Below are 1,153,433 nucleotides of genomic sequence, written 5' to 3' on the forward strand. Positions count from 1 at the left end.
GGGATAGGGAAATTATTATTCCACTCTATAAGGCATAATATAAGGCTGCATTTGGACTATTGTGCACAAATCTGGTCGCCAGGATTTTTGGTGATGCGGAAGTGGTGGAGAGGATTCAGAGGCGGGTTACAAAGATTGTTGCAGGTCTGTGAGGATAGAGTGATGATCTGTGGGTATTTAAATTGTTAAAGGGATTTTACAGGATTGATACTGATGATATTTTTAAGACCACTGCAGTATGTGAGAGAACGAGGGGCCATTCCTGGAGATTGCATAAGAGTGTGGTTAACAAGGGTGTTAGGACTAGATTTTTTACTTGGAGGGTTGTAAATGGGTGGAATGCTTTGCCAGAGGTGGTTGTGAATGAATTTATGAAGAGGTATGACAGGTATTGTGTAAATAATGGTTAATGTATCGGTGGCGGGTCTCCCGCGATGAGTCTTTTGACTCCATTGAGACAAATAACAATAATATCTTACAATTAAGGATATTTGCGCCTGCCGCGAAATATCATTGAAAAATACTTAGCATTCATTATTTTAGATACAATTTTTTTAAAAAAATTTCATTACTCAATATATTAATGGTTTCGTTTTGTATTTATTTCCCTAAATAATGAACATGAATTCCATTGTTTTTTATGTGTTCTACATGTTTTTGTAATATGTTGTAAAATTTTGCGATAATTCAATCAGTTTCAATAATTTTCCATTATTATTTGTATAGAGTATCTGGACTTCCTCTTAACAGTCCGATATTATGAGTTTTAAAACATGCATCCAGTGTTCTTGTTCTTTTTTGAGTAATTTTAGATGATGTTGATCAATTGTAGTTTCATTTTTTTAATGCTTTTCCAAATTAATCCATATTTCAAAGTTATTAAAATGTTCTTGGCATTTTTCGTGGCGCTGAAGAACTTGGGACATATGTTTCCAATCGTTATTTCCTTCCGAAATTAAGTTAATAGTTCGATATTATTAGAAATAATTTGCAACAGAAACAAAATAATACATTTTTTGAACTTGAGTAAATTAACCAAGATCTTTTAATGGTTTCTGTTACACAAAATCCTATTATAACGCAATACATGAAAACTTCTATTATGTTCATCGCGTGGAAAAAAAGTCTCTTTTGATTCAGCAGGAGGACCTCGTTTTACTAATATATCAATTATTGAATTGGACAACTTTGGCCATAAAGCTGGATCGTCAAAAACCTCGTAATTTAGTGTTTAGGTATTTGTATTTGAAGTGGAAGCTATTGGATGTTTCTCAAGAGCCTGATTATCATCTAAACAGAAATTCGACTTTTCAGACTCATTGACTCCACAGGAACGTCGCCTTCACTGACTTGTTTCTGATAATTTTAAAAATTTCCTCAATTGATTTCCTTGTTGAACTTGAATAACTTCTTGTTCTACTCAAATTTTTTTGTATTGATAACCAGAAAGGGTTTTCATTTTTTTTTTTCTCTGGTCTGCCATTTTTGTCTGTTTCTGAAATAATAAAAAAATGTTTATTTTTTCATAAAGTATGAGCCCGAAACAATGTAAAAAAATTTACAATTGAATCGACATTTGCCAAGTCTTGCCCCTTTATACAATCATTTTTTATCTGATTTTACTGCATTAAGAAAACAAATACATTAGCAAAGCAAAATTAAAAATTACGTTGTTTAATATTAACGTAAAACTCCATATAGTAGTCAATGGGCACAATTTCAAATATATGCAAGAGTTCGTAAAATAATAATAATAAAAAAAAAGTTAAAAACAACCCACGGCTATAACTACAAAGCAAATGAAATGAGTAATTTATTTAAAAAATCATTACTAAGATAAATCACTTATTTAATTACAGACTTGCCTTCATAAATACGAAGTAACAAAATTCATTCAGCAAACTAATAATATTATTTTATTATTATTATTATTATTATTATTATTATTTTAACGGTGTCTCCATGGAGTCAAAAGACTCATCGCGGGAGACCCGACATTGACACACTAACCATTATTTACACAATACCTGTCATACCTCTCCTTAAATTCATTCACAGTTGAAGCATTCACAACCAGTTCTGGCAAAGCATTCCACCCATTCACAACCCTCCAAGTAAAAAATCTAGTCCTAACACCCCTGTTAACCACACTCTTACACAATCTCCAGGGATGGCCCCTCGTTTTCTCACATCCTGCATTGGTCTTAAGAATATCATCAGTATCAATCCTGTAAAATCCCTTTAACAATTTAAATACCTCTATCATATCTCCTCTCCTACGTCTATCAGCTAGTTTTTGGAGCCCACAGATCATCAATCTATCCTCATAGGGAACATCCCACAGACCTGCAACAATCTTTGTAACCCGCCTCTGAATCCTCTCTACCACTTCCGCATCATCAAGAAATCCTGGCGACCAGATCTGTGCACAATAGTCTAAATGCGGCCTTATTAATGCCTTATAGAGTGGAATAATAACTTCCCTATCCCTGCTTGTTAGTGTGTTCCTCAACAACCATGTAATTTGATGTGATGTTTTGGCAATCTTTGCAACATGCCCTTTAAACTTAAGTTCTCTGTCCACAATAACTCCCAAGTCTCTTGTCTCATCAACTTCCTGCAGTTCAGTTCCGTTAATATAGTAAACAGTATGCGATGTCATCCTCCCGAAGTGCATCACCTTACACTTAGCCACGTTGAACTGACAGCCATTTACCTCAGTCCATACTGTCAGCCTATTTAAGTCATCCTGTAAAATATCCACATCATTTGAATTGATTATCGCTCTTCCCAATTTTGCATCATCAGCAAACAAGTGGATATTTCCATTCAAGGTATTTCCAATATCATCGATGTACAAATTAAACAATAGAAGACCAAGCACTGAGCCCTGAGGTACACCACTAGTCACTTGCCTTTTCCTGGACTCAGCTCCTCCGTAAACCACTCTTTGATATCTGTCCGCCAGCCATCCTTTAATCCAAATCACCATCTTCGTATCCATACCCATTTGCTCTAATTTATGTAACAGAGTTCCATGTGGAATCCTGTCAAAAGCCTTTGCAAAGTCAGGCAGTATCACTGAGTAAGGATTTCCTTTATCCAACTCCACTGTTACTTTATTATAGAACGTAAGCAAATTACTTAGTCAAGACCTACCTTTCACAAAACCATGTTGCCCCTTATAAAGTATCATATTGCTGTCCACCCAGTCCTGAAATCTAATTTTAACTAATTTCTCCAAAATCTTAACCATCACTCCAGATATATTGATTGATCTATAATGTGCAACATCAGTCTTAGAGCCTCCCTTGTGCAATGGACCTATTTTCCCCTCTTTCCACTCTATTGGCACTTTACCAGAACTGAGGCTTAAATTAAACATCCTGGTTAGAGGAGTTGCTAATTCCCTTGCACATTCTCGTAACACATGGGCTGATATGCCATCTAACCCACTGGCAGTGTTAGCATTAAGGTTCTTTAATATATTAAGCACCTCAATTTCATCTATCTCTATACTCTCATCAGTCAACGGCACATCTGACACTGCACTATCACTACGAAGATGGTACACTTTTGCGAAATGATCACTAAGCAACTCAACTATTTGATTTGCTTCAGTAATTTCCTTACCATCAACACTTTTTAAAGTAATCTTTCCACATAGTGAAAGAACTCTTTAGGGTTTCTTTTGGATTCATCAGCTAGCTTCCTCTCATAATTAGCTTTGGCTTTCCTTACCATACAGGTTACTCTCTTTGCCTGTACCTTATATTGCTCATTGGAACGCTCATCACCTTTTTCTTTATATGTCTTCCACAACCTTTTCTTTATCTGCAACTCTTGTTTAATAGTATTAGTCATCCATTTTACTCCTACTTGATTTCTTCTTCTGACTCTGGGAATAGTCTGATACAGCTTTCTTCAAATACTCCTTGAGAATCTCCCACGCACCATCAACATCTTTCCCCCTGAATTTCTCATGCCATAATACAGCTGAAAGCTGACTTCTCAGCTTGCCATATAATCACCAGCCTTGTAATTCCACATATACCCATTCTTAATAGAATATTCAGTACGTCTTTCAATCTCCCAGGTCAAGACCACATGATCGCTTTCCCCAAGTGGAGACATTGTAACTAAATTACTTATTGATATGTTCTCCGATGTTATGACCAGATCTAACACTCTAGAATCTCTTCTCCCTTCCATCACATGCTGTCTCAGGTAATTATCTCTTAACAATTGTATAATATTCGCTATCCCTCTACACTAATACAGGGATAGCGAACTGGCATGTAAGAAAATTTCGAGGATATGTGAACGATTTATAATTGTAGATAATAACATTTTATACACTACAATATAGTTTTAAAAAAATTATTTTTCATTTTTTCAAAAAGTTTCATGTTTATATTATTTATTAATATATAAATTTTTTATATTAAAATATTAAATTACTAAATAAAAATTTCCGATTATTGTTTCTAAAATAAAAATATTCAATTTATAAGAGAATCAAATTTTTTCAATGAAATTGGATCTAAATGTTCGTCAGGGATTATCAAAATAAAAACAATTATTTGGAGCTTATATAATTAGAATAAAATATAATTATCTTTATAAATATGTATATATAAATTTAATATTTTTTAAAATGATATATCCAATTTAATTATTTTTAATTTTTCCTGCCTCCAATATAATTGTAACAAACTCTAAGTTTACCGCCCTGCCTGTTCCTAAGTGTATCATACCCTTTCTTAACCCCTTAACAATACAAAGACGTCTGTGACACGTCTTTTGTTCATTGCACCAAAATTGATTTTGAATTTTGGTTTCACATATATAAATACAACCGAATATAGACGCTAGACGATCTTGTGCCTATTTCCTTTCAGCCGAGAAAAGTTGCCAACGGCATGTATCGGCTATTTCGTTTGCACAAATTCATCATTATTTTGATCCAACAAATCACCCTCGCCCAAAAATTGGCAGAAAAACGACCGTTTTCTGATTTTTAATTGGTACGTTAAGGGGCTAACTGAAATTTTCGCATTTTGCTACCTCCCAAGTCAAGACCACTTAATTACGAGTGTGCTCTGAAAGGTTCTCGGTCTCGACCATAGATGGCAACACACACTATAGGCATGATAATTTTTTCTAAGTTGGTACATCTGTCATAAGCATCCATGTGAAGTTGCAAGCGATTCTATCAAGTAGTTTGTTTATATAGAGCTGTCTGAAGCAAAAGCGTTGTCTGTATCCCTTGAAATGGATAAAATTGAGTATCTTGCAGTTATAAAATTCTTTGTAAAAGATTTAATGCCAAAGAAATTCATAAAAGTTTATGGTCACTCTTCTCCTTCGTTTTCGACAATTAAGAAATGGGCTGCCAAGTTTAAACGTGGCCGTACCAGCCTTGAAGATGATCCACGTGAAGGACATCCAAAAAGTGTAACACCACCAGAAATCATTGATCGAGTGTACATATGGTATTGGATGACCAGCGAGTCAAAGTGCATGAAATTGCTGAGGACATAGGCATTTCAAAAGAACATGCATATATATATTTTGAATGAAGAAATTGCAAATGAAAAAGATTTGTGCAAAATGGGTGGAGCTTTCTCACAGCAGATCGAAAACACAATCGCATGAAAATCTCTGAACAGTGCTTGGAGCGTTTTAACAAGAATAAAACTGATTTTGTGCATCGATTTATTACTATAGATGAGACTTGGATTCACCAGAAACCAAACTGTGGGCAGAAGTTGGTTGTTGCGCCAGTCAGTTCCATCAGCAGGAAAGATCATGGCATTGGTGTTTTGGGACTAAAGGTATTTTGTTTATTATCTTGAAAACAGTAAATCAATAACCAGGGAATATTATTCCGATCTTTTAACCAGACTAGATGAAAAAATTCATGAGAAAAGACCCAGTTTGCAAAAGAAAATCATCTTTCATTAGGACAATGCATCTGCACACAGAAGTGTTTTGGCAATGGGAAAATTAAGGGATCCACCCTATTCCCCAGATTTCGCTCCTTCTGTCTTCTATCTGTTCCCAAAACTAAAACTCTTCCTTGTTGGTCAGCGTTTTTCTTCGAACCAAGAGGTGATTGCAGCTGTAGAGAGGTATTTTGCATATCTTACTGAGCACCACCACAAAGACAAAATAATAGCGCTGGAATAAATGTATCTCTTAAGGGAGATTATGTTGAAAAAAAAAAATTTGAAATTATAAATTCGTTTTTTTCATTGTTAGGCCCGAGAACTTTTCAGACCACCCTCATACTTTTTAATTGATCGAATTCATCATAGTTTTTGAGTTAGTGATTTCCCTCTTAATGTCCCAACCAGCCATGACATCTAAAGATGTCAAACTAAATCTGGATACGATTCTGTCAATTTACTGAATAACATGAATAAGTGCAATTTAGTCTATTTCATCCACCTCGGCTAGTGGGAGGTTAATTTATAGAAAAAGTTTTGTCTGTTTCGTTTTGTTAGTTAATTGACAAAACCCCATGTGCACACACTTCTTTATTGTACTTGATTCTGTAATGATTTGGTTGACTTGTCTTAATTCATTTGACATCTTTCATTTGATTTATTTGTCAACGTTCTCTAATTAACTGCTTATGTTAATCATCAGCTGTGGCTCTGAATCTCCAGTTGATTAGACATTGTCAATAGTACTATAAATTCTCTTGTTCTTCATATCCCATGACAGAGTCCTCACTTTTTTCAATAAGCCAACTGGAATTTTCCCTCCCCAGCCTCACACACGAATTTTACCTCAATTCCAAACTTAGTACTATGTACTGAAATCATTCCTTTTTATAAGAAATGTGGTTATGTTTAAATGCAAATTAATGATGCAATGTCTTTAGAATGAAATTAAGATTTCAACTGATATTTTATCAAATAGAACATTAACAGACTACTGTTGAAATTTTAAGAGCTACATTCTATATATTTTCTCCATTGTACTATACTATTCAACATGCTTCAACAAATTCTTAAAAGACTCGTCATAGTGTAATAACAAACAAGAGAAATACAACTTTGACTGTCCAATACTGTAAAATAATCTTGAGTGGACAGATGAAGAAGCAGATGTCAAGTTTCATGACATTCACTCTTCAAGATGTGTAAAGGTATTACTTCTGAAATGCCACTCATATATATATATATATATATATATTTATATTAAATTATTATTACATCCTTCAGAGTCCAAATGCTAATAATGGTACATTTTCATGAAATAAAACCAAATGTGATCAGAGAGTTTCTTGCCGAATATAGTAAACTATAAAGTATCAGCGAACACTAGCGTTAGCCAATGCAAGTGATCCTAGTACGTAGTACAATCTCGGGCAACTCGTTGCAAAGGTGAGTAAAGTTATTGTCGCTATTCTTAGGTATTTTCCATAATGTAAAAACACATTTCCTAGGAAATATATGCTGTTATTACATTATGGAGGGAGGTCACTACCCAGACCGGTTTCAGCCTTTTTTGAGGCTTCATCAGTGAGTAGCTAGACCTAATACCGAAGTGTATAGCGAAAAGAACTTATATACTCTGCGAACCAGTTTTCCAAGTAGGTGCAACCATTAAGTTACTTAAGTATAAAGAGCTAATAAGCTTCATTTCGGCAATGAAAACATTACTAAAATTAAGGGGATATTAAATCCCACATAGTTTTAATTTTAGTAATGTTTTCATTTTAGTAATGTTTTCATTGCCGAAATGAAGCTTATTAGCTCTTTATACTTAAGTAACTTGATGGTTGCACCTACTTGGAAAACTCGTTCGCAGAGTATATAAGTTCTTTTCGCTATACACTTCGGTATTAGGTCTAGCTACTCACTGATGAAGCCTCAAAAAAGGCTGAAACCGGTCTGGGTAGTGACCTCCCTCCATAATGTAATAACAGCATACATTTCCTAGGAAATGTGTTTTTACATTATGGAAAATATGTAAGAATAGCGACAATAACTTTACTCACCTTTGCAACGAGTTGCCCGAGATTGTACTACGTACTAGGATCACTTGCATTGGCTAACGCTAGTGTTCGCCGATACTTTATAGTTTACTATATTCGGCAAGAAACTCTCTGATTCCTATCTTTGAGTTTCTTATTCGGTTTTAAAACTATGTGGGATTTAATATCCACTTAATTTTAGTAATGTTTTCATTGCCGAAATGAAGCTTATTAGCTCTTTATACTTAAGTAACCAAATGTGATTTTTCTAACAGTAAAAGATTAAAGCATTTTGACTTTCCAAACCAGCATTAAAAATCTGTGCGACTCACCAAGTTTGCATTTATTCTTTCATAAAATCCTATTCAATCTTTCACAAATCCTATTCAAATCATTTTCTGACTTATCTGACCTAGATATAATTTTTCAGACACTAGATCATTTTGATGTGATTTCTGTTATTGAAAGATCATATCAAATAAATGTCCCTATCTTTAATATCACTGTTTGAAAGTGAGAACATAAAAGATTTGCACACCCTCTGCCAGATAGCAGTTTATGCACAATGTAGTTAGATTCAGCAATTTCAATTTATCTTAAAAATTTGGGAAAAGAAGTTTTGACCTACTTTATTTTTTTTTTTTTAAAAAAGGATTTTTGTTTCAATAATAAATTTTTTCTGCTATCTTATGTTAAAAGTATCATCTGTATCACTTTTGCCATTAATCAGAATTCTTACTTCATTTCAAAATGACTTGTACACATTTTCTACACATGAGATGAACAAGTTTCAAATGTTTAAAATAAACATAATAGCAGCAACATATATGGGAAAGGAAAAACAATGAAAGTGATAGCCTGCACATAAGAGTAGATGAATTTAGCAGCAAAGTTCTTGATAAATACATAACTGGATGAAGATAAAACATCAGATGTGTAATAATACTTAAAACTGCTTAACTGCAAACCATACAGAATTTAACTATAAGAAATGTTTCTTAATAATGAAAAGCTTTTGAATTTACCTGAAATTTTCTCTGAGAGCAGGTGGAATTTTAGAAATGTAAAATGTGTAGAAACTTCATCAATATGTAACTTATTGAGGTCTCGTAAGCATTCTATAAAGGACAATATTCGTGTTTCCAAACTGTAATTCATCAAGTGGCTATTTTTTGGCAATTCGTTAAAGCATGCAGATTTTACCTAAATAATATATATTTTGAATCAAAATTCTGAGTTAATATTTCAGAATTACACAGGTTGTATGTAGACATTCCACTAATCGAAGCATACATGTACATTCCTTTTATTCGTACATTTCAGCATTAATTTTATTAAAAGATACAGCATATGCACTGTTGATATTCCTATTTAGTTCATTTTTAAATATTCTAAGAAATATAGCTTAAAAGTCTATGAGAAATAATGTAATCTGTATTCTTTATGCAAAAGCTGGCCGCTATCTGGTAACAAATACATTTTCACTAAATCATTTCAGGAAATTACAACGTACTAGGATATATATTAAAATAAATTTTAATATATTTCTATATTTCGGCAACGTCACGCTGCCGTTTTCAAGAACTTAGGTAGAAGATATGTGCACGCAGGCACAGCAAAAACAATAAATGAGTAAGAAGAATGAAGCTAATATTTCTCCTAAAGTCCTGATGGTGCCCTCTAGCGGGCGATGTTGGTATTCTTGGGCGATTGGCCTGGAGGACTTCTGATGTAGGTTTCCCAAATTTGAGGAAGTCTCATGCAGCCAAATTTGTTGAGGTTAGGCTCGTTTTTTAGGGCTGAAGCTGATTCTATGAAAAGCCTTTCATATCTGTATTTGCTACGGTGTATTATCCTGGCTTTTTTCCACCGTATTCTGTGGCAGGTATCCAGAGCATGGTCAGCAAGACCAGAGTGGCTGTATTGGTGCAACCGGATGTAGTCCTTATGTTCTGAAATTCTGATATTTGCTGTCCTGCCTGTTTGGCCGAAGTAGGACAGCTTACAGCTGCAAGGGACCTGGTACACACCAGGTAGGACTATGGGGGGAGGTTGGTCTTTTGTTGAGCGGATCAGGGTTGCCAATTTTTTATATGGTTTGTAACAAGAAGTTATGTTTTTTTTAGGATTTTTGCGATTTTTTCTGAGGTGCCTCAGATGTAAGGTATGGTGATGGATTTAGAGTGATCCTTGTTGTGAGGGGGAGGGGGGGGTTGTGGTTTACTGGTTTTAATATTTTTTGGATTTTTTTTTTGGGGGGGGGGGGGTAGCCATTGGCTGAGAACGTGTTGACGATGTGGTTTCGTTCTGTGGTTAGGGCATTGTCATTCGAGCAGATAAGTTTAGCCCTGTTGTGTAGTGTCTTAATGACTCCATATTGTTGTGAGGGGGGGGGAATTGCTGGTGAATGTATCTGCCTGTATGGGTGGGTTTTCTATATACTGAGAAAACCAAGGTTTCATCAGGCTGGTGGGTGACTAGTGTGTCTAAGAACAGAATGCAGTTGTTTTTTTCCTCTTCCAGGGTGAATTTGATTCTGGGGTGTTGGTTGTTTAAGTGTGTTAAGAAGGAGAGGAGTGCATCAGAGCCATTTGGCCAAATGGCGAATACATCATCTACATAGCGAAGCCAAATGGTTGGTTTTTGTGGGGCAGAGTTCAAGGCTTGCTCTTCAAGTCTCCATATAAAAGTTGGCCAAGGGTGGGGAGAGTGGAGAACCCATGGCTATTCCCTCTATTTGTTTGTAGAATTTTCTTTGCCAAACAAAATAGCCCGAGTTCATTGTGAACTGAAATAGGGCTGTAATATCGGGAGGAAATTTAGTTTGGATTAGCTCCAAGGATTCTTTGAGAGGGACATTTGTAAATAAGGAGGAGACATCAAAACTGACCATTATGTCAGTGTGTTTGAGTGCAAGGTTTTCTATGCTGGCTTTGAAGTGGGCTGAGTTTATTATGTATGAAGGTGTGTTGCCAGTATAGTGTGAGAGAGCTTTGGCCAAATGTTTAGCTAGTTTATATGTCCAAGCTAAATTTCCTCCCGATATCACAGCCCTATTTCAGTTCACAATGAACTCAGGCTATTTTGTTTGGCAAGGAAAATTCTACAAACAAATAGAGAGGACAGCCATGGGTTCTCCACTCTCCCCACCCTTGGCCAACTTTTATATGGAGACTTTTGAAAAGCAAGCCTTGAACTCATTTATTGTTTTTGCTGTGCCTGCGTGCACATATCTTCTACCTAAGTTCTTGAAAATGGCAGCGTGACGTTGCTGAAATATAGAAATATATTAAAATTTATTTTAATATATATCCTAGTACGTTGTAATTTCCTGAAATAATTTAGTGAAAATACATAACCAACGTCTAAGCCTTTCCACGAGGTAACAAATACATCTTTCAAATAATGAAGTGAGAAAAAAAAAAAAAAAAATTGCTTTTACCACAAAAGAAACAGGCCAGTTGTTTGCCCAACTGTAGGCAGAGCACAACAGTCCAAGAATATCCATATAACTGTTGAATGAACTTTCGAATGTCAATATTTCCACTGTTTGCGCAACAACCATCGTGATGCACATGATAATTTATCTTATTCCAATAACTCTGTTAGATGGTGGTAATTCTGTAAAAATCCAATACGCTAACAAAAGTTTCAATGCATTTATGACAAAATGACCAGTTTTGATCAGACATATTTTGACTGACATGACAACTTTTAATTGAGATCTGAAATATCAAATTTCATTCAAATCCATTTAATAAAACTAGTATTATCAGTTCAAATCATGTCAAAAAAGTAGAATGATAGCTAAACTGAAACACAGGATCACTGTGATATTTAATGCATTTTTCCCCTCCTATGAATGATAGGATTTGAAACAAAATATGTGAAGCAACTCTAAAAAAGGGCTGTTCATGTTGTAACAATTTACAATTCAGCTGTAACAAATTACATCAAATATCAGCTTTGAGTATTTCTGATTATGTTTTTATATAGCATGAAGCTGTTCTGATTCTCGAATTTGTAATGTTTTGTTTGTTTACCTTCCAAGATGTGTAGTATTGCTTCATCTGGGAATGATTTTATTAAAGAAATCATCTCCACTCAGGATCTTGAAAATAGAATTTGCAAATTCCACATAGGCTGGCTATCACCTGACATGAATGCATACATATTCATCTAAAAATCGAGACATAAGAGGAATTCATTATAAAACATTATCAGAATCAATACAATTATTGGAAACCATTAAAAAGAACAATTCAATTGGAAGCATGTGATATTATGTGCACTATCAGCTGCAGGTGAATAGCTTCACCTGAATTAATATTCTAAATAAATTACAATATATTAATTTAGTGAAATTATTTTTAAATATAAACAAATTTAATTACAAATTAAGGAACACATGAATGCAGAGTTTTCTTGAGAAAGTTTTAGGCAGTCGCTTTTGTTCAGGTTTGAGTTGTGAACATGAGCTTTCTTCGTAGTTTTTCCAGATGAAAGTAACTTTTGTGTAACATTGTGGTTTTGTTCCACTGAATCCTGTGTTTAGTAGATAATGTTCGGCTTGCTAAACCGAATTTGTTGGGTTCTTTAAGTGAAATGTATTCCTGATGTTCTTCAAGACAAATTTGTGCAGATCGACCAGTCTGCCCATAATAACAAAAGCTACAAGAGCAGGGGATTCTGTAAACTCTAGGATAAGGAAGAGAAGGATATTTATCTTTAGGCGAGATAAGGAATGCATTAAGTTTGCAAACTGGACAGAAAGTGGCTTGTACATTAATCTGTCAACTAAGTTCTTTGTTTAGAAGAGAATCTGTAGAACAAATTTTATGAGCTCTGTCAACTAAAGATTTGATTACACCATATTTTTGACAAAGGTGATGATGAGAGTCAGAATCAATGTATTTACCAGTATGAGTTAGTTTTCTATATAGTGAGAAGTGTAGACTACCACTTGGTTGATGTAGAATGAGAACATCCAGAAATGGAAGACAATTATCTTCTACTTCCAGGGTAAATTTGATTTTTGAGTTTATTGAATTAATTTTTTCAAGAAATTCATGCAGATCAGACAAGGGGTTCCATACAGCAAAAGCATTCACATATCTGTACCAAACCAATAGTTTAGGTGAAAAAACATCCAGAATATGTTGCTCAAAATGTTCAATAAAGTAATTGGAACATTACTTTATGTAACTATATAGGGGAGAGACCCCATAGCTGTTTCCTCTGTGTTTATACATGTGTTGAGACTTAATACAACTGTTTGTTTATGCAGTTTGTTCTGGTATCTAAAGTATCCTGAATTAATGATAAAGTCAAATAATTTTATAATATCAGGGGGAAAGTATGAAGCAATTCAATTGAATCAGAGGGATATTTGTAAAGAATTAGAATACATCAAAACTTACTAGATCTGTTGGTTGTAAGGATAATCCAGAAATTTTATTCTTAAAATCTACTGAATTTTTTTTTATGAAAGAAGCATAATTTCCAGTAAATCTCCAGTAATGGTTCTAATGTAAACGATCAAAAAAAAAAATATATAATTATGGACGTCGTCCTAACCCGCCTAAAGAAGAAATTATCTAAATTTGTATTCCCTATGTTAAAGGATTTTCAGAAAAAAATAGCAAGATTACTTTGAGAGATTAACATACAAGCTGCTTTCTGTCCCGTTTGCAAACTTAATACATTCCTTATCTCACCTAAAGACAAATATCCTCCTCTTCCTTATCCTGGAGTTTACAGAATCCCCTACTCTTGTGGCTTATGTTATTATGGACAGACTGGTCGATCTGCACAAATTCATCTTGAAGAACATCAGGAATACATTTCACTTAAAGAACCCAACAAATCCGGTTTAGCAAGCCAAGCATCATCTACAAAACACAGGATTCGATGGAACAAAACCACAATGTTACACAAAAGTTACTTTCTTCTGGAAAGACTACAAAGAAAACTGTGAAGCACACATTCACAACCCAAACAAAAGTGACTGCCTAAAACTTCAAGTTTGAGAAGTTATATTGACTATTGACTAATACTCACCATTCACGTGTTCCTTAATTTGTAATTAAATTTTTTTATATTTAAAAATAATTTAACTAAATTAATATATTGTAATTTATTTTGAATATCTATTAATGCAGCAGTCAATAGTGCACATATGTGCTTTCAAGTGAATTGTTTTTTTTAGTGGTTTCCTATAATTGTATTGATAATGGCTGTGAAACTTAGCTGAAAAAGACATTAAAATTAAATTTAAGTGATTCTGTGTAAGACTGCATACAGTAGCTTTAATTTATAAGCAAGTACACAAACATTTACATATAAGCTCTTAGACACTGCTGAGTGTGGCACCTGTAGCTAATGGACTGCAGTGTAGACTAAGCAGTGGTCATTCTGAAGAGTTCAGACCACTGTCTATTATGAACCCCATTCATGAGAAAAAGTCAAAGTGAATCTCCATTCATCATGTCTCAAATGACACAAAACTTATATATACAAATTGTTTCTTAATATGGTCATAACAAGTACAAGAAACTCAATATATAGTGAGCATACAGGGACCAAAAGTAAAATTTACTATAGTGAATTCTCTTTAATATAGCATTCCTGCATAAAAGCTGGAACTTTTTGGAATAGTAGTTTGCAACAAAAAAATAGCAAGAACTGACTGCATAGCAGAAGTCAACATACATTTCACTGTAGTCAATAATGCACTGCTATAGTGTTGAGTATTATTGTTCCTGAGTAAAGTTTTGAAAAAAATTAAGTATAGAAACCCAACATTTAATGAAAATATTTTCAATTAGTGGTATTAAAATTTCAGAGCAATCTGTATAAATAACTAGTGGACAAAATACCCTCAAACTTAGCATGTATCCTAACAAGATCATGGCAAAGAGATCTGGACAATAAAAAAATTAGTTCAAATTTAAATTTTTTTTTGCGGTGGGAGGAGGGGAAATATGACACCATGAGCAATAAGGCAATATAAATGGAGTAAGACCGACACTACAGTCATTTGACTTGTGCGATGGTCTCACTTTGCCTGAAAGTGCCTTGCTTGCGAAGTGTTTTTATAGGAATAGGGAAAATACTGTAGCAGTAGCACTTTGAGTAGACCTAAAGACTTTGCAAAAAGGCTCAATGACGCCAAATGCAGTGCAATGCATGGTTCGTTGATTTGAAGAGACAGGCAGTTTGAGTCCAACCAGGAAGAGGGTGTAAATCTGAAATTCCACATATGATTAAAGATGTTGTAACTGTAATTGTTGAGCAGTCAAATGAAAATGTAGGCTCATGCAGTGCGTTCTGTAGCAAGACAGATTTGCCACACACAACGGTATGGAGACCTTTGCAAAAAGGGTGGCAATTCTACTCAGACTCAGTCACAACCAAGAATTGCAAATGGGAGAGCAAAGCATCTGAGAAAGGTTTGCGTTGACATTTCTAGCAGTTGTGGAGGTGGATGAAGATTAGTCTTGGAACATCCTATGAAGTGATGAAGTTTATTGTTCCACAAACATGAAAATCCATAGGATTTTCATGTTTGTGGAACAGTAAACTGAAAACTGCCACATCTGAGAAGTGTTTCTCTAGGAATAGGGAAAATGCTGTAGCAGTAGCACTTTATGAGTAGACACTAGACTTTGCAAAAAAAAAAAAAAAAAAAAGCCCAATGACACCAAAAGCAGTGCAATGCATGGTTCATTGAGTTGAAGAGACAGGCCATTTGATAGTCCAACCAGGGAAAAGGGTGTAAATCTGAAGTTCCACAAATAATTGAAGATGCTGTAACTGCAGTTGTTGATCAGTCAAATGAAAATGTAGGCTCATGCAGTTCATGTTCTGTAGCAAGATTTGCCACACACAACGTTATGGAGAACTTCGCAAAAAGGGTGGTAATTCTACTCGTAAACTCAGTTACAACCAAGAGTTGCAAATGGGAGAGCAAAGCATCCGAGAAAGGTTTGCGTTGACATTTCTAGCAGTCGTGGAGGTGGATGAAGATTAGTCTTGGAACATCCTATGGAGTGATGAAGTTGACTGTTCCACAAACATGAAAATCCATAGGATTTTCATGTTTGTGGAACAGTAAACTGAAAACTGCCACATCTGAGCTACAGAGAAGTGTTTCTATAGGAATAGGGAAAATGCTGTAGCAGTAGCACTTGAGTAGACACCTAGACTTTGCAAAAAAAAAAAAAGCCCAATGACACCAAATGCAGTGCAATGCATGGTTCATTGAGTTGAAGAGACAGACCGTTTGATAGTCCAACCAGGGAAAAGGGTGTAAATCTGAAATTCCACAAATAATTGAAGATGCTGTAACTGCAGTTGTTGATCAGTCAAATGAAAATGTAGGTTCATGCAGTGCATGTGCTGCAGCAAGACAATTAGATTTGCCATACACAACGGCACAGAGAACATTGCAAAAAGGGTGACAATTCTACTCGTAAACTCAGCCACAACCAAGAGTTGCAAAAGAGAGATGCCAGCATCCGCAAAAGGTTGGTGTTGACATTTCTAGCACTCATGGAGGATGAAAATTAGTCTTGGAACATCCTATGGTGAAGTGATGAAGTTTACTGTTCCACAAATATGAAAATCCTATGGATTTTCATAGGAACATGAAACAGTAAACACTGAAACTGCCACATCTGAGGTACAGAGAATCCCCATGCATTTCAAGAAGTTCCCTTACATTCACTTAAAAGTCACAGTATTGATAGGATTTGAACAGTTTTGTCATCTCACAAATGGAGTGGCCTGAACACAACAGTGTTGATGCAAGATGGAATACCTTCCCACACAGGATGTGAAGTTCAACAACCGCATCACCAGCCCTTAATTACCCCAATTCACCATAAGTATGGTGAATTGCGGTAAAGTTCTTTACCTGAAAGACAAAATCATACATGTGTAAAACCTTCTGACAGATCCATTGCATTCTGCTGGAGACACTGTATGGCATCATCAGCTATTGGACTCACACCAAGGCCAACACATTGATTAATGTCACCTGCAATGATCATCTGGATCTCCTTGCCAGATCTTGTAGCATTTCAGCTCTAAGTGATATGTTTTTTGTATTATTACATTATTTTATGGAAAGAGCAAAATAAATATCAAATAACTTCATATGTCATTGAATCATTTCACATACCTCTAGTTCACGTGTGTTGAGGCTTAAGTGCTGTGAAGAATTCATGTTGGAGGTTTAATGGAATATTATCAGCACTGAGAAAGGATTAAAAATAATTTTAATACTTCCAATATTTCGTCTCCGAAACCTTAGTAGCATGCCTTCCTAATGGTAGCCTTTCTTTCTCTGTATATAGAAAACCTACTCATACAGGCAGATACATTCACAAACTCTCCCACCACCCCTCTCAGCAACATGGCATTATTAAAACTCTTACTAATAGAGCCCACAATCTTTGTTCCAGTGAAACTGCCCTTTCAACTGAACTCAAACACATACACAACACCTTTCTTTCCAATGGCTACAGAATTAAAAAAATAATTAAGTCCTTCTCCATTCCCTGACCATCTCTTCAGAAGGACTTCAGAAATGCCATAACCATACCTTACATCCGTAGTACATCAGAAAAAATAGCCAAATCATTAAAAAAGTACAACCTCCATACAGCTTTCAAGCCCCACCGTAAACTTGCTACCCTTATCCATCCCACCAAAGACCAGCTCCCTCCTCTCTCAGTGCCTGGAGTATATAGAGTACCTTGTGCCTGTAAACTGGCTTACTTCAGACAGACAGGTAGATCAGCAACCATCCGGTTAGAAGCACAAGTCATACATCTGCAATCATGATTATGGTCAATCTGGCCATGCAGACCATGTTTTGGATACAACCCACAGGATCTCAAGGAAAAAAACCACCATGCTCCACCATAGTAAATTCGAAAAAGAAACTATTCATTGAATCTGCATCTGATCTGCACTCAGGAATAAACCAAATTTAAACAAATACAGTTGCATTAAACTTCCCAAAATTTGGGAAACATTAATTATCAGAGATACCTCTTTACATCCTAGGCCACCTGCAAATGCCCATAGAGGGTGTACCACCTAGATAGGACTTAGTTTCACTCACTATTATTTATGTGTGTGTTGTTACAAAAAGTTTTTTTTTTGTAATCCCTGAAGATGTCTCTGTGACAGAGAAGAAATATTGGAAGTATCAAAATTATTTCTAGTCCTTTCTCAGTGCTGATAATATTCCATTAAACCTCCAACATGACCTCCAGTTCACAGTGCCATATTTCTCATATTGGTCATTTTTTGAACTTTTTTTTTTCCCCCAAAAATTTCTTCATGATCTGGTTAGGGTACCCATCAAGTTTGAGAGTATCTTGTCTACTGGTTCTCTCTACAGATTGTTCTAAACAGGGATACTTTAATTTGAAACACCCTGTATATAAACTGTTAACTGTATTTTTCTGCATATTCACAAAAGCTGACATCATTCATTTAGTTAAACTTTATCCAAATCTTTATTGCTTAAATCTATTTAAATAAATTTTACAAATTTTAAACACAACCCCAGCACTTTATTTTTGAAGCCTGAAGATATATATATGTACATATTTAAAAATAACTGCAAACAGCATATTGTTAATCACCTAATTTATATAGCTAGAAGCTATCAGTGTGCTTTCACAATCTTTATATAGGAATAAAAAAATAACCAAAATATCAGATATCTAATAAATTACAAGTGCAAAATTTAAAGACAATACAAAGATTTCGCCATTTGAATCCCACAAAAAGTATACATTAGAATTACTAAGATTATAAAGTAATACTGAAAATAAGCCTAATAACAAAGTTACAATAAATTCTGGTTCCTAAAATTAGAAGGCATATTCCTTTCAATAAAATAATTTACACTTAAATGAAAAATTCTCCCAAACATTATTACTTCTATAACCATTCAAGGTGCAACCCATAATATTACATGGCTTATACCCAAGCAAAATTAGAATACAGAAGGCCTCATTTTAGTTTCTTCTATCTACAAAGATTCAAATTAACAAATATTTCAAAATCAACAACAAAAAATCAAAAACATAAACAACCAAACAATACAAAAGACAAAAGCATAAATGCACTATGTTGGCAGTATTTGCAATTGTCTTCTGTTTTATATTCTACACTGTGGATAGAGATTACAAAATAATTTACTGTTTGGTCCCCTCATGAACCACATTGTAAGGACTACTAAAAAAAAGTGAGTTTTACTACTATTAATATTTAAATAATAAATTAAAAATGTCATTAAATGTAGAGCTGATTCAATGTCTTCCTCAGCTCAAAAAAAATTGAAAATCACTTACTACTGAGGAAAAAATGAAAGTGATTCGACACAGAATCAGATGAGTCATTCTGATGTGTATATAGCATTAGAGTTAACACCTACAATAACTAATACAGATAAGAAAGTGTTCACTTATAGGAATTATTAATGAAAGTGTCAAGAGCATTATATTCAAGGCAATTTTGTAACAGTATCATAGCCAGGAGACAAAAACTGTCTGTAAAAAAGCAATTCAGTAATTATTTTGCAAACATAAGTGCATGAGTATTAAAATTTAGTGAAGCAAGGAGTAAAGCAATGGTAAAAATTAAAAAAAAAAAAAAAAATTATTCTGTGGATTAATGATAGGGATCAAAACAACATTCTGTAACTCAAGCAATAATCATGGACAAGGCAAAGAAAGTCCTTGTTTTCTCATTAAGGCCTGTCCATTTTGCCATTATACAGTATTTTTACTCAATTAATAACATAGTCTTATAATATTTATAAACATTATTTATGTAGAATAATTATAAAATAATCATAATTCTTTATAAAAATACAAAACTATTACATTGTAGAAGCCAGTTTTTATACTAAAGGAACCAATCTCATTTAAATACATTATAATTTCACCCCACTTCATGAACAATTCACTTTACAAGCAGTAGGTTTTGAGACTAACCCTTCATAAAATGAGGCCTTCCTGTACATTAAAGCTACTTTTATGAGGAATATTTTATATTCCTCATAAAAGTAGTTTTTTATATTCCTCATTTATAGCTACTTTTATGAGGTAAACAGAAAAAATACACTGCTTAAGATTTTTAAACATGACTGTAGGTATAAATTTCTGAGAAAACTTACTATATGAAGTAGCTAGTTATACAACAAAACTATATTTTATTTTTCTTAGTTAATTAGACCATATGCAACTGTTTTCACAATACTAAACACTACTATTCAGTTACAGAGGCACCACCATATACTGTTCAATATCACAGCATAACTACACAAAATATGTGCACCTTTATTTAATTAAGAGGAAGTGTGCCACTAAAGAAAATTAGAATGTAAATTCTGGCACATGACTAGAAACATCAAATAAGCAAACTTCTAATACAATGATTTAGCATTAAAAAAAAGAGCAAAGGTCTGCAATATGTATACATTAGTGAAATTTAATAAGACAGCAGCTTAAAATATGGGCAGATTGTTCCAAAGGCCATGAAATCAGATTCCAGTACTTGCTGGTGTATATGGAGGTGGAGCATATAGAGGTGCATGAGGAGGCAATTTTGTAGCTGTATCATAGTCTGGAGGCAAAAGTGCCTGTAAAAAAAAAAGTAGAAATTCAATAATTATTTTGCAAACAACAGAAGTACGAGTACTCAAACTCAGTGCATGTTTATCCATGAAAGAATAACTAAAAATTAACACTTAAGGTTTCTGGAGTATTTTTATGCTGAGCAATAATGGATTATTTATTTATATTTTGTTGATAAAATGGACAAAATGAACTGTTCTTTAATAATAAATTTAGTTTAATCCTTTATCCAAATATATATGTAAACAAACAAAATTTGTGCCTGAAAATATCTTCAGGACTGAGGTAAGGTGGTGCAACTCCGAGCAAAGGTGGACCAAGCTCGCTCTCATCACTCCTTGTCTCAGTATCTCCCATAATGCAAAGCACATCTCCTTGCAGACATGTATACTGCTATGCTTTAGGAGATGTGTCTTGCATTATGGGAGATACTGAGACAAAGGAGTGATGAGAGCGAGCTTGGTCCACCTTTGCTCGGAGTTGAACCACCTTACCTCAGTCCTGAAGATATTTTCAGGTGCAAACTTTGTTTGTTTACACTTGGATAAAGGATTAAACTAAATTTATTATGTTCTTTTAATAAATTGCTGGCCTTGTTGGCTGAGTGGTTGATATAGATGCTTTCTAACAAATAGGTTGCAGCTGGAATCCTTCTGTGGATATGGAAGTTTGTGATTGTCATTAGGTGTGAGATGAATTTCACTGCACCATGGCTGCACTTTTGGGAAGCCTGAAGTGGCTTGAAATAGTTCCATGCTTCATATCTTAAGCAAAGTTTCTGGATTATGTAGAAGATAAATTAATTTTTTAAAAAATTCTTAACCTACTCATGGTAGTAATGTATTATAGGTTTTGAACCTTTCATTGGTGAGAATCACAAAGTACTGCATACTGATTATGAAAATAATAATAATAATAATAAAAAAACTCATTTGTAATAAGCACATTTTTCAAGCCACTTCAGAACTTTAACACAAGAAAATTCATCTAATATTCACAAATGTTCATGACAAAGAGATATGAACCTACAGCCAGGAGATAAGAACGTGGGATAGCTATACATTCAGTCAAGAATGTATAGAATTAGTCATAAAATATCTTCTAGCTCAAGACTAAATTTGTGTTTGATAATTTTGATATCACTTCAATTTTCAGTGATTAACGATCTGAGATAATCCAAACTGTCCACTTGTTCTATTCTTTTATTATTTATTGTAACATTAATATATTTTTTCATGCTGGATTATATCTATTACCATAATTTTTGTCTTATCGAGATTTATCTCCGAGTTATATTTGTTGCTGGTTAGATTTAGATTAGAAATCATAGCTTTTAAGTTCTCTGAATTATAAACTATCAAAGCAATATCATCTGCATATTTTAAGTGGGTAATGTTTCTTCCATTGGCCATTACTCCCAGGATTCTCCAACCATCTTTCTCTCTCTCTCTGAAGAACAGGCTGAACAAGGAGAGAGGGATACATGACTTCCCTCTGGGATGGGATGGGATTTTACTTGTTTCAATATTCCTGAATTTTACTGTGTGTCTTTATAGCATTTTCTGATTATACTGATTAGGTACGGTTTCGATCTTTTTTTTTTATGCAGTGTTTCTATCATACAGTTACTGAATCAAAGGCTTCCTTGTAGGCTATAAAACATGCAAAAAGACTCTTTGCTTTTCTTGAGTCAAATCTGCTAGTCTCTGCAAAACGAAGATTGCATCATTGTTTCTCTTCAATCTCTGAATCCCATTTGTTGTTCTTCCATTACTTCTTCATATACTTTTTTTTTATTCTGTTTTGAATGATTCTAATAAACATCTTGTAAGCATGGCTGAACGATGATATGGGTCGAGAGTTGTTGCATTTTTGTTGATGTCCCTTTTTTTACATACTGGAATGATTTTACTGACTTTCCAGTCATCAGGGATTCTCTTTTTCCAACATTAGGTTGTATAAATAGTTTTCAAATATTGTATAGTTCCTTCTCTCTTCCCCTCCCCAGTTCTTTTGGGAACCATCCGGTCTAGTTGTATTTTTATTCTGTATTGATTTTATTGCCGTGATAATATTTTCTAGAGTTTTTAGTTTGAATTTTGTTTGATCTATTTGTGCAGTGTGATTGAGAATAATTTTATTTTTGAGTAATTGTGAAAAGTGTTTTAATTTTTCTGTTGCCTTGTCACCACTGAGCATAGTAATGGGGTAAAAGGAGTAGTTCTTTGTAATTTGACAATCATTTGACCCATGTGGCCAGATAACGAACACATCATCAATGTATCTAAGCCACACTGTAGGTTTTAGAGTGAAGGAATCAAGAGCACTTTGCTCAAAAGCCTCCACATAGAAGTTAGCAATTGTGGAGGCTGGTGGTGAGCGAATGGCCATACCTTCTTTTTGAAGGTAAAATTTATTTTGCCACACGAAGTAACCGGAACATAGTAGATGGACAAAGAGAGCTGTAATGTCAGGTGGAAATTTGTTCCGCAGGAGAAGAATTGTGTCATCGATTGGGACATTTCTGAAAAGGGCAGAAACGTCGAAACTGACTAATAGATTATCTTTGTCGAGTGCTTAATTGTCGAGTGAAACTTGATTTTGAGTTATTCTGATCACCATAAGCTTCAAGGAAAGAATTAAGCTTTAAAGAAAATTTGAGAATTAATTAAAGGAAATTATGTACTGAATATTTATAATTTAGATATGCTTATTTTAAATATTAAAATAAATAAATCAGTTGTTACTTCAAGCATTATTATATTTTTATCTATAGCTTTATTTGTTAAAAATGGAAAAGCTTTCTTTTCTATTATTCAATCAGTATCTGATAAAATCCATCCTTACTTTTTTTGCCTTCTATGATAAGTGGAACACTTATCATAGAAGGCAAAAAACTCCTTCCACTTATTTCTCTCTAAGCAGTTCAAACAAATTATTCATCTCTCATTCTAGTTAAGCTATTCCACAAGAAAACTGGCAATACCAATTTTCTAATAGCTCTGTTTTTAATATGTTTTGTTACTAATGCTATCTAGATACTCCTTAGTTTCACTGTTACATGGCATAAAAATCAAGTATCTATTAAAAAAAAAAAGTTACTATGTTTACAAATAAAAATGTAATTAACATGAGAACTCAAAATAAAAAAATTTCTTGATCATATGGGAAAAAAAAATTACATTTCGAATGTCAAATTGCTAATATCCAATAAATGTTGCTTATTAGAAATTATCAGTTCTAAATGTTTCATCTAGGGTTGCTTAAGGGTCAAAGCTGTATAACTAAGAGGAGACCTCCACATAGCCTTTAAAGGAATGCGGAGAACCGACCAGGGCTTCTGACCTAATGTCCAATCCTCACCTTCTCGTGGTGCACCCTGTTGGGTATCTACTTGGATACTGAACGGACGAGGATGGGCTGGCAATTTGGGATTTAGCCTACCAAATTGTATTCTTATTGGTTAAACCAAAATATAGAATGATGGTACAACATGACAAAATTCCATGCTGGCTGGGGCGTCACCCGGTTAAACAAGGCCCCCCGTTGTTTTTGCCAGGGAACCAGGGCGAACAGCTAAAAGTCAGCTACTGGAACAAATCTGAAAATAAACCTCAACTCAACATCACCAGAGTTAAAGATCGGTACTATCAACGTAAGAAGCCTGAATGGCAAAGAAATGGAGCTATCTGAGGAATTAGATAAGTACCAGATCGACATAATAGGGGTGACTGAAACAAAAAAGACCAAAACTGGTGAGATCTTTCTGAGCAATAAATACAAAATGTTATATTCAGGCAATGACAATCAAGAAAAAGAAGGAGTAGCCATAGTATTCAACACAAAATACGAGGCTAATCTTCTTGAATGGCAGTAAGTCTCAAGTAGAGTAATGTGGGCAAATATGAGAATGGGGAACTGGACAATGAGACTTATTTGTGCCTATGGTCTCACAGAAGGTTCTACTAAGGTAGAAGTGGATGAATTTTTTGAGGCTTTAGAAAAAGCAACTGACACAATGAAAAAGGAAAAGTTGGTCCTTGTTGGGGATCTAAATAGCAGAGTAGGAAATGATTGTGAGACATACAAAAATATTTTGGGAAAATTTGGTGAAAAGAGCAAAGCTAATAATAATGGCAAATATCTGTTGGATTTCTGCTCAGGACATGGACTGGTTATTACTAACACCATGTTCCAACATAAAAATGTGCACAAATTCACATGGAGAGAAGAGGATAGGAATAAGAAAAGTCTCATTGACTATGTTATTGTTGATAGTGATGTTTTCTCCCTGGTGCAGGACACCAGAGTGTACAGAGGATTTGAAATTGGAAGTGATCACTATTTAGTCTTGAGCAGGATAAAATTGAATTTCATATTGAAAAGAATAACATGTCAGAAAGTTTTAAAGCGAATAAAAGTTGAGCAGCTCTCAGATGTGAACTGTAGACTAAAATACAGAAAGATTATTGAAAAGAAAATGAAAGAGTTTGAGAACAGGAATCAAACCTTGGAGATTCAGTGGCAAACTCTGAAGAAAACATTGATTCTGCCAGAGAGGCATGTGGTGAGGTTGTGTGCAAGGATAAAAAAATCAGAACTCCCTGGTGGACACAGGAAGTTAAAGAGGCAGTGAAGGAAAAGAAGAAAGCATATCAAAAGTTCATGGCAAATAAGTCAGCTTTTACTTATTTGTAAAAGCTTTCTTACAGAGACAAATGTAAGAAAGCTAAACAGTGTGTAAAACTAGCTAAACAAAAGTCATGGGAGGACTTTGGCAAGAATATAGAAAATAAATATCAAGAAGGTGGCAAAATATTCTGGAGGTTGTTGAAGAAGCTTAGGAATGGAGGAAAAAGTGCTGTAAAAGGAGTTAGAGATGATAAAGGTGACATGAAAACAGGAGAAAAAGATATCCTTGAAGTATGGAGTAATTACTTTGAAAAACTGCTAAATGAAACAAGCAGTGATGACAGCACAGTGATAAAAAACACTGACCAGGCATGCAGTCAGGAATACATATCCATACTTGAAGTAGAAAAAGCCATCAAAGGCTTGAAATGTGGAAAGGCAGCAGGAGTAGATGATATTCGACCAGAAATGCTGAAGTATGGTGGTATAAAAGTCTTACAGTGGCTGCACTGCATAGTTCAGAAAGCCTGTCCAGAGGGACGAATTCCCGATGATTGGAGTAGAGCTCTCATAGTACCCATATATAAAAAGGGAAATAAAACTGAATGTGAGAATTACAGAGGTATTTCCCTACTGAGTGTTCCTGGCAAGATCTATGAAAGTATACTTGAGAAACGGTTGAGAAGAATTGTGGAAGAAGAGCTTGGTGAAGAACAAGCTGGATTCAGGCCAAATAGAGGCTGTCAGGATCAGATCTTCACTTTATGACAAATAGTCGAGAAAGCATGGGAATATAACAAAGATCTGTATTTAAGTTTTGTCGATTTGGAAAAGGCATATGAAAAAGTTCCAAGAGAGAAGCTATTCAATACGCTGCAGTTATATGGTGTCCATGGGGCATTATATCAAGCAATACTTAGTCTTTATTTGAGTTGTAAGTCAGCAGTTAGAATTGAAGGAAGTACAGGAAGATGGTTTAATGTTAAATCTGGTGTGAGACAAGGATGTACATTATCCCCTCTGTTATTCATTATCTATATGGATCACATTATGAAGGAAAGTGGTATTAAGCCTGATATCAAAATTGGAGATGTTAATGTCAGCTCTTTGCTTTATGCGGATGATGTTATACTTCTAAATAAATCTGCTACAAGTCTGCAAGATTCTCTGACTAAATTGAATAGCTGTTGTAATAGATATGGTATGAAGGTTAGCAATAAAAAGACAAAGACAATGAAAATAGGCAGAATCATTGAAAATGTCAACTGTGTTGTGAATGGAGAACCTGTGGAACAAGTAAAACATTTCAGCTACTTAGGCACGATTTTTACTGAAGATGGTAAATTAAATATAGAAATAGACAACAGAATCAGCAAAGCTGGTATGGTAGGAAGTCAATTGAATAAATTCATATGGAATAAGAAAGAAATTAGTCGGAACACTAAATTAGCTGTATACAAGACAGTGTTCAAACCAGTTTTAACTTATGGATCTGAAAGCTGGGTCAGAAGTAAAACACTTGACCAAAGACTAGAGACTGCAGATATGAGAGTCCTGAGAAAGATTAGAGGCGTGAACAGATGGCATCAATAGCAATATCATATTAAAAATGAGGATATTAGGAAAGAACTTGACATTGTCAGCATCCAGGAATGCGTTAGCAGAGCTAATCTCAGGTGGTATGGTCACTTAAATAGAACGGGAGAGGAAAGATTAGCAAAACAAGTGTTCTCTGCCAGGTTGGCAGGAAAACGACCCAGAGGGAGACCAAGATATAGGTGGATTGATACGGTACAAAGTGCCTCAGACGATAGAAATATAAGATCTGATAATGTTGGAGTCTTGACAAGTAACAGACTGATTTGGAGGAAAATTGTAGATAGGAAGTTAGTAATGATGTAATTTTTTCATGTAGTACTGTCATATCCTGTACACCCCTTGAGGGTACATGGCAGGAATTTGATGATGATGATGATGAATGTTTCATCTATGATGATCCCCAACAATTATGAACACCTTCACTAGCAATACAACAATTAGAAACATAGTTAATTTTTCACTATATATATAATTTTTTTCTTGATAAAATTGCCGTACTTTCTCAGATATTCTTTATAGCAAAATCAAACTCACCTCTGCATCTGTATCAATAAATGTATCCATGATATGGGCAACTTGTAGGATTTTAAGATATTTATAGCAAGCCCACACAACTCCCATAAAGTATGCCTAAAAGAAACAAGTTTGTTAAATAAGTCATTAAATAAAAGAAAATTAATTGATTTTCTTTTATAAATATAAAAGTCTGCATAAAACATTTGAAGTGAGATAAATATTATGATGGATATGGAATGTGGCATAATTAACAAGCATTTGACATAATTATTCAATATGTAAAATGGGAGAACAATGTGCTTAAAATCTATTCAAACTGATAGCTGCAAGCTCATGAATTAGTTTTTACTTTGGAAAGAAAAGGTTTATACTGAAATTTAAAAATATTCATAAACTTATTGCAAAGATATAAATACCTTATCACTTTACACAACTTTTCCAATCTGTTATAACATTATTTAAATGGTTTGATTTCATTTATGCTACTTGAATGCATTTGAATCAGTTTCACTGACCTAAAAGTACTGTTTTTAATGTGGTTTTCTTCAATTTTCTGTAGTAATATATCAAAAGTTAACTCTGTAAATAAACTTGTTCTGAAGAGGTACTGTAACACTCACACAGTTAATTTTTGTGAACACAGTAAAGTCTTGTGATGAAATGCTTTAGGCATTCTGTACTGGAGTTAGGTAGGCCAAATATTGCCCGACACATTAGTATCTTCATATTATGTTGATGCTAAACAAAAACCCGAACAAAATATCTTCCTATAACAATAACTAAATGATTAATGAAAATAAACAAAAAAAAAAACATTTTAAGACCTACTAGATCAACTCCATTCATATAAAGTGCTAATGCAATTCCAAAGTACTCTGGAACCATTAACAATGTGAATTATAACTGTTGCTGTCTCCAATTCCATCCAGCAAAAACATCTAGGTTTTTTGTAACATCCATAGTACTCATGGGTACTACAAGTTTCCAACCTTTCAATGGGTGGGATTCTCATTAAAGAACATATTACTAAGATGACTGGAGAAGTAACAACACATCGTGCATTTATAAAAATACAATAAATGATAAGGGAATGTAAATTCTCTATAGATGAGAACCTTTATTACAAGAGAGTTTTTCAAAGAATCTGGAGATGTGATGTTATCATATGGCACCATAAATGAAATAATATTACGCAAAGTCAAAGGCTCTGATAAACGCTATAAATGGACACAGCTTATGTAGACTTACAGCACATAAAACCTAACATGAGTCATAGCAGGGACTTTCGGTAAGTTTTTCATGTACAGCAGAGTCAATTTGAAAGATTTGACTTGCTGAAAGTCCAGTATTAAGCTGAATATTATCAGTCCACTGCTTTCATTTAACAGAGGTACTCAACAAGACACCCAATTTAATAAAAAACTAGAGGACTTAGAAAATAGCAAAACACTCATTAAGCATTTTTTTTCACTCCACAGATACTCCTATCAGGACACACTGTTGAACCAATTTTGGAATACAATTATTTCAGCTGCTGGTGATTCCATGAAACTCAGTCTACAATAAAGAGGGGAGGGGAACAATCCTGTAGACACGTACCTACACTATTCACCCATTTTAGACCATAATTGGAATATAAGTGTTTCTTTCTGTTTTTCTAAAAAACAATTTCTACACAGCTGGATTAAAATGAAAGATGGAGTTATAAAGGGATAAGAAAATAAAATACTGAACACAATGATATAGGTCACAACTGACGTCAATTTATTCCTCAAAAGCATGTAAATTCTCCTTTGTAATTCAGCAACTATAATGGCAGTAATGACAATATTTGTTTCAATAAGGAAATACAGTGAGTAAGCATAGTTAAATAAATTATAATATCAGAATAAACTCACGTAAAATATTATATTATTAGTATAATTTTTGCCTAAGTATCAAAGACATCTTCAGCACATGTAAAAAACTAATCGAACAATAACTGACAATTCCAAAAATTAGTTGCTTTTTAATAAGTTAGGAAATTTAATGATCTTTTTTTTTGTTATCTTACATTAGCTACTTAGGTGATGCCTTTTGGAATTGTCAGCTATTGTTCGATTAGCTTTTTACATGTACTGAAGATGCTTTTGATACTGAGGCAAAAATTATACTAATAATATAATATTTTACATGAGTTTATTCCAGTATTAAAATTTATTTAAGTAATGACAATATAACTAATTATTAAAAACAATATTAGTAATATAATGCTTTTTTATTACAGCCAGCCTTCTGCTGCCTGGCTTACTTTTTTTTTACATTTCATGTTTATGAGATATACTGAACTAACAACATTTAAATCACGAGGAACACACTGGTCACATATGACTCAGCAATTGTAGGTTTTAGCATAATGATTTAAAAAATGTTGTTACAAAGAAAAAACAAATCTGCATAATCAAAACTGTTCTTGCTGTCTTCTGATTGCAAGTAATATTTTGTCTTTGTATAGATTGTTTCTTAACCTTTTTTTATACAGTTTCCATCCAAGAAAGGTTTCTGTAAACTGATAGTGCACTTGTATTGTGAATGGGTTAAATTTTTTTTTTTTGTATTTTTCTTAATTTTACACATTTTTGTAATTTTGATTTTATTTTTTACATAGTCCAGAAACTCTCCTCTAGAGACCAAACATGGAACTTTTTCCAAGCCTCCAAATAAACGGAGGTGGTTTCTCAACAAGCAATGAAATTCATCTCCCAACTAAAGACAACTTTGACTGTCTTTAGGTGATTGCACAAACATCCATGTCTACAACAGGATTCAAACCCACAGCCTGTTGGCCAGAGAGTGGATATGCTAACCACTTGGCCGACCAGGCTGGCATTATTATTTTTGTATTTTTGAAATTATGTTTTAAATTTATAATTATACACAGAGTAATTCTTTACAATGCATTTTGCTTATCTATACAAGAAAGATGGTGGATGGAAAGAATGAGTGTTGATTTTAAAAAATAATAGTATGGTGTAAAAAAACTTTCCTATAATATGACTATCTCTGGTGAAATATCTCAAAGTGATTTATGTATTGTATTATATAAATATAAGCGAGTTATTGATTATTCTTACAAATCAAATTAAAAGCCAGAACTACTATTACTATTTTTATGTCAATTCCATCAAAGAAAGACTGGCCGATAGCACATTGGTACTACCAAATGAGGTAATGGCTAGAAACTTTGGAGACCCCTTATAGAGGTCTTATAGACCCCTTATAGAGGTCTTATAGACCCCTTATACAACAATACCTTTCAAGCTATTGCTGACATCAAATAATCATGGTGGTGGTCTCACCATGATTATTTGATGCTTATTCAATAGGAACTTTTGGTATGGTTTCTTTTCCAGGAATGCTTCTTTAACATCTTGTATCCACCATGGTGTTCTTATTTTTCTATTGTTACAGACAACTTCATCACATTAAGAAGCTGAATCAATCAATGTATTCTTCAGAGTTTGCCACTGAGACTACAGGGTTCCTGTTTTCAAACTGTTTCATATTTTCTTCAATAATGTTTGTATAGTTAAGTCTACAGTTTGCCTATAAAAGCTGCTCAACTTGAATTAATTAGGTAATTAACTTTAATTAGTCATTATACTGGGAAATATAAAATATTAAGTCATCTCACACAGCTTCAATTAAATTGTTTTAATTGAAGCTGTGTGAGATAATGTACTGCATGTTCAGTTCAAAGTTGGTTTGGTAAGTTTGAAGCCAAACTATGACTAGATGCTGACCAATAACCAAGCATGTTTTTATAAACACTGAGGAAAAAACAGAGGCATACCTACAGAAAGAGAATAAGGAAGAAACAGAACAACTTGAGCACACTCATCTGGATAGCATTAAACATTTTTATGAGGATTTTGATGCACCTCACCACACGTGAGAACAGTATCTAAGGATGGGTGGACATAGGATTTATATATAGTTGGCATATGCACATGAGAAGTAGTTTCTCAAGCAGACAAGGATAATGTGTTTGTGCCAGGAAAGGCTAGAGACACAAGTCAGCCAAGAGGATAGATCTCATCTGAAGATCTGTATATTATCATATAAGATAAAGGGATGTGAGGTGAGATCTTTCTTGAAAGAAATAAGAAGGGTCCAGCAGCAGTGAAATTGACTTGGCTGTTTAAGGAATTGGTTGCAGAAGACCTGAAATGTTTTGAGTACCATGATTTGTTAAAGAATTAGAATAGAGTGTGCATTTATCAGAAACTATGAGCAGAATATGAAGTCCATAAGAGAGAAGATCAATTATGTAAACAAGAAATAGTTGACATGAAAGCATAGAATCCTCAGTACTATTGATGGAAAAATTTGAAGAAAGGAAGCCACCACCATGATGACATGTAGTGAACAGCCAGCAAGAGGAAGCTGATACCCCAACTGCAAAAGGTAGAAAACAGATCACAAGATGGTAGTTTGCTAAGTAGACCTCTATGCCAGACCTGATCAAATATCTTGGAAATGGTAAGTGCAATCACACTTAATTCTCCAAACCTTTTCATGGGTAGTGTCCAAAGACAATGTTTCCTAGGATATTTGCTATGGATCAAGTGAAATCAATGTTGCTAGCAATTAACTGCTGTGTCTCCAAGTAAAGAAGTTGATTGGTGATGACATGTTTACGTAAGAGAAAAACTCAGGTGAAATGATGTGATTACAGCTGACTATCTTCCTTTTTTTTGGAATGGACTGTATGTGTGTGCTTCTATATTGTTAAGTAGATGCCAGATAAGTATGAAAGACTGCGAAGCCAATATATATGCCTGCAGCACAGTTTTGAGGACAAATGGAGATACACGATCAGAGGAAGATGATAAGATGCTAGTGAGGAAAGAAATTGCATGCTTATGCAGACTCGTTCACAGGACAAAACATGGGCTCAAGTGACTGGAGAATGAAAGAAATAGTGAATAGGAAAAGAATAAAAGTGTGAGAAACTGGGGAAAAGAGACAGTAGTGTATGGGGATTCTATGATAAGAGATATACTTTTATTTTTTCATTAAGTATACCTCTTATCATAGAATCCCCATACACTACTGTCTCCTTTCCCCAGTTTCTGGCACTTTTATTCTTTTCCAGGTGCAAAGATAAAGAATGTTAGTGAAGCTGTAAGTTTTCAGAAGAAAGAAGCAAATGAATTAATTGTTTCAGCAGGCACAAATGATTTGAAAAAGAGAGAAATATACAATGAGAGAAGATATGAAAGAGTTGTAAGAAGAAGCAAAAATGAAGAGTAGGAAAATAAAAATTGTGAGTCTGCTGCCTCGATATGATAGAATGGAATTGAGAAGGACCATGATCACTAATGAGAAGACTGTGTGGGAGGAATGGTGTGTAGTTTATAGATGTGAGGAGTGAATATGATGGACATAAGGATCTGTATATGACTGATGGACAGCATTTAAATGGCTTTGTAGTTAGGTGCTTGGAGAAAGTTTTGTTCAGTGAGAGTTAAGGAATGACAGTGAGTGCAGGAATGATTATGAAGAGCTGGGTGCAGTTCCCCAGGTTTAGAAGTGAATCAGAATGGACAGGTAATGACATTATATAAAGGTAACTCTGGGCCCAAGAGGATGTTGAAATGCATGTACATGAATGCCTGAAGCATCAGAAATAAAGGAGAGAAGTTTTTGGCTTCAATGATAGCTGAAGAACTTCAACCAACAAAATTGTAGATCTGATGGAAATGGTTTTATTTGTGGCTGTCTGGTGTGTTGGATAGAGGCCAGTAGGACAAAATATATTGTTGGTCTCAGATATAGATCTGCAGGTTCAGAAAAAAATGTGGACAACTTGCATTAGCAGATTAGCACAATGAGTGCAGGCTGAGCAATTATTTCAGGAGACTTCAACTACAGGAAAACCCCATTTAACATACTATTATATTTACGGATATTTTGCCTGCTTCTGTTTAGGAGTGCAGCAGGCAAAATAGCCGTAAATATAATAGTTTGTTAAGAGGAGTAACATGGGAGTTTTCCCAGAAATAATACCTATTTAACATGATTAATTAATCCATCAGTTAACGTAAATTTGGGGAAAAAAATTACAGTATAAGCTATATTAGAGGATAAAATCATCAAAATTGATAAAAATCAATTGCTTAAATTTTTATTTAATGTCTAAATATTTGATTCAGCTACTTTTTTTTTACAAAAAAATTAAGTAAAGATGTTTGAATCATGCTCTACTTTTTCATCTTGGCATGCAATTTGCGATAGCTGGTGATCGCTTTATCAAGATTACGGGAGACTTCGAAGTTTCGTTCCATATAAGGATCGCATCAAACAAAATTTCCTTAGCACGCTCAATGGGATTGAAAACTAGGTCGTTTTTTTGCAATTAGCTTCTTAGTCGTAACATTCTCTTTTTGTTCACAATCCGTATCTTCTTCACATGCATGCTGTTTTTCTAGTTGAAGGAGATCATTCTCGCTTAAATGTTCTGAATGGGAATTGAGTAAGTTTCTCACATCTTCATTATCCAGTTAATTAAATCCAAGTTTTTTTTTCCCAATTGTGCTGATTTCTTCAATAATGTTAGATCTTGGATTTTGTGCACGATAAAATAACATAGGCTTGAGTTTAAAGTTGCCTTCCACAGTGATTACTAATAAAAGTGTAAGACGATCTTTAGATACTTTGTATCCTGGTTGAGATGCTTCAGTTTTAGCTAGGAAAGTTTTTGTTGGCATATGCTTCCAAAAGAGACCAGTTTCATCATTGACATTGAATATTTGCCGATTGTCATAATCCCCCTCCTGAATTATCCTTTGCAGTTCTTCAGGAGACTTGGCCACAGAATCTTTATTAGCACTAGCAGATTCCACAGTTATTCTTACATTATGCAGTCCAGCTCGATTTTTAAAACGGTTCAAACCATCCTAAATTCACAGTAAAGCTTTCACATTCCTCTTGAAATTTGGTTTCTTTAAATGAGGTAAAAATATTGAGGGTTTTTTTCCTGAATATTCCCTGTACTAAGAGGTATTCTTTTTTGGTTATAATCCTCAATCCAGAGTGATAGAAGACGCTCCATCTCGATCATTAAATGACTTCTATTTTGGGTGATTTTGCATGCTTAAAGAAGCAGTAACAACTTTTCCTTGTTCTCTGTATTCTTTGCTCTTATTTAATATAGTCCAAACTGTAGACTCACTGTATCCCAGGTCTCGCACAATCATTGTATTACTAGAGCCACTTTCATATCTCTTAATGACTTCCAGCTTTTCTGCTCACTACAGATTGACGACAAAAAATGTCGCGTAATGTAAAAAAATTGCATTAACTGACATCACTCACTTAAAGTGGGAAATAGTATCATTTCACTCAGTCATGCTAACTGATTATCACACACATCGAATTTGCATCAAGCAAGATTTTCCTGTATGGTGATAAAGAGTGGAAGGAAGAAAGTGCACATGGCAAAATGGAAATGGAATTTATACAGTTACTAAGGGATAATTACCTGAAACAGTATGTGATGGAAGTGACCAGAGGTTTGAATGTTGGATCTCATAATAGTATCTCATAAGATCTATCCATAACTAGAGTAGCAATTCTACTTCTGATCAGGGAAGTGACTATGCAGTCTTGTCCCGGAAGGTTGCTCAACATGTGGAAATTTCAGTCAAGAAAAGGGTACAGAACTACAAAGCTAGTGATTATGACAAACTTAGGAGGCAACTTGGAGCAGTGCCGTGGCTTACATGGAATGAATGTCATTACTGCATGGGAAGTAGTCAAGGATTGTTTGAGCAAGGCAGTATCAGATTACAACCAAGGGTCAGGAGGATAAATTGAGTAGGAATTAAGTGAATGACTAGATATAAAGCAGGATCTGCAAAAAAAAAAAGTAAGCATTGTGGAAGGAATATAAACAACAAGGTGATCAACATGCCCATGAGCAGTATAAATACAAGCAAGAAGGGGCAACTAGTATGGTAAGGAAAGCTAAATCAGATCGAGAGAAAACAACTAAGCAGGTCAAAGTAAATCCGAAAGATAGATAAACAGGAGATACTCAGTATATTGAAAAATATCAATGAGAATACAGCAGTGGGCTTGGATGGTATGTCTGCTCATGTGCTAAGAGAATGTGCAAGTGAACTGTCAGTGCTTCTGACAAAATTTAATCTAAGTCTCAGCTCTGGCAACATTCCAAGGGAGTGGAAAGAGGGTAAAATAGTTCCATTATATAAAGTGGCTCCAAGAGAGAAGTAGCAAATTACACACCAATTTATTTCTGGAGTGGTTAAAGTATTGGAAAAGTTGGTTAAAAATAAACTTCAGGAATGGATGGATAGGAATATGCTACTTTATAGGGGGAAGCATGGCTTTGTAAAAGTGAGTCTTGACATTTTATAATAAGGTGACAGCAGGACTGGATTAAGGAAATGGCTACACATCATGATACTGCTGAATTTTGCAAAGGCTGGCAGAATTCCACATGGAAAACTATTACATAAGTTGGAACAAATGGGAACAACAGTGCCATGTGTGGGTAAGTGATTAAGGAGAAAGAAGTAATCTATTGATATGTTCTTAAAGAGTTGAGATTTTATTCAGTGGAAAGAACAGTATGAGGGAGATTATTTCAATGAACAGAGATGAATGGAATGAAGGAATATGCTTAGAACTTCATTCGGTATCATTAAAGTAACTAAAAAAAAAATTAAGTACTGTTAAGTTTTAGCATTTTGTTTTAATAAAAGCATTCTCAAAAACAAAACACTTAAACTTGACAGCAATTTGTAAGGACATTTAATGTTTAATAGACTCTGCTACATTTAAATACACTAGATGTTAATTTCTTTAATTCTAAAAGAATTGAAGTAGTAAATATACTGCAGAAAGTTTGTATTCTGAGCATTTATGTTGTGTGTTTCTGAAGTCCAAAGAGAATTCTCTTTATAAATAAAACTGCATCATTTATGAAGATTCTGGTCTAATTTTTGTTAATGAACTTTGAAATGAAAGTGTATTTTTCCATTCTAAAGGTGCAATTTTTGAGTTATATGTATGCAAGTATGAAAGAGAATGAGATTTGTCATTTATATTGTAAAAAACAAGTTTATCCACAACGTGTGAAACAACAGACATGACGTAGATTTAATGAAAATTAGCAACAGATATTTCAAACGGAAAATAACAGTACATATCCATATGGAATGCACCAGCAAATTTAAATATAATACAAGGTAATATAATAATCAGTTTAGCAACACAAATAAGTACTGCATGCTAAGAGAGTAATGCTAAACAATTATTTATTTTTGAATATTTGCTAAGAATCTATCATTTAGGAATAAAGAGAATCATTCCAATTTAAATCAGGACAGTGTAAAAAAAAAAGAACTGAATTATCTTTGATCATATGGTTACAAATGAAATCTTGATATGTAAATTATCCCATAGGAGGAGGATGATTTTTCTCTCATAAGCTGCTTTATCCATGACCAGCTTTCTATCATAAGACTATCAAAGCTCAAATTACACAAACTGAATAAGCACCTTAATGTAAGGTGTAAGCTGAAACAATAACTGTACAGAAATTATGCATTGATTTTGGGATGAGTCCTAATTTATACAGTCTTCTGAAAATACATAAAGAAGACTGCCATACAACCCCATCTACAAGCCTTATCAACATATAGAGTGGAAATTTCTTTTGCATTTGTTAAGTGGATGTGTTGGACATTTCAATGCACTTATCAAAAATTCTACAATTCCTAAAAAGATACCCCCCCCCCAATTCTAGTTAGCACTGACATCTCTATCTATTTACAAACATCTCACTGGCTGAATCTATCTGCCTGCTATATGAAGACTTTCTTCCCAATGAAGATATTTGAATTTGTCATATTAATAAGCAACATCAGCTGAAAAAAAAAATCTATAAAGAGAATGAGGACATGGGAAGTATCCTCTTCCTTGACAAATTACTATCTAAATCACTCAGAGGATATTTTGTTTTCCAGCACTCATCCTTCCTTTTGAGCCTACCATGTAGATGATATATTTCTACCTGGTCTTATTCTGAAAATGAATGAAATCAATAGTCTACATCTGTGATTTCCATTCACTGTGGAAAGGAGAGCTCTAGGAGTTTAACAGTTACACATCCTGCTTTCCACAGAGACTGGTACTTTGCCTTACCAGAGTATATAAGACATATTTTTTCTTCATCTTCAACTTTTGCAGCAAGAACCTCTCTCAATCAAATTCATAGGAATCAAGTGATTATTTCTACCTCCCCTAAAAAAAAAAAACATTCAGCAGGTTTTGGACTCTTACAATCTACATCCAAGGATATCACAACTAAAGTTCCTATCCTATACATTTCCAGTATCTTGGAAACTACTGGCAGGATCTTCAAGTTTCACCTGATACTTACATATTTTCTCAACAACATGATTTCTAATTTTTCGCCAACCATTATGAATGAACTTTCATTTTTATCTCTAGCCAGTATTTATCATATAACAGTAACAGCATTTTATATTTTGGACAGACTGGTCACTGTACAGTGGAAAAAAGAATTAACGAACAATATCATCAGACAGAACATCATTGAGTCTGAATGCAGAAGCCTTCAAAATGATACTCATTTCTAATTCAGAGAAACAATTTTAAATATGAATGACTGTTTATGGAGAGTTTAGAGGTTTAATTAAACCATTCTAATTTAACAGGAATGATCATCTCTAGATCACCAAAGTATGATAGATTCCCATCTTTAGCAAATTTTAAAAATGAATGATTAATTGTTTCATATTACACTCCTAGTCTACAGTACTTGCCTGTATATGTTAACCAATTCTGTGTTACCTTATATTCAACCTCATTTAATTTGCTTGTCATTCAACAGTGATGATGTATTGTCAATTTTAGTAAAAAACATGTATGTCACAAGTTTTGTTAAAGCTATGGTTTATCCACAAAATCAACAGTTTTAGTGCTCCGAAAATTTAGAAAAATTCAGCTTACTTTTAACATCATGCAAATAACCACAGCAACCATTACAAAAGCACAGAGCCATTCAGGATCCAAACGTAACAGTTCCTTCTGAAAAGGAAGTTCCTTTGCATCCTCAATCATTCTTCGTACATCTGGGACATATGAGAAATATCCTACAGCACTCAATGCTGATATAATAAAATCAAACACTTGCAGACAAAAGAAAGGCATCAGATAGTTAGGACGTCCCTGGAAATGAAGAAAATATATAGTATTGCCATCATTTATACAGTTATATATTATTACAAATGCAGTATTATGAATCTTCAAAAGTGATTTAACAAATCTGAACAAAAATGTGTCAAAAGTATGATAAATTATTTGTTTTTTTTATAAATTCTATACCAATTTCAATATATTAATTATTACAGTTTTATCATGTTAACTACTGAACTGGCCTTGACGTATTTACACATCAATAATTACATGGATGCAAAGTGTCTATTAAATATAACAATATTTGGATAATACTGAAATAATATGGATATGTATATTATTTTTGGGAAAACTCCCATGTTACTCCTCTTTATAAACTATTATAATTACAGCTATTTTGCTTGCTTCAGTTTAGGAGTACCCCTGTTTAAATGTCATTGGCTATTTACTCATGGATTCTTAGGGCATTATGAGTGTAGATGTACTAAAAAGTATATGTAGCCTAAGGAATAGAAAATTGCACATACCTTTTTCTGGGTGTTGTGGCTTTTCCTCAGTCTGCGATGTCGAAAACTGCAGAGTGTGTGTGTGGCGGGGGGGGGGGGTAGGCAGTTTGGTAGAATAAGTTAGAAAAACCCGGGTTTTTTCGTAATATATAGAAACATATACTTTTATATAGGGTGGGGAAAAAGTGAAAGGGTTAATTTTTTTAAAATAGGGAGGGGGAAGGGGAAAGGTGGTTGACGGGGTGTGGACCGTTTCAACTTTCCCAATGTGTTCAGATGACGACCACGAATAGTCGAAACGGTCCACACCCCGTCAACCACCTTTCCCCTTCCCCCTCCCTATTTTAAAAAAATTAACCCTTTCACTTTTTCCCCACCCTATATAAAAGTATATGTTTCTATATATTACGAAAAAACCCGGGTTTTTCTAACTTATTCTACCAAACTGCCTACCCCCTGCCACACACACTCTGCAGTTTTCGACATCGCAGACTGAGGAAAAGCCACAACACCCAGAAAAAGGTATGTGCAATTTTCTATTCCTTAGGCTACATATACTTTTTAGTACATCTACACTCATAATGCCCTAAGAATCCATGAGTAAATAGCCAATGACATTTAAACAGGGGTACTCCTAAACTGAAGCAAGCAAAATAGCTGTAATTATAATAATATGGATATGTAGCTTAAATTTTTGATATATTTTATCTGAATGGACATTTGGATGGTTAAATAAATTTAATATAATAAATATAAACCAATATAGCATCATTTTCCTGTGTGATATATTATGACACTAACACGATATTTCATGATAGGTTTTCAATCAACAACTTTCTTCCAACTTGGTCTACTATTTGTTAGGTCAATGATTTGATCAGCTCATATATCATGATCTTCAGAGCACTATTAGTCTTCTTCCAAGTCTCTTTGCTCATTTTTGCTTCAAACACTTATTTTGTGAACCTTTCATCTCTATTCTTTAAAGTGATATAACAATTTCAGGTTAGCTCAACTTTACACATGCTTAAATATTAATAACATCAAGATCTTTTCTGATATCTTCATTTTTGATATGATTCTGCCAGTGATTGTACACTCTTCAGTTTTTCTCAGAATCCTCATATCTGAGGTCTTCAGACTAATTGTCTTATTTCTGACTCAGTTCTCATGCCCTCAAGTTAAAACTACTTTGTATGTTCTCCTATTCTGCTAACTTGGTCTTCTGAAAGTTTATTATCTTGTTACGTATAAATTTATTCCACTAACTTCCTAACATACCTGGGCTTAGCTTTTCATTTTAATTTACCCTATTCACAAAAAATTGAAGCTAAATAGTAAAAAAAATGTGTAACATGTTTCACATACTTAATACCGAGTATGCGGGTGATGTTTTTTCTGTTTCCTTCTTTTCACTGTTTTAGTCCTTGCCAATTTTGTAACAAATTTGTCATGACAATTAATCAATTGAAGTAAAAACTTGAGCAGATTTATTTAAGAGAATGTTTTCTGCACAGTGCAAAAAAGTGAGCTTAATATTTCCAATATTAAGAGACTTAAAATCTCTCATAATAGTATGTTCCATATGCCAGCCTGATTAGAGTAATTAACACACCTCCTCTGCAACTAACAGGTTCGAATCTTGCTCTGAATGTTTATGAATGTCTTTGGGTGGTAGATGACTTTCACTGCTGAATGTGAGATATCTTACTTACTGGAGGCCTGAAGTGATGAAAAAGTTCCATGTTTGGTCTCTAGAGTAGGATTAACTGTATAAAAAATAAAAATGATTTAGAAAAAAATCCTTAGCTATATGGAGACAGTATATAACCAAGGCTTTTACATTACATTAAAACCATACATCCTTCAATTCTAACTGCAAATATGCAACTATGTATCTCTCTCCGTAAAGTTCCATTAGTGTTCCAAATGATTCTTTCCTTAGTAGCTTATTATATTATATGCTTTCAAGAACAAAATTTCAAAAAGATTCTTATTATATTCCTGCTATTATTTCTGTCCCTTACTTTCTTCCTACATGCAGTGTAGGTGAGTGCCTCCTATGCATGCTCTCCACAATTTTTTTTTTTTTTTTTTTTTTTTAGCTAGGGACCAGTATCTCCTCCATTCAAAGGTACAGTTGTAAAGCAGTTTTTGCAGACCGGCTGCCAGATAGTACACAAGACCAGACCTGTTGGTAACTCTTCAGGAGGTTTCCTGATCACAGGAAAATAATACTGCTGCTTACTTTGCCAGTTTTGCATAGAGGGAGTATGAGTACAGCAGCTTACAGGGAGAACTCTCTGGATGTGTGCTTGGATTGGAGTCTGGGCACTCCCTGTGTGATATCCCCAAGTCCTAAACCTCAATGCATGTCCTTCCTCTTTAATTTACTAACATTTTAATTCAATTCAAAATAATCCTCATCATTCTTCCAACAGCTTGGATCTTTTCTCAATCAGCCCACTCTCCAAATACACCACTGATGTCAGCTCTCCTCCTGGCAAGTCTGAGTGACCATACCTTGTTCATGTATCCTTTTCTACAAATTTTCCTTCTTCCAGTCATTCTCAGCCTAATATCCAGTGGCACTACAACTTGAACTAGGATAACCTTTGGACTTCTATGCCTTGTTTCCATGGTCTGATTATTGTTATCACTCTTCTGATTCTAGCATGTACTCTAATAACAAAAATTATTCTCATTAGGATGAGTGCTTTTATTCTCCATTCCACTCAAAATCCTTAATCCTTACCCAAATCCTAGTTTGTCAACCTGTGACAAACTAGGATAAGTAGAAAAATACTTAAGTAGCCCTGATACCAATAAGTCTCCTGGCCTAGATGGTAGTCCTCCAGTGGTACTAAAAGCTTGTGCTCTTCCAAAAATCACACCCACCCATCTTGTACAGTCTCTTCAAGCTGTCATACTCATCTGGCATCTATCCAACTGTTGAAAGCAAGCTTTAATCCAGCCTGTTCCTAAAAATGGAAGATAAAAAGTCAAACCAAATTAGTGCCCTACTGCACTGATCTCAATACTCTCAAAAATAATGGAAAAGATAATCAACAGCTTCACTACCTGGAGACTTGCCAATTACTTAGTGATGCTCCCAAAACTTAGAAATAGGTATACAGTCTATCCTATTAAGATTAGAACAATGGCATAGGGCTTCACATGATTCAAAAAATAGACGATCAGATTTAAACCTACTGAAGTGTAGCATTTTGGTGCAGTTCCAGTGAACTCTATGCCGATGGCATGCGAAGCAAGGCCCTCAGAATCCAAAAATCTTATATAATCTTGATGTTCTTTTATACTAATAGTAGCAGAGTTCAGTCTATCCAAAGTAGCAAAGATGACAAGAATGGATGATAAACACCAGGCAAGGATAAAGGTGATAATGTGTCTTTGATAGGTGGTAAAAAAAGATGACAACTTCTGGGCTGATTTGAAGGTGATGTGCAAATTATATCTGCAAAGGGTCCTTGCTATTTGTTCAGATGTTCCTTTAAAGTAGGATTTGCTGATCCTTTTAACATCAGATTGCAATCTAGACAGGCCATGGAAAAGTTTGGAGAAACTCAAATTTTGTTCTTGATATTTCAATGCTTTCAAATATTGTATCTGGCATCATGGCCTTATCAAGCTACCATCTTAAAGTAGTCCTTCTTCCCTTGATGTTAGAATATCTAGCTTCCTCTTCATTCATTGTGAATGACTTCCTGTCAACAGATTTTTCAATTAATGCTGGTGTATCCTCCTATACATCCTCAGAGAGAGGAAATCATAAAATGATTTCCTCTCTGATATCCTATTCATAGCTTTCCTGACGACACCACTCTCCACTCCTTTATTGCAGTTTCAAAACCACATAGTGTAATTCATGTTTCAAGATCTTTAACCAATGGTTTAAATACTGATCTTGTCATTCTCAAGTGGAGTGGAGGACAGCAATGTAAATTTTAATGCCAGCAAAATGCAATGTAGGCTCCCTCAATTTTGACAATATTCTTCTTACCAACAGGGATTAGATTCCTCTTCTTGAGCAAGTTCTCACTTCTAATATATCCTAGCATACGCACATCTGGTCCATAGCCTCCCAAAAAAGCTTAGCATTCTTTTTCATCCAAACAGTATTTCTCTCCTGAAACTTGATGAAACCCACATATCCAACCGACCTTAGAATAACATTCCCATATTTGGGGTGGTGCACTTAAGACTTCCTTCAAAATGCATGATTATATTCAGAAGCAAGCAATTTGCCTCATTGATTCCCTGTAGTCACTTTCCCATAGATGTTCTACTGGAACATTATCTCTCTTTATTTCCATGGGCACTGTTCTAGTGAACTGACACCTACTATCCCTCCACTTTCCTGTAATCACATATGAACACAAACAGCTGCTCATCAACATCCATATATACAATTCAACTCCAAACTCATCAAATCAACTTTCTCATCCTCTGCCTTCATTCCTTACACTTTTGCTCTTTGGAACGGTCTTATCAATAATTACATGATTCATGTCTCCAAGAAACGCAAGCAAATTTCTTTTTTCTTCTAACTACAAAACTGTCTTATCATAGGTCTCAGAATCGTTCATATGCTGCTGAACATCCATGCACAGTTCAGTTGCAAACTTATAATACCAACTTCTCATTCGCTTTCATTCCATCTATCTATATCGTTTTAGAACAGCTCCCTGCTTTTATTGAATGACTACAATCGCTAGCTCTTTAACAAACATCTTAACAGATTCCTTCATGACACAATTGTGTCTTGTAAACTCCCATATATGAAGGTGATTAAAAAAAACAAAAAAAAAATCTGGTCTTGTACATCTTGGTCTTCCTCTGGGTCGTTTTCCTGCCAACCTGGCAGAGAACACTGTTTTGCAATCTTTCCTAGCCCATTCTGTTTAAGTGACCATACCACCTGAGATTAGCTCTGCTAATGCATTCCTGGATGCTGATAATGTCAAGTTCTTTCCAAATATCCTCATTTTTAATATAATATTGCCATTGATGCCATCTGTTCATGCCTCTAATCTTTCTCAGGAGTCTCATATATGCAGTCTCAGTCTTTGATCAAGTGTTTTTACTTCTGACCCAGCTCTCAGAACCATAAGTTAAAACTGGTTTGAACACCATCTCGTACACAGCTAATTTAGTGTTCCGACTAATTTCTCTCTTATTCCATATGAATTTATCAAATTGACTTCCCACCATACCAGGTTTGTTGAGTCTGTTGTCCATTTCTACATTTAATTTACCATCTTCACTAAAAATCGTGCCTAAGTAGCTGAAATGTTTTACTTGTTCCACAGGTTCTCTGTTCACAATGCAGTTGACATTTTCAATGATTCTGCCTATTTTCGTTGTCTTTGTCTTTTTATTGCTGACCCTCATACCATCTATTACAACAGTTATTCAATTTAGTCAGGGAATCTTGCAAACTTGTAGCGGATTTATTTAGAAGTATAACATCATCCGCATAAAGCAAAGAGCTGACATTAACATCTCCAATTCTGATATCATGTTTAATACTACTTTCCTTCATAATGTGATCCATATAGATAATGAATAACAGAGGGGATAATGTACATCCTTGTCTCACACCAGATTTAACATTAAACCATCTTCCTGTACTTCAATCAATTCTAACTGCTGACTTGCAACTCAAATAAAGACTAAGTATTGCTTGATATAATGCCCCATTGACACAATATAACTGTAGCATATTGAATAGCTTCTCTCTTGGCACCTTGTCATATGCCTTTTCCAAATCGACAAAACTTAAATACAGATCTTTGTTATATTCCCATGCTTTCTCAACTATTTGTCGTATAGTGAAGATCTGATCCTGACAGCCTCTATTTGGCCTGAATCCAGCTTGTCCTACACCAAGCTTTTCTTCCACAATTCTTCTCAACTGTTTCTCAAGTATACTTGCATAAATCTTGCCAGAAACACTTAGTAGGAAAATACCTATGTAATTCTGACATTCAATTTTATTTCCCTTTTTATATATGGGTACTATGAGAGCTCTACTCCAATCATCAGGAATTAGTCCCTCTGTCCAGGCCTTCTGAACTATGCAGCGCAGCCACTGTAAGACTTTTATACCAACATACTTCAGCATTTCTGGTCGAATATCATCTACTCCTGCTGCCTTTCCACATTTCAGGCCTTTGATGGCTTTTTCTACTTCAAGTATGGATATATATTCTTGACTGTATGCCTGTTGAGTGTTTTTTTTTTTACCACTGTGCTATCTCTGCTTGTTTCATTTAGCTATTTTTCGAAGTAATTACTCCATACTTCAAAGATATTTTTTTCTCTCGTTTTCATGTCACCTTTTTCATCTCTAACTCCTTTTACAGCATCTTTCCTCCATTTCTAAGCTTCTTCAACAACCTCCAGATTGATATTTATTTTCTATGTTCTTATCAAAGTCTTCCCATGACTTTTGTTTAGCTAGTTTTACACAGTGTTTAGCATTTTTACATTTGTTTCTGTATTCTCTAAGAGCACAAGCGGAGTTATTTGCCAGGAACTTTTGATATGCTTTCTTCTTTTCCATCACTGCCTCTTTAACTTCCTGTGTCCACCATGTAGTTCTGATTTTTCTATCCTTCCAGACATCCTCACCACACGCCTCTCTGGCTGAATCAATCAGGGTTTTCTTCAAGGCTTGCCACTGAATCTCCAAGGTTTGGTTCCTGTTCTCAAATTCTTTCACTTTTTCTTCAATAATCTTTGTGTATTTTAGTCTACAGTTAACATCTGAGAGCTGCTCAAACTTTTATTTGCTTTAAAACTTTCTTAGATGTTCTTTTCAATATGAAATTCAATTTTATCCTGCTCAAGACTAAACAGTGATCACTTCCAATTTCAAATCCTCTGTACACTTGTGTCCTGCACCAGGGAGAAAACATCACTATCAACAATAACATAGTCAATGAGACTTTTCTTATTCTTTGGCTCTTCTCTCCATGTGAATTTGTGCACATTTTGATGTTGGAATATGGTATTAGTAATAACCAGTCCATGTCCTGAGCAGTAATCCAACAGGTATTTGCCATTATTATTAGCTTTGCTCTTTTCTCCAAATTTTCCCAAAATATTTTTGTATGTCAGACAATCATTTCCTACTCTGCTATTTAAATCCCCAACAAGGACCAACTTTTCCTTTTTCATTGTGTCAGTTGCTTTTTCTAAAGCATCAAAAAATTCCTCCACTTCTACCTTAGTAGAACCTTCTGTGGGACCATAGGCACAAACAAGTCTCATTGTCCAATTTCCCCATTCTGATGCCCACATCACTCAACTTGAGACTGCCTGCCATTCAAGAAGATTAGCCTCGTATTTTGTGTTGAATACCATGGCTACTCCTTCTTTCCTTGATTGTTATTGCCTGAATATAACATTTTGTATTTATTGCTCAGAAAGATCTCACCAGTTTGTGTCTTTTTTGTTTCAATCACCCGTATTATGTCGATCTGGTACTTATCTAATTCCTCATCTAGCTCCATTTCTTTGCCATTCAGGCTTCTTATGTTGATAGTACCGATCTTTAACTCTGGTGATGTTGAGTTGGGGTGTGCTTTCAGATTTGTTCCAGTAGCTGTCTTTTCGCTGTTTGCCCTGGTTCTCTGGAGAAAACAACAGGGGCCTTGTGTAACCAGGCGACACCCCAGCCGGCATGAAATTTTGTCATGTTGTACTATCATTTTGTATATTGGTTTAAGCCAATAAGAATACAATTTGGTTGGGTAAATCCCAAATTGCCAACCCATCCTCATTCGTTCAGTATCCAGGTAGATACCCAACAGGGTGCACAACAAGAAGGTGAGGATTGGACATTAGGTCAGAAGCCCTGGTCGGTTCTCTGCATTCCTTTAAAGGCTATGTGGAGGTCTTCTCTCAGTTGCCTTTGTATATTACCAGACCTCATGAAGCTAAATTTCAAAACTAAATTATTACGGAAAAATTAATCATTAAAGAAAACTAGGAGAAGTTATTAAAATGGTTAGTGTGTCATAATAAATTTCCCACAGTTTTAATGTTTATCTAATGGAAGTCTAATTAGTGGTATTTATTTTCATTTTATTTTTCTGTTTATCTATCTATATAAAAAATCTCTGCAACAGATCAGACCACTTAGAAAACTCTTAGAATCTCTTAGAATCACTTAGAAAACCACTTAGAATCACTCTAGATAATCTGAAAAATGCATGCATATCCTTGCCAAAGAACAAATTCCCTGGCCTTCATGGTCTCACAACATTTTCCCAGCCTTCTGAAATCAACTCAGACCACTTCAGCTTAAAACACTGCAAGAAGCCTACTCGAATGGGCTCCCAATTCATTACGACCTCACTAGCATGACTGATACCAAAGAAGGGAAACCACACAGACATGCGAAACTGGCATCCGATCTCACTAATCAAACCAACTAAAGCAAAAACCAACTAAACCGACAAGCAAACTGGCTAAAGCCAACACTGCCTGAAGTTATTGACCAACATCAAAATTATTCCAGAAAGATCAATACATGATAACCTCCATCTAATAAGAGATCTCATCCACATCGCAAACTAGCACTCATCACCCTTGATCAGAAAAAGGCTTTCAACAGAGTAAAGCACGAGTGCCTTTATGAAGTCTTGAAGACATTTAGCTATGGTCCTCTCATTAGTGAAACAGTCCAATTGCTTTACAGAGATGCACTCTCATGTTTAAAAATCAACAACGGGCTCACCCACACTTGCCATACTCTCGAGAGATCAAGCAAGGATGTCCTCTCTCTGGACAATTACACACACTAGCCATAGAATCTTTCTTAAAAAGAGTACATGACACTGATCTCCAAACAAACCAGCATAATAGACCCACATCTAAAAATAAGCCTATCAGCACATACTGATGACGTAACTGTAATAATCCGTACTGATGAAGCACACAGATTATATACACAAGCCTCAGGGGCCAAATTAAACTCTGCAAAAACCACTGGCTCGTGGTCAGGCAGATGGAAGGCTAGAACTGATTCTCTGATTGAATGTACATGGTCAAATGAAGGACAAACATACATACAAACATACATACCTTGGCAACACCAAAATATATAATACACTGAACTGGACATAGCTGCACAACCAATTTAAACAGGTGCCAGGAAAATGGAACAGCATCCATTCAATGTCTTCACTTAGAGGAAGAGGTCTAATAATCAATCTGATGGCTGCCAGCATGCTACGGCATACCCTCAAAGTACTGACACCCCCCCCCCCCTGAAGACTTTCTCCGTCACATTCAAAAGGCAATCAAGCGTTTCCTCAGGAACAATACTAACTCGACAACTTACTCTGCAAGCCACTCAAAGGAGGTCAAGGCCTGATATCCCTTGAAAGCAAGATTAGATCCTTCAGGATAATCTTTCTTCTAAAGACACTCAGTCCAATCATACTTATGAAACCACCTTCAATTACATTATGAAATCATCCACCGGAGGACTTACACTTTCCACAATCCTCCAAATGGCCATTTCTGGGCCATCACCTCCTAAACTATCTAATTTTTACAGCGATGATCTACAACAGTGGAAAAATACAGAACTTCATCACACACTGACAGGATCTGAAGTCAGCTGTACTTACAAAAACACTGTTTTTCAACAGATAGATAACAAGTCTCACAACTGGTCAGCCCTTTCTTTTCCATACATGGAACTCGGCAGGAATAAGAATCATAGGGACCTCCTGCCCCACAACCTAAAGTGGAAAACATTCACATGCCTACCACTGAAAAACCCAAAATCTGAAAAGCAATATCAACAGATGCAAGTTGGTATTATAAAAGCCTTTCCAGATATCGCCACACCTCAGAGAATCCGTATTCCTTCTAGAAACAGTGGGGAGCCCACCTTTCATCTTGTATCATCTGAAGCCTCATTTTCAATTCTTCCATCCAACTATACGAAATATACCACTTCATGTCATTGCCTCCAACTTTGCCCTTCGTATATTCATCCTTATCCCTCTCATCTACAAGGCATTTCTAACTGCAATTTGCCTACATCTTCTTTTGCCTGACTCTTTTCTGCTATCCCATCCTATCATTTCAACCTGTCCTCTACCATTCTGCTTAAGTGAAGATATCACATTAGTACATTCTTGAATGTGAACATCCAAGTTACTTATTTTCATCATCATTTTTTATAAGATTCTGTCTGATGCCATTTGTTCACTTCCTAAAATTTTCCCAAACTCTCATATCTGTAGTCTCTGGTCTTCAATCAATTGTTTTATTTCTAATCCAACTCAGAGCCATAAGTTAAAACTGATATGTATCATACTTATCAGTTTTAACTTACCACCATATTAATTATCATCATACACCATATATCATGATGATTAATATAAATTGATTATAAATCGAATCTCTCTTATTCCACATAAATTTGTTCAGCAGGCTGTCCACCAACACAGCACTTTCTTATTCTATCATCTTCAGCAAAAACCCATGACTAAATATTGAAAGTTTATTTTTCACTTGGTTAGACTATAATAAATTTAGTTTAATCCTTTATTGAAGTGTGAGCAAACAAAGTTTGCAGCTGAAAGTATCTTCAGGACTGGGGTAAGGTGGTACAGCGAAACTAGTCTGGATAGTGGCCCTCCCCTTAACGCATAACATTATACATATCTGCAAGGAGATGTGTTTTGCATTATGGGAGATACTGAGATAGGAGTGTTGCGAGTTTGCTCCACCTTTGCAACAAGTTGCCCTGTGTTGTACCACCTTACCCCAGTCAAAGGCGCAAACTTTGTTTGCTCACACTTGGATAAAGGATTAAACTAAATTTATTATTAACATGACTAAATATTTCACTTGTTCTGTGGGTTTGCCACTGAGAATGCAGTTGTTTTCGTGCCTATATTTTTGTTTTTATTATTTTTAATACTGATTTTCATGCTAAATTTGTTTTATTTCCCATTTTACTAATGGGTGCCAAGAGAATTCTAATCATTTGAAATTAGACCTTCTGGATTGTGTGTTTAACCAATGGAGGGAAAAAAACTTTTCTATCTCCATACTTGGGCAGTACTGATATCACCTACTCCTGCTGTCTTTCCAAAGTTCCCATTTTTGATGGCTTGTTCAACCACAAGTATTGTTAACTACTCCTCTTTGCATTCCACTTAAAATTTTTCTACTACTGTTCCATTAGTGCTGATCTCATTTAGCAGTCTTTTAAAGTAATTACTCCAGACAATCAAGACTATCTTTATTCATCTCTGAATTCTTATAATGTACTTTATTATATTTCTAAGCTTTTGCAATAGACTTCAGAACATTTTGCCATTTACATGATATTTACCTTCTATGTTCTTACCAAAGTCTTCCCTAACTTTTGTTCAGCTATTTTTACACATAGCCTTCCTACATTTCTTTCTGTATTCTGAGGGCAGCTGGTGACTTACAATAACAGGCATTTGATATTCTTACTTCTTTTAGACTATCTAACTTTGCAATCCACATTGAAGTTTGGATTTTTCAATACTTGTGAATAACATTGATCTAACCAGTGAGACGTGTAACAATCAACATTTTCTTGATTTTGCCACTGAGACTTCAAGGTTTGTTTCAAGTCAAGGACCTTCATTTTTTTTTTCCTCCAATAATATATGAGTTTACAGTTTGCCTCTGATTTTTAAAGCGTTCATATTTTTCTTTTGACTGCAATATTTATTTTTATCCTTCTCAAAACTGAATGGTGATTACTTCCTATTTCAAATCCCTTGTACACTCTTTTATATACTAAACCAGTATGAAGATATTGCTATCAGCAAAAACATCATCAAATTCCTGCCATGTACCCTCAAGGGGTGCACAGGATATGATAGTACTACATGAAAAATTTATATCATTACTAACTGTCTATCTACAATTTATCTCCAAATCAGTCTGTTACTTGTCAAGACTCCGACATTATCAGATCTTATATTTCTATTGTCTAAGGCACTTTGTACTGTATCAACCACCTATATCTTAGTTTTTCCTCTGGGTGATTTTCCTGCCAACCTGGAAGAGAACACTTGTTTTGCTAATCTTTCCTCGCCCATTCTGTTTAAGTGACCATACCACCTGAGATTAGCTCTACCAATGCATTCCTTGATGCTGACAATGTCAAGTTCTTTCCTAATATCCTTGTTTTTAATATGATATTGCCATTGATGCCATCTGTTCAGGCCTCTAATCTTTCTCAGGACTCTCATATCTGTGGTCTCTAGTCTCTGGTCAAGTGTTTTACTTCTGACCCAGCTCTCAGATCCATAAGTTAAAACTGGTTTGAACACTGTCTTGTATACAGCTAATTTAGTGTTCCGACTAATTTCTCTCTTATTCCATATGAATTTATTCAATTGACTTCCCACCATACCAGCTTTGCTGATTCTGTTGTCTATTTCTATATTTAATTAACCATCTTCACTAAAAATCATGCCTAAGTAGCTGAAATGTTTTACTTGTTCCACAGGTTCTCCATTCACAACACAGTTGACATTTCAATGATTCTACCTATTTTCATTGTCTTTGTCTTTTTATTGCTGACCTTCATACCATATCTATTACAACAGCTATTCAATTTAGTCAGAGAATCTTGCAGACTTGTAGCAGATTTATTTAGAAGTATAACATCTTCCACATAAAGCAAAGAGCTGACATTAACAACTCCAATTCTGATATTATGTTTAATACCACTTTCCTTCATAATGTGATCCATATAGATAATGAATAACAGAGGGGATAATGTACATCCTTGTCTCACACCAGATTTAACATTAAACCAACTTCCTGTACTTCATTCAATTCTAACTGCTGACTTGCAACTCAAATAAAGACTAAGTATTGCTTGATATAATGCCCCATTGACACGATATAACTGTAGCATATTGAATAGCTTCTCTCTTGGCACCTTGTCATATGCCTTTTCCGAATCGACAAAACTTAAATACAGATCTTTGTTATATTCCCATGCTTTCTCAACTATTTGTCGTAAAGTGAAGATCTGATCCTGACAGCTTCTATTAGGCCTGAATCCAGCTTGTTCTTCACCAAGCTTTTCTTCCACAATTCTTCTAAACCGTTTCTTAAGTATACTGGCCATAAATCTTGCCAGGAACACTCAGTAGGGAAATACCTCTGTAATTCTCACATTCAGTTTTATTTGCCTTTTTATATATGGGTAGTATGAGAGCTCTACTCCAGTCATCAGGAATTTGTCCCTCTGTCCAGGCTTTCTGAACTATGCAGTGCAGCCACTGTAAGACTTTTATACCAACATACTTCAGCATTTCTGGTTGAATATCATCTACTCCTGCTGCCTTTCCACATTTCAAGCCTTTGATGGCTTTTTCTACTTCAAGTATAGATATGTATTCCTGATTGCATGCCTGGTCAGTGTTTTTTACCACTGTGCTGTCATCACTGCTTGTTTCATTTAGCAGTTTTTCAAATTAATTACTCCACACTTCAAGGATATCTTTTTCTCCCATTTTCATGTCACCTTTATCATCTCTAACTCCTTTTACAGCACTTTTTCCTCCATTCCTAAGCTTCTTCAACAACCTCCAGAATATTTTGCCACCTTCTTGATATTTATTTTCTATATTCTTGCCAAAGTCCTCCCATGATTTCTGTTTAGCTAGTTTTGCACAGTGTTTAGCATTCTTGTATTTGTCTCTATATTCTCTAAGAGCACAAGCTGACTTATTTGACAGGAACTTTTGATATGCTTTCTTCTTTTCCATCACTGCCTCTTTAACTTCCTGTGTCCACCAGGGAGTTCTGATTTTTTTTTATCCTTGCAGACAACCTCACCACATGCCTCTCTGGCAGAGTTAGTCAATGTTTTCTTCAGAGTTTGCCACTGAATCTCCAAGGTTTGACTCCTGTTCTCAAACTCTTTCATTTTTTCTTCAATAGTCTTTGTGTATTTTAGTCTACAGTTCACATCTGAGAGCTGCTCAACTTTTATTTGCTTTAAAACTTTCTTACAATATGAAATTCAGTTTTATTCTGCTCAAGACTAAATAGTGATCACTTCCAATTTCAAATCTTCTGTACACTCTGGTGTCCTGCACCAGGGAGAAAACATCACTATCAACAATAACATAGTCAATGAGACTTTTGTTATTCCTAGTCTCTTCTCTCCATGTGAATTTGTGCACATTTTTTATGTTGGAACATGGTGTTAGTAATAACCAGTCCATGTCCTGAGCAGAAATCCAACATAAATTTGCCATTATTATTAGCTTTGCTCTTTTCTCCAAATTTTCCCAAATTATTTTTGTATGTCTCACAATCATTTTCTACTCTGCTATTTAGATCCCCAACAAGGACCAACTTTTCCTTTTTTATTGTGTCAGCTGCTTTTTCTAAAGCCTCAAAAAATTCCTCCACTTCTACCTCAGTAGAACCTTCTGTGGGACGATAGGCACAAATAAGTCTCATTGTCCAGTTCCCCATTCTCATTTTTGCCCACATTACTCTACTTAAGCTGACTGCCATTCAAGAAGATTAGCCTCTTATTTTGTGTTGAATACTATGGATACTCCTTTTCCTTGTTTGTCATTGCCTGAATAATAACATTTTGTATTTACTGCTCAGAAAGATCTCACCAGTTTTGGTCTTTTTTGTTTCAGTCACCCCCTATTATGTCGATCTGGTACTTATCTAATTCCTCAGCTAGCTCCATTTCTTTGCCATTCAGGCTTCTTACGTTGATAGTACCGATCTTTAACTCTGGTGATGTTGAGTTGGGGTTTGTTTTCAGATTTGTTCCAGTAGCTGACTTTTCGCTGTTCGCCCTGGTTCCCTGGCGAAAACAACGGGGGCCTTGTTTAACTGGGCGATGCCTCAGCCGGCATGAAATTTTGTCATGTTGTGCCATCATTTTTTATTTTGGTTTAACCAATAAGAATACAATTTGGTCGGCTAAATCCAAAATTGCCAGCCCATCCTCGTTCGTTCAGTATCCAAGTAGATACCCAACAAGGTGCACCACGAGAAGGTGAGGATTGGATACATTAGGTCAGAAGCCCTGGTCGGTTCTCCGCATCCCTTTAAAGGCTATGTGGAGGTCTCCTCTCAGTTATATAGCTTTGACCCTTAAGCACCCCCAGCAAAAACACTGTGTGTAATTTTTTTTTTTTTTTTTTTTTTTTTTTTAATCGACTGGGTTTCTATCCACATGAATTTATGTTCATCTTTGTAGCATGGTATTAGTAATGAATAATCCATGTTCTGAACAGAAATTCAGTAGTTGATCATCATTAGCTTTGCCCCTCCTCCAATTTATTCCAAAACATTTCTATTCATTTCCTACTCTGCTCTTTAGATCTACAACAAGTACCATCTTTATCTTTTTCTTTACCTTCTTTAATATCTTAATTTTTTCTTTTTTGTAGTATGAAGTTTATTTTTATGTTTAGTTTTAACTATAATAGCTCCTCTTTTGCCTCTCTCGATCACTACTGCTCAAATATAATATATTAAGTTATTATTTATGTGTTTTGCACCTGTTTTAGTTTTGTCTCAGTAACAACAACTGTGCCAACACAGTCCTCTAATTCTTCTGCCAGTTCCTCTTCTTTTTCAGTGATGTCCCTATCCTCAATTCTGCTGATGTTAAGTTTGAGTATGTACCAAACTTAACATTAGCCTGTTAAAAATTTAGAAAAAAAATTAACTCAAGTTTTTTCTCCCCACCCTGGATCCCTGATGAGAACAACGGGGACTTTGTTTAACTAGGAAATGCCACATCTGGTATTAGATGTCTTTATGATGCACCATTGTTTTGTTCTTGGGAATAAAATTTGGTCAGCTCTCTGCATTCCTTACAAGCTATGCAGAGGTCTCTTCCAGTTATTTAGGTTTGATCCTTAAGAAATCTCTTCCTTAAATATATAGTCTAAAAGTGGAAAACAGAAGGATGGAAATAGGGGGAAATCACAACAAAAATGAAACTGCAGATTAGTATACAATGTTGACAAAGAAAGAATGACAGGAATCAAACAAAGAACACAAAACAACATGAAAAAGTTGTCATCATCATCATCAAATTCCTGCCATGTACCCTCAAGGGGTGTACAGGAACATGAAAAAGTACAAATGAAAATAATGGGAAACATAAGAAAGGAGTAGAGTATGAGATAAAAATGAAATGCATAATTGGCATTTAAATTTCAAAATGTTACATAAGCTTAAATTAATACTGCTTACCTGACTTCAGTCAACTAAATCACATGCAGTCTGTACCATTAATGTCTAAAAATAACCTGAAAACTTCAGCAGTCAACTTCATAACTGGCCATCTTCAGTTACAAAGAGGAATAAGATATGAGTGATAAACATTGTTCTACATTAGTCAGCTAAGGAGGAACAAAAGTGATTGGCATGCTGATGGGAAATAAATCAGTTTCCTAACTGGACAGAGATTCAGTTAGAGCTGTTCATCAATATGATGAACAACTGACATAATCTGATACCGTTCACTTTGAATTGTAAATTAAAGAAATATAGCACAATATACAGTATTCTTTAAATCAAAGTTTAATTAAAAGTTAAAGTTTATATGAGTAACAGTTCATTTTGTGCTGAAAGATTCTTTATCCATAAGATAAAAAAAACTACTGATTTAGAATTTGATTTTAATGGTATATACAGGACAATGTTTAGTTCATTTTAATGAATGCTAAAATTTCCTAACATAACACTTCAAATTTCAACATAAGATAATTTCGCATTTCCTTAAAATATCAACACTCTTTCTTATGTATCTACCATTATTGTTTACATTTGTACTTAGTGTTCTTTATGTTTCGTTCCAGTTCTGTCATCTATGTAGCATTTCCTTTGTTCATATATTGGTTCGGGCCATACATAAACAGGGTTCTAAGTTCAATGTACAAATTCCTACCGTTTCCACTGTCTACTGATTGTGATATTATTTGCTAAGAAATTCAATTTGCTACTATGGATGTTTTGAGATTTTACTCTTTGTAACGGGACTTAGGTCAGGCCTTTTCTGAAGTTTGTTGTAGTGGTGGGTTTACTATAGTGTAAATCTACTCTATACAGGAGTAGCTCCAATCCATACTAACCTTAGTTAAATTAGTACTACTAAATTATAAATATGTGCTTATACTCAGTATACCATATAAATGACATGTATAAATATACTCAGTATACCATATAAATGACATATACTGTATAAATGACCCTGAAATCTACATGAAGGTTTAAATAAATTATAATATCGAAATAAACATATGTAAAATATTTTATTAGTATAATTTTCACTTAAGTATCAAAAGCATCTTCAGTACATGTAAAAAGCTAATCGAATAATAACTGACAATTCCAAAAGATGCCACCTAAGTAGCTAATGTAAGATAACTAAAAAAAAGTCATTAAATTTCCTAACCTATTAAATTATTATTGTTATTATTATTGTTCCAGGCAACTCCACGGAGTTGACAGACTCATCGAGGGAGGCCCTAACATCATGTCAAGAACAACTATTCGACATTCACACAGTATCTATCATACCTTGCCTTGAACTCATTCACGGTCGTAGCACCCACAACAGACTCTGGAAGCTTATTCCACTCATTCACTACTCTCCAAGTAAAAAACCTAGCTCTAACACCCTTGTCAACCACGCTCTTGCCCAGCTTCCATTCATGGCCCCTAGTCCTCCCACCACCAGTCATATATTTAAATATATATATATATATATATATATATATATATAAATACAATAAAGTTAGGAAAGATTAGCTGATTTAAAAAGTGCTATCTCCCACAAAGGGGATAAACACTGACTGCCAGATCTGTTTAAGTTAGGAGAGTGAAGCAAAGTTTCACATGTTTCTTTATCAAGCCATTCCATGAGGAACCGACTTTTGTGAAGGACTCTTGTCTTGTTCCAATGAACTCTGTGTCTAGTGTTGATAGCATGTTCCACAAGTCCAGACTGTTCAGGCTCAAGGTATTGAATATAAGACTTGTGTTCTTCTAGCCAAATAAAATCAGATCTTCCTGTCTGTGGAAATGTGGAAGCTCATCCTTTGGATGAAATGAGAAAGGTGAAGATTTTTCTGATGGGGTGAAAGGCAATGAAAATATTTAGTGATTTTAAAACTTTCGCTATGCGTTCGCTAATGCCTTGCACATAAGGAATAGGAATACGAGTTATTTCTTCTGTATTTGAAGAGGTAGAGATACCAAAACTGTTCAAAGCTCTTTTGATGAAAGAATTCTTATACCCATTAAATAAAAAAAATGGAAACAATATGTTGTAATTCTTTCTGTAATAGTTCATTTGAAGAACATAGGGAGTAGACCTGATGAGCCAGTGTTTTAATAGTTTCAGCCTTTTGACTGGGGTGGTGATGAGATTCAGCATGGATATAACGACCTGTATAAGTCTTCCTCCAAAAAATTGAGAAATGTAAGTTACCATCTGGTTGAATTAAAAGATCTAAAAAGGCTAACTGCTTATTTACTTCTTTTTAGAGTGAATTAGATCCATGTTGATCAGTTAGTTATTGTTTGATTAGCTTTTAACATGTACTGAAGATGTCTTTGATACCTAGGTGAAAATTATACTAATAAAATAATATTTTATGTGTTTATTCCAGTATTATAATTTATTTAAATATGCCTACTCACAGTATTTCTATATGAAGGTGCACTGTACAGGCAAATGATGATTAAAGTATAAAGATCACAACGGTGCCACAAAGCTGTAGCAAGTCGGTGTTTACTGTATTAGGACCAACGAACCTTCTGTAACTCTGAGTCCAAGAAGATGACACTCTAAGAGGATGTCTAATTCAGCCGTCATTGAGCAATTTGTTTGTAGATAATTATAACTATTTTTCTGATTATTAGTTTAAAAAGAAAATTTGTTGAAATATAATTTTTATTCAAATACAGAACCTTGTGAATTCAACAATTATGGCTGCAAGTTGCAAGTTTTTCGGTATTTTGTACAAATTATATGTTATCATTATTATTATTCGACACCTCCAAGAAGTCAAGGATCTATCTCAGGAGAGCACCCATACAACCCACTATCTATCTACTCAAGTTTAATACTTAATCACCATACAATGCCACCATCCATCATTAACACATAGCATTAAGGGGAGCAGTACTTTTTTTTTACCCATGCATTCTAGCCAATTTGCCTTTATGCAGGATGAAAATCAGAGTTGTCAAAAAGGAAAAATCCCAGCTACCTCCATATAAGATTGGCTGTCTCATTTGCAATTGAAAAAATTGATCAAGATTCCTCTTGTCAAACAAGAAATTGAACTCAGGTCTTTTCTAATTAAAGTGAGCAATATTAAATCATTTTTCCAACTGTGCTACAGAGGTGATTGTAAATATTCAAACATAAGAGGTTAATTGAGTATGTTATATGAAAAATTATCAAGCCTAGGATGTTCTCAAAGGCTTGTATCAGTATAATATTTGCAATATGATAGCAAATTAAACAATTTGAAAACTACTAGTAACTGTGTGCACAAAATGTTTACTTTCAGTATTTCAAATTTACAGTCAATTTTTGAATGTATTATAAAAACGAATTATATGATAAATCATACTTTTCACTTATTTTATTCAGTAATTTCTCCAATGTCTCCATTCCAGTATTATTCTAACTTAATACACTTTAATTAGTTACTTTTAGCCTGTGGAGTGTGAGTGAACTGACAATGATATCAGCAAGTTGCAGAGGCCTAGTTTATTGACTAAAACTACAAATTAAAATTTTGTTTATTATTAATTAATATTGTTTTTAATTAACAAAGAAATAAACTATTAAGTATATGGTTTTAAAATAATGGCAAAATACACTGTTTAATATTAAGTGTATACTGCAGTTTAAACAAGCATGTTCATACAAATATCTAGGTATATAATTAAATTATTTTTTCTTTCTAACACTCTTGTTCTTTTGAAGCTATTTTTTAAGTTATTGAGAAAAAAAAAAGATGAGGTAGATTTAACTCTTTACTGATATAATGATTAATGGTTATAATGAGGAAATATTGAAGGTCCAGTGGTGCTCATTATTAACAAGTTCAACTGTATCAATATGTTTCATCCAGTAATTTTTTTTTAAACAAGAAAATGAAGTTTTTATCAAAGAATCTGAAAACTTAGACTTGAAAAATATTTCTGATAAACTAGGCAAGGTTATCAGGTGTCAGTAATTGATGAAGCAATTCATCTAAATATTTATTAATATATATATATATATATATATATATATATATATATCACTATAGTGCTTAGCAATTACATTGTGTTCACCGATTTTATTAGAAAATTAAATATCAAAAATTCATGTTAAATTTTCTAATGTTATTAACACACATTTAAGATACTTTGCTAGATTTAAACTGGTGGTCCTTCTTTAGCCAAGTTCTAAACTGAACACATAGAAACTCAAGCTCTCAACATAGAGGAGGCAACAAACTGATAATGATTGTGCTATATGACTGTGTCTTCGCCAACTGGCCACATGACTCAGATACCAGATTACTAACTAATCATGCTATCACTCAAGCCCAAATATAGAAGTGAAGCTATTTGTCTAATGATACAGCATTTTTTTAATGTGGCTTTTTTTTTAAGTCAAAAGCCACAATCCCTGTAACAAATAAATGTTGCAACTCCCCTCCACTTCTGATGACATAGTGGATCTAACCAAAATTCTTTCTATTCCTGATATCTAAGGCCAAACTCCATCTTTTTTGGCACATCTATAAACTTTTGCTTTTTATATGCTTGCAAAGTTTTGGACACCTTTTCATCTTCATGCAGCACCAGATGGAAGAAAACAACATTATATAAAAAGTATAACAACTTTTTTTGAGTCAGCAGCTATGAAGCACACTCTTAATTTCAACAAGTATGGATTAATGCAGCCAAACCTGTCTGACCTTGGAGTACTTTCTAAGGAGCTTCAGTTACCGCTTTTCTGTTAATTTTGTTTCATACATGGTTGTAGTGTGCTTTTATTGAGAAATACAGGTTTGAAGTCAGTGAAATATCAACAGATGTGTGAATTTTTTTTTACATAAATGGTGCACAAGCCATAACCATCCTCTCCCTTAGAGCGTTATGTATTTACGATATTTTCTTTCAATGGTTGCAATGTGATCACATAATGGAAATTTCAAAAAAAGATGATCTAATCTAATCAATGTTTTATGTCAAAATTTGATGAAATATAAATTCAGAATAATAATTAACAGTGGCTTACTCGAATAGTCCCATATAGTAGTAGAAGTGTTATGGCAACAGTGCAGAAAGTAATAGCAAGAGCAACATGTACATCCTCTAAAATTGAAAAATAAATATATTAACAGAAATAATTAGATGCCAACAATTTAAAAAAATTGGTTGCAATATGATATAAAACCTTCAGTATAAAATATGTATAACACTTTAGCACTTTCTACCACAATCTAATTAAAAAAAACAATAGGCAAAGCTCATTAAGAAAATAAAAATCTAAACAAAGTTAGTATAAAAGGTGTTCTTATGAAAAAATATAACCAAGCAATAATTCATTATTTCATGTATGTGTTCATTCATCCCATATGTTATAATGGAATAAATAATTTATTCTTACAAGTGGAACTGAAAGAATATCAAATGGACAACTCAAGAAGTTCACAGGGCAGTTTGCTATGGTGAAGCTAGTTCTCACTATAGCAAACTCTCGGTGACCACAGGAATAACATATTATAGAGGTTAGTTTGCTATAGTGAATTTTCTTTATTATAACAATGGATTTTGTGGAGCTTTGGTCATTAGTTTTTTTTTTTTTATATATATATATCAACAGTGTGCTACAGTGATATTCAACAACAGCTATGTCAAAATGAATTATTTTCATTATATAATGAAGAGCCTCAAAACTGTATTAAAGGCTGAAATCTAGGCATTTACAAACATTATTTATCATCATCAATTTCTTGTCCAGTACACTCCTTGAAGTACAGAATGCTATGGCAGTACTACATAATTATGCTGACAGTATTAATGACCTGTCAATAATTTTCCTCCAAATCAGTCATCACTTGCCATTACTCTATGAGAGAGAGAGTGTCCTATCGACCTTAAGTACAGAAATGCATATCTAATTGCATTACTCTTGAATATTTTATACCAAATCATGTTCTGTCCTCATGTGTTTCATTTAGCCATCTTTCACGCTAATTACTCCAGACATCCACGATATCGTTATCTTTAGTTTTTATAAGACCTTTATTGTCTCTGATCTATTTTACTCTACTCTTTTTCTCCATTTCTAAGCTTTTTTTTTAATTGCCTCCAAAAACATTTTGTCACCTTCCTGACATCTATATTCTTGCCAGCTTTCCTTCCTATGACTTATTTAGCTACTTTTACACACTGCTTTACAATTTTCCCCGTATTCTTTCACAACACATACTGATTTACTTGCTAGAACTTTTGATATGTTTTCTTCTTTTCCATGGCTGCTTCTTTAGCTTCTTGTATCCACCATGGAGTTCTGACTTTTCTATCTTGCATACAACTGTACCATATGCCTTTCTAGCCAAATTAATCAATGTTTTCTTCAGAATTTGCCATTGAAACTTCAAGTTTCATTCTTACTTTTGAATTCTTTCATTTTTTTCTTGAATAACATCCGTGTAGCAGAGAATATACAGGGTGTTCGGGATAAATTTGACAGTTTCGTAAGGAAAAAGAAAATCTTCTTTGTATCTATTAAATTTAATGAATTGACAAAAAAACATTACAGGCAGAGTTAATTACAATACTATCAACAAGATTTACTCAAAATAACCACCATTAGCATCGATCACAGCTTCAATTCTGCTTCAGAACCTCGAACAAGCTGATGCTACAGTCTCCCTGGGAAGGGCCGCAAAAACTGTTTTAATTTTATCCATTAACTGGGCTTTTGTATTACTGGAAGTGCGATTGGTGTCTTTTTCAACTGCGCCCCATACAAAATAATCCATGGGGTTAAGGTCTGGGGAGTTTGGAGGCCAAACATTTGGACTGGTGAAGTCGTAGAAATTTTCAGACAACCATTTTTGACTTTTCCCAGAGGTGTGGCAAGGGGCCGAATCCTGCTGCCATACATACGGACTACCATTGGCTACCCTTGTTATCCAGGGCTTGACTACAGTTAGCAACTCCACGAACAAAGCCCGAATTCCAATGCCAGGGTTCTTCAACACCTGTTCCTGCAGATTTGCGAGGAATTCTGCTGTACGAACGCAATCAGATCGTCTGCTAGGGATCTTTCTTCTTGCTACATCCTCGTAGTCACCATTGCAAGTCTCTAGTTCATGCCTGATTGTTTTTACTGTATTCAGGGAGCATTGGGCAGCAGTCGTAATATCCTTATTTTGATGGCGGGCACGAATCATCATGATACAAGTTATTCTCTTCCATGATTCAGGTGGGTTCCAGCTATCCATCCTTTCTGACATCTTGTATATGAATGAAGAAGGGTCCAAACTTTTAAATGAAGAGAAGTGTGTGTTAATACATGTAACTTACGGTAAAATATAATTAATTATAAATATGTCAAATTTATCCCGAACACCCTGTAGTTCTCCTTTAAAAGTTGCACTACTTTAATTCTCTTTAAAACTGTGTCATACACTTTTCTCTTTAATATGATATTCATTTTTATTCTACTTAAAGCTAAGCAATGATCACTTCCAAATTTCTAGTTTATACCCTTGTGATCTGATAATAATATAATCGATAACACTTTTCTGTATTCTTGTGCCATTTTTCTATGTAAATTTGTACACACACATCTTTATGTCGAAAATAGAATTAATCATGACCAGTATGTAGCCTGAACAGAAATCCAGCAGGCACTTACCATTATTATTAGCTTTGCACTTTAAAGTTTTTCCAAAACATTTCTATATGCCTGTAACTCATTACCTATTCTGCTGTTTAAGTATCAAACAAAACTTCTCCATTTTCATTGTCAGCTGCCTTCTCTAATGATTTGAAAATGACCCCATTTTTTTCATAGTGGAACCTTCTATGTAACAAATGTTTCATTGTCCAATTCACTAAATAATTCTACTTGAAATTGTCTGCCAATCGAATAGTTTATCTTCCTGTTGGTGTTGAATGCTATTACTACTTCTTCCTCTACCTTATCACTACTGAATGAATATAACATTCTATATTATTTAGCAGGATAGCATCTGTTTTAGTCTTCTTAATCTCAGTAACACCAATAACATCCATATAATACTTCTCTAGTTCTTCTGAATTTCAACTTCTTTTTCACTGATACTTCTTATTGGTGCCCATCTTTTATTCTACTGACGAGTTTGTTCCAGTAATTGACTTTTCGCTGTTCAGTCTCATACTCTGATGGAACCAGCAGGGGACTTGTTCAAACAGATCACATCCCATCCAAAGTGAAATTTCATCATACTTTAGCATAATGTCTATTTCTAATTTAATTCAATACAGACAATCTGGTTGGTTAAGTACTAAATTGCCAGCCCTACTGTTTGTTCAATATCCAGTGGATGCCTACATGTGAAAGTGAGGTTGAACATTAAGTAAGAAGCCCAGGTCAGTTCTCTACATTCCTTAAAGGAAATGTAAGGTCTTCTACCAGTTTTCCAGCTTTGATTCTTAAGCAACCCATTGTTCAGGACTATCATCATCATCAAATTCCTGACGTACCCTCAAGGGGTGTACAGGATATGATAGTACCACATGAAAAATTTACATCATTACTAACTTCCTATCTACAATTTTCCTACAAATCAGTCTGTTACTTGTCAAGACTCCAACATTATCAGATTTTATATTTTTATAGTCTAAGGCACTTTGTACAGTATCAATCCACCTATATCTTGGTCTTCCTTTGGATCATTTTCCTGCCAACCTGGCAGAGAACACTTGCTTTGCTAATCTTTAATCGCTCATTCTGTTTAAGTGACCATAGCGCCTGAGATTATAATGAATTTAGTTTAATCCTTTATCCAAGTGTGAGCAAACAAAGTTTGCGCCTGAAAATATCTTCAGGACTGGAGGTAAGGTAGTACAACACCGGGCAACTCGTAGCAAAGGTGGACCAAGCTAACATCACTCCTATCTCAGTATTTCCCATAATGCAAAACACATCTCCTTGTGGATATGTATAATGTTATGCATTAAGGGAAGGACACTACCCGGACTAGTTTCGACCTTTAATTGGGTCTCTTCAGTGGGAGCCAAGCCCAGAAGTGGAGATACCAGGCAGAAGCAATGGCGAGGTCTTCTTTAACTATAGGAGTTACCAAAAGGAGTGCCACCTTTTTAGTAAATTACTCTGGATTAAGAGAAAGATGTTGAAAGTTCATTTTTCACTTGGTTAGACTATAATAAATTTAGTTTAATCCTTTATCCAAGTGTGAATAAAAGTGTGAATACACATCTCCTTGCAGATATGTGTAATGTTATGCATTAAGAGAAGGACCACACTTGGATAAAGGATTAAACTAAATTTATTGTAGTATAACCAAATGAAAAATAAACTTTCAACACCTGAGATTAGCTCTGCTAACGCATTCCTGGATGCTGACAATGTCTAGTTCTTTCCTAATATCCTCATTTTTAATATGATATTGCCATTGATGCCATCTGTTCACACCTCTAATCTTTCTCAGGACTCTCATATCTGCAGTCTCTAGTTTGGTCAAGTGTTTTACTTCTGACCCAGTTCTCAGATCCATAAGTCAAAATTGGTTTGAACACTGTCTTGTATATAGCTAATTTACTGTTCTAACTAATTTCTCTCTTATTCCATATGAATTTATTCAATCGACTTCCTACCATACCATACCAGTTTTGTTGATTCTGTTGTCTATTTCCATATTTAATTTACCATCTTCACTAAAAATCGTGCCTAAGTAGCTGAAATGTTTTACTTGTTCCACAGGTTCTCCATTCACAACACAGTTAACATTTTCAACGATTCTACCTATTTTCATTGTCTTTTGATTGCTAACCTCTACCATATCTATTGCAACAGTTATTCAATTTAGTCAGGGAATCTTGCAAACTTGTAGAGGATTTATTTAGAAGTATAACATCATCCGCATAAAGCAAAGAGCTGACATTAACATCTCCAATTTTAATATCATGTTTAATACCACTTTCCTTCATGTGATCCATATAGATAATGAATAACAGAGGGGATAATGTACATCCTTGCCTCACACCAGATTTAACATTAAACCATCTTCCTGTACTTCATTCAATTCTAACTGCTGACTTGCAACTCAAATAAAGACTAAGTATTGCTTGATATAATCCCACATTGACACCATATAACTGTAGCGCATTGAATAGGTTCTCTCTTGGCACCTTGTCATATGCCTTTTCCAGATTGACAAAACTTAAATACAGATCTTTGTTATATTCCCATGCTTTCTCAACTATTTGCCGTAAAGTGAAGATCTGATCCTGACAGCCTCTATTTGGCCTGAATCCAGTTTGTTCTTCACCAAGCTTTTCTTCCACAATTCTTCTCAACCGTTTCTCAAGTATACTTCCATAAATCTTGCCAGAAACACACAGCAGGGAAATACCTCTGTAATTCTCACATGCAGTTTTATTTCCCTTTTTATATATATGGGTACTATGAGAGCTCTACTCCAATCATCAGGAATTCGTCCCTCTGAACTATGCAGTGCAGCCACTGTAAGACTTTTATAGCAACATACTTCAGCATTTCTGGTCGAATATCATCTACTCCTGCCGCCTTTCCACATTTCAGGCCTTTGATGGCTTTTTCTACTTCAAGTATGGGTATATATATTCTTGACTGTTTGCTTATTGAGTGTTTTTTAACCACAGTGCTATCACTGCTTGTTTCATTTAGCAATTTTTCGAAGTAATTACTCCATACTTCAAAAATATCTTTTTCTCTCGTTTTCATGTCACCTTCAGCACTCTTTCCTCCATTTCTAAGCTTCTTCAACAACCTCCAGAATATCTTACCACCTTCTTGATATTTATTTTCTATGTTCTTACCCAAGTCTTCCAATGACTTTTGTTTAGCTAGTTTTACACAGTGTTTAGCATTCTTGTATTTGTCTCTATATTCTCTAAGAGCACAAGCTGACTTATTTGACAGGAACTTTTGATATGCTTTCTTCTTTTCCTTCACTGCCTCTTTAACTTTCTGTGTCCACCATGGAGCTCTGATTTTTCTATCCTTCCAGACAACCTCACCACATGCCACTCTGGCTGAATCAATCAGAGTTTTCTTCAAGACTTGCCACTGAATCTCCAAGGTTTGGTTCCTGTTCTCAAATTCTTTCACTTTTTCTTCAATAATCTTTGTGTATTTTAGTCTACAGTTCACATCTGAGAACTTCTCAACTTTTATTTGCTTTAAAACTTTCTTACATGTTCTTTTCAATATGAAATTCAATTTTATCCTGCTCAAGACTAAATAGTGATCACTTCCAATTTCAAATCCTCTGTACACTCGTGTCCTGCACCAGGGAGAAAACATCACTATCAACAATAACATAGTCAATGAGACTTTTCTTATTCCTTGCCTCTTCTCTCCATGTGAATTTGTGCACATTTTTATGTTGGAACATTGTGTTAGTAATAACCAGTCCATGGCCTAAGTAGAAATCCAACAGGTATTTGCCATTATTATTAGCTTTGCTCTTTTCTCCAAATTTTCCCAAAATATTTTTGTATGTCTGACAATTATTTCCTACTCTGCTATTTAAATCCCCAACAAGGACCAACTTTTCCTTTTTCATTGTGTCAGTTGCCTTCTCTAAAGCAAAAAATTCCTCCACTTCTACCTTAATAGAACCTTCTGTGATTCTACTAAGGTAGAAGTGGCACAAATAAGTCTCATTGTCCAATTCCCCATTGTGATATTTGCCCACATCACTCTACTTGATATTGCCTGCTATTCAAGAAGATTAGCCTCATATTTTGTGTTGAATACTATGGCTACTCCTTCTTTTTCTTGATTGTCATTGCCTGAATATAACATTTTTTATTTAGTGCTCAGAAAGATCTCACCAGTTTGTGTCTTTTTTGTTTCAGTCACCCCTATTATGTTGATCTGGTACTTATCTAATTCCCCATCTAGCTCAATTTCTTTGCCATTCAGGCTTCTTATGTTGATAGTACCGATCTTTAACTCTGGTGATGTTGAGTTGGGGCATGCTTTCAGATTTGTTCCAGTAGCTCACTTTTCGCTGTTCGCCTGGTTCCCTGGCGAAAAAACGGGAGCCTTGTGTAACCGGGTGACATTCCTTAGGCAATATATTTCTAAGCACAGCTAACGGTAAACCTCAACTTTACAGCCTCTACTATTCGCTAATAACTCTGTGCTTTGCTTCAAGGTTCTGTATGTCCTTGAAAGGTTGGCCCTGAAATTGAATCTCAACTCAAATATCGCTAGTCCATTTAGTATTCACTCAGCTGTCTTCCGTAGCTATAATTGTTATTCTACAATTTATTAGCTAACTGCCTCTCAACTAGTAGACTTTATTAGCTGCTTGAGTGACTTGCCGACTCGCTATTATTGCACTGTATTCCCGAATGCTCCGATTCCAACCTAATGCCAATCCTCTCCTTTCTCTCTCTAATCTCTCTCTCTCTCTTAATAATAATAATTTCCAGCGTTCTTCCTTTTTATATGTCCATTCTTCCCGCCTAAATTATTCTCGTGATTTCTTTCTAAAACTCTTTTCAATAAACCTTCTCACGTGGTGTTCCAAAACTCGTGCTCGCTTACTTACATGCGTCTCCATGACAACAAAACAAAACATAATAAAATTGAGCTATTGCATAACGTTAAACTTCTACAAGTAGAAATAAATAGAGAATATTTACATTTCAATTAATGCGCAGTTAAATTATCAAATACAAGTTCTTATAATATTAACATAGTAATAATTAAAATAGCTTAATAATATTTAATACAGTCTTTTCATTATTAATACATATATCTTTGATTAATTAATTAAATATTAGACAAAATTAAGGTAGTTATATGAATATTAAATTGTAAAATATTATTTACATTAAATAATATTTACAAGTCTAGCCTTTGTGATGGAAGATCATGTTGGATTCTGAAGCAAATAATAATTACTCTAATCTCTACATAATCAGAATCCAACAGTACCATCATTTTGTATTTTGGTTTAAGCCAATAAGAATACAATTTGGTTGGCTAAATCCCAAATTGCCAGCCCATCCTCGTTCGTTCAGTATCCAGGTAGATACCCAACAAGGTGCACCACGAGAAGGTGAGGATTGAACATTAGGTCAGAAGCCCTGGTTGGTTCTCTGCATTCCTTTAAAGGCTATGTGGAGGTCTCCTCTCGGTTATACAGCTTTGACCCTTAAGCACTCCTTGTTCAGGACTATTAATATTAATACCTGTGACAAGTTGTTGAGTCACCTAGTTACACAATTTGGCAATTCTTTGGGCTTATGCTAAATGCCCAGCCTGCTTCTATGTCTAAAACATATATAAATTAACTTATGAGATGTTAGTAATGTGCAATATTAAAAAGCAATAGTAAAACCTGTGTTGCTGAGAGTGCTTCATTGTTGATTTGGGATATGTTGTCCACTGTAATCTATTTATGAAATTTACATGCTTTACGAATTAGGACCATAACTTGAAGAGATCTTCCTGTTGTAATGAGTTGGACACCAGATCATCTCTGCACCTTCTTTATTACTAATTTAACCAATGAACCTAATGAATGGCATTTCCTGCCCCCTCTTTACTGCATGAAAGCCTGTGTCGTATGTTATTTAAAAGATATGCATGAATATCTTTTAAATGTCCTTTCACATGAATTTCTCTTGTTCAGTCTACATAAGATTCGCAATTTAACAGACTTCCAAATTTTACGGACAACCTTAATCTCTAATAGTCAGTTAAATCGAGAGTTTACTGTTGCGGAATTATTGAACGAGCACTTTATCAGCGTATATCATATTGATGTAAACGATCTGGTGCAATATATAGAAGAGAGGCAGGTATTAGGAGAATTGGAAGTAAAAGAAACAGAAGTGTATCAGATGTTAGTTGGGTTGGATGTGAATAAGGCCGTGGGAATATATGACATATTACCATTTATCCTTAAGGAATGTACACCACAGTTGGCTATGCCCTTGACCTGGTTATTTAACGAGTTATGCAGTGGATAGGGTTCCTAAGGAGTGGAAAGAAGGCAAAATAATACCACTCCACAAGCATGGTTCTAAGACAGAAGTCTCCAACTATAGGCCAGTCTGTATAACTGTAGTTGTGGTCAAGGTGTTGGAGAGATTGATAAGGAATAGAATACAGAATTGGGTTGAAAGACATAGCATTCTTTATGATGGTAAGCATGGATTTGTAAAAGGTAGGTCCTGTTTTAGTAATTTACTTGCAGTTTATGATAAGGTGACAAGTGCATTAGATAAGGGAGTATCATATACAGTGATATTCTTAGACTTTGCAAAAGTGTTTGATAGACTACCTATGATAAGTTGGTGTACAAGCTGCAGAAGACAGGAATAGATAGTACATTGATTAGATGGATCAGAGATTGGCTCTCTGACAATACCAGCAGGTTGTGTATGATGGAGCAGTCTTAAAAAAGGAGGGTAACCAGTGGCGTGCCCTGGGGTTCTGTTCTTGGGCCCTTGCTATTTAACTTGTTTGTAAACAATATAATCATGTGGACTGACTGGGGATCTTCTGTTATTTCCTGATGATGTTAATTCCCTTCAGGAAGATTTGAATAGACTTTTTACTTGGACAAGAGAGTGAGATTATAGTTTCAATATCAATAAGTGCACGGTGTTGCATTTTTGAGTACAGAAATATAAGGCTGTGTACTATATCAATGGTGCCATACCATACTGCAGGAAGTCTGATCACCTAGTTTTCAATGTGATGTGGAGACAATGGAGAGGGTCCAGAGGCAAGTGACTAAGACAATGTCAAGACTTTGGAATTTAGGGTATGGAGAGAGGTTAAAGAAATGTGGATTGCAGACTTTGATGGATAGGAGGAAGAGAGGTGATATGATGAAGACATTTAATTTAGTGAGAGGATTTTATCAGATTAATCCAGAGGGGATTATAAAAATAATAGAGGACAAGAAGGGAAAACCAGAGGTTATTCCTGGAAGTTACGTAAAAGTGTCGTGAAGAGGGTGTGTGTGTGTGTGTGCGTGCATGTGGAGTAATTTTTTACATGGAGAATTGTCAGTGAATGGAATACACTACCAGAATGTGTTGTTAATGCAAGGAGTATTAAGGATTTTAAGATTCTATATGATAAATATGTTGTCAGTTGAATGAACCTCCCACAATGAGTCTGTTGACTCCATGGAGGGTGTAATAATAATAATAATAAAATTGTGGAAGAGAAACATGAGGAGTAACAAGCTGTCTCAAAAAAGTGGATTATTTGTCCGAATCAGCTTTTCACTTTAAGAGAAATCATAACAGTATAACAGGGAAGTGTACTTAAGTTTAGTAGATTAAGAAAAAGGCATATAGGGTGACAAGAGAAAGCTGTTCAAAATGCTGTTATATGAGGTAAATGGGACAATACTGAAGTTGTAGCCATCAATTAGAAAAAATGAAGTATAGGAATTATAGGTTTGATGTAAAATCAGGTGTAATATAAGGATCTGCACCATTATCTCTACTCTTAATAATCATTTGACATTGCTCACATTATGAAAGAAAACAGCATCAAACCAGATATCAAATTTGGAGATTCAACTAAGATCTTTACTTGATGCAGATAATGTTATACTCCTAAATAAATCCAGCACACACCTTCAAAAATTTTTAACTAAATTGAACTGCTGTAGCTAATTTCTGAATTTGGCATCAAATTCAGCAATAAAAAAAAAGACAACTATGAAAATAGGTAACAATATGGAAATCAACTACACTCTAATTGGAGAACCAACAGAACATTTAAAATGTCTCAGCAAATGAAGCACAATTTTCAGTCAAGAATGGATACTAAATCTGGAAACATTAAAATAAATGATGTTCATCATCACTTATAGTCATCTCGACACAACATCCTACTCTTGGCAGAAACCCAAATAGCAGCTATATCCTCTACTGTCCAGCTTCTAAGCCAAATTGCCCACTTCATGATTTCTTTCACCACAAGGGTGGCACCTATTCCGTTGTGAGATCTGACAGTGCTTCACAGAGAATGGCTAATTTAGAATATCCTGCTTTTGACCTCCTCTGGCTCATGATTTCCTTGTCTCATTCACTAACATGAATTCATTAGATGCATTTACCTGTCTCCAAACTCCAAAAATTACTCTGAGATCATCTTCATCTCCAAGAAGTTCAAATAGTGAGGTCATCTTCCTCAGTGACCTTAATATCCACAACTCCAACTAGTTCCCTTTTACTAAAGACACTGACCAAGCTGGATGCAATATGAAAGTCTTTGCTATAATCAGTGACCTAATGCATCTACCTACCTGATAATCCTCTTCACTCTTCAAATACTCTATCACTTTTTAACCAGTCTGCTTTAGAGAGACACTATACAGTTCACCTGTCCTGTCGGTAACTCAGATCACAATGTTGTGCAATTCTCCCTCTCTCTCAGAAAATATCCTACAGCCATTACAAACTTTGCATCCTTTGGCAATGCCAATGTAGCAGGTGAATGACCTCCATAATTTCTACCCTTCCTTTCCTCTGATCAAACACATGCTGTGAGCAAGTCACAGAAATTATCCTCACCCACATGAAGGTCCTCATTCTCCAGTCTATTCAAAATTCTTATCCACTTTAAGCCCTGGTTCAACATAAAGTTACAGCAGGTTGCTTGCATCAAGAACCCCAGCTTCATACTCAGCCTATGCTAAAGCATGCAATAAATGCAATGCCAGTCACAAACAAATCTAACCTCATAAAGGCCAACAGTAGATAACTTGCTGCCTTTCCAAATAGAAGCAATGCCTTCTAGTCCCAAAAGAAACGTCTTCCACATCTCGCTCATCCAGATGAAACCAATGTTACAGCACCTAAACATGAAGCTAATCTTCTGGTATCACTCTTTTCCTCCAACTCCTGCAGAGATGACCACTCTAAATCACTACTATACCCGAAACTGAGTACCACATGTCTCCTGTGGTTTATTGGTAAACAGACATCAGAAGAATACTAAACAATTTGGATACTAAGAAATCTTCTGGTTCTGATGGCACCTCTTCAAATGTACTGAAACACTGTGCTCCACATCTGTTCCATATCATCTGTACAATCTTCTACACTTAGCTGGAACTACCAATGCATAAATGCAATGATATATCCAGTCTATTCCAAAAACAGATAAAAGTCTAATGTCAAATTACCAACTATTCACCATCACCTCAATTCTTTCCAAAATAATGAAGAAACTCATTGATAATCAAATTCTCCACTATGTAGCAGCTTACAGTTAATCAGTGACTACTAGTATGGATTCTGCCAATCTAGATCTATGGCTGACCTCTCAGCCAACATCCACCACTAAACACATGCCATGGAGTTGTCACTTGACATTTCCAGAACTTTTGATAATGTCTGGCATTGAGACCTGCTCTGTAAATTGCTATTCTTTGGTCTGGCTGTCACCATCCATAACTGGGCACCCAGCTTTCTCTTGTCGCTCGCAGCATGTCATGGTTGATGGCTCTCTCTCTCTCCATTTATGGTATGGAAAGTAAAACCCTGCTTATGTTTTCTTTTTTCACATGTCATTCCTGACATGTTCTACGACATGGATCTCCTCCTCTGTGTAACATATCTATGTAACAAATACCACACAAACAGTAAATTTTTAAGGAGAGATGTGGCAATTCAGATAGACATAAAAATATAGAGACCGTGTAGGAAGTGAAATCTGCATTTATTTTATAATACTTCAGTATCAGTGCTATTGTATCTACCATGTGCCAAATGCATGGTAGAGTTACAATCTATCTATAGGCCAATTTACATGGAGCTTCTTGGAAGACCTATAGGATGCTTTGTTTTATTATTTTTTCCCAGCCATTCTGTGATAGGGCTACACAAAAAAAAAAAAACAGTTTTCCCCTTCTTATCAGTACAATGTTCTGCCATGTAGGGTTCCTTCTGATTATGCTTTTTTGTTGTTGTACTAATGATAGTAGTTGAAAGTAGGATGTCTGTGTTTGCTAATATGAGCCGATTTCTTTTCCAGAAATGAGGGAAATTAGTTGTTTTCGAATTCTACTATAAAGTAGATATAGATTATTCAAGTAATCCATAAATTCTTCCAGTTGTTCTTTACATTTTTGTCAAACAACAATGCTAACATAATTGAGCCAAATCATCAATCTTGAATGGAAGTCCCTCAACAGATTTCATAAATATTATGCCAGTTGCAGGGAAAGTGACCTTCTACCTGTCTAGTGTTCATCACCAAACTGGAGAGGGAGGGGGGGGGGGAGAGAGAGAGAGGGAAAGAGAGAAAACATCCCATCTATGCAGTGTTCAACAATTTGATAACACCAGTTGAGAAGAGATTCTATAAGAAATGCAAGCTTTCATTCAGACATTCTGTGAACAAGTAATACTCTAAGAAGAGTGTTACTTGTTCACAGAATGTTAGAAGATCATCTGATTCTAATGTTTAAATCCTTTGTTTTCTAAATGAAATGTAGATAATTCTTAACATATGGTTTGGTTCTGCTGATATGCAAAGCTAGGAGTAACAGATATTTCAATATGATGTGGGTGAGTCCCTGGCCATCCCCCAAGGGTCCTAAATATCAGCTTTGTGCACTTCAAGAATGCTATGTATTCTTTTCTTGATAGAAGTAGGTATATCAAAGTCAGAAATCAGACCCAGTTGCAGAGACCTTGCATCTGATAATGGGTTTGTTATAAGTGGGCCAAGTCAGGTCAATATCCAATAACTAATGCCGTCAGCATGACCAAGTCAGTCTTCCATTTTTGATAAACACACACATTGCATTCTGTAGCTATCGCGGAGTTGCTTCTCTCAGTTCTGATCACAATAATATCCTTTTTATGGATGTTTGGAAGAACTTTCAACTCTTTCAATTTGACACAAAAAACAGGAGTAATCAGAAATCCACTTGATTGGGCATAAAAGACCAAGTGATAAAAAGAAGAGAACCAAGAACTAGAATTTCTTAGTATAACCTTATTACAAAATTATTATAAAGAGAAAACAACAGGGGGGGGGATGATTCTGCAACATTATATAATTCTGAGTTACAGTGAAGCAAATAAGGATATGACACCAGTGTTGTCTATTAATTACAATGTGTTCTAGCAGATTTGCTGCCTAGCAAGATGAGATATACTAGATTCAAAAAGAATAAACATCTACCACCTCCACATGAGACCAGCTAACTCAACCTTTAGTTGAAAAGTTTTTAAAGTTCTTTGAATCCTCGATAGAATTCAAATGCAGGTCTTACCAACCAAAAGACTAGTCATCTGCATCTACACATACCAGATACTGAAATTAAAAACTTTTATTTTACGTACAGGCATGCAACTGCCAATATCAATCCTCTTCAATTCCCTGCACATACTTCGTTGAGTATGGGTTAGGAACAGGCTTCATTAAATTCGTCAGTTAATTACTGCGCATAGGAAGTTTTGTTTGTCCATACAAGCCTTCTCAGATGATAGCAATCTCATTCCTCACAGCTATGCTTTTAGGCCAGCAATACGAGTTATTTTCCCACTGATTAAACACCTGGGATATCTCATCTTTTGAGAAACCAGTCAGCTCTGCTGTTTACAAAATTATGGCTACAGTAGGATGGGGATAATAAGTACTTTATCGAATTCCAAAAGATTCTTTGTTTTTTCCATTGTGATCAACACTGTTGACGATTACTGACAACGTCATTCTTAAATAAAGTTGCCTGGAGCATGTGACACACATGACCACGGTTCTAATTCAGTAGCAGTATATGTAGTATATAGTGGAGATGAACATCTTCAATTTTGATATAAGGCTTAAGGCCATGTCCCTTCATGTGATCTATGTAGATAATGAATAACAGTGGAGACAACATGCACTCGTCTTACACCAGACTTTACATCGAACTACATTCCTGAATGGCCTTTGATTATACCTCTGAGTGACAGCTTAAATATGTATACACTCTGTGCTGCTATGTATAATATCCATGTAACTATATCAAATCACACAGCTTTTCTCTTCACATTGTCATACCATTCCCAGATCTACAAAATGTAAATGAAGATTTTAGTTATTATTCCCATAATTTCTCATTTGATTGTCTTAAAGTAAAAATCTGATTGAGTCAGAAAAGAAACTCTACCTAAGTTTCTCTTCTGACTTTTCTTAGCCTCTTTTCAAGTAAATGTGCATAAATTATAGAGCATCAGAAGAGAATTTTTCTGTAATTCCCACAAAATGATTGTGATTACTTTTTTTTATAGATGGATGCTATGAGAGCCTCTAATCAACTGGAATTCAATATTTTGACCAGGCTATGTTGATTTATCAGGAATAACTTGTTATAGTGGAACTTTTGCAATAGTGATTTTTTTTTATTTTGTCAATTTGTTATAGTGGCATTTGTTGTAACAAGAATCAATTGATTGTACCTCCACATTTCAGCAAATATAACTGAATGAGGTATAGGAAGATGGTTTTTGATGTAAAAACAGCTGTTAGTGCACATTATCTCCACTGTTATTCATCATCTATAAGGATAACATTATGAAAGAAAGTGTGCCAGATATCAAAACTGGAGATATTTTTGGAATAGTTAAAATAAAGAAATCTCTTAATATTTACTGTTCTAACCTGGCCTCCTACCATTAAAGGAATTACTGTGTTACATTGGAATGTAAAACCCCATGTAAATGTTTTATCCTTAGTTTCAACATCTTTAATTACACTAAATATTTACCTCCACCATATGATATGAAAGAATAAATCTTGCTAGACCCTGCTATCTCTTTTAAAACCTTAGTTGCTAGTCTCACCTCTTTACATCCTGAAAATTCAATTCCTAGAGTTTGCACTCTAGGAAGAATGTCCTATTATCTGAAGGAAAAAAATTAACTAAAAACTGTGTTTCATTATAAGAGAAACCTTTCAGTCATAAGACTGAAAAATTAAATAATCTTGTGATATAGAAATAATTCTACATCACCAGTAAATGCTGTACCTAGGCTGCTGGTATAAAATTATGGTGGCTGTGTTGTGACCAAAATAATCCTGAGCACTACCAGAAATGTAATTAATATTTACTTAAATAATCCCATGCTAGTAGAAGGAATGGGGAACCAGCACTAGCACCAGCAAAATAAATTTAAAAATCGAAGTTAAAAAAAACAAACAAAAAAACTTGAACCAGTCATTTCTGCATTCAGTTTAGGGAAAAGTGGTTCACAGCTTTCAAGGAAAAACTGGCTTCTATAGAGAATGGCTGTGTTGTTCAAATGGACTAAACAGCCAGATAAAATTACATGCTGTGCAAAACCAGATGTCTAGATCTTAGTAATGAATACAGGGTTGGTGCTCTTCCTCACCAATTTTCTGATCTGGAAAAGGTATGAAAAACTATATATGGCACTTGGGAGATTCCTGCATGAGACATTCCTTAGGTGAGTATGGTTATCTTTCCAGAGATGTTCTGGACAGAAAACAGAAAGGAAACTTTGGAATAGATACTGTCACAAGACAACTGCAAATACTGACAATACCAGTTTTTTTATTTTTTTTATTTAGTCAATGAGATGACTACTGTAATCATTTTTATTACGATGCTCCCACCCACAAAAGGTTATCTGCAAATATATGACATTTTGTACCAAGTGTGAGCTAAGGATTTTTTTTCCCTTTTCACATATATATTTTTTGTATTTTTAATTTTTTTTTATGTAGTCTGGAAACCCTACTCTAGAGACAAGCATGGAACTTCTTCAAGTCATTTCAGGCATCCAGTAAGTGGAGTAGTGGTCTCTCACTGAGTGATAAAATTCATCTTCCACCTAAAGACATCAACAAACATCCATGCCCACAGTGGGATTCAAGCCCATAGCCTGTTGGTTGGAGAGTGGGTACACTAACCACTTGGCCAACCAGGGCCAGCCATTTAATTATTACTTAACGCCTCCAGGGAGTCCAAAGACTCATCGAGGGAGGACACCCACTCTAGAACTCTGTCTCCGCCACTCAATCCACCAACTACAACTAACCGCAACTACACCAATGCCATCTACTGTATGCCGCCACCACTAGTATTTCCACAGACAATAGCAAACATCCATGCCCACAGCAGGATTTGAGCCTGCAACCTTCAGGCTGGAAAGCGGGTATGCTAACCACTCAACCAAAACAAGGCCGGCAAAGAGATTTAAGAGAAAGATTATTAAATTGTGCAGCAATTATTTTTATAATAAGATATCTGAGGAACATGTGCACTTGGCAGATCAAAGTTTTACTGAATCTGACTTTTGGTTGGAATGATAATGAGATCTAGCATCAATATCTCCCCCTAAGTAGGTTTCCCACACCTCTAATAAACTGCAAATTTGAGACTATTATCTTAACTGAGAATCTAATAGTCTATTAACACAAAGTGAATTCTAGGTTAGATGAAATTCATCCTACTACACAACACCTAATTTCATCTAGTCAAAGAGCTTATCAAACAACAAGTGAAGTCTGTTCTGCATAGAAGCTAGCTCCTACTAAAAAGACTATATTAAGAGGACTTTCTTATGAGAAGTAAAGCTTTTTTTTTTACCAATTTACATAACTTATAAATAGAAATGACTGTCTAAAGCAATGGTTCCCAACTTTTTTTGCTCCATGCACTATATGTCTGAATATCATTCCCCCCTCCAAGATTGTCTTACTAAAAGGTGCATTCGAATAATATGGACACAATATTGAAAATCTTTTAAATTTTCTATATTAGTACATATACATTCACTGGGATTATTTTTATAGTGAAGTTTTACAAATTTAGTAGCAATAGAAAATGTTGATGGATTTTGAAACTTTGAATAAGAAGTAGTTTTCTTATATTCACAATTAATTGACTAAACTAAAGCATACTTTAATAAACAAAAAGTTCAAAAGAATGCTAGGATAGTGTAATTCATTTTATTCAGGCGAAGATTACAGTCAACGAGAAACCTGCGATTGTTTTTCATTCACCAATTCTTGGATACAAGGAGTGCTCGAAAGGGCACAATGCAGGTCATTTTACCTCCAACCTACTTTGTTGTTTCATTTTCAAAGTTGAAAAGCCTGACTCACAAACATATGTCGATACAAATGGAAGCAATTTTATGAATAGTCTTTCTGCCACTTTTGGGTAGGGATATATACATCAATGGCCAAAATTCTGTGACTGATTTCTTATTGAACACATCTCTTGCTCCCGAATCAGTCTTCAAGCTCCAGAAATTCATCTTAACGATCTATAGGAACTTTTTCCACTGACAACTTGAATGGATTTGGCACTAAATCCAACTCCTCATCACTAAGTTCAGGAAAATATCGACTGAATTCATTTTCCAGTGCTGTCAAATGCTGCAAAATTTCATTGTTCGTAAATTCTGGAAATCTTCACCACCAGTAACATTTTCTATCTTGACTTTTCTCTTCCAATTTTGCAACTTACTCATGAAAGCTTTCAAGGAATTGATGAATAATATGATGTTTGTATGCCTTCTGCAACTGAAGATTCAGCTGCTCAAAAATGTAAACCAAATAGGCAAGGTGCATGATGCATTCCACATCACTCAACCAGGCAGAAAATTCCGTTTTACCCTGAACTTCAAAAAATAATTTGAGTTCATCTCTAAGCTCAAATAGTCACTGAATTACATTTCCTCTTGAAAGACATCGAACATTTGTGTGGAAAAGAAGTAAATGATGGCATGCATCCATTTCAATACCTGCTTGAAAGGTCATAAGTTAAGAGCTCCTCCTTTGATAAAATTCACAATTTGAATTCTTTGATCCAAAACCTTTTCTAACAGAGTTTGAAGTATTTTTGAGGCCGGTGCCTGGCAATGGATCATACAATGAATGTATTTTACTTTTGGAGCTCACTTTTTCACACAGGCTTGAAATAGAGTTTGTCCCCAACACAGCTGGTGCTCCCAATCTGTATAGCACTCATGGATATTATCCTACAAAAGATTTTCTGAATCAAAGAAAGATGAAACTTTTTCCAAAATATCTGAGGCCTTAGTAGTTGCTTCAAGAGAAGAACAAAAGAGAAACTCCTGTTTAAATAAACCTGAGTGAGCATATCTTGAGAATACCAGCAAATGGGAACAGGATACCACATCAGTCGATTCATCAAGTTGAATTGCAAATAGGCCAAATGCTGCAGACTTGATCTCTTGCACAACCCGATCTCTAATGTCATTGGCCATCTCACTAATCCTCCTTTGAATAGTACTGTTTGAAGGTGAAATAGCTGAAATTTTTTACTCAATCCATTTCCCAATATAATTTCCACCATTTTGAAAGTGTAAGATTTGATCAAAGTTTCCCCAATTGCATGCAATTTTTTCTGCTTTGCTATCTCCAGTGCTATGACATAATAAGCTCCAGTAACCTTGTGGTTTATTTCTTGAAATATCTCTGTTGAATCCATCTTCATCTTTTTGAGAGCATTCCCAAAAACTTTTTTGACATTCAAAAAAGCTTTTGACTTTGTCCTTGTGTTGAGGACAAACTTTTGCAAATGCTGCTTCAAATTTGTTGATTTCATAGAATCATTTGACAAAGCTTTGCTACAAATAACACATTGAGGCCTTTCTTCTCCATTGATGATGATACATGTGAACTCACATTGAACATATCAATCATCATATCTTCTTTTTTTTTTTTTAACACTCATGATGGGCAAAAATAATGTACAAGTAAAAAAAAAAAAAAATGCACACTTGCATACTACTATATGCATCTCAGAATAGTGCAAGTGAAAGCGGAGTGATAATCTTAATGTTATCCTTACCATTTCGGCATGTTCCTGTTGCTACACTAACTTCACTCAGTATGCAAATAACAGAGACAGTTGAAGACATAATTGCACTTGACAGGCAGGGATTATGGGCAAAAATAATGTACAAGTAAAAAAATGTGCATGTGCACATACCACTATATACATCTCAGATAGTGCAAGTGAAAGCAGAGTGATGATAATCTTAATGCTACCCTTACCACTTTGGCATGTCAGAGTTGCTATGCCAACTTCGCTGTTATCAGTATGCAACTAACAGAGACAGTTGAAAAGATGTAACTGCGTTGATAGGAGGGGATTATTTGGCTATGCTTTAGTGTGAAGGTCATGTGTGCGAAATGTCAGATTTTCTAAACATGTTGAATATATTTTGGTTTGTAACAAATGTTTGTTAATCTCTTTAAAAAAATGGTGAATATCTGTGTAGTTCATGGGGGTAAAAATCGTATCATTAAAAAATCTAAAAACTCTGAAAATTATATTCAGTTTCATAGATAAATAAATATGCATTTAAATGAAATTTATAGATTACAACCTAAAAAAATTTTTACAGATTTCCTTTCAAGTGTCCTAATATCTTAAATTTATGGATTCAAGCTATAGTTAATCTGTCTAATGACTTCAGTAACTATGGCCATTAATTAAGAAATTTTAAATATAATAATAAACTATTAAGAAAATTTATTTGTAAAGCATACAGTATTTAAAATTTGTGCCTAACACATAATCCATCCCCACTATGATCCAAATTCCCTCCTGAAGTTCTCCCCCAGGTTGGGAACCCTTGGTCTAAAGCTTTCTCAACTCTAGGAAATGGTTTTGTTAAATATACCACACCATTATTATCAATTTTTAAGCTGTGCATATTTATCCTTTAATTAACTTAAACCATTTGAAATCTAATGGTAGATATATCTGAACTCACTGTATCATGCATATTATATATCACTATTGTATGAATTTAACTTGCTATTCCATTCCTACTGGAAAAAATGATGGCCATGAGGACTGGCTGAAATTTTGCTAAAAATAATTTTCTAAGTTGTATGAATTTAAATATTCCTGATTACTGATTACATGCCATGTAATCAGGAATATTTGTTATCTGATGTCATGTATGTACCAGTGATTTCTATAATCTGATAGATTGTACATTCTGATAATGAAAAGGATCCCATATCTACTGGTAATACATGATGCAAAATAACAGTTATAGAATTAGTACATATATATCTCAAATGACTGGAGAACTCTTTCCTTCTACTGTTAATATATATAATAATGTGAAATTTATCAACGTCGATTTTTCTCAAGCATGTCAGTTAAGCACAAAAACCAGAAAACAACTATGTATACTTACGTAGCTGCCATTTTTCTCTGCTAAAAGCATAATTTGCTGCAGGCCCTGCACTTAGATCAGGTAACTGAGGACTGTAGTATTCAGGTGAAATGGGACCACCTGCAGCAGTTTGAGGAGATGAGGTACCAACTCCATTGCCTGTCCAAGTGGCAAACCTGCTAGATATAGCTTCTGGATGAAGAAGTACACTAAATAACAGTGCAAATGCTAATATATGAAGAACCTAGAAAGGGAAAAATGTATATATGTCTTTTTATTTTTTTTGTCTGAAAATATCTGTATTTTCAGACAAATTGTAGCAAGGACTGAACCAGTCTTTGTTACACTTAAAGCAGTCAATTAATTTAATATAATCTCAATTTCCAAGAGAAATAATGAGGAAGAAATCTATAAATTCCTATATATATATATATATATATATATATATGTGTGTGTGTGTGTGTGTGTGTGACTTTAAGGCACAGAAAGTTTCCACATTAAGAAGACTATTTCAGAAATTCATTTTGACATGTTTTATTTGAACCTGAAAATCAATTCTTATAAACATAATCTTATAAATAATGAAGACATAAATGCAGCTTGAGAATTGAAGTGATTTAAAGCCATGTTGTATAGAGTAGGCTATCTGGCTTAGTTTATTTAATCATTATTGCATTCACAGTATCAGTGTAAAAAAAAGTTTTCATCCTTTCACAGATGAGGTGACCATAAAAATATCTGCAATGAATAATACAAAGCAATAAATTTAGTGTGAATTTGAATACTGATTACCTCAAATTTTCCTGTGTTAGTCTAGGAATTTATTCTTAAAAATTGAGTATATTAAAAAAAAAAAATTATCTTATTCATAGGGCCTCTGCAGCTCAGTCAGTTTCAATGATGCCCATTGAATGGAAGACCTAGGTTCTAATCTTGCCTAGGATGTGAAGAACCTTTATCAGGGCTTTTCAACTCACATGGCAGCAGTAGGGTTTTTCATCCCACAAAACAGGCAAATCAGCCAGAAGAACCAATGCAATTTACAGACATAGGATACTAGAGGAACAAAGATTAACCACCCTATTCTGCCTGATCTGGTTTTGAAAGCCTGAAAGTCTGGATAACAATCCAGAGGAAATTAAAATTTGAAAGAATGTCATGAAAAGATATACAGATTGTACAAAAAGGCATGCATCATAAGACATTATTTTGTGGATACCGTATATAAACTGAAAAAAATAAAAACACAAATTGGAATATAAAATCAGTGATTGAGATCGACGAGTTCCGTCTCTGGATGTTTGAGCATCCAGCAAATCAGCAGTCAACCTAGAAAATGCTGCAGGGCCATCTGTCAGCATTAGAATTGTCAACAGAATGTTGTATACCTTAGGTTACCATGGCAGAGCTGCTGTGAACAAGCCATACCCTCCATCCCCCAAATGCCGTTTGGACTGGTGGCTTGCACATCATTCCTGGACTGTAAATGATTGGAAAAGGGTTCTGTGGAGTGACGAATCATGTTTTCAAATGTTTCACTCTGATGATGGTGCTCGGATTTGGAGATTACCCAGGGAACAGTTCCAGCAGAATTGCATCGTTACAACTGTCAAGTTTGGTGGAGGCTCAGTATAGGAGTGTTTCAGTTGGTTGGAGCCTGGTCCATTGGTTGGATGTGGGATGTGACCAAAACCATGACATCTGATAGTTACCTTGGCATCCTGGAAAACCATGTTTTCAATGCTGTGAATGTACTTCGGCAATGACCTTTGCATGTTTCAGCATGATAATGCTGGTTCCCACAAAACAACATTGAAGTGTTGAGCTGGACAGCTCAGAGTCTGGACCTCAACCATCTTTGGGAAGATTAGAGTGGCAAATTCATTTAAGACCACAATGGTTGTCATCAGCATCAGCAATAGGGGAAGTTGCGAGAGGAATTGCAACATATCAGAAATTGGTTTGAAAATATGCCCCGAAGGGTAGCTGCTGTCATTTAGACCAAAAGTGGTCCCACTCAATACTAGAAATGTAAATAAAACGCTTCTTTTTTTTTTTTTTTTTTTTTTATAACCACAACTAGGTGTCCAAATACTTTTGTCCACATAGTGTGTATGCATGTATATAGAAACTTAGAGTTTCGAAAAATTTGAGTTTATGAGAATACAATCTTTGGTATCCAAGGTTTTTTTTTTTTTTTTTTTTAATGTTGGGCCCATACATGAGAGGTTTGTTTATCAACCTATAGTAAGTTAGTAACATATATGGGTAGTGGGTTGGGAAAGGAGAAACTTGTTTATATTTATTAATTATATGAAGAGCCAAAGGCTTCAATTCGGTGACATATAAACTTATTTAAGTTAAGGGATATTACATCCCATATTGTTTCATAGCCGAATAAGAAACTCAAAGAGTTTCATGCTGAATATAGTAAATATATAAAGTTCGGCGAGTCCAAGCGTAAGCAAATACCTGGATAGTGTTACAACTGACCTTTTAGGGAGTGCAACACTGAGGCAACTCATGGTAAGGGTGGAGCAAGCTCCAATCACTATTCTTGATATTTCCCCATAATGTGAAACTCAGCTCCTAGGAGCTGGGTTACTGTTCTACATTATGAGTGAGAGAAGGTCACTACCCAGACTGGTTTCAACCTTTATTGAGGTCTCATCAGTGAGTAGGTAGACCTAGAAATACCAAGTTTGTAGCAAACAGAACTTACATGATGATGAGATGAGCACCGATGAGACCTCAATAAAGGTTGAAACCAGTCTGGGTAGTGACCTTCTCTCACTCATAATGTAGAACAGTAATACAGCACCTAGGAGCTGGGTTTCACATTATGGGAAAATATCAAGAATAATGATCGGAGCTTGCTCCACCCTTACCATGAGTTGCCTCAGTGTTGCACTCCCTAAAGGGTCAGTTTTAACACTATCCAGGTATTTGCTTACACTTGGACTCATTGAACTTTATATATTTACTATATTCGGCATGAAACTCTTTGAGTTTCTTATTCGGCTATGAAACAATATGGGATGTAATATCCCTTAACTTAAAATTGTTTACATTTGATTTAAAAATCTGTATATTGTATTCCTTGAGAAATACATTAGGGGGAAGACTGTTCCACAGTACAGCAGTAGCAAGGATGAAGGAGGAAAAGAAACTTGGTCTTTGAGTTTCAAGGTGTACTGTGAAAGGATGTTGAGCATCAGCTGTATACATGTTCTAATAAGCTTAATACTGAGTGGGAGAATTATTGATGCCATTTCAGATGAACATTTGCCATGGAAATATTTGTAGAATACACAAATTGTAGAGGCCAAACATCTATGTGAAAGTGAGGATAGTGAGTTGGTAAGAGGATGGGTCATTTATCAACCTAATTGCTCTCCTCTGTATTGAGTCAAGCATATTGAAGGAGCTTTTTGAAGACCCACTCCAAATGTGAGAATAGTATTCAATAGCTGGGCAGATTTGTGACTTGTATAAGATTAACAGCTGTTTACAGGTGAAGTAACGTCTTGAGCAAAACAGATATCCTAGTTTTTTGGAACTGAGAATACAATGGTTGTGATGTGTTTATGCCAGGAGAGACCTGATGTCAGGGTAATTCCAAAAAAGAGAAATCTCATCTCATCTGGAAATTTTAGTGTTATCAAAAATAATATTGGGGGAAAATGTTTTTTTTTTTGTCAGAAATAAGACAGAACTGGGTTTTACTAGCATTGAAGTGTTTAGCTTTCTTACATTTGACTCTGTATTCTCTAAGAGCATAAGCTGACTTATTTGCCTTGAACTTTTGTTATGCTTTCTTCTTTTCCTTCACTGCCTCTTTAACTTCCTGTGTCCACCATGGAGTTCTGATTTTTCTATCCTTCCAGACAACCTCACCACATGCCTCTCTGGCTGAATCAATCAGTGTTTTCTTCAGGGCTTGCCACTGAATCTCCAAGATTTGGTTCCTGTTCTCAAACTCTTTCATTTTTTCTTGAATAATGTTTGTATATTTCAGTCTACAGTTCATATCTGAGAGCTGCTCAACTTTTATTCACTTTAAAACTTTCTTAGATGTTCTTCTTTTCAATCTTGCTCAAGACTAAATGGTGATCACTTCCAATTTCAAATCCTCTGAACACTCTAGTGTCCTGCACCAGAGAGAAAACATCACTATCAACAATAACATAGTCAATGAGACTTTTCTTATTCCTTGCCTCTTCTCTCCATGTGAATTTGTGCACATTTTTATGTTGGAATATGGTATTAGTAATAACCAGTCCATGTCCTGAGCAGAAATCCAACAGGTATTTGCCATTATTATTAACTTTGCTCTTTTCTCCAAATTTTCCCAAAATATTTTTGTATGTCTGACAATCATTTCCTACTCTGCTATTTAGATCCCCAACAAGGACCAACTTTTACTTTTTCATTGTGTCAGTTGTTTCTATAAAGCCTCAAAAAATATCCCCACTTCTACCTTACAGAACCCTCTGTGGGACCATAGACACAAATAAGTCTCATTGTCCAGTTCCCCATTCTGATATTTGCCAACATCATTCTACTTGAAATTGCTTGCCATTCAAGAAGATTAGCCTCATGGTTAATGTTGAATACTATGGCTACTTCTTTTCCTTGATTGTTATTGCCTGAATATAACATTTTGTATTTAGTGCTCAGAAAGATTTCACCAGTTTTTGCCTTTTTTGTTTCAGTCAACACTATTATATCGATCTGGTACTTATCCAATTACTCAGCTAGCTCCATTAGTACCGATCTTGAACTCTGATGATATTGAATTGGGGTGTGCTTCAGGGTTTGTTCCGGTAGCTGACTTTTCACTGTTTGCCCTGGTTCCCTGGCAAAAACAATGGGTGGCTTGTTTAACTGGATGACGACCCATCTGGCATGAAATTCTGTCATGTTGTACCATCGTTTAATATTATGGTTTAATAAGAATACAATTTGATCAGCTAAATCCCAAATTGTCAGCCCATCCTCGTTCGTTCAGTATCCAGATAGATACCTAACAGTGTGCACCATGAGAAGGTGGGGACTGGACATTAGGTCAGAAGCCCTGGTTGGTTCTCCGCATTCCTTTAAATGCTATGTGGAGGTCTTCTCTCAGTTATACAGCTTTGAACCTTAAGCACCCCTGCTAAAGGCAATTTGTTTATTAATTATCTCAAAAATGGTAAAACAGTGACTGGGGAATATTATTCCAATCTTTTAACCAAACTAGACGAAAAAAGTCGTGAGAAAAGACCCAGTTTGCAGAAGAAAAAAAAAATCATCTTTCATTAGGACAATACATCTGCCCACAAAGGTGTTTTAAAATGGAAAATTAAGGGATCTGCACTATGAATTGTTGGAACATCCACCCTATTCCCCATATTTGGCTCACTCTGACTTCTATCTCTTCCCAAAGCGTTTTTCTTCGAATCAAGAGGTGATTGCAGCTGTAGAGGGGTATTTTGCAGATCTTACTGAGAACCACTACAGGTACGGGATAATGGTGCTGGTATAAATGTCTTATCTCAAGGGAGATTATGCTGAAAAATAAAAATAATTTTGAAATTATAAATTCATTTTATCATTGTTAGGCCAAAAACTTTTCAGACCACCCTAGTATATGAGATGAGATGGCCTGTAAAGAAGTCAATGAGACTGTACAAATCACATGCTTTTGGAAACAATTTTCTTTTATATGCACAAGTGCAAGCCGAGCTGTATGATTACCATGGCTTGAAAAAGTTCCATGTTTATTCTGTATACAGCAGGGTTTCCAGATTATTTAAGAAATAAATAAAAATACAATATATCACACACACACACCATATATAAATTCTTAGCCCACGTTAACGTACTACAGGTTTACATCCTTTTATGGGAAAGTGTTACCTAAAAAAGCCTCTGACACCTCTGTTGGTTGCAAGATCATGAACCATCAATATAGGTTGGAAGAAAATCAGTATTCTGCACTCTGTGCATTACATAACTACATGATGACAGACAATGGAGTATATAGTTCCTTAGCTGGTGCAGTGAGAGGTTGCTGGATGTAGTGCACACCTGTCATGGAAGGATGCTGTTAGGTTGATGCAGGTAATGTGGTCAACAATTGTATGCTATTTACTACAAGTAGATTTGCAAGAATAATAAACAACCAGGTTTAACTCTTAGACATTTTTAAATAACACTAGATTTATTTCAAGGAAATACATCTAGTTTTATTTCTTGAACTAATTCTCTTCTAAGTAAGGCATGGAGGATGCTTGCCAATTTACCATGTGATGTTCTTTAAGCATGGGCACTGCAAGTAGACTTTTTTCTTTCCTTTTGTTTTCAACATTGATTATATGATCTTTGTTACAAATTTTGAAACTTCTCCCAGTTTGACCATTCCTTCTACAAGAACACAAAATCTTGTATTCTCCAGGATGTTTATAAGTGGAACTTTTCATTTAGAGCAAGGGTGGGGAACCCCCTCGTCCGTGAGTCTATTTCAATTCGCCCTGAGGAAGCTTCCGATTTCTTGCAATTAGAGTTGATTGATTTCCAGTGTGATAAAGATCAAAATATAGTAATCTGCCTATATTGGACTTTTAAAAATCTTTTGTTTCTGAGAAATTCTCTGTTTTAAAAAATAACGCCTTGAAAATAGCTTTTCAGTTTTCTACTACTTACCAATGCAAACAATTTTTTTCAAAATTAAGTCTGGCAAAAAATCGCCTTCGTATAAGACTCAGTGACGAAAATCTCGCCAGTGAACTATGAGTGGCCATCTCATCAAGGGCGACTAATATTTCTAAGCTTTCACAAAAAAAGCAGTTTCAGCCTTCTCACTAAAAAGTTTAAGATTAAAGGTAAGCTTCATTAACTTTGATGAAATATTTATTATGCTATTATTGCTTTAATAAAGTTCTCAGTTAAAATAAAATAAATATAATTTTTTAAATAAATTAAATATAATTATAACAATCAAGCAAAAGCTATATGTCTACACAATTGTAATTAAAAGATACCATATCAGATGAGAATATTGCACATTTACTTATTGAGATATATATTGCACACTACATACACTATATATAAGAGTTAAAATTTGCCAGTCACCCACGGAAGTTTTTAAATGAGCAATTTTCACCCTTGATACTAAAAAGGTTCCCCACCCCTGATTTAGAGGAATGTAGGAAGTTTGTAAGGTGTTAACTGGTTTGAAGGCTGTTCCGATGTGTTTATTTTATTAAATAGCCACCTGCCAAAAATATCATAGCTTTAGAGAAAAATGCTTTAAGAAGTTTATGTAAGAATAATGAAATCATTATATTTAAAGTAGATAAAGAGAATTCAACAGTAGTGAAGGTATAGAAATAATTTGCCAGCCTGGTTGGCTGAGTGGTTAGCATATTTGCTCCCCAACCAACAAAGATGCAGGCTGAATCTCACCATGGGCTTGGATGTTTGTGACTGTCTTTAGGTGGGAGATGAATTTCATTTCCCAGTGCAAGACTACCATGGCTTGAAAAAGTTCCATGTTTGGTCTGTATGCAACAGGGTTTCCAGATTATTTAAGAAATAAATAAAAATATATTGGAAAGTGTTACCTAAAACTTAATGTGGTTTTTTTTTTTTTTAAATATTCATAAAAACCAAGTCTTACTTTGATCTTCTTATTCAGCTCGATCTGAGGCTTAAACAATTATAAAAAAAAAAAAAAAAAAAAAAGGATGGTTAGTCCTTATTCTTTGTCTTTCCTACCAAAAGGACCGTATTTTATCAATTTTATATTTATTTTCAATATCAGAAATATGCATAATTACCATAATTAATTGTTTCTTTCTTTAGTAAACATAAGATGTTAGTTAACAAATGCACATACAGTCATAACAAACAAGTACCCAAAGTACTGATAATAGCTTGTAGAAATGAAGATATAATCTTCATCTTTCCACAAATCAAGGACCTGTCATGATCTAAACATTACATGCAAATTTTATTTTCATTTAGATCATTTGCTTGTAAATTATTTTGCTATTAATAAACTGCTCAACAAAAAAAACTTGAAAACTTACCAAGTGCCAAACTCCCAGAATTATAGTTCCTGTTCGAACATGACAACAAAAGCAGCAACGAAAATTGTCGCTGCTTCCAAAATCAGCTTTCCTAAGCATCTGTTTTGAAATCTAGAAAAAAAATTCTAAAAAATAAAAATAAATAAATAATATAGAAATTGTTGATATTAAAAATTCAACAATATTTCAAAGTCAAATGTATGTAGAAACCAAGAAAGTTTTGTAATTATGAGCAGAGAGAGCATATGAGAATATAACCCTCAGCATCAAGAGTCGCATTAGCTTGAGTAATTAAAAGAACATGTCCCTTGCCAAAAGCATCCATATATTCACTTTTTATTAGTGCATTTGATAAAGGTTTCACTGGCCTGATAGCTGCTGTTTCTAACTGGTGGGTTCTCTTCAGAGACCTTTGTATAGGTGAAGCGGGCCCTAAAAATAAGTTGATTCCGAAAGATCGCCCAACTCAGTGACAGGTTCACCCCATCACCGAGAACTTCTCAGCATTGGCTCTATCCAGTGGCAGGCTCACCCCACCACCAAGCAGAGCCATAATCTCAGCAGTGGCCCCACTCAGAGACAGGCAAAAACTTACTCCCAAGCAGAGCCTCTCAAGGCCAACCCTGCCCCGGTTTCAACCCTCATTGGGGTCACCAGGCAGAAACCTTAAGAGAGCAAAAATTCTCATTCCATACTAAAGCAATCAAACACCAGAGAATTATATTTTTCATAAGTGAACTCTTGGTCAGTGTGTAAAAGTAATTAATAAAGAAAGAGCAGTATGGCTTCATTTTGGCAGCATAAATTATATAGAAACAGTGGATATTAAAGATCCAACATTATAAATAAAATATCACTGTCACCATATCATCGTCAAACATAACATATACTAAGTTATTTTAAATAAGTATCACCAGATAGCTTACCTTAAATTTTGAAATTAAACGAAAATTCATAAATTTCAGAAGAGTGATAGACAAAAAAAAAAAAAAAATAATAATATATATATATATATATATATATTTAAAATTTAACTGACTAGAACCCGAGAAAGTATAACAAAAAACTTTAATAAATCATGACTAGACGACTAGTTTCATTGGTGTTCCGACTTCTTCAGGTGAGTAAGAAATAACATAAGACTTATAAAAATAACAAGGTAAAAAACATGGACTTTCCAGCTTAATAAAAAGAAGCAGAATAGTAACAGTCATATTTGAATAGGTGACTGACCGCGTGCTACTGTTGGTATGATTTGAATGTGTGTGACAGCTAATTTTAGAGCGCCAGCTGTCACACACAATCAACTCATACCAACAGCAGCATACGGTCACCTATTCAAATATGACTTACTATTCTGCTTCTTTTTATTAAGCTGGAAAGTCCATGTTTTTTACCTTGTTATTTTGTTATAAGTCTTATGTTATTTCTTACTCTCCTGAAGAAGTCGGAACACCAATGAAACTAGTCGTGATTTATTAGTTTTTGTTATACTTTCTTGGTTCTAGTCAGTTAAATTTTAATTTTATAAATGTATACATCCCGAGTCAATCCTAATTAAAACAATATATATATATATATATATATGATACATTAAAAAGAATCTCATTTCCATGACAGAAATTTTATAAAGCATTCAATTTGTCAACTCAGCTTCCAAGAAAATTGGCATCCTTTTTCACTCTAGATGTTACTTTTCATCTGTCCAGTACTTTCTTGTAAGCCACCCAACCTTGAAATACTGCTCTTATACAGGCAAACTGGCCATGAGAACACATGCAATTTACAGAAAAAAATTAATATTGTTGATGGCAGTAGATGGCATTGTTGATAGTGGTAGTCGTGTAGCTGGAGAATTTAGTAGGGGAGGCAGTAGTGGAGTGGAGTGGAGTGCTTTCCCACAAAAGTCCTTGGACTCCTTGGAAGTGTAATAATAGTAAGATTTGAGGTCATGCACCTAAAAACCTAACTAAAAATTCTTGATGTTGTTCAGAAAAGGATAGTTCAGCTGAATGACAATCCCACCAATCTCTCAGAGATTCTTCTGCCACTGTCTCCCAGTCAGTTTCCGTATCATATATTCTACTGATATTTAGATCAGAACAGTTAGCAAAATATGCATCATTTCCCCATTTCTGCTGTGGAGATTGAATTGTCCCCTCAGTCAAAAGTTAGAGCTAAAAACAGCCTCATCTACTTATTCCCTATAGGAGAATAAAAAATGTTAGTGGATTTTTTAAATGGAAGCCTGTAGCTCAGTGGAAGGGGCATTTGCACTCCAGCACTAGGCTGCCCGAAGAAAGGAAAACCCAGGTTCGATTCTAGTCACTGACTAGAGGAACTTTTTCTAACCCTTTCTTTGACCAGTTCCTGATTTAGTCTATCTCTGGAATGGGCAAACAGAATTTTTTTCTTCTCACAAACTCAGGTTTTTGTCCTGTAAACTCAAGCAAATTGACTGTAGAACCCACACTATTTCAGACAAATAAATATAGTATTAGAGACCACAAGATGGTGTTTATAATTAATGAGTCTTGGGCCAGCTATCTCTGATTGGCTAGTGGTGCAGAATGAATTGCCTCCTCAATCATCAAAAGTCAGATAAGGATAAAAACAGCCTTGACTATTCCCTATAGGGGAATAAAAGGCATTAGTGGATTTTGTTTTTTGAAGAAATTACATTACTGTTTAATCTTTACCTAAGTGAAGAATTTTCATGACTCATTCTGTCCACATTCTTTCTGCAGAACAACCTTCCATGTGAAATATTCCCCAAAGAATACAATTTTACCAAAAAGAATACCAACAGATTACTTTGCTCTTGACTTCAACCTACACACATAATTTAATTGATACAGGCCTTGAAGTCTTATGCTTGTAACTGATTTATAAGTATTATTTCTAAGAGGCGCTTAATAATTAAGTGCCTCCGTAGCGCAATTGGAAGAATGATGGTACGTTGCACCCTTCGATTAGAAAAGGCCTAAGTTCGATTCTCGTCATAACGGGAGGAATCTTTATATGGACTTTTTCAATCGAAGGTGAGTTAGCCGATTTAATATGGAGGTAGCAGGGTTTTTCATCCCGCATACAGACAAATCGGCCCTTCAGAACACACGCAATTTACAGACAAAAAAATAGTTTTTACAGTTTTTACTGTAAAAAATACTTTTTACAGTAGTACTCTTTGTAAAAAATACTTTTTACAAAAGAGTTGTACAGTGGGTGTCCTCCTGCAAAAAAATGAGTCTTCGGACTACTTGGAGGTGTCATGAATAATAATACTTGATCAAAGACTAGGGACTACAGATATGAGAATTCTCATAAAAATTTAGAGAATGAACAGAGAGCATCACTGGTAGAATCATATTAAATATGAAGAAACTAAAAGAACATGATATTGTTAGCATTCAAGAATGTGTGAACAGAAATAACCTAGAGTGGTATAGTAACAAACAGAATGATAGAAGAAAAGTTAGTAAAACAGGTGTTTATTGCCAAGATGGCAAGAAAAAGAAGGAGAAAGACCAAAATCTAGGGTGGATTGATGCAATTGTGCCTAAGATGGAATAATAGTGTCTGATAATACTGTACTACTGAGAAATAAGACTAATTTGGAAGAAACTGATAACAGGAAAGCAATAACACAAACTCATCATTTAGTATAACATGCATTAATATAGTATACAGAATTTGATGATGGTGATGATTATGGTTTAATAGTACTGTCTACTTCATTGGCATTTTCCTTTTTATCAGAAGACATTTTCAGAGGAGTTCTTATATTAATAATGAAAGTATGATATTCCAAAATCATGGTGTAGGACCCATGAGTATATTTTTTTCTCTCATAACAAATCAAACCATTACCTCTCTCACATCATCCATGTTCTCTCCAATTTTCTCAATTATTGGAACTAATATAATGTTCCAACTTCTGTCTTCCAATGAACTGGAGCCAATATTTTAATCCTCGTTTTTAGTGATCTAAATACTGTTTCCAATGAATTGAAAAAATTTCATTCTTATGAAGATAATTTCATTAGTTGACATCAATTCTAAATAATAATTTATAGTAATTCAACTTTCATTACTACTTGGTCAATGAACTTTCCACAAGAAATCTTATTACATGTGAAACAGTCAAATAATACAGAGTAAACATTAATTCCATTGTTTATGCAATTTTCTGACTAATTATTTCAGATAGTATTTTCTGACTGCTGCTTTAAAATATAGTTGTAATATTATGACTGGCCATATGTGAAAGGGAAACTGGTTTTCATCTACACTCCAGTAACACCTTTCTAATTAGGCTGAAATGACCTACTGCTATATTTTTTTCCAAACCAACTGTTCATAAAAAAATAAAAAAAAAACCTACTTACTGGGAAATGTATAAACAATTACTGTATTAGACTGGTTATAAAGAAATGTTATAGAAAACATGTGCTCTTAATAGCTTTAAAGTTTCCTTACTTTTAACAGTTCACTTCGCTTTCCATTTAATTGCATAATATACACAGTTATTCTAGTTAAGTTGATACCATAAAAAACAAATAATTGTAGTTGTGAGTAATATTACTATTTAAGATGCATGATTAATGGACTAATTTTATGGCTAGAGGAATGAAAATAGGACAATTTAAAAAAAAAAAAAAAGTTAATGAACAACTAATGGTTAATAAAACTGCTTTGTGACAGTGGGCAAGAAGTTCCACAATACAATGGTATGGACATAAACTACAGGCAAAACAGCTAGTGGTGAATTATACAAACAACAAACAGGATGAGTAATGCTGATTGAATTACTATATTTGTTCTCCATGCTCAAGTATTTAAACATAAAAATGAATCAATGATAAAATGTTTTTTTTAGAAATACAAGAGTTACATGTATAAGATAAAAGAGATTTAATTACAGTTATTATATCATGAATTAGATCATTGCCTGTTAACTGACTGAAAGTGGGTATAAAAATTTTTTGGATCTGACTTTGTATGTGAACAAATTAAAAACATTAATATCATTTGATATAAGCTTCAAAGCAAAAAATATAAAAAAATCATGCAATGAGTCCTTGGAGAGGTTACATAATAATGATAAATGTATCCAATATATACTATCTAATAAGGTTACACGGTGATCAGCATTCATATTTATAAATTTAGGGACACAAAACACATGTGTTGAACAGATTATTTTATTAATTACTAATAAAATAAAACTTGACATTTCGACCCCTGTACTGAGGTCATCATCGGAAGAATACAAGTGTATAAGGAACCAAGCTACATGCTCTAGCCCTGTATACCGGTAAACTAAATCTACGTAGTTAATTAATCCTTTTCTCTAGCCTGACCTCTAGTGATAAAAATAAATAAATATATAAATAAAAAAAAATTAAAATTTAAAAAAAAATTACAAAAATAAGTAAATAAATAAATAAATAGAACTACAATAAACTGCTAAAGTCCTCATGTATTAACATTATTCTGGATTTGTACAGTTCTGATTGTTATAATATGATTTCTTTCAGTTGTGTTTGTAACATTCAACAGCATCACCAGGTTGTCTTCTTGTAGTGGAATTTTTCTGTGGCTAGTTTAGGTTGTTATACAGGTTGTAGATGGGTCCTTCACATTCTTGAAATGGTTAGGTCATCATTTTTGTTGAGATTTGGGTTGTGTCTGAGCATTTCAGATGACTCTCTAAATTTTCTCTCAAACCAGGTTTTGGTGTGGTGGTATTTTTCCAATCAATTCTGTGGCATGTTTGGAGTGCATGGTCAGAAAGGCCATTTTTCCAAAATGGAGGTATTTAATGTGTCGTTTGTGTTCTTCTTATCTGATTGGGATAGTTGGCCCTGTTTCCCCTATGTATGGTATGTTACATGTGCATTGTATTTTGTATACCCCTGGGTGGGCTAGGTGTGGAAGAGGATCTTTAGAAGAACTGAGTAGGTGTCTTAACTTATTTGGGGGTTTAAAGGTGGTTTTAATGTTGTATTTGCATAGTGTTCTGTCTATTTTTTCAGAAATGCCTCTAACATAAGGAATGGCAATAGCATTCCTGAAATCTTTTTTGTTCTTACTGGTATCTTTATGGAGGATCTTGTGAATAGTTTTTCTACTGTATCCATTTTTTATAAATGTTTGGTTGATGATCTTGTGTTCCTAGTTTAGAGCTTGTTCATTAGAACAAATAGTTAGAGCTCTGTGTTTAAGGGTGCTTATGACACCTAGTTTTTGTGTTGGGTGGTGGTAAGAATTTTTGTGTATATATTGGCCTGTGTGTGTGTGTAGGTTAGTGGTAAACTGAGAAGTAGAGACAGCCAGAGGGAAGATGTCTGACAAGTGCATCTAGGAAAGGAAGAGACTTGTTTTTTTCCATTTCAACGGTGAATTGGATACTTTTGTGTTGTTTGTTTAGGTGGCTTAGGAATGTATTTAGAGCTTTGTGGCCGTGGGACCAAATGGTGAAAATATCGTCGCCATATCTGAGCCAAATTTTGGGCTTTAGACATGCCGTCTCTAGAGCACGTTGCTCAAAGTCTTCCATATAGAAGTTAGCTATTGGGGGGGGGGGGAGGAGAGTGGTGAGCCCATGCAGTACCTTCTTTTTAAGGGTAAAAATTGTTTTGCCACACGAAATATCCAGAGCAGAGTACGTGGGCAAAGAGGGCCATGATGTCGTGTGGAAATATGTTCTGTAGGAGCAAGATAGTGTCATTGATTAGGACATTGGTGAAAAGGGAAGTTATGTCGAAGCTGACTAATAAATCTTGGTCGTTGAGTGTAATGTTTTTAATTTTATTAATGAAATGTTGTGTATTTTTTTATGTAGGAAGGGGACTGACCTACCAATTCCTTGAGTGTGGCTGCTAATTTTTTGGCTAAGTGATAATTTGGGTTGTCAATTCCTTCAACAATCGGATGTAGTGGTGTGCCTGGTTTGTGTATTTTTGGCAGGCCATAAATTCTGGGAGCACGGGCATAATGAGGTATTAATTTTTTTGTTGTTTCTTCGGGGCATGTGTGGATGGATTTGATTAATTCAGTTGTTTTCTTGTTGTTATGTTTTGTGAGGTTGTAGCTTACCATTCGGTAGTTGTTGTGGTCCGATATCAAATGGTTCATTTTTTCAATGTATGTTGTACGGTCTAAAAGGACAGTGGCATTGCCTTTATCTGCTTTCATGATTATAATCTCTTGGTTATTTTTTAAGGTTTTAAGGGCTACATTTTTGGTTTTGTTTAAGTTGGTGCTTAGTTTTTTGTTTGAATTTAGTATACACGATGTTTCCATTCGTATTTTATCAGCCAAATTGGTAGGGAGGGATCTTAAACCTCTCTCTCGATATGATAAACGATATCAAGTGTGTTCACTGACCTCAGAGCAATGCCATAGTTCAAACCTTTCTTTAGCAGTGAGTTCACCTTTGGTGAGATTGTGGTTTGATTGGTTGATAACCCAAGCTGTGGTGCGATGGTGGTTGGTTGCTCCTAACTTCGTTTGTGGGCGATTGGCTGCTCCTTATGATGTCGGTTTGTGATTGGCTGTTCCTTTCGTTATGGCATCCTGATGGTCTTGTGCTTTTCTGTTGTTGTAGAGCTTGAAATTTCATTACTAATTTTTCTTTGTTTTTCAGTAATAAGTGCTTGGCCGAGTCGTCTGTGATCCTGTCTAAAATCTCCCAAATTTCTGGAATCATGTAGTCAGATTGCTCTAATTTAAGTTGTAGAACTTTGGCATGGGTAGATGCTAGGTTTTTAAGTGCCTCGTTGATTTGTTCTCGTAACAAGGCTTTTTCCAACCTCTAATAAATATGGAGCGCTTTGGCTGATTTAAACTTCCTATTTATGGAAGTATTTATGCCCGGTTGGAAAAAGCCTTGTTATGAGAACAAATCCATGAGGCACGTAAAAACCTAGCATCCACGGAAGCCAAAGTTCTACAACTTAAATTAGAGCTATCCGACTACATGATGAGTGTTGACGGAGATTTGTAGAGTATATACCCTCCCTCAACGAATCTTTAAACTCCTTGGAGGTGTCATGTAGTAATAATAATAATAATAAACTTCAGAGAATTTTAGTAATGAATTCTGAACATGGAAGTGCATTCATCCCCATTGCTGATACATATACATTGCATATAACATGGATCATCATATTCAATAACTTAATGGGCCATTTAGTTCTAATGCTGCCACTACCAGGTTTCTTCACCTGCAATAAGGCATTCAATCTAGTTGTCTTGGGTCATTCATTATCACATCTATCCATCTTGCTTGGGTTAAGCATATTAGTTTTCTTGTCTATTCAATCTATAACTGGTCATCTGCCCTGCAGATGCAACCATCATGACTTCTTATAAATGAACTGCTGGATCTTCGAAATAGGTTATGTAGGTTATGTCTTCGTTTGTTGTATAACAGTTTGAACGTAAGAGGATTCAAAAATCTTCTCCCATACTGTTCTTTCAAATGCAATGTTTTCTATTATTTCTCTTTCTTGATGCCCATGTCTCACATCTAGAGGTATCAGGTGCAAAAAACCTGAATTTTTCTTTGGATTTTATTAATAATCTTCTAGATTTCTAGTCATAAGATTGCAAAGTATCCAAGGCTGGCATTTCTGATTGTGCCCTCTATCTCTTTATGCATATCACTTACACTGTTAATATTAATTCCTAAATATTTAATTATTATTATTAATATAATAATAAATATTTAATTACCCACTTCTTCAAAGATATAATTATTGATGAGCGAGTTGGATCAGTCATAATGGATCCTTGAAATGCACATATTTAGTCTTTTTCAGGTTTACAGTATAGGATCACTTGCTTAATTAAATTGGATATAATCTGTATAGTTTGGATACTCTCATCCAGATGAGAGCATCGAAGAATAACTATGTCATTGGCTAAGCCAGAGGTTGGTAAACTTTTTCTGAGGGCTTGACAGTAAATATTGTAGCCTTCAGCTTGCCATTTTTTTTTGGTCAGAACAAAAAAGAATTCTCTTATACTAAACTGCTAACACTTCATAAATCCATATCTGCTCAACCTTAGATTATTCTCTGATCTGGGATTGTGCACTCCCTCAGAATGCCTGACTATCTAAAAGAAAGGCTATTCACTTAATAGATAACCAATCTCAATGACTCCTTCCAATCACTTTCACATAAGATGCTGTTTCTGCACCATGATTTCCATTCCATGAGTGCTGCTCAATGAACTGGCCACCATTATTCCTCTGCTTTGCTCTAATTTTGTAACAACAAACATGAAGCCAGTGGTCAATATTCATAGGCAATTCAACTCCAAATTTATCAAACCTCATTGTCTTCCTTCATTCCATTTGCCTCTGTTCTCTCAACAGTTTTCTTCCAATTTTCTCAATAAATACAATAAACAGCTCTTCAAGAAATATATTAAAAGATTCCTTTCTTCTCTGTAACAATGTGCTAACAAATGGTATTGTCCAGGGTCAATACATAAAAATGTGTGTGCACACACACACACACACACACAATGATAAACCGTGTATATATATTTTTTCTTTTTTATACAAACTGTCAATTATCTTGATATTTGTGAAATTATCAGCATCCTGTACAGATCAATTAGGTCCAATTTTTTTTATTATAAGACCTCTACCAAGTTTGAAGTCATGGAAGATTTCGCAACCAGCAAGAATGTATCATGTTAAATTCATTCTTGCCATTTTAGATTGCTTGCTTGTTTGATGTTTTATGGCACAAGGATGGCTATGGTCATACCATGCCAGTAAATGATCATAGTAGTATAGTTAAAAAATAGTAAAATATAACAAGCAGATATATATAAAAATGTATATAAATGTATTTCTAGAAAAAAAAAAAAAGAAACATACAAAAACAAGTATTTAAAAAAATGGGGGAAAAAGTGGCTATAAAACAAGCATCTATGAAAATGTATAAAAAATTCCTAAAACATACATGAAAATACAAGGTATTAAATTATTACCAACAAGAAACAACACTGTATAAATAAAAAAATTAAAAAAGTATAAACAATTTATGTACAGCAAAAGATGTTAATTGTCTTTAAATATTTAAAACCCAAAGAAACATCTATTGAGTCTAAATAAACTCTGTACAGGACTCAGACAGACCGTGAATCTGGCTAAAACGATGACTGAGCTCATTCATGAAATGACAACATTCAAATGAATTATGAGTAATAGCGAGTCTAGCATTACAAAACTCGCAAACAGGCATATTATCATCCCTTGACAGGAAGGAGGATGCGAGATGATGACCTATGTGAGTTGAGCAGATATAACTTACTTTGTTCAAACCTTGCACAAACTAGATTGTCATAATTTATTTTCGAGTTTAATATGGTGGAGCTTATTAATAGTCAATTTTAAGATAACTGCCATTGGGATAGAAGTTTTTGTCTGATAATCTGCCAATAATCAGTATACAGTACAGGCAGATGGTCAATGCTCAAGAAACCAGCTAACCTAGCTGCATTACATGCAGCCTCATTTCCCTTGATCTCAACATGGCTTGGAATCCAGAGAAGCATACATAAAAGTGCTTAAGTGTCAAAGCTGAATAACTGGGAGAAAACCTCCACTAATGCCCAACCTCACCTTCACATGGTGCACTCCATTAGTAGGTATCCACTGAGTACTGAACAAATGGGTATGGGCTGCCAACTTAGATGACCAAACTGTACTCTCTATTGCTTAAACCACAAATACATATGATGCTACAACATGAGATTTCATGACAGGTGGTGTGCTGCCAGTGAAACAAGGCCTCCACTGTTTTCATCAAGGAAACAAGGTGAAGGATAAAAAGTCAGCTACTGGGAAAAACTTCAACAGAAGAACTAAGGTTAGGAATCATGAATATCAGGAGTACTAATGGAAAGGAAATTGAATTTTCAGAAGAACTGGAAAAGTAAAACATGGATATAATTGGCATTACTGAGACAAATACAAAAACACGTGAGATCTTAATAAGTATGCAATGTTATATGCAGGCAATAACAATCAAGGAAAGGAAGGAGTAGCAATGCCATTTAACACTGAATATAAACTTCTTGAGTGGAAGACAATTTCAAGTAGAGTTATGTAAACAAACTTCAAAATGGGGAAATGAACAATGAAACTTATTTGTGCTTATGGTCACCACAGAAGATTCTCCTGAGGAAGAAATGGAAGAGTGATTTTTTAGGGTCATAAAAGAAAGCAGCTGACATAAAGAAAACAGAAAAACTAGTCCTTGTTAGAGATCTAAACAGCAGAGTAGGAAATGAATTCCACCAAGCATATTGAAATGTTTTGGGAAAATTGGAGAAAAAGGCAAGGCAACTAATAGTGATCTTAAGTATTTGCTGAATTTCTACTCAGGACATGAACTACTCATTACTAACACCACATTCCAACATAAAGATGTGTCCAGGTTCACATGGAGATAAGACCTGCCTCGTTGACTACATCATTGTTGTTAATTATATCTTCATGCTAGTTCAAGATATAAGAGTGTAAAGTATTTGAAATTGGAAGTGACCATCATTTAGTTCTAAGAATGATAAAAATTTAAATTGAGCTGTTTTTTGTATAGTTGAGTACAGTTTACAGGTAAACTCTAGACTCAACTATACAAACATTACTGAAAACAAGAATCAAACCTTGGAGTCTCTGGTAAAAACTCTGAAGAAAACTGATTGATTCAGCTAGGAAATGTGAGATTCTCAGTAAGGATAGAAAAAAAAAGTGCACCATGGTGGACAAAATATGATAAAGAAGTCCTGGAAAAGAAGATACTAGCAAATAAGTCAGCAGATGCCCTAAAAGAATATAGAGAAAAGTGTAAGAGAGAGCTAAGCTAAAGTGATGGGAAGACTTTAGTAAGAATATAGAAGATAAATATCAGCTATTCATAAGCCTCCAGAAAAATATTCTGGAGACTAATGAAAAAGCTTAGAAATGGGAGGAAAGAGAGAGAGAACTGTAAAAAGGAATCAGAGATGATAAAGATATGAAAACTGAAGGTAAGGATATCCTAAATGTCAGAAGTAATTACTTTGAAAGGTTGAAACGAAACAACCAGTGACAGAATAGTAGTAGAATTTTTTCAAGAGAAATGTAAATAGCAGTATATTATTATTACCACCAGACCTCCATGGAGTCAAAAGACTCATCACAGGAAGCAAATGCTGTTACATGCAAAGCCCATCAAACAATGCCTTAAGCTCATTCATGTATCTGCATTCACCACAACATCAGGCAATGCATTTCACTCATCAACATCATCATCAATAACATCAGCATTTACACATGCAAAGGATCAGCTCTTTTTCCCAGTTGACATCCTGCTTATATAGCTTCCATGGGTGTCTCCTTGTTCTACCAACTTAAATATCTCAATCATATCTCCCTCTCTTCCTCCTATTCACAAGACATTGCAAATTGAATTCCCTCAATCCGTCTTCATATCTTACATCCCAAAGACATGTTACAATTATGGTCGGTCTTTTCTGGGCCCTTTCCAATATATCTTCATCACAGTGAAAACCAAGGGCAAATCTGTGCACAATAACCTATAAAAGGCCTGATCAAAACCTTATCCAATGGAACCAGAACCTCTATTTTTACATGTTAAAGTCCCTCTCCCCACATCACTATCATAATCTGATGTGATGTCTCCACAAATTGTGCAATGTGACCTTTGAACTTCTGATCCTTGTCCACCACTCCAAGGTCTCTTATTATTATTGCGTGACACATCCAAAGAGGGTACCTAGTCTACAACTCTCCACCACTCAAATCACCAACTACAGTGAACCACATCATCTACACCAATGCCATGTACTGCTCACCACTAGAATTTTCACAGACAATCACAAACATCCATGCCCACAGTAGGATTTGAACCCGTAGCCTTTTGGCTGGAAAGTGAATATGCTAACCACTCAGCCAACCAGGCTGACATCCCCTCAACTTCATCCAAAATTTTTCAAAGTGTATACTCTGCATCCAATTGTTGCCTACCAAATTTCAGAGAACATTGAATCGACAGCTCCATACTGTCATGTAGCCCACTCATACAATCTATTCGTGTTCTCCTGTAAGGCAACATTTACTTGATTCCTCATCACTCTCCCAGGTTTTGCATCATTTGCAAACAATTGTATATCACCAGTTATGCCTATCCCAATATCATTGATATAAAAATTAAATAACAATGGTCCCAAACCAGACCCCTGTAGTACAATATCAATACTTAAGGTAGAAAAAGACATCAAAAACTTAAAATGTGGAAAGGCAGCTGCAATAGATGATATTTATAATAATCAAATATAAAGATGTAAAAAGTTTTGCAGTGGGTATACTGCCTGAATCAGAGAGTCTGGTCAGAAGGTCGAATTCCAGATGACTGGAATAAAGCTCTCATAATACTATGAGATATGAAACTACTGGAGTGCTGACAAGCAAATAAACTAATTCAGAAAAAAATTGTTGATAGGGAGATCAATCATAATGTAAACTTAATGATGTAGTGCTGTCATAGCCTGAACACTTCTTGAGGGTACATATCAAGCAAATGATGATGCTGATGATGAAGATTCCATAATTGAAAAAGAGAGGGTGCTGGATTTAAGATAGCACAAGAATTTTGTAGCTATACACTTTTTTTTTTTGTTGCCTATAAAGAACTTTGCCAGTCTGAATATATTATGCACCTTTGGTAGCAATGCAACTGATGTATTTTAGAGCAAGGTCTGTCATATTACATATAACACAACTGTAAAGTTGTTACACTCTAGTGGGATTTGTGCAGAACATCTGTGTAGACAGGCACAAAATCAGAGTATTCAATTCCATGTGCTTCAATGAGCTGCTAGTAGACAATAGAAGAGGTGGTTTCAGAAGACTACTGAAATGGGAAATTTCAGTAGTCTGGTGAAAGCTACATGATGGTATGCATGAATGCCAAGGTGGAAGTCACCTGCAATCTCAAGAGCTTGTATCAACAAACCAGAGGGTTTTATGGCAGCATGTTGACTGCTGTACAGAATCTTCCACCTTGGATGAAAAATAGTTGACCACATGGGATGGTCTGGTAGCGATTTTATTTTCACTGCATTTAACAGACAGCTATTGACATTGAAGTACCAAATGTGATTCATTTAACTCAACATACAAACTAGAAAGAGTTGATGTTTGAAATGCTCCAGTTGCGATTCTGATGGCTTGATGGTGAATAGGATCCAGCCATCACAGAGTACTCTCCCTGGCAGAAGCAATGGGTCCTTAGACTTGGGACCATTAATCAAGTTTTGATCTTAAAAGTGCATGATATAGATAGAGTGAAAGACATCTGTCTGTCTGCACTCCAAGAGGTGGAGAACAGGACACGAGGGATGTTCGTTACTTTATGTAACTTGTCTCTTAACTGATGTGTGAGGGAGGAAACTTAGTTTGTCATGAATACTACTGAATGCTCAGGTAAACATATAGAAGAAAGTTGTTTCTCATGTTAAAGAGAGAGAGAGAGGGCACAACACAGGTAGAGTTGTGTCCGTTTAAATCCTTTATTAAAATAAAAGGGATGGTAACTGCAATATGACATCAAGTCATCTTGAGAGGTATCTGCAGCATGAAGAATCTGCTTCTATGTTGGTGGTAAGTTGGAAGGGGGGCATGGTTGCCCACAAGAGCAGGCTCCTCCATGAGCAGATTCATTCTCATTCCCTCCCCACACATACATCCTTATGATCATAACATTCATCCATTAAGGCTTAAATGTTGCGAGAAAGGAAGACCAAGGTAACGTCTGTCATGAGTTCCACCTGTAGGCAGGTGGAACTCATAACAGATGCTTAATAGAGTGAAACAGCACTGAGAAAGGATTAAAAATATTATTTAATTCTTCCATTATTTTGTTTCAGTCACTGAGACAGAGAATACAATATGAGGCTTGGAACACACACACAGGTAACGCAAAACTAAGCAAAACACATGGACTAGAGTCCTAACTAGGTGGGGCACCCTCTGTGAGTAACTCTGGCAGCTTAGGATGCAAAATGGGATCCCGAAGTATTAGTGCTTCTGATATTTTGGGAATTTAATACAACCATATTTATTTAAATTAGGCTGATTTCTGAGAGAAGCTGCAGATTCCAAAAAATAGTCTTTCTCCTCTAAATTTACTGGGATAGAGAATGATGTTTTTTATTTCCAAGATTCTATGAGCTGTACCTAAAGCATGGTGGTCTTTTTCCAACTGATTCTATAAGCCATATCTAATGCATTGTCCACAAGGCCAATTGACAATAATCATGATTGCAAATGTATTTTTTGTGTTCTTCCATGTGAATGTTGGTTAATCTTCTATCTGTCCACAGCACGTCAACTTGCAAGAACAGGGTACTTTATATATGCCAAGCATAAAGAGGGGAGGGAGGGAGGGAGCTGATCTTTAATATAACACATAAGGACAGCAACCTTTCAGAGATTACTTCTGGAGAATATCAAACAATCTTAGAAAATTTCTGATGCACTACCAAAAATGTTGGCAGTATTCCAAGGACAAGCAGATTCTGGATTTATACAGCATCACTAGCTGTACAAATGAAAAGTAGTGCCTTGAGCACTCAAACACCTAGTTTTTTTAGAGGCTGAAGAGAATATAGCTGAGATGTGTTTGTGCAGTGGAGGCTAGAGTAAAGAAGAGAAACAGACAGGAGTATTTTGGTAGCAGTAAAGTTCACAATGTTATCCTAACTCCACTGAAGAATAACAAGTTCAAGAGTTAAAAAGCAAAAGTGCCCCTGAAAATACCTACAGAAGAGACATAAGCCAGAAGTGGTAATGACAGAATGGATCATCAACCAAATCTTCAGGTATGCTAGCAATGGTGGGAAAATGTGAGAAGAGGCTGCCAACTACCATAACAATATGAATGATGACAAATGAGGAAGCTGGTGACAGTGTAAAAGGTAGTGTAGACTGCAAACTATAAAAAGGTGGTTTGCTTAGCAGCTGTGTGCTACACCAGATCAAATGTCCTGTTAATGTTGAGAGCAACTACAAGTTTCTCCAAATCTTTCTATGCCTTATGTCCATAAATGGGTGGTGATGTCTGAGAGAAAGGCTGTCCATTAAGGGTAGTGAAATTTATATTTCTAGTCACTAACTAGCTAAGTGGGGGGGGGGGAAGGGGGAAGATCTCCAAGGAATAAAGAAGCTGGCTATTCATATTATACATGAGTTTTGTGAGAAAAGAAATAAGAGCAATAGTTTAATGGTTGATATTTTATCTTTTTTTTGGAACAGACTTGTTTCCATACATAGAATAAATATTGTGGACATGTAGGAAACATTAAAAAGAGAATACATGATAGACAATTCTGAAATCAATTTACGGCAAACTGTTGTGTGGGCTAAGTGTGAGCTGCAAGTTGTGGTCTTGAATCACTTATTATTATTATTCGTGACACCTCCAAGGAGTCCAAAGACTCACTGCGGGAGGACACCTATTGTACAACTCCCCATCTCCACCTACTACCAATCATCCACTGCCAACCACCACAACTAGTATTTTTTTGTCTGTAAATTGCGTGTGTGTTCTAAAGGGCTGATTTGTCTGTATGCTGGATGGAAAACACGAGTTTCCAGGAGAAAAAACCCTACTACCTCCGTATGAGATCGGCTAACTCGCCTTCGATTGAAAAAGTCCATATAAAGATTCCTCCTGTAATGACGAGACTCGAATTTAGGCCTTTTCCAATTGAAGGGGCGCAACGTTCCGTCATTCTTCCAATTGTGCTACAGAGAACTGTGATACACTGTTTTTTTTCATTGAATGTCATGGCACACTTGGCTTTTCATGGCTCGTTATTAGTCTAGATTCTCATGGTGGGTATATATGGTGAGTCTAAATCCACAATTAGAAAGATAATGGATTTCTCCATTATCTTTTTTGATGATATCAAAAGGAGATCGTGATTTTTCTTGCTCATCTATACATTTGCAGGAGAAGAATAGGTGCAAAGAAGTTAGCATTACCTTGGGGTGATGTTACCATGGTATATGGTGTCATCTGAATATGAAATGTGGAAGCAAGCAGGAGGAAAGTTTACTGGGTTTGGTCCAATCAAATCTTATATGTTTCTACTATCTCTCTTCTTTTTCATTCAAAACCTGGTCTGTTTATGCTTTCCAGTAATTATTATTATTATTTCGGGCGACTCCAGGAGTCCTTATACTCATCGAGGGAGGCCCTAAACATCATGTCCACACAACTATGCGATTACATTCTCACAGTATCTTTCATACCTTGCCTTGAACTCATTCACCGTCATAGCACCCACAACAGACTCTGGCAGCTTATTCCACTCATTTACCACTCTAAAAGTAAAGAACCCAGCTCTAACACCCTTACTAACCACACTCTTGCCCAGCTTCCATAGGTCTCCCCTAGTTCTCCCACCACCAGTCCTGATCTCAAAAATATTCTTTGAATTAATTCTATAGAATCCCTTTAGCAATTTGAATGTCTCAATCATATCTCCCCTTTTCTGCCTATCAACTATTTTCTGTAACCCATAAATCTTCAACCTGTTCTCATATAGGTCATTCCATAGACCTGCTATCATCTAAGTCACTCGCCTCTGGATCCTCTCCACCTCCTCTCCATCAAGAAGGAATCAAGATGACCAAATTTGGGCACAGAAGTCGAGATGAGGTCTTATCAAGGCTCGGTACAGAGGTACAATAACTTGCTTGTCTCTGCTCGTCAAGGTATTTTTCAACAACCAAGTGAGTTGATGAGCTGATTTAGCTACTTTTGCAATGTGTCCCCTTAACTTCATCTCCCTATCCACCAACAATCCCAAGTCCCTGGCCTCATCAATTTCCTGGAGTACAGTTCCACCAATGTGGTATACTGCTGCTAATCTTTTCACCCCAAAATGCATAACCTTACATTTTGTCACATTAAATTGACATCCATTCTCCTTAGCCCAGAACTCCAATCTATCTAAGTCATCCTGCAAGACTTTGACATCTTCTGCATTCACTATTGCCCTACCCAACTTTGCATCATCAGCGAACAAATGAATTGTTCCACTTAGATCCTTCCCTATATCATTAATGAACAGATTAAACAGCAGTGGTCCAAGAACAGAACCCTGCGGCACACCACTAGTCACAGGCCGTCTTTTGGACTCTACTCCTGAATAAACTACTCTTTGATATCTCTCCATCAACCAACCACCTATCCATCTCACCAACCCTATATCCATTCTCATATGTTGTAGTTTACGGATTAGTATTCCATGTGGTATCCTGTCAAACGCCTTTGCCAGGTCCAGCAGTATCACTGTAAACCCATTTCCCTTATCCAGTTCAGCCGTCACCTTGTTATAAAACTTGAGCAAGTTACTGAAGCATGATCTACCCTTCACAAAGCCATGCTGTCCCCTGTACAGTATCTCATTTTCATCAATCCATTCCTTTATTTTTCCCTTGACTACTTTCTCCAAGACCTTGACAACGACTCCTGATATGGTGATCGGTCGGCAATTTGCAACCGTAGTCTTGGATCCTCCTTTATGCAGTGAAACTATTTTCCCCTCTTTCCACACCTTCGGGACTAAACCAGACCTGAGACTCAGATTAAACAACATGGTCAAGGGCACTGATAATTCCTTAGCCGCTTCACGCAAGACCCGTGCCAGTATACCATCCAATCCCACAGATGTGTTCACATTAAGGTTCTGTAATAGACTAGTCACCTCCACTTCATTCATCACTATTCCCGTATAAACTAATGGTTCCTTCATTTTTTCAATGTCACCACCTGGATGATATGCTTTTTGCAAAGTGTGCGCTCAGTAACTCCACTATATCGACTGATTCAGTGACCTCCTTACCATCGTCATTCCTTAAAATAATTTTGCCGTGTACAGTTTTTTCCTTACTTGCAGCATATTGAAAAAACTGTTTGGGATTCTCTTTTGCTTGCATAGCTAGTTTCCTTTCATAATCCGCTTTTGCTTTTTTTTTTACCACACTCGTTACCTTTCTGGCCTGCACTTTATACCGTTCGTGTGCCTGCAGGTCACCCCTTTCTTTAAATTCCCTCCATAGTTGTTTCTTTTTTTGCAGCTCAAGCTTAATGGTGTTATTCATCCATTTAACCTCTACTTGTTTTACTATTCGGACCCTAGGTATACAATCAGCCATAACCTCCTGTAAATGCTCCTTGACCACTTCCCATGCTCTATCGACGTCCAGCCCTTGCAGTTGTACATGCCATGGCACTGATCCAAGCAATCTCCTAAGCTTGTCATACTTGCCAGCACGGTAATTCCACATATACCCTATCTTAATCGAAAATTCCACACCTTTAGCCACCTCCCAGGTCAAGACCTTATGATCACTCTCACCAATAGGTGGCAACATGGTCATATTCATTACAGTCAAATTCTCAGATGCTATTACCCAGATCAAGCAATCTCACGCCCCTAGTATTTTCAATTACATGCTGTCTCAGATAGTTATCCCTTAATAATTGAATAAAATCCTTTTCCTTCCTCACATGTGTCCTCTCCTCCTTCCAATCAATGTTACCATAGTTGAAATCCCCCATAATAATTACCCTCCTTCCACTCATTTCATCAATTTCCCTATGCATACTATCTCCACCATCTATTCCATCACCTGGTCTATAGCAGTACCCAACTGTATATTTTATTCTGCCAGTCTCAATCTCACACCAAATAGCCTAAAATGAGCTCCTTTCACTATCCTGCGATACAACTTCAATTCTCCTTGGCTGCAGTTCATCAGCTATCATCAATAATACCCCTCCCCCATTTTATTCTCTCTGTCCCTCCTAAACACACTATAACCTACACATTCTATCCCACTAACTATATCATCTTCCGTCAGCCATGTTTCACTAATGCCAATAACCTGTGGCCAGGAAGAGCCAATCAAGGCCAAAAATTCTTCCTTCTTGTTCCTAATACTCCTGGCATTAGTATACATGAAATGCAGTGATCCCTTAGTCCCACCCCTATATTGATGCGTTATTCTAAATGACCCATTCCCATTTTTTGTCCTCGGTGCTAGCTCGGGTACATTATATACATTCTTACACTCGTCTGTCTCACTGATGTCTGCATATCCATTCCCCCCCTCCTTGGTAGTTCTAGTTTCCCTGGTTTTGCACATCCATTTTCACTTCATTCAGCAACACTCTTTCCAGTCTCTGCACACCAAGTCCATTCAAATGCAGGCCATCCATCTTGTATAAGTCCTTTCACCCTTCAAACTCATTCCACACGTCCACAAATTCCACACCACACCGTCTGCATAACCTGCGCATAATGTCATTTGCGATTATGGCCCTCCTTCTAAACTCCTCTATGTCATACCGCGGCAACAGACTAACCAGTCTAACTCTAGTGGGCAGTAATGCAAACTATAATGCAGACCCAGTGCAAAGCTGGGATTTCTGACTTCCACCATTTTGGATATGTTGAATTTTTTCATCATGGACTACTTTGGAGTAATCTCTACCTTGCTACTTGGTTTATTGAATAAATAGCTGAGAGAAATGTCTGGTTCTTGAATAATGGTTGAAAATTTTGTGTGGAAAAGAGTAAAAATAAAGCTCCTCAGTTTGTGTTTGCCTTCCAGCTGGTGTGCCTGCATGATGTGCTTAGTACTACTTCTTGTTCATGAAGATGGGCAAGAAGCCAGTAAATCAAGGTGGAATATTGGCTTATAATCTAAATAAATTTAATTAGTTGATTATTATTTTTCTATGTGTATTTTCTCTCTATAAACATCAATATGATAACGTCTATGCATCCATATCAGATTATCTGGCACTGTGGTTGGTAGATAGCAATGATTTCACACAAACTGCTTAACAGCAAATACTTCATCTATTCCATCCTGACCTGTCAATCAACTTCAGAAGGGAGACCACTTTGAATTCTGAACATTAAAGTCAACAGGAAAATTATTTCCCTGTTGACTTTTATTGTTTAGGTAATTATAGCATAGAAAATTAACCTTCACATATAAAACAGAGTTCAGAGTGATTATCAGCATTAGTAGAGTGGTACAAGCAGAAAATGAAAACAGCAAAGAATGACAAGGAAATTTTTAGCCAGAGCCAATCATAAAAAGAGGATTCTAAATATGTCAGATATGGCAAATGCACATGCATTTCTACTTATAGGTCTCATGAAGGGCACAGATGAAATAGTTGAGGTGGTGGTTAGACATTTATGTTTATATGATCATAATCAGCACATACATATTCTACGAAATTCTGTTTAATCTGTCAACAGAAATTTTTCATCCAGTCTATCGAAATTTTCCACTCTGAGAATACTTTATAAATAGTTAATTAAAAAAAAAATATATAGTATTATTTCTTCACTAGTAATTACAATTCCCCTTATGATCATTTCTCTATTCCCATTTCCAAAGCAGCAACAATGGATTTTACAAGCAGCTATGGTTCCAGTCTTCTGAATTCCAAAATTTCACCCAGTAGAGGAAAATTTATCAGTGATTTTAGGATTCTCCCCTGCTGAAATCAAGTTTCACCATGCAAAAAACATATATAATAAATTTAGTTTAATCCTTTATCCAAGTGTAAGCAAACACAGTTTGCGCCTAAAGTATATTCAGGACTGAGGAAACTTGTGGTAAAGGTGGACCAAGCTCTCATCACTCCTTGTCTTAGTATCTCCCACAATGCAAATCACATTATGGAAGATGGGAGTGATGAGGGCTTGGTCCACCTTTACCACGAGTTGCCTCAGTCCTGAAGATACTTTAGGTGCAAACTTTGTTTACTTACACTTGGATAAAGGATTAAACTAAATTTATTATAGTCTAACCAAGTGGGAGGAAAAAAAATTCCAAACACTTTCTCTAAATCCAGAGTAATTTAATAATAAGGTGAGACACCTTTTAGCAACTCGTATAGGTAAAGATGACTTCTCCATTGCTTCCACCACCTCTGGGTCTGGCTCCCACTGACGAGTTGAAACCGGTCTGGGTAGTGGCCCTTCCCTTAATGCATAGCATTATACATGTCCACAAGGAGATGTGCTTTGCATTATGGGAGGTACTAAGACAAGGAGTGATGAGAACTTGGTCCACCTTTACCACGAGTTGCCTCAGTCCTGAAGATACTTCAGGCGCAAACTTTGTTTGCTTACACTTAGATAAAGGATTAAACTAAATTTATTATAGTCTAACCAAGTGGGGGAAAAAAAAAACTTACGAAAACCATATACTCTGTGACAAAGTACATTTCAATGGACATAAAACTGAACATCTTATCCCATTAAACTGAGATTGTAAGTGCTAGGCAAATGAACGCTCACAGACTTCAAGATTGCTTTCAATGAATGCCCAACGATGAGGAAGGAAGGAGGAAGAGAAATAATATCTCCTCCCCCCCTCTTACTGGGTTTAATATAATTAGTAAGCACTGCATAGTTCTAAATGGCTTTAATTTTTCGTAAAAGAAGAAAAATGTTAAACATTTGTGCATAATATTTCGAGTGGAAACACACTACATTCCAATATCTGATATCTTTGCAATCACGGTCAAAATCATTTGACACAATCAATATGTACCAACAATGATTTAAGTCACTGAAAAATTTATCCATTCTCAGTGATAACCAGAATAACAATATACGCGAAAACCATAAATAATAAACCAAACACCAAGTAAATAAACATGTTTATTTACATTTATTATTTCATGCGCGATGTAAGCTTCTAAATCCAGTCACTTAAAACCAAATTAGAAAGCAAATGGTTCGTCAATAATAAATCGCAAATCAACCATATAAAAGTACATTTTTCCATCTGGCTTAAACTACTACCAATACAATTATATTATAACATATCGGAAACAAAATGCATCATTTCCAAACCATAGAAAAGAAGCACTTACGAAAAAAATCAAACTTCTAATCCTCAAAACGTCTCTAATATGTTAATTATTTGCCTTATTCGTCACAGCAATATTGCGCATGCCTTCAAAGAAGCAAAATTATAGTAGATGGATATAATCTATGCCTCACCGCCACTAGAGTTCCAGACTGAGTACATTCACATGCGCGTCATCGCCAGCAAACAAGCAACGGCATCTCAGCAGCAAAACAATAAATATATGAAGCATACTTGCAAAAAAAAAAAAAAAAAAACATATAACGTGATCTTGATTTGAAAACCACATGACAATAATCACTGTGAATGCCGCAGTGAATGGTGATAAGAGAAGAAGAACCTATGTAACTAATATAAAAGAGACTCTAAAAGGCTTCGATATGGCAATGAAATTTATTATTACAAGACAAGAGCCTGTGTAGCTCAGTGGATGTGGCGTTTGCACACCACGGCGCTTAGCCGCACGAAGGAAGGCTTTGTTTCGAGTTTAGTCGGCGACTAGAGGAAATTTTTCTAAGCCTTTTTTCGACCGGTACACGAGTTAGTCGATCTCTGGCACGGGCAAGCGAGTTTTTCCTCCCGGAAACTCGAGTTTTTCCTCCCGGAAACTCGAGTTTTTCGTCCCGTAAACTCAAGAAAATCGACCGTAGAACCCACATTATTTCAGACATTAAATATATTGTGTTAGGGTTAGGGACCACGAGATGGCGGCACACTTGAGCCGTCTCTCTTCACTGTGTAACGCTTAATTAGTGATAGCCTTGGGCCATCTATCTCTGATTGGTACTAGTGGAGATTGAACATGCCCACTCAGTCTCCAAAGTTAGATAGGGCTAAATGGCCTCGCCTACTCCCGTATACGGGAATAAAAAGGGGTTAGCTGATTTTTTTTAGCTGATGAAACATACCTTAATGTAGTATTCTTAGTTTCAATTTAGTGTACAAATACAAACACCCGTTGAGAACTATTAATTGTTATTTGAAGGACAACAAGATAAAGTTGAGAGTCGCCTGACTTGGCAATGCCTTTAAAAGGCGCAAATATTTTAAAAATCAGTAATGATAGTAAGTACCGACCATGCAGAGATAAAGAAGAAGAAACAAAACGCCTTTCATCAGTTCTTGCAGCTCGACTGCTGCAATAGTTTATTATTATTATTGCATCACACCTCCTGGAAGTCCAAAGACTAATCTACTCTACAAATCTTCGTCTCGCTACTCCACCAACCTTCATCATCTAACACCAACGCCATCTACTGCCGACTACCACCACCACTAGTACTAGTACTTTCACAGACAATCACAACATCCAGGCCCACGGCGGGATTCGAACCCGCAGCCTTTTGGCTGGAATGCGGATACGTTAACCACTCGGCCAACCAGGCCGGCAAGTTTATTAGTAGCAATACCAGGAAATAGTCAAATAGCATAAAAAGGATACAAAAGAATTGACCAAGTACAGAGATTGAAAATCAATATGGAACAAAAAAAAGCAAAAACAGTTCCACTTGTAGCTAGGAGAAAAACAACACAGTTTATGAAACACTTGAAAAAGTTAAGCCTCAATACCAGAAGCGGAAGTATTAGGAACATTTCGCATTTTACAACGATCTGCTCAATTTCAAGACATTTGGATAAGAACTGAATTGTACACATCTTCCAATCAAATATGTGATATTGTTGTTATATGTTCCTTGTGCTGTTTGACTGTGAACGCTATTAATTGGGTATAATAATAATCCATGGTAATTTCAGACTCTTAAGACACAACCCGCCAGGACCGCGTATCATAAAAATAGTTTAGAGGATAAGATTATTATTATTATTATTATTATTATTATTATTATTATTATTATTATTATTATTATTATTATTATTATTATTATTGCACAGACACTTCCATGGATTACTATGACTCATCTTGAGAGACCCAAACTATTAATACAATATCGATCACATCTCTCCTTGAAACCATTAACAGACAAAACACTTGCAACTTACTCAGGCAATCCATTTCATTCGTTCACCACACTCCAAGCGAAAAATCTAGTCTTCACGCGTGGTGCACTCAGGATTTAATCTTGGGGAGGGGAACGAGGGTGGCGAGTTGAGTAGACGATTTGAGAATGGACATTACGCATTGCATACGACCTATAACTGAGCATCTGCAATGATCGCCAAAACATGAAACCCGTGATCTCCTCTGGCCCGGCTCGGGCAAACGAAGTAGCGCTCGGTCCGCCCTAGCATTACGTCGTTCGCTTTGCGTTCACAGCGGCCGTGATTTCCGAGAGCTACAGGGTATTCCCACCTTATGTGACCGCTAATTCATAAGTAGTATAGAAATAGAAGACACATCACAACATAAATAAAAAAAATGACTAATTTTAATTTGAAAAAGATTTCTGGAAATTTTTCTGGTATTTTTTCCTTTTTCTTTTTTGGGGGAAGCATGGGCCCTTTCCCCCTGGGTGCGTCACTGCTTCACGCCCTTCCTAACCACACTCTTATCCAAAATCCAGAGATGACCGCTTTTCTGCTCCCACTAGATAGTTCGTCTTATGTGTAACGATTTATCTGTGAGCAAACGGCATGAGTTCTGATGAACTGTTGTCTGCTTATGCGATGAAAACTTGCGACCTTCGAATGAAACTGGTTAACTCACTTTCAACTAAATATCCCTGATAAAAGTTCTTTGCATCCTATACGAGATTCGAACCCGGAACTTTTCAATCAAATAGCTTTGTCAAAATCAACCAGTAGTATATTCTCTTATGATTGCTAAAGCTTAGAAAATTAGGGAATGAATGAGAAGTACTAAAACTTAACAAATTATCAAACAGAAAAACCAGCATGAGTAATAAAAGGATATGGAAAAATAAGATGGAACTGTTGTTGTATAATAAATTATCACAGTGGCAGCATTTTAGTTTCATATGTTTTTGATGATATAGAACAGAAAACATATCAGCATGGTGTCCGAGCAGTTAGCCGAGTGGCTGTGCGCTTCGCAACCATATGCCTGAAAAAGGAGTGTCCTAGGTTCGATTCTCGTCGCCAACATGAGGCGCTTAAGGATCTTTCTCAGCCATAGCCAAGTTAGCCGGTCTTGGGCGTGGACAGCAGGGTTTTTCTCCCCAGTTTATCTGGAGTTTTTCATCCCACAAACAGGCAAACCAGCCTCTTGAACACACATACAGTCATAGGATATACTGGGATGCATAGGGCTACCCACCTTATCCTCGGGATGGGTACGACTTAGAAGAGCTAAGGATAGCTCCGTAACAGGCCACTAGGCTTAATACGTGATGGGAAGAAGAAGATATCGGCATGGTGTTAGAAATTTCATTAACAAAAAATTTCAATATTCCAGGTGAGAAACCAATTTTAATATGAATAATAAAAGTAACTTTTAAAATTGGGAGGTTAAAAAGTTTCATCACATATACTCCTGAGAATATATCTTTTCAAAATAAAGAAACGTTTTATAATTTACTATATTACTTTAATTACTTTCCTATATAATTTATAATTTATAAATTTAATTAATTTACTATATAACTTTAATGATGACATTGAGAATAAAGAGAGAATACTTCTCATGGGGATCTTAATGATAATACGAATCATAATAATAACATCAGAGATATTTGGAGATATTAAGGCCCATGACCTACTCAAATTAGTAACCATAATTTTAGTATAAGATTGTTAGCCATATGCCTTCATGCATATTCTTGTACTAAAAGTGCTTGTTCATCTATCCAGTTTGCTATGATGAAATCACAGTTTACTAGAGAAAAAAAAAACATTTCCACATTCGTAGGAGATTGGCAACCAAATCTTCTCTGGGAAAGTTTTGAAAAATATTCTTAGTGTCCTAGAAAGCATTCGTACTCGAAACTTTTAAACTAGAAGATTGGCAACCAAACCTTCTCTGGAAAAGTTTTGAAAAACATTCTTAGTCTTCTTCGAAATCGCAGAGGAACTTTGATGGTAAAGTTGCATATAATGAATAGAGTATAATGAATAAGCATGGACTAGAAGAGAAAAACGTAAGTAGTGAATTATTTGTGGAACTTTATGGAATGATTATGGGTTGCACAATCTTCAAACAAAAGAGAATACATAAAGCAACATAGGTGTCATTAGAAAGACAATATCAAACAGAGCATATTGATATCACAAAAAAGTGAATATAAAGTATTAATAAATGTCCAAGATACACTGATTGGAAAAAAAAAGTCAACGGACACTCCATCGGCAAGGGGGCATTGTGCCACGTAACAAGTTACGTGTTTGTAACCAATATAAATTGGAGGACATGATGTTCCCAAATCAGTGCAACTACGTTTGGGTGAAATCGCTGCGAGAAGGGAACTTACAGAGTTTGAATGAGGCATTGTGATAGGTTTGTCAACAATTTGCCTTTGGCAAATTGTTGACAAACTGCCCCAAGGTCAACATTCAGCAGTACCATACTGAGATGTAGTGAGTCAATTGCCAATGGATGACCCACCACACTCACTAAATGTGACCATAGGATGCTAATAAGGATATGTAAAATCGCCATTCATCGTCCGACACATTTCTGCACAAAACCATTCAGAACCTAGGCTCACAACTGGGTTTCCATGGTGGAATGGCAATACGCAAGCCTCACATTATCCAAACCCACATTCACGTCGTCTTCAGTAGTTCTACAGTGGAAGTTTGGAAAGCTGCAGTGTGGGGTGACAAATCATGCTACACGTTCTACCAAGTAGATGGATCGGTGTGGATATGGCGGATGTACAGTTGAATATCTTTTACTAAAATGCGTGTTCCCAACTATGAAAGTCGGAGGTGGCGGGGCGAAGGTACTGTATGTTCCTGTTTTACCTGGTTTGGCCTTGGACCTCTGTTTGTGGTGAAACGAACATTGAACTCCAAGAGGAATCAGAACATTCTGGTCAATGCAATGCTTCCTACTTTGTAGCATTTCTACAAAACTTACGATTGTATCTTTTAGCAAGAAAATTCACCATGGCATATGCTGGTGCTGTAACTGCGCAGTTTTGAACATGAACATCACCGCACTTGACTGGCCTCCACACAGCCCTGATCCCAACCCTACTGAACATCTGTGGGATGGAAGGAACTGAAGCGTCGAGTGTCGTCAAAGGACGTTCACCCACAGCGGTTTAGGACATCTTTACATGCCTGCAGAAAGAATGGTTTAAAATTCCCGATAATAGCTATCGTAAGTATACCCATGCTGGAGTGTTCGCCACACTATGGTATCCTTTGACTTCTTCCCCAGTAGTGTATAATAGGTGTTGGACCCGATTATTATCTAATAATTGTTTTTGTTGCATTAAAATACTCAGAAACAAGAATGATCAATTAATAGACAAAAATTTCGTATCGATAATTCAGTTATAATGGACTTAAGCGTTTTTTTACCTTATTCCTTGTCTACAAACTCACACTAGTGATTCAAATTATTTTGTTCTAAATGAACTTTGGTCAATGAAACTCTTCATATTTACTAACTTAATAAACTAAATTGTAGTGTACATAAAAAATGGAAACTGTTCCTTATAAGCAATTGAGTAAAAGCACATGTATAAAGTGCTCGCGATTTATCTTCTATTGGTCCAAACTCATATATATTAATTCTGGTATGCAGTGAATGGATCATAAAAATTTGGTATAATTATCACAATTACTTTATATTCAGTTTAGTTCATTTTATTGCAAATTCCAAATGGTCATGAATAGGGTTACCATATTCTAAAATGTTAAAATACTGACATCCCATTGCCTGACCAACTCGTTCCGGAAACAAACATCTAACACAAAAATAAATACATATGTTTGAAATCTTTACCTTTGTAAGCTTTTCATTAATTATATGTGATGGGTATGCTTATTAAAACACAAAAAATTATGAGATTTTTACTGTCACCATAAGTCTTATGAAACAAGAGTAGGCCTAGATGAAAAGAATTAGACTTATCACACTACATACATTACTTTGCAGCCTATGCATATTTTTCACTAAACTTAATTTTCTTTAGCAGTTCTTTGTTTCGACACAAATAGTCGAACATATTTTTACATGTAAAATGTCTGTAATTAAATTTAACTATAGCAAGTCCTTTCACAGATTCTGTGGTAAGTCTATATCTTTCTTTGGTCCACTGAGCTTGTATTAATGAAAAGAACCTTTCAACATTGGCATTGTGACCTGAAATTGCAAACAGAAACTGAGCCATCTTTACAATTTCATTGTACTGTTATTCACTCTTGCAGAATTCAATGTAGTCACATTATTTTTTCTGACTTGACACTTCTTTTCCATCATATGAAGCAACAAATCTCTTCAAGTTGGAAAGGTCAAAACTTGATTGGTCATTAATACTAATTAAGAAAACAAACATAACTAACGATGCGTCTTGATTTCCACTTCAAACACAACCATTACCATGGCACTAAGTACGCAGTAACGCCATATACGACAGGCCAGCGACAGCGAGAAAGAGCGAAAAGTTGAAAAAAAAAAAATGAGTTCGGATATCTAAAAGCGCAATTCGATTCGATTATTGATTCAATTGTTCTATAATATGTTACCAACACAGGAGAAACGCCTGGGGAAAAAATCTAAAATGCTCCCACAGAAATGCGGACAAAACGGGGGGGGGGGATTTCGAAAATGTATGCGGACAGATATTTTCATTATCAAAATGCAGACAGGTCCTTCTGCACTTTGGTCTTTCACACTTTGGTCTTTGAAATCGCTTAAACCACTCGTAAACTTGAGTACGGGATACGCATTCATCACCTTATGCTTTTTGAAGCATTTGATGCCTTTCGGTAAAACCTTTACCAAGTTTAACACAAACGTTAATTGCAGCTGTCTATTTGAAACTCATTTTCAGACCGTTTGTCAAAACATACTATCACTCTTGGCACTATATCTCGGCTTCTAATGAAACAAATGTTGTAAACAGTTGATACAACACTAATGAAGGTTGCCGCTTTCGATAGCAAAAAGATACAATAGGTGGCGCTATTAGTTTCTTCTATTTTCTGAAAGATCGGTGTGCAATAATTAAGTCTAGATAATACAAGGAAACTGAGTTTAAATAAAAACAATCTCATAACGATTGTATTCTGAAATTGTTGGTACTGCAGTATTATTATCATAAGGCTTTCTCATAAGTATTATTATCATAAGATATTCTCCTTTTATTTGGATGCTCCATGCAGCCAAAAGGCTTATCGCGGGAGACCGACACTATCCATTAACACAATATCTATTATCAGCGCCGGCGCCTAGTATTTTTCTTTTGTGTGCGATTAATGTTCGGCGCCTTTCCAAAAAAGTTTTATTTGAACAAAGTGTGAATAAAACGAACAGGAAATGAAAAACAAATGAAAACAGCTTTACAGTATAATGTTACCTACGGAATCGTCCTGCTAATACAATTTTTTTTACACGGAACTCAACAATTAATCATAAGTTAATTTATGATACATCAAAAAATAAAGAACTATTTTAGGTATATTTTCGTAAATTTTAACCAAAAATTACAGTGATATAATCGGGTTCAGGATACAATTTTAGAATTTATTTCTTCGTTTCCGGGAAGATTTGAAGGGACCTGAACGGGCATTCATAAGACGACGTACATGCATAATTATATGTACCATTCTATACCATTCGTTGTTCGTTTAAACTCTTATCTCCTATTTTTTTGACATCTTTTTGACGCCATTTCTTCTGCGGCGCTATGTATATTGCACACGGCACCAGCCAGTCCTGCTCCTAGAACTTATTTAATGTTAGGGCGTTTACAACTACCTCTGGCAATCCATTCCACTCATTCACCACTCTCCAAGTAAAGAACCTACTCGGCATGACATTACTAACCACACTCTTAGACAGCTTCCAAGTATGACCCTTTATTTTCCCACTACCCCCTATGTATTGGAAAATATTTTGTGCCAGATCTTATAGTGTCGCTTTAGTAACTTATAAGTTTCTATCATATCCCCTCTCCTCTCAACGCTGCAACCCATACACCCTCAATCTATTCTTATAGGAAACATTTCACTGACCTGTAACCAGCATGGTGTCTCTTCTCTGAAACCTCTTCACCACCTCTGCATCCGCAAAAAACGCAGGAGACCAAATCTATGAACAGTAGTCAAAATGTGGCAGTATCATAGTCTCATAAAAAGAAATAAAAACCTCCCAATCTTTATTCGAAAGTGCTCTTCGGCACCCAGCGATTTTGTCAACTCTTGCAATATGTCCTCTGAATTTTATCTCTCTATCCACCGCCATTCCCAGATCCCTAGCCTCTTCAATATACTGCAATATAGTACTCTCAATATAATACAAAGTAAGCACTCCTTTTATCACCAAGTGGGTTATCTAACATTTTGCACTATTAAATTGACAGACATTGTCCTTTGCCCACACTGGCAGTTTAGTTAAATCATCTTGGAAGATATTCGTATCACCTTTAGCAAAAATTGTCCCCTCCAGTTTTGCATTATCAGTATACAACTGAATATTCCTCCTCAAATCTTCCGCTATATCATTAGTGTGCAAATTAAGGAGTACTTGGTCATAGTACAGAGCCCTCAGGCGAACCATGAGCCACCCTAATTCGACTTGTTTCCACTTCACCTTCCATCATCTATTATCTGTCTATCAGCTGCCCCCAACCCATACCGCTGAATTCATATCAATTCCTATTTTCTCATCTTATGGAATAATTTTCCATGCGGTGTTCAGTCAAATGCCTTTCATCATTCGGCAGTATCATTATGTATCCATTTGCTATATCCAATTCCACGAAGAAATGCAAGATTATGGTTAACAAAGTTCTATAGTGACATTCTTACAACTGGTAAACTTCCCACTATTTTTAAAAAAGCAAAAGTACTTTTAATTTTAAAGAATGGTAAGCCTAATTATAAACCGGAAAGATACCGACTTATTACACTCCTCAGTTGTTGTTATAAACTCTTTGAAAGATTTGTTTATAATAAAATAAGGTCCTCAATTTTTAAAAATGTCCCAATAGAACAAGCTGGCTTCAGAACAAATCGTAGGCGTTGTGACCAGGTTCTCTCTTTGGTAACTCACATAGAAGCTGGTGTTTTCAAAAAAGGTTTAAAAACATCAGCAACATTTATTGATTTGTCAACAGCCTTCGACACCGTTTGGAGACAAGGCCTTCTATATAAATTATATAAAATTATCCCATGTAAAACAATAGTCCATATTATTAACAATATGCTAAGAGATAGAAGATTTATAGTGACTATAGGTAATAAAACTAGCATCGAAAGGAAGTTAAATAATGGACTGCCACAGGGATCTGTTTTATCTCCGTTATTATTCAATCTGTATATATCTGATCTTCCTGTCACTACGTCAAGGAAATTTTGTTATGCCGACGATATAGCAATAACTACACAGCATAAATGCATAAGTTGTACAGAAGAAATTCTAAAAGCTGATTTAACTATTCTGGATGAATATTTTAAAAGACGGAGACTGTTTAAATAGAAGCAAAACGGTAATTTCTTGTATTCCTCTAAATAATAATTTGGCAAATGTGAAACTAAAAATTGAATTGAACAACACTATACTTCCATATAATACATTCCCTAAGTACTTAGGAGTCACACTTGACTGTTCTCTCACTTTCCGGCAACATCTTTCAAACTTGGCATATAAACTAATGACACGTAATAATATCCTACAGAGACTCTGTGGCACTACCTAGGGTTCTAGAGCCTCGACTCTTCTGATAACAGCCCTTGCTTTGGTATTCTCAAGTGCTGAATATTGTGCTCCTGTGTGGCTAAATAGCCCTCACACAAGGATTATCAATTCTCAATTGAACAATACCTTAAGATTAATTACAGACTCTATTAGATCGGCCCCAACATATTGGTTACCTCTTCCTACAGAACTACGTAGATTGAATTCTTTAGTCTGTGAATTCCAAAAAACTGCTGGTAATCCGAACCTACCTATTCATCAGGATCTCTCAACTCTTAACATCAATAGATTTAAATCTCGCTATCCATCACTACGAGAAGCAGAAGAACTAGTGCTAAATAATTTTAATCCTTTATCAAAGTGGGAAGAAACATGGAAGATAAATATTATTATTATTATTATTATTATTATTATTATTATTATTATTATTATTATTATTATTATTATTATTATTATAATTATTATTTCGGGCGACACAAGGGAATCCTTAGACTCATCGAGGGAGGCCCTAAACATCATGTCCACACAACTATGCGATTACATTCTCACAGTATCTATCATACCTTGCCTTGAACTCGCTCACCGTCATAGCACCCACAACAGACTCTGGCAGCTTATTCCACTCATTTACCACTCTAAAAGTAAAGAACCCAGCTCTAACACCCTTACTAACCACACTCTTGCCCAGCTTCCATAGGGCTCCCCTAGTTCTCCCACCACCAGTCCTGATCTCAAAAATATTCTTTGAATTAATTCTATAGAATCCCTTTAGCAATTTGAATGTCTCAATCATATCTCCCCTTTTCTGCCTATCAACTATTTTCTGTAACCCATAAATCTTCAACCTGTTCTCATATAGGTCATTCCATAGACCTGCTATCATCTAAGTCACTCGCCTCTGGATCCTCTCCACCTCCTCTCCATCAAGAAGGAATCAAGATGACCAAATTTGGGCACAGAAGTCGAGATGAGGTTTTATCAAGGCTCGGTACAGAGGTACAATAACTTGCTTGTCTCTGCTCGTCAAGGTATTTTTCAACAACCAAGTGAGTTGATGAGCTGATTTAGCTACTTTTGCAATGTGTCCCCTTAACTTCATCTCCCTATCCACCAACAATCCCAAGTCCCTGGCCTCATCAATTTCCTGGAGTACAGTTCCACCAATGTGGTATACTGCTGCTAATCTTTTCACCCCAAAATGCATAACCTTACATTTTGTCACAATAAATTGACATCCATTCTCCTTAGCCCAGACCTGCAATCTATCCAAGTCATCCTGCAAGATTTTGACATCTTCTGCATTCACTATCGCCCTACCCAACTTTGCATCATCAGCGAACAAATGAACTGTTCCTCTTAGATCCTTCCCTATATCTTTAATGAACAGATTAAACAGCAGTGGCCCAAGAACAGAACCCTGCAGCTCACCACTAGTCACAGGCCGTCTTTTGGACTCTACTCCTGAATAAACTACTCTTTGATATTTTTCCATCAACCAACCACCTATCCATCTCACCAACCCTATATCCATTCCCATATGTTGTAGTTTACGGATTAGAATTCCATGTGGTATCCTGTCAAGCGCCTTTGCCAGGTCCAGCAGTATCACTTTAAACCCATTACCCTTATCCATTTCAGCCGTCTCCTTGTTATAAAACTTGAGGAAGTTACTGAGGCATGATTTACCCTTCACAAAGCCATGCTGTCCCCTTTACAGTATCTCATTTTCATCAATCCATTGCAACCGTAGTCTTGGATACTCCTTTATGCAATTAAACTATTTTCCCCTATTTCCACTAAAATACGAAAGAACATTTGCATAACATCTTTAAAGGTGATCAAATCATCACAGGATCAGATCAACCTCGCAAAACATTGACCGTCCAAAATAGAATTCGGAAAAATCATGGCCTATGTGGAGATACTCTCTATACATGGAACAGACAAACATCTCCAGAATGTGACTCTGGTGCTCGACAGACTATGGAAAAAATTGTCACAGAATGCATCATCCGTGCTTATAAGAATGACTGCAATGACTTTTTACAAGCAGCTCCTGAAGCTGTGACCTGGATTACGAACTTAGATCTGAATTTATAATGATATATATGTTTCTTTTCCTTATTATAACATATTAAGACTTTTACTTTTAACAATTAACTCTTATTTTAATTTTCCAACTTCCTGGATTAGATCTGTGCTTTTCTTTAAAGTTTTAACTTAAAATATTTTAAATTCTTCAATTCTGTTAATACATAATGACATCATGAATATCTTTGTTAACATCATGTTTTTTCCATGAGCTATGTGTGTATGTATGTATAAAATGGGAATATATTACTGAGGAAAACCTCCCATTCACAAAGTCACGCTGCCTTTCTCTCTTTAATGTTGAGTGCATTATTAATGACTTTTGGAGCATTCAGTGAGACAATATAGAACGAAACGTACACATTCGCAACTATTTTATGACGCTAACCTTTATATTCACTTTGCTTTTTGTAATAATGTCAGACTTATCTCAGATATGATGATATTATCTCAAATGTGACGTTCGCGTTCTTGTCCAACGATTAACTTACCTGGGGAATAACTGGAAAAATAAACATAAAATAAAAGAACAGAGAGATATATAGAAGTTCATAAAAATGTATGGGCACTTTTCTCCTTAATTTATGACAATTAAGAAATGGGCTACCGAGTTTAAACTTGGCCGTACCAGCCTTAAAGTTGATAGACGTGAAGGACGTCTAAAAGGTCTAACAACACCAGAAATCATTGATCAAGTGCACGATATGATATTGAATGACCGAGTCAAAAGTGCGTGAAATTGCAAAGACTATAGGCATTTCCAAAGTACGTGTAAGATATATTTTGCACTAAGAATTTCATATGAAATAGCTTTGCACAAGATGGGTGCCGGGCTTGTTCACAGCAGATCAAAAACGCACTCGCACGAAAATATCTGAACAGGGCTTGTAGCGTTTTAACAAGAATAAAACTGATTTTTGGAATCGACGTATTACTATACATGAGACTTGGATTCACAATTACACACCAGAATCCAAACAGCAGTCAAACAGTGGACAGAAGCCGGTTTTTTGCGCCAAAGAAGACAAAGTCGGTTTCATCAGCAGGAAAGATTATGGCATCGGTGTTTTGGGATTAAAGGTATTTTGTCTATTAATTATCTTGAAAAGGGTAAAATAATAACCGGGGAATATTATTCTGATCTTTTAACCAGACTAGACGAAAATATTCGTGAGGAAAGACCCTGTTTGCAGAAAAAAAATATCATCTTCCATCAGGACAATGCGCCTGCACACAGAGTTGTTTTGGGAATGGGAAAATTAAGGGATCTGCACTACAAATTGTTGGAACATCCACCCTATTCCCCATATTTGGCTCCCTCTGACTTCTATCTCTTCCCAAAACTAAAACTCTTCCTTACTGGTGCCTTTTTCTTCGAATCAACAGGTGATTGCAGTTGTATTTTGCAGATCTTACTGAGAACCATCACAGGGACGGAATAATGGTGCTGGAGCATTGCTGGAATAAATATATCAGTCTTATGTTGAGAGATAAATATAATTTTGAAATTTGAAATTTGGTTTTTCATTGTTAAACCGAGAACTTTTCGATTTCAGGGAAGAAGAGAACTAAAAGCAGCACTTTGAAAGATGAAAGATCTTGTTGGGGAAAAATATGAAAATTTTGATAATGTCGAAGAATTATGTAGCATACTTTATGGAGATGAAGATAATCTGTAATGTAATCAGATGGAAATTATGATACCCAAGAAATTAAGGAATGGGAAACCGATGCAGCCATCAATAGAATAAAGAATAGGGACGCTCTGGGAGTGGATGATATTCAAGGGCAGCTGCTGAAGACACGGGAAAGAAAGGAAGGAATAAAACTTTTATCCATATTTTAAAAAGAAGTCCAGAGGAGGATACAATATCTAAAGAATTAGTAGTATCTTTTTTTTTCCTATCCCCAATACTACGGGAATGATTAATTGCAATTAGCACTGAAATATCAGATTGATTAGCCACGTCGCAAAAGTCTTTATATAGAGGGGGAGAGAGAGAGAGAGAGAGAGAGAGAGAGAGAGAGAGAGAGAGAGAAAACGAGAACTAAATGAACCACAATTTGTTTCAGGTAAAACAGGGAACTAGGGAAGCACTAAGGAAGCCATTACAGCACCACGGATACTGGAGGAAAGGACGATCGAGGGCAATAAAGATTTATATTTATGCTTTGTGGATTACGAAAAATTTCGATAATGTTAATCACTCTTTGTTTTCATGTTATGCATATAATAGGAATAGGTGTGAAAATGAAATAGGAATGGAATAGAATTCCATTCTATTCCATTCGATATATTAATGGAAAATAGTTAATTCTATTTAATAGTTAATTATTTCCATATATTAGTGGAAAATAGGAATGTAATGAAATAGCAATAGATGGGAAAGAAGAAAATCAGGACGTCCTCTTAAACGATTCAACGATGACTTCTAAGGCCGGAGCAAGCCATGCTAGGCCTAAATCTTGATACGCATGATGATGATGATTTGATGGGAAAATTATCAGATTGCTGTTCAGAATATATAAAACTCAATAAACCGGGATCAGATTTGAAGGAGAAGATATTGAATTGATTCCCTATAAGGAAGGTTTGAATCAAAGTTGTTGCGATGTCCCACTTCTTTTTAATGTCTATAGTGAATGAATGATGAGAGAGGCCTTAGAAGAACTGAAGGATGAACTCTAGATAAAGGACCATCTGATAAAAAAAAATATATAGAGAGAGAGAGAGAGAGTGAGTGAGTGAGAGAGAGAGAGAGAGAGCCTGCACACCACGGGGGTTGATGGCACGAAGGAAACCTTTGTTTCGAATTTAGTTGTCGACTAGAGGAAATATTTTAAGCTTTTTTTCGACCGGTTCCCGAGTTAGTCGATCTCTGGCACGGGCGAGCGGGTTATTTCTCCCGGAAGCTCGGGTTTTTCGTTCCGTAAACTCAAAAAAATCGATTGTAGAACCCACATTATTTCAAACATAAAATACAGTATTTGCCAGCGTATAAGACGCGCTTTTTTTCTTTAAAAATTGGTCAGAGAAACACGGTGCGTCTTATACGCCAATACCCAATTTTTTATTATTTTCATTTCTGATATTTCCTCTGTTCCGAGTTACGCGATTTCTTTTTTGCTTCAATGCGGTGTGTATGAGAGCATTCCAGTTACATAGAGCAATGTATCTGAAACTTTAGCCATCCGCTTCTTATGATTGGTGCGGTATTAACAAAAGATCGTGCTACTAAATGACAAAGACAAGCCGACAGTTCAGTTGAAATGCTAATCCTCTTATCTGAAACATATTCACTATATATTTCTTCGTTTTAACACGTTTACTCAAACAAAACCATATATTTCACTGGCAACATATGGTTTTGCTTGAGTCATACAGCATTTTCTGTGGGAGGGGACATGCGATTCATTAGTTAGTGCCATTTTTATCCCAGTTGTCTCTAATTACACTGTTTGTTGAGAAACGTATTCCACAGCCTGCAGATGTCTCTGTACCTTATTCAGTGATACAAAAAGCAACGTTTTACGATCTCGAATTTCACAGATATATTGAAATTTATTCTATGCGTTAATGATACACAGCCGAAAATTGCCAGGGACCCCCTGAAAACCTTTTACTTACCCCTGGGGTACGCGTACCACACTTTCAGAAACATTGACGTAGAGTTCAGTGGATACCATTGCGCTGTCATCGACGATCACAGCTGTGTCCTGTTCGTTTAAACTTTCCAGTTGTTCTCACAGTTGTGAACGGTGATAAATTTCTGCCGTTAAATTTTCTCTAAATTTCTTGGCAAATTATGGCTGAAAAACGTTGGCATTGTTACAATATTGCATGCAAGCGTATGCTAAAGAAGAGGGAAACAGGACTGCAGAATGACATATCGGACTACCCCCAACTGAAAAAATGATAAGAACTTGGCAGAATCAGGAAGAGGATCTAAAAAAAGTAACTCACAATAAACATAACCTACGAAGTGGAACTGCAAAATGGCCAGAACTTGAGGCAGAACTGAATACTTGGATTTTAGACCATGAAAAATGAGACTTTCAGTATCTAGAAAAATGATTATTCATCAAGCGAAAGCAATAGCCACTAATAGAGGGATCGCCAACTTTACTGGATCAACAGCATGGTGTTCAAGATTCATGAAGAGAAACCAGCTATGCATGCGGACTAAAATAAAAATATCACAAAAGATGCCAACTAAATATGAAGAAAAAATGATTGTATTTCATCGATTCATCATTAATGCAAGGAAACGAGAAATTTTAAACTAGCACAAACAGGAAACATGGACAAGGTTCTGCTGACTTTTGAGGTACCCTTAAACAAAACTGTAGATTCCAAGGGCACTAAAAGTGTTATTATTAAAATTTCTGGGCACGAAAAATCTCACTAGACGGTTGTTTTATCCTACTGTGCTGAAGGGACAAAATTGCCGCCACTATTGATTTTTAAAAGGAAGACGCCAACCAAAGAAAAACTGCTTAAAGGAGTGTTTGTACATGTTCAGGCAAAAGACTGGATGGATGGAGGAGGAATGAAGTTATAGATAGATTAAATTTGGTCAAGGCGCCCTGGTAGACTGTTGAAGAAGCCTTCCATGCTAGTATGGGATCAGTTTCATTCTCACAGAACAGACGATGTTACAAATAAACTGAAGGAATTGTAAACTTAGTTAGCAATAATTCCAGGAGGTCTAACAAGTCAGCTTTAACCTTTAAATGTCGGTATTAATAAACCATTTAAGGGATTTAAGAAGGAGAAGTGGAATAGCTGGATGCAGTCTTCAGATTTTGAGGTTAGGCCATCAGGAAGAAGGAAGAGGCCTAGCTTTTTGCAAGTGTGTGAGTGGGTCAAAGCTTCATGGGATGCTGTGAAAACTGAGACAGTGGTTAAATCATTTAAGAAGTGTGGAATTAGTAATGCACTGGATGGTACAGAGGACAATTTGTTGTATGAGGACTCAGATTCTGATTTAGAAGAGGTTTCAAGTGTCTCTTCATTTAGCTCTGGAGAAGAATTTCTGGGTTTTGACGATTAAAAGGTGGGTACACTTCTCTAGTTAGACTAGGTATTTGTTGAAAGTAGACCTATTTATTACTTTGTATTTGAAATACTGCAAATTCATTATAATATTCAGTGATAAATTCTTTTCCTAAAGAATGTGTACAAAAAAGGGGATGCGTCCTATACGCTAGTGCATCTTATACGCTGGCATATACGGTATATTGTGTTAAGGTTAGGAACCACGAGATGGCTGCACTTGTTGAGTCATCTCTTTTCACTGCGTGCCGCTTAATTAGTGATAGCCTTGGGCCAGCTATCTCTGATTGGCTGCCAGTGGAGATTGAACTGCCCACTCAATCTCCCAAGTTAGATAGGGCTAAACGCCTCGCCTACTCCCTAAACGGGATTAAAAAGGCTTTAGCTGATTTTTTTTCTGGCCATCTGATAAATAATTTATTATACGCACGTAATATCGTACTCAAGAGCGAAACAGAGTAAGGTTCGCAAAGAATTTGAATAAACTGAATAGTGTTGGAAATGAGAGATATAAAATGATAATAAGAGTTAAGAAGACAAAAGTGAAGGTTTTATGGATAGGCAATGATGGGATGGAATTGCTTTGAATGGATTAAGAATAGAGAATGTAAAAAGTTTTCAATACCTTGGGAGTTGGATAACAGATGACAATAGTTCTAATTATGAAATTAAGAACGGAATTAAAAAAAGCAAAAGCAACATTTTACCAAATGTACCACATATTAGTAAATAGAAATCTGAAGAAAACTTTAAAAGTAAGAATCCTCAAGACAATGATCTGGAGCGTGGGGGACATAGAAATGTGAGTCCTGGACGATCAAGAAGGAGATGACTTATCGATTGAATATATTTAAAATCTGGTTCTTGAGAAGAATGGATCGGATCAGCTGGACTGAAAGAGTAAGAAATGAAGAGGTTCTTAAAAGATTCAAGGTGAAAAGAGACTATGGCTAGTATTCAAAGAAGAAGAATAGCATTTCCAGGAGATATGAGGAGTGTTTCTTCTGGAGAGCTTGCTCAGAATAGTATTGCACGGGAAGTTGGAGGGAAGGAGAGGAATTGGCGACCCTAACTGCAATGGATCGACAACAATTGACAAGAGTCTTACAGAAGCAAGAGATAGAGAAGAATTGAAGAGGACTGTTCCTCAGCTGCAACCCTCTCAAAAGAGGAGGCTGTTGGATTAGATTAGGTAAATAATAATAATAATAATAATAATAATAATAATCAGCTAACGCCTTTTATTCTCTATAGGTAGTAGGCGAGGCCTTTTAACCCTAACTTTTGAAGACTGCAGTGGACAGTTCAATCTCCACTGGTAACCAATCAACGTTGCTTTCTGAAATCATATGGCTTGTATAGTCGATTTTCTTGCGTTTACAGGACGAAATATCATAATTTCCGAGCGAAAAAACCCGCTCGCGTGCCCGAGATTGACTAACTCAGAAACCGGTGGAAGAAAGGTTTAGAAGAAATTACTTTAGTTGGCGACGAGACTTGAACTTAAGTCTATCTTTGGGGATGCCTAGCGAAGAGGATGGACGCGTCACTTTCACAAATGCTTATTGTATGTATGAGGACTCGTTCTTCCTAAATTCGGTGGTGAAGTATTTCACGAGAATTTAAGATTCAGTTGAATACATGCACTGAAGAATATTTTGCTGTTTCTCTTCAATACTTCCAAAATTCTATCAGTATTTCATCTCTACCTGGGCATATATTTCCATCTTTAATATTGTTTACGTGTTCTCACTTTTACTGAACTTTTTTTACTGAACGTAATGCAATTTTATTTTTTTAATGCTTGTTTTCGCGCAATTAAAGTGTGTCAGATTATAAAGTTTATCTTCTAGCTTTTTCTTTTGATGATATGAGTCTATTATTTCATTTGCAAGTTCATTATTATTAGGTCTCTATTTTTTGTGTAAAGCGTTTTTTTTTATTTATAAAATTCTGTGTTTCCAAGATTAAGGCTCTCATTTTGTAATTTATTTTTAATGAAATACGTTTTGGTGTGGAGGTATTTTCCTGTTGATTGTTGTTTTGAATTCAAGTTTTATAATCGATCGCAGAATTTCGTGATCAGAATCCATGTAGATTTTGTGTTTATGGTTTTCACACTTTAAAATGATGTTTTATTGACTAAGCTATAATCAATACAGTTTTTAGTTTGTTACTATCTCCATTTAAAAAATAGTTTTACTAATCACCAATCCTGTTGTCTGTTTTCAAGTACTGTTTCTTCTCTTTCATTTATTTCATCAATCCCACATTTCCTCATTAGCCCTTCTATGTTCTGAGAATACTTGCTTCTGTCATGCTGCGAAATCTACTATTATTATCAATATGCCTGTTGTATTGGTGTCAGCGATTTCTCTTTGTAAATTTGAAACAAATTCTTCATATTAATCTTCCTCATCAGATAATTTTATGCGTAAACTTGTATTACCTAATATGTGTTATATTAATTGCATTACCTTTTTCTTCCTTTTCCTTTAATCTTAGTGAGATTAATCTTGAAGATAATACATTAATTTCTCTTATTGAATTTAGATTTTTTTTATTTTGATTGCTGTTCCTTCTCTATGTATTTAATGATATCATCCTGAGTAAAATATTCCTGAATTTTGTATGTTAGCATATCCCTTTTGTCTGATATGCCTCTAACATACTTACTATATTCCACCTGGTTTTTGTTAATTATTCTTCTAACAGTTTAAAATTTCCAGTTTGAAATAGTAATAATTTAATAATGACTTTTGAGATACTATTGTCTGATCGCTTCTAGTTCTTGTCTCATTTAAAGTATCTCTGGGAAGGTGCATAGACTTCCCCGAACGCAGTAATAATATTTAACGCATCATGTGACTGTTTTCTTCTGCTCATAGTAGTTCATTTAGGAAAATTATTGCAACCGGCTTTCCTCTCCTCTGCTGTAGAATCCATTAATGATTGACCAAAACTTTAAAAGAGAGAGAGTGAGAGAGAGACTTCTACTGCATGAAAAACGAAGGGGGGGGGGAGGGAAAGATCTCTCCTAATCCTCGAGTAGTCTAATAGCATATTGGGAGAAGCAAGAAAGGGGAAGTGAAAAAAGTATAGAGACAGTGACTTTTGCAGGAATTTATCAGAAGTATATTGCATGAAGTAAGATGAAGTTTAGCATATGGTACTTCGTGTTCTCCACTCTCATACTCAGAAGTAATATTCAGCTAGAACGTACTGGAACGGTTGTTAAAGGCGTTATTTAATTTTATCATAATGCCATTAGTTAATTAAATGAATGAATAAAAATAAAGAATACGTAAGCATATTGATAGGTTAAGGAAAAAACACTCCACACCATAGTACGATTTATCGGTGCATGTACAATCTGCACTTCGTCACAAGCGTGGCAACGTACTCGGTGTGTTTTTTACTTTATTTACAAACACCTACACTTTCGAATTTCAACCACCAACTGACAACATGCCCAAACATGCTTGAAATTGACGTCTCGATCGGGTGATGCATGATCTTTTTAACGTAAATGTTTGCATCGCTGGAACAACAGTCCACTGACGGCGGTTACAGTGTGTGCGTGCAGAAAGATTTAATATTCAAGTACGATATTTTTAAATTAATTTTAATTTATAATTAATTATTAAAATTTTTCTTTGAGAAATCCGCAGTATGAAAAGACAGCGATTTTTTGATGACTTTTTAAGCAAATCTAAAAATCCATAGAAGAATTTGATGCTATTTCGATGTTGAATCCTGGTTGAATTAAGAAATGCCAGCCTGGTTGGCCGAGTGATTAGCGTATCCTCTCTCCAGTCAAAATGCTGCTGGTTCGAATCCCGCCGTGGGCATGGATGTTTGTTTGTTTGTGAAAATACTAGTGGTGGTCGGCAGTAGATGGCGCTGGTGTAGATGATGAAGGTAGTTGCGGCTGGTGGAGAGTTGTAGAGTAGGTACCATCCCTCGATGAGTCTTTGGATTCTCTGGAGGTGTTATGAAATAATAATAATAATAGTAATAATAATAATATCATCTGTCAAGTGATATACGAGTTAAATAAGTCCCCACTACACATTGGCAAAACCAAAGTATAATATGGAAATTGTCAGAATAGATTTTTAATATGATTATATTATATATGCATGACATGTAAATAAATGTTCTACAATGCTTTTTTTTTTTTTTTTTTGAATACAGTATTTCGATTATCAACTCTCTCTCTCTATCTATCTATAATAATAATAATTATTATATGATATATATATATATATATATATATATATATATATATATATATATATATATATATATATATATATATATATATATATATATATATATATATATATATATATCATAGAATTATTATTATTTATTAATTTAGATATTTTGGCGACTTTATTTTGGAATATATATTTCCGTGATTTTATTATAAGTGATTAAAGTTGTACACCACCTGATGACTCTAGACATGATTTGACTGACGTCATTAAAAGTCTGTGTGACAACATGGCTATTTTCTTGCTAATGTAAGCAAGTACGTCTGCAAGAAATGTAGCAAAATATTGTAAATAACATTTCAAGACTCAATACTATATATTCAGAAGCATAGTCTGCTTCTTCGTATTTGTACATATTTCAATATGCCGAGTTAATTTGATTTAGTTCATTTTTATTTTTTTTTAAAGAATAATGCGCGAAAGTGTAAATACAGGCGAAATGTTTATTACTCGGGCACTAGAAAAGATTCTCAATGATCGGGAAATCAAACGTTCTCATCATTCTCAATTACGGAGGGCATGTGAAGTTGCACTTGGTGAGTACCAAATTTGTGCATTGCAATTAAAATGGCACTGTAAGGAGTGATTAGATGAAAATTCTTAATAGTGGTTTGAGCTACAGTGAAATCTTATTAAGTAGCTGTTTATGTAATCTTTCTATAATATTGGAATATATTTATTCCAGTAGCACTTCGTTAGTATGAAACCCTTTTCTTAGTTCGGAATTTTTTCTAATAAATACAAATTTGTGCACACTATATATAACTCAGTGTCATGGTTTAAATGTCGGTTTACCTATAATAAAATTAGAATCACTTGCCGGTGCGAGTAGTAGTATCCGCTTAATTTTAGTGTTATAATACACTTTGGCTAAGGAAAAGGAAATTTTTAAGGGAGTGCTGATTTTTATTAGAATTTATTCAGAAAAAAAAAATCATGTCCGTTTATTTTTTATTTTTATGGGAGTAAGGTATAGTGGAGCAAAGTTTTGTAACAAAAATTCGCATGTGGCTTTATACATGTATACGGTAATTGAGTAGTGGCATACAGCTTCGGGATTTTATGCTGATTGCAGAAAATATTAGTTCATATGCCTCATGTATTTCATATATTTGTGGACTGATCTTGTTGCCAATGAAATATCACTTTTAAAAAAAGTTTGCTTCTTGATGGTTCATTTACCTAAATGTAAGAACTACCATTGCCCCCCCCGTTTTTTTTTTTAAATTATATATATCATCCATCATTTTCCTGATATGTACCCTCAAGGGATGTTGAGGATACTATGACAGTTTTATTATTATTAAGAGAGACCTCCAGTTAGTCAGGAACTCATTGAGGGAGGCCACATGTTACATGCACCAGCTGTCATACTTGTTCTTGAATTCATTCATACTGCTTGCCCACACACATCCAGTGGCAGTCCATTCCAATGATCATGCACCACACTGAGAAAAAAATCTAGCCTTCACCCCCTTCTTAGTGACCGTCATTCTCAGTTTCCAAGGATGCCCTCTTTTCCTTTCCCCACCACCACAAAATAAATTCCATCAACTGAAATCTTGTATGACTCTTTCAGAAGTTTGTAAGTCACAATCATATCACCCTTCTTTTTCCTGTTTGCTAGTGTCTTTCTTCTTCTTCTCCTCCTCTTCCATCTAAGACGGGTTGAGTCTTCTCTTGAGCAGGATCTTCCAGTCTTCTCTATTCCTTGCTCTTCGAAAAAGTTCCTTATATTTCTGCATCCCAAGATGCTCTTTATTAATTTCAGCCAGGTAATTCTTGGTCTTCCAGGACTTGCTAGTGTCTGCAGTCTACAAATTCTCAATCTGTCTTCATAATCAGTATTTCACAATCCTGATGTCATTTTTCATACTCTGTTTCACTTTCTTCACTGTATCAGAATTATAACGGAAATCAGGAGGCCAGACCTGCACACAGTAGTCCAAGTGAGGTTCAAAGTTTTACCTGATTAAGTTTACATTATTATTAATCTCTTATCAGCAGTTTTCCTCCAGATTAGTTCTATCACAGCGCTCTGATATTGTTGTATCTGTATGTTATGATATATACAAATATATAATTCTTTACATATATAAATAGCTTTGTTTAGATATAAGCATACACAAGCTCCATGTGTCAAAATATGAAATTTTCATACACAGCAAAAGTTATCATTTAAAGGCAGGTGTATGAAATGAAATCTGTGTTCTCCAGTTACCCCTTCCCCATCATTTGCAAATTCTGTTTATCAGAGGCTTTTGCTGGCCTGGTTGACCAAGTGGTTAGTGTATCTGCTCTTCAGCCAAGAGGTTGCAGGTTTGAATCCTACCAAGAGCATGGATGTTTATGATTGTCCTATTAATCATTTTCCTACTTTTGCAGTTAGATTACCAACTTTCTGTCTGGATGCACACTGTGTGTGATGGTAGACTGTTCCTTATCCTCTCATCATCCACCTAATTCCCAGATTTCCACAAGATTCTGTTCTTTCACCAACCCTCTTCCTTCTGTATATGAATGACCTATTTAAGTTGACCTCCAACCTAATACAGTTTTGCAGATGACAACACATTGCACTCTTCCCTTTCATTTGATAAACCTTACTCTACACAACTCACATCAACCTGCAGAACATCAACCACCACTGCCCTCAGTTTTGATCTCCAAGCCATCCTCCAATGGGGTTCAAATAACCTCGTTAATTTCAATGCTAGTAAAACCCAGTTTTGTGTTATTTCTCACAAAAAAAGAACCATTTTTCTTCCCAGTATTATTTTTGATAACACTCAAATTTCCAGACAAGATGAGATTTCTCTTCTTGGAATTACTCCGACATCATGCCTTTCCTGGCATAAGCACATCATGGCCATTGCACAGTTTCCAAAAAAACTAGGATTTCTGTTTTGCTCAAGACGTTACTTCATCTCTGAACAGCTGTTAATATTATACAAATCACAAATCCACCCAGCTATCAAATACTGCTCTTGCATTTGGAGTGGAGTTCTTAAAAGCTCCCTCAAAAATGCTTGACTCAATACAGAGGAGAGCAGTTAGATTGATAAATGACCCATCTCTTACCAACTCACTCTTCCACTTTCACACAGATGTTTGGTATTTGCAAGTTGTATATTCTATAAATATTTCCACGGCAAATGTTCATCTGAAATAGCATCAGTAATTTCTCCGCTCAGTACTAAGCTCTTTGGAACATGTACAGCTGCTGCTCAACATCCTTTCACCTTGAAACAAACAGAACAAGTTTCTTTTCCTCTTCCTTCATCCATGCTACTACTGTACTGTGGAACAGCATCCTCCCCCCCTCCCCGATATATTTCCAAAGAAATACAATATATAGGCTTTTAAGTCAAATGTAAACAAGTTTCTCCTTTCCCAACCCACTACATATATATACAGTACTAAATAGGTTGATCAACCAACCTCTCATGTATGGACTCAACATTAAAAAAAAAAAAAAAAAAAAAAACTAAGTTTATGATATGTAGTGCTGTAACCTGTCCTGGTGCAGTGTGACCTTTGATGTCTTTGCACCTAAAAATTGAAATCGAAATCAAATCTTGGAGGTTTTCCAAACCAGCCATTTTATTATTATTATTTTGTGACACCTCCAAGGAGTCCAAAGACTCATCGAGGGAGGACACCTACTCTACAACTCTCTGTCTCCATTATCTACATCGCTTCCATCTACTGCTCACCACCACCACAACTTTGTCTGTAAAGCATGTATCCTAAAGGTTGATTTGTCTGTATGCAGGATAAAAAACCTGAGTTTTCAGGAGGGGGAAAACCCCTTCTACCTCCATATGAGATTGGCTAACTCACATTCAATTGAAAAATTCCATATAAAGATTCCTCTTGTCACAACGAGAATTGAACTTGGGGCCTTTTCCAATCAAAGGACACAATCTACAGTCATTCTTCCAATTGCGCTATGGAGGCATTTTTATTTCTTTTATGATTATTATTTATGCAGGTATAATTATTGTTATCCTTCCTACCTATGTTTGCATTATCAGCAAATCCTATATGTCTCCTGTTAAATCTTTCCCAATGTCATTAATGTAAAGATATTGAATGCAGTGGACCAAGTACTGATCCCTGGAGTACACAGACTAAATCTCCACACTCGCATCCACATACCTACACTTTTTTTGATATAACAATCAAAAGCCTTTTCCAATCAAAGGGCGCAATCTACAGTCATTCTTCCAATTGTGCTATGGAGGCATTTTTATTTCTTTTATTATTATTTATACAGGTATAATTATTGTTATCCTACCTACCTATGTTTGCATTGTCAACAAATCGCTATATGTCTCCTGTTAAATCTTTCCCAATGTCATTAATGTAAAGATATTGAATGCCGTGGACCAAGTACTGATCCCTGGAGTACACAGACTAAATCTTCACACTCGCATCCCCATACCTACACTTCTTTTGATATAACATTCAGTCATCCTCTAATCCACACTAATAGTTTATAAGCCAGTATCATATCCTCCAACTTATGCAACAACTTTCCATGCTGAATCATGTCAAAAGGTTTATTAGATTCCAAGAGTATCATGACATATCCATTCCCCTTGTTTAACTTATAAAATATGAGCAGTTTACTCAAACTTGACATTTCCATATAAACCCATGCTGTTCATGCAAAGTATAGATTCTCTGTTAACCCATTTCTCTATGTGATCTTATTAAAGATCATTTGCTGTTTATTAGCAACAGTTTCTTTGGTTGACTTAAAGAAATAAAAACTACAGTATTAAAATTAGTCATTTAGTTGTAGCTGTCTATAATCTTTCTCTATCATACAGAATTTGGTGGTTTTAGCTTCAGTGATTCAAATTTCTTTAGCAGACATAAAAACATCCACTTATCAAGATCATTATCAGAATGTATGTATACATTGGAACACAGGCCACAGTACAGTATAGTAAGCTACAGCATTGCTGCTCTGGTCAAGTGTTGACCCTAGCCTGACTTCTGATGAGGAAGAAGAAAAAGATAAAAAAAAGAAAAAATAATTAAATAATACAAGCAATAATTAAATAAGTAGAGCTACATCATTTGTTACTATCTGGGATTCTTTACAGTCCTATAATTTTTAAGTTCTGTTTACTGTCCACTGACCACTGGTTAAATATTGATCTATATTTCTGTTCTTTATGGTTTATTGTATTTATTGATTTTTGAAGTTATGCAGTCTTGCTTTTCTGTTGTCCTATTCCTAGATGCTACATGTGTTGCAGATGGGCCCACAAGACTTGGAAATGTTAAGCCATCATCCTTGTTGAGATTGGAATGATGGATTAGTATCTTACAATCTTCTTTGAATTTTCTTTTTCATTACAAAACTTAGTTCTATGTAAGGACTGAGTGCCTTTCCATTCAGTAATTATGTGGCAGGTTTGAAGTGCATGATCAGGAAGTCCTGATTATTTTCCATTGAAATAGATTTAATTAAATTAATATAGATTAAATTCATTAATTCTTTTACATAATTAAGAAATTTAATGTGTAATTTGTGTTCTTTTCTTATTGGAATTATACGATCTGTTCCCCCCTATGTAAGGTAAAATTATAGATGCATTGCATTTGGTATATCAGTGGGTTGGCAAATGGAGGAAGGATATCTTTATAGAAGCCAACTAAAACATTTTAGAGGCTTAATGGAGTGAAGACAGCTCTGAGAAAAGATTAATGTTTCCACTATTTTGACTGTCACAGAGACATCTTCAATAAGTACAATATAAAATTATAACTTACATACACAAAAGTAGCACAATACAAAGTGGAACTATAGACCTTAAGTCCAGAGTAGGTAAGGAATCCTCTTTGAGCATCAGTTATAGCAGAGGATCCCTAACAATTAACGTTTTCTATGTTTCCCTAACAATTAACGTTTTCTATGTTTTGGGTAGTTTAATACAACCATATTTATTTAGATTAGATTGGTTTCTAAGGGCAGCTGCAGATTATAAAAAAAAAAAAAAAGCCTTTTATTTCTAAACTTCCTGTGATTGAGCATGTGGTTTTTCTGCATTTGATTCTATGCATATTATCCACTAGATCTGATTGAAGCCCCTACTCCATGTGAGGCACCTATTCATGGTGGAGGAGACCTTTAAGTGATGGTACTGGCCTTTTTTGTCTTCTTTTTCTTTGCTTTTCATCCTGTATTCTTTGTTGTACTACTCATTAGTAATTTTTTATTATCCTGACTTCCAGACCACTATCTCTGGGATCCAATGCCTTGCTGCAGTGTTTGCTGTGTCATGCAACCCATGAATATCCAGAAAGAAGGATCCTGGTAGTCTATCACTACTTTTGCTTCTGCTTCAACCAGATGGGCTGTTCTGGCTGGTCCATCCAGGATTGCTGAGCTTGGTGGGCTTGGGCTTGCCTGCAAGGATTAGTGATGTTACTGTAAGTCTCTTACACCATGGGGGATGGGATCCCCAAGGCTTGCTGTGGTGTATAGCATCAGGAGTAACCCTGGTGTTCCACTTCCAAATTGTTTTATTGCTTACTAGTTAGCAGGCATCCATGTGTGGCCCTGTGGTGGGTGGGGGAGTCCTGGATTTGAACTAAACACTTCCTGACAATGAACACTTCATCCTCTTGTTTATGAAGGGTCTTCAACAAGCCTCAGGAATGTTAAGAAATCATTGAAATATCAGATGAAAACAACAAAATAAAATAAAAGATGGCAACAGGTAATGTTTTTGTGTGATGTTTTTTATACTACACTCAACTATTGAATGGTCACTTGGGAAAATGTCACTCCTTGGCAGGATCCCAAAAATCAGTGCTGTTCAGAGGCTATCCTGGTAGAAACAATATAAACTCCTCTGTACAACATATTGGGGGAATTACCAATCATGATCACCCCACAAAACATTGAACTACTCTTGAGAAGTAATATTGGAATGGGATCTCCTCAGTGTACCAGACAAAGAGATCTGCTCTAAAATAAAAGACCAGGTGATAGCCATGAGGAGAATACTTAGGAATGGTTACCTGGATTCCTACCAGAAACATAATGCTGGCCTGGTTGGCTGAGTGGTTAGCTTATCTACTCTTTAGCCAAAAGGCTGTGGGTTCAAATCATTAGTGCAATTGCAGTTTGTTGTAGTTTGTGGGTAGCTGGTGGAGACGGATGACTGTAGAGTTGGAACCCTCCCTGGAGGTCATCATCATCTTTAAATTCCTGCCATGTACCCTCAAGGGGTGTACAGAATATGATAGTACTACATGAAAAATTTACATCATTACTAACTTCCTATCTACAATTTTTCTCCAAATCAGTCTGTTACTTGTCAAGACTTTAACATTATCAGATCTTATATTTCTATCGTCTAAGGCACTTTGCACCGTATCGATCCACCTATATCTTGGTCTTCCTCTGGGTTGTTTTCCTGCCAACGTGGCAGAGAACACCTGTTTTGCTAATCTTTCCTTGCCCATTCTGTTTAACTCTCTTTAAGACAATTTTTATGACTGGTCATAAACATTGGTATTCCCTTTCCCAAATGACTTCCATGTTTAAAAATATGCGGCTTGGCCACTGACATCATGGAGCACTTATTCACTTTCCACGGAACACAATTTGTGAAACTCTGCCCTAAGGCATGGTGGAATGACAATTGCACAGCAGCTAAAGAAGTTCAGAAAAAAAAAACTTGCAGTGTTTTCTAAAGATATTCCACAACAACAAATGGCATTGCTTTCAGACTTGCCCAGCTAGAGCAAGACACATCTGGCATCAGTCAAAAGGAATCCAATACACATCTTCTGTAATAAGCACAGCCAACAAGTAAACAAGTCTGGGAAAAAATCTGGAAAATGAAGGGCAATTATACTTTCATAAGCTCTGTCCCTGTACACTGGATGCACAGTTGCCACAACAGTTGGCAGCACTCTTGAGGAGACTTGCTAAAGCAGAAAGACTACAAATTTTCTTTTCTTTGAGTGGCACTGAAGAATACAATAGGCATTGATTAAAGAGGACATGAAAGTTGCTTTGCTTAAGTGCTGTCCAACTGCTGCTGTTGGATCAATCGTTGTACTTATGCAATCAACAACAATTTAAATATATTAAGTTCATATCATTCTTTATTGAGAGGTATGTGTCTTTGTCACCTACCTCCCATTTTTGTTTTTACATTTTCTGTAATATCAAATAACTACTGTTGTTTTGGTGGGTCCACTTTAGATTCTGATTGATTACTTGTTCTCACATTCTGGTTTGATATTTCATTTTCACTGTTTTGTTTTACAAATTTATTTCTGTGTTTGTTTGATGTGATTCTACATGTATGCATTTTTTTTCCCCCTGTACCACTCTGAGATATTTGTTTGCATATTTTACATTTTGTATATTTTGAATCCTCAGATAAATTATACAAGTTCTAAATATTATTCCAATATTTTAAGACTTCATGAGTTCAACAAATTTTAAGACTGTATAGTATAAATTCAAAGAAACACACAAGATAACATTCTCAGATTAAGTACTTTGGGCACTGGCAATGAGCTTTGGTATGCTGTTGCACAAGATAAAGAGAAGCTTCTCCCTTGTTGATTGTGTTTTTTTATGATACACATGACTGGTATTTTTATACTTCTGCAGACCAAATGCTGAATCTTTCTACTGATTTGGCCAAAGCCAGATATTTGCAAAACATACTGAATTAGTCTAATACCAAAGCAAAACTAAATAAATATTCAGTACATCCCTACTCTATGCTCGCGTGCGCGCGCGCGCACACACACACACACACACACACACACAACTGATTGAGAAAGGAATTCATCCTTTAAGAAAATGAATAAATGTAGCCTGTTTTAAGTAAGGCTCGAAGGCAGTGCACAGATTTTATTTTTTAAATTCTGACTATTTTTTCAGGTGTACCCAAAGTATAAGGAATGGTGATTGCATTACTATAATCTTTCTGAAGAGACGGTTGAGGAATGGGGGAAGGATTAACTGGTGATTTTATAGGAATTGTAGCCAATTGGTAGAAAGATGTGTTGAACCAATTCAACACATGGTTTTTATAATGCCATACTGTTGAGAGGGGAGATGATGAGGATGCTTGTGAACATATCTGCATATGTGTGTTTTCTGTTTACTGTAAAAGAAAGGTTGTCATTATTAGAATGTCTTACTAATTAAGGTGTCTAGAAAGGTTGGACTATTGTTAGTTTGCTTTTCCGTAACAGATTCTTGAATGTTGACCATTGAGTGGAAGGAGTAAAGAGTAATGTCTAGTCCTTGAAGCAAATAGAGAACACATCCATATGTCTTAACTAGGTAGAAGACTGAATATAGACTGAATCAAGAGCATGCTTCTCAAAATTTTCCATGAAAACATTTTTTTGGTGGGGGATGTGAAGGGGTTTCCCTATCCCTTCTTATAATAGTATCCTCTGTGTAAAAATTCCAATTTCATTATTAACTACACCAAGCTACTAAATTTCTATTATCTCATGAAGAAGCATTATCCACAAGGCTACTTAGCACTTCAGTTTTGTTAAACAGTTACATGACAAAAAAAATTTACAGCTTTAGAGAAAGATGCTTCGAGAAATCATTATACTTAAGGCAGACAGAAAGGAATTCAACAGTCTTTTTAAATAGTGCAGACTATTACACCAAGATTACTTCTTTGTCATCAAGCTCTTTCATTTATTCAGAAATGGGACGTCATCCCATTTGGTCATTACATGTAAGAACTAATGATTTGATCTATAGTACTTTTGAATTTATAGAAGACCTTAAACAACTGAAATCAAGACACCTGATCATTCCAAAATTATATGACATACCCAAAGTTCATAAGACAGAAATCTCTTTATGTCCAATAACTGATGACAGAAGCTCTCTAACATATCGTCTCACTAAACACTTATCTAACCTCCTATCTCACCTCATACTAGACATACAAATTCCTACTTGAAAAACTTGACACGTTTTGTATAGATACTTTCAAACATTCAAATTTCCCCATCAAATATATTAGCTAGTTTAGATGTAGCTTTGTTATTTACCAGTGTTTCTGTTAAAGAATCAGTAGATATACTTGAAAACCTATTTCCTCTGGACATCTCACGTCTCTTCCAACATTGCCTAAAATCAGTAAAAGGAAAATTTTACTACTGAATATATAATCTTGCTATAGGTTCACCTCTATAGCCTCCGATCACCAACTTATATGGAAAAATTTGAAGAATCAGGTATAGTTCAGGCAACATTACAACCACATGTATGGCGGAGAGATATATGGATGACATCTTCATCATCTGGAAACATACAAAAACCTTGAAGATTTTGTACATTTTCTGAATAATCACCATCCAAAAATAAAATTTACATTTGAAATAGAAAAGAATGGAAAATTACCATTCCTAGATATCCTTGTCAACAAAACATTGCTGGAGGATTATCATTAGAAGTCTATAGGAAAGAAACTCACATAGGCATGTACCTATAAGCATGCCTCTGTGAGTTCTATTACCCTCAACAAAATTTAGGTATAATAAAACCTTGAAAAATAGAACTAAAACATACTAAACATACTAGAAAGAGATTTGTTTGCAAAATATAAATAACAAACCAATAATAAACAGCAGTTGTATACATTGGTAGCTCAATAAATAATTATAGCGAGGGCTAATTCAATAAACTAATAATGTTTATCCGATGATTCATCCAGGCATTGCAGGAATACATATGGGTCAATGGAGCAGCATCTTGTACAATTTGTTATACTTACTATTTGTTTAAAATAAAGAGCCAGTAGGCTTCATTTCAGTGATGTAAACATTATTTAAATTAAGGGGATATTAAATCCCACATTGTTTCAAAACCGAATAAGAAACTCAAAGATTGGAATCAAAGAGTTTCATGCCGAATATAGTAACTATAAAAGTATCGGCGACTACTAGCATAAGCTAATGCACATAGTCCAAGTATGTAGTACAAACTAAGGCAACTCGTAGCAAAGGTGGGGGAAGTTCTGATTGCTATTCTTAGTATTTTCCATAATGTAAAACGCATCTCCTAGGAGATGTATGATGTTATACATTATGGTGGGAGGTCACTACCCAGATCGTTTTCGATCTTTATTGAGATCTCATCAGTGAGTAGCTAGACCAAAAATAATACTAAGGGTATAGCGAAAAGAACTTATATACTCTGCTATACGAGTTGTCAAAAAGGTGCACCCATAAATTATTTAAAATAAAGAGCCAATAGGCTTCATTTTGGCGATGTAAACATTATTTAAATTAAGGGGATATTAAATCCCACATTGTTTCAAAACCGAATAAGAAACTCAAAGATCGGAATTCGGCATTAAACTCTTTGATTCCGATCTTTGAGTTTCTTATTCGATTTTGAAACAATGTGGGATTTAATATCTTCTTAACTTACTATTTGTATTTATTTCTATGTTTTCTTTATATTTCACTTTGTTTTCCAAGTAGTTTCTTTTATTCATTGATTATCAAATTACACTTTTTAAATAGCAGTATATACATAATTTTTGATCATCATTGGAATTCTCCAGCCTTTCACCAATTCTATGGTTCGTTAAATAATTCTTTTTTGTTGATGGCTCTTCTGCCTTATCAGTAGATATCTTGCATGTGATGTTTGTTAGAGATGATGAATGGACACAGTCTACTTAGGATTTATTTTTAGTCAGGAATAGATGAATTTTTACCTATTACATCTATTCTTTCTGATGACTGGGATGAAAATGTTCCTATAGTGTGGGGGGAAAAAACCCCAACAGACACTATACTGCAGAAACAAGAAAAACAAGTAGTTTTATTTCATCACTAAATGTAGTACAGAGACATTTACAGCTTATGGCAAGCTACTAGGAATTTCCCTTTGGACTGATGTGCAAATGGACCTGAACATTTGCCATGATATTTTTTTAAAAGTATTCAGTCATAATTTTTATTCAGGAAATAAAATTATAAATAAAAATTAGCAAATGCTACGATGTAATGATTGTGCTTTGGTAGGACCTACAAAATGAGTGACGTCATATTCTCCTCACTATTCAGACTTATGCAACTACATATTGGCTCTTGAGCTATTCAGCAATCATTTGTTTACTTTGTAACTAGATGTCTTTGTGGCTGCTAAAGAATAGTAACTATTATACAGTGTTATTATGTAATAAAATACCCATGCATATGTCAAGAGAAAGGAAAGTTCAAAGTGGTTGGGAGAAGTTAAAAAAAAAATGTTACAAGCTGAATTACACTTTTTAAATAGTAATATATTACAAGAATATAAGAAATTAACAGATATATTTTTAAAGTCACATAATACTTCAATTATGAATGTGTTCAACAAGTCATCATCACTGAATGCAAATGTTGCTGCAGATGCTGTTAGTTCTCACAGTTTGAAGAAACTCAGTTATTTAATTCTTCAAATATATTTGCATCACAAAAGTTTGTCAGCACTATCAGCCTTAATGATACATAAGGATATAGTATATACATCCGACGTTAATCAGGTCATGCCATCAATTTCACAGTGCTCTGGTATTCATGTATAAACCGAAGAGCTGTTAATTTCCAAATCTTTTGCTGGTAACTCCAATGATTTTGTTGCTATTGCATTATTGTCCTCATCCTGAAATGAACATGAAAATAATGAATGAGAACAATTATTTCTTATGCCCAAAACAAGATAATCTAAATTATTTTTCCAAGTTTCATCAGAAATGACCCAGTTTTAATGTAATTTCTGAATTATCAGAAATTTCAAGAAATTTTGAAGGTCTTTCTGAATTTGTAATGATGTTAAAAATTAGAAATTAGAAACATTTCTTGAAACTGGTTTTAAAGATCAAACAGACTACGATAATAATAATAACATAAAAAGATTCCTGGAGAAATTGGTTCCATAACATACAGCAAAATCCACAAGAAACTTATGGTATAAACCTCTGTAAGGTTATAGTGGATGGAATACTTAGTTATTTTAATGAAAGGTATTTAAAATACTGTAATCTTTACAACAAATATTCATATTAGATTCCATGAATTTTGAAATTGTTCAGAATCGTCTCCAAGAAAATCCCCTTCTAACACTAAGCAAGTTCTAAAGAAGAAAGAAAGAAAATATACAAAAGAAATAAAACTCGGTCGAGTGGTTAGCGTATCCGCTCTCCAACAAAAAGGCTGCGGGTTTGATTCCTGCCATGGACATGGATGTTTGTGATTGTGTGTGAAAATACTAGTGGTGGTAGATGGTGTTGGTGTAGTTGCGGTTTGTTGTAGTTGGTGGAGACAGAGAGTCGTAGAGTAGGAGCCCTCCCTCAATGAGTCCTTGGACTCTCTGGAGCTGTCATATAATAATAATAATAATAATAATTTGTCCTGGACAATGCTTCATTGACTTGGTAATATTAATTAAAATATCATGGGATTTTTGCCGACCTGGTTGGCCAAGTGGTTAGCGTATTCGCTCTCCAGCCACAAGGCTGCTAGGTCAAATCCTGCCGTGGTCGTGGATGTTTGTGATTGTCTGTTAAAATACTAGTGGTGGTGATTGGTGGTAGATGGCGTGTGTAAATGTGGAACATAGTTGTAGTTGGTGGATTGAGTGGTGGAGATGGAGAGTTGTGGAGTAGGTGTCCTCCCTCGATGAGTCTTTGGACTCCCTGGAGGAGGTGCTATGTAATAATAATATTATTACATGCAGAGCTATTGGGGGTTTGCAAGAAAATGGAGAAATTTAGTTCATCTCTTATGCAAAGATGTGCTATATGGAAATATTGATACTACCAATGATGATATGCAATTTTCAGTAGCAGTAATAAACACTTACTGCTGCTGAAAATTGCAAATTCTACAAAAATTGCTTGTTGTGCTGGTATCAGGTTTCAACTAAATTTAATTTTCACACATTGGCATACAACATGCATTTTAGTACCTATAAATATATATTAACCTCATCTTCAAACCAGGTGTCTTGTGAGAGGTCTTTCTCAAAACTGAAAGGCATTCCAAACAGTATGAGAAATTTTCTTATGCAGTCACATCATGAACATTCATGTAATTTAATCTCATGAAAAAGGACAGTCACTGAAATCAGTTAATGAGCGTATTCTTAATGAATTAGCATCAAAAAGCATTTTTTTTTCCAAAAATAAATTATATGTATTCATTTAAAAAGAATATATATTTATATTAATACTAGGGGGCTCCGCCCCCTGATGCCTACGGCCCCCCCCCCCGTGTTCCAGACTGGTAGGCCTGTTCTCCTTGAATTCTGATGACTCAAATTTTGAAGACTTGACACTCAGAGTAGCCCCTGAGTTTCAAATAACTTGACAAAAATGATACACAAAAATGTTACAGCCTACATCCGTTTCAAGCCGACGTCACATCCATTTCCAATTTCAGCTTATCATTTTATAATATAGAGTAGATAAGTACTGAGTGGTTAGCATATTCACTGACCACACTATGGGTTCTAATCCTGGTGTGTATGGATTGTGGATGATGTCTTTAGGTGGGAGATGAATTTTGTTGACCAATGTAAATACCATTCTGCTTTATTGAAGTGAAATCTGAAGTGTCTTGAAAAAGTTTCACTTGTAGGCTGTAGAGCAAGGTTTCCAGACTATTCGAATATAAAATTAATAAAAAATGTAAGAAATAATTTTATTATATTATATATAATATAAATAATATTGGGCAGTTATATTTGTTACCAGAGTTGACAAGTGATAGACTAATATGAAGAAAAATTGTTCACAGGACATTAATAATAATGTAAACTCAATCATGTAGTGCTGTTATGTATCCTGTACATCTCTTAAAGTTATGTATCCTGTACATCTCTTAAATGTATTCAGGAAATTGATGTTAAAAATAAATATTTTTATAAATAATAAAATCTCTTAGCCCTCCCACAGTATTATAGGCTTACAACTCTTCATTGGCAATAACATAAAAAATAGGCTATTTAGACTTATGTGCTGGTTGAGAAATAAAGCACAAATAAATACAGCACAAATAAATAAATATTTAATAATTAATTGTAATTATTAAATGTTTAATTCTTAAGTAATTAATAATACATTTAATTAAATAATTAAACATTTAATCAGTCCTATATTTCACTTTATTCACTGAGACACTGTCAAGGAAACAATGTTAAAATGTAAAAACACGCAAAATTATACAAAACAATAAGTGGAAAAGATTAGACTTGAAAACCTGAAGTCGTATGAGGGACAGCTGTTGGATAGCTTTAGCTGTTAGGTGGGAGGCCAAAGAATTAAAGATTCTCAAATCTTGGAGAGTTTAATACAACCATATTTATTAAGATTAAGTTGGTTTTTCAAATTTGTATTTGTTGTGGAGAAGCATAGTAGTTTTCTTCCACTTGATTCTATGCAGACATGGTCAGCTAGACCTGACTGACCATAATTATGGCAGCAGATATATTTTTTATGTTTTTCTTTGCAGATCTCACAGTTTGATCATAATATGATAAGCTTCAAGAACAAGAAACCCTGTAAACACCTGGAACAGAGAGAGGAGGTAAAGGATCTTTGGGAGAGCAGATGAGGACAGCCAGCTTCAGATGAGGTTTTAATGCAGTGCAGACATTGTACTTTTTTAGAGTTCTGGCTATTTTTTTCAAGGTGCTCCAGATATAAGGAACAATGATAACATTACTATAGCCAACATGTTGAGAGGGATGTGAGGAACAATTAATATGTTGATCTTTTTAGACAAGGTCTGATTGAATAAAGGAGAGTTCAGCAGTAAGTTCAGTCTGGGTAGAACAGAGATTAGAGGTTCTATTAACAAGGGTTTTGATCACACCATATTGTTGAGGGGGGATGATGATGGGAAGGTTTGTATATGTGTGGGTTTTCTATAAACAGAAAAAAGAAATGTTGCCATTGGGAAGGCATGATTAAAGTATCTAGGAAAGGCAGGCTATTATTATTACCTGTTGAGATGGAAGAGGAAGGAGTCTATAATGTGTCTGAGTCATGTGGCCAAATAGAGAGTACATCATCAATGTACTTTACCCAGATAGAAGGTTTGAGAATAGCAGTATCAAGAGCATGTTTTTCAAAATGCTCCATCTAATAATTGGCTAGAGGGGGGAGCCCATGGCTGTGCCAAAAAGATCAACAAATTAATTGTTCCTCAGTACTCTAAAAAAGTACAAATTCTGCACGGCATTCAAACCTCATCTGAAGCTGACTGCCCTCATCTGCTCTCCCAAGGATCTTCTTTCTCTCTCTCTCTCTCTCTCTGTTCCAGGTATTTATAGGGTCCCTTTAGATATAGATTGTTTTTTTTAAAATCTGCTGCTGATTCTAAAGAAGTCTTTTGAATTTGTATTTGTTGTGGTGAAGCATAATAGTTTTCTTCCATTTGATTCTATGCAAGATATCCAAGGCATGGTCAGTTAGACCTGACTGACCATACTTATGGCAGCAGATGTATTTTTAAAGCATGGTCAGCCAGACCAAACTGACCGTACTTATGGCAGCAGATGTATTTTTTATGTTCTTCTAGGATGTTTGCAGATCTCCCAGTTTGACTATCATATTATGATAATATCATATTACTATATTATCATATTATGGTCAAACTGGGAGATCTGCAAACATCCACTTAGAAGAACATAAAAAATACATCTACTGCCATAAGTACAGTCAGTCAGGTCTAGCTGACCATGTTTTCATGTCACCTTTATCATCTCTAATTCCTTTTACAGCACTCTTTCCTCCATTCTTAAGCTTCTTCAACAACCTCCAGAATATTTTGCCACCTTCTTGATATTTATTTTCTATATTCTTGCCAAAGTCTTCCCATGACTTTTGTTTAGCTAGTTTTACACAGTGTTTAGCATTCTTGCATTTGTCTCTATATTCTCTAAGAGCACAAGCTGACTTATTTGACAGGAACTTTTGGTATGCTTTCTTCTTTTCCTTCACTGCTTCTTTAACTTCCTGTGTCCACCAGGGAGTTCTGATTTTTTTATCCTTACAGATAACCTCACCACATGCCTCTCTGGCAGAATCAATCAGGGTTTTTCTTCAAGGCTTGCCACTGAATCTCCAAGGTTTGATTCCTGTTCTCAAACTCTTTCATTTTCTTTTCAATAATATTTCTGTATTTTAGTCTACAGTTCACATCTGAGAGCTGCTCAACTTTTATTCGCTTTAAAACTTTCTTACATGTTATTCTTTTCAATATGAAATTCAATTTTATCCTGCTCAAGACTAAATAGTGATCACTTACAGTTTCAAATCCTCTGTACACTCTGGTGTCCTGCACCAGGGAGAAAACATCACTATCAACAATAACATAGTCAATGAGACTTTTCTTATTCCTAGCCTCTTCTCTCCATGTGAATTTGTGCACATTTTTATGTTGGAACATGATGTTAGTAATAACCAGTCCATGTCCTAAGCAGAAATCCAACAGATATTTGCCATTATTATTAGCTTTGCTCTTTTCTCCAAATTTTCCCAAAATATTTTTGTATGTCTCACAATCATTTCCTACTCTGCTATTTAGATCCCCAACCAGGACCAACTTTTCATTTTTCATTGTGTCAGTTGCTTTTACTAAAGCCTCAAAAAATTCCTCCACTTCTACCTTAGTAGAACCTTCTGTGGGACCATAGGCACAAATAAGTCTCATTGTCCAGTTCCCCATTCTCATATTTGCCCACATTACTCTACTTGAGACTGATTGCCATTCAAGAAGATTAGCCTCTTATTTTGTGTTGAATACTATGGCTACTCCTTCTTTTCCTTGATTATCATTGCCTGAATATAACATTTTGTATTTATTGCTCAGAAAGATCTCACCAGTTTTGGTCTTTTTTGTTTCAGTCACCCCTATTATGTTGATCAGGTACTTATCTAATTCCTCAGCTAGCTCCATTTCTTTGCCATTTAGACTTCTTACGTTGATAGTACCGATCTTTAACTCTGGTGATGTTGAGTTGGGGTTTATTTTCAGATTTGTTCCAGTAGCTGACTTTTCGCTGTTCGCCCTGGTTCCCTGGCGAAAACAACGGGGGCCTTGTTTAACCGGGCGATGCCCCAGCCGGCATGAAATTTTGTCATGTTGTACCATCATTCTATATTTTGGTTTAACCAATAAGAATACAATTTGGTCGGCTAAATCCCAAATTGCCAGCCCATCCTCGTCCGTTCAGTATCCAAGTAGATACCCAACAGGGTGCACCACGAGAAGGTGAGGATTGGACATTAGGTCAGAAGCCCTGGTCGGTTCTCCGCATTCCTTTAAAGGCTATGTGGAGGTCTCCTCTCAGTTATACAGCTTTGACCCTTAAGCACCCCGGCATTCAAGATGTAGGATGATATTTAGATTTGGGAAGGATTGTAGTATCCATGATGATAGACAGGAATGGATAGAGGAGAGTGTAGAGGAGCCATGTCCGAGAAGTAGGGTTAGTGGGACCTATTATAGAAACAGAAATTAGCTAGTGTGTATGTTTACAAATGCTAGAAGTATTCAGAACAAGGGGAATGAAATTGTAGCGTTGATAGTTCATTTGCCTAAAAATTGTTGGTATAATATCTCAGATATTATATGGTTGAATGAGGATGACATTCTGACAGGAATAGAGATGGAGGGATATATAGTCTTTTACAAAGACAGACAAAGCAAAAAGAACGAGGAGGAATGTTATTGATGATGGCAGAGGACTCATCTAGGGTGGAAATACCAGGAGCAAATACTGACAGTGGTTTTGAAGCAGTATGGTGTGAAGTGGAGGTGGACAGGATGAAATGTTTAGTGGGGTGTTGCTATAGACCTGGTAATGTGGAAGGCAGTGAGAAGGAAATGTTTAGACAAATTGGTCTGGCTAATAAGGAAAGGGTGATTTCAATTATGGTAATATAGACTGGAATGAGGAGGCAGCATCAGGAACCAAAGAGAATGAATTTCTTCAGTTTTTAAGGGATAACTACCTTAAGCTGTATTTAACAGAGGCCACATGTGGATTGAGGTTCTTGGATTTGATTATTTCATCAGAAGATGTTGTAAATGAAGTGTTCACATCATCCTCCAGTTGGTGAAAGTGACCATGATGGTGAGCACTTGGGTGGTGGCCAGCCATATCAGGACTTTTGAGAAAAAAGAGTTCTTTTTGGAACTACAAGGCTGGTGATTATGGCAAACTCAGGAGGCATCTTGCAGCAATATCATGGAATGAGAAATTGCATGGGAAGGAAATCAGTGCTACTTGGTTTCTACTCGGGAATTATCTGCAGAGCAATGACTGAGTGTATTCCAAAGGTCAGTAGAATAAATAAGGTAGATGTAAAATGGATGACTGAAGAGGTGAAGCATGCAATCTAGAAGAAAAAGGCATTCTGGAGGTGACACAAGACGAATGGAGATAGTCAGTTACACGAGGAGCACAAAGAGCAAGCAAAGAAGGTGGCTCACTTAGTAAGGGCAGCAGAAATGTGGTATGAGCAGCAGTTAGCAGATTATGCTAAAAGAAATTCTGATCATCATCATCAAATTCCTGCCTTGTACCCTCAAGGGGTGTATAGGATATGATAGTACTACATGAAAAAAATTACATCATTACTAACTTCCTATCTACAATTTTCCTCCAAATCAGTCTGTTACTTGTCAACATTATAAGATCTGATAATGTTGACTCCAACATTATCAGATCTTACATTTCTGTCATCAAAGGCACTTTGTACCATATCAATCCACCTATATCTTGGTCTTTCTCTAGGTCGGTTTGCTGCCAACCCGGCAGAGAACACTTGTTTTGCTAATCTTTCTTTGCCCACTCTGTTTAAGTGACCATACCACCTGAGATTAGCTCTGCTAACGCATTCCTGGATGCTGACAATGTCAAGTTCTTTCCTAATATCCTTGTTTTTAATATGATATTGCCATTGATGCCATCTGTTCACGCCTCTAATCTTTCTCAGGACTCTCATATCTGCGGTCTCTAGTCTTTGGTCAAGTGTTTTACTTCTGACCCAGCTCTCAGATCCATAAGTTAAAACTGGTTTGAACACTGTCTTGTATACAGCTAATTTAGTGTTCCGACTAATTTCTCTCTTATTCCATATGAATTTATTCAATTGACTTCCCACCATACCAGCTTTGCTGATTCTGTTGCCTATTTCTATATTTAATTTACCATCTTCAGTAAAAATCGTGCCTAAGTAGCTGAAATGTTTTACTTGTTCCACAGGTTCTCCATTCACAACACAGTTGACATTTTCAATGATTCTGCCTATTTTCATCGTCTTTGTCTTTTTATTGCTGACCTTCATACCATATAGGAAGTTTTTTTGATATGTGGCCAGTAGAAGGATGAATGATTATGGGAGAATGATAAACACTGAGGAAGATATAGTAGAGGTGTTAAATGAGTATTTCATTAAAGTATTCCATTCTTGGGATTGTAACATAATGCAGAACTTGAGAGCAGTGGCAAAAAAAACCTAGGCAATCGCCTAGGGGCGATTTAAAAAAAATTAAAACTTACACTCACTCTACAATGGCTCAGGAACGACTCACTGGTTTAGCAATAATATTTATAGAGCATGAAATTGCATCTTCAATCAATATAGATGAATTAATTCAAAACTTTGCCAAAGCAAAAGCCCGAAAGATTAATATTTCATAATTTTTGTATCTAAGATATAATAATTTTCTTGCTATACAGATATTAGGAATAATCATATATGTATACAAATGTATTGGTTTTGATTAATAAATTTTTTTAATATTCATAATGATATTATTTTTATAAATATCCACAAGTGTAGGTGTACGTGTGCTTGTGTGAGTATGACAAAATATATATATATATATAGAGAGAGAGAGAGACAGTGTGTAGGGGGTGCCTAAATTTTCTTTGCCTAGGGAAATCAGATACTCTTGGACTGGCCCTGAGTAGAGCAGATGTAGTTTTTCAAGAGGACCTAAATAGACTGTCTGAATGGGCAAGTGTGTGTGGGAATGTCAGTTTAATGTTGTAAAGTGTAAGATTTTAAAATTTGGGAAGCAAAGATGGGATGCAGAGTATAGAATTGGTGGAGGAGGTGAAGGATTTGGGAATTGTGGTTGATAGAGACTTGAAATTTTGTAGACATTTTGCTAAAATTGTGAGGACAACACAGCAGATTAAGGGAATGATGCGGCGAACACTGACATGCAGAAGTAAGGATGTTTTGATTCCATTATACATGACTTTGATTAGGCTGCATATGGATTACTGTGCACAGATTTGGTTGCCATGGAGAACAAGAGGCTATTCTTGGAAGCTGTATAAGTTGGGTGCAAGCAAGGGGATTAAGAGTAGATTTTTTTTTGCATTGGCAGTGGTGGGTGATTGGAATGCTTTGCTTGAGAGTGTGGTGAGTGCAGGGACAGTGAATGCATTTAAGTACGACCTCCCACAATGAGTCCCTGACTCCATGGAGGTCTGTTGATAATAATAAAAAATCAATCCATTGTTTGCATTCTACTTTGAATTAACTGTTGTTGCCACTGATGATGGCCTGTAATATTTAGGCTGAAATATATGGCTGTAAATAAATAATATTACTTATTCCTTATGTTTTTTTGTGTTAAGTCAATAGCTTCTGTATTTGACAAGAATATAATTTCTTGTGAAATATAATATTTCATAATAATATAATTTATTCAGGCTGTATTTGAATTTTCTGTCTCTGCATATGTGTTTTTATTGCTTTTTTTTTTTTATATTGCTTTTTTTAATTTTTTTTTTTACCAAATTTGTTACAGCAATTATTCCATTTGCCAGCAAATGTTAGTCAATTGGTAGAGCCTCTGCTACTAATGACTCATGCAGAAAGTTAAGCAAGTTTGAGTTGGAAGGTGATCATTCGTTCGATGCTGTTGGCACACTCTCCCTTGATGAGTCTTTGGTCTCCCTGGAGATGTCACATAATAATAATAATAATAATTTAGTTAAGGGTCCTTGTGTTATTTAGGATTCTTGTCCTGTCAGGTGTCTTCTCCCTCCAGGAGATTGACTACCATGTGTCTCCACCATGTCCTATTCTGCACCTCTCTGTTGCATTCCTCATATGAGAGATAGGTCCAGTCTACTATATTTTTCATCCACTCCAGTCTTTGTCTTCCTCTCTTTCTCTTTCCCTCAACAGTTCCTTCGAGAAGTGTCCTTTGTAGGCAGTTATGTCTCAGAATATGTCCCAAATATCTGACTTTTCTCTTTTTAATTTCTTTCATCAGGCTCCTGTTTATGCCTGCCACCTCTAGTACCTCTTCATTTGTCTTTTTGTCTTTCCATGATATTCTCATAATTCTTCGCAGCATCCACATTTCAAAGGCCTCCAGTTTTTTCACACTTAGATTGGAGAGTGTCCATGTCTCTACTCCATATAATAATGTAGACTATATGTAGCATTTGGAGATTTTTAGTCTTGTTTTCAGATTTAATTCTCTAGATGTTAGTAGATTTTTCATACTGTTGAAAGTTCACCTTGCAATTTCAATTCTTTTTCTAATTTCATCTTCTGTCCTGCCATTCTCTGTGATTAAGTGTCCGAGGTATATGTATTTTTACACCTGTTCTAATTTATTTCCTTTTATATTGATGCATATTTTTGGTATTTTCTTTTCTCTTGAAATTATCATGATTTTTGTCTTTTTAAAGTTGAAACTGAGACCATACTGTCCACTATACTGGAGGGTTTCATCTATAAGAGTTTTGAGGTCATATTTGTTTTCAGCTAGAAGAACCGTGTCATCTGCATATCTTAGGTTATTAATATTTCTGCTCCCTACAGTGATTCCTTTGAGGCTACTAATTTTATTAAATATTTCTTCTGTGTACAGGTTAAAAAGAATCGGAGAAAAGACACTGCCTTGTCTCACACCTTTCTGAACTGGGAATTCTTTTCAGGTCTCTCTATTTATTCTCAAAGATGCAGTCTGTTCCCAGTAAAGATTAGTTAATAGCCTAATGTCTTTTCCATCCATGCCTATTTTTGAAAGGATTTCAATTAATTGTTCATGGTGGACATTCTCGAATGCCTTTTGTAATCTATAAAGCAGAGCTACACATCTTTTTGTTTTTCTAGATATCTTTTTATGATGGTTCTAACGTTGAAAATACCTTCTCTTGTACCTACATTTTCCTTGAAGCCACTTTGTGTATCATTTATTTCTATGTTTATTTTTCTTTTATTTCTTTCAAGAATAATGTATAGGAGAACTTTTGATACTTGACTGATGAGGCTGATTGTCTTGAACTCTTCACATCTTGTAGCTTTTGTTTTCTTGAGAATTGGAACAAAAATTGAGTGATTAATATCTTTAGGTAGAAATCCAGTCTCGTATATTTTATTGCGTAATTTTGTTAGAAATTTCAGTCCTCCTTCATCGAGAGCCCTCAACCATTCTGCCAAGATATTATATATTCCTGCAGCTTTATGTGGTTTTAGTTTACTGACAGCATTTTCAACTTCACAGAGTAAAATGGATGGTCCTTCTAAATCAGTCTGTTCAGGAATATCATTTCTTTGTTGTTCATATAATTTCCTTGTGTATTCAATCCATCTTTCCATGATTTCTTTTTTATCCATTAGAATATGGTCTATTGAGTCTCTAATGACACTTGCATGGTTTGCTGTATTTGTCCTGCTTGTCATTTCTCTGATCTTTTCATGCATTTCTCTGCTTCTGTGTTTTCTATCAAGGTTTTCTATATTTATACATTTATATTTAATCCATTCCTCTTTGGCTTTCCTGCATTCTTTTTTTATTTCTTTATTGATGCTTTTATATTCAGGTTTGTTCTTTAACTTTTTTCTTTGTTCCATCAAAGTCAGTATTTTTTCGTTCATCCAAGGTTTATTCCTTTTCCTTTTTAATTGTGGGAGTGTATTTTTGGCTGCTTCATTGATGCTATTCTTGAATGTTTGCCAGTTCATGTTAATTTCATCAATTGGTGTTCTATTTTCTGTGTGAGTTGTGGTGTCAGACTTGTTAAGGGATGTTGGTTGTTAAGTGAGTCTGAATTATAAGTTTCTCTTATGAATGGTTGGCTTGGTATCTTAAGTTTTATTTTGATTTTTGCAATCACTGGGTTGTGGTTCGATCCTATGTCTGCTCCAGGATATGTTTTTGTTTGTGTTATTGCATTTTGGAATCTTCTGCTTATTATTATATAGTCAATTTGGTTTGTATAGATGTCCCCAGGGCTTTTCCAGGTATATAGTCTTCTGGGAGGATGTTTAAACAGTGTGTTGGCAATTATTAGGTCATTGGTTTCACAGAATTGAATTAACCTTTTACCTCTTTCATTTCTGATTCCAAGCCCTTGGTTTCCCATGGAAAATGAGATTTTTTCTGAGCCCACTTTTGCATCTAGGTCGCCCATCATTATAATAACATCATCTGACTTAGCACTGGAAATTGCAGTTTGGATGTCTTCATAAAATTGTTCCAACTCTTCATCTGGGTGATCTTGGGTTGGCGCATATGCTTGGATAATATACAGGTTGAATGGTTGTGCAGTTATTTTGGCTGTTATGATTTTGTCATTTATGGGCCAATATCCCTGTAGAGATTTTGCAATTCTATTACTTAGGACAAGCGCTACTCCATTAAGGTGCAAGTCACTGCCAGAGTAGATTATAGTGTGATTTTTTCTTCTTATTATGCCTGTATCTGTCCATCTCACTTCACTGATACCTGCAATATCAGCCTTCATCACTTCTAATTCCTGGAGTAGGTTACCTAATTTGCCTGTCTCGTAGAGCGTTCTGACATTCCATGTTACTATTTTCAAGAGATTGCTCCTGGTTTTCAGACAAGGGACATCTGAGAATATCCTCCCTGGAGGGTTTGGGATATTATCTTCATACACTTCCTTAGTAGTTCTTGTCTTACAATTCCCAGTTTCAAGCTCTTCTTCCCTGTAGCTATAAGAGCTGATGGTTACAGGGGTCTCAACCACATCTCTAACTTCATATTGTGACATGGTGTGTTTCATGGTTGACAATGGATAAATACGTGGTGAGGCTCCGATCTCTTCCATGACGGCTGGCCACAAGTCCCTTAGATGTCAGGAGTGTGCCCTCGATGTGCTGCACATCTTGCTGTCATGCCCTTGATGCCATTGATCAGTCAGTGTTGATTCTTCTGCCATCTTGGCCATTCCAGACTTGGTTCACATAAAGGGTGACATTCCCTATTTACAGCCTTCTATATTCTGATACCCTCACTTAGTTTAGTCCGCCAGCTGAGGCGGTTTACCGGGGTGTAGCTGCTGGTGTGCACTACCAACTTCTTGGAGCCATAAGTGAGAGTTGAGTGTATGTGAGGACCAGAGCCCAACATCCTGACCCTGAGATCAGCAGCTGACATCAATACTTAAGTGCTACCTCTCCATACACCCCATACAACCCAGGATTATAACAAAGAAAAAACCAAGTTTAATATCTCTAATTTTGATAATTTAATCTCACTTTCTTTCATAATGCTATCTGTAGATGATGAATGACAGTGGAGTTAACATGCATGTTTGGCTTATGTCTGATTTTAATTGAAACTTCTCTTGTACATCCTTGTTCTGACTGCTGACCCACATATAGGCTGTTTATTGCATTATTTAATGTTCCATTTATACCATATACAGGGTGTTCGGGATAAATTTGACATATTTATAATTAATTATATTTTTCCGTAAGTTACATGTATTAACACACACTTCTCTTCATTTAAAAGTTTGGACCCTTCTTCATTCATATACAAGATGTCAGAAAGGATGGATAGCTGGAACCCACCTGAATCATGGAAGAGAATAACTTGTATCATGATGATTCGTGCCCGCCATCAAAATAAGGATATTACGACTGCTGCCCAATGCTCCCTGAATACAGTAAAAACAATCAGGCATGAACTAGAGACTTGCAATGGTGACTACGAGGATGTAGCAAGAAGAAAGATCCCTAGCAGGCGATCTGATTGCGTTCGTACAGCAGAATTCCTCGCAAATCTGCAGGAACAGGTGTTGAAGAACCCTGGCATTGGAATTCGGGCTTTGTTCGTGGAGTTGCTAACTGTAGTCAAGCCCTGGATAACAAGGGTAGCCAATGGTAGGCCGTATGTATGGCAGCAGGATTCGGCCCCTTGCCACACCTCTGGGAAAAGTCAAAAATGGTTGTCTGAAAATTTCTACGACTTCACCAGTCCAAATGTTTGGCCTCCAAACTCCCCAGACCTTAACCCCATGGATTATTTTGTATGGGGCGCAGTTGAAAAAGACACCAATCGCACTTCCAGTAATACAAAAGCCCAGTTAATGGATAAAATTAAAACAGTTTTTGCGGCCCTTCCCAGGGAGACTGTAGCATCAGCTTGTTCGAGGTTCCGAAGCAGAATTGAAGCTGTGATCGATGCTAATGGTGGTTATTTTGAGTAAATCTTGTTGATAGTATTGTAATTAACTCTGCCTGTAATGTTTTTTTGTCAATTCATTAAATTTAATAGATACAAAGAAGATTTTCTTTTTCCTTACGAAACTGTCAAATTTATCCCGAACACCCTGTATATATATATATATATATACACACACATACACTAGGGGGGGGGGCTCTGCCCCCTCAGTTCCGGGCTGGTAAGCTGGTTATTTTTGGATCAGATGCTCGGAGCTTGCTCCACCTTTGCTGCGAGTCATCTTGTTGTTGCTGCACTACTTCCAAGTTGTCCTCATTTTGCACTACTTGCTAAGACTTGAAAACAGCCATTTTTATTCAATATTAACTTTGTCTTATATAATTAAAAATATCTATAAAAATAGTGCAACATTTAATATTTTTCTATTTAAAAAAAAAAAATATATATATATATATATATTATTTTCCTTAAATTTTTTATATAAAAAATAATTACACTACTCACACCAATATGTGTTAAAAATATATGTTATATGCCAGATAAAAAAACGTGACATGAAAACGTTTCAAATTTCGGCTTATTTTTTTATATATATATAGAGTGGATATATATATATATATATATATCTTTTTTTTTTTTTTTTGAATAGTTTTTCTTTTGGTGCCATTATCATATGTCTTTCCCAGTGTACAAAATTAAATGCAAATCCATGTTAGTCTCATGGTTTCTCAACTTTTATCTTAAAATCGTGCCTTGATATTCCTTGTTCTGAACCCAGACTATTATTTTCTGACTTACATTTCAATGGATTTTTTAGCCCCTTCTCAAGTTTGCTTGCATAAATTTTAGCTATAGTATTTATTAGAAAAACTGATGTAAGGTCCACCTTGTTTTATTTCCCTTTTTATAGAGAGCACTATGAGAGCTCTACTTTGATCAACCGGAATTTCACTTTCTGACTAGCACCTCCTAAACTGTACACTAAAATTTTTATATTTTAATATTTGAACATTTCTGGTTGAATATCATTCACTCCAGTTGCCTTTCCAAATTTGTTTTATGACTACTTTTTCTGCCTCTGTGCTGAAATGGACTCATCAGTCAACTCCTCCTGGATATTTTTTTGTTGATAGTTTCATTGTTGCATATCTTGTTTAATAAAATTTGAAAGTAATATATATATATATATATATATGTGTGTGTGTGTGTGTGTGTTTCACCCCTTCCCGTTTCCCTAACACTGAAAAGCCACAAAACCTGTATCACAACAGTGCTTCATTGCTAGCAGGGATTGTCTAGTTAGAAATTTTGTTACAAAGTATGCTGAAAAGCAATAGGAATATTAAACTTCAGATGATTTGATTTAATTATATCACTGTTTGTTGGCTCTTTGGCTCAAAGAAATATTTTTTGTACAGAGAAAGTTAGTGTACAAATAAAATCTTGAAATACAGCATACACATTTTGAAATTCTTTATAGTGATTTATTTTTCTTGAAGAGGCTAAATTGATTACTTATGTTTCACTTTGCAAAAAAAAAAGTTGTAGGAAACAAAATATATTGCATTACATTTAAAGTCTTCATCTAATCCATGTTTTTTTTTTTTATATCAGATATAATTTGTTTGCTTTAAATGGTAATTCAGATATAAAATTTAACATTTTAAAAATAAATGGGAATAATTTTATTTTTATTTCAGAAGAAATAAAGAATGAAACAAAGGATGTCAGGTAGGCTGTTTTTTTTTTGCATTGTGTAATAGTTGTTCTATTGGCACCATTATACTATAGGTAGATTAACCAACGTATAGTATAAGAGGTTGATGATTAACCAACCTCTCATGTATGGGCTCAAAAAAAAAAAAAATACTAATTTTAATTTGTTTAATTGAAAGATTTATTAAAGGAAAAATGAAATGTTTAAGTAATAGTTGAACTTTAAATATAATATTTAAATCACTTTTTGTTTGTTTCTAGATTTTAAAACCCTGAAAAAAGAACTGTAGATGACTTGTGGTGCATTTAATCCTGTTTATAATTCTTTTGAATTGTGTGCAACTTATTCTGCAATATATTATTAATATTTAATATTTATTATTGCTGATTCATGATAATCTGATATAGCACTCTCCAATTGGAGGTTGGTATTTGCATTTGACCTGTAAAAGAATTTTCATGGCCTACAGTAAATACACATTTTATTCAGAAATTTAGATATTAACATACGAGGGTTATTTGAAAAATTTGGTAAAAAAATAAGTTAAACACATTTTTTTGAAAAAATCACCTTTATTTCTCAACATAGTCTCCATTGAGGTCTACACATTTTCCAGTGAGTTTCCAATTTTTTCATCCCATCTAAAAAGTAGGATTTGTCAAATTGTGCAAAATAGTCATTGACAGCCTTGATGACATCCTCATTCTAAGAAAATGTTTTCCCGCCAAGCCAAATTTTTAAGTTTGGGAACAAGAAGAAGTCACACAGGGTTAAGTCCGGAGAATACTGTGGATGTGGAACCAATTCTAACCTCAATTTGTGCAATTTGCCATTGTGATGGCCGATGTGTGGTATGGTGCGTTGTCTTGTTGAAAGAGCACTTTTTTGTGTGCCAATCTTGGCCATTTTTTTCTTCAGTTCTTCTTTTAAACAGTCCAGCAATGATGCATAAAAGACTCCTGTTATTGTCTTACCCTTTTCCAAATAGTCTATCATGATAATTCCTTGGGAATCCCAAAAACAATGGCCATCACTTTCCCAGTTGGAAAAACCATCTTTGCTTTTTTCGGTGCTCTTTCACCAGGCATTGTCCACTGTTTTGACTGGTGCTTGGACTCAGGTGTGTAGTGGTGGATCCAAGTTTCGTCTACAGTCACGAATCAACGCAAAAAATCCTGCGAATTGCGATTAAACATCGGCAAACACTGCACTGAAATGTATTTCCACATGGGTTTTTGATCGACAGTCAATAATCGTGGCACCTATTGCACACTCAGCTTTTTCATGTGCAATTTTTCGTGCAGGATATTATACACACAGTTGAGATGCCTACAATCTCGGCAATCTCACGCATTTTTACTCGACGGTCTTCTGTAAAGATACCATGGATTTTGTCAATCATTTCCTTCATAGTGACCTCAGTCAGGCGTCCGGAACGTACTTTATCTTTGATGGACTTACGACCATGTTTGAACTCATTTATCCAAAAATAAATAGTCTTTAATGTGGGTTTAGAGTCCCCATGAACTGCATCTAACTCAGATTTGATCTGCGTGGGCATCCACTTCTTCAAATAAAAGTGTTTTATCACTGCACGAAACTCATTTTTCTCATTTTTATGAAAAATGTAAATACAGTCATTTTAAATGTTTTGCAAATGAGAACTATGCATGCACATGGCTAAAATTTTGCCATGGGTCATGAAAAGGATGATACACTGTTATGAATGAATGAATTGTGTTGCTGTCTATTGGAAATTTACCAAATTTTTCAAACAACCCTCATACACATTATGATTGTGTCAGATTTGGTTATATTTCAGAAATATTAGAAGCACTCAGCAATATATTTGTAATCATCAGGCTGGAATTGGTTAGCTGTCATTCATGCATCTACATTTCAAAAAAGTGGTTTGAAGCTTAATAATTAATCAGGTGACAATCAGTAACCAGTTAGTTTGATTCTGTTATTGCATGTTAATGATATTTGTATGGTATATTTTAAAAATGTATTAGGGGAACAACTTGATTAAACTAACTCAGTCCAGCAGCTTTGTTCACATTGCTCTCATTAAATATTACTTTTTATGTTTTTATTAAATTTACATTTAAAAAAATCATTGTGTATATTTATTATTATGTTAAATATTTATCCTTATTGAACCTCTAAGGTTCTTTGCTTCAAGTACATTCTTCCACTTTTTTTTTTTTTTTCTGTCCTTGAGCTCTTCCTGTTCAATCATGGATTCCCATCACAGTCATGTCTTTTGGATGTTATCCTCCCAATGTGATTTCAGTGTGGTTTGATAGGTTACTTTTCATCAGACCTCATCTTAAAGCTTATTTAAATATTCTTTCCTCACATATTATTTCTGTATGTCCAAGCTCTTTCAATTTGCAAACTCCAAATTCTTGAGTTCATGGTAGAGATCTATAGAGTTAATATAGCTCTTGTCTTCTCTATTTACCATTACTGTTTATAGGTTCAAAGACCTCTCTAAGGTTATTGTCAAAGATCTGCAGGTTCTTTATCTTCATACAAAACAGTAGGTTTAATGATTGTCTTGTATATTTGTATTTTAACTTTGAGAATTTTGGAAGATAAAGCTACATCATTTGTTATTCTCTCTTCCTTATGTGTTAGTCTCAATGACCGATTGCAGCCAGTTAACTGCATTTTTAAAGATGATTACCATATTTACTTGAATATAACTTGAATATAACAGTAACTTGCTCACGTATTATAACACAGTGACGGCTGAACTGGATAAGGGTAATGGGTTTACGGTGATTCTACTGGACCTTGCCAAGGCCTTTGACAGGATTCCACATGGAATTCTAATCAGTAAATTGCAGCATATGGGAATGGACATAGGGTTGGTGAGATGGATAGGAGGGTGGTTGACGGAGAGATATCAGAGAGTGGTTTACTCGGGAGTAGAGTCCACAAGACGGCCTGTGACTAGTGGTGTGCCACAAGGATCTGTTCTTGGACCACTGCTGTTTAATTTGTTCATAAATGATATAGGAAATGATCTGAGAGGAACAGTACATTTGTTTGCGGATGATGCGAAGTTGGGTAGGGCAATAGTGAATGCAGATGACGTCAAAATTTTGCAGGATGATTTGGATAGATTGGAGGTCTGGGCTAAGGAGAATGGATGTCAGTTTAATGTGGCAAAATGTAAGGTTATGCATTTTGGGATGAAAAGATTGGCGGCAGTTTACTGCATTGGTGGAACCCTGCTCCAGGAAATTGATGAGGCACGAGATTTAGGAGTGTTGGTGGATAAGGAATTGAAATTTAGGGGACACATTGCAAAAGTGACCAAAATAGCTCATCAAATCACTTGGTTGCTGAAGAATACGTTGACAAGCAGAGACAAGCAGGTTATTGTTCCTCTCTATCGAGCCTTGATAAGACCCCATCTAGACTACTGTGCTCAGATTTGGTCACCTAGGTTTCTTCTTGATGGGGAGGAGGTGGAGAGGATCCAGAGGCAAGTGACCAAGATGATAGCAGGTCTGTGGAATGAACCGTATGAGAACAGGTTGAGGATTTGTGGGTTGCAAAAATTGGTTGATAGGCGGAGGAGGGGAGATATGATTGAGACATTCAAATTACTGAAGGGTTTCTATAAAATTAATTCAGAAGATATTTTTGAGAACAGGGCTGGTTGTGGGAGGACTAGGGGACATCCATGGAAACTGGGCAAAAGTGTGGTTAGTAAAGGTGTTAGAGCTGGGTTCTTTACTTTTAGAGTAGTGAATGAGTGGAATGCGCTCCCTGAGTCTGTAGTGGATGCTGTGACAGTGAATGAGTTTAAGGCGAGGTATGATAGATACTGTATGAATGTCAGATAGTTGTGATGAATATGATTTGGGGCCTCCCTCGATGAGTCTAATGACTCCCTGGAGTTGCCCGTAATAATAGTAATAATAGTAATAATAACTTGCACTTTTCCCCAAAAATTAAAGTTAAAAATTGTGGTGCGAGTTATGTGGGGATTTTCAGAAACTAAAAGTTTTTCAGGAAAAAACTAAATCGATGTTTATAATTAAATCCTTAGTATACATTATTATTATTATTATTGTTCCGGGAAACTCCAAGGAGTCGACAGACTCATCGAGGGAGGCCCTAACATGTCAAGAACAACTATTCAACATTCACACAGTATCTATCATACCTTGCCTTGAACTCATTCACGGTCGTAGCACCCACAACAGACTCTGGAAGCTTATTCCACTCATTTACCACTCTCCAAGTAAAGAACCTAGCTCTAACACCCTTGTCAACCACGCTCTTGCCCAGCTTCCATGCATGGCCCCTAGTCCTCCCATCACCAGTCATATTTTCAAAAATATCTTCTGGATCAATCTTATAAAAACCCTTCAGTAATTTGAATGTCTCAATCATATCACCCCTCCTTCGCCTATCGTCCAATTTCTGCAACCCACAAATCTTCAACCTATTCTCATTCAAAGGTTCATTCCACAGACCTGCTATCATCGTCACTCGTCTCTGGACCCTCTCCACTTCCTCCCCATCACGAAGAAACCCTGGTGCCCATAGCTGGGCACAGAAGTCCAGATGGGGTCTTATCAAGGCTCGATACAGAGGAACAACAACTTGTTCGTCTCTGCATGTTAAAGTATTTTTCAGAAGCCAAGTGATTTGGTGAGCTATTTTAGTTACTTTTGCAATGTGCCCCCTAAACTTCAATTCCCTATCCACCAACACTCCCAAATCCCTGGCCTCATCAATCTCCTGGAGTATGGTTCCACCAATGCGATATACTGCTGCTATTCTTTTCACCCCAAAGTGCATAACCTTACACTTTGCCACATTAAATTGACATCCATTTTTCCTAGCCCAGTCCTCCAAACTATCCAAATCATCCTGTAAAATTTTGACATCCTGTGCACTCACAATTGCTCTACCCAACTTTGCATCATCAGCAAACAAGTGAACACTTCCTCTCAGATCTTTTCCAATATCATTGATGAACAAATTGAAAAGCAGTGGTCCAAGAACAGAGCCCTGTGGCACTCCACTAGTCACAAGATGTCTTTTAGACTCCACTCCTGAATAAACCACTCTTTGATATCTCTCCTTCAACCACCCTCTTATCCATCTCACCAACCCTATATCTATACCCATCTGCTCCAGTTTACTGATTAGGGTTCCATGTGGTATCCTATCAAAGGCCTTGGCAAGGTCCAGTAGTATCACTGTAAACCCATTACCCCTATCCAATTCAGCCGTCACTGTGTTATAAAACGTGAGCAAGTTACTGAGGCATGATCTACCCTTCACAAAACCATGTTGTCCCCCATACAATATCCCATTTTCATCTATCCAATCCTGTATTCTTTTCTTGACTAATTTCTCTAAGACCTTGACAATGATTCCTGATATGCTAATCGGTCGGTAATTTACAACAGCAGTCTTGGAACCACCTTTATGCAGTGGAACTATTTTCCCCTCTTTCCACCCGCTCGGGACTAACCCAGACCCGAGACTCAAATTAAACAAAATGGTCAAGGGTACTGACAATTCTTTAGCTGCTTCTCGTACAACACGAGCTGGTATACCATCCAATCCCACAGATGTATTGACATTGAGGTTATGCAATAGACTACTCACCTCCACTTCATTAACCACAATTCCCGTATAATCTACTGGTTTATTCGTTTCTGCAATGTCACCACCTGGATGATATACTTTTGCAAAGTGCTCACTCAGTAACTCAACTATCTCAACTGATTCAGTTACCTCCCTACCATCGGCATTCTTTAAAATCAATCTGCCATGTACATTTTTCCTTTTACTTGCTACATATCTAAAAAACTGTTTAGGATTCTCTTTAGCCTGCATGGCCAATGTTCTTTCGTAATCCTTTTTTGCTTTTCTTACCACACTCGTCACCCTTCTGGCCTGCGCTTTATACCGTTCATGTGCCTGCCGGTCACCCTTCTCCTTAAATTCCCTCCATAGTTGTTTCTTTTTTTGCAACTCAAGCTTAATGGTGTTATTCATCCATTTAACCTCTACTTGATTTATTATTCGGACTCTAGGTATACAGTCAGCCATTGCTTCATGCAAGCACTTCTTAACTACCTCCCATGCACTATCAACTTCTAGTCCTTGGTTGTACATGCCATGGCACTGAACCAATCAAACTCCTAAGCTTATCATACTTTCCAGCCCGATAATTCCACATGTACCCTGTCTTAATTGAAAATTCTCCACCGTTAGCCACCTCCCAAGTTAAGACCCTATGATCACTCTCACCGATTGGTGGCAATGTGGTCATATTTGTTACAGCCAAATCCTCAGATGTAATTACTAGGTCAAGCACTCTCTGACGCCTAGTATTTTCCATTACATGCTGTCGCAGATAGCTTTTCCCTTAATAACCGCATAAAATCCAGTTCCTTCCTCCCGTGTGTCCTCTCCTCACTCCAATCAATGCGACCATAGTTGAAATCTCCCATAATAATCACCCTCCTTCCACCCATTTCTTCTATTTGCTTGTGCATACTGTCACCACCATCTTTTCCATCACCTGGTCTATAGCAGCACCCAATTGTATATTTAGTTCTGCTAGCCACAATCTCACACCAAATGGCCTCAAATGTGCTCTTTTCTCTATCCTGCAATTCAACTTCTATTCTCCTTGGCTGGAGCTCATCAGCTATCATCAACAATACTCCTCCCCCCATTTTATTCTCTCTGTCATTCCTGAACACACTATACCCATCACATTCAATCCCACTAGTTATATCATCTACAGTCAGCCATGTTTCACTAATACCTATAACCTGTGGTCTGGAAGTGCCAACCATGGCCAAAAACTCTTCCTTCTTGTTCCTAATACTCCTAGTATTAGTGTACATGAATTTAAGACCCCCATTAGCCCCAACCTTGAATTTCATATTGAAAAGAATAACATGTAAGAAAGTTTTAAAGCGAATAAAAGTTGAGCAGCTCTCAGATGTGAACTGTAGACTAAAATACAGAAATATTATTGAAAAGAAAATGAAAGAGTTTGAGAACAGGAATCAAACCTTGGAGATTCAGTGGCAAACTCTGAAGGAAACATTGATTGATTCTGCCAGAGAGGCATGTGGTGAGGTTGTGTGCAAGGATAAAAAAATCAGAACTCCCTGGTGGACACAGGAAGTTAAAGAGGCAGTGAAGGAAAAGAAGAAAGCATATCAAAAGTTCCTGGCAAATAAGTCAGCTTTTACTCTTACAGAATACAGAGACAAATGTAAGAAAGCTAAACAGTGTGTAAAACTTGCTAAACAAAAGTCATGGGAGGACTTTGGCAAGAATATAGAAAATAAATATCAAGAAGGTGGCAAAATATTCTGGAGGTTGTTGAAGAAGCTTAGGAATGGAGGAAAGAGTGCTGTAAAAGGAATTACAGATGATAAAGGTGAAATGAAAACAGGAGAAAAAGATATCCTTGAAGTATGGAGTAATTACTTCGAAAAATTGCTAAATGAAAGCATTACCACTGTGCTATCAAGCAGTGATAGCACAGTGGTAAAAAACACACAACAGGCATACAGTCAGGAATACATATCCATACTTGAAGTAGAAAAAGCCATCAAAGGCTTGAAATGTGGAAAGGCAGCAGGAGTAGATGATATTCGACCAGAAATGCTGAAGTATGGTGGTATAAGAGTCTTACAGTGGCTGCATTGCATAGTTCAGAAAGCCTGGACAGAGGGACAAATTCCCGATGATTGGAGTAGAGCTCTCATAGTACCCATATATAAAAAAGGGAAATAAAACTGAATGTGAGAATTACAGAGGTATTTCCCTACTGAGTGTTCCTGGCAAGATCTATGCAAGTATACTTGAGAAACGGTTGAGAAGAATTGTGGAAGAAAAGCTTGGTGAAGAACAAGCTGGATTCAGGCCAAATAGAGGCTGTCAGGATCAGATCTTCACTTTACGACAAATAGTCGAGAAAGCATGGGAATATAACAAAGATCTGTATTTAAGTTTTGTCGATTTGGAAAAGGCATATGACAAGGTGCCAAGAGAGAAGCTATTCAATACGCTGCAGTTATATGGTGTCAATGGGGCATTATATCAAGCAATACTTAGTCTTTATTTGAGTTGTGAGTCAGCAGTTAGAATTGAAGGAAGTACAGGAAGATGGTTTAATGTTAAATCTGGTGTGAGACAAGGATGTACATTATCCCCTCTGTTATTCATTATTTATATGGATCACATTTTGAAGGAATGTGGTATTAAACCTGATATCAAAATTGGAGATGTTAATGTCAGCTCTTTGCTTTATGCGGATGATGTTATACTTCTAAATAAATCCGCTACAAGTCTGCAAGATTCTCTGACTAAATTGAATAGCTGTTGTAATAGATATGGTATGAAGGTCAGCAATAAAAAGACAAAGACGATGAAAATAGGCAGAATCATTGAAAATGTCAACTGTGTTGTGAATGGAGAACCTGTGGAACAAGTAAAACATTTCAGCTACTTAGGCACAATTTTTACTGAAGATGGTAAACTAAATATAGAAATAGACAACAGAATCAGCAAAGCTGGTATGGTGGGAAGTCAATTGAATAAATTCATATGGAATAAGAAAGAAATTAGTCGGAACACTAAATTAGCTGTATACAAGACAGTGTTCAAACCAATTTTAACTTATGGATCTGAGAGCTGGGTCAGAAGTAAAACACTTGACCAAAGACTAGAGACCGCAGATATGAGAGTCCTGAGAAAGATTAGAGGCGTGAACAGATGGCATCAATGGCAATATCATATTAAAAATGAGGATATTAGGAAAGAACTTGACATTGTCAGCATCCAGGAATGCGTTAGCAGAGCTAATCTCAGATGGTATGGTCACTTAAATAGAATGGGAGAGGAAAGATTAGCAAAACAAGTGTTCTCTGCCAGGTTGGCAGGAAAACGACCCAGAGGAAGACCAAGATATAGGTGGATTGATACGGTACAAAGTGCCTTAGATGATAGAAATATACGATCTGATAATGTTGGAGTCTTGACAAGTAACAGACTGATTTGGAGGAAAATTGTAGATAGGAAGTTAGTAATAATGATGTAATTTTTCATGTAGTACTGTCATATCCTGTACACCCCTTGAGGGTACATGGCAGGAATTTGATGATGATGATGATGATGATTAGCCCCAACCCTACCTTGATGCCTTATATTAACTATCCCACTCAGATTTGTTGTCCTTATTTGCTCTGGCATATTATATTCATTCTTACATTCAACTGCCTCCATAAGGACTGTATCTCTACTCCCCCCCCCTTAACAAATCTAGTTTCCCTGAATTTGCACATCCACTACATTCAGCAACACTTTCTCAAGTCCTCTTACACCGTAACCATTCAAATGCAAGCCATCCATCTTATATAGATCCTTTCGCCCATCAAACTCACTCCACACATCCACAAATTCCACACCACGCGTCATACATAACCCACGCATAAAGTCATTCGCAATTATAGCCCTCCTTTTAAACATTTCACTGTCATACCATGGCAAAAGACTAATCATTCTAACTCTCTCACTCTTTTCTTTTGCTACCTCAAACAATTCATTCAGGTCTTCTATCATTTCCATTTTATCTCCTTTCAAATCATTCGTACCTGCCACAACAATCATTTCTTTCACCCTTTCCTTTTGCTCTCTAATAGACTCAGTTACGTCCTTTATGGTCGCACCAGGTTGGTACGATTTTGTCAAATCCTCTACTAACACACCTCGTACTAACGAGTCTCCATACAGCACTCTATCCTTCATTTTCTTCATGTTCACATTCATACGTCTATTTTTCCTGTCATACCTTTTATTATTGGTTGGTTCATTCAGTCTACTTTTGTTCATGCACTCTAGCTGCTGTTTTGCTCTTTCTATCGCACTATTCAACAACGCGATCTCACTCAATGCATCTATCTCATCTTTTTTGTTCTCTGAGAAACCATTTATACTATCATTCACACTTTCTACATTCACACTCTCACAATTTTCATGTACAACCTTGCCGTTTCTTGTCATATCCCTATTTCCTTCATTCTGAAGGTTGACAAAAATATCACACTCACGATCCGAAATACACTTCAATTCCTCATTCTCCCTACATTTTCTACACACATTCAATCCTTTATTATCATCTAACCACACTCCGACCGCACTCCGCAAAGCGTACATTTCACAGCTAGTACACTGACTCATTTCTTTTATGCTACCGTTCTTTGATAACGATGGCGAACCTTCATTACTGGCCGCCATTTTCCTTCGCACAGGTGCCATACTTATTTCAACGTGTTTTGTCAAATTATACGTTATAACACACCAAAAATAGACGCACTAAAATACGCAAGGCAAACAAAACAAAACTACACAATATTAAGTAATTTGTATCGATAACTGAAAATGATACTTGTCTTATCTGGAGCTTGCACGAACACTACACATTACGAATTCATCTAGCGGCGACTTCCCGACATAGATTATGTTATAAAACACTTTAGTACACTAACCACGCTAATAAAGCTCCAATAATATACCAAAATTACACACTTAAGTCCATTAAATTGAATCCAAAACATCAATAAATCAACAAAAAACACAAATCTCTCAGGATCTCTCATAGCACGTCCGTTCACCAGCTAGCCTCGACAGCTTTTCAATTATAATTTATAATTGTTCACATTATTTATAAAAACGAATGCATTTAAGTTTTAATTATCAGCGGTATTTATGCAATCGGCTACTCACCTTTAACATGCAATAGATTTGAATCTTTAGCAACAATGCTTCTGTAATTAAATTAAATTAAATGCTTTGAAATGTAACATTTCATGTGAAACACAGCAGCCATCTTTATGCAAACCTAACACATTCAAATAACTTGCCTTCCATTGCAAGAAACTTTCCACTTTTAAGTCCTCGGAATGCTTTTCTTGACTTATTGGTGTTTTGTAATGCAAGTTTCTGTTTATGCTAATATTGCCAATATGATACTCTCTTTTCACCACATCCAGCTTAATACTACTCTGGAAGCAGTAGCAGTTCATATATCCTTAGAATTTCTTGTTACAGTGTATCCCATTTATTTATCATTGGGGATAATGAGTTTAATGAGAATGAACTTGATAATCTTAGACTACAAACCTCTTGAGCCCATACCTCTCATGAGGCAACTTAAATGGACATAACACTTTGTGGAGGTAGTGCAAACACAAATGGATGAGGTTGTATCATAGCGTGAGTACTTGACAATCATGAACTCTCCCTTCTTAACAGTAGTCCATACATTCTTTCATATGCCTACCCACTTGTATTTTGCAATAGTAGGATGTTGAAGAGAACATCTACATTCAGAAATTCTTTCCTGCAAAGCCAGGAACATGGGATTTCTTGTTACAGTAATGAGGCACTAACAGCCACAGCTCCATAAACATTGTCTTGATTTCCACTCTGTCCAAAACCTTGGTGTAATCCAGAGTGCCAAGCAGAAAAAAAAAGATCAAGATAATACAAGATATGCCCAACAAGAACATTGGTTGTATCTCATAGATACCCTACTACATGAAATTTGGATGACCCACTGAAGCAGTTTAAACCTTAAATGTTTAAATTGCTTCAGTGGGTCAACTATTAATTGTTACCTTCAAACCTGCTCGTTCCAGAGCATGTTATGTTAGATCTCAGAGTCAAAAACAGTCTTGGATCCAATTTGTGTCATTGATTAATCAGAGAACCAGTGCAAAAATTGTATGGGATAAAATCCAGAAAATGAAAGGTAGATATGAAACACCATTTCTACTTTAATCTATAATGGATGTGTTATTGCTGATTATTGTTGATGTGTTAAAGCAGAACTTTCTCCCACAGGAGAAAGTTCTGCTTTAACTCTGTCAAAGTGTCTGCAGATAACTGCTAGTATCTCACCAACTCCCTCATATCCTCCTGAATTTTTAATACTGAAACAATGAACAAGAAAACAGCAGCTAAGCTTTTCTATCAGACTAGACTAGAGCCTTACAGTCAACCATTTGTTAAGGAGGAACTAAATAGAGCTGTTTTGCATTCTTACTCCCAGTGCAGTGGGTTCTAATGATATCCATTATGAGATGATAAAGCATCTTCCATCATCGTCTGTGGATCTACTGCTTTTCCTATACACAGAATACTTATGGCAAAATTTTCAGATTCTTTTCATAAGCTAGTTGTTAATTCCATCCCAAAAATAGAAGAGGATCCAACACAATCAAATAATTACTGACCTACTGCTCTGACCAGCTGTCTTTGTAAGATTTTGGAGAAAATGGTAAATGCAGACTTCTCTGGTATTTTGAAAGCAGTGATCTTCTCTCCCATACCCAATGTGGTTTTCATAGGCATTGTTCAACACTGGACCATTTTGTCTGTTTAGAAACAGATATAAGAGAGACATTTCTGAAACTGGAACATCTGGTTTCAGTGTTCTTTGACATCACAGAAACTTATGACACAGCCTGGAGATATGGCATATTAAAAGACCTCTATAACTTAGCTCTTAGAGCAGGGCTCCAAAAACCCACTTGCTACTGGAGATTTGGCAGAGACAAGTGGCAACAACTGAATTTTCAGCTTTCTTCGAAATGCATTCAAAATACAAAGGATGATCGGTTAACGAACATAATCCGTTCAAAGATGATGTTCGCTACCCGAATTGTTTGTTAGCTGCTCATCGATTTACCATAGATTTTTATGGGAATTTGATTAATTCGTTCTGGAGACCCAAAAAAATAAATAAAAAATTATAATTTCTTACTAGGTTTATTTATAATAACAATAATACATATATACACAGTCTTGCATTTTTATCAGTCATGTTTTTTTTTCCGTTTGTGGGGCGTTAAAGAATCTGTCCAATGTCAGTTGCTTTTCTCACTTCTTCAGGGTTTTTCGGAAGTGATTAATAGCATTGTCGTTGTAGAGATCCCCAAGCCTATTGACCTCAACCTGGTTTGGGTGCCATTCTAAGATCGTTGTTCTGACATCCTCCCACTTCTTCAAAAGATCTTTAATAGCAGGTGTCGGCATTGGTCCTCTTTCGTCTTCCTCTTTTTCAGAAGAAAACACATCTCGCCGAGTTTCTTGGTGTTCTTCATTCAAGAGTTCTTAGAGTTCTTCTCGTCAGATCATTTTCATGTTCCATTATGAGCTCTTCAATGTCATCTTCATTCACCTCCAATTCCAGATCTCTAGCAGTTGTTACAATTTCATCCATAATTTCAGGGACATCATCTCTCTCTCCCTGAATGCAGGATGGACATAGCTTTCGCCAAGCAGAATTCAACTGTCATTTGAGTGACTTCTGAGCACACCTTTTGAATGAGCCGGATAGCTTCAAGAATATAAAATTTTTCTTTCCATAACATTTTTAATGTCATTGTTGAAGAGAACTGGCATGCTTCAAAACACCGATGAAATAGCGCGCGAGTGTACAATTTCTTGAAACCCGCAATAACCTTCTAATCGATTGGCTGAATCAACGAAGTGGTATTTGGTGGCAGAAACTGAACTGTCAGCCAGGGAAAGTCTTCCAGCAAATTATCTTCAAGGTCTTTTGGGTGTCCTGGTGCATTGTCCAATAGCAACAGTGCTTTCAATGGCAATTCATTCGTTGAAGGTAATCCTTGATGCTTGGGGCACAAACTTTAAACAGCCATTCTTTGAAAAGAACCTGCATGACCCATGCTATTTCATTCGATCTCCATATCACTGGCAGTCTTTCTTTAATTATGGAATTTTTGTTGAATGCTCTACGGTTCTCAGAGTGATAGACAAGAAGCGGTTTAAGCTTCATATCACCACTAGCGTTAGCTCCCAAAAGTAACATCAATCGGTTTTTCATGGGTTTATGCCCAGGAATATTTTTCTCATCTTTCATGATGTAGGTACAGTTCGGCATGCGCTTCCAAAATAAACCAGTTTCATCACAATTGAAAATTTGTTGTGGACAATATCCTTCTTTTTTAATGAATTCTTGAAATTTGAGACAGAACTTCTCAGCTTCTTCTTTATTTGCACTAACAGACTCACCGTGCATTACCACATGTTTAATGCCAGATTTCCTTCTAAACTTTGCAAACCATCCAGTGGTAGCCTCGAATTCTATCTCCTCGTGACGAATGTGGAGTTTGTTTCTTCAGTTGTTCAAAAATTTCTCTAGCCTTCTCTTGAATGATAGTCATACTAGTTACATCTCTTTTCATTTCCCTTTCTTTTATGCCTTTTGCCTAAAAGCAATCTCTCCATTTTTTCATAGATGGCACATCTTTGTTTCTCAGATGTGATTTTCGTTACTCCTTTAGCTGCTTGAGTCTTCTTGATTATATCCTTCTTAGCTAAGATTGTGCCTACTAGACCTGTTCAGGCCATACTGCCTAGCAACATCAGGCATCTTCTGCCCACTCTCTACCTTGGCTATTATCTCTTGCTTGGTTTCTATGGTGAGCACAGTTCTTGACACTCCACTCTTTTTAGGCCCCGTAATATTATCAGTTTTTTTTTTTAAATAAAAAGTTCAGAAAAGCACTTACAGAAATTCAGAGAACAGAAATCAACTAGCGCACAAAAAGGTTATGTATACAACTGTCAAAGTCTCGTTCCAGAAACTGTTCATAGATGGCAGTAAAATACAGTTCTAGAAATCTTACACACAGCGTTGCTTCTTTTTGTGTATGTTCTGTGAGGTATTTGTTATCCGAACATAAAAATCTTTTGCGAAAGTGTTCTTTGTCCGATTTGTTTGCAGTCCGAACTGTTCGTTAACCGATCACCCACTGTATATCGTTTTCTTTTCATAATTTACAGGTTTTTTTTTTTTTTTTTTTAAATATCATCTCATTCACTGTCAAGTTATTTGATTTATTAGAAAAGTTTATTTCTAGTGATTTGGCAGTAAAACGTTTGGATCTGAAACTTTTAATTCGAACACTATAGTCCTTTTGAAGAATCACCAGAACATTTGCAATTTTAGTTGCTGGTTTCTCTAAAAGTCAAGACGTAAACCAGTCATCTTCACTTTCTTCTATCATTTTATCTCCTTTATGGTTTATAACTTTATTTTTGTTTGTATGTGATACTAAGCAAAAACAAAGAGTTATTAAAAGCACAACTGGCCATATCTTCTTCCCCCACCAGTTGTCCTGTTGCCATTGTCATAACATAATTGATAATTTTTAAACATTTTTCTTTCTGTATGAAAGACTTCATAAATCACTGTTGAGTTCCAAGAATTCCTCCCATTTCTTTTTCAGCATTATTAAGCAGTGTTAGTGTTCTTTTTACTCCATGCATGCTCCACTATGTCACATTTCCGGTTTTTATTTCAGTTATGAAGTGAGAAAAATGATCCACCATTACATTTACAGTTATGGTGGTTTACTTGAAAACAGTAAATCTCGTACACTTCAAGCATGCGAGAAAACAAGTAAGTCTTTCATATCGTGAATACATTTAAATTAAATTACAGTTATTAGTCTTGGTTTAGTCCTCCTTATTCATGCAAATATTAATAATAATAATAAAAAAAAATCACGATTTTTTCATACCTGTACAAATTGAGAACATCCATCAAGCTTTTTTGGGCTGCTTTTGAAAAATCCAACTTTAAAGATTAGACTTTTTTTTTCCCAACACTCTGTTTACCATTGAAATCTACTGTGGACTAAACTTCTTCCATTTATCATTTCTAATAAATTAATTTTATAATCAAATCAAAGCATTCATTTACTTCAGTATTAATCTTACATGTATATACAGTAAGCACAACATGTGTAATAGACAGTAACTTATTTAGAAAAAAATAAAAAATTGCTTTTCTCACAGTATAATTTCATTAACAAAATAAACTGGCAATTATAAACACAAATTGAAATTGGCACAATCTGATTACTGTAGTACATCTTATTCTGTGAACACTTTTACCCCTTAAGGGGTAAAAATGTTGGAAAATTAGTATAATTGCTTGCCTTAAGTAGGTGAGCAATTGTAATATAATATTGTCCTAAGCTCATTTTTACATTTCCAAACATGAATTAGCTCAGCGTAATTAAATACTTGAACATTTTCTAATGAAAATGCTTTTTAGTACTATTATTTAAAAAAATGCATTTAACTTGCAAAGACAAATTAAAGACTGGATCATTTCTTTCTTGTTTTTGTGAATTTTATTATTTGTCTTTCTTATTAAGTTATTGTTTATGAATAATTTATATTTTTGAATTTTTATATTTTTATAATTTATATAAATTCATCCTTCATTGTGAACCATAAACAAAAGAAAACACAAACTGAATCAAGAAGTAGTTGTTCCCAAAGGCTCTATTTTAAATGCGACACTCTTTGCTGTTAACTCAATTACTGAACAGCTTCTTCCCACTGTAGGTAATGCAATAGGCAAAGTTGATGACTTCACATTTTACTGTCACTTTTGTGATATGAACGACAACTTTAACAACAATTTGATGTCTTTCTTTTGCTTTCAGTAATCAGTACAGGTTTTTCAGCAGTGAAAAGTATCTGTGTATGCTTCTGCTGAAAATGCACTCTTCATCCAGACCTTGTATTAAGACCTTGTGTTGGATAAAGTATTATTCTAGTAGCAACAGAAGCCAAGTTCTTGGGAGTCATCATATTTGACAGAAAATTTACATTCCTTGTACACATTCATCAACTAAGAGAAAAGTGCAAGAGAGCAATGAATCTGCTTCACACTGTATCCTTTGCTGTGAACAGGATGTTGATTAATTGTCCTTGCTTTGTCTTTATCATGCACTTTTATATTCAAAGCTGGATTTATTAGTCTCAAGTCTGCAGTTTAACACGCCAGAGTGGCTACTGGTGCCTTTTGCACATCACTTCTCAAAATCTTTGTGTTGAAGCAACAGAACTGTCCATCGTTTAGATGAAACATTCATCTTTTAACTATGCCTTTAAAATAGTCTCTTCCATAGCATCCTACATGTATTAGTATATTTTTTCTACATTGGGAGGCTGGATATCATGCATGTTAGACTGCCATCACTTTTGTATGAGTGTTAAAGCAATTATGCAAGTAATTGGTGTGAATGTTGACAACATTACCTATATCAAACATAACAGCATTCTTCCATGGCAGGTTTTCATTCCATCCTGCAACCTGTCACTGTTCCAGCTAAGAAAGTTGCACTCCATTATCCATCTGCATGAGGTTATTTAATGCACACAGAGCAGCTCTGATTTCCTTCCCATATATACTGATTGTTCAGGATCTGAAGCCCTCTATTGGTTTTGCTGCTGTATTTCTTGACTTTATCATATTCAATCACATCTCACTTCATTGCAGTAATTATACAACAGAGTTGCATGCAATTCTTGTGCTTGTGCATGTGAAAGAAAACTGCTATCCAAAGTGTATGATATATACAAACCTATTGAATTCTATACAGGTCATTTCATCTTTGTACAATCTACATCCAGTACTTTTCAAGGTTCTACAACTGTTGTACAAATTTTAAGGCCCAAATTTCTATACAAATTTTGATATTCAGTTGTGCTTGATTTCCAGCCACATTGGAATTGAGGGAAATGAGACTGCAGCTTGTAACTTTTCTACATACTGTTTGTCAGTCCTGTATATAGACTACAGACAGTTTATAAGATCAAATCTAATAGACCAGTGTCACTCATCTTGGCTGGAAGCACTTACGAATAAATTGCATGAGATTCATCTTGAAATTAAGTACTGGTAGTCTAGCCAACATAGAAACAGAAGAGAGGAAGTTATTTTTTGTAGGATCCACATAGATCACAGTCATCTCTCGCATTTGTATTTACTGGAGACTGATACCCTACCTATATGTATATATAGGTAGGGCATCAGTCACCATTCGTCATGTTCTGGTGGAGTGCCAACACTTCACTAGAGAAGAAATGAATTTTTCCTAATCTGTCTGAGCCACATACCCTCAGTCAGATCTTATCAAACTCGGACAAATTGCACGGTGTTTTTAACTTTTTGAAAAATAATTTATACAAACGTTTGATTATATATTTTATTTGTATGTAGATACTAGATTAACTTAATTTTCTTTTTGTACATAATATGATATTTACTAATTTATCTCTTTATTATTGTTTATTATTACTTTGAGTGCTGCTGTAACCTTTGGCTTGGTGAAGTATGACCTTTGCTGTCCTTGCTTCAGTAAACCCCTAATCAACCAACCAATCTTCTGACTGTGTGCCTGTTTTGCAAGATCAAAAAATCTGAGTTTCCTGGAGGAAAAAACCCTCACCACAGTATGAGAGTAGCCAACTCAGCTTCATTTGAAAAGCTCTAATAAAGGTTCTTTGAATCCTAGATGAGATGTAAACTTTTTTCCAATCAGAGGACAACATTGTCAATACTGACTAGACTACAGATGCTTTTGCATCATTCATTATCTCAATATTTGAAGGAAATGGCATTTTAAAATTTCAATAGTAAATTGGCCATTTCCCTCTTGATTGTTGTTTAAACATGCTTTTGTATTTGATTTTATTCTGGTCGACTTGTAATCTTATTTTTTAGCAACAGTTTTGAGATTACTGAATGTTATTCTGTCTCAGCACGTAAGCTATTAAAGGATTTTTATAGGATTGACACTAAATATATAGATATATATATTTTTTTCTCCAGTACATCGTAGGATTGGAGAGAATGAGGGCACTTGTATAAATTGTGCAAGATGGATAGCAAGAGTGTTAGGACTAGACTTTTTGCTTGGAGGGTGGTAGAATGGATTGCCTTTTTTTTTTTTTTTTTTTATGAGTTTGATGGAAGGGAGGATTTATATAAGGTGGATAGCTTGCATCTAAATGGATTAGGTGTCAGGAGTCTTGAGAGAATGTTCAGTGAGTTCTGAAGTACAGGGTCAGGGAAATTAAAATGCTTTGGGAGGATGCAAGTGAGTATGGAAACCTAGAGGTTAGAAAGTAGGAGAGTGATCACATGATGCACAGTGTAGCACCCTGGTTCTTAACTTCAATGGGCTGAGTAACACAAGATGTAAGGGTGGTTGTGGGATGAAGGAGGGTATTGCTGTTTATGTATACTAATGCAAAAAGTATTCAAAATAAGTGCGGGGAATTTGAGGTATTGGTTAGCATGACGTGGCCAAAAGTTATAGGCATTAGTGAGACGTGGTTATCCGAGGATGATATGGCCGTAGGAATAGAATGCAAGAGATATAGTGTCTTCAGAGAGGACAGAAGGAACAGGATGTGGGGGGGGGGGCTCTAATGATAGCAGAGGAATTAAAGCCAAAAAGAGTAGAAGTGCATCAGGGGAATAGGGATTCAGAGGGCAGTTCATTTGGAGCTATCTGGTGTGAGATAGAGGCCAACAGGACTAAATATGTAATTGGCTGTAACTATAATCCACAAGGTATAAGGGAGAATGTACACAACATGCACTTGCAAATTAACACGGTGAGTACAGGTCAAATAGTTATGATGGAAGGAGGTTCAACTATGGGGACAGATTGGGAGGAGGAATGGTCACAGGTAGGGAAGGAAATGGAACTACCTTCCCTACCCATTCTTCCTCCCAGTCTGTCCCAATTACCATTACTTGATGAGACCAAAAGAAATCCTAAAGAGTTCTTTAGCTATGTGGCAAGTAAAAGGAGGAATGACTATGGAAGGATGACTTTTGGTAACAAAACTAAACCAAATAGTTGAATTACTAAGTGAGAATTTCACAGGGGTGTACCATCTAGGTGGTGACATTGCATTGCCAAATGTGATATTGGCTGATAAGAGAATAAAAGTTGAAGAAATGAAGGTGCTTAAAATGCACAACCTTAATTTGAATTCAGCCATGGGATTAAATGGGCATACTGTCCCATGTATTAAAAGAATGTGCAAGGGAATTATTTGCTCCTCCGACCCAGCTGTTTATTTTGTCTCAGTATACTGAGAATTCCAGTGGAGTGGAAAGAAGGCAAAATAGTTCCACTGCATAAAGGAAGTTCCAAGACAGAAGTAACAAATTATAGGCCAATCGGCATCTCAGGAGTGATGTTGGAGAAATTGGTCAGGACTGGGTGAATAAGTATATGATATTCTATAAGGGACAACATGGTTTTGTGAAGAAATGGAGGGCAGCTCTTGCTTTAGTAAAATACTTACTTTTTATAATCAAGTGATAGTGGAGTTAGATAAGTGAAATGGCTACTCAGTGATATTGAGACTTTGCAAAAACATTAGACAATATTATACATAGAACTCTATTGCATAAATTAGAGCAAATGGGGAATAGATATGAATTTGTTGATTTGGATTAGAGGGTGGCTGAAGGACAGATATCAAAAACTGGTTTATGGAGGAGTCCAGGAGAAGACAAGTATTCAGTTGTTTGCTGACGATGATAAACTGGGAAGCACAATGGTAAATGAAGTTGATGCAGAGATCCTGCAGGAAGACTTAAACAGATTAGTAGTATGGACAAAGATAAATGGCTGCTAGTTTAATGTGGCCGAGTGTAAGATGCACTTGAGGAAGAGATCACAGGCTGTGTGTTGATGGAACTGAACTGGGAAACTGAATGAGGCCAGGGACTCGAAGTTTAGATGGTATAGTATGAAGTTAACCAAAACAGCACATCAGATTGCATGGTTGTTGAAGAACACATTGATAAGCAAGGGATGGATAGAGAGGTTATTGTTGACCTTATATGTTGACCTTTAATAAGGTCATATCTGGATTACTGTGCACAGATTTGGACTGTCAGATTCTGTGGGGATGAAGAAGTTATGGAGAGGAACCAGAGACCAGTGATATTGGAAGTTTTTTCATTTGGTTATAACTATGAATTAAAGATGCCAAGAAATGATTTTCTTGGTTTAATCCTTTTTCCAAGCATAAGCAAACAAAGTTTGTGCCTGAAGTATCTTCAGGACTGGGCAACTCATATACAAAAGCTAATGACTTCACATCACTTGCTGTAGTATCCCATAATGCAAAGTATATATCCTTTCAGACATGTATAATACTATACATTATGGGAAGGGTAACTACCCAGACTCATCAATGGGAGCCAGATCCAGAGGTGATACCAACTGACCCTTCCCATAATGCATAGTATTAACATGTCTGAAAGGATATGTGCTTTGCATTATGGGATACTAAGGCAAGTGATGTGAAGTCATTAGGCTTTGTATACGAGTTGCCCAGTCCTGAAGATACTTCAGGCACAAACTTTGTTTGCTTATGCTTGGATAAAGGATTAAACCAAGAATATAATTTCTTGGTATCTTTAATTTACAGAGACAAGTGATAAAAATTGTGGCAGTTCTATGGAATTCTCCCTATGAGAATAGATTGATGGTTTGTAGCTGATACAAAATTTAGCTCATAGGCAAAAAAGAGGAGGCATGATAGAAGCATTTAAGTTATTAAAGGGATTTTATAGGATTGACACTGAAGATTTTTTTCAGTAGATGGCAAGAAGGGAGAGAACAAGGGGGGGAGGTTATCAGTTGTGTAAGAGTGTGTTTAGCAAGAGACTATATTGGACTATATTTTTTGCGTGGAGGGTGGAATGGTTTGCAAGAGGTCGTTCAGTGCTTATCAGTTAATGAATTTAAGGAGAGGTATTATGTGAATAATGGATCTCCCATGATGAATCTTTTGACTCAGCGGAGATACCTGTGTAATAATAATAATAATTTTCATTATTACAGAGCTGAGCCATGTGCCAGAGTGCCATCATATGCCTAATTACAAAATAAAAAGAGACTGCAATTAAAGCAAAGAATTAAAGTAATTTTTAAGCACAAAAAAAATAACAAAATTTAGATAAATATGATTGCATGACAGGTAATTATATTAAAAGAGATGGGGAAAGATGAAGGGAAGAATGTTGTTGCTTGCTATTTATGAGGATGTCACTCCAACAAATCTTGATGGTGGATGGACAATCATTTTGATTTAAGTTTGGGTCATAGAATTGCTTCAGTACTTTCTTTAAAAAATCAATCTGACACTAATGTAAAAGGTATTTTACCAGAGGATACTGTGATCAGTGTTCTCTCCATGCTGAGCAAGGTCAGATTTTTGTTTGGCCTTGCTTTTGTCATTTTATAGCTGTACAACTGTAAAATTCAAGCATACTGGAATTAGCTTACATCACAATCTCCATTGTCCTTTTCTTCTTGCACTAAAACCTAAAATGAGTTCAGGAAATTAAGAACAAAATTGATTTTGAAAGGTCTAAAAGAAGGAAATTGATATAGCCACTTGTCACTCATGCTTTCTGATCTCTTTTCTAAGCTGTTAGCCATAACTTTTGTCCAGTCCTGCATCCAACTTGTTTTTTTGCACTCTGATGGTTTTCTTGTATTATCCATAGAAAAGTTAATCTCCTGGCTACTTACTTTTCCTTAAGTTCTTGTCTTGAGATGATCCTTCATCAAATACCTGTCTGAATCAATATCTGCCCATTCCAGATACACAGCATTCTGTGCTCCCTTTAAATTTTTTTTGTAATTTACCAAAACCTTTTAAACTTGCCCAGAAATTATTTTCTTGTTTAATCCTTATCCAAGTGTAAGTGAACCAAGTTTGTACATTAGGTATCTTCATGACTAGGCTACTTTATGTAGAGGCTAATGACTTGACATCAGTTGTCATGGTATCCCATAATGCAAAACATCCCTCCCTTTTGAATGTGCATAATGCTATGTATTATGGGAAGGGCCACTATCCAGCCCACTTTTGACCTTTATTGAAGACTGGATAGTGGCCCTGGGTTTGGCTCCCACACCATATATACATATATATAAAGGTTGAATAAATGCAGTAGTCATATATTTCCCTTATACAAGTAGGCAAAAGGTGTATCATCTTATTATTAAAATACTCTGGAGGAGATAGTTGTATTTGTTCAACCTTTGTATCTCTTCTAGGTCTTGCTCCTGCTGATGAGACCTCAATAAAAGTCAAAACTGAGCTGGGTAGTGGCCCTTTCCATAATGCATAGCATTATACATGTCTGAAATTCAGTGTGCTCTGCATTATGGGATACTAAAGCAATTGATGTGAAGTCATCATCTTCTATATACATGTAACTTAATTGTGAAGATACTTCACATCCAACCATGTTTACACTTAGATAACGGATTAAACATGGATATAATTTTTAGGCAATTTTTAATTTAAATTTATAACTTGAAAAAGTTTTCTACTACAAAAAAACCTTCTGTGACATTTCTCTGCTATTTTGAAGACTTGCACCCAGTTTACTCATGTTCTATATTATTATTATTATTATTTAAATTCCCTCTTCCCCCTTTTCCCTGGTATCTATGCTATAGTCTGTAAATTAGCTCATGTTCAATCCATTCCTAAGAAGGGCTGCAAATTTTAACCATCAAATTTCTGACTAGTTTCATCTCATTCACTTCTGTGGTAATGGAGATAGATAACTGCTAATGATCAACTTCTATATCTTCTAGATCAATTTCTAATGTAAGTTCTGCAAGTGATCAACAGGGGATCAGCTTTTAACTCGCCTTTAAACAATTTAATGGAAAAGTTAAGGGAATTTCAAGTTGCTTTTGACAGGGAATTAAAATCCATTCACCATCACACTCATTACATCATGTTGAATGGATTTTTAAAGTTTGGATATAAACATCATCAACAATATTAGATGCCATTATTAGTATGATAGCATCCCACAAGGCTCTGTTCTTTCACTTATTCTCTTCCTTCTGAATATCAGTGATCCTTCAGTTAACTGCAAATCTGATATTGCTAATGACAAACAGTACTCCTCTCTCTCTCTCATTTGACAAACCCTGCTCTACACAAACCACCAATAGTTATAGAATATCGATATCTAATATCAGTCAATCCTAAATATCCAAACCATTCTTATGAAAAAGGGAATTCAAAAATTATTTGGAAACTTAGTTAATTTCATTACTAGTAAAACTCAATCCTGTTTTTTTTTTTTTTTCATCCTTCCATTTTCTTGCAGTCTTTCTTTGGACTATCTTCACATCTCTGGGTGCAATGTTATTTCTCTTCTTGGAATAACTGACCTCCCATCTTTCTTGGAATAAATATATTGGATACTGCTGAGCTGGTGATATTCATATTAACTCCTAAGTACCCAAGGAATTAAATTTTTTCTTTCATTCAAGGCATTACTTCCCTTCTGAACAGCTATTAATTCTACACAAGTTGCAAATCCATTCAACCATTGAATACTATTCTTATATTTTAGGTGATGTCCCCTAAGGATTTTCTGAAAATACTTGTCTAGTGAGAGAGAGTAATTAGGTTGATTAATGATGCATCTCTTACCGATTCTCTACTCTTTCAAGTAGTGTTTCTGCTGCTTGCATTTGTCGCAAATTATTTTCATGGTCATTGTTCATTAAAGTTTACGTTAATAATTCCTCCAATATCTTTTTAGTGTCTTAAATGATATGCAGCAGATATTCAGTACTCCTTCAGAGTTAAACTCCAAATTTGTAGACCAAATTGTTTCTTCTCTTCATTTGTTCCATTTTGTGCTGGCTTTTGGAATGATCTCATTCCTTGCATATTTTTGAAGAGTGCAATCTGCTCTTTCATATCCAATGTTAGCAAGTTTTTTTATTTTATTTCACCTCAATCTTCTGCCCATCCATGATACTAATGTACCATATTCTGCAGTTGAAGTATATATGGGATTACTATTAAAAAAAAAAAAAAGAAAGAAAGAAACAATAAAAAGAGCTCCTAATGGCTAAGTGGATAGCATTACTGTTTTTCAACCAACAAGCTGTGAGTTCAGATCCCACTATGACACAGATGTTTATGCAGCTCATTAAGTGGCAGGCAATGATATATATATATATATATATATATATATATATATATATCATCAGCCATTATCGATCCACTGCTGGATGAAGGCCTTTCCAAGATTACTCCAACACTCTGTCCATGGCTCTCCTTTTCCATGTCACTCCTACAAATCGGCGTCGTGGTCGTTTTTTTTCCTCTCGTGGAATCCAGTCCAGTACTTCTTTTGTCCATCACTGATCTTGTCTTCGGGCAATATGCCTAGCCCGTTGCCACTTCAGATGTTTTACTCTTCCTATGATGTCAGAGACTTTGGTTTGATTTCTTATCCATGTATTCCTTTTGTGATACCAAGCATACTTCTTTCCATACTAAATTGTGTTGTTCTTAATTTTTGAATTTCCTTCACATTCAGTGTCCATGTTTCACAGCCATATGTCAGTATAGGAAGAATACACTGATTAAAAACCTTTCTCTTCAGGCATAATGGTAGTTGGTTTTTGAATATTTAATGTAATTTTCCAAATGCTTTCCACCCAAGCATTGCACGCCTTTTAATTTCATCCATGATATTTTGTTCCATTGATATCTGTTGTCCTAAGTATATGTAATGATCTACTTGCTTAATTTCCTCATTATTGAATTTTATTATTTCTGGTTGGACATAACTATTGAACATAACTTGGGTCTTCTTTAGGTTTATCTTTAGGCTTGCTGTTCTGCTAGAAATTTGGAGCTCATGGATACAAGTCTGTAATTCATGTGCAGTTGAAGTAAAGATAACTATGTCATCTGCAAAGCGTAAATGGCTTAAATATCTTCCATTTATCTTCAGACCTTTCCCTTCCTAATCAAGAAGTTTGAATATTTCTTTTAGGCACGCTGTGAATAATTTTGGAGATATTGTGTCACCCTATCTTATACCTTTCTGTATTCCCACAGTAGAGATGTTTCCATTGAAATGAATTGCTGCTCTGGCATTGGTGTATGCTGATTTGATGGTTCTGACGTAGGGCTCCTCCACTTGTTGGTTTCATAATGCTTTAAGTATTGCACAAGTTTTAAGTGAATCAAAGGCTTTCCCATAGTCAATAAAACCAAGACATAGTGGTAATTGATATTCATTACACCATTCAATAATCTGCTATACAACTTGAATATGGTCCATTGTACTAAAGCCCCTTCGAAAGCCTGCCTGTTCTTTTGGTTGTGCTAGGTCCAGAGTCGCACAAAGTCTATTAGCTAAGACTTTTGTAAACACTTTGTAGACCACTGATAGTAGAATGATAGGTCGGTTGTTCGTCAAGTCTTCTATCTCACCTTTTTTATGTATCAGAATTAGGGTAGCCTTCTTTCATGTTGTTAGTACATCATTTTTCTTCAGGCATAAAGTAAATAGTTTTGCTAAGAGTTCGTAGATTATTTTTCCGCTTATTTTTAGAAGTTCAGCTATAACTCCATCCTCACCTGCAGCTTTCCCATTTTGGAAGCTTTGGATGCTCTGCATAACTTCTTCTGGTAGAATCTGTGGTACTTCAGCTGTGTTGTAGTTGTCTTCTTCTTCATTTAATTCATCATTCTGGTATAATATTGAGTAGAATTCTTCAATTCTTTTTTGCTATAGCATATCTATCTCTGGTGATGGTCCCGTCTTGTAGTTTGACTGCGACCATCTGTTTGCTGTTCATCAATTGCTGTTTGGCTTTTTTGAGGCTATGGTTGTTTTCAATTGTTTGTTGTATGAATTTACAATTGAATTTTCTTATTTCTTCTGTGATTCATTTTCTGATTGTTTTGCACAATTCCGCGTATTCAATTTTATTCTGTAGATTAATTGATTGTTTCATTTCTCTTCATTTCTTCATAAGCTGTTTTGTTTCTTCAGAGATTTTGTCTTGTTTCTGTTCTGTGGTACCAGCTATTTCAAGTAAGCATTGTAAAAGGTTTTGGATAATAATGTCATTACTTTCTGATAGATCAGCATTATCATCTATAATAAGTTTAAATCTATTGTTTAGTTCGTGTTGGAATATATCTTTTTTAATGTTGAGTTTGTGTACATCTATGTTTTGCTTTGATCTCCAAAACATTTTTCTTCTTTCGTTTTGGCAGTTTATTTGGATTTTATTGCATACCATATGATGGTCACTCCCAACATTGAAGGTGTTTATAACAGAGCAGTCTTGAAAGATGTTTTTCTTATTGCTGAGGATAAAGTCAATTTCACTAGTTTTTCCATTTGGACTTTTCCATGTCCACTTTCTATGTGTTTTTTTCTTGAAGAAGGAATTCATGATATACAGGATTTCTTTTTCTGCAAATTCTGTTAACCTTGCTCCTCTGTCATCTCTCATGCCATATCCAAAATTTCCCATTGAGCTTTCATCGGAATGTTGAATACCAATTCTAGCATTAAAGTCTCCCATTACAATTCTGAAATGATGTTTTCCTTTATTGTAGAACTGGGATATATATCATGATAGAAGGCTTCAATTTCTTCATCAGTATGACTTGTTGGTGCATAGACTTGGACGATCTTAAGAGTGTATCTTTTTGAGATTTGAACAATAATACTTGCTATTCGATCGGATACACTGTCAAATTCTATTATGTTGTTCTTCAGTTTTTTTGTTGATCAAGAATCCAACTCCACTGATTCTTTCTTTATCTTGACCTCTATAATATAATGTCTCCAATTTTTAATCGAAGAATTTCTTCACCATTACGTCTGACTTCGCATAGTTCAAGAATGTCCCATTTTAGTCGCTTTAGCTCTTCAGTTAGTTCAGTTAACCATGCTTCACTGCTCAGAGTCCTACAGTTTAATGTTCCAAGCTCTAGTTTCCAATGGCAGCATGATCTGGTTACCCGGGGATTCTTAGCACCCTCTGCCTTCATATTTAACTGCCTGCTGCCATAGGTAGTAGCAATCCGGCCTCCGGGGAATGAGGGCCATTTTATTTCTGTCGGATTCATCTTAGAAGGTTAGGCCATTAATTCACCATGCTGGCCAAGTGCAGGTTGGTGAATGGCAATATTTTCACATGGGATCGGCAGTCCCAAAACTACTGGTCCACGGCTCTTTATTCAATATATTCAGAGCTGCCCTGATAGCCAACAGATGGTAGTCAGGGTTTCCCCCATCCGCCACCTAGGGAACGCACTCGGTAGCCCATGGAAGCCCCAATATATATATATATATATATATATATATATATATATTTATTCCCATATATATATATATATATATATACACTTTTTTATTCTATTCAGAAGTGTGTGTGTGTGTGTATATATACATATATATATACATACACACACTTCTGAATAGAATAAAAAAAGGGGGAGTCAGAGTCTGCAATTACTGAATAGGCTATACTACATATATGTTTAGCCACTAAAAATACCTGTGTTAAGGGAGTCTTGATTATAATTTTCTGACATCTATCCTTAAGTGGTGCAGCAGACATTTCATGATTAGTTTTGTATTAAGTTTTTTATCAAGTTGGTTTGTTATCTGCTAGGGCTCTGATTTTGTTTCATACTTTTTTATTTGGGGAAGTAATTATGGAGGAAATATAACATGCATAACATATAGGGGAAACAAAGTTATTTAATATAAAAAATTTTATCTGTTTCATAGGTATTTATTCTTTGAAATCATTGGAACAAAGGTGTGTGCATAACAGAAAATTTAACACAATGCAGTAGCCAGTATAAATACTCAAGTCCCATTAAGTGTACTATAAAAAATAACATACATAAAGCAGACTCATGCATCACTATTTTTCATCAAGGTAATAAACATAGACTATCAGAAATGTTAAACTGTGGCAGTGTAATAACATTTCATACTCTCCTAGTGTAATCTTGAGCAAGACCTATAGTTTTCTTCTAGAGGTCCGTGCTTAAAGGATCACATGTTTTGAAAATCCATACTGCTCAGATTCTTGGTACTTTTTGATATAATCTTTGATTGTCATGTTGAATAGTGGTAGATCTTCCAGACTGGCTAAAATATGGCTACTACAGGAATACCTAATCTGGCTTAATAATAATATTTCTTGGCTGCTTGCCATAATAATTATTATTAATACTATTTTAATATCAGGACTTTGGTAAGTTTTCATATTGAATCATTTGATATTGCATTGTGGAATTTTCTGTTAGATGTGCACATGCTTGTGTTCTAGTTGTTTCATATTGAGATTACCTACGTAACAGGAACAAAAGTTTTATTTTACTAATTACTATACTAAAGAAAGTGCTATACCATTTCATTTCGGTGATGTAAAATTACATAGGAAAAGTGGATATTAAATATCCAACAATACATTTCCTGTCATGTCCTTCCCAATATCATTAAATCTGTTATTAGCATTCATCATTATTATTATTATATGGACACCTCCATGGAGTCTGAAGCCTTATCGCAGGAGACCCAGTCTTTCCATACAATCTATCATACCTCTCCTTGAACCCATTAACAGACAAAGACTCACAACTGACTCTGGCAACCCATTCCGCTCATTCACAACTCTCCAAGCAAAAAATCTAGTCCTCGCACTCCTACTAACCGCACCTTTAATCAACTTCCAGGGATGACCCCTTGTTCTGGTCTCTCTAGCCAAGTGCTGCTACATTTCCCTTGTATCTATCCTATAAAACCCTTTAAGCAACTTAAATGTTTCTATTATCCCCTCTTTTTCTCCTTTATCAAGATATATCAAGTAAACAATCCATGGAATTCTGCACAAAAATATAATCAAAAAAAAAAAAAAAAAGATTACAGTAAGACCATTCCTTCAAGGATTATCCAAAAGAATAGACAAAACTACAAATACAATAAGGCCACATTTAAACCACTAATGAAAATAAAAAAAAGGTATAATGTGCTCTTCTAAAGATTCCCTCCTTTCCCTTGCTCACTCAGCTGTATACCAAGTCCCTTCCATCTGCAATCTACCCTACATAGGTGAAACAGGCCATACTATCTCGAAACAAAAAGAACATTTTAAACGACACATCAAGTACCTTTGTCATGGAAAAGACTATCTTTCTGACCATGCATCTGAAATATAATATCAAATTGAGCACCCAGTCCTTACATTGGACCAAAACCTGGTATGAACATAAGTTCAAGAAAACCTGTGAAATGCTGATCAGTCAACCATTTCTCAACAAAAATGTACGCCTGAAACCTCGAAGGATCTTGATGGCTCACATATGACCTTGGTCTTATATATATATCACTTTATAAATTGTACATGACAAGCATAGTATTAGTATATGCTGAAGATCTCATTCTGTATCATGTATGATATACAATAATTCCTTTAAGAATTATTGTTGATTTTAGTTTTTAAAATTACAGCTTCTTATGAATATTGTTTTTATATCTCATGAAAGTTTAAATTATAAATAAAACTCATTGATTTAGCCATTTTATTTTTAGTCATCAGAATAACACATCATCTGCCTTGCCCTTGCCAAAAGCTAAAGGAGGAAATTTGGAGGCTGAAAAATATTTTTTGCCATTTGAATTGGCTTGTCAGTCCAAGTCACCTCGTATGGTTAATACAGCTCTGGACTGTGTTCAGGTGTGTATGCTTCTATGGTATGAGTATATTTGTTATTACTGAGATCAGTTTAAAATCAACAGTTTTAGTTTTCACTTTTTTGTTAATATGATTTTCATTTTAATACATGCATTTTATTTTTGTAGAAGTTAATAGCTTATGGACACTTGACAGGAAACATTACGGATCCTACAAATCCTTCAAAACAGCTCATCGATAGGATAGTTGAAACTATTTGTGGGTGTTTTCATGGACCTACTACAGATGATGGTGTACAGTTGCAGATCATTAAGGTGGGCAATCAGATTTATAACATTTCTTTAGTATATTTATTATCATTCCCATGCTGAAACATTAATACATTGATGACATGTTTTTTGCATTTTGCATGCTAGTTAACATGAGTGTAGCCCATTGTGAGTTTGTTAAAAACATGAGGCAAAACTTATTTGAAGAATAGATTGCTGAACAATTTATGTGACACAATTTTTTATTTTTATTTTTTGTATAGTTTGCAAAATGTGTGGCACCTATTTGATATATAAATTTGATATTTGCCATCTTTACTAAAACTTATTCTGTCACCTTAAGTTTGGTTTAAATTGAGCCATTTTTAAATATTAAAAAATGAAATAATTTAGCCCTGGCTGGATATAATTTAATGATCTCTTATCAAATTGTTATTCACTTCCAAACACAGTTTGTTTGGTGGTGATTAATTGAATGTATGCCACATTTCAGTTGCTTCTTATAATTCAAATGTTAATATTATAATAGTTATAATAGCTTTTTAATGATCATTTGCATTTTTCATCATTATTATGCACATGGTATGTTCACCGACAGCAACAGCGGATGTCTGCTGAGAAATGCAAACAAAATTTAATGTCTTTATGTGAATCCCATCCATAATGGATAAGCCTCTATTACATCAGCACCAACAACTAGATTATCAGTTAAACCCTACTATACAGGTCAGACATAGAACTTTTGAAAGCCAGTTTAGGCATCTAATAAGCAGGGTGGCAGTCTCACTCGGTGACAAATTGTCTGTCACCTTGAAGACATTCATAACATCCATGTCACAGTGAGATTTCAGTCTCCAACCAAGGTGGGTTCTCACCACCTTGGTTGAAGAGTGATTACACTATCCACTTGGCCAACCAGACCAGAATATGAAAAAAAATTTAAATTCAGAACTGATGTGATTTAATATATGTATATATAATATTTATGATACTGTAAAAATCAGACATATTAAGTAAATTGACCTCATAAGTGATTAATTAAAAATGTAATAATAAGTGATTAATTAAAAAATCTGATATAAAACTTCAGTTTAGTATCAGATTTATTTATTTGCTATTATTAATAATGGCAAAGTAGAAATATTTCCTCTTTAAAACTACTGTGGGTGATAATAGGTAGTGGGATGATGATTCAATAGTAATTTCTCTCTCTTTATGAAGATTGACTTAATTTGAGCTAATTTTCAAGCTCCAGGCTTGAATAGGAGAAGGCTTTTTTTGCACTGCTATTCCAAGTGGAATAAGAGAGAGAATTTAAGATCATAGATTCATTGAACAATTAATTCAATGAATCTATGTCTGCCTAAATGATGCAATCAGTTGGGCAGACTCAAGTGTGAAATTTTGAAGTGGTAGGAGAGTTTTCTTGCTCATTAATACAGAAGTTTAAGGAGTAAAATATGATACTCCTTAGTCCTTATCCTTTGGTAATATTGTAGGAGATCTCAGTGAATGAGGAAAATCATAAGTAGAAATTTCAGCCTATCTATTGTGAGAAACAGAAGGCACAGTTGTGTTAAGAAAATTTTTCATTGTTAATCTCTCTGTAATTAGATTATTGGTGATAATTCATTTTCAGCACTCATAAATGTCCAGTGTCAACTGAGAAGAAAGCTGCAGGAGATGTTGTTTTTAGCTAGTTATGATATGCTTTAATTCTGTGAATTTGCTTTCCACATATATATATTCATATATATATATTTTTCCATATATATATATATATATATATATATATATGGAAAAATGTGGTTGTGAAGGTTGAGAAATTAAAAGTATTCATCAGAATGATGATTATGCTGATAAGAGTTATGTGTATGTTTAGAGTAGGTATGGCTTACAAGATTGAAGATAGTCTAGTCAGAAATGCTGAAAGGTATAGATTCCACTTCCATTGTCATGTATTTGTCTTACTGTATTTTAACATGAGGTCGAGAATAGCTGCTGTGTAAAACGTTTTTGGGAGATGTGGAGACACCCTTTTGGGAAGGGTCTCACTCAATATTTTAATCATGCTAGTGATGCCTCTGTTAAATAGTTCATCAGGTCACATGAATAAAGCACACTTTTTCTGATATGAACTTCATTTAATGATGCCTTTAAAAATTGAAAATATACTTCAATTTTTTTTTAAGATGGCAGTGATGTGCTACAGCTTACAAGACCAGTAGTACATCACTGCCATGTGTGGGTAAGAGGGTAAGAAAAAAAGAATTGTAGTCTGGGGAAGACAGAATGAGGGAATTCTCTTCCTAAGACCAGAGGTGAATGGAACGAAAGTTGGTTTGGAGCTGGATGGTAAATGGATGTTGACTGATGGCTGTTTTTATTGTTACAGTCTAGGGGAAAAAAGAGGAGGAATGACTGTGTTCAGTTCTGTAGAATATTTTTATGAACATGCTTATAGAAGAGATGCGGGAGAAGAAACATCTGTGAGAGAATGGTGGCAGTGAATCAATGAGAGGGATGGGGGGGGGCGGTCAGAAGTAATTGGATTGTCCTCCTCTGTATAATATGAAGCAGTCTCAGAAATGTTTGGATGCACCACTTGAAATGTGCGAGCAGTATTCCATGGTTGGATTGATTTGGGATTTATACATTGTTAGAAGTTATATAGGTTAGTGGTAAAAGTTTCTTGGATTTTGAAGAAGCTAAGGTTGAAGCATTGGTGCCAGAAAAGGCTGGAGATGTAAATCAATCCAAAATAAGAAATGTAATCATGTTTGGAGATTTGGTATTATCAAAAGTATTATCATAAGACCTGTAGCACATCACTGCCATGTGTGGGTAAGAGAGTAAGAAAAAAAAAAAAAAAAAAGAAGGAATCTGATGTTTCTTGAATAGCAACATTAGATTTCAAAACATTGCCTTGCCTACTTTCAAATTAGGCATGGTTATGTTTTGGTCATGTTGAAATTTTGATCCCAAGGTTATCCTCACCTCACTGAAGAATGGAAGGGAAATTAGTTTAGGACATCAGTTATGGAAAATATTGAGCCTTCTGATCATTGGTAGTTATGAATAGGATTGGAAATTAGTGAGAAATGATTATTTATGTACAGGAAGAAGAGAGTGGGTGAGAACACAGAGCCTTGGGATACCCCTGTTTTGGTAGAGAAATTTGAAGAGAGGAAGCTGGCATCCCATTTGCAAAAGGTAGAAAGCAAGCCATAAGATGATAGTTTGTTGAGGAGTAGATATTGAAACTTCTGATCATTGGTAGAAATGTCAAGAACAACCATGTGAATTTCTCAATTTCTCCAAACCTTTCCATTGCTTGTGTAGGTTAAATCATCTGCAGATCAAGAGTGATGGAATCCACATTGCTAGTTGCTAATTAGCTAGTGCATTCAAGGCAGTGGAGTTGGCTGTTAATGACCGTCTTCATAATTTTTGAGAGAATTAAAAGAAGAGCATTCCTATGGTATAGTTGACTGTTGTAAACAATGTTATAACAGAATCACTTGCTATAATTAACTATTGAAAAGTCCTAACCAAAGCCCCATAGACTATACTATGCCAGTGAAAAGTTTGTACTATAGCAGATCTTTTGCTATAACAGACTATTCTTGTGGTCCCTCTCCCTACAAGTTTGCCATAATGAGAGTCAACTGTAATCTGACTTCTATCATTTTTCTGAAATGAGCTGAATGCAGGCTTGCTTTCAGCTGTAGAGTAGAGGGTGAATCAAGTAGGAAAGATTGAAAAGTGATATAGATTGGTGTTAGTTCTGGAGTTGGGAGATGGACTCCATTTCAGTAAGAATTATTTCTGTTATACGGGCTGAGCACATGTTTAGATATGGAGAATAGAAACAATCACTTCATAGAAAGGAGTAGTAGAAGTTCTATTATTCAGTCTGAGCATGTGTTTAGATATGGAGAATGGAAGTCACTTTACGGAAAGGAGTAGTAGAAGTCACGGAAGTCATTCTTCATTTGGTACCATTGTGATGCCAGAATACACGACTGAGAGTATTTGGGTGAAGGTTGTGATCTGAGTTGCCAAAAAAGAGAAGTGTCACTTACAGTATATTTGGAAAAAAAGATTTGTTAAGACAAGGTTTGGGGCTAGGGTGTTTGCAAGATGGTGAGAATTGACTGGTATTCTGACCTCAGTATCTCTTCCTGCTTGATCAGTGAAATTAGAGAAGGAAGATGACCATCTAGTTGGGTATTTTGACTGCAGAAATTCAGCTTTAGAGATATGTATTCATTTGCTGTCTTGATTACTCTCCAGAGTAGATGGGAGATGATTTTAAGTTTTGCATTTTGCATCTCTGATATTATTATACGGGTACCTCCATGCCGTCTGAAGACTTATCACAGGAGACCCAAACTATCCTCACAATCTATCATACTTCTCCTTGAACCCATTAACAGACAAACCACACAACTGACTCTGGCAACCCATTCTGCTCATTCACGACTCTCCAAGCAAAAAAAAAATCTAGTCCTCACATCCCTACTAACCATACCTTTATTCAACTTCCAGGGATGATCCCTTGTTCTGGTCCCTCTAGCCAAATGCTTAAACATTTCCCCTGCATCAGTCCTATAAAACCCTTTAAACAACTTAAATGTTTCCATCATATCTCCTCTTTTTTTCTTATCAACCAACTTCTGCAATCCACACACCTTCAATCTATCGTCATAGGGAATATTCCACAGGTCACTCACCTCTGAATCCTCTCCACTGCTTCCTCATCTCCTAGAAACCCAGGGGACCAGACTTGAGCACAGTAATCCAGATGCGGGCATATCAAGGCCTTATAAAGAGGAATAACAACTTCTATCTCTACATGTTAATGTGTTCTTCAATAGCCAAGTAATCTTATGGGCTACCTTAGCAATATGTCCACTAAATTAACTCTGTCTACTACCACCACCTATAAATCTCTAGCTTCATCCATTTCTTGGAGTACAGTGCCATCAATGCAATACACAACTTGTTATTTATTTTTTCCAAAATGCATAACTTTACATTTCTCCACATTAAACAGACACCGATTAACTTTTGCCCATACTGACAGCCTCAAGTGAGGAAAAGTTGTCTGGAAACTATTAACTGTTTCTGATTTATTTTTGGCTACTGATTTCAAATATCTCTTCCATTTTCTCTATCACATAATTTTCATAACATGGATCTCAATATTATAGTAAAATAGCTTTAAAACGCATTATATTAAGTAAAATAACAGTATTTAAAATTTTGCATAAACATTTTTTGGAATGAAAGTATTGGAAAAAAAATTTTTAATTAAAGATTAATCTTTAGTATATACTTTATATTTCGTTGTGGTGTCTTTTTCTTTTTTCTTCAAAGCTTCTTTTTGAACTTTTTCTGTGAAATTCTTTTCCTGGGTCGTCTCTGTGCAACATCTGGCAATAGTCCATCATCATGTTGACATTCCACCTGCCCTGATACCTTCTTTCCATCTCCTTGATGTCTTGGTGGAATCGCTCTCCTTGCTCTTCACTGACAGTTCCCAGATTCTCACTAGTCTAAATGAGAGTTGAGAAAGTGCACTTTTAAGCTCATGGAGCATCCCAAATCACCACCTCTTTCAAAGCTTTCCATGCTTCTTTTTCAACAGTTGCCATTTTTTCTTCAAACAGTTTATCCTTCATAAGTTTCCTGATGTCCAGACCGATAAAAATATCTTTCAATTTTGCTGTAGATAATCCCAGAAATTTTGCACAGATGTATTTAAAACAATCTCCTTCTTTCGACAAAGCCTTGACAAATTGCTTCATCAATCCCAGCTTTATGTGAAGCGGGAGTAAAATGATTTTTTTCCAAGCAACCAAAGTTTTGTGTAATACATTTTTACTTCCAGGTTCTAATGTGACTTTCTGCCCATTCCTTCTTGATCCAATGTTTCTCTTGATCAGCTGTCCCACTTGCACTTAAAAATGTTAGGTGAATTTTTTCAACCTCTTGAAACCATTACAAACACCACTTAAAACACAGTTAAATGAATGACATCAACACTATTACCCAACACTATGTGAAAACATTAAAAAAAACCGCAAACACATTAAATTAAATCTTCAAACTAACTTAGAAAATATGCCACATTTCAGAAATATGATAACCTTAGTAGTCAACGACCAAAGTTCAACTAAAGAATCACACAAGAAAATGTGTCTGTGACAAAAAGAAAAACATCTGTTATCTCAGTGAATCAGATTCAAAGTAGCCACCTGTACTTTTATCTGCATTCCTCCCTCCCTCTCCTATCTTAAGAATGAGAAGTTTCGTGGAAATTTCTTTATTTACCATAAAAAGGCACTTAAAAAAAAGCACTTATACAACTAATTAGCTGTAAATAAAGAGAATGAAAATAAATACCAATGCACTGAATTTAAATCCAAATGCTACTAATAAAAATGATAAAATTAGAAATTGGGTAAAATTGGTGGGTGATGCTATTACTCTTATAAAAAGTTAGTAAATTACTAAGGCATGACTGACCCTTCACAAAGCCATGTTGACCATCATACAGTATCATAATTTTAACTACCCATTCTTGAATTTTCTTTCTTTTACCACCAATCAGTATCTCTGCTTGAGATACTGATTGCAAAATAATCCTACATGGGGATTATTTTGCCCTTTTCAAATCCAAATGCTACTAATAAAAATGATAAAATTAGAAATTGGGTAAAATTGGTGGGTGATGCTATTACTCTTATAAAAAGTTAGTAAATTACTAAGGCATGACTGACCCTTCACAAAGCCATGTTGACCATCATACAGTATCATAATTTTAACTACCCATTCTTGAATTTTCTTTCTTTTACCACCAATCAGTATCTCTGCTTGAGATACTGATTGCAAAACAATCCTACATGGGGATTATTTTGCCCTTTTTCCACTCCCTTGGAACTCGACCAGTGCTGACACTTAAATTAAAGAGCCTAGTCACAGGAACTGCCAGTTCCCTTGCACATTCTTGCAAAACATTAGCTGATATCCGATCTAATCCCACAGCTGTATTTACATTGAATTTCTGCAATATCCTAAGAACCTCCATTTCATCCATCTGTGTTCCCACATCAGTGTCTGTCACATACATTAAACCAGTAACCATACTAGGATGATATGCCCTTGCAAAGTGGTCACTCAGTAACTGAACTATTTAATCTGCTTCTGTCTCCTCGTGATCATCATCACTCATTAAGGTTAATCTTCCATAGTCATTCTTCCTCTTACTTGCCACATAATGAAAGAACTCTTTGGAATTTTGTTTAGCCTGCTTGGCTAGATTCTTCTCATAATATGAGAAGAAAGAATTCTAATAATATGATTTTGTCTCCCTTGCCATGCTGGTCATCTTTCTTGCCTGAGCCTTGTACACTGTTCATGAGTTTGCTGGTCACCTTTCTCTTTATATAACCTCCACAGCATTTTTTTCTTCTGCAGCTCTTGCTTAATGATATTACTGATCCATCTAATTCTTATCTGATTAACCCTCCTTAACTTAGGTATACAATTTAATATTGCTTCCTCTACATGATCTTAACTATATCCCATGCACTGATATCCTTACCCTGCAGTGTTTTATGCCATGCCACAGATTTAAGCTTCTTTCTAAGCTTGTCATAATCACCTACCTTGTAGTTCCACATATACTCCTCCTTGACAGAATATTCCTCATGTTTTATGGTCACTTTCACCAATTGGAAGCAGTGTGGTCACTTTGGTTATGGATAGCTCTTTTGATCCTGTGACTAGCTCTTTTACCAGTTTCAATACTCTCCCATCCCAATCTCCTCCTTCACATGCTGCCTTAAGTAATTATCTCTTAGTAGGTGTATTAATTCTATTTCCTTCCTGCCATGTGATGTTTCTTCCTTCCAGTCTATATCTCCATAATTTACATCCCCATAATCACTTAACCTGCACTCGTACTAATTTGGCGATGCATGTCTTCCAGATCATTTGTGGAACTCTCTGGCATATGGCAACAACCAACTGTATATTTGTCTTACTGGCCTTAATCTCACACCAGACTGCTTCAAATGAACAGCCACCCTCCTACCTATATCCTATTCTTTTTGGTTGCAATTCATCTGCTATCATCAGCAGTACATTTCCTGCATCCTATCTCCTCTATCTTTCCTGAAAATACTAAATCCTTGACATTCTATTTTTGTAACTACATCAACTGCTGTTAACCAAGTCTCACTAATGCCTATAACATTTGGCGAGGTTGCACTAACCAATGCCCAAAACTCCTCCCTCTTATTCCTGTATCTGGCATTAGTATATAGAAACTGCAGCATCCCCTTAGGCCCCTGCCCATCTTTACTTTCTGAATTGACTACCCTATTTCAAAATTTTTGCTTGAGACTAGATTCCTCACTTGGTCATTCTTGCACTCACGTGCTTCATGGGTGCCTTCACACAAACTTACTTGCTTCCACCCTACTTGCTTAAGTTTCCCTGAATTTGTGCTTCAGCATGCTTGGTGAACAAAGCTCTCTAAACGCCTAACACCAAAACTGTTTAGATGCAGTCCATCAGCATTGCACAAATCCTTCTTTCTGTCAAGGAATGATTTAGGACTTGTGGGTCTGTGGTCTGCACAATCTATATATAGACTCATTGGCTATCAATGCCCTCCTTCTCAGTTTGCCTTTGTCATAGCACAGCAGGAGACTTACTGTCTTCACCTTCTTGCTCTTCAGTTTTGGTTCTTCTAACAACTCCTTTACATCCTCCCTCATAGAATACTTCTTGCCTCTCAAATAATTGGTACCAATCAAGACAATCAAACAGAATTCCTTCCCGTCAGCCACTTCTAATCTCACATCCTTTGGCACTGTAAGAGTGCCAAGTGTGATGACTTTTTCTCTTCCTTTCTGTGATCAAACTAACCTGCCTTGAACAGGTTACAGAAGTTGTTCTCATGCTGGGAAGACTTTCATTTTCCCACTCCAACTGAAATTCTCACCCTACACCATTTCTGACCGATGGTTTAATAGTCTACCAAGGCAGTAAAAAAAAAATATCGACATACTTCCAGCTTCATACTCGGTCTACGCTGAATTGTAAAACAAATGCGAAACAACTGTTAACAAATCCAAATCTGGTCTCCAAAAAAAAACAGTAGCAGAGAATGCATTTCCTATTTAAATTCTAGAATATTTTTTGGAAATTTCATAAATTTTCAAAAAATAAATAATTTTTTTCAAATGTCATCAAAAAACTTCTAACCTGCATTTCCATCTCTCTCATACAGTTGGCACACCACTGTTTACAGTGCCTAAAAGATAAAATTGATGACCTGGCATCATTCCTCTCCCACTCCTTGAAATTTTTAATGACAAGGCAAACCATTCCTGTCATACCCATTAAAATTCCTGTCATACCCTGTCATACCAATTCAACCTGGGGGAAAAAAAAAAAAAACTACTGATTCATTCTCCTCACCTCTCTAAAATAATGAAAATTGTCACCGACCATCAATATGGATTCTGCTATTCTGGCTTCATAACAGTGCCACCATTGAGCATTTGTCATGGAATGGTTTGGAGAAATGTGTACTGTTGCCCTGACATGTACAGAACATTTGATCATATCTAGAATTGAGCCATGCTAAGTAAATGGAAAATTTAGCTTGAAGAGTGGAAATCATCCAGCATGACATGCATGCAATGGGGTAGTCAGTTTTCTCTCTAAACCTTCAGATTCACTAATCATTGCATGCATACATGCATGTCATGATGGATGAGTTCATCTCTTCTAGCTACTTCAGCTAGCATCTGATTCACTGAACATAAGGACTATATTTGTTTCCATCACTACAGCCACTCAGGACTTCACCATGCTTTGGACATTTACCACATGATACACTGGAAGAAGACCACTCTACTCCAGTGAAGCAAATATAAATATGAGATACTAGTCTTTGAATCTGCCTCAGCCTTAAGAAACTTCCTAGACCTCAACAAATTTGGTTGTATGAAACTGTCTCAAATTTGGGAAGCTCTCTTCCTTTGTACTTCATCCCAAGGACACCCATTTTAATCCACTATGGGTTTTATTTAGGACTTCAGACTAACTTTTGGTTGCCATGCTTCATTACCCAGTGTATTGTCTGCATGCACATATCTTATTATATTGTGTTCCCTGATGGCAATTTGAGTTGCTGAAATATTAGAAATATTAATTTATTGTAGTTAATATTAGTGTGCATTGTAATTTTCTTAAAACAAACAAACAAAAAATAGTTATTTCGAATTACTCCAGCAATGTAGGAGTACCTCAGAGCTCAGTTCTATTGCATATCCTCTTTCTTCTTTACCCAATGACCTTCTATCATCGGTAATCCTATCCATAGAAAGTTTTTTTACTTGGTTATAAATTAAATTAAAAATGCCAAGAAATTATATTCTTGTTTAATCCTTTCCCTAAGTGTAAGCAAACAACGTTTGCATGTAAAGTTTCTTCATGACTAGGCTACTTGTATATAGAAGCTAACAATTTCACGTTAATTGCCTTGGTATCACTTAATGCAAAAGACGTATCCTTTCGGATGTGTATAATACTGTGCATTATGGAAAAAGCCATTTATCCAGAATGATCAGAGATTTAGAGTGATCATGTAGATCACTCAGAGTTTTTGGAGAGGTATCCCACACTTAAACATACCTCAAATGTCAAAAACCAGTCTGGCCCTTCCGATAATGAATATTATTATACATGTCCAAAAAGAATGTGTTTGCATTATGGGATACTAGGACAATTAATGTGAAGTCATTAGCCTCTATATACAAGTAGCCTAGTCATTAAGAAACTTGTAAATACATGTAAATGTTGTTTACTTCCACTTGGGTAAAGGATTATACAAGAATGTAATTTCTTGGCTTTTTTAATTTAATCCTATCCATAGTTTCATTGATATGGTAATACACCTCTTGTTCATTCTATAATTCTAACAGTATATGTACATCCAGAGCTGAATGTTACCCAAACTCAGTCTTATGTTGTGTCTTACAAAAAAAAAAAAAATCTAAATTCATCTTCTTTTACCTTCAATAATACACAAATTACCAGATAGAATCAGATCTTCTTGAACTAATATTTACTTCCATCCTTTTCATCAGTAGTTTCATCCTTTTTCTCAAGATTTCTGTACTCTGTACAAATTCCAGATCTGCTTAACCTTGTAATGATTCACATGTTTGGAGCTGTGCAACCAAAACTTTCCAAAATATTCTTGATATTGATTGAGTTTATTTATGATTTGGTTTTGGTCTATTTGGTTTATTTATGATCCCTTTTTCACTTACTTCCATCTCATAGATGGTCTCTGTTTCTGTAAGTACTTCCCAGGATACTGCTCTGCCAAAGTGGCATCCATCATACTTTCCACTGGACCTGTTAACAGCTGGGCAATAGTTGCCCATCATCTTTTTAGTCCAATTGTAATCTCACCGCACCTGCTTCTCTTCCTTTTTTTATTCCATCTGTTTATGTTTTCTGAAACAGCCTTCCTCATGAAGGGTTTTCCATCTAAAACTTCAGGATAAATGGCATCCATCATACTTTCCATTGGACCTGTTAACAGCTGGGCAATAGTTGCCCATCATCTTTTTAGTCCAATTGTAATCTCACTGCACCTGCTTCTCTTCCTTTTTTTATTCCATCTGTTTATGTTTTCTGAAACAGCCTTCCTCATGAAGGATTTTCCATCTAAAACTTCAGGATAAATGTCAGTAGGGGCCTTCTTTTCCAGCTTTGCCTACATCATACACATGACATTAATGTGCCATAGATTCTGTCATTATCTTGTATGCAGGATTGATGTTAAAGCACAAAATTTTTGATTTCATCCAATATTTTGTGCTTTAATATCAATTCTGACATCAACCTCCCCCATAAAGAACTATCATGCTCACCTGGAGTAGGCTTTTACAAACATCCATGCCCATGGTGGGATTCAAATTTACAACCTGTTGTGATTTTGAATATGTTCTGCCACTGTTGAATATTGTGCTTTTGATTCCAATGATATCAAATTCCAGTGATGAGTTTGTTAACGTTAGAACCTGATAAATTTGCTCTATCTCCATTTTTGTTTTGGGAAGAGTTCTAAGTAAAGTTTGATGCTGGGTAGAAATGAAATTGTAACAAAAGATTCTAAAGCAGTTATAAAATAAGAATGGACTCCAGTCACCTGTCAGTGCTAAATTCAGACAACTCTCTATAGCAAACTCATTAGTGCTACAGGAATAGTTTGCTATAGTAAATTAGAATCTTGGTTGTGATTTTTGGTAGTTTCTTATAAGGAACAGCATTTGTTACAATGTGTGCTGTATTGAAAGTTGATTGTGGCTCTGGGAGGGAGGAAGAGAATATACCAAACTCCAAGTTTTTGTCCCTGCTTCCTTTTCTCCTTTTAGGACTAGCCAATTATAGCAAGTTCACATCTTATTTCTTAAAAAAAATAAAAATAAAAAAATAAAAAATCAGCTAACGCCTTTTTATTCCCGTATACGGGAGTAGGCAAGGCCATTTAGCCCTATCTAACTTTTGGAGACTGAGTGGGCAGTTCAATCTCCACTGGTACCAATCAGAGATAGATGGCCCAAGGCTATCACTAGTTAAGCAGTACACAGTGAAGAGAGATGGCTCAAATGTGCCGCCATCTCGTAGTCCCTAACCCTAACACAATATATTTAATGTCTGAAATAATGTGGGTTCTACGGTCGATTTCTTGAGTTTACGGGACTAAAAACCCGAGTTTCCGGGAGGAAAAACCGCTTGCCCGTGCCAGAGATCGACTAACTCGGGAACCGGTCGAAAAAAGGCTTAGAAAAATTTCCTCTAGTCGCCAACTAGAATCGAAACCAAGTCTTCCTTCGTGCGGCCAAGCGCCGTGGTGTGCAAACGCCACATCCACTGAGCTACACAAGCAGATAATCATTTACTGTGTTTGATGCAGGAAACTTATCTTCTTCCTCATCTAGCCTTTCAAGTCTCATGTTAAGTAAATACATAAACTAATATTAGGAGCACAAGTTTCTTTAACTGTTACATTGATGTCTAATTTTGAGATTGATCTGTTATCTTAATTCAACACCACAAGGTTATTGGCTGCAGATTTCAGTTTACCAGCAATCCCAGGTATCATTACCAGTCTATTATTGAAAAGCTGGGATTGCTATATAAGAACCTTATGTTACCTACTTTTTAAAATTAGACATGCTTGGAATTATGATTTTTCTATAAATTTGTGATTTTCACATTTTTATATAGTAAAAAAAAGTTATGTATATATTGTTAATGGCAAGTAGATTAAGTAAAATTGCATATTAAGTATTGAGTACCTCTGTTAACAGTTACATTGCAGACTCAAGATAGCATTAACTGCACCCTTACCAAGATTATGTTTACAGATTGCTAAGTTAATCTGCTGTTCTGGACCATAGGATCTCTGTATATAAATGAAGATGATATTTCATTTAATTTATTTACTCCATACAATTTATTAATACATCAAAATGCATTCTGTCTGCTTGTAGCAGGCATCATATCTGCATCTATGTTCCTTTAATTATTGATATGATCTATAAGAATATTTTCATGATAATTTTCTCTTTCCTTTTATTTTTTTCTATTTTCATTGCTTAATTGAATAGAAGATGTAATTAATAATATGAGGGCTATTTCCAAAGTTCTGCACACTATGTATGCTTGGCCATTGAGTTGATGCAATAGTTTTTCCATCTTCACATCATTTGTAAGCCATACTACGAGTAAAAACGTGCCGTTTTCTATTTTTGGTGTTTTCATTCTACAAAATAAAAGCGGAGGTGTGATTTAGGTCAGATATCATGCACCGACCAGTGTTTGTTGCACAATAGTGAAAGGCTACATGTTTTTTTTTTTTTTTTTACATATCTAATCTAATGGAAAAGTATGGATGGCATGTCTCTCCATCCTGTTCCTCACATGCACCATACAGTCTCCTGATATGAGCCCACCAGACTTTGATCTGTTTTCCTAAGATGGAAGAAGCACTCCATGATGGGAAGCACTTCCTTATTATTACATGACACCTCCAGGGAGTCCAAATATTCATCAAGGGAAGGCACCTACTCTACAACTCTCACCAACTACAACTACACCAATGCCATCTTGTATCATTAACTACCACCCACCACCACTAGCATTTCCACAGACAATCACAAATATCCAACACCACAGCAGGATTTGAACTCGCAGCCTTTTGGCTGGAGAGCAGATTCGCTACCCACTCGGCCAACCAGGCTGGCATTGACAATATTTTTACTGAACTTTTTTTAAGAAAAACCTTATTAACTCAATAAGCAATACAAGCAATAATCAATAAGCTTTTCCAGAGCAGGCTTTCCATGTGGGGAATTTGAAGTTGCAGCCTGTTGACTAGAAACTGGGTATGCCATCTGCTTGGCAAGCCAGGTTTTTGACAAATTATCAAACACATTAACAAAAATCATACAGCACCTAAACATTGGGCTGCGCTGATAACACAGAATGGAGATAATATTTTGTTAATAAGTCTTTGGTTTAACAACAGAAGTATAGTGTGCAGAGCTTTGAAAATGATCCTTGTATCATTATTAATCATATTTGTTTTTCCATTCCATTAATACTAAAAATTCTTACTATTTTAATTGTAGGCATTATTGACGGTAGTGACCTCACAGTCATGTGAGGTACACGAAGGAAGTGTCTTACAAGCTGTTAGAACGTGCTACAATATTTATTTAGCCAGCAGAAATCTTATTAATCAGACGACAGCAAAGGCTACACTCACACAAATGTTAAATGTCATCTTTAGCAGGATGGAAGCTCAAGCTGTAAGTTTCTCTTTATTAATTGATCTGATTTTGAATATATCAAATTTGATGTACCAATTGCAACAAAATAGATGAAATATGAAGTGTACTAGAAATCAAGTCCGTTGTGAATTTTTTGTATAGAATTATGCATCTCCATGTCACTTTGTAACATTTATTTGCAATCCAGGGATAATTTTAATAAAAGCATTCAAATTATTTTGCATTGGGCCCCTTCCTAGAAGTGCAGAAAGTGAAGCTAAGCATGTCCACTCCAGCTGTCATGGAAAACGTCACAATGATACTTCTTGTCCAATGGGTATCCAACCCATTCATATGCTACAAATATTTTCAGTACAAATATCTTCAGTAAGAGGAATGGGTCCTGTTACTGAAGATATTTGTTTTCGAGTTGAGGCACTAACCAGTTTTCATAACAGTATTGAAACACTATTTCTTCAATTCTAAGATGCATAATTTTTTGTATTTTAACACTCGGAAATTCAGTTGTCTTACAGTTGCACCTTATGGTTTCTGTCGAAAGTAAAAAAAAAAGTTAAATTGTCAGTATGGGAGGCTAGGAGAAATCATCAAGCAAGAACGAGAAGCATACACAGGAGTCAGTGCATGTGAGCACTTGTTCATATCTATTAATCCTATTGTCTGAAGTAACTTTGGTGAGTTTCATAGTTTAACTAAAATTTGGATACCCAGTTGTCCTTTAAAATGTCTTTAAAAAGATATATGCATGGAAAACAGATTTGCAAGCAATAAGTTTGATAACAGCGAAGCAAATATTCATCATTGGAGAAGTGACCTCAATTCCATATTCTAAATAAATAAAAATGATTAAATAAATAAAATGATAAATAAAAAGTTAATAACCAAGATTGTGGTATTTTGTACATTTGAAATTTTATCTCATACTTTCCAGGAAAAAAGATTTATATGTAATTACATAGAAGAATTCCCCAAAAATAAGCAATAACATTTATTCTTAATGATTGTTACTTATTTTAATTTATTATTATTTATATTTATTTATTTTGTAGGCTGCAGAATCCAAGCTAAAAGATGAAATCGGAGATAAAGAATGTGGAGATGGAAAGGCATTTCGATCTGATTCTCAGTCAGATGTAAGCATTTGTATTTTGTAATAGTAGTGTTAGTGAGGTATGGTAATATGTATTCCTTCAGGATAACTAAGAACTTTTTTTACATAGTTGTACAGAGTTTACTATTAATATAAATAGTAACATATCACATAACCTTATGGTATAAATATGAAGGCATGTAATGAAATTGGTAATGAAGAAATAGAGAATTCTTCGAGTTATATTTGTTATAATGTCTTGAAGAAGATGGTAAAACCTGTTCTTGTGGGAGACCTAAACAGCAGGAAATGAAATATAACAAATAATATGTTTCAGATAATGTTTGAAAGAAGGGCGGTGAAAAATCATAATGTAATTGCCAGATTTAATGATATATTCAGACTGGACCAGAAAACAGAAGTGTATAGGAGATTTGAAATAGGCTGTTATATGATTCTGAGAGAATAAAAAATGAGTATACTTTGATAAAAAAAAAACACAGTAGACCCCATGCTTTGATCTTTCACTTTATGACCTCTCGCTTTTATGGCCAACTGGCAAATATTTTCTATTATGAATGTACAAAATACTGAACCAAAGAAGCAGGCAATTTGGCTGCATATGCATCTACCCAAGGTTGCTGACTGAGATCATAGTGCAAAACCCAAGAATAAAACATTTTAATTAGCACGAGTGATATATAATAACTGAATCAGCATGGTTTATTTTTTATCTAGTGATTGAGTTTTGTGTTGCAAAATATTGCATTTTTTATTGAGTTTTGAGTCACAAAATATTGCATATATATTTCATTAAAAAAAAAAAAAGTTACTCTGCTTAGATCATTTCATAGGTGCAGAGAAGAAGCCTATAGCTAAAGCATATTATACTTTAACTCACCTTTCATTTATTGTCTGTTTAGTTTAAAATGATGTACAGTGCAGTATATATTTACGTATATAGTAAAGAGGAAAAGTATGTATATAGTAAAGATGAAAAGTGAATTTGAGAATACAAAATCTTTAAAGAAGCAGAAATTCATAACATTTGAAGATTAGTCTGAAATTCTTAGTCTTCAAAAATTCAAAATGAAATCAAGAACTTGGTCTTACTTGACTCTTTCTCTGATAGCACCATCCTAAAGAATATATGAAAAGTTTATACTATAGAGTTCAAACTGTATTTCCAGAAATGTAACCCCTATTCATGACACTGAGTCTATGAGAAATTAGGATTCTTTGAGAAACCAATTAGATCATAAAAGTAGGGGCCTACTGATGAGTTTCTTTCAGATATGATCTGCAAATTCGAATGTTCGAATACTATTGGTAAGAAGGTAAATTTAAAGAATAAATTAAACTATGGAGATCAAATAAAAAAATGTTCTGAGGGATGGGGGTTACATTTACAGACTGACTGCAAAAGGCACACATGGAGAAATTATCTGTAAAGATAGAAAAATAGGAATACTTTGAAATTCCTATAGCCATTTAAAGAAGCGTTCAATATATACATGCAGATTATACATTCAAAATATATAAAGGAAATGTGGAAAATTAGCTAAACAAAGTCATGGTTATACAAGATGACCATAACCAATGAACGAACAGTTATTATTTGTGACTGGCTGTTCATTCATTGATCATTTCAGTGTTGAAGTTTATAGCAATTTATAACACCTTTATTTTGATACTAAATAACAAATTTCTTAGATATGTACATCTGGCATATGTATTAAATAAAGACCACACAGAGGTTACTAACTATAAAAAAACTGATTATCTTAAAACTCTTAAATAGTTTTTTACAATACTACTCTTCATGTGATCTTTATATCGGAAATCATCTTATCTCTATCCTAATCACAGAAAAATTAGATGTGCATTCAACATTTTGCACATATGTTAGTGTCATCCTCAGGTATCTGATTATACGAGGGCGGTCTGAAATATTCTCGGCCTAACAATGAAAAAACGAATTTATAATTTCAAAATTATTTTTATTTTTTAACCTAATCTCCCTTAAGACTAATACATTCATTCCAGCGATGCTCCAGCACCATTATCCTATCCCTGTAGTGATTCTCAGTAAGATCTGCAAAATAGCTCTCTACAGCTGCAATCACCTTTTGATTCAAAGAAAAATGCTGACCAGTGAGGAAGAGTTTTAGTTTTGGGAAGAGATAGAAGTCGCAGGGAGCAAAATCTGGGGAATACGGTGGATGTTCCAACAATTCATAGTGCAGATCCCTTAATTTTCCCATTGCCAAAACACTGTTGTGGGCATAATGAAAGGTGATTTTTTTTCTTCTGCAAACCGGGTCTTTTCTCACAAATTTTTTCATCTAATCTGGTTAAAAGATCAGAATAATATTCCCGGTTATTGTTTTATCCTTTTCAAGATAATTAATAAACAAGATGCCTTTAGCATCCCAAAACACTAATGCCATGACCTTCCCTGCTGATGGAACCAATTTTGTCTTCTTTGGTGCTGAACAAACGGCTTCTGTCCACTGTTTTGACTACTGTTTGGATTCTGGTGTGTAATTGTGAATCCAAGTCTCATCCATAGTAATAAATTGATGCACAAAATCAGTTTTATTCTTGTTGGTTTGTTGGAGGGTGTGGTAGGATATCTATGTGTTCTTCTTCTCAAAACATCCACTACACAACCAGTAATATGTGGCCTTGCATTATCGTTTTGCAATAAGAAGCCATTCTTCAGCAATGGACACTTCCTTTTGATGTGCTGTACCATTGTCCGTAAAACATCCGCATAGTATGAGCCGTTTACAGTATTCCTGGGTTCTATAGCGTGTTGGTAAACAATGCCTTCGTAGTCAAAAAACATTATGGTCATAACTTTACCAGCCGATTCTACAGTTTTTGCTTTCTTGGGGGTAGGCGAAGATGGATGCTTCCATTCACTGCTTTGTTGTTTCATTGTAGGGTCATAGTGATACAACCAAGCTTCATCTGCTGTAATGATGCGTTTTAAGAAGTTGTCGCCTTCTTGTTCCAGTCTTTCTTTCCATTCTGTGCACACATCCACTCAAGGATGCACTCATTGATGGTGTCAAGAGTTTGGGAACCCATCAGGCGCAAACACATTTCAGTCCCAAATGTTCAGCCATGATTGAGTGAACACTTCCCACAGAAATATTCAGGACAACATGCAGCTGGCGTACTGTAATTCTGCGATCTTCCTTGATGATAATCGCTGCTGTGTTGATTATTGTCTCTCTGATGGATGTTGAAGGTCTTCCCTCACGTTCAAGATCTTCCACATTTTGCCTTCCTTAAAAGTTTTATGCCAGCAAAAAACACTTGCCCTCGACATTGCTTCATCGTGGAAAGCTTCGCTTATCATGTTAAAAGTGTCCGATGCCGATTTTTGCAAACGCACACAAGATTTAATCGCATAACGCTGTTCTGAGGACGCTTCCATTTCGATGACTGGTCGCGCTCGTAGGCGAGCCGAAACAGGCTTGCGTTTAGTCACGTGAACTCTGGCACATCACCCCGTATACGCCATCTATCAACCTCTTTTGTTAATACAGACAGCAACATTTCTTTATTCCACAGAAATTAAAATTGTGATGAGTGGTTTCGCGACAGTAAAATTAGTCTTATTACTTATTGAACAGCCCTCGTATCATGCACTGTTATATACTCTTAAACAAGTGGAATGCATGTGAGTCTTGGGTTGTGGAGTTCATGTGTTGCATGCCTAGTGTTCTGTGGAATTGCAGCATTAATTTGACAGTAGTAGTATGCTTGATGATGATGATGCAATACCTTTTGTCGGACAAGGACTAGATTTCTGCAGTGTGTTTACTGGAACACTGTAGAGAGATTATTAATAAATTGGAGGAGGGGGGGGTCCCTCTGATCCAAAGCCCCTTGAATGTTGGGATGCTTTCTTCTTCCTTTTGAAGAATGAAAAAACTCTTTCACAGACATGGTAATTATCAGATCTTATAGTTCTGCAGAACTGTTTGATTATTATGTATACTTAGAATTGCCTGGTTTGCTTTCATTGGAGGACTATGGTAACCTGGCTGTCCTGGTAAGGAAAGAAAAAGAGTGTGAAAGACTTCTCTGAGAGCCAGGAATAGTATATATTCTTCAAACTGTGTTTGGTTATGGTAGTAAGTAATGAGATCTGTGGGGAGAAATAGGCACTGGGTTTGGCATTATTGCTTTTCTCTTTTTCTTCCCCTTGACCTCCACTAATCCAACTATGTACCATAACTAAAACCCAAACACTGAAAATATCCTTTCTTTGAGGATCCTTTTTCCTGGAATACCTACATCATATGTTGTAGCCAGAATTATTTCAGAGTTAGAGTTAAATATTTACACTCAATTACATTTCAATGTCTTAGGCACAGAAATGTTATTGAGTGTAAATATTTAATAAATTACTTATTAAACCCTAAAGGTGCACATTGCCACAAAATTCAGCATGAGGCTATCAGTGATATTCAGGAGGCATGTTTTCACGAAAATATTTTAATACTTAGAGTAGTAGTAAAAGCTAATAGAAACTAAAATTCTGAAGTCAGAATAGTTGGCTTATAGTTTAAGCAGGAAGATATAAAAACTGATAGTGAGCATGCCACATTCAGAAAATTTATAATATATACTTTCTGAAATATAGATTACAAACAACATTGGAAATAATGAATACCTGCCTTACTGTTCATCCCTCTATTGTGTCACTGACTTGCATTGCAAATACCAATAAATTTATTTAATTCGAATTCTAATAATTGAATGTATCTAATCTGAATTGGATTTCTCTCCACTACCAACCAAATATAGGATTGTAAACTTTTAGTTTGTTTATTCCAAAATATCTTAATTTTTCATATGAAAATTTTGGTAGGTGTTTAATGATTCATTTCAGTTTTCTGGATGAAAAACTGTATAGAATCATAATAATTATTATTATGTGACTCCTCCAGGGACTCCAAAGACTCATTGAAGGAGGGCACCTACTCTACAGCTCTCCGTCTCCACCACTCAATCCACCAGCTACAGCGAACCGCACCATCTATACCAATGCCATCTACTGACCACCACCATTAGTATTTTCACGGACAATCACAAACATCCATGCCCACAGCAGGATTCGAACCTGCAGCCTTTTGACTGGAGAGCGGATATGCTAACCACTCGGCCAACCAGGCTGGCATAGTTCTAAAATTTTGACTTGTTCTATATGCCTACTTCTTGGAAGGACAATTAACCTGAAGTCCTAACATTATCAGTAAATTAACCAGCCCAGCCTCAGTAAAAATTTTTAGCTTCAAAGTTCAAGGATTTAATTGGCTCATATTCATACCCTACAATAACATGATTAAATTTCCTTAGATAGTCAAACTTTGAACTTCATCTGCTGCATAAAATTTGTTCCTTATATTTCTATTACTTTGTTGAGCCCATACACGAGAGGTTAGTTGATCAACCTATGGTATTAGTACCGTATATGGTAGTGGGTTGGGAAAGGAGGAACTTATTTACATTTGATTTGAAAGACTGTATATCGTATTCCTTGGGAAATACAACAGGGGTAAGTCTGTTCCACGATACAGCAGTTGCAGGGATGAAGGAAGAGGAAAAGAAACTTGTTCTGTTTGTTTCAAGGTGCACTGCGAAGAGATGAGCAGTAGCTGCACTTGTTCCAACGAGCTTAGTGCTAAGTGGGGGAATTATTAATGTTATTTCAGATGAGCATTTCCCATGGAAATATTTGTAGAATATACATATTGCAGAAACCAAACGTCTGTGCGAAAGTGGGGGTGGTGAGTTGGTAAGAGATGGATCATTAATAAGTCTAACTGCTCTCCTCTGTATTGAGTCAAGCATTTTGAGGGAGCTTTTAGGGGTCCCCACCCCATATGTGAGCGCATTATTCAATAGCTGATTAGATTTTTGATTTGTATAATGTTAACAACTGTTCGTGGGTGAAGTAACATCTTGATCAAAAGAGAAGCCCTAGTTTTTTTGAAGCTGAGGATGCAATGATTGTGATGTGTTTATGCCAGGAGAGTTTACTATCAACTTTGTTATGCCTTGCTTGCTATTTATTCTGCATCTACATTTACCCTGATGATCATCTGTTGACATCCATTCAGTATCATCCTCTCATCCTATTTGTATTTTATGCTTGTTGCTGAGTCTGCAGCTGCATTCACTTCCCTTTAATCATTTATGGATAATATCAGGATTCGAAGCTACTTTCCAGGTATGTACATAGGATGCTGATTTGTCCTTGACCATTTCCTGATGTCTTGAGGAAACAGTACTTCTGACAGTACTTCAGCACTGAGATTCAATAGGACTAAGCTTATTGATTAAACAAGTGTAGCATGTTATATTTTGTACAACATCTTGGCATGCTTTATTAAAAATCTTTTGTTGTTGATAGAAATAGTGGATATTATGAATCTGTCCTTATTTCATAACTAAACATATAGGAACTTACCGAAAAGAAAGTTTCTAAAATAGGCTACAGAGGTTTATGAGAGTACATGTAGTGCAATGCCAACATTGACTAGTGGAACTTTCTTCAAGCCTGTTTTTTTAAAATAATTGTCAAGATAATCAGTCTTTGACATTTGATAAATAGGTCTCTCTCTCTCTCCTTTTTTTTTAAGAAGAAACTAGTTTTGAACTCTGCAAACTTTGGAAAATTGGGCATGCGAGTGTGCACAAACACAATTACATATATATTACTAGTTAGAATTAAGAACATAAGACTGTTGTGTTATAATTTTTTCTGTTCTTTCTTTACTTCAAAACTCTGCTTCATCTTTTTTGTTCTCTGCTTAAAACTTCATGAATGGTCTATTGCCAAATTGTCTATTTCTACTCTATCTTATGTTCTCAAATTGTTTTTCGACTGCACCAGTGCAAGATTATAAGATTTTAAACTCAAAGACAAAGCAGATGTTGTTTGTATTTCCTGCTTATGTTATTCTTTACTGTTAATTAATTGTGACTCGATTATTGATCGCTTAAACTTAATCTTATGCAGATTCGCAATTTTTCGGGATAATGCATTGACAGAATGAGTCCAATGTATTGTTCACAAACCATTTAATCAAATCAAAAAAGGACTATTTATACATTTTGATCCACATTAACATATATATATATATATATTAGGATAACCAAGTAATTTTATAAGCTTGGTTATTTTTACTCCTAATCCCAAGTATGCAAACAATTAAGTTTGCACCTGAAACAAAGTTCAAGTCTAAAGATGGTACAACACCAGGGCAACTCATTATAAAGGTGGGTAAAGCTCTGATCACTATTCTTAGTATTTTCTCATAATGTAAAGCACATCTCACTAAAAGATGTATACTGCAATACATTATGGGTGGGGTCACTACCTAGACCAGTTTCAACCTTTTTTGAGGTCTCCTCAGTGAGTAGCTAGACCCTAAATACCAAGGTTTTAGTAATACAGAGCCTTATCAACATTACCTATAGAAGTTGCAACAAGGTGTTTTTATTTTTAATAAGAATCTCTGGAGGAGATATATATGTAATAAATTTTTTAACTTGGGGATATTGTATATTAGGATAACCAAGTAATTTTATAAGCTTGGTTATTTTTACTCCTAATCCCAAGTTTACAATGAGTTGCCCTGGTGTTGTACCATCTTTAGACTTGAACTTTGTTTCAGGTGCAAACTTAATTGTTTGCATACTTGAATCAAGTATGCAAACATACTTTTTAATCGAGTATGCAAACTTAATTGTTTGCATACTTGATTAAAAAGGGCCATTATCCTCTCATCTTCATTTGAAGATTCTGTTTTTTCCTTCTTGAGGGGAACTGTTCTTTCATAACTAGGAACTTGGGAATGATGTTGTGGTTTCTTCATTTCTTTAAGAACGTAAGTTGGTTTAGAAGTCTAGCTTTCTTACATTTAAGCTATTCAAATTTGCGTACCTTGTTTTTAACCTCCTACTGGAGTATGTTCATGATATGTCTAGTTATACAAAAGTCTTCCTCTAAATATGGCATATAACTTATTTTCATCCAAATCTAAATACACTGTAAGTGGATGTGTCCAAGAGTAACTCCATGATCTTTGTCATGTAATCTTTGGTGTTTAAGATGACTGTTGAGTTTCCTTTGTCTGCCTTTCAGATGATAATTCGTTTATTTTTCTTAAATTGGAGAGCTCTTTTTTTTCTAGAGGTGTGATATTTTTGTTAGGTGGCCTCGAGGATGAGAGGATAATAGCGCTTTTTAATCTCAGATCATTAGCTATCGGTTCAACTAAAGAAGAAAGTGCTTTCTCTATGTTGCATATAATATCCACTTTCGGAATAAAATCTGGAGTAATTGCGAAATTAAAGCCTTTCTTTAGTATGCTGACGATTTATTATGCCCACTAGTTTCGCCAATAGTTAAGTTGGCAAAACTAGTCAGCTAAATGTGTTATTAAATTCTTGGGCCAATATATCCCAGTCTAATTTTATTATTGAATTAAAGTTGGTGGTCGAAAAAATAGAATTATCATAATAACTTTGTCTTAACATTCCATTGAAAGCATTCTGTGATTGTGGTAAAAGGCAAAAAATTAAAGCTTGCTGATTTCTAAAAATTTAGGATGAATTGGTGTACTGTTTTCCTCAGACGAGTGGAATAAAAATAAAACAGTGAAAACAACGATAAAAAGAAATCATCAGGTTTTTTGTGTTAATTTACTATTGACATTCTGGCCATCAGTAGAAAGTGCCTAAAATGAATTGCTGAACTGTTAGTAAAACTTGGAATAGCAGAGTGGATAGTAGTGTGTATTTAAATTGTTAATTTGTGATAAATTGTTCATTGTTAGCATTCATGTAGCACATTATTATTATTATTAATAGAAATCATAATGGAGTCAGGGACTTATTGAGGGAAGCCACACATCATACCTTTTCCTGAATTCGTTCACACTCACCACCCTCATCCCTAAAGGCAATCATTTCCATTCACACACCACTTTGAAAGAAAAAAATCTGGCTCTTGCCTTCATCTTGATGATATTCATTCTCAACTTCCATGAATGCTTCCTTGTTCTTTACCTCATCCTCCAAAAAAAATTGAAAATTCCATCTACAGGTATCCTGTATGATGCTTTCAGAAGTTTGTAAGTCCCAATCATATCATCCCTCTTTTCCTGTTTGTTAGTGTCTGCAGTCCACAAATCATCAATCTGTCTTCATAATATGTATTCCACAATCAGTGTATCATCTTTCACACTCTTCTTTGTCTTCTCTCCATGTATCAGCATTGCCACAGAAACCAGGAGACTAGATCTGCGTATGATAGTCTAAGTGAAGTCATGTTATAATCTTGTAAATAGGCAATATGACTTCCTTATGTGAAAGTTTGTTTCAGCATTGCATTTATCATCTGAGTTAAGTTCAAATCTCTGCTATATGGCCTTTGAACTAACTTCCTGTCTACTAAAATTCCAAGATCCCTAGTCTGATCAGTTTCTTCCAGCATAATCTCACCAATATAATATGGAACTGGATATCTCATTACATTTACCAGCATTAAACCGACAGCTGTTTTCTTCATATGCCTACAATTCTAGTCTATTTAAATCATTCTGTAAGTACTGCATCTTCAGTTGCATTCCTGATTAACCTGCCTATCTTTGTATTATCAGCAAATGGCTGTATGTTATACAGCCATTTGCTGATAATGTCAGATTTTTCCCAGTGTCATTAATGTAAAGATTGAATAACAATAGGTCAAAACTTATGCAATAGTCTTCTTTGCTTTATCCCATCCAAAGCCTCTGCAAAGTATAGATTCTCTGTCAACCCATTTCTCTATTTGAGCTCTTACCAAATTTTCCAAAATCTTCATCACTAGAGAGATACTGGTAGGTTAATAGTTAGACACATTAGTCTTTGTACAACCTTTCTGCAATGGGATTATCATATATTTTTTCCATTTCTGTGGAATCTTTCCTGTTCTGAGATGCAAATTATATTTCTTGGTCAAAGTAACAGTCACTGAACACTTTCACCATCTGAGCTGGTATCCTATCAGCCCCTACTGCTAAATTCTTATTCACTTTGTGCAACAGCTCTATTACTTCCTCCTCATACACCTTAGTTTCAGTGCTGTGTACACCAAGTTGATAGCTTTTAGCAAAATGGGCACTCCTTAGTTGAACAATTTCTTCTGCATCTGTCACCTGCATACCATATGCATTCAGTAAAGTTATTCTTTTATATATATTCTTTCTTCTGCTTGCAGTATAATGATACAATTCTTTTGGGTTGTCTTAAGCTTGCAGTTTGTTTGCTTGTTTTCATACTCAGACATAGCTTTCTGTACAATAGTAGTATCTCTTCTGGCATGCTCCTTATAATTTTTATAACTAATATTATCCTTATGCACACAACATTCCTTCAACATTATCTTTTGTTAAGAGTCTCATGTATAATAAGATTGCACATCTATTTCACTACTATCTTATTTATTCTTTGAACTCTAGGGACACATTCTGATATCATCATCAAATTCCTGATATACCCTCAAGATGTGTAGAGGATATGATAGTACTACATGAAAAATTACATCATTACTAACTTCCTATCTACAATTTTCCTCCAAATCAGTCTGTTACCTATCAAGACTTCAACATTATCAGATCTTATATTTCTATCTTCTAAGGCACTTTTTACTGTATTAATCCACTTATATCTTGGTCTTCCTCTGGGTTTTTTCCCTACCAACCTGGCAGAGATCACTTGTTTTGCTAATCTTTTCTCTCCCATTCTATTTAAGTGACCATACTGCCTGAGATTAGTCTGCTAATGCATTCCTGGATGTTGACAATGTCAAGTTCTTTCCTAATATCCTTGTTTTTAATATTGCCATTGATGCCATCTGTTCATGCCCATAATCTTTCTCAAGGCTCTCATATCTGCTGTCTCTAGTCTATGGTCAATACTGTAACTTGAATATCTTGTATACAGCTAATTTAGTGTTTTGGCTAATTTTTATCTTATTCCATATAAATTTATTGTGCCTAAGTAGCTGAAATGTTTTACTTGTTCTATAGGTTCTCCACTCACAATGCAGTTGATATTTTCAATGTTTCTGCCTATTTTCATTGTCTTTGTCTTTTTAATGCTGACCCTCATACCATATCTATTACAACAGTTATTCACTTTAGTCAGGGAATCTTGCAGACTTGTAGTGGATTTATTTAGAAGTATAACATCATTCACATAAAGCAAAGAGCTGAGATTGACATCTTCAATTTTGATATCAGGTTTAATACCACTTTCCTTCATAATGTGATCCATATAGATAATGAATAAGAGTGGGGAATAATGTACATCCTTGTCTGACACCAGATTTAACATTAAACCACCTTCCTGTACTTCCTTCAATACTAACTGCTGACTTACAACTCAAATAAAGACTCTCAATTATCTGATATTGCACCATTTAAGTATTTTTCAGATGATTCCCATACATTGCCAACATCTTTCTCATCCACCAACCAATACCATTGGACAGAACTAGCATACTCCTTAGTTGGTCATAATTTCCTACTTTGTAGTTCAGCATATAATCTTTTTTGAATGGAACATCCATAAATTTAGTCACTTTCCATTGAAATTGACATTGCCGTCTTCAATAAAAGTGAATTAAATTAGTGGTATCTGAGAAATCTTACAAAAAAAAAAATTATAGTTTTGTAGTAACATTTCTAGTTTCATAATGCTAAACCATAATTCTTCTGATGAAGAAAGAATGTTTTTAAGTTTAAATTCCAAATTCCAACTTGAAGAATATTTTATAGGCATTATTTTAGCTAGTATTAGAATTATGTAAACAAGTAGGATTTTTCTCCCAGTAGAAACTGAGCTTTTTAACAGTACAACTCAAAAACTGAACAGAGAACTCAAACTATTTTTTTCAGATGGTAATATCAATTAGGGTTAGTATCATGAGATGGAAGAATGTCTGTCATGCTGTTGCCTAACAGTTTTGTATTCAAAAATGAACAGCAATCACAAACTCAATTATCAGTAATACCTAAAGGTGGAGACCAGCTACTTGCTTATTATTTCTGAAAAGTTAAAAGAAAGAGGCAGAAAAACTTCTGCCTACTCCTTTAATGGAATAAAAAATCATTAGTAAATTTATGTTCATGTTAAAGGCTTAATGGAGTGAAACAGCTCAGAGAGAGAGGATTAAAAATATTAATTCTTCTAATATTCTGTCTCGGTCACTGAGATGTCAGGAAGTACAATATGAGACTTGTACGTCTAAAAGACTAGAGTTTTTTTGTGTTGCCTTTGTGTTGTTTATTACAAGTCTCATATTGTACTCTCTGACAATGTCTCGGTGACTGAGATGAAATATTGAAAGAATTAAATAATATATTTAATCCTTTCTCACTTTTGGTTTACTCCATTAAGTCTCTAACGTGAGTTTCTTCCAGCGCTTAAGCCTTAAACACATGCATTAGTAAATTTCTTTTTTTATTTCACTTTACACAAAAAAAGTAAAGATTCCATTTGCTATTTTTATTTTTTAAGACTAATGAAAAGTCTAATGGTAGTGATGTGAATAGTAAAATTTTATAATATCAGTAATTTGATCTCTCTTTTAGAGTTGTGTAAGTGAACCTGAACTTATTGTCCGAAGTTCTGTCATGGAAGAAGAAGAACTCTCTAATGGAAGAGTTCAGTGTCAAAATGAAAACGAGTCTCCACAGTTAGTGGCAGCTTCTGTTCTTCAGGATATCGTAAACAAAGTAGTTGAAGGTATGGAATTACATAACTACCTTAAAGGTACTGAGATAATAAAAATAAATAATGCATTTAATACATACAATAAAAAAAAATTCCCGCCCTAAATTACATTTTCTTATTAGTGATGCATTGTTTGTATACCTATATGGCTGTGTCACATTTAGAAGAGCAATTCCTATTCTTTGATTGAAAAAAATGTAGGTTTAATTTCTGTCAAGAATATAAATTTTTCTAATATTTTTCACTTGAAATTTAGCATATCTTTGGAGGATACATCTGGATTTTTTTCCTCATGCAAATCAAATAAACTGGTTGGTGACTACATGTGCTTGACAGACATAATACAATTGGCTCATGGCTTTAACTGTTTAGGAATAAACTCTGAACAATGAAACTAAAACTGTGCACTGGGAAAACCAGTTACAGTAATTAGTAGGTTGTTGTTGAATCCGTTTATTTTTGATCCATCAGCCTAAAAATTACTGTAATTAGTTAACTCATTAAATATTTGTGGAATCAATAAATTTTAATAAATTATTCAGAAACTTTTTTACCGTTCAGTTCTTTTTCAGGACTGGATTAAAAAACAAAAAATCTTGAATTATCCTCTGTCTTCTGTCATTGTGTGCATTATTTATAAACACAACAAATTATTTCTTAATTTATTCAAATTAAGTGGATATTGAATCCAACATTATTTCTTAATTTCTTCAACTGATTATGAAATGTTTTTTGCAGTTTGCTAAATTTTGAATTCTCACTTTGTACCGTAATTTTATTCTGGTTTAAGCCAATAAGAATGTAGTTTGGTCAGATAAGTCCTAAATTTCAGCCCATCCTCATTTGTTCATTGATACCCACTACTGGATACACCACAAGAAGGTGAGTATTGGAATTTAGGTTAGATGCTCTGGTCACTTCTCACATTCTTTGAAAGGCAATGTGGAGGTTTCCTCCAGTTACCATCTAGCTTTGACCCTTAAGTGACCCCCCCCTTACATTTTTAAAGAAACAATAAAAAAGTTATTCTGCTGTGGATTAAATTGTGCTTGGTTACCATACTCTGTGAATCCAGACAGGATTCGCCCATGAATCATGTGACTAGTGAAGTGACGACAAGAGAAAAGAAGAGGGTTAATTATTCATCTCACAGATATCTGGTATCATGAAAAATAATTTTTGTGGAATGCAAAATTATAGTTATAAAATAAAGGATACAGGAATTAATCCTTTACACCAGAAGTTGTGACTTATCATGTGTCATGAATACATTGGAGTTACATGAAGGATTACATTATTACTGACTTCTTATCTACAGTTTTCCTCCAAATTGGTCTTATTTGTCAGAACTTAAATGTAAACTTTTCATGTACTCTTATTGTATTCTGTACACTCATTTAGGATACATGTCAGGAATTTGATAATGATGAATTATCTTCGAAAGGATGAATTCAGGGGAACATCCCTTCCCCTATCCCTGAAAACCTTTTCTCTACAAAATTGCAGAAACTGAGGAGTGAAAAGAAATTCCACATGTGATTTAAGAGAGAAATTTAATGGCTTGCCTTTTTTGTGTTTTCCAAGCTGTGGTCTCTGTAGCCATGAGAAGCTCAGATGTGTTCTTCTTGCTCTTTTATTATTTATTATTATTTTTTTTTTTTCTATTTTTCTATTGTGAATTTATATTTTATTTTCTGAGAGAATTTAAAAGCTACACTAAATGCATGCATCCTCCAATCTAGAAGTACACACTGTTGTACTCATGAATATTCTTACCTTAATTCTCACTTTGTGAACTGCAATTACCAATGGCACTGATTTTTTTAAGACATTAGTCACTCCAGTCCAACCTATGGTTAGATATCTTGGCTCAAATAACAATCTTTTTTGAGTTCTGTATTCTGAATTCATATATATTTGTTTTTATTATTTTCTGAGAGAAAGAACCCTTCTAGCAGGCTATAAATCATATTCCAAACCCCTAAAAATACACTCCAGCATATACTCTGCAGTATTAGCTTAATCCATGCATTTCTAGTTGTATACTTGTCTTGGAGGACACTCAATGGATATGACCATAAGGTTCTATCTGAGATATATCACTTTCCTTGAGTCATTATTCTTCAAATGCAACAGTTTGTGTTACAGTAAATTAATGGCTAATCACTAGTTACATTTTATGATAAGCAAGTGGTAATTTATCTGTCTTCTTCACATATCAACTATAAGTATTTTTAGTTGACCATTCTATTTTGGTTTCACTACTATTCCATTTTATGATTTCACATTGCTACACATCAATCTTTCAAATATTTGAGCAAATGAATAAAAATCATTATTAGTATCATTGAACAAATGAAAATCAAAAATGGTTTTCATTTGTTCAATGATACTGATAATGATAATTTTTTTTTTTTTTTTTTTCATTTAGATTGTTTTTTGATGGTGACAGTTAATCTTGTGATTTGAAGAATAATTCTGTCTCATGAATTTAGCTTGCTTAACTCATTTCCTCACTTGTTTAGATATTAAGGTTCCAAAACATAAATTCTACCAACAAGAATACTTCAAGCTACAATATGCAATAAAATACACAGTTTTATCAGAAGTAGATTTAACCATAGAATTCTCAACTCATAAAGAGTTCAAGTCACATCGTGTTTCTTGATACTTCTATTATTTTTTTTATTTGAAATTCGTGGTGCTTTCTGGTAACATTTGAGTGTTATGATGATGATTTATGGTTTTAATGGTGCAAGGATAGCCAAGGTGATGCTGCACCACATCAAAGGTTATAGTGGTACACAAGGTAAGACGATTGCAAATGTCCATGCCCGTAATAGGATTCGAACCCATGATCTACTGGTTGAAGAGTGGTACCCACTCTTCAACCAGTGCTAACCACTCAGCCAACCAGGCCAGCTGAGTATTATGAAAATCAGCATTTAAGTTCTGTAGAGTTTTGTAAGGGTTTATGAAAACATCATATCGATCAGGTGTATAGGTGTATTTTTATCTTTTTTTTTTATGCTTTACATTAGAATATCAAACTTTGTAGTTTGTTAAATGCATTAATATTAATCCATCCAGGTAGTGAACTACCTGAATGGATTAACTTGTCAATCAGGCACACTTGCATCACTTGGAATCCTTACATTTCTGATTAAAGATGCCTTATAGTAATAATTATTATTTATTAGGTGCATTTTGCAAAATGTATCTAGTACCTATAAGATTCATTCTGGTTTGTCAGTATGCAAATTTGGAATCCTTAAAATTTTTCAAGCTATTCCAATTTTCAGACTATTTTCAGTGCTATAAAGCAGCAGTATATTGAAATTATATATTACAATAGCTTTTTTCATACTCAGCAGAATTTAATTATCAAGGATTTAGGAAACACATAAGAGGATGTTGACACAGGTCTATTTTAATTACAATCTTCTCAGTTTTATTTGAAAAATTTAGCATTAAATTTCAAACTGTTATTAATGCACTTTGCTGGAATTAATGAGATTTCATAGTAAAGAATGTTTGTCAATTATATTTTTTTTTGTAATAAAATTAGACAAAATGAAATGTCTAGCATGCATAAACCAAAGAATGTGGTTTTATAGGATGAATCAATGAATCACCAACCATGCTATGAAGTGGTACCTACATATTACAGAATAATGTTCTAAAATATGACCTTATGATTAGTGATCCTACTTATGTTGGCTGCAACTTGGATAATGTCATTTAATTTTAACAAAAACTTTAAAACAATATTTGACAAAATTGTTTTGTAAAATTAAAAGAAATTAATTGTTTTTGATTGATTGCTTTTTTGCGAATTTTTGTTTAAAGAGTTGCCATTCAATAAACTGTTTTAATGTCTTTTGGTGAACTGTTTTGAGTGAATTTTCATGTAACTCTGCCTCTAGAGAATTTGAACTTGCAACATTTCTAGGCTTGAAAGCAAAGATGTTATTTACTCAACTGACAGGCTGACTTGAAAAGGCTTAGAGATTTCTCCCATCATAAACAAAAATATATTTTATTATTATGTGACTGTATACAGATATATCGCTCCATTATTTTCTACTGTTACTGAAAATATTGTACTCCAGATATAAAAAATTAATTCATGAAGCAGTGATAGATATTATACATAATGTACTGGAGTATGATACCATGGTGGGCATTGTAACGTAGGTACCTGGGTCTGCTTATGCCTGCACTGGGAATTCAAATTCTCTTTCTCTCTCTCTCAAACCATATCCTATGTGAACAGTTATTATTACATACTCTGAAGACTCGGTGTGGTGTGAAGGCCTCTCCTTGTGGGAGGGTTGGGTCTACTTCTCCCATGGTGATCCACTCTATCTTGGGAGAGTGTATACATATTTGTCCTAATGAATGTATGAAGGTGAAAGACGATCACAAACATGCATGCCCTAGGCAGGATTCAAATCCACCGCCTCTTGGCTGGAGAGCAGATATGCTAACCACTTGGCCAATCAGGACAGGCACATATATATATATTTTTATTTATTTGTATTTTATTATAATTTTTTTTATTAGTTTTCCTGTGCTATTTGATGCAGGCATCAACTAAACATCTGTTAGGTATGCTAGTCATATACATTCATATTTTCTTTACCTGTGAAGAATGCATGTCCAGCATTGAATGTTCATTTAAAGTGAATCTGATTTAAGAAAAATTATCATTTTAAGGATACAAACTTGTACTTAAATTTTACATATAACAGTGTTATATGTAAAATTTAAGAAATCAGACATCTCATATTTAAAAAAACTTAACTAGTAGTGTTAAAGATCATGTTGTTGTAGTGACCTGCATCAGTTTTTGGTCCTTATTAGAATCAGAAGACATCTCTGTTGTGAAGATAGTGGAGTTAACTCATCCCAAATCATTTACTAGCATATTAAAAACAAAATCGTGATTCTGTTCAACTGTGGATTGGATTATAGTTAATGTTTTCCTGCTTTGTTGAATTGTGTATTATAGTTTTCAAGCATTGGTATGCTTATTTTCAAGTGTTTTAAAATCCAACCACATGTAGACAAAAAAAGATTCTGCACATTAAAATGACTTGATGACTCTGCTATTTGTATGCTGCATTATTGCAGTATTAAAGTCTGTTAGGTATGCTAGTCATATACATTCATATTTTCTTTACCTGTGAAGAATGCATGTCCAGCATTGAATGTTTATTTAAAGTGAATCTGATTTAAGAAAAATTATCATTTCAAGGATACAAACTTGTACATATTCACTTTTGTCTACTTGTTAGTTTTTTGTTCATTTACAAAATAAATAATCAATAAATTCCTAATGATAGTATTAATTTTCAATTAGATTGCTGCCGTACTTGAGAAAATTACATAATTACTAGCAAACAATATCTGACATTAAATACTCATTTAATTATGATATTTGTTTAAAGCTGGACATACATTAAAATTATTGACTTTTTAAAATGCATATATATTATTTTGCAAAAAAAATAAATAAATAACAATGGTATGAAAAAAATAATAGTACAAATAAAAATAAATGCTGTCTTTGTACTTATTTAACATATTTTTATAAAATAGTTCAACCAGATACAGTAGAAACAAGTTCCTTAAGTGAACCATTATCTGAGCCACCTGCTAGTCCTGGATTAAACAGTAGTTTAAATGAAGAATCTGTGCAACCTCCTTTACCACGTATACCTTCTCAGGAAAGTTTAGAGACTGGTGAGGCATCTGTGGAACCCGTCCATGCACGATTTTCTCATATTCTCCAGAAAGATGCCTTTTTGGTGTTTCGTTCCTTATGTAAACTAAGCATGAAACCACTTCCTGAGGGTCAGCCTGATCCAAAGTTAGTCATAGCACTTTAATAAAATTTCTTATTGATATTTAACTAATTTTAGTAGTTAACTAGCAGTAAAAGTTTAACTTAGTAGTATAAACATCACATCAAAAGAACAAAATAAATTACATTGAATTTATTTTGTTAATTAATTTAATTGAATTATTAAATTGCTAATGTTTTGCTACATACAAACCAGCATTTTCATGATACAGAATGCCTGTCATTACTAGACACTCGTATGCTCATATGATAGTTTTCAATTATGACAAATGCTCATTTATGCAACATTGATTTGCTCATATGGCAGTTTTAGCAGCATGATACTACCATGAATCAACCAGTGCCCAGTTTTTGTGGACTGTTTATGATATTATTGCATGCTGCATCTGTGTTTCAATTTTTCCACTGTGAATTATAAGCTCTTTTTTGAGCTTATAATTTTCGATTTATAACTTATGATTTCCTCATATTCTCCAGAAAGATGCCTTTTTGGTGTTTCGTTCCTTATGTAAACTAAGCGTGAAACCACTTCCTGAGGGTCAGCCTGATCCAAAATTAATCATAACACTTTAAAATTTCTTATTGATATTTAACTAATTTTAGTAGTTAACTAACACTAAAAGTTTAACTTAGTAGTATAAACATCACATCAAAAGAACAAAATAAATTATTTTATTTTGTTCTTTTTATTATTTATTGTTCATCATCATCATCATCAAATTCCTGCCATGTACCCACAAGGGGTGTACAGGATATGATAGTACCACATGAAAAAATTATATCATTACTAACTTCCTATCTACAATTTTCCTCCAAATCAGTCTGTTGCTTGTTAAGACTCCAACATTATCAGATCTTATATTTCTATCATCTAGGGCACTTTGTACCGTATCAATCCACCTATATCTTGGTCTTCCTCTGGGTCGTTTTGCTGCCAACCTGGCAGAGAACGCTTGTTTTGCTAATCTTTCCTCGCCCATTCTGTTTAGGTGACCATACCACCTGAGATTAGCTCTGCTAACGCATTCCAGGATGCTGACAATTTCAAGTTCTTTCCTAATATCCTCGTTTTTAATATGATATTGCCATTGATGCCATCTGTTCATGCCTATAATCTTTCTCAGGACTCTCATATCTGCGGCCTCTAGTCTTTGGTCCCAGCTCTCAGATCCATAAGTTAAAACTGGTTTGAACACTGTCTTGTATACAGCTAATTTAGTGTTCCGACTGATTTCTCTCTTATTCCATATGAATTTATTCATTTGACTTCCCACCATACCAGCTTTGTTGATTCTGTTGTCTATTTCTATATTTAATTTACCATCTTCAGTAAAAATCGTTCCTAAGTAGCTGAAATGTTTTACTTGTTCCACAGGGTCTCCATTCATAACACAGTTGACGTTTTCAATGATTCTGCCTATTTTCATTGTCTTTGTCTTTTTATTGCTGACCTTCATACCATATCTATTACAACAGCTATTCATTTTAGTCAGAGAATCTTGCAGACTTGTAGCAGATTTATTTAGAAGTATAACATCGTCCGCATAAAGCAAAGAGCTGACATTAACATCTCCAATTTTGATATCATGTTTAATACCACTTTCCTTCATAATGTGATCCATATAGATAATGAATAACAGAGGGGATAAAGTACATCCTTGTCTCACACCAGATTTAACATTAAACCATCTTCCTGTACTTCCTTCAATTCTAACTGCTGACTTACGACTCAAATAAAGACTAAGTATTGTTTGATATAATGCCCCATTGACACCATATAACTGCAGCGTATTGAATAGCTTCTCTCTTGGCACCTTGTCATATGCCTTTTCCAAACCGGCAAAACTTAAATACAGATCTTTGTTATATTCCCATGCTTTCTCGACTATTTGTCGTAAAGTGACGATCTGATCCTGACCTCCTCTGTTTGGCCAGAATCCAGCTTGTTCTTCACCAAGCTTTTCTTCCACAATTCGTCTCAACTGTTTCTCAAGTATACTTGCATAGATCTTGCCAGGAACACTCAGTTAGGAAATACCTCTGTAATTCTCACATTCAGTTTTATTTCCCTTTTTGTATATGGATACTATGAGAGCTCTACTCCAATCATCGGGAATTCGTCCCTCTGTCCAGGCTTTCTGAACTATGCAGTGCAGCCACTGTAAGACTTTTATACCACCATGCTTCATCATTTCTGGTCGAATATCATCCACTCCAGCTGCCTTTCCACATTTCAAACCTTTGATGGCTTTTTCTACTTCAAGTATGGATATGTATTCCTGCCTACATGCCGCAGATATGAGAGTCCTGAGAAAGATTAGAGGCATGAACAGATGGCATCAGTGGCAAAATCTTATCAAAAACGAGGATATTTGGAAAGAACTTGACATTGTCAGCTTCCAGGAATGTGTTAGCAGAGCTAATCTCAGGTGGTATGGTCACTTAAACAGAATGGGTGATGAAAGATTAGCAAAACAAGTGTTCTCTGTCAGGTTGGTAGGAAAACAACCCAGAGGAAGACCAAGATGTAGTAGGTGGATTAATACCGTACAAAGTGCCTTAGACAATAGAAATATAAGATCTGATAATGTTGGAGTCTTGACAAGTAACAGACTGATTTGGAGGAAAATTGTAGATAGGAAGTTAGTAATGATGTAAATTTTTCATGTAGTACTATCATATCCTGTACGCCCCTTGTGGGTACATGTCAGGAATTTGATGATGATAAATTTTTTATAGATATAAGATCTTGGCTGATCAAATATATATATTTGATCAGCCAAGATCACATAGGCTGACACTGCATGCGCTCACACACACACACAGAAAGAGAGAGAGAGAAGCCGGTTAATTGATGCATCAAAACATGATAGTAACCACTAACCGTTTGCAACAAATTTTCCCGTATCTTAGCCTTACTAATATGTTCTCTCTCTCTCTCTCTCTCTCTCTCTCTCTCTCTCTCTCTCTCTCTCTGTGTGTGCGCATTTTAGGCTATGTGATCTTGGCTGATCAAATATATATATTCCCAGTTTTTAATTTGTTAACCCTTTTTATATTGTTGATGTCAGTATCCTCTACATCAAATAACGAGTAGTTTTTGATGAATTCCCACAGGATAGTCTTCTGATTTTACTTGGAACTAAATAATAATCCACTGTATTATGCTGATATCAACTGGACTTGGCAATGTTAAAAACATGCACCAGAAATGCAAATTTAATTTAATATTTTTTATAGATATAAAGAAGTTCAAAAATTTGAGCTTATTTTTAACTTAAAAATAAATGAGGGAGGGAGAGAGAGCAACTGTATTCCCCCCCCCCACCACCACCACCCCAATCTTTCTCTTTTCTTCTTTTCAAGCAAGGTATTTGAATGCACATGACTGTACCAAATGATATTTTTCTTTTTTTTGGTTCAGGTGGAACTAAGGATGGATGTTTCTTTGAATCTGTGGAATTGGTCTCCAGATAATGGACATCTCCTTTTTAGTGGTTTAAAAATTTTTGTTATGGGAATCAGTTGAAAATCTTCAAGTATTATGTTCTTACCTATTTTTACATTGTATAGTGTCTGAGAATTTAGAATTATTGTGTTCAGGAGGTGAAAAATAACCTCTCTGCACCACTTAGAGGGTTTATCACACATTTAACCTAACATCATGTCTGACCTGTCATCGTCTCCTTATTCTTATTGTATTCTATTACACAATCAAGTTTCATTATTGGTTAATAAATATACCTATCTCTTTCCTCATGATTTCCATTAAATTTTCATGGTGTGTGTGTATGGTAATCAAACAGACTTCTCATTATGTTTACTATCCGTGGGAAGACAGGGATCATGTTAAATGTTTTCATTATTATTGTGCTAAGTGCTAGAACAAATATTGTTCTCCAGGTAGCGCATAGGCAAGGAAGTAGTTGAACTGGATTTATTCACAACAGTTGTGAGCACATGCAAAATTCAATGTTTTAGAAAAAGTTTTAATGTATGATTTTTTTAATTGGAAATGAATGCTCGAGAAGGCTTTAGCTCATAAAGGATGGCCTTTTTAAAGTACTTGAGATAAATTGAGCTTAGCAGTGAAAAGGTTAAAGAAGATGTTTCTGTCTCAAGCACAATGAGTACTGAATTATTTTATATCCATTTGGCACTGGAATGTATTTGGCTGGTAATCCACAAAAAAATAGACCTATTGTGTTAGGAACAGCTTGTTTTACCAGAAGTGACTCTTTATAGGAATTTACATGACGTCTTTTGTTGCCTCAACATGAGTTGAGTTTGCTGCATGAGATAGGTTAAAAAAAAATATATATCCTAGGTACCTGGATAGGTTAAAAAAAAAACAAAAAAACAAGAGCCTCCGTAGCTCTGTCGGTATAGACCAGGGGTGGGGAACCTTTTTAGTATGAAGGGCGAAAATTGCTAATTTAAAAACTTCCGTGGCAAACTGGTAAATTTTAACTCTTATATATAGTATATGTAGTGTGCAGTATATATCTTACCAGACGTATGACGATCATATTATATGTAATATAGCTATTTTTGGTTTTATATATTTAATTATTTAAATTTAAATAAATTTAATTATAATAAATTTAAATTATTATAACATTTTATTTATATGTACATACAAGTACATCTACATCAGCAAAGGGGCGAATTGAAATAGACTCGTGGGCGAAATTTCGCCCACAGGCGAGGGGTTCCCCACCCCTGGTATAGACGAAGCCTTTCTTTTGGGTGGAAAGACCTGGGTTCGATTCCCTTCAGTGACGTGAGGAACCTTTATCTGGTCTCTTTTGATGAATGATGAGTTATCTGGTCTCATATGGAGGTAGGGGTTTTTTTCACCCGGGAATTCTGGTTTTTCATCCCCCGGAGCAGGAAAATTGGCCCTGTGAACACATGTGTCCTATGTCTGTAGATGCATGTGTTCACAGGGCCAGTTCATTGGTAGGCATAGGGCTAACCACCTTATTCTTGGGACAGGTATGGTTTGGAAGGGCTAAGGACAGCTCTGTAACAGGCCACTAAGCCTAATCCGTAAAAAGGAAGTAGAATAAATAAATAAATAGCATGTCATGAAAAGCATAAGAGTTCACACCCAGGTCAAAGGGCAGAACTAAGCATGCACTTGTATTCTGTTTGCTGAAAGCCTGTATGCCCCCTTGTATATCTGGAAACAATGATAAGCATTTGAGCATAATTAATGAGTATTGTAGATCCACTGATTTCATATCATTTACAATATATAATTATCTAATATTTTGGATATGGCTGTATTAAAAAGAAAAGGATGTTTTTTTTAGTGTTTATAGCACCTCTTCCTTTCCTCACCATCTGTGAAGGGGCATTGTAACTGCACTGTATATCTACTTACTAGCTATAACATTTTATGGTTATTAAAAGTATTTTAATTCCCATTTGTTGTAAACTTCAGTTAATAAATATATTTGGTAATTACTAATTATCTGTGCTATTTATTGGTGTGAAGATAATGGATTGGAAATTTTTCACATATGTATTGGAAACAGTCACTTGTAAATCTAAAGCTTTAACATACTGCTTCATAAGACCTAGTTTGATGTGTAGGGGTGGAAAAATGATTTTTTTCTCTGTTGATTAATAACATTCTGTTCTCCAACATTTAAGGATATTCTAAGAGGCCAATGTTTCTGACTCCAGTGTTGGTTTCTAGCTCGACTATCCCAGAAGCATAGAAAACACTGAAACTTTGTATATCCTCTTTGAATGCCAAGTAAAAAGTTCACCATTTTAAGATCCACATAGATGATCCAGTTATGGTCTGTATATTTTAATAACTTCAGAACCTTTTTAATGTCATCATATGTTTCCTTTAAGTGGACTGAATAGCCAATAGGAATTGAGCCATATACATTCCCACTGTGTAGTAAGACACACTTGAGACTTCTGCTTGAACTGTCGATAAATAAATGCCACTCATTTGGATGATATTGTACAACACTCATTTCAGTTAGTAAACCTGACACATTGTTACAGTAAACAAACCCACACTCGTGTTTAAAATATTGTATAAGATTACTTTCCCTGCTATGATAAAAAGTTATCTTCGTATATTGCTCCAGTAAGTTGTTTTCATTTAATCTTGAAGCTAACAATTCCGATGATTCCTTTGATAGGCTCAAATCTCTTACTAAGTCATTCAATTCTGCTTGAGTAAAACGTTGCAGTCCAGAACTAGAAATTAAATTTTCATTGTCTAAATCAACATCCGGGTCTTGCTCCTCAAGAACATCTGGCATATCCCGATCATGCTTGTTCTCAAGTAAAGGAAGTCCTTTATAAATTGGCACGGCTATTTCATTGGAATGAGAAACTGGCCGAATTGCTGAGTCGAGATTTGGATACACAATTTTTTTCTTATTCTTCTTATTATAACCAGAAGTCTGAACTAAACAAAAATAGCAATCATCTACGCGATTTTTCGGTTCACGCCAAATCATTGGAATGCCAAAAGCTAATTTTTGGCGTTTTCCCTTGCTCCACTGTCGTAAATTTTCTACACATGACTTACACACTTTATTTGGAGCCCATGAATTGTCCTGATCTGCAAGTTTTACATCAAAGTATGCAAAGTACACTTTCTTAATGAAATCAGTGATATTTGTCCTTTGACTGGGAACAGTAAAGCTGCCACAAATGTAGCAGAAGGAATCTACACTATTGACGCATTTTTGAATAGTAGACATGATGTATTTTCTTCACTGCCGACTAACATGCAATTAACAAGACAAAAAAAAACAGAGACTTTATTGAAACGTTATAAGCGCTCATCATACTTTCACGATCGATTAACAATTGACTGATTTCTATTATTCTTTGTCCACTATGACGCATTTAGCATTCGTTTGTTTTAGGCATTTGTCATCGCCTACTTTTCATCACCTAAATGTATTAGGTCGGTTATCGGCCTCTCTCGCATTCAAAGTGCCCATACGTGTGCCGTTGCAGGTTCTTACGCATTTATTCGTTTACTAACAAGTGAGAGCGGTGAGCGCTCCAATTCTGATCTGCGCACCGCTTTGAATAATAGGCTATATCTTCGGGAATTTTTCGAATTTCTTGATAAAAAGTTAGGAACAGATTTTTAAAAGTACATACTTTCAGAAAATAATATTAAAAAATTGATTTTTTTGAGCCTCTAAATAGTACTGTCTCCTTAAAACTATCAAAAACTTACAAATTAGCAAAAAAGAAAATGCCATAGAGGAAAAACCTGACGTGAAAGAGAAAAATGGGTTTGATATTTGAAATCAGTGCACCCAAATTAGTAAAAAACAAGTGTCAGATCATACTTAGCAGAAAAAAAATTTTTTTTTGTTGGCCAGTGTAATGTGATAATCACAGTTAAGATTTCAGGAATAGTTTTTGATCCATAAACTTCTTCCAAATTGATTTGTTATTTTTCAGGATTCAGATTTGTTCATCTTTTATGTTTCGCTCTTACCAAAGCATTTATAACTTTATCAGCTTACATATATCTTGGTCTTCTGGGTATTTTTTTTTCTTCCCATTTTTCTTCACACATGTTTTAATGATCTTTCATCTACCATTCTGTTTAATGGATCTTAGATTTGCTCTGCATACATATTTTTGAATATTAATACTATCAAGTTTCTACCCAGTATCTTCATTTTTAATATAGTTCCACTATTGAAGCTATTTGTTTACTTAATTTTCCTTGAAACTCTTAACAGGTCTCTAGTCTGTCTTTGATCAATTTTTCATTTGTAATTCAGCTCTCTTCTGTGTTTTAATATTGCTTTTAACACTGTTTTGAAAACTACTACCTCAGTCTTATAGCTGATTTTTCTTTCCATATAAGTGTTTCAGCTAGCTTCTGATCATAGCAACCTTAGTTGTTATGGTATATAATTTCATATTTAGTTTGCTGTCTTTGCTAAAACTTGTGCCTAAATAGCTAGAATCTGTAATCTGTTTTAGATTTGTTAATCAGAATGTAATTGATGTTTGTCTATGATGTTTTATTTTTTTATTTGCTAATTGTCATACCAAATTTGTCATAGCAGTTATTTAAAAATGGCTATTTGAAGACCTTGAACAGATTTATTTAAGAAGATAGTCACTTGCATGGAGAAAAGAAGTAAGTTTGATATCATGATCACGTTTTTTAATCATGTTTTCCATATACGAGAGTGTGTTGACAAGTTGTGGTAATCACCATGAAGGAATTGAGGTCTCATGTCTTCTTATATGTCCTAAAAGAGAAAGAACAAATTATTACACTTTGATGAAACATGGAGGTTAAAGGGTTTTAAGATATGTTCTTTCTTGTGGTTATATCAGTTGCTTTAATATAATTTTTGTTCTAGGTGTTTATCAGACCTTCCCCCCCCCCCCAAATCAAGTATAATGCAACCTGGCATTATACTTGATTTAACATTACACCATCTTAATGTAAATGCTTATTTACAACTAATAAACTTTATATTTCTCTGTAAGGTTCCATTTACACCATGCAGAATGAGTTACAAACAGTTCTAATGTTGGTACCTTTATAATTTTTGAGATCCAATCACCACCAACTGTTTTATACCTCTCCACAGCTTTTTCTTTTCCAACCCAGCTTGCTTGATTTTTCTGTTCATTCATTTCATTCCTACTCTATTTACTTGCTTAATTCTTGGTATGTAGTTATACATTGCATGTGTCAGATTACCTTATGAATTCCGTGCACTGTCATCATCTTTTCTGCATTGTTCATCTACCTGACATATTGATGTTGGTAGACTGCAGAGCTTCCCATGATGTTGTGTTATGTCATCCATTCGCATAGCCTTATTGACATCTAACTCAGTCAACACTTGATACATCTCTTGTTCTTTCACTTCCAATTCTCCTAATACTTGTCTCTATTCTACATGTTGTAATGTCATTTACACCAGTATAATATACAGTGAAATGCTCATTCAATAATTCCACTATATCCTTGACAACAGTCACCCACTCTGCTATAATGACTGTTCATCAGTTTCAACCTGCCATAATTAGTGGAAGAATTTCCTGAATTTACCTTGGCCTTGCTAGCCAAACTCCTCTTATACTGCACCTTTTCTTTCTATACCATGCTAATTACCTTCCTAGTCTGCATTTTATACTCATTTTGCATCTGGTCACCACTGACTGTCTTGTACATTCTCCATAAAATGAATTTTTCAACACAACTTGCAGAAACTCTTAACATGAGTTTCTCTCAGCACTTAAGCCTTAATGCACAGTTCATTAAGCAACCATATCTTGTGAAGATATCACCAAATCCAACCTTCTAAAACCTCGAGTTGCTTCCATTACCTGCCGTTTAAAGTAGTTATTTCACAGAAATTCATTAAACTCACTCTCCTTGTTCCCATACACTGTCCTCCTCCTTCCATTGTACATTGTATATTCCTTTAATTAAAGTCTCCCATCATGATCAACTTCTTTTTATGCCCACCCAATTTGCTGGAAGTTGAAAGTTTATTTTTCACTTGGTCAGACTATAATAAATTTAGTTTAATCCTTTATCCAAGTGTGTGCAAACAAAGTTTGTGCCTGAAAGTATCTTCACGACTGGGGTAAAGTGGTACAACACTGGGCAACTCCTTGCAAAGGTGGAGCAAGCTACCAATACTCCTATCTCAGTATCTCCCATAATGCAAAACACATCTCCTTGTGGATATGCATATTGTTATGCATTAAGGGAAGGGCCACTACCCAGACTAGTTTCGACCTATATTGAGGTCTCTTCAGTGGGAGCCAAGCCCAAGTGGAGATACCAGGCAGAGGCATTAGCAAGGTCATCTCCTCCTATAGGAGCTGCCAAACGGTGTGCCACCTTTTTATTAAATTACTCGGGATTTAGAGAAAGATGTTGAAAGTTTATTTTTCACTTGGTCAGACTGTAATAAATTTAGTTTAATCCTTTATCCAAGTGTGTGCAAACAAAGTTTGCGCCTGAAAGTATCTTCAGGACTGGGGTAAAGTGGTACAACACTGGGCAACTCCTTGCAAAGGTGGAGCAAGCTACCAACACTCCTATCTCAGTATCTCCCATAATGCAAAACACATCTCCTTGTGGATATGTATAATGTTATGCATTAAGGGAAGGGCCACTACCCAGACTACTTTCGACCCATTTTGAGGTCTCTTCAGTGGGAGCCAGGCCCAAGTGGAGATACCAGGCAGAAGCATTAGCAAGGTCATCTCCTCCTATAGGAGCTGCCAAACAGAGGAGATGACCTTGCTAATGCTTCTGCCTGGTATCTCCACTTGGGCCTGGCTCCCACTGAAGAGACCTCAATATAGGTCGAAACTAGTCTGGGTAGTGGCCCTTCCCTTAATGCATAACATTATACATATCCACAAGGAGATGTGTTTTGCATTATGGGAGATACTGAGATAGGAGTATTGGTAACTTGCTCCACCTTTGCAAGGAGTTGCCCAGTGTTGTACCACTTTACCCCAGTCCTGAAGATACTTTCAGGCGCAAACTTCGTTTGCACCTGAAACTTTGTTTGCACACACTTGAATAAAGGATTAAACTAAATTTATTATAACGATTTGCTGGAACATTTCACAATCAGTATTCTCTACATTTCCTAGCCTCTGACCACAACCTATCAGATATACTAGTCTGTTAATTTCAGCTTCACACTTCACAGATTCAAAATCTGCACATGTGCTATCATTTTCAACTTACATTCTTTGTGGACACAATTCTTCTACAATCATTAACAGTACCCCTCCCCCTTTTTTTTTCTTTTCATCTTCCAGTTCCAACAATACTTCATCCCCTCAGACAAATCAAGTTTCATTTACACTTTTAATATATATTAAAATCCTAAATAAATATGAAACTTTTTTCTTTTTTTTTTTTTGGCCTGTGTATTTTTTTAAAAGAATGGTGCTATAAGACTTAATTTGGTCAGGAATCTCTGTTCTCATTTGTTTTTAATATTGTATGTTTTTATGCTTTATTCTTAAAGTGCAATATCATACAAACATAAAGTACAAATTATAGTTTCTGCTGGTTAAAGTTATTACCGTATTTGCCAGCATATAAGACGTACTTTTTTTCTATGAAAATTGGTCTGAAAAACAGGGTGTGTCTTATACACCAATACTCAAGTTTTTTATTATTTTCATTTCTGGAAATTTTCTCTGTTCCAAGTTACGCGATTTCTTTATTGCTTCCTTGCGGTGTGTGTGTGCGAGAGCACTCCAGTTACGTAGAGCAGTGTTTCTCAAACTTCAGACATCCGCGTTCATATGATTGGTGCGGTATTAACAAAAGATCGTGCTACTAAATGACAAAGACAAGCCGACAGTTGAAATGAAATGCTAATTCTCTTCAACCGAATTCCTTATAAAATATCTGAAACACATTCACTATATATTTCTTCGTTTTAACACGTTCACTCAAACAAAACCATATGTTGCACCGGCAACATATGGTTTTGCTTCAGTCATACAGCATTTTCTGTGGGAGGGGACATGCGATTCATTAGTTAGTGCCGTTTTAATCCCAGTTGTCTCTAATTGCACTGTTTGTTGAGAAACGTATTTCACAGCCTGCAGATGTCTCTGTACCTTATTCAGTGATACAATAGGAATGTTTTACGATCTCGAACTTCATGGATACATTGAGTTTTATTCTATGCATTAATGATGCATAGCCGAAAATTGCCACAGACCCATTGAAGACCTTTTGTGTATCCCCGGGGGTACACGTACGCTTCGAGAAACACTGATGTAGAGTTCAGTGGATGCACATGCGCAGTCATCGACGAACACAGCTGTGTCCTGTTCGTTTCTTTCCAATTGTTGCTGCAGTTGTGAACGGTGATAAATTTCTGCCGTTAAATTTTCTCTAAATTTCTTGGCAAATTATGGCTGAAAAATGTTGGCATTGTTACAATATTGCATGCAAGCTACTTGTGATTGCGTATGCTAAAGTACATGGAAACAGGGCTGCAGAAAGGCATTTCGGGCCACCCCCAACTGAGAAAATAATAATAACTTGGCAGAATCAGGAAGAGGATCTAAAAAGAGCAACTCAAAATAAACATAACCTATGCAGTGGAACTGCAAAATGGCTAGAACTTGAGGCAGAACTAAATACTTGGATTTTAGACCACAGAAAAGTGGGACTTTCAGTGTCTACAAAAATGATTATTCATCAAGCGAAAGCAATAGCCACTAATAGAGGGATCGCCAACTTTACTGGATCAACAGCATGGTGTTCAAGATTCATGAAGAGAAACCAGCTATGCATGCGGACTAAAACAAAAATATCACAAAAGATGCCAACTGAATATGAAGAAAAAATGATTGTATTTCATCGATTCGTCATTAACGTAAGGAAATGAGCAAAATTTGAACTTGGGCAAATAGGAAACATGGATGAGGTTCCGCAGACTTTTGATGTGCCTTCAAAAAAAACTGTAGATTCCAAGGGCACTAAAGTGTTACTATTAAAACTTCAGGGCACGAAAAAACTCACTAGACGGTTGTTTTATCCTACTGTGCTGATGGGACAAAATTGCCGCCACTATTGATTTTTAAAAGGAAGACGCTACCCGAAGAAAAACTGCTTAAAGGAGTGTTTGTACATGTTCATGCAAAAGTCTGGATGGATGGAGGAGGAATGAAGTTATGGATAGATAAAATTTGGTCAAGGCGCCCTGGTAGACTGTTGAAGAAGCCTTCCATGCTAGTATGGGATCAGTTTCGTTCTCACAGAACAGACGATGTTACAAATAAACTCAAGGAATTGAAAACTCAGTTAGCTGTAATTCCAGGAGGTCTAACTAGTTAGCTTCAACCTTTAGATGTTTGTATTAATTAACCATTTAAGAGATTTATGAAGGAGAAGTGGAACAGCTGGATGCAGTCTTCAGATTTTGAGGTTAGGCCATCAGGAAGAAGGAAGAGGCCTAGCTTTTTGCAAGTGTGTGTGAGTGGGTCAAAGCTTCATGGGATGCTGTGAAAACTGAGACAGTGGTTAAATCATTTAAGAAGTGTGGAATTAGTAATGCACTGGATGGTACAGAGGACAATTTGTTGTATGAGGACTCAGATTCTGATTTAGAAGAGGTTTCAATTCAAGTGTCTCTTCATTTAGCTCTGGAGATGAATTTCTGGGTTTTAACAATTAAAGGTGGGTACTCTTTCTTAGTTAGATTAGGTATTTGTTGAAAGTAGACCTATTTATTAATTTATATTTGAAATACTTTAAATTCATTATAATATTCAGTGATAAAGTTTTTTTCCTAAAAAATGTGTACAAAAATGGGGGTGCGTCCTATATGTCGGTGCGTCTTATACGTCGGCAAATACAGTAATTTGATTCATAGAGTAAGTGCAGCCAAACTGTAATTTTGTCACAATGTTGTCTCCTTAAATAAAAATTTTGAATGGCCAAGGATTAATTTTCTCTTTCAGAGTTCATAATTTAAACAACATATTTTGATAGCTGCAAAATTATCTTGAATACTTATTTAGACAGAAGCCATGGAAATCTCATGTGGTTACTCTTGACATTTCCAGAGCATTTGAGCAAATTAGGCATAGAGGATTGCTTAATGAACTATTATCTTAAGAGTTTGCTTTTCTCACTTTGCAGTAGGATCACCTAGTTTCTCTCTAATCATGCATTTTGTCATGGTATATGGCTTATTATCTTCAGACAAAATTTCCCACAAAGGCCACAGTACTTCAGGGCTCCATAATTTCAATCATGCTCTTCTTCCTATACATATCTTCTGTGCTGACTTTAAATCCTATTCTTAGTTGATGATCATAATATATTCAATTCTCTTTCATTTGATAGCTATTCTATTAAGTATGTTAAGGTCTTAAACGTTAATATCTTTTGCCATTCTCTAATGGGGCGAGAGCAACTTGTCAACTTCATTGCAACAAAAACAGTCTTGTCTTATTTATCACAAGAAAGACCTTACTTCATTTCCCCTCTTTAACTTTTGATGATATCCAGATCTCCAGACAAGATCAGAATTTTCTTCTTGGGCTGAGTTACAGCTGTAATTCATTCCTATAACTCACTTGTTACACCATAGTGACCTGCTGCATGTTTTGCATTGAGGACAGCACAATATACTCTTAACAGTGTGTTTGTGATGAATCCACATTTCATGATTCAGGAAGAGTGAACAAAAATGTAACATCATATTCAGAGGATAATTCAGAAGTTAATGTTCTGTGCCCAGATGTGACACTATAAACTATTACTTTTTTTTGAAGGGGGAATGAGGGGAACGCCAGAATTGTGTGTGTACTGTGGCATATTGTATGGTTTGCTCCTTAAGGAGAATCCAATGCTGTCTTTCAACAAAATGTACCCCCCCACCCTCCATCTATCCATTCTATGATAACCCTTTTGAACAAAAACAAACAAACAAAAAAAATGCAATAGCCTTGCCTGCATGGTCATCAGATCTAACTCTTTTTTTCTCTGGGGGTTACGCAATGACACTGTATGTATTGCCTTTACCACAAAATGTAGATAACTTCAAGTGTCACATATGCAAGATTTTTATTTTATATTTTTAATATTGCTCTCATACTTGAGAGGTTGAAGAACTTCTAAGTGCATCAATGCCATGTGTTAGATGCAGATGAGGATTGAAAAAGAAGTTTATTGACATTTTTCTTGAAGAGTTGCAGGCTTGTTTGGGAATACTTTATGAGAAGTCTGTTTCTGAGGACAGAGGTAGATGGAATAAAAGAGGAGAAGTGGAATTTGTGTTTGCAGTGACATTGAATTAATCTTGTTTTTAACAGACCCAGCAGAAAGTGGAGAAACGATTGTTGCCATTTCATTGGAGCAGTGACTGTGGAAGCACCTGTAGAAGACAATGCTGAAACATTGCACCTGTGAGATAGAGATTGAAGTGAAGAAGGAGAGGAATCGTGTGCGAGTCAAATCAAGAAAACCAAACGTGAACAGTGTTCTAAGGGTGGATGGACTTGTATAGAGTTAGTAGCTGGATGGGTGAAAAAAAAGAGCATTTTTTTTTTATGCTGAGGAACAGTTAATGTGATGTATTTATGTCAGTAAAGGCTGAAGGTAAATGTTAGTCTAAGTAGTAAGGTTTGATCCTGTCTGTTGATTTGTGTATTACTGAGATAAGGGTAGATGAGTTGAGATCCCTTTTATGAGAGAAAAGGTAAGATTGCCTTTTGGTAGCATCACAAATGATCAGATAAGGTGTCAAAGGTGGTCCAAGTTCATAACATTTATTGAAATGTTCATAATAGTACTTCATGGTATAAACAATGCTAAGGGAATGGGGGGGGCAATTATTGAACTTAATAATAATTTGCTGGTGTGACAAGTAGACAAATGGTGTAACACCTTTTGGCTACTTATATATGGAAATATGACTTCTGCATTACTTCAACCTTAGTATCACTTCTGGATCTGGCTTCCACTGATGAGACCTCAATAAAGTTCAAAACCGATCTATGTAGTGGCCCTTCCCATAATGCATATCATTACAGTAGTCCCCCCTTTATCCTCAGGATATGTTCTAAGACCCTCAGCAGATACCTCAAACATCGGATAGTACTGAACCCTATATATATTATTTTTTCCTATACATACCTATGATAAAGTTTAATTTATAAATTAGGCACAGTAAGAGATTAACAACAAATAGCTAATAATAAAATAGAATAATTATAACAATATTCTGTAATAAAAGTTGTGCGAATTGAATCTTAGCAATCTCAGCATAAGATTTTTTTTAATTTTCTTATGAAGTTGAGAAATTTCACCTTTTTACTTAAAGCACTTTACAGCTTCTCTTTGGCATATCCAAATTGTCAGCATCACTACTCTTGCACTTTAGGCCCATTATTAAGTAAAATAAGGGTTACTTGAACACAAGCACTTCAATACCGCGGCAGTATCTCCTGATAACCAAGACAAGACGGCTACTGAAGGACAGGTAGCATACACAGTACAGTGTGGATATGCTGGACAAAGAGATGATTCACATCCCAAGTGGGACGGCGTGAGATTTCATCACGCTACTCAGAACGGCATGTAATTTGAAACTTATGAATTGTTTGTTTCTGGAATCCATTTAATATTTTCGGACCAGAGTTGACCATGGGGTAACTGAAAATGTGGAAACAAAACCACAGATAAAGGAGGGGGGGGACTACTGTATACATGTTTGTAAGGATATGTGCATTGCATTATGGGATACAAAGGCAGTAGATGTGACATCATTAGCATCTGTATATAAGTAGCCCAGTCATGAAGTGGCTTCGCATGCAAACTTTGCTTACACTTGAATAAAGGATGAAACCAAGAATATAATTTCTTGGCATCTTTAATTTATAGTCTAATCAAGTGAAAAAAATGTTCAACATTTTAACCAATAATAATAATTAGTATTATTACACCAGTATCTCCCTGAACAACACATATACTAGATTTCCTGAGTTAATCAATCTGTTTGAATCTAACATAAAATAAATAATGGGATTACCTGTCCATTTGTGTCAAATTCTGTAAACTGATTGAAGTTGCAGCTATGTGATTACCCATCTCCTCTGTTTTGACTAGCTATTATAATGCAACACTTTGAACAATAGGTCCATGGCACTTTTTTCTCATTTCCAGTAGTAGTTTGACTAATCTGCATGAGCATCTTGTAAGTCTTCTGGAACTACTCAAGATCAGACTAAGATGATTTTTTCATCCAGAAAAAAGGAAATAAATGACACCTCTGGATCAAGTTTATTTGAGAAGTAGTTTGATTCCTTTTTTTTTTTTTTTTTTTTGACATACTAGTGTATGTGTGTAAACACTTCTGAAGTAATCTCTTAAAAAAAAGAAGTTTTGATTTAGAATTTGTAAAGGAAAAAAAAAATCAACAATCAGCAGTGGATACCAAGCTGATTTTGTCCAAAAACTTAATACTGATCCCTTCAGGATTAGATGTCTACAGGAACAGTTAAGACGTTATCCTTCCCAGGAGATTCTCAGCATGAATATGTACAGATGAATAAAACAAAAATACCTGAGATCTGTTAAAGCATGAGAGATTTATTTTTGGCATACTTACAGACAGTGGAAAAAGATGGAAGGAAAACATCATGGAAATTTCTGCAGAGAAATTTCCATGATGTTTTCCTTCCATCTTTTTAGGAGTGTTTTTCTAGCAGGAATGCTAGAAAAACACTCCTATATTCCATATATGAGGGTTGTCAATAAAGTAGTGGCAACACTGTAAGGAGACATAGTTGGTAACTCAAATGTTACTCTTGACAGATAGAGGTGCAAGCTGTATGTACTGTAGATGCACACATGGCAACACAACCCATTCTAACAAGTGTCTTTGTGAGAAGTAGTGGTTGAAGTCAATGTCTCAGTGTGCAATGCTCTAAGGTAGGTTCACACGATTAGAACTACGACCTCTGGATCAAGAGATTGGAGACTAGATCAAGAGATTTACTCAGGATCTGGTCCAGGTTGCGCAAGGTAAAACTGCAAGTGACTGTTATCATGTCCTTAGGGAAGCCTGTGGATCAATCAAGATAGGTCAATGCATTTCATGTGGGTCAAGATCACATGGATGATACTAGCCATGCAGGGAAGACCCGCATTTCAGATGAACATGTTGAGCTTGTTCGGGGACTCCTCACACTTGATTGGCAATGGACTTGTATGCCAGTTGGCCCAGGACACTGGATTTAAAAAAGAAAAAAAAAACGTTCAGTACATCCTAAAAGAGAGGCTCAGTATGTGCAAAATTTCAGCTCATTTGGTTCTACATCACTTGACAGATGCAAAATTGGCACAGGTAAATGGTTGCTGGCATCCATCTGGAACGATATGAAAATGAAGGGGAATGCATTCTTGAATTGTACTGTAGCCATTGATGAAACTTGGGCAAGGGCTTATGAAACTGAACAGACAGTCCAACGAATGGCACCATTGAGGATCACCCTGTCTGATAAAACTTCACCAGGAGCCCAGCAAAGTTAGTCATGTTGATAGTTGCTTACAACATCCAATGTGTTATTCTTGAACGTGATGATTTCTGGAGCACCATTTGCATTTGGCTTTAAGGAGAAAGAGACCACATTTTTTCACAAGTTCTCCACCATGTTTGTTGCATGACAATACACAGTGTCATGTTGCAATTGGTGAACAGATGGCAACGGGAAGTATTTGCATCCTGCTTTAAGGAGAAAGAGACCACATTTTTTCACGAGTTCACTGTGTTTGTTGCATGAAAATGCACAATGCCATGTTGCAATTGCCGATAGAGATGTTGGACAGATGTCAATAGGAAGTATTGGAACATCCTCTGTATTCACCAGATATGAGTCCTTGCAATTTTGACTTGTTCCCCCAAAATGAAAGAACTTCTCAGTCTGTAGTTTCATGATGTGCAAGAGGTACTTTGAGGTACTGACTATCACAGGCAGCACTCTGCTGATGGTATCCAGTGGTGCCCACAAATTTGGAAACAGGTGCAGAATGTTACAGGAGATTACATTGGAGGGAGGGTAATTGTATAGACTTCATAAATAAACTATTTTACATTTTGCACATGTTGCCACTACTTTTTTTTTTTTACAATCCTTGTAGTTTGCACTTTCTCTTGTAATGAATCCTTACTCCATTTAGTTAAGTCATCTTCAGTAAAAAAAACAAAAACAACAACAAAAAAGCTTTCATATAATTTCATCTGTGCATTTCTCTTTGCATAACATGGTATAGGTATTTTACAAGTTAGTAAGTATAAAGGCATAGGATTTCTTGTATACAATAATCCTGTATCATGTCATACTTAATTCATCAAATCTCTCAAATCTTAATGCTAAAATTGCTTAGTTACATGATTTACTTGACTTTTATTTTATTAAAAAACTTTTTAAAAGTTTTGTTGATGGTAAATATTAGATGTTTTAATCATTTATTCATTTATATCATTGTAAAGTGTAGTTTATTTTTTTTTCAGATCTCACGAACTTCGTTCCAAAATCTTGTCTCTTCAGTTGTTGTTATCAATCCTACAAAATGCTGGCCCTGTGTTCCGTTCCAATGATATGTTCATTAATGCCATTAAACAGTATTTATGTGTAGCTTTATCAAAAAATGGTGTTTCTTCAGTACCAGAAGTTTTTGAATTATCACTTGCAATATTCTTAGCCCTTCTTCAAAAATTTAAAACTCATTTAAAAATGCAAATTGAGGTATTTTTTAAAATTAATTTAACAAAATTTGTATTTATGATTAATATTTGTAGCATGTTAGACAATAACACCATTTCTCTCTTAAAAATAAAAGGTTAGAGGTTGCAATTTGACTTAATCAGTTTGCTGAAATATGTTATTACTTTATCCATCAGAAGTTCTCGATCTATACATGATTATGTTAATTAATTGTGATAAAGATGAATTGATGAGTTACTAACATTCAGCTGAGTCATTAGCATCTTGTAATCTTAGTCTTCTACGGAAATTAGTGGTTATTAACTGTTGTGATAAATATCTCATGAGATCTCATATCTCATTATATTAGTTTGTCTAGTTAATTTAGTGATAGTCTTAGTTTAATGTGAACTTCCACAGCCAGTGTATTTTACAACCCACTATTCAATTAAAAGGTCAGTTTGTAAAAAAGTTATCCATATCACTGTGATAGAAGAATCATGAGTGAAGCCAAAGGCTGTGGCAAATTAAGGATTTTTTTTTTTTCCTTAGTCAACTGTAGTATTCATCAGTGTTGTTTTGTATTGTGCAGTAGTAACAATAAGCTTATTGTTACTACTGCACATCTTTCATTACAGGAGCATTTTCTGGATTCTCTCCTCTTTTTCCCCTGCTATCTTCCCTTTGTGTAGTCTGAATGACATCTTTCAAGGAGGTGATACAGTGCAGCTTGGAGGTACAATTTATTATTACCTCTAATATTGAGGTACAACATTAAAATGATTTCTGTCATGAGAACAAAAAAAATCCAAAAATTACCTTAGAATATTCCTATAACTGGATATTATGTGTTTTTAGATGATGTATAATTATACTTCTATTAGGTTACAGGGCATCAAGCAATACTTTATGACCACTATATATTGTGCTCTGGTTCTCGCTTGTTATTTTGATCTTTACAATTAATAATTGTCTAGAAACTTGAATGTCCACTTCTAATAGCAATACATCCATCCAATACCCATTTACTAGGAATTAACATGGCTTAGGAGTGATCACACAATTCTTGTTTCAATAGTTGCTTTGATGTGTGACAGTTTGTTGTATAACATATACAAAATGTAGAATGATAAAACAATTTGGATAGTTTTTGTTATGTTTGAGATGATTATAGAGTCCAGTTACAAGCCCATTACTACTCCCATTGAAAAAGCACGTGAATTATATTTTGGATTTAAAGTATGGGATATCTGAGGTTTGTCAAGAAGTTGATCAAGTCAAGAGTGAATCAGTACCATTCGTAAGGATGTCCAACATCTACTTTTTTTTTTTTTTGATTTTGTAAGCTTTTGGAGTGAATCATGTCTCGGGCATGAGAAACTTCTAATAAGGCTTTACAGCTAAAGATGAGTTTGCTAGACTCCAAAGTTTCAGAGTTTTTCATTCCTAATACAGATAAACTATTCAGAGAACATGCAATTAACATGAACTACGCCAGCTTCATAGCCTGAATTCCAGCTATGAAGCTCCTGAATTCTAAATCAGTGCCATTTGCAGTCCATCTAGTCTGAATTGAACAAACAGCTTTTGTTTAACTAATGTAACAGAACAAAATTATAAAGCCAAAGAAAAAATATCCGCTCTCCTCCGTTGAGGCCAGTCTTTCAGCAAGAGCTGCTTGCATCTAAGCCTGTGCACTTTGATCATTAGTCTAAGAGGAAGAAAATGAATAAATGGAAGCAGAAGAAATCAGCTTAGTGATTTACTTTTGTGTTTAGAAGTAAGTTTAAAGTAAGCATTGCTCAGCAGAACCAAATGTAATGATTTTGTTCACAAATTACATTTGTTAGAAACCTATGCAGATATTTTAAGATCTAGATTTAAAGTTTAAAATTTACTGGATAAAAATTACAAGTATACTGTAGACAAGCACTACATTCAGCATCACTGTAACAAACTGCTCAAAAGACCTGGCCCATAGAACCAAATTCTGTAAGCTCACTGTTGCAAAAAGAAAGCCCAAACCCTCATGATAGCAAACTGAATTTCTTCACAGATGTCATAATCCATATCACAGAATTCAGCTGTTGGAAGTAATTGTGGATGTAATGCATAAAATTTATTCATGTTTTCTCTTTTCTTTTATTTTCTGATTTTGATATGAAACTTAGTTAAGGTTAGTAAACAAAGAAAATGGCAAAAACCATACATAAAGCACACTTGAAAAAGTACAAAATGTAAACAATAATAGGAGATATAAGAAGATGACTAGAAGAGTATGAAATTTTAAATATGAATATCCGGAATTGATGTTTAAATTTTGTGTTGTTTTGTTAGCTTAAGTTAACATCACTTATCTAAAACCTTCACAGGGAATCAAATACGTGTGATCTTTTACCATTAAAATCAGAAATAATCTGAAAACTTAGGTACTGAACTTTAGTTTGTTATCTCCAGTTACAAAGAGTGAAGGGACGAAAGGGACTTTTTTTTACTCTCCTGTTTTCTAGACCACCATCACTGAGATATGGCATCCTGCTGCTGTGTTTACTATGCATTGTTTGTTACCCATGGACACCTAGAAAGAGGGATCCTAATAGTCTTGCATTGCTTTGGCAAAACTAGGTCCTAGATGGCTTGCCCAAGATTGGTCAGATAGTGGGCTTGCCCACAAGGGTCACTGGTGTTGTAGTAAGTCTTTTTTTCCATGGTCCAGGGACAGGATCAACAGCTTGCTGCAGGTGCTGGTATTACGTCCAGGTTAACCTTAGCATTCCACTTCCAGGTGTATTTATTGTTCTAGATTATAAATTCTGTATTGAGTATCCAGGGCATGATCAGAAAGGCATAGTTTCCAAATGTCCCAATTCATAATGCTGTTCTTCTTTCACAGGATAGTTTTCCAACTGGTATCATGGCTCTTTGCCCGTGTACTACATTCTGGTTATTTTGTGTAGCAGGAATACTTTTTACCTACAAAAAGAATGTATATGGAAGCTTTTGTATATATGTTACATATTTTTCCTTGGGCAGTCTATCCTTCACTGTTTTTATAAGCTTACACATATACATGTAAACTCTTACCACTATCACAAAACACAAAACTAGGTGTCATTGACACTAAAAAGAAAACAGAGTTATAAATACAGTATTTGCTCCAACAAGCAAGTGCTTAAGCATGAATTAAAAATTATTAACAGTGCTTTCTTAGGAACATCTTCAATTTAATAGCTATGGTAAATCTGACTTTTCAGATCATGCTCTTGGATACTCTACACAAAATATGACCATCGCAAAAATGCTATCAACATGTTTTTTCTCAAGACTGCACTTTAAAATAAAATAGATTAGACTACATCTGTGGTCATTCCATACATTAAAGGGATATCAGAAAAAATAAATAGAACACTATACAAATACAAACTTAATGCCACTTTAAACCTCTTGCAAAATTAAAGAACTTATTCAACTCTATACAGAAAGAATATCAAATCAAGAAGTTTTAAGACGAGTTGGGATGGAAACACTGTTAAAGAATATTATGCAAAGAAAGACTAGATTTGCAGGATATCTGAGAGGTTCTTCGGGACACCTGACAAGAACTATATTACAAGGGAAAGTTGAGGGGAAGAGAAGATGTGGAAGACCAACTAGAGAGTGGTTTAATGACATCGTGGAATGGACTGGTTTAAGAATGATGGAAGCGACAGACAGAGAGAAATGGAGTAGAGCTGCTCATCTGCTGCAACCCTCTTGCTAGAGGATGCTACCAGACAACGACAACGACGATTCAACTCCGACAAGTATCCCCCTAGCCCTCCGCAGAGTGTACCATATTCAGTGCACTATAATTTTTCCTATGTAGGCAAAACTGAAGGCATAATTCCTATCCAGAAAAATGAACACATATGATACATTAAGTTTAATAGCTATGGTAAAGCCTGTGAGATTTTTATCAACAACCCTGATCTCAGAAATAATGCAGGCCTAAAAACCTCATAATCTTATCATGTCAGTATTCTAAATCAATAATCAGTATTCTAAATACTGATTAAGCTACCACTGTTGACTTATCATCAGAGGTTAATATGAATTTGATCTCTGGCAACGTGAAACAAGAACATAGCTTTGATGTAGTGTTTTTTCACTAGAGGTCAGGCCAGTATAATAATGGATGATCAAATCAAAGTATTACTTTGGCATACTGTTTGTCAAACCCATACACAAAATAATAATAATAATAAAACTTAAAAGAATTATGATAAATTACATCAAAAGAATTTATTTCAAGATCCATGTGACCATTCATAGCATAATCTGACCTATTTCTGACAGAACCTCAAATATCATCTTCATCAACAACATCGTTAAATTGCTGATATATACCTTCAAGGGGTGTACAGAATATGATAGTACTACATGAAAAATGTACATCATTACTAACTTCCTATCTACAATTTTCCTCCAAATCAGTCTGTTACTTGTCAAGACACCAACATTATCAGATCTTATATTTCTATCTTCTAAGGCACTTTTTACTGTATCAATCCACCTACATTTTGGTCTTCCTCTGGGTCTTTTTCCTCTCATCTTGGCAAAGAACACTTTGCTAAACTTTCTTCTCCCATTCGGTTTAAGTGGCAATACCACCTGAGATTAGCTCTGCTAACACATTTCTGAATGCTAACATTGTCAAGTTCTTTCCTAATATCATCATTTGTAATATGATACTGACACTGATGTCTTCAGAAATATTCCCTAATGTTTCTGAGGAATCTCATATCTGTGGTCTTCAGTCTTTGATTAAGAATTTTATTTCTAACCTGGCTCTCAGATTCATAAGTTAAAATTGGTTTAAACACTGTTTTCTCTATAGCTGGTTTAGTGTTTTGACTAACTTCTTATTCCATATGAATTTATTCATTTGACTTTTTACCATACCAGCTTTGTTGATTCTGTTGTTTATTTCCATATTTAATTTACCATCTTCATAAAAATTGCGCCTAAATAGCTGAAATGTTTTACTTGTTCTGTAGGTTCTCCATTCACAATGCAGTTGAAATTTTCATTGTGTTTGTCTTTTTGATGCTGATTTTCATACCAAATTTATTACATATAGCTGTTCAATTCTGTTAGGGAACTCCTGCAGACTTGTACTGGATGTACTTAGAAGTATAACATCATCTGCAATAAAGTAAAGAGCTGAGATTAACATGTTAAATTTTAATATCAGGTTTAATACTACTTTCCTTCATATTGTGATCCATATAGATGATGAATAAGAGTGGTGATAATGTTATACTTCTAAGTAAATCTAGTACAAGTCTGCAAGGATGGAAAAAATCAGAACTCCACAGTGCACCCAGGAAGTTAAAGAGGTAGTTGGGGAAAAGAAGAAAGCATATCAAAAGTTCCTGGCAAGTAAGTCAACTTGTTCTCTTAAAGAATGCAAATAAGCATTGTGTAAAACTAGCTAAACAAAAGTCAAGGGAAAACTTTGGTAAGAACAGAAAATAAATATCAGGAAAGTTGTGATAAAATATTCTGGAGGCCATTGAAAGAGCTCAGAAATGAAAGAATCAGAGATGATAAAGGTGACATGAAAACTTAAGATGAAGAGTCTGGAGTAATCACTTTGAAAGCTTGCTAATGAAACAAGCAGTGACAGCATGATGGTAGAAAACACTCAAAAGGAATGCAGTTAGGAATGTATATCTACTTGAAGTAGAAACAACTATCAGAAACCTGGAAATATGGAAAGGAAGCAGGAATAGATGATATATGACCAGAAATGTTCAAATATGGAAGTTGAAAAGTTTTCAGAAGCCATGGTTAGAGGGTTGAATTCCAGATGGTGATTGGAGTAGAGTGCTTATAGTATCCATCTATAAAAAGGGAAGTAAAACTGAATGTGAGAATTGCAGAGGGATTTCCCTATTGAGTGTTCCTGGTAAGATCTATACAAGTATACTTGTATACTTTGAAAAGTTGTGGTAATTATCATGAAGGAATTGAGGTAGAACCATGTAACTTATATGTTATTCTGCATATTCCCCTTGAAATGTTATATACTTGTTACAATGCTGCTGCATCGTTTGCAATACTCATGAGAAAAAAGTCTTTCCCTTGTTGCACAAACTAGCCATCAGCTGAGCTGCAGATATGACTTCATCATCTGTGGTATGTTTTGTTCCTTTCAAGTATTTCTTTAAATTTAGGAATAAGAAATAGTCAGATGGGGCTAGGTCAGATGAATAGGGTGGGTGAGGCAGACACTGAAAGCCCAAATTGTGTATTGTCTGTTGGGTTTCATGAGCAGTGTGAACAGGTGTGTTGTCCTGCATGCCTCTGCTAAGTATTCCGTGGCATTTTTCCTTCACTACCTCCTTTAGTTTTTCCTTCAGAGCTGTTGAATAAACTGCTGCTTTTTAACATTTCACCTTTTTTGAGGTACTTGATAAGGATTACACCATCCCTTCCCTTAATGCTTAGCAGTATACATATCCGCAAAGAGATGTGCTTTGCATTATGGGAGATACTGAGACAAGGAGTGATGAGAACTCTGTCCACCTTTGCTCAGAGTTGCCTAGTGTTGCACTACCTTACCCCAGTTTTGAATATATTTTCAGGCGCAAACTTTGTTTGCTTACACTTGGATAAAGAATTAAACTAAATTTATTATTACACCATTCATATCCCAAAAGACAATGGCAAGAACCTTCCCTACTGACTTTTAGGTTCAGAACGTCTTTGGCCATGGAGAACCTTTGTGTCTCAACTCCATTGACTGTTGTTTGGTCTGTGAGTCATTGTGATGAAGCCATGTTTCATCAACAGTCACAATATGAGCCAAAAAATTTCACCTCATTTCTCAAAATGACCCCAAATCCCTTGAGATACAGCACACGTTATATCTTTTGGTTAGCATTCAAACATTTGGGAGCCCACTTCTTCATGTCCAGATGTTGGTGGATATCCCCAGAGTCTTTGCAATGTTTTTGGCTTGTATTTGTCTATCATCAAGGATCATGGCATGCACTGCATTGATGTTTTCAGGTGTGATCGCTGTGGAAGGTGTTCCTGACCTGAAGGGATCTGTTGTTTCAGGATGTCCAGTTTTAAACTTGGCCATCCATCTGACAACTGCTGGATATGCTGGGGCATAGTCCACTAAAGCCTCACACAAAGTTTGGTGAATCTCAGTTGCAGACTTTTCTTGCAGCACAAAAAACTTGATGATGGCAAGCACCTCTGTCTCTTCAAATTTTTTCAAAACCTCTGACATGTCTTCATATATATCCTAAAAAAAAAAGAAATTATTACAATTTGATGAAACATCGCAGATAAAGGGTTTGAAGGTATGTTCTTTATTGTTGTTATCCAGTTGTTTCCTTTCTTTTAGTGTTACACGGTGATCAGCATTCATTTTAGAAATAATGGACTTTACAACTGTGTTATAAATAACTATTTTAATTTTCCGATGTTTTGACGTTCATATTAGGTCATCATCTGGAGTATACATAAATATACGAAGACAAGCTGAATTACATTTCACACAGTATGCTAAAGAGACAATGATTTGATCAACAGTTATTCTATTGGCATGACTTGTAGTGAAAATATAATATGTGTATAAAAAAATACAAATAAAATAAAAATTAATTAATTAGAAACTACATCATCAAATTCCTGCCATGTACCCTCAAGGGGTGTACAGGATATGATAGTACTACATGAAAAAAATTACATCATTATTAATTTCCTATCTACAATCTTCCTCCAAATCACTGTTACTTGTCAAGACTCCAACATTATCAGATCTTATATTTCTGTCGTCTAAGGCACTTTGTACCGTATCAATCCACCTATATCTTGGTCTTAATCTGGGTCGTTTTGCTGTCAACTTGGCATTTGCTGTCAACTTGGCAGATTAGCAAAACGTTGTTTTGCTAATCTTTCCTCGCCCATTTGTTTAAGTAACCATACCACCTGAGATTAGCTCTGCTAATGCATTCCTGGATGCTGACAATGTCAAGTTCTTTCCTGATATCCTCGTTTTTCATATGATATTGCCATTGATGCCATCTGTTCACGCCTATAATCTTTCTCAGTACTCTCATATCTGTGGTCTGTAGTCTTTAGTCAAGTGTTTTACTTCTGACCCAGCTCTCAGATCCATAAGTTAAAACTGGTTTGAACACTGTCTTGTATACAGCTAATTTAGTGTTCCGACTAATTTCTCTGTTATTCCATATGAATTTTTTCAATTGACTTCCCACCATACCAGCTTTGCTGATTCTGTTGTCTATTTCTATATTTAATTTACCATCTTCAGTAAAAATCGTGCCTAAATAGCTGAAATGTTTTACTTGTTCCACAGGTTCTCCATTCACAACACAGTTGACATTTTCAATGATTCTGCCTATTTTCATTGTCTTTGTCTTTTTATTGCTGACCTTCATACCATATCTATTACAACAGCTATTCAATTTAGTCAGAGAATCTTGCAGACTTGTAGCGGATTTATTTAGAAGTATAACATCATCTGCATAAAGCAAAGAGCTGACATTAACATCTCCAATTTTGATATCATGTTTAATACCACTTTCCTTCATAATGTGATCCATATAGATAATGAATAACAGAGGGGATAATATACATCCTTGTCTCACACCAGATTTAACATTAAACCATCTTCCTGTACTCCCTTCAATTCTAACTGCTGACTTACAACTCAAATAAAGACTAAGTATTGCTTGATATAATCCCACATTGACACTATATACTGCAGCGTATTGAATAGCTTCTCTCTTGGCACCTTGTCATATGCCTTTTCCAAATCGACAAAACTTAAATACAGATCTTTGTTATATTCCCATGCTTTCTCGACTATTTGTCGTAAAGTGAAGATCTGATCCTGACAGCCTCTATTTGGCCTGAATCCAGCTTGTTCTTCACCAAGCTTTTCTTCCCCAATTCTTCTCAACCGTTTCTCAAGTATACCTGCATAGATCTTGCCAGGAATACTCAGTAGGGAAATACCTCTGTAATTCTCACATGCAGTTTTATTTCCCTTTTTATATATGGGTTCTATGAGAGCTCTACTCAAATCATCAGGAATTCGTCCCTCTGTCCAGGCTTTCTGAACTATGCAGTGCAGCCACTGTAAGACTCTTATACCACCATACTTCAGCATTTCTGGTTGAATATCATCTACTCCTATTGCCTTTCCACATTTCAAGCCTTTGATGGCTTTTTCCACTTCAAGAATATGGATATGTATTCCAGACTGCATGCCTGGTCAGTGTTTTTTACCACTGTGCTGTCATCTCTGCTTGTTTCATTTAGCAGTTTTTCAAAGTAATTACTCCATACTTCAAGGATATCTTTTTCTCCCGTTTTCATGTCACCTTTATCAATTCTAACTCCTTTTACAGCACTCTTTCCTCCATTCCTAAGCTTCTTCAACAAACTTCAGAATATTTTGCCACCTTTTTGATATTTATTTTCTATATTCTTGCCAAAGTCCTACCATAACTTTTGTTTAGCTAGTTTTACACAGTGTTTAGCATTCTTGCATTTGTCTCTATATTCTCTAAGAGCACAAGCTGACTTATTTGACAGGAACTTTTGATATGCTTTCTTCTTTTCCTTCACTGCCTCTTTAACTTCCTGTGTCCACCAGGGAATTCTGATTTTTTTATCCTTACAGACAACCTCACCACATGCCTCTTTGGCAGAATCAAACAGTGTTTTCTTCAGAGTTTGCCACTTAATCTCCAAGATTTGATTCCTGTTCTGAAACTCTTTCATTTTTTCTTCAATAATCTTTGTGTATTTTAGTCTACAGTTCACATCTGAGAGCTGCTCAACTTTTATTCGCTTTAAAACTTTCTTACATGTCATTCTTTTCAATATGAAATTCAATTTTATCCTGCTCAAGACTAAACAGTGATCACTTCCAATTTCAAATCCTCTGTACACTCTGGTGTCCTACACCAGGGAGAAAACATCGCTATCAACAATAACATAGTCAGTGAGACTTTTCTTATTCCTAGCCTCTTCTCTCCATGTGAATTTGTGCACATTTTTATGTTGGAACATGGTGTTAGTAATAACCAGTCCATGTCCTGAGCAAAAATCCAACGGATATTTGCCATTATTATTAGCTTTGCTCTTTTCTCCAAATTTTCCCAAAATATTTTGGTATGTCTCACAATCAATTCCTACTCTGCTATTTAGATCCCCAACAAGGACCAACTTTTCATTTTTCATTGTCAGTTGCTGTTTCTAAATCCTCAAAAAATTCCTCCACTTCTACCTTAGTAGAACCTTCTGTGGGACCATAGGCACAAATAAGTCTCATTGTCCATTTTCCTATTCTCATATTTGCCCACATTACTCTACTTGAGACTGACTGCCGTTCAAGAAGATTAGCCTCGTATTTTGTGTTGAATACTATGGCTACTCCTTCTTTTCCTTGATTGTCATTTCCTGAATATAATATTTTGTATTTATTGCTCAGAAAGATCTCACCAGTTTTGGTCTTTTTTGTTTCAGTCACCCCTATTATGTCGATCTGGTACTTATCTAATTCCTCAGCTAGCTCCATTTCTTTGCCATTCAGGCTTCTTACATTGATAGTACCGATCTTTAACTCTGGTGATGTTGAGTTGGGGTTTGTTTTCAGATTTGTTCCAGTAGCTGACTTTTCGCTGTTCGCTCTGGTTCCCTGGCGAAAACAATGGGGGCCTTGTTTAACTGGGCAACGTCCCAGCTGGCATGAAATTTTGTCATGTTGTTCCATCATTTTTTTATTTTGGTTTAACCAATAAGAATGCAATTCGGTCGGCTAAATCCCAAATTGCCAGCCCATCCTCGTTCGTTCAGTATCCATGTAGATACCCAACAGGGTGCACTACGAGAAGTTGAGGATTGGACATTAGGTCAGAAGCCCTGGTCGGTTCTCTGCATTCCTTTAAAGGCTATGTGGAGGTCTCCTCTCAGTTATACAGCTTTGACTCTTAAAGCTATATTCTATTTAAGATAACATCAGAGAAACATTCTTTCATGTGGATAATTTTCTTACAGTAACAATAATGTTCTTATTTGACATGACAATTGTTATGTGATTTAAGATTCTGGATTATCTAGAGTCCTGTTTATAGTTAACTCTTAGGGAGAAAGGTTCCATGGGTAGAATATGTGCCTTCCATATGCTTGAGATTTTTAGACGATCATTATTTTTAATATTAGGGTGGTTGATAAGAATCTCACAGGCTTCCTTAAATTTACGTTCATACCATGTTTTGGTGTGATGTAAATAACTGGTGTTTTTCCAGTCAATTCTGTGTAAAGTGTTCAGGGTATGATCGGAAAGGCCAGCTTCAGCATAGTTATTATATTTAATGTGTCATTTATGTTCCTTTTGTCTGATAGGAATTGTGTGTCCTGTTTCCCCTATATATGGTAGATTACAGGTGCAATAAATACAATATGCCCCAGGGTGGGCCATCGGAGGGAGTGGGTCTTTGGATGAGTTGAGTAAGCTTTTTAATTTTGCAGGTGGCTTTAAGGTTGTATTTCTATAGTATTCTGTTTATTTTATCTGATATCCCTTTAATGTATGGAATGGTTATAGTTTTATTGTAGTCTAGTTTATCTTTGTTTTTTAGTGAGGTCTTGTAGAGAATTTTGTTGATAGTGTTTTGGCTGTAACCATTTTTTAGGAAAGTATTGCTGATAACTTTAAATTTGTCTTTAAGCACTTGTTCATTGGAGCAAATCTTCAAAGCCCTGTTTTTCAGAGTATTAATGACACCTAGTAGTTTTTGTGTTGGGTGGTGGTAGGAGTTTGTGTTTAAATTGGCCATTATGTGTTGGTTTCCAGAAAACAGTGAAGGAAAGACTGCCAGAAGGAAGACGTATGACAAGTGTATCTAGAAATGGAAGTGTGTTGTAGAATGGAAATAAAATGGAAATGTAGAAAAAGAAATGTGTTCTGCTTTTCAATCTCAATTGTGAACTGTATGCGTTTGTGTTGTTTGTTTTGGTGGCTGAGGAAAGTGTCTAATGTCTGGTTGCCATGGGGCCCAGATAGCAAAAACATCATCAATGTATCTAAGCCAGACTTTGGGTTTTAAAGGAGAGGAACCTAGAGCACATTGCTCAAAATATTCCATATAAAAGTTAGCAATGGGGGGGTGGGGGAATAATGGCGAGCCCATGGCTGTGCCTTCTTTTTGTAGGTAGAAAGCGTTTTGCCACACAAAACCAGAACATATTACATGGGCAAAGAGCACCATGATATCTGGAGGGAATTTGTCATGCAAACAATGGATTGGGACATTTGTAAAGAGGGCAGAGACATCAGAACTGACTAATAAATCATCTTTTTCTAATGTAATGTCTTTGATTATGTTTATAAAGTGTTGTGTGTTTCTGATGACACAATCAAGTGCGAGACAAGGGTGTACATTATTGCCACTCGTATTCATCATCTGTGTGGATTGCATTATGAAAGAAAGTAATATTAAACCTGATACATAATTGGAGATGTTAATCTCAGCTCTTTACTTTATGCAGATGATGTTATACTTCTAAGTAAATCATGCCTCTCTGACTGAATCAATCAATGTTTTCTTTAGGGTTTGCTACCAAATTTCCAAGGTTCTGGTTTTCAAACTCTTTCATTTTACATGAATAATCTTTGTGTATTTTTAGTCTACAGTTCAGCTCTGTATAATAAAATACACAAATATTATTGGCCACTATCAAATAAACATATTTAAGACATAGGATGCAATTAAGTATATTAGACTAAAAGTAGAACCGTTCATGTGTCTTGAAAAATAGTAGAAGGAAAGTCCTGTCGTTAGGAATTTTAGTCATGTTGAATGGCCTAGTTGCTTCCTCTGTTGAGAGTTGAAAAGTTATTTAACAAAGTCTATAAACAGTTTAAAGTAGAAACAATGGAAAGGTAAAGAAACAGTGTCAATAGAATCAAACACAGTATTAAACCAATATTGGATAATTATTAGTAAAGGTAGAATAAAATCATGAAATGATCTCTAGTGAATGAAAGATGGTTTTAAATTCTCTATGGATGGTACCTCTCTCTCTCTCTCTCAGATCTCCTCATGTCTGAGGATGCTTCGCCATTTCTTTCTCTCCTGTGCTTCTCTTATTGCTTGTTCTAGTTTAAGTCCAGTGATTCTTGATATTTGGTCAGTCGATCTTTAGGGTGGTTTTCCTCTTTCTTTTCCCACACGGTTTACCTAGATGATTATTTTTTCTAGGCAGTTGCCTTCCCTTCTACATATGTGTCCAAAATATTGCACTATTCTCTTGTCAATTATGTTTATTAGTCTTGTGTGGATATTCATTTCTTCTAGGATACTTTTGGTTGTTCGTTTTTCTGTCCAAGACACTCTTAACAATCTTCTCCAGCACCAGAGCTCGAATGCCTCAATTCTTCTTCTTCTGTCATCTTTTGTCATTGTCCAAGATTCAGAAGCATTGAGAAACGAATAAACTAAGGTTTCTGCAAGCTTGATTTTGCTCTTTTTGGAGATGTGCCTGTCTTTCCAGATCTTAGTTAAATCAGTCATTGCTTTCTTAGCTAGTGCTGTTCTTCTTATCTCTTTTTCACATACATCTTTTTTTGTTATTATCACTCCAAGATAATTGAAATTGTCGACAATTTCAATTCCTTCTACATCTATCTCTTCTGCATTGTTTAAAACCATTATTTTGGTTTTGTCTTGATTTATTCATAAACCATGGCTTAAGCTTTCTCATTCTAATTGATCTAGGATGGATTTTAATTCCTGTTCATTTGTTGCTATTATCACTGTGTCATCTGCATATCATAGGTTAGTGATTGTTCGGCCACCTAATTTAATGCCCCCATTCCACTTTTCTAGAGATCTTTTTATTATAGTTTCACTGTAAAGGTTGAATAGTAATGGTGAGAGTATGCATCCTTGTCTTGAACCTTTTTCAAATTGGAATGCAGGGGACACTGAGTTTTCAATTCTTACTGTTACTTGATTTTGTTGATATAAGTTCTTTATGAGGGTTACTAGATGGTTTGGTATTCCTGATTCTTGCATGATGTCCTATAAAGTATCCCATCTTGTACAGTCAAAGGCCTTAGAATAATCTATAGAGCATAGATAAAGGCTTAAGATGAATTCCCTTGCTTTTTCGATTATTTGTCTAATGTTAGATATATGATCTCTAGTTCCTCGACCTTTTCTGAATCCTGATTGATGACACATATTCCAAGCATATTACTGATCCTAAAGAACAATGAGACTGGAAGAGAATTGGCCATCTTGAGCAAGCATTTAGGAGAATGACTGCTTTCTTGAAATGGCCAGTGTTTGTATATTTCACGGTCTACAGTTCTTGATTGAAAGTTCAACTTTGATTATTTTCAAAACTCGAGCACATTTTTGTTTTCAGTGAATGTTCATTTCTTGTTCTAATTAACATTGTGGCAGGCACTTTCTGTTTGAAATCTCTTGTGTGTTTTATACCAATCTGAAACAACGTAATAAGACTTTGTTTCGTTGTACACCTCCAAATCAAAAAATTAGAGTAATCAAAGAAATTGCGTTGAATGATTTGCAATTTTAATTTATTGTGAGATTAAATAATTATTACCAAATATGAATTAGCATAATCTAAATCTACTTACTTTGTAGATTATATAACCATGTAAACACATAAAAATGTAATATAAATTATAAGAAAACCATTATTTGAAAACATTTGCAAAATTAGAATAATTTTTAACATGGTTCAAAATATTAGAATGATGCAAAAATAAATGCACAAAAATTACAGTCAAAGGGAACCAAACATGATAATTAGTACTTTGTTGCCCCACCCCTCAGCTTTTATGATCGTTCCTAAACAGTTGGTATGTTATTTACTAGCAGTTTATAGTCTTTTTTTTTTTTTTTATCAACAGATGGCTATGTGGTCTGCAAGCTAGAAACAAGTTCACTTTTGTTTCTTGTGGCAACTTCTTCATAAATTCTTCATAATTCCCCACAAATTCTCAATGGATTTAGATCTAGTGAGTTTACTGGCCTTTCTTTGAGCCTTCTAGTAGTGACCACAGCAGGTCACTACTAGATGCCCCAAAACCATGACAGAGGTTGCAAATTTCACCGAACGTTTCATGCATTCTTTATCAAATGCTTCTCGCTTAAGATGCCAAACATGTATCCCTTGATGACCATGAGACACGCAAAACATACTTTAATCACTAAAAAGTATCTTTTTCCAGGTCCTCTTTACCCCACAACAGTCTCTGTTTACACCATCACACCCTGGCTGCCTTTAACTTCGAAGTCATGAGCATCTTTGTCTTCGACACGTGATTTAAAACCTAGTTTGTGAAGTAGTCTCAGTGTCGTAGATCAGACACATTTACACATAGTAATACATTTACACATTGAAAATACCTTACACTTTAGAGGCAGTTTTTTCTTCATGATATTCTTCAATCTCCTCTCATCTCTTGTAGTTATTACCTTTCGACTGCTATTGCAGTGATTATTTTGAAAACTTTGGTTATTAGAATACTGTCTCAATACTCTCTTCACACTTGCTTGAGATCATTTCAGTTCCTTAGCTATAAGAGTTTGGCCTTCTTTGTGTAGAGACAACATATGAAACTTAGCTTCCAATATGTCACTTGTTCGACCCATGTTAAACAGATATTCAACCCATGTTTAGCAACTGAAATCCAATCACAAATGATTCTTCACACACACAAGTCAGTCCCACAGTTACTGAAATATATGCTATTTCTATGCTCTCCTCAAAACCAATTAGAAAAATTTGGAATAGTCTAATAATTTGAACCACATTAAAAATTATTATAATTTTGTGAATGTTTTCAAATAACAGTTTTCTTATAATTTATATTACATTTTTGTGTTTTATATGGTTATATAATCTACAAAGTACGTCGATTTAGATGATTCTAACTCATATTTGGTAATAATTATTTTCAATGCAATAAATTAGAATTGCAAATCATTCAGCACATTTTCTTTCATTATTCTAATTTTTTGATTCAGAGGTGTATATGTGCTCTCCATGTGAATTTATTCAATATTTTTATGTTGGAGCATGGCATTAGATGACTAGTTTTGTGTCCTAAGGAGAAATCTATTATGCACTTTTGTTATTTGTTCTACTGTTTCTTCTAAATTTTCCAAAGCATTTCATTACATCTAGGGTTTATTTATTTTCTCTTTTTGTTTCCATGAAGAACCAGTACAGTACACTTGACAAGAAATTATATTCTTGTTTTTATCCTGATTTTACTCAAGCATGAACATACAAAAGTTTTCATGTAAATATCTTTCTTCGCTCATACTTTTCTTGTCAAGTATAATTTAAAGAGCTTACTGTCAAGAAGCTTGCTTGTTGGTTCTTGTTAAGAACCAATTTAATGCTGCATTTGTCATTTATCCTCTACTAATGCAAAAAGAGTCTCCTGCTGGAGTCCTCCATTGAATCATAGGTACAAATAGGTTTCATTATTTGATTTCCTATTTTGAACTTTGTCTACATCATACTACTTGAATTTAATACTGATCGAAGAAGTTTAGCATTAATATTATAGCCTTTTCCTATTCGTTAAGGCCTGAATAAATTATTTTACACTTTCATATGTGAGGATCTCATCTGTTTTAGTTCAGATTTTTTGTAGCACCAATTTGGTTAACATGGTATTTATGTAATTCTTCTGATAGTTTCACTTTTTTCATTAATGCTATTGTTTGTGGTATCAATTTTCATTTCTCTGGAGGTGGTTCCATTAACTGACTTTCACCCAGTATAGAAGCATCCTTGTTCATTCATTATCTAGATGGACATCTAGTAATGAGATTACAGGAAGATGAGAGTTGGTCATTGAATCAAGCTTTCATTTGTTCTTACAGGTGCCATTATTCTAGTTTTCACCCTTAAAACGACAGTTCGAAGATCACATTTTTCAGGTTATAGAGGTGGTTATCTCATTATTGCATTGTATTATTTCTTATTTTTCCAAATGAGAAATAATGCAGTGCACTGTTCTCTGTATAGTTATGCATTAAAAATGTGAAAATAGCACCTGATTATATACTACAGAAAAAAAAAAATTACAGATCAATAATTAAATTGATCAGATTAATTGAATAAATTAATTTTATTATTTATTATTTAAATAATTAAATTAAATTGATCAGAATAAAAATAATTTAATTATTTTATAACTTTTTTTTTTCACGTTTATGAGATAAGATGCCTCACATAATGAAATAGTTTCTTAATGGATAGTTTTTAATTTCTCATTTCTGAGAAAATCATTAGTTACATTTAATCATCATGAATGAGTACTCAAACACTAATTTTCCCAATGCATGAGTTATTCAGACACACATTTGCACATTTATGATAAAAACTTTTTCACACTGCAAGGTATCAGAATTAAATATCAAACTTTTAAGAATACCATGAGGGTTTTTTTTTTAGTTGGCAGAAACCTGATTTTTTTTGCAAATTTATTGTGATTTTATTTCTTAAATCAGACTGATATATTCTATAATTCTAGTATCATTTTAAAGGGAGATTTTTAAAAAAACTTTACATACACATGTACACACACTCACACACACACACACACACACCAATTTAGAACAAATTAGTTTGTTTCAAATAATTTTTTCACGAAGTTGGATGTTGTGCTTGTTGCAGACAGCTGGCTTCCTTGGCATAAAGGCTTTAGCTATCCTTTTTATCACATGAAAATTAATAGCATTATAAACAGCAGCCTTAAGTTGCATTTCTCATTCCTCTGTAACTGTAATGGAGGTAGTGATATGTTATTGTTTATGCAAGAAACAATTTCTCTTTAGACATGAAAAATTTCTCTATTAAGTATATTATTATTATTTTCTATTAAATATATAGGCCCACAGATAGAAAAATTCCTCCACTCTAAGGAAGAAGTGGATTTTTTTCTAGTTAATTAGAGCTAAGATTAAGAAAATGGAAAAAGTGGTCCTTGTTACCTCATTATAATGTTTAATGGAATAAATACAGCACATATAAATAATAAAACATGTTGAATAAATTCTATATTTCATCTTAGTTCACTGAGACATTGTGAGAGAAACAATATTAAAATTTCAAAAACATACACAAAATAAATCTTTAATCCAGAAATTATAGTTTTTGATAATCATGATGAGCTTTGATGTCACCTCTCTTTTTACCAATATCCCTCTTTCTGACACTTTAAATTTACTAAAGAATGTCCTCTCCCCTCAATATCACTGATTCCTTTTTAATTTTACAATTCATTCTGGCTACTTCACTTGGAAAGACCGTTTATAAACAGATTGAGAGTACAGCCATGGGCTGTCCTTGTCTAGCCGATTATTATATGAAGCATTTTGAAAAAAAAAAAAACATGCTCTTGATTCTGCTATTCTCAAACCTTCTATCTGCTAAGATACATTGGGGTATGTTCTCTATTTAGTCACATGACTCAGACACATTAAACTCCTTCATCTCAACAGACAGCACCCCGGAATCCAGTTCACTATAAAAAAGAAAATAATAATAGCCTGCCTTTTCTAGATACTCTAATCACACATCTTCCTGATGGCCTCATTTCTTTCTCAGTTTCCAGAAAACTACCTACACAGATAGATAGATACACAAATTTTCCCATCATTTCTTCTCTCAACAACATGGTATTTTCAAAAACCTTGTTAATAGAGCCTCTAATCACTGTTCTATCCTTGCTGAACTTACAGCTGTACTCCCCTTTATTTGCCAGACTTTTTTAGTCACATTGCCATAAAGATCAAAAAATTGTTCCTCCCATTTCTTCACATCATCCCTCTCAATATGCTGACTATAGTAATACTGTCATTTTCCCTTACGTCTGGGGCACCTCAGAATAAAACAATAATAAAAATAAAAAAAATAAAATAGCCAGAACTCTGAAAAAAAGTACAATCTCTGCACTGCATTAAAACCTTATCTGAAGCTGGTTGCCCTAATCCACTCTCCAAGGATCCTCTATCTTCTCTCTCTCTCTCTGTTCCAGGTGTTTACATAGTTCCTTGTTCCTGTAACTTATTATGGTCAAACTTTGAGATCTGCTAATATCCGTCAAAAACATAAAAAGTGCATCTTCCACAAGTGGTTAGTCAGATCTAGCAAACCATGCCTTTATACTTTGCACAGAATCAAATGGAAGAAAACTACTATGCTTCACCACAACAAAGACAAATTTGGAAGATTTTTTTTTTTTTTTTTTTTTTTTTAGATTCAGCAGCAGATTTGAAAAACCAACCTAATCTTAATAAATATGGTCATATTAAGCTACTCAAGATTTGGGAAACTTTAATTCTTTAACAAAAGAATTTTGTTAAATTTAACAAAACCTCAGCTGTGTTGGGTAGGGAGGACGACATCCCCATAGAGGGGGAGGGGGTCTCTCATAGGACTTTAGGCTTTAGTTCTAATCTTTTCCACTTATTGTTTTTGTGCAATTTTGTGTTTTTACAATTTTAATATTGTTTCCCTGATGATGCCTGAGCAACTGAGACAAAATATAGGATTAATTAAACATGTTTAATTATTTATGTGCTGTATTTATTCCATTAAACTTATAATGAGCTCAAACCAGCAGGTTAGTGTAAATAGTCGATGGTTCTTGTTGGGGATCTAAACAGCAGATTAGGAAAGAATCCCAGCATCCATATAGAAACATTTTGTGAAAATTTGGAAAAAAAAAAAAAAAAAACAGAAAGGTTAATACCATTATTGCTAAATATCTGGATTTCTGCTCAGGCATACTAACCCATGTTCCAACTTAATGATGTGCACAAGTTCACATGGAGAGAAGACACAAGAAATAAGAAAAGCCTCATGACTATGTCATTGTTGATAGCGATATCATCTTGCTTGTTTAGGGTGTACATCGGATTTGAAATTCGAGGCGACCATCACTTAGTTTTAAGTAAAATTAAAGAGAATATTACATTGAAATGAACAGCATGCAGGAACTTTTAAAAAGGGTTAAGATTTGAGCAGCTTTTACAGGTAAACTGACTCAGCTATACAAATATTATTGAAGAAAAAATGAAACAGTAACAAAACCTTGGAGTCTCAGTGACATACTTTGAAGAAAATATTGATTGATTCAGCTAACCTGGAATGTGGTTAAGTTCTCTGCAAAGATAAAAAATAAGAACACCATGGGGACACAAGAAGTTAAAGAAACAGTCCTAGAAAAGAAGAAAGCATAACAAAAGTTCCGAGCAATAAGTTGGCACATACCCTAAAAGAATATAGAAAAAAATATAAGAGAGCTAAGCTATGTGTAAAAGTAGCTTACAAAAAGTCATGGAAAGACTGGTAAGAATATAGAAGATAAATATGAGAAAGGCAGTAAGATGTTCTAGAGGCTATTGAAGAAGCTTAGAATTGAAGGAGAGAGAACTCTAAAAGAAATCAAAGAAAAAAGGTGATATGAAAACTAAATGTCTGGAGTAATTACTTTGAAAGACTGTTAAATGAAATAGCAGTGACAAGTGTAATAGAAAATTTTCAAGAGAAATGCAAACAGGAGTACCTATAAATACTTGAGATCGAAAAAGCTGTCAAAAACTTGAAATGTGGAACAGCTGCTAGAGTAGATGATATTCGACCAGAAATGCTCAAATATGGAGGTATAAAAGTTTTACAGTAGCTTCACCACATAATTCAGAAGGCATGGTCAGGAGATCAAATTCTAGATGATTGGAGTAAAGCTCTCATAGTACCCACCTGTGAAAAAGGGAATAAAGTTGAATGTGAGAATTGCAGAGGAATTTCTCTGCTAAGTGTTTCAGAGGTAAGATTTATGCAAATATATTTGAAAAGGGATTGAGAAAAATTGTGGAAGAGAAACTGGGAAAAGAATGAGCTGGATTCAGGATCAGATTTTCACTTTACAACAAATAGTTGAGAAATCATGGAATATGACAGGGATTTGTACTTAGGTTTTGTAGATCTGGAAAAGGCATACAACAAGGTGTCCAGGGAAAAGCTTTTCCACATAATTATATTGGGACACTATACCACAGTCTATGTTTAAGTTGTAAGTCAGTAGTTAGAACTGAAGGAAGGAATTATAGGAAGATGATTTGATGTAAAATCAGGTTTAATACATGGATGCACATTATCTCTGTTGTTATTCATCATCTATATGTTATTCGTTGTATTATGAAAGAAAGTGGCATTAAACCTGATTTTAAAATTGGAGATATCAAACTTTATGCAGATGATGTTGCACGCCTAAACACATCCAGTGCTAGTCTTTGGTATTCTCTAACTAAATTGAATAACAGCTGTAAGAAATTTTGTGTGAAAATCTGAAATCAAAAGATAAAGACAATGAAAATAGGTAGAAACATTAATAATATCAACTGCATCTGAGCAGAGAGAACAGAGAATGAGCATTAGGCACAACTTTTAGTGAAGGTGGCAAATTAAATCTGCAAATAGAGAGCAAAATTAACAGAGTATAGTAGGGAGTCAACTGAATAAATTTATTAATAATTCTTATTTAATAATTTATTAAAATAAGAGAGAAATTAGCCAAAACATTAAACTAGCAGTATACAAAACAGTGTTCACACTAGTTTTAAGTTATGGATCCAAGGGTTGGGTTAGAAATAAAACACTTAAAGATTAGAGACCACAGATATGAGAGTTCTGAGAAAAAACAGATGGCATCAGTGGCAGAATCATATTAAAAATGAAGACAACATTAGGAAGGAACGTGACATTGTTTGCATTCAAGAATGTGTGACCAGGGCTAATCTAAAGTGGTATCGTCACTTATACAGAAGAAAGGTTAGCAAAACAGGTATTTGATGCTAAGATGGCAGGAAAAAGACTTGGATTAAAATCAAGGTCTAGGTGGATTTTCAGTGAGAAGCGCCTTAGGAGAATGAAATGTTAGATACAACAATATTGAAGTGCTGACATGTAATAGACTAATTTTGAGGAAAATTGTTGGAGATTAATAATAATGTAAACTTAATCATGTAGTACTGTCATACTTGCCTGAACACTCCTTGAAAGCACATATTAGGAAATTGATGAAAGTAATGATTAAGTGCATGAAATTTACATAAGGCAGGCTATTAGTTGTGAGTTTGAGTGAAGATTAGATTTGTATAAGGGGGATGGCCTATGCTTGAATACATTTGGTATCAGAAGTCTGTAAAAACTAATTGGTATGAGACCTAATGCAGAAATTTAGGGAAACTAAATTATGATGGTAGTTATGGTGAGAATCTGTGTTTAAGAGTGACAATGTTATGTAATTGTTTTATTAATGGGAATGGGCGTTATCTTGGAAATTATTGAGGAGTGAACAATTTTGATTTTCTGTTCATCCAGTTCGGACCCATCAGGCATGTGCAAAGATGTCTGCATAAATAAGACACTAGATAAGAATAGAGATCTGCAAGTTGTCCAGCTAAGTCATGCAGACTACAGATAAGAGAATACAAAAAAAGAGGGGGGAAGGGGGATTGCTTATTATATATGTACTCAAATGCTAGGAATATCAGAGAAACAAAGGGATAGAGTTTTGTTGCCTTGGTCAGTATGTTGGTACCTCAGATTGTAGCTATTAGTGAGAGACCTGGTTATCAGACAGTACAGTGTTTTTAGGAAGGATAGACAGTGTCAGGATAGGAGAGGATGGCCATGCTGTTAATGATATCCAATGACTTGAATCCAGTTAGTATTGAGACCTGTGATTGTAATACTAGTATCAGTTTTTCACGTGGCAGTGCGTTTGAAGCCATCTGATGTGAGGTGGAGTCTAGCGCGATCAAATACATAGTGGGGTGTTGTTATAGACCTGGTGAATTGGTTGCTTGTGATGAAGAAATGCATCACTAAATAAAAACAATGGGTCTAAAAACAGTAATCATAATGGAGGACTTTAATTATCCAAACATTAATTGGGCAGCATTACAATCTCATGAGAAGAATGAAACTGAATTTATTGAGCTGTTGCAAGACAACTTCCTCAAACAGCATGTGACAAAAGAAACTCAAGGTCAAGGAGTGGTGTTAGATTTGATGAAACACTAATCAAATCTAACACCACTCCTTGACCTTGAGTTTCTTTTGTTACATGCTGCTTGAGGAAGTTCTCTTGCAACAGCTCAATAAATTCAGTTTCATTCTTCTCATGAGATTGTAATGCTGCCCAATTAATGTTTGGATAATTAAAGTCCTCCATTATGATTACTGTTTTTAGACCCATTGTTTTTATTTAGTGATGCATTTCTTCATCACAAGCAACCAATTCACCAGATCTATAACAACACCCCACTATGTATTTGATCGTGTTAGACTCCACCTCACATCAGATGGCTTCAAACGCACTGCCACATGAAAAACTGATACTAGTATTACAATTACAGGTCTCAATACTAACTGGATTCAAGTCATTGGATATCATTAACAGCATGGCCATCCTCTCCTATCCTGACACTGTCTATCCTTCCTAAAAACACTGTACTGTCTGATAACCAGGTCTCTCACTAATACCTACAATCTGAGGTACCAACATACTGACCAAGGTGACAAAACTCTATCCCTTTGTTTCTCTGATATTCCTAGCATTTGAGTACATATATAATAAGCAATCCCCCCCCCTTTTTTTTTGTATTCTCTTATCTGTAGTCTGCATGACTTAGTTGGACAACTTGCAGATCTCTATTCTTATCTAGTGTCTTATTTATGCAGACATCTTTGCACATGCCTGATGGGTCCGAACTGGATGAACAGAAAATCAAAATTGTTCACTCCTCAATTAAAGACATAACTATTCTGCATCCTGTTGGTGACAGTGATCATGTGGTACTCACTTGGGAAGTGGCTAAGTTTATGAATATTCTATTCAGAAAAGGTTACATGCTGAATTACAAAGCAGGAAATTATGACCAACTGAGGAGTATGCTGGGTTTAGCACAATGGTATTGGTTGCTGGGTGGGAAGAATATTGATAGTGCATGGGAAGCATTTAAAAAAATGTTAAAATGATGCAATATCAGAATTCGTTGTGAGAGTTCGAAGAATAAATAGGGTATGGATGTGTAATCTTATCAAGTAAAAAAATAAGAAAAGGCTGATGTGGAAGGAACACCATATGCATAAAAGTGATGTTCTCTGTGAAAATTATAAGCAGGCCAGAAGAGTCACAACTGTTGTATGGAAAGCTGAACCTGAGTATGAAAATAAAGTGGCTCTGCAAGCTAAAGACAACCCCAAAGAATTCTATTTTTATGCTGCAAGTTAAAGAAAGAATGAATATGAAAGAATAACTCTACTGAATGCAGATGGTGTGAGGGTGACAGATGCAGAAGAGATTGTTCAAGTAATCAGTGTCCATTTTGCTAAAAGCTATCAACCTGGTGTATATAACATTGAGCTTGCTGCTACCTCTTCACTGGATGAAGAAACTCAGGTGTATGAAGAGGGAGGTACTAGAACTGCTGCACAAACTGGATAAGAATTCAGCAATAGGGACTGATGGGTGCTAAAAGAGTGTTCAGTTGAAACTGACTATTCCTTTGAACCAGGCTATATAATTTGAGTCTCAGAACAGAGAAGACTCCACAGGAGTGGATAGAATGTATCGTAATCCCATTGCACAAGAGTGGTGCAAAGACTGATGTAGCCAACTATCATCCAATCAGTATCTCAGGAGTGGTAGTGAAGATTATGGAAAAGTTGGTTAAGGCTCGCATTCAGAAATGGGTTGACAGAGAATCTCTACTTTGCAATGAGCAGCATAGGTTTACAAAGGGAAGGTCATGTTTTAACAACTTGCTTGCATTCTGTAATAATGTTACCACTGAGTTAGACAAGGGGAATGGATACAGCATAATCTTTTGGATTTTGCTAAAGTTTTTGACAGAATACAGCATGGAAAAACTGTTGCATAAATTGGAGAATATAGGATTTCATTATAAAATATTAGCACGGATAAGAGGATGGATGACTGACAGATATCAAAAAGTGGTATATGGAGGATGTGAGTCTGCAAAATTTAAGGTACCAGTGGTGTATGACAAGATCAGTCCTTGATCCACTTTTATTTAATCTGTACATTAATGACATTGAAAAGGATTTGACTGATGACATGCAGCTGTTTGCTGATGATGCAAAGATAGGTAGGGGTAATCTGGAATGTGACTGATATGCAGTACTTGCAGAACGATTGGAATAGGTGCTGGAATTGTGGGCATGGGAAAATGGATGTGATTTCAGTGTCAGAAAAAACATCATGAAATACATGCAGTAAATGTAACTGCATGTATTTCGGCATAATTCGATATCCAATGTTGCATTATATTGATGGAATTGTGCTAGAAGAAACTGATCAGGCTATGGAATCTTGGAGTTGTAGTAGACAGGAAGTTGAAGTTCAAGGGTCATATAGCAAAACTTGTAAATACAATTCAGTGAATAATTCCATTGCTGAAACAAACCTTAACATGTAAAGATAAGGAAGCCATTTTGCCTCTTTAGATGGCCCTTGAATAAGACCTCACTTGGACTATTGTGTGCATGTCTGGTCTCCTGGAGAGAGTGCAAAGGAGAGTGTTAAAAATGACATCAGGATTGTGGAATACTGATTATGAAGCTAGATTGAGAATTTGTAGGTTGCCGACACTATTAAGCAGGAGAAAGAGGGTTGATATGATTGAGACTTACGAACTTCTGAAAAGGTCATTCAGGATTTCATTTGGAAGAAATTTTCATTTTATGGATGGTGGAAAAAGGATGAGAGAGCATTCTTGGAAGCTGAGAATGAATGCCGTGAAGAAAGAGGTAGGATCTATTTTTTTCTTTCATAGAGTGATGTGCATGGAATGGATTGCCATTGGGTGTTGTATGTGCAAGCAGTGTGAATGAATTTAAGAACAAGTATCACAACTGGTGTGTGTAGTATGTTGTCTCCCTTCAATGAGTCCCTGACTCTCTGGAGGCCTCTCTTAATAATAATAATAATTTACATTGTTCAATGCTTTGATAGAGCTCTCTCCCACCCACACAGACTTCCAAACATGAAATTAGCCATATATCTTTGATCCAAGTCTTGTTTCATTGAAGAATACCCTTATATATATATATATATATATATATATATATATATACTAAAGTATAAAGAGCTAATAAGCTTCATTTCGGCAATGAAAACATTACTTAAATTAAGGGGATATTGAATCCCACATAGTTTTAAAACCGAATAAGAAACTCAAAGATTGGAATCAGAGAGTTTCTTGCCGAATATAGTAAACTATAAAGTATCAGCGGACACTAGCGTTAGCCAATGCAAGTGATCCAGTACATAGTACATTACTGGGCAACTCGTTGCAAAGGTGGAGGAAGAAGTTCAGATCGCTATTCTTAGGTATTTTCCATAATGTAAAAACACATTTCTTAGGAAATGTATGCTGTTATTACATTATGGAGGGAGGTCACTACCCAGACCGGTTTCAGCCTTTTTTGAGGCTTCATCAGTGAGCAGCTAGACCTAATACCAAAGTGTATAGCGAAAAGAACTTATGTACTTTGCGAACGAGTTTTCCAAACAGGTGCAACCATTAAGTTACTAAAGTATAAAGAGCTAATAAGCTTCATTTCGGCAATGAAAACATTACTTAAATTAAGGGGATATTGAATCCCACATAGTTTTAAAACCGAATAAGAAACTCAAAGATTGGAATCAGAGAGTTTCTTGCCGAATATAGTAAACTATAAAGTATCGGCGGACACTAGCGTTAGCCAATGCAAGTGATCCAGTACATAGTACATTACTGGGCAACTCGTTGCAAAGGTGGAGGAAGAAGTTCAGATCGCTATTCTTAGGTATTTTCCATAATGTAAAAACACATTTCTTAGGAAATGTATGCTGTTATTACATTATGGAGGGAGGTCACTACCCAGACCGGTTTCAGCCTTTTTTGAGGCTTCATCAGTGAGCAGCTAGACCTAATACCAAAGTGTATAGCGAAAAGAACTTATGTACTTTGCGAACGAGTTTTCCAAACAGGTGCAACCATTAAGTTACTAAAGTATAAAGAGCTAATAAGCTTCATTTCAGCAATGAAAACATTACTTAAATTAAGGGGATATTGAATCCCACATAGTTTTAAAACCGAATAAGAAACTCAAAGATTGGAATCAGAGAGTTTCTTGCCGAATATAGTAAACTATAAAGTATCGGCGGACACTAGCGTTAGCCAATGCAAGTGATCCAGTACATACATTACTGGGCAACTCGTTGCAAAGGTGGAGGAAGAAGTTCAGATCGCTATTCTTAGGTATTTTCCATAATGTAAAAACACATTTCTTAGGAAATGTATGCTGTTATTACATTATGGAGGGAGGTCACTACCCAGACCGGTTTCAGCCTTTTTTGAGGCTTCATCAATGAGCAGCTAGACCTAATACCAAAGTGTATAGCGAAAAGAACTTATGTACTTTGCGAACAAGTTTTCCAAACAGGTGCAACCATTAAGTTACTAAAGTATAAAGAGCTAATAAGCTTCATTTCGGCAATGAAAACATTACTTAAATTAAGGGGATATTGAATCCCACATAGTTTTAAAACCGAATAAGAAACTCAAAGATTGGAATCAGAGAGTTTCTTGCCGAATATAGTAAACTATAAAGTATCGGCGGACACTAGCGTTAGCCAATGCAAGTGATCCAGTACATAGTACATTACTGGGCAACTCGTTGCAAAGGTGGAGGAAGAAGTTCAGATCGCTATTCTTAGGTATTTTCCATAATGTAAAAACACATTTCTTAGGAAATGTATGCTGTTATTACATTATGGAGGGAGGTCACTACCCAGACCGGTTTCAGCCTTTTTTGAGGCTTCATCAGTGAGCAGCTAGACCTAATACCAAAGTGTATAGCGAAAAGAACTTATGTACTTTGCGAACGAGTTTTCCAAACAGGTGCAACCATTAAGTTACTAAAGTATAAAGAGCTAATAAGCTTCATTTCGGCAATGAAAACATTACTTAAATTAAGGGGATATTGAATCCCACATAGTTTTAAAACCGAATAAGAAACTCAAAGATTGGAATCAGAGAGTTTCTTGCCGAATATAGTAAACTATAAAGTATCGGCGGACACTAGCGTTAGCCAATGCAAGTGATCCAGTACATAGTACATTACTGGGCAACTCGTTGCAAAGGTGGAGGAAGAAGTTCAGATCGCTATTCTTAGGTATTTTCCATAATGTAAAAACACATTTCTTAGGAAATGTATGCTGTTATTACATTATGGAGGGAGGTCACTACCCAGACCGGTTTCAGCCTTTTTTGAGGCTTCATCAGTGAGCAGCTAGACCTAATACCAAAGTGTATAGCGAAAAGAACTTATGTACTTTGCGAACGAGTCGCAAAGCTATACACTTTGGTATTAGGTCTAGCTGCTCACTGATGAAGCCTCAAAAAAGGCTGAAACCGGTCTGGGTAGTGACCTCCCTCCATAATGTAATAACAGCATACATTTCCTAAGAAATGTGTTTTTACATTATGGAAAATACCTAAGAATAGCGATCTGAACTTCTTCCTCCACCTTTGCAACGAGTTGCCCAGTAATGTACTATGTACTGGATCACTTGCATTGGCTAACGCTAGTGTCCGCCGATACTTTATAGTTTACTATATTCGGCAAGAAACTCTCTGATTCCAATCTTTGAGTTTCTTATTCGGTTTTAAAACTATGTGGGATTCAATATCCCCTTAATTTAAGTAATGTTTTCATTGCCGAAATGAAGCTTATTAGCTCTTTATACTTTAGTAACTTAATGGTTGCACCTGTTTGGAAAACTCGTTTGCAAAGTACATAAGTTCTTTTCGCTATACACTTTGGTATTAGGTCTAGCTGCTCACTGATGAAGCCTCAAAAAAGGCTGAAACCGGTCTGGGTAGTGACCTCCCTCCATAATGTAATAACAGCATACATTTCCTAAGAAATGTGTTTTTACATTATGGAAAATACCTAAGAATAGCGATCTGAACTTCTTCCTCCACCTTTGCAACGAGTTGCCCAGTAATGTACTATGTACTGGATCACTTGCATTGGCTAACGCTAGTGTCCGCCGATACTTTATAGTTTACTATATTCGGCAAGAAACTCTCTGATTCCAATCTTTGAGTTTCTTATTCGGTTTTAAAACTATGTGGGATTCAATATCCCCTTAATTTAAGTAATATATATATATATATATATATATATATAATAAATTTGAAGAAATTCAGTGAAGTTCTTATTCTTTAGCTTTGGTAATGGTACATATCCATGCTGATATAATGACCTCACTGAACTTAATGCATGTGATTTTTCCCTCACGAATGCATTTCTCAGTGGATTGATTTCATTTGATGCTAAGCCCTTCGATTTGCAACATTTCAATGTTGGAAAATACTGTTGAACTTCCATCTAGATGCAGTTATGAATGGTTTATAATATTTACAAAACAATATTTCCATCTGTAGAGATGAAATATTTAGTTTTGTAAATATAAATTATAAATCTCTAGAAAAGGTCATTGACATATAGAAGGAAAAGAGCAAACAAAAGAACAGATCAGTGTTGTTTCCTCTGCTTTAGATGCAATGCAAAGTTTTAAGGTGAAACTGGCAACCAACTAAGAAAGACAGAAGGCAGATCATGTATGATTAGAACTTACTGAAGAGGCTTTTGTGCAAATATGATATTGATACAGATTTTTGTATGGCATTTCTCTGAAGGTGATAACATACAGAAAGTGATCTCCTATATTTGACAGTGGCAGAATCCAAATGGACATTCATTTATGGGTAGAAAGGTTTTCATATAGTGTAAAAATTGACTCTTCATGTATTTCTTGGAAAGGACTAAAGTGAGAGAGAGAAGACAGGATAGAACTTTGATGGTAAAGATTATGGACCTACTTCTATATAAGAATTGACTCCATATTCAATCTTTTGGTATTCAGATTGAACAAGTTCTTAATGTTTTGCTAGTAAAAAAAATAAAAGGTAACATTGAATGCTGTGTGTTTGGATTGACAGGAGGTAAATATTTATTTAGATCATCAAATCAGATGGAGGAGGAAATAAAAAGCTAATGAATTGCTTTTTATTTCCTCCTCCATCTGATTTGTAGGAAATACAGAGTTGTAGGAAAACAAAGCCAGAAAAGGATTTAATGAAACCCTAAAGCATTATTCTTGATTCTTATCTGGGATAAACTGGATAAGGATAAGAATATAAAGTGGAATGAGGAATAAATGTTTTCATTACTTTGAGAATTATTTACAGATGCATTTAGTGTGAATGGTTGGATCAGATGATTGGAAACAGTTTGACTATAGCCCACTTGAAATGCAGAATAAAAATAATTAGAGTCATTCTCTCTCATTTTTATAAAATGTCAGTTGCGAGCACTTTGTCTGTTAACGGATTTAAGGAGAGGTATGATAGTTTTTGTGGATAGTTTGGATCTCCAGCATTGAGTCTTGGGACTCCATGGAGGTGCCCATATAATAATAATGACAGGCATCACAAGGTTGAATGTTGCTTCTTGGAAGAAGAAAGCAACACCAACTATGCACAATATGTTTAGAAGGATTATTGTGAGTAAGAAATAGTGTTTACCATGGTTATGATAATATGTTTTTTGCTTACTGGTAAGTGTACAAACAGGTTGTGTAAGATTGTTCATAATACCAGTTGCATTGGCTTCTTTACAGGATAGATTAGTGCAGTTGGTAAATGAGGAGTTATTGGAGTTGTGAACATTAAAATGTCAGAGAATTATGACCTCTCTTAGTAAAGTTGGATGGGAGAAAAAGAAAATCAAAAGGATTTAAATGACTAGTGCCATTATGAGAGGAATGGAGACAGTAAATGAATTTGATAAATTGAGGTAAAGAGCTTTTTAGCTAATGATTAAAGATTGAGGACGGAAAAACCAGAACTCCATGGTTGCCTCAAGAAATTAAAGATATCACATTTAAAACAAAAAAGCTTATTGAATGTTCCTGATAAGTAATTCAGTATGTGCTCTGAGAGAATAGAGCAAAAAAAATTATAAGAAAACAATGCAATGTGTAAAATTAGCTAAACAAAAGTGATGGCTGGACTTTCATAATCATGGAAGATGTATATCAAGAAGGTGGCAAGATATGAAAGGTATTGATAAAGCTTAGGAATGGGGGAAAGAGTAACGGAAAAGGATTCCAGTGATGCAACTGGTATCCATATTTGAGATGTCAAGAAGTTAAAATTTTGCATCTAGACTCATTCCTACTCCTGGATCAAAGAGGAGATCCTTTAACTTTTTTTTTTGTGTTGGTTTTTTTAGCCTGAATGCATAAATGACTAGACAGACTTTCCTCTTAATATAATACATTTAATATTTTACCAGTACATCTAATGTCTGGAACTTCAAAACACTGAAATATGTTTTTCCTTGCAGGTTTTTTTTAAGGAAATTTTTCTTAATATTTTGGAAACACCTAGTAGTTCGTTTGAACATAAGTGGATGGTAATTCAAGCTTTAACCAGAATATGTGCAGGTAATCAAAATTTTTCAATCTCTTATTTTCAAGTTATTTTTTTTTTGTGAAATGAACAATTAAAAACAAATTGGATTAATTATTTAGATTTAAGGATAAACCTGTAAACTTAATAGTAATTTTAGTACATTTTGAATCAAATTATTGCCAATAGTTGGTAAAAAAAAATGATTTCGAATTTTAATTGAACATAGATATTGAATTATTAAGTGTATACATAATAAAGTGAGGTGTTGTTAAAATAATCATTATTTAAGGTATTTAAAAAAAATTATTCTAAAAGTCCATTGAAATGATCATTTTGTATTAGCTTTTAAATAATTTTCAAACTTTTCAGTTAGTTTTCCTGGTTGGCATGACTGAATAATATTCCACTTTCCAACCACACTATGGCGAGGATGTCTTATGTCTTTAGGAGATTGACTTTTTCTTTGTCCTAGTGTGACTGCTATCTTGCATATTGAAAGCCTCAAGTGATTTGCAGATGTCCTTTGTTTGGCATCTAGAGTAGGATTCTTATTGAACTCTTGGACTATGTGCGTTAACAAATGTTACAGGTGTCCTTTGGTTGATAGGATTGACATTTTTGAGTCAGATACCATTATCGAATACTAGATTAGCTATATGGCTACAGTTACTCATGTCACAGTTGTGTAATTCTGAAATTACTTAAATGTTTTATTTTTTATTTTTATAGTTATTCTTAAAGTATAGTACACTATTAGTTTAATCATTTAAGTCCATGTTATTGCGAAGAAGCTATTTTAGCAATTGTGGTTCATTTGTAATCATGGAATATGCATAAAATTTTTTTCAAGAAATTCATTCAGATTTAATATACATATTAGTAATTGTTTAATAAAATATTTGTATGCTGTTCACTACAAGTAGATATACTTCAGTGAGAGGTAACCAGGTTTTAATTTGTATGTGTTTTTTATTTATGCTATCTGTATTTCCTTAACACATTTTGCTATGTGGCTAATAGCATCTTCAGGAGATTGCTTATAACAAAAGTTAAAAACTGACAGAACATTTTCCAACAATCAATTATATCTATAAATCGAAAAGATTGGAATGATAGTTCAGTCATGAGTGTCATTATGGTATGTCATGTGCAGTCTCTACATTGTTGTGTAAACTCTGTATGTGATTGCTGTCATAGAACAGATCTTTAGTGTTACACATTGTAATTAATGACTTCCAAATGGCATGAAGGATCATTCCTTGGGTTTTATTTAGTGTTCCTTTCAAGCGAATCATTTTGGAGGACTCTTTGAACAACCTATTGAAGTAATTTTCTTCATCAGAAATCCATTATATTAAATGCAAAGAGAAGCCTAGATGTTGATTATTCATAGTAGTGCTTCATGGTATAAACAGTATTAGAGGAACAAAATAAATGTACTTATAATATTTCTGCTGTACTCTGAAGATGCTGATTTCAAAACAGCACCTTCAGAGTACAAACACATATTTATTACAGAACACAAAGTACTCAACCAGGTGGCTGCAGATATAATTGAAATTGTGACTGCAAAAAGAACTAGTATCCATTTCAGATGTACTACCCTGTAGGACCCAATAAACCTTTCTTTTAGTGTTGCACGGTGATCAGCATTCATTTTAGAAATTATGGAGTTTACAACCATGTTATAAATAACTATTTTAATTTCCTGATGTTTCATATATACTCCAGATCATCATCTGGAGTATATACAAGTACAAGCTGAGTTACATTACATACAATAAGCTAAAGAAACAATGATTTGACCATGGGTTATTCTACTGGCATGACCTCTAGTGAAAAAAAAAAAATTACAACTTGATTCTTTAGAAACCACATCAAAGCTAAATTCTATTTAACATAACATGAGAAAAACATTCTTTTTTATCTATAGGATAGTCTTCTTTCAATAATAATGATGTCCTATTTTATCATTACAATTGTTATTTTTGATTTAGGATTCTGAATTATCTACAGTCCTGTTTATAGTTAACTCTTGGAGAAAGAGAGATTCCTTGGGTTGAATGTGTGCCTTCCATATGCTTGGGATTTTTAGACCATCATTATTGTTCAGATTAGGGTGGTTGATAAGAATCTCACAGGCGTCCTTCAATTTGTGTTCATACCATGTTTTGGCGTGATGTAAACAACTGGTGCTTTTCCAGTCAATTCTATATAGAGTGTTCAGGGCATGATCAGAAAGGCCAGCTTCACCATAGTTATTATATTTAATTTATCGTTTATGTCACATTAAATATAATAACTATGGTCAATCTTTGGTAAATTAATGAACCCATGCTTAATTAAGATTAAGGCTTCATATCTAATGCTGATTTAAAAAAAAAAAAAACATCTCAGACTTTTGTGCCATATAGTGGTCTTCCATTTAATCCTCTGTGATAGAGTATCCAGTGTATAGTCTGCCATTCTTGACTTTCCATAATGATGAGAATGAAAGAATGTAGTTTTTACATTCTTCGAGGTGGATTTTCGCAAGATCTACCTGATCTCTTAAGCTGTTGATCAGTTCTTTTTCCATATCTTTTGCATCATTTCAGATTTACAGTATTCGGGAAGAGGTGCATAGTATGCTTATGATAACATGTTGCATACCTCTTTCTTATGCTTCCTTTCAGAAGCCAAACTGGTCAACTTCAGTTTTAGTACCTAAGCACATGATTAGTGCTTAACTTTTCAGGATCCAAATTACTAATCTCCATAGTTCTATTTATCATCACGAGATGGCTGAAGCATGCATGGCTTCTGAATAACAGTTAATTTATTTCAGAAGCCATTTTGATTAACTACAGTTTGCTGTCATCAGTAGTCCACAATCGATGTGCATTGTGAACTTTGCTTGCGTTATTTAAGATTTGTGCTTGAATAATTGCTTTTAAACATATTTTTACATGTTACTTTTAAAGTTTTAAACCAAAAACATCATATTAATTGTAAAAGTAAATTGTTTCATGAAAGAAATTTATGATTGTAAAATAAAGATAGTAATTATTGTTGTGACATGTAGAATAATGAATCAGATAGTGATCCTCTACTCAGAAACCCCAATTCAAGGAAACATTTTCGTATTTATTCTGATTTATCATCTAACTCAAACAATTGAAAATATTGCTATTCATTTAGTTACTTTTACTGAAGCAAAATGTTCAAATACTGGATGAAAACAGAGCCAGAATCCTGACAGATGGATTTGAAATATTCAAAACCATAAAAGACTACAAGGTATGCAGTACAAAAATAGGAATTAATGTTTTAATGCCTGGAAGTGAATTTCAGAATAAATCATGTGCGCTTGGAAATGTAATCAAAATATCACTTCCGATCAAAGACTACAAGCAATGAGAATATTTTATAACTTGAGTCAAGTTAAAATATTTTTATACAGGATTTGATTAGAATTACAGCACTAAAAAGATGCCATATCAAAGATGACACCAGGAAGTCAAGATCTCATTCTTTCATATTTTGTATTTGACAAGACAGAGAAGATGTTTATATTTGCAAGAAGTATTTTAAGGACACCTATCAGATAAGCCTGTGACTATGCTAAAAGAAAAAGAAGAGCTGCCAATAGAGAGGACTGGAAGGACATGGTGCTGCACACTCGCATCGAGGAAGCTACATGATGATGATGATCAGATAAGCCATGGACAAACATACAGTTGCAGTTTAAAAGATTAACCACATTGTCTCTGAAGGATTGATGAGGTCACCATGTTCTAGATAATAAAATTGATGATGCACATGTCATAAAACATAAATTTGCTTCCTGCTGATTCCAATCACTATTGTTACGTCGTCGTTTTTTCCTATAATTCACCTCTATTGTTCTCCTTTGTGCCTACTGAGATATAACTTCTAAACTGACCATCTGGGGCCGTTTCCCATTTTGAGCTCTGACAAAATTTGTCAGAGCTCAAAGATAGAAACTCTTATCCAGAGAAACCTTCCCAGAAATCAAGTAATACTTTATCTAGTTTAAGTAGGTAAGTAAATTTCAGAGTTCTCAGTATACAGTCATAGCCTTGACAATCTTAAATTTCCCTTTTTCCCTCTAAGCATAGGTTTGATATTTTCGTGAGTGGTAAAATTCAATCTCTTACTCAGACAAACTCAGGTATACATGGGAAGGCATGTTTATTAATTATCTAAGAACTTTACAATTTGAACAACACATATATTCAAAGCTAATCAAGATCAATTCTAAATTACAAGTAAAGCAAGGCAAGTTATTTATACACACTCATGATTCATCTGAATCACAAACATGGCTCTCGATATCAAACTAGATTACTGCTACTAACGGCCCATACATTAACTTGGGTTTAGACAATTTATGAACATGGACTACCAGTCCGATTCAATCAACATAACACAGGAAACTGTCTCTAAAATCTCACTATCTTCTTTTCTAATCTCTGTCCATTTTACACATTTGTCACTAATAGATAATACATAAAATGAAGATTTGTACGTTACCACCTTGTTAGATGATTTCTCGATCCTTCCGTCTGTTCTTTGTTATGGATTGTTCCTCTGTACAGTGATCTACTGCCACGTGGAGTCACATGCTTGTCCCGAATTAGCCCCTTGGTCGCTGCTTTTAACACAATTTACCTTCATAGGGAATCCTTTGCTGCTTTCTCATCAGTTAGAACCAGATCGATAGCCAAAACTTGAAACACTGCCGTCATCTCATGCTAAACTTCTTTGATTCGCACCACTCAGCAACTGGAAACACGTTGCCACTATTCCGTCTTCAGATGTCTTATTAGATATCAGCCATGCTGACCTGCTTCGGAACTCCGAGCCAGAAACCCACGTGGAGGGAACACCACAGGAACCAAAACCAGAAACGTAAAAGAAGCCAAAAGAGAGTCTCAAGCCACGTGAGTTCGTTTTTAAACTCTTCTATAGCGCTCTCTTCTGTACTCCAAGCTTGTCTATGAAGCTTTCCTATTTGCTGTCACCAAACAATGTCACCCCCTCGCTGAACGAGGATCGCTCTCTTCGGGGAACGCGAATTTCAAGTGCCTTCCACGAATGCCTACTCATCGTTTGTTACATCATCTTTGGTGGTCGAACTGCAACCTTTGAACTTTCGTTCGCACGACCACGATTTTATACATGGCATAGTTTAATATTGATGTTTTTGAAAGTTTAAGATTTCCATCTATTTTAGGCAATACTTTAAACATAGTACAATCTAATATTTATTTCCTTCTTCGATTTCATTTTAATTTAGGATTCAAATTCTTCCTTTATATTTTAATTCCCTTCTTAAGCAAAGTTAACATCTGCATTTTCACATATTATGTCTGTTTTGCCAAGTGTGCTTTTGCTTGATATTGTTGTTCTTGTTAAATCTTGAATGGTGCAGTGCTATTCTTGATATTCTTGATAGAACCATCATTCAAGATCTAACACTATACAAAATCTCCTAGGCGACTATATTTGAATCCAGACCTTAATATTAAAAAAAAGCATGAAATCTGTGTTCATTTGATAGTATAGAGAAATCATTCAAAAGTTCTTTGACATCAGAAAGGTGAGCTCAAGGTGTCTTCCAGAGACTTAAATTTGATTAGAAAGTACACAGGAAAGGAAGGGAAGAAAATTCATTTATGGATTAGATATGGCATTGTAATGTGATATGAGTCACCTGAAAGTTAATAGGTAAGAATAAAGTGAAGTGTCACATCCTCTGCACTTCCAGAAACATTCAAAACTCACAACTGTACTGGCATGTAATGGATGAGTCTTCTTGAGAACTGATTTATTTGTGCATATTTGGGGCATAGCATTACACTGAATATCCAGTATTATTCTAGTATCTTAATTATGAGTAAACTCAGAATTGAGGGGGAAAGGTAAGATCAATAAAGAGAGAATTGGAATTATTGATAGTCTCATATAGTCAAAAATAGCAAATAATTAGAGCAACACTCTGCACTGTAAATTAGAATTGTGCCCTCCTTTTAAGTCATCACTACCTTCAGATTTCTTCCTCTTCAAAACCTGAAAAGAATATTTGGGTGAAAACAGAAATATGTGACAGCAATGTAGACATGATCTGCAGTGACTCTCAACTCATCCTGAAGGGAGAGTGATATACTGTAATCAGAATTACAAGTTAAATATAAATCAGTCTCATATGAATGGTCTCATAAAATGGGTTACACTTGAAATCCTTAGCCAATCCATGGTATATAATGTACTGTATATTTGTAAATAGCCTTTCATGAGTAAGAGCAACATAAAAAAAAAATACCACTTTAGTTTCAGTAGCATACAAAAGAATTTCTAGTCTTTGAAGTTTTTGTACACAGTCATATTCATTTTTAGAAAATGATTTATAGAAATGGTACAGTTGACTATCTCAGTTTTGAATTCAAGTATATTTGTTATTGATATAACTTTGCTCTGTTTTCTGTAGTGTCTAGTTGAAATCCATTTCCTTCTCTTACCATATTATAATTCTTATTTTTGATAGAATTAAATGCATAACATTGTTTATGTTAATTTCTAGATGCTTCCTTGTAAAATAACATATTTTTTTTTTTGTGAACTGTTTTAATAATTTAAATCCTCTGTGGAATGAACTGTCTTTGAAAAGATTTGCTAATGAATGTTACAAATGACGAGGCATACCAGGTCTGCTCATGTGCATATCGATAAAATGTTGATATTTTCATTGAAAGATGCATCAGCATTCTGTTAAGTGATGTGAATTCATATTTCTGCTGATGTATACTTATTTATTTTCTGTTTTACACAACTGAGTCACCCTGATTGGCCAAGCAGATAGTATACCCAATACCCTCTTCGACTTACAATCTGTGAACATCTTTAGAATTTAGCTGGGTTTCTTCATTAAAGTCATGTGATTCTATATTTAAGATTAAAACTTTAGAGCATGTCAAATATTGAGTGCACTTTTCAGAGTTCTTATTCTTCGAGTAGTGAAACATGCAGCATGATAATAGCTAAATAATAAATTTACTTAGTGGGTTTATATATTTATTTAAAAAAAAAAAGTGGCTAAGGAATTGGTAAATATTAGATTGCAGAGGAGTGCCTCTCCCCAATACAAAATATAAAATGTAAATTACTCCAGGCAGAAATATAAATGCTGAATTATTTTACTTAACTACGTTTTTCTACTCACATAAGTGAAAAAAAATTAAACACATGATTGGAGGTTGGCTGGCATCATTGAATAAGGAACAGAGCCTTCTGCTGCACTACTCCCCATTTAAGATAGTTTTTGGCTTAAAATTATAATTTAAACTTGAAAAAAGTATGTAAATTAAGAGCTCCTGCCTAAATTTTCAAATAAAATCTGTTGATCTTATTTCTTAAAATGAGATCAACAGAAAATAAAGTTCACGTTAGAGCTTGAAAAGAATAACCAATTGCCTTTTCTAGACACACTAATAAAGAAACAATAGAATGGACCAACCAGCTCACAACCTATCGAAAACCAACAGACTGGACGTTACCTGCACTTCAAATCATCTCACCATATTGTGCAAAAACTCAGCATAATACATATGTTTAAAAATAGAGCGACCAATATTATCTCAGAAGAAAAAGATCTCCTTGATGAACACGCTCTCATATCTCAAACACTAGTAAACAACGGTTACCCAAAAATTCTAATCAAAAAAAGATTCTTCATAGAAACCTTCCACAGCAACAACCTCCTGTCATGCAACATACATTGTCCATCGTCATCCCTTATGCAGGCTCAGTTTCAACAAAAATAGCCAAACTCCTGAAGTCTTTCAACGTCAGAGTTGCTCTCAAACCTGTCAAAACTATATGCCACATTTTAAGATCTCCTAAGAACATTAATGCCTTCTTCAAATATGCAGGCATATACAACAACCCATGTTCCTGTGGATTAAATTACATAGACCAAACATCAAGAAGCCTGGAAATTCGAAAAAAAAAAAAGAACATATAGGAACAACAACAGAACAGATACTTCAGGATTAGCCCATCACTTCTCGATCTCTAACCACACCATCAATTGGGATAACAGCTCCATGCCTTATATACACCCTCTGCCTAAAAAGAAACCGAACTTTTCAAAAATAGAAGAAACTAGTGACGCCACCTGTTGTATCATTTTGTTGTCGAAAGTGGCAGCCTTCATTAATGTTGTGTCAACTGTTTATGACATTTGTTTCATTAGAAGCCGAGTTATAGTGCCAAGAGTGACAGTGTGTTTTGATGAATGGTCAGAAAATTAGTTTCAAACAGAGAGCTGCGATTGATTTTTGTGTTAAATTTGGTAAAAGTTTTACCCAAATGCATCAAATGCTTCAAAAAGTATAGGTAATGAATGCTTATCCTGTACTCAAGTTTACAAGTGGTTTTAGCAATTTCAAAGTGGGCGTGAGACTCTTGAGTATGACGTAAAGCCGGGCCATCCAAAAACTGGACTGAGCGAAGTTAACATCCAAGAAGTGCGTGATTTCATTAAAGAAAACACAAAATAGTCCGTGAGATTGATTGAAGATGAATTGGGGATTCCAAAATCAACTGTGCACAGCATTTTGACCGTGAGTTTGGGCCTTCGTAAATTGAATTCGCGATTTGTTCCCCACAAGTTGACTGACGACCAAAAAATGTATCGAATTGAACATTGCAAGGACCTCATTAAAACCACTTGTAAGGACTCAAACTTCCTTGAAACAATTGTTACTGGTGACGAAACATGGTGTTTTGACTATGAGCCCGAAACAAAGCCCCAGAGTGCTGAGTGGAGACCACCAGAAGAAGGGCATCCGAAAAAAAATCTCTTGGAGAAGTCAAAAGTAAAGACGATACTGATTTGTTTCTACAATTTCAAGGGCATTATCCACAAAGAATTCATTCCTCCTGGCCAGATGGTCAACGGTGAGTTTTATCTCGAAGTTTTGAAGCGATTGATAGCGATAATTCGCCATGTACGGCATGAATATCGTGATGCAGGCAGCTGGTTACTTTTGCACGATAATGCACCATGTCATCGTTCAAACATTGTAAGAAAGTTTTTGAGCAAAAATCAAGTTTGTGTGTTGGATCACTCGCTGTATTCACCTGATTTAGCACACTGTGACTTCTTTCTCTTCCCCTGACTTTATTTGCCAATGAAAGGAAAGCGATATGACACCATTGAAAACGTCCAGCAGTAACCACAACCCTCAACAGTATCCCAAAAAACCGATATAAAAAAAATCTCATTTAACGAATTAATTGACCATGCCAAATGCTGTATCGAAGCTGAAGGAGAGTATATTGATTGAAATAAATGATTTGAATAATTATAATTGGCCTGTGTTTTAGTTTCTAGCAAAAGTTCGGTTTCTTTTTGGACAGGGGGTGTAGAAGATGATTTTTCAATGTAGACACTTCAAAGAAGCCACGGTTGTACTCCATTCGGGAGAAAATCTAAACAGAAATCAAGGAATGATTGTGAAAGACATCTGGAAAAGCCTAATAAATTCACTCAGCTTACCAGAATTTCATTTCGCTAAAAACTATATAACGCACTCAATAAACAATGAAACCGTGAGATAATTGAGACACTATGCTTATGATGTTACATGTTAGTTTTAATTTATTTGACTGTTACTCCATTCTTTTACTAGCAAGCGTTAGTGTATATCGTTATACTTGTCCTGAAGAAGCCAGACAGAATAGCTGGTGAAACTTGTTGACAATTTGTGTATATCATTTTAAGAAATTTTAATACGAGAGAAAAAATAGTATTATTATAGCTTTGTTTTGGATTTTTATATTCCTTATTTTTTAACATCAAGTTTCTAAAATACATTTCTTAGTTTATTGTTTATCTGCATTGTAGCCAGTTTTCATTTTGATATCTGCAGATTGTAATCTTTTTCTCCCTCTTCTGTTTTTAGATGCCCAAAGTGTAGTCGATATCTATGTCAATTATGACTGTGATCTTGCTGCTGCCAATATTTTTGAGAGGTTGGTGAATGATTTATCAAAAATAGCTCAGGTAAGTTTAATTCTGGCAAGATAATAGTTTGAAATAATTAACAAAAAAAAAACAGCTTTTATATTTTTTATTTTTGCATGTGCTCTGTTTCTATTACTGATACCTGGAATTGTTCTTGAAACATATTGATAATCACTATGCTTGGTAATTTTTGGAAGAGAATTGCCAATGAGACATCTGTTATGCAGCATATAGCAATTTTTCATAATTTCATACATGAGTGATTATCTTGTGCTCTAAAGCATAAGATAATGGGAAATTGATAATGTCATCAATTTCCTGATATGGAGGAAATTTCCTGGCTGTCACAGTAACCTGAACACCCCTAAGGAGTATTCAGGTTACTGTGACAGCACTACATGATTAAGTTGATATTATTATTAATCTGTTATCAACAATTTTCCTCAAAATCAATCTTTTACTTGTGAGCACTCCAATATTGTCATATCTAACATTTTGTGCCTCTAAGGTACTTCTGACCAAATCAATCCACCTAGATCTTGGTCTTCCTCTGGGTCTCTTTCTTACCATTTTGGCATCAAACACCTATTTTGCTAACCTTTCTTGACCCATTCTATTTAAGTGGGCCATTCCACCTTAGATAGCCCTGCTTACACATTCTTGAATGCTAATACTGTCAATTTCCTTTATATCTTATTTTTTAATATGATTCTACCATTGATGCCATCGGTTCACTCCTAATTTTTCTCCCTCATACCTGTGGTCTCTAGTCTTTGATCAAGTGCTTTATTTCTAACTCAACTCTCAGATCGATAACTTAAAACTGGATTAAACACTGTCTTGTATCCTTCTAGTTTGTTTTGGCTAATTTCTCTCTTATTGCATATAAATTTATTCAGCTGGCTACCCACCATACCAGCTTTGCTTATTCTGTTTATTTCCGATTTTAATTCTCATCTTTACTAAAAACTGTGCCTAAATAGCTGAAATATTTTACATGTTCTGTAGGATCTCCATTCAAAATGCTGCTGAAATTTTATATGCTCCTGCCTATTTTCGTAGTTTTGGTCTTTTTATGGCTGATTTTCATGAAAAATTTGTAACAGCTGTTATTCAATTTAGTTAGTGAATCCTGGAGTGCACTAGAAGTGTTTAGGAGTACAACATCATCTGCATAATGAAAAGAGTTTAAGAGCTAAGTTTGACATCTCCAATTCTAATATCAGCCTCGATGCCACTTTCTTTCATAATGTGATCCATATAGATGATGAATAAGAGTGGGAATAATGTGCAATCTTGTCTTATCCCTAATTTTACATCAAACCATCTTCCTATATTTCCTTCAATTCTAATTGCTGACTGACAACTTAAATATAGACTGTGTATTGTTCTGTATAATGGTCCATTCACCCCATATAATTATGTAGTGCTCTGAAAAGCTTTTCTCTGTGCACCTGTCATATACCTTTTTCAGATCTACAAAACTTAAGTACAGATTCTTGTCATATTCCCACAGTTTTTCAACTATTTGTCTTAAAATGGAAATCTGATCTTGTCAACCTCTTTGGCCTGAACTCAGCTTATTCTTCTCTAAGTTTCTCTTCCACAATCTTTCTCAACCTCTTTTCAAGTATGCTTGCATAAATCTTATCTGGAACTTAGTAGAGAAATTCCTCTGTAATTCTCACATTGTTTTATTCCCTTTTTTTATAGATTGGTACTATGAGAACTCTACTCCAATCATTGGGAATTCGACCTTCTGACCAGGCCCTCTGAATTATGCAGTATTGCCACTCCAAAACTTTTATATCTCCATACTTAAGCATTTATGGTTGAATATCATCTATTCCAGCTGCCTTTCCTCATTTCAAGATTTTTACAGCTTTTTTTTTTTTACTGCAATTATTGATATCTGCTCCTCTTTGCATTCCTCTTGAAAATTTTCTAGTATAGTTCTGTCACTGCTTGGTTCATTTAACAGTCTTTCAAAATAATTACTCCAGACATCTAGGATATCCTTATCTTCATTTTTCACATTCTTTCATTTCAATATTTTTATCAAAGTCTTCCCATGACTTTTAGCCAATTTAGCTCTCTTATATTTTCTTCCCAACCTTATGGATGCCAAGGCCCCCTTTGGAAAAATTAAAATATTTCACGCCCCCCCCCCCCCCATCGAAAAAAAATCATAATACAGGCATATATTATTATAATATTTATTATATTTATATTCAAGATTTTGGTTTGTAATCTTTTTTGTGTTGCTTATCAATATCTTTGAAATGAAAGTTATATGAATAAGCATATATTTACTAATATTCATTAATTGCCGAAATATGCAAGAAGCAAAATTTGTTAACCAAGATTTTTTCTATTAAAATATAAAAAAGAACAAAAAATAAATAATAAATAATAAAAATTAAATACGTTTCTTTTAAGATTAAAGAAATCTACTTTGTCTTAAAACATTTTAAATCTGTTTTCATTATTTCACGGTCTCCCCCCTCAACAAAAGTTATGGCTCCCAAGGAGGCCGCAGCCCACAGTTTGGGAAGCGCTGTTTTAGGGCATTTGCCAACTCATTTGCTAGGAACTTTTGACATGCTTTCTTCTTTTCTAGGGCTGCTTCTGTAACTTCCTGTGTCTGCCATGGTGTTCTTATTTTTCTATCCTTGCAGACAACTTTCACATTCCTCCCTAGCTGAATCAATGTCTTCTTCAGAGTTTGCCAATGAGACTCCAAGGTTTTATTCTTGTTTTCAATTTGTTTCATTTTTTTTTTCAATAATATTTGTATTGTCGCGTCTACAATTTACTTGTAAAAGCTGCTCAACTTTAATTCGTTTTTTTAACTTTCTTACGTGCTGTTCTTTTCAGTGTTCTTTTCAGTATCCATTTTTATCCTGCTTAGTACTAAGTAATGGTCACTTCCAATTTCAGATCCTCTCTACAGTCTTGTATCTTGAACGAGCATGAAGATATCACTCTCAACAATGACATAGTCAGTGAGGCTTTTCTTATTTCTTGTATTTTTTCTCCTTGTGAACTTGTGCACATCTTTATGTTGAAATATAGTGTTAGTAATGATTAGTCTATGTCCTGAGCATAAGTGCACTAAATATCATAATTATTAGCTTTGCACCTTTCTCCAAATTTTCCCAAAATGTTCCTATATACTTGGTGGGATTCATTTCCTGCTCTGCTATTCAGATCTCCAACAAAGACCAGTTTTTCTATTTTCTTTGTCAGCTGCCTGTTCTAATGACTCAAATTCCTCCACTTCCTCAGAAGAACCTTCTGGGGGACCATAAATTTCATTGTCCATGTTTCCATTTTGAAGTTTGCTCACATAACTCTACTTGAAACTACCTTCCAATCAAGAAGTTTATCTTCATGTTTAATATTGAGTACTATTGCTACTCCTTTTGATCCTTATTGTCTGAAAATAACATCCTATACTTATTATTTAGTAAGATCTCACCTGTTTTTTTCTTATTTGTCTCAGTAATGGCAATTTTTATGCTTAATTTTTTTATGACTTCAACAAGTTTATGCTGAAGAAAGGCAATGCTGGTGATAAATGAAGTGGAAGAAAAGTTGAGTTTGGAGTAAAATAACTATGATTATGAATTATGGCTGATTTCCTCATGTCCTGTAGATTTAGTAGTGGGAAGAAATGGCTGGAATTACAGGTATTCTTTTGCAAAAGCAGTGTTTCTCTTTGAAGGTGTACTTGGAGTCAAATCAGTGATTTACTTAACTTTTCATGACTAGCCTAATTAAGTAATCACTCTCACTAATTAACTTAATCACTGTCTTATGAACAAACTAAAGATCTTTTGAAATGCCACCACACATGTGAGAATATTGTATGATCAGTTTCGAATTTGTACAGTTATTTCAACTGTTTATTGCAAAGTTATATGTGTTTTTAAATTGAGTAATAAAATGTTTATTACCGAATTAGAACAAATGATATTGTCAGATTTAGAAGAAAAACCAGTACATCTAAAGCTTATGAAAGCATTCCCTAATATTGTTTCTATTAGTATTTAGAGCATGTTAAGCATTAACATGCTCTAAATACTAATAGAAACACTATTAGGGTATTCTTTTCTTTTTAGAGGTAAAAAGAAAATTTCCTCTGAACAGAGGAAATAAAATATTAATTCAGTATTTCCTTTCGGATATTGGCAAAATTTATTTTTATGCTGCGATATTCTGTTATAGGATATGCAGCCAATAGCCTATAACAGAAGAGACTCTTGTTCAGGGAAGTAATTTTAAATTCTAAAGGGATGCACACAATTATTAATCTTACGCCAGCGCTGTGCAGATTCAGTTAGCAGTCGTGACTTGAATCTCACTTAAGCAATAATTTCTAATTCCTTCCCACCAAAAGGTTCTATTTCATAAGTGGTGGTTTGAATTCATAATCAGGCATAAACTCAGGTATAAGGTACAAAACATGTTCATTGAAAAAACACAAAACATTTGCAGTTAAGAAAATTCAATAGAACAAAACTCACTCTAAGTTAAGGTTCATACTTAATCACAACAGTGACTTTGAGTAAGCTAAATCCTTCAATTACGAAAGGATAAGATTAAGTGTAAGCATAACACTACTAGGTTATAATTCCTTTCACAAGTTATTCACAGAACATGCATTGAACACTTTCATTAATACTCTATCGATAACCATTTTAATTCTAAATTTCATTAGTCAAGCCTAGTCATTCTCAATCAAAATACTGCCTATCAACAATTCTTCTTTGTTCCACGTGGTCTTAACTAATTCAATCAAATTCTCACTTAAAAGTTCTCTATTAGTGTCCTTAGTTTACGGTATACACAAATTTCTTATTCTTCTAAGCGATTTTTAACATAGAATAAAATTCTCTACATTACCGAATCCTTTCAGATTTCATGCTGCCATCTTATGTAGATCTGGATTACCTTACTGTATAGTTATTGACTGTCTTTTGCACCTGGCGATGCACTACGCTTTTCTTTGAATCATTTCCGAACTGTGGCATGCTGTCTACCACTCCGCAGGAAATTTTCTCTGTTCTCTTCAATGGGACTTTATTCGAAGGCTCGATTCTGCATAGGCCATCGTAACACGATAAGCTTCGTTTGGAAATTTTCACTATTTTCAGCTGAGATAGCAAATTAAATATGGAAATAGACAACAGAATTAGCAATACTGGTATGGTAGGAAGTGAATAAATTTATATGGAATACGAGAGAAGAGTCAAAACACTAAACTAGCTGTATACAAGACAGTGTTGGAACCAATTTTTACTTAGGTATCTGAGAGCTAGTTTAGAAATAAAACACTTGATTAAATACTGGAGAACACAAATATGAGATTTCTAAGAAAGAATTAGGGCTGTGATGGAAGTGTTATATTATAAATGAGGATATTAGGAAAGAATTTAACATTGTTAGCATTTGCTGGAAAAAGATCCAGAGAAGACCAAAATCTGGTAAAACATACCTTAGAAGATAGAAATGAAATATCTAATAATATTGGGTCTTAAAAGATTAATTTTGAGGAAAATTGTCAATATGAAATTAGTAATGATATAAATTTTTCTTGTAGTTCTATCATAATAATATCCTATAGCATTTCTTTTCTTTCATGCTTACATGGTGATCAGAATACATTATCAAAAATTATGGAGACAACTAATGTGTTAGAGCAAAACTTTAGTTTAATATAAACCAAAATGAACACTCGACGTTTCGACCTTCATATCAAGGTCATCTGGAGCATGCACATATATACAAAGAAACAAGCTGCACTACAATCTACATGGTTTGCTAAAGTTACTGACCAACCGTTACAACAATTATTGGCCTGACCTCTGGTGAAAACAAAAAAAAAAATAGAATCCTACATCATTATAATCTTAATGCCACTTTAAACCACCTATAAAATTAAAAAACATATTCAACTCTTCTAAGGAACCTCTTCTCCCATTGGCACATCCTGGAGTTTGTTGAATCTACTGCACCTGTAACTTACCTCATATTGGTGAAACTGGACTTACAATTTTCGTGAAGCAGACCTCTCAGATCACGCTCTCAACACCCTACACCAAATTGATTGGAAAAGTACCTGCTTTTTACATCATACAAAAATCTGGCATGAAAGAAAATTTAAAGAAGACTGTGAAATTCTGATTAACCACCCTAATCTCAACAATAATGGTGGCATAAAAATTCCGAGAATTTGGATGGCACATATTCAGCCTACTTAGTTCCCACATACTTTAGGACTTGAAGCAATTTTCAGCTTTCATTAGAAACTATTCCATACAAATTGGTTGAAATTTATATGTATAATCATATAGTTTTATATATATATATAAACATTCTGCTCTCCAGCCCAATTTAATTTTGTAACCTAATAGATAATAATAATAGGACTCTAGCTTTGATGTAGTAAAGGATTTTTTTTTTTCCCACTAGAGGTCAGGCGAATAATTGTTGCAACAGTTGGTCAGTAACTTTAGCAAACCATGTGGATTGTAGTACAGCTTGTTTCTTTCTCTATATGTGTATGCTCCAGATGATGACCTTGATATGAAGGTCGAAATGTCGAGAGTTCATTTTGGTTTATATTAAACTGAAGTTTTGCTCCAACACTGTAGTTATCCCCATAATTTTTGAAAATGTATCCTAGATAGCAGATAAATTTTAGTTAAACTTTGCATTGTCATTTAAGTTATGTTTCAGTTATTAAACATAACTTAAATTCATCATCATCAAATTCCTGATATATACCCTCAAGGTGTGTCCAGGATATGATAGTATTACATGAAAAATTTACATCATTACTAACTTTCATCTACAATTTTCTTCCAAAGCAATCTGTTAAATGCCAAGACTCCAATATTATCAGGTCTAAGGTATTTTTTACTGTATCAATCCACCTATGTCATGGTCTTCCTCTAGGTCTTTTTCCTGCCAACCTGGCAGAGAACACTTCTTTTGCTAATCTTTCTTCTCCCATTCTGTGACCATACCATCTGAAATTAGCCCTTCTAATGCATTCCTGAATGCTGACAATGCCAAGTCATCATCATCAAATTCCTGACATGTTTATCATATCCTGTACACCCTCAAAGGGTGTACAGGATATGATAGTACTACATGAAAAATTTATATCATTACTAATTTCCTATCTACAATTTTCCTCCAAATCAGTCTGTTACTTGTCAAGACTCCAACATTATCAGATCTTATATTCTATCGTCTAAGGCACTTTGTACCATATCAATCCACCTATATCTTGGGCTTCCTCTGGGTCGTTTTCCTGCCAACCTGGCAGGAAAACGATTGTTTTGCTAATCTTTCCTCGCCCATTCTGTTTAAGTGACCATACCACCTGAGATTAGCTCTGCTAACACATTCTTAGATGCTGACAATGTCAAGTTCTTTCCTAATATCCTCGTTTTTAACATGATATTGCCATTGATGCCATCTGTTCACACCTCTAATCTTTCTCAAGACTCTCATATCTGCAGTGTCTAGTCTTTGGTCAAGTGTTTTACTTTTGACCCAGCTCTCTCAGATCCATAAGTTAAAACTGGTTTGAACACTGTCTTGTATACAGCTAATTTAGTGTTCTGACTAATTTCTTCTCTTATTCCATATGAATTTATTCAATTGACTGCCTACCATACCAGCTTTGTTGATTCTGTTATCTATTTCCATATTTAATTTACCATCTTCAGTAAAAAATCGTGCCTAAGTAGCTGAAATGTTTTACTTGTTCACATTTTCAACGATTCTACCTAATTTCATTGTCTTTGTCTTTTTATTGCTGACCTTCATACCATATCTATTACAACACTTATTCAAATTAGTCAGGGAATCTTGCAAATTTGTAGCAGATTTATTTAGAAGTGTAACATCATCCACATTAAGCAAAGAGCTGACATTAACATCTCCAATTTTGATATCATGTTTAATACCACTTTCCTTCATAATGTGATCCATATAGATAATGAATAACAGAGGGGATAATGTACATCCTTGTCTCACACCAGATTTAACATTAAACCATCTTCCTATACTTATTTATCATACATGTCCTCTTGGAGATGGGCTTTACATTATGGAAAATACTAAGGAAAGTGATCTGGAGCTTGCTCCACCTTTACTACGAGTTGCCCATAAGGTTGCTTATGCTTGCATCTGCCGAAACTTTTAGTTTCTATATATTCGGCACGAAACTCTTGTAGTTTTAGTTTCTATATTCAACTATGAAATAATGTTGGACTCAATATCCACTTAATTTTTACCATCATGCATTATATTTGCAGTGTTTTTTCTTTGTTTTATTGCATTTTAGCACATACTAGTGATGAATGTATCTCTCAGATATACCGTGACCTACGCTGCAATTTTTATCATCGTGAGGGTTTAATCCGACATTATTTCATAGCTGAATATAGAAACTACAAGAGTTTCGTGCCGAATATATAGACTAAAAGTTTCGGCGGATGCAAGCATAAGCAACCTTATGGGCAACTCGTAGTAAAGGTGGAGTAAGCTCCAGATGACTTTCCTTAGTATTTTCCATAATGTAAAGCTCCTAGAGGACATGTATGACAAATAAGCCTTTAGCTCTCTATTTCAGTAATTCATGAAGGTTTATTTATTTTCAGTTACAATCTAGAAATTATTGAACAAAGAACGAAAAAAAAACAACTAAAACCATACTATACTGACATCGGAGGTTGTGGTATCTCTCAGATACAGTTTACTGTCAAATATCACAAGCCTTTGCATAACATGTGTTAAACCAAACTGAGAGCAAAAAACAGTGCGGAATATCACTCGTAACATATGAATGCACAGCTACTCATGACCTCCAAGCTATACACTGAATTGTATAAGAATATTTATATTAAACATTTTGCATGTATCTGTCAGATCAGCTGCGAGCTCCGCTGAGTTAAAGGCGCGTTAATCAGAACTCTTGCCGCATATATCAAGGGATTGCTGGAATTAATTTCGCCATGTTAATCAAATCCCGCGTTAAGCAAAACCACATTAAACAAAGGATACCTGTATATCTATACACCGGAGGTAAAGGGCACTATGTCCATTTTTTTATGGAATTAAGTTTTAGGTATATTTCAATGTTTTGTGCTCTTTTCAGTTGTGCAAAGCGCTATCTCCTGTGTGTAATAACAAGCAGATTAGCCAGTTGGAAAGGGCACTCTGTGCCATCATGGTATCGAGGTAAACAGCATTAAGTGGACTAATAGCCGTTTACTTCGGATGCATAAAAATTGGACATAGAGCCCTTTACCTCCGGTGTACAGATATGTACAGTACTCTCATAATTAGTTGAAACAAATAAATTTTTTTTTTTTTTTAAATGTTGTTTTTGCAGTAAATTTTAGCAGAACTGCATGTCATCATCATCATATCTTGATATATATCTTCAAGAGTATATAGACTATTATAATATTTTTGAATTGTATTGACTTCCTGTTAACACTAATCTTGCAGATTAACTTGTTCATACACAAAGATGCTGTTGCATATGTGTGTCTGAGAGAGAGAGAGATGGTGGTAAGTGCTGTAGGGGTGGGAGATGTACTGTAGGCATGAGAGAGAGAGAGAGAGAGAGAAAAAGGTGGTAGTGGTGGTTCAGTGTGTGAGAGAGAGGGGGGGGGTACCACCATTCTGGGAATAAACAGAATGTGCGCTTAACTGAAAATAGTCTCTAAATTTAGAGGCCTGCATATCTGCTACTGCTACCACCTTTTCTGAAATCAAAGAAGATGGTAGCAGTAGCAGATATGCAGGCCTTGATGCAGGAATTGATGTAGTGAAAAAAAAAGAGGGCAATGATTCGCTACATGACAAACTTTGCTATATGATGGTGGGTCTGGAACCTAACATACTATATGACCAGGGTGTGACTGTGCTAAAGTCCTGAAAGAAAACAGAATAAATTTGAGAAAACTGTTGATAAGAAGTTGGTAATAATGTAAACCTTTCATATGGTACTATTATATTATACTGTAATAGTACCATATGAAAGGTGTATAATATAATATGGTAATATTATATTATACACATTTGGTGAGTGCATATCAAGAATTTGATGACATTTCAGAATCAACCAAATTGTAAGATGTGCTTAATACGCACCTACCAAAGGTGTACAGTATAATATAATACTACTATATGAAAGGTTTACATTATTACCAACTTCTTATCAACAGTTTTCTCAAATTTATTCTGTTTTCTTTCAGCACTTTAGCACAGTCATACCCTGGTCATATAGTATGTTAGGTTCTAGACCTACCATCATATAGCAAAGTTTGTCATGTAGCGAATCACTGCCCTCTTTTTTTTCCCCTCTCACTTGTAGATGCATATAATGGTTTAATAACATTTTTAAACCAATATTAACATAAATTCATTTGCCTTTGTGTAAATGACAATAAGCTATATCAGATGGGCAAATGAAAAATTTAGAATAATTTCCGCAAATGAAAAAGTTTTTATAAATTGCCTTGGTTACAGGAACATGCCAACCAGTTTGTTAATCAATCCATACCATTAAGTTTTTCCATTTCATCAGTAAGAATGCCACATTTACGGGTAGATGTAATGTTAACTGCAGCACTTTTCACTTCATTAAGAACTTTATTTTTGTTTTTAATAACTGTAACAGCAGTAGTGCAAGATAACTTTAGCTTGTGGCCTGTTTCATTGTTCATTTTGTCATTGTCTCTAAATTTAATAATTTTAATCTTAGTATGTAATGTAATTGGTTTATGTCTTCTGCTTTTCACTAGAAGCACCCTTATTATGAATTTTATATGCCATTAATAACAATACAATAAAGTAGTAGTTATAAAAAGTTTATAATTTACAGAAAAACACCAAAACACAGATTGATGTAGCGAGCAGTGACATCGTAAACAAGCAGTTCATGAAAACTTCACATTGGTTGATTCAAGTAAGCAACTTGTTGCTAAAACGATGAATGCATATATATCATTGATGAATGCATATAAATCATAATTAAAAAGCAGCGTTTGAGTAAATGTAGCATGTTTTGCTGCATTTGCTCAAACTGGCAAATGCATTTGCCCATTCGTAATTGAAAAGCATTTTGTGAGGGGATCATTGTAAAGTGAGGTATTACTGTGTTGCCAGTCTGTTTCACTCTTCTAAGGCTTTTGGCTGCATCTTTTCTCTTATATCTTCATCTGGATCTTTTCTCTCCATTGTAGCAATCAAGGTAACTAAGTTTTCTTGTTCATCAATCTATATCCTTAAATCATTTCATCCTGAAATACTATTGAGGCTTTTCGTGATATTCATTGTCAATACAAACATCACTAGATGTGGCATTCTCTCATTGGTAATTAATTTACTGTCTGAAGTGATATGACTTAAACATTTTCTTCATCCCTTTGTATCTCAAATTAACTTGCGCATTTTTTAATATTTTGTTTCGTAGGGAAGACAAGCATTAGAGCTGGGAGCAACAATCAATCAAGAAAAGTCAATGAGAATTAAGGGCTTAGAATGTTTAGTTTCGGTTTTGAAATGTATGGTGGAATGGAGCAAGGACTTATATGTAAATCCTAATCAGCAAGCCAATTTAGGTATGCAATTTTAACTGTTCATGTAGATGTTTATATTAGAAGTGGTAAATAACCAATAAATCATAATGATGGAAATCATTTTAATTGCACTTAATCTCTTGTTCAAGCCTTTTGATTATTTTTGCACTAGTGATCAAATATTGAAATGATGTCAGCTGTTGTGACATTATAAGGTCACATAGATTACTTTAATATTTTAGATGTATAAACTAATAATTATAAATATTTGTTTGAATTTCTTTATTATTCTAAATTGCATACTTAATATCACTTGCCATAGCAGTGATTCTAAGCAAGTACGCTGAAGTTATCAATTGCTCTGATTATTGTAAAGATTATTAAAGTAATCATGTCTAGTATGACACTGCTTGCAAAATTTGAAGCATGGAATCTAATTAACAAAAGAGATTATTATTATTATTATTTGACACCTCCAGGGAGTACAAAGACCCATCAAGGGAGAGCACCCACTCCACAATTGTCTCAACCACTCAATCCACTAACTGACTGCAACTACACCAATGCCATCTACTACCAACTACCACCACTAGTATTTCCACAGACAAACACAAGCATCCATGCCCACAGCAGGATTCGAACCCTCAGTTTTTTGACTGGAGAGCGTATATGCTAACCACTTGGCCATCCAGGCTGGCTGAAGATTGAAATTTTTTGGGGTGTGTGTGGGGGAGATCAAAAGTAATTATTTGTGTGTGTGTGTGCATTTATCTGTCTATCTATCTATACACACACACACACTTATATATATATATATATATATATATATGCCATTTATGGGCTAAGGTCAAGAGCAGAGTAATCTGTTCTTCTTGAAGTACAGATTACTCTGCTCTTCTTGAAGAGCTGGAAGTTGTTCATGGGGAAAACTGTTCCATAGAACTTGAAGCAGATGGAAATAATAGACTGGAAGTAACGTGGTCTGCAGTTCAACTGTAAATGAATGTTGGGCATTTGCTGCTCATGTCATACTTGAACACAAGCAGCATCCATTATCCCTCTTCCCCATTTCTGCTAAGTGGGGGCATAATGAATGCTAGTACTGCTGAACACTGACCATGAAATATTTATAGAAGAGACGCAAGGCAGAAACTCACTGTCTATGAGTTTCTGCCTTGTCATAGTGAGTGATTGATAACAGTCTCTCTTCAACCGAAGAGAGACTGTTATCAGTCAACTGAACAGCTCTCTTCTGGACTGCACCATGAATTTTTTAGGTTCACCATCCCAAATGTGAGAGCAGTATTTCAAGGTTGGGCAGATTTCAGATTTGTACAGGTTAAGCAACTAGACAGGAAAGAAGTAACATCTTGAATGAAAAGTATGCCAATTTTTTTGGAAGCTGAAGATGCTTTAGAAGTGATATGATTGTCAGGAAAGACAGTTGTAATAGTCAGTCTAAGAAGATATCTAGTTTTTCCTGTTAAGTTCTGCATTATCCAAAGTAAGTAAAGAAGAACTAAGTTTTTTGAGAAAAACAGGCAAAACTGTGTTTTGGAAGCATTAAGTGCATTAAAGCATATTTATATATATATATATATTGATTATAATGGTTCTAAAAGGAACCAGGACAATAGTGAGTGAGATGTTTGTTCTTGGAAATTATTATAAGAGACTTTATGAGATGTTGTGTGTATGTGTGTGCAATGTATTTGCCATCTAAAGTGAGTTTGTGAGTAATAAGCAAGAATACCGAAATAATATGTCAGAAATACTGTGTTCTTTTATCATTTATTGCTTGTATTTGTAATTCCTTCCAAATTTTATCATTTTGTATTCTATCCATTCTTGTATACCTCCTTTAACTGCTCTAAGAAATTTCATTTCATCTGCTTGTATTCTACTGTCATCTTTTTTTTTTTTTCTCTCTGTCCAACTTTCTGACCCATAGGTACTGACATGACTTTATAAAATTTTCATTGTTTCCTTTCTTGTTTTGTCTTTTGTTGTTCGTCTGATAGTACTGCGGACTACTTGAAAATGACGTAACTTATTGTCTATGTCATTATCTATATAAATGTTATGTCACATCCTAAATATGGAAAATGTGTTACTTGTTCTAGAGTTTGGTTTTCATTACTATTTTTGTTTGTATGCCACACAAATATTAATGCCATAGTTTTAGTTTTCTTTAATGAGATTGGCAAATTGTATTCACTAGTTAATTGCTGTAAATGGTGAACAGATCTCTGTAGATCATCTTTTGATTTTTCTATAATTACTTGATCATCTACAAAGATGTTTTGTGTTTACTGTTTTATGTTGATGGATGTTTATTCCTGAGTTTATTTACTACAGATTTCCGCTTTGTTATTAGATCATCTATATATATTAAAAAAGGTAGGAGAAATAAGTAAACATACACAGGAAAATCACAGTAATTAAATTTTTAATAAGTAAATATTTTGTCCTAAGTATCGTAGGACATCATCAGTACAGGACATCTGCTCATCCCTCAATATATCTGTTTCTCCATATGTGCTTGGTGTGTGGTGATATTTCTCTCAATTCATTAATTAACTTCTTTTGGACCTCAACATCTGTCTTATATAACTCTGAGCAGTATCCTCTCTCTTTCTCTCTCTATACTATGATCATCAATATTTGATCACTTTCGTTATTTATGGCTCTCTGCTTTGGACCCTATTTCTTGTTAATATTTCTGATCGTTTTATATATTTCTCTTGTCCTGTATTCACCAAAGTAAAATGTCTAGAGGATATATAGATATCCTCTAGACATTTTGATTTGTCTCCTAGCTGCCTTCTTCACTTCATTGCATTTTGCTCTATACTGTTCTTACATTTCCACAGATTTCTCTCAATCTTTAAAGTACTTTTTTCTTGAATTATCTTTAATGTCTCCTGTGAGATTCACCTCTTCTTTGGCTTTTTTGTCTCTGGGACTGTTTATTTTCTTCTTTGCAGACACTACTTTGTTGTTTATATCCTCCAGTTTTTTTTCCGTAATGAATTTCAGTTCTTCCTCAAGCACTTTCCTATACACTTTCACTGTAATTTCCTCACTCAGTGTCTTCATATCTCTCTCTGATTCCAAAACTGTGCCTTTGCTTGTTACTTGATATTGGCAATCACTAAGTTATGATCTGATTCCATGTCTGCTCCTTGAAATGTTTAATACTGATGAACTGATGTGGCCCATCTTTTGTTTATGAGTATCATGTAGCATGTTTTTAGTTCTTCCATCTGGTGACTTCTGTGTCCACTTCCTGCAATCTTTTTGCTGGAAATGATTGTTACAAATTACCATGTCACACTACAAGGCAAATTCGAACATTCTTTCTTCTCTTTCATTGCTTTCTCTATATCCATATTTATCTGTTGTTCTTTCCCATCATTCATTGTCCTTTTCAATTTTCACATTCAAATCTCCTCAATAATTAGTATATCTTTCTTCGGTACCAACTTCAAGGTTATTTCCAAGTTGTTATAAAATAACTGTATTTCTTCTTCAGCACTTTCTTAAGTAGGTGAATGGACCTGAATTGCCATGATGTTAAATGGTCTTGCTGAAATTCTTGCAATTATTATTTGTCATTTACTGGTTTGTATCCTAATAATGCTTCTTTTACTCTGAAGAAATCCAATTCTTGCTCATGTTTTTTACTATTATCAGACCAGATGATTATTCCACCTCTTAATTCCCCCTGACTTTGTCTAGTCGATCTCCATTTAATCCAAGGATGTCACACTGGTATTTCTCCATCTCCTTACAAAGTAAGTCAATCTTTTCCAGAGCTCCTAAAGTACAGACATTCCATGTTCCTACTGATAGCTTGTCTCGTGCTGGTTTTAAGTTTATTGCACTTCTTTTGGTAGCTAACTTGTTGACCCAACCCCAATCTCTTAGTTGCATATGCAGACCTTGTTTTCCATGTGATGTCTGAGCTGGCATGTTGTACTTTTCCTTTGCATTTACATATTGCACCAGATTTCAATCATGTTTGTTTTTACAATCAACGCATCAACACATCTGACCAAAATTAATGGCTCATTCAGCTACCCCTACCATGTCAGACAGATGCTGTTTTAGCTGCCCACTATAGATCAGATGCTGTTGTTGCCTGTTGGTCCACCGGAGGTATTTCATTCCCTTTCTACCCCTCATATCTAAGAGGCATTCTCCCTATCTGCCACCCAGGGATGTATCTTCTAGGGGTTTCAGGCTGCCCCTAAGGAAGAGCCTAAAATGGTTTAATAACATTTTTAAGCCACCCTACATGTGGGTAACTGACATAATAAATCATCTTTATTTATGCCATGTCATCATCATCATCAAATTCCTGACATGCACCCTCAAGAGGTGTACAGGATATGATAGTACTACATGAAAAATTTATATCATTACTAACTTCCCATCTACAATTTTCCTCCAAATCAGTCTGTTACTTGTAAAGACTCCAAGTAACAGACTGATAATAGAAATATAAGATCTGATAATGTTATCATTATCAGATCTTATATTTCTATCTTCTAAGGCACTTTGTACCGTATCAATCCACCTATATCTTGGTCTTCCTCTGGGTCGTTTTTCTGCCAACCTGGCAGAAAAAACTCGTTTTGCTAATCTTTCCTCACCCATTCTGTTTAAGTGACCATACCACCTGAGATTAGCTCTGCTAATGCATTCCTGGATGCCAACAATGTCAAGTTTTTTCCTAATATCCTTGTTTTTAATATGATATTGGCATTGATACCATCTATTCATGCCTCTAATATTTCTCAGGACTCTCATATCTGCGGTTTCTAGTCTTTGGTCAAGTGTTTTACTTCTGACCCAGCTCTCAGATCCATAAGTTAAAACTAGTTTGAACACTGTCTTGTATACAGCTAATTTAGTGTTGCAACTAATTTCTCTCTTATTCCATATCAGTTTATTCAATTGACATCCTACCATACCAGCTTTGTTGATTCTGTTGTCTATTTCCATATTTAATTTACCATCTTCACTAAAATTCGTGCCTAAATAGCTGAAATGTTTTACTTGTTCCACAGGTTCTCCATTCACAACTTGCCATTTTCAATGATTCTGCCTATTTTCATTGTCTTTGTCTTTTTATTGCTGAACTTCATACCATATCTATTAAAACAGTTATTCAATTTAGTCAGAGAATCTTGCAGACTTGTAGCGGATATATTTAGAAGTATAACATCGTCCGCATAAAGCAAAGAGCTGATTTTAACATCTCCAATTTTGATATCATGTTTAATACCACTTTCCTTCATAATGGGATCCATATAGATAATGAATAACAGAGGGGATAATGTACATCCTTGTCTCACACCAGATTTAACATTAAACCATCTTCCTGTACTTCCTTCAATTCTAACTGCTGACTTACGACTCAAATAAAGACTAAGTATAGCTTGATATAATGTCCCATTGACACCATATAACTGTAGCGTATTGAATACCTTCTCTCTTGGCACCTTGTCATATGCCTTTTCCAAATCTACAAAACTTAAATGCAGATCTGTGTTATATTCCCAAGATTTCTCCACTATTTGTCGTAAAATCAAGATCTGATCCTGAGAGCCTCTATTTGACCTGAATCCAGCTTGTTCTTCACCAGGCTTTTTTCCACAATTCTTCTCAACCATTTCTCAAGTATACTTGCATATATCTTAGCAGGAACACTCAGTAGGAATATACCTCTGTAATTCTCACATTCAGTTTTATTTCCTTTTTTATGTATGGGTACTATGAGAGCTCTACTCCAATCATCGGGAATTCATCCCTCTATCCAGGCATTCTGAACTATGAGTGCAGCCACTGTAAGACTTTTATACCACCATACTTCAGCATTTCTGGTCGAATATCATCTACTCCTGCTGCCTTGCCACATTTCAAGCCACTGATGGCTTTTTCTACTTCAAGTATGGATATGTATTCCTAACTGCATGCCTGGTCAGTGTTTTTTACCACTGTGCTGTCATCACTGCTTGTTTCATTTAGCAGTTTTTCAAAGTAATTACTCCATACTTCAAGGATATCATTTTCTCCCGTTTTCATGTCACCTTTATCATCTCTAACTCCTTTTACAGCACTCTTTCCTCCATTCCTAAGCTTCTTCAACAACCTCCAGAATATTTTGCCACTTTCTTGATATTTATTTTCTATGTTCTTGCCAAAGTCCTCCCATGACTTTTGTTTAGCTAGTTTTACAGACTGTTTAGCTTTCTTACACATGTTTCTGTATTCTCTAAGAGCACAAGCTGACTTATTTGCTAGGAACTTTTGATATGCTTTCTTCTTTTCCTTCACTGCCTCTTTAACTTCCTGTGTCCACCAGGGAGTTCTGAATTTTCTATCCTTGCACACAACCTTACTACATGCCTCTCTGGCTGAATCAATCAGGGTTTTCTTCAAGACTTGCCACTTACTCTCCAAGGTTTGATTCCTGTTCTCAAACTCTTTCAATTTTTCTTCAATAATCTTTGTGTATTTTAGTCTACAGTTCACATCTGAGAGCTGCTCAACTTTTATTCGCTTTAAAACTTTCTTACATGTCATTCTTTTCAATATGAAATTCAATTTTATCCTGCTCAAGACTAAATAGTGATCACTTCCAGGTTCAAATCCTCTGTACACTCTGGTGTCCTGCACCATGGAGAAAACATCACTATGAACAATAACATAGTCAGTGAGACTTTTCTTATTCCTAGCCTCTTCTCTCCATGTGAATTTGTGCACATTTTTATGTTGGAACATGGTGTTAGTAATAACCAGTCCATGTCCTGAGCAGAAATCCAACAGGTATTTGAAATTATTATTAGCTTTGCTCTTTTCTCCAAATTTTCCCAAAACATTTTTGTATGTCTGACAATCACTTCCTACTCTGCTATTTAGATCCCCAACAAGGACCAACTTTTCCCTTTTCATTCTGTCAGTAGCTTTCTCTGGAGCCTCAAAAAATTCCTCCACTTCTACCTTAGTAGAGCCTTCTGTGGAACCATAGGCACAAATAAGTCTCATTGTCCAGTTCCCCTTTCTGATATTTGCCCAAATCACTCTACTTGATACTGGTTGCCATTCAAGAAGATGAGCCTCATATTTTGTGTTGAATACTATGGCTACTCCTTCTTTTCCTTGATTATCATTGCCTGAATATAACATTTTATATTTAGTGCTCAGAAAGATCTCACCAATTTTTGTCTTTTTTGTTTCAGTCACCCCTATTATGTCGATCTGGTACTTACCTAATTCCTCCGGCATTTCTTTGCCATTCAGGCTTCTTATGTTGATAGTACCGATCTTTAACTCTGGTGATGTTGAGTTGGGGTGTGCTTTCAGATTTGTTCCAGTAGCTGACTTTTCGCTGTTCGCCCTGGTTCCCTGGCAATGGGGCCTTGTTTAACCTGGCGACACCCCAGCCGGCATGAAATTTTGTCATGTTGCCATGTATATAAATAAAAATTTTGATTAATTTTTTATTTTTTTTTTTGAAATTTTGCTGCCAATATCTAGGAAAATTTTCACCAATAAGCATGATTTAGGAATGCACAGATGAGGCATCCTTTAGTCACAGAATTGTCATATATTGTCTACACAGTTGGCTTTTTTTTTTCTTGTTAATACTTTCTTTACTTTTTCCTCTCACCCCTCCACTTCTACTTTTACTGTTTTCTGCCATATCATTCAAATTCCAAGATGCCTTCTCCAGATACTATATCTCATGCTTTGCCTTGTGAATTTTAAGAGTTATGCCACCTTATACTCGTCCTGCAGGTTGGAGGTTGAGCAAGAGGCTGTTAACCTCTTCTCATAAATAAAAGATGCACTAAGAAGCATTCAAAGGAAAAGCAGAATGGATTAACTGGAAAAGACAACAGCCAGAAAAAAAGGGAAAAAAATTTTTGAATAATGGAGATATTAAATGTTGCGACATGGAATGTTAGGGGCTTAGCCAGGAAAAAAAAAGAACGCAACAAACAGTTAAAGATAAATATAACAGTATTAACTGAAACTAAGAAAAAATTAAAAGGAACTGTAGAAATGGCAGATTATCTAATGATATAGTGGGAAGAGAACAGAATTAAAGAGCAAGCTTCAAAAATAAAAGACCAGAATTAAGGGTTTAATGAATGAATAGCAACTGTGAGACTGAAATTTGAAAGAAACTACTTAACAGTAATAGGAATATATGCTCTAGAAGAAGGAAAAATAGAAAAAAGTGAAATATTTTACAATGACTTAGAAAAGCTGATGAAAACACTACAATAAAAATGATTTAACTAAAGCATACCACTTTAGTTAAGGTGGCAGGTAGATATGGAGAGCAACATTTAAATCAAAATGGAAGCAAATGGAGAGATTTCTTATCATTTTATGAATTAAAAATCACATTTTTCTGAAAAAAAAAAATATAAATATACTTGGAGTTCTAGAAGAAGACTATGATCATCAATAGACTATATAATCGTTTATATATAGTCTATTGATGATCTTCACAAGTAAGAGACGACAGTTTGTAGAGGCAATGATACATATTCAGATCATTATCTGGTAGTCTCAAAAGTAAAATACAAGCAAAATGGAAATCACAAAAACCATAAGAATCTAAAGAAAAGAAAAATATAGAAACTACAAAACTTACCTACTATAGGCAGGTGCTTAAGAGTCAAAGCTGTATAACTGAGACACATAGCCTTTAAAGGAATGCAGAGAACCGACCAGGGCTTCTGACTTAATGTCCAATCCTCACCTTCTTGTGGTGCACCCTGTTGGGTATCTTCTTGGATACTGAACAAACGAGGATGGGCTGGCAATTTGGGATTTAGCCGACCAAATTGTATTCTCATTGGTTAAACCAAAATAAAAAATGATGGTACGACATGACAAAAATTCATGGCGGCTGGGGCATTGCCAGGTTAAACAAGGCTCCCGTTCTTTTCACCAGGGAACCAGGGCGAACAGCAAAAAGTCAGTTACTAACAAATCTGAAAATGCACCCCAACTCAACATCACCAGAGTTAAAGATCAGTACTGTCAACATAAGAAGCCTGAATGGCAAAGAAATGGAGCCAGCTGAGGAGTTAGATAAGTACCAGATCGACATAATAGGGGTGACTAAAACAAAAAAGACCAAAACTGGTGAGATCTTTCTGAGCAATAAATATAAAATGTTATATTCAGGCAATGACAATTAAGGAAAAGGAGTAGCCATAGTATTCAACACAAAATACGAGGCTAATCTTCTTGAATGGCAGTCAGTCTCAAGTAGAGTAATGTGGGCAAATATGAGAATGGGAAACTGGACAATGAGACTTATTTGTGCCTATGGTCCCACAGAAGGTTCTACTAAGGTAGAAGTGGAGGAATTTTTTGAGGCTTTAGAAAAAACAACTGACACAATGAAAAAGGAAAAGTTGGTCCTTGTTGGGAATCTAAATAGCAGAGTAGGAAATGATTGTGAGACGCACAAAAATATTTTGGGAAAATTTGGAGAAAAGAGCAAAGCTAATAATAATGGCAAATATCTGTTGGATTTCAGCTCAGGACATGGACTGGTTATTACTAACACCATGTTCCAACATAAAAATGTGCACAAATTCACATGGAGAGAAGAGGCAAGGAATAAGAAAAGTCTCATTGACTATGTTATTGTTGATAGTGATGTTTTCTCCCTGGTGTAGGACACCAGAGTGTACAGAGGATTTGAAATTGGAAGTGATCACTATTTAGTCTTGAGCAGGATAAAATTGAATTTCATATTGAAAAGAATAACATTTAAGAAAGTTTTAATGCGAATAAAAGTTGAGCAGCTCTCAGATGTGAACTGTAGATTAAAATACACAAAGATTATTGAAGATAAATTGAAAGAGTTTGAGAACAGGAATCAAACCTTGGAGATTCAGTGGCAAACTCTGAAGAAAGCATTGATTGATTCTGCCAGACAGCCATGTGGTGAGGTTGTCTGCGAGGATAAAAAAAATCAGAACTCCCTGGTGGACACAGGAAGTTAAAGAGGCAGTGAAGGAAAAGAAAGCATATCAAAAGTTCCTGTCAAATAAGTCAGCTTGTGCTCTTAGAGAATACAGAGACAAATGTAAGAAAGCTAAACAGTTTGTAAAACTAGCTAAACAAAAGTCATGGGAGGACTTTGGCAAGAACATAGAAAATAAATATCAAGAAGGTGGCAAAATATTCTGGAGTTTGTTGAAGAAGCTTAGGAATGGAGGAAAGAGTGCTGTAAAAGGAGTCAGAGATGATAAAGGTGACATGAAAACAGGAGAAAAATATATCCTTGAAGTATGGAGTAATTACTTTGAAAAACTGCTAAATGAAACAAGCAGTGATGACAGCACAGTGGTAAAAAACACTGACTAGGCATGCAGTCAGGAATACATAACTATACTTGAAGTAGAAAAAAAGCCATCAAAGGCTTGAAATGTGGCAAGGCCACCATACCACCATACTTCACCATACCACCACAATACCACCATACTTCAGCATTTCTGGTCGATGATATTCGACCAGAAATGCTGAAGTATGGTGGTATAAGAGTCTTACAGTGGCTGCACTGCATAGTTCAGAAAGTCCGGACAGAGGGATGAATTCCTGATGATTGGAGTTTAGCGCTCATCGTACCCATGTATAAAAAGGGAAATAAAACTGAATGTGAGAATTACAGAGGTATTTCCCTACTGAGTCTTCCTGGCAAGATCTATGCAAGCTTACAAGCTACGCTTTCAGAAACAAACACCAAAATCACTAAAATATAGAAATTTAAAAAAATTGCAAAAAATAGTAAGAAAGGACTATCAAGATTCTTGGGATAGATATATCGGCAATATTGAAAATGACATATGAGGGTAGTTCCATAAGTTTCCAGCCTGACTAACTTTTAGAGGTGATGGAAAGAAAACAGCTGTGTCAGTTTTCAACATGATCTCTCTTTACTTCAGCAGACTTTTCATATCTTTGAATTAACGTTTATATGGAATTGAAAAAATAGTCTGTACTTTTGTCTGCAAAATGGCCTAAAACTGCAACTTTTACCTCATTATCATCTGCAAATTTTCTTCCTCGAAGGACTTTCTTCAGTTTCGACAAGAGGTAGTAGTCACTGGGTGCTAGATCTAAGCTGTATGGTGGGTGTTCAATCTCCTGGAAGCCACAGTCCTTCACTGCAGCCTTCACGACAATAGCCATATAGACTGGAGCATTGTCATGAAGCATGGCAGTTTGTGCAGGAGCGAAACATAATATTCTGCACTGAAAAATACCCCATTCATGGCGGTGTTCCTTTCCTTGAAGTCAATCAAGAGAATTCCCTGCAATCCCCAAAGATAGATTGTTGCCATTATCTTCTTGGTGGACTGAATGACCTTAGATTTTCTTGGTGGTGCTTCGCCTGGTTTGCATCACTCCATGAATTTCCTTTTGGAAAGAGGATCATAATAAAGGACCATGGTTTCATCATTGATGACAACGGATTCCAGCACTTCCCTCTGATTCCCTTTGCAAAGCTCTAAAAACTTGTGTGGGAACAAGTCATACGATGCTCCTACTGAACTGAAGAGAGAAGTCGGGGCACCCACCTTGCACTGACCTTCGTGACGTGAAGTTTCTTGTGAATGATGCAAAAGACGGCTGTTATAGAAAGCCTCAACCTTGCTGAGATTTCTTTTAGTTTCAGCAGTCTGTCATTGAGCAGTTCCACCTCAACAAGAGAGACATTATTCTCAGTCATCACTTCCACAGGCCAGCCATCATGAAGATTATCTTCAATGCTCTCTTCCACAGGTGAAACTGTTTAGCCCATTCCTTCATGGTGGAATATGAAAAAGATGCTTCCCCATAAACACCATCCAATGACTGTTTGATAGCACTTGGAGAAAGCCCTTCTTTGGTGGAAAAACTTTTACACAGCATGGTATACTCAATTTTTAACATTACAGTTGCTTAGCGTACTACGCTTTAGTCAAATGAGTGCCTCCAGCTGAATGACTTAGGTACAGAGTTGAAACTGGTACACTAAGCTCCCAATAGATGGTGCTATTTGTTACACATAGCATTTTAAAATTGTTGCAAACTTTGTATGTCAGGCCAGAAACCTTTGGAACCTACCTTGTACACGGCTGCCAAACCTTTGCTTATAAATTAATGAAACATTTGAATAAATCAGAAAAAGATGTAGCAGAAATTTCAGGTATCTCAAAAGAAGAATGGATACATTACAAACAACTAATTTTACAATCCATCGATTGGTAATGAAGAAATAGAAAATAAAAATGTAGGTAATACAGGAATAGACCTGTTGTAGAATTTAATTTACAGACCCACCTAGCATTCATAGATGAAATTGGAAGAAGCTTTATCAACAACAAAAAATAGAAAAGCAGCAGGAACAGATGGAATTACCACAGAGGTAATTAAGTATAATGATATCTCTCAAAATAAGATTCTTCACCTGTTAAGTAGTTGTTGGATTACCTGCAGTATACCCAAGAATGGAAAAAAAGCTAAAATAATATCAGTTTTTAAGAAGGGAAATAGAAGTTTATGTGAAAATTACAGAAATATTAGCTTATTAAATACATCATATAAATTATATAGGAAAATTTTAAATAAAAGACTTGTGACTACTGCTGATAGTTTGTTATTAAAAGAACAGGCTGGATTTAGGAAGGGTAGAAATTGCACTGATGTATTCATGCTAAAACTTAAGCATGAATACATCATCAGTATATTGCACTATTTTCTACTCATAGAAAAAAAAGATGAGAATTTAATTTACAGACCCAACTAGCATTCATAGATTATGAAAAAATCCTTTGACTGAGCTAACAGAAAAAATATTATGGAATATAACAGAAGACCAAGGCTATCCAACACAGTTATTAAATACAGTTAAGAGCCTATGTTACAATATAACCCCAATCATAAATATCAATGAATGCAAAGCAGAAGAAATAGAAACTAATCAGGGAGTCCAACAAGGATGTAGCCTTTCTCCTACCTATTATATAGTAAAACATACACACGTAAACTACAGTAATTAAATTTTTAATAAGTAAATATTTCATCCTAAGTATCTTAGGACATCATCAGTATAGTTATTTCAAACAGTACTAGGAATAACATAAAGTTAGGGCGCATGCTTACAATGGAATCCCACTATGCGTGCAGTAGCGTGTTATAGAATTAAATTAAAATATATCTGATATAAAATAAATTAGATTAAATTAAAATGAAATAACATACATAAATTTATTTTATGCAATTAAGGATGACAAGACTTTAGGTTAGTAAGAATGTCATTATGGTTTAAATTGGGTCTGTGACATAGGGCTTCAGCACTTTCTTTATATAAATGCTCATATTTGTATAAGAATATGTAGAAGTTCGGTGTTTTTTCCATTGGATCCTATGGTTTGGGTTTTCAACTGTGTGTTGTGTGAGGCCAGATTTATGTGGTTTGATAAGACAGATATGGTCTTCATGTTCAGAGATGCATTTACTAATAGATCCTCCTGTCTGTCCGTAGAAAGACATCTTACAGGAACATGAAACTTTGCAAACGCCAGTTAGCATCAAAGGTGAAAGTTTGTCTTTAGGAGAAGGTTTCTGGATTTACACATCCAATGAAAACAAGATGGTTCCATCTCCACTTCTGTCTATCGTAAGCCGATGTTTTCAGGTCTTTACATTCACAATTTATCTGCTCACCATTTATCTCAAAAATATGGCATCATTAAATTATTAGTAGCAACAGCACACAGATTTTGCTCCTCCAAAGTACCTTTAAACCAAGAATTGGAAATCATCAAAAATACAGCCATACTAAATGGATACAATCCAAAAACTACTCAAAAAATCATCAGTCACTTCCCCACACATATCATCCTAGACAAGAACAAGCCTTTAGGATTCCCATATCACATGTCAAAAGCATCTCCGAACATCTGTCAAAAATTATGAAGAAATACAAAAAAATAGAAAAACTTGCTGCTACCTATAAACCAATCAGCCAGATCTATAAGATTTCCACTTGATATCCACTTGAATTTTATAATTTTTGCATCGCCAAACCGAAGCCCTTTGGGTCTTTATTTTAGTAAATAACATTTGCACTGACCGAGAGTTCGCTTACGAAAAATACACCTCTCCGGCATTTCAAGTTCCTTAGTATTGAAAGAGAGTTTTTGCTCTCTTAAGGTTTCTGCCTGATCTATGACAAAAACCAACCAGTTTGAAACAGCTGTCAGGCCAGTGAAATCTTAAAAAATTGACCAAATAAGAAAGCAAATATATGGACGCCTGGGCAGCATCCATGTTTTCTAAGGTGGTCCGCACTAGGGCGACTTGTAAATGCAGGTGGGCATATTCCCATAAGCTCTCTGGTCAACTTATTTTTATGAAATTTTCATAGTTTCTACATTCGCTTTGAAATAATCCTGGATCTAATATGGACGCCTGGGCAACATCCATGTTTAATAAGGTGGTCCGCACTAGGGCGTATTCCCGTAAGCTCTCTGGTCAACTTATTTTTATGAAATTTTCATAGGTTCTACATTTGCTTTGAAATAATCCTGGATCTAATATCCACTTAATTTTTATACATTTTGTATTGCTGAACTGAAGCCTTTTGGCTCTTTATTATAGTAAATAAATTAACATCAAATATTTTTCATTTGTAATACTTAAGTTTGGTTTCTCAGATTTGTTTTTTACTGTTGAATGTAAAAGAAATTCTCACATAATTTTCTTTCATCTGCTATATAAAATTTGCTTAATTTTGCCAGAGTACTAATGTATTGTGTTGAGATTATTATCCATGTCTCCCTTTCTTTCCTTGAGATATTAGCAACTATTGTATGAGAGATTAAAATAAGTAAAATACACAGATCAAATTGAAGCACTTTATATTAACTGAATATTTCATACTGTAGTATTTTTGTGAAATATGTACTAACCTGCATTCTATATAGGTTCAGAACGCCAGAAAGAAATAGATGAAATAGATTCAGGAAAAGGCACAATAACTAGTTATGGCAGTACAAATTCTCTTAGTTCAACATCAAGTTCAGTAGCTGTCCCTCCAGATAATCCAGAACAGTTTGAAGTCTTAAAACAGCAAAAAGAAATTATAGAACAGGGCATTGAATTGTAAGTTTATGTAAACATTATGAAGCATTATAGAACTCGATTTTATTCTTTGAAAGAAAGAAAATCTACAGAGCTATCCAGCATTTTAAATATTTTTCTGCTACTTGATTTCTGGCACTTTCATTTATATTGTAAGGTAATGTGTGTGTGGGGGAGTTTGATAGTTAGTACTTTGTTGATAATACATTCATTTAATTTTTCTGTTTATAATTATTGATTTAATCATTTCTGACTTCAGTGAAGAACTGCAAGGACTAAGTAGTTCTCTAGAGAGTAGAAATGGGAGGAGAAAAATTATCATAATCAGTGGGATATGTGGGTGACAAGTTTTGTTATCAGGTTGTGTGGTTCTAAACTTGCAATGAGAAAGATTGTAATAACATCTGATGAAATTACTGATGATGAGATGACAGGATGGCATAGGAGATCTAAGGAACTTAAAGGTACTTGGCACATAATAAACTAAAATATGAATACATTTCCATAAGGAAAACGTTTATTGAAAAATGTGGAATCAAAATATTTAAGATAGAAACTGTCCATCACCATGGGGTGCTTAAGGGTCCAAGCTGTATAACTGAGAGGAGACCTCCACGTAGCCTTTAAAGGAATACAGAGAACTGATCAGACTTCTGACCTAATGTCCAATCCTCACCTTCTTGTGGTGCACCCTGTTAGGATCTACCTGGATACTAAATGAACAAGGATGGGATGGCAATTTGGGATATTGCCGACCAATTTGTATTCTTATTGGCTTAAACCAAAATAAAAAAAAAAAATATGCTACAACATGACAGAATTTCATGCCAGCTGGGGCATTGCTCAGTTAAACAAGGACCCCGTTGTTTTTGCAAGGGTACCTGGGCAAACAGCGAAAAGTCAGCTACCGGAACAAATCCTAAAACCCACCCCAACTCAACATCACCAAAGTTCAAGATCGGTAATATCAACATAAGAGGGCTGAATGGCAAAGAAATTGAGCTAGCTGAGGAATTGGATAAGTACCAGATTGACATAATAGCGGTGACTGAAACAAAAAAAAAAAAAAGGAAAAAACTTGTGAGATCTTTCTGATATAATACAAAATGTTATATTCAGGCAATGACAGTCAAGGAAAAGGAGTAGCCATAGTATTCAACACTAAATACGAGGCTAATCTTCTTGAATGGCAGGCAGTCTCAAGTAGAGTGATGTGGGCAAATATGAGAATGGGAAACTGGACAATGAGACTTATTTGTGCCTATGGTCCCACAGAAGGTTCTACTAAGGTAGAAGTGGAGGAATTTTTTGAGGCTTTAGAAAAAACAACTGACCCAATGAAAAAGGAAAAGTTGGTCCTTGTTGGGGATATAAATAGCAGAGTAGGAAATGATTGCGAGACGCACAAAAATATTTTGGGAAAATTTGGAGAAAAGAGCAAAGCTAATAATAATGGCATATACCTGCTGGATTTTTTGCACAGGACATGGTCTAGTTATTACTGACACAGGTGAAATTCTTAGATTTCTGCTTTGAATTGAAACTTATATGAATAAGCATATATTTACTAATATTCGTTAAGCACCTAAATACGCATGAAGCACATTTTTATGTTAGTACAATGTTCCAACATAAAAATGTTTAAAAAAATTCTCATGGAGAGAGGAGGCAAGGAATAAGAAAAGTCTCATTGACTATGTTATTAAAATAAAAAACTTTTATTGTTAAAAGACCAGAAGAAAAATGATAAAATATACAAAAAGCCAACAAGTTTCACTAGCCACTGTCTAGCATTTTCAAGGCTGAACTGCTGTGAAAACAAATTCATTAAGTTACATGTAAAACATACACTTTATTAACTGTTAGGCCGTTACATTTGGTCATTCGTGTTTGATGGTGTGCATGTGTTCGAATGCTTCGGTCAGAATCCGGTACATGACCACGTGTTGTGTAGTTTTTTGCATATTGTAGTTCTGTTGAACTGAGAGAGAGAGATGATGAGATATTTCCATATGTCTTTAAGAATAATACCTTGATTTCTATTTAAATTATTGCTCATGTTAGAAGATTAATTGGAGTTAAACAGCACTGAAAAAGGATTTTAATCCTTTTCCTTTTAACTTGTTGCTATAATGTGTGGGAATTTCAGTCAATATTAAATTAAAGAAAAATGGTATTAGTCTTTATATTACTTTCTAAATAATATAAAGATTAATACCATTTTTCTTTAATTTAATATTGACTGAAATGAAAGAAATCACTGATTGAGAGACATTTTGTTCAAAAAATATGGTCTTCACTTTTTTGTTATTATCTAGTTTTGCTTTCTTTTATGCAGGTGTGAATTTTTCAAAATCATGCCTTCTTCATGTAGTCAGTTTTATTTTAAATCTAATCATTCTTTACTTTAATATTTCACCTTGGTTTATTATTTTATGATCATGTTTTGTTTATCCTCGCTATGCAGGATTTGTATGATAATTTCCCCTTGGTTTACTCTTGTATTACAAAAAAAAAAAAGGAGGGGGAGGGAGGAATTCATTTGAAAGTAATCCTTTTTATTTCATGGAATAAAATGTTATTAATAAATAGGATATAATCAGTATGTATGCTTTTGTTAATACCAGTATTACAATGATTGTTTCATGGTACATTTCAACAGAATAATATTTTAAATCTTAATTTCTTTGGCACTGTGACCAGGTAAAATAAAAAAATGTATGAATGTTTATAGCTATAAACATATATCAGAATGAGATTAATTTGAGTTAGGTATATATTGAGAACCAGGATTTTTTCATTCTGTAATATGTTGCCTGTGATATATTGCACTATGTTTGATCTCTCTTGTTGGTCAACCCATTGTATACTCTTTCATATTCCATTTCTTTCACGTTTCATTGCTGCTAAGAGATGATATGTAGCTCAAATCATGTTCATAGTTTCGAATTAGTCATTGATTTCCGTTGCATTAGGTGGGCATCCATAACTACATCTCTGCTGTCTCCTTAACTTTTTTTTATAACTGTAGTATGATATTGTCAGTCATATGAAAAGGCTATGCCCAAATTGGCTAAGCCCCAGAAATAAGGCTTCTCTTTTTTTTGTGTTCTTTTCCTTGGACAAAAAGCAAATACCTCATCATCATCATCAAATTCCTGCCATGTACCCTCGAGGGGGTGTACAGGAAAATGCAGTCATGAAAAAGCTTCCATGACCACTGCGTTATTGTAACCACTGTGTTATTTTAGCAACAGTGAGTCCCACTGTCTCCCTAACTCCATTCCTCTGTCTCTCTCAATATTCTAATCCCCAGTATGTCCATTTTCTACCTGTGCTGCTGATCCTTATAAATTCCAAATCTTTCCATCCTTAGAACAGCACTCTCATTTTTGGTGCTGTGTGCCAAAAACCTGCCATAAAATTCTTAAGGCTGTCAAGAAGAGGGCAGTTCAGCTAATTAATAATCCTTCTCTCACAAACTCAATTTAATCACTATCTTACATGTAATCTTTCCACAGGTACTTTCATGGCCATTGTTTCATTGAACTAGGCATTATTCACCCCCATCCAAAATGCTGCGAAACTTTGGAATACATTGTGCATCATGCAGAAGCGATATCTGAGGGAAAAAGTAGTTCCAAAATTCACCACAGTGAGGTTTGTAAACACCAAATGCATGGAATTTGTGTATCACACAACTTGGTATTTTCCAGGAAGGTTTATAAAAAATGGACAGGATTTTTTTCCTTCATTCTGCTGGTCGTTAATACTGTCCACAGTGATGGCACTAACGTTGGCCCTATGTGTTTTGATTCTAAAACTGGACTGTCTAAATGATTGCAATGCTGTTGCCTCACTCTGCAAATTTCATCACCTGAACAAATGATGACGAGGTCCACTATCTCCATTTGCTCTGTGATGAATGATTAGTCATTTTGAAGAACAGGATCATTGGGAGTTAGACCAAGCAGAGGTCGTAAGCTAGTCAGTTAAGAACAAGTGAATGAAGTTGCTATTGTTGTTGTGGAGCAAGCCATGAACAACAGCATTGGTTCCTGCAGTGCTTGTGCTGTATTATCAAGATACATGGATATGCCTTACACAGCTGTCTGGAAAATTCTGTGAAAGATTCTGTATTTATACCTATTCAAAATAACCTGACACAGGTGTTTTAGAGTGGAGTTGGATGCTGCATGGCCATGGATGATTTTGTGGGGAAATGAGGCTCCCTTTCACCTGAACAGTTTCATTCAGGTGAAAGGGAGCCTCATTTCCCCACAATTGTTGGGTATGCAGAACCTTCATGCAATCCAACAAACTCCTTTACACAAAGTTGCAGTCTGGTGCAGGTTTACAGCTTCATTTATCATTGAACTATTCTTTGAGGACATTTACCAGTCAGGGCCTGTGACCTGCTCAATTACTGCTGAGCGCTATCACAATATGATAAACAATATTATTGTGCCACAGTTACAGTGCATGTGCATGGATTCAATCATTTTCATGATAGGTACTATTGATCCATACTGGAGGTTTGAGACCATTTCACGAAAGCCAGTGATCAGCCATGTGTTTTGACCCCCCCCATGACTCCTGGCTCTGGGGATTGCTCAAAGGTAGGGTTTATTGGGATCATCCTGAAAACTTGCCAGCACTGAAAGACAGCAAACATCAGTCCCAACCAGATGCATTTTGCCCATTAAACACACTTTACAAAGGATGCAGTTTGTTATTATTTTTATTCAAAATTATTTTTATTTTTCAAAATAATCTCCCTTAAGACTAATACATTTATTCCAGCGATGCTCAGCACCATTATCCCGTCCCTGTAGTGGTTCTGGCACATCGAACAATATAGCCCATGAATGCATTAATGGAAGTGAATGAAAATGTGTTATTTATGCTTGTGCCACTTTTCTCCTTCTTACACACTCAGAAAAATTACAACATCTACATTTGGTATCTCATACAGCACCCATTGTGATGAATTTTGGAGTCCCCCCCAGATATTGCTTCTGCATGATGCACAATCCATTCCTGAAAAGTTTCACAGCATTTGGATCACTGGGTGGCTCTCCACAAGGCCTTAAACAGGGATACTTCTAATTTTGATCACCCTGTACATTAGTGAACAGAGAAGTAATATCAAAACTGATGATATCAGAATTGGTCAAGTTAGATTTTTTATTAATCTTTTAAAGTGCAGAGAATTATTAATAAATGAAGGAGAGTTGCCTGTGAGGAAGGGTGAAGTGATTTGGATAATGCTTGTTCAATTTTGTAAGTGGGTAATTTTATAAATTTACGTTATTAATTATTATAAATTAATATAATGAATAATTTACATTATCTGTTATTGTTTATTAAAGGATATTTAATTTTTATTGAAAGAGGTTTTTCTGAAAAATGGAAAAGAAGTTATTTATTTTATTTTATTTTTGTTGTTTTTATTTTGCTAATTGCTCGTTTAAATCATAGAGATATAAATCTGTTTTCATTCCATGAAAGAGGAATAATTAAATAAAAAAACTGTGCATTATTGCTATTCATCTTCCCTATAATAGTTGTTCAAGAATGAATTATGATTGTTACATAAGCAAAGTGGATAAATCCAGCATTATTTCAAAGCCGGATGTAGGAACTATTAAAGTTTCGTTAAGTTGACCAGAGAGCTTGTGGAATATATTCCTTGACATCGCCGAGTTGATTTAGTGTTGACTGCTTAAAAGACATAGGCACTGCCCAAGCTTCCATATATTTGCTGTTTATTAGGCCATTTTGATAAGGTTTCACTGGTCTGACAGCTGTTTTGAACTGGTTGGTTCTCTTAAGAGAGAGCAAAAAAAACTCTCGTTCAGTACTAAAGAACTTGGAATGTCAGAGAAATGTATTTTTCGTAAGCTAACTCTTGGTCAGTGTATAAAAGTAATTAATAAAATGAAGAGTCAAAAGGCTTCGGTTCAGCAATGCAAAATTACACACGCAAAGTGGATATTAGATCCAGTTATTATTTCAAAGCCAAATATATAAACTGTGAAAGTTTCGTAAGTGGTTGACTTACAAAACTTTCATAGTTTCTGCATTTGGCACTTTGTTTATGTAATTTTGCATCACTGAACTGAAGTCTTTTGGCTCCTCATTCTAGTAATTATGGTTGTAATATTTAAATTGTATTTTCAACAGCTGTCCAGTTACATAATGCTCATCAACAAAATAAATATGAGGGTGGTTTGAAAAGTTCTCGGCCTAACAATAAAAAAACCAATTCATAATTTCAAAATTATTTTTATTTTTCAAAATAATCTCCCTTAAGACTAATACATTTATTCCAGCGATGCTCAGCACCATTATCCCGTCCCTGTAGTGGTTCTCAGTAAGATCTGCAAAATACCCCTCTACAGCTGCAATTACCTCTTGATTCGAAGAAAAACGCTGACCAGTGAGGAAGAGTTTTAGTTTTGGAAAGAGATAGAAGTCAGAGGGAGCCAAATCTGGGGAATAGGGTGGATGTTCCAACAATTCATAGTGCAGATCCCTTAATTTTCCCGTTGCCAAAACACCTTTGTATGCAGGTGATTGTCCTGATGAAAGGTGATTTTTTTTTTTTTTTTTTTCTCTTCTGCAAACCGGGTCTTTTCTCACGAATTTTTTCATCTAGTCTGGTTAAAAGATCGGAATAATATTCCTCAGTTATTGTTTTACCCTTTTCAAGATAATTGATAAAAATAATGCCTTTAGCATCCCAAAACACCGATGCCCTGACCTTTCCTACTGATGGAATCCTCTGAACATCCAACTTTTGACTGCTGTTTGGATTCTGGTGTGTAATGGTGAAACCAAGTCTCATCCATAGTAATAAATCGATGCACAAAATCAGTTTTATTCTTATTATTTGTACGGCTATTTTAGCCTGTTTCTGTTTAGGAGTTTCCCCTTATTTTAAATATATTGGCTTTTTACTCAAAAAATTTTTAGAGCATTATAAGTGTATTTTAGAGGTAAATATATGCAGACTAATAGAGGAAGAAATTTTGCACATATCTTGTTAGGATGTCTTCATTCTCCATACTTCTGCTGTTAGGCCGATAAAAGGGGTGGGGGGTTGTTTGAGGCAAGGTGGGAAGATTAAATTAGAAAACCCTGGTTTTTTAAAATAATATATATACATATACTGGGTGATTTAAAAGTAACAGAAAAAGTAAAAATTCAATACTTCGAAAAGTATAGACAGTAGAACGATGTGGTTTTCACAGAAATGCACAGAAAGACATGTTTTTTTTTTTAATAATGAAAAATTTTATTACTAGAAGTTACATTTGCCACCGACAGGTGGCGCTTCAGTTGTGTCAGTAGTTTGTGCAGTGGCGCAGCACAGTTCGCAACGCAGCTAGGATTACAAATGTTCAATGTGATGGCCATCATTCATGAGAATGGACGTCAGACGTGGTATGACACCCTGCACAGCATCGAAGAAGGTTTCACCTGTCACATGATGGCGAATAGCTTCTTTCAACATGGGGCCAATGATATCGGCCAACCTCTGTACATCTGTAACTTCAAGTAGCTGCATAACCAAAAGTCACAAGGTGTAAGGTCTGGAGATCTTGGTGGCTATTCGTGTGCGAAAGAACGACTGAGGACACGGGCATCGCCAAATGTCGATTGCAGCAGGTACTGGACAGGACCTGTGATGTGCGGAGGTGCTCCATCCAGCATGAATGTTACACTATGGAGTGCTTGCCTCTCTTGTAAGGAGGGAATGATGCTGTCTCTTAAAAGCGCTGCATAACGCTCACCTGTGACAGAAACAGTTCGAAATATACCGCTGTGGACTTCCTCAAAGAAAAAGGGGGGCCCTGTAATTAATGACGCAGTGAACCCACACCATGCTGTCACCTGTGGCTGATGCAAAGGGGTTTCCACAATCGCGTGCGGGTTCTCTCTTGCCCAGATGCGGCAGTTGTGCGCATTTACACTGCCATTAAGCGAAAAGTGCACCTCGTCAGTCCACAGGACATTTGACAGCCAGTCTGCATCGTTTTCCATCTGTTGAAAAGCCCAATTTGCAAATTCATGATGTCTCTCGAAATTGGTTGGTTTCAGTTCCTGTACGTGTTGGATTTTGTAAGGATACCTCTTGAGGATGATCCTGAATGATTGCCACACAGTTCCATAAAAAATGCCAGTTCGTCTTGAAATTTCATGCACACTGCATTCCCCATGTGCAGAAGCTGCCGATTGTGTGTCGGTCTCGTGTTCGACCTCGTGCACAACTGCAATAGTTTTTTTGGGTCTCCCATTTCTTGCACGTGCTTCCAAACTGCCAGTGTCCTCAAACCTTTTCATCATAGCTATCAGTGAGGAACAAGACATCGGTCCCTTTCCACTTCTAATACTCCGCATCGAACTATAGGTGCGCAAAGCCACACTTGCACATTCGGAGTTCTGATAATATAGCTTAACTAAAAGTGCTTTATCTCATAACGATAACATGCCTCACCTTGGCAGAACATTTAATTTCTGTAATAAACGTTAAATGTTGAAAGTTTAACTTCAGTATTCACTACATCTGAAATTTATGTACCTCACGGTTTAAATAGTGACAGGTAGCAGTTCCATGATCGCTACAGCACCACCTATCGGTGACAAATGTAACTATCCTGGCAATAAAATTTTTCGTTATTAAAAAATATCCCATGTCTTTCTGTGTACTTCCGTGAAAACCGCATCATGCTACTGTCTATACTTTTCGAATTATTGAATTTTTACTTTTTCTGTGACTTTTGGATCACCACTATATATTATTATATTTAAGGGCGCTACTTTGAGAAAAGGAGGGGATTTATGGGAAACAGGGCCAGGGGAGAGTTAATGGGGTGCGAGACATTTCAATCATGTATCGTCATCTGAACATTTCGGGAAAAAGTGTAGGGCTATGTCATGATGTATCTGCCTTAGAGGGACTTTTGTTTTCGCTTATTGGTCAGAGTCGTGACCTAATTTTTATGTTGAGGAGCTTCCAATACTCGAAAATTAGGTAGGGTCGATGGATGTTGATTGAATTTTCGTGACATTTTATGACTATTGTTTCATTATCTTGTTTGTCTATTATTATGACCTTGTGAATTTGCAGGGTATGTTTCTGTTCAAGGGCGTGAACTGCTATTTCTGTCTTCCCCGTACTCTGTATTTTATTTTTCTCTTTGATGTTGCGTTTTTTTGTGCTTAAATGTTCTGAAATAAGGATGTTACAGTCACAGAAGTGTTCTTGTAGTCTAGCCCATAAAGACCTGATGGTACACAGGTTCTACACTTTTCCCAAAATGTTCTGATGATGTTACACGATCGAAACGGCTCGCACCCCTTTAATGCTCTCCCCCGGCCCTGTTTCTAATAAATCCCTTCCTTTTCCGAAAGTAGTGCCCTTAAATATAATAATATATATATATATTATTTAAAAAAAAAACAAAAACGGTTTTCTAATTTAATCTTCCCACCTTGCCTCAAACAACCTCCCCCCACGTTTCCTTCCCCCTTTATCGGCCTAAGAGTAGAAATATGGAGAACGAAGACATCCAAACAAGGTATGTGCAAAATTTCTTCCTCTATTAGTCTGCATATATTTACCTCTGAAATACACTTATAATGCCCTAAAAAATTCTTGAGTAAAAAGCCAATGCATTTAAAATAAGGGGACACTCCTAGATGGAAACAGGCTAAAATAGCCATATAAATAATAGTTTTTTAAGAGAAGTAACAGGCATTTTTCCAGAAATAATACCTAGTTTTATTCTTGTTAAAATGCTCCAAGCACTGTTCGGAGATTTTCATGCGAGTGCATTTTTGATCTGCCGTGAGCAAGCATGGCACCCATCTTGTGAAAACCTTTTTCATATGCAATTTTTCATGCAAAATATATCCTACACATTGTTTTGAAATGCCTACAGTCTCCGCAATTTCACACACTTTGACTTGCTGGTCATTCAATACCATATTGTGCAATTGATCAATGATTTCTTGTGTTGTTACACTTTTTGAATGTCCTTCACGTGGATCATCTTCTGGGCTGGTATACGGCCACGTTTAAACTTGGCAGCCCATTTCTTAATTGTCGAGAATGAAGGAGAAGAGTGCCCATAAACTTCCATGAACTTTGAATGAATTTCTTTAGGGGTTAAACCTTCTTTTATGAAGAATTTTATAACTACATGAAACTCAATTTTATCCATTGCAAGTGATATAATTGAGTGTTCTGAACACTTTTGCTTCAGACAGCTGTATAAAACAAACTACTTGATAGAATGACTTGCAACTTCACATGGATGCTTATGACAGATGTACCGACTTAGAAAAAAAAAAAAATCTTCCCAATAGTGTTGCCATCTATGGTCAAGGCCGAGAACTTTTCACACCACCCTCCCATGATGCCCAGAATCAATAGTCAGAATAAACAGTTTTAAGATTCTGATTAAAACTTTTCCTTCATTGTATCATTCATTCATTCGCGACTCATAATGAAAACTGCTTTGCTTTGGATGTCTCTTTAGGCTATTTTCTTCAAACGCATAAAGAATATATGTAGTTTTATCACTGAAAATTTTTTAATTGGAATGCTTTATTTTTAGATTTAATCGGAAACCAAAACGAGGAATTGCTTTTCTGCAAGATCATGAATTACTTGGCCCAACACCATGGGATATAGCAGAATTTTTCCATACAGAAGACAGATTGGATAAAGTGAGTAATAGTAATAATCACTTAGTACAGAATCTACTGAACTCTTCTTAAAGCTGTCCTTATAATTACTTCTATTGTTGATTTTAGTTTAACATCAAATTCCTGCCATGTACCCTCACAAAAGGATGTGCAGGAAATTACATGAAAAATATATATCATTACTAACTTCCTGTATATAATTTTCTTCCAAATCAGTCTGTTGCCTGTCAAGACTCCAACATTATCAGATCTTATATTTCTATTGTCTATTGCACTTTTTACTGTATCAATCCACCGATGTCTTGGTCTTCCTCTAGGTCTTTTTCCTGCCAACCTGGCAGAGTACACTTGTTCTATTAATCTTTCTTCTTCCATTCTGTGACCATACCACCTGAGATTAGCTCTGCTAACAAATTCCTGAATGCTGACAATGCCAAGTTCTTTTTTAATATGATATTGCCATTCATGCAATCTGTTCATGCCCCTAATCTTTCTTAGCACTCTCATATCAGTGGTTCCTAGGCTTTGGTCAAGTGTTTTACTTCTGACCCAGCTCTCAGTTCCATAAGTTAAAACTGTATTGAACGCTTTCTTGTATACAGCTAATTTAGTATTTTGACTAATTTCTCTCATATTCAATATAAATTTATTCAGTTGACTTCCTACCATACCAGCTTTGTTCATTCTGTTGTCTATTTCCATATTTAATTTACCATCTTCATTAAAAATCATGCCTAAGTAGCTGAAATGTTTTACTTGTTCATTCTATAGGTTCTCCAGTCACAATGCAGTTGATATTTTCAGTGCTTCTGCCTATTTGCATTGTCTTTGTCTTGTTATTGCTGACCTTCATACTATATTTATTACAACAGTTATTCAGTTTAGTCAGGGAATCTTGCAGACTTGTAGCAGATTTATTTAGAAGTATAACATCACCCCCATAAAGCAAAGAGCTGACATTAACATCTTCAATTTTGATATCGGGGTGCTTAAGGGTCGAAGCTGTATAACTGAGAGGAGACCTCCACATAGCCTTTAAAGGAATGCGGAGAACCGACCAGGGCTTCTGACCTAATGTCCAATCCTCACCTTCTCGTGGTGCACCCTGTTGGGTATCTACTTTGATACTGAACGAACGAGGATGGGCTGGCAATTTGGGATTTAGCCGACCAAATTGTATTCTTATTGGTTAAACCAAAATAAAAAATGATGGTACAACATGACAAAATTTCATGCCGGCTGGGGCATCGCCCGGTTAAACAAGGCCCCCGTTGTTTTCGCCAGGGAACCAGGGCGAACAGCGAAAAGTCAGCTACTGGAACAAATCTGAAAACAAACCCCAACTCAACATCACCAGAGTTAAAGATCGGTACTATCAATGTAAGAAGCCTGAATGGCAAAGAAATGGAGCTAGCTGAGGAATTAGATAAGTACCAGATCGACATAATAGGGGTGACTGAAACAAAAAAGACCAAAACTGGTGAGATCTTTCTGAGCAAGAAATACAAAATGTTATATTCAGGCAATGACAATCAAGGAAAAGAAGGAGTAGCCATAGTATTCAACACAAAATACGAGGCTAATCTTCTTGAATGGCAGTCAGTCTCAAGTAGAGTAATGGGGGCAAATATGAGAATGGGGAACTGGACAATGAGACTTATTTGTGCCTATGGTCCCACAGAAGGTTCTACTAAGGTAGAAGTGGAGGAATTTTTTGAGGCTTTAGAAAAAGCAACTGACACAATGAAAAAGGAAAAGTTGGTCCTTGTTGGGGATCTAAATAGTAGAGTAGGAAATGATTGTGAGACATACAAAAATATTTTGGGAAAATTTGGAGAAAAGAGCAAAGCTAATAATAATGGCAAATATCTGTTGGATTTCTGCTCAGGACATGGACTGGTTATTACTAACACCATGTTCCAACATAAAAATGTGCACAAATTCACATGGAGAGAAGAGGCTAGGAATAAGAAAAGTCTCATTGACTATGTTATTGTTGATAGTGATGTTTTCTCCCTGGTGCAGGACACCAGAGTGTACAGAGGATTTGAAATTGGAAGTGATCACTATTTAGTCTTGAGCAGAATAAAATTGAATTTCATATTGAAAAGAATAACATGTAAGAAAGTTTTAAAGCGAATAAAAGTTGAGCAGCTCTCAGATGTGAACTGTAGACTAAAATACAGAAATATTATTGAAAAGAAAATGAAAGAGTTTGAGAACAGGAATCAAACCTTGGAGATTCAGTGGCAATCTCTGAAGGAAACATTGATTGATTCTGCCAGAGAGGCATGTGGTGAGGTTGTGTGCAAGGATAAAAAAAATCAGAACTCCCTGGTGGACACAGGAAGTTAAAGAGGCAGTGAAGGAAAAGAAGAAAGCATATCAAAAGTTCCTAGCAAATAAGTCAGCTTTTACTCTTACAGAATACAGAGACAAATGTAAGAAAGCTAAACAGTGTGTAAAACTAGCTAAACAAAAGTCATGGGAGGACTTTGGCAAGAATATAGAAAATAAATATCAAGAAGGTGGCAAAATATTCTGGAGGTTGTTGAAGAAGCTTAGGAATGGAGGAAAGAGTGCTATAAAAGGAATTAGAGATGATAAAGGTGAAATGAAAACAGGAAAAAAAGATATCCTTGAAGTATGGAGTAATTACTTTGAAAAACTGCTAAATGAAACAAGCAGTGATGACAGCACAGTGATAAAAAACACTGACCAGGCATGCAGTCAGAAATACATATCCATACTTGAAGTAGAAAAAGCCATCAAAGGCTTGAAATGTGGAAAGGCAGCAGGAGTAGATGATATTCGACCAGAAATGCTGAAGTATGGTGGTATAAGAGTCTTACAGTGGCTGCACTGCATAGTTCAGAAAGCCTGGACAGAGGGACGAATTCCCGATGATTGGAGTAGAGCTGTCATAGTACCCATATATAAAAAGGGAAATAAAACTGAATGTGAGAATTACAGAGGTATTTCCCTACTGAGTGTTCCTGGCAAGATCTATGGAAGTATACTTGAGAAACGGTTGAGAAGAATTGTGGAAAAAAAGCTTGGTGAAGAACAAGCTGGATTCAGGCCAAATAGAGGCTGTCAGGATCAGATCTTCACTTGACGACAAATAGTCGAGAAAGCATGGGAATATAACAAAGATCTGTATTTAAGTTTCGTCGATTTGGAAAAGGCATATGACAAGGTGCCAAGAGAGAAGCTATTCAATACGCTGCAGTTATATGGTGTGAATGGGGCATTATATCAAGCAATACTTAGTCTTTATTTGAGTTGTGAGTCAGCAGTTAGAATTGAAGGAAGTACAGGAAGATGGTTTAATGTTAAATCTGGTGTGAGACAAGGATGTACATTATCCCCTCTGTTATTCATTATCTATATGGATCACATTATGAAGGAATGTGGTATTAAACCTGATATCAAAATTGGAGATGTTAATGTCAGCTCTTTGCTTTATGCGGATGATGTTATACTTCTAAATAAATCCGCTACAAGTCTGCAAGATTCTCTGACTAAATTGAATAGCTGTTGTAATAGATATGGTATGAAGGTCAGCAATAAAAAGACAAAGACAATGAAAATAGGCAGAATCATTGAAAATGTCAACTGTGTTGTGAATGGAGAACCTGTGGAACAAGTAAAACATTTCAGCTACTTAGGCACAATTTTTACTGAAGATGGTAAACTAAATATAGAAATAGACAACAGAATCAGCAAAGCTGGTATCGTGGGAAGTCAATTGAATAAATTCATATGGAATAAGAAAGAAATTAGTCGGAACACTAAATTAGCTGTATACAAGACAGTGTTCAAACCAGTTTTAACTTATGGATCTGAGAGCTGGGTCAGAAGTAAAACACTTGACCAAAGACTAGAGACCGCAGATATGAGAGTCCTGAGAAAGATTAGAGGCGTGAACAGATGGCATCAATGGCAATATCATATTAAAAATGAGGATATTAGGAAAGAACTTGACATTGTCAGCATCCAGGAATGCGTTAGCAGAGCTAATCTCAGATGGTATGGTCACTTAAATAGAATGGGAGAGGAAAAATTAGCAAAACAAGTGTTCTCTGCCAGGTTGGCAGGAAAACGACCCAGAGGAAGACCAAGATATAGGTGGATTGATACGGTACAAAGTGCCTTAGACGATAGAAATATAAGATCTGATAATGTTGGAGTCTTGACAAGTAACAGACTGATTTGGAGGAAAATTGTAGATAGGAAGTTAGTAATGATGTAATTTTTTCATGTAGTACTGTCATATCCTGTACACCCCTTGAGGGTACATGGCAGGAATTTGATGATGATGATGATGATGAATTTTGCTATCAGGTTTAATACCACTTTCCTTCATAATGTGATCCATATAGATAATGAATAACAGAGGGGATAATGTACATCCTTGTCTGACCCCAGATTTAATATTAAGCCATCTTCCTGTACTTCCTTCAATTCTAACTGCTGACTTATGACTCAAATAAAGACTAAGTATTGCTTGATATAATGCCCCATTGACACCATATAACTGCAGCGTATTGAATAGCTTCTCTCTTGGCACCTTGTCATATGCCTTTTCCAAATTGACAAAACTTAAATACAGATCTTTGTTATATTCCCATGCTTTCTCGACTATTTGTCGTAAAGTGAAGATCTGATCCTGACAGCATCTATTTGGCCTGAATCCAGCTTGTTCTTCACCATTCTCTTCCACAATCCTTCTGACCGTTTCTCAATTATACTTGCATAAATCTTGCCAGGAACACTCAGTAGGGAAATACCTCTGTAATTCTCACATTCAGTTTTATTTCCCTTTTTATATATTTGTTACTATGAGAACTCTACTTCAATCATCGGGAATTCGTTCCTCTGTCCAGGCCTGTTGAACTATGCAGTGCAGCCACTGTAAGACTTTCATACCTCCATACTTGAATATTTCTGGTCGAATATTATCTACTGCTCTCTTTCCACATTTCAGGCTTTTGATGGCTTTTTCTACTTCACATATGGATATGTATTCCTGAGTGCATCCCTGTTGAGTGTTTTTTACCAGTGTGCTGTCACTCACTGTTTCATTTAACAACTTTTCGAAGTAATTACTCCACACTTCTAGTTTTCATGTCACCTTTATCATCTCTAATTCCTTTTACAGCACTCTTTCCTCCATTTCTGAGCTTCTTCAACAACCTCCAGAATATCTTGCCACCTTCTTGATATATATTTTCTGTATTCAAGGTTTGGTTCCAAAGTCTTCCCATGACTTTTGTATAGCTAGTTTTACACAGTGTTTAGTTTTCTTACATTCTGTCTCTGTATTCTCTAAAGCACAAGCTGACTTATTTGCCAGTAACTTTTGATTTGCTTTCTTCTTTTCCTTCACTGCCTCCTTAACTTCCTGTGTCCACCATGGAGTTCTGATTTTTCTTTCCTTGCAGACAACCTCACCACATGCCTCTCTGGCTGAATCAATCAGTGTGCCACCGAATCTCCAAAGTTTGGTTCCTGTTCTCAAACTCTTTCATTTTTTATTCAATAATGTTTGCGTGTTTTCGTCTATGGTTCACATCTGAGAGCTGCTCAACTTTTATTTGCATTAAAACTTTCTTAGCTTTTCTTCTTTTCAACATGAAATTCAATTTTATTCTGCTCAAGACTAAATGGTGATCACTTCCAATTTCAAATCCTCTGTACACTCTGGTATCCTTCACCATGGAGAAAACATTACTGTTGACAATAACATGGTCAATGAGACAGTTCGTATTCCTTACCTCTTCTCTCCATGTGAATTTATGCACATTTTTATGTTGGAACATGTGTTAGTAATAACCAGTCCATGTCCTGAGCAGAAATCCAACAGGTATTTGCCAGTATTATTAGCTTTGCTCTTTTTGACAAATTTTTTCAAAATATTTTTGTATGTGTCACAATCATTTCCTACTCTACTATTTAGATCCCCAACAAGGACCAACTTATCCTTGTTCATTGTGTCAGTTCCTTTTTCTAAAGCATCAAAAAATTCCTCCACTTCTACCTTAGTTGAACCTTCTGTGGGACCGTAGGCACAAATAAGTCTCATTGTCCATTTCCCCATTCTGATATTTCCCCACATCACTCTTCTTGTGACTGCCTGCAATTCAAGAAGATTAGCCTTGTATTTAGTTTTGAATACTAAGTCCTGAGTGGCTGTATTGGTGGAACTGGATGTATTTCTCATGTTCAGAAATTCTGATATTAACTGGCCTGCCTGTTTGACCTTAGTAGGATAGTTTCAACTTCAAGGAACCCGATAGACACCGAGTAGGTCTATGAAATGTGGCTCGTCTTTGGTGGAGCAGATGAGGGATGCCAATTTTCATATGTGGTCTGTTGGTGGTTGTAATGTTGCATTTCCTTTGGATTTTTGTCAGTTTTTCAGATATGCCTTGCATATATGGAATGGTGATAGATCTTGAGTAATCTCTGCTCTGAAGGGGAAGAGGATTGCAGCTGTAAGGTTTTAATATTTTTTTGGATTTTTTGGGGTATTGTAGCCATTAGCTAAGAAAGTGTTTAGTGTCTAAATTATCTCTACTCACACATTCTTGAATGCTAACAATGTCAAGTTCCTTTCTAATAGCTTCATTTTTAGTGTGATTCTGCAATTGATGCCATCTTTTCACTTTCCTAATATTTCTCAGAACTCTGATATCTGTGGTCTTTGATATTATTTTATTTCTATCTCAACTCTCAGATCTTCAAGTTAAAATTGCTTTTGAATGTCTTGAAATTTGGTGGGCAAGGTTGAGATGCATAGTATACAATTAATGGAGAAATTTTATGGGAGGTGATGAGAAATCTGAGAGTGATGGTGGACAGAGACTCGAAGTTTAGGAATCACATTGCTAAAATTGTAGGAACAGATTATGACAATAATGAGGAGGACATTGACATGCAGAAGTAAAGAGGTTATGGTTCCCTTTTATAAGGCTTGGATCAGGCCTCATATGGTTTTCAGAGGGATGAGGATGAATTGGAGAAGGTCCACAGATGGTTTACTACGTTATTGTCAAATTTATGGAATGTCAAATAGGATTTGTGGAGGTCTCCTTCTATGTATCTAGCTTTCACTTTGAGGAAGAAGACAACCCTACCCTCTTTGCATTCTTCCTTCTCTTCAAGGATTAGGCATTTGCTTGTTCCATTCCGGCTTCACGGGTATTTCCATCTTATTACTGGTCTCCCCCCCCCTTTGCTCTATATCTATCCACCTCTTTTGGTAGTCGATATCTTTCCATCCTTAATAGATATTTTTTTCATTTCTCTATATTCCTTGTTCTTTTCATTTATGTTATAAATATGTAGTTCTTTCCTGTTGTATTCATTTCTTGTATGGTTCTAATTTTGTGCATACTTTAATTGTTCTTAAATATCTCATCTCTGCAGCTTATGTTTCTGAACCATATAACAGAGTGGGAGTATCCATTATTTTGTAAAATTTTAGTTGTTTCTTGTCTTGTTTTTTTATTGTGTCCTTTTAATTGTCCCCCCGATTTTCTGAATCTTTATCTTTTAGATATATTAATACGCAGCCTAAATAATTAAACTGTCATCAGTTCTATTATTTTATTTTATTTAACTATTTTTGATCTAGCATGATTCTGACCTTTAAATTCCATGAGTTTTGTTTTCTTTGGTGAAATTACTATTGGGATATTTCATTTAATTTGTAAACTGATTTCTGTAGGTAATCTTCATTGTCTTCTAATATAATCTAATCATGCAAGAAGTGAACATAAACCGGTTGTATATTGGCTGAAAAATTTTAATAATAGAAATAAAGTAAAATAACACCAACAAGTTTCGGCAACTTGGTTTGTCTGCATGAGGATGTATAAAAGTGATACAAAACAACTTAAATTGTTTGTGAAGGAATAAACCGAATACAAATATATTTTTTTTACAAATTCAGAAGAATGCGTACATCAAACGCATGGAGCATGTATGATATCAATTGTTATGCAGGAACGTTCTGTAATTATCAGCGAAATTAAACTCTGGTGTACTTAGTGATCTTATGAGGGTCTTCTAAATATCAGCTAGAATTAATCCTTGTTCGTACTCGAGAAATGAAGGGCTAACCCAGAGCTGTCTTCTCTGTTTTTTTTCAGAAATGTTTCACATGGATTCTACCTAAAAAGTGTATGATGATGGTAGTTTCTTCCATTACCATAGTTAGGAAATGTTAAGTCCTTACTAGATAGAACGATTGCACTTACTTGTATTTAAATGCTGATGTAGCATTTCTCCTAGCTATTTCCAACCCTTATAGAAACATACACTGCTTGAAAAGATGTCAGTGAACACTCCATGGGTAAGGTGCATCATTCCATGTAACAAGTTACATGTTTGTAGCTGGCATAAATTGGAGGAATGTGATACTCCCAAGTCAGTGCAACTGTCAGGGTAAAATGGCTGCGAGAAGGGAACTGACAGAGTGTGAAATAGGTGTTGTGATAGGATGCCATGTTGCAGGCTTATCTATTCTGCAAATTATATTCTTGGTTTCATCCTTTATCCAAGTGTAAGCAAACGGTTTGTGCATGAAGTAACTTCATGACAGGATAACTTATATGTAGAGAGGTGTTGTGATAGGATGCCATGTTACAAGCTTATCTATTCTGCAAATTATATTCTTGGTTTCATCCTTTATCCAAGTGTAAGCAAACGGTTTGCGCATGAAGTAACTTCATGACAGGATAACTTATATGTAGAGACTAATGATTTCACATCAATTGCTTTAGTATTCCATAATGCAACACACACACACACACATCTTTACAGACATGTATAATGCTATGCATTATGAGAAGGGCCACTACCCAGACTGGTTTCGCCCTTTAATGAGGTCTCATCGGTGGAAGCCAAACCCAGAAGTCATACTAAGGTTGAAGTAATGCAGAAGTCATATTTACATATACAAGTAGCCAAAAGATGTTTCACTTATTAAAATACTCTATATTAGAGATAGATGTTGAAAGTTTTTCCACTTGGTTACTTCTTCATGCGCTAACTTTGTTTGCTCACACTTGGATGAAACCAAGAATATAATTTCTTGGCATCTTTAATTTATAATATAGCCAAGTGAAAAAACTTTCAATATTTAGCAAATTGTTTACAAATTGGACCATATCAGGTGAACAGTCAGTGATACTATACTGAGATGGAAGTGCAGGGAATCAACTGCAAGTGCTACCCACAGTGGACAACCCACCACACTCATTGAATATGACTGTAGGATGCTACGAAGGTTAATATATAAAAATTGCCATTCATTGACTGATATGTTGAATGTGAAATTCTGGGCATCGACTGGAACACTAATCTCCAAAACAAAAACATTCAGAACGGAGGCTCACAATATGGTAGGACTGCAATATGCAAGCCCCACATTACCCAAACTAACACGTAGCATTGCGAAGAGTATGTACAGTGAGACACAGAAGCTCCAAAAGCTATGTTATGGAGTGACACTACACCCTCTACCAAGCAGATAGACGAGTGTGGCAGATACCTGGTGAACATTTTTTACCAGAGTGTGCAACCACAGCTATGAAATTCAGAGATGGTGGTGTTCTGGTATGGTCCTGTTTTTCCTGGTTTGGCTTTGGACCTCTGTTTGTGGTGCCACGAGCTTTGAACTCTGAGAGGTATTTGAACATTCTGGACAATGCAATTCTTTCTGCTTTGTGGCATTTCTATGGAATTGACCATTGTCTCTTTCAGAAAGACAATGGACCATGTCATAGGACTGCTGCTATAACTGCATTGTTTGTGGACATGAATGTCACCATACTTGAATTTCTTCTACTGAGCCTTCTACTTAATCTCAACCCTATTGCACATCTGTGGGATGAACTGGAGCATCGGGCGAGGTCAAGGGATGTCTGCCCCACAACAGTCCAATACCTCATTACATGCCTACAAGAAGAATGGTCCAAACTTCCTATTGATCACTATCTTATACTTATGGAAAGTAGGCTCCATAGGATCGCTGCAGTCATTGCATTGAAAGGAGATCCTGCATTTTATTAAGGTGGATGTCATGGCTGTTTGTTCCTCACACTATGGTGTCCATTGACTTCTTTCCAAGCAGTGTAAATATAATATATGTAATGTTATATCTATGCGTTTCTAGATCCACTAAGTTCCCCCACCATTGTATGAAGGCAGTCCTTCTCCCAATCCTGTCATATGCTATACTTGTGTGTGTGTGTGTGAGAGAGAGAGAGAGAGAGAGAGAGAGAGGTGCTCACCAATGAAACATACTGGCAATAAGGCTGTTAATAAAATTACTTGTTATATATTTATGTGTCAGGGTTGCTTAAGAGTCAATGATAGATAACTAAAAAGAGACCTCCACATCACCTTTAAGAAATGTTCAGAACTGATTGGACATGAACGTCCAGTCTGCCTTCATCTTCACTGGAACGAACTTCAACTAAACTTCTAGAAGAAGAAAAACAAACTCAACATCAGAAGAATTGAAGCCTGTTTAAAAAGTGAGAAACAAGACTCCTGTTGTTTTCATCAGGGAATCAGGCTGAACAGTGAAAAGTTGGCTACTGGAACAAACTCCAACTAAACATCTAGAAGAAACTCAACATCAGCAGAAATGAAGATATGGACCATCAACATAAAGAATATTCATGAATAAGAAATTGAATTGGAAGAACTGGAAAAGTACCACTTGGACATAATTGGTATTAGTAAGACAAAAACAAGTCTTATTAAGTAACAAATATGGAATTTTATGTTCAGGCAATAACAATCAAGAAAAGGAAGGAGTAGTGATAGCATTTGACACCAAACATGAAGATATACTTCTTAATGGGATGGTAGTTGCATGCAGAGTTATGTTGGCAAATTTCAAAATGGGGAAATGGACAGTGAAACTAATTTGTGTCCATGTCCTACAGAAGGTTCTTCTAAGAAAGAACTGGAGGAATTTTTTGTCATTGGAGAGGCAGTTGAAAAAAATGGATAAAATATTTCCTTGTTGGAAATATAAACATCAGAGTAGGAAATGAATTTCACCAGGCATATAGAAATGTTTTGGGAAAATTTGGAGAGGGGCAAGGCTAATAATAATGGTAAGTACTTGTTGAATTTCTGTTCAGGATACAGACTAGTCATTATTAACACCATTGTTCCAGCATAAAGATATGAACAAGTTCACATGGACTCAAGAAATAAGAAATGCCTCGTTACCTGTGTTATTGTTGATAGTAATATCTTCATGATGGTTCAGGATACAAGAGTATACAGTGCAGTTGAAACTGGAAGTGATCATCACTTTCAATTTCATCTAATATAAAAATGAATATCACATTGAAAAGAACTATATATAAGAAAGTTCTAAAAAGAATTAAAGTTCAGCAGCTTTTACAGGTAAACTGTAGACTCAAGTATACAAATATTATTCAGGAAAAAAAATGAAACAGTTTGCAAGCGAGAACCAAACCTTGGAGTCTCAGTGGAAAACTCTGGAGGATGGGGGGGGGGATAAATAAATAAAAAATAATCCATTTATTCGGTCTGCTAGGGAGGCATTTGGTGAAGTTTTCTGTAAGGATGGAAAAATAAACCATATGAGAAGTTAAAGAAGCAGTCCCGGAAAAGAAGAAAGCATGCCAAAAGCTCCTAGCAAATAAGTCAGCAGATGCTCTAAAAGAATGTAGAGAAAAATGGAAGAGAGCTAAGCTGTATGTAAAAGTAGCTAAACAAAAATCATAGAAAGACTTTCATAAGAATATAGAAAATAAATATCAGGAAGGTGGCACAATTTTTTTAAGCTGTTGAAAATTCATATAAACAGAAGAAATACTTTGTGTAAAAGGAATCATAGATGATCAAGGTGACATGAAATTTGAAGATAAGGATATATGTCTGGAATAATTACTTTGAAAGACTGTTAAATGAAAAAAAAAAAAAAAGCAGTGACAGAACAGTAGTGGAAAATTTTCAAGAGGATTGCAAATGGGAGTACATCTTAGTAATTTAGATGAAAAAAAAAAAACTATCAAAAGCTTGAAGTGTGGAAAGATAGCTGGAGTATATTATTATTATTATTATTTGACACCTCCAGGGAGTCTAAAGACTCATCAAGGGAGGGCACCTGCTCTACAACTCTGTCTCCACCAACTGACTGCAACTACACCAACGCCATCTACCGCTGACCATCACCACTACTATATGATATTTGAAAAGAAATGAAATGTGCAAATATGAATGTATAAAAGTTTTGCCATGGGGCCTGGTCAGAAGGTCGAATTCCAGATGATTGGAGTAGAGCTCTCATAGTTTCGATCTGTAAAAAGAGAATGAAGCAAAATGTAAGAATCATAGAGGAATTTCTCTAAGTGTTCCAGGTAAGATTTATGCAAGCATACTTGAAAAGAGGTTGAGGAAGATTGTGAAAGAGAAACTTGGAGAAGAACAAGCTGTTCAGGCCAAATTCAGATTGTCAAGATTAGATTTTCACTTTACGACAAATAGTTTAGAAATCATGGGAGTATAACGGTGATCTGTACTCAAGTTTTGTGTATGTGAAAAAGTGCTCAGAGAAAAGACTTTAAAATGCTATAATTGTATTGGGTATAATACATAGTCTGTATTTAAGTTGTAAATCATCAGTTAGAATTGAATGAGATACAGTAAGATAGTTTGGTGTAAAATCAGGTGGGAGACAAGAGTGCAGTGCACACTATCTCCATTCTTAATCATCGTTTATATGGATTGTATTATGAAAATGGAATTAATCTTGATATTAGAATTGGATATATCAAGTTTAGCTTTTTGCTTTATGCAGACAATGTACTCCTTAACATATCCAGTGCAAGTCTTCATGATTCTCTAACTAAATTGAAGAAATAGTTGTTAATAGTTGTAAGAAATTGGGCATGAAAATCTACAATAAAAAGACATAACTATGAAAATATGCAAGCAGATAGAAAACTTCAGCTGTATTTTCATGGAGAACCCATAGAAGTAAAATATTTTAGTGATTTAGGCACAGTTTTTAGCGAAGATGGAAGATTAAATATATATACTAAGAGAGAAATTAGTCAAAACACTATATTAGTATTAGATAAGAAAGTATTTAAACTTGTTTTAAATTGTGGATCTGAGGGTTAGGTTAGAAATAAAACTCTTGATCAAAGATTAAAGATAGAGACCTCTCATATTGATGGTTTCAGTGATTCTGAGAAAAATTAATGGCCCAAATGGCAAAATCATGTTTAAAATGAAGATGTTAAGAAGGAACCTGACAATAGCATTCAAGTATGTGAGAGCTGGGCTAATCTAAAGTGATATGGTCACAATAGAATGGGAGAGGAATGGTAAGCAAAGCAGGTGTTGAATGCTCAGAGGAAGATCAAAATATGGATGGATTGATCAGAAGCACATTCTAAGCCACTTTTAACCCTTTGATATACAAGTTAAAAAAAAAAAATATATATATATATATTCCAGCTTTTGTGTGATATAAATACATAGAAAGAAAATTGCGAAGGTTGATTAGAGATTGCAGTATCTCCCTGCAAAAACTCAAAAGGTGACATAAATTTATAACTTTACTATAGTTAAACTTTGAACATTATATATATACAATGGAACCTCAGTTGTCGAACTTAATTCATTCCGAAGGCTGTTCGGAAACCGAATTGTTCGAAAACTGAAACCATTTTTCCATAAGAATAAATGTAAAATGGATTAATCCGTTTCCGAACCCCAGATGATTGTTTATTTAAACCTTTACAACAGTACTTCATGCATGAGATCATATACAAACATAATGAAAGTGCATGAAATCTTACATAAAAAGAATAAATACAATAAATAGATAAAATATAGATGAAAATGGATCGCCTCTTTATTTTTGAGTATTGTACATATCGTTGATTTCGCCATACCGAACTGCATAGCAAGATCCGAGACACGAACGCCATTTTCATGTTTGGATGTGATTTCTTTTTTCATCTCTATCGTGATGGTTCTAACAACTTTTCTTTTCGCTTTGCTGCTATCACTATTCTTCTGCAGTCCCATGGTGGTTTAATTAATAATAATTTATGAAAAAAAAACAACAAAACATAAAGGAAATCAAGAAAACTCGCTTCAAATTCGAGCAGGTGTCTGCACTGAACGAAGGCTGCCGCCTAACTGATGCTTTCCCGCCTCACAGCTCAGCATGCGGAGCACGTGGTTGCCATTTGTCTGTTCGGAAATCGGGGCGTTTTTTGTTCAAAAAATATGTTCAGGAACCGAATTGTTTAAGAACAGAGGCGTTCGACAACCGAGGTTCCACTGTAATGTTTTACTGCCCAAAGAGTTAAAATGGGTGATAGTTTTTTTAATAACATGGTATATATTTCATATCAGAGCTAGCTGGAATATATTGAATATGGTATAATAGGAAAGATAGTGTGGTTACTGTTAGATCCTGAATGGTGGATTTTCTAAGAAGTTGTTAATTCAGAAGAATCTTACATGAAAATTTTAACTAATTTTAGATAATACCTGCACACCAGCAGAAAGTAAGAAAGACCTTGTTTGTTGTATATGAGAATGTGCATTAATATGTGTAATGTATTGGAAATGGTTTGTTGTCAAACGGAAGACTAAATTAGAGATTTATGTCAAATTAGTGATTCCATGAAAAGGAAATATTAGCTGAAATTTGTGTCCTAATAAGCTATCTAAAATAACGTAAGTCGCCAGACAGGTAATGAGTAACAGTTCAAAGGTCGCATCTGAAATGCACGTATCAATCGTAATGCTGGAGGCTACAGCATACGTGGAAAGTGAAGGAAGAGTAAAGGATCATCTTAAGGGCATTAAAAGTAAAGGGTCGTGCGGAAAAAGGATACAGCAAAAAGAGGGCACTAGAATACAGAATATAAGGCAATACACACCATATTGCAAGACTTTTTTTCGGATTTTCATCTCGAGAATTCTTGACCAGTGGTCGGGGAAAGACGAGCCAGGGTTCTATGATGTCAAACAGCAGGCCATTTTCCTGATTATGCTGAAGAAGATCCCACGTGGAGCTGTATGCGAATCATCAGCCTATGCAGAATCGTGCCAGTCGCTGGATGTCCCATTGGAAAGGAGCGGAGATAGCCCTTAGTCGCGGCAGAAACTAGTTCGAGTCCGGCAGCAGTAGAAAGGATGACGTAGCCAAAAGGCCAGGTGCCGAGATAGCCAATCGAAGGATGACCAGAATAACATGTGGTAGTTAATAGACCTTCGGAAAGAACTGAGTAATGTAGAGATCTTTGTTATATGTTACGGAAGTGATAGAAGAGAGAAATTTGTGTTTGATTAAGTAATGTGGGCAATCCTTTAGAGAACTTTGATAAGATTTCGTATTTTGAAACAGCTAATTCTGTTGGACAAGAAATTGTCAGGAACGAATCTCTAATTGAATGTGACTTAAATGATAAGTGTATGTTGTTTAGGATGTCCCTAACTGAGGAAAGCAACAAGTTGTGTAATATGTACTTTATGAATAGCGTGCATGAGAGGATCTTATTTTAGTGTGATGTTGTCATTGCTTTCCATTGTTTTTGTATGATTAACATTTTGATCTGTCTAGTTGAATTTGATTAATTTAGAATTGTTTAACTATCTTAGCATGAGATTTAATTTAGCAAGAGATTTAGAAGTTTTAGTATTTTGATTCAATTTAGTTGTACTTGTCTTTTAGTTCCAATAAACATGTTTTATTGCATGTGCCTGAGTCATGCCTGAATTCGAGATGTCAATTTACCACTTATGTAATTAGAACCTTAGTGTGAGAAATTTTAGATATATGTGTTTAAGTAATAGATCATTGGTTATGACTGCAAAGTACCGATATCTATTTAAGTGTATGTTAGAGTGTATGCCAATGAATCTAGGAATATTTCCCTGAACTTGAATTAATTCCTGTTATAGGATATTGGCTGGCACAGTATAATACAATTTGCCAGTATCTGAAAAGGGAATATCCCTGGGTAGAATCAAGTTAGGCTACACATAAGAAAATATAATAGAGGTTAATGAGGTATATAAGTTCAGAAATTAGAGAGAAACAACGACGTAACATTACGTATTTAAGGATTGTAAAATTTAATGCAGTTTACTATTGCACATAAACATTTTAATTTCAAATGCTTGTTTTACAGTGACATGTTTTAATACTTGTGGAGGAAAAATTAATTTTATATCTGAAATTTAATTTTGTTTCACTTTGAGGTTTTAATTTTTACAGTAAATATAGTTAGATTATTCACAAAACTCCATTGAATTTCTTTCTTTCCTTAAAGACTCAGATTGGAGACTTTTTGGGAGAGAATGATAAGTGAGTAAATTTCTACTTTTGGAATTCCATTATTTATATTCAGTTAATTTAGTCTTTCTGATATGAACTTTTATATGTAAATGCAACTTGTACATACATAATGATCTTTTATATGTAAATATAACTTATAAATACATAATGAAATTTATTTATAGGGGTCATTAAATAAGTTAATGGCATCATAGAGGTAAGACATATTGTCTTTATTGATACTGAAGTAGGATTCTAATCTTTAATGTAATCCCCTATCATCTTCATTGTGCAGTTTCCAAATCTTTCTTTGGATGATATTCTTTAACATCCCTTTGCTTTTGAACCAGTACATTACAGCATTTTCAGTGGCTTCCTTACTGTTTTTTTTTCCATATGCAGTAAGCAGAAATCATTGAACTGAATTTTGCAGCATTGGAAGGATTCATTTAACATTACAGAAACAGAGGGCAAAACAAAACTAACTTGCATTGTCCATGTAATGTTTCTCTTTTAACTTGGGGCATGCTTGCATTGTCAGATGTGTGTGCATGCATGCCATTACCTTCCAGATTTTATGCTGCATTATATAAGAGTTGTAAGTAAAGTAATGGCAAATGTACACAAAATGAAAAATAGTTTTTTATCAGTTTTTTTTTTTATCAAGTCTATAGAATTACATCCCTTCATATTCTGCCATGTTGTGCACCTATTTCCAAACTTGTGGGAGCTGCTGGCACCATCAGCAGAGTGTTGCCTGTTGATATCAGTGATAGTGTCACCTGCTGCTCAAAGAACCTCTTGCATATCACGAAACTGCAGACCTCTGAGGGATTCTTTCATTTTGGGGAACAAGTTGAAATAGCAAGGACACATATCTGGTGAATTCTATTCTAATACTTCCCATTGCCACCTGCCCAACATCTCTATCATCAATTGTGACACATGACATCGTACATTGTTGTGCAACAACAATGTTGTTGTTGTTGTTGTTGTTGTTCAACAAACAAGGTGGAGAATCCTTGAAAAATATAGTCACTTTCTTCTTAAAGTTGGATGCAAATAGTGCTATAGAAATTGTTGATAATGTTGTGTGTTAACAGTTTGCCCCTGGGACACAGCATGATGAATAATGACACCTTGAACATTGTAAGCGACTGTCAGCATGACTTTAACTTTGCTGGGTTCCTGGCAAAGTTTTTTAGGATGGGGTGATCCTGAATGGTGCTATTCATTGGATTGTCTCTTCAGTTCAAACTCATAAGCCTTTGCCCAAGTTTCATCAATGGCTACGTTACGATTCAGGAATCCCTTTAATTTTCATATCATTCCAGATGGAGACCAGCAACACAGTCTGATCTCCATCTGGAATGATATGAACTTGTGCCATTTTTGTATTTGTTGTGATGTGGAACCCAATGAAATGAAATTTTCATTGGGTTCCACATCAGGAACCCAATGAAAATTTGGGGGGCTATGCTCCCCTGGTACCTATGGTGCCAGGGGAGCATAGCCCCCCCCCCCCCCCCAGTAGTATAATAAACTATAACCCCACCACCACCACCACACACACACACACATGCACACCCTTGATGAAATGTTACATACTTCAAGCTGATTTTCCTGAATTTCGTACAGTGGGAAGTTGTTTTTGTTCACTGTCTTTACTGTTATATATCTGAGTGGCTTATTAACTTTTCAGTTAATATCACAGATTTGGATCTGAGATTTTATTATCAAAATAAGTTAACTTAAGAGAGTGAGTAAGAGACAAAGAAAATTCAAAACTAATATTTTTATTTACAAACAAATAACATCAGCGCTGTATTTTGTCGTTTTCCTTCCTTTCTCCCCCCCCCAATTTACTGTGCAGAATACCAGTTCTGTTGGAACATTATTACTTCTAATGTTTAACATTTATCATTTTACATCACTTACTGTGTGTGTGTGTACATATATATATATATATTGGGTTGGCAAATAAGTTCATTCAGTTTTTCAGAGTGGAATGAAACACATTTTATTTAATATATATAATACATACAAGTCAGTTATTAATTGATTCTCTTTATCAATGACCCCTTACCATCTGTCCACCAACTTCATTATGCTGCGTTCATAAAACTCCTGAGGTTTACTGGCGAAAAACTGATCCAGGTGTCTTATGACAGCCTCCTCATTAGCGAAGGTTTTTCCGTTCAGAGAATTCTGCAACGATCGGAATAAGTTGTAATCGGAAGGTACCAGGTCCGGCGAATACGGAGGATGCAGCAAAACATCCCAGCCAAGACATAACAATTTACTCCAGGTTGTTAACAATGTGTGGGGTCTGGCGTTGTCGTGGTGAAAGACAACTCCTTTCCGATTTGCCAATGCAGGATGTTTTGTGATAATTGCATGGGCCAGTTGCATTAACTGTGAGCAGTAGATAGTTGAATCAGTCGTTCTGCCTGATGGTAACACCTTGTAGTGGACAACACCTTTATAATCCCACCACACAGAGAGCATGATCTTCTTTAGGTGCAATCCCGCTTTCGAGATTGTTTGCGGCGATTCGTTCTTGTGCCCCCCATGATATTTTATGTACCACATTATCGTACACAAACCATTTTTCATCTCCCATAATCATCTGCTTCAATAATGGGTAGTTTTCTTGGCGACTTTGCAGCGAATCACAGATGGATATGCGAACAGTCATATTGGCCTCAGTCAACTCATGCAGCACCCAAACAATGAGTTTTGAAACATATCCCAGCTTGTGCAAATGGTTTTCAACGCTCGTATAGGATATATTCAGTACTGCAGCAATTTCCCGCACTGTTTGGGACGGATTTTTGTCGACGATATCCTTCACAACACTCGAATCAACCTCGGTCGAGCGACCTGCACGAGGCATATCACTGATGTCGAAATCTCCAGAATGGAATTTGGCAAACCACTTTTGGCATATGCGTTTTGTTAAGGCACCATTGTTGTGATGGCTTTCTTATGCGTTGTGTGTTCTGGCTGTTGACTGACTCCACTTTTGAACACAAAGAAAATTTATTTTTAACTGTGCCACTCTGCGTTCACATTTGTATGAACAATGTTGTAGAATCAATCAATAGCAAGTACAGTTACATAATCTAATTTAGATCAAAACTCTCCTTAGACACTTATCCTTAAATTATATAGCAGTCATAGTTTTCTAGCTTATATTACTTTCTCATTAAATAGGATTCCCACTTAGATTCAAACTATTAAATGAGCGGTGCAATGAAATTAAATCAGGCAAGCACAAGATTCAAAACAAATGGAAACATTTAATACATTAACACATGAAATTACCTTAATCCAAGAAGTTCTCAACATAAATAATATGATCATGAAATAAACAAGTTCTTATTGAGACAATAATAACTTCACTGTAGAGTATACTGAGCACGGTTAGATTTTTTTATATATAGATTTCTACTCTTCTTATTATTAAAAGCTTCTAAGCACAAATTTCTTTTTAGACAAGGTTATCTATTCAGTGTGCTTCAAATGTTGACTCGGTTTAGCTGTTCAGGATATATAAAGCACACTTCGCTAAATACACACACACCAAGGAATTTCTAAAGTCCTATCAATCATTTACTGTAATTCTTAGTAAATCACTCACTAACTTATATCACGTTCTCTTGGAACAAGCTTCACGAAATCATACGTTCAGAATTGAACTGTTATTACGGCAATACGCTTCCCTTTTAGTATATTCACAAAAACATAGAAAGGATTTCCTTACTGGAACCATTGGTATACTTTGCCTGTTATCACTGGTTCTCGAAAACACTTTCTTGCTTATTAATAGCTTTCTCTCTTAGCTCACATTAGTATGAAAGAACCTTGGTTTTTAGTAGCAGTTTGGTTGACTCGCAAACACATGCCTCCTTGCTCTAAATTGGCTATCCTTCAGGTTTCCTTGGCAATCCTTGTCATGCCTCTTGTCCTTCATTATTACTGGACGAGGAAATAGAATTCTGGATACAAACAAGAGCCCGAGAAAAGGTAAATTAAACAATAGAAAACTCCCTTGTCTCTGCAACTCAGTTTCCTTAGTTCCCGCTTCGTTCTCCTTTTTTATATCAACAGTTCATGTCTCTTTTCTTTTATTTTCGTGCCCAAAATCCAGTTCGTGTTGGCTTTGTTAACACAGCATAACAACTAGCGCCATAATGTACTCTGGTGGATTAAATTCACAGTTTACATAGGATATATACGCTCTACAAAGAATTAGCACAAGATAAATAACTAACAACTATTAGAATATATAATTATTTTATAATTATGGAATATTCAATAGTAAGTAATAATTTGATATTTATATGATGAATTTGGCTCAGGGAATGACAGATTATGTTAAATCCTGAATGAAACACTATTATAATATAATTCCTTTCATTCAGAATTTAACAAAGGCTTACTTTTCCACTGAAAAATTAAAAAAAAAAAAAAAAAATTCATACAGATTCAGGAGGATCCAGACTTCTTATTTTTTTCTGAGGTTTCATATAGTATCTCGTCTGAACAAACCTGATTCCTTATCATGATTTGTGTATTTATCCTCCTCTACTTTCTCATTTAGATCTCTACTGCTCTTATTGTCTTTGACAATTTGTTTCCTATATCTGTAGTGCAGGAATGTTTCTTCAAAGTAGAAATCTCCTTCTCGTTCGCTAGTGTTGCATCTTGGTTTTCTCCTGACTGGGTGTTCTGTTCTATTGATATCTCCTCTACAATTACTTATTCTTTGCCAATTCCTCCTTTTTCCCATGCTTTCTCCAGTGAATCTCTTTGGAAGACCATATGGTCAGGCCTGTTCCTTTTCTCTTTTCTTCTTGTTGCTTTACTTGATCCGCTATGTAGACTAGTTGCTTTGGCAAAGTTAATCTCAACTGTTAGTTGATCTTTAGTGCTAACTTCCAGTTCAAATCTAGATTCTTGTGGTTATAATGTCATGTCTACGCTGAATTGAGCTTCAGTTTGATTAAGTACATCAGAATTTGCATCACTATCATGCACAACTAGTTTACTTGCAGATGATTGTACCTTATTAGGAGGTTCTATTTCATTTGGTATACAGAACCTTCCTGTTAGTCTCTTCCTTCCAGTATATACAGGCTTATTGTTGCCTCTGATACTTCTTTTTCTGTTCATCAGGGATATCTCACCCCTTGAAAAATCACAAGAGAAGTGATACTTTTCCATAAAATTAGTCCCCCAAATGATGTGAGAGCCCGAGTTAGGTGTTGAAGGGATAACAAATAAGTCTTGCCAGACACATAGTCTAAAATTTGGCAGATAAATTTTAGTACGAACTTTCTCATATGATATAGAGTTAGAGTCTGAGAGAGTGTAATTCTTACAGGTCTCCTTAACTGGGAAATACTCTTTACTTATGGTCGAAACATTACAGCCTTTATCTAATAAAATGTTACACTGAAAGCCTTGGATATTTCCTCTAATCTTCATCATTGACTCATTCGATTTAAAGGAGTTTTGAAATTTATTGCATTCTCTCTGAGGAATATGCCCAAAGTTAGAATCCCATCTGTTATTTGAGTAAGTTCCTCTATTATAGGAACAGTTTCTTGCAATATGTCCAATTTTATTGCAATGAAAGCATTTGGGAGGATCTCTCTTTGCCTGAAGTTGAGAGGCGATGGACATCTGTTGATTGATATTCTCTAGTCCTTGCACCACCTTATCTAGATTAGCTAATATGGGTTGATTTTGCCTTTCCACTTCCTGTTTGATCATCTCATTGATCTTATCCACTGTGGGGTTGTGGTTTTCTTGAGACTTTATAGTGATGGTTGCTAGTTGTTTCACTATTTCATCAAGGTGATCCATCACTGGTTGTTGCAATCTCTTTACTTCTTGGTGAACTAGGGATTGCACTTCTTCCATTAACTTATCTTTGTTGGATTGGTCTTCATTCTCTGACAGGTGATTGTAATTTATAGATTTCTCCCCAATAATTTTCTTCTTCCCCTTTTCCCTTTTTTTCTCCTTTCCTTTTTCAACTAGGTTTAGGGAACAATCCCTAAATGTCATAGAAGGGACTTTTCCCTTCTATGACATTTACATGGCCTACATTGGATGAGGGACAAAAGTCTCCTATCATTTGTTCCCTTTCCTTGACAGCTTTAAGACATTCTTCTAACGCATTAATTCTTTTCTCGTAGGCTGTCTCTCTTGGTTCTGGCCTTACACCTTGTCAAAACTGTTGAAATATGGCCCAATCCAAATGAGGTTTGTCTACATTGGATACATTTAAACTATTAGAAAGCGTTAACATGTGATTATAAAAATCGGTAACGCTTTCTTTATCTTCTGTGTGATCTTCTGCAGCTTCCATAGGTTTGGACCAATACTTCTTAGTTTAGAAAATTGCGATATTAAAACCTCTTTAAATTTTGTGTACTCTAATGTTTCTTTAAGTACTGGGAATGGATACAGAAATGTCTTTGCTTTACCAGTTAATTTACTTTGGAGTAATATCAATAACTGGAAGTCAGTCCAATTTGCTATCTCTCTCTGAGTTTTTCAACAAATGAAAAAAAAAGATAATACATAGTCTGATTCCTCCCCTGAAAATTGAGGAAAGACCTGCTGGGAGTTTACAGTTTTTAAGAACTCACTGTCCTCCATTCCCATGCTGGACGCAAGAGCCATATTGGTTTATCAGTTGCAAATCTAATTACTCACAACTTTAAAATAGAAATTAAATGAGATACAATTCCTTGCCTGATTCATTTCACAACCTGCTCACCGTGATTCACTTAACTTTGTTACTAAAGTTTTAAGAATTAATCCTTCTTAAACTAATTTCGGCAAACTTAATTAATTAATACTCTTGAATCAACATCCTATCGACTGCTGCACCATTTTGTTGTGATATCTTTCTTCTGCGTTGTGTGTTCTCGCTGTTGACTGACTCCACTTTTGAACACAAAGAAAATTTATTTTTAACTGCGCCACTCTGCATTCTCATTTGTATGGACAATGTTGTAGAATCAATCATTAGCAAGTACAATGTTACATAATCTAATTTAGATCAAAACTCTCCTTAGACACTTATCCTTAAATTATATAGCAGTCATAGTTCTCTAGCTTATATTACTTTCTCATTAAATAGGATTCCCGCTTAGATTCAAACTATTATATGAGCGGTGCAATGAAATGAAATCAGGCGAGCACAAGATTCAAAACAAATGGAAACATTTAATACATTAATCCAAGAAGTTCTAAACATAAATAATATGATCATGAAATAAACAAGTTCTTATTGAGACAAAAATAACTTCACTGTAGAGTACACTGAGCACGGTTAGATTTTTTTACATATAGATTTCTACTCTTCTTATTATTAAAAGCTTCTAAGAACAAATTTCTTTTTAGACAAGGTTATCTATTCAGCGTGCTTCAAATGTTGACTCTGTTTAGCTGTTCAGGATATATAAAGCACACTTCACTAAATACACACACACACACCAAGGAATTTCTAAAGTCCTATCAATCATTTACTGTAATTCTTAGTAAATCACTCACTAACTTATATCACGTTCTCTTGGAACAAGCTTCACGAAATCATACGTTCAGAATTGAAGTGTTATTACGGCAATACGCTTCCCTTTTAGTATATTCACAAAAACATAGAAAGGATTTCCTTACCGGAACAATTGGTATACTTTGCCTATTATCACTGGTTCTCGAAAACACTTTCTTGCTTATTAATAGCCTTCTCTCTTAGCTCACATTAGTACGAAAGAACCTTGGTTTTTAGTAGCAGTTTGGTTGACTCGCAAACACATGCCTCCTTGCTCTAAATTAGCTGTCCTTCAGGTTTCCTTGGCAATCCTTGTCATGCCTCTTGTCCTTCATTATTACTGGATGAGGAAATAGAATTCCGGATACAAACAAGAGCCCGATAAAAGGTAAATTAAACAACAGGGAATTCGCTTGTCTCTACAACTTGGTTCCCTTAGTTCCCACTTTGTTCTCCTTTTTTATATCAACAGCTCATGTCTCTTCTCTTTCATTATCGCGCCCAAAATCCAGTTCCTGTTGGCTTTGTTAACACAGCATAACAACTAGCTCCAAAATGTACTCTGGAGGATTAAATTCACAGTTTACATAGGATATATACACTCTACAAAGAATTAACACAAGATAAATAACTAACAACTATTAGAATATATAATTATGGAATATTCAATAGTAAGTAATAATTTGATATTTATCTGATGAGTAAATTTGGCTCAGGGAATGACAGATTATGTTAAATCCTGAATGAAACACTATTATAATATAATTCCTTTCATTCAGAATTTAACATCATCTTCATATACGCTGCATATTTTTTTATATTCCGCCGCAGCTCATTTGCCTTTTTTGAAATAAAAAACCAAAATATGCCGGTAATATACGTTATTTCCTTCCATTTCTAAAAATATGTTACACACGCACAACTGAAGTAGGCCGAATGAAAATTCCCTGAAAGGTTATGTGAAATGTCACCTTTCAACTGTGCAGTAACGCAAAAATAGTGACAGGCGAAGCGGTGTAAACATGTACTAACGCATATTTCAAACAAACTTATTTGTTTGAAATATGTGTTATTTGAAATCAATATATACACAAGTGTAAATATTGAGGAGTGGTTAAAGTATCCTATATAGCTGAAATTCTCCTGTTCTTTTATGCTCTTATTTATATATTAATTTATCATATATCAAACATCTTCAGTTTTGTCTTTTTCTAATATATGAATCATCAAACTAGCAAAATAGGAGAAACACCATTTACTGAAAAGAAAAGAACAGATTATATGAATATTCAAAAGGTTATACATAAGTATATATTCAATCATGCATGCCTCTTTATAATTTAACCTAGAGGTTATAACACTAAACATAAATAGGCTCCTACAAAAATATGGCATCTTTGTAAGGAAGATTGACAAACTGTTTTTTTTTTTATTATTATTATAAGTTCATTACTAAAACAGCAAACATCTTCAGTTTTGTCTTTTCCTGCATTATTTTGCAATAGGGGGAGGACAGACAAGTAACAAAAAAAAAAGGAAAGTTCTCCTGCTTGAATTTCTGTCTGATATGCATGACAACTTTCTTATGAATGCAGCTTTCAAAAGAAAGTGAGTTCATCATCATCATCAAATTCCTGCCAAGTACCCTCAAGGGGTGTACAGGATATGATAGTACTACATGAAAAAAAAATTACATCATTACCAACTTCCTATCTACAATTTTCCTCCAAATAAGTCTGTTACTTGTCAAGACTCCAACATTATCAGATCTTATATTTCTATCGTCTAAGGCAGTGCTTCCCAAACTTCTGGATGTCAGGGCCCCCCCTTTGCAAAAATTTAAAATATTTCACGGCCCCCTCGAAAAAAAATTGTAATTGAGAGATATATTATTATAATATTTATTGTATTTATATTCAATATAAAACATACACAGCGAATATTGCAGAAATCAAATGCATATATTACATTTTTTGCCTGTTAAAGTTTGGTTCTGAAGACGATGCGGGCTGTTCTGGTAAAATATGAAATACTGTCCTTTTTTTTTTTTTTTGAGTCTGTTTCTGCTTCTTCTGATTGTTCGTGGGAATTTTTTTTATCAGCCACTTATCCACCTCAGGGTTAAATTTTTTAACGTAGAATAGATCAAATAATATTACCACTTAACGATACTGGCACACCACAGACGGATAACATGAAATTAGTGAATATTACCTGAATAAGGGAATCCCCCGGACCAGGAACATTTTTCTCTTTTGTGACTTTTCTCCCTTTAAGGTAATTAATCCTAACGCGAAACAGACAGCAAAGCCAGGTTATTAAAACGTGCATATGATTGGTGCGGTATTTACAAAAGATCACGCAACCGAAGGATAAAAGCACAGCTGACAATTGAGTTGAAATGCTAACTCTCTTCAACCGAATTCCATATGTGAAACTGCCATAACATTCATTTTATATAGATATATATATATATTACTTAGTTTTAACACTTTTACAAATTTTAACACGTTCGGTTGAATTTTATTGCTGCCTTGGGAAATCGAACTCACACACATCTAATTAATAACAATAGTTTTTAGTTAGATACTGTGTTTGCCCATGCAACATATGGTTTTGTTTCAGTCTATACAGCATAGTTTCTGTATGAGGGGACATGTGATGCATTAATTAGTGTTTTTATCCCAGTGGTCTCTAATTGCACTATTTGTTGAGAAATATATTACACAGACCCCTCATACCTTATTCACTGGCATAATAAAAGTACTTGTTTTTATTGCCTCTGCAGTATAGTGGCTGTTAGGGAGGGCCATGTTGTTTACAACTGCAAGGGAGTTACTATCTCCCCACATGAACTTGTTTAAGCTTTTTTTCATGTGTGAAGTATATGCGAAACTTTTATTGGTAACAGAAAACTAGCTCGGATGACAGTGATAATATAAAATGAGTTTTGATATGTATATAAAGTCAGTATCAACAGTCCCTAATTACGAACGCGTGATGAAAGGGACAGGAAGATTTGGAGCTTCCCTGGAGAGCTTCGAAGTAAATACAATTAACCACTGCTTTGAAATGAAACATATGAATAAGCAATATTTACTAATATTCATTAAGCGCCGAAATACGCAGGAAGCAAAGTTTGTGAACCAATACCAATGTGTGAATTTTTCCATTAAAATATAAAAAATAACAAAAAAGAAATAATAAAAGTTAAATACGTTTCTTTTAAAATAAAAAAAATCTACTTAGTCTTACAACATTTTAAATTTGTTTTCATTATTTCACGGCCCCCTCAACAAAACCTACGGCCCAAAGGGGGCCGCGGTTTGACTTCCCACCATACTAGCTTCGCTGATTCTGTTATCTATTTCTATATTTAATTTACCATCTTCACTAAAAATCGTGCCTAAGTAGCTGAAATGTTTTACATGTTCCACAGGTTCTCCATTCACAACACAGTTGACATTTTCAATGATTCTGCCTATTTTCATTGTCTTTTTATTGCTGACCTTCATACCATATTTATTACAACAGTTATTCAGTTTAGTAAGAGAATCTTGCAGACTTGTAGCGGATTTATTTAGAAGTATAATATCATCCGCATAAAGCAAAGAGCTGATATTAACATCTCCAATTTTGATATCATATTTAATACCACTTTCCTTCATAATGTGATCCATATTGATAATGAACAACAGAGGGGATAATGTACATCCTTGTCTCACACCAGATTTAACATTAAACCATCTTCCTGTACTTCCTTCAATTCTAACTGCTGACTTACAACTCAAATAAAGACTAAGTATTGCTTGATATAATGCCCCATTGACACCATATAATTGTAGCGTATTGAATAGCTTCTCTTTTGGCACCTTGTCATATGCCTTTTCCAAATCGACAAAACTTAAATACAGATCTTTGTTATATTCCCATGCTTTCTCGACTATTTGTCATAAAGTGAAGATCTGATCCTGACAGCTACTGTTTGGCCTAAATCCAGCTTGTTCTTCACCAAGCTTTTCTTCCACAATTCTTCTCAACCGTTTCTCAAGTATACTTGCATAGATCTTGCCAGGAACACTCAGTAGGGAAATACCTCTGTAATTCTCACATTCAGTTTTATTTCCCTTTTTATATATGGGTACTATGAGAGCTCTACTCCAATCATCGGGAATTCGTCCCTCTGTCCAGGCTCTCTGAACTATGCAGTGCAGACACTGTAAGACTTTTATACCACCATACTTCAGCATTTCTGGTTGAATATCATCTACTTCTGCTGCCTTTCCACATTTCAAGCCTTTGATGGTTTTCTGCTTCAATTATGGATATGTATTCCTGACTGCATGCTTGGTGAGTGTTTTTTACCACTGTGCTGTCATCACTGCTTGTTTCATTTAGCAGTTTTTCAAAGTAATTACTCCATACTTCAAGGATATCTTTTTCTCCTGTTTTCATGTCACCTTTATCATCTCTAACTCCTTTTACAGCACTCTTTCCTCCATTCTTAAGCTTCTTCAACAACCTCCAGAATATTTTGCCACCTTCTTGATATTTATTTTCTATATTCTTTCCAAAGTCCTCCCATGACTTTTGTTTAGCTAGTTTTACACAGTGTTTAGTATTCTTGCATTTGTCTCTGTATTCTCTAAGAGCACAAGCTGATTTATTTGCCAGAAACTTTTGATATGTTTTCTTCTTTTCCTTCACAGCCTCTTTAACTTCTTGTGTCCACCATGGAGTTCTAATTTTTCTATCCTTGCAGATAACTTCACCACATGCCTCTCTAGCTGAATCAATCAGGGCTTTTTTCAAGGCTTGCCACTGAATCTCCAAGGTTTGATTCCTGTTCTTAAACTCTTTCATTTTTTCTTCAATAATCTTTGTGTATTTTAGTCTACAGTTCACATCTGAGAGCTGCTCAACTTTTATTCGCTTTAAAACTTTCTGACATGTTATTCTTTTCAATATGAAATTCAATTTTATCCTGCTCAATACTAAATAGTGATCACTTCCAATTTCAAATCCTCTGTACACTTTGGTGTCCTGCACCATGGAGAAAACATCACTATCAACAATAACATAGTCAATGAGACTTTTCTTATTCCTAGCCTTTTCTCTCCATGTGAATTTGTGCACATTTTTATGTTGGAACATGGTGTTAGTAATAACCAGTCCATGTCCTGATTAGAAATCCAACAGATATTTGCCATTATTATTAGCTTTGTTCTTTTCTCCAAATTTTCCCAAAATATTTTGGTATGTCTCACAATCATTTCCTACTCTGCTATTTAGATCCCAACAAGGACCAACTTTTCATTTTTCATTGTGTCAGTTGCTGTTTCTAAAGCCTCAAAAAATTCCTCCACTTCTACCTTAGTAGAACCTTCTGTGGGACCATAGGCACAAATAAGTCTCATTGTCCAGTTCCCTATTCTCATATTTGCCCACATTACTCTACTTGAGACTGACTGCCATTCAAGAAGATTAGCCTCGTATTTTGTGTTGAATACTATGGCTATTACTTCTTTTCCTTGATTGTCATTTCCTGAATATAATATTTTGTATTTATTGCTCAGAAAGATCTCACCAGTTTTTGTCTTTTTTGTTTCAGTCACCCCTATTATGTCGATCTAGTACTTATCTAATTCCTCAGCTAGATCCATTTCTTTGCCATTCAGGCTTCTTACGTTGATAGTACTGATCTTTAACTCTGGTGATGTTGAGTTGGGATGTGTTTTCAGATTTGTTCCAGTAACTGACTTTTCGCTGCTCACCCTCATTCCCTGGCGAAAACAACAGGGGGGGGGCTTGTTTATCTGGGCGACGTCCAAGCCGGCATGAAATTTTGTCATGTTGTACCATAATTTTTATTTTGGTTTAACCACTAAAAATACAATTTGGTCGGCTAAATCCCAAATTGCCAGCCCACCCTCATTCGTTCAGTATCCACATAGATACCCAACAGGGTGCACCACGAGAAGGTGAGGATTGGACATTAGGTCAGAAGCCTTTGTCGGTTCTCCACATTCCTTTAAAGGCAATGTGGAGGTCTCCTCTTAGTTATACAGCTTTGGCTCTTAAGCACCCCAAGAAAGTGAGTTAGCTGGTCTTATATGGAGGTGGCAGGGTATTTCCCTCCTGGAAACTCAGGTTTTCATCCTGTAAAACAGAGAAACCTGCCATCAACAAACATAATGCACTGGCCTCATAGACTGAGTTGCCTCAGCTGTAAATCCAAAACAGCCAACTAATTTATGAACACAGCTGTCAAAACACTATCAGATGAAAGTGTCACGACTTTAATGTATTGTAGAATTGTATTCATTTAATCATTAATGCACATCAGTAATTGAATCCTTGAATCCATCAGCACCTCACTCTAATAATTTCCATCATTTACTAGGTGTTTGATCTTCAAATAGGTCTCCCTTCTTATAGTTCTTCTTCCTCACCCCATTTGTTGGATAAATGTTCTTCTTGAATGTTCCTTGTTGTCTTCTTCTTCAGTCCTCCCCTCATTAAATGTCAAGAGTGTCATTATGTCCCAACCATTTGTCTTTTTTCGTTGAATAGTGCAAGGAGCTTTTCTTTTCTCTCCTGTTCTTTCTAAACCTTTTCAGTTTGTTCTTTTCTGTTCTCTATGTAGCTTATTTTTTTAAATCTGTTTCAGCTCTACATCTCAAAGTCTTCTATTTTGTCTCTGTTAAAGTTAGTCAGTATCCATGTTTCTGAAGCATAATGCAGTATTTCATATCTAGGAGCTCAGTATTCTCTTTCTGAAGAATTTTCATTCTATTTGTAAGGAGTAAAGCTCTTCATATCCATGAATGCTACTTCATCATCATCATCATCAAATTCCTGCCATGTACCTTCAATGGGTGTACAGGATATGACAGTACTACATGAAAAAATTACATCATTATTAATTTCCTATCTACAATTTTCCTCCAAATCAGTCTGTTACTTGTCAAGACTCCAACATTATCAGATCTTATATTTCTATTGTCTAAGGCACTTTGTACCGTATCAATCCACCTATATCTTGGTCTTCCTCTAGGTCGTTTTCCTGCCAACCTGGCAGAGAACACTTGTTTTGCTAATCTTTCCTCGCTCATTCTGTTTACGTGACCATACCACCTGAGATTAGCTCTGCTAATGCATTCTTGGATGCTGACAATGTCAAGTTCTTTCCTAATATCCTCATTTTTAATATGATATTGCCATTGATGCCATCTTTTCACGCCTCTAATCTTTCTCAGGACTCTCATATCTGCGGTCTCTAGTCTTTGGTCAAGTGTTTTACTTCTGACCCAGCTCTCAGAATCATAAGTTAAAACTGGTTTGAACACTGTCTTATTACAGCTAATTTAGTGTTCCGACTAATTTCTCTCTTTATTACATATGAATTTATTCAATTGACTTCCCACCATACCAGCTTTGCTGATTCTGTTGTCTATTTCTATATTTAATTTACCATCTTCAGTAAAAATCGTGCCTAAGTAGCTGAAATGTTTTACTTGTTCCACAGGTTCTCCATTCACAACACAGTTGACATTTTCAATGATTCTGCCTATTTTCATTGTCTTTGTCTTTTTATTGCTGACCTTCATACCATATCTATTACAACAGCAATTGAATTTAGTCAGAGAATCTTGCAGACTTGTAGCGGATTTATTTAGAAGTATGACATCATCCACATAAAGCAAAGAGCTGAGATTAACGCCTCCAATTTTTATATCAGGTTTAATACCACTTTCCTTCATAATGTGATCCATATAGATAATGAATAACAGAGGGGATAATGTACATCCTTGTCTCACACCAGATTTAACTTTAAACCATCGTCCTGTACTTCCTTCAATTCTAACTGCTGACTTTCAACTCAAATAAAGACTAAATATTGCTTGATATAATGCCCCATTGACACCATATAACTGCAGTGTATTGAATAGCTTCTCTCTTGGCACCTTGTCATATGCCCTTTCCAAATCGACAAAACTTAAATACAGATCTTTGTTATATTCCCATGCTTTCTCGACTATTTGTCGTAAAGTGAAGATCTGATCCTGACAGCGTCTATTTGGCCTGAATCCAGCTTGTTCTTCACCAAGCTTTTCTTCCACAATTCTTCTCAACCGTTTCTCAAGTATACTTGCATAGATCTTGCCAGGAACACTCAGTAGGGAAATACCTCTGTAATTCTCACATTCAGTTTTATTTCCCTTTTTATATATGGGTACTATGAGCGCTCTACTCCAATCATCGGGAATTCCTCCCTCTGTCCAGGCTTTCTGAACTATGCAGTGCAGCCACTGTAAGACTTTTATACCACCATACTTCAGCATTTCTGGTCGAATATCATCTACTCCTGCTGCCTTTCCACATTTCAAGCTGCTTTTGAATGCTACTTTATTAATATATATTCTTGATTTAGTTTAGCATATGGCATAATATAGACACATGACATCATAATATATAAATACATAATTGTGCAGACAATAAAAATGAGACAAGTAATGCACATACAAATATCAGGTAAAAAATTTTTTTTAAATAACGAAACCTGTGGTGCGTTCATAATTAGAAGAAACACACGTATAAACCATAGTGAAAATTATTTAATTGTAAATATTTCATCCTAAGTATCTTAGGACATCATCAGTACAGTATTTAAACAAAATTAGGAATAACATACAGTTAGGGCGCATGATCAGAATAGAATCTCATGAAAATGTGCATAACATGTTAAAGTAGTACAAAAAAAAAAAAAAACGTTAATTATTTAATACAATTTTGTATGATAATTTCCCATACTTTAGGAATAGTAAGAACGTCGTTGCGGTTTAGGTTTGGTCTGTGTAGTAGGGCTTCAGAACTTTCTTTGTATAAATGTTCATGTTTAAATAAAGATCTATGTAAAAGTTTAGCCTTTTCCCAATGGATCCTATGGTTTGGATTTTCAATTCCGTGTTGAGAGAGGCCACATATCTGTGGTTTAAGAAGACGAATGTGGTCTTGATGTTCCTAGATGTGCTTCTGAACAAACCTACCTGTCTGTCCAAAGTAAGATAATTTGCATGAGCATGGAATCTCATAAACACCAGGTAACATCAAGGGTGAGAATTTGCCCTTAGGAGAAGGTAATAAGTTGTAAATTTGGTTGATAGGTTTGTAAGTAGTGGCAAAATTGTATTCATAATTTTATAAAGACGTTCTGAGATGCCTTTAACGTAATGTATAGGAATCCTATGCACTTCTTCCTGTCTGGTTTGATGTATGCAGAAGTGACTGATGATTTTTTGAGTTGTTTTGGGATTATATCCATTTAGGATGGCTGTATTTTTGATAACTTCTAATTCCTGGTTTAAAGATTCTTCAGAGGAGCAGAATTTGTGCGCTCTGGAAACTAGTGATTTACAATTAAATAATTTTCACTGTGGTTTATACTTGTGTTTCTTCTAATTCAGGTAAAAAAAGTCATTAAAATTTTAAGTCTAGTTCAACTAGCCATTCAAGAGTTGAAGGATCTACTTCAAAAGTCTCTCAGATCACCAGGGTAGGCTGTTATGGTGCAGTCCTCCACAATATGCCAGATGGTTTGGTTTATGGCCCCACAGTCACATTAGGGTGTAGGTGATCTTCCCCACTTGTGTAAGCTGTCTGAAGTTTCTAGCCATTTTGAATTAACATTGAAATTTTTATTTACTAGTTTTTCAGCCAGTATTAGTGGAAGCCGTTGGGATTTAAGGCAATTTATACTTATATGTGGGAGATCGTCATGTATTGGTAACAGGAGATTGCTGTTTATTTTTTTGTACTCTTTTACTAGAGCATCTTATGTGCACAGGTTCAGTGGTGCAATATTGCTCAAAGTTGGAAGCCAGTAGAGGGGAGTGGATTTGACACAACCTGCTATTGTCCTCGTTGCTGCATTTATTTACATGTCAATTTTCTTGATGTGAGGACTGTTTAGCCATGCTGGTGAACAATATTCTGCTGCAGAGTAGACTAGGCCCAACTTGGAGCATTATAGTGAATTTTTTGTATGATTTATTATGGGTTCTGATCTTTAAAGAAATATTCTCCAGATGTCTTTTGAAAGCTCATGTTCTATCCAAGGTAACTCCCAGATATTTAAGGAATATCTGGAATAGATTAATAGCAAAATAATTTCTCCAATGAAAATATAAATGAGACATTCTCTATTTGAGATTATAATTGTTCTTAGGAAGCAGCTAATTTTAGCTTATAACATTGTACTATCAAATTTCACAAACTTCTAGTGAAAAGGTTTCTTTTATTTTGTTCTTCTTGATATATGAGAGAAACCACCTTTAATTTTTCTTTTTTATTACTTTCTTTGAGGAAGAGAAAAAAAAATGTTTTAAAACATACTATGTTTTCTTTCTATATGAAATCACAAAAACACACACTCACAAATTCCCAAGTTTTTCAGGCAACACAACAAAAAACTTCTTTCTTTGAATATCTGTTATGAGACTAAAACGTTTTCTAGTTCATGGATGCTTCACTAGTCATTATTATTATAACTGAATGCATACTTCCATGGAGTCCTAAGACACATCATGGGAGACCCAAACTGTGAACATTATCTATTATGCTTCTCCTGGATATCATTAACATACAAAACACTCAACTGATTCCGACAAGCCATTTTATTTATTCATTACTTTCCAAACAAAAAAAGAAATCTAGTCTTCATGCCCTTGCTAAGCACACTTTCCACACATCACTCACTTCAGGACATTTTCCACCACTTCCTCATACCCAAGAAATCCAGATGACCCGACCTGAGCACATTAATCCAGATATTGTCGTATCAAAGCTTTACAAAGAGGAATGATAACTCTCTTATCTCTGCTTATTAGTGTTCTTCAATAACCAAGTAATCCTGTGAGTTAATCATAGCTGCTTTAGCATTATGCATTCTAAACTTCAACTCTCCATTTCCTGGAATACAGTTTCCTCAATGTATACAGTTTGTATCCCAAAATGCATAGCTTTACACTTTTTCACATTAAACTGACATCCATTATATTTTTCCCATACTGTCAACCTATTTAAACCATCCTTCAAACTCTCTACATCACCTCGATTAACTGTTACTCCCACCCAACTTTGATCATCAGTAAACAACTGTTCGCTAATGATGTTCTCACATCAGTCCCATCACTTCTGCCATAACAATATCTTTACTTGGATGATATACCCTTGCAGAATGGTCACTCAGCAGCTCAACAATTTTGTCTGTCTCCATTACCTCTCTACCATTTGCACTTATTAAAGTTATTCTTCCATAGTCATTCTTATTCCTACTTGCCACATAATGAAAAAACTTTTTGGGATTTTCTTTTGCCTGATCAGCTAATCTCTTGTAATGCGATTTTACCTTCCTTATATGCTTGGTTGTCTGTCTTGCCTGGTTCTTGCACTGTTCATGAGTTAGCTAGTCACCTGTCCCTTTATATATACCCTCAACATTTTCTTTTTCTGCAGAGCTCATGCTTAATAATACTACTTTTCCATCTAGCTCCTATCCAGTTTACCTTCCCGACCTTGGGTATACAGTGTGGTATTGCTTTCTCCAGATGGTCCTTGATTAACCCCCATGCACTGTAAATATCTTTTCCTTGCAGAACTTTATGCCATAGTACTGCTTCAAGAGGCCTCCTAAGTGAATCATGTCACCTGCTTTATAGTTCCATATATACCATTTCTTGATTTGGTACCTCCCAAATCAATACCACATATTTCTATACCCAGTTGGAGGCAATGTAGCCACCTTAGTTATGGACAGGTCTTCGGATCCTCTAACCAGATCCAACACTCTTATACACAGAGTCCCCTTCATCACATTCTGCTTCAAGTAATTATCTCTCAGTAAGTGTATAAATTCCATTTCCTTTCTGCCATGTGATCTTTTGTCTTTCTAATCTGTTTCCAATGTTGAAGCTCCCCCCCCCCCCCATAATAATTACTCAACTTGCACGCGTTGTACTAATCTGCTGATGCATATCTTCTATATCATCCCTGGCATCCCCCTCCCCAACCTATAGCAGCAGCCCGTTTTATATTTTGTTCTATTGGCCTCAATCTCACACCAGATTGACTCAAAAGAACTGCTATCTTCCTGACTGATTCCTACTGTTGTTGGCTGCTGTTTCACATTCTTTCCCTGTAACTATATCATCTGCTGTTGGTCAAGTCTTTAATGCTTGTACATTTTGCCACAGTTGCACTAACCAATGCCAACCCCCCCTCTCCCCCTTATTTGTGATAATATAGCATTAGCATATGGAAATTGTAGCATTTCATTAGGCTCCCAACCACCTTTACATCCTGAATCAACTACTCCGTTCAGTATTGTTACTTGAGAGACTAGATTCTGCATTTTATGTTCACTCATGCACTCATTTGCTTCATAGGTGCCTCACACACATGCCTCCATCCACCTTAATTTCTTTCGTTTTTCTGACTGTGCTTCCACACTCAGTACACAATGCTCTTTCTAGACACCTAACTTTGAATCCATTTAAGTGCAGTCCATTAACATTGTAGTATGCATCTTTCTGCCCATTAAACTCAGGTCCCACTCATAGTCCCACAAAGTCTATATCATTTCTTCTGCACAACCTGCATGTTGATTCATTAGCTATCATCGCCTTCCTTCTCAAGTTTGCCTCTATCATAGCATGGCAGCAGGCTTTCAAACTTCACTCTCTTGTTCTTTTTGGCTTCCAATAACTCTTTCACATCCTCCCTCATACAGTACTTCTCCCCTCTCAGGTCATTTGTTCTGTCCAAAACAATCAATTCTTTCATCTTCCCTTTCTTCATTCTGAACAGCATCCCTAATATTAATTTTTGCACTAAGGAAACAAGATTCATAGAATCAGTGTAAAAAATTATCTGTTTATGCTCTTTCTTTTGTTTATTCTTACAATTACATGTTTTGCTTCTTCTTGCTTACTTCCATTCTCATTTCAACTAATCTCTTGCTGTTTCTGCAGCCTCTCAATTCTGCACCTTGTCCCATGAAGGACCAAATGCAAGTTTGCTATTTTTTTTTATTCAGGTCATCTATGTTTTCCTAAACTTGTGCCATCACACTTTCATTATTATTACTTATATTTACATTTTCTAGTCTTCTATCAGTATTCTCTACTCTAGTATCACTTAATTGGTTCTTTCTTTACTAATTCTCAAAACATTTATTACACACTCGCTCACTTTCGCTCTCCTTCTGCAAATCTTTCAACTTTCATGATGAATACATCTCGCAAATTCTGCACTGAATAAAATAACTCAAATTTAATTTGCCTGCCATTGTTTTGCCACACATAGGTGCCATACTGATAATATATAATTTAAGTAAATATCACATTTTGCTTATGTCTAAATAACTCAGTCTATCTCACACACTTATTAAACAAATAAACACAATAAATTAACTCAGTATTATTAGGAAAAGTTTGAAAAAAATTACTTATCTTTGTGCAGTGTTACAAATCATTGACATTCGCAAAATACCCTCGTACCCAGAAAAGGACTCAGACCTAGAAAAGGATATAAAGACACATTTCTGGTTTCCATTTAATTCATCATTGAGTTCACCATTTTTGATGAATCATTGAACTGCTTACTTTGAAAACAAAAATTTGAAATTTAAGATTTTCATTTCATGAACTAGAAAATCATTTCATATTTGAAAAAGGGTGTCTCAAACTTTAATTGTGATATCACAATACATGATATTTTGCTTTAAATAATAGTGGTTCAGTTTGATTAATTTCTTCACGTTTGTTCGGTTGATCAAAAAATAATGATGTATATATGGTTCACACTTGTTGTATGTGCAGTCTGTAATTTATTTATTTAATTAATCAATTTTTAGATTATCTTAACCTTATCTTAATCTTATCTTAGATTATCTTAACCCATCCAGTGCATTAAATGTACAATATGTTTACACCCTTTTGTTGGAATGGGTTTCACATAAATCATCTCTCCTTCCAAAATACTGAACATGTTCAGCACCTCCCTCTGTTGGATATTCAAATCATAACATCATCCAAGTTTTTTTTTCTCTCTCTCTCTCTCTCTCTCTGTGGAATGTCCTTCATACAGCCAGTCTCAGTCCAATTTCTTTTTGCCAGTACAGTGATGCAAATTAGGATGGTTACACCTTCTTTTCATAGTCTGATTGCTGTATTATGTAAACAGCTGCTCTGACTGAATAGCAAGAATATTTCTCACTCCAGTCAATGAAAATCTTCATTCCTTATTCTGCCTAAATTCTAGTCACTATTCATGCCTCAATTTTCAAACCTGTATCTTTTCCATTCAAGATACTACTTCTCACTTGTACAACTTCTAGCATCATTTTAACCACTTTATATAAATCTGAGATCCACTCAACCTATTATTTGAGGTGCTGCACCTCAAATTTCCTAAAATTTTTTAATGCTATATACAGAGTCTGATTAGTATGACCGTTCTGTCACAGATCCACTTCAGTTATTTTATTGATATACTGTTCCTGCCTTATCCTTTTTTAAAGGTATATTCAAAGGCATTGTTTGTTGATTTAACCATTATCATTCTTCTACTTCCTCTAAGCCTGTAAAAAAAACAGGCAGCGCTTCTGGTCAAACTGTTAACCATCATTGGTTAACAGTTTGGCTAGCAATTGTAGCCTTAATGGAGCCTGCAACATAGAAATCAAGAGTGAAACCTGTCAGTGGTACTTTATTGAAAATTAGCAATCTCTAGCCAGTGTTTACCATATTCCTAGTAACTGACAACTGCAGGTCATCATTCATCTCTGTACTTCAGGATCTTTATACTTACAGAAGCAACTTGTCCTCTTTCATTCCAAATACCTCTATTTTGAAACATCCTTCCTTAACAGCCATCGGAAGATATTCAAAGGTATTTCAAGGGTGTTTTGTAGAATATCTTTCCTTCTTCTTCTAAATGACATCTCAAAAATTGCATCTGTTCAAAGAACATGAACAAAGTTTTTTTGAAACCCCCTCCTCCACTTTGGTTGGAAAAACCTTGGTTTGAATGCTGCTTAGGACACAGAGAACTTGATGGGGATTTTCTAACTGAAGGTGAATTAGTTGGTCTTATATGGAGGTATGTAATGGTTTTTTTCTTCTAGAAATTTGGGAGTTTTTCATCCTGCAAAAGGGACAAATCATTTGGAGCAATTAACAGTCATAGCATATACTGGCCTCATTAACCATAGTTGTTTCAGGTGTAATTCCATAACAACTAACAACCTCGAGTCCCTTGTCCACACACATAGTACCAATGTGCTATGTTTTATAACCTCTAAAAAAAAAATAAAATAAAAATTTTAAATAATAGGATGAATCTGTAAAGTTACATAAGGATTCATATGATCATCCGACTTGCAATATGGAAAAATACTTAGAGCCAGAGCTGTTTGTTCTAATAATATAGCTCTTGCCACCTTTCTTAAATAACCTATTCTCATCCCTTTAATCCAGGAGTACATCTGAAAATATAGTTAAGTTTTTCATGTCTCTGTGCCATTTAAAACAACACATTCAACTTTTACAGCCTTTGTCCATTCTCCAAAGGAGAGACTTCATCCATGAATACATCCTAGAGCAGATAAAGTTCCATGTACCTACCATTTAGTCTGTTATAGAAAGACTGGGCGATTTGTTAGCATCTATCTTGAAGAATATTAAAACTACATGCACAATAATCATTAATGGCAAGTCAGGATTGGCACCACTCTTGGATACCCAGTCACACAGGAGTAAATGGAAGAAGACTGCTATAGTTCATAGAAGTTGCTATAAATTCAGGAGACATATTTTTAGAATCAACATTGACTGTGAAGCACTCCCCCAATCCTAATAAGTGTTGCTGCATTAATTTCCAAATTTGTGATGGAATAGCTTGGTCCACCTTTGCTACGAGTTGCCAACAGTTGCACCACCTTGCCTTAGTCTTTGAAGATATTTTCAGGCACAAACTTTGTTTGCTCACACTTGGATAAAGGATTAAACTAAATTTATTATACAAATTTGTGAAAGTCACTTTAAGACTAATTCTATCTTAACATCTTTGAATAATCTCCTTTTATTTGTCCCTAGAAGGTATTATGTATTTTTTCGATTACCATTCGAACTGTTTTTACAACTGCATGATTGAGTGCCCTTTGTTCATTAACAAGTTTTTGTGATCCAAAGATGCTGGAAGGTGCTGGTTTGAAACCAGTTAGAAATTTAATAAATCATTTTATTAAGCACAAACTGTAAGTCACAAGTATGGACAGTGACTGTGATAAGATATCGGTTTTTAAGTCTTATTCTGTTTCTGTGTTAGTCTTAATACAGTATGGTGGTGGTGGGACCAGTACTGAATAACAATGATATATGTTATGGAGTAAAGGGGGGGGGAGGTGTCAAAGTTCAGTAGTTTTTTTCTGCTATACTGTACCATTAACCTTCAGTTGCATATAGTATAGCTTAAATGCATATATTATTTTAATTGAATATCATTTTCACACTATTAATTATGAAATCAACTGAATGAACATGAATTAACCTTACCATCTCTGATGTCGGCAGAATTATTTAGTCTAGAACTTTCAGTTGCAGACACGTAATTGTGTTAAGCATCGAGATTGAGGGAAAGCTAAAATTTCAAAAATTAGAATTTAGTTTGTCTTATTTTTTTTTTAAAAAAAAAGACGATTTCCACTAATAAAAATTTAACTTACATCATAATGAAACCATGAGTGAGCTAAGGACAGCTAGGTCAGGAACCCTACTGTTAGAGACTAATCATAGTCCATATAACCTTCAGATTTCCATGATTGGAGTGCCTTACACTTAACAATGAAAATCATCTGCCATTTAATTAGTAGTATCAAGTCATTGATATGAGTTTGTTTTTGAAGAGCCCTTGCTCTTTAAAAAGATGTTTAATACAACATAACGAAAAAACATTGTAGTCTGAAGAGATGATAGATTGATTAAAAGAAAAATTAAATCCAAATTTTTATATCACTAATAATTATGCATGGGCATTAAGAGTTTGTAGAGTGGAAAATATCTTCTCTAAATTGATACCACTAAATTTTACTAAAATCAGAGATTGTGAGATAAATTTTAGATCCCCACCCCTTTCCTTATGGTTGGTTTCATGTGGAATTTCATATTAAATTATTTTGAGCAGTAATTTTATTTTAATAATTTGGCATATTATTTTGAGCAGTAATTTTATTTTAATAATTTGGCATATTTAGAAAAGATTCAGATAATTTTCTTTTGTTTTAGGTTAAATCGAGAAGGAATGTATGCTTATGTAGATCAGATGAATTTTGCAGGTAAAGATTTTGTATCAGCATTAAGACTATTTTTGGAAGGGTTCCGTTTACCAGGAGAAGCACAAAAGATTGATCGATTGATGGAAAAATTTGCTTCCCGTTACTGTGAAACTAATCCAAAGTAAGTATAATACTAAATATCCTGTTTATTGTCATTCAGTACCTAGTTTTCTGCTAACATTGGAGTTTATAACAATATTGATTCATTTTTAGCTATAGCATTATAACAATACTTTTGGTTAAATTTTTTCTTCGTGATTATTTCCTCTCAGTAGCAGTTTATATGATTATGGAATTTTCTCATTAGCTTTGTCATTCTCATGTCTTTCTTATATTTCTTTTATAGTATTTCTTAAATGTTATTTAATAAGAAATACTTCAATTCAGATTTAGTGTCTTATTTAATTTACAGTAACCATTATTGCTTGATTATTATTAGTGTTTATAAAAAGAAATCATAAGTAAATATTTTCCTACCTTTATCATTGTATAAGCTTCTGTGGAAAGAGGACTCACTAGAAATGTTTTTTGCTGGTATTACTTCACAAGAAAGAACCAGATGGGATAGAAAACTATTTTATCAATTAGTTTAATAGTTTCTTGAAAATTCTTGTTTCACATTATCCGGAAAAATATGTGAATAAACTAAAAAAAAACATGTTATAAGAGATAACATAATGAAAATATTTGAACAGGAATAACATTGGAAAATATTTGAACAGGAATAACATTGGAAAATATGCATTTGCTATGACATTGTTTGCTGGTTTGTAATCTGCTGCATGCCACTGGCAACTACATGCATGACTTGTTGAATTAGAGAAGACCAGACTTAATGTAAAATCATCCTTTGTTTTTGTTTGTTTTTTGTTGCACAGTTGGGGATGTCTGATCATTTCATCTGATTCTTTGAATGTTCTTGAAGAAAATCTGTAATCATGTTGAGCATTTTAGTTTAGTGCCATATTACTTGATGTTTGATTTCAATCTCATTGACTGATTACCCCCATAAGAAAATAAGCATTAACAAATCCTCACAAACATTATCTGATCCTCAATTCAACATCCTTTCATGAAATTTCAAATTTCTGATATCACCGACTAAGATTCTAAAATTAGATATCATGGCCAATGTGGAAAAAATCCTTCAGAGAGTTCCTACAAATGTTGCAGATTTTATTCACATCCAACCAGCCTCTGTACTTCTACAAGCAAAATCAACTAGTAATAAAATTACAAAAATGGAACAATTGGTTCTAAAAATCTTAAACAGGATAAGCCCATGGTTGTACTGAAAGCTGAAAAAGGCAGCTCAACAGTCTTGTTGAATTCTGCAGGATACATAGTAAAAATGCAATCACTACTGAATGATACAAACACCTATTTAAAAAGAAAAACAACAAAAAAAAAACTGAATCTAAACCCCACGAGTCATTTTCATAATAAGACTAAGAACACTGGAATAAGTTGATAACATTTATTTTAATTAACATGATGTTTCATCCTAATTGCACAAGAATTCTTCAGGTGTCAGTATACAAACTAATAGACAAAACATTAAGGACTACCAAAGGTGACAACTGTTATGCAGTTATAGAAGAGACTGGTGTTATTTTTAAAATATTTCTAATTGTTTAGAACATTGTGCATGTTGATGCATTCACATGAATGTGTTTGACTAATGAAGGCTAGGATGTACTCAAACAAATTAATACCTTTTTTACTAAATAGCTTAAGGAAATTGCAACGTTTACTAGGATATACATTAAAATAAATTTTAATACAATTCCAATATTTCGGCAACATCACGTTGCCATTTTCACAGGAACTTAAAAACGACACGTGCACGCAAGCACAACAAACAGTAAATGAGGACGAAGCAGGAAGCTATTCTTTCTCCTAAAAGTCCTGATGGTGTCCCATAGTGGGCACCACCTTGGGGACACCATCATATTCTTGGGCAATTGGGCTGAAGGTCTTGTGATGTAAGTTTCCCAAATTTAGGTTGCAGTCTCATGCAACTAAATTTGTTGATGTTCGGATTGTTTCTTAGGGCTGAGGCTGATACCATGAAAAGCCTTTCGTATTTGAATTTACTAAGGTGTATTATCGTGGCTTTCTTCCACCATATTCTATGTTGGGTATCCAGTGCATGATCTGCAAGACCAGAGTGGCTGTATTGGTGAAACTGGATGTAGTTCTGAAATTCTAATATTAGCTGTCCTGCCTGTTTGGTCAAAGTAGGACAGCTTACAGCTGCAAGGGACCTGGTATACACCAGGTTGGTCTGGGGGGGTGGAGGTTGGTCTTTAGTAGAGCGGATAAGGGATGCCAATTTTTTATATGGGCTGTAACAAGAAGTTAAGTCATGTTTTTTAGAATTTTTGTAATTTTTTCCGAGGTGCCTCGGATATAGGGTATAGTAATGGATTTAGAGTAATCCTTGTTGTGAGGGAGGGGGAAGAGGGGGTTGTGGTTTACTGGTTTCAATATTTTTTGGATTTTTTTTTTTTGGGGGGGGGTAGCCATTGGCTGAGGAAGTGTTGAGAATGTGGTTTAGTTCTGTGGTTAGGGCATTGTCATTTGAACAGATAAGTTTAGCCCTGTTGTGTAGTGTCTTAATGACTCCATATTGTTGTGGGGGGTGGTAGGATTGTTGGTGAATGTATCTGCCTGTATGGGTGGGTTTTCTATAGACTGAGAAAACCAAGATTCCATCAGGCTGGTGGGTGACTAGTGTGTCTAAGAAAGGAAGGTAGTTGTTCTTTTCTTCTTCCAGGGTGAATTTGATTCTGGGGTGTTGGTTGTTTATATGTGTTAGGAAGGAGAGGAGTGCATCAGAGCCACGTGGCCAAATAGCAAACACATCATTAACATAGCGAAGCCATATGGTTGGCTTCGCTATGTTGTCTCCACATAAAAGTTGGCCAAAGATGGGGAGAGTGGAGAACCCATGGCTGTCCCCTCTATTTGTTTGTAGAATTTTTCTTGCCAAACAAAATAGCCTGAGTTCATTGTGAACTGAAATAGGGCTCTGATATCGGGAGGAAATTTAGCTTGGATTAGCTCTAAGGATTCTTTGAGTGGGGCATTTGTGAATAAGGAGGAGACATCAAAACTGACCATTAAGCCAGTGTGTTTGAGTGTAAGGTTTTATATGCTGGCTTTGCAGTGGGCTGAATTTTTTAAGTGTGAAGGTGTGTTGCCAGTATAGTGTGTGAGAGCTTTGGCCAAATGTTTAGCTAGTTTATATATGGGGGAATCAATGCCATCCACTATGGGATGTAATGGCACATTTTCCTTATGTATTTTTGGGAGTCCTTCGAGGGGAGGTGGGGTATGGAGTTAAATGGTTTTAATTTGTTTGTGACTTCTACAGGCCAAGAAGTGACCTTCTTAAGGAGCCTGTGGAGTTTTCTGATTTGTGAATTGGTGGGATTGTACTCGATAGGGAGGTAAGTAGCCCGATCTAACAACAGAGCATTCAGCTTACCTGTGTAATGCTTTTGGTTAAGCAATACTGTGGTGTTCCCTTTATCTGCTTTGGTGATTATTATTTTCTTGTTTTTCTTTAATTCTAGTAGAGATTTAATTTCCTTACTGGGCATGTTAGTTTTTGGTGGTTTTGCTTTGGTCAGAACACAAGCCACATCCAGTCTAATATCGTTGACAATGTGGTTTGGAAGGTGTCGTATCCCGCGTTCAGTTCGTATCATAATATCTTTAGCAGGTATTCTTCTGGTTGCAATGACGAAGTTGTGGCCACATGAGAGAGCATCAAGTGCTTTCACACTAACTGACGAAAGGTTGACTACTGTTTCGGTAGGAAGTTGTGGTTTCGAGTTCGAGTTTTTTTTAAATTTTCAAATTTTTTGATGTGTCGATCTCGTACTTTTTTAAATTCTTTCTCCATAGCAGTGCACGAGAAGTCGTATAAAATAGACCAAATTTCATAGCTTAAGGTGCTTGAAATGTCAGCTTCGAGTGCCTGGATAGCTAAGTTAGCATCATTCAGGAAACGGCGAGTCATAGCGATTTGTTCCCTGAGCAAAGCTTGGCTGGTGCGTTTATTAATACGTAGAGCCTTTTTGCGAAGAGAAACGGTGGTTAAATTTGACACAGTTTGGGAGTACCTGATTATCCCAGCAGCGTTAGGAAGGCAGGACATTCAGTTGTCTTGATAGCTTTAACTTCATTTTACCGTAATGGTGGGCCTTGCGTACTGTGGCATCTCCGTGGATTATCGTAATTCTCGTGGAAAGGCTTAGACATTGGTTATGCATTTTTACTAAATAGCTTAAGGAAATTACAATGTATACTAGGATATACATTAAAATAAATTTTAATACACTTCCAATATTTTGGCAAAGTCACGTTGCCATTTTCACAGGAACTTAAACACAAGACACGTGCACGCAAGCACAACAAACAGTAAATGAGGACGAAGCAGGAAGCTATTCTTTCTCCTAAAAGTCCTGATGGTGCCCCCTAGTGGGCGATTGGGCTGAAGGTCTTCTGATGTAGGTTTCCCAAATTTGGGGCAGTCTCATGCAGCCAAATTTGTTGAGGTTCAGATTGTTTCTTAGGTCTGAGGCTGATTCCATGAAAAGCCTTTCGTATCTGAATTTACTAAGGGTGTATTATCGTGGCTTTCTTCCACCGTATTCTATGGCAGGTATCCAGCATATGGTCTGCCAGACCAGAGTGGCTGTATTGGTGAAACCGGATGTAGTCCTTGTGTTCTGAAATTCTGATATTAGCTGTCCTGCCTGTTTGGCTAAAGTAGGCCAAAGCTAAAATTAATACCTTGGTTAATATTTAGATGTATAGAATCTAATGCTATTTCTAAAGACTCCCAGATTTTTCTCTCTGTTGTATCGTAACAAAGGTGTAATAGTTCCGATTTTATTTTAAAATTATTTTAAAAATAACATCAGTCTCTTCAATAACTGCATAACGGATGTTACCTTTGTTAACCTTTACTAGTTTTGTCTACTAGTTTGTATATTTACACCTGAAGAAATCCTGTGCAATTAGGATGAATCATCGTGTTGTCAATGAAAATAGATGTTATCGACTTATTCTGGTGTTCCGCATTATAAACTTATAGTCAAATATTCATGAACTCATACTTCTTTATATATATATATATATATATATATATATATATATATATATATATGTATATAAATGTACTGAACTTATCTGAAGACACCAGAAATGTGTTGAGACCCCCCCCCCCCCCCACACACACAAAGAATCTATGGGGTTCGTAAGGTGCATTAGCAGGGATTGCTATTGAGATTTATTGTTGATGCAAGATATTCTCCAGCTTCATTGCTATCCAAATATCTAGCAAGCCTGCTACCCACCCAATCAGCAAAACAACCTCTTTTATAAAGAAAACAACACATTTCATAGAACTAATGAAAAACATTACAATAGATCCTATTGATCTACTTGCAAGCCTTGACATTGTTAATCAAACATTGCATGAATAGCACTTTCTTCAAATTCCAAGAAGAGTATTTTGAACAGAAGGAAGGATTAGTTTCTTCCCTTTCCCCCTTGTTAGCAAATGAGGTTCATGGAGTGGTATGAAGAAAATTCCAGTCATTACCAGGGAATACAACCTAAAATTTGGCTCAGATGTATCGACAATGCCTAAATCATTTTGCATGGTTCTGTTACCCAATTGAAAGAATTCTTCACATGAATTGGAGAGCAATAGGAAGCCATGAAACACTGGATGTTACTTGCACCTCACATCCCATCACCACCAGGCACAAAAAATAGACATTATTCATTTCCTACATGATAGAGATTATAGAATCTCCATTAACAGATAAAATAAAGCCAGATTTAAATTACTTGAGCACCATCCTGCTAAAGAATGGTTAAAACAGAACATTAGTCAAGAAAATTCAATGTCGACCTTTGTGAAGTCTTGTTTTTCATGTTCAGTCAGAAGACGAAGAAGAATATGAAAAACAAAACTTCAGAGGAACAGTGATTCTCTCTTATGTACAATTAGTCAGGTAAAATATCAAGGATACTTCAACAAAATATAAACATTGCCTTCTACTCCCATGAACAAGATCTCTAATATCCTGAAACCTCTAAAACCTTCCCATCCACCTCTTAAAAAAAAAACAGGTGTCTACAAGATCAGCTGTCGCTATGATTTACACTACATAGGATAGATAGGCATGCAGGTTCAGAGGTATGCCAACCTTAACACATCAATGACATAGAGAATGAAAGGAAATGTAAAATTGGCAGCAACCAATTGAAACCAAACATCAAGTATTATGGCAACTAACAGAAATGTTCCACACAGATTACAGATTTTTTTTGGAGCATTGAAAGAATCAGTTAAAATGATCAGATATTTTCAACAGTGCAACAAAAAACAAGGGATAATTTTACACTAATTCTGGTTTTCACTAATTCAACATGGCATGAGCATAGTTGCCAGTAGTGTGCAGCAGACCATGAACAAACAACATCATCAGGAAAAAATTAAAAAAAAAACATTTCTAGTGTTTTTTTATGAAATATCCAGTATTTCACAAAAGTATTTCAGGTCTTCAGTTTTTATCTGAGATTGTTATAGCACACTTGTTGGAGAACCAAGTCTTAGATAATAGTTATTTATTTTTTTTATTTATTTTATTTTATTTTTTTTTTGGATTTGGGAATAGCAAGCAAGCGTACGTTGAAATTTCTTTACTTAGTTATAAATTAAAGATGCTAAGAAATTATATTCTTGTTTAATCCTTTATCCAAGTGTAAGCAAATAAAGTTTGCATGCGGAGTGTCTTCATGACTTAGTCATGATTAAACATTAAATATAATTTCTTGGCATCTTTCATTTAAGCAAGCATGAGTGCAAAAACTGTAATCAGATAATGGAGAAAAGAAGTGGAGAATATGGAGGTTGATCTGTGGAAGAGGAAATATGGACAAGGTTATTATCAGTGTTATTAGTAGAAACTGATAACTGGTAATAATTGGAGAAAGAACTGATAAAGAAAAGAGTTCTGGGTGTTAGTAGAACAATGAGAATTATTCAGTATTCTGATTATTAGATGAACAACTTGTGTCAGATTATTACTAATAGATATCCTGTTTGGTATTTGGCTCAATGGCCTTTGCACCTTGGATTCATTTTTTAGAGCATATAAACAGCTAGCATCATGAAACACACTTTATTATAGAATGAATCAACAGCCTCTGTCAGTTTCAGTGAAGTTCTTTGTTTGGAAAGACCCATGTTTGGATCTTGTCTAGGACACAAAGAACCAAAGCTTTTCAATTGAAGGGATGCTAGTTTCATAGGGGTGGCAGGTTTTCCTTCCCAGAAACTTAGGTTTCTTAAAGTTATGAAGCTAATATGGACAGATTGTGGGCCCCATATGCCTGTAGGCTCCTGAGATTATTATATAAATAAATCAGATAACTGTTTCCATTACTATATAGATTTGTTGTATATCTTTGAAGTAGTTATTTTTTTTTCTGTATGTCGAAAGCCAATATACATTGGAAGAGACATATACAGTCACATCATCACCCATTCCAACAGTAATACTAATATAAGCAGCCTGTGCTATTTTGTTCCAGTAATATAGCTCTTGCCACACAACTCAGTTACCAGATACAAACACCAAAATCTCTTCTCCCCCCCCCCTTACTGGCCATACCACACCATACATAAAAAATCTCTATCCATTTTAAAACTTCTATTGAAAATCCAGTTGTTAATAATACAGATATCAGTGTTGAGATAATATTTTGCCAGCATTTAGCAAAATATTATGCAAAAGAACTTTTTAATTGATGGGATTTTTAATATATTGTATTCTAAACTGTATCTGAAAATATACAAATTAAGATGGGGAAAAAATAGTCATTTATTAATAAAATTCTCTCATTGGCCATTAGCAGGCTGTGGACCACACTTTGAGAAACACTGCCTTAGAAGACCAAAATATAGTACTGGGTGCAATATTTAATATTCAATATGAAGATCTGATAAACAAGAAATATATGGTAGAAATTGTTAATACAAACTAGTAGTGATGTCAACTTCATTCAGTGTGTGTGTGTGTGTGTGTGTGTGTGTGTGTGTGTGTGTGTGTTTGCAGTACTTTCATAATATTGTAGCAGATTGAGGGTACATAAGGAAATGATAATATTGATGATCATATTGGTATTTCAAGAGTCATTATGTATGCACATTTTTTATGACATCTCCATGTTTCCATTTTATAGATAAAAAGCTGTTAGACTGCTCTCTCTCTTTAATAATCAAGGTGGCCTCGATTTTCAGTAATACTGTATAATAATTATGTATTGTCATTTGCTTGCTCAAAATAAGCGGTAGAAATCATTATGAATATGTGTTATTTTGTATAAACTTAATCATTGAGTACTTTTTTTTTGCTTAGATTATACTTATGGTATCCTATATTTGGAAAGGTCTGGATTTGAATTCCATGTATCATTTGAAGAGCATTTTTAAGAACTTTTGAACTGAAAGTGCATTAGCCAGTCTTACATGGAAGTGGTACAGTTTTTTCCCCTTTCGGATATTAGTATAATTAGCTGCCGTAAAATTATTTGTCCATAACATTTATTTAGCCTAATGTATTAAGAATGATGAGATACTTGATCATTTTCATCGTGTTCCTGAATATATAGGCTACTAAAGATGGTTAGACATTTTTTTTTGGTTTGTATCAACTTTTTTTTTGTCCAAAACTTGCCATAATTTGTTTGTTCTTTAATCTTGTTCTTCCCACAAAATGAACAAAAAGAATATTGTAATATGCTGTATCCAATAGCTGTACCCAAATGCTTTCAGATGTATTTCCCAGAACACCCTCCTGACGACTTTATTTTTCTGTCTTCTAAATATTTCGTACTTATTACTACTACTTTCTTTTTTTTATTCCATATTCAGTTTATGTATTAAGAATGATTGATATTTTCTGTTTTTATATTTTAGTATTAGTTTCTGATTTTCTTGCAGTGGCAGCTTGTACGTAAGCACTGCGACACTGCAAGCACTCCCAAGGAAAAAACGAAAAAATCACATTTTGTGGTTATAAATAATAACAATGCTTACAACATTATATAAATACAATACAACATGTTAAAGGTTACAGCTTATGTTTCGACATTGATTGAATAGTTAATAATTGGAATTGTTCCATTAATGCTTTAGATTATGAAACAAATGCACTGCGATCTAACACAGTGTCAGAATTATCATGTTTGGTCAGTTCCAGCTAGACTCCCCAATATTCATTTGCACTTGTCACTGCCCATGAATCTGACACTGCTCAGCGGGCAGTGTCGCTACAGATAAATTGTATGCTTGCGCGCGTTATTCCTGTGAGATACGAAACTTTTATTATTGGTTGTGTTCATAGTGAGGGTAAAATATTTTTAATAAAGCAATTTTTGTAATATATAAATTTACTTATTAATAAATTGGTTATTGATTAGGAAAAAATGAATTATTTTTTCTTATTTTGTATATGCTGCACCCCCGCTAAAAATTTTTTCTTGGCCACCACTGTTTTTTTGTCAGTTTTATTAAAGCATTTATTCGGTTTGTTTAATGAGTCTTGAAAATTTAAAAGGATGACTTGAAACCATGCATGTGCATATATCATACAAGTGCACTGGAATAAAAAGACACCCAAATAAAACTTTAAGAAATCTCAAAATGAAGATTTTTCCTTTAAAAGTGCTTACCATAGTAATATGCTATTTTGATAAGATGTAAATATGAAAATATTTTTACCTTATTATTTTTGATGTTTTTTAGTTTTGTTTTTCTCTGATATACAGTTTATAATCCTTTTAGCAATGGATTATTTGCCAGTGCAGATACAGCTTATGTCTTAGCTTACTCTATAATCATGCTCACTACAGATCTCCATAGTCCTCAGGTTAGTAAATATTTAATTCTAGAAAAATGTTACTTCTTTCACTGAGTTTTAAGGCTTAACTTTCATAATTAAAACATGAATAAGAATTAACTTTAAAAAAGCATTTTGTCGATATTTTATATGAAATAACATTGAGTAATCACTTACATCATTGATTTGGTGATATATTGCTACCAGAATCATGTGTATTATGTTCTTAAATAAGTATTCAGGAAGATATATATTATTAATTTATTTCTAATTTCTCTCTTTTGCTGAATCCATAATCCATAAAAAAAATTCATAAACTATATTTAAATGACTCTGTAATCATGTAAGTTGATTCTCACTAAAAAACAAAAAAAAGTCAGTTGAAAGAGGGAATTTCCTTTGAATAGCATATATGGGCTCCTGTGACTTTTGTAAAAGTGAATCAGAAGTTTGCTATAACTATTTGTAAAAGTGAGAAGTGACTATTTTCTTTGCTTGAGTTATGAATTTGGATTTTCTAATACAGATTAAAGCGGGGGGGGGGGGTGTATATATGCATCTTTTTCAATTTTGTAATAATATTCTTCTTGGTTCTTAAAGTTTAAGCCTTTAGAAAATGTGATCTATAAGACATTTTGGTTATGTCCTTTGTCAGGTAAAATGTAAAATGACCAAAGAACAATACATTCGTATGAACAGAGGCATCAATGATAGCAAAGATCTACCAGAAGATTACTTATCTCAGGTATATGATGAAATTGCAGGGAATGAAATAAAAATGAAGTCAACATCTAACAAGTTAGGAAAGCAGAGTAAGTTTTATAAAATTAACAAAATTTTTCATTTTTTAGAGTAAATTTGTACTGCTCTATCAATAATATATATATGTATACGAGGGTGGGCTGAAAAGTTCTCGGCCTTGACCATAGATGGCAACACTATCAGCAAGATTTTTTTTTTTTTCCAAGTTGGTACATAAGCATTTATGTGAAACTGCAAGGCATTCTAAATCACTTAAGGAATAGATAAGAATATAAATTAAATTACACTTTAATAAATATTTCTTTTTTTTGATATTTGGGCAACGTCATGTTGCCATCTTCAAAAGGAACTTACAAAAAAGGCATGTGCACGTAGGTACTACAACACAGTAACTGAGAATGAAGCTATTTTCTCCTAAAAGTCCTGATATTCCCTTCTACAGGCTAAGTAGGTGTTCTTGGCTGTTGGGCTGAAGGTCTGCTGATGTAAGCCTCCCAAATTTGGGGTAGTCTCATACAACCAAATTTGTTGAGGTTTGGAGAGTTTCTTAGGGCTTAGCCCTAAGAAAAAACTCTCTAAATTTGGGAGGCTTACATCAGCAGATCTTCAGCCCAACGGCCAAGAACACCAACTTAGCCCACTAGGGGGCACATCAGGACTTTTAGGAGAACAATAGCTTCATCGCTTCATTCTCAGTTACTGTGTTGTAGTGCCTATGTGCATGTGCCTTTTTTGTAAGTTCCTTTTGAAGATGGCAACGTGATGTTGCCGAAATATCGGAAATATTTATTAAAGTGTAATTTAATTTATATTCTTATGTACGTTGTCAATTCCTTAAGTGATTTAGTAATGCATAACCAACGTATAAGCCCATCTACGAGAATTGCAAGTCATTCTATTAAGTAGTTTGTTTTATACAGCTGTCTGAAGCAAAAGTGTTGTCTGTATCCCTTGAAATGGATAAAATTAAGTATTGTGCTGTTATAAAATTCTTTGTAAAAGAAGGTTTAACACCAACAGAAATTCATTCAAAGTTCATAAAAGTTTATGGGCACTCTCTCCTTTGTTTTCGACAATTAAGAAATGGGCTGCCAAGTTTAAACGTGGCCATACCAGCCTTGAAGATGATCCACGTGAAGGACATTCAAAAAGTGTAACAACACAAGAAATCATTGATCAAGTGCACGATATGGTATTAGATGACCAGTGAGTCAAAGTGTGTGAAATTGCTGAGACTATAGGCATTTCAAAAGAACGTGCAGGATATATTTTGCAAGAAGAATTGTAAATATAAAAGCTTTGTGCAACATGGGTGCCACGCTTGCTCACAGCAGATCAAAAACGCACTTGCATGAAAATCCCTGAACAGTGTTTTGAGCATTTTAACAAGAATAAAACTGATTTTGTACATCGATTTATTACTATGGATGAGACTTGGATTCACCTTTACACACCAGAATCCAAACAGCAGTCAAAACAGTGGACAGAAGCCAGTTGTTCGGCAGGAAAGAAGACAAAGTAGGTTCCATCAGTAGGAAAGGTCATGGCATCGGTGTTTTGGAATGCTAAAGGCATTTTGTTTATTAATTATCTTGAAAAGGGTAAAAAAAATTAATAATATTATTCTGATCTTTTAACCAGACTAGACGAAAAAATTCATGAGAAAAGACCCAGTTTGCAGAAGATAAAAATCATCTTTCATCAGGACAATGCACCTGCCTGCAAAGGTGTTTTGGCAATGGGAAAGTTAAGGGGTACGTATTTGATAAGGTAAAAATCCTGTGTGGAGATGTTATTGGAAAATAACAATGTCCAATTAATGTGAATTATATGAATCTTAAATAATTGTTTTGTTTTAAATTTGATGTGCTAAAGCTGTTTATTTTAAAAATAATAATAATAAATAAATAAATAGAACAAACAGTAATAATTATTTTCTCTTTTTTTTTTTTTTTTTTTTTTTTTCATTTTTACAGTTATGTTGTTGAATTTTAGGATTTTAATTAGATTTATCCTATAGATAAGCTCCATATGTTTATAGTACTCATGAAAAAATTATTGGAACATATTGGAACCATTTACAGATTACTTGTCTTTAGTCAGGTTCATTATTCCCTGCAGTAGATTCAATATAGAGTATGTATATTCAATTTTATATATTGAATAAACATATATATATATAGTCATTATATATATGTTGTGCACTATAGAGAAGAAATGCACTTAGTACTTTGTCATTATATATAATGATTTTTGTTAAGTATAGTTTTTGGGAAATTCCCATGCTACTCCTCTTAAACACTATTAATATATTATGTTGGAGGTTTAATGGATTTTTTACAACACTCAGAAAGAATTAAATTAGAATTTAATACTCCTATATTTCGTCCTAGTCACTAGGACATCTACGGGGATTACAAAAACAATTAATGTAACATGCACACAAAAACTTACAATACTAAGCCAAATCTTTCTACGAAAGATCAGCTCCCCAACCACGTGGGTGACACTAAAGTGCTATCTAGGTGGAGCGCCCTCTAAGGGTGGTAGTAGGTGGCCTGGAATGTAAGGTGGGACCTCTGGTGATGAGTGTTTCCCAAATCTTCGGAAGCTTAATGCAACCGTATTTGTTAAGATTTGGTTGGTTTCTGAGAGCTGCTGCTGCTTCAAAGAAAAGTCTCTCTTTCTTGAATTTGCTGTGGTGAAGCATGGTGGTTTTCTTCCATGATACTCTGTGGGTGGTGTTCAAAACATGGTCAGCCAAGCCTGAATGGCCATAGTTGTGTTTAACGATGTACGACTTGTGTTCCTCCAGGCGGATGGATGCTGATCTACCTGTCTGTCCATCCGCCTGGAGGAACATAAGTCGTACATCGTTAAACACAACTATGGCCATTCAGGCTTGGCTGACCATGTTTTGGACACCACCCACAGAATATCATGGAAGAAAACCACCATGCTCCACCACAGCAAATTCAAGAAAGAGAGACTTTTCTTAGAAGCAGCAGCAGTTCTCAGAAACCAACCAAATCTTAACAAATACGGTTGCATTAAGCTTCCGAAGATTTAGGAAACACTCATCACCAGAGGTCCCACCTTACATTCCAGGCCACCTACTACCGCCCTTAGAGGGCGCTCCACCTAGATAGGACTTTAGTGTCACCCACGTGGTTGGGCTTAGTATTGTAAGTTTTTGTGTGCATGTTACATTAATTGTTTTTGTAATCCCCGTAGATGTCCTAGTGACTAGGATGAAATATAGGAGTATTAAATTCTAATTTAATTCATTCTGAGTGTTGTAAAAAATCCATTAAACCTCCAACATAATGTCCTCACAGCACTTAAGCCTCTACACAAGACTATTAATATAATTAATGGCTATTTAGCCTGTTTTTGTTTAGGAGTGTCCCTTATATTTAATACATTGGCTAACATAACTCAAAAAGAGGGTATATATATATTTTAGGGGATTATTGGCAAGTATAGAAAGCAATTTTGGCAGAATAAAAAATGTGGAAAAATTTTTTGCACATACCTTGTTTTTGATTTAAAGATGCCTTCTAAATCCAAGCTCTTGCTGAAAGGTTGTATGTAAACAGGGGGGGGGGGAGAACACGGGAAATAAGTTTGGAAAACTGGGTTACTATTAATAATATATATATATATATATATATATATATATATATATATATATATATATATATATATTATTTTGTTCTGGGGAGAGGGGGGAAAACGAAGGGGAAGGATATCCTTATGTGGAAACTGGGGCAAGGGTTTACGGAGTGTGGACCATTTCGGTCATCGTTTGACCATCATCGCAACTTTGTGGGAATGACTGTAGGGCTATGTCAAGGCTGCAAGTTGCATCTTGCATTGGTATGTGTTTGAGACACGGGAAATAAGTTTGGAAACCCGGGATATTATTTTGTTGTGGGGAGAGGGAGGGAGAGAGGGGAAAACGAAGGGGAAGGATATCCTTATGTGGAAACTGGGGCAAGGGTTTACGGGGTGTGGACTGTTTCGGTCATCGTTTGACCATCATCAGAACTTTGTGGGAATGACTGTAGGGCTATGTCAAGGCTGCAAGTTGCATCTGCCAAATTTGGGCATTTGTTGTCGCTAAATGGCCGGAGCGTGGCTTAATTTGTAAGTTTTGGAACGTCCAACATTCGGAAATTAGGTAGGGGCGGTGGATTTTTGTAGTGGACTTAAAACTTTTTACTTTGTGATTATGTACATTTAAAGTATCAAATGTCAGAATATTAAGAAATCAGAAAGCAGAATAGAAAAATGAAATTGAGGTGACTGTTCCTCTTGTAAATCATATCACAATCTCTTCAAAGTGTTATCTCTAGTAGAAAAATCTCCTCTCAACCATTTACAATCTCATGTTATTTGTCAATGGAACAATCCCAAGTGGGGAGATCTCTAAGAATTTTTACTCCTCCCATGGTCAGGCTACAGTTTGACTAGGAAAGTGAAGAAGTAAAATAGTCATGATCTTGTTATAGAAATTATCTGTGTTGAAATGAAGACCTTTGTTCCTCATTCTTTTCAAAATTCTCGCCCTATATCCAAGCCATTGTTCTCCAAAAAAGTGTTCAAGGAAAGTCCAAGAAAAGAAAATAGATTATCATAATTGGCTTGAAACAAACACTCCAGTCTTCATTTGCAGCCTATGTTGATGCCCCAATACTTGCAGATCCATCATTAACAGGAGCCTAACTTTGATTGAAAGGACTGAATTTAGATAACTATATGCCTATGTCAATGGTAACTAAACAAAAACATGTAATAACAACAGTAATAAGTTTTAATAAGTAAATATTTCATCCTAAGTATCATAGGACATTATCAGTACAGTTAATTCAAACAATACTAGGAATAACATAGTTAGGGCGCATGATTACAATGGAATCCCAATATGTGTACAATAGCGTGTTATAGAATTAAATTAAAATATATCTGGAAGGAACGAGGAAAAAAAAAAAGTAGATTGCATTAAAATAAGATAACATATATAAAAATTATCTTACACAATTGTGTATGACAATTTCCTATACTTTAGGAATAGCAAGAATGTCATTACTGTTTAGATTTGGTCTGTGAAGTAGGGCTTCAGCACTTTCTTTATATAAATGTTCATGTTTATATAAAGATCTATGTAGAAGTTTGTATGGTTTGGGTTTTCCAAACATAGGATCCATTGTGAAAAGACCAAACTTCTACATAGATCTTTATATAAACATGAATGTTTATATAAAGAAAGCACTGAAGACCTACTTCACAGACCAAATCTAAACCATAATGACGTTCTTGCTATTCCTAAAGTATGGGAAATTGTCATACAAAATTGCATAAAATAATTTTCATATATGTTATCTTATTTTAATGTAATCTATTTTTTTTTCTCCCTCCAGATATATTTTAATTTAATTCTATAACACGTTACTGCAAATATTTACTTATTAAAACTTATTACTGTGGTTATTACGTGTGTTTATTTAGTCATGAATTCTCCACAGGTTTCATCGTACAATATGTCAATGATAGTTATGACTTCTTGTCCCTTGCAAAAGCTGTTGTGCTAAAGATAGAGCTGAATTAAAAATGTCAAGAAGTTATATTCTTGTTTAATCCTTCATCCAAGTGTAAGCAAACAAAGGTTGCACGTGAAGTATCTTCTCAACTAAGCCACTTGTATATAGAGGCAAATGACTTCACATGGATTGCCTTAATATCTCATAATGCAAAACACACATTCTTTTGGGTGTGTATAATGTTATGGGAAGAAAACTGAAAGAAAACCACTGACTAGACTGGTTTTGTCCTTTATTAAAGTCTCATCAGTGGGATGTCAGACCCAGAAGAGATAAAGTTGAAGTAATACAGAAGTCATACATTAGTCATATACAAGTAATGAAAATATGTTTAAAAGTAGTGAAAAATCTTGATATTAAAATACTCTGGATTAGAGATTAGAGCTAGAAATATGAATGAATTTCTTTTGGCGTTAAACCTTCTTTTGCAAAGAATTTTATAACTGCATGATACTCAATTTTATCCATTTCAAGAGATACAGACAGCACTTGCTTCAGACAGGTGTATAAAACAAACTACTTGATAGAATGACTTGCAATTTCACATGGATGCTTATGACAGATGTGCCAACTTAGGGGAAAAAAAAATTGCTGATAGTGTTACCATCTATGGTTGAGGCTGAGAACTTTTCAGACCACCCTCTTTTATATATATATATATATATATACTTCACATGCTGACCATGATATGAAAGTTGAAACATCAGGGTTATATTCATATAATATTAAATTGAAGTTTTTACTCCAACATTGCAGTTGTCTCTATTATTTTGTTATAACAAGGCCTGTTGTTGCTATGGTAGCAATCTTCACTCATTCTACTCATATAGCAAAACTTGAAGTGCGAGTTTTTTTTTGTGTGTGTGTGTGTGGGGGGGGGGAATTGTTCTTCTCCCCTTACCTTTGACTCACCATTCAAGATATAGATTTCTCTTCTCAGACTTACTCTTACTCTTAGCCTATCTGAGTTATCATTCCTATAGCATCCTCAGCTTCCAGAAAATTTGGCATCCTCTTTCATTCAAGATCTTTGTTGCTTTTCACCATCTAATTACTCTTGAAATACTGCTTTCACATTTGGAGTGGTGCATCTAAACTTCTTGCTGTTCAGAAAAGAGCAGTTTGTTGATTGGCAAACCCTCTCTCGCTGAATCTCATCAACCACTGTCTGATATAATTTCTGCATTCTATCTCTTCTTCAGAGACTTTAATGTGTGCACTATTTGGAAGAACTAGCATCTATTATGTCCCACATTTCTGCTAAATCTACTGCAACACAAGTAGCAGCTATTAACAGCAATCTTCTTTTACAGTTGAACTGTTGGCTTACTGAATCTCCTACTCTCAGTTATCTTTTATTCCATCTGCCTGAGTTCTGTGGATCAGCCTATCTCATGACTACAACTCTTGAAAAGGAATACCAACTACACAGTGTATTTATTTACTATAGCCCTTTCAGCCTCTTAAAAATCAGTAATCTTCATTTTAATCAGATACTGAAATTATCTAGAACTAAAACTAAGCTAATTAATTTTTCTTCTCCATTAGCTCTGTCAAGTGAGAAGAAAAGGCGGCTTTTGTATAACATGGAAATGGAGACAATGGCACGCACAGCAAAGGCATTAATGGAGAGTGTTAGTCATGTCCAAGCACCTTTTACGTGTGCAAAACACCTAGAACATGTTAGACCGATGTTCAAGGTATGGTCTGTTTCAAAGTTTCATAAATAAAATTTATACTTATAGTAAGGAAACATATTTTATCAATTTCTTTCAATGGTTGCCATTATTCATAATTATTATTTGTGATTATCCTATTTATATTTATGTCAGTTGTATTTATTTATATATTATGTGATAAAGCCATATTTCAATTATTTTTCCACATGCCATTATTTATAATTTGTTTCTGTAATAACTGATTTTTAAATTTAATTGTTGGATTATTATTATTATTATTATGCCTCTTTGTTGTTCTAGGAGTTCTTTTGAAGGTGGGCCTCTTCTTGGTAACAAGAAAACAAGAACCAAACCTGAAGAAATGTATTCCTGACTGCATTCCTGTTGGGAATGCAGTCAGGAATACATATCCATACTTGAAGTAGAAAAAGCCAGTCAAAAATCTGAAATGTGGAAAGTCAGCTGGAGTAGATGAAATTTGAGCAGATGGATGTATAAAAGTTTTACAGTGGCTGTATTGCATAATTCAGAAAGCCTGGTGAGAGGGTTGAATTCCAGATGATTTGACTAGAGCTCTCATTGTACCCATCTCTAAAAAAGGAAATAAAACTGAATGTTAGGATTACAGAGTCATTTCCTTACTCATCATTTCTAGTAAGATTTATTCAAGTATACTTGAGAAACAACTAAGAAAATTGTGGAAGCGAAGTTTGGGGAAGAACAAGCTGAATTCAGGGCAAATAGAGATTGTCAGGATCAGATTTTCACTTTCAGACAAATAGTTGAGAAATCTTGGGAATGTAACAAGGATTTGTATTTAAGTTCTGTTGATCTGCAAAATGCATATGACAAGGTGCCAAGAGCAAAGCTCTTCAAAATGTATGTTAATTATATGGTGTAAATGGGACATTATATCAAGCAATACATAGTTCTCTATTTAAGATGTAAATCAGTAATTGACACTCAGGGGATACCCTAGGTTGAAGGTGGGACCCCCCCCCCTTTTGAGTCATCAGAATTCAAGAAGAACCGGCATACCAGTCCAGAACTGTGGGATTGGGTGAAGGGGGCGGAACTCCCTTTCGAGTCTTCAAAATTCGAGTCATCAGAATTCAAGGAGAACCAGCATACTAGTCTGGAACTCTGGGATTGGGCGCCAGGCGGCGGAACCCCTTTTGAGTCTTCAAAATTCGAGTCATTCATCAGAATTCAAGGAGAACCTGCCTACCAGTCTGGAACTTGGGGGGGGGGAGGGTTTGCCAGGGGGGTGTATCCCCCTACTATAATACAAATTTACCCTCACCAGTAATACAATCGGGCGCTTAAATTTCAGTATAATTATACTGCTTTGTTTTAATTTGTTTTTGCTGCATAAACATGGTCTCCATCCTCTTTCAGAACCAAGACTAGAACAAAAACAGTGAAAACGGTTTTAACAGAAGCAAAGTTCTTGGGACTCATGGAAAAAAAAAAATTAACATTTTTACTCTACATATGTCAGGTATGAGATAAATGATGGAGAGCAACGAACCTGCATCACATTCTAACATCCACTTCTTGAGAATGCATGCTGATATTCATTGTACCATTTATAACAAGCATATTAGATTGATTTGTTTATGAGTCATTGCTGCTTTTGAAAGCAGCAGTACACTTCGATGTTGGATGCAATCCACCCTCAGGTAATCAGAACTGAAATTGGAGTATTTCAAACATCTGTTCCTAGTCTTTATACTGAAGCAAGTGAACCACCTTTGTCACTTTGAAATCAACCTTGTCTTTACAGTATGCTACCAAAATAAAATCCATACCAGCCATTCCATGTGGTCAGTGATTTTTTGTTTATGGTCATCAAATTTATACAACTTATGAGATTGCTATACATTCCTTTTGCTTGTGAATAGAAGCTTTATTACAAGATCTACATATCAGGGCAGTCAATACTACATGGATATTATTAAATAAGCTATCACCATGGAACTGCTGCATTCCAGCATCTTGCAGATTAGTTTAACATATTAACATTCCATTCAAATCCCAGAGCAAATTTTGCCCGTTATACAGCTGGCGCAAAATCTGAGTGTCTTGTGGGATCTAAGCTATCTTCAGACCGCATATATTATGCGGTCTAATAAGGTCTAATAACGAGTTGCTAAAACATTACATTCCTTTAGTAAACTCCTTGCTGTTTGTTGCAAAGTAGAGATTCTCTGTCAACCCATTTTGAATGTGAGCCCTAACCAACTTTTCCAAAATCTTCACCACCACACCTGAGATACTGATTGGTCAATAGTTGGATACATTGGTCTTTGCACCATCCTTGTGCAGTGGGATTACCATGCATTCTTTCCACTCTTGTGGATATGCTATTTTGAGATTGAAATATTTTATTAAATATCTCATCCATTCTTTTACTTGCATCATCGCGTTAATGGCACAAGTATCACTAAATCACCAATTGAGTAATAATTTGCAGCATATGAGTATAGTAACATAATTGAAGTTATATTTCATTTCTCCATTCCTCAAAAAACTACCGTATTTGCCGGTGTATAAGACGCACTTTTTTTTCTTTGAAAATAGGTCTGAAAAACAGGGTGCATCTTATATGCCGATACTCAGTTTTTTATTACTTTCATTTCTGGAAATTTTCTCTGTTCTGAGTTACGCAATTTCTTTCTTGCTTCCTTGCGGTGTGTGTGTGTGAGAGAGCATTCCAATTATGTAGAGTTCAGTGGTTGCACATGCACTGTCATTGACGATCACAGCTGTGTTCCTGTTCGTTTAAACTTTGCAGTTGTTTTGAATGGTGATAAATTTCTGCAGTTAAATTTTCTCTAAATTTCTTGGCAAATTATGGCTGAAAATTGTTGGCATTACTACAATATTGCATACAAGCTACGTGTGATTGCGTATTAGGTATTTGTTGAAAGTAGACCTACTTATTACTTTATATTTCAAATACTGTAAATTCATTATAATATTCAGTGATGAAGTTTTTTTCCTAAAAAATGTGTACAAAAAACGGGGTGCGTCTTATACTCCGGCAAATACGGTAATTAGCTTGTAGTGTTTCATATCTGGTTTTCTTTGCATACTTGAAATAATTTATATTATTATCATTGTTATTATTATTAATCGACACCTCCAGGTAGTCCAAGGACTCATCGAGGGAGGGCATCTACTCTACAACTCTCCACCACTCAACTTCATCTACACCAATGCCATCTACTGTCCACCATCACCACTACTATTTCCACAGACAATCACAAACATCCATGCCCACAGCGGGATTCGAACCTGCAGCCCTTCGGCTGGAGAGCAGACTGCTTTCTTTATATGTTAAAAAAAGTGATTATTTAAAAAAGTTTAAATAATCACATGTAGCAAATTAATTCAATATTTTAAATTTGTGTAATAAAAACAAGCTACATTAATATACAGGCTATATTCTTTTAATGGTAAGATTCTAATTACAGCTAGTCTTTTTATGATGCAAACTTCTAAAACTGTATATAATTATATTGTAATTAAATGAAAAAAATGCTCATTTTTTAAAATTAATTAAAAAAAAAAGTAATGTATTTTATGTATATACACACAGCTGGCATGGACACCATTTTTAGCAGCTTTTAGCGTAGGATTGCAAGACTGTGATGATCCAGAGATTGCTGCTCTTTGTTTAGATGGCATACGATGTGCAATACGTATCACTTGTATTTTTCATATGACAGTAAGTTAAAACTGACTTGCTCACTTTCATCAGTATTAACTATTTTAACATAAATTATAAACATTAGATTATATGTAGATTATAGATAAACATAAATGGTGAATAGAGATTTAAAGTTCAGAGAATATGTTGCAAAAGTTGGCAAAATCGACTGAGCCACAACTTCACCACTCCTTCCGTCCTACATAAAATGGGATGGAAGGGGTAGTGAAGCACAATACATAGCCTCTCCCACTCAAATTCCAGCCTCACCTTTTCATGGTCAATCCTGTTCTAAAAGTACAAACAAGGCACTGGTGACGAGTATGGGTGGTATAATCCTAACAGAGTAAATGCTGTTAGATCTGCCTGTCCAGAGGTCAGGTAGCAGCCCTACCACTCACCTAGCAACAGGCTAGTAATCTGCCTTGTGGAAATTCAATATACTTTCAAGTCTCATTCGAAGAAAAGCCAGATGGATTATCAGGGGAAAAGACTGCAATTCAGGAAAAGGTAAATGAAATTAGAAAATGGAACACATAATGAAGATTGCAACATGGAATGTGAGAAGCATCGCATACAAAAAAGAGGAACTTGATAAACAACTAAACCAAGCTAACATAAAGATATGTATATTAACAGAAGCAAAACAAAAAAAAAAGGTACAAAATAAACAAACAACTATATACAAATCTACAGCAGGGTAAAAAAAGAAGAAAGAGTAAAAGCAGGTATAATGATTATGGTACATAAATCTCTAAAGAACAATATTGTATATTATTACTATTTGAATGAAAGACTAATAGAAATTAGACTCAAGACATTAAGGCCACATAACAATAATAGGTGCATATGCACCAGAAGAGGGAAAAGAAGAAAATAGTAATATATTTTATAAAGAATTACAGCATGCCATAGATAAAACAAACTGACTGTTTACTACTAGCAGGACATTTAAATGCTAGAATAAGAAACAAAAAAAATGAAACAAACATAGGTAAATTTAGCAAAGATACATGTAATCAAAATGGTCACAGACTGTGAGATTTTATCATTTATAATAATATGAGAATAATGAATTCATTGTTTAAACACAAGGCAATAGATAAATATACTATACTTGGTCAGCCAGAGGATGCAAATCAGTAATTGACTGGTACAAAAACACACTATGATTATTGTGCACAAATTTGGATATCAGAAAGAATGGACGAGATTCAGAAATGAGTGACCAAGCTGTGACAGGATCTGTGGAATGCTTTCTTTGAAGATAGATCAAAGTTATGTAGGTTGCAGAGTTTAATTAATAGGCAGAAGAGAGTGGAAATGATAGAAACTTATAAGTTACTAAAGGAATTCTATCAAATTGACACAAAAGTAGTTTTTCAATACACAAGGAGTAGGGCAAGAACAATGGGTCACCCCTAAAGTCATGTAAGAGTGTGGTTAGTAACTCTTCAAGCAAAAGGTTCTTTGCTTAAAGAGTAATGAATGAGTAGAATGGATTGCCAGAGATAGTTCTGGTTTCCCCAGTAATGAATAAGCTTAAGAAGAAGTGTGATAGGTATTGTGTGAATAATGGTTACTATGGATCTCCCACGATGCGTCTTTAGACTCCATGGAGACGCCCGTATAATAACAATAATATTCAACAAATAACACAGTATTTGGCTAATCAGTAGCAAATTGGTACAGTCTCTTCTGTTACGTCTGTCTGCAATGTGTAAATTTGTTCATATGTGTAGAAATATAATAGAATAAATTTACCACAGCAGAAAATTGGGTTAGCTCATATACAAATTTTCACAAGGTAACAATGCTTTTCACTACCAAACGATACAAAAAATGCCACGCAGCTAAACCTAGTGACCCAGAGAGGAATACATGCAAAACATACACACAACGCTTGCATCATTTTCTCTCTTATACCCACGTTCATTGCCCTATTATCATGCTGTTCTCCTGAGTGTGACACATGGCCTCTGTTGCACAGAGAGAAAACAGTGTATCCTGCTGTACAATGTCAAATCATCTTTTAATCATATGAGCTAGCTTGGATGTAATAGATGTATTTAGAACACTGTGATTGAGTGCATCAACCCATTTGTAAAAGCTTGGTAGTGGATGTATGATGGTCTGTTTTCTCTGTTATGTACTGACACTTCTGGTTGCAGTTCCTGGAAGAATGAGTGCTGATGGGTATGCAACTTCCAGGTCATGTCTCTTTCAAACACAACATTGTGCCATGTCCTGCTGTAATTACAGTATAGCATGCACACACACAAAAAGAAATAGTACTGAATAACTAGAACGATATATGTTATGGAGTACTGATTTTTGCACCAATACCATATCATTATTGCCTATGAGTCCAATGCCTGTTGATGTCTGATGCTTGTTTCACTATTCTATTTCTTTCTGTCCATTGCCAGGTGATCAAATCCTACAAACTCTTTCAACACTACTCTTTCACATTATCTATGCACCTTCACCTTGTTCATTGTCTTTTATTTATACCATCCATTATACCAAGCATCAAGGTTTTAATTTTTCTAGTGCTATCTTGGATATGTCTAGTGCAGATATGTCCAAAAAAAACTTTGGTTTCCTTTGAATTATTTTCTGCATTGGATTCTCTTTTGATGACTAAGTGATATAGTTCTTTATTTGTTATCTTTTGTACACCCATCCAATTTGTAGAATCTTTCTATAACATATTCTTTCAAAAGCCAATATTCGTTCCACAGAGTCTTTGACTATTACCTGCATCTCACATCTGCATACTCATAAGAGAGCACTTATGAATATGCAGGTTTCCAGCAGTCTCAGCTTTATGGGAAAGTTGACTGATTTATTTTTCCATATCTTGTCTATTGTCTGTAGGTTTACTTCGATTTTTGCTATCTGTGATCTTATCTCTTTTTTTACAGTCTAAATTGTGTGGCATGTTGCTCCCTAGGTGTGTGAAGTTCCTAACCTCTTCCATCTCTTATCCATTGACCTTCATTTGCTTTTTTATTGTCTTCTCTCTAAATATCATTGTTTTTGTTTTATCAATGTTCATTATCTTTACTTAACTTCGGCACTATTCTTTCTAGTTCCTCTTCATGTTCTTCAGTAATGATTGTCATCTGCAAATCATAAATTGTTTATTTTTGTAACATGAATTGAAAATCCTCATATATTATCTTTTGACATCCATCGTTCTTACTAAAAGTATGATAAAGATGCTTGAGAATACTGGGTCTTCATGTCTCATGCTTCTAATTGTCCAGAACCATCTTCCCATTTCTCAGCAGTTTCTCACAAGTTCATATCAGGTTCCTGTTCATTCCATTAGATTCAAGCACAGTTCATGCCACTTGCTAATCTATACTGTCAAATGCTTTCTGAAAGTCAACAAAACAAGGTATAAATATTTTAATTTTTACATAGAGCTTTCTCCACATTTAATCTTAATATTAATATTTGGTGCACAGTATTGAAAATAAATCTCAATAGTTTAGTTTCCTTATTCTTTTCATTCATAAGTACTTTTCCCACATGACTCGTGAGAGCAATTGTTCTGTAGTTTTTGCAGTTCGTTTTGCTTCCTTTTTTGTGAATGGCATCAGGATTGATCTTGTCCATTCTTTTGGTATTTTGCTTTTGTTCCATGCCATGATACACAATTGGTATAGTTTGTTTGTGATTACCTCACCACCATGTTTCAGCATCTCGAGTGATCTCATCATTCCCAGAGCTTTTATGGTATTTAAGATGTTTTACTTCCTTGACAACATCATCCCTCAGTATATCTGTTTCTCCATCTGTGCTTGGTGTGGTGATATTTCTCTCAATTCATCAATTAACTTCTTTTGGACCTCAACATCTCCCTGTGTCTTATAAAACTCTGAGCAGTATCTTCTCTCCCCCCCCCTCCCCTTTTATTTCTTCTGTGATCATCAATATTTGATCACTTTCATTATTTGTGGCTCTCTGCTTTGGACTGCATTTCTTGTTGATGTTTCTGATCATCTTATATATGTGTTGTTCTGTATTCACCATAGTATTTATATTGATATCCTGGCACTGTTCCTCTAGTGATTTTAATTTGTCTTTCTAACCAATTTATTCACTACATTGCATTTCACTCTATAGTGTTCTTCCATTTCCATGGAGATCTCTCTCCTAATCGTTAATGCTCTTTTTTTCTGGAATTATCTTTAAAATCTTCTGTGAGACTCACCTCTTCTTTGGCTCTTCTGTTTCTGAGATCGTTTTTTTCCACTGCTTTCTTAATTGCCAACACCACTTTGTTGTTTCTATCCTCCAGTTTCATTTCTGTAACTTTCCTTACACTTTTACTTTAATTTCCTCAGTCAGTGTCATCATATGACTCTGAAATGCCTTCCCTTTCACTTGAGTTTCAACTTGATATTGGCAGTCATTAAGCTATGGTCTGATTCTGTGTAATGGAATGAGATCATTATACACACAGTGTTACATAGAATGGTGGGAATGCTAAAGGACGAATACTTATGATTTATTTTATACTTATGAATAATTATGATATATGACAGTATATGATTCTTATTATCATATAGTGCTGGAGAGTTTCAAAAAGGTGTGACCAGTTCAGGAATAAACCATCAACATCTAAAAAAGTGACAATTATTTAACATCAGCTCCTAATGCCATCTAAGGTGCAAACATTTTTCACTTCATTGCATTGTGAAATGGATATGATGAGGGGGCATTGTGTGTGTGTGTGCCTGCACGTGTGCATCAGGTTGCAAGAAAAACAAAACCATGCAATTATAAACTTATTGGTTTGGCCAGCTATCTTGGTAAGATATTGGAGAATATGGTAAATGCCAGACTTCCTTGGTATTCAGAAAGCATTGACCTCTCCAACACACATTGTGACTTTCATAAACATCATTCAACTTTGGACCATTTGATACATTTAAAACATGTATAACAGATGCATTCCTGAAACAGGAACATCTGGTTTCAGTGTTCTTTGACATGGAAAATGCTTATTTCACAGCCTTGGATATATTGCATATTTAAAAGACCTGTATAAGCTAGGTCTCAGAGGGCACTTTCCCATATTTATTAAAATTTGTCTGTCTAGCCAAGTTTTCCAACTCTGAGTGAGAAAGTATGTTATCTTCCATATCATCAAGCAAATCCCATCTCAATCCCACTGGTACGATTTTTCATTCTGTAATACAGGCAAACTATCCATTAGAACACATGCAATTAACAGATATAATACAGTTGTCTCATAGCCTGTGTTGCTTCGGCTATAACCAGATCAAACAATCAGCCACATCATCAAGAAGAGATTCCCCAAGACGGTCTTAAGTGTGTCACTTTTTGCTGTCGAAATTGGGAGTTGTTTTCAGACATCACTCATTCCTCTCACAGCAGACACTGCTCCATATGTTAATGACTTCACGATTTACTACAACTTTACTACTACAACATGAGGGTAATTGTAAAACAACTTTAATGGGCAATCAGTTGCATCTCTTAATAATGGGTTCTGGTTTTCAGCAGAAAAATCTGTTGGTTTATGCTTCTGCTGAAAACACCCTCTTCACCCACATCCTGAGTTAATAATTGGACAGAGTATTATTCCACTAGCAACTGAAACCAAGTTTTTAGGACTCATCTTTGACAGAAAGTTACATTCCTTGCACACATTTACTTATATGTTCAAAGCTGGATTATGGGTTCCAAGTATACGGTTCTGCAAAGCAGAGTAGCACATGATGGTTGTATTCTGTCCATCATCATGGTATATGGATAGCTACTGGTGCTTTTCAAACATTGCTCATTCAAGATCTTCATGTTGAATTAAATGAAACAACTCCATCACTTAGCTATCTCCTAAAAATAGCCTCTTCCAGAGTATCTTATGCAGACTAGTATCTATCTTTTCTCTTCATTGGGAGGCTGAATATCAGACGTCAGACTGCCATCTATTCTTTTAGTATGTGTATGTTAGAGATTATGCAAGCTGTTTGCATAAATATTGACAATATCAAGCCTTGGACTTAAAATTTAAAAGGCTGTTGTACTTTTGATGTCCTTTTTTAATTATTTCTGATCAGAGGCTTCTGAAATCTCAAAGAGAATAGTACAGAGTTTGGGATAGAGAATCACTGAGAGCTCTGACTTTATGAGCTGATAGCTGCATCAGTAGTAACAACCTGTTCCCATAACAGAGTTACAGAAATTGATCACCATTGTCTTGCATAAACATTGTAGGTTTTAAAAATGTTGTTATTTTACAATATAAATAGTTAATAAACATAAATTTCTTGTATGAATACTTTGTATGAAATTTATTGTATAAATTATTTGTTAGCCTAAATATAACTGTGATATCTTCCTTCTTTTACAGTTTCAATAAAAGAAAAAATTGTGTGTGTGCATGTGTATAAACACAGGGTATATATATACAAAATTACAAAAGTACAAAATTCTGCCACCAGGGGACATTTGGTGTTATAAGCGCATATTTGCATAATCTCTGTTTCTACAAATGAGTTGGTGGATATAAGGAAGACCTAAATGGATTCGAGTCATTCTGATAAGACCGGAGTGCTATGGATCTCAGCTTACTGGAACTTGCGTTGCTAGTCAGACTTTCCTATCAATAATGCAGTAATTTTAATGCCATGCTTTGAGAATTCTGGTATTTGAAGAATAGGAGAAAAGATCCAATGACAAAATCTTAGGAAATTGATTTCACGATTTGAAAATAGAAGATCTTTAGCAGTGAGGCCAGGATGAGGGTGCAAATGAATTATTCCTCAACAAGTCGATGAAGTTTCAACTGACATCATGGAACACAGAATGAATAACGCACAAGGGTCCAGCAGTGTTCAGGCAATATCATGACAATGGACGACATGCCATACTCAACTGTGGGCAAAATCCTGTGTCATATGCTGAGGTTTTCCTCCTACAAGATCTCCCATTCTTGAGCTTTGCTTCATGGTGATGCAGATACTCGACTGCAATTTGCCCTGATGTTTTTAGCTTGAATGGAGGTGTATGATGCATGGCCATGGAATATTTTGTGAAGTGATGAGGCACATTTTTAACTGATCAGTAGTGTTAACTTACACAGTTGCCACATTTGGGCTACAAATAACCCTCTTGTTCCATCAGACCCCTTTAACTCACCAAAAGTCACAGTGTGGTATGATTTCATTGCATAATTTATTATCAGTATGTACTTTTTCAAAGAACTTCACCCAACAAGACCAGTAACTTCTACCATCAATGCTGTTAGGTATTGAGAGATACTGTGCAACTTTGTTGTTCCACAACTACAGCAGTGAAGATGGCTTGACGCTATCATATTCATGCAGTGTGGAGCACCACCTCACATTGGATTGTTGTACAGCAAATGTTATGAAAACACTTAACAAAAAAAAACAAGTAATCACTCTGCAGAATGCAGAGCGATTACTCATGTGCTTCCCACAGCATGACCACCTCATTTGCCTGATCTCAACCCCTGTGACTTTTGGTTGTGGGGCCATCTGAAACACATGGTGTATGATGGACATGTTCCTGATTTAGCAACCTTGAGAGACAGAATAACACAGTATGTGAGGCAGATCAATGTGTATCTGTTTCATTCTGCTGTAGAAAATGCCATTCACAGAATGCAGTTCTTAGAACATCTGAAAGGAGGACATATTGAGCTACATCTGTAAGTTATATGAACATGAAAATTGATTTGTTGTAGCCTTTCTTTTAGTGTTGCACAGTTATCAGCATTCATTTTAGAAATTATGGACTTTACAACCATGTTATAAATAACTATTTTAATTTCCCGACGTTTCAACCTTCATATTAAGGTCATCATCTGGAGTATATGCAGATATACAAGGACAAGCTGAGTTACATTTCATACAGTAAGCTAAAGAAACAGTGATTTGATAACCGGTTGTTCTACTGGTATAACCTCCAGTGGGGGGAATACAGATAAAATTAAAAATTAATTAAATATTTAGAAACTACATCAAAGCTAAATTCTATTTAAGATAACATGGAAGAAACATTCTTTCATATAGGTAGTTTTCTTATAGTAACAATGATGTCCTATTTTTAATATGACAATTGTTATATTAGATTTACAATTCTGGATTATCTACATTCTTCTTGTTGAGAGGCTTATATGCTGGTTAAACATGATAACTAATATTTAAGGAATTGACAGCGTATACTAGAAATATAAATTAAATAAACTTTAATATATACTTTCCGATATTTCGGCAAACGTCACGTTGCCATCTTCTTGGGAACTTAATACAAAGACACGTGCACACAAGTACTACATAACAGCAAATGAGAACTGAAGCTAGGATGCTAACGTTTTCCTAAAGTCCTGGTGGTGCCCCCTGGCGAGCTATATTGGTGGTTCTTGGCCTTTGGGCTGAAGTTCTTCTGATAATTGTTTCCCAAATTTGGGGCAGTCTCATGCATCCAAATTTGTTGAGGTTTGGCATGTTCCTAAGGGCTGAGGCTGATTCCATGAATAGTCTTTCATACTTGAACTTGCTACGGTGTATGACTGTGGCTTTCTTCAATCTTATTCTGTGGCGAGTATCCAGAGCGTGGTCTGCAAGCCCAGAGTGGCTGTACTGGTGAAATCGGCGTGTAATCCCTGTGTTCTGAGATTCTGATATTTGCTGTCCTGCCTGTTTGGCCAAAGTAAGACAATTTACAGCTGCAAGGGACCTGGTACACACCAGGTAGGTGTAGGGGAAGTGGTTGGTCTTTAGTGGAGCGGATAAGGGATGCCAATTTTCTATGTGGTCTGTAACATCATGTTACAGACCACATCAATGCCATCATGTTTTCTTAAGATTTTGTTGATTTTTTCCGAGGTGCCTCGGATGTAGGGAATGGTGATGGATTTAGAGTAATCTTTTTTGTGAAGGGGAGGGGGTTGTGGATAACTGGGTTAAGTATTCTCTGGATTTTTTTTTTTTTTTTTTTTTTTTGGGGGGGGGGTAGCCATTGGCTGAGAAAGTGTCATGGATGTGATTTAGTTCAGTGGTTAGGGCTTGATCGTTTGAACAGATTATATTTGCCCTGTTGAATAGTGTCTTAATAACTCCATATTGTTGTGAGGAGGAGTGATGGGATTGTTGGTGAATGTATCTGCCTGTATGGGTGGGTTTTCTATAAACTGAGAAAACCAAGGTTCCATCAGGTTGGCGGGTGACTAGTGTGTCTAGGAAGGGGAGGTTATTGTTTTCCTCTTTTTCCAGGATGAACTTGATTCTAGGGTGTTGGTTGTTTAAGTGTGTTAGGAAGGAGAGGAGTGAATCCGGGCCATGTGGCCAAATAGCAAACACATCATCAACGTACCGAAGCCATATGGTAGGTTTTTGTGGGGCTGAGTTTAAGGCTTTCTCTTCAAAGGTCTCCATAAAGAAGTTGGCCAAAGGTGGGGAAAGTAGTGAACCCATGGCTGTCCCCTCTATCTGTTTGTAGAATTTTTCCTGCCAAACGAAATAGCCTGAGTTTATTGTAAACTGAAATAGGGCTGAGATATCGGGAAGAAATTTAGCTTGGATTAGCTCTAGGGTTTCTTTGAGGGGTACATTCGTGAATAGGGAGGAGACATCAAAACTGACCATTATGTCATTATGTTGCAGTGTAAGGTTTTCTATACTGGCTTTGAAGTGGGCTGAGTTTTTTGTGTGTGATGGTGTGTTGCCAGTATAGTGTGAGAGCGCTTTGGCTAAATGCTTGGCTAGTTTGTAAGTGGGGGAATCAATGCCATCCACTATGGGACGTAATGGCACATTTTCTTTATGTATTTTAGGGAGCCCATATATGCGGGGGGGGGTCTAGAGTTATAGGGTTTTAGTCTGTTGGTAACCTCCACAGGCCAAGAAGTAACCTTCTTAAGGAGCCTATGGAGTTTTCTAATTTGTGAGTTGGTGGGATTGTAATTAATGGGGAGATAAGTGGATCGATCTAATCATGGAATCAGCCTCAGCCCTTAGGAACATGCCAAACCTCAACAAATTTGGATGCATGAAACTGCCCCAAATTTGGGAAACAATTATCAGAAGAACTTCAGCCCAAAGGCCAAGAACCACCAATATAGCCTGCCAGGGGCACCACCAGGACTTTAGGAAAACGTTAGCGTCCTAGCTTCAGTTTTCATTTGCTGTTATGTAGTACTTGTGTGCACGTGTCTTTGTATTAAGTTCCCAAGAAGATGGCAACGTGACGTTTGCTGAAATATCGGAAAGTATATATTAAAGTTTATTTAATTTATATTTCTAGTATACGCTGTCAATTCCTTAAATATTAGTTATCATGTTTAACCAGCGTATAAGCCTCTCAACAAGAATAATGATCATCCACGGAGATTCCTTCGCATGCAAGGCCCGCCATTACGGCAAACTGAAGCTTAAGTTATCCAGACAACTTAACCGTCTGGCATTCCTAAAACGCTGCTGGGATAATCACGTTATCCCAAACTGTGTAAAATTTAAACACTGCTTCATCTCACAGAAAGCTCTCCGTATCTACATCCGGGCAAGCCAGGCTTTACTTCGTGAGCAAATTACCGCTACACACGGTTCCCTAGCCAACATAAACAGAGCTATTTTAGCGCTAGAGAATGAGCTTTCACATACGCTTAATCACGAGCTTTGGTCAGTCCTACATGACATCTCGTGTACAGCAGCTAATAAAGAATTCCATCGAATACAGAGCCGACATATCAACAAGTTTGATAAATTAATAAAGAACTCGGCGTCCAAACCTAAACTACAAACCAACACTGTAGTTAACCTTTCTTCAGTTATCCTGAAGCCTGAAGCACTCAACGTTCTATCACGTGGTCACAACTTCGCCATTGCTCCTAAGAAATTACCGGCCGAGGAATTAATGATCCAAATTGAACGCGGAATTCGCCAACTTACAAGCCACATCGCCAGCGATATTCGATTGGATGTAGCCTGTGTTCTCAAAAAAGCAAAACCTTCAAAATCCAACATATCTATTAGTGAATACAAGTCACTACAAGAATTGAAGAGAAACAAAGAAATAGTGATCACCAAAGTGGATAAGGGGTACGCCACTGTGGTACTCAACCTTAATGACTACACAGGTAAGCTCAAGGCTTTGCTATTAGATCGATCCACTTACCTCCCCATTAATTACAATCCCACCAACTCACAAATTAGAAAACTCCATAGGCTCCTTAAGAAGGTTACTTCTTGGCCTGTGGAGGTTACCAACAGACTAAAATCCTATAACTCTAGAACCCCCTGCATATATGGGCTCCTTAAAATACATAAAGAAAATGTGCCATTACGTCCCATAGTGGATGGCATTGATTTCCCCACTTACAAACTAGCCAAGCATTTAGCCAAAGCGCTCTCACACTATATTGGCAACACACCATTACACATAAAAAACTCAGCCCACTTCAAAGCCAGTATAGAAAACCTTACACTGCAACATAATGACATAATGGTCAGTTTTGATGTCTCCTCCCTATTCACGAATGTACCCCTCAAAGAAACCCTAGAGCTAATCCAAGCTAAATTTCCTCCCGATATCTCAGCCCTATTTCAGTTTACAATAAACTCAGGCTATTTCGTTTGGCAGGAAAAATTCTACAAACAGATAGAGGGGACAGCCATGGGTTCACCACTTTTCCCACCTTTGGCCAACTTCTTTATGGAGACCTTTGTAGAGAAAGCCTTAAACTCAGCCCCACAAAAACCTACCATATGGCTTTGCTACGTTGATGATGTGTTTGCTATTTGGCCACATGGCCCGGATTCACTCCTGTCCTTCCTAACACACTTAAACAACCAACACCCTAGAATCAAGTTCATCCTGGAAAAAGAGGAAAACAATAACCTCCCTTTCCTAGACACACTAGTCACCTGCCAACCTGATGGAACCTTGGTTTTCTCAGTTTATAGAAAACCCACCCATACAGGCAGATACATTCACCAACAATCCCATCACCCCCCCCCCCCCCTCACAACAATATGGAGTTATTAAGACACTATTCAACAGGGCAAAAATAATCTGTTCAAATGATCAAGCCCTAACCACTGAACTAAATCACATCCATGACACTTTCTCAGCCAATGGCAACCCCCCCCCCCAAAAAAAAAAAAAAAAAAAAAAATCCAGAGAATACTTAACCCAGTTATCCACAACCCACCACCCCCCTCCCCTTCACAAAAAAGATTACTCTAAATCCATCACCATTCCCTACATCCGAGGCACCTCGGAAAAAATCAACAAAATCTTAAGAAAACACGACTTAACCACTTGTTACAGACCACATAGAAAATTGGCATCCCTTATCCGTTCCACTAAAGACCAACCACTTCCCCTAGACCTACCTGGTGTGTACCAGGTCCCTTGCAGCTGTAAATTGTCTTACTTTGGCCAAATAGGCAGGACAGCAAATATCAGAATCTTAGAACACAAGGATTACACGCCGATTTCACCAGTACAGCCACTCTGGGCTTGCAGACCACGCTCTGGATACTCGCCACAGAATAAGATGGAAGAAAGCCACAGTCATACACCGCAGCAAGTTCAAGTATGAAAGACTATTCATGGAATCAGCCTCAGCCCTTAGGAACATGCCAAACCTCAACAAATTTGGATGCATGAGACTGCCCCAAATTTGGGAAACAATTATCAGAAGAACTTCAGCCCAAAGGCCAAGAACCACCAATATAGCCCATCAGGGGGCACCAGCAGGACTTTAGGAAAACGTTAGCGTCCTAGCTTCAGTTCTCATTTGCTGTTATGTAGTACTTGTGTGCACGTGTCTTTGTATTAAGTTCCCAAGAGGATTATCTACAGTCCTGTTTATAGTTAGCTCTTAGGGAGAAAGGTTCCATGGGTAGAATATGTACCTTCCATATGCTTGGGAATTTTAAACAATCATTATTGTTCAGATTGATGGTGGATGATAAGAATCTCACAGGCTTCCTTAAATTTGCATTCATACCATGTTTTGGTGTGATGTAAACAACTGGTGCTTTTCCAGGTCAATTCTATGTAAAGTGTTCAGGGCATGATCAGAAAGGCCAGCTTCACCATAGTTATTATATTTAACGTGTCATTTATGTTCCTTTTATCTGATAGGAATTGTGCGTCCTGTTTCCCCCTATATATGGTAGATTACAGATGCAATAAATACGGTATACTCCAGGGTGGGCCAGCGAAGGGAGTGGGTCTTTGGATTAGTTGAGTAAGCTTTTTAATTTTGCAGGAGGTTTAAAGGTGGCTTTGAGGTTGTATTTCTGTAGTATTCTGTTTATTTTATCTGATGTCCCCTTAATGTAAGGAATGATTATAGTTTTATTGTAGTCTGGTTTATCTTTGTTTTTTGTTGAGGTCTTATAGAGAATTTTGTTAATAGTTTGGCTGTAATCATTTTTTAGAAAAGTATTGCTGATAACTTTATATCCTTTTTTAAGTTAATTATGTCCTTTTTAAAATGCAAGTTGTCGAACTGTATGCAGACCACAGACAAGTGTATGCAAAAGAGCATGCAAGTAATTTATTATGCCAGGAGTATCAGAAACAAAGGAGTAGAGTTTGTTGACTTGGTCAATATATTGCAACCTTGTACTGTGGGCATTAGTGAGACCTGGCTGTCAGAAGATGTACTGACTGGTATCGAGTGCAAAGAGTATAGTATTTTTAGGAAGGATAGACAGGAGAGGAGAGGGCATGCTGCTAATGATATAAAATGTCTTGCATCCAGTTAGAGTTGAGACTTATGATTGCAATACTGGTAACAATTTTTCATGTGGCAGTGAGTTTGAATCCTTCTGGTGGATTGGTTGCTAGTAAAGAAAAAAAAAAAACAAATAAATATGATGGGTGTGAAAAGAGTAATCATAAGACTGGACTTTAATTATCCAAACATTGATTAGGTAGCTATGAAATCACATGAGAATAATCAAACTGAATTTATTGAGCTGTTGTAAGAAACTTCCTCAAACAGCATGTGACAGAAGGAACTCAAGATTAAAGAGTGTTAGATTTGATTAGTATCATAGGGGGTTTCAGTTAAAGACAACTATTCTGCCTCTCATTGGTGACAGTGATCATGCAGTACTCACTTGGGAAGTGGCTAAGTTTATGAATGTTCCATCCAGAAAAAGTTATATGCTGAACTACAAAGCAGGAAATTATTACCATCTGAAAGGTATGCTGAGTTTTGTACTATGGGATCAGTTCTTGTAGATAAGCTTATATGTTGGTTAGACATATTTCTAAATTTTTTAGATAATGACATCTAACTATATTTTGGCAATGTTACATTGCCATCTTAAAGGATCACAAAACAATGATATGTGCACAGGCACTCACACTAAGCAAATGAAAATTTGCTTAGTGTGAGTGTGAAAATGGCTGTCAGTTTAATATTAGTAAATGTGAGGTTATGTACTTTGGTGTAACGAGATAACGTTGGTGTATTATATTGGTGGGATTATGCTAGAAGATACTAACCAGGCTGGTTATCTTGTAATTATAATAGACAGGAAGTTTTTCTGGGACTGTATAGCAAAGATAGTGAATACAACTCAGAAGATAATTGCAGTTCTAGAACAAACATTGACATCTAAGAATAAGGAAGTCATTTTCCTTTTTACAACTTTAATATTACCTCATCTGGACTATTGTGTGCAGATCTGGTGTACTGGTTTTCAAGTTGATGTAAATACATTGTAGAGGGTGTAAAGAAGAATGTTAAAGATGATATCAGGACTATGGAATGTAGATTATGAGGTGACATTAAGAATTTGTGGACTGCAGATGCTACCAGACAGGAGAAAGAGGAGTGATATGAAAGATCTACAAACTTTTGAAAGTCATACATGATGCTGGTAAATGGAATTTTTCATTTCAAGAGGCATCCGTGAAAGTTGAGGCATAAGAGCTAGATTTTTCTCTTATATAGAGCAGTAATTGATGGGAATGGCAATTTGGAGGGTGCGAGTGAATGAATTCAAGAGTAATATGACTTTGTGTGATTGATGTGTGGCCTCCTTCAATGAATCCCTGACTCTGGTCTTATAATAATATCATCAAAAAAAGACATGCTGTGGCTTTCATAATGACATGAGTAATAAGGTTTGATAAGATTTTAAAATCTCATCAAACGTTGTTACTCGTGTCATAAATTCTTACAAGACCCTTAGCTCTGTTATTTTGCTTGGAAGGCAAATTTACATTCTTCTTCTTATTGTGCTATCTTCTATCAAAGGTCAGCGACCATCTTGGTGAACAAACTGCGGTCTTGTGCTAATCTGAGCAGTTGTGCACTGCTCTTTCCTGTCCACGTCTTGATGTTGTCAAACCATGATATTCTTTTTCTTCCTCTAGTTCCTTTGCCATCAATTCTTCCTACCAAAATAGTTTGTAGAAGTTGGTATTTGCTGTTTCTCATGATGTGGCCAAGATATGATGTTTTTCGTTTCTTGATTATTTGTACAAGATGTTTAGCTTTGCCAATGGATTTTAAGACCTCTTCATTGGTAATTTTTTCTGTCCATGATATCTTTAGCATTCTTCTGTATAGCCACATCTCAAAGGCTTCGATTTTCTTGATGGTTGTCGCCTTCAATGTCCATGTTTCAACTCCATAGAGCAGAATAGACCGCATGTAACATTTCAGCATTCGGCATCTGACTTCCATGTTTAGGTCTTTATTGCAGAATAGTGTTCTCATTTTCATGAAGGACTGCCGTGCAACTTCAATCCTTGTCTTTATATATATTTCTGGATCCCACTGTTCATTAAGCCAACAACCAAGATATTTATATCTTGACACTTGATCAATATTTTTCCCATTGAGTATCAGTTTCATTGATGAGGCTGGATGTTTGCTGATGATCATGTATTTTGTTTTGTTGATGTTTATATTTATTCCCATTCTTTGGCTTTCTATGTATACTCTGTCAATGAGTTTTTGGAGATCCATAATGTTATCTGCAATTAGCACGGTATCATCTGCATGTCGTAGGTTGTTAACAATCTTTCCATTTATTGTGATTCTCTCTGGACATTCTTCCAATGCTTTTTTAAAGATTACCTCTGCATATATGTTGAACAGGAGTGGTGAGAGCACACGCACTAACACGGTAGCTGACTGATTACAATACAGATTTATTAGTCTTATGTCTTGTTCGTCTAGCCTTATTTGTTGAAGGACTTCTATTAAGTTAGTGTGTCTGACTTTGTCAAATGCTTTTTCAAAATCTATGAAACACATAAAGACAGATTTCTGTTTTTCTATGCATTTTTGTATCAATATTTGGGTACAGAAAAGGGCCTCTCTAGTACCAAAACCATTCTGAAAGCCGAATTGTGTTTCACTTAGAGTTTCTTCACTTTTTCTATAAATGTGATTCTGAATTATTTTCAAAAATATTTTTAATGTTTGGCTCATTAGACTAATAAGTCGGAAGTCACCACAGGAATTTGCTTTGGGTTTCTTTGAGATAGTGATAAATGTAGATTTGAGCCAATCTGATGGAAATTCATCACTTTCATATATTTCATTAAATAGTTTTTCAAGAAGTTTGATGTTATCAGGTTCTATTAATTTTAAAAATTCTGCCTTGCACACCATCTGGTCCACTGGCTTTTCCTGTTTTACTTGTTCGTGTAGCATTCTCTATTTCGCATTTCATGATTGCTGGTCCTTGAATGTTATCTTTTATATTTATAGGCTTCTGTCTAGTATCATTGAAAAGTTCTGTTATATATTTTATCCAAATCTCTGCTTTATTCTCTTCTTCTAGAACTATTTTTCCATTTTCGTCTCTTAGAGACACTATTTGCTTTTTCCTCAGTTTTCCGGAAATTTACATTATGAAGTTTATTAGGGTACATATCATTGTTTCAATTTTTTTTTTTTTTTTTAATGTTCTATTTTCCTGATTGTGTTTTGTAAGGTTTGAACAGGGAGGAGAAATGTGTTTGCTAGGAAATGACTGTTTTGCTCTAAACATAATGCCATCTTTCCAGCAGGAAAAGATGGTGTTATTATTTAGTAGTACTGAAAAGTTTTTTTGCAAAAATAGATATCACAACAGTTAAACCAGTTTATGCCAACTTGCTATGGTGGGTGAGTTTACAATATTTAATGGTATTTTTAAAGTTAAAGATTATTGTATATGCACAAAAATTGCTTCGTTAAGATTAATTTGTTTCATATTGAATTTTTTTTTTTTTTTTTTCAGTATTTAATATTTGAACAATTTTACTATTCTGCAGTTACTGTTAGAATAAAGGTAATTGGCCTAAAAAAAAAAAAGAAGAAGAAGAAACAGAAAAATTGATATTTTTTGCTGGGATAAATGAAAATGCATTCCTAGATGAAATTATTTAAGCTTTTATTGAATATTTTATGTCAGTACTGTCATGGATGAGAGAGGATCTAGAACTTGCAGTACATTTGTGCCATGTGTAAGCTACTTGGAAAGAAGTCAATGAACAAATGGCACGATGCACTTTGCCCAAAGTGCGGTGTGCTATGTGTAACAAGTCACTTGTTTGTGGGCACTATGTCCAGGTGAAATGGCTGGATGGAGTTTCAAACAAGCATAGTGATAGGATGCCATGCTATAGGCTTATCTGTTTGGTAAATTGTTGACAAATTAGGAAACAGTCAGTAATACCATACAGAGATTAAAGTGTAGGGAGTCAACTGCAAGTGCTACCCGCAGTGGAAGATCCAACAAACTCACCGAACATGACCATAGGGTGCTAGGAAGGATAATGTAAAAACGTCTATCCATCGACTGACATGTTGCATGTGGAGTCCTGGGCATCAACTGGAATACGAATCTAGACAAAATCATTCAAAACTGAGGCTCGTAACATAGGTTTCCATGGCAGGACCACAATACGCAAGCCCACATTACCCAAACCAACGTTGTTTGTTGTCTTCAGTAGTGCAAAGGGCATGTACAGCGGGATGTAGAAGCTTGGAAAGTGCTGTGTTATGGAGTGACAAATCACACAACCTTCTGTCGAGAAGATGGACAGGTGTGGCAGATGCCCAATGAACGTTCTCTAACCAGTGTGGAACTTCAACTGTGAAATATGGAGTTGGCAGTGTGATGGTATGGTCCTATTTTTCCTAGTTTGACCTTGGATCTCTGTTTGTCGGTCACAGAATTAATGATATGACAGGTGACGTAGAATCTCAGTTAATCGAAACAGTAAAGAAGAGCAGTTATTATGCGTTACAAATCGATGATATTACGTGTTACAAACTATGCGCAGTTAATAACGTATTGCCAAATGCTGAACTCTGAGAGGTATCTGAACATTTTGGATAATATCATGATTACTACTTTGTGATGTGACATTTCTATGGAATTGACCATTGTCTCTTTCAGCAAGACAATGCAAAGTATCATAAGGCTGCTGCTGTTGAGTGGTTTGTGAACATGAACGTCACCACACTTGACAGGCCTCCACAGATCTCCCTGATCTTCACCATATTGAACATCTGTGTAGTGAACTGGAACATCAGGTGAGATCAAGGGACATCTTCCCTACAACAGTCCAGGACCTCATTACATGCCTACAGGAAGATTGGTCCAAAATTCCCATTGATCACTATCGTACATTTATGGAAAGTATGTGCCCCCCATAGGATTTTGCTGCAGTCATCCCAGCAAAAGGAGGTTGTACATCTTATTAAGATGGGCACCATAGCTATTTGTTCCTCACACTATGGTGTCAGTTGACTTATTTCCAAGCAGTGTAGATATGAGTTAAGGCAGAAAAAACGATTGATATTTTTAATAATGATCTAGAGCAGTGTTTCTCAACCTGTGGTCCGCGGACCGCGATGATGGGATAGTTGGTCTGCAGACAGACTTAAATTAATTAAATAAATATATATTTTTTAATTATCTAAACAAAACAAATTAAAATTGAATAAGTAAAAATTATTGAAATCAAATGGAGGCTTAAAAAAAAACAACAAATAGCGTCAGAATGTTCAAAGGGAAGCAATAAAACTATATTGTTGTTCACTTCACCCCTCTTTCATTATTCGTCATTCTGCCGCGGCAGAATGACGAATAGTAAAAGAGGGGTGAAGTGAACAATAATATAGTTTTGTTGCCTCTGCCTTCCTTTGCTGTTTTGTCAGATTTGAAGTGAACATGTGTTATCCACATTTCAACTAGTTGCTTGTTGTTTATTGATTATTATTGAAGGTTTCCCTCCTTCAACCAAGGCTCAGTATATCTTCAGAAGTGCTAAGTGATACTTGGTGTGTCGTGAGTTAACCCCAGTATTTATATATTTTTCAGAAACGTTTTTTAATAATTGAAAAGTGGTTTAGAACTAGGACTTTGAAAAGAAGAGCAAATGAAACAGGTGAGACTAACCCTAGTTGTGATACACGTGTTGTAACAGTGAGTAAATCTGATACTATTAAAGTAGAAGAAATAAGCAGTTCAAAGAAAAAATACAGTGGGAAATATAATAGTTCGTATTTGGAATTCAGGTTTACTTGGTGTGGAGATGAAAGTGAACAGAAACCTCAACGTGTTTTGTGTTATGAAGTGTTGTCGGACGAGTGCATTAAACCTGCAAAACTCCGATATTTAAAAACTAAACATTGTGATGTGAAAAATAAGCCAATTGAATTTTTTCAGCCACGCTTCAGGATATTAAATCATGGGAAAGATATAGTTTCGGCCATGGGTTCAATTAATAGCAAGCATCCTATCTCTTAAGTTTGCACATAGCGAAAACAGGGAAACCTCATTCTATTGGGGAAAATTTGCTACTTTCATCTTTACGATATTTAAAAACTAAACATCGTGATGTGAAAAATAAGCCAATTGAATTATTTCAGCCATGCTTAAGGATATTTAATCATAGGAAAGATATAGTTTCGGCCATGGGTTCAATTAATAGTAAGCATCCTATTTCTTAAGTTTGCACATAGCAAAAACAGGGAAACCTCATTCTATCGGAGAAAAATTGCTACTTTCAGCTATAAAAGATGTGGTAAAAACTATGTTTTGGCAACAAGTTACTAAAAAATGTTGATTTGATTCCTCTTTCAAATGACAAATGTCGGTCGCAGAATTAATGATATGGCAGGTGATGTAGAATCTCAGTTAATCGAAACAGTTAAGAAGAGCCATTATTATGCATTACAAATCGATGATACTACATGTTACAAATGATGCACAGTTAATAATGTAAGATATGTGCATGATAACAACATTCATGATGATATTCGGTTTTGTAGAACTTTGCCATCCTGAACAACTGGAGAAGAAATATTTCACACTCTCAATATTACATAATACACAAAGGGATCCAATGGGAAAAATGTATAGGCCTTTGTTCAGATGGAGCTCATGCCCTTTCAGGCAGGCATAGTGGGATTGTTTCTATGATCAAGGTAATATATAGCTCCAGATATGAATTGGGTACATTGTTTTATATGTAGGGAAGCGTTAGCCTCCAAAGGAATGCCACCAGAATTTAAAACTGTGCTATACAAAGCTGTAAAGCTAGTTAATTTTATTAAAGCTCGAACGTTAAATAACAGGTTATTTTCAGTACTCTGCGATGAAATAGGCAGTGGATATATACAACTTTTGCTTCATTCTGAAATTCGCTAGCTTTCCAGGTGCAAAGTACTAACAAGGTTATTTCAGAATGATAAATGCACATAAATACAAGAAAGATGTTTAATTAACCAGATATTTTGGCCTGGAAATAGCAGACCATCCTCAGTGGTATTACAAGAACAGTTATAAAAAATACAAGCTAGAATATTAACAATAGATCTTCAATCCTCCATTCTTCACAACAAACCTGAAAAGTTTGGATTGGCTCAGCACGGGATTGAAACTGACCACAACATTCTTTGGTCCGGGACTCGCCTCTTACATAGATCCCGTTATAGGTTTGAACATTTGTTCAAGGAAAGCGTGGAGGCCTTGCTCCATCATCCCAACCCGAATCGTAATGACTGTATATCTATATCAAAAATCTGGGAAAGTCTAATCAAGATTACTCATTAATTTTTTTATTTATTTTTTTATTTTTATTTTAATTTTTTTATCATGTCTCTACTTCAAAATATTCCGTTTCATAATTAGTGATATAACATCACGTGGCTTGTTCTATGTTTTAAACGATCTATTGTTAATATATTTGTATTATATATAGCTTGTATTTTTTATAACTGTTCTTGTAATACCACTGAGGATGGTCTGCTATTTCCAGGCCGAAATATCTGGTTTATTAAATATCTTTCTTGTGTTTACGTGCATTTATCATTCAGTCTTATGTCACTAGTATCCTTAAAACAGCAAGGTTATTTCAATTAAGGCACGAAGTTTTATTATTTGATTCTTATTTTGCATCACTCCTTGTTGACAATGCATGGTTATCAACACTATCCTATCTTTCGGACATTTTTTCGAAATTAAATGAACTAAATATCTCCCCTCAGATAACTGATCTGAGGGGAGATATTTAACTGATCTTGATGCCTACGACAAAATAAAGACATTTAAGAAAAAACTGGTTTTATGGATTAATTATGTAAAAACAGACAATTTGCACCTTTTCCAACATTGGAATCCTTTTTAGTGGAAAATGATATTTTTGTTGATTCTGAATTTCTGGAAAGGGTTTGTGACTACTCAAAACTCTGAAACAGAATTTTTAAACATATTTTCTGAATAACTTTTATAAGAAATTTCTGTGGGTTCGCGATCCATTTCAGGCTTGCAGTCACGAGAACGACCTTTCGTTATCGAAAAAAGAACAGTTGATTGAGCTTTCAAGTGACAGTGGACTTAAAATGCAATTCCATGATCTTGGTTTGGCTCGATTTTGGATCTTGCCTTCAGTGACAAGTGAATTTCCCGAATTATCTGAAGAAACATTGAAAATCGTCATAGTTTTCTACAGCCTATCTTTGTGAGAAAGGATTTTCATCGCTCCTTCAAATAAAAACAAAATACAGAAATCATCTTAGTGTGTGTGCCGATCTTAGACTGAAGTTGATCAGTATTGTGCCAGATATCCAGCAACTCTGCAAGGGCCGAGGAGCTCAACCTTCTCATTAAAAGTAAGTAGTAACATAATTATATCATATTATTTATTTGTTTAATAAAAATTAAAATTTTGTTCAATGATGATACACTTTTAATCATTTACTTCCAATTTAATTAATTATGTTTCCACATGTATTCAAAACATGCTTTTAGATTTGTTATGTTATAAATAGCACAGTTTTTCTGAAATGTTAGTAATTCCTACATAGGTTTTTTAAAAAATTACAAAAAGTCAAAGCAACGCATAGGGAAATAAATTAAAAACGGTATGTTTATTTGTGAAGTAAAACTTTAATTCCAACACTCTAAAATGTTATTTTTCTTGCTTTTCTGTTCGCAAAATTGTCGAAGTTTATTTCATCACTCAGTTGCTGCTTTATAGGCAGTATAGCAAGATTTCTTAAACGGCAAAAAAAGTGCTGCCCAGAGCTGATCGCTCCCCTATTCCCTAGCTCCGCGTCTGTAACTTAGTGGTCGGTAGAATTGTTTTAGGCATTTTACTGGTCCTTGGGCTTAGAAAGATTGAGAAATGCTGATCTGCAGGATATAGTTGTAGGAAACACTCTATGAAGAAATGATGCCAAGAAATTATATTTTTGACATTATTTCTTTAACCAGTTAATCCTTTATCCAAGTGTAAGCAAACAAAGTTTATCCCTGAAGTAATTTCATTACTAGGTAACTCGTATATAGAGGCTGATGACTTCACATCACTTGCCTTAGTATCTCATAATGCAAAGCACATATCCTTACGGACATGTAAGATGCTATGCATTATGGGAAGGGGGTCACTACCCAGACCAGTTTTGACCTTTTTGAGGTCTCATCAAAAAATATCTGTGAAGTGATACCAAGGTCGAAGTAATGGAGAAGTCATATTTCCATGTAAACTGAGTAAACCAAGAATATAATTTCTTGGCATCTTTAATTTATAGTATAACCAAGTGGAAAAATTTCCAACACTTTATGAAGAAGATGACCAAAAAGAGGAAAAGGAGAAGCAGGTTCACTTGGTTTCAACATACTTTGAAAGTTTTTACTTTCAAAATATGTTGGGCAGCTGCTGCTAATTGCATTTTAATAGTCTTTACTATTATTAAATAGTACTTAATAATAGTCAGTTATTGCTATTATTAATTAGTACTTCCAATCAAATTTCCATCATCAGGGACTAAACAATATCTGCATATAGGCACTAACACTGGGTAAATGAACTCATTTACCTAAAGCTGATCACTAATACTTGGGTAAATGCCCATTTACCAGATGTTAGTGCCTGTGTGCACATATTGTGCTGTGATCTCTGATGATAGCAATTTGACTTTTCCAAAATATCAGAAGTATTAATTAAAGTTATTGTAATTAATATTTAGAATGCATTGTAATTTCCTGAAAAATTATAATTATGAATAGCCAACATATAACTCTTTCTACCAAAATAGCAGCCTTAAGTTGAAATGCCATTTCAGTGGAGTAGCACCAAAGGAAGCACTGCAGAAGAAACATGCAGACCATCTGTGAGACAGATTGATCAACACTCATGGAGAAGGAACATTGATCAATCAGACTGCCATCCTGTATTATTATTATTATTACAACATGACACCTCCAGGGAGTCCAAAGACTCATCGAGGGAAGGCACTTGCTCCACAACTCTCATCTCCACCAACTACAACGATCATCATCCACACCAACGCCATCTACCGCCGATCACCAGCTCTAGTATTTTCACAGACAATTACAAACATCATGCCCACGGGGGATTCGAACCCGCAGCCTTTTGGCTGGAGAGTGGATACGCTAACCACTTGGCCAGCCAGGCTGGCTGTAAAAATAGAATCAGGGGGTGCTTGGGAATGAACCGAGGACATCTCAATCTACAGTCGAATGCTCTACCACTGAGCTACTCTTCCACTGATATGACATCAAGAATTTTTAGGGCAGTCTTTCTTGCACCATTGCTCCAAACATAAGAACAATATTCTAAGGCTTGGCAGATTTGAGATTTTTATCAAGTCAGTAGAAATGCTAACAGTTTTAATGAATGGTCATTTAAAGACCGTAGATTAAAAAAACAATATGTTAAAAGTTATTTTCTTCCCAAGTTTATGTGTGTGTGTGGGTGTGTGTGTGTGTAAGAGAGAAAGTGAGTGAACAATTATTTGTAGTTTTATCACTTTTTTTTGTAACATGTTTTTGATTTTATTGCAGTTAGAACGTGATGCCTATGTTCAAGCATTATCACGCTTTACTCTTTTGACTGCCAACTCTCCTATCACTGAAATGAAAGCCAAAAATATTGACACAATAAAAACTCTAATCACTGTTGCTCATACAGATGGGAACTATCTTGGAAAATCATGGTTAGAGGTGAGTAAATTTGAAAAGCTAAAAATCTTTCATCCAGTTGTTCTCTGAGTTTATAGTTTATAAATAAAAGTTGTTGATCAAACAAGTAGTTTATAAATCCAGAACTATGAATAAATATTATTTTTGTGAAGGTCGGTCACTATATTATTTTACATCAGTACGTGTAAAATAAAAAATAATGGAAACGATAAAACATAAAATAATAAAAAAATATCTAACTACTGCAGTACTATATTATATATACTCTATACTATATTAATCACCAAGTTTTTTATATTGCTCTTACCCACAATAGGTTATTAGTAAACTTATAGTACCTTTGTACCATGGGTGGGCTAAGGATCCCCCCACCCCATTTTTTTATCAATTTTATATATATTTTTCTTTTGTAATTTTTAATTTATTTTTACATAGTCTGGAAATCCTGCTCTAGAGACCAAACATGAAACTTTTTCAAATCACTTCAGACCTCCAATAAGCAGGGGAAGCGGTCCTACATGGGGTGATGAAATTCATCTCCCACGTAAAGATAATCACGCAAGCCAACTGATAATGTTCTAAGATAGATAATATAAGAAATGAAATGCTAGTTTGCTGTGTGCACAAATGTTTTTTTTAACCTGATTTTGTAGATGGATTTATGGTGTCTCCATAAATAAATTATAAATAAACAATTAAAAAAATTATATATAAACAAAAAGATAAGTGGTTACCAAACAATGTTTGAATATAAGTTAGTATGTTGAAGGCTTTTCTTTCTGTGGCTTTCAGAAGCATTTCTTATATAAATGAATATATGAAAATTTTTTTTTTTCCATTAATCTGTTTGGGTTCTTTTCTTCCACCCCTCTGCCCAAAGACATCTCAGAGCATCTTAGTTTTTCCCATTTCAAAATAATGCATGGAGTAAGACCTTTGTAATAATTATTGCATTATCAATATTGTGTAACTGGGTGACTCCAAAACTCTAATTGTTCTGGTGTTTTAAAACACTAGCAGAACAAAGTGTTTACTGGCATGCAAGCCAACCGATAATGTTCTAAGACAGACAATATAAGAAATGAAATGGTAGCTGTATAGGAAGTACATTAAATCTTTAATGATCATAGAAAGCACATAATACTTTTAATCAGAATATCATGAAAAATATGGATATAAGCCAGAACTTGATAAATGTTATCAACAATGCATAACAATCACTATCCGTGTGTTGAGGCTTAAGTGCTGTGAAGAATTCATGTTGGAGGTTTAATGGAATATTATCAGCACTGAGAAAGGATTAAAACCAATTTTAATACTTCCAATATTTCGTTTCTATCACAGAGACATCTTCAGGGATTACAAAAACACTTTGTAACAACACACACATACACAAATATAATACAATAGTGAGTGAAACTAAAGTCCTGTCTGGGTGCTGCACCCTCTATGGGCATTTGCAGGTGGCCTAGGATGTAAAGAGGAATCTCTGATAATTAATGTTTCCCAAATTTTAGGAAGTTTAATGCAACCGTATTTGTTTAAATTCGGTTGATTCCTGAGTGCAGATGCAGATTCAAAGAATAGTGTTTCTTTTTTGAATTTACTATGGTGGAGCATGGTGGTTTTTTTTTCCAGGAGATCCTGTGGGTTGTATTAAAACATGGTCTGCAAGGCCAGATTGACCATAATCGTTATTGCTGAAGTATGACTGGATGGTTGCTGATCTGCCTGTCAGTCCGAAGTAAGCCAGTTTACAGGCACAAGGTACTCTATATACTCCAGGCACTGAGTATATAGTTTCACTCCGTATTGTATTATACAGTCGAGTCTCTTTTTATGTGGTAGATACTTTCCACAGAAAACCGCATATAAAAAATCACACAAAAAAGGCCTAACTTATGTTGAAAAATTAGGGATATGTTCCATAATTTTCTAAAACTGCATAAAACCAAAGCAATGATTTAAAATAAACCTAAAATCGCATAAAAAAAAGTTTGAAAATTCAGGAAAATTAGAATGCCTAAGTTTGTTTTAAAGCTTTATTCATTTAATTTTATTGAAGAGTAACACGTTTTTTTTTTTTTTTTAACCTTTTGTCATCAGAATTATCGCTATTAGACAATATTTGGCAACGTTTGCGAACTGGTGCGAAATTACTTTCATCACCAGAAGAGATAGTCAGTGCATCAGATCTGTATGGTAAAGCAATAGTTCTTCACAAACACAATTAGCTTCACCCTAGTTCTGTGCTGATTTTTTCTTCTGACAATGTAATCAGTGATTAAACTTTGCGATGATGATTTCACTAATTTTTTATTCAGCTCGCGATATCCAGACATACAGTTCTTCAGCTCACGTTGGAATTTAAAGGCTCATTCAGAATTTGTGTCATTAACAAGAAAATGATTTTCCAATTTATTGCACAATTCAAGACTTTCTCAAATTATATTTGCAGTGAGGGGGACACAGGTTTTTCTTCCGCTTCATATCGTTTTCTGGATTTTCGACGATATCTAAAGTTAATCGATATCCAATAATATCATCGTCACTTAAGGCATTATCCACAAGCAATTCGTCTACATCATTCTGACTAAATGTATCAAAACTTTCTCCACCAATTTCCTATGCCAAAGTAATGATTTCAGCTGATAATGTAGATGTTTGCATGGTTGCACTGTTTGCAACACATCCAGGCCAAGCTGCTTTCCAGCAGGCATTTAAAGTTTGTGGTCTTATTTCAGCGATAGCAGATGCAACATGATTTAAACAGTCCAAAATAGAAATTTTTTCCAGACGTCAGTTACTGTTAATGATTCATTTTCTAGTTTATCTAATATAAATTGAAAAGTGTGCTTAACGTAATATTTTTTAAAATAACAATTATACCTTAATGTAATGTTTGAATAATGCTTGTTGTATTGGGTAGAAAAAAAAAACACTACCTGCACATTTGGATGTTAAATGCAGATGACTTGCTGCATTGTCAACAATTAATAAAACTTTAAAATTGAGAGTTTTATGCTTCATATATATTTCCACTTCTGGTACAAAGCAATTATTGAACCATTCAGTAAATACAGCAGTTGGTACCCAGGCCTTTGTATTAGCCATCCAATGTACCGACAGCTGTTTTAGATCTTTGCCTGTTAGAGCACGTGGTCTTAGAAATCAATTTACTAGGAGGGGTTTCAACATTCGATCTCCTCATGCATTGCTACAAAGTAACAACATTACTCGATCTTTGCTTGCTTTAAACCCACTTGCTTTTTTCTCAGACTTTGCGGTGTAAGTTTGAGTTGGCATTTTCTTCCAAAACAATCCTGTTTTGTCAGCGTTAAACACTTGATCCAGACAATATCTACCATCTTCAATAATTTTGGCTAACTTCTCTTGAAAATTTTTGTCTGCTGCTGCAACCTCGCCTGTAATCTTCACGTTATGAAGTGCATTCCTTTTTAAAAACCCGGTTAACCATCCTTTGCTAGCCGAAAATTCTTTATCAGCCTGGGAAGCAGAAGTAGACGGCTCCAATTGCTTCATCTGTTCGTAAAACCGAAGAGCTTTTTGTTTAATTAAATAGCCACTTATAGGAATTCTTCTTTGAGTTAATTCTTCAATCCAAATTACGAGCTCTCGTTTCGTTTTGTCTAATAAAGCATCTCTTGAGTACAGTGATAATTTGGCACTTAGTTTTGTGCCAGAAATGACAGATTTTCTTATTTCCACTTCATTCTTTTTAATTGCTCTTATATTTCCACTTCATTCTTTTTAATTGCTCTTATATTTCCACTTCATTCTTTTTAATTGCTCTTATATTGCCACTTCTTTTTTTTAATTGCTCTTATAGTAGATTCGCCTAAATTAAAATGTTTACCAATCGCCGTAGATCCCTCTCCTTTTGCTAAGCGATCTAAAATTGCAATTTTCAGGATTTGTGAAATGTTCCTTCATAGGAAAAGTTTGGGAAATGCTGGATTACCCTGTTATCGGAATGGATTCTCTTTCTGTTGACATGCGCAGAAGTGTCGAAAGGTCTCATATCTGTGGGCGTACTATACATAAGTTTTGAAATTATGTGCCGCATAACTTCAAATCCACATAAAAAGAAACCCGAGTGTATTTGTGTGTATGTTGTTACAAAAAGTTTTTTTTTTAATCCCTGAAGATGTCTCTGTGATGGAGACGAAATAGTGGAAGTATTAAAATTGGTTTTAATCCTTTCTCAGTGTTGATAATATTCCATTAAATCTCCAACATGAATAACAATCACTAATTAGTGCTGGTCTGGTTGGCCAAGTAGATTTGAATCTCATTTCTTATGTGGTTCTTTGTAAATATCTTTAGATGGTAGGTGAATTTCATTGGTGCAAGACCACCATCTTGATTATTTAAAAGTCTGAAGTATCTTAAAAAGTTCTTTGTTGATTCCTGGACTTATGTTTCTAGATTATCTTTCTGTTAGCTTATCCAGGAATGAATGTTATATTTTTTATTTTTTTTGTTTAATCCACGAAAATGTGATTCAAAAATAAAGAAAAATAGTAATGTTAAATTATGTATATCAGATACCTCCAGACAAATGGAACATGATACTGAGAAATTAGGAACAGCTCTGAATGTGTTGCTAGGAAGGCTGTCAGATAATTGAATTATGTAATGATTTTTTTGATTTGATTCATTCGAAGTGAACCATTTCACCATGGATCCTGCAATCTTGGGAAAAATAGAAAGCATCTGTTACTGTCTGTTCTGTTTTGTACAGCTAACATCATACTAAAAGTGCTGTTTTGTTGTAGCTCTTCTGTGAGATAATCCATCTTAACGAATTTTGAAGATTCCCAAATGATATTAAAAATGTTCCTTCATAATTTATTTCATTTTTTTTTCAATGAATTAACCATTTAAGTTGAATTATTAAATTAATTATTTTATTTGATCCATTCAACATGAAATATTTTATCACAAGAACTGTAGTACATGTAGTACAAGAACTGTAGTAGCTCTCAGATGTGAACTGTAGACTAAAATACACTAACATGATTGAAGAAAAAATAAAAGAGTTTGAGAACAGTAACCAAGCCTTGAAGATTTAGTGGCAAGCCCTGAAGAAAACATTGATTGATTCAGTGAGAATGGCATGTGCTGAGGTTGTCTGTAAGGATAGAAAAATCAGAACTCCATGGTGGACACAGGAAGTTAAGCAGGCAATGAAAGAAAAGAAGAAAGCATATCAAAAGCTCCTGGCAAATAAGTCAGCTTGTGCTCTTAGAGAATACAGAGACAAATGTAAGAAAGTTAAACACTGTAAAACTAGCTAAGCAAAAGTCATGGAAGGAACACCATATAACTGTAGCATAAGAACATAGAAAATAAATAAATGTTGGTAAGAACATAGAAAATAAATATCAAGAAGGTGACAAGATATTCTGGAGGTTGTTGAAGCTCAGAAATGTAGGAAAGAGTGCTGTAAAAGGAATTATAGATGATAAAGGTGACATGAAAACAGGAGAAAAAGATATCCTTGAAGTATGGAGTAATTACTTTGAAAAATTGGTAAATGAAATGAGCAGCGATGACATCACAGGGTTAAAAAAACACTGACCAGGCATGCAGTCAGAATACATATCCATACTTGAAGTAGAAAAAGCCATCAAAAGCCTGAAATGTGGAAAGGGCAGGAGTAGATGATATTCGACCAGAAATGCTGAAGTATGGTGGTATAAACGTCTTACAGTGGCTGCACTGCATAGTTCAGAATGCCTGGATAGTGGGACGAATTCCCGATGATTGGAGTAGGGCTCTCATAGTACCCATACATAAAAAGGGAAATAAAACTGAATGTGAGAATTACAGAAGTATTTTTCTACTGAGTGTTCCTGGTAAGGTGTATGCAACTATACTTGAGAAACAGTTAAGAAGGATTATGGAAGAGAAGCTTGGTGAAGAACAAGCTGGATTCAGGTCAAATAGAGGCTGTCAGGATCAGATTTCCAGTTTACTACAAATAGTTGAGAAATCATGGGAATATAACAAAGATCTGTATTTTAGTTTTAGTTCTGGAAAAGTCATATGACAAGGTGCCAAGAGAGAAGCTATTTGAAACGCTACAGTTATGTGGTGTCAATGGGACATTATATCAAGCAATACTTAGTCTTTATTTGAGTTGTAAGTCAGCAGTTAGAATTAAAGGAAGTACAGGAAGATGGTTTAATGTTAAATCTGGTGTGAGACAAGGATGTATATTATCCCTTCTGTTATTGATTACCTATATGGATCACATTATGAAGGAAAGTGGTATTAAACCTGATATCAAAAATTGGAGATGTTAATGTCAGCTCTTTGCTTTATACGGATGAGATGATGTGATGATACTTCTAAATAAATCCGCTATGTCTGCAAAATTCCCTGAATTAAGTGAATAACTGTTGTTATAGATATGGTATTGTTAGATCCTGAATGGAGAGCTTTACAAGTAAATTCTTTATTCAGGATTTAACATGATACCTACTACTAATTAAGGAGATATCTGCACATCAGCTAATAATTATGAAGTATTATTTTATGTTATGTAATAAGGTTTATGTTATGCGATATAGTGAGAGTTATTGTTAGGTTATTTGTAATTCCCAAGTAAGCTGTCTAGTACATTGCGAAATTCTGAGAATAATTATAGGTAGTAATCTGGAATAATCGTGTATAATCTGCACAAGTCGAGCGTAGCGATGGAGGCTATACCTGTGCGGAAAAATGATGTCAGAGCGGCTACCTAGAATAATGTAACCTGACAGGTTAGGGAGAGTGTAGGATTACCCAAGGGGCATGAACAATGGGGTTCGTGGGTGAAAACCACATCGAATAGAGGGCACCCAAATAGGGCGAATAAAAGATGAAGCACGGCGTTTTAGGGGGCTTTTTGAACTTTTGATTTTCGGGTGCCTGATTCGAGTTTTAGGGAGAGTTGGTTGGAGGATTCGTGAGAGAGCAGTGGGTCTTCTATGGTAATGACGGATGGCAGGTTCTTTTCTTCAGAATGCTTGATGATTTTCAAGCAGAGCTGATTGCGATATGACGGCCTATGTGGAATTAGCAGAATGTCCCATTGGAGAAAGTTTCCTGCAGATCGGTAGACAGCACGCAACAGTTGGAAATGATTAGAAGAAAAAGCGTAGTACATCGCCATGCGCAAAGACGGCCGAAGAATATGCAGTAAGGTAATCCAGACCTACATGAGATGGCGGCATGAAATCTGAAAAGATCCGGTAATGTAAGAGTTTTCGTTCTATGTTAAAATTCGTTTAGAAGAACAAGAAATTTGTGTGCACTGTAACTAAGGGACACTAGTAGAGAACTTTTAGTGAGAATTTGACTGAATTAATTAGATCCTTTTGGAACAAAGAAGAGTTATTAATAGGCAGTAATTTGTGAATGGCTAGGCTTGCTTAAATGAAATTTAGAATTAAGGTAGTTATTGATAGAGTATTAATGAAAGTGTTCAATGCGTATTTTGTGAATAACTTATGAAAGGAATTATATAGTAGTAGTATTATGCTTAAACCTAATCTTATCCTTTCATAATTGAAGGATTTAACTTAGTCAAATTCATTGGGATTTAGTATAACCCTTAACTTAGAGTGAATTTTGATCCATTGAGTATTTTGACTTACATAACTGTAAATGTTTTATGTTTTCCAATAAGCATGTTTTGTACCTTATACCTGAGTTTATGCCTGATTACGAATTCAAACCACCACTTATAAAATAGAACTTTTGGCGGGAAGGAATTTAGATATAATTGCTTAAATGAGATTCAGTCTACGACTGCTAACTGAATCTGCACAGCGCTAGCGGGAGATAAAATATTGTGTGTATCCTTTTGAATTATTTCCCGGAAGAAGAGTCGCTTCTGTTATAGGATATTGGCTGGTGCAGCAAAATATAAATTTTGCCAATATCCGAAGAGGAAATAAATCTGAATTAATATCTTAAGGGCACTGTCGTGACGTTGTTCTCTTCATGTTCGAATCCGCCATCTTGTTTAAGTCACTTTCATAAAATAAAACACAACTAATTGTAAATTGATCACCAATCCAAGGGTAGAGAAATTTCTATTATACTGCGCCACTCTAACCCTAGATAAGTCTATATAAAACAGCAGGATCAATTCAAAGTTAGTTAGCAGTCTCCTCATTCATTCTGGCTGAAGTATTTGTTTTCTACTTGGGATTCCCACAAGATTCGAATTTTTGTGAACAGTGCAATAAAAAGGAATTCAGGCAAACACAATAATTAGATTAACAAAATGAAACATTTAATATAAGCTATATAACACATACATAAATTTTACTTTTAATTTTAAACAATAGAAACAAGTTAAACATTAGGTCAATTCAATCACATTAGTTCAATCTTCCAAACCTTCACATACACATTCTCAGTTTCTGAGTCACGAAGTTCCTACACTTAATTAAACACAATAGAACTTCCTATCTAATCAGTTTCCACACATTTCTCAGCCATGCTATAAGCTCAAAAATATCGCAGGCACTAATAGCTGTAAATAACTCTCAAGCAATTCTTATCTTCAATTCTCAATTTCGAAGAATTTCCACAGTTAAAGTTAGGTTAACCACGCTACCGGCCAAGACGTCTATAGACGTTCACTTTATCATGGATGCGAAGTGCTTATTAAAATTGTAATACCATTGTTATAACAATGAAATATATGATGGATACGAAGCGTATGCGGATGCGTATTTGATCCACAACGGCCGGTAAGGTGGTTAAACATAGTGCAATTAACACTCAATTCTTCATGCATTGAAATAATTCAGTATGATAGTCCTTACCAGAATTAGTTCCTAGTACATCAATTATGTTGTGAGTATACTTTTAAAATATATTTATTTCACTTAAGAACACATCTATAAGACTTATCCACAGTTATAACTAAAACACTATTAATCGCGCTTCAGAACTCTAGACATCAACTGTAGGATACTATAATTGTCTTTGTTACCACTCATTAAACAAATAAACACTGTGCAGTTCTCCTTAGGGCAAATTAGAAATAAATCTTAATTCTAGACCAACTGGGTTTATTCAAAATTCTTCACTGAACGTCCAGTCTTTTATATTATCCGATTACGGCATTAATTTCTTTTTATTATTACTGCTGACTTCGTCTTCAGCTAACTATAAGATTCACTTCGTCTTTGCTCGCATATAAATATTATCCCTTTTAACTTCTGCCCTTGAGAACCTTTCATTTACTTCCACTTCTCTAGTTTATACTCTTGCTTCCCTTCACTTCAAAATTCCGTCTCTCTCTCTTGTTACCTCCCATTTTTTTTTTTTTTTTTTTTATTACTCTTCACCCAGCTCACGCTCTGTTCCACTCGCGCTCGTTTACTTCATGCGTTTCCATGACAACAAATAAACGTAAACATTTTCGTTAATGTTACATAAGGCTATACCACTACACTGAGTTAATAAAAACAAAATAAATAGAACATTAGAGCTACTTAATCAACTCTTTCATTTCGTATACAGATAACTATAATAATATTCACGTTACAATATATATATATATCAGTTATAATAAATTATACACATATTATTGTTTAATAAATTAATAGCTGATTAATATATAATATATACAAGTCATGATTAATATATAATAAGCAATGTTAAATGTGAATAAAAAAAATAAAATACGCAACATAGTTTCATTCACAATTTAACAGCACGACAGTAGATTAGAAGCAGAGTTATTATAGAGGTAGAACAAGATATAATATAGAGAAAGCAGCTGGTAGGACTAAAATTGGGTGAGGTTTTAAGTGAGCAAAAATTATAGATTCAAGAAACAGTAAATTAATGTATAACAAGATTAGAATGTGATTTAACATTCTAATCTTGTTATACATCTGTTATATTTTAATTCTAGGGCCCTAATCACATCCTGTCGGATGTGATTAGGGCCCTAGAATTAAAGTTGACACATCCTTAATCACTGTAAGTTGGGTTTTGATATCGAATCAGGCATTTATTGGAATAATTAGAATTTAAGAAAATTACATTGTGTTGAATTGTAAGATGAATACAGATATGTCCTTACCTACAAGCTCAACATTAGATGACTCAGAGTTTTTTAAAACGATTAATCCCCAACAGGTATTCCCTCAGAAATTAAGCATATAAAAATCCTATGTTGTTATATAGCCCGTAAGTGAAACTCAAGATCGAGAACTACGATCTATATGAGTTTCAATGCCGAAAAACTATCAGCGAAGGCAATTCGAAGCAAAGGTGGAGCAAGCTCCCTCACTATTCTTGATATTCTCTCATAATGTAAAACACAGCTCCTAGGAAATGTAATACTGTCATTACATTATGAGGGGAGGTCACTACCCAGACCAGTTTCAACCTTTTTTGAGGTCTCATCAGTGAGTAGATAGACCTGAAAGATATCAAAGCTTAGTGAAAAGAACTTACATACCTTCACTATACGAATGCCATAAAGGTGTGCTTGTATTTTGTAATTAAAATGAAAAGCCAAACGGCTAGTTTTCTGGCAACTTAATAGAAATTAAGCGGATAAAAATCCTATGTTGTTATATAGCCAGTAAGTGAAACTCAAGATCGAGAACTACGATCTATATGAGTTTCAATGCCGAAAAACTATCTGCGAAGGCAATTCGAAGCAAAGGTGGAGCAATCGCCCTCATTATTTTTGATATTCTCTCATAATGTAAAACACAGCTCCTAGGAGATGTAATACTGTCATTACATTATGAGGGGAGGTCACTACCCAGACCGGTTTCAACCTTTTTTGAGGTTTCATCAGTGAGTAGATAGACCTGAAAGATATCAAAGCTTAGTGAAAAGAACTTACATACCTTCACTATACGAATGCCATAAAGGTGTGCTTGTATTTTGTAATTAAAATGAAAAGCCAAACGGCTAGTTTTCTGGCAACTATGAGAGAATATCAAGAATAGTGAGGGAGCCTGCTCCACCTTTGCTTCGAATTGCCTTCGCCGATAGTTTTTCGGCATTGAAACTCATATAAAACACAGCTCCTAGGAGATGTAATAATGTAATGACAGTATTACATCTCCTAGGAGCTGTGTTTTACATTATGAGAGAATATCAAGAATAGTGAGGGAGCCTGCTCCACCTTTGCTTCGAATTGCCTTCGCCGATAGTTTTTCGGCATTGAAACTCATATAGATCGTAGTTCTCGATCTTGAGTTTCACATACTGGCTATATAACAACATAGGATTTTTATCTGCCTAATTTCTATTAAGTTGCCAGAAAACTAGCCGTTTGGCTTTTCATTTTAATTACAAAAGGTATTCCCTCAGTTTTCGGGTGATGAATCTGATGACGTGATTGCATTCTCTGAGTACATTGAGGAATTGAGAAGAATTGGTCGGTGGAGTGAATTCCAACTGCTGATTCTGCTATGCAGCAAGCTAGTTGGAAAGGCTAAGACCTATTTTCACTCCTCACCGGTTCTGAAAGACACGACACCTGCATTTATGTAAAATTTAAAGAAGTCCTTATTTCACAGTTCTCAAGGGTAAAGAACGTGGGACCGAATCTGTGGAAGCTCTAAAGAATGGTACAGAAGGACAAAGAAAGCGTGTCGGATTACCATAACAGGCTGTTGGATCTTGCCAACACACTAAGTGTTTCGGACAACGACAGGCACCATCTAAACTGGGCCGTCTTCCAGCACTTTAGGGCAGGATTGAAACAAGATCTTAAGGAGACAGCATACGGAAAGGATATATCAAATCTTGAGGAATGTTTCCTTGCTGTAAATGAAAAGGAACAGATGCTCGGAGACGTTTGTCCTGCATATAATGCCAGCTATGTTAACGTTAATTAAAGAGGCGAATAATTCCGCTAGCAAGAATAGAACTGAGAAGGAATTTAGCACAAGCAAAGGAAAGACTAATGATCAAAGGGATAGTGAAAGAGAAATGTCAGTCAACGTTGATCAAGTGACTGAAAATGAATTGATCATCCCAAAACAAGTAGGGCTATCAAACATGGAAGAAGTACGTTCTATAATTAAGCAAGAAGTTGAACGACTTCAACAGCCTGTAATGGACCGTCTTGATGCTGTACTGAAACAGCTGGCAGCAGTTACAGATAAGACTTCAAAATTATCTATCCCTCAACCAGAGAAGACTAATGAATTAATTAGACTAGAAATAGAAAAACTTCAACAGCCTATATTGAACCGTCTGGAAGATGTTATGCAGAATTTGGTGGTAGTAACAGCAAAGACCTCTGAAGTATCTCTACCTCAATCCGAGAGACTTAATGAACAAGGAGACAAAAGGGAGCCTCATAGGTGTTTTAATTGTAAGAAGAGTGGGCATTTTGCTCGTAATAACTGTTTTATTAATAGGAGACCCTCCATGAGAAATAATAGAAATGAGTCGAGGTTTGGGCAAACTCCTCATAATTATGAAGGTAGACAAAGAAATCACGAACAACAAAGAAGGTCAAAAATGATAATTAAGGGTAAGATTCAGGGAACACATTGTGACGTATTGTTAGATACTGGTTCCCAGGCCTCTGTCATAACAGAAGATTATTTTCAAGGAATAAAATTCCATGTATGGCGAGGCATTTCTAATCTAAGGAGACCAATCAGATTATCAGGGTTATCGACATCTAAAGTTTGTGCAACAAAAAGTGTTAGAGTAAAATTATACTTACCTGAGTTTAACATGTGTGTTTGGCAGGAGTTGTTGGTCCTCCCTAGGACATCTCACCCACACTTTCAGATAATTTTAGGAACTAACTTTCTAGAGAGGTACAAGTTCTCTTGCAACTTCTCTAGAAATGAGATAATCCTAATGGGAAATGAACGGTTCAGAAGAGGGAACGAACAATTTAAAGTTAGAAATAGAAATGAGAGATCTCCTGAAGAAAGAATGCAGGGAAGAGGAAATGTCATGCCAACTGACAGAGTTAATGAAGTGTCTCCAGATGTCCAGACTGATTCTGAATTAGCTTCAACTTCAGAAGTGAACAGTCAATCTGAGACTTACCAAAAATCAAGCGTAAAATTAGCAAATGACCAAGGTGTTACAGAAGAAAATTTAGGGGAGGATTGTCCGAGAACAATCAGGGTAAACTACATTGAGATAGTTAATAGAACTAGAAATTCCTATAACAGACCGAAACAGAACAAGTACAAAAAACATGAAGTTATTATATAACATCAACGGCAGTTTGATTATGCAAACTTCCTCTGTTTTCTTTTTGTGCTTAGAAAAGCTATAAGTGGTTTGTTCTGTTGGAATTTAGCAATTGCTACAAGGAGTGCACACTTACTAACTGATTGTGCAAGCTTTATGAGTAAAAATAATGGAGAATAAATAGGTCCAAGACGTTAAAAGAAGCATGGAAAATATATCATGAGAATGAGCAAACTCAGTCATGTCATGAGGAAACAATACAGCCTCATGAGCCGAGATGCATACTAAGGCCCAGAAAGAAAGGAAGGTTGGCAGGAAAAAAGACTCAGAGGAAGACCAAGATATAGGTGGATTGATACAGTAAAAAGGGCATTAGAAGATAGAAATATAAGATCTGATAATTTTGGAGTCTTGACAGGTAACAGACTGATTTGGAGGAATATTGTAGATAGGAAGTTAGTAATGATGTAATTTTTCGTGTAGTACTATCATATCCTGTACACCCCTAAAGGGTATATATATCAGGAATTTGATGATAATGATGACTATAGTACATTTGATACCAGTTCTTAATTGTTAGTAATATGAATTTGTTATTATTACGGAGTAGTTGTAAACAATGCTCGGTAGAGTAATGTTACTCTTTTTTCTTCTATGACGTGGTATACATGTGTTCCTAAAAATCACCATTTTATAGAATTTTGTGCAATAAAAAATAATAAGACTTATGGAGAAAATGGGGTGAGGAACAATATACTCAAAACTTGTATCATCTCATAAATAGTACTGTACACTAAATGATAATAATACCAAACTTAGTAAACATATTACTGCAGTTCTGCACATCTTTAATTCCTAGTAAAGAAAGACAGTATTACAGTAAATACCCTATTTCTCTAGGCTTTGTTCTATTTGATTTTGCATGTTGCTCCTGTTATAAGTTTTTTTTTTTTTTTATTGTCACAGCATTGCCCTTGCGATATTACACTTTTTCCCATTTCTTTCAAAACATTTTATTTCAAGCTTTTCCTCAATATTTAAAGCTTTTCTCTTTCATTCGCTACTTGGATTGTTATAACTGTGATGCTTACTCATATTTGTAATGTTATTTTAAACACTTATCCAGAAAGTAAATAAAGCACAGTATACACACTTGTATAATAAAGCACAGTGTACGCACTTGGTCTGCACGGTTAGCCTAGTGACTGTGCACTTCGCAACCATATGCCTGGGTGAGGAGTGTCCTGGGTTCGATTCCCATCGCTGACGTGAAGAGCTTAGGATCTTTCTCAGACATAGCCAAGTTAGCCGGTCTTGGGCGTGGACATCAGGGTTTTTCTCCCTAGTTTATGTGGGATTTTTACTCCCACAAGCAGGAAAACTGGCTCCTTGAATGCATGCATCTACAGACATAGGATACATCCGGGGACATAGGGCTAGCCACCTTATCCTGGGGATGGGTACGGCTTAGAAGGGTTAAGGATAGCCCCATAACAGGCCACTAGGCTTAATACATGAAGGGAAGAAGAAGAAGAAAATCTATACACACTTGTCGGGCAACACATGCTAGTATTGGAGGATAAGAAAGAGAAGTTGAGATGTGTGATTTGTATATTTCTCTGCAAGTCAGTGGCCAAGCACAGCGGCCTGTGAAGAAACATGGCAGGGCAGAGCATAGTTAACTTGTGAAAAATTGGCATGAGCCTACGCACATTATGTTCATTGTATTCCGCTATTTGTCTATAGTGCATGAACAAATTCATGGAGTACAGATATGGTATAGGAGTATATAAAACTACTCTCTAATGATAGCAATATATTAGTATATTACTTAAATATATTGCTTAGTACATTGATATTTTAAAAAAAAATGTATGGAACAGTGAATATATCATCTGTATTCTTGATGGAAGACATAAAATATAAGTAAGATTTTTAGTTAATTATGTGCAATTTTCTGTGAAAGTGACAAATTAAATTTGAAGATGGATAGCAAAGTAAACAAAGCTGGTTAATGGGGGAGCCATTTGAATAAATTTATATGGAATAAAAGAGAAATTATCCAAACGCTAGCAGTATACAAGACAGTATTCAAACTAATTTTAACCTAAGGATTTAAGAATTAAAATAGACTTTAATACTTCCTATATTTCGTCATGATGAAAGATTTCGTCTAGACGAAATATAGGAAGTATTAAAGTCTATTTTAATTCTTTTTGAGTGTTGTAAAAAATCCATTAAGCCTCCAACATGATGTCCTCACAGCACTTAAGCCTCTACACACGTAAGGATTTAAGAGGTGGGTTAGAAACAAAAGTTGAAACGAATTGTGGGGGGGGTGAACAGATGGCATCAGTAGTAGATTCATTTAAAATGAAGTTATTAGAATAGAACTGGACATTGCTACCATTCAAAAATGTGGGAGCACAGTTAATCTAAGGTGTATGGTTGTTTAAATAGAATGTGGGATATGTTTATATTTGATGTAAGGAAAAAAAGACCCAGAGGAAGATCAAGATCTGGGTTGATGCATATTATTCGTGATGCCATAGAACAGTGGTTCTTAACCTTTTAGTAGTCGTGACCCCCTAGTTTGTAGTAACAATAATAATAATAATTAAACTTTTTTTTTTTCAAAAAATAGCTTTTTACTTACTGATTATAATGACAAAAAATCTGAAAAGAGAAATCAACTTTACTTAAATATAAATACAGTAAAAACTTTACTGTATTTATATTTAGGAAATCAAATAATGTTCTATGTTTGCTTATTTTATAAGGGGGCAAATTTTAAGAGATAACAAATCAGTATTACAGCATTGAAAGTTTCGAAAAGTAATTGCACTCAAGTAGTACTTAACAATGTTAAGTTCTATGCATTCGTACTAGAATTGTTTAAAACTTCAGAGAATCACTTCTATCACACGTCCAGTAGGTAGATGTCATGACTTGCAGTGTTGCCAACAAAAAGTTGACTTGTAGCGCCACCACAAAAGAAACTATTGCATTAAGCTGCGTAATTCAGATTACTAATTCAGATTATCTGAATTACGCAGTAATTCAGATAATTATTTTAAGAGATTTCAAAATTTTAAAAACTAGAAATGTTCTATAAATTTTCTGCAATCCCCGGTTAAAAATCCCTGCCATAGAAGACTGTAATGTTACTTTTAACAGTATTGGAAATCTGAAAGGTTGTTAATACATATCAATAATTGGACCAAGATATCAATACATTATTAAAGTATTATAATGATTAATATATAAAGATTATTGTAATGCTTCATTTGTTTTTATGTTATATTAAAATTATAATGCTTTATACTAAAACAGTACATTTCTGAGCAGCTGAATCAGTTCCATAGATTTTTGTTATTCATTGAAGTTGAATAATTGCTTAGTTGCTCGTTGTTATCAAGTCCATTGAAGAGCTTCTAGATATGACGTGGGCAATCTGTTGAACTTTGATAGAGTAGAGCTTTTTTATAGGATTATTGTCAATTTTCTGTAGAGATGCAGCAATTGCCGGACAAGAATAGATATGGACAGGTGTTTGTTTGACTCCTGGCCAGTTCTTGTATATTTCATAGCTTCTAGTACCATCTGGCTGAATTTTCATGCCTTTTAAAATGTTCCATTCTTAGTCTGGTGATGATTTTGATTATTTCTCTATTTTCATTAATTTTTCTGATTTCATTCTTCTCGATAGTTTGTTTTACCAATATTATTTTTGCAACAGAGTTAGCATCAGTCAGTGATAGTGTATGTAATTTTTGAGGTAAGTATCTTGCTTCTTTGACTAGTCTGTCTGCTCTCTCTCTCTCTCATTGCCTTCAATATTTACATGGGCTGGTATCTATTGCAGTGTACAGTTCTTATTTTTCGAATTTAAAGTTGTTACTTGTTTATGAATTTCCTGTATGAGTTTTGTTTTTCCATTTTTTATTGCCTCAAGTGCAGATTTTGAGTCACTGTAGATGGTTATTGGTTATTCCTTCTGTAATGTTTATTACTGGATTAGAGAGATAGAACTTTAGAGCTGCTTGTATGGCTGTTAATTCCCAAGTGAAGTTTGAAGCTATTTTGCCAGCTGTGTTTTGATTTGCGTTTCCTCACCTCCAGGTAGAGTTAGAAAAACCCCTGATTCTCCTTGGTTGAGTGCTTCATCAGATGATCCATCCGTGTAGGCAATGACATAGTTTAGATTATTTAAGTGATGTATAGTGTCAAGTCCTTTTCTTGCTGTGAATTCTTTTTTGAACAAGATTCTAGGAGATTTAAGTTAATCATTGTGTTTTTTGGTAGTATAGTCGAAAAGAATGGCTCTTTGCTTATTTCAGTGGACAGGTGCTCTAAGTCAATCTAATTTTCTAATTTCATGATCATATTGTAAAGTAGATGATCTCTTTAGTCTAGATTTTCCTGTCCAAGCATCAAAAGTCATGAGTGAGATATGATCCTGTTGTTGGCTCCTGATTCTGTTAGTGAATTTTAACTGTGGAGAGTTTTCTTCTGTCTTAGTATGTGAATCCCACACTCTTGTTGAGCTTTTAAATTATTTGTGGATGAGACTGCACCTATAATAATTTTTGCTGCTCTTGATTTACTCTGTCAAGTTTTTCTTTTGAGCTAGTAAAAAGCTGGAGCCCAGATTGATGAGGCATATTCAATAGTGGGTAGTATGAGTGTCATATATGTAGTTTTGAGTGTCTTTTGTTTTGCACCCCACTTTGTTCCACAAAGCCTTTCAATGATATTAAGCTTTTTAAGAGCTTTATTAGATATATTTGTTATATGAGTTGTAAATCTCAGTTTGAGTATCTAGTGTCAGGCCTAAGTATTTTGGAGACTCTGTTTTTCCTATTTTGGTATTATATATTTTGATTTGGGGAGTGTAATTGTGTCTCTTTCTTCTATCAGTGGAGAAGATATTCAAACAACAACAACAAAAAAAAAAGCTCATTGTTAGTACCTACCAAAAATATTTTTTCTTTTTGGTATAACATTATACCAAAATACCATAGAAATTGGCAGTTATAGGTAATGGACAAAAAAATGGAAACAGTGACATGCTTTGATTCATATGGCATTGGACCACTGTGGGCATCTAGTAAGCTGGTATTTTTCAAGGAAGAGACTCTGTTAGTGATTGATTGGAACTCAATGAAAGGAATGTATTCGTCCATTTGCAGCAAAAAGCGTGAATGTGGATTCATTGGACCATATCACATCCTTCCACTGTTGTGTGGTCTGCCTGTGATCTTTACACCATTGGACACAATGATATGCATTGATGGAAGTGATCAAAGGCTTGTGTAATGCAACCTGACTGTGATATCGAACTCTGTGTAATTCCCAGCACAGAGTTTTTTTTGTTCAAATGGGTTTCTCACGACCGGTGTTGAATTTTTCACACAATTGCTCACAAGTAGCCTACCTATTTTTTGTAGTACAGTGCACTAATGCTTGATAGTCCCTCTCTTGCAGTAAGTGCTTTTGTCCACTGTTGCATTTCGCTGATAATGTTTGTCCTGTTGACTAACATGGACAATATCAGCTGTTCTGGTCACAGATACACCTGCCATCCTGGCTTCAACAAACGTGCCCCTTTCAAAGCACTGAGGTCCTCTCTGGATTCCATTCTAACATGCAATAAATGATGACAGGCCACTGTTTGCCTTTATACGTCCCTAGAAATGTCAGGTGGGAGTATATTTGCATATCAACTGCATCTGTGTTTGGCGTCATAGATGCTACATTAACTGCTGATAACACAACCCGATAGCTCAATGTTCTCATTCCCCCAACCCCACCCACCTTCATTACTGTATATAATCCCCAAGACATAGTGTTTATTAATTACGCTACTCATGTCATTGTATAATGGAAGAATAATATCAGCTAGAACATAGCCAATATCCAAAAAAATGCAGCTCCTCCAAGAAACGAATCTTTCTTTTCTTGAATTTGCTGCACTAAGTGATATCATATCACTGAAGCAGGTAATGGTATGGAAATCTGTGACACCTTGAGTATTATTGAAAAGTTTCAGTCCTACTCAAGGACCACTCTTCGTGGAGTTTACCTCTGATCCTGACACAGAAAGCCCCCCCCCCCCCACCAAGATTTATGGATTACTAAAAATGTACATATAAAACACTTATCTTTGAGTCATAATTGATAGTATTAGTCCCCCCCAGCAAATACTTGCTCCAAGAACTCTCTCATTACTGACCACACTGTTTTCCATATTAAAAACTGTGCGCTTTGAATATTGCTTGTTAGGGTATAAATTATCAGATACACTGACATTATAGTCAGTTTTGTTAAAATCTCCCTTATGCAGACTCTTTCCCCTTAGATATTTCTGCTCTGTTAACTGTGATTATTTTGCTTGGCATGAAAAAACAAACAAAAAACTACAAGTTGTGGAGCACTTTGAAAAAAATGGTCCTTGACTGTTCTTCACTCTCACCTTTAACCCTGCAGAGGTTGTGGTTGAATAAATTGCAGCATAGGTCACGTGTATCTGAGAGATAATTTCATTATAAGTGTGTGCTAAAATGCGATAAAACTTAAAAAAAAAAACACTGCAAATATAATACATGATAGTTTGTTTATTTTCATTTACAATCTAGAAATTATTGAACAAAGAAACAAAGAAAAAACTAACTAAATGAATACTATACTGACATCGAGTTCGCAATATCTCTCAGATACAATTTACTATCAAATAACACTTTCATTTTCGCATTCTACTCTATCATTCTCATCTCGGACTCGAGTAACAAAATCGCTGAACCTCTTCAACATCTGATGGATTATCCAATCGATATATTTTTCCAGCCATTTTCAATGGTAAATTAAAAAAAAAAAACTAAACCAATACTATATTGACATCAGAAGTCACGGTATCTCTCAGATACAATTTACTATGAAATATCACACACCTTTACATAACATGCGTTAAACCAAAACTGACCGCATAAACAGCGTGGGATATCATTCATAATGCATGCACAGCTACTCATGACCTCCAAGCTATACACTGGATATGTGTAAGAATATTTATATTAAACAATTTGTTTGTATCTGTCAGAACAAATGATATACTACATTTTAGTAATCAGTAGTTGCAAATTTACCAGTTATCCTAACATCTGATTACCCCAAACATCTTTTTTTTATCCTGAAATGGGGGAGGAATCATATATCATATAAGTTAGTGCATGGTGAGTTATGTAACATCATGTAACATAACTATATAATATCCCAGAAGAGGAAGCTTGCCAGTGCTGTGCCTCAGGGGTCTGTTTTAGGACCATCGCTGTTTAACCTGTATGCTAATTATATTGGGGAAGATTTGGATGGGGGGGGAGGTATTGAATTGTTTGCAGATGATGCAAAGTTGGGGCAAACTATGAGGAGTTGCAAATGTTCTGGCCTTACAAGAAGACTTTGAGTAGATTGAGTAAATGGGTACGAGAGTGGAAATACCAGTTTCAGTATTGTGAAATGCAAAGTTTTAAAATTTGGGAAACAAAAATGGGATATAGAATTTGCACTTGATGGGGATATATTGTTGGAGGTGGAAAAAATAGAGATCTTGACATAATGGCGGATAAGGAGCTAAAATTTAGAGGACAAATTGCCAAAATTGTGAAGACAACACAATGAATTTCGGGAATGATATGGAGAACACTGACTGGTAGAAGTAAGGAGATTCTTATTTCATTATATAAGGCCTTGATTAGGCCACATATGTACTACTGTGCACAGATTTGGTCACCTGATTTTCTAAAGGACGAAGAGATGTTGGAAAGGGTCCAGAGGTGATTGAGTGATTGACTAAGGTAGTTTCTGATCTCTGGAATGTTGAATATGAAGAAGGGTAGAAGATGCAATTTACAATCTAGTGGACTGTAACAAGTGGACAGCCTAGGAGGAAGAGGGGTGGTATGATAGAGGCATATACATGGTCAGGGGTGGTTAGAATCAATGTTGAAGAGATTTTTCATTTTATGAAAAATCTCTTCAGAACAAGAGATAATTCTTAGAAGCTGTATAAGGAGGGTGTGAAAAAGTGAGTGAGAAATCGTTTTTTTTTTTTTTTCATGCAGAGTTGCAAATTATTGGAATGCCTTGCCTGAGAGTATGGTGTCTGCAGAGATTTGAATGTGTTTAAGGCAAGGTATGATGAGCTGTGTATATGACAAAGGAACCTCCTAGATGAGTCTTTGACTCTGTGAGGTCTAAGGGTAGGTTAATGATAATAATAATCATGTAACTCTAGGATGTTAAGGAATTTGATCCCAAGTATGTAATATTCTGTTTGAAATAATGTATTCCATGGGATTCATTAAGTACTATGTCAGTCCTCTGCTGTTTAGATATATATCTTAACTTTATTAAGAAGTTATGAATGTGTCTTTCAAAGTTCAGAAACCTTATTACACTGAATTTAAATCAGTAATTGCTTCTCTCATCCTACTTAAATATTAAAAATAACTAATATCTATTTCATATATGATTCTTCTAGATTTCAGCACTTGTTGTTATAGGTTAATGTGATTAATTGCTATATTGGACTTGTATTCTATCTTCCTTTTGAACTGCTTGTTTGTTCCACAGTGATGTGCACTGTTAGTTCTGGAACAAAATATTTTTTCGCTACTTTTCAATAAAATACTAACGTGTTTCACTCTTGATTAGATATGTAATTTCTCTGTTTTATCATTATGTTGCATTATGGACTATGTTTCCTATTATTGTTAGTTGTTATTTTAAATGATCACTAACAAGCAAATAAATAAAGCACACTAACTAAAATTATATGCTAACTTGCCAGTCTGCATTTTCTATTAAATCCACTGCTTCATTAGAGAGAGAGAGTCACATGTGGTTTTCCATGTTAATAGATTTAATAATGAGTGATTGTATCAGTGGGTAGATGGGTGAGCTCATTGAAATAACAGCTTGATTGTATCAGTGGTGTGGGAAGTGGTTTCATGTTACATGCTAGCCTTTCTGATACTGGTGAAGAGGTCACATAGCATAGTATACAAATCATTTCACAAATGATTGCAGAAGCATGAGAATAACTTTACCATACTTCTTTGTGATAATGGGTCATATAATCATCCAGGAATGAACCAAAAAAATATTCAGCCAAAATTGATGTGAAAAGTCAGCGGATGGTTACAGTAATCATGCAGTTTGACAGATCATAATGTGTCAGACCCTGCCATGAATGATATATAGCAAATGGCTAAATTCTGTTCTTGTCAGCTTGAAATAAGCAGTTGTAGTTTGGTGAATGTAAAAAGCACCACTATTAGACAAATAGCAGTTGTTTCATTCTGAGAAATACGGCCAGAAAGTGGTGAGAGTAGCATGATTCCGTGTTCCTCTTATGCAAGATGCCTGTAGAACAGCCTCAGTTCATCAGTCTTGCACTTCACAAAGTAATAAAATTGAATGTGAAATGATGCTGGATCTAATATCCACTTTTCCTATGTAATTTTCCATCACCGAAATGAAGCCATGGCTCTTTTTTTAATAATTACTTTTATGCACCGACTGAGAGTTCACTTACGAAAAATACATTTCTCTCTAACATTTGATTTCCTAAGTACTGAATGAAAATTTTTGCTCTCTTAAGGTTTCTGCCTGGTTTCTGAAGAGAACCAACTAGTTCGAAACAGCTGTCAGGCCACTGAAACCTTAAAAAAATGTTTTTTTTTTTTAAGGTTTCAGGTCTATTAAATGGCAAATATGTGGGCATTTGTGCAGTGCTCATGTCTTTTAATTAGTGCAAACTAAGGCAACTCCGATTTCGATGATTGTATTCTCATAGCTCTCTGGTCATTTTTATGAAGCTTTCATAGTTTTACAAGCATTTGGGTTTGAAATAATGTTGGATGTAATATTCACTTTGCTTATGTCATTTTCATTACTTTGTGAAGTGTATGGCATAATGAGTTAAGGTTGTACTGCAGGCAATGCTGCACACTGTTAAACAGTAGATGGCTCTTATAAACAAGCTGCTATGTGGATGTGTATTTTTTTTTTTTTTGAAAGAATTCTAAAACTTGATATTTACCAAGATATGCATATTGTTAGTCATTTATATTGCATAAAAAAGTCATTAATTCATGATAAATTGGATTACTAATAAACAAGCCTTTCTTAATAATTTTGAATTTTGTTGAATAATTATGAATAATTTTGTTTTTCATGCTTTTAATCCTTCAAGAAAGTAAAAATTCAGAAACACGAAGAAAATATTATTTAAAACTTATTTTTATATTTCATAGTTATTTATCTGTGTACCCTAGATTCTTCGTTGCATATCACAGTTGGAATTAGCTCAGCTAATTGGCACTGGAGTTAAACCCAGATATTTGAGTAGTGGTCAGACAACTCATTCAGAAGAAAGAGGATTAATGCTTGATCATTCAGAAAGCAAGTTATTAATTTCCATTATTTTATTAAACAGTTTATATTTAAATCTGCTTTGTAAATTCAATGTAACTCGATAACATTTTTGCATAATGTCTTAGTTTATTTGTTACTTGAAAGAATATAAAGTGCGATTTAAATTTTTATTTAAATTATGCAAATCTAACTGTATTCTTTAATGTATTGTTGGATTCTGTAAGTTGCAGGATATCTGCAAATCATGGGAATTGGAGATTCAGATAACACACGTCAATGTGGATAAACAAAACAGGTAGATTATTATTGCACAGCCACCTCCATGTTGTCCTAAGAGTCATCATGGAAGACCCAAACGATGATCATCACAATATCTGTCATACCTCTTCTTGAAACCATTAACAGACAAAGCCTTACACCTGGCTTTGGCAACCCATTCTATTAATTCACAAAAAGCAAAAAATCCAATCCTCACACCCTTGTTAACCATACGCTTACCCAACCTCCAGGGATGACCTCTTGTTCTGTTACCTCTAGCCAAGTGTTGAAACATTTCTCTTGGATCAATCCTATAAAATCCTTTAAGTAACTTAAATGTTTCTATACCTGCCCTTTTTTTTTTGCCCACTTTTGCAATCCACAAACCACTCATCATCTCAGTCACTTATCTCTGAATCCTATCCACCACATCCTCATCTCCAAGAAACCCAGATGACCAGACCTGAGCACAGTAATCCAAATGGCCATGAAGACTACATAAAGAGAAATGCAAACTCCCTTATCTCTGTTAGTATTTTCTTCAATAACCAAGCAGTCTTTTCAGCTATCCTGACCACTTTAGCAATATACCTTCTCAACTTCAACTCCCTATCTACTACTACCCATAAATCCCTGGCTTCAATTTCCTGGAGTACATTTCCCTCAATATGGTATACGGCTTGTAATCTTTTTATTCCAAAATGCATAACTTTACACTTTTCCACATTGAATTGGCATTCATTATGTTTTGTCCATACTGTTAGCCTATTTAAATCATTCTGCAAACTCTCTACATTAATTGATTAACTATTACCCTATCCAATTTTGCATCATTAGCAAACAACTGTGAATGTCTTCCTTCGAATTATTTCTGATATCATTTACGTACAAATGAAACAGCAGTGGTCACAGCATAGAGCATTGTAGCACACCATTAGTCACTTGCTTTCTCCTAGGCTCTACTACTCCATATACTACTGTCTGGTAGTAACTATCATTTTTATCCATATCACCATGTTCATATCCAACCCAATTTGTTGCAGTTTGTGTAACAGTTCCATGTGGTATCCTGTCAAATACCTTTGCGAAATCCAGCAGTATCATAGTGTAGCCATTTCTTTTATCCATCTCAGCTGTCACTCTATTATAAAACATCAGTACAATAGATTACTAAGGCATGGCTAACCCTTCACATAGCCATTCTGCCCCTCATAGAGTATGATATTATTATTCACCCATTCATGAATTCTCTTTTTAAACAACTTTTCCAGTACTTTTATAACCACTCCTGAGATATTAATTGGTCTATAATTTGCCACTACAGAGTTAGATTCTCCTTTATACAAAGGAATTATTTTGCCCTACTTCCACTATTGGGGATTGGCCAAAGCATAGTCAATGGCATTGCCATTCCCCTCTGAAAACATGAGCCAATATCCCATTCAGTTCCACAGCTGTATTTGCATTCAGATTCTGCAGTATACTAAGTACCAATTCTTTATCCTCCATTCTCACATCAGTCCCTGTCACCTCTGTCATAACAGTATCTTCACTTGGATGATATATCCTTGCAAAATGATTACTTATTATCTCAACAATTTGACTGTCCCCATTACCTCTATACCATCTGCACTCATTAAAATTATTCTTTCATGGTCATTCCTCTTCTTACTTGCCACATAACAGAAAAACTCTTTGGGATTTCCTTTTGCTGTTTGGCTAATCTCTGCCCATAATCTGATTTTGCCATCCTTACCATGCTGGTTGCCTTTCTTGTCTAATCCTTCTGCTGTTCATAAGTTAGCTGGTCACCTTTCTCCTTATATACCCTCCACAGCATTTTTTTTTCCAACTTATGCTTAATGATACTACTCATCTAACTCTCCAGATTTAACTCTCCTAACCTTGGGTATATAGTTATTCTCCTAACCTTGGGCATATAGTGTGATATTGCTATCTACAGATACCCCCCCTGAATATCCCCCATGCACTGTGAACATCCGTCCCCTGCAGATCTTTATGCCATGGTACTGCATCAAGCTGCCTCCTAAGTGCACCATAATCACTGTCCTCTTCACGTAACATATACCCCTTCTTAATTGGAGTTTCCACATTTTGCTACCTCCCAAGTCTTGCCACATGATCACTTTCCCCAATTGGAGGCAATAGCCACCTTAGTTATAGAAAGGTCTTCTGATCCTATAACTAGAATCAACATTTTGTACCCCGAGTCCCATCCATCACATTCTGCGTGAAAAAAATTATCTCTCAGTAGGATTATAAATTCCATTTCTTTCTTGCCATGTATGTTTCTGAGGTTAAAGTCCCTTTTAATAATTACTTGACTTGCACTCATTGAACTAATCTGCTGATGTATATCTTCCACGTTATTCCTGCACCCCCCCCCCCCCCCCCCCGGCCTATAGCAGGAACATATTTCGTCCTATTGGCCTCAATCTCATACCCTTATCTTTGCTTGCTAGTGTGTTCCTCACTAACCAGGTAATCCTGTTGTGAGCTACCCTGGCTACTTTAGCAGTACCTCTAAACTTCAACTCTCTGTCTATTACTATCCCCAAATCCCTGGCATCATGAGCTTTCTAGAGTACATTTCCCTCAATGTAGTATATGGCTTATAATATTTTTATCCCAAAATGCATAACTTTATACTTTTCTGCATTAAATTGACATCCATTATATAAAATGTCAGCCTATTTAAATCATCCTGCAAGCTGTCTACATCACCCTCTAAATCATTTCTACCCAACTTTGCATCATTAGCAAACTACTGAATATCTCCCTTCAAATTATTTCCTATATCATTTCTTTACAAATGAAACAGCAGTGGTCCAAGCACAGGGCCTTGCAGCACACCACTAATCATCTGTTTTCTTCTTGATTCTTTTTCTCCACATACAGTGGTGCCTCGCAATTCGACACTAATCCATCACACTAGTTGATTTGCAAAACTGTCAAATTGTGGGACAATATTTCCCATATAAGTCTATGAAGAATAGATTTAATTCATTGTCAGACTGCCATCCCACTCCCCTAATGTGGGAGTGGGAGAGAAATACACCATATTATTTACTTTACTTTATGTATTTTACTATTTTATAACACACTAAATTACAAAATACACTATTGTATACACAATACATACAATCTATTGAGCTTTAGATGTTGGAAGGGAGTCTTCTTTATCCTGCTCTACCTCTTCTCGTCTCCTCTTTGCTTGAACAGGAATGAGGAACGGTTCAAGGGTGGACTGTCTCTCCCTCTTTTTCAAGATGGTTTTGAAGTGATGCATGATGGTGTTGTTGAACAATCTGTCATTCTACTCACATCAGCAGTGTTGGGGTGATGTTACAAACAAACAAGCTGCACCTTCTCCCAATGGAATAAAACTTCTTTAATGGCAGCTGTTGGCATTGGCCCTTTTTCCCTGCCATCCTCTTCTTCAGGTGAAATTCCTCTTTCTCTCTCTCTCCTTTGTTTGCTGTTCACTGAGTGCTCTGAGTTCTCCCACGGTCAATTCGTCATTGTGATCCTCCACAAGCTCTTCTACATCAGCCTCATCAAACTCTTCTATGTTGAGATTCTCTGCCATCAAAATGATCTCTTGCATGGCTGCAGCTTCTTCTGATTCTCCAGCTGCTTGTCTGCACTGTTGTCATCCTGAGAAAAATTAGGAAGAGTTTCTTCCACGATGCATGAAGGGTTCTCTGTGTCACTCCATTCCAGCAGTTTTAAAGGAAATGGTGTGGAGAATGTTGAATTCAGTCTTCCAGAAGTACTTTAGTGTCTTATCAGGAGAGTGAGTCGTCAAAAAGCCGTGAGAACAAAGCCTTGGGGTAAAGTTTTTTTAAAACACGCAATCACTTATTGATCCATGGGTTGGATCAGTGACGTCGTGTTTGGAGGCAAGAACTGGACTTTGATGAAGTCAATTTCAAGAATGTCCTCTAAGTCTTGAGGGTGGGCACTAGCATTGTCAAGGATCAGCAGTGCTTTCAAAGGCAAATTGTTGTCAGTGAGGAACTTCTTCACACTCGGGGTAAACACCTCAAAAATTCAATCTTTGAAAACTTGGTCTACCCATGCTTTTGCATTAGATTTCCACATCACTGGTAGTTTGGACTTAATGATTTTCTTCCCTAAGATCGAGAATTTTCTGAGTGGTAGACCAGAAGTGGCTTTGGTTTAAAGTCTCCGCTTGCATTTGCTGCCAATAACAAAGTAAGCTTGTCTTTCATAGGCTTATGTCCTGGGAACTTCACTTTTTGCATGATGTAAGTTCGATTTGGCAAGCACTTCCAAAATAACCCAGTTTCGTTTCCATTAAAAATTTGCTATAGCAGGTAATCTTCTTTCTTGATTAAATCTTCAAATTTAATCTTCAAATTTTTTCACAAGCTTTTCTGCAGCTTCTTTATCTGCACTAGCAGTTTTTTCCTGTCTGAGAACACTATGGATGCCTGTTCTACTTTGGAATCTGTGAAACCAGCCTCGACTTGCTTTGAATTCCTCAGTTTGATCTGAGGTACATCCTGGAGTTTTCTTCTGCAGTTCTTCAAAAATTAACCTAGCCTTCTCACAAATCATTGCCTGAGTTATTGGATCTCCTTTCATCTGTCTTTCTCTAATCCAGGTGATAAGCAGCTTTTCCATCCCTTTATTGATTGAAGATCTATTCTTATCAGAAATCTTCATTGCACCAGCAAACATCCTAGTACCCATAATCTTCTCTCTCTGTTGCCAAAAATTCTCGTGGAAAGGGTTATACATGCTTATTAAATAGCTTAAGGAAATGACAATCCACAATAGAATATATATTAAAATAAATTTTAATACATAATGAAGATTTATTTTCTTGATCATGAGAATTAATAATAATATTTTTTGTTTATAGATCAAGTGTTGATCACTTTTATTAACTTACCCAACTAGTTTCTCCACACTTTAACTGTTGGCGTCTTCAGGGCACTTACATATAGGCTGAAACAATCTCACAATTATGTGTGACTATAAAACTGACACGAATAACTGTAAAAAACTGACTAGAATAATTAAAAATAAAATAGTATCGAACGTGTGTGAAACACATATCGTGTTTACAAGATTAGCTAGCTGTGCTAAGGAACTTTCTGTAGTTTGTACTAAAGTTCATTTCTTTTGTTTTTAGGGATTTGATTAGGGTTTTCCAAAAAACCTAATTGGAAAACCCTAATCAAATCCCTAAAAACAAAAGAAATGAACTTTAATACAAACTACAGAAAGTTTCTTAGCAACAGCTAGCTAATCTTGTACACGCGATACGTGTTTCATGCACGTTCGATACGATTTTATTTGTAATTATTCTAGTCAGTTTTTTACAGTTATTCGTGTCAGTTTTATAGTTACACATAATTGTGAGATTGTTTCAGCCATTATGTAAGTGCCCTGAAGATGCCAACAGTTAAAGTGTGGCGAAACTAGTTGGCTAAGTTAATAAAATTGATCAACACTTGATCTGTAAACCAAAAATATTATTATTAAATTTTAATACACTTCCAATATTTCGGCAATGTCACGTTGCCATTTTCACAGGAACTTAGAAACAAGACACATGAACAAGCACAATACACAGTAAATGAGGACAAAGCAGGAAGCTATTCTTTCTCCTAAAAGCCCTGATGGTGCCCCCTAGCGAGCAATGTAGGTATTCTTGGCTGTTTGGGCTGAAGGTCTTCTGATGTAGTTTCCCAAATTTGGGGCAGTCTCATGCAACCAAATTTGTTGAGGTTTGGATTGTTTCTTAGGGCTGAGGCTGAGTCCATGAATAGCCTTTCGTATTTGAATTTACTACGGTGTATTATTGTGGCTTCCTTCCACCGTATTCTATGGCGGCTATCCAGAGCATGGTCTGCAAGACAAAAGCGACTATATTGGTGAAACTGGATGTAGTCCTTGTGTTCTGAAATTCTGATATTAGCTGTCCTGCCTGTTTGGACAAAGTAGGACAGCTTACAGCTGCAAGGGACCTAGTGTACACCAGGTAAGTCTCGGGGGGGGGGGTCCTTTAGTGGAGCAGTTAAGGGATGCCAATTTTCTATATGGTTTGTAACAAGAAGTGAAGTCATATTTCTTTAGGATTTTTGTAATTTTTTCCAAGGTGCCTCAGATATAGGGAATGGTGATGGATTTAGAGGAATCCTAGTTGTGAAGGGGGGCGGGGTTGTGGTTTATTGGTTTCAATATTTTTTGGATTTTTTTTGGGGGGGGGATAGCCATTGGCTGAGAAAGTGTTGAGAATGTGGTTTAGTTCTGTGGTTAGGGCATTGTCATTTGAACAGATAAGTTTAGCCCTGTTGTGTAGTGTCTTAATGACTCCATATTGTTGTGTGTGTGTGTGGGGGGGGTATTGTTGGTGAATGTATTGGCCTGTGTGGGTGGGTTTTCTATAAACTGAGAAAACCAAGGTTCCATCAGGCTGGCGGGTGACTAATGTGTCTAAGAAGGGAAGGCAATTGTTTTTTTGTTCTTCCAGGGTGAACTTGATTCTGGAGTGTTGGTTGTTTAAGTGTGTTAGGAAGGAGAGGAGTGCATCAGAGCCATGTGGCTAAATAGCGAACACATCATCAACATAGCGAAGCCATATAGTTGGTTTTTGTGGGGCAGAGTTTAAGGCTTTCTCTTCAAAAGTCTCGATAAAAAAAGTTGGCCAAGGGTGGGGAGAGTGGCAAACCCATGGCTGTCCCCTCTGTTTGTAAAATTTTCCTTGCAAACTAAATAGCCTGAGTTCATTGTAAACTGAAATAGGGCTGTGATATCGGGAAGAAATTTAGCTTGGATTAGCTCTAAGGATTCTTTGAGTAGGACATTTGTGAATAAGGAGGAGACATCAAAACTGACCATTAAGTCAGTGTGTTTGAGGTTTGTTGCCAGTATAGCGTGTGAGAGCTTTGGCCAAATGTTTAGCTAGTTTGTATGTGGGGGAATCAATGCCATCCACTATGGGACGAAATGGCACATTTTCTTTATGTATTTTTGTAATAAACAAAAAAACAATTGCCTTCCCTTCTTAGACACAATAGTCACCTGCCAGCCTGATGGAACCTTGGTTTTCTCAGTTTATAGAAAACCCACCCACACAGGCAGATACATCCACCAACAATCCCCCCCCCCCCCTCAAAACAATATGGAGTCATTAAGACACTACACAACAGGGCTAAACTTATCTGTTCAAATGACAATGCCCTAACCGCAGAACTAAACCACATTCTCAACACCTTCTCAGCCAATGGCTATCCCCCCAAAAAAATCCAAAAAATACGGAAACCAATACCCCCCCCCCCTCCTACCCTTCACAACTAGGATTCCTCTAAATCCATCACCATTCCTATATCCGAGGCACCTTGGAAAAAATTACAAAAATCCTAAGGAAACATGACTTGACTTCTTGTTACAGACCATATAGAAAATTGGCATCCCTTATCCACTTCACTAAAGGCCAACCTCCCCCCCCCCCCCCAGACCTACCTGGTGTATACCAGGTCCCTTGCAGCTGTAAGCTGTCCTACTTTGGCTAAACAGGCAGGACAGCTAATATCAGAATTTCAGAACACAAGGACTACATCCGGTTTCACCAATATAGCTGCTCTAGTCTTGCAGACCATGCTCTGGATACCTGCCATAGAATATGGTGGAAGAAAGCCATGATAATACACTGTAGTAAATTCAAATATGAAAGGCTATTCATGGAATCAGCCTCAGCCCTAAGAAATAATCCAAACCTCAACAAATTTGGTTACACGAGACTGCCCAAAATTTGGGAAACCTACATCAGAAGGCCTTCAGCCCAAATGGCCAAGAATACCTACATTGCCCGCCTATGGGGCACCATCAGGACTTTTAGGAGAAAGAATAGCTTCCTGCTTCGTCCTCATTTACTGTGTATTGTGCTTGCATGCACTTGTCTTGTTTCTAAGTTCCTGTGAAAATGGCAACGTGACGTTGCCGAAATATTGGAAGTGTATTAAAATTTATTTTAATGTATATTCTATTGTACGTTGTAATTTCCTTAAGCTCTTGCCACAGTTGACCTAGGAACACCATACTCTTGAGCTACATCTGCAATTGTTCTACCTTTTTGCACTTTATCTACAATTTCTTTCTTCTTCTCTATGCTCAACCAAGTGTGCTTCTTTCCTGAATTATTCCCGTGTTCACTTCTCTTTGGACCCATTTTTAAATTTCACTAAAAAAATTAATAATTGCTAATGCACAATATTTTTACTTTCTGAAAAATGCAGAATTGAAAATTAGCACAAACAACATGATCACCAATACACCCCAACAAGAAATGACAAATATCAAACGACATTGCACAATTCCATGCACGTGCGTGCGCTGGCCTGCAAAATTCAGCTGTCGAATTGCGAGGCACCACTGTAACTTCCTTTTTGGGTATCTATCCATTATTCACTCTTTTATCAATATCACCAGTTTCATATCCATTCCCATTTGTTATAGTTTATTTAAAAGAGTTCCATGTGGTATCCTTTGAAATGCCCTTGCATAATCCAGCAGTATCATTGTGTAGCAATTCCCTTTATCCAACTCAGCTGTCACTCTGTTATGAAAAGTTAGTGGATTACTTAAGCCATGCTGCCCCCTCATAGAGTATCATATTATTAACCATCAATTCCTGAATTCTCTTTTTTACCAACACTCTTAAGATACTGATTGGTCTATAATTTGCTACTACAGACTTAGATCCTCCTTTGTGCAGAGGAATTATTTTGCTCTCCTTCACCCCCCCCCCACCCTTCCTTTGCAGATTTTTATGCTATAACACTGCTTCAAGTCATCTCTTAAACTTCTTTCTGTACTTCTCATTTCTTAAACATGTTTCTGTACTTCCCAAGTCCAGACCACATAACTGCTCTCCTCAATTGGATTCAATGTTATGGGTAGGTCTTCCAATCGTATAACCAGATCCAACACTCTTGTACCCTGCATCACATGCTGCTTCAAGTAATTATCTCTCAATATGCATATAAATTCCATTTCCTTCCTGTCTGCCATGTGATATTTGCATCTTCCAGTCTGTCTCTGAAGCCCCACATAACTACTCAACCTGCACTCATTATACTAATCTGTTGTGCATGTCTTCCATATCATCCCTGGCTTATAGCAGCAACCAGTTTTATATTTTGTCCTATTAGCGTCAGCCTCACATCAGATTGCCTCAAAAGAACTACCATATGCCGGACTGGCTCTTACTCTTCTTCACTACAATTCATCTGCTATTGTCAGCAGTATCCCCCTCCCCCAAACTTGCCTACTCCATCCTTCCTGAAAATACTAAATCCATCACATTCTATCAATTTTTCAAGTTCTGTTGCAGTGTCACTGCCATTATTTGTAAGATCTGTCATAAATTAATTTGTGGTTAGATGGAAGGATGGAGTAGGGATGTGTAATGAGAGGAGATAACTCTTGGACGTGACATCCATACAGGGAATGATCAGTCCCCATGCCATAGTGCTGCCTTGACTGTGACTCCTGTATACTACTACTTGGACTTCCTCTCCATACACAATCTGGCAGAGTACATGGCAGTGGGATTATGTCAGTGATGAGTCAGCAACCTCTTCACTTGTTACTGATAGATTTGGATCCATGAACTAACTGGCAGCTAGCCTTTGGCACTACCATTAATTGATATACTCTCAAAATGAGGAGGATGTGGATTTCTGTTTGGCATCAAACTGAAGAGTATAACTCACACTTCACAGAGAAGGTTGGGGGGACAAAAACCCAAAACTTTGTTCTGGAGATTAAACATTGCATTTGTCACTTCAGGCTTCCAGTATGCCATGGTGGTATATCACTGGGCAGTAAATATCATCTGCAACTTACAGTTGGTCTAGTTAGCATTTCCTCTGGCTAGGAAGGTCTTTACAGAAATACTTGCTGATTTTGCCAGCATCTCTTTTGTGGAAATAGGCCACACTTCAGGAATGTAAGGAGATTCTGTGTATTGCACTTTGCCTGCCCATCAGAGGTTCCAGTCTGTACTATTATGTATAAATTTGTGTGTGTGTATTAATCATAAGTTTCAGTGATCATATTTCATTATTATTATTATTATTAAGAGCAATCTCCACGGAGTTAGTAAGTCATTTTTAATTAACTATGTTTACTTTAGTTAACTGTGAACAATTAAGCTGGTTTGACTTGTAGAACTTTTATTACTTAAAACTGAATGTTGCTCCAACATGTTTTGCTGTCTTTATGGCTGACAACATCTTCAGGAAGATATTTAACATAAACAAAAAAAAATCGCAAATGTTTCCATTAGCCATTATTTTTATAAATTTAAATTTATTTGATTGGCAGTTTAATCGGGCATATCATTAGTCACATCATGTTATGCAAGCAGTCATATACATAGTTTGCACAACACTGTACAGAATTCACACAGTGAGGTTAATGATATACACATCAGAGTAACATTGAGTTTTAAGCATTAAAAGTTCCGAATCAAACCTGCTTAATTATTCATGGTCAGTGACTCATCGAGGGAGAGGGCATATATCACCCATGCCAGCTTTTATACCTTTTCCTGAATTCATTCTTACACCCTGCACTCATCATCATCATCAAATTCCTGCCATGTACCCTCAAGGGGTGTACAGGATATGACAGTACTACATGAAAAATTTACATCATTACTAACTTCCTATCTACAATTTTCCTCCAAATCAGTCTGTTGCTTGTCAAGACTCCAACATTATCAGATCTTATATTTCTATCGTCTAAGGCACTTTGTACCGTATCAATCCACCTATATCTTGGTCTTCCTCTGGGTCGTTTTGCTGCCAACCTGGCAGAGAACACTTGTTTTGCTAATCTTTCCTCTCCCATTCTATTTAAGTGACCATACCACCTGAGATTAGCTCTGCTAACGCATTCCTGGATGCTGACAATGTCAAGTTTTTTCCTAATATCCTCATTTTTAATATGATATTGCCATTGATGCCATCTGTTCACGCCTCTAATCTTTCTCAGGACTCTCATATCTGCGGTCTCTAGTCTTTGGTCAAGTGTTTTACTTCTGACCCAGCTCTCAGATCCATAAGTTAAAACTGGTTTGAACACTGTCTTGTATACAGCTAATTTAGTGTTCCGACTAATTTCTCTCTTATTCCATATGAATTTATTCAATTGACTTCCCACCATACCAGCTTTTCTGATTCTGTTGTTTATTTCTATATTTAATTTGCCATCTTCAGTAAAAATCGTACCTAAGTAGCTGAAATGTTTTACTTGTTCCACAGGTTCTCCATTCACAACACTTCCAAAGGCAATCCATTCCATTTCTTTCAGGCTTACACGGTGATCAGAATACATTTTGGAAAATTATGGAGACAACTACCGTGTTTGAGTAAAACTTTAGTTTAATATAAACCAAAATCAACACTCGACATTTCGACCTTCATATCAAGGTCATCTTCTGCAGCATATACACTATATACAGAGAAACAAGCTGCACTACAATCTACATGGTTTGCTAAAGTTACTGACCAACTGTTACAAAAATTATTGGCCTAACCTTGGTTGAAAAAAAAAAAAAACCACGCCATACAAAAACCTGATATGAAAGATAATTTAAAGAAGCCTCCGAAATTCTGATTAACCACCCTAATATCAACAATAATAGCAGCATGAAAATTCCAAGAATCTGGATGGCACATATTCAGCCTACTTAATACTTAGTATCTAGCATACTTTAGGACTTTAAGCAACCCTCAGCTAGTATTGGAAACTATTCCATACCAATTGGTTGAAATTTATATCTATAATCATGTTTTTAATAAATATATATATATATATATATATATATAAACATGTTGCTCTCCAGCCCAATGTAATTTTGTAACCAATAGATAATAATAATAATAGGACTCTACGTTGATGTAGTAAAGTTTTTTTTTTTTTTCCACCAGAGGTCAGGCCAATAATTGTTGTAACGGTTGGTCAGTAACTTTAGCAAACCATGTAGATTGTGGTGCAGCTTGTTTCTCGTGTCTCTGTATATATAGTGTGTATGCTCCAGAAGATGACCTTGATATGAAGGTCGAAACGTCTAATGTTGATTTTGATTTATATCAAATTAAAGTTTTACTCAAACATGGCAGTTGTCTCCATAATTTTCCAAAATGTATGCTGATCACCGTCTAAGCCTAAAAGAAAGTATTCTCATCATCCATGAAGATGATACCCACAAGCGTTGCAATCTGTACAGTAAGCTAAAGATACGTATTTCCCTTTTGATCAATCAGCTGGCCTTTTTAAAGAGATACAGAGACAGTAATCTTATTCCTAATCAAGCCGAAAAAGAAATTTATGTCCACTAAAGCACTTTGTATCTATGCTCGCACAGAGAAAGCAATACTTAGAGAACAAATCCAAACAGCCCACAAAAATCTAGCAGTAACTCAAAATCAGGTTTCAAAACTGCAATCTGAACTATTGAGTTATATAAATCCAGATATTCTACATGTGCTTGAAAGAATCACTGACAATTCGGCTAAATATATCCTAGAAAATAATAAAGAAAAACTTGAGACCAAATTTCACATTTTGAAACAACGGTGAAATGTGACTGCCAATCATACAAATCCAACCAATCAGGAGATCTCCTCTCCGAACAACTCCAACAGTGAACAACAAACAAGTGAGACAAGGAGCGACCAACCACTGGCAAGCAAGAGTCATGTGATCAACTTATCTAGCCAAATAACAGCCAACTTGCACTACTTGATAAAGGCCTTAACTTTGCAATAGCACCTGAAACTGTTAATAAATTAGATTTTATATACCACATAGAAAGAAGCATTAGGTCTTTTCCTATTAATATAGCCGATAAAATTCGATTAGAAACCAGCAGTGTTCTGAATAATAAGAAAACCTTGCATAGCAATCTTACAAAAACAGAACTAGTAGCAATCAAGTCATTGAAAGCTAATCATGATATAATCATAACAAAATCGGATAAAGGTAATGCCACTGTCATCCTTGACAGATCAGCATACATCCAACAGATGAATCAACTAGTCTCCGATAACAGCACCTATCAGCTTGTAATCTATAACCCAACTAACAGAATAAAGAAAAAAACTGAGAAATTACTTAAGTCTGTCACTTCTTGGCTGTCAGACACAGTTAAAAAAACTTATACCCTATTATACCTGTTCTACCAGAATATATGGTATTCCTAAACGTGCCGCTTCGGCCAATAGTTGAAGGAATAGATAGTCCTAATGATCACCTAGCCAAGAAATTAGCATCAACACACGAGGAGTTGGTAGGTCATTTCCCCTCCTATATAAAGAAAACACAATACTTTATAAACAAAATTGAAAAACATAACACTTAGCAAAGATGATTTATTAGTTATTTTCGACATTTCTGCCCTTTTCACAAATGTCCCAATCAATGACACAATTCTTCTCCTACAGAACAAATTTGCACCCGACATTACGGCCCTCTTTGTCCACGTACTACATTCCAGTTACTTCATGTGGCAAAATAAATTTTACCTACAAAAAGAAGTTACGGCCATGGGCTCACCACTATCCCCCCCCCCCCCCCCCAATTGCTAACTTTTATATAGAAGCTTTTGAGCAAAGTACTCTTGATTCCTTCACTCTAAAACCTACAGTGTGGCTTAGATACATTGACGATGTTTTTGTTATCTGGCCACATGGGCAACAAACATTAGACACATTCCTTAGCCACCTGAACAAACAACATGAACGCATACAATTTACTATTGAAATTGAAAATCAGAACTCACTCCCATTCCTGGATACACTGGTCACGTCTTCCTTCAGGCAGTCTATCCTTCACGGTCTGCCACAAACCGAGACATACTGGCCAATACATGCATGCTAAATCATACCACCACCCATCACAAAAATATGGAGTTGTTAACACCCTTAAAAACAGAGCTACAACAATTTGTTCTAATCAGCAAGCTCTTAAACAAGAATTAAAAATTATTAGCAACACATTTATAAATAATGGCTATAACAAAAATGCTATTAATAAAGTACTTCATAAAACATCATCAAAAAAGAATTTAGATTACAGTAAAACCATAGCCATCCCATACATAAAGGGTTATCAGAAAAAAGCAACAGAATCCTACACCATTATAATCTCAATGCCACCTTTGAACCATCTACAAAATTAAAAAACATATTCAACTCCTCTAAGGATCCATTCCTCCCATTGGCATATCCTGGAGTTTATTGCATCTACTGCACCTATAACTTACCTTATATTGATGAAACTGGACTTACAATCCCTATAAGGAAAAAAGAACACAAAAGACACATTAATATAACAATTTTGGTGAAGCAGGCCTCTCAGATCACGCTCTCAACACCTCACCAAATTGATTGGGAAAGTATATCGCTCTTTACACCATGCAAAAACCTGGTATTAAAGAAAATTTAAAGAAGCCTGCGAAATTCTGATTAACCACCCTAATATCAACAATAATGGTGGCATGAAAATTCCAAGAATTTGGATGGCACATATTCAGCCTACTTAATACTTAGTATCTAGCATACTTTAGGACTTAAGCAACCTTCAGTTAGTATTGGAAACTAATAGGACTCTAGCGTTGATGTAGTAAAGGTTTTTTTTTTTTTTTTTTTTCACCAGAGGTCAGGCCAATATTTGTTGTAATGGTTGGTCAGTAACTTTAGCAAACCATGTAGATTGTAGTGCAGCTTGTTTCTCTGTATATAGTGTATATACTCCAGAAGATGACCTTGATATGAAGGTCGAAATGTTGAGTGTTGATTTGGTTTATATTAAACTAAAGTTTTTACTCAAACATGGTAGTTGTCTCCATAATTTTCCAAAATGCAATCCATTCCAATTACACAGCACTCTGTGAGAGGAAAATCTAGCTCTCATCCCCCTTTTTGACTGCATTCATTCGCAACTTCCATGGATACTCTCTTGTCCTCTCTCCATCCTCCATGTAATGAAAAATTCCATCTGCTGGGATCCTGTATGATCTTTTCAAAAGTCTGTAGGTCTCTAACATATCACCTCTGTTTCTCCTGTCTGGTAGTGTCTGCAATTTCTCAGTCTACACTCATAATCTACATTCTGCAGTCCTGATATTGTTAACATTCTCCTTTGCATTCTCTACACTATCTGCATCATCTGAGAAACTAGAGTCCATATCTGTGCATAATATTCCAGATGAGTTCATATCAAAGCTTTGTAAAGAGGAAAAATGACTTTATTATCCTTGTGTGTGTGTGTGTGTGTGTGTGTGTGTGTGTGTGTGTGTGTATGTATGTATGTATCAAGGTTTGTTTCAGCATTGCGATTATTCTCTGAGTTTGTATTCACAATTTTTGCTATATGATCCCTGAACTTCAATTTTGTATCTACTATAACACCAAGATCCATAGTGTAGTTAGTTTCTTCTAGTATAATCTCTTTGCATATTCTATTGATTATGCAATGGCATAATCAATAGAATATGCCATTGCATATCTCATTATACCAAAGTGCATAACATTTACATTTATTAACGTTGTACTGACAGACATTTTCACATACCCAAAATTCCAGTCCAATCAAATCATTCTGCAAGTGCTGCAAGTCTGTCACATTCCTGATTACATTACCTGTCTTTATATCATCAGCAAACTGCAGTATCTCACCTGTAAAATCCTTCCCAGTATCTTTGAAGATTGAATAACAATGGACCAAGGACAGATTCCTATGGTACACCACTGGTCAACTTAAATCTTTCAGACTCACATCCCCCCCCCCCCCACACCACTTTTTTGCTATGTCAGTCAGCTATGCTCTTATCCAAACCAATAACTTATAATTTCATCCCAGCTCTTGCATAAGGTGAAGCTTTAGCAAAATCCAAAAGTATCATGGGTATGTAATGCTTTAACAAAATTCAGAAGTGTCATGGTATATCCATTCTCCTTGTCTAACTCAGCCATAACATTATTATAAAATGGGAGCATGTTGTTCAAACATGATCTTCCCTTAGTCTTAGCAAACCCATACTGTTCATTGCAAAATATAGAATCTTTGTCAAACCACTTCTTTATGCGAGCTGTTACCAACTTTTCCAAAATCTTTGCAACCACTCCAGAGATACTGATATGTCACTGTCACTAGTTTGATATATCGGTCTATGGGCCGCTCTTGTGCAATGGGATTATCATACATTCTTTTCACTCCTGTGGAATTTTCCCTGTTCTGAGTTTCAAATTATATCACCTAGTCAAAGGAATAGCCATTTGAGATGAACACTCTTTTCCTTCAGCCACTATTGCTAAATTTTTATTCTGTTTGTGCAATAGATCTAGTACCACCTCCTCCTCATACAGCCTAGTTTCTTCATCGAATGAAGAGGTAGCAGTGAGCTCATCACATCAGATTGATAGCTTTGAGCAAAATGGGCATTCGTTAGTTTTCTTCTGCATCTCTTACCAGTATACCATCTGCATTCATTAGAGTTATTCTTTTATATGCATTCTTTGTTTTACTTGCAGCATAATGATAGAATTCTTTTGGGTTGTCTTCAGGACTGTTTTTAGGGTATTTGCCACCTCTAAATTTAGGAAAATATGCGAAATTAAAGGGTAAAGAACAGTGCTTTTATGCATGAGATACAATTTTGCCAGTTTTCGCTGCCTTTCAAATTTCTGTTCCTAGGTATTGCTTTAGTTACTTAGTGGGTTACAACATTCTTTGTTGTCTTTATCTTGCAGACCAGTTTATTTTCATGTTGAGATAGTAGCTTTCTGTACAGTAGTTGTATCTCTTCTGGCCTGCTCCTTATAATTTTTATAACCAACATCTTCCTTATGCACATAGCATTCCTACCAGGTCATCTTTCTTAAGAATGTCTTACTTCATAAGACTGCATATTCATTTTGTTCCTACTCTATTTATTCTTCCGACTCTAAAGACATTTTCATATTGTCTCATTTAAGCCTTTTTTAAGTGTATCCATGCACTTCTGATATCTTTCCCACATAGCAACAGATACCATGGAACAGAACTGTCTACACTCATTAGTTGGTTGTATTTTTCTGCTTTGTAGTATAGCATGCAACCTTTTCTGAATGGAATATCCATAAACACTTAACTATTTCACAATACAGCATGATCACTGTCATCAACCAGAGGCATTTTATGAACAATAATGAGAAATTAGGGCAGGGCATTCTTAACATTTTGTGATTAGAGTATAAGTCATCATCATCATCAACAAATTCCTGCCATGTATCCTCAAGGGGTGTACAGGATATGATAGTACTACATGAAAAAAATTACATCATTATTAATTTCCTATCTACAATTTTCTTCCAAGTCAGTCTGTTACTGGTCAAGACTCCAACATTATCAGATCTTATATTTCTATCGTCTAAAGCACTTTGTACCACATCAATCCACATATATCTTGGTCTTCCTCTGGGTCGTTTTGCTGCCAACCTGGCAGAGAACACTTGTTTTGCTAATCTTTCCTCGCCCATTCTGTTTAAGTGACCATACCACCTGAGATTAGCTCTGCTAACGCATTCCTGGATGCTGACAATGTCAGGTTCTTTCCTAATATCCTCGTTTTTAATATGATATTGCCATTGATGCCATCTGTTCACGCCTATAATCTTTCTCACGACTCTCATATCTGTGGTCTCTAGTCTTTGGTCAAGTGTTTTACTTCTGACCCAGCTCTCAGATCCATAAGTTAAAACTGGTTTGAACACTGTCTTGTATACAGCTAATTTAGTGTTCCGACTAATTTCTCTCTTATTCCATATGAATTTATTCAATTGACTTCCCACCATGCCAGCTTTGCTGATTCTGTTGTCTATTTCTATATTTAATTTACCATCTTCAGTAAAAATCGTGCCTAAATAGCTGAAATATTTTACTTGTTCCACAGGTTCTCCATTCACAACACAGTTGACATTTTCAATGATTCTGCCTATTTTCATTGTCTTTGTCTTTTTATTGCTGACCTTCATACCATATCTATTACAACAGCTATTCAATTTAGTCAGAGAATCTTGCAGACTTGTAGCGGATTTATTTAGAAGTATAACATCATCCACATAAAGCAAAGAGCTGACATTAACATCTCCAATTTTGATATCATGTTTAATACCACTTTCCCTCATAATGTGATCCATATAGATAATGAATAACAGAGGGGATAATGTACATCCTTGTCTCACACCAGATTTAACATTAAACCATCTTCCTGTACTTCCTTCAATTCTAACTGCTGACTTTCAACTCAAATAAAGACTAAGTATTGCTTGATATAATGCTCCATTGACACCATATAACTGCAGCGTATTGAATAGCTTCTCTCTTGGTACCTTGTCATATGCCTTTTTCAAATCTACAAAACTTAAATACAGATCTTTGTTATATTCCCATGCTTTCTCGACTATTTGTTGTAAAGTGAAGATCTGATCCTGACAGCCTCTATTTGGCCTGAATCCAGCTTGTTCTTCACCAAGCTTTTCTTCCATAATTCTTCTCAACCGTTTCTCAAGTATACTTGCATAGATCTTGCCAGGAACACTCAGTAGGGAAACACCTCTGTAATTATCACATTCAGTTTTATTTCCCTTTTTTATATGGGTACTATGAGAGTTCTACTCCAATCATCAGGAATTCGTCCCTCTGTCCAGGCTTTCTGAACTATGCAGTGCAGCCACTGTAAGACTCTTATACCACCATACTTCAGCATTTCTGGTCGAATATCATCTACTCCTGCTGCCTTTCCACATTTCAAGCCTTTGGTGGCTTTTTCTTCTTCAAGCATGGATATGTATTCCTGACTACATGCCTGGTCAGTGTTTTTTACCACTGTGCTATCAGCACTGCTTGTTTCATTTAGCAGTTTTTCAAAGTAATTACTCCATACTTCAAGGATATATTTTTCTCCTGTTTTCATGTCACCTTTATCATCTCTAATTCCTTTTACGGCACTCTTTCCTCCATTCTTAAGCTTCTTCAACAACCTCCAGAATATTTTGCCACCTTCTTGATATTTATTTTCTATATTCTTGCCAAAGTCCTCTCATGACGTTTCTTTGGCTAGTTTTACACAGTGTTTAGCATTCTTGCATTTGTCTCTATATTCTCTAAGAGCACAAGCTGACTTATTTGACAGGAACTTTTGATATGCTTTCTTCTTTTCCTTCACTGCCTCTTTAACTTCCTGTTTCCACCAGGGAGTTCTGATTTTTTTATCCTTACAGACAACCTCACCACATGCCTCTCTGGAAGAATCAATCAATGTTTTCTTCAGAGTTTGCCACTGAATCTCCAAGGTTTGATTCCTGTTCTCAAACTCTTTCATTTTTTCTTCAGTAATCTTTGTGTATTTTAGTCTACAGTTCACATCTGAGAGCTGCTCAACTTTTATTCACTTTAAAACTTTCTTACATGTTATTCTTTTCAATATGAAATTCAGTTTTATCCTGCTCAAGACTAAATAGTGATCACTTCCAGTTTCAGATCCTCTGTACACTCTGGTGTCCTGCACCAGGGAGAAAACATCACTATCTATAATAACATAGTCAATGAGACTTTTCTTATTCCTAGCCTTTTCTCTCCATGTGAATTTGTGCACATTTTTATGTTGGAACATGGTGTTAGTAATAACCAGTCCATGTCCTGAGCAGAAATCCAACAGATATTTGTCATTAGTTTTAGCTTTGCTCTTTTCTCCAAATTTTCCCAAAATATTTTGGTATGTCTCACAATCATTTCCTACTCTGCTATATAGATCCCCAACAAGGACCAACTTTTCATTTTTCATTGTGTCAGTTGCTTTTTCTAAGGCCTCAAAAAATTCCCCCACTTCTACTAAGGTAGAAGTGGAGGAATTTGGGACCATAGGCACAAATAAGTCTCATTGTCCAGTTCCCCATTCTCATATTTGCCCACATTACTCAATAAAAAAAAATGATGGTAGAGTATAAGTGCATGCTTAATTTAGCTCTGTATACCCCATCCCCAAGCATGTTGACCTTTATGATCTGGTGAACTGCCTCTAGCTTAGAAAAGGATTGATGAGAGTGAGTTTTAGGTATCTTACTGTCTGATAATAAAAAGTTAGCAGCCTTCTTTTCTACATGTTTATTTGGACACTTCATGGAATATGGCATTTTTATTTTTGTGTTACCTAGTGTTCATTTTCTGCCAGATATCTTTCCTGATATTGGAGTTGCTTTATTGGAAATACACCATCTGTTTGCAAACTGTGAAATTCACTGCTGCGAAACTCACAGCAGTGAATTTATAATGCATCCTTTAAGTCACAACCTGAGTTGCATTTCGTATTTATAAGTTCAGACTGAACTCGCAGACTCATTTACATAAACTTGGTAAGGTACATGATGATGTGACTTCTTCCATATGTACACTGATACTAACTTAATTTCTGTCTGTTGTGAGGAAGAAAAATGTCTTAATAACACTACACGAAAATGTCCCTTTAGAGCTTAGTATGTTAGTCAATGACAGATGATATATTTTCCATAAAATAATCCTATGTATCAGTTGTGTATTCATCACTCTTTTTCATTCCTAAGCAAAGTGTGCTGATTATCAATTTAATACTTGCTCATTTTCATTTGCTCACCTCAGTCATTAAACAGTTCAAAGTTGAATTGTTACCAGCAACTGGACATGACTCTGTTTGAAAACTATGAAGGATTTTATGCAAAAAAAAAAAAAAGTGTGGAATACGCAATGAATGAATTTTTTAATGTGGCTCCAGTAGACCTTCTTTGTCGTATTAGAATCCAATGGAATTTCTTATGATAAAACTTGAAATACTCTGAATATACCATTATAGTCATTAAAAATGACTATACACTATAGACATTAATTAAAAATAAAAGGGTATATGTGTGGATATCCAGAGTGTTATAGGTTGCCTCTTTGTAGGTAATTAATGAATGAAATGCATTAGTTCAAACTAGAACAAGAAAAGTGTAGAAAAATTCCTCTGTGAGAACTTGAATAGCTAGTACAAAAAAGAACTCTTCAACTGAATTGGCATTGTCATAATTTTTTATTTTACCATATATGTTATTGGTTGATTATCTTAAATATATATATATTATCTCCCTCCACCAATTATCTAAATATGTTATAACTCTAAAAAATTCTGCTCTTTTAATTAAAAAAAAAATCACATGAGCTTTGTTTCAGCCATTTAGATTTATGTTAAAATATAAGTTTTTTTCTTCATTATTTTGTTGTTAGAAATATCAGGTAACAAATTGTTGTTTTTGCAGTATCAAGAGGTGGACTTCCTCTTGATCACAAGAAAATTGCAATATTGCAAGAATCTATGGGAGAAACAAGTTCTCAGAGTGTTGTTGTGGCTGTTGATAGGTAGGTGTGATTGTTATTATTATTGTTGTTATTACCTGGGCATTTCCATATATTCCAAAGACTCATTGTGAAAGGCCCACACTAACTACACCTATTATACCTCTCCTTAACTTCATTTTACCCAGAACACTCATGACTATCTCTGACAATCCAATCATTCACCACTCTCCATGTGTTCTTGAGTCTGTGCATATCATGCCCTACCCAACTTTCAAGGCTATGTAATCCCTTGTTCTCTTTCATCCACTCCTGTTTTTTTTTTCCTTTAGCATCTACTCTAAAATTTACTCTTTCAATAACTTTTATTAACTTATGTTTATTTCTTATCTCCTTTTTCATTTATCATCTAAACTTTGTAACCCACAAATCTTCAGTCTCTCAACATTCCAATCACCATATTCACCCACATCTGGGTCCTGTCCACCACTACTTCTGCATCCCCAAGAAATGTAGACAACAAAATCTATGCAGAATATTCCAGATTGTATCACTTTTCAAGCTACTTGTAAGCAGATCAGTGGTTAGAAACTCACTGCCTTAATCTTTTTGAAAGGTATAGCAAATTTTAGGCACTTTTTTTTTCCCCATTCTTATTTAATGAATACTTAAAAAAAAATAAACTTTTCTTCAACTTTCTTTGGCTGGTTTCCAAGTTGCTTGACCTTTGGAATGGATAAATAGAGTTTTTTCCTCTTGGAAACTTGGTTTTCAATCATAAAAAAAAAATCTTCTGCAAAACTGAACATCATCACCACATCTTTCTTATCAAACCTCACAAATCTGACCTGACACAACACAGAATTGAAAACACTAACTGCAGATCCAATGGTAAAACACTAAGCTGCTGCATAGATCCATATACAGTCATCCCTCGACTTACATCCGTTTGAAGATGCATCCGTGATCCCTTATGGGATCATGGATGTATCTAAATAACATTTTCGGCTATACTTTCGAACAAGACTTGCGCGTAAAGTAAGAAGGTTTCTATTTAGCAACAATGCATCATGATCAGTGGCAACAGTGCATTCAGCAGCAACCTCCCTCGGCAGTCGGCACATGGCTTCAACAGTTCCTCTGTTGATTTTGTGTTTGAGAAGTAGGTTATTTATTGTTAAATATTTCATGATATTTTGTGCAACGTGGCCTCTTACACGCTCAATCAAAAAACCTAGTGAAGAATTACAGAAAAAGAGGCGAGCAATTGATCTTGAAATGAAGTTGCAAGTTCAACAATAGTGACGAAGCAACAACAAGGTCCTATTGGTGATAGGAAAAGCTACTTGCATCATTCATAGAGGACCTGAACCAAAAACGCATACCTCTTAGCACTATGACCATAACCGCTAAGGTACTAAGTCTCTTCAACATGTTGAAGGAGAAAGCAGGATCCGATTACAACTATGAATTCAACGCTTCTTCCAGTTGGTTCATGAGATTCGAGCAGTGTTTTGCACTGCATAATGTGAAAATGTATGGCGAATCTGCAAGTTCTGATGAGAAGGCTGTCAAGGAGTTTGTGGAGAAATTGGATAAAATTATTATGGAGGAAAATTATTTGCCACAGCAAATATTTCATATGGGTGAGACTTCCTTGTTTCGGAAAAAATGCTTGACCAGACATCCATCCAGAAAGCTAAAATCTATGTTTAATTTCAAAGCTCTTAAAGACCATGTTATGATTCTGTTAGTGGGTAGTGTGGCTGAATATAAACTGAAACCATTTGTGATATGGCACTGTGAGAATCCACGAGCCTTCAAAAACATTAGGAAGCATACTCTACCACTTCATTATCGGAACAATAAGAAGTCATGGATGACTCAAAAATTGTTTGTGGATGCCTTAACTGTTATATGAGTGAAATGGAAAGCTATTGTGTGAAAGAAAATGTAGAATTTAAATTTTATTAATTCTAGATAATGCTCCAGGTCATCCGTCTTATATCGGTGATATTCACCAACTTCAAGGTCATGTTTCTCTCTCCCAATACTACTTCATTGATCCAACCAATGGATCAGGGAGTTCTTGCAGTGTTTAAGGCTCATTATCTATGGAGAACTTTTTCACAAGCTATTTCTGCTGCTGAAGGAAATGACCAGACTCTGATGCAGTTCTGGAAAGCATTCAATATTTATCATGCTATTTAAAAATATTGCTGTGACTTGCGACGAAGCGACCTCTCAATGTATGAGTGACATATGGAAAAAGACATTGAAAAGGTTTATGTATGATTTTGGAAGTTTTGAAAAAAATTGAAGGCCTTTGTAAAAAAATTGAGTGAAAAAATAGTGGGCCCAGCAAACAATCTGAATCTCGAAGTAAATGATGACATAGTTCAACTCATAGAAAGTGCCCCTGAAGAGTTGACCAATGAAGAATTGGTCGAATGAAGGAACAATGTTGCAGAAGAGGAAGAATGAGAAAAGGAAGAGGAAAAAGAGAAACAAGAAGAGGTAGTTGAACATTTCACAGTGATCTTGCAGAAATGTTCTCAAAATGGCTGAAGGCATGGACTCCAATGTTGAACGCTGCATATTAGTAGAAAGGAAAGTACATAATGCATTTGCTTACTATAAACAAATTTATGATGAAAAGAAGAAGAGGAATAAGCAAAGCCCATTGGACATTTTCATCAAAAAACAAAGGTTACACCAGAAGAGCCCCAGCCTGATCCTTCACATATGGAAAGTAATGAAGATGTGATTGTGAAGGACTTATTCTCCTGTTTTTATAGTGGCAGTAATCACATTACAGTTTTATAACACGGTTTAAAAATTAAAATTACAGTATACTTATTATGGTTAAGTCCTTAACCCTCTTGATTTAATGTATCGACATGTCCGAACAAACGTACGTCCTGCCAGATGGAACGGAACTTCGACAATGAATACAGTTGAGGGATGACTGTATAAACATGAACATTTATACAAAGAAGTTGGAAGTTTATTTTTCACTTGGTTAGACTATAATAAATTTAATTTAATCCTTTATCCAAGTGTAAGCAAACAAAGTTTGCACCTGAAAATATCTTCAGGACTGAGGTAAGGTAGTGCAATCCCTAGGCAACTCGTAGCAAAGGTGGACCAAGATCTCATCACTCCTTGTCTCAGTATCTCCCATAATGCAAAGCACATCTCCTTGCGGACATGTATACTGCTGAGCATTAAGGCAAGGGCCACTACCCAGACCGGTTTCGACCTTCATTGAGGTCTCATCAGTGGGAGGCAGACCCAGAGTGGTGATACTAAGGCAGAAGCAATGGAGAGGTGATATTTACCTATACAAGTTGCCAACTGGTGTACCACCTTATTATTAAATTACTCTGGATTTAGAGAAAGATGTTGGAAGTTTATTTTTCACTTGGTTAGACTATAATAAATTCAGTTTAATGCTTTATCCAAGTCTAAGCAAACAAAGTTTGCTTACACTTGGATAAAGCAAACACCAGTTGGCAAACAAAGTTTGCTTACACTTGGAAAAATTTACATCATTAATAACTTCCTATCTACAATTTTCCTCCAAATCAGTCTGTTACTTGTCAAGACTCCAACATTATCAGATCTTATATTTCTATCGTCTAAGGCACTTTGTACCGTATCAATCCACCTATATCTCGGACTTCCTCTGGGTCGTTTTCATGCCAACCTGGCAGAGAACACTTGTTATGCTAATCTTTCCTCGCCCATTCAGCTTAAGTGACCATACCACCCGAGATTAGCTCTGCTAATGCATTCCTGGATGCCGACAGTGTCAAGTTCTTTCCTAATATCCTTGTTTTTAATATGATATTGCCATTGATGCCATCTGTTCACGCCTATAATCTTTCTCAGGACTCATATCTGCAGTCTCTAGTCTTTGGTCAAGTGTTTTACTTCTGACCCAGCTCTCAGATTCATAAGTTAAAACTGGTTAGAACACTGTCTTGCATACAGCTAATTTAGTGTTCCGACTAATTTCTCTCTTATTCCATACAAATTTATTCAGTTGACTTCCTACCATACCAGCTATATTGATTCTGTTGTCTATTTCCATATTTAATTTACCACCTTCAGCAAAAATCGTGCCTAAGTAGCTGAAATGTTTTACTTGTTCCACAGTTCCCCTATCACAACACAGATGACATTTTCAACAATTCCACCTATTTTCGTTGTCGTTGTCTTTTTAATGCTGACCTTCTTACCATATCTATTACAACAGTTATTCAATTTATTCAGGGTATCTTGCAGACGTGTAGCAGATTTATTTAGAAGTATAACGTCATCCACATAAAGCAAATAGCTGACATTAGCATCTCCAATTCTGACATCATGTTTACTACTACTTTCCTTCGTAATGTGATCCATATAGATAATGAATAATAGAGGGGATAATGTACATCCCTATCTCACACCAGATTTAACATTAAACCATCTTCCTGTACTTCGTTCAGTTCTAACTGTGGACTTACAACTCCAATAAAGACTAAGTATTGCTTGATATAATGCCCCATTGACACCATGTAACTGTAGCGTATTGAATAGTTTCTCTCTTCGCACCTTGTCATATGCCTTTTCCAGATCGACAAAACTTAAATACAGATCTTTGTTATATTCCCATGCTTTCTCAACTATTTGTTGTAAAGTGACGATCTGATCCTGACAGCCTCTATTTAGCCTGAATTCAGCTTGTTCTTCACCAAGCTTCTCTTCCATAATCCTTCTTAACTGTTTCTCAAGTATACTTGCATATATCTTAACCAGGAACACTCAGTAGAGAAATACTTCTGTAATTCTTACATTCAGTTTTATTTCTCTTTTTATATATGAGTACTATTAGAGCTCTACTCCAATCATCGAGAATTTGTCCCTCTGTCCGCGCTTTTTGAACTATGCAGTGCAGCCACTGTAAGACTTTTATACCACCATACTGCAGCATTTCTGGTCTAATATCATCTACTCCTGCTGCCTTTCCACATTTCAAGCCTTTGATGGCTTTTTCTACTTCAAGTATGGATATGTATTCCTGACTGTCTGCCAGTTGAGTGTTTTTTACCACTGTGCTATCTCTGCATGTTTCATTTAGGAATTTTTTGAAGTAATTACTCTATATTTCAAGGATATCTTTTTCTCCCCTTTTCATGTCACCTTTATCATCTCTAACTCCTTACAATAGCACTCTTTCCATCATTTCTGAGCTTCTTCAACGACCTCCAAAATATCTTGCCACCCACCTTCTTGATATTTATTTTCTATGTTCTTGCCGAAGTCCTCTCATGACATTTGTTTAGCTAGTTTTAGTGTTTTGCTTTCTTACATTTGTCTCTGTATTCTCTAAGAACAAAAGCTGACTTATTTGTCAGGAACTTTTGATATGCTTTCTTCTTTTCTTTCGCTGCCTCTTTAACTTGGTGTGTCCACCGTAGAGTTCTGATTTTTCTATCCTTGCAGACAACCTCACCACATGTCTCTCTGGCTGAATCAATCAGGATTTTCTTCAAGGCTTGCCACTGAATCTCCAAGGTTTGGTTCTTGTTCTCAAACTCTTTCAATTTTTCTTCAATAATCTTTGTGTATTTTAGTCTACAGTTCACATCTGACAGCTGCTCAACTTTTATTCGCTTTAAAACTTTCTTACATGTTATTCTTTTCAATATGAAATTCAATTTTTTCCTGCTCAAGACTAAATAGTGATCACTTCCGATTCCAAATCCTCTGTATACTATGGTGTCCTACACCAGGGAGAAAACATCACTCTCAACAATAACATAGTCAATGATACTTTTCTTATTCCTTGCCTCTTCTCTCCATGTGAATTTGTGCACATTTTTATTTTGAGACATGGTGTTAGGAATAACCAGTCCATGTCCTGAGCAGAAATCCAACAGGTATTTGCCATTATTATTAGCTTTGCTCTTTTCTCCAAATTTTCACAAAACATTTTTGTATGTCTGACAATCACTTCCTACTCTTCCATTTAGATCGCCAACAAGGACCAACTTTTCCTTTTTCATTGTGTTAGTTGCTTTTTCTAAAGCCTCAAAAAATTCCTCCACTTCTACCTTAGTAGAACCTTCTGTGGGACCATAGGCACAAATAAGTCTCATTGTCCAATTCCTCATTCTGATATTTGCCCACATCACTCTACTTGAGATTGCCTGCCATTCAAGAAGATTAGCCTCGTATTTTGTGTTGAATACTATGGCTGCCCCATCTTTTCCTTGATTGTCATTGCCTGAATATAATATTTTGTATTTATTGCTCCTCAGCTAGCTCCATTTCTTTGCCATTTAGGCTTTTTATGTTGGTGGTACCGATCTTTAACTCTGGTGATGTTGAGTTGGGGTGTGCTTTCAGATTTGTTCCAGTAGCTGACTTTTCGCTGTTCGCCCAAGTTCCGTGGCAAAAATATATATAAGAAAATTAAATGTGCGGCACCCCAGCTGGCATGAAATTTTGTCATGTTTTACTATCATTTTGTATATTGGTTTAAGCCAATAAGAATACAATTTGTTTGGTTATATCCCAAATTGCCAGCCCATCCTCGTTCATTCAGTATCCAGGTAGATACCTAACAGGGTGCACCACAAGAAGGTGAGGATTGGACATTAGGGCAGAAGTCCTGTTCAGTTCTAGGCATTCCCTTTAAGGCCTATGTGGAGGTCTTTGACCCTTAAGCACCCCCTGAAGTCCTACTTTATTGACTAAATCTCAATCGTAATGACTACCCCACTATTCCAAAAGTGTGGGAAATTGTTATTCTCAGTTGTATGGAAATATATATAAGATTTTTCTTATATATATTTTAATTTTAACTAATTTTAATTATTTGCAGCCCAGTAGTTTTAATCCATGAACATGTGACTGCTGACCTAGAGGGATGATTCCAATTTCAACATTCACTCTACTATTTTCTTATTTTGTTCCTTATTGTTGTTCACCATTTGTACTGATGATGTCTCAATATGTAAGACGAAATATTTACATAATAAATTTATTTTTTAATAAATTTATGTAGTTGTATTAAACCTGATATCTAAATTAGAGATGTTAATCTCAGCTCTTTGCTTTATGTGGAAGATGTTATACTTCTGAATAAATCTGCTACAAGTCTGCAAGATTCTCTGACTAAATTGAATAACTGTTGTAATAGATATAGTGTGAAGGTCAGCAATAACAAGACAAAGACAATGAAAATAGGCAGAAGCATTGAAAATATCAACTGCATTGTGAATATAGAACCTATAGAACAAGTGAAACATTTCAGCTACTTTAGCATGTTTTTTAGCGAAGATAGTAAATTAAATATGGAAATAGATAACAGAATCAACAAAGCTGGTATGGTGGGAAGTCAACTGAATAAATTCGTATGGAATAAGAGAGAAATTAATTGGAACACTAAATTTGCTGTATACAAGACAGTGTTGAAACCAGTTTTATCTTATGGATCTGAGAGCTGGGTCAGAAGTAAAACACTTGACGAAAGACTAGAGACTGCAGATATGAAAGTTCTGAGAAAGATTAGAGGTGTGAACAGATGGCATCAACGGTAATATCATATTAAAAACGAGGTTATTAGGAAAGAACTTGACATTGTCAGCATCCAGGAATGTGTTAGCAGAGGTAATCTCAGGTGGTATGGTCACTTAAACAGAATGGGCAAGGAAAGATTAGCAAAATAACTGTTCTCTGCCAGGTTGGCAGGAAAATAACCCAGAGGAAGACCAAGATATAGGTGGATTGATATGGTACAAAGTGCCTTAGATGATAGAAATATAAGATCTGATAATGTTGGAGTCTTGACAAGTAGTAGACTGATTTGGAGGAAAATTGTAGATAGGAAGTTAGTAATGATGTAAATTTTTCATGTAGTATGTCATATCCTGTAGACCCCTTGAGGGTACATGGCAGGAATTTGATGATGATGAAATCTATATATTCAAATCCGAACAGGAACTAATTCCCATTTTTGATCTACTGATGTTTAGATTCTTGTAATGCAGTTCCATCAACTGCATAGTGCAACATTAAAACCCATCTACTTTGCTCAGCTGAGTCAGCTGTAACCACTGTCCTTCCATCAAGCACCCATCTAGAGAACATCAATAATCATCCTTAATACATGAATTCCTAGATGCAGCAAGTCATACTTCTGAAGTGAAGAGAGAATATTTCTGTTTACAGTGGCATGGAAAAAATGTACATCGCAATGTGCTAGTAGCACATTGTGAGGAAGATATAACCACAAACAGACTGCCGACTGAACTGCTGCATCCATCCATCCAAAACAGTACTGGGAGAGAGAGACTTTACCCAGGACTAACCTATGACAGGGTATAGGAAGAAGGAAATAATTCAAAATGAAGAGTCTCTGTTGAGGTTAAGCAGAGCTTTGCAAAGAGAGAAAAGAACACCAAGGTATCTCCACTCCTCCAGAACCTAGACAGAATGCAAGAATATGCAGTATAAGGAAAACTCAAAGTTCTCACCTTTGATTTCCTGTCTCTACCTGCAGAGACTAGAGAAAGCATATTTGACTTTGTCAAATTGATGTTTAGACCTCAAATTTGTTGAATGCTTGATTTGGTTAAGGACTGCCTGCAAGCATTCTCTAGAACAGGGGTTCCCAACCTTTTTGTTTCCTAGAGCACATTCAAAATACCAGTAGGGCAACGGGCATCATCTATTTTTTCAAGTAAATTTTTTGAATTCTTTTGTTAAATGAATACATGCAAAGTTAACATTATAATGAAATGTTTTATTACTTAAAAGTTTACATTATGTAAAAATTTAAATATATATATGTAAGTTAGTGTGATCTTTGGCATTGCATTTCACTGGCCAGTGCTTCATAATTAGGAGAATATGATGATATTCCAGAAAAACTGGAATGAACAACTTCGAATGCGTGTCTACTTTACATTGTATGCATTTAATACTCGTCATGTGTCATTAACGCATGCCATGAATTGTTGAGTGATTATTTCAAACTATACGGCACACAGTTGAACAACGGTGGGCACCCACAAATTGGTTGACGGGCGCCATGGTACCTGCGGGCATAGGGTTGGGAACCCCTGCTCTAGAAGATGCTATAAGTATAAGATCATCAGCAAGTGCTATAGCATTAACAGTAGTTGTGTCAACAGAGTAGCCAATATGGCTCGGAAGAGAGCAAAGAAACTCATCAATGACACAACTGAAAAAAATGGGGGGGGTCTCCTTGGCATGCACCCATAAGTACTAGGATGGACATTGATTTGGAGCCCATGGTGATAGTAAGAGAATTTGCAGAGTAAACCATAGGTGAGGAACGTTTCTGGACATCCTATAATAGATAGCACCCAAAGTATAGTTTGAAGGGAGGCACTGTCAAAGATCTTTTGGAGGTCCAGGGATCCATAAAGAGAGGTCAAAGTTAGCATTGGGATTCAGAAAGCCAAGAATATTCTAAGCTCTCTGCCTAAAATAATGTTGAATGTATGACTGAAGATGTTAACTAGTATGTAATTCAAGAGATGTAAGAAAACAGGAGCAACTATAATCGGACGGTTGGCAGAGGGTATATCAGAAGGCAAGAAGATGTTCCTCTTCAGTAGTGTGCCGAGCCTTTGAGTATGAACAGTACAAGATATTTTGCATGGTGGTGAACACCAAGACCTACAGAGGTGGGAAAGACTTGCTGAGGTACTGGACAGACAAAGTATCTAGGAGATGATGTTCCTGGTTGGACTAAGATATTTTGATAGTTGGATGTTGTGGGAACATTAAAAGTGGCAGAATGTTCATCTTCAGTAGTTCATCATAATTTTGCCCACTAAGTATAAACTTCAGCGTTAACATCACTGAAATGTTTTGGATGGCAGTGAATGTCAAAACTAGTAGTGGCGGTAAATACTCTGACACTCTGAACAGACAGTTTCTCTGAGATAATGTTCCTAATTGAACCAAGATATTTTGATAAGATAACAAGATTTAAAGCTGCGGAAGGATTCACAGGGGATGATGGAATGTTGTGCTTGTCTGCAGGTCATCTGGGTATGGCAATGCATACCCAGACCTGATGGAGTAATAAAGGCCTTACTGCATGTGGGAATTCACTCTAGAATTCAATATTATCTAATGGCTGGTCTTTTCATGAAAGGAGTGTCAGTGGTGTAAGTCACTTTGTTAGCATTGCTGGGATGCGTGACTAAGACACTACCATCCAAGTCAAGAGGAAGATCAATCAAAGGAGTGGAGTTTCATGGTCCGTCCCTAAATGAGAAAGGGTCCTCATTCTGCTTTGCTGAATATATAGTGAAGGAAAAAACCTATTGAGGCTGAACTTGTTTTAAAAAGTTCCCAATTTGGTATGTAAAGGTTTTCCACACTATGTAAAAATAAAAAAAAAAAATTTTTAATATTAAAAATATTCATAACTTACTTGAAGTGATAATATACTATAGCTTTCAAAATTCCATGGATAGGAGTCACACACAAAAAAAAAAAACATGTATGGGGGGAGGGTGATACCCCATACATTTGCCACCTGAGAAGTTGTCATTACTTTTAATTTTTAGAATTTTAATATTTAAAATCTTATTAAAATTTTCTTCTATATAATGAAACCTGTGAAGTATCCATAACTATAGAATAACACATATGACACAGAAAAATAAATATATCATCATCATCATCATCAAATTCCTACCTTTAAGGGGTGTACAGGATATGACAGTAGTGCATGAAAAATTTACATCATTACTAACTTCCTATCTACTATTTTCCTCCAAATCAGTCTGTTACCTGTCAAGACTCCAAAATTATTAGATCTTACATTTCTGTTTCTAAGACACCACTTTTCCATATCAATCCACCTATATCTTGGTCTTCCTCAGAGTCTTTTTCCTGCCACACTGGCAGGAACACTTGTCTTGCTAATCTTTCCTTGCCGATTTTGTTTAAGTGACCATACCACCTAAGATTAGCTCTGCTAATCTAAATTTATGTTTAATACCATTTTCCTTCATAACTTGATCCATGTAGATAATGAATAACAGAGAGGATAATGTACATCCTCGTCTCACACCAGATTTAACATTAAACAATCTTCCTGTGAATTCAATTCTAACTGCTGACTTACAACCCAAATAAAGACTAAGTATTGCATGATATAATGCCCCATTGACAACATATAACTGTAGCGTCTTGAATAACTTCTCTCTTGGAACCTTGTCATATGCATTTTCCAGATCGACAAAACTTAAATACAGATCTTTGTTGTATTCCCATGCTTTCTTGACTATTTGTCGTAAAGTGAAGATCTGACAGCCTCTATTTGGCCTGAATCCAGCTTGTTCTTCACCAAGCTTTTCTTACACAATTCTTCTCAACCGTTTCTCAAGTATACTTGCATAAATCTTACCAGTAGAGTCATACCTCTGCAATTTTCACATTCAGTTTTATTTCCCTTTTTATATATGGTTACTATGAGAGCTCTACTCTAATCATCTGGAATTTGTCCCTTGTCCAGTCCTCTGAATTATGCATTGCAGCCACTGTAAGACTTTTACCTCCATACTTGAACATTTCTGGTTGAATATCATCTGCTCCTGCTGCCTTTCCACATTATAAGCCTTTGATGTTTTTTTCCACTTCAAGTATGGATATGTATTCCTGACTGTCTGCCTGTTGATTGTTTTTTTACCACTTTGCTGTTACTGCTTGTTTCATTTAGCAATTTTTCGAAGTAATTACTCCATACTTCAAGGATATTTTTTTCTCCCATTTTCATGTCACCTTTATCATCTCTAATTCCTTTTACGGCACTCTTTCCTCCATTCCTAAGCTTCTTCAACAACCTCCAGAATATTTTCCCACATTCTTGATATTTATTTTCTATGTTCTTGCCAAAGTCCTCCTATGACTTTTGTTTAGATAGTTTTACACAGTGTTTAGCTTTTTTCATTATCACCGTATTCTCTAAGAGCACAAGCTGACTTATTTGCCAGGAACTTTTGATATGCTTTCTTCTTTTCCTTCACTGCCTCTTTAACTTCCTGTGTCCACCATGGAGTTCTGATTTTTCTATCCTTGCAGACAACCTCACCACATGCCTCTCTGGTTGAATCAATCAGGGTTTTCTTCAAGGCTTGCCGCTGAATCTCCAAGGTTTGGTTCTTGTTCTCAAACTCTTTCATATTTTCTTCAATAATCTTTGTGTATTTCAGTCTACAGTTCACATCTGAGAGCTGTTCAACTTTTATTTGCTTTAAAACTTTCTTACATGTTATTATTTTCAATATAAAATTCAATTTTATGCTGCTGAAAACTAAATAGTGATAACTTCCAACTTCAAATCCTCTGTACACTCTGGTGTCCTGCACCAGGGAGAAAACATCACTATCTACAATAACATAGTCAATGAGACTTTTCTTATACCTTGCATCTTCTCTCCATGTGAATTTGTGCACATTTTTATGTTGGAACATGGTTAGTAATAACCAGTCCATGTCCTATCCAACAGATATTTGTCATTATTATTAGCTTTGCTCTTTTCTCCAAATTTTCACAAAATATTTTTGTATGTCTGACAATCGTTTCCTACTCTGCTATTTAGATCCCCAACAAGGACCAACTTTTCCTTTTTCATTGTGTCAGTTGCTTTTTCTAAAGCATCAAAAAATTCCTCCACTTCTACCTTAGTAGAACATTCTGTTGGACCATAGGCACAAATAAGTCTCATTGTCCAGTTCCCCATTCTGATATTTGCCCACATCAGCATACTTGAGATTGCCTGCCATTCAAGAAGATTAGCCTTGTATTTAGTGTTGAATACTATGGCTACTCCTTCTTTTCCTTGATTGTCATTGCCTGAATATAACATTTTGTATTTATTGCTCAGAAAGATCTCACCAGTTTTCGTCTTTTTTGTTTCAATCATCCCTATTATGTCGATCTTGTACTTATCTAATTCCTCAACTAGCTCCATTTCTTTGTTCAGGCTTTTTATGTTGATAGTACCGATCTTTAACTAATGTTGAGTTGGGGTGTGTTTTCGGATTTGTTCCAGTAGCTGAATTTTCGCTGGTCGCCCTTGTTCCCTGGCGAAAACAATGAGGGCCTTGTTTAACCCAGCGATGCCCCAGCCGGCATGAAATTTTGTCATGCTGTACCATCATTTTGTATCTTGGTTTAAGCCAATAAGAATGCAATTTGGTTGGCTAAATCCCAAATTGCCAGCTCATCCTCGTTCGTTCAGTATTGTTGTGTCCTAATTTATGATTATTATTCTATATAGTGAAATTCTGCTTATCTATATTCAACTTTTATCTATATACGAGATATCACTCCAAAATATAAATATTTAAGCTATTTCTCCCCTTAGTATCCCTAATATTTATATTATACTGTGCCTTTTGGGACATTTAGTTTGAGATATTAAATACAAAAACAAGGAGCAATTACTAAAATATGTCTGAATGTGAAACAATATTCCAGTCGTGACACTTTATTTCGTTACTCATTTAAATATTCTCCCCTCCCGCGTGATTAGGTTCGTACGTTTTCAAGTGGTGCATTGGGCAGCAATTTCAGACAACTGTTTTATCAATGAACAAAGGTTTATTAAACTCATTAGTATGGTACAGTTCAATTTCTAATATAATTCAATTCAATACTAAGAAAACATTTACTTAATAACATTAGCTTATCACAAGTTATTTGGCTATGATCTTATATGGGTATCGCGATCATACTGCCAAAAAAAATTCAACACATACAATCATGTATAATCCCAGATCTAATTAACACATTAGTTAATCCTATATTAGTCTGAATACGCTATATGCTGTAGCACCTGGACATATGTGATCAACTCACTCTATTTAGCTATCTAAAACTTTGTAGATTAAATTATCCTTTCACTGTGTTAACACATAACTTTGACATTTAAAACTTTCTTATAAGTTACAGTACACATGTATATATCTCAGGACACATAATTACTTATATAATATTAATATTTACAAGCATACTTTCATTATAATCAGTCATGTACTAAAGTCCTAGTATAAATTTCCTTAGTCTCTTCAACAGTTCAGTAATAGAATAATGATTACAAATACAGACGATTTTCAGTTAACACGAGATTTTTACAGTACCTTTTTCTCTTGAGTTTTCTATATTGGCCTCTATCTTTTTCCGATTGAACTATCCTGGTATGATATCTCCTATAATCTGTCACTCCTAAGTTCTTTTGGCATTAAACTGTGCTTATGCGATCTTTACTTTTCGTACTTGAATTAAGAACACACTTTAGAATAACTCTATACCATGGTTGTGAAACTAGCTACTGGACACTGACTTCTTTACAGATTTCCCTTTCTCGTAGTTGTCACTGGATGATGAAACACATAGCTAACACCTTCTTTCCTTTAGCTAAATAGCATTCCTCCTTTCTTACCATAGGAAATACGGAATCGAAATCTGGCTACTTTTGTTTCCTTGTTGTGTCAGATGGAGATATAACTCCAACTGCGCCACTCAGGAAAACTGCATGAAAACCTATACGAAGGAGCTCATGAAGAAACTATCTGGGAAAAAGCCCTCGTGGGTGGGGTTTCCAACCCTTTTATACCTTGATCCCTACCGGCACCTTCTTTAATTTCTTTTCTCCACCCCTTACTGGATTCGACTTCACCGACCAATTAGGGTGGCGTTTTTCTGCCAAACATCCTGAGGTCAGGATGTTTGGCAGAAAAATCACATCACGTGTGAGTCGCGTGCTCGCGACTCACACGTGATGATGTCTAAATCCGGGAATTGACCCTGAGCGATAGTCTATTGTTTTTCTTTTGCTAGCCTCTAAATTAATCCCCCTTCCAAATTTTCTAAGAATTTACTTAATATTTTAATCTCTAGCCTCTCACATGCAATTCCTTATGACTAATCTTTTCTGTTTTACTTAGCTAATCTTTTTATATCACAACTGTAATATATTCCTTCTTTTATTATTTAGTTCAACAAACACTTTTTGTTATATATTTTACTTGGATGCAAGAATATTTTTCTTTCTTTAAGTAAGTTATGTATTATCTCTTATACAGGGGTTTTATTTAATTTTCTCTTCATGTTACACCATGATAACTGAAAATTCCACATAGTGAAAGTATCAGGGCGTAACAGTATCCAGGTAGATACCCAACAGGGTGCATCTCGAGAAGGTGAGGATTGGACATTAGGTCAGAAGCCCAGGTCGGTTCTCTGCATTCCTTTAAAGGCTATGTGGAGGTGTCCTCTCAGTTATACAGCTTTGACCCTTAAGCACCTTGATTTCATTAGGACAAGAATCAGTGTTCTGCCAACTTGGGTAAGAAGTGATGACAAGAAATGCAGAGCAGCTGTCAGTTTAGAAACTTTGGCTCGTGTTGTTGTTCAGTGTTATTATTGCACACATGGACTATGTTTCAGAAGACACAGTGCAATAGTGAGGGTTATAGAGAATAGGTTGAAGAACTAAAGTTGGATAACAGCACTATAACTTCACTATAGAACTAACATTAGATTAAGGAAGCCTGACCTTGTAGTAAAGAGAGGAGATGAGTTGTTATTGATGTACTAGTTGTGGATGCTGGGTGACTACTCACTACCTTCCATCAGAAGAAACCTGCCTGCTATGCTGAAAACTGAGAATAGAGATAGCTACTTCAGGAGGAATACCTCATCGTACCAAAATTTTCCTCGGCAACTGTATCCTTTAAAGATATGCTGTGTCAGCAGAGTTATTATGGACTTACTAAGCTTTGTATTCTCTTTGGCTGATTTCAAGATCCAGTGTGCCTTGCAGGGCACACTGGAAGCATGGAGGACTTACCAGAGAATGACTTCTAGAATCCCCAGGTCTTGAGTTGGATAGCACAATAGTATGTAGCACTGTTTTCAGTGCAAAGTTGCAAAAATAAAAAATTCCAGTAAATGGGGCATTGGTCCCAGACTGGATGGTGAAATTCATCCCTCACTTGAAAAGAATAGCAAACATTCGATATCCTTCAAACTTGCAGTTTAATAGCTGGAATATGGGTTCATTAATGATCCATCCTCAGGCCAGCATGGCAAGTTTTAGAAAAGCTATTGGTTATATTGTAATAGAAGGATGGAAAGCAAAATAGTGATTTAAGACTCATTAGTTAAAGCATATTTTATTTATTTTTAACTCTTTTGTTATTATTTGACTTCATTATTTAGACTGGTGTCCAATCCTTTGCTTTCCTCAAAGTTTAAATTCTCTGATGTTGTTAGTTAGAATGTGGTAGCAGCTTTGCTTTGTATAAATGTGAGCAGCATAATGCTAGGTGTTATATGTGTGATCCTTTTGTCAATGCTACGAAGGAAGTTCATAACTGGAGAAACTTTGGTGTTATAGCATGCTCATATTCAAAATATAAAAAGATTTTCTCTCTGAGATTTGGTGGTGGTAGTAGTAGTAACCTAGTAAAAACCAATCCAAGTTTATGGAGGAGGAATAGTTATTCAAAGTAAAAGAAAATATAAGAACTTCATAATTTCTGTTCTTCTGATGTACTTCAGGAGACTCATCAGTTTCAAATCAACAAATTATTTAAGTTATTAGATGAAATAATGTTTTGGAGCAAAGAATTAATAGGTAAAAAATTGAGAGTTGTGCTTTTAGAATTCTTTCAGGTACATAAAAATAATATTCCTTCGAGAACAGCAGATGGTGTAGGATTCCCCTTTTATAAAAAAAAAATTGTTGACTTTTGAAACAATATGTTCAGTCTTCACCTGAATCCTTATCAGTTTGGACATGTCTCTCTCTCACGCATGCATACACACACACACACACACATGCATTGACTGATATTCTAGAATTACCAAAGAAAGATATTCCTTTTGACATTACCAAACTTTGAATTTTCTATTATTGCTGGATGCTTAAAATGTAAAATTATGTATACAAATTGAAGAAATGACCTGTGTCACCTACACTTGGTGACAACCTTCAGCAGCAGCACCTTGAATCCTCAACCTTCTGTATAGTATGAATACAGTAGATTGACTATATTTTTGCTATTTGAAAATCCTCTAGTCGAATTTTAATTTCTACAGAAGATTACCTTTAATTTTGGTTTTGTAACATATATATCGACACTTGTGATGTGCCCGTTATATTATTATTATTTATTATTATTAATGGATATTATTATTGTCAAAATGAAATGTAAACCATTTGGATATTGATGTACTTACTGGATTCTGATAGTTTGTAATAATTTGAGTTTTTTTTATTGTAATTTAAAATTGTTAAGTGTTGAGATATTTGTTGTGTTTTGTAAAGACATTCTCGTTATACTAATGAAGACAACGTGTCAGCAATTATACATAACTTCTTGCTTGCCATGGAATGCACATGCTCGCAGAGGAGTTTGATGGGTGATTGACAGAGAGCATTCGGTATCAGAGTAACAAAAGAAAACAAGTAGAGAGCTAATAGAAATTTGATAATGGCGACGTGAGAATTTTGTTCTTAGGAAGTTTTTAAGTTTTATGTGACAGTCAGGAGAATAGAAGATTCTGAAAAAGAATCATAGAACTGTGAGTCTTCAAACTGGAGGAGTTGAGACTGTCAACAAGTATTTCGTAAATAAAAGAAGATATTACAGTTGACATTCTAATTGAATGTTTGAGGAAACGCTGAATGGAAAGGTCATCTTCTCTCTTAAGGACACTGGATTACTATGGAAAAAGCAATTGGTAAAGTTTTAAACTGTAAAGTGGCTTAACATGAAAGATCAACTGTTTATGAAGTGGTAGAAGAAACTTCTTTCTCTGATACAAAAATTACTAATTTGTGTGACAAATAGAACTATAAGAGGGAAGAATATTTATACATCAGTGAGACGAGGGGGGGGGGAAATAATATTGTATGCTACATAAGGGAAATAAAAAAAAAAGGATCCCATGAAAAAGAAGAAAATTTTTATATTTTTGGAAAGGTCCTAACAAATAAACTGACTCTGATGAACATTTTTGTTACTGTAAAAATAAGGTTTTTAGGCTGGTAGATGTGATTAAGTATATGTCAAACAGTTCAATAATAGAATGAGCCAGAGAATGAATGATTTTAATATTTTTGGATAAGAAAATCTCTGAAGTGTATATTTATTTTAGAAGGTCTTGGATCTGGATAGTTTTGTAGTTATTGATGTAATGTTATCTAAATATATATAAAGTTTTAGTTTCATTAAATTAAAAATTTATATATTTTTTATTTAGTGTTGAGTCAATAATATTCCAGATTCTAAAATAAATGGTTAAAAGCCATTGCATCACTCAGAATTGAACCCTTGTGTAAATAATAAACACTTGGAGTATAAAAATCTCTTTACAGAGATGAAGTAAATAGGAAAAAATAAATAAACAACGGTGCAGCTGACAGTTTTTTTTAAATAACTGGAACAGCTGATTATATACAAGGATAATAAAAACAATCTTATTACAACCTCCAGCAACAACAATTTATGCTAGAAAATGGAATTTGATTACTGGTGTACCAGTTATCAGATTCATGTACCAGCAACATCAATAGCAATCTGTTCTCAGTGTATGCATGTGTATGTGTGGGGAGGGGGGGAAGGTGGGGGCCGTGGATATGTCATTTTTACATTTCATTCAAAAAAATGGTACCATCAAAGCTTTGTGTTGATCTTCATACCCTTTGTTTCACAGAAGACTTTGACAACAAAAGCTGAATTTCATTTCATTAAATTTGCATCTAAGTCTAGTAGGGATGCATCCACTTCATGGAAAAAGTGAGAAACTTCATTTTTTCAGTTTATCTCCTCAAGGTGATGTCCATAAAGGCTTTATGCTCAAGACACTTTGGAAAAGATAGCAAGTTTGCAGTTGGGTTTCTTTTTATACTTTGAAAATCTGTATTCTTTTTTATTTGCAAGTTATCTTCTTTTGTGCATTATTCCAAAGACAAACATTTAAATAAGTGTAAGCAAACACTTGGATAAAGGATTAAACAAGGAATATAATTTATTGGCATGTTTAATTTATAGTCTAACCAAGTGAAAAAAAAACAAAAAAACTTTCACATCTATCTCTGATCCAGAGTATTTTAACAATAAAGTGATACACCTTTTCCCTACTTGTATATGGAAAATATGTGACGTCTACATTACCTCAGCTTTGGTATCTCTTCTGGGTCTGGCTCCCACTGACAATAGCACTTTGTTTCAACTTATTGAAGTTCCAAGGATACCCTAACAGGAGGGATCTTGCTTGGGGAATTGCATATTGTTGCCAGTCAATACCATCAAATGGAGGTACTTTAATATCAGCAATCCAATCTGTGGCATCTGTTACAAATTGGAAACAGTAGACCATGCATTCTACAGCTGTCCTCTTGCCCTGCGTATTTGGAACAGATTATGTAATGTGTTGGGTATTCCATTACTTACAACAGAATAGGTTATTTTTTTTTGTTTTTATTGTTTTATTATTTCAGTCAGACGATTTTTGTATTTAGAAGCATTCTAGGAGATTTCAAATTTTTGGCTAGGTGGTGTAGACCACTACATTATGCAATATTCACCAGGGGGATATAAAATTCTGTCCATTTTACTATGAGACGTTTTTTAAATGGTTCCATCCTCTTAGTTCAATTTTGTGTTATAGTCAGTTGCAGGGATGACTGAAGAGCAATCTCAGGCAGATAACTCAGGTTGTGTGATACCCATACTGACCATCTGGGTATCAGCCATCTTTGTGCTTTAGTTTCAATTAGTCTTTTGGTTGTTCATTTACATGAGACTGGTGGAAAAGGAACACTGATAACCTTTGGCTATATGATGATATAAAAGAGCTGAGGCCTGTCTCATACTATATTTGTCTTTTCTTTATGCTACGTAATTTCTTAATACTGTGTCTTTTCTCCTAATACTATCAGGCTCTCTTACACTCCTATACTAACTAGGCCTATGATGAACACCCCTTTACTTTTTCGCCTCAATAAAGGTCGAAACCAGTCTGGATAGTGGCCCTTCTCACAATACACAGCATTATACATGTCTGAAAAGGATGGGGTGTGCTTTGCATTATATAGAGGTTAATGACTTCATATCAACTAAGGCAGTTGATGTGAAGTCATTAACCTCTATATACCAATAGCCCAGGCATGTGAAGATACTTCACACGCAAACTATGTTTGTTACACTTGAAAAAAGGATGAAATCAAGAATATAATTTTTCATCTTTAATTTATAGTCTAACCAACTGAAAAATCTTCCAACTACTACATTCAACACAATGCCATCTACTTACTGTCCACCAGCATTAATTGTATATTTTGACTGTAAATATGGAGAGCCTGATCCAATCATCTTTTCCTGAGGCAAAGGTTAAAGACGTTAGTGATGCTGTTCAAATGCCAAGAAGAAAGTGAAAGATACAATTATTTTCACAGGTCTTGGCAGGTGATAAGTGTGAGATGCAAGAAAATATGAAAGCATTGCTGGTGGAAGTGAATAAAAAGAATGAGAAAATAAAGATTGAGTTTTCTACCAAGGTATGAAGGAGGTGATTTGAGAAGAAGAAGAAGAGAAACCATGAGTACAATTGTACCAATGCATAATTGTGATGTATTGAATGCATCACAACTAGGATGGAGTTTGTGGATGCATGGAGTAAGTATAATGGATGAAAAGTTTCAGAAATTGAGTAAAATAGTCATCATGAAATGCTTGTGTGTCTGGGAGGGGAATAGACTGTAGAAGATTTTGCATACTGCTGTATAATAATAATAGAAGCATGCAAAATAATGGGAAGGAGTTTTTGTTATTGGTTAGTTTGACTTGGCCAAAGGCTGTGGGCATTAGTGAAACTTTGTTCACAGAATGGGATAGAATGCAGTGAATATAGTATTTTCAGAGAGAATAGAGGAACTAGATGGAAAGAGGGAGGAGTGTCAATGAAAGCAAAAGAATTGAAGCTAAAAAGAGCAGCAAGGTCATTTCAAACAACATTGAGCTTGTCTGGTGTGAGACAGACTAACAGGATAATATATATATATATATATATATATATATATATATATATATATATGCTGGTTTTCATTAATTAAGGAGCAAAAGGGAAAAATCACAGTAACTAAAAAACTGTATAATGAATTTGTATGCATTTCAATGAAAAGCACTGTGATAAGATATATCAGTCACTTGCTGCCTTTGCCCATTGCCTTCATTGTATCTCCAGAATGCTGGTTGCAACAATTGGAATTAGTTCCATAGTCTGTGAACCATGGAACGATTCACATGCAACCCTCTGCCTGACTTTGACCAGTCTCTAGGCTTATGATAGCTTGCCACCTGAATCCATTGATTAAATGATATCTTGCAGCCCTATACAAGAATTTTGCTATCACAAAATGTCTTGGTCTCACTCCAGACACAAAATAGAAAACCACTCCAAAGCACCCACTTTTATGCAGTGGCTTATTTGCAAGTATTGCTGACAATGCCACACATTTGTATATCATCATGAGACTAAGCATCACTTTTTACATAATGTATCTGACTTTCATATGTTTTTTATCCTCAACTTATTGTTATTTTTCTCTTTGTTCCTTAATTTATGGAAACTAGTGTAGATCTTTCATTGCTGTTACAAGCCAGGAGATACAAGGGAGAATGTTGATGGAATTCACCAGCAGCTACCATCTTATGGTATTTCTCTTATCCTTTGTGAGTGGATTGTCAGCTTCCTTGCTGGTTGTTCATTACAAGTCATGGTGGATGGTTTCCTTTCATCAGATTTTTCAATCAATTTTGGAGTATCCCTAGGATTTGTGCTTTGACCTACACTCTTATTCCGATATATAAATGATTTTCTCTCATCCTATTGATAGTTTCACTCATGAAACTACTCTCCATTTTTCTTTTTCATTTTCCAAATCTTCAAGTGATGCAGGTTTAAAGATTTTCCTGTAATCAATGCCTTAAATGCTGACATTGCTATTCTTAAGTGGATGTGAGGATAAGCTGAAGAGTTTTAATGCCATCAAAATAATCTTCTCTCATTTCCTGGAAGAAAGACCATGTCTCACTCTCCCTCCCTTTTTGATAATATTTTACTTACCAGTCAGGATCATCCATTTTCTCTTTTTGGGTTGACTTCATTCTGGCACAAACACATCACATCCATAACATCTTCAGCTTCCAAAAAATCTTGGTATTCTTTTTTTGTTCTGAACAGTATTTATCTCATACTTAATTCCTGAAGCTTTATAAATCTCAAATCCACCTGACCTTAGAATATTGTTCTCACATTTGGAGTGGTACCAAGAGCTTTCCCCCAAATGCTTGTTTGTATTCATAAGTAAGCTGTTCAGTTAATTTGATTACCCTTCGGGTTGCTTTCCCATAAGTTCTGTGTTGCTGTATTCTGTCTTTTCTGTAAGTATTTCCATTGATGCTGCTTTACTGAACTAGCCACTACTATCCCTTTCCTATCCTATCAACTTTCCTTAAATCATGTATGAACATGAGCAACTGCATCAACACCCATGTACAGTTTGGTTCCAACCTTACTGAGCTGACTTCTTATCTTTCTCCTTCATTACCTGTCTCTGCTCTTTTGAATTGTTCTTTATACTATTTTCCCCAATGATCACAACCTTCAGCTTTTCAAGTCACATATCAATGAATTTCTTTCTTTTCTTTGACTGCCCGTACCCTGAAATACTGTGTTACAGATCATGGGACCTTTCATGTGTGGAGTGATATATAAAAAAGAAGAACAATTATGGAGGGATAACTTTAACAACTACTTATAGTAGGGATATGATAGCAGTAGATGGATAGTTGAATTACAGAGTGACTATTTTGCAAAGGTGTACCATCCAGGTGGCAATATTGACTGATGCGAGAATAGAGATAGATGAATTGGAGGTGCTTAGGAAGCAGAACAATAATGCAAATACAGCAGTAGGATATCAGCCTGTGTATTAAGAAAATGTTCAAGGTAGTGGCATTGCCTCTGATTGGACTATTTAACTTAAACCTCAGCTCTGGTGAAGTCCCAAGGGAGTGGAAGAAGGACAAAAATAGTTCTGTTACATAAAGGAGGCTCCAAGACAGAGGTTGTAAATTATAGACCAGTAAGTATCCCAAGCGTGGTGGTAAAGGCATTGGAGAAGTTGGTAAAAGACAAAATTCATCAATGGGTGGATATAGGAATATGATATTGGGGGGGGGGGGGGGCTACAGCAGCATGGTTTTGTGAAGAGTAGTCTTGTCTTAGTAATTTATTCACTTTTTTTGTAATAATATGACAGCTGCATTGGATAATGGAAAGGCTACACAATAATGTTATTGAACTCAGCAAAGGCATTCGACAAAATACTACACGTAAATCTGTTACAAAATGTTAGACTAATAGACAGACTTAAAAGAGTAGTATATGGAAGAATTGAATGCAGAGAAGGCAGGTGACTAATTATGTAATGCAGGGTTCTGTATAAGGGCTGTTGATATTTAATTTGTATATCAAAAATATAGGTAATGATTAATTTGTTTTGCTGATTATATACAACTGAGAAGAGTATTACTCATTGAAGATAATAGAGATCTACGAGGTGACTTAAATAGACTGGCAGTATGCCAAAGAATAACAGGTGCTAGGTTTAATTTGACAGCATTTAAAGTTGTGCACTTTGCGAAAAAGAAATCACAAGTTGTGTACAACATTAATAGAACATTGATGGAAGAAATTGATGAGTCTAGGAATTTGGGATTGTGGACAGGGAGTTGAAGTTTAGCAGGAATATTGCAATGTTGGCCAAAATAGCTCATTAGATTGCCTGGGTGACCCCCCCTTCCCCCCACCTACCTACCTGACCATCTCAATTCCTTGGGGATGAAGTGGTGGTGCATAGGATCCAGATGCAAGTGATGAAGATTGTGGCAAGTACTGGGGATATAATAGAACCATATAAAATTATTAAAGGGTTGACTGTGTTAATAAGATTAACGCAGTTGCTTTTTTCTGTGCATAGCAGGAAGGGAGAGGTCATTCCTGGAAATCATATAAGAATGTGGTTAGCAAAGCGCAACTAGATTTTTTGCTTGGAGGGTGATGAATTAATTGCCAGTGCAATTTGAGTCCAATGAGTTCAAGGAGAAGTATGATAAGTATTGTGTGAATGTGGCTAGTGCAGAGCTCCTACGATCAGTTGAACTCTACGGAGTAATTGATCAGCATTACAAAATTCTTAGAATTATTTATTTATTTTTGTTGTTGTTGTTGCCTTTCTGATTTAGAATTTTATTAATTTGATATATTGGATATTTTTTGTAATGAATTTACATCAATAAATATTTCCATAGTTATCAATGCTTGCTTTATTCTTTAGAATATTCACAGGATCAACTCGATTAGATGGTGATGCTATAGTAGACTTTGTAAAAGCTTTGTGTCAGGTGTCTCTAGAAGAATTGGCAAATGCTACCCATCCCAGAATGTTTAGTCTACAGAAAATTGTAGAAATATCATATTATAATATGGGCCGTATTCGTTTACAGTGGTCACGTATTTGGGAAGTACTTGGAGAACATTTCAATAAGGTTATTTCTATTTGCTATATGTTATGTTTTCAACAGTTATATTAAGTGAAATCTTAGTTTTAATTTAAAATTTTCTTAAATATATATCTCTGACTTACCAATAATCCTATCTGTAGTTTTGCTGATGACTTCACATTCCATTCCTTCTACGCTTTTCACAGTTTAAAAATATCTCATACTTCAATTTCCCACCCATTGTCTTGAACACTAATCTGTTTCATTTTTTGGTGAGTAAGGATAACTTAGTTTGATTCAGTGAATCAGTTTTGCCATCTTTCTCGCAAAAAAGTATCTCATTTCACCATCCTTACCTTCTATAATACACAAATTACTAGACAGGATGAGACCTCTCTCTGGACACATTTACCTCTATTCTTTTTTTATATGAATACATCAACATCAGAAAGCTTCCTCATTATCTAAAAAAACTAGCTATCCATTTCTTCTCAAAATACTGCTTTTCACTTATTCTTAAAATACTGTTTGGATTAGTTCACCAAAAATCATCTCTAAAATTCTTTAGAGATGATTTTTGACATGTATCTTTCACTGACCTACATCCACTATCTCACAGATAGACTATTCATGAAATAGCCTGTCTTTTCTACAGCTACTTTCCTGGCCAGTGCTATTACCAAATTTGCATCCATCATTTCTGTTTTTTCATTGGCTTGCAGCTCCCTGAACAAACACACTGAATTCTGTTTCCTTCTTTCATTATTCCACTTATCTCTGTTCTATGGGATAGCTTTCCTGACATTTATGCAAATATTTTACTTAAAAATGTCCCCCCCCCCCCCCCCCCCCCTCCCCCGATGGACATCATTAATCTCTTCTATTTTACTATCCATACTTTACTTCATATGGAAGCATACTATAGTGAGTACAGCCGTAGGCTCTCTCCTTCTTTAGCCAATTTCTATATGGAGAATTTTGAAAAAAAAACATGTGCTCTTGATACTACTATTCTAAAACCTTCTGTCTGTGTAAGATACATTCATGGTATATTCTCCACCTCAACAGCCAGTACCCCAGAATCCAGTTTGCTATAGAAAAAGAAAACAGTAGTCTGTCTGTCTTTTCTAGCAACTCTAATCACAAGTCTTCCCAATCGCAATCTTTTTTTCTCATTTCACAGAAAACTTATTCACATGAATGGACACATATGCAAACTTTCCCATCATCTCCTCTCCTAATAATATGATATAATTAAAACCATTGTTAACAGAATCTCCAACCTTTGATACAACCAGGCTTCCCTTACAACTGAATTTGCCATGTCTTTCTATCCTGTGGCTACAGTGCTGAAAAGATTGACCAAACAATTGTTCCTCCCAAGACCTCACATCCAGTTCAACATATAGATTATAGTAATGCTATCACTATTCCTTATAATCAGCACACCTCTGAAAAAATAGCCATAATTTAAGAGAAATATGATTCCTGTAGTGTTTTCGAGCCTCATGTGAGTCTGTCCCTCTTTATCCACTCTCCTGAGGATCAATCCCTCCCTTTTTTTCTCCTCCTCCCCTAGTCACCTTGAAGAATTCAAGAAACAAGAAATACATTCAGCAAAACAACTATAGTCAGTCTGGGTCTAGTTGACCATGCCTTGAATACCTAGCACAGAATTAGGTGAAAAAGAAAAAAAGCTACCATGCTTCACCACAGCAAATACAAATTCCAAATATATATTTTATTTATTTAAATCAGCAGCAGATTTAAAAAGCAATGTTGAGAGCCTATTTAAATTAAATACAGTTGCGTTAAACTTCCTAAGATTTGGAAAATGTTAATACTCAAAACTTTCAATCAATGACCAAGGCTTGCTACCAACATCCATAGAAGTAATTACTGGTATGCTACAATTTCAAGAAGAGAGAAATGGGAACCTATCCTTATTACTCATTCTTTTTTCTAAAAGCTATTGTATTCATAAATGATTTCTCATAACTCTGAACTCATAGCATCTACTTATCAAATTTATTATTATTGATCCAAAATTTTCTACCTTTCCCCAAATCTTCAGCCAGGTAAATGCATGAAAATACTGTGACATCTTTAACAATTTCTGATTCATTTTCACCAGAACTTTTTATCAAATAAATGACAAGTTTATTTTCAGTTGAAATATCTGTGGAAGCATTTAGAAGAAGATTCACTCTACTGGAGTCTTTAATTTCCTGAACTACTTCTAATTTAATGACATCAACAATAACTTATACACATTCTTTAGATTTCATATCATTTTGGTACATTTCTTCTACTTGGACTGGACTATATCTGCAGGCATGTTTAGCAGGATTGACAAGTTTTTGAAGTAGGCTATATTATAATGGCCTTAGTATTCAAACATTTTAGAATCCATCTCTTTTCCAAGCAGCTTGAGATATGTTTTCTTACAACCTTTCTGGCCAAGTGTGTGTGTTACAGCATTATTTTTTTTTTGTAAGAATCAGATGCCTCATGAAACCTAAATATCTCTGCTTTGAAAAATCCTCGGAAGCTTTATAGTGATTGAGAATTACTCTCAGTAGTTCAGGATATTTTTACATACATTCCAAAATGCAACTTCCTCTTCATAGTGCAACCACTTGTCTTGGAAAGCATGCTACTTGATTGTGTTTACTTGATAACACTGATAGAACTGTTCTCTCTCTAATGTTTTCAGCATTTTCTGATTCCTTTCATTCACCTTCAGTTTGCACCATTTTACAAAAAGTGTAATTTGTGTTTTCATTTATTACTCATAATGATGGGTTAATTTATATAATTTACCTATAAAAAATAATTTAATAGAAAAGAAAAATAATTGATTGGTGTCCAACACACACACACACATAATGGATTTGCTCAGCTGAAGAACATATTTGAATGATTAAATGACTAGAAGCTGAGAGATAAAAATAGAAACACTATTTTTTTTATTTAATTATCGCATACAACTAGTTTTGTTTTCTTAGAAGACTTCATCGGGCACATTACATGAAAAGAGACATTCAAAAAAAAAACATTGCAAGAGAGTAGCTATAAATTAAATAGCCAATGCATTACTAACATTTGAAGGTGTTCCGTATATCACAGTATTGTTGGGCACATACATGTGGTCATGATCTCATGAATGCCAAAGTTGGATAGGTGCAGTGACAATATCAGAAAGATTATAGCTGAGGTTAGTGCGCAGATGTAATGGATTGAAGATGATTTCCTTAGCTTCTACAGTTCTTCTCTCAAGTTCATCATAGCATCTAAAGATGTTTCCAGTTTGTTCCAGATGACTGGATGAGTATAAATTTACAAGCAGAACTTTGGCTTGTCCATGGGCAATCCTTTATCTTCCTTATTAGCAAATTTATACTTAGAGAGATTTGAAGAAAAGGTTGTCATCTCATTCCTATTAAAGCCTAGGTTATGGAAGATGATATTTACTTAATCTGGAGTTATGGACAAGATTCCTTAAAAGAGTTCCTAAACCATCTCAACAGAAAACACCCGAAAATATTTACTTCAATTTTATTATTTATTTTATTTAGTAATTATTTACTTCAGAATTAGATTAGAATAGAAGTTGATGACTCTCTCCTGTTCCTATATGTCAAACTCAATCGTGTATCTGAAAAATTAAAAATCTCCATTTATAGAAAAGCATTCCTAAACCATCTCAACAGAAAACACTGAAAATATTTACTTCAATTTTATTATTTATTTTATTTAGTAATTATTTACTTCAGAATTAGATTAGAATAGAATTTGATGACTCTCTCCTGTTTCTATATGCCAAACTCAATTGTGTATCGGAAAAATTAAAAATCTCCATTTATAGAAAACCCATTCATACCAATAGATAGATATCTTCATGCATAATTCCATCATTATCCATCTCAAAAACTTGGCATTATCTCTACATTAGGTAAACATGCTTGCTCCCTCCACTGTAAACAAGAGGATATTAACAAAGAACTTTTATGTTAACAGTTTCTTCTTACAACCTTTCAGAAAAATAGTTATTCTAAACAGACAGTTAAAAAGCTGCTATTTAATCCATCTCCTCGTATTGAGATAGGAATGATGTAAAAGGCTATATATATTCACCATATACATTAGCTCCGTTTCTCGTAAGTTAGCTAAAGTTCTCAAGAAATTTAAAATCCTGACTTCTTCACTCCTCTGCCTATGTTCTATTCCTTATTCAATACACCTGAACAAAAACATAACAGCTTAAAATATCCTTATGTTTACCATCTTTGGTGCAATTGCAACATATCCTATTTTGGTCAGACTGAAAAATCCATTAAATTACATCTGGAAGAACATATGAGAGACATCACATATGGCATAACTAGAGCCAGCACTCTGTCTAATCACATCCTTAATTCTGCTGACCCTAATGATAAAAATTCTATCACTTATCCAGTCATCTGGAACAAATCAGAGAACATCTGTAGATGGTATGACAAACTCGAGAGAAGAATTGTGTAATCTAAGGAAATCATCCTCAATCCATTACGTCTGAACATTAACCTCAGCTATAATCTTTTTGATTGTTATTGTGCTGCTATCCAACTTTGGTGCTTACAAGATCATTACCACGTGTACATGCCCAACAATACTGTAACATCTAGGCCTTCAAATGTCAGTTATGTTAGCTATTTAATTTATAACTATTGCAATATTTTTTTGTTTGTCTCTTTTCATGTAATGCACCTGATGAAGTCTCTTAAGAAGATGAAACTAGTTGTGTGCTATAGTTAAATTTTTAAAAAATACAAATTTTTTTTTAAAAATAATGAAGGCCACTAACATGAGATAAACTGGACAACAACTTCAAACCTGCACATATGCCACGATGAGGTAGAATGCCGCATAATCGAGTCTAAAGAGATTGTCATGAACCCTCTTCATATAAACAATAACCTCAGCTATAATTTGCCTGACTCTTTTAGCTCTGCTGTCAGATATTGGCGCACTCGTGAAATCACACGCGCACAGGTTTCTAGCAATAGAACTTTAACACGGACTGTAGCTCCAGTTCAAAATAACTGTAGTTTATAGTCGATTTTATAATTTATGGTTTTATAGTGACTCAATGTTTCTTTACAGTGTTTTTTATTGGCTTTCTATGTTCTATCATGCCTGAAGAAGTTGGCCACCCCGATGAAACATGTTGCGTATTTTAATAAATTTCATTATTTATTCTAATTCTCGGATCTCAGTCAGTATATAAAAAGCATTAATATATATATATATAATTTAATGGTATCTCTGATTTTTGTGAAAAGAAAAGTTATGATTTTCTAGTCATGCAAATAAAATGTTTCTTGAGAATTTTTGATTATTTATTTTAAGATCAACCAGTGAATGTCTGGTAGGTTTAAGTTCAGAATGAATGGTGAAAGAGATATAGTGCTGCCTGTTGTCATTAGTTTGGAATTACTTCACCTCTCAAAACAGTGATTTTTGAGAATATCTTCATGCAGAGTAACTTTTTGTGGGGAAGAGGCAAACAGTCTATGAAGGAATAAAACTCATTTAATAAATTTATGGCAGTCACCCATAATAAAATAACTTGGCAGTGAATAAGTGATCTTTTAAAATGAAAGATGTAAATTATGCAAAGAAAATAAGGTTGTATATTTTGAATGGATTTAGAATGATTTTGAAAATTCATTCGCCACTTGTCTCTGATGACTGACCAGTGATGATTGGATTTCTGTAGCCATGCCATAGAGGGATACCTTTCTTAGGTCTTCTAGTCTAAAATTTTCCACATATTGTGTATGTTATTGCAATTTTTGTATTGTGTCCCACATGTCTTCTCTGACAGATGAAATATTGGAACTATTAAACTTGTGTTTAATTCTTACCATACAGAATCTTATCTGCTCTCCTAAAGACAATAACCCTTTCTGCAAACATCCTAGAGTGAATTCTCTGTTCACATAACCTTTCATATATATATATAGATCAGACTTCACAAAGTTTCAGGAGCAGAAGAACAGAACATATTGGAGACACTCATAACAGAGAAGACAACTCTTTGTTTAGCTTATCACTTTCCCCTACAGACACACATACACATGACACAATTGGAACAATAGCTCTGAGACATACTTGAAAGACAACTTCATTTCTTGTTAGATAAAAGAATCAAGGTCAAGAAGAACCGAAATCTGCTTGCCTTCAACCAACTACTGTAGGACTAGATAACTTCCATTATGAAATTATTAATCACTATTATCCATGGATCAGTCTTTCATCAGAAATTTCTGTGGAAATGAATCTCCAGAATCTGGGGAAAAGAGTTATTATTGCCTTTACAAATCATATTGTTTGTATTATGATGTTTGGTCTAGATGGCAGGATGTGATTTACTTTAGTCAGTTATACTGCAGTTGGAGGAGAAGAATGATGCCAGAAGGCCATCTCTAGATGTTGCTGCAGCAGTCTATCTGGCTAAAAAAGATGTTCAAGCACATATGAGTGAAGTATCACTGCAGTAAACTGAAAGGTATGACTGCATTTTGTACAGGAGGCCTAGTTTTTGCCATTTTGCCCTTTGAAAATCACATTTTGATTTGCAGGGAAAAAAAACTTCCCTGCAGTATAAATGGCAATCATGCTTTTATGTCCTTTTTGTCCCATTCCGAAACCACAACTTATAAACTACTGCTTGTTTTTAGCTTCATTCTCAGTCTTCTTCTTCAGTGTAGGTGGGCTGAAAAATGAGGACTTCTTGCCACATGTAACATCAGCCCCACACATGAGAGGTCCCAAGACGTATGACACAACAGTGCCATGGCTGGGTAAGTGGTTAAATTTTTTGGGGTGTTTTTTTTTTGAAAACCTGAAGGTTGTAGTCATTGAGGAAGACTTCTAGAAGGCAGAGGTGCAGGAAATGAAGGCAGAAGGTTGAGAAGTTGGTTCAGTGAGTTTAGAATTGAACTGTAAATTGTGTTGACTGGAAGCTGCTCATGTTATGAGTACAAGAAAATGGGGAGATTGTAGCAGCCAGAACAGAGAAGTGTCCATGAAAACACCTAGAGACATAATGCAGCAACAGAACATCTATGAGAAAATGAACTGGAGGTAGGTAATGAGCGCAGGGTCATGAAATGAGCCTGCATTCATCACCTACCTCCAGTTCATTTCATAAAATACTTCATCACCTACCTCCAGTCCAGTTCATAAAATGAGCAATTAAACAAATTGCTCATTTCTGTAATACATTCAAGCATTCTGAGGGAAGTTTTAGGTGTAATACCTCAAATATGGGAATGGTATTCTAAGGTTTGAGATTTGAACTTTATAAAGTGTCGGGAGTTGAGCAGGAAAGAAGCACTGTTTGGAATAGTAAAGCATATCAAGCTTTTTGGAAGTTGAATTGAATTTCAACTTTCAAAATTCTCACATAGAATCTATCCTATGTCAGGATAGATTCGATGTGAGAGTTAACCCAAGAAGAGAACTGGTGCTTGTTGGCAAGATTGAATATTGTAAAAATGTGTGTGTGTGTGTATGTGTGTGAGAGAGAGAGAGAGAGGGGGGGGGGGGAGTAGAATTGTCATTCATTTCTAGAAATGAGATAAGACTGCATTTTGGTGGCTTTAAATTCACCAGCTTATCCTCACCTGACTGGAGAATGGCAAGGAGATGAGCAATTAGGAGATTAGTTAAATAAGATCTTAAAGTGTGAGTTACCTGAGCATTGCAAGGTTTTCAAAATGAAAAAAAGAGGAATGGAGGGTACTGTCATCAGCAAAGCTATGAATAGGACTGGATGTTTGGAAGAGAAGATCATTAATGTATAAGAGGAAGAGCATAGGTGATAATACTGAGTCATGGTGTGCATCTGCATTTAAGTGAGAAATCTGATGAAGGGAAGCCATTTACCATAACCTGCAGTGAACGACCAGAGATGAAGGTGTCAATACATTCACAAAGAGGAGGAATACCATAGGATGCTAGTTTGGTTAAAAGGTCACGATACCAGACTCGATCAAATGCCTTGGAAATATCAGGAGTGACCATTTGGGTTTCATTGAAGTTTTCCATGGTTGGTGAAACTAGTAAGGAGTTCTGCTGTGGAATGAGAATTATGAAATCTATATTAATGATAATTAAGTAACTGGTGAGTCTCCAAGTAATGAAGTAGTCGGTTGTTGATGACCTTTTCCATTAGAAAATCTTCGAGAAATGGAGTAGCATTCATAATTAGAAGAGAATACAGAAAATACATTTTGGATTACAACCCAGTGTTCTATAGAATAATTCTAATCAGAATAAAGGCATAACCCATTGAATGTTACACTTATACAGGTGTATACACCAACTACAGATTCAAGTGAAGATGAGGTAGAAGAATTTTACTGGAGGCTGTGACAAGCAGTATTGATAAAACAGATTTTTTCTTGATATTAGGTGATTGGAATGCAAAAGTGGTGAAAAAGAACTAGGTATCACTGGAAAATTTGATTTATGACTGAGGAATGAAGCAGGAGAAAGGATGTTGGAGTTTTGTGTTGAGAACAGTTGCTTTATTGCAAACACTTGCTTCCAACATAAAATAAGATTGATTGTACACAAGGACTTCACCTAATGGAGAATACAGAAATCAGATTGATTATATTGTTGCCAGCAGAAGGTGCAGGAGTGCTATCCAAGCAGCAACTACCTGGTGCAGACTGTGGGAGAGATGATGAATTATTGATAGCTGGTGTTAAATTGAAATCAAGGGCTAAGAAGAAACAAAAAGACAGTATCGGATTTGATTTAAATCCTTAAATGGAACATTTAAAATACAAGTTGGAAAGATATTAAAAAGTTTTGAGAAGACAGGAAGAGAATTAGAACTGTGGGAAGAAACAAAATGTACAGTCAGAAGCAGCAAAGAAGACTAAATAAAGCGACAAGAAAGAAAGATTGTAAATGGTTGTCAGAAGAGGCTATTCAAATAGCAGAGGAAACAAGAAAAATGAAACTTCAGAGAAACAAAGAAAGGGTTAGACAACTGAGTGCAGATTTCCAAAGACAGGCTATGAAAGATGAGGAAAAACATCTAAACAAAAGATGCAAGGAAATTGAAGAAAACAATATTATTGGTAGAACAAGAGATCTGTTTAGAAAAATAAATGATGTTACAGGGAAATTTATCCAGAGATTAGAAATTATAAAAAGTAATTCACATAAATGTCTGATGAAAGAAGAAGCAGTGAAAAAAGATGGAAAGAGCCTGTAGAGGATTTGTACAAAAAAGATAATAATATTGAAGGAGAATTTAAAAGGAGAGAATTTGTTGAGGAACCCATGATAATGGAAAGTGAAGTGAAAGCAGCAGTGGAACAGCTGGCAGAAGGAAAAGCTTCTGGAGCTGATGGTGTATCAATGGAATTATTGAGAGCGGCTGGAGATGAAGTAGTGAATATAGTGATTGAAATTTGTCAGCAGGTTTGGAAGAAAATATACTGGCTTAGAGATTGGAAAACATCAATATTTATCCCAATTTCAAAAAAAAAAAAATAAATAAAATCAAAGAGATTGTGAGAATTACAGAACCATCACTTTAATTTCCCATGCAAGTAAAGTTAAACTGAAAGTGATCCAACAATGGTTGAAGCCATATGTGAATATAAAAATGGAACAGGCACTAGAGATTGAATAGCAAACAAGAGGCGGATTGGGGAAGGAACAAGAGAATTTCAGAAGGAAGTATTCATCTGTTTTATTGATTATAAGAAAGCTTTTGGTTGCGTGGATCACAACAGAATGGGAATACTTGAACATCTACTTCTCTTAATAAGAGAGTTGAATGATAATCAAGAAGCCTCAGTGAAAACAGTCTTTGTAGAAACAGTGTTTGAGTCCAAAAAGGGGTGCAGCAGGATACTGTTACCCTACCTTTTTAATATTTATAGTGAATATATTATGAGAATGGCTGATTTAGACAAAGATCCAGCTGGAATTAAGATTGGTGGCAGAAAATAGCAGAAACTAATTAAGATTTGGAGCGATTGATTCTGTTGGTTAAGATGGAAAGTAACAAAGCAGGGCTTAATTTAAACATCAGCAAAACAAAACAAAAGGGATGGCTTCTGGCAATTTAAATGAATTTATAATAGAGAAAGATAAAATAGAAATCATTCAACGTTATGATTTACTGTTGGGGTCCAGAATCAGAAATGATGGTAAATGTGAAAATGAAATTAAAAGACAGATAGTCATGGCAAAAAAAGCGATGTTAAACTTAACAAAAATTATGAAAGATAGAGGTGTGAGTAAGGTCATGAAAGTTAGAATTGTCAAAGCAGTCATATTTTTAGTAATGATGTATGGATGGACAGCTGGATTATTAAGAAGAAAGAAAGCAAATTGATTCGTTTGAATTATGGGTATGGAGGAGACTATTAGGAATCTCATGGACTGCAAGAACGACCAATAAGAAAGTTTTAGCGATTATCGTCTCTTTGGAGACGATAATCGCTAAAACAGAAGTTTGATGTACTTTGGTCATATTATTAATGATAAATGTCCAATGATAAATCATTGGAAAAGACAGTTATGTTGGGGAAGATGGAATGAGAAGAAGAGGAAGACCACAAAAGAGTTGGATGAATAACATAAAAGAACTTACCAACTTACAGTTATTGAAAGAAAGGACGAGGCCAAATGGGATGGAGAGTCTTTGTTCACAGGATCACCATGAGTCGAAAACGACTGGATGGTACATAACAATAACAGAGATAGCAGATAAATGTGAAAGAGTGGGGAAAGGAAAATAAAAGGCACAAATGCCTCCTTTGTGTTGGAAAGAATAATAGAAAGTGCATGTTATATAGTAGATATTAAGTGGATGCATAATGGTTGTTGAGGTTGATAAACTGAATGTGAGAATTACAGAAGTATTTTTGCACTGAGTGTTCCCGGTAAGATATATGCAAGTATACTTGAGAAACAGTTGGGAAGGATTGTGGAAGAGAAGCTTGGTGAAGAACAAGCTGGATTCAGGCCAAATAGAGGCTGTCAGGATAAGATTTTCACTTTACGAGAATAGTTGAGAAATCATGGGAATGTAACAAAGATCTGTATTTTAGTTTTGTCATATGCCTTTTCCAGATCTAGAAGGTGCCAAGAGAAAAGCTATTCAAAACGCTACAGTTGTATGGTGTCAATGGGACATTATATCAAGCAATACTTAGTCTTTATTTGAGTTATAAGTCAGCGGTTAAAATTGAAGGACGTATAGGAAAATGGTTTAATGTTAAATCTGCTGTTAGACAAGGATGTACATTGTCCCCTCTGTTATTCATTATCTATATGGATCACATTATGAAGCAAAGTGGTATTAAACCTAATATCAAAATTGGAGATATTAAAGTCAGCCCTTTACTTTATGTGGATGATATTATACTTCTAAATAAATCTGCTACAAGTCTGCAAGATTCCCTGGCTAAATTGTATGGCTGTTGTAATAGATATGGTATGAAGGTCAGCATTAAAAAGACAATGAAAATAGACAAAAGCATTGAAAATATTAGCTGTATTGTGAATGGAGAACCTATAGAACAAGTAAAACATTTCAGCCACTTTGGCAAGCTTTTTAGTGAAGATGGTAAATTAAATATGGAAATCGACAACTGAATCAACAAAGCTGGTATGGTAGGAAGTCAATTGAATAAATTTATATGGAATAAGAGAGAAATTAGTCAAAACACTAAATTAGCTGTATACAAGACAGTGTTCAAACCAATTTTAACTTACAGATCTGAGAGCTGGGTCAGAAGTAAAACATTTGACCAAAGACTAGAGACCACAGAGTCCTGAGAAAGATTAGGGGCATGAACAGATGGCATCATTGGCTATATCATATTGAAAACAAGGATATTATGAAAGAACTTGACATTGTCAGCATCCTTACCCAAAGGAAGACCAAGATATAGGTGGATTGATACAGTAAAAAGTGCCTTAAAAGATATAAGTATAAGATCTGATAATGTTGGAGTCTTGACAGGTAACAAACTGATTTATAGGAAAATTGTAGATAGAAAGTTAGTAATGATGTAAATTTTTCATGTAGTACTATAATATCCTGTACACCCCTTCAGGGTGTGTATATCAGGAATTTGATGATGAGGTTGATATTTGAGATTCTGTCAGAAATAGGTCAGATTATGCTTATGCTGTGAATGTTGACGTGGATCTTGAAATAAATTCTTTTGATGGGATTTTTCATAATTCTCTTTAGTTTTATTGTTGTTGTTATTATTTTGTGTATGGGTGGCATATGTGTGGGGGTGGTTTAGCCACTGTGACACTTTAACTGTTTGCTATTTCCTTCATATTAGTATTAGCAATTGGATATAAGAAATCGGAGACATGCACTGGAGAGAAATACACTTTTGGACTTTTCTTCTTGCTTATCGTGGCTTTGACGGTGCACTACCATCAAAGATGAGTGTGGCAACAGGTTATACACCAGCTGATTGTTATGCCTTCTGATAGACGCAGTTCTTTGTATTTCATTGTATGTTCATTTCTTTGGTGGTAGATCTGCAGAAGTGTTTTACTGTTTTATCTTTTCATGGGGTTTTGTGTTTCAATAGTATGTCTAGAATGCACTTGAAGGATATCATTAGCATCCTTCAAGTGTAATACACTTCTGGAATGGAAAAGAGAAGTAGGGGATAAAAACCAGTTCATTCTCTGGAGACCAAACATGGTTCCCAGTATGCAAGGTGGTGGTGGTGTTTCACTGGGTGATGAAGATCATCTACTACTTGCTAGGTCAAATTGGCATTCCCCATAATTAGGAATTGGAGGAATGGAGAGCATAAGCATATTGTCCACACATACTCACTCACCTGCAAACTACTTCATAGAAACATTTGGAGATAAAGCATTAACTTCTACCCCACATAAACTACAGCTTGGCTATGCTATGTTGATGATGGGTTCTTCATTTGGGCACATGGTGATGAAACTCTTAACATATTTTAATAAACAGCAATCCAGAATCCAATTCATCTTGGAAAAAGAAAAAAAAAAGTGTCTTCCCTTTCTAGACATCTTAATTACTCCAACCTGGTGTATCCTTGCATACTCAGCTTACAGACACCCCCCCCCCATCCCAACTGTACCAGATTATTAAAACCCCACACAGCAGGACAAAAGTGATTAGCTCCAATAATAATATCCTCACCAGTGAACTTGAAAGCATTCACAACACCTTCTTAGCCAACAGGTACAATACCCAACTGATCCAAAAAATATTAAAACCTAATCCCACCCTCTCCCTTCCAGACCAGAGACTAATACTGCTAATATTGCAAGCTTTAAGTGTGATCTTCATGAAAACAAATGCTTATAAAATCATGAAACACTTTAATTAGCAACAAAAGAATAAAAGTACACATGAGAGATGTATAGATCCAACAGCCTTAATGTAGTTCTTTATACTAGGGGAAATTAGATAAAATAAAAATAATAAAAAATTATATCGAGGGGAAATGATGACATTGATAACCTGAAATTTAAAAGTGCCATTTAAATATCAAATATCTTGTAATTTTGATTACTCAGGATAGTAACATTAGTACAGAAAAATGAGTTAGAATGTCTCCATAGATCTTTAAAACCATATTATGAGGGTGGTCTGAAAGGGTTTCGGCCTCGACCATAGATAGCAACACTATCAGCAAGATTTTTTTTTTTTATCTAAGTTGGTACATCTGTCATAAGCATCGTGTGAAATTGCAGTCATTCTACTAAGTAGTTTGTTTTATACAGTTGTCTGAAGCAAAAGTGTTGTCTGTGTCCCTTGAAATGGATAAAATTGAGTATCGTGTGGTTATAAAATTCTTTGTAAAAGAAGGTTTAACGCCGAAAGAAATTCATTGGAAGTTCGTAGAAGTTTGTGCGCACTCTTCTTCATTTTTGATAATTAAGAAATGGGCTTCCAAGTTTAAATGTGGTCGTACCAGCCTTGAATTTGATCCACTTGAAGGACTTCCAAAAAAAGTGTAACACCACCAGAAATCATTGATCAAGTGTACGATATGGTATTGGATGACCGGCGAGTCAAATTGCACAAAATTGCTGAGACTATAGGCATTTCAAAAGAACATGTAGGATATATTTTGCATGAAGAATTGCAAATGAAAAAGCTTTGTGCAAGATGGGTATTTTGTTTGCTCACAGCAGATCAAAAATGTACTCACACGAAAATCTGTGAACAGTGCTTGGAGTGTTTTAACAAGAATAAAACTTATTTGTATGTCAATTTATTACTATGGATGAGACTTGAATTCACCATTACACACCAGAATCCAGACAGCAGTCAAAACAGTGGACAGAAGCCGGTTGTTCAGCACCAAAGAAGACAAAGTTGGTTCTATCAGCAGGAAAGGCAATGGCATCGGTGTTTTGGGATGCTGAAGGCATTTTGTTTATTAATTGTATCGAAAAGGGTAAAAACAATAACCGGGGAATGTTATTCTGATCTTTTAACCAGACTAGACGAAAATATTTGTGAGAAAAGAACCGGTTTGCAGAAGAAAAAATATCATCTTTCATCAGGAGAATGCACTTCCACAAAAGTGTTTTGGCAATGGGAAAATTAAGGGATCTGCACCATGAATTGTTGGAATCCACCCTATTCCCCAGATTTGGCTCCCTCTGACTTCTATCTCTTACCAAAACTAAAATTCTTTCTCGCTGGTCAGCGTTTTTCTTCGATTTAACCACTTTTTAACCACATTTCTGAGAACCACTACAGGGATGGGATAATGGTGCTGGAGCATCCTGGAATAAATGTATGAGTCTTAAGGGAGATTATGTTTTGAAAAATAAGAATTTTTAAATTATAATTTTTTTTTTTTTTTTTTTCATTGTTAGGTTGAGAACTTTTCAGACCACCCTCTTATCTTAAGCTTTGCAGATCTTTGAAAATAAAATTCTCAGAAAAGTCTTTGGACCTGTAAGAGATAACAACCCATGAATGGAGAAGAAGACATAATCAAGAACTCTATTGATATCCACTTCTCTTTGATGAAATCGAGCTTGCAGATTGAGTTGACTTCAACATGTGGAAAGTATGAGTGAGGAGACAGTGGCTAAACAAGCACTCAAGATGAGACCTGATGGAAACAACCTAGGGGAAGACAGGACTGGAAGGATAACATTCAAAAAGACAGCTGAAATTCGAATCCTAGACTGGAATGTAAGAGTTCAAGACAGAAAGGAATGGAAGAAGTTTGTACTGGCAGCAAAGAACCTTAGAGGTTCATCGAGCTAAGAAAGAATAAGAAGAGTGTAATGGCACTACCACCATTCCTTTATGGAAGTGGGATATAGACTGTGACAAAGAGAGAATAAAGTAAACTTCAGTCAGCAAAACTGTAATTTCTCAGAAGTAGCTGGAGTGACATAAATTATTAAGAATAGAATAATAAGAAACAACTTAGAAGGTTGCAATTGCCTTGATACCATGATGCATATTGAACCTAGTTGATTGGTACCAGGTATAATAAATGGACCAGAATCTCTTACTAGAAGTTAACATGGAATATCAGCTGGAAGGAAGGAGAAACATCAGCCCACCAACTTGAGATGGAGTGATCAGATGAAGGACTACAAAAGGCTTAAAAGCCTGTAGCTTGAAGTAGAAGAAATCTAGCAGTCTTTATATCTGTATCTATTAAGCATTATTAATACTGTGCACTGAATTTGCTCCATCTGTTCTACTGAATCCCTTTATTATTATTATTATTATTATTATTACGTGACACCTCCAGGGAGTCCAAAGACTTATTGAGGGAGGGCATTTCTGTCTCCACCACTCAATCCACTAACTACAATGAACCACAACTACACCAACGCCGCTACTGCCCACCAGCACCACTAGCATTTTCACAGACCATCACAAACATCCATGCCCACAGTGGGATTCAAACCTACAGCCTTTTGGCTGGAGAGCGGATATGCTAACCACTCTGCCAACCAGGCCTTTTGTTGGATTAATGATAACAAAATAAGTCACTAATGGACATGACCAAGTTTTCATCCAGAGAATCCTTGATAAATATAACAACCAGGCAGCAATCTGACAACTTCGTAGCATGAGATCTTCACAGATTTAATCTTGGTATACCTTCAAACAAATTTGTAAGATGTGTTTTCTGTCATTTGCCAAAAGTAAATTACGTTCTCTATCCTTACTTAATACTTATCTAGTGCCTTTTATTTGCCAGCTATCTTATTTTGGGCAGAGTGACTGTCCTGCTGAGATTAGAATCCAAGAACACAAATATCTGGCCTTGCTTCTCATAATATATGCTGCTCTCAGAGTTTGCTGGAACCAAAGCATGATATTGCACTCAAGTCTATTTACATTTCTAGAAACATGTAACATTATATCAGCATCTTAATCAAGATCACTCACACAGCACATATATGCCCAAGTTCTGGGAAGTGATCATTATGATACTCATCCATCATCAGATGGATGAGTAGTATCATAAAGCATGAGCTGCAGAAAAAGAAATTGTTGTGGAAGATATATAAGGAGAAAGGTACCCAACAAACTCATGAACAAGACAAGGTCAGGCAAGAAAGGTAACCAGCATGGTAAGGAAGGCAAAATTAGATTACAAGAAGAAACTAGTTTTGCAGGCCAAAGGAAATTCCAAAGAGTTCTTTTGTTGCATGTCAAGTTAGAGGAAGAATGACTGTGAAAAAATAATCAGTGCTGATGGCAAAGAAGTAACATACGTTACAAGAGTATGTCATCGAAGTGAGATTAATGCCCTGACATATGTGACAGAGATTGATGTGAGAACAGAGGTGGATGAATTGGAGGTTCTTAGAATATCGCAGAATCTAAATGTAAATACAAATGCGGGATTAGATGGAATATTTGCTCACATTTTGCAAGAATGGTAAGGACATGAAAGGTTATACTGGCTATGCCTCTGACTAGGCTCTTTAAGTCTCATTTCTGGTAGAGTTCCAAGGGATGGGAAAGAGGGGAAAATAATTCCTATTAATAAGGGAGGTACTGTGAGTGCAGTAGCAAATTATAAACCAATCACTATCTCAGGAGTGGTGGTAAAGTACTGAAAAAATTGGTCAAAAAGAGAATTCCAGAATGTGTGTATAAGAATACCATACTTTATGAGAGGCAACATAGCTTTGTGAAGGCTCAGCCATGCCTTAGTAATTTGCTAACTTTTTACAATAGAGTGACAGCTGAGTTGGATAAAGGAAATGGCTACACAATGATTCTGCTTGATTTTGCAAAGGCATTTGACAGAATACCACATGGAACCTCTGTTATGCAAATTAGAACAAATGGGGATAGATATGACATTGGTTATGTCAATTAGAGGGTGGCTGCTGGACAGATATCAAAAAGTAGTATATGGAGGAGCTGATTCCAGGAGAAAGCAGGTGATTATGGTGTGCTGCAAGGTCCTGTGTAGGACCATTACTATTTAATTTGTACATGAATGATATAGGAAATATTCAGAAAAATATTTTGCATCATCAGTTGTTTGCTGATTATGCAAAATTAGGTAGGGTAATAGTTAATCAAAGAGCCTCCATAGCTTAGTCAATATAGACGAAGCCTTCGATTTCCTTCAGTGATGTGAGGAACCTTTATCTGGTCTCTTTCAACTAAAGGTGAGTTGAAAGAGACCAGTCTCATACGGAGGTAGAGGGTTTTTCTTCCAGAAACTCGGGTTTTTTTGTCCCCGAGAACCGGCCAGCAGAACACGCAATTTACAGACAAGAATACTTAGAAGCATAGGGATAACTGCCTTATCCTCATTTTATGATTAGGAAATCCAAGGATATTTGGAAAGCTGTGGGTGCTTAAGTGCCTGTTAGAGCCACTGATGGATGGATGGAATAGTCAATCAAGATGATGTGAAGAGCCTACAGTTTAAAAGATAATGGGTTATTCCTCTTTATAAGGCCTTTATATGTCCATATCTGGATTAGATGTGGACATATCAGATATCCACATCTGAGATCTGGTCTCCTGTGTTTCTTGGGGATGAGGAAGTGGTAGAGAGCAATCAAAACTTAAATGCAGATCGTTTTTATTTTCCAATGATTTCTCAACTGTTTGTTTTAAAATAATCATCTTTTGCAGACAAGAACTTGGCTTGTTTTTCACAGGTTGTTAAGAAAAACTGTTTTTCAACATTCTTCTTAAAAACTTACCAGTTTTTCTCTCAGATATGCTTTCATAAATCTTACCTGGAACACGCAGTACAGAAATTCTCCATAAATCTCACTTTGTTTTATATGTGGTTATGAGACTTCTAGCCTAGTCAACCAAGATTTTACTTTCTAACCCAGATCTTACTGAATTATGCAGTTGTAACTTGGGTTAAACTTATTACACTTCGTTATTTGAGCATTTCTGTTTGAGTATGAACTACTCCGTTTGTCTTTCTGGAAACCCTCAGGTTTCTAATATCTTTTTTCTACTTCAAGTATTGATATGCACTCTTCATTGCATTTCTCTTGAATATTTTCTATCTCTATTTTGTCCCCACTTATCCCAGTTAATAATCTTGCAAAGATTATTAACTTCAGATATCCTTAGATATTTCTAATTAAAATTTCTAATTATAAAATCCAGTAAATCCTTCGCATTAATATTGTTAGCTATGCTCTTTTCTCCAATTTATACCAGATCACATTTATATGTGATATTTATTTCTTACTCTACTGTTTAGTTCACCAACTAGAACTCTTTTCATTGTTGGCAGCCTTTTCTAATGACTCAAGATTCTTTGACTTGTTCCATGCTGTTTCTTTGTGAGATAGGTGCTAATAATTCTGAGTCATTGTATAATATATATTATGTTATTAAATTGTATAAAAAGTCATTATATAAAGGATGTTATAGTGTAATATGGAATAAATCATTTTTAGTAAGCATTATCCACATTAGAATCATACTATTAAATATCTAGTATACTCTTACTGCATCTACGTAAGTATTTGAAGTGGGTTTCAAGTAAGTTATGGTAAAAGATCAAAACAAGAATATAGGTTCTTGTTTAATTTGCTTTCTAACCAAGTGAAAAAGATTTGATACAGTATTTCTCATCTAGGGTATTTAAGTAATATGGTTGTCATTTTGCTACTTGTGTATGGAAAATGTGAGTTGCATTGAATTAGCTGTGTTCTCCACTGGTATATATCTCACTGGTGAGACATTAGTAAATGTTGAAACTGGTCTCAGAATCCATGTCAACAATGAAAAAAGTTCTATTTGGTGAACTAAACAGCAGAGTAAGAAATAAATATCACATATAAATGTGATCTGGGATTTATGAAATACTGAGGCAGTTTAATGTGAAGTCATCTGCTTATAAATACAAGTAGTATAGTGGTTTATGATACTTCATTTGCAAACTTGTTTGCAAATGAAGCTTAGGTAAAAGGTTAAAAAAAAGAATAATTTCTTGTCAAGTATTTGTAACTTTAGATTTATAACTTTTATCACCTACAAACATGAAAATTGAAATGTATCAGTAGTTTAAAAATACTATTCATAAAGCATATTTATTCATGAAGAAATTACAAACTTTTTATATAATTTCATAACAAGTATTGTTTTATCTGGGTGTCTGTGTTGCCCTTTGGAAATGGCATTCGCCTCCATTGCACCACACCACCAAAAGAAAGGCTATTGTAGGATTGATTCTAGTTGTCACCCAGAAGCCATTTTTAGTTGGTTCCTAAGTCAATCTTTAGTGTGTTTGTGCATGCGTGCATACACACAGTAGGATTTCCTACCCTGGAAATGTCATTTTTTACTCGTACAACTCAAAAGTTGATCATAGAACTCACTTTTGAACAATAATATATAATTGTCAGCATTTTAGGACATTGATGACAACAGTTGTCTGATTCCCCTGAAATCATTGGTAGCCTTTGGCTCTGTCAGTGTATAAAGGTGTATTAGAGCAGAGACCAGTTACTCACTGATCTCTCAAAAAGTTAGGGCTTTAAAAAAAAAAGTTCTGCTTACCTGTCCCCTCTTCTGGGACTAAAAGGTGTTAGAGAATTTATTTGCTTATTATTTATTTTCAGTTATGATTTGACTATATTTTTCAGATGTTTTTCACAGCTCTCCTTTTAGTTCTAACTTGTAATTTTTTTTGGATAATAATTCTTCTCTGTTGAATATGTTATTTTCCTCTGTATATTTACTGAATTTGAAACAACTAATTGTTAGCCTGGTTGACTGAGTGGTTATCAACCAACGGGCTGTGGGTTCGAATCCTGTAGTAAGGCACGGATGTCGGTGATTGTCTTTCCATGGAAGATGAACATCATCGCCTAATGTGAGACCACTGCTTTGCTTATTGGAGGTCTGAATTGGCTTGAAAAAGTTCACTGTTTGGATTTATGGACAATGTAAATAATAATTTTAAAAAATATATATAAAATTAATAAGAAATGGAAAAATAAAATCCTTAACCCACACACCACAATAAAGTAGTATGGGTCTACATGGGTAAAATTTATACACGTACAGTTTAAAAAAAAAAAACTGGGATTTTATTATTTATAATTGCATATAAGGATGCCAACCTGTTTTGCAATATGCATTAAAATTAGTTTTTATAATTAGTTATCATAGGTAATTATTCTTTTCTAGTAATTATTTATAATTACTAGAAAAGAATAATAAGAGTATTTGGCAGGAAACAGTTTCTTTATATTTATTGGTTGTTTCATTTTTATAGGTGGGATGTAGTCCTAATGAGGATGTAGCCTTCTTTGCTGTAGATTCTTTACGCCAGTTGTCTATGAAATTCATTGAAAAGGGTGAATTTGCTCATTTTCGATTTCAAAAAGACTTTCTGCGTCCATTTGAACATATTATGAAAAGAAACAGGTATTCTTTTTTTGCTGCATTAGTATTTTTCTTTATATAAGTTTTATTTTATTTTATTTTTTTTCCATTATTAATTTGATTATATACTGATTATCTGTTCTTTTACTTCCTCTACCAGACAACCAAGCCACAGATTATTTAGCTTACATTCACTCCATTAAAACTTCAAGTAATTGTGGTTTATTTTGACTCATATCATTCAAGAGATCCAAGCTTTGAGTACAATTTAGATTAATGTAGTTTTTAATCTAAAAGTACTCTTGGTTGACATTCAGGCCTACAAAGAAAAATTATTAATTCATTTATTTTAATTATATTCCCATCTTCTAGCTTAAATTCATGTACAGTTACATTTTGTTTATTACTTCATTTTTTTTTACTTAAGGAATATAATTTAGTTCATATTAAATATCTAGAAAACATTCATGAAGAATGCAAAGAGGAGTACCTATCAATGGTTTAATGTGGAAAGGTAGATAGAGTAGACCATATTTAACCAGAAATATTCAAATATGGAGGTATAAGTGTTTTGCAGTGGCCACATTTGCATAATTTAGAGGATGGTCAGAAGGTCAAATTCCAAATAATTGGATTAGAGCTCTCATAGTTCTCTCTATAAAAAAGAGGAATAAAGCTGAATGTGAGATTTACAGAGGAATTTCTCTACTAAGTGTTCCAGGTAAGATTTATGCAAACATACTTGAGAAGAACTCCACATACTTGAGAAAACGCATCTCCACTTAAATTCTCCAGGATCTCTAACCAAATGAAATAACAGCTCTAACAAATTTGACATGAAAATCAGTTAAAAAGACCAAAACTATGAAAATAGTCAGAAACATAGAAAATTTGAGCTGCATTCTCAGAGGGAACTTGACATGTTAGCATTCAAAAATGTGCGAACATGGTTGATCTAAGGTGGTATGGTTACTTAAATAGAATATGAGAGAAAAGGTTAGCAAAACAGCTGTTTGATGCCAAGATGGCAGAAAAAAGACCCAGAGGAAGACCAAGATCTAGATGGATTGATTCAGTCAGAAGTGCCCTAGAAGACCAAAATGTTGGATAAAATATCATGTTGGAGGCTTAATAGATTGTATACAGCACTCTGAAAGGATTAAAACAGAATTTAATACTTCCTATATTTTGTTTCAGTCACTGAAACATCTTCAGGGAGTACGAAAAAACTAATGTAACATATATACAAATACCACACAATACTAAGCCCAACCACATGGATGACTCTAAAGTCCTATCTATGCGGAGCGCCATCTAAGGGTGGTTGTAGGTGGCCTGGAATGTAAGGTGGGATCTCTGATGATAAGTGTTTCCCAAATCTTAGGAAGCTTAATGCAACCATATTTATTAAGATTTCGTTGATTTCTGAGGGCTGCTCCTGATTCTAAAAATAGTCTATCTTTTTTGAATTTGCTGTGGTGGAGCATGGTGGGTTTTTTGCATGAGATCCTGTGGGTTGTATCCAAGACATGGTCAGCCAGTCCTGACTGACCATAGTCGTGGTTGCAGATGTATGACTTTTGTTCCTCTAGGCGGATGGTTGCTGATCTGCCTGTTCTATCCAAAGTACGCCAGCTTACAGGAACAGGATACTTTTTAAACTCCAGGCACTGACAGAGAAGGGAGCTGATCTTTTGTAGAACGGATAAGGGTAGCAAGTTTGTGGTGGGGTTTAAATACTGTGTGTAGGTTGTACTTTTTTAAAATCTTGGCTATTTTTTCCGATGTGCCACGGATGTAGGATATGGTGTGTTGGCATTTCTAAACTCTTTCCAAAGAGAAGACTGGGGAATGGGGGAGGAACTGATTATTTTTTTAATACTGTGATCGCTATAGCCATTGGAGAGGAAAGTGTTGTGTATGTGGTCAAGCTCAGTTGTAAGAGCAGTTCCACTGGAACAAAGATTGTGGGCTCTCTTAGTTAGAGTTTTAATAATGCCATATTGTTGAGCGGGGTGGTGGTGGAAGAGTTTGTTGATGTATCTGCCTGTGTGCGTAGGTTTTCTATATACAGTGAAGGAAAGTGTACAGTTAGGAAGGCATGTAACTAAGGAAGGGTAAACAATTGTTCTTTTCCTTTTCAATCGTAAACTGGATTCTTGGATGTAGCTGTTGAGGTGACTGAGGAAGGAATCTAATGTGTCTGGGCCATGAGGTCAAATAGAGAACACATCATATACATATCTTAGCCAGATAGAAGGTTTGAGAGGGGCTGAGTCTATGGCTCGTTTTTCAAAATTTTTTTTTAAGCCTCTACACGCAGGTTGGATAAAATATTATTGGAGTACTGACAAGTAATAGACTGATTTGGAGGGAAATTGTTGATAGGAGATTGGTAGTCATGTAAATTTAATCATGTAGTTATGCCGTAGTAGCCTTGTACACTCATTGAGGGTACATATTAGGAAATTGATGATGATTAATTATCAAATACAATGTGAATTTTTCTGTAATATAATAACACAGATTCAGATTTTAATACAGATAATAATAATAATAATAAAAGTTTATTTCAAGTTATATATTTTTATACTGGTGCACCTCCCAATTATAGTTTTGGTCATTTTTGTTTTCTGATTAGATTATTCAGTGGTGTTCAACCTTTTTTACTATACGAGCTACTTTTCTATAAAAAGTTATTCGGCGATCTACTCTCTTATGTAAATCACATTCCCCCAACCTGATATCTGATTACGCACAAATAAACAACTAAAAAAATACACAAATAAAAACTTTATTTGTGTATCTAAAAATTTATTTATCACTTTTAATTATTTTAATACAACAAAAAAAAAAAATTTTTTTTTCTAACTTTGTTAGAAAAGAAAACCCACAATCTTTGTTTTTGGAATAAAAATATTGAAATAAAATATTTATTTCTCTATTTTGGAAAACCAAAGTTAGAAAAAACAACAGATTGATTACAAACACACAAGTTACAGGAAATGCTGGTTGATTTAAAAAAGAAAAAGAAAAAAAAGTTAATGTGAAATTTGGCATTGTTTGGACCTTGCAATATTTTCATGGTGAAGTTGATATGAAGAAGTGGCCAATCGCAGACAATCATCCAAATGATCATTTGTAATTTGGTTTCTTAATTGATTTTTTATGACGGTCATATTTGAAGAAGCAGATTCTGACAAGTATGTTGATCCGAAACATGACAGAATTTTTCGCACAATATCAGTTAATATTGGGAATTTTTCATGTGCATACTTTCAAATGACTTCATTGTTTATTGATTTTAAATGTAAACTATTCTGGATGTTTATTATCTCAAGTTCTACTTCAGTTTGGTTTATATCAAACAGCCCACTAATTTTATTTGAAATTTCTGTGATGTTCAAGTTTTCTTGAAATGGATTATTGATAAAAGATATAATCATTTCAGTTTTATTAAAATCTTTAAATCTTGAATTTATTTCTTCCTCAACTAATTCTATATCACGAATAAATTCTTTTAAATCATAGCGAAGCATTTCTTGATTTTGTTCAAAAAATTTTAATTAATATGGGAGATGTCTAAATTTGCAGTCATTTATATTTTTCTTTAATAAAAGTAAGTATTGTTGGAAAGTTTTTATTGAACTTAACATGTCAATTAAATTTTATCTCTACCTTTTAACTCTAAATTTAAATTGCTTAATTTTGTACAGAAATTTACTAAAAATGATAAGTGTAACAACCATCTTTTATCACTCAATTGTGGATAAATATCTCCTTTTTCACCAAGAAAAATTTTTATATCATTAATTAATACAAGAAATCTTTCTAAAAATTGACTTCTGCTGAGCCAGTGAACATTACTGTACAACAGAAGTTCCCTATCATCATCTACCTGTAATTTAAATAACCGCCATTGCAGGGCTTTTCCTCAAACAGAATTTACAATTTTAAATGTAATATCCAAAACATCTTTTGTGATGTTTTGGATATTATTATTTGGATGTTTTGTTTAATCTTTTACTACACAGTACTTGTTGGTGAATAATACAGTGGTACGTTAATAAATCTGGATATTTGTCATTGTTTTTACATAATGAAATGAAGCCTGATTTATTACTTATCATTGCAGGAGCACATCAGTAGTAATAGACACAAGTTTAAAAAGCGGAAGTTTGTATTGTTTCACAAATTCATCAAATGTCGAAAAAAAATGTCTTCTCCCCTAGTCCTTCCCAATAATGGTATAATTTTCAAAAGTTCTTCTTTACTTGAATAATCTTGAAATACCATGTGAATAAATACCATTAACTGAGCAATATCAGTGAAGTCATTTGATTCATCAAATTGTAATGAAAACGCAACACACTGGTGAATGTCTGACATTAACCTGGCCTGGAAGCTTTTCTCCCGCAATTGGAACTCTTCCCTTCGGCAATTTGAAACCTTGTCTGCGTTCTAGAAGTAGTCTCTCTCTCTAGTGACGTCTCGAACCGAGAAGCTCCTTTCTGGAAGCAGGAAACTCTTCTCTCAAGCAACATGGATTCAGGCAGTCTCTCTGATGGTGACTCTGGACTGGGCGGCCTCCTCTCTGACAGCAATTCTGGAACCCAGACCCCTTCTGCTTGCTTCAGTCCCTTTTTATTAGGCCTCCCCTGAGACCTTGCATGAAGTTTGGCAACCCCCAAAGAATCAGTATGAGTCTCTCATCTTAAGTTTCAAGTTTGGCACGCTTTTTGTTCTCCTCTGCTTTCTTTTGATTGTAAGTTGCTGGCCATCGGAAAGTTGTTTGAACTCTTTCTGACTGACTTCGGAGATGTTTACACTTAGAGCCTGCAAGCCTTTCTCATGCATACAAATTTCAATAACAATCTTTCTAATGCTGCCATGTACAGCTTCGGTGACAAAAACATTGCCTTTGTTTTTAACACTCTAACATATTCTTATTAAAGCAGTATATTCAGTTAGCGTCAAAAGAGTTATTTACAAAAACATCTAATACAAACTATATCAAGACAAACAAAGTTTATTTTTTTACAATATTCACATCGGACTTAACCAAAGTAAAAAAATTGATGTGACGTGCTTTGGAATATTTAAGCTACAATCGAGTTTTTACACTTTGCTTATAATCGTATTCACTCAGCTCGCTGTTTGACTTCCACTGATCCAAATTAATTCATTTACCCAGACTTACAAGAAAATTACTGATTTGACAATTTTAACAAAAAATAAATAAGCAATAGCAATACACTTAAAGCGAGTTAAAAATAATACAAAATAATGATAAATAAAATATTATGCTTTCAGTTTTAATTAAATTTGTAAGTAAGGAGGAATACACAAGAGATCAACCAAAAATCGCTCCACGATCGACGGGTTGAATGCCCCTGAATTATTTGGTTTTGTTCATGTTGTTTTCCTTTACTATTCTTCAATATATCACTACTTAAGTTGAATAGCATGTTCCTACACTGAGTGGCAATTTTATTAGCAATACCTCATTTTCTTAAATGGGGAGATTTTCCTAATAAAATGGCCACTCTGTATATATGCTTTGCCTTAGATATGTATGGGAGGTGATAAGAAAATTCTGTTTACAAAATGCCTTTTTTATACTTGTTTTTACCTACTGTCAACTTCAAACAATGCAAAGAGTGCTCTTCCCTATCACTTAGGGACTGGATCAAGGCTTACTTGTATGAGGAGTATACCATCTGGGATATCTTTAGCATTGGTGCACATGGTGGATATTCTGATGTGGTCTCATTGGGGTGGAAAATTCTGTAAAGAAATAGTGTAAAGAAAAAAACTAACATCAACAATATTTTTCCCTTTAGAATTATATGATCTATATTTATTATTGGGGTGCTTAAGGGTCAAAGCTGTATAACTGAGAGGAGACCTCCACATAGCCGTTAAAGGAATGCGGAGAACCGACCAGGGCTTCTGACCTAATGTCCAATCCTCACCTTCTCGTGGTGCACCCTGTTGGGTATCTACTTTGATACTGAACGAACGAGGATGGGCTGGCAATTTGGGAGTTAGCCGACCAAATTGTATTCTTATTGGTTAAACCAAAATAAAAAATGATGGTACAACATGACAAAATTTCATGCCGGCTGGGGCGTCGCCCGGTTCAACAAGGCCCCAGTTGTTTTCGCCAGGGAACCAGGACGAACAGCGAAAAGTCAGCTACTGGAACAAATCTGAAAACAAACCCCAACTCAACATCACCAGAGTTAAAGATCGGTACTATCAACATAAGAAGCCTGAATGGCAAAGAAATGGAGCTAGTTGAGGAATTGGATAAGTACCAGATCGACATAATAGGGGTGACTGAAACAAAAAAGACCAAAACTGGTGAGATCTTTCTGAGCAATAAATACAAAATGTTATATTCAGGCAATGACAATCAAGGAAAAGAAGGAGTAGCCATAGTATTCAACACAAAATACGAGGCTAATCTTCTTGAATGGCAGTCAGTCTCAAGTAGAGTAATGTGGGCAAATATGAGAATGGGGAACTGGACAATGAGACTTATTTGTGCCTATGGTCCCACAGAAAGTTCCACTAAGGTCGAAGTGGAGGAATTTTTTGACGCTTTAGAAAAAGCAACTGACACAATGAAAAAGAAAAAGTTGGTCCTTGTTGGGGATCTAAATAGCAGAGTAGGAAATGATTGTGAGACACAAAAATATTTTGGGAAAATTTGGAGAAAAGAGCAAAGCTAATAATAATGGCAAATATCTGTTGGATTTCTGCTCAGGACATGGACTGGTTATTACTAACACCATGTTCCAACATAAAAATGTGCACAAATTCACATGGAGAGAAGAGGCTAGGAATAAGAAAAGTCTCATTGACTATGTTATTGTTGATAGTGATGTTTTCTCCCTGGTGCAGGACACCAGAGTTTACAGAGAATTTGAAATTGGAAGTGATCACTATTTAGTCTTGAGCAGAATAAAATTGAATTTCATATTGAAAAGAATAACATGCAAGAAAGTTTTAAAGCGAATAAAAGTTGAGCAGCTGAGATGTGAATTGTAGACTAAAATACAGAAAGATTATTGAAAAGAAAATGAAAGAGTTTGAGAACAGGAATCAAACCTTGGAGATTCAGTGGCAAACTGAAGAAAACATTGATTGATTCTGCCAGAGAGGCATGTGGTGAGGTTGTGTGCAAGGATAAAAAAATCAGAACTCCCTGGTGGACACAGGAAGTTAAAGAGACAGTGGAGGAAAAGAAGAAAGCATATCAAAAGTTCCTGGCAAATAAGTCGGCTTTTACTCTTACAGAATACAGAGACAAATGTAAGAAAGCTAAACAATGTGTAAAATTAGCTAAACAAAAGTCATGGGAGGACTTTGGAAAGAATATAGAAAATAAATATCAAGAAGGTGGCAAAATATTCTGGAGGTTGTTGAAGAAGCTTAGGAATGGAGGAAAGAGTGCTGTAAAAGGATTTAGAGATGATAAAGGTGACATGAAAACAAGAGAAAAAGATATCCTTGAAGCATGGAGTAATTACTTTGAAAAACTGCTAAATGAAACAAGCAGTGATGACAGCACAGTGATAAAAAACACTGACCAGGCATGCAGTCAGGAATACATATCCATACTTGAAGTAGAAAAAGCCATCAAAGGCTTGAAATATGGAAAGGCAGCAGGAGTAGATGATATTCGACCAGAAATGCTGAAGTATGGTGGTATAAAAGTCTTACAGTGGCTGCACTGCATAGTTCAGAAAGCCTGGACAGAGGGACGAATTCCCGATGATTGGAGTAGAGCTCTCATAGTACCCATATATAAAAAGGGAAATAAAACTGAATGTGAGAATTACAGAGGTATTTCCCTACTGAGTGTTCCTGGCAAGATCTATGCAGTATACTTGAGAAACGGTTGAGAAGAATTGTGGAAGAAAAGCTTGGTGAAGAACAAGCTGGATTCAGGCCAAATAGAAGCTGTCAGGATCAGATCTTCACTTTACAACAAGTAGTTGAGAAAGCATGGTAATATAACAAAGATCTGTATTTAAGTTTTGTCAATTTGGAAAAGGCATATGACAAGGTGCCAAGAGAGAAGCTATTCAATACGCTGCAGTTATATGGTGTCAATGCGACATTATATCAAGCAATACTTAGTCTTTATTTGAGTTGTAAGTCAGCAGTTAGAATTGAAGGAAGTACAGGAAGATGGTTTAATGTTAAAACTGGTGTGAGACAAGGATGTACCTTATCCCCTCTGTTATTCATTATCTATATGGATCACATTATGAAGGAAAGTGGTATTAAACCTGATATCAAAATTGGAGATGTTAATGTCAGCTCTTTGCTTTATGCGGTTGATGTTATACTTCTAAATAAATCCGCTACAAGTCTGCAAGATTCTCTGACTAAATTGAATAGCTGTTGTAATAGACATGGTATGAAGGTCAGCAATAAAAAGACGAAGACAATGAAAATAGGTAGAATCATTGAAAATGTCAACTGTGTTGTGAATAGAGAACCTGTGGAACAAGTGAAACATTTCAGCTACTTAGGCACAATTTTTACTGAAGATGGTAAATTAAATATAGAAATAAACAACAGAATCAGCAAAGCCAGTATGGTGGGAAGTCAATTGAATAAATTCATATGGAATAAGAGCGAAATTAGTCGGAACACTAAATTAGCTGTATACAAGACAGTGTTCAAACCAGTTTTAACTTATGGATCTGAGAGCTGGGTCAGAACTAAAACACCTGACCAAAGACTAGAAACCGCAGATATGAGAGTCCTTAGAAAGATTAGAGGCGTGAACAGATGGCATCAATGGCAATATCATATTAAAAATGAGGATATTAGGAAAGAACTTTACATTGTCAGCATCCAGGAATGCATTAGCACAGCTAATCTCAGGTGGTATGGTCACTTAAATAGAATGGGAGAGGAACGATTAGCAAAACAAGTGTTCTCTGCCAGGTTGGCAGGAAAACGACCCAGAGGAAGACCAAGATATAGGTGGATTGATACGGTACAAAGTGCCTTAGACGATAGAAATATAAGATCTGATAATGTGGGAGTCTTGACAAGTAACAGACTGATTTGGAGGAAAATTGTAGATAGGAAGTTAGTAATGATGTAAATTTTTCATGTAGTACTGTCATATCCTGTACACCCCTTGAGGGTACATGGCAGGAATTTGATGATGATGATATTTATTATTATTATTATTATTATTATTCAAAGAGAGACCTCCAGGGAGTCAGGAACTCATAGAGAAAGACCATACTATTTGCACCAGCTCTCTCATACTTGTTCTTGAATTCATTCACATTACTAGTACACACAACATCCAATAGCAATCCATTCCATTCAATTATGAGAGAAACATCTAGCCCTAACTCCCTTCCAGACAGCATTCATTCTCAACTTCCATGGATACCTCATGTCCTTTTCCCACCCTCCATAAAATGAAAAAAATCCATCTACTGATATTCTGCATAATTCTTTCAGAAGTTTGTAAGTCTCGATCATATCACTCCCTCTTTCTCCTGTTTACTAGTATCTGCAGCCTACAAATTCTCAATCCTTCTTCATAATCTTTGTTCTGCAATCCTGATATCATTTTTTACGCTCTCCTTTGTGCTCTTTCCAATGTATCAGAATCACAATGGAAACTAGGAGACCAAACCTGCATGCAATAGTCCAATTGAGGTCTTATCAAGGTCTTGTAAAGAGGCAAAATGACTTCCTTCTCTTTACATGTCATAGTTAGTTTTAGCATTGCCATTATTCTCTCAGTTGTATTTTCAATTTTTCCTATATGACCCTTGAACTTCAACTTCCTGTCTACTAAAACTCCAAGATCCCTAACCTCATCAGTTTCTTCAAGCATAATCCCACCAATATAATACAACATTGGATATCTACCCACACCATAGTCTTATTGACCATGTTATTGTTGATAGTGATGTTTTCTCCCTTGTGCAGGACACCAAGCGTGTACAGAGTATTTAAAATTGGAAGTGATCACTATTTAGTCTTGAGCAGGATAAAATTGAATTTCATATTGAAAAGAATAACATGTAAGAAAGTTTTAAAGCGAATAAAAGTTGAGTAGCTCTCAGATGTGAACTGTAGACTAAAATACACAAAGATTATTGAAGAAAAAATGAAAGAGTTTGAGAACAGGAACCAAACCTTGGAGATTCAGTGGCAAGCCTTGAAGAAAACCCTGATTGATTCAGCCAGAGAGGCATGTGATGAGGTTGTCTGTAAGGATATAAAAATCTGAACTCTATGTGGACACAGGAAGTTAAAGAGGCAGTGGAGGAAAAGAAGAAAGCATATCAAAAGTTCCTGCCAAATGTCAGCTTTTGCTCTTAGAGAATACAGAGACAAATGTAAGAAAGCAAAACACTGTGTAAAATTAGCTAAACAACAGTCATGGGAGGACTTTGGCAAGTACACAGAAAATAAATATCAAGAAGGTGGTAAGATATTCTGGAGGTTGTTGAAGAAGCTTAGAAATGAAGGAAAGAGTGCTGTCAAAGGAGTTAGAGATGATAAAGGTGACATGAAAACGGGAGAAAAAGATATCCCTGCAGTATGGAAACATTGCTAAATGAAATGAGCAGTGATAGCACAGTGGTAAAAAACACTCAACAGGCATACAGTCAGGAATACATATCCATACTTGAAGTAGAAAAAGCCATCAAAGGCTTGAAATGTGGAAAGGCAGCAGGAGTAGATGATATTCGACCAGAAATGCTTCAGTATGGTGGTATAAAAGTCTTACAGTGGCTACACTGCATAGTTCAGAAAGCTTGGACAGAGGGATGAATTCTCGATGATTGGAGTACAGCTCTAATAGTACCCATATATAAAAAGGGAAATAAAACTGAATGTGAGAATTACAGAGGTATTTCCCTACTGAGCGTTCCTGGCAAGATCTACACTTGTTCCTTGAGAAATGGTTGAGAAGAATTGTAGATGAAAAGCTTGGTGAAGAACAAGCTGGATTCAGACCAAATAGACGCTGTCAGGATCAGATCTTCACTTTACAACAAGTAGTTGAGAAAGCATGGTAATATAACAAAGATCTGTATTTAAGTTTTGTCGATCTAGAAAAGGCACATGACAAGGTGCCAAGAGAGAAGCTATTCAATACTCTACAGTTATATGGTGTCAATGGATCATTATATCAAGCAATACTTAGTCTTTATTTGAGTGTTGTAAGTCAGCAGTTAGAATTGAAGGAAGTTCAGGAAGATGGTTTAATGTTAAATCTGGTGTGAGACAAAGATGTACATTATGCCCTCTGTTATTCATTATCTGTATGGATCACATTATAAAGGAAAGTGGTATTAAACATGATATCAGAATTGGAGATGTTAATATCAACTCTTTGCTTTATGCGGACTATGTTATACTTATAAATAAATCCGCTACAAGTTTGCATGATTCCATGACTAAATTGAATAACTGTTGTAATAGATATGGTATGACAGTGAGCATTAAAAAGACAAAGACAATGAAAATAGGTAGAATTGTTGAAAATGTCAGCTGTGTTGTGAAGGGAACCTGTGGAACAAGTAAAACATTTCAGCTACTTAGGCATGATTTTTAGTGAAGATGGTAAATTAAATATGGAAATAGGCAACAGAATCAACATAGCTGGTATGGTAGGAAGTCAGTTGAATAAATTCATATGGAATAAGAGAGAAATTAGTCGGAACACTAAATTAACTGTATACAAGACAGTGTTCAAACCAGTTTTAACTTATGGATCTGAGAGCTGGGTCAGAAGTAAAACACTTGACTGAAGATTAGCAACTGCAGATATGAGAGTCCTGAGAAAGATTAGAGGTGTGAACAGATGGCATCAATGGCAATATCATATTAAAAACAAGGATATTAGGAAAGAACTTGACATTGTCAGCATTCAGGAATGTGTTAGCAGAGCTAATTTCAGGTGGTGTGGTCACTTAAACAGAATGAGCAAGGAAAGATTAGCAAAACAACTGTTCTCTGCCAGTTGGCAGGAAAACGACCCAGAGGAAAACCAGGATGTAGGTGGATTGATACGGTACAAAGTGCCTTAGATGATAGAAAGATAAGATCTGATAATTTTGGAGTCTTGACAAGTAACAGACTGATTTGGAGTAAAATTGTAGATAGGAAGTTAGTAATGATGTAAATTTTTCATGTAATACTATCATATCCTGTATACCCCTTGAGGGTACATGTCAGGAATTTGATAATGATGATGAACCACGCACCAAAGTGCATGACTTTACATATACAGTATTAACATTGAAATGACAGCTATATTCATATGTCCACTATTTCAGCCCCTTCATTCAGCAAGTACTGGATATCAGCAGCACTCCTTATTGCCCTACTCACCTTTGAATCATCAGCAAATAGTTGTATGTCACATGTCAAATCCTCCTTCCTAATGTCATTAATGAACAGATTGAAAACAATTGACCAAGAATTGATCCTTGTGGGATACCACTGGTTACCTTGAATCTTGCAAATTAATACCATGCATATTCCTCTTTTTGATATCAGTTATTCAGCCATCCTCTTATTCATGTCAATACTTTATTATTCAGTTCCATATTCTCCAATTTATGCAACAGTCTTACATGCTGTATTCTGTCAAAAGCCTTAGCAAAATCCAAAAGTATCCACATGAGTTTCTTCATACGGTGTACAAGATTGACAGTTTTTAGCAAAATGACTGCTCATTAATTGAACAATCACTTCTGCATCAGTCATCACTCACATACCAACTGCATTCAGTAGAGTTATTATTTCAAATTCATTCTCTTTTACTTGTAGCATAATGATAGAATTGTTTTGGGTTGTCTTTAACTTGCAAAACCAGTTTCTTTTCATACTCAGAGTTAGTTTTTCATACAATACTTGTGACTCTTTTTGCTTGCTGCTGATAATTATCATAGCTGACATCATCCTTCTCTCTCTCTCTCTCTCGGATCTCCTCATGTCTGAGGACTCGTGACCTTCCTGATGATGCGTTGCCATTTCTTTCTCTCCTGTGCTTGTTCTAGTTGAAGTTCAGTGATTCTTGATATTTGGTCAAGTCATTCTTGTCAGTCATTCTTGATATTTGGTTTACCATGGATGATTACTTTTTCCAGGTAGTTGCCTTCTTTTCTACATATGTTTCTAAAATATTGCACTATTCTCATGTCAGTTATATTTATCAGTCTTGTGTGGATATTCAGTTCTTCTAGTATACTTTTGTTTTTTCGTTTTTTCTGTCCAAGACACTCTTAACAATCTTCACCAGAGCTCGAATGCCTCAATTCTTCTTCTTCTGTCATCTTTTGTCATTGTCCAAGATTCAGAAGCATTGAGAAACAAATAAACTAAGGTTTCTGCAAGCTTAATTTTGGTCTTTTTGGAGATGTGCCTGTCTTTCCAGATCTTAGTTAAATCAGTCATCGCTTTCTTAGCTAGTGCTGTTCTTCTTATCTCTTTTTTACATCCATCTTTTTTTGTTATTATAACTCCAAGATAATTGAAATTGTCGACAATTTCAATTCCTTCTATATCTATCTCTTCTGCATTGTTTAAAACCATTATTTTGGTTTTGTCTTGATTTATTCGTAAACCATGGCTTAAGCTTTCTCATTCTAATTGATTTAGGATGGATTTTAATTCCTGTTCATTTATTGCTATTATCACCGTGTCATCTGCATATCGTAGGTTAGTGATTGTTCGGCCACCTAATTTAATTCCCCCCATTCCACTTTTCTAGATCTCTTTTCATTATAGTTTCACTGTAAAGGTTGAATAGTAATGGTGAGAGTAGGCATCCTTGTCTTGAACCTTTTTCAAATTGGAATGCAGGGGACACTGTTTTCAATTCTTACTGTTGCTTCATTTTGTTCACATAAGTTCTTTATGAGAGTTACTAGATGGTTTAGTATTCCTGATTCTTGCATGATGTCCCATAAAATATCCCATCTCATACAGTCAAAGGCCTTGGAGTAATCTATAAAGCATAGATAAAGGCTTAAGTTGAATTCCCTTGCTTTTTCGATTATTTGTCTGATGTTATATATGTGCTTTCTAGTTCCTTGACCTTTTCTGAATCCTGCTTGTTCTTCTGGGATCTGATGGTCTATCTTTCCTTAATAATGTGTAGTAAAATCTTGCTGGTATGTGAGATAAGGGCAATTGTGCGGTAGTTTTCACATTTTTTGTGATTGCCTTGTAGATTGGGATAGTGGTGGAACTAGTCCAGTCATTTGGCCATCTTCCATATTTTGTTGCATAATTCATGTATCCAGTTGACTGCATTCTCTCCAAGGTTTTTCAGCATTTCAGCCAGTATTGAATCCTGGGTTTTGTTATTCCTTAATTTTTTGGTTGCTTGTTCTACTTCACTTTTGAGGATCTCCAGTTTCGTTTCCATGTTTTCAATAGCTCTTTTGTCTTCTTGTTGAATAGCTGGGTCCTTGTAAAGCTCGGTGCAATATTCTTTCCATCTTCTGGCTATGTCATTAGTGTCATTTAAAATCTTGCCGTTTTCCTCTGTAATTATATTAAGTTTTGGTTCGAATTTTTTGTTTATAACCTTAACTTTCTTGAATAAATCTGTTGTTTCATTAGAGTTGGAGTGTCTTTCTAAACATCTGTAAAGAATGTTTTGGATATAGCTATTTTTATCTTTTTGACGAGATTTCTTAATAGCTTTATTCAAGTTCAGGTAATTTGGGTTTTGCCAATCTGTTGTTTTAATTTGTTTCCTTTTTTCAATTAGTTCTAGAACTGCTATGGACTGCCATTCTTCTTTTTTATATAGCTAACATCATCCTTATACACACAATATTCCTTCAACATCATCTTATGAATCTCTTGCTTAATTAGATTACACTTCCATTTCACTTCTACTGTGTTTATTCTTTGAACTCTAGGGACACATTCTAATATCACATCCTTTAAGTATTTTTTAAGCACTGCACTGCAATTATCCTTCCCATCTAATAACTGATACCATGGCACAGAATCCAGCATATGACCATCCGATCCCTCAGGTGGTCATAATTTCCTGCTTTGTAGTTCAGCATGTAACGTTTTCTGAATGGAAATTCATAAACTTAATCACTTCCCAAGTGAATACCACATGATCACTGTCACCAACTAGAGGCAGAATAGTTACTTCTTTATCTGAACCCCCCCCCCCCCCGTCACTATAACTATAATCAGATCTGACACTCTTTGACCTCGAGTTATATTAAAATATGATCTGTATTTATATTTAAAAAAAAACTGCCTCTAGAAACAAATAAAATTTCATCATTACTTGTTCACCACAAATAGTAGACTTGGATCAGGAAATCTATTAGTTAAGAAAACCACTTAGCACAATTTTTCCATGTAGTCTGTTGGGAATATACTGATTTCCCAAAGAAATACAATGTAAGGAAAAGTTATGGAAATTATATCAATTTGATAATTCAGCTAGTATAATAGATATAAATAATAGTCATTCTTCTAGTGATACTTGTATAATATGGTATCTTCATTTCACATGAAAACACAAGGAAATAAGTAAATATTTATTCAAAGGCCATATATTTCGCCCTAAAAATTGCAGACCATCATCGGTGGTAAATGATAATTTAATACAAAGTAGAACACAAACAATAGGTTGATTTGAAACCGTGAGCCATGTAATGTCATACATGGCACAATGCAAAGTTCAGATAACTGAGGAGACATTATTAACTGTATTAATAATTAAAACTATTGATTTGTAATTAAAATGGAACTCACCTATATCTTTGATATTGAGAGGCAATTGTTCCAATTCAAGTGGTTCGTTTCATATGATATTGTGGTCTGTATGTATTTCATGTTTTGCAAGGCCTAATTTCTTGGATTTCCTATTGATGATAAAGGACTAGGACTTGTGTTCTTGTATTGATTTTTCCCCCATTAAATGTCCAGTTTGTCCAAAATACTAAAGGCACAAGGAACTTACCAGGAAGAGCAAGAGGGGAATTTTTATCTTTAATAGAAAGGAACTATTATGATAGTTTGTTGATTAGAATAAATGTAGTCACTAGATTGTACTTCATATTAGAATATTAGAATGTATCACCTCTGTAGTTCTTGGTAATTTACAAGAGTAATATTTTGTTCTGGACAAACTTGCAATTGGAAAATAAGTTTGCATCTTCAGGATTGAAATATGTATTCTGTAATTTATAGTGTTCTTACCAAGAATTGCTCCTCAAAATGCTGACCTACAAAGTCAACTAAATAAACAAGTTGTTATATAAGACCACATCCATTAATCAAGCAACTGTTAAAAAAAACCCTTAGAATGTATCATGCTAGGCCTGCTTAGCCTATTATTGCCTGGACATAGCAACACTAATAATTGTTTTTAGAACCTGTTCTTGATTCCTCTAAATTACAGAATTTTTGTCTACCATTCTCTGTCCTCTAATTGACCACTCTGTTTCTTCTATAAAAAAATTCTACAGAATTTATCTCAAAAATAAGAGACAAAAAACTCAAACTTCAGATGCTATGGTCAATTTCAATATTGTATCTATTTTCACAAATATTCCTCATACCAAGACATTCCCTATATCATTGATATACAAATTAATACTAGTGACCCTAGTACAGAACCCTGAGGTACTCCACTAGTCACCTCATTCGCCTAGAGATTGAGGGTCACTCCCATATTCTACTAGCTTCATATTCATTCCTATTTGCTCCAACTTTTGTAATAGTTTTCCACGTAGTATTCTGTCAAATGCCTTTGTGTAGTTCAGCAGTATCATAGTGTAGTTATTCCTTTATCTGATTTTGCTGTTACTTTATTATAAAATGTGAATAGATTACCGAGACAGGACCTACCTTTTACAGAACTATGTCCCCACTGTGGCGTATTGTATCCCTAAGCACCCACTGTTGGATTTTACCTTTAACAACATTTCTAATACTTGAACAACCACTCCTGATATATTAATTGATCTGTAGTTTGCTACTTCTGTCTTGGAGCCACCATTTATGTAACAGAACTATCTTATCCTCTTTCCATTCCCTTGGAACCTGTCAGAGCTGAACTTATATTGAACAGCTTCATCAGAGGCAATGCCATTTCTCTTGCACATTCACATAGTATACAGGCAATTCAGTCCTGCTGCTGTTTTCCTTTGGCCCAACTAGCTAATTTCCTCTTATAAGCTGATTTTGATTTCCTTACTTACCCTGCCACTCTTCTTATCTGTGCTTTGCTCACGAATTTGCTTGTCATCTTTCTCCTTGTACACATTCCATAGCATCCCCCCCCCCTCCTTCCTCAGCATCATACTTATTAATGCTTCATTTATTTAACTCCTACTTGTTTTCTCCTCTTCATTGGATGCACAGCCTGATACTGATTCTTTCAAATGTTCCTTGATCATCTCCTGAACATAACCAGCATCTTTCCTTTGTAGTTATATATAGTTCAAGACAATCACCTCTGTAGTTCCAAATGCTGCATCCCTTGGTAACTGAAAATTCTACACATTTGGCAACCTCCCAGATCAAAAGTGCATGATTCTTCATCTCATTCAGAGGCAATGTTGCTGTCTAGTCATTACTTCCACATCCCTGAGTCTCGCTATCACATGCTTTCTCAAGTAATTGTCTCTTAGTATAAATTTCACTTCTTTTCATCTATGTGACCTTTCCTCCTCCTCCTTCTTCTTCTTTTTTTTTTTTTTTTTGTGCATATCTCTGTAGTTGAAGTTATCATCATCATAATCATCAAATTCCTGACATGTTCCCTCAAGGGATGTACAGGATATGATAGTACTTTATGAAAAATTTACCTCATTACTGACTTCCTATCTACAATTTTCCTCCAAATCAGTCCGTTACTTGTCAAGACTCCAACATCATTACCAGATCTTATAGTTCTATCGTCTAAGGCACTTTGTACTGTATCAATCCATCTATATCCTGGTTTTCCTCTGGGTCGTTTTCCTGCCAACCTGGCAGAGAACACTTGTTTTGCTAATCTTTCCTCACCTATTCTGTTCAAGTCACCATACCACCTGAGATTAGCTCTGCTAATGCATTCCTGGATGCTGACAATGTCAAGTTCTTTCCTAATATCCTCGTTTTTAATATGATATTGCCATTGATGCCATCTGTTCACACCTCTAATCTTTCTCAGGACTCATATCTGCGGTCTCTAGTCTTTGGTCAAGTGTTTTACTTCTGACCCAGCTCTCAGATCCATAAGTTAAAACTCGTTTGAACTGTCTTGAATACAGCTAATTTAGTGTTCCGACTAATTTCTCTCTTATTCCATATGAATTTATTCAATTGACTTCCTACAATACCAGGTTTGTTGATTCTGTTGTCTATTTCCATATTTAATTTACCATCTTCAGTAAAAATCGTGCCTAAGTAGCTGAAATGTTTTACTTGTTCCACGGGTGTCCCTGTTCACAACACAGTCGGCATTTTCAACAATTCTACCTATTTTCATTGTCTTTGTCTTTTTATTGCTGACCTTCATACCATATCTATTACAACAGTTATACAATGTAGTCAGGGAATCTTGCAAACTTGTAGCAGATTTATTTAGAAGTATAACATCGTCTGCATAAACCAAAGAGCTGACATTAATATCTCCAATTCTGATATGTTTAATACCACTTTCCTTCATAATGTGATCCATATAGATAATGAATAACAGAGGGCAAAATGTACATCCTTGTCTCACACCAGATTTAACATTAAACCATCTTCCTGTACTTCCTTCAGTTCTAACTGCTGACTTACAAACTCAAATAAAGACTAAGTATTGCTTGATATAATGCTCCGCTGACACCATACAACTGCAGCATTTTGAATAGCTTTTCTCTTGGCACCTTGTCATATACCTTTTCTAGATCGACAAAACTTAAATACAGATCTTTGTTATATTCCCATGCTTTCTCCACTATTTGTTGTAAAGTGAAGATCTGATCCTGACAGCCTCTATTTGGCCTGAATCCAGCTTGTTCTTCACCAAGCTTTCTTCCACAATTCTTCTCAAGTATGCTTGCATAGATCTTGCCACTCAGTAGGGAAATACCTCTGTAATTCTCACATTCAGTTTTATTTCCCTTTTTATTTATGAGTACTATTAGAGCTCTACTCCAATCATCAGGAAATCATCCCTCTGTCCAGGCCTTCTGAACTATGCAGTGCAGCCACTGTAAGACTTTTATACCACCATACTTCAGCATTTCTGGTCGAATATCATCTATTCCTGCTGCCTTTCCACATTTCAAGCCTTAGATGGCTTTTTCTACTTCAAGTATGGATATGTATTCCTGACTGTATGCCAGTTGAGTGTTTTTTACCACTGTGCTATCACTGCTTGTTTCATTTAGCAATTTTTCAAAATAATTACTCCATACTTCAAGGATATCTTTTTCTCCTATTTTCATGTCATCTTTATCATCTCTAACCTTTTTATAGCACTCTTTCCTCTATTTCTAAGCTTCTTCTACACCCTCCAGAATATCTTACCACTTTCTTGATATTTATTTTCTATGTTCTTGCCAAAGTCCTCCCATAATTTTTGATTAGCTAGTTTTACACAGTATTAAGCTTTCTTACATTTGTCTCTGTATTCTCTTAAGAGCACAAGCTGACTTATTTGACAGGAACTTTTGATATGCCTTCTTCTTTTCCTTTACTGCCTCTTTAACTTCCACCATGGAGTTCTGATTTTTCTATCCTTGCAGACAACCTGACCACATGCCTCTCTGGCTGAATCAATCAGGGTTTTCTTCAAGGCTTGCCACTGAATCTCCAAGGTTTGATTGTTGTTCTCAAGCTCTTTCATTTTTTCTTCAATAATCTTTGTGTATTTTAGTCTACAGTTCACATCTGAGAACTGCTCAAACTTTTATTCGCTTAAAACTTTCTTACATGTCATTCTTTTTCAATATGAAATTCAATTTTATCTTGCTCAAAACTAAATAGTGATCACTTGCAATTTCAAATCCTCTGTTTGAAGTTATTATTATTATTTACTATTATTAAGAGAGACCTCCAGGGAATCAGAGACTCATCGAGGGAGGCCACCTACGACACACACCAGCTATCATACTTATTCTTGAATTCATTCACACAGCTTGCGCTCATAACATGCAATGGCAATCCATTCCAATTATTCACCACTCTCTGAGAGAAAAATCTAGCCCTCACCCACTTAGCAGCCTTCATTCTCAGCTTCCAAGGATGCCCTCTCGTCTTTTCCCCACTCTCCATAAATTAAAAAATTTCATCAGTTGAAATCCTATATGATTCTTTCAGAAGTTTGTAACTCTCAAGCATATCTCCTCTCTTTCTCCTGTTTGCTAGTGTCTACAGTCTACAAATTCTCAATCTGTCTTCAAAATCAGTATTTCACAATCCTGATATCATTTTTAACACTCTTCTTTGTACTCTCTCCAACATATCAGAATTACAATGAAAACCAGGAGACCAGGCCTGTGCACAATGGTCCAAGTGCGGTCTTATCAAAGCCTCGTAAAGAGCAAAATGATATCCTTATCTTTACATGTGAACATTCGTTTCAGCATTACAGTTATCTTGTAAGTTGTATTTGCAATCTTTGCTACATATCCCCTAAATTTCAATTTCCTGTCTACTAACACTCCAAGATCCCTAACCTGATCAGTTTCTTCTAATATAATATGACATTGAATATCTAATCATGCTAAAGTGCACCTTTTACATTTACTGACATCCATTTTCCTATGCCCACAATTTCACCTCTTCAAATCATTCTGCAAGTACTGCATATCAGCAGCATTGCTGATTACTCTACTTATCTTTGCATCATCAATAAATAGTTGTATGTCGCATGTCAAATCTTTCCCAGTGTCATTAATGTACAGATTGAATAATGTACAGTGGTCCAAGGACTGATCCTTGTGATACACCACTGATTACCTTAAATCTTGCAGATTCACATCTCCGTATACCACTTTTTTTTTATGTCTGTCAGTCAGCCATCCTCTTATCCATGCTAATATTCTATAACCCAAACCCATATTCTCCAATTTATGCAACAGTCTACCGTGCTGTATTCTGTCAAAAGCCTTAGCAAATTCCAAAAGTATCATGGTGTATCCATTCCCCTTGTCTAGTTCAATGGAACTAGACAAAGGGAATGTTATAGAATGTGAGCAAGTTCCTAAAACATGACCTTGTTGACTAAAACATGTTGTTCATTGCAAAGGTAGAGATTGACTATCAACCCATTTCTGATTGCGAACCCTAACCAGCTTTTCCAAAATTTTCACCACCACACATGAGATATTGATTGGTCGATAGTTGGATACATTGGTCTATTCACCATCCTTGTGCAATGGAATTACCATTCGTTCCTTCCATTCCTGTGGAATCTTCCCTGTTCTGAGACTCATTAAAAGCCTGATCAAAGGAATGGCCAGTTCAGCTGAACACTCTTTTAGCACACTTGCTGATATCCCATCAGTCCCTATTGCTGAATTCTTATTCAATTTGTGCAATAGCTCTAATACCTCATCCTCATACACTTGCATTTCTTCATCTAGTGAAGAGGTAACAGTGAGTTCAATGTTGCATACACCAGGTTGGTAGCTTTTAACAAAATGGGCACTCATTAACTGAACAACCTCTTCTGCATCTGTAACCCTCATGCCATCTGGATTTAGAAGAGTTATTCTTTCATATTTCATATTGTCAAACACTCTAAATCTAGAGTTGCTGCAAGTGATTATTAGTGTCTCAATAAACTCAGGGATCAAAGCTTTCGATAAAAGCAATATTAACCTACAGAAAAAATACCTTAATCTGTTAAATCGATCTAAGAAAAATATCAATAAATTACTGACCGAAAAATGGGTGGTTAACTTATCTAACTGCCCACTAACAGAAGATGAATTAAATGTTCTAGCAAGAGGCCATAATTTGCCATTCCCACTAAATGTTCCCATATCAGGATTTCATACACAACATTGAAAGAAACATCAGCCACCTTCCCAGTATTGAATTATTTTTGCTATTTCCAAACAAAGTTTGGAAATAGCAAAAATAATTTTCGATGCTAAACCTTCAACTTAAGTCTTAAACATTCCACCTTCAGAATTGAAGGCTCTTACCTCCTTAAAACATAATAAAAACCTAATCATCACCAGAGCCGACAAAGGAAATACCACAGTGGTTCTTGGTACTGTTTCATATGACCGAAAAATGAATCTATTACTCCGAGACTTAAAATACTTATGCAAAACTTGACTATTATACTGCAAAAAGACAGCTGAAGAAACTGAACAAGTTACTCGATGAAACAAAGTTGTTAGATAAAGAAACTTAAAAAAACTCAAGACATCCCATGCACAGACCTCCGGGAATATACGGTTTACCCAAGCTTCACAAGAACAACGTCCCACTTAAACCTGTCGTTGATTTAATTAGCAGCCTGACTTACAAGTTATCAAAATTCTTATCCAACCTTCTCTATCCCCACATAGGCCATTCGACCTCTTCAATAAAAAATTCCACAGAATTTCATACCAAAATAAAAGACTTTCAACTGCTGAAGACTAACATACTAAATTAGCTTCACCATCGTCTCTCTCTTCACCAATATCCCCCATAAAGAAACTGTAGACCTGTCAAATCAAAAATTTCCGTCTGATATTGTTCAACTTTTCAAATTTGTTATCACTTCTGGTTACTTCACATGGAAAGGAAAAATCTACAAGCAAGAGGAGGGAACAGCAATGGGGTTCCCCCTTGTCACCCAACTTGGCAGACCTGTTTATAGAACATCTTGAAGAAAAAAGTTTTGCATTTAAACCCAAACCAAAACTCTGGCTTCGATATATCGATATCTTCGCAGTCTGGAGTCATTCTGAACAAGAGCTACTTCAGTTTTTAGATAAAATCAACCCTCTTCATCCATGCATTAAATTTACATTAGAAAAAGAATCCCCACAGGGCATCCCCTTTCTGGATTTACACATCCAAAGAAAAGAAGATGGTTCCATCTCCACCTCTGTCTATCACAAGCCGACATTTTCAGGTCACTACATTCACCATACTTCTGCTCATTCATCCCTCTCAAAAATTTGGCATCATTAAATCATTGGTAACCAGAGCACACAGATTTTGCTCCTCCGAGGATTCTCTAAAACAAGAATTGGAAATAATCAAAAACACAGTCACTCTAAATGGATACATTCTCAAAACAACTCAAAAAATCATCAGCAATTTCTCCACACATCAACCTAGCAAGCCTATATGATTCCCATACCTTATATCAAAGGCATCTCCGAATGGCTCTCAAAAATTATGAAGAAATACAATCTTACTGCCACCTACAAACCCATCGACCAGATCTACAACTTGCTACCTTCGCCTAAAGACATATTTTCACCTATGCTACTACCTGGTGTATATGAGGTTCCGTGCTCTTGTAAACTCTCTTATTATGGATAGACAGGCAGATCATTTTTTAAATGCATTTCGGAACATCAAGACCATATCCGCCTCATCAAACCGCAAAAATCAAGCCTTGCTCATCACGGAGTAGAAAACCCAAACCACAAGATCCACTGGGAAAAGACAAAACTGCTACACAGACCTTCATATAACTATGAACACTTATATAAAGAAAGTGCTGAAGAGATACGTCAGAGACCAAATCTAAACTGCAATGATGTTCTTGCCATCCCTAAATTATGGGAAATTGTCATACAAAATTGTTAAAAATAATTAAATTAATTTAATTCAATTTAATTTAATTTAATTTAAGTTCAGGCCACAACGCGCCACTGCACACAATTTGGATTCCATTGTACTTACGCGCCCTATCCTTTGTGTCATTCCTAGTATTGTTCTACTGTACTGATGATGTCTTAAGATACCTAGGACGAAATATTTACGCATAGCCAGTTTCTTTTCATACTTAGACTTTGCTTTCTATACAACAGTTGTGACTGTTCTAGCCTGCTGCTTATAACGTTCATAATGGACTTCATCCTTATGCACACAGTATTCCTTCCACATCATCCTTTTCTTATGAATCTCTTGCTTAATAAGATTACACATCCATTTGACTCCTACTGTATTTTTTCTTCGAGCTCTCAGGACACATTCTGATATCGCATCATTCAAGTGTTGTTTAAATGCTTCCCATGCACTGTCGATATTTTTTCCACCCAGCAACTGATTCCGTTTCACTGAATACAGTATACTCCTCAGTTGGTTATAATTTCCTGCTTTGTATTTCAGCATGTAACATTTTCTGAATGGAACATTCATAAACTTAGTCACTTCCCAAGTGAGTACCGCATGATCACTGTCACCAACCGGAAGCAGAATGGTTACATCTTTAACTGGAATGCCCTCTGACACTATAATCAAATCTAACGCTCTTTGGGCTCGAGTTCCTTCTGTCACATGTTGCTTGAGGTAGTTGTCCTGCAACAGCTCAGTAAATGCATTTTCATTCTTCTCATGAGATTCTACTTCTACCCAATCATTTTTTTAGATATGCTTATATGTTGGTAACACGTGACTATTAAATTATTTCAGAAAATTACAATGTATACTAAATATTAATTAAAAGAAAACTTTAATCAGTTCTTCCTATATTTCTGCAATGTTATATTACTGTCTTCATGAGAACATAAAACTGATATGTGCACGCAGGCACTAACAACTCGCAAATGAGGCCGAAGAGAGTAATCAATGTTGTTCCTAGAGCCTAAAGGTGCCCTCTAGCAGGCTAAATTGAGTTATCTTGGCTGTTGGGCTGATGTTCTCATGATGCAAGCTTCCCAAATTTGGGGCAGTCTCATGCACCCAAATTTGTTGCGGTTTGGGAAGTTTTTACGAAAGATTGTTCATGGAATCAGCCTCATCTCTAAAAAATCTTCCCAAACCTCAACAAATTTGAGTGCATGAGACTGCCCCAAATTTGGGAAGCTTGCATCATGAGAACATTAGCCCAACAGAAAATACAACCTAATTTAGCCTGCTTGGGGTCACCTTTAGGACTATAGGAGCAACGTTAGTTACTCTCTTTGGTCTCATTTGCTCATTGTTAGTGCCTGCATGCACACATCATAGTTTTATTCCCATGAAGATGGCAATGTAACATTGCCGAAATATAGGAAGTATTGATTAAAGTTTTCTTTTAATTAATATTTACTATACATTGTAATTTCCTGAAATAATTTAATAGTCATGCTTCCCAATCAATATTTGGATAATTAAAGTCTCCCATTATGATTACTCTTTTCGTGCTCATCTTTTCTATTTAGTGATGCATTTCTTCATCACTAGCAATTGCTCCACCAGGTCTGCAACACACCCCACTATGTAATTGATCGTGTTAGATTCCACCTCACACCAGATGGCTTTAAACTAACTGCCACATGAAATATTGTTAGTAGCAGTACTACAATCAAAGTTCTCAACTCTAACTGGATTCAAGTCATCCGATATCATTAACAGCACCCTGCCTCCTCTTCTGTCCTCTCTATCCTTCCTAAACATACTGTACCCTTGACACTCGATACTAGTTTGTAGGTCTGATTCTCATAGCCAGGTCTCACTAATACCTATAGTCTGAGGTTGCAACATATTGACTAAGGCAACAAACTCTATTATCCCTTTGTTTCTGATACTTCTAGCATTCGTGTACAGACATAATAATCTACCTATTTGTTCTTTTGTATTGTCTTGTCTGCAGGCTTCCTGACACAGTTAGACAAATTGCAGTTCTCCGTTCTTCTCTAATGCCTTATACATGTAGACATCTTTGCACACATATGATGGGTCCAAACCGGATGAATACAAACCCGAAATTGTTCTCTCCTCATCAACATTTCTGTGACAAAGCCCATTCCCATCATTAACACAGTTATATAACATTGTCATTCTTACAGTCACATTCACACCATTCCTCCCTTTATAATTTAATTTCCCTTACTCTCTGTGTTAGGTCTCATACAAGTTCCCCATAGTAAATACTTATTCTTTCTTTTATACTTTGTGTTAATGTGCCAGTGCATGCCATCCACATCCTCCCTTGCAAACCCTCTCAATACCTGTAGTAGAACTTCATGTTGGAGGCTTAATGGATTGTATACAGCACTCAGAAAGAATTAAAACAGAATTTAATACATCCTATATTTCATCTCAGTCACTGAGACATCTTCAAGGATTACAATAAAACTAATGTAACATAAACACAAATACCACACAATACTAAGCCTAACCACGTGGGTGACACTAAAGTCCTATCTAGGTGGAGTGCCCTCTAAGGCAGTTGTAGGTGGCTTGGAATGTAAGGTGGGATCTCTGATGATAAGTGTTTCCCAAATCTTAGGAAGCTTAATGCAGCCATATTTATTAAGATTTGGTTGATTTCTTAGAACTGCTGTGGTGGAGCATGGTGGTTTTTTTCCATGAGATCCTGTGGGTTGTATCCAAGACATGGTCAGCCAGGCCATTTTTTTTTTTAATCATTTTCATACTCACCTCATTGGTTCCTGCACATGTACGCATACATTGTTGTAGTTTGTTTCTTCTCCCCCCCCCCCTTCCAAAAAAAAAAAAAAAAAAAAAAAACTTTAGTGTCTTCTATCAAATGTATGGTATGATGGTGGATAGGGAGAAATTTGCAGAGCTGAATATATCAAGATTTACATTGAGAATAGAATTGAGATTAGTGTTCCCTGCAGGATAAAGGTGAAGGAGAAGCATTTCTTTCTCTTCTCTTGTCCCTTTGGATCTATAGCAGCTAACCTTTCATTTTGTATTGATTATCCCATTCAATTGTGCGATCTGCAAGATTACATTCTGTATTTTTTTTAATCATTCTTATATTTGCTTCTGTGGTTCACACAAACACAGGGCTGAATCAACACCTTCTTGGGCTCCCTGACAGGAAGAGAAATGTGAGGCCCCTTTCACATTTCCTAATGTGATAGATAACATAATTCTAACTTCTTTCCTCATAGCATTTTCATAAAATACTTTGCATCGAGTTATATTAGGGTTATGTAATATTTTAGCTGGCCCATGTTGCACACTGAAAATTTGTTTGGCTTCTCTATTTAAAAAAATAAGAGAATGGGGTCCCCTAAAGAGCGGGGCCGCCGAGTTTACCATTACCTTAAAATGGCCCTGCGCGCGTGCACACACACACACTTGAGGTTTCTCTCCCCCCCCCCCCCCCCCCCAAAAAAAGAGAGAAAAGAAAACTCCAAGTTTTCCTGACTGCATTTGAAGACTACCACTGAACAACTTTCTCCGGATGCCTAACACCGCATTCATTCAAGTACTTCTCATAAGTTCTTTCATCCATCAGAAATTCACTCTATGCGACATCATATTACAAACCATTCCTCCGGCTCGACTTGCATATTTTGCAATCTTGTCCCTTTTACTCAACTTGCTTCTAGCATACTATGTCATCAGGCCCACATTCTTTTCTCTCTGAAATCTGTTTCCAGCATCTCTTTTATATCTTCTCACATACTTGCTCAGATTGTCACATGTCATTTTTCCTATCTTTGCTCTTTGATCACTAGTATCTCTCTGTGTCTCACTATCATTATTAACACATTCATGTTTGGGCAAGAAGAAACTTCTTGAACTGACCTTGACCTGACAGCAAGACAATGAGATTTGTTCTTGTACTTTCTGTTTGTGTATGGATATACTACATATCATGATGGGTTCTTCAGTTTGGCAAGTACACTACATTATTCAATTAGAACACATTTGCATAGGTGGGGAGGAAACTGTTTGTTTCACAATATATTAGAAACCAATAATTAAGGATAATTCTATATTTAATTGGCATATTTAAGTTACTAGAAAGGTGTACATATGAAAACCAATGCAATGATTGCCAGATATATGGGAGAGAAAGAACAGGCATAAATAGAAATACTTTCATTAGATGCAAATGAACCTCCATAGCTCAGTCAGTATAGACGAAGTCCTTTGGTCAGAAAGACCTGGGTTCAGTTTTCCTCCATGACGTGAAGAATTTTTATCTGGTCTCTTTTGACGAAAGGTGAGTTAGCTGACCTCATACAGAGGTAGAGGATTTTTTCGCCAAGAAACTCTGGTTTTTCGTCCCTCAGAACAGGCAAACTGGCCCGTGAACACACACGGAACTGCATTTATAAAATACATACTTAATCCCTTATTTAGGAGGGCTCAACCAGTCCTAAGGGATGATGGAGGAAAAATGGAGAAAACCCCACATGAATAAATAAAAAATTAAGGGAAAATGAATTATTAATTTACTGTTATGTTATTATATGTGTCTAATAAGTTGCTGGGGTGTATAGCAAATTACTTGTGATCTTATCACCTCTAGACATGCATGTTCACATTTATGATGGGCATAATATATATTTAAAAAAAAAAGGAGAGGGCAATAGATCTGTTTGCCCTCTCCTTTTTGGGTTCTAATTTACTACGCTACCAGCATACATTGGCAGCTTAGTAAATTGCTATATAGAGGAGCTTATCCACTGAACTAATAATGTTGATTAAGTAATATGATTTTTATGTGTATTTATTATTTCTGTTTTTCCTCATTTTTTTAAAATTAGTTCATCGGATGAGCAACTACTTTCTAAATATAAACGATGATTTTAGTTCAGAATTACCCACCTGTTTGGGAATTCTGACTTCATCATGATATATTTTTTAGCATCTCTTCTATCATATCAAAACAGAAGGATTCATTTTTATTTAGGAATAGGTGTTTTTTTTTTTTTTTTTTACTCACTACATCTATTCTTTCTGAAGATAAATGAAAATCTCCCTGCATAATGAAAAAACATTTCCCCTCCCATAAACACTATATTGCTTGCATGTAAGCAAAACTAAATTTTAGTGTAGCACCAGATGCAGTATCTAACTAAATAAATTGTAACATTCTCTTTCAAAGTTTCATGCAGAAAGTAAGTGGTAACACCTATTTAAAATGCATTCATTGGGTCCAGAAACCAAACAATTTATGTAATGCAAATAAAGAAGTGTGTGAACCACATTAGTAATGTGGATGGGTTTACAGATATGTGAACTTTATTCTAAAAGTCCCAAAGTGCATTTTTCATGTCAGTTGAAGTCTCCAATGGCAGTGGGTAATGTTGAAAAACAAAAAATCATTTAACACCTAATAGCTTAACATCCACACATCCATATTGAATTAGCCAGAGTACAATGTAAGTTAGGGATGGCCAACCTAGTGCATGCACCAAAAGTGGCACATTGGACCCCAGTGATAATAATAAAAAGATAAGCCTATTTATGCAAAAAGTATTAACCAAAAACAATTTGTAGTAAAAAAGAGCTAAAACTTAGTAATTATTTTTAGCGATTTTACTGTGTTGTGCATATCTTTTGCACATTCTCTTGTTTGATCCTGAGGTGCCGAACATTAGCAAAAGTAGTGTATTGCAGGTTTTTGTCAATCAATTTGCAATTGATAGTTTTTTGTTTGTTTTTTTGTATATTTGGCACATGGAACGATAAAAGGTTGGCCACCCCTGATGCTTTTTTAATATGAACCCCAATTTATTATTTTTTTATTTTTTTATTTTTTTTTGTGTTCATTTGAGAATAAGTCTGATATAGTTTTAATATCTCCAGTATCAAGATAGCATGCATTCAAAGAAAGTCTCAAGAATAGCCAAAGATTGCAGATATAGATTGTCAGAAAAATTCAAGCATCTATGCAATACAGTTCACAAAAATGGAATCTTTCTGAATTCTAATAAATTTATATTACATTTTTCAAACTATAATCTTAATAATATAGAAGCTTCAGTTCTAAACAAGGACTTTAATTATGCCATCATCACTCCAAGACACATTCTGAAATTGTATATCATCACTGGTCATGAGACCAGTATTGAAAAAGCTACTAAATTTCTATCATCTCATGAAGAGGCATTATCCACAAGATTCCTTAGCTTTAGTTTTAATAAACTGTCACATGCCATAAAATAATTTCACAGATTTAGAGAAAGATGCTTTGAAAAGTTTATGTAATAGTGATGAAATAATTTGAGATGTTTTAAATAGTGCTGACTATAACACCAAGATCATCTCCATGTTATCAGACTCTTCCACATATTCAGAAATGGACCATGATCCCACTTGCTTTTCACATATAAAAACTTATGATATGATCTTCAGCAATTTTAATTTATGAAAGACCTAAAAAAACAAATGAAATCCAAACCAATCACTCCAAGATTATATGGCATTCTTAAATTTCATAAGACAGACATCCTACTACATTTAATAGCTGATGGCAGAAGTTCCCGACATATCTTCTTTCTTAACACTTATCAATGATATCAGACATACAAACTTGTACTTGAAAAACACAATGCATTTTGTAGATAAACATTCAAATTTCCCCATCAGATATATTAGCTACTAACTCTTCTTTCCATTTCCACATCTTCTTTATATCGCCTTGGAATCTGGGAGACCAAATCTGCATATAGTAATCCAGGTGTGGTCTTATCAAGACCTTATAAAGAGGCAAAATAACTTCTTATCCTTACATGTCAAGATTCGCATCAACATGGCAATTATCCTCTGAGTTGTATTTCTAACTTTTTGCTGTGTGAAAATTGGTAATTAGTTAGCATATCCGCTTTCCAACCAACAGGCTACATGTTCAAATTCCACCGTGGGTATAAAGAATAAATTATCCTCTCCAATGGCTACAGCGATCACAGTATCAAAAAAAATAAAAAATAAAATAAATAAATAAATAAAAATAATAATAATAAACTCCTCCCCCATTCCCCATCCTTCTCGTCAACAAGAATTTAAAAATGCCATCACCATACCCTACATCCGTGGCACATCCGAAAAAATAGCCAAGATACTAAAACAGTACAACCTGCACACAGCATATAAGCCCCACTGCAAACTTGCTACCCTTATCCGTTCTACAAAAGATCAGCTCCCTCCTCTCTCTCTGCCTGGAGTTTACAAAGTACCCTGTTCCTGTAAGCTGGCGTACTTTGGACAGACAGGCAGATCAGCATCCATCCGTCTAGAGGAACACAAGTCTTACATCTTCAAACACAACTATGGCCATTCAGGCTTGGCTGACCATGTTTTGGACACCACCCACAGAGTATCATGGAAGAAAACCACCATACTCCACCACAGCAAATTCAAGAAAGAGAGACTTTTCTTAGAAGCAGCAGCAGCTCTCAAAAACCAACCAAATCTCAATAAATACGGTTGCATTAAGCTTCCGAAGATTTGGGAAACACTCATCACCAGAGTTCCCACCTTACATTCCAGGCCACCTACTACTGCCCTTAGAGGGCGCTCTACCTAGATAGGACTTTAGTGTCACCCACGTGGTTGGGCTTAGTATTGTTTGTTATTTGTGTATATGTTACATTAATTGTTTTTGTAATCCCTGTAGATGTCCTAGTGACTAGGACGAAATATAGGAAGTATTAAATTCTATTTTAATTCTTTTTGAGTGTTGTAAAAAATCCATTAAGCCTCCAACATGATGTCCTCACAGCACTTAAGCCTCTACACACGTAAAGAATAAATTAAAAATACAAAAAGAAATATAAAATTGATAAAAAAAAAAATAAAAAAAATCCTTAGCCCACCCATTGTGCCAAATGTACTATAGTTTCGCAAATAATCTTTCGTGGGTGGGAGCAAAAAAAAAAAAGTGATGTCTTACCAGTGTAATTATGGATTTCTATTTAATGAATCTGGTAATCTGGTGTGTGTATGGGGGGGGGGGGGTCACCAGAGGTCAGTGGTTGACCAAAGCAGTTATATTGCCGAATACGACGTTAATATAAAGATCAAACCATTGAACTATAATTTAATATAATTAAAGTAATTTTTCTAACACAGTAGTGTGTCAATAATTATGGAGAGACAATTCTCAGTTTCAAGATGGTAATGTACTTGTTTTTAAATAAGAAATTCCATGAATATGAGTATGAAATATATGAACTGGGAACTTGGCCACCCAACTTCCCAGTGCATGTCATATTTCACTTCATTTAAAAATCTCCTAGTGATTACAGTATGAATATGGAGTAGTGTGTGTGTAATGTATGACAACTACAAGTCTCATCGCTGGATGGCTAAGAAATATTATTGCTACAGGATTAGTTTCATATTTCTCCAGATACTTTTCAGACTAGAATCCATGCTATGTCAAATTTTTTTTAAATTCAAAATGTTATTATGCTATCTCTGGGAACTCTGATTAATGCAGAACAATGTTTTCAAATTCTGAAACATGTACTGTATCTATTACACTTTTTTTATATGATCTTTGTCAAGTAGCTTTATTTTATCCTCCTACATGTTTCGCCAATTTTTCTATTGGCATCCTTAGGGAATACAAACTAGTAAGCTAAAATGAAGGTTACAGACTAGGTTATAACTGATGGTTCTAATTCATGCAAAAAATTGGTATTGTGCGTGACAATGTGCGTGCCTCGTTAACGTGATTTATTCGTTATGGTTCATGACGTAATTGTTATGAAAGTTCATTTCTTTGATGTTTAATGATCTGATAAAAGTTTTCCAAATTTCTGGTAAAATTAGACCTTGATTCTTGTTTAGGTTTTCAGTTTTACAGCACTCCTTGCAAAGGTGGGGCAAGCTACCAATACTCCTATCTCAGTATCTGCCCTGGTGTTGTACCACCTTACCCCAGTCCTGAAGATACTTTCAGGCGCAAACTTTGTTTACTCACACTTGGATAAAGGATTAAACTAAATTTATTATATTATCTTGTCCAAGTATCTTGCGAAGATTTTACAACAACACATTCACGTCTCGGATACTTATATTAAAAACTCAAAACATTTTATAGATAAAATAAAAAACATCCCTATTTTTGAAGAGGATATACTAGCAAGCCTGGACATTACATCTCTGTTTCAACATTCCAGTGGTTGAAGTCATCAACATCTTAGACAACTTGTTCCCAAGAAACATCACTACTTTGTTCAATCACTGTTTAACTTCTATTTTATTTGGCAAAAAAACAATCTACAAACAACTCACTGGATTAGCTATGGGTAGCCCCCTCTCACCTTCTTGTGCTGACTTATTCATGGAAGATCTAGAGAAAAAAATCTTAACCCAGATCATTCCAAAACCGAAAATTTGGTACAGATATGTAGATGACATCTTTATCATTTGGGATCATACGAAAGAAGAACTAATGAATTACCTCAACCAAATCAATAGTTTCCACAATACCATCAAATTCACATTAGAAATGGAAAAAGATAAAAAACTGCCATTCCTTGACATTTTAATAAACAAACAAACCAATAATAGTATCAACCTATCTGTATACAGAAAACCTACAAATACTGGATTACCTCCATTTCAACTCAGCTCATCACATAGCTCAGAAACTTAGCATTATCCATAGTGTCTCAAGAAAAGAGCTATACAGTATACGACAGACAAGGATGACCTAGTAACGGAATTAACCACAATATCCAGAGAACTTTCTTTAAATGGTTACCCAAAAAGACTCTACAACAAGATTCTCTTTACTGATATACCACATCGACAACGTGATGACATCCAATACATCAGTACAATTACAATTCCTTTTGTCAGCAACCTTTCCAAAAAATTAGCTAACCTTTTAAAACCACATAAGATCAGAGTGGCATTCAAACCAAACAACACTATTCGGAAATTTTTAAGATCCTCACCCATTCTACAAGTACTCTGGAATATATAATATACCTTGCTCATGTGTATTAGTTACGCATGTCAGACCTCTAGAAGCTTTGAAACAAGAAAGAAAGAACACATAGGATATGTCAGAAATAACAGACAAGACATTTCAGGCTTTTCATGCCACTTTGCCTCTACTAACCATCACATTGAGTGGGATAAGAGCCTTATGCCATACATAGAAGATAACTACCATTCAAGAACCTTTAAAGAAGCAGCTACAGTCGCCTGTAAAACTGAAAACCTAAACAAGAATCAAGGTCTAATTTTACCAGAAATTTGGAAAACTTTTATCAGATCATTAAACATCAAGGAAATGAACTTTCATAACAATTACGTCATGAACCATAACGAATAAATCACGTTAACGAGACACGCACAATACCAATTTTTTGTATGAATTAGAACCATCAGTTATAACCTAGTCTGTAACCTTCATTTTAGCTTACTAGTTTGTATTCCCTGATGATGCCAATAGAAAAATTGGCGAAACATGTAGGAGGATAAAATAAAGCTACTTGACAAAGATTATATAAAAAAAGTGTAATAGTCTTATGAATAATTGTCAAGAAAAAATTCAACATAATGTACTGTATCTGTTTTAGTATCATATGTAAGCTGTTTAAATAGGAAGAACCTATATCATAAACAGTTCTTTCTAAAATTGGAAACTTTCATTATCAAGCATTCCAGTTTTAAAGTACTGAATACTTATTTCAAGTTGGGTCAGGGCAAGAAATGGCTTATATCTTAATCTGGTACTAACAGTCTTGTTCATAATTATCTTTCTTGGCTCATTTTTATACTTCAAGTCTTAAATAAACCGGGAAACATCAAACTAGTATGGTCTGTAATTGCATAACACAAAAGTGTATATATTTTCACAAGTAAGTTATAATTCACATATTAGCCAAATTTAATACAACATGGCAGTGCAATTTGTAAAAATGTACTTTACAGGAATTTTTTTTCTAATTGTATAGATCTCCTACAATAAGGGATATGGTGGTTCGCTGTGTTGCTCAGATGGTGAATTCCCAGGCAGCCAACATCAAGTCAGGTTGGAAGAACATATTCAGTGTTTTTCATTTAGCAGCAGCTGATCAAGATGAAGGAATTGTTGAATTGGCATTTCAAACAACTGGCAAGATTATTAGTAAGTTCAGAATGATGTTTGAATACAGAATTAAAAAATAAAAATAAACAATAATTAACCCTTTTTTTTTATGGTGACCCAAACATTGAGAGGTTGTTCATTTCATATTAAATTGATGCTATGGAATGTCAAATGATAAAAAAAAAAAACTTAATGACTTCAAATTTGGTTAACTATCATGATTGAATTTTATCATCACAAAGGGTAAATTGTTTCGCAGTTTAGTAGCAAAGAACATCAATGAAGGGGTGGGGGATTATGGTTTTCAGACTGAACTCTGATGGTGACAGGTCATTGAATGTGTCTTCATGCATTTAGAGAAAACTTAGGAGAATTGATGAATAGCAGCTATGAAAATCCATGCATTAGAAATTAAATTCTTTATGTCGGGGTGAGGATCTGTGGAGTGGAGTTGGAATCATTTAGAAAAGATCGCTGACCTTCTCCAACTAACTATTATTATTATTATCAGAGGCTTCCAAGGAGTCTCTGATAATAATAGAGAGGCTGTAGATCACCTACACCAGATGTCATACCTTTTCTTAAACTCATTCGCACTGGACGTACTCACTACTTCAATAGGCATATTGTTCCACTCACTCACTGCTGAGAGAAAAATCTACTCCTCACCACTTTCTTAACCGCACACAAAGTTAACTTTCACAGATGCCCTCTTGTACTCTCCCCACCATCCATGTAACAAAAATTTTCATCAGTTAATAATCTATAACACCCTTAAAGAAGTTAATAGACCTCTATCATATCAGCCCCCCCCTTCCTTCTGTTTACCAGTGTCTGCAGTCCACATACTTTCAATCTCACTTCGTAATCTTCACTCCATAATCCCAATGACTTTGTCACTGTTCTTTGCACCCTTTCTACAGCTTCTTTATCCCCTCAGAACCTAGGTAACCAAATCTGCATGCAGTAGTAGTGAAATATCAGTGTTCATTTCAACATTACAATTAGCTTCTGTATTGTATTTGCAGTTTTTGCAATGTAACCTTTGAACTTCAATTTCCTATCCACCATAAATCCAAGATGCCTAGCTTCATCAGTTTCTTCTAATATTATCCCACCAGTATAATATATGTATAATATATCATAGAAAATCTCATCATGCCAAAGTGCATAACTTTACACTTACTAACATTGAATTGATAGCTATTATTGTTTGCCCACTCTTCCAGTTATTAAGATCATTCTGTAAGCACTACATACAGGGTGTTCGGGATAAATTTGACATATTTATAATTAATTATATTTTTCCGTAAGTTACATGTATTAACACACACTTCTCTTCATTTAAAAGTTTGGACCCTTCTTCATTCATATACAAGATGTCAGAAAGGATGGATAGCTGGAACCCACCTGAATCATGGAAGAGAATAACTTGTATCATGATGATTCGTGCCCGCCATCAAAATAAGGATATTACGACTGCTGCCCAATGCTCCCTGAATACAGTAAAAACAATCAGGCATGAACTAGACACTTGCAATGGTGACTACGAGGATGTAGCAAGAAGAAAGATCCCTAGCAGACGATCTGATTGCGTTCGTACAGCAGAATTCCTCGCAAATCTGCAGGAACAGGTGTTGAAGAACCCTGGCATTGGAATTCGGGCTTTGTTCGTGGAGTTGCTAACTGTAGTCAAGCCCTGGATAACAAGGGTAGCCAATGGTAGGCCGTATGTATGGCAGCAGGATTCGGCCCCTTGCCACACCTCTGGGAAAAGTCAAAAATGGTTGTCTGAAAATTTCTACGACTTCACCAGTCCAAATGTTTGGCCTCCAAACTCCCCAGACCTTAACCCCATGGATTATTTTGTATGGGGCGCAGTTGAAAAAGACACCAATCGCACTTCCAGTAATACAAAAGCCCAGTTAATGGATAAAATTAAAACAGTTTTTGCGGCCCTTCCCAGGGAGACTGTAGCATCAGCTTGTTCGAGGTTCCGAAGCAGAATTGAAGCTGTGATCGATGCTAATGGTGGTTATTTTGAGTAAATCTTGTTGATAGTATTGTAATTAACTCTGCCTGTAATGTTTTTTTGTCAATTCATTAAATTTAATAGATACAAAGAAGATTTTCTTTTTCCTTACGAAACTGTCAAATTTATCCCGAACACCCTGTATAAGTAGCATCCCTGATTGACATGCTTATCTTTACATCATCAGTAAATAATTGAACATCTTCTGATGGGTCCTTCCCAATATTATTAATGTATAGATTAAACAACAATGGTCCAAGGACTGATCTCTGTGGGGCACATCACTGGTCACCTTAAATCTGGTTCACACCCACTGTATACCATTTTCCTGATACTTATCTGTCAGCCATCCAGTTTATTCAACAAATATGAGCAAATAAAAGCATGACCTTCCTTTAGTAAATCCATGCTGTTCTTTGCCAAGGATAGCTTCTCTCTCAACCTATTTCTGTATGCAAGTTCTTATCAACTTCTCTAAAATCTTCACCACCACTCCAGAGATACTTGATAGGTTGGTAGTTAGAGACATCAGTTTTTGCATCTCTCCCTGTAGAACAGAACTATCATATATTCTTTCCATTCCTGTGGGATCTTGAACAGACCTATGTTATAGAAATATGTCAGGGGCCAAGCCTTTTTGACTGACCATTCCTTTAGCTCATATGCTGATATTCCATCTGGCCCTATTGACGAACTGAAACAGTTGTTGAACTTCATTTTATGCACCTCCATCTCTTCATACAGTGTAGTCGAATTGTATTTAAACATGTTTTTATTTAAACAATCTCATCCACTTCTGACACAAGAATACATGCCAAGAATTTCTTATGTCAGAATACTTCTAACACAAGAAAAAGATAGTAACATGGTACAGTGGTTCTCATTTTCATGATTGAACCACCATACTATGTTACTACTTTTTTCTTATATTCTAAGTGATGGACTTATTGTTATATAATTATTAATGATTTTTTTTTTCTTTTTTAAATGTTCCTACCCACAAAAGGTTATTAATAAACCTTTAGTACATTTGTACCATGGGTGGGATAGGGATTCCCCATCCCACCCATGAATTGATAAAAATGTACCCATGGTACATTTTTATCAATTTTATACAATTTTTTGTATAAATTAACTATATACAAAATTTTTATACAAAATTTATTAAATAAATTAATAAATTTTGTATAAATATAATAAATTGGAGAACTTTAGAGCAGGGTTTCCATAGTTTGGAAACTTTGCTCTAAAGACCAAACCTGAAACTTTTTCAAGCTACTTCAGGCCTCTAATAAGTGAGGTGGTGGTCTTATACCAGGCGATGATATTCATTTCCCAACTGAAGACATTCACAAAACATCCATGTGTACAGTGGTATTTGAACCTGTGGCCTTTTGGTTGGAGAGTTGGTATGCTAACCACTCTGCCAACCATGCCAGCTTTTTTTTTTTTTTTTTTTCACTTCTTGTTTAGTTCAAATTTTTTGTCCTGTTGAGTTCCTTTGTGTCTCGACTTTTTCTAATTCTTTTACTGATTGTCTGATAATTTGTTTTAATCAGGATATTTCAAACATTAAGTTATCCTCACTTATAATCTGTAAAAAAAAAACAAAAAACTGGTGACCAAAAATTTTCATTATGTTCTGAATTTAAACTTATTGTAACAAGTATGGTTGCAAGATTGGGTAGTATATAATACTTATGAAAATATTCTCTTGTTTTCATTCATATTTTATATTAGCATGAGCAAACAGTGCATGAACCGAACCTTCTTTATGACTTGTTTATGTGCATGTTATTCATAATTAAGATGTATATTGTATTCAGCTGTTCTCAAGTAACATGCAACAATTTATAAGGCAATAAATAACCAGCAGAAGTATAGAGGTGATTAATTTATTCAGAGACACAGCTAGTCTGCCTATAAAGAAATAGTAAAATATTAGCATGGTGATAACAAATATGGAATTGTATTGGATTCCAATGATTTGAATGAAGAGTTACCAACCCCTTTTTACCAGCTGGCTCATTCGTAAAAATGTTTCTTCCTGATTGAAACCCCCCCCCCCCCCCCCCACACACACACTACTACTACCCAAAAGACTCATCTATGATTTTCTTATTTCAATGTGCATCATCCTCTTTAGTTTGGAATACAGATTTGGCCTCCAAATCTTCTGCCATTTCAATGCACTCTTGTAAAATAAATTCAACTTTAATATCATATTGAAAGATTTATAGAATCAAACTTCCTGATTATTAATATTATTAATATTTGACCTTCATGGAGTCAGAGACTCATCGTAGGAGGTACTCACTATTGCATACAGTGCTCATCCAACTGCATCTTAAACTGATTCAATGTGCCCACATCCGCAATGCATTCCATTCACCAACCACCCTCCATGCAAAGAACCTGCTTCTCACTCCTTTGCTCACACCCTCCTTATACAGTTTCCAGCAATGGCCTCTTGTTCTACTTCCCTCTCTCATTCTATGAAAAATCTCTTACATGTCTACCTGATAACAACCCCTGACCAGCTTATATGTCTCAATTATATCCCCCCCCCCTCTTCCTCCTGTTCACAAGGCTCTGCAACTTACATTCTCTCAATCTGTCCTCATACTCCACATTCCAAAGACCACTGACTACCTTTGTGAATCTTCTCTGTACCCTTTCCAACATATCCTCGTCACCATGAAAATGCAGTGACCAAATCTGTGCACATTAATCCGTACGAGGTTTGATCAAGGCCAAGGCCGTATACAATGGAATCATAACCTCTCTATTTCTGCATGTCAGGGTTTTCTGCATCATTGCCATTATTCGATATGATGTCTTCACAACTTGTGCAATGTGGCCCCTGAATTTCAGGTCCTTGTCCATCATCACTCCTAGATCTCTCATATCCTCTACTTCTGTTAAAGTTTCACTCTCATAGCAAACTAGTGAATGGCTTTTCATTCAACTGGAAAGATTGTTGATTAAAAAAAAAGTAGGGCTAAATAACATAGCTCTTTGTTACCCTATTGCTGCTTATATAATCTGATGACAAAAAGATCCATCATCAGTGTTTAATAAAACACTATGGGTACTTAATAGGCTTTTGTTTTTTCAAATCCACTCAAATGATATAATACATTACAGATATATTAAAAATGAATGCCAGGACATTTTTCCAATTATAAGTGGAAAAATGTCCTGGCATTCACAGATTATGCCACAGATCTGCAGTGGCATAATTCATTCTGGTGATCATTTATTCCTTGAGAGGTTTCTTGGTAGCATAGTAGTTTGCTGTTAATTTCACCATTATTTTAGACAGAAATGAAGTGCATAGAATAAGACTTTTGTTTTACAGAGGTTTCTTGCCCTTCTTAGGATACAATTGGATATAGACTGATTACAAAGCTGCAGGATTTTCTCTCTTTTATTTTCTCTCCTGTTCTCCAGGGGGGAACAGGAGAGAAAATAAAAGCCAACACAAAACAGAAACAAATTTACGACTGTATACATGTTCATAGCAATCCTAAAAATAATTGGCTGCTATTTATTTTTTGATTGAAGCTGATAAATTGGAAATGTGTGTGGGTGGATATATCTGTGATTTGAGACTTACTCTACAGTCTTTTCTGGTGGAAAATAAAAATCTGAAATCTCTTCCCTGATATTGAGTTATTTTTAATAGCTTTCAAAATTTCAATTTTATTCATATTTTTTCTCCTACTTTTGACATTCGTTTTACATTTTAATGGGATTAGAAACATTGTTTTTTGCCATTGTTGAAAGTTTTTCCATTTGGTTATACTACAAATTAAAGATGCCAAAAAATTATATTCTTGGTTTAATCCTTTATCCAAGTGTAAGTAAACAAACCTTACACGTGAAGTAACTCACGACTGGGAAACTTGTGTATAGAGGCTAATGACTTCACGCCACTTGCCTTAGTATCCCATAATGCAAGGCACATATCCTTATGGACGTGTATAATGCTGTGCATTATGGGAAGGACCACTACCCAGACCAGTTTCAATCTTTGAGTTCTCATCAGTGGGAGCCAGACCTAGAAGTGATACCAAAGTTGAAGTGATGCAGAAGTCATATTTCTATATACAAGTAGCCAGTAGATGTCATACTTTATTACTAAAATACCATGGATTGGAGATGGATGTTGAAAATTTTTCCATTAGTTATATTATAAATTAAAGATACCAAGAAATTATATTCTTGGTTTCATCCTTTATCCATGTGTAAGCAAACAAAGTTTGCACATGAAGTCACTTCACTAATTTTTTGTCACTTTACTTGTTTGCTTATAATAATAACTCAATTCACAATAATTAATTTGCATATAATATTTTTTTATAAGATATCATTAATGGGGTGGAGTTGTACTAATAAATTATTATTACATGACCTCCATTGGTCTGGCAACATGACTAATTTAGCAGGGCTCTGGAACTGAGGGTACTGGAAAACCAGTGGTATACTTGTATTATTTAATATATATCTGTATTGAGTATGTTTATTTAGAATGCATGCGTTATAATTTCTGTCGGTATCTACTCTATATCTTTGTTCTTTCAGCACAGATCTATGAAAAGTATTTCCCAGCATTAATAGATTCCTTCCAAGACTCTGTAAAGTGCCTATCTGAATTTGCATGCAATGCTAGTTTTCCAGATACCAGTATGGAAGCAATTCGCCTTATTCGGCATTGTGCAAAATATGCTGCAGAACAGCCTCAAGTAAGCATCTGAATTATTATTTTATTATTATTATTATTTATTTATTTATTTTACAGCCACTATGCTATTTATTGTATTTGCTATTATCCAAAATAATTTTGGGTAAAATTATGAACTTAACATTAAAACTTCACTAGAAACATTTATAATTGCCTTTCTTCTAAAACCCTCCTTTGTGGAGAGGAAAAGATTTCTACCTTTGCACATAGCCATAACACACACACACACACACACACACTGCCTTTGGGAATTCAAGAAAATTGATGGTGTTTTTGGTATAATTATTTCTACATTACATTGTTGCATATCCTTGTAGTAATCTTTTAGTTTGTTCTATTCAAATGAGCAGAAGATAGACCTCCTTAAGGTTCATTTATATTCAATAACTATAGGAACTCAATACTAGAACTATAGGAAGTCAATAATGGTAACAAAAAAGTAGCATTTTCCCCCCATAACAACAATAATAATATAATTAAGATTAGAAACATTCGATGGCAGTAGTTGTCTATTATATTATTGTGTGTTGCTTTTAAAAGTCTGTCTATGCTTGTAAGAGATTACAGTAATCTTCTGGAAATGATGGAGACTGACCAGCCAATTTTTAGAAAGTTAGCATTAAAGAATGCTGCCTACTCCATTTGTTGAAGAAAATTGTGTAGAATGTTTATATACTTATATTACAAGTTTTCAAACACACAGAATCATGCAGTGTAGATTTGGCTTTCTAAAAATGCAATAAAACTTGCAAAAAATGCTTGACTTGTTTTCCAGGATTTTATTTTATTTTATTTTACTTTAAAGTATTGTGGTGTGATATTATTTTAGTCGTGGAGAGTTGTGTTAAGAATTAATGCTGAGATAGCCAAAGCCATGATGTAAATGTGCCATCCTGTCATTAATTTTGTGTTCAATGACCAGTAAGTTGTAGGTGCAAAAATCAAGTTATTCAGATAAACTATCTGTATTTATAGTTTTGTAGATCTGAAAAAGTGATATGACAAGGTGCCAAGAGAAAATCAAAATGCTGCAGTTGTATGGTGTCAGTGGGGCATTATATCAAGCAATACTTAGTCTTTATTTGAGTTGTAAGTCAGCAGTTAGAATTGAAGGAAGTACAAGAAGATGGTTTAATGTTAAGTCAGATGTCAGACAAGGATGTACATTATGAAGAAAAGTGTTACTAAACCTGATATCAAAATTGGAGATTTTAATCTCAGCTCTTTACTTTATGCAGATGATGTTATACTTCTAAATAAACCTGGTACAAGTCTGCAAGATTCCCTGACTAAATTGAATAACTGTTGTAATAGATATGATATGAAGGTCAGCAACAACAAGACAATGAAAATGGGCATAAGCATTGCAAATGGAGAACTTATAGAACAAGTAAAACATTTCAGCTACTTAGGCATGATTTTTAGTGAAGATAGTAAATTAAATATGGAAATAGACAACAGAATCAACAAATCTGGTTTTGTAGGAAGTCAATTGAATAAATTCATATGGAATAAGAGAGAAATTAGCCAAAACACTAAATTAGATGTATACAAGACAGTATTCAAGCCAACTTTAACTTATGGATCTGAGATCTGCGTTAGAAAAAAAACACTTGACCAAAGACTAGAGACCACAGGTATGAGAGTCCTGAGAAAGATTAGGGGTGTGAACAGATGGCATCAATGGCAATATCATATTATAATTGAGGATATTAGGAAAGAACCTGACATTGTTAGCATCCAGGAATGTGTTAGTAGAACTAATCTCAGGTGGTATGGTCACTTAAATAGAATGAGAGAGGAAAGATTAGCAAACCAAGTGGATTGATATAGTGAAAAGTACCTTAAAAGACAGAAATGTAAGATCTGATAATGTTGGAGTCTTGACAGTTAACAGATTGATTTGGAGGAAAATTGAAGTTAGTGGTGATGTAAGTTTTTCATGTCATATTATCATATCCTGTACACCCTTGAGGATACATGTTAGGAATTTGATTTTGATGATGATGATGACCTAATTATTCCCAGCACTAAATAACTAATTTTAAATACAGGATGCCAAGAAATTATATTCTGGTTTAATCCTTTATCCGATGTAAGCAAGTTTGTATGTGAGGCATCATCCCAACTATGGTGTTTGCATATGGATGCTAATGAATTCATATTAATTCCCCTAAGATTCCATAATGCAGTTCACTAATACTTTTGGGTGTGTTTTATGGAAAGAATGTGTATAATGCTATGCATTATGGAAGGGCCACTACCCAGACTGGTTTTAACTTCCATTTTTCTCATCAGTGGGAGCCAGATCTATATTGCACACACACCTGAGAGAATGTGTGCCTTACATTATGGAAATTTAAGTCAGTTAATGTGAAGTTATTAACCTCCATATACAAGTAGCCTAGTTGTGATGATACTTCACATGCAAACTTTGCTTACGCTTGGATAAAGGTTTGAACAAGAATATAGGTTTCTTGCTATTTTTATTTGATTTATAACCAAGTGAAAAAACATTCTACAACTGTAGAATGTTTTTTCATAACAACATAACATTAATATAATGTTAGTCCTTATTACTGTTTTGTGAAATAAGTAACTTTAATTTCAGAATAGTTGGTTAATATATGTTATTGTGAAAATCTCTGTCATTTGAAATATGACTTTCTTGTTTCAACAAAAGTTGCACTGATTCAGTTAGCAGCACTGGAGATGTCTTTCTATCATTGAATTAAACTCTCCAAGAAATTATATTCTAATTTAATCCTTTATTGAAGTGTAGCAAACAATATTTGTGCATGAAGTAACTTTACAACTAATGCTTCATGCACATACTTTGTGTGATTACACTTGGATAAAGGATTAAACACGATATAATTTCTTACCAAGTTCAATTTAATTTACAACTAACCGAAAAAAGAAAACTTGCTACAATTGTCTCTTTAACATATCTAAAGGGTGACTTAAATGGTAACTAAAACAAATGAAAAGCTTTCTAAAATTAATTGTGTGTTTATAAGTTAGTTATCTATTTTAACTGGTAATAATTTCCTCCATTACTTTAGATATAATTAAATTGAATCTTTCTATTTCTGCTGGTGTCTATTTGTATGACAAATACCAGTAAAATAGGAGACTATTTAAAAATAAAAAAGGCAAACAAGAACAGGGATCAACTCTGGAACATAAACCTGCAGAACAGTTGGAGAGAGAGAGAGGCCATTAGCATGATGAGACCATTTTTGTTAACCAGCTTGAATAAGCTTCTTGATCACTTTCTGGCAAAAAAGCAAACAAACAAAGGGTGCATTGAATGTTGCATATTGAAATGGTAGGAGGATATTTACCAACATTTTTATTATTATTACACCCTCTCCACGATGAGTCAGCAGACTCATCGTGGAGGTCCATTCAACTGACAACATATCTGTCATGCTGAATCTTAAAATCCTTAAGACTCCCTGCATTAACAATATATTCCAGTAATGCATTCCATTCACTGACAATTCTCCATGTAAAAAATCTACTTCTTGCACTCCTTTTCACCACACTCTTACACAATTTCCAGAGTTGGCCTGTGGTACTTCCTTTCTCTCCTCCTACTTTTTTCATAATCCCCCCTGGATTAATCTGATAAAATCCCATCATTAACTTAAATACACTCAGGTCTCTTTTTATGTGGATTTGAAGTTATGTGGTATAGTATGCCCACAGATACGAGACCTTTTGACACTTCTGCACATGTCAACAGAAGGAGAATCCATTCCGATAATAGGGTAATCCAGCGTTTCCCGAACTTTTCCTACGACAGAACACTTCACAAATCCTGAAATTTTCATGGAACACCTTGGTTATTTTGTAATATATTAATTGATAATTAATTGTTAATTTAGCTGATTCATTATTATTAATTAATAATTGATCATTAATTAAACATAAACATTAAATTAATTTGTGCTGATTTTCATTGACATATCCCATTCTGATCACCAAAAATTTATAATATTGTTATAAGTACTGTACTGATGAGTGAATGCAGACTTTTTCTCCTGTGTGATGATAGCGTTCCTCTCCTTTTGTACATCCTGGAGATTGCGTATAAACTGGATGAATCACTATCTGTTGCTTCACAAACGCCTTCAATAAGAGTTTTCTTAAAACCAAAATTAAACAAAGTCCCTTGTCTCTTATTCATATTAAAATTTAAATCTGTTGGCCTATTACTTTTAAAAAAATCACAGCACTATGGTTTCGAAACAAGCATGTGGATAATGCCTTAACTGATGATGATATTATTGGATATCGATTAACTTTAGAGATCGCTAAAGATCCAGAAAACGATAGTGAAGCGGAAGAAAAACCTCTCCCCCTCACTGCAAATATAATTCGAGGTCTTGAATTGTGCAATAAATTGGAAAATCATGTTCTTGTTAATGACACAAATTCTGAACGAGCCTTTAAATTCCAACGTGAGCTGAAGAACTGTATGTCTGGATATCGCGAGCTGAATAAAAAATTAGTGAAATCATCATCGCAAAGTTTAATCACTGATTACATTGTCAGAAGAAAAAATCAGCACAGAACTAGGGTGAAGCTAATTGTGTTTATGAAGAACTATTGCTTTACCATACAGATTTGATGCACTGACTATCTCTTCTGGTGATGAAAGTGATTTCGCACCAGTTCGCAAACGTTGCCAAATATTGTCTAATAGCGATAATTCTGATGGCAAAAGGTTTAAAAAAAAAACTTGTTACTTTTCATTAAAATTAAGAATAAAGCTTTAAATCAAACTTAGGCATTCTTATTTTCCTGAATTTTCATAAACTTTTTTTTATGCAATTTTAGGTTTATTTTAATTCATTGCTTCGGTTTTATGTGGTTTTAGAAAATTATGGACCGCATCCTTAATTTTTTATATGTGGTTTTCTGTGGAACGTATCTACCGCATAAAAAGAGACCTAGCTGTATCTCTTTCATATCACCTCTTTTCCTCCTATCCACCAAACAATGCAATTCACATTTCTTGAGACTTTCTCCATAGCCAGCATTCCAGAGTCCTGATATTGTCTTAGCCACTCTTCTCTGGATCCCTTTCCAGTGTTTCTACATTCCATTGAAAACCAGGTGACCAAATGTGAGCACACAATAGTACAAGTGTGGTCTGACCAGTACTTTATACAACGACCTCCTTATTCCTACATGTCATAGTATTTTGTCATAGTGGCATTACAAGGGATAAGTTAAATCCATTGTTTCTATTTAGATTTGTCGATGTAGTAAGGTCTCGCAACCCTCTTTGTATAAACGTTTTAAGAGATTTATGAGACGTGCTCAGTGTGGAGCATGTGTCCCTTGGAAGTGGCATGGAATGCCATCCGTTGCATTGTTTTTGCTTACATTGCTGTGGAGATTGGTGACAAAGGGAATCTTACAGTCTTTGAAATGCTCTAATCCTCAACGTGTAGAACTAATGCACAATCCATTTGAAAGAGGAAAAAAAAAAGGACCAATCGAAGAAACTTAGTTAGTTGCCTATTTCCTGTATATATTTTTTAAGAATAGTCAGTTTATCTTGGCAATGATGACAGCCAGTAGTCAGAATATTTGAAAATGTCTAGGGACCTTATCTGCATTAATTATATGGGAGCACCTTGATGCTTATTCATTGGGCTCATTAGGTTGTATGACACTCAGGTTATACTGTTCATTTGGTAATTTTAGAGGATTGGAAAAACTTTTATTGGGATTATATTGATCAAGTGTATATAATAAACAACTAAGTTATACTAACTAGTTTCACCAACTAAGTCTGTTTGCATCTTCAGGGTACATAACTGATGTAAGGCACTAAAAAGTAAAAAACTGTTACAAACTAAAATCAACCGATTCCAATTATATTAAACAAAGAACAGAGCGCGTACAATACATTCATAGAGCGTGGATGATTTCACTTGTTGTTATTTAGGAACGTTCTATAGTTGGCACTATAATTCAGTTCTGGCGAGTTGAAGGATCTGATAAGGGTCTTCCAGATCACGGGTAAGATTAGTCCTTGGTTCCTGTTAAGGTTTTGTGTACAGCAGGCAACTGTTGTGGCCTCCTTAAAAATTCAGGAGCGGAAGTCCTCCTCTATGTAAGGAATTGTGCTTCTATCCCACTCTATGGTATGGTTCGTTCTTGAGAAATGAAAAGCTAAACCCCATTTTTCTTCTCTGTTATTATTGACATCACCTATATTTTCTTTTTGCCTAATTTCAAGGCTCCTTGAAGTTTGGCCGATGTAATTCAAGCCGCACGAGCATGGTATGTTATAAACTCCAGCATATTTGGAGAAAGGATGGCTATCTTTTGGAGATCTTAAGAATTGTCTAATCGTTTCTGTGGGTTTAAAGGCCACTCTTATTTTATGTGGTCTAAGGAGTCTAGCAATCTTATTGGAAACTGTCCCTAAGTACAGAATGATGATGGTAGAAATATAACGTACATCATCTTGTTGTCTTTGTTGGGGTTCAGAGAAAAGTATCTTGTGGACAAGTCTTCGAGGAAATCCATTCATGATAAGGTTTGTGGATATCAGGGATAGTTCTTCCTGGAGGTCTTGTTGATCTGTTGTAAGGAGAGAGGCACGGTTCTTCAACATGTGTACAATACTAAGTTTCTGAGAAATGTGGTGTGAGGAAGTGAAATGTAAATAACGTCTGTATTGGTAGGTTTGCGGTAAACTGAGAGGTTGATACCACCATTCGGAAGCTTCTTAATTAAAGTGTCCAGAAATGATAATTGGTTATCTTCTTCAAGTTCTAGAGTGAATTTGATTGTGTGGTGTAGAGAGTTGATTTTCTTAAGAAAGTCAAACAGGTCCTTTTTTGTGTGGTTCCAAACGATAAAGATATCATCCATGTATCTCCACCATACTGTTGGTTTAGGGTCTGTTTGAGTTAAGATTTTACTTTCAAAATCCTCCATAAAGAGATCAGCACAAGATGGTGAGAGGGGATGGAGCTTTTTGGGTCAAGAAAATTAAACGTTTTTTAATTTTAGAGGATTGTCGGGTATTGTCTAGTTCTGAAAGGTGTAGTGGGTACAATGGTGCAGGCATTTTGGAATGGTGGCTTCCTACTCATCCATTTCCAAAATATAGGCAACCCTGTACCCACTACCTCTTTTAGAAACCCTGCAGCTCTCTAAAATTACCAACTGAACAGTATAACCTGAGTGTCATCTAACTCAACAAATGAATAATAGATGCCACTTAGAGCTATCTGTGGAAAAGACAGAGAAAGCTTGTGAACAGGTGTGTGAGAAAGTTTCATCCATCAATTAAATTACTCTCTTGAACAGCATCAAGATTTTTACAGAGGTTTTTGGTGCACCATCCCAAATGTGAGAATAGTATTGTAAGGCTAGGCTGATTCAGGATTTGTGTATAGTTATCAGCTTGACACTTATGAAGTAACATTTTAAATGAAATGGATGTTGAGATTTTTGGAGACTGAGGAGAATTTAAATATGATAATGTGTTTGATCACATGAAGGAGTATAGGTAAATTAGCCTGAGAAGAGTGCTCCCCATAGTGCATACCACTCATCCCCATGGTTGAGTGGTATGATATTTGTCCTTTTGTTGAAAAAGAATCTGTTTAATTCTTGTTGCTGAGGGATATTTCTTTAGGATAAAAGGACCTTTTCAACCAGAGATGAGTTAGCTGCCAATGTAGAAGTGGCAAGATGTTTCCTTTTGAATAACACTCATTTTTCATCCTGCAGACAGATGATTCACCATGAGTACATACACTAAAATTGGATAAACATCAGGGCATAAGTGGCCTGGCTGCGTGATGTTGTTGGGAGTAGTCTAAGAAATAGACAATCTAGATTTATGGACTTGGAGAGACTGGAGGTTCCTAGATAGAGAGGGTTTAGGACTGTAAAGTCAAATAATTTCACTATATCCTGTGATAAGGCTTGTGAAAACAGTGTCTTCTGGAGGTACATCGGTGAAGAAAGATTCTACTATCAAAACTAACCATTTGACTTTATTTACTCTGGATATTTTCTTTTTTCTTTGTCAAAATAAGTTTTACAGTCAAATTGAAGGAAATGCCATGGGAAGTCCACTCTCTCCTGCTCCTGCCAACTTCTATTTAGAATATTTAGAAGATATCCTGTTTTCATTCATACACCCTCAGCCTTCATTTTAGATTCACTATATACACAATGTTTTTTGTGATCTGGCCCATAAAGAAGAAACATTACCTATCTTTTTATCTAATATAAATAATCTACATTTACGAATCAAATTTACTTTCATCATCATCAAATTCTTGACCATACCATCTGAGATTAGCTCTGCTAATGCATTCCTGAATGCTGACAATGCCAAGTCATCATCATCATCAAATTCCTGACATGTACCCTCAAGGGGTGTACAGGATGTGATAGTACTACATGAAAAATTTACATCATTACTAACTTCCTATCTACAATTTTCCTCCAAATCAGTCTGTTACTTGTCAAGACTCCAATATTATCATTATCAGATCTTATAATTCTATTGTCTAAGGCACATTGTACCGTATCAATCCACCTATATCTTGGTCTTCCTCTGGGGCGTTTTCCTGCTAACCTGTTGCAGAGAACATTTGTTTTGCTAATCTTTCCTCGCCCATTCAGCTTAAGTGACCATACCACCTGAGATTAGCTCTGCCAATGCATTCCTGGATGCCGACAATGTTAAGTTCTTTCCTAATATCCAGGTTTTTAGTATGATATTGCCATTGATACCATCTGTTCATGCCGCTAATCTTTCTCAGGACTCTCATGTCTGCGGTCTCTAGTCTTTGGTCAAGTGTTTTACTTCTGACCCAGCTCTCAGATCCATAAGTTAAAACTGGTTTGAACACTGTCTTTTATACAGCTAATTTAGTGTTCTGACTAATTTCTCTCTTATTCCATATGAATTTATTCAATTGACTTCCTACCTTACCAGCTTTGTTGATTCTGTTGTCTATTTCAGTATTTAATTTACCATCTTCACTAAAAATTGTGCCTAAGTAGCTGAAAAGTTTTACTTGTTCTATAAGTTCTCCATTCGCAATGCTTATGCCCATTTTCATTGTCTTGTTGTTGCTGACCTTCATACCATATCTATAACAACAGTTATTCAATTTAGTCAGGGAATCTTGCAGATATGTACCAGGTTTATTTAGAAGTATAACATCATCTGCATAAAGTAAAGAGCTGAGATTAAAATCTCCAATTTTGATATCATGTTTAATACCACTTTTCTTCATAATGTGATCCATATAGATAATGAATAACAGAGGGGATAATGTACATCCTTGTCTGACACCTGATTTAACATTAAACCATCTTCTTGTATTTCCTTCAATTCTAACTGCTGACTTACAACTCAAATAAAGACTAAGTATTGCTTGATATAATGCCCCATTGACACCATACAACTGCAGCATTTTGAATAGCTTTTCTCTTCGCACCTTGTCATATGCCTTTTCTAGATCGACAAAACTTAAATACAGATCTTTGTTATATTCCCATGCTTTCTCAACTATTTGTTGTAAAGTGAAGATCTGATCCTGACAGCCGCTATTTGGCCTGAATCCAGCTTGTTCTTCACCAAGCTTTCTTCCACAATTCTTCTCAACCGTTTCTCAAGTATGCTTGCATAGATCTTGCCAGGAACACTCAGTTGGGAAATACCTCTGTAATTCTCACATTCAGTTTTATTTCCCTTTTTATTTATGGGTACTATTAGAGCTCTACTCCAATCATCGGGAATTCGTCCCTCTGTCCAGGCTTTCTGAACTATGCAGTGCAGCCACTGTAAGACTCTTATACCACCATACTTCAGCATTTCTGGTCGAATATCACCTACTCCTGCTGCCTTTCCACATTTCAAGCCTTTGGTGGCTTTTTCTTCTTCAAGTATGGATATGTATTCCTGACTGCATGCCTGGTCAGTGTTTTTTACCACTGTGCTATCAGCACTGCTTGTTTCATTTAGCAGTTTTTCAAAGTAATTACTCCATACTTCAAGGATATCTTTTTCTCCCGTTTTCATGTCACCTTTATCATCTCTAATTCCTTTTACGGCACTCTTTCCTCCATTCTTAAGCTTCTTCAACAACCTCGAGAATATCTTGCCTCCTTCTTGATATTTATTTTCTTGTTCTTGCCAAAGTCCTCCCATGACTTTTGTTTAGTTAGTTTTACACATTGTTTAGCTTTCTTACATTTGTCTCTGTATTCGCTAAGAACACAAACTAACTTATTTGCCAGGAACTTTTGATATGCTTTCTTCTTTTCCCTTCACTGCCTCTTTAACTTCTTGTGTCCACCATGGAGTTCTGATTTTTCTATCCTTGCAGACAACCTGACCACATGCCTCTCTGGCTGAATCCATCAGGGTTTTCTTCAAGGCTTGCCACTGAATCTCCAAGGTTTGGTTCCTGTTCTCAAACTTTTTCATTTTTTCTTCAATAATCTTTGTGTATTTTAGTCTACAGTTCACATCTGACAGCTGCTCAACTTTTATTTGCTTTAAAACTTTCTTACATGTTATTCTTTTCAATATGAAATTGAATTTTAACCTGCTGAAGACTATTTTTATGTTGGAACATGGTGTTAGTAATAACCAGTCCATGTCCTGATCAGAAATCCATCAGGTATTTGCCATTATTATTAGCTTTGCTCTTTTCTCGAAATTTTCCAAATATTTTTATATGTCTCACAATCATTTCCTACTCTGCCATGTAGATCCTCAACAAGAACCAACTTTTCCTTTTTCATTGTGTCAGTTGCTTTTTCTAAAGCCTCAAAAAATTCCTTCACTTCTACCTTAACCATCTGTGGGACCATAGGCACAAATAAGTCTCATTGTCCAGTTCCCCATTCTCATATCTGCCCACATTACTCTACTTGAGACTGACTGCCATTCAAGAAGATTAGTCTCGTATTTTGTGTTGAATACTATGGCTACTCCTTTTTTTCCTTGATTGTCATTGCCTGAATATAACATTTTGTATTTATTGTTCAGAAAGATCTCACCGGTTTTTGTCTTTTTTTTGTTTCAAATATACTATGGATATAAAAAAAAGATAACAAATTATCCTTAGATATTCTACTCCTTTGCCCATTGTCAGGTGAACAAATTATAGTCGGGTCTCGTTTTATGCAGTAAATTCGTTCCACAGAAAACTACATGTAAAAAGTCTCACAAAAAAGACCTAACTTACGTTGAAAAATTAGAGATACATTCCATAATTTTCTAGAACCACATAAAACTGAAGCAATGAATTAAAATAAACCTAAAATCACATTAAAAAGTTTATAAAAAATTCAGGAAAATAAGAATGTCTAAGTTTGTTTTAAAGCTTTATTCATTTAATTTTATTGAAAATTAAATGAATAAAAATGAATAAATATTTAAAATGAAAATATTAAATGAATTTATATTTTGTCATCAGAATTATCATCGCTATTAGACAATATTCAGCAACGTTTGCGAACTGGTGCGAAGTCACTTTCATCACCGGAAGAGATAGTCAGCGCATCAGATTTGTATGGTAAAGGCAATGGTTCTTCACAAACAGAATTAGCTTCACCCTCGTTCTTGTTGGAATTTAAAGGCTCGTTCAGAATTTGTGTCATTAACAGGAACATGATTTTCCAATTTATTGCACAGTTCAAGACCTCGAATTATATTTGCAGTGATGGGGAGAGGTTTTTCTTCTGCTTCACTATCGTTTTCTAGATCTTCGAATATATCTTAAGTTAATCGATATCCAGTAATATCATCATCACTTAAGGCATTATCCACAAGCCATTCATGTACATCATTCTGGCTAAATGTATCAAAACCTCCTCCACCAATTTCCTGTACCATAGTAATGATTTCAGCTGATAATATAGATGTTTGCATGGTTTCCCTGTTTACAAAACATCCAGGCCAAGCTGCTTTCCAGCAGGCATTTAAAGTTTGTGGTCTTATTTCAGCCGTATCAGATGCAACATGATTTAAGCAGTCCAAAATATAATTTTTTTTCCAACCGTCAGTTACTGTTAATGATTTATTTTCTAGTTTATCCAATATAAATGGAAAAGTGTGCTTAACGTAATATTTTTTAAAAGTAGCAATTATGTCTTGATCTTATGGCTGAATAATGCTTGTATTGGGTGGAAAAAACACCATGTGCACATTTGAATGCTCTAAATGTGGATGACTTGGTGCATTGTCAACAATTAATGAAACTTTAAAATCGAGAGCTTTTTGCTTTATCTATGTTTCCACTTCTGCTACAAAGCAATTATTGAACCATTCAGTAAATACAGCAGTTGTTATCCAGGCTTTTGTATTAGCTATCCAATGTAGCTGTTTTAGATCTTTGCCTTTTAGAGCACTTGGTCTTAGAGATCGATTTACTAGGAGGGGTTTCAACATTTGATTTTCTGATGCATTGCTACAAAGTAGCAATGTTACTTGATCTTTGCTTGCTTTAAACCCATTTGCTTTTTTCTCTGACTTTGCGATGTAAGTTCGACTAGGCATTTTCTTCCAAAACGATCCTGTTTCCTCACCGTTAAACACTTGATTGGGACAATATCCACCATCTTCAGTGATTTTGGCTAACTTCTGTTGAAAATTTTTGACTGCTGCTTCATTTGCTGCTGCAACCTTGCCTGTAATCTTCACGTTATGAAGTGCATTCCTTTTTAAAAATCCAGTTAACCATCCTTTGCTAGCCAAAAATTCTTTATCAGCCTGGGGAGCAGAAGTAGACGGCTCCAATTGCTTCATCTGTTCATAAAACCAAAGAGCTTTTTGTTTAATTAAATAACCACTTTTAGGAATTCTTCTTTGAGTTAATTCTTCAATCCAAATTACGAGCGCTCGTTCCGTTTTTTTCTAATAAAGCATCTCTTGAGTACGATGATAATTTGGCACTTAATTTTGTGCCAGAAATGACAGATTTTCTTACTGTGACTTCATTCTTTTTAATTGCTCTTATAGTAGATTTGCCTAAATTAAAATGTTTACCAATTGCTGTTGATCCCTCTCCTTGCTAAGCGATCTAAAATTGCAATTTTCATTTCCAAAGAAATTGCTTTTCTTTGGTGTTTTTTTTTTTCTCCATTGGGCCAAATTAAATCTTTATAATAAAAATTAGCACAATTTAGACTTTCGATAATGAAAAGACAAACACTTACTCATATGCAAAATTAAATTTCACGGACACTCACTGCTTACACGTTACGACAGAATGTGCTGAAACACGCTGTTCATTATGTACAACGGTACATAAGTTTTGAAGTTATGCAGTGCATAACTTGAAATCCACATAAATAAGATACGCATAAAAAGAGACCTGAGTGTACTTCTGTTTATCAAAAGCCTACTTTCACTGGATGCTACATTCAACAATAATCTACTCACTATCCCTCACAGAAGACTGGACTTCTGAAAACTTGAATGATGAAAGTACAGTTGTATCATAATATTATTGCCTTAAACTTCTTTAAAAAATGTATTAAGAAATAATTTTCCATATAGTTACTCTAACATATTTTATACTTGACCCTTGAACAATACGGTTAAGGGAGCCGACCCCCCGTGCTGTTGAAAATTTGCGTATTACCTTTGACTCCCCAAACACTTAACTGCTAATAGCTTACTGTTGACTGTAAGGCTTACCGATAACATAAACAGTTTATTAACACACATTTTGTATGTTATATGCATTATATATTGTATTCTTACAATAAAATAAGCTAGAGAAAAGAAAATGCTATTAAGAAAATCATAAGGAATGTAAGTTTACATTGTCTCTATACGAGATCAATTCTGTCTGTCAGTACCTACATCAGTATTGTCTTATGTGATATAAAACACTATACATGTTATACATATTACTAACTCTAGACATCAAAAATGAAAAGATAATGTGAAAAAGAAATTCATATTTATTTACAGGTATAACGATTCATGCTTTGATAATGGAGCAGCAGTACGTTTGCTTTATATGAATTGTTATAAAATTTTTAATTTATGATAATTAATTCATTAAATTTAACTAATTAATTAATAACAGTTAATTTTATGCAGTTATGATTTAATACTGCATCTTTGTTTACATTTTTCTCGACTGCAAATGGTGGCATGTACAGTTTGTAAGTGTTTGTGTGCATAAGTTTTGATAAATTTTAACTTTTTATAATAGATTTGTGTATATTTTATGATAGTAAATGATAAAATAGACTAATATCTACATATATTTTATGCATACATGACACATCTAACTTTTTCTTAATTTTTTTGATATATCTTAGCTACGTGGTTCATCTGCAAATTTTTTTTCCAATTGTCGTAAATCTCAGAAAAATTTTCCAATATATTTATTGAAAAAAATCTGCATATAAGTGGATCCATGTTGTTCAGGGGTCAACTGTATATATAAAATTAACAAGTTAATGCTTTTTTGGAACTCCTAGTTAATATTTTAATTTTATTATTACTATAATATAGTATTTCTCAGTTAAAATCACAAATTGTTAACGTTGGAAGTATTGCACATTTATATGCAAAATATAATTTTGATTTAAAAAAATAATAGAAGGGAGCCTCCACTAAAGAAAATGGAGTGAAAAAAAAAGAAAACAATTTCTGCTTGTAGCCACTTCTTTTCATAGTCCATAAATGTTTTAAAAAAATTCACATAGTAATTTTATTCAATGAATTTTCTAGCCAAATATAAATAACTCATTATTTCTTGTAATATTATTTCTATTCTACCTGGAAAGTCAAACTGATTGCCACAGGGACACAGATCTTCCAAGCATTTCAGTTTTCTCTTGAAGATGTTCCTGGATTATAGGGCATATCTGTTAGCATTGATTCAATAATATGGTCTGCTAGCATCTCCTCTGAACTGTTCATTAATTTCAATCTGATTAGTGAGAGTTTTACAACTCACGAGACCATAAAATATGCTTCAAATGGATAAAAAAAAATTGAGCAATGATGACACTTAATAAAACAGGTTATAAAATGATCAACAATGTAATTTAGAATTTGACAGTAGCAAAGTATACCCATTAGGATTATCCAGGAGACAATCCTGCTGGTGTTATTTTTTTTTTCCCATCATTGTTGTATTAACTTTATGAAATGTCCACATTTAATTCAGAATTTCAGTATGTATAAGTATTGTTTACAGAATGCTGCTTTACTGAAAGTGATATTTCTTATGACTATTCTAGATGTTCAAAGAACACAACATTGAAGATCTGAGTGTTCCCGAAGACGACAGAGTTTGGGTTCGAGGCTGGTTTCCAATTCTTTTTGAGCTTTCATGCATTGTGAATCGATGTAAATTAGATGTAAGAACAAGGTCAGTTAGCTGTGGTCCCTTCTTTTATGTAACAGCACAATAAATACATACACACCAATGTCTTCATAGATAAAATGCAAATATGATATGCAAATCATTGAAAAGCTCATTGATTTATTTCCATTGCTATTATATTATATCCTGAATCACTAGTACAAGGTCAAAATTATGAAGAGCTAATGAAGTTGCAATGAATGCAAATGCTTACAGCATCCTTGATCTTAGTCTAGGATGATTATGATCAAGCCTGATTGTAAGAGGTTTCAGTTACAATAGTTTTTTTTTTTTGTGATGAAAATTATAAAAGTTTTTTTTTTTTTTTTTATCATTTTCAAATAACAGCTAGAATTTCTCTGTATTATGGCACTAACTTCATTGGTTTTAACAAATCTTAATTATAACAGATTTTATGCATTGTTCCCTTCCAGGAAATTTACTTTTATTACTATTGTTACAGGATGCCTTCAAGGGATCCAAGGATTCATCATGGGAAGGCCTTCTACTCTATTATTTAATCTACGCACAACTCACCTCTGCTATTCAATTCTCCATCTACATTACTACCATCATCATCGACACCATTCTAGTGTCCACCAATCTAACCAACAACAGTAGTATTACTTTTACTATGCCTTTTTTTTTACACCTGGAATCTGGTACTTGAAGATATTTTTAGTACTTTTCTCATCTTAAAAGATTGAAACAGGATAATTGAAGCTTCCTGCTACCCATCTATCTACAGAGTCAGAAATGCTAACTTTCAGAGTATACTTTGTCTGGTCTCACCATTTCATAACCTAAAGCTTGCATTAGCAGTGTTTCTGAATCATTTTGTGCTTAATATTGTTCTTGCAGTTTAGTGTGTTTTTCATTGCACTTTACTTATAGTGTAATATACACAACATTAGAACCAGAGCTCTATTGCTGACTCTCCAAAATTATAGTAACTTTAAAGCAATTATTCCTTATCAGAAGCATGTCTTGAAGTGAAAAGTCCATGTCTAGAAATATATCAAGTGGTCAGTTCTAATTAACATGCATTCAAATCTATCATTCAGATACAGCTTGTAGTGTTTCCTTGCTTTTAATATAATGTCAAGAATATTAGAATCAGCACTCTGTTCTTGACTCTGCTATCATAAGTATATCATAAAGTGAAAAAGTTCTTACTAGAAAATTTTAGTGGTCAATATTAGTGGTCATTTAAATGCATCTCCTATAGAATAGTGAAATGTAACTTGCACATTACTTTGAAATTTTTGGTTTGATGCATTCTTTTGCAGAAACTAATTGTTACAATCAGCGGAATTTACTAGTGATTCATCAGATGAAATTTTTGAGAATGATTTTGCAGATTTTACCAGACTTTGACTCTGAAAGTGATTTATCGCACTTTGCTGTATTTTCCATATTTTCCTGGTTAAGTTAACTACTTTGGGTTATGCTGTTTGTGATGATTACTACCAGAGAATGTTAAAAATGTCAGAAAAGCAGATAAAATGCATTTTACAGTACTTTGCTCTGAATACTATTGGAATTTTTTTGTGGATCCCACCCATATAAGGTATATAGACTAAGGGCTAGGTAATCTTGAATCCTTACTGTAGAGACCAATGAACTTTTTTTAAATCCACTGCAGGTTTCCAATAAACAGGATGGTGGTTTCACATTAGGCAGTGAAATCATCTAACTACCTAATGACATTCACACTCATCCATGTCCAGTGCGGCAATGATTGGAAATTATTTGAATGCATAGCTTCACAACTTGATGAGGAAATATGTTATCCAGTTATCATCCACTGATAACATTGATAGTATGTTATCCAACAATGCTAATACTGACAACAGTGATGAAACTGAATTAGCTAAAGTGAACAGGTGAAGGAATGTTCAGCCAAGTTGGCTATGCCTTTCACATGTTTGTATAACTTGAGTCTCAGCTCAGCAATGATACCACAGGAATGGAAGGAATGTGTGATAGTTCCATTGTAGTGGTGCAAAAACTGATGTGTCTAACTACCAACCTGCCAGTATCTCTGGTGTGGTAATGAAGATTTTAGAGAAGTTGATAAAACTCACATACAGAAATGGGTTGACAAACAAGCTATACTCTGCTAGGAGCTGCATGGGTTTATTAAAGGAAGGTTGTGTTTTAGCAGTTTGCTCATATTTCATGACAGTGTTAAGGCCGAGTTGGATAAAGGGATGGAGCACTATGATAATGTTGGATTTTGCTAAGGCATTTGATAGGATACTACACAGAAAGATGTATAAACTGGAGAATATGGAATTGGAATATAAACTCTTGAATCAGCAGATGGTTAGCAGCCAGATATCAAAAAAGTGGCATGTGGTGGGTGTGAATCTGCCAGATTTAAAGTGACCAGTGGTGTACTTCAGGGTTCAGTCCTTGGGCCATTGTTGTTCAATCTATTCATTAATAACATTAGGATGGCTGTAAAGGAGATGTACAATTGTTTGCTGATGATTAGAAGAAAGTGCAGACAATCAGGGATGCTACTGATACCCAGCACTTACAAAATGATTTGAATAGGCTAGAAATTTGGGCAAACGAAAATGGCTGTCAGTTTAATATTAGTAGGTGTAAAGTTATGCACTTTGGCGTGATGAGATTTCCAGCAGAAAATTATATTAGCAGGGTTATGCTACAAGAAATTGATGAGGCTAGGAATCCTGACATAATGGTGGATAGGAATTTGAAGTTCAATGGTCACATAGCAAAAGTTGCAAATACAACTTGGAGGATAATTGGGATGTTGAAGCGAACCTTGACATGTAAGGATAAGGAAGTCATTTTGTCTCTTTATAAGTCCTTGATAAGACCACACCTAGATTATTGTGTGCAGATTTTCTCCCGAGTTCTAAGGGGATAAAGAAACTGTGAAAAGGGTGCAAAGAATTACAAAGATTATATCCACATTATGGGATTTAGATTATGAGGACAGATTGCGGGTATGTGGATTACACACTCTGGTAAACGGGTGATGTGATAGAGGTCTATAAACTTCTGAATGGGTGTTATAGGATATCGTCTGATGAAATTTTTCGTTATATGGAAGGTGGGGAGAAAACATGGGGCATCCACAGAAGTTTGTTCACTGTCAACAAAGAGATAAGAGCTAAGTTTTTTTTCTCTCACAGAGCAGTGAGTGAGTGGAATAGTTTGCCTTTTAGTGGTAGTGAGTGCATCTAGCGTGAGCGAATTTAATGGAAGGTATGATAGCTGGTTTGGGTGATTTATAGCTTTTCTTGATGAGTCCTTGACTCCCTTGAGGTCTCAGATAATAATACCTTTTCATAATCTATAAACAAGAGAGTTTCTAAATTAAAGTCTCTTCTTCTCTTTATAAGTAATTTTAAACAAGAAACTGCATTTCATTAAACAGCAAACTTTTTTAATTAATTTTGATATTCTAATAATATTTTTCCATTATATACTATATATAATGAATTAATGAAAAATTTTCATTATTTATTCTTCTACAGGGTGATCAATATTAAAGTATCCCTGTTTTAGGCCTTGTGGCGCTCCATCCAGATCCAAATGCTGTGAAACGTTGCAGGAATATATGTGCATAATGCAGAAGTGAGGGGAGGGGGTGAAGTAGTTCCAGAATTCACCACCAGGGCATTGTAAACACCAAATAAATGGAATTTGCATGTCACACTACTTGTCAGGTGCCAGGAGGATTTAAAAATATAGACATGGGATTTTTCCCTTCATTCTGGTTGTTAATACTGTCCACAGTGATGGTGTTAACCTTGCTCCAGTGTACTTTGCTCTTGAAGCTGCACTACCTAAACAATTGAAATGTATTGCTGCACTCCTCGAATTTCATCGCCTTAAAAAAATCTCAATGTGCTCTGCCATGAATGATTATTCATTTTGAAGAAACGGAATTTTGTGAATGAAGTTGCTCCTGCTGTTGTGGAGCAGGCCATGAATAACAGCATAGGTTCCTACCGTGCATATGCTATATCAAGACACATGGATGTGCTGTACACAAATGTTTGGAAAATTCTATGGAAGATTCTGCCTATTTAAGATTACCCTGGCACACGAGTTGCATCCACAGGACTTTGAAAGTTGAATGACATTCACTTTAACATTCCTTGCTTGAGTGAAGTTGGATGCTTCGTAGTCATGGATGATTTTGTGGGGAGAAGAGGCTCGCTTTCACCTGAATGCTGCTGTGAATACCCACAATTGCTGAGTATGGGCTACTCAAAACCTGCATGCAATCAAATAAATTCCTTTGCATCCATCCAAAGTTACTGCCTAGTGTGGGTTTACAGCTTTGTTTGTCATTTGGCCATTCTTCTTTGAGGACATTCTCCTGTTGGGTGCTGCAACCTGCTCAGTTACTACTGAGAGCTATCACGATATGATAAACAGTTTTGTTGTCACACAGCTACAGCAATCCTGTACATGGATTTAGTCAATTTCATGCAGGATGTGGGGACGACCAAACATCGGTCAATCTGTACAGGAGGTTCTTCAAGAACATTTCATGGAAGCCAGTTTCAGTGAAATGTTTCCCGCTTCATGGCCGCCTTGTTCACCTGAATCTGACCCCCCCCCCCCTCCCTGTGACTTCTGCTCTGGGGATTTCTCAAAGACAGGGTTTATATTGGGATCATCCCAATAACTTGCCAGTGCTAGAAAACAGCATAACGCTGCATGTGTGCAACATCATTCCCCCAACCAGCTGCTTTCTGCAGTTGTGTGTATCCTTTGTACATACACTGTGCAAAGGATGCAGTTTGTGGCATACTGGGAAGGACAGCATATTGAACAGTACAGTCTGTGAATACATAATGAAAGTGAATAAAAATGTGTTATTTATGCTTGTGTTGCTCTTCTCCTTACACATATGGAAAAATCACAACTACATTCGTTATATTATACAGCACCCCCTGTTGGTGAATTTTGGAACTTCTTTTCAGATATCACTTCTGCATGACCCACAATGTATTCCTACAAAGTTTTGCAGTATTGAAATCACTGGGTGGTGCTCCACAAGGCCTTAAACGGGATACTTTATTCTGCCTATATTCTGCACTATCTATTCAATAAACTAATACCTCTGTAATTATCAGATTTTCTTTTATTACCTTTCTTTTTTTTTCTTAAATATAGGTATTACTGTACCATTCTGTTGGTATTTTTCCACCTGTATATATTTTATTTAAATTTTTTTTTCCCAGCAAATTTATATAATTCAGAATTTATCCCATCTATTCTTGCAGACACCTGTTGGTGCCAGGTTATTTTGCGCCCTAGGCAAAGTTTACAAGTACGCCCCTTATTTCATAAACTAAATTGTTTCTAATTGACATTAAACAAAATAAAATTGTCTTGCAGGTTAAATTAATAGGGCTTTTTTTTTATTTTCTTTTTTAATTAATTTGAAAATTCTCTGTTATAATTCATTTACAAAAAAAGTTAAAAAATACCAAAATTTAATATTTTAAAATGTTAACGTTTTAAAATATTTATCTCAACTGAATTTTAAATGGTGGTAAGTTCAAATCATTTAGGTAAGGAACAAAAAAGAACCAAGAGTTAAATGGTAAAATAGTGTGATCTGTGAAGGATAAGGAAAAAGAATTGATAACTAAATCATAACTCACTATTTAATTTTGATATTTTAGTAAAGTATGAACTTCATAGCTTGAAGTTTTGCACCCCTTCATGGCTTGCGCCCTAGGCGGTTGCCTAGTTTGCCTAAATGGTAGCGCCGGCCCTGCTTGCAGATTTACTATTTTTTATTTTACTTAGGTTGTCTTTGAATTTTTTCATTGTTATTATGTCATCTAAATTATTTTGCAAATTTTTGGTTAATTTTTTGATATTAGTTTTATCTGCCCAAAGATCTCTAAAGTAACCTAAGAATTCATTTAAATCTACTTCACAAGTTATACATGCTCTTTTATATCTGTGACTCTTTCTGTTTTTCTTTTGGCTATTGCTCATCTTTTTTTATATTCAATTTTGTCTTTTTATTTTATACTACTTCACCATCTTTTAAAGGCTAGCTTTTTATTTTCAATTATTGTTTTTCTTTCACTGTTCCACATGTTTAATTTTTTTTATTTTTATGGTATTTTTGTCTCTATATTTTCATGTGCTACAGTAATAATTTCTTTCATATTATTCCATTCTTTCTTGGTATCTTCATTTTCTTGTATTTTTTTCTAAATACAGTGGTACCTCGTAGTTCGAACACTTCTAACTTTGAACGTTCCAGAGCTCAAATGCTTGAGAATGCAAGAAATTTGATTCGCAGTTCTAACGCCATTTCTAAGTTCGAACTATAGTCCAAGAACTCGGAGTCATATAGCATTAGACAGTTTTGGCACACCATTGGGTATGCTTCTCCCTCACTCACTTCCCTGTGTTTGCACAGTGTGTGTCTGTCTCAGTCCGCTGTGCATTGTCCTTTACTTTACACAGCCTAGTTCTTGTGCGATACATTTGTGTAGAGAATTTTTAACTGTTTTTGGCATTTTTTTTATTGCCCATAGCATCCAAGAATGTAGAAAAAACAAAACCTAAAAGAAAAATTGTAGTATCGACAATTGAGATGAAAAAAGAAATTATCATGAAACGCGAAAGCGATACATGTTTGACAGATCTGGTGATGATGTTTAAAATGTCAAAGTCAATGATAAGTAGCCTTCTTAAGAATAAGGAAGCAATAAAAGCAGCAAATGTGGCTGAAGGTGTGACAACATTGACCTCCAGGAGATCATGTTATTGAAGAGATGGAAAAACTCCTTTTAGTGTGGATAAACGAGAAGTGATTACATGGTAACGTTATTACTAAGAGAATTATTTGTGAGAAAGCCAAACATCTGCATAGTGAACTTAAGAACTGCACCTTAGACCAGTACTGAAAATGGGGAGTTTAAAGGAAGTAGAGGCTGGTTCGATAAACTCAAAAAACGAACTGCGATCCATAGTGTTGTCATGCACGGAGAGGCTGCGAGTGCCGATGTAGAAGAAGCGATGCAGAACTGACTCTTAAAGAATTTTGGAAAGAGCATCACAACATTCTTTATTGCTTAAGGATCGTCGATAAGGCATGGAAAGAAGTTTCTATTAAAACAATGATTTCTGTTTGGAAAAAACTCTGGCCAGATTGTATTTCAGTCAGTGAAGTAGTAAGCTGTGAAGAAGAGTCTGTTGTAAATGAAATTGTGTCTTTGGGTAAAGCTATGGGATTAGGGGTGAGTGATGAGGATGTAGAGGAGTTAATAGATGATCATAAAACCGAACTGAGCACAGAAGAACTTCAACATCTTCATGATCAACAACAAAAAGAAGTGGAAAAAGAAATTTTTATGGAAGACAAGGATGCCAAAGGATGCATTTCCAATGCCGACCTTCAAGAATTGTTCTCTGTTTGGGTTAGAAGCTATTGTGGAAAAATGGCACTCTGATAAGACAGTAGTGACCAGGAATATCAACTTATTCGATGACAACGTGATGGGTTATTTTAAAAATATCAAAGAAAATCGTCAGCATCAAACAACATTAGATAGATTCTTCTCTGCAGAAAAAAGAGAACATGAATCAACATTCTCAACTTCAGCTAAGAAGCAGAAAGAAGACGGTTAACAACAGGAGCATTATTTTTGTCTTTGTAATTTTTATATTAAAAAAATATTCTTCACTGTTATTTTTTCTAAGTTATTAACATTAAAAAACCTAAAATGGATAAAATAAAAATAAAAAAATTAAAATTTTTTGGATATGGGAATGGATTATTTTGCTTTCCATTACTACTTATGTAAAATCTTGATTCGGACTTTGAACGATTCATAGTTCGAACAAGTTTCTGGAACAAATTAAATACAAACTATGAGGCACCACTGTAGTTATTAATCCTCTGTTGGTATAAATTTCTTATACTTAAATCATTTAGTAGTGTTTCACTTTGTGATTAGATTTTGTTTTTCTAGTTTATTTAGTTCTTTGTATTTTATGTAACCAGTTTGGTGCCAACCTTATTTTACCTACACTAAATAATGATTTATATCTATTTCTAGTCATTTAAGCATCACTTGCATTAGCTCACGCTAGTAATCGCCAATACTTTTATAGTTTACTATATTCGGCATGAAACTCTCTGATTCCAATCTTTGAGTTTCTTATTCGGTTTTGAAACAATGTGGGATTTAATATCCCCTTAATTTAAATAATGTTTATATCGCCGAAGTGAAGCCTATTGGCTCTTTATTTTTAAGTCTCTTTGTATAAATATTCCAAGAGAATATTACTTTAGTAGAGATCCTTATTCTTCCAAAGATTCAGTGTCTGCTGGTGATAGCATGCTTTTCAAGTCCCAATTACTCTGGCTCATGGAACTTGATGTAGTCTAAATGTACATGATGTCCAGCTGAAAATCTACCTGTTTGGCCAAAGTACGATAAACCACATTTGCATAGAATTAGACATTTATCTTTAGCTGAGCCTGAAAAAGTAGATATCTTGTTGATAGGATGGAAGGACACTTGTAGGCCAACAGATCTAAGTAGTTTGGCTATACACTCTGAGACGCCTTTAGCATAGGGAATGGAGACATGACAGACCACCTCTGTTTCTCTACTTTGATGAGAGGCAGGTGATAATGAAACTCTATAATTATTTATTATCTTGTTGACGTATGATTCAATAAAACCATTAATAAGGAAGGTGGATTTGATGTGATTTTTTTTGTGGGAAGAGCAGTAATTCAGTGGAGTAAAGTCTCTGCTCCACTGAATTGTAGGCCTATTTTCTTTTACAAAATAAAATATTAAATACTTGACTCACAATCTTCGAACAAAAACCATTATTATTAAGAAAAATAAATGTAGATTTTTGACATTGATTTTTGGCTTTGATTTGAATTTGCTCAATTTTTCACAATTTATTTCTTTCAGACATCAAAATTATGTCTCTTTCGTAAAAGATCTTCTTTGCAACCGATATTGTTGGATTCGAGATCCCGATTTTTGTCTTCTTCCTCATATGGATTGGTGTGCATCAAAGTGAATGTCCGAAGCTCTTGAGATTAGCTTGCAATGCAAGAAATTGAGCTGGTCTCACAAGTATCGAGACTCTCATCACTATTAATTAAAAAATGTTTTAAATTATTTTTCCATTCTTGCTTATTATTTAGCCATGTCAATTCACATCATTAATTAGCCGGTCAGTCAGTAAAACCATCTGGGCAGTTTGCCCATTCAAAAGGTACTGGGGAGAACATAGAAAGAGTGTGCTCGGTGTATTTAAGTTTTAATGGTGTGAAAGAGGATGAACATAAAGTCCAGTATGTGTTTTCTTTCTGAATACTGAGAAGTGAAGGCTACCATCTGGTTGACAAAGTAATATATCTAAAAAGGCAATCCGATTGTTCTCTCCTAACTGAAGAGTGAACTGGATATGATGGTGGAGGTTGTTGATATTATTGACAAACTTGTAAGTCTGTATGGGATCTAAGCCAAACCACAAAACATCATCAACATATCTCTACCGTAAGGACAGCTTAGAAGGAATACTATTCAGTATATGTTCTTTATTTCCATGAAGTAGTTCAGCTAGTGTGGGAAAAAGAGGACTAACCGTTACTGTACCCTCAGTTTGTTAGTAAAGTTCATTTTGGCACGTGTGAAGTAGCCAAATGAATGATAAATCCAAATATGCTGACAGCACGAGGTGTGACAATTTAATTCTCGGAATGGCCGCATAGTGTTGCCCGTGTGGTGATTTGGTTGGAGTGACGTGAGTAATCGTGTTTGTATATCTTTTAACTAATGCGTATGTAAACCTTAAGCCAATGGAGCTATTTGCTAGTTTGCTATTGCAAAAATAATAGAGATCTGCATGTAAACTTTGGGGTAAAATATGTGATCGAAATTTGGAGCAGTGTGTTAACATCAAATTTTGTGTGAAAATCAGCAAAACTGCTACTGAAAAATTAGAGCTGTTGAAAGTGGCATATGGTGTGGATGCTCAGAAAAAGTCGAGTGTCTTTGAGTGGCATAAGATATTCAAAGGTGGGTGAGAAGATGTGAACGATGACCCCAGAAGTGGGCAGCCAAAAACAAAAATGTGAATAGAGTGCAAGATTTGGTACAGTCTGACAGATCATTAATGACTGACGAATTGCAAATGAATTGAGAAACAATCAGAGTAATTTTAACTGAAGAATTGGGTATGGGAAGATTTAGAATGAAATCACGACAATGTGCCAAGCCATAATGCACTCATAGTGAGAGAATTTCTGGCCCAAAAATCGATTACCAAATTAAGTCATCTTGCTTATTCACCCAACTTTGCTCCCCTGCGATTTCTGGCTGTTTCCAAAATTAAAGACTATGCTAAAAGGACGAAGATTTTCTGACATCGCTGATATCCAGCATAATGTGATAAAGGAATTCAAGAGTATTCTGGAAAAGGAGTTCTATACCTGTTTCCAAAAATGAGAACACCATCTAAACCAGTGTATAAATGCACAAGGGGACTACTTCGAAGATGACAGTAGCCACTAATGTATAGTTCCGAACGTAGGTTTTTTACAGGTGCATTCCAGGAATTAAATTGTCACACCTTGTATCTGCTGGAAGATCTTGCTTGAGGAAGTTAAGTGTATCATGTAAACAAACATTCGTGAAAAGGGCACAATATCTAGGTTGAAAAGGAGATTATCTGGGCAAAGATAAAGCCCTGATACATTTTCTTTAAAATGAGAACTATTTTTGATAAATGAAGAGGACTTTCCTGTTAACACTTAAAGCAATTTGGAAAGGTGTTTTGCAGTTTTGTAGTATGGAAAACCAAAGCAGTCCATTATGTAGTCTTCACCTCTCAGTATTCAGAAAGAAAACACACACTGGACTTTACATTCAACCTCTTTCACACAATAATTGTCAAAAATCTGGTGCCATTAAGACTTTAGTGCATTGAGCACTCTTTCTTTGCTCCACTCAGTTGCTGCTCTCCCAAGAAACAATCACATCAATTCCACCTTCATTACTAATGATTTTTCTGAATCACATGTTGACAAGACAATAAATAATTATAGAGTTTTGTTGTCATCTGCCTCTCATCTAAGTAGAGATACAGAGGTAGTCTGTCATGTCTTCATTCCCTATGTTAAAGGCATCTCAGAATGTATAACCAAACTACCTAGATCTGTTGTCCTACAAGTGTCCTTCTCTATTAACAAGATATCTACTACTTTTTTGGAATCATATAAAAAATAAACATCTGCCTTTAAATCATCCTGGAGTGTATCAGATTCCTTGCCGGTATGATCGTATTTTTGCCAAACAAGTAGATCTGCAGCTGTGCATCATGTTGAACATTTAGACTTTGTTAAGTTCCATGAGCCAGAGCATGGTGGTGATAGCATGCTCTGCAATCAGGACTTGCAGAGTATGCTATCACCACCAGAGACAGAGTTGCTTGGAAAAAAATGAAGATTCTCCATGAAAAGTAATAATCCCTTGGAATTTTTATAGAAAGAGAGTTGTGAGACCTTTCTGTATCTACTGAATCTAATTAGAAACAATGGACTTACATTTCCTATATGAGGGATAATTTATCTATTTTTTTTCATAATTTTTATTTATTTTTTCCTTTTATTTATTTTATTATTATTTATCATTTATTTAATTTTAATTTTTTTTAAAATCTTGAAGTTATTTTTACTAGAACCTTAATCTAATTACCATGATGCTCTACATTATGTATGTGCAGTTTGTGTGTCTCATTGTTCAATATTATTGTTATTATCCCAAGATCCCATGGAGTCAGACTCATCTAAGAGGTCCCTTTTGTCATACACACAGCTCATCATACTGCACTTTAAACATGTTAAAATTCTCTGCAGATGCCATGTTCTCAGGCAATGCATTCCAATCATTCACAATTCTCCATACAAATAAAACTGCTTCTTATTCCCCTCCTCTCATCTTTCTTATATAGCTTCCAGGGATGACCTCTTGTTCTTCCCCAACTCCCACCATTTTATGAAAAACTTCTTCAACATTAATCCTATAACAACCCCTTACAAACTTGCACGTTTCTATTACATCACATCACACTACTTCCTCCTATCTGATAGATTCTGCAAATTGCATCTTCTCAACCTTTCTTTATGTTCAGCATTCCAGAGATCAGAAACTATTTTGGTCTATTGCCTCTGGATCCTCTCCAACATCTATTCATCCTTTTTGAAAACCAGGTGACCTAATCTGTGCCATATCTGGCCTAATCAGAGCCTTATGTAGTGGAACCAGAATCTCTTTACTTCTATAAGTCCTCACCATCATTCCCAGAATTAATTGTGTTGTCTTCACAATTCTAGTAATATGTCCTCTAAATTTCAGATCCTTATTCACCATCAGCCCAGGATCTCTTATTTCCTCAACCTTCAACAATATATTCCTACCAAGAGTAAATTCTACATCCCATCTTTTCTTTCCAAATTTTATCAGACAGCCAATCTAATATCTCTTGAAAATAACCAAAATGTTAACTTGGAATTTCCTAATAGAGCAAATTCCAGATAAAACAGTTCACAGCAACTCTGTTCCAGTTAAGTTAATATCATTCTTATAATTTCCACTGTTCAGTTAGCAAAAATAGCAGGAAAATATTCGTGCACTTTCAAAAACAACCAATAACATTTCATTCTCAATCGATGAAAAAGAAAATTTGAACATATTTTTCTTATTATTATTTGGTTCTCTCTTGTACTATGAAAAAGAAATCACTGCACATTTGAAAAATACATTTATTGCTAGTTTAGATATGTGGCATTTTTGAAGTAGCTAAACTTTTACAACTATTTTACACTAAAATGTCTGAGCATGATCCCCAAGTGAATTTACATTTGTAATAATTGTTTTGTGAATGGTTGCAAATAAATTATCTAAAATATCTGCAGGCTGAATAGGCAGGTAAATCCCCCCCCCCAAAAAAAACATTGAATGCTCTTATGTAAAACATATGCACTGTTTTTTTAAAAAAAATCAAATCTGCTTTGTTTGATGTATGATACCTTTGATATCTTTGCTGTCTGATACCTATTGGATAGCCAATCTCCAATGCACTATTCAAATATCCAACCTCATCTGCTCTAGTATGACTATCAACTTGTCATGAGGTAATCTATCAAAAGCCTTTGCAAAGTCTAATAATACTAGAGATATATGAAGAGCCAAAGGCTTCAATTCGGTGACATATGACTTGTTTAAGTTAAGGGATATTACATCCCATATCGTTTCTTAGCTGAATAAGAAACTCGAAGAGTTTCATGCCAAATATAGTAGAAACTATATAAAGTTCGGCGATTCCAAGCGTAAGCAAATACCTGGATACTGCAGCAACTGACTCTTAAGGTAGTGCAAGCTGAGGCAACTCATGTCAAAGGTGGAGCAAGTTCTGATCACTATTCTTGATATTTACCAATAATGTGAACTTAGCTCCTAGTAGCTGTATTACTGTTCTACATTATGAGAGAAGGTCACTACCCAGACCGGTTTCAACCTTTATTGAGGTCTCATCAGTGAGTAGGTAGACCTAGTTAATATCAAGTTTGAGCAAAGAAATGGAGGTATTTGCTTACGCTTGGACTCGCCGAACTTTATATAGTTTCTACTATATTCGGCATGAAACTTTTTGAGTTTCTTATTCGGCTAAGAAACAATATGGAATGTAATATCCCTTAACTTAAACAAGTCTAATAATACTATTGTGTAACCATCTCCTGCATCCAATGCTGCTGTCACCTTATTGTAGTAAAGTAGATTACATGATAGAAAGATGACCTCCTTTTAGCAAATCCGTGCTGGCCGTCAGAGATAATACTATTGCTGTCAACCAAATTCTGTATCCTGATTCTTACTAATCTTTCCAACACTTTAACCACAACACCTAACACGCAAATTGATCTATAATTCGACTTGCTTGACTTCCGTCACTTACTTTATGAAGCAGTACAATTTTGCATTCCTTCCACTTTTTTGTAACTAGACCATATGTAAGACTCTAATATGTCAAGGCAGGTGTCAACTCAACTCGGGGTGCTTAAGGGTCAAAGCAGTATAACTGAGAGGAAACCACCACATAGCCTTTAAAGGAATGCGGAGAACCGACCAGGGCTTCTGACCTAATGACCAATCCTCACCTTCTCGTGGTGCACCCTGTTGGGTATCTACTTGGATACTGAACGAACGAGGATGGGCTGGCAATTTGGGATTTAGCCGACCAAATTGTATTCTTATTGGTTAAACCAAATAAAAAACGATGGTACAACATGACAAAATTTCATGCCGGCTGGGGCGTCGCCCGGTTAAACAAGGCCCCCGTTGTTTTCGCCAGGGAACCAGGGCAAACAGCGAAAAGTCAGCTACTGGAACAAATCTGAAAACAAACCCCAACTCAACATCACCAAGGTTAAAGATCGGTACTATCAACATAAGAAGCCTGAATGGCAAAGAAATGGAGCTAGCTGAGGAATTAGATAAGTACCAGATCGACATAATAGGATGTGACTGAAACCAAAAAGACAAAAACTGGTGAGATCTTTCTGAGCAATAAATACAAAATGTTATATTCAGGCAATGACAATCAAGGAAAAGAAGGAGTAGCCATAGTATTCAACACAAAATATGAGGCTAATCTTCTTGAATGGCAGTCAGTCTCTCAAGTAGAGTAATGTGGGCAGATATGAGAATGGGGAACTGGACAATGAGACTTATTTGTGGTCCCACAGAAGGATCTACTAAGGTAGAAGTGAAGGAATTTTTTGAGGCTTTAGAAAAAGCAACTGACACAATGAAAAAGGAAAAGTTGGTTCTTGTTGAGGATCTACATAGCAGCGTAGGAAATGATTGTTAGACGTATAAAAATATTTTGGGAAAAATTCGAGAAAAGAGTAAAGCTAATAATAATGGCAAATATCTGTTGGATTTCTGCTCAGGACATGGACTGGTTATTACTAACACCATGTTCCAACATAAAAATGTGCACAAATTCACATGGAGAGAAGAGGCAAGGAATAAGAAAAGTCTCCTTGACTATGTTATTCTTGATAGTGATGTTTTCTCCCTGGTGCAGGACACCACAGTGTACAGAGGATTTGAAATTGGAAGTGATCACTATTTCGTCTTGAGCAGGATAAAATCGAATTTCATATTGAAAAGAATAACATGTAAGAAAGTTTTAAAGCGAATAAAAGTTGAACAGCTCTCAGATGTGAACTGTAGACTAAAATACACAAAGATTATTGAAGAAAAAATGAAAGAGTTTGAGAACAGGAATCAAACCTTGGAGATTCAGTGGCAAACTCTGAAGAAAATCCTGATTGATTCTGCCAGAGAGGCATGTGGTGAGGTTGTCTGCAAGGATAAAAAAATCAGAACTCCCTGGTGGACACAGGAAGTTAAAGAGGCAGTGAAGGAAAAGAAGAAAGCATATCAAAAATTCCTGTCAAATAAGTCAGCTTGTGCTCTTAGGGAATACAGAGACAAATGCAAGCATGCTAAACACTGTGTAAAACTAGCTAAACAAAAGTCATGGGAGGACTTTGGCAAGAATATAGAAAATAAATATCAAGAAGGATATTTATTATCTTTCCTCCATTCCTAAGCTTCAACAACCTCCAGAATATTTTGGCAAAATATTCTGGAGGTTGTTGAAGAAGCTTAGGAATGGAGGAAAGAGTGCTGTAAAAGGAATTAGAGATGATAAAGGTGAAATGAAAACTGGAGAAAAAGATATCCTTGAAGTATGGAGTAATTACTTTGAAAAACTGCTAAATGAAACAAGCAGTGATGACAGCACAGTGATAAAAAACACTGACCAGGCATGCAGTCAGGAATACATATCCATACTTGAAGTAGAAAAAGCAGTCAAAGGCTTGAAATGTGGAAAGGCAGCAGGAGTAGATGATATTTGACCAGAAATGCTGAAGTATGGTGGTATAAGAGTCTTATGGCTGCACTGCATAGTTCAGAAAGCCTGGACAGAGGGACGAATTCCCGATGATTGGAGTAGAGCTCTCATAGTACCCATATGTGAAAAGGGAAATAAAACTGAATGTGAGAATTACAGAGGTATTTCCCTACTGAGTGTTCCTGGCAGGATCTATGCAAGCATACTTGAGAAACGGTTGAGAAGAATTGTGGAAGAAAAGCTTGGTGAAGAACAAGCTGGATTCAGGCCAAATAGAGGCTGTCAGGATCAGATCTTCCTTTACGACAAATAGTCGAGAAAGCATGGGAATATAACAAAGATCTGTATTTAAGTTTTGTCGATTTGGAAAAGGCATATGACAAGGTGCCAAGAGAGACGCTATTCAATACACTGCAGTTATAAGGTGTCATTGGGGCATTATATCAAGCAATACCTAGGTTAGGTTAGAAGATTGTAAATTAAATATAGAAATAGACAACAGAATCAGCAAATCTGGTATGGTAGGAATACGACTGAATAAATTCATATGGAATAAGAGAGAAATTAGTTGGAACACTAAATTAACTGTATACAAGACAGTGTTCACACCAATTTTAACTTATGGAACTGAGAGCTGGGTGAGAAGTAAAACACTTGACCAAAGACTAGAGACGGGAGATATGAGAGTCCTGAGAAAGATTATAGGCGTGAACAGATGCCATCAATGGCAATATCATATTAAAAACGAGGATATTTGGAAAGAATTTGACATTGTCAACATCCAGGAATGTGTTAGCAGAGCTAATCTCAGGTGGTATGGTCACTTAAACAGAATGGGCAAAGAAAGATTAGCAAAACAAGTGTTCTCTGCCAGGTTGGCAGCAAAACGACCCAGAGGAAGACCAAGATATACGTGGATTGATACGGTACAAAGTGCCTTAGACGATAGAAATATAAGATCTGATAATGTTGGAGTCTTGACAAGTAACAGACTGATTTGGAGGAAAATTATAGATAGGAAGTTAGTAATGATGTAATTTCTTTCATGTAATACTATCATATTCTGTACACCCCTTGAGGGTACATGGCAGGAATTTGATGATGATGATGAGGTGTCAACTCCCTGACACATTTCTTCAAAATACACAGTGATATATCATTGAGTTCCACAGCCTTATTAATACAAAATTTGCTTAATATTCCATATACTTCTTCCTCACTTGCAGTCAGTTTCTCCTCCTCATCCACTGCTCTCAATCTCTCCATGATATCACAAGGATGAAAGACCTATATGAACATGAACTTCTCATTGAATATCTCAACTATATCCTCTGCAGCAGTTGTCCTTATACCGTTTTTTAACTTCATTAGTTAGCTAATGAAATTAAAAAAAAAAAACCTCCTACCAACTCAGTCACCCTCCTTGCCTGTTCTTTGTATTCCTCATGGAATTGATTATTACCACTCCTTTTATATTGCCTCCATAATGCCTTTTTCCTCTCTTGCTTGCTTAATCTCTTCATTCATCCATTTCACCTACTTTATTTAACCTTCTGTCCTTTCGAATACATTTAGACATTGCTTATAATAGATAGTTCTTAAATATCACTCAAGCAGCATTGATCTCCTTTCCACCCAACTCCTCATTCCATGCTACAGCTGCAAGCTGTTTTCCTGTTTTCTGAGCTTCTTATCATCACCAGCCTTATAGTTCCACATATATCCTTTACTCAGAGAAGTCCTCACATGACTTGGCTAGCAACCACCCAGGTAATCACTTCATGGTCACTCACCAACTGGAGAGAGATTTCACACCTCATTTATGATCACATTCTTTGATGGATGATCAAATCCAAACCCTCAATTTTCATATGCTCTCTCTTACATATTGCCTGAGGTAGTTGTCCCTCAAAAACCCAAGAAACTGATTTTCTTTACTTCCAATTGCTACTTGTCATCCTAATCTATATTGTGATAATTAAAATCACCCATAATGCCCATTGGCTTGGCTAATTTGCTTATACATTTCCTGGTCACTACCCTCCACATTACTGGGTCTATAGCCACATCCAACAAGGTATTTTATTCTATTCATTTGATATTCTTTGATATTTACCCTAATATTAAAGTCATCTTTGATATTAGGGTGAAAATTGTATACTAATAAAAATATATACATAAGGTAAATTAATTTTTTGTTATAAAAAATGTTAGATATCGTTGTTTACCTTCTTCCTTTCTGTTCATTCTCTTTATTGAAAAACTAGAAGGAATAAAATTAGAAGAAAGAAATATAAATAGTATTCGTTATTTAGATTGTTTAGGTAGAAGACATACAAAAATTAATAGATCAAATATATAAGATAAATATAAAAGAAAATCTTACAAACTTATTAAATAATAAAATAAGATCAACAGAATCCTATATCAAGAATAGTCAGTACTTTGTAAATAAATCCAAGCCATTAAGATTGCGCCAACAGACATGCTAGCCAGTCTAGATGTTGTATCCCTTTTCACCAATGTACCAGTAGAAGAGGTAATAAATATCATTCAAGACCTCTTTCCTCTAGACATCACACAAATGTTTAGATACTGCCTTCAGTCTAATTTCTTCAAGGTTTCTTCAATTTCTTCACTATATACCAACAATTAGAAGACCTAGCAATGGAAAGCCCACTATCACCATCTTGTGCAGACCTTTTCATGGAAAAACTTGAAAAAGAAATTCTCTCCACAATCTCCCCTAGACCATCTGTATGGTGGAGATATGTAGATGATATTTTCATTATATGGCAAGACAGCTTAGAAAACCTAAAATCGTTTGTGAATAAAATCAGCTCATAACATAACAAGATAAAATTCACTCTGGAAGTGGAAAACAGCAGCCAACTGCATTTTTTAGACATCTCGATAAAGAGACAATCAAAATGGAAGATATCTTCATTATACTTCAAACCATCACAGGATACAAACTGAGCATTATCCATGTGTTGAAAAATAGAGCCCGAAAGTTTATATCAGAAGAGGAGGATACACAGACTGAACTCTCACTGAGTTCAGTCTGTATATCCTCCTGAGCCAACACATTATCACAAAATGGATATCCTCTGAACATCATCAAAAAATATCTATATGGTGACAACCCCAGACAAGAAAAATCAAGCTCCCAGCACATTTCTACTGTAGTGATCCCGTTCATCAGGTCAATTTCTTATCAAATAGCCAGAATACTAAAAGCCTACAACATCAGAGTGGTCTTCAAACCAACCACCAGCATCAGACAGGTTTTAGGATCCCCAACAGATAAGGTACCATTCTACAAATATCCAGGAGTATACTACATTCCTTGCTCCTGTGGTCTTGCCTACATCGGACAGACTTCACGGAGTTTAGAGATCAGACAAAAAGAACATGTTAGTGATGTAAACCACAACAGAAGTATTTCTTCCAGCTTAGCACATCATTTCTGTATGTCTAACCACACAGTAGAGTGGCAAAACAGCTCCATGCCATATTTGGATGACGACTACAGACATCGTTTATTCAAGGAAGCCACAGTAGTGTTAATAACCGGCAGAAACCTCAACAGAAATCAGGGTACTATTCTGAACAGTTCGTGGAAAAACCTGATCCTCTCTCTAAATCCATCTGAGCTACAGCTAGCCAGTAATCACATTACGCGTTTACAACAAACACGCTTGCATGAAAATGAATAAGAATAATAAGTCCTCTCAGTCTCTGTCACGCGAATGTGTAACCTTAGCTACTAGATTGTTTACAACATTTTTATATTCCTTTCAGTTTGCATTTACTAGTTTTTTTATGCTTTTCTGTCAATGCCTTGAAAAAGCTAGACAGTTTGCTAGCAAAACTGGTAGGCAAAGAATGTAAGATGTTTGTATGCATTACAATATGGTCAGTATTAAAACAATAAGTTTGTATGTTTAATAAAAAAATATGGCTTACATTAAATTCCAGAGTGGGGTTAGAGGAACTGTAAAATTGACCCCAAAGATACAAATCAAAGAAACTGAAGTTAAAGAAGTCACATCTCAATTATCTAAAATAACCATAGTCTTAGTTAATCAATCAACCATTGAATGGGTTAATGCTCCTTAAATAGTACTCTATAATGATACATTCACTTAACTGCTTTTGGTTAATTAAACAACCAGCAAATCACATAATGTGACTGAATATTTGATAGTTTATCTAGGATATCTGATTGTGGAGAATGGATAAGAGATTTACACATAGAATAGAAAATATCAAAATCAACCTTTTACTGAAATAAGAGCCAATAGGTTCCACTTCAGCAAAGTAAAATTATTCAAAATTAAGTGGATATTGAATACCACATTATTTCTTAGTAGGAAAATACTAAGAACAGTGATCGGAGCTTACTCCACCTTTACTACGAGTCGCCTAGCATTGCACTGCCAGGTGTTGGCTTACACTTGGACTCGCCAATCTTTATATAGTTTTCTATATTTGGCATGAAACTCTTAGATTAGATTTCCTATATTTGAGTTTCTTATTCAGCTAAGAAATAATGTGGTATTCAATATCCACTTAATTTTCAATCATAATCAACCTTTAACAAATGAAAAACATACTGACATCAAGAGGTAGGAGAAAAAATTGGCCTAAGAATAATTAAATGCTTTTTATATTCTTCCGTGTTTTGCAGAGCAGAAATATGAACATTAAATAAGGACAATATTCAAACGTTTGACACTTTTAAGATGTGCATGTAGAGAAGAGGTTAAAAATCTCATATCCATAAAATAAAAAAAAATAGTTATAGAGATGGCTGATACATAAATAGATGTACTAAAGAACATGTAAAAAGAAAAATTACACCTATAAATCTTAAAACATGAGAAATGAAAATCTCAACAAATTTATGAGAGGGAAGCATAAAGGGAAAATTAATGTGAATTTCATCCATAAAGGGCTACACTCCTATAACACGAAAGCATTGTAGGTGGGCTAATAAGATTGTATATCTCCTAACACCATCACTGCAACAGTTAAAAGGTCAATATCAGATTCAAGAGCAGAGCTCCATGCTTAACACTGAATGTCTTTTAAACATGCAAGTATATACTGTGTTAAAACTACAATAATATATAAGAACTGTGGGATTTGACATTAAAAATTAGAATTTCTCATGCTTCTTAAATGAAAAGTCCATTATTGCAAATGAGTAGGTCATTGTAGCAAGGCTTTGGAACTTTCTTTGAATAAAGTTCATATTTAACAATGCATCAGTCTGGTAATTTAAATGTGTTCCAACAAATCTTGTGGCTCATTCCAGTCCAATTTTGAGCTAGACAAAGTTTGGTCTTATAAGCCAAATATCGTGTTTATGTTCAGAGATCCACTTCTCAGTTGAACAGCCACTTTCACCAAAGTGAGGTAATTTATAAATATGGGACTTGACACACATACATACACCAGGTAGACACAAGGCAAGGACTAGTGTGCTTTTAAGAGAGGAATACATTTTGGTGACTTTTGTTCATAAGTTTGAAAATGGCAGTCAGCTGGAATTTTCTTGAGAATTTTGGCAACATGTCGAAAGGCGTCTTTCTCTTAAGGAATAGAGACTATATTTCACCAAGATTGAACAGGTGAAAAATGGTAAATTTTTTGAGTACCTTTGCAGCCATTTAAGATTTTGTTTAAATTTGAATCTAATCCATGAAAGACTTTAAAACCTATCAAAAGCCTTGTAAATTTATTGCTTTACTACATAGCATTTAGTACTGTGAATGGGATAAGGTTAGATGTTCAGCTTCTCCTGTTCTAGAGATGAAACATAATACTTTATATAGGCCTCCCTTAAACGGTCACACACTAGGCAGAATTCTTCTGCCATTTGCACATTCAGATATCCATACCTACAGTATGATTTGAACCTGTTGCTGTTGGTTGGAGAGCAGTGACCTTATTGTTATCCAGCCTACATGGCTATCAATTGTTTGTTTAGCTGTTAAGATTTGTTAGAAATATTTCCAAAACAGTTGACAGTTCTTGTTAGCAGATTCTGTTATCACATTTTTGGGAAGGATGATGATGATTCATCCTAGAAATGCATATTTATGATAAATGGTTATTGATAGAGAACCATCCATTTTGCATTGGATATGAACATCAAGAAAGAAAAATGTTTGCGTTCTGACTTTTTTTTTTTAAACTAAACTTAATCCTGGAAATTAATGTTTTGAATAAAAAAAATTCTAGATTACAATCAGTATATTTCCAGATTATGAAAATGGTTGAAGTTGGGAAAAATAGAATGAATGAATATTTTTTCTAAATATTCCAAATAGTAGTTGGCAAGAATAGGATATCATGCAGTGCTTATGGAAAGTCATGTGATAAATATTCTAGAGGGTCATCCAAAGGGATATTTATAAAGAGAAAGTGGATGAAAAACTCAGTGATAACAAAAAAATTAAACCTTATTTTTAACTTTTGAGGAAAAATCTGTGGTATTTTCGATGTATGATCTTGAGTGATCTGTGAGATGACAGAATTTACTAGATGGAAATTCCATGAGTTGGGATGCCAACAGAACAAACTCTTCACTGCCAATTTCCCGGTAGTTCCTTGCATATCATGTTGGATATGGCTTTTTCTCCTCAGATTTCTCTATGAATGCCTGAGTATCCTAACCTCAAATCCTATTCTGTTGTTTTCTAACATTCTCTCTCTAAACTCCAATCCTATCCTATTGTATCCAAGCATTTTCTCTCTCTCTAACATCAAATCATATCCTAGCATTCTATCTCTTTAATTTCATCTACTTTTGTTGACAATAGTATTCATCATTCCTCTTCTTAATCCAAGAAACTTAGCACTTAAACGATTCAAGTTTCATCATCATCTATGGGATGAAGATAATCTAGTGAGAATCAATGCTGTGAAGCTGCATATTTGTGTGTGCAAGTTTAAAGCCAAACTGGAAAACATTATGCATTGCAAACATAAGTTTCTATGGGAAGTTTTCAGTATTTGAGATCCCATTATTATGTAAATAAAGAGTTTAATAAAAATAAGCATTTAAAATCCAACAAGTTTTGTAAGTTGTAAGACTTACATCATCAGGGGTACCAGTACATAAGTTTTACAGAACAAAAGCCCGTTAACAATTAATTACACATATTAGATGTTTTTGATAACTTCACAACTATAACATATAATTGATAAACCAGAAGACAAATGGTAAATTCTTTACTTTATGCTTGTTGGAACATTGCTGGAACAAAAAAAACTTCCCACCAACATTATGTATTTGGGTGCACCACCTCAAATGCAAGAACTGTGTTGTAAGGTCAGGTGGTTTGGGATTTATAAAATGTTGTGCAGGTGAGCAGTAGTAGTATTTTGAACAAAAATACTCATTCAAAGATTGAATGTATACACCAAGCAATTTTTTGAGGTTGAGAAAATTATTGATGTGAAGTGTTTATGCCAGAAAATACTAGATTTTTAATAAGCCCAGCATCAATCTGCATAGTTACCCTTCTCATAATGCATAGCAATAAACTTAAACAGCTGAAAGAAAGTGTGCTTCATTATGGGATAGTCAGGCAATTGATATGAAGGCAACAGGCTATATATACAAATAGCCTAGTTGTAAAGATACTTCACATGTAAACTTTGTTTGCTTACACTTGGATAAAAGATTAAACAAGAATATATTTCTTGTGAAGTATAATTTACTTTATAAATGTTGCTTATGCAGTGGCATTTACATATTAAAGATAACTACAAATAGTAGTAATCTTTACTATATATAGTACTCAAGCATGCCAGAAAGAAATAAACTATTTAGACAACTGCATGGATGCAGAAATCTATACAAGGTAAGAAATTATTTTATATTAAAATCCCCTGTCCTGTAAACTTTACAAATACATCTCAAATAAATCACTAGGTTATCATCATGTGGATACTTTATCAAAAGAATCTGTTAATCCATAAGAAATTAAGTTCTTATGAACTCTTAATATTTATGTTTATCCTCTGATTTCATACTAGATGGCCATATAATGAAAATAGAGACTTGATATTAATTTAAATTCATATATCCATTTAATATGTGGTATATAATGTAATATGAACATATGCTTATCTCTTTATCTGAATAGAGCCCTGACTGTGATGTTTGAAATCGTGAAAACATATGGATTGCAGTTTAAATCTCATTGGTGGCAAGACTTGTTTCAGATTGTTTTTCGCATTTTTGACAATATGAAGCTTCCTGAACAACAGACAGAGGTATTATGCTTAAATTTACTTTTGCATTGAACTTTTTCAGTCATATAATATACAGTATATTTTATGTCATTTGAATTAAGATTTATCCCTTCCCTTTCCCATAGAAAATTGATTTGTTGTTTGATCTCTGGAACCACACCTTTCCCCACAACATTGAATACTTTCATGAGGCAATCAATTGCATTACTGTTGCACAGTACTTAGAACCATATCTTTCCAAAATGAATTTTGTTATTATCATTTTAGCAGCCACTGGAGGGCACATCAGAACATTAATTGCAGATGTCTGACATGTATGGTATTAAAGAATAGTTCCATAACTGTCTGCATAACAGAGATAAAGTTGTGATACATTGTGCTTGCCAAGTTTCAAATATAAATATGCTTTCAAAGGGTCTAATTTGCAAACATCTTTAATGTTATGGCAGTGAAACATGTTAAAGGGCATATGCATTTTTGTATTTCTGTTATCTCTTTTATATCAGTAGGAGTATATATAATACAGTACAGAATTGGTAAATTGTAATAAATTTAAAGCAAAAAAATCATGCCTTCCCAGTAAAAACAAAATAAATCAAATTTAGCACCTGGAGTTTGCAGTTTGGTTAACAAAAAAAAAAAATAATTTTTTGCACTTTTCTGCTGTTAGTTTTCAAGTTTCATATTGAATTCCTTTTGCATTCCATATTTATTGATTCATTCTTTCTGTCTGAACTATTTTGTTAATTTGAGTAATTGTACAAATTCCCTCATCCTATGACCTATTTATTGGCAGCACTTCTGCACTATGGAAACTTCCATTTTATATTCTTGTTGAGAGGCTTATACGCTGGTTAGACATGATAACTAATATTTAAGGAATTGACAGCGTATACTGGAAATATAGATTAAATAAACTTTAATATACACTTTCCGATATTTCGGCGAACGTCACGTTGCCATCTTCTTGGGAACTTACTAAAAAGACACGTGCACACAAGTACTAATAACAGCAAATGAGACTGATGACGATGATCCTACATGACGTCTCGTGTACGGCAGCTAAAAAAGAATTTGAACGAGTACGAAGCCGACATATCAACAAGTTTGATAAATTAACAAAGAACTCGGCGTCCAAACTACAAACCAACACTGTTGTTAACCTATCGTCAGCTACCTTAAAGCCAGAAGCACTCCACGCTCTGTCACGTGGTCCCAACTTCGCCATTGCTCCTAGGAAATTACCGGCCGAGGAATTAATGATTCAAATTGAATGCGGGATTCGCCAACTTCCAACCCACATCGCCAACGACATAAGATTGGATGTAGCCTGTGTTCTCAATAAAGCAAAACCTCCAAAATCCAACATATCCATTAGTGAATACAAGGCACTACAAGAATTGAAGAGAAACAAAAAAATAGTGATCACCAAAGCGGATAAGGGGAACGCCACTGTGGTACTCAATCTTAAAGACTACACAGGTAAGCTCAAGGCTTTATTATTAGATCGTTCCACTTACCTCCCCATTGATTACAATCCCACCAACTCACAAATTAGAAAACTCCATATGCTCCTTAAGAAGGTCACTTCTTGGCCTGTGGAGATTACCAACAGACTAAAACCCTATAACTCTAGACCCCCCGCATATATGGGCTCCCAAAAATACACAAAGAAAAAGTGCCATTACGTCCCATAGTGGATGGCATTGATTCCCCCACTTACAAACTAGCCAAGCATTTAGCCAAAGCGCTATCACACTATACTGGCAATACACCATCACACATAAAAAACTCAGCCCACTTCAAAGCCAGTATAGAAAACCTTACACTCCAACATAATGACATAATGGTCAGTTTTGATGTCTCCTCCCTATTCACGAATGTTCCCCTCAAAGAAACCTTAGAGCTAATCCAAGCTAAATTTCCTCCCGATATCTCAGCCCTATTTCAGTTTACAATGAACTCAGGCTATTTCGTTTGGCAGGAAAAATTCTACAAACAGATAGAGGGGACAGCCATGGGTTCACCACTTTCCCCACCCCTGGCCAACTTCTTCATGGAGATGTTTGAAGAGAAAGCCTTAAACTCAGCCCCACAAAAACCTACCATATGGCTGCGCTACGTTGATGATGTTTTCGCTATTTGGCCACATGGCCCGGATTCACTCCTCTCCTTCCTAACACACTTGAACAACCAACACCCTAGAATCAAATTCACCCTGGAAAAAGAGGAAAACAATAACCTCCCCTTCCTAGACATACTAGTCACCCGCCAACCTGATGGAACCTTGGTTTTCTCAGTTTATAGAAAACCCACCCATACAGGCCGATACATTCACCAACAATCCCATCCCCCCCCCCTCACAACAATATGGAGTTATTAAAACATTATTCAACAGGACAAAAATAATCTGTTCTAATGATCAAGCCCTAACCACTGAACTAAATCACATCCGTGACACTTTCTCAGCCAACGGCTACCCCCTCCAAAAAATCCAAAAAATACTTAACCCAGTTATCCACAACCCACCACCCCCTCCCCTTCACAAAAAAGATTACTCTAAATCCATCACTATTCCCTACATCAGAGGCACCTCAGAAAAAATCAATAAAATCTTAAAAAAACATGACTTGACCACTTGTTACAAACCACACAGAAAACTGGCATCCCTTATCCACTCCACCAAAGACCAACCACTTCCCCTAGACCTACCTGGTGTATACCAGGTCCCTTGCAGCTGTAAACTGTCCTACTTTGGCCAAACAGGCAGGACAGCAAATATCGGAATCTCAGAACACAAGGATTACATCCGATTTCACCAGTACAGCCACTCTGGGCTTGCAGACCACGCTCTGGATACTCGCCACAGAATAAGATGGAAGAAAGCCACAGTAATACACCGCAGCAAGTTCAAGTATGAAAGACTATTCATGGAATCAGCCTCGGCCCTTAGGAACATGCCAAACCTCAACAAATTTGGATGCATGAAACTGCCCCAAATTTGGGAAACTTTTATCAGAAGAACTTCAGCCCAAAGGCTAAGAACTACCAATATAGCCCGCCAGGGGGCACCATCAGGACTTTAGGAAAACGCTAGCTTCCTAGCTTCAGTCTCATTTGCTGTTATTAGTACTTGTGTGCACGTGTCTTTTTAGTAAGTTCCCAAGAAGATGGCAACGTGACGTTCGCCGAAATATCGGAAAGTGTATATTAAAGTTTATTTAATCTATATTTCCAGTATACGCTGTCAATTCCTTAAATATTAGTTATCATTTCATTTTATAGTATAGATTTTTTTCATTTACCTGACAATGTAAAATTGATTCTTCCTTTTTTTAAAGTATTACTACAGTTACATAAATTGATACTTTGGATACATACAACTGATCATGCTATTTCTGCATTTTAGTCATAATTTAAACTGTCCTCTTACTGTTACTTAACTAAGAAACAAGAATGTTTATTCTTTTTTTCATTGTATGATGTTTTTTTCAACACACACAATATACAAACAGTTTTAAGTTTTATGGTTTTTGAAGAATCAGTTTATTAATTGAAAGGGAGATGGTAAATCCCGTTTTATTTTATAGCCAGGTACGAAAATTGGGTCGACATCTACAGAGTTTCAATGCCGAAAAAACTATCGGCGGAACCAAGTGTAAATGATTACTTGGGTAGTACAACACCAGGGAAACTCCATGCAAAGGTGGAGCAAGCTCCATCACTAACTTTAATATTCTCTCATAATGTAAAACCCAGCTCCTAAGAGATGTACATATACTGTTTTTCATTATGAGAAGAGGTCACTACCCAGACTGGTTTCAACCTCTTTTTGAGGTCTCATCAGTGAGTAGGTAGACCAGGAATATCAAGGTTTTAAGTGAACCGAAACTTACATACCTCTACTATCGAATTGCTGAAGTGGTGTACTTATATATTGTTAAATATTCTTAATTACTAAGATAATAAGCCGAAAGGCTATTTTACCAGCGAATTTGTTAATTGAAAGGGAGATGGTAAATCCCATTTTATTTTATAATCGGGTACAAAACTTGGGTCGAAATCCATCGACATCCATAGAGTTTCAATGCCGAAAAAACTATCGGTGGAACCAAGTTTAAATGATTACTTGGGTAGTACAACACCAGGGCAACTCCATGCAAAGGTGGAGCAAGCTTCATCACTATCTTTAATATTCTCTCATAATGTAAAACCCAGCTCCTAAGAGATGTATATATACTGTTTTTCATTATGAGAAGAGGTCACTGCCCAGACCGGTTTCAACCTTTTTTGAGGTCTCATCAGTGACTAGGTAGACCTGGAATATCAAGGTTTTAAGTGAACTGAAAATTAGCTCTACTATCGAATTGCCGAAGTGGTGTACTTATATATTGTTAAATATTGTTAATTACTAAGATAATAAGCCAAAAGGCTATTTGCGTTTTCGCCTTATTATCTTAATAATCAGTTTGTTTTATGGATTATGCTAAAAAAAAGTGATCAGGCTGTTGATCTTGGAGTGTTAGTAAATAACAAGTTGAAGTTCAGGGGCCATGTAACAGTTTGCAAATACAACTCAAAAGATAATTGCAATGCTGAAATGAACTTTCACATGTAAAGATAAGCATGTCATTTTGCCTCTTTTCAAAGCCTTGATAAGACCTCATTTGGACTATTGTGCTCAGGTCTGGTCTCCTGGTTTCTGTTATGATTCTGATACAGTGTGGAGAGTGTTAAAAATGATATCAGGATTGTGGAGTACTGATTATTAAGAGATTGAGAATTTGTACACTGCAGACACTAGCAAACAGGAGAAAGACGGATGATATGATTGAGATTTACAAACTTCTGAAAGGGTCATACAGGATTTCAGTTGATGGAATTTTTCAATTTATGGAGGGTGGAGAAAATACAAGAGGGCATCCTTGGAAGCTGAGAATGAATGCCACTAAGAAGGGGGTGAGGGCTAGATTTTTCTCTCATAGAGTGTTGTGTGATTGGAATGGATTTCCATTGGATGTTGTGTGTGCAAGTAGTGTGAATGAATTCAAGAACAATTATGATAGCTGGTGTGTGTAGTATGTGGCTTCCCTCAATGAGTCTCTGACTCCCTGCAGGTCTCCGTATATCTTAATAATAATAACAAAATTTAACTAAATAAAAAAAAATAACAATAATTAATAAGTAATTACCATTTATCTGACCTTCAAAACAACTACAAATTTTCTTTCCAGCAATGTCGAATAAGCGGTAGATGAATTGTATATTTTTGAGAATTAAATTCAAACTAGTTGCTATTGATGTAGTTCTACCTATATACAGTGGAACCTCGGTTGTCGAATGACTCTCATCTCAAACAAATCGGTTCCCAAACATATTTTCCAAACAATAAATGCGCCAGTTTCCGAACAGAATCTCGGTTCCCAAACAGGCAAACTAGCAACCACATGCTCTGCGGGCTGAGATGTAAGGCAGGAGAGCATCAGTTAAGCGGCAGCCTCTGCTCAGTGCAGACATCTGCTCGAATTTGCAGTGCCTTTGCTCGATTTTCTTTGGGTTTTGTTGTTTTTTCATAAATTATTACTAAATAAGCCACCGTGGGGCCGAAGAAGGATAGCATTAGCAGCAAAGCGAAAATAAAAGTTAGAACCATGATAGAAGTGAAAAAAGAAATCATATCAAGCATGAAAATGGTGTTCGTGTCTCACATCTTGCTATGCAGTTCGGTATGGCGAAATCAGTGATCTGTACAATACTCAAAAATAAAGAGGTGATCAAGGGAGCTGATGTTGGAAGAGGAGTGAAATTTCTTACTAAACAAAGATCACAGACAATTGAAGAAGTGGAAAAATTGCCGTTGATTTGGATAAATGAGAAACAGCAAGCTAGTGAAGTGATAGTGTTTCTGAGGCTATAATTTGTGAAAAACCGAGGTGATTACATGATGACCTGTTAAGGGAAAACTCTGGTACAAGTGCTAATACTGATGCGTTCAAAAGCTAGTAGAGGATGGTTCGAGAAATTTAAGAGGTGAAGTGGCATATATAGTGTGGTTAGGCATGGGGAAGATGCGAGTTCGAACCAAGAAGCTGCTGAGAAATATGTGAAAGAATTTAGTGACTATGTGAAGGCTGAGGGTTTTGTTCAACTGTGATGAAACTGGCCTATTTTGGAAAAAATGCCAAAGAGACTTACATCACTTAGGAGGAAAAAGCATCGGCAGGACACAAACCAAGGAAGGACAGGCTGACTCTTTTGCTATATGGAAACACAAGGGGGGGGGGGCTTCAAAATCAAGCCATTGCTTGTGTACCACTCTGAGAATTAGAGGGTGTTTAAGAAAAATAACATGATGAAAAGTAAATTGTCTGTTATGTGGAAGGCTAATAGTAAGGCTTAGGTAACCAGGCAATGTTTCATTGAATGATCCATGAAGTCTTTGCCCCAAGCGTGAGAAAATACTTTCAACAAAAAAATTTGCCAAATAAATGCCTTGGAGTCTATATTTCTTCACTATCTCATCCTCCAGGCTTGGAGGATGAGATAGTGGAGAAATTTGATTTTATTACAGCGAAGTTCCTGCCCCCCCCCCCCCCCCCCCCCCCACACACACAACTTCCCTAATCCAACCCATGGACAGCAGGTCATTTCGAACTTTAAGAAACTCTACACCAAAGCACTGTTTCAAAGGTGTTTTGAAGTGACCTCTGACAGAATTAACTCTCAGAGAATTCTGGAAAAATAACTTCAACATCCTTTACAGTCCGGCCACAATTTCCTATAGGCCGAGTTCATGGTCCTGTAAGTCACTTGCATTGTCATGAACTCAGCCTATAGGAAATTGTGGCCGGACTGTGTAGCAGTAAGAAGTATTGAGGGCTTTGAAGCTTAGTATGTTGCTCTTGTCGATAATATTGTATCTCTGGGCAAAAGCATGGACTTGGAAGTTGACAATGCTAATATGGAGAAGTTTGTGGAGAACTGCAGGAATGAGCTCACCACGGAAGAACTGAGACATCTTCAGAAGGAGCAGCAAAAGATGGAGGTGGAGGAACTGTCTTCAGACACAGAGGAAGGAAGGAAGGGAGGATGTTATTAGTTCTTTGATCAACGAAATGTGTGGGAAATGGGGTGAGGTGCAAAGTTTTGTGGCAAGATATCACCCTGACAAAGCTGTAGCAAACTGCATCATAAACCTTTTAAATCACAGTGCCATGTCTCACTTCAGAAACATTTTAAGACGCAGGCAAAAACAAATCTCATTGGACAGGTTTTTAGTGAGACAAGGGCCCAGTGTGTCTCAATTAGAGTCAAGTGATGCCAAGAGACAGAAAAGAGAAAGAGAAAAACCCCCCAGAAGAACAGTTACCTGGAAGGGGACTCCCCTTCCTCATCCTTCACTTACGCCATCAACTCTCCTCCGTTTAGTTAAAGTGAAGTTAAATTTTCATGTATGTTTTATATATTTATTGTGTTTATTCTTTTTGTGTAAGAGTTTATGCATTTTCCTTTCCTTTAGTGTTACACGGTGACCTAATCACCTAGGTTAGGTGATAATTAGGGCTGTCTATACCTTCGACTATCAGCCAGAGTGTTTACCGGAAACCGACACATACTGGCCAATATATACACATAAACTCCTACCACCACCCAACACAAAAATTAAGTGTCACTAATACTCTGAAAAAAAAGGGCTTTGAAGATTTGCTCTAACAAACAAGCGCTTAAAGATGAATTTAAAGTTATCAGCAATACTTTCCTAAAAAATGGTTACAGCCAAAATACTATCAACAAAATTCTCTACAAGACCTCACTAAAGAACAAAGATAAACTAGATTACAATAAAACTATAACCATTCCATACATTAAAGGGACATCAGATAAAATAAACAGAATACTGCAGAAATACAACCTTAAAGTTACCTTTAAATCTCCTGCAAAACTAAAGAGCTTATTCAACTCATGTAAAGACCCACTCCCTCCGCTGGCCCACCCTAGAGTATACCGTATTCATTGCACTTGTAATCTACCCTATATACGGGAAACAGGACACACAATTCCCATCAGGCAAAAGGAACATAAATGACACATTAAATATAATGTGTCACTATGGTGAAGCTTGGCTTTCTGATCATGCACTGAACAATTTACATAGAATTAACTGGAAAAACACCAGATGTTTACATCACACCGAAACATGATATGAATGCAAATTTAAGAAAGCCTGTGAGATTCTTATCAACCACCCTAATCTTAACAATAATGATGGTCTAAAAATCCCAAGCATATGGAAGGCACATATTCTACCCACTTCAACCTTTCTCCCTAAGAGTTAACTATAAATTGGACCATAAGTAATCCAGAAAGCCAAGCTTCACCTCAGCATACTGTGTGAATTTACCATTTGTCTTAAATCTAATATAACAATTGTCATGTTAAATTAGGACATCATTGTTACTGTAAGAGAACTATCTATATGAAAGAATGTTTCTCTGATGTTATCTTAAATTAGAATATAGCTTTGGTGTAGTTTTTAATTAATTGATTTTTTATTTGGATTTGTAATTTTTATTTATTTTTTCTGATTTATTTATTTAATTTTATTTATTTATTTATTTATTTTTCACTAGAGGTCAGTCATGCTAGTAGAATAGCCGTTGATCAAATCATTATCTCTTTAGCATACTGTGTGAAATATAATTCAGCTTGTTTCTGTATATATCTGTATACTCCAGAGTAATGACCTTAATATAGGTCGAAACGTCAGGAAATTAAAATAGTTGTTTATAACACGGTTGTAGAATCCATAATTTGTATAAAATGAATTTATGCATTTTCATTGTCTTTGTATATGATTTTATCTGTATAAGATCCTCTCTGCCAATATCTCATCCCTAAAGAACTGAGATAACCAATTTATTTTTAACCGTTCTTATGGGAAAATGGTTTCAGTTTTCAAACAAATTGGTTCCTGAACAGCCTTTTAGGAATGAATCATGTTCAACAACTGGGGTTCCACTGTACTTTCTATTTATTTATTTTTAATTTTATCTACTTTTCCAGAGGTCACACTAGGGTAACCAATTGACCAAAGTAGTAATGCTATACTGTAATGCAGCTTATATGTTGGTGGGTGAGTCTGTATTCCTGATGAGACTCTTTATATAAAAGTTGAAGCATTGAGTAATTATTTCATTTTAAATTGAAGTTATTACTCCAACACTGTGGTTGTCTCCATAATTTTTTTCATAATCAATATTGATAACCATGAAACAACAAAAAAGGATTTCATACTTAGTGTTCCAGGTAAAATTTATTTAGCAAGAAAACTGGAGAAGAATATAATTGTGGAAGCGAAACTTTGGGAAGAGCAAGTTGGGTTTGGCCAAATCGGAGTTGTTAGAATGAGAAGTTTTATTTTAAACAGATTGTTAATATCATTATTATTAACACTTACATGGAATCCAAGGACCCACAGGAGACACATTATAGGAGATCACATTACACTACACAACACTGCATGACCCACCATCTACACTACACAATCTATATTGATAAACGATGCAAGGTTCAGATCTTGCTTGGAATATCTGAACCTTGCATCGTTTATCAATATAGATTGTGTAGTGTAGATGGTGGGTCATGCAGTGTTGTGTAGTGTAATGTGATCTCCTATAATGATCATCTGCAATGAATACTTTAACTAGTAATCTGTTATTAATGAATACTTTAACTTTAATCTGTTATGTGCTGTCTCAATTTCAGATACTTTGTAACTTACAATTCAATCTATCCTTGTAAAGAGCATACTATAGGCATATTATTATGTCATCTTGGTTACTTGCTTCACGATCCTCTTTGCCACTATCTCATCCCTAAAAAAACTGAGATAACCAAATCTGGGCTTAGTATTCCAAATGTTACCATATTCAAAGCCTTATAAAGAGTGATAATAACCTATTTATTTCTGCAATTAGTGTATTCAACATGCAGATAATTAAGCGAACTATTTTAGCAACTTTTGCAATCGCTCTAAACTTTAACTTCGTGTCCACACTTCTCTCCTAAATCTTTAATAATTTTAATTCTCTCCTAAATCATAGCAGCTTTATCAGTTTGATACAGTTTAATTTTGTCATGTAGTGAGAGCCAGTCCAAGAGTATCTGATGATCCTAGGCAAAGAAAATTTAGGCACCTCTATACATTGTCTCTCTATATATATTTTGTCATACTCACAAGCACATATACACCTACACATGTGGATATTTATAAAAATAATATCATTATGAACATTAAAAAAATTTATTAATCAAAACCAATACATTTCTATACATATATGATTACTCCTAATATCTGTATAGCAAGAAAATTATTACATCTTCGCCATATATAAAGGAGGAAATTGGACTGAGTGTGAGAATTACAGAGGTGTTTCCCTACTGAGTGTTCCTGGCAGGATCTATGCAAGTATACTTGAGAAACGGTTGAGAAGAATTGTGGAAGAAAAGCTTGGTGAAGAATAAGCTGGATTCAGGCCAAATAGAGGCTGTCAGGATCAGATCTTCACTTTACGACAAATAGTTGAGAAAGCATGGGAATATAACAAAGATCTATATTTAAGTTTTGTCGATCTGGAAAAGGCATATGACAAGGTGCCAAGAGAGAAGCTATTCAATACGCTACAGTTATATGGTGTCAATGGGACATTATATCAAGCAATGCTTAGTTTTTATTTGAGTTGTAGGTCAGCAGTTGGAATTGAGGGAGGTGCAGGAGGATTGTTTCATGTTAAATCTGGTGTGAGACAAGGATGTACATTATCCCCTCTGTTATTCATTATCTATATGGATCACATTATGAAAGAAAGTGGTATTAAACATGATATTGGAATTGGAGATGTTAATGTCAGCTCTTTGTTTTATGTGGATGATGTTATACTTCTAAATAAATCTGCTACAAGTTTGCAAGATTCCTTGACTAAATTGAATAACTGCTGTAATAGATATGGTATGAAGGTCAGCATTAAAAAGACAAAGACAATGAAAATAGGTAGCATTGTTGAAAATGTCGACTGTGTTGTGAACGGGGAACCTGTGGAACAAGTAAAACATTTCAGCTACTTAGGCACGATTTTTGCTGAAGGTGGTAAATTAAATATGGAAATAGACAACAGAATCAACAAAGCTGGTATGGTAGGAAGTCAATTGAATAAATTCATATGGAATAAAAGAAAAATTAGTCGAAACACTAAATTAGCTGTATACAAGACAGTGTTCAAACCAGTTTTGACTTATGGATCTGAGAGCTGGGTCAAAAGTAAAACACTTGACCAATGACTAGAGACCACAGATATGAGAGTCCTGAGAAAGATTAGAGGTGTGAACAGATGGCATCAATGACAATATCCTGTTAAAAACGAGGATATTAGGAAAGAACTTGACATTGTCAGCATCCAGGAATGCGTTAGCAGAGCTAATCTCAGGTTTTATGGTCACTTAAACAGAATGAGCGAGGAAAGATTAGCAAAACAAGTGTTCTCTGCCAGGTTGGCAGGAAAACGACCCAGAGGAAGACCAAGATATAGGTGGATTGATACGGTACAAAATGTCTTAGACAATAGAAATATAAGATCTGATAATGTTGGAGTCTTGACAAGTAACAGACTGATTTGGAGGAAAATTGTAGATAGGAAGTTAGTAATGATGTAAATTTTTCATGTAGTACTATCATATCCTGTACATCCCTTGAGGGTACATGTGAGGAATTTGATGACGATGATGGTATATATATAAATATATATATATTACCAAATGTAATAATTGACTGCTTTGAGAGAGTCCTCCACTGTATGTCGGATTGCATAGATATGAGATTCAATGTTCACAAAGAAAAAAGGTTGAAGTTGATCCTTCTTGGCAGTCTAAATAGCAGAATCAGGAGTGATTTTTATATATATATATATATATGTATAAAATCCCATTTAGTTTTGAGCAATATATATATATATTGTGCTCCCCCCCCTTACAAAAGGTTCTTCTGCAAACCTAGAGTACATACGTACAGTGAGTATACTAAGGATTTTTTTTTTAAATCTGTTTTTATATATATTTTGGTATTTATTATTTTTTTACATAGTCTGGAAACCCTGCTCTAGAGACTAAATATGAAACTTTTTTTGAGCCACTTTAGGCCTCCCATAAGCTGGGTGGTGGTCTCATACCAAATGTGAAAATACATGTAGAGTAGATGATATTTGACCAGAAATCAATGGAATATAACAATGAAGTTCATCTCCTACCTAACAACAATCACAAACATCCATGCCCATAGTGGCATTTGAGTCCTCAGCTTGTTGGTTGGAGAGTGGATATGCGAACTGCTCAGCCAACCAGATAGGCATATACAGAAATGTTTTATGAAAATTTGAAAAAAAAAGAGCAAAGCTAATAATAATGGTAAGTACTTGATTGATTTCCATCAAACATGGACTAGTTATTGCTGACACCATATTCTAACCCTGTTTCTAATTCTGACACCATAATGCAGTTCACAAATTCACGTGGAGAGAAGACACAACAAATAAGAAAAGTCACGTTATTGTTTATAGCAATATTTTCACATTGGTTTAGGTTACAAAAGTATACAGATGTGAAATAAGAAGTGATTCCCATTTAGTTTTGAGCAGAACAAAATTAAATATCATATAGAAAATTGTATAAGAAAGTTTGATAAAGAATCAAATTAGAACTTTTCAGAGATAAACTGTAGACCCAAATATTATACATAAATGCTTTTCAAGAAGATATGAAGGATTTTAAATACAGGAACAATGTTTGGAGATTCGGTGGCACACCCTGAAGAAAAACATTCATTGATTCAACGAGTAAGGCATGATGGTGAGATTATCTGCAAGGATAAAAATTAGAACTGCATGGTAGACTCAGGAAGTTAAAGAGACAGTCAAAGAAAAGAAGAAAGCATATCAAAAGTTCTCAGAAAGTAAATCTCCATGTGTTCTGAGCGAACATAGTGCTTAGCCTTCATACATTTTTCTCTATTAAAACTAACTGAACAAAAGTCATAGTCATTACAAAACTTTTATATTTGAGCATTTCTGGTCAAACATCATCTACTCTACATGTATTTTCACATTTCAGGTTTTTGATGGCATTTTCTACCTCATTTTCTACCAAGTACTGATATGTACTCCTGACTGCATCTCTTCAATGATTTTCTATCATCACTACTTTGATGACATTTTCATATCAGAATATGAGTTATCTCAGATTCTAGTACTCTTCCTTCCATTTGTAAAGAACAAAATATGTTGGCAAAGGTTGGTCGATTGGTAGAGCCTCTGCTACTAATGGCTCAGTTAAGGAAGTTTGAGCGCGGTTAGTAGTTGGAAGGGGGCCAATCGTTCGATGCTGTCGGCACACTCTCCCTCGATGAGTCTTTGGACTCCCTGGAGGTGTCAAAAATAATAATAATAATAAAAGTCATGGGAAGGCTTTGTAAAGAACAAAATATGTTGGTGATTTTCAAAAATCTTAGAAATGGAAGGAAGAGTACTAGAATCTGAGATAACTCATATTCTGATATGAAAATGTCATCAAAGTAGTGATGATAGAAAATCATTGAAGAGATGCAGTCAGGAGTACATATCAGTACTTGGTAGAAAATGAGGTAGAAAATGCCATCAAAAACCTGAAATGTGAAAATACATGTAGAGTAGATGATGTTTGACCAGAAATGCTCAAATATAAAAGTTTTGTAATGACTATAGAAAAATTGAAATAAAATCATATTGCATATGATTTTATTTCAATTTTTAAAGACGGATAGAGTGAGAGCTCTATTCCAATCATCTGGAATTTGATCCTCTTACCATAATTTAGAAACTGTGGTAAGAGGATCAAATTCCAGATGATTGGAATTGAGCTCTCACTCTATCCATCTTTAATAATTGAAATAAAATCATATGCAAGAATTACAGAGGAATTTTCCTACTGAGTGTTGGTAAGATTTATGCAAGCATACTTGAAAAAAGGCTAAGAAAAATTGTGGAATGAAAACTTGGAGAAGAATAAGTTGGATTCAGGCTAAATAGAGATTGTTGAGATTGTCATTATCAAATTTTCACTTTAACATGATTGTTGAGAAATCAATGGAATATAACAAGGATCTATGTTTGAGTTTTGTAGATTTGGAAAAGGCATATGACAAGGTCCCCGAAAAGATACAATTATATGGTGTAAATGGGACATTATGTCAAGCAGTTATTTAGTCTATATTTGAGTTATAATTGAAGGAGGTGCAGGAAGATGGTTTGATGCTAAATGAAGTGCGAGACAAGGGTGTACATTATCTTCACTGTTATTCATCATCTATATGGATCAATTATAAAGGAAAGTGTCATTAAAACTGATATCAAAATTGGATATGTTAATATGAGCTCTTTACTTTATGCAGATATTATACTCCTAAATAAATCCAGCTAAAGTCTGTAGGATTCCATGTGAAATAGACAGTAGTAACATTCAGATCATTAATTGCATCCTGAATGCAAACCTGTAGAACAACCAAAACATTTCTGCTGTTTATTCATAATTTTTAGTGAAGGTAGCAAATTAAATATGAAAATAGACAACAGAATTAGCAAAGATGATTTGTAGGAAGTCAACTGAATAATGAATAAAGAAAAACTGAATATGAGATAAATTAATCAAAATACTAAACTATCTTTATAGAAGACAGTGTTCAAGCTAATTTTAACTTATAGATCTGAGAGCCTGATTTGAAATAAAACACTTGATCAGAGACTAGAGACCACAGATATGAGAAAATTCTGTGAAATATTTGTGTAGTGAATAGATGGTAGTATCATGTTAAAAATGAGGACACTAGGAAAGAACTTGACATTGTTAGCCTTTAAGAATGTGTCAGCAGAGTTATGTTAGGTTATATGGTCATTTAAACAGAATGGGAGATAGAAGGTTAGTGAAACAAGTGTTCTTGCCAGGATGGCAGGAAAAAGACCCAGAGGAAGACCAGGATCTAGGTGGATTGATACCTTATGAGACGAAAATGTAAGATCTCATAATACTGGAGTCTTGATAGATAATATATTAATTTGGAGGAAAATTGTCAATAGGAAGATAATAATGATGTAAACTTTTCATGTGGTACTGTTATAATATCCTGTGCTCCCTTCAGGGTACATATCAGGAATTTGATGACGATAATGAAGTATTTGTTTTTCACAGTTACATAATTTCAAGAACATTTACAGAATTCCAGTTTGATTTACTTACAATCCAGCCATTTCTTTAGATAAGTGCATGCTCGTCCTTATACCCTATGGCACTGCAATTATGCCAACTGAGATGATCTTTGAAATTTTTATGCTTCTTTTCCTTAGTCAGATTACTGTTTTTATTCTCCTTATCCAAAGATCACACTGAACTGATAACTGAAATAATTATTACTGGAACTGAGAGCCTTCATTATCCACTCCACTGCAAATCCCCTACCCAACTCTATTTCTCAAAGAAATGCACCTCTGCATTTCATGATGATAATGTAGCATATGTTCAATGGCTGAAATTAAAAACTCCAGCTTCTCATTCACTTTACATAATAGCCTTAAACCAGTATTAAAAAAAAAGCTACCAGTGATTCAAGTAGACTTCCTAAGAATGCAATGCAATAAACTTGCCACATGTTCAACTGGCAGTCAAACCTTATGGTCCCTCGCTAAGGCTGTTGGGCATAACTTCTGCCATTTCCTGTTCCCAGCTTTCTTGCATCTTGATGATATCATGGTAACCTTACCCAAGGAAAAAGCAGACTTCTTGGCACCAGTTTTTTTTTTTTTTTTTTCTTTTTTCCCTCTAACTCTTGCTTAGATGACAAGGCAAATCACCTCCCACACTTCCACAAACTACCCATTATGTTCTTCCTTTTAACCAGAATCCTGATGATCTCAATTCTAATAAGGCTCCTGGTCCAGATGGTATTCCTGCAGTTGTGCTCAGAACTTAGAATTAACACTGCATCTCCTATATAGACTGTCATATTCAACTGGCATCAATCGAACAGCATGGAAGCAAGCCTTCATCCAGTCTGTAACTTAGAAAAAAGAGACAAAAGTTAGCCATCTATCATCCCTTTGCTCTCACCTCAGTACTTTCAAAGGTGATGGAGAATGTTATTAACAACCAGCTTTTTCACTGCCTGGAGACTGATCAATTAATTAGCAATTTCCAATATAGATTCCACTATTCTCATTCTACAGCTGACCTACTCACTAATTTCACCCACCTTTGGACATAGGCCACGGAAAGATTTGGAGAAATTCATATGGTTGCTTTCAATATTTCAAAGGCATTTGATCATATCTGGCATTAAGAGCTCCTGAACAGTCTACTATCTTATGGTTTCTCCTGCATTGGATTGTCAGTTTCTCACTAGTCATTTATTGCATATCATAGCAGATGGCTTCCTCTCATTAGATTTGTTTACCAATGCTGGAGTACCCCATGGTTCTGTACTCCCACCCATGTTTTCTTCTCCTTTATGTTAGTGACCTCTATTTTTCTCTCTCTAACTTCAAATCCTATTTATAGGTTTACTAATGATAGTACTCCTCATTCAAGAATCCTAATATCAAATGATAGATGTCTCAAAATCTTCCATAACCATTGACTTGAACACTGACCTCATCAACATCCTGAAATGGAGTGAAGACAAACTTAGTAAATTTCAGTGCCATAAAAACTCAGGCCTACCTTATTACCTTATGGTCAGTCTCAGATCTTGACCAACCTTGGAATACTATTCTGACATTTGGGGTGGTTCACCCAAAACCTTCCTTGGAATTCTTATTGATATACAGAAGAGAGTGACCCTTTCCTCACAGACTCCCTGTGATTACTTTCACAGGCATTGCTCCTCTGAATTGGCAACTTCCATATCTCCACTTACACCCATACACTGTTCAACTCCAGACATATCAAAAACTTCTCATCACTTTCTTTCATTCTATTCCCCTCTATTCTTTGGAACAATTTTCCCCATACTGTTTTTTTCACTAAGTACAACCTCCATCTTGTTAAAAAAAAAAAAAACATCAACTTCTTTCTCCTTAATCACTTACCTATACTTTATCCACATACTTTTATACATACTTACTCACTTTATGTTATAGGTCTTGTAACTGTTCATGTTTGGGGGTCATTATACGCGCGCGCGCACACACACACACACACACACACACACACACACACACACACACACACACACACACACACACACACACACACACACACACACACACAGGACTTGACAAATAATGCAAAATCCTACTTGCCGAGATAAAAATGTACTCTGCCATGACCCTTCCTCATGTTTTATGGATATGTTCCATAAAGTGATTAATGTGCTGTTTCATTGTGTGGAGAACATTTCCTTTATGTGAGAACCATTCAAAGAAGAAGTCAGTGAATAATAAGAATAGGAAGATCAGTGAAAACAACATTGATTTTTTGGAAAATATAATATGTTATGGTCCTTAAGAAAGTTATTTTTTATGAAATAAAAAAAAATCTATTCTGCAGCTACTCAACCTGGGCAAGTGGGTGAGTGCATTTGTCGAGCCCTTTATATATGTGTATTTTGTGTAAAGTGCTTTTGTAGATTTTGTCACTCTTTAATTACAAGAGTTCTTCCTTACGATATAAGTATTTTATTTTCTTCCAGAGAGTAACCCAAAGAAAATTATTAAGAAACCTTCAAGTACTTAGTATTAGTAATACTAAATGTTTACTTATATTATTTTTATAACATTTTTCAAATTATCAAATCACAAAATTAAGAATTTTTTTCTTATTGCATTATAGCAAGAAATTAAAGTTTTGTGCCTCTGCACTCAAAACTATTATGTTCATTAGTTCAGAAGCAGAATGGCCTAGTTTTATATATACATCCCTTTTTGCCTTTGTATGACAGGCACCAAGCCAAGTAGTTTGTCTTGTTTGAAACCTACTTAATACTCTGACAAGTCAGTTAATCTTATCCACATGGTGTATTATAGTTTTTAGTTTGTGGATTTTCTTTTCTTCAAAATAGGGACATTTGTTTGGTGGAATGAAAAACCTGACTTTTAGGGGGGAAAATCCTTTCTCCTCTGTATGAGACCAGCTAACTCACCTTCGGTTGTGAAAGGCCCTGATAAAAACTTTGCATTTTAAATGGGATTCAAGTAAAACAAGTGTTTTGCCATTAATTGGCATGCTGCTTAGCAATATAATTTTTAGAGATTATATCTTAGTTACTTTTCAAGGTTTTGAACCCTCCCCCCCCCCCCTCTCTCTCTCTCTCTCTCTCTAAAAGTATGAATACTATCTTTTAACAAGTACTGCAGTTTAGTTATCAGGATGAAGCAGCATCTAGCAGTTGCAAATATTGGATTCAAATTCCATCTAAGATCTGCGAAAATCTTTATAAGTGTGGTTCAGCTGAATGTGAGTTAATTCACATACAGTGGCGGCAGAAAGATATCAAAAGAAATCTTGAACAACCAGATAGAAAATAAAAGGCTTTTAGGATAAGGTAATGAAATTCCACCTGTTGTTCAAGATATGTGCTCTTGAACTAGTACCTGTTACTTATCTGTATACTATAAGATTCTCAGCTGGCATTCATCCTATAAGTCAGCATATCAGTTATTTAGGGAGGTAATATCTAGAATATACTCTTTTGCATTTCCAGTCTTCAACAGTTTGGATTTAAGATGCCTTACACCTTAAAAACTAATGTATTCCATCATAACAGGAAATTAAACTCTCATGGCTTGTGCACATTGGTTCCATTGCTTCATTAGCCACATGGCAAACACCTCCAGCATGTCACAGTTGATCTTGAATTTATTACTAAACTTTGACTTCAGTCCTCCTGTGACCACACAGTGCTTGCTTGTCCATTCCAAAAAATCTGTAAACAGTTTCTAAAAGATCTGCAAAAATTCTACTGTTGCAATTAGTTTCATAATAGCACTAATATATTCAGACAGCTCACCACTACACCAGTCTTGTTAGCTAAAATGTCTTAACTATTCCATAAGTTCACTCTCAAGATTATTGTTGATGTTTTCTTCTTATTTATATTATGTTTGGCTCTTCTTATCTAATTTGTCACAAATTATTTAATTTGGTTAAAGATTTCAAAAGTTATTAACAGGATTATCATCTGCTGCAGAGAGTAAAGAATTAAGGTTCACACATCCTATGATGGCATTAGGTTAAATGTCACTCTTTTTATAATCTTATACATATTGATTATTAATAGCAGTGTAGATAATGTGCAGCTCTTCAAATACCTGATTTAACATTTAAAACCATCTTCTATTTCTACCTGCAGATTTATTTCACTGTTTATTTAGTGTTTAGAATGGTTTTCTCCTGGTACCTTAACCATTTCAGAGATTACTGAACATTGAATCTCTTATATGATCTGCTCTGACCAAGATTTCCTTGTCTCACTTTGCTGCTTTCATTTACTGCCTTTACTACTCTCTTAATTCTGATAACTCTAACCTCTCTGATTATTGTTCTCTAATAGTTGACTTTCTACAGTTTAGTTATTCAAACAGTGAAATCATTTTCCTTGACTTCAGTGTTCACAATTCAAATTGGTTTCTCTTCTTTAAGGTTGCAGATTAAGTCAGAAGAGGAGCTGAATTATTTATGTGACTCCTATCCACAAAAAGTTATAAAACTATGGTATGTTAGTACTGTGGATGGACTAAGGTGTTTTGTGTTGTTATTATTATTATTTTTAATTTTTTCATATAAGCTGGAAAACCTGGTCTAGAAACCAAACATGAAACTTTTTCAAGTCACTTCAAACCTCCAAGAAACAGGAGGAGTCTCACACCAAGTGATAAAATTGATCTCCTTCCTAAAAACATTCTTCACAAGCATTCTTCATCAGCAGGTTATAGGTTTGAATCCGTGAGTGGGATTCAAACCTATAACCTGCTGGTTAGAGAGTAAAGAGGCTATCCATCTAGCCAGGCTAGCAGTATTTTCTCTCAGTAATGAATACACAAATTGTTCATCACCAACTAGAATAATGGATAATCCATATTATTCTCTTAACATCCTGAAGCTTTTTTGTAGCCAGCTCCAAATAAACCTGCAGGTACAGTAAACTCTCAATTTAACGGGCTATTAGGGGATAAGGGTTGTCCGTTAAATCGCGAATCTTAGGAATAGTATTGAAAATAAAACACTTTCAGTGGTACAGTATTAATATATTTTATGAGAACATTTTTATGTAAATACCATTTTACCGAGGATTGGGCTTGAAAAAAAGCATCAAGTTTCAGTTGCTTTCCACTTTTATACAGTTTTTTAATAATTCACAATCAAAATTGCTGAAAATGTTCATAATAAGCAATCACCTCTGGATCTGAAGATGCATCTATGAATGAGATGATATCATCCATGTGCTCTCTAACTACCAATAGTTTTGGACTAGCTGGAACCACTTCTTCTTCCTCATTGTTAACCTCCTAATTGCTCCATAGAACATCTTCAGCAATCTCTTCCTGGCTGAGAATTTGGTAGCCTGGGTCGCCCTCGTCAATGTCTAGCTATTGTTCAGTGTCATTATCACCAAGCTCGCATCAAAGTTTCATGGAAATCAGAGGTTTCAAAACCTCTGAAATCGTATTCTGGTTCACTTCCGTTCAGTAACTTGGTCCCGCTATTAGCCAATGTTGTAGTCTTTATCTCCTTTCAAGTGCCAGCAAAATTAAAGATGGCAGACTTGATGTTTTATACATCAAATTTTGAAGTGTCCTGGCTCCTCTTGTATCTTCTTTGGGATCGTTTTCGTTCTCCATGACAACCATAACCTCTTCAAGAAACTTCTTATACAACCTTTTGCAGGCAACAGTAACTCCCTGATCTATAGGCTGTATTATAGAAGTGGTGTTTGGAGGAAGGAAGATACATTTTATTCTTCCATTTCTACTAACCAACTTCTCAACATTAGGACAGGTTGATGCATTATCAAGAAGTAAAACAGCTTTTAGATCTTCAGGAGAGATTTTCAGGACCTCTTCTTGGTAGTTTTGCACTTCAGGTATTGAAAAACCAGTTGGAAAAAATGTCACTTGTAAACCAGACATTCCTTGAGCTGGAATAGATGACAGGCAACTAATTCATAACATTCTTCAAAACACAAGGCTTTTGTGCTCTTCTGACTACCATTGGCTTGAGGCTATGCATGTCATCAGCATTAGCACAAAGTATGGCTGAAATGTGCTCCTTGTTTAATATGTGGCTAGGTGTGCTAATTTCATGTTTGTTCACGAGGGTATTTTCGGAAACAGCATGATAGAACAGGCTGGTCTCATCTGCATTGTAAACTTGAGACAAAATAGACCCTCAGATTCAATGACTTCATTGATGTATTTTCTGAAGGACTCAACTTGTTCAATATCAGTGCTTCACCATATGTTTGGCTGTTCATAATGCATGGCATTTACGAAAGTGCCAAAGCCACCCATCACTTGCCTAGAACTGTATGCCCATGTGTGTGGCAGTTTTTCAGCAGCCGACCTTAGTTCAACACCATGAACAACAATGCCACTAGACCGCTGTTGAGCGAACCACTTGTAAACTCCTTCTTCTAAATTATTATGCTTGGCCAACTTTACGTGTTTTTTATTCACCACAATGAAACCACTTCTGGAGCTCTCAATGCTATATTTTAGTGAAAACTGAGTAAGTTTGTCTTTATTTTTTGCATATGTCTGAAACTGTTTGCTTTTTCACCCTGCAAAGTTCACAAACATGAGCAACAGATGCACCACTTTCCAACTTGCTTATTAACTCAAGTTTACTCGTTTTCTTTTAACCCCGACATATTAACTGATATTAATAATGATTAATAACGGTTTAACTAAAAATTACTCCAGCAACAGTCTAAACACCACGTGTTGCGCTAGCAATGCTATTTACGCTATTCTGCTGAACCAAAGAGCGCGCGCACACACACACACACGAACTATTAAGAGTATGCACAAAATATCACAAATATACATGAATGTATCTGAAGACAATTTATAGACACTGCTGATTGCTTCCAATTAACCATCATATTATTTATTTTTTTATTAATTAGTTCATTATCTGTATTCATTTGTCAAATTATGTCCATTAAATCCAAAGTCCGTTGAATCAGGGTCTGTTAAATCGAGATTTTACTCTATTAGCTTTCCTATGGGCATCTCTAGCTGTAACCTTGTCCATGTTTATTTTTCTGCATATCAACTCTTGTATAGCCAGTTTCAACCTTGTGTCCAGTGTCATTACATCAGTACTAGTTGGGATTTCTTTACCTGTTTTCTGTGGTCTGATTTTTGTTTCCTTTTTTGATCCAAGATCTGCTCCATTCAAATCCTTACTTTCATTTCAGCACTCCACGCACAGTTCCTGATCACTATCCATCTTTATCAAAAAAGTATGCTTATACATTCTGCAATAAAAATTGATTAAACCTTAAAATTAAGAAAAACTTTTGCAAAGGATTAATGAATTTAATGCATAGAGTAAAAAAAGAAGTAAATATAAACAAAGACAAAGCAAAATAATGTATAATAAATATATAACGAGAAAGCTGGCACACATAAAACACTGGGAAATTGATATAGTAACTTCCTGTGTTAATCTAGGACAAAAAAGACTGCATTAAAGGGAGTCTGTGAGATAGAGAATTCAACTTGATTGGGTAGCCTTTGGAAAACAGAAGCACTCAGATGAGACATCCCAGTCTGCCAGCTTCTCACATAGCTTACACTACAGCCTGCAAAATCTAAAACTACAGTGGGCAACTTCTGCTCTTCCTTCATTTCACCTCTCAGATCCAGTTAGTGCCATAGGAATATCATCTAAAGATAAGACTGACCTCTTGTCATCATTCTTCTCTTCCAAATCTGGTATAGACAATCAATGAAATTACTTTCTGCTAGACTAGTAACAACATGGTGTATGTGTGTTTTATATTTTAAAAAAAGGACATCAGAAAAGTCCTCGATCTTGATAATAACGTTGCTTGGTCCAGAAGGTATCCCTCCAGTTCTACCAACAATTTGTGCTCCAAAATTAACTCCTTCCTCTATAACTTGCACAAGATATTATACTCATCTGATATGTACCCAGCAGCATGGAAATAAGCCTTTATCCAGCCTATCCCTAAAAAAAAAGATAAAAGGATAAAAGCCATCCATTAAATTATTGTCCCATGTCCTCTTCTTAGTACTCTCAAGAATAAAGGAAAAAGTTATTAACATCCAATTTCCTCACTACCTGGAGGCTTCGTTAGTAATCACCGATATAGATTCTGCCTCTCTCACTCCACTGTCTGGTAGTTATTTACTTTAAGTTGTGCTAAAACACTTGTTATCTTATGCATTTTGGATTATTTTAAGTAAAATTTTTTAAATCAGCACATTTTTAATTTGAAGCATGGGACCAGACCTGAAGTTATATATTTATTTGATACATTTCCTCTTGGATGTATGACTGTAAACAAATTTAAAAAACTCTTTTGAGTCTTCATTATTTTCATAATGATTTATGTCCCAAGAAAATGTTAGTCTATATATCTGTTTTAAATGTTATAATTTGTTTTTTTATCAACACAAATTCTTAGGTTACTAATTTGAATATTAGTTGTAGTATAATTAGTACTTGTATGCTTAGTAATTAGATCATTGCTGAGATATTTTTGTTATAGATCATTGTGGCCTCCTGATAAATATTACATGTTAAATTAGTCCATATATAATGTGTGTGTGTGTATATATAGATAGATAGATATACATACATACAAACTTATGGTATTGTTTGAGTTGCTTAATTTTATTTTTTTTCTGTTGTTATGATGGCTATGGTGTTGTGATCGCCAGGGAGAGCTGCAGGATCATTTAGCAGAGGTCTGTAGATGAGTGATAGATGTTTCATTTCATGTTTCTGTGCATGAATTTGCCTGCTGATTTTTTTATAATTATTATTTTTTATTTCTTTAATTTTTTTTTTCTTTTGGCTTATTATAGTGCTTGTGTATTATGTGAGATTTGGGCAAGAAAGTGCATGAGTTGATTTCTGCTGATTGTAATTATATTCCTTCCCATATGCAAGGCTGCAGTCGAATAAGTGTGCTAATTAAAGTAGCATTTTTATGTTTGTTGCAGTTGTTTAACAGGTTTGATGAATATACTTCGATCATACTTAAATGTGGAACCATTGTAATTGTGGACATCTGAAATGTAATCAGATAACTTTTTTACATAGAACTGTGAATGCATTTGGGTTAAAAATTATAAAAACGTGTTTATATTACAGAAACAGATGTTGCTGATTTATAATCCAGACGTGATTTTTACTGTTTTACGTTTGTTGTTTGCTAAGTATTAATTCTTAAAAGCTCACATTCTAAGTTTTGCCACCAGAATATGGTTTTGACCACATATCTAACCACATGTGATGTTAAATACATGATATAATTTTAAAAATATATATTGGTCATATTCTGAAATTGATCATATGATATGATTAATATAATATACTTGTTCTCCTATCTATAAAATGATCTTTGTCTTTCCTTTGTTAGAAGTCAGAGTGGATGACAACTACTTGTAACCATGCTCTGTATGCAATTGTAGATGTATTCACCCAGTATTATGATATCTTAGGAGATCTCATGTTAGATGATCTTTATTTGCAACTTCATTGGTGTGTTCAACAAGGTTAGTTTTCTTTTAGAATTGATAAATTTAATGAAATAATGAAACATCACTTTCTACTCCTCTCTAGTTCTTTAATCTTTTTATGATAAATTAGTAATCTGTTTTAACTTCTGTAAATAAAAAAAAAAAAGAGAGAGAAAGAAGGAAATTTGCCAGAATTGACATTTCCCCCATTCCTTCTCTTTTAGACAATGAACAGCTGGCACGGTCTGGTACTAACTGTTTGGAAAACTTAGTGGTTTCTAATGGAATGAAGTTTTCCAAAGAAACTTGGAACAACACATGTCGTTGTATGCTTGAGATTTTTCGCACAACTCTTCCTTCTCTGTGAGTAATAATTATAATTTTTGACTGTTATATTGAGGAAGGTTTAATACAGATACTAATTCAGTTTCATTACTTCATACAGTAGTTACAATAAGAAAAAGAAATGACTGATTACAAAGTCAGATCAAAAAATGATGAATTTTTTCTACAAGATATCCTGACTGTTTAGTGATATGGTATATTGAAACTGCTAAACGTGTTACTGCTTATTTAGCCAAGTAATGTTTTACAATTGCTTCAGTCATTTCTGGTCATAGTTGAAAGTCATAGCAGCTATTGCAGTGCATCTTTTTCATATTCTCATTTCATATGCAGCAAGTTTTTAATAAATATTGATAATAGAGATTAATAAAGCTGTGAATTAATCCAGAGACAGCCAGGGCTGGAAAAATTTTGTACTGGCTCACCAGTCAGGCAAATATCTTGCTCATCAGATGTTTGCCTGGGTGTACTCTGCTCTGGCCACCTATTATATCATAGTCATGGTTATTCCTGGTTAATGCTACAGCTGATTTTTAACCTGAATAAATACCAGTTTTAAAAGAATTTGTTAACTACTATGTAGTAATATGCTTATCAGCATGTGAATTAAAAATTCATGCATTTTAAAAATGATACAAGATCATTTATTATTATTATTATTATTGTTGTTGTTGTTTATTAATGATACAATTTTTTGCTATGTTTTTACTTTTAACACCATATCTTGAATCGATTTTATTCAAAAAAAAATGCAAACAATTTCTTCTCTGCCATTATAAACAGACAATGAAGCATTATCATAAAAAAATCTCAATAAAATAAAATCCTTTCTACACATATAACTACAGTTATGCATTTCTAAATTCTGATTGGTCCTAAAATATTATTGGATAGACAGGGCTGGGGCCAGTCATGTTGTATGGCAGCAACTCAGAAAACATTTAGGAATAAATGTAATGAAATATTTTGGGAGAATAATACTCCTTTACAAGTTTTAATTTTCACTATTAACTATCAAATTCTGCTTATTCTGGGTAAGAAATTACCAGTGGAATTAACTAAATTACCACTGTCTGTTGCATATCTATTTTAGATTGCTGTATTGCAAATTGTTTCTTTAGCTTACTGTATGAAATGTAACTCAGCTTGTCCTTGTATATTTGTATATACTCCAGATGATGACCTTGATATGAAGGTCGAAACGTCAGGAAATTAAAAATAGTTATTTATCACATGGTTGTAAAGTCCATAATTTCCAAAACAATTGTCTACCATATCAGTTCACACTTCACACATGCAAAACAGACGAAACTCAGAAAACAAAAACAGCTCATGACAAATGACAATGTCCAATTGGATTGGTTAACACAATAACCACTCACAATCTCCAGGAGCTATTGTCTCAGAGCTCACCCACCCTCGTCTTCTGAGCAGTTTAAAACTACTAGAATGCTAAGAATTTGATTTGCTGTGCCGTCTGTACATCTTACTCTATTAACGAGCTATTAACATGAATCCGATGTCTATCACATTCACGTTAATAGTTTACGCATCTAAAAGTTTCCCCTTCATGAAGCATTAGTATGTTGTGTTTAATTTTAGGAATCACGCGAAGCCAGAAAACAATTAGGGGAGTCTTTAATGGGAATAAATGCAAAAATATAATATTGGTATTAGTTCTGTTCGGTGAATGAACACTCACACCTAGCATACCCATAATATTCGCCACTGATATGTATAACCTAGACTGGTGGTTCTTAACCTTTTAGTAGTCGCAGCTCCCTAAGTATCCTAAAATATTTTTGTGGTCCCCTATTTTTTAGTAACATAATAATAATTAAACTTTTTTTAAAAGGTGGTTTTACTTACTGATTATAATGACAAAAAAATCAGAAAACAGAAACCAACTTTACTTAAATATACCGTAAATTTACTGTAAAAACTTTAGGAAATTTATTTCATTTAGGTTTTTTTTGCTCATTTTATAATGGGTAAATTTTAAGAAATAACAAATCAGTATTACAGCACTGAAAGTTTCGAAAAGTAATGACACTCAAGTATCACTTAATAACGCTAAGTTCTATGCATTCATACTATTGTTTAAAACTACAGAGAATCGCTTCTATCAAGATGTTCACACGTCCAGTAGGCAGATGTCATGACTTGCAGTGTTGCAAGCAGTGAAAAGTCAACTTGTGGTGCTGCCACAAAAGAAACTACTGCATAATTCAGATTACTAATACAAAACGATACAAGTTTGAAACAAAGTCAAGTTAAAGAGCAAAAAATAATTATTTTAAGAGATTTCAAACTTTTAAGAACTAGAAATGTTCCATAAATTTTCCATGTCCCCCCTAGGGGGCTGCAGCCCACCGGTTAAGAATCACTGACCTAGATGACCACTCCAAAGACAATAACTGGTTTGCAATTCAATTTACTGCATCAGCATTTGCTCCACCCTGATGTTGAAATTACCTTGCTCTCTTTCCAATCATTAGGATTACTGCATGTAATGTGACTCAAGCAGAACACCAAAGTCAGATATATTGTTAACTTTCTATTACACATGTTCAGCACCCTTTTGGATTCCAACCAGTTGAATGCTATGTTTGAATCAAGCTCTTCAAATAGCTTTAATACTTTCTAACTCCTTTACCTCTTCTCCTTTGTCCAGTTCCTCTCAGCATCCAGAGAGCTGATGGGTGTGCTTTAACTGTACCAGATTAAAGTGAACACTTAAATATGTTATTTCTAGTGAATTGAACATGTTTTCTACCATCCATATTCACTAAGCGTATTCTTCCAAGGCTATTCTTCCTTTCACTTGTTACTTCATGACAGAACTCTCTCAGATTTCAAAGGAAATCGGAGAGAATTTTGCCTGTTTGGCTAAAGGAAATTTGAGATACTTTTCAAATTGTCAATCCTCTCCCCACCTTCACGTGAGGCACCTGTTTGTGGTGGAGAAGGTCTCCTAATGATGGTACCAACCCTTTTTGTCCTTATTATTATTTTTTCTATGCTTTTCTTGCCATACTATTCACTCTACCTCTCTTAAGTCTTTTTTTTACTATCTTATCTTCCATCCCACTATCACTGTGATCAATTCCTTTCTGCTATGTTTGCCATGCAGTGCAACCCATGGACATTAAGAAAGGGGATCCTGATAGTCTTGTACTACTTTGGCCTTTGCTTTGCCATGGTGAGTAGTCCTGGATGGCCTGGACAGGATCAATTTGCTAGTGGGCTTGCTTACAAGGGTCAACAGTCTCCTTCCACAAGGTCCAGGAACAGAGTGGCCATCCATAATTGGCTCTGTGGTAGGATCTCTGTTACTGAACCAACTTCCTCCTGAGAATGAATAATTTTTCATCCTCTTGTTTATTAGGGCCCTGAACAAGCCCAAACTGTGTTGAAAAAAACCATTGAAACATTAATAGAAAATGAAAATAAGATACAGAAAACATGAGATAGCAATAAATACACAATTTTCTTAATCTTGCAACAGTTGTTCAACAGGGAACATCTATTTGGTAAATGTCAGCCTTCTTCATCCAGAAGGGTTTGGAAGGATTGGCAAATCTCCAAAGTCTGTAAATAAGCTCCATTCAGGAGACATACTTATTGGAGCATCAACAAAGACACAATCAGAGAAGTTACTTTGTGCAATATCTGTTGAGGAAGAATCTAATTACATTTACTATCCCCCACAAAACTTTTTAACTTTTCCAAAGGTATAATATCAGAGTGGGATCTCCTCAGTTTAGTGTACCACATGAAGAGAGCTGCTTCAAAATGAAAGAACAGCGAGTAACACCATGAGGTGGGAGGGGAATACTCATACATAGGGATGGTCATCTGGTTACCACCAGTAAGATCATCCTTCATTCAGCTCAACAAAACCACTGACATCTGTCAAAGCAGGCTATCTCAACTACCTAGTAAGGCACTATATCTGAACTCTTTGTGCGGCACAAAGGGTTCGGAATCTCAGCCAGAATTCTATTACAGTATGCTGCATCTATGTGCCTCCCATGGATATATCTCAAGATGACCTTCATGATGTCATATTACAGTTACTAACCCCTGACTTTTAATGGGAGATTTAAATGGGCACAACAGTCTTTTTTCCCCCCACTCTTTAAGTGGGAAACTGTGGGGTAGTGCTCAAATCAGAGGAAGAGTTGTTGAGCACATGCTCGACAACAATAATCTTTGATGCAATAGACTTAACTGTCTGCCCCCCCTTTTTCCCCCCACTCTTCAAGTGCGAAATTGACAAGAACTTATTTGAGAGTGATCACTTTCCTACATGGGCAACCATGCACTCCATTATGGATATCATGATGAAAAATTGAGCAAGCTGATTTGCTTACCTTCTCATCATTAACAGAATTTGATTCTACAACAATCAGCTCTTCTCCCATGAGCAGTGCAGTGAATCATGTAATGGAGTGTATTATATAAACTGCTACAACTGCAACTCCTAAAGCATCTAATTAGTTTCACATTTCTCTAAGCCGTGGAACGATGATTGTACAGCAGCCTAACAAGCTCAGGAAAAAACTTATGTTATTATACTCCATAACAACAAACCTCATTGCTTTCAAACAACTTAAAGTAAGACACATCCAATGTCAGAGTCAGAAGGAGCCATGGATCCAATATACATCCTCTATGAAAAGAACAACCAACATTACAGAAGTCTGGGACAAAAGCTGGTAAATGAAGGGCAGATATATGACATACTGACTTTCTGTCCTTAAATGCAATGGTTGCACAGTTGCTGATCCAACAGCAACTGCCTACACATGCAGGGAGATTTTTGCTAAAACATCAGCAGCATCTACTTATCATTCCCCCCCCCACACACACCCAAAAAAAAGTTCCTTGCCCAGAAAAGCAAAGCAGAAAAACTTCAAATGGCACCAAAGAATATAACAGACTGTCCACCAAAAAAATTAAAGCTGCTTTGCTTATTTGAACTAGACAGTATCCATTATGAAATTATAAAATATCTGTCACCATCATCAGAATTTTGTGTGAGAGCATATTTCCAGATACCTGGCAAAAGGCAATTATTATTGCTTTTCCTAAGCCAGGGAAGAGGAAAAATAGTTAACTCCCATCTTTTATGATTTCTGGAGAAAAACAACTTTTTTTCCAGAACACAATCTGTCTTCTAAAAATAATTCTACTGCTGATTATTTAGTCTGGTTAGAGGCATCCATTAGAGATAACTTTTTAAAATGTGAGCATCTATTACCAATTTTCTTTGATATGGAAAAATCATACAACACTGCTTGGAGATTTGGAATACTGAAAGATTTACATAATTTTGGTCTTAGAGGGAATCTCCCTCTTTTTATCAATAACTTCTTACCTTACAAAATTTTCAGTCTGAATGGAAACTGCTTTCTACTGGCTATTTAACCAAGAGGAGGAAGTCCCACAATGTTCTGTTTTAAGTGTCACACTTTTTGCAATCAAGGTCAACTCGCTAACAGAATAACTTCCTCTAAAAGTAAGTGTGTCCTCTATGTGGATGACATCATTCCTGTAATATGAGGATCATAGAAAGACAGCTGCAGCAAGCCATTGGTCATCTCTCAACATGGCACTTGTAAATGAGTTCAGATTTTCACAGCAGAAAACAGTTAGTGTGCATTTTTGTTGCAGAGTCTTCATCCTGACCCAGAACTCTGACTAGGGCAGTCATTAATTTCACTTGCACCAGAAGCTAAATTCTTGGGACTCATATCTAATAGCAAACTCCATTTCCTATTTCATACATGGCAGTTACAAAACAAGCGCCATGAAGCAGCGAACATTCTATGCATCCTATCTTCGACCTTTTGAGGTGCTGACAGATGTTCTTTGCTTCATTTGTACTGAGAATTGATAAGATCAGAACTTGATTATAGGTCCCAAGTCTATGCCTCTGCCAGGGAGAGTGTCCTGTATGGCTAGACTCGATTCACCATCAAGCCATCAGAATTGCAACTGGAGCATTTTCCATGTCACCTATTCCTAGTCTGTATATAGAAGCAAATGAACCACCTTTGTTGCTTCGAAGTCAACAGCTGTCTCTGTTATATTCCATAATAATAAAATCCCTGTCAGAACATCTCATGTGGCCAACTATTTATCATGATGGGAGAATATTTATAGCACTGAACAGACCATAAAACCTTTTGGTTTATGGATAAAAGCTCTCCTAGCTCTAGAGATTGCAGTACACAACATAGCTCAGATGTTAACCAAACACTTCCACCATGGCATGTAGCTTTTCTTTCAGCAGGCTACCAAAATATTCCATCCTTCCCGTTGTCTACTATCAGCTTTTCAAAATTGATAGAATTGAAAAGTCTGATATTGTGCCCATCTACACAGATGGTTGAAATCGGAGGACCTAGTGGGATCTTTTGCCATCTTCCCAGACAGCATTTTATCTGCACAAATCCCACTAGAGTTTAACAACTTTACAGCAGAGCTGTATGAAATAGCGCTTGCATTAAAATACATCAGCTTGCATCACTACCAAAGGTGCATAATATATTCACTCACAAAGTTCTCTTCATGCAATAAAATTCTAGAGAGCTACTGAAACATGTTGGGATTAAGGTAAATGAGGCTTCCGATACTGCAGCTAGGTCAGCTTATTTCTTAAACATCCACCACCTGCCTGTACTATATAGAGATTATCTGCAGATTATCAAAGAAAAACTTCTATCCTGGTAGCAGTCATCTTGGAATAGAAAGACTAATAATAAGCCTTACTAAATTAAGCCTGAAATTAAATTATGGTGGTCTAGCCTGCATAGGATTTGAACAGTGGAAGTTTTCTTCCTCAGCTCCACATAGTTCATAGTCATTTTACACACTCCTTCCTGTTGAGGGGTAATGACATGCTTATGTGTTAGTTTTGTGATGCCAGACTATCCATCATTCATTTTAGTCACTTTCATAATCTTTCTGAGCCCTATACATTGGAAAATTTAGACTCATCTAGTGTCAATCTGGTTTTTAAATTTTTACAGATGTTTAGAAACCTGGTTTTTATTTGTTTATGCCATTTTACTTATTACCTAGTATACTTCTAAAAAGTGTTTCAATTCTATTATTATTATTACTTGTGTTCTGGTTCAGAATGACAATAGATGTTCTTGCACATTAAACCAAAAAACAAACAAAACAGTTCCCTTTTTCACATTACTATCCCCATTTTGCTTCTCCATTCTTGCTCATGTTCTGCTTAGCAGCCCATTGCATGCCCCACCATCTGATTTACTCTGCCATTTGAAATTCAGCTTGCATTCAATATCTCGAATATCAATCTGCCTATTCAGCATGCATTTCTGTCTTATTCACACATTGTCATCTGCATTTTCCCCATAGAATACTTGCAATTTGCCAACACATACATTCCACACCTCACATCGAATGAAAATTATCGTGCTGAATTTAAATAAAAACTCACTGTGTTCATTATTATAGCAAACTATCAGCTTATATAAAGAAGCACCAAATAAACAACCAGTACACCCAATTAATTAAAAAAATATACTCGGATTAACTAGTAATATAAAGGTATTCATACAAGGCTAAAGTATTTTAAACAAAAACTTCACACTAGCTTTAAGTGATACAACTTATCACAAACACCAACAGTTCCCAGCAGTCACATTTAAAAGTTCAACTTCTAATAGCTATACAATGATAACTTTATAATCATTCATCCAGGTTAAACAATATTTGATATATTGTTTAACCTGGATGAATCTATGGTTCTGATTGATTGAATTATACTGTTATAACATATATCTAAGTAAATTGGCTTCGAATCTTGTTTACTGAGGTAGTACCATGCAGTAAGTAAAAATGTCTTTACCAGATAATACTGGTTATCAGAATGATTTGAGAAACATTAATGAAAGATTGTAAATCTAATCACACTAATATAATTAAGTATAGAATGGTGCAATGTAAGTGTAGGTTTTTTTTTTTTTGGTGGGGGGGGGGGGGTAGCAAAGCCGATCCATTTATAGGATTAGTTCGTGGCAGATCACAATTAGCAGTGCTTGTTTAACAGAAGAGAAAGGGGAAGGATAGTTTATCTACCAAATTGATAAGATTTAGTGAAAAGTGATTAAGTAGAATGAAAATACAAGGGTGGTCTGAAAAGCTCTCGGCTTTGACCATACATGGCAACACTATTGGCAAGATTTTCTTTTTCTTTCTAAATTGGTATATCTGTCATAAGCATCCATGTGAAATTGCGAGTCATTCTATCAAGTAATTTGTTTTATACAGCTGTCTGAAGCAAAAGTGTTATCTGTATCCCTTGAAATGGATAAAATTGAGTATGGTGCAGTTATAAAATTCTTTGTAAAAGAAAGTTTAATGCCAAAAGAAATTCATTTCAAGTTCATAAAAGTATGGGCACTCTTCTCTTTTGTTTTTGACAATTAAGAAATGGGCTGCCGAGTTTAAACATGGCCGTACCAGCCTTGAAGATGATCTACGTGAAGGACATCCAAAAATTGTAACAACACTAGAAATCATTGATCAAGTGCACGGTATGGTACTGCATGACCAGTGAGTCAAAGTGTGTAAAATTGCTGAGACTATAGGCATTTCAAAAGAACGTGCAGGATATATTTTGCATGAAGAATTACACATGAAAAAGCTTTGCACAGGATGGGTGCTGCAGTTGATCACAGCAGATCAAAAACACGCTCGCATGAAAATCTCTGAACAGTGTTTGGAGCATTTTAACATGAATAAAACTGATTTTGTGCATCGATTTATTACCATGGATGAGACTTGGATTCACCATTACACACCAGAATCCAAACAGCAGTCAAAACAGTGGAGAAAAGCCAGTTGTTCAGCGCCAAAGAAGACAAAGTTGGTTCCATCAGCAAGAAGGTCATGACATCGGTGTTTTGGGATGCTAAAGGCATTTTGTTTATTAATTATCTTGAAAAGGGTAAAACAATAACTGCGGAATATTTTTCTGATCTTTTAACCAGACTAGACGAAAAAATTCGTGAGAAAAGACCTGGTTTGCAGAAGAAAAAAATCATTTTTCATTAGGACAATGCATCTACCCACAAAGGTGTTTTGGCAATGGGAAAATTAAGGCATCTGCACTGTGAATTATTGGAACATCCACCCCTATTCCCCAGATTTGGCTCTCTCTAACTTCTATCTCTTCCCAAAACTCTTCCTCTCTGGTCAGCATTTTTCTTCGAATCAAGAGGTGATTGCTGTAGAGGGGTATTTTGCAGATCTTACTGAGAACCACTACAGGGATGGGATAATGGTGCTGGAGCATCACTGGAATAAATGTGTTATTCTTAAGGGAGATTATGTTGAAAAAAAAAAAAAAAAATTTGAAATTATAAATTCTTTTTTTATTATTAGGCCGAGAACTTTTCAGACCACTCTCGTATTCCTAGGATCTTAAATGATGAAATTAGATAATTCTAGTTGGTTGTAATTGAAAAAAAATAGTTGAGTCTTGATGGATAAATCTGATGGAAAGGACTATGATAGCATTCTAATAAATAAAATTCCTTACTTGGTTTATTTGACTGTGTATTATATATCAATGCTGTTTTAAACACTAGAATTAAAATCTGTAGTGATTCTTTAGTTGTTTTGACAAGAGAAATGGGGAATATGTTATGTAGGTTATTTCATGAGAATCTCATCTAGGATATGAAGAAATTTTATCGGAGCTTTTAAATTGAAGGTCGATTAGGTGATCTCATACTGGGGTGGCAATGTTTTACTCCTGGAATCATTTCTTTTAGTAGCTGAAGCTGGCCTTTCTGATCATGCCCTGAACACTTTACATAGAATTGACTGGAAAAGCACCAGTTGTTTACATCACACCAAAACATGGTACGAACGCAAATTTAAGGAAGCCTGTGAGATTCTTATCAACCACTCCAATCTGAACAATAATGATGGGCTAAAAATCCCAAGCATATGGAAGGCACATATTCTACCCACGGAACTTTTCTCCCTAAGAGCTAACTATAAGCAGGACTGTAGATAATCCAGAATCTTAAATCTAATATAACAGTTGTCATGTTAAAAATAGGACATCATTGTTACTATAAGAAAACTATCTATATGAAAGAATGTTTCTTTCATGTTTTCTTAAATAGAATTTAGCTTTGATGTAGTTTCTAAATAATTAATTAATATTATCTGTATTTTTTTTTCTCATTAGAGATCATGCCAGTAGAATAAACGGTGATAAAATCATTGTTTCTTTAGCTTACTCTGTGAAATGTAACTTATCATGTCCTTGTATATCTGTATATACTCCAGATGATGACCTTAATATAAAAATCGAAATGTCGGAAAAATTAAAATAGTTATTTATAACACGGTTGTAAAGTCCATAATTTCTAAAATGAATTTTACTCATGGAACCTTGGATTTTTCATCCCTCAAAACAGGCAAACCAGCCAGAAAGAGCATATGCAATATACAGACATAATACACTGACCTTGTACCTTTAGTTGCTTTGACCATAAATCTAAAACAAACTTCATAAGAATATTACCAAGCATGTTTTCTGTATTGATTGTTGGAGGAGATGGGGAAAGAATAATGGGCAAATAGGGATATGGAAGAAATCAGTGAAAGAGGAGAAAGAAAGCTTGAGTTAGCCTTGAAGTTCAACATGGTAACTTGAAATACAAAATCCTTTAAAAAAGACCACAGAAAGTAGCCATGGTGATTAATTCATAGAATAAAGAGCATTCTGTGCATGATACTCATAATCAAGAAATGGGCCATATCAATTCAGCAGTGTTAAACATTTCAAGGTGCAGATATGGAATTGGATTACAGCTTAGTGTTTATTAATATTACGTTGAAACGCAAACAACAAGAAAAGACAAAATTTCAAAGTTAGAGAAATATAAAGTCATTGAGCAAGAAAATCAGGGAGGGTGTATAGAAAAAATGCTTGAGAACTGAAATCCATTATGGAAAAAGAACTGGAAGATAGAAACAGCAAAGATATGTGGGTTGATGATGAAATTGAAAAACTGAAACAGGGATATCTTGGAGAGAGAGATGCAGAAGTGAATTAAAGTCACTGGATATAAACTAGAAGAGTTTAGGAATTTCATATACTAGGATGCAACATGATTTTAATTAAAAAGGAGATATGATCTTGAGCAACAAATGTGAAAGTAAGCCTACACGCAATGGATAAGATATGGAAAATTAAGCCCGTGAGCCTTAACACTGAGGTGCACTAAGAAGAAGACATTAGATTAATCGATGACTCTTTTCTCATAGAATCACTTCTCTCTCTCACTCACACACACAGATGTTCAGTTTCTTCCTTATGCATCTTCTACAGTTTTTTTCATGATCATTGCTCTGTTGAATTGGCCACTATCATTCCTCCTAAGAACAAGAGCAGCTGGTCAACATCCATTTACCACCCATATTCAGTCTTATCAAACCAACTCCTCCTTCTCATTTATTCCAACTATTTATTCCAACTTCCTCTGGAACACCCTTCCTCAAAAACTACAACTTCAACCATTCAAAAAATAAATAAAACAAAAAAATAAAAACCACTCACCCAACCAGGCCAGCCTAGTTGGCCGAGTGGTTAGCGCATCTGCTCTCCAGCCAAAAGGCTGCAGGTTCAAATCCCGCCATGGGCATGGATGCTTATGTTTGTCTGCGGAAATACTAGTGGTGGATGGTGTAGTTGCGGTCAGTTGGTGGATTGAGTCGTTAAGACAGAGTTCGTAGAGCAGGTGCCCTCCCTCGATGAGTCTTTGGACTCCCTAGAGGTGTCAAATAATAATAATAAATAAATAAAATCAACATATTTCTTCCTCCTCCTTATTCTCTTGCTTCATGTGTTGTAGATCATTTAGCCTTTCATTGACAAGTCAGCTATTTAAATCTGGTTGATAAGTGAACGTCTTAGCTAGGGCCAACCTGATGCTCACAAGTTAGATTGGTCACTGGCAAGCTCTTTCTGAGCAGCCTGCAATGAGAGAGAGAGAGATTTATAAAGAGAAATTCCATTATTTTAATTTCTTTAAAATATTAAAATCACCACAAAGGAGTTACATATAAGTATATGCAAGTTAACAGTATGTCATTGCAGTAGCATCTGTGTGGCTTGTGTCACACAGATGATAACAGATCATCTGTGCAACATGTGCACATTCCACTGCTTATGATTAGGCTCAGCATTCACATGTGAATGTGAATATGTTTTATGCATTTCTAAAAATATTATTGACATGTTTATTTGCTTTTTTAAGATATTTGCTATATCCTAATGTTGAACTATAGGGAAATTCTGTAAACTTTATAGATTTATCCTCTAGTTTGACACACGCATGTGCTATCAGGTTTATGAAAAATTTTATATTTGGCCTGCAGACACCTTTGTGCATAAAAGCTGGATCATGGACCAGAAAAGATTGTTGATTGCTATGTTAGGTCATTACTGATAACAAATAATTCAGTTTTTCCTCTAGCTTTGCATGTCCAGGAAGTAAGGTCTGTTCAGAATTTACTGCCAAATAAGATATTGGAGAGACATCACACATTCATGATATGATACAGTAACTCATTAGCTAGCAGCTAGCTGTTGACCATTTTACTGTAGTTCCGTCTATCATTTGTTGTCTTCTGTGAATAATTTATGAGTGCTGTGATAAATTCCGAATTTACTACACAGTAAAAAATTCATCTCCTTCATTTTCTTAACACTGAAAAAATTTTGGATATAATTTCACTCGTTGTTTATGCATATTGGTCAACATTTGTGATGAGGGATCCATCTGGAACACAATTTCTTATACCCCAGTTTTTCTGTCACAATTTCATGAATGACTAAGCATGAGACTTCCGGAAATTCAAAATATTCTATAATTGTGAAACGGCGATTCTCACAAATTTTTATGTTCACTGTTTCCACCAAATTGTCTTTCACCACACTTGGCATGCCACTGTGCTCTTCATTGGGAACATTTTTGCACCCTTCTTTAACCAAATGATACCATTGTCTAACCCTACTGTCACTCATTACATTAGGCCTGCACACCTTACACAATCGAATTACTCTGGCACTATTGTTTTCTGCCAAACAAAAACCGTACAATATCATGAACTTTGCAGCTAGTGGGATTTTTTTATCATAGCACTCATTATAAATTCTTCTTAGAAGACAACAAACAATAACAAAAGCGAAAGTAAAATAGTCAACAGCTAGATAATGAGTCGCTAATGAACAGCTAGATAATGAGACACATGCGCAACCCCTCTCCCATATCTTATTTGGTGGTAAATTCTGAGCGGACTTTACTTTCTGGGTGCACCTTGTATGAATAGTGAAGCTAAGGGAGATGATCTCACTTTTTCATTCAATTAAATTGTGGGAAGTAACCTCTAGCAATAAATAATTAAAGAGGTCATTGTGGTTATTAGAACTGGTGTTGGCAAAAATGAAAGCTGTCAACCTAGGTAAGCAAATCTTAAGTCTAATCTTTCAAGGTACTTATGGCGTAAATATAAAACAACAAAATTATATGATAACCACAGTAATAAATTTTAATGAAAGTAGAAATATTTTATACTGAAAATAGCAGGACATCGGTGTGTAGAAATAAAAACATATCAAAGAACAAGGAATACAGGGTATATACAACAAATAGTTTGCCAATTTAAAATGGTTGCCACATGCTAGAATTTAATATTAATAAATAATATTAAGACAATTTTTCATGTTTACATAATATGAAATCTGGGAGAGGGATAGTCATTATGATTCATGTTAGGCTGATGTAAAAGTGCTTCACAATTTTCTTTGCTGGCCTGATTCGCCGAGTAGTTAGCATACCGCTCTTTTATCAACATCTTCCATTTTCCATAATTTTTAAATCCTGCTGCAGGCATGGATGTTTGTGATTGTCTTACTTTGTCTACTGCTATAACCTTTGATATGGTGCAGCATGACCTTTGCTGTCCTTGTGCCATTAAAACCATAAATCATCATCATCACAACTTTCTTTGAAAAGGCATTCATATGTAAACCTGCTTCTATAGAGATGAGCTTTATCCTATAGAATACTGTGTTTATATGTTAGTCAGTTTTGGCATAGTTTCTCTATTTACCATCATTCCATTATCTGTCACTATTAGTTTACTATATTAAAAGATTTATAAACAGATTGAAGGCACTGCCATAGGATAGCCCTCTGTCTCCACCTTTGGCAAACTATTTTTTGAACCATCTGGAAGATATCTTGTTCTCATCCATTCATCTCTGTCTTTAGTTAAGTTAGTGGTTAAGCCAAGTCACTCATTAAGTCATTGGTTTTTGCTGTTTGGCCTCATTCTGAAATGAACCTACCACTTTTCTACATGGGATCAATAGCCTTCACTCATACATTCAATTATTCACCATGGAAAAAGAAAATGCTGATAGTTTATCATTCTTGGGCATCCTTACTTGCACAACCGCTGGTATTTTGTTAGCCAGTGTATGTCAGAAACCTACCTTTACTGGCAGATATGTTCATCAAAAATCTACTCATGACACCTCAAAAAATTGGTGGTATCAATTCATTAATTAATAGAGCACTATTAATTAATGACTCTCCCTCTTAAAACAAGAACTTCTCATTATCAAAACTTTAATGAAATTAAATGGTTACAATCCTTATCAAATCCTACAGATAACTGACACCTATGCTCCAAAATCTAAAGATTCTTCTACAGACTGCAGGGTACCAATCCCTTATATTTCTGGTATCTCTGACCCTATTCACAGAATTCTTATTAAATATCACCTGAATCTTACACATTTTCCTTTCAGCAAAACTTCTCATCTGTTACCATCTTCAAAAGCCAAACTGTCATCTTTTTATTTTTTAGCTGGTGTTTACCAGATTCCTTATGGATGTAATCTGATATACTACTATACTTTGGGTAGGCAAGCCATATTTTGGAAAAAAGGATTAATGAACATCGAAACTTTTGATGTTCATTAATGAAACTGCTCTAAATACATGCTGATCTGGCACAGCATAGTGCTGACACTAAACACAGTATCCTATGGAATGAAGCTCATTTTCTCCATAGAAGCAGTTTTAAATATGATTTTTAGCCTCACCTGAACATAAGAATTGTTTCTCTCACTCAAAATTTTGGGAGAATCTCATTTTATGTAAACATGAAAAATTATTTTAATATTATTTATTAATATTAAATTCTAACATGTGGCAATCGTTTTTAATTGGTAACTGATTGTTGTATGTACTTTGTATTCCTTGTTTTTTACACACCGATAATGTACAGTCATTTGCAGTACAAAATATTTGCACTTTCATTAAAGTTTATTACTGTGGTTTTCATGTAATTTTGTTATTTTAAGGAAATCTTAAGTCAAAGCATATCATGTAGAGAAGATTCAAAGGCTAGTAAGTTTTGCATCTTTCAAATGTATGTTTCTTCACATGACTTAATAGAATTAAGGTAAATTGCAAAGAGGATGCCATTGGAGGTTCTGCAGTGAAATAACACCAGGTTTTGATGCATGCAAGTGATGGTATACATCATTAAAAGCACAAGATGTTTACAAAGTGGGTATTGAATTTTTTTTCCCAATTTGTTGCATTTTTGTAACGTTGCTATTTTTCTTTTGCTGTTGGAATGTCAAACTTACAGAACATTCTCATGCTATAGGGATAAAAGACGTGGGTCATACCCATTACAATTACACCATTGTTTAACTCTACTACAAACTTGGTTGCAACAGTACCTCTGGTATATTACTTGGACTCCCTCTACACATGATCTGGCAGAATAAGTAGCAGCAGGATTATTTACCAGTTAGTTTGAATTCTTCTTGATGCATTATCTATCTAGCAGTTGGCCTGTGGAATAGCATTACACTTGAATAGCATAAGTGATGACTCCCTAGTCAATTATAAATAATTATGATGAATATGGTCTTCAAGACCATCACCTGCCCTGCATATGTGAAGAAAGGCATAAACTGGAGACAAAACATGGTGTTTGTCACTTCCTGTTTCCCATAAACATAGTAATAGTAGCAGTAGTGTTTCACTGGGTGCTAAGTCATCTACTGTCTAAGATCTAGTTAGCATATCTTCTCCAACTAGGGATGATATGCTTTTAAGGTGGAAGTAAAGTGAGTTTTATAAAATAAGTACATGTTATATGAATAATCACACAAAATTTTATTTTATAGTTCCTTTGAGTAACTTATGAGTTAAAAGTTGATAATTAAATGATGAAATGAAATCATGCACTTATTTAACTCAATTTAATGCTGTTGTAATACTTTAGCTTATTGACATGGAAACCAAGTAACAAAGAAAAAGATAAAAATCTACCCATTGCACTCTCAAGGGAAAGAGCAGGTACTGTTGATATGGGGAATCAACATGTGAGTATTTTCAGATTTAATTTTAATATGTTTTTATTTTCATGAACTTTTTTTTTAACAGTGGAAGCTTCATTGAGCTCATGTTAAAATTCTTTCTGAAAATTTGCTGAAGAATTGTTCATAATACAATCTGTTAAAAGCAAAAGAATTTTTTTTATATTTTTATTTTTTTTAACATTGGAAGTGGGTGCACTCTTTAATATCTACTTCAAAACTCTCCAGTGAGCCATTGTTCTTAAAATGCAATAATTTAATTCATTATGTCTTTTTTTTTTTTCTCACAGAGTTTTTGAGACTTGCAACATGCTTTTAGCCATCTAAATATACATTGAAATAGTTTATCACATTTGTAGTATTGTAAAATAATGTTAATTATTTAAATTTTGAATTAACTCTCTCTGAACTTATCATTTACTTTACTTTATTCTGCTTCACTAGGTTAGGACTATAAACTTCTTTAACAGAAACTTCCGAAAGTTAAGCTTAAGTTTGCTTAACCTATACCTCACGATGTTAATCTTCACCATTACCAATTTCTCCCCCCTGCTATTAAACAGACTTTGTGTTATAAGTAAGTCTAATGTATGCAGTCCCCCACTCTCACACAAAATCAAATTAGGAAATTTTTTTTTTCCGGCTGCACCACCTAATTTGATTATATATTGATTGAAAGATAGGGTGAGGAAAGCAGGAATTAATCACAAAGTATATATATTAATTCTCTATATGCGAGTCGTGACTCGTATCTTATGTCTGCAGGTTCGCTTCTTTTTTTTTTTTTTTTTCTAGATAGTGCATTGGCTAAGGAATAAAACAAGGTAATTACAAAACAAAACATTTATTTTTGATCTAGAGAAATAGATACAGAGCATATAATAATTACTGAGAATTTCATTCAAAAGTTTTAACACACACTAAAAATGCAATTCTAGCAACAGAACGTACTGTGTGTTCACTACCAAAAGAAACTCATTATACATTAACATAAAGATGTCTCCTATGACACAATTATACACATACGCTTACAAGCTAATATAATTCTTCCTATCACATTTAAGCTTACAAGTTAACATTATTGTTCCTATAAGAATCTGTAACATAATATTCTTCCAGCCACATACAATACCTATTTAACACTATTCCCGATTTTTATCACATTCACTCTCTTAAATTAAACATACTTAACAACACATAATCTTCCCTCAGCTTACAACCAAGTTACCGCCTGTTTACAAATAATATCTCGCAATCACACACGATTCTGAGGTACATTCTCTTAGCAAAATACAATTTAAATTATTGCTTACTTGCAACTATCACGAATGGAAAGTCCAATTAGCTCTCAGCAAACTACATTGAGACTGGAGTGCCTTCCATCTGGTCAGTCTTCATGCTGCTTGGACTGCATTGGCCGTTTCCCATAAAATTTTCCTTCGTCGATCTTGCTGGGGTTCTGCCATAGCTACCCAGAGCCTAGAGAGAGGGCTGGCAGTGGAAAAACATGCGCCGTCGGCTGCAGGAAGAACAAGCCTCCTGGACAAAAGGAAGGAGCCCCAAGGAAGTAGAAAGTTAAAAAGCCTAAAACGTCCTGAGCCAAGTGCTGCATTCCCTTTATGCAGATTTTCAGCCCTTTGTTCTTAATGATGAACTTACCAGGATTAGCCAGTAGTGAAAATGACATCAATGCTGGCTGTTTGACTGTATACGATCGTTGGATGGTACTCATCACTGCTAATCTGGCTTAATCCCTACCAAGCTTTATTAACAGGTCAAATGTATGTGCATTCTTACAGCAATTTTTATAACATCTTATTTAGTACATTTTTCTTTCATAATTTCAAAAAAAAAAACATTGGAAAATCTATAGCGAAAATGTTATGAAGTTTAATTTCTCGCAAGAGATTTTACAGTATATTGTCTGAGCGACAGTTATTGGAGGAAATACGTACACATGCGCACGTGCAGAGTATCACATTATGACTACATACCTTTCATTTGTTTTCAGTAGTGCAAAAATATTTGTACTTCAATTATATATTCAATCAGCCTACATTTGTGGTATGTACACTTATAAATTGTCTACATATACTTTCATGATGTTTCTGTAACACGTCATTTAAGTGCTCTAAAACTAGTATGATAGGAATAAAGAATACTAACATAATACTAGCAGCAGTCTGACACTAGGAAGTGAAAGATATTTAAATGTTATAAAAATAACTTACACTGGGTTTATTGGTCGTAAATATTTGATACGACTAGTTAACGACTAATTTCGGCATGTTAAGTAGTGGCTTCACCTGGGTTTGGATGGACATACAAATATAAATAAGTTTTGATTATGAATCAATACATTACTAAAAAAAAATACCAAATGCATAGGAGCCGTTGACAAGTACAATAGAAACACTTGGAGCTTGGATGTTGGCATGTGGTCAGTCATTGTTCAGCAGGTGTGTCCAATAGTTATTAGAGAAATTAAACCCTGATTTGTTTAGAGATCTGATCAGTGATTTCCAAATGTCACACAGAATCATCCCTTGGTTTCTGTTTAGCTCCTGCAACATAAAAGAGGCTACAATGGTCATCCACTTAAGCCTCTTTTATGTTGCAGGAGCTGATTTGGCAAATCATACCTTCCCTTTCCACATGGTATGAATATTTGATATTCATACCAGAACCCCACCCCCCCTTTCATTTATCGCTCATTCCACACCTGGGAACTACATTGTGATGAGTCACTCTATTCAGTCTGTCATATATCATATTACTTTCCACAGTAGTCAGTCATGCAACAGTTTGTGAGGTTTGGACTGAAAGTTCAGATTTTGTCATTTTCTTACTGTGTAGAAAGGTTGCATAGCAGGTAATTTATGCATGTTTTATTTTTACATTATCCACTCATATACAGATTTCAGTGGTCATGGGGGAGTGTGTGTGGGGGGGAATCCTGATCTGGTGAGCTCACTGAGCACTCCTAATATACATTGATAGGCTATTGTTGTTGTTGTTAGACAAGAAAGTAAAAAAGAAATGGGATTACATTATAGAAATAAAAACTAAATTAGCAAATTACCACTATGTAGCTGCCTTTATCAACTAAATAAACTTAAACTAGACAATTGTTTAAATATGATGATGCTTCAGCATATTGTCCGTGAAAATGCATCATTTAAAAGGATGATGTTTGAATTGAGAACAAGAATGTTGACGTTCATATCATCTGTTTACAGCAGCATGACTTGGGATGCCATCTCTTGACAGTTACAAGATGGCAGAATAATTGGAAGCATGATCATATATAAAGACGCACAATATGACACAATTTCTGTATGTTCAGGTATTACGTTATAGAACTGCTTTGCCATTCAGAAGAAAACATCATATCACAGAAGCTGATTTATTGCTGTAACACTTTGTAAATAACAGGAATAATGATTAAAGCATCGGCCATGGCCATCCACATCCCATGGTTACAGTTCTTCATCTGAAAATTTCTGAATTACCCAGTATACAATCTTGATGTAATCCAATGATTTACATGTTTTTAGACCATGGCTGGCAACAGTTTGCAACCAACATTAATGTGCAGCATGATGTCATTTTCCAGATAAAGATGTTGATAACAATTTTTTCTATGCTTTGGCAGAGACCTTGATTGGAACGATAAAGAAATGTGTTTGGCAGACATGGAGAAAATAGGAGCATGTCTTGTTTTTTTTAAATCATTCGTATATAATGTATATTTATCTTGCTTCTCTTAACAATTAGAATTGCATAGTACTCTGGCTTACTAGATGTTAACAGACACCACTATTCTATTACTCTCAGTGTAGTTACAAAAATTCATAGATGTATATACAAGCCACACCTTCTTGTGGTGTGGCTTGTTTTCACAAATGGGATTCTGGTGACCCTGGCAAGTTTTTTTTTTCCACCAGAAATGCATACTTCACTAGTTGGAAGAAATACAAACTAGATGACCCATGGTAGATAAATTTCATTACTTGGTTAAACACCACCACTTTGCTTACTGGGAGCCTGAAATGGCTATTACCATTTGGTCACAGAACAGTGGCCTACAAAGTACATGCATCAACTGCCAAAAGATTACTGCTGGTCAATCCAAAGCTGATTTTGAAAAGGACAAGTGCAGGGGAAAAAAAAGTCTCCTATTTCTCTTACAAAGGCCATTGGGGGTGCAACTTTTGCCCATCCATGTTTTCACCTTTTTTGCATCCAGTTGGTATTATTGTAACATCAGCCAAAGACCAGGCTAATTTCCTTACATTATTATTCTCTAACTTTTGCATTGATGATTAAGTACTCCTCTTATTACCATGAACTTCACACCTGAAAGACATCAGAGAAATGCTGAATACCTTAGATACCAACAAGTCTTCTGATCCTGATGGTATTCCCCCAGATTTTGCTTGAACTTGTGCTCCTGAACTAACACCAATCCTCTATCATCTTTACAATAGTTTACACTCATCTGGCATCTATCCTTTAGCTTGGAAATAAGCTTATATCCAACCAGTCTACAGAAAGGAAATAAAACTAACCATCTAACTATCATCCTATTGCATTCATCTAATTTCTGTCAAAAATAACATCACTATCTAGAAGTCCACCAGTTAGAGTAGCAGGCTTCTAGGTAGTGATATAGAGATTAGTGGTATCCATCTATGGTTATAAACTTTGGATAGGTTTAATGAAACCCATGTGGTGACTCAGTGTTTCTTAATGTGGGACAATTTGAATATTTTGGGGGACAATTAGAAAATGATGTTGCATTCGTCATCTCATCACTGATATACTCAAAATGCTCACCATTGTTGGCGGCGGGGGGGGGGGGGGGGGGACATCAAAATCTTTGAGGCATTGAGGTGTGCATGATCTAAAAAATGTTGGGAAATACTGCTCTAGATATTACAAAGGCTTTGGATTGGAAAGTCACTAAAATGGGCCATCCTTGGCCCATTTTAGTGACTTTCAGTGTGACACAATCATAGGATACCACCTTTGCAACAACTTAGTTCAAGAAATATCAGCCCTACTACAGCTGTCCTGTTCAACTTTAAGTGATGTTATTGTGAAGTAGAAATGCCTTGGAGCAATAACAGCACAATGATGACCAGATAGGCCACATAAAATCACAGAGTAGGACTGTCAAGTGTTAAAGAACATGGCATGAAAAAATTGCTTGTCCTAAGTTGCTATTGAGTTCTGAAATGCCTCTGCAAGCAACACCACACCTTTTGTTGGGAGCTTGAACATCAGTTTCCTTGACTGCTCAGCTGCACACAAGCCTAACATTAGCAAGGGAAATGTCAAATGTCTGCTGGAGCAGTGCAAAGCTCACTGCCATTGGACTCTGGAGCAGTGGAAATGCATTCTTTGGAATGATGAATCACACTTCACCTTCTGGCAATCTGAGAAATGAGTCTAAATTTGGCAGATGGCGGACCTGAATGTGTTGTATCAACTGTGAAGTTTAGTGTAGGAGACGTCATGGTCTGGGACTGTTTTTCTTATGCTAGTTGAGCCCTTTAGTTTCAGTGATGGAGAATCTTAACATTCTAGACAATTCTGTGCCAACTTTATGGCAACAATTTGAAGGCTCTTTCCTCTGTCAACACGACAATGCCCCATTCACAAAGTGAGATCTGTGCAAGAATTATACAGAGTCCTCATCTTAACCCCATCAAACACCTATGGAATTGGAACAAGCCAGGCCAAATCACCCAAAATCAGTGACTTTACCCCACTAATGCTCTTCTGGAAGAATGGAAAGGAATTACCCAGCAACATACCAAATCCAGTGGAATGCCTTCCCAGAAGATTGAAGGCTGTTACAGCAGCAAAAGTGGGCCAGCTCCATATTAATGCATTTCATACAACCATATAAAAATATACTTCAACCAGATGTTTTTATGAGTCTTTTCCACACGTCCTTACTTATCTTGCTTGTACTAAATGACCATCTTTCTTCTTTAATACTTCTTTTGCCATGGCACTTTTCATATTTCTAACTTACGTCTTCCATTTTCTTGAGTACTTCCTCCCAGATATATGAATGATTTTGCTTATTAAATATTTTAACCTTTGATGACTATTTTGTAATTAAAATGAAAAGCCAAAAGGCTAGTTTTCTGGCAATTTAATAGTTATTAAATGGATAAGAATCCTATTTTGTTATATAGCCAGTAAGTGAAACTCAAGATCGAGAACTACGATCTAAGAGTTTCAATGCCGAAAAACTATCGGCGAAGGCAATTCGAAGCAAAAGTGGAGCAAACTCCCTCACTATTCTTGATATTCTCTCATAATGTAAAACACAGCTCCTAGGAGATGTATTATTGTTTTACATTATAAGGAGAGGTCACTACCCAGACCGATTTCAACCTTTTTTGAGGTCTCATCAGTGAGTAGGTAGACCTAGGAAAATATCAAAGCTTAGTGAAAAGAACTTACATACCTTCACTATACGAATGCCATAAAGGTGTGCTTGTATTTTGTAATTAAAATGAAAAGCCAAAAGGCTAGTTCCATTTAATAACTATTAAATTGCCAGAAAACTAGCCTTTTGGCTTTTCATTTTAATTACAAAATACAAGCACACCTTTATGGCATTCGTATAGTGAAGGTATGTAAGTTCTTTTCACTAAGCTTTGATATTTTCCTAGGTCTACCTACTCACTGATGAGACCTCAAAAAAGGTTGAAACCGGTCTGGGTAGTGACCTCTCCTCATAATGTAAAACAATAATACGTCTCCTAGGAGCTGTGTTTTACATTATGAGAGAATATCAAGAATAGTGAGGGAGCTTGCTCCACCTTTGCTTCGAATTGCCTTCGCCGATAGTTTTTCGGCATTGAAACTCTTAGATCGTAGTTCTCGATCTTGAGTTTCACTTACTGGCTATATAACAAAATAGGATTCTTATCCATTTAATAACTTTGATGACTATTTTATTTAACTTATTTTGTTCTTTTGAACTTGCCACTATTTTAGTTTTTATAGCATTTATATTTAGTCTATAATCAAATAAAAACATCATCCGTCGTAAATAATGTTTTAAATCCTGTTCATTCTCAAATAATACAATTATGTCACCATCAGTACATATCTTATGTATTTGCACTCCACCTTCAGTTATCCCCTTCGTTCTTTCTTTTATTACTTTCATTCTTATCCTATCAGTGGTCCTAATAGGCACTTAAGTGCCCATGACCTTTCCAATTATTCTTGAACTTCACAACTGCAACCATAACTCGTTAGCCCTATTCCCCCCCCAGTGTGTCCTATGTCTGTAGATGTGTGTTCATGGGGGACAGTTTGCCTGCTCTGCAGGATGAGAAACCGGAGTTTCCAGGTGGGAAAAAACTCTACCTCCATATGAGACTGGCTTACTCGCCTTTTGTCGAAAGAGACTAGATAAAGGTTCCTTAGTTACTGATGGGAATTTGACCCAGGTCTTTCAGATCAAAGGGTTTTTGTCTATACTGACTCAGCTACAGAGGCTGTTTATTACTTTCATTATATTCTCTGTATTTGGATTGAAAAGTAAGGGTGAAAATGCAACATTGTCTTGCATCTTTCTTTTTTTATGCGATTTATTTTTCTTTATTCATATTGTTTTTCATTTCTTTATTCAATTTTTTGTTTTGTTGGGCTTTACTTTTCTGTTTTGTTTTACTTTTTGTTCAACTTCTTGATATATTTCTTTTATCCAGTTTTTATGTGATTTTGCAACCTTCCCTAATTATTTCTTAGTCTCTGATATTATTCCTTACCTTGGGTAGAAATTTTTTTATTGTTTTTGTTCATTCTTCTATTAAATTAAGTATCTCATTTGTAATCCATGGCTTCTGTGGCTGTAATCTTGTAAATCCTGAAACTTTATCTACTTTTAATTATTTTCTTTATGGCCATTTGGTCTTTCTCATTGTTCATCTTAAGCATGCAGTCTTGTTTTTTCCTTAAATTTTTATATTTGAGATCTTTAGTAGTTCAATATTCCATCTTTTCTTCCTTATTCTATATATATATATTTTATGTTTTGTTTCGCATTTTGCAATTACAGGTAAGTGGTGACACTATTTCAGCTCTTTAGGAGCTTAACATGACTTTAATAGTTGGTTTCTGTTTCTTCTTAACTAGTATGTAGTCAGTTTGGTATTAAACAATACCAAATTCAATACCAAAATATTTCCATGTATAGTGTCCTCATTTTGTTACTTCAAAAAATGTGTTAGAAACTGTAAAATCAAGTTTACAAAAATCTAATTTTTCCTCCCTCTTCTTCTTCTGCCTAGTCCAAATGATCCAATTTCTTCACAATCACTACACTCTTCAGTTACTTGTTAGCATGCACACTTGAATTATGACAAGATTCACTGGGGTTGCTGTTGAGGATGTTCAATATTCTGGTTTGTAAGTATTTTCTACTTTCTTTCTCCACTCTTCTCTTAGTAACAAATGCACACTATTTTGTCTTTTCTCTTCTCCACTATAGATGATTGCTTCTGTTTACAGAAGCACACAGTAATTGGTACTTCCTCTCCATCTGATTTTATTAACTCCTAGAATTTCTATTTTTTTTTTTTTCTTTCTTACTTGTTCTTTAGAAGAATTTCATTTCTTCATTATGAACATTCACTGTATGTCGCCCAGAGATTCCTTGCACCCCCCCTGCCCCATTTAAGATACACCAATAATTCAGGACTTGGTTTAAAGTTTACTGTCCATAGTAATATGCTTAACAAAATAGTGCAGTATCTTCCCATTGCTTTCTGTGCTGCTGTTTTTGTAACCATTTATGTCATTTGACTATGCTTGTATATATGTTTTTAACACTGTTGAGTTGATAACTAATATTTAAGGAATTGACAGCGTATACTAGAAATATAGATTAAATAAACTTTAATATATACTTTCCGATATTTCGGCGAACGTCACGTTGCCATCTTCTTGGGAACTTACTACAAAGACACGTGCACACAAGTACTAATAACAGCAAATGAGACTGAAGCTAGGAAGCTAGCGTTTTCCTAAAGTCCTGATGGTGTCCCCTGGCGGGCTATATTGGTAGTTCTTGGCCTTTGGGCTGAAGTTCTTCTGATAAAAGTTTCCCAAATTTGGGGAAGTCTCATGCATCCAAATTTGTTGAGGTTTGGCATGTTCCTAAGGGCCGAGGCTGATTCCATGAATAGTCTTTCATACTTGAACTTGCTGCGGTGTATTACTGTGGCTTTCTTCCATCTTATTCTGTGGCGAGTATCCAGAGCGTGGTCTGCAAGCCCAGAGTGGCTGTACTGGTGAAATCGGATGTAATCCTTGTGTTCTGTGATTCTGATATTTGCTGTCCTGCCTGTTTGGCCAAAGTAGGACAGTTTTCAGCTGCAAGGGACCTGGTATACACCAGGTAGGTTGGTATACACCAGGTAGGTCTAGGGGAAGTGGTTGGTCTTTGGTGGAGCGGATAAGGGATGCCACTTTTCTATGTGGTCTGTAACAAGTGGTCAAGTCATGTTTTTTTAAGATTTTATTGATTTTTTCCGAGGTGCCTCGGATGTAGGGAATGGTGATGGATTTAGAGTAATCTTTTTTGTGAAGGGGAGGGGGTGGTGGGTTGTGGATAACTGGGTTAAGTATTTTTTGAATTTTTTGGAGGGGGTAGCCGTTGGCTGAGAAAGTGTCACGGAGGTGATTTAGTTCAGTGGTTAGGGCTTGATCATTAGAACAGATTATTTTTGCCTTGTTGAATAATGTTTTAATAACTCCATATTGTTGTGAGGGGGGGGGATTGTTTTTTTTTAAGTATTTTTTGAATTTTTTGGAGGGGGTAGCCGTTGGCTGAGAAAGTGTCACGGAGGTGATTTAGTTCAGTGGTTAGGGCTTGATCATTAGAACAGATTATTTTTGCCTTGTTGAATAATGTTTTAATAACTCCATATTGTTGTGAGGGGGGGGGGGGGGATTGTTGGTGAATGCATCTGCCTGTATGGGTGGGTTTTCTATAAACTGAGAAAACCAAGGTTCCATCAGGTTGGCCAAACAAGCAGGACAGCAAATATCAGAATCTCAGAACACAAGGATTACATCCGATTTCACCAGTACAGCCACTCTGGGCTTGCAGACCACGCTCTGGATACTCGCCACAGCATAAGATGGAAGAAAGCCACAGTAATACACCGCAGCGAGTTCAAGTATGAAAGACTATTCATGGAATCAGCCTCGGCTCTTAGGAACATGCCAAACCTCAACAAATTTGGATGCATGAGACTGCCCCAAATTTGGGAAACTTTTATCAGAAGAACTTCAGCCCAAAAGCCAAGAACTACCAATATAGCCCGCCAGGGGACACCATCAGGACTTTAGGAAAACGCTAGCTTCCTAGCTTCAGTCTCATTTGCTGTTATTAGTACTTGTGTGCACGTGTCTTTGTAGTAAGTTCCCAAGAAGATGGCAATGTGGCGTTCGCCGAAATATCGGAAAGTATATATTAAAGTTTATTTAATCTATATTTCTAGTATACGCTGTCAATTCCTTAAATATTAGTTATCATGTTTAACCAGCGTATAAGCCTCTCAACAAGAATACTGTTGAGTTGATCAACAAGATTTATGCCAGTACTGACTTAGGACAAGACTGCTGCCTCTTGCTGTTTTTTAACTTTTACCATTTCGCTGGGCTCAGTAGCATAACCTTCAATACTCCTGATGTGTTTTGCCTATTCTGGCAAAGTTAATTTGAGGTAACTAACAGGACTTGGTTGGGAAGGGTTGCAGGAGTAGAATTTATGCATCTCCAAAAATTCACAGACTTATGCCCCTTCCACTAATTCTTATAAATGTTATGTGACACCTCATGGAGTCCAAGGACTCATCACAGGAAGCCACCTCACACCACACATTTTTTAAAATGATACATAACAGTAAGAAGATTATTATAACCAATATTATTATTATTATATGACAGGGAATAATAAATTTAGTTTAATCCTTTATCCAAGTGTGAGCAAACAAAGTTTTCGCCTGAAAATATCTTCAGGACTGGGGTTAGGTAGTACAACACCAGACAACTCACAGCAATGGTGGAGCAAGCTAACATCACTCATATCTCATTATCTCCCATAATGCAAAACACATCTCCTTACCGGTATGTATAATGTTATGCATTAAGGGAAGAGTCGCTACCCAGACTAGTTTCGACCTTTATTGAGGTCTCTTCAGTGGGAGCCAGGCCCAGAGGTGGAGATACCAGGCAGAAGCAATGGCAGGTCATCTTCACCTATAGGAGTTGCCAAACGGTGTGACACTTTTTTTTATTAAATTACTCTGGATTTAGAGAAAGATGTTGAAAGTTTATTTTTCACTTGGTTAGACTATAATAAATTTAGTTTAATCCTTTATGCAAATGTGAGCAAACAAAGTTTGTGCCTGAAAATATCTTCAGGACTGGGGTTAGATAGTACAACACCGGGCAACTCGCAGCAAAAGTGGAGCAAGCTAACATCACTCCTATCTCAGTATCTCCCATAATGCAAAATACATCTCCTTACGGATATGTATAATGTTATGCATTAAGGGAATCTCTAAATCCAGAGTAATTTAATAAAAAAGGTGGCACACCATTTGGCAACTCCTATAGGTAAAGATGACCTGCCATTGCTTCTGTCTGCTATCTCCACCTCTGGGCCTGGCTCCCACTGAAGAGACCTCGATAAAGGTCGAAACTAGTCTGGGTGGTGGCCCTTCCCTTAATGCATAACATTATACATATCCGTAAGGAGATGTGTTTTGCTTTATGAGAGATACTGAGATAAGAATGATGTTAGCTTGCTCCACCTTTGCTGCGAGTTTTCCAGTGTTGTACTACCTAACCCCAGTCCTGAAGATGTTTTCAGGCGCAAACTTTGTTGCTCACACTTGGATAAAGGATTAAACTAAATTTATTATAGTCTAACCAAGTGAAAAATAAACTTTCAGTATGACAGGGAAGTTATTTTATCTCTTTATATGACCTCACCTGGACTAATGTGTGCAAATTTGGTCTCCTGTGTTCAGAAGGGATAAAGAAGTTATGGAAAGGGGCCAAAGAAGAGTTACTATGATTTTATCGAGATTATGGAATGTTGATTATGGTGATAGATTGAGAGTATGTGGACTGCAGAGACTAATAAACAGTGTCCACATAGAAGAAAGAGGAATAATATGATAGGGGTCTATAAACTTCTGAATGGGTAACAGATATCATTTGATGAAGTTTTCATTATATAGAAAGCAGGGATAGCACACAGGGCTCCATAGAAGTTAAGCTTGTATACAGTTAAGAAAGGGGTAAGAGCTAGCTTTTCTCTCATAGAGCAGTGAGTGAGTGAGTGTACAATTTCCATGTTGAAGTAGTCAGTGTATCTAGTGTGAGTGAGTTTAAGAGGTGTCAGATAATCATAATAATAGTAATTATTATCATGAACATTATGAACAAGTGGTGATGCTGATGTCTCCACTATATCAGTATCACCACAGAAACAATGAGATCAGACCCGCAGACAGAATGAATTCCTTTTCATTACATGTGAAGGTTCATTTCAGCATTCCAATTATCCTCTGAGTTGTATTTGCAATCTTCACTTCAACTTCCCATCTCCTAAATTCCAAGATTCCTAGCCTGATGATTTTCCTGTATCCTAATGCCACGTAATATGACACTGGATATCTCATAACACCAAAGTGCATAACTAAACCAACAGCAATTTTCACATGACCACACTTCCAGCCTATTCAAATCATTCTGCCAGTACTGCATATCTGCTGCATTCCTTTGATTACCTTGCCTATCTTTGCATCATGAACAAACAGTAGCATGTCACTTGTCAAATTTGTCCCAATTTCATTAATGTGAAGATCGAATAACAATGGATCATGGACTGATGATCCCTGTAGTATGCTACTAGTCACCTTAAATCTTGCAGACTCATATCTTCCATATGCCACTTATTTGATATTCAGTCAGCCATCCTCTTATCCATGTTAATATTTTATAAAGCTAATCCCAGTTTATGTAACAGTCTTCCATGCTGTATTCTCTCAAAAGTCTTAACAAAATCCAAAAGTATCATGGTGTATTCATTCCTCTTGTCAAACTCAGTGGTAATATTATTACAAAATATGATCAGGTTGCTCAAATAGGACCTTCCCTTTGTTTTTCTCTGTCAACCCATTTCTATATACAAGCTCTTACTAACTTTTCCAAAATCCATCACTCAATAGACACTGATGGGTTGATGATTGGACACAGTCTTTGTACCACCTGTGCAATGGGATTATGCATTCTGTCCATGCCTGTTGGATCTTCCCTGTTCTTAGGCTGAAATTATATAGCCTTATTGAAAGAACAGCCAGTTCAGCTGAACACAGGCACTGTTGTGGAATTCTTGTTCTGTTTGTGCAACAGCTCTAGTATTTTCTCCTCATGTACCTGAATTTCTTCATCCAGTAAAGAGATTGCAGCAATGAGAGTTATTTTTTCACATTCATTCTTTCTTTTACTTGCAACAGGACAGTGGAATTCTTTTAGGTTGTCTTTAGCTTGTAAATCCAGTTTCTTTTCATGCTCTGACTTAACTTTCCAGACAACAGTTGTAACTCTTCTGGCTTGCTCCTTTTTATTTTCTTAACTGACACAACCCTTTATGCACATAGTATTCCTTTCACAGTATCTTTTTTCTTAACAATTTCTTGCTTAATCAGATTACTGATCTTCACTATTTATTCTTCTAACTCTAAGAACACAGTCCAATATTACATCATTTAAGTATTTTTTAAATGTTTCCCACATACTGCCAATATCCTTTCCATCTAGCAAAAATACAATGGGAAAGAACTCAGCATACTCCTCTGTTGATCTTAATGTCTGATTTTTGTAGTTCAGCATGTAACCTTTTCTGAATGGAACACTCATAGCTTAGCTACATTTTGTTATCATTAGCAACTGACCATTAAGTCTGTAACAACATCCCACTATGTATTTGATCTTGTTAGACTCTAATTCACACTATATTGCTTCTAACTCATTGCCACATGGAGCATTGTTACTAGCATTGCAGTCATAGCTTTCTAACCTAACTGAATTCAAATAATCCAATATCATTAACAGCATCCCCCCCCTTCCTCTCCCCAGCCTGCATATCCTTCTTAAAAATACTGTACCCTTTACACTCAGTTTGTATATCATATCTGCCTCAGATAGTCAGGTTTCACTAATGCTTAGAATCAGAGGCTCCAACATATTCACCAAGGCAACGAACTCTACCCCTTTGTTTCTGATATTTCTGGCATTCATGTGCAGACATAATAAGTTACTTCAATGTTTTTTTTTTGTATACTCACATCTGCATGACCCAGTTTGGATAAATTGCAGATCTCTATTATGCTTGCACATGTTTAATAACTATTCCAAACTGAATGAACACACAATCATTCTTTCTTCATAATCATTTTCATGATAATAAATATTCCTATCATTAGCACAGTTACATAATATGGTCGCTATTTCATGCAGATTCTCAACCATTTCTCCCATGATAATCTAATTTCCATTACTCTTTGTCTTAGGTCTTATACTAACTTAGTTAATAATTTCTTCAGACTCATGATACCAAATGCATTCAAGTGTATGCTATCCTTCTTTATACAAATCCGTTCTTCCCTCATATTCACTCCATACATCCAAATCCTTGCAACCATTCTTTCTACAAAGCCTAGACGTAGCATTTCTTAATTTTGTGTTAATATGTCTAGACATTGCACCAACTATTTTCACTTTCTTATTCTTCATTCTTCCTTCTTCTAACAGTCCTTTCATATCTTCTCATACTTTGTTTATCACCAGATAAATTGTTTGCTCCTACTAAAACCACCATCTCTTTTACTTTTCTTTTCTGCTTTTTAATTACATTCATTAATTTTTTTATAAAATTAATATATGTTAGTTTGATATAAGATTAATGATGTCATAATGAATCAAACAAAATACATAAAAAAATGCATACTTTTCTAAAAGTAATTCAGCTAATCAGATTAAATTAATACAGATCCCAACAATCACACTAATATTTCATATTTCAAATATTTGTTTATACATATTTCACATGGAAAGGAAAAATTCCTCCTTTCTCCTTAACTACTTGCCCACATGCAGCAGCAATGTGCCATAGGTTTTTCAATGTCTTATGTTAATAAATATAAATAAATAAATGTGGTTCCAATATTAGAAGAGTTTCCTCCAGCTCTGCTTAGTGAAGTGGTTTCTTCGAGATATTATGCTTTTCTCCATCCTAAGTGAATTTGTGTTTTTTGGTAGAAGCCTGACAATAATAATAATATTTAATTATTAAATATAATTTAATAATTAAATATTATTATTTAATTTTTTATTATAAATTATTATTTAGAGATTTTTAGTGAACTTTATAGAAAGGAACTTTATAGATTAAAGGAATATTATTAATGAATTTTTTGTCTTTATTAGATAACTGATGGACCTTTGCAAAATCATCCATCTCATCCACCCAATAAAGAAAAAGTGGAAAGGAGGAGTACTATTAGTGGATTCCAAAAAATCCCTGATGGAATAACTCAAATAATTGGCAAGTGTGTTTTGAACATTTTTCATGCAAATAAAATTGAGTAATAAATGTTGTTAATAATATTTAATATAGAAAGTTCAAATAAAAGAAAAACAGCAGTAGTATAAATATTGCTGTGGAAAGCAAATTTATTACTAAGCTCAGTTATGGTTGCTTTCAGACCTTGAAAGAAAGCAAATGTTAATTCATCTTATAGTCAAGATTTTGCTTGTTTTTAGCACATAAATGCAGAAGAAAATATAAGAAGATTCAGATAATAATCCACTTTAAGTTTGCAGTTTCCATCTTCTCATACTTTAATGCCATGTCATTATTGAACTTTTTCATATTCATGTTCTTCAGTGTATCATCTTTACCAACCTTCACTTTAATTGATATCTTATAAAGCAAAGCATAACTTTAATTTATCCATCTCTTTATGCTATTTTTAGAAATTACATCTGTGCTATTTCACTGATTATAAATTAATCATTGTATAATTAGGATACTACTATATTACCACAAAAGTAAGATATTATTTTTAGTTTTCTGTCACTAATTTTCTTTCATGTCATACCAGTTAGGCAGTCTTATATTGGGGTTTTCAGGTTTATTTTCTTCCTAAAAACATCAGAGGAGAGCAAGCTCCTAAAACTGACAAACTAGAAGTTGACTGCATGTAAAAGGCAAAATATACTCTACACTAATTCTAAAAATCAAGTAATTAAGTCTTCCATGTTTATTTGTTTTTAAATTGTTTAATTTGATCAGGTATTCGCTCTATATTTTCACCTTGTGATTTAATGAAATATTTACACAGCACTAAGGAGAACTTGAGAACAGTATTTCATCTGTCAAAGGAAACGTTTTAGGCCACAGTACTAAAAAATAGACTAAATAGCCATAAAATTAATATCTACTTAGAGGAGTAACATGGGAATTTTCTCAGAAATAAAACCTATAATTTCCTTAGTATGATATTGTGAGACCATAGGCACAAATATTTCATTATCCCATTCCCCATTTTTTGATGTTTTTTCTGCATCAGTCACTTGACTTGAAATTGCCTTCGTTCCAAAATGTTTGTGTTTAGTGTTGATACTATAGCTACTTCTTGCTTATTGTAGTCATTATTGCCTGAATATAACATTTTGTAGTTGTTATTTAGAAGAATTGCACATGTTTTTGTCTTCTTTGTTTTCGTAAAACAGTTATGTTGATGTACTCCTAATTTTTCTGCTATTTCCACTTTTTTTCCATTGAGTTTGCTCCAGTAGCTGACTTTTCACTATTCACTCTAATTCCTTGATGAAAACACCTGGGATTTTGTTTAACCAACTCAGCCAGTATTGCATTTCATCTTGTATCATCATTGTATTTTGGTTTTAAGCCAATACAGAATACAGTTTTTTAAACCAATACAGAATACAACTCAATCCCAAATTGCCAGTCCATCCTGTTTTATTCTGTATCCAGTTAGATACTTACTACTGATGTGCACCACAAGAAGGTGTGGATTGAACATTCGGTCAGGTCTGAAGCACAATTTGGCATTCTTTCCTTAAAAGGCTATGTGGAGGTCTCTTCTACTTATATAGAAATTTTATTATTTGTAAATATTTGTTTCAACCTAATACAAATCTGGAATCATTGATGGGAACGTTTTTTTATTATTATATTGATATGGAAAAAGTTATAAATAATAATAAAAAGAACATACATCATCCTTTAGCACATTTCAGAGGTGTATAAAGTCCTTTCCTTTAGTTCATGGTGATCAGCATTCATTTCAGACAAATTATGGAGACTAAAATCGTGTTAGAAATAATTATTTTAATTTCCCAATGTTTTGACCTTCATATTAAGGTTATCATCTGGAGTATACACACATACATATACACAGAGACAAGCTATATTACATTTCACACAGTATGCCAAAGAGACAATGATTTGATCAACGGTTATTCTACTGGACTGACCTCTAGTGGGAAAAAAATTAATTAAATAAATAAAATAAAATAACTACATCAAAGCTATATTCTATTTATGACAACATCAGAATTCATATACATAGTTTTATTACAGCAAATGTGGTGTCCTAATTTAAACATGAAAGTTGTTATATTAGAGTTAAGATCCTGGATTACCTATAATTGTGTTTATAATTGATTCTTAGACAGAAAGGTTATGCAGGTAGAATATGTGCCTTCCATATTCTTGGGATTTTTAGACCAACATTATTGTTAAGATTTGGGGGGGGGGATAAGAATTTACAGGTCTCCTTAAATTTATGTTCATGCCACTTTTTGGTGTGTTGTAAACAACAGGTGCCTTTCCAGTCAGTTCTATGTAGAGTGTTCAGGGCATGATCAGAAAGGCTGGCTTTACCATAGTTATTAAATTTAATGTGCCATTTATGTTCCTTTTTTCAGATAGGAATTGTGCATCCTGTTTCCCCTATATAGGGCAAATAACAGGTGCACTGAATACAGTAAACTCCAGGGTGGGCCAGCTCCTTGGATGAGTTGAGTAAGTTCTTTAATTTTGCAAGGGGTTTAAAGGTGGCTTTAAGGTTGTATTTCCATAGTATTCTGTGTATTTTAATCTGATATCCCTTTAATGAGAATGGTTATAGTTTTATTGTAGTCTAGTTTATTTTTGTTTTTAGGTGAGATCTTGTACAGAATTTTGTTGATAGTATTTTGGCTGTAGCCATTTTTTAGGAAGGTATTGGTAATAATTTTTAATTCATCTTTAAGTGCTTGTTCATTGGAGCAAATCTTCAAAGCCCTGTTTTTTTTATTGTATTAATGACTCCTAGTTTTTGTGTGGGGTGGTCATAGGAGTTTGTGTGTGTAATGTTGGCCAGTATCTGTCAGTTTCCGGTAAACAGTGAGGGAAAGACTGCCAGAAGGAAGATGTGTGACAAATGTATCTAGAAAAGGAAACGTGTTCTGCCTTTCAATCTCAAAATTGGATTCATTTGTGTTGTTTGTTTAGGTGGCTGAAGAAAATGTCTAATGTTTGGCGGCCATGGGACCAGATAGTGAAGACATAGTCAGTATATCTAAGCTAGACTTTTGGTTTTAAAGGAAAGGAATCTAGAGCATGTTACTCAAAAGCTTCCATATAAAAGTTAGCAGTTGGGGGGGAATAATGGTGCCATGGCTTTGCCTTCTTTTTGTAGATAGAAGTGTTTTGTCACACAAAATAGCCAGAATGTAGAACATGTGCAAAGAGTGCTGTGATATCATGGGGAATTTTTCCTGTAACAGAAGAATTGTGTCACTGATTGGGACATTTGTGAAGAGGGAAGAGACATCAAAACTGACTAATAAATTGCTTTTTTCCAGTGTAATGTCTTTGATTTTGTTTACAAAGTGTTGTGTGTTTTTAATATAGGAGGGGGAATGACCTACCAGCTGCTTGAATTTTGAGCTAGTTTCTTGGCTAGATGATAATTGGAGCTATCTATACCTTCAACTATCGGCCAAAGTGGTACATTCTGTTTGTGAATATTTGGTAAATCATAAATTCTCAGGGAACGAGCATAGTGTGGAAGTAATTTTTTAACTTTATCTTTGGGCCAAGAAGTGACTGATTTAAGTAACTTTTCTGTTTTCTTTTTTTTATCCAGTTGGTTGGGTTATAGATAACAAGTTGATAGGTGTTGTTGTCTGTGACTAATTTATTCATTCATCTTTATCAGTGCTAGTGATTGTGATGTCCAAATTTGATTTCAGCGATTTCATGGCTGCAATTCAGATTTGGTTAGGTTGCTAGTTATTGTTTTCGTATTATTTAAATTTAAAATGTTTGAGGTTTCCAAACATAGTTTGTCAGCTATGGTGGTTGGGAGAAATCTTTGGAAGAGTGTAAAAGTGCCACATGCCTGCAGATCACTCTATTTTGAGCAGAGAAGCAATTCTCACCATCTATCCCCCAAAGTCTCCCTTTTACTTATCATACCATGATTTGGATCCTTTCTTAAAAGATCACATGAAAGTGAACAGCAGTCTTACATAGAAACCATTACAGATTTAAAAGGCTATTTTTAGAGTAATGTGCATTCATTTACAAAATTTGAGATACTGTATTTCCAGTTTCTCTGTTCTGATTTCCTTAATTAAATCACTCATGTTGAAGTTTCCATGTAGTTATTCTACAATATAATACAAGGAATGAAATAATTTAAAGACTAAATCATTATGAAAATTATGGAAACAGCTACCGCATTAGAGTAAAACTTTAGTTTAATATAAACTAAAATAGACACTCGACGTTTCAACCTTCACATGAAGGTCATCATCTGGACTATACATATATATACAAAAAAACAAGCAGCACTACAGTTTATCTGGTGTGCTAAAGTTACTGATTAACCGTTAAAACTATTGGCCTGACTTCTCGTGGAAAAAAAAAAAAAAAAAAAAACCTTACTACCTCAAAGTTAGCCCTCTATTATTATTATTAGGTTACAAAATTAAATTAAAGCTGGAGAACAACATGTTCACATAAAAAAAAAATTATATAAATATAATATAATTTAAAGCTAATCAGTATTGATAGTGGCCAATAAAAGCTGAAAATTGCTTAGAGTCCTGAAGTTAGAGTTTGCTGGAAAACTAAGGCTGAATGTGTGTCATCCAAATTTTTGGGATTTTTTGCCATAATTATTATTAAGTTGGGATGGTTAATCAAAATTTCACATGCTGCTTTGAATTTCCATTCATACCAAGTTTTTGTATTATGGTTTTACTGTAATCTATATTATTTTAAAAAATAATTTTAAGTTTAATTTTAAAAATTTTAATTCAAAATTTTTAAAAATAATATATTAATAGATTACAGTAAAACATAGCTATTTCATACATTAAAAGGTTATCAGAAAAAATTAATAGAATTCTACACCATTATAATCTTAATGTCACTTTTAAACCACATTTAAAATTAAGAAACATGTTCACCTCACAATCCCTATCCGTTTAAAAAAAAAAAAAAAAAAAAAAAAAAAAAAAAAAAAAAAAAAAAAAAGCGATACATTGAATTTAGCAATTTTGGAGAAGCAGGCATTTCAGATCAGCTCTTAACATCCTACACTAAATTGGAAAAGCACTTGTTCTTTACATCATACAAAAACTTGGTAGGGGTGCTTAACGGTCAAAGCTGTATAACTGAGAGGAGACCTCCACATAGCCTTTAAAGGAATGTGGAGAACCAACCAGGGATTCTGACCTAATGTCCAATCCTCACCTTCTCATGGTGCACCCTGTTCTACGTGGATAATGAAAGAACGAGGATGGGCTGGCAATTTGGGATTTAGCTGACCAAATTGCATTCTTATTGGCTTAAACCACAATATTAAATGATGGTATAACATAATAGAATTTCATGCCGGCTGGGGCGTTGCCTGGTTAAACAAGGCCCCCATTGTTTTCGCCAGGAAACCAGGGTGAACAGCAAAAAGTCAGCTACTGGAACAAATCTGAAAACACACCCCAACTCAACATCACCAGAGTTAAAGATTGGCACTATCAACATAAGAAACCCTGAATGGCAAAGAAATGGAGCTAGCGGAGGAATTAGATAAGTACAAGATCGACATAATACGGGTGACTGAAACAAAAAAGACAAAAATTGGTGAGATCTTTCTGAGCAATAAATACAAAACGTTATATTCAGGCAATGACAATCAAGCAAAAGAAGGAGTAGCCATAGTATTCAACACAAAATACGAGGCTCATCCTTGAATGGCAGGCAGTGTCAAGTAGAGTGATTTGGGCAAATATGAGAATGGGGAACTGGACAATGAGACTTATTTGTGCCTATGGTCCCACAGAAGGTTCTGCTAAGGTAGAAGTGGAGAAATTTTTTTTTGAGGCTCTAGAGAAAGCTACTGACACAATGAAAAAGGAAAAGTTGGTTCTTGTTGGGGATCTAAATAGCAGAGTAGGAAGTGATTGTCAAACATACAAAAATGTTTTGGGAAAATTTGGAGAAAAGAGCAAAGCTAATAATAATGGCAAATACCTGTTGGATTTCTGCTCAGGACATGGACTAACACCATGTTCCAACATAAAAATGTGCACAAATTCACATGGAGAGAAGAGGCAAGGAATAAGAAATGTCTCATTGACTATGTTATTGTTGATAGTGATGTTTTCTACCTGGTGCAGGACACCAGAGTGTACAGAGGATTTGAAATTGGAAGTGATCACTATTTAGTCTTGGGCAGGACAAAATTGAATTTCATATTGAAAAGATTAACATGTAAGAAAGTTTTAAAGCGAATAAAAGTTGAGCAGCTCTCAGATGTGAACTGTAGACTAACATATACAAAGATTATTGAAGAAAAAATGAAAGAGTTTGAGAACAGGAACCAAACCTTGGAGATTCAATGGCAAGCTTTGAAGAAAACCCTGATTGATTCAGCCAGAGAGGCATGTGGTGAGGTTGTCTGCAAGGATAGAAAAATTAGAACTCCACGCTGGACACAGGAAGTTAAAGAGGCAGTGAAGGAAAAGAAGAAATCATATCAAAAGTTCCTGGCAAATAAGTCAGCTTTGGCTCTTAGAGAATACAGAGACAAATGTAAGAAAGCGAAACACTGTGAAAAACTAGCTAAACAAAAGTCATGGGAGGACTTTGGCAAGAACATAGAAAATAAATATCAAGAAGGTGGTAAGATATTCTGGAGGTTGTTGAAGAAGCTTAGAAATGGAGGAAAGAGTGCTGTAAAAGGAATTAGAGATGATAAAGGTGACAAGAAAACAAGAGAAAAAGATATCCTTGAAGTATGGAATAATTACTTTGAAAATTTGCTAAATGAATCAAGCAGTGATGACAGCACAGTGATAAAAAAACACTGACCAGGCATGCAGTCAGGAATATATATCCATACTTGAAGTAGAAAAAGCCATCAAAGGCTTGAAATGTGGAAAGGCAGCAGGAGTAGATGATATTCAACCAGAAATGCTGAAGTATGGTGGTATAAAAGTCTTACAGTGGCTGCACTGCATAGTTCAGAATGCCTGGATAGAGGGACGAATTCCCTATGATTGGAGTAGACTCTCACAGTACTCATATATAAAAAGGGAAATAAAACTGAATGTGAGAATTACAGAAGCATTTCATTACTGAGTGTTCCTGGTAAGATATATGCAAGTATACTTGAGAAACGGTTGAGAAGGATTGTGGAAGAAAAGCTTGGTGAAGAACAAGCTGGATTCAGGTCAAATAGAGGCTGTCAGGATCAGATCTTCACTTTAAGACAAATAGTGGAGAAATCATGGGAACATAACAAAGATCTGTATTTAAGTTTTGTAGATTTGGAAAAGGCATATGACAAGGTGCCAAGCGAGAAGCTATTCAATACACTACAGTTATATGGTGTCAATGGGGCATTATATCAAGCAATACTTAGTCTTTATTTGAGTTGTAAGTCAGCAGTTAGAATTGAGGGAGGTGCAGGAGGATGGTTTCATGTTAAATCTGGTGTGAGACAAGGATGTACATTATCCCCTCTGTTATTCATTATCTATATGGATCATATTATGAAGGAAAGTGGTATTAAACGTGATATCAAAATTGGAGATGTTAATGTCAGCTCTTAGCTTTATGCGGACGATGTTATACTTCTAAATAAATCCTCTACAAGTCTGCAAGATTCTTTAACTAAATTGAATAACTGTTGTAATAGATATGGTATGAAGGTCAGCAATAAAAAGACAATGAAAATAGGCAGAATCATTGCAAATATCAACTGTGTTGTGAATGGAGAACCTATGGAACAAGTAAAACATTTCAGCTACTCAGGCACGATTTTTAGTGAAGATGGTAAATTAAATATGGAATAAGAGAGAAATTAGTTGGAACACTAAATTAGCCATAAACAAGATAGTGTTCAAACCAGTTTTAATTTATGGATCTGAGAGCTGGGTCAAAAGTAAAACACTTGACCAAAGAGTAGACTGTACCGCAGATCTGAAAGTCCTGAGAAAGATTAGAGGCGTGAACAGATGGCATCAATCTTAATATCATATTAAAAACGAGAATATTAGGAAAGAACTTGACATTGTTAGCATCCAGGAATGCGTTAGCAGAGCTGATCTCAGGTGGTATGGTCACTTAAACAGAATTGGCAGGGAAAGATTAGTAAAACAAGTGTTCTCTGCCATTTTGGCAGGAAAACGACCCAGAGGAAGACCAAGATATTGGTGGATTGATACGGTACAAAGTGCCTTAGATGATAGAAATATAAGATCTGGTAATGTTGGAGTCTTGACAAGTAACAGACTGATTTGGAGGAAAATTGTAGATAGGAAGTTAGTAATGATGTAAATTTTTCATGTAGTACTATCATATCCTGTATACCCCTTGAGGGTACATGGCAAGAAGTTGATGATGATGATGACGAAAAACTTGGTATGAACGGAAATTCAAAGAAGCATGTGAAATTTTGATTAACCACCTTAACTTAACAATAATTATGGAATAAAAATCCCAAAAATTTGGATGACACACATATTCAGCCTACTTAGTTTTTCAGCAAACTCTGACTTCAGGACTCTGAGCAATTTTCAGCTTTTATTGGCCACTATCAATACTGATTAGCTTTAAATTATATTATACTTATATAATTTTTTTTTAATGTAAAAAAAGAAATTTGATGTAGAAGTAGTTTTGATGTAGTAAGGTTTTTTTTTTTTTTTTCCACCAGAGGTTAGGCCAGTAGTTTTAACAGTTAATCAGTAACTTTAGCACACCATATAAACTGTAGTGCTGCTTGTTTTTTTGTATATATGTGTATACTCCAGATGATGACCTTAATGTGAAAGTTGAAACATCGAGTGTCTATTTTAGTTTATATTAAACTAAAGTTTTACTCTAATGCGTTAGTTGTTTCCATAATTTTCATAATGTCTTTGAATCACCGTGTAAGCATGAAGGAAAGAATTAAAAGCTGAATATTTACATGCCAGTTTTTTTCTAACTAAAGATAATTTATATACCTATTTGAAACACGCACAAATCGAAAATAGAAACTGAAATTGCCTAGATAAAATTGAAAGCCACATGCTTGATAATGGATGTGACAGTTGCACTGCTTATGACAATGAAAAATTTGCAGTTTGCTTTTGGATTGATGAGACTATGAAACAGTGCCTTAAAATTTGTTTAAAATCAAATCATTAGTGCTTGTGTTCTTTTCAGTGTGCTTTAGAACTTGAGCTGCTGCTAAGAACAGTCTTTGTAATGTGTAGTTAGTATGAGTTGTGCAATAGCATCTATATTTCTCCAATCTGCTAGGGTTATCTTTATCTGGGACACACTGTGGATTGTTCATACCATAAACACTGGGAATAAGAGAGGGTCCTGATGATCTTTAATCTATCTTGTTTGGAAAGAAAGTTTGCCCTCTGGTTTCTAAACTGTTCTGTTATGTGATATGTTTGAAAATTGTCTAATGTATGTGTTGTGCCTTTAATATAGGAATGTTTGGTATATGTATATAATCATGAGTTTGAGTAATGACTCATTGGTCTTTTGAAGGAGTTTGGCAAGAGTTTTCTTTATTGTGTACATTTTTGTTTAATGAAAAAGGCCAACTTTTTTTGGTTCAGATGCAGCACTATCCCCCAGGAACAAAATTTTCTTTTCCTTGAAGGCCAAAGATTTTTAAAGTTCCTAGTTTTGGGATAGGATAGTGGTGTGAAGATGTAGATATCTGCCAATATATGTGGGTTTATGGCAGGCTGAACATGAGGGAAGTTTTACACTCTCTTGTAACAAAAATATCCAAGAAGACTAAACTCCATGATTTTTAATTCAAAGTTAAAACAAATGCTGTGATGAATATTGTTAAGAACTTCTAAAAAGTCATTGAAAATCTGAGAGCCATAAGGCCAAATATAAAAAATATTGTTTATATAAATCAAGCAGAAGTTACAGAGGAGAATTTAGGACCAAAGTTTCAAGACCCCATCTATAAGTGAAATAATATTTGGTTTACAGATCAAGTATTGATAAAATTTATTAACTACCAACTAGTTTCGCCACACTTTAACTGTTGGCATCTTCAGGGCACTGACATATAGGCTTAAAGCAATCTCACAATTATGAGTAACTGTAAAACTGACAAGAATAATTACAAATAAAATAGCATAGAACGTGAGTGAAACACGTATTGCGTGTACAAGGTTAGCTAGCTGTTGCTAAGGAATTTCCTGTAGTTTGTGTTAAAGTTCATTTCTTGTATTTTTAGAGATCTAATTAGGGTTTTCCATGTCTCTGGGAGTATAAAACCTTGATTTCTGTTAAGGTTAACAGTAGAACGAGCGACTGTGGCACTGCTTCTTTGAAAATTCTTGAATGGTAGTTTTCCTCTATGTAAGGGGAACAGCTTTTGTTCCACTCGATGACATGGTTAGTTGTAGAGAAATGAGACGATAGGCCAGAAATGTCCTGTCTGTTGTTTTTTATGTAGCCAATGTGCTCCTTTTGCCTGATTTCGATGCTTCTTGAAGTCTGTCCAATGTAAATAGAGCCACATGAGCATGGAATATTATAAACACCAGCATATTTATAGAAGGGATGGTTATCTTTTGGAGATCTAAATAGTTTACGAATAGTTTCTATTGATTTGAATGTTACTCTTATTTTGTGTGGTTTGAGGAGGCTGGCGAGTTTGTTGGAGATGCCATTTACATATGGAATTGAAATAGTTTTTATATATTGAACATCTTCTTGTTCTCTTTGTGGTGGTTCAGAGAAAAGGATTTTTTTTGACTAGTCTTCTTGGATAGCCGTTCAAGTACAGATTGTTAGAAATTAATGTTAACTCATCTTGAAGGGTCTTGTTGTCTGTTGTGATGCTAATAGCTCTTTTCTTTAATATGTGTACAATGCTGAGTTTATGTGAGATATGGTGAGAGGAGCTGAAATGTAGGTAGCATCCTGTATTGGTCAGTTTCCTGTAAACCAGTAGATTTATGCTGCCATCAATTTGTTTTTTGATTAAGATGTCTAAAAACGGTAGTTGTTTGTCTCTTTCAAGTTCCAGAGTAAATTTAATCGAATGATGGAAGGAGTTAATCTTTTTGAGAAAGTCTAGGTCATCTTTGTTGTTGTTCCGAACGATGAAGATATCGTCCACATATCTGTACCAAATTTTAGGTTTGGGGAAAGGGGGACCTACACCTTTAGGTTTTCTGTTGAGATCATTTTTCTAGCTAAAATATTCAGATTTATCTTGTTCTCTAGGTCATGGTAATTTTAGATCTTTCACAGCTAACTCAATCAGTGAACCAAAAGTTAGTAATAGTGAAGACAGACAAAGAAAATTTTATGGAGGATCTTAAGTTCAGATGAATTATCTTATAGACCAACATAAATGCTAGTAGTAAAGAACCTTACTATAGCAATAAAAGATAAAACCTTAATGAAGTCTGTTAAATAATATTATAGGTTGGCCAACTGGAACTATGTCCAAATTAAAGCCTTTTTTAATCTGCACATTTCAAAAGATAAAAAAGCTGACATATGCGAGTTTTTTTTTTTTTTTTTTCTAATCTTAGGTAGCCCATACAGAGCTACCTAAGATATCAAATATAACTTGCTAAACATTTTGGCACGAACTGAACAAGCATATTGGTAAGGCATCATGTTACATAAAAACTTTCCACATTTTAATACCTTTATACAGAATCTTCAACTAAAGAGAAAATGATCACTTAAGTGAGCTTTTATATGTTGTCTCTTTTTTTGCAAATGTTCCAGTAGAATGACATACTAGAGTTCCTTTCCAAAATCCCCTCCCTACCTACCCCAACATTTGTGAGCTTAAAGCACTGTCTTAAATCACAGTATGTTAGTTGGAACCAGCTTTTAAAATAGGCTGAAGGTGTGTCAGCCTCCCCACTTTCATTCTAGTTGCTAACTTATACATAGAATGTTTTGAACCTTTAGTACTACCTGTAAATTTGTCTTTTTTTGAGCCCAAAAGGGCTCAAAAAAGACAAATTTACAGTAATACTAGTGATAGAGTACTAGTATAGTACAAGATAAAGCTGTGATAGACAATGTCTTTATGATTTGGCTTCTTGGCCCACAAGTTCTTTCTAACTTTTTACACTTTTTCAACAATATCCATCCCTGAATTCATTTTACTATAGAAGAGGCTCCAGCATTCTTCTTGGATACTTTTATTAGAAGGCAATTGGTAGGTCCTGTGTTCAGTCTACCATCAGCTGACACACACATGCAAATACCTACATACTATGTCAAATGACCAGCCTTCCCAGAAACTTCAAGTTTCTCAGAACCTTCCATCAGCAGCAGCAATCAATCACAGAAAATCACTACAAAGAGCACCGCTGTTGACTCTTTCCACATGACTATCTCGTTCTCAAGGTCATTTCATTCTCGATATTTGCTTAGTTTATCTTTAAAGTGGTCCTTTTTTTCGCACAGTTTGTGTTCCAGAAACTTCGATATATAGCAATGCCAAAAGATATGTAGATGTATTTTTTGTAAGAAGCAACGTCAATAAATACAAATAAGGGTGACTGCCTGTAGAAGAGAATTGCATATTTTTGTAGCAGGATGTCCCATAAGTACCAAAATATTTCAATGGTTCGGTATATGGTATATTAGAGTGCAGTTTGCACAAAAGTGAATTGCAAGGAGGGGGGATTTTTTTTTTTGGTGGGGATAAAAAATTTAGTTCACATTTTCACCGATAGAGTGCTGTACCACATGGCTAATTTACAAATATGTGCAAATGAGAGTTCAATAAAACGTTGGGCGTACTGCTGGAAGCTCATAATGAATGCACATAATGAATTCCCAGTCACTGGGGCGAACAGAATTATTTTTGTGAAAAGAAAATTTGTTTCTGTGATAAGGTGGATTGGTGGATAAGGCATTGTTAGTGAAGCTGTTTTATGTAAGTGGGGAATCAGAGAGGAAGCTTTACAAAATTTTTGAATGCAGAAAAGAATGAAGAATGGTCGAGGATCTATCACTCCTTCCGCACTACAGTCTCTAATACAATGTTTCGAGGAAAGAGGAAATTTTTCAGATCACCCTCATACTGGCAGAACAGATTTATCCGAAGCCCCTAGCGTTGTGGTATCGCAAATGAATGCCATAGCGGCACAATCCGTGAGCAGTGTAAGCAGTGCACAGGAAGCTGCAAGAATCACAGGCATAGCGAAAATGTCCATATTCTGCATCCTTCATGGTGTGTTAAACTTGTATCCATATAAGCTGCAATCTCTTCACCAGCTGTTACCATGTGATACCACTAAGAGGGAGGAATTCTCAATGGGCTTTGACAAAAGTCAAAGAAGATCCACGATGGCTGTACAACATCTTCTGGACAGATGAAGCGCATTTTTCATTGCATGGGGACAGTTAATATGCATAACTGTTGAATTTGGGTGCAGAACAATCCACGCTTACACAGAGGAGCTGTTGCATTCTCCGTGACTCACTGTTTAGTGTGGCTTCACTGCATCCATCATTTTCGGTCCCTTTTTTCCTTTGAAGAGCCATATGCAACAAGGGACTGCAGAAAAAAAAAGTTCTCACAGTCACATTCATACAGGACGGGATACCACCTCATATCGCATCTCCTATCAAGCAGTTTCCCATCAGCACATTTGGTGAAAAATGACTCATCAGCCGCAATTGCAACTCCACATGGATCCCCTTGGTCCCCAGACTTGACACCAGTAGATTTTTGGTTGTGTGGCTATTTAAAGTCCCGGGTGTACCTGAGCAGTCCATCTTCCTTAGCAGATTTAAAAGATGCCATTCACCACAAAGTTGTTTGCATCCACCCAGATATGCTTCCAGGCTTCTGTAAATGGTGTTCTCACCCACTTGCAGAATGTAATTGCTAGTGCTGGCAGACACGTTGAACAATTACTGTAGTGATATATAACGGGTTTCTTGCTTATGATTAAATAGGCTTTCAATGCTATTCTGACTGCTTTCACCCTCTATCGGTGAAAATGTGGGCTAAATTTTTTCTCCCTGCTGCCAAAAAAATTCCCCCTCCTTGCAATTCACTTTTGTATAAACTGCACTCTAATATACCAATTTTCCTAATTTTTATGAATTATTGAAATATTTCAGGACTTATGAGATACCCTGTAGTTAGAACTGAAATTTTGTAAGTAGAGCTACTTCCTTAACTGACTGGTTTCACAATAACACTAGCTATCTGGGAATGATAGTTTCACACCCATTTGAAGGAATTTTCTAGTTCTTCTCAATAAGACTTAGCTTATGTACAATGATGGCAAGATATTTGCATCATGTTTTTCTTCCCACAAAATGGCAAATCAGTCTGAGAATGCAAATGATTAGACATGCTTTATGATCTTTATGAAAAAATGTTTAGTTGCATGAAATATCACTAGAAGTATGTTGACATGACTATTTTGTCATCACTCTCATTTGTTTGGTGCTTGCAGCTGTTTAAAATTGATAATTGCATTTTTTTTTTTTTTTTTTTTTTTCACTTACTAACATGATTTGTGTGTTATTTGAAAACATCACAGAAGAAAAATGTTTTTAAAATAATTGTCTTAATAAGTATTTTGTTGAAAATTTCTGTTTAAAATAGGTTGTAATATTGGGGGATGTTGATTTTTGTATATGATTTTAGTTTATTCATCATTACATGGTTGTGAAGTACTTTTTGAGAATGCAGGTAATTAGTTTATTATACATGACTGTATAACCTATCATGAGCAAGCTTATGGTGGGAAGAAGGGTAATAGTAACAAGTGGACTAGTATTTTGAATGTTTCTGTTGCTGCTTCAGTGGTGCTTATCCTCATTAAGTAATATTGGTATATTTGCAGTTGTTTTAAACAAATATAACCAAGTTTAAAATAAAAAAAAAGTTAAATCACCAGTGGAAAATAGATGCCTAACTCTCTTTCTCACAACACATCTTCTTAATATGAATCAAATTCAGGTGGAAATGGATTTAAAAAAATGTAACCATGAAAGAAATAACTTAGATAGTATATTCTAAGTTATTTTTTTTTATGTATAACTGTGTAACCTTTCGTGGGAAACCTTATGGTAGGAAGAAGAGTAAATTTTCAACAAAATGCTTACTAATAATACTTACATTTTTTTTTTTAATGGAAATTCAATCAAAGAAAAAATGTAAACCTACTATACATTTATTACTGTGTGGTAAAGGATAAATAATCAATATTCCTGCTCTAGTGACCAACTATGGTGCTTTTTGACCTGCTTCAAGTCTCCATGAGGCAGGATGACACTTGCACACTGAATGTGGAAAATCATGTGCCACATTTTGTCAGCAGTATTAATCTGAGAAGTAATGAGCCCATTCGAATAGAACCATGCTTCCTATATCCACTTCTTCATCAAGAGTTGTATGTTTCAAGAAAGGATGCTAGTTGACAACAGATCATTATAGTGATTTATGTTTGATCTCATCTTTATAGAAGTGTACATGCACCTTTCATTAAAATGCTTATGGACAGAGCAACATCTTAATAATATGTTGAACCTCCTTTCACTGTGATGACTGCAGCAATCCTACAGGGCATACATTCCACAAGCGTACGATAGCAATCAATGAGAATTTTGGACCATTCTTCTTGTAGGCATGTAAGGAGGTTTTGGACTGTTGTGGGGCAGGTGTCCCTTGGCCTCACCCAATATTCCAGTTCATCCCAAAGAATATCTTCTCATTTGTGAAGAGGATATCTCTATATCCGTTATTTGCATACCTCCAGTGAAGCGCCTTTGATTTTATCACCCTCTGCCTCGTAAGGTGTGATGTTAGGAAGTGTCCAGTAGAATGACAATAGTCTCTCACCCCAGGTGATCAGTTTGTACATGTGGCATTGTTCTCTGTGAAACATTCATCTCTCACATCATCACTTTCTGCATTTCTCTCAGGATTATGGAAGAGGCATGCCTTCACAGCCCTCACAAGCTGTTGCTTCCTAATACAGTGTGGGTCGATCTGTTTTTTGGTGGTCAGATACGGCTTCTGTATTGTTATAATGGTAAAATAGTTCAATATACAAACATCCTACTGATCTGGAGTGTTTTTAATATGTTGAAAATAACAGGTCACTGCATTCCCACCTTGTGAAGTGCTATTACAGCTACACAGTTCTCATAATCTCTCCATCACATGTTAACCTGTACACCTAGACAACTCACTCTCTACTGAGGAACATGCAAATGTTGGCTGCACATGATGCCACTAATGGAACTGTGCTTGTGCAATTCCATGAGCAGCATGAGGGTGTGTAGAAGTTGTAACATTATTTATGGCAAGACTGTGTACATATAAAAGTAGGAGAAAAAATCCTTTACCCCATCTCCAGTAATTTATGTAAACTGTGTAATGATAGCTATTCTTTAGGAGTTCTATGCTATGAGCATACTCTCATCATGTATATGATTGTCTTATATTAAGGGGTGGAAATTTTTCTTGGATATCTTAGAAATGAGAGCAGATTTGGTTATGTTATGTTGTTGGATCTTTCCTTAGATATGCAAAGTGTTTCTCAAGGCCACTTTTGTTTTGTTTTGTACCGAAATTGTCTCTAACACTAGCAAAATGACATGACACTTAATGTGGTGCTTCAATTTGCATTGTTGCTCAGACATTTTATTGTACATGCATAAATAATCTTAGATCCATATTGCCTCAGAAAATGTTCAAATTAGCAGACATTGAAAAGTAAGCTGTTTTTCATTTCTGATCATAATTAAATTTACGGATATTTGATTGATTACATAACTGATTTTGACTGTAAAAATTTAATATTTTGTATTAATGCAAATAAATTATTAGGACAATTTATTAATGAACACTTTCAAAATTTTTACAGAAAATGATAATGCTGAAGAGAAGTTACTATCATCCTTAAAAATAAAGTGTATTGTACAGCTTGAACTTATTCAAACTATAGACAACATTGTTTTCTTTCCTGCTACTAGTCGAAAAGAAGATGCAGAAAATCTTGCAGCTGCTCAGGTACTTTTAAATATTTGAATATATGTGATGAATTTTTATTAGTTAGAATTTTTTTACAAAACTTAGAGAATAATTCAAACTTCTTACATAGTACAATAAAAATCTCTCAGCTGGTTTGGTAGTTGATAAATTTGCTTGCCTGATTTGAAACCATCCTGCTTACTGGAAGCCTAAATTAGCTTTTTTATACTGTAAAACAGTGCCCATTACTCTTACCCTCATCCCAACCATATTACTGAGATTATTTTCAAACTTTCATACATGGGATTGTCAATTTAAAAATATAATTACCATATTTTTTGCCTTATAAGATGCACTGTTGTATTGGATGCACGAAGTTTTAACAATAACAATTTTTTTTTTACCTTTGGGGTCAACAGCTTTATTCAAGGGCACATCAAAAAGTGAGGCACTTCATCCATATTAGCAATCCGTGAAAGTTCAAAATTGTTTTGTTTTCTAGCATTTATGATGAATCTATGAAACTCAATTTTATTTTTGAATTTGTCTAGAATTTTTTGTGATATTTTCATTTTTGCATGCATGCATAAATCATTTTTCTTCACAAATCTAAAGAAGTAACATGATGGTGACCCTGTAAAATTGAACATATTTCTTTCTGTTGCCAATAATTTTACTCATTAAATAATCATTTTTGTAGATATGCAGCAACCCAATGTTCTTTAATCCATTATTCAAGTTTTTAATTCATTTTCAAATTCTGGCTATTTTGCTGGTTTTCTGCAGAGATTGTATTTTTTTTTAGAATTTGCTTCTATTAATTGCTGCTCTTGTTTCCTCTAAGTTCATACCATTCTTTCTGTAGGCAGATGCCCCAATTGCCAGTCAATCACACTACGCTATAACGATTGCATTTATGCAATCGTTATAGCTATGTCTGTCCTTCATAGATTCTGTGAGTTATAAAAAAATTTAAATATAATAAGGCATTGATACTATTTTAAATGCATGACCGTTAATGACTATGCAACTATTCAAACTGATCACACATTATCAACAAGCGATTATACACCGTAACTGCACACACATAAAAAAACACATCGGTGTATAAAACCCACAGTAAAATGCACCAGTTTATAAGACACATTCGGCTTATAGGGCCTATTCTAATTTTTTGATAAATTTTAGGCACAAAAAAATGTCTCCTATAAGGTAAAAATACAGTAATTAATTAACAGTCAAAAGGCAGTATTGTCTAAAAACTAAGTGATAATGGTTTAAAGTAACCCAAGACATCATCATCAAATTCCTGACATGTACCCTCAAGGGGTGTACAGGATATGATAGTACTACATGAAAAATTTACATAATTACTAACTTCCTATCTACAATTTCCCTCCAACAGTTTATTACTTGTCAAGACTCCAATATTATCATTATCAATTCTTATATTTCTATCGTCTATTGTACCGTATCAATCCACCTATATCTTGGTCTTCCTCTGGGTCGTTTTCCTGCCAACCTGGCAGAGAACACTTGTTTTCCTAATCTTTCCTCGTCCATTCTGTTTAAGTGACCAAACCACCTGAGATTAGCTCTGCTAACGCATTCCTGGATGCTGACAATGTCAAGTTCTTTCCTAATGTTCTCGTTTTTAATATGATATTGCCATTGGTGCCATCTGTTCACACCTCTAATCTTTCTCGGGACTCTCATATCTGCGGTCTCTAGTCTTTGGTCAAGTGTTTTACTTCTGACCCAGCTCTCAGATCCATAAGTTAAAACTGGTTTGAACACTGTCTTGTATATAGCTAATTTAGTGTTTTGACTAATTTCTCTCTTATTCCATATGAATTTATTCAATTGACTTCCCACCATACCAGATTTGCTGATTCTGTTGTCTATTTCTATGTTTATTTTACCATCTCAGTAAAAATCGTGCTTAATAGCTGAAATGTTTTACTTGTTCCACAGGTTCTCCATTCACAACACAGTTGACATTTTCAATGATTCTGCCTATTTTAATTGTCTTTGTCTTTTTATTGCTGACCTTCATACCATATCTATTACAACAGCTATTCAATTTAGTCAGAGAATCTTGCAGACTTGTACTGGATTTATTTAGAAGTATAACATCATCTGCATAAAGCAAAGAGCTGAGATTAACATCTCCAATTCTGATATCATGTTTAATACCACTTTCCTTCATAATGTGATCCATATAAATAATGAATAACAGAGGGGATAATGTACATCCTTGTCTGACACCAGATTTAACATTAAACCATCTTCCTGTACTTCCTTCAATTCTAACTGCCGACTTACAACTCAAATAAAGACTTAGTATTGCTTGGTATAATGCCCCATTGATACCATATAACTGTAGCGTGTTGAATACCTTCTCTCTTGGCCTTATCATATGCCTTTTCCAAATCTACAAAACTTAAATACAGATCTTTGTTATGTTCCTATGATTTCTCCACTATTTGTCTTAAAGTGAAGATCTGATCCTGACACCCTCTATTTGACCTGAATCCAGCTTGTTCTTCACCAAGCTTTTCTTCCACAATCCTTCTCAACCGTTTCTCAAGTATACTTGCATATATCTCACCAGGAACACTCAGTAATGAAATGCTTCTGTAATTCTCACATTCAGTTTTATTTCCCTTTTTATATATGGGTACTATGAGAGCTCTACTCCAATCATCGGGAATTCGTCACTCTATCCAGGCATTCTGAACTATGCAGTGCAGCCACTGTAAGACTTTTATACCACCATACTTCAGCATTTCTGTTCGAATATCATCTACTCCTGCTGCCTTTCCATAAATCAAGCCTTTGATGGCTTTTTCTGCTTCAAGTATGCATATGTATTCCTGGCTGCATGTCTGGTCAGTGTTTTTTATCACTGTGCTGTCAGCACTACTTGTTTCAATTAGCAAATTTACTCCATACTTCAAGAATATCTTTTTCTCCTGTTTTCTTGTCACCTTTATGATCTCTAATTCCTTTTACACTCTTTCCTCCATTTCTAAGCTTCTTCAACAACCTCCAGAATATCTTACCACCTTCTTGATATTTATTTTCTATGTTCTTGCCAAAGTCCTCCCATGACTTTTGTTTAGCTAGTTTTTCACAGTGTTTCGCTTTCTTACATTTGTCTCTGTATTCTCTAAGAGCCAAAGCTGACTTAATTGCCAGGAACTTTTGATATGATTTCTTTTTTTCTTTCCTTCACTGCCTCTTTGACTTCTTGTGTCCAGCATGGAGTTCTAATTTTTCTATCCTTGCAGACAACCTCACCACATGCCTCTCTGGCTGAATCAATCAGGGTTTTCTTCAAAGCTTGCCATTGAATCTCCAAGGTTTGGTTCCTGTTCTCAAACTCTTTCATTTTTTCTTCAATAATCTTTGTATATGTTAGTCTACAGTTCACATCTGAGAGCTGCTCAACTTTTATTCGCTTTAAAACTTTCTTACATGTTAATCTTTTCAATATGAAATTCAATTTTATCTTGCTCAAGACTAAATAGTGATTGCTTCCAATTTCAAATCCTCTGTACACTCTGGTGTCCTACACCAGGGAGAAAACATCACTATCAACAATAACATAGTCAATGAGACATTTCTTATCCATTGCCTCTTCTCTCCATGTGAATTTGTGCACATTTTTATGTTGGAACATGGTGTTAGTGATAACCAGTCCATGTCCTGAGCAGAAATCCAACAGGTATTTGCCATTATTATTAGCTTTGCTCTTTTCTCCAAATTTTCCCAAAATATTTTTGGGAAAATTTGGAGAAAAGTAGGAAAGATTAGGAAATCAGAGTAGGAAATGATTGGGAGAAAATGTCTCACAATCATTTCCTACTCTGCTATTTAGATCTCCAACAAGGACCAACTTTTCCTTTTTCATTGTGTCAGTTGCTTTTTCTAAAGCATCAAAAAATTCCTCCACTTTTACCTTAGTAGAATTCTCTCTGGGATCATATGCATAAATAAGTCTCGTTGTCCAATTCCTCATTCTGATATTTGCCCACATCACTCTACTTGAGACTGGCTGCCATTCAAGAAGATTAGTCTCATATTTTGTGTTGAATACTATTGCTACTCCTTCCTTTTCTTGATTGTCATTGCCTGAATATAACGTTTTGTATTTATTGCTCAGAAAGATCTCACCAGTTTTTGTCTTTTTTGTTTCAGTCACACCCTATTATGTCGATCTGGTATTATCTAATTCCTCAGCTAGCTCCATTTCTTTGCCATTCAGGCTTCGTATGTTGATAGTACCGATCTTTAACTCTGGTGATGTTGAGTTGGGATGTGTTTTCAGATTTGTTCCAGTAGCTGACTTTTTGCTGTTCGCCCTGGTTCCCTGGCAAAAACAACAGGGGCCTTGTTTAACCATGCTACGCCCCATCCGGCATGAAATTTGTAATGTTGTACCATCATTTTTTATTTTGGTTTAACCAATAAGAATACAATTTGGTCAGCTAAATCCTAAATTGCCAGCCCATCCTCGTTCATTCAGTATCCAGGTAGATACCCAACAGGGTTCACCATGAGAAGGTGAGGATTGGACATTAGGTCAGAAGCCCTGGTCGCTTCTCCGCATTCCTTTAAAGGCTATGTGGAGGTCTCCTCTCAGTTATACAGCTTTGACCCTTAAGCACTCCGTAACCCAAGACAGTGTTGTATTATTGCATTTATAATTAACTAGAACTAGTATCTAGTCACAAACCAAAATGTTTGGGTTTTTAGTATGCCAGTTTTATGTGGCATTGGTTCCACCTGTTTACACAGAATTCTCGTGGAAAGGCTTAGATGTAGGTTCTGCATTTTTTTTTTTTACTAAATAATTTAAAGAAATTACAACGAAAACTAGGATATACATTAAAATAAATTTTAATATACTTCAGTATTTCGGCAACGTCACATTGCCATTTTCAAATAACTTAAGAACAAGACACATGCACACAGGCACAACAAACAGTAAGTGAGGAAGAAGCAGGAAGCTATTATTTCTCCTAAAGTCCTGATGGTGCCCCCTAGCAAGCAATGTTGGTATTCTTGGGCGATTGGGCTGAAGGTCTTCTGATGTAGGTTTCCCAAATTTGAGGCAGTCTCATGCAGCCAAATTTGTTGAGGTTTGCATTGTTTCTTAGGGCTGAAGGTGATTCCATGAAAAGCCTTTCATATTTGTATTTACTACGGTGTTTTATCGTGACTTTCTTCCACCATATTCTATGGCAGGTATCCAGCGCATGGTCAGCAAGACCAGAGTGGCTGTATTGGTAAACCTGGATGTAGCCCTTGTGTTCTGAAATTCTGATATTTGCTGTTCTGCCTGTTTGGCCAAAGTCGGACAGCTTACAGCTGCAAGGGACCTGGTATACACCAGGTAGGTCGGGGGGGGGTTGTTCTTTAGCAGAGCAGATAAGGGATGCCAATTTTTTAATATGGTCTGTAACAAGAAGTTAAGTCATGTTTTTTTAGGATTTTTGTTATTTTTTCTGAGGTGCCTCGGATATAGGGTATGGTGATGGATTTAGACTAATCCTTGTTGTGTGTGTGTGGGGGGGGGGTTACTGGTTTCAATATTTTTTGGATTTTTTTTTTTTTTGTGGGGGGATAGCCATTGGCTGAGAAACTGTTGAGAATGTGGTTTAGTTCTGTGGTTAGGGCATTGTCATTTAAACAGATAAGTTTAGCCTGTTGTGTAGTTTCTTAATGACTCCATATTCTTGTGAGGAAGGGTGGTGGAATGGTGAATGTATCTGCCTGTATGAGTGGGTTTTCTATAGACTGAGAAAACCAAGGTTTCATCAGGCTGCTGGGTGACTAGTGTGTCTAAGAAAGGAAGGCAGTTGTTTTTTTCCCTCTTCCAGTGTGAAATTGATTCTGGGGTGTTCATTGTTTAAGTGTGTTAGGAAGGAGAGGAGTGCATCGGAGCCATTTGGGCAAATAGTGAACACATCATCAACATAGCAAAGCCAAATGGTTGGTTTTTGTGGGGCAGAGTTTAAGGCTTTCTCTTCAAAAGTCTCCATATAAAAGTTGGCCAAGGGTGGGGAGAGCGGAGAACCCATGACTGTCACCTCTGTTAGTGAATTTTCTATTTGTTTGTAGAATTTTCCTTGCCAAACAAAATAGCCTGAGTTCATTGTGAACTGAAATAGGGTTGTGATATTGGGAGGAAATTTAGCTTGAATTAGCTCTAAGGATTCTTTGAGTGTGACATTCGAAATAATTAGGAGACATCAAAACTGACCATTATGTCAGTGTGTTTGAGTGTAAAGTTTTCTATGCTGGCTTTGAAGTGAGCTGAGTTTTTTATGTGTGAAGGTGTGTTGCCAGTATAGTATGAGAGAGCTCTGGCCAAATGTTTAGTTAGTTTGTATGTGGGGGAAATCAATGCCATCCACTATGGGACGTAATGGACATTTTCCTTATGTATTTTTGGGAGTCCATAAATATGGGGGGGGGGGGTATGGAGTTAAATGGTTTTAATTTGTTAGTAATTTCCACAGGCCAAGAAGTGACCTTCTGAAGGAGCCTGTGGTGTTTTCTAATTTGTGAGTTGGTGGGATTGTACTCGATAGGGAGGTAAGTAGCCCGATCTAACAATAGAGCTTTCAGCTTACCTGTGTAATCCTTTTGGTTAAGCAATACTGTGGCGTTCCCTTTATCAGCTTTGGTGATTATTATTTTCTTGTTTTTCTTTAATTCTAGTAGAGATTTAATTTCCTTACTGGACATGTTGGCTTTTGGTGGTTTAGCTTTGGTCAGAACACAAGCCACATCCAGTCTAATATCATTGGCAATGTGGTTTGGAAGGTGTCGTATCCCGCGTTCAATTCGTATCTTAATATCTTCAGCAGGTATTCTTCTGGGTGCAATAGCGAAGTTGTGGCCACGTGCAAGGGTGTCGAGTGCTTCAGGTTTCACATTAAATGATGAAAGGTTCACTACCGTTTCGGAAGGAAGTTGTGGTTTTGAGATAGAGTTCTTTTTTAAATTTTCAAATTTTTTGATGTCTTAAAAACCCTGAGCATGGCTTGGCTGGCACGGTTCTAAATGCGAAGAACCTTTTGCGAAGAGAAACGATGCTTGAATTTGACACAGTTAGGAATTACCTGGTTATCCTGGCAGCGTTTTAGGAAGGCGAGACGATTCAGTTGTCTTGATACAGAATTCATATCATTGATATAATCATTTATTTTATATTATTAAACATATATGAAACATGCCAGATGATAAACAAATTCAAAATGTAAAAACAAGTTGACATGATCTCCAATGAAATCTGTCTGCAGTAGATAACTCTGCATTGCTAGAATATGCACTCACTAAAAATGGTGAAAGGATTCAAAACTGCATTTTGTATGGTACATGGTGTTGTCTTTGAGAAGTTGACTCAATAACATTAATTATTAGAAGAAAGTTAATAAATATCTTATCATGCAGTATATCATTCCAAAAAGATGAGTGACTAGGTGAAAGTTGTGCTGTAGAGAAGGAGACGGGTAAAGTTACAGTTGCAGTTATCAAGAGAGGAACTGACATCTGCAATAAATTAATCAGGAAAACTGGTTAAGAAGAGATCACATGTGTTGGAGGGAAGTGAAGAAAAATATTTGGTATTTCTGGTAGATATATGAACCATCTATGGAAGATCACTGCTGACCTCAAATACCTCAGCATCTCTTCTAGCTTGATCATTGGAATTGGAGAAGACAATTTGAGGTGTGATTGTTTTGAAGTTCCCAAGGAAGATGATATCATTATTTCAGAATGTGATGTAGATAGTCAAGCTGAGAGTGGTTATCAGAGGGCAATAGAAACAGTAAATGAATGCATCTGAATAGAGCAAGGAAATTTTGGGCCAGGCCAGATTGCAAAGAGGGAATTTAAAGATTTATCATTTTAATAAAACAGAAATTCCACCTTTAGCAGAAAGAATCATGCAAAATGTAATTTGGAAAGTAGAGGATAGTAAATGCTGAGGGTTGTAATTGTAGTTTTGTTGAAAATAGAAGGTTAGATTTAGATATCTGTATGCACGTTATGTTAAAGTTAACACATGACTTCAACATAATCAATGTGCATACAGATATGCACATCGATTATTTTGACTGCAAAACTTATGTGAATATTTTTGGAATGTTTTTTGAGCTAAAGAGTAGGGCCATGTAAGTAGGCAAAATACCAAAATGCATGTCCCCCACACACACCTACAGAACCTACTCTGGTCCATGGTGTGGCCTTGACAGTTTCATCCTTTATACCTCTATACTTGGATTTCCTCCAGAGAGTTATGTTATGGAGTGAGTGGTAGCTAGATTATTTGCTAGTTGGTTGGGAAACCTTTTTATGCATTACTAGCAGGTATATCTGTGTGCTATCTAATAGCTGGGATATGGAACCCTTCGACTGTTTTTGAAGCCTTTGATGATAGTAGTTTGAGGTTCCTACATTGTGTTTGGTATACCCATGAAGCTTTCTCCCACACTATATGTAGGAAAGAAGTGGAAGAGACAGAAACTTTTTTCTGGAGATCAGACTTGCAAATTGCTATTTCAGGCCTCCAAATAAGCAATGGTGTTTCACTATGTAATAAGTATCACCACCTAGGGATTTGGTTGATGTTTTCTTCTACCAGGCATAGATATAGTTCTCTGCAGTGTCACTAGAGTCTCAAATGTGGACATAGACCACACCAAGAAGTTGGTATTGGCTTAGGAGCGGCTGTATGTGATGCATAACCATATTAACATCCCTATAGTGCCTGATGTATATTACCTTCAAATTCACCCCTACAGCTCCTGGTGTTTTGCACATAGTCATTTGACCAATTGCATGTCTGTTGCTCTTTACAATCCTGTCAGTTCTTCATCTGCCTCTTGTATCAGTCACCTGTTGCCGGCTTTATGCTTGACATTGACTTGATGTTTTCTCTTTATCACACCATTTTCTGTATACCTGAGATGTTGCATGTGGTTGCAATATCTGAGATGTTGCAATATCATGAAAACCACTGCCCTGAGGCAGTGGTTTTCATGATATTCTTACCAACCTATCTATCTTTCACTATTAGTTCCCATTTGGAGTGGCTAAATGGATATTCTCTCCTGTGCAGATTTTGTCTCCTAGAGCATTATGCATCCTAGTTATAGTTGATGTCTGTTGTGTCATTAGTCACATTATTGCTGGTGGATCCCATTCAGTGTGATGTATCTGCTATTTCAACCAAAGAATGTGTCTACTTATAATATGAATATCTCCCCCCCCCCTAACTTTACTAATAGAATATCTATATTCTTGGTCATTTTAGTACAAATTATACACCTAATGGTTATATATCTTATCATAGCTGAGTAGCTTGGTTTCTTTAAAAGCTGATTAATCCTATCTGCATTGTATATGCTGCCAATTGCACATGATCTTCTGGCCAGTTTGCCTGTTTTTCAGGATGAACATCAGAGTTTCCACTCTCTTTAAAGATTATTATGCCAAGGCACTGCTTTGAGTACTTCCTAATCTTGTCATATTGCCCTGTAGTTCCACATATATCCCTTCTTAACAGAAAATTGTGTGTTTGACAACTTCCCAAGTCAGAATTGCATGAACACTCTCCCCCAGCTGGAGGTAGAATAGCTAGTACGAGTATGAACAATTTCTGTGATGGCATTTCCATCTCAACACTCTCAAATTCTGAGTTCTCTCCATCACATGGTGTTTCGCATAATTATTTCTTAGTAGGTGAAGAAATTCTATTTCCTCCTTCCAGTCTATGAAAGAGTTTGAGAACAGAAATCAAACCTTGGAGATTCAGTGGCAAACTCTGAAGAAAACATTAATTGATTCTGCCAGAGAGGCATGTGGTGAGGTTGTCTGCAAGGATAAAAAAAATCAGAACTCCCTGGTGGACACAAGAAGTTAAAGAGGCAGTGAAGGAAAAGAAGAAAGCATATCAAAAGTTCCTGCAAATAAGTCAGCTTGTGCTCTTAGAGAATATAGAGACAAATGCAAGAATGCTAAACACTGTGTAAAACTAGCTAAACAAAAGTCATGGGAGGACTTTGGCAAAAATATAGAAAATAAATATCAAGAAGGTGGCAAAATATTCTGGAGGTTGTTGAAGAAGCTCAGAAATGGAGGAAAGAGTGCTGTAAAAGGAGTTAGATAAAGGTGACATGAAAACTGGAGAAAAAGATATCCTTGAAGTATGGAGTAATTACTTTGAAAAATTGCTAAACAAGCAGTTTCATTTAGCAATGGCAGCACAGTGGTAAAAAACACTGACCAGGCATGCAGGCAGGAATATATATCCATACTGGAAGTAGAAAAAGACATTAAAGGCTTGAAATGTGGAAAGGCAGCTGGAGTAGATGATATTCGACCAGAAATGCTGAAGTATGGTGGTATAAGAGTCTTACAGTGGCTGCACTGCATAGTTCAAAAAGCCTGGACATAGGGACGAATTCCCGATGATTGGAGTAGAGCTCTAATAGTACCCATATATAAAAAGGGAAATAAAACTGAATGTGAGAATTACAGAGGTATTTCCCTATTGAGTGTTCCTGGCAAAATCTATGCAAGTATACATGAGAAACGGTTCAGAAGAATTGTGGAAGAAAAGCTTGGTGAAGAACAAGCTGGATTTAGGCCAAACAGTAGCTGTCAGGATCAGATCTTCACTTTACGACAAATAGTCGAGAAAGCGTGGGAATATAACAAAGATCTGTATTTAAGTTTTGTCGATTTGGAAAAAGCATATGATAAGGTGCCAAGAGAGAAGCTATTCAATACGCTGCAGTTATATGGTGTCAATGCGGCATTATATCAAGCAATACTTAGTCTTTATTTGAGTTGTAAGTCAGCAGTTAGAATTGAAGGAAGTACAGGAAGATGGTTTAAGGTTAAATCTGGTGAGACAAGGATGTACATTATCCCTTCTGTTATTCATTATCTATATGGATCACATTATGAAGGAAAGTGGTATTAAACATGATATCAAAATTGGAAATGTTAATCTCAGCTCTTTGCTTTATGCGGATGATGTTATACTTCTAAATAAATCCAGTACAAGTCTGCAAGATTCTCTGACTAAATTGAATAGCTGTTATAATAGATATGGTATGAAGGTCAGCAATAAAAAGACAAAGACAGTGAAAATAGGCAGAATCATTGAAAATGTCAACTGTGTTGTGAATGGAAAACCTGTGGAACAAGTAAAACATTTCAGCTATTTAGCACGATTTTTACTGAAGATGGTTAAATAAATATAGAAATAGACAACAGAATCAGCAAAGCTGGTATGGTGGGAAGTCAATTGAATAAATTCATATGGAATAAGAGAGAAATTAGTCAAAACACTAAATTAGCTATATACAAGACAGTGTTCAAACCAGTTTTAACTTATGGATCTGAGCGCTGGGTCAGAAGTAAAACACTTGACCAAAGACTAGAGACCGCAGATATGAGAGTCCTGAGAAAGATTAGAGGTGTGAACAGATGGCACCAATGGCAATATCATATTAAAAACGATAATATTAGGAAAGAACTTGACATTGTCAGCATCCAGGAATGCGTTAGCAGAGCTAACGCATTCCTGGTGGTATGGTCTCAGGTGGTATGGTCACCTAAACAGAATGGGCGAGGAAAGATTAGCAAAACAAGTGTTCTCTGCCAGGTTGGCAGCAAAACGACCCAGAGGAAGACCAAGATATAGGTGGATTGATACTGTACAAAGTGCCTTAGACGATAGAAATATAAGATCTGATAATGTTGGAGTCTTGACAAGTAACAGACTGATTTGGAGGAAAATTGTAGATAGGAAGTTAGTAATGATATAATTTTTTCATATAGTACTATCATATCCTGTACACCCCTTGTGGGTACATGGCAGGAATTTTATGATGATGATGAGTCTATCCTCGATAATTAAATGCCTGTCATCCACATCTTCTTGTGCACCATTGCCATATATCAGCTGTCAGATGTGTATTTTGTCTTGTTGGTTTCTGTCCCACAGCAAATTGCCTCAAATGCTCTGCCTTCCACAACTGTCATCTAGTAATCTGTCTCTCCAGCTGCAATTTGTCTGTCATCAGCATTATCCCACCTCCCCCATCCTGTTCTTTCTATCCTTCCTGAGAATACTCTCCCCATTGCATTCTGTCCTTATAACTGCATCATCATCATCCAAGTGTAATGCCTATAAAACCTTTTAGCAAAGTTGCATTTACTATTGCCAAAAACTTCTAATTTTTATTCCTCGTGCTTCTGGTATTAGTATATATAATGCAGTATTATCATCTTTGGTTCACAACTACCTTTATACATTGTAGTGACTACCCCATGTAATTTCATTACCCAAAAGGCCATTTGGCATTTTTCTCTTACTTGCCTCATGGGTACCTGCACATGCACACACATTTACTTGTAACCCCACCCACATGTGGTCCCTCACCATGTGAGGCATAGTGAGGCACCACATGCTAATTCAGGAGGAATCATTTCTCTGTGATATCTACTTTTTTTTGCATGGCTAACCATGTGCTGTATCACAGTGGATAATCAAGTAAGCTGACCTTTCTGTCTCTTCCCTTGCAGAATTCGATACTGTGGCTGTCAGTAATGCAGGGAATCATGTGATAGTGTATTACGTAAGCTGCCATAGCCACAGTTCTTGAAACATCTAGTTGGTTTCCAGTTTCCCTAAATTGCAGCTTATTGTTCATAAGAAAGCTGTATCTTCTGCAGATACTTTACAATAACAAACTTTGTTGCTTTCAAATGTGCCTAATCCCAAACAAGACAGACCTGTCATCAAAGTCATAAGGAATCCTGGATCCAGTGCACATCATCTATAATGAGAGCAACCAGCAAAATTCTGGAATAAAATATCAAAAATGAAGAGCAGACATACCACCTAGTTTCAATACCTGAATACAATAGATGTACAGTTTCCAACCCAACAGTATTCACTAATGATCCTGGAGATATTTTTGCAGTATCTCTGCAAAAATGCAGAGATTTTAGCAATATCTTCATTTTCCCCTTGGAGGTTCATTGGTCAAAAATGTAAATCAGAAAAACAACAAATTCTGTTTTCTTTTTGAGCAGTATGGAAGAATACAACAAGCTGTTCATAACAGAAGAATTGAAAGCTGCTTTGCCTAAATGTCAGTGCCATACTGCCATTGCACCAGACAACATCCATTATGAGATGATCAAACATCTCTTGCCTTCTGCCATGGATCAACTATTTTCCCTATTTAACAGAATTTTCAGTGAGAATGTGTTTCTGGATATCTAGCAAAAGTGATTTATGTTGCTTTTTCTTAGCCATGGAAGAATCCAAAATTCCCAATAAACTATTGGCTAATTGCTCTGACCAGCTGCTTGTGTTAGATTCTGGAATAAATGGTTAACTATAATTTTTTGTTGTTTCTGGAATTTTTTTTTTTATTTCCAAAATACAATCTGGCTTTTGCGAACACCACTCAACAACTGATCATCTAGTTTGACTGGAAGCATCCACCAGAGATATGACTTCTTAAAATGTGAACACTTAGTTTCTTTGATATGGCATTGCTCAGAGAATTGGAATATTGCAAGACCTACACAATTTTGATTTCAGAGAGAAACTCTCTTTTTATCAAGAACTTTTTATCCAATTAAATCTTCCAAGGCTGAGTTGGAACCACTTTCTTTTGACTGTATACCAAAGAGGAGAGAGGCCTTGTGTTAAAGCATGAGTAGCGGCATTTGTTCCCACAGTAGTGCAAAGCTGGCGCAGTTATTTATGCGGAGGGCTTTTTTTGAATGAAAATTGATCTTTAGCTTAACGCAGTTGGATATCACTCTTGTATCCTGACATCTTTTTAAAAAAGCCAGCCTATTTAGTTGCCTAGATAGTTGTAGTTTTGACTTACCGTATTGTCTGGATTTGCGTGCTATTTTTTCTCAATGAATAATTAGAATCAGTGTGTTGAGACTTAAGTGCTGTGAGGACATCATGTTGGAAGCTTAATGGATTGTATACAGCACTCAGAAAGGATAAAACAGAATTTAATACTTCCTATATTTTGTCTCAGTCACTGAGACATCTTCAGGGATTACAGAAGACTAATGTAACATATACACAAATACCATACAATACTAAGCCAACCACGTGGGTTACTAAAGTCCTATCTAGGTGGTGTGCCCTTTATGGGTGGTTGTAGGTGGCCTGGAATATAAGGTGGGATCTCTGATGATTAATGTTTCCCATATCTTCGGAAGTTTAATGACCATATTTATTTAGATTTGGTTGATTTCTGAGAGCTGCTGCAGATTCTAAAAATAGTCTCTCTTTTTTGAATTTACTGTGGTGGAGCATAGTGGTGTTTTTTTCCAAGAGATCCTGTGGATTTTATCCAAGACATGGTCAGCCAGTCCTGACTGACCATAGTCGTGGTTGCAGATGGTATGACTTGTGTTCTTCTAGGCAGATGGTTGCTGATCTACCTGTTTGTCCAAAGTATGCCAGCTTACAGGAACAGGGTACTTTATAAACGTCAGGCACTGAGAGAGGAGGGAGCTGATCTTTTATAGAACGGATAAGGCTGGCAAGTTCACAGTGAGGAGCCTAAATGCTGTGTGAAGGTTGTACTTTTTTAAAATCTTGGCTATTTTTTCTTGGAGGCCCTCCACATGGGGGGGTGGGTCTTTTTATGGTGTAAGTGACCTTCCAGTGATGGTACCCTTTTCAGTTTTCATCTTTGTCAAACTTTTTTTTTTCACATATTTTTACTCTATTTCTCCACAATCTTTTTTTACTTTCCTGTTTCCCCCACCATTATCCAAGGGTTGATGGTGGGGGAAAGAGGTGCCCTGCCACCATAGTTGCCATGTAGCAAACCCATGAACATCCAGAAAAATGGTTCTTGCCACTGTTGCACTTCTTTTGTCCTTACTTCAGCAAGATAGGCAGTTCTGGATGGCCTGGCCAGGATCCTTTGACCCTTGTCTCCTTCCCATGGTCCAGGACAAGGACCAAAGCTTATGGCATCTGGGATATCTCTGATGTTACACTTCCAAGCATATTTATTGCTTGCAGGATAGTGAATATCTATGTGCAGATCCATGCTGGGTGGGTTGCTTTGGTGCTAAGAATGAGTCTTTCATCCTAAGCAAAAAATACAGAGACTCCTAGAAATATACCATCTTTTCTGATTATAAATTCACCAGGTGAATGTTGAATGCTTCCATGAATATGGATGTTTGTTATTATCTTTAAGTGGAAGATGAATTTCATCAATGCTGAGAGCACTGCTCTGCTTATTGGAGGTTTGAATTGGGTTGAAAAAGTTCCAGGTAAAAAATAAATAAAAATACAAATATATATATATATATATATATATACAGGGTGTTCGGGATAAATTTGACAGTTTCGTAAGGAAAAAGAAAATCTTCTTTGTATCTATTAAATTTAATGAATTGACAAAACAACATTACAGGCAGAGTTAATTACAATACTATCAACAAGATTTACTCAAAATAACCACCATTAGCATCGATCACAGCTTCAATTCTGCTTCGGAACCTCGAACAAGCTGATGCTACAGTCTCCCTGGGAAGGGCCGCAAAAACTGTTTTAATTTTATCCATTAACTGGGCTTTTGTATTACTGGAAGTGCGATTGGTGTCTTTTTCAACTGCGCCCCATACAAAATAATCCATGGGGTTAAGGTCTGGGGAGTTTGGAGGCCAAACATTTGGACTGGTGAAGTCGTAGAAATTTTCAGACAACCATTTTTGACTTTTCTCAGAGGTGTGGCAAGGGGCCGAATCCTGCTGCCATACATACGGCCTACCATTGGCTACCCTTGTTATCCAGGGCTTGACTACAGTTAGCAACTCCACGAACAAAGCCCGAATTCCAATGCCAGGGTTCTTCAACACCTGTTCCTGCAGATTTGCGAGGAATTCTGCTGTACGAACGCAATCAGATCGTCTGCTAGGGATCTTTCTTCTTGCTACATCCTCGTAGTCACCATTGCAAGTCTCTAGTTCATGCCTGATTGTTTTTACTGTATTCAGGGAGCATTGGGCAGCAGTCGTAATATCCTTATTTTGATGGCGGGCACGAATCATCATGATACAAGTTATTCTCTTCCATGATTCAGGTGGGTTCCAGCTATCCATCCTTTCTGACATCTTGTATATGAATGAAGAAGGGTCCAAACTTTTAAATGAAGAGAAGTGTGTGTTAATACATGTAACTTACGGAAAAATATAATTAATTATAAATATGTCAAATTTATCCCGAACACCCTGTATATATATATGTATAAAGTTTTTTACCTTGGGTATATATTATGTTAAAGATACCAAGCAATTTTATAAGCTAGGTTTTTTAATCCTTTTTCTCAAGTAAGCAAACAGACAAGTAAGTCAAGTTTGCGGCTGCACGTAGTGCAACTCGTGATACAGGTGGAGCAAGCTCTGATCACTTTCCTTAGAATTTTCCCCTAATGCAAAGCACATTTCTTTGCGGAAATGTATGATGCTATGCATTAAGTTAATGGTCACTTACTTACCAGTTTCAACCTTTATTGAGGTCTCATCAGTGGGAGCCAGAATTAAAAAATGCCAAGGGTGAAGTAATACAGAGCTTATAAATATTTTTCCTAAATAAGTTGCCATAAGGTGCTTTGACCTCATTAAATAAAAATCTCACAATGAGAGTAATATGTAGAAAGTTTTTTACCTTGGGTATATATTATGTTAAAGATACCAAGCAATTTTATAATCTAGGTTTTTTAATCCTTTTTCCCAAGTAAGCAAACAGACAAGTAAGTCAAGTTTGCATGACGGAAATGTGCTTTACATTAGGGGAAAATTCTATGGAAAGTGATCAGAACTTGCTCCACCTTTACCACGAGTTGCCTAGTGTTGCACTATGTGCAACCGCAAACTTGATTTACTTGTCTGTTTGCTTACTTGGATAAAAGGATTAAAAAACCAACTTATAAAATTGCTTGGTATCTTTAACATATATATATATATATATATATAATTAATTTCAAAAAATTCTTCACCAAGAATAATAAACTTCACCAATTGTTGATGACAATCACATAAAAAGAAAAACGAGATGATTTAGAAAAGAAAAACAGGATCAGGATTAATAAAAATCAGAGAAGGCTGAACTTAGAAATTTCATGACAGTTTTAAAATACAAAGTTTGGTTAGACAATCATTCCACACTAATCTTATAATCTAGACTTACCTTCAAGTAATTTATTTAGTAAGGCCCTTAAAGAGTCACCTTTGTTGGCATGTCTTTAACACTGATGAGGAATGAAAAAAACATTGATGATTAGTTTAGAAGTTATGATCATTCATTTTTCTGAAGCTTAGTTCAGTGATAAGAAAATGTATTCAAAACCATAATTTAATCATATAACTTGTATTCTCTGTTGGTGCATTTCACAACATTAAAGCAGTTATTAATATCCTTCTGTTTTTCTCCATCTATACATGTGCTATAATAACACTGCTCTCATTAAATAGATTTTGATGAAATTTGATGATTATTATCCTACTGAAATTTGTTGTCACTGGAGTTTGGCCTTAAAATTTGACTTTTTCTTGTGGTATGTTGATTAAAATTAAAGCCAAGTTAAAACAGCTAAAGCCATGAAACAAGACTGTTATATCTTCTTCCACTTGTTGCACGTGTCTTTATGGGAGGATAAACCTTTCTACCTCCTTATGAAACTGCTACCTGACATCCACTTGGAAAGCCCTTATAAATATTCTTCATATCCTAGACAGACATATCTTTTTAAAATATAAGTTTGTCTAGGGCATGATGAATTTCCATCTGCAGAGGCTTTTTTTGGTATACAAAATATTAAGTTATATTGCACCAGTATTTCTAAGACATTTAGTGTGCAGGCTGATAATGTGAAATTGTTGTGATAATGGATGAATAATGCCACTCTACAGCAGTAATTTTATTAATTCATTCATAATGTGTTTGTTACCTGTGTTTCTTGCCCAACTTCAGCATTCGGTTTGTGTCCCTAGATCTTAATGCTGAGACCATAAAGCATCTCTGTTGGGAAATCAACTGAGATGATTTATGGTCTTTATTGCTTAATATTCATGATTTTCTTGGATCATTTCAGTTCTGCATTAATAATATTTAACTTAAAAATATCCCATATTAAGGAAGCCTAATTAAATAAATTACATTATTTTACTTTAGGCTGATATCTGCCAAGGTGGAGATGTTATTCGGTTTGTAGATAGCCAACAACAAGAAGAGCAAGGCATGTATCCATACCTCAGTTCACCTCAGCTTCTACAACTAGTCGATTGTCTTTTGGAGTCTCATCATTTTGCCAAAGCCTTTAATTCCAACCATGAACAGAGAAATCTTTTATGGAAAGCTGGTTAGTTCTCTCAGAGAAATCATTGCTGTGATGTTAATATTATCATTTTAAAAAAATAGTAGTTTAAGAGATAATCAGATTATCCATGCTATCTAGGCTAGCATGAAAAAAATATACTAATAGAAGAAGAAATAAATAAATCAACTAAGAGATTTGCATCTTACCAGATGCATATCTCTTAGTTGTGTAGGTTGTTCCTGTGAATCATTTAAAGGATGCTGATCATGTCTAGAAAGAGACAATTAGTATTGAAAAAAAAAACAATGGAGGGAAGGAAGGTGATTGTGATCTTAGCCGGTATGGAAATGAGTCCATTGATTGAAATTGAATTTAAATGGTCCTGCTCAGGTCGTGTTCCAGTAAGTCACCAAGAAACATGAATATTTCTTCAAAAAGTGAAAGGAATGTGATTGAGCTAATAAGAATGTGAATGAGATAGGGACCCAAAAAAATATGTAAAAATAAGGATATTAGTTTTACTTTTCTCATTTATACTTTTTTGTTTCATGTTATTGCATGGGAGCCTTTATAATATCCAACAACTCATTGCAGGAAACCCCTGCTCTCCATGCAATATCTAATGTATCTCTTCCTTGACTATGTTAATTAAGAAAGCACTTACAATAGACTCTGCAGCCCATTCCACTCATTTGCCACTCTCCAAGTGAAAAATCTAGTCCTCACACCCTTGCTAGCACTCTTACTAAATTTTCAGGGATGACCCTTTATTCCCCCTTTCCCAAGCTAAATGCTAAAAAATTTCCTGTGCATCAGTTCTATAAAATACATTTAGTAACTTAATGTTTCTATCACATTCCATCTTTTGTGCCTATTAACCAACTTTTGCAATCCACAAACCTTCAATCTCTCATCCTAGTGGAACATTCCACAGATCCTTCACCTTTTTGGTTACTCTCCTCTGGATCAACTCCACTACTTCTTCCTTCCTAATTCTTGCATCCAGATATGTTGGTATCAATACCTTATAAATACCTTCAACTCCGTATCTACCAACTTCCTACAAGAGTCCCTAACTTTGTCAGTTTCCTAAAGTACAATTCTATCAACGTGGAACACAGCTAGTAATCTTTTCACCCCAAAATACTTAACTTTAAACTGGCATTCATTATCTTTTGCCCATACTGTTAACTGTTTAAATCATTCTACAAGCTCTCTTTATGCTACACAATTTTGCATCATTAACAAATAACTGATTATTTCCCTTCATATTGTTTCTTATATATTGTAGCCTGTGTAGCTCAGTGGATGTGGCGTTTGCACACCACTGCGCTTAGCCGCACGAAGGAAGGCTTGGTTTCGAGTCTAGTCGGCGACTAGAGGAAATTTTTCTAAGCCTTTTTTCGACCGGTTCCCGAGTTAGTCGATCTCTGGCACGGGCAAGCAGGTTTTTCCTCCCGGAAACTCGGGTTTTTCTTCCTGTAAACTCAAGAAAATCGACCGTAGAACCCACATTATTTCAGACATTAAATATATTGTGGTAGGATTAGGGACCACGAGATGGCGGCACATTTGAGCCGTCTCTCTTCACTGCGCACCGCTTAATTAGTGATAGCCTTGGGCCATCTGTCTCTGATTGGGTACCAGTGGAGATTGAACTGCCCACTCAGTCTCCAAAAGTTAGATAGGGCTAAATGGCCTTGCCTACTCCCGTATACGGGAATAAAAAAAGGCGTTAGCTGATTTTTTTTTTAGCTGATTGTTTCTTATATCTTTTATGTACAAATTAAATAGTTATGGTCCAAGCACATACTATTGCAGCAGACTGCTACTAGTCACCACCTGCTTTCTGGATTCTGTTTCTCTGTATGCTATGCTTTGGTATCCGTCTGTCAATTGTGTGTGTATGGGGGGGGGGATAGGTTGAGTATATGCTTATTTCCTTGTCTTTTAGTCCCTGCCAAGTGAGCATGATATATTGTGAAATTCTTAATTGTAGAATACAAATTTTGATGCGAGATCATCACTCTGTTTATTGGAAATGAAATACCTGAACAAAGTATTATATCTGGCCACCAGAGCAGTTTCCATCTTATTTAATATTTATCTCACTGTATTGCAGGGCATCAATAACAAAGAACTCAACATTTTCCTTCATATAGTTTCCTATATGATTTATATACAAATTAAACAGTGAATGCTCTGTGTTCATTTTTGATAAATCTGACCAATGAAAAGGTTTATAACCTTTCATGGGTTACCCTTTTCTTCATGGTTACACGGTGATCAGTATTCATTATAAAAATTATGGAAACAACTACCGCACTAGAGTAAAACTTCAGTTTAATATAAACTAAAATAATCGCTCGATGTTTCAACCTTCACATTAAGGTTATCATCTGGAGTATACACATATATACAAAGAAACAAGCTGCACGACAATCTATATGGTATGCTATAGTTACATTTATTTGGTCAACCTTAAAACTACTGGCCTTACCTCTTGTGGAAAAAAATAGATTTATCAAAAAATAAATAAATAAATAAAACATATAATTTGAAATAGTGGCTGCAATCTAATTTTGAACAGGACAAATATCACTGAGAGAAGAATTGCTCAAAAGTTTGGCAGATAATCAAAGGACAGGTTTCAGATGCAAACCTCAGGCTTAGATTTTCAAGTATTATTATAAAAAATTGATGAAAGCATTTAAAAAAAACCAAACTTTAGTGACTTGGTAGCAAGCTTGAAGAAATCATTGATAGATATGGCTTGAGAAGCATGTATGGAAGTTCCTGTAAGGATTGAAAAATTCAAACTCTTTGATAGCCTCAGAAAATAAAAAATAAGAAAAGTAGTACAGGAAAAAGAAGAAAATGTATAGAAAGTTCCTGGCAAGTAAATTCTGCATATGCTCATAGAAAGCTTATAGAACATGCTATAAAGCTAAAGTATTATTATTATCTGAGACCTCCAGGGAGTCAAGGGAGGCTATACATCATCCAAACCAGCTGTCATACATTCCCTTAAATTCATTCACACTAGATGCACTCACTACTCCCTAATGGCAAACTATTCCACTCACTCACTGCTCTCTAGGAGAAAAACCTAGCTCTTACCTCTTTCTTGACTGTGAACAAACTAAATTTCCATGGATGCCCCCTCCCCTGTGTTCTCTCCCCACCTTCATATAATGAAATATTTCATCAGATGATATCCTATAACACTCATTCAAAAGTTTATAGACCTCTATCATATCATCCCTCTCTCTCTCTCCCCCTCCTATTAATCAGAGTCTGCAATTCACATGCTTGCAATCTGTCCTCATAATCTAAATCCCATAATGTGGATATAATCTTTGTAATTCTTTGCACTCTTTTCACAGCTTACCTTAGAACTCGGGAGACCAAATCTGCACACAATAATCCAGGTGTGGTCTTATCAAGGCCTTATAAAGAGGCAAAATGACTTCCTTATCTTTACATGTCAAGGTTCACTTCAACATCCCAATTATCCTCTGTGTTGTATTTTTGCAACTTTTGCTATGTGACCTTAGAACTTCAAATTTCTGTTCACCAATACACCAAGATCCCTTGCTTCCTTAAATTCTTGTAGCATAATCCCGCTAATATAGTATTCTGCTGGAACTCTAATTACTCCAAAGTGCATAGCTTTACACTTACGATAAAGAGCCAAGAGGCTATTTTTCCAGTGGCATAAATTAAGTTAAGGGGATAATAAATCCCTCATTATTTTAAAGCCGGATACGAAACTCAGAGATCGAAATCTAAGAGTTTTATGCCGAAGGACTATCGGCGAATCCAGGCGTAAGTCATTACCTGAGTAGTACAACACTAGGGCAACTCGTTGCAAAGGTGGAGCAAGATCAGTCACTATCCTTAATATTTTCTCATAATGTAAAACGCAGCTCTTAGGAGATGTATTACTGTTTTACATTATGAGGAGAGGTCACTTCCCAGACCGGTTTCGATCTTTATTGAGGTCTCATCAGTGAGTAGGTAGACCTGGAATACCAAGGTTTAAGTGAACCGAACTTACATATACCCCCACTAATGAATTGCCAGAGCGATGTACCCATATATTATTATTACTACGATAAAGAGCCAAGAGGCTATTTTTCCTACTTTTCCCACTGATGAGACCTCAATAAAGGTCGAAACCGGTCTGGGTAGTGACCTCTCCTCATAATGTAAAATAATGTAAAACGCAGCTCTCAGGAGATGTATTAATCTCCTAGGAGCTGCGTTTTACATTATGAGAAAATATTAAGGATAGTGATGGAGCTTGCTCCACCTTTGCAATGAGTTGCCCTAGTGTTGTACTACCCAGGTGATGACTTACACCTGGACTCGCCGATAGTTCTTCAGCATGAAACTTTTAGATTTCGATCTCCGAGTTTCGTATCCGGCTTTAAAATAATGAGGGATTTATTATCCTCTTAACTTAGCTTTACACTTATTAACATTAAACTGATAGCCATTTTTTTTGCCCAAATTTCCAGCCTATTCAAATCATTTTGTAAGTGCTGAATATCTGTAGCATCCCTGATTGCCCTGCCTGTCTTCGCATCATCGGCAAACAATTGCACATCTGATGTTAGACCCCACCTGATGTCATTACTGTATAAATTGAACAATAATGGCCCAAGGACTGAACCCTGAAGTACACCACTGGTCATCTTAAATATGGCAGATTCATACCCACTGTATAACATATCCCAGTTTCTGCTTGAAAAGGGCTAAAGAAAAGTCATTGGGGAAATTTGAATAATAATATAGAAGATAAACATCATCATAAAGACAATGTTCTGAAGGATATTAAAAATAGCCAAAATATGGAGGAAAGAAAATGACATTAATTGCATGTGAGACAGGAAAACGGAATTTATAGAATCATTTAGAACATTTAGCATATGATGGAATTCTCAGTATAAAAACATTAGATCTCATAATAATGTATCTGTAAATGAGTTTGAGATGAGAATTTGCATTTACGTGCAAATTCTCAACCAATATCTTATTGGTGACAGTGATCGTGCAGTTTTTCACTTGGGAAGTGATGATTTATGTAAGAGCTTTCACATAATCATGTGCATATGTGGAAATATAAAGCAGGTAATAATTATAATAAACTAAAGCAGTGCCTTAGCATGAGAAACTGCATGATAGTGGAATCAGCAGTTCATTGAAATGAGTCAAAGGGTGCCTGAGAGACGCTATAACTGCATCTGCAGAGTTAGAAAAATTATTGCATGGGAGTTAATGGATGAGTAACACTTTAAAGCAAGTGCTGCAGAAAAAGAAAATGTTGTAGATCCAATATGAGGAAAGTGATGATGAGACTCAGAATGACTATAAAGAGCAGGCTAGAAGAATAACAGCTGTCATGAGGATGGCAAAAATCACATTATGAAAAATTAGCCAAGCCTAAGGAAATTGGAGAAAATTTTATCACTATATAGCAAGTAAAAGAAAGACTGACCACAGAAGAATAGTGGATGGTAGTCAAGTGTCAGATGAACTATCTGACACTTGGAATTCAATCTTTTGACCAGGCCTTTTGAATTATTCAGTGTAGCCACTGCAAGACTTTTATATCTCCATATTTGAGCATTTTTGATCAAATATTATTTACTGCAGCTACCTTTCTACATTTAAGATTTTGATGGCTTTTTCTACTTCAAATATGGATATGTATTCTGCTTTGCATTTCTCTTGAAAGATTTTTTTCTGCTGTTCTGTCACTGCTTGTCTTTCAAAGTAATTACTCCAGACTTCTAGGATATCCTTATCTTCAGTTTTCATGTCACATTTGTCACTTTGATTCCTTTTACAGTACTCTTTCGTAACTTTCTGATATTGACTTCCTATATTCTTACTGAAATCTTCCTGACTTTTGTTTGCTACTTTCACACATATCTTAGCTCTCTTTCATTTTTCTCTGTATTTTTTAGGACATCTGCTGACCTATTTGCTAGGAACTTTTGGTATACTTTCTTCTTCTCTGGGATTGCTTCCTTAACTTCTTATGCCCTGACTAATTAGGCACTATTTTTAATGTTGTTATCAAATTAAATATGGAAGTAAATAATAGGATAATCAAAGCTGGCATGGTGGGAGCTAGTTTGATAAATATATATGGAATGAGAGAGAAATTGGTGAAATCACTAAACTAGCAGTATTCAAGACAGTATTCAAACTGATTTTAGCTTATTTATCTGGGAATTGGGCTAGATATAAAATATCAGAGACTGGAGATCACAGATATGAGAAATGTGAGAAAAAGTGTGGGAGTGAACAGGGGGCATCAAGCACAATCATGTTAAAAATAAAAATATTAGAAAATGTTAGAAACTGAGAGGAGACCTCTTCACAGCCTGTAAAGATTGCAGAGAACAAAACCCATCAGAGAACTTAACACAGTATCCATCTAGATACTACTGAATAAACAAGAATGGGCTAGTGAGTTTGATCTTAATTGATCAAATTGTATTCTGTTTTGTTTAAATATCAGACATGAAAGTGCAATATGGTAAAATGTCATTCTAATCAGAATGTCACCCAGCTAAATAAGGCCTGCTGTTGCCTTTAGCTGAGGTGAACATCGAAAAGTCATTTACTGGAACAGCTTCCAGTAAATGACTTTTCACTATTCAAACTCGGGATAATTGAAAATGGGCACCATCAACATATGAAATATTATTGTGAAAGAGTGTGGTGTTACTGAGAAAATGAAGAAAAAAAAAAAAGTGAGATACTTCTGAATAACAACTATAAGATTATACATTTTGTCAATAGTTATCAGAGGAAGGTAGGAATAGCTATAGTATTGAACATTAAACATGAAAATAAACTTCTTGAATGGCAAGCAACTCCAAGTAGAATGAGCAAATTTCAAAATCAGAATGACACTGAGATTTATTCATGCATGTGATCCTCCCCAGAAAATTCTAGCTGGGAAGAAGTAGAATTTTTGACGTCATTAGAAAGGGCAACTAATATAATAAAAATCATAAAAGTTGTTCTTGTTACTAAACAGCAGAATAGGAAATGAATCTTAGACATATACAAATGCTTTTTGAAAATTTGGTGAGAAGAAAGGAAACAAAGCTAATACAGTTGATTTCCACTGTAAACACTGCTACAACAAACTGCTGAAAATTCCTAAATAAAAATTTTATAAGTACAATGCTTTACTTAAAAAAAAAAATTCACTGTAGCAAAACTGTTCATCATAACAAACTATTCCTGTTGATTGTATGAGTTTGCTGTAGTGAGAGTCAACTGTATAAAATTTTTCTGTAGCTACACTGCATAATTCAGAATATCAAATTACTGGTAATTGGAGTATGGCTCTCATTTATTAAAAAAATAGTACCTGTTTATAAAAATGAAAATAAAATGGATTGTAATCATTACAGAAGAACTTCTGCTCTAGGTAAGATATCATTGTTCTAGGTAAAATAAATAGAGACATACTTGAAAAGAGGCTAAGAAAACTTAGGAAAGAACATCCATTATAACATTTTAAAAAGCAAATTTACTGTTATATGCTATGTCTGTGATAAACATAGGATTATAAAATCAATTAGTTTTGAACGATGATAATATATCATTTGAAAGTGTTCAGTTGAAAACATTTACTTAATTTACATAGAATTTATTTTTAATTCCAGGTTTTCGAGGAAATGTAAAACCTAATTTGCTGACTCAAGAGTCGCAAAGTCTTGCATGCTCTTTGAGAATTCTCTTCCGTATGTATGCAGATGAATCACGTCAGGATGCATGGCCTCTTGTTCAGAAAAAGCTCATCATGTAAGGAATGTTCTTTTCTAAATTTTTTTTTCTTGGCAAGACTTTCAAAAACAAACATTTCTCATAAAATGACCTTTTTAAATAAGCTGGGCATAAATAAATGTGCCATTTCTTTAGTTTATTTAATGTGATAGTGCATTAATTTTTCTGAGGGTTTTTTTGCTTTCACATTTTTTAAACATTGATTGCCTTTGCTATTGAAATGCCTTCCCCCCACCTTTTATTATTTTTTTTATTTTATTTAACTTATGAAATAATTTATGTAAATTTTTTTCTGTCAGCATTTTATTGATATCATAATAAATAATCAAACTGTAATATAAAAATATGCTGTGCAGTAAACAAAGATGTTTTAAAACTATTTTTATTTAATGTGATTTATTGCATTATTTCTGTGGGTTTATCTGATTTCACATTTTTCATGCATTTATTATTTTTGCTACTTAAATACCCCTTCTTGTTTTTACTCTTGTATAAAATGGTGTATAACAAATTCTGTTTCTGTAGTTTATCATCTAGAAAATAGGAGGGGGAAAGCGTTTAAGAAAAAATAAAAAATAATCAGTCTAATTAATAACTCCTCTTTCCCAGTTACAGCCTACATTTACATAGTCATTAGATTCCTGGAAAATTAGCTTCTGAACTAGCTTGTAATATTAATTACGATGTTGTGAACATATGCATTTTATAGAACAGCAAAATGAATGTTGTTAGAACAGTGCAGTTCATATATAATCAATTCTTGTTAGAGCATACATAATAAGTTTAAAAGGAAATCTTAATACTTAGTAAACATCATACAATAAACAAGTATTTTTACTCAAATATTTTAATGAAATTTCAAGTTTTGGCAAGGGAAAACTGATGTTTGAATTTTTTTTTTAACTCTTTCTTCTAAATTTTTTAAAAGCTGTGCTCATGAATATACCTTTAAAAATATATAATTGGGTTTCTTTTGCCAATCAAAACTGTTGGTGAACACTTTTGTTTGAGGTCTTCAATGTCAGGTGACTTCAAATCTTTTACCAACTTTTCATTTTCATCATCCTCATTCATACTTTGTTCAGTTCCTCTAACACTTTCTAATTAAGTTGAATGTGTTTGGGCAACTGCAGCTATTACCTATATATATATATTTCCAAAGATCCTCAAATCCATTCTCTCCTGTTAATAGTGATGAGTATTTCAGAAGAGTACTTCTTCAGAGTTTGTTCATTTTGAATTATATGAACTTATCCCACATGCAGGCCTATTTAAATCCTGTCTTAGACATGAGGACCCTTTATAAGGATTTTACAGTGAAGTTGAATTAGCTATTCTCATAAAATAAATATCAGAGTTACTGACCTCTCCCCCACCCATTCACCCAGAAACATGATTTTTTTCAGTTCTTGAAAACAGACAAATCTGCCAGAAAACACTCACTTAACAGATATAACATGTTGATCTCATAACCTATGATCGTAAGCAGATCCACCCAGATATATGTGTGTCTGTTATCAGTAATGTATTCCACTACTATACATTCTACAATAGCCATCAATTAGTCATTTATGTTTTTTTCCATGCATACACACATCCTCTCCACTATATTTCATTTGTTGAGCTGATTTTGAATTTCAGCTTAATCTGATCTTCTGAACTACTTTAGAAGCAGTGAGACACCATAATGTGAAGTGATTAGGTGCTCAAAGATAGTACAGTACAGTGCATTCCACATCCTTATTGTCTGTAGATATAGTATCACAAATGATGCTTAACATAATCTGCATTCGCAAAGAATAGCATTTAAGTGCTTCTAACTAATTAAGTTATTAATTCTCTCTCTCTCTCTCTTTCAGATTATATCTATTCTATATTACTAAGTAATACAGTTGTAAAGTAATTTGCTCAGTTTAAGTATTGAGCCCAGTCTTTATCTAGAGAGCTTCCGAAATAATTTGAAAATATACAAAAAACTGATACCTGCAGTTAAAACTTGATTTTGGAGTTTCCAATTCTTAAGAATAAGAATGCCTTTCAAAGACATCAAGGATCATAAGTCTAATCTAAAGAAGTCTAATTTAAATTCTTAAAATAAAATAAAAAATCACAGTTCTAAATCCAATGTAAATGAAACACTAACTTAAGCAATTGGCTTCAGTGAACAAACTATAATTTAAAGGCTACTGTCAGTTAATTGTAAATGCATTAACATACTTCAGAAAGAACTAAATGACAAAGAGACAAAATCTGTTGTGTAAAGAAAAACTTTCATGTTTGGTGAGCTACTTTAGAACAATTCTTGTTTTACTTTTTGGAAGATAAAAATTCCTAGCTCTGCAACAAATACAATGCTTCAGTTGTAGTGGGAAAGCTGCACAAAAAATAAGTAATAGCAAGCAAAATGTCTTTATTTCTGGATCCAAAAACATCAGAGATACATTGACATCCAGAACAAAAAATTGTATTGCCACTGCTGCACATTAAATTAGGACTAATGAAACAGTTCGTTATAGCTTTGAAGAATGATAAAATTATTTCAGCATTCATTTGCACCAAATTCCCTTTTACCACTTACAAAAAAAGTGAAGCCGAAAGTTTTCATTGCTCCCCAAATAAGGAAAATAATGTGGATGCAACACCCAAGGTGATAAATGAAGCTAAGAGAGAAGCCTGGATCAAAAGAAGGTGGTTGGAAAAACAAAGAGACACAGGGACTGAAGAATATAAGGGATTACATAGAGAAGTCAGAAGAGCCATCAAGAAGGACAAGGAAAAGTTCTATACTAATAAATGTGATGAGATAGAGTTCCAGATGAGGAGGCACAATTACAAAAGATTATAAAAGGATGTTTTATTTAGTTTGTGACTTAAAGCACAAGTTTAAGCCCAAATTGAATGTCATCAAAGACCAGAATGGAGCATTACTAACAGAAGAGTTGGAAATCAAAAACAGATTGAAAGAATGCTGTAAGGAACTGTACAGCAGAGGGGATAAAGAAAATGTGGAGCCCTCTAAGCAGGAAAATTTTGATTTGGAACCTCCTCCACTTAGGCATGAAGTTTAAAGAGCAATTAAGTAGCTTAACAGCAATAAGGCCCCAGGTGAAGATGAAATCCCAGCAGAGTTAATACCTATTAGTTTAATATCTCATGCAAGCAAAATTTTATTGAAGATAATGCTAAATAGGATTGAGGCCAAAGTTGAGGCAGAGATGCCCGAGGAACAAGCAGATTTTAGGAAAGGTAAGGGCACCAGAGATCAGATCCTTTGCCTTAGACCAGTGGTTCCCAAAGTGTGCGCCGTGGCTTCCTCACAGGGGCACCGCGATTACAAAATTTTCATAATTTTATTTCCATTTTTAATTCGATGTGATAGGATGCGACATCTAACAGACCTGGTGCAAACCAGTAACTCACTTAGTAATAACTGTTTGCAGAAGCCTCTACAAATGATTACTGGATGGTGCTCTACAATAATTAAGTTTCTAGATTGTTTTAGTAGTTTCTCATTACTTTGTGTTCGTATATAAATAGCTGTCGGTTTCGCGTGTTCTTAGTGTTGAATTAGTTTGCGGAGATTGCATCAACTGAATATTGTTGTGATTCAGTCAAGTTAAGTTTTTGAAGTATTTCTTCTCATATGTATTTTTAAAAATGGATCGGTTTTTACTAAACATTAATAAGCGTTGTGAGAGAGAAAATAAAGAGGGAACACTGTCAAATAGTGGCAAGAGTGTGAAGAATTGTAAATATCAAAAATATGATGACAGTTATTTGGACTTTGGTTTTACGTCGACAGAAGTCAATGTTGAAGGGAGGCAGCAGTGTGTACTGTGTATGACAGTTTTGGCACCAGAGTGCATGCTACCAAGTAAGTTGAAACACCATTTAGAAACCAATCATCCCAGCATGGTTAGTACATCTCGTGACTACTTTACCAGAAAGTTAAAAGAGTTAAATCAACAAAAAGGTAGTTTTTACAAGCAGGCGTCAATACTAAGCAATGCTTTGTTAGCATCTTACAAGGTGGCACATAGAATTGCAAAATATAAGAAGCCTCATACCATCACAGAAAAACTCATTCTACCAGCTGCTGTAGATATGGTGAACATTATGATCAATGAGTCTGCTTGGAAGCTGCTTTCAAAAGTGCCTTTGTCCAATAACACCATCAGTTGCAGAATACAGCACATAGCGGAGGACCTCAATGATCAATTAATTGAAAAAATAAAAGGGAAGGAATTTGGGTTTGCAGCTGGATGAGGCCACAGATAATAATAATGATGCTCACTTGATTTGCTATGTACAGTTTATAGATAGTAATAACATTGTAGGAGACCTTCTCTTTTGTAAAAGTATCACTGCTAGTGCTAAGGCTCAAGACTTGTTCGAGATCCTTGATACTTTTATATCCAAAAATAATTTGAAGTGGACTAAGTATGTTGGTGTCTATACTGATGGTGCTCGTTCTATGTCCGGCTGTTATGGAGGATTGCAGGTACTTATTCAAAGCAAAAACCCCTGATGCACTGTTTACCCATTGCGTTATTCACAGGGAAGTGCCCGCATCAAAATATCTGAGTCCTACATTGAATCAGGTCTTAGAATATGTAGTGAATGTAGTAAACTTTATAAAAACTCTGCCATTGAAGGCAAGGTTTTTCAAAAAACTGTGAAGATATGGGATCCGAGCACATCTTTGTTGTACTACAGCACTTCGCGATGGCTCTCTCATGATAATGTTTTGTTTCGTACATTTAAACTGCGACATGAAATTTACATTTTTCTTAAAGAGGAAGACCACAAGTATACCGAAAATTTTGTGAATGAAGATTTTTTGTAAAACTAGCATACTTATGTGATATTTTTGAAAAGATGAATGCTCTGAATCTCTCCCTGCCAGGATGCAACATGTACCTTTTAAAGTTGATTGAGAAAATTTCAGCTTTTATAAAAAAAACTAAAACTATGGAAAAGAAAAATGAATGAAGATGGAGGCAATGAATGTTTCCACTTGTTGCAACAGTTTTTGACCCCCAATGGAGTTGATTTCTCTCGAGGTATGAAATCCATTTTTTAAGAACACTTATCACAGCTTATCACCTGGTTTGAGAAATATTTTCAAAATTATATCAATAAATTTGCATGGATTCAAGATCCATTTAATGCCAGTGCTCTATTTAAATTTACTGCTGCAGACAAAGAGAATCTTATTGAGTTGTCCTGCGACAATACATTGCAAACAAAATTTAGCAGCATGGAATTAACTGAATTTTGGATATCAGTAAAAGATGAATATCCCCTTCTGAGTGAAAAAGCTCAGAGAATTTTAATTCCATTTGCGACTTCTTATTTGTGCGAAGCTGGATTTTCGGCGGTCACTGTGATAAAAACTAAGTATCGTGCGAAAATCAATGTGGAGAAGGAAATAAGGGTGGCTGTGTCTAGTTTGATTCCAAGATTTGAGAAAATGTGCTGTTGATCAACAGGCTCATCCATTCCACTAATGATAATTAGTTGAATTTGTTCAATTACTTTTTTTTGTGATCTTAAATACATGTTTGATTTATTTTTACCTAACCCTTTAATTAAAAAAAATTCGCTATTTTGCAAAATGTACTTGTTAGAATTTGACATGGGCGCCTTGGGAAAACCTGGATTCAGCAAGGGCGCCAAGAATCGAAAAAATTTGGGAACTACTGCCTTAGACAGATCATAGAAAAATATAAAGAATTCAGACTCCCTCTGATAATGTGTTTCTTAGACTACTCTAAAGCTTTTGACTGTGTGCAGCATGTGAAACTGGGAAGTAATGAAAAGAATGGGTTTTCCTCAACACACTATCAGGTTGATGGCCAACTTGTATAGGGAGCAAGAAGCCACGGTAAGAACAGGTGTTGGATTGACTGACTGGCTTCAAGTTGGAAAAGGAGTTAGGCAAGGATGTTTACTTTCTCCTCACTTGTTTAGTATCTATGTCGAGGACATCATGCGTGAAGCATTGGATGATCTCAGGGCAGTTAGGATAGGAGGTAGACTGATCAGTAATCCGAGGTATGCTGATAATACAGTACTCCTTTGTAATGACATAGAAGAACTAGGACTAATTCTTGACAAAGTTAACAAGATCAGTAATAACAGGACTTCAACTCAATCCTAGCAAGACAAAGATTATGGTTCTCAAAGGAAATAATACAAAGAGAAGCTCTTGAGAAACAATTACCTTAATGGAGAAAGAATTGAGGAAGTCAGCAAGTTTGAGTACCTGGGATCCATTATTAATGTGAAGAATTGCTGTTCAGAAGCATCAGAAGAAGGTTAGGAATGGCTAAAACAACAGTCAGAGACCTGTCTAAAATCTGGAAGGATGAATCTGTCTCCATGGGAACAAAGTTGAGGATTTTGGATGCAGTTGTTTTTCCAATAGCGACTTATGGATGTGAGACTTGGAACCTAAAGATCTGCTTTGAAATGAAGGACCAATGAGTGGCAGCCATAAGAAGGATCCTCAGTCATAGGGATGAATTTCCAACCAGGAACATCATCCTTACCTTCAACAAACCAAAATCACCACCATCTGTCAAAATGGGTTATCTCAGCTGTCCAGTAAGGTCCTACATCACAAACCATTTGAATTGCTTTAAATGTTAGAAGTATGGTCTCAAACTTCCTTTCATGGATCTGCCACCTGTGGCTATCGGCAGTAAAGATTGAAGAGCAAAAAACCAAAATGCTGTAATTGTAAGGTAGACTACCCAACATACCCCCAAGCATGCCAAGGTAGAAAGATGAAAAGGAGATCCAGTGGCAGTACTCTACAAAGGTATCAACAGCATAAAGGCAGCTGTTAGTGTCAACAGGGACACTAACCCTAATGTCAGCATACCTTTTCACAGTTACAACATCCCTGAATGGTATGACTTGCTTGCTGTCTCCTTGGAGCAAATCACAGAGAAAAATCAATATGGACTCACTCTTGAGGACATGCCAAAAAATGGTTCGACTACATGAATATATCTATTCCCCCTCCCCCTGCACACACACACACACACAAGAAGATAAAACAGTTAATATACACACTGCCCTAGAGGGAGTCCAATTTGACAATTTGTCCCGATGAAGTTACGGACACTGGCCATTCACAATTTTTCAAAAAATATTCAAGTGCTCATTAAAACAAGACCTCTGAACATAGGAAGCCAGATTATGCTACCAAAAAGAAATAATGAAACCATTTCTACAATTAAATTGTTGTGGATTCCATCAACAACATCAAGGCTCTTTCACAGAAGTATAAATCAGTATGCTTATGCCTACAGGTAACATACCCGAAGCCCAGTGATGATTGAGCATTACAAAATATAACTCATTTATAAAGAGGATTGTGGATGCGCCTGCTCATGGAGGAGTTGCCATCCTAGTAGCAGACCACTTTCCCTTCCAAAACGTACCACTTAATACAAGATCTAATGCAGTTGCTATCCAACTAAGTCAGAATTCTTATAACATTATTCTGCATCTACCTTCCACTTAACTGCAAATATCTCTCAGGATGAAATTGATGAAGTCATATTGCAGTTATTAATTGTGGATTTAAATGGATATAGCATTGTGTGGGGCAGTGCCCAAACTAATATCAAAGGAAGAGGTTTTCCTCTTGATCACAGAAAGCAACCCCTTCTTGCATATGCCTACCTGAACATTCACTGCCACCAATTTAACTGTCTGCTCACCCTTCCTTTTTCTATTCTTCAAGCAGGGAATGATGAGAACTTATTTGGAATTAATCACTTTCTCATAATATCCACTTTTCTGTGTGGGCAGCCATGTATTATATCACAGATGTCACAATGGAAAATTGAGCAAACCGACTGGTCTACTTTCTCTTCTTCAGCAGCATTACAGTGAACTATGTGATAGAGTGTATTACATAAGCTGCAACAACTACAGTTCCTGAAATGTCCAGTCATTTTCCACATTTCTCTAAGCCATATATTTTTTTTTTTGTTTTTTTTTTTTTCACAAAAAAAACCACATTTTTTTTGTGCATCGATTTGCACATCGATTTGTGCAAATCGATGCACAAAATCAGAATAAAACTGATTTTGTGCATCGATTTATTACTATGGATGAGACTTGGATTCACCATTACACACAAGAATCCAAATAGCAGTCAAAACAGTGGACAGAAGCCGGTTCCATCAACAGGAAAGGTCATGGCATTGGTGTTTTGGGATGCTAAAGGCATTTTATTTATTAATTATCTTGAAAAGGGTAAAACAATAACTGGGAAATATTTTTCCGATCTTTTAGCCAGACTAACGATTTGTGAGAAAAGACCCAGTTTGCAGAAGGAAAAAAATCATCTCATTAGGACAATGTACCTGCCCACAAAGATGTTTTGGCAATGGGAAAATTGAGGGATCTGCACTATGAATTGTTGGAACATCCACTATATTACCCAGATTTGGTTCTCTCTGACTTCTATCTCCTCCCTGAACTAAAACTCTTCCTCACTGGTCAGTGTTTTTCTTCGAATAAGAGGTGATTGCAGCTGTAGAGAGGTATTTTGCAGATCTTACTGAGAACCACTACGGGGATGGGATAATGGTGCTGGAGCATTGCTGGAATAAATGTATTATTCTTAAGGGAGATTATGTTGAAAAATAAAAATAATTTTGAAATTATAAAATTTGTTTTTTCATTGTTAGGCCGAGAACTTTTCAGACCACCCTTGTATGATGACCATTTATTTATTGTGAATATTAACTTTCTGACATAGGATTGCTAAGATATTGAAAAGAGAGTTTGTTTTCTCTGTTTGGTCTGTGAGAATCAACAATTCATAACAGCTATTGGCCAGTGAAATCTAATTTAAGCACTAATAAAAGAGAATCATGTGGACTTCTGGACAACCTTCTGTTATCTTTTAAGTAGTGCATATCAAGGCAAATCTGATGCCAAAGATTATATTCTAATATGGTCTGTTAAAATTTTCAAAACTTTTAAGTTTCTTTCTATATTTGGCTATAAAATATAGATGGATCCATTATATCCTCCACTATAATAATTTTTATTTATTTTTTAAACATTTTCAATCATTAGACAACAATCACCAGGCTATTATTACTATTCTTATTATTTTACTGCATCTCTGTGGGGTCCAGAGACTCATTGTGGGAGACCCAAATTAAGGATTATACACACAAATTCTATCATACCTCTTCTTGAATCCATTCACCACCACCACCACCAGGGAACTCACAATCAATTCTAGTAATTCATTCCACTTACCACTCTCCATGCCAAAATGTGGTCTACACACTCCTACTGACCACACTCTTACACAACTTCCATGGATGATCCCCTAGTTCTCTGACTGTTTGTCATATATTGAAAAATTTCAGTTCCATCAATTTTATAAAACCCCTTTAATATCTTGAAAGTTTCTATGTTAATTTAGTCACAGCATCAGTTATTTTCTTATTCTGCTATGTTTTGGTTTTGTTTATGCTTATACTTCTGTGAATGACACTGTTATTAAAGATCAAAACATAGGGTATAATTTTAATTAACAAAAGTTATTTTCTAAAATGGTGTGAGTCCCATTAAATATAGTCACTGCAGTTCATCTAAAAATTAAACCTCCCTCTAAAATCCCCCACTCCAAAAAAAAAATTAACTCAAAACTCACATACAAAAAAAACTTTATGTTCCCTTCACCAACATCCATGGTGTCAACAATAACTTAAATTTTGTGCATCATCATTATCTTCAGTCATCCAAACCTGATGTTCTGTTTCTGACTGAACCTGAAATTTCTACTAAATCCCACAGCTCATCTTAATTGTCCAAATTACATCTTGTATGACTCTTTCCACCACAAGGCAGTACTGGTTGTGCATTCTGATATTCTTTGCCAAAGGATGCCTAACCTAGAATCTCATCTTTTTCACCACCTGTGTCATAAAATTTCTTTGATACATTTTGTTTCATTCATCTGCTGCTTCTACCGTTCTCCCAATTATGAAAATCATAAATCTGTTCAACCTGTTCTGACCTTTTTGACTTGCCTACCTTCAAAGCTCAATTTTATACAGTCAGAATTTCCAAACACTGAAGTCATCCTTCTTGGTAGAATATTTGAATGTCCATAATTCTAATTGGCTCCATTTTTTGAAACTGATCAATCTGGAAGAAAGGCAGAGATTTTTGCTGTAAGCAATGACTTAAAACAGATCATTCATCTTCCTAACCAAATTCATTACAATCCTCTTCATTCCTCCAACATTCTAGATCTTTTCTTAACTAGATCTCCTTCCAGGTATTCTGTTCAGGTAACTGCTCCTCTTGGCAGTTCATCTTATTCAGGTTTCATCTTTGTTGAATGGCTTTTTTTTTTTTTTCAGCCATTCAGAACTTCAGATGCTGCAGCACAGAACTTCTTAAACTGTGAGTCGCAACCCCAAATGGGATCGCATGTGGAGGTTGCGAAAAATTTGGCAACAGTAAAAGGTTTCCGAACACGAAACGATCAAAAATTAATTCAAAATCAAATGTGTAATGAATCCGAGGTGTTTCTGGCAGCGCTTACCTGTGTTGCATTGTGCCATTTCATTGCAGCCTTGGTTCTGAACATACAACATGAGAACTCTGCACTGAGTATGGTGTCACATCACGCAACGCCAACGAACTCTGCCAGAAACACCTCGGCTCAGATTCGAGACTATTGTATTGTAATTCTTTATATGTAAATGGTAAAATTATATGTATAACCAAAGAATTGTTTTAAAATAAATTTCTTTATGATTTATTAGTTTGATTTATAAATGTTTGATTCGTATACCTATTTTTATACCTATATACCCAGGGTCATGTAAAATTTTCTCGGGAAAAATGGGGTCGCATAAAAATTTCTCGGGCAAAAAGGGGTCACAAGTGGGAAAAGTTTAAGAAGCTCTGCTCTAGCATTACAACAGTGCTAAGTGGTATAACCTGCATGACTTTTACTCCTCTTTTCCATGGTCAACATACTGTTTTCATTCTTCAGATCCAGATACTTGTTGGGATCTTGTTACAGAAATAATCCATATTGGAATGGAAACTTTCATTCCTCACTCTGTTCAAATTCCCCAACCTATATCTAAACCATGGTTCTCCAAAAAGTATACCAGGGCTGTCCAAGAACAGCAAACAGCATTTCACAAGTAGCTTGAGACCAAAACACCAGCTTCATTCACAGCCTACAGTTACCTGCAACACTTGCAAAATCACCATTAAAAAGGCAAAGTTTGAATTCAACAAGGAAATGTAAACTTGCTGCTTTGTGCCACCAGCAGTCATGTCTTCTAATCCCTTGCCAAAGCCATCAAGCACAACTTTTATCCATCTGTTCTTCCTCCTCTATCTCACCCTAATGGTAGCATTGTAACATCACCTAAAGACAAGACTGATGCCTTGGCTTCATTCTTCTTGTCCGACTCCTACATAGATTACCACCATGTAAATTACATCTTTCCTTGATCAGAACATTTCATCTCATGCCTCTTGTGACCTGCCAGAAAGACATCAGAAGAATCTTAAATAACTTGGATACTACACAGCAGCTAGTCCTGGCAAAATTTCACCCATTTGCTAAAAAATGTGCTTCTGAACTAACAACTGTTCTCTATCATCTATTCAGCTGGCATCCACCATTCCACATAGAAGAAAGCTCATACAACCAGTCCCCCCCCCCAAAAAAAAGAGAAATGTTTACCATCAAGCTATCGAACCTGTCATCAGTTTTGTCAAAAGTAAGGAAGAAAGTGATCAGCAATCAACTTATTCAACACCTTGAGAACTGTGATCTAATTAGTGACCACCAGTATGGATTTTGCCACTCTAGATCCACGGAAGATCTGGCCTACATCTTTCACATTTGGACCCATTCCATGGAACGGTTTGGAGAAACCTGCCGTTGCTCTTGATATCTCCAAGGCTTTTGATGGGGTCTAGCATGTCTTGGCTATCAAGGGCTTCTCAACAAGTTACCATTTGGACTGTCTTCATCCTTGTTTTAAATGGATCACCATATTTCTCTCAGATCGATCCCTACCTGTAATGGTGAATGGCATTCTCTCTTCAGGCTTTCCTGTGAATGCTAGTTTTCCTCTGTCATTTCACCTGCCCTCTTCCTGATTTACATAAACAACCTACTCTCATTGATTGCAAACCCTATTCCTAGTTTTGCTTATGATAGCACATTTCATTCGTCCTACTCGTATGACAAGCCTTGTAGTGCTCAAACACTTCAAGATTATCAATAATAAGTGTCCCTGATCACCATAGTATCCTTGATTGGCATGAAGGCAACTTTGGTGCTTCCAAAATGCAGTTTTGCTTGTTTTCCAATAAAAAAAAAGAGACATCAGATCTTCTCCCCTTACTTTTGATAATGCTTAGCTTAACAGTTAAGACTAAATCTCACCTCTTGGACTGGCTCTCACTCTAAACATTTCCTGGGACAATTATATCACTTCTTCCAAAAACATGGCCTCTTTTTCTGGTCAAGATGCTATTTCTCTGCCAAACAGTTGTCTGTATAAATCCCAAATCCAACCAACATTGTAATACTGTTCTCATGTATAGCGTGGTGCACCTAAGACCTTCCTAAAAATTCTTGATGCTGTTCAGAAAATGGCAGTTCAGTTGATTAATAACACTTCTTTTCAATCACTTTCCCATAGAAGATCAGTTTCTATATTGTTTCTCTTCTGTAGATATTTCCATGGCTATTGTTCAACAGAACTAGCATCCATTATGTCTCCCATTTCTGCCAGATCTAGAAGAACTTGTTGAGCAGCTGTAGCATCGAACTGCAAACTCGCTGAACATGCTACTCCCAGTCATCTTTCATTCCTTCCATCTCGATTCTGTGGAACAGTCTCACTCGTGAAGCAAACAATTATAATCTTCAGCCTTTTGTGTGTGGCAGGAAAAAAAAAAAATCACTTGCTATCAAATAACAGTATGTTAGGTGGTACATGAGATTTTGTTACTAAGTGTGATGAAAATTATCTACCACTTTTCTCCTTAAATGCTTGTTTGTCATGAAAGTGTGGTTTCTAAAGCAGGAGATGAATTATCTTATCCTTAGTTTACCTATTGTACTATTGTGCTATAGGTTTGCAACCTTTTATGGATGGTGCTATTGTTTAATATTTGAAAAATATTTTCCGATATTCTTTTAATACAAATAAGCAGCCAAACCAAAAGTTCCAGTTGACTGTATTACTTTAACAACAGTGAAAAATTAGTTGATCCATAATATTCACAATTTCTCTTTAATAGAAAATGCATACTTTTTTTTTCGGTCAATGGTTGACCAACAAAAGGAACCAGCATATCTCATTCTTTTGTCAGCACCAGTTGCATTTTTGTTACATTTCATTTCAGTTGACTAACCTAAAATAATATCATTTTCTATATATACAGGGTGTTCGGGATAAATTTGACATATTTATAATTAATTATATTTTTCCGTAAGTTACATGTATTAACACACACTTCTCTTCATTTAAAAGTTTGGACCCTTCTTCATTCATATACAAGATGTCAGAAAGGATGGATAGCTGGAACCCACCTGAATCATGGAAGAGAATAACTTGTATCATGATGATTCGTGCCCGCCATCAAAATAAGGATATTACGACTGCTGCCCAATGCTCCCTGAATACAGTAAAAACAATCAGGCATGAACTAGAGACTTGCAATGGTGACTACGAGGATGTAGCAAGAAGAAAGATCCCTAGCAGACGATCTGATTGCGTTCGTACAGCAGAATTCCTCGCAAATCTGCAGGAACAGGTGTTGAAGAACCCTGGCATTGGAATTCGGGCTTTGTTCGTGGAGTTGCTAACTGTAGTCAAGCCCTGGATAACAAGGGTAGCCAATGGTAGGCCGTATGTATGGCAGCAGGATTCGGCCCCTTGCCACACCTCTGGGAAAAGTCAAAAATGGTTGTCTGAAAATTTCTACGACTTCAGCAGTCCAAATGTTTGGCCTCCAAACTCCTCAGACCTTAACCCCATGGATTATTTTGTATGGGGCGCAGTTGAAAAAGACACCAATCGCACTTCCAGTAATACAAAAGCCCAGTTAATGGATAAAATTAAAACAGTTTTTGCGGCCCTTCCCAGGGAGACTGTAGCATCAGCTTGTTCGAGGTTCCGAAGCAGAATTGAAGCTGTGATCGATGCTAATGGTGGTTATTTTGAGTAAATCTTGTTGATAGTATTGTAATTAACTCTGCCTGTAATGTTTTTTTGTCAATTCATTAAATTTAATAGATGCAAAGAAGATTTTCTTTTTCCTTACAAAACTGTCAAATTTATCCCGAACACCCTGTATATATATATATATCATTGTATCAGTTTCTTTTGAAATTGATACTTCAGTGTATTTTGTTTTCTTCATGATCTTCATATTTAAATGTTCTCTCCTTATGTTTTTGTTTACTAAATTCATATATCATTGTGTAGTGTATGTAGGGATGCTCTTGAATATTACTTAAGCTTGACTGCTGAGAATCATCGAGAATCATGGATGAACCTTCTTTTACTGTTTTTATCCCGAATACATAAATTGGATGATGATAGGGTAAGCTTGACTCTAATGTTTATAAAAATATTATTTTAAAAACCAAAATCTGTTGTAATTGGCCATTTATTGTTATTCATTAAATGAATCATAAACCTGATATTTTTTTAAATGTCTTAGCCTTTATGTGAAATTATATCTTAATATAAGAGTGACAGAAAAGTTTTTGGGAAATGTCTGTATATTGTATTTTCATTGTACATAATAATTACATTATATCATATTTCAATTAAATAACCTAAGATTGGCTGATGATATTCTTATTATTGCAAACAATATGAAAGATTTAAAAGAAATGATAGACGATCTAACAACTAAATCACTAGAAACTGGATTAGACATTAATTCTGAGAAAACCAAAATAATGACAAACCGAAAAGGATAAGATGAAAGACACAACATTATTAAGGTAAACGATAAAGAAATTGAAATAGTAGATGGGTATGTATATTTAGGAAAATTGTTAATAGTGAAGAAACAAGGAGTCATGGAAGAAGTGAAAAGAAGAATAGGAATGTTATGACATATGGAGCAGAAACCTGGCCAGTCAAAAAAGGAAATAATAGATAAAATGCAAAAAAAAAAAAAAAAAAAACAGAAAGAAGAATGGAAAGATGTCTGCTAAACATAAGACTCAGAGATAAAATCAGAAATGAAGAAATAAGAGCTGAACAATTTTTAGATATTGGAGAAAACATACTTTGAAAGAAATGGAAATGAGTGGGATACATCACAGGAAGGACAATAGATGGACAAAAGTTTTACTGGAGTGGTGGCCATATGAAGGCAAAAGATCAGCTGGAAAACCTGAAAGAAGATGGTTAGATGATATAAGAAAAACAATTGGAACTTTTTGGACCAACAAACTCAGGATAGAAACAGATGGAGAGAATTAGGAGAAACCTATAGCCAGAAATGACTGTGAAAAAGGATTAAAAGAAGAAGAAGAAAATATCATATTTCAAAGTTTGTTCTTGTGAGCAGTATGATTTATGAATCCTTTGTGGTTATTTCAATTAATTCTGCTGAGAATCATGGATGAACCTCTGTTTGATGATCATGTTCTCAATCTGAGAACATGATGCATTCAAACTTGGCCATATTGTTGTCTAAGCCCCAAATGTATAAAGTCACTGGGTTGACAGTAGTAGAATTATTCTCTTTAATGAAGAGCATGGATTTGCTAATGATCGTGTTTTAGCAATCTACTTACTTTTTTATAACAAGGTGACAAATACATTGGACAAGGGGGATGCATATACAGTAGTATATTTAGATATTGCAAAGGCTTTCAGTAGATCGCCACATGACCAACTTGTAGTTAAATTGGAAGAGATGAGGGTTGGATGTAGATTAGTGGATTGGAGATTGGCTGTCTGATAGGTATTAGCAGGTTGTGTATGGAAGTGATGTCCCAGAAGAGGAAAGTCACTAGTGGTATGCCCCAGGGGTTTATTTTGTACACAAATGACATTGGAAAGGGCAGCTTAAATGGTGATATACAGTTGTTCGCAGATGATGCAAAGTTGGGGAGTGTTATGAGAAGTAGAACAGATGTTGTAGCTTTGCAAGAGGACCTAAATAGACTATCTGAGCGAGTGTGTAAGTGGGGATGTCAGGTTTTAAAATTTGAAGAGCAAGGATGCAGAGTATAGGATTGGTTGGGATATTTTAGAGGAGGTGGAGGAGATGAAAGATCTAGGTGTGATGGTAGATAGGGACTTGAAATTTTGTAGACATTTTGGAGAACATTGACATTAGAAGTAAGGATGTTTTGATTCCATTGTACAATGCTTTGATCAGGCTGTATATGGGTTACTCTGCACTGATTTGGTCACCAAGTTTTCAAAAGGATGTTGAAGAGGGTTTAGAGACAATTGATTTTCTCTGAACCCTCTTCGAAGTTACTTTCTGGTCTCTGGACTGTGGAATATGAGGACAGATTGAGAGAATGCAAATTACACTCTAGCGGATAGAAGGATGAGGGGGAGACATGATTGAGATGTATAAGTTGGTAAGAGGTAATTACCAGATTAATGTGGATGAGATTTTTCATAGAATATCTAGAAACAGAGAAAATGAGAGGTCATCCCTGGAAGCTGTATAAGATGGGTGTGAGCAAGGGATGAGGAGTTGATTTTTTACAATAGAGAGCAGTGGGTGATTAGAATGCATTGCTGAAGTGTGGTGAGTGCAGGGACAGTGAATGCATCTAAGTTGAGGTATCATGAGCTGTGCATATGAGATTGGAACCTCTCATGATGAGTCTCTTGACTCCATGGAGGTCTGTTGATAATAATAATAATTATTATTATTATATAGTAATATAATACATATAATTACAGGTAACCCTCGTATAACGCGGATGGTAGGTTCCATAGAAATGGCGTGTTATATAAATCGCGTTATGTGAGACTTAGCTAACATAGAAAAAGTGGGGTTAAGTTCCGAAATTGTTTTTTTTTTTAATTACATAAACAATAATGACATATCCAACCAAAATATATTTTTATTTAATTCAGTTAATTTATGTAAGTTAAGAAAACATAAACTATGAGACAAATACATAGTATAAAATTATAAAAATTACAAATTGTACATAAACTTCATTGCACACAATGAATAAATGTTTTAGACACAATAAAATAAAGTGCATAGTTTAATCGTCATTACTGTCTTCAGAAATAACATTTCGTAGATGTTCTTTATTTACGAGTGGCCGGACATCGTCTACACTTGAAATCTCTTGGACATCATTTGTATAATTCTCATTGCATACTTCGGCTGGTTTAGTTATCAAGAAGTCAGTAATAAGACCTTGCTTACCACTATGCTGCAATTTTTTATTAAGTTCATAATATGGCGCCTAAACAAATATCCATTTGTCTTGTGAATTTTCTCGAGTGCTCCATTGAGGAATCATTATTCGTAAAATAACTTCCTAACCTTCTTGCCAAGTCCAATCCTTCTGCTAATTTCTTTAAAGGATTCATCACAATTAGAATCTTCGGCAGAACTTTCCCTACCATTTGGTTTGATGGCATCTATTAATTGTACCAGTTCCTTCTCATTTAAATCTGTTTCCCCATCAATTAATTCACTAATTTTGTTTTCAACCATATCGCAAAAGTCCTCTTCACCAAAAGGGCGTGCGACGTTTATTATATGACTTAGCTTGGATCCACTGGAGGTACGAAATTTTGTTCAAGGAACGGCTTCAGGCCATATTTTTTTACAGCAAGCATTCAGCGTAGAGGGTTGTAATTCCTTAATGGACAGAAAAATAATTTTCACACAATTCAATATTGAAAACTCTTTCCATGCTTGAAACAGTGTCATGTTTGGATTAGATTCCATTTTTTCCAAATTTAATTGGAATGTTCGACGAATATAATATGACTTAAATGTTGATATTATTCCTTGGTCAAGTGATTGAATAAGTGAAGTAGTATTAGGTGGCAAAAAAGTTATTTTAATATTTGGATGGTTTAGATTTGTTGGGTGGCCTGGTATGTTATCTAAAATGAGTAGAATTTTGAAGTCCATATTCTTTTTCTTTGTGTAACTTTCTACATCGGGTACAAAACACTTGAAAAACCAATTTTCAGACATGCTAGCTGTAACCCATGCCTTTTTGTTGCCCCGCCAATAAACAAGTAGGGTGGACTTGTCGAGCCCTTTCATCGCACGAGGATTTGCAGATCGCTTAATAAACATCAGTTTTGTCATGTAATCACCTGATGCATTACTACAAAACAGTAGAGTAATTCTATCTTTGGAAACTTTGAATCCAGGAGCTGATCTTTCATTTTTCGAAATATAGGTGCATTTTGGCATTTTTTCCAATATAACCCACATTCATCTGCACTATAACCACCTTCTTCAATGATTTTTAAAAGTTCTGCTGGGTATTTCCGGGAGCTTTAACATCTTCTGATGCTGATTCTCCCTGGATTTTAAGATTATACAAAGAAAACCATTTTTTAAAGTTTTCAAACCAACCCTTACTGGCACAAAATCCATGCTGAGAGATTTCTTCTGAAGAATTTTGATCAAGTTCTTTTAAATGTTTATAAACTTTGAGAGCTTTTTGCTTAATAAGATGTCCATCCAAAGGAATTTTCTTTTGAGCGCAATCTTCTATCCATATCATTAGAGATTTCTCCATTTTTTCTATTAGAATATCGCGTACACAAGCAATGCACTTTGCACTTACCGTTGACCCAGCAATAAACACTTTCTCTGATTTTATGTTCATTTTGTTTGATTGTTCGAATTGTTGATTCATTTAAATTCAGAGTCTTTGCAGCAACAACTGGTTTTTCTTCAATTTTCAGCCGATCCAAGATTTTAATTTTTTTCTTCGAGAGAAATTAATTTCCTCTTCAATGTTGGTTTTTTCCCTTTCGTTGCAGTTTTAGTGGCCATTACAATAAAAATAAACTTTTTCATAAAAAAAAGCATTACATATTGTATGTAGCTCACCAGAAAATAAACTGCTCATCTTGAGAATAACACACTTATGATTTTTAATGCGCTTTCCTGTCAGAAAACGAAAACAATTTTCAACAATAAACACTTTATAGAGTAAACCTTAGATGGCGATCCTATGACACTCGTGCCAGGGGTGGCACGTCCAAGAATTTTGCTGGCACCTCAACGATTTACAGGGGATATCCTTTTATACGCTTATAAATTATTCAACTTTTATTATTATTATGATACATACAAGTTGACTTAAGTATAAAGAGCTAATAAGCTTCATTTCGGCAATGAAAACATTACTTAAATTAAGGGGATATTAAATCCCACATAGTTTTAAAACCGAATAAGAAACTCAAAGATTGGAATCAGAGAGTTTCTTGCCGAATATAGTAAACTATAAAGTATCGGCGACACTAGCGTTAGCCAATGCAAGTGATCCTAGTACGTAGTACAATACCGGACGACTCGTTGCAATGGTGGGGGAAGTTCAGATCGCTATTCTTAGGTATTTTCCATAATGTAAAAACACATTTCCAGGAAATGTATGCTGTTATTACATTATGGAGGGAGGTCACTACCCAGACCGGTTTCAGCCTTTTTTGAGGCTTTATCAGTGAGTAGCTAGACCTAATACCGAAGCGTATAGCGAAAAGAACTTATATACTCTGCGAACGAGTTTTCCAAACAGGTGCAACCATAAGTTCTTTTCGCTATACACTTCGGTATTAGGTCTAGCTACTCACTGATGAAGCCTCAAAAAAGGCTGAAACCGGTCTGGGTAGCGACCTCCCTCCATAATGTAATAACAGCATACATTTCCTGGAAATGTGTTTTTACATTATGGAAAATACCTAAGAATAGCGATCTGAACTTCCCCACCTTTGCAACGAGGCGTCCGGTATTGTACTACGTACTAGGATCACTTGCATTGGCTAACGCTAGTGTCGCCGATACTTTATAGTTTACTATATTCGGCAAGAAACTCTCTGATTCCAATCTTTGAGTTTCTTATTCGGTTTTAAAACTATGTGGGATTTAATATCCCCTTAATTTCAGTAACATACAAGTTGAATTTTGTTTTACACGAGAGAGCAGCTATGAAGACGTGCATATGATTGGTGTGGTATTAACAAAAGATCGCGCGACCCAAAGACAAATGACAAGTCTTGAGTTGAAATGTTAATTCTCTTCAGTCGAATTCCATAACATCTAAATCTGTCATGACAACATTCACTATTAGTTTTAACACATTCACAACAGGGTGTCATTTATCGTTCTGAAGGAACTTCTCATTACCAGCTGGCTCAACTCACACAAGGTTTCAACCCTTGGTTGAATTTTAAGGCTGCTTGTTTGCGTTTGAGGTGGGCAGACAAACTCACACACTTATTATATGGCAAGTTTCAATTCTTGGTAGAATTTTATTTGAAGTTAGCCTTTGTGATCTGTCATAATAACATCGAGAATTTCAAATGCAATAAAACAAACACTTATTTCATAATTGAAAATTGGACAATAGTTTTTATTTAGATACTGTGTTTCAGTGCAACATATGGTTTTGCTTGAGTGTATACAGCATAGTTTCTGTGAGAGGAGGACATGTGATTCATTAGTTAGCGCCATTTTTATTCCTGCTGTCTCTAATTTCACTTTGTTGAGAATTACGCAGACTGTAAAAGCCTCTGTACAGTACCTTATTCAGCGATACAATAAAACTAAATTCAATACTTATAACTACTTGCGTGATACGGGCAGACACAAATTTAACGAAGATAAAATTTGATTTTTAAGTGGCGCGGTGAAAAATATATGAAAAAAATAATAAAGGGTTACTAGAAATTGCAGACCGCGTTATATCGAAACCGCGTTGTATAAGTACTGCGTTATACGAGGGTTACCTGTATATGTCATCACGCTTCTTTTCTAGAAGTGTGATGATATAAGAAGATAAATCTTAATGAAAAGTTCACTACATTCAGAAATACTGTATCTCTTTTCTGGCATTCATTTTATCACTTCACGTCTCAACATATGTTAATATGTAAAATTTATTGGCATTTTGATAGAGTACAGCTGCTTTTAATTTGAATTTAAGAAAAGGGAATCTCTAATAAATCATTATTAACAAGTGCTATGAAGAAGTGCATATAAGTAACCTACAAAGAAATAGAGAACTATTTTTTCCTGATGAAAGTCACTTATACATGATTATTAAGATGCCAATAAATCCCACACAATAATGGATAGGTACTTTGTTATTGTTGCAGATACACACAGAAATCACAATGGCACATGATGAACATGCATTGATCCTATATTTGCAAGTATATAAGTGACCTTCATCAGGAAAAAATAGTTCTGTATTTCTTTATAGGTCTTATATGCATTTCTTCATAGCACTTGTTAATAATGATTTATTAGAATTCCCTTTTCTTAAATTCTGTACGATGCAGTATGCACATCACAGTGTTGCTACTGCTCTTTGCTTAACATTGGTTGAATGAAGCCTTCCATTCATTTGTCTTCCTGAAAATCCTTAAAATGATTTTTTTTTTATATACAGGGACAAAAACATTGTCATATTGATCAGTTCTAGAAGTTAAGGAGGGGGAAGAGAGAAATTCACATTACATGAAAATTTTCAGTGTTACTGAGCTTCCTTTTTTACAAACTTTTGTTATAAAATATATGGTACTAAATTATTGTAAGGATGCTCTGTTGCAGGGACTTCATGAAACAACTGGACAGATGTTATGTTTGTATAAACAAATGCTGGAGGTTTCAGTGGACATGATTAGTTGATAAGATGAAGTAAACATTAAAGATCAGGGAACCTTTATTGTGAAAAACATTTGTATAAATATGAAACTGTTATTCAAGGGTAAATATGATGAGTTTGTGTCGAAAAAGGCTAAATGGGGTAAATGTCAGCCCAACAAAAGAGGTCTTATTTTGTGTAGCATGGGTATTATCAGTAAAGAAATGAATTAAGATTGTTTTTTGTGAGAAAGAAAACAGTGCTATTTTTAAAGAGTACTAAGGTGAGAGCAGTGGATTAGTAGTTTAATGGAGAATCCTTAGCTCTTCGTTTTTTTTTTTTTTTTAATAATGGAGAGAGAGTGCAGGCTTGCTTCTGTGCTGTGAATGAGGAGAAGATGGATTTTATCACAACAGAAGACTTTTTTGGTATCTAGATTCCTTTCTTTCCTACTTGAATACCACAGGAAGCATGTAGTAGAATTTAAAGCACTGTTAAGAATAATCCCCACACCTAAGCTTGTCATTATGGTTTGCTATAGAATATAGCAATAGAAATCCTCTCCGGAATGCTTTTCATCAGTACACAACAACATGATTTCATTAAGAGGAAATTGAAATTGATTATGGCAAGCTGTTTCATTTTTATAGTGTGGTAATAGGAGAATTTATCATGGTTATTTATTTGAATTTCAGTAAAATCTTTGACAACATTAAAATTTGCTAATTAAAATGCACCAAAATTAAGTAATCTCATTAAGTAATTATCAATAATTACCTAATAAGATCATTGGGAACTTGCTCAGCAGCCAGACATCAGAAAATAGTGTTAGAGCAGCTTTTTTATGAGTTATGTAGCTAGAAGTGGTGAATAGGGCCTTTGTTATTTAATATATTCATAAATGATATAGGATCAAATATTAAAATTTCTCCCTTTGTTAATTATGTAAAGCTGTGCAGAATTGCCATATATTCAGATGACACTTAGTTCTTTATAAGATGATTTTATAAGCCTTTCTTTTAGTGTTACACGGTGATCAGCATTCATTTTTGAAATTATGGATTCTACAACCGTGTTAAAATAACTCTTTTTATTATCTTCTATCTTCATATCAAGATCATCATCTGGAACATACATAAATTTTACAAGACAAGCTATGTTACATTTCAAACCGTAAGCTAGAGAAACAATGATTTGATCACATGCTACTCACGTTGCCAGTAAGTAGCATGTGATCAAATCATTATTTCTCTAGCTTATGGTTTGAAATGTAACATAGCTTGTCTTGTAAAATTTATGTATGTTCCAGATGATGATCTTGATATGAAGATAGAAGATAATAAAAAGAGTTATTTTAACACGGTTGTAGAATCCATAATTTCAAAAATGAATGATTTTATAAGATTGGAATTCCAAACAAGGAAATGGAATATAAAACATATTGTGAACATATGTAAGCATACTTGATTTGGGAAAAAGATAGTTTTAGAAGGCTATAAGTTGTATTAAAAGGACAAGTTTTTGAAAGAATTAATGAATATACAAATTTTATTATTTTGATTGATAGCATTATTTGGAAATCATTTCTGTGACAACTAGCAAAGCTGAGAAGATTGTAAAATTAGCTAAAAGAAAAGCTGCACTAAATGGGAAAAGAAAGTTATTGAGACAAAGTCAAACATAAGTCTCTGATTTGGCTAATATTGAATTTTTTCTCAGAATTTTGTGGTCTTGATTTTTAATGAAGATCCAAAGAATCCAAAGACGTTTAGAGAAAATTTATTAAATGTGTATCATAATAGTTACGAGAATCAATTAGTTGTAATTTGTCACCATCCTGGTTGATCAAGTTGATTACATCTCCAACTAATAGGCTGTAGACTTGAATCCTTTGTGGCATGGACATTTGTAAATGCTTGACAAATATGCTCACCCACTTGCCGGTGCCTAACCTCAGACTGTATAAAATAAAATATTTTTTTATTTAATAAAAAATAACATTCTAAACATAAGAATATATAAGCGAGCTTTTTATTCTATGGAGCACTCTACTTTAACCTACTGTTTTTGGCTACAGTTGATTTATGATTATGACATGAAATATGATTGAAACAACATTAGCAAAAAGAAGGTATCTGTTTAATCATTGATGAAGAGGCAATCTTGGTATCAAAGGCTTACCTTGGTACCATGAACTTCTAAGTATAAGGAATCAGTATGAAAACTAAACTGACAGTTTAGAAACTAGTTTCACTTCTTTGTAAATTAAATTAAAGTTACCAAGAAATTATATTTTGTTGAATCCTTAATCCAAGTATAAGCAAACAAAGTTTGCATGTGAAGCATCTTCATGACAAAGCTCTTTGTATATCCAGGCAAATGACTTCATATTAATTGCCTAAGTATCCCACAATCCAAAGCACACATCCTTTCGGGCATGCATTACAGAAATGACCAGTACCCATACTAGTTTCAGCCTTTATTCAGATCCAGAAGAGATACCAAGGTTGAATATACAAGTAGTTAAAACATGTCACCTTATTTTAAAATACTCTGGAGTAGAGATAGTTGCAGAAAGTTTTTTTCACTTAGTTATAAATTAAATTAAAGCTACCAAGAAATTCTTGTTTAATCCTTTATCCAAATGTAAGCAATCAAAATTTGCACACTAAGTATCATCACAACAAGGCTACTTGTATATAGAGGATAATGACTTTGTACTAATTGCCTTAGTATCCCATAATGCAAAGCACACATCCTTTTGCACTTGTATAACACCATGCATTATAGGAAAGGCCACTACTCAGATTGGTTTCAATCCTTATTGATGTCACATCACCTGGAGCCAGAAGAGATACCGAGGCTTTAAAGTTGGAACTACATGTCTTCTGCATTACTTTAACCTTGGTATCACTTCTGGTTCTGACTCCCACTGATGAGACCACAATAAAGGTAGAAACTGCTCTGGGTGGTGACCTCTCCCATAATTCATAGTATTTTACTCATCCCAAAGCATGTGTTCTTTGCATTACGGGATATGAAGGTAGTCAATGCAATGTCATTAGCCTCTATATACAAGGAGCCTTGTCGTGAAAGTATTTCATGTGCAAACTTTGATTGCTTACACTTGAATAAAAGATTCAACAAGAATATAATTTTTTGATAATTTTAACCTAAACTAACAGTGTAATATAAATTATCATTAAAGTTAAAAATAAAATAATAATGAATAAAAAATCTGAGATATAAAAGTAATGAGCAGAAATACTAGGTTAAAGTAGGGTACTTCATAGAATAAAAAGCTTGCTTATGTATTCTTATATTTTAAAATAAGAAGCAACATTGAAGTTAATATTCAGAATACCATTCAGTAACTTTCTAAACTTTTTTTTTTTTTTTTTTTTTTTTTAACACTGAGAAAACAAAAGAATATGCATAGTATAAAGGGTCAGGACATTCTAGTAACAAAAAAATCAGTGTTTTATTCTTTTTCCTATTCTTATAAATAAATAAATTCTTATTATTTATTGACTTCCTTCTTGGAATGGTTCTCACAAATTAAATGTTCTCCAAACAACGATACAGCACCACTAATTACCTTATGGAACTCAAGTTGACTTTTTGGAACAAGTAATTAAAAATGTATGTGAAAGGGGGGTGATCTTGGCTGAGTACTACCTTTTTTTTTTTCTTTTTCATTGAGCAGGATTTTGCATAATTCGTTGAGTCCTGTTTTTAAGTAGTAGTTGAAAACAAAAAAGTGTGCTATTTTAAGGCATTCACCCATGCTTAGCGAAATCCTGAAATAGCTTTGAAGAATTCCATGCATTAGAGCAGAGTAGATTATATAATTCTTAATCCACCCTTAGTGTTATATGTACAATAGATTTGCAACCCTTCATAGGTAGAATCTGTTTGCAATGGTGGTGTATATATGTGTGTGTGTGTTGTGGGGGGGGGGTCTTCTGAGAATTCAGATCTCACTGTAGCTTGGTTGTTTTGAAAGTCTTTTGGAAATAAATAATTTTTTTTTTCAACCAATGTGAAACCAGCCCTCTGTGTATTGGAATCCGGCCATGAATTCTGTTAGTCTCAATCTTGTCAGCTAAGTGGACAATGTATCAACTTACGAGTTCGAATTTTGCTACAGGCATTGATGTTTTTATGATTGTCTTAAGGTGGGGAATGAATTTCATCACTCAGTGTAAGGCTGCCATCCCACTTATTGGCAGATGGAAGTGGCTTTAAAAGTTGCACGTTTGGTCTCTAGAGCAAGGTTTCTGAACTATGTAAAAAATAAATAAAAATACAAAAATATATATAAAATTAATTTAAAAATTGAAAAAATTCTTAGACTATCCACAGTAGTTAAAGAAGACAAAATAGTGGAAAGAAGGCAAAACAGTACCACTCTTCTAACTGGGGATCTTCTGTCCTATAACCATGCTTATGGTTATAGGACAGAAGTTTCCAATTATAGACCAATCTGTATAACTTCAGTTGTGGTCAAGGTGTTGGAGAGATTGGTTAGGAATAGAATACAGGATTGAGTTGATGTATGTATGGATTTGTAAAGGGTAGGTCCTGTTTTAGCAATTTACTTGCATTTTATGATAGGGTAACGAGGGTGTTAGATAAGGAGGAAATCATATACAGTGATATTCTTGGACTTTGCAAAAGCATTTGATAGATTATTACATGATAAGTTGGTGATAGATGGATTGGAGATGCTCTCTGTAATGGAGCAGTGCCTCAAAAAAGAGGTTAACCAGTGGCATGCCCCAGGGTCTCTTGGGCCTCTGCTGTTTAACTTGGTTGTAAATGATATATCGTGTGGGCTGACTGGGGATCTTCAGTTGTTTACTGATGATGCAAAATTGGAGAGAATTATAAGTAGGACTGCTGATGTTAATTCCCTTCAGGAAGATTTGAATAGACTTTTGACTTGGACAAATGAATGGGGGTTGTAGTTTTAATATTAACAAGTGCAAAGTGGATTTTGGACTCCAAAGTTGCATTTTGGAGTACAGAAATATAATGCTGTATACTATATTGACGGTGCTGTACTTCAGGAAGTGGATAAGATTCGAGATTTGGGAGCGATGGTTGACAGTAGACTGAAGTTTAGAGGACAAGTTGCAAGTGTTGCAGAGGCTGCTATGATAAGAAGTACTCTAACATGTAGGGATAAGGAAGTGGTTGTGGCACTGTATATAGCACTGGTCAGATCGCACTTAGACTATTGTGCTCAAATTTGGTCAGCTGGTTTTCAGTGTGATATGGAAACATTGGAGAGGGTTCAGAGAGAGTGACTAAGACAATATGTCAGGACTTTGGAATGCTGGCTATAGAGAGATGTTGAAGAAATGTTAATTACAGTGTTTGGTGGATAGGAGGAAAAGAGGTGATAAGATAGGAACATTTAAGTTAGCAAGAGGATTTTATCAGATTAATCCAGATGGGATTATAAAAAGAATAGAAGGTGAGAGGGTAAAAACCAGAGGCCATAAGGTTTGGTATGGTAAATATGTTCAGTTGAATGAACACTTCCTACGATGAGTCTGTCAACTCCGTGAAGTGTGCAATAATAATAATAGTAATTATTTATTTTTAATTTGTTTTGTTTAAATTTGGAAACTTGGCTATGGGCAGAGGGGGGGTTCACACTGGTTGAACAAAATTATATACTTCCTATAACACTTTCACACACATTCAATGAGATTTGAATTCTCTTTTTTTCTCTAAATCCCATCTACAGTAAGTTGTAAACCTATAAGCCTAGCCAATAAGTTGAGTGGTCGTATGCTGGGTGATGAAATTTGTTTCCCATCTAATTACGCTCACAGACACCTATGTTTGCTGCAGGAGAGCAAGTATGGTAGTCAGACTGGCAGTTTCAGCTTTAAAAATGAACCCCCTTCCCCTCTGTTTCCTTTTCTTTTTCTTTGACTTACTCACTCTTTTTTTTTTTTAAACTTCAAAGCTAATCATGACAAGAATGACTACATTTAAATTGTTTATCTGGAGATGTAAGTAACAGCAGAGAATACACAATATTAGTGAAAAATAGTTTAGTAAAATAAGATGTTATTTATGAATGTCACATTCATTACCTGTCCAAAAAAAATGTAGTAGTAGTACTTCCTCTCTTTAATATCAAGATGCACTCAACTGAAGCTCCCATAAAATAAAAAAAAAAAAAGCAAAGTTAACTATTGATCGTTATTTTAAAATGTTTTCTGTTTTACAAGGAAAAAACTCCTTTCCCCAAAAATGATTTTGAAAGCATTATCACAACACATTATAAATTTGTAACACTTTATACTTATTTTAATTCATCTTAATTATATAATAAAGTATGTTAATAATATATTGCAGAATTTGTGAAACTTATTCCTACTTTTCTTTAATTATTTTTCAGTTCCGGGCACATGCTGCTGTTTATTATACACCACTGTGTGAGATGATTTGTTTAGAACTAAAACCTGAGTTACGAGTGGTACTTAGGCGTTTCTTCTTACGTGTTGGGCCTGCTTTTAATATTGTTCATTATACTAGCAAATAGAAAATGACCTTTTATAAGTCATATGATTTCATAAACCTGTGTAGATATCTGAAGATAAAACATTCATCGCCAGACTTTGAAGAAAAGTATTAGTGTTTTTTTTTCCCTCGAGAACAAACGAAGCTTTGGTTCATCTGTTGGTAGTCTTGTTGAACTATCTGTGTATCAAAGATACAAGAACTTTATTATTTTATTTTATTTTATTTTTTTCAGTATAGTAAAAAAATGCAAGTTAATAATGTTCATGTATATTTATGTAAAAATGGAGACGTAATGGGACTGATACATACAAACACTTTGTGATCTGTTTGATGAATAGACTAGGAAAAAGTCTTAATTTTTATATATGTAAACCAAAATAATGTTTTTCAAGTGAAATGTTTCTAAAATAGTTTCTACTTATTCAGTACTCAAAGTCTACTGTACAAATATGTGAATAAGTTTCAAAGACAGTAGTGGTGTTAGTGAGATTTAATTTTCTAGACTGTCCTCTGCTTCTGGTTACCTCAAGAACGAAAGCTAGTTAGCTATGTAATACTTCCCATAACAACGTTTTAAGATTGATAAAATCTTATTGTTCAAATAGGATGGATTTGAAAATATTTAAGTAAACTGCATTTCGTTGCAAGGTTCTTATTCTCAAATAGCAAAGATAAAGTCCTGGTTTTAGAATATGCAAACACTTTAGAAATGTATAAATTTTAGCATCTTAATGGGAACCATTTTTTATATTGTGGTCGAAAATGTACAGATCTAATGACTTGATATTCTTTGAAATTTCAATAAATGGACTATGAAAAAAAAAAAAAAAAAAACGTAGGTGAGAAAATTCATCTGAAGATAATTCTGAGTACTTCAGATTTCACGATTTCACCACTTTGTATAACTTTGTTGCCTTGGCGGATACATTATTTTGAATTAAATGACAACTTCTCTTTTTACTACAGTATTATTTTTCTCTGGAGCTATGTGTATAGCAGAAAATAGTCAAGACCAAATTATTTCCCTCCCTGCATTGTTCATCATCCTCAATATTTCCATGTTATTTTCTCCTAGCCTAATTTCATTAACATAATTTTGCATACATTCCATTTGTAAAGTAGAAGGGGTAGTGGGTGTTGTACATGTAAAAATAACAAGGTGAATGAAAGCTTCTTTCTTTTGATTTTATGGAACTCTGTGCAGTTGTAGCCTCTTGATATATAGCATTTTGAAAGTTGATTGCTTGTAAAGAATATTTATGAAATGCAAAAGAGCATTATAACATGTTAATAAATTCATGAAATAGAACGTTAGAAGCACTTTTTGTTTTCTGCACAGTACAGTCATAGCCCAAAAAACAAGAAGCATTTAAATTTTTCCACATCAAATAAACTGAAGACAGATTTTACCACATAAAATAAACTGAACCTTACATTCATAGATTTTGATAAATCTTTGCTCATGTAGGTCGTAATAATGGGAGGTTATGCATTGTGGTCATTAAGTTTACACTATAAAAAAGTTCACAGAAGAAAACTAGTCCATAAAAAATGTTAAGTAATGTTGCTATTACACAACTTTTTTTAATGTTGAATATTCTTATAAAGAATATTTTGTAAAATTTAGAAAGAAATAGAAACCCAATACTAAGCACTTTTTCCAAATTGTTAGTTGAGTATTTTCGATAAGATGGCAACTTTATCACAAAGTTAATATGGACTTGTTGATGAGATAGTGAGTTCATCCATATTAATGATAATATCACTTATGAAGGCCATAAGTTTATAGCACTAATATGGGTAAGCTCACTATGTGATTAGCATATTCATACCAAAAATTTTGAGTAATGTTTCTAATTTCAAGCTGTTAATAACTTGTTTCTCAAGAATGGTTCTTATATGAACACATTTTTACACTTGGTCAAAATTTTTTAAACTTTTCATAAAATATCACGACCTGAATTCTCTTATATGAAGGATATCTGGTAAATTAAAGTACACCTTAAGAGAAGTTTCAGACTGCTTTTCCATGCCAGAAATTACAAACTTTAGCATCACCTCTTTATGATTTACTCTGGTCAAAAATTCGTTGTATGTTGCTTTCGTTACTATCTCTACTGTTCTTCAAATTCAGATAAACCCTTTGATCTCTTTTATTATTTATCTCTTAAGGTTTATTCAAATGAAGAGATCATCTTCCTTGGGGACTTCAATGTTTATCATTGATTTTCCATTCCTGTTTTCACAAATCCCTTCTAGCCTGTTTTCAGGCTAGAAGGGATGTTGAAGTATTTGCTGTTAATAGTGATTTAAAACAAATTTCTGTTTACCAATCAGAACAGTGAATAATCCTCATCATTTTTTCAACATCCTGGATGGATAATCAATTCTCCAGTCAGTTTTTGCCATCACCTTGTCAGTGTTTCCTTTTCTGCACTTCATCTTTCACTGTGGTTAGCTACTGTCTAGTTGGCAAATTTGAAAACATATCCACTCCTCAAGCAAACAACAGACTGTTTAAATCCTACCATGGCAAAATTATCCAGTGTGAATCTGAACTGGTTTTAAAACTTATTCTTGATCTCTTGAGCATGGTCTCTAGATTTTCTAACCCTTAACCACCTATGGTGGTAATATTATCAAAAAAAAAAAAAATCAGCTAACGCCATTTAATTCCCGTATACGGGAGTAGGAGGCCATTTAGCCCTATCTAACTTTTGGAGACTGAGTGGGCAGTTCAATCTCCACTGGTACCCAATCAGAGACAGATGGCCCAAGGCTATCACTAATTAAGCGGTACGCAGTGAAGAGAGACGGCTCAAATGTGCCGCCATCTCGTAGTCCCTAACCCTAACACAATATATTTAATGTCTGAAATAATGTGGGTTCTACGGTCGATTTTCTTGAGTTTACAGGACGAAAAACCCGAGTTTCCGGGAGGAAAAACCTGCTTGCCCGTGCCAGAGATCGACTAACTCGGGAACCGGTCGAAAAAAGGCTTAGAAAAATTTCCTCTAGTCATCGACTAGACTCGAAACCAAGTCTTCCTTCGTGCGGCCAAGCACGGCGGTGTGCAAACGCCACATCCGCTGAGCTACACAGGCTCGGCTGGTAATATATTAAAAGGAAAAAAAAAATTTAAAGAATTTTTTTTTTTAAATGAAAAAAAAAAAAAGAAAGAAACTGGTATGAAATGTAGAGAATAACATATACTACGAGCATCATATGTTTTTTTTAAAAAAAATCAACAAATAAAATCAGGGTCAAATACAGAAAACTTACTTCCTGCTCAAATGACAGTTGCATTTTATAATTGCAGACTGTTAGGTTCATTTACTGCTTTTTTTGTTTTCATCTCTCACATCCAGATTGAATAATCACATTGCTTGAAGGTAAGACTAATCTCTTGGCATTGGTCTTTGAAATACTCTTGTATAGGTGATTTCCCAGTAATGCCCAAAATTTGCACTCTAAAATTAATATCTATCCTGTATTATTTATTTAAGCTATCATTTTAGAAATTATGGACTTTACAACCGTGTTATAAATAACTATTTTAATTTCCCGACGTTTCGACCTTCATATTAGGGTCATCATCTGGAGTATATACAAATATACAAGGACAAGCTGAATTACATTTCACACAGTATGCTAAAGAAACAATGATTTGATCACTGGTTATTCTACTGGCATGACCTCTAGTCAAAAATAAAAATAAAATAAAAAATACAGATAAAATTAAAAATTAATTAATTATTTAGAAACTACATCAAAGCTAAATTCTATTTAGGATAACATAAGAGAAACATTCTTTCGTATAGATAGTTTTCTTACAGTAACAATGATGTCCTATTCTTAACATGACAATTGTTATATTAGATTTAACATTCTGGATTATCTACAGTCCTGTTTATTAGCGAAAAAGGTTCCGTTGGTAGAATATGTGCCTTCCATATACTTGGGATTTTTAGACCACCGTTATTGTTCAGATTGGGGTGGTAGATAAGAATCTCACAGGTGCTATTGGCTTCCTTAAATTTATACCATGTTTTGGTGTGATGTAAACAACTGGTGCTTTTCTAGTCAGTTCTATGTAAAGTGTTCAGGGCATGATCAGAAAGGCCAGCTTCACCATAGTTATTATATTTAATGTGTCGTTTATGTTCCTTTTGTCTGATAGGAATTATGCGTCCTGTTTCCCCTATATATGGTAGACTACAATAAATACGGTATACTCCAGGGTGGGCCAGCAGAGGCGGGTGGGTCTTTGGATGAGTTGAGTGAGCTTTTTAATTTTGCAGGAGGTTTAAAGGTGGCTTTGATGTTGCATTTCTGTAATATTCTGTTTATTTTATCTGATGTCCCTTTAATGTAAGGAATGGTTATAGTTTTATTGTAGTCTGGTTTATCTTTGTTTTTTGTTGAGGTCTTGTAGAGAATTTTGTTAGCAGTGTTTTGGCTGTAACCATTTTTTAGAAAAGTATTGCTGATAACTTTAAATTTGTCTTTCAGCACTTGTTCATTGGAGCAGATCTTCAAAGCCCTGTTTTTTAGAGTATTAATGACATCTAGTTTTTGTGTTGGGTGGTGGTAGGAGTTTATGCGTATATATTGGCCAGTATGTGTCGGTTTCCGGTAAACTGTGGAGGAAAGACTGCCAGAAGGAAGACGTGTGACAAGTGTATCTAGAAACGGAAGTGTATTCTGTTTTTCAATCTCAATTGTGAACTGCATATGTGCTGAGTCTTTGGATTCTATGGAGATGCCTCTACAACAACGAGGATAATGTATGGATAATGAATGTATGGCTACAGTTTTATTGTAATCTAGTTTATTTTTAGGGCAATCTTGTGAAGAGATTTGTTGATAGTATTTTTGCTGTAGTTATTTTTTAGGAAAGCATTGCTGATAATTTTTAATTTATGCATAAGTGCTTTCTCATAGAAGCAAATCTTTAAAACCATTTTTTTAATGTATTAATGACACTTAGTTTTTGTGTTGGGTGATTGTAAGAGTTTGTGTATATATTAGCCAATATGTATAGGCTTCAGCAAACAGTGAAGGAAAGACTGCTGGAAGGAAGATGCGTAGCAACAGTAGCTAGAAATGTGTGTTTTGACTTTCAGTTTCAGTTGTGAATTGTGTGCATTTGTATTGTTTGTTCAGGTGGCTGAGGAGGGTATCTAAAGTCTGGTGGCCATGGGCCAGATAATGAAAACGTCGTCAACCTATGTAAGCCACACTTTGTGTTTTAAAGATTGTAGAGCAAGTTACTGAAAAGCTTCCATATAAAAGTTAGCAATTGGGAGTGTGTGTGGGGGGGGGGGGGGGGGGATGGCTTTGCTTTCTTTTTGCAGGTAAAAAAGTATTTCACCATGCAAAATAACCAGAACATAGTGCACAGGCAAAGAACGCCACAATATGATATTGGGTGAAAATTTGCCCTGTAAGATAAGAATTGTGTCATTAAAGCCATTTTTCATAAAAGCAGATTTGATATTAATTATATGAAGAGCCAAAGGCTTCAATTCAGCGACATGAACTTATTTAAGTTAAGGGATATTACATCCCACATTGTTTCTTAGCCTAATAAAAAACTCAGAGTTTCATGCCGAATATAGAAACTATATAAAGTTCGGCAATTCCAAGCATAAGCAAATACCTGGATAGTGCACCTGACCCATTTGGTAGTGCAAACTGAGGCAACTCATAGTAAGGGCAGAGCAAGCTCCGATCACTATTCTTGGTATTTACCAATAATGTGAACTTAGCTCCTAGGAGCTGTATTACTGTTCAACATTATGAGAGAAGGTTGAAACCCAGACCGGTTTCAACCTTTATTGAGGTCTCATCAGTGAGTAGGTAGACCTAGTTAATACCAAGTTTGTAGCAAACAGAACTCGCATCCCTTCTATGAGAATTGCCAAGAAGGTGTCCTAATAAATTATTAATTATATGAAGAGCCAAAGGCTTCAATTCGGCAACATGAACTTATTTAAGTTAAGGGATATTACATCCCATATTGTTTCTTAGCTGAATAAGAAACTCAAAGAGTTTCATGCCGAATATAGAAACTATATAAAGTTCGGCGAGTCAAAGCGTAAGCAAATACCTGGATAGTGCAACATCTGACCCATTTGGTAGTGCTACACTGAGGCAACTCACAGTAAGGGTGGAGCAAGTTCCGATCACTATTCTTGGTATTTACCCATAATGTGAAATCCAGCTCCTAGGAGCTGTATTACTGTTCTACATTATGGGTGAAGGTCACTACCCACACCAGTTTCAACCTTATGTATAGGTGAAGCAGGCTCTAAAAATAAGACGATCCCGAAAGATTGCCCAACTCAGCATTGTTCCACTTAATGACAGGCTCACCCTATCACCGAGAAGAACTTCTCAGCATTGGCTCTACCCAGTGGCAGGCTCACCCCACCACCAAACAAAGCCCTAATTTCAACGGTGGCCCCACTCAGAGACATGCAAAAGCCTACCTCCAAGTGGAGCCTCTCAAAACCAGATCTGCCCTGTACTGGTTTCCACCCTTATTGGGGTCTCATCAGTGAGTAGGTAGACCTAGTAATACCAAGTTTGTAGCAAACAGAACTTACATACCCTACTATGAGAATAGCCAAGAAGGTGTCCTAATTGTGTCGCGAGTGCACATTTGAAAGAGAAGGATGGTGAGAAAGAGAGGCGAAAAAAATGTTAAAAAAATCAGGAAAAAAGAAGAGCGATTTGAAAACCGTAACGGATGTTAAAAGGGACGAAAGTGAGGCGAGAGTGGTGGAGAGAAACGAAATTGAGAGAACGAATGAAAGTAGAAATGGCGTGGCGCAGAAATTGCAAGTGAAAAAAATCGAAAGAATAAATGATAGCGAAAAAAGAATTAATGATGGCGAAAGTTGGACACATGTTGGACTGAAGTACTGAAATAAAGAAAGATGAATGAGAGTAAAAGTGAGAAGAATGATAGCGAAAGTATGGAAACAAAGAAGGATGAATGAGAGGGAAAGTGAGAAGAGGGGGTCGAGAGTTAGAAAGGTTTAATGGTAGAGAGAATGTGTCGCGTGATTCGGAAAGTGAAGTGAATTGGATTGGATGAGGCAAGAAATGAAATGGATGCGGAATGAAATTAAGAGAATTCAGGTCAAAACTATTAAAATAAATCATGATGGCATGAAAGAGTTAACGAAAGATGAGCGAGTGGCGTTGTATGGTGACTCCATTATTAAAGGTGTGCTAGAGGATAAAATCCACAAGGTATGTTTTCCAGGCAGTAAAATGAGTAGAGTAATTGAGGCATTAGATATGAGGCGAGAGTGAGCAAAAGAGTTAATTGTATTAATTGGTACAAATGATTTGAGAGAGAACAAAGAGCATGTCAGAATGAATGTCAGTCTGCTCCCATTCAGCTGGAATGGGAGTGATGGACTGCATTTGAGTGGTTATGGTGTGAGTCGCTTGGAGAGACTGCTGCTGGAAGGTAGAGAAGTGAATAGAGAGAATGAATCAGATCGAGAGGAGAGTGATGTGGAAGAGCAGGAGAGTAAGACAGGAGAGATTGAAGAAGTGGAAATGAATGGGGAACTGAGTGGTATGAGTATAGAAAATGAGAGAATGGGCGTGCAAGAGGAGCAGGGAAACAGGGAGGCTCAGGGTGGACAGGGGTACACAGTATGAGAAAGGTGGATGCTCCAAGAGGAGGTGAGAGCATGAGTAGGCAGGAAAGAAATGGGATGACCAGGGATCAAGAGGAAACAGATGAAATTGAAAAAGGTTCTAAAATGAAGAAGCAGAAAGGGAAATGGCCCCAGTCCAGCATGGAGAGATCACATCGAGTGAGTGGTATCAGTGGAACTAGCTGTAGATCCAGAAATGAGCTGTTGTGTTTGTATACCAATGCTAGAAGTATAAGAAACAAGGCGGATGAAATGGTTGCACTAATTGCATCTGTTCACCCAAAGATTGTCAGAATAAGTGAGACATGGTTAGATGAGGACGACATCCTGACAGGAATAGAGATTGAACGGTATGATATGTTTCGTGAGGATAGAAGGGGTAAAAAGGGAGGGGGAGTGCTATTGATGATAGAGAAAGAGTTATGCCCATATAAGGTAGAGATGCAAGAGGGAAATAGGGCCAGTGGTTTTGAGGCAGTATGGTGTGAGATAGAGGTGAATAGAATCAAATACTTGGTGGGATGTTGTTATAGACCTGGTAATGTGGATGGAGGTGATAGTGAAATGTATAGTCAAATAAGCCAAGCAAATAAGAAAAGGGTGATTTTAATTATGGCAATATAGACTGGAATGAAGAGATAGCAACCAGAAGTAAAGAAAATGAGTTTTTGAGGGATAACTACCTCAGACAGTATGTAACAGAGGGCACACGAGGATTAAGAGTCTTGGATTTGGTCATCTCATCAGAGGATGTAATTATAAATGAGGTGTCAAATCATCCACCAATTGGTGAAAGTGACCATGAGGTGATTATGATTACCTGGGTGGTTGCCAGCAGTGCAAGGACCCCAGTGAAAAAAGGGTATATGTGGAACTACAAGTGTGTGTGGGGGGGTGATTATGAAGAGCTCAGGAGACAGCTTGCGGGTGTAGCATGGAATGAGAAGTTAGCTGGAAAAGAGATCAATGCAGCTTGGGGGATTTTCAAAAACTATTTAGTAGATGCAATGTCTAAATGTATTCCAAGGGTGAGAAGGTTAAATAAGGTAGGTGTGAGATGGATGAATAAAGAGATTAAGCATGCGATACAGAGAAAAAGGGCATTGTGGAGGTAGCATAAGAGAAGTGGAAGTAACCAATTTCATGAGGTCTACAAAGACCAGGCAAGGAGGGTGACTTGGTTGGTGAGAGTAGCTAAAGAGAGGTATGAACAGCAGTTAGCTAATGAAGACAAAAAGAATCCTAGGGAGTTCTTTCGATATGTAGCCAGCAAAAGAAATAATGATTATGGAAGGATGACATTGATTAGAGGAAATGGTATAAAGACAGCTGTTGCAGAATGTGTGGTGAAGATATTTAATGAGCAGTTGATAAATATCTTTCAATCTTGTGAATGTGACTTCATGGAGAGATTGAGAGCAGTTGATGATGGGGAGGAGAGACTGACTGTAAGTGAGCAAGAGGTGTTTGGGGAGTTGAGTAAACTAGATGTAAATAAGGCTGTGGGGCTTGATAATATATCACTGCGTATTCTGAAGGAATGTGCCAAAGAGTTGACACCTGACATATTTTTTTAGTACGAGTCTTGCACTTGGTCAAGTTCCTAAAGCGTGGAAGGAGGGCAAGATTGTGCCACTTCATAAAGGAGGTGATCGAACTCAAGCATCAAACTATAGGCCTATCGGTATGTCAGGTGTGTGGTTAAGTTGTTGGAGAAGCTTGTGAGAACTAGGATCCAGAGTTGGGTTGACAACAATGGTATAATCTTTGATGGACAGCATGGATTTGCTAAAGGGAGGTCATGTTTTAGTAATCTACTTATTACAATAAAGTGACTGCTTCCTTGGACAGAGGAGAAGGATACATAGTAATATACTTGGATTTCACAAAGGCTTTTGATAGAGTACCTCATGATAAGTTGACAGTCAAACTAGAGCAGATGGGGTTGGATATTAGATTAGTGCATTGGATTGGAGACTGGCTATCTGATTGGCATCAACAAGTTGTGTATGGGGTTGCGATATCCAGGAAAAGGAAAGTCACTAGTGGAGCGCCTCAGGGGTCTGTTTTTGGACCATTACTATTTAACTTGTATATTAATGATATTGGCGAAGATTTGGATGGAGATATTCAGTTGTTTGCAGATGATGCAAAGTTGGGATGAACCATAAAGAGTAGTGAAGATGTTGTGGCCTTGCAAGAAGACTTGAATAAATTGAGTGATTGGGCAAGCAAATGGGGGATGTGAGTTCAATGTTGCAAAATGTAAGGTTTTAAAATTTGGAAAACAAAGATGGGATGCAGAATTTATGCTTGGTGAGAATAAATTGTTGCAGGTAGAGGAAATAAGAGATCTGGGGGTGATAGTGGATAAGGATGTAAAATTTAGGGGGCACATCGCCAAAATTGTGAAGACAACACAAAGACTTCTGGGAATGATGCAGAGGACACTGATGTGTAGAAGTAGGGAGATTCTTGTTACATTGTATAAGGCTTTGATTAGGCCACACATGGACTACTGTGCCCAGATTTGGTCACCGGGTTTTCAGAAGGATGAAGAGATGTTGGAAAGGGTCCAAAGGCGACTGACTAAGGTAGTTTCTGACCTCTGGAGTACTGAGTATGAGGAAAGATTGAGAAGATGTAATTTGCAGAGTCTGGTGGAGAGAAGGAAGTGGGGAGATATGATAGAGACCTACAAGTTGGTAAGGGGTTGTTATAAGATCAGTGGTGGAGAAGTTCTACAGAGAATAGTGGGTGATCAGGGAAGAACCAGAGGTCATCCCTAGAAACTGTATAAAGAGGGTGTGATTAAGGGAGTGAGAGGCAGGTTTTTTTCGTGCAGAGTTGTGAATGATTGGAATGCCTTGCCTGAGAGTGTGGTGTCTGCAAGGAGTTTGAGTGTGTTTAAGACACGGTATGATGAGATGTGTGTGTGATAAAAGGACCTCCCAGATGAGTCTTTCACTCCATGAGGTCTTGGGAAATAATAATAATAATATTTTAGTCTATAGTTCATATCTGAGAGCTGCTCAACTTTTATTCGTTTTAAAGCTTTCTTACATGTTCTTCTTTTCGATATGAAATTCAATTTTATTCTGGTTAAGACTAAATGGTGATCACTTCCAATTTCAAATCCTCTGTACACTATAGAGGACTAGTGTCCTGGACTAGAGAGAAAACATCACTATCAACAATAACATAGTCAACGAGACTTTTCTTATTCCTAGCCTCTTCTCTCCATGTGAATTTGTGCACATTTTTATGTTGGAACATGGTGTTAGTAATAACCAGTCCATGTCCTGAGCAGAAATCCAACAAGTATTTGCCATTATCATTAGCTTTGCTCTTTTCTTCAAATTTTCCCAAAATATTTTTGTATGTCTGACAATCATTTCCTACTCTGCTATTTAGATCCCCAACAAGGACCAACTATTCATTTTCTATTGCATCAGTTGCTTTTTCTAAAGCCTCAAAAAATTCCTCCATTTCTACCTTAGGTGAACCTTCTGTGGCACCATAGACACAAATAAGTCTCATTGTCCAGTTCCCCATTCTGATATATGCCCATATCACTCTACTTGAAATTGCCTACCATTCAAGAAGATTAGCTTCGTATTTAGTGTTGAATACTATGGCTACTCCTTCTTTTCCTCGATTATCATTGCCTGAATATAGCATTTTGTATTTATTGCTCAGAAAGAGCTGACCAGTTTTGGTCTTTTTTGTTTGTCACCCCTATTATGTTGATCTGGTACTTATCTAATTCCTCAGCTAGCTCCATTTCTTTGCCATTCAGGCTTCTTATGTTGATAGTACCGATCTTCAGTTCTTGTGATATTGAGTTGGGGTGTGTTTTAGGATTTGTTCCAGTAGCTGACTTTTCGCTGTTCACCCTGTTTCCCTGGTGAAAACAACGGGGTTATTGTTTAACTGGGCGACGCCCCAGCCGGCATGAAATTCTATTATGTTATACCATCATTTAATATTGTGGTTTAAGCCAATAAGAATGCAATTTGGTCGGCTAAATCCCAAATTGCCAGCCCATCCTCGTTCTTTCATTATCCACGTAGAACAGGGTGCACCATGAGAAGGTGAGGATTGGACATTAGGTCAGAATCCCTGGTCGGTTCTCCACATTCCTTTAAAGGCTATGTGGAGGTCTCCTCTCAGTTATACAGCTTTGACCCTTAAGCACCCCTAAATGGTATTTTAATTCATTTATTTTAAAAATCAAAATTCTCTTCCCATTGCTGACAGGTGGTAGATACGGCAAGAAAATAATCTGTTCCAAATATAAGAGGGCAGCTGTAGAATGTGTGTTCTACCGTTTCCAAATGGTAACAATGTCACAGATTGGATCTCCAATGTTAAAGTATCTCCATTTGATTGTATTGACTAGCGATCATATGCAATTCTTCAAGCAAGATCCCTGCTGTTATGTTATCCTTCGAACTTCAGTAAGTTATGAAACAAAGTGTTTTTTCAGTATCTGACTGCAGAAGTTTGCAGCAAAAGATTAAAGATTTCTTTATACCAATTTTTTTTTTATTTTTATTTTTTTATTTTTTTTTAAAGTCGAAGAATGTCAGTGCTAGAGTGTTGTAACCTTAGGGTTAAGCACAGAATACTATAGTATTCAGGAACAATCTCAGCGTCTGTATCTTTATAATCATTTACTCCAAATGGGATGATGAAAAAGTAGTACTGGAGACAGTCTGCAATATTTTATGGATTTTTGAAGTTATATTGCTTAAAGAGCAGAATTTTAAGACTGGAAGCCCAAATCCTCCATGCTTCTTTGATAGTTGAAGGAATTCCTTTTTAACTTCTTGGTATTGGCTTGAGGTGCTTAAGGGTCAAAGCAGTATAAATGAGAGATGACCTCCACATAGCCTTTAAAGGAATGCAGAGAACCGACCAGGGCTTCTGACCTAATGTCCAATCCTCACCTTCTCGTGGTGCACCCTGTTGGGTATCTACTTTGATACTGAACGAACGAGGATGGGCTGGAAATTTGGGATTTAGTTGACCAAATTGTATTCTTATTGGTTAAACCAAAATAAAAAATGATGGTACAACATGACAAAATTTCATGCCGGCTGGGGCGTCGCCCGGTTAAACAAGGGCCACCGTTGTTTTCGCCAGGTAACCAGGGCGAACAGCGAAAAGTCAGCTACTGGAACAAATCTGAAAACAAACCCCAACTCAACATCACCAGAGTTAAAGATTGGTACTATCAACGTAAGAAGCCTGAATGGCAAAGAAATGGAGCTAGCTGAGGAATTAGATAAGTACCAGATCGACATAATAGGGGTGACTGAAACAAAAACGACCAAAACTGGTGAGATCTTTCTGAGCAATAAATACAAAATGTTATATTCAGGCAATGACAATCAAGGAAAAGAAGGAGTAGCCATAGTATTCAACACAATATATGAGGCTAATCTTCTTGAATGGCATTCAGTCTCAAGTAGAGTAATGTGGGCAAATATGAGAATGGGGAACTGGACAATGAGACTTATTTGTGCCTATGGTCCCACAGAAGGTTCTACTAAGGTAGAAGTGGAGGAATTTTTTGATGCTTTAGAAAAAGCAACTGACACAATGAAAAAGGAAAAGTTGGTCCTTGTTGGGGATCTAAATAGCAGAGTAGGAAATGATTGTGACACATACAAAAATATTTTGGAAAAATTTGGAGAAAAGAGCAAAGCTAATAATAATGGCAAATATCTGTTGGATTTCTGCTCAGGACATGGACTGATTATTACTAACACCATGTTCCAACATAAAAATGTGCACAAATTCACATGGAAAGAAGAGGCTAGGAATAAGAAAAGTCTCATTGACTATGTTATTATTGCTAGTGATGTTTTCTCCCTGGTGCAGGACACCAGAGTGTACAGAGGATTTGAAATTGGAAGTGATCACTATTTAGTCTTGAGCAGGATAAAATTGAATTTCATATTGAAAAGAATAACATGTAAGAAAGTTTTAAAGTGAATAAAAGTTGAGCAGCTCTCAGATGTGAACTGTAGACTAAAATATAGAAAGATTATTGAAAAGAAAATTAAAGAGTTTGAGAACATGAATCAAACCTTGGAGATTCACTGGCAAACTCTGAAGAAAACATTGATTGATTCTGCCAGAGAGGCATGTGGTGAGGTTGTGTGCAAGGATAAAAAAAATCAGAACTCCCTGGTGGACATAGGAAGTTAAAGAGGCAGTGAAGGAAAAGAAGAAAGCATATCAAAAGTTCCTGACAAATAAGTCAGCTTTTACTCTTACAGAATATAGAGACAAATGTAAGAAAGCTAAACTGTGTGTAAAACTAGCTAAACAAAAGTCATCGGAGGACTTTGGCAAGAATATAGAAAATAAATATCAAGAAGGTGGCAAAATATTCTGGGGGTTGTTGAAGAAGCTTAGGAATGGAGGAAAGAGTGCTGTAAAAGGAGTTAGAGATGATAAAGGTGACATGAAAACAGGAGAAAAAGATATCCTTGAAGTATGGAGTAATTACTTTGAAAAACTGCTAAATGAAACAAGCAGTGATGACAGCACAGTGGTAAAAAACACTGACCAGGCATGAAGTCAGGAATACATATCCATACTTGAAGTAGAAAAAGCTATCAAAGGCTTGAAATGTGGAAAGGCAGCAGGAGTAGATGATATTCGACCAGGAATGCTGAAGTACGGTGGTATAAAAGTCTTACAGTGGCTGCACTGCATAGTTCAGAAAGCCTGGACAGAGGGACGAATTCCCGATGATTGGAGTAGAGCTCTCATAGTACCCATATATAAAAAGGGAAATAAAACTGAATGTGAGAATTACAGAGGTATTTCCCTACTGAGTGTTCCTGGCAAGATCTATGCACGTATACTTTAGAAACAGTTGAGAAGAATTGTGGAAGAAAGAAAAGCTTGGTGAAGAACAAGCTGGATTCAGGCCAAATAGAGGCTGTCAGGATCAAATCTTCACTTTACGACAAATAGTCGAGAAAGCATGGGAATATAACAAAGATCTGTATTTAAGTTTTGTCGATTTGGAAAAGGCATATGACCAAGGTGCCAAGAGAGAAGCTGTTCAATACGCTGCAGTTATATGGTGTCAGTGGAGCATTATATCAAGCAATACTTAGTCTTTATTTGAGTTGTAAGTCAGCAGTTAGAATTGAAGGAAGTACAGGAAGATGGTTTAATGTTAAATCTGGTGTGAGACAAGGATGTACATTATCCCCTCTGTTATTCATTATCTATATGGATCACATTATGAAGGAAAGTGGTATTAAACCTGATATCAAAATTGGATATATTAATGTCAGCTCTTTGCTTTATGCTAATGATGTTATACTTCTAAATAAATCCGCTACAAGTCTACAAGATTCTCTGATAAATTCAATTGCTGTTGTAATAGATATGGTATAAAGGTCAGCAATAAAAAGACAAAGACAATGAAAATAGGCAGAATCATTGAAAATGTCAACTGTGTTGTGAATGGAGAACCTGTGGAACAAGTAAAACATTTCAGCTACTTAAGCACAATTTTTACTGAAGATGGTAAATTAAATATAGAAATAGACAACAGAATCAGCAAAGCTGGTATGGTGGGAAGTCAATTGAATAAATTGATATGGAATAAGAGAGAAATTAGTCGGAACACTAAATTAGCTGTATACAAGACAGTGTTCAAACCAGTTTTAACTTATGGATCTGAGAGCTGGGTCAGAAGTAAAACACTTGACCAAAGACTAGAGACCGCAGATATGAGAGTCCTGAGAAAGATTAGAGGCGTGAACAGATGGCATCAATGGCAATATCATATTAAAAATAAGGATATTAGGAAAGAACTTTACATTGTCAGGATCCAGGAATGCGTTAGCAGAGCTAATCTCAGGTGGTATGGTCACTTAAATAGAATGGGAGAGGAAGATTAGCAAAACAAGTGTTCTCTGCCAGGTTGGCAGGAAAACGACCCAGAGGAAGACCAAGATATAGGTGGATTGATATGGTACAAAGTGCCTTAGACGATAGAAATATAAGATCTGGTAATGATGTTGGCGTCTTGACAAGTAACAGACTGATTTGGAGGAAAATTGTAGATAGGAAGTTAGTAATGATGTAATTTTTTCATGTAGTACTATCATATCCTGTACACCCCTTCAGGGTACATGGCAGGAATTTGATGATGATGATGGTATTGGCTGGATCAAAAAAAATTGCACAGGCTTACTGTATAGTTGCTTTTCTTCAGCTTCTGTAATGTCTATGTTTATTATGTATGGGTTTAGAAGAAACTGAAAATGGCACTATTTTTCAGTCTTCTAAAGTTTCAATATTCTTGTATATAAATTCTTGAACTGGTAATATTGGGTGAGTGAAGAAGGGGAATTCCAAGTATAATGAGGGGTTCCCTCTTACGGGTTAGTTCAAAAGGAATGCTTCCAAGAGTATGCTTTCCAAAAACTTTTAATTTTATCTTATCTGCATTAGTAGTTAATCCACTGATCTTGCTGAATTTTTCCAAAATACTAAAAAGATACATATCGAATCGTTATCCTTTAGAGTGTTAATACCTTATTTTCCTTCATAGTTGAATGCACTGTTATTCCTTGCACTGCACGTGTATTGTTGACTTCCTGTAAAAAAGTTTCAAGATCCAATGCAAAAAAGCAATGGACTAAGAGGGCAACCTTACATGACTCCTCTTTGAATTTTGACCGAGTCTGACAAGAAACCCATTAACTAGGAGGCGAGTAGTAGAATTGGCATAGGCTACTTTGGTAATGGATAGTAGCTTTTTACCCACACCAGTTTGCTGGAGGATGTGGAACAGAAAGGGATGTCGGATATTGTCAAATGCTTGAGTAAGATCTACTGATAGCACTGCCATTGACTGCTTTTTCGTATTAACTAAGCAGATTAGATCACGTAGCAGAAACAAATTAAATTTTACTGATTGGTCTGAAACTCCATACACCGTATGCTTTTAATTATGTATCTCATTCCCACTTTGAGCCTGTTATTGGTAATGTGGAAAAATATCTTGTAGTCAGTATTTGATAGATAAATAAGTCTCCTGTATAGCTTACTACAAATTCATTTGGTATGTGTCTTGGCGAGAAAAAAATAATTAAACGGTGTCAACTAGAATGGGAAAAATAAAATCACAGTTCTCGCAGTAAATTTCTATCCTTAGGCTGTCAGTTCCTGGGAATTTTCTTGTCTGGTGTGCTTTATAGGCTGTGGTAATTTCAGATGCGGTAATGGGTCTATCAAGCCCATCTTGGATATGAACAGGAAAGCCATTAATGTTCCAAGAGTATAATTTCCCTCAGTACTATTGTTTTCAAACAGATTTTTGGTACTGCTGTATTCTTATTTTAAAATTTCTTTCTTCCACTTGTTTTTGCCTTTCCAATTCTATCTCTATGTTAATGTGTCTAATGTTGCTACATTCTATACCATTGCATGGTTTGCTATGAACCAGCTTCTCTCTTTATACAGGTCTTTCAACTTTTTTCTTTTGAGGAAAGCCGGTTCCTTTCCCTATTCAATCATATTCTGTTTTACTGCTTGTTTGAATTTTAACCACATATCCCAGTAGTTCCAGGTAATTTAGTTGAAAAGATCAATTGAAAACTTGGTGGAAGTTTCCATGGTCCTGAACTGATCTCTACTTGTTCCATGCAGTGGAATTTAAGTAGAACTGTATTATGATCTGACATGTTTTATTTAAATAATACTATTTATAAGGGAAGAAGATATATACAGGGTGTTCGGGATAAATTTGACATATTTATAATTAATTATATTTTTCCGTAAGTTACATGTATTAACACACACTTCTCTTCATTTAAAAGTTTGGACCCTTCTTCATTCATATACAAGATGTCAGAAAGGATGGATAGCTGGAACCCACCTGAATCATGGAAGAGAATAACTTGTATCATGATGATTCGTGCCCGCCATCAAAATAAGGATATTACGACTGCTGCCCAATGCTCCCTGAATACAGTAAAAACAATCAGGCATGAACTAGAGACTTGCAATGGTGACTACGAGGATGTAGCAAGAAGAAAGATCCCTAGCAGACGATCTGATTGCGTTCGTACAGCAGAATTCCTCGCAAATCTGCAGGAACAGGTGTTGAAGAACCCTGGCATTGGAATTCGGGCTTTGTTCGTGGAGTTGCTAACTGTAGTCAAGCCCTGGATAACAAGGGTAGCCAATGGTAGTCCGTATGTATGGCAGCAGGATTCGGCCCCTTGCCACACCTCTGGGAAAAGTCAAAAATGGTTGTCTGAAAATTTCTACGACTTCACCAGTCCAAATGTTTGGCCTCCAAACTCCCCAGACCTTAACCCCATGGATTATTTTGTATGGGGCGCAGTTGAAAAAGACACCAATCACACTTCCAGTAATACAAAAGCCCAGTTAATGGATAAAATTAAAACAGTTTTTGCGGCCCTTCCCAGGGAGACTGTAGCATCAGCTTGTTCGAGGTTCCGAAGCAGAATTGAAGCTGTGATCGATGCTAATGGTGGTTATTTTGAGTAAATCTTGTTGATAGTATTGTAATTAACTCTGCCTGTAATGTTTTTTTGTCAATTCATTAAATTTAATAGATACAAAGAAGATTTTCTTTTTCCTTACGAAACTGTCAAATTTATCCCGAACACCCTGTATATATATTCAATCAAGATAGGTACCAATACCTTGATTTATGTACGTGTAAGCCTGGAGATTAGGATTGTGAATCCTCCATATGTCTACTACTTGAGCATTGTCGAGATATCTTTTTAACTGTGCATATCCCACTTTTCCACTCTTGTGTGGTATCCTGTTTTGTCTAATGTGAAGTTTTCAATATAATTCCAGTCTCCAGCTGTAATGATGTAGTGGGAACCTTGGAAGAATTTTTGTCTAACTGTTCCATTGGATGGATCATAAACATTTATAAACCTTATTACACATCCACAGTATTTCCAGTCTGTTGTTAAGATATTCCTTTCTTGCATCCCTTTGGATGTTACAGAATGACCAGAGGAAGGGGCCAAGAATAAAAACTCCTACTCCAGCTCTGTTAAATCTTCCAAAGCTCCAATAAGAAAGAAGCAGAAGTGTGTTTCTTGGGGAAACAAAAACCTGATATTATGGCATAGCATAAGTTTATAGCTTCTTGTTTGATTTGCCTGTGGAATCATCCTACATTTAATGAGGCAATGCAGAAAGGTGATGCTACAATTAGCAAAGTGTCACTGGTAAGTCTTTAACTTCGAAATTTTGGATGAATCTGGTGAGATTTTCAATCTGTGAAGGAGCAGTTATGTAGCCTGCTTCTTGTAAACTGTTTTCCAGTTTTTTTTTAGTCGCTTTCCATTATTTCAGTTTCATGCCTAATCTTGATTTGGAAGACAGTTATTTTCTTTTCATGTAGATGATAATCATACTGAGAAAACTTTGAATCAGTAAACTATATTATTTTATTAACAACAAATTATCACAGTTGTTATCACAACCATAATCACAGTAATTAACTTTAGTGAAATGTAAGTGCAGATATTTTGTACTGAAAATAACAGTACATCATCGGTGCAAAGAAACAAGAATACAAGGTATACACAACAATTGGTTTACCAATTAAAATCGGTTGCCACATGCTAGAAATTAATATATTAATAAATAATATTAAAACTGTTTTTGATGGTTACATAAAATGAGAATCTTCCAAACTTTTTTTTTGGAGTGGGGGGGGAATCGTTCTGATTCAGATTTGGCTGATGTAAAAGAGCTTTGCGACTTTAAAAAGGCATTCATATTTAAAACTGCTTCTATGGAGAAGACGAGCTTCATTTTATCACATATCATGTAATTTGTTGTTTATAGTCATGCCACGGATATCTTTAAAGATTAGATTTATTATTTTTGCTTTAATTGTATCTCTGGCTTTCCCTTTCTTTATTAGCATGCGATGGTTCTTCATAGTCCATAAACTCTTCTGAGCCTGAAGAGTTTATGGACTATTCTTTTCCTTTGACAATCTGTAACCTTCTCCATATTTACATTTTTTATTACTTCTTTTTCTTTTAGATGTAGTTCCTTTTTTAACACTTTTAATTTTGCTTTGTTTATGCTCAATTTTTTTTATTAATTCATCTTTCCTTTGTGATGACCTTGTCTGCATATTGAGGTCTTTCAGTTGTTTTACTTGCTTTTCTGTTTCTTCTCCAGTTTCTCCTTGTAAAACAGTTTCATGTGTTTGCATTTCTGTTCTGTTGTTATACTAGGTTCATTATTGGCAATTTAACTAGGAAAGTGGCTCCTATAGTTTTGGAATTTTGGGATGAATTTATGGCTGATTTGGTTGCACACATTTTGTGATTTTACTGAGTGTAGTTTGTTTAAAGGTGCCGTCTTCTCTAGACTGAATTGGAAGATCCTGGAACTCTTCTTTATGCCTCTCTGATACATATGGTGTTCTAATTGGCTCTACTGATGCTCCCACTCTTTCAGTAAAAATTCTGAAAGGACAGATGTTAATTCAGTATTCAGAACTTGTGCATTTCTGAGGGTTTGAGACACTGATTAGTGATACATCCAATCTCCATGCAGTTGAAACATTTAGATTTGGGGGGGCAGTTGCCACTCAAGTAATCATATGAACCACAACACAGGCACTGCCAATGTTGACAAAATTTGGTATGAGTCTCTTCATACCCATCACCAGAAAACCAGCTTAGATCTTCACCTGATAAACCCTGTCATATGTTACTAATTTTACCCCATTTCTAGAATGTCCATGTAAGAATTTCATTACTTTTCTTTATATATTCCATTGGAAGCCTTTCGATTTTTACTGTTTTAATCTGGCTTCCCAACATTACAGGAATAACTGTGCTGCCTTCGAAAGTAAAACCCTGTAATAATTTGTCCCTTACGCATCTTTAACTACAATTAAATATATCCGTCTGCTGTACAGAGTGAAAGAATAAATTCTACTAACACCAGCTATCTCTTTTAAAACTTCATTCACCCATCTCGCTTCTTCATATCCTGGAATTTCATTTCCTAGAGTTCGCACCCTTGGAGGAATTGGTACCATTATCTCAGGTGGGGAAAAAGACAAAAACTTCTGCATTTGTAAAAGAAAAAAAAAATATTTCAGTCATGAGACTGAGAATTAAATAATCCCCTGATATAGAAATACTACACCACCAGCAAATGCTCTATTTGAGCTACTGTAAAATGGCAGCCATGATACCACCAAAAGTAATCCAATGCAGATATTAACTGCACTACCAGTAATCTTAATATTTACTTTAAAAAATGAAAGACTTATCTGAAAGGAGGAATCACAACCTTTGTAAACATCTCTAGAAGTTGTATTGTTCAACTGATTGAGATCTAATTTGGAACAGGTCTTCTGAAAAATTCATCCCAGCCAGACTAAACCAAAGATTAATTGTTGTGAGGGTATGGGGAGATAGGATTGCTTCTGCTTCATACACCCTCTCGAAGTTGCAACACTCAACCAGATTTGATAAAATATGGAATATCTCTCTGCTTTCATTTTATCTTGATAACTTCAAGGATAATTCATCGTCCTTAGAGACGATGAATATGTTCTTTTAGTTTAAAGGTAATATTAAGGTTGTAATTATAGTGCCCTCTGGCGATGAGTCCTTGGAGGTGTCACATAATATATTATGTGACACCTCCTTTATTTTTTCTGATATCCCTTTAATGAATGGAATGGCTATAACCAAAACATTATGACCTAGTAGCATATTAGATCACCTTTGGCTGAGATAACAGGTGGTAGCATTGAGTACACTAGATCAGAGAGGACTCATCGCCAGAGGGCACTCCATAATTACAACCTTAATCCTGAGATATTCTAGATCCAAGTGGTTAACGAAAGCGAAGTGGCATTGACCAGCAGATGCTGCATTCCACTTGATACTACGTAAGTTCAAAGGAAATTAGGTATGAGGTAGAATTCAGTAGAATTAGGCAGAGCATGTAGAATGCTTGGATATGCTGCTCAAACCCTGCTTGCACAATGCAAACTTTGTGACATGAGGCATTGTCTTACCAGATGAGACCAGATCCATTGCAGTACATTGTCTCCATGTAAAACCATACCTAGTCCAAAACAATCCCCAGATAAGAATTATTATTGCATGAGCACCTCTATAGAGTCTAAGACTCATTGTGGGAGATCAAACTATCAACACAATATATGTCATACCTCTCCTTGCAGAGGTATGACATATATTGTGTCATTAACACCCCAACCGGCCATGACATCTATAGATGTCCAGCAAAATCTGGATACGATTCTGTAACACCTATTGAATAACATGGATAAGAAGTGAGATTTGGTCTCACTATTTCATCCACCATGGCCGGTAGAGAGGTTAACAGACAAAGCACCACTTACAACTGACTCGGGAAATCCATTCCATTTATTCTCCACTCTCCAGGCAAAAAATATCTAATTTTCAGGCCCTTGCTAATCCCCAGACACTCTTACTCAACTTTCAGGGATGACCTCTTGTCCTATTTCCTCTAACCAAGTGTTGAAACATTTCCTCTACATCAAATCCTATAAAATCCTTTAACTAACTTAAATGTTTCTATCATATCTTTCCCTTTTTGTCTATCAACTAGCTTTTGCAATCCACAAACCCTCAATCTATCCGCATAGAGAGCATTACACACTCAAAATCTTGGTCACTCACCTTTGGATTCTTTTCACCATTTCCTCATCCCTAAGAAACCCTGGTGACCAGACCTGTGTACAGTAATCACCATGTTGTCGTATTAAGGCTTTATACAGAGGAATGATAACTCCCTCTGCTTGTTAGCATGTTCTTCAATAACCAAGTAATCTTGTGAGCTGCCCTGGCTACTTTAGCAGTATGTCCCATAAACTTCAACTTGCTATCTACTACTATCCCCAAATCCTTGGCTTCATCAATTTCTTGTACAGTTTCCTCAATGTGGCACATAGCTGGTAATTTTTGTATGCCAAAATGCATAATTTTCCACATTAAATTCACCTCCATTAGGCTTCGCCCATACTATGAGGCTGTTCGAATCATCCTGTAAGCTCTCTACATTATCTTGATTATTACCCTACCCAACTTTGCATCATCAACAAACAACTGAATATTACCCTTCAGATTATTTCCTATATATCATTTATGTACAAATTCGATAGCAGTGATCCAAGCACAGAGCCCTACAGCACATCACTAGTCACCTGCCTTCATTACCAAATCTATTATTTGTTCCGATAGTCTTTCTTATTTATATCTCAGGTTTTACATTTTTAAGATTAAATGAAGTTTTTTTGTTATTTTACTTATCATTAATATCATAAATATCTTAGATTATAAAGGAAGTACATGAACCATAGTTTCAGAGAGAATATCAAGTCCTCACTTAGTACTTAATGATTTATTATGACTCCCACTGAATGGAAGCGTTAGAAAGTTATAGTATGTTGGTACCATGGGTAGGCTAAAAATTTTCTTTTTTTTTTTTTTTATTAATTTTATATATATTTTATTTTCATGTAATTCAGAAGGAAATCCTGCTCTACAAATTAAACAAAACTTTTTCAAGCAATTCAGTCTTCAATAAGCAATGCTTTGCCAGATTGTCGTCTGCCAACTAAAGACAATCGCAAACATCCATGCCTGTGGTGGAATTTGAACCTGTGGCCTGTTGGCTAGAGAGCAGTTACACTGCACACTTGGCCAACCAGGCTGGCAACCAGATAAATTAAGAGATTTTTTATCTATTTATTTTTTTACTCTTTGCAGTTCTCTATTAATGTATTAAGATCAACAGTAACTGTCATCTACTGAGAGGTTATTTTTAAAATTGAAAATAAAAATTATTTAAGAATGGCAATAAGTAAAGCAAAGATTGCTATCATTATCTATTTTGTCCAGGTGAAAAATGCTAAAGCATAACTTCAATTTAAAGTTATTGATATATATATCAACAACTCTGAGATTAACATATATGTTCAAATCCATATCATTCTAGCAGATTTTTTTCTATTGGCATGATGGCACAGTGTTTGATATGACTTACTGGACCACTGCTCTTCTTATTGGATGCCTGAATGACTTGACTGATTATTGGATGGCCTTGAAGTATAGGGCTTCAACTGTGAGATGCATTTAATGAAATTTACATCATGGGAGAGAATGACTCAGTGAACAGCTAGTAAATGACAGAGCAAAGTTATTACAGATCGTTCTTTAAATATGACAAGCATGAAGTTACATAAATTGAAAAAAAGACTATATTTCTATAGTGTCAGTTCTGTTAAAGGATAAATAAAGCATAAATGTTATTAAGCAAGTCTGCAACAATTGTTCTTCATAGATGAAGTCATCTGTTGATTATGTTCTCCACAGAGTTTTATCTTCAAATTTTGTAGTTCATTATTTGTGTCCAAGATAAATTCCTGTAGCCATCACTCTGGTTTAAAAGCTATTCCGAATTGGATATCTGCATGTGAATATTGGTAGAGATTACCACCATTGAGTGGCTAGCATTTTTACTCTTGTGGTATTGAATGAAATAGCTTGAAAAAAGTATCGTCGTTTGGTCTTTATGAGAGGGGTTGCTTTAATCTTTAATAAGAGATTAAACTTTTATAAGAGTTGCTTTAATCTCTAAACGAGATTAAAGCAACTCTTCTTATATATCCTAAAAGAAAAAGAACAAATTATTACAATTTAGTCCTTATAAGGACTGGCTTAAAGGGGCAAAGCAAGAATGCTTTTCATCTTCCCCGTTATCTGTAGAGGACAGTGTAGGGATAAGGTGTTATTGACCTATTAAATCTCTGATCATGGCAGGAGGGTAACAGCAATAGCCGAGCCTCAGTTAGAACTGCATTGGCTACAGCATTGCCATCCATTACCCTCCAAGGGTATTAATCAGTTCCAAACTCCGAAACCATACCATTATTACAATTTGATGAAACATGGAGGTTAAAAGGTGTTAACATATATTCTTTCTTGTGGTTATATCAATTGATTTAATAGCTGGAAATTATAATCAACTTAGGAGAATACTATCTTTGGTCCCATAGTATCATTTACTGACTAGGAAAAAGTGCTTAAATGAGGTGATATCTGAATGACTCCCTAGTGTTCGAAGCATAACTAGATTGGGAGTAAAATGGATCGGCAACATTATTAAGCAAGTGATCCACAAGAAGAAGATGATGTTAAAAAAATAACATAAGAGTTGGAGGAATTCTTATTATTATTATATTATATGGACACATCCACGATTCTGAAGACTCGTCGTGGGAGACCCAATCTATCCACACAATCTATCATACCTCTCCTTGAATCTGTTAACAAAGTGCTCACAACTGCCAACCCATTCCATCGATTCACAACTCCAAGCAAAAAATCTCGTTCTCACACCCCTACTAACCATACCTTTATTCAATTCTGTACTTGTTCTTGTCTGAGGGACAAGAACAAGGTAACTCCTTGTTCTTGTCCCTCTATCCAAGTCCTGAAACATTTTCCCTGCATCAATCCTATAAAACCCTTTAAGCAATTTAAATGTTTCTATCATATCCCCTCATTTTCTCTTATCAACCAACTTCTGCAATCCACACACCCTAAAATCTATCCTCATAGGGAACATTCCACAGACAATCTTGGTCGCTCGTCTCTGAATCTTCTCCACCACTTCCTCATCCCCAAGAAAGCCAGGACCAGATCAGAGCACAGTAATCCAGATAGCATATCAAGGCCTTATAAAGAGGAATAATAACTTCCTTATCTTTACATGTTCATGTGTTCTTCAATAGCAAGCAATCTTATGGCTACCTTAGCAATAAGTCTTCTAAATTTTAACTTTCTGTCTACCACCACTCCTAGATGGCATACAGTGCCATCAATATTATTATTAAGAGAGACCTCCAGGGAGTCAGAGACTCATCGAGGGAGGCCAAATACTACACATACCAGCTATCATAATTATTCTTGAATTCATTCACACTGCTTGCACTCGCAACATCCAATGGCAATCCATTCCAATCAGCACCACCCTATGAGAGAAAAATCTAGCCCTCACACCCTTCTTGGCGGCCTTCATTCTCAGCTTCCAAGAATGCCCTCTTGTTCTTTCCCCACCATAAATTGAAAAATTCCATCAATTGAAATCCTGTATGACCCTTTCAGAAGTTTGTAAGTCTCATATTACCCCTCTTTCTCCTGTTTGCTAGTGTCTGCAGTCTACAAATTCTCAGTCTGTCTTCATAATCAGTATTCCACAATGCTGATATCATTTTTAACACTCTCCTTTGTACTCTCTCCATATATCAGAATCACAACAGCAACCAGGAAACCAGACCTGCGCACAATAGTCCAAGTGAGGTCTTATCAAAGCCTTGTAAAGAGGCAAAATAACATCCTTATTTTTACATGTGAACGTTCCTTTTTTAGCATTGCAATTATCTTTTGAGTTGTATTTGCAATCTTTGCTACATGACCCCTGAACTTCAACTTCCTATCTATTAACACCCCAAGATCCCTAGCCTCATCAGTTTCTTCTAGCCTAATCCCTCTAATATAATACGACATTGGATGTCTAATCATGCCAAAGTGAATGACTTTACATTTACTGACATTGACCCATTTTCCCATGCCCACAATTCCAGCCTATTCAAATCATTCTGCAAAGACTGCATTTCAGCAGCATTCCTGATTACCCTACCTGTCTTTGCATCATCAGCAAATAACTGTATGCCACTTGTCAAATCCTTTCCAATATCATTAATATACAGATTGAATAACAGTGGACCAAGCACTGATCCTTGTGGTACACCGCTTGTTACCTTAAACCTTGCAGACTCAGATCCCCCATGTACTACTTTTAATATCTGTCAGTCAGCCATTCTCTTATCCATACTAATATTGTATAACCCAAACCCATTTTCTCTAATTTATGCAGCAGTCTACCATGCTGTATTGTGTCAAAAGCAAAATTCAAAAGCATCGTGGTGTATCCATTCCCCTTGTCTAGTTCAATGGTAACATTGTTATAGAATGTGAGAAAGTTGCTAAAACATGACCTTTCCTTAGTAAACTCATGTTGTTCATTGCAAAGTAGATATTCACTGTCAACCCATTTCTGAATGTGGGCCCTAACCAATTTTTCCAAAATCTTCACCACCACTCCTGAGATACTAATTGGTCAATAGTTGGATACATTGGTTTTTGCACCACCCTGGTGCAATGGAATTACCATACATTCTTTCCATTCCTGCAGAATCTTCCCTGTTCTGAGACTCGTGTTAAACATCCTGGTCAAAGGAATGGCCAGTTCAGCTGAACACTCTTTTAGCACATGAGCTGATATTCCATCAGTCCCTATTGCTGAATTCTTATTCGGTTTGTGCAACAGCTCTAATACCTCGGCCTCACACATGTGCGTTTCTTCATCTAGTGAAGAGGTAACAGTGAGCTCAATGTTGCGTTCACCTGGTTGATAGCTTTTAACGAACTGAACAATCTCTTCTGCATCTGTAACCCTCATGCCATCTGGATTTAGAAGTTATTCTTTCACATTCATTCTTTCTTTTACTTGCAGCATATCGATAGAATTCTTTTGGGTTGTCTTTAGTACACAGAGTCAGTTTCTTTTCATAATCAGACTTTGCTTTTCGTACAACAGTTGTGACTACTCTAGCCTGCTGCTTATAACGTTCGTAACGGACATCATCCTTATGCAAACGGTATTCCTTCCACATCGTCCTTTTCTTACGAATCTCTTGCTTAATAAGATTACACATCCATTTGACTCCTACTCTATTTATTCTTCGAACCGTTGATACACATTCTGATATCTGATATGATACACAGTTTGTAATCTGTTTTTTCCCAAAATGCATGAATTTACTTTTCTCCACATTAAACTGTTACTCATTATCTTTTGCCCATACTGATAGCTTATTTAAATCACCCTGTAAGCTGTCCACATCGCTTTGATTAACTATCACTTTACTGAATTTTGCATCATCAGCAAAAAACTGAATATTTCATTTCAGGTTATTTCCTATATTATTTATATACAAATTATACAGCAATGGTCCCAGCACTTTTTTGATATCTGTCCACAGCCATCCTCTTATCCACTTAACCAACACCATGTTCATCCCCATATGTTTTAATTTGTGTAACAGAGTTCCATGTGGTATTCTGTCAAATGCCTTTCCAAAATCCAGCAAAATCATCGTGTAGCCATTTCTTTTATCCAACTCAGCCTTTACTCATATAAAAAGTTAATAAATTACTAAGCCATGACCGATTCTTCACAAAGTCATGTTGACACTCATAAAGTATCATATTTTTATTTACCCATTCTTAAATTCTCTTTTTGACCAATTTTTCTAGTATTTTATCTGCTTCTGTCTCTTCACTCATTAAGGTTAATTTTCCATTGTCATTCTTCCTCTCACTTGCCATATAACGAAGGAATTCTTTGGGATTTCCTTTTACCTGCTTGGCTAGATTCTTCTCATAATCTGATTTTGTCTTCCTTGCCATAATGGTCACTTTACTTGCCTATGTACTGTTCATGAGTTTGCCGGTTACCTTTCTACTTATATACCCTCCACAGCATTTTCTTCTTCTGCAGCTAATGCTTAGCGATATTACTCATCCTAACTCCTGTCAGATTAACCTTCCTTACCTTAGGTATATGATTTAATATTGCTTCTTCTAGATAATCCTTAATTATATCCCATGCACTACTAACATCCTTACCCTGCAGTGTTTTATGCCACAGATTTAAGCTGCTTCATAAGCTTGTCATAATCACCTGCCTTGTAGTTCCACAAATACCCCTCCTTGACAGAATATTCCTCATGTTTTACAATCTTCCAAGTCAAGACTGCATGGTCACTTTCACCAATTGGAAGCACTGTGGTCACCTTGGTTAGTGGTTGCTCTTCTGATACTATGACCAGGTCCAATACTCTCCCATCCCTAGTGCCCTGCATCACATGCTGCTTTAAGTAATTATCTCTTAGACGATGTATAAAGTCTATTTTCTTCCGTGATCTTTTTCCCTTCCAGTCTATATCTCCATAGTTGAAGTGCCCCATAAAAATCACGTGACCTGTACTCATTGTACTAATTTGGCAATGCATGTCTTCCAGATCATCTGTGGAACTCCCTGGCTTATAGCAACAACCAATTTTGTCTTACTAGCCTTAATCTCACACCAGCTGCTTCAAATGAACAGCCATGCTCCCATCTATCTCCTATTCTTTTTGGCTGCAATTCATCTGCTATCATCAGCAGCAGTACCTGAAGTCTCACTAATTGCCTATAACTTTTCGTGAGGTTGCACTAACCAATGTCAAAAACTCTTCCCTCTTGTTCCTGATACTTCTGGCATTATTATATAGAAACTGCAGCATCCCTTTAGGCCTCCACCCACTTTTACTTTATGAATTGACTACCCTATTCAATATTTTTGCTTGAGAGACTAGATTCCTCACTTGATCATTCTCACACAAACTTACTTGCTTCCACCATAACTTAAGTTTCCCTGAATTTGTACTTCAGCATGCTCTGTAAACAAAGCTCTCTAGACACCTAACACCGAAACCATTTAGATGCAGTCGATCAGCATTATACAAATTCTTCTTTCTGTCAAACAGATCTACAAATTCTACATCATTCCTTTTGCACAACCTACATATAGACTCATTGGCTATCAATGTCCTCCTCCTCCTCATTTCGCCTCTATCATAACGTGGCATTATACTTACAATCTTCCCCTTCTTGTTCTTTAGTTTGTACTGTCCACTCTACTAATATTTGCTGCATTCTCGTCACCTAACAGACACTCACTTTTGAAACATTTATTACACACACACTCTTTCCAGTTTCAATTTCAACCCACATATCCTTTCCACATATCGACAAATACATTTCACATACACTGCACTGAATAAAATCTTGCTAATTCAAATCACCCAGTTACGTGGTCTTTGACACCATTGTTCATCCATATTGGTGCCATGCTGACAATATCATATTTAAACAATATATATATATATATATAATGTTTACCTACAAACTAACTAGTTCAGTGAATCCCACACCTGGTTAAAACAAAAACTACAATAAGTTAACCTAATATTCTCAAATAAAATACGAAAAAGTTACTTATCCTTCAGGAGCGATAATTCCATGTCCAGTGCAGGCCAGAAAAGTAATGAATATTGTGCAAAAAGCTAAATCAGAGTATGAAAAGAAATTAGTTATGTGTCGGAAGCTAATAAGATTGTTCAATTAATGAGTGTTCACTTTGCTAAGATATATTATTATTATTTCCTTTCCACATATCAACAAATACATTTCACATACACTGCACTGAATAAAATCCTGCTACTTCAAATCACCCAGTTCAGGCACATCCCTCGGGTGCTGGATGAGGGAAACCCCAACGGGTTGCTCCAAATAAAGAATAAGGAGTCGTAGACCAAAGGATGCAGCAGAGGAGTAGCAAGCCAGCTGCATTATTCTGCATTCAACCCTATGAATCAGGAATCTCCACTGTATCAAGAGAATATTACTGCATCCAAGGAAACTGACGCGACTGATTCTAGATCACAGGGAGTAGTCGAGAAGTTTAGTATGTAGTCAGCCAATAGAGTTTCGCATCTCTTAACCTTAAATATAAGGACACTGTTAAAACCTGGGAAAATAAATTTGATGGAAAAAGAACTTGCTAGGATTACATGGGACATTGTAGGCTTGGCTGAAACCCATTGGACAGGAGAAGGAGTTATAAACTTAAATTCAGGAAAACTATTCTACTCGGGCAGAGAGGACAATATACATAGAGAAGGAGTCATCATTTTAGTGAGCAATAGGCTACAAAATGCAGTCATTGCCATAGAACCACATGGCCCAAGAATGATCACTATCAGATTAAAAGGTAAAGAAAAAAAATGTTCACTTTACAATAATTCAAATCTACGCCCCTGACCAGTCACATGAAGATGAAGAAATCGATACCTTCTATGATAAGTTGCAAGATCTAAGAGACAAGACCAATAAGAAAGATATATTAATAGTGATGGGTAATTTTAATGCCAAAATTGGGAAGTTTACCCCAGACATGGAGGATGGAGTGATGGGCAGGTTTGGAGTTGATAACAGAAATGAAAGAGGAGAAAGAATATTAGAATTTTGTAAAGCAAATAATCTATTTATCTGTAATACCCTTTTTTTCCATAGACCTTCCCACAAATATACATGGACTGCACCAGATGGAACAATAAAGAACTGTATTGATTACATTCTAATCAAATGCAATTAGAAATCATCAGTGCAGAATGTTAGAACTTTAAAAACTCCAGACTTCGACACTGACCATGAACTGTTTGCAGTAAAAATTAAACTAAAATTCAAGTATCGTAAATCATGAGCTCCTATCAACAAAGTGGACCTGTCAAAACTGAAAGAGAAATCTATGCAAAATAACTATCAGACACTAATAGGAAATGAGTTTAGAAAATTTTACTATGACAATATAGAAAATACATGGAATCAAGGTAAAAAAATTGTTACAAATATTGCAAGAAACATACTTGGTACAACATCAAGACCAAATCATGAATGGATAACCCCTGAAATTCTAAATACTTTAGAAGAAAAAAAGAACAGCAAAGCATATATTAAATATAAAAAATACTGAAGAAAATAAACAACATTATAAGAATCTTAAAAACAAAATTGATAAAATGTGCATATCTGCCAAAAATAACTGGTTGGAGGAAAAAGCAAAACTGTGCGAAGAAGCTAATAAAAGAAATAATAATAAAACAGTATACAAAATTATCAAAGAATTAACTAAGATCTATAAAGATAAACCATTAACAATGAAAGATAAAAACAATCTAAAAACTGGGTCAATACAAAATATTAAAATAATTTGGAAGGACTATTATCAAACATTATTTCAAAAAGAACAGGAGGAGGAAAGTATAACAGAAAAGATGATATATGAAATGGCACCACCCATAACTCCAGCAGAAATTATAAATGCAATAAACCAAATGAAACTTTCAAAAGCTATAGGTAAAGATGAAATATCTATAGAACTATGGAAATATGATGGCAAGGAAGCTATTAATTTCTTAATGAATTTATTTAATCAAATTCTTTATACTGGTAATCCCAACTGACTGGAAAACAGGTATTATTATACCAATTCACAAAAAAGGAGACAAAAGAATATGTGAAAATTATAGACCCATAACACTCTTAAGTCATAGTTATAAACTATTCATTCGAATTATACAAAAGAGAACACAGGTGCTTACAGAAAAAATCGTAGAGGAAAACCAGGCAGGATTCAGGCCACATAGATCCACCATAGACCATATCTTTGCCATTAATAATATAGCGGAAAAATATTGGGAATACAACCTGCCCATATACTGTTGTTTTATAGATTTTAAGCAAGCCTTTGATTCAGTTAATAGAAACAAATTGATCACTATCCTAAAAAACATAAAAATGGATTCAGATATTTTAACATTTATTACAAATTATTATGGAGACACCAAAGCTTTTGTTAAAATGAACAAGATTAAAATCGAGGATTTCAGAATCGAGAAAGGTGTAATGCAGGGATGCCCTCTCTCACCTCAACTCTTTATCATCTTCCTAGAAGAAGTCTGTAAAACCATAGCTGATGAACCAGGTGTAAAAATCAATGGTACCAACATTAATCACATAAAATACACGGATGATATCATTATTTTAGCAGATTCTAAACCACAGCTAGAAAAAAACTATTAATATTTTAAATGACTCCTGTAAAACTTATGGTATGAAAATAAATCATCATAAAACAAATATAATGAAGACAGGTAGAGAAGAAGAAAATATTTCTATAAATCTCGAAAATCATCTGCTGGAACAAGTTAATAAATATGTTTATCTTGGTAATCTTATATCTAGTAACCTCAACAATATGGAAACAGTAAAACACAGGCTAAACCTAGGTTGGACCAACATGAATAAACTAAACAAAATATGGAAAAATAAAAAAATCCCAACGAGTCTAAAATTAAAATTATATAAAACAATTATTATCCCAACAGCTACTTATGCTTCAGAAGCTTGGAGATTAACTCGACAACCAATCAAGAAACTTCACGCATTTGAAATGAAATGAATCAGAAAAATTAATAACACCCACTGGATGGAACACAAGACTAATGATCAAGTCAGAACAGATTTAAACTTCCCAGATAATAGACACAATCATTAAGCATCGACTGAGATAGTTTGGTCATATTCAGAGAATGGCCCCTCGTAGACTCCCATATTTAGCTCTGAATGGATATATAGGAAGAAAAAAACCTAGAGGCAGACCAAGAAGTACTTGGATAAAGTTGCTGAAAGAAAATTCCCATCTACCCAGCTATAGAGTCACGAATGAGATGGCTAAAGATCACGATAAGTGGAGAACCTTTCTTCTTAGTGGACTCAACCCATTATCAAGTGGATGAGATGATTATTATTATTATTACCCCAAGACCTTATGGAGTCAAAGATTCATCTGGGCGGTCCTTTTATCACACACACATCTCATCATACCATGTCTTAAACACACTCAAACTCCTTGCAGACACTACACTCTCAGGCAAGGCATTTCAATCATTCACAACTCTGCACGTAAAAAACCTGCCTCTCACTCCCCTACTCACACCCTCTTTATACAGTTTCCAGGGATGACCTCTGGTTCTCCCACTATTCTCTGTAGAACTTCTCCACCATTGATCTTATAACAACCCCTTACCAACTTGTAGGCCTCTATCATATCTCCTCTCTTCCTCCTCTTCACCAAACTCTGCAAATTACATCTTCTCAATCTTTCCTCGTACTCAACATTCCAGAGGTCAAAAAAAAAGCAACCGTTAAAAGTGCAACGCCTCAGGTGTATGTAACATAGTATACAATGCTACTGCTACATTGGATGAAGAGTTAGCAATGCATGAAAATGAGGTTGAAGGTCTGTTGCATAGCCTGGATAAGAATTTGTCAATAGGGACTGATGGAATATCAGCACTTTTGCAAAAGGATATTTGGGCATTCCTTTGAACTAACACCTTGCTACTCTGAAATATGGCCACTGCATTTGATTTAAACAACTGTGCTTAAGACTGTTGGCATATCCTCCAATGCCTTTTAGCATAACTAAAACCTAGCCTTTGGTATTCTGGACAGCAGAATCTGTCTACCATAATGATCTCTGTTTTTTTTTTTTATTTCTGTGTACAATATTAATAATGCAATAGGAACACAAGATGGCAGAAGCTATCTAACATACTCTCATCACAAATAAGTCATAAAAAAATCATCAGTAGTCATGAACTCAACTACCTCTGATAGAAGTGAGATCGGCTGTCTGATGATGTCCACATGTAAAGGCTAATTGAGTTTAGCTATTCCCTTTGGGAAATAAAATCAGATTGGCATCTTCAGGAAATAATGCATAGGAAATAGCAGAAACTAAGTAAGAAAAGTAAAGCTTGAAGTCCAAACAGATGCTTCATTATTATTATCTCCGCCATCATCACCCCCTTCATGGAGTCAAAAGACTCATCACAAAAAGCCTCTCTCTCTCACACACATACACAACTCATCATACCATGACTTAAATGCATTCACTGTTTTTGTACTCGCCACACTTTCTTGCAATGCATTCCAATCGCCTATTACTCTTCACACAGAAACTTATGCTTCACCCATTCTATGAAAAATCTCATCCACATTAATGTGGTAATTATCCCTTGCCAGCTTGTATGTTTCGCTCCTCCTCCTCCTGTCCACCAGACTGCAATTTTCATTCCCTCAATCTGACCTCATACCCAACATTCCAGAGACCAGAACTAACTACTTTAGTCAATCGTCTGTGAATCCTTTCCAACTTCTCTTCATTCTTTGACACATGAATTACTATGCCAAATCTTTGCACGGTAATCCATGTGTTATCTGATCAAAACCTTATACAATAGAATCATAGCATCCTTACTTCTACATATCAGTGTCCTATGCACCATTGCCACAATCCTCTGGACTGCCCTCACAACTTTAGCAAAATGTCTCTGAAATTTCGGGTCTCTATCCACCATCATCTCAAAGTTTTCCATAGTCATTCCCAACCTTGCTTTCCAAATTTTAAAACCTTATACTTTGCAACATTGAACTGAAACAAAAGTCATTGAGATCATGAGAACAGTAAAATTCCTAAAAATGGAAATGGGAAGGACACTTGATGAGAAAACAAGATGATACATGGGATAAACTCACAACTTACTGGATACCTGGAGAAGGAAAGAGAAATAGAGGTAGACAGAAGACCAGATAGAGAGATGAACTTACTCTAACAGCAGGACCAACCTAGTGGAGAACAGCCCAAAATAGAGCCGAACGGAATAACATGGGAGGGAGGCCTTTGCCCAGCGGTGGGATTCTACAGGCTGATAACTACAACACTGAACTGGCAGCCCACTCATTTGTCCATTTACCCAGTCTATTCAAGTCCTGCAAGACTACAACATCTCTTCCATTCCTCATAATTCTTCCCAACTTTATATCATCTGCAAACAACTATATATCACTACTCAAGGACTTCTGAATATCATGTACATACAAATTAAACAACTGTCTCAAAACACACCCTTGGGATGCACCACTAGTGAGATGCTGATGATTAGAAGATGAGAGTTTCCCAGTGGAGACAATTTTATGCATCCAAATTTATTGCAGTTAGAATATTTGCTAAGGCAGAATATTCTATTTTATTATTACTTATTGTTGTTAATCTCTTACTGTGCCTAATTTATAAATTAAACTTTATCATAGGTATGTATGTATAGGAAAAAGATAGTACTGTGTATATATATATATATATGTATATGTGTGTAGGGTTTGGTGCTATATGAGAGGCGTCTTCTTGGAGAAAAGCAAATTCTATTTCTAAATTAGCATTTGTTAAGTGTCTGGATGATATCAAATATCTCAAATGTAATTCAAACTGATTTCAAGTTTCATATTATATATATATATATATATATATAATAAATTTTTTAACTTGGGGATATTGTATATTAGGATAACCAAGTAATTTTATAAACTTGGTTATTTTAACTCCTAATCCCAAGTATGCAAACAATTAAGTTTGTGCCTGAAACAGAGTTCAAGTCTAAAGATGTTACAACACCATAACGTGTTGTAATGCATTGCAGTATACATCTTCTAGTGAGATGTGCTTTACATTATGGGAAAATACTAAGAATAATGATCAGAGCTTTACCCACCTTTACAATGAGTTGCCCTGGTGTTGTAACATCTTTAGACTTGAACTTTGTTTCAGGCGCAAACTTGGGATTAGGAGTTAAAATAACCAAGTTTATAAAATTACTTGGTTATCCTAATATATATATATATATTATTATTATTATTCCGGGCAACTCCAAGGAGTCGATAGACTCATCGAGGGAGGCCCTAACATCATGTCAAGAACAACTATTCGACATTCACACAGTATCTATCATACCTCGCCTTGAACTTATTCACGGTCATAGCACCCACAACAGACTCTGGCAGCTTATTCCACTCATTCACCACTCTCCAAGTAAAAAACCTAGCTCTAACACTCCTGCTAACCACATTCTTACCCAGCTTCCATGTATGGCCCCTAGTCCTCCCACCACCAGTCCTATTCTCAAAAATATCTTCTGGATTAATATTATAGAAACTCTTCAGTAATTTGAATGTCTCAATCATATCACCCCTTTTCCGCCTATCGACCAATTTTTGCAACCCACAAATCTTCAACCTGTTCTCATAAGGTTCATTCCACAGCCTTGCTATCATCTTGGTCACTCGTCTCTGGATCCTCTCCACCTCCTCCCCATCAAGAAGAAACCCTGGCGCCAATATCTGGGCACAGTAGTCTAGATGGGGTCTTATCAAGGCTCGATACAGAGGAACAATAACTTGTTTGTCTCTGCTTGTTAAAGTATTTTTCAGAAGCCAAGTGATTTGATGAGCTGATTTAGCCACTTTTGCAATGTGCCCCCTAAACTTCAATTCCCTATCCACCAACACTCCCAAATCCCTGGCCTCATCAATCTCCTGGAGTACAGTTCCACCAATGTGATATACTGCTGCTATTCTTTTCACTCCAAAATGCATAACCTTACACTTTGCCACATTAAACTGACATCCATTCTCCCTAGCCCTGTCCTCCAAACCATCCAAATCATCCTGTAAAATTTTGACATCCTTGTGCACTCACAATTGCTCTACCCAACTTTGCATCATCAGCAAACAAGTGAACACTTCCTCTCAGATCCTTTCCTATATCATTGATGAACAAACTGAAAAGTAGTGGTCCAAGAACAGAGCCCTGCAGCACACCACTAGTCATAATTGATGTTTTGACACTGAGGTTATGCAATAGACTATTCACCTCCACTTCATTCACCACAATTCCCATATAATCTATTGGTTCATTCATTTTTGCAATGTCACCACCTGGATGATATATTCTTGCAAAGTGCTCATTCAGTAACTCAACTATATCAACTGATTCAGTTACCTCCCTACCATCAGCATTCTTTAAAATCATTCTGCCATATACATTTTTTCTTTTACTTGCAACATATCGAAAAAACTGTTTAGGATTCTCTTTAGCCTGCATGGCCAATGTTCTTTTGTAAACCTTTTTTGCTTTTCTTACCACACTCGTTACCCTTCTGGCCTGCACTTTATACTGTTCATGTGCCTGCCGGTCACCTTTCTCCTTAAATTCCCTCCATAGTTGTTTCTTTTTTTGCAGCTCAAGCTTAATGGTGTTATTCATCCATTTAACCCCTACTTGATTTATTATTCGGACTCTAGGTATACAGTCAGCCATTGCTTCATGCAAACACTTCTTAACTGCCTCCCATGCACTATCAACTTCTAGCCCTTGCAGTTGTACATGCCATAGCACTGAACCAATCAAACTCCTAAGCTTGTCATACTTACCAGCCCGATAATTCCACATGTACCCTGTCTTAATTGTAAATTCCACACCTTTAGCCACCTCCCAAGTCAAGACCCTATGATCACTCTCACCAATTTGTGGCAATGTGGTCGTATTTGTTACAGCCAAATCCTCAGATGCAATTACTAGGTCAAGCACTCTCTGACCCCTAGTATTTTCCATTACATGCTGTCGCAGATAGCTATCCCTTAATAACTGCATAAAATCCAATTCCTTCCTCCCGTGTGTCCTCTCCTCACTCCAATCAATGCGACCATAGTTGAAATCTCCCATGATAATTACCCTCCTTCCACTCATTTCTTCTATTTTCTTGTGCATACTATCTCCACCATCTTTTCCATCACCTGGTCTAGCAGCACCCAATTGTATATTTTGTTCTGCTAGCCACAATCTCACACCAAATGGCCTCAAATGTGCTGTTTTCTCTATCCTGCAATTCAACTTCTATTCTCCTTGGCTGCAGCTCATCAGCTATCATCAACAATACTCCTCCACCCCCCCCCCCATTTTATTCTCCCTGTCATCCTGAACACACTATACCCATCACATTCAATCCCACTAGCTATATCATCTACAGTCAACCATGTTTCACTAATGCCAATAACCTATGGTCTGGAAGTGCCAATCATGGCCAAAAATTCTTCCTTCTTGTTCCTAATACTCCTAGCATTAGTGTATATGAATTTCAGACCCCCATTAGCCCCATCCCTACCTTGATGCCTTATACTAACTATCCCATTCTGATTTGTTGTCCTTATTCGCTCGGGCATATTATACTCATTCATACACTCAACTGCCTCCCTAAGGTCTGCATATCTACTCCCCCCCCTTAATAAATCTAGTTTCCCTGATTCTGCACATCCACTTCATTCAACAACACTTTTTCGAGTCTCCTTACACCGAATCCATTCAAATGCAAGCCATCCATCTTATATATTATTATTATTACGGGTATCTCCATGGAGTCAGTAGACTCATCGCAAGAGACCCAAACTAGCAAAACGATATCTGTCATATCTCTTCTTGAATTCATTTACAGATGAAGAGCTCACAACTAAGTCAGGCAATGAATTCCACTCATTCACCACCCTCCAGGCAAAAAATCTTGTTCTGACACCCTTGTTAACCACATTCTTCTTTAATTTCCAGGGATGACCTCTTGTTCTTCCATCACTATCACACAGCTGAAACATTTCCCCTGCATCAATCCTATAAAAACCTTTCAGTAATTTAAATGTTTCTGTCATATCCCCTCTTCTCCGCCTATCAACCAATCTCTGCAATTCACAAGCTCTTAATCTATCAATGTAGGGAGCATTTTTTACATCACTCACCAACTTGGTCGCTCTTCTCTGAACCCTCTCCACAGTCTCCTCATCTCCAAGGAATTCAGGTGACCAGACCTGAGCACAGTAATCCAAATGTGGAAGTATCAACGTTTTATAAAGGGGAATAATAACCTCTTTATCTCTGGATGTCAGTGTGTTCCTCAACAACCAAGTAATCCTATGTGCAATCTTGGACACTTTAGCAATGTGTCCTGTGAACTTCATCTCCCTATCTACCAACACCCCTAAGTCCCTAGCTTCATCAATCTCTTGGAGTAATGTTCCATCAATGTAGTACACAGCTTGTAATCTTTTAATCCCAAAATGCATGACTTTACACTTTTCCACATTGAACTGACATCCATTATCTTTTGCCCATTCTACCAGCTTATTTAAATCATCCTGCAAACTTTCAACATCAGCTTGATTTTTTATTGCGCTACCCAACTTTGCATCATCAGCAAACAACTGAATAGCTCCCTGTAAGCCATTTCCTATATCATTTATATACAAATTAAACAACAATGGCCCAAGCACAGATCCTTTCGCCCACAGAACTCACTCCACATGTCCACAAATCCACAAATTCCACACCACTCATCATACATAACCCACGCATAAAGTCATTTGCAATTATGGCCCTCCTTTTAAACACTTCACTGTCATACCGCAGCAAAAGACTAATCATCCTAACTCTCTCACTCTTTTTTTTTGCTACCTCAAGCAATTCATTCAGGTCCTCTATTATTTCCATTTTATCTCCTTTCAAATCATTCGTACCTGCCACAACAATCATTTCTTTCACCCTTTCCTTTTGCTCTCTCTAATAGACTCAGTTATGTCCTTGATGGTCGCACCAGGTTGGTACGATTTTGTCAGATCCTCTACTAACACATCTCGTACTAATGAATCTCCATACAGCACTCTCTCCTTCATTTGGTTTATGTTCACACTCATACTCTTATTTTTCCTATCATACTTTTTATTATTGGCTGGTACACTCGGTAGACTTTTGTTCATACGCTCTAGCTGCCGCTTTGCTCTTTGTATCGCTCCACTCAACAACGCGATCTCACTCATTGCATGTATCTCATCTTTTTTATTTTCTGTTAAACCATTAATTTGCTCTGTATTAATACCATCATTCATGCCCTCACAGTTCTCTGGTACAACCTCGCCATTTCTTGTCATATCACTCTTTTCTTCATTCTGAAGTTTGACAAAAATATCTCACTCACGACCTGAAATACACTTTAATTCCCCATTTTCCTTACATTTTCTACACACATTCACTTTATTATCATCTAGCCATACTCCAACCGCACTCCGCAAAGCATACATTTCCCAGATAGTACGCTGAATGTAAAATAACTGAATGAAAACACTGAATCAATACTAAAATGAATATATATATATATTCATTCTGCTTTTCATAAATTAAGTGTTTTCTGTATCCATAACTCTATTATAAACAGCTTCTGTGTGAGAGTAATTTGGTAAGTTTTTTTATTTTTAGGTGTCCAAAAGTTCACTCTATTTCATTATTAAAATTCAGTACCTGATGAAATCGCTGAGTAGTGCTAAATTATTAATTACTGACATTTCTGTATTATTTCATTTTTTAATATTTATAAAATTACAAAAATGTGAATTTTTGTAATATTTATCTAAACCAAAAACAATTTTCTTAAAAATACATACTATATATGCTCATTCTGTGATTGGAATCTAAAACATGTTGACTATTCTGCCTGTTTGGCGATAGTAAGGTAGAGCACAATGCCAGATAAATTTATAAATTATTATTATTATTATTATTTGACATCTCCAGGTAGTCCAAGGACTCATCGAGGGAGGGCACCTGCTCTACAACACTGTCTCCACTATTCAATCACCAACTGACCCCAACTACACCAGCGCCATCTACCGCCGAACACCACGTAATGGTAAGCAAATCTACAGGTGCCTAGATTTGCTAAGTTGGCATTCCTTATGTGTTCTCATAAAAACTGCCATATTTTTGTGTGACATAAAGGTCATACACCTTTGGATGTTTGATCTTTTTTTCTGAAAAAACAATCTGTTGATTGTTTTTTCAGAAGTACTGTGGGCATATGGGATAGTAGTTGATTTACTGTAGTCTGACCTTGGGAGTGAATGTGGTATCAGTATTTTTTTTTATCCACTGAAGGCTTGAGTAGCCTTTAGCTAAGAAGGTATTGTGTATATGATTGAGTTCAAGATTAAGAGCATTATAGTTAGAGCAATCAGTTTTTTAGTTTTAACCACAGTTTTTATAATGCCATACTGTTGGAAGGATTTGATGGGTGCTTTTAGAAGTTCCCAGCAAATCAGCAGCTGAATTATTATTATTATTCAGGCCTCCATGGAGTCAAAAGACTCATCGTGGGAGGTCCTTCCTAAGAACATAAAGTCTGTCAAGACTCATCGAGGGGAGGTTCCCCCTAAGAAACACAAAGTCTATCATACCACTCCTTGAACTCATTGACCGTTCTCTCCCTCACCACTCTATCAGGCAATGCATTCCACGGCTCAACCACCCTCTATGCAAAGAAACCACTCCTCACCCTCTTGCTCACAGTTTCCTTTCGTAACTTCCAGGGATGGCCTCTTGTCATCACTCCTTCCTGCTGTTCAACCAAGTGAAAGAACTCCCCAGTGTCAACCCTGTAACCACCTCTCAACAGTTTAAAAGTCTCAATCATATCACCTCTCCTTCTTCTATCTGCCAAACTCTGCAGTCCACATTCCCTCAGCCGATTCTCATAACTATCCTTGTACAGTCCTGAGACCATCTTTGTATCTTTTCCACAGTTAATTTATCCCCTTCAACTCCTGGGGACCAAATCTGAGAACAATAATCCAAGTGTGGTCTGATCAGAGACTTATACAATGGAATGATAACCCTCTTATCTCTGCAGTTCAGTGTCCTTCTCATAATTGCAGCAATCCTCTGTGTTACCTTCACCACCTTTGCAATATGTCCCCTAAACTTCAGGTTTCTATCAATCATCAACCCCAGATCTCTTGTCTCCCCAACTTCTTCCAGTATAACTCCTCCCATAGAGTATGCAGCATCCCATCGATGTTTCCCAAACCTCGAGACCTTACATTTTGCTGCATTAAACTGACACCCCCATTCATTTCCCATCTATCTAGCTTATTCAAATATTAGAAGAAAAAAAAAAGGATTCTACAAGTTCAAAAATTATCAATATCAAGAGGTGCTAATGCTCTGCTTTTGTGAAGAGCACACTTTAACATTTTTCCTGCTATCCTCAAAGCAGAAACCATGAATGAAATATAAAAAAAAAAAAATGGAAATGACTTCATGGTACAAATTTACAGCACTAAAAGAATTAAGTAATAAGAAAAAAAAAATATGTAAATAGATATGTGTGTAATGCTACTTATAATTTGTAGAAAGTTTTTTAACTTTGGTATACTTTGGTTTCATAATCTTTGTCTTTTTATTGCTGATTTTCATAAATTTATTCAGTTTAGTTATGGAATCCTGCAGATGTACTGAATTTATTTAGGGCATAACATCTGAATAAAGTAAAGTGTTGAGGTTAACATCTCCAAATTTGATGTCAGGTTTAATGTCACTGTCCATTATGTGATCCATATAGATGATGAATAACTGGAAATTAATGTGCACCTTTTCTCGCACCTTCTTTAAAGTCAGACCATCTTCCTGTACCTCCTTCATTTCTAACGTGACATACAACTCAAATGTGGGCTATGTATTGCTCAATATAATGTATTGAACAGCTTGCAGCCTGTCATATGCCTTTTTCAGATCAACAATACTTAGTTACAGGTCCTTATTATATTCCCATGATTTCTTAACTATTTGTCTTAAATTGAACATCTGATTTTGACAATCTCTATTTGACCTGAACCTAGCTTGTTCTTCTCATTTCCTTTCCACAAATTTTCTTAGCCTGTTCTTACCCAGACTTCATAAAGCTTACCAGGAATACAAGAGCATTTTCCAAATCATCTGTAATTTGATCTTCTGACCAGACCTTTTGAATTATGCAGGTAAAGCTCTCATACCTTCATATTTGAGTATTTCTGGTCAAATATCATCTACTCCAGCTGCCTTTCCACATTTTTGATGGTTTTTGTTTACCTCATAGTGATTAATTTTAATGGTATATATGAGAACATAGACCGATAAGAAAATAACTATTTATTAACTTATTGCTGATATTTCGCTGGTATTCTATCCAGCATCTTCAGAGCACACAAACAGTTTGTCACAGTACACGAGACAACCACAATCCGGTATAACAATGGGACTAGTTTAAACAATTGTAACATACAACACAAAGACTAAAGTCCTAATTAGGTGCCATCTATGTTGAGGGGGGGGGGGAACAGAGAGAGAGACATCAGGTATTAATTTGGTCTTAAGATGACTATCTCCAAAATCTTTGGCAAATTTATACAGCCATGCTTGTTGCGGCTTGGCGTATGTTTCAAGTCTTCTGGTGATTACAGGAACAACCTCTCTGACTTATAAAAGCTTCTGTGCAGCACTTTTTTGTTTTCCAATTGATCCTGTTCAGGGGTATGTAAAGCATGGTCTGCTAGACCTGACTTGCCATAATGATAGTGCTGGATGTATTTTTTATGTCCACTGAGGTGGATGTCCACAGTTCTTCCTGTCTATCCATAGTAAGCTTGATCACACGAACAGGGCATGTCATAGATTCTTGGATGTGATAAAGGAGAGATTCTGTCCTTGGGTGAATGGATGAGAGTTGTCAATTTCACATAAGGTTTAAATACGGTGCATAGTTGATGTTTATTAAGCACTCTATCTTTATCTTTTCAGATGTGCCAGTAATGTATGGGATGGTGACCGTTTTGTTGTAGTCTTCTGTGGTAGACAGTGGGGGGGATTTCTGGGGAACATTTAGTATTTTGTCTATCGTATGGGAATTATAGCCATTGGCCAAGAAGGTGTGACATGAGTGAGTGAGTTCAGCAGTGAGAACAATGTCACTGGAACAAATCGCTCTAGCCCTTTGGGTTAGTGTTTTTAGGATACCGTATTGTTGAGATGAGTGATGGTGTAATTGTCATTACACCATCACAGTAATGACAATTACACCATCAGACAGTCATTAGCTTCCAGTTCCATTGTAAAGTGGATTTTTGGGTGTTGGTGCTATTTAAATGCACTAAGAATGTATCCAATGTGTCTGGGCCAAATAGCAAGCACATCATCAACATAGCATAGCCAACGCCTCGGTTTGAGCATGGCTGTATTGATAGCTAGCTTTTCCAAGTGTTCTGTGTAGAAGTTGGCTAAGAGGAGAACCCATTGCTGTCCTATCTATAATGTCCATAAGATAGACAAAAATCCCCTCACTCTCCACCACAGAAGACTACAACAAAACTGTTACCATCCCATACATTAAAGATATCTACAGTGCTTAATAAACATCAACTACACATTGTATTTATACCGTAAGTGAAATTGGCAACTCTCATTCGTTCACCCAAGGACAGAATCTCTCCTTTATCACATCCAGGAGTCTATGAAGTGCCCTGTTAGTGTGATCGAGCTTACTATGGACAGACAGGATGAACTGTGGACATCCACCTTAGTGAACATAAAAAATACATCTGGCGCTATCGCTATGGCAAGTCAGGTCTTGCACACCATGCTTTAGATACACCCAACACACAGGATTCAATTGGAAAAAAACAAAAGTGTTGCACAGAAGCTTTTATAAAGCAGAGGGGTTGTTCCTGGAATCAACAGAAGCCTTGAAACATACTCCAAACCTCAACAAGTATGGCTGTATAAATTTGCCAAAGATCTGGGAGACAGTCATCTTAAGACCAAATTAATATCTGATATCTCTCTCTGTTTTTTTTTTTTTCCTCCTCAACATAGATGGCACCTAATTAGGACTTGAGGCTTTGTGTTGTATGTTACAATTGTTCAAATTAGTCCCATTGTTATACCGGATTGTGGTTGTCTCGCGTACTGTGACAAACAGTTTTTGTGCTCTGAAGATGCTGAATAAAATACCAGCAAAATATCAGTAATAAATTAATAAATAGTTATTTCTTATCAGTCTGTGTTCTCATCATTAAAATTAATCAACATGTACGACGAACACATAAGCCTTCCCACACGTTTGTTTACCTCAGTTACTGATATATATACTCCTGATTGTATTCCTCTTGAATGTTCTCTACCACCATGCTACACTGCTTGTAACATTTAGCAGTCCTTCAAATTAATTACTCCAGACATCTAGAATATCTTTACATCAGTTTTCATGTAGTCTTTATTATCTCAGATTCCTTTTACAGTACTCTTTCCTTTTAAGCTTTTTCAATAACCTTTAGAAATTTTGCCATTTTCCTGATATTTATTTTCTATGTTCTTATCAAAGTCTTCCCATGACTTTAGTTTACCCAGTTTCTTAAATTTTTTCTGTATCCTCTAAGAGCACAAGCCGACTTACTTCCCAGGAACTTTTGATATGCTTTCTTCTTTTCCTTCACTGCCTTTTAATTTCCTGAGTCTGCCATGGAGTTCAGACAACCTCACCACATTCCTCTCTGGTAGAATCAATTAGTGTTGTCTTCAGAGTTACCAGTGGATCTCCAAGGTTTGGTTCTTGTTTTCAAACTCTCATTTTTTCTTGAATAACATTTATGTATTTGGGCTTACAGTTCACTTCTGAGAACTGCTAACTTTGATTCTTTGTCAATCTTTCTTATGCTATGATATTTGGTTTTATACTACTCGCTTCCTATTTCAAATCATCTGTATACTCCTGTGACCTGAACCAGTATGCAGTTGTTGATATTAACAATAACATGGTTAATGAGACTTTCTTATTTCTTGTGTCTTTTCTCCATAAGAATTTGTATGCATTTTTATGTTGGAAAATGATGTTAGTAAAGTCCATGTCCTGATCAGAAATCCAACAGGTACCTATCATTATTATTAGCTTTGCTCTCCCCTCTGAATTTTCACAAAGCATTTCTATATAACTAGTAATCATTTCCTATCTGTTTAGATCTCCAACAAGGACTAACTTTTCTTTTTTCTTGCATCAATTTCCTTCTCTAATGACTCAAAAAATTTCTCCACTCCTTAGTAGAAGAACTTTATGGGATCATAATCACAAATAAGTCTCATTGTCCAATTCCTCATTCTAATATTTTCCCCACACTCTACTTGATGTTGCCTATCATTCAAGATCATATTTGTATTTAGTTTACCCAGTTGATTACTATAGTTACTCCTTTTCACTGGTTGTTATTTTGCCAGAATATGGCATCTTTTAATTGTTGCTTAGAAGGATCTCACCTGTTTGTAGATGTGCTACTTATCCAATTCTTCTGCTGTTTCCATTTCTTTTCCATTGATGCTTCATCTTATGTTGGTAGTGTCATTCTTTAACTCTGTTTATGTGATATTCCAATAGCTGACTTTTCACTGTTCACCCTGGTTCTTTGACCACAACAGCAGGGCCTTGTTTAACCAGAGGATACCCCCCACTAACATGAAATTCTATATAAAGGTTATGGATAAATTAAACTATGTAATTCTGCCATCCTCTCCATCCTCCTTTATATATATATATATATATATATATAGATAGATTGGCCAAAATACATAAACAGATTTGCCATTGGACAATTTGTGGATGGCATTTATTCATCCACCTAAAAATTGGCCAAACTCTATCCCACTATTTCTCTCTCAGAAATGCTGAGAGATAACAGAGTTGTCTCTCAGCATTAAATTTAAAATGGGCAGCAGTTGTCTCAGAGAGACAACTCTGCTGCCCATTTTAAATTTAGTACAGATATACTTGCCTTCTACAGTGTACTAGCCAGTTTTAATATCTTTTCATTGTTTACCTTTTCCCTTTAAAGATGCTGATTTAATCCAGGTGAACTTTCCTTATTATAACTTAGTATACTGTTTTAGTTCAGAACAAACTCTAGCTATTGCATTTTGTAAGGAAAGATATAGACAGTACACAGCTATTAGCTTCTCACTTTCACTCCTGTGGCTAACTTGTTTACTGAGACCTTTTTCAAGAAGAGGTGCTAAACTCCACCTCATGCAAGCCTACCATTTGGCCCTACTATATGAATAATGTGTTCTCTATATGACCCTGACACACTGAACACAATGAAGTGTTTGGCATCTTAGGATTCAATTCACTTCATAAAAAAGAAAACTAAATGCTAGTTTGGTTTGGTTGAAGAACTTACCAGTTCTTCAGCCAACAGGTGTAGGTTCAAATCCCACTGTGGGCATGCATGTTTGTAATTGTTTTTAGGTAGAAGATGGATTTTATTGCCTGGTGTGAGACCACTATTGGAGGCCTGAAGTGGCTTGAAAAAGATTTGCTTTTGGTTTAATGTAAGATTTGAATTTCAAAAATTATAATAAAATCCTTTGCCCCCCCCCATGCTACTATACTGATACCTTTTTGATATCTCTGCCCCCTCCCCATGCTAATAAACTGTAAGTTTGCAACCTTTCATGGGTGGAAATTGTAAAAAAAAAGTGATTAGACATTGTCCTATGGCTCCAAGGCTGTGACTATCCTAGGAAAGTCCAGTGCATGCATAATAATGCGGATAAATATTTCCACCAAAAATCTCAAAAGTATGGCCAATATAAAAACTGCTAACAGGCAAAATTCAACAGCTGAACTTTAGTCATATACATAACAGCTTCTTAGCCTAACTACATCCCTTAACTAGATCAAAAAAGTACCAACTCCACACCTGATTCCATGCTTAGACTGCAGTAAATCTGTTACCATCTCATATGTCCATGGAATGTCAGAAAAGATGGCAAAAATATTGAAAAAATATGACATTCTGACTATTGTAGCTCACAGAAGAAATTGGCATCCTGTATCCACACCTCTAGATTTCTGTTGCATTTACCAAGTATCCTGTACCTATATCCTAGCTCACTATACTAGACAGACAGAGAGGTAACATCAGAACTTCTGAACACATGAAAGTATGAGAAGCTTAGATCTTTAGACCATCAGCTTTCCATTCTCTGTAACAGATTCACTAGTTTTTTCAAGAGTTGATCACTATATGTCTGGATAGCTCCTGTCTTCAAACCACCAATACAGAGTGCTTCAGTTCTCTGTTCTGTCACCTATCGTTTTCTCCTATACATAAATGAGCTACTTTCAATGATGAATAATACAGCCCCCATATAATGATTCCTTTCATCATCACGGGGATTGGCCAAGTGGATAGCGTATCTGCTCTCCAGTCAAAAGGCTGCGGGTTCGAATCCTGCCGTGGGCATGGATGTTTGTGATTGTTTGTGGAAATACCAGTGGCGGTCGGCAGTAGATGGCGTTGGTGTAGTTGCTGTCAGTTGGTGACTGAATGGTGGAGGCGGAGTTGTAGAGCAGGTGCCCTCCCTCGATGAGTCCTTGGACTCCATGGAGGTGTCAAATAATAATAATAATACTCATTTGATAAACCATGAAGTATGCTAACAACACAAGCTTCAAGATCTGCAGCTAGTGCCGTAAATACCAATTTCTATACCATTCTCTAATGGGATAAAGAATAATATCAACTTCAATACTAACTAAATGCAATCCTGATTTCTATTTCTTTCTCCCAGAAATGATCGCAATCCATCCTTACCAGCAATAATACAAAAATCACTAGACAGTATTAGATATCTCTTAAGCCAAAACACATCAAAAGAATGATTTCCGTATTGCGACCACATGTTTATTAAGATAAATAAAGATAAACAAACCCAGCAAGTTTCGTATGTCATTTGATTTACATCTTAAGGGGTTAAGGGTAACTAAAAGTTTAAACACAAGAAATGAGTAATTACTCAAAATAGTCCATTAGATAATAAATTTAGTTTAATCCTTTATCCCAGTGTGTGCAAACAAAGTTTGCGCCTGAAAGTATCTTCAGGACTGGGGTAAAGTGGTACAACACCGGGCGACTCCTTGCAAAGGTGGAGCAAGCTACCAACACTACTATCTCGGTATCTCCCGTAATGCAAAACACATCTCCTTGCGGATATGTATAATGTTATGCATTAAGGGAAGGGCCACTACCCAGACTAGTTTCGACCTTTATTGAGGTCTCTTCAGTGGGAGCCAGGTCCAGAAATGCAGATACCAGCCAGAAGCAGTAGCGAGGTCATCTTTACCTATAGGAGTTGCCAAACAGTGTGCCACCTTTTTTATTAAATTACTCTGGATTTAGAGAAAGTTGTTGAAAGTTTATTTTTCACTTGGTCAAACTATAATAAATTTAGTTTAAATTTATTATAGTCTGACCTTTTTTGAAATGAATTTAAATATTATAGTCTAACCAAGTGAAAAATAAACTTTCAACATCTTTCTCTAAATCCAGAGTAATTTAATAAAAAGGTGGCACACCTATAGGAGGAGATGACCTTGCTAATGCTTCTGCCTTGGTATCTCCACTTGGGCCTGGCTCCCACTGAAGAGACCTCAATAAAGGTCAAAACTAGTCTGGGTAGTGGCCCTTCCCTTAATGCATAACATTATACACATCTGCAAGGAGATGTGGTTTGCATTATGGGAGATACTGAGATAGGAGTGTTGGTAGCTTGCTCCACGTTTGCAAGGAGTCACCTGGTGTTGTACCACTTTACCCCAGTCCTGAAGATACTTTCAGGCGCAAACTTTGTTGCACACACTTGGATAAAGGATTAAACTAAATTTATTATAGTCTGACCAAGTGAAAAATAAACTTTCAATAGTCCATTAGATGCTATGGCAGTATAACTGTTCATCAGATTAAAAAATCTGAATGCAGAATTGATACATATGTTAATGCATGCTATGGTTGAACAATGCTGGATGTTGTCACGTTAACTCTGTCCGAGGTCTGACTTAAGTATATTTTTTATGAATGCTGACCAAACTTGGTGTAGAATTAGATCCTGGTTTTTGGTGCATTGCATTGGGATTATAAGTATATTTACAGCTTCCTTAAATTTCTTTGTGAAACAGTTTTTTTTTTTTTTTCAATATAATACACGTTCGTTTTATGCCAAAGTACATTATGGCCAGTGGAAGTTATTATTATTATTATTACCACCCCAAGACCTCATGGAGTCAAAGACTCATCTGGGAGGTCCTTTTATCACACACACAGCTCATCATACCATGTTTTAAACACATTCAAACTCTTTGCAGACACAACATTCTCAGGCAAGGCATTCCAATCATTCACAACTCTGCACAAAAAAAACCTGCTTCTCACTCCCCTACTCACACCCTCTTTATACAGGTTCCAGGGATGACCTCTGGTTCTTCCCTGATCTCTCACTATTCTCTGTAAAACTTCTCCAGCATTGATCCTATAACAATCCCATACCAACTTGTAGATCTCTATCATATCTCCCTTCTTCCTCCTGTCCACCAGACTCTGCAAATTACATCTTCTCAATCTTTCCTCAATCCAGAGGTCAGAAACTACCTTAGTCAGTCTCCTTTGGACCCTCTCCAACATCTCTTCATCCATCTGGAACCCGGTGACCAAATCTGGGCACAATAGTCCATGTATGGCCTAATCAAAGCCTTACACAATGGAACAAGAATCTCCCTACTTCTACACGTCAGTGTTCATTCCCAGAAGCCTTTGTGTTGTCTTCACAATTTTGGCTATGTGTCCCCTGAATTTTAGATCCTTATCTACTATCACCCCCACATCTCTTATTTCCTCTACCTCTAACAATATATTCTCACCAAGCATAAATTCTGCATCCCATCTTTGTTTTCCAACCTTACATTTTGCAACATTGAACTCACATCCCCATTTCCGTGCCCAATCACTCAATCTATTCCAGTCTTCCTGTAAGGCCACAATATCTTCACTACACTTCATGGTTCGTCCCAACTTTGCATCATCTGCAAACAACTGAATATCTCCATCCAAATCTTCACCTATATCATTAATATACAAGTTAAACAGCAATGGACCTAAAACAGACCCCTGAGGTACTCCACTAGTGACTTTCCTTTTCCTGGATATCGCTCCCCCATATACAACTTGTTGATACCTATCAGATAGCCAATCTCCAATTCAATGCACCAATCTAATATCCAACCCCATCTGCTCTAGTTTGACTGTCAACCTATCATGAGGTACTCTATCAAAAGCCTTTGCAAAATCCAAGTATATTACTGTGTATCCTTTTCCTCTGTCCAAGGAAGCAGTCACTTTATTGTAATAAGTAAGTAGATTACTAAAACATGACCTCCCTTTAGTAAATCCATGCTGTCCATCAAAGATAATACCATTGTTATCAACCTAACTCTGGATCCTAGTTCTCACAAGCTTCTCCAACAACTTAACCACACACCTGACACACAGATAGGCCTATAGTTTGCTGCTTGAGTTTGATCACCTCCTTTATGAAGTGGCACAATCTTGCCCTCCTTCCACTCCTTAGGAACTTGACTGAGTGCAAGACTCATATTAAAGAAATATGTCAAGGCAGGTGTCAACTCCCTGGCACATTCTTTCAGAATATGTGGTGATATATTATCAAGTCCCACATCCTTATTAACATCTAGTTTACTCAACTCCCCATACACCTCTTGCTCACCTACAGTCAGTCTCTCCTCCCCATCATCAGCTGCTCTCAATCCCTCCATGAAGTCACATTCACAAGATTGAAAGATCATTAAGTATCTCCACCACACATTCTGCATCAGCTGTCTTTATACCATTTTTTCCAATCAATGTCATCCTTCCATAAAGGATGACATTAATTGGGGAAAATGTTTGGAAAAAATAAAAAAATTATTTTTTATTTTTCTGGACAGAGTGAACGTGACAACATCATTGTTCAAACATAGCATGCATTAACGTATGTATTATTATTATTGACACCTCCAAGGAGTCCGAAGACTCATCGCAGGAGGACACCTACTGTACAACTCTCCATCTCCACCACTACACTGAACCTATTTTAGCAATCATCTACATCTACGCTATCTACTGCCCACCACCACAACTAGTATTTTTTTCTGTAAATTGCGTGTGTTCTGTACGGCCGATCTGTCTGTATGCGGGATGAAAAACCCTGTTACCTCCGTATGAGATCAGCTAACTCACCTTGAATTGAAAAGGTCCATATAGAGATTCCTCACGTCACGACGAGAATCGAAATTAGGCCTTTTATTATCGAAGGGCGCAACGTATCGTCGTTCTTCCAATCTGTATTGATTCTGCATTCGGATTTTTTAATTTGATGACCAGTTAGACTGCAATAACAACGTCTAACGGACTATTTTGAATAATTTCTCATTTCTTGTGTTTAAACTTTTAGTTACCTTTAACCCCTGAAGATGTAAGTCAAACGACATACGAAACTTGTCGGGTCTGTTTATCTTTATCTTAATAAACATGTGGTCGCAATACCGAAATCTTTCTTTTGAACTGCTGAACCACAGAAATCTACGCCTATAAACACATCAATTCAATAGTACTTACAAAAAAAAAATAATAAAATAAAATAAAAAATAAAATAAAAAAAAGCTTTTTCTTTGAAGATGCTCTGCAAGCTCTTTAAAAATAATCAATTAAATCTGTCCAACCTAGAGGTGACAAGTGTTGGGTGATACATCAAAACCTTACCTAAAAATTCTTAATACCATCCAGATGAAGGTAATTTGGTAGATAGACCCCTTTGGTTGACTAACACTGTCTCATAAACAGTATGTTTCTCCATTCTAATAAATAAATTCTGGATAATGTAAGCTCTTTTCTTCATGAGTCACGTTTCTTTCTGTTCAAAATGCAGTTACTGCATCTGAAATTTTAGCATGTTTTGGACAGTGTGGAATACAAAAAGTTCTACTTACGAGGGTGGTCTGAAAAGTTCTCGGCTAACAATGAAAAACGAATTTATAATTTCAAAATTATTTTTATTTTTCAACATAATCTCCCTTAAGACTAATACATTTCCTGCGATGCCCTAGCGCCATTATCCCGTCCCTGTAGTGGTTCTCGGTAAGAGCTGCAAAATACCCTTCTACAGCTGCAATGTTCACCTCTTGATTCGAAGAAAAACGCTGACCAGCGAGGAAGAGTTTTAGTTTTGGGAAGAGATAGACGTCAGAGGGAGCCACATCTGGGGTATAGGATGGATGTGCCAATAATTCATACTGCAGATCCCTTAATTTTCTCATTGCCACAACCAGTGGCGGATTTAGGCATTAAGCGGCACTAGGCGTTTACGATTTTCGGGGCCCTTTAAATTATTAAGTTACAAACAATTCATTTTAATTTTTTTTAATATTTTATTATAATTGCACAATGCATACACATACATACATAACAATAATTACTTCACAACAAAAATTATAAAATATTTTGTATACATATAAATATGAAAATAGGTAGGTAACTTTAATTGTATATTACATATTATACGAACAATTCGATAATATTATAATCACATTCAGGTACAGTCTGTATTTTGTACATAAGTATGATTTTTTCTTCTTTTATGTATTTTAAGAAATGATGTACTTCGTCATTGAAATAGCTAATTTCAATATCATTCTTATATATATTTCCCAATTTAGAAATGCAATCGTTTATGTTGTCTTTACTCATATCGTGATCAAAAAATAATTGAAAATGACTTAACACATTAGAATACATATTGATTTTGGTGGAAATTTCGGTACTCAATCTATCACAAATCATATGAGTTTCTGCGATGAACAATTTACGACCTGTTAGAATTGTCTCGTTCGTGTTATTTGATGCTGTATTTAATTCATCAAAATGTCTTTTTTGTTTCTTTATCCGGTTTATTTCATAATTTGTTTCATCAGTTAATAGAATTGCTTGTCGTTTTATGGTTTCAAAATCATTTCGTACATTCATTATAAAATTATGCGAAGATTTTAAAAGTTTTACACATTGCAACAAATGTGTTTGAACTTCTTGAAGCGAAAGACTGGTGTTATTTATTCTTTGCAATAATCTATCCCATAATATTGTTAACACTGCAATTTCGTATTTATCGAAATATTCTGACAACGTTTTGGCTCGCAATCTATTATCTGGTTTTTCAAGTTCATTTTCGCTTATTTTAATAAGAAAAGTTTTAATGTGTTTATAATTTAATCGCAAAGCAGATACGGCATCAGCTCGTGGTGACCATCTTGTGTCGCTGATCCTTTTAATATGTTTGGAATTTGTATCGGCAAAACTGTAAGTAAATTCCATCTTTCGTAGATTTAGAAAAAAAATTATATACGTTCTGTACGAAATCGAATTAATAAACAGCCTTTGAACAAGCCTCTGCTGCAGAGTTTCCAATAATGTTAAGTGTGTAAGTGGAACATGGAATGAAAATTGCTGATTCGTTCAACATCTTAATTCTTGCTTGTAGACCATTATATTTGCCAGCCATATTTTTGTCATATGTTTGGCCACGACAATTTTTTATATCTAAAGATAGAGCATTTAAATTGTTAAAAACGAGTTCCTCTAAATTCTTTGCGTAATGATTATTTAATTGCAGAAAATCAAAAAACCTTTCCAGCACATCTCCTTTACTATTTACATATTTCAATATAAAAGTTAACTGGTCTATATGGCTCACATCGGGTGTGGAATCGACGAATAATACAGAGCTTCTCTAACTTCCAAAATTAATTTCTCCTTTACTTCAGTCCCCATTAAAGCAATAAATTCATCGCATATCGTATGAGATAAGTAATTAACCTTCCCGCTTCCGATATTATCATATCTTGTTAAATGATTTTTAATAAACTCATCAAACTGTGATAATTTCCTCTTTTGTTAACACCACCAACACTTTCATCTTCTCTGTGCCCCCGATATCCTAAACCCAAACTTGCTAACAACTTTACTGTGGCTAAATTCTTTTTAAAACATCTCGCCAATATTTTTGTTCAATATCAATCTGATTAATCAAATGAGAATCAATACGCCCAGTTATCGACAATCTTTTTTTTTAAAATCAACATTGAGGAAATATGTCCTTTAGAGCATTCATGTTCTTTCAATGCGCGTTTAAGATTTTTCCAATCATTATATCCTGTACTAAATTTAGTAATAGAACGTGTAAAAAGTTTGCAAACATAGCAGTAAATCATTTTGCTACTTTCTGAAAAAATAAGCCATTCTCGATATTCTTTTGCTTTTTCACAGTAAAAATGAACACTTGAAATATTTCTGTAGTACGTCTGATTTCTGTCATTATATTCAACTTTTAAAGATGTTATGTCTTCGATATTGCACGGTTTATTATTTATAAAGTAATTTACCATTTTCTCCGATATTTTTCACGGCCATAAAGCGATATCTTTTGGAAAATTATCGGAGTCTGGTTGTTTATGTTGATCTGCATCAGCGCCTCGTTCTTTTTCTTCTTCGGCATTTTCCTCTGTGTCTTGCACATCTCGTTCAAGTTCAGCATTGTGGGTTGTTTCGTCATATTTGGCACCTTCTTCTTCCTTCGCAGAATTTTCTTCATTTCGTTCAGCGTTTTCTATTATGTTATCATTTTTTTAGACTATCTTCTTTTTTGTCTCGTTCATCACGTGTTGGTTGACTATCTTCGTTGCTCTGAAATTTAGATGAAGATGAAGTCAAAGAAACCTCCAAGGAGTTTTTTTTTTGAGAGAGCGATACTTTTTCTTTTTCCTTTCGTCGTTTTCTTTTTTCTGCCCCGGACAAGTACGTTCGTTTCATGGCTAAAATATTAAATATGCATATATATTCAAAACAATTCTTTTATAATTACAAGAATTTCATTGGTTCCTTAACCGTTTATACCGCCTTTATTTGAAGCGGTCGATTTGGAAAACAAAAATGAAAATAGAATTTATTTTATTATATAGTTACAAATAAACAACAGTACAGACAGTAGTTCCAAGAATTAAGACAAAATTTAAACAAAATGGAATATTAGTTTTTCAAATTTTTACTAAATATATATATATATATATATAATGCGGGACGGGGGTTCCTAGCCTTGCGGGGCCCGAGGCGGTTGCCTGCTCCGCCTGTGCCTAAGTCCGCCACTGGCCACAACACCTTTGTGGTCAGGTGTATTATCCTAATGAAAGATGATTTTTTTTCTTCTGCAAACCGGGTCTTTTCTCACGAATATTTTCGTCTAGTCTGGTTAAAAGATCGGAATAATATTCCCCGGTTATTGTTTTACCCTTTTCAAGATAGTTAATAAAAAAAATGCCTTTAGCATCCCAAAACACCGATGCCATGACCTTTCCTGCTGATGGAACTGACTTTGTCTGGCGCTGAACCACCGCCTTCTGTCCACTGTTTTGACTGCTGTTTGGATTCAGGTGTGTAATGGTGAATCCAAGTCTCATCCATAGTAATAAATCGGCCCACAAAATCAGTTTTATTCTTGTTAAAACGCTCCAAGCACTAAAGAGATTTTCATGCGAATGCGTTTTTGATCTGCTGTGTGCAAGTGCAGGACCCGTCTTGCATAAAGCTTTTTCATTTGCAATTCTTCGTGCAAAATATATCCCACACGTTCTTTTGAAATGCGTATAGTCTCAGCAATTTCACGCACTTTGACTCGCCGGTCATTCAATACCATATCGTGCACTTGATCAATGATTTCTGGTGTTGTTACACTTTTTGGACGTCCTTCACGTGGATCATCTTCAAGGCTGGTACGGCCACTTTTAAACTCGGCAGCCCATTTCTTAATATCGAAAACGAAGGCGAAGAATGCCCATAAACTTTTGTGAACTTCGAAGGAATTGCTATTGGCGTTAAACCTTCTTTTACAAAAAATTTTATATAACCGTACGACACTCAATTTTATCCATTTCAAGGGATACAGACAACATTTTGGCTTCAGACAGCTATATGAAACAAGCTACTTGATAGAATGACTTGCAATTTCACATGGATGTTTATGACAGATATACCAACTTAGAAAAAAAATCTTGCCGATAGTGTTGCTATCTATGGCCGAGGCCGAGAACTTTTCAGACCGCCCTCGTATGCATTCTTCGTTTCCTTCATCTCATGTATAGGTTCCTGGTAAAAAAAACTCGGTGGCGCACCCAGAGGGGGGACATGGGGTATTGCCCCCAAAGAAAAAGGAAAAAAGCACTAGAAAATTTTCCAAAAATCTTATCATTAAAATTCATTTTTTAATGTTGTGTCGTGTCTTCTATTTCTATACTACTTATGAATGAGCGATCATTGCAGATGCTCAGTCATAGGTTGTATGCGATGCGTAGTGTGTATTCTCAAATCGTCTACTGAACTCCCCCCTCCCCGAAGATTAAATCCTGAATGCGCTACTGGTTGCAGCCACTGGCGGATTAAGGATAGTTGGGGCCCCTAGGCAAATTATATTTGGGGACCCCAAAAAATAATAATAATAAAAAAAATAAAAGTTAGGTGGCAAATAAATGAAATTTTATACTTTTGAATTTTTTGAACTTCTGGATTTTTCTGCCTGTTAAAGTGTTAAAGGAAGATAAATAATAAAAATTTTTAAATTTTTTAAATTTTTATCAGTTTTTTTTACAAAGTTTTTTTTTACTTGCACTACACTGAAATAATGAAAACACGAAAAGTCACACTAAAAAGTTATTTTTGAAACAAACACCTCACTCTTACACGAGTCAATAACAAATGAAGTTAAGGACCAACCAGGCGAAACTTCCTATCTCGGCAATGCATTCAGTTTTCGTGACCTCGAAGCTGTCAACAGCGCCGTGCGCCGACATTGGTAATGCGGTTTAATTTAAAGTTTAGATGGCGCGCGCTGTTCAAAATACGAAGCTTGTCAACTAGCGCCGAAATTGGTATTGCGGCATTATTTAAAACGTAGATAGTGCACGCTGTTCAAAATACGTATTAAAATGTAATAATTGTTTTGAAAAAATTTTCGCTTAAAATAATCAAGATTTTTATGATGTTTACTGAAAACATTAATCTATTTTAAAACACTATAGGAAAATGTCTTGGCTTGGGGGCCCCCAAAGCTTGAGGTCCTTAGGCACGTGCCTTATTTCCTTAATGGGTAATCCGCCACTGCCCACTCTACAACTTTCTGTCCCTACCACTCAATCTGTCAACCAGAACGAACAACGAAATCTACTGCCCACAACCACCACTAGTATTTTCACAGACAATCACAACACCCATGCATATAGCAGGATTCTAACCCGCAGCGTTTTGGATGGAGAGAGGATGCAATAACCACTCGGACAACCAGGTAATCTCAGACTTTGTTTTGCAAAAAAAACGTCATTTTTGCCACTTCTTGTCTCCCATAAGCAAAAGCGATGGTACTCCAGTGAGCAATGAAACTCATTTATTACATAGCCATTTAATATCGTACAGGCTTGACCTTTCTTCTGAGGAATGTAGATGTACATTAGATATACCGATAGACGTTAGACATAGAGTTTTCTGCATTCTGAAGATTTAATGCTTATTGGTCATATAAAGTCTTAGTTATAAGGCTTGTGTGAAAGAACGTACAGTTAGTTTGTGAAAAGAGATACTGATCAATCTAACTATTTTCGTCTATGCTGAACCAGAACTTCTAATAACGTCTTACAAGTACCATCCCATATGGGAAACCAGTATTCAGCATATAGACAGGTTTAGGATTTGTCGTGGCTTGAATGCTGTTTAGGTATAAAGTAACATCTGGACTTAGATGGAACTACGGATTTACATCTCTTTATAATTTTGATAGAGAGCCTGCGAAAGTTCGCATTTGTGCAGGAGTACTATTAGAAGCAGTGGCGGCTCGTGACTTGAACTCGTGGGGGTACTGCAACTTTCGAAATATACATACACACCGTAAGTACAGTGTACATGTGTTTGGATAAAATATCAAAATTATGGTAAAAATTAAAAAAAAAATTAAACATGAAAAAATATTGTTTATTATCGATAAAATTATACAGTTTGGTATAATTAAAAATTACTTAAAAATAAAATCCATTCCTTTAATTATAATTAAAGGAATGGATTTACAATTTTTGGACATTACAATTGAATCCTTTAATTGTTATGTCCAAATATTTAAAGAGACGGAGTAAACACGATAAGCACTACGAACACTTTACTACTGCGCAAACTGCACATAAACAAAAGTGGATCTGCACGACGGACAGTGCCGCATAACGCTAATAGCTCGCCATCTCACTATGACGTGCATATGCGTGTCGCGTAGCAATATGACACTGCGGTAAACACATTGCTGCTAGCGCCCTCCTAAGTGCTACAAGATGGATTTTTATTATTTTTTATACAAAATAAGAAAATTGTATAGGATTGTTGATGATAAAAGTAAATATTACAAGCAAATATAAATAAATCAATAAATATATTTATATATCGGGAAAAATTGGGGGTGCTGCAGTTCCGCAGTGTGCCTATGCAAGCGGCCCCTGCTTAGAAGTAATTATGCTGTCAAGAAAATAAAAATAAGAGTCTACTTTCTTTTAAATGCAGCAAAAGGTGACCACATTTGGTTTCAACTTGCCAAATTCTGTTTAGTTTACAATTAAAACTATTGTCTTGCCTATTTCAGTTTAACCTGGGTGTGGAATACTTGCATGTCTCTGTTGACAGAATACAGAATCGATAACTTATTATTTATTATTATTATTATTATTATTATTATTATTATTATAAGATTCGAATTGCACCCAGAATTACGTCCGTTTCAAATTTTGTTTCTTGTGACTTTTCTAATAGAGTAGTCAGGGACTTACTACATTATTTAAGAGACCCTGCCTTGACTATTGCTAATATAACAATTATTAATCTACCATCGTACATTCAATCGTTTATATTTGAGGAGTGGGTTATTATAATATGTATTATAATCTGATAATTTAAAAAAATAGTTCTCTCTCTCTCTCTCTCTCTCTCTCTCTGTTTGTGTGTGCGTGCATGTGTGTTATAGATCATTTCTATGTATAATTATTAAATAAATTTTAATTGCTGTTTTCTTGATATCAAATAAAACACACGTCCAATAATGCGTCGCTAAATTTGCCATAGATGTTCATGAGACTTCGTCTAAAATAATTTTTTCCATTGCAGTAACTTACTCATAATCGATAGCACAAATTCCAGGAGATATACAGTATTACATGCAATTACCTTTCAATTTCAACTGGAGGTGGTAAGTGGTTCAAACTCACGCAATTTTCTATTACACACGTAACAGAGCTGAAATATACTTTGCTTTCTAGGAAAAGAAAAATCCTATTTTACGTAAATATTACTACAGAATGTTTACAAATTCGGAAAGTTTTCTCTCATTTAATAATCTGTGCTACTCTTATAAAGGGCACACCTAACAATTTAAGATCTGGTACGGATTAATATAATACCTTGGCAAGTCGAAATGGACTTTACACCCAACCTTAGTGAAAACAGAATAAAAATAAAATCAGCTAATGCCTTTTATTCCCTAATAGGGAGCAGGCGAGACCTTTATGCCCTATCCAGATTTTGGAGACTAAGTGGGCAGTTCAGTCTCCGCCGGTAGCCAATCAGGGATAGCTGGCCCATGTCTATCACTAATTATAGGCGGCGGCTGATGAAGAGACCAGCAAACAAGTGCTGCCGTCTCTTGGTGCCTAACCCTAATAGGATATGTTATTGTCTGAAATAACGTGGGTACTACGGTCGATTTTCTTGAATGAAAACAGAATACCCTAATTTAAATAAAACTTCAAGGAAAAATAAATTTATTATTTATTTATTTTTCTATTTTACGTCTTAAGGTTTATCAACGTCTTATGGTTTTAGTAGCAGTCCCCAAGCACAAACGAATGCTAAGCAATATTTCTCTGCCACAGGTACATTATTACCATTTTACTAGGATTCTTAAATACCTAGCCACACCACTGTTCCTTACAACTTTTAAGTTTTATGCAAAAAAAAAAAAGTTTAAATTCAGCACCTTATTGTTCTTTTATTCCTTTCAAAATCAAATCAAAATAAGTACTCTAAATAATTTATTTATTTATTTATTTTATATAAATAGTACATAATGTTGCCACTGTAAAATGTATTTTAAATACTGCTAATGTTTAGTTTTAATATAATATAATATAATATAATATAATATAATATAATATAATATAATATAATATAATATAATATAAAATTTCAATAAATTATTTGACTGGCAGTTTAATTACTGCGTCGACATCGGCGTGATTCTAGAGAGCGTGTATAGACGGTAGGAAACATAGAATATAACAGATACAATTGTCGCCATTTTGTTCGGATTCCTAGCTAGTAATTACTCTTGTGTGTTATCGTGTGTGTTGCACAGGAGATTTTTTTAAGTGATTAAAAATAAACCAGATTTCTGCCACCAGAGCGAAACCCTACTATCGCACTTACCTGAGCTTTAGATAGACTAACTTGGGAACTGAAAACAAAGAGAAAAAAAAGCCCACAACAGTTACTTTAGTTGGGCACTGGGATCAATCGTATGTCTTACTTTTGTCATCCACAAGGCTATGCAGTGATTTTAGAGAATTAAATTTATAATAAAACTGTTATAATATATAATGAACAGTAATTAATATCATATCGATATAACGTATTATTTTTACATCTTTAGATCAGAAACAAAAAAAAAGTCTTTATAGGCGATTTAAAAACTTAAATGCAGCCATATTCACAAGCCCTTTCATTATTTTGAAACAATTTTTCACTTTTTATTTCTTTTGTTTACATGCTACGTCCAAATGTCATTATTTATTATCACGTAATGGTAGTTTTGCTGCATGATTTTTAATATACTGTAATTATTTAAATATTTAATAATCGTTTTGTGATTTTCATTTCATTTGCATTGTGTTAATATTCCCCCCCCCCCACCATCTATTTCATATTTCTTCTCTGTCAATGCCAGTATACGTTCTTCTGTATTACGTGTTGAATGCGTTTTTTTTTGGGGGGGGGGATAGCAAAATTTAGCCTTCTCAGATTCCACAATCAGGTGTTTTACTCAGAAGTGAGGATATTCGCTAGCCTGACGTCACTAGATAACTGATGTAAGGGCGTGAAAAAGCTCGTAGAGTCGGTTAACGACCGAATATCTACAGAAGCGGAACTCAGTCACGTAACGGACGGTTCACTTGACTCTAAACCCAGCCAAAAGTACGAGTTTAGTATGATTCATTAATGATAGCGACTATATTGTAATATTATTACCTTAAGAGCAGCCGCCTTTCCGATATTAAGTAGGTGTCCTCCCGCGATGAGTCTTCGGACTCCTTGGAGGTGTTACGAATAATAATAATAATAATAATAATAATAATAATAATAATAATAATAATAATAATAATAATAATAATAATAATAATAAAGTTCTTCCTGATAGTTTTCATTTAAATCGGAAAATATTCGAAAGGACCCTTTCTGGATATTTCGTCCACCCATCTACCCACTAAGAACTCAATATTTACAACCAAACTAATTCCATTGATTCCCCAACAGAGACTGCGCATACATTTAAAACGTGCTTAACTTTCGCATGGTACGCTATCACAAATGTTGCTCCTGTTACCGAGTGTGTGTACGACTACCCTAGAATCAAATAAAACTTTTGTCATTGGTCAATATGTGACACAAACTGAGATCGCCATCTAGCGAACAGTTGTATTGTTGGCTGCTCAATGCGCCGCGTTTCTATGGCTAGGAAAAGAAAATAAAAAAAAAAAGTATCGATCGTTGTTCGGGACATTTGTGGCCTCGTTTATCGTTTTAGTTAAACCAACTAGATGTTATTCGTATCTTGTAGTAACATTCCTAAAACTCCTCCATGTCCATACTTTTTCCAGTGTATTATCATCTTTCATTTATCTAATGTACTGAAGCTTCTTACGGTATGATTCAAGGATATTCTTTTTGCTGGAGAGTGTAGATTACGGTGGTTATCTCAAAACAGCTGTTTTTGCATCGGAAAAGATTAATTTTGTTTCATTCTTGCGTTGTTGATTGTTTTGTTTATCATGGGCTGCTCGCCAAGCAAAACCAACCCTCAACAAATTCTTGTAAGTCAAGGAGCATCGTCCAGTGTGTCTCCGATGGACCCTGAAGTCCCCATGATACCTGAGACATCAGTCGTTTCTAACCCTACTGGAGCAAGTCCCAGATCATCCCCAAACAGTGCCAGTTCCATTGGGTCCCCTCCTGCAATCAGAGTCAGCAGAAATAACGAACATGGGGAAAGCCAGAGCACGTTTGAGGTAAGATTTACATTACTGCTTCAGTCTGTCTATCTTTTTATAGGAAGTAGTCAACCATGTTGTAACTATACCTTTTTTTTTCTTCTTCTTTTTCTTAATGTTATAAGGAAATTAATGACTGAAGAACCTTGTAAAATATTGGGTACTGTAACATTCGTAAGTAAATCGGACACAACGAATCTGAGATTACAAGTGGATTATTCTATGGAAGTGCACGGTGTTCTTTGGGGCTCCGAAATTCCAAAATTCCAGAGGGACCCTATTTCAATACAATCATCAAAATTTGTAGTAGATAAAATAAGATTGTAAATTCAGTTGCATTAATTTATTCGTATAGTTCATAGAATTTAGTCCTGTTAGGGCCAATGTATTCCGATTGCATTAATTACACCAGTGATGCTATTTTATTTAGGATTAGTCTTGCCAAAACAATTTAATACGGAATTGCATGTTTGAAAATTTACTCACCACAGGGGGGGGGGGGGCTGTGGTTTTACTGGGACAGCAAGACGGAACAACCATTATTGTCATTCTAATTTCGTAATAGACTGCTAGTGTGAAAGCCTGAAAAAGAAAGAAGGGAAAAGGAAAGATAGAGTAAAATAAGCGGTGGGGGCTGGTGGCTTGAAATCGTGGGGATGCTGCAACTTTCTAAATATACGTGTTTGAATAAATATCAAAATTATGGTAAAAATTAAAAAAAAAAAATAAACATGAAAAAATATTGTTTATTTATCGATAAAACTATACAGTTTTATATAATTCAAAATTACTTAAAAATAAAATCCATTATCATAACCCCAATAATGTTCTGAAATAAAAATCATAACAAACGTTATGTCTTTAATTGTAATGTGCAAATATTTAAAGAGACGGAGTAAACACGACAAGCACTACGAACATTCTACTACTGGCACTTAAGAGGGCGCTAGCAGCACTGTATTTACCATAGTGTCATATTGCATATACACAACAGTGGAACTGCGCGACGGACAGTGCCGCATTATGCTAATAGCTCGTATCTCACTATGACGTGCATATGCTTTATGCCACTGTGTATAGCAATATGACACTATGGCAAATACAGTGCTGCTAGCGCCCTCTTAAGTGCCACAAGATGGATTTTTATTATTTTTTATGCAAAATAAGAGAATTGGATAGGATTGTTGATGATAAAATTAAATATTACAAGTAAATATAAATAAATTAATAAATATATATCGAAAAAAATTGGGGGTTCTGCAGTTCCGCAGTGCCTATGCACGAGTCGCCCCTGAAAATAAGTTTCTAAAAAAAAAAAAATGAAAGAAGAACAAGAAAATAAAAGAAATCAATTGAAATGAAAAAAAAAAAAAATCTGTTCATCATTTATCTTCTTTTACCATTCACCCCTTTCATTAATACAAATACCAGGTTCCACCACAACTAGAATGTGCAATTGCATATTCTTTCTCAGTAATTTCTGTTTATATATTCCCTTTCAACATATAAACATAGTCCAATGGTCAACCTTCATGACTTCTCATACTTATGTGAAAATCATTCGAAAAGACTTGTTGCTTTCGATTTTATTTACCACAAAAAAATGCCTTTTTTTATTAACTATTCATTTATACAGTAGCATATTCGACCAAAAAATATATGTCAGAAAATATCAAAACACTAGAATTAAAAACAGACAGTGATGATGCAAGGTAACATGAGCACATTGTTGGAACAGTGCAAATTGTTTACTGCATATGTAGTAGTAACAAGATGAGATTTAAAACAAATACATAAATGTAATCAGAATATCCACAACTTATATACAGTAATCCCTCGATTAATGCGCTCCCGATTAGTGCGTTTTCGATTAGTGCTCCTCTAAAATTCGATTAGTGCGCCTATATACATCTTAAAAATAAATGTTACAGATTTAAAAAAGTTTCTATCTCTACATTTTTATGGCTAACTATTTTAAAAAATCACTCACCAGGATGAAATAATTTAGTTACGATTTAAAACATTTTACAAAGTTATTTTTAATGGCATACTACGCTACTTCCATGTACGTATGTATACTATGCTCCAAATTTTTACCGCCAAAATTTATGTCGTCTGCTATAGTACGCCCACAGATTCGAGACCCTTCGACATTTCTGCGCATGTCAGAAGAAAGAGAATCCATTTCGATAATAGGGTAATCAATCCGACTTCTGCGATGAGTTGTTTATTATTACACGTAAAAAAATTAACTTATCTTTTTTGATCATTGTAGTTTTTAAAGTGGTAACTATTTTGCTTGTATAACAGTTGGGAAATTTTATCAATAAAGCACGTGATTTCGCTTGTTGGCGACCAATTCGTACGTCCTTCATTTCTTTCTCCCCTTCAATGATAACATCTAAGAGTTAATTAAATCTGATTCTGAAGAATTGAGTGCTTCCGACCTGCTAAATTTAGATGCACAGCGGGAAGATCCCGAAGAATATGATGCAAAAGTAACCACTGATAGTCAGCCAAAAAAAGATTTTACAGAAACAATTTGAAAATATTTTTCGTACAATCGAAGTTTTTAAGCAGCAATGCTTGGAGGCTGACCCCGATGAAGAGAGAGGCAGTAAAATTTGCAGAAGAGTAGAAGAGGCAATAGGGCCATTCCGTCGGTTGTATGAAAAAAAGAAACAAAATGCCCGCCAAACTACGATAGCTCAATTCTTTGTTAAGAAATAGAATAATAAAATTTATATTCTGAATATGTTTTATTGTCTTCCAGCTTCATGGTTTTCGTTTAACTAGACCCTGAGACATACCTTCATTCTTTTATAAAAAAATTAAGGTTCAAGAAAGAAATTTGAGGAACGAATTATACATTTTCCCATAGGTTATTATTTTCGATTAATGCGCCTGTTTTAAAGAACCATTAGGCGCACTAATCGAGGGATTGCTGTAATTTTAATCAATTGCCCCCCCCCCCCTCTTTCGTGCGCGCGCGTGTGTGGTTGGGTAGTGAGCTTTATGGAATGAAGTTTCCTCAGCGATGGATTCGTTGGAGGTGCCACGTAATAATATTTACATATTTATTATATTTCCTTATTTGCATATCTGTTATATTATGATCATTTGATTTTCGTATTGATAAGAAGGTAGCAGGATTTTTTTCATATAATTAGATACCTCCTGTGTGCTTTCTTGTTTCCCCTTTTTTTTTTTTTTTTGGTCCAAGCAAAGAAGTTGTTTTTGAAAACGATTTGTTACATCAAAATATGCGACATGGATTTAAATATCATCACCTCCTAAGGCTATGTGGAAGCGTTTTCTTGAAACGACAAACATCTAAGAAGCTTATCCTATCTGCAGAATGATCTAGATGGGGGTGAAAAAAATCTGCCTCAAGGTGTGCTCAGTTCCTGTTAACTTCTTTTAATACAGCAAAGAGCTTATAAAGAATAACAACAATAAGGCTTTCTGTTCATAATGTGACATAAAGTATTATTTCTTAAGTGTTTTTCTTTCTATCCTATTATCCACGGTCATCAGAACGGTGCAGTGCATGTGTCAAAGATCGCAGATGGCAAATTAATTTGGCATATAGATGGCAGCACATGTTCTACGTCGTCCAGTATTCCTTTGAGTTATTCCCAGAAATTTATTCAATAACAAAATGGAGTATTCCCTCTGGTTGCCCTAATCAGAATCAGAAAAAATAAAACGGATAATCCAGAGAGATAGATTATGTCATAGAAAGATGAACAGTCTTCGTGACATCCTTAAAAAAGAGTAATTATTTTTTAGAGAGACAAAACCATGGTAATGATTCCTCCTTTAATATCCAGATTTCCTCGACATTAAAGGCCATCTACCTAACGTATTATTAACTGGCAAATGATTTAAGATATTCACTCCTCCTCTACTCTGTCATTAGCAAATCTGCATTTCAATTGGCACTTCATATTCTGATTGATTTCTCCCCCTAATCACAATCATATACTAATCATAAAATCTCTTTGTTACTTTATCAGACCATTGAACATTATTGCATCTCACAGCTGGTCCTGTTTATTTCAATCCAAATTGTCTGATATCGACATTATACACCACGTAAAAGGCGTGCTAAGTACGATGGTAGCTCAGCATGTATTAATCACAGTCAGCAAGTGTTAATGCATATTTTTAGTTCTCTTTTCTTGAAGAACATCATTTTCTTTACTGATTCTTTAGCAAGGCAAAATGCTTGCTTGATGTATACTGACATTCTTAAACTCTCGAACAGAACTTCTTACCAAAATAAAGAGGTGTATAATAGAATATGAAAGTTCATACAAAACAGAAAGTGCAAATACGATTAAAAATATTGTCCTGACCTCTGAAATTAGCGTTTGCTTCCATAATGAAATAGCAGTCTAGAGCTTGGAAGCTAACGCCATCAGAAGAAAAGTTTTCGAGGCCTTTCTTCAGCTAGTTCTCCTGGCAATCGAATTTTGATACAGTCATTTAGGTTTTTTTTTTTTTTTTAACGACGCAGCTAAACTGACCTCAAAGCTCACACTATTTGTGACATACACCCTGTTAGACATTAGGACCACGAGATGGTGATTCTAGTTTGCCTCAAATCTCTCTCTCACCCCTGAAAACTTGATTCATTGATTGTTTGAACTTACCATCAGTGATGGCTGAAGAGTGGTAACCGGCTGCTCGCACCCACCTGGGCTAAAGGAGCTCCTTCTACTCCCTTTGGTATCGATAAAAGGCATCGAATGATTTAATCTCTGATAGGCTTGTTAGAACATGGTTCAGACTTATAAGTCTTAATGAAGGTTCTTTGCATAGGAAAACTAACTCGATTTTTCCAATCAAGACACTATGGAGGCACTTTGAGAAGTAACAGATGAACAAGGCAGTGGCGGCTTGCACATAAGCACTGCGACACTGCAGCACCCCCAAGGGAAAAAAATTAAATTTTGTCTGTGTTTATAAATAATAACAATGCTTACAACATTATATAAATGCATTAAAACATGTTAAAGGTTACAGCTTATGTTTTGACATTGATTGAATAGTTAATAATTGGAATTGTTCGATTAACGCTTTAGATTACGAAACAAATGCACTGCCATCTAACGCAGTGTCGGAATTATCGCTTTCGGCCAATTACAGCTAGACTCGTCGATATTCGTTTGCACTTGTCATTGTAGGTAACAAGTGAATCTGACACTGCTCGTTTGGGCAGTGTCGCTTACAGATAAATTATATGCATGCGTGAGTTATTTCTGTGAGATACGAAACTTTTATTATTGAGGGTGAAATATTTTTAATAAAGCAATTTTTTAATATGTAAATTTATTTATTAATAAATTGGTTACTAATTAGGAAAAAAAGAATTTTTTATTTTTATTTTGTACGTGCAGCACTCCCACTTAAAATTTTCACCGGCTGCCACTGGAACAAGGTGAACAGAACGCTGTTCTTGGTTAAAATTTCCTTGATATTCATGACATAGGGCATTGCCATAAATACGAAACTGGATCCCGGAAGACAATTTGTGAGTCTACTATCAACGATCTTTATATGCTATCTTTATCTTAAGATAAAGATCGTTGATAGCAGACTCATATTAGAGGCATTGGAGAATTAATTTATAGAGTGTCATTCGTGATCTGTTCTTGTTCCAGAAATTTCTCATGCGCTGGATGGACTCTACATCTGATGCGGAGCGCTGAATGTTATCCAAGCAGATTGCGCAAAAATCATATCAAATAAGCTTACCATTCAATATTATTCACAATTTCCTTTCAAAAAATTTATCCCAGATATTTTTGAGGAAATATGCATTGATCTGGACTTGCTTTATCATTCATAGCCTCAATATGCTGGGATAACAGACTCAAAAAGGCTCCAAAAGCATTCCCCAAATACCCCGCTTCAGATTGACATGATAAATTCCTACAAGACCATCAGATGTTGGATTCTTGCAACGAAATCTCTCCCTAAAGTGATGTAATGAGATCGAAACAATTCAGTGACTGAGTGGACTTCTTCAAGAAGTTAAAATCACTGTCGTGTTTCCGTAATCATCTGTGGATTATGCATGTCGTATTGCATGGTGTACTATCCTTCAGGAAATATTCGATACATTCAGCCTAAATGTTCAACATTAATGGATATTTGGGTTCAGGTAGATGTACTAATAAATCAAGAGATGTAAGGATTGAGAATAAAATATGCCTCAGACGATCTCACCGACTGTTTTGAATTGTTATCATGGCTTTATTATCGTTACAACATATTTTTGTCCCCCCCACCCAAGCAAGCTTTATTCCCCATGTGATTTTTCTCTAGTTTTTGTGTTCAATGTTAATGTTCCTTCGCTCATTTTACCATTGCTTTTTTATTTACTGACATGATATACCTCAATTATCGTTTACTGTTATATTCTACTTAGGATACCATTCTCCTATCCATAATATTTTTTTGTGGAAATCGTAATTGTGTCATGCAGTCATCTGACCATAGACTTAAATGATCTCGTCGATCCTATGTCCATAGCTAACTCGATGTTTTCTGTTTATCGCACAACTTTTTAGTGTACCCGAAATACTATTATGCACAGTTCTTCTAGATTTTTAATTTCACACCACATCTTTTCCCATGACACACACACACACACACACACACACACACACACACACACACACACACACACACACACACACACACACACACACACACACACACACACACACACACACACACACACACACACACACACACACACACACACACACACACACACACACACGTGCTTGAATACAGACACTGTTTTTGAGACACGTCGTTATTTATATGCTACTAGCAGATTTCATTTCGCATTTGCTGTTGTTAGCCTAAATGTCCCACTGCAGGACAAAGAACTCCCCCAACCCCTCTCACTTTCTCCTATCCTGGGCCGCTCTCTCCTATCCATTTCGCATGGGACGCCTTTAATATTTTGGAGACTTAGTATACTTACGTTCGAAATCTGTGTTCTTCTTTCAAATACGAATACAAACTGTTTTTAAATGTTCTCAAGCACATATGGATATACGAAAAGAATAGAGTACGTCGTGTTTTTTGAAAAGTGTTTAAAAAAATCACTAACGCCTTTTATTCCCTTATAGGGACAGGGGCGCGCCAGTAGTGTCCGGCTCCTGTGTGCAAAACTTTAGTTGGCGCCCCTATACCCAGTAGCATGCCAGTAGTGTCTGCTGCCTGTGTGCAAAACTTTAGTTGGCACCCCTATTCCCCTCTCCAATAAAAAAATCACTTTAAGAAAACTTTTTTTAACTATTTCCTGCTCTTTGGCGCCTGTGTGCATCGCATACATTGCACATATGGCCGGCTCTCCCCTGTATAGGGAGTAGTCGAGGCCTTTACACCCTAACTAGCTTTCAGAGACTGAGTGGGCAGTTCAATCTCCACCAGTAGCCAATCAAAGATAGCTGGTCCATGTCTATCACTAATTACAGACAGCCTCCCCCATGAAGAGGCTGGCAAACAAGTGCTGCCATCTCTTGGTACCTAACCCTAACAAGATATGTTACTGTCTGAAATAATGGTGGTTCTACAGTCGATTTTCTTGAGTTTATGGGACGAAAAATCCGAGTTTCCGGGAGAAAAAACCCGTTTGGCGGTGTCAGAGATTGAGTAACTCTGGAACCGGACGAAAATAGGCTTAGAAAAAGTTCCTCCAGTCAGCGACTAGACTTGAACCTAAGTCTAACTTCGAGCGACCAAGCGCAAAGGATGCAAGCGCCACTTCAACTGAGCTACACAGGCCTCCTGAAAAGTGTTTAAAATTTTTAATTTTGTATCATAAATTACAGAGCCTCCATAGCTCAGTCGATATAGACGAAACCCTTTGGTCGGAAAGACCTGCGTTCGATTCCCATCAGGGGAATCTTTATCGGGCCTCCTTCGACTAAAGGTGAGTTAAGTAATAGGAGGTTTTCTCACCAGAAACTGGTTTTTTGTCCATCAGAACAGGCAAACTGGCTCCGTGAACACACATCGATTACAGTTATGAATACGTCCCAGCCAAATCCATTGCCTATCCTGGATAAGTTTGGGGGGTTGAGGAAAGCAATGGCGAACCTGTAAAATCTCACCAGGAATATACTTTGTGGGCAATGCCTAAAAAGTCATCTACGGTCGGAAAAGACTCAAATGGAAAAATCACTGCCATCATAAATTACATCCCAAAGGTTTTCTCGTCATGCTGATAGAAATAACAGAGTTGACAAAATTGGATAATCCTTCCTTGTCTTATAAATAAAATCTTTGATTTTATTTATAAGACAAGGAAGGATTATAAAAATCACTTGGAGGTTAAATTGCGTTATTAAAATACGCCAAGATAGCTATCATTACAGTTCTTGGTACTGCTTGTCTTAGATTACCTCCTGAAGAATGAAGCTCCTGCACATATTTTATTTCCACTGCGTTTTCAGAGAGAAAGCTTTTGACTTTGTAAAATGGGTTAAGATGGTGGAAGTAATGGAAAAGATTGGTATAGATTGGAAAGACAGAAGGCTAATTATTTCACTGTACATGGGACAAACTGCCATGGTGAGAGACTATATGGTACAATAGAACCAGGTGTCATTGGACGAGGAGTATGACAAGGCTGTTCTCTCTCACCAATTTTGTTTTAACAAATATTCCGAAGCAATGTTAAAAGAAGCGCTGGAGAATTCAGAAGAAGGAATAAAGATGGGAGGTAGACGGATATTTGCAATAAGATATGCAGATGACAATCCATTATTATCAAATACTGAAACAGGACTACGACATCTGGATATCAATTATTGAATGAAAATTAACATAAGAAAAACAAAGGTAACGAAAATAGCAAGGAAAGAGGCAAATATGGATATCAGAATAAATGGGGCAAAATTGAATCAAGTAAAGACATTTAAATATCTAGGAAGTGTTATTAGCAGTGATGGAAGATGTAAAAGTGACATAAAAGCAAGAATAGCGATGGGAAGAGATGCCTTTAATAGAAAATGAATTTATTCAGAAGTAAAATGGACAAAAACCTAAAGAAAAGACTAATAAAATGTTATGTGTGGAGTGTTGTCCTCTATGCAGCTGAAACGTGGACATTGAAGAAAGAAGAATTAAGATTTTGGAAAGCTTTGAGATGTGGATTTGGAGAAGGATAGAAAAAATCAAATGGACAGATAAAATAACTAATGAAGAGGTCTTAAAAAGAGTAGGAGAAGAAAGAAGTCTGTTAAGGAGAATAAAAATAAGAAATGGAAACTGGATCGGACATATTCTGAGAGGAAATGGAATCATCGGAGATGCCATCGAAGGAAAAATAGACGGAAAAAGACCGCGTGGAAGAGTAAGGAGAACAATGCTAGATGACATGCTGAATGGAGACACAACCTTGAAAGAGGAGGCTCAGAACAGAAGAGAGTGGAAGGAAAGTTTCTGCTACTAAAAGAAGAACCTGCTCAATTGTAGAATACTCAAGAAGAAGAAGAAGTTTGAGAGAAAAAAATTGCAAACAATAAAAATCAGTGTGCACTAATCGGAAATCAGTGGTCGCAAAATTCTGCTGCCAAAAAGACCGTACCGGGAGGGCGTTCAGTGGTGTGCTAGGTGGGAGAAGCTATCGAGGCTATGTTATAGCCAGTAAATTGGATGATGCTCTGTGATTAAAGACATTTCCTGCACTTAATCTACTCTCCCTGTATGTGTTATCTCTTTGACAACTAAATATGAATGGAAAAACAAATAATTATAATAATCACTATAGTTATAGAAAACTTCTAACAAAAAAAAGCCAAAAAATAAAATAAAATCTTTTTCGTATCCCATCCACAACTATCCGGAACTATGCAAATGCAGCCATTTAAGGGCCTGTCTACTCCCTAATGATATAATGTGACCTAAATTGAACACATTGTGTCGAAACTCGGGATTTTTCTTCATGGGAACAGACAAACCGGTCCTGTGAACAACACATTTACAAACAAAATATTTTCCCTTAGATGATGCAGAAGAGTGGCATGCTACTCGCATTACTTTGCTGTAACCCCTAAACACGAGGACGTCACATGTCCCAAGGAGACGTATCAGTCGAAGAAGAAGAGATACCTGTATGTAATGTCTCTAATACTTATCCGGCGTTTCTTACTCTTCATTTCATCAGCTGTTATTCTATTGTTCATCACCACACTAAATTTTGTCAATCACACACTGCACAGTATTTTGCAGTGTTGTTGAGCAGTGTATAAAGGTCTTTCTTAAGTTCTAGTCACTGATTAGAGGAACTTTTTCTAAGCGTTTATTTGGCCGGTTCTGAATTACTTGATCCCTGACATGGTCTAGCAGTTTTTCTCCTGGAAACTCGACTATAACCTCAAGAAAATCGACCATGGAAACCACACAATTGCGGATAATAACATATCATGTTAAGGTTAGGGACCACGAGGTGGCAGCACTTGGTTACCTCTCTCTCTTTCTCTGGATGCCACTTATAATTAGTGGTAGTCTTGAGCCAGCTATCTCTGATTAGCTACTGATGGATGTTGAACTGCTACTCAATCTCCAAAAGTTAGATACGGCTAAAACGGCCACACTTACTCCGTATAAGAGCATAAAAAATTTAAACGGATTTTTTATAAAAGCCAACTGTCCTCCAGATAGTTCAAACCATTAATTCATTTATGTATCATCTCATATTTCACAGAATACCCGCAATTTACAGACGTAGTAGACAATGCAGGAAAGATTAACTGCCCTATCATAAGCAATAAGCAGGCTTCTATCAAGCGAAGCTATGTTAGAATTTAATTGCCGTGAAAGGCCATTAAAAGCGATACATCTGCTTCCTTGTGGCATTCTGGAAATCAAAAGAAATTTTTACTATTCATATTTGTTTCTGTCATTTTTTTATGTATTTTTCTTGATAAGATCTTATTGTGGACTGTCATCATGTCAGGTGAGATAAATGCTAGTGGAAATGCTAAATCAACTGCTTTTAGCTAATGGTCACTGAACGTCTTATAAAACATTCTCAAATTTTAAGCTTGGTGACTCGGTACACAGTCATCCTGAAATAGGCAGTATTAAAATGCACTAAATTGTTCTTGACTAACCAATTTTGACTGTTGCTGGCAGGAATTGCAGTCGATCAACTCATTTACTTGAAATGTAACCCAAAATTATTTGGGAAACAAAAAATTTAGTTGTTTATTTCGCCTTGGTGAAAAGTCTCATAAAGTAGTAATGAATTCTTATAAGACTCTTCCAAAAGAAATTGCTGTATGCCATTTTAAGTACGTTAAGCACGTGCATTTGTATTTTTTCCCCCTTTTTTACCCTATTTGGGGACAGATCGACCATATAGTTTTTAAATAGTTGTCTAATACCAGATGACGAACTTTAGCGCTACTTGCTGTAACTTCTGCACGAATATCCAATGCTTCTTAAAATGCTTGATGTGACCTAAAGACTGAGTATGATAATCGTTGCTTCGTCTATCATTCAAGTTTCTCACGTTTTGTCTCCAGAGAGATATTACAATCATTCGATTGTATCGCATCTCTCTAATCTCTCCAATATTGTGTTAATATAGTTCGGTCACAACCGCAAACTTCGAAGAATGTTGCAATTGAGCTTGATATTAATGTAGAGGATGTGTTATATACCCTCTGTCCAAAAAGAAACCGAACTTTTCGAAAATAGAAGAAACTAGTGCTCGCACCTATTGTATCTTTTCGTTGTCGAAAGCGACAACCTTCCTTAGTGTTGTGTCAACTGTTTATGACATTTGTTTCATTACAAGACGAGTTATAATGCCAAGAGTGACAGTGTGTTTTGACGAACGGTCGGTCGTCACGATATTCATGCCATACGCGATGATTCTCGCTATCAATCGCTTCAAATCTTCGAGATAAAACTCACCATTGACCGTTTGGCCAGGTGGAACGAATTCTTTGTGGATAATGTCCCTGGAATCGTACAAACAAATCAGCATTGTCTTTACTTTTGATTCTCCAAGCGACTTTTTTTCGCTTGGAGAATCAAAAGTACTCTGGCACTCTGGCCTTTGTTTCAGGCTCATACTCAAAACATCATGTTTTGTCACCAGTAACGATCGTTTCAAGGAAGTTTGAGTCCTTACGAGCGGTTTTAATGAGGTCCTTGCAGTGTTCAATTCGATACATTTTTTGGTCGGCACTTGTGGGGAACAAATCGCGAATTCAATTTACGAAGGCCCAAACTCTCCGTCAAAATGTTGTGCATAGTTGATTTTGGAATCCCAAATTCATCTTCAATCAACCTCAGGGAAAATTTCGGGTTTTCGTTTGGATGAAATCACGCACTTTTTGGATGTTAACTTTGCTCAGTCCAGGTTTGGACGGCCCGCCTTTTCGTCGTCCTCAAGCGTTCTCACGACCACTTTGAAATCGCTTAAACCACTCGTAAACTTGAGTACGGGATAAGCATTCATCACCGTATGCTTTTTGATGCATTTGATGCGTTTCGTTTACCAAGCTTAACACAAAAGTCAATCGCAGCTCTGTTTGAAACTCATTTTCCGACCGTTAGTCAAAACCGACTGTCACTCTTGGCACTATGACTTGGCTTCTAATGAAACAAATATGATAAATAGTTGATACAACACTAATGAAGGTTGCCGCTTTCGATAACAGAAAAGATACTACAGGTGGCGCCACTAGTTTCTTTCATTTTCGAAAAGTTCGGTTTCTTTTTGGACAGAGGGTATACAATCATCTCTCATTATTGGATTATAATCGGGATAACTGTTCTGAAGTGTCAGTTGATTTCCTTTTGAATATACAGTAATGCCATTAAAAGTATCTGTGTAGCCCTATAAAAATGGCACTGGTTTTCTTAGTGCCAGACTGCCTAAAGAAAGACTGTTGTATGTTGTTCGGTTGTAGTCGACAATTGAAGGAAATTTTCTAAGCCCTACTCAAGAGTTTATTGAATTTTGGCATTGAAAAGCAAACATTTTCCCCTCCTGAATTGCAGACAATCATATTAGTATTTAGGTTTATGGCCCAGAGATTTCGTGAACGGTCTACCATACTCTGTTTCTCTTTCTTTCTCTCTTGCAAAGCTTCACAAGACAGTTTGATCTCACTCTCTATCAAGACTGGGCTGCATGTCTTCAAAAGTTAGTTAAATAAAGGAACTTTTAGCTACTCTTTTGAGAGAATAAAATGCCGAGAAAATTCTAGTTTTATTTCTTACACATTAAAAGTGAAATTTACGTATTTTACTAAGTTTCTGTGGGTGCTGTTGTGCGTATGCGGTGCATGCACCGTTTTGAAAGGAATCTAGATTTCATGACCTTTGCTGCGTGTCCCATTGCGACTATTTTGATTATATAACACTCTTCTTCTTTTCACTTGAGTTTGCTTCATAATGAGTTACGTGGTTTCAATATTTTGACTTGAATTAAAAGATAATCAAATGATCAGATATTCAATATGGCCGATATCAGCTCGCATTCATGTCGTTTCACTATAAAATGTATTTCAAGCAAGTGTGACATCATAAACTTTTGGAGCAGTGCCCCGAAACTCACCAAAGCTCATCATTAGTCTCAAATTGATTTTTGGTATTATATTTTTCACACAAGTACACATATGCATGCAAAGATCCATAAAATCTCCAAGAATAAGGTCCTGGAGATTTTGATTGCTGTCTTCTGATCCATCTCTTGGTGAACTGCTCATTTAGATACCGCATGGTTTTACTCCTAGTTTATGTAAATGTAGAAAGGTCTCATTGAATCCCGCTATGGTCACAGAGGATATTGTGAATGTCTTTAGATGGAAGATGAATAATAGTTTTCAGGTGTGAGTCCAGATGCATATTGGAGGAATGAGATTCTTCTTCTATGGACTCCATCGCTAACAGATTAGTATTGTAGACAGTCCTAAAGGTTACATAGTCCAAAACCTGTAATCTAGAGACCAGACATGGAACTGTTTACAATCCACTTCAGGCTCCAATAAAGAGGAAGACGATCTCACATTTAGAAACAAAATCGTCTACTGTTCATTAATAAAAAAAAAAAAAAAAAAAACTAAGCGATTTACAACCGGCAGTCGTTTTCTGGTTATATATACTTGATATCGATTTCTTGTGTGCTTTGATAGACGCTTTCGTACCACGTTGGTACAAATGCATACGACTGTTTGGTTGTACGAAAATAAGTAGTACCTTCTTTGGTTAACATGTTCATTGCCAATCACGCGATATCGCACGATGCGAGCTCTCACCAAACGGCCGATCACGCGTTATCGCGTGGACGTCGCTAACTTAAAAAAAATAAATAAATAAAAAAAAAATTGGCCACCACACGAAATTCCAATTTTCAGCTTGGCAATGAAAGTGTTAAGGGAATACTTGCAATTTCTAAAAAATAGGTTATGCATGTCCCCGCGACTAGCCTGGTGGCTATGCGCTTCGCAACCATATGCCTGGGAAAGGAGTGTCCTGGGTTCGATTCCCGTCGCCGACGTGAGGAACTTAAGGATCTTCCTCAGCCATAGCCAAATTATCCGGTCTTGGGCGTGGACAGCAGGGTTTTCCTCCCCAGTTTATCTGGGATTTTTCCTCCCGCAAGCAGGCATATCGGCCCTGTCATGAATACTTGCCCTTAGGGGATGCAGCAGAGGCGTGACGAGGGGGCTACATTCATTCGTCGTTAAACCTATCAATAGGGGACTCAACCCGTCCTAAGGGACCGATGAAAATGATAGGTTATGTATCTTCTGAGAAGATTCACAAGACATCTTGTCTAATACCCCCCTCCCCGCATTCCTTGTTCTTGTGGGGAAAGGTTGATGATGTGAAACTCGAGATTTTAAAAAGTCCAAGAAATCATTAAAAGAGAAATTGTATCTTATGAACAGGATAGCAGGCCAGCAGTTTCATTGCCCAGAAATTCGTTACTACAGTTGAAGAAAAGAACTGATCGGTATAGGAAGCAGGAGAAGAGGAAGACTATGAATTAGATGGGTGGGTGTATGGAGTTAAAGAAGCAAATGGAATGTGCTTGGAAATTATAAAATATATGGCCAGGGACAGATCTGAATGGAGAATGTATGTTCATAGAATCACCAGGAGTCGTAAAAGACTCGATGGAACATAACAACAACAATAGGTTCTTTTGCCTGTGAACGATCTATTTTTATTACTGGAGAAAGAACTGCAACCTATTCCACAACCTCAGATAAGTGTGTCCCATCAACAGCACGTTAAAAAAAAACTGCTACACAGAAAAGAGTTAATAGACGGAATAAAGAAAAGAGAACGACAAAAACTGTAAATGAATGTCTTCAGATATAACTAAAGGGAAGAATACATAAACAAATCAAAATTAAAATCTATTGGTCTGGTTAACGTTTATATACCTTGTATGAAAATATAATTCAAATCGATAACATAAATCTATCTTCGTTAGATAACTAAAAGGAGAAAAATAAGCTAAACGCAACAAGGAAGAAAAACAGAAACAAAACACACTGAAACACTTAGAAGTATGTCAAGCGATACCTCATTTCACGCTCAAAAAGATTTCCCTTTTACTTAAAGTTTGATATGAATACTTCAGGATGTGCGGCTAGCTCCATAGAAGGTCTGCTTTATAAAGATGTTCATGTAAGAAGTAAGACGCCTTCTATTTCGCAGTCTTCGGCTAAATCAGTGATGCCTGACATTTTTAAGGACGGCATTCCATTTACTGCAACGGCTGACAATTTTATGATCTTTCGACAGACTCTGTTTAAGTATCAGCGCTTGCGCAGAGAGTTATGAGGAAGTTAGAAAACATCTAGACAGTTCCCATTGAGACTGTATAATAGGTAAAGTTGAGAAAACTTTGCAGACAGAGACAAGAAACAGCCTAATATCCATATAAACAAGGCTTTTAGTAAAATTAAATTTCCTTAATTGGCTACATCTTTCACTGTTCGCTGAACTCGCGGATGACCACACCCTGTCAGGCGTACTTGCCGTAATCACCTGACTAACTTCTCCTCTCCTCACCAGCAGAGTTTGACAACACACATATTTCTTTTTCGTTTGACAATAATGACAGAAAGTGTCAAATGACTCATAGCTTCATTGCATTATTGCTGTGTGATAAAAATATTAGTATTTTTTATAATTATTAACTTGCTATAATTTAAATTGTGTCAGAAAAATAAAGAATTTAATATTTAAATTAATTTAAAATCCCAGTACGATAATGACCTTATAATTTCATCATCTTGTAAAAATACAAATGAAATAAACAATCTATTACTGAAACATTAAAGTTTACGAAAAGCAGACGATGACAAAATAAACTCGCAGCGCCATAGTGGCTAACGTATGTCGTCTGCATATAGCAAACGTTATCAATATAAACGAAATATGGCTGTGACAGTTCAAGAGAAACCACTACGGATTTCGCCTGTGATATGTTCAAACTCCACCTTCCTAAATAAGTTCCAACCATCCTTCAGTTGCTTTGTGTTGTTCGGGCTATTGACACATGCATTTGACTTCTTTTGTGTCTGATGTTCGCAAGCATTAAATGGAGAACGCGTATTTAGCTTTTAAGGCTGAAAACTGTGAATACTGTTGTGTTAAATTCTTGGTGAATAATGAACGGCCTCGAGAAGTTGAATACAGTTACAGAAAATCAATACACATTCCTCGTTTGTTAAACACATGTTGCAACTAGAATTCTGCGTAAATTTTCGGTTCGTGTTCATCCTGAGTCATGTGATCACAGATTCGCAATTTGTTTTCTTCACTTAATAGCAGTTTGGACATATTTCAAACGATTTAAAGCACTCAGAATTACACAGCAACTAAGTACACTAGTTTATAAGGAAACTTCAAACGTAAATTTTATGTCCCGAATATTATGGAGTGATTAAAGCTAGTTAATTAATTCTATAAAGTGCTCAGCTGCTTTATTTTGCCGCTATCTCCATTTGGGACTAATTTCAGATATCCGGCTGTAAATGGGCGAGTCAGGGACAGTTAATTTTATCTCGTTTATTATTCTGATTGTTCACCGAAATGCCAATCAATATTTACGATGGCGCTGCTGACGTGCCCGGTATGCGCGCTTTCCATACAAACAAATAAAAACCAATAGCTGGCACGAATCCAAAATACGACGTCAACTGTGAAATCGGAAGCCGGTGTCACACGCCAAATACTATTATTTAGAAAGGGGGGGGGGAGAATCAAAATCGATGCTATCTATTGCAATAGTATAAATAGGCATATTTTTTCTGATCTTTTAACAAAGGTTATAATATTCGATGGCAAACATAATTGACAAACTAACGTAAAACGGAAAAAAATATTTATTATTATTTTAAAGTGCATTTTTCATTATTTGAAGCATTATTTCAGCAATAAAATGTATTTATATAATGTATTTAACTATAAACATACAATTTTTGACTCTTTTATGGTGAAGTTAGATAATAATACCGGAATATTTATTTTAAATACAACGAATATACCCGAATTTGCACTGATAGATGACGATAGCGCCATCTACCGGCGATTTGAAGCAAAGCGTCTCCAAGATATCTTTAATGTCGATTCTAACGTCTAAACTAGGCTACTGTGTGAAGAGTCGTAGTTTTTATGTTTTTTTTTTAGTATGTGTTGATTGATCGGTCACTTCAGGTACCACCCCATCGTGTTTTCAAGGACGAAACAGCGGGCTGCAGAATCGATTGCGCAAATGGGAGGAACATCGTGTTGTCTTGTGTATTATGAAGAGGCTCACAGATGTCTGTTGCTCTTCGAACTTTTTTTTTTTTTTTTTTCCATTGCTAGGATATGAACTCTGTGTGTGAGAGAAGTGTTGACAGAAGGAGGTTTTCAAAAAAATTCTTAAGATTAAATAAGAACGGAGTTTTATTGTTGTTATAGGTCAACGTCTCTCTCTCTCTCTCTCTCTCAAGTTAAACTATTGCTAGCAAATGAAGTGGTTCAGAGAATATGAATCGCATACGTACTCAACAGACTTTCCAGCCATAAAATGATGCAGGATAAGAATATTATAACACAACCTTTTCCCCGTTACCCCAGTCCCTTAGGATGGGTTGAGCCCTCCTAATCAGGAATTAAGTATATTTTATGACTATAGATCCGTATATATATTCACGGGTGTGGTTTGCCTGTTTTGGGGGACGAAACCCCCCCTACCCCCGTATGAGACCGGCTAACTCACCTTTTGTCGAAAAGACCAGATAAAGTTCCTCATCATGGACGGGAATCGAACCAAAGCAATTATTCATAAACATTCCGAAAAGACCAGCTCTTTCCGACCAAAGGGCTTCGTCTATACCGACTGAGCTACGGAGGCTCGGAGTAATTAAAGTTCACCGATATCATCATCCATTCTAAGCTGATTACCTTTTTAAATTCTGTTTGTTATTCGTTTAGAAATAACAGCACAAGAGGAATAATAATCCACACTTACTGAAAATAAACACATAATGTTCATGGCATACTGTCGAGCAGGGGCCGCTCGAGCATAGGCACTACGGAACTGCAGCATCCCTAATTTTTCTCGATATATAAATATGTTTATTAATTAATTTATATTTGCTTGTAATATTTAATTTTATCATCAAAAATCCTATACAATTCTCTTATTTTGTATAAAAAATAAAAATTCATCTTGTAGAACTCAGGAGGGCGAAGGACGTATAATTTTATCGTATAATTTTGTATAATTTTATCGATAATCAACAATATTTTTTCATGTTTAATTTTTTTTAAAAATAATATTGCTACGCGCGCAAGCATATGCACATCATAGTGAAATGGGAGCTATTAGCGTAATGCGGCACTGTCCGTCGCGCAGTTCCACTGTTGTTTATGTGCAGTTTGAGCCAGTAGTAGAGTGTTCGTAGCGCTTATCGTGTTTACTCCGTCTAAAAATTACTTAAAAATAAAATCCATTCCTTTACTCCGTAAAGGAATGGATTTTATTTTTAAGTAATTTTTAATTATACTAAACTGTATAATTTTATCGATAATCAACAATATTTTTTCATGTTTAAATTTTTTTTAAATTTTTACCATCATTTTGATATTTTATCCAAACACGTATACACTGTACTTACAGTGTGAATGTCTATTTCGAAAGTTGCAGCACCCTCACGATTTCAAGCCACGAGCCGCCACTTCTCCCAAACAATGCTGATGTTTGGTTTTACCTGCTGCACTATAAATAGTCATCTTGAGAAAGCTTTAGATAAAGTTTCTCTTTAAGATTTTGTCGAATCCCTAAGTGTTTTCAATGGCCCACTACATTTTTTTTTTTTTCGTCAGTTCGCGAAATTGTAGATATGCCGGTGGTTCTGTATGATTTAGTGTTATGTATCAGAATGGTACTTAAAGTGTTTAAGTTAAATCGAAAGGTCAACAAAGTTCAGGTACTAACATTTTAAATACCAGATTTCAATATTTTATCTAACTCTCTGTGGAGAGAGAAATTCAATTAGTGTTTAAATGGAAGTTCTCGTATCAATGACAAGATTCAATTGTGTTTCTGGAACAATTCCAAAGAAAGAAATGATTTGCGAATATCATTTTTTACTGTACTTGGATGAAAATTAGGCTACCCAGTTACTCTTTCTCTAAACCATGGAAATTCAGCTCTACAGTCACGATCGACTTGGTGAGATTGAAATTATCTGATTCGATCTAACAAAGTTATTAAATTTAACCTGAAGATAGTACTTAAAGTTTCCACTGTGTTAATATACTAACCTACCAAGAGCAAGATCCAGTAATGTTAGGGATTTTAATTGCCCTCACATTTAGAAATTTAAAGAGCAGGATATGTTGCCAGTGGTTTTTATTAAATTAATGTATTAGAAATTTAACTTGGCATATTGATCTTGGTATCAATATGCCAAGGTATGTACTCCTCCCCCTGTTAAGAATAGTGTCCACTTAGCTGAATAAAGATTGATTATCAAAATGACAAATTTTTTAAAACAAAGTTACACTTCCTTTCCCTTAGGACAGTGAACTTTTACCTTTGGAAAATTCCACATCCGAACTTGGTTTTAAAAGCAACAGGAAACAAATCCGATTACAAAAAAAGGGACAACAAAAAACCAATACGTGTACTGGAAAAATAAACTCTTGCATGGCCAATTTCTTAGAGATACCGAGGACAAAATTGACGTGAACAAGACGAGGCAATGGCTACAATATAGACATATTAAAAAAGAAACAGAAGGATTTATTCTAGCAGCTCAACAGGCATTGCAAACTAATGCAATGAAATAAAAAAATTTGAACATCAATAATAACAGCAAATGCAGATGATGCGATCAGAAAGATGAGACTGTAGAACAGCTAATCAGTGCCTGCAGCAAGATAGCTCAAACTGACTATAAATACCGCCATGATCAAGTGGCCAAAATAGTTCATTGGCATGTATGCAAAAAATATGGCTTTCCTACTTCTGATAACTGGTAGCAGCATAAAACGGAGACAGTATTGAAAAACGAAACAGCAAAAATTATCTGGGACTTTAGAATGCAAACTGATCGGCATTTGGAACACAACAGACCTGACATCACAATTATCGAACATCGACAAGTTTGGATTATTGATATCGCAGTGCCCAGTGATAACAACATCAACAACAAAGAACTGGAAAAAATTACTAAATATCGAGATCTGGCAATCGAAGTTGGCAGGCTGTGGCTTAAACACACTAAAATCATTCCAATAGTACGGTGCATGGAAAGTACACCGATCATCCCCATTTTATTCTGGTCCATAATAATAATAATAATAACATAAAACAATAGACTCCACTGATAGTGTTACCAGTTCAATGGAAAGCTTTTTTGTTCTTCGGGTACTTAATCGGATTAGAAATGAACACATCTCTTGGGTTCGAACCAAAATGTGTCGCATATCTTATAGAAGTCATTTTGCACGACGATGTTTTCGTATGTGCTGCATTAGACTCTCCACTGAGAGGGAATCTAAACAGAAGACAATAAACATGTTCGAGTCAGTACATTACGGTGTATAAAAACATAACTAGATGCGAACAGCTCGTTCACTTTCAAAAACGAAGACGTTCCATTGAAAATAAATCTTCTAGTGACTTGTTATTTCCCCAAAGAGGTAGGCTAGACTCTTTTATTATTATTATTATTATTATTATTACTGGCAACTCCAGGGAGTCATTAGACTCATCGAGGGAGGCCCCAAATCATTTTCATCACAACTATTCGACATTCATACAGTATCTATCATACCTCGCCTTAAACTCATTCACTGTCACAGCATCCACCACAGACTCAGGGAGCGCATTCCACTCATTCACTACTCTAAAAGTAAAGAACCCAGCTCTAACACCTTTACTAACCACACTTTTTCCCAGTTTCCATGGATGTCCCCTAGTCCTCCCACAACCAGCCCTGTTCTCAAAAATATCTTCTGAATTAATTTTATAGAAACCCTTCAGTAATTTGAATGTCTCAATCATATCTCCCCTCCTCCGCCTATCAACCAATTTTTGCAACCCACAAATCCTCAACCTGTTCTCATACGGTTCATTCCACAGACCTGCTATCATCTTGGTCACTCGCCTCTGGATCCTCTCCACCTCCTCCCCATCAAGAAGAAACCTAGGTGACCAAATCTGAGCACAGTAGTCGAGATGAGGTCTTATCAAGGCTCGATACAGAGGAACAATAACCTGCTTGTCTCTGCTTGTCAACGTATTCTTCAGCAACCAAGTGATTTGATGAGCTGATTTGGCCACTTTTGCAATGTGTCCCCTAAATTTCAATTCCTTATCCACCAACACTCCTAAATCTCGTGCCTCATCAATTTCCTCGAGCACGGTTCCACCAATGCAGTAAACTGCCTCCCATCTTTTCACCCCAAAATGCATAACCTTACATTTTGCCACATTAAATTGACATCCATTCTCCCTAGCCCAGACCTCCAATCTATACAAATCATCCTGCAAAATTTTGACGTCATCTGCATTCACTATTGCCCTACCCAACTTTGCATCATCCGCAAACAAATGAACTGTTCCTCTCAGATCCTTTCCTATATCATTTATGAACAAATTAAACAGCAGTGGTCCAAGAACAGATCCTTGTGGTACACCACTAGTCACAGGCCGTCTTGTGGACTCTACTCCTGAGTAAACCACTCTCTGATATCTCTCCGTCAACCACCCTCCTATCCATCTCACCAACCCTATGTCCATTCCCATATGCTGCAATTTACTGATTAGAATTCCATGTGGTATCCTGTCAAAGGCCTTAGCAAGGTCCAGCAGAATCACTGTAAACCCATTACCCTTATCCAGTTCAGCCGTCACTGTGTTATAATACGTGAGCAAGTTACTGAGGCATGACCTACCCTTCACAAAACCATGCTGTCCCCGATACAGTATCCCATTTTCTTCTATCCAATCTTGTATTTTCCTCTTGACTATTTTCTCTAAGACCTTGATAATGATTCCTGTTATGCTGATTGGCCGGTAATTTTCAACAGCAGCCTTGGAACCACCTTTGTGCAGTGGAACTATTTTCCCCTCTTTCCACCCCCTTGGGACTGACCCAGTCCTGAGGCTCAAATTAAACATAATGGTCAAGGGCACTGACAATTCTTTTGCCGCTTCACGTACGACACGAGCTGGTATACCATCCAATCCCACAGATGTATTGACATTGAGGTTCTGTAACAGACTAGTTACCTCTACCTCATTCATCACAATTCCAGTATAAGCTGTTGGTTCCTCCATTTCCGCAAGGCCACCACCTGGATGATATACTCTTGCAAAGTGCTCGCTCAGTAATTCCACAACATCGACTGATTCAGTTACCTCCCTACCCTCAGCATTTTTTAAGATCATTCTACCATGAGCATTTTTCCTTTTACTTGCAACATATTGAAAAAACTGTTTGGGATTCTCTTTAGCCTGCATGGCCAATTTCCTTTCGTAATCTGCTTTTGCTTTTCTTACCACCCTTGTTACCATCCTGGCCTGAGCTTTATACTGTTCATGCACCTGATGGTCACCCTTCTCCTTAAATTCCCTCCACAATTGTTTCTTTTTTTGCAGCTCAAGCTTAATAGTGTTATTTATCCATTTAACCCCTACCTGATTTATTATTCGGACTCTTGGTATACAGTCAACCATTGCCTCCTGCAAACAGTTCTTGACCACCTCCCATGCACCATCAACATCCAGCCCTTGCAGTTTTACATGCCATGGCATTGAGCCAAGCACACACCTAAGCTTGTCATACTTACCAGCCCGATAATTCCACATATACCCTGTCTTAATTGTAAATTCGACTCCTTTAGCCACCTCCCAAGTCATGACCTTATGGTCACTCTCACCAATTGGTGGCAACAAGGTCATGTTCGTTACAGCCACATTCTCAGTTGCAATTACTAGGTCCAGCACTCTCTTCCCCCTGGTATTTTCCAATACATGTTGCCGTAGATAGTTGTCCCTTAATAACTGCATAAAATCCAATTCCTTCCTCCCATGTGCCCTCTCCTCTTTCCAGTCAATATTACCATAATTGAAATCACCCATAATAATTACCCTCTTTCCATTCATTTCTTCTATTTGCTTATGCATACTATTCCCACCATCCACTCCATCACCCGGTCTATAGCAGCACCCAATTGTATATTTTGTTCTGCTAGATTGTATCTCACACCAAACAGCCTCAAATGTGCTTTTTTCCCCATCCTGCAGTTCAACTTCTATACTCCTTGGCTGAAGCTCATCAGCTATCATCAATAACACTCCTCCCCCCTTTTTATTCACCCTGTCACTTCTGAACACGCTATACCCATCGCATTTAATCCCACTAGCTTTATCATCTTCTGTCAGCCATGTTTCACTAATACCGACAACCTGTGGCCTGGAAGTGCCAACCATGGCCAAAAACTCTTCCTTCTTGTTCCTAATACTCCTGGCATTAGTGTACATGAATCGCAGAAGCCCATTTGTCCCATCCCTACTTTGATTCCTTATACTAATTATCCCATTCTGATTTGTTGTCCGTCGTACTCGCCCGGGCATAATATACTCATTCATACACTTAACTGCCCCCCCTAAAGTCTGCATATCTACTCCCCCCCCCTCTTAATAAATCTAGTTTCCCTGAGTCTGTACATCCACTTCCACATCATTCATCATTTTAAATATATTTTTTTTAAAAAATCAGTAAGCTGCTGTTTTTTTTTTTTTATCTTCGCCTGAAGTTGATTTTACTTCTACCGCTGTGGCAGACTGTAGTGATAACAAGAATACAATCCACAATCGTTTCTATATCGTATCTAGAATTTATTTTTATATGCCAGTTAGTTAAATGAGTTGCGGAGTTAAAATAAAAATAAAATAAATAAAATAATTGACTTAGACTAACTTGTTTATGCGTTTTGAAATTAATGCTTATAAAAATTCCTCTAATTGGCGATTACAATTAAAATCTATGAAGATTTTTATTTTTTATTTATTTTTTTTATTTTTAAGATCTACGGAAGTTATCAAGAGCTTTCACATTACTCCTAATATAAGCTGCTCCCTAATTGAAATAGCATCTCTGAAGGCTTATAGTTTTCCCACTCACTTGGTAGAAAATTTAACTCGTGGGTTTCATAAAGCAGGTCTGGCTCCCACTGATGAGACCTCAATAAAGGTCGAAACCGTTCTGGGTAGTGGCCCTTCTCTTAATGCAGTGTTTCCGAACGTTTTTTGGATCGTGCCCCACCTCAACGCCTCAAAGATTTTGATGCCCCCCCCCTAGCATAATAGTCAGCCAAGTTCTGAAAAAGTATAATATAGATATGTACTTTAAATAAAAAAAGGTAAAACTGCTTTTAATTTGACTTTCTTCAATGAATATAAATTTTATATTACACTTTGTATATTATAAGACATAAATCGAACTGAATTTATCGCCGACAATGATGAGTTTTTAGAGTATATCGGTGATGAGGTCACGAATGCGTCATTTTCTAATTACTCCCCTGTGGGACGTACGCCCTACTTTGGAAAACACTGCCTTAATGCATAGCTTCATACATGACAGCAAGGAGATGTGTTTTGCATTATGGGAGATACTAAGGAAAGTGATCAGAGCTTACGCCACCTTGTGCACGAGTTGCCTCAGTCCTGAAGATACTTCAGGCGCAAACTTGACTTACCTGCTTGTATGCTTACTTGGGAAAAAGGATTAAAACTATTTATAAAATTGCTTGGTATCTTTAACGTATAGTTAGCTATCCATTGTCCAGGGATGCTTAGAAACATGTCAAAGGAGGAAATCGTGCCAGCTAAAGTACAATGATCTCTCTTTTTAAAAACAGTGATTAAATTGAAAACTTCAGAATATTTATACTAATTAACAAAACTGCCAAGCCCACTGGAAAAAAATATAACGTAAACAACAGTCTGGAAGCAGTTTATGACACCACAAAAGTAACTCGCTTTACTTTGCAGATTCTGTTCATGACCTCAACTGAAAGAAGTGCAAATTCGCTGTAGAGTTGTAAAGTAACGTTAGATATCCCTTTGATAAATAAAAGGCGTTTCTTTTGGAGCGTTCTTGTTGAAAACAGTTCCTTAATGAACTAATGAGTAAAGCTTGTTTCAAAGGACTATCCACGGTCTTTTTAAGGAGAAATAAAAGCGCCGACTCGCATTCACTGCGAAGAATCTAAAATGAGGTCTCTTTTACTTTTAGGCTGTTTAAATATATTACAACTTCGCTACTGCTAACTGCTTTAATCTAATTATTTTCCTAATATTCTCTATCTCTTTATATGAAAAGGAAATAAATTATAAAAAAAATATTTTAATTTCTAGTCTCGTATGAGTTTAACGTGCATAAAATCAACAAATGAAATCTGACCTCCAAATTAAAAAAACAAAATTAAACATGAAAAAATATTGTTTATTGTCGATAAAATTATACAGTTTAGTATAATTCAAAATTACTCAAAAATAAAATCTATTATCATAATCCCAAAAATGTTCTAAAATAAAAAATATAACCAATGTTATGTTTTTAATTGTAATGTCCAAATATTTAAAGAGACGGAGTAAACACGATAAGCACCACGAACACTCAACTACTGGCTCAAACTGCATATAAACAACAATGGAACTGCGCGACGGACAGTGCCGCATTACGCTAATAGCTCGCCTCTCACTATGACGTGCATATGCTTGCGCGCGTAGCAATAGGACACTGTAGTAAACACAGTGCTGCTAGCGCCCTCCTCAGTGTGATTTTATTTTATTTACTTTTTTTTTTTTTTCGAATATTCCCTGAAAGGAAACCAAACTGACATTTGATTCATCGCGTCTCACTTTATCAATTACGTCAGATGTTTTGTTTAGCAGACGACTTTCATCACCGAAAATAAACTGCGTTCATTATTGAGTCAGCAGAGCTAACACAACTGAATTACGAAGGCAATTTATTTTCACGATCGACATGTACGCGTGCACATCATGTTTATGAGTTTTGTTGCACTTCTATTGCATTTCAGAAATCAACTTACAGCGGCATATCTCCAATATGTTTTGACGTGGGAGAGAGGGGGAGGGGGTTTCGTAGCCGAAACCGATAAACCACGCTATTGCTCATAATCAGTACCTAACCCGATAGCAACGTCAGCTTGGTTTGCATGAACGCTCTTCAACTAACAGTTCGAATTCGGGTTCGTATACATGGGTGTGTGTAATTGAGGTCTTTAGGCGGGAGACAAATTTCATAGTTCAGTGTAACACCATTGTCCCATTTATTGGAAGAACGAAGTGACTCGAAAAAGTTCCAGGTTTGTTCGCTACAGCAAAGTTTCCGGGATAGCTAAAAATTGAATAAAAAATACAAACAAAAATTATAAAAATTAATAAACAAATGGAAAAAATCCTTAGTCTACCCAGGATATTAATGAACAGTGGCGGGTCGGGGCTTGAAATCGTGGGGATGCTGCAACTTTCGAAATATACATACACACTGTAAGTACAGCGCACACGTGTTTGGATAAAATATCACGCACGAGCCGCCCCTGCTAATGAGTATAGGCTTACGACCTTTCGTGGATGTAAGTCACAATAAAATAAAATAAATAAATAAACGAACAAAAGTGCTTGTATAATTCCAGTCATCAACACTTTTTTTGTTCAGAGGGCTTAAGATTTAGAGAATTATCTTGACAAATGAAAGGACTAACCCCATGGATATCATATCCATGCCTTAACTACTCCTCAGGTGCTAGTTGTTGAATTAGTTGTCTCTTGCTACGGTAAGGTCTGAAGCCCTATCAGTTTTAGTAACGTGGATGAAACTGCGCGTGGTTATTAAAGTAAGTGGAATTTAAACGGAACCATGCAACCCCCCCCCCCCTTAAAATATCTCCTTCTGCTCAGTAATGAGCTGTGTTATCTGTCAAAGCGCTCTTAGTGGTTATCTATCTTGCAAATAAATCACAGGGATTAAATAAAGCCTCGGATGACTTGGTAATTTCTTTTCTGAAGTTTATCGATCTATTAGCAGTGATTTCGTTCTTGTTATCATTTGAAAAGAGAGAGAGAGAGAGAGAGTTCTCAGTCTATTTTTTTTAAAGCAGTCGATTTAATTTGTTATCCATGTCATTGTCTTGATTGTAATCTATCGCACTATTCAATTATAACGTATGGAACCGAGCCAGCACACTTAAAAAAGTCGTTTAGGTGTATTATTTTTGTACTACTTGAATTTATGAATGGTAGTGCTATCATTCATTATTAAATTCATAAATTATTTACATTAGTCTACAGTTGCTTTACTGTTTTTCATTTGTAACACATAATTTTACATCCTTTCGAATCATTTCCCCAAAATGGTCCGATCAAATCCAAAATTGAAAAAAAATTCAACAAAGTTCAGTCAAGATACAAAACGCGGAATTTCAGACAATTACTACGTAGCGTGAGGATTAAGGACACTAGATGGCGGAAGTGGTCATCAGTACTCTCTTCCCTAGATACCAATTAAAATCATTGATAGTCTTGGATCAGCTACTGTGATTGGCTTCCCCATTTTCTAAAAGTTAGGACAAAATGGCCTAACATATTCCCTATGGGAAAGAAAAGGGGTTAGTGGATTTCTTTTTATTTTATTTATTCATTAAATGAGAGCAGAATCCATACATATTGATATACGGACAGACAAAATGAATCTATAAAGTGATATGCATTTTTGAGCCTTCCACCTGATAGGTTCCACTCTTTCTGAGACGTTTTTGCCTTTCATTTATTATATGGATGTTTTGGAGACGCCAATTCCAACCAGACTGCTAAAAGCAACCAAAATAGCTAGAAAAACGACGAAAAGAATATGCTAAATTCGGAAAACAAAGGTCAGCTCGAAAGCTGAAACTGTATGAACACTTCAGAGAGAGTCACGCTAAGCCATCAAATCACCCACGTGTTCTGGTTTACTAACGATTGTTCATGCATGCTGTGAAATTTGTATTCACCAGAAAGCAAACTACAAGATTGTTTGGATCCAAACAAGTTCATTTCCATCTCCTATCACTATAACTTGGAAAATAGTGTAGAGATGGTTCGTGTTAATTTTTTTAATGACTATGGATGACTGCGTTTGTTGACATTGCTTGTAGTTAGAAGGACCCTGTCTACCGATTTCTGAATCAATGGAAGAACTTCATATCCCAAGACATGAATATGACTTATTATTATTATTATTAAGAGACACCTCCAAGGAATCTGAGACTCATCGAGGGAGGGCATATACTGCACCCAACAGCTATCATACTTATTTTTGATTCATTCACAACATCCAAAGGTAATCCATTTCAACCAGGCACCACCCTCTGAGAGAAAAATCTAACCCTGACACCCTTCTTGGCGGCCTTCATTCTCAGCGTCCAAGGATGCCCTCTCGTCCTTTCCCCACCCTCCATAAATTGAAAATTTCCATCAATTGAAATCCTGTATCGCCCTTTCAGAAGTTTCTAAGTCTCAATCATATCACCCCCTCTTTTTCCTATTTGCTAGTATCTACAGTCTACAAATTCTGTTCAACCTGTTCTGACCAGATCAAGATCAAGATACGATAAGGAATCGTGACGTGGGTGTGTGTTGTTATGAGATGTAGCTGAGTGACGTCATTTGTTAGTTGTAAATAACTAGAACTGGCAGTGAAGTTTTACGACCGGATGCCCTTCCTGACATCAACCCTCGCCATTTATCAGAGCTTGGGACCAGCACCAATTGAGGCTAGCTTGCCTCCTTCGGTGGCTGCATAAGACGAAATGACTTAGAAAGATAGGAAAGATTCACCCCTAGCCCTAGCCGTCGAATACTCTAATAACATCAGGGGGAAAGAGCAAGGAGAGGAGAAAAAAGCAAAGAAAGAAGAGGAGAGACCAGTCTACAGAATAATATAACAGATGTATAATACATGAAGTAAGGAATGGTCCAGCATCTGGTACCTCGGGTTTGCCATGCCCGTACTCACTAAAGTGAGCCGTTGAGATACTGGGGGAAGAGGGAATTGACCTGCTGTGGGACCTGTTCATGAAAGTTTGCCAACAGGAAAATATACCCGAGGAATGGAGGGAGAGTAATCTTGTCCCCATCTACAAGGGTTAAGGGGATGCACAAGACTGTAAAAATTACAGAGTAATAAAGTTGATGTCCCACACAATGAAAATTCTAGAAAGGGTTCTTGATGGAAGATTGACGAAGGAGGTGGAGATTGCAAAGGAACAATTTGGCTTCATGCCTGGCAGATCAACAGATGCTATCTTGGGGTTAGGGCAGATGATGGAAAAGTTTCGAGAGAAACAACGGGAGCTACATCTGGCATTTATTGATCTGGAGAAAGCATACGATAGAGTGCCAAGGCAAGAAGTCTGGAGGTGTCTGAGGGAGAAGAAGGTTCCAGAGAAATATGTCAGGTTGGTGCGGGAGATGTACAGAAATGTGATGACAAGTGTTCGGACCTGCTTAGGACAGACAGAAAGTTTTCAAGTAACAGTTGGCTTGCATCAAGGGTCAGCATTAAGTCCGTTTCTGTTTAATATTGTGATGGAGGTGGAGACGGAGGAGGTGAGAGAAGATGCACCTTGGACAATGTTGTATGCAAATGACATCTTGCTGTGTGCAGATTCAAGAGAAGAAGCGGGAACTAAACGGGAAAGATGGAGAAAAGTACTGGAAGAGAGAGGTATGAGACTCAGCAGAAGTAAGACAGAGTATATGTGTTGCGCAGTGGACGGTGGCGGCCAGGATACAGATCTGGAGCTGGAAGGAAATGTCATCAGGAAGGTGAGAGACTTTAGATACTTAGGTTCAACAGTGGAAGAAGATGGAGGAGCTGAGAAGGAAGTGGAATACAGGATACAAGCAGGTTGGAGGAACTGGAGGGAGATGGCTGGAGTGTTATGCGATAAGAGGGTGCCGATCAATCTGAAAGGCAAAATCTATAGGACAGTAGTGAGGCCAGCTATGACGTATACTATAGAAACTGTGGTCCTGAGGAAAAATAACATCAGCAGGATGGAAGTAGCAGAGATGAAAATGCTTAGGTGGATGTGCAGTGTGACCAGAAAGGATCGTCTGAGAAATGATTGTGTCAGGGGAATGGTGAAAGTTACGAACTTAGGAGCGAAGATACAGGAGGCAAGATTGAGATGGTTTGGTCATGTGATGAGGAGGGTGGACGAATATGTGGGAAGAAGGGTCATGCAGATGGATGTGCAAGGAAGGCGAAAGCGTGAGCGGCCAAAGAAGAGATGGATTGAGCTGGTAGAAGAGGACTTGAAGATGAAGAACTTGGATGTGGTGACAGCCCAAGAAGAGGAGGATGTGGAGGAGACTCATCATCAGCAGTCACCTCACTTAAGTGGGAGCAGCTGCAGAAGAAGAAGATTTGTTAGGTGTAAATAAGTGACGTTATTGTTTTGAATGGAAAGGAAGATATATTAGTTGATAAGGAATCGTCTGACCAGATCAAGATCAAGATAAGATAAGGAATTGTGACGTGGATGTTTGTTATTATCGGATGTAGATGAGTGACATCATTTGTTAGTTGTAAATAAGTGACGTTATTGTTTTGAATAGAAAAGGAAGATATTGGTGAATAAGGATTCGTGTCGTGATTGGCGGGACACTATGAACAAAATAGGGGTAGGGTGAATGGGGGGAAGCGACGTCTGTGTCTTGGATGTGTATTGTTATGATTTGTAGATAAATAAATGGTTTGCATATGGCATTATGGGTGATTGATAGTGAAAAGATAACTTCTGGAATGTTTGGAATTTCGCTGGGGGCCCTAATCTGTCACGGACATCATGTGGTTTGTTTGGTTAAGCTTAAATCATTGTGGGTGATGTTTAGACATATGGAATCGTGACGTTTTGTGTTTGTAAATTTCTGGGAAACATATGTCTCACTGTGATATCCCAATGGTGATTTGTTTTGACTATGGAATTGTGGGTGATGTTTTTGAGATAAGATATCTTGGAATTTTCCCAGGGTGACATGCATCCGTTATTGTCGTCATGTTTTGTCTTTGGTTATCCATATTATGGAAAAAAAATTCTACTCAGTATTAGAATTATGCTTACCAAAAGATATGACCAGTGATTATTGAAATTACAATTATCAATTGTCATGTTTAAGTTAAAAACAAAGTAACTTCCATTTCTTTCCAGAATGGGAACATCTTGGTACTATCTAGGTTTTCTGAATATTCCTAATTGTTGATTTTTAACATATATTCACAGCACAGAACACAAACACAAGAAATGCAGTTGACTTTTTCATTATTGGTTACTGTGGCTAACATATTTTCACAGCACAAAAACACACAAAACATAGGAGTTGAAAGATATTTCTGTAAATAACCAGAAAAGCTAGTTGACTACTTAATTCAGATTACTATCCGATTGGTATTGAATCTTTCCCACAGTTGCTCATGCTATGTTTTCCCAAGCTTGGTGGGAAAGTCTGTGCGTCATTTTGTTTATGGTAAGTGTTATTTCCGGTTTTGAATTCCAAGTGCTGTTAGAGTATGGAATTCTGACAAGTAAATTTTTTTTTTTTCAAATTGACTGGTTATTTGCTCTATTTTATTTTCAAAATTCATTTAACTACATATTCTAATAGAAGAACTGAGCAAAATTAATAAATAAATAAAATGTATGTGAATTTATTTTCCAACACTGTTGAATTCTCACTAAGCCTTATCTTAAAGATATCCCTCTTATCTGGTCGCCAAATTGTTGTATGCAGGTGAGAAATCGTGTGTTTAGTTTGGAACTCTTGGTTCCCATGGGAAATTATTGCTGTAGTAAATTAATGCTTACATTTATTTTTCTAAAAACCAATATGACTATTAATATTACCTTCGATTCCTTGTACTCATAACCTATCCCTGTAACTGGAATTTATTTATTTTATTTATTTTTTCTTCAGCATTAGTAATTTTAAGTAACGGATATGCGACAAACAAGGTTTTGAACTCACCATAGAGTTTTATTTTAGAATCTTCTTTTGCAAGCACAACAAATAAATAGTTATTTCATGTGGTTTTTGACAATATGACTCTCATCTGAAAGTTAATTTTCATTAGGTGCTCATTGAGAATTTATTACTGTTGTAAAATTAAGGGTTGCATATTTATTTTTCTGAAACCAATACGTATACTTCTGAGAATTATTAACAGCACAAAATCTTTCATTATGTTTCCAAAAGCATTTAAAAGTACACATTGTGTTTTCACGTTTTGGGCATCCAATTTCATTGAAATCAAGAACAGGCCTCCCTATTAACCTCGTTAATGTTTTGATTTTTCTCTTCCTTTGGGGAGTAATATTTGATATTTGCACGTTGATTCTATCATCCAATTTCTTACTTTGTCCAGAGATAGTGAACCAATTTCCCACTTCAGCTGATGGTTATATTTTATTAACCAAGAATTCTGTTTTTTAACTCTTTCAGGTAATTCTTTCCAACTACAAGGTGATTTCGTCAATGCATATCTTACAATAATTTCATCAGAGATACAAATTTCTTTAGGAAATAAATTTGAAGTCTAATTTAAAAGAAATTGGCAATCAATTATCTCAATGATAACCGAAAATTCATATTTTTCACCCACTGTAGATTTTGCATATTGGTTTTCCTTCATTCTTCTTCTTCTTCTAAGATTGTTTCATATGGCACCACAAATAAATAGTTATTTATTATTATTATTATTATTATTATTATTATTATTCCATTGATTATTAGTCAAGTCTTATATTTTATGTTAACTTTCTGTTACAAAACTCTGAACAATTAGAATTTTTCAGAAAGAAACTTTCAAAGAATTTTATGGCTCACCCATTATTTTTACATTACCAAACACAAAACACCACAACACAAAACAGCAGCTGCAGTTCATGAACGATTACCTTAAGACCAAAGTCACTCTACTCTATGGTTTTTTCTTATAGTACTGTTTACACTTACCATCCCCTACCCTGACTGTTCCTTCAAAAATGAACCTTTTGTGCAGATGACTGAACAACATGTCTTCGCATGCTGTTGGATATACTGTTGGTGTGTTTTTATCTTACTTTGTGTGGCGAAAGGTAAAATTTGTATATGTGTTATCTGGAGAGTAAAAACATTTTTTCTATACCAAACTTTAAGAGTTTAAGTTACATTTTTGGCTTAATTATCTGCTGTCTCTCTGTAAGGCAACCAAATTCTAACAGATCGGATTTCCGCTTATGTGAACGAATTGTTTTCAGATAACTCAAACAATGTCAATAGGTAGCATTAGACAATTTCTAAAATAATCAACATATGGATATCAGTTTCAACACTTTTTTCCCTGTTCCTGGCATTAATTTCACAGTAGTAATTTTTTTACAATAATTAAACAGAATGCATTAAGGTATAAAGTTATGGATTTAAATATGAAATTCTGATCAGAATAACTGAGTAAAAAATTCACTCTTGAAAAACAACAACTAAAGCACACATCTTTGTTCATTTAATTACAAATGCATATTTTATTTTGCTGAAATACTATTTACTAGTATATTCACTGAGAAAAATCAAAAATGTAATTACCTAAAAATATTTCACAAGATTTAGTTTACACTCTTAACATTTTCCAAAGAGTTCAACTAATAAAATTTTTGTTACTCACTGTTTCTTGGTTACATTACATCAAAATAGCTGGTCATTTAAAGAGTTTTTAAATCAGATACCATGGTAAGCACAGATCCATACATTTGATATTGTGTCAGTCAGGAAATGACACTATGTCTCCCTAAACATTCTGTGTATTCTTTTGTCACCAAATATACACAAACAGTTTTCGTAAAATGTTTGTAAATGTCCCAAAAATAAGGAATCTTTATCGAATTGGATAAAATCTTGAAAGTCTAATTTTGCCATTGATGAATTTAAATGATTAGTGATAATTTTCCCCATGATACAGCCAGATGGTAATTCAGTTTCCAAAAATAGTAAATGATTATCAATGTCATGCATTTTTGTAGAAAATCTCTCAGCTTTTTCACAACTAATAGAAAACAGTTTACTTTCATCAGCTCCTGTATAATCAAGTATTAGTTACCCATCTTGGCATTTCAGAATATCACACTCACCGAGGTCCATTTCGTAGTCAACTCTTCTTTGCAAGTAGCTGAGGATATCAGTCCACTTCCTGCATAACGTATCCCAAGTGGTCTTGGATAAAAACATCACAATGTACGTGTCTTCTAAAGTAATAATCAGCTTGCATCCTTTTAGAGCTATGTGAAGAGTTTTGTTTTGTGCTATTTTCCTGAAGAAAGAAAATTTTAATGACTTTTGTGGCTCACCCATTATTTTACTTTACTTTCCTGGATACCAATCACTACAACACAATACGATACCTGCATTGGATTAAACGAATTCCCATAACTGCCAAGACACTTGACTCATTTGTTTTTCCTTATAGTGCTGTTTACCTGGCTCTTAACCCTGACCATTCTTTCCAAAATGAAACTTTCATGCAGATGATTCATGGACATGTTTCTACATGCTCTTGGATATGATGTTGATGTGAGATTATCTTACTTTGAGACATCATAGGGAAAATCTTATCTCTATGGCTCAAAGGGTATTCTATATTATTTGTCCTTATTATGTTAAGTATTTTATCCTCAGAAAGTGTTTTTGATGTTAGACCATGTAACTAGTTCTCTCACTCTTATGCCCGAAATTGTTGGGATGGGAAAAAAATAGCATTAGATGGTGGAAGTGAAAAGGTAGTCAATAGGTCTTCCATGCAATGCTCCCCACCCCACCTCCTAACCTCATCATTCACCTATTCTTCCCCTATCCTCCAGAAGATGCCTGCTCAGGCTAATGGAGATGAGCGAGCTCATAATTTGTGGATATCTTTTAGTGATGTCACCTCCAACTGATACTGATAACTTTGGAGGGAAAAGAATGCAGTATTATATTCTGAAATGTTAAGATGGGGAACTAATACTTGATGATACAGGAGCTGATGGAAGTAAAGTATTTTCTATTAGTTGTGAAGAAGCTGAGAGATTTTCACCAAAAGTGTATGACATTGATAATCATTTACTATTTTTGGAAACTGAATTACCATCTGGCTGTATCATGGGGAAAATTATCACTAATCATTTAAATTCATCAATGGCAAAATTAGACTTTCAAGATTTTATCCAATTCGATAAAGATTCCTTATTTTTGGGACATTTACAAACATTTTACGAAAACTGTTTGTGTATATTTGGTGACAAAAGAATACACAGAATGTTTAGGGAGACATAGTGTCATTTCCAGACTGACACAATATCAAATGTATGGATCTGTGCTTACCATGGTATCTGATTTAAAAACTCTTTAAATGACCAGCTATTTTGATGTAATGTAACCAAGAAACAGTGAGTAACAAAAATTTTATTAGTTGAACTCTTTGGAAAATGTTAAGAGTGTAAACTAAATCTTGTGAAATATTTTTAGGTAATTACATTTTTGATTTTTCTCAGTGAATATACTAGTAAATAGTATTTCAGCAAAATAAAATATGCATTTGTAATTAAATGAACAAAGATGTGTGCTTTAGTTGTTGTTTTTCAAGAGTGAATTTTTTACTCAGTTATTCTGATCAGAATTTCATATTTAAATCCATAACTTTATACCTTAATGCATTCTGTTTAATTATTGTAAAAAAATTACTACTGTGAAATTAATGCCAGGAACAGGGAAAAAAGTGTTGAAACTGATATCCATATGTTGATTATTTTAGAAATTGTCTAATGCTACCTATTGACATTGTTTGAGTTATCTGAAAACAATTCGTTCACATAAGCGGAAATCCGATCTGTTAGAATTTGGTTGCCTTACAGAGAGACAGCAGATAATTAAGCCAAAAATGTAACTTAAACTCTTAAAGTTTGGTATAGAAAAAATGTTTTTACTCTCCAGATAACACATATACAAATTTTACCTTTCCCCACACAAAGTAAGATAAAAACACACCAACAGTATATCCAACAGCATGTGAAAACATGTCGTTGAGTCATCTGTGCAAAAGGTTCATTTTTGAAGGAACAGTCAGGGTAGGGGATGGTAAGTGTAAACAGTACTATAAGAAAAAACCATAGAGTAGGGTGACTTTGGTCTTAAGGTAATTGTTCATGAACTGCAGCTGCTGTTTTGTGTTGTGGTGTTTTGTGTTTGGTAATGTAAAAATAATGGGTGAGCCATAAGATTCTTTGAAAGTTTCTTTCTGAAAAGTTCTAATTGTTTAGAATTTTGTAACAGAAAGTTAACATAAAATATAAGACTTGACTAATAATCAATGAAATAATAATAATAATAATAATAATAATAATAATAATAATAATAATAATAATAATAATAAATAACTATTTATTTGTGGTGCCATATGAAACAATCTTAGAAGAAGAAGAAGAATGAAGGAAAACGAATATGCAAAATATACAGTGGGTGAAAAATATGAATTTTCGGTTATCATTGGGATAATTGATTGTCAATTTCTTTTAAATAAAACTTCAAATTTATTTCCTAAAGAAATTTGTATCTCTGATGGAATTAGTGTAAGATATGCATTGACAAAATCACCTTGTAGTTGGAAAGAATTACCTGAAAGAGTTAAAAAACAGAATTCTTGGTGAATAAAATATAACCATCAGCTGAAGTGGGAAATTGGTTCACTATCTCTGGACAAAGTAAGAAATTGGATGATAGAATCAACATGCAAATATCAAATATTACTCACAAAGGAAGAGAAAAATCAAAACATTAACGAGGTTAATAGGGAGGCCTGTTCTTGATTTAAATGAAATTGGATGCCCAAAACGTGAAAACATAACGTGTACTTTTAAATGCTTTTGGAAACATAACGAAAGATTCTGTGCTTTTAATAATTCTCAGAAGTATATGCATTTGCTTAAAAAAATAAATACGCAACCCTTAATTTTACAACAGTAATAAATTCTCAATGATCACCAAATGAAAATTAACTTTCAGATGAAAATCACATTGTCAAAAATCACATGATGAAAATTCCACAAGCATAGGAAGAACCTTTGAACAACAGCGCAAATTTAACAATAAGAAGATTAAGGGGGGAAATGGATTGTATTTTTCACTTTATTTATTTTCTGTATTTGAGATTCAGTAAGTACAATTTGTAAATAATACTTCGTTCAAATTAAATGTGTAAATTTAAATGAAGAAATTTGGTATCGTTGATGTATTATACAAATTTAAGTAAGACCATAACATTTTTTTTCCTTGTGAAATTTCATGCCACAAATTAAGCAGAGATCTATTTATTTTTTTATGAAAATCCACTCAGTGAAACTGTGTCAACTTTTAGAAGCAAAAGGAAATGGGTATTAAATTAATAGGCAGAATTTTAGTGGAGAATATTTCACCTGAAAAGACAAAAAAAATAATAAAGTATCGTAGCATGCAGATAACAAGTGAATCAGCATGCATATCTCGAAAAATACTAGCGATTGGAAGAGAAAAATAAAAAAACATTAACGAACTTAATAGCAGACTCGTTCTTCGTTTAAATGATACCAAATGATAAAATTAAGTAAAATTATGTGCATGAATTTCAAAACTTTGAAAAAGCTGATGAATTTCTTGTTTGCTGTGATCATAAATATTTATTTGAGAGTAAAAATTTTTGCTTTACAATTTTTCTTTCTTTCTTTCTGAGCTAATTTTCATTTGAAATAAGAATAAATAATTATTTATTTGTATTGAAAAGAATATCTAATATAATAATTGTGTTGAAATATATATGTAAATATCCCCACTGTGAAATAAATGTCAGGCTGAGAGGACAACAGTCAATTGGGACTGACGGAAATGAGTTTTACATAGTTGAACTATGTAAAAACCAGTTCAACTTGTTTTGAATGTCACACGGAGAAAAATCACATGAATTACACGTAAGCACCAGTGGCAAATCATACACTATGGACATCAGCGCAAATGTTAAATCACAAGAATAATAAGAAAAAAATACTGTCTTTTTCACTTTATTAATTTCTGTATGTTAGATTCAGTAAATACAATTTGCTAATAATATCACAGTCAAATAAAAGGTAACATAGAAATTAACAAAGTATATATTACAGAGCTAATATTCATTTGAAATAATAAGAAATAAGTATTTATTTGTTGTGCTGGTAAAAGAAGTTTCTGAAAGAAAACGCTACGGCGAGTTCAAAACCTTGTTTATCTCATATCCATTACTTAAAATTACTAATGCTGAAGAAAAAATAAATAAAATAAATAAATTCCAGTTACAGGGATAGGTTATGAGTACAAGGAATTGAAGGTAAAATTAATAGTCAATATTGGTTTAAAAAAATAAATGTAAGCCTTAATTTACCACAACAATAATTTCCCATGGGAACCAAGAGTTCCAAACTAAACACACGATTTCTCACCTGCATACAACAATTTGGCGACCAGATAAGAGGGATATCTTTAAGATAAGGCTTAGTGAGAATTCAACAGTGTTGGAAAATAAATTCACATACATTTTATTTATTTATTAATTTTGCTCAGTTCTTCTATTAGAATATGTAGTTAAATGAATTTTGAAAATAAAATAGAGCAAATAACCAGTCAATTTGAAAAAAAAAAAAATTTACTTGTCAGAATTCCATACTCTAACAGCACTTGGAATTCAAAACCGGAAATAACACTTACCATAAACAAAATGACGCACAGACTTTCCCACCAAGCTTGGGAAAACATAGCATGAGCAACTGTGGGAAAGATTCAATACCAATCGGATAGTAATCTGAATTAAGTAGTCAACTAGCTTTTCTGGTTATTTACAGAAATATCTTTCAACTCCTATGTTTTGTGTGTTTTTGTTCTGTGAATATATGTTAGCCCCAGTAACCAATAATGAAAAAGTCAACTGCATTTCTTGTGTTTGTGTTCTGTGCTGTGAATATATGTTAAAAATCAACAATTAGGAATATTCAGAAAACCTAGATAGTACCAGGATGTTCCCATTCTGGAATGAAATGGAAGTTAATTTTTTTTAAACTTAAACATGACAATTGATAATTGTAATTTCAATAATCACTGGTCATATCTTTTGGTAAGCATAATTCTAATACTGAGTAGAATTTTTTTTCCATAAGAATAATCATAGGGTATATATTAGAGTATCAACATGGATACATTAGCGACTTTTCATGTCTAATGTGTGTGTGTGTGTGTGTGTGTGTGTGTGTGTGTGTGTGTGTGTGTGTGTGTGTGTGTGTGTGTGTGTGTTTGAGGGACACCAGCATATAATTTAATTATTCAGAAAAGTCTAAACTGTCGCCACCACGACTCTACTCTAAAAATTCCCACCCTTTCACAGGAAAGAAATACCACAAAATGTATTTGAAAATTAGAACAACCATCTGTAGACAACCAAAGACAAAACATGACGAGAATAACGGATGTGTGTCACCCTGGGAAAATTCAAAGATATCTTAGAATTACTCTTGTAATACGCCAGCCGATCGAAAGGGTTGTCTGGGTGCATTGATGTCGCTAAATCGTTCACAAATATAAAAATTTTGGAAGTAGTGCTGATCACTATACTACAGACCCAAGTATGGTTCTATTATGTAACTTGTTGCCATAGAAACATTATGTGACATCTATCTTAAACCAACATAAATAATTCCAACTTTAAGTACGCTACTTGGTTGCATACTTAGAGATTATATGTTACACTACCTTTCTCTCCAACTATACATTTATAGCTGGTTCGGCAGCATTGGAAAAAGCTACACCTCTCCTTCCTCCTCCAGATCTTCCCCTTCTTAACCGACCGACAGCTATTTATCCCGTACAAGTTCACGATCCACTTGAATAGAACATTATTCCCATTTTTACGAGATGGCTGAAAGCTTCCTTGAAATTCTTATGTTACGTTCAGCAGAATCAATTTGGTTAGTGCTACCATTCATATCGTTGACGTAAATTCTATCGATGTTCTAAGTTTCTCCTATGTACATTTACTAAGATGCTTTCACAGACATTGTTCTTGCATCTGAAATTCCTGTACTGTTCAAAACTTGTAACAATAGCAACTATGTAGTTACTGGTTCTCAATCCAGCTTCGAAGTCACGTTAGCAATTTCCTTATCTACCACTGCTGCCGCCATCCTCTTGTACAATATCTGTGGTCAACTGTCATCTGTGGGGAAAGACTGCCGTTAAAAAACAAAACAGATGTCCTTCCTACCAACTGACAGTCGGTCTCATGTATGCAAAATGTTTAGCTGATGCTCGCACTGCCTACTTTTGTAATGATGGATGCACTGCACCCTTCTCAGTTTTTAAATTAACATAAGTTGTCATATTAGGCATAACAACAACAACAATATTTTAATGGCCATTCCCTCCGGATTACCTGTAAGAAATGTAGCAATCTTCCTTTGTTAAGCACGTCTTGTAAAGCAATCCCCATAACAAGGGGATTGCTTTATAATATTGGTCTTATATTTGGAATATAATTGGTCTTATATTCCAAAGAAGACGATCCATCTATGGAATTGCCATTCGTTTTTCATGACTTGTCTTCAGGACTCAAAATCTCTGATTGTTAACACACGAGAAAATTTTTTACGCACATCATAAACTTGTGATACCCAAAGAAAACAATATCTATTTAAAGGAAAATATGAATAACGCCGGCACACAGACCTATAAACACTGATAACTTTAATTACTATTCTAAACCAGCCAGTGGAAGCTCGTGGCTTGAAATCATGTGGGAGCTGCAACTTTCGAAATATACATACACACTGTAAGTACAGTGTATACGTGTTTGGATAAAATATCAAAATTATGGAAAAAATTAAAAAAAAATTAAACATGAAAAAATATTGTTTATTATCGATAAAATTATACAGTTTGGTATAATTAAAAATTACTTTAAAATAAAATCCATTATCATAACCCCAATAATGTTCTAAAATAAAAATTATAACAAATGTTATGTCTTTAATTGTAATGTCCAAATATTTAAAGAGACGCAGTAAACACGATAAGCACTACGAACACTCTACTACTGGCGTCAACTGCATATAAACAACAGTGGAACTGCGCGACGGACAGTGCCCATTACACTAATCGCTAGCATCTCACTATGACATGCATATGCTTGCGCGCGTAGCAATATGACACTGTGGTAAACACAGTGCCGCTAGCGCCCTCCTAAGTGCTACAAGATGGATTTTTGTTATTTGTTATACAAAATAAGAGAATTGTATAGGATTGTTGATGATAAAATTAAATATTACAAGCAACTATAAATAAATTAATAAATATATATCGAGAAAAATTGGGGACGCTGCAGTTCCGCAGTGCTTATGCACGAGCCGCCACTGAACCCAGCAATTTCCAAGCTTTCAGTACATGCATACCCCTTTTAATACATGAACTTTGAAGGAAAATAACTTTATTGAAATACGCATTTTTCATTTATTACGATGTTAGACAGTACTGTTGCAAGAGCTCCTCTCGTGGTGATTTATTAAACTAAATGATAAAAAAATATCATCTGATCGATTTGTAATTTATTTCCGAATTCTTGTTTTTTATTAAGACTATTTTGATAGAAATATGTCAACTGATTCACCTGCAATAAAATTGTCTGAAAAATGTATTATTAATAAAATGCAGAAATCATTTAGTAATCTTTTATTAATAAGCACGCCTTTCAATTTTGGTTTCAATTTTTAATGATAAAATTAAACGTCTCAAGGACAGAAACCAAAAACCGATGAAGTGTCGTAAATGCGCCATATTTTTTGATACACTAGGAATTTTTTATCAAGTATCACCACTCAGTAGTGCTCTTTGAATAACATCAATTTGCCACTGAAAATATGTCTTCTGATTTACCCGAAAATAATGGAAATATCAACAATCGCAAATTCATTTCTGAAACATTTTCCAGCGTGTTTTTATATAAACAATTATGAGTGGATTTAACTCAAACGCTTATGTTGAGTGGGAAATTTGCAATACATTGGCTTTCATTATTAAACTAGTCGTTGGTTCCACACTACACGAGTGCAAAAATGGAATATATTTTCAGTGTTTCTGGAACTTTATTACGAAACTTTTGTCATTATCTGCAATTATTTCGCATCTGTAAATATATGAACGTTCTTTTCCTTAATTTTCCCTCTACAAATGATCCGAAATCGGAGGTTATGGACGGACAACATGAATCTAATACGAAACTTGCCTAATAATAAGGAATAATTGAGGGCAATCATAATACACCAATTATTATCACAACAATTGAGCCTGGAGCCGTGTTTAGCATTTCTACTGCACAATACACCCTCTGTCCAAAAAGAAACCGAACTCTCAGAAAATAGAAGAAACTAGTGACGCCACCTGTTGTATCTTTTTGTTGTCGAAAGTGGCAACCTTCATTAGTGTTGTGTCAACTGTTTATCACATTTGTTTCATTAGAAGCCGAGTTATATTGCCAAGAGTGACAATGTGTTTTGACGAACGGTCGGAAAATGAGTTTCAAACAGAGAGCTGCGATAATGTTATAAACAGTTGGCACAACACTAATGAAGGTTGCCGCATTCGACAACAAAAAGATACAACAGGTGGCGCCACTAGTTTCTTCTGTTTTCGAAAAGTTCGGTTTCTTTTTGGACAGAGGGCGTACATACTAGTAAACAATGGTCCTTTACAAAGGCCATGTTTTCCATGGGTTTGTGTGTGACATTCATATGTACTTCCGACTCTGTATTGTCTCTCCCATACATCGTATCATTCCCGGACTGAAATAATCTTTAATTGGTTCGCATTCTCCATGAAGTGAAGGACAATTCAATGAATTTCTTTTATTTTCAGAATTAAAAATAATTTTCAGAAAATATCAATCCGATGAAGGGTTCAAGGTAATGAGACTTTTTTTATGCCTCTCACTGCTGACTCTTTCGCTCTTTCATAGAGTTTAAACCCTTATTGCTTTACGTATCCAACATATTCGCTGTTTGGCACATGACCCAGTACATGTTAATGCACTTAAGCGTCTTAAACCCCGCGATAAAATGCACAATAAAAAACGGAAATAACTACTGCTTGCGCTATTTTAGTCATCAAACTCCCAAACGGTTCTACCTTCCTGTTGGACGCCACCTACGTGATAAATACCACCTATGTGTCAACTGGTGATAAAGAGTAGTAAGAAATACAGTCTTAATTATGTCATCATCTTGTATAGGAAAATGACATATAAAAACACTAAGACACACGGAGCCAGGGCTGTTTACCCCAATGACATTCTACTGCAATAAGAATTCGAACGCATCTTAAATCCTTTCTTAAAGGACGAAATTCTGCCAAAAATAAAAATATTATTACGTCTGTAGTGTCTTTCTCCAAAAACACCAACAAAACCAGCGACTCTTGATCACACTCAGAAGGCACAGCCGGGATATTTAGGCACCGGCTTGAATAATTTTCATTCTTTCTGACAGCCCTTTGTGACGGCATTGTCATCACACTAAAATTGAGAATGTCTCCGTAACTGGATTTCGAAATATTGATGATTAACTGTTTATTTATTTAATAAGCTTCTTTTTTTAGTTTGCGAGATCAAGAAAATGTAAGGAGATTGAATTTGCTGGATTATGTTTATGACATTATCTTGAGGGAGCAATTAAAATCACTGATATCCAAGAGTAACCTCATTTATGGTGGTGGAGGATTTTAAAACAAATATCAGGGACAAAAAAAAAATAAATAAATAAATAAAAAATAATAAAAAATAAAATAAAAGTAAACATCTTTGAATAAATTTTCCAATATAAACATTAGTAGTCAGCATACAGTAGCGCTAACCACCCTTATTTTCTTATAAAATATTCCATAGACAGAACCCAGCCTGCAGGTATTGTTAGCGCAAATAATCAGTTATGCAAAATTCGTGATTTTTATTTATATAAAAATTATGAATTTTGTTTGCGTTTATTTATATAAAAATAAAAATAAAAAAATCGTTATTTTATAATACGAAAATAGCGACGGGAATTAATTAAAACTGATTATAATACCACAAATAATTGTTATCGTAAATTAAAATAATTATCATTATATATTATATAAATTAAGAACACTCTAATAAAAAAAAAATTCGAAAAACTTTACAGGAAATAGCAAATAAAATGCTGTTTTATCAGTTACTATTTATTAAATATTTGCTGAATTCAAAGGCAGACGACAACTGTTAGTTTTCACTTATTCAAACATGAAGCTGATTACGTCAAATGCGTGGCTCGCGCTTGTGTTATCTCGGGAATTCCAGACATTTAAAAGCTGAAACGTCTTTGGGCTCAGAATGCAGGCATAGAGAATATTGGAAAAGCAATGTTTTCAACAGAAATGCGCTATCAGCAAAAACTAAATGCGGAAATATTCACGCAAGAGCACAGTAAACAGAAAAGGCAGTTAATTACTTTGTCTATATGTACAAAAGCCTTTCGGAATTTATTTGCTTTATTTGAAGAGTTAAAAATCATTTATCTAATGAATAGTCATATAAAAATTAAGCATTTTATATTGTTAAAACGCAGTAATTTCTGTAAACATTGAAAGAATGATGTGAAAATAATTGCGCTATCAAATGAATCTCAAACAAATAGCTATTTAGGCATTAAAAGTCCATTCCTATTATTTCTACACAATTAATAGCTCATGGGATTGCGATATCATTCTTTTAAATAGGTTTGGTTGCTATGCAACCGAAATAAATATTTTCTTGAAAGCAAATCATTAATAAAAGGACTGAAGTTTTATTTCTACTATTTGAAAGATCAACTATTTGACTTGCTAATAGTTCATGGATGCCTCCAAAGAATTAATCCCTATTACGATCCAAACAATCAGTATTTGCTAATTTAGTTAATAGGTGAATCAGTTTGTTGAAGGTTTACACTGGTTACGAGATTTCCTTGTCTTCATACATTCCTTTGTATTAGGCTAAGGCGAAGTCTTATCTTGATGAGATTAGTATTCCTTTGTGCACGTTATATATACGACGTTGTTAGCTACCGTAGAGGTAGGTGCTTGCTTATTATTATTCCAATAGTTTCCCAGAAAGTATTGATTTGGATCTGGGCACGCGGTTGGTAAGGGAACTACGCTATGAACGTTTTGTATAATATAAACATTTGGTAGCGTGTGAGCGCATGTGGATTGGCTGAAGTTAGCTTGCGTCCACTCGTCATATAATATAATGTATGAGTGTGGATCAAAAATGCTAACGACCTCGTATATAAAAAAATAAGGGATAGAAAAGTTAATATTTTTCAGTATAGTTTTGTGTTAAGTAAACACACAGAATGGTGGTCTCCTAAATGCTATATTTTATATGTATGATCCTTTGACCAAAGTCGTGCGACTTCTGGACACAAGACCTCCACATAAAAAATCGCATTTCAGAATTCTCAATAGGACAGGCCGGAACTGATAGTTCCGGTTTGTCCACGGAAGTGATATACAATCTTTCATGAACAGGACAAATACACACGCACGCACACGCACACACACACACATATATATATATAATATTTATTTTTTATTTTATTTATTTATTTAAAACGCTACTGAATTTTTTTTCTATTCTGTAAGACAATCTGCCACACGTCCTCTCCCTTATGTTGAAAGCATTACATAATTTATGTACAAGTACTAAATTAGCTGATTAGTAAAATAGAAAGCAATTCAGATAATAAAACAAGCAATAATTCATGTGTGCAGCGAGATGCGTCGTAGACTTTTAGCTTTTAAGGCAGTTTAGTGGGCAACGTTGATTAGTTATGGTCTGCTAACGCTAGGCCAGCTTCCTGTTAACCATCTTCCAATCATTTTAATTCACACTGGAATAACTTTCTGGTTTTTGGAATGTTTCTATGGCATCACTGGGTTCTACCGCGTGAAAAGTGGTGCCACCAAATTTCTCTGGGGGATGGGGAGGGGAAGAGAAAGAAAATTTTCTCTACAATTTACGTAATTAATAGAAGGGCTTATCCGTCCCGAGGATAAGGTGACTAGCCCTGTGCCTCCCGGTGTGTCCTATGTCTGTAGATGGTTGTGTTCACTCGGCCGGTTTGCCTGCTTGCCGGAGGAAAACCCTCAGATAAACTGGGGAGAAAAACCCTGCTGTTCATGCCCAGGACTGGCTAACTTGGTTATGTCTGAGAAAGATCCTTAGGCTCCTGACGTCGTCAACGGGAATCGAACCCAGGACACTCCTTCCCCAAGCATATGGTTGCGAAGCGCATAGCCACTAGGACTAAATAATTATATAATTTAATTTTTCATATTGTTTAATGCCCGCTTGGGGATATGTGGGCACAGTTTATCTGGGAGTTTTAATCCCGCAAACAGGCAAACCGACCTCCTGAACGCACATGGACTACAGTCATGAATACGTCCCAGCCATATGCCGGTTCCGAGCCCGGATAAAATTGATTGGGGGGGGGGGGGAGCAATGGTAAACTATCCTGTAAAAATCTCACCGGGAATACCTTGTGGGCAATGCGTACAAAGTCATCTACAGTCGGAGAAGACTGAAAGGGAAAATCAGTATCGGTATTGTTTAATGGCTTATATTCCCGAAGTGTCATCAAGTTAAGGATCCAACAAAATGACCCAGTTGGGCACTTCACATTTGCTACGGTCTCTCTCTCTCTCTATCTATCTATCTTTACGCGCGCACGCACACACACACACACGCACGCACGCACGCACGCACGCACACGCGCACACACACACACACACATTCAATGATTAAAGACGTTTGTTTTCTTTCCAGACTTCTCCGGACAGTCGACTGTCAGCAATTTCGACTTCCTCGGGGCAAAGTAACTACAGCTGGGATTCTGGCATCTACGAGCTCGAAGAGGACTATTCGCACGTGGTTCACGAACGCTCCGATCCCGAGAAAGTGAAAACCGTAGAACAAGATTTTATTCCCAATCAAACCTTAGGTAAGAGTTAGACAACCATCCCTTATTTTTATTATTATTTTTAAATAATATATTTGACTAGTCCGACAGAACATAAAGTCACGCTCGCGATAATAACCCCGAAGTAAATAATTAACTGACGACTACCCTAATTAAGTAGTCCTTTTCTAAGAGTGCTCTCGAAGAACAAAATTAAGATCTCTGTAATCGTAAAGAAGTTCTTTTTAACAGATAATTACTGTGAGTTCTCTTTAAAACTGCACGAGCCGAATGTGCTCGCTGCGAACCCGCTAACTTTTACCGATTGCTACTTTCAGAGCTGTTTGTTCAAGGCAGAGCGTGTCCTCGAAAACTGAGCCCAAAGGAGAAAGACAGACAAGAAGAAAGGATGATCTTAGAGAGGCTGAGAGAAGAAGGATTGATTGTTCGGCCGGAATCTCGTGCGACCGGAGGCGTGAGGTAATAGACGAACACAACATGTAGTGCTACTTAACGTACCAATGCATGTCGGCATGCACACCGTCCCGAGGGTGTTGTTTAAACTTAAACTTCCTTTCGCTGCTGCTGCGTGAATTGCGTTTTCCATTATTGAAGGTTCTCTGTGATCTTTTCCTTTGCTTTGTAGAAAATACAAATTTAGCTGATACACGTTAAAATATAGATGTGTGTGTGTGTGTGCGTACATTAATGGATTCATTAATTTCCTTTCTCTCTCCACTTGCAGTAAATCCACCGAGAATCATTCATCTCTGACCCTGGACGTGCTCTAGCGAACCAAGGAAGTCAGAGCTTTCTTAATTCGGAACAAAATGACTACGGAAGAACAACAACAGTTGGCTTGTTTTAAAGCTCGCGGGAGTATAGAGAAGTCCTCAAAATGTTAAAGAATTCTTTAGTAACATGCTAAGATTCTTCAGCCAAATTCTCTTGGGTTTGGCAAAACACTGAAGACTTTAATCTTTAGCCAAATGCTACTTCAATATTTCAAGTGCCGTGAAGTTAAGACCCCTTTTTTGCTAGCAGAAAATCCATCTGCTTTAAATCGCGTGAGTTGTGAACAACACGTTCATCCCACAGATATTATACGAATCCAGCTCTTAACATCCGTGAGACTTGGGGACATGCAATAATGGGAATTTTAGCTCTTTTTAAGATCACAGAAATAAAAAAAAATAACACTCATGTGTATTCCAGTACATTTGGGAGTAGAAAATTAAATTTTGTGATCCTCTGAATCGCTTTACACATCTTTGTACTCCAACTACTCAGAGTAAGATGCTTCCAAGAGTGCTATGATATTTATAAACTGACGTACCTTTTTTTTTTTTTTTTTCTTGGTAACAATTGATAACCTCGCTTTTTTGGTAAGCAAGTGTAAAATATCAAACTAAAAGTTTATCCTCGGTGACAAATGATGTCATGCTAGTACACCCTCTGACCAAAAAGAAACCGAACTTTTCGAAAATAGAAGAAACTAGTGGCGCCACCTGTTGTATTTTTTTGTTGTCGAAAGCTTCACCCTTCATTAGTGTTGTGTCAACTGTTTATGACATTTGTTTCATTACAAGCCGAGTTATAGTGCCAAGAGTGAGTGTGTTTTGACGAACGGTCAGTCGTCACGATATTCATGCCGTACGCGATGAATTCTCGCTATCCATCGCTTCACAACTTCGAGATGAAACTCACCATTGATCGATGGGCGAAGCGGACGAATTCTTTCTGGATAATGCCCTTGGAATCGCAGAAACAAATCAGCATTGTCTTTACTTTTCACTTCTCCAAGCGACTTTTTTTCGCATGCCCCTCTTCTGGTGGTCTCCACTCAGCACTCTGGAGCTTTGTTTCGGGCTCGTACTCAAAACACCACGTTTCGTCACCAGTAACGATCGTTTCAAGGAAGTTTGAGTCCTTACGAGTGGTTTTAATGAGGTCCTTCCAGTGTTCAATTCGATACATTTTTTGGTTGTCGGTCAACTTGTGGGGAACAAATCGCGAATTAATTTACGAAGGGCCAAACTCTCGGTCAAAATATTGTGCGCAGTTGATTTCGGAATCCCCAATTCATCTTCAATCAATCTGAGATGCGATTTCGGGTTTTCTTTGATGAAATCACGCACTTTTTCGATGTTAACTTCGCTCAGTCCTGTTTTCGGACGGCCTGGCTTTTCGTCGTCCTCAAGCGTCTCACGACCACTTTGAAATCGCTTAAACCACTCGTAAACTTGAGTACGGGATAAGCATTCATCACCGTATGCTTTTTGAAGCATTTGATGCGTTTGGGTAAAACTTTTACCAAGTTTAACACAAAAGTCAATCGCAGCTCTCTGTTTGAAACTCATTTTCCGACCGTTCGTCAAACCACACTGTCCTTCTTAACACTATAAATCGGCTTCCAATGAAACAAATGTCATAAACAGTTGACACAACACTAATGAAGGTTGCCGCTTTCGACAACAAAGAGATTCAACAGGTGGTGCCACTATTTTCTTCTATTTTCAAAAAATGTTTGGTTTCTTTTTGGACAGATGGTGTACTATCCAGAGGTACTATCATCTGCCACTCTCTTTATGCTGAGTGCCTCGTACGTGAATGAATAACGGAATGAAAAAAAAAAAGGTTCACAAATTCACAATTTTCCATCTTGTGTCAATCACATGCAACGAACAACTGTGCCAATAGAAAATACACGTGACCCACTATTGCCTTCACGACTGCGTCTCCATAGTACATTCGTGAGGATCACATGATATTTGCCCTTTGGCTCTTGAAAGATCCGTCTGGTACGTGAGGACTTTTCAATTGAAGGTGAGGTAACCGATCTCCTGCTCCAAATGGCAAGGCGCATCTCTCATATTTCTTTGGAAACTTGAATATTTAATTCCTCAAAATAGATCAATGGGCCAGAAACATACACACAGAATTAACGACAATCATACACTTCGCCTCAATTAGCCTTACTTGCTACGCTATTGATTCCATTCAACTAAACCAACTGCCATACCGTAGTAGTCCAATGTTTAATGTTTTGTTTGCTTCTCATATGAACGTTTGATTATAGTACACCATCCCATTCAAACAACTACAATAGTTTTTATTTGGTGGCATAATATTTTGTTTAAGAATTTTTTCAAAGAAATTGAGTGATGATATATGTTGTTGTGGTGGTTATATTCTTTCAGCTGTTTAGGGGTAGTAGCTCTATATGCCACCATCTAGGGAGGTGAGTATGAGCAAGGTGGTTTCCCATTACCTTCCTTGCAGTACTGTATCCTATGGCTGTATGTTCACTGGGCCGATTTGCTTGCTTGGAGGATGAGAAACCCCAGATAAACTGGTGGGAAAAAACCCTGCTGTACATTCCCAAGACCGGCTAACTTGGCTATGGCACAAGAAAATCCTTCAGCTCCTCACGTTGCCGACGGGAATCGAACCTAGGACACTCCTTCCTCAGGCATATGGTTGCGAAGCGCACAACCACTAGGCTAACCGCGTGGACATAACGCTATACATGCTAATGAAAATGGGTAGGCAAATGTGCATGTGTCATATCTCGTGTTTTGCTGTTACTTACATCTATCCACGCCAGTTATAAATCACACTTATCTTCTGATGATGACGGAACGACAGCCAGCCGATTTTTTTCTTCGTTTGTTTATACGAGTACTAAAAAGTGTGTCTTACTATTTTTATTTATTTATTTATCTATTTATTTTATTTATTATTTTATTTATTTTTTTGGGGGAGGGATAAAAATGCAGTGAAGGTTTATTTACGTATTTATTCATCTATTATAAACTTATATTTGTTCATATGGATACGCAAACTGTGTGAACGAGTTTGAGACCATGACAATTATTGTTGAATTTTGTAGTCCTGGAAAATTTGATGTTTTGTTTGCTTCTTATATGAATGTTTGATTATTTCACATAACCAACTCTAGTTCCTTTCTAAAAAAACTCCTCAGATTTCTTAGAAAAATTAAAAAAATGTCTCATTGCAACCTACAGATCTTATGGTGAGAGCTTTGATATAGAATCTTTATATACCAATATACCTCTCAAGGAGACTTTAAAATTACTTGCTGACATCTTTCCAGAAGACATTATAAAACTGTTCGATTTCGTAATGCATTCTGGATATTTCTTATGTCAAAACAAATTTTACAACCAAGTAGAAGGAACGGCCATGGGAGGTCTTCTTTCTCCTGCTTTAGCCAACTTTTATTTAGAACATCTAGAAAAAGTCCTCTTCTCATCTATTTTCCCTCATTGGTGGATGAGAAACCCCGGATAAACTGGCGGGAAAAAACCCTGCTGTACATTCCCAAGACCATTTTGGATAAGATATACAGATGGCATCTTTACTCTTTGGCCACACAGTAAAAACTCTTTACCTTCTTTTTTAAACAGTATCAATTCCTTATATCATCGTACAAAGTTTACTATGGAAATAGAAGAAAACAACCAGTTATCTTTTTTAGACGTTCTCCTCATCCGGTCACCTTCCAATACTCTTAAAACTACAGTATACAGGAAACCAACGTTCATAGGTCGTTATATTCTTAAACAATCAACCCATCATCCATGTCATAAAACAGGAATTATAAAATGCCTCATCAGAAGAGCCAAAACTAATTGTTCTACTTCTAATTTTCTACAGAAAGAACTTTCTACTATCCAACAAGACATGAAACTCAATGGCTTTTCCGAAAAGAGTACACAACATCTTCTCGATTCTTATAAGCTACCACTAAACAACAAAGATTCAATACGTCGAGTGCCTATTCCTTATATCTCCGGTATTTCAGAACCTGTCGCAAGAATTCTGAAGAAATATGAGTTAACAGCTACGTATTCACCTATTAACAAATTGTCTTCTCATTTTCCTTCTCCTAAAGACAAACGCTCAACTTTATCTCTTCCTGGAGTTTATCAAATTCCGTGCAACTGTGATCTCTCTTATTTTGGACAGACTGGACGTTCTCTTGAAAAACGAATCCAAGAACATCAATCCTCCATTCTTCACAACAAACCTAAAAAGTCTGGATTAACTTAACACGGGATTGAAACTGACCACAGCATCTTTTGATCCAGGACTCGCCTCTTACATAGATCCCGTTATAGGCTTGAACGTTTGTTCAAAGAAAGCGTGGATGCCTTGCTCCATCGTCCTAACCTGGATCGGAATGACTGTATATCTATATCAAAAATCTGGGAAAGTCTAATCAGAATAACTCATTAATTCATATTAATTTTGTTATTTAATATTATTAATTAATATCTTTATTTCAATCATGTTTCTACTTCAAAATATTCCGTTTCATACTTACTGATATAACATCACGCGGCTTGTTCTATTTTTAAATGATCTATTGTTAGTATTCCACCTTGTATTTTTTTTAAAACTGTTCTTGTAGTGCCACTGAAGATGGTCTGCTATTTCCAGACCGAAATATTTGGTTATTAAATATCTTTCTTGTGTTTACGTGCTTATATTATTCAGGCCTGGAAAAGCAGTTTCATTTTTCTCGAACTACAAATTCGATGGAGAAAAAAATGAAATTAAAAAAAAAAAAAACGAATAAGGGACGAAAATTGAAATTACACTTTCTGCATTTTCCAAAAGGCAAATCAAGTAATAAATAGAAGCCTCTTGTTTGATGTATGTTTATTATAATCCAGTCGGATTAGTTGAAGTTTTCGATACATCTGTGACTTCAGTTGCCACCATTGAATGGGTAATTCACACTGTAGTCATAGTTGTAGATGAGTTAGCTGAACACTATAAAAAAATGGGATCTCATGGAGAGATACAGTTTTCCTTTTGCGAGTCCCACGCACCAAACGTTGTAAACCTACCGTACATGAGCAGGGGCGACTCGTGCATAGGCACTACGGAACTGCAGCACCCTCAATTTTTCTCGATATAAAAATATATTTATTAATTTATTTATATTTGCTTGTAATATTTAATTTTATCATCAACAATCCTATCCAATTCTCTTATTTTGTATAAAAAATAATAAAAATCAATCTTGTAGCACTTAGGAGGGCGCTAGCAGCACTGTGTTTACCACTATGTCCTGTTGCTACGCGCGCAAGCATATGCATGTTAGAGTGGGATGCGAGCTATTAGCGTAATGCGGCACTGTCCGTCGCGCAGTTCCACTGTTGTTTACATGCAGTTTGCGCCAGTAGTAGAGTGTTCGTAGTGCTTATCGTGTTTACTCCGTCTCTTTAAATATTTCCACATTACAATTAAAGACATTACATTTGTTATAGTTTTTATTTTAGAACATTATTGGGTTTATGAGAATGGATTTTATTTTCAAGTAATTTTGAATTATTCCAAACTGTATAATTTTATCGATAATAAACAATATTTTTTCATGTTTAATTTTTTTTTAAATTTTTACCATAATTTTGATATTTTATCCAAACACATATACACTGTACTTACAATGTGTATGCATATTTCGAAAGTTGCAGCACCCCCACGATTTCAAGCCACGAGCCGCCACTGTCCATGCGTATCACGGGTCGGCTAATTTTTTAAAATTGTTTAACACAAATGAGAAACCGTGCTCCGGAGGTCAAACATAGGACTTTTTCGAGCCGCTTCAAATATGTGTTTACAGTTCATAATAAGCGAAATACACTCCCCTCCCCAAAGTGAAACGCAAACATCCCCTGTTAGAAATATTGATTTAAGCAGAAAGTGGCGATGCTATTCCGTTTGTTATCCAACTCCGAAAAGAGCTGATCACCCGGTTCAATGTATTCATTTGCCGTTCTGGATAATTAAGACATTCCTGATATGGCGTCTAATAAGGCGGGGTTGTCGGCAAATGTACTCTGAATATAATCAAGAAGTTAACGCTGCCTATTCAAATTGAACGATTTCATTAAGATTTACATTTTCTTGCTTCAAGATTCGAGTTGATTTCCGCTGACGCTGCAAACCCGAACAACTATTCCTCCCAAATGGTCAGACGACTGCCCCCAGTTCGATTACAGCATTTGGAGAAACAGAGGAAGAAGAAAAGGAAGCCACTCACTTACGAGACGTTGGTGGAAAAACTAGAGAAAGCCGATGAAAGAAGAAGGGTAAGTTCAGTCGGTTTTTTTCAAATAAAAAAAATTAAATGAATATAGTTAATTGTTACTTTTAAATACTTTTAAGTTTTAAAAGATTTAAGATTCTTTTTTTTTTTTCATAAATTTATCCTTTTATAAACGAACTGTGATTTGTTATTTCTGCTTATCTTTTGAAAAGATGAAACATTCTAAAAATTTGAGTGAAACAATAGATCTAATTGGCATTAGCATTACGAATAGTCAGTTTATGTACGTATTTATATACAGGGTGGTCATAAAATAACTTTCCCTCTTTGGAGGTCTGTAGCTAAAATCAATAAACGGAATGAGACCAAATAAGACTTTTGAAAGCATGGGGAGATGATTTCCGCGAAAAAAAAAAGATTTAGTACCAAAAGTCGCCGATAGGTGAAATTTTAGCACTGGTGGAGCCGAAAACAAGCGGGTAATTACATTAAAGGCAGATAAAATGGAATAATAACATTTCGACGGTGTAAGCGACAGCCGCGTCACTCATTCCAACTGGATATAGGGCGCATTACAATGATAATCAGAATAATAATAATTAAACTAAAACAACTTGCGAGAGACAGAAATTAATGTAGTGATTGAACTCACAGGAAATGATGTTTTATTCATCAGAATCAGTTTCCTCTAGACCACATACACGATTTTCAATGTGCTGACCTTTTCAGTGTACAACAAATTGCATCCGGTGTGAGCCATTCCCGAAGGGCCGCTACGGCATTGCACTGTTTAAGGTAAAACAACTTAACAAGTAAAGCACGCTGAGGCAAGGTAGGACGCATATTGAGCACAATTCGTCAGTCATTCGAATAACTGCCTGAACGTTCCCAATCCCTTTTTAAGTGGAATTGGTGGCGCTGCTCTCACGTATGCACAGTAAAATTTGCATAATCCTTTTTACCTATGTTTACTGCAAATATTTGACTGCTTTCGACTCCACCAGCGCCAAAATTTCCCCTATCGGAGACTTTTGGTTGCTGTCACGTACGAGCAGTAAAATTTGCATAATCCTTTTTACCTGTGTCTACTGCAAATATTTGACTGCTTTCGACTCCGCCAGCGCCAAAATTTCCCCTATCGGAGACTTTTGGTACTATTTTTTTTTTTCGCGGAATTCATCTCTCCATGTCTTCGAAAGTCTTAATATAAAATGTGGTCTCATTCCGTGTATTAGTATTAGCTACAGATACCTCCAGAGAGGAAAAGTTAATTTATGGCCACCCTGTACATGAATACAATACGTTGATGCACCAATCGCTCGAAGATACCAAGATAGATGGAAGAAAGAAGACTAACCAGAACACTTGAGCTCTGACTAATGATTATAATCCGAATACCAGTTTGTGCCTACTCGCTAAATTTCCTGCTTTATATTGCGTGGTATATTTAATATTTTAATTACGTACCTATTAAATATCCCTTTATCGTTATTAACGACTCTCTTCTCTAACCCTCGCAGAGGTCATCGCATTCTAGTGAAGAATAATTCACATTAAAAGATTAAAACGGGTGATCGATTAAGTATATTTAATTTCACCTGAAATTTAAGAGTTGTTTATATACTGATTACAATGGAGGAATTTTGTATTCTCAGAGAATCCTCTGAGCTCCTCAGAACCCATCTGACTTCACTTCAGCTGAAAAGTGGCATTTTATATCAGAAGCGTTTCAGAGATGAGATGAGGGCTTTGTTTTATACGAGGGACGTCCAGAAAGTGAGTTCCGATGGGTTTTCAGAGAAACAAACAACAACAACAAAAAAAAACTTTATTGGAAATTAAAGTAGACATCTTTCACTACTTTTCTACATAATTTCCGCCATTGTTCAGACACTCATCATACCGGGGCACCAAAAGTTGCATACCTTCGTCGTAGAAGGTTGTCGGCTGTGAGGCAAACTACGTATTGACTGTTGCTTTGACCTCCGTCGTCGTCAAGGAAAGATTTCAGATGTTTGAACAGGTGAAAGTCGCTTGGCGCAAGGTCAGGACTATATGGGGGGGGGATGATGGAATTGTTCCCAGCCGAAGGTGGCGAGATTTCCGTTTCTCCGACACAATTTTATGAAGACGTGAACGTGAAACTTCTGGAAATTGCCGCGAGAGTGACGTCATAGGGAATCCCCTATTCATCATCATCGTGCGCACACACCTGTCCTTCCTTCTTTAAAAAGTCTTACCCATCTTCGTACCATTGAATCCCTCATTGCGTGTTCTTCATAAACCTCAATCATTTTCCGATGAATTTCAGCTGCTTTAACGTTCCTCGTATTCAAGAAACGGATAACTGACCTAATTTCACATGCAGCGAGCGCTTCGATTTTCTTAGACATTATAAACGCACACCAAGAAGTGTACGCACTGCGAGAATGTCGGAAAATGGCAGCAACGCCTTGCTAACGAATCAACACACTCAGCACGCATGCGCGCCATTGCGATCGTAGCGTTGCAGTGAAAATATTTAAAAACGGAACTTACTTTCTGGACGTCCATCGTATCTTCCCATAGATCTCATGACTGACCAAACAAATGAAGACGACTTGACAGTTTTCTCCATTGTTTTTATTGGTGACTTGCAACCAATGCTTTGTAACTTGTTGTATTACTGATAATATTCGAGTTGCTTACCAAGTGTATTCAGACCTATCTACACCCGTGTTATGACTGAATATGTGCCAAAAAAAAAAAAAAAACCTGTAGTATTATTACTTGGCAAGATTGTCCATTGATATTTTGATTTTTTTTTTTTTTCTGGTACATTCCCATACATATTGGCACGTCTAGTACTAGCTGTCATACTGTACTCAAAGTCGTGAGTCCTCTATCATGTTGAACTGCATACACGCTGTCCTACTTGCGTCATATAGCCTCGAATGGACACATGATGCTGTTTCAGACGAAGCTGTAGATTCCACTGATGATGGAGGACACATCTGGTAAACTAGCAACTAATTGTATCCATTAGTACAAAAAAAAAAAACATTTTAACGAACTGTCAAGGCGTCACTATTTAAATTTTTAACAGACTCGTTTGCTTTATAAATATTTGTTTATAATCTTTGATTTAAAATAATCATTTTAATTGATATAAAGAGCCTGTGTAGCTCAGTGGATGTGGCGTTTGCATATCACGGCGCTTGGCCGCACGAAGGAAGACTTGGTTTCGAGTCTAGTCGGCGACTAGAGGAAATTTTTCTAAGCCTTTTTTCGCCCGGTTCCCGAGTTAGCCGATCTCTGGCACGGGCAAGCGGATTTTTCCTCCCGGAAACTCGGGTTTTTCGTCTTGTAAACTCAAGAAAATCGACCGTAGAACCCACATTACTGCAGACATTAAATATATTGTGTTAGGGTTAGGGACCACGAGATGGCGGCACATTTGAGCCGTCTCTCTTCACTGCGTACCGCTTAATTAGTGATAGCCTTGGGCCAGCTATCTCTGATTGGGTACCAGTGGAGATTGAACTGCCCGCTCAGTCTCCAAAAGTTAGATAGGGCTAAATGGCCTCGCCTACTTCCCGTATACGGGAATAAAAAGGCGTTAGCTGATTTTTTTTTTTTTGAAAAAGTATACTAATAATATACCGATTGGTCAGCGTATTCTCTCTCTCCAACCAATTGACCTTGGAGTCAAATGTCGCCCTGAGCATGGATGTTTGTGATTGCCTCACACTGTCCCAAGATGGACTGGATCACCATTGGGGAAGGAGACCCAACCCTCTTGGCATATGAGAGAGGCCTTCAACCAGCAGTTGGAATTTACAGAATTAATAATATCATCATCATCATCATCATCATCATATTCTTATTATCTGCCATCGGGCATACTATGCTGTTTTGATAACGAAAAGTTAAGAAATTATTTTGAGACAACGCATTAAACTTGTGCGAATACCTTTTCCACAAAAGGTATTCGCACAAGTTTAATCATTCCTATAATTCATACTTCGGATGGTGTTTCTTAGACTGAAAGAATATGTCGTCTGCATACTATGAATGACACAGTTATCAACAATATGTTGGTTTGGTCGTAAATCTTTGCAGTTTTATGGTTACGCAAGATGAACAAACGCAAAAGGTAAAACTAAATGTACAGTCAAAAATAAACATACTGTAATTTATTAAATGTGAATGGTTTATGATACAGTATGCTATATACATCTTCACTTGACAGCCAACAATCGATGTATGTCGATCAATCCATATCAATAGGCTGCAACTGAAGAAAGGATCATAATGATTGAATTAGCATCTTGATGATAGGTATATTATATTTAAACAACTGTAGAAACAGAAATGTTAGAAGATCCATGAATTTTTGTACCTTTTTTAAGTTATTATTTTTTTTATTTTCTCTTTCTTTAATATTTCTTAGCAACAAGAAGAGGAAAGATTAAAGAAAATACAAACTAAGGATCGTATCGAAGAAGTCACAAGTGCGATTAATGAGCAGGCTGAAGAACACAGACAGAAAATAGAAGAAAAGATGGAAGCGACGTCCAGAATGAGGTAACGTACTTTTCCAGTAAAAACATTTCTATAAATAACTTCGTATATTCTTACTTAATTCCACTGAAAACCTTTTTTTTTTTTTTTTTTTTTTTTTCCACCTATAGGGAGCAGCACCTTCTCGAACTACAGGCGAGGTTACAAGCAAAAAAAGAACACGCTGAGAAAGTCCGGCAGCGTAAGCAGATGATAGATATCACGTCAGACGCTTAAGTGCGGCGCGAGATGAATCGAAAGATAAAGAACAAATCACTGTATTTAAATACAGATCCGGTGCCTTTGTGAGAAATTATTTGTATATTCCTGTTCTTCGTATAATTGGTGGATGAATAGAAACTATTCAAGTATGAAGATGGTGTTTTGTAGGACTTCGATATATTATATATTCTGTGATGCGTTGTCTCAAAAACAGTTCTTAGATCGATGAAGCTAATGGACGAAATGAATCGATGACGTCATACTTGTAGTGCGTATATGGCTAAACAATGTAACACAACACGCATCGGTTTTATTGGCGGTTGCTATGGAAACAGAATTGCCACGCTTTTGTGTTTTCAGACCTCTGAAGAAATCACAATTTTATTTGTATTTGAGTGAATATTTTTGCTTTCTCAGTTGTAATTGTGATTTCTTGAGAGTTGTACGCATTGTTTAATAAATAATTTATATTATCAGTGGTTTCCTATTGTTTTTACATGCCTTTTTATGAGATTATTTTTACATGATCGGCATATACTTTGTTTATACAGCAATCTCTCGATTAGTGCGATGCGTTCTTTAAAACAGGCGCATTAATCGAATATAATAACCTATAGAAAAAGTATAATTCGTTCCTCAGATTTCTTTTTTGACCCTTAATTTTTTTTTTATAAAAGAATTAAGGCATGTTTCAGGGCCTAAGTTAAAGGCCCTGAAACATGCCTTATCTAATCCTGAAACTAATCAGGAGTGCATTAATCTAGGGATTGTTGTATTCTGAAGTGAAGGCTGAGAGATAAACACACACTGCAAACATTACACAATAAACAAACACGCAAATATGCGATGGGACACGATTTTATTTTTGACATTAAAGAAATATGCCAATGAACCATAAAGCGAAATATATTTTTAGCGATAAAGGAGACAAAAAGGTAATGTTAGATAAAGAGCAAAATGATGCCAGAACCTTCTATAACATCTACGTGAGCTGTGTGCAAACTACGGAAGCTCTGTACAGAGTGAAGTGTTTGAATTCAAATCAAAAACAGAAAAACGCCAAAGAACAGTCAGAACCGTGTCCTACTCCCAAAAATTTACATCTAAAGAGCGCAGAAAATTCTTTAGAATTTCTGCAAAACACTCAACCGGCGAAAGAGGTTGGTTAGTTTTAAACAGTTCTGTACACATTTCGCTCTGTTGAGGGTGGGTCGGGAAAATAAAGGGGGGATTGTCGGTAAGAGGATTCAGTAATTTCGGGGCACTGTCAAAGACCCTCTTTATCCTCGCTGCGACACATTTACATAGCGTACAGGAAAAGGGTCTAGTGAACATTGCAAGGCGACCAATTCTCGCTGGTCAGTTGGATGACGATTGTCGAGGGATGCTAACACGCTGGGTCACTGGGTGTGTGTGTACGGAGCATCTGATGGTGTCGTACGAACACAGAGGGCTGCAAGTCCTGATCAATAAGGAGGTGCTGAGAGGCGATCAGACACCCAACTATTGCTTTTGAGCGGCACCAGATGGCGTTCGGGCAGTTGGTTCTCCGCCCTCTACCACAGGAGGTCCGAGGTTACCCCCTTTGATATGGATCCTGGGACGAGATTATTTGCTTGAAAATAGTGATTGCTGAAAGAGAAAGATAGAATAAAAAATATAAATATTTTATATAGGAAGCCTGTCAATTTAATTTTATATCAGTATTGCTTACGTTTTTTTTTTTTTTTTTTTTTTTTTAATGATGGAAGATTTAATTTAGTTTAATAATTTAATTTGATTTACAAAGAAATCAAATATTTTTCTTGAAAAAAAATTTAAGTTTTTCTATTAGAAAAGCCACACTTTAACGTATTTTTAAAATCTTAAAAAAATAACTGAGATTATTGTTATAATAAAACAACCAAATAAAATATACTCAAGTTTCGCTATATGTTAGGTGGCGCCACGTTACTGGCACAAATAACAAAAAATAATCACATCAAATATTAACTAGATTTGCTTATACAGAGGTTGTGGTGACATTTTATATTACTTTTATTTATTTATTTATTTATTATTTTTTTTTTTTTACCAGTCATCTTAATAAAGTACTAAATATTAGGATCCAAAAACTTATTCGTTATATTTCTTTAGGTTTTATTTATTACGGCAATAAACCCAGTTATTTTTTTTTTTAGAAAAAATAGTTCTGTCATAAAAATTCAGTTGTTGATTTTTTTATGATTTTAAAATATAATAACCTGAACATTATTGTATATATTAAATGCAAGTAATAAAATAATATAAAGGCAAAATTCTATACTTCTGTGTCATTTTACTTTCTTTTAAGTTTTAAAGCAAAAAAAAAATAATAATTAAACAAATCATTAGAAAATTAAGAATTTTCGTCTTAAGTATCTTATACAGTACATCCCCTTGGAGAGGGGGGGGGAACGGTTTATTTATATATAAGCACTACACTATGCTGTCAAAAATATTGAAACACTCGAAGAATAAAGACAAAAAATAATACTTAAATCCACCTTTGGCTTATATCATAGTATTTATTCTTCTCCAAAATTTTCCTCGGTATTTTTCTGACAAGTTTTATGGGAAATGCTATGTTATAATCTCCCTTATAGATTATATAGGTCAAGAATACGCAGCGTATTCTTGACTTCCGGGCAGCGATGTGGCAGTTCAGACATTCAAGGAACGATTTCTCAGACATCGTACATCTTCATTCCACCAAAATATTCAATAAGGTTTAGATAGATCCGGAATAGAGGGACAAGGTCATTCTTCAAAGTAAGCACGATTGCCTTTGCTATGAGAGACACGAGAGGGGTGTTTTTTTTTTTTTTTTTTTTGACTGGAATGGGTATGGCTCCTCACCACAAGATTCCACACACACACACACACACACACACACACACACACATATATATATATATATATATATATAACAGCCTGTTTAGAAAGCGGATACACTAACCACTGGACCAACGAACCAGGAGTTTGCTAGTTGTTGGTATTCTCTGACCTGTTAGCTTCTTTTGCCAGAAGATGAAAAGACCCTGTAACAGCCATATGAGACTGGCTAACTTACCTTCATTTGAAAAGTCCTTAGAAAGGTTCCTGTGACATACCGTATTTGAAACAAGGTCGTTATAACCAAAGGCATGCACCCTTTTTCAGATATGTCAGTGTTATGAAGTGGGACCATAAAAGAAATTAAAACATTTTACAATCCCTGAATATAAACCCAATTAAATACTACATACGACAGTATAAACAAAAATGGAAAGAACATTTAAATCTAATCGACAACAGCAAACTATCGAAAATATTATACAGATACAAAATAAGTGGGAAAAGAAGAAAGAGATGGCATGAGACAGGAACAGGCCGCCTGGCCTAAAATCCATTAGGAAGAAGAATTTTAGGGGCGACAGTTTGAGTCCTCGAGCTGTAAAATTTATACGATGCTTTACTAAAGCTGAAAAAGCTTTCTATTTTATTTCTGTTTTTTTTTTTTTTTCAACAAAAATGTTAGATTACCACAACACTGCTAAAAGAAAGTCGCCCATCTGATATGGATTCGTTAGGACTATTTGTTTTATTTGTTTATTTAACAAGAAGAAAAGTAGAGTCAAAAGGACATAAATAATAAAATCCTCTATCGCTTTTCTATTTCCCAGAGGGATTACACCCTTTTAATCCAGTCCTTTGGCAAGCTATAGTACGCCCAAATTCGAGACCCTTCGACACTTCTGCGCATGTCCCAAAAAGGAGAATCCATTCCGATATTAGGGTAATCAATCCGTCTTCTGGGATGAGTTGTTTATTATTACACGTCGAGAAAATTAACTTCTCTTTGGCGAACATTGCTGTTTTTAAAGTGTAACTATTTTGCTTGTATAACAGTCGGAAAAGTTTACGTAGAGTATTAACAAAATAAAAAAAGGTAAGCATTAAATAAAAATTTAACGAAATTTATTTTTAAGAAGGTTTTCTATAAAATAAAAATAATTATACAGAAAAACAGAAATTTTTTTCAAATGAACTTAGATATTCTAAACTTACAGTTGAGAGAACTGAGACAATTTAATGTTCTAAACCGATTAATTATTTATGACTTGTTGTGACTCTTTTAACAAACCCATACAAAAACAATGTTGGAAAAAAATACCATTATCAAATCCTTTTATCTTCATAGTCATCTGAATCGGTGTCCGAATCACCATCACTTTCACTTAAACTGATCACCAAAGGTTCGCATAATTCTTCGATAATTCCATCTCTGTCCCAATACATATTTTCCAATGAGGTGACATGAGAGCAATATTTTCCCCAGTTTTGAACTGTAATACTTTCAATCGCCTGTTCTGAAAGCTTAAAAAGTTTCGACATGTCAATATCCCCAGTTACGTTGCGATGGCGAACAGTTGGCACTCTTTTCTCGACCACGTAAAATTCGTGAATAGTTCTTCTTATAACGTCTGCATCAAAATCATTGAAAGCTACGTTTTCGAAGGTTTTCTTTTTTCTGGCGCTTTTTTTTAGGAGATTTAAATTTTGGCTTACCTTCACCTTTTGATTCCCTACGAATTCGTTTAACAGTCGACCCCGATACGCCCGCAATTGCACTTGCACGTTTTATGACTTGAGAAAGGGGAACAAGGAGACGGCCTTCTGACGGTTCTTTTTCGCAGAATGTCAGCACGTTATTCCATATTCTTTTGCAAGAAAGAACTACTGGATCCATCATACAAATTAATAATAAAAGGAATGCAAAAAACCGACAACAAAAATCAAGCTCTACTAGTACAGCGACAGAAAACACGAAAGCACGTGATTTCGCATGTTGGCGACCAATTCGTACATCCTTCATTTCTTTCTCCCCTTCAGCATGAATCGACTATTCTTGGCACCAAGCCAAGCGAAGTTCTATAAAGTGTGGGCGTACTATAACAGTCTTCATCATCGATGATAGTTAAGTGCATTTCTGAATAGACGAGCATTGCCATTTCATGTTCCTAATCCTCATTGGTAATAGTGCATGGATACTGTGGGTGTTGTACGTTCCATTTTAATTTTATGATTTATGAATAAAACAACATCTGCAGTTTCTGTTTCGAAGGATAAAAAAACACACAAAAAAGCCACTTTTTGCTCGAAAAATTGCCTAACTCTGTTATCGGCTGAAAAAAAAATGGCCTTGAAACAATTTCTGAAGTACGCAACTTAGAATTAGCATTTTTATCCAACTAATTAACTTGATATAAGAAAGCTAAGGTTTAAAATGACAATTTATCTCTCCCAAAATAAGTGCCTTAAAACAATGCAATAAAAATGCAGATAATTAAGTACAATTTTTTTTCCATATGTTTAATTTTTTTTCCTAGAAAAAATGCATTGTTGCTGTCTCAAGACAATTGTTCTGTACTTGAAAGAAAATTCACAACGATGCTCAGCATATTTTGGGTATGCGTTAGCTTCGATAAACTCAGTGGCGAATTCTCAATTAATGAGCTTGCAGCGCAAGTTCATTAATTGAGAAAGAAGTAATATTTATTTGTTAATAAATGCACGCATTTATAAGCATTTCATTTAGGCTTTTATTTTTGTAGACAGAAGACGTCTTAAGCTTGCGCGGCAATAATTGAGCTTTGCGTTGTGTATCGAAGGCCGATGTTTGCTCGTCTAGTCAAAGCTCCCTTGGCTTGCTCGGTTGTGGGAGCTTCCAGTTCCTCGCAGCAGCACTGTGATTTCATGCGCGCACATAGCCCTTTCCGCTTCCTTCACGTCGTCTTAAACACAGGCCACACGCAGTCAAAGTAGCTCTAGCCAGTGAGCTTCAGCCAGCCTTTACAAGTGTGCGTGTTGCTTGGGGAAATTAAGTTACAACCAACTTTTTATGACGATGTTATTGACCAGTTCATAAAGAAGAACCGTAGGGTAGAATTTGCATTCAAGTAGCTAAATTGAAAAAGAGAGAATATCATTTGTGAAATAAATGTTGTATTTGTAGATTAAATGTACATAAATTTCTAAATATATAGTTTTAAATGGTCGGTAATTCATTATTCCGTTAATCAGACTTCAATCACACCTCTCACTCCCTGAATGATAACAAGGGCAAGCGGGAATTTCAAGACCAGCATTCGCCCCTGGATAAACGTACGGTCGAAGCAACAACGCTAAAATTGCGTTTGATTTGGCCAGGGTGCATTTTATGAAAAAATAAATAAAAAATACAAGTTACGGGATGAAAATTACTGCCTCTTCAATAGAGTATATTCATTGGAAAAGTCTTGATAAAAGAGATACAAAAGAGGAAAAAGAGAGAAAGTAAAGGTGATGAATAGAGAGAAAGATAGATAGATATACTGAGAGAGAGAGAGAGAGAGAGAGAGAGAGAGTTTATCGAACCCCTATTATAGCAGTTTCGTTTAGCTCCGTACAGCGAAGGTCAAAAGGCAATAACTGGACATTAGCCGAACCCGATAGTGCTGATATCACGTTGCATGTCGAATACCCTCTTTCCCTACTCTCTCACCTTCTCTCTCTCATTAGACGCACGATGTAAATAGAACGAACTCCCTTTGAATGCGGAACAATTAGAGAACTAAGGCGTTTACGCCGTCCGAGTGACCTCTTCCAATATTAAATTACTTTACTATCAAATTATTGGAGCTGGCGGTAAGTATATTATCGGCAACGTCGCCCTTGTATGCCGTGGTTTCCATTATGTGCGACGCTTCATTTGACTCGATGCCATTTACATAGGAATTTGTACGGAGTGGCGCTTCATCTGTGCGTGTGTTTGTGCGGTCGTGTCGGGACCGCTTAGCAAACCCTAATAGGGTTACCTGTTATGTTGTGAACGTAATTAATGCACGGCAGAAGGCGTCAATAATACTTACCACACCTGAACCAATCTGCTGCAGAAGACTCGAGGCGGAGTTTGCTGGGCTGGGTCCCTGGCTAGCAGTCGTGGCATAGAGGGCTGCCGCGGAGTATCGCCTCATGTTGGCTCGACTCGAACTGAAGAAGTCGATTCCGAGATTAGGGCTAGACTGAATAAACCAATTGGAATACGTATTAGCGATTTAATATAAATATAGCGATAAAATTGACAATAAAATATATCTAAATTCACTTCAATTAAAATTGGAGGAAAAATATTAATAATTTGAGGTATGCAGATGTTACCACCTTGCTAGCAGAATGCAAAGAAGATTGGGAGGAACTTATTATGAAAGTTAAAGAAGAAAGTGCTAAACATGGTCTTAAACTTAACCTCAAAAAGACAAAAGTTATGGCAACATGCGAACTTAACGATTTTGAAGTAGATGGAAGTAGTTAACAATTTTGTGCTCCTAGGATCCCGAATTGATAAAGATGGTTATCGTACTGAAGAAGTTAGAAGAAGATTATTACTCGGATAGAAAGCAATGACAAATTTAAGCAAGATCTTTGAAGATAAAGATATTAGCCTCGCAACAAAAATCAGAATCGTGAAAGCAATGGTATTCCCTGTGGTGCTGTATGGATGTGAAAGTTGGACCGCGAGAAAGAGTGAAAGAAGGAAGATAGATGAATTTGAATTATGGGTTTGGAGACGCTTACTAAGAATACCATGGACTGAAAAGCAAACCAATAAATCGGTGATAGACATAATAAAGCCAGATTGCTCCCTCGAAGCTATGATCATCAAGCAAAAGTTGTCATACTTCGGACATATGCGAGCAAATGACAGTCTGGAAAAGATAATGATGCTTGCTAAAGTTGATGGAAGCAGGAGAAGAGGAAGACCAAGAATTAGATGGGTGGACGGAGTTAAAGAAGCAACTGGAGTGCGCTTGGAAATTCTGAAAGACATGGTCAGGGACAGATCGGAATGGAGAGTGTATGTTCGTGGGATCGCAAGGAGTCGAAAACGACTCGATGGAACATAACAAAAATTCACTTCAACTTTAAGATGCATTATTAAAGTTCAAATTGTGTTTTAAGGGAATAAAGCTATAGACTAGACCAGTGGTGGGCAACCTTTTGAAGTGTGCTTGCCAAAATCGCCAAATCTTTGATGCAAAATTTCCTCGCGTGCCAACTGAAATTTTAGGCAACATATTATTATCTGTCTTTTTGGGAGAATTTTTTAAAATGATCAAAAATTTCCACTAGAGTGGTAAAATCAAAGAATAATTGTAAGAATGATTATTGTGAGTCATGTAAGATTGAACGAATGTAAAAATTAGTGACGGAAGTTTTACTTAAAAGTCCTACCCTGTTGATAGCGTGGATATTTTTTATTTGCCTTTAAGTGTAATTCTAGGCTGCTACATACAGACGCACAATTTAAAGACACAATTTTTAACATCAGCAAAAGAGTCAACAATAAATTCTGAACAAGTTTTTTCAAGTTTTTCCAATATATTACAGTGCCCAATCACATAATCGTTTACTTGATTAAAAGTACAATAAAAGAAAAGAAAATAAATTAAAATTAAAGATATGCTTTTATTAATTCTTAATCCCTTACGAGTAATACGTAAAAATTATAGATAAAATGAAATGTTATTTTACCTACAAAATATATTAAACAGAAGTTAATCTTTACCATTTTAGCAGAAAACATCAAATCAAAACTAGAGAAAGAAAAATAGTGCACGTTTTATTTATTTAGCATCGATGAGACTTCTGCATCACTGATGACAGATAATTTATATCAGGTTTATATTTTGTAACGTTTAGAGATATGCTCTACTAGTTTCATCTGTAAGGCGAGACTTAACAGAGTTTATCACTGAGAACAATGATTCACAAGAATATACAGATGCAAAAATGGATAGTAATGCTGTTGCAAGGGCTTTTAAACATGGGTTTTTATCTGTGTACTCCTGTCTCTAATCGCTACTTTTCAATATTTTTTAAGTCAACTCTGAGATCAACAAATTTCTGCCTCCAAATTGAGCTACTTTGAAAATCAATCAACTGCATTTCAAAATCTCCCATATTTATCCATGAAAACATTTGTAAGTTTAATTCATCCAATTTTATAGTGTCAGGAAACTTAATGAATCTTAGAGAGAACTGCTCAACAGTTCACACCGTGGCGTTTAAAAATAGCTTTTGAAGACATTGGCGATCTGTTTTGTCATCCTTTTGGAGACCATTGATGCATTTCTTTAGGTTTGGAAAATATCTAAGTCTCTCATTGCATACATTCCTCTTAAATACTCCTAGTTTTATTGTCAAATGTCTTTATGTCATCAAACATAACACCAAGAGTCTTACCAGAGCCATGTAGTTTCTTACCAAGGTTCAAGTCATTTAAATGTTCGCAAAAATCTGAAAAAAAAAACAAAAAAAAAAAACACCAGTTCACAAATCCACACGATGTCCTACATTTCTTTATACAACATTTGTTGATTAGTCAAAAAGAGATTTATCTCATCCACGCATTCAACAGATCAGTTCAGAACAAGACCTCGACTAAGCCAATGAACATTGTTGTATATTATTAGTCCGCTGTACACACTCAGAAATGTGATTAACAACCTTGGTTACTATTTGCATCACTTCCTGAAGTTCCTTAGGCTACCTTTTGCACATAAAGTCTCTTCATGTAAGATACAATGAAAACCTATCAGATGTTGGATATGTATTTATTTATTTAATTGTTTTTAAGGTGAGCCCTGGGTTACGTGCCTGAAAACAGTCGTTGGCGTGCCCCGTTTGGCACGCATGCCAAAGATTCCCCACCACTGGACTAGACCATCTTTTATTACAATATTTTCAGTAATATTACTGAATGCTCATTGATTGGCTGCTCTTTTGCCATGCGCACTTGTAATTATAGGTTATCATTACATTTGATTGTCAGCAATCGATTGGCCATCAAGTAATGCTATGCTGGTAATTCAGAATATATTAAAATGGTAGTAGACTTTATTAGTTTAGTTGAATTTTCTTCAACACACCCTTAAAATTAATAGGGAAAAAAACTGTAATTTTATATGGACAAAATATAAGTACTTATATTTTAAAATCGCATTTTTATGGCAACAGTAATATTAATACCTTTGGTGAAGTGAACTGGAATCTGGCGTCTTGGGGTCCGACGCTAGAATGGCGTCTCATTTGAAGATTACCTGGTGTACAAGAACCCTCGGGACTACTAGGGGCCACAAGTATTCTAGGTGGTTGAATAGTATTATCGGAATGGCGTCTTCCGGGTAAGGTTGCTTGAACTCTTAGCAAATTGGAGTCTGGAGATGAGGATGCTGGGAATTAAAAAAGAACTGAAGATGAGTCTTTTTTTTTATAGCTCGAAAAATGTCTTTATGGTCCTTTGAAATATTTATATGGAATATTTTTAAGAAAGATGATTATAATTTAACATTTTATGATTATAACATTTTAAGAAAGATCCATGGCCATTTTTTACCTTTAATCATCTCTGAAAGCTGAGCATAGGCTATCAATGATTTCATAGGCATCAGGGGGAGAGAGTATGTCAGACAACTGCCTCCATCTGGTGGTATGAAATCCTAACATATATATATTATTGTTTGAAACAGTGTCAGTTCTAAGTTCGATTTTTTTATTTATTTTAGTGTTTTCAGCATTATTATTCACCAAAATTCGACAATAATATTGTTGAATGATTATTGTTGGAATTACTGAAACAGGTATTGAAATATTGTTGGATTTACTACTAAAGCAACGAAGGCTATGAGTCAGAATTTTTTTATGTTAATCATGTGTGTTCTTCGGATGGTTTGTGTGCTTTTATAGGAGAGAAAACTTCGAGTTTACAGAGAGAAACACCATCACACCCTCCGCATGGGACCGAGTAACTCATCCTTAGTCGAAAATCCTTTATAAACTGGGATCGACAAATATGTTTGTCCGCTGGCGAATAGATGCAGGTTGGACAAATAGAATATTTTTTTATTTAATAAAAAAAAAACTTTCTAAACAAAATATTTTTGACTTTAAGAAAATACAAAAGAATATGTTTAACATAAAGGACCCTTCTAGTACAGTAGTCCCCTCCCCTTATATGGGGAAGATACTTTCGAAGACACCCCGCTTATAGTACAGAACCCCCCCCCCCTATATATATTATGTTTTTTCCTATACATACATACCTACGATAAAGTTTGATTGTGGAGCCTTGACCCAGAAGCCTACCAGCAAAATTCCACTACGATAACCATTCCTGTTAGCGTAGTAAGTGCGGAAAGAAATTTTTCCAAGTTTAAACTGATTAAGTTTTATTTGCGAACAGCAGTGATCCAAGAAAGATTGGTTGGTCTAGCAACTATATCGATAGAGAGCAGACATAGATAATCACTTTTATTGTGCGATATCCCCATAGCGCAAGCATTTAATTAATATTATTATGTAATTGTTTTGCATTAAATGTTTCTCTTACAATAAAAACAAAATAAGCAATTGGAGATTTTCTCATATTTTTGTCTTATCATTGCGATATTTAATTGTTTGCCTCAAGGCATGATCTGATCTGGCGACCCTCCCAAGAAACGTACGCACTGCGAGAATGTCTGAAAATGGCACCAACGCCTTGCTAACGAATCAACAAACACAGCACGCATGCGCACTGTTGCGATCGCAGCGCTGCAGCGAAAATATTTAAAAAGGGAACTTAACTTTCTGGACGTCCCTCGTATAAGGATCACTGATATAGTGAGGAAGACAATCGTACAATTATTACAAGAGAGATCAGCTTATCTGAGAAGGTAGTCAGCCTGGAAACGTGATGATTATTTTTATAACAAAGCTATTTATAATCACACATTGAGTTTCACTGGAATGCGCTCATTGATCTCGATGTTATAATTAGGATTGTACTAGACTAGCGCATTACAATCTTCATTGTTAAATAGACGATTTGCCCTCGAAATGTTGGGAATGTTACAAAGAACAATCTGACTTGTGTTATGCTAAAAAAAGCGAAAATATTCGCCCAAACTCGAACAAATCTCACACTTTCATTGATCCACTGGCGTCAGTTAATTACTCTCGCTTAATTAAAATGCACACGCAGCATTGTCCTTTCATTAATTAAGAGAATGGGCCTTCTTGTTATCCTTACGGCAGACTCGCATTGACGAGACGACCGATTTTTCCTTCGCTCTGTGCACACTCTAGATGCGACGGTGTGTTCGCCGTTCTAAATACGACTTGGGAGGCGAGAGTTAACCGGCAAAGAAAGCAAATGCGAACGCGTTGACAGTTTAAATCCTCATTTCTTGAAGAGTTGCGTTGAAGTCATGAGACGTGTAATTAATAGGGCTGCAATTAAGGCCCAACACGGGAAGAACGAAACCCGAGGTGAGGATAATATTTCACTGCGGACACTCTATTGATTTTGATTTGCTTCTTCCCGTTTACGGTATTCTTGTCTTCTTAAGGCGGTTTTGTATTCAAGGATTACGATGAACAGATGATGCGCGTGCATTTTTCAATGCTCGACTAATGATGAATTTTGCAATGATGCCCAACTATTTCTTCTCTTGTGCTACTGTACGAGTTTCAGGGGAAAAAAACCCTCCACCTCCGTATGAGACCGGTTAACTCATCTTTAGTCAAAGAGCCCAGATAAAGGTCCCATGAACGGGAATCGAGCCGAGGTCTTTTCGACCAAATCCTATCCCAATGGCTTTAACAGGCCTTTAAGGCCCACAACTCTCCAAGCATACGGATCTACAGTTCCTAAATACAAACTTAATCTCTTACTAGGAGGGCTCAACCAGTCCTAAGGAACGGTTGAGGAACGCAAGGGGGATTCCCCCTTGCGTTCCTTCCCCCGCGTTCATCAACGAAGTTTCTCCGTCGAGATAAACTTATTCACTCACGCCAAATCTACTAATTCTAAGAATTGGATGAATAATAGTAATAAAAAGCCTCAAAGTTCTAGGCGGACAAGAATCAAGCCTGAAAATTACAATTTCTTCAGCTGGTCGGTCATGAAGTTTATTACAGGGTGTTGCAGACCCCCAAAACTGCACAAACGATGTTATAAATAAATGCCAATTATTTACAAATCATTACAGTTGTTTATTTGATATCACAGTCCCACACGGCCTGGTTGGCGGAGTGGTTAGCGTATCCGCTCTCCACCCAAAAGGCTGCGGGTTCGAATCCCGCCGTGTGCATGGATGATTGTGTGTGAAAATACTAGCAGTGGAGTAGATGGCGTTGGTGTAGATGATGGTAGTTGCGATTCGTTGTAGCTGGTGGATTGAATGGTGGAGACGGAAAGTTGTAGAGTAGATGCCCTCCCTCGATGAGTCTTTGGACTCCCTGAAGGTGTCAAGTAATAATAATATTATTATTATTTACTTTGGATGGTTTCTAAATAGCGCAGACACAAGAACAACTCAACATCTTCCCTTCATTGGAAATACGTTAGTTTGTTAAACACGGGTGGGGTCTTATCACATTTTGTTCCCTCCCCCACTTCTATGCAAACTGATATTCCTAATCTTGTCAAGAGAAGAACGAAGGCTTTTCACAATGGAAGATGAGTTCTCATACGGAGAAATCAAAGTGTCTTATTTCGAAGCTAAGTGATGCTCCGCATTGCAACTTTTCAGATGACGACCATAATTGCTGTGGTTAACGTGAAATCTGAAGAGGGCCCAAAGGAACTTGGAATCCTTTTTCTGGATGATTTCTGAACGCTAGAAATTTATGTTCTTTTTAAGAAAAGATGTTTTACGCATGGGATAGATAAATCGGAATCTCGGTTGTGTTCAGCTGGCTTCGAAAATTCGAATCTTCGCGTCTAGGAAGCGAACTTTTATTGAAGCTTTTTACAATTGGAGGCGAGTTAACCGGTCTCACGAAAGTGGAAGAGGGAACTTGGGTTTCATCCCACAAAAACACGCAAACCGGACAGAAGATCGTACAGAACCATACTATGATTATAGTATGGGATCCACATAAGTTTAAAATAGGAAGGAAATAAGAGAGAAAGAAAGGTAGATAAATTTCTATTCTCAATTCCTTCTGACTATGAAATTGTTTTTTATTTACTAAAATAAAGAGCCAAAAGGCTTCAATTTGGCGATGCAAAATTATATAAATGAAGTGGATATTAAACCCAACATAATTTCAAAGTCGAATATAGAAACTATATAAAGGTTTTAGCGAAAATTGACCAGAGAACTACTACGAGTTGCCATATGTAAAGGTAAGGCCGTCTCTAAAACTTCGGACGATCCCTAGGCCACTCAATCGTGGGCGAAAGACCGTCCATCTCAGCGTTGGCTCCACTCAGTGATGGCCTTCCACCCACCACCACCACCACCACCGAGCAGAACCGCTCATATTCCGAAGAAAAGCATTCACCGACAAAGCCCCTCAGCGGGCCATGCCGGAGAACACTTTCCCCGGAGACTCAAATTGCTCCCTTAAGGCAAAAATCTTAAGAGAGCGATTCAATCTCTCGAATCTCTGCGCCCCAGGGGATAACAGCAATAGCCGAACCTCAGTTAAACTTCATTGGTACAGCATTGCCACCCATTACCCTCCAAGGGTATTAATCTCCGCATCTCACGATGTTGCCCTACAAGAAACCGAAAAGGGCAAAACTCTCAATACTAAAGAATTGACAGTTGACATTTGTCTTTAGGGGTGAAGCAAGATGCTTTTCAAATTCCCCGCTATCTGTTGCGGTTACAGTGAGGGTAAAATTTATGAGCAGTTTGCTCACCCTGAATGGGCATGGAGATTATGCATCGCTATAGGAGGCTAATATAGCTTTTGGTCTTCTATATTTGAATACGCCCGTTGCCTCGTATGCTGCAGCTTGCTGAACCAAATCGTTGGGATGTGTGGACGTCTTTAGGAAAAACTTGGATGCTAGGGATTGTAGAAAAGAAAATATAGGGAATATTTGTGTCTCTATGGAATTGATTGTTTCTAACATACCACGGGGCGTTCAGAATCATTCTCAAGGACTTGTTCTGCACTCGTTGTATCTTGATAATGTTAGTATTAGAAGTGTGGCTCCAGGCCGGAGAGGAACACTAAAGTCCTTATAAGGACTGGCTTAAAGGGGCGAAGCAATAATGCTTTTCATCTTCCCCGTTATCTATAGAGGACAGTATAGGGATAAGGTGTTATTGAGCTATTAAAGCTCTGATCATGGCAGGAAGGTAACAGCAATAGCCGACCCTCAGTTACAACTTCATTAGCTACAGCATTGTCATCATTACCCTCCAAGGGTATTGGATTCAATGAATCAATCCATTCTCTCAAGAACACTAAAAGAAATCCTTATAAGGACTGGCTTAAAGGGGCGAAGCAAGAATGCTTTTCATATCCCCCGTTATCTGTAGAGGACAGTGTAGGATAAGGTGTTATTGAGCAATTAAAGCTCTGATCATGGCAGGAGGGTAACAGCAACAGCCGAACCTCAGTTAAAACTTCATTGGTACAGCATTGCCATCCATTACCCTCCAAGGGTATTGTATTTCCGTAAGCGAATTCTTGCTCGGTGTGTAAAGTATTTACTAAAATAAAGAGCCAAAAGGCTGCATTTCGCGATACAAACTTATGTAAATGAAGTGTATATTAAATTCAATATTATTTCAGAGCCGAATACAAAAACTATAAAAGTTTCATGGGAAACTTCTTTGTTTTGTGAGTTTTTGCTCTCTTAGGTTTCTGACGAAAACAATAAGTTTGAAACAGCTGTCATACCTTTGAAACCCATCAAAATGGACCAGCAGGAGGCGAATATATGGACGCTTTGAGCGTTCGTGCTTCCTATAAGGTTTGGCTAGGGCAACTCGTAGTATGGCGAAAACGCAAGCTCTCTAGTCAATTTTCGCACTAAACTTTAATAGTTTCTGTATTCGGCTCTGAAATGATGTTGGATTTAATATCCACTTCATTTACATAATTTTGTGTCGCCAAAATGAAACCTTTCGGCTCTTTATTTTAATAAATACTTTACGCACCAACCGAGACTGTGAAGATTTCACTAACCAGTATCAGCCAGATATTTTGCTAATTAGCGAAAAGCACCTAAGACCCTCAGACAACCCTAAAATAAGGGGATATCTCCTATATAGAAGCGACAGGTTAATCTACAGAGGTGGTGGCACTGCCATCTTCATTAAAAATTACATCAAGCACCATTCTGTGAACAACCCCCCAACCACTAACCTTGAGAGAAAAGGCGTAGAAGTTTTCACCACCTCGGCTGCCAGACTTAAAATCTACTGAGCTTACAACCAACCCGTAAAAACTGTACTGCACACTGATCTAAATGCCATCTTAGGCACCAGAGAGCCCATCATCATCATTGCTGGGGATTTGAAATCCAAGCACCCTCCCTGGAATTATAGAACTGCCAACAAGAATGGCAACATCCTTTGCAACTACATAGAATCAAACTATGCTGTTGTGGCAGGCCCCACCGAACCAACTCATCTCAGTACGTTTGGCACTGCCGACATCCTGGATATAGCCTTCCTGCAAGATATTAAACTCCAATTACAGCTTAAAATCATTAAACGAGTTATCATCTGATCACAACCCAATACTACTACAGATAGGAAGACAAGAATATCTGTCTCCTCCCGCTCACTCCTATATATATAGTGGGAAAGATTGTCAGAAGTGCTCAGGGATAGTATTGGCCCTGTTCCTCACATAAGTACAAAAGAAGATGTAGAATCTGCAGTTACAAGCCTCACCCAACAAATTAACTCCGCTATAACGGTAGCCACCTTCTACAAATCTGTCCCCAAGCCCGGTTGTTTGCCCGAAGACATTATGAACTTTATCAGATAAAATAAACAGAGCCAGGAAAAGATTTCATAACACACATGCGCCACAAGATAAAACAATTCTAAACAGACTAATTGGGGCAGTGAGAGATACACTCAAGGCTCACAGAGACCAAGTGTGGGAAGAAAAGTTAGCCTCTATCTCAAGTACTGATCATTCTGTCTGGGGGACTACTAAGAAATATCAATAACAAAGGCAAATCTCTTCCCTCAATACTCTCTGACAAGGGCCTTGTATACCCTGATGCGGACAAGGCGGAGGCCATGGCAAGAAATTTGGAAGAGCAGTGCAAACCTGCATATGGAAATCTAGACTTCAATCACATATATAAAATTCACAGACATGTCAGGCACGTATTAAAACTCCCAGATACCAGTACTGACCACATTGTACCCACATCACCTAAAATATATAATATTATTAAAAATTTAAAGAACCAAAAAGCTCCTGGACCAGACGAAATTTCAAACAGGGTGATCAAGCTGATGCAAAGAAAAGCTATAGTGCACCTGATAATAAATGCAAAATTAAGATTTCTATTTTCCTTCCACTTGGAAACTGGCTGATGTAATCCCTATACATAATCGAGACAAGGACCCACACCTACCTCAAAATTATCGTCCAATCAGTCTTATCTCCAACCTGGGTAAGGTTGCGGAGGAGGTCATCCTCCCACGACTCCAAGCCTCAGTAAATGAACTAAACATCCTTTCTAAAGAACAGTTCGGCTTTCGGCAACACCATAGTACTGCCCAGCAAATCCACAGAATTGTGGAATACATCAACACCAGCTATAACTGGCGCCAGTGCACAGGAGCTGTCTTTCTTGACCTATCCAAAGCATTTGACAAAATCTGGCATTTCAGACTCTTACACAAACTTATCTCAGTCGGTATCTCACTGAAAATGGTACATTTAATAAGATCCTATCTTCAAAACAGAACCATGCAAGTTAAGGTCAATGGTACTACCTCATCTTAGCCCATATCTTCGCCGGAGTACTGCAGGGATTGCTACTGGCTCCATTGCTGTTCTCTATATACATGCTAGATATCCCGGACAACCCAATGTCATCCATCACGGGCTATATGCGGATGATACAGCATTGTTAGCCAGATCTCATCGACCACACTTCATTATTAGAAAGCTTCAAGAAAACCTTCCAAAATTAGAGAGATGGTTCTCTGAATGGAAACTAGAAGTGAATCCACAGAAAAGCTCAGACATTCTCTTCACGAAAAGGTCGATATCACCTAGGAGATGTTTTACTATTTAATACTAAAATCCCTTGGCAGACAGAAACAAAATACCTTGGCGTAAAACATTAACTTTTAACCATCACATCAAGGCTACGTGTGCAAAGGCAACAAAGCCATCGCCCAGATCTACCCCTTAATTAACAGGGGTAGATCTGGCTAAACGTCAGAATCAAACTGCTTTTATACCAGCTGATGATTCGTCCTATACTCACGCCTCTCCAGCCTGGAGCCACACCTCTACTACAAATATTACCAAACTGCAACGTGTGCAAAACAAGTGCTTGCGAATGATTCTAAACGCCCCCATGGTTCGCCAGAAACAATCAACTTCATCGAGATACAAATGTTCCTTATATTTTCTCTTTCCTACAGTCTTTAGCAGCAAAGCTCTTCTGAAAGACATCCATACCCCCCCCCCCCCCCAACGATCTGATTCGGCAAGCTGTGACATACGAGACAACAGATATATTCAAATATAAAAGACCAAAAGCCATTTTCATTTCCTGTAGCGATGCATCATCTCCATGCCCATCCAGGGCGAGCAAACTGCTCATAAAATTTTACCCTCATTGTAGCCGTAACAGATAGCGGGGAATACGAAAAGCTTATTGCTTTACCCCCTAAAGTTATTAATGCCATTTCCTTAGTACTCAGAGTTTTTGATCTCTTAGGTTTCTTGTAGGATAGCTCGCAGTATGGAGGTTTCACAGTTTACTGTCAATACATCTCAGTTTGCCGGATCAAAAGACGAAATTACACGTGCTATTATCTACACAAACTATACACAAACTATTATCAGCAAAGATGCATCTTCCTCTTCTTCGTTTAAAAGAATTGTCATTTGCACAGTGAAATTATGAAATTTTACATGATGTGTGTACGTGTGAAGGACTTGGTTTTTTTTTATCGTCCCCCAGAACAGCAAACCGGCCCCGTGAACACACACGGATTATAGTCATGAATACGTCCCAGCCATATGTCGGTCCTAAGCCCGGATGAAATTGAGCGGGTTTGGGAAAGCAATGGTGAACTACCCTGTAAAAATCTCGCCAAGAATACTTTGTGGGCAATGCCTACGAAGTCACCTACTGTCGGAAACGACTGAAAGGGAAAATCAGATCAGATCTTCAAATCAAGATCAGACTGCGTGCAGGAAAAAGAAAATAAAAAAACGTTTGGCTTCTGCATCGACGGCTGTTTGAAAAGCAACCACGACAAAGCGTGTGAGAAATATGGAATCCCAATTTTTAATTCCTATCAACACCTTTTTAAGATTCTCTTGTATTTCTTCATTATTCTGTATAATGATCTTAAGAATAATAATAATGCATCCGTTTCAGTTAGTTTGGATGAAGGGTATTATAAGAATATTTCAGCGATGGTATGGCTGAAAACAAAATAAAAGTCACGGCAAAGAATTCGTGGTTCTTCCATTCTGAGTTTTTTCTTCTGTCTCTCTCCCTCTCTCTCTGTTTTTCTTCAGCAACGGAAAAGTATGAATCAACTTGCACAAAGTACCCATCCGACTTTTTGCTGTTCTTGGGTCCATCGGACTCCGTAAATATGAAGGGTTCAATGATACCATTGATTCGGCAATGAACACATGATGCGATGGCATATACAGGGTGGTTCAAAATTGCACGTACAAACTTTGAGGGGAGGTAGAGAACATCAAAATCAACCCTATTCACATAGGAAAGCATGACCGGAAACGCCACCGGAAGGTACTAACAGGGACACGAAGATACAGACATAACACAAGGCAGTAAGTAGTGTAAAAAACTTTATTAGGCGTAACTGAACAATTCAATAGTAATTGGATACATAATATGGTAAACGAGGTGCATGTCTGCCATCTCAGCGTTCGTAAAACGACGCATGTTCTTCGTACGACGTCGAAAGCTTGAATGAGGAAGCCCCAATTGCTCACCTGGAGCGTTGGCGAACAGCGCCACCTATCACTTTCGGGTGACGTTTCAAGTCATGCTTTCCTATGTGAATAGGGTTGATTTTGATGTTCTCTACCTCCTCTCAAAGTTCGTACGTGGAAGTTTGAACCACCCTGTATATTTGGATTAATGCCGAGTCTATGAATTTGGAATATTAAACCACATTTCACCGCGTGCATCTCAGGTCTGGATTTATGTCTTTCTAGATCCTATTATCTTCATCTAAGGAAGATAACCCTACCCTAATATAAGCAAAAACATCTGCAGTCAGTAAGGTTCTAGCCCAGTGGTTCTTAACCTTTTCAAAGTCACGGAACACTTTTGATTATAAGAAAAATTTGGGGAACACCAAAAGTATTAGAGCAATAAAAATATGCATGGACTTGCCTTTTATAAAAACGAACTTATTTTAATGCGATACTTGAGCTTGTCGACTTTTGCAGATTTCAGCAATATCAGGTCTAATATGTGATGTATTCTCATCCAGTGGTGTAGCTAGAGCTTATGCCGCCCGGGGCGGTCCCTGAGCTCGCTGTCCCTTCCAATACACACCAAAAATACTACAAGAAGTCAAAACGACGTATAGGGAAATAAATTAAAACATTATGTTTATTTTTGAAGTAAAACTCTAATTTCAACATTCTGAAAGTTATTTTTCTTGATTAGCGAAATCGTCGATGACATTTTCGAAGTCTATTTCATAGTCATGTAGGTAATTCTTAATCAATTTTATTTAGAAAAACTCTCACAACTAGCAATATTTAACAGTAATTGTGAATTGAAATTCACAATTTCACAATTTGGAAATGAGTTCTCGAGACTGTATTTTAAAATTAACTGCAAAAGTTCAAAAAGGTTTCAAGTGTCGCCTGGGCGCGGACATCCCCCGTCCGTCCCTCCCTAGCTACGCTTCTGCCCTCATCTCTTTGTCTATATTAGTAAGTCTCACAATTTTTACTTTTTATGTTGGTTAATGTTGAGAAACCGAGTTCACACAAATATGATATTGAAAACTAACAAAATTTTCAAGCCCCTTGTGGAGAGAACTGGGAAAAAAGTTCAAAATCAAAGCAACAACAAACAAAAGCAAAGAAGAAAAGATAATAAAACTAATAGAGAGAGAGAGAGAGAGAGAGAGAGAGATACAGATGACAGCAAAACTTCACTTCTTGCACGAACAAATGACGTCATCGATTGCATTCCCTTTTAATAAAAGCATCTTCTAAGTAACCATCTCCGAAAGCAGGAGGTGGAAATCTGTATCAAGCACTCGCCTCTTTTCGACACCTGCTGCTGCTTTCCACTTTCTTTTAGCACTCCCCCCCATTGTCATTAGTTTAACTATAGCACACGACTCAGAAACATTAGCGATGTCTCAACAACCTCACCTGATACTCGCATTGGAGCGACTAACGAAAAGATATTAACCTTTGACCTATCACGTATTTGCTCGGATGGTATTACAAGTTGGAAAGGCCTACCGCACAGAAACGAAGGTTTTGGTAGCACCTGGTGGATGTAGGTACTGACGCAGTAACCAGGACTAATCATTGCGACCTTGATTACAATGCACATCATTGATTGACGGCAACGCAAGTAATGGCAAATACAGTCAAGCATGGAATGACAATATAAATCGCTTTGTTGGTTCTCCTTTCATTAATATAACTTTTTTTTAACCGTTATTTTGAGTAAATATAATATGAAAATGATCAGCATTCAAATAACTCTTACCGGACCCACTTGTGCGACGAACTACGTCATCCACGCTGATAGACTGCCTTCGAGACTCCAGTCGTAAAGAAGGAGGTCTGTGCGGATATCCAGCACTCTGGTCCATGCTGTATTGTTGAAAGGCTAAGCTGTAATGAAAATTAATTCAAATGAATAGTTTTCCCTCGATTAAACATATTGTGTAAATTAACTTGGACTTGATTTTCAACAAAAGATTGTGGCTTACTTGTCACAAGAAGGAATTGACAATTTCTCTAGTTTCAATTTATTCTTCTGGTTTTTGGCAACATGTTCCAACATATCTTGTAATAATTCGACCAGGCTGGTGAACTATATTTAAATAAAAAAAAAAAAAGGAAATGTCAGAATAGACACAGGTTTGTTAATATTTCAAGCAGATACAAAAAAGCAAAGGGACGAAATAAATATAAATAAATAAAGACATACATAAAGACATACACATTTATGAGAGCATAAAAATAGAAAAGAATGGCGATGGCAGAATATAGAAATGGCAAATACAGATTTACTTAGCCCCTAAGCTTTCCTCTATTTTCCTTGATTTATTTTTAATATTTTCATAAGTTTATGGTGTCATCTGATGTTGTAAATATTATACAGTATTTCTTAATTATTCCGTCATAAATGTATTAAAATTATCCATTTTATTAATACAAAAAAATAATAAAAAACACACAAAATAACCTAAAAAAAAAGAACCACGTAACGAGAAATATATCACTCATATAACTAAATATGATACGGATAAAATAAACAAAGAAAAACTCTAAAGAAGATAAAATTAAAATGGAATTTCTTTCAAAAAAATGAGAGAATTTTAAAACAAGAAAATTTATGAAATTAAAAAAAAAAAAAAGTGAACTTCTAAAGCGCTTTGGTAAAAATAAAAATTAAATACAGTATATTGCATGGTTATTTATATATTTCAGATATAAAGACACTTTTTTTATATAAAAATAAATACCTAAATGTAAAACACCGGCTTTTTATGGAGCAAAATTTATAATACCAAGTGATAAAAATAAAAAATTAATCTATTCCACAGTTATTTACATATTTTATAACAGAAAGCGAGAAAGCTGAATACAGTATATACATACATATTTTTTTTTATCGTTTTACCACAAGACATAAGGTGTTTGCATTGTCATTTTTGTGCGCATGCGTGCAGTGTCAGTCGATGGGAGTAAAAAAAAATTATTGTTTTTAAGCAATCTAGCCAGCGATTCCTGTAAAGCAAGCACTTTGACATTTCAAACAAGATATACTTAATAATAAATATATAAAGTAGTGACACATTAAACTTCTTTTTCAAATTTATGATAATTTTGAAAAATGATTGAATATATTTTTAATAAATTTTGAATTTTGTTCTTATACCTTTAATTTTTTCCCTTAATATTATATAAAATAAATTACATAGATGAAAGTTTCTTATGGTGCGTAATGGCGGTTGCCAAGTGTTTATATATGTGATCAGTGATTTAAATAGTTGTTATGATTTTCTAAAGAAAAGTTTATTTTGTAAAATATTTGCTACTGATGCTGGTAGATCGATTTGATCTACGGGATATTTATTTATATTTATATTATATATTATATATAGAGGTAAGTGTTCTTCATTCTGTGAAACATTTACTACCTTTGCTGGTAGATCGACTTGATCTACGGGATATTTACATTGGGCTCTAGGTCCCACTTCTCAAACTTTATTTTAATAGAGTTGTTGCCTTCTGTTAATCATGACAAAACCTCTCAATGAAGGCATATTTGAAGAAGTTTACAAAGAATTCCTAAGATTAGGAAAACTTTTGAGTGACAACTGGCCAGGGAAAGTAAAGCTCTTAGATACATTCCCCCCCTACAGCAGTCACAGAAGATAGGATGGATGATTCTAATGAAGGAAGTATGTTGACTGAACCAGAATCAAGTCACTCCACGAATACAGAGAATGCTGCATCTCAGGATAATACTCCGCAGTTTGTGGAAACCAACACAGAATTTCAAACAGTCAAAAAGAAAAGGAAAATCTCCTCTACTGCAGATACACCCAAAACAGTGGAGATAGAACAACATAATGTAATTAAAGAAAGGGTACCCCCAGTCGTCCTAAGGGCCAAGGAGCACTGGACGTCCGTTGCATCCACACTGAAATCTTCAGATATCACCTTCATTAAAGCCACAAACACAGAAGAAGGGATTCGCATACAACCTAAAACATCATCAGATTACAGAAAAATGACCAAACTTCTAGACAACAACAACTTGCCATATCACACTTTTGCACTCAACAGTGAAAAAAATTTAAAAGTAGTGTTAAGGGGAGTAACTGAAACATTACAAATAGAAGACCTCACTGCAGACCTCCAACTTAAGGGATTTAGCCCAATTAAAGTCAGCCGAATGCGGAGGGCTGATAAAACACCCTATCCCCTAATTCTAGTGGAAATAAGCAAAGACCAAAATCATATATACAATCTCCAAACCATCTGTGATCTAGTCATAAAAGTTGAGGCATTGAAACACAAATCAACTACAACCCAGTGCCATAGATGCCAGAAGATTGGGCATGCCCAACGATGCTGCAAGGCTGAATTTCGTTGCGTTAAATGTGGTGGTAAACATGCATCAAATGAATGCCATAAACCTCGTACACTTCCAGCAAAGTGTGCAAACTGCGGAGGACCACACCCTGCAAACTATAGAGGCTGTATAGCATTTCCTCAAAACCAAAAATTACAACTCAAAACCAGTAAACCTCTTCAAGAACAAGCGTCTTCCCATCAAACCATAGTCTCCACAACGGATGGAAGGTCGTATGCTGAAGTTACAAGATCAACCTTCCAAAAAGACCCAAAACCAAAGCAGTCACAGCAAACCAACAAACCTATCCTACTGAACATAACAAGCCACTTAGGTGAAATGCTTGCTGAACTCCAACAAACCAACCCAACTCAAGAAGCCAAAGATATCATCTTAAGGCATACACAATCACTCTTTATGGAAATTCTTAATGGATAAATCTAAAAGAAAACAGAAATCATTACAAATTGTTTCATGGAATGCAAATGGTTTATCTATCAAATTACAGGAGCTGCAGGAGTTTGCAGCAGAAACTCAAGCAGACATCATCCTCATAAATGAAACACATCTTCGTCCAAGTGACAAAATCAGAATCAATAGTTATAGCACTTACCGAACAGACAGATGCTTTGCTAGAGGTGGAGGCACTGCCATCTTTGTGAAAAGTAACATAAAACATAATTCAATAGCAGAACCCCAAACAGAACACATGGAAACTACAGGAATAGAAATACATATGGAAAATACAAGCAGTATTACGATATATGCAGCCTACAACCCCCCAAATAAAAAACTCCTTGAATCTGACTTAGAGGTGATACTAAATACAGGAAGAGCAGTGATTATAGCCGGAGATCTTAATGCCAAACACTCAGTCTGGAATAGCAGAAACTCAAATATTAATGGAAGAATACTCAACTCTTACACCACTTCAAGGAATATAACAGTAATAGGACCCACTGAACCCACACATTATGGAGCTACCGGTCGTCCTGATGTACTAGATATAGCTATATTAAAAAACATAGCGCACAGCTATCAGATACAAGCAATCAACGATTTAAGTTCTGATCATAACCCCATCATATTACAACTAGGCACCATACAAGATATAACAGAAAACACCACCGCATTTATAAATTGGAAACAACTTCCCTCAGCCTTCCAGGAAAACCTTGGTCCAATACCGCATATAACATCTGCTGAAGATGTAGAAAAAGCAGTGAAGACTCTTGAAAAACAACTACTGACAGCTATAACGCAGGTAACAAATATAACCAAATGTACACCATCAAATAAACTTCCACAGGATATAAAACGTCTTATCCAAGAGAAAAACAGATTAAGAAGACAATATCAGAGAACAATGGACCCAGCGGATAAACAAGCAGTCAATAGAGCAACAAACCAGGTTCGATATGCCCTAAAGGACCACCGTAACCAACTCTGGAATAACAAAATTCTCCAATTAAACACAGAGGATCAATCAATATGGAAAATGATGAAATCACTCCGTTCAAAGCGTTTTACATTTCCTCCAATCCAAGGTGAATCTAATGTTGTCTACAACGACGAGGAAAAAGCTGAAGCATTTGCTGACAGTTTAGAAAAACAATGCAGCCCCAATTATATCAATACAGATATAAATTTCATAAGTAAAATTCACACCCAAGTGCGTAAAATAACTCAAAATGCCTCATTCCAATCCAATAACAAATCCGTATCACCAACAGAAGTATATGAGATTTTAAGAAAACTAAATAACAAAAAGGCTCCAGGTCCAGATGGAATAACAAATAAGGTACTCAAGTTACTTCCTCGCAAAGGGGTTATGCATCTAGTAGCCATCATTAATGCCATCTTCCGGCTAAATTATTTCCCACAACGATGGAAAATTGCCGACGTTTTCCTAATTCCCAAACCTGGGAAAAATACCCAGTTTCCTGTAAATTATAGACCAATCAGCCTTCTTTCATGCATAGGTAAGATAGCCGAACGTGCTATTCTCACACGGCTTCAAGAGGCAACAGATATCAACCATATAATTCAAGATGAACAATTCGGCTTTAGGAAATATCACTCCACAACGCTACAAATTTATAGAGTTATCGAACATATAACCCAAGGGTATGAATGGCACCAACACTCTGGCGCAGTTTTTCTAGACATCACTCAAGCATTTGATAGAGTATGGCATGATGGACTAATTTTTAAACTACACGAAGTTGGTATTCCATTGCCACTAGTGCTACTTATCAAATCATATCTACACAACAGAAAATTTAAAATAAAACTCAACGGTATCAGATCCACGGAGAGGAGAATCACGGCCGGAGTACCTCAAGGCTCTCTACTATCTCCTCTACTCTTCTCCATATACATGGCAGATCTCCCCAAACTGTCTCCAGCTATCACCGCTCTGTATGCCGACGATACAATCATTATAGCCAGATCCCTCCGTCCACACCTGGCCACAATCAAGCTGCAGAGAGCAGTCAATGAATTGGAGGATTGGTACACCAAGTGGCGTATCGCAATTAATCCAAACAAAAGCTCTGCAGTACTTTTCACCAGACGTAAGGCAGAACCGAATACAAGCATACAAATGTTTGGTAAAATCATCCCTTGGCGCAATTCTACCAAATATCTGGGAATTCATCTTGATAGACGTTTAAACTTCAAGTCACATATGGATAGTGTTACCACTAAGGCAAGTCAGACTATAGCACAGCTATATCCACTTTTGAACAGGAACAGCTTCCTAAGCATAAGCAACAAAATCTTACTTTTCAAATCGGTAATCAGACCGCAACTAACTTATGCCTCTCCAACCTGGGGTCACACGACTAAAAGCAACATCAACAGACTTCAGATAATACAGAATAAATGCCTAAGAATGGCATTTAATGCCCCATGGTTCATCAGAAACATCCAGTTACATCAAGAAGCCAATCTTCCAGATATTAAGACCTACATGACAAGCATTGCAGAGAAATTCTTCACAATCACGGATAATCACCCAAATCAGTTAGTTCGACAGGCAGCGGACTACAAGCCCTCAGATCGTTTCAAACATAAAAAACCGAAATCCTCCATCGCAAGAGAAAGCTGATACAGCCTCAATGCTCACAATGAGCGGGTAAATTACCCACAATAATCTCATCACCCACAATCTAAAATCCAGATGAAGGGATAAAGAGTCAAGGACTCAGTCCATCAACCAATTAAGTTCAAGTTCAAGTTCAAAGTTTCTTATTATCATGAACTTAATCAGAGATAAAAACAGAGCTCGAAAGAGATTCCGTAACACGTGTGCACCACAAGACAAAACAAATCTAAACAGACTAAATGGGGCAGTAAGAGATGCACTGAAAGCTCACAGAGACTATGTATGGGATGAAAAGTTATCCTCCATTTCACCTAGTGATCACTCCATCTGGGGACTACTGAAAAATACCAAAAACAAAGGCAGATCCCTTCCCCCAATATTAACTGATCAGGGCCTTGCTCACACAGATGTGGACAAAGCAGAGGTTATAGCGCACAGCTTGGAAGAGCAATGCAGGCCTTCGTATGGAAACCTTGACTTTGACCACATACATAAGATTCACAGCAAGGTCAGACACTCACTCAAACTTCCTATCACCAGCACTGACCATATTGCATCAACATCACCTGCTGAGATATATGACATTATTAAAAATTTAAAGAACAAAAAAGCTCCTGGACCAGACGGCATTACTAATCGTGTGATTAAACTTTTGCCCCGGAGGGCAGTAGTGTACCTGACCAGTATAATAAATGCAATTTTAAGATTTCACTATTTTCCTTCCACCTGGAAACTGGATGACGTAATTCCCATACATAAGCCAGGCAAAGACTCACACCTACCCAAAAATTATCGTCCAATCAGTCTCATCTCAAATCTGGGTAAGGTTGCAGAGAAGGTCATTCTCTCACGACTTCAAACCTCAATAAATGACCTAAACATCCTTCCAAAAGAACAGTTTGGTTTTAGGCAACACCATAGTACTACCCAGCAAATCCACAGAATTGTTGAATACATCACAACCAGCTACAACTGGCGCCAGTGCACAGGCGCTGTTTTCCTAGACTTATCCAAAGCATTTGACAAAATCTGGCATTTTGGACTCCTGCACAAGCTTATCTCAGCCGGCATCTCACCTAAAATGGTTCATTTAATCCACTCATATCTTCAAAATAGATTAATGCAAGTAAAAATCAACGGTTCTACATCCTCCCAGCGCCACATCTTTGCTGGAGTGCCGCAGGGATCTCTACTGGTTCCATTGCTGTTCTCTGTATACATGTCAGACATCCCACACAATCCGATGACTTCCATTTTGGCCCTATATGCAGACGATACGGCAATACTAACCAGATCTCTCAGACCCCTTTTCATTACCAGAAAGCTTCAAGAAAACATTCTAAAGCTGGAGGGTTGGTTCTCTAAATGGAGATTGGAAGTCAACCCCCAGAAAAGCTCAGCCGTTCTTTTCTCAAAAAGGCCAATGTCTCCTGTAGGAGATTTGTTACTATTCAATATTAAAATTCCCTGGCAGTCAGAAACAAATTACCTGGGTGTAATTCTCGACAAAAAGCTATCTTTCAATCAACACACCAAGTCTGCATGCACAAAGGCATCTAAAGCCATAGCACAGAGCTATCCGCTAATTAATAGAAATAGCAAGCTCAGCAACAGAATCAAATTGCAGCTATACCAGTTGACGATTCGTCCTATAATCACCTATGCCTCTCCGGCCTGGAGCCACACCTCTAATGCTAACATCATCAAAATACAGCGAGTGCAGAACAAGTGCCTGAGAATGATTTTGAATGCCCCGTGGTATGTTAGAAACACTCAACTCCACAGAGACACAAATATTCCCTATATCTTCTCTTTTCTACGATCCTTAGCCACCAAGTTTTTCCTAAAGACGTCCACACATCCCAACAATTTGGTTCAACAAGCTACAGCATACGATCCAACGGACATATTCAAATACAGAAGACCAAAAGCTATATTGGCCTCCTTTAGTGATGCATAATCTCCATGCCCAATCAGGGCGAGCATTCTGCTCATAAATGTTACCTTCACTGCAACCACAACAAATAGCGGGGAATATGAAAAGCATCTTGCTTCACCCCTAAAGACATAAATGTCAATTGTCAATTGTCAAAGTTTCTTATTTTTTATATTTTTTAATCAGTAGTTGGGATGTGGTACATGATTGGGAAGATCGACCATGAGATGCGGTGATTAATGATTAATACCCTTGGAGGTTAATGGATGGTAATGCTGTACCAATGAAGTTTAACTGAGGCTCGGCTTACCCCTTGGGGAGCAGAGATTCGAGAGTCTGAGTTTACTTTCTTAAGGTTTTTGCGTTAAGGGAACAATTTGAGTCTCCGGCATGGCCCGCTGAGGGGGCTTTGTCGGTGAATGCTTTTCTTCGGAATATGAGCTGTTGTGGTTGGTGGAAGGCCATCACTGGGTGGAGCCCACGCTGAGATGGACGGTCTTTCGCCCACGATTGAGTGGCCTAGGGATCGTCCGAATTTTTAGAGACGGCTTTACCTTTACATATGGCGGTGATTAATACCCTTGGAGGATAATGGATGGCAATTCTGTAGCCAATGAAGTCCTAACTGAGGCTCGGCTGTTGCTGTTACCCTCCTGCCATGACCAGAGCTTTAATAGTTCAATAACACCTTATTCCTACACTTCCCTCGACAGATAACGGAGAATATGAAAAGCATTCTTGCTTCGCCCCTTTAAGCCAGTCCTTACTTATAACGATAAGGACTAAGATTTTAATCAGTATTGCACAGCTAGTTTTTAGCAAATACGGGTTCTATCCTCTTTTTGCCTTAAGGGCGCTCACTTTAGTAAGTACGGACATTGCAAATCCGAAGTACCTGATGCTGAACCATGCCTTACTTCACCTATAATATATATATATATATATATATATATATATATATATATATAGATAGATAGATATATATATATATATATATATATTATCTGTAGACTGGTCCCTCCCCTTCTTTCTTTTCTTCTTACTCCTCACCTAATACTATTAGAATATAGAATATTCGAGAGCTGGGGTGAATCTTTCCTATTTTGCTATTTCATGTCATCTTATGTAGAAAGGGCCTCTGCAACCCTACCACTTTCTTCTTGCAGTGACTTCACTCCAAAATGCTAATATGGTTGTGCCTTATAACACATCTCATGCTGTTGGCAAAATAATCAGAGCCGTGTTCAGGGCTTAGGCAGAGGTTCCTGTTCGAGAAGTATATTCCAGTCTCTATCAAAAGCCAGTGATACCGAGAATGAGCAACACAGAAGGTATAAGATTAATCTTAGAAGGGAATTTTCATAGGCACATGGACTGTTCGGGGTCTACTGATGGGTACTCTTGAGAGTGTCTGTAAAGAGATGGATAGATATAAAATCGACTTCCTGGGAATTACGGAGACCAGATGGAATGGAGAAGGTCACTTCAAAAGACAGGATGGTAAGCTAGTTATTTACTCAGGTGGTGACTCAAAACATCATGAGGTAGCTGTAATACTGAAGACAGCTCAGACAAGAAGCCTGATTGGTTATAACCCCATTAATGGTAGGATACTTTCTATTAGACTTAAGGCTCAGCCTACCAATGTATCAATTGTGGTTGTGGGGTGCATAAATTACCACAATTGATACATTGGTAGGCTGAGCGTAAGTCTAATAGAAAGTATCCTATCATTAATGGGTTATAACCAATCAGGCTTCTTGTCTGAGCTGTCTTCAGTATTACAGCTACCCATGATGTTTTGAGTTACCACCTGAAGAGAGTGAGGAATTCTATGAAAACTTACAAACTGTTTTGGACTGCCTACCAAGAAGAGATGTATGTAACATCTTATGGGACTTAAATGCAAAAGTCGGAAAGAGTATGAGAGTCAGGCCGGAGTGTGGCATGTTTGATCTGGGTGAACGTAATACCCGTGGTGAAAGACTATTCGAATTTGTCCATGCTAACAGATTAGTTATTACCAATACCTGCTTCTAGAAACATCCATGACGGACCTATACTTGGACATCTAACATTGATAAGTCAAAGCACCATATTTATTACATCCTGGCTCTCCAGCAGTGGAAGACAAGCATCTCTGATGTGCATACTTCTCCTGGAGCGGATTGTGGTACAGACCCTCAGCTGGTAACAGCCAAAATAAGACTAAGACTCTGAAAACTTCCAGGTCAGGCACATCCCACTAGATTGGATGTTAGAGTAATTCCTAGTGGATTCGCAAAAGAAACATCAACTCAGTTGGATGATTTTTTGGAGAACTCGCCAAAAATGCTTTGGGAAGGAATCAAGGTGATAATAGATGATGCAGTGAAGAAGTATCTCGGCCCAATAAGAAGACCAAGAGATCCATGGATATCAGATGCAACATGGGAACTATCAAAAGAAGGTGGTTGGAAAACCAAAGAGACACAGGGACTGAAGAATATAAGGGATTACATAGAGAAGTCAGAAGAGCCATCAAGCAGGACAAGGAAAAGTTCTATACTAATAAATGTGAAGAGATAGAGCTCCAGATGAGAAGGCACAATTACAAAAGATTATAAAAGGATGTTTTATTTAGTTTGTGACTTAAAGCACAAGTTTAAGCCTAAACTGAATGTCATCATCAAAGACAGGAATGGGGCATTACTAATCACAGGAGATGGAGGGATAAGAGTGTTTCATAGATTGATTACAAGGATATGGGAGACAGGATCATGGCCTAGAGACTGGAAGAAGTCGGTTTTCATATCACTACATAAGAAAGGTGATATGAAGGCACAAGAACTATAGAACTATTAGTTTGATATCTCATGCAAGCAAAATTTTATTAAAGATCCTGCTAAATAGGATTGAGGCCAAAGTTGAGGCAGAGATGCCTGAGGAACAAGCAGGTTTTAGGAAAGGTAAGGGGAACCAGCGATCAGATCCTTTCCTTTAGACAAATCATAGAAAAATATAAAGAATTTAGACTTTCTCTGGTAATGTGTTTCTTAGACTACTCTAAAGCTTTTGACTGTGTTGAGCATTTGAAACTGTGGGAAGTAATGAAAAGAATGAGTTTTCCTCAACACACTATCAGGGTGATAGCCAACTTGTACAGGGAGCAAGAAGCCACAGTAAGAACAGGTGTTGGATTAACTGACTGGCTTCAAGTTGGAAAAGGAGTTAGGCAAGGATGTTTACTTTCTCCTCACTTGTTTAGTATATATGCGGAGGACATCATGCGTGAAGCATTGGATGAGCTCAGGACAGAAATTAGGATAGGAGGTAGATTGATCAGTAATCTGAGGTATACTGATGATATACAGTACTCCTTTGTAATGACATGGAAGAACTAGGACTAATTCTTGACACAGTTAACAAGATCAGTAATAACAGAGGACTTCAGCTCAATCCTAGCAAGACAAAGATTATGGTTCTCAAAGGAAATACAAACAGGGAAGCTCTTGAGAAACAAGTGTACCTTAATGGAGAACGAACTGAGGAACTCAGCAAGTTTGAGTACCTGGCATCCATTATTAATGTGCAGAATTACTGTTCAGAAGACGTCCGAAGAAGATTAGGAATGGCTAAATAACAGTCAGAGACCTGTCTAAACTCTGGAACGATGGATCTGTCTCCATGGGAACAAAGGTGAAGATTTTGGATGCAGTTGTTTTTCCAACAGCGACTTATGGATGTGAGACTCGGAACCTAAAGAAGTCAGATAAGAAAACGACATCTGCTTTTGAGATGTGGTGTTACAGAAGGCTGTTGAGGATATCATATACCTTAAAGATCAATAGAGCTTCAAGGCTCCTTAAGGAGATTGACAGAAGAAAGCTAAAATATTTTGGACACATAGAAAGAATGGAAAGGGCACTTTTCAGAACAGTAACAGAAGGTAAAGTTCCTGGAAACAGAGGAAGGGGTAGACTATCAATGAGGTGGATGGATGTATATATATATATATATTGCTGACAAGAACAATAATAGCAATATTATCTGCCACTTCATATTGCACTGAAAATTGTATACAGAACACTGTATTCAAAATTCATATTTTTGGTGTTCTGAAGTTGTTATTACCATCTGTCTGTTTTATTTCTTTTTAAATACTGCGGTGCAGAACTGCAACAAGATACTTCATAATATATCTCATTACATAATATATCTCACCTATGATTTAAATTCTGTTTCTGATATTTTGTGGTCATACATTTTGTAGGAAGTGCATTGTAAAGAGCACACACACACACACACACACACACACACACACACACACACACACACACACACACACACACACACACACACACACACACACACACACACACACACACACACACACACACACACACACACACACACACACACCAGTACCGTTTTGGGCATTTAAATAATGTGAGAATTCCACCGCATACTGAAATTGAAGTATTAGAGGTTCCATTTTACTTTTAGAGAGTACAATATACGATATTTGAGTGATATGTTAACCAAGAAGGTTGCTAACGATGAGGCGAGATTTGCTGCCACTTGATGACAGAATTATGAATGAACCAACCTGCGATTAGATGGACAAATACTTTGTGTACATACACCCTCTGTCCAAAAAGAAACCGAACTTTTCGAAAATAGAAGAAACTAGTGGCGCCACCTGTTGTAACTTTCTGTTGTCAAAAGCGGCAGCCTTCATTAATGTTCTGTCAACTGTTTATGACATTTGTTTCATTAGAAGCCGAGTTATAGCGGCAAGAGTGACAGTGTGTTTAGACGAACGGTCGGAAAATGAGTTTGAAACAGAAAGCTGCGATTGACGTTTGTGTTAAACTTGGTAAAAGGTTTACAGAAACGCATCGAATGCAAAAAGCATACGGTGATGAATTCTTATCCCGTACTCAAGTTTACGAGTGGTTTATGCGATTTCAAAGTGGTCGTGAGACGCTTGAGGACGACGAAAAGCCGGGCCATCTAAAAACTGGACTGAGCGAAGTTAACATCCAAAAAAAAAGTGGGTGGTTTCATGAAAGAAAACACGAAATCGTCCTTGAGATTGATTGAAGATAAGTTGGGGATTCGAAAATCAACTGTGCACAACATTTTGACCGAGAGTTTGGGCCTTCGTAAATTGAATTCGCGATTTGTTCCCAACAAGTTGACCGACGACCAAAAAATGTATCTAATTGAACACTGCAAGGACCTCATTAAAACCGCTCGTAAGGACTCAAACTTCCTTGAAACGATCGTTACTGGTGACGAAACATGATGTTTTGAGTATGAGTCCGAAACAGAGTGCTGAGTGGAGACCACCAGGTGAGGAGCATCCGAAAAAAAGTCGCTTGGAGAAGTCAAAAGTAAAGACAATGCTGATTTGTTTCTATGATTCCAATTTGTTTCTACGAATCCACAAAGAATTCGTTCCAACTGGCCAAACGGTGAATGCTGAGTTTTATCTCAAAGGAAGTGATTGAGCGAGAATTCGTCGCGTATGGCATGAATAACTTGACGACCGACCGTTAAAACACGCTGTCACTCTTGGCACTATAACTCGGCTTCTAATGAAACAAATGTCATAAACAGTTGACACAACACTAATGAAGGTTGCCGCTTTTGACATCAAAAAGATACAACATACAACAAAAAGATAAAACAGTTTCTTCTATTTTCGAAAAGTTCGGTTTTTTTGGGAGAGAGGGTGTATTTATGAATATATTCGTTATTTTTTTAAAATGCTTACAAAAATATTCTTGAAAAATATCTCCTTCGATGCTATTGATATATAAATTAATATTATTTGAACAATTTCCTAGATTTAAATGTAATTTCGATAAAAACCAAGTAGTATCCATGTCCTTCAATTGTAACTTGGAAGCATGAAGCAAAGGTTTTCTTCTAAGAGTGTTTTTTGGAAGATGTTTCTACTAAGAGATCACCAGAACGCAATATTTTAAAGGTGGATCTCTGCCCAGAGTGAGAGAAGGAGAGACAGCAAAGGAGTTTAACGAGTAAGTTTTGCAGTCCTCCAGTCAAGATGAAAGAGAGCAAAAACTGCTTTAGCAGCGATTGATTGCTCGCCTTGTACATCCCCGGACCAAAAGAACGAAGCACAACTTACAGAAACGCAAATAGGATTTTGGAGTTTACATTTTTAACGCCTGAATACACTCGAAGAGAGTTTTACGTCTTTATTTGCCTGTTTGCAATCAGGGAAAAAATAAGAGTTGTATTCTAATAGGATACTTAAAATCGTAAGATGATATACTCGAAGTTTTCAGCAATAGCAATTATTAAAGGAGCTATCTGGTCGGAAATTTCCATAAAACATTAAATTTTGGAAAGTTAAGCCGTCCTTTGATATTCATTTCGCCTCAGATCACCAAATAAGACGCGATACATACATATTCGCATTCATCCTTAAAATGACGAATTTTATAAGAACATTTCTACATCTAAGATGAAAGACAACTTATACTTGGCAATAATAGGATCGCCATACAAGTACAAACGTTCAAAGCTTACCTGATCTAACTTCAATGCAGGGCTTACTACAACAGGAATAAGAACAGGCATCACTTTTGTGGCTAGAAGATTAACCGTTAATCCATAACGCTTGTCACCCAGCATATGTTTGTAGATTCCTGCAGGAAAAAAGGGAGATGGCAATCACAATAATCAATTCGAGTCGATATTTAATCATAAAATTCAAATATGTGCATGTTCAAGACGTTAATTAATGTGCCAACGAAGAGAAGTGGAATTCAAAAATGCTGTTTGTAGATATATTGTTGAAATCAACCATCTTCACATAGCAAAGCATGACCGGAAACGCCACCGGAAGGTACTAACAGGGACACAAAGATACAGAAATAACCCAAGGCAGTAAGTAGTGTAAAAAAACTTTATTACGCGTAACTGAACAGTTCAATAGTAGTTGGATACAGAATATGGTAAACGAGGTGCATGTCTGCCATTAGCAGTAAAACGACGTTAGTAAAACGACGTTAGTAAAACGTCGTTTCACTAACGTCGTTTTACTGCTAATGGCAGACATGCGTTAGTAAAACGACGCATGTTCTTCGTACGACGTCGAAAGTTTGAATGAGGAAGCCCCAATTGCTCACCTGGAACGCTGGCGAACAGCGCCACCTATCACTTTCGGGTGGCGTTTCAAGTCATAGCTTTCCTATGTGAATAGGGTTGATTTTGATGTTCTCTACCTCCCCTCAAAGTTTGTGCGTGGAATTTTGAACCACCCTGTATATATATAATCTGCGAGAAGACCAATTAAGTCTATCTGGGGTGGCAAGTTTATGAATTATCCCGATTGATATATATAAGAGCAGTTGAATTCACTTCTTGCATTAGCCAATCGTGAACAAAGCTTTATTGTTTGTTTACTATTGATAGTAAATAGAGACGAGATTCGTAAAGTAATAAATAGATCGATAGCTGGATATATTTTTCAGTGCAATATAATAATTATATATTTAAATATAATTATTATTTATTCTATAATTATAATTATTCTCCCGAAAACTCGGGTTTTTCATCCAGCATACAGACAAATCGGCCCTTCAGAACACACGCAATTTACAGAAAAAAAATACTAGTTGTGGTGGTGGTGGAGGTGGGCGGTAGATGGCGTTGATGGAGAATCAAAAAATAATATTCGCTAAGCATGAAAAAAAAAAATCACTTTCTAAGCAAATACTTTGTTTATAATTTTTCCTCATTAGCATTCCAACTTCTAGCGACACCTATCCTAAACTAACTGCAAACACGTCAAATAAAGGCTTCTGATTAACTATCCTTAGCTACAACGACCAAGTTCTGTGTTTTCACGACAGAATTAACCAACGCTTACTCACAGTAGACAACTCTTCCTTAGTAACTACTTAATGAACTATCCTTTTGAGTAAATGCAAGCTAATTAAGAATGACGCAATAAGAAGATTAAACCAGTGGAAAGGACACTTCTCTATCCCCTCCATTTTTTTTTTAAAGAATTTCTGTTGAAGAAAGCCAGGCTTTGCTCATGTTAGGGTTATTTCCTTAGTTTACAAAGAAACGAACGTTTTCCATGAAATGCTATTTAAAAAAATAATAAAAATTAAAGCGCTTTTGTTAAACTCTGTTATTTAGCGTAGAAATCGAAGTGCAGATTTAACTTAACCTGCTGAAAATATCCGCATAGGTGGCGCTGTTGCTGACAATTGACATTTATGTCTTTAGGGGTGAAGCAAGATGCTTTTCATATTCCCCGTTATCTGTTGTGGTTACAGTGAGGGTAAAATTTATGAGTTTGCTCGCCCTGCATGGGCATGGAGATTATGCATCGCTATATTAGCCTCCTATATTTGAATATGTCCGTTGCCTCGTATGCTGCAGCTTGCTGAACCAAATCGTTGGGATGTGTGGACGTCTTTAGGAAAAACTTGGTGGCTAAGGATTGTAGAAAAGAGAAAATATAAGGAATATTTGTGTCTCTATGAAGTTGATTGTTTCTAACATACCACGGGGTGTTCAGAATCATTCTCAAGCACTTGTTCTGCACTCGTTGTATCTTGATAATGTTAGTCACCTATAATCACCTATGCCTCTGCAGGCAGGAGAGGCATAGGTGATTATACGACGAATCGTCATCTGGTATAGTTGCAATTTGATTCTGTTGCTGAGCTTGCTATTTCTATTAATTAGCGGATAGATCTGAGCGATGGCTTTAGATGCCTTTGTGCACGCAGATGTGATGAGTTGGTTGAAAGATAGCTTTTTGTCGAGAATCACACCCAGATAATTTGTTTCTGTCTGCCAGGGAATTTTAGTATTGAATAGTAACACATCTCCTACAGGAGACATTGGCCTTTTCGAGAAAAGAATGCCTGAGCTTTTTTTGGGGGGGGGGTTGACTTCCAATCTCCACTTAGAGACCAACCCTCCAGCTTTAGAAGGTTTTCTTGAAGCTTTCTGGTAATGAAATGGGGTCTGAGAGATCTGGTTAGTATTGCTGTATCGTACGCATACAGGGCCAAGATGGAAGACATCAGATTGTGTGGGATGTCCGACATGTATATAGAAAACAGCAATGGAGCCAGTAGGGATCCATTGCTGTTCCCCCCCCCCCGGCACTCCGGCAAAGATATGGCGCTGGGATGAGGTAGAACCGTTGATTTTGACTTGTATTGATCTGTTCTGAAGATATGAATGGATTAGATGAACCATTTTTAGTGAAGTACCGGCTGAGATAAGTTTGTGTAGGAGTCCAAAATGCCAGATTTTGTCGAATGCTTTGGATAGGTCTAGGAAAACAGCCCCTGTGCGCTGGCGCCAGTTATAGCTGGTGGTGATGTATTTCACAATTCTGTGGATTTGCTGGTAGTACTATGGTGTTGCCGAAAATCAAACTGTTCTTTAAGGAGGATGTTTAGGTCATTTACTGAGGTTTGGTGTCGTAAAAGGATGACCTTCTCCGTAACCTTACCCAGATTGGAGATGAGACTGATTGGACGATAATTTTGTGGTAGGTCGGGTCCTTGCCTGGCTTATGTATAGGGATTACATCAGCCAGTTTCCAGGTGGAAGGAAAATAGTGAAGTCTTAAGATTGCATTTATTATAATGGTCAGGTGCACTACAGCTTTTCGAGTCAACATCTTGATCACCCTGTTTGAAATGTCATCTGGTCCAGGAGCATTATTGTTCTTTAGTTTTTTAGCAATATCATATAATTCAACAGGTGATGTGGGTGCAATATGGTCAGCACTGGTATCTGGGAGTTTTAATACATGTCTGACATGTCTGTGAATTTTATATATGTGATTGAAGTCTCGATTTCCATATGCAGGTTTGCACTGCTCTTCCAAATTTCTTGCCATGGCCTCCGCCTTGTCCGCATCAGGGTATACAAGGCCCTGGTCAGAGAGTATTGAGGGAAGAGATTTGCTTTTGTTTTTGATGTTTCTTAGTAATTTCCAGACAGACTGATCAGTAGACGAGATAGAGGCTAATTTTTCTTTCCATAGATGGTCTCTGTGTGCCTTGAGTGCATCTCTCACAGCCCCAGTAAGTCTATTTAGATTTGTTTTATCTTGTGGCGCACGAGTGTTACGAAATTGTTTCCTGGCTCTGTTTTTCTCCCTGATCAAGTTCATGATATCTTCAGGCAGACGACCAAGCTTGTGGACAGAATTGTAGAATGTGGCTAACCGTTATGGTGAAGTTAATTTGTTGGGAGAGGCTTGTAACTGCAGATTCTACATCTTCTTTTGTACGTGTGCGAGGAACAGGGCCAATACTATCCCTGAGCACTTCTGACAATCTTTCCCACGATATATAGGAGTGATGGGGAGGAGACAGATATTCTTGTCTTCCTATCTGAAGTAGTATTGGGTTGTGATCAGATGACAACTCATTCAACGATCTCATGCTGTATGGAAGATTAATGTCCCGCAGGATAGCTATATCCAGGATGTCCGCAGTTCCAAACGCACTAAGATGAGTTGGTTCGGTGGGGCTTGCCACAACAGCATAGTTCGATTCTATGTAGTTGCAAAGGATGCTGCCGTTCTTGTTGGTGGATCTGCAATTCCATGCAGGATGCCTGGAGTTCAGATCCCCGGCTATAATGGTGGGTTCTGACGCATAAGATGGCGTTTAGGTCAGAGTGTAATAGAGTTTTTAGGGGTGGGTTGTAAGCAGAGATTTTCAGTCTGCTAACCGAGCTGGTGAACACCTCCACGCTCGTGATCTCAAGATTAGTGGTTGGAGGGGTTGTTCACAGAATTGCGCTTGATGTAGTTCTTAATGAAGATGGCAGTGCCACCACCTCTGTATAGGCAGTAACCCCTTATTTTAGGGTTATCTGAGGGTCTTAGGTGTGATTCACTGATTAATATAACATCTGGTTGATATCTGTTAGTGAATTCTTGCAGCTCCAGAATTTCGTTTCTTAGGCCATTCGCATTCCATGCCATGATCTGCAAAGAGGCTGGAATAAGTCTGTTTCTACTCATCAATGAGTGCCGTGAGGATGACCTGTGTTTCACGGAGAAATCTTTTGTTGGAGGTTGCGGAAGGGTTTGACAAACTGAAGTCTTGCAGAATGTTGGCTAGAGAGGCTGTAATAACAGCTGTTAGATTTGTAGGTGCTGATTTGTTTGTACGGGCGACATCAGCATAACTTCTTGTTTGCTTTAGGTTCACTCTATCTTTAAAAGTCTCTGACTGTGGACGCCGAGCCTCCACAGTCAGAGTGCCTCCACACGAGCCTCCGGCTGTAATGCAGGGGCCTCTGATGTTCTTGTACTACAGGAAGAGGACTGTTTGGCTGTTTCCATCCGTCTATTTTTTGGGTGCTGAATGCATCCCTTGTAATTGGCAGGGTGGGGGCCACACAGTTGCCACATTTAGCAGGGGTTGTTTTTGGCTTTGTGCAGATATTGGTTTGCTGGCTTGCCCCACATTTCAACCATTTAAATTCAGCTTTACATAATTTCTGGGCGTGACCAAACTTTTGACACCTATGGTACTGCCCAGAAGATGCCCTTTTTCGGAGTGGCTCTGGTGTGGTGTGAAAATGAGCCCAAAGATTGTTTTCAAGTTGTAGAAATTTTTATATATGTTATGAATCTCTACGAGGACTAACGACATGGGAGATTTGTTGGATCTGTACATTTTCTGACGTTAACAGGAGGTAGATCCTGCAAGTTAAGATCATCAACTATATCTTCTATATCAATATCTTCACAGACGCCACGGAGGACTACTTTTAGATTTTTCTCCGAGCTGAGCGAAAAGATGGTATTGTATACCTCTTTGTCCATTTCTTTTGTTAGTCGCCTGTAGTCTATCACCGTTGTAGGATATATCTTTATTCCTTCGTCCACATTTTTGGCCATTACATAGCTAATGTGTAGGTTGGACATTGTTGATCTTAAAGCTGCCCATCTCTGCTTCTCTCGTAATATAACCGGAGGCACTTTTTCTCCGGGAGTGGCAGTGGAGTCCGAGACTTGATCGTGTTGTTCCAATATGTTGTTTGAGAGGTTCATCTGTTGTTCTCCGCTTTTTGCGTACGCATACTTCTTGAAAATCAGAAATAGTGAGGTTTTCCGATTCTGACTAATCTTCCATAATCTCGGCGTCAACATTTGTGACACTTACCGGGGGAAACGTATCATAAAGTTTCACCTTTCCTGGCCAATTTTTGTTGAGCAGCTTGCCCAGTCTGATGAATTCCCGGTATACTTCTTCATTTGGCTGCTATTCCATATCTGTCAATGTGAAAAAAAAAAAAAAAAAAAACCACTTACCGTGCAGTTGTAGTCTTACCGGCACCGCTGCAGGACTCAGAACTGATTTGGTAAGAGCACTGATTCAAAAATTGCACGATCTTTAAGACACATAATAAATGCAAGCCACCAAATTCAATCACCGAGAACCATCCACAATTCACGTTCCAGCGCTGTTTGTCCTTATAAGGACTGGCTTAAAGGGGCGAAGCAAGAATGCTTTTCATCTTCCCCGTTATCTGTAGAGAACAGTGTAGAGATAAGGTCTTATTGAGCTATTAAAGCTCTGGTCATGGCAGGAGGGTAACAGCAATAGCCGAGCCTCAGTTAGAACTTCATTGACTACAGCATTGCCATCCATTACCCTACAAGGGTATTGGATTAAATGAATCAATCACCGCATCTCACGGTCGATTGATCCCTCCGCGCTGTTTGTTCTTAAAAGAACTCGGCGATGGACTGAGTCCTGACTCTTTATCCCGTCATCTGAATGAAGAAAATCTGTGTGGATGTGGTGTTATTGAGCTAAAGGCTCTAGTCATGGCTGGGTAACGGCAATAGCCGAGCCTCAGTTAAAACTTCATTGGCTACAGCATTGCCATGGAAGTCCTAAAAAGAACTTTTTTTCAACCCATTCTCCACACTGTTTGTCTATATCCTTATAAGGACTGGCTTAAAGGGGCGAAGCAAGAATGCTTTTCATATTCCCCGTTATCTGTAGAGGACAGTGTAGGGATAAGGTGTTATTGAGCAATTAAAGCTCTGATCATGGCAGGAGGGTAACAGCAATAGCCGAGCCTCAGTTAGAACTTCATTCGCTACAGCATTGCCATCCATTACCCTCCAAGAGTATTGGATTGAATGAATCAATCACCGCATCTCACGGTCGATTGATTCTTTTTATTCATATATCTCCCACACTGTTTGTTCTTAAAGTTCTTAAAAGAACTGGGCGATGGACTGAGTCCTTGACTCTTTATCCCGTCATCTGAATGAAGAAAATCTGTGTGGATGGAGTTATCGAGCTAAAAAGCTCTAGTCATGGCTGGGTAACAGCAATAGCCGAGCCTCAGTTAAAACTTCATTGGCTACAGCATTGCTATTCGTTACCCTGGAAGTCCTAAAAAGGACTTTATTCAGACGCTCCTCTTAGAAATATAACAATTTCTTTTATAATTAAATTAAATTATTTTAAACTAGGTGTCTTTATATACTATAATAATTTGCTTATAAACCTTAAGAATTTCAAATATTTTAATAAATATTTATTAAATCGATATTAATCCAATATTATTTTATTTAAATTAATTTAATTTTTATGGGCACATTATGTTTAGCATAATGTGTGCATATTATAAACTTTTCGAACTATTAGTGCCAGTTACTATATTTTGCGGCGTTTAAATTTTTTTTTTGATAATACTAGTCTATCGAAATCGAAAATTAAATAAGAAGAACAACACGCTGAGTTATAATCGGTCTCAGCATAATTTCTAGAATATAATCGATATTTGCTTCGGCAAGATCGCTTGCCACATTGCAAACGATGTCTTCACAGGCAAAAAAGGATTCCAGTTTTCCTATTTCAGGTATAATCTCTTGAGGTAGGAATGATTTAAATTTTCCTCGCTTTATTAATCACGGACCATCATCCACTTAGCAGTTTGCGCCTTGGGGATTGGAGCTTTTAAAGTGCTCATTTCTCTCTACACAAATGTGTTGTACTCTTATTCGTTGAGCAAACTCAACTGAATTCTTCGTTGACTTGTGCTGCCATCTATCCGTGAAATGGTTCGGTACCAACCTAGAAATTAGCATTTTATAGATTCACTACAGATTTCTGCTCTCTTTCAACTATGAAATATAGTTGGAAATTTACGAAATTTATTTAAATTTATTATTTATTGAAATATTTATGAAATCGAAATATATCTGGATTTCGTTTCAAAAAAAAAAAAAAATATATATATATATATCTTGAATTCTAACAAGTCGAGTTGATAAACGCTGAACTAGAAGTTTTACATCCTTTTTTTTTTCTTAACATTCAGGTTAAGTGTAATGAAGCCGTAACATGTTTGGTATCTAAAGCGTGGGTTCTGGAATATGCAACAAGTAAATAAATAAATAAAAATAAAAAGGCCTTAATCCACCCACAAAGCTGACATACAGGTTTACTACGTTAGATAATATATAAAAGAAGTCCTTACTTAGAACCCTGGGGTTTCCTAAGTACATCGTCATTATTAATATTATGAAATTAACTGCTATAACCTTGTGCGAATCCTTCACCCTTCTCTCTTTATACATGTAAGACACTTTCAGAAAGGTCTTCACGATAAATGCAACCCAATTGCACTGTTTTTATTCAGTTAACTAATCTATTTATATTCCATTATTTATTTTTTAATTTCATTTCAAATTAATTCAGCAAAATAAATTAGTAATCTCGAGATATATATAAAGTTAGTATTGAAAAAAAAAATTAATTTATAAGAAATCCAAGTTATAAAGAATGTTTGGAGTTAAATGACTTATACACCTTTTATAGAATAACATAAAAATTCATTAAAAAAGTATCAATTATGTTGGCTGCAAAAGAGAGTTTTACCGTGCGATGCGGTGATTAATTAATAATACCCTTGGAGGGTAATGGATGGCAATGCTGTAGCCAATGAAGTTCTAAATGAAGCTCGGCTATTGCTGTTACCCTCTTTCCATGATCAGAGCTTTACTAGCTCAATAACACCTTATCCCTACACTGTCCTCTACAGATAACGGGGAAGATGAAAAGCATTCTTGCTTCTCCCCTTTAAGCTAGTCCTTATAAGGACTATAAGTTTGCCATGTAAGCCTTCTGTCTAGTAGTACACCAAGGTATTAGTATTAAACTTCTGTTAGCCAAGGGATTTTTGTGTTAAACAGGAAGATGTCCTCTTTAGGAAGCATCGGTCTTCTGGTGAATAGCATGGCTATGCTCTTCTGGAGATTTATTTGAAGTCTCCATTTGGAGAACCATTTTTCAATCTATAGTGTGTTTTCTTGCAGTTTGATTGCAAGATGTGGTTGTAGAGATCTGGCTAATATTGCGGTATCATCCGCCTAGAGGACCATGATAGATGACAATGGATTGTGCGGGGTATCAGACATGTATATGGAAAACAGAATTGGTGCTAGTAAGGATCCTTGTGGGACTCCAGCCAAGATACGTTTCTATGTTGATACTGTACCGTTGATCTTGATTTGCATACGCCTGTCAAAAAGGTAGGATTTAATTAGGTGAACCATTTCCAATGGTATTCCAGTTGAGATCAGTTTATGCAATAATCCGACAAGCCAAATTTTATCATATGCACTGCCAATGTCAAGGAAAACAGCTCCAGTGCATTGATGCCAATTGTATCCAATGGAGATGTATTCGACTAGTAAATAGAAGTCAATCTTTCTTCCCAAAGTTGACTTCTATGTACTTTAAGGGCATCTCTCACTGCAGAACTGAGCCTATTCGGGATTCGTTTGTCTTGTGGTGACCGGGTATTTTGAAACCTTTTTATAGCCTTATTTTTATCCTGATCAGGTTCATGATATCTTTTGCCAAGTGGTTGGCCCTGAGGGCAGTTGTGGAAGTAGTGACTCTTGTAAGGGCTGTGTTAATTTATTGGGTCGGGTCTTTAAGAACTGTTTCAAGTTCTTCTTTTGATTTTATAAGCGCAACAGGACCACTATATTTGGGGGAGTACTTAGGACAACCTTTCCTATGATATGAATGTGTGTGGGTAGGAGGTTCGCGGTGCAAAGGCATCAAATGCTGTTGCTCGACTCTATCCTCTAATCAACAGGAACAGTAAACTAAACACCAAAATCAAACTACTTATCTACAAACTGATGGTTCGTCCTATACTCACTCACGCTTCTCCGGCTTGGAGCCATACCGCTGATATCGTTAGAAACGTGCAACTCCATCGGGACACAGATGCCCCCTATATTTATACTTTCCTGCAAACTATAGCAAAAAAGCATCTGTACACCCCAACAAACTGGTTCAACTAGCTGCAAATTACGAAGCAACGGATTTTTTCAAAACGTAAAAGACCAAAAGCCATCTTAAACTCCAATTCTGATGTTTAATATTCAAGCCAGCTCAGGGAGAGCAACTGGTTCATAAATTTTTCCACTCACTGTTTCCCTATCAGATAGCGGGGAGTACGAAAAGCATTTTGCTTCACCCTTGAAGTAAGAAATGTTAATTGATTAATTACTTTCTTGTACTTTAGATGGGATTATCTGTCAATATCCTTTACGGACTGAGTGGTATAGCTATTTTTGTACCGATTATCATGCTTATTATAACAATAATAAATTTCCTTATCATCTAAAATCTGTGTATGTGGATGTTCAATTTTTTTTCAGTATTAATGGATAAAACAAACGCGATGAGAGAGGAAGATGCTGCACAATAATGAAGAAGATAATGGGAATTCAACACGCGCAAATACAACAGAAGTATATTTTCTAATAGTCAGCTTTTTTTTTTTTGGCTACTGTGCTTAGCGCGAGATATTGATCCTTCAAGCTAAAAATAATTACAAAGATCCAACCCTTTATCACTTTCCGGAAGAATAACCCCCAAAAGAGCCCTAAATGACTTCGATTCTCTAAAGCCCAACGAAGAAAATGATTATGATCAGATGCGCGTTGTGAGAGACATCTCTATGACTACGGTTACCACGACAACAGACTTGATTATAAAGAGAGAGATCGTAATCTGAAAAATGGGTAGGAAAATCGGTTTTAAATTATTTGCTCGCATAGAAGAGACTGCAACTGGTGCACTTCTTAGGACGCTTGAGGAAATTAACTTTTTTTAAAAGCATTTCTCAACACTTTTGTTTTTTTAAATTTAACATAGCGGACTTTAATTTTATATAATAGTAACAAATTATGGCTGAAGTGATAGAATATCTTAAACCAGCAAGGAAAGGATAAAGAAGATGATGATGATGAAGAAAAGAAGAAGGTTTTCATGATGATGAATTAAAATGATGATGAGTAAGAAGATAAAAAAGAAGAGATGAAGAAACAGAAGAACAGGAAGAAAAATTACGATGATGATGAATAAACAGAAGACGATTATGACGAAGCAAAATGATGATGATAATAAAAAACAGAAGAAGAAGATGATGATGATAATAAAAATAATAAGATGATGATTATTAAAATGAAGAAAATAAGAATATGATGATGAGTTGATCATGATGAAGGAAACAGATGACAATGACGGAGAAAAGAAGATAAAAGATGATTATGATGCATTAAAATGATGATGAGTAAGAAGATAAAAAAGAAAATATGAAGAAACGGAAGAAGAGGAAGAAAAATTACGATGATGATGAACAAACAGAAAACGATTATGACGAAACAAGATGATGATAATAAAAAAACAGAAGAAGGAGATGATGATAATAAAAAAACAGAAGAAGGAGATGATGATAATAATAATAAGATGATGATGATCAGAATGAAGAAAAATAAGAACATGACGATGAAGTTGATCATGATGAAGGAAGAAGATGATGATGACGGAGAAAAGAAGAAGAAGAAGATTATGATGAATTAAAATGATGATGAGTAAGAATATAAAAAAGAAAATATGAAGAAAAGAAAGAAGAAAAATTACGATGATGAATAAACAGAAGAGGATTATGACGAAACACGATGATAATAATAAGAAACAGAAGAAGAGGATGATGATTGAAATGAAGAAAAGGAAGATGATGATGATAAAGTTGAAGTTGATCAACTTCACCTTCATGATCAATTTCATGATGATGAAGTTGATCATGATGAAGGAAAAAGAAGATTGTGATGATGAATTGAAATGATGATGAGTAAGAAGATAAAAAAAGAAAAGATGAAGAAGAGGAAGAAAATTACGATGATGATGAATAAACAGATGAAGATTATGACGGAGCAAGATGATGATAATAAGAAACACAAGAAGATTATGATGATGATGATGATTAAAATGAAGAAAAAGAAGAACATGATGATGAAGTTGATCATGATGAAGGAAGAAGAAGAAGAAGATGATGATAGTGATATTATGGAAAGGAACAAAAATTTAAAATTCTAGAGTGGCATTTTAAAATCCATAGCGAATCTAGAACTTCGATTTTTGATTTCCTAATTTTCTGACATCTCATTTAGATTCAGATATATTCACATGCTAATATATAATATACTGATAAATCTATACAATTAAAAATAATCGCCAAAATATATTTTAATTTATAAACTACAACCTTCGCCAGGCTAATACACAATTTGTCTTTTAGAAAACAAATAACAGATACTTGGGAAAACATTATCATCAATCGTCTATTTCGTTCTTGAGTACGTTTTTGTTTATACTGTCCAAGGAAGCGTAGAATAAGTAACGTAATTAACTACTTCATTTAATTTCATAATTAGCTATTATTTGTAACTTCCGGAAGGGGAAAAACAATTATAAACAACTAAGTAAAATAATTAGTTTAAAACAATACCATTTAATGATAATATCATTCGAACAAGTGCGCAAGTATATCCTATTGTCGCTATGGAAAGTGCTTAGTGAAAAGGCAGAGATAAAGATTTATCTTTTATCTACTTGGGCAGTTGTTCCAATCAATTTTCAAAAAGTGAAGACCAAAAAAAAAAAAAAAGGAGCGAATGTTTTATAACATATTTTAATAACATAGCCATATTCTAAGTGCAACATAAAGTAATATTATTAAAATACCGAAAACATATTAACATTCTCGTGCTAGTAAAATCTTTGGGAAATATATTCGGGCTAATTTAAATAATTGCTTAGAAACCGTTCATTTCCAAGGCAACGAAATAATGTGGTTTCAGAAAGAAGAGTTAAAAAAAAAAATTGCATCGCGAGCTCTCTTTGAAGGATTTCAAAACCCGACAATGCGCGCGCAACATTCACGAGCTCAAGTGTAAATTTCGCAGAATGACGTCATACAGAAGCTATGCATTTTTATAGCAGGCAATAATTAAATTTTTAATTCAATGTGAATGTGCCAAATGAAAATAAAAGCACAGTTGGTTCATAAGAGAGCGCCATCTATCGAGCAAAGTTGAAAGTTCGAAGTCGGAGTTAAAATTGAGGAAGTATAAAGACTTTTTGTATGGAAATAAAGCTCAGGGCGTAAAACAAAATATCTATAAATAATGCATAAATTTGATGTCGCAGTTAAAATTACTTTACACAAATTTTGTTTAAACGTAAATTAATGAAATAATTTATTTTGTCCTGTAGTAAATTTTATTTTTTATTTTACTAAAATATAGCCCATTGTTGATTATCATTATAATCATTTTTAATGAAAAAAAATTAAAATGAAAAGAAAATACATTTTATATGCGAATAAAAAGATGTTAGAAGTCTTTTTTTTTTTTTTTTTTTTTTTTTTTTTGGAAGGCAAAACTTCCGCATATAAATAATAATGCACAAAAAAATAAATAAAATTATAAAGTCACACGTCACTTACTTACAACCGGCATAAGAATGGCCGGATCCTGCAGTTTGGCTTTTCCTAACATTGGCAACACTTCATCTAAGATATTTGTCTTCTCCAATTTGTCGATTATCTTCTCAACGCATGTCAGCGCAATTGCTTGTACCTGAATAAATGGAATTTGCTTGGTTATGTGCGAACGTCACAGGAACAGAAAAGGAGAAAGAAACAGTTTGAAAACAAAAGGTTGTTGAGCACGGGCGTCCATGGAAAAATTTCCGGGGGGGGGGGAATATTACATCAATCAATTTTTATTTAATTATTTAATTTTGGGTTTTTTTTTCGCAAGTAGATCCCAGGGGGGTGCAAGTGCCACGTTTCCCCCCACCTCTACGGACGCCCATGCTGGAGAGAGAGAGAGAAGGTAAAAGTTACACAGTTTTACGTTATGAAAACATTGGCCTTTAGAATGCTAGGCAGGAATAGATTACTTATAATTAACAATGCATGTTCATTTCACATGCCACGTGCAAGCATTGTGGCTATGTTCATTTCACATGCCACGTGCAAGCATTGTTGGCTATGTTCATTTCACATGCCAGGTGTAAAAAAACATCTTGGTCAGGTTTATTTCCTATGTAACGTGCAAGCATTGTGGTATGTTCATTTCACATACTACGTGCAAGTTAAAAGTCGACTGTGTTCATTTCTCATGCCGCGTGCAAGCATTGTTGGCTGTTATGAAAACATAAAGTGTATTATGATACAATCTTTAAAATAACTTTAATTAATTAATTTTTTTTGTTTGTTTAGAAGCCAATTGTTTTTTTTCCTAACCAATTGAACTTTTTTTTTTAAAAGGGGAAGTGAATATTGTAACATATCAGGATTTTTTTTTCTGAATGGCACCGGGCGAAGAAAGGATTAGAAGTTCCTCTAGTCTGCGACTAGAGGAACTTCTAGTATGTTCGAACTGCGAACAGCTTTCTTTGGTTGGCCTAGCGCTATGGACGCTACAAGGCTAGCACTCACCGTTGTATTTGGATACTATGCAGTTTTGTGTGGTCTTATGCTATTAAAATATTATATTTCATTCATTTCAAATATGAATATGACATCGAAATGAATTATAATTTTTTATATTTAAATAAATTATCATTTTAAGGATTGCAGGTGTAGCTCCACCTAATCTAATTTATTTATGCATTTTTGCTGTTAATAATACTCACCTTGACTCCTGAGTCATTCTCGAAAACATGTTTAGTTCTTGGTAGCACCATCTTTCTCACTGCGTTCTCTTCCAGGATGTCCGATATTTGAGTAACTGCTTGCAGCGCCGCGCACTGGACAAAAAAAAAATAAAAAAACTTTGAGATGGCAGAGGTTAACTTCATTGCAATGATAATTCCTGTATACTACTGTGTTTGTTTTTTGGAATCATTGAATCAAAATGAGGAAAAAAGTAGGAGAAATACTTACTTGAATCTGAGGAGTAGTGGACTCGAACGCGCTGTACAACATTGGAAGAACATCGGCCTTGATGTCACTCTTGGGAGTTTTCTTCATGATGATATCCAAGTTCTCTAGAAGGGTTACTGTTGCCTGTAAGAAAGAAGGAGGAAATGCTCGTTAATCAAAAGATAAGTGTATTACATTAATGGAGAGAGAGAGAGAGAGAGAGAGAGCGAGATCGTTAATATGATATGGCACAATTATTATAATTGTATCATAGCTCTAAAATTAGAACTATGAGGCTTTATGACTAACACTTAATTCTTCGTCTTTTCATTCTAATAGTTTTCATTTTCTTCAACACGTGACCTCTCACGTGACCGCATTCATTTCAAACCGTAACAGCCATCAGTGCACCAAAAACCATCTTCATCATCGGTCATGAAGGCTCCGAATGTTTTTCAGAGGTAGCTTGAAAAAAGTGAGCACCACCTAGTGGTGCAAACGCGAATTAATTTGAGAATTCAATGTCCTTTGAGAAAAGAGAATTGAATTTTGCAAATAAGTCATTTACAATTAAATATAGCTGATATTTTCTCCCCAAGTTATGATGGTACTACCTATCTACTCAGCCCTAAGGCTTTTCGCGTAGCTCTCCAAGACGGAGCATGAACACAGTTTTGGCAAAATAGGATTCAATCACTGTTCTCATCTCGTGCCACAGCAAGACTCCTGGCTTTTCGAAAACTTTGCTGCTTTATGAGACCGACTACTATATTTTTGGTTAAAGATTATTTTCAAATTCCTGCTATTCTAGACAGGATTCAAACGCAAAGTTTTACCAGACAACCAAGTCCTGGTAACATAGATCACATGTTCTTTATAAATGCGTGTGTCTGGGAGTGGAATTTTTTGGGGATGTGAGAGTATCATATGTTCACTGGGCATCCACAAATGCCGTATGGTCACTCCGATGCACGGTTATGCGCCTCATCAGTCCCTCCACACCAGGGGCGAATTCTCCATGCTTGCAGCGCAAGCTCATTAATTGAGAAAGAAGTAATATTTATTTGTTAATAAATGCACGCATTTATAAGCATTCCATTTAGGCTTTTATTTTTGTAGACAGAAGACGTCTGAAGCTTGTGCGGCAATAATTGAGCTTTGCGTTGTGTATCGAAGGCCGATGCTTGCTCGTCTAGTCAAAGCTACCTTGGATTGCTCGGTTGTAGGAGCTTCCAGGTCCTCGCAGCAACACTGTGATTTCATGCGCGCGCATAGCGATTTCCGCTCCTTTCACGTCGTCTTAACACACAGGCCATACGCAGTCAAAGTAGCTCTAGCCAGTGAGCTTCAGCCAGCCTTTACAAGTGTGCGTGTTGCTTGGGGAAATTAAGTTACAACCAGCTTTTTATGACGATGTTATTGACCAGTTCATAAAGAAGAACCGTAGGGTAGAATTTGCATAGATACTAAACAAATGAAGAGAAAGTAGGCATCTTTACCTAACTCTCTTTCAAACCCGAAGCCAATCACTTAATCCAACACCTGTTCTTACTGCGGCTTCTTGCTCCTTGTACAACTTGGCTATCGGGCTTGATAGTGTGTGTGTTGAGGAAAACCCATTCTTTTCATTGATTCCCACAGTTTCACATGCTGAACCCAGTCGCATACGTTAGAGTAGTCTAAGAAACACGTTACCAGAGGGGAGTCTAAATTCTAAATTAGATATGGCTGTTTGGGAGTAAAGGGGAAAAAAAAGCAGAGATTGTATACAATAACTAAACTTTTCGGATGCCGCTACGACTTGCTGCTGTGTACTTGAAAATAAATAAAAAAATAAAGAGACTGGGAAGGTTTTCATACGCAAATTGGAACTCATCTAATTTATTTTAGCTACACCCCAAAGAACTTATACTTTCTTACTGTAATGAAGGATATTATGGATCCATCCATATTTTATAGTCAAATATTGAAAAAAAGAAAAAGAAAAAAGAAACTTAAACGTTTTGAAATTTACTCAGAGGGCTTTTAAGATCTTTGAGCATTGGACTTGCCTGCGTTTTTTTTTTTTTTTTTTATTATTTTTTTTGTTCGTCTGGGTTCGTATATCAATTTTTTTTAGATTGCTCTTTGATATTTTTATATTCCAAGTGATTGAATCTGTCGATTCTTTTGTATATAAACGTTTAATTCTATCAAATTCTAGACGCGATACAAACTGTTTTTAATTTCCGAAATATCTGTTGATGTTCTTATTAGAAAGTTTGCTAACGAGAGTATAATAGATCTTCAATTGTTATTGGACTTACTTTTTGCAAATCATAAAACATCTAAAAGCGTTCAATTGTTTTCAAAATTAATAGTCAGACGTCAGTATCTCTATTGTAATGATGTCATACAATGTTTATTTTTAATTTATTTTGTTTTCCTTAGAAATAATCATGTAACTTATATTTTTATTTTAGTTAACTAAATTATGCTTTAGAAAATTATAAAATATTTATCAAAATTGAGATATAATTCATACACCTTTAATTATTTAATATAAATAGATACATATACTCTGTTTACAAAGAAGCTGTGTTTCAGGTGAAACATTTCAGCTGTTATTATCAGTTTATAAATAAAGAAGAACCGTAAGGTAGAATTTGCATAGATACTAAACAAATGAAGAGATAGTAGGCATCTTTATCTAACTCTCTTTCAAACCCGAAGCCAATCACTTAATCCAAGTTTCAGGTGAAAAATTTCAGCTGAAATTTGTCTGCTGTGACTAAGATGACTATAATTTCTATGATGCTTATGAATAGAATAATAGGTATATGCAAACTCAACGTTGGTTTTGAATTTAGGAGAGTTAAGTTATAGTCGAGTCTGCAGCACATTTTAGTGATCGTAGTTTAAGGTAACTAAAGAATTATTTGCCCTATAGCCTTGCTCGTAGAGGTCACTTTATTATTTAAAATGAGCATATTCTTTTGTTTCATCTGTTGTAAATCGTTCTAAATTTATATAATTGTAGTATATTTATATAGTAGCACAATAAAACCTTACCAGTTGTCGCCAATGCAGTAAGATGGGAAAATTAATAACTCGAACAGGATAGACTCTTGGTTGGGTCATAATAACATCCTCGAAATAAGTAAAAGGCATCTTAAATGGATAGCTCGTACTCGCCATCACGTGACTCTGTGGGTTTTTGAGCTATGTTTTGTACTTAATAAAAAACTTAATAAGAACCTAAGTGTAAGCAATCTCTTCCCCAAAACAGCTCCACTCGCCAGAGGAACACACAGTTAACAGTTAACCATGCTAAGTTCGCAGCCTCAATAACTTCAACTAAACCAACATCAAATATATCGATTGTTGGGAGTTTTTCACTTGGTTCTACTATATATTAAAGATACCAAGAAATTATATACTTGGTTTAATCCTTTACCCAAGTGTGAGCAAACAAATTTGTGCCTGAAGTATCTTTCAGGACTGGGGCAACTCGTGGTATTGATAAGGAACACTTATCACTACCCAGACCGGGTAGTGACGTCAGAATGCTGACGTGTTTTCGATATGTTTCATAATTTTCTGAAATGTTTCGGAAAATTGACACCAGAGGCATTGCAATCGTGCGAAGCAAATTCATTTATAAGTGTACAATATTCGAACTTTATTGAGGTCTCATCAATGGGAGCAGACCCGGAGGTGAGATATCAAGGTTGAAGTAATGCAGGGTAGTGGCCCTTCCTAATAATGCATAGTATTATACATGTCCGCAAGGAGATGTGCTTTGCATTATGGGATACTAAGGCAAGTGATGAGAAGTCATACCACCTTTGCCACGAGTTGCCCCACTCCTGAAAGATACTTCAGGCGCAAACATTTTGTTTACACTTAGATAAAGGATTAAACTAAGTATATAAATTCTTGGTATCTTTAATTTACAACATTAAACATATTAAACACTAAAATAGTTCTTTAATTATCATAAAAAAGTCTAGCATAATTCTTGTACCCAACTTGTCAGTTTGGGATATATTTGAATAATTCCTTTTTTTTCCCTCTCTCTCTTTTTTTAATACACAGCTATGGATTTTTTTTTTTTTAGATCCAATTGCCTTTGGTGTGAGATGAAATCACACAATCTAATAATATCTTTATTACCTCCTAAAACAAACATCGCAAATCAACATTATCGTCCTAATTCCATCATCTTGTTCACTACATATTGTAAGTGTCGGATAGATGCGAGCATTCTGCGTGTACCACCCGACTCTACGGATGCAGATGCTAAGATAACTGGACTCTGGCTACAAGTTAATTGAAGTTCATAGAAACGCAAAGGCCTGCCTACTGACTGACCAGCGGAAAGGAATTGGAATGCTATGAATAGCAAACCTGGAGAGAATCAGTGGACGAATTAACATTCTCTCTCTCTGTCTGTCTATCCCTTCGGAATGAGAGTAAATCAAGGCAACGATATTGCATAGAGGCCATTACTACTATCTTTCGTTCACTGATGGTGGCACGCGTTGATGGCGCTATAAACACATTGCAAACGGGGATGTAGAGATCCGATTCATTGATAGATACACACACACACACACACAAAGAGAGAGAGAGAGAGATTATATTGCATTTATTTACCGGAGGCAATGCGAGTATTGATTATGGACTGAACCCGAAAAGGAACTCAATTTATAATGTCCAACATTGAAGTAGATTAGACTCGCGGAATATCCTCATTAAATGATACTCTCTCGCTCTCGGCTCCCCCCCCCCTCCACACACACACACACACACACCATTACCTTTATACCTTTAGCGTAAAACTATCAGAATATTAAATACACAAAGACGACAACGCGAGACAGAATTGAAATGATAATAAACCGATAATTTTCATCGATTTATATAAAAATCGATGAAAATTATAGTGAAATATATTATCTAATTTTCTTAATACGAAACCACTATTAAAATTTTAATCAAAATTAGTCAAACGGCTAATGATTGAAAAATCGTAAACATAATGGAAGAACCGGACTTGTTCGGAATATGTTCTAATTATTAGTTTCTACACAACTTTTGTGTTTCATTCATTTATTGTTTCATCTGTCTATCCGTTTTAGGACAGTACTACAACGAGCAAAACCTAAGGTATACAACACTACTGCTTTGTTAGTGGGAAATCCATATTGCGTAATATATATATATATATATATAATCGTTATTAACCACTTGTCACTTCACATGCATTGAATTCATTGAAAACCTCGAATCCAACTATGACGTCACAACGCTGACGTATTTATTGATATGTTTCATAATTTTCTGAAGTGTTTCCAAAAAAAACTGACACCAGAGGCATTGCAATCGTGCCAAGCAAATTCATTTATAAGTGTACAATATTCAACAAGAAATATCAAAGTTTTCGATATGTTTCATAATTTTCTGAAATGTTTCCAAAAACTGACACCAGAGGCATTGCAATCGTGCCAAGCAAATTCATTTATAAGTGTACAATATTCAACAAGAAATATCAAAGTTTTCGATATGTTTCATAATTTTCTGAAATGTTTCCAAAAACTGACACCAGAGGCATTGCAATCGTGCCAAGCAAATTCATTTATAAGTGTACAATATTAAACAAGAAATATCAGAGTCCTATCAGCTACCGTTTTTTCAGTTTTATTTATTTTGTTGGATCAAATAAATTTATTATTTTAATGATGTTTAATGAAAAAGTAGAAAGTTGAAAAGAAAAAAAAACGTATTCGTATTTCGATTTTACTTACCTGTACAGATTTGGGCATGCTAAATATGCTACGGAAGACAGGTAGGATTTGGATTTGATATTCTTCTGTGGTGCTTTCGTCAATCATGAAGAGAAGAGGTTGAAGGGCAGCGGCAAGGACCTCGGGAGATTGTAATTCCGTTTTAAGGGACGGCAACACATGCTGATACCACATTTTCTGGGGAAAAAAATAAACATCAAGGCTTACAAGTACGCACAGCACAAGAAAAGAAATTGAATTTCATTGAGCCAAATTAAATTAAACGCTTTAATTCAAAATCTTCGCAGCTCAGACGAGAATTCGCAGAGTTGCTGTCATGAAACGAAGAAGTAATTGAGGGAAAGGCGGGAAAAAACGGGCAGAGAAGCAATAAGCAGATGCAATAATGGATCAACAAAGGCGAACAATTCGTGCATTACTGTCTCACCCCCCCCGCACACCCTCATCCCCCCAAGATACGAAACAGTAATCTCCCTTGGAGTTAGCAAACATTTTCTCTCGACCAATCTTCCTGTCGGCATTTAAGTGGAGAGCATTCAAGTTTTTGAAGCACCAGAGAAAGAAATCTATTGCAACGTTTCCCGCAAATTCTTAAGACGTTTTAAGAGTAAAGAAAGAGAGAAGAATAAGATGAGAGATTGGCGGAGTAAACGAGGAACATTGTGCAGCAAGAGACGCGCTACGAAGATCGAATCTGCTACCAACCCCTCTCAACTATGAGGTGCCGCAGTTTTTTTAAAAAAAGTTCTCAATTTAAACAACTGAGAAAGACAGAGCATCCAAAGAAGTTGCTGGTTCGTAAGATTTTAAGTAAGATTCGTATTGTTTATCAAATTCCAGTCGGATTAACTCTTGTAAAAGATAATAGCGAAAGACACATTAGGATACGTGGGTTTCTAAGGCAGAAGTTGATTAGAAAATACGGAAATATTACTTAAAAACCGTAAAGAAAGAAATTGGTCGGGAAGACCTGGGTTCGATTTCCGTCAGTGACCTGTGGAACCTTTATCTTTCGACTAAAGGTGAGTTAGCCGGTCTCATGGGGAGGTAGGGGGGGGGGATGTCACCCGGTAAGTCCGAATTTTCGTCCTGCCAAAACCAGTCTAGTGAACACACGTTCTACAGACATAAGACACCTCCGGGATATACAGGGTGGCCGTAAAATAACTTCCCCCCTTTGGAGGTATCTGTAGCTAAAACCAATGAATGGAATGAGACCACATTTTATATTGAGACTTTTGAAGGCATGGGTAGATGATTTCCGCGAAAATATGATTTAGTACCAAAAGTCCCCGACAGGGGAAATTTTGGCGCTGGCGGAGTCAAAAAATAAGTGGGTAATTACATTAAAGGCAGATAAAATGGAATCATAACATTTCGACGGTGTGTAAGTGACAGCCGCGTCACTCATTTCAGCTGGATATGTGGCACGTTACAATGATAATCAAAACAATAATAATCAAACTAAAACAACTTGCGAGAGACAGAAATTAATGTAGTGATTGAACTCACAGGAAATAATGTTTTATTCATCAGAATCAGGGTTCCCTGGACCACATACACGATTTTCAATGTGCTGACCTTTCTTGTGTACAACAAATTGCATCCGGTGTGTGACATGCTCTACAACTCAGCATCAGGAGTCGGATTGGATGTTCATAACAGCCCGTTTTATGTTCTCTTTCAAGACATGAAAGTTGGAAACGCCAACAACATGCAATGTTCCCAATCCATTTTTAAGTGGAATTGGTGGTGCTGCTGTCACATACGTACAGTCAAATTTGCATAATCCTGTTTACGTGCATTTACTGCAAATATGTGACTGCTTTCGGCTCCGCCAGCGCCAAAATTCCCCCTACCGGCGGCTTTTGGTACTAAATCATTTTTTTGAGGAAATCATCTCCCCGTGCCTTCAAAAGTCTCAATATAAAATGTGGTCTCATTCCGTTTATTGGTTTTAGCTACGGATGCCTCCAAGGAGGGAAAGTTATTTTATGGCCACCCTGTACTTACACGGTAAAATGTGTAGGATAGGATATGAATTCAATACGAATTGGATGAGTCATATTACGCATTGCGCACAGAATTTATATACATTTGCACAGGATTGAAGTCAATTACACAAGTTTAAATAATTCTTTGCATGTTCACGGGAATATTTAAATAAATTCTCGAGGTATTGAAGACAAATTAGCGTTTTTCTACTCACCCTTGGAATGCACGGCAAAGTTCCTTGTAGGTTGTGATAAAACTGTGATTTGTGAGTCGAATCTTTCATCTGAATAACATCAAGATATTGTAATGCGTGAACGGCGGGTTCCATGAAGTATTTGATCTGAAATAAGTTGGAATTTTAAAAAAAAAAAAATTACTTTTAAAGTGAAATATTTTTAGATCGTAACTTCATACGCTTAGTAAGAATACGAACATTAATTAAATAATAAATTATTATCAAATGATAACATTTGATAATAATTTTTTATTATCAAATGTTTTGAAATCTATTATCAAATGTTTATTATCAAATGCTTTGAAGTTTCCAGCCTTTTTGTACGGAAATATCAAAATAAACAATAAAAATTGTTTCACATATGAATTACAGATAAAAATATATTTTAATAATAACAAATATATAGTAATATATACTTTTTTACAATTTGTATTGTTTTTAATCATTAATATCAAATTAAAATAATTAACATAATTATTAAAATCTGCATAAACCTCTTAAGTGAGTTTATACGAACTAGCAGATGATCTTGTTGGAAGAACCACATTAAAATGAAGACAAGACTAAAAACTTTTACTTAAATATTCAAGAATTTGGCCTCAATATGTAATCCGAATTCGGTTCTAGTAGACGCGATAGGAAGGATTAACAAAGCAGGTGGAGAAGAGGCTCACATGAAGATAAGACAAATGAATTCATAAAGTTTGGACTGACTTGAAAATTGAAAGTAAAGATGATTGGATTTGAGGCTTAACAAATAATAAATCAGACAGTAGAAAATGGTGAAAGCTATGAAATCTTAAACACGCATATCGTGAACATTTCTTGAGGGTAGACACTAAGAAATGATCTTGATAAACAACTACGTGGTATCCAGTTATCGGCGTTACAAAAGGGACCAATAATCACCTAATAAAATTCGAATTGTCCTCTAAAGTAGCGACATCTATCAGTCAAGGACATCAACGGAAAACAGTGTTTATTATTATTATTATTACCTATGACAAACCCCCTCTCAAAAACCATCACTACAAGAACACAAAGAAACAAACACACCATGTCTAAATCCAACCCTATTTGCACACACAAAAAAAAAAGTTAAACCGTAATAGCAGTCGAAGTCTTCCAAGCACATACCAACTAAGAGTAAAATCAACACCTGGCTTGTGACCAGTATAGGAACATAACCAAGAAACTACCATCATCTATCATGTATTATCTTCCTCAGATAAGCTCTGCAAAGCTTCGAGGAAGAAAATTATTAACTTGCAAGTATCTGTTATTCACCATTGTAATGTGTTATAAATATTATATAATTATTACAGCATCTATGTATGCAATTTATCTGAGGCATAATAAATAAATAAATAAATAATTATTATTATTATATGTATATTCTATATTCAAAAATTCTGTATAATCTTTATTGTAAATATTAGAAGAACACGTGTTGTAAATACATAATATAAAGGCAAAAAATAATTATTAAAAAATTTTAGTTGAAATCCAATGTAGAAAATGTAGCACTTTGTGCTGAATTCTCTAAAATTATAAGTTGCAATGTCACTCAAGATGTCTATTGTATGTGTAAATATTTTAACAGATCAATAAAAAAATAAAAATAAAATAAAATAAAAAATCGATACACTGTCACACATACCGCTGCATTAACAACAAAAATACCTGCCAATGTTCCGAAATCAAACCTGTAACACATGCAAAATACCTCGGTCTCTACATAGATTGCCACCTTAAATGGACAAAACATATAGAATACCTACAAACAAAACTCCGGATCATCGCAGCAAAACTCTTCCAAGTTAAAGACATTATTCTATCCAACATAAAAAAATTCCTATATTACGGTATGTGCGAATCCCTACTCAGATACTCAGAACTCAACAACCTACCAAGAAATCTAAAACACATAGATAACTACAGAACATTAAAACACGAACTCTGGATAATATACCAACAAAGTTAAAATACCATTAACACTAATATACACATCACAAATCACCAGCATCCAACGTCAACATTCCATCCATAAACCGTACCAAACGACATAAATAGTGAAGGCTAATCCCACTCTCTTCATAAAAGCTAACCCTAGCTTCGAACTAGGGGGGAGGGATTAGCCCACCTCATTCAACTAATCCTCGTAATCATAGACTGCAAATTATTGTAATGTATATGTCTGTACGGTGTATAATAATAAATGATGATACTGATATTGAAAAAAAAAATGTGTATTTATATTCAAAGAAAAAATATTAAAAAAATAAGGTTCTTAAACTGCGTACAGAATTTTGTACAGAGCAGAAAATGTAATGTCTTAACTGTACATATGTAAATACACTGTATGATGATAATAGAAAAAAATTATTATCAAAAAATATATATTATTATATAGATTAATTATATCCATTTCTATTGTATATAAAGAGTGTAAAAATGCCAAAAAAAAACATCTGTGATAATCATCATTGTTAATATTATAATAATGTACGTTGTAAACAGTTATTATTATTATTAAAAAAAAAAACATTATGAACGTGCATGTATCTGTTATTCACAATTGTGTTCATATAATGTATGTAATTTATCTGAGAAATATTGCTAAAATGTTTGAAAATTATTGCCATCTATTGCTTATTTCGAAATCACACAATAGATGACAATTTCGACAATAAAGGTTGCCACTAAACAATTTTTATTATACAGAGAGAGATAAGCATCGATGTACTTATACGGATAGACCGTTGTAAAAAAAAAAAAAAAAAACACGATTACCCATGAGATAAATACACTAAAAACCCAAAGCCTCTTAGATAAAAGTGTAAGAAAAAAAAAACTTTATCCTTAACTCTCTTTCTGTAGATCCACAGACGGTAAAGTAGTTTGCACTGAAGGACAATTTATTTCTCAGAAGCTGACATGTGTGGCGTTAACATTCCGACTCATAAACGCCCCTACAGCGCCCTGAAGCTGTTTTATTTCTAGCGGGGCTCCCCTACACTAAATTTCTTTTCATTTTTCCTCTCTAACCGGTAATATTATCAAATGGCCAAAGAAGAGCTACTTACCATGGAAAAGTTCTGTGCGTTAGGTCGCCTCCGGGGGTCGGTTTGCAGTAGACTCTGTAGTGGCTCCTGAAGATGGTGTGGCACCCTTTCAAGCAGATCATTCAGGTTGTTCTCTAGCTAGGGAAGAGCAATCCGAGTTAGAGCTTATCTCTTACACCTCGTAGTCAAGTATGGGATGTGTGTGGGGAAATGGGAGAAGCAGAAAGTTTTGTAATAATGACTATGCCCTTTAGCCATGCGGATCGTAAGAGGCAGTTCGACGTGCGAAATGGAAGACGAAAAAAAAAATGTAATGTATGACATGGTCATACACTGTCTAAGGAGAAATCTGGATATTACAAGATAGCTTAAAGAGCGTGTTTTCTTTACGTTTACAGTCATCTTTGTATAAGCGCTTCTGTTGATATACAAGAATGTATAAAATTACGCATAAAAGATTAAAAAAAATGAGCGTGATTTGAAAGGCACAACATTAAATGTGAAATGAACAAGCTTTGATTATTATTCAACAATGAAAGCTCGTGTAAGCGAAATTGACATGGTATACACGAGCTGACGCATTAAAGTCATTTCACGCGCAGCCATGAAATTGACTAACTTTGTAAATGTTCCATTTAAAAATGCAAGGTTAATTTCGTCATTGTTATTAAACTCATAATGCAGCTTTTACATAAGTTTTAATAATAACAAAAAAAAACAGAAAACCAATTTTCATATTTATATTGACAACACCTTCACATAATAGACTTTACAAAAATAGAGAATACGATACAGAAAAAAAAAAATTAATTATAATAAATTTTCTTAGAAGATGAAAACTAACTTAATAAATCACTTTTAAAAAAATGCTACAGCGATATCGTAGATAATAACTTCATTCAGTACATTAAAGTACTTTAAGGTCAATTAATCACAATGAATAATATATTTGATGTTATGGTGTATAGAGAGCGCTTTATAATTTTTACAAAAAATTATAAATTTTTTTTTTCCCCTTTTTTTAATTATAAATTTGAATTTAATTATAATTGCGAATTTGATGATCAGGTTTAACACTATAAAGTGATTTGTACTGGACTTGAGGGTAGAACGTGTTTCTGATGGCTTTAGTTTATGTTTTTAAGTATACAATATATTTACATGAATGGTATCGTAGTAGACACTGTTCGGATGTAAAGCAACAAGAGTACGTACCATTTCCAGCTGCTTGCAGTAGATGCCATTGCTAAGGTTGGATTCCAACAAGGAATGACCACTGTTGTAGATGGCGCACACCACCAATCCGAGGGAAAACATGTCGCTGAGAGGGGTGCAGTGGGAGTTTGCTTGGATTTCGGGAGCAGTGAAATCAAGATCGGGTTGACCCATTTTGGGTAGTTTTGAGGTGAATGGCTGGCAAGGCACGGGACACTGCAAAAGAAAGAAGAAATAAATCCTTCCATAGTATTTCTCTTATACAAAAAAGCGTACACACACACATACAGGGGTTTTAATTAAAAAAAAAACGTTATTTGGTGTTGGAAACAAAGTTTGTAACATAGACAGGGTCTGCGCGGTTGTGGGAGGAGATACTAAACACTTCCTCTAGGATGATCTGATATTGCGGTGATAACGGCAAGAGGTCACAGTCCTGTTTTGTTGCCAGCAAAGTTTCATTTCCATAGGACTGCTGAACGACAGACAAAGAGATATTTTCTCCTTTCAAAAAACAAGGGGTTAACCTAATAATTTAACAGGGGCCGAAATTATTATTATTATTATTAGGTAACACATTAGGCGGTAAAAGACTCATCGAGGGAGCGCACCCATTCTACAACTCACTGTCTCCACGAACTCCACAACTACCTTCATCATCTACACCAACGCCATCTACTGCCGACCACCAGCACTAATATCCACAGACAATCACAAACATCCATGCCCAAGGCGGGATTCGAACCCGCAGCCTTTTGGCTGGAGAACGGATTGGTGAACAAATAAAACTATTTTATTATATAGAGTGATATTAAGGCATGTTCCAGAAAATATGTACCGGTCTCGGTGAGCCAGTTTGGAAGAAATTGGGATTATTTGGGGGCCTGTTTGGCCAATCGTATCCCACCCTGGGCATGGATGTTTGTGATTGCGATTGTGTGTGAAAATAATAGTACTGGTGATCGGCGGTAGATGGCGTTGGTGTAGATGATGAAGGTAGATGCCGTTGGTGGAGACGGAAAGTTGTAGAGTGGGGCCCTCCCTCGATCAGTTGGACTCCCTGGAGGTGTCACGTGATAATGCATATTAACTCCTTGAAAGAATGAAAATAAAATAAATACGCTGCAGACTCATCAAAGGAACGTAAAATAAATAACATACACCCTCTGTCCAAAAAGAAACCCAACTTTTCGAAAATATAAGAAACTACTGGCGCCACCTGTTGTATCTTTTTGTTGTCGAATGCGGCGACCCTCATTAGCGTTGTGTCAACTGTTTATCACATTTGGTTCATTAGAAGCCGAGTTATAGTCCCAAGAGTGACAGTGTGTGTTTTGACGAACGGTCGGTCCTCACAATATTCATGCCGTACGCGACGAATTCTCGCTACCAATCGCTTCAAAACTTCGAGATAAAACTCATCATTGACCGTATGGCCAGGTGGAACGAATTCTTTGTGGATAATGCCCTTGGAATCGTCGAAACAAATCAGCATTGGCTTTACTTTTGACTTTTTTTTCGGATGCCCCTCTTCTGGTGGTCTCCACTCAGCATTCTGGCGCTTTGTTTCGGGCTCATACTCAAAACACCGCGTTTCGTCACCAGTAGCGATCCTTTCAAGGAAGTTTGAGTCCTTACGAACGGTTTTGATGAGGTCTTGCGGTGTTCAATTCGATACATTTTTTGGTCATCGGTCAACTTGTGGGAAACAAATCGCGAATTCAATTTACGAAGGTCCAAACTCTCGGTCAAAATGTTGTGCTCAGTTGATTTTGGAATCCCCAATTCATCTTCAATCAATCTCACGGGCGATTTCGGATTTCTCTGATGAAATCCGAAACTTTTTGGATGTTAACTTCGCGTAGTCCAGTTTTTAGATGGCCCAGATTTTCGTCGTCCTCAAGCGTCTCACGACCACTTTGAAATCGCTTAAACACTCGTAAACTTGAGTACGGGATAAGCATTCATCACCGTATGCTTTTTGAAGCATTTGATGTGTTTCGGTAAACCTTTTACCAAGTTTAACACAAAAGTCAATCGCAGCTTTCTGTTTGAAACTCATTTTCCGACCGTTCGTCAAAACACGCTGTCCTTCTTGCTATAACTCGGCTTCTAATGAAACAAATGTCATAAACAGTTGACACAACACTAATTAAGGTTGACGCTTTCGACAACAAAAAGATACAACAGGTGGCGCCACTAGTTTTTTATATTTTCGAAAAGTTCGGTTTCTTTTTGGACAGAGGGTGTATATTAAGAGTCCATGAAATTTATTGTATAAAATAGCTTAAATTATTCTATTCGAATGCTGCATGCACAAAGATGTAAAGGAGACCTTGGAGGTAATCAGAATACATGCAGGCAAATTTATTCCTGGTTTTCACGAGAAAATTAAGCTCTTTGAGTGGGAAGACGTATAATGAGCTCCAAGACTCGATGCTAATCCTATTGTTAGTGGTTCAGGATGTGAAAATAAAGAAACGAAGATAAAGTCACTTAGTTCAAACGTTCAGAGGACAGTGGACTGGAGAGATAAGAACGGAATTATTCCACTTGCTGAATCTCACAAAGAGATAGTAGCGACATCTATCGCACATTAATGAAACTTATTGTATAACGGCGTAAAGGGACTGTTGCATTTGATGGATAGAAATCGATTACGTAATCAATAGATAAACAAGAAAGGATAAACCAAGGAAGCTCCGATGGATACTAATAATAGATCCATTATCAGTGTGGTGATGTTTTCTTCCGTTCTACATGTTTTGCGGGTGGATAAGAGAGAAATATTGTCCTTAGATCAAACGTCACTCCTCCATCCGGGGCTCTATTGAGCTTGCAGCAATGATGGGGGGGGAAAGCGGAGGTCAGGGAGGGGGACGGAATTGAAAAATCAATCTTTCTAGGGAACAAATGAAAGCTGCCTTTAGACTCGAAAAAAAAAAGTCACACAAAAGAAGCTTTGACAAGGGATCGATAGGCGCGCGCGCGCGCCACAGAAAGAGAGAGATAGAGAGAGAGCGAGAGTAGAAATTGCAAAATAATCGCCCCCTCAAAAACAGGCCATTAGAAGTAGGAGTCATTTGGGTATTAATACTATTCCAGGGCTGCAGTTTTTGCCCGCAGGTCAATATCGGTTCTCTCGACAAAGACAAAAAAAGACACAAAAAAAAATCTTCCCATTTCTCAGAAGCACAATGGCTTAGTAATGAAGAAAACTTTAAGTCGAGTGAGTTAAAAATAGGAGCACTTAGAGGTTACCTTACCGTAGCGATACTGGAAAATAGTTGGTAAAAAGCTGGTACAGTTTCAGTAATTTATCTCTCAGGAATACGAGTGATGATGGAAAAATAGAAAAGAGAAAAAATACATGCAAGCACTCTCAAGGTTCGGGGGGGGGGGGGCGGAAAGCAAACAATAGAGAGACTGAGAAGAGGAGCTGATGGGCTATTAAAGAAGGGAGAGAGAGAAAGAAAGACAGAGAGATGGAAGGAAACATGAGAGGGAAAATGTAAAACGAGTAAAGGTAAAAATACCAGATTTATGTGTTAAAATGGAAAACTGTGTGATGAGCAACATTAAAACGGAAAGATAGATAGATAGATTTATATTGCAATATCTTTCCGAGTTGAAGCAAAGTTTGTTATGGTAAGTGTCATAGCAACATATTAATGCACTTCCATTTGGTTGTTTACTTACCATCATATCGGCTTCATTGCACTTCTCTGCAAACTCCAATCCTGCCAGTTTCCAGGTCCCTCTGTTGTTGATGATGATGGACTGGGGAGACAAGTTTCGGTGGATCAGCTTACAAGTATAATGCAGAAAACAAAGGGCTTCGGTTAGCTAAAAAAAACAAGAAAATAATGAGAATGAGATATTATTATGGAGGGGTGCCTTCAAAACCAGACTACAAAACAAGAACCTGCAAGCAAAATTTGACTTGGAAGCAGTGGCGACTCGTGGCTTGAACTCGTGAGGGTGCTGTAACTTTTGAAATGTACATACACACTGTAAGTACAGTGTAGACGTGTTTGGATAAAATATCAAAATTGTGGTAAAAAATTTAAAAAAAAATTAAACCTAAAAAATATTGTTTATTATCGATAAAATTATACAGTTTGGTATAATTCAAAATTACTTAAAAATAAAATCCATTATCATAACCCCAATAATGTTCTAAAATAAAAACTATAACAAATGTTACGTCTTTAATTATAATGTCCAAATATTTAAAGAGACGGAGTAAACACGATGAGCACTACGAACACTCTACTACTGGCGCCAACTGCATATAAACAACAGTGGAACTGCGCGACGGACAGTGCTGCATTACGCTAATAGCTCGCATCTCACTATGACGTGCATATGCTTGCGCGCGTAGCAATAGGACACTGTAGTAAACACAATGCTGCTAGCGCCCTCCTAAGTGCTACAAGATGGATTTTTATTATTTTTTATACAAAATAAGAGAATTGTATAGGATTGTTGATGATAAAACTAAATATTACAAGCAAATATAAATAAATTAATAATTATATTTATATATCGGGAAAAATTGGGGATGCTGCAGTGCCTATGCACGAGCCGCCCCTGCTTGAAATGATAGGAGAGAGAAAGAAAGAGAGAGAGAGGATGTGAAGCCGAGAAAAAGTACATTCTACAGGGAATTTTAATATTAAAATCAATAAAAGAGAGAAGGGGAAAAAAAAAGCTCACATCTTGGAGTATTAAACCTTAGTGAGGGCTATCAGAAACGCCACACCACTTGCTCCCAAAATTGTCCTAAGCGACTTTTTTTGGCACTCGTCCAGACAGGGAGACAAATAAAAGAAGTTGCACTCTAAAGCCTGGTGGATAACAAGAGAAGTCGATGGAATTTGTCACCAAGCGATTATTTGATAGCGTTGCGTTTCCAGAATCAATCTAGTGTGTAGGCTTGATTGTTAGTTTTTTTTGGGAAAAAAAAGTTTTAAAAAATCACAAAAAAACGATGGTATTGTAAAGAGAAATGATTTTAAAAAAAGTATCCAATCATAGAAGAGCAAGTTACATGAAATAAATGTAATCATTTTAAGGAGTATTGTTATGAAATCAACAAGTTAGCCACGCGCGTCATTGTTGTAAGTTTATTGTTCGAAATATGACCGTAATGCTCTTGATAAACATGAGATTTCCATTGTTAGAAGAACGGAAACGCAATGTACATGCATTGTTGAAAAGAAATGCAAGACACAAAATGAGCATTGTACAAGCAATTCAGGTGAATGCCATTTATCGGATGGACTTTACTGTGAGCAAGAAGCCAAGGAGTCCTCTTACTGTCCATTAGTGTTTGTTGTATTGTCAGTAACAATCGATCTTAGACAAGAAAAAAAAAACTTCTAAGATTAAGCTCAGCTACAGCAAAAATCTCATCAAGTCTGCCTAATAGATAAATAGGATTATTCAGTATTTCCGAGCTGATTATAAAGATTATTCGGAAATAGGTTACTTGGACTTCTTACTCAACATAATTGATACCGATAATTATCAGTATTATTAGATTGATTATAATCAATGACTCTTTCAAGTATAGTCGCAATTTAAAGACAGAGTCATTTCTTTTTTTTTTTTTTTTTCATTTTTATGATATTATTTTTTATTGTATTTCGTAAGTACAGAACATTTCCACTCTAGCTGGACAGATTTAAATGAAAATTGGAATTTGACATCTGTGTATCAAAAAGTTTTCGATTATTAAGCCTCTAAGCCTTATCGCAAGTGAAACAAATAGAAATAAATAAGAATAAGCATAAATAAACGGTTAAATATAAAACACGTATAAAATTTATATCGATACAAAAATATAATTAAGCAAATAAATATAAACGAAAATTATAAAAGAAAATAATAAAAGAAAACAAATTTTTAGCCAAAATACAAAAATATATAAAATTAATAAAAAAAAAATCCTTGTAGAACCCACTCGAATCAATTATTAGAATCCTTTCATAAGTTGGAGCCACATAAAAAAAGCATCATTAAATATAAATAAACAAATAAGCAGACTGGAATATAAATAAACACGTAAATAAAAACATCAACATAATTATATACCTACATACATACATCTTCAAGGCCCACCTTTCCTAATTGGGTTGTGGGAGCAACAGCTGCAAGAGGAACTTCCAATGGTCGCGATCCTCTGCCACCAAGCTGAGATGTTCTGGTGGGATTCCCAAACGAGTCCACCCAAGGTTTTGGATATAATCTATCCAACGAGTCCTTGGCCTTCTACCTGGCCTCCCACTCTCTGGCTTGGCAAAGAGGGCCTGCTGAGGGAGCCTCTCTTGTGGAATTCTGACCAGGTGCTCGTACCAGCTTAACTGTGATCTCTCAACACGGAGAAGCAGCGGTTGAGTATTGAGGGTTTCCCGAATTGCAGAGCTTCTGAGTCTGTCGAGTTTTGTCAGCCCCACAACCCCTCGAAGGAACCTCATTTCAGCCGCTTGGATTCGTGTCCGCATTCTTTCAGTCATTACCCAACTCTTATGACCATAGGTGAGGATGGGGACATAGACTGTATTGAAGACAGCCAACTTTGCCTTCTGGCTTAACTCCCGCTTCAATACTACCGAACGGACAAGCTCCCGCAATATTGAGCTTGCTAAGCCAATTCGAGTACTAGCTCTACGTCCCATTTTCCATCATTCGTGAATATGCACCCAAGGTATTTAAACTTCTCCACCTGCCTCATTGGGACTCCACTTACATTTAGAGTGCACTGGGATGGTTGTCTTGAGACCACAAATGTTTCAGTTTTGGCCACAGTGATCTTCATTCCACAGTGATCTTCATGCACAAACAGCTACAAACCTATCCAGGGTACGCTGGAGGTCATCTGTGGAAGAGCTAAGCAGAACTAGGTCATCTGCAAAAAGCAGACGTCCAATGCTACATTTTCCAATTCTGACACACTCACTGCCTCGGCTGTGCCTATCAATCCAGTCCATAAATATTATGAAAAGGAAGGGTGACAGAACACACCCTTGGCGGAGGCCAACGGAGACTGTGAAAGGTTCAGACTTTGTGCTGTTTACCCCGACACAAAACTCTGGGAATTCATACAGGGACTTGATGGCAGCTAATAGTTGACCATCCACCCCATACTCCTGTACTACTTGCCAAAGCTTATCCCGAGGAACCCGGTCATATGCCTTCTCCAAGTCCACAAAACATGTGTAGACATTCTTGGCATATTCCCAAGATTTCTCAAAGACTTGCCTTAAAGTGAAGATTTGGTCAGTTGTGCTTCTACCAGGACGAAAGCCACATTGTTCTTCCTGGAACTTTGACTCAACTATGCTCCTGCACCGTCTTTTCAAGCACTTAGCATACACTATCCCAGGCAGGCTAAGCAGAGAGATGCCACGATAGTTACTGCAATCCTTCTGGTCTCCCTTCTTAATGACTGGTATTATTATGCCTGTTTGCCATTGCTTTGGTGCTCGCCCAGTTATCCAAGCAGCCTGACACACTCGAGTCAGCCAGAGAACACCGTCTCGATTTAAGGCTTTTAGCATTTCGGGCCGAATTTCATCATCGCCAGCAGCCTTGCCCGATTTTAGCGATTTTATTGCTAAATGGACCTCTTCTTCTGTGAGACTAGTCATTGCCCCGATCTGCACCTCTTGGATGTCCACAACTGCTGGGCCACCCGGGTTAAGAAGGCTCTCAAAGTATTCCCTCCATCTGTGGAGGATATCCTTCTCAGTTGTTGAAAGTGCACCATCAGAGGCTTAATTGCCCTTGCTGTGCACGATTTCCTCCCTCGAAGGCGGCGGATGGTCTGCCAGAATACTTTGTTTGCATTTGCATAGGATGAGTCTAATCTTTCTCCAAAGGATTCCCAAGCCTTCTGCTTTGCTGTCTTCACTGCATTAGCAGCAGTTTTTCGTGCCTCAGCATACCGCAAACGCATCTCAGGTGACCTTACCGTAAGCCATGTTAGGTAGGACTCCTTTTTTGCCCGAACAGTTTTTCGGACTTCTTGATTCCACTAAGGTGTCCTTTTCTCACTGCCCGTTGCCACGCCGAGCAGCTTTCTGCCACACCATGAGAGTGCAGAGGCAGTGACAGCTGTTCTGAACAGCTTCCATTCCTCCTCAACATCTGCAGTATGCTTGGGAATCTCTTTGAACCTGGAAGAAATGTCATCTGCAAAATTCTTCCTCACAGCTTCATTTTCCAATGTCTCCCATTTCACGCGGTTTAGCTGCTTAGGCCTACCAGCGTTGATGGTAGCATCTGGTTTCTGAAGCCAGATGTAGAGTGCAGATAACAAGGTGGTGGTCAGTTGACAATTCTGCCCTTCTTCTCACACGAACGTCCAACACCGAGGAAAATAGGTCTGCTGAGACTATAAAGAAGTCAATCAGAGACCTTTGTTCTAGTGTATCCCTGTACCAGGTATACTTATGGACTTCTCGGTGCTGGTAGAAGGTATTCATTATGGACAAGCTGTTAGTACAGCAGAAGTCCAATAATCTCGACCCATTCGTGTTAAGGTCAGGGGCACCGTTCCTCCCAACCACACCCCTCCATGTCTGGTCATCGGTTCCAACATGTGCATTGAAGTCACTCATTAGCAGGACTGATTCCATGTCTGCCACCCTGTCAAAAGCAGCATCCACTTCCTCTAGGAAGGCAGAGTATTCTGACTCCAGATTAGGTGCATAGGCTTGCACCACAGCCAAATCGTGGTTTTTCATCTGAAGCCTTAACACACACACCCGTCCCCCCAGTGGGATCCACTCAGCAACACAGTCTGACAGCTTGGGGCTTGTGAGTATCCCCACACCCGCCTGAGCATTGTCGGGCTCACACCAGAGTAGTAGAGCTTCCACCCCTTATCCAGGTCGACAGTTCCAGAGCCTCTCCTCTTGGTTGAAGAAAGCCCGACTAAGTCTAGCCGGTAGCGCTTGGCTTCCTCGACCAGTTCCAACTCCTTTCCTGTCAGAGAGAAGATGTTCCAGTTGCCTAAAGCCATAGTCTGGTGCCGTTTGCCATTTCCGTCCTTTTGCAGAACCATTTCTTTGCACTGCCCCTAAACACCTCCCCAAACGGATAGCGGGCCCATTGATGAAGTTTCCTCCAGCAGAGTGCTGAGGAGTGGTGTCTAAGGGAGACTGTAACATATTTTTCGAACGGGTCCCTCTGCCTAAAACCCGAACGCGTCCCTTGGTAACCCGCGCGACGGACCATGCGGTATGAACATTTTTTGATGGCTTGATCATGTTCCAGTGTTTGATAATGTCCTGTTAGCACAAGACGAAATGACACAGCAAAATATGAAAGATTCCCCTCGAATACTCTAATTGTATTCGGGAGAAGGAGCAAGAAGAGAAGAAAGAAAGAAGCAAGAGAGGAAGAGGAGGACCAGTCTACAGATAATATAACAGATGTATATTACATGAAGTAAGGCATGGTCCAGCATCAGGTACCTCGGGTTTGCCACACCCGTACTCACTAAAGTGAGCCCCTGAGGACACATAATTAAATATAAGTAAATAAAAAAAGAGCCTCGTATCTTAGTCGGTATAGATGAAGCCCTTTGGTGAGAAAGACCTGGGTTCGATTTCCGTCAGTGACGCGAGGAATCTTCATCTGGTTTCTTTCGACTAAAGGGTAAGTTAATCGGTCTCATACGAAGGCGGGGGGTTTTTACCCCAGAAGAGATAAACTGGTCCCGTGAATACACTTCTACAGACATAAGACACACCGGGAAGTATAGGGCCAAACGCCTTAACCTCGAGACGGGTATGGTTTGGAAGGGCTAAGGACATATGCGACTATACTCCCTAACAAGCCACTAGGCCTAATACGTAAAAAACGAAGAAGAAGCAAATAAAAAAAATGCAAATAAACAAATAAATGATTTCCTTTGGTCTAATAGTGCATAAACATACATTTCGTGGTTCAACAGTGGCGAATTCTCCATGCTTGCTGCGCAAGCTCATTAATAGAGAAAGAAATAATATTTATTTGTTAATAAATGCACGCATTTATAAACATTCCATTTAGGCTTTAATTTTTGTAGACAGAAGACGTCTTAAGCTTGCGTGGCAATAAATGAGCTCTGCGTTGTGTATCGAAGACCGATGCTTGCTCGTCTAGTCAAAACTACCTTAGCTTGCTCGGTTGTAGGAGCTTCCAGTTCCTCGCAGCAGCACTGTGATTTCATGCGCGCACAAAGCCATTTCCGCTCCCTTCACGTCGTCTTAAACACAGGCCATACGCAGTCAAAGTAGCTCTAGCCAGTGAGCTTCAACCAGCCTTTACAAGCGTGCGTGTTGCTTGGGAAAATCAAGTTACAACCAACTTCATAAAGAAGAACCGTTGGGTAGATTTGTATTCAAGTAGCTAAATTGAAAAACATAGAATATCATTTGTAAAATAAATGTTGTATTTGTATGATTAAATGTACATAAATTTCTAAATATATCGTTTTAAATGGCCAGCAATTCATTATTCCGCTAATCAGACTTCAATCGCACCTCTCACTCCCTCAATGATAACAAGAGCAAGCGTGAATTTCAAGACCAGCATTCGCCCCTGTGGTTCAACTGTTATTAAGCCTAATTCAAGTAAAAGAAAGAAAGTAAGACAGCTAATGAATTCTTATATCAGACAATCAGACAATTTACTAGAGAGAAATGCATTCTGAATGCTGCTTTGTAAGCAAGCATTAAGTATCTGCTAAAAGATGGGAATCTTGCGCATCGTAACTTGAACATTCACAAAGTTCATTAAGGGCTACATCGGAGGATGGAGAGTATCGAGTGATTACATATTACCTTAATTATCTCTTGATTTTGTGTTTAATGGATCACAATTGATTACCGTTTCGAAGCAATCCTCTGGAGAAGATAAAGTGTCGTCTAGATATATAACATCAATCGCGTCCTTCTATTTCTCACCGGAAACCCCCCCCCCCCACATTGTTGTTCTCTGATGGTTATATTCTGCAGTAGTTTCTATAATTAAGTATTAACATTTAGTTCGCATCAGTGGTGATCGAGTCGCCAGATAAAAGCTTCTATTTCTGTCATCAAATGGTAATGGGGCTGTCTCAGATAGGCAGCTATTGACTTCTACAGAAGTTCGATATTCTCAGCGAACAGCACGTCATAAAATCAGGCTGAGCATGTGTAATCACGGCTGTAAGAACATAAATAAACTGTGGAAACGATGCTCAAAGAAATGGAGACTTGGAATAGCAAAAGTAACCATCTGAAAGAAGATCTCGTGACTTGTAATATCGCCAATGCTTTGGGAATCTCTGTTTGCTTAATATCGTGTGGAAATATTTAACATATTGAAATCAATGAATTCAAATATCATAAAAACGAATGTGTTTTACTTAAATGTGTTTTACTGTCTTTGTTATCCAACTGGCAAATGAAGTATCGTTCAGATTATCAGAGTGTTTTTGAAGCTTATCTAAACCGGTTGAGTCATTCAAATATTTTCGGGTTATCCAACTGGAATTTTTGTTTTATTCAAATTCGAGGGTGGTCTGAAAAGTTCTCGGCCTAACAATGAAAAAACGAATTTATAATTTCAAAATTATTTTTATTTTTCAACATAATATCTCTTAAGACTAATACATTTATTCCAGCGATGCTCCAGCGCCATTATCCCATCCCTACAGTGGTTATCAGTAAGATCTGCAAAATACCCCTCTCCAGCTGCGATCACCTCTTGATTCGAAGAAAAACACTGACCAGTGAGGAAGAGTTTTAGTTTTGGGAAGAGACAGAAGTCAGAGGGAGCCAAATCTGGGGAATAGGGTGGATGTTCCGACAATTCATAGTGCAGATCCCTTAATTTTTCCATTGCCAAAACACCTTTGGGCAGGTGCATTGTCCTGATGAAAGATGATTTTTTTCTTCTGCAAACTGGCTCTTTTCTCACGAATTTTTTCGTCCAGTCTGGTTAAAAGATCGGAATAATATTCCCCGGTTATTGTTTTACCCTTTTCAAGATAATTAATAAACGAAATGCCTTTAGCTTCCCAAAACACAGATGCCACGACCTTTTCTGCTGATGGAACCGACTTTGTCTTCTTTGGGGCTGAACAACTGGCTTCTGTCCACTGTTTTAACTGCTGTTTGGATTCTGGTGTGTAATGGTGAATCCAAGTCTCATCCATAGTAATAAATCGACGCACAAAATCAGTTTTATTCTTGCTAAAACGCCCCAAGAACTGTTCATAGATTTTCATGCGAGTGCGTTTTTGATCTGCTGTGAGCAAGCGCGGCCCCCATCTCTCGCGAAGCTTTTTCATTTGCAATTCTTCATGCACAAGATATCCTACACGTTCTTTTGAAATGCCTATAGTCTCAGCAATTTCACGCACTTTGACTCGCCAGTCATCCAGTACCATAACCTTGCACTTGATCAATGATTTCTGGTGTTGTTACACTTTTTGGACGTCCTTCACGTGGATCATCTTCAAGGCTGGGACGGCGGCGTTTAAACTCAGCAGCCTATTTCTTAATTGTCGAAAACGAAGGAGAAGAGTGCGCATAAACTTTTATGAACTTCGAATGAATTTCTTTTGGCGTTAAACCTTCTTTTACAAAGAATTTTATAACCGCACGACACTCAATTTTATCCATTTCAAGGGATACAGACAACACTTTTGCTTCAGACAGCTGTATATAACAAACTACTTGATAGAATGACTTGCAATTTCACATGGATGCTTACGACAGATGTACCAATTTAGAAAGAAAAACAATCTTGCCGATAGTGTTGCCATCTATGGTCGCCGAGAACTTTTCAGACCAACCTCGTATCGCTATTTATAGTTGGAATTGGTTTTCGGTATGGGTTACATGAAACATTAGAAATCTTTTCTATTACGCCTAATGGTCTGACGGATCAGATGTTTGGATTTTTATATCTTATTATTAGACATCTTAGAGTATTAGACTACTTTAAATCTTCGGATAACTTGTAGTATTTGAAAAGTGTTTTAAAAGGAATTTTTTCCCTAATGCTCCCAAGGAAACCAAACATTTTCGGAGAAAGCTTTCATAGACAACTAAGCATCATTAGATATCTTGGAGAGACAAATTTAGATTAGTGAAGAGATTATTAGAGAACGTAGAATATTAGGAAACGGTAGAAAGGTTCAGAATTATACAACTGAAGTTTAGCATACACCTTTCAGAATTCGATTAATAGAGATCCCCAAAGAGCTTTTAGAATTACTCAATACAGATCCTCAAGCGTTCTGAATCAGACAATTAAAGCTATCAGACAGCTTTAATTGTCTGATTTTGTCATTTGATTAAATGTTCAGACATCTAACTCTCCATGTCTGAACATTAAATGTTCAGACATGGAGAGTTAGATGTCTGAACATTAAATGAATTCTTCATTGGACAGTTTAGTGGACGCATTAAAATCTTATGACGCTTAGGAAGTTAGAAAACTTTGTAAATCTTACACAATTCTTACCTGTAAGAGTCCGTACTTGACCTCAATATCCAGGAAGGTGTAATCCCGAATACTATTGGGTAGATTTTGTGGTAATCTTTCTTCCAAGCATCCAAGAACATTGGCCAGGCTCCCTAGGACAGGTTCCGTCGCAAATGCTAATGTGTCACTAAAACACAACACAGAAAAAGAGTTAATAAACAAAAATAAATAAATAAATAATAAATAAAACAAGCAGAATTAATTGCATGTAAATTCAAACAGTAAGTGTTGTCCATTTAGAGGACGTTTTCAAATCTCATCTAGAGCAAGTGTGACGAGATTAGAGGGGGGGGGGTTGACTGTACGGGGATTGAGGTCACTTACTTGGATTCTTCTATAGGATGATATAGAGTGAGCAGTTTCGGATGTTTCAATCGATCCAATTGACGAACACTAAACCTCAAGATTTCTGTTATGGTTTCTTTTCTTTTGGGTTTATGGAGTTTTTCGGCAACTCTTTTCTCGAAGAAGAACACAGCAGCACTCTGCAATAAAGAAAAAAAAATACACTTAACTACAATCCTACAATTGTCTCGGCTCAAATTTTAAGTGGGGGTGCTGAACATACAAAATAAGAAAAATATTTTTTTCCTAATTGGTAACCAATTTATTAATAAGTAAATTTACGTATTAAAAATACTATTTTAAAGTAATATTTTTAATATTAATAAACTTTTTTAATAATATTTTTGCGCTCAAGCACACACTTTATCTGTAGCGACACTGCTCGTTGAGCAAAGTCGGATTCACTTGTTACGTGCAGTGAAAAGTGCAAACGAATATTGGCGAGTCTAGCCGCAACTGACCGAACGTGATAATTCTGACACCCGCGTTAGATCGCAGTGCATTGGTTTCGTAATCTAAAGCGTTAATCGAACAATTCCAATTATTAACTATTCAATCAATGTCAAAACATAAGCTGTAACCTTTAACATGTTGTATTGCATTTATATAATGTTGTCAGCATTGTTATTATTTATAAACGCAAACAAAATTTAAGTCCGCGCGGTTAGCTTAGTGGCTGTGCAACCCTATGCCTGGGGAAGGAGTGTCCTGGGTTCGATTCCCATCGGTGACGTTGAGGAGCTTCAGGATCTTCCTCAGCCATAGTCAAGATAGCCGGTCTTAGGCGTGAACAGTAAGGTTTTTAACCCAGTTTATCCTGAGGTTATTCATCCCGCAAAGCAGGTCTTGAACTCAACACTACGGACATAGGATACACCTACGCCCTGTAGGGGTGACCACCTTATCCTGTGAACGGTTTGAGGTCCGATGATTAATAAACCCTCGACACCACAAGGTAAAAGAGAGTAAAAGGAAGATGAGATGAAAAAAAAAATTTTTTTTTTTCGTTTTTACCTTGGGGGTGCTGCAGTGTCGCAATGCATATGTACAAGCCGCTACTGCCTTCCACTTTCATTACTTTTGTCCTTCTATTGATGTAAACAGAATACAATTATACAACTGAACACTCCAATATTATGCATGGTAAAAGAATAAAAAAATGATAAACTATTTGATGTATTACGATCCGGAGAACTACAAATGTTAACTCTCGTCACCATGGTAATGTGGACAGGTTTTTTCTTTGTTTTCTTTTTAATATAGTGTAATAAGACGTGGCTACTATCTTTCTTTCATCCCGTAATATTTTCTACAGGGAGAAAACCTACTCCCCTATTCTTCCTAAGTCCCACTGATGCTTTAGACATCGCTACGTCAATAAAAAAAAAATTTCTCGTTTTTCGCCTGCATGTTTCCTGTTGCTTATATCTGAATCGAAAGATGAGCTAATCTTCCAGCAACGTTACTGGGGCAGCTAACGCATTCTTGATGCAATCAAATCTGTTTCGTAGTTTCCTTATAGAGAAAGAAGCAAAGAGAACTCATAAAAAAAAATAAGCTGCTAGTAAGGAGAAAACCTGATAGTTAGACAGATAAGAATTTGTTAGTGCGAAGGACCAAAATCCCAATAATCAGATGGCAAGAGATGCAATTAGGCCGCTAAAGAAGGGGGGCGAACCATTGCAGTGGGGGGGGGGTGCTCCATCATAATTCTCCATCTGTGTCTGCGCAAACAGTGATCGTTAGATAGACGCATGGAACTCCGTTTTCGGAGATGATCACGTAGCCCACTAATTAGTTCAAGGTCTAGAGCCTACCGCTGGATGGATGCAGCCTTCGACTGTTACCCCCCTTCGGTTACCATGGATACGGCAGGAACGAGACGATGCAAAACACGTGTGTTAGCACTTTCGATCAATTAGATTGTTGCCATTAAAGCAACCACGAAAACCTTACTGTTGTTAAAGCAATGCTTCTACACTGCACGGACGTGTTAATCAGGGAAACCACTCGGAATTTCGCCTTCCTCCGCTCAAGAACACATCCCCCAGATATGTCCACATCAGTCTACCTGTTTCTGGATGCTTTTCTTACTTTTATTTACGTTTAGAACCTCATAAATTCAGTCAGTAACGATGTGGTTGAAAAATTTACGTTCGAATCCTGTATACAACCTTTATAAGAATGTATAATTCAAAGGAGGATGGGTTACCTGGTCTCGTACGGTGGCTGTGGATTTCTTTCTTTCATGAACCGGAAGTTTTATAAATTATATAAATCCAATAAGCACGGATTATTGATGGGATGTATATATTTTATAAATCCAGAGGAATATATACTGTGATTATTTTTTAAATTTAAATTGGGTGATTTCAAATGATAAGAACTCATAGGCTTAATAATACTATTGCAGTTAGTCGTATTGACGTTAGTGGCAGTAAGGGTCAGCGTCTATCTATTAAGCCCGTCCTACCATATCATCATTAGTTAAAAAAAAAAATTATGTTTTCAGGGGCTAAATGGACGTATTGTAGAGAAAGTCGCTTCTATCCGGAATCGTCGACATCGACCTAAATGTCCCATCGATAGAACACGAATCTTGGTCGTTCAAACCAAGAGAATTCATCTCACCATCCTCACCACGGATACCGAAGATTGCAATAATACTCGATACGTAAGCATAAACCAAAAACAAATTATTAAAAATTTTAACCAATTTTGGGCAGAAAATAACAAACAATTCATCTAAACAGATGCATTTTTGTCTTATTCGTTTCTATGGCAACCGATGTAGGCAATAATTACCATCTAACAAACGACAACAATCGAGTACGGCGATAGATTTGCAATTTTCATGGATTAACTTAAATCGACATGAATTTCTAAAACTAAAACAAGTATCAAGTTTAGTAATTAATAATTAACAATATTTACCAAAGTTGGACAGTCACATTAATGTTTAAATAGTTGACGTGTCATAAATTCACCTTTTGAACGTATAGTCCCCAATTCGAGGGTAGCTTTTAGTTTGGAAGAGACGCTTCTAGTTGCCACGGCAACAAACTACACTGTTGTGATCATAACATTGGGATTTGGGTCAGAAGAGGTGTACACAACAAACAGTTCATTGAAGAGCATTCCATGTCGATTAAGATAGAAATGTAAACAAATAGGTTAATTACAACTTAGGGGACTAATTAGGGAGGGGAATAAATGGGAAAATCACACGTGAGGAGCAGAAGGGAGAAGGTATAATTAATTATTTAAATTCTAAATCAATACCTAAATTATTTGAATGCAAAATAGATTTATAAATAATTAAAACGCTATGGGCTTTTAAATCTTTCACTGGGATAGTTAATTATCTCAAAAAGTGTTCGGTGCACCCCTTTCACACTTCCTGTTTGCAATGTTCTTCATTGGTCGTGTCAGTTATTTGAAGTTCTACCCTCACTTAAGGGAATTAAAATCCTTGTATGGGAGATCGGAACGCTTGCGTTACGCACACCAACTGCACTGTGAGATGAAACCAGGAAATTTAGTTGATCTCGTGGGAACCACAGTTACTTAACTTTGATTACACATGCGAAGGGACTCTTTACATGAGCCAAATTGATTACTAAGTCCAGAGAGCATGTCCAACACAACGCAGATAAAGTCTGCTAGTCTAATTACTTTTCTTTGGCAGAGGGAGAAAGTTCTAACCCCAATGAGAAATCAAAGAACGTATAAAAGGTTGGTGTGGCATGGTGGAAGTGTATCCCAATACAATCCAGTTTATATGATTGAATCTACAGATAATAACAGTCAGATATAGCTTAGAACTAATTCTGATAACGTGTGCCTTATTTCAGACTAGGTTTAAGGATTTTAAAGGTGGAAAAAAGGTGATCCAATTTAGAGTGATAAATATAATGTAAAAATAATGGCTGCTTATGTTAAATGTTTTTTTTTTTTTAATTTAATGCGACCAGTTGCTATGGTGTTAGATATCGTAGATGTAAGGAGCTCTGAAACTTTATGGTCCGTTCTTTAACTAATGATATATACACGTACTTTAACACCAAGTCATTTACAGAGTTCTAAAGGGAAGCTGTAACAAACAAAAGAAGGGAAAAAAAAACAAACAGAGCCCTCAGAGCAAATTTCTTCATGGTAGACAGCTTCACTAAATCGATAATGCTGACTAAGCAAGGATGAACTGAAAAAAAAAGTGTTTTTAAACTACCAGATGGAAACCCTTAAAGCAATCGAAAAAGTTCAAAAAACAAAGGAACAACAGCTGTGAAAATAGCACTTATCGTTTCCACTAAGTTAATTTCTGGCAACAAAAAGAAAAAGAAAGGAACATGTGCAACATACAAGGCATCAAATATTGCTAAACAACAATTACTAACAATAAAGCGCGCGCTTTGAATACGTGACAATGAGATTGTAGTTTACCATTGTTAACGAGCTAGGAACGCATAACAAACATTTCTAGATTTGCCTAGCTAACAATAATTTGCTTGCAGGAACTAAATATTGACATAACTCCATTCAATTACAGCATTTGTCAAACTGTAAGGTGCACCTCGATGGTTAAAAACGGTGTTTCCGGCAAGGCTATAAATAATTCTTCATTGATCACATAAAAAATTCTCCTTAATATATTTTACGTTATGAATAAAATATACTTACCACAAATTTATAAGTTTAATGCAGTTATTTTATTTATTTGATTTTGCAGCACAGTTTTAAAACTGTGCTGCAAAATCAAATAAATATTAGATTAGATTAGATGCTATTAATAAATAAATAATTAAACAATACCAGACCTTACGGAACCAACAGCACCCTGAGAGGAAGTTGAGTCGTCAAGGGCAAAAAAGCAGACTGTTATAAAAATGTTATTCGCATATTTTGTTATTGATAAAGTATTTCACTTGTATATTGCATGGTTATTATATAATTCAATTACTGTGTATTTTATGCTTCTTGTACATTATTTTTTATTATATTTTATGCATCTTGTATAATTCGTTTTTATTGTATATTTTTTTGTATAGTTCATTTTGTTGTATATTTCTTGTATAGATCATTTTTATTGTAAATTTCGTGCTAAGAAATATACAATAAAAATAGATCATTTTTATTGTATATTTCTTGTAGAGTTCATTTGTATAGTATATGTCATGCTTCTTGTAGAGTTCATTTCTACTGTATATTTCATGCTTCTTGTATAGTTCATTTTGTTGTATATTTCTTGTATATTCATTTTTATTGTATATTTGATACTTCTTGTATAGTTCATTTTGTTGTATATTTCTTGTATAGTTCATTTTCATTGTATATTTAGTGTTTCTTGTATAGTTCATTTTGTTGTATATTTAATGCTTCTTGTATAGTTAATTTTATTGTATATTTCATGCTTCTTGTATATTCATTTTGTTGTATATTTCATATTTCTTGTATATTCATTTTTATTGTATATTTGATGCTTCTTGTATACTTCATTTTGTTGTATATTTCATGATTCTTGTATAGTTCATTTTTATTGTATATTTCTTGTAGAGTTCATTTGTATTGTATATTTCATGCTTCTTGTATAGTATAGTTCATTATTATTGTATTTTCTTGTATAGTTCATTTTTATTGTATATTTCTTGTATATTCATTTTTATTGTATATTTGACACTTCTTGTATAGTTCATTTTCTTGTATATTTCGTGCTTCTTGTATAATTCATTTTCATTGTATATTTCGTGTTTCTTGTATAGTACATTTTTATTGTATATTTCGTGCTTCTTGTAGAATTCATTTTCATTCTATATTTAGTGTTTCTTGTATAGTTCATTTTTATTGTATTTTTAATGTTTAGTTCATTTTGTTGTATATTTTGTGCTTCTTGTATAATTCATTTTCATTGTATATTTCATGCTTCTTGTATAGTTCATTTTGTTGCATATTTCTTGTATAGTTCATTTTGTTGCATATTTCTTGTATAGTTCATTTTCATTGTATATTTAGTGTTTCTTGTATAGTTCATTTTCACTGTATATTTAGTGTTTCTTGTATAGTTCATTTTCACTGTATATTTAGTGTTTCTTGTATAGTTCATTTTTATTGTATTTTTCTCGTATAGTTCATTTTTATTGTATTTTTCTCGTATAGTTCATTTTTATTGTATATTTGTTGTATATTCATTTTTATTGTATATTTGATACTTCTTGTATAGTTCATTTTGTTGTATATTTCTTGTATAGTTCATTTTCATTCTATATTTAGTGTTTCTTGTATAGTTCATTTTGTTGTATATTTAATGCTTCTTGTATAGTTAATTTTATTGTATATTTCATGCTTCTTGTATATTCATTTTGTTGTATATTTCATATTTCTTGTATATTCATTTTTATTGTATATTTGATGCTTCTTGTATACTTCATTTTGTTGTATATTTCATGATTCTTGTATAGTTCATTTTTATTGTATATTTCTTGTAGAGTTCATTTGTATTGTATATTTCATGCTTCTTGTATAGTATAGTTCATTATTATTGTATTTTCTTGTATAGTTCATTTTTATTGTATATTTCTTGTATATTCATTTTTATTGTATATTTGACACTTCTTGTATAGTTCATTTTCTTGTATATTTCGTGCTTCTTGTATAATTCATTTTCATTGTATATTTCGTGCTTCTTCTATAGTACATTTTTATTGTATATTTCGTGCTTCTTGTAGAATTCATTTTTATTCTATATTTAGTGTTTCTTGTATAGTTCATTTTTATTGTATATTTAATGTATAGTTCATTTTGTTGTATATTTTGTGCTTCTTGTATAATTCATTTTCATTGTATATTTAGTGTTTCTTGTATAGTTCATTTTCACTGTATATTTAGTGTTTCTTGTATAGTTCATTTTCATTGTATATTTCTTGTAGAGTTCATTTTTATTGTATATTTCTTGTAGAGTTCATTTTTATTGTATATTTCATTCTTCTTGTAGAGTATAGTTCATTTTTATTGTATATTTCTTGTATAGTTCATTTTTATTGTATTTTTCTCGTATAGTTAATTTTTATTGTATATTTCTTGTATATTCATTTTTATTGTATATTTGATACTTCTTGTATAGTTCATTTTGTTGTATATTTCGTGCTTCTTGTAGAATTCATTTTCATTCTATATTTAGTGTTTCTTGTATAGTTCATTTTTATTGTATATTTAATGTATAGTTCATTTTGTTGTATATTTTGTGCTTCTTGTATAATTCATTTTCATTGTATATTTAGTGTTTCTTGTATAGTTCATTTTCACTGTATATTTAGTGTTTCTTGTATAGTTCATTTTCATTGTATATTTCTTGTAGAGTTCATTTTTATTGTATATTTCATTCTTCTTGTAGAGTATAGTTCATTTTTATTGTATATTTCTTGTATAGTTCATTTTTATTGTATTTTTCTCGTATAGTTCATTTTTATTGTATATTTCTTATATATTCATTTTTATTGTATATTTGATACTTCTTGTATAGTTCATTTTGTTGTATATTTCGTGCTTCTTGTATAATTCATTTTCATTGTATATTTCATGCTTCTTGTATAGTTCATTTTTATTGTATATTTCGTGCTTCTTGTAGAATTCATTTTCATTGTATATTTCGTGCTTCTTGTATAATTCATTTTCATTGTATATTTCATGCTTCTTGTATAGTACATTTTTATTGTATATTTCATGCTTCTTGTATAGTACATTTTTATTGTATATTTCTTGTAGAGTTCATTTGTATAGTATATGTCATGCTTCTTGTAGAGTTCATTTCTATTGTATATTTCGTGTTTCTTGTATAGTTCATTTTGTTGTATAATTCATGCTTCTTGTATAGTTCATTTCCATTGTATATTTTATGCTTCTTGTATATTCATGTTGTTGTATATTTCATATTTCTTGCATAGTTTATTTTTATTTTACATTTCAAAATGAACCATTTTGTTGTATATTTCATATTTTTTGTATATTCATTTTTATTGTATATTTGATGCTTCTTGTATAGTTCATTTTATTGTATATTTCATGCTTCTGGTATAGTTCATTTTGTTGTATATTTCGTGTTTCTTGTATAGTTCATTTTGTTGTATACTTTATGCTTCTTGTATAATTCATTTTTATTGCATATTTGATGCTTCTTTTGTAGTTCATATTTATTGTATTTCATTTATTGTACAAGATACTTCTATAGTTCATTTTATTGCACATTTCATACTTGTTGTATAGTTCATTTATTTACTTCTTGGAAACAGGTAATAATGTAAATCTTCGCTTCTTGGTTGTTGCTTGACTAAGTTGAGTAGCGCCCTCTAACTGCCGAATATTATCGTCTTGCCAATGAACTGAAGTAACAAATTTTAGTACCTCACATTGTTCCAAACATTAATTTTATGAACTATAAATCTTTGTGAAATCAGTCACATTTTTATGATTTAAGTTTATCAACAACACTTCCTACCAATCGGATATTACGAGAGCGAATAACTAAAGACAACGGGATATCTTTCTTCCAAAACAGCCCTTTTATTGTAACCTTTATCCTGATATGGCAAGATTCTTCCACCTAATAATGCGATCGTAGTTCCAGTTAAGTAATTTTCAACATCGTAATAAATTCTCACGCTGAAAGAGCCTAGCGTTGGAAATTAGCAGTTTAATAATTCATTGTTGCGTGTGCACGTTCGTAACCATGGTAGCTAACTTTGAATTACGTAAACGCGCGCGCTTGCATGAAACTCACGATAAAATTAATTTATTGCTATCACGAGCATTTCACTTGAAATAGGACGTCTCGCGAATCGAAATTTCGTGTGTGTGAGAGGCGATTTTGAGCGAAAGACATTAAAACTGAACTAAAACAAAAGTGCTTACAGAATTGGGAGCAGAATGAAACGAAGTTTGGTGTTCATTTAAAATTTTTGCAGTTCAGTTATTTTTTCATTTATTTTTTATGCATAGTGAACTTTGTAGAATATTTGTGTTCGGTGATAGATATCGAACAAAGGGACTATATTATATTATTTTATTTTTTAAAAAAATAACACGAAGGATTCTCGCCGCCTTATTATAATCTCTGAGATGTTTTATTGATTCATCAAAGTCCATACAGGTTTCCAGTCTACGTAGGAGTTCTAGACAATGATATACACTTTCATCTCTACTCAACTGTATAGAAAGCCGGCAAAATAAATATTGCTTCTTCGTTGGTTTGAAACTTTGTCTAAAAGGTTTACAGTGCGCTGAAAAGGAATATTTATTTTAAACGAACACATGGAATTGTTCGTTCCCATAGTGATTGCCTTGCATCTCCTCCATTAACCCTGACGCAGACAAATTACAGTTTTCTTCTCGCTCAAGATAAACAAGATAATCCGTTTTAATGCTTCGGAAGCGCCCTCTAGCACGCGCTATAAAAATAAGTGTAGTTAACCGTAAAAATTCATAAATGTCTAAAGTAACTGTGGAACATGCTACGGACGCTCCATCTGGTGTCGAAAAAATATTCAGCATTTGTGAATCGATGCATAAATAAAAAATACATCAGTGATCACAAGAGAATTTTCTTTCCTGTTTCTTTGAAGATAAAAAAAAACAGAGAATGATTGGCGTTAAGATGGTGCTCGTATGACCTTAATAAATTAAATGAATAGGACTATTGTTATCTAGAATATGAATTTTATATGCGATTTGTTAATTCTATATATATATATATACTAGGGGGCTCCGCTCCCTGATGCCTACGACGTCCCCCCCCGAGTTCCGAACTGGTAGGCCTGTTCTCCTTGAATTCTGATGACTCGAATTTTGAAGACTCGACACGCAAGGTAGCCCTGAGTTTCAAAATATTTCAAATAACTCGACAAAAAACGTGACACAAAAACATTACAAAAAAAGCCTTATCATTTAAATCTGGTTTTTATTCCATATCCCAAGTAAGCAAACAGACAAATAAGTTAAGTTTGCGCCTGCACGTAGTGCAAGTCTAAGTGACCCGTAAAGCAGTACAAGTGTAAGCAACTCGTGGTAAAGGGTGGAATAAGCTCTGATCATTATTCTTAATATTTACCCTTAATGCAAAGCCCATCTCCTTGAGTAGATGAATGATGCTATGCATTAAAGGAAAGGGCCATTTCCCAGACCGGTTTCGACCTTATGAATTAGTAAAGCCGTCTCTAAAAATTCGAATGATCCCTAGGCCACTCAATTGTGGGCGAAAGACCGTTCATCTCAGCATTGGCTCTACTCAGTGATGGCCTTCCACCCACACACCACCACCACCGAGCAGAACCGTTCATATTCCGAAGAAAAGCATTCACCGACAAAGCCCCTCACCGGGCCGTGCCGGAAAACACTTTCCCCGGAGACTCAAATTGCTCCCTTAAGGGAAAAACCTTAAGCGAGCGAACTCATAATAGCCCCCACCGGTTTCGACCTTTATTGAGGTTTCATCAGTGGGAGCCAGGCTAGAAATATCAAGGTTAAGTAATACAGAGATTATAAGTATTTTACCAAAACAAGTTACCAAAAGGTGCTTTGACCTTATGAAATTAAAACCTCAGGATAAGAGATAGATGTAGAAAGTTTTTTACCTTGGGTATAATATAAGTTAAAGATGCCAAGCTATTTTAAACCTGGTTTTACTCCATTTCCCAAGTAAGCAAACAGATAAATAAGTCAGACTTGCATTACGTGCAGGAGCAAACTTGACTTATTTGTCTGTTTGCTTACTTGGGAAATGGAGTAAAACCAGGTTTAAAATAGCTTGGTATCTTTAACTTATATTATACCCAAGGTAAAAAAACTTTTCACACACACACACACACACACACACACACACACACACACACACACACACACACACACACACACACACACACACACACACACACACATATATATATTGGGATATCTATTAAGCCAATCTCTCTCTCTCCTTCTCGTCTGTATACAAGCTAGCTCTCGGAGGGAGGTTTTTTTGTGCTATGGGCTTTTCCAGATGAAGGTGAGTTAGTCGATCTCATACGGTGGTAGCAGGGTTTTTTCTCCTGGAAACGCGCGATTTTCATCCCATGTACAGACAAATCGGCCTTCAGCGCAATTTACAGACAAAAAATACTTTTGTTGGTGATGATGGGCGATAGATGGTGTTGATTGTAGTGGTGTTATAGTTGGATAATTAAGTAGTAGTGGAGGTGATGAGAAGTATTTATCGAAGTAGAGTAGAGTGCCCTCTCACGATGAGTTCTTGGACGCCCTGGAGGATTATAATAATAATAATAATATTTTGAGGTTGGGATTCATTTTGGTAATAATAAAATTTACTAAATTATCTTCAACTCACTTGAGAATTATAGAAAAAAGAGTTTACATGAAAAAACACGTGGAGTAATTCTGCACTGATAAAAAAAAACATATAAGAGGAACCATCCACAAATGAAATGTAGTGAATGAGACAGCAGGCTAGCCATTCACGCAGGTGGAAGAAGATCATAAGATGGTAGCTTTGAATGAAGGCTGCGATTTCGGACTCTATTAAATGGGTTAACAAGTTCGCGTTACTGACAGAAAACAATTGAGTTTATCTTTTGTTCTGTGGGCATTGGAATCTCCTTGGGAAATTATCTTACTGTCGGAGTTGTATGTGATGATCTGTGAAAGATCAACAACTCAAAATGTCGGTGTAGTCATCGGTCAGGAGAAGGGTAAAGGCAGCAATTGAAGTGGCGTCAGAATGAAACAATGAAATATTGAACTTAAGAAGATTCTAGGTCTGATAACCTTTGGTCTGCGATATCAAACCTGATGAAAAACTCAAAGTTCTGCCTCATCTTGAGGAAGGCGTCATTCATGGTATACTGTGGAAAGTTTAAACGACCTACTGTCATAGAATATTTCATATATCGTGGAAATAATATAGTTTATATTTATATTTAAAACTAGGGGAATAACCCCCGGCATCTACGGCGCCCAACCCCCCGAGTACCGAACTAGTAGGCCGGTTCTCCTTGAATTTTGATGACTCGACACTCGGGGTAGCCCCTGAGTTTCATAACGTTTCAAAATACGTGACATACACACGTTACATAAAAGGCTTATCATTTTATATATAGAGAGAGTAGATTTGAATTGAAGTTAAGGTTGGAAAGACGTGGGTTCGTGTCCCGTTTAGGAAGCGAACTTTTTTCTGTTGAAGATGAGTTAGCCATCATTCAGAGGTGAGAAGGTTTTCCATCCCACAAAATTGTCAAACTGGCCATAAGACCATATATAATTTACCACCATTGTGTGCAATGCAGACTGGATTAATCGCCTTTGCTTGGGCGCTGACAGGTCATTAAGCCTAATACACGAAGGAAGATGAGACTGAATTATAAAATGTCTTATATTTTATTTTTTTATAGTTTTATCCATCATCATTATCTAAAATGAATTTTAGATGCTTTATTAATCATCGAAAAATCCTTTAAAATCATGTGAAATAATTGATCACTTAAAAGAAATATCGTAAGAGGGAGCTCCATCAGCGAAGCAATATTTTAAGCATTCCTGGTTTGTATTTAGATAGTGGAAGAGCTACCTGGCAAATAAATAAAGAGATCACAGACGCACACAGCAGTCTGTGTATCAAAGATCTCTTAGGATTTTGGCACGCACTGTTCCATCTCACGTTTTCATTGATCCATCTCTAACCTACTGTGCTACAAACCTGCTTCTTAGGTGCACTACTTAATTGTATCTCGACCTTCGACGCGCACGCTCTTCTAACTCGGAGAATAGAGAAATAACCAACGAACCCCAAGGAGAATCAAATGCGACAAAAAAGTAATTGAAGACTGTCGGTTGCTGTTTTTTAGATGCATTTTCAACAACTAAGATTTCCACGCTTTATCTTTCACGTATGCGATTTCTTTCTTTTTTTTTTTAAGCTTAAATAAAAATATGAATTACCCAGAATGCTTCGCTTTGTAAAAGCATTATTGCCAAATGTCTGCTTTAGTGGCACGTGGGATTCACTACCAGACAAGTCTACGTTATTCAACATGGAATGTCATATTTCAAGGTAATTTAAGTCAACATCGGTGGCATGAAGAAATCAAGAAGTGTATTGTACAACAAAACTTCATAGAACCGACCTTGGCAATGTACCAAGAATAATCAATTCATACTGATGGGGAAAAAGAAATGAACGATGCACGAATTGGTCACCAACACGCGAAATCACTTGCTTTATACGTAAATTTTCCAACTGTTGTACAAGCAAAATAGTTACCACTTTAAGAACTAGAATTTTCATAATAGAAAAGCTAATTTTCCGAGGTATAATAATAAACGCTCATTCTACGAAACGCATTCATTACTCTAATATGGAAATGGATTCTCCTTCTTCTGACATGCGCAGAAGTGTCGAAAGGTCTCGCATCTATCTTTGTGTGACAGTCTAAGTATTATTGAAGGACAAAAGAGACATTTTGAAGATCTGAAGAATGATGGTTGTATTGGTGGACATTAAAGTTGAGGCAACTAAGGTTCTACTTTAATTTCCACTGAGGCTCTACTCTACGCTGATGTTATTGTGTGTGTGTGTGTGTGTGTGTGTGTGTGTGTGTGTGTGTGTGTGTGTGTGTGTGTGTGTGTGATGTGTGTGTGTGTGTGTGTGTGTGTGTGTGTGTGTGTGTGTGTGTGTGTGTGTGTGTGTGTGTGTGTGTTCTTCAGCTGGCTTTCCTGGAAAACCTGCAACCTTCATCTAGAAAATATAACTCCACCTTCATTTGAAAAGTCCTTTTAAACTTTTGCATCTGTAAATGTATACTTAATACATTATGCATTGAAATATATCGAAAATCGAAGGTCGGAACTGTGGAATGGATACGTTACTAGAACTGCAGCGCCACCATACGGAAGTTATAAAATCTCTGTAAATAAAGTGAGCTCATCAGCTTTGGAATTAAAGTTTGTAACGGGGGTATTTCTGAACAAGCTGCTAAAGATGAAGATAAGTAGATTTAACGGATAATATTTCTCGACAGTTTGCTGTAAGATTACTTTATTTCAAAGGCTTTAAACTTTCCCCTTTTGCAAAGAAGGGTTACTTATGGAATGACAAACAAGATAGAAAGATAATCTCGCGAATATCTTTCCAACGTACATCGATCGACAAAAAGATACGGAAGAGAAATAGGTACATGACATGACACTGTAAGGATAAAGGCAAGGGATACACGCTAAATGACTATTGTTGTGTACAAAATTGAAATATACCAAAGAACTCTTTGTAATTGGACACTTTGTAGTGGAGAGGCATTGTTGAGTAGTGGAAAATATGATTCCCAATTTTCAAATCAGAATTACGAGTTTGGATGGTGACAGGAGAACAGTATTTACTTGAAGATGTATCTCTTCTGTGTTGTGGAAGTTCTATGGAAACTCCATCAAATCGGGTCTACCTTCATTAGTTGTGACAATGAATGACAATATTATATTATATAAGAATGCCATTGATCTTACACATTTGCTATATACAGGGTGGCCATAATTAAAGAGTCCGCGCGGTTAGCCTAGTGGATGTGCGCTTCTCAACCCTATGCCTCGGGAAGGAGTGTCCTAGGTTCGATTCCCGTCGACGACGTGGGGAGCTGAAGGATCTTCCTCAGCCATAGCCAAGTTAGCCAGTCTTGGGCGTGGACAGCAGGGTTTTTTCCGCTAGTTTATCTGGGGTTTTCCATCTTGCAAACCGGTCCGGCGAACACACACGGATTACACTCATGAACACTACACTTAAGGGATGTAGCAAGGAGTGACGAACCGGCTGCATTAATTTCGTCGTGAACGCCTCATTTGGACACTCTACCCATCTTCAATCATAATTAAAGAGGTGTTTAGAGCCCTGTAGGGGATAAATTATTGGATGAAATTCAACCAAACGTGGTGGAAGTACACTCTGGAGCATTGGGTTTTTATTTACAGAAGATTAAAAAAAAAAAATACAAAATTTTGCCACCAGGGACATTTGGCGCTATAAGCGCGTGGTTTGGGATTAATTAAACAGTAATGGCTAGAACAGACAAAATATCCATTTTCGTGTTCGTATCCCTTACAGATGTGGTTCAATGTCTTCCTTTCAGATGTTCAAAGAACTGCATTCTGTGAATGATATTTTCTACAGCGGAACGTAACAGATTTGCTACACATGCTGCGTTATTCTGTCTCTCAAGGTTACTAAATCAGGAACAAGTTCTTCATACACCACGCATTTAGATTGGTCCCTCGATCGAAAGTCACAGGGGTTGAGATCAGACAAACGAGTGACCATGCTGTGGATGTTCACGACTAATCACTCTGTGTTCTGTGAAGTGTTTTCCTTGCAACATTCCCTGCACCGGCAACCTAATGTGAGGTGGTGCTCCATCCTGCATGAATATGGTAGAGTCAAGGCATCTTCGCTGCTGCAGTTGCGGAACAACAAACTTGCGAGTGTCTCTCGATACCAGACAGCAGAGACGGTACAAGTCGCTGGTCGTGTTGGGCGAAGTTCGAAAAAGTACGAACCGATAATAAACGTTGCACTGAAACCACACCACACTGTGACTTTTGGTGATTGTAAAGGAGTTTGATGATACACATGAGGGTTATTCGCAGCGCAAATGCGGCAGTTGTGTGAATTAACACTATCGTTCAGATAAAAAATGTGCTTCATCACTCCACAACATCTTCCACGGCCATGCATCATCCACCTCCATTCGAGCTAAGCACGTCAGGGCAAACTGCACTCGATTCCGCATCACTATGAAGCCAAGTTTGAGTATGGGAGATCTTGTAGGGTAAAAACCTCAGCATTTACGCAGGTTTTCCGCCCAATTGAGTGTGGAATGCCCATTGCCTTGATATTGCCCGATCACTGCTAGACCCTTGTGATTTGTAAATGGCCCTTTTCTCCTATCCTTCAAACGCTGGAATTCTCGAAGCGCATCTTTACTATTACCACGTTATTAATAGTAAAGCTTGACTTACAACTCTCATTCCGTTAAGTTAAGATCCATGGCACGTATCCTATCAGAATGACCCGAATCCCTTTCAGTCTTTCTTATATCCACCAACTCAATAGAAACAGTGAGATTATGCAAATATCACACGATTCTAGCGCCAACTGTCCGCTGTTGACAGAATTTTTGTACTATTTTTATCTTTTGTAAATCAAACCCTATTTCGCTATTATTAATAATTATAAATTAATAATATTTAATTATTTTTTATTATGAATTCCATCTACAAAATATATTGTTTCTGTTTATTTTCTAGTTTCCACTGCGTAGCACAATTTGAAGAACAATCCACTGGTTCGAATCTAGTAAAAGACGCCAGGAACGTTTAAAATAAAGCTTTGTTGGTTTCATATAGATATGGAAGGGTTCATTTCTAAAGAATTGAGGTTAATCCACGCAAAAACAGACAAACGGCATAGAATACAGACAATTGATAGACAAAACACACTGGATTTATAGTATTATTTATTTATTTGTTTTTAATGCGAATGTGGCTATCAAAGGTAATACAGAGGCGAAAAGTAACAGAAAACGTAATAATTAAAGAAATATATGATAATAATAGCTGTATAATAAAAACACAAAGAAAAATAAGTAAAGAGATGCAAATTAGTAATGGCATTTGACAAGGAGACTTTTTAAGTCCAACAATATTCAATATAAATACGAAAAGTAACAAAATACAAAATACAGGAGTGAAAATAAAGAATAGAATAATAAGAACTATATCTTATGCAGATGATGGATTATTAATTGCAGAAAATCAAACTCAGTTACAAATATTACTACATACATTTAATAAAGAAGCAAAATTGTATAATATGAAGATATCAAATGTGTGATATTGTCACACAAAATATGTTACAATATCACAAGAACCACAAAGATGCAAATTAGAATTGTAAGGTACTGTTATTGAACAAATATCGAATTGCAACTATTTAGGTATAAAACTGAACTGGGAAGGAAGGCCACATTTATACCTCAGAGAACAAGTTGCAAAAGCTGCAAGAATATCAGGATTCTTGAACGAAACAATATGGAAAAATAAACATCTTAGACTAGAGACAAAAACCAGAAGTTATACATCCCTCTGTCCAAAAAGAAACCGAACTTTTCGCAAATAAAAAATAAAAAAAACTAGTGGCCCCAAATGTTGCACCTTTATGTTGTCGAAAGAGGCAACCTTCCTTAGTGTTGCGTCAACTGTTTATAACATTTGTTTCATTAGAAGCCAAGAGTGACAGTGTGTTTTGACGAACGGTTGGTCATCACGATATTCATGCTACTAGCGACGAATTCTCGCTATGAATCGCTTCAAAACTTCGAGATAAACTCACCATTGACCTTTAGACAGGCGGAACGAATTCTTTGTGGATAATGCTCTTGGAATTGTAGAAACAAATCAGCATTGTCTTTACTTTTGACTTCTACAAGCGACTTTTTTTCGGATGCCCTCTTCTGGTGGTCTCCACTCAGCACTCTGGCGCTTTGTTTCGGGCTCATACTCAAAACATCATGTTTCGTCACCAGTAATGATCGTTTCAAGGACGTTTGAGTCCTTGCGAGCGGTTTTAATGAGGTCTTTGCAGTGTCCAATTCGATACATTTTTTGGTCGTCGGTCAACTTGTGAGGAACAAAAATTGCTAATTCAATTTACGAAGGCCAAACCTCTCGGTCAAAATGTTGTGCTCAGTTGATTTTGGAATCCCCAATTCATCTTCAATCAATCTTAAGGACGATTTCGGGTTGGTTTTATTTGATGAAATCATGCACTTTTTTTTGGATGTTGACTTTGTGCAGTCCAGTTTTTGGACAGCCCGGATTTTTGCAGTTCTCAAGCGTCTCACGACCACTTTGAAATCGCTTAAACCACTCGTAAACTTGAGTACTGGATAAGAGTTCATCACCGTATTCTTTTTGAAGCAGTTGATGCGTTTCGGTAAAACTTTTACCAAGTTTAACACAAAAGGCAATCGCAGCTCTTTGTTTGAAACTCATTTTCCGACAGTTCGTCAAAACCCACCGTCACTCTTGGCACTATAACTCGGCTTCTAATGAAACAAATGTCATAAGCAGTTGACACAACACTAATGAAGGTTGCCGCTTTCGACAACAAAAAAATACAACAGGTGTCGCCACTAGTTTCTTCTATTTTCGAAAAGTTCGGTTTCGTTTTGGACAGAGGGTGTAGAAAAAATTTAAAAGATACCATTAAAGTAGATGAATTCTTGGTCTCAACAGATATTACATCTAATGCGTGAAGAAGAAGAAGAAAAGGTTTTTTAACACTGCATTGAAAGACAGTTTACAGTTTTGAATCTTGCGGTATCGCAAATGGAACAACAACAGCAGCAAAAAGGCTACACACATCATAATACGTTTAAACTGTAAGACATTTGTCTTACAGTTTAAACGTAAGAACTTCTGTTACATCACTTTGGCAGTAGCATCTATAAAGATTTCATACACTAATTTTAATAACCTTAATGAATACTTTTTTCAATTTAAATATGAGTCGAGCAAGGAAAAATTGTTAGCGCTGAGTTAGAAAGCATGTTGAGACTCGTAATTAGTATTTTAAATTTATTTTTCCCCAACAAAGATAATTCGCTTCATAAAATACATTAAAATGTCTTGATTGAGGAGGCTTTGAATAATTTACTCTTTTAGAAAAACAGAGAATTTTTATTTAAAAAAGGACTTTTAGAAATGCCGTGATATTTGTTATAAACAAAAGCAAAACTAACACGTTGACGATCTAAAAACTAAAACAAATATAATTATAAACGGAAATTCTTTGGATAATTTTATCAAGTTACATCATAGATGTCAGGAATGTTTGTAGAAAAGTCATTTGCATATATTAAAGTGCGTGCTTTAAAATAAAAAGACTAGTTCCAGTTTCGTGTAATTAGAATTAGAAAGGTTTTATTAGAAGCTTATGTTTTCAAAAAATGTGCACACAATGCTATAAATACAGCAGAGTGACTGTATTACAAAAGTGATTATATTGTCCTTATAAGGACTGGCTTAAAGGGACGAAGCAAGAATGCTTTTCATCTTCCCCGTTATCTGTAGAGGACTGTGTAGGGATAAGGTGTTATTGAGCTAGTAAAGCTCTGATCATGGCAAGAGGGTAACAGCAATAGCCGAACCTCAGAACTTCATTGGCTACAGCATTGCCATTCATTACCCTCCAAGGGTACCAATTTTAGTCGCCTCGTACGACATGCATAAGCTACATTGGTGCTATTCTTATCCCGGCAACCACACAGGGAATGACTGCATTGTTAACTGTTAACTTAAATGGCGAGATGGACGTCAATCCCTTCATCGCTAGATTGTGATTATTGATAATGAGAAATTTTTGAGCGCGTGGCTCGTCCGACTTAGGGCTGTGTAGAATCGTTTGAAGCGATGATCAGAGCTGCCTTCGAGCGTTTGTGTCTCCATCTGTCGTTTTCATCATAATTTGATGAATCACGAATGAGTTGGTTGGGATGGAGTGATGCCTGGGCGAAGTACTTGGCAGCAGTCTGGTTGAGATACGAAGGTATGTCTGGCATGTTTCCGTTTTGGTGGAGGAGAGCATTCCTAACAAACCACGGGGCGTCGAAGACATCAAGAAAACAGACAACTAACCTACGTCCAGTTATACTAAAACTGTTAAATAAAATCTTCGAAACGGGACACATACCTGAAACACTGAAGACTGCATTAATCACACCCATACACAAACATGGAAAAAGAAACATAATAAGTAATTACAGACCCATCCCCGCGTTGTCTGTAATCAACCAAATCGTGGAGCGCATCGTGCACTGCAAACTCTCCACATATGTTGAAAAATTTCAAATCATACCAAAACACAATATGGCTTTCAAAAAAATAAAGGAACAGCAACACTCCTGGACCTAATAAACGCTGCATTGGATAAAAACATAATAGCATTAGTGGTATTCATTGACCTAGCAAAAGCATTTGACACACTAACACACAAAACCTTGTTAATGAAACTAACGCATATCGGAATCGGAGGTCGTCTGCTCCAGTGGTTTAAAGCATACACGAAAAACAGAAAGCACATCACGCGTATAGGATCAGCGTACAGCAAAGAGGTACATGTAAGCTGTGGAGTACCGCAAGGAGCTGTTCTATTCCCATTCTTTTTAACACACACACACACACACACACACACACACACACACACACACACACACACACACACACACACACACACACACACACACACACACACACACACACACACACACACACACACACACACACACAAAGATATTAGCCATCTCCCCCTAAAAAGTAAAATCATCCAGTACGCAGATGACACAGCCATAGTATCCATTCACAACAACGCAAATATCGCTTACACAAATATGCAACACGACATCAATCAAATCACTAACTGGCTAACCGAAAATGGCATATATAAATAAACCCTGGAAAAACAAAGCTAATGATATTCAAAAAACCCCAAATCCTAGAAATTAAATACCTCACTATCAGACTTTCATCCTCCTATACACAAAGCGCTGAACCTAAAATCACAACAGGTGAAAACAACACGCTATCTCGGACTTCACTTCGATGCTGATCAAAGTTGGAATAGCCATACAAACTACCTACATACAAAGCTTAGGATAATAGCAAGCAAACTATACAGATTAAAAGCCATTGCCCCAACCCACATAAAAATACTAATCTATAAAGCATTATGTGAAAACATTTTAAGATATGCAATCACATCATATGCATTCTGCGCAGACTACAGGCTTAACAGGCTACAATGGTTGCAAGATAAAATGGTAAAACTGATATTCTCTCTCTCTCTCTCTCTCTCTCTATGTATATATATATATATATATATATATATATATATATATATATATATATATATATATATATATATATATATATGAAGAAGAACTAAAAAAAACTATAACATCTTAAATGAACCTTTAAAAGCAATGGCTATTCTTTAAAAAGTATCAACAAACAATTATCCCACCGTCAACGTAGCAACGTAGAGACATAGGACGACTCCAAAGGTTATATCTCCTTGCCATATATCAGCACACTATCCAAAAAACTGAGTATAATCTTAAAGAAATTTGACATACAAACGTGCTTCTCGACTCTTCCAAAAATAAGCTCAAGTTTCAGCAACTATAAACAATCTCACACCTTCTACGATTCCCAGGTGTATACAAAGTCACATGTGAGTGTGGAAAACCTTACTATGGTCAAACGGAGAAATGTATCCTCCTACGTCTCTAGGAACACCAAAGAGACATTGCTTACAAGAGAACCAGAGTTACTGCCCTATCAGGCCATGTCCTGTTTTCAATAAACACAAACAACGAAAGCCGCCAACATGAAGTAAATTGGACAACAACTTCAAACCTACACATTTGCCACGATGAGGTTGAACGCCGCATTATCGAGCCAAAAGAAATCACCTTGGACCCTCTTCATATTAACAATAATCTCAGCTATAATTTGCCTCACTCCCTCAGCTCTACTAACTGGCGATCTCGTAGATCCAAACACGCACAAGTGTACAACAACAGAACTTTAACACGGACTATAGCTCAAGTTCATAATAACTGTAATTTACAGTCGAATTAATAGCTTTATACTTTTATAGCTTTAGAGTGTCTCATTGTTTTTTTCAGTGTCTTTTAATAGCTTTCTATGTTCTTAACGCCTGATGAAGTGAATCTCGACGAAACATGTTGCGTTTTCAAAAATATCTCAATTTGTTATAATTCTCGGATTTTTTGTCAGTTTATATTAAAATGAACATATCCCAACTTCGAGTTAATAATAGTAGTAATCACACACACACACACACACACACACACACACACACACACACACACACACACACACACACACACACACACACACACACACACACACACACACACACACACACACACACACACACACACACACACACACACACACACACACACACAAAATTTCCAAGCACATACATATAAACAGTTAAATCTACACCTGACTCGCGAAGGGATACAGAAACAAAACCACGAAACCACCACCATCTATTATGCTCCTCAGATAAGCTCTGCAGAAGCTTGGAGGAAGAAAGCAGAAATGCCACTCAACAAACAAGTATATCAAAATGTACTCAGTAACTTGTCAACTGAATTTTTTGTAGAGAAGTAAAATATCTATATTAAATACAGAATCTACAAAAAATTACTGAAAGAAAAACACGAATGACAAAATGCAGAAAAGTTCTCAAAAATCAGCTAACGCCTTTTATAATATGGAGTAGGCGAGGCCTTTATACCCTATCTAGCTTTTTGGAGACTGAGTGGGCAGTTCAGTCACCACCGGTAGCCAATCAGAGATAGCTGGCCCATGTCTATCACTAATTATAGCAGCCACCGATGAAGAGGCTAGCAAACAAGTGCTGCCATCTCTTGGTACCTAACCCTAACAAGATATGTTACTGTTTGAAATAATGTGGGTACTACGGTCGATTTTCTTGAGTTTACGGGATAAAAAAAAAACCAAGTTTTCGAGAGGAAAAACCCACTTGCCTCTGCGAGAGACCGACTAACTCGGGAATCGATCGAAGAAAGGCTTTGAAAAAGTTCCTCCCTTCGGCGACTAGACTAGAACTTAAGTCTGACTTCAAGCGACCAAACGCAAACGACACTTCCACTGAGCTACACAAAATTATGTATATTAATACAATTTTTATCCATTATTATCATTACTATTGAACTATGTGTTGTATTACTGCATTATACAGTGAATTTGTATGCACATCAGTGTCAATCCATATGTAAATACGGTGGATAAATATTTAAGTAGTTTAAAAAAATGTATATTTATAATTAATTATATGAAGAGCCAAAGGCTTCATATAATGGAATCGCAGAACATTATATGGTTTCTATATTCGGCATGAAACTCTCTGAGTTTCTTATTCGGCTAAGAAATAATATGGGATATATAATATTCCTTAACATAAACAAGTTATGTCGCGGAATTGAAGCCTTTGGCTCTTCATATAATTAAAAATTTATTAGAACACCTTTTGGCAATACTTATAGAAGGGATATAAGTTCTGTTCGCTACAAACCTTGTATGTTATCTTGATCTTAGAGAGTGGCGTAATGGCGGTTGCCAAGTGTTCATATTCATATATGTGATCAGTGATTTAAATAGTCGTTATGATTTTCTGAAGAAAAGTTTATTTTGTAAAATATTTGCTACTGATGCTGGTAGATCGATTTGATCTACGGGATATTTATATATAGAGGTAAGTGTTCTTCATTCTGTGAAACATTTACTACCTGTGCTGGTAGATCGACTTGATCTACGGGATATTTACATTGGGCTCTAGGTCCCACTTCTCAAACTTTATTTTAATAGAGTTGTTGCCTTCTGTTAATCATGACAAAACCTCTCAATGAAGGCATATTTGAAGAAGTTTACAAAGAATTCCTAAGATTAGGAAAACTTTTGAGTGACAACTGGCCAGGGAAAGTAAAGCTCTTAGATACATTCCCCCCTACAGCAGTCACAGAAGATAGGATGGATGATTCTAATGAAGGAAGTATGTTGACTGAACCAGAATCAAGTCACTCCACGAATACAGAGAATGCTGCATCTCAGGATAATACTCCGCAGTTTGTGGAAACCAACACAGAATTTCAAACAGTCAAAAAGAAAAGGAAAATCTCCTCTACTGCAGATACACCCAAAACAGTGGAGATAGAACAACATAATGTAATTAAAGAAAGGGTACCCCCAGTCGTCCTAAGGGCCAAGGAGCACTGGACGTCCGTTGCATCCACACTGAAATCTTCAGATATCACCTTCATTAAAGCGACAAACACAGAAGAAAGGATTCGCATACAACCTAAAACATCATCAGATTACAGAAGAATGACCAAACTTCTAGACAACAACAACTTGCCATATCACACTTTTGCACTCAACAGTGAAAAAAATTTAAAAGTAGTGTTAAGGTGAGTAACTGAAACATTACAAATAGAAGACCTCACTGCAGACCTCCAACTTAAGGGATTTAGTCCAATTAAAGTCAGCCGAATGCGGAGAGCTGATAAAACACCCTATCCCCTAATTCTAGTGGAAATAAGCAAAGACCAAAATCATATATACAATCTCCAAACCATCTGTGATCTAGTCATAAAAGTTGAGGCATTGAAACATAAATCAACTACAACCCAGTGCCATAGATGCCAGAAGATTGGGCATGCCCAACGATGCTGCAAGGCCGAATTTCGTTGCGTTAAATGTGGTGGCAAACATGCATCAAATGAATGCCATAAAGCTCGTACACTTCCAGCAAAGTGTGCAAACTGCGGAGGACCACACCCTGCAAACTATAGGGGCTGTATAGCATTTCCTCAAAACCAAAAATTACAACTCAAAACCAGTAAACCTCTTCAAGAACAAGCGTCTTCCCATCAAACCATAGTCTCCACAACGGATGGAAGATCGTATGCTGAAGTTACAAGATCGACCTTCCAAAAAGACCCAAAACCAAAGCAGTCACAGCAAACCAACAAACCTATCCTACTGAACATAACAAGCCATTTAGGTGAAATGCTTGCTGAACTCCAACAAACCAACCCAACTCAAGAAGCCAAAGATATCATCTTAAGGCATACACAATCACTCTTTATGGAAATTCTTAATGGATAAATCTAAAAGAAAACCGAAATCATTACAAATTGTTTCATGGAATGCAAATGGTTTATCTATCAAATTACAGGAGCTGCAGGAGTTTGCAGCAGAAACTCAAGCAGACATCATCCTCATAAATGAAACACATCTTCGTCCAAGTGACAAAATCAGAATCAATAGTTATAGCACTTACCGAACAGACAGATGCTTTGCTAGAGGTGGAGGCACTGCCATCTTTGTGAAAAGTAACATAAAACATAATTCAATAGCAGAACCCCAAACAGAACACATGGAAACTACAGGAATAGAAATACATATGGAAAATACAAGCAGCATTACGATATATGCAGCCTACAACCCCCAAATAAAAAACTCCTTGAATCTGACTTAGAGGTGATACTAAATACAGGCAGAGCAGTGATTATAGCCGGAGATCTTAATGCCAACTCAGTCTGGAATAGCAGAAACTCAAATATTAATGGAAGAATACTCAACTCTTACACCACTTCAAGAAATATAACAGTAATAGGACTCACTGAACCCACACATTATGGAGCTACCGGTCGTCCTGATGTACTAGATATAGCTATATTAAAAAACATAGCGCACAGCTATCAGATACAAGCAATCAACGACTTAAGTTCTGATCATAACCCCATCATATTACAACTAGGCACCATACAAGATATAACAGAAAACACCACCGCATTTATAAATTGGAAACAACTTCCCTCATCCTTCCAGGAAAACCTTGGTCCAATACCGCATATAACATCTGCTGAAGATGTAGAAAAAGCAGTGAAGACTCTTGAAAACCAACTGCTGACAGCTATAACGCAGGTAACAAATATAACCAAATGTACACCATCAAATAAACTTCCACAGGATATAAAACGTCTTATCCAAGAGAAAAACAGATTAAGAAGACAATATCAGAGAACAATGGACCCAGCGGATAAACAAGCAGTCAATAGAGCAACAAACCAGGTTCGATATGCCCTAAAGGACCACCGTAACCAACTCTGGAATAACAAAATTCTCCAATTAAACACAGAGGATCAATCAATATGGAAAATGATGAAATCACTCCGTTCAAAGCGTTTTACATTTCCTCCAATCCAAGGTGAATCTGATGTTGTGTACAACGATGAGGAAAAAGCTGAAGCATTTGCTGACAGATTAGAAAAACAATGCAGCCCCAATTATATCAATACAGATATAAATTTCATAAGTAAAATTCACACCCAAGTGCATAAAATAACTCAAAATGCCTCATTCCAATCCAATAACAAATCCGTATCACCAACAGAAGTATATGAGATTTTAAGAAAACTAAATAACAAAAAGGCTCCAGGTCCAGATGGAATAACAAATAAGGTACTCAAATTACTTCCTCGCAAAGGGGTTATGCATCTAGTAGCCATCATTAATGCCATCTTCCGGCTAAATTATTTCCCACAACGATGGAAAATTGCCGATGTTTTCCTAATTCCCAAACCTGGGAAAAATACACAGTTTCCTGTAAATTACAGACCAATCAGCCTTCTTTCATGCATAGGTAAGATAGCCGAACGTGCTATTCTCACACGGGTTCAAGAGGCAACAGATATCAACCATATAATTCAAGATGAACAATTCGGCTTTAGGAAATATCACTCCACAACGCTACAAATTTACAGAGTTATCGAACATATAACCCAAGGGTATGAATGGCACCAACACACTGGCTCAGTTTTTCTAGACATCACTCAGGCATTTGATAGAGTATGGCATCATGGACTAATTTTTAAACTACACGAAGTTGGTATTCCATTGCCACTAGTGCTACTTATCAAATCATATCTACACAACAGAAAATTTAAAATAAAACTCAACGGTATCAGATCCACGGAGAGGAGAATCACGGCCGGAGTACCTCAAGGCTCTCTACTATCTCCCCTACTCTTCTCCATATACATGGCAGATCTCCCCAAACTGTCTCCAGCTATCACCGCTCTGTATGCCGACGATACAATCATTATAGCCAGATCCCTCCGTCCACACCTGGCCACAATCAAGCTGCAGAGAGCAGTCAATGAATTGGAGGATTGGTACACCAAGTGGCGTATCGCAATTAATCCAAACAAAAGCTCTGCAGTACTTTTCACCAGACGTAAGGCAGAACCGAATACAAGCATACAAATGTTTGGTAAAATCATCCCTTGGCGCAATTCTACCAAATATCTGGGAATTCATCTTGATAGACGTTTAAACTTCAAGTCACATATGGATAGTGTTACCACTAAGGCAAGTCAGACTATAGCACAGCTATATCCACTTTTGAACAGGAACAGCTTCCTAAGCATAAGCAACAAAATCTTACTTTTCAAATCGGTAATCAGACCGCAACTAACTTATGCCTCTCCAACCTGGGGGTCACACGACTAAAAGCAACATCAACAGACTTCAGATAATACAGAATAAATGCCTAAGAATGGCATTTAATGCCCCATGGTTCATCAGAAACATCCAGTTACATCAAGAAGCCAATCTTCCAGATATTAAGACCTACATGACAAGCATTGCAGAGAAATTCTTCACAATCACGGATAATCACCCAAATCAGTTAGTTCGACAGGCAGCGGACTACAAGCCCTCAGATCGTTTCAAACATAAAAAACCGAAATCCTCCATCGCAAGAGAAAGCTGCTGATACAGCCTCAATGCTCACAATGAGCGGGTAAATTACCCACAATAATCTCATCACCCACAATCTAAAATCCAGATGAAGGGATGAAGAGTCAAGGACTCAGTCCATCAACCAATTAAGTTCAAGTTCAAGTTCTTGTATGTTATATATATATATATATATATATATATATATATATATATTATTATATTATATTATATTATATTATATTATATTATATTATATTAGAATTTTGGATCCTGTTCATCTTCCTAACAAGTCAAGTAAATATCTCACCTTATTAAATACTGTGTAAGTTAGTACGGATGTCCCTATAACAAAGATCTTAAGAGAGAGATTCCACTTAACTCAAAAGCAGCTTTTTTTTTTTTTTTTTTTTATAAATAAACTCGAGGTATTTAAGAGTAAAGCCATAGTGAGCGTTGCTCTTGGAAACCTCATCAAAAAATCTGAGAAATATACGTGGACTTTTATTTAGATGGCCAACTAAGTTAGTTTTTTTTAATCTTTTATGAACTCGCGTAATTTTAAAGGTTTATCAACTTTGTCTGTAAAATCACAATCTGTTAACTTAATACCCACTTTTCCCTCCAACGAATCAAGAAATACTTTAGCACCTTGAAAGTATTAAAAGTTTTCGCATACTCATCTCCTCCTGGTCATCTAAATAACACTTCTTCTACCCCGAATAAGTACCAGCCATTATTTTAATCCCTTATCACTTACCTATAGAAGCGAGTAATTATGATTATTATTTTTTTTTTACAGCGAATGCTTCGAGAGAAAGTTGGATCTATTAAGAGCCCCATAAAGATGTACCAACAGCCAGCCAAGCAAACGTTTCACGAATTGAAGATTAAGCCAACTTAGTATTAAAATCATTCACCAGTGATGCAAGAAATAAACCTTCCTGGAAATATCGTAACAGACTACAAGGATACACGAACCATTGAAACATATGCCATCTTAGGCTTACGGTCTGCCGAACAATTAATTCTTCTACCTTTATTTCTTCGTTCTTTCTTCTTTTTTAATGTGTAAAACGAACAAAACTTTCACTAGAGTTCAACTATTTTCGTTTTGACTTTTCCATCTTTTTTTTTTTTACCTTGTTCTTTCTGCACACCTGCCACAGCCTGATTAACTACGTGTAGATCCAATTTACTGACAATTCGCAGTGCATGACGGGATACTCTACATTTACTGATTAAATTTGCTTCCGAAACCAGTAATTTCTAGCCTTATTTAGACGATAAAATTATTATTTCATTGATGATTGACAGGTGGATTTTTCTGCATCATGGAGATTCACCGTCCATGATTACAAACAGGATTACAGTCTCCAAGTTATGAACGATGAACTTTTCCCAAAGATTGTGATAATTACTTACTTCAATGGGTGAAGGTATGAACTGAATCGTTTCGGTTGCTATGGTGACGCTTCGTTTATTTAAACGCGGATATCTATAATGTAACACGAGGATTTTTATATTGGAGTGGACAGCTTCTCATAAATTAGGGATGAGTTAGCTAAATGAAGTTGGATTTTAAACACCATTAAATTAAAATAAAGTTACGTTTTGAGGGAACTTTTTAAATTTAAATTGATGAGTGTTCCCCCCCCCCCTTAGAAAAGCGATGGCTAGAGTCTCGCATCAATCAATTTTAAACCCAGATGGCGCTACGTATTAGATTTGGGTTATGTTGATTGCAATTCTGACAGAAACAACTCAAGTCATCAAGTCATATCGGCTAACCTTTTTTTTGTTTATGTTGTCCAAAAAGAAATCGAACTTTTCGAAAATAGAAGGAACTAGTGGCGCCACCTGTCGTATCATTTTTTTGTTGTTGTTGAAAGCGGCAACCTTTATTAGTGTTGTGGCAACGGTTTATGTTTCCGACAGGAGTCACAGTGTGTTTTGACGAACGGTCGGAAAATGAGTTTCAAACAGAGAGAGCTAAACTTAGTAAAAGTTTTACCGAAACGCAAAAAAATGTTTCAAAAAGCGTACGGTGATGAATGTTTATCCCGTACTGAAGTTTACGAAGGGTTTAAGTGATTTCAAAGTGGTCGTGAGACGCTTGAGGAGGAAGAAAAGCCAGGCCGTCCAAAAACTGGACTTAGAGAAGGTAACATCGAAAAGGTGCGTGATTTCATCAAAGAAAACCCGAAATCGTTCGTGAGATTGATCGAAGATGAACTGGGGTATCAAAATCAACTGGGCACAACATTCTGACAGAGCGTTTGGGCCTTCGTAAAGTGAATTCGCGATTTGTTCCCCACAAGTTCACCGACGAGCAAAAAATGTATCGAATTGGACACTGCAAGGACCTCATTAAAACCCCTCGTAAAGACTCAAACTTCCTTGAAACGATCGTTACTGGTGACGAAACGCCGTGGTTTGAGTATGAGCTCGAAACAAAGCGCCAGAGTGCTGAGTGGAGACCACCCGAAGAGGGGCATCCGAGAAAAAGTCGCTTGGAGAATTCAAAAGTAAAGACAATGCTGATGTGTTTCTACGATTCCAAGGGCATTATCCACAAAGAATTCGTTCCGCCTGGCCAAACGATCAATGACGAGTTTTATCTCGAAGTTTTGAAGCGAATGATAGCGAGAATTCGTCGCGTATGGCATGAATATCGTGACGACCGACCGTTCGTCAAAACCCACTGTCACTCTTGGCATTATAACTCGGCTTTTCATGAAACAAATGTCATAAACAGTTGACGCAACACTAATGAAGGTTGCTGCTTTCTACAACAGAAAGATACAATAGGTGGCGCCACTAGTTTCTTATATTTTTGAAAAGCTCTGTTTCTTTTTGGACAGAGGGTGTATAATACGTTAGTACCGTATATGGGTAGTGGGTTGGGAAAGGAAAAACTCGTTTACATTTGATTCCCCCACTCTGTACTAATTCGAAGGATTAGTACAGAGTGGGGGGGGGGAAGTAATGATGCTGTTTCAGATGAACATTTCTCATGGAAATATTTATAGAATATACAAATCGCAGAGACTAAACGTCTATGTGAGAGTGAAGGGGGCGTGAGTTGGTAAGAGATGGGTCATTTATCAATCAAATTTCTCCTCTGCATGTATTCTTACGTTGTTTGCATGTAGTTTGTCTCGAGGTTTGAGGGAAAAGAAAAAATCCACCTCCGCTTGAGACAGGTAAACTTATCTTCATTTGAAAGCCCTCATAGATGGGATTCGAAGGCAGGTTTTCCAATCAAAGAATACCCTTTGATTATATGTATGATTTACGTATTGGAATGCCAATCTAAGTGATGAACGTGAAAAGGGCTAGTAGAGATAAGAAAAAGCGTGTAATAAGTCAGTGTAATTAAAATAAAGATTGTATTACCACTTCTTAAAGCTTTGTTTTCTTTGAACAAGCCGGTTAAGCATTCTAAGGTGATCTGATAACCCAACTAGAAAACACCTGCTTGTGGTAGACGCATATTCATTTAGCCATCGTACGTAGGATGACGCATACTTCCGGTATGGCTCTTATACCGGAAGTGTATATATTCTAGAAGGGTAGTATGATAAAAAGAAAACTAGACCAGAAAGACTGAAGCAAAGATGGAGGAACAGCATTAAAACAACAATATAAGCAACTATGATTAATATCTCAGAGAAAAAGAAGATTATATTACCTAGATATAATATGTCTTTTAGTTGCCACTAGTCGTCTAGTCACTAGGAGCTTTTCTTATATTATTTAAGATAACACGACTACAATCTCCTGAATAGGAAGTCAGAAAACCTGATATTTACTCAACATTCATTTTACCTGCTTACATCGCGATCGGGTAGCAAACTAAATACTTAATGGAGGTCATTACAACAAGAAGCTCTTGTGTGCATCCCTTTAACGACTTATCTATCAATTATTTCGGACTGAGTGTAGCTACAGTTGTTTCAGATTCCAGTGTTTCAAAGGTAGTTAAGATTACATTGTTAATTATTGAAGGGTATTTATTTTTTATTAATAAATGATTACTGAGGATAGAGAGATACATAATGGTTAATTTTTTTTATCTTATATGTATATTTTTATTCATAAAAAAATGAGTACATTTAGCATTCTTTTAGGACAGTTCTTTCTCGAAGATATAGAAAAATGGAAAGATCGAGAGAGAGAGAGAGATGAATAATTACCATCCTATTGATTACTACTCACACAGGATTTTCTTGTATATACTCCTAGAGGAATAGCGCAAAAATAATGATGAAATACAGATTTTAATATACAGCGAAAAGGAACATTGTACGGTTTCCATGGTAACGCTCGTTCGTCATTAGCTGAAGGTAATGAATCAACAGAAATTGCTGTTCGACATTTCAGGGTATTTGTTTAAAGTGAAAGAATTCAGCCATTTTGGAAGCGTAGTTCTATAGCATACGGTCACCAACTTTTCTTTTTGAAATGCAACGCCACCTTCCGACGTTATCGCAAACTATTCTCATTCATTGCCTTTAAACCGGAATGGATGTTACACGCGTTATAACACCTCGCTGTATTGAATTTTATCAAGGTGACAGTTAGACATAAATTATGAATATTTAATTTGTAATTACGTAAAGTAGCTGCGCGTTCTTAAGGATGGGTGATTAGCGTTAAAATACCAGTTTAAATTAACTTGCACTACTTTCTCAGAGTTGTCACTCTTGTAACTAATTTAGGATGTTACACACCCTTCTACATCCTGAGAATGTTCTGTGAAGATCGGTCTTGATCATGTTAGCAAGTGAGGCGAACGTTCGCTTGTTAGCGCGTCCATCATGAGCCACGTGCTATGAAAGCTGACAGAGCAATAGACAAATGGATGTGTCGGGTTTGGCTTGGTTTGACAGCTTGAATATTTTATAGAAAAAAAAAAAACGATAAAGTTCCAATTCGTTCAACGATACAAGTATAACCCATAACGATGATTTATCTTTATCAATGGAGGCTCAAGTGTTTACTGTGATTTGCAGGAGAATCTTTGATCACGTTGATGTATGACGTATTTATTCAGAGGTAAAGACACTTTGATGGCAAATTTATCGTAACAGGAGCTTTAAATTGTTTTTATCTTTGTGCCTACTCTTAGAAGTACTTCGCAAGATAAATGTTGAACAGCAACTTCTATTGATTCATTATATACAGCTGATGACGACGAAAGATCGTTACCATGGGAACCATATATTGTTCGCTTGCGTTGTATATTTCTATTTGCACTTTACTATTTTTTTCTTCAGCATGCGCTGATGCTTTAACTGGATATTTTACTCGTAAAGAACGTGAAGCTCTCAACATTTTCTGTCGCCCACACACCCGTATGCTTTTCTTGAGCGTTAACGGCACCCCTTTCTCTACCCCATCTTCGTTTCTCTAGTTATTTGTTCTGACATTCTCTTTAACGTGTGATTGACTACCCTTTTTCTATTGTACGAGCAAATAAAAAAGACAACCTACTTCAGCCTTTTTGCTATAGAGGTCAGCAGCCTTTTCCTGGGGCCGTTAGACTGAAAGTGCGGAGCGATTGGTCTCTCGGCAATACACACTAAAAGAAAACAAAAAAAAAAAAAAAAAAAGGAGAGAGAAGTGCCGAGTTATTACGACAAAAATCCACATTCGACAAGCTGCTGTTTGTTATTGAACGAGAAGTCATACGGCCGTGCGACTGTTACGATAGAAATATCGGTTGTTCCCACAGCTTAAAACTTTTAAATGGGATTTCTTGGACGTGTAGAAGAAGACAAAAATTATGAAATTTTCAATTCTGTTTGTTAAAAGTGGAAGAATTTGGATACGACAAAGTTTCTTTAACTTGTCAATAGCACATCGGCAAATGCTTTGTTATTGTTAATTGGATTACGGGACGTAAAAGATAACATTCGCTTTTTCTGGTTATAAGAATTCACTTGTGAATCAAAATCTTGTTCTCGAGAGAGAGAGAGAGAGAGAGAGCAAAGAAAGAATTCAAATAGATTTTTGTGGCTATTATTGAAACCTAAAGTTGCTTCAAAGTTCCCGTGTTTAGATTTCGAATTATCCAGCTACTCATGCACCAATGACTTCAAATTTACAATCTTTCTTGTGTGTGATTCACATAAAAGCTAAGATAAATGCGAGGTAAACAAATAAATTTAGTTAATAATTAAACTAATTCATATATTAAGGCGAATATCTATTTTTTTTCCATATAAAGACCAGTCTGTAACTCCTTCAGAAATTTTTAAGGAGCTCTGCTCGTTCTGTTCTAGTTGGTGACACATTTCAACGATCTTCAGTAATCCCTTGTTTCAATGGCATTAAGAAAATAAATCATCCTTATAGATGAACGTACTACTATATCAAGATGAATATCTGTTTGTTTGTTTGTTTCTAGTCAGTCAACAAGCTGTATCATAAAAAACTCTACCGAGCCTTCAGTCGGTATAGACGAAGTCGTTCGTTCGGAAAGACCTGGAATCGATTCCATCCGTGACGAAAGGTGAGTTATTCGGGCCCATACGGAGATAGGGTTTTTTCATCCGGAAACTCCGGTTTTTCGTCCCCCACAGAACAGACAAACCGGCCCCGTGAACACACACGAATTACAGTCAGGAATAAATAAGATCCAGCCATAGGCCTGATTCGTCAGCTATGCCGGTCCCGAGAAGGGATAAAATTAGGGGGGGGGGGATGAGATGTTGACGTACCTTCCAGTAAAAGGGGCTCACGGCCATTGTATTATCATTACCTCAGTGGTGTAGCCACAGCTTTTGCCGCCCCTCTCAATACACACCAAAAATACTTCAAAAAGGTTCAAAGTGCCGCCGGGGTGTACCCCCCCCCCAGCTACGCCTCTGGATTACCTATTATATGTCTTTTTTGGCTACGTCATGTGAGCTGTTCCTCTAGAGGTGTGTTTTTTATTTAATTTTAATCTTTTTATCCTATTTTTCGATTTTCTTTAGATAGCCAAAAAAAGATCGTTAGATGAAGCAAATATTTATATGTTTGTATCGTTAATCGCATTCAAATTTAATCTTATTAATAACATCAGGAATCAATAAAATATGATTAAAAAGATCGTTAATATGTTCACATATTTAACTCATGTTCCATTCCCGTATTAAAATATTTAAGATACAGAAAAGTATTATTTTAGAGGAGCTAAAGTCACGTGTTACTTCTGTAGGTAATTTTCGATGGATGAAATTCACCGCTATTCTATTTACAACCATCACCCCCTCCTTTCTCGAAAGCAATTTTTTAGCTACCGTATTTTCCATAAGAATACTCCAACAATAATAATTTTGATGAGCTGAAAGGGAGAAATCAAGCAAACGGAAATGTTAAAACGTACTAATTATTTTGCTTTCGAATTCTGTGGAAAACAATGTCTAGGACGTAACAAAGAGATCGTTAGGCTGCAGATGAATTTATGCTTGGATGGTTGAAAGAGACGAGAAATATAAAAGAGAAAAAAAAAACGCAAACATCACTACACACTTTATTTTTCTGAAGTTACACGTTTTTATGAATAGAACGAACAATGGTGTTTCGAATTAACATTCTATACTTTATAAAGTGACTTTTTTATGCAAAGAACATTTCATTCTCATTATAACTCATAAAGTGAACGTTTGGTTTGAACTGAGTGAAAGAATAAAAAGCAAAAATATTCTCGAGCTCTCGCGACGCGAGCCTTAATTATTGTAATAAAACCGACGCACTTAATGGTAAGCGCTAACGCTATAATTACTGTGAGCTTGCAAAAGAGGAAAATTAATAAGCCAGAGAGATATGAACTAGATATGGCTGTTATATACCTTATGAAGAGGGGGCGCACGAAGGGGGCAATGCACAGACGATAAAATCTTTTGCCGCATACTAGAAATATGCACGAGTTTAAAAGAACACTTCTTTCAATGAGACCATCGTTATTTTTTTTTTTTTTTACATGGATGGAGATTTTTTAAAAGAAACTCCGTTACCATGACAACGTAAGAAGATTCGGATGGCTTTGATATGAGGCCGTTTATGGGCTAGATGTTCAGGAAGAAGCATAAAACTTTGCCGCAACTTCGGGAATTCCCACAAGAAATCCAAATGGTGCCATCCTTCTTAATGTCTCGAGATTTTAATTTTAAAACAAGGATCAAACTACTTGACAACCCTTTTTTTAATTAAGTTTCGGAAAACCGTAATTTTTTGTGATTTAAGGATTACGTAATTTACTTTAGTTAACAAATCTGTTTATCCCAATCTCATTTCTCAAAATTTTTTATATATTAGGTAAAAATTGTTATAACAACATTTACTTATATTAAGATATTTATATGTATGTAAAATGAAGTATATTTCAAATAATAATTACATGTACAACAGATGTCGCGTAAATTTTGAACCATTTACTGAAATCGTGGGTTAGCAACTGAACCGAATTTAGGATCCTTCCCTGCTATGTAAAGCTTCTACAGTTATCCTTGCGCTAACGATTATGACTCATTTGCGTCTGTAAAATTTTTTATTTCGAATCAGGCATAATGAACGCTATCGCAATGTACTCCATGTTTCCGCATACTTTCTTTTGTGCCTTTTTGTAAGGACATTAATAGTTAAGTTTATAATATGAATGAAAATACAATCGAAACCACCAATGGCGTTATTTTAATAAAATGGAGAATATACTACACCTTATAGTTTTTGTTCAGTTTTACTAGTTTAATAATTAATAATCAAGATTATTATAAATACTGTTGAAGCAGCTAATGATATATAAGGCCACAAGGCGCATGTATTTTTTAAATTAAGCGTATTCTCTTTTTTTTATCAGTAAAAAGAGGAGTTTTCAGAATGGAAGAAACCCTACTGCTACTTAGGAGACAACCTAATCAGGAGAAGTTCACATAAATGTTCATTTTCCCTCAGACAAGATTCAAATACTAGTTTTCATTTTTTTTTCCCACCAAACATCAAGAGCCTGCCAGCATCTTCCTGAGGGCGCTGACGATAATGCTCAGAAATTCCTTCATCTTCTTGCTACACATTTTAAAAGAAAATCACATCTCTAGAAATTTTTAACGAATAGTGAGAACTGAAAAAAGAAGAGCAACCTAACCTATATAACCTCCACAGTTTTTACAAGATAGTTTTTATAATTTTTAATGATGTATTAAATAAAAAGGTGTCTAAATAAAATTGTAATTGTAAGAATAGTTTTAAATAAAATTTAATAAATAAATTAATTATATATTAGTATTAAATTTAAATAAATATTTTATATAAATTAAATATTCATTTTAATTATTCATTTATAAATTTAACTCTATCGATCTGGTTGGCTGAGTGGTAACACAAGCTCTCCAACCAATGAACTACAGTGAAAGAGAGATTTTTTTTGTCACTACGTTGGCAACTATTTCCGATTCATTGCTGATGTCTGAGAGGTATTTTAACTGATTTCACGTTTATAAAATATTTAAATTTGTTCGCTTTTTTTCTACGATCAGCAAGTCCTAAAATACTCTAAAAGGCAACTCAATCACGCGCAGTCCGTAAAATATTGATAAATGGTGCATAGATACAAACACAAAGCGTGTTAAAGATGTCTCCACTGTATTCTTTTGGAATAAATGCACACGCAGGCACAAAAGAAGAACATTTCAATTCAGGCAAAAAATTCTTCAACCATAATGACACTTCGTGGGATCGAAATGATCATGTGGGATATTTTAAGCAGATGTCAGTGCGTTATAAGGCAGCCAGGCAGAATTAATAAATTGCTTCTGTCATCCGAATTTTAAAATGTATTGACGAACAATGAGGATTGGATTTTTATTCGACATCGGGAGAAAACTGCAAAAATAGATGAATGCAGAAAAAAGATGAAGGGTAGGCTCGAGGAGATTTATTATTTTTTCAATAGGACAATACATTTCTTAGAAAACAAAGCAGTTTTACAATAGACAGATAAATATAGTGATACATACTTTACGTAATAAATGTGCAGTTTTTAACTCATTGACTGCCCGACCATAGCAAGATCCTCAGTGTGGGTGTATATGTATGTATGTAGACCTTGCCATAGTGTTTGCTATGGGATAGCAAAATTGTCCTTATCCTTATAAGGACTGGCTTAAAGGGGCGAAGCAAGAATGCTTTTCATCTTCCCCGTTATCTGTAGAGGACAGTGTAGGGATAAGGTGTTATTGAGCTATTAAAGCTCTGATCATGGCAGGAGGGTAACAGCAATGGCCGACCCTCAGTTAGAACTTCATTGGCTACAGCATTGCCATCCATTACCCTCCAAGGGTATTGGATTGAATGAATCCATATATATCTCTCAGCAAAATTGTATTATACAAAATAGTCATTATCATTTATGGTGATGTATTAAACAAAAAGGTGTCTAAATAAAATTGTAATTATAAGAATAGTTTTTAAACAGAATTTAATAAATAAATTATTTTCTTATTAAAATTAAATTTAAATAAATATTTTATTTACTTTTTATTTTTTTAATATTTACACAATGCGTATTCATACATGACTGGATGTGATTGATGGTATAAATGTTATTTATTGACCTTTGGGATTAGAAATCTTTCCACGTGTTGACCCATCTGATTTTTTTTCACTCGGAACCATCAACAGAGGCAAAACATATCGAACTCATATATAGCAATAACGATACTCAGACTGCATGGAATTTAATAAAATCTGGTAAACAACTTTTAACAGACATCCGTCTATAAAACGTTGTTAAATCTTTTCAATTTTTGCTTCAATCAGATCATTTGTAATAAGAACATTTGCAATGACTCTCGCAATGTTTGCGAGATTGTTGTGGGCATATCGTTCTAAAAATCTGAGGAATGTGCCAAAAGCACGAAATCTTTATGCTGTCTTATATGATGATGATGAACAGCATATTTTTCTACCCACAGGGTGAAAGCCTCTCCTATTGAGGAAGGTTTAGGTCTACTACTCCCATGGTGACCCAGTCCATATTGGGAGAGTGTATCTATACTTGGGTGAACGAATGTATGACCTACACGGACATATTTTGGTGTACATAGTTCTTATAAGGACTGGCTTAAAAGGGCGAAGCAAGAATGCTTTTCATCTTCCCCGTTATCTGTAGATTACAGTGTAGAGATAGGGTGTTATTGAGATATTATTAAAGCTCTGATCATGGCAGGAGGGTAACAGCAATAGCCGAGCCTCAGTCAGAACTTCATTGATTACAGCATTGCCATCCATTACCCTCCAAGGGTTCTGGATCTCCTATTTCCACCTCCTCCATTTTGGTGTAGATCAAAATCTCAATTTCATTCATTTATAATGATGTATTAAACAAAAAGGTGTCTAAATAAAATTGTAATTGTAAGAATAGTTTTTAAACAGATTTTAATAAATTAATTACTTTTTTATTAAAATTAAATTTAAATAAATATTTTATTTATTTTTTATTTTTTTATTTTTTTAATCTTTACTCAATGCGTATTCAAATCAGGCATAGTTAATATAATACAAAATTTCGACATATTTATACCCTTCAAATATGCTCAGATAGAAACAATAATTAGAGTAGGATTGGCATCGTCTTTGTCATTGTGCTGGATACGTATGACGTGGATATTTAGAACCCTCGCGTGTAATATCATATTTCGTAGTATCAACAGGCTTTTAAGACCTCACAAACTACCCAGTTGGCTTACTTAATCATAATTTTAGGATATGGGGTTTAGGTTTCAGTCTTATGTCTAAATATATATTCTTGCGTATAAATTGCGAATATTTTTATGGAGGGTTTACAGTTTTTGGGAGAAAATTCTTTTATTTCTGTATGATACCAACTAATTCATTCGAAAAGTCCTAATAACGATTCTGTGTCCCAGGTGGAATTGGAATGCAAGTCTTTCCCTGCAGAGGGCGTCATCGGAACCGACACGAGCTCTTACCCTAGCATGTTAGCTCATTTGTTGTACAAACAAAATATGCAATAACCAAAAATATAAAATAAAACAGATAAATAGAAATGCTATAAGATTTATAACTCTGTCGAAGCTGCGGAGATTATGGACAGTAATAAGAAATATGCAAAGAAAAAATTATAAGAAAACTGTGCAGTTATTCTATGTTTATATATTTTGAAGAAAGATAAACGTGTGTCAGTTTTGTTCCATTTTTGTTAAGCAAGCAAAAGGAAACGATTTTTTTTCACTGCACTGACGTTTATGACAGCGTTTTTAATAGCCTTAAGAAATTTCTCCATCTAAGCACTAATTACCATCAAGTTACACCTTTATGCTCATTCTCCCAACCATACACAGACAGTAAAACTAATAATTATATAAAAGAAATCTAGCTTTTACTGGATAGGTAATTTACTTCATTACGGAGACACTTCATAGCATCATTAATAAAACATCAAACATAAGCTACGCAGATGAATAATGAATAATTAGCCGCTTAATGAGACGTTATTTTCTCTATTGATGGAGGTGATTGCAAGGAGTATATTCTGAATGTAATTCTAATCACGATTTAAAAAAAAAATCTTGGTGATCCTCATTAAATAATAATAATACAGAAAGTGTAAAATATTATTATCTGTTACGAAATTTTCTTCATCATGCATAAACTGTTTTTGCTATCGATTTGTGCATTTTTCTATCTATCCATACGTATAAATTATTCACTCAGCCTCTGTCTGGAAGGATGTTGAGGAATTTGTACTTTAGATTAGTACTAATATTAATCGAGACATTTTATTTTGGTCCGAAAATTTGAATCACATTTGTACGAAAGCTACTTGAATTCTTTAATTTCCAGGCTAGTTTTTATTTTTTTCTACGCCTCAGCTAAGTAGAACCACCCTATCTTGAACTGACTCATAGGAAGGTGTTGGAGGCAGTTAAAACCATGACAATACAGTCAATTGAGTGTCTATCGGGTTACTTCTTTTGTTCGAAGAACTATTTCCATGTATCTGAGACTGATTAATTAACCCTTAGAATAAAAAAGCGTATAAAATATTTCATAACGAGTTTCATGCCTAGGTTTTATAATCAAGTAAAATTATAAGTTTAATTAATTAAACTTATAATTAATTTTAATTATAAGTTTAATTACCATTCATCTGAATGTACTACACAGAGTTTCCATTGAAAATATCGGTAGGTCTGAGAGGAAATCAAACTAATATCAGATTTCAATGATAATTATTATTATATCTGCCATGGACGGATCTCCGACAATTTTCTAGTATAACACATCCATATTTCTTTGTACAGCGCTTTATGTCAGTTCGAACTGTGCCTTCTTGAAAAATGGAAACAGAAAGATTTTCTTTCTTTGGTTTATTTTTTATGCTCTTAATAAATTAAAGTAGTTTTTTTTTAAATAAAAAATCTTCTCTTTTAATTAATAGAACAATTAAAGATGATCGGTTATCACACTTTCAAGTATTAATTTGAGGAATTTTTCTTTTTGGCTGCTATAAAGACAACGAGGATAACTTCTTCTTTCAACTCAGATTGATAAGAGATTATAGTCTCACTATCTCGTTTTCTGCGAAATCCGAAGCTTTTTTTTTATAGAAAAAAAGAAGAAAAAAATCGAAGAAAGAAAATTTCCGACTTATAAAAGATTTAAACAACTTCGTCAATAATATCCAGGGAAGAGTCATGTAGAACAACGATGTTGAAAATTTGATAATTTCCCTTTAAATATAGTTTTATTTTCATAATTTTATGTTTAGTGAACCTGCTTAAGATAGACACAGGAAACTGAGAAAGACAAAGCACAATCTTACGAAATTTTACTAACAAATGATAATGTGGATTTCAAGAATTGTGACACAGTTTACGTAGCAGTCTTTGAGAGAATTAGCTGATGTATGCTTATAAATAAATAAAACAACTGATGCTTTTTATTCCCATTGGGAGCAGGAGGAATTTTAGTACTAACTCTAAATATAGTTAGTACTAAAATGTTACTTCGGCGACTAGAATCGAACCTACAAGTCTTTTTTCTAGAGGTCTAGCGCTATGGAGCGAAAGAACTACCACAGCAAAACTCAGGCAGTTCTGTATGACAATCTAGAACACAAAATAATTATCTGTAATATACAACCTATTTAAACAATGATAAATTATACAATTAAAAAAATACAACTAAGAGATTATGCACGTATGAGTGTGTATTGCGTTTTTATTATTGTTGTTGTTTTTCGTCAATGCATAGGAAGATAATTTGGCAAATTTTATTTTTAAATCACAGTCTTATGCAGATATTCCTATTGTCCGCATTGCGCAAAATCATTGTCGCTTTGCACTGTCAGTATTTAACAAGAGTAAATATATGAAAATATTGTCGTATTATTTGGAGTTCAGTGCTTAAAAATAGTGAGTCTAGTCCACAATTCTCTATGTACCTTTCTTTGCTGTTCACGAAAACGTTGAGAAGAAAGCAACATCTACAGTTCAACGTTTTTAAACAATCCTTTTCTCTTCACTCTGTTTAATCTCCATCCTGGAAAAAGTAGAAATCAAGCGGGTGTAAAATTTTGCAAAGGTACAATTTCTTCGATCGACTCACAATATCAGGGCAGTCGCAACAAGGTCTCCAGGCCAAGAGGTACACGGCAGAAGTAAAAGGGGTAGAACAGGGATAAAGTAATCGATGACGTTGTCATGACACCCAGAGATGATCAGTCGGAGAACATGGAGCAGGATTCTCGGTGAGAATTCAAAGAGCAGTCATGTGGCTGGGTTTGTCTCGACCACCAATGTGAGTGGTTATATATTTGCAGGGTGAAGGAGAGAAAGAAGATTGGGGGACAACAAAAATATTGCAATTACGATTGTGACTATTTTATTAATCGGATTACTACATTCATAACATATAATTAAAGAGATAAATGTTCAATTAGAGAGGATTGCACTCATCTCATTGCTTGATAACCATTAGATGCTCATTTAGAGATCGTCAACAGGTACGGCTGTCTTCTCTCTCTCTCTCTCTCTCTCTCTCTTTCTCTCTTGTATCATATTTAGTGGAATGTGGCAAAATTACATACTTATGTAGGGCTTCAAAGTGATACAGTTATTGCAGAAGTAAGCACAAAAATAGATAATTGATTATTATTTTTAATTTACTTTTCAAATCGCAAAAAAAAACCGTCTCTAAATCAAATTTTATTTTAAGCGCCGCAGTGATGATCTTAGGTATAATTTTCTGAATCCTAAGAAAAATTTCAATTTTATATAAAGAAGGCTTAAGCACGATGGAATTTTTCGATCATCAATGAGTGCACTATTATAATTATAAATAAAATATTATTTATATACTTTTTAAAAATGCAAGCTCTAATCTAGTCAAAAGGGTATTAATGGCTCTAGAAAGTCCGTTATCTTTTGCGTTTTGACATCAGAGGTTGAAAACAAGCAGTAAAATTGAGCCATCATTCAAATCCTGTAATTTTCACGATGGAGATACCTAAACTAATGACAGATATGCGCACGCAATTAATCAACATTGTCGTTTGGTTAATTAATCCTGGTGAATTTCAATTATTTTGGTGTCCACCGGGAAAGAGAGCTACATTTGGATCACACAACCAAAATACTCTACACGAACATCACTGTAGGACAGCTAATTAAGTATACCGTTGAGAACGATAGTAGTGCCACCCCTACAGGCTTTTACGTGGGTTTATTTAGGAGGCACAGTGAGAGCTATTCTGTGTATTGATTCCGGAGTGTAAGCCTAGAATTCCTACTAGAAACATCGTATTATATTTATAATGGATAATGTAGAAAGGGTTATAGCATTTGTCAAAGGACAGTTAGTTAATCCTTACGAATTTTTAAACTTTCTGCACGTTTAGTCTCATGAAAATTAAAGTAAAATTATTCTGCTTATGTGCTACTTAAAAAAGAAGAAAAAACCGGCGCTAATGGCTCTTATGGTACCACTAGCTGGAGGACTTCAGGACGTAATCAACGTTTGGAAACAAAATATTTGTTATGTAGACAAAATAAGTTTCTTTCACGAAAAAGAGTCGCTCTCGTGTTTATGCATAGGAAAAAAAAACGTGCTTTGCTTGGAAGAATAACAAGAATCAGAGTTTGTTCATTTTTAATTGTTGGCCGAATTTGCAATTTAACTTATTGTTATCTATCCATTTAATGCATACTACTCATGAGCGCCACCAGGCGGGAGAAACAATAAATATAATAGCTTCGCATCCCGTATCTTATAATGTTAACGGAAATTTAATGCATAACACTCATGAGCGCCGCCAGGCGGGAGAAACAAAAAATACAATAGCTTCGCATCCGTATCTTATAATGTTAACGGAAATATCGCATAACTAATACTTTAAAAAAAATTATAAAATTGATATTCAGTTTCTGTTATATTTTATGCAGTCGTGCCGAGAAGCTAAATACACGCATGCCTTATTACATAAGATATTTAAGTGTTTCCAGATAAAAATTGATCTCCTAGGATTTTTTAAAACTTAACTTCAGTGTATGATTATCTCTAGGCAAAGGCGTTGTTGGAACAAAGCGGTGTGTGAGGAGAGATGAGGGGGATAAAGAAAGAGCAGGAGTGCAACCATTTACATATTCAAGAGTGGTCCTGACATTTCTCTAAGCCGTGGACTTGGAACAAATACGTCGGTGGAATTCCAGGCATCTCTTGCAGTCAGAATATCTAGAAAACGTTCGGGAGGGACGCAGTGAGTTTACGTGTGGATGAGAAGAAAGAGGCATAATTTGCATACATTACGATGTACGAGAAGCAAGTTTGTAGGCGCTGGCTGTAGACAAGGTAATAGTAAGTATTATGCATGAAGTTACTGTTGGAACTCCCTTCAAGTGCGGGTATAAATCAGTAAACGTTGGTGTGTGGACTGCTAAACAGAAAGATCGGATCAGTAAAAATGGCGAAAATAACGGAGGCGAAATGCATACTGATGGACTTAACCTGGTGGAAAATAAATGCTGGAGGAACAACGTGAGTAAATTCTCTTTAAACACACACACACACACACACACACACACACACACACACACACACACACACACACACACACACACACACACACACACACACACACACACCTTGGGAAAATTATTAGAAACATCCTCATGCTCTAACGCGTCGATTGCACAAAGAATTCCCCAAAGCGAGAGTATGTGCGTTCAAGTGTGCATAATAATGGGCAAAGGCATAATGAGTGTGTAAATGCGCTGAGGCTAGACGAGCTGGTAAATGTCTCAGAAATCGTTGTCCTGTGAATGCGAGGTTATGGATGAGAAGCTTTAACACCTAGAACCAAAATGATATTAAAACAACTGATATAACCACACAAAAGAACATATCTTAAAACCCTTTAACCTCCATGTTTCATCAAATTGTAATCATTTGTTCTTTTAGAATATAAGGATATAAGAAGACATGTTAATTCCTTCATGGTGATTATCAGAATTTTTTAGCACGCCTTCGTACGCTGACTGACGTAAATGCTAGCATATGGCCACGATCAACAGTGTCTCCGATGTAACGAGTGTGGCATGACAAACAGAAACAGATAATCGATGTCATAAAAAGCGAACTATTGTAAATTTAAATGGATCATTGTAAATATGTATGTGAAAAAAGTTGTAAAACACCTTGTTAATATGATTATTTATGCAATTTAAATAATATATTTTCCTAGCATTCTGTACTGAAAAAAAATATAGATAGATAGATAGATAGATAATCGTGTAATCTATCCTGAGTAACTGAACTATAATTGATTGTAAACTATTACAAAAATCGTTATTTCTACTAATAACACACAAATTGTTGTGCTATATGACTTGCGCACTGTACAAAGTATGAGATAAATTGGACGTGTGAAAAATTGTAGTATTATCTTTAAATTGTATGTAATTATATAAATTGTATGTATATGTATGTAATTTGACAGATAATAAAGTATTATTTGACATTTAAAAAAATTGTATGTATGTATGTAATTTATCTAGTCATAATAAAATATTAAAAAATTATTATGAGTAGTAGTATCATACGGGCAATTCGATGGAGACCGAAGACTCATCGCGAGAGACCCAAACTATCCACACAATCTATCATACCTCTCCTTAAACCCATTAACAGACAAAGCACTCTCAACTGACTGTGGCAACCCATTCCACTGATTCCCAAATCTCCAAGCACAAAATCCCCACTAACCACACATTTATTCAACTTCCAGGGATGACCCCTTGTTCTGTTCCCTCTAGCCTTGTTCTGTTTCCCCTGTCTATCCTATAAACCCTTTAAGCAACAAATGTTTCTATCATATCTCCTCTTTTTCTCCCATCTACCGACTTCTGCAATCCACACACCTCCAATCTATTCTCGTAGGGAACATTCCACAGGCCACTCACCATCTTGATCGCTCACCTCTGATTCTTCTCCATCGCTTTCTCGTCCCAAGGCACCACACTTGAGTACAGTAATCTAGATGTAGGCGTATCAAGGCCCTCATAAAGAGGATAACAACTTCCTTATCTCTACTAATCCCATCTAATATATACAGGGTGGCTCAAAATTCCACGTACAAATTTTGAGGGGAGGTAGAGAACATCAAAATCAACTATATTAACATAGGAAAGCATGACCGGAAATGCCACCCGAAAGTGATAGGTGGCGCTGTTCGCCAGCGCTCCAGGTGAGCAATTGGGGCTTCCTCATTAAGCTTTTGACGTCGTACGAAGAACATGCGTCGTTTTACGAACGCTGAGATGGCAGACATGCACCTCGTTTACCATATTATGTATCCAAGTACTGTTGAACAGTTCAGTTACGCCTAATAAAGTTTTTTACACTCCTTACTGCCGTGTGTTATTTCTGTATCTTGTGTCCCTGTTAGTACCTTCCGGTGGCGTTTCCGGTCATGCTTTCCTATGTGAATAGGGTTGATTTCGATGTTCTCTACTTCCGCTCAAAGTTTGTACGTGGAATTTTGAACCACCCTGTATATATTGTATATACCTCGTGGCTTTAGTGTCGCTTTGTATAAATATATCCATCCTGATCTTTTCATCTTAGAAAATATACATAATTCATCAAAAGTTTAAGAAACTTATTTGTTAGAAAAAAATCGTAATTCGTAGCAAAATTAAATGGTCAACCTTCTGCTACGTAGAATTCATAAAAGGCCTTCCGAAATAATTAAACTGCCCCTTAAATACGAACACGACATCAAATAAAAATGGAGTAATTAGACCCATCTACGATTCCTCATCTTAGTTGAAAAGAAAATGGAAGATACTTGAACAGAAAAGATTGAAATTCATGAAATCCGTTATCCCTGTTGCAATATTGGATACGCAAATGCCCTCTTTCTTTCCTCTGCATGTATGTGGGTAAGTGGGTGGGTGGGTGTTCTCCCGCAAGCGTTTTATAAAGGTATCATCGACCTCTTGTATCCAAACTTTGCATTCTTCCGATAATGTCAATATTTGAGCTCTCTTTAGAGAAGACCTGGAGAGTTTGGACAAGGGAATGTGGAAATTCTGAACGGGGGGGGGTAACAGAGTATCGTCCGATAATCAGTTCTATTTTAGCGAGCCGAGTCAGCACAAGTCGTCGGCCGACATGATCTAAATGGTGCAACAGGTCGATATTTCATTTCCACAGCAGAAAATCTTCGCATTTCAAACGAGGAATTCTTATCGCACACAAAGCTCCTCGAGGGTATATCTGCCATTCAAAAAAAATTGCGCGCGTAATTTCAGGAGTACAAGTTCTCCAACCTTCTATCTTTCGTAGCAAAAAGGAAGCTCTTCTGCACCAGAACTTCGATTGATCCTTGGCAGCACGGATGGATGTTGTCTGTGAGAGATAAGAGCTGCGAGCTGCGGCTATTCATTTCCATACAACGAAAAATAAGAAGATAAAGCGATTCAAAGGTTTTCTGCGTTGTGAGATTTGGGTGCATCCTTTGTCACTACCCCTTTTCTTTGGAGTCTAAATATTTCACTTGGAGCATCGACGCGTGAGATTTTGTTCCGAAGATGGATAGTTTTGTTTATCTCTAACTACCCAAGCTGTTTACCCTTTCCCCCATCAAATAAAAAAATCTTCCAATATTTTGTAAAATATTAAAGTTTTCTTTCATACTTCTACTTCGGAGTCATCTTCGTCAATATATTTCTCGATTTCTGTTCAATTTTATATATTTTTCTTCTTATTTATTTCGCATATTAATAGTAATAACAATTGCTGTAATTTAAAATTAAACAGACATTTTCCTTTTTATATTTATTATCTTATATAATTATTCATTTAGTCCAATGATGCACGTGTAACCAGTCTTGTATATTACGTATCATATTACTATCTGTTTCCATGGTGAAGCATGCGCCATCAAAAGTGGTGATGCACGAGAAATTGTTATTGCAATATTCAGTTAATTGATGTTTGTTTTTGAATTGTTATAAATCTACATCGACATGAAAGGGGAAATTTAATAATACGTCATCGGATTAAAGCGCTGATTGGCTGGTTTTGTGTTTACTTTGTTGGATCACAAGTTACGCATATACACTCAGTATTTCTATGCTGGAGTATTCTGAGTAATGATGTCATCGTAAAATTGTGGTAAGGCATATTTGGAGCTCATAATTTAGAAATTTTAGGTTAAAATATTTACGCACTGAATTGTGTTTTCTTTGCCAGGAAGACAGACGCACTAATTGACATAAACTGATGGAATTAATCCTTAATAGGTAATTTAGATTTGTCATGTTTTTCCAGTGTTCTGTAATCCTAAAACTTAAACATTGAAATATAATTAATGATAATATTAATGCTTACGATATGCATATTTTTCATGAGACGTCTCTGGCATAATTACGAAAAATATTTATTATTACTATTATACAAACTAAGACATGTTGGAATAGCCACTGCACACGTGGTTTAGAGACTACCTTCAAAATAGAAAACAGATCACACGTATCGGGTCAAACCGAAGCAGAGAGCTACCAGTAACCTGTGGAGTAGCACAGGGAGCTGTACTCTCCCCAACTCTATTCAACATTTACACGCACGATATTAATCAGCTACCACTCAAAGGTAAGATATTCCAGTACGCAGACGATACAGCTATAATATCCATCCATAATAACGCAAGCATAGCCCAAACAAATATGCAACACGATAGAAATCTGATCACAGACTGGCTCACGAAAAACTCCATACACCTAAACTCAGAAAAGACAAAATTAATGATATTCAGAAATCCACTGATTCGACCAGTTGAAAACAAATATATAACTATCCAACATCCACTTTCCAACATAAAAAACACACAGAACAGCAAAACCACTACAATCACTCAGGTTGAAACAATACGATACCTTGGAATTTACCTCGATGCAGATATGAACTGGAATAGCCACATAAACCATCTACACAACAAACTCCGAACAATAAGTGCCAAACCCTACAGGTTAAAAGACATAGTTCCCATTCGCCTAAAAACACTAATATACAAAGCACTATGCCAAAATATACTAAGATACGCTATAACAACGTATGCTTTCTGTGCACCCTACAAATTAAATAGATTAATGTCGTTACAGTAGAAAATCATAAAACTGATCTTTTGGGAACAAAGAGAAAATAACGACCTTATATACGCTGCAATGTCAGAACACAAAATACTGACAGCAAAACATTTATGTCACTATGCAGCTTTGCTAAAACATTATTTCAATTATTTTGAATACAGGAACCTTACTAACTACAAGAGTCACCTTGAGGACATATGAACAAGAAACACACACCATAAATAAAAATACAAACTTAATGAAACACAATATATTAGTTCAGGCATTCGAGTTCGGCGACGCTTCCTGACATTCCTATTCATCGCGTGCGCGCGCGTCCCTGCGTGTGAATGAATTTCTCATCCTACCGCTGTAGTTGAAATCAAACCTATCAAACATCAGCCTACTTCCAACACGGCTATCAAACCAATAAATAATAACCAACTGGTGTCATCCTCAGATAAGCTTAACAAATAAGCTTCGAGGATGAAAGCTAAGAAATTACATCTCAAAGGAGATCAACGCAAAAAAAAATCCATTTATTATATTTAAGTGCTTAAATATATTAAAGCAAAAAAATTGTAAATACAGTATAATTTATTGTTATTGTATAAATACTGTAAAAATGTAATCTTATTCAACTGCAACTATAAATTACCATCTACAGTAACTAGTAATATACAAAAAATGTAAAATTTGTATGAACACACACACACACACACACACACACACACACACACACACACACACACACACACACACACACACACACACACACACACACACACACACACACACACAATCTCTGCTACACTATCCTCCTTTCTACACTATCTACGTAAATGGAAAATTTCTATTCGGTAAGTTTTAGAGAAACGCATTCTCTTTTAAAATTATTCTAGATGCATTATTAAATATATAATTTCAGTAGAGGGAGATCTTGAAGGCGGAACATTATTCAACTACAAATATTTGCTGGTAGATAGAAGGGGGACGTCATTAGTAATACAACTTGATAGGCAAGGAAATTTGATACCGTGATCTGTAGCTGTCCACAAATGATAAAGGATCAACAACATGAATATCAAAAATTCGAAAATATATATAAAATATATTCGCAGGATGATAATTTCACTTGTGATTTGTGTGAACGAATAGGTTCCAGGATTTGAAACATTAATATTGTTGATACGGGCATAAGATATTTTTATGCTGCTTAGGCAAATTAATAGGGATAATTAAAAACATTACTTTGCGTCAGTGGAGAATTGGCAGGGTAATCTTTAGAAGTTTAATGATCGTGAATCTGGCTTGATGTATTAGTTTGCTTTTAGAACCTTCGCTTACTGCTAGAGAATCCAGATGTGCAAAATGAACTGACATGAAATATTGTAAATAAACGTAGTCTGATGCCCAGTGGGAACATTAAACTGGCGAGTTTGTTGCTGGTTTAATGAAGAGTTTTGTTTGTTTACCGTTAGAGTACATTGGATTATATTAAATCATGTTAAATGAATCCAGTCTATTACTTTGATATATTCGCATGCTTCCGTAAATATACTCGTACAGAATTAAAATTTTGCAGTTAATAATTTCGGCATATAATTGATGTAATTGATTTGAAACGGCTTGTCTCTTACTGGCAAATTTACACTGTGAAACAAATCACAGCATTGTCAATGCTCCAGTCAAAATATATTTTAAACGTGTTTTTGAAAGAAAAATGTCAGTTACGAAATTCATTAATATTGATTTATCCTTATTATTTACAAATTTTGAGAGGGTACTGTATAAGACAAACTATTCAAAAGTCCCAGTCATATTATACTTTCTTTAATCCCTTTAACCATGACCGGCATTTTCCAACACCCTCTGTCCAAAGAGAAATCGAACTACGTTTGATAGAAAATAAAACACAGGCCAATTATAATTATTCAAATCATTTATTTCAATCAATATAATCTCCCTCAGCTTCGATACAGCGTTTAGCACGGTCAATTAATTCGTTAAATGAGTTTTTTTTTTTTTATATCGGTTTTTGGGATACTGTTGAGGGTCGTGGTTACTGCCCCTTGGACGTTTTTGGTGTCGTATCGCTTTCCTTTCATTGGCAAATGAAGTCGGGGGAAGAGGAAGAAGTCACAGGGTGCTACATCAGGTGACAATGTTGTGCACAGTTGATTATGGAATCCCCAATTCATCTTCAATCAATTTCACGGACGATTTCGGGTTTTCTTTGAAGAAATCAGGCACTTTTTGGATGTTAACTTCGCTCAGTCTACTTTTTTTTCGGATGCCCCTCTTCGGGTGGTCTCCACTCAGCACTCTGGCGCTTTGTTTCACTCATACTCAAAACACCACGTTTCGGCACAAGTAACGATCGTTTTCAAGGAAGTCTGAGGGCTTACGAGATGTCCTTGCAGTGTTCGATTCGATATATGTTTTGGTCGTCGGTCAACTTGTTGGGAGCAAATCGTGAGTTCAATTTACGAAGGCCCAAACTCTCGGCCAAAATGTTGTGCATAGTTGATTTTGGAATCCTCAATTCATCTTTGATCAATCTCACGGACGAGTTCGGGTTTTCTTTGATGAAATCACACACTTTTTGGATGTTAACTTCGTTCGGTCCAGTTTTGGACGGCCTGACTTTTCGTCGTCCTCAAGCGTCTCACGACCACTTTGAAGTCGCTTAAACCGCTCGTAAACTTGAGTAAAGGATAAGCATTCATCACCGTATGCTTTTTGAAGCATTGGATGCGTTTCGGTAAAATGTTTACCAAGTTTAACACAAAAGTTAATCGCAGCTCTCTGTTTGAAAGTCATTTTCCGACCGTTCGTCAAAACCCACTGTCACTCTTGGCACTATAACTCGGCTTCTAATGAACGAAATGTCATAAACAGTTGAAACAACACTAAGGAAGGTTGCCGCTTTCGACAACAAAAAGATACGACAGGTGGCGCCACTAATTCTGCAGAAATATAATTCTGTAGAAACCAGACATCTTCATCATGGTCGTTTTCTTTGGCAAAAGGAAAGTGACAGGGTTGCGAAAAGGAAAGTGACTTCTATCCGAAACAGTACAGAATCCTCTAATGCCTTTTATTCGCAAAGAAAGTAGGTGGAGCTCCTTTATATTTAACTCACGTTTTTTTAAGATCTGTAGGCAGCCAGTATGCACTCTTTAGCCATTACTATGAGTGAGTACAATCTATCAGTGAATCAGCACTTTCAGGTTATATTATTAAGACAAGTACCGCCATCTCGTGGCCCTAAATCCTGATACTCACGTTATCGTCTATAATAGTGTGAGTTTTACACTATTATAGACGTCAGTGTATTAATAAGTGCAGAGATCAACATAAAAAAATTAAAGTGAATGCCAACCTTCAAGCAGACGTGATCATGTACAGCAGCTATCATATAGCACACTCGTTAAATCGAGAAGCAACTCATCCTCCATGTAAACATAAGAAACGTTGAAAAATATTGGCTTAAAAAGTTCATCCGAAGGGGATATTTACAATATAGAAATATCAAAGCTTAAAGTGGAGCCTCCGTAGCTCAGTCAGTATCGACGAAGCCCTTTAGTAGAAAAGACCTGGGTTCGATTCCCGTCAATGATGTGAGGAACCTTTATCTGGTCTCCTTCGACTAAGGGGGGGGGGGGTTTCAACCGAGTTTTTCGTCTCCCTCAGAACAGGCAGACCGGTTCTGTGAACACACACGGATTACAGTCATGAATACGTTCCAGCCATATGCCGGTCCTGCGCCCGGATAAAATTGGAGGGTTTAGGAAAGCTATGGTGAACTACCCTGTAAATATCTCAACAGGAATACCTTGTGGGAGGTCGGAAACAAATGAAAAGGGAAAAACTAACCAAAGCTTAAAGGAATTATTTGAAAAATTATCGGAACATGTTAGCTATTTATAAAATCTTACTTAATCACAAACATTCATGGTAAACGACACTAAAGCGATAGAGCAATGAGATTAACTCAATAAGAATCAGCAGAAAAAGTAACTGTTGGAAGTTGATTCTGCACTTGGTTAGACTATAATAAATTTAGTTTAATCCTTTATCCAAGTGTAAGCAAACAAAGTTTGCGTCTGAAGTATCTTCAGGACTGAGGCAACTCGTGGTAAAGGTGGAACAAGCTCTCATCACTACTTGTCTCAGTATCTCCAGTAATGAAAAGCGCATCTCCTTTCACACATGTATAATATAGGTATCATATTGGTAAATATGACTTCTCCATTGCTTCAACCTTGGTATCACCTCTGGGTCTGGCTCCCACTGATGAGACCTCAATAAAGGTCGAAACCAGTCTGGGTAGTGACCGTTCCCTTAGTGCATAGCATTACACATGTCCGCAAGGAGACGTGCTTTGCATTATAGGATACTAAGGCAAGTGACGAGAAGTTATAACACCTTTGCCACGAGTTGCCTCAGTCTTGAAGGCGTAAGTGTAAGCAAACACAATTTGCGACTGACATACTTCTGGCGCAAATTGTGTTTGCGTGCACTTGGATAAAGGATTAAACTAAATTTATTAAAGTAATTAACTATAAATGTGAACAGGTAAAATTGTATTTGCGCCAAAATAAGTAACATCTTTAATGAATAAAATCCGAGTTAAGCACCATTGACAGACAATTAAAAAAGATGGATGAATTAAATAACCGGTTTACTATCTCAAAATCTCACCTGGAATAATTAATAGTAATAGATAGCATGAATATTATTATTATCAATCAGAGTAGTACAGTACATATTTAGACCTTTCATACGCATACAACCTCACTCCAGCAATACGGTTGTGCACAAGGGAAGAAATAGTCTTAATATAATCACATTCCTTTAGTACTAATCACATACAAACCACCAAACAGCTTCTATTACAAGATATCAGCTTACAGATTACTTGCATCTTTGCTCACAACTCCATGCAATCTAGCACACTCATTAGACCTTAGTTTTTTTTATTTATTTTAAAAACTAATAAAATTATAAAAGAAGTAATGATTCATTAGAAGCCGAGTTATAGTGCCAAGAGTGACAGTGTGTTTTGACGAACGGTCGGAAAATGAGTTTCAAACAGAGAGCTGCGATTGACTTTTGTGTTAAACGTGGTAAAGGTTTTACCGAAACGCATCAAATGCTTCAAAAAGCATACGGGGATGAATGATTATCCCGTACTCAAGCGATTTCAAAGTGGTCGTGAGACGCTTAAGGACGAAAAAAAAGCCGGGCGTTCCAAAAACTGGACTGAGCGAAGTTAACATCAAAAAAAGTGCGTGATTTCATCAAAGAAAACCCGACATCATCTTCAATCAATCATGAGATTGACTGAAGATGAATTGGGGATTCCAAAATCAACTGTGCGCAACATTTTGATCGAGAGGTTGGGCCTTCGTAAATTGAATTCGCGATTTGTTTCCCACAAGTTGACCGATGACCCAAAAATAACTCGAATTAAACACTGCAAGGACCTCATTAAGGACTTGTAAGGACTCAAACTTGAAAACGATCGTTACTGGTGACGAAACATGGGTATGTTTTGAGTATGAGTTTTGAGTATGAGCCCTAAGCGAAGCGCCAGAGTGCTGAGTGGAGACCACCAGAACACGGAATATCGTGACGACCGACCGTTCGTAAAAACACACTATCACTATAACTCGGCTTCTAATGAAACAAATGTCATAACCAGTTGACACAACACTAATGAAGGTTGCCGTTTTCGACAACAAAAAGATACAACAGGTGGCGCCACTAGTTTCTTCTATTTTTGAAAAGTTCGGTTTCTTTTTGAACAAAGGGTGTAAATGTTGAGTAAAGATGAACGAAGATAATAATAATAATAATAATAATAATAATAATAATAATAATAATAAAATTAAATCAGTGTAAAAACAAGCTATTCTTCTGTGAAAAATAAATTAACGCAAATTCGTGCCTGATCAATAAGTTAGATGATTCCACTAACAAATTCTCCTCTTTAGCATAAAATACAGCTTCATGAAACAGGTCTTCCATAACAGTAAAGACGGTATCCCAACCATCACTTTATTAACTCATAAAAGTACAGACACCCCTCCCCCCCCCATGCAAATCCTGACGCCCATTAGAACTACGCAAAGCAAGCACTGGCTCTCATGTGCAACAGCAGATGAAAACCCCTTTCGCCGATGCATCAAATGAATTCCCAATAGCTATTACTTCGATAACAACATAAAAGCATACAGCATTCAATTATCATGGCTTCAGTTATACTACAAATAATTAAAATACCGAAAACCGATACTCACTACACTCGTTAAAGGCCATATTACGCAAGTCTCTAATTGTAAGCGAGGAAAGCTAAATATAATAAGCAGTTGCAGACCTACTACTCCACCAATTAAAAACCAAATTACGGGATGTGTAGAATTGGGTAAACGCAATTAAAATATCACATCATTCAGAAAATACAGTATGATTCCCAGCAGAAAAAAAGGAAACCATTATTCATGATTGTACTGAAGTAAACAATATTTACATAGACAAAATTAAGCATTCGTAGTTGGTTTTATAGATTTTTGAATGTCTTGCAAAAAAGTAGAAAACTTAATGGAATAAGAAGGTTTCTAGTGGCATGGTTTAAAAGCTACCTAAAACAGAATACAAATTACACGTATCGGATCAATCGAAGGACAGGTAATCTAAGGAATCTACAGGGAACGGATCTATCCCCAGCTCTGTTTAGTATTTACATGCATGACATTAATCGGCTTCCACTAACAGGCAAGATCTACCAACGTATAACCATAGCGACCATATACAACGAGTTAAACACTGTCTATGCAAACTTTGCAACACGATATTAACGTGGTTTGACTTACAACTAATTCCATATGCCTAAACTCTGATAGCGTAAAATCCACGTTATTCGAAACTCAGAGACGACTCATTGATACCACTAAATACCTACCAAATGGCCCTCGACTTTAAAATGAACTCACCCAGGGCCCATCCATTAAACTCCTTTAATGGGCCGATTTCTTATTTAGGAACCTAGGCACGTATTGTTATGATTTATTATTTCGAAACAATTTGAATATTACGTTTGTTTTGATTACAAAATCGGTTTCAAATCTGAATATTCATAGCATCATTATGACCTAAATGGGATGAATTATTTACTTTATAACAATGTTCCGTGCGTGATACATGGGCTTGAAAAGCAATCAGCGGGATCGTAATGAGGCCAAGAATATTCCTCGTCATGAATGTTAATAAATGATGGTGAATTCCACTCTAAATAATCGCATTTTGTTCTTGACGTATCATCACGCTGTGAGCACTACGGATCTAGCATAAACAATGTCTATTTAGTTCTTTGAGAGAAACAAGAAAAATCTGATTTCTTCATCCATAAATAACGACAAAGAAATACACAGTTCCAATACGGCTCTTAGATAGGTTTGGTCTAAGTTCTCTTAGAAAGTGTCACATTCCTCACCAGAAATATTTCCGTATCTTAGAGAGAGTTTTCAATCCTTCCCTAGCGATGATTCATATTCTCGTACGAACAGAGTAAACTACCAAAGTAAAGAAATTTCCACCACTTTTAACCTTCCCTTCTAAAAATTCTTTTGAGCTATCATTTCATACTTTCATCCCCTCGTATATTCCCCCCAACATTCTATTTGTGGCAGTCACAGCGGACCGCTCGACACTGTCGGAAACTAAGGTTTTCTCACTTAGAAAGCATTCGTCAGTAGAATTTTAAAACGACTGAAATCTTCTGGTTGCACCTTAGTAATGAGAGTGACCGGTTTTTTTGAGCGCGACAAACAACCAAGCGTCCGTCTTCTCACATGAGAAATACGGTGACTTGGGATATGCTGTTTGTAAGTCTATATCGGTATAAATGAATTGCTGGAAAACTGTTCGTGGTGTAGCAAAGAAAGATCTTGAAATCGAATGACTTCTAGCTTAGTACTAAAGGTTGCGAAATCATAACCACAACGGTTTTAACTTTGTACGATAAAACAACTTTTAGTGTAGTTTAAGAAATCCAATTCCACTACATCGATATCTTATGATATATATTGGTACGTACACATCGGGAAAACGAAGATAGGATAGAGAGTTCTGTAGTTTATAATTAAATATACAGTGTGGAGAGTCAATAATGTTTGCTTTAATATTCTTCTTCTTGAGTATTCTGAAATTGAGCAGGTTCTTTTTTTAGTAGCAAAAACTTTTCTTCCACTCTCTTCTGAGCTTTCTCTTTCAAGGTTGTGTATCTGTCTCCATTGAGCATGTCATCTAGCATTGTTTTCCTTCCTCTTCCTCTGGATCTTTTTCCATCTATTTTTCCTTCGATGGCATCTCTGATGATTCCATTCCCTCTCAGAATATGTCCAATCTAGTTTCTCTTCTTCTTTTTATCCTTTTTAACAGACTTCGTTCTTCTTCTACTTTTTTAAGACCCCTTCATTAGTTATTTTTTCTGTCCATTTGATTTTTTCCATCCTTCTCTAAATCCACATCTCAAATCTTTCCAAAATCTTAATTTCTTCTTTCTTCAATGTCCACGTTTCAGCTACATAGAGTGCAACACTCCACACATAACATTTTATTAGTTTTTTTAAGATTTCTGTCCATTTTACTTCTGAATAAATTCCATTTTCGATTAAAGGCATCTCTTCTCATCGCTATTCTTGCTTTTATGTCACTTTTAAATCTTCTATCACTGCTAATCACACTTCCTACATATTTAAATGTCTTTACTTGATTCAATTGTCCCCCATTTATTCTGATATTCATATTTGCCTCTTTCCTTGCTATTTTCATCACCTTTGTTTTTCTTATGTTAATTTTCATTCCATAATTGATACAGGATTCCAGTAATCTGTTCAACAGATGTTGTAGTCCTGTTTCAGCATTTGATAATAATGCCTTGTCATCTGCGTATCTAATTGCAAATATCTGTGTTTTTGTATGCTTTAATAAAAAATATATTTTATAAGTCAAGAGTTTTTTAATCCATCTTCTGTACATCATGTTTGATGTCAGGTTTAAGTGTGAATAACTTAATTGTGATATAATTGTGATAAATAACTTATATGTGAATAAGTCTTGCAAAATAACTGATAAATAAGAGCACACAATTATTGCATTTATACCATAATAAGTAATTGAATTGAATCCTTAGCTATGCAAGATATACATTAGTATTTCACTGTCGTTTCACATGCTAAAATAGTGTCAATATAGGAGAGGTTATTTCATCAGCAACATGTAGCTTCTCTGCATAACACGCATGCATAAGGAAAGCGGAATATACAGGGGTAATTGAAGTTAAAAAAACGAATACATATTAAATCAGTACACTTGTTTCAGTTTACTGCTTTTACAGAAAAGGACCATCTCCGGAAACGTAACTACAAAATTACATTAGCATACCCCCATTAGTCTTCAGAAATAATTACAAAAGGGAACTCAACTATCGCTTATATTATTGCAAGCATGAAAGTGGCCATTAAACACCAAACTTTCCCTTCCGGTTGTGTTCCAAAATGGTTCTAGTAATGTTAATAATGGACTTGTTTAGAAAAATAAATGCTCAGCTCATTCACAGAGACAGTTAACGGTCTGTACGATGTTTCCCTTGCATTTCTCATCCCCAAAATCGATCAGAGCCAAGACTTTAGAGAACGCCCACATCTGGCAAACGTCACCAGATAGGATAAAGAGCACTGCAGTTTATAATTAAATCTACAGAGTGGCGTGTCATTGATGAAAATCACCATAACACGATCAGATTGTGATATGCATAATGAAGGCACAATCCAACAGACTCTATGCAGTATTGTGAAGATATTTCTTAATCCTGTAGGACTGGAACTAACAGCGAATTTTTGTTAACTATTTTTAATCATTATTTAATTATATAATAATAATAATAATAATAATAATAATAATAATAATAATTATTATTATTATTATTATTATTATTATTATTATTATTATTATTATTCTGGGAGTCATAATCTAACTGTATGATTATCTAGATATTTATGGATAAACATGTCTCAAAACTTCAATTAATAGGCCTACTTAAATTCATATGTTTTTCTGGGATTTTTTCCAGTTTATTTGTACATTTTTGTATGTATATTTTATTTATTTAAGCAGCAGATAACTGTCATTAGGATAGCAAAATACCATTCATTTAACAATGAAATTTCATCGGTATACGTAAAAATGACTTTAGTTGATTAACAATGGCCTGTTCACAAACATGGCTGCTTTGTTTGTTATACTGTAATTGTTATTCTATTGGAAATGCGACTGAATGTGTATAATATATTACTTCTTTATTAACAATGGGCTTGTGCTTTAGGTTAGTTATAAATATTGTTTAATTCTACTTATAAATCCATAAAGATTGATTTTAATAGTGTGATGCTGATGCAGTATTATGCAACGGTGGTATGAGGTAAAGGTATTTGCAAAAATTACACCAGATCTCCCTGTTCAAGCTTGCAAGACATTGTAGATTTCCATCTACGTTAGATTTAGGTGATTTTAAAGTGGAATATTTTCTGTTGAAAATGGGAGAAAATAATGTTTTACACCATAGTGAGCGTACGTATATCAAGTAATTTTATACACTTGGTTATTTTACTCCTAATCCCAAGAAAGCAAACAGTTAAGTTTGCGCCTGAACGTAGTTCAAGTCTAAAGGTGGTGCAACACCAGGGCAACTCATGGTAAAAGTAGGTAAAGCTCTGATCACTATTCTTAGTATTTTCCATAATGTAAAGCACAACTCACTAAGAGATGTATACTATTGCAATACATTATGGGTGGGGTCACTACCCAGACCGGTTTCAACCTTTTTTGAGGTCTTCTCTTATAGTCCTTATAAGGACTGGCTTAAAGGGGCGAAGCAAGAATGCGTTTCATCTTCCCCGTTATCTGTAGAGGACAGTGTAGGGATAAGGTGTTATTGAGCTATTAAAGCTCTGATCATGGCAGGAGGGTAACAGCAATAGCCGAGCCTCAGTTAGAACTTCATTGGCTACAGCATTGCCATCCATTACCCTCCAAGGGTATGGTGGTTCTCACCCCGATATTCTGTGTCTTCTCTGTCCTTATAAGGACTGGCTTAAAGGGGCGAAGCAAGAATGCGTTTCATCTTCCCCGTTATCTGTAGAGGACAGTGTAGGGATAAGGTGTTATTGAGCTATTAAAGCTCTGATCATGGCATGAGGGTAACAGCAATAGCCGAGCCTCAGTTGGAATTTCAGTAGATATAGCATTGCCATCCATTACCCTCCAAAGGTGTTGGATTTTGGATTCTCTGTCTCCTCTTCGAGGTCTTCTCTGTTAACTTCTGTGGCTAGATGGATCTCAATCCCGTGGATTATAATCCCTTCATCGCTAGGAAGTTGATTTAAATTATTAAGAGATTATTGAGCACCTGGCTCTCCCAATTTAGGGCTGTGTGGGAGCGCATGTACCGATGAGCAGAGCCGCTTTCCGGCGCTTGTGCTTCCACCTGTCGTTTTCATCGTAGTTAGATGACTCTCTAATGAGTTGGTTTGGATGAATTGCTGCTTTGGTGAAAAATGCAGTCGCAATGTAACGGAGATACGTCGGAACATCCGGAATGTCAGCATCTCGGTGGAGGAGAGCATTCCTGACAAACCACGGAGCATCAAATATCATACGAAGGCTCTTGTTTTAGATGACCTGCAGGTTCTTGATGTTGCTGGGGGCAGTGTGTCCCCAAGCCTGCGATCCGTATATGAAAGTGAGGTCTTCTCTGAAAATTGACATTTATGTCTTTAGGGGTGAAGCAAGATGCTTTTCATATTCCCCGCTATCTGTTGTGGTTACAGTGAGAGTAAAATTTATGAGCAGAATGCTCGCCCTGATTGGGCATGGAGATTATGCATCACTAAAGGAGGCCAATATAGCTTTTGGTCTTCTATATTTGAATATGTCCGTTGGATCGTATGCTGTAGCTTGTTGAACCAAATCGTTGGGATGTGTGGACGTCTTTAGGAAAAACTTGGTGGCTAAGCATCGTAGAAAAGAGAAAATAGGGAATATTTGTGTCTCTGTGGAGGTCTTCTCTGTCCTTATAAGGACTGGCTTAAAGGGGCGAAGCAAGAATGCTTTTTATCTTCCCCGTTATCTGTATAGGACAGTGTAGGGATAAGGTGTTATTGAGCTATTAAAGCTCTGATCATGGCAGGAGGGTAACAGCAATAGCCGAGCCTCAGTTAGAACTTCATTGGCTACAGCATTGCCATCCATTACCCTCCAAGGGTATGGTGGTTCTCACCCCGATATTCTGTGTCTTCTCTGTCCTTATAAGGACTCGCTTAAAGGGGCGAAGCAATATTGCTTTTCATATTCCCCGTTGTCTGTAGAGGACAGTGTAAGGAAAAGGTGTTATTGAGCAATGAATAAAGCTCTGATCATGGCAAGAGGGTAACAGCAGTAGCAGAGCCTCAGTTAGAACTTCATTGGCTACAGCCTTGCCATCCATTACCCTCCAACGGTACCAATTTTAGTCGCCTCGTACGACATGCATTAGCTACATTGGTGCTATTCTTTTCCCGGCAACCACACGGGGAGTGTCTTCTCTGTGAGTAGACTAGACCCTTATCAACTTTACCTATATAAGTTGCTACAAGGTGTTTTTTATTTTGAAAGAATTTCTGGAGGAAATATAAATGTAAATTAGTTTTTTACCTTGGGAATAATGTATATTAGGGTTACCAAGTAATTTTATACATTTAGTTATTTTACTCCTAATCCACCTTTAGACTTGAACTATGTTCAGGCGCAAACTTAACTGTTTGCTTACTTGGGATTAGGAGTAAAATAACCAAGTGTATAAAATTACTTGGTAACTCTAATATACATTATTTTTAAGGTAAAAAACTTATCTATATCTATATCTCCTCCAGAGATTCTTTCTAAATAAAATACACCTTGTAACAACTTACAACTTATATAGGTAAAGTTGATAAGGCTCTGTATTACTAAAACTTGGGATTCGAATGAAAAACTCAGAGAGTCTGGGCAATCGACCGTGAGATGCGGTGATTGATTCATTAATGCCCTTGGGGGTGATGGATAGCAACGCAAAGCTGTACCAATGAAGTTTAACTGAGGTTCGGCTGTTGCTCTTACCCACTTGGGCGATGAGTTTTTGAGTTCGCTCTCTTAGGGTTTTTGCCTTAAGGGAGCACTTTGAGTATCCGGGGAAGGTGTTCTCCGGCACGGCCCGCTGAGGGGCTTTGTCGGTGAATTATTTTCCTCGGAATTTGAGCGGTTCTGCTCAGTGGTCGGGGAGCCCGTCACTGAGTGGAACCAACGCTGAGATTAGGACGGTCTTTCGCCCACTATGGAGTGGCCTAGAGATCGTCCGTATTTTTGAGATTTCACCTTTACTTACATAGTCGGTGATTGATTTTATATGAGATGCCCATATAGGGTAACGGATGGCAATGCTGAACCAATGAAGTTTAACTGAGGTTCGGCTGTTGCTGTTATCCTGGGTAAATGAGTTCGCTCTCTTAGGTTTTGCCCTAAGGGAGCACTTTGAGTCTCCGGGGAAAGTGTTCTCCGGCACGGCCCGCTGAGGGGTACTTGCCGGTGAATTATTTTCCTCGGAATATGAGTGGTTCTGCTCGGTAATCGAGTTTCACTGAGTAGAACCAACGCTGAGATTTGGACGGTCTTTCGCCCACGAATGAGTGGCCTAGAGATCGTCCGATATTTTTGAGATATCACCTTTACTTACACATACGGTGATTGATTCATTCAATCCAATATCCTTGGAGGGTAATGAATGGCAATGCTATAGCCAATGAAGTTCTAACTGAGGCTCGGGTATTGCTGTTACCCTCCTGCCATGATCAGAGCTTTAATTGCTTAATAACACCTTATCCACACACTGTCCTCTACAGATAACGGGAAAGATGAAAAGCATTCTTGCTTCGCCCCTTTAAGCCAGTCCTTATAAGGACTATTACTAAAACTTCGGTATTTAGAGTCTAGCTACTCACTGAGGAGACCTCAGAAAAAGGTTAAAACCGGTCTGGGTAGTGATCCCACCCATAATGCATTGCAGTATACATCTCTTAGTAAGATGTGCTTTACATTATGGAAAATAGTGATCAGAGCTTTACCCACCTTTACAATGAGTTGCTCTGCTGTTGCACCATCTTTGGACTTCAACTACGTTCAGGAGCAAACTTAACTGTTTGCTTACTTGGGATTAGGAGTAAAATAATGAAGTGTATAAAATTAATTGGTAAACCTAATATACATTATTTCCAAGGTAAAAAAACTTGATGGCCTTCCACCCACCCATCACCACCACCGAGCAGAACTGCTCAAATTCCGAAGAAAAGCTATATATATATATATAGCTTTTCTTCGGAATAATATATATATATTATATATATTATTCCGAATTATATATATATATATATATATATATTAATATATAATAATAATATATATATATATTATATATTACTTCGGAAAATATATATATATATATATATATATATATATATATATATATATATATATATATATATATATATATACTGAGACTAATTTGACTGTTGCGCTGAAGATGCACATATATGCATTTTCGCCGCTGAAACCCGTCTTCATACTATGTCATAAGTCTTTATTTATGGAATCAGCATCTCATGCAACAATAGCTGGTAAAACTTCAATCACTGTGTGCTGTTCGTCTTCCTCGGTGCATAAAGTCAACATACCGACCACATTCGCACATATAATTCAGCAAGGTATCACTTTTTTATGTGACTTTCACCCATTAAAGGTGACCCTATGGTACATTAGAAGAAAATACACTTTATTTTTATGAATGAGTAAAAAACATACATAAAAGAGAGGTTGAGAAAATTTATATTCGCTTAGAGAAGCACGTCGAACAGATTTAAAACCGGAAACACAATAAAAAAGCATAGAATCAAAAACACGATATTTTTGACTCGTATTGAAAATAATTCCTGAAAAAATTAAAGCCTCTTTGCTACAGAATGTAACAAACCTAAATATGAATTTAGGTTTGTAATGTTATAAGTGTAGCTGCAACGAAGTTTATAAAAACGTTTGACAAAAAGCATCTCACATAATTGAAACATAGATTTAGTGTTATACATCAGCTAGAATAGGCTAAGATCGTGTTATTTAGTTCGTATGACATAAATTATGAGGACAGGACATTTTCACACATGTAGTCAAAATAAACATTAGTGGGAAGCAAACAATTAGCTTACTACGACCTGCTACACCTGTTTGTACGCTAGATCAGAAACTCTTCCTAAATGGAGGAGTTTTTGATCCAACATACAAACAGGCGTTTCAAAATTACCAAATTAGATAACATCTTAGTTCTGTTATAATATAATGCAACATAACCATTTGATTTATGTTCTTGCTTTCCTAACTGGGGACCAAATTAAACGTCTAGTGCTAGACGTGGTTGGGATGATCACTCAGGCGACTGAATTATCCATGGGCGACTAAAGCCAGAAGGCCAATATATTATGTATTTCAATTTCTTATTCTACCGTTTCTCGTTTTGTCTCGAGTTATTAAAGCCTCAGATTTTATTGAAATAATATTTTTCCTCTTTATAATGAGAACAAAATGGCTTCTTGGTCCACTTTTTCTATGTATATTTTTAACAGGTTTAAAAATAGATGTTTTAAACTAGCAACTAAGAACAAATCGCCTGTGTAATATACACTTGTCCCCCAATAATAGTAATTACTATTAGGAAGATAAGATGAGGGATTTTACTGCATTCTCTGCTGTCATTTATAGACGCCTGTTAGAGATTGCATCACTAACAGTTAAGTTTACGCCTGAACGTAGTTCAAGTCTAAAGGTGGATTAGGAGTAAAATAACCAAATGTATAAAATTACTTGGTAACCCTAATATACATTATTTTCAAGGTAAAAAACTTATTTACATCTATATCTCCTCCAGAGATTCTTTCAAAATAAAAAACACCTTGCAGCAACTTATATAGATAAAGTTGATAAGGGTCTAGTGGGAAGTAAGATGGTTGTTGGAGAGTTAATCGACCGTGAGATGCGGTGATTAATACCCTTGGTGGGTAATGGATGGCAATGCTGTAGCTGATGAAGTTCTAACTGAGGCTCGTCTATTGCTGTTACCCTCCTGCCATGATCAGAGCTTTAATAGCTCAATAACACCTTATCCCTACACCGTCCTCTACAGATAACGGGGAAGATGAAAAGCATTCTTGCTTCGCCCCTTTAAGCCAGTCCTTATAAGGACTATAAGATGGCGGTAAGATGTTTCGTGTCGTGTATTTTTGATGGTGAATTGTGAATTTTACTGATATGTTTTTAGAGATTTATGCTTATTCATTAATAATATCAGTTAATTACTTGCTGCCATAAACAGGCACTTTATTTTCAACACTGGTTTATCCAGGTAAGTCTATTGAATTTACAAGGGCGATACGCTAGGCCTACTGCCGCTAGTATCGCCATTGTTGTATTTTATGTTGCCACATCTTATTGCTGGTATACACCTTAGTGTGTCTACGGGATTTGCTAGTGGACCCTCAAAAGTCCACAGGATTATCTTTACCTGCTCGGAACACTTGAGCAATCTCTACTCTTTCTCCATCCGTGACTTATTTCCGAATATTATCATTGCAAAACTTCTAAACGAGGCCAAATTCGAGGAAGTTTACTTTGAATTCCTCAGACTGGGAAAGCTGATGAGTGATAATTGGCCAGGAAAAGTCAAGTTCTTTGACACATTTCCTCCCACAGCAGTCACCGAGGATAATATGGTTGACATGAGTGAAGAGCCCATAACTCAGACGCAATCAGATTTAGCATACTCCCCGAGTATGGAAGATGCTACATCCCAAGACAGCAGACATCATACCTTGGAAACTGATATAGAGTTCCAATTGGTGAAAAAGAAGAGGAAAATCTCCACCAATGTGGAAGAACCCAAAACATCAGGGATAGAAGCACACAATGGTCCCAAAGAAAAGATACCACCAGTCATATTAAGGGATAAAGAAAAATGGATCCCTATCGCATCAGCCCTAAGAGAGCAAAACATCTCATTCTCATGGGCTAAAAACAGATGAGGGAGTTAAAATACAACCCTCTACAGTCTCAGATTACAGACAGATGACCAGATTTCTGGACAAAGCTAGCGTCCCATACCATACCTTCACTTTACCTAGTGAAAAGAACCTGAAAGTTGTTCTACGTGTAATAGCTGAAGGTATCACTCCTGAAGATGTGTCCACTGATCTCTCCAGACAGGGCCTGTCCCCAGTTAAAGTGAGCAGAACGCTCAGAGCAGATAAAAGGCCAATGCTTTTGGTGCTGGTGGAAATAAACAACACACAAAAGCAGATCTATGAACTGACTGTAGTATGCGGTCTCAAAATTACAACTGAGCCTCTAAGGAAAAGAGCATCTGCAGATCAGTGTCATAGATGCCAAAGATTTGGACATGCCCAAAAATTATGTAAGGCAGCCTACAGGTGCTTGAAGTGCGGCGAGGGACACCAGACCATCTCTTGCACCAAACCTCGCACAACTCCAGCATGCTGTGCAAACCGCAGAGGACCTCATCCCGCCAACTACAAGGGATGCCTTTCCAATCCAAAAAACCGAGCACCAACAAAAGTCAATCTTGTTCCGCCACGTAAAGACGTTTTAAGCAACCAAACAAATCGTCTTCCAGTCCGAAACACCTTGCCTTCTTCCTCACAAGAAGGAACAACCATGACCAAAACATATGCTGAGGTTGCAAGAACTAAGCCTCCTACATCTCTCGAGCTAGAAAGCTCCAACATAACATCCGTTTTAACAGCCTCACTTGCCACTATGCTGCAAGAATTCAGCAAGACATGCCCCTCAACATCTTCCAGAAAGAGATTCCTGCAAAGCACTCCAAACATTATAACAGCCATCTGTCATGAATAATAAATTCAAACCAAAAGCTCTTAAGATAATAGCATGGAATGCAAATGGATTGATGAACAAGATTTTGGAACTACAAGAACTTGCAACTCGTCTCAGTGCTGATATCATCTTGATTGGTGAAACACACCTAAGACCAGCTAATAACCCAAAAATCCGTGGATACGCTATGTACAGAAACGACAGAATTGGCACAAGAGGTGGAGGCACAGCCATATATATAAAGATTTATTTGAATAGACAAGCCCAAAACAGTAAACCTGGAGGTGACTGGTGTGGAGGTACATACCTTCAATGCTGGGAGTCTCAAGATCTATGCTGCATATAACCCTCCAAGCATTCCTCTGCTGACAACAGATCTAGACTCCGTACTTGGTCCAAATGACTCCATAATAATAGCAGTAGACTTCAACTCAAAACACACATCTTGGTACAGCTCATCTAATAACACCAAAGGCCACACACTTTTCAACTATGCAATGCTCAACTCTGTTGTAGTCGCCGGCCCTACTGAGCCCACCCATTTCAGCCCTTCGGGTGGCTCGGATGTGCTGGACATTGTCATTTTTAAAAATTGAAGATACCAATTCAAATTGGAATCAGTCAACGAATTATCTTCTGACCACAGTTCCATAGTGCTCAATCTAGGTTCATCAGATCAATTCTCTCCTCTGCACACATCCATACCATGGGACAAGTTAGCCAAGGTTCTTCCCGATCATATTGGTCCAGTACCCAATATCAGTAAAAAGGAAGAGATTGACACAGCAATAAATAACTTAACCATACAAATTCAGAAAGCAATTGAATCAGTCAGACAATCAACTGTCTTCAACCCAACAAACCGTATCCCTGAAGAAATCATGGACCTAATCAGAGCAAAAAATAGAGCCAGGAAGAGATACCACAATACCAGAGCCCCACAAGATAAAAAAGTATTGAACAATCTAAACAGGCAGGTCCGAGAAGCTCTTCAAAAACACAGAAACCATCAATGGGAAACCAAATTGGCTAACATCAATACTGAAGATCATTCTGTATGGAAATTCGTAAGAGCAATCCGCACCAAAAAGCAACTCATACCCCCTATCCAAACCAAGAAAGGGACAGTTCACAAAGATGAAGAGAAAGCCGAAGTACTAGTAGATAACCTAGAATCTCAGTGCAACCCATCGTATACTAATTTAAATATCAACCTTATGTACAAGATTCATCGTCATGTTAGGTCAACCTTAAGACAGAACATTGTCAACTCAGAACATATCATTCCTACAAATCCAACAGAAATGATAAATATCATCTCCCATCTAAACAACAGAAAAGCTCCAGGACCGGATGGCATAACTAACAGAATAGTAAAACTACTTCCAAGAAAGGCCATAGTCCATCTCGTCAACATTACAAATGCTATCTTTAGATTCCAGCATTTCCCTTCTACATGGAAAACAGCCACAGTCATACCACTGAAGAAGCCAGGAAAAAATGCTAACCTTCCTGAAAGCTACAGACCCATAAGCCTATTATCCAGCCTCGGAAAGGTGACAGAGAAAGTGATCCTCTCAAGATTCCAAGCAGAAACAGATAAGTTAGGAATTTTGCCTAACGAACAGTTCGGCTTCCGTAGGGCCCATAGTACAGCCCAACAAGTGCACCGGCTGGTAGAAATCATTACTAAAGGTTTCAACTGGAAACTCAATACAGCTGCCATCTTCAGTTTGTAGATAAAGTATGGCATCAAGGTCTTCTCTACAAACTAATAAAATTTAATTTCCCAGTCAGACTAATAAAGCTAATACATTCTTATCTAAAAGACAGATACATGCAGGTCAGGGTAGGCGAAACGGTTTCGACCAGACGCAGGATCTCGGCAGGCGTACCTCAAGGATCGCTTCTGGCACCTCTACTGTTTTCAATCTATGTAGCAGACATCCCTCTGAACCCAAAAACAACATTCACTGCATTATATGCTGATGATACTGCACTGATGTCAAGTTCACTGAGCCCAAAACTGGCAACTAAAAGACTACAAACTAGCATACACACTTTAGAAAAGTGGATGGCAGACTGGAGGATCCAAATTAACCCCCAGAAAAGCTCAGCTATATTGTTTACTAGAAAGAAAATCCATACCATGGAGGATATTTATTTATTGGGAGTAAAGATTCCATGGCAGACTGAAGTTAAATATCTTGGAGTAATTCTTGATAGTAAACTCCTATTCAGCAAACATATTAGTTACATTTCCTCAAAGACATCCAACGTCTTAGCACAGCTCTACCCTATGATCAACAGACAAAGTAAACTGGACACGCAAACAAAATTAACAATTTACAAGATGGTAATTAGACCGGTTATCACTCACGCATCCCCAGCTTGGAGCCACACCGCAAATTCTAACATTCTAAAACTTCAGAGATTACAGAATAAGTGCCTGAGGATGATTCTGGATGCCCCCTGGTTCATAAGAAACACCCAGATCCAGTTAATATCCCTTATATCTCTTCCTTTCTCATAAATCTAGCTGAGAAGTTCTTTACCAAGACAAGTAACCATCCAAACCCGTTAATCAAGGAAGCCTCGGAATATAATGAAGAAGAAATCTACAAATTTAAAAGACCAAAATCTATTTTAAGTTCAGCTGAACGCAACTAACTTCACTGCCCTTAATGGGCGAGCATATAGCTCACAAACACTCCATTCAAAGTTCTTCCATTACAAGACAAAGGGGAATATGAAAAGTAATTACCCATCTAGCCAGAAATGTTAATGTTAATGTTAAAAAGTAAGGATTACAGAGCATCGCCTACTTTGGACAATAAAACCTTTTCAGGTTTTATTTTCTAGGGGGGGGGGGGGCTATGGCGCCTTTGGTGCCCAACCCCCGTGTTCTGGACTGATAGGCCGTTTCTCCTCGAATTTTGAAGACTCGATGTAGACCCCCCCCGGCGCCCAACCCTCCAGTTCCGGGCTGGTAAGCTGGTTATTTTTGAATCAGAGGCTCGGAGCTTGCTCCACCTTTGCCGCGAGTTGCCCCTTCTTGCACTACTTCCGAGTCGCCTTGTTGATCCGAGTTGCCAGCCATTTTTGTTTAGTATTAGATTTGTCTTATATATATATATATATATATATATATATATATATATATATATATATATATATATATATATATATATATATATATATATATATATATATATATATATATATATATAAATAGTGCAAAGTTTAATATTTTTCTATTTTAAAAAAATATAATTATTTTTCTCAATTTTTTTTATATAAAAATAATTACACTATCCACACCAAATTATTATTATCATTAATTACTACTAAATAAATGAAGCCGGACCAAAAACGTGACACAAAATCATTACATAAAAATGCTTATCATTTTTGCACTCTATCTTTATTTCCTCTCCTACTATCTGCTGAATCTCAGCCTATCTTACTCCACAGGCCAATGATGAGATACGTTGAACTCACAAATTATTATTATAGGGTAAATAAAAAAGGAAAAAAATTATATCAGCTTTCAAAATAAATGGATCTTGTTAATTGCGTTTTTAATGATGTATTATTTTTCCTTTCATCAGTTACTGATTTACGTAAACGTATTCTAAGTTGGGAAAAATTTCTTATTTAATAACTAACATTTTGCTATCTTTTCGCATGGAGTGGATGTCTACATTTCATCTTGTCCTATCAAAGAGTAAGTATTGATCCATTCTAGCTGAAATAGAATCCCAGCGGCACATAGATGAAATATTTCTGCCAAGACAGGTCTTAGTTGCGTACTACTTTCTTTCATCTATATAAGGAAGAATCCAATATTATTTATTTCCCCTGAATTGATACACGCATTAATATGGTAGACGTGGCTATTCCACCCTGGAAAAAAAAAGATTGTCAGCAGGAGCGTCTTTTTTCGATTCACGGCAGACAATGAACACATTCAAGACAATTAGATCTCCTTTAACAATGTCTTGAGAGGTCTGTAATCAAATTATGTTTACAGTCGAATCATTGAAGTCCAACAAGTAAAACAACAGTTAACAAACAAATAAAAAAAGAAAAACTTACCCTTTTATCTGACTTGCGGAGAGATTCGTGTATTTTCCACACTAATTCAGGTCCACAACTAGCCACCTGGCGGCCAATATCGAAATACTGCGTTATAGGTTTAGTGTCTTGAGGAGACTGAGGCGAAGGCTTGAACTTTGAAAACATCCTGATTTTTCAGGCAGCGTTTATGCAAACGCTTACTTGTACATCCAGAACGCCGTTGAAAATTCTATAGCCTGTAAGATGTCGTGCATTTGGGAGAACTGTGTATCGGCAGACCAAACAGTACTTTAGATATAGGATGTCACCTTACGAATTCTAAAAGAAAAAAAAGTTCATCGATTACGTATCTTAGCACTAATACGGTGTTGTATAAAAGTTTGTATAAATAAAAAAGGATAGAAAACAGTCTTATAGAAAAGATCCTCTTGTGATGTGTGTCCATAGTAATTGAATAACTGCTATGAAGAAATTTTATTTATTTTTTGCTCGCTGACAAGTACGCGATCTATTCCTAGGAAATGCCTTCTGAGAAACACTACCTGTAAGGAAATTGAATCAACATAGTTGAGACCAGAGGCATGATTCGAGATGTTGGTTCTGCATTTTATATATGACATATCGAATAGCAGATAGAAAGACAGACAGAGAGAGAGAGAGTGTGAGAGAGGTAAAGCATTAGTCACAAGAGGATAGGAAAAATCCAATTTTGGAAATGTTTATATCCTAATTCTATCGGAGTTTATCGTATTTACAAGTAATCCCAATTTTATTTTAAGTTCAATTGATAGTCTTTTTATTATTATTCCTAGAGTTTCTGGGTTGAATCTAAGATCAAAATTAAATGATTCACTTTGTATCCCAGCTTGTAAATGCAAAGCAGGTGTTTTAATATCCGCCTACAGAAGCTTTTGCCGAGAAAGATCACCGAAATATGAACGAAGATGATTAACTCCTCTCTATATAAAGAAAAATGCGTAAAATCTTCCCTATTTCTTTCTTTTTACACAACTCAATGACGGCAACTACAGAAACGTAATGTATTTTACGGTGTGGAATGTCTTTCGTTGGGTACACAGATTGTATTAAGATCGTAACGCGCATGTGAAAGATTAAAACAATATTTCTCTTTCTTGGATGCCCCTTGCGTGTATGCGCAGTGTCGTGCGCAATGGTTGTCAACAGCAGTGAGTACCGAAGTTTAAGGCTATAAATCAGCCTTAGTTGGTAGTCTGTGGATCGGTAGAGTGCCAAAGAAAGCGCTTTGCCTGTACCAGTTATTTATCGTTCGTGCCAGACCACGGCCAAAAATAATATCTCCACACTTCCGAAAAAGTAGATCGATTCTCCGCCTGCAACTTGCCATCTGACCCGACAGCTGTGCTTCGCCTTCTAGATGATAATGACATTTATTCTGTGTTTCCAAGTAATCTACCATCTTCTTCTCTCTACTATTTCTTCTTGCAGTGTTCTTAGTACGGAAAAAATGTTATGGAGACTCAATGATGGATTTGAAGAATGAAATTTGGAAAGAGAACAGATCAGGGCATCGGTGACTTCTTCGTATTTCATCCCACTGTCTAAAAATCTAAACTAGCGCCTAATATAGTAAGACAGAAGATGCAGGAAGAGAATGCAAAAAAAAATTATCTTTGTTTTATTTCTATTCTGTGTTTATAAATTACGTGTCTATCGTTCAATTCTTGCTTTTCAATTTCAATTCATTTTTGCCCATTCTCTATCTCCATTTATTTTTTTTATTGAATTAGGATAAATTAAAAAGCATCTTTGTTGTTGGAAATGATTTAGTATAAATAAAAATTACTAGAAAAAAACATATCGACACGTCTACCATAAAAGATCCTCAGTTAATAAATAGATGGGATAAAAGTTTAAAGAACATCATTTATTATTTCAAAATAAGTTTGATGAGCTTTCTAACTCCTTTAACAATAAATACAATATTTATTTTAGGAGAGTCAATTATTCTTTTAAGAATGTGTGCGTTTTAAAAATTAAGTGAGCAAACGGTTACAGAAAGAGACTTAAGTAAATCGAAAATAAACAATTCACCATCAATAGAAGAAAAGCGACCTCTATGCAATTATTCTTGAACAAAACACACTAAGTTATCCTTTTCACCACGTCGTGACAAGATTTGTATATTTGTGACGTCATCAATGACGTACATCAAATCTGAAGAGCGATAAGCTAAGAGAGGTGCTGACGTAGGTAGTTTATTTTTTAACAAGTGAGAAAATCCTCGCAAGACAACACATGGCAAGTTTTTCTCCCAAACATGAAACCTAACAAATTTCATCTTGTTTTTCTCTGGTTTCTGAAAACGAAATCTATTTTCTAGCAAATGTAAATGTAGTATTCTTGTAGTGGTTTATTTTCATTACGCAAAAAAGAAGCGGAAGGAGTCGTATGTTTTGATTTACTTTTGTAACTCATCTAGAAGCCTATTTTTCTTTTTTTCTGGACAACCGTTGCTGTTCTAATGGTTTAGGCGATCCTATTTCCGCCCAGCTTGACAAAAAGAGATCGAGGTGGTTTCCTCTCTGTGAGAGAGTAAAGATAAATACAATAAATGACTCCTATCGCACACCTCTTGTAAACTTCCACCTTTAGAAGCACGTCATTATGATCCTAACTTGAGTGCCAGGGCTTAGAATATTCAGGAAGGTAGTGACAAGCGGATATAACACCATCAGTTATAGATACTTGGTGTAGGTGGCGTGGTAGTAGAATTTTTTTTTTTAAGTTTCGGGATATAAAGATGGAGCACTCTCTCTCTGTACTCTTCTTCTTTCTATTTTTCTCGCCAAGTCGGAGATATTTATTAGCATAGTGATGGCGAAAAAACAACTAACAAAATGCAAAAGTTATGAAACAATAGATGTCATTATTTAAAAATAGAAAAAGCTACTTCAAAAAAGATTGTAAGTTATACTAAACAAAAGTGAACTATTGGTAGGTGTATAGTGAAATATAAAAAATATAGAAATATTTTTTTTTATTTTGAAAACATTCAAAATGTAATAAATTATATTATAGATCCATTTATATTTTATAGAAAAAGAAACTGAAAGTTTAGAATTTATAAAATTTATAGAAATGGGTTTAAAAGGGGTACATAAGTGGAAAAAAAGGTTGAGAACCACTGCGCTAGAGCAATCGTTTTCCAGTATCTTTGATTTATATCTTGTTTTTGGTTTTCATTTGCATTTCTTATTATTTTATGCTTTTCATATTTGGCTATATTAGTTTTATCTTCTAAAACAGGAAAGATCCGAAATTTACCAGTGGACTTATGAGAATATAACTCTCTGCATTAGAGACAGACTCCGTATATTCGCTTTCTGTGTAGCGTTTAGATTCTGTTTCGCTGGCCAGACAACTGTTGGTTCTCATTGAGAGCAGGAGCAAAAGTTTCAAAAATTTGGAATGTATGATCGTTAAAAGGCCATCGTCAATTAATCTGCAAACTTTTGCCAGTGCTCCAAAAGGGATCACTTTGTTAAGTAACTGACAAGTAAATAGGGCTCCATGAAAGCTCTCTGCACCTGAAAACTGAGCCAAGCCTCAGCCCAACACAAGAAAGTATTTCTAGTGAGCTAGGTCTTTCCTTACGAAGCGGCAGGCAAACCCAGTAGCTGAGACCTCAGCCTCAGTTACAAAATAACTACTAAGTGAAAAACTAGAAACACTCATGTTAATAAAGCAAGCCTTCTGTAGAATAGTATCTAGTCCTTATAAGGACTGCCTTAAAGGGGCGAAGCAAGAATGCTTTTTATCTTTCCCGTTATCTGTAAAGGACAGTGTAGAGATAAGGTTTTATTGAGCTATTAAAGCTCTGATCATGGCAGGAGGGTAACAGCAATAGTCGAGCCTCAGTTAGAACTTCATTGGCTACAGCATTGCCATCCATTATCCTCCAAGGGTATCTCACGGTCGATTTTCCTACCTACCATAGTATATATAGTCCTTATCCTTATAAGGACTGGCTTAAAGGGACGAAGCAAGGAAGCTTTTCATCTTCCCCGTTATCTGTAGAGGACAGTGTAGGGATAAGTTGTTATTGAGCTATTAAAGGCTCTGATCATGGCAAAAGGGTAACAGCAATAGCCGAGCCTCAGTTAGAACTTCATTGGCTACAGCGTTGCCATCCATTACCCTCCAAGGGTTATTTAGTTAACCATCTTCCTCCAGAATAGTATATATACCTTATATATATACCTTATAAGGACTGGCTTAAGGGGGCGAAGCAAGAATGCTTTTCATCTTCCCCGTTATCTGTAGAGGATAGTGTATGGATAAGGTGTTATTGAGCTATTAAAACTCTGATCATGGCAGGAGGGTAATAGCCGAGCCTCAGTTAAAACTTCATTGTCTACAGCATTGCCATTCATTACCCTCCAAGATATATCAGATACCATACCACGAGGCCTCAAATCTTCAATGGTAACCCATATATATATATATATAATATAAGTGAACTATTGAGAGGTGCATAGTCAAATAAAAAAAATATAGAAATAAAATTATTTGTTTTCAAAATAATAAAAATATAATAAAATATAATATTATAGATCCATTTATATTTTATAGAAAAAGAAACTGAAAGTTTTAAATTTACAAGATATCTTTTTTAGAGGAGTTTATTATTCTTTTGGGTACGATGCTCTGATTTTTTCACTGTACCAAGAGATCATTTTGTTTTGCATTTTCCATTTTGTTTCCGTCCTATTGCTTCACAAGTTGATTGTTTAATGTTTAAATTTTTCCCAATGTGCATTATACTTTTCTCATTTTTTGTATTTTTATTTATTTGAAATTGCTCTTTGAATCTATTTGGTATTGTGACGTCTACATTATTATTTGTATGAAATGCTATTGTTAATGGAACGGGCTTTCAAATAATATTGCAGGTCAGTGTACACTGTTCTATTTCGCATTAATTCTAAACGAAAATATTAACCAATCGCGCACCATTCTAACTAAATAAAATTACACCAATTTGTGGTTTTGTCTTAGCTTGCGAAATGATCTCGACATAAAGCGGTAGTGAATAAATTAGCAGCTACCGGCATCACAGCCATTAATAAAATTTGCCACAGAGCCACCACGCAAACGAAAACAATGTGGTTGCTAATCTAATACTGGGCTACTTTCATTTATAAAGCGATACGCCATTAAGCAGAGAAAGTCCATTGATCGAAATAGCCCTAACTCAATTAGCCACGAGCGACCATTATCCAGTATACATATTATTATTATTTTTATTATTTCCTCTTTAACAACATAAAATATTCATGATTTAAGATCATGATACAGTTTGTTTAAAAAAATAAATATACAAATGTTTTTACATTTTTATTTAAAAAAAATAAATAGAAGGAGCAAGCGTTGATTTTTTCCCCCAGTGTACGAGAGAAGAAGCAACCCCCTCTTTCCAATTAGCAAAGTAAATAGCTGTGATTATCGTTAGGTGGAAGATAAATAAAAATATCAGAAATATATGAAACTGATAAAAAGAGATTTTTTTAAAATCCTTTATCCAAGTGTAAGCAAACAAAGTTTGCTCCTGAAGTATCTTCAGGACTGGGGCAACTCGTGGCAAAGGTGGTGTGAGTTCTCATCACATTTTGTCTTAGTATCTCCCACAATGCAAAACACATCTCCTTGCGGACATATATATATAATAATGCTATGCAATAAGGGAAGGGCCACTACCCAGACTGGTTTCGACCTTTATTGAGGTCTCGTGAATGGGAGCCAGACCCAGAGTTGGTGATACTAAGGTGGAAGCAATGGAGAAGTCATATGTACTTATACGAGTTGCCAAAGGGTGTACCATCTTATTATTAAATTACTCTGCATTCAGAGAAAAATGTTGGAAGTTTATTTTCCATTTGTTTAGACTATAATAAATTCAGATTAATCCTTTATCCTCCACCTTTACCACGAGTTGCCTCAGTCCTGAAGTAACTTCAGGTGCAAACTTTGTTTGCTTACACTTGGATAAAGGATTAAACTAAATGTATTACAGTCTAACCAAGTGGAAAATAACTTCCAAGAAAAATCTTTAGCTCGCCAACGGTGTTAACCTGCCATTAGTATGTGACATTTTACGGGTGGGAGTCATAAAAAATAGTGTTATTGTGAAGAAAAACCACCTCAGTGGTTTTCAAAGCATCACTTTGATTATGATGGATTTTTTTACATTATTATTGATAGAACTTTACATTATTATTGATTAAACAAGTCATATGTCGCCGAATTGAAGCCTTTGTCTCTTCATATATCTACTACTTTTGCTTTGTTTTTGTTTGGTTCTTTCCGTGTGACATAATTTAGCACGGATATCATCTAGAATTTTTCTAAATATTATTTCAACTGAAGGTTGAGTTAAGCAATTTAATATGGAAGTGGGAGTTTTAAATCTCTCGTAAACAGATTTTTATACCTCCAAACTGATCTTCCATAGAAAAAAAACAGATATAATATACAACCCTCATAGCTGCATTTGATTCTTCCCAGACCTGAGTTTTACCAAACTCTATATTACTGTCAATAGACCATCGTATGTAATAAGTTAATGGAAGCCAAGATGAGCTGTAAGTAAGGACACAAAGACAGATGTAGCTGAAGATAAACAAATCCATATCATTTAAGATCCCATGGTCTACTTTAGGTAATTCCAGCTATAACAGTACTAAAACAAACGGAAGTCTGCAAGATGACAAAAGAGAAGCTTTGTTTGTTATCCTAAAGGATCTTAGCAGACAAGTGTAATTAAATATAATAACACGGATAGCTATTTATTACAAATAATATATGGATGATTATTATTTGATTATTATTTTTCTCTAGAGGCAGAGTAGGTCGGATAAAAACAATGAGATAGATAGATGAGAGAGAGAGAGAGAGAGAGAGAGAGAGAGAGAGAGAGAGAGAGAGAGAGAGAGAGAGAGATCACTTATGTACATTGCCAGCTGCACCTGATTGCTCTCTTGTTTCTACCATCCATAGAAGCATTGTGTCTGTGGAGGCAGCTTCCAATCCTCTGGTAATAGTGATTAATGGAAGCGACCTGACAAGAGCAGGAAATATCTCTCACTGCTTATAGACCCACCTCTACATGACCTCTTGTGGACCGAGGGATCATTCTATTTAGCACAGCTTCCGTAGTCTCTGTTCCAGCTTCCGTAGGTATTAACAAAATCGGTTTACAGTCTCTGTTAATACCGAACAATATTGGGATTACAGAGGGAACACAAAGACAACTGATTATCTGTTGATTGTGAACGTTTTAACAAAAAAATAAATAAATAAACTTCGTCATAATCATTATATGAATATGCTTTGTTTAAAAGAATGCTAAAATCTTCCAAACGATATTAAGGTGTCGCATCATGCATTTTATAACAGTGATCTGTAAATGACATATCAATATTGTTCATATAACCAACCATACAAAACACACACTCACAAAGAAAATAGACTGGCCTAAGGCTGCCCTGTTTTCACTCTAGCTAGTGGAACAGCATTTTAAAGTATAATGACAAGCACCCCATGATTGTTTTTGAAAAACCTTGAGTTTTCTTGTGTTACTACCGAGAAGCTTTAAAAGTTGGCCACGAACAAGGGGCATCATGAAGGGGTATCATGAAGTGGCGTCACCTATAATGGAATTTACAAGAATATGACGTGTAACTGTATATATATATATATATATATACAGGGTGTTCGGGATAAATTTGACAGTTTCGTAAGGAAAAAGAAAATCTTCTTTGTATCTATTAAATTTAATGAATTGACAAAAAACATTACAGGCAGAGTTAATTACAATACTATCAACAAGATTTACTCAAAATAACCACCATTAGCATCGATCACAGCTTCAATTCTGCTTCGGAACCTCGAACAAGCTGATGCTACAGTCTCCCTGGGAAGGGCCGCAAAAACTGTTTTAATTTTATCCATTAACTGGGCTTTTGTATTACTGGAAGTGCGATTGGTGTCTTTTTCAACTGCGCCCCATACAAAATAATCCATGGGGTTAAGGTCTGGGGAGTTTGGAGGCCAAACATTTGGACTGGTGAAGTCGTAGAAATTTTCAGACAACCATTTTCGACTTTTCCCAGAGGTGTGGCAAGGGGCCGAATCCTGCTGCCATACATACGGCCTACCATTGGCTACCCTTGTTATCCAGGGCTTGACTACAGTTAGCAACTCCACGAACAAAGCCCGAATTCCAATGCCAGGGTTCTTCAACACCTGTTCCTGCAGATTTGCGAGGAATTCTGCTGTACGAACGCAATCAGATCGTCTGCTAGGGATCTTTCTTCTTGCTACATCCTCGTAGTCACCATTGCAAGTCTCTAGTTCATGCCTGATTGTTTTTACTGTATTCAGGGAGCATTGGGCAGCAGTCGTAATATCCTTATTTTGATGGCGGGCACGAATCATCATGATACAAGTTATTCTCTTCCATGATTCAGGTGGGTTCCAGCTATCCATCCTTTCTGACATATTGTATATGAATGAAGAAGGGTCCAAACTTTTAAATGAAGAGAAGTGTGTGTTAATACATGTAACTTACGGAAAAATATAATTAATTATAAATATGTCAAATTTATTCCGAACACCCTGTATATATATATATATATATTATCCTATCAACCACTGCAAGAATATAAGGAGACATACAATCTGGTATCCATAGCAACACCTAATTTAATTCATTCCTTGTTTTAAGAGCTTCCAGAACATCAATGTCAATAAAGATGTTCCAACCGGGATTAAATCTGTATATTCAAAGCAGCACTGCAGTAATAGATATTTGCATTGTCGTAACTGCTAATAGGATCAACTAGACCTGACAGTTACGCCGGTCTCTTGAGGGAGGTCCCCTTACGGGTGATCCCTACATCAGAATATTGAACAGCATCAGTCTATTCAATGATGTTGGAATTAAGCATACATTAGAAAGTCCAAGAGAGTTAGTAAGATAACTACGGTATTAGCAGCATGTCTGTAAAACCTGTGTAATGTTAGTGGAGGGGAAGTTACTTGGTTGGTAGAGAAATATTGTCTTTGTAATTAACTATTATAATTGATGATTGTGTTATGGTCAAAGCTACATTATAGAGTGATATGCAATACGTTACGTTATAAAGCGATACATAATAAATGACCAATATAAAGTGATATTTCGTGGCGAAGTTATTATACTTGGAGATCAGAGCATCCATTGAAGACAGATCAATGTGTGGACTCAAATAAATGCCAATTTTTCTGAGAAATATTTCGAAGCAAGTTAGAAGCCAAAATGTTTACTATTAAATTAACACTTACCTTAAAAGGAAAATATTTTAAAGCATTTATTTATTTATTATTATGACAATAATGATCATCAATCATTATTGTCACGATTACATGATGATCATTATTATTTTCCCGGTTGTATCACGATGGTCAATATTGTCATGGTTGAATCAATGATCACAACGATCAATATTGTCCCAATTGATCATGCTAATCTTTATTGTCACGGTTGTATGATAATATACGTATCATTATTGTCAGGAGTGTACACAATGATCACAATGATAATTATTTTCCCTAGTATCACAATGATCATTATTGTTATGGGTGCATCATAATGATCATTACTGTTGAGATCGAATCATTATGATTACAATAATCATTATTTTCATGAATATATTGTAACGAGTGTATCACAGTGATCATTATGGTCACGAATGAATCGTTAATGATCACAGTCATAATTATTGTCGGTAATAATTGTATCACTATGATACAATTGTTACAGCAATTGTATCATAGTGATCATTGTTGTCAAGATAGCATAATAATGATCACAATGATAATTATTGGTATGAATGTATCTTAATGATCATTATTGTCACAACTGTATCACTATGATCACTATTGTAATAGTGATACAGTTGTGATGTATGATGACGATTTAACAGTGATAATTTTTGTCACGAATGTACATAATGATAATTATTGTCACAATTGTATCATAATTATTATTATTATTATTATTATGGTTGCATCATAAGGATCACAATGATCATTATTGTTATGGGTGCATCATAATGATCATTACTGTTGAGATCGAATCATTATGATTACAATAATCATTCTTTTCATGAATATATTGTAACGAGTGTATCACAGTGATCATTATGGTCACGAATGTATCGTTAATGATCACAGTCATAATTATTGTCGGTAATAATTGTATCACTATGATACAATTGTTACAGCAATTGTATCATAGTGATCATTGTTGTCAAGATAGCATAATAATGATCACAATGATAATTATTGGTATGAATGTATCTTAATGATCATTATTGTCACAACTGTATCATTATGATCACTATTGTCACGAATGTATGATGACGATTTAACAGTGATAATTTTTGTCATGAATGTGCATAATGATAATTATTGTCACGATTGTATCATAATGATCATTATTATTATTATTATCTTTGCATCATAAGGATCACAATGATCATTATTGTTATGGGTGCATCATAATGATCATTACTGTTGAGATCGAATCATTATGATTACAATAATCATTCTTTTCATGAATATATTGTAACGAGTGTATCACAGTGATTATTATTGTCACGAATATATCATAATGATCACAGTGATTATTATTCTATCGATTATTCTATCGACTGTATCACAGTGATCATTGTTGTCAGGGTAGCATCATAATGATCATTATTGTCACATTTGCATCATAGTGATCATTATTATCACGAAATGTTTATTTTTGTCACGACTATATCATTATGATCACTATTGTTACAAATGTATGATAACGATCACAGTGATAATTTATTTCATGAACGTACATGAAATAATAACAATGATCATTATTGTCACGATTGTATAATGAGCATTATTATCATGGATTTATAATGATCACAATGATCATAATTTTCACGATTATCATAATGATCACAGCTATCATCATTGTAGTGACTATGGTAATGATCATTGTTATCACGATTGATTCATATTGGTCATTATTGCAATGGATGTATCGTAAGGATCACAATGATAACTATTGTCATGAATGTATTATCATAATGCGTGTTATTGTTGCAGTTGAATCATTATGGCTACAATGTTTATTACTCCCAGAGTAATGAATATTGTGAATACAATCATGAATGTGTCGTTAATAAAATCTCATATTCAAATCTCTTCAATACTTTACTGATTTTTTTCTGGTTTTCATAGTAAAAGGCTTTCAATAATGGATTGATTCCCGTTATTGTAAGAGGAAATAAACTGATAAATATAAATACAGATATATATATATATCAGAAATATTGACATTACACCGCTGCTTCATTCACAAAAACTTTGCTGTCATTACCTTTAAACAAAATAATAAAAAGAATTCAAAATAAGCAAACGTGTAAATGGCACTAGCGACAGTTAAGAACGTAGTTACGAAACAGCATGACGCTAAGTGAGGAGTTTTTTAAATATGAACAAAATTAAATGAGTGTGATACCTAGTCATTAGTAAGACTATCGGTGATAATCTGAATCGATTCGCTGATATTGGAGGCAAGCGGTAGCAAAATCCTTCAGGGAACTGAATTGAATAGACTCCTATAGAGATGCATTGCTCCTTTGAGCAAAACGTTTGTATTCATCTTAAAAATGCCACTTTATAGAATAATTAGTGCAACCAAATTTATCCATACACCTTTATTTTAACGCGAGATCGATAAAGTTCAAGAAAACCTCTGAAGGGTTCTCTTTAACTACATTTATAAATTTCTACTGCATTCATCATACAAGGATGAAATCATCCTCTTCAACATCATCATCATCGCTAATTCCGAGGTTCACATATTTTTTTTTATCGAATACCCTAACCGTATCTTTTATCAAGGTTATTCAGTTTTTAGAATTGGAGATACTATCTTAAATCAAATGATATTTGGTTCAAGGTCATCGTCTCGAACCAAAAACGACTGTCAAATTTCTTAAAACATCCAAATAGAGAAATAGTTACGCGAATAACCTTCGGAATACATTGCAGCAAAAATCATGAGTCATCGCATTGTGTGTGCGTGTGCGCGCGCGCGCGTGCGTGCGTGCAGCCAATCATTCTGAGTTCAAGTGCCGACCTACTCTAATTTTTGATGGCGCGAGCAACCTAATGACTTCACAAGTCTTCGAAGTTCCGTCAGCACAAAAGATCACCGACATCCGCCACGGAATCGAATGCAGGGTGCAACCATCTGCACGTGTTGCTTATTCGGCTGTTTCTATTATTGTCGAACTAGTCTGTAGACTGATAGTCACCGTCTATTTAATCAGCTGTGTGTTATCTCGTACACAATCTGATTACACGAATCACCATTGTTTATGTGTTTAGATCAATCAACAATTAAGCTATACAATTGCTTCGAACTAACTGTAATCGTTTATATTATTAACAAACAATGCACTTTCTGCAATGAGAAGTTGTATTTATTATTAAACTGGAGCGTGATATCCATTAAGGTTTTTTTTTTTCATTCGCAAAACGCAAGATCAAATATAATTTCAAACGTTAAAAATAACAGATTGCCTGATGCAATTTAGAATAAATACAACACTGTGAATGTCATGTGATGCCATTGCAAACTGCTTTGTACAAATAAAACCATTTTAAAACAAATGCTTGCAATCTAAACCTACCCAGGAATATTTGAAGTGTTGAGAGATTAATCACCTCTGTGGAAACTCGCTTCTCCGCGATACGTTGATGTATTGCAGAGAAGCACTATATCTGCTTGTGTGGGGAAGCACGATGAAATAAAGGTATAGTGAAGCATATAATGAAGTGGAAACGCTGTGCCAGTGGGATTATTTTAAGACATAATGTAAAAAAAATTTAAATTAATAAATATATATCGCGTAAAATTTAAAAAAATCAAGAAAGAAAATTATTCATTGGTCTATAATATCATGGAAAAATATTATCCAAATTTTAGATTAGAATCACAGTAAATGATGCCGACAACTCATTTTGTTATATAAGTAATTGCATTTTCGCTAATCGGATGGACATTTTATTTAATTTGGGCGACGGATAAGGAATGAATTCTATAGAAAAAATCACTTGCTTTTATTCTATTTATTTATTGAAATTAGGTAGCATCGATGAAATAGTTAGGTTGGTTCCACATATGACAGGATTTCATTTGAGGTGTTTCCAAACAAGATATTTCAGAAAAGTTTAAGAAAATATACCACTCGTACACCCCTTGGATAGGGGTATAAGAGTGAAATAATCCGGGAACGTTTCTCTACAAATCAAGTATGAAATTTTCGAAAACCACTTGAGGTCTACGATAAACAAGATGGGGCGGCTCAAAACAGGGTAAGGAAATTCTTCTACCATCCAAATACATTCATAAACATCCGAGCCCACCCGTGGAATTCGAAAACACGACCTATTGGTTGGAAAACGGGCATACTTATCAGGTTAGTCAACCAGACTAGCATGTGATTGGCAGGTTGGAAATTCCAAAAATATTTTCTTGGAAACCTTTTGATGAATAATGACATCTGTGTAGTGTCTGATAGATCTAGACTGAAAACAAGTTTAGAAACGATATCACCAAGATATTCGTGGTGATGAAGTTTTATTCTGTTAGGGGGAAAGCTCACTGGTCCCGAGAAAATCGGCGTAAAAATTCTGAATCGGTATAAGTTCGTTATGTCGGAAGTGTCTACTCAAAATGTTGGCAACTAAATCTACTTAATATTTGGTTGGTGTCAAACATTATAATTATTTATTATAATTAATATTTTTATTAGTTTACAGACTTTGTTATTTAATTTAAAAAAGCATAAAAAATAAGAATTTGTTTGTTTTGCTTTGGTGCTTTTTTCATTCGTAAAACGCAAGATTAAATAGAAAGAAATAGGAAGTAAAAAAAAACTACCGTTTAGACTTTAGAGATAAAGATACTGAAATAAATATTTGTATCCTATTCCCGGAGTGTTTCTTGCAACTGGCATTCCACTTTGTTCACAGATAAGGTTTCACTCAACATGCATTCACGATCTATTGTTTTTCTGGGTCTTATCTGCTCGTATACACTATTTTCTATGCTGGTCACATTTCCGTATTCAACATTCTTTAGAGAAACGTCTCAGCATGGATTTAAATGTGCGATCTGTAAGATTCTCTGCCCTGAAATGCAATAAAAAGAACTAGAAAAGAAAAATATATGATATAGGACGAAAAAAAAACACCTTTAATTTGTTTATCGAGGTGAGTTTAATTTCAACATGTTTATATCGTAAATTATGAAGTGCCTTTAATTAATAAAGATCCCAACTTCCTTTAATTTCGTTAACAGTCTAAACATCGATTCCATAATAACACTTGACGTTCTGTTAACTGGCTGCAGAAGTATTGGATTACACTGCGTAAATCTGGACCTCAGGTGTGCAAAACTAGAGGATTGTAATATCTTCTGGAAGTCAAACATACAATAAAAATTATTTGTTCGGAAGTAAGTTTATTTCAGCCGAACGAGAATCTCCCTCTAGCGGTCAAACACATAAGTGTGGCAAACAATATGGAAGTATAAAAATAAAAAACATCGCGTGAATTTCACGAGACACGTGATATGTTCGGATTGTGGAATGTAGTTAATATTATAAGTTTATTTCAGCGAACAAGAATCTCCCTCTAGCGGTCAAACACATAAGTGTGGCAAACAATATGGAAGTATAAAAATAAAAAAATAAAAAACATCGTGTGAATTTCACGAGACACGTGATATGTTCGGATTGTGGAATGTAGTTAATATTATAAGTTTATTTCAGCCGAACAAGAATCTCCCTCTAGCGGTCAAACACATAAGTGTGGCAAACAATATGGAAGTATAAAAATAAAAAAATAAAAAACATCGTGTGAATTTCACGAGACACGTGATATGTTCGGATTGTGAGATGTAGCTAATATTATAAGTTTATTTTAGCCGAACAAGAATCTCCCTCTAGCGGTCAAACACATAAGTGTGGCAAACAATATGGAAGTATAAAACTAAAAAAATAAAAAACCTCGTGTGAATTTCACGAGACGCGTGATATGTTTGGATTGTGGAATGCAGTTAATATTAAATTGAGGCTATTTAGTTTGTGAATCTTTTTCACATTTTGACAAACGAATATTTAATTTAGTTAAAGTGATATAAAATTGATAATTTGAATAACTGAAACTGTTCAAAGTAAATATGAATGTAACCTAAGATAACATGCATAAAAGACGCCATTTAAAAAAATCTAATTTTTTTATTACTGACAAAATTGGTAGAGATCTTTGTTCTCCATCTTTACCCTTAATGAATGCATCTGTTTTTGCTCATTTTTCACTTCATTTCCTGACGGCGACCTTCGCTACTCTAATTTATATTCATTATCTCACAGAACAGCGCTATAAAGTTGGTTCCTTTCATCCGGGACCTCGTTAATCACACAAACACAATAAGGGTTACAACAAAGAGACTCGTGGCACGTTTCATACTATCTGTCCATTAACTTGCAACAGCTTCCCGCGAAACTTGACTGCTTAGATTTATGACCTTGTGCAACGCGCCAGAGCTATCAGCCATTTAGAAACGCTGAGTGGCCCGATACAGATGAGAGCTATAACGGTGTGTGTGGGTGCGCGCGCGCGAGCGCAAGAGCATGTAATTATATGATGGTAATTATAAGCACTTCAAAGATTTGCTCTTATTCACAGTGTTTATGTGTGTCTCAGTACTCTTAAACACACAATGTTTTCTGAGGTCAACAGCCTTTATCCAGATATGAGTGTATTCGAAATTGCCCCTTTTTTAAAACAACACCAAATGGTTATTATACCCGTATGGAGGGATATGTAGACTCCCACACGTGTAGACATTGTCTAGGCACACCCATGTAAATAAATAATTTACTAATTTATTTCTACGGATCTCATTGGGAGTAGGTGATTATAAGCGAACATATGTTATGCAATAGTCACCTGATCTAACCTCTAAAAGGCTAGAAATCTATGAATGGTATTGGTGCCTTTCGCACCAAATAGTGAAAATCATCTATCACCTAAAGACGTCCAGTAAACAATCAAATCAGTCAAAACCAGGCAGGTTTATTTTCACGTTAGCTAAATTATAAATCAGCTAATATTTTTTATACCCAAAGGAGAGTAGGGGAGATTCATTTAACCCTAACTTTTCAAGAATAGTGGGCGGTTACTCTTCATGATTAGCCAATCATATAGCTTACTCGTGACTATTAGCGATTTTAATCGGCATTCAGGGTGGAGGGTACGTCAAACTGCTACCATCTTGTGGCCTCAAACACTAACACTATAGTCTGAAATAGTGTGAGTCAATTTCCTGGAAGAAAAAGCCCTGGTTGCTGTGCCAGAGATCGATTAACTCGAAACCGGTCGACGACAGGCTTAGAAAAAGCTGTAGTCAGCGAACACAATCAAACTAGGCATTCTTTCTTCGGTGGACTTGCTCTATCTGCGGTTCAATTTCCACAGGAACACACAGGACCTTTGGAGACAGAATATAGATATTAGTGAGTTTTTCTCCTATTATGAAAGGCATACCCTAATGAGCCAAACAATTATGATATCCTACTTAGTGTTGGAGTATTCTGGACCAACCAGACAGAATAACGTCCTTGAGTCAGTGAACAATTAGGCACCGACGTCGATCTGCGGATGCTGTGTTCCACAAAATCACGGGATTTAAATCAGAAGAATTAGGTTGCCAGGCGGGAGTGCATAAATACTTGTATGTGCCCATCGAAACCATGCTTAAACAATGTGATAGCGGACGCGATCTTACTGAAAGAATCGTTTGGAATCAATGGATCATGTTGTCATCGTGTAGAGCAATACTGGTCCGAAATTCCTTAGTTAGGAGTAAGTGGTGGAGGTGTGTTCAGTAGGATGAGAGTACCAGTGATGTTCATGAGATCTACGACGTCCAGTCCCCATATCAAGATACTGCCATGGTCACAAGCTGTTTCCCGTCAACTGTGAGGTTTTGTTAGTCGGAAATAGGCTGGTTGGTGATAGTATTGTGACTGATAAGTGTATTTTCATCCATTTGTGTGCAAGGTTCATCTGATCTTTATGTGATATAGCAAAGCTTTATGAAGAAAATATAAAGAGTACACCCTCTGTCCAAAAAGAAACCCGAACTTTTCGAAAATAGAAGAAACTAGTGGCGCCATCTGTTGTATCTTTTTGTTGTCGAAAGCAGCAACCTTCATTAGTGTTGTGTCAACTGTTTATGACATTTGTTTCATTAGAAGCTGAGTTAGAGTGCCAAGAGTGATGACTGTGTTTTCACGAACGGTCGGAAAATGAGTTTCAAACAGAGATCTGCGATTGACTTTTGTGTTAAACTTGGTAAACGTTTTACCAAAACGCATAAAATGCTTCAAAAAGAATACGGTGATGAATTTTTATCCCGTACTCAAGTTTACGAGTGGTTTAAGCAGTTTCAACGTGGTCGTGAGACGCTTGTGGACGACGAAAAGCCGGGACATCCAGAAACTGGACTGAGCGAAGTTAACATCCAAAAAGTGCGTGATTTCATCAAAGAAAACCCGACATCGTCCGTGAAATTGATTGAAGATGAATTGCGGATTCCAAAATCAACTGTGCATAACATCATAATTGAGAGTTTGGGCCTTCGTAAATTGAATTCGCGATTTGTTCCCCACAAGTTGACTGGCAAAATGTATCGAATTGAACACTGCAAGGACCTCATTAAAACTGCTCATAAGGACTCAAACTTCCTTGAAACGATCGTTACTAGTGACGAAACGTGATGTTTTGAGTATGAGCTCGAAACAAAGCGGCAGAGTGCTGAGAAGTCAAAAGAAATGACAATGCTGATTTGTTTCTACGATTCCAAGGGCATTATCCACAAAGAATTCGTTCCGCCTGGCCAAACGTTCAATGGTGAGTTTTATCTCGAAGTTTTGAAGCGATGGATAGCGAGAATTCGTCGCATACGGCATGAATATCGTGACGACCCACTGTTCGTCAAAACACACTGTCACTCTTGGCACTATAACTCGGCTTCTAATGAAACAAATGTCATGTACAGTTGACACAAAACTAATGAAGGTTGCCACTTTCGACAACAAAAAGATACAACAGGTAGTCCCAATAGTTTTTTCTATTTTCGAAACGTTCGGTTTCTTTTTGGACAGAGGGTGTATAGCAATTATTGCAGTGGAAGTTTAGGATGAGATGGATATTGTTGGTATTGTTTAAGCCGTACGGTTCCATAAACACTTAACGAGTTTGAGAAAATACATTTTGTTCCACGCTGTCGCTAAGAGGCGTTGATCTTTCAATCTCTTTGAATCCCTTTTCACGAAGAGAACAATCATGGCTAGAGAAAAGATAATCTTGAGAAAACAAGAGAATGAAATTCTTAATAATTGGTGAAATTAAGCATCAAACCAAGACACTTAATTGAAAGTGATAACGTAAACTGAACTCTGCAGTATCTTAAAGGAATTAAGAAAACCACTAAGGAAGAGAGGCGTCTACCTGGTGAACTGTAAGAAACAAGTGGTAATTAAAGATGACAAGAAAAGTACAGCATCGAAGAAAGTTTATAAAATTGAAAACAAAGTAGAAGAAAACTTTAAAAGCAGTGAAATTAAAACCATTTGGTTGTTATAACGCATTTCTGACATCCCTTCCTATTTTTGCTTTTTCAGGTAACGTTTTGGAACAAACGAATGAGATATTGACGCAACATATTAAAAATATTCGATAAAAAGGCTTTCAAATTAACAAAAAATGTTAATAATAACACGGAAAAAATATGGAATAAAAATATCAATGAGAACAGCAGAGATGATGTAACAAACGATGGAGAGAGAAATGTGTAAAAATAAATAATAAACGAAAAACAAATAAAGGATCAATTTAAAAGAAAGTACGAACAGCAAAGAAATGAAAATAAAACCTAAAATCCTAAAATAATGCAGGATTTACCTTCTAAACCTCTTATCGCATTCAGCAGTGATAAGACGCCATTAATACTGTTTACGTAAAGAATGGGAATATAAAGTGCATTGACGTTATCATAAAAAAAAGTGAACTGTTTCATTTCGTGAAAAAAGATAGATATTTTTTCCGCTTATTTTTTTTAGCGTGATCCTGTACACTTATTTACCAAGAAGACCAAATTGGATAGGACACGCAAGACTTCCAAACCATCAACGGCTGGCTATTATATCATCAACGTTGCTTCCTGGAAGTATTTTCCTAGTAAGATGAATGCACGAAGATGATAAGTGTATGGAAATGAATGCAGAAAAGGAATTCATGATGACTCTACTAAAATGAATGTAGAAGATGAATTTATGAAGATGAATAAACTGCTGTTGTAACAGGTTCACCTTTTTTTGAGGTACTTGGTAAGGATTATACCATCTCAAAAGACAATGAAAGAACCTTCAGTTCTGACTTTTGTCTTTGGAAACGTCTTTGATCGCGGAGAATCTGCGTGCCTCCACTCCATTGACTGTTGTTTGGTCTCTGATCATAGTGATGAAGCAACATTTCATCATCAGTCACAATACGAGCCAAACATTTTGCACCTGTTTTCTCAAAATGACTCAAGCTCCCTTGAGATGAAAGCATGTTTTATCTTTTGTCGGCATTCAAACATTTGGGGCTCCATTTCGCTGAGAGCTTTTACATGTCCAGATGTTGATGGATTATAACCCCAACCCGTTCCCTGAATATTCTTTGAGTCTTTGAAATATATTTGGCTGGCCTCCGTCGTCTATGATCAAGGATCATGTCATGCACTGCATCGATGTTTTCAGGTGTGATCGCTGTGGATGGTCTTCCTGACTTGGGAGAATTTTTGTCTTATGGTGCCCAGTTTTAAATTTGGCCACCCATCTGGCAACTGTTGGATATGCCGGGGCAAAGTCCCCTAAAAGCTCACACAAAGTTTGGTGAATGTCAGTTACGGACTTTTCTTGCAGCACGTAAAACTTGATGATGGCCCGCACCTCTGTGTCTTTGAATTTCTTTAAAACCTCTGACATGTCTTCTTATATATCCTGAAAGTAAAATAATAAATTATTACAATTTGATGAAACATGGGGGTTAAAGGGTTTAAGATATGTTCGTTCTTGTGATTATATCAGCTGCTTTAATATCATTTTTTTCTAGGTGTTTATCATAAGTTTTCAGCCCCCCCTTGTAATCCTCTTTTACGTATAGTCAGTTGAGGCCCCCTACAGATTGGCTTTTTAAACCATAATTTTTGGATAAGTTATGCTTATGTCTAAATAATGTTCTTGTCTGTTAATTGATTGTGTTTTCCTGATCAGTTTTCCTGGATAAAGGATTTAAAAATGAGTTATTAGAGGAAACTCTTCCTTCACTGAATCAGACCTGCTAACACACCTTCAGTTGAAAATCCTGAGAACAGTTCTTAGTCTCATAAGGAATTCAAACTCAGATCTTTGCAGCCACAGGGCGTTACGTAAAAACCTAAAATGCATAAATTATAACATAATAACGTTTGTCGTTTTCAGAATTTAAACATAATGAATATTTCTTACGCATAAATTGAAAAACAGTCCTGAAATACAACGTCGTAGATAACATTTTAGGAAAAAACGCTTGGATTACATAAGCGGTCTAGAATTGGGCAAATAAAATGGAGGAAGAAAAGTCCAGGAGTCTTCTGACTTGAAACTCACGTGTTTATTTAACACAGATGAATATATATATTAGCAATGCCATGTAAGCTGCTAGTAAACAGAAGTAGGGAACTTGAAACAGATAAAAGCTAGTTCAAGATTTCAATTGAACAGCAAGAAAGAAAAGATAGTTGACAGGATGATTTCAGTTGTAAGTGCTATTCAAGTTTTAGAAGTGCCTCCAGAACACCTTAAAATCTAAGATATTTATTTAACAAAATATTTATGTAATCCAATGTTATTTGTGTGGAGCAAATTTTCCCGTGTTTTGAACTAAAGAGAGAATCCGTATTATGAAGATAAACTTTCACGAAAGGACAGAAAATTCGAAATAACTTCAGTGACCTTGGTGTTTTTAAGCTGTTGTAATTTCTGTATCCCAAATTGAGAGTTCCTCAAAGAACCCCTGCCGCCGGAAAATCTGGGGTTGCTGTTTAGGATCTTACTAGAAAATGCCCAAACCACTCTAGATAAGAGTAATGTGGTCGAAATATTCCGTGAAGAAAAAGAGTTTGTCCATCTATTTCTCCCAAAAGTTATCGTGTTCAATTCTGACTTGATACATTCTGATAAATATTTCTTTTCTTTTATAAATCAATCTTCCCAACGACTGTCTTGTTTTAAAGTTCATAACAATGTCCAAAATGGCGCTGGTGATCTTCCTGGAAGTCATGGTATTATCACCGTCATGAAAGTGGCACATGAAACTCACGAGATGAAGATGGAGAACTTACAGCGGGAGAACATTAATCCCTGGCGCTAAGGGAGGAAGTTTGTCACCTTCTAGACACACACATCGGAAAGCTGGTGGCGAAACTGAGAACTCTAACAAATGGCCCTAATCGTCACGGTAGAAGCCCATCCAAACGACGGGATGGGCGGCAATAACTGGGCACTGAATCCGTTCGTTGATTTACCGCTCTTTTCTGTACTCCACTCTTGTAACCTCTTCGACGAACGCATTGCCGTAAATCATGATAAATGCCATTCTCTCAACAAGGAAAAAATTTAATTTTGACAGGGAAGCTGTACTTGGGATTCGCTCCAAAGTACCTCAACTTTCTCTCTCTCTCTCTCTTTCTTTCTTTGTGTGTGTGTGTGTGTGTGTGTGTGTGTGTGTGTGTGTGTGTGTGTGTGTGTGTGTGTGTGTGTGTGTGTGTGTGTGTGTGTGTGCGTGCTATTTTTTTATCATTTTGATTACTGCATGCACTAAAGGGATGGAATGGCATTGTGTAAAAGTAGCATCTTATCTTTGTCTCCTGATACTTTCCCAATTGGAAAGCTTTTATTTTTGAGCTGACATTTTCAAGAGTTTCCAAAGAAAAAGATGCATCAACTGTTATAAACATCATAGCTACACGTTTCAGGAAGAATGCACGTGTAGAATAATTCATCTTAGATTATCCTAAGGGAATTTAACTTATTCTTAAGACAATCCAGGTTTGAAGGATAATCTAAATTGTTTCAATATTAGAATCATTAAAACAGCTCAGATTTTTTTAAAAAAAATCGCCTTTGACTTGTAGATGAAGGCGTGGATTACGACTTATTTTCCTAATCCCTACGATAAATTTCACTTAAAGAACAATCACGTTTTAAGGCAAACAGATCCCGTTTTAAGGCAATCAAATCATGTCTTCCAATTAATTTTATTTTGAATTACGGATAAAGTGACGGATTTATAATTACGGATGCAATGTGTTTATTATGTTTCTTAATTGTGTAATAGTTTGTGATCAGTTTGCTTGCTTTCAGGACAATAAGAATTTTGCATTGCCCATAATCCATTTACACAATACGTGGTTTAAAGATAATCCGAATTTTACATTACTCATAATCCTTAGCGTCATATATGGTTTAAGGATAATACCCATATTATGCTACTCATAATCCTCAGGCCAATAGATGGTTTAAGGATAATACGAATTTTACATTATTCACAATGCCTTTAGGCAATACATGGTTTAAAGATAATCCGAATTTAATGTTACTCATAATCCTTTTAGACAATACATGGTTTAAGGATAATACCAATTTTATGCTACTGATAATCCTCAGTCCAATAGATTGGTTAAAAATACGAATTTTACATTATTCATAATCCCTTTAGAAAATATGTGGTTTAAGGAAAATCCGAATTTATATTATTCATAATCCATTTAGACAATATGTGGTTTAAGGATAGTCAATTTTATGTTACTCATAATCCTTGAGACAATATGTGGTTTAATGATAATCCGAATTTTACATTACTCATAATCCTTAGTGCAATACATGGTTTAAGGATAATACAATTTTATGCTACTCATAATCCTCAGGCCAATAGATGGTTTAAAAATACGAATTATACATTATTCTTAATACATGGTTTAAGGATAATCCGAATTTTATGTTACTCATAATCCTTTAGACAATATGTGGTTTAAGGATAATCCAAATTTTACATTACTCATAATCCGTATTGCAATACATGGTTTAAGGATAATACCAATTTTATGCTATTCATAATCCTCAGGCCAATAGATGGCTTAAAAATACGAATTTTACATTATTCATAATCCCTTTAGGAAATATGTGGTTTAAGGATAATCCGAATTTTATGTTACTCATAATCCCTTTAGACAATATGTGGTTTAAGGATAATCCAAATTTTACCTTACTCATAATCCTTAACGTAATACATGGTTTAAGGATAATACCAGTTTTATGCTACTCATAATCCTGAGGTCAATATACAGGGTGTTCGGGATAAATTTGACAGTTTCGTAAGGAAAAAGAAAATCTTCTTTGTATCTATTAAATTTAATGAATTGACAAAAAAACATTACAGGCAGAGTTAATTACAATACTATCAACAAGATTTACTCAAAATAACCACCATTAGCATCGATCACAGCTTCAATTCTGCTTCGGAACCTCGAACAAGCTGATGCTACAGTCTCCCTGGGAAGGGCCGCAAAAACTGTTTTAATTTTATCCATTAACTGGGCTTTTGTATTACTGGAAGTGCGATTGGTGTCTTTTTCAACTGCGCCCCATACAAAATAATCCATGGGGTTAAGGTCTGGGGATTTTGGAGGCCAAACATTTGGACTGGTGAAGTCGTAGAAATTTTCAGACAACCATTTTTGACTTTTCCCAGAGGTGTGGCAAGGGGCCGAATCTTGCTGCCATACATACGGCCTACCATTGGCTACCCTTGTTATCCAGGGCTTGACTATAGTTAGCAACTCCACGAACAAAGCCAGAATTCCAATGCCAGGGTTCTTCAACACCTGTTCCTGCAGATTTGCGAGGAATTCTGCTGTACGAACGCAATCAGATCGTCTGCTAGGGATCTTTCTTCTTGCTACATCCTCGTAGTCACCATTGCAAGTCTCTAGTTCATGCCTGATTGTTTTTACTGTATTCAGGGAGCATTGGGCAGCAGTTGTAATATCCTTATTTTGATGGCGGGCACGAATCATCATGATACAAGTTATTCTCTTCCATGATTCAGGTGGGTTCCAGCTATCCATCCTTTCTGACATCTTGTATATGAATGAAGAAGGGTCCAAACTTTTAAATGAAGTGACGTGTGTGTTAATACATGTAACTTACGGAAAAATATAATTAATTATAAATATGTCAAATTTATCCCGAACACCCTGTATATGGTTTAAGAATATTTACATTATTTAAGGATAATACGAATTTACATTACTCATAATCTCTGGATAATACGTGGTTTAAGGATAATCCGAATTTTATGTTATTCAGAATTCCGTTAAACAATCTTCTTCTTTTTGGCTTCCCGTATTTTACCTGTTTTAATTGTTTGCCTGTTAAATAGTTTAAAAATTCTTCTGCCCATCTCCTCCTGGGTCTCCTCTTGGTCGGTGTCCCTTTGGTTATTATAAACCAAATATTTGGTTTATGTTAACCCAGCAATATTTGACCATCTCTCCTCACTCATTTTTTCTATGTGGTTTTTCCAGTTCTTTGTAGTTTGTGATGATTTCTGTTATGTTGATGATAGATAACTGTTTTCTTATTTCTTCATTTCTTATCTTGTCTATTCTTTTATAGCCTGCAAGCGGTCTTAGGATCTTCATTTCTGCAGCTTCCACTTGTTTTTTTTGTTCTCCCCAAGTCCAAGTTTCAGTGGCCTATTTCAGAATTGATTTGGCTATTATTTTATATAGTTTTATTTGGGTTGTTCTCGACATCTGTTTACTGAAGTGTCTGTTCACAGTCCCAATGCTTGTTTGGAATTTTTGCTTTTTATATGCAAAGTCGATTTCTCCATTAGGACTTACTTATGTAATTTCCTAGATATTTAAATTTGCTCACTTGTTTTATTACTTAGTTGTGGATGTCTAGTTTGCATCTTTTCATTTCCTTATCTTGAGATGCTACTGATTTCTTTTTATTAATTGAGATTTTCATGTCATACTGTTCTATTGTTTTGTTCAATACCTGTAGATTTTTCTGTAATTGGTTCTTCATTTTCAGCAAAAATAACTTGATCGCCAGCATAATACAAAAGGCTGGTTAATTCTTTATTTCCTATTTTAATTCCTGTGATTTTGTTTTTCCTCCATTCTCTTGAAATTTTTTTCATCTATGTATATTGAAGAGTATTGGCGATAATCTGAATTTTATGTTATTCATAATCCCTTGAAACGATAAGTGGTTTAAAAATAATCCAAATTTTATGTTACTCATAATCCTCGGAGCAACATGTGGTTTAAGGATAACACGAATTTTCCTTAAACCACAGTACATGGTTTAAGGATAATATCGATTTTACATTATTCATAATCGCTTTGGATAATACCTGGTTTAAAAATAATCCGAATTTTACATTACTCATAATCCTTTAGACAATACATGGTTTAAGGATAATTTATGTTACTCACGATCCTCAAAATAATATGTGGTTTAAGAAAAATTTTACATTACTCCTAATTCTTAGGAAAAACCATTCCTTAAAACAGGTCAAATCTTTAGATTTTTCATAATTTTAGGATAACAGAAAGTTTGCGAATAACCTAATTCATATTTTAATCAATTCCATAAAATATTCCATATTTTAGTTATCTTTGAAAACTGATATAATCTTCAGGACACTCGTAAAAATTAGTTCTAATTTTTCAGATAGTCCTAATTCTTAAGGACAAAAAATTTCCTGATCCTAAAAATTGTGTGTGTTATTAAACAAACAAACAATATACGGTGTCCTTATCCTTAGGATAATCCAACGCTTAAGAATTACCTTTATTTTTAAAATTAGAATAAGAACAGTGAACTCGTTTTGTGTTAAACCAGAGTAATAAAGGGGTCAAACGAAGCCCCCGCCTTCTTTACATCTCAATCGAGCAGTGTGTGCGAGAAGTTTCTGTCTAGCCACCAGGTAGAACGGAAAATTTCTCCAGGAGATGCTACATCGATTTGTTTTACCTGCTCGACGAATCAACAGCGGAAATCAATATCCTGTCGCCGAAGCAGCGTCTGTTGGGTTCCCCCTATGCAATGCTGAAAGAGCAGTAACTGGAAATTGCGCTCTAAGAGTATGGAAGTGATGTACTGCAGCAGAAGTTTGAGAAATCGGAGACTGTAAAAGAATGTACGCAGAAGCGTAAGTGGATTGTAACCCGACGAACACCCTCGAGAAGGAAATTTCAGGTGTCAGTCGATGTAGGTGTGTGTGTGTGTGTGCTGTTTCGTGCGTGCAATAAAAGAGAATTAAAGGTGCGTTTATAGACCAAAGTATGGATATAAGAAATGTGTCCTGATTATTTTAAGTAGGGACTGTTAACTGCGTGTTTCGTCAACCATTTATTAAAAGGAAGAATTTGAAATAAGGCTAAACATGTGAACAAACATTAGTGAACGCAAATCTGTTACTTTGGCAATGTTTGATTTTGGATTGTGAAGATAAGTTAAATGAAACATTTACCGAAATAAAGAGCCAACAGGCTTCACTTTGGCGATGCAAAATTATTCAAATTAAGTGGATATTAAATCCCACATTATTTCTTTGCCGAATAAGAAACTCTAAGATAGGAAATCTAAGAGTTTCATGCCGAATATAAATAACCAAACCTGTGGTGCGATCATAATTCTCTTCACAAACATGCTCTATAAAGAAACAATAGAATTACTAACTCAAAAGTTTCCGTCTGATATAGTTGAAGTGTTCCAGTTTGTAATTGCATCAGGTTACTTCCCCTGGAAAGGTCAAATTTACAAGCAAGAAGAAGGAACAGCAATGGGATCTCCTTTATCACCAAACCTAGCAAACTTGTTTCTAGAACACCTTGAGGAAAAAATATTCACTTTTGAACCCAAACCAAAAATTTGGTTAAGATATGTCGACGACGTATTTGCAGTCTGGGATCATCCCGAACATGAATTACAACTGTTTCTAGATAAAATTAACCTTCTTCATCATCGCATCAACTTTACGTTAGGAAAAGAATCTCCACAGGGTATCTCCTTTTTGGATTTACACATCCAAAGAAAAGAAGACGGTTCCATCGCCACGTCTGTCTTTCGCAAGCCTACATTCTCATGTCGTTACATTCACAATTCTTCCGCTCATCATCCATCTCAGAAATCTGGCATTATTAAATCACTAGTTTCCAGAGCACACAAATTCTGCTCCTCTGAGGAATCTTTAAACCAGGAATTAGAAGTAATCAAAAATACAGCCATCCTAAATGGATATAATCCTAAAACAACTCAAAAAATCATCAGTCACTTCTCCACACCTCAAACCAGACAGGAAGAAGTCCATAGGATTCCCATACCTTACGTCAAAGGCATCTCCGAACGTCTTTCTAAAATTATGAAGAAATACAATTTTGCCACTTCTTACACACCTATCAACCAAATTTACAAGTTGTTACCTTCTCCTATGGACAAACTCTCATATTTGATGTTGCCTGGCGTTTATGAGATTCCATGCTCATGCAAATTGTCTTATTTTTGGACGGACAGGTAGGTCTGTTCAGAAACGCATCTCGGAACATCAAGACCACATTCGTCTTTTTAAACCGCAGAAATCTGGCCTCTCCCAACACGGAATTGAAAGTCCAAACCACAGGATCCATTGGGAAAAGTCCAAACTTTTACATAGATCTTTATATAAACATGAACGTTTATGCAAAGAAAGTTCTGAAGTACACAGACCAAACTTAAACCGCAACGACGTTCGTACTATTCCTAAAGTATGGAATTTGTCATACAAAATTGTGTTAAATATTTTTTTTTAACTTCTGTAGCACGTTACGCACGTTTAATGAGATTCTATTGTAATCATGCGCTCTAACTGTATGTTATTCCTATTATTGTTCAAAACTACAGTACTGATGATGTACTAAGATACTTAGGATGAAATATTTACAATTAAATAATTTTCACTGTGGTTAATACGTGTGTTTCTTTTAATTATATAAAGTTTCGGCGAGTCCAAGCATAAGCCAACACCTGGTAGACATGCTGGGGCAACTCGTAGTAAAGGTGGAGTAAGCTCCGATCACTGTCCTTAGTATTTTCCGATAATGTAAAACACATTTCCTAGGAGATGAGCCTGATACTGTCATAAGACACGTGCTCAAATAAATTTATGAGGAAAACGAACATGTCTAATGTGACAGTATCAGGCACGTGGTATAAAGCAGTTCCAGCTAATAAATGTGATAGCCTATTCTGTTCATTGGAAATGAAAAATGTAGGGGAGGGTATAATCCCGTTGAACTCTAAGTAAAGCATAAAAATCGAAGTATCTCTTTTGTTATTCTATTGCTACAATAATGGTTGGGTTATTTGGAGATTCTCATTACTCAATTCTTTTCAGAGGACAAAAGCAGTCTTAAAAATCTACCAAGAAAACACAGATATGGTCACGAAGAATGAGAGAAAGAAGACTAAAATAACTGATAGGATTAATACAGTATCATCAAAGAACAAGAGTGAGTTGGTGGTATCTTTTGAGCAACAAGAATATCGGTTAGCATGGACTCGATGGTAAAAGGCTTGGCAAGATTGATGAGTTTGAACCCGATTCCGTTGTTTTGAAGACATTAGTCACACATGTTATTGAGCAGGAAACAAAAAAGAGGAGTGCAGTAGCGTTCAGAAGATTATAGGCTAACGAAGGTTGGAGAGGTTAGAATAATCTCTGGATAATCCGTTTATATGAAGAAATATTTCCGCTTTAGTTAGTTTAGTTAGCAAACACATTGCATTTTCCAACTGCCGATTATATAACATTTGACTCATCTAGCGTGATGATGATGACATGGGTTTGCGACTTTCGTAGGTGGGACAACACTTTTTGAAACGTATTGTCAAGACAAGATATTTGAAACAGCACTCAAGTATGCAGTAAGTTGCAATGAAATTTGCAATTAACCTATATAAATAATTCATTACTGGGATTTATAATAAACAAAAATAAAGTGCCCACACTTCTTGCAACCTTTCATGTCTAAAAAAAAAATCCCCGTTACTATTATGACACAAAGTTAACGAGGTAGGATTCCTAACTGAAATCCCTCCCTCGTATAATCTGTAAACAAACTCTTCCAGCAGAGTCAAGGCGGCCATTGCGTAGTCTAGACAGGTTTAAATGAGCTCTGACCAGGTTTTAATTGGAGTTATTGCGATCAGATTTTTAGGTGTGCGATGATTTTTATAATTAAATTAGTTTAATCCTTTATCCAAGTGTAAACAAACAAAGTTTGCACCTGAAGTATCTTCAGGACTAAGGCAACTCGTGGTAAAGGTGGACCAAGCTCTCATCACTTGTCTTAGTATCTCCCATAATGCAAAGCACATCTCCTTGCGGACATGTATAATGCTATGCATTAAGGGAAGGGCCACTACCCAGACCGGTTTCGACCTTTGTTGAGGGCTCCTCAGTGGGAGCGAGACTCAGAAGTGGTGATACTAAAGCAGAAGCAATGGAGAGGTCATATTTACTTATACGAGTTACCAAAAGGTGTGCCAGCTTATTATGAAGTTTATTCAGTCTGAAGATGCTTCAGGCGCAAACTTTCTTTGCTTACACTTGGATAAAGGATTAAACTAAATTTATTATAGTCCGACCAAGTGAGAAATAAACTTTCAACATCTTTCTCTAAATCCAGAGTAATTTAATAAAAAGGTGTGACACCTTTTGGCAACTCGTATAAGTAAATATGACTTCTCCATGACTTCTGCCTTAGTATCACCACCGCGGGGTCTGGCTCCCACTGACGAGACCTCAATAAGACCTCATGAGAGCTTGGTCCACCTTTACCACGAGTTGCCTTAGTCCTGAAGATATTTCAGATGCAAACTTTGTTTGCTTACACTTGGATAAAACTAAATTTATTATGGCCTAATCAAGTGGAAAATAATTTTTATTGTCGGATGAAACACTACTGCTCTGCTAATTGGAGGCACGAAGTGGCTATTGCAATGTTTTGTTCTCCAGAATAGGCTCAGTTTCCGTTCACCTCTCTTGCTACGTGCAAGATAGGTGAGTATCCAGTACGGGTTAGCCTTAATAGACATGCATAACTAACCGTAATAAATTTGGAAGCCAACGCCTTATCCATTTTATAGCAAAGCAATTGTACAGAGGTTTCCTGAATAGCCGGCGAATAATTCTGGTGCTGCTTACTCTGGTAGATCTTACCGGTTGGGAACAGATTGTAACAGTATACACGTTCAATGTCTTTAACTCAAGTCCAAGCATTTCCTTTGTATAAGTCATATTCTATGTTTCTAACATAACGAACTACGCATGGTACCATATCAAATAATAGCGACACTGCTGTTATAATCTCACAAAACAACAAAAATCTAAGAAATCAAAAATCGTATAAAACATCAAAATCCCTTGTTATTCTACTCACCAATATCTGAATCCACATATAACCACTAATAACTGCACCACCACTTGGATGCATCAACTCTTCATCTACACCTTCTGTCCAAAAAGAAACCAAACTTCTCGAAAATAGAAGAAACTAGTGGCGCCACCTGTTGTATCTTTTTGTTGTCGAAAGCGCAACCTTCCTTAGTGTTGTGTCAACTGTTTATGACATTTGTTTCATTAGAAGCGGCGTTATAGTGCCGATAGTGACAGTGTGTTTTGACGAAAGGTCGGAAAATGAGTTTCAAACAGAGAACTGCGATTGACTTTTGTGTTAAACTTGGTAAAAGTTTTACTGAAACGCATCCAATGCTTCAAAAAGCATACGGTGATGAATGCTTATCCCGCACTCAAGTTTACGAGTGGTTTAAGCGATTCCAAAGTGGTCGTGAGACGCTTGAGGACGACGAAAAGCCGGGCCGTCCAAAAACTGGACTGAGCGAAGTTAACATCCAAAAAAAAAAGCGAGTGATTTCATCAAAGAAAACCCGAAATCGTCCGTGAGATTGATTGAAGATGAATTGGGGATTCCAAAATCAACTGTGCACAACATTGTAACCAAGAGTTTGTTCCCCACAAGTTGACCGAAGACCAAAAATTGTATCGAATTGAACACTGCAAGGATCTCATTAAAACCGCTGGTAAGGACTCAAACGTCCTTGAAACGATCGTTACTGGTGACGAAACGTGTTTTGAGTACGAGCCCGAAACAAAACGTCAGAGTGCTGAGTGGAGACCACCCGAAGAGGGGCATCCGAAAAAAAGTCGCTTGGAGAAGTTAAAAGTAAAGACAATGCTGATTGTTGTCATGTATTATTGTCTACTCAACCTCGCGCAGCAACTACATTCACCTTATCTTTCATAACGACATTCTACGTGATTCATTTCATTTGAAGACGTGCATTTCTCAGGTTTGGCATTATATGTTGGAGATCACTAATCTTTGAGTCCCTCTATACGGTAAGCAAAGGCTCAAGATTTTCTTATTTCGTTTTTTTCTTGCTGCCTCCTAATTTCGATGACCACTTCAATTATTGAGATGTATTAAAATACAGTCTTACCCAAACAGGAAGATAACCTTCCTTATAAACTCCATTGTTTGTAATCCAGCAAAGATTGGTCGCTTGGTAGAGCCTCTGCTACTACTGGCTCGCAAAACATTAAGCAAGTTTGCGCGCGGTTAGTTGTTGGAAGGGGACAATCGAACAAAAATTGTTAGATTTTTATTAACTCCATCTATCCACAGAAGAGCCTGTGTAGCTCAGTAGAAGTGGTTTGCACTCTACAGCGCTTGACCGCACGAAGAAAGGAGTTGGTGGTTCAAATCTAGTCGCCGACTAGAGGAACTTTTTCTAAGCCTTTTTTCGGCCGGTTCCCGAGTTAGTCGATCTCTCGCACGGGATAGCGGGTTTTTTTCTTCCGGAAACTCGGGGTTTTCGTCCCGTAAACTCAAGAAAATCGACCGTAGAACCCATACTATTTTCAGACATTAAAAATATTGTGTTAGGGTTAGAGACCACGAGATGGCGGCAGTAGCTTGCCGCCTTCTTCACTGCGTACCGATGAATGAGTGATAGCCTTGGGCCAGCTATCTCTCTGATTGGCTACCAGTGGAGATTGAACTGCCCACTCACTCTCCAAAAGTTAGATAGGGTAAACGGCTCCGCCTACTCCCTATACGGGAACAACATAGGCGTTAGCTGATTTTTCTTTTCCTGATTCTATCCACAGAATATTGAATAATTTTCATCATTCTCCCAACATACGTAAGTTTTACTTAACTTCCTCTCGCTCTCTCTCTCTCTGGCCTTCCTCTTGATAACCACGACCTTAACCTGATCAATCTTTTCATTTTCTACAGTTCGACCTTCTCCCAGCTAATCTCAGCCTCGTGTCCTCTGCCACTATAATGTGCCAACTGGGATTATTTATGGGATTTTTATGCCGCTTTTCGCTGATCTGATTACTGCTTCTGTTCTCCTAACCCCAAACATATTCTCAGACGAATGACTAAGTTACCCTTTGCTGGAATTAGGGTCTTCATTACGCACTCCAAACCACGCAAAACCTTGTCCGTTATTCAAACACTGATTTTCCAGTAATGTGCCAAGCAGTCAAGACAGAAATTTAGTATAGATCCAATAGTTCAAGTGAAAAAACTCTAGATTCGCGGTAGATGAAAGAGCAACATTTGAAAAATAAGCATCAATGAATATAAAGCTGACTGCAAGACACCTCCTGCTCAAACTCGCATTCGAGCCTTACTATAAGGAGAAACTTTTGTCTTTTCATATCTTAACTCTCTCATATAATATCGCATAAGTGTTAGGCCGACCCCTTGACGCCAGTTCTCCTCTATTTCGTGTATGGACGACCAAAGAAAATCACCTTCAATCTTATTCTAGAAGGACATCAGAAAAATCCTCAATCGTTTTGATAACTAATGTCTTGTGGTTCAAATGGTATCCTTCTAACTGTGGAAGGATACAATCTGGGGACTCCGGACTAAAAATTTGGAGAATCCAGAATCAATATCCATCTTTATTGCTTCTACAAGCTCTTACTTATCTGTCCAATGACCAGAAAGAAAGAGTTTATCCAGAAATAAGGGGAGATGTCAATCATCAAACTATCGTCCAAGTGCTCTCTCACTTTGATACGCTCAAAAGTAATTGGAGAAGGTCATTGACAGCCAATTCACTATCAGGAGGCCCATGAACTGAGTAGTTAGCGATCGCCAATATGGATGTAGCCACAATCTCTCCACATAATCCACAGCCAACATTATCTTTAGATCCCAGTAATGAAAACATTTGGAGAAAAATAATCTTCTTCTTCTTCTTGAGTATTCTGCAATTGAGCAGGTTCTTCTTTTAGTAGCAGAAACTTTCCTTCCACTCTCTTCTGTTCTGAGCCTTCTCTTTCAAGGTTGACTCCATTCAGCATGTCATCTAGCATTGTTCTCCTTACTCTTCCACGAGGTCTTTTTCCGTCTATTTTTCCTTCGATGGCATCTCTGATGATTCCATTCCCTCTCAGAATATGTCCGATCCAGTTTCCCTTTCTTCTTGTTATCCTCTTTAACAGACTTCTTTCTTCTACTACTCTTTTTAAGACCTCTTCATTAGTTATTTGATTTTTCCATCCTTCTCCAAATCCACATCTCAAAGCTTTCCAAAATCTTAATTTCTTCTTTCGTCAATGTCCAAGTTTCAGATGCATAGAGGGCAACACTCCACACATAACATTTTATTAGTTTTTTCTTTAGGTTTCTGTCCATTTTACTTCTGAATAAATTCCATTTTCTATTAACAGCATCTCTTCCGATTGCTATTCTTGTTTTTATGTCACTTTTACATCTTCCATCACTGCTAATCACACTTCCTAGATATTTAAATGCCTTTACTTGAAATATAATAGTTCTTGATATTTCCAAGGCATTTGATTGAGTGTGACTTCGAAGCTTTCTTCCTAAGCTACCACCTTATGGTCTCTTTCCTGTCCTGAACTACCAGCCTCCTGTCTGATCGTTATATGCATGTCATTGTGGATGGTTTTCTCTAACCAGAGAAAACCATCCACCAATGGCCTTCTCTCTCTCTCTCTCTCTCTCTCTTACTTCAAATTCTATTCATATTTTTCCTGATGATAGCTCTCCATCTTCTTCTTCATTCAAATAACTCTCCAGTGCTAAAATGACTGAGCTTCGAAATCTTCTTTAACTAATGTCTTGAATACTGATGTCCTCACCATTCTCAAGTATGATGATCATTTAGCGAATTTCAGATAACAAAACCACAGTCCTGTCCCATTTACTGGACGAAAACTTGCTTCATTTCCTCTTCGATGTGATAAAAGTTTGATATCCAGTGAAGATCAATCTCTTCGGTTTCCAAAATTGGTATTCGTTTTCGTTCAAAACTCACTGTTGCCTGCTTTCCAAACCATTTCTAAAAATCGTGCTCCACCACATTTGGATGGAACCCCAAAACCTACCTTAAAATCTTCTGTGCCACCCAAAAGAGGTAATCAAGTTCATAGACGAACTCTCTCCTCTCTGATATAGATGCTATGTTCTGCGCTTTTTATAGGTATTTTAGTAGAAGCTGCTCCACAGAACTGGCCATTACAAATCATCAAATTGCTTCTATTAACGTACGAACACGAGTAGCTACTGGTCAGCATCCAAATACAATTCAGCTAAAAACGTATTGTACAATCTTCGCCGCACTTTTATTTCTGTCTATGTGTATTCTCTAGAATACCCCTTCTCATAATGTTTTCCATAAAACGATATGACTTCATCTATCGAAGAAACACATCAACCGATTCATTCGTTCTCTTTCCTAATCACTTGCACATACAGTGCAGTTTGTATATACTGTAATGAATCCAAAATGGCTAATTCAATGGAAGTCTTATAATTAATGCCTTATCTTGTACATACATGAAAACAATATGTATTATTACGTATATTTCACAATCATTATGTATTCGTAAATAAATAAATAAAAACACTTTCTGATTTTAGTGTATTACGGTTATTGTTCTACTGGTTTCGATAATTTAACCACAGAAAAATTTTACTATTCTTACTACACATATTTCGACTCCAGTTGTTGTCAGCATGGCACTACTACGTATCAACCACGAGGTGGCGCTATAAGGTAAAATATGACTTTCTTTTTTTTTTTTAAATTTCAGATGTTAAGAAATAGGCCGAACAAACGAAAAAAAAATTCCGATCATGCAGCCTCGTGATATGTTCCATGAGTTAAGAGACAGGAAAAGAAGAATTGAAAGAAAAAAAAAACAGGGAAAAGAAAAAACGGAGTTAAAAAACTTTAATTAGTCCAATGGCAGTGGGAGCCATTGGACTAATGAAAATCGCAGAGAACCACACTGCATTTGACAGTGGACAAGAGAATGGAATGGAAAGAGAGGGAGAGAAAGAGAGAGAAAGAAGGAGTACCCCGGGAGTTAACGACGCTGTTTGTGTGGATGAATTGCACGTGGAGAGTTAATCGTGTTAGAACATTCCACGGACTGACAGCCATTTCAGTTAAGCAGCAATACAGGAAAATATTTTAGAAGTCCGTTGGTTTATAAGCCAGTCGACTCGATGAAGTTTGGAATATAGTATGCAGTAACAAACATATATATACAGGGTGGCCATAAATTAACTTTCCCTCTTTGGAGGCATCTGTAGCAACCAATACACGGAACGAGACCGCATTTTATATTAAGACTTTCGAAGACATGGGAAGATGAATTTCGAGAAAAAAGATTTAATATCAAAAGTCGCCGATAGGGGAAATTTAGGCGCTGGCGGAGCCGAAAGCAGTCAAATATTTGCGGTAAACGCAGGTAAAAAGGATTATGCACATTTTAATGTGCGTACGTGACAGCAGCGCCACCAATTCCATTTAAAAAGGGATCGGGAACGTTCAGGCAGTTATTCGTATCGGGTTATCAGTCAGTTCTTTCCGACGGCATGGCCGCCTCGATCCCCGGACATCACTCCATGTTACTTTCGGCTGTGAGAGTATTTGAAATCCGTTGTGTATGTTAGTGGCGTTCCCAACTTGCATGTCTTGAAAGAGAACAAAAAAAACGGGCTGTTATGAACATCCAATCCGACTCCTTACACTCAGCTGTAGAGCATGTCGCACACCGGATGCAATTTGTCGCACACAAGAAAGGTCAGCACATTGAAAATCGTGTATGTGGTCCAGGAGACCCTGATTCTGATGAATAAAACATCGTTTCCTGTGAGTTCAATCAAAACATTAATTTCTGTGTCTCTCGCTAGTTGTTGTTTTAGTTTAATTATTATTATCATTGTAACACGCCACATATCCAGCTGGAATGAGTGACGCGGCTGTCGCTTACACCGTCGAAATGGTATTATTCCATTTTATCTACGTTTAATGTAGTTATCCGCTTGTTTTCGGCTCCTCCAGCGCCATAATTTCCCCTGTCGGCGACTTTTGGTACTAAATCTTTTTTTCGCGGAATTCATCTGAGATGTTAGGGAAAAAAAATGTTTTTCTTATTCCGTTTATTGGTTTTAGCTGCAGATGTCTCCAAAGAGGGAAAGTTATTTTATGGCCACCCTGTATATACATACATACAATGGAGAAAAAAAGACAACTATTTATGGCACAGCTACGATACCTGATTTATACTTCTCTAGCGGCCTAGAAATTCTAAATTTTGAAGTCAATGCGTCAACAATTGTAGCATTTGGGAAGATGTTAAGTGTTCAATGTAGAAAGGTAGGATTACGTCTCGATTCAAAATCGGTAAAGTTGTTTAAGAGTTAAAAGAAAATGCTCGTTACTTTGAAGGAGTTTAAAGAGAGAAAAAAAAAAGAACTCAAAAGAAAATAACAACTGGCGATGCACTGTAAGCGCCGTTCCCATGGTAACGGGAAGTGGTGGATGAGGTGACGTCACTGTCCTCGAACATCGTTCTCAAATTTAGAAATGGACGAGGGCCTCATGTTGTTCGCATTATCGCTTTGTTATGGCCCACACCTTTAGGTTTGCAGGTTTACACCCGGTTGCTATGACAACTGATAAGACAGAAGAAAGTCTTCTACTGCCGTAACCAAGTCTTTTTTTTTTTGTTCTGAAAGTGCTGTTGGTCAGAGGTTGGTCTTTAAAAACAATGACATCGACAAAAAGTTTGTTTCTATCAGGAAAGTCAGTAGTAGAAAAATAGGTTATTTTTGTTTTGTTTTTTCAGGTGGGCGTGCACCCACTCCCTCACAAAATGAGTGATAAGGGACTCAGTGTATTTTATATTTGGACCGAGCAAAACAAGCAACTAACCAAACATTCTACACGACGAATTTCAAACAAAAAATAACAGACTAATTTTGCAATTTAAAACTTAATGTATGTAGCCACTGAGCAATTTTGACCATTGAAATATTTTCTTCCAAGTCACAAGTATAAAGAAATTTCTTCTTTCTTCCATTAACCTACTCCATTAGGGTAATTAATTGAGATAATGGAAGTAAAAAAAAAAAAGAGACCATTATGTTTCGTTTTTCTCTATTTAATAATAATAATACGATAAAAGACGCTTTTTGCTAACAGATAAAAGTGATTATGGCATTAGGTTAGCTACAATAATCAAGGAAATAAATAAACTGAGATTACTTAAACAGCTTTAAAGGAAAGTTTGAATATGGAAAGAAAGGTGGGAAAAGTATTTGTCACTTTGATTAAAAAGAACTAAAGTCTAATAAAATTTAGCACCAGAATAATGGAGAAATATAAGATACATAGAGGAGGCTATGGACATGACAATACAAATGACAGCATGGTGATAAGATACACAAAATCTTGTAATCCGGCAGGATTTGTTAGAGATAAAACTTGTTCAATCCTCCTGTGATTAAGTACATCCAAATTTGATTCGTTTCTTTTAAATCTCTACGTTTAGCATACAGTTAAGTGTACTTCAATTGATGTTCATATCTTAATACTACTAATTAACCCACCATTAAGTTAGCAGTCGCTTCATGTAACTAGCCTGCGGCGTTCGCTTCACTAGATGAGTGTACAGCACAGAATGGCGATTGCTAAGAAAGAATATAATATTACAGATCCGAGCAGGTAACAGACAGGCATTGGATGCCATTAGAGAATGGACTGGTGATTGATTGAATGACATATACTTTAAACTCTCTTTACTGAATACAAAATTCATTGTTGTTGCATAGGAATTGATGCAACAATTGTCGGCTAACAGTGGCTGGCAACTATTATGTCAACATCCGGGAAACTGAACCTACAATGCAGGTGTAACATGCATCAGAATAGTTTAGTTTTCAATAAATGGAATACAAAGACGTTTCCAAGGTATATTTTGGAAGGAATGTTATTGTATAAGGTCGTTTACGTAAAAGTGAGTTAGTCAGTTTCGTACGGAGATGGCAAGGACTTAATTTTTCTGTCATTTCAACTAAAACAAATGTTATAAAGTGTACCATGTGTAATATTGATCATTTGAGTTGAAAACCAAAGCCATAATCTATTTGGTATGATTTCCTAAAAGTAGTTTCCAACTCATTTAATCAAAGAAAGTTGAAGATGGTTTTGAAGTTTTTTTTGAACCATACATAATCTATTTTTGCGTAGATTTTATAACCTATATTGAGGAGGCTGATGTCACGATGGTTATTGCAGTCTGTTTTTAGACCTTTTTTATAAATTGGTATCCCTAGTGCAAATTTAATAAGTTCTGTGTTTATATTATCTTCTCTGGTGACTTACCTGTTCTGCTTTGTTTGAGGATCTATGATAGCACTAAGCCTATTTATAGGAAATATTACAGCACTTAATCAACCCACCGTACTAATATGAGCTAAGTTTACATCCGTTTATAAACAGAATTCGCATTATTAAGAAAAACACTTTAAAATATTGACAAATCAGAATATCAACGGCATCTCTTAGCTCTACGTTTCTGTATTTTAGTAGAGACGTTGCTGTATTTTTGAAATAGCTGAGTTTCGAATCCCATAAATTACTTGTGGAAGCATTATAAGGTCTTTATGCTGAAGGTCAGGAACTCTGTTTTTTTTTTCATCACTGCAGAATAGGCAAACCAACCACAGCACACATGCTCAATGAATAAACGACGTGGTGTGTGTTAACTTGTGCATATTGCTTCTGCTGTAATGTTAAGAAATTCCAGCATTTCCACAGAGGAAGACAAATTAGAAGAAGAATTTCCGTGTTGGTATATCCACCCTTTTCATATTAAGATGGACAATCATTGATTCAGCAAAACGCTCTTTATGTGATGTTAAAACACCCATAAAAATAATAATGCTTTCTGTATTATAAGAACAATACCTAATAATAAGTTACTTGATTTTTTTTCCTTTGCTTTTTTCATTCACCCTTAATCCGGCGTTAGTGAGGTGGGGTGTCACAGATCCCAAAGATTTTAAAATGACTAAAACATTTTACCAACGCGTGGCAGTGAGTCATGCCTCAGTACAACTTCCCCTCCCATAGCCTGCTACTCGACACCATAGACGACAGTCTGTTGCGCGTAAGCAAGTTTAGTGTGCACAGGTGTAAAGTGTGCTGGGGTCCACCAGACCCCACCCTACCAAAAGTGTGACTATATTGACTTCCGAAACGTAAGTTGTTTCCATGTATATTCTACTAAAACATTATCTTTACTGCTGTGTCTTCGATATTTTTACATATTAACTATAGGCAAATACGTTGTTGTAAATATTTAGAGAGTATTTTGAGAATAATATCTTTTTCTTTACCAGATGAGTTACGAGCAGGAAGAACAGAGGTTACGTTAACTTATAGATGATGCTTTGACAGACGAGGAGCCATTTAGCGGAGATGATGATAGCGAAATTGATTTAGAATTAGTCAGTAACCATGAGTCTGATACAGAACAAGACTGTGAGGAAGAATCTTAAACAATATGTAATCTAATATTGATTAAAAAGATATGGATTTCTATAATTATTATTATTATTATTATTACCTGACACCTTCAGGGAGTCCAAGGACTCATTGAAGGTAGGCACCTACTCTACAACTCTGTCTCCACCACTCAATCTGCCAACTGACTGCAACTACACCAACGCCATCTACCGCCGACCACTAGTATTTCCACAGACACAAACATCCATGCCCACGGGGGGATTTGAACCTGCAGCCTTTTGACTGGAGAGCTGATACGCTAACCACAGCAAAACAAAGTTTGTTCCAGAAGTATCTTCAGGACTGAGGAAACTCGTGGTAAAGTTGGACCAAACTCTCATGAGTATTTGTCTTAGTATCTCCCATAACGCAAAGCACATCTCTTTGCGGACATGTATAATGCTATGCATTAAGAGAAGGGCCACTATCCAGACCGGTTTCGACCTTTATTGAATGTTCAAGTACAGGTCAAACTCCAAAAAACTCAGCGTTGTTCCCCTCACCATGCCACTGAGAAGAACTCCCAGCGTTGTCTCTACCCCGTAGCAGGCTCACCCCACCACCGAGCAGAGCCGCTCATTTACTCATATCTCATCTGAGGGGTAACAGCAACAGTCGTGCCTCAGTTAACTTCATGGGCTACAGCATTGCCATTCATCACCAAGTTTCCAACCGGTTTCGACCTTTGTTGAGGTCTCGTCAGTGGGAGCCAGACCAGAGGTGGTCAATAATACACTCCATTATTTGGATGGGTCTGTGGGATCCCACCTTACCACTTTTGTTACATTTCCATCTCACCAGCGCCGGGTTAAAATCTTGCTCGTTCTATTCTTTTTTTCATTTCCACTGCACAATTATTTAAACGTAAACATTACCTCCTTTTAAAGATAAAAATCATTAAACAAGCATTTAAATAATGAAAGTTTGATTTTCAAATACGAAATCTTTGCTTAAAGATAGAAATGTTCCTTTATAAACAGTCCTAATTTCATCTAACCACGGTCCTTATGGCACATCCTTAGTAACCCATCATTTTGTTTGCCATACAAAATAGACGAAAAGTTTCAAAAAAAAAAAAAGAAAGATTTTTGTCACTGCTTTAATTTTTCTTGGAGTATGTGATAACGATCATCTTCTGTACTCATATTTTACGCTTATTTTACCTTCATTTCCCCTTAAGCCTGTCCTTAGCTATTCTTAAAAAGATGATAAATAATTACCAATCAGTTATCCTCCTATTAAACTTACTTAACGCGTGTTGAAATAATGAAGAAATCCATTAGCAGCCTGCTCATAAATTACCTTGAAACTTCCCAACTAATTAATGATTCTGTCACTGTGGAACTACAGATTGGAAACAGGGGAGGGGGTCTTGTTTATGTTAACTACCGCATCCAGGTAGGAGAGATGGAGAAAGATAGCAGAGGACAATAACAGCGACGATCATTGCGTTAAATCATCCCAACATTTTAGCAAACGGGCTATGATGATGTAATGGGATGACAGCAAAGAGTAAAGAGGACAAAATACTAAACTTGTTAATTGGATATCGTTTCTTCAAATAACACACACACACACAAAAAAAAAAAACAATTTTTTTTTCTGTATTTTTCTAGAACTTTTTTCACTCCAGAACTTTACTAAGCCCCGAGGGAACTGCCCTTATCATCTCTACAAAATGTTATATTTTGTGGGCGTAAAGAATTATTAAAAAAAATTTTTTCATGTACAACGTGTATCTCATTGGAGGGGCAGGTTTGATTCTCATCTACGCTGTGAGGAACCTACAGGACGTTTTTAAACGAAAGGGAATTAGTCACGGATGGAAGGGATTTTGAGGATGGGAATCAAGATTGTTATCTTCGCAAAGCAAAAGAGTACAACACGTGATATTCTACTTTATTCTCTGAACAAGTAATGATAGCAACTATGCACGTGAACGAAACTAACATCATATAGCTGTGACCTTCATCGGCTGATTTACATATTATAAAAGCATTCATAATCACAAAGACTAATGACACGTATTTGTACGGAACAAATCATTGTCTGATACTGAAGAAATTAAGACTTTAAAACGCATATAACCACAGTTAAAATCTTCAACTCTTTTTATTACCTATCAGCAAGGTTCTGCTTATCGAGCTGGCTTATAGAAGACTTTTCACAGCCTTCTTACATCCATTCTCCATAGCGTAGCCATTCAGCTTAAGCAAATATAAATACTCTTTCTTTTAAGGTTATACGGTGATCAGCATTCATATTTACGAATTTAAGGACACTAAAAACACGCGTTGAAATGATTATTTTATATATTATTAATAAAATAACAATTGACGTTTTGAGCCCTGTGTTGAGGTCATCATCAGAAAGATACATGTGTATATGAAAACAAGCTACATGCGCTTGCACTCTACAAAGGTAAATTGAATCTACGCTGTTAATTGATCTTTTACTTAGCCTGACCTCTAGTGGTAAAAAAAAACTACAACATACTCTGTTAAAGTCCTCCCGTACTAAGATTTTCTTCTAGACTTGTACAGTTCAAGTTACTATTGAATGTTAAAAATAATAATAAAAAACCCATCAAATCTTGTATTGAGATTTTTCTTTGGCTCGTTCTGGTTACTGTAATGGTTGCAAATGGGTCCTCCACATTCTTGGAATCGTTAGACCGTCATTTTTGTTCAGGTTAGGATTCTGTTTGAGCATTTCCTATGCTTCTTTAAATTTCCTCTCGAGCCAGGTTTTGGTGCTGTGTAGGGACTTGGTACCTCTCCAATCAATTCTGTGGTATGTTTGGAGTGCGTGGTCTGAAAGGCCAGTACATGTCCAAAAATTCTTACCAACACCCAACACAAAAACTAGGGGTCATAAGCACCCTTAAACACAGAGCTCAAACTATTTGTTCAAATGAGCAAGCTCTAAACCAGGACTACGAGATCATCAACCATATATTTATAAAAAAATGGATACAGCAAAAAATCTATTCACAAGATCCTCCAGAGAGACCACTAAAAACAAAAAGGATTCCAAGCATACCATTCCCATTCCTTATGTTAGAAGCATTTTGGAAAAAACATAGACAGAATACTACACAAATACAACATCAAAACCACCATCAAAGCCCCGACAAAATTTAGACACCTACTCAGTTCTTACAAAGATCCTCTTCCAAACCTAGTCCACCCAGGGGTATACAAAATACCCAGGGGTATACGTTCAATAGCAACCTGAACTGTACAAATCCAGAAGAAAATCTTCTTACGAGAGGACTTTAGCAGGGATAGTTATAGTTTTTTTACCACTAGAGGTCAGGCTAAGTAAAAGATCAATTAGCAGCGTAGATTCAATTTACCTTTGTAGAACTTGTTTTCGTATACACATGTATCTTCTGATGATGACCTCAATATAGGGATCGAAACGTCAATTGTTATTTTATTAATAATAAGTAAAATAATCATTTCAACGCGTGTGTTTGATGTCGCTAAATTCGTAAATATGAAATATAAACACTGTTTATATTTCATAGAAACATTTACTATGCACGAAAAGAAAGAATTGAAGCCTTATATTTTTTTTTCTTTCATCAAACACCAACGATTATCCTCCCAATATAAATCATTAATCTACCATTCCTGGTGTTTTCAACCAGTCTTATTTATCTTCAATCCTGTTTTATTTTAATGAGTAAACAAAATGGTTGTATTTATTTTGCTATTTCAATCTTAGTCTTTCTAACAGTAAAATTCCATTTTCTTGGGGAGTTTTATTCATGAGACCTCAAGAAGTGGTATCAGTCGTTCCCGAGAACTCCTGTGTCACTGTTTGATGAGTCCTTTAACGTCATAAACGTCTGTACATTCAAGAACAGTGATGTTGTCAACTCTGACAGTCCTATATTGATTCATGCCTGTACTTTCAACTTTTATACTAAGCTTATTAATAAAGAAAATAGATGTTTGGCAATGACACCATTTGTCTTCCATCCACAGCAATGCCCAAACAAGGAAATATTATCAGGGGGGTACTACGTTTTATGGATAGACGAACACAGAAAAAAAAAAGACAAAAACTGTTTCTTAATATTTCATTTTTTATAGAACATGACACGGACGTCTTTCATAACAAGTCCCCATCTTATGGCTTCACCTTTTTCGTTTGCACGCAGATGATTGATTTCTTCTTTGTCTCCTTTTTGCGTACGATAGCCGATGACACCCTTTATGGTCTAATTTTCAACTTCAATTTTTCATCTATGTTTTCATCCTCTACTCTTTTATCAATCATCTTCTCCAACGAACAACAAATCGTATTAGTGGTCTGTTGGTATACTTCACATTATCGGTTAACAAATCTTATTCTCTGCAAGTAAAGGCATGAAGTGTTCTACAACGGTGGTGGTGGTATAATCAACATAATTTTAAAACTGAGCACTCCTACCAATCTAAAAGAAACCATTCATCTCTGCTTAGTTTCGATATTACAACGATAAATCAAAATAAAAAGACATTACTTTTTTTATTAAATCTATTTTTATTGCTTTAGCATCAATTTTCAACCTATTGTTATTGTTCTTCCCGCATCCCAGAATGCATCACTTCTTTGAGATGATCATCACGGAAGAAACTGATAACTTTTTTTTTACATTTTGATATCAATCCAATAAGCGAGAGGTTTGTATGTAGAATTTGAAGAGAAAGAGAGATGCAAAAATCTGTCTTCCCCTGTCCTCTTGACTGTATCAGACTTAAGGAATCCTAGCAGCTAAGATGTCACGTTTTTGAATCTAAATACAGGGTGTCCCAAAATTCACGCAAGAAGTAATTGTGATAGAAAACACAGGTTTTTAATTAAAAATTGTAATTTCTTATTGATTCATAAAGTATACAGTATAGGGTTATGCATGGAATAGCATATCGGGTAAATGGCTTTGCTGGCACATACGCACTCTTTTGTCGAAATTTTCCATGACCGTTTTGCATAAATGTGGCTCAATTTCGTTGATACAGCGCTCAATTTCCTCCTCCAAGGAGTGGGCTTGTTGGCATAAACCTTAGACTTCAAAAAACCCCAAAGAAAAAAGTTCAACGGCGTTAAGTCACATGATCTGGGCGGCCAATTCTGATCACCAAAACGGGAAATTACACGACCAGGAAATGACTCATGCAGTAATTGAATTGTTTCTTGGCTGTATGGCATGTGGCACCGTCTTGTTGAAACCATATGTCGTCCACATCCATATCTTGCAATTTAGGCAAAAAAACTGGATTATCATGTCGCGATAGCGAGCACCATTAACTGTTATTGCCTTACCAGCCGCATTTTCGAAGAAGAATGGACCGATGATGCCTCCAGCCCAAATTCCGCACCAAACAGTGACACGTTGTGGATGCATTTGTTTCTCAACAATCACTCGTGGATTTTCTGAACTCCAAATGCGACAATTTTGTCGATTAACGAAGCCATCAAGATGAAAATGAGGTTCATCGCTGAAGGTGATTTTGTTCGAAAACTAAGCATCCACTTGTTGTTGTTCCATAATCCATTCAACGAACTCTCTTCGCTGTGTGTGGTCATTTTTAATAACCCTGAACTGTCAGCTGTCACGCGGTCTTTTTTTTCTCGTTGGCAACACTTTACCGCACAAATGGCGCTAAATTTAAATCTTGCATGAATTTTGGGACACCCTGTAGAAAGCAAGATTAATTTCGAGAGAGTGTTCTGGTATCTTATATTAATATTACACACAATACACACAAATTCGTTACTTAGGGATTTCCTATTATACCAAAATCTGCAAACAAGAGTAAATTTTAATTTACTCTTGTTTTTTGAGTAAATTTTAATTTTTGAACAAACCCCATTTCTTAGTAAGATATCTGTAGTGATTTCATAAGACTTCTATAAGTCCCGCATCATCTCAACAAGACATATTTCATATATTCGAACCTTTATTAACATATTGGAAGAACACACACTGCTGTTGCCCTTCACGCAAGCGGATCGGTGACTTATGCAACAGATGCAGACCAATAAGGTTGACTGTAATATCAAGATAAATAATGGCGACAGTAACTTAGGAAATGGTCTTCTTAACAAACTAAGTTTTAGGGTTATTCACAAACAAATGGTTTGTTAAGAGCAGATCCTGTTATTACTGTTTAATTATTAGAACTAGTTGCAGAAGTGTTCAACGTAGGTAGCTGTTTCTCGTATTATATGTTTAGATGCATACAATTGGAAAAGAAATTAAGATGTAGGATGCTGAAAATGATATTGATTGAATAGAATTTCAAGGATTAGATACAAAATCATATACTGTTGAGGGATTAAGAGAAAAATTCAAGGATTAGATTTAGGATCATTTTCTCTTTCATTAAGGAGATCGATGTGCTGTTTTCACATGTTTTACACAAATGCAGTGAATAGGGAATCGCTTTTCATCAGTGGCGAATTCTCCATGCTTGCAGCGCAAGTTCATTAATTGAGAAAGAAGTAATATTTATTTGTTAATAAATGCATGCATTTATAAGCATTCCATTTAGGCTTTTATTTTTGTGGACAGAAGACGTCTTAAGCTTGCGCGGCAATAATTGAGCTTTGCGTTGTGTATCGAAGGCCGATGCTTGTTCGTCTAGTCAAAGCTACCTTGGCCATACGCAGTCAACGTAGCTCTAGCCAGTGAGCTTCAGCCAGCCTTTACAAGTGTGCGTGTTGCTTGGGAAAATCAAGTCACAACCAACTTTTTATGACGATGTTATTGACCAGTTCATAAAGAAGAACCGTTGGGTAGAATTTGTATTCAAGTAGCTAAATTGAAAAAGATAGAATATCATTTGTAAAATAAATGTTGTATTTGTATGATTAAATGTACATACATTTCTAAATATATAGTTTTAAATGGTCAGTAATTCATTATTCCGCTAATCAGACTTCAATCACACCTCTCACTCCCTGAATGATAACAAGAGCAAGCCTGAATTTCAAGACCAGCATTCTCCCCTGCTTTTCATCCACAATGCAGTTGATTGGCAAACATTCTGATGTCACTTAATACTTACAAACGTATACGAATAAAGATACATTGCCCAATCAGATACAAGTAGAATTTCTAACACGTCACTTGTCATAAACAACTTCAGTATAATGTGAAAAAAATGTTGTTAGTGTTTTATCGTAGGACCTATGATGTCACGCTTATGGCCAATAATACATGTAGGTGATGAGTCCACGAAATGTGTTATATTCTGATACAACTTATGTCGTAAATCCTCATTGATGTAAAATGGATTAATAACCGCATACCTGTCCCCCTCAATGCTATGAAGCGGCAGGAAATCTTTTCATATTTTTGTCTGGAGTAGAATTTCCCGATGTAAAAATAAAACAAAAAATAACCATCCATAGCACTGATGCTTCTACGCTACGAATTTACATTCTTTCTTGGGTGGGAGTTCATATTCAAAATACTCACTAGAGTAGACAAAGATAATATTGTAGAATGCCCTTCATCTATTGGCTAAATGCATAGATTTTTAGTCCACACTTTGCTAATCCATCTGCAGTGATGGCGTGAACGTTTCAACATTATCTTTTACAGCTAACACAATGAAAATAACAGAAGGAATCCCCTGTCTCGTGCGGCTGTCATCATGTCTTGTTGAGCACAACTATGTATTCATCTTACTGGAATATTTTATTTTCCCAAATTCTCAACCTCCAGTTATTCATATCAATAGAATCTTTCCCATTTTTGGCAACACAAGTGCGATATTAATTCCATCGTACAGGCACGGTTTGTTCTTCTAACAATCCCATTTGAATAATTTCCGTTTTGAAAATCCAATGATATTTGCGTTTGTAGAATCTTGAAGGAAATACAGAACAACTCTTTCTGCAGAGTTAATTGTATCATTTCCTTTAATAATGCAGGTATTTAAGATCCCATGAGTAACTTAAGTGATCCTTAATTTGAATAATTTCTTTTAAAAGAGTTTGCTGCAAATGGGATGAATTAAAGGAACTTGGAAGGATTGAACATCCATCAGTATGATACCGCAGTCAAACAGAAAATCTGGTGAAGAGTTAAAGTTTCATTTGATATTCTATCGCTAAATTTTGCATAACAATAGAGCCAATTAATAATAGTTCGTTTATACGAAGCGAATTGGAGACCAGCTCACTGGAAGGACATTTTGATCTTTAATGCATCGAGAGATACAAGAAAGCATGAAAACCAATTTGAAAGAAGATAGGATGACTTTACATCAAGCGTTTATATTTGTGGGTTGAAATTATTGACCTATTAGCCTCTGTAACCTCATCCATAGTGCTAGACCGCCAGAAGAAAGAGCATTAGAAGTTTGATTCTAGTCGCTGAGTACAGAAACTTCGTAAAGCAATTTTTTTTCAGTTAGTTCCCGAAGTCAGTTTTTTGGCAGAAGCAAGGATGTTTTTTTTTTTTTTGAAAAGTCAGATTCTTAATTACAACCAAACAATCGATCATGTAACTCGTATATTTCAAATAGTAACATATTCTGTTAAGAAACACTAGATGGCGGCAGTTGTTAGCTTACTACTCTCTTCCTCTAATGTCTATGAAATCACTGATAGCCTTGAGGCAGTCGTGAAGGGAGGAAAGGGACTTCCAACCAGCGTTCAAGAAAAGTTAGGGCCGAAAGAATCGAATTCAGGTAGGCTAATTAAAGTGTAGAAGACTACTGGTTTTAGATTCTTCAAACGTTTTAATTTTTTTTTATTATTGAAATAAAAGAAACGAAAATCATCTTCATAAGCAGTATATACAAGGTGGCCATAAAATAACTTTCCTTCTTTGGAGGCATCTGTAGCTAAAACCAATAAACGGAATGAGACCAAATTTTATACTGAGACTTTCGAAATCATGGAAAGATGATTTCGGTGAAAAAAAAGATTAAGTACCAAAATTCGCCGATAGGGGAAATTTTGGCGCTGGCGGAGCCGAAAACAAGCGGATAATTACATTAAAGGCACATAAAATGGAATAATAACATTTCGTAAGCGACAGCCGCGTCACTCATTCCAGCTGGAGCGTTATAATGATAAAAAGAATAATAATAATTAAACTAAAACAACTTGCGAGAGACACAGAAATTAATGTAGTGATTGAACTCACAGGAAATAATGTTTTATTCATCAGAATCAGCGTCCCCTGGACCACATACACGATTTTCAATGTGCTGACCTTTCTTGTGTAACGTTTGTTAGTGTCTCTTCTTGCACTGCTTTCCGTCCTCTGCCAGGTCTAACTCCTACTGATTCAGTTTCTTCAAACTCCTTAAACATAGCTCTTAGTGCTACAGCTGACATAGGACCTGTACGCAGGTTATGAAGTCGTCTAAATTCCCGAACGGCCGCTACGGCATTGCACTGTTTAAGGTAAAACAACTTAACAAGTAAAGCACGCTTAGGCAAGGAAGGACGCATATTGAGCACAATTCGTCAGTCATTCGAATAACTGCCTGAACGTTCCCAATCCCTGTTTAAGTGGAATTGGTGGCGCTGCTGTCACGTACGCACAGTAAAATTTGCACAATTCCTTTTACCTGCGTTTACTGCAAATATTTGACTGCTTTCCTCTCCGCCAGCGCTAAAATTTCCCCTATCAGCAACTTTTGATACTAAATCTTTTTTTCGCGGAAATCACGTGACTCCCCATGCCTTCAAAAGTCTCAACATAAAATGTGGTCTCATTCCGTTTATTGGTTTTAGCTACAGATGCCTCCAAAGAGGGAAAGTTATTTTATGGCCACTCTGTATATAATGTATAAGTAACGTCATTATTATCAGTTATGGATGATAATTTCAGCTGTCACTGAAGAACACTTCCCTATTTGTTTTTCAAATAATTCCCATATTTATGTGTTTACGTGTTATGTTAGACTAATCTTCAAGAAAAAGAAACAGGCGGCGTCCTCTATTTACTGAAACGACTCTCATAACATAAACATACGTATTGGTTATGCTATTAATTTACAGAATATAAGAACCCTTTGGTAATTTGCGGCAGAAAGGAACCATTTCTTATATAATTTATTTTCTATGACAATTCACACGAAAGTAGTTCCATTTCCTAACATTCTTTCATTCTTTTTTTTAACTTCCAGAACTTGCAGAAATTTTTGTAGTTCGGTTCCAGTGCACAATATCACAGTGTTATCCCATGATAGATGAGGTGTGAACAAGGCACGCAATACTCCTGTAAAGTAATGGATGATTGTTTGATGAGATTCCACACTAAGCGTAATGATAATCTATATCGACCATGTCCTTGGATGCAGAACGTAGAAAACCTTTTGCACTATAATAGGCAGATGAACATTCTGGTAATATATTAGCGCATCATTGATCGCAGTCTTTCTAATAAAGAGGACGAAGTTGATGAGAAAATGCTCGCATATTAAGATTGCATATGTGTACGTGCGCGCATGGAGAGAGACATAGAGAGAGAGAAATTTATTAAAAAACTTTGTTTTTCCCTTTTCTTATTTGTAGTGATGAGTTTTCCTATTTTGTTTTAGATTGAGATGGTGCCGCGTATTAAATCGAACCCTCCAATTGAGCACCTCCAATATGAGGTGCTCAATAGCAGTAATAAACAAAGAAGAATCAGAGAGTTTTCACTGCACAGGAAATCTAAATATTCTTTAAGTTTATCGCCCATATTTGAATATTTTTAGTACCGACAAAAGGATCCATTTAGAAGCCAATCTAAAAATGCAGTTCATGTTTTTCAATTCGGTTGGACTTTGAAATTAAATCCGAAGCAGCTAAAGCTATATGTCTGCTAATGCTGTGGCTCGATGGTAGAGGTCGCCCAGTCCTTTACTCTAAATAGATTTATTTATAAACTCATAGAGCAAAACATACACCCTCTGTCCAAAAAGAAACCGAAGTTTTCGAAATAGAAGAAACTAGTGGCGCCACCTGTTGTATCTTTTTGTTGTCGAAAGCGGCAATCTTCATTAATGTTGTGTCAACTGTTTATGACATTTGTTTCATTAGAAGCCGAGTTATATTGCAAAGAGTAACAGCGTGTTTTGACGAACGATCGGTCGTCACGATATTCATGCCGTACGCCAAGAATTCTCGCTATCAATCGCTTCAAAACTTCGAGATAAAACTCACCATTAACCTTTGGCCAGGCGGAACGAATTCTTTGTGGATAATGCCCTTGGAATCGTAGAAACAAATCAGCATTGTCTTTACTTTTCACTTCTCCAAGCGACATATTTCGGATGCCCCTCTTCTAGTGGTCTCCACTTAGCACTCTGGCGCTTTGTTTCCGGCCCATACTCAAAACACCACGTTTCGTCACCAGTAACGATCGTTTCAAGGAAGTTTCAGTCCTTACGAGCGGTTCTAATGAGGGTCCTTGCAGTGTTCAATTCGATACATTTTTTGGTCGTCGGTCAACTTGTGGGCAACAAATCGCGAATTCAATTTACGAAGGCCCAAATTCGGTTAAAATGTTCTGCACAGTTGATTTTGGAATCTTCAATCAATCGCACAGACGATTTCGGATTTTCGTTGAAGGAATCACGCACTTTTTGGATGTTAACTTCGCTCAGTCCAGTTTTTGGACGGCCGGCTTTTCATCGTCTTCAAGTGTCTCACGACCACTTTGAAATCACTTGAGTACGGGATAAGCATTCATCACCGTATGCTTTTTGAAGCATTTGATGCGTTTCGGTAAAACATTTACCAAGTTGAACACAAAAGTCACTCTTGGCACTATAATTGGGCTTCTAATGAAACATATGTCATAAACAGCTCACACAACACTAACGAAGGTTGCCGTTTTCGACAACAAGAAGATACAACAGGTGGCGCCACCAGTTTCTTCTGTTTTCGAAAAGTTCGGTTTCTTTTTGGACAGAGGGTATAATGACAGGCCAGCCTATCTCCGGCCAACGGGACAGACCCGTCTGATTTGCCGGAAACAGGCCAATAGTGGCGGTATCCTAGTACGAGGATTACTCTCATGGACATCACCTGGAAGTCTTCTTAGCGGCACTGAACACACCTGGACCGCTAATTCTTACCTACGTTTGTAATTAGCCATTGTCTTACATGGTGATAATATGGCTTGATGGATGTGAACTCTTCCAGCAAAGACGACGCCTGTCTCAAGGCTAGGCAAGGTAGGTTCGAAGAGCACGTCCAAGCATTCCCCGTGCTTCCCTGGCTGCCTCAGTTTCCTCATTTGAATCCATGGAACATTTGTGGGATCACGCGGACCATAAGCATACGCCGGTCAACGTCAGTGATCGGTCGATGATTTCCAGAGGGTTATTCTATCTTGTTGGTCCAAAATACCTCCGAGTGGCCTCGAAATGAAGTTGGTTAAAGCGGTCTGCCAAACGAGGCTCAACTCATTATCAGGAAGGCGTGATAATGTTTCGGCTCGTGAGTGAATGTAATTTTGTTTTGTCAAATTTTTCCATAAGTGGTCCGACTGAAATTCACACGAGTCGACAAACTTTATTAGGAATCCTAAATACCAAATTTCCCTAAATTCATCTATTAAGTACAACATTATAATAAATTTAGTTTGCGCCTGAAAATATCTTCAGGACTGAGCCAAGACGTGGCCTTTCCCTTAATGCATAGCATTAATGTCCACAAGGAGATGTGCTTTGCATTCTGGGAGATACTAAGACAAGGAGTAATGAGAGCTTGGTCCACTTTTACCACGAGTTGCGTCAGTCCTGTAGATACTTAAGGACAAACTTTGTTTGCTTGGATAAAGGATTAAACTAAATTTATTATAGTCTAATTTGAGTGAAAAAAAAATTTCTAACATCAGTACAACATTATTAATATCAATTCGAACTGTTGGCAAATATTTTGAATATGAAATTCGCTTTCCCACGTTTTATTCCAGTAAGTGAAAACAGCTTTGTCTAATATCCTATGTTGATTATTATTATTACGAATGGTTACAATTTTCAGCAGTCTTTCCTATTTTGAAGTTATCGTTTTCAAAATGTAATTCCCTGTAATACAGGGAATTACATTTTGTAATTCCCTGTTTAACTTCCAAGTTAAACAGGGAATTACAAAATTACATTTTAACTTCCAAGTTAAAATGGAAGTGTTGCGCGTTTATGTTTTCATATCTAGTGGCTCTCCTTTGTTTATTAAGTGAAAATCAAGTAGCTATTGCAGACAAAAATAGAAACAATATACTTATGTGGAAAAATAGATTTGATTCATAAAATTGTTACCTATTGTCTCATGGGTGTTTGTAGTTAAAAAGAAACCGGGATACTGTCCAAACATTTAGCTCTAAAGAGTCAACAGCGCAAACATGACGTAAACAAGTTTAATGTGTATTCAAAATCATCAACAGACTGAACATACTGAAGGTGAAAATATGCTGCAACTGACAGTTGCAGCATATTTTCACCTTCAACTGACTGTCTATGTCCATTGTAGGGTGCCAAATTTTTAAAGAAATTAAATCCCTACAATGGACATAGACTACGTTGGTTATTCTAGCTAAAAGCTTGCTACATCTATCCTTCATATTAACCGCGTTATACGTACGCACGCACACACACACACGGGAATCTTGAACCTGTCTTGCTTCCGCTATACGTTATCCGACTCCCACCTAAGAAAGACTGTAAACCTGTAGTGCACTTAAAACTAGAAATTTAGGTCCATGAATTTATAGGTGAGCCAAGGATTTGTTTTTGTCTGTTTGTTTGTCAATTTTATATGTAATATTATATGTAATTTCACGTATTTTATTCATGTTTTGTACAGAGGCCAGAAAGCCTGCTTGAAAAAAAGTTCTCCACATAGAACATTTTTTTTCAAGCCATTTCGGGCTTCCAGTAAGAAGGTTGGTGGTTTCACACTAATTAGTGTGAATATTGTTTCTATATTCATTGTAAACGAAAATTATGAAACAGTTTCTTACCGATATTGTTAAACTATATCAACAAAGGCATCGTAAAGAGAAGCTCTCCCCCCCCCCCTTACATTGACTAACTGCTTCATGGAGAGTTTTTAACATGTTCTCCCAACATTTACCATACGCTATTGTAGTTCACATGGTTCTACTATAAATTAAAGATGCCAAGAAATTATATTCTTGGTTTAATCCTTTATCCAAATATAAGCAAACAAGATTTCCGCATGAAGTATCTTCAGGACTGAGGCAACTCGTAGTAAAGGTGGCTGAGATCTCGTCACTTGCATCAGTATCTCATAATGCAAAGCACGTCTCCTTACAGACATGCATAATGTTATGCATTATGGAAAGGGTCAATACCGAGACCGGTTTCGACCTTTATTAAGGTCTGATCAATGGGAGCTAGACCCGGAAGATACCAAGATTGAAGTAAGGCAGAAGTCATTCCTATATAAGTTGCCAAAAGGTGTCACACCTTATTTATTATTAAAATACTCTGGATTAGAGAAAGATAGTTGTGTTGTTGAAAGTTTTTCGCTTGGTTCAGGCACCACCTTTCGACAACTGATATAGGAAAATATGCCTTCTGCATTAATTGAACCTTGGTATCTCGCATATGGGTAAGGCTTCCACTGATGAGACCTCAATAAAGTCGAAACCGGTCTCGGTAGTGGCCCTTACCTTAATGCATAGCATTATACATGTCTATAAGGAGATGTGCTTTGCATTATGGGAGATACTTAGGCAGGGAGTTATGAGAGCTTGGTCCACCTTTACCACGAATTGCCTCAGTCCTGAAGATACTTCAGGCGCAAACATTGTTCGCTTACACTTTAATAAAGGATTAAACTAAATTTATTATAGTCTAACCAAGTGAAAAATAAACTTCCAACATCTTTCTCTAAACCCAGAGTAATTAAATAATAAGGTGGTACACCTTTTGGCAACTCGAATAGGTAAATATGACATCTCCATTGCTTCCGCCTTGTTATCTCACCTCCGGGTCTGGCTCCCATTCATGAGACCTCAATAAAGGTCGAAACCGGTCTGGGTAGTGACCCTTACCTGAATGCATAGCATTATACATGTCCGCAAGGAGATGTGCTTCCCATTATGGGATACCAAGGCAAGTGATGCGAAATCTTAGCTTCCTTATACGAGTTGCCTCAGTCCTGAAGATATTTCAGGCGCAAACTTTGTTTGCTTACGCTTGGATAAAGCATTAAACCAGGAATATAATTTCTTGGTATCTGTAATTTATTCCCCATACACATTAAGTGTGGCACAGGTATGTGGATGACATTTTTGGGTATGATAGGGTTCAGTCATTAAGTTCTAAAATAAATCACCAAAATGAATACTTATTCAATCTCCTTATTCTTAGCTAAACAAACAGAGGACTTTGATTCTTAGTTTTCCAAAAGAAGGCGCGTATTTGACTTTACAGTCAAGCCTAGTGTCCCTACCATCTATATAAAAAATTCGGCACTGTAAGAATTCTCATCCATCATGCCTATTTCTATTTGCTGCGTAAACATATTACTATAACAACAAAATGAATATATATGTTTCGTTCCGACTGGTTTTTGTGTCCCTTTCATCAACAAAACCAACTACACAGGTCTCTTCCTTCTTCAGTCTCTCAAGAGGATCCATGTGACTTCGTTATGTTCAAGATATATCCGAATGTATCGCGAAGACACGTGCAGATATGACTGTTGGCATTCCTCCCTACCTGTAAGATTTCTTCCCACTTTTTTCTTCTTCTTCAAAGAACAAGCTTTTCTTAAGAATTCCCTAGTGCTGATCGGATTTCTTGCACCAGTGGTCTATCCCATTTTCGCCAGTCTGGAAAATCAGGAACATAAAAGTTACATTAAGTAATCTGAACCAGTAAAATATGGATTTGTAGAACATGTTATCAACTCCAAAAGCAGGGTTCTCTTAGGGCTAATGTCCTTTTCAGAATCAGAAGACTGTATAAATGCGAACCGTTAGTATGTATTTTTTCTACTCTTATAGATTTACAGTACATTTTTTAATTACACAAAGTTAGGACATGATTGGAATGAGCGTGTGAAGTCCTATTGAAGTTAGTGATTTCATGTTGACATTGATTCTTCCGTCATATATGCTTGCACGTTTTTCCAATTTTTTTTTTTTTTTTTTACTGATGACGCCAACGAGACCATATAAATAAAATTAAACATTTTATAAATAAAATTTTTCTCTCTCTCTCATATAGGTAATCCGTTTTTATTCTGAAGAACGTTAGTGACTTGGCGATGTTCATTGTCAGATGATTTTAAAATTATTGCTAAGCAATCAAAATATCCTGATATAGCAAAAATAAAAATCTCATTACAACCGAAAAATATTTCCATATTTACCATTATTACACAGAATATATAAACAATATATTGTTGCATCATAATTCTTTATTGTAATTATTAAGGATGATCATCCTTAGCTCAGTCGATTTAGACGATATCCTTTAACTGTATTGGAATCCGTCTAGAACCCATTATAAGAGCATATACAAATATACTTTCAATATATTTGTAAATATTAATAAATGTATCATAATCTTCCGAATCTTTTTAAATAGTCCTTATAAGAACTGGCTTAAAGGGGCGAAGCAAGAATACTTTTCATCTTCCCCGTTATCTGTAGAGGACAGTGTAGGGATAAAGTGTTATTGAGCTATAATAAGAGATCTGATCATGGCAGGAGGGTAACAGCAATAGTCGAGCCTCAGTTAGAATTTCATTGGCTACAGCATCGCCATCCATTACCCTCCAATGCATTAATCACCGTATCTCATAGTCGGTTGAGTTTTTTTAAATAGTTCTTAAGGAAAATTTTATAGTTTAAAAGAAAAGGTGTACCTAAAATTTCGAATTTTTTATTAATTAACTTGGAAAAAGTTTAAAATTATAATTTTGTTTATTTAATAATTATAAATACTTTTTAATTTTATTTATTATAAAAAACACAATAACGTTTATTAATATTTTTTCATTAAATTTAAACTTCAAAGCAGAAAATATAAATTGAAAATATCCATGATTCTTAGTAAGAACGATTTTGTTTTTTCAATTGCAGATATGATAGATGAAAAGTAAAAATTTAGATTACTATCATGCAGTTTTTCTTCTTTTTATCTAGATATTCGAATTGCTGTCTGCAGTACTTCAACATTCATACAAAAAATAAAATTAAAAAAAAAAAAAGTGAAATTGATGGAATTAGAAGGAAAATGTGAATAGAGTCCGCGCATGCGCTCTTCCCTTCTAAATTATCTTCATTTTTCCCAACTTCGATTTGCGTTGTATTTATTACGGGAATTTTTTTTTTCTTGACTATTTCTAGAGCGGAAAAAAAATCCTCAATATGCAAAGTTGGAAATTGAAATCGACAACATGAAATCCCTCGAGGATTCATGAGATGGCAATGCATACTTTTTTAGAATGAAGTTCATGGTGGTTTAGATGTAGTTGAATTCAATAAACGAAAGCAAAGTTTGTGAAAAGTAAAAAAAAATAGGTTTGCTGCAGAAAAAAAAAATTCATGAATGATAAAATCTACTATAAACCTTGTTTATAGTAGCTTATGATATAATTTGATCATAAGCTTAGTTAACAGGAATGTTTTTTTTTTTCAAAACAAAACAAAAAAAACAACAACAATTAGAACTAAATAATGAAACAAAAATGATGAAATAGTTCCGTTTGACTAACACGGATGTGACGTGTTGATGTTTCTATGGTAATAGTAAGCTTGGATTTCTTCTGCCATGTGACAAAATAGCCACTATGTGTTTCTGATATGTTGCGTCTTTAAGAATGGAGAAATCAGTGCGGTGTTGGTAAGAAGATCAATATTTGCATTTGTAAATTTTTTTTTTTTACTCCAATTAAATTTAAGCTTCACGGACCACTGTTTTAATTGATGAATGATTAATAATAGAAACAGAAAACACAACACTCTGAATTTTTCGTTTTAAAAGCATTATTTTAGTTGTATAATATAATACAATATGATATTTAATCTGCATTTCGTAGGTAAATGGTTATTTTAGTATTTAATTGTGAATATAAATGTATCATAATCTACAGAATATTTTAAAGTAAATTTTTAAGTGGCCTTATAAGGAGTGGCTTAAAGGGGCGAAGTAAGAATGCTTTTCATCCTCCCCGTTATCTGTAGAGGACAGCGTAGGGATAAGTTGTTATTGAGCTATTAAAGCTCTGATCATGGCAGGAGAGTAACAGCAATAGTCTAGCTTCTCTTAGTACTTCATTGGCTCCAGCATTGCCATCCATTACCCTTCCTTCCAAGTTTTAAGAAAATTCACTTATATCATTTTAAGGAAAATTTTATAGTTTAAACAAAAAGGTGTACGTAAAAGTTTAAAATTTTTTATTAATTAACTAGGGAAAACTTTAAATTAAAATTTTATTTATTTAATAATTATAAATACTTTTTAATTTTATTTATTATAAAATTTTATTATTTTAAAATAGTATCTCAAAAAAGCGAAATTTGATGTCACACTTTTAACTATTTAAATACAAATGCAATTATTTTAATATTCTTACAAATTCCTTCATCTGCACAGTTGTTGATTGGATCTTTTTTGTTTAAAATTAAAATGAGATCATTCAATATTAGGAACAGTTTTTTTAACATTCACTAAGAATTGAAAAGTCACTGAAAATCCAGAGAACTTAAGAACGTGTCCGTGTCTACGTCGATTTGGTACTTATTTTAAATTTTAATTATCGTGGATACTTTAATTTTTACAAATTTTAAACTAGATTTTAAAATCTCATATTTTTATACAATATTATGATAAAATATCATTAATGTTATTATTCGTGCATAAAACTGCGAAACCAGGAATACTAAAGAAAAAAACATTATTATTGTTAACAGTGAGACTTCAATAATTAATTATTATTTATCAGGCATTAATATTATAGACTGGTAACATTTAATAAACTTACGTAATAAGAAAAACGCCAGTAAACAAAGAATCTACTTTGTGTGGCCAACATGGCAATAAATGAATTGTAACAAAACGCAGCCAAAGGCTAGTCTTTGGTTACTTCGAGTACAAGAAGCAGATAGATAGATAGAGAGAATCATTTACAACAATTGATCCATCAGGTTTAGAAAGAAGCCCAAGAATAGCAAATTTAGCGAGGAGATGAGTGGTGCAATTTCCGTTACAGTAATTAATAAAGGAAGCGGCTGAGGGAAAAATACGCTGGTAGGTCTCCCTAAATCCCTACAGAAGATACACTATTAATGTTGTCTGAAGAAACCCAATCAATCCGTGGGCTCAGGAGACATCGTACAATCTCTGTAATCCAGCTTTATTGTCTGATACACAGGCAAGAATCACTACGCCGTCTGGGCTGATAAGAACACACACACACACACACACACACACACACACACACACACACACACACACACACACACACACACACACACACACACACACACACACACAGGCTTTATTTATAATGACAGAACACCACTCCTGCCCCTTTGCTCATCCCCTTATCTCACCATAATGCAGGAAATTGGATGGCCTTTGATACAACGACCTCTGAAATTAGAGCCAGCAGCTACTTGAAAAAGGAGTTATAGATCTTTACTGGTCGAGTTTTTAAAGTTCCCCTAAAGCCTTTTTTTTATCTATTCGCGAACAAGAACTAATTCAATAATTATTGGTAAACAGCATCGTGGTTTTGAGAAGTAAACGCTTTTGATAATAAGCTCGTATTAAGATGAAACTATCAGTGTGTGTGTGTGTGACGTCATTGAATTACTTTTGTGTTATCAGTATTATGGAAAGAAAAACAAATATGTTAACGATAGGCCAGTTTTACATCTCATGTATAAATTCGTGTTTAAATATCACGAGATTTAAGTCATTTGGGAATGCCAGAGGTGATGGCCTCATCCTCGCAATCAGTGTTATGGGGGATTGCTCTTTTTTGTTGAAAAGAAGTCCATTAAACCTTTAATAAAAACTGAATACGCAGTAAATTATTGTAAGGAATTACAATACTTTAGAATCATGACAGGATTCAGGCGCTACAGAATACAAAAATAGATTGAGAATGCAATGCGTTCAATTTCTCGCTATCGTACGATGTTCATTTTACGACCGTGTTGTTGTTTATATGTTATTTTTTAAAGAATCATATAAATCAATAAAATGAAAAAAATAAAATGAACGAATAATGGTAACTATTTACGAGGGTGGTCCGAAAAGTTCTCAGCCTCGACCATAAGTGTCCACACTATCGGCAAGAAATTTTTTTTCAAAGTTCGTACATCTGTCATAAGCATCCATGTGAAATTGCAAACCATTCTATCAAGTAGTTTTCTTTTGATACAGCTGTCTGAAGCAAAAGTGTTGTCTGTATCCCTAGAAATGGGTAAAATTGAGTATCGTGCGGTTATAAAATTATTTGTAAAAGAAGGTTTAATTAATGCCAAAAGAAATTCATTCGAAGTTCATAGAAGTTTATGGGCGCTAGTCCTTTGTTTTCGACAATTAAGAAATGAGCTGCCGAGTTTAAACGTGGCCGTACCAGCCTTGAAGTTGATTCACGTGAAGGACGTCCAAAAAGTGTAACAACACCAGAAATCATTGATCAAGTGCACGATATGGTACTGGATGACCGGCGAGTCAAAGTGTGTAAAATTGCCGAGACTATAGGCATTTCAAAAGAACGTGGAGGATATATTTTGCATGAAGAATTGCAAATGAAAAAGCTTTGCGCGAGATGGGTGTCGCGCTTGCTCACAGCAGATCAAAGACGCACTCGCATGAAAATCTCTGAACAGTGCTTGGAGAGTTTTAACAAGAATAAAACTGATTTTGTGCGTCGATTTTTATTACTATGGATGAGACTTGGATTCACCATTACACACCAGAATCCAAACAGCAGTCAAAACAGTGGACAGAAGACGGTTGTTCAGCGCCAAAGAAGACAAAGTTGGTTCCATCAGCAGGAAAGGTCATGGTATCGATGTTTTGGGATGCTAAAGGAATTTTATTTATTAATTAACTTGAAAAGGGTAAAACAGTAACCGGGGAATATTATTCCGATCTTTTAACCAGACTAGACGAAAAAATTCCTCAGAGAAGAGCCAGTTTGCAGAAGAAAAAAATAATCTTTCATCAGGACAATGCACCTGCCCAAAGGTGTTTTGGCAATGGAAAAATTAAGGGATCTGCACTATGAATTGTTGGGGCATCCACCCTATTCCCCAGATTTGGATCCACTTCAGGATCGGGATAATGACGCTGCAGCATCGCTTAAACATAATCTCCCACTCTTAAGGGAGATTATGTTTAAAAATAAAAATAATTTGAAATTATAAATTTTTTTTTTCATTGTTAAGCCGAGAACTTTTCAGACCACCCTCGTATTAGAGCACCCGTTTTATTCTGTTGTTACATTTTTATCAAGCTGGTTCTTATTATTTAGTTCAGCCTGTTGGTTCAAATGCAAAGACACAATCAACTCTCGATCAAGTCGGATGTTAGTTTTGTAGCACAAAACTATTGAGTTGCAAATAGTCTTTTACATTCTCTCTCTCTCTCTCTCTCTCTCTCTGTGTGTGTGTGTGTGTGTGTATGTGTGTGCTTGTGTATGTGTGTGTATTTCTTTCTTTTTTTTTCTTACTCTTCAGTCCTTCGACATGTGAATTTCCATTCTTCTTTTCTTTCTACACTGTCACTGCATTTTTTGACAGTTGCAGAACTCCAACTACTCTGTTTGTTTTGGTTATGATTGATCTAATAAAAAAAAACAGAATATCTGAATACCATTTCGGCCATCAAAGAGAAATAGCGAATGCAATCAGAATCCAGGATAGATATTTTAGATAATCTGGAGATGGAAGCATATAAGCCTGACATTATCACAAACGGTACGAAATCTATGAGCGATGGCTTAAACAATGTTTTTTTGTGAGAGAAAATAATAAAATACAAAAAAATGAGCGATAATTAAAATCATAGAAAATATCACAAAATCAATATTCGTTCATTTTCGGGTCTTTTTGACAAAAGGTGAGTTAGCCAGTCTCATATGGATGCGGGGGGGTTTCCCCTCCTGGAAACTCGAAGTTAGGAACTGATGACGTCTGATCAGTACTTCATCCCGAATCTAAACATCCTGGATACTCCTACACCCTAATAACAAATGTGTAGTTGCTACTGACCTTTCAAACTCTCTAAAGTTCCGCTATAATCTAGTGACCAATGCCCACCAACTGCAATGATCACGTGCGTATGACACACGAGTGTCCAGAGGGTCTTGCAAGGCGATATTCGTTGACGCGTCGCCAAATCGTAAGTGACCTAAACGCAGTCTTCCCCCGGAATAAATTCCTTTTGAAAGAAAAGAAAAATCGCGCGTGCCTTGTGGAAATCGTCGTTGGTACAGCCAAATCCCAATTTAAGTGTCAGCGTATGTCATCTGAAAAAGAAAAACTCAAGGTGAAATACATCCTGTTCATAGTAAGTCGCATTTCAATAATGAGTCGTAACCTAATTTAAAAATACCAGGTCTAGACAACGCCCTTAGCCACGTAAAAGCTCCCCCCCCCCACACACTTAAAAGGTCTGGTTCCGTTAGTTCGGTAAAAACCCACCTGACTACTGCATGTAGCGTCGAAGGCTAGGACTATGTTAGTCGTATTTTATTCAATAGCATTTCAATTTATCTACGTTGGTTGCTTCAGTAGCCGCAAGGTGTCGCTAACATCTACCTGCAACGATTGCTGTAGAGTCTTCTTCCAAGGCTGTATTTTTTATTCCGTGTTAGGCTTTGTTTATTGTCAACTGGCATTTCTTTCTATCATAAGATTACTTTTCTATCTACAAATATTTACATCTCCAGTATGTCAATTTTGGATTAATTGAAACTTTAAACTGAGTTTTATGATCCTAATTTTGAAGCCCTTTTCTATTATACATATAACAACATTATTACACGTTATATTTTACACACAACATTTAACAATATTGGTTTCTTTAGCATTATGCAATTCAATGACAAATCATTATATTTATACTAATACAATTTAATATTCCGTTATAAAATATAAATGGGTCTATAATATACCCACTAATTTTTTTTCTTACAATCCTAATCTAAGTTTTTAACGCTATATTTTAGTATTTAATTATACACCTATCAGTAGTTATCTAATAACTAAAATAACTGCTAACAGAGCGATTTCAATATTTTATTGCTGAAATCGCTTTCAGTAATTAAGTTATTTGAATTAATTCAATTATTTCAGTAATAATTTATTACTGAAATAACTGAATTAATACCGCTCTGTTAGCAGTAATTTATTGAACAATGATTTGGAGATTAATACCCTTGGAAGGTAATAGATGGCAATGCTGTAGCCAATAAAGTTCTAACTGAGACAGGGCTAGTGGTGTTACCCTCCTGCCATGATCAGAGCTTTAATAGCTCAATAACACCTTATCCCTACATTGTCCTCTACAGATAATGGGGAAGATGAAAAGCATTCTTGCTTCGCCTTTTTAAGCCAGTCATTATAAGGACAGTATATTTCATTGGTACAATATTGTATGAATAATGATAGAGGAGGATGGTGTTAAGATGTTAGTGTTGTGATTACGATAAGATTTCAGTTTTGATTCCAGGTAGCTATCGCGGATTAGGAGTTAAGATTAGGATTAGCTGAGTCGTATAAAGCCTAGTGAATGTAATATCGTTTAGTTTGACGAATAATGTCTGTTGAGTTTGGTTTAGATTCGGTAAGTCATTTTGTTCAGAAAACTTTTAAGTGCAAAATTTTGCTACCTATGCTGGTAGATCGATTTGATCTACGGGATATTTACATTGGGCTCTAGGACCCATTTCTCAAACTTTATTCTAACAGAGTTATTACCTCCTATCAGACATGACAAAACCTCTCAATGAAAGCATATTCGAAGAAGTTTACAGAGAATTTCTAAGATTAGGAAAACTATTGAGCGACAACTGGCCAGGGAAAGTAAAGCTATTTGATACATCCCCCACTACAGTAGTCACATATGATAGGATGGATGATTTAAATGATGGAAGTATGTCGACTGAACCAGAATTAGAGGATGCTGCATCCCTAGATAATACTCCGCAGTTTTTGGAAACCAACACAGAATTCCAAACAGTCAAAAAGAAAAGGAAAATGTCCTCTACTGCAGATACACCCAAAACAGCGGAGATAGAATCAGATGATAAACTTAAAGAAAGGGTACCCCCAGTTGCCCTAAGGGCCAAGGAGCATTGGACGTCCGTTGCATCCGCACTGAAATCTTCAGATATCACCTTCATGAAAGCCACAAACACAAGAAGGGATATGCATACAACCTAAAACGTCATCAGCCTCCAGAAAAATAACCAAACTTCTAGACAACAACCACCTGCCATACCACACTTTTGCACTCAACAGTGAGAAAAATCTTAAAAATATTAAGGAGAGTAACTGAAACATTACAAATAGAAGACCTCACTGCAGACGTCCAATTTAAGGGATTTAGCAAAATTAAAATCAGCCGAATGCGGAGAGCTGATAAAACACCCTATCCCCTAATTCTGGTGGATATAAGTAAAGACCAAAAACATATATACAATCACCAAACCATCTGTGATCTAGTCATAAAAGTTGAGGCATTGAAACATAAATCAACTACAACCAGTGCCATAGATGCCAGAAGATTGGGCACGCACAACGATGCTGCAAGCTGAATTTCGTTGCGCGAAATGTGGTGGCAAACATGCATCAAATAAATGCCATAAACCCCGCACACTTCCAGCAAAGTGTGCAAACTGCGGACGACCACACTCTGCAAACTATAGGGCTGTATAGCATTTCCCCAAAACCAAAAGATACAATTCAAAACCAGTAAACCTCTTCAAGAACGCATGTCCTCCCATCAAACCATAGTCTCCACAACGGTGAAGTTACAAGATCAACCTTCCAAAAAGACCCAAAACCAAATCAGTTACAGCAAACCAACAAACCTATCCTGCTGAACATAACAAGCCACTTAGGTGAAATGCTTGCTGAACTCAGACAAACCAACTCAACTCAAGAAGCCAAGGATATCATCTTAAGGTACACACAATCACTCCTTATTTAAATTCTTAATGAATAAGTCTAAAAGAAAACCGAAATCGTTACAAATTATTTCATGGAACGCAAATGGTTTATCTCTCAAATTACAGGAGTTTGCAGCAGAAACCCAAGCAGACATCATCCTCATAAATGAAACACATCTTCGTCCAAGTGACAAAATCAGAATCAACGGTTATAGTACTTACCGGCCAGACAGATGCTTTGCTACAGGTGGAGGCACTGCCATCTTTGTGAAAAGAAACATAAAATATAATTCAATAGCTGAACCCCAAACAGAACACATGGAAACTACAGGAATAGTAATACATATGGAAAACACAAGCAGCATTACGATATATGCAGCCTACAACCCCCCCCCCAAATAAAAAACTTCTTGAATCTGACTTAGATGTGATACTAAATACAGGCAGAGCAGTGATTATAGCCGGAGATTTTAATGCCAAACATTCAGTCTGGAACAGCACAAACTCAAATATTAACGGAAGAATACTCAACTCTTACACCACTTCAAGAAATATAACAGTAATAGGACCCACTGAACCGACACATTACCACACATTTCATGAAGGCAACCGGAGGTCCTGATGTACTAGATATAGCTATATTAAAAAACATAGCGCACAGCTATCAGATACAAGCAATCAACGACTTAGGTCTGATCATAACCCCATCATATTACAACTAGGTACCATATAAGATTTTACGAAAACACCGCCACATTTATAAATGGGAAACAACTTCCCTCAGCCTTCCAGGAAACCCTTGGTCCAATACCGCATATAACATCTGCCGAAGATGTAGAAAAAGCAGTGGAGACTCTTGAGAAACAACTGCTGACAGCTATAACACAGGTAACAAATATAACCAAATGTGCACCATCAAATAAACTCCTAGAGGATATAAAACATCTTATCCAAGAGAAAAACAGATTAAGAAGACAATATCAGAGAACAATGGACCCAGCGGATAAACAAGCAGTCAATAGAGCAACAAACCAGGTTCGATATGCCCTAAAGGACCACAGTAACCAACTCTGGAATAACAAAATTCTCCAATTAAACACAGAGGATCAATCAATATGGAAAATGATGAAATCACTCCGTTCAAAGTTTTACACTTCCTCCAATCCAAGGTAAATCTAGTGTTGTCTACAACGACGAGGAAAAAGCTGAAGCATTTGCTGACAGATTAGAAAAACAATGCAGCCCCAATTATATCAATACAGATATAAATTTCATAAGTAAAATTCACACCCAAGTGCGTAAAAGAATTTAAAATGCCTCAATCCAATCCAACAACAAATCCGTGTCACCAACAGAAATATATGATATCTTAAGAAAACTAAATAACAAAAAGGCTCCGGGTCCAGATGGAATAACAAACAAGGTGCTCAAGCTACTTCCCCGCAAAGGGGTTATACATCTGGTAGCCATCATTAATGCCATCCTCCGGCTAAATTATTTCCCAGAGCGATGGAAAATTGCCGACGTTTTCCTAATTCCCAAACCTGGAAAAAATACACAGTTTCCCGAAAATTACAGACCAATCAGCCTTCATGTATAGGTAAGATAGCCGAACGTGCTATTCTCACACGGGTTCAAGAGGCAACAGATATCAACCATGTCATTCAAGATGAACAATTCGGCTTTAGGAAATATCACTCCACAACGCTACAAATTTACAGAGTTATCGAACATATAACCCAAGGGTATGAATGGCACCAACACTCTGGCGCAGTTTTCCTGGACATCACTCAGGCATTTGATAGAGTGTGGCATCACGGACTAATTTTTAAACTACACAAAGTTGGTATTCCATTACCACTAGTTCTACTTATCAAGTCATATCTAAATAATAGAAAATTTAAAATAAAACTCAACGGTATCAGATCCACAGAGAGTAGAATCACGGCCGGAGTCTCTCAAGGCTCTCTTCTATCTCCCCTACTCTTCTCCATATACATGGCAGATCTCCCCAAACTGTCTCCAGCTATTACCGCTCTATATGCCGATGACACAATCATTATAGCCAGATCCCTCCGTCCACACCTGGCCACAATCAAGCTGCAGAGAGCAGTCAATGAATTGGAGGATTGGTACACCAAATGGCGTATCGCAATCAATAAAAACAAAAGCTGTGCAGTACTTTTCACCAGACGTAAAGCAGAACCGAATACAAGCATACAAATGTTTGGTAAAATCATCCTTTGGCGCAATTCTACCAAATGTATGGGAGTTCATCTTGATAGACGTCTAAACTTCAAGTCATATATGGATAGTGTCGCCACTAAGGCAAGTCAGACTATAGCACAACTATATCCACTTTTGAATAGGAACAGCTTCCTAAGCATAAGCAACAAGATTCTCCTTTACAAATCGGTAATCAGACCGCAACTAACTTACGCCTCTCCAACCTGGGGTCACACGACTAAAAGCAACATCAACAGACTTCAGATAATACAGAATAAATGCCTAAGAATGGAATTTAATGCTCTATGGTTCATCAGAAACATCCAGTTACATCAAGAAACCAATCTTCCAGATATTAAGACCTACATGATAGGCATTGCGGAGAAATTCTTCACAATCACGGATAATCACCCAAATCAGCTAGTTCGACAGTCAGCGGACTACAAGCCCTCAGATCGTTTCAAACATAAAAAACCGAAATCCTCCATCGCAAGAGAAAGCTGATACAGCCTCAATGCTCACAATGAGCGGGTAAATTACCCACAATAATATCATCACCCACAATCTAAAATCCAGATGAGGGGATAAAGAGTCAAGGACTCAGTCCATCAACCAATTAAGTTCAAGTTAAGTATTTGATTGGGGTTAAGTTAAGGATGTTACATAGTACTTGGGGGGTGTAATGGATGGCAATGCTGTAGCCAATGAAGTTCTAACTGAGGCTCGACTATTGCTGTTACCCTCCTGCCATGATCAGAGCTTTAATAGCTCAATAACACCTTATCCCTACACTATCCTCTACAGACAACGGGGAAGATGAAAAGCATTCATGCTTCGCCCCTTTAAGCCAGTCCTTATAAGGACTTTGGTCTGCGATAGGGATTTACAAGACTTTTTGGGAAAGAATTATATTCCATCCTCCTTTAACGAATAAGTAATAAACTTTAGTTTTTTTTTCCTCTTTTACTTTTTTATGTAAATAGCTAGCATAAAATTGTAATTTACGATCAGCTTTTTTGGATTGGACGAATGAATTTGATTCAAAAACGTTGTTTCTTTGCCTGGCTGTCATCTCTATAACGAATTACAAATTTGTAAAGTGCAGAATGAGGTTTTTATGTTACCATAACGTGAGAAGACATGCATAGTGTGAAAACGCATGTGTACTTATTTTAAACGAACACGCCCACTACAGCAGCGCCGCCAATTAAAGGATCCAAGCATAACTCACTAGCTGATCAGCTAGTCGCTTAGCTAAGTTGCAAACTATCGAGTAGAGAAATGTTATAGATGATTAATACGTTCTATATAAAGTTGTGAACAATATTTTAAACTCCTGGTTTTATATAAATAACAATGCCTTTTAAATTCCGTAACATTAAAAATATCAACAAAATAACAAATTCAGTATTTGATTGCTAAGTTTCCATTACACAACTGGCGCCATCTTACGTCACATCCAAAAATGAAAATGATACGGTATACTTAGTTAACATACGTTCGTGGGTGGCCAGGGGATTAAACCTTTGGGAAGATTAATGAAACCGGAATTAAAAACAATCTCCATTTGAATGCTAAGAGTGGCGCCATCTATCGGCTGTCGAAAGATACTCCATAATTAAAAATTCGAGTTTCCATGGTTAAAAAAAAATTAATGAATATATTTTGAAAATTTCTTCGTTGCTGCAGTCGGTGTTGTTTAGAGTCTAATTTGTCGGAAGTTAATATGATGCGAGATCTGTGTGGAAGGTAGCTTACAAAGCCTATCTTTCAAGATTATGATGAAGGTCTGGCAGGAATGTATGCCTCTTTCTGCGTGATTAGAAAACTAATCCAGCACGTGCAGTTGTTCTGATATTTAATTCAATTAAGTTTCTTTTTTCCCTTCTAGACAATCTCCTAAAGGTAAGTATTAAAACACCTACAAAGAAAAAGAAATAACTGTGTTAGAGAAATGAAACTTTTGGATCCAAACATAGCTTGAGGTCTTTCCTTATTCATGTAAGAGTAACCATTCCATCTTTAATGGTAGATTCGTTACGTTCTGATATAAAAACTGCACATGGTTATATCAACCGACTCAGCACTCCCCGCTTTTTGGAGACTTGTAAAAAATAATTCAATATTTGATCTATAGAAGGACGATTTTCGTTAAGAAAAAAATATAAATAAAAAATGATAAAAAAAATTCTTTAACGTACTTATAGATTTACAAGTTTTCTTGGGTGGGAGACACATGAGCAGTTATACACATTATTCGAAATAAACATAAAATAAACATTTTTTTTTTTTTTTCAACGACCGAAAGGAGATTTTGGTCGGGTTTTTCACCCCTCAAAATAGGGAAACAACCTGAAAGATACACATGCAGGTGTAATTATATCAGTCACAAGATAAAAATGAGCAATTATACACATTATTCGAAATAAACATAAAATGGCCCTCTTTTCTATAGCATTCTTGTACTGTGACGTCATTGATTATCATCATAACAATTGGACCTGAAAACATCTTTGTCTCATTTATTTTCTGTCTATATGTTCACTGGACATCCACATATAGCGTATGGTCACTCCGATGCTCAGTAATGTGCCACATCAGGCCTCGCCATGTAGTCCTGTTGTTTGCTTTTCTGGAGACTTCGACTCGCTGAAGATTAGTTTATCCACACACCATCCATCTCATTGATGGTCTACCCTTCCTCTTTTTCCAGGAACTTTACCTTCTATTACTGTTCTGAGAAGTCCTCCTTCGCTCCTTTCAATGTGTTCAAAATATTTTCACTTTATTCTGTCAGTATCCTTAAGGAGCCTTAAAGTTCTACTGATCTTGTACTGTGGTACAAGATCTTTTCTAACACCCTTTCATTTGTACCCCTTTCGCTATGATATCCTCAACAACCTTCTGTAGCACCACATCTCAAAAGCAGCTATTCTTTTCTTATCTGACTTCTATACGTTCCAAGTGTCACATCCATAAGTCGCTGTTGGAAAAACAACTGTATCCAAAATCCTCAATTTCGTTCCCATGGAGACAGATCCCTCCTTCCAGATTTTAGACAGGTCTCTGACTGTTGTTTTAGCCATTCCTAACCTTCTTCTGAACAGCAATTCTTCATATTAAGAATGGATCCCAGGTACTCAAGCTTGCTGACTTCCTCAATTCTTTCTCCATTAAGGTACGCTTGTTTCTCAAGAGCTTCCCTGTTTGCATTTCCTTTGAGAACCATAATCTTTGTCTTGCTAGGATTGAGTTGAAGTCCTCTGTTATTACTGATCTTGTTAACTTTGTCAAGAATTTGTCCTAGTTCTTCCATGCCATTACATTTACTTTCAGATGGTTATTTTAATAACTATCTGAACTAGACAGACAGTTACATAAGAGTTAGAAGGCATGAAAAACAACAAATTCGATCAAGTTAGAAACAAAAAAAAATCAAATTCAATAATATAATTCTCCGCTTCGAGGCACTAATGGGTAGCTTGCGACATTATTAATTCAGATACTCACATATAGACATTAAGAGCATATTTAATGCAAACAACATTAAATATAGAAGCATGCGTTAGTTTAAGACGATTTAGATTACCGCACAAAAAATGAAATAAAAAACTTGTTAAGAAAAATGGTGACAGTGCATTTATCATAGTGAATCAAGCAGGGAGAGGGAGAAGCAAGTCTGCTAGAAATATGATGATAAATAGAGTTCAGCAAGTGACCAGTGATAAATCTTCTGTTTCCTGGTAGATTTATGTGCACGTGGTAGAAGTGGGATCAGATTTACTGGTGAAAAACACCAGAAGTTATAAATCTGGCTGGAGCTTTCTCTGTGTGTGTGTGTTAGCGTTTGCTAACTCAAGTCTTGTTTATTCTTCGAAGTAGTTCAACGCGATCGAAGTTACTCACACCAGAATACCTCATCTATCTTCTTGAATGTAACGCACATGGCCAGAATATCGTTAACACTTAAAAAAAAAAAAAAAAAAAAAAAAAAAAAAAAAAAACAGGCTTCAAGAAGAAGTACAAAAATAGTCGCTATTATAATAATTGCAATGCAATCGACAAAGTTTGTGTCATCTCGTCTTTTATGACCTTCCTTCGCATCCCAACAGACTTTTCAAGTGAAAGTAGATTAGAAGAGCTCGTGTAATTGCATATGACCACAATAACACACTCACAATTAAACATTTTGTTCTCATAGCTTTAGTTGTTTCAGTCATAATTCCAACCAATACCTCTGGGGTATGTTTCGATGTTAGACCGCCTACGTCAGTCTATAGCACTGGAAGCATAAACATTCTGAGATTTGAACCTACATCTTTTTATGTATAGGGCATGGTCACTACTGAATGTTGTGAAGCCAGAAAGAACCTCGTGACACAGTGGGATTCAACTCGCCTCCTGCTGGTAGTAAACGGGCCACTTTTCCCTCTATCAATCGCTCGAAATTTTAATTAGCTATTCAGCTCGCAAAAAAAAAAAAATAAATAAAAATAAATAAATAAGAAGAAAATAAAAATCCAGCTGTCACAGTCTGGATCCTCTAATGTAACGCATGCGTACTTAATATTCTTCCATAAATTTCACAAGTGTGGTTGCTTAGCGACCTGATAAATCCATTTAGTTGCGAAGTACCCAGTGTTTTCATGTGAACGAACAAACACCCCGTATGTGGTCAATTGCCTTTTGCATTTCCTAATATTTCAGCTGATTCGTTTAAAATCTTCCTTCGGCCAGTGCACGTGCCAATTAGATGTCAGTTTATTTTGAATATTTCGCTATTGCTTTTATCTTAACTTGACATATAAAACTATAATCTGTTTAGCAGATGACATTCTTGTTTTTGAGATATTCGATATTTCAGTATTCTTACACTTAATTCTGGCAAATTAGCTGTTATGCATCGATGCACTGAAACGGGATGAACGTCGAGTACATTCGAATATTAACTGTAACAGATGGAATTACTACGAGCAACTTGAGAAGCATTACGATGAGATTCTGTTCATTTCTCTGGTCTACGAATACTCCTAAAAGTTTTCCTTTTTTGAGTATCGTGCGGTTATAAAATTCTTTGAAAAAGAAAGTTTAACGACAAAAGAAATTCATTCGAAGTTCATAAAAGTTTATGGGCACTCTTCTCCTTCGTTTCCGACAATTAAGAAATGGGCTGCCGAGTTTAAAAGTGGCCGTACCAGCCTTGAAGATGATCCACGTGAAGGACGTCCAAAATGTGTAACAACACCAGAAATCATTGATCAAGTTCACGATATGGTATTGGATGAGCGGCGAGTCAAAGTGCGTGAAATTGCTGAGACTATAGGCGTTTCAAAAGAACGTGTAGGATGTATTTTGCGTGAAGAATTGCAAATGAAAAAGATTTGCACAAGATAGGTGCCGCGCTTGCTCACAGCATATCAAAAACGCACTCGCATGAAAATATCTGAACAGTGTTTGGAGCGTTTTGACAAGAATAAAACTGATTTTGTGAGTCGATTTATTACTATGGATGAGACTTGGATTCACCATTACACACCAGAATCCAAACAGCAGTCAAAACAGAGGACAGAAGCCGGTTATTCAGCGCCAAAGAAGACAAAGTCTGTTCCATCAGCAGAAAAGATCATGACATCGGTGTTTTGCCATGCTAAAGGCATTTTGTTTATTAATTATCTTGAAAAGGGTAAAACAATAATTGGGGAATATTATTCCGATCTTTTAACTAGACTAGACGAAAAAATTCGTGAGAAAAGACCCGGTTTGCATAAGAAAAAATCATCTTTCATCAGGACAATGCACCTGCCCACAAAGGTGTTTTGGCAATGGGAAAATGAAGGGATCTGCACTGTGAATTGTTGGAACATCCACCCTATTCCCCAGATGTGGCTCCCTCTGACGTCTATCTCTTCCCAAAACTAAAACTCTTCCTCTCTGGTCAGCGTTTTTCTTCGAATCAAGAGGCGATTGCAGCTGTAGAGGGGTATTTTGTCGATCTTACTGAGAACCACTACAGGCAGTGGCGGATTACCCATTAAGGCAATGTGGCACGTGCCTAGGGGCCTCAGGCTTCGGGGTACCCCTAAGCCGAGACATTTTCCTATAGTGTTTTAAAATAGATTAAATTTTTCAGTAAACATCATAAAAACCTTGATTATTTTAAGCGAAAATTTTTTCAAAACAATTATTACGTTTTAATACCTATTTTGAACAGCGCGCACTATCTAAGCTTTAAATAATACCTCAATACCAATGTCGGCGCTAGTTGACAAGCTTCGTAATTTGTATTTTGAACAGCGCGCGCTGTCGCGCGGTGCAAGAGCGGTGTTTGTTTCAAAAATAACTTTTAAGTGTGACTTTTCGTTTTTCATTATTTGAGTATAGCGCAAGTAAAAAAGACTGTAAAATTGTAAACAAAACTGATAAAAAATAAAAAAAAAGTTTTATTATTTATCATCCTTTAAGAGGCAGAAAAATCCAGAAGTTAAAAAAATTCAAAAGTACAAAATTTCATTTATTTGGCACCTAACTTGTATTATTTTATTATTATTATTTTTTAGGGGCCCGCAAATATAATATGCCTACGGGCCTCAACTATCCTTAATCCGCCACTGACTACAGGGATGGGATAATGGTGCTGGAGAATCGCTGGAATAAATGTATTAGTCTTAAGGGAGATTATGTAGAAAAATAAAAATAATTTTGAAATTACAAATTCGTTTTTTCATTGTTAGGCTGAGAACTTTTCAGACCACCCACGTATATTAGAGTTTGTTTTGCGGCATAAACAACTCTATATTTTTGTGTTTTTTTTTTTAAGTTGCTGATTATAATCAGCAACTTAAAACTAAAATCAGCAACTGGATGAACAGCAACTCTGTTCATCCAGTGAAGATAATTATCTGCACTGGATGAACAGAGCTATTCGCATATAGAATTGTTCAGGGATTTCGGATAGGACTGTTCATAGAAGAGATGACATTATCAGTTCAGCGAAATAAGAAATGTTAAATATCACCATGGTAACCAAAGTGAATGTAGTAAAATGCATTCGGGGTGGACGGCTAAAAGACAAATTAACAGCTAACACATCGCTCAACGAACACGAAAAGGCTTTCTCGACACTCATAACTTAAAATAATCCTGGGAAACACTCCAGCATTAAGATACATTTGTCTGATTCGTCTGTTTAGCTTTTGTTACAAAACGCAAACCAACCAGTGGAAATGGGAATCTGTCTAGCATAGGTGTGCTTTCATAAGTAGAAAACTCTGTCAAAACATACTTGTAGGGAAGGGGGGTGGGGGGGATTGCTTCCATATAGATGGCAGATTTTTTCTACGGGTCCACATCATTCGAATTCGCCACCAATGATGAATTGGTCCTAATGAATAGAAAGCTTACCGTCGTTTTGAATCTTTTAAAAGCCTTATTGATCACGCCTAGCAAGGTGTAATGCACTTAGTCTCGAGGGAAAAAAATAAAATAAAAAAGCGCAGATGCAGTGAAAAAATGTTTGAATCAGCGAGTATTTCAGCCATCATAACGTAGGTAACTAAGAACCGACCTGCTAATGATTTTCTAAAGGAAGGACAATGATAGAATCGTTTTAGGGTACGGAACACTAACTCGTACGCTAAAGACGACACTTATCGTAAATGTTGAAAACTAAATATATAAACAAATTACTTTTTCGCAAGTGGAAAACGGAAGCCATATTACCTGATCTATGCCAAAGCCCACTAAAAATTGAAGATATAATACGCCCACAGATACGAGACCCTTCTGCGCATGTCAACAGAAGGAGGATCCATTCCGATAATAGGGTAATCAATCCGTATTGTGGGATAAGTTGTTTATTATTATTACACGTATGGAAATTAACTTCTCTTTTATGATCATTGTAGTTTTATGCGGTTTCGTGCTTAGAACAGTACCAAAAGAATTGAAAATCCACGGTGTTCTGGTATAAATATACATTAAGAATATTATTACGTACACTTATGAGCCAAAAAATTACGACCACCTAACTAATAGCGTGTTGGACCCTTTGATCGAAACAACCTTGTTCTGGTCTTATCATTGACTCTACTAGACCATGGAAGGTGTTTTGAGATGTTCTGGGCCAAACAGGCAGAATAATGTGTCTCGGATATTAGCAACTGAGCGAGACGCATGGCTTTGACTGGCGGATGCTGTGTTACACATGAGCTCGCAAATGTTTGATGGGATTCAAATCAGGAGAAATGCGTGGTCAGGGGAGCGCACAGAATACTAGAACACAGAATATGTTTTTCGATCCATGCGTACGCGTACTGTCACCGTGTAGGGATGCCTGATATGAAACAAATCCCAGATGGGATAGCGATCAAGGTGTATTCAATAGTGACGATCATTTATATATTCAGAAAAAAAAATCGAAAAGAAAAATTCTACTTTACCCGAAAAAGTTATGTTTGGGAGCATCGATAGCGTCGTCGATTTTGACGGTGACCTACGGCTGGATAGTAAATAAAACTGCATCATAAGATAACAAATTACTTATTTAAATTTTTTTTTCCCGAGAAAAATCTCATTGGGACCTAAACCGAGCCTTAATTTTTTGAACCTCAGTGTAGAAATAATTTTGATCCGAACAAGAAACATTTACATTGAGCGACCACTTTGTTCATTTAAGTGAAGTCAGTGCTATTTAGATGATGAAGAAAAAATGCCTTTCATCTCTTTAATTGTCATAGAAACAATCGACCCAATACACACAGGTTAGTAGTCTTAGAAATAAACTTACAAAAAAGCTAATTGCAATTTACGTATCAGCAGTAATAAGAGTTGAACGGCAAATATAAAATCTGCCTTCGCCCTCAAGATAAATGATTTAAATTCTATTAAAACCGGACTTTTAATGATGCATTGAAGACGACACAGCAGCTGCTTACTGAGTGATTATTATGTCATAATCTACTAAAAACAGTTTTTATTCCATCGATCTGTCTGGCGGATGGGGGGGGGACACAATAGGGCACCCGATTACTTATTTCTAATCTTTGAATGGCATTAAAAGTTCGTTCATCTTAATTAATTGTGTTTTAACATAATAGAAGCCAAGAAAAGGATACGCTGGCAGGTCTGCTCGGATAAAAACCAAAATGCAAATATATTCCACGCAGTCTCAATGGAGAAATCTTATCGCCCAGGAACATACAGTTCTTTCGCACGACCCCTCGACAATGTGTCGTTCATCGATGAGTTTTTCCCGTCATAAGTCAAGGAGTTCATGTCGAATTTTCTGTGAGATATGAGTCGGCAGATAAGATTGTATTTGGCAATCGACTTCCTGTATCGCCAGTTATGTATTGCCCCGATCGATGTTACGAACATGACTCCGATTTCAGTCAAACGAAGGGAAATATTTTATCGTAGTATTTAAATTAAGTTTGAGAGATTTTAATAGTTCAAGTAACCCAAGACGTATTTTAATTTTTAAACCTTGGTTGACCTTAATTTATTTATTGCTAATCCTGAAGGTTAATAAATAAATGAAGAAAAAATTTCTTTCAAACAAGGTGGTTATATGTATTTTTTTTTAATATTCTGAATATTTGAAATTAGCTGGTCTGTAAAGTGCAAAATATGCGCATACATGAATGAAATCCAAGTTCATTTTTATGCTTATATCAAAAAGAAACGTAAGATCGATGTATCTAGAATCCAGCTTTTTCTCACCCGTTTTAAATTTCTGTATTTTGGTTTTCTATTCGTCTAGAATTAAATCAAAGTTGCAAGAATTATAATAATAATAATATTGTTTAGTTTCAGGCAGTAGCGGATTGTGGCTTGAAATCGTTGGGGTGCTGCAACTTTCGAAATATACATACACACTGTAAGTACAGTGTATACGTGTTTGGATAAAATATCAAAATTATGGTAAAAATTAAAAAAAAAAATTAAACATGAAATAATAGTGTTTATTATCGATTAAAATTATACACTTTGGTATAATTCAAAATTACTTAAAACAAAATCCGTTATCATAACTCCAATAATGTTCTAAAATAAAAACTGTAACAAATGTTATCTTTAATTGTAATGTCCAAATATTTTAAGAGACGGAGTAAACACGATAAGCACTACGAACACTCTACTACTGGCGCAAACGGCATCTAAACAACAGTGGAACTGCGCGACGGACAGTGCTGCATTACGCTAATAGCTCGCGTCTCACTATGACGTGTATATGCTTGCGTGTGCAGCAATATGGCACTGCGGTAAACACAGTGCTGCTAGCGTCCTCCTAAGTGCTACAAGATGGATTTTTATTATTTTTTATACAAAATAAGAGAGCTGTATAGGATTGTTGATGATAAAATTAAATATTACAAGCAAATATAAATAAATATATTTATATATGAAGAAAAATTGCGGGTACTGCTGTTTTGCAGTGCCTATGCACGATTCACCTCTGTGTGCAAGTGAATCTAATAAAAACGAATCCAAACTTACCTTCAAGGTATCAATCATTATCTTAACCAATATTCAACTTGCGAATCAATAAACCATAGCATCTGATTCCCCAATTTTTATAGAATTGCTTGATATTTTAACTTTAAGCCACCTAAAAATTGCTTTTATATCTAATGATTTTAGGCACATAAACATCTCGATAAACAATTCAGTTCACACTTAGGAGATACACCGGACTAGTATAACATCGATAACTTAATTATCCAAGTCATTTTAAGGTTCATTTTCTGGGGCTAATATGGCATCGTTTAAGGCGTTCAGCGATGCTCACGACATACGGCATTGATAAGATCGCTCTTACAATTGAGTTAGCAGGAAGCTGAACCTTAATACTTATGTCATTAAGTGTCGGATATTATCCGCTTCCGATTGAAAGAAGATCAGAGGAGAAATATAGCTCGTGCGTTCTATGCTCCTTTATAATTTCAAATTAAATTAAATCGCCAAAGAAGGGAATATTTAATGAAATTTCTGAGGGTTTATTTAAATTATAATACTCTAAAACTCCTTTCTGAATCCTATCGAGATATGTCCCAGTTGGAAATGGCAGTGTTTTTTTTTTTTTTTATAATATTTCTCCTTTCCCATTTCATCATTAATTGACCTATATTGCCTCGTGGCCCCCTCATAAAATATTGGGTTGAGTCCACGGGCATTTCTTCCTCGGGGTTCATTTGGCATGCTGTCTAGTAACTCTTAAATCAGTTTTGTTAGCCATTATTCTACCAAACTATCTGCGTATAAATTTGACCTGATTTCAGTTATGAAACTTCGATACACGTTTTTAGGCATATGAAAAATTAAACGTTTATATGACATACAGCAGTTTCCCAAAATACTTTAAAAAAATTCTGTACCATATATACAGGGTGGTTCAAAATTCTACGCACAAACTTTGAGGCAAGGGAGAGAACATCAAAATCAACCCTATTCACATAGGAAAGCATGACCGGAAACGCCACCCGAAAGTGATAGGTGGCGCTGTTCGCCAGCGTTCCAGGTGAGCAAATGGGACTTCTCATTCAAACTTTCGACGTCGTACGAAGAACATGCGTCGTTTTACGAATGCTGAGATGGCAAACATGCACCTCGTTTACCATATTATGTACCCAACTACTATTGAACTGTTCAGTTACGCCTAATAAAGTTTTTTACACTACTTACTGCCTTGTGGTATTTCTGTATCTTTGTGTCCCTGTTAGTACCTTCCGGTGGCGTTTCCGGTCATGCTTTCCTATGTGAATAGGGTTGATTTTGATGTTCTCTACTTCCCCTCAAAGTTTGCACGTGGAATTTTGATCCACCCTGTATATATATAGAAACGTATATACAATTCTTAAATTTAAAAAAAGAGTGAACGAATATTTAAATAATAAATACTTGAAAGCAATAAATACTTCAAATAAAAATTAAAAAGGTGTATAAATTCAGTTGAACATTAAAAAAAATGTATAAAAAGCTTTCTATATTTTAGCGTTATTTATAAAACTTTTTAATTTTAAACGGATTTATGTTTATTTTTATATTGATGAAATGATAAAATATAGAAACTGGCGAAAGTACTGTTAAATATAAGCAACGGTTACAGCTACACAAGTTTACTATTATGACAATTGATTTCGAGACCGTTTTGGTCTCAGATTACTGTACAGAGCTTATTGTCAATCGGAACAAAGATTTTGTATCACCTAATATTATTCTGTCATAAAAAGAATGTTCAGATTGAAACTAAACTACGATAGTTAAAAAAATATAATGAAGATTCTAAATTTCAGCAAAATCTGTCCAACAGTGCATGCGAATACCACGTTTAGGTACAAATATGAAAAGATCGTATTCGTAGCAATCACTGGGCTTTTGCTGTAGTTTATTGTAAGAAATCTGTGACGTTTTTATTATTCTGACCTTTATGAAGAGATTAAATTTCAGTTTTTGTTTCAAGTCTACTAATAACTGTCCTCAGCTTCCGATGTTCGGATCAAGATAAAAGCCAAACATTCTATTTTTACATATCTGACCAAGCTGCAGTAACATCTTCCTTCTCATACTCTGTTTTTCTATCAAATCTGCACGGTATAAATGGATTTTTCTCCAACTCACGGCCACTCCAAATAAACCCTAGGGCTAATGGTGGGCAAACAGGGAAAATCGAAAAGGATTAACGAAGAGAACCAAAAAGGGATAGCCAGTATTTCATGTGTAAAGACGGCCGATAATACGCACAAATCTTCTTAAATCCTTGCCAAAACACGCTACCAAGAAAGAAAAAAAAAAGATTTTTTTTTTGTTCTATTGAATAAAGAATGTGGATACGGAAAAGTTGGTTCTTTCTTAGCTGATTTCATGCAAAGAAAGACAAAGCAAGTTCCAGGGATGGATAGAAACGAAGTGTGTGGGCACGTAGACAGAAATAATGGAAACAGGAATTACACGAAGAAAGCTATGACTTACGAGTGCTATCATTAAAGTCAATTATCCGTGCCCTTTGGTAAGACATTTTGAGCTCAACTTTCATACCAGACCCGAAATAGAAATTACAGTTGATAATCCCTTTATAAAGGCTTTTCTACCCCTCTCTATAAAACTAAGAAACTGACGGTAAACACCCAAAATTAAAAACAGTAGCAGACAATGCAAATAGGATTAGCTCAGCCATCAAACGTTGGTTTATAAGAAACTGCCGATGTGGTTGCAATACACTACTGAACCCACTAATGGAAAATAAATTCCTTAAAATACACTGACATAACGGAGAACATTACTGATTTAGCGAATCTTTTAAAAATCCGTAAAAATAACGAGTTAAGTACGTTTATTTTGAGTGCTGCCTTAATTCACTGAAGACAGAACTTATCCTTTGGATAGAACGATAACGATTAGAATTCCACCTTTGGGAAGCAATGAAAGTGTAAGATTTTTCAGTTGTACTCGTTAAAATCCCTTCAGTGAGTTATTCGGCCTCGAACGGAGGAGGCAGGGCTTTCTCCCTCAAGACGAACTGCTGGAGAATAAACCTAACACAGATCTTAAAGAGACGAACTCATATTCTCCTCAGTATAATTTCCAACTTAATCGATCATTGGTATTGCCTCAGTTGTGCATTTTCTTACTCTTTTGGTGAGTATTAGATCGGTCTCGATATTACTTGTTTTTTCTGTTTGAGGTTAGCATCTACGATAATTAGCGAATTCTACTTCATTATTTGCATGTGAATGCTACAGATTTATGTTATCCACAATTAAATGTAACAGAGAACTCTCTTTCCAATTGCGTTTCCCTTCTTTTGTCATTTATAAAAGAATAATCGGCATTTTGGAGAACGAGACCATTACAACAGTTTTATAACAAAAGAATGTTAAACAGAATTTGCGCTATTTTAGAATATTATGGGATTCTTACTGTTTTTTTCCTCCATTTCCAGTAAACAGCTGCATTATTTTCGTTACTTGACTGGTACACTGCTTTCTTGGTAATGCCATAAAACGTTACTTGAGGATTTTATACGTAATTCCGTAAGAGATCAACAAAAGTTGTCATTCATTGGAGCATTAGCTGCAATATCAACGAATACCATGGTCCTTATATAAGGACTGGCTTAAACGGGAGAAGCAAGAATGCTTTTCATCTTCCCCGTTATTTATAGAGGACAGTGTAGGGATAAGGTGTTATTGAGCTATTAAAGCTCTGATCATGGCAAGAAGGTAACAGCAATAGCTGAGCCTCAGTTAAAACTTCATTAGCTACAGCATTGCCATATTTAAAGGTAAAGCCATCTCTAAAAATTCGGACGATCCCTAGGCCACTCAATCGTGGGCGAAAGACCGTCCATCTCAGTTGTCCCTCCACCTACACACCACCCACGAGCAGAACCGCTCATATTCCGAAGAAAAGCATTCCCCAACAAAGCCCCTCAGCGAGCCGTGCCGGAGAACACTTTCTCAGGAGACTGAAATTGCTCCTTAAGGCAAAAACCTTAAGAGAGCGTACTCATTACTCTCGAATCTCAGCGCCCCTGGGGGGTAACAGCAACACCGAACCTCAGTTAAACTTCATTGGTACAGCATTGCCATATTTATTTAAAGGTAAAGCCGTCTCTAAAATTCGGACGATCCCCAGGCCACTCAATCGTGGGTGAAGGACCGTCCATCTCAGCGTTGGTTCCACTCAGTGATGGCCTTCCACCCACACGCCACCCCAAGCAGAACCGCTCAAATTCCGAGGAAAATAATTCACCGACCAAGCCCCTCAGCGGGCCGTGCCGGAGAACACTCTCCCCGGAGACTCAAATTGCTCCCTTAAGGCAAAAACCTTTTAAGAGAGCGTACTCATTACTCTCGAATTTCAGCGCACTTGGGGGCTAACAGCAACAGCCGAACCTTGGTTAAACTTCACCGGTACTGCATTGCCATATTTAAAGGTAAAGCCGTCTCTAAAAATTCGGATTCGGACGATCCCTAGCCCACTCATTCGTGGGCGAAGGACCGTCCATCTCAGCGTTGGCTCCACTCAGTGATGGCCTTCCACCCACACGCCACCACCGAGCCGAACCGCTCAAATTCCGAGGAAAATAATTCACCGACAAAGCCCCTCATCGGGCCGTGCCGGAGAACACTCTCCCCGGAGACTCAAATTTTGCTCCCTTAAGGCAAAAACCTTAAAAGAGCGAACTCAAAAACTCTCGAATCTCATCACCCAAGGGGGTAACAGCAACAGCCGAACCTCAGTTAAACTTCACCGGTACAGCATTGCCATCCTTTATCCTCCAAGGGTATTGGGATTCCTCAATACCATTGCGGAAGTAATGCAGAAATCACATATATCTCATATACAAGTAACTAAAAGGTGCCTGAACTTATTAATAAAAATCTCTGGATGAAAGAAAGATATGGAAAGATTTTTACCTTAAATTTATAATATGTTAAAGATACCAAGAAATTTTATTCCTTATGCCAAAACAATGGGATGCATACTAAGGAAAGTGATATGAAGTCATCAGCGTCTATATACAAGTAACTCAGACGTCAACATTTTTCACGCAAAACATTGTTTTGCTTACTTGGGAAAAAGGATTAAAACCAAGTATATAAAATTTCTTGGTATCTTTAACGTATAATATACCCAAGGTAAAAAAACTTTCCACACGCACACATACACACATGAAACCCAATACACAATATGAAACGTATTCTATTATAAAAAGCTACAATTTTAATATTTTTAAAAGAGCTCATGACGTAGAATAACCTATCCAACCTGTGAACGAGAATATAAAAACCAAGTATGCTAGCAATTTGCACAAACAGAAAATGAAGTCTACAACGATGTATTAATTGTTTTCGGAATCAGTCCTTCAACAGCATCCAATGCACAATATTGTTTCCTCATAAAAAAAGCTACAATTTTAATATCCCTTAAAACAGAATTAAGTTAGTTCCTCTTCCCCAATAAATTCGTAGAACATTCCCAATGAGTTAGTATAACAAAAAACAAATCCCTATCAGCGATAAACAACCGTTATGTACACAATTACACCTGTTGCCATAACAACGATGACGCGTCAACAATGCTTCCCGGCGTATTTGGAACAAGCTACAGTATTTTCAGTCGATTTCATTTTGTTATTGTTGTGCCACTATTTCTATTATTACTGAATGCATCGGGCGTCTCGCTGCATTTGCTATACATGCACCAATATAATATTCTACTCATCATTACTTTCTCTTGCACCTCACTCACTCGATATCTTTGTGACCTAATCGATTGCCATACCTGATGCTTCTATGGCAACCTCTGCTATCCTCACGATGTCAGGCAGCCTTGCGGACAGAACCTGCAAACCAAATTAATCCTTGAGTAAGAGGAAATAGAATAAATAAGATAATGAACTAGAATATTTCATAGAAGTAAGGGGGGAAAAAAGGAAATATACAACGAAAATGTAAAAATAAAGAAAATAAAATTTGAATTCGTAAAGAAAAAAAAAATTGAAATGAAAAAAAAAAGAAGAAGAAAAAGTTGAATTAGAGAAATATGTTCACGTCTAAGCTACTTGTATATAGACGCTGATGACTTCATATCACTTTCCTTAGTATGTATCCCATTGTTTTGCTTACTTGGGATAAGGATTAAAATTAAGTATAAAATATTTTGGCATCTTTAGCATGTTATAAACTCTATGCAAATATTTTTCCATATCTTTCTTTTATTTAGATATTTTTATTAATAAGAGCAAGCACCTTTTATCTATTTGTATATGAGATATATATGAATTCTGCTTTACTTCAACTATGGCATGTTGATGAATTCCTTTCATAATTCATTGAAGGAATAATTTTCTTGCAAAATATTGTTTAGAAGTGTTACCGTAGCACAGATCTATCCGCTAATTAATAGAAATAGCAAGCTCAGCAACAGAATCAAATTGCAACTATACCAGATGACAATTCGTCCTATAATCACCTATGCCTCTCCGGCCTGGAGCCACACTTCTAATGCTAACATCATCAAAATACAGCGAGTGCAGAACAAGTGCCTGAGAATGATTTTGAACGCCCCGTGGTATGTTAGAAACACTCAACTCCACAGAGACACAAATATTCCCTATATTTTCTCTTTTCTACGATCCTTAGCCACCAAGTTTTTCCTAAAGACGTTCACACATACCAACGATTTGGTTCATTAAACTGCAGCATACGAGGCAATGGACATATTCAAATATAGAAGACCAAAAGCTATATTGGCCTCCTTTAGTGATGCATAATCTCCATGCCCAATCAGGGCGAGCATTCTGCTCATAAATTTTACCTTCACTGTAACCACAACAGATAGCGGGGAATATGAAAAGCATCTTGCTTCACCCCTAAAGACATAAATGTCAATTGTCACTACGGCATGGGAGATGGCGGAGAGAGAGAGGATGAATCAATCGACCATGAGATGCGGTGATTGATTCATTCAATCCAATACCCTTGGAGGGTAATGGATGGCAATGCTGTAGCTAATGAAGTTCCAACTGAGGCTCGGCTATTGCTGTTACCCTCCTGCCATGATCAGAGCTTTAATAGCTCAATAACACCTTATTCCTACACTGTCCTCTACAGGTAACGGGGAAGATGAAAAGCATTCTTGATTCGCCCCTTTAAGCCAGTCCTTATAAGGACCACGGCAGTGTGTTAATGCTGCTATTATTGTATAGTGCTATGGAAATATTAATTGAGAGTATTCAAATACCTTCAGCGATTGGCTATTTTGTACTAAACTAATGACGTTATATTTTTGCAAATGAAAGAGAACTAAGTCATTTTAACATCAATGTCTAATTCTTTACCATCGTTGTTTTATCTCTCTACATTGAATGACAACTTTTGTCGATCCCTTATCGATTTAGGAATATAAAATCCTAAAGTAACGTTGTGGCATTACCAAGAAAGCAGAGAAGTAACGTTAATGGTTAATCCTTGTTGATTTGATTTAACCAAACCAAATAGCACGCAGCTGTTTTTCTACTGGAACATTCTGACCGGGAAAGAATATCTTAAAACTGTAAACGACCCTTCCCTCCTACTGCACCCCATCCTTGTTAAAACGGTCTCTTTCCGCCATCTTTCTGAAGGTCTAAAGTGGAATTTCTGTTATGTCTTCTGTCAAAAAAGACGAATATATGAGATCCATTCAGTGCACCTCAATATGTGTAAAGCCTATAAATATTTCCTTCTCTCCAAGTGGACCGTTGATATATCATTTGCAAATCCATCGCATTTATCAGCCTCTAGTATTTCTGATTCGGCGCATTATTCAAACAATTTAAAACCAGACTTTATAGTGGTTATTTAAATGACCTAGTACTTCCTCTTCAGTCATATTTCATAAACGGTCGCTCACAGAACGACTCCAATACATTTTGGAAACGTTTTTCTTCAAATAGGATTATATAAATGGTTATATTTTTACCGGTTCTTTCGAATATTTGATTTTGGAATTTATCGGTTACACTTTTTTTATATCTTCTTTCCACTCCTTAAAATACATCCATTTCTATGAAACAATGATGGGAAAACTGCGTTTTTGTGTTTATTTCTTTTATCCACATATGAAATATACAGATCTGTTATTTTAAAATCAACAATCAAAAGGCTCGTGAGCCATTGTTATAGGATATAAAATTGAAACTGAAATTTCAACAATGGTTCTATTGAACATTGTTACCGTTCTAAGCGCATTGCTAATGGGTTTCATATTGTTGATATCACACTCCACAGAGAGCGAATAACTTGAAGAGTACACGATTCTAAGTAATTTCTTCCATTCAATTAAGATTTCTTTAATTTATTCAGCATTTATATTTAAAACAAGGCGAGTAAGTGGCATGCATGAAATTTGGGAGTTGCCGTTACCCAATATCAAGGAACAAATGCTCCGCCTTCGAACAAATTATACAGCGTCTTGAATTATAGTTCGCTACTACAACCAAACATGTCACACACACACACACACACACACACACACAAACGTGCCTCCGAAACGTGTCAAAGAGAAGTGTTGGAAACATATGATAAAGATTTTCGTCCGACGACACCATCACGCGAGGAATATGATAGATTGCATGGCTATCGGCTGAATGCTATACACAGCTGCAAATGGGATGGTTTAGGGAGGTACTCAGACACTAAATAAACGCAGAAACCCTTGGAAACAGCTTAGCGAAGCTATTCGATAGCGCGGATTAAATACAAGGACAAAAGATGGGGAATGGTTTTCATTTAGACTAACTGCCTTAGCGTGAAAGGAAAATCAGGAGTGAAGCTAAAGGCTTTAAGTCTGCTACTAAAGAAAACCAATATGAGTTAACACAGTAATTTTTTATCCTGAAAACACTAATTGTATGTTGATATACTTTCCACAGAAATAAATAATTTTTTTTCAAAAACGGAAAATCCAGCTTATTAAATCACAATGCTATCTATTCTGAACTAAAGATCAATTCTCGATATTGATTAGGATTGAGTTTTCGATACTGATCGTGATCATACTACTGCTACGTATCAGGAAGATCACTGACACGAATCAGAGTTAGATCCTGTGTATCATTAGGATGTGATTTCAATTTTAGGTAATGACTCTTAGAAACAGGATATGAACTTATTTTTCAACGATAATCCTCAGGATCACCAGTATGTGATCTTATTTCCAGACAGATCCTTTGGTTCAGAATATAAGCTTATTTTCAAACATTCATCCTGATGATCATGGGGATCACTACTACTTTTCAGGACATTGGTTCTGATGATCATCACGATCAATGTCTGAGAATACGTTCACATCTTCATAAGCCTTAGCATCAACGTCTGGAAATAAGTCACATCCTGATGATCATAAGGATCGAGGTTTGTCGATCCTTATGAATGACCGTGATGAAAACACTGAACCATCAGAATCAATGTCTGAAAATAGTAGTATTGATCCTGATTATCGTCAGGGTATATACTGATCCTCAGGATGATCAAATGTGACCTTATTTCCAGATACAGATCCTTTGGTTCAGACATTCATCCTGATGATCATGAGGATCACTATTACTTTACAGGACATTGGTACTGATGATCATCAGAATCAATGTCCTGTAAAGTGTCCAATGTGTAAGAATAAGTTCACATTTTATGATTCTATGGATCAATGTCTAAAAATAAGTTCATATTTTATGATCCTAAGGATCATAGTCTGGAAAGTTCACGTCCTGATGATCCTAACGATCATTCTAAAATAAGATCACATCCAGATGATCTTCAGGATCAATGTCTGGAAAGTGCTCACATCCTGATAATTCTAATGATCAATCTCTAAAAATAAGTTCACATTTTATGATCCTAAAGATCATCATCTGGAAAGTTCACATCCGATGATCCTAAGGATCATTCTAAAATAAGTTCACATCCAGATGATCCTTAGGATCGATGTCTGGAAAAATTCACGTCCTGATAATCCCAATGATGAATGTCTAAAAATAAGTTCACATTTTATGATCGTAAGGATAGTAGTCTGGAAAGTTCACATCCTAATGATCCCAAGGATCATTCTAAAATAAGTTCACATCCAGTTGATCCTCAGAATCGATGTCTGTAAAAAAATTCACATCATGATAATCCTATTGATCAATGTCTAAAAATAAGTTCACATTTTCTGATCCTAAAGATGATCGTCTGGAAAGTTCACATCCGATGATCCTAAGGATCATTCTAAAATAAGTTCACATCCAGATGATCCTTAGGATCGATGTCTGGAAAAAATTCACATCCTGATAATCTCAATGACGAATGACTAATAATAAGTTCCCATTTTATGATCGTAAGGATAGTAGTCTGGAAAGTTCACATCCTGATGATTCTAAGGATCAAAGTCTAATATAAGTTCACATTCTATGACTTTAAGGATTATCATCTGAAAAGTTCACATCCTGATGAGCCTAAGGATCGATATTTGTCTTGAGAATAATTACAATTAATGTCTGAAAGGAGTAGCACTGATTCTGATTATCGTCAAGGCATATATTGATCCTCAGGATGATCATGCATGATCTTCCTGAGGATCAATATATGGATCAGACACAGGAACGCTACTGCTTCTTTTCTGATCTGTTGAGAAACGCGTGAAAAAAAGACTTCACATATGCCTTTTCAAGAATTTCCATTTGAAACTCGTACTAAATAAACATCAGATCATACCCTTAAAAAGTGCTAAAATTACTAACAGAAAGTAACAAAGCCATGTCGTAGTAATTAACAAGGATTATAGGTGGACTGAGAGCCTTGCGTATCTACTTGAACGCCTGATCAAAATATAACAGTTTAATTTAAATATTTGTAGCGGGCAGTCACTTGTATTAACTAGAGGCTAAACCGTTAGTAACAACAACAACATCGCTATACGTAGCAACAATCGTATCTATAGTAACAATGAAAATTACAATTGCTGGTAGTAATGTCATAACGTATTTGACTGTTGCTATAGTTACAATGACACTTGGAAAAATGCTACTAATATCAACGAAATTTAACAGTTGCTATTGGCGAGAATGAAATATTAGCGGGGAAACTGACAGGCACTGGTGTCAACAATGGAAAAATGGAAACGACACTCAATAAGTAGTAATAGCAGAAGAAATGTGAACTTTTAAAACCTGCAGCTTAATTTGTAGTGATGTTTCCATGATGAAAAGACAAAATGAGATCGGCATAATATTTCGTCGACAGTCATGTCTATCTTTCAGCAACAGAAGACAAACGTCGGTAGATAAAAATCACTTCCACGACTTCTGATGGCCGATTTATTCTAGCATTGCTTGAAGATGTTTCTCGCCGAAGTCGGGACAAAAGTAATCAAGAGATTAGCATAGTAGTCATCATAGCGGCGTAATTGATGGGGTTTCTTAAGTAATTTGTTTAATAATATGTTTCAGCAGTCGGAATGCAGTAATAGCTGGCTATTTATCACTCTAATTATATCTTAGTGCGAGGTTTTAATGGCAGTGATCCTGCTGAAGTTTTATTTAAATAAGGTGAAAAATGATTGTTAAGTGTCAAGACTTCGATACATTTTTGGGATTGATTGCCAGCAGTTTGAAAATTACTGCGAGTTTTGAAGAATTTCAGCACGAATTGCATTAACTTAGAGAACGTATAGTTTGCAGGCACATTTTCTGTCAATACTTATTTTAAAATGGAAAACGACAGCTCTTAATTCTTGTGCTTTTCAGTAGGTCATATGAAATAAACATTCATTACTAGCAACAATGAAATTAAACAGTGCGCGCGGTTAGTACGTGAAAATCAAACAATGTGTGGTGATCATGCATATATCTTGACGTTGCCCTAGTAACGACTAAAGGCAGAAGACCAATGAACAACAGAATGCTAAACTTGTTGAAAGAGTCATGTGATCATTATTACATCAATAATGAAATTTACAACAGTTGATTCTTTTTAATTCCATTTTTATGTTCCCTGGTAGGCAACATAAAATCATCACGATAAATGACCACAGACTGCACGCGCGTGGTTCAGAAAATCACCTAACCTCCGTATGAACACTCGCTACCAAGTTCTGAACTGTCCCTGCACCCAGCGTTAACCCTGCGTGCAGGGACAGTGCTAACAAGGGCAAAGCGACGAGTGGAGTGGTGTAATGCTCACTACAATTGGACTCGGGAACAGAGATCACGTGTTCTTTGGAATGCAAGTTAGGGTTTGTCGGGTGCCAGGAGTACGTTATCTGCCCGAATGTGTTTGTGCTAACTGTGACGTTTGGTGGAGGAGGAGGAGGCCTCATGGTGTGGAGATATTTTTCACTGGTTGGGTTGGGTCCCCTAGTTTCAATGACGAGAACTGAACATTTTTGGCCCCATAACGATATTCCAAACAAGCCTTTCCTCTTCAATACAACGTCTCCGTCCAGACTCGACTGGCTTACACAGAGTCCTGATCTCAACCCATCGAACACCCGATCAAATCTAGTGGAAAGCCATCCAAAAAGACTGAAACCTGTTACGGCAGCAAAGAGTGGACCAATCCCATATTAAATACTTTCGTATTAGATTCAAAGTTGGGACGAGCAGGTCCGTCCGGATATTTTGGATCAGATAGTCCATTTAAACGGCATCTAAATCCATGGGGTATATGGACGAGTGGCGTATTGGATACATGTAATAATGAGCCCTTGAAAAGTGTTTATCTAGCGAATGCGAATCAATTTTTTTGGAACAGAACACTTAGATAACTGAAAGAATATTGAGTTATCTTAAATGGGTTAAGTGTTAGTTCGATAATTTGTTTCTGTTAGCTTATAACGACTTCACACTGATATACAGCAGAAATTAAAATAAGTGAGTCGAGAAAGGCAGAAATTGTTATTTTTAGGACCATCTCTCTCTCTCTCTCTCTCTCTCTCTCTCTCTCTCTCTCTCTCTCTGGCACTCTCTCTATTATAATAATATGCTTATTATGTCGATTTGTTCGGGAAGGGGGCGCTTATCCTCTGACGTCAACAATGCAATTTAATCCATGGTTGCTTATGAACAATACGCACGACGCAAGGAAATCCTGTAACGGGGGAAAATAATACACCAGTCATACAGGGGAGGTCGAAAGCGAGTTCGTTTGCTCGGATATCAAAAAATCGCAATTATTCCAGTGGTCTGGTATAATCTTGGTAATGTTTATCGTGGTAGTTACGTTAGTTCCGGTAAGAGTGTCGAGTAACCATCCCGAAACCACGTGGGACCAATTTATAGGTTTCGATGTAGGAATATTTATCGCATGCAATTTGGTCAGCCGTGGAAGTTATCAGGAGAAGATAGCTAACCCTTCATTTGTAGCATTTAACGAGGTGCAAAAGACTAAAGGAGCCATTGTTCGATGAACCAGGACATTCTCGGAGGTTTAACCCCTCACAAAATAAACTGGTTATATATAGAAACATTCTTAGTTCTTCCAAGGTGATCGCAAATGATTTGGAGAATTCACTTAATCAGTTACTTATAATTAAAGTTCGGTAGTTCTATCCACTGGATGTAGAGAAGAAATTAATATGCCTTTCCGAAATAAGCTGTTGTGAAATCAATGATGAATCAAGAAACAAAAATAAATAGTTTACTAAAAGGGACCATTACGATGGCATCAAGCTATTTTTCTAATAGAAATAATTTTTCGGAAAGAAAGCAAATGATCACTAATAGTATAATTATAAAGCAGACGATTTTATCAACAACATGATTACAAAAGCAGACGATTTTATCAAGAATACGGATAGAAAGCGGACGATTTTATTAACAATATGATTAGAAAGCAGACGATTTTATTAACAATATGATTAGAAAGCAGACGATTTTATTAACAATATGATTAAAAAGGAAATAATTTCACCAACAATGCAATGGAAACAACAATTTTATCAACAATACAAATTATGTATGTTCACCCCAAATCAACATTCACTTCGTTACCATAGTAACAAAGGGAAACCAACTTAATATCTGTATATCATAAATATAAATATGCGAGATTTTTTAATCACAATCAATAAAAGAAAATAATTAAAACTTAGCATTAAAATGCAGTAAATAAAACACACAACTCATCTGAAATGTTTTTACCGAATTAAATCCCAAGGGAACTATTTCGTTTAGCAATTGCGACTCAATTTAATAAAGTTGGCGTATGAGAGAAGGGAGTCGAGTAAAATTCACTAAAACACGTTTGCTTGAAGCGCACTATTGAATTAACGTCTTCATTTGATACTAAAATGAGACTTTATATAATTAAACAAATCCTCGGAGAAATTTCAGTTTTGGTCCCTCCGATACGTTAGCACGCTGTTCCACCTCTGTGTCTGGAGCAAGGCGGGGGGGCATTGTTCCAGTCACTTATTAAAATGCACGTCTTTGATATTAACAGGCTAAGAGGTCATAAAATTATTTTTAAACATAATGTAACGTCATTTTCTTCATTTTTGTCGTTTTTTGTGCGTTATTGCAGTAGCGAGAAAGCTTTTTAATATTCATTGCTGAATCATTAATGTGATGGAGCTACCAAACTTCATGTGGAAGAAATTTAATAAACCAAGATGAGCAGACAAAGTTGATCCTCCGTGTCTTTTACCTTATAATGAAGACAACAAAGAATACCTTAATACAAAGAACAGGCTTACAAGGAAATGAGAGTTTGGTTTGCTATCATTATTCAAGTAGAATTTCGTTTATTTATTTTTATACGTAATTCCATGTTTATCATAATCGCATCAATCTTTTTCTCAATTAAATGGAAGCGTTTTCATTCCGGTGTTTGATTGTTTTAAATATCATTAGGACCACCTTCGTAACCAGCCCTATTGACAAATTTTATTGACGTAGGAGGTTGGATTGAAAGTTGGTTAGAAAGACAATCTGGGTTAAGACTGATGTTTGAAAATACATTTTTTTTATATTTCCAACGATGAGATTCTATAGAACATTGTCATAAAGCTGAGGGGATTAGATAATCCGAATACCCTGTTCTTTAGACAAAGATGCAACTTTTTAAACCTCGTCAAGTGGTCTCTATTAAGTTGGATGTTGGTTTCACACTAGACGACTAGCGCCTCATAGTGGAGATGTTGGAATTTGACTCGTATTAGAAAACACCAGGTTTCGAATTCTTTATAGAGGTAATTATTAGCTGACTCTGTATTTGTAATGGTGGTATTCATGTGAAAAAATTTATACATACACGTAGTTGAATAAATGACACATAAAATCTCGCTACGTCAATGCTCAAGATTTGAAGAGAATCTACGTTTATACATTATTGAAACACATAAAACTTCTAAAACATTTAGGAATAGATATTTATATTAATATATTAACTCATATATATCAGAGAGGTTCAGCAGTAATAAATTTAAATGGAAAACAGATTGATGGAGAATAGTTAAGCAATCTTCAATTCCCTGATGACATCATTCTAATAGCAACATCACCAAAAGAATTTGAACCCGTGATCATTGAATTAAATGAAGAATGTATGGAGATAATCCGAATAAATATGGATAAATCAAAAATAATGTATACTGGAGATATTTCCACCCGAAGATAGATCGAAATAAATCAAAGACAGATTGAAATAGTGCATTCGTACAAATATCTAGGAAAATCATTACAAACAGATATAAACTTGATAATGAAATATCAGCGGGCGAAAAGATTTTAACCGTTATAGAGAAATATTTAAAAGCAATGTATCAAACCGCCTAAAAGAAAGATCGACAACCAGTGTGTACTCCGACCAATCCCTTATGCTTGTGAAATCTGGAGTCTGACTAAAACACAGAAAAATTGAAAACAAAGACCCATAGAAAGGAAATCAGGTAGTGAAGATGAAACGATGGGATAAAATGTTCTGGTATAATGGACATTTATGGTGGAGAGATGCACATGGAAATTGGAAGAAGCAGGGAGATGCATTCGTTTAGCAGTGGATTGCAGAAAGCTGTTGTTGATGAGGATGATGCGCAATTTCTTTTTAGGATTCTGAAAACAAATAGTTAGAGCTTATAACTATTTGATTAATGCCTCTCGAGTTCTTCCTTGTAAATAAGTACGTTGCGTAATACATTTTAATACCCTCATCATTTCTTAAACCATCGAACTTGCACGACTTCAATTAATTCTGATATATATTCAGTATATATAACCAAATAACAACCGTAGGACTGGTTGAACCCTGCTAATGAGGGATTAACTATGTATTTAAGACTGTAAATCTCTCTGTGCGTGTTCACAGGCCGGTTTGCCTGTTCTGAGGGACGAAAAACCCTCTACCTCCGTATGAGACCGACTAACTCACCTTTAGTCGAAAGAGACCAGATGAAGTTCGATTCCCTTTAGACGGGAATCGACCCCAGGTCTTTCCGATCAAAGGGCTTCGTCTATATCGAGTGAGTTACGGAGGCTCGTTGGATTACTCTAATAAAGGAAGACAGATAGGAAAATAAACGAAAACACATAAATAATAATACGAAGAACTCAATGGTCGTAGATCTGCAATCGTCGGAGACATATGCAACATAGAAGCATGCTTATGATTTTCCTTATCTTTCTTTTTTCCCTATTCTTGATGTTCGCGAAGATGGTGATCAATCGTCTGAATTAGATTTCAGATCAATAAGCTGATCTAAAAACAGAAATTGCGGTGTTTTATACTTCAAACGACACTGAATGTTTCTTGTATTAGTAACACCGTACAAGCAGCCCAACGGAAAGAAAAAAAAAAAAGAAAAAGAAATCAACCAAATAATAAAAAGTCGTACTTTCCCACGAATGTTCCACAGAATTCGTACGTTGCATCAACAACACGAAACAGAGAAAAATCATAAACAGAAAGCACCCGTAAGCGACCAAAGAATTTATTATTAGATTTCGTGTAATTATGTTTCCCGTAGAATCGGTACGACTTCCCAATTTAAAATGCAAAAATTCCGTTTTTTTTTTCTTCACTTGACGAAGGCGTCGGGAGCGGAGGACCTCCTTAGAATTCTAAATACGACAGTTTAATGAGCGGTCTGACGAAGGCAAGGCAATGATTTTAACACATAATCACTGCGGTGCCAACTCCCCCAAATCTCTTGCAGCGCCTTAGTGCATAATTATGCCTGTCTCGAGCCCTTTCTGGGTCTCGTAACGATGGAGATCACGAACTCGCCTTCTCGGGATTTTATCTATTTAGTAATTCCTTCGTCATCTGCAGATTGTCGTTTTTATGCAAGCGGTTCTTGCTGTAACCCCAAACAGATCTTCTTAAATATAATTAAAGTTGTTTAACAGGGTCATTACGGTTGTGGAAATCCAAGGGGAGACAGAAATAACCCCTCTTCTTCCCTTACTGAACAATGACAAATATCGTTCCTAAAAACGTGACCCACACTACGATAATAACTTAAAACGGAAATACGTGCATTTTCATTTTTATTATCAACAGATTTATTTTCGGCCACTATACACTATTAACAATGCAACTGTATGGTTAAAAACAGACCCGATTAGACTGAAGAAAAAAGCGTCTGCTAGCGGATTTAATTAATTCTAGGTCAGTTACGTCTGAGATTTAAAATATCATTTTTCACCTTTTCAGAGTCTACCAACGTGTTTTGCACAATACAACTTTTTACGACAGTTTTTTTACATAGTAAAAGTCTTGCTTTACTACACTGGGATTAGGATCGTTTTGAATTACACCGAAGTATTTTTTTAATTGACCCTACACACGAAAGACTGCAAAACTAATAGCACATCATCGCTTCGCTTGTATCCATGGTTACGACAAAAGAAAGAACTTGTTGATATGGTTTACAACTATTAAATTAAACTTATGAGGCAAAAAGCAAGTATTTTCTAACAATTAATTGCGTTCTCTGGAGATCTTCTGGAGAAAAACAAATTTCCAAATACAATATCCTACCATCCCTCAATCGGATAGGTAACTCACTTTTTTAAATTGAAAATGTCCCTACAGATGGTAGATGCTTCTTACAAATAAAGCATTTGGGTTGATTCGTTATAAGGAGATACTAAACTATTCTTGAACTTAGCTTGGATCCTGAAAAAGGTCTTCAGGTATGGGTTCTGAAAGATCAAAATCTAAGAGTCTTAATATATTAGAACTCTTGGATTTTAATCTATAAGAACCTATAGATTTTAAGTTCCCAAATCCTCAAAATCACACATACGATGGTGGTATGAAAAGTTCTCGGCCTAAAAAGGAAAAAACAAATTTAAAATTTCAAAATTATTTTTTATTTTTCAACATAATCTCCTTTAAGACTAATACATTTCTTCCAGCGATGCTCCAGCGCCATTATCCCGTCCCTGTAGTAGTTCTCAGTAAGATCTGCAAAATACCCCTCTATAATTTTTCTTGATTCGAAGAAAAACGCTGACCAGCGAGGAAGGGCTTTAGTTTTGGGAAGAGACAGAAGTCAGAGGAAGCAAAATCTGGGGAATAGGGTGGATGTTCCAACAATTCATAGTGCAGATCCTTTAATTTTCCCATTGACAAAACACCTTTGCGGGTGCTTTGTCAATGTCCTGATGAAAGATGATTTTGTTCTTCTGCAAACCGGGTCTTTTCTCACGAATTTTTTTCGTCTAGTCTGGTTAAAAGTTCGGAATAATATTCCTCGGTTATTGTTTTACCCTTTACAAGATAATGAATAAACAATATGTCTTTAGCATCCCAAAACACCGATGCAGTGACCTTTCCTACTGATGGAACCAACTTTGTCTTCTTTGGCGCTGAACAACCGGCTTCTGTCCTCTGTTTTGACTGCTGTTTGGATTCTGGTGTGTAATGGTGAATCAAGTCTCATCCATAGTAATAAATCGACGCACAAAATCAGTTTTATTCTTGTTAAATCGCTCCAAGCACTGTTCTGAGATTTTCATGTAAGTGTGTTTTTGATCTGCTGTGGGCAAGCGTGGCACCCATCTTTCCCAAAGCTTTTTCATATGCAATTCTTCATGCAAAATATATCCTACACGTTCTTTTGAAATGCCTATAGTCTCAGCAATTTCACACACTTTGACTCTCCAGCCATCCAATACCATATCGTGCACTTGATCAATGATTTCTGGTGTTGTTACACTTTTTGGCCGTCCTTCACGTGGATCATCGTCAAGGCTGGTACGGCCACGTTTAAACTCGGTAGCCCATTTCTTAATTGTTGAAAACGAAGGAGAAGAGTGCCCATAAACGTTTATGAACTTTGAATTAATTGCTATTGGCGTTAAACCTTCTTTTACAAAGAATTTTTATAATCGCATGATACTCAATTTTATCCATTTCAAGGGATACAGACAACACTTTTGCTTCAGACAGCTGTATAAAGCAAAGTACTTGATAGAATGACTTGTAATTTCACATGGATGCTTACGACAGGTGTACCAACTTAGAAAAAACAATCGTGCCGATAGTATTGCCATCTATGGTCGAGGCCGAGAACTTTTCAGACCACCCTCGTATATACGTCCTCTGAATTCAAACCATTTGTGAGCCAGTTTTATGTGTGCTCAGAAGTTGCAATTCACGATCTTACTTGTTCTCAGAGTGATTTGCTTATTTCTGGGAGGAACGCCTAATTTAATGTAAGATCAGCTACCTTTCTTCTTTTACAACATTACTATTCTATAGTTGCAAAATTCTACTCTTCAGGATCTCCCCCCCCCATATTCTTTAACTCCTTCCTATTTCCTACAAATTTGTAGCTCTTCCTCTTCACTTCAAAGCTCTGCATACATCACTTCCTGTCCATGTGTGGTTTCTTAATGCATTTATCTCTGTAGCATCGTCCTGAAGCATTAAGGATGATCATGAAAAATGCATAATAAATTTAACTGATAAATTATGTAACTAAATAATTTTTTACATCAAACCGTCTTTGAAAAGTGACATCCGCTCAAAATAAAAAGCGGTCTACGCTCCCGCAAGTCAGTTGAATTAGAGGATAAAAGAATGACTTAAAATTTAACCGCGCGTTGATTAGGAGGGGGGGTAATTGAACGTTAATTACCATTTAAATAATTAATTTTGAAGAAAAATCAACGACAACTGAAGATTAGTTTAAAAAAATAAGGTTCCTTTTAGACATCGATTTCATATTGATAATGTCTTATCATTGACGAAATGCTTAAAATTAAAAAAAAAAAGTAATTGACCAAATGAATTATTTACAGGCCAACGTTTCGACTGCTCTCGTTAGCATTGTCAAAGGCGCTTTAACCCACACATTTAGCGAGGACTGAGAATGAAATGACCTCGAGAACAAGGTCATTAACGAAGATAGTGAAAGACAATTACAGAAGTTTAATCAGGACCTTCGACAATATTGTAAGAACGAAAATTCCGCAGTCATCCTCCCGTTGACAATGTGCCCATGAACTTGTCAGATTACACAATTTCGGAAAAGGAAACCAAACTTTAGTTTTGCAGTTTTTTCCCGAAAACTTCCTTTGATGGAGTCATCAAATTGAAGCAGTTGACATCATTAGGTTAGAAGCCTCTGCCTTGATTAAAAACCAAGTCCTCCTAATGACAATATGTATAAAAATAAATTCGCTAAAGTGAAGCGTTTAACCCTATCTAGCTCTCTGGAGACTGAGAGGACCGTTATCTCCACCGGCAGCCATCGAAAATAGCTGGCACAAGAGTATCACTAATTATAAACAGTATCCAGTGAAGAGACGGCTGACAAGTGCAGCCATCTCGAGTTCCCTAAGCCTAACACTTTATATTATCTGAAATACTGTGATTCTACGGTTGATTTTCTAGCGTCTATGGGTGAAAAGAAACCGATTGCCGTTCCAGCGGTCGACTAACTCGGGACCCAGTCGAAAAAAGGTTTAGAAAAAGTTAATCGAATCAGGACTAAAACTGAGCCTAGGTCTTCCCTCGGGCGGTCAAGCGCTATGGAGTGCAAACACCACTTCCACTGAGCTACATAGGCTCATCTGTGCCGATATTTCCAATGAAAAAATCGTGTCTTTGAAATGAGATGATCGTCATAAAACTCTTGGGACATCAACATAAAGTACATGCCAATAGTGAAAACCACACTGTAGCGACACCGAAAAAACCCCTTAAGTCTGTTAATTAATATTACAAGTTGGACAACTGAAACTGTGTCCAAATTCAAGATTTTTTAATTCACACACACATCAAAATTAATTGATGTGTGTGTGAATGGTTCAGCGATATACACGATGTCTTTTCCATTTGTCCTCATTGCCTTTCTAACTGTTTACAATTCCTTAAAGAATGAATTTCATCCTCTACATCAGCACTGCATGTGAAACAAAAAACTTTATTTAAATCCAGTGGCGACTCCTGGCTTGAAATCGCAGGGGTGCTGCAACTTTCGAAATATACATACACACTGTAAGTACGGTGTATACGTATTTGGATAAAATATCAAAATTATGGTAAAATTAAAAAAAAACATTAAACATGAAAACATATTGTCTATTATCGATAAAATTATACAGTTTAGTATAATTCAAAATTATTTAAAGCTAAAATCCATTATCATAACCCCAATAAAGTTCTAAAATAAAAACTATAACAAATGTTACGTCTTTAATTGTAATGTCCAAATATTTAAAGAGACGGAGTAAACACGATAAGCACTACGAACACTCTACTACTGGCGCAAACTGCATCTAAACAAGTGGAACTGCGCGACGGACAGTGCCGCATTACGCTAATAGCTCGGCTCTCACTATGACGTGCATATGCTTGCGCGCGTAGCAATATGACACTGCGGTAAACACAGTGCTGCTAGCGCCCTCCTAAGTGCTACAAGATGGATTTTTATTATTTTTTATACAAAATAAGAGAATTGTATAGGATTGTTGTTGATAAAATTAAATGTTACAAACAAATATAAATAAATTAATGAATATATTTATGTATCGAGAAAAACTGGGGGTGCTGCAGTTCCGCAGTGCTTATGCACGAGCCGCCACTGCTTAAGTCATTCGAACAAAATAGATACACTATCGATAAACTATTTAACTACTTAAAAAGATCAACCTCTCGCAACAAAATCAGTCTCTACGTACACTACCTTTGACCTGCATCAACGGTACAACAGAAAACTGAGCTTCCATCTAAAACAACAACATGGACTCAAAACAGCATACAAGCCTCTGAACAAAGTCCCCATCTTCCTGAAACAAATCAAAGTCAAAGAAGATTCTCTCTCTCTCTCTCTCTCTCTCTCTCTCTCTCTTTCCTAGGCGTTTACAGCATCCCTCAACGTAGGACCAAGTATTTCGGCCAAACCACTGGTCAGAAAAGAAGAAAAATAAAATACGATTTCGGAATGGGCACCGGAACCTAACTAGCACAAGATACCTTGAGACCATTTCATGAGATTGAAATGGCGACACAAAAACCGAATCAAAATCAAAGAGAATGATCCTGAATCAGTCTCCTTTCCTACAAGAAAGATAAGTCGGTGCGTTGAGTTTGATGTAGGATCATACCATCAGTTGGGAAAATGTCCGTGTGTGACGTCACACTGCACTTCCATACCTTTTAACATTATTAGAAGTGCATTGTGACGTCACACGGACATTTTCGAAATTGAGCTGATATAAAACGTATGACGAAGAATGTAATACTGTAAAGAAATGTAGGGTTGCGAACTCTTGTTTTCTTTCCAATCTTTGGTATGAAGAAATAAAAAAGAAGGAAGATTGAATATTTCTTACTGACCAACGTCTTTCTGGTTGTAGCACTCCAGCCACTTGTGATGGATGTGAACCGAAGGAACACACCAGCACCATGGTAAAGTCGATTTGCTATTTGCCTGACCAAAACGCGCGTTTTGCGTAATAATGATGGTAATGACGTCATTAGTTTCAACAGACCAATCCACTGAAAGACAAAGCTCAACAGAGAAGACGGACTGATATTAAGAATAAAATGAATAATTGTAGGCATATTTACATTAATGCTATTATTAATGCAAATATCCCTTTTTTTAAAAAAAAATTAAACATTTGTTTATATATATAGGAATCCCCATATCTTTAAAAGGGCTATATCGAGCATTTCTGGTTTAATTATAGTCGCTTGAGTCTATAAAATATTTTTCAATTATTTGATTGATTTTTAAAATATTTTATTCACAGTGGCAGTGTAGAATAAGGTGCGTCCTTATACGTATAGAAAGTTGAGGGGAATGGATGCTCTGGAATCAAAATAAAACCAGTATCAAGTGTCAACAAGGACGTTGAAATAGTTATAGTCAGTTTACGAGATATACAATTACAGTAATGTACACATCAGAACTGATTAATTACTTGTCTAGATTACTCCGAAGCAATTAATGCAGTGAGCAAGTTTATTATGTCATTTACTGCGTCCGAGTTCTCCTATTGAGATGTAGGGGTTTATGGGAAGGATAAAAACCTGCCATTAGCTCACCTGTAGTGCCGAACATCGTAGCCAATTAATAAACAAACTTCAAACACTGGTAAACGATAATGAACTCATTGATGTCTTTAGGCATCAGAATCCAGATAAAAGGTCCTATACATGGAGGTCAACAATCACAGCGACTAATAGGTCACCCTACCAAGCGTGACTGGACAGATACTACCTTTCCAAACACACCTTTTCTCTAGTTAGAAACATATCACACATTCCTTCCTACATCTCAGCTCATTGCTTCGTCAAGCTGCAACTTTCATTATCTTTGGAAGCATCCAAATCAGGAAGTGCCTATTGTATCTTCAACAATACCCTCCTGAAAGATCCAGAATACATAACAAACATTCAGGCTTTAATAGCCAACCTCACTCACTTGAAACGTGGACACAGAACCAATGAAAACATGGTGTCCCCACCTAAAATCACAAATAAAATTCTTTACATAGATCTACAGTCACCAGAAGAATCAACAGAGAAACATTAGCATCCGACAACTCGAAGAACAGCTCCAGTATCTACCAGAAGAAAGCCCTGAACATAATTCAGCCCTCCAAGCCCACAAAGGGTGCCCTACTTAGATCGCGGCATACAAAAATAAATTTCTCAGATGCACCCAAAATTTTTGTTTTCTCTTAGGAAAAAAAAAATACCAGCCAGCAAACTGCATCTCCGCTATTAGATTTCAAGATGGCAGCATCACAGAAGATCCAAGTAAAATCACTTCTGAAATCCTACAATACTACAAGAATGCTACAGCTCTACAAGAACATCCCTTCACGCCATACCGAAAGAACAAAAAGAATCTCTGCAACAGATCGGAACCACTTAGAAAAACCCAATCACTCTAGAGGAACTGAAAACTGGGTGCACATCCTTGCCAAAGAATAAATCTCCCGGCCTTGATGGTCTCAGAGTTTTTTCAAGTCTTCTGGAATCAACTCGGACAACTTCTCCTTAAAACACTGCAAGACGCCTACTTCAATGGGCTTCCACAATCCGTCACGACCTCAGTAGCACGATTGATACCAAAGAAGGGAGACCACACGGATATCCGAAACTGCAGTCCAATCTCACTAATCAATACAGATTGCAAAATCATTTCCAAAGTTATTACAAACCAACTAAAGCCAACACTGCCTGAAGTTATTGGTCGACATCAAACTTATTCTGCTCCTGGAAGATCAATACATGATAACCTCCATTTAATAAGAGATCTCATCCACATCGCAAACAGGAGAAGGCTTTCTACAGAGTTGAGCACGAGTACCTTTATGAAGACCTAAAGGCATTCGGCTATGGCCCTCTCATCACTAAGACAGTGCAATTGCTATACAGAGATGCACTCTTCTGTTTAAAAATTAACAACAGGCGCACCTGCACTTTGCCATACTCTTGAGGGATCAAGCAAGGATGTCCTCTCCCTCGACAATTATACGTACTGGCCATAGAGCCCTTCTTAAAAAGAGTACACGATACCAGCATCTCCAAACGAACCAGCATAATAAAGCCACATAAAAAAATAACCTTATCAGCATATGCTGATGACGTCACAATAATAATCTGTAATGATAAAGAAATGACAGTAACCGAGGAAGCACACAGACTATATGCACAAGCCTCAGGAGCCAAATTAAACCCTTCAAAACCCACTGGTTTGTGGTCAGGCAGATGGAAGGCTAGAAATGATTCTCCAGTCGAATGTACCTGGTCAAGTGAAGGACAAACATACCTAGGTGTACACCTTGGCAACACCAAAATATATAATGCACTGAACTGGACACAGCTACCTAACCGATTTAAACAAGTCATAGGTAAATTGAACAGCATTCCTTCAATGTATACACTTAGAGGAAACTCCTAATAATCAATCAGATGACTGCGAGTGTGCTATGGCATACCCTGAAAGTACTCACACCCACTGAAGACTTTCTCCATCATATTCAAAAGGAATGAAACGTTTCCTCTGGAACAATACTAACTGGACAACATACTCTGAACTCTGCAAGCCACCCAATAAGGGAGGTCAAGGCCTGATTTCCCTTGAAAACAAGATCACATCATTCCGGATAATCCTTCTCCTAAAGACACTTCAGTCAAATCATGCTTATGTAACCATCTTCGATTACATCACGAAATCATCCACCAGAGGGCTTACATTTTCCACAATCCTCCGAATGGCCAGTTCTGTACTACCACTTCCTAAACTACCTCATTTTTTACCGAGATGCTCTATAGCAGTGGAAAAATACAGAACTTCATCACACACTGACAGGATCAATAGAGTTAGCTGTACTAACAGAACCCCTGTTTTCGAACAGAAACATAACAAGTCTCACAACTGGCCAGCCCTTCCTTTTCCCAACATGGAACTGGGAAGGAATAAGAATCATAGGGGACCTCCTGACTCAGACGCTAAACTGGAAAACACTCACATGCCTACCATTGAAAAACTCCAAAATTGAAAAGCAATATCAACTGATGCAAGTTGCTATTATAAAAGCCTTCCAGATATCGCTACGCCTCAGGGAATCCGTATTCCTTCTAGAAACTGCGGGGAGCCTACCTTTCATCTTGCATCATCTGAAACCTCACTTCTAATTCTTCCCTCCAACTACAAGAAAATATACCACTTCCTCATATCAGTGCCTCCAACTTCGCCCTTCGTATATTCATACTTAACCCTCTCACTGACTAAGCTGCACCTGCCACCCAGTTTTCAGTGGGATCTTCCATATAAATCGAGGTGTGCCAAACCAGATTCAGACATACAGTGGAGGCTATGGCATAACATCTTGCCAACTCCTACTAAGCTCCACAAATTTCAGCTAAGACAATCGGATCAGTGTCTATTCTGCGAAGTTCCAGGCACCTTGGAACACACATCTAACCTGTCCCGCAAACAAAGCGATGATCACCTACGCCCTGAATACAGCCTCTAGCACCTGTAACTACGCACACAGCCAAGAAGACTACTGGAATTTAGTCCAGACAGAAGAGAACAAACACAGAATACGCAATTTATTCTTCATCTGCGCCAAGGCCGTCATTTACAGTTTCTACCTTAAGCACACAAGAAATAACCAGCACCCATCCATCACTGAATCGGAACAAACCTTCATATGTAGCCTCCGTCGGAAACTACATAGCAGGCTTTTACTGGAACTTGGTTACTACAAAGAAACAGGAACTGTCGCTAAATTCATACAGGAGTGGAATCCAACTGGTACCTTGTTCTGGATTGCCGACGACAATACACTTCAGCTGAAGAATAACTAAAAGTGATACTGAACTGTGATATTGACTCTTACTAGAAAGACAAATCCTGTCTGCCCCCAATGTATCTTTTTCCCCTAATTTTTATTGTATATCTAAAACAAAAAATCCTTTTCTTCTCTGTAATATACATTCTTATAATATGTAAATAGTCCTTTTTTGTTATCTATCTTCCAATGTATATTTTATCAAGTTTAATAAAAAAATATCTCTTTTAATTAATTGTCTTCCACCTACAAAAAGCTGTAAACTTATAACACATTAGTAACATGGGGGAAATGCAAGTGCGGCCTTCCAGTTATATAATACTTAACACTATCAGATTTATAGATTTTAACTATCTTAAACTATTATTTGAATTTTTCAAAACCCTCGTCAGATAATGCGAAAGTTATTTCAACTAATCCACACAAAAATATAAAGTTCCGTGCTTAACAAACTAGTAGAATTTTTTTAAAGTCTGATTATTTCTCATTTTCCTTCGAAATCTTTATACAAAGCCGAAGACGCCTTTGAAATTCCCAAGTCTTTTTTTAAACGAAACTAATTACTTATTCATTTGATAACCCAGATGCATTCGAGGAAATGGATCAATGTTTGCATCCCTTATTACTGGTTTCTTGTACGATAACACTTGTGGACAATAATTCATTTTCCCTCGCTTACTGGTTATTAAACAGAGTGCTCTTCCAAACACAATACGCAATCTTTCTGCATTTCACGCATTGATCTGTTTTATTTTGAATTAATAAGCACGCACGTTCCCGCTTGTATATTGCAACAATTAAAAAACAATACGCTCATAATAAACAACAATGCGTTTCCATCTCGCGCCCTTATTGGCAATATACCAGCACGTGTGTTAGGCACAGTGGGCTCTATTTTTATCTGGTAATTTGCCAGCTGCTGCATGCGCTAGTTCAATGTCTTGCTGCAGCGATAGCTTCAAACGCCAATAACACTGATGGACAAGAATCTTGTATATTGAACATTCTCTGCCTCTTTCTTTCTTTCTTTCTCTCTCTCTCGCTGTTTCTCCGTTAAGTATGGTCTTCTACTTGCAACAAAAGAGAAAAAAGAAACACCAAAGTGGTTTGCGAAAGTTGTGGAATTAAAAAAGATGGGAAAGTGAATTTAAACTTAAAGAATTGCAATTATTGGAAGTGATAGATTCGCTACCGTGGTTTCGATTTTTGCACTCAATTAACTCTTAAAATTTTTTTCTGTTCCAAGAGGAACAGACCTGGCCTCGAGTCAATAATATCAAAATTAGAAATATTTTTTTCCCATTAAGAAGAATAATGAAAGTAATTGACAATAAATTGCAAACACAAACCCATAATGAAGTACTTCTTTATGACTTCATTAGAATAATTAAATAAGATTCTATTAATTACGTAAACGCATATTTTAAATGTCATTCATATGTTTCGTTATCATGTTACAAAATGCAAATCAGAAATCTCTTTAGTTACTGTCATCACCGCTTCAAACGTACGGCGCGGCAGTCTCCTTTTATTAAAAATGTTTGTAATAACGTCAGGAAAGAATTTACACACACACACACACACACACACACACACACACACACACACACACACACACACACACACACACACACACACACAAAAGATAATTGCAGTGTCGAGCCACCTTAAAAGGCGTTGATAAGACCTCACTTGGACTACTGTGCGCAGGTCAGGTCTCCTGGTTTCCGTTGTGATTCTGATATATTGGAGAGAGTACAAAGGAGAGTGTTAAAAATGATGTCAGGATTGTGGAATACTGATTATGAAGACAGATTAAGAATTTGTAGACTGCAGACACCAGCAAACAGGAGAAAGAGGAGTGATATGATTGAGACTTACAAACTTCTGAACGGGTCATACAGGATTTCAATTGATGGAATTTTTCAATTTATGGAGGGTGGGGAAAGGACGAGAGGGCATCCTTGGAAGCTGCGAATAAAGGCCGCTAAGAAGGTGGTGAGGGGTAGATGTTTCTTTCAGAGGGTGGCGCGTGATTGGAATGGATTGCCATTAGATGTTGTGAGTGCAAGCAGTGTGAATGAATTCAAGAATAAGTATGATAGCTGGTGTGGGTAGTATGTTTCCTCCCTGGGGGTCTCTCTTATTATTATTATTATTATTATACCGCAAAACTAGAAAACTAATGACTATGCGTCATGCATTACATCCACGAAGTGATGTTGATCGGTTGTACCTACAAAGGAGAAGAGGTGGACGGGGTCTGCTGCAAGTGAGACAGACTGTGGAAAAAGAAGAAATTTGCTTAAAAAGTTACATCGACAATAGCTCTGAGCAAATGTTTCAAGCTGTTACGCAAGAGGGTCTTCTGAAAGCAACAGAAAACAAATCCGATTACAAAAGGAACAACAAAATAACCGATATGTGCGCTGGAAAAATAAACCCATGCATGGCCAATTCTTAGATATACTAAGGACAAAATTGACGTGAACAAGACGTGGCAATGGCCGGATACATTAAAAATGAAACAGAAGGATTTATTCTAGCAGCTCAAGAACAGTCATTACATCAATAATAACAGCAAATGTAGATTATGCGATCAGAAAGATGAGACTGTAGAACATCTAATCAGTGCCTGCAGCAAGAGAGTCCAAATCGATTATAAATACCGCCATGTCCAAGTGGCTAAAATAATTCATTGGCATGTATACAGAAAATATCCCTTTCCTACTTCTGATAACTGGTGGCAGCATAATATAGAGATTGTACTGGAAAACGAAACAGCAAAAATTCTCTGGGACTTTAGAATACAAACTGATCGGCATTTGGAACACAATAGACTTGACATCGCAATTATCGAACATCGACAGGGTTGGATTATCGATATCGCAGTACCCAGCGATAACAACATCAACAACAAATAACTGGAAAAAATTACTAAATATCGAGATCTGGCAATCGAAGTTGCCAGATCTCGATATTATAATGACTTTATATTATAATGACTTTAGTGTGGTTTAAACACACTAAAGTCATCCCAATAGTTATCGGTGCACTTGGCTCAAATTCAAAGAAGCTATTTAAATATTTACAGCAATTAAACATCAACGAAGTGACCCCATATGACCTACAAAAAAACAGCATTATTGGGAACAGTCCATAATTTACGACGCTACCTGACGGACTATTCTTAGATTCTTGAGTAAAATCTGAATTGGTCTGTATTACCAGTCAAATTTTTGTTTAAATAATATTTGTTGTTTAAATCTTATTTTGACTGTCTATCAATTATGTGAATAAATAATAATATCATGCACAACTTGTCTTAGTTCTTTTTATATTATTATTCGTTTTTATAAGCAAATTCAAATCCCATCAAGAAGCAGGAGAAAATCAATCCATTGTGGAGAATGCCTAGCAAACATTTAAGTCAAAACAGAGCATGACGAAGAAATGAAAATAACAAAAATTATTTTTTTTATTGCAGAAGTGATTGCATCAAGGCTTTATAAATAGGAATGACAACTCCCTTGCCTCTCCTTGTCAGTGCGTTCTTCAATCACCAAGTAATCCTGTGAGCTATCCTGGCTCTTTTAACAATAGCACTCTCTAAACTTCAGCTCTCTATCTACTGTTCCCTCCCCCCCCCCAATTCTTGGCTTCATCAATTTCCTGAAGTACATCCCCTCAGTGACGCAGCTTGTAATCTGTTTATCCCAAAATGATTAACTTCATACTTTTCCACATTAAATTGACATCCATTATGTTTTGTAGATATTTCATCCTATTCAAATCATCCTACAAGCTCTCTACATTACCCTACCCAGCTTTGCATCATCAGCAAACAACTCAATATCGCTCTTCAAATTATTTCCTGTATCGTTTCGGTACAAATTAAACAGCGGTGGTCCAAGCACGGAACCCTGTGGCACATCACTAGTCACCTGCCTTCTCCTGGATTTTTCTCTTCAATATACTACTTTTTTGATATTGCCCATCAGCCACCCTTTATCCACATAACTAATTTCATATCCATCCCCATTTGTTGAAGTTTATTTAAACGAATTCCATGTGGTATCCGTCAAAAGTGTTTGCAAAATCCATAATCTTTATCCAACTCAGCAGGCATCCTATTATAGATTACTAAGATAGCGCCTACCCTTCACAAAGCCATGCTGTCCCTTATAGCGTATCAAATTCTTATCCACCCATTTTCGAGATACTGATTGGTCCATAATTTGCTACCACAGACTTAGATCCTCCTTTATGCAAAGAAATTTGTCCTCCTTCCACTCACTTGGAACTCTACCAGAGCTGAGACTTAAATTAAAAGAGCCTAGCCCAATGGCATCGCCCTGCACACTATCTTAAAATGCAAGCCGATAGCCCATCTCATCCCACAGATGTATTTGCATTCAGGTTTTGCTATCCTAAGTATATCTAAATTCATCAACCTCTGTTCTCACATCCCCATCACCTGTGTTATAATAATATCTTCACTTGGATGATATATCCTTGCAAAGGGGTCACTCAGTAACTCAACTATTTTATCTGCTTCTAATATGATACTCTATAAGGGCGCATTGCTTTGTGTAGGGTAGGCCATACCTTAGTAATGGATTAACTGTTTATAACAGGGACTGCTTAGTTGGATAAAGGTTATAAGATGACACTGATGGAATTTGAAAACGCGTTTGACAGGATACCACATGGAACTCTTTAGGAAGTGCAAAAAATGGGGATGAAACTGGTAATGTGGATAAAAGGGTGGCTGATGGACAGATACCAAAAAGTATCTTTTTTCTTCTTCTTACTTACTACATAACTAAAGAACTCTTTGGGAGATTTTATTTTGTCCCTTCGGATAATCTCTTCTCCATAATGTGATTTTGCTTTCCTCAATGTTTAGTCGGCCATCTTGCTTGTTTCTTGTACTATTCATGAGTTAGCTGGTCACCTTTCTCCTTATATACCCTGCACAACTTTTTTCCTCTTTTGCAGCTGCTTCAAACAGCCTCCTAAGTATATCTTAATCACCTGCCTTATAGTTCCCTTCTTAACTGGAATTTCAACTTGTTTTGCTATCAAAACCGCACGATCACTCTCCCCAGTTGGAGGTCCCAGAGCTATGGACAGGTCTTCTGATCCTATAACAAGCTCCAACACTCTCGTACTCAGAGCTGTCAGTAAGTGTATATTTTCCGTCATATCCCCAAAGTTAAATAGTCGAAAATAAATATATCGATGCAATATATAATACGCCATTTCAGATTAATTGTTCAACATTGTTTATAAAATACAGTGAAGTAATTTTAAAAATAATTGTGAAAATGTCTGTTAAATTTATATTGATCGAATTTATTGACGAACGGCATGTATTGCATCGGTAAAGCCGCAATAGCATGAATAATGTGGTGTCATGAAGTCCGTTTATTTGAGCCATGAGAATTATTTATCAGAAAAGGTTAAAATAATTTTAGACTCTCTTTCATCAAAAAGGCGTTGTAATATTTCAATTGCTGCTAATGGTTGAGCACGCAAAGTCACCCAATGCCATCAGCAGGGATCAGTTTTTTTTCTCCGTCTTTACTACGTTCCCGTCTAGAAATTATAAATTTCATGAAATACAACAATTAAAGAAATGAGCACGTTATGGAAATCACGTGATCCAAAAAAAGAACGAACCTTTAAACGCGTGACGTATTCAAAGCACGCAATGTACACGTCAACAATGGTACTCTAACACTACATCTACTGTCGAGCACGCGCATTATGATTCATATCAAATAACGTTATATATTGCATGTCAAAATAAGAGCAATTTATATATCACAGAAAACCCTTTTAGGGTTATTTGTGTTTCGATTGTACTGGAAGTTCTTTTGCGTTTTGTATCAGCACAATATGCAGATTACCGAGAAGGAAATGACACTAAAAAGAGCCATATTGAACGGAGAAAGTGACGTAGTATATAGTGCTTGTAATTAGAAGCACTGAATAGGATTGATAAACATGTAAAAAAAATTTAGTTTCAAAGGACTGATCACTAGTGCACATATGAAGCTTGTAATGCAATAAGAATATTGGATTCTCAACAATTATGCAAAACAGCAGTAAGCCATAAGGTTACGAATGCAGGCGAAAACAAATTGGCTATCGAAAAAGTGTTTCCTGTAATGAAGTGAATATTAGATTTTTCTTGGTAACTTTTTCGTCATAAAACATATCAAGTAGTTTTATTGAAAAGAAATCCTGAACATCGTGACAAAGGTCGAAGATAAGTTTTCCGGTGTTACAAGATATTGCATAGCTCTGTTCACAAAATAAAATAAATAATATAAAATAATTAAAAAAGTAATTGGTACTTTCATTTAAACAAATATCTTATTTTAAAATTAACTTATTAAAAAATAAATTATCAATGTTTTAATGTTCAGTTGTATTACAACTTATAACCTTATATTTAAAAACTATTTCCAACAACAACAACAACGTTACTGGCTTGCTGGGTGAAGCATAAAATGTTTTTTATTTTCCCCTTTATCTGTGTGGAGAAGCTTGATGGGGGATGTTGTGAGACTTATGCTCGCACTTTGTGAACTATGGAGTTAGCTCTGTTCTGCTGAAAGCAGGATTGCCTTGGGTCTTTTGTGTTTTTGATAGTCATGTTCGCTATAACTGGAAGCTTGTCTGATTAGTGGATTGGGATGAGAATGTGCCTTGCTGAAGAACTTTTCCGCATGATCATGATGGAGAGAACGGATGTCAGGGGTTCCGGTTTCTCTGTGGATCTGCGTGTTTCTGACGAACCATGGGGCGTCTAAGATCATCCGCAGGCATTTGTTTTGTATCCTCTGTAGTTTCTGGATGTTAGATTTGGATGTGTGACTCCATGCCGGGGATGCATATGTGATTACTGGTCGAATTACCATCTTATATAATAACAGCTTGTAGCGTTTATCCAATTTGCTGTTGCGATTGATCAGGGGATTGGGCTATGGTTCTGGATGTCTTTGTGCCTATGAGCTTGATATGGCTGTTGAAATTTAGCTTTTTGTCTAGCTGTACTCCAAGGTATTTGGCTTCTGCCTGCCATGGTATCTTTTTTCCGAGAAGTTCAATATCATCTTGGATGAAGGCTTTGCGTCTGGTGAACAGTATAGCTGAGCTTTTGACGGGGTTTACTTGTATCCTCCAGTCGGAGAACCATTTCTCTAGCTTTGTGATAGTATCCTGGAGACGACTGATCGCCAGGTGTGGGCGGAGAGATCTTGTCATTATGGCTGTGTCGTCTGCATATAGGGCTGTGATGGTAGTCCTCAGGTTCTGTGGAATGTCAGCCACGTAGATTGTGAAAAGTAAAGGAGCCAAAAGAGATCCCTGTGGTACTCCTGCCAGGATTTTGCGCCTAGTTGAGATGGTGCCATTTATTTTTATCTGCATGGATCTGTCAGTGAGGTATGATTTTATTAGACGGGTAAGGTTTGTTGGAATGTTGGCCTGAATGAGTTTATAGAGTAATCCTTGATGCCATACCTTATCAAAGGCCTTGGCAATATCCAGAAAAACTGCAGCTGTGTGAAGGTTCCAGTTGTATCCTTGAGTGATATGCTCCACTAGTCGGTGTATTTGTTGCACTGTGCTGTGCATACGGCGGAAGCCGAATTGTTCGTTTGGAATTATTCCTAATTGGTCTGATTTTTCTTGTAGTCTTGAAAGGATAATTTTTTCAGCAATCTTTCCCAGGTTGGAAAGCAGGCTTATTGGACGGTAGCTTTGCGGGAGTTGCGGATTGTTTCCTGGCTTTTTTATTGGTATGATGTCTGCTGTTTTCCATGCAGAGGGGAAGTGTTGTATCCTCAATATTGCATTGGTTATGTTCACCAGGTGCATAATAGCCTTTCTAGGAAGTAATTTGATGATTCTGTTAGTAATTCCATCTGGCCCTGGAGCTTTTTTGTTGTTTAGATGCTTTATGATGTTGGTTATTTCAACTGGAGTAGTGGGGGTGATGCTGATTGGTTTGTCTTCGGACTGATTTAAGGTACGCTTGACCTGCTGGTGGACTTTATATATGTAGGTGATGTTTATATTATCATATGACGGGCTGCATTGTTTTTCTAGGTTTTCTGCTATTGCTTCTGCTTTTTCTTTATCCGTGTGCGCCGTTCCATGACCAGTTTGCATGGGCGGTAGGGGATTGTGTTTAGTGCGCAGAATCTTCAGAAATTTCCATATTGTGTGATCTTCTGGGTTGAGTGATGATAGTTTATTGTCCCAATCCTGGTTCCTGTTGATTTGAAGTGCTTTTCTGACTTGGTTGTTCAACTTGTTCAGAGTTTTCTTGTCCTGTGGGGCTCTTGTGTTGTGGTATCTTTTCCTGGCTTTGTTTTTTGTTCTGATGAGGTCCATTATGTTTTCTGGGAGCCATCTGGTTGGGTGGTTGGTTGTGGTTTTGGTGACTGCTTCTAGTGCTTTTTTGATTTGGTTTGTTAGATTGCTTACTGTTTCATCTATTTCTTCTTTTTTGTGGATGATTGGTACAGGACCAATGTATTCCGGTAGGATTTTAGCTAGCCTATCCCACGATATGAAGGTGTGCTGGTGGGTTAGTTGATCTTGCGTGCCAAGTTTGATCAGGATTGGGTTGTGGTCGGATGATAGTTCACTGAGCGTCTCTAGTTTGTATTGATAACTGATGTTTCTAAGGATAGCTATGTCAAGTACATCTGATCTGCCATGAGGGCTGTAATGAGTGTGCTCAGTGGGTCCTGCTACCACAACTGAGTTAAGGGTTGAATAGTTGTGTAGTATGCGACCACTTCTGTTATTTATGGTGCTGAGCCATGCTGTGTGTTTGGCGTTCAAGTCACCTACTATGATGGCGGGGTCTGTGGTGCCGAGGACTGCATCCAGGTCTGTTGTCAGTAGAGGATTGCTTGGTGAGTTGTAGGCAGCAAATATCTTGAGGCTTCCAGCATTGTTTGTGTGGACTTGTATTCCTGTGGTTTCCAGGTTTGTAGTCTGTGGGTTGGATATGGCATTGTGGTGGAGGTATGGTTTGATGTAGATGGCAGTGCCTCCCCCTCTGGAGCTGAGTCTATCCGTTCGGTATATTGTGTATCCTCTCACTTTTGGGTTGTTGGCAGGTCTTAGGTGGGTCTCGTTGATCAGCATTATGTCCGGGTTGTGTCTTTGTGCGAATTCCTATAGTTCTAATGTTTTGTTGGTGAGGCCATTGGCATTCCAGGCTGCAATTAGAAGCGAGTTAGGTTTTACTTTTGTTTTATTCATAGTTGAGTGCTGTGAGTATGGAATGGGTTCCTTGCAGGAATCTCTTTGTGGAGGATGGAGTTGGGTTTGTTCTGCTGAATTCCTGCAGCATAGTGGCTAGCGAAGCAGTCAGTATTGCTGTGATGTTGGAGCCTATTTGATTGCTTTCTATTGTGTCCTTTGGGCGGGCTGCTTCTGCATAGGTCTTGGTGGAAGGTTGAGCCCTTTCCTGACTTTTATGGATTGGGTTTTGGTGGTTTGATGACTGTGCAGCAGAGATGCTTTGAGTGGTGGTCCAGATTGGGGGAGGTTGGACGGGTCTTGTAGTTCCGTGATGGTGGCTGCATCCTTTGTAGTTTGCTGGGTGGGGACCTCCACAGTTGGCTGGTGTGGTTCTTGCTTTTGTGCATGTAATGGTTTGATGCTTCTCGCCACACTTCAGGCATCTGAACTCGGCTTTACAGAGTCTTTGGGCATGGCCAAACTTTTGGCAACGATGGCATTGCCCTGCTGATGCCCTTTTCCTGAGTGGCTCTGTTGATATTTTAAGCCCACAGACCGCAGTTATGTCATAAATTTGTCTTTCTGTGTTCTGTATCTCAACCAATACTAATGGCATCGGTTGTTTATCGGATCTGTACATCCGGCTGATTTTGATAGGTGTTAGGCCCTGCTGGGTAAGGTCAGCCGCGATCTCCTCGGAGGTAATGCCTTCGGTGACACCTCGCAGTACAACCTTTAGATTTCTTTCGCTTCTTAGTGCGAAGGTGTGGTACTGTAGTTTGTTGTTATCCATCATTTTTGTTATTCCTCCGTAGTCTGTGACTGTTGTTGGTTGAATTTTTACACCTTTGTCGGTGTTTCTGGCCCAGGAGTATCCAATTTGATGTTCTCTTAGGTTTCTTGCAACTGTGGTCCATTTTTCCTTTTCACGGAGAATTACCGGGGGGACCTTTTCCCTTTTTTCAGGGACTATTTGTGAGGGTGTTTCGTTTTCCACATGATCATCCTCGATTCTACGTCTCTTGCCCGTCTGTTCTCCTGTGAAGACCGTCTGACTGAGGCTCTCGGGTAGGGAGATGGATGTGTCATTGATCTCTTCCACTTCGCCCTCCATATCATCGGATTCTTCCGGCTGTGTGTACAGGTTTAGGAAACCTGGCCATTCAGTATCAAATTTTTTAAGCAGTAATTTAAACAATTTTAATGCTTGCTCTTTGTTTAGATGCTCTAGCAGATCAGTAATATTATCCATGTCTGTTTTATTTGTTGTTATATCTAGTAGGTAGTGTTTGGAAAATTGCTTATGATCGCAATTAGAAATCCCGCAGGTCTTGAGACCTGCCAGCAGAAATTTTGTAGAGGATATTGCAGATTAAAAGGATTGCCAGCAATACCGAGGGATTAGCTAAATGCGCAAATCAATAGCATATGAAATTTCAGAAAATGAAGAACGCTTACCTCTATATATATATATATATATATATATATATCATTTATCATTCAAAACTATCGCACTGAACTAATACGGGAGCCACCATTTGCATTCTCAAAAAAAAAAAACTATTTCCGGTTATCCAAAGGAAATAATAAATAAATCATTAATTAAAAAATTAATGGTGTATGAATTTATTCATTATTTAAATAAATTTTTTTAAAAATTATTTTTAAAAAATTTTAATTTTTAAATTTATAATAAAAGATTAATCCTTTTTTCTAAAATATTGTAAATTAATATATAATATATATAAATATAATTTTAAAAGTGCAGATACCTGCGTTAGCAGAGACCTCTATTCTATTCAAATATGTTAGCAAGCTTTTATTAATAACTGCATGAATTTCCGATTCTTATTAATTATCAATAGCAACTTGAACGCATAATAATTAAATACTAACCCGTATGTTTATTCCTCTGGGTCCAATCAGATATTTTTCATGTAAGCTTGGAATATCTAGTGATTTATACATTTGTACATCGGAGTAGGATATTCAGTCGATGATTTATCGCTACCTGTGTGTAACATGTTTCAAAAGTAAGCAGCCGATAAATAAATAAACAGAGTAGCCGAAGTTTGCATTGTTCAAAACAAGGTAATTGTTATTAATGAAAATTTTGTCACTATAATTCTAGGCGTATTTATTCTTTAGCTAACTCCAGTGCTGCCTGAAGACGCATAAATCTCCATTGCAAATTTAGTAGTCTATAAATCAAAGCCTTCTTCTCTGTAGATAAGGAGAATTGGACTTCCTATCTTCCGTAAATATTAGAAAATATTTAGAATGAAAGTAAAAACTCATATTTGACGTAACAACTATTATATTTAACTCCTAATAATAATCTACATAAATACGTGCATGGATATGTAATTGAAGTCCCGTATGTTGTACACTATCTATTCAAAAATATTAGGTGCATTTATTATTAATGACTTTTTTTCTTTCGTTCGTTCTTTTTTTTTTTTCTCTCTCTCTCTATTCTGGAACTTAAATTTTCTCTCGATATCACTTAAATACTTGAACAGCTCGTGATCTTTTTTTTTCTCTTTAAGACTCTCTCCCATTCTTTGCATTCTTGTTGAATATTTTTGTCCTTCGGTGATAATGAAAGGAATGTCATTAAAGAATGCAATTTTCCTTGCGATTTTGCATTTGGCGAACGAGTTGGTTGTCTTAACAAGTGGCCTCCGGGCCACAAACAATGCGTCGCTAAGACTGAGAACGAGAAATTGGCATTCTATTCTTAATTAAAGAAGACGGTCATTACCTGCCGAAGATAGACTTGGATCCTAATTACTGCCAATAGCAATTGCTCTCTCTCTCATTGAGAATCCAGTCCTGTACTAGAAGCTGTGAGCTGGACAATCACTATCACTCCCAGTTGAACAAAAATAAATATTTAGATAAAACTAGTTTTGCAGTTTAATATTCTGCAAGGTTGTAGGCAGGAATAAGTAACTAACTGTAGGACCAATAAAAATTGAAGAAGTTTAAGATATAAGAGAAATAATTTAACACATATTGATCTAAAATAGATGATACTTTCTTACATGTCACACTCTAAGTATATAAGCAAATGACTGCCAAAAAAATGGAAATCGACTGCCTCGCTATTTCAAAATTGTGGGAATTTTTTTTATCAAAACTGTATTATATTATATTATATATATTAAAAGAGGAATTTTTAACTAAATGTTTCAAGTTTAACGCATAACGCATAACGGTACTGACTTGATGGGTGAAGCATAAATGCTTTTCATATTCCCCTTCATCTGAAAAGGAAAGTTCTTTGGGTGGAGAATTATTGAGCTTTAAGCTTGCCCTGAAAGGGCAGTGAGGTTAACTCTGTTCAGCTGAGCATAGAATTGACTTGGGTCTCTTGTATTTGCAGAAATCTGCTTCGTTATAGTCTGAAGCTTGCTTCATCAGTGGGTTCGGATGATTAATTGTCTTATTGAAGAACTTTTCAGCTAGGTCATGAAGAAGAGTTGTGATGGGAATGCTGACGTCTCTGTGGATTTGGGAGTTTCTGATAAACCATGGAGCATCTAAACTCATTCTCAGACATTTGTTTTGTATTCTCTGCAGCTTCTGAATATTTGTCTTAGAAGTGTGACTCCACGCAGGAGATGCATAAGTTATGACTGGGCGTATTACCATCTTGTATATGAGCAGTTTGTTCTGAGTATCTAATTTACTTTTTCTGTTGATCATGGGGTAGAGCTGCGCTATTGCTTTAGACGTCTTTGAACTTATGTGTTCTATATGGTTGGTGAATTGTAGTTTTTTATCCAGAATTACTCCAAGATATTTGACTATATTCTGCCATGGGACTTTAACACCTAGTAAATGTATATCTTCCTTGATTTGAGGCTTTTTTCTAGTGAACAGCAGCATGGCTGAGCTCTTCTGTGGATTGGTTTGAATTCTCCAGTCCATAAACCATCTTTCCAGCGTGTGAATGCTGCTTTGGAGTCTCTTAATAGCCAGTTTTGGGCTGAGAGATCTGGCTAATAATGCAGTGATTGTTGAGCTTGGGTTTTGAGGGATATCAGCAATATAGATAGAAAACAGCAAGGGGTCCAAGAGTGAGCCCTGCGGTACTCCCGCCAGAACCTTGCGTCTGGTTGATACAGTTTCATTTATTTTGACTTGCATGTATCTGTCTCTGAGGTAAGAGTGAATTATTTTAACTAGATTAATAGGTATATTGAATGTGATGAGTTTGTAGAGAAGACCTTGATGCCACACCTTATCAAAAGCCTTTGCAGCATCTAAAAAGACTGCAGCTGTATGAAGATTCCGGTTGAAGCCTACGGAAATGTATTCGATCAGCCTGTGGATCTGCTGAACGGTGGAATGGTTTTTTCTGATTCCAAATTGCTCATTTGGGATTATATGTAGTTGGTCCGTTTGTGTTTGAAGTCTAGTAAGGACTACTTTTTCTGCAATCTTTCCAAGGTTAGACAGAAGACTGATAGGTCTGTAGTTTTCCGGGAGTTGAGCGTTTTTTCCCATCTTTTTGATTGGTGTGACATCTGCTATTTTCCATGGAAATACTGGAATCTGAGGATGGCATTAATTATGCTGACTAGATGTACAATGGCTTTTCTGGGGAGAAGTTTAATTATTCCGTTAGTAATTCCATCTGGGCCTGGAGCTTTATTGTTGTTCAGGTGGGTTATAATGTTTATAACTTCTGTTGGAGAAGTGAGTGTGAGAGATTCTAGATCATCTTTTTGTTCTGTTATAGCGGATATAATAACAGTTCTGTTATAACAGCAATAGCGGAGCCTCAGTTAGAACTTCATTGGCTACAGCATTGCCATCCGTTACCCTTGGAGGGTAACGGATGGCAATGCTGTAGCCAATGAAGTTCTCGATCACCGCCTCTCGATGTGTCTGGAGGGTTTCACGTTTTATTATAGTCTATGATTTAAAGAACGTAATGGGTGTATAGGTGATATGTTATTTTTATATTAAATTATACAGATATTTTTATATATAAAAACTGAAATATTGTTTGTCTTTATATACGAATCTTTTCTATATATAAATTATTTTTTAAACAAGTAAGTCATCCAGCCATTCTTAGTTTCCACATTCGAATAAAGAACATTTTCTTCCATTATAAGACCTGTGGAGTATTCATAATTATAGATTTGTATCATTTATAGATAAGTTATACAATAAATTTGTAATTTCTTATATTTTATTAGTAACTAATCTGTTTTAATTTATTTACAGTCTAATAGATTTAATCCATGACACGTGACTGTGTACATAGAAGGATTCTCATTTAACGCATGCGCACTACTGTTTTTTTATTATTTTTTTTTTATTCCAATCATTGTTGTTTGCTGTTTGTATTGATGATTTTCTTTTTTGCGATACGTAAAACGATTCTATAATTATGAATACTCCACAGGTCTTACAACGGAGGAAAATGCGTTTCACTCGTATGTGGAAACTAAGAATGGCTGGATGACTTACTTGTTTAAAAATAATAATTTATATATAGAAAAGATTCATATATAAAGAAAGATAATATTTCTTTGTCTATATATAAAAATATCTGTATAATTTAATATAAAAATAATATATCATCTATACACCTATATCTTTCTTTAAATCATATACTATAATAAAAATTGTAAATTTTTTTAACTTGAAACATTTAGTTAAAAATTCCTATTTTAGAAATGATATTTTAAAAATGACATAAATTCTGAATGCAGACTTCATTAACAGGTGAAGAAATCAAAATGAAAAGTCTTCACGCGGATGTATTAACTTACGACTTTTCTGTATTATTTGCGTGGAGCGATCAGTGAACTCGTATGTGACTTAATGCGATAAAAGAAGTTAAAGATCCTTATCTAGTTAATAGCAAACTTAGGTAAATATTGACACTCTCAGTTTTAATAGTAAATTTGCCTCAAATGAATTTATTTTCTTTGTGTTGTTCATCGCGTCTCTAATAATTACATCAAAAATTCCATCTTACTTCTTAGTCACGCCAATGAATGAAAACTTCATTTTTTTCGATATTAACTGCGAAAAATAATTATTAATGGTTTAAATAAAATTATTCATAAAACTACGATGGTGAATATGCTAATATTTGCTGCATTAAGTTTTTTTTTTTGAAAACAAAAAGAAAAAGTTATTAAATTCCAGTATGAGCAATATTTAATTTTCTTCGATTCAGTTTTGCAAATCTCTTTTATGCTCGAACGAAATTTAGATTAACATAATTCGTATTTCTTGTTCAGCTGTCTTTTTTTGATTTTGATGATTGTAATTATAATTCTCATTAGTGTTTTTTTTTTTTTTTTGAATATATTGACACGCACTTTAAGCTGGTAGCTTTCAAAAGGATGTTGACGATATTTCAAAAATATTAAAGGCATCGCGATACGCTTTTATTATTATTTTTTTCTTCTAGAACAGACCTATAAAAATCTAAACTATTATTTCATTTCGGTTTGATAGATTGTATTGTTGAAACAGATCAAAAGTTTACACTGTTCAGCACGCGCTAATTGTTATGAAAAGAACATTTTGTCATCATTGTTATGGTTAATTTACCTGATTGTAGTTGCGTTATTTTGCTAATGAGAGGCTGACAGTGCACAGATGTAACGAAGCCTTTATGAATTTTTAATTTCAATCCCTTTCCTTTTAACTGTCGATTCCTGTTTAGATATGAATTACAATAATTTGTGGTCGTTAAATGTCCATTAGCACTTGAATATTCGGAAATTATTCCTTGTGGAGGTAAATTACCCATAGGTTGTAAAGCATTGCAGTATGCCAGCATCCAAAGGCAACACTCTCTGAGCGAAACAAAATCGATGAAAACATTAAGCCGAATTTGTTTTCAAATTTTGAACATTTTTTTTTACCTAAAGAAATGAAGCAAATAACAGTTTTAACACTGATTTAGCACATATGTCGCACGACATTTAAAAAACTTAATTTTTTGTGTTAAAGATATTTTAGAACTCGTAATCGATTAGCTGATAAAAAGCCCAAAACCGTAAATTAGCAATTCTCGCTTGAATGCACGAATCCAGTTCAACTGTGGCTATCACATTTGAATTTTGCTTTACACCACAATAACACTGGTTTCTTCATTCCGAAGAATTATTCACGACTATTCATCGATTATAATAGCCTTTGAAGTTACAAAGAAGATAATTTAAATGCATTTAGTATCTTGAGTCTCTTTAACAGAATATAAAAATGATAAAGTTGCAACCAGTCACCATAATTCAATCCTCAGTGATAGCCAAGTTCAAGGCTACCAGTGAATCAAGGTTTTCAGGGAGAGAGAGAGAGTACAACAAACAAACGACACAATCTTTTGGTCTTAAATCCTAACGGGTGTATTATTGTCTCTGAAATAGTGTTGTTTAGTAGATGACATTAGGTTAGTAAATGAATTAAACATAGTTTTATTTTAGTTATAATATTTCGATATTTTATATCAAATTTAGATTTTTAGTGATATCTTAATTTGATGAAGAGCAATATTTAATCATTTGAAGAAAAAATAATCCTGTTTTATTTTTTTTTCTTTATCGGACAATCATAATTATAACTTTATATGAAAATTAAAAAAAATATTTTTCGCTGTGCGAGTAAAATGAGAAAAAATCAATAATCTTCAAGTCTTTTGTTTATTAAATGGGGGACACGTATTTATTTATATTGATTGGTGTATTACTTCATATTCAACTTGAAATCAATTTTTTCATTGTATTTATTTTTATTCAAATTTGAAGTAAAATAGTTCGATACGTTTGTTAAGAACAAGAGCATAAAATTGACAAAAAAATGACGTCATAATCTAATATTAATTATAATTATATCATTCTCTTATATTTGCTCTTGCATCTTTTATCTCTTCATTGCAAATATCCTTTACCACAATAGAAGCTATTTTTAGCTATTAATATCCCCCCAAAATAAGTCAACGTTCAAACGTTTTTGAAATACGTCCAGCATCACAGCAAAATATAAACAACATCTTCAAGAAAGCAAAAATATATCTTAGAAACTTCTTTTAAGCTTTTCTTTCACTATTTCTGCAAAGGGAATAAAATTTTGCTCACGCCTCAAAGATGCGACCCAAAACTCTCCGAGAAAACATTAACGAAAGAGGCCGAACAATAAAGGGACCCATGGGAGGGTTGGTTGGTAACATGACCACATCTGGAGGTCACTATTAGGTCTTCCTGGAAAGTGATTAGTTGAAGTGAGTTGACGACTTTGGCCTTCATCGTTAAAGTTCATGATACTCAATGCTTCTGGCCAGAAATGTAGTTAATCCTATGAATGAATCCCCAGCGAACGGTCACGTGACCTCGCACAGTTATCACCTAGAGAGAGAGAGAGAACTGCACTGATTTCATCCCCATTCGCATCCAAGTCTAATAACATTTCCTCCCACCGTATTAAAACGAAAGAACTGCAAACGATAATGTTCAATTGATGAAATTTTTCAATTTTACTTTTAAAACTACAGACCCTTGAAATCGAATTCACTTATGTTTTTTTTTTATTTTCATAGACGTCTGCATATATACAAGCTTATTTGCGATCTGACTCCGTATCTCAGCGTTTTCCTGTTTGCGTTCTGAACCAATTTAGAAGTACAATTTAACTAAGGCATCCATGAGTTGCTAGGCAACAACCAAAAGGAGGAGGCAAACATTTGTTGATTTTATTTACGCTCACAGTTGAATTTGATCTGAATATTTGAAATTCATTTTCAAAAATGCATTCACAATATTTTATTTTTTTAAAAGTATGTGAATAACGTGCATTCAATGAAATACTTAATTTAATATAACGGATGAGTATTTATATTTATGAATTCTTTTACTGTTTTTCTTCTAGTTTGAAATATAATCAACGGTATTTATAAACTGTTGCTTATATGTGAGATAAACCTGCAATTTTTAATAAGTTCTGCATAGCTTAATAACTGATAACATTATATGAAGTATTAAATAAACGCTTGCAATAAAACACGATAATATATTACATTAAAATAATAATAAAAAATTGAAATGTATAAAATTATAGATTTTTCTTATGATTATAAACATATATTATTATATTCTTTTAAAACTTAGATAAACTAAATTTTTACCATTTTATTAAATATATAGATCGAATATAATAAAATAACTTTTCTTCGAATATTATTATTATATTATTATTATGGAAAGCTGCGCCATCTATATGAAATATATTACAACCTGAAATTGCTTTGTTGTAACCAAGACAAAGCGAATATATGTATATTAGAATTTTTATGATATGATATGCGGTAGAAGTGACAAGTCAAGATCTTTTAATGATTAATTTTTGCAGGTGATATTAGATACGTGCTGCACTGGATGAATCATTTTCTATAGGGGCATTTGCATTTATGAAAGAAAGTAGAAAATGGTTTATATATTGTTATATTATTCCTAAATACGAAGTCTCGTAAATTCTCCCTAAATACGAGTAATCGCGAGAAATCATCTATTGCATATCTGAAAATTTGTGGTTTTTTTTAGTGATTTTTTTAGGTATCTTAAAAATGTAATTAAAAAATTGAAAAGAAAGCAAAGTTTTTAGAAAGAAAGCTGTAACAAATTGCGATATTTTAATCATTTTCGTATGCTGTAATCTTCCGACGCGAATAAGCTAATTTGAATTTTTTATTTCTCTTTTAGTGGTAGGGAGCATGTCAAACATTGAGACGTGTACTAGCTCACGTAGGCAGCTCTTCCAATTCTTTTACCCACAGAAACCCCAACACACACACACACACACACACACACACACACACACACACACACACACACACACACACACACACACACACACACACACACACACACACACACACACACACACACACACACACTTCACTCTGTCATCTAATGTAATTTGCGCCTTAGCTAATAATATGCGGCTTCCTCCAAAGTGCTCAAGTGGCAGGGAGTTCTCGAAATTGTCGACATCTTAAGGTAACAGATGGTGCTAAGTGAAGGACAGACCTCATCAAGGAACATCATGGAAATTATCGCGAAGTAAAAACGGAGGGGAAAAAAAAAAGGAAACTCGGAAAATAGATAACTTTAACTATTAGAAAGTTGTGCGCGACATGCACTCGATTATTTCTTATAATACCAGCATCAAATTCTGACACTAATTCCCAATAAATGGTTGAAATAATAAAACGCCCTCTTTTGATAACAAGATTAATCACTATTGGTTCTAATACGATTCGCAGTTATATAACGCGCCGTTTTTTTTTTTTTTTAAGGAATAGTTTTTTTTTTCCATTTATAAAAATAAGAAATACACATTATTTAAATCAGTGTTAAAGTTCATTTATAGGTATTCTTCTTAAGAATAGCGTGTGTTTATGTTTATGATTTAACTTGAAGCGATTATACAATGTTGTAAAAATGACCTCTTTTTAGAACAGAATGAATTACAGGGTGATCATAAAATAACTTTTCCTCTTTGGAGATCTGTAGCTAAAACCAATAAACGGAATGAGACCACATTTTATGTTGAAACTTTTAAAGGCATGGGGAGATGATTTCCTCGAAAAAAAAAAGATTTAGTACCAAAAGTCCCCGATAGGGGAAATTTTGGCGCCGGCGGAGCCGAAAACAAGCGGATAATTACATTAAAGGCAGATAAAATGGAATAATATCATTTCGACGGTGTAAGCGACAGCCGCGTCATTCATTCCAACTAGATATGTGGCGCGTTACAATGATAATAATAATAATTAAACTAAAACAACTTGCGAGAGACAGAAATTAACGTAGTGATTGAACTCACAGGAAATAATGTTTTATTCATCAGAATCAGGGTAGTCCAGGGGGATAAACACGATTTTCAATGTGCTCACCTTTCTTGTGTACATCAAATTGCTTTCGGTCCTCTGCCAGGTCTAACTCCTAGTGATCCAGTTTCTTCAAACTTCTTAATTATAGCTCTCAGTGCTACATACGACATGTACGTAGATTATGAAACCTTTTAAATTCCCGACGGGTAGCTATGGCATTGCACTGTTTAAGATAAAACAATTTAACAAGTAAAGCACGTTGAGGCAAGGTAGGACGCATATTGAGCACAATTCGTCAGTCATCCGAATAACTGCCTGAACGTTCCCAATCCCTTTTTAAGTGGAATTGGTGGCGCTGCTGTCACGTACGTACAGTAAAATTTGCATAATCCTCTTTACCTGCGTTTACTGCAAATGTTTGACTGATTTTGGCTCAGCTAGCGCCAAAATTTCCCCTATCGGCGGCTTTTGGTACTAAATCTTTTTTTTGCGGAATTCATCCTTTCCCCCATGTCTTCAAAAGTCTCAATATAAAATTTGGTCTCATTCCGTTTATTGGTTTTAGCTACGGATGCCTACAAAGAGGAAAGTTATTTTATGACCACCCTGTACATTTTTTTTTTTTTGAAAGTCTCCAAATGAAAGACTTCGAAAGTTAAATCAAGAGTAATGAACATGAGGATGTCGACTGATACAAAGTCTTAAAGAAGGCTAGAAATACCTGCGTCAACTCACACAATTGATTGTGAAATTATTGAAAGCAATTAACGAGAAGTTCCAGCTTATAGTGTGTTGTAAGTGAGATAGTTCTTGATACGAATTGCTAACATCAACCTTGGCTCACATTTCTTTCATGCCAATCCCTCTCACGAACATTAGTAGCAAACGGGATAAAGGTTCAATATTCCGGAAACTGTTCTACAAACCAAACAGGAAGCTTCTTCCAACTAACTTCAGTCCTCCAAGGAGCAGAGTGATAATATCACAGCAGATGACGAAAACCATGCTCTACTTAAATTACACTTTTCAACATATGATTAATATTTCAACCAAGTATAAGCAAACAAAATTTGCGTGCAAAGTATCTTCACGATAGGCTATTTATATAGGGAGGGTGTTGACTTCATATCGATTATCTTAGTATCCCATAATGCATAGTAAGTATACACTTCATTTCGGACGCATATATTACTATTATGGGGGGGTCACTATCCATACTGGTTTCTACCTTGATATATATACAGTGTGGTTCAAAATTCCACGTACAAACTTTGAGGGGAGGTAGAAAACATCGAAATCAACCCTATTCACGTAGAAAAGGATGCCCGGAAACGCCACCGGAAGGTACTAACAGGGACACAAAGATACAGACTTAACACAAGGCAGTAAGTAGCGTAAAAAACTTTATTAGGCGTAACTGAACAGTTCAATAGTAGTTGAGTACATGATATGGTGAACGAGGTGCATGTTTGCCATCTCAGCGTTAGTAAAACGACGCATGTTCTTCGTACGACATCGAAAGCTTGAATGAGGAAGCCCCAGTTGCTCACCTGCAGCGCTGGCGAACAGCGCCACCTATCACTTCCGGGTAGCGTTTCCGGTCATGCTTTCCTATGTGAATAGGGTTGATTTTGATGTTCTCTACCTCCACTGAAAGTTTGTACGTGGAATTTTGAACCACTCTGTATATTACTTATGTTTTGATTCAGCCTCAGTATCTTCCTGGGTCTAGCTCCTACCGATGAGACCACAGTAATGCCAAAGCCTTTGTTTACACTTGGATAAAGGATTAAACAAAAATATTATTTCTTGTAAAGTCTAATTTACTGTAACTAAGTGAAAAATGTTCTATATATTACACTTAGTTCTGAATGGACTCATTTCAAAGCAGACAAGCGACTCGAAAGAGTGGATGTTTGCGATGAATCCAAAAGGGATTAAGAGGACAAAATCGATTTCAATGCACCAAACAAAAATCTCTGTTTTTGTCGCTATCTTTTATAGTTCTGAATCGTCTACTTCAAGTGTGCAACCGATCTTGAAATCGCAAACCAAGTTCACCACTGACGTATGCCATTGTAAGTTTCCTCTCTACCAGCTTAAGCCGTCTTTTTGAATAAGTTGAATAATTATCTTTAACACAATGCACGTGATGGTAAAAAGTGACATAAGAAGCCAGTTGGCTGTTATTTTAAGTAATACTGATATAAGAAATCGAATTAAATACAACCCTTCTGCTGTTGCGATAACTTATAACTGGAATGTCATGCTATCAAGCAATTAATCCTCGTTCTTAAATTTTTACGAAACATTTTAAGCTATTTAAATTGTTGAATTACTTTAATATTTTAAATAAAAATGCATCGCTTTAATAAACAGTGTAAAGTGCGTGACGTCACATCCGTCGTAACTACAAAACCTTTTTTTTTTTATCTATAAACATCCTACGTCATTAATAAATGGGAAAAAACCAAAGTCAGTTTTTTAGTTACGTCACTGTCAATACTCAATTTTTGATGCATCTCAAGTGAGTCGAAGTAAGTTTGTTTCCAACACAAATTTCAACCCTAATCGATCGTCAGACAGGGGAGGGGGAGGCTGAGGTGTAAAATAGGTTCCCGTTAATGGGCACGGGTCTAAATCACAGCAAACTTGATCGATGGAAGTTTAAGCTGCATTCCACCGAAGTGCTTTTGCTATTATTTCCATTCTTTGCCCGAGTCATTACCATAAATAGTGGCCTTGTCCCGGACTGTGCGTTACAAGAACCTGGTGGGGTGGTGGAACATGAGAGACTGTTTTGCATTCGACGCTCTCTCCTGGTTTTAAAGATTACACTTAAAGTGATGCTGACGCTAGTGCTGATTGCGTTCAGTTCGGTTAAACTCGCGTGTGCAACTTCAATAGCTCGGCGGGTGGGCATAAAAGAGCATTAAACTTCTATTAATCAGGGGCGCTTCACCATCATTATTGCCACCTCTAAGCTGGCTAATAAATATTCCCGTGGCAAAAGAGTCATTTGACTTCCAAAAGACTCGTTCGGTTGAGGTCATTTGTCACAGACGCCCATTAGCACTTTACATGTGTCCAGGAATAGGATAGGCGGAAAGATAGATAAAGGGAGGGATAGAAAGAAAGAGAGAGGGCGAAGAAATACAGGAGTATATGAAAATATGTTCCAGTCTAAATTAAAACAGATTGAGAAATTAAAAAAAAACTGTCAGTAGAGAGAGATTTAAAGTAAATGATTAATTGAATAAGATAAGAACCAGAACAAGTATCGAAATTTTCAAGGCAATCATTGAAAAGTGATGAGACAATACATATTAAGAGAATTCGTATGTACTGAAGTAAATCATTATCACAGCAACTGAATATATAACTGCTTTAAGGTTATTCACCATCAGTGGCGTACCCAAAGGGGGGGGGGTCAAGGGCCCTGGCGCCCTTCCAAAGAAAAAGGAATAAAACACGAGAAAATTTTCCAAAAATCTTTTCCTAATTAAAATTCATATTTTTATTTATGTTGTGTCATGTCTTTATTTATGAATTAGCCATCGTTGCAGATGCTCGGTTATAGGTCGTTGCGATGCATAGTGTGTATTCTCAAATCGTGTACTCAACTCTCCCCCCGCCCAAGATTAAATCCTAAGTGCGCTACTGTATCACCATGCACTATTTATTGTCATTTGTAACATATAATATATTATTTTGAGTCAATTTGGTCATAATGTTTTTCTCTCAAAAAAGTAGTCCGACTAAAACAAAATATTGTTATTAAGGGAGACATCCAGGGAGTCAGGGACTTATCGAGGGAGGCTATACTACATACTACACGCCAGCTATCATACTTATTCTTGAATTCATTCACACTTCCCGCCAGTGGCACACCCAGAGAAGGGGACCAAGGAACCCTGCCATCCCACAAAGAAAAAGGAAAAAAAAAAACACTAGAAAATTTTCCAAAAATCTTTTCCTAATTAAAATTATTTTTTTCTATTTATGTTGTTTCGTGTCTTCTATTTTCCGGCCTGGTTGGCCGAGTGGTTAGCGTGTCCACTCTTCAGTCAAAAGGCTGCGGGTTCGCATCCCGCCATGGTCATGACCAATTCAAAAAGGCAATTTGTGATTGCCTGGGGAAATACTAGTGGTGTAGGCGGTAGATGGCGTTGCGGTTAATTGTTGGTGGAGAGTTATAGTGTAGATGCCCTCCCTCGATGAGTCTTTAGACTCCTTGGAGGTGTCACGTGATAATAATATTTTCTATACTACTTATGAATTAGCAGTCACATAAGGTGGGAATACTCTATAGCTCTGGGGAGTCACGGCCGCTGTGAACACAAAGCGAACGAAGTGGTTGGGCGGACCGAATGCTAAAAATATTTTTATCCGTTCACCTCGACTCCTCCCCCCCCCCAAGATTAAATCCTCAGTGAACCACTGTTGTCCGCACACAAAACATCCAATAGCAATCCATTCCAATCATGCACCACCCTATGAGAGAAAAATATAGACCTTACCCCCTTCTTATCGGCATTCATTCTCAGCTTCCAAGGATGCCCTCTCGTCCTTTCTCCACCCTCCATAAATTCCATCAATTGAAATCATGTATAAAGATGGCTTACAAATTTAGTATGGAGATCATTAACACCAAATCTAAATAAACCGAGTCAAGGCATTTTAGGATAATAGAAAGAAGAAACGTATTAATAAGTTTATAGATTATCCTAAACGTATTAACACATTGGAAGACGGAAATAGCAGATAGACAGAAAGAGAATAGAACAGCTTAACCTGAAATATAATCAGTTTTTAAATTTCTTCTCCTTATCAGCTTGGAATAAGTTGCATCCTATTAAGTGCCAAAAAATATTTCGACACTCAGGTTTGTTTTATTATTTTAATACATTTTAACTCACTCTATAACTTATTAAGCACCATGATGGCAATTCAAAAAGGGGGCGAGCAATGAATAACTATGATCTACCGAGCAACACAGTATCTTTTTTTCCAAGCCACTTCAGACGTTAGTAATTATGGTGGTCTTACACGATTGATGGAAATGTTCTTTGCCGCCTAAAAGACACTGACAAACATCCATGCCCAAAGAGGTACCCAAACTTACGTCCTACAGCGGTAAAGCAAAGATTAAGTTAGTCGTCGTCTTCCTATCCAAGTTCTAGGCCAAGTAGCTTGTTCCGGACTCAGTCCATTTTCTTCTTGGTCGTCCCCTATTCCTTGTTCCTCTAGGCTTATATGTTAAAATCTTTTTTTTGGTGATCTTTCTCTCTGCATTCTTGCTATATGGTCTAGCCAGTTTTTCCTATATTTAATCAATGAGTCTGTTATGAAATTAATTTTAAGATTTTTAATTATCTCACCGATTTTTTTTTATCTAATAGGGTTAGTTTTTCTGTTTTTCTAAGGAATTTCATTTCTTCTGTCTGAATTCTCTGTATATCTCTTTCTCCAAAGGTCCAGATCTCACTTCCATATAATATAAAAGTGTGGGTTTGGCTATTGTTTTGTAGACTCTTAGTCTTGTGTGTTTCTGTACGTAGTTAGGCTTAAAGGTTCTGTTAATTACTCCAGTGATTTTTACAAAGTTTGTCATCTTAAAATGAATATCTATTTCATTTATGTAAGATAGTTTACAGCCTAGGTATTTGAAATTATTAACTTGCTCAATTATTTTATTATTTATTACCGTTTCACTTCTGACAGGGTTATCTCCATGAAAAGCCATGGCTTTAGTTTTTTCCGTTGATATTTCCAGGCCATATTGTTGTCTAATGTTATTTAAATTATAAATTGATTTCTGTAGTTCATCGTCAGTTTTTCCTGACGGACTCCTGTATTATTGGTTTCCAAGTAGATATGATATCATTTTGCCTTATTACTATTTCATTATTATGGTATATGTTTAATAGAGCATTGTACAATGGTTGGGAAAGTTATAGAAATATCTCTGCCACCTAAAAGACACTGACAAACACTTATGCCCAAAGGAGGCCTCGAACCTACGTCCTAATAGTTGTAAAGCAATGATTAAGTTCTTATCTGAAATTGTCGTGAATGTGCCTGCTTGATTGCCTGTCGCCCAGATTTTTTTTAATCCAATAAAAACGGTTTCCTTATTCCATTTTTATTAATTTTCAAGTCCAAGAGAGAATCCTTGAGAGTCTAGTAGACATTTAGTTTTAATTAAAAAATCGATTTGTCCATTCAACGGGAAAAACATGTTTATGACTCGCCAAGGATAGCGGCAGTAAGTCTTAAGTCAAATTACCGTCAGTGAATCATTCCACTGTTTTTTTTTAAGACTCATTACGACCAACATTTAGTCTAATGTAAATTCAACAATAATGAAGCGATAAATAGTACAATACATCAGGATTTAAAACGTTAAATCTAAAAATCTAATTAATGAAGCCTTTGCGCTTCCGACTATGCAGTCTCTTCTACAGGTAGCTGAGTAGCATCATCTTTCAACCAATTTCATCTAATGGAATGAAGTTCTTTCTAATGTTGCTGAAGTACCGATGATTTCACCTCAGGTGAAAAAAGAGGATGCAGGGAATGTTTTTTTTTTTTTTTTTTTTTTTTTTTTTTTTTACAGAAATCTCTTCAGAGTACATCGCTCAATTGAAATCGACAAGATACGAAATACCTAAACCCATTTGTTAGGTAAAAACGTGAGCGAATACTGAAAACACAGGATTGTTGAGAATTACCATTGAAATTCTATTAGTCTCTATACTAATAGGAAAAATAATAATACTAGTTATTTAAAAATCCTTTAATACCCTTTTTATTCCCAAAGAGGGTAGAGGGAAGTCTTTCAACACTAATTAACTTAACCGGATTTCTTCAAAACTTCCAACATCCGTGGAATTATTGTTGGAAAATAGTTCCAGCGACTCCTCATCCAGCTACTTTCGTATTTTTAGGTATCCAAGTAAAAACTGTAAAATTTTATTTCAAAAAATAAAAATACCAACATGTAAAGGTTGTAATAAACTCAAAAGATTCAGAGATGATAAACCAATGTTTACATTTTAATTAAAAGAAAGGTCAACATGGCTCGGAACATGAAATTACGTACACTGTTTGGAAAGAAGTTAACCCCCATGGTAGAGGTGCATCGAGTCATGTAACGAGTCGCGTATTTGTAGCCGGCATAAATTGGGGGAATACGATGTTCCTAAGTCAGTCCAACTGTGTCCAGGTCAAATGCCTACGGGAAGGAAAGTGACAGAATTTGAGAGAGGCGTTGCGATGGGAGGCCATGTTGCAGGTCAATCTGTTCGGCAAATGTTGACAAATTGGACCATCGCAGGCAACAGTCAGTGATACCATATCGAGATGGAAGATCAGGAGGTCAACTGCAGGTGTTACCTGCAGTGGACGACACTCACTGAATGTTATCATAGGGTGCTACAAAGGACAATATGTAAAAACCGGCCATTCATTGGTTGATACGTTGAATGCGGAGTTTTAGACATCGACTGGAACACGAATCTCCACACAAACATTCAGAACCAAGACTCACAACTGGGTTTCCACGTAGGACCGCAATATCTAAGCTCCACATTATCCGAGCCAATATGCAGCTTGGTCTTCAGTGGTGCAAAGAGCGTATCAAGCAGATGAATGGGTATGGCAGGTAAACGTCTATTACAAGAGTGGGTAATCCAAACAATGAAATTTGGAGATGGCGGTGTGATGGAATGGTCCTATTTTTCCTGGTTTGGCTTCAGACCTTTGTTTGTGGTGCCACGAACTCCGAGAGGTAGCTGAACATTTTGGACAATGTAATACTTCCTATTTGTAGCGTTTCTACGGAACTAAGCATTGTCTCTTTCAGGAAGACGATGCACCGTGTCATAAGGCCGTCGTTGTAATTCCGTGGTTTGTGGACATGAACGTCGCCACACTTGATTGGCTTCCATCTCAATCCTATTAACATCTGTGAGATGACCTGGAGCGTCGGAAGCAGTCAAGCTAACTTGGCTATGGCTGAGGAAGATTCTTCAACTCCTCAGGTCTCCGACGGGAATCGTGCGGTTAGCCTAGTGGCTGTGCGAAGCGCGCGGACTTCGATATTTAACTGTAAATTATGAACATTTCTCGAAGACAAAAATTAGATATTTATTCAAACGTTTTTGCGCAATCTCCTAAAGTGTTCTGCTGAACACAGTTTGATATCACTTGAGTCAACCAGTTGGGTATGCGATTAAAGTAGACTCGTGTATCTAACTAGAAAACTGGTCCTCCAAACAGGAGCATTATAAGAAAGATTTTGTAGCTGAGAGCCGAACTTGTAATTGTTGCTTTAAGCAATATAGATAGCTTCCCCAGAAAGAATTTAGACCCAATTCCATTTACTTAAGAAAAAAAAAACCAACAAAAAAGTAAGGAAACAGAACACGTTACTTTACAGAAACTAATCAAGAAGTATATTTCAGTTCAATAAAAATAAACCCTCGCCATGATGTTTCAATTCAGAAACTGCTTGTAAAGAAAGCAATAAAACTCCCCTTCCATGTACAACCGAGTACATTCTTCGTTGTACATAACAGTACAGCCGAGTAGAAAGAGAAGACTGAATGAATAAAAATATAGATTTACATATGGGTTAGAAAGCAATCATGATCCATTGCTCTTTTCTACCAGAATGCAAGCTAAGACAGAAAATAACCAATAATATATTCTTCTTGGCTAAATATCCCGAACCAGAGAATCCCTCTGTCTTGTCCTCCCTCCTCCACCGATGTTCCAATTCAGCAGCTCTTTCCGATTGACTTCTGTCTCGAAAAATCTACAAGCTGACCTGACGTGTCATGTTATTCAAATTTCTTTTTAAGTGCATTGTCTCAAGCGACGTTAATGTCTTTCATTACCTTGCGCACACACCGGATGAAAAGACGCCATCTGCACCGGCTTAATGTTACCAGCGCGTACCCGCTCATTCCCTCCGTACACGCATGTAAATTTCGAAAACGACGAAAATGTTGTTTTGTGCGGCTAATATTTCTCTCGCCAGGTTTACGGCACATCCTCGTGATGAAATACGGCTTAGTTTGAGAGATATTTGTTGGACTGGAGTAGAGAAATTCAGCCACAAAATGAAACGTGGTTCGTTTGTAACGGAGGAAAAAAAAATGAGAAAGACAGAAGAGAGAAAGATGATCTTCAGCAGAGTAAATGTGCCGAAGAAAGAAAGCCGATTAAAGAACCTCCCTGCCCACTAGCTCTATTATCTAAAGCTCTTCGCAGTGGTGGCGTTGTTATGGCATGAGCCTCCGTCACTACTCCCGATGGTGACGAGTCGGGTTGCACGCACGTTTTTCCCTGCCTCTGCAGTAGAAATCGATTTCAACAGATGGTTGAGCCACTTTTTATATTCCAGACTAGCAGTAAGACCCCGGCCTACGTACAGAAGACCCTTCGTCATGAACGTCGTCGTCTAGAAATGCGACAAGTGACTACAACTCTCTCAATGATCTCTAAGCGTGTCCATCACACTTGACCTCTTCGTATTTGTGCAATGATTCGTTTGTGAATGAATAATTGTGGGTCATGTCAGTCGAAAGACCAGCATGACTTAAAATCACTCTTATACATCGACGTATTTGAATTTATAAAAGAGTAACGTTGTATTGAAGCTGATTGGATGGATGATGTGCCATCCTTTATTCTTTAGTTGTATTTATAACACAATTATCAGTAAAAAGTCTAATCACCTCTCCTCTTAGCCGTCTACTTATTTGCATTTGTGATCAGCGTCTATTCGTTTAAATAAACCAAATAGCAACTGCATTAAAAATTCACTCATCCTTGGAACGACAGTCAAGCCAATGTGTTATAAAGTTACTCTTCTTTAGAATGCCTTCCCTTTTATCGATCAAAAAGCCATTTTATAAATACAATGCTTATTTGTTTGTGTCCATGGTATAGAAGTTTGCTATCGGATTTACCACCCAACAGTTGCTGCATATATTATTCTTATTCGATATGTTTAGTCATCGGGAGATCCAACACTAGGTTTGTAACAATCATTCTATTTATAATGGCCTTGGATAGGAAACACGTAAGCTTGAATCCCCTGTAGGACTCCAAGAACCCTCATCAGGTCATCATTTCAATTAGAACAAGTTAGCTAGTCATAAAAAGACGACACAGATTTTCTTTCGTCTAGAGAGTTGTTAGAAGAAAAACGTTTCCTACAAAATAAACAACACATAAACACAGAACACAACCTATACCCATAGTAGTAACTGTCTTATCGTAGCATGAGTTTGGTGTATATGAAGAAAGCAAAATTAATTGTCATTAAGCATAAGAGGAAGATCCTATTAAGGGTGCATATTTTTTGGAAAAGTTCATGTTGTGGAACAAAACATATTAACGACACTATCAATAAATTCCACTGATAAACCTGGTCGTCACTATTTAAATAAGTAAGGAAATGACTACAGAGATAACCATAAAATGTTGTTTTTAGTAATCAGTTTTATAGAGTGACGTCATCGATATCATAATATATCGACTCATCGTCTCAAAGAGAAATTATCATTTTGAATCCTTTTTGCAATTCAACTAGTCCAATAATATCTAAAACTGCAATGAGGGAAGACCGTAGGATGCATCCAAAATATCAAATTTCACTTAATTGTGTCCATTTAGAAGGAACGTGGATTTATTGTTCTGTATCATCATGCTTGTCAAGGATTTAGGCCTAGCGTGGCCTGTTCCGGTCTTAGAGATCATCGAATCTCTTAAGAGGACGTCCTGGTTTCTTTTTCCTAATGGCTTGTACTTTAAAGCTTGTTTTGGTAATCTTTCTGTTTTCATTCTTTGAACGTGATCCATCCATTTATGTTTCTATTTTTTAATTTTTTCTATTACTGATTATTGGTTTAATTCTTTCATAATTTCTTTTGTGATCAAACAGAGTATTACTTTTTTGAGAAAAACTGCAAGTATAGAGAGTATACTTGCAGTTTTTCTCATTTCCTCTGTTATTAATCTTCGTTTGTCTTTTTGTTTTATTATCCAGATTTCACTTCCATATAATAAGACTGGCAGGGCTAATGTATTGTATATGTTTAGTCTGGTTTGTTTTTGAACTATTTTTGGTTTAAATATAGAATTAATTACACCTATTATTTTTAAACATTTCGCAATTTTTTAGGTTTATATCTTTTTCATATATAATTATACATCCTAGGTAGTTAAATGAATTTTTTAAAATCTTATCTATTACTATTTTTTTTAATTACGATTCTGTCAAAGATACAGTATTATCTATGAAATAGATAATACTGTATCTTATGACAAATATATGAATTTTTTATTCCAGTTATGACTAGCAACATAGAAGATAAACTGTTTATAATATTAGGGAAGTTAAAAGAACTGAACGTACAGAATTCGATTAAGACCGAGTCCTTCATCTGCTCAATTATAAAGTCTTTATATACAGTGCCCATTTTAATGATGAAAAATATCCAAATCCTGTGGACATTACGTAGTCTGTCAGGTCAGTATCAACGATGTTCTTCGGTTGCAAAGATCCAGTCTAGGATGGAATTCAAAACTTTATCAGGCCAAACAAGTTGGCCATAAGAAACCACGTGGTTACCAAACATAATAACCAAACATAATAACCGTGGTTATCAAACATAATAACAATGGCGATAATTAAGTAAAGCCAACTAAAAAAATTAGTTAGGACGATCCCTAGACCACTCCATAGTGGCCGAAAGACAGTCCAGCTCAGCGTTGGCTCCACTCAGTGACGGGCTCCCCCACCACCGAGCAGAACCGCTCATATTCCAGGGAAAGGCATCCACCGACAAAGCCCCTCACCGGGCCGTGCCGGAGAACACCCTCCTCGAAGACTCAGTCAAGCGAGTAAGAAGCCACTTTCTCGATCATTCTGTGCTCACAGCATCTTCTCTAATTATCGTTACTTATTAAGCACTTGAAATGCATCCGTTTAGACGGTTCTTTTATCATTGTCTAGTACAAAGCATAACTGCATTCGTCTTGACAGATTTAGCAATATAATATAATACGAGTATAATAATTTCTCTCATTTGAATTTAGGGTTCTACAATTCTTGATCAGCTTATTCTGTAGCATAAAGAATATGAAATAAAATAAAGCAGGAATGACTTCTCATCATAAGATTATTAGACAAATATAACTTCTTAAGAGAACTGGGCGATGGACTGAGTCCTTGACTCTTTATCCCGTCATCTGAAGAAAATCTGTGTGGATGAGATGTTATTGAGCTAAAAAAGCTCTACTCATGGCTGGGTGGCGGCAATAGCCGAGCCTCAGTTAAAACTTCGTTGGCTACAGCATCGCCATTTGTTACCCTGGAAGTCCTAAAAGGGACTTTTTCCTCCTTATAACCTTCCCATCCACAAATATAAAACTTTTTTTAAGCTTCTAATGTTATAAATAAATGTTATAAAAGAAACTTAATGGTAGATTAGATAAAAGACAATTATATAACTAGAATTAAAGAATTTAGAGAGTTGCTTTTAAAATCTAACGCAGTATTTCTATTTAAAGAGATTTGTATAGATTTAGTATTGTTTTCACAGAAAAGTAACACGCTTGCGTGGTTTGCCAGGATCGGAAATACGTCACAGGGTAAAATCTGATTTAATTTCCTCTGAGATGATACAATACATTAGATCGTATAACTTGATTACATCACTATTTATAATCATCTCTATCTCAATGCGAATTGATGAGAAATCAACCCAGCTTTATATCATACTCTTTATGCTACAGAATCAGCACACCAAGAATTGTAGAACCCAAAATCGAAATTCAAATGAGAGAAATTATTATACTCGTATTATATTGCTAAATCTGCCAAGACAAATGCAGTCATGCTTTGTACTAGACAATGATAAAAGAACCGTCTAAACGGATGCATTTCAAATGCTTAATTAAGTAACGATAATTGGAGAAGACGCTGTGAGCACAGAATGATCGAGAAAGTGGCTTCTTGCTCGCTTCACTAGTCAAAGACCAGCTTCGTTTTACAGAAAGCAATCAAAATGGAATACGTGATTAGCTTGAGGAAGCTTCTAAAATTAGTGAACACACTAAGTACGTAAAAGCATTTGAAGCTTATTATTTAATCTTCGAATATCATAAAATACTCTAAAATGATAGAAAGAAAGAAATACACAGATTAATGAAAGATTCGTAGTGATTAAAAATTACTGGCAAATAATATCCTTAAAAGGACTGACTTAAAGGGGCATAGCAAGAATGCTTTTCATCTTCCCCGTTATCTATATAGAGGACAGTGTAGGGATAAGGTGTTATTGAGCTATTAAAGCTCTGATCATGGCAAGAAGGTAACAGCAATAGCTGAGCCTCAGTTAAAACTTCATTGGCTACAGCATTGCCATATTTAAAGGTAAAGCCGCCTCTAAAAATTCGGATTCGGACGATCCCTAGGCCACTCATTCGTGGGCGAAAGACGGTGACGGTCCATCTCAGCGTTGGCCTTCCACCCACACGCCACCACCGAGCAGAACCGCTCATATTCCGAAGAAAATCATTCACCGACAAAGCCCCTCAGCAGGCCGTTTCTCTGTGATCTCCGGAGAAAGTGTTCTCCAGCCACTCAGCGGGCCGGAGAACACTTTCTCCAGAACGTTCTAAGCTTCTAATATTATAAATAAATGTTATGAAAGAAAATAAACGGTAGATTAGATAAACGACAATTATTTAACTAGAATTAAAGAATTTAAAGAGCTGCTTTTAAAATCTAATGCAGTATTTCTGTCTAAAGAGATTTATATAGACTAAGTATTGTTTGCCCAGTAAAACAACACACTTGCGTGGTTTTACAGGATCGGAAACACGTCACAGGGTAAAATCTGATTTAATTTCCTCTGGGCTGAGATAAGGACATTAGACACACGTCTAGTAGCATGCAGTTTCCAATGTTTGTTATTCTTACCGAAGACTAAAGTACCCCCTGTTTGTACCTTATATTAGTGATGACAATTGAGTAACCTAGCTGGACCTTGGACCCTTTTCGAAGACTAACCTAATTAAGGAGCTTAATTCGTTAATTAAGATCTAGTTACAAACCATCCTTTAAGACTAGCATCACTTTAACAAACTTCGTCTGTTTTAAAGCCTTCTCGTCTTTTATTTTTCAGCTTCTGAAAAAGAGTATCTAAGCCTAAGGCCACAAAAACAGCACGTGATTGCTTTTTTTATTACGGGACATTCAAAACGAAACAGTTGAAAGCTTTCTAACGCACTTATAGCTTTTTCCTGAAAGGGTATTTATTCAATGAGAGAAGAATAAATGCATAGTTAAGTTCGCGGTTAGCATAATCAGAAGTCTAGACGAGTCTATAATCTTGAGTTCAGATAGATCGAATTCCATAAATCCAGAGGGTTTGCATTCATGAATACAGACGTATTCCTAAAATTGTATCTTCAAATCGTCGATAAAAACAGAATTAAAATCATTTACAAGTACAAAAAGTAAAGTTTTTACTCTGCCTTAGCTCTTGCTTGTTCTTCTTGCCGAGTGATGGATATTTTTCATATCCACAATAACTCAGAAAAAGCTAATTAGTAGCGAATATCAATAACATTCGTATTTCGTGTGTCAACAATTTGATTATTACGTGGAAGTTTGCATACGTCGGCAAACATGTAAAATATTATTCTATTGAGTACGCGGAAAATACAGCTTTGATTGTACATAACTGTATACGAGTTGCAGTGGATGAATGAAGTAACAAAACAAGACTAGACATATAGAAAGTTTTTTTTTTTTTAACTTGGGTATACTATGTTAAGGATACCAAGCAATTTTATAAGTTAGGTTTTAATCCTTTTTCCCAAGTAAGTAAAGAGACAAATAAGTCAAGTTTGCGCCTGCACGTGGTGCAAGTCTGAGGCAACTCGTTAAAGGTGGAGCAAGCTCCGATCACTTTCCTTAGTATTTCCTCCTAACGCAAAGCACATCCCCTTGCGGAGATGTATGATGCTATGCATTAAAGGCAAGGACCACTACCTAGACCGGTTTCGACCTTTGAGGTCTCGTCAGTGGGAGCCAGACCCATAAATGCCAAGGTTGAAGTGATGCAGAGCTTAGTTGCCACAAGGTGCTTTGACCCTATTAAAGTGGTGAGAACAAACACCTTTACCACGAGTTGCCTAGACTTGAACTACGTTCAGGCGCAAACTTGACTTATTTGTCTGTTTACTTACTTGGGAAAAAGGATTAAAACCTAGCTTATGAAATTGCTTGGTATCTTTAACATAGTATACCCAAGTTTTTTCTACATCTTACTCTCATCCTGAGATTTTTATTTAATAAGGCCAAAGCACCTTGTGGTAACTTGTTTAGGTAAAATCTATAAGCTCTGCATCACTTCAATCTTGGCATTTTTGGGTCTGGCTCCCACTGACGAGACCTCAATAAAGCTCGAAACCGGTCTGGGTAGTGACCCCTTGCCTTTAATGCAAAGCATCATATATCTCCGCAAGGGGATGTGCTTTGCACGAGGGGTAAATACTAAGGAAAGTGATCGGAGCTTACACCACCTTTACTACGAGTTACCTCACACTTCAACTACGTTCAGGTGCAAACTTTACTTACTTGTCTGTTTGCTTCACTTGGGAAAAAGGATTAAAACCTAGCTTATTAAATTGCTTGGTATTTTTTCCACCCCGAAAAACTTTTTTCATTTCGATTCTTCACATATTTACTGACGTACTTTTTATTTCTCCATGAGGGATGGTGGAGTTTAGATATTCTTCTAGTTTATTTATTGTTTCACCAGGGATTTTATGAAATCTCTAATGAAAAACCTTCCCTAATGTGATGAGTTTTATTGATAGATACCATCAATCAAAGCATTTTAAGATGATTTTCATTCGATTAACTTCGAACTGCAGTAATACTTTAAAAAGTGAGTTTTTCAATTACGTTTACGCATCAAGGAGAAAAAATCAAAAACTTTCAAGCGCAGACTGCTTGCAAAATTTACAAAAAAAAAAACGTAATTTTAAGGTCATTAACAGTTCGAAACTAGATTACTGTAGTGATAACCGATAGGCTTATACGGAGATACGAAAAATGAGCCATGGCTATGCGGTGGTCAGTTACTTGATAAATAACACATGGCATCAGAAGGAATTTGAAATTATCTCTTCTCTCTCTCGAGTACTCATTAACACAGTGAATTCTATCTGTCACCACGTGGCCAACAGGAAATTACACTCAGCCGGAATCCCTGGTGGTGGGGTAATTAGGAAACATGTGTGTGTGCTGACGTCCTCCTGTGTGGACATTAATTATGAGCTTTTGGAAGTTGCAGTCTCTGGTGGTTGTATCATCGGACAACACTCCAATGGAGGTTCATCATTAACAGACACATTTATGAAGTTACTGCTGACGTACCAAACTCAGTCATAGCATTTAACGTACTTTGGACGAATCAAAAACATACAATTTCCGTTTACATTTTTCAATATGCGGTTGGGATATAAGTATATAAAAACAGCTTAGTATTTAATGAATAAATGATTTTTATATTATTACGTATAGAAATTTTTATTTCAAAGAGAAAATATAATTTTATTTAAAAAACCTGTAAAATTTTTACAATTCAATGAAGTTTTTTTTAAACACCTTGAAATATTTTATATCATAATAATACAATTAATTGCGTATTATTGGGTAGAAATGCTGTAGCCGATGAAGTTCTAACTGAGGCTCAGCTATTGCCCTCCTGCTACGATCAGAGCTTTAATAGTTCAATCAATAACCTTATCCCTACACTGTCATCTACAGATAACGGTGAGGATAAAAAGCATTCTTGCTTCGCTCCTTTACGCCAGTCATTATCCTTATAAGGATATATAACTTGTTGAGAGGGAGGGTAATGGATGGCAATGCTGTAGCCAATGAGGTTCGGCTATTGCTGTTAGCCTCTTGCCATGATCAGAGCTTTAATAGCTCAATAACACCTTATCCCTACACTGTCCTCTACAGATAACGGGGAAGATGAAAAGCATTCTTGCTTCGCCCCTTTAAGCCAGTCCTTATAAGGACTCGTTTATTATTCGCTCGTAAGCGAGGTATGTGACGGGGATAAGAATAGCACCACCGCAACCTACACGTGTCGTAAGAGGCGACTAAAATGGACGCTAAGTTTCGCTTTCTCAGGTTTCTTCCGGAATTTTGCTCCAAGTGAGGGAAGTTTGCCCTGAGAGAGCATTTTGAATCTCTGGGGAAGGTGTTCTCCGACGTGGCCAGTGAGGGGACTTCGTCGGTGGACACTTTTCCTTCCCTGGAATATGAGCGGTTCTGCTCGGTGGTGGGGGAGCCCGTCACTGAGTGGAGCCAACGCTGAATTGAACGGTCTCTCGGCCACTATGGAGTAGTCTAGGGATCTTCCTAATTTTTAGAGTCGATTTTACTTTAATAAAAGCCCGAATGTAGCCCATGTATGTCGTACGAGGCTACTGAAATGGGTACTCAGGGAGGGTAATGGATAGCAATGCTGTAGCCAATGAAGTTTTAATTGAGGCTCGGCTATTGCTGTTATCCTGCCAAGACCAGAGCTTATAGCGCTATATTAGCCTATCCATACATTTTCTTTACAGATAACGGGGAATATGAAAAGCATTCTTGCTTTTCCCATCTAGCCAAAATAAATAAACAAATAAAATAATAATAATAAAACTTGTAAGCGTCAATACCATAACTCTTACTGTACTGTGTCTAGATTTTGATCCAGTGATATCAGTTGTCCTAAGTATATGTAATGAGCTGATTTTCATTATTTATGGTTGCACAGAGCTATGGAAGATAACATTGTCTTCTTTAGGTTTATCTAAAAGCAGCTGATAGCAATTTAGAGTTCACGAGTCTGTAGTTCGTCTCTGATTTGAAGCCAAGATTAATATGTCATCTGCGAAGCGTACATGGCTTAAGTGTCTTCCATTTATCTTCAAACAGGAAGTTTGAATATTTCTTCTAAACATGCTGTTAATAGTTGTGAATATAATGTGTCACCTTGTCATATGCCTCTTTGTATTTCCACAATGAACATCTTCACACAAATCTGAATTGTTTTTGTGCTGGTTTCATGGTCCTTACATATGGCTCTGCCACTTGTATTATAATACGGTCTGTTGCGCTGAAGCCTTCCTGTTCTTTTGGCTATGCAAAGCGTACAGCTACACAAAGCTAATGAGCCAAGAGTTTTGTAAACATTCTTTGTGAATTACTGATATTAGACTAATGGATCGATAGTTTCTTCAATTTTCTTCACGTTTTTTCCAGAAGGATAGCATTTTCCATGCTATTGCTGCTTGCCTTTTCTACACACATACGGTAAAAGTTTAGCCACATTAGATCACTTCCCTACCTGCTTTTATGCGTTAAGCTATGACACCATCCTCACTTGCATCTTTTCTACACTTTTTTTTAAATTTGGTTTTAGTAAAAATGGCATTACTTTCTGATCGATTTGTATCGTTATCTACATTAAGCCTTTTAAATCTGTTGTTTAAAAAAAAGAAATATTCCAACATGACTTAATGTTGAGTTTATGTACAATTATATTTTACTAGGGGGCTCCGTCCCTTGGCACCTACGGCACCCAACCCCCCGTGTTCAGGACTGACAGGCTCTCCTTGAATTCTGATGACTCTAATTTTGAAGACTCGACACTCAGGGTAGCCCCGAGTTTCAAATAACGTAACATAAAACGTTTCATAAAAAGCTTATTTTATATCACAGAGTAGATTTGGATGCTTGAATTTTTCTTCTTCTACAAATCACCTTCTAGACATACAAACTTTTTGATTGATAGCTAGAGACGGATGAAACGCATATTAATTTTAAATTTTTATATTATTACATATAAAAATTTATTTCAATGAAAAAAACATTTTATTTAAAATAAAGCTAAAAAATTTCGGAAATTTAATAAAGTTCTTGCAAACACCTTTAAATACTTAAAATCATAATACTACACTTAATTGCGCATTTTTCTTTTTAGGACTTCCAGGGTAACAAATGGCAATGCTGTAGCCAATGAAGTTTTAACTGAGGCTGGGCTATTGCCGTTACCCAGCAATGACTAGAGCTTTTTAGCCCAATAACACCCCAACCACACAGATTTTCTTCATTCAGATGACGGGATAGAGTCAAGGACTCAGTCCATCGCCCAGTTTTTTTAAGAACTTAAGTAGTTAATCAACAGTCCTGAGGTGGATTCGCCCGTAAGATGCGGTGATTAATAACCTTGGAGGGTAATGGATGGCAATGCTGTACCAATGAAGTTTAACTGAGGTTCGGCTGTTGCTGTTACCCCCTTGGGCGCAGAGTTTCGAGCGTTTGAGTTCGCTCTCTTAAAGGTTTTGCCTTAAGGGAGCAATATGAGTCTCCGGAGAAAGTGTTTTCCGGCACGGCCGGGTGAGGGGCTTTGTCGGTGAATGCTTTTCTTCGGAATAAGAGCGGTTCTGCTCGGTGGTGGGGGAGCCCGTCACTGAGTGGAACCAACTCTGAGATATGGACGGTCTTTCGCCCACTGTGGAGTGGCCTAGAGATCGTCCGAATTTTTTTGAGTTCACCTTTACTTAAACAGTCGGTGATTAATACCCTTGTTGAGTAATGGATGGCAATGCTGTAGCCAATGAAGTTCCAACTGAGGCTCGGCTATTGCTGTTACCCTCCTGCCATGATCAGAGCTTTAATAGCTCAATAACACCTTATTCCTACACTGTCCTCTACAGATAACGGGGAAGATGAAAAGCATTCTTGCTTCGTCCCTTTAAGCCAGTCCTTATAAGGACTATGAAGGTGCGATCATCTCATGATGTTCGTTCCATTTTTTTCTTGTATTTATAAAACGATCCCATCTTCAAATACGATTTCGTAATTAACATCTTTTGCTCATGTTACGTTATTTAATAATATAAATTTTCTTTCGTTTGTTTTATTTATTTTTTCTATTCCTTTGGATTAAAGTTTCATAACATACATCATTCAATTAGGTTTAATATCACTTATTATGACACGTTTAAATTTGTTAGATAATTTCATAGTGTATCAGCCTTCCCTAAAAATTAACGAGTTAAAAAACTGGGGGACAAGGTAATTTTCTAATACGTATTTATTATAATTCGCGTTCCCACGAAATCGAGTCAACGCGAAACATACTAAATCTGGGGGGGGGGGGGGGGTTACATTTCTAAAAGGCATGTTTAAATTCAGAAGAATATCACACAGATACGTTACTGCTAAAATGAATATTGTATTGCGTAGAACTGAACTTCAAAAACGAATATTTACCAGAATAATTACTGCTAATATAAAATAAACTGCGTGGTATCTAAGTGAAAGAGATAATCCAGGCACTATTTATCAAAAGTGGAGCTTGTCATCTCTCTCCTCCGACCTATAATAATTCTTTCGGACATAAGTATTCCTGAATCACAAAGAACCATTCTACGTGCTTACGCCATCTATTCAATCAGAAAGTACTTAATTCTGAGCATGACAAGAAGCCTATTCAGGAGGATAATGCAATTAATGTGGCCATTCTAAGTTGATAGAGCCATGATGGGAAATTATTCCAGTTACGAATACGATAATTGTAGACCCAGATGTACATGGCAACTCCATCTAAATACTTCGGGCAATCTTATTAGTCAGACAGTTCGTGTTTCTGATGGGGTTCTGTTGATGCGGACATACGGCGCGCGCGCGCGTGTGTGTGTGTGTGTGTTATCGTCCCATATGATGTAGCTCTTCTAATGGAAACCCGAATTTATTAGGATTTGGCCACTGAAGAAAAAGAAAGTGAACTAACTCCCTCATGCAGGTTAAAGTGGAGGTGCTATGAGCGAAGCACTGTAGTCATGGTAACAGCAGACAGCTCTTATTGTGCAGATTCGTTTGAAAAGCAGGATGAAATACGGATACATTGTAGATCGGTATGGTAATTACACTTTGCACAGAACTGAAGCGGATCGATTATCTCAATGGCTGCTTAAATTGCTTTCCAAAGATAGATTTCTCCACTATTTCACTTTTTTCCTCACCCCCCCCTTACTTTGCCCATTCTTTTCATTTTTATCTTTTCCCTCAGCTTTTTTAATGTTTATTTTCCATTATTTAAACTCATTCTCTTCTACTTCATGCTTACAACACCATTTTCTTCTGCAATGTCCTGAAAAATATTTTGAAGATTCGTTAGTGTTAGGAGACCTGTCAATGCCCTTCTGCTTATCCATTGATTAAAATTAAAATATATAAAAAAAATTCAAATTTTAAATGCGATGATATCGCAGTCAATTAAAGCAATGTCCAGTAACAATGGGTGACCTGAGGGTTATTCCAAAAATTGTATTTTTTTTTCTTATGCTTTTCCGATTATTCTGCTCATGTACAGCCCACTTTATTAGTATCGTGGGCAGTCTAGAGGTCTTTAAATTAGTATTTATAATTAACACTAAATATTCGAAAGATCCTGTCAGAATAATAATTAGGCTTCAAATAGTAACACGCAAGGTATGATGGGATTTTCCCATAGTAAAGAATACTGGCACATAAGAAAATTATAATTTTATAGATCAAGGGGTTATATATATGTTGCCGGTGTCAAAAAATAAACGTTATAATTATTTTTTTTTTGTTCATGCTTTTCCGATTATTCTGCCCATGCCCAGCCTACTGGCCTTAGATACATAATTGACAATTGACATTTATGTCTTTAAGGGTGAAGCAAGATGCTTTTCATATTCCCCGTCATCTGCTGCAGTTACAGTGAGGGTAAAATTTATGAGCAGTTTGCTCGCCCTAATTGGGCATGGAGATTATGCCTTGCTATAGGAGGTTAATATAGCTTTTGGTCTTCTATATTTGAATATGTCCGTTGTCTCGTATGCTGCAGATTGCTGAACCAAATCATTGGAGTGTATAGATGTCTTTAGGAAGAACTTAGATGCTAAAGATTGTAGGAAAGAGAAAATATAGGAAATATGTATATCTCTATGACATTAATTGTTTCCACCATACCATGGGGCGTTCAGAATCATTCTCAAGCACTTGTTCTGTACTCGTTGTATTTTGATATTAGTATTAGAGGTGTGGCTCCAGGCTGGAGAGGCATAGGTGATTATAGCATGAATCGTCATCTGCTATAGTTGCAATTTGATTCTGTTACTTAGCTTGCTATTTCTATTAATTAGCAGATAGATCTGAGCGATGGCTTTAGATGCCTTTGCGCACGCAGACTTGATGCGCTGGTTGAAAGTTAGCTTTTTGTCGAGAATTACACCCAGGTATTTTGTTTCTATCTGCCAGGGAATATTAGTATTGAATAGTAACACATCTCCTGCAGGAGATCATGCCATATATTCGATATTACACGTACTTTGGTTGAGTATAAATTAACGCGTCTCTGGAACATCTTTGGAAAGAGTTTATTTACAATGCTTTACAACTGATATTTTGGGAGTTCACGTCCCTCATCAACGTTCTTCATAGTATAGAACTAGAACGAACATTTGCAAACATTAATAGAGAATTTAATTATCAATTATTCCTACCATATCCATTAATAATAACATATTGATATTTATTAAAATATATGGTGTGTTTTAAATTTTTGGTTTTAGTTTTATTAATTTTAACGATATTATTAATATAAATATTTTATTCGGCAGTATATAATTGTTAAAATTATACTGATTATGTTCAAAAGTTTTAGCCGGGTTTTATTAAAATCACTTCAGCTCGCTTAATAATGGACAAATTTAACGGTGTCTTAAATAACATACAAACAAAACTATTTTATTATATAGACAAAAGAAAGGAAAGGTGCACGCTAAATAACTTGAAATATGTCAACAATTTAAGAAGTTTAAATTTAAAGAAAAGTTTAAGAATGAAATGTTTTGGAAATGCACACATTTCTAAAGTTCTTAAATCTTGTCCATTCCATTTGTTCAAACAGGATTACGCGAGCAAGAATATCCCTAGTGAATTGACGGCGCCGGAATCATAGTGGTGATCACTAATTAAGTAAGAGGCTTTCCAGAATATTCTCTCTCTTTGGTGGACATGCATGGCAACATAACAGTCTGTTCAGTGCTACGCACACTTGCTTATTACAGCTGCCCACCAGTATCGGATGCAATCATTGTAGTCATTTACAGTGTTCATCCAGAGTCATTTCCATACTGAAGAGACATTTTAAGGCAATCTTCGCACTCTTATTATGCTAGTCTCAGCAGAAACTTCCTAGACGACTTTCAACTGTTGCTGCCAAAGAAGGATATAACTAGACCAGACAGTTCTTTGTATATTATAGCAATAAATGGGAACGGTTTATTCGGTCCATGTGTGCATAACTAAATTTCAATTAATCTGTTCTTCTACACGTGGTAATTGAATTATATAACATGTTAGTGTAAATGGGTTCGCTAGTTTATAATGAAGTTTTATTCTCTGAAAAAACCATCCTAAGGACTATTTGCATTGTGGAAGTCAATTGAATCATATATTTATCATTTTCTGTTATAAACTTATCATTCCATATATTCGAAACCACACGTACATTGGTTGAGTATAAATTAACGCATCTCTGGAAAGTTTATTTACAATGCTTCACAATTGATATTTTGGGAGTTCACGTCTCTCACCATCGTCTTTTATAGTGTAGTACAAACAATTATAAAAATAGAATGAGAGAATTTAATAATCAATTACTTAAGTTCATAAAAGAACTGGGAGATGGACTGAGTCCTTGACTCTTTATCCCGTCATCTGAATGAAGAAAATCTGTGTAGGTGGGGTGTTATTGGGCTAAAAGCTCTGGTCATGGCTGGGTAACGGGCAATAGCCGAGCCTCAGTTAAAACTTCATTGGCTACAGCGCTGCGATTTGTTTCCCTGGTTGTTTAAGTAAAGGGTAAAATCTCAAAAAATCAGACGATCTCTAGGCCACTCATTCGTGGGCGAAAGACCGTCCAAATCTCCGCGTTGGTTCCACTCAGTGAAACTCGACCACCGAGCAGAACCGCTCATTCCGAAGAAAATAATTCACCGACAAGAACCCCTGAGCGGGCCGTGCCGGAGAACACTTTCCCCGGAGACTCAAATTGCTCCCTTAAGGCAAAAACCCTAAGAGAGCGAACTCTAGAAACTCATTAGGATAACAGCAACAGCCGAACCTCAGTTAAACTTCACTGGTTCAGCATTGCCATTTGTTACCCTGGAAGTCCTAAAAAGAACTTTATATCTGGTCCTCATAATCAATTACTCCTTATCCTTATATAAGGACTGGCTTAAAGGGGTGAAGCAAGAATGCTTTTCATCTTCCCCATTATCTGTAGAGGACAGTGTAAGGAGAAGGTGTTATTGAGCCATTAAAGCTCTGATCATGGCAGGAGGGTAACAGCAATAGCCGCGCCTCAGTTAGAACTTCATTGGCTACAGCATTGCCATCCATTACCCTCCAAGGCTATTGGATTGAATGAATCCTCTCTATTCTCCATAATCAATTACTTATTCTTAAGTCCTTATAAGGACTGGCTTAAAGGGGCGAAGCAAGAATGCTTTCATATTCCCCGTTATCTGTAGAGGACAGTGTAGGGATAAAGTATTATTGAACAATTAAAGCTCTGATCATGGCAGGAGGATAACAACAATAGCTGAGCCTCAGATCTTCATTGGCTACAGCATTGCCATCTTGCCATCCATTACCCTCTAAGGGTATTGGATTGAATGAATCAAATCGACCGCATCTCACGGTCGATTTGATTCATTCCAAACCATATATATCAATCAATTACTCTGACATATCTATTAATAATAACATATCAATATTTATTAAAATATATGGTGTCTTTTTAATTTTGGTTTTAGTTTTATTAATTTTAACGCTATTATTAATATAAATATTTTATTCTGCAGTATATAATTGTTAACATTATACTAATTAAGCTTAAAAGTTTTAGCTGGGTCCTATTAAAAATCATTGAGCTCTCTTAATAATGGACAAATTTAACAGTGTCTATTAATGATCTAGTATACGCATTAAACCCAAAAGTACACCTCTGCCGTCGTCTTCCAGCAATACAAAACAGTAGTTACACTGAATATCAATAAATGTTGAAGTTTATTGATTTACAGAGTAAATATTTTATTATTTTTGCAATAAACAAATTGAGAAGAATACTCGGTGTCAATGCTAAATAATTTATGTTAATACATAAAAGATACAGTTAATTTTCTAATTTTAAAATAGAATATAAAGTTGAAAAATATTTTATTCAGAATACCATAAAGTGGAACAGATCAGATCGATATTAATAGTTTTATTTCAGATTTGATTTAGAGAGTTCTCATAGCAGACATGTGACGTGAAATCAACACTAGTAAATAAATAATGAATGTATAAATAAATTTTAATTAATACAAAGAATGACATCTAAATCGAGATTGCTTGAAAATTTTTAATAAAGCCTTCAAAATTCATTAACATTCGTCTAGCCAGAATCCAGTTATTATATGCTTATGTATAGCCATAACGATTCAATAAATGTTTCCCCTTTTTTAAGAATTCCACATGGAAAATATGTTGACCTAAATCCTCTAGATTGAATGATATCATTTTTGTCTCTTTATAATATTAAATTCAGCCTAAAAGTAATTTCTCATTCAAGCGGTTAATAATATGGAGATGGCATTCAAATCATTTCAGATTAAATACACTTAAGATACGTGATGTAAAAATTACTTAGGCGGATTTTATTTAGTTGTTATAGAAATGAAAATAAAATCTAAAATACTTTTAACTTTCTCTATCTAGAAGCTTGAAATCATTAATGAAGTATTTTTGAAGATAAAAAAAAATGATAATTGAAAATTTATTGCAGAAAATTAATTTAAATTTTTTCCATTCATCCTCGGAGATACGAGTCATGAACAAACTGAAGCTGAAAATATTATCAAAGGTGGTGCCAAACATTAAATACACTGGTTTCTGTCAATTAAGAAATAAAGAAAAAAAAAATGTGTTAACTCGGGGGGTGGGGCATCTGTAAATCAGGCTCATTATGTGAAAAGTGACGTCGAGTCTGGTTATCGTATACAAATAAGTGATGTTGTCAGCAGCACCGTGATGGCAAAATTCTTGCATATGCTTGCAAGACGTCATGAATTCAAAATGGCGATCAATCGCATCTTACGATAAAATCAGGCTGTGGTATGTAGATGGTTGCACGTGGTTCAACCATCTACATACCATGTAGATGGGTGAACATCTACCGAATTCCAATATCACAAACGGCATCTCGGAGATACATCCAAGGTAGACCACGAACTACAATCGCACGGGCTGACCGATGTGTCGGATTATCTGCTCGTCGAAATAGAAGCGATACTCGAATCAGCTACGATCAGCCTGACGACAGGAACATAAGCATCCGTTTCTGCTATATGCAGACGACCTCACGAAAGTGGGCGTGTAAGCAAGGCGACCGCTAGTGCATGTCCGTACCCCCCATAACCACAGAAGGAAAGACTCCACATCAAGCTGATCCAAGACCATTGAGGGGTCGTTACTGTTTACAGATGAGTCTCCATTTCCTCTATAAAGCGATGCCAATCGTGCTGTGACATGGAGAGAACTAGGGACACATTATCATGCCTCTATCATCCTTGAAAGGGACACTTATGTTAAAAGGTAGCGTGATGGTTTGGGGAGGCATCTCAGTGAATGGACGAAATATATATCGCACTGTACTGGTGCGATACGGAAGATCTTTATCCTACAAGACAATAACGCTCATCCTCATCAAGCGAAGCTCGTGGACCAACATCTTCAAGAGGAGACTATCGTATATATGGACTGAACAGCCAAGTCTTTTGAACTTTAGCTGTTGAGCATGTCTGAGATGCTCTAGGTAGACGTGTGTTGTTCTCAACACTCTTACCAAAACTTTAAGGGACTTACGAGAGCTTTTTAGGAGCAATGGTTAATGTTACCATTGCTCCTGCTTTGTATTGTTGTGAGGGGTGACTACATTCCTTATTGAGGCAATTTGAGAATCTCATTTTGACCTCTTATTTTTTGACCATTGTCTTCATGTACCAATTTGATACTGAATTAAACTATTTATTTACAGTTTTTAATCGATGTTTCTTTCCCATCACTTATACTGCTTTTCAACGAATTGGAAAAAAAAAATCTGTTTGTTTCTTCATTTATGGAACCCAGGGTATATTAGCACAGTCTATGTTTTGATTCTAAAAAAAAGATCAAATATATCAAATCTAAGAAATCAAACTATTTTATTTTAAAATTTAATATTTTATTGCATATAACCGCTTAGAGCTCAATACATTCATTATTCCCCCCGAGTATCAGATATGATATCCAGTTGGTTTTGTTGCAGTTTTAGTTTACTGAATCGAATTTAGTATGTACAATAGAGTATTTATGTACGATTTATTGAATAAAATTATAATTTTATATAAAATATTAAAGTAAGTTATATAACTTAAAAAATAAAAAAAAATAAAATATTTTAAGAAAACAAACTTTTAATTTAGGCTTTACAATATACCTTTTATTTATTAATATAACGTTCATAGTATATTACGAAAGTGAGGTTTGTACTCCTGCCATGATCAGAGCTTTGTGTAGCTCAATAATACCTTATCCCTACACTGTCCTCTACAGATGACGGGAAAGATGAAAAAGCATTCTTGCTTTCCCCCCTTTAAGCTCCTTCCCTCCTTGTAAAGACTATAGATTTGGAGATGCGGTGATTAATACCCTTGGGGGGTAATGGATGGCAATGCTGCAGCCAATGAAGTTCTAACTGAGGCTCGGCTATTGCTGTTACCCTCCTGCCATGATCAGAGCTTTATATAGCTGAATAACACCTTATCCCTACACTATACTCTGTAAATCCCCGTGTGGTGGTCAGGAAGAATTGCGCCGCTATAGCAAGGGACATTAGGTTATAATCCAGTCAGTGAGGGAATCATTTCTCTCAGAGTGAGTGGACATCCAATGAATATGACCATCATTCAGGTTTATGCACCCACTACAGAGACATCAGAAGAAGACATTGAATAATTTTATGGCAAGTTACAAGAAGTGATAGATGCAGCACCAAAGTGCCATTTATGACTACTTATCCGGGATTGGAATGCAAAAGTGGGAGAGACTGAGGAACAAGGAATAACAGGTCGTTTTGGTTTAGGTATTCGTAACACCGCAGGGAAGGGACTAGTTGAGTTTTGTGCAGAGAATTCTTTGTTTGTTGCTAACACTTGCTTTAAACAGCACAAAAGAAGATCGTACACATGAATATCACCTGATGGACAATACAGAAATCAAATTGACTATATACTTGGACAAAGAAGATGGAGAAGTGCAATTCAGTCTGTTCTGTCAAGACTTTTCCAGGTGTAGACTGTGGAACAGACCATCAGTTATTAGTGGCTACGATACATAATCGGAAACTGAAAACAATACAAATGTCGATCAGATATGATCTTGGAAACATACCAGCTGAATACAATATTATTGGTATAAAGAACAGATTCAACACACTCAATTTGTGTTCAAGAGAATCAGATGAACAATGGGAAGAGATTAAAGATATAATTAAAACAGAAGCAAACAACAATATTCCAACAGTTTGTAAGAAGACGAAGTTTAAATGGCTGTCAGAAGATGCGATCAAAACTGCTCAGGAAAGGGAGAAATTTTCAGGAAGTACGGCATTTGGATGCAGAGTTTCAACGACAAGCCAGAAGAGACAAGGGAAAATACTTTAACCAGGAATGCCAACAAATAGAAGACCAAAACAAGAAAGGAAAAACAAGAGATCTTTTCAAAAAGATCAGAGAACTAACAGGGACGTTTAGTGACAATATTGAAAATAAACACAAAGGATATCTTACAGAAGCTGCAGACATCAAAAAGAGGCGACTAAAACGGGACGCAGACTTTCGCTCTCTTAGGTTTCTTCTTTTGCTCCCGGTGAGGAAGGGGTTTGCCCTGATAGAGCATTTTGAGTCTCTGGGAAGGGTGTTCTGCTGCGTGGCCCATGAGGGGCCCTGTGGTTGCATGCTTTTCCCTGAAATACGAGCGGTTCTGCTGGGTGGTGGGGGACCCGTCACTGAGTGGAACCAACGCTGGGTTGGACAATCTTTCGGCCACTATGGAGTGGTCTAGGGATCGTCTTAATTTTTAGAGAGAGGGCTTTACTTTCATACCAGCTCCACTGCAGCCCATGCATGTCGTACAAGGCGACTAAAATGGGTACCCAGGAAAGGGCAATAGATGGCAATGCTGTAGCCAATGAAGTTCTAACTGAGATTCTGCTATTTCTGTTACCCTCCTGCCATGATCAGAGCTCAATAACACCCGATCCTTATATTATCCTCTACAGATAACGGGGAACATGAAAAGCATTCTTGCTTCACCTATCTAGCCAAAAAAAAAAAAAAAAAATCTGTAAAGTAGTAACCATTGCAAAGCATGTTTTCTATCCATTTATGGACATTAGTTACTTTAGTTTTTCCTTCATATACGGGGCATTAACATAAATCAATAGTTTTGAATAATTTGACGGTTTATAAAATTGCATTTCACCTTTCCACTGATCATAGCTTAAAACGAAATTCTGGATCTAAAACCTTTTCATAATTTAAAATTAAGATTTTAAACTTATTTCAAAGCAGTTATAAATTATAATTTTTATGAAAGGACTTTATTACTTACAGTACATTAAGTTTTACAACGCTGGGTCACATATTCCCGGTGAAGTAATTATAATTACTTCACCGGGAATTACACCCACTCATCTCGTGATCAGTCAGGAAGGAACATGAGTGTTACCTTTAATTCAAGAGATCACAAAAAAAAAGGTAATAAAATTCTCAATCTTAACTGTGAAAAATCGAATTTTTTTTTTAAAGCTCAGTCAATAGCTATCAGTGCCCCAGCTGTGTAAACACTGTAGTCACCGAGAAGCCGCTTCAGACAAGATAAAGGATGTTAACCTGAAAAACTGTAGTTGATTGCGTCCACGCTTCGCATCTTCCTTATTTCTGAGTGCAACTATCCGGATATTGATGAGGGTTTTCTGTACTGGTCAAGTAAAAAAAAAAAAAAAAACTTCTCTCCTATGTATTTGAATGGTAGGAAGTTTTCGTGAAGTTAGAGTAAAACGAACGTCCGCAGGCACACACACAGAAATGTCAGGGCTTATCTGGAGGCTGGATATCGTCACACGCTTAACGGACCACAACTTTATCATCCTTACATCCCGAGTGACAGGATGACGCGGGAAGTCTTATAGAACGAGCTGCTTTGACATCCCCCCCTTTACCGTCACTCGGACTAGGTGGAAATTACCATAAAGTGCATTAGGGCGGAAAGTTATCAAGAAAATGATAACAATGGATGCTGTTAGATGAGGCAACTCATCTTGAAGTGGAAAGCCAAACGATAGCTCAACTGAAGGAATTTCAATAATGTGGAAATCAAAATAATCTCTGGAAAATCGGCAAGAAAAAAAATTAAGGGGGGGGGGAAATAGTGCAATCATTATAGGAAGAAATAGAGAACGATGAATAAATTATAAGGAATTAATTCTCTGAGCGACTTCAAAGCAATTCCACTGCTTTGGATGAATCTGAGATGCAGAATGGCAGATGGAATAAAACTCATAATTTATGTCCGCAATAACCTTAGCTGTTTATTGACTGATGGATATCTAAATAATGTCTAAATCATGATCCCTCGAAGATATTTTGAGATTTTATTAATCACATCATACAATTGTAGGTTTACAGATACTTCACATGTTAGGAGTGCGTGAGTTTATTATGTCGAAATATTGATGAGGAGATCGGGATATTTAATAGTAGCTTCTACATAGCGAGCCTACATATTCTTCAAATATAACGTCTCTCGTTTTTTTTTTAAATTCTATTATTTTTGATGAGAAATGAAGAGAACAGTAGACAGTGAGTGCATGTATAGCGAATATCACCATGCATGCTATTGTGTCTCTGTACAACGTGATACAATCCCTTTATATGATTGTTAAGGCTCCTAAGCTTTATCGTATTCGTTAGCACTTTCCATCTTAGCTCGCGCAAGGACATCGCCTTCAACACGGAGCGATATCAGTTTTCCACAGCATAGATTTTACCCTTAAAGCATAAATGCGAAACAACTGCTACATTGCTGTAAATTGCACAAGTTTCAAAATTGCCCACTTATTTTTTTTTTTTTTGTCGCTCAGATTCGCTTCGTTTTTTTAGGTTATTCAAATTACCGCATAATATTTTTTTTCAAAAATTCCTAGTCTCATACAGTGGAGAATTGTCCCCCAGAGCCTCGGCCAACCCTCATAACAGGCAAACCATCTGGTGACTACACATATCTAGAGATATAGAATACTTAAGGAATGATGTTGGTCCACACTTGCTCCCCTTCTAGGTAGAAGTAACTTCCGACTTATCCTGGATACTCTCATACGCTAACAACAAACTGAATGGTACAGGATGGACTTAGTATTCCATTCCATGGAAAACACGATGTCCCAAGAACCTATTCGCTTTTTATCTCCACTTATCATAAAGCGTTGTAGGCTTGTCAGCACTATTTAAAACTAACTCGATCTCTTCAAATTGGCTAGATGATTAGTTGAATTGCATAAAAGCAACAATATGAAATGTATTAGCACATAAAGTATAATAGTCCGGCAGGTTTTTCAAAGAAAACTACTTCTACTTAGACTAACTACCCTTCATAAATATCACTTGTGCACTCATGAAATAAAAAAAAAAAAAAAAGCTCGGGCTAAGCAAAATACTTAAAAATGTAAAACTTATAGGCAATCTATACTTGGACTTTCCATTTAAAGAGAAGCTATTTTAAATGGAGTTGACTAATAATAAATAAATAAATAAAAACGATCGAAGACAATTATATATAAATATAGAAAGTCAACTTAATAGTTGACCTTCTATAAACTATAAACTATTTTACTTTGTGGAATACCATTAAGGGCCATGAGTATTTGAAAGAACACTGAGGTGGCAATGTGGGTCATCAATAGTGTAAAACAACTATCCTACTTTTCGAGGCCTGAAACGAATTGAAAAAAAAAAAAGTTGAATGTTTGATCTTTAAACTCAGGTTTCTGGACTATGTATTTCCTAGCTAACTCCAGATACTGATATGCTACCAGCTTAAAAACTTTCTTGTGTGAGCGTAGATCAAGTGGGCAAACTTGAATGTTTAACAGACATGGACTTTTATACGTCGAAAGCTTGAATGAGGAAACCCCAATTGCTCACCTGGAGCACTGGCTAACAGCGCCACCTATCACTTCCGGGTGGCGTTTCCGGTCATGCTTTCCTATGAACCAACGTTTGAACCACCCTGTATATCAAAGCTTACAAGTAAAGAGAAGTTATCGAGTATTGTACTGAATATTTATGAATATGTGGGGAATATTTATAATGACAACTGAAAATAAATTACTGAGTCTCATGTTCGCAATACAGGTAGACCTGAACACTGGCAGTTAACAGACATAATACATTGGCTACTTTGGATCGATTTACGGGTGAAGCACCTAACACAAATAGATCTATAATTAGTTCTATGCGTTACAGACAGGATTCGAATCCAGTTTCTAACAAAGTAGAAAGGTGTAACTGCCCTGCGGATTCTTTGACGATTGGATAGATAGCCTCCAAAATAATCCACCAGATGTCAGTCAGTACGCTTATTTTTTATTAGCAATCATAAGCTGAAGTTTTTCCATAAAGAATTCTACTCATTTCACGGGCGAATTGCCACTTAAAATGATTTCATAGGCCTATTCCATTGGTTGTCATGGTGATTATCACGTGTAATATATTCTGCATCTCGATCAATTTCCGTACAATGAAACTGGAAGTTGCTTTCGTGTTCTATCGCAACAAGTGATCTTTTGTCCTATAGATTTACGTAAGATAGTCCTCATAAAGCAGGGGTATTGTGTATTTCCGATAAACGTAGTTCATCAGCCCTTTACCAACCAAAACATCGCCATGAGTAGCAATCTATACATTTGAACAACAATATTCATAACTAACTACAATGTGAACAGGAAATAACCGAGGCTTATGTTAATCCGAAGCATACTGTAGACTTCAACTTATACATTCATTGAGGCGCAATACAATTATCATGTGATATTTAAGCTTGACAGATGAGAAGCACTGTATTGCATCATGCTATACAAGGACACTGCGAAGTTAGAGTATTGTGTTTTACAAATTAATGTTCTCAAGTGATAAAATGAAACTAACAGGATTATTAAATGAATAAAGATATTTAAAAAAAATATTTCAGAGTCAAATATTTGAAACTTAAAGTTCTAAAACCAGAGCGCTTATGAGAAGCTAACTTTCAAGGTCGGAGTTGTAGTACTACACTACTTAAAATACAGAAACTCTTCTCAGGCATCTGCACGTTTCTTTTTATTAAAGATTTGGATAAATATGTCACTGAGCTTACAGCAGAGTCTCCGTACCTCAGTCTGTATAGACGAAGCATTTTGGTAGGAAAGACCTAGGTTCGATTCTCTTCCATGACTTGAGGAACCTTTATCTGGGCTCTTTCGACTAAAGGTGAGTTAGCGGGTCTCATACACCCTTAGAACAGGCCCCGTGAACACACACACATCTCCAGTCATGAATGCTTAAGCCCCCAATGAGTGGGCTCAACTTGTCCCAATAGGGGTTGGGGAGAAAACTCCCTACGAATAAATGAAATAACTTGTATACGCCAACAATTCCGTAGGTCAGACGATATATGAATGTTGACTAATTCAAATTCTGAATGCTTTGAAATACCCTCAGAAAATTATAAGCAGAAAAAGAAACTTAAAAAAAAAACACTTTTCGATAGGATCATGTTCACAGCTGATCAAGTCAAAATTCTAGATCAATAGGTGGAATTTTTATGAGACTGTCAAGGATGGGAAAACATTGTCAAGAAGCTCCACCATCAAAGAAAGGGTGGAGTTCATGTATCGTTCCTTCATCAGGTAAAGACATTTTAATTAATTGAACAAGCGCATTTAGAACGAAACGCTGGAGCATGTAAAAACAATTGAATACAAAAAAGCATCGCGTTGAACTCAATGTCTTCCAAAAAACGAGTTTTCTCTCATTCCATTCAGCTGTGTTCAAGTAGATGTAAATTTTAATGAACAGAGAAGCTAATCTTTTAATAAATAACTCATCAATAACTCATCTGATTCAAAATGTGCCTCGAACAAATTTAAAATAAAGTATATTTATGCTTATAAAGGTGCAACTACTCAATAGAAAAACAAGGGCTTATAGCATCTGTTAAAAAAGAGTTTCGTTCGCTTGGAATAAAATAAAGTGTGTAGGCCTACAGAATTTCCCCTATTCTATCGTAAAACTATCCTATAAAATGTAGACTATAAACATCTCTTAGATTTCTGTGTTAAATTTGTAGAAATATTATTGCGAAATAAAATGTAAGCGAAGACTATATCCAATGATAAGTGTTGTTCATCTCTTGGGAAACAGGGAAAGTGTAAATCATGTCTTCTGGTAGAATTTCATCCAGCAGCATTTCTGAAACAAGTATATTTGTGCTCTGAGGATTTGTGTTTGCGTTCTGTTGAAACCCAAGAAACGTTTCCAGGAACAATAGCATAAAATGGTTCAAAGCAATGAACATCCATCAGATTTAGAGAGATTTTCTCCGTCTAAACTGGCAGGTGAAACGTTAACCTAAATGCTCGTTTTTAAATGTGTTCATGGAATGTGTAAAGAGGGGTCTTTTAGCACTGAAACTTGGTAGGATTCAAACTGAACTAAAAAATGGAAACAATTTAGCTAAATCTTAAACTTATATTTTGAAGTTAAAAACGGTTTGATCTATATTCTTTCATTATCGTTACAAAGTGATTTTTAATGTAATTGGTAAAGATGTATGAACAGATTTCACAGTATCCTCATTAGAAGGATTTGTCCATACAATAACCGTATACTCGTATACACTATCTGATCAAAATTATCCGGACACCCCCTCTATAATTCGTAAACAGGAGTCTAGATGTCACTAAGACCTCACTTACCGGTATAAATGCATGGAAACGTACGATTTGGAGTGATGAATCACGCTTTACCATATGGTAGTCCGATGGGAGGGTCTGGGTGTGGCAAATGCCTAAAGAACGATTCCTGCAAGTGTGTGAAGTGCCAATAGTGAAATTTGGAGGAGGTGGCGTTACAGTGTGGGGGTGTTTTTCATAGAATGGACTCTAAATTCGGAAGGATACAAGGACAGTTTTTCCCTTTACGTACTGTCTACGATAGAAGATCAATTCGGTGATGACTATTGTCTGTATCAGCATGACAATGCTACCTCGTAAAGCAAGGTCTGTGAGAGAATGGTTTGTGGACAACGTTCCAGAAATGGACTGGCCGGTCCAGAGTACTGACCTGAATCCTATAGAACCTTTGGGATGAATTAGAAGCCAACTTAGCTCCAGACCCCAACGACCCACATCACAAACTGCTCTGGTTACAGTTCTTCAGGAAGAATGAGCTGCCATTCCTCTAGAGATGTTCCGACACCTGGTTGAAAGTCTCCCCCGCAGAGTTAGAGCTGTCATAGAAGCAAAGGGTGGACTCATCCCGTATTAATGTCCACTACTGGATAGTGTAGTAACAACATTTGGAAAGACCCGAGTTCAAATCCAAGTTTTTTCTAAATAAAATACTTATCCTTAAACTCCTAATTTGGAGGACTCAACCCGTGTAAGGCGGACGGACGAGAATTGGAATTATTCTTCCATCTTGGCATGTACGCTTTCTTACATACAGGGACGAGACAGGATCTTGTCAACGCTCAGGCTACGAAACTAGTGAATTCTGTCTATTAATTGTGTGACGTGCTTCCATATTTTTGTCTGTTTTGTGGAAGGCAATATCTGCGACTTCTCTCAGACCTCCTGTAGCTCATCTTTGCCTAAACTTGTTACGAATGTTGTTCACACCCTTGAAAATGAGTCGCGAGATCACGTGGTATTGCAAACGTTAAACGATGAAACATACCAAGGTTTCTATAGCAACTAGTAACAATGACGAGTCCAAATGATTTGTGTTCTATTATTGGCTTTAGAAGACATGAGAATAGTCAGACAGAAGAAATTGAAATATATTAAATTATTAACGAGATAAACTCAGATTATTACCCAACCAAAGAACGAAATGTTGAAAGAAGAATTTATAAGGATAAATATTCAACGCAGTAGTTGAGACATGCAGTGTTATAAAGAGGGCTACTGAAGAAGGAAAAAAAGAAGTTCAAGGGTGAAAAGAAATGCGAATCCTCTAACGGATGAGAGGATATGGCAAATAAAAAAGATCCAAGTGATTAGATTACAAACAAGCTCGCAAGAACAAGGGATGTAAATTGATTAAAATACTTGCGTCATTTGAAGAGATGAAGTAATCAGCAAAAATTCCGGAAATTAAGACAAAAAAAGCAAAACGAAATTAAAATAAACGAACAGTTAACAAATTCAAATAAGTGTTTGTTAGCGGAAGTGCTTTACAGAATAAATCAAATTTCCGGTAGTAAAAAAAATGTTATGCTAACAGCAAAGTATGTTTTGTAAATCACCAAATACCGTATATGGAAATATATTAAAAAAATCAGATTTTTTTTTGGCATTTATTTTTGAATTTATACATCATATACAAATTAGAATGAAAATTTGTAATATTAAAAGGATCTACCAAAATTAAAAGACATTTTTATAAAATCTAGGCAGATCAAACGTACGATTTTTTGGAAATTATTCCTTGCTTTGAAAACGTACTTGTTAAATCGATCCACAATCTTTTTTTAATGTCTTACGAGAAGAATACAATTCTTTATTCGTGCAGTTAAGTATGCACTACTTCTGTGACTTGACTCAGTCCTTTTTTATATAAAAAAAAAGTGAAAAATCGAAAATCAATTGGGATGAGGTCGGAGCCGTAGAATGTGTAAGGACGAATTTCAAATTTAAATTCTTGAATTGTCTCAATGGTTGCTTTGGGTAAACGATCGGGTATTGGCCGATGAAAAAAAAAAAAAAAAGAAGAACACCGTGTGACAGCATTTTGCATTTTTGGCGAAAAACAGGTTGAACTTTTCCATCCAGTTATATATTTCTGGCCGATTAACATACACTTTTTTTACTATGATGGTCTAACGGCGTTTATCTTTCTGCAAATTAACATAAAAAAGAGCTTTGATCGTGTTAATTCCAATTAGAGGGTTAGCAATTATTCTACATAAGTACTGAAAGTGGTCAAAACAATATCCAGGAAACCCTGCTCATCTTTTCAAGTCATCTTTTTAAGTTACTTCACACCTCCAATAAACGTGGAGGTGGTCTCACACCGAGTGGTGAAAATCATCTCTCACTTAAAAGACACTTTCACCCCCCACATTACAATTCGACTCACGGGGGGGGAAGAAATAGAGAGAGATCATTTGATGTGGAAACACCCGAATGTGGACCTTCTTAGTGAATCCAAGATTCCGTTATACGCGTTTTGACGTAAGGCTGAGTTACTTGTTCTCAGACGAAGTTTATATGGTTCTTTTTCTCAAGAAAACACCAAGTCACTTGAGAACATCCACATTTCACAAATATGACAATTTACATGTTAAGGCGGCTATAGTACGCCCACACTTTGTAGAACTTCGCTTGGCTTGGTGCCAAGAATAGTCGATTCATGCTGAAGGGAAGAAAGAAATGAAGGATGTACGAATTGGTCGCCAACATGCGAAATCACGTGCTTTCTTGTCTGTCGCTGTACTAGTAGCTTGATTTTTGTTGTCGCTTTTTTGCATTATTTTTTTATTATTAATTTGTATGATGGATCCAGTACAGTCAACAAGTTCTGTTGTTACACGTTTTAGTAGCTCTTGCAAAAGAATATTGAATAACGTGCTGACATTCTGCGAAAAAGAACCGTCAGAAGGCCAACGCCTTGTTCCCCTTTCTCAAGTCATAAAACGTGCAATTGCGGGCGTATCGGGGTCGACTGTTAAAAGAATTCGTAGGGAATCAAAAGGTGAAGGTAAGCCGAAATTTAAATGTCCTAAGAAAACCAGAGAAAGAAAACCATCGAAACCGTAGCGTTGAATGATTTTGATGTAGACGTTACAAGAAGAACTATTCACGAATTTTACGTGGTCGAGAAAAAAGTGCCAACTGTTCCGAAATTGATTCCCGTGCTTAAAGAAAAAATTAATTTTCCTTGGAAAAGAGAAACTTTAAGGAAAATACTTCATGAAACCGGATTTTTTGTTTTAATGCTATTGCTATATTAATGCTATTGAGTATGTTTGGGCAGAAGTGAAAAGTTTCATTCGCCATCGCAACGTAACTGTGGATATTGACATGTCGAAACTTTTTAAGCTTTCAGAAAAGGCGATTGAAAGTATAACAGTTCAAAACTGGGGAAAATATTGCTCTCATGCCACCTCATTGGAAAATATGTATTGGGACAGAGACGGAATTATCGAAGAATTATGCGAACCTTTGGTGATCAGTTTAAGTGAAAGTGATGGCGATTTGGACACCGATTCAGATGACTCTGAAGATTAAAAGGATTTGACAATGGTATTTTTTCCAACATTTTTTTTTGCATGGGTTTGTTAAAAGAGTCGCAACAAGTCATAAATAATTAATCGGTTTAGGACATTAAAGTGTCTCAGTTCTCTCAACTGTAAGTTTAGAATATCTAAGTTCATTTGAAAAAAATTTCTGTTTTTCTGTATAATTATTTTTATTTTATAGAAAACGTTCTTAAAAATAAACTTAGTTAAATTTTTGTTTTATGCTATACCTTTTTTAATTTTGTTAATACTCTACATACATTTTTCCAACTGTTATACGAGCAAAATAGTTACACTTTAAAAACAGCAATGTTCGTAATAGAAAAGCTAAATTTTCCGACCTGTAATAATAAACAAACTCATCCCAGAAGACAGATTGATTACCCTATTATCGGAGTGGATTCTCCTTTTTCTGAGATGCGCAGAAGTGTTGAGGGACCTCTAATCGGTGGGTGAACTATAATACCATAAACATTTCAAACCACTCAGAAGACATTTCACATATTTTACAAAATTTACGTGTAAAAAAAAAATGGAAATTGAATTCTCCCTCCCTTCGCTATTTATGCTTTCAAAATAAAAAAGTAGTTAAACAATCTCGTGAGTTAAATTCCTTAAATGCATCTTCTGCACTTTTTTCCTAGAAACTTAAAGAATTTAGAATCTTTCCAGAATTAATAAGCATTCTAAAGAAAAGGTAAAAACACTTCAATGTAAACACTTATCATTAAAATAAGTATCTCAAACGGAAGTAAAGTGTTTCTTTCGGAAAAGTACCATAAATAGTTTGAGATAACTTTATCTTCCTCTTTATAGCGCTTTTATCCTTCTTAGGAGGGTCCGCTATGATTATGCGACTGTGGAAAACCACAACTGACTTGTGCAGAGTCTCCACATAAAGGTTCCTTACGTCTTGGACAAGGATCGAACCTAGGTCTTTCCGACCAAAGGGCTTCAACTATACCGACTGACCTAAGGAGGCTCTAAATTGTTGGAAACGGTTGCTCTATTTATTTTAAAAAGTGCGTTTCCCTTTAACTAGTGTTTTATATACACGTTAACTGGAAAGAAATGTGTCAGTTTGTTAACCACAAACGTTTGCTATTCAGGAGATTTTAATAATCAATTAGTATTACGCAAATCAAAATTTAGGGGACTTTGTAAATGAAGTTGAAATTATTTCCTCTCTTTTTGCTTGTGTAGCTTGTGGAAATGGTGTTTTGCTGCCGTATGTCACGCTGGGTGAAGAAATACCACTTTTGAGTATGGTTTTAGTCGTCGACCAAACGAATCTTGTCCAGGCTTTTCTTAGTCGATCTATGGCATGGAAAGTAGGTTTTTGTTTCGTTTTAAAAAATGTCGAAAACTAAAGAGTATTTAAATATGTCAAGAAGCGAATCTATCCAATACAAAAACTCAAGGGGATGCATGTGAAGAAAACTATGCACATGCGCGCTGTTGGGATAATGTTAAAGCCAAAAACGTAGACTACTAGCTTAGTATCGTAACAAATGAAGACATGGAGAGGTTAAGCAAGCCATTTTTTCTTTTCTCCTTAGAATTAACTTATAATGATAATGTCCTAGTATACTGTATCATAATCTTTAGATAATGTCATATCTTAAGATTATGAGTGGCAATTATTTTCGAATCAAGTCCAGGTAAGAAATTACGCCATTGATAAGAAAAAAAAAATAGATATTTTCTCTCCATTTTTTTCCAGCATGCCAACACCAGGAAACCTTATACAACTTACGTCGCCTTCTTTTCTATCTATCTCCAAGTATTACGATTTAACATAATGCTTGGTGCTCCGAGATAATTGCCAGTACTATCCTTAAAACACACCTCTGTCCAAAAAGAAACCCAACTTTTCGAAAATGAAAGAAACTAGTGGCGCCATCTGTTGTATCTTTTTGTTGTGGAAAGCGGCAACCTTCATTAGTGTTGTGTCAACTGTTTATGGCATTTGTTTCATTAGAAGCCGAGTTATAATGTCAAGAAGGACAGTGTGTTTTGACGAACCATCGGAAAATGAGTTTCAAACAGAGAGCTGCGATTGACTTTTGTGGTAAACTTGGTAAAAGTTTTACCGAAACGCATCAAATGCTTCAAATAGCATACGGTGATGAATACTTATCACGTACTCATGTTTACGAGTGGTTTAAGCGATTTCAAAGTGGTCGTGAGACGCTGGACGACGAAAATCCGAGGGCCTTCCAGAAACTGGACTGAGCGAAGTTAACATCCAAAAAGTGCGTGATTTCATCAAAGAAAACCCGAAATCGTCCGTGAGATTGATTGAAGATGAATTGGGGATTCCAAAATCAACTGAGCACAACATTTGTATCGAGCGTTTGGGCCTTCGTAAATTGAATTCGCGATTTGTTCCCCACAAGTTGACCGACGACCAAAAAATGTATCGAATTGAACACTGCAAGGACCGCATTAAAACCGCTCGTAAGGACTCAAACTCCCTTGAAACGATCGTTATTGGTGACGAAACGTGGTGTTTTGAGTAAGAGTCCGAAACAAAGCGCCAGAGTGCTGAGTGGAGATCGCCAGAAGAGGGGCATCCGAAAAAAAGTCGCTTGGAGAAGTCAAAAGTAAAGCCAATGCTGATTTGTTTCTACGATTCCAAGGGCATTACCCACAAAGAATTCGTTCCTCTTGGCGAAACGGTCAATGGTGAGTTTTATCTCGAAGTTTTGAAGCGACTGATAGCGAAAATTCGTTGCGTACTGCATGAATGTCGTGACGACTGACCGTTCGTCAAAACAAACTGTCACTCTTGGCACTATAACTCGGCCTCTAATGAAACAAATGTCATAAACAGTTGATTGACACAACACTAATGAAGGTTGCCGCTTTCGACATCAAAAAAGACACAACAGGTGGCTCCACTAGTTTCTTCTATTTTCGAAAAGTTCGGTTTCTTTTTGGACAGGGAGTGCAATATAATAACCGAAGCAAACTATCAATCACTTGATAAAACAATACGATGTCAAACACAGTATCTTTTTCAGTACTCATAAACATATCACTGAGCCGTCGTAAAATAACTACTGGACTTATTGTTCTTTGCAGGAAACACCGATAGGCTAGGAACGATTAGATAGATTTGAGGTTATGATGAAAGATTTTTCTCTTCCCTAGCGAGCGATGGAAGACCGACTGGTAATGATAGGACTAAGAAAAACGAAAACATGGAACATCGTCGGGCCATGATGTCTCCCTCGCTGGCCTGCGTGAAGCCATCATTATATTAAGAATACACAAAAGTTTACCGATGATCTTCAATTTGCTATGGCAACCGATATATAACAATAGAGATGCCTCGTACGACTAATCACTGGGATTGTGATTTCATATAAATTCTGTTTACATAAGTAGCTGAATGGCTCGGATTTAGAACCAACATCGACAGTTCCATAAGAAGAAACTTTGTCGATGTTGCTTCTGAAGGATTATAGAATATGTGTACAGAAAGCGCGTGCATCATAGATGAGTATGTGCATGATAAGCAATGATAGTTGAGTTAGGAAAATGGTTGAGGGTTTCCTGCCAACTAACAGACTGCAGTTTCTATTCGTGCAATAGGGAATGGGTTTCTGTGATTGGTTTTCATACACACACACACGCGCGCGCACTGACCCAAAGATGCGGATGATCGTGAGAAATGACGAATCAATCCTCAGGAATTAATGATCCCCCTCCTTAACCGATCACGTCAATGTTTCTCCCACAGACGTTCAATTTCTTTCTTATGCCTGTTCTACAACTATCACGAACAATTCTCTGCCGGATTGGCCACTGTCGTTCTTCAACTTTTCTCCAA

The 1,153,433-nt window shown here is 35.8% G+C and overlaps 4 protein-coding genes across 6 annotated transcripts; 2 read left to right on the top strand and 2 right to left on the bottom strand.

Moving 5' to 3' along the window:
- Positions 1–18,494: 18,494 nt before the first annotated feature.
- Positions 18,495–112,905, bottom strand: LOC150095245 (lysosomal-associated transmembrane protein 4A). Of its 2 annotated transcripts, none has more exons than XM_090409864.1 (7): positions 112,741–112,905; positions 89,729–89,839; positions 81,675–81,897; positions 60,493–60,569; positions 38,446–38,664; positions 27,418–27,513; positions 18,495–20,657 (listed from the first exon to the last, which is right to left on the bottom strand). In XM_090409864.1, exons 2-7 carry the CDS (start codon positions 89,825–89,827, stop codon positions 20,559–20,561), a joined length of 813 nt encoding a protein of 270 aa, XP_090265990.1. In that variant the 5' UTR covers positions 89,828–89,839; positions 112,741–112,905; the 3' UTR covers positions 18,495–20,558. The 2 variants fall into 2 exon arrangements, with proteins under 2 accessions (XP_090265990.1, XP_090265989.1); XM_090409863.1 differs by having other exon boundaries at positions 89,729–89,853.
- A 21,277-nt stretch (positions 112,906–134,182) lies between these two features.
- Positions 134,183–716,047, top strand: Sec71 (ADP ribosylation factor guanine nucleotide exchange factor Sec71). 2 transcript variants are annotated; one of them, XM_090410617.1, is made up of 39 exons: positions 134,183–134,489; positions 162,159–162,189; positions 192,525–192,669; positions 192,795–192,941; positions 207,632–207,811; positions 208,843–208,926; positions 221,552–221,705; positions 227,298–227,568; positions 246,618–246,852; positions 278,401–278,500; positions 288,440–288,540; positions 300,008–300,155; positions 315,131–315,308; positions 325,916–326,027; positions 342,368–342,402; positions 367,291–367,461; positions 377,218–377,302; positions 377,928–378,084; positions 385,186–385,337; positions 388,921–389,049; positions 413,391–413,549; positions 437,093–437,219; positions 458,831–458,930; positions 483,325–483,535; positions 504,301–504,452; positions 539,243–539,415; positions 545,996–546,156; positions 561,435–561,565; positions 585,709–585,838; positions 609,799–609,825; positions 610,503–610,638; positions 610,827–610,965; positions 627,328–627,427; positions 642,968–643,085; positions 659,969–660,114; positions 678,344–678,530; positions 686,186–686,324; positions 700,832–700,949; positions 714,614–716,047. In XM_090410617.1, the coding sequence occupies exons 1-39, from the start codon at positions 134,366–134,368 to the stop codon at positions 714,755–714,757; spliced, it is 5,337 nt and encodes a 1,778-aa protein (XP_090266743.1). In that variant the 5' UTR covers positions 134,183–134,365; the 3' UTR covers positions 714,758–716,047. The 2 variants fall into 2 exon arrangements, with proteins under 2 accessions (XP_090266743.1, XP_090266744.1); XM_090410618.1 differs by lacking the exon at positions 609,799–609,825.
- A 61,958-nt stretch (positions 716,048–778,005) lies between these two features.
- LOC150095247 (uncharacterized) lies at positions 778,006–838,209 on the top strand. Its single transcript, XM_090410629.1, has 6 exons — positions 778,006–778,242; positions 825,753–825,927; positions 826,224–826,365; positions 832,838–833,012; positions 837,402–837,535; positions 837,643–838,209. Exons 1-6 carry the CDS (start codon positions 778,006–778,008, stop codon positions 837,746–837,748), a joined length of 969 nt encoding a protein of 322 aa, XP_090266755.1. The 3' UTR covers positions 837,749–838,209.
- Positions 838,210–839,196: 987 nt separating this feature from the next.
- Positions 839,197–985,964, bottom strand: LOC150095248 (SCY1-like protein 2). Its single transcript, XM_090410630.1, has 18 exons — positions 985,818–985,964; positions 914,584–914,744; positions 914,239–914,386; positions 904,426–904,572; positions 900,727–900,942; positions 899,533–899,649; positions 896,426–896,551; positions 894,217–894,393; positions 888,449–888,571; positions 888,199–888,312; positions 887,003–887,135; positions 873,692–873,810; positions 859,726–859,829; positions 859,500–859,627; positions 847,805–848,007; positions 847,500–847,502; positions 844,645–844,797; positions 839,197–839,365 (listed from the first exon to the last, which is right to left on the bottom strand). Exons 1-18 carry the CDS (start codon positions 985,962–985,964, stop codon positions 839,342–839,344), a joined length of 2,343 nt encoding a protein of 780 aa, XP_090266756.1. The 3' UTR covers positions 839,197–839,341.
- Positions 985,965–1,153,433: the final 167,469 nt, after the last annotated feature.

The sequence above is a fragment of the Typopeltis vanoorti genome, chromosome 20 (genome assembly GCF_054136105.1).
Source record: "Typopeltis vanoorti isolate ZY-2024b chromosome 20, IOZ_Tvanoo_1.0, whole genome shotgun sequence".
Classification (NCBI taxonomy): Eukaryota; Metazoa; Arthropoda; class Arachnida; order Uropygi; family Thelyphonidae; genus Typopeltis; species Typopeltis vanoorti.

Excerpts from the sequence above, each read along its gene's own strand:
- LOC150095245 (XM_090409864.1), bottom strand. The coding sequence starts at position 89,827 with ATGCTTAGGAAAGCTGATTTTGGAAGCAGCGACAATTTTCGTTGCTGC. Across the intron at positions 81,898-89,728 it reads TTCTGGGAGTTTGGCACTTG|GTTCTTCATATATTAGCATT; the intron begins GTAAGTTTTCAA and ends TTCCCTTTCTAG. Across the intron at positions 38,665-60,492 it reads TACTATATGGGACTATTCGA|GGACGTCCTAACTATCTGAT; the intron begins GTAAGCCACTGT and ends CTTCATTTCCAG.
- Sec71 (XM_090410617.1), top strand. The coding sequence starts at position 134,366 with ATGCGCGAAAGTGTAAATACAGGCGAAATGTTTATTACTCGGGCACTA. Across the intron at positions 227,569-246,617 it reads GAGGGTCAGCCTGATCCAAA|ATCTCACGAACTTCGTTCCA; the intron begins GTTAGTCATAGC and ends TTTTTTTTTCAG. Across the intron at positions 504,453-539,242 it reads CATATTATGAAAAGAAACAG|ATCTCCTACAATAAGGGATA; the intron begins GTATTCTTTTTT and ends CTAATTGTATAG.
- LOC150095247 (XM_090410629.1), top strand. The coding sequence starts at position 778,006 with ATGGGCTGCTCGCCAAGCAAAACCAACCCTCAACAAATTCTTGTAAGT. Across the intron at positions 825,928-826,223 it reads TATTCCCAATCAAACCTTAG|AGCTGTTTGTTCAAGGCAGA; the intron begins GTAAGAGTTAGA and ends TGCTACTTTCAG. Across the intron at positions 837,536-837,642 it reads GAAGCGACGTCCAGAATGAG|GGAGCAGCACCTTCTCGAAC; the intron begins GTAACGTACTTT and ends TTCCACCTATAG.
- LOC150095248 (XM_090410630.1), bottom strand. The coding sequence starts at position 985,964 with ATGTTTTCAAAGTTCAAGCCTTCGCCTCAGTCTCCTCAAGACACTAAA. Across the intron at positions 914,745-985,817 it reads TCCGCAAGTCAGATAAAAGG|AGTGCTGCTGTGTTCTTCTT; the intron begins GTAAGTTTTTCT and ends TCTTTATTGCAG. Across the intron at positions 848,008-859,499 it reads TCGTCGCACAAGTGGGTCCG|CATCCTCATCTCCAGACTCC; the intron begins GTAAGAGTTATT and ends TTTAATTCCCAG.